General features: G+C 41.0%; 4 protein-coding genes, 2 long non-coding RNA genes and 1 other non-coding gene across 15 annotated transcripts; 4 read left to right on the top strand and 3 right to left on the bottom strand.

Moving 5' to 3' along the window:
- Positions 1 to 171027: 171027 nt before the first annotated feature.
- LOC140847125 (uncharacterized) lies at positions 171028 to 920986 on the bottom strand. 2 transcript variants are annotated; one of them, XR_012126813.1, is made up of 6 exons: positions 920860 to 920986; positions 914181 to 914285; positions 842288 to 842559; positions 377825 to 377889; positions 244979 to 245198; positions 171028 to 171277 (listed from the first exon to the last, which is right to left on the bottom strand). It is a non-coding gene; the product is annotated as an uncharacterized lncRNA (long non-coding RNA). The 2 variants fall into 2 exon arrangements; XR_012126812.1 differs by lacking the exons at positions 171028 to 171277; positions 244979 to 245198; positions 377825 to 377889 and having other exon boundaries at positions 829203 to 842559.
- LOC118973733 (U6 spliceosomal RNA) lies at positions 479145 to 479254 on the bottom strand. Its single transcript, XR_005063256.1, has one exon. It is a non-coding gene; the product is annotated as a U6 spliceosomal RNA (small nuclear RNA).
- LOC140847029 (uncharacterized) lies at positions 732534 to 759051 on the top strand. The gene is made up of 3 exons (XR_012126621.1): positions 732534 to 736400; positions 744497 to 744613; positions 748457 to 759051. It is a non-coding gene; the product is annotated as an uncharacterized lncRNA (long non-coding RNA).
- Positions 920987 to 921002: 16 nt separating the features above from the next.
- On the top strand, positions 921003 to 928705 carry PSMD7 (proteasome 26S subunit, non-ATPase 7). The gene is made up of 7 exons (XM_037025241.2): positions 921003 to 921151; positions 922722 to 922813; positions 923661 to 923753; positions 924478 to 924575; positions 925127 to 925207; positions 926925 to 927016; positions 927716 to 928705. Exons 1-7 carry the CDS (start codon positions 921078 to 921080, stop codon positions 928152 to 928154), a joined length of 969 nt encoding a protein of 322 aa, XP_036881136.1. The 5' UTR covers positions 921003 to 921077; the 3' UTR covers positions 928155 to 928705.
- A 10872-nt stretch (positions 928706 to 939577) lies between these two features.
- Positions 939578 to 1106823, bottom strand: WWP2 (WW domain containing E3 ubiquitin protein ligase 2). Of its 6 annotated transcripts, XM_073226344.1 has the most exons (25): positions 1106575 to 1106823; positions 1101157 to 1101321; positions 1048975 to 1049059; positions 1042482 to 1042629; positions 1042010 to 1042131; positions 1016547 to 1016684; positions 1014673 to 1014769; positions 992513 to 992640; positions 978954 to 979164; positions 968534 to 968623; positions 959160 to 959334; positions 953721 to 953775; positions 950135 to 950216; positions 949425 to 949553; positions 948979 to 949054; positions 948605 to 948676; positions 948283 to 948371; positions 946289 to 946448; positions 944808 to 944941; positions 944344 to 944484; positions 943614 to 943734; positions 943197 to 943301; positions 942219 to 942315; positions 942009 to 942081; positions 939578 to 941520 (listed from the first exon to the last, which is right to left on the bottom strand). In XM_073226344.1, exons 3-25 carry the CDS (start codon positions 1049042 to 1049044, stop codon positions 941421 to 941423), a joined length of 2613 nt encoding a protein of 870 aa, XP_073082445.1. In that variant the 5' UTR covers positions 1049045 to 1049059; positions 1101157 to 1101321; positions 1106575 to 1106823; the 3' UTR covers positions 939578 to 941420. The 6 variants fall into 6 exon arrangements, with proteins under 6 accessions (XP_073082445.1, XP_017525508.2, XP_017525509.1 ...); XM_017670019.3 differs by lacking the exons at positions 1101157 to 1101321; positions 1106575 to 1106823 and adding an exon at positions 1071224 to 1071359; XM_017670020.3 differs by lacking the exons at positions 1101157 to 1101321; positions 1106575 to 1106823 and adding an exon at positions 1066598 to 1066707.
- NOB1 (NIN1 (RPN12) binding protein 1 homolog) lies at positions 1076195 to 1085893 on the top strand. 2 transcript variants are annotated; one of them, XM_017670027.3, is made up of 9 exons: positions 1076195 to 1076340; positions 1076461 to 1076593; positions 1077912 to 1078042; positions 1079380 to 1079451; positions 1079656 to 1079781; positions 1079876 to 1080076; positions 1080680 to 1080762; positions 1082916 to 1083060; positions 1085301 to 1085893. In XM_017670027.3, exons 1-9 carry the CDS (start codon positions 1076278 to 1076280, stop codon positions 1085568 to 1085570), a joined length of 1224 nt encoding a protein of 407 aa, XP_017525516.2. In that variant the 5' UTR covers positions 1076195 to 1076277; the 3' UTR covers positions 1085571 to 1085893. The 2 variants fall into 2 exon arrangements, with proteins under 2 accessions (XP_017525516.2, XP_017525515.2); XM_017670026.3 differs by having other exon boundaries at positions 1080665 to 1080762.
- On the top strand, positions 1103100 to 1116361 carry NQO1 (NAD(P)H quinone dehydrogenase 1). Of its 2 annotated transcripts, XM_017670022.3 has the most exons (6): positions 1103121 to 1103464; positions 1110596 to 1110760; positions 1110872 to 1111002; positions 1113144 to 1113257; positions 1113922 to 1114023; positions 1114929 to 1116361. In XM_017670022.3, the coding sequence occupies exons 1-6, from the start codon at positions 1103296 to 1103298 to the stop codon at positions 1115232 to 1115234; spliced, it is 987 nt and encodes a 328-aa protein (XP_017525511.1). In that variant the 5' UTR covers positions 1103121 to 1103295; the 3' UTR covers positions 1115235 to 1116361. The 2 variants fall into 2 exon arrangements, with proteins under 2 accessions (XP_017525512.1, XP_017525511.1); XM_017670023.3 differs by lacking the exon at positions 1113922 to 1114023 and having other exon boundaries at positions 1103100 to 1103464.
- The last annotated feature ends 943 nt before the right edge of the window (positions 1116362 to 1117304 follow it).

Here is a 1117304-nt window from a genome sequence, read left to right as displayed (position 1 = left end):
ATTCAACCATTCTCCTTTTCGGGGGACATTTAGTTTGTTCCCATTTTTCACGATCACAAGTTGCACTGCTGGGAACACAGCCGTGTGTGTGTGTCTGTGCACACATGTGTGTGAGCATTTCTCTAGGATACATGTACACATCTTCAACTTTATTAAATACTGCCAAATCACTCTCTAAAATGATTATATTAATTACACTCCCTCCAACAGATTATGAGAGTTTTCATTTCTTCATATTCCTGCCAACGCCTGGTATTTTCAAACTTTATAATGTTTGCCGGTCTGATTGGGGTGAAGTGGCACATAATGATTGTTTCAAAATCCTGTGTTCTTAACCACTACTCTCACTGGAGAGGAGGAGGCTTCAGTTATGTAAAATGGAGACAATACCTCTAGGAGTAATACATTCTTCTGGGGTAGCGGGTGAATATATTTTGTAAGTATCAAGCGCCACTTGTGTACGTTGTATGTTTGTAGAGTTTCTGTAGCTGGCAATTTGACAAAATCTATCAAAATTTCAAATGCACATGTATTTCTTTTAGCTTATAAAATAATCTCAAAATTTTAGCAAAGTTGCAAAAATAATGAGACTTCCCACAAGATTTGCAAAATGCTAACATTTTACATTTGCATTATAATTCTCAATCTCCTCTCTTCTTCTTGTCCCTCCCCATCACTCTTTTTGTATATAGCTGTATCTATGTCTACATCTACATGCATCTGTATATTTACATACACATATACCATTTTCCCAATGACCTTACCTCTGAAAATTATGTGGAAACAAAAACATTCTGTTATTTAACCATAGAAAAGTTGTCAAAATCAGGAAATTAGCATCAACATAATACTATTATCTAATCTACATAGTTTATTCAAATTTTGTCCACTTGCATCCTAATGTCCTTCACCATAAAAATATATATATATTTTTCCTCTTGTAGGAGCCAATCTAAAATCATCTGTTGGCACTTAGTTGTCATGTGTCTTCAGTGTCCTTTAACGTGGAATAATTCTTTCAGTCCTTTTCAGACTTTTGAGGTATTTGGAATGTCAGTTTGCCCCATTACTGGTGATCCGATTTTGATCGCTCGGTTATGATGGTATCTGCCAGATTACTGTTTTGTGAAACAGACTGCTTTGTAATTAATAAGTATCTTTTGGAAAGATATTTTGTGACTGTGGGAATATTCTGTTTATATCAGGATGGACTCATAAATTTAATAGGTTGTGTTATACCATTGATGCTGGGGTTCTTGTTTGCAGAGCCAAAGAATGAGCTTCACAAACAGTCAAGGTAGGAGAGCAAAGTACAGGCTTTTATTTAGAGATAAAGTGAAAGGACAGAGCTCCCGGCTCATGCCAGGAGGGGAGAAGAGAGTCTGTAGTGGTGCGTTGTCTAGGGGATTTTATAGGCAGTTGAGGATTTTTTGAGAACATGAAAAAACTTAGGGGTGGGGACTTGTTAAGTGGCCCTGAATATTAAAAATTAACTTAACTGTAAGGAATTTCCTGCCTTGATTTCTCTCTGGGACACCGCGCCTGGGTCTGGGAGCACATCAAAAGGCTGCCTGCCCAGCCCCCAAGGAGGGCCGAGGTATTGTCTACTAGCTAAAGAATCTTGCCTCTTGAACTTCCTGGGTGTTAAAATGCAATCTTATCTTCGAGATGGAATTCTTCCTGCGCTTTACTATGCCATCTGCAGCTGGGTCTGCAGCTAAGTTAGTTGCTCACTTTGCAGATTCACCTCCTCAGATCCGGAGGAGGAAAGACAGCACCTAGGCCCCGGCCTTTTAGTGCCAAAGTGAATCTTACACATCGTTACATATGATTAGCATAATAAACGTGTGCTACTCTTCTTTATCTGGGGAACATGAACCGATTTCACTGAAGAATGATTCTAGAGCTCAATGTTTAGCATAGAGTTTTAGCAGGGGGGGTGGTTCCTTGCATGTAGTTGCATTGCTCTGACTGCAAATATCCCGCCCTGCCCCCTCCAGAGGCCCTCACCCTACTCTGACTACATCCATGGTCCCTGTCTCACCATCATTAGTTAGTTTGGTAGCCAAACTGTGTCATGCTTGATCAGCAGATGGCCTTTCAAGCTGACTTCTGTGTCCTTTTGACATGCCCACATCATTCTTTGAATACTTCCTTACTTTCTGGCACCATAAGGTGTCCCAGGTTCATCCTGTGCCCTCCCAGCTCCTGTCCTGGAACAGACACTTTTCCAAGGAGCCCTGGTTCCTTTAAGTAGAGAAGGATATTTAGAAACCAAGATCTGGGTGTTAGGTGTGTTCTTTGTTCCTGGTGCCCTTGACTTTTAAACTAATGATTCTCTTTCAGAAATTCCAGCAACAGATATACCTACATATTTATTAAAAGAATTATGTATGAAATTATTAATTACAGCACTATAAAGAATAGTAAAAGATTAGATATAACCTAAAGGTACATCAATAGGGGACTGGTTAAATAAATTATTTAAATCCATATGATAGAATACTATGTGCATTCATAAATGATTGGGTAGTTACATCTAAAATATATTAAGTTAAAATCAAAATTAGAACTGCATTATCTGGTACATTACCATTTATATACTAAAAGGGGAAAAATACACACACACACACACACACACATATATATATGTATATGTGCTTGATGATAAATGCATAAAATGCCTCTGGAAAAATGTACAAGAAACCAAAATCATTGATCATTTGTGGGGAAGAAAAATTGCAGCTTGGGGAACAGAAAGAAGAAGGCCTTTATTAAAACTTTCTGGTACTATTTAAACTTGAGACCATAGGAAGTATTCAAAAATACTATAAATCATAAAGTCTCATTTTAACATAAAGTATTCATTTCTAATTCAAATATCAGAAAAGGAAATCTGTTGTCTGGGACAACGGGCTAGAGAAAATCATTAACTATCACTTGATTACTATCCCTTAGTATAAATACAAACAGTCTCAGGATCCTTTTATGATTTAACTTCTCTATCTGTGATATGGGTATAATATTAACCTACAAGCCAGAGGAAATAAACTGAAGTACAAGTAAAGACACAGAGTGCCAGGGACTGTTCACCGTGACACATTTTCACATTTATGTGAATTTGATAAATATCTGTGAATGAAAGAATGGATGGATGGACAGAGTGATGAGAGAAGGAAGCTGGGAGAAGAGTTATGTTTAGCCACTTGAATTTCAGGTAAAGAACATTTAAAAGCACATGAATACATTTAAGGAGCAGCTCTAAGGTAGATAGGTCACCTTTAATGCACTGCTGTTATTCAATACTTCAGCTAAGAACTGTGATGCCCCAGCTGGATCCTGGCAGCCAGCCCAGCCTGGCAGTTAAGACCATGGGCATTGGAGTCAAGGAGATTGAGTTCATATTTTGGCTCTGCCACACTAGCTGTGTGACCTGGGGCAAGTCATTCCGTCTCAGTTGAGCTGGCCCAGGCCAGAAGAGCTGTCCTAGCTGTCCAGCCATCCAACCATCCCATGGAATCATGAGCTAAATAATACATTTTTGATGTTTTAAGCCACTAAGTTTTGGGGTGGTGTTTTGTATAGCATAACTAATTGATAATGAACCCAATGATGGCCTCTCTCAGTGAGATGGCATTTATAATTCATTGTTAGGATGTCTGGGATGACCAACTCCCCACCTAGTTGACTCTCTCTCTCTACCCATGTGCTGCCTGGTCCATGTCCCTCTGCTCCCAAGGATGCCCATCCCTCTGTCTGGGACCCTACTGAAGGAAGGAAAGAGCCATGTGCCGGAGTCACAGCCATAGCTCTGCAGCCACAGCAAGAGAGAGAGAGAGAGACTGGCACAGGCCCCAGGGAGCTGCTGGCTGTGGAGCCCTCCTGTCCACCTCACCCATCACAGACTCAGGCTGCTATTACCAGCTTTATAAATTTACTGTTGTTAAAAGTACTTCTGTAGGGATAAAAGAGGGGGCTTAGCAGGCACTGGCTGGTGGTGCTGGGCAACAGAGGAGGACATCCTATAAAAATGAAAGCCCAGGAGTGACCTCAAGTCACATGACCCCAAGGTTTTGCTCACCATTCTCCTTTTCTCCCTCATTTCCCTTTTGCCCGGCTTTTATTATTAGTTCCCTTCCTGATCCCTTCAAGGCACCCATTTCCATTTCCAGAAATAAATTAAACATTTCCTGGTTCCCTTTAAATTTCCTGGCAGTATCCTCCATCTAGTCCCCTTCCCTCCAAGTGTGGGCAACTTTTCATTTTCTTCTTTAAAACTTTTCTCCTAACTGCCCTCCGACAGGTGATTGTGGAAACACTGGGCTCCTGATTAAAGCCGCAAGATTCTCCTAATCAGAATCTAGGAAGTCCTGGCTCCTCTATTACTAGGCAGCCAAGTGCATGTGGCAAAGGAAGAACCTGGCTTTGCAGACGAGGGTGGGTCAGCCGGGGACCCGCAAAGCACGCAGGAAGGAGGGGCTGATGGAAGGAAGTGAGCTGGGGTCAGCGTGGCCGCTGTTTCCTTCTGAGCCGGGCTGGTTCCCTCGCTCCTAGCGGGGGGGTGGGGTGGGGGGAGGGTGGGTACAGCTTCCAGACGTCCATCATCCTTGAACATCCCTCAGACGTCCACAATGGTTTTCTGTGAATGGCAAGTTTCTTCACAGGACTCTTAGATAAGCTGAGGTGCTCTAATCATTCAGGTTGGAGGAAAGTGGTTTTGACCAATCCTATCAGCCTACGGGGTATTTGGTACTTTTGAGAGGTACTTTAGAAGAGGAATGAGGAAATTACTGTGTTGTCACCCTGGAAATTCTGGTCTGTGACCCTATCAGCCCTTCTGGAATTTCCCTGGTCAGTTTTCTGTCCCAAACACAGATCTTCTACTTTACTTGAGGTTTCTGGGCATTTGTATAAAAATGGTTGTGGTGATTTATAGCATTTTGATTGGCAACAGAAGGAGGTAGTTCAGGTCCTAGTCCTCCTGGCAGTTGATGTCTGCTGGCCCTGAAGGGAAAAGCCAGGGTTCCCAAGGATAATAAACATGCAAGCAGCCCCTGGACATGGGTGTCCCACGCATTACCTCATCTTCCAGCAGGAATTCCCCAAACCTGACCACTTTCTCAACTGCTAACGGTGGAGGGAACATGGTAATCGAGCAGCCAATTCTGAAAACAAACCACTTATATCACAGGGACTGAAGTTTTTTGAGGAAAGATCTAGCTGGTCCCCAATTCATCAAAATGTGACAGGGAGGTGATCTTAGATGCAAATGTAACCTTTAGGTGCTATAAGCAAATAGTTGCTGCTGAACTGGTGTGTCTGTTGCCAGTTTGCACCCAGTAGGCAGTTTAAGCTGGGATCTTTTCTGAAATCCAGAGTTTTACAACCCTATCATCACAAATTCTTCATTTTTCGGGGTAGAGGGGTTGATGTAGCTACTACATATTTTAAAGAATGACTGCACATTTCCCTTTCTGAAGGAAACTTACATACACGATACTATCTACACTTTCCCCTTTGAGATTCAAGAAATACGTGAGCAGCTAGAGGTGACAGGCATTATGAGTGGTGTTATTACCTGGAATATTCGGAAGGCTCCGTGAAGGGGGAATATTCATCAGTGTACATTTCACAGATGCAAAGGCAGACTTCAAGCACTTGTGGCTTGGCCAAAATTACTTGGTTATTGGGAGGCAGAAAAGAGATTTGAAACCAGGCACCTTGAGTCCTACACCAATACACCCTTGCAGTTGAAGGCATGCTAATGAAAGAGCAAAAACATGATTTGTGGCTTGATTGTATCTTCGTGAGAGCCTCAGCGGTCTGGGGCAGTTGAAGAGGGGCAAGTATCTACAGCGGAGAAGGTTGATTAGGAAGAGGAAGGGGAAAAGGGGGTTCTCATCCATTTCTGATGGCTTCAAGCAAACACTTTAATTACCATCTCTCCTTCAGTTTCTGTGGAACACCCATTCCTTTTATGAGCCTGTGCTCTGCTGGGGGATGTCATCCTGAGTCCAGGGGCACAGCGGTCTTGCAGGGGGCTCATCTTGCTTACACCAGAAACACATGGCTTCAACGTATCACCCCAAGCTGTGATGGAGCAGCTAGGTTTCAGCAGGGAGAATAATGCTGGCTAGGTTTGGGAGAAGCCGGCTGTGGGCATAGAGTAGTCCTTGGTGATGACTAACCCAGCTCAGATTCGTTCCTTATTGAGATCCCAGTCAAGAAGATGTGACATTTACTGAAACGTGGAGCTTTCTCCCACAGAGCAGATAAGTCTAGGTGACATCAGAGGGTGGCTTCCTCCTTACAGGATGCTTTTCCCTCCTGAGCCCTGACCATCTGCCACGACACCTTTGCATTTGGCCTCCCTTCTGCCTGACGAGGGTCTCCATCAGCAGTGTGCTCCTGCCTGGGGGTATCCTTGAGGGGCAGCCGACGAGACTCTCAGAAGCAGACCCGGTCACCCCAGTGGAACTGGAAAGATTCAGCATCGCTGTTGCCATTCGTCTTGAGGTGCTAAGCAAACTCACTTTCAGTGAGACTTTTTTCCTAATTTTATTTTTTTTCCAGAGTTTTATTTTTACCTATAGAAGTAATTAAGAGCCACAAGAAGGGTATTTATCTTTTCATTTTATGAAGTCCCCTCATCACCTCCAGACCTATCTGTTGATAACAATGGACAGGAATATTAGCTCTATTATTGACCTCTGTTACTATACTTGGAAGATCTCAGAAGATTTAGTTTACTAGACATTTCCGTCTCCATATGTCTTTGGTGATTTTGGGGAAGAAGAAAATGAAGTAGGTGGCAAAAATCTTTTTCCATGATAAATGACACCGAAATCTGTCATTTTTCCTAGACCTGTGTTTTCGAAGAAGTCTGGAGTCTGAGTTAAACTTGGCCTACGATTCTCTTTGCTTAAGCACTATCATCCCCTTACAGAAGAAATTCCATATACTCCCGAGTTTGGGGGGAGATGGTTTAGAATATGTACATTCTTTCCCTGTCTACATAAATATAAAGAAATAGCCCCAATTGCAAGTCCTGCCTGCATGGAGGGCAGGAAGAAAGGTTTGTGGTTGCCCAGTTACCCAACCAGAATCATGTTGGATGCCAGGCTCACCTCCCCACACCCTAGACTGACATTTAGACAGACATGTTCTCAGGCGCTGGCGCAGCACCCGCTGCAGGGTATGGCTCTGAATGGCTTTGGCATCTGTTTTGTCTTGCCTCGTGCCCACATACTGGGGCTGCTTGTTTTCATCCAATAGCAATTAGCACCGTGGTAAATGCCTTGTGCCCTGTGCTAATTCAGAAGAATAAGCATGTCACACCCTGTCAAGAATTACAGCTAATCATAGAGGGCTCTGGGCACACCTGCCCTTTCATTAGGCTTTTGTTTAAAAATGAAGGGTTGGCGCAACCCGAAACATTGCATTCTCCCCTTGGTTAGGGATAACCACGGAGACCCCGGAAGGCCTGGAGGGTGGCCTGGCTGCCAGCCCTAAAGACAAGCTTCCTACAAACTAGGACAGAGGGTGGCAGAAACCTCTGCAGCCCCTTACAGTGAGGCAACTGCAGGCAGGGAGGGCTGGGGAACACTCCCCAAAAGGGCTTGAGCACGGCTTTGAGCAGTGCCCACTGCTGTAGGCTGTTCAGAACTCACTGTGGACATACGTATGGGAATGAAGCCCTGGGATCACTCCACTTCTAGGGTGAAAGGCTCTCTGGTTATTGCTTCCTTTCAGCCTTGTCATCTAACTGAGCAACTGTCTTATGCTAAGAGCACACCCTTTATCCTAACATGATAGTTATCACTTATTCTTTTTTGTTTCTTTAACAGTCTTATTAAGGCATCATTTATGTTCAGGAAAATTCACTCTTTTAAAGTGTATGGTTCTATAAGTTTTGACAAATGTGAGCAGTCACGTGACCATCACCACACTCAAGGTACAGAACAGTTCCACCGCCTCTAAAAAATTCCTTCTTGCCCTTCTTTTGTTAATCACCCTTTTGGGCCTCCAGGGCAACCACTGATCTTATTTTTGTCTCTATTTTTTTTCCAGGAGGTCGTTAATTCTTGGATAATTCAGGAAGTAGTTTTTGTTAGTGGCTCTTTTCACTTAGCACAAGTCTTCTGAGACAAATTGTTGCCGTCGCAGGTATCAGCAGTTTGCTCCATTCATGGGTAAGGGGTATCCTCGGTTACCCCACACTCCCCAGCACTTGTCCTCCAGCATTTGCACATGTTGGTTGTCCCCACTTTTTGGCTATTGAGAACAGTGCTGCTATGAACATTCATATACAAATCTTTGTGCGGGCATATGTTTTCATTTCTCTTGGGTAGATATCTAGAAGTGCCATTGCTTGGTTCTTAACTACACTGAACTTGAGAAGAAACTGCCCACACATTTCCCACAGTGGACGTACCACTTTGCATTCCCTTCAGCAGTGTGGGCCTGTGAGAGTCGCTCCACATCCTTGCCAGCCCTGGGTATCAGTCATTCTAATAGGTTGTCTACAAGTATCTCATTGTGATTTTAAATTACATTTCCCTAATGACAAATGACACTGAGGTTCTTCCCATGGTATAATGTATTTAAAAAATCACTTTGAATCCACTCTGCCCAAATTCCTGTTCAAGCAGGTTCTCAGGCACGTCATTTTAGTAGAGATTTGTCAAATCCCTCCCAAGTGCCTAAAAAAAAATGCAATCCAGAAAAGGCAAAATATAGCAATGACCAGCCATGTGCCTTAAGAACAGCAACTGGTGCTAGTTAGCATTTGCTACATGCTGACCTCATCTCAGGGCAGGGACTGGGTCTTTTCATCCCAGAGCACCCAGCTCAGGGCCAAACACACAGTAGGGACTTCAATAAATATCTGATGATTGACTGAGGCGGTGGCTCGCCTTCCTAGAGGATATGACTAGGGTGTGAGCATATGTGCTGGGTTGATGTGAAAACCACACAGGGCTGACTGGCCCCTCATTAAGAGGTTGATGCCCTGTGGAGGGCATTAACACAGCACAGCACAGGTCCTCTGTTGGGCTGCTCAGAGGAATCAGGTGGGGAGTTTAAAGAATGAGAGATGAGGACCAGACACAGATTTTCCTGGATGCTAATGGGGCCAAAGCTTGAGGGCCTTTCACTGGCCTGGTGCCCTGAGTGCTGGGAGGTGCTGAGAGCTGAAGAGTGTTCTAGGTGGGGAGAGAAGAAGCCAGGTTGCAATCAGCACTTGCAGAAATCTTGGAAGGAAGGCACCTGAATCTCAGTGATTTGTGTGAGTTCTGTCCTGATTTTAAAAAAATGCTAAGCCTGGGCTTTGATGGTGGTGGTGGTGGTGGTGGTGACCTGGGGTTGTTTTTTTCAAGATGTTTTCATGACACCAGATCTGTCCACTGGGCTTCACCCCAGAGGCTATGATTTGATTTTTTTGGCTGTGGCACAGGCGTGGTGGCCATCTTTTAGAGTTTGGCATTGAGTGGAACATGCCACAGGGTTGAGCCATGTGGGTACACAGTGATCGCTAATGACCGAGTCTAGGCTACAAGCCACAAGGAAAGATCTTGGGGGACAGAAGGGCTCTTTCTTAGCAGCAGTCATTTCAACCAAATGGGCCACTTTTGTTTCCCTCTAAAGTTGTCTTGTTGCTTTCAGTCCATTTCACTGTATCCCATGTGTCACCTTCCTAGGCCACCCCCTGGGGCAGGCTGTGCCCCTCACTCATCCTCCTTGGCTCTTCCTGGCCTACTGGCTAAAGCCAGATGCTCTACAGGGGCAGCGTGGCGCTGGATGAGCCTGGGGAAGAAGCCTGGGTCCATGAGGCAGCCTGGCTGCAGGGAGAACTGAATCAGATCCCACCTCTGATCAGCTTTGTGACTTTGCACCTCAGTTCCTTCACCTGTACAATGGGAATGACAATAGGAACAGCCACATAGCTTTTGAGTGGGGATGAAGTGAGATGATGGTGAAGTGCCTGATACAGGCCTAATGCACAGTAAGCACCTAATAAAGGGCAATATTCCATCCCAGCTGACACAGGCCTGAGGATCTTCCAGACCACCCATCACGCCTCCCCCTCCACTACACAGCTGCCATCCTGTGCAGCACCCTTCTGCCTCTCATGGTCCACATCGCTCATGGGCATTTTACTACTGCCTGCTTCTCTTCCCACTTAGATGTTGAATTCTTAGAGGGCAGAAATGAGGTCTTATGCTTCCTCTTAGTCTCCACAGTGGCCATTCCAAGACAACAGTATTGTCATTCACAACAATAATAATAGCTAACATTTACTGTGCTTACATGTGTCCAGTACTGGTAGGTGACTTCCATGCATGTCCTCACTTAATCCCCATGGTAACTCCCAGAACTGGGTACTAGCATTGCCCCATTTTAGACCAGCAACTTGAACCGCAGGAAGCCCGAGTAATTGGCCAAAGTCACACAGCCCATGGATACCATTCATCCCTGATGGGTTTTCACTAATCGGAGGCAAAAATGAAAAAAATAGAAAGAGCACTAACTATTGTTATTCAGACAACCAGCTTTGATTCTGAGATTACAACCTCCCTACTTTTTGTGTGTGTGTGTGTGTGTGTTCAATGTCTTTTCATTAATGGCCTGTTGGTGATAGTAGATTGCAGTATGTATTTTTAAATGACTTTACATCACAAAATAAAATATTTGTCTCTCTCTCAATTGTTTTGGAGAAACGTTATTGGTCTGTGAAATGAAGAAGTCTGAGATCCATTACTCTAAGGAATAGCTATGCATAAAAGTACACACAACATATATTTGTTAAATCAGTGAATTTGGCACTTTATCTTCCACTGCAAACACTGTCAATGGGAAGAAGGAAGAGAATGTTCCACAGCTTCTGATTTAATTTCTCTCATCAATAGTTACTGAGCATCTAATTTGTGCTAAGCACTGTCCTGAAGTCGGAGGACGGACATAAAACAAATCAAAACAATAGCTGCCCTCAGTAAGCTTTAATGCCATTTAGGAAATGTAAAAGGAAACCTGTCTGCTAGAAATATCAAATTCTCAATATTATCAGTCTATTACTAAAATATTCAATCAATATTTGTTACTCCTTTGAACCCCCCCAGGAGAAAAAAATGTCACTAGACAGCACACCACACAATATTCCTGCTTCACAACAATCTATCAGCCCTGGATGAGGCTAAACTGATAAGGGGGTCCCAAGACTCACTGGGTCATATCCTTGGTCTTCACATGCTACAGGGAGGTAGAGCAGAGAGCAATAGGTATAAAGGTTATGGAGCACTTGAAAAATATTTATTAAAATATGAAGAATATGTGTTTTCCTTAAACCTACTATCTAAATAGGTCCTTTTGGATATAAAAATAAAAAGTAGTTTATCACATGGTTACAAAATTTCATCTTAAAAAAGGAAGGCATTGAATAAAAATAAGTTCTTTCTCTACTCAGCAGGACATTTCCATGTATTTGTTCACAAACATTTTCCATGTGTACGTGATCAAAATTTATTTGTAAAATACACACAATATATATAACCCATTCATTTTTCCCCTTTTTTTTTTACTCAAAGGACTCAAACTAAACCACATTCTCCTGCACTTTGTACTTTTCACTTGACGGTGTATCTTAGGGATGTTTCTGTGTTAGTCTGTTAGGACCCGTGCCCTTCCTGGTAAAGGCCGTACAGTGTTCCATCACAGGGTCACCGTGCTTCTGTTAACCAGTCCTCCATTTGCCAGATATTTAGTGGTCTTTATCCTATTTAAAAATAATGCTCCAATGAATGTCTTTCATATATATTTTTTGGTGTACTTTTGAGGTATATCTACAAATTCCTGTAAGTGGAATACAAGACAGAGAATGTTATGTATTTCAATGTTTTATAGTTTATTATCAATTGTCTTCCAATAGTTGCACAAATTTTCTGAGTTTGAACCATTTTGCATTCCTAAAATTAATTCTTCCTTAATATGAGATTTTATGTTTTATATACTGAACTCAACTTGCTAGTTTTTTTATTTATTTCTTGCTTATTTCGGTCGCACTGGGTTCATAAAGGAGTTTGGTTTTGGCTTTCTTTTCTTGTTTTGGTCTTGACAGATTTTGGGATGATTTTGGGATTCTATTAGCCTCACAGTATAAGTTGGGCAAAACTCCTCTTTGATTAATTCTCAGAAATAGGTTGTTAGAGATTTTTTTTGGTTCCTTAAGATTTGGTCAAAAAATCTGTGAAGCTTTCCAAATTTAGTGTCTTCTGTGGTGGGAGATTTGATCATATATTCAAATTTTAAATTGTTATTATTTTCATTCCTTCTGGAGACAATGTGCTTTACATTTTCTCTCAATAACTGTTAAGTTTTTTTCTGTTTCAAATTTATTGGCATAAAATTATGACTATTGAAATCCTTAATCTGTAGTTAATTGACTTTTTCATTCCTGTAATTTGGTTTTAAAATTTTATTTATTTTCTTTATCAATTTTGCCACAAAGATTAGTCTACTTTCTTAGTTTTCAAAAAAACAATTTTTGGTCATGTTGATCTACATTGGTTTTGAACTATTGATTGCATAAAGGTTACACATTTCTTAAAACATAAACTTAACTAGATTTTTATAACAAATCTATTCATATCATGCTACTGATCATGGCACCTGCTCTTTTAAAATCTTCCCTATTCCAGCTTGTTGTTGTCGTCTAGCATTTTTATTTTAAAATACAAAATTGTTTAAAAATGTAAACAATTACATTTATTAACATATTTTACTTCTTTCCTTTTTTTTCATCTTATTGATTTTTAAAAGTCCCTTCTAGGTTCTATTGGTAAAGCTCTGAGAGGTTTAACTCCTAATGTATATATAACTAAAAAGAATTTTATTTAGCGCTTAGTCTTAAAAAGAGTTTAGCTGGGTATTAAAGTATATGGTGTCAGTTAAATTTTTTTTTAGTACTCTGTTTCTGATAATTATTGCTGCCACTAATTACAGACTTACAAGTAATCCAATTTTCATTTACTCTGAAAATAATCTGCCTTTCTCATAGTTTTCTTTTTTTTTCTGTTTTTTCATTACAATGTATCTGGTGTGGAATTATTTTAATTTAGCTTCCTTTAAACTTAGAGTGCACTGACATAAGAAATTATGCTTTTAATTATGTAATATTCACCACATTCCTATTCTCTTTTTTTGAAATTCATAGTAGACATATGTGGGTACCTCATAAGCTATCGTTAGGAATTAATAGATAACATGGTAAATTGGTTCCAATTATCTGGAAGCTGTATCTTTGTCCTCTTACTTCACCATGTCCATAATTCCCTAAAAAGTTATAGCTCCAGGCAGGATTTAAAAATAAATTGTCCTCTTTTTAACCTTACCCTCGCTTCTGCACAGAGCCTGCTGATTTCCCATCTTTCATGAAGCATATTTAGTCTCTGTTACCCCACAGGAACCCAATTCCAAGATGCCACTGCCTAATTCCAGATGGAGAGTCTGGGGGATCCATGGCTTTAGTCCTACTCATCATTTCATATTTCTGTTCCATTTTGGTCCATGGGGAGATCTACTGTGCTTTTAAGTCCAACTATTTATTAGATTTTCTCTTCCTATATTTAGCAAGCAAGGGAGCAAAGGAAGTAAATCCATGTGTGAATTTACCATGCTCTCTTGATAGGAAGTCCTTGCATGTGCTGTGCATGTATGTGTGTATGTATTTCCTTAGGTTTTTAAAAGGAGATTCTCAGACTATAAAAGTATAGTTATTATTTGATGAAGCTTCAGGGCATCAAGGTTTACATGTGCTTAGGCACAAGTTCGTGGGTCATCTCTCACTGGGTGATCTTGTGGAGGTGTTTTTCTACATCTAGAAAGTCCAATAGGCTAAACACCCCATGCATGATCTAGACTTTCACTCTATGCTTTTGCTCAGCAATCTAGTGAAGCTTTTAGAGGATTTAATCTACAGGTAACATCTTTTGCTTTACCCTAAAGTCAATAGTAATAAACAGTGATGGGTGGCGACAGGGAAAGGATAGTTTTGAGGACTTATTAGATGATGAAGCTTATATGCTCCACCCTCACCTTTTTTCTTTTTTAACACAGTGGATTGTATATTGTGTATCTTGTGATCTAGTTGGCCGTGCTGTTTGATTTAGGAAACCAGGTATTGGAGTGGTAATTGTTTTCCAATGGCTGTATTTCTTACAATATTATTACTAACATGGTATCGGTTTGCATAATATTGAAATCAATAAAATATAAGGAAATTACACCCCTCCCTTATTTCTTTGATTCTTAAATGTGAAATCTTCTTGTTATATTTCTGTTCTGGTTATTTCCTTATTTTTTCAAAAGTAGAATACTTTTAGACTCTCACAGGGGAACCTCTTAAGACAAATGCCAGATCTTCCAGGAATGTGGCAAATTTTTGTTTGCGTGACAGAAAGCATGTTTTGGGGATGGCCCAAACATTCTATCATATGGGCCAAATCAAGGCTGTTTCAGAAAATCCTATCATTCTCTTTCCCATCTTCCAATTTAGGAGAAACTTTTGTTGATTAGAACAAAATTCAGAGCTTCTTAAGGAAAGGGTTCTATAGAGACTGAGAAATTGATGAAATTACATAACTCATTTTCAGATAAACACACTGGCCTGATTCTTCAGTGAGCGCTTATGCCTCATAGTTGTTTTTTTTTCTCAAAAAGTCTTGCTAAGGGCTTGACAAACACTTGTTAAGTAGACTTAGGAAACACTGTTGGTACTCTCTCAGCATTTTAATCATGATAAATCTCTGGGCTGACAAACTGCATGTTGGTGTCCTTGTTTTTTGTCTAATGAAAATATTTAATTCTCAGAATGAACTGAAAGTCACCCCAGATTTACTTAATACCAACCTTGCCTAAGAATGATTCATCATTCCCAAGGGCAGCCCTGTGGCTCCAGAGTCCCAGAGCAAGGCCACTTTCTGTGGCTTTTAGCTCTAGGTGGCATCCTATTTGTCCTTCTTACTGGGTACGAGAAATATTTCTTAAAATCCAAAAGTATGATAGTGTTTTCCTTAGGGCCTACCATTCATAGAGGAGAATAACTCCCAAAATTGTAGGAGGAATTAAAGTTTCATGACTTTTTTCACTTTGTAGTTCTTGCCCAAAGAAAGCATTCCTGTCCACAGGACACCAAGCTGAGCACCTAATAAAAGCTGGTAGAGCAATCACTGGAGATTTTTGGATTCACTCTACTTTAAATTCATCTTAAATTCATATTTATGATGGAAAGAGATGTACCTTTCAATTTTTGTGTCCAAAAGGAAAGATTCTTGGGTACTTTTTTCTTTTCCATTAATTTGATTAAAATGGTATTTAAACCCCAGGAAAAAGTTTCTCAAACTGAATCATGATAAGAATATATGTCTTCATATTCTACTCAGTTAAAATAAAGTATTTGCTGTTTTTGTGGTTGCTATAAATCTCCTATTAAGCAACTTCATCATTTTCATGTTGTAACTATAGTTTTAGACAGCCAAAATAGGGGGTCCTTTCCAACATGCTTGTTTTGGGGCAAAGTCTTCATATTAAGGAGGAAGACAGTGGTAACTGTTTGCTCAGAGGACAGTTTCAAAGAATTTTCACCTCTCTTCTGCTTTTTCTACCAGTAAGTCGGGGGGGGGGGGTAGGGGGGAAGGGAGGCAATCCCACACTTCTCAGCTGATTATAACTAAATATAATAATTAAAAAATATATATAACTTTCTTGAACCTTCTTGTTTAGCTTCCAGTTCATAATCTTTTCATTTTGCACAAATTTTAAACTAGGACAGAAATTGTGACCCCAGTGAACCATCAAAGGTATTGGTTTTTCCCTTCAAAGAGTTTTCAGAGAATTGAGTCTCAGATAGTAGTCATGTTCTTGTTACTCCTCAAAATAGATACATATATCTGCCAGAAATAAGCCTACTTGGTATTTTACTCTGCTTGCAGTCAGCAGTATACAATGTATTTATAGTTTATCACATATTAGCCATCCAAAAGTAATATAAGATGTTACAGCTACAAGGAAGAAAAGGACAGGCTCACATTCCTTGGAACATTGTATCTTTTACATTAAGAAAATTTTAAGACAAAGATAATGGGGAGCCCAGTGGAAATCGCTACTCAACTCTCTAAGGTATCAGTATTGAATAATTCCTTTGTTATACTTCTCATTGTCTTATACACCACAGTAAAGACAGCCAGATATTTTCACACATGTGGTTTTGGATTTTTTCAACAATGGCATTAATCTTTTTTAGTTAGAAACCTGGCAGTTAGAAATGAGCCATTTCTCAAGCATATCAGGCCCAAGGCATGAGGATGGGCAGCTACAGCTTAAAGAAGGTGGCATGAACTATTAACCCTGTTCCTGGCAAAACAATCCCACAACTGATCCGAAGGACCAACCATCAGCTCCACAAATAACACACTGCAACTGATTCAAAAGTATGTAAGATGCTCCTGGAATCTTCTGATAACAATTATGCATGTTAGAAAGGCTTGTGGAACACACTAAACAGACAATATAAATAGCAGGGCACCAGGGAGTTGGAGAGGCAGCCCGCCTGATTAACTAGCCTGACTTGGGCCAGACTTGGAGAAGACAACTTTAGAGACAACCAAATGAGAACCTGCCAGGCTCCCAACACAATGATGCCTCAAAGAAATTCAGTACATATGCCAAAATGAAACATAGCATAATAAAATCTAATTGTAATTCTAAAGAAAGTTTCCAAAGTCCATAGATTGTGTATGTGGGTGTCTTTTATTTGTATAGATATATGCTTATAAGGTAGATAACTTTTTTTTTTTGCACTTTTCCCCCATCAGAGTTACATTTCCTTTCCCTGATACTGGACAGACATTACTCTGTATCTTTGTCAATGAGCATTGCTTGTGTAAAGTCAAGACGCTGTCAGATTCCCACGCCATCCCCTTTGCTGGTGACTTGCATTTTAGATGTGAGAAAAAGCTAAACAATTTTTCTTCATTTCCAAAGTTAAAATTTTTAACCACAATATAGCTCAGGTGTATTATTTCTCTACCAGTCTAATTTACTTTGTATTTTCAATGTTGGTATTTCTTCATTGTAGGAAATTCTTTTGGCTACAACATCTCTGAAAAAATTTTCATTTGTGGGTTCTCTACTTTAAGAACATCAATTATCCTTATTCAGAATCACTTTTGGACTGCCCTTACACTGATGACTTTCTCTCCTATTTGTCTTTTCCCTCACCACTCATCATGATTAAGCATTTTCTTTATATCAGAATTTTATTTTAGCTAGTCATATTTTAGCCCTTCCTATTCTAATTTATCTGTATGTTCTATAATAGTGTTTTTGTCCCTAATTTATTTAACTTTGCAGTCTCCCTTCTCTTCTTGTTTTATGATCTTTGTTCCCCTTTAAAAATTATGTTTTGATTACCTTCTTTAACAATGTGATACAACTACACAGGATTGTCTTCTTTTCCTTGGCTAATGTTTGCCTCCAGATGAAGTTTTCCATCTGTCATTTTTATGCTCAGTTTCATTCATTCCACACTGATTTACCGAGTATCTCTTAGATACCAGGGACTATCCTTGATGCTAGGGAGAGAACCTTTGGGGAAATCAAATTCCCTGCCCTCGTGGATATTACATCCCAGAAAGAGAAGTTAGAGAAAAACACAAAACAAAACAAAACAAAAAACCCAAATACATAATAAAACATGAAGTAAAACTTTCTCTGGGAAGAGCCAGATAGTAATCTGGGCTTTGTGGGCCATATGGTCTGTGTTTTGTCTTCTAAACTCTACCAGGGTAACTCAAAGGCAGCCACAGATGATATGTCGACTCATGAGCATTGTTGTGTTCTAATGAAATTTTCAGACACTTGGTTTAGGGCAGCTCTTTATCAGTGGTATTCTCATCCTCTCACTGGGATTGCTTCCTTGGCTGCATTCTATCTATTTTATGACAATGAGGTATAAAGTCCTGGAGGGAGCACAGTGAAGAAACAGAAGGCCAATGAACGCCCAGCAAGGAGGGGATGAAGAAGAGCTACGAGTGATTGTGCCTGTGCTGAACCCCGTCCCTTCAGCCACAAGCTTTTCAAGACCAAGGGGAAAGGGTCACTCGGGTCACTTCCGGCCATGGCTCCCTTCCTGCCGCCAATGTGAAAAGACTTAGTTTGGAACCTGGTACTGGCTTCTCCCTGGAGATCTCCAGGCAGTCCTGGGGTAACTACCAACTAATGAGGGGCCCAGAGAATAAGAGACCATGGGCATCCACCAAGGAAAGCCCCTTAAGGGAGTATGAGGGCAGAGGGGTGTTGTAAGGATACTGATTCTACTGCCTGATTCCCATTTTACGCAGGGCAGACTTTAAGCCTTTAACTGCTGGCTTATTTCCCTGGGACACCAGATACTTTTAAACTACATTTTTAATTTTTATTCAAAAACAGTTTCTACTCACTGCAGAAACAAAGGCAGATAGGCAAAGAGAAGAAAATAAAAATGGTATCAAATTCTCACCTGGAGATAACCGATGTTAACATTTTGAGGTATATTCTTCCAAGTATTTTTCAATGAATATATAGGATATTAATATATATTAAATGTATAATTATGTATTATCTTTACAAAAACGTTAAAATGGGCTCATATTGAGTATCTAGCACTCTGAAGCTTTCAATAAGTAAGACATGATGGCAATCACATATGTAATAGAATACAGAATGCTCTTAAATTAGTCTGCTTTGTATCCTTTTCACATTTACTAATGTATAATGAAAAATTTCCAAGACTCTAAATATTCTTTTTTGTAATGGCTGCATAATGTTTTACTGCACATATTTACCATCATTTATTTAAAGAATCTCTCATTGTTGAGAACTTGCTTTGCTTCTATTTTTCCAGTATAGTAAATAACACTGGAATAAATATCCTTTTCATCTAAATATATGCATATATTGTCTTTTTTCCAGTACGTACTTTACATTGTAGAATTCTTCTTCTTTATAAGTCTACTTTATCTTGTCTGGGCATTTGTCATATTTTTGTGTTGGAAATTTGGCTGCAACATTGAGAAATTCTTGTCCCTTTTGCTAGTTTTGGTTGGTTGGTGGGAGGAAATGGAGGCAGAATGGAGGCATGGGTGAGGGTCACTGTTTACCAGTCAATCCTGGATTAGGATTAGGATATTGATGCCCTATGAGTCAGTATCCACAAGTAGGTGAGACCCACATAGTAACTTGAGATTAAGGGGTGTGTAGAGTGTAATTGTGAGAGGCAGAATCCCATTGTGACCGTTCCCACCCACCACCAGGAGAGCTCCATTAAACCATTAAATACTAAAAATAGGCCTGCGAAAAAATCCAAAGGGTGTTTCCAGATGACAAAGGACACAATATTCATAGTCTGGGTTGACATTTAGCCCCTAACACACCATGACAGCGTGAGGCTCCACGGGGTATGTCAGAACAGGGGATCTACCGGAACTTTCTCTGCTGTCTGTGACTTTGACTCATGTAATAATACTGCAGAAACCTTTGCATGAAGACCATAAAATGATTATTTTTTGACACATGAAGCCTTGGCTGGTCAGGTCCATCAGGGAAATATATACAGAGGTGGGTGGAGCTTTCCCATCTAATTCATATTTATACTTTGTATTTAAAACCCCTGTAACTTCCCTGAGAGTCTAGGCTGCAGGAGGCTCCTGGGAAATAAGTATTGTAAAGTTGGCAGGTAGAAAGGGTTTTTGGCTGTTATTTTTCAAACATATTACACATATTTTTACATTATTAAAAACACACGCACACGTACAGCACCATTTCCCCAGAAGCCTCTTCGGCTGACTAGTGTCAAGCCTAGTGATTTATAAGATTGTTTGCATATATTATATTTTAAAACACATACTGCTTTTGTAAAATGTGTATTTATTATACATTTTGGAATTCATAATATATGCTGGAAAAGCTGCCCGTATCTTGCTGGATCTGAGACAGTCTGTCATGCACACACATTTCTAGAAGTCACCACCATACAAATGCTTTAGACTGAGCCAACCAATTCTTCCTTTGGCAGCTTCTATGGTCCCTCTCTCCCTCTCTCTTTCTCTCTCTCTCTCTCTCTCTCTGGCGCGTGCGCGCGCGCACGTGCACACACACACACACACACACACACACACACACACACACGTGCGCGCGTGCACACACACACACACCACTTCTCCCCCTCTTGTTGTATGTCACACCACACAAAGAAATAACAAAAGCAGTAATGGAACAATAGCCCCAGAAGAATGCTCTGGTAGGAATAAACCTGATTTTCAAAGCTGTGCAAAAATCGTCAGGCAAAGTAACCTCATGTAAAGTTCAAAACTCTACAGATTGGGTTACCACAAATTAGGGAAGTGACTCCGGGAACCCCTGTAAAGTACGTTCCTCAGATTTATCAAGCTGTGACTCTGAGAACAAAAGCCGAATCCGAAATCAAACTGCGTGGCTGGTGTACAGGAGGAGGGGTCCAAACCTCCATCACCTTGGCGAGCCTGTGCGTTGGGAGATGAGGGAGGGTGTGTGTGTGCGTGCCTGCGTGTGCGCACGTGTGCAGCAGATTCAGACTTACTTAGAGCCCCGGAACACAAACACCCACATCCAGCCCGAGCCTGACTGAGTTGCCCTGCTGGCTCCCCTGGGTCCCGCCCTCTCACCCACGGACTGAAGACATTCCACCGAGCATCGGGCCGGGCAGAGAGGGCCGCCCAGAGCCTGGGTAACGACGCTCTGACCCTGCTCCTGCCTCCATGCCAGGGCGGAGGCCGAGGGCTGACGCTGTTGTCAGCCTGGCTGCCTGCATCTCCTGCCTGCCACCCCACGGTGGGAGGCCGGAAGGAGACAGCAGAGGGCCTTTGAAAGCATCCAAAATCATTTCCCAAACGCGAATCCAACCAGGGAATCCGGGTCCCAGCCTCAGACAGAAGCTGGACTCAGCATCCCTCCGTGGGTTTCTGCTCCCTGATCCTGTCCTACAGCGCAGGAAGGAACAGGAGCCCGGGGGCCGAGGCGCCTTTGCCGATGCGCTCTGCCGGCTCCTTAATGGCACAGCAGCAGGGACGGAGCCCTGCAGACCTACTCCTTCACCGGCAGCTGAAGACGCCTTTCTTCACCTAGAGAAAATGGCAGGCAGCCTGACAAAGCACAGAGGCGCCGGGTGCAGAGGCTCGGGACTCGGTCCTGTTTAAAGCTGCCGGCCAGATGTGCCTATTTAGTTACCCCGCCTGCTATGCACAGCAGATGGATTTCTTTAGCCTTGGCGTTACCACCCCCCAAACCCCCCATGCTTTGTCACCCAGTAACTCAGTTTCCCCGCTGATGTCTAGTCCGTTTCACTGGAGTCTTGCAGCAGCCGGCACCGCTGCAGGCACACAGAGGCGGCTCCGCGAGCCAGGATTATGTCTTCAGCGCATTACGGGCACATGCAGTGCGTATATCTTCTGTAAATAACCATCCGTTTTCACGTGGATTATTTAGAATTTCTGATGAAACTGCAGAAATGTCAGTGCGGGGTGTAAGCCACCAATGGAGAGCGGCTCTGCGACCCCTCTCTTCTTCAATCCAATTGCTATTATCTTCAAGGGGGGAGAAAACCCTCGTCTCTTGTTATACCTTTTTTATGATCTAGGATGCTGTTAATAATGACTCTGTGTTACATAAAACAGATCCATTAATGTCACCAAGTCCCAATAGCACTGAATCAACCCGGCTCCTTCAAAAAGAAGGCGAGTGGTGGATGGACGGAAGGCGGAGCTGAATGGGGCCCCTTTGTCTACGGGGGCAGAGGCTCTGAGGCTTCTGGTCCTGTCTGCGGTGCAATATTAAAAGGGCCGTGTAGCCCAGGAGGAGGAAGATGCCTGTGTCTGGCCAACTGACCCTCGGGAGGGGACAGATGGAGCGTGTGGCCTTAGCTGGTGTGTGAAGCTCCTCCAGCCCTATTTATTACGCGTGGACTCCTGTTCCAGCTACGCACACACAGCCAAGGGGAGAGGGAGGCACACGGCTCCCTCCTCAGTAATCACAGCCCCCTTGGCTGGAATGTAAGTGGGTGACCCAAAACAACAGCTGCAGGGGAAGCCAGCTGCTTGTTTCCAATGCGGGGGTAACAACCACCCAGCTTTGCACCCCGTATGATGTGCCCCAGACATTAGGTAAGGAGATGAGGCAGAGGAAGCACTTCTCACAGCTCGCGGGCAATCTCTCTGATCCACAGCTTGAGGTCCCAGGCTGGCTGGCCAGGTCCTGTCACCTCTAGTGCCACCCCCAGGTTGCCAGCCTCCTATGCAGGACCCACATCCAAGCTTCCGCACATGTTCGGGGTTGCCTCACAAAACGAGGGCAGACGGGCTCAGTCCTACGGGTGAGGGGCTGAAGAGCCACCCAGCCACTTACCATTCTGGGGAGGGTCAGGGGAGCAAAGGAACTTATCAGGTAAATCAAGACGCAGACATAAGCCAGGAGTGAAGGAGGGAGTGTGACTGAGAGAGGCTCTGCAGACAGCCTTGCCAGGCGGGACGTCCACCCCAGGCCTCCTATGCAAAATTGCTCAGGATGTTTCAGGATGGCCCCTTCTATGGGTCAGGACTATTGAAGGTAGTTGCTGAGCATCAGGTGTAGTATGAAGATTATAAAATAGAAGATATAGGTATTAGTGGAAATATAAATCACATACCACATACATACATAGACATATTTATATATGAACTGAGAATGTCAGCCCATTTCTGCAAATCACAAGAGTTCAACTACTATTTCCCAAGTGCCTACTGTAAACCAGGCACTGTGCTAGTCCCAGGGAAACCAAGGGGGAGCCCAAACACTGCCCTCACACAGATGGCACTTGAGTGAAGCACACAGTCTCTGAGCAATCAATGACGTGAGTACGAAATTAGAGTGTTTAGCAGCAGGGGAACTTAATAAGGAGACTGGATTTCATCTGAGCAGTCAGAAAAGCTTCTCTAGAGGAATGTGGTGAAGCTGAGCTATGAAAGATGAGTCAGTGTGAAGTGGGGGGAAAGGCATTCCAGGCACTCCTCTGCAGGAACCTGAGGGGTATGCAGGGAACCAGGACACTGGGGGTTCTACATCAGATAACAACGAAACGTAAGTTGAGAGTTGGTGCTGAGAGGAAAGTCATCTGCAGTGCTAAGTAAAACCAATTGCCAAGGAATTTTCCAGAAAGAATAGAAGTTGACAGAGCAGAAAGGAGCCCCTGCTGGGCCTGGGCTCAGAGAGTGGGATTCAGGTAGGGCGGGTTTCTTCCACCACGTCACAGTCCCAGCGTCCCAGCCTTCCCCGGGAAGCTGCTCCATCGCTCTAGGGCAGTGGCCCTCTGCCTTGTGCTCTGCAGGTTTCAGGGTGGGTAGAGCGGGGGGCCAGAGGGGGGGCAACAAAAGGGCTCCACAGGACCACCAGCCTCTTGGCCCCTGCTTCCCCAAGTCCCCAGATAGCCGTGGGGCTTCGCTGTGAGCTTGGGGGACTTAAAGAACTTTGGTTAGTGGATAAAATCCCATTCAAAGCAAAACCAGGAGGACACTGTGTACGAGTAAATGGGAATCCAGAAAGGGAAGAGCAGGGAGAGAAAACATGGCACTTGGGAATGGCCAAAGGAGAACTTTCTGGCCAGAAGTAAGAGATTTCCACACTAACCGGGGGAGCTTGGGAGATGCCAAACCACCAGGAGGACGCTCAGGCAGGCTGACTTGTCCTGCCACAATGCACCGGACGGAACCAAACACACCACCCAAGCACAGAGTTCCCTGAGTCACAGCCCCACTGCTGAAGCCCTGTAGGGTTCTCCCATTCTCTTTCAGGCGGCACCCAAATTTTGTGCTCCCCAACATGCAGGCCCACACCAGCTCTGATGTATGTCCGCCTATGCCTGGGCGCTACCCTACGTTTCTCCCCACTCATTTCACAACTGCCATCAAAGGGCAGGCAGGAAACTGTGGGCTGCAGGAAGAGAGACGCACACCTCACAATGGGAGTGGGCTCCGCAGTGTGGGGTGGAGAAGCTGGGGCGGCTGCCAGGGAAGCAAGCTTTCTGAATTTTCTGGGAGTTGAATTTTCTCCTGAATGAAGGTTTATTGGCTCCTTGTTGATTATGAGATTATACCCCAGTCCTCCAGGGATATGTGTGAGGGATCATGTAAATCCTGCATTCTGGCAGAAAGAGCAAAACACTAATTTTTACACTAGTGACATCTCAACATGCAGTTGTTCAGGAGAGCATCTGCCAGCCTCTGTTTGGAAGCCTGAAGTGTGGGTGGCATCTGCTCACCCCACCTCTCCCTTTCTTGCTACCAGACAGCCACCCCAGCACCTCCGGACATGTGCATTGCCCTGAAGGACTAGGTAGGCACCTTTAGCTATTTGCATTCTGGAACCAGAATCCATCAAAACCATCATGGCCGTTTCAAGAAAGCTCTTCATTATTCCACCTGAGAACTCCATACAACCCTGCTAAGGTTGACTGGGCTGGCTTCGGAGCCGGCTCTTAGCATTCCACATATTCTGGGAAGAACTTTCGGTCGCTACTCACTTGTCAACTTCTTGCTTTTAACATCATTTGATGTTTATCTATACTTACAGGAGAGGCCTTGATGGTGTCCTCTGAACTGCTTTGAAAAGGAGAGGGTATGCCTGCAAGTATAGTTGCCAAGTATTGACATAGGGAAGGGTCTGACATGCTGTTTAAGACCCATGTTTAAGTTCAACATCATACTTATCTTACAGATGGTTGTACAGCTTGGGGAGAAAACAAAACAAACGTAAACACTGCCCATTGCCATTTGTAGATCTAGAGGGAGAAGGAAATTTATAATTGACCGCAGAGAGAAGTGGAATCAGGGCAGAGTGACGCCCTGAGCTGTGATTAGTATACGTTACTGAGTACAACACAAGGTATGACCTTCGGATACAGAAGGATACAGACCTTTATTGAGGGAGGTGGCTGAGTGGTCTCAGCCCCGTAGGCATGGCGTCTGGAGCCTGCAGACTAGTTGCAGCCTCCCCTGCTCCACAGCACTCATGGACCATGGCAGCGTCTGCAGCTTTAGTTTCCAGCCCAAATCTAGAATGCTTTGACATTTGTGAGTTATAGATTTGCAAGGCTTCATTTTAATAGACCCCTTCTAGGAAGCTAAAACAAAAACTCAAAATATTTAAATTCTGGAGAGAGCAGGGCAATGAGTAAAAAGGGACTGTCCTTTATGGCCATCAGTTCCACCCAAGCCTTCCCTGAAGTGTCTAAGAGGAATGGCTTGGCTCTCGGTGCCTTCTACTGTGTGCCTGTCTGTGTTAGTTTGGGGTACAAATGAGAAGAGGATGGGCACCTGATGGGTCACCAGGGAATACCTGAGGCTGTGGGTGGGGCCTGCCACTGGAGCCCTGATAGGTTTGATCCCAAGACACATCAGTCATCTTTGTCCATGAGATGGGTTGAAAACAGAAAGTATCCCTCAGGCTGAAAGCAAGGACTCTGTGGAATGTTCAGTAGGGGACCTGAATTTGGAAAAAAAAAAGTTACTGAAAGTTTTCGAAGGAGCCAAGATGACACAGCTGGGGTCCAAGGGTGGGGTCTACCTCTGAAGCATGTGGCTTGCAGAGAGATGGCAAATTTACTACTTTGGAACAAAAGGGGATGACACCACTCCTAAAGGTAGAACCAGCCATAAAAATCAGTGTGAGAGAGAGTGTGTGTGTGTGTCTTAAGCAAATCTACAGAGAGGAAGAACATAGGTTTGATGTGGGGAGACAGGGCAGAGACAGGAGTCATAGGTAGGTGTGAGAAACCACTGTAAGGTAAGAATTTTTGGAAGGGAATTCATGGGGGACATCAGGGGTCACAGTTGGCAAGAAGTTTGGGAAACAGACTCTGAAAGAGACTGTGAAACCCTCTAGACCTAGGACCAACCCCTAACACCCTTAATTAAATAGCCAATGCCAGCAGGGAAAAGATGGGCTGATTGTTAAGAGGAGACCACTGAAATATCTAGGAAGGGAATTACAAATTTTGTGAAAGCCAGGAATGACTATACATAGTACTTTTTAAGAGTTTGGTGCCTGTGATGTCTCTAGTTTCATTGACTGTATCCTAGTCTAGTCTATTTTCTGCTATTGCTGCATGAAAGTAATAGATGGTCCTAGATCCCTAGGATTTGGGAATGAAGGAAATGAATGAAAGGAAAGTGGATTTTAAAGTTTAACTCTTTGTAGACAGTCATCTCAAAGAGACAGGCTGACACACAGGCCAGCAGGACTATGCTGATTGGATGTGCCAACATATATAATGGAAAGGAAAGTTCACCAGAAGCAGGGTTGGTCAGCCACAGCAGCACAAAACAAGGAGATTCATGGAGACAAACACTGGCGATGCCTAGTCAAAACCAGCTGGAGCAGTAGGAGAGTTTCACTGGCAAAGCCAATGTGGATATAGAGTCAGTAAGTGTTGGCCAACAGCCTTTGAGCATTTGGGCTCATTGGCAAGATTGTCATTATACATGTACCCATCCTGTCTTTGTTCAGATTCAATGCTCACTAGAAAACCTTTGGATTATTCCTTGACTTTCTAAGTAGAAATGCCTACAAGAACAAGTCTCAGCATTTACAACTCTGCAAATCGTGGTCTCTGGAACAGTTATTTCTCTCTGCAAACGAATACCCTCACATTTTAATTATGATTTGGATTTCCATGTACTCTTATTTTTAGTGACAGAAAGAGCTGGTTATGTTGGGATACGTATTACGATGGGTTGTATTTTTTATTGTAAATTTGTAAACTGCCCTTTTTGTGTGTCACGCATTTGTTTAAGGGAGTTTGTCCCTGAGAGAAGGAAGGCCCAGTCCTGGAGTGTGGGGAGCACTGGTTTCCAGCCTGTAATGTGGAAGAGCGCATCCTGGCAGGTGGTAAAATCAACCAGGCGATGGAAAACCTCTCCCCAGATAAGCAGTTCCTCCCTCACAAATGTTGGCATGTTGCTCATTCTACAAACATCAGCAAGAATTCTTACCCCTAGACAGCAGGGGGCTGGGTCCTGTGCTTGTTTTGAAGCCAGCAGAATACAGGGAGAAGTGTAGGTAGCCTGCTCATCTACAACAGGCCTGGAGCAAGGAACCCAGAGGGCGGAGCTATACCGGCCCAGGAAGAGGCAGAAGGGTGGGCCCCCCAGTTTTCCTTTGTGGATGGATATTACTCTTAACATCCACAGCCATGCTCTTCCAGAACAACTAACTCTTGATTGCCCAGGAATTGAGCCAGGTTGGGGGTGCTCAAAATCTTTGCTTCTCTCATTTCCCATTTCCACTTTCCTCACTGTTTGGTGCTTACGCTAAAGAAGGATTGAGGAGCTGACAGGAAACAAAATACACCTCTGTCTGGACATCTGCCATCAACAAGAGGGAGAAGTTTGGAGAAAGTAACTAAAGACATGTGTTAATTTTCTAAAGGCTTAATTGGTGCACTAATTACACCTTTCTCATTGGCTCTGAGAATCAAGCTCTGACTATACATGTGGGTTTCAGCACATGTTCTGAACTTACACAACCTTTTTGTACAGGGTTTGAAATTCTCTCAGAGTAATACGCAACATACTTATGGCTGCCCATTTTCCATTTCCAGAACTAGGTAACAACATTTAGGATGCAGCAGATCCATTTGCTTTTCAGTTAATGGCCTAGATGAGAGGCTGCTATGAAGTGGCTGCTGCAGGGATACTGCGGCCGAGGGGGGTGGCTGAGCCTGGGTTCAGCAGGGGATGGGATAACAAGGCCATGGGGCTGCCCTTGCACACCTGCCCGAGAGACTAGAAGAGCAAGCGGTTATCAGGGGAAGGAAATGTATAGGCAGAAGGGTGGGGGACAGACGGAGGCCACAGCCCTGGCTGGACTTCACCCATCAGGGATTCCCTTGGCAGGAAGAGGTTTCCCCAAACATGGGGTGGGGTGGCTGCCTGCAGCTTCTTTCCCCTTTCCTACTGCAGCAGAGCAGGAACGGCATTCAGCCCCCGTGTGCCTCCCTACATGTGGCCCACAGTTCCTGCATCATCCTCAGAGAGGCTCACAGTTCTAATACTTTCATTACAACCCCCTCTGTGTGTCCGTGTGTGTGTGTGCGCGTGTGCACGTGTGTGTGTGTTTGAAACCATATTATTCTGACCATTATGCATTCAGTTTGGATATAACTCAGGCAATTGGTACATATTACCAGCTAAATGCTTATGAAATTTCATTTTAAGAGACATAACTGAGAAAGCATAAAAATGTTCAAATTCTCTCATTTAAAAACATCACTACAAGCCAAGACCTTGTATGATAATGTGTAAGTGCAATGTTACAACTGAATTATGAAGATCACAGAAATAATGTCCGGGAAGGAAGGATGAGAGAACTTTAATGGGTCTTTCGTACCCTCAGTGTGGGAAATTAACACTGAACAGACACATTTTTAGGGCTCACTCTGAAAATACGTCTGAGGACAGACAGTACTGTTCTAACATGAAGATAATATATATATATCAGCACAATTAGAAAATTACTCTCTTTTAGCATATTTGGGATTGACTGGGGCATTGAAAGTTCTAACGGATTTACCGGACAACAATTCTGTTGTCTCCTTCTTGCCTCCCACTCCCCTGTTTCTAGTCTCTCACTCAGGGAGATGCATCCGTGCCCTTGATCAGTTACCCAAGGTAAACTGTTGTGTTCTGGGTCTTGGTTCCATGTAGATTCCTTGCACTGATTCGCCTAGGACTAAGTACTAACAATAATGATATGAACCATGATAATGATAATAAGCATCTATTGAGCAGCTGCCATGCGACATGCACAATTCAAAATGCTTCACAGGCATCATCTCCTTTACTTTTGTGATAGCCATGTGAAGCAGAAATGACTATTATCCATTTTTTAGATATAGAAACTGAGGCTAAGAAAGGTTAAGTAACTGCCCAAGGTCACTGAGCAAGCAAATGGTGGAGTCAGGACGCAAACTGGGGTCTCAAAGCCCGAGTGTTCAGTGATGCAGGTATGGATTCTAGGGCAAGGCCTCTTAAATGGTGAGAAGCACGGCTCTTCCCCAGACAACTGGTAACCTTGTCCTCTTACGTGGACACGGTGGGCCTGCTACAAATACGTACCCCCACAACGAATATACAATCTCAATTTTTGCCTTTATTTATAATGTAGCTTGAGTAGGGAGAACCAGGTAAATGAAAGATAAATGTTATAGGTGGAAGTAAGCCAAGCCTTTCTACCTACAACCCTCTTTCTTTAGAATGTAGAACTCAAATAGGACAGATGAGGCTCTGATACCATGTGGACTTCTCATTTTAAGAGAGAAAGGAGGCAGTAGAGGGCACATGGGCTTTGCAGACAGGCAGACCAGGTTCAAAACCTGCCCTTTTATGATGTGAGCTTGGGCAAGTTACAGAACCTCTCTGAGCCTCCGTTCCTTCCTCTGAAAAGTGTCTCTGTGATAATAACCTTACCTCGTGGGGTGTCTGGCAGATTAAATAAGATGAGATAGCACTGAGTGGAATGCTTAGCACATAGTGAGAGCTTAATGAATATTACACTATGTTGTTTTCTACTCCTTCCATCAACGATTTTAAGACAGAATATTGATGGTTGTTATAGAGGGCAATAGGAAGAAAGCTCGCAGGGTATATTTTAGACTGTGGGCCTTCCCGTGGGATTGAAATGGCCAGCTGAGATGCTATTAACTGCAGAGGCCAATGGATACAAGCTGGGCTAAGTGAGATCAGCCAAGTTTCTATTGGGGATCCTCACTGTGATAGGCACGGGGGTAGGCAAGGGAGATGCATCAGGTGGAGGAGAAACTAACATTCATTGAGTATATGCCATCCTCCAATTACAGAGCAAAAATTAGTTGTATTACCTTATAATGATGCCTGAAATAAGACAAGGTCTCTACTTTGCAGAGCTTCAAGTATGGCTGGGGCAACTTCAGTTCATAAAGGCACAAAAATCAAAACTACATGTATTTTTGATACCCCAAAGCAACATCAATTATTAGGGAGAACTACAAAGAGATGAAGGTTTAAAAAGGGGTGCTATTTCTTTTCAGTGTCAGAAAAATCTCAAAAGGAACTAATTTGCTCTCTAAAGACCAATTGTGATTATTATTGTCTTACATGCTGGGATCCCTTAGCTGGCCCCTGGGCTCACATATAGCATCTGGACCCAAATTCTCTAGTCCAGAGACAATCTGCTATGATCTATATACATTTGAAACATGTGTTCCTTAAACTGATTATTACAACCAGAAAAATGGAATCTTCTCCAGCATCAGAATATTGCTGTTCAGTCCCTTGAAGAGAAAAAGTGTTTTCCAGGGACATTCTGCTTGGAGCTCCTAAGAAAAGCAAAGTAACAATAGAATCTCCATTCTCAGCCACCTCCTGCCTAGGCAGTTCTACTTCGAACACCAAACATCAAAGCTGACGCATTAAAATTTAATTTGAATTTAAAATCCATGACAGGGCCCAGCACCGGGGGAGCAGGGGTTAACCCGGGAGCTAATGAGGCCACTGCTGCCACTGAGGATTCTGTTGACAGCATTGTGTCACCTAATGAAGGTGGCATGTAAATCTTGATGAGGGGCAGGCTAGAGTCTTGGGAAAGGTAATGATAATGAGGAGGAGGAGGAGCCCGATAAGATGCCTCAGCCACGGAGAGGCCGGCTGAAGCTGGGCCCCAACAGGATCGGCCATTTGGCCTTATTTATGCAGGTTGCCCCATATTCCAGCACGCACATTCTAGGGGCTTCCAGGTTCACAGGGGCTGCAGAAGCAATGAACAACTGATGGGAGGCATTCTCTGCTTCTCAGTCAGCTCTCCACGGGCCCAATCTCCAAAACAGTTGGAGGAACTTCCCCATCTCTCTCTCTCTCTCTCTCTCTCTCTTTTTCTTTGAGGAAGAAAACAGATTTTACAAGTCTTAATCATCTGCATCATCATATGAAGTCTCTGTCTTATTTGACTATGATATTCTACCGGGAATTGATCTGCCTTTTTTCAGTGAATGAGTTCGGCATGATTCCTTGGCTATTGTGCCTTCCCAAATAGGTTCCCAGGGCCACTTGGTAAGACAAAGAACTCCTCCAAAAGCCCCCCTGCAGAAAACAAAGACTTTAGGTGGCCATTATGGAGGCAAGGGTGGGCGTGTTCTAAATAGCATGTGGGCATTTGAGCAGCACCTTCTGGACTCTGCCTGGAGCGCACTGAGGGAAAAGGTAACCTTGGCATGACCTGCAGGTGGCTTTGGGCCCCAGGACACAGGGCTCTAACAGCCCAGAGTTCTCTATTTCTGCCGACCAATGGTACCAGGCTTTCCTAGTTCAGGAAGGTGAGAGGCTGGGAAGAGCCCAACACACTCATACTGGAGCGGAATATGATTCTTAGGTGGAGAAGGAAGCTATAGAGCTACAGCCCCTGGAGACGGAACTGCATGGCTCCAGCCTGTGCCAGACGGGCAGACCGTCCTCCGGGTCTAGAACTCAGGAGATAAATTTCTGATTGAAAAAAAATCCAGACATGTGCTTTAGCATGTGACAACATCTTGAAGAGGCTGGGCTTTTCCCCAGGAGTCTCAAATCTGGTTATGTCTGAGTGATGTGGATAACTTTTCAAAATATAGATTCTTGGGCCTCATACTCAGAGAGGATGATTTAGGAGGATTTGAGTGAGTGAGGCCTGGACAGAAAAGCATCTTTGTCTTCCTTTTTTTTTTTTTTTAATTCCCTAGAGGTGACTCATATGCTATTGGCTGAGGAAATGTCCTCGGTAACTGTGGGAAGCAAATTGATGGGAAAAAGAAAGGGAAATCATACTTTTTCATATCTTAGAACAGCGTTTCCCAACCTTGGCTCTGCTGCCATTTCAGGCCAGACCAATCTTTGTTGTGGGGGCCTGTCCTGTGCACCAGAGGGTGTTCAGCAGCATGCCTGGACCCTGCCCACTGAACACCAGGAGAATGCCCCAGTCATGACAATCACAAACGTCTCCAGGCATTGCCAAATGTCCTCTGCATGGGGGCGGGCAGGGGCAAAATTACCCCCAATTGAGAACCCCTGGCTTAGACAGACCTAGAGGCCTTGCCGCCTGAGGACCTTACAGAGGTCCAAGTACTCAGTGACAGAAAAAAAATCACTGCCACATCCCTGACGACTCATTGCAACGAGCCAGTCTTCGCTCTGGGACTATAATCCCTGGAAAGAAATTGTATTCGTTTTTTTTTTTTTTTTGGTTGTTGTTACGAGCAGTGATCTTTTAAATGGGTGGTAACTGAAGAGAATCCTGCTCCTGCCATTTGCATCAACCTTTCTTAGCCATGCCCGTTCAATTGCACGGAGCCCCAATGAGACCAAACCCCGACCAGGAGGCTGGATGAAGCCCACATGCCTCACGAATGCTGCAGGGACACCCCAACATGGCCTCACACGTGGACTCCTCCTCTCGTCCCATTCAGTGCTGACCAGAAGGTAAAAATGTTCTTTTTATTAAGAAGGGAGAGTTCAGACTAAAGGAGCTGAAAGATGAAAACCCTTTCAGGTTTCTGTTTGCAGGAGAGAGTGCCCACTTTCCTCTTCCCCTTTCCGTCTCTTTCCTCCTTCCCCTCATATTTCTCTCACCTCTCTTTCTTTTTTATGTCCCCTCTCCAGTGTCTCTCTCTCTCTCTCTCTCTCATCCCTTCCATCTCCTCTCTCCCTTCCTGCTCTCATTTTATTCGATTGGCTTGCCCAGCAACCTTACAGAAACTTCTCTCAAGAGCAGGCCTATTGAGCCTCGCTCGCACATCGCCCCCAGAGCCCACTGGATATTCCTTCAGATGTCTAACAAGCGTTGAACACAACTGAGGTTTAGAGAGACACAGAAATCAATACCGCAGCTTCCACCAGTCACGCTGAGGGATTAGTTGTCCCAAGGAAAAGCACAGACGGTTGAATAAGAGAATCATGACTCCGAATACCCTCACAGGTTTATGAACTAGAAAGCAGCATCTGGCCTTGATAACCTCCGGTTGGCCTGGAGGAAAGGGAGACTGTGAAAACATTCACTTAGCTTTCTCCCCTTTTGTATTAATGAGGTCAAGCGTTGGACCTCAGGGGGTCAACAGTGGCACTCGAAGGAATGGCTGTTTAGGCCAGTGGGCAGGGATGACCATCTGAGCAGTGGTGCTCAGAGGCTCTGAGTGGCTTCCTGGATGTGGGGAAGTCAGTGGTCACATCCCGCAGGACAGAGCTTGGAAGGATGCTGCTGGATGTGGAAGCTGAGCAGAACAACAGCAGTGCCTTGTACTACCTGCTAGGAGCAATCAGCATTCAACAGCAGCAGGGATTCATATTTGAAAAATCATGCATCGGGGACAGGAGAGCAACAGAGTATGCAGATTATGGGGAGCCTCTGAATGGGCAGGATTCTGAAGGAGTGAAAAGCAATAAACTTCAGTAATGTTTCTACTTAGATTACAATGTAACTAGAGGAGGCTCATCTCAATCAGTTTAAAACCTCTTGTGCTCCTCCCACCTCTCACAGTTCACATTCTAGGGCCACCCCAAGATGGACATCCATAATGCCTCACACACATGGGACCCCCGGTCAGGATGGAGGCTTAAAATCAGGTGGAGTCAAAGATCCAAATGACATCCGTTTCAATAAAGGGAGAAAGAGTCACTTTTCGACTGGACCTACAGGCTTGAGTGAAGTGAAGAATTAAGGCTATTATCTACATAATTCAAAGCAAAACCTACCTTTCTGTGAATTTATAGGACAATTTAGGTCCTAGCTGAATAATTTAGAAAAAGATAATCACCTCAATTATTTAGATGGCCATCTCATCCCCGTCTACATTCCATCTCTCTAACTCAGAGATAGAGAGTTGACAGCAATTAAATCTCTTAACCAAGCTGCCCACAGGATGCCACGGATTTGGACGACAAATGTGGTACCCCTGAAACTTGATCAGTAGAAACTGACCAGGATAAGCAAATTCATGTGTAAGACACTTGTTCTGCATCAGTAAGTGGTGCTCACCCATCTCAGTGAAATCCCAAAGCCCTGGATTAAGGAAAAGTCGTGGAGGTTGTCTCCGCATGGCCATTGTTCTCCTGGCCCTGCGTGGACATCATGCGTTCCAGAAAAGAGGAATCAGCACCTTTCTCTGGCAACCTCCCATCAGTCTGGGCCCCACAGAGCTGGCAGGAGAATCTTATTTCTGGGCTGTGCCCGGATGGCAAGCATGGATGGGGAATCTGTGCACCCAACGCTGGTGAATGAGCAGCATAGGGAATAACATCATTTCAGTGGAGCCGATGAAGAGCCTGTGAAATACCTGGTCAAGCGGGCAGGGCTCATGGGGAAAGCGGACCCTCCCAGGGTCACTCCCGGACACTGGGGGTGCTGGCGAGCCTGGCTTTGGTGTTTCTGTCTGGGTGGCATCTCCAGGTTCCTGAGTGTCCCCATGTGTTGTGGGCACATGGCTTTATGCATCCAGACACAGGGTGCACAACATGTCCAGACCGGTGGGTTCAGCTTTCCTTTGTGTGATCGTTAATCCGCCAGTCCCAGCCCCCATTCTCTCCCGCACATTAGCCTAAAATATGAGCACATGCTTGGGTCTAGCCTGTGCAGGCGGCTCCTGCGCCCACAGCAGCCCTACCCCCATCCTCCGGCCCTCTTATCTAAAGCAGTGTGTCACTGCAATTTTATGGTCAACATTACAGACTCAAGCCCTCCTTTGAACCAATCAAACTGCACTGAATATGTGAAGGGAATCCAGGCTTTCTGGAAGGAGCCCACGTCCTGAGCCACACTGCCTGACCCCTCTAAGAGCAGCCTCCATAAATCTGCCTCCCGTGAAGGGAGATGGGCTTTTCAGGATCTCTCAGGGTGCTTTGAGGTAGCACTTCTATGAACTCCTTGCCACAATAAATAATGCTACCTGCAATATGTCTTTGGGAGTGTGTCAGCAGCTGCTGTCTTGCCGTGAATTTTTATTCTTGTGCCGTCTGGAAGATAGATTCCAGATTCAGCATTTCCCCGCACTTAGTGTCAGATCTCTTTACCCCCTTGCCCCGGCAGAATGACAGGGACCACAAATAAAATTAAAAAAATAAAATAAAAAAAAAGCAGCCTAGGAGAAATGGCCCAGGAATGGATGGGAAGGAGCCACACTCCCCTCACCACAGGGGAGGAAGCTGCCAGTGTGTGAGGGCAGCGACTAGGCGGGAAGAGGGGGGAACGAGCAGGACAATTCAGAGTCCCAAGGAAGGAAGCAAGTCACCTGGGGTGGCTGGGAAAAGGGGTTTCTACCAGGTAAAGCTGGCAGATGAGAGGAAAGCCCAGTTTCGGACAATAATCCATTACGAGCAATGGAAATGAGTTTTCAAACCTCAGTTAGGCGATCACTGTACTGGTTAGACTCTAGGCTTCCGGTCCATGAAAAGAGGATGGTGGATTCCAAAACAGCCCAGAAGTAACATCCAGATGAGCTAAAGATGAGGAGGGAAGGCACTAGTGTGGCTTCAGAATTACAACCAGCTGATTCCCTAATTTCACTGGCTTGCCAGTCTTTGCCAATCTAGAAATGAGCGCCCACATCGCTGGGGATATTCTACTGGTTATCATCTCTGCCACCTGAGACGCCCCCAGCAGTGCTAGAGCCAAAGCTCGCCGCCACGATGCCTGAGAACTACCGCCTCTCTGAAAAGTCCCAAGTCCCAGGAAGCGTCTGCATTACTAATGTGCCAGACATATCCGTTACAGTGGGAGAGGACACAGGAAAAGAAGAAAGAAAATATGACTTTGGTATGTTAACATCTCACAATGGTAGATGATTTCACTTTATATGCTGCTGCTTCAGAGGGTATAAAAATTTAGTGTCCTGGAAGGAAGAATCTACAGGTCTAGCTTCTATGTACCTTGAGAGCCACACATCCCAGTCTGCTAACGGAAACCTGGGACTTTGGCAGACTTCTAGATCAAAGTTTCACCAGCTGCAAAGCATGTGAGAATCACGTGGGGGTCCTGAAATGCAGATCCTGGTTCAGTAAGTCTGGGGTGGGGCGTGAGAGTCTGCATTTCTACACACTTGAAGATGTGGTTGACACTGCTGGATCACATGCTGGGGAATCAGTTTTTAGGTTCAACCAAGTTTCCATGTGCTCAATATTGTTCTCTTTCCCTAAAATGTGTATGTGGGCTCCAATCTGAGGAGATGTCCTATCTCTTCCTTTGTTCCCATATACTGTGTTTTTTTGATTCTCCTTATATTAAAAAAATATAAATCAAAATGGAGTTTCAAAAATTGTAGTCATCTAAGTATTCACATTGAACACGTTAATACTTTGAAGTCCCCCAAAATGGAAATGAGCATCTCATTTGGAGATAATGATAAAGTCTGTATTTGAGATTCTTTGTGAGTATAAGATCTGGGTCAAATGACTTTCTGGGCCCAGTGGTGATGGGCTGGTAGGCCATACCCAAGGGGTAGCTGACTGTTCATACAGAATGTCAGCCCTAAGTGGTGGCTTCCTAAATAATACCTTGTTCAGCCAGAGTCAATGCCACATTATCATCTCTAGACTTCCAAGGCTGCGTGGTCTTCCCCAGCTGGGATTGTAGTGAGAGAAGGGTGTGGAGTTCGATGGGTACTAAATGGAAACTTTCACTGATTAAGTTAACAATGACCAACTGGTAAGTGGGACCATGGGTTTATTTGACATACCCCAGATTCCTCTCCAACAATATGAGAATAGCAAGATCACAAAATTGCAACCTAAAATGGAAGTGGTCAATAAGGTCATTGACAAACACATTTTTTTGAAGGGAAATCTAAGTTTCTTATGGTTTTTATAGCTTTTGAAATAACTGTGGAAGTTTCCTGTATATCCCGACATGTAGCTGAGAATATAGCAGTCCCTCTCCGTCAAGTCATCTGAGGCCAACCGTGATCACTCATTTGTAAACTGGGCTTTCTGCCTGCTGAATACCTTTCGAAAACAGAAGCTCTCTCCAAATTGCCTGGGTTGACCTATATTTAGAAACCTGAAATGTGCTGGTGTAGGGGAGAAGCCAGAAAAATGTTGGAGTTAATCACAAAATCAATGTGGGCTGACCCTAAGAGGACAGTGAGCCCTGACCGTTGTTGGTCAAGGGGCTTTTGGAGGCTGGACTTAAAAGAACTCTTCTGTTTCTCTGAAACTGGAAAATCTGCTTCTTTCTGCAAAAACATATTCTCAGAATGGATTTTAGTCTGTCCTAGGAGAGCCCTTTGAATCTCTCATGGCAGTAACCAAGTAAAGATTAGCTTCATTTTGTTTTGTTCTGATGTGTTCTCTGGGCTCCCCTCTGACTTGTCCCAGCAGAGGCTACCCCAGATGGACAGACAAGGCCTATATGCCAATTTCCAAGAGAAACCTGGCTATGAGATCTTCCTTTTCTTCCCTTCTCACCTTGACCATCTTTCCTCCTCTGACAGCATCTTTTTGGTTTCTTAGCATTCTGGGTTGTGAAAATTTAGACTTTAATTTCCCTAGACATTTTTTCCCATAATGTGATAATGATAATTTCCTAAAAATTCAGAGTTTGAAAAGCTGAGGGAAACGACAAGAGCCTTAGATATTATATTCAGTTAGATGAATTGTGGAATAACATTTGGAAATAGGTACCACGTACCTAGAAGGCGAGTAATTACCTTTACAGGAACGTTGAACAGAAAGTTTAGGGACCTCTCTGATTCTATAGAGACAGCACTCACCGTCAAAGTTGCCAGCTCCTATGACTTCTGCACCGAAGCTCAATGATGGCTTGTCTTTGAATGCTGAAGGAGGAGATAAACAGCAAAAGAGGAGGGGAGTACCTAGAATTATTAGACAGTAACCCATCTTTTGATTCCTGTAGAAAATATTTGTCAGATTGATGAGTGATGGAAAAAATCTGACACGTTCTGAAATTTTGGTTTCAATGTCTAGATAATTAATTTTAGGTTAAATTAAGACAACTGGATGGTACAAACATGTATTTTTAATTCTTGCACTGAATTTTATAGAGCCACACTAGGAAACGAGGAAGTTAAGTAATGCCAGAGCAGAGCAAATTATACATTATCATCAGCTATCGAATATTTACAGATTCTTTTTGAGAGGGTTTTCCAGGATGACATTTTCACCTTCAGAAAATTTATACTCTAATTGTCAAGAAGGGCTTAAGTTACTAAAACAAGTTATAAGGAGGAGAGTTTGGAGAAACAGAGTATCAATGAGAGATTTAGAGCCCAAGAAAGGCTTTCTGTGGGTATGGTTTGGTTAGTGAACAGGAGGGCATTCCTAGGAAGTGGAACAACAAATGGGAAGCCTAGTGTGTGTCTACGGGCAGCAGAAGATTGGGTCCACGCAGCCAAAGGGACTTGTCAGGGGAAAGTGGGAAATCAGGTTTGATGGTCTGGGGAGGGACAGATTAGAATAGTGTTCACACTTGATTAGCAGGAAATGAAGATCCTGAAAGTTATAAATGAAGACACTGAAAGGTTCCGATAGTATTCCAATGGGAACGTATTTCAGCAAACTAAGGAGGGAACCCCAGACCCTCAACAAGCATATGGTCCCAGGACCCTGGGAGACAATACACCCCAAGAGAGAGTTTGTCTCCTTGAACTCGATCCAATAAGAATATAGTATTTAACATAGGCACAAGATGTCCATGAGGAGAGCAACTTTCCCCTGACCCTGTCCCCAAGGGGTCTGAGACCTCTGACAGGAAAGTTATAAGCCAAAAAAGACTGAACTCACCCACAGATCTGTTTTGTTAAAATTCTGTAAAATTTGGGAATGTAAACAGGGTGCTTTGGGACTTTTTTTTAAAGAGACAGTGGTGAAACCACTGGGAGGACTGGTGATGGGGTGAATGGGAACGTTCTACCCTGGCAGTAATGAGAATTCTATTATTGACATTATTGGCACATGATGATAATAAAGGCATTCGGTTTCATTATTTTCAGTGGGCATTATTATTGTTTTTCAATGTTCTGCTGATAATGTAGCCCTTATTCTTTGAAGTTGGGGTAGGCTATTCCCACTATCCTCCTTCCCCCACATGCACCTGAGACACAGATCAGTAGCCCTCTGTGGGGGCAATTTTACCCGCAAGGGAACCTTCGCAATGCCTGGAGACACTGTTGATGGCTACAGCTCAGCAGGGCAGGTGTGTGTACTCCTGACATCTGGTAGGTGAGGCCAAGGATGCTGCTTAGGGTCCTACAGTGCACAGGACAGCACCCCGTAACCAAGAATTATTCAGCCCCAGGTGTCAACAGGGCTGACGTTGCTCTGATAAAGACAAAGATGCCCACTGAGGCACTATGTATAACACCAAACTCTTGGAAATAATCTTTCCCAACAACAGAGGAATGGCTACATAAATTATGGAATATCCATATGTCCACAGGGTGTACTTTGCAGGCATGTTTTCAAATATAATGTGACGGTGTAGGAAATTTCTCACAGTATACTATCAAATGGAAAAAAATTCAAACTGTAAATACAAAGCAACCCCAATTTTGTAACAAACGCTCACATACATACAACATACTAATAACGTGGGAACCAGGTCTGGGAAGAAGTCACCGCCATGCCTACAATAGTTACCGGTAGGCAGTGAGAAACAAATGGTATTTATTCTCTTCTTTGCCCTCTTCTGTATTTCTCAAATATCTTACAATAAGCATGAACTAATTTTCTAATAAAAATATGATACTTGTTTGGTCAAAACATCTCAGCAGTTTGAAACACAGGCCAAACTTAGCAAGAGGAAACATGACTGTGAGCCATGTACGCTCAGTTATCAAAGGCAGGAGAAGGAAGCTCTCGCTTATGATTAGCCCATGTATAAAGGTATGAAGGACGTGAGCCAACCAAGCTTAAAATAAAACAAAAGCAGCCAAACGGGCTTGCTGAAAGAGCTACTGCAAATCTAGGGTGCCTGCATAAATTGAGACCGTACCCGGATGGGGGAGGTAGCAGTGGGGCCAGTTGGCCCCTCGGGAGTGTTGAGCGCAGTGCACTTGGGAAGACCGCTGAGAAGCTGGAGCAGGTCCAGATGCGAGCAATCAATATAGCGAGGGCTTTGGGGGTTGTGTTATGTGACAAAAGGGCGAACAAGCTGGAGATGTTTAGTCTGACGACAAAAGCGCTTAGGAGAGAAGTGAGTGCTGTCTTTAAACATTTGGAGGGCTGTCATACAGAAGAGGGGCGAACTCTGCATGGGCCCAGACCACAGAGCTGGTGCTAATCACCGATAGGAACTGATAACTTATCTACTTCCATGTAATTTCCAAACAAAAAAAGAGAAAACTCTTCTAAATCTCAGAGTTGTCCAAACATGGGGTGGGATGTTACATGGCCTCTCTCCCTGACTTAATGACAGCGTGTCGAGATTGGCAGAGAGCAGACGCATAGCTGAGAAAATGAGAGAGTAGTGTTGCCACCACACATGTGTTCCTGGTGCCCAAGGCCTGATGCATGACCAAAGGTGGAGTGGCCAGTATTCACTGAGCACTGTCAGTGGGCCATGGTCCGCGAATGGTGCCAAGTGCATCACAGGCCCTGTCTAACTTGTTCCACTTACAGCCACTTCGTAAGGAAGGTACCATTATAGACCAACCCCATTTTCAAGGTGAGGAAATGCTGACTGGGAGAAGCTGAGGACTCTGTCCAAAATAACAGCTAGTAAGATTTTGTAGTAATGCTAATAACAATAATATTCATCATAATAACGATAGTACTAAACACTTGTATAAGGCCTACTGTAATCAAACACAGTTTAAAAGGAGACACTTGCATTCCCATTTTATAGATGAGCCTTGCTTGGGGTGGTTGAGGATCTTGTCTAAGGCCAGAAATGTGTCAGATTCTGAGGCAATATCATGGTGTTCTCCTCCTCCTCATCACAACTGCCGCTGAAAACCCTTGTGTAGTGCTTACTATGTGTCCAGCAGTCCCAAATATTAATTCATTTAATACAACAACCCTCTGAGGTTTTGCCTCCTTTTGTCCTCAATTTTCATATAAGGAAAGGTAGACTTGGCTAGGTTGGAGACCCTGTTCAAGGTCACACAGCACCTAAGTGGTACTGCTGGGTTTTGAAACCTGATATATCAGACTCCAAAACAGTCCAGTAACAGTACCACTAATAATTCTCACTGTCCTCATGTTGTCATTGTTACGGTAATAATGGCACAAATAACTTCTAGGGCATTGTTATGTATAGCATATTATATATGAGGCAAACATAACAGTCTTATGAGGTAGTGTGCTGGTTAATTTTATGTGTCAACTTGGAGGGTGATTTTCAATGAGTGTAAGATTTAAATCAGTGGATGCTTAACAAAGCAGATTGCCCTCCGTAATGTGGGTGGGCCTCACCGAATTAGTTGAAGGCCAAAATAGAACAAAAAGACTGACCTCCCCAAGCAGAAGGGAATTCTCCAGTAGGCTACTTGTGGACTTTATCTGCACCATTGGCTCTTCTGGGTGTCCACCTGCTGGCTTTTGGACTAGAACTATGCTCACCTCTTCTGGATCTCAAGCCTGCTGGCTCATGCTGCAGATTTTGGACTCATTTAGCTTCCCTGATCCCATGAACCAATTCCTTATTATAATAAGCCCCCTTCTATATATACACTGGCTCTGTTTCACTGGAGAACCTTGACTAATGCAGGCAGGTATGATTATTATCCCCATTTTACACATGAGAAAACTGAGATGCAGAGATATCAAATGACTTGCTCAAAGCCACACAACTAACGAATGGCCACGCAGGCAAGGAAACCCTGACCACCTGCCCATACAGACACAGCTCCACCATGAAGTTCTCTGGAGCTCTTTGTTCCTTCACCTGCTGTGTGTTTTGCCAACTAGAAAACATGAAACGAGGACGTGAACAGGGGGGTAACATCTGCAAGGAAAAGGAGCTGGAGAGACAGCACCACACCTCTGGGCTCCCCTTCTATCAAATGTCTGTTTTACTCCTTCCAGAGAGGCCCTGTCATTTGAGGACATTTCTCAACGCTTGACAGATCAAAGGCAAGAAGAAAACTTTTTCTTTCTCCTATTATCATCCAATTCAATTGAAAAAGAATTCACTGGACACTTTTCAGTAAGTTAGAGGAAACTATACTTCCACCCCTACCCTCCACACTCATTGGATATTTTGTACTTCAAATACAGAATATTTAAAATAATCCAACTACATGTAACTTCCTGGCTCCTCCTACCTGATGAAAAGCAGAGCTGTTTGCACTCTTATAAGCAAGAATGTATTGAGGTCCCCCAAGTATTAGATCTCGTGAGGGTGGGGAGTCTCTAATGAGTCTGTGGCCAAGTCCTTTTCTTCAAGGCCCACAGAGCATTATTTGGTAGAAAAGACTCTAAACCATTTGAGAAGAGTCCCAAATAGCATCTCCTGAGTATTGGCTTGGATGGTATTTGGCTTGGATTGGCAGATTTTGGACTCATTTAGCTTCCCTGACCACATGAACCAATTCCTTTTTATAATAAGCCTCCTTCTATATATTTCTCAGCTATATGCTAGGGAGTGAAGAATACTCTTTGGTAGGGGTGGGGGCCCTGGAAACAAGAAACAACACCTAGTCCTTATTTTTCCAAAGGTTTTCAAGTCTACTCTGATTTCAACAATTCCTATGATAAGATTTCTATCTTTCATTTCTTTAAACCCTTTACTAAGAAGAAAACCCTCTTGATAGTCTCAGTTTAAATTTCACTTTTCCAGATTTCTGTGAGTATCAGTACCTCTTTGGACCATCCGGAGTGTATTCTCTTTGGCTGGCTCATCTTTCACACAATTTCTCAACAAAAAGACAATATAAACAAAAAGCAGTGCAAAAACATGCCATGGACCAGGTATTGAAAAGAAAAGGCATTGAAACAGACCCAAATGGAAATACAGTGGTTTTATTCTATGAGCCTTCAGCAGTAAAAAAAAAAAAAAGAAGAGAGCAAGCTTAGTAAAAGAAGGAAGGACTGCAAAATGACAGACGCAAAGTGCCCAAGGAAATGGCATTTTCTTTGTGTGCATCAACATATGCCCAAAGAGTATTTCCTATGAGGATGTCATTGCCCACTCCCTTCCCGTTTACAGTTCTGTGTCAGAGAAGCTTTTAAATCCATTTGCAGCCCCCCTGGGAGTGGCAAGGAGGAAGGTGTTGCCGCTTAAGTAGGAGAGGCTGAGCCTGAAAGTCAAACAAATGCGAGACATGACCCCATGCACTGTCCTCAAGCTCCTGCCCAGGCCGGCCCTGCCAGGTCCGGATTCGGTGAGGTCCATTAATGGTCAGCCCACCCTGGCCAGTCCACCGGGAGAGGCTCTCGGAGCCCAGCCTCTTCTTTTCTCAGATGTTTCATCACAAAGAAGGTGGATGCCGAGAGGAAAACAAATTCAGAAGCCTCTAGTCTAAACTAAACCCTAGGTGTTCCATCAGAGAGAGCAGGGGACCCATCTTCGAGGGTACTGCAACCCTGGGCACCCACGGACATCATCGAGGAAAGCCACACTGAACATGGATGGAAAGTGGGGTCTTCAGCAATAAAATGAAGAGGCGATGGGACACTGGGTTTTTAATACAGGCACATGTTGCCTCTCTTTCCTGCAATCCCAGCCCCTCCAAGCCGCCCTCCCTATATCTGCCCCCAAACCCCAGCCCCAACACACTTTACTGTCCACCTGTCTCCAGGGTCGTTGTACGTTACTGGTTTATCCCTGCTGCCCCCCGACCCACAATCACCCGTTCTTCCTCTTACCTCAGATGGCTTAAGTGATCTCTACCATCCAAGCCAAACTCAGGAGATGCTATTTGGGACTCTTCTTAAATGGTTTAGGGTCTTTTCTACTGAATAATGCTCTGTGGGTCTTGAAGAAAAGGACTTTGCCACAGACTCATTAGAGACTTCCCACCCTCACGAGATATAATACTTGCTTATTACATTCTTGCTTATAAGTTGCTTAATGTCTATCACCATCATGTCTATCCTTCCAGACAGCACTGTTCACAGGCCTCCACATTCATGCCACCATCCTGACCAGTAAATTCAAACACATAAGGCATAATCTTACACAAGAATTATGATATGGGTGGGAAAAGACATTGTCATCGCTCAAGATTCTTTGTTTTTGGGGCTAAGAGGAAGGAAAGCTTATAAGAATTTCCTGGATGATTTTGGCATTGGGCTCTCAGCCCTTTCATAAGAAGAGCAGAGACTTTTTGCTCAACCTGTGAGAATCTCTGACACAGAAAGAGGAACCTTGAGACTAGACAGGCCTCTTTTTTAATAAACACAGAAGTTGTGAGATGAGCAGGTTCAGGGTGATGGGAAGAGGTGATATTGAATTTCATTTCTCAGCTATATGCTAGGGAGTGAAGAGTATTCTTTGGCGGGGGTGGGGGCCACTGGAAACAAGAAACAACACCTAGTCCCGATACTGGTGGTGGGGGTGGGGGTGGGGTCTGATTACTTAACTACGGCTGAGGCTCAGTAAGATCCCAAGGAGAGATTTCTAGATTTCAGGATTGCTTTTCCTTTAAATAGAAGCTGGCGGGTATTGTTCTGACTTCAGCATTAATCCTGCTTTCCGTCCGCTTGTACCTGCCCATGCTACCTGGCAGAGGCATAGCTGTTGCTAAGCCCCCTCCCCCACTCCAAGTTTATTTATTGTGGCTATTTTACCAGCTATTGGCTCAACACACTCCACTCAAATATTCATCATTTAGCTCTCTGGGTAAATCGTATTTAATCAGCACAGGAGAGAAAATAGCATAATTATAGATGCCGGATGCCATTACACTCAGAAGAAATTAAACCCTGTCTCAAGCCGACCAGTGGTTGCTGCGATTGCATCACCACTGGGGTTACAGAGAGGTTAGTAGCCATTCAGGGCCCGTGGTACCTTATAGGATGCCCGACCCAGATGAGTCGTAAGGAGACACACCCGTGTGCACATTCACGGCATCAAAAACTCATCAAACAGCAGCCAGTAAATTAATCTTTTATTGTTCTGAGAATGTGATGAATGAGAGGATAATAACATAAGGTTCATGCATGGAGATGGCCGGGTGGTAAATAAATAGGCTCAGAGACGCCAGTCCTAAGAGCCGGTGGAGGGAATGCGCATTCCCAGTCTTGTCCAGGATCCTTCCCGCCAGGAGTCGGAGAGACACGGACAATTCAAGTAAAGGAGGAAGGAAACCTCTTCAGTGGAGAGAAGGCGTCTGCTAGGGGCATGCAGGTCCCTGCGGGAGACCCTCCCATCTATGCAAGGTGTGAAAGGAAAGACTCAACCAGACCCACGTTAGTGTTGGGCTGAACCATAAGCAAACCTGACTTTTCTCACAGTGAAAATCTTCCATGGCAGTATTGCCAATGAGGTATTTTTCTCAGGGGAAGTTGGTGAGGAGAAAGTTGTTTAAAAAAACCCTCCAATAATAATACAATGTCAGAGCCCTACCTGCTTCCTGCCCGCTGAAGAGGGTTCCCGGCAGAGGCCTTGGCGCCGGCCTCCTTCCAGCCGTCCACGCCGGGCTTCTTCCCAGGCACACCCAGGGCCACCTGCCCTTGTCCGAGTCACAGGGTACGCGTCACCTTTAATCTCAGAACAGGCTTTCTCACCCTGAGACCGAAACCCTAGGTCAGCAGCCCCATCTACTATGGAGTGCTGTTTGAAAAAATCCCAATTGTCCAAAGACACAATGGACTTTACTTATTACGACTGGGTGACTGTTTTCCTTTTCTACCACCTCCTTCTTTTTTTTCTGTTGGCTAATAATGCTTCTGAGGTTTGGATAAGTAACGAAGAGGAAGGAGATCTCCTTCTAGTCCATCCTGCTGCTGACAATTAAGAAACCTCAAAGTAATTTTTGAAAATGTCAGCGTCTCATTTAGCAAAAGGATAAATAATAAATGAAGCGTAATCACTGTCCTGTGCTGGTGGTACAGCTTCGCGGTGTCATTAGTAAACTAACGGTATAATATCTTTGTGTCACAGTTTAATTATATCTTGTAATTAGTTTCAGCAATGGATTGCATAGAGTCAGGCCCCCTGAGCTAAACAAAAGGTAATAGAAGTTTCAGTGCCCCTGCGTAAATCAATTATGAAAGTGTCCTGCGTTATTTGAAGCTTGTTTGCTGTAATTTTATGCACAAAGCTGAACTGGTCCTTCTTGCCCATTGGAGGGCAGCTCACCCCACCCACGGCTTGCCTGCACCTGAGCCTGCGGCCGGGCCCACATGCAGCCAGGCAGTCGGTGCATGTGTCAGCACACGCTTGCCAGTAAATGCCATGGAAGGGGCCAGGAGCAGAGGGGAATGGAGTTGCAGAGGGCGGGAGTTGGGGAGCAGAGGCGGGGGATGCATGAAGACAGAACCAGGTAATAGATGCACCATGAGCAAGAGAGCAGGGGAAAGAATGGGAAAAGATGTGAGGTCTGGGAAGAATGATTCTTTATGCTTCCGCGAACAAAGACGAGAAGGTTAGGGGCATCAAAGGCCAAGCAACGCTGATGAATATGGGCAGGCGGACATGACAGACGTCCCTTTATCACTGGTCCTTTCAACATCCCTGCTCTCCCCACGCGGCTGGAATTGGAACCAGCACAGGTTACCTGGCGATAGGGAATGGGGAAGGAGAATCCACATCTTTAATTGGATCTAATTCGGGGCCTACCGAGCTCAGAAACTGTAAAGGGCTTCCGAGTGTAGTTGAGGGCTTAGCTGTGGTCACCAGGCCTGTGCAGGAGAGTCACAGAGTCCCTGCTGGCAGAAGCTAAGAAGAAATTTAGGGGCGGGGGGCTGGTTAAGTCCAAATGCCACCAATATGAGTGATCGTCCCTTTTTTGATCAGACTGTCAGGCCTGGCGGAGAGTGGGGGTGGGGTCTGCATTCAAAGTCCTCATCAAGTCGGCTTTGAAAGTAAGTCATGCCATGCTGGCCTTTCTGTTTATACAACAATTTACAGGTTTAAACGAAACCCTGCTTGAAAAAGCAAACTGAATCTTCCTATTGTGAGCACTTCAGCAAATTTAACAAAAGAAAGAGCCCAGGCGAGGAAGAGAGAGAGAGAGAGAGGAGAGAGAGAGAGAGCATGATTGCAAGAGGGAAAAAAAAGGTCCAGCCCTCAGCCTGGTGTGCGGCAATCTGGTTGCTATGGTGACGTGATGGCTTGTTCACATGGCAACATACCTTAGGTCCACTATTAAGATGATGAGAGTGAACTCGGTTGCATTAAGGGGAGTGTGCCGTATGCTAAAGCGAGTCTTTATCTCCAGAGAGCGCTGGACAGAGACGAGCAACCTGTACAAATGGGGGAGAAAAGGAGGCGGAGGAAAAGGGTGGAGGTCTGCAAGAGGGAAAAACCACAGAGATACCACGGCTACGGGAGGGAAGATCTCGGCTCTCTGCCTAAACTGAGGGCCTGAGATTCATGAGATAGGTAGTGAGTTTTGTTTGATATGGAATTCATTATCCAGATCGGCCCATCGGCCTAATGACCCCTTGTTTAAAAAACACATTCCAAATGAACCTGCTGTCCCTTGGTTCGGAGAAACATCAACAGTGAACTAAATCAAACCCACAAGCTGCCACTGTAACACATAGGCTCAGCTCCTGCTGCTTAAATAAAATACTCTAATAATGACGAAGGTGGCAAATTACACTGCATTTATTTATTGAATATAAAAGTTCACTGACAGCCATGGATCCACATCATATCACATCAGAGCTGGTGTAGAGCATTTCCTTTGGAAATCTGGTTTCATGTTTCCTTTAACATAGTGACAATTTTTCCCCCTGCTGACGTTGAGAGAGTGGTGATAATTCTGTGGCTATTATCCCAATAATCCTTTCTACCCACCTGTGCTTGATGCCTCTCTGCTGTTTTGCATGCACTGTTGTGGCATACATTAAGAGACAGCCAGGAATTACAGGGCAATATAATCCGACTGCGGACACCGATGATATCGTAAACCATATGTGGGATGTCTGAGCCCCCCAAATTCCTGCTCCCCTCACTTGTTCTGCCCCCATTCTTACCTCTCTATGTCTGGCTGGGCTTCACTGGAAGAATCTCATTACCATAAAGTGAAGTGAAGGCCTCACAAGCCACAGATATCTCCTGCTTTAGTGACACGATACAGCAGAAGATGAGGTTGGCGTTGTCACATTTTTTAATGACAGTTGCTCTACAGTCAAAGGATTCCGTTCTACATGTCAGCCACTGACTTGGTACCTATGTTATGCGAATGCTGGAGATGCACTAGGACAGAGAGCAAAGCCAGACGCCACTCATATGTTTCCTTCTTTCCACTCTGTTTTTCCTGAGTCTCAGGCCACGTGACATTGCTCCCTAATATTTCCACGTGACATTGCTCCCTAATATTTCCTCGGATTCCAGAACATGCTTTAGCTTCCTCATAAGTCTATATAAACAAACCCAGTGTGGGGATGCAGGGCAGCTCAGGGGTTAGGACCCCGGACTTTGCAGTAGGGACTTGCTTTGTCATGGACAGGCTGAGTGACTTCTCTGGGCCTCAATGTTCTGATCTGAAAAGTGGGGGCTTGGCAGTACCTGACCTCTTTGCATTATGGGGAGAATCAAGTGAGGTAATAGTTGTGAGTGGATATGCTCAACCCAGGGCTTTTACACTTTATTAATTGTTATTATTCCCCGTTGACCCAGCCAGTCTGTGGCAGGCAGTGTCCTCTCCGTTGCTATTTCAGAAACAGAGAAGCTGTTGCTAAATAATTTTCAGATGACACGCTCTTGAACAAGAGGCCAACAGCTTTGTCACCTGTTTCAGAAATGCCCAGTACAGAACACAGCCTGGACAAGTTTGCTCCAGAACCTTCTTCCCTAGATGCCTCTGGAGAGGCAGGCCTGGCAAGCAGCTCCCCTTGCTGTTCCCTGCTAGATGCCTTTAGTTTTGTGTTGTATTATGATTGCTGACAAAATACTAGCTTTGCCCATCTCCCGCGGTGGTGGGTGAGCATCTCCTCACAAGTGTGGTAAACTGTACTTAGAAAAAGACCCGAGAGAAAGAGAGAGGGAAACCTTCCGGTGTCTATCAGCTTTCCATGACAGCCACACTCATGTCCCCTCCTGAGGACCAAAGTAACTACAAAGTGTGTGAATCGTTAAGCACACAAAAATCCTGGAGGTAGAGACTGGGAATAAGACTCATGATTTCCCAACGAAAAGGCCTCAAAGTCCAGCCCTCACGGTGCATCCGCCTCCCTCCGCTTGGCGCAGGCAGACCTGACTTAGCTCAGGAAGGCGGCAGCCCGGGCTGTGTACACACAGCTCGAGAGGGAGGGAGGCAGTGACCTGCTGGGGGGACGGCTGGCGTGCATAATAGGGACGTGGAGGGGGAGGGGATCCCAGCCCCTCCCCCCCCAACACAATGACTCAGGCAGGAAGCGCCGAGAAGAGAGAAAGGATCTGAATCCTCCTGACTGGTTTTTGCAGCTTATGATATACTTTTCACACATTTAATGGTGAGGCAGCTAGGTTTAAAGAAACTTTCCCGTTTAAATGTGTCGTAGCAGAATAATAAGGTTATGCAGCGTGGCTTGATGTACGGTCCCATCAGGTAGAACAGCGACAGGAAGATGCTGTGATAGTGAAATCTGACTAGGAAATTTGGAAGGGGAGGTTCCCTGCGATGCAAACCACATCCAGGTATGTTGAGAAGCTCCTTGTTGTGCAGGCAGAGTTGCTTCTGGTTTCCAGTCTTCTCCAACAGCCCTTGATTTGGGAAGTGCTTGTTAGGAAAAACTGCAACAGGAAATAGGAACCCTTAATGTTTTCCAGGAGCTCTGCTGGGAGCTCCGACTACACAGCACAGACCGACAGAAGGTCTGCCTTCACACTCACACATTCTCTCTTTACTGAATACCCGCAAGCATGTATAGAATCTTATTAAGTGCATTTCAAAGTACTAAAATGGATGAAAAAGAGTTGCTACCTCCAAGGAGTTGATAGTTTAGCTAGAAAAAAGGACATTCCTAAGTAAAAGGTAGCATACTACTTAAAAGAGGCTGACAATGGCCTAGATGAGGGGTTGGCAGACTGTAGTGCATGGGCCCAAACTGGACTGTTACCTGTGTTTGTAAATAAAGTTTTTCTGGGACATAGTCATGCCCTTTCATTTGCATCTTGTCCACGGATGCTTCTCCCTACAATGGCAGAGATGAGTAATTGCTAGAGACACTGTATGGCCTGCCTGAAATATTTACCGTCTTTTCTTTTACCAAAAGAGTTTACCAACCACTGGTCTAGATGTTCTAGGCTCAGAAGGAGAGTGATTATGGTGGCTGGGGAGTAACTGGGAAAGGATCAATGAAGAGGGTGGCCCTTCACAGGGCCTGGTGGGACTTGGACAGCCTGAGAGGCATGGAGAAGGCATTTTTGGTGGGGTGAACAATGAGGGCACATACAGAATTTAAAAGCAGCATTATTCTTTGAGGGACAAAAGAACCATCTGGTTAGAGTGGCCAGTTTCACTCTAGGGGAGTCCAGGAAGGATGCTGAGAGAGGCAGGAGGCGAGTCAGCAGAATGTGGGATTCCCAAAGCCAATCAGGAAGTGGATTTGCAGGAAGTGAGGGAATAGAGACCCAGGCTATTACTGAGCAGAATAAGAGCACGGAAGGCTAGAGGAGCAAAAGGAAAAGAAAGAACTGGAGGAGGTGAGCATGACCTACTTAGAAAGTTTGATCAAGAAATGAAGGGCAACACAGATTGGTGATTTGAGTAAATGACACAATTGAGTGCAGAATTTATGAGGTTAGGGGAGACTGGATATGTCTTAAGGTAAAAGAGGAAGCAGCATATAGAAGGGACTGAGGAGCTAGGGAGCTGGGAAATAAGGAGCATGGGGTGGGGGAAGGGGGCAGAGAGGGGTGGGTAAGCTGGGCAATGCTCCACCCATGGCCTCCTTCTCAGGAAGGACATCAGCAGATGGCAAAGATGGGCTGGCCTGGGGTTAAGAGGATGGGACAGGTGAATACAAGATCTGTTCAGGAAATACAAAAGTCCTTGATGTCACAGCATCCCTCTGTGGGAGGCCATGCCCGCTTGTCCGGATGACACCCTTCAGTAGAGGTCTGTGGCTTGGGTCCCTGTGTGAAGTAGACATGATTCTGGTTGATAATGACACAGGAGAAAGTCCACCGGATGGGAACATCTCTGACATCAATGAGAAGGGACTGGAGTGGCTGATAAGAGCGTTTGGGTTGGGCAGGGAGCCAAATGTAGCCATACTGGACCTAACAAACAGATGACTAATACTTACGGCAGCAACCGAGCTGGAGGGTTCTGAAACTCACTGAGGGATCAGGACTTGGTATTGCTAGATTGTTTTTTTTTCTGAAGTATCAATGTGACTCTTGGAGGGCAAGAGGTTCGGCTCGTTTTTTTAATCCTCATGGATAAGTTGACAGTGGTATTTTCTGTATTACCACCATTCACCAATATCCATTGCGCTCTACTTCTGGGCACTTGAAGGGTTGTACTTCCCACCTATCTTGAAGTAAGGCATGGCCACGTGACGTGATTTGGCCAGTGAAACAAGAATAGATGTGAGTCATATCACTTCTTGGCTGGATCATTTAATTTCTAGGGTGAGATACTCTAGAAATTTAAAACCCTGCTGTGGCAATCATGGAGGAGGCCTAGGGTGGAAATGGTAGGAGCATGGATTTCTAAGAAAAGACAACAATAACCTTGGAGAATTACTTGGACCCTCAGCAGACTTTAAGCGAGGGAGATGTGATGAGCCCAATCATGCTGTTAAAATTCATGTGTTGAACCCCAGGACCTCAAAATGTGACTGTATTTAGAGAGGACCATTAAAGAGGTGGTCAAGTTAAAGATGAGGCATTAGGGTGAGCTCTTCTCCAATGTGACTGGTGCCCTTCTAAGAAAAGCAGATTTGGATACACAGAGACAGCAGGCATATGTACCCACAGAGGAAAGACCATGTGAGACTCATGGAGAAGATGGAAAACTGCAAGCCAAGAACACAGGCCCGAGGAGAAACCAAACATACAGATGTGCTGATCTTGGACTTCCAGCTTCTAGAACTCTGAGAAAATAAATTCCTATTGTTCTAAGCTACCCAATCCATGATATTTTTGTAATGGCAGACTGAGTAAAATAATATAGGAGACGAATCCCTTTTTCTGTTAAACCACTGAGATGTTGAGGTTATTTGCTACCCCAGCACAAACTCACTGGGCCTGAGTAACACAGTGGGGTACTTCAGGTTGGGTGGGCAGGCTCCCTAAACAGAGGACGCTCAAGTTGAGAACTGAATGGCAAATGGCAGCACGCTGTGGGAGAGTCTGGAGGAAGGACATTCCATGCAGAAGGAACAGACAGGGCAAAATCCTACATTTGCTTGGGGCAGGGAGGAGAAGTAAAAGACGAGGTGGAGGTCAAGGCCAGATCACACAGAGCTCACAGGCCAGGTTAGGGAGTCTGGGCTCAATTTTATATGGATGGGGACACTGTGTGGTTTTAAGCAGGGAAGTGATGTCATCTGATTCAGTTTTGTAAGTAGATCAGTCAGACTTCCGTATGGAGAAGGACGTATAGGGAATAAGAATAGAAGCGGGGAGACCTTTTCAGTAGGTCTGGTGGGAGATGCAACGGTGAGGTCAATTCCCTCAAATTAAGTATTTGCAAATTTAATTAATTTTATCCCCATCTAGGATGAGATAAGCAGATATATTTGGACATTTTGATTCCAGCAGCTTCTTTTGTGGGTAACTCTAGATGTTGGAATCACAGCATACTGGCAATTTTATACTTCTATTTACAGTGTTTATTATGAGATGATACAGAAATTTTTGGCAAAAGAAAGAATAAGGTCAATTTTGTGGGATGATTATGGATGGAAGAAGTTATATGGTAGTTTCTACAAAGGAAACTGAGTAAGTGAGGTGGACTTAGAGCTCTCTCACAGCACAATGGGGAGAGAGAGAAGAGACTGCAGTGGTGGAAATGGGTGGAGGGAAACCGTCCTACTGATTTTAGGCTGGGTGTGATGTCAGCCACTACTCTCAACATGGCATTGTTGAAATGTGAAAGGCCATTGGTAGGAGGTGTAGAAATGAGTGGGCTGCCACCTTAACTCTGTGATTTCAGGGCTGTTGGCAGGAATTAAGGAATGTCTGGAGTAGATACCCGTGAAGCCTCCCGGAAGGGCGAAGTTAGGGTTTCCAGGCTCCAGGTGTGGAGCACAGGCTTGAGGAAACAATCATGTATCCTGTAGTTACCAGCCCCAGTTTTGTGACAGCCCAGACTGCTTCCAGTTATCTCAAGGGATGCAACATTTACTCTTCTCTTGATCACTTTTATTGTAAAACTCAGAATTGGACAGGCATAAAATTAAACAATTAAAACCTTATAGGCATATAGTGCTTTTAGAACTTGCAAATCTCTTTCATGTACGTTAGGTCTCATTTGACTGTTTCACAATCTCTCTGACTTCTGGGTAGGGAATAATTTAGAAAGAAAGAAGGAAAAGAGGAATTCTCTGAAATAGCCTAGGCAAGAGGTGATATGAAAGTTCAGTCTAGGGTAGTGACTGAATGGATGAGGATAGAGAGATGTAGACAGTTCATTTGAGGTCAGTTCTGTCAAATTAAGTAAATGCAAATTTAATAAACATTTGTGGGGATCTACTATGGCCCAGACATGGTAATAGGATTTGGGTGCTTAGAGGTACTGTCTACTAAGTGCCTTAAATTTGGTGTGCAGCGTGTTGAGGCAGATGGAGAAACACAACAAGCACAACAAGATAATGACTCTAACTGAAATACGAACTGAGTACCTTAGGATCTGGGAGTGAGTCGGATAACTCTGCCTGGGAAATTTAGAGAAGGCTTCCTTCTCTAAATTGGGACATCTGAGGAGGGCCTGGGAAAATGAGAAGGGATTCTCCTGGAAGAGAAAGGCAAGAGGGCGTGCCAGGTGGGGGGTGCAGCATACAAAGAGGCTCACATGTGATGGACTTAGGGAGTTTGGTCCAAAATATGAATACATAGGAAAGATGGTGTTAAAGATGTGAGCCAAGACCAGATTGTGAGAGCTTCATATGACCATTCTAAGGAGCTGGCATTTGATTCTGAAGCAGTAGGGGTGTTGGTGGAGGGCCAAAGCCTGGGGAGGTGTGGACATTTTGCAGTTGGGGGGACAAGCTGAGAGGCCAAGTGGCACAAACACGGTCTCAATGTCGGCAGTGGTGGGAACAGTGGTAAGTACACACCACCTCCCTCCTGACTCAGAACTCTTCTTTGTTCACACCTAGCTCTTTACAGTCTCTGCTTTTATACAATGTACAGTCATCCCTTCTCCAGGAAATTTTCCATGGAAAAAAGTTCACAAAATCCACAATACTGAGATTAGCCAATGTAATCAATATTTATAAAAGATCTTTTTTTCAATGACACTTCATATTTCTTGACATAAATAAACCATAAAGAATAATGTATCATATCATATGCAAGGGCCATTTAAGATACGGGGAATCTGGAAGGAATCTAAATGAGAGATCAGTAGAAACTGAATTGTATATCTAAAAATCCAGTAACAGACTAATGTCCAACAGTCAGCAAGTTGACACATCTGTCGTAAACTGGTATTCCAGCTCCCTGTGCAGGGGACAGTGTGTGCATATGAGTGTTTAACTGAAGCTGTAAGGGAATGAAGTACTGATACATGTTAAATGTGGATGAACCTTGAAAACATTATGTTAAGTGAAAGAAGCTAGTCACAAAAAACCACATGTTGTATGATTCCATTCATATGAAATATCCAGAATAGGCAAATCTACAGAGACAGAGAGTGGACTAGTGGTTGCTAAGGGATTGGGGGAATGAAGAATAGGGGATAACTGCAAATGGCTTTGGGGTTTCATTTTGGGGTGATGAAAATATTCTTCACTTAGGATGTGGTAGGGATTGCATAACTCTGGATATACTAAACACTCTTGAATTATATACTTCACATGGGTGAGTTTTATGGTATATGAATGATAACTCAATGAAGTTGTTTAGAAAGCTGAAAAAGCTACGGTCTTCATTTGGGACTTTAGCATACGAATTAACAAATTAAAACACCTAACACCAACCTACCTTGGAGACAATGCAATTGATTGCTTTGTCAAACTCAAAAAACTCCATATTTTGACATCACAGATAGTTTCCAACACATATTTGTGGTTCTAAAGAACTATAATGAGACATAAATATTCATAAGGAAAGGAGAAGTCTCACTCATGAGAAAACTGTATCTCACAAGGGCTTTTGTCTAAATAACAAAACAGAACATTTGGCTAGAAAGAAGCTGGACAAACAGTCATGGGTCTTATTGCCCAAATTATTTTTGATTTTCGCTTGTTGGCATAGAACTTTTCTGATAATCTTTGGGCTTACTTGAGTTCTGCATGTGCCTTACATTCCTCTTATCTACCTGGAAGAGGGAAAAAGTGATCCATGGCATGCGAGCTGATTTAAGACATAGGTAAACTTTTTTCTCCTGCTGTGTCCTATCCACCACTGCAGAGACTGCTGCCCAGTGTCTCAGTTGGCCCCTAAAACCAGGTTTGGTGGCTCATTCTCTAACCCCGTTCTGTGCCTCAAAGAGTCAGCGTGCAACCAACTTTCTTCCCCAGAAGGAGGCCTGGGTCCACTATCTTGAAAACTTTGATGATCCATGGTCAGATCGAACCACAGGCCCCTTCTCCAGTGACAGCCATCTCCACTAAAATGCTTCCTTCCAGATGTGGCACCCAGCAGGAGAATGAATGATGCTCCAAGAAGAAATTAGATTGGATTTCCCATTTCTGAAGACCCAAAAGAGAATAATAAGATTCTGCAAATACCTTGCCTTACTACTCAAGAAGACTGCCTTTGTGTCAAGCGTAGATCTGGCAGGCTGGTGTGTCAAACGCTGAATTGCCCCGACACGGAATCCTTGTGATTGATTACTACTGCAATCTCACATACTGTTCATACGCATCTTAACGGGATTCTGTGCACCGTGGACAGTTTATACTTTCTGTTATTACCCCTCGGGGACTCTTAGGACCCCGATGATCTTGCGGGCATGGAATGCTCCAATCCTCCATGGCTTTATGAAATCCAAGAGAACACACCATACAAGAACAGAGTGAGCATGGACGCTAGCATTTAATTTCCTTTCCTGGTCATCAACCTTTCAGTTCAGAATGAGGGAGGGACACCAGTCAGAATGCTGAGCCTGTTTTAACATTTGAATATCCTTTTTTTTTTTTTTAAAGGCAGAGTGCCTCAGGGTCTTTTTAACAATGGTGTCTTAATAAATTATTTAAAAAAGAAAATAGAGCCCCAGGTCCATCTGTAGTGCATATGATTATCAATTGGAGGTACGAGATCTTTGATGGGGAGTAGAGAAGGAGTAGAAACTGGATAGGTGGGGGTGGGGATAGGCCTTGTTTAAATTCTTACTGGTATATATAAGGAAACCTAGTCAATTACAGGAAGTAGGTGTTCCCTGTATTTGGTCAGTAAAGCATCCACATGACACCACCACATACCACAAAACATTAATAGTAGCCATCATTTTTGAGAGTCTACAGTGCATGTTATGGATCTGGTGTGGATTTATCCATCTTCACAAAGTACTGGTGAGGTAGGTATTATCTGCATTTCAGAGATGGGGAAAAGGAGATTCAGAGAAGTCCATAGCTTGCCAAAGACCACAGAGCTAGAAATGAATGACGTTGGGATAAGAGTCCCGATGCATCTGAATCCCGAGTCCTCACTCTCAGCCTCTAGTCTATCCTACCTCCCAGTGAAATATACAGTCAAAGCAAATATGATGAGGGTGGAAATAAGAGGAAACTTGCAACAGAATTAAAGTGTTGAGGAGAATAAAACTGGGGTTACTGCTGCAATAGCTATTACTTATAAAAATATTCCATTTGTTTCTTTATGGAAATAGACTAATAAAAAAGGATAGGCTGAAAGCAAACATGAGCTGGCAGGCACTTCATCTTTCTGATCTATGCAAAGCCCATCCCAAGTGGACAGGGCGAATCCGTGCGGCTTTTTCCTTCTCCTCCTCAGCCAATTAGCACACTGACGGACCACTCTGGCCTCCTGATATTTGCAAAGCTGCCTTCGCTTGTTGTCGTCTTCCAGGACTGCTGGTAACAGGTACATTCGGACATTGCTACCCACCTCTCATTGCTTCCTTCCTCCTTGAAATCCTTCTCATCAGTAGTTTGCAGGCGAGTGTACAGTTAAAACCTTTTCTGAGTGCAGAAGAGTAGGTTTTACTCTGCTGTTTGGATTTGTAAATTTAAGAGTGATGAACGAGAGTCACCTCTGGTGTTTCTTTGTGGATTCCACAATTCATCATGCTTTTAGCAAGTGGTTGTGCTTCACACGGGGGATTTCAAGGGTTTTAGGTAGAGTGGGCGGTGTTGATGAAATCTCTTCCTACCCTTTCCACCCTTTTGCTTGTGTTGACTATATTTTCGAGTTTCACTCAATGATGGAGTTGTTTCTTAGCGTCTTGTGCGCTTAGCCATTTAATTAAAGCAATCCATATTGAATTCATGTCCAGATGCCTTGACCGGCGGAGCCAGATCCTCATTGGCATGCCAGCTGCTCAAAGAGGAACACAGCCCCTTGCATACTAATCAGGAGAGGAGGCAGTGATTCATCAGCCCATGATACTGCTCCAGCATCTACAAGCACTTATGACATGTAATTGGTGGTGCATAAGCAAGCCAGGCCACATTAAAAACCCTACAGATAGTCAGAGATAAAAATTAATGACTTTTGCTTTGTGTAATCCTGCATGCATTGGTGGGAAAGGGAGGGGGATTGGGATTAATGGGCAAATCTAAGTAGGCACCAAGGAACAAAGGCTTTCCTGGCCTTGTTTACATATCGAACAATAAAAAACACAAGTGACAAGTTATGGGAAAGGCGAGTGTGAATTTTCGGCACGAGTGAGTTGAAAGACTGCTTGCAGTTTATTACTGATTCCGAATTTCCATATTCATTATTCTAAAACAAACGTCCTCAGTGGGCTCTTCTGGGACTGGCTAGAGCAGTTGTTATTATTCATCTTTCACTGGGGCTGGGGTTGTCATGATTAGGGCTGGGCCGTGCTTGCTCTTCATGGCATGCCCCTGCTACGCAGGGCACAATGCCAACCTTTGACAAGCCCAGAGGAATGTAACGGGGATCAAGTAGGGTCATCCTGAGCACCGCTCTAGGAGCAGCAGCTGCATGCTTAGGGCAGGAAGGGGAAAGAGAAAGGAGGGTCTTGAGCCACCTACTGATGAGCAAGAGAAATAGCCCAGGTGGCCTAGGTGGCAGCTAACCACCAGGAAGGGAATGAGGAAAGCAAAGCAGAAGCAGTGAATGAATTAGATTTCATAACTAATCTGGGCAGGTGAAGAGATATAGGTACTGTCACTCACACTGTGGTTCATACAGATATTACAAGGGGATTGCTTACAGGTATGGTGAAGGGTAAAGTGTGTAGACAATGCAAGGGGAGGCCAGCAATGCACGCATGTATGGGGAGGTAGCCTGATACACTGACTGTCACGGGGGATGTGCTAGAGACAAATGTCAGTGTTTTGTAGTCAGGCACTACCTTGATTGTTATTTAAGGACTTTAAGACACAGATGGCCTCGCTGAATTTTGAAAACAGGCTGGAGCAGGGAAGAGCTTGCAGGTTCATGGGTGGATGCGGATACGTTTAGGTAATATGGTCACTAAATAAAGAGGTGGCGAGGGTGCTTGGGGTTGCAGAGGACAGGTCATTATCAAATATTTATGACTGTGATTTGGTGCCGAGGAGGGAGATAACTAAAAGACAGATACCAAGACAACAGGCTGAAGGTGCTGTGGTTTTCCGCATTGCCTGGGTTTGACCCTTTTGAAAGGAAGAGTAGCGTCAAACCCATACTCGTTTGTGCTTTGCCCCCTTTCTCTTCATTTTGTGTTATTCTGATGACTCCTCATTCTTCTCTTTTTCTTGCTGACCATGAATTACTTCAGTTACCATTGATGGGAAAGCCATGGGCAGCATCCGTGGAAAGGGCATCCCAGGAGCAGAAAATGTGCAAGAGGGATGACTGGGAAGAATGTGTTCAGCATCCCCCAGTGTGACAAGAGCAGAGCTTTGTGTTGAGCCATCCCCAGCCTTTTGCCTGGAGTCCCTTGTTCTTCTACAGAATAAAACCACACTAGCTGGTCTGCAACAAGGCGCATCTACAACTCCGTTCTAATGAGTGTCATGACCTACCCTTGGGATGTGGTTAAGAGGAGGAACTCTCTGACTTGTTTCAGAAGAGCATGTGTGGAGGAGTGCGGACAGTTGACAGACTATATTAGAATGACCACTAGGCAAGTTCAGCTGCTTTCATGGTGATCTGGAACTTGAGTCTCGTGCAGAGAAGATGTCAAGATTTAAGCACAACATTGGCAGGGGCTAGATTTTAAATCCTGAATTCCATCACTTGTATCTGTTGTTTGGGAAAAGGTAGCGGTAACTGAATCTCAGCAGTGGTGCCCTTGATCTGGGGGAGGGAAATGAGGGTCCCGTGGGCATGGAGTGGCAAGTCGGTGGTAAGAAGTTCTGTGTCATATACCAGAAGGAAATAAAAGGCAGAGGTGAGCACTGAAGTCTAAAAGTCCCTTTCCCACATTCAACTCTGTGTCTTACGGTGAGTGGTGTAGGTCAAGGTGCCTCTTAGAGAACCTGAGCAGCCAAAACCGTATATTGATTCTTTCCTTCCCAGAGTTCCTTCCTGAAGAAGGGCTGGTTGGTGGATAATTTCTAGCTTCTAGGGAAAGTTGGTTACTTAATAAAGTCAGAAGATAAAAATGGAATTTGGGGAAAACTGGAGTTATTATATAAGGAGGAAGTCATTTCCAGGAGAAAGGGGTTATATATGGGAATTACATGTGATAAAGGGAAATTATATAACCAGCTCTTTACCTACTATCAGTGGATAGGGAAGACCCCGATCATTCACTAGTGATTAAATCATTTAGGAAACACGTCCATCTACATGGACCTTTCTTTCTTCCCAGGACGATGACCCAGGAAACTGGGCTCACCCCTTCTTCCCTGCTGCCAGCGCTCTGGCGTATCTGATGTCACAGAGGACCATACATCTCCCCAGTCACACAGGCTGGTTGAACTAAAACTTCACGATTTTCATTTGGCCTCTTTCCACTTCATTTACCAAACCAACCTTTGAAGTTCTCTCAAAACTTTTATCTGGTTAGGAGGAAAAACAAAATCCTTCACTGGTGTTTAGGAATATCAACTCTCCAGGATAGAAAAAGACCATGTGACCAGCAAACACTTACTTTGACCTGCGATTAGTCAAAACCACAAGCGAAGGGGGTGAGACAATGGTATGAATAAGTGTGCAGTGATCTCTTTCCACAAAGGACTCACGGGGCCCTTGAGATAGTCAGTGAAGAACACATTCTATGCAACAAGTGGTGGCAAGGGTTTTCACAAATTCCAGAAGGGAAACAGAGGCATAGGGAAGGCCAGTGACTCTTTTGGAGGATAAATTAACAACAAACCTAGAAATAAATCTATGATTCCCATCTTGTGGTGCCTTCCTCTCTCCTTTTGTCTCTCCCCTATCTTTCTTTCTTTCCTTCCTTCCTTCCTCCCACCCATCCATTCACATTTATTCACCAGATATTTTTAGGGGTGAAAGTGATTAAATAGATGAGTTTGTTGCCTATTGGTGTCCTGATCATAGTCTTATTTTAGGAATGTCATTCACTGTGGATGACCGTCAAGGAGCAATGATGAGGGTGAAAGTGTGGGGGGAGCAGGTAGAAGGCACTGGGTCTTTCAGGGGCACATGGGCACTGAACTAGGAGCGAATAGAAAAGGGAATGGAAAAGAAGAGGGTGGAAGAGAGTGCTGCTTACCACAAAGACAGCTGGATTTGGCAACCAGTCAGGTGTGGATAAAGGAGAACAGGAAGTCGGAGGAGTTTTCTGTGCCGAGTTCCTTTACAAGAAAGAGGGGACACAAGGAGAGGGGCAGGTTAAGGACAGGCGGCTGACATCCATGTCGTGTCTAGTGACCCTAAGGCCCTGACACTCACACAGGTGAAATGTTTAGAAGGTAAAGTCTCAGACAAATTAAGTCTGAAGATGCTGATTTGAGAATGGATGATTCACGCAGAAATGAAAGGTGGAGAGAAAAAAAAAAGAATGAAAAAAAGAAATGAATGGTAGAGAATGTGCAGGATGAAAACAGAGAGACAAGATGAAGGGGCCAAGGACGTGTCTCTGGGGAAGAGCTTACACTCTGAAGGTGTTTGCAGAAAGAAGAGGCAGGTGAACGTGAAGGCAGCAGGACCCGGAGGACAGGCTCCGGGGCTTCTGAGGAAGCCGCGGGGCCAGGGACGGTCATCAGCCTCACCGCCGCCTCTGTGCTGAGGATAAGCCACACAAGATCAAAGGCAGAAGAGGCTGCTGAACTCACTGTTCGGCTCTGGGGACAGAGGATGGACTGCAGGGGGTTGTGGAGTGAGGGGACGGTGAGGGCAGAAAGGCAGGAAGGCCAAAAACCTCATTAGCTACCTTAAGGGCTGAGGACAAACACAATGACACACTTAGAGGCAAGAATGAAATGCAGTCTTGCCCCCAGCAGACCACTTCAGTTCTCAGAACTGAAGGAAGGGGGGCTCAGTGCCTTTGCAGCTGTCCACTTCCTGTCCCCTCTAGCCCTCGAGGGGTGGCAGAGGGCGCATTGCTCTGGCTGCTCCTCAAAGGACGGCCGGCCGAGTGGTGGGTCGCAGTTGCTCTCTTTTGTGCTTGGAGAGATTGGGAACCAGTTGCTTTGGGCTCAAGAGGCTCCAAGACAGAAGCAAGAGGGCCAGTTGGAAGGGTCTCGGAGTTGCCGCCTAGTCTGAATCTGGCCCCCCCTGCTCCCAGTCCTGTGATCTTCCATTAAATCGGACAAGGGGATCCCTTTCCCTCCTTTTCTTTCCCATCCCCTTTTGGAAAATGAATGCTTTCTGAGTCTGCTTGACGTAAGGACTCTCTTTGTTCCACCCTAACGTGGATGGCTTGTTTTGTTCTTGAGTTTGCCTGCTTCCCACAAAGGAAAAAACAAACGAACAAACTAAACTTGGCAGCTCTATTCACAACAAAGTTTAAAACATTTAAAGGTAAATTCAATTAGCAAATGTGGGGCCAATTATTATGTGACAGAACCACGGTTTTAAATATCCCCAATGTGACTGTTTTTCCAAGAAAACCAAGAAATACATAATGTGTTTCATTTTCCTAGGTTAATAAGGTAAATTTAAGTAAGAAAAGGGTGTCAAACGATTGTGGTGATAATGGCAATAATAATATTGACCGAGTGTTACATGCTAGGTCCTGTGTTGTTCCCCAGAAAACAAAGAAAGCAAATAAAACAAATGAAGACAAGTTTCTTCTCCTGATGGCTTCAGATTCTCTGGAAATTTTAAAACTCTGAATTTAACAAACACTGGAGTGGATTGGAGGTGAAAATATAAAGTGATAAAGAACTCCTCAAAAGACTTCCTTTTTCACTCTGTATAACTTTTCTGAATCTAACATTCCCAGGAGCAAAGTTTCAGCTATAGAGTATTTTTCTCATTTCATTGATGTATTTAATGTACTGATGTAATAACAGAACAAACTCAAGTACAATTCTGACAACTATTTCTACCACTGGTTGCCAGAGAAGACTCAGATAGGGCATTGGCTGCATTTGTTCTGGCTGAACTTCACGCGCTTACCATAATGTTCCTGAATGTGCCTAAGGTTTTGCCATTTGATTCTCCCAGTAGCTGGGCTCAACATCATGAACTTCTGCAACTGTCTAAAAATGTTTGGGCCACATATCTACAAACTGCACATTACAGATTCCTTTTCTTCTAACTGCAGCAGTGCATGTATTTTAAGTCATTTTAACAGCTGCAGATGAATCTATACTGATCCACACCCATATTCCCATTAGTCTGGCTGAGGGCATCTAGAGGAGAAGTTGGAGGCCATGGAAGGTGATGGAGAGGGAGCGAACTAACCCTATTCACTCACTAAGCACTAAGGGACTATGGTTATCTCATCAGTATGGTGGTTATCTCATTTAATTTTCTTAATAATTCTTGCCCCCAAATCCCCACCTGCTAAAGCTGAATCCATTCTCCACCATCTTGGTGACCTCATCTTCCCTATTGTTAAGGGTCATCAGTCCTAACTAAATGTACCACAGCCACGGTTTCCAATGTCACCCTGTCTCCTCCCCTGTCCCAAACTGCCACTATTCCTCCATAAGAGCTCCTTACCCAGTTGTGATGTCACCCACAGAAAGATTTAAGGCAGACCCACAGGGTTCCCTGGCCTCCTGGTTTGGCTACCACTTTCTAGCACAACCACATGCCTAAGAAATCTCCCAAGAATGAGGCGTAATTCAGAACTTTCCTTTAAAAGACCAAAGGACTCAAGAACATCATATTTTATATCCCTGTTTACCTCAGTTTATCTACAAGCCCCAAAGGTCAAATCATCCATATTTTCCAGATGAATGTATTTCCATATATTCCTCAGGGCTGTGCCTTCCTAAGAGGACCCAATCTTCCATCGGTCCCTTTGGCCCCACACTCTACTGCCCAGGGCGCCTCCTCCCTGGAGTGACTGACCACCCTGTACAGCACATCTACTGATTCCCTGAATATTTTCATGCCTGGATCACTGTTTGTCACTGTTGCTCCCTGTCATTATTCTTGATGACTTCAATATCCACACAGATAATCCATCTAACATACTGGCCTCTCAGTTGCTTGACCCACTCACTTGTAATGCTCGTTTTCCCTATCCCACTTATGTCACCACTGTCACAGCTGTACCTTAGTCCTTGTCATTACGAGCAACTTCATCACTTTTAAAATTCTCTACTTGCAGCATTCCATTCCTTTTAACCTTCCCACCTCACTCTTTCTAGTATTCCAACTTCAGCAGTTCTTCAACCGTATTTGTATGCCCACCTTCTGCCTCATGTTTTACTTCCCTCACTATTCACTTTAGATTTCAAGGTTTGTAACTAAAGCCCTCTTCTTGGGCATAATTCCCAGTATCCTTGTGCATACTCTCAGCATCCTTGGAACTCTATTACCTTCCACTGTACTTGCTTGTTTAAAGCCTTAACTCTGCTTAAACCTAAATAATACACACACACAAAAATCCTTACCTATACATGAGCAGTAGAATGTGCTGAAGAAAACCACATGCATGGTAAGGCTGACTAATCTTACTTAAAATTTATGACCATGAGTATCAGGTGGCCCTCAGCACTACCCAGCAATCTCACCACACTTTGCTAATCTAATCCCTCACCTGCTCTCCAAGACAACAGCTTCATACCCTCTACTCTCTCCTTAAACTTCTAGCACCTCTTCTGTTATCCTAACTCTCAGCTTGCCTCTTATTTCACTAAGAAAAAAGAAACAATAAGACCTTCCTCATTTTCTATGGCCAAATCTATGAATTTTGCATCTCTACCCTTTGCTCTGTATCCCTCATTAAATGGACAAAATGCCCAAGCTCCTAACTCAGCCCAACATGCCCTCAGGGGGAGCTCTCAGTCCCCTACTTACTAATCACCATGTTCTCTCTCATTTTGGTAACCATTTTTAGGATACAAACATACCATAAGGAGTCCCTTCTTTAACAATAGCCCTTCTTAGACTGTCCAATCCCTCTGCCCCAACAAACACCACTGGCCACCAGCATCTCCTTCTTGCTAATTTTCTTGTCAATTCTCTGTCCTCATCTTCCATGACCTCTCAGCAGCATTGACAGCTGGTCATTTCCTCTTCTTCTGCATGGCCTCCCCATCACCACACTTCCTGTTTGTCCTCTCTCCCAGGCCCCTCCTTCCAAGCCACCTTTTCTGGTTCTTCCTGCTCTGTTCCCTGCAAACAGTTGACCCTCATGGAGCAGTCATCAAGCTCCTCCTTTGCTCTGCCTATACCCACCCCTCAGTATGTCATTCAGGTTCAGAGCTTTAAATGCATCTCTATGCTGGTGACTCACCCTCTGTGAACTCGCGGCTGCTACACCCACTGCCTGCTCACTCTCTCTGCTTTGGTGTCTTCTGCGCATATCAAACTTACCAAGTCCCAATCAGAAACCTTGGTTCTCTATGCAAATCCTGCTTCTTCCTCTGAGTTGGAATGGCGATTGTCCTTTATTCCCATCTTTCCCTTACACTCTAATTCTTTGGCAACTTCCGTTGGCTCCAATGTCGAAGTTTATCTGGAATCTGACCACTTTTCCCCACCCCACCGCATCACTTTTCTTCCCTTCTCATCCTTTTACAGTCAGATCTCCACGCAGGAGCTAGATAAACTTTAAAAGGTCATCTTTTCAAGCTCAAAACTCACCATGCTCAAAATGAAACAAAACTCCTTCCCATGACATGCTCTTGTCTCATCCCTACATGACATGATTTTCAGGTTTTCCTACTTGATTCAGCCTAACTGTCCAGGCCTCACAGCTGATCCTCAAATGCTCCAAGCCTGTACCTGCCTCAAGGCCTCTCTGCTCACTGTTCTTTCTCCCTGGGACTCCCTTCTCCAGGTCTTTCTCCTTCTCTGACATCACTCACATCTCTGCTTCAGTGTCACCTTCTCTACCAGTCCTTCCCTCATAATACTTTGGGAACACACCTTTCCCAGCTTCCCGAGTTCTATTCCCTTGAATCACTTTTCTTTACAGTGCTGACCACTCTCTCCCTTGACATCATATATTAATTTATTCACTTCCTGTCTCTGCATTAGGCATGTGTGCCTCTTTTGCTGTGTCTACAGCTCCTGGAACATTGCTCATATCACAGCTGGTGCTCAATAAGTACTTGTAGAATGAGTGAAGGAATAGATGGAGGTCATTGGGAACCTCCAGTTCTCGAGTTTGCACCTTAGAGATTTCTGGTTGGCCATTTCTCCCTTGCTTTTGCTTCGATTCATTCACAATCCCTGTGTTGGTTCTATTTCTGCACTGGCTTCACTTCCATCCTTCTTAGTCACTGTCACAGCCTTGCTCGAGGCCCTATTTGCCGTCCAGTTCCTAGAGCCCCTAGGTGGTCTTCCCACCCACAGCCCCTCTTCTGTCCGGCCCACCACACACACTCTGCCAGAGTTATCTTCTGAAACATGGCTCTGTTTTCAGAGCTTCACCAACCAGAAGGCTGGGAACTTCATAGGGACCAAATATAGATTTCATAAATAAGTAGTGGAATGAATCTCATTGAATAAAGGTCAAATTCTTCAACGTAACGCTCAAAATCCTCCACAGCTTGGTCCCCATATAGGATCTCTCAACTCCTCCAAATTAGCCTATTAGTTCTACTAGATCTACAGCCAGTCTACAGCATCCCCAGGAATGATGTATTACATCAAATCATATGCACTTGCCCCTGTGTGACTGCTTTGACCTACAAAAGAGTCATTTCACTGGACTCAGTTCAATATGTGTTTCTGCTTCCGTAATTCTGCATAAGCCATTCTACATGCTGAAGCAGTATCTTCCTGGGCCATCTAACTTATTCTTCAGGGTCCAATTTTAAGTCTCATTTCTTTCAAAGAGGCCCCAGAATGAACAGTTTTTCTTCTATATTCCCATAGCACTTTGCAACTTTCCTTTCTTTGCTTGTTCTCATTTGCCTGGTAATGATACTGCTTGTGCCTCTCTCTTCCCATTATGTTCTTCAGTTGTGAGTGAACCCTGGAAGGGCAGGATCTTTTATTATTCATCTTTAAGTCCTTCACAGGTTCTACTACAATGCCTTACACAGAACAGTTGCTCACGAGATATCTGTTGAATGGACTTAAATAGTGGTTAATTGTCCCAAACCTATAACCTCCTATTCTATCTTACAACAGGGCAAAAGACATTTACAGAGTCTATAGCTATTTCTTTTTCTTCAAACAACTATTTCTTAAGCACAAATATATTTTCAAGTAGACATTCTGCTATCACACCAAGTGCAGGAAAGAAAATTTCTTTGTGGTGTGGGTGGAGGGCTGCTTACCCAACCCTTTTCAGATCTATCAACTCCTAACCACAAAGAGTAGGTGGTGTATGACGGTCTTTCTCCTGGCCTATCTGACACGCTTAAGATGTGAACTGACCTACAAGGGCTTATGACTTTGGATATTCCACAGATAAAGCCTCTGTTATGAACATCAGCAGCTATTTCATTTGTTCTAAACAATAGATGAAGGAGGGGAAGCAGCTGATGCTTCAGCTGATGATGATGATGACAAAAGCAATAATGGCATTTACATGATTCTGCAGTGCTTGACAAACAAAGCAAATTACTCGTGAAGTCGGCAGTCAGGCCTGTCAGGGAGTCACCTCTGGGCCGGAAAGCAGTAGCCACATTTGCATACAGGGAGAGAGCTCATAGCACCTGACAACACAGAGAGACATCTACAAAGAGAGCCCTGCGTCCGCAGGAACTCACAGAGGAAATGAGCTGAGTTGCAGTAGGGGAGATTGATGCAGAGATACAAGGAAGGACTTCCTGAGAGCGAGGGTCTTAGCAAAAGAACAGGTGCCTAGAGAAGGTTATCTAACTTGCTCCTAAGAAATGAGACAGCATGGTGTTGGTACCTGAATATAAACAAACCACTTGAATAAACCAGAAAATCTCTATAGAGACCCAAACATATATGAAAATGTAGTATATCCTACATATAAAGGTGGCACCAGAAATCACTGGGGTGTAGATGGTTTTCCTAATAAGTGATGCAACCGGGTAGCCAGTTAGTAGAGTAAGTTAATAAAGCTAGACCAATACCTCCAACCACACACAAGAATATACTCTGAAATGGATCAGAGAGCTATATGATAAAATGAACCCTACAAGGGTTGGAAGAAAACATGGGTGAATTCCTGGGCATGGAGAAAGGATTTCTAAGTTGAATTAATACCCAGAGACATTAAAGAAAATATTGATAAATTTGGTTACATAAATTTTTTTTTTTAGGTTTGCATGGAAAAAAATACCATAAACAAAGTCAAAAAACAAATGACAAGTGGGAGAAAATGTTTGCAATATGTGCCACAGATTAAAAGGTTAGTTTTTGCAATATAAAAAGGCCTCTTAAAACCTGAGGGAGAAAAAATTCAACAACCCTATAGGAAATAGACAAAGGACATGTACAGACACAATTCAAAAAGTATATATATAAATAGTCTTTAAACATAAGAAAAAATGTTCAATTTCACATATAATAAGTGAAATGAAAATCCAAATAGCAATGAAGAAGCCTGGCCATTGTCTCTCAAACAATTAAACATAGAGCTACCATATGACCCAGCTAATCCATTCCCAGGTATATATACCCAAGAGAAATAAAAACATATGTTCACACAAAAAAAACAATGCATAAATGTTTATAGCAGGGTTATCCTTAATAGTCATATGGTGGAACAACCCAAATGTCCATCAACAGATGAGTGAATAAACAAAAGGACATATTATTTGATCATATAGTGGAATATTATTTGGACATAAGGAATGAAATACTGAAATACTGATACATGCCATAACATGGATGAACCTTGAAAACATGCTGAGTGAAAGAAGCTAGTCACAAAAGGTCACGTGTTGTATGACACCATTAACATAAAATGTCCTAAACAGGCAGATCTGTAGAGGAAAAGTAGGTCCGTGGCTGCTCAGGGCTGGGAGAATGATTGCTAGGAGTGTGAGATTCCCCTGCTCAAGGTGCTGATGATTGCAGGTTCCTGTGAATACACTGAAGGCCACTGAATTGTACACTGTAAGTGCAAAAAAAATACCACTGGTATGCATGAATCATGTGGTATGTGAAGTATATCTCAAGGTGTTTTAAAAACTGACACTGAAATATTATTTCTCACCTATCAGACTGGTAAATATTAGAAAGCTTGATACATTCTGCTGGTAAGGCCATGGGAAAAAGGCACTCTCCTACCTTGTTAGAGGGAATACAAATTAGTATAGCCAAAAATGAGGAGGATTTTGTAATATCTAACAAAATTATATATTTGCATACCTTGTGACCCAGCAGTCTCACTTCTAGGAATCTACCCTTAAGATGTCTATCTAACTATAGGTAAATACATATATACAAGGTTATGTAGTGGTGCACTGTTTGAAAATGCAAGACACTGCAGCAATCACAAATAGAAAACTGGTTAGAGAAACTGTGGTACAATCACACTGTGCAGTGTCATTCAGGTAAAAAAGAATAAGGAGGAGTTTTGCCAACAGATGGGAAGTGATTTCCAGGATGGATTTTTAAGGCAAAAAAGTAAAGTGCAAAGCTTTTTACATATAGTGTGCTCTTTTTGTATAAGAAATAAGAGGAAATAAACTGCACATGTATATACTTATTTTAGCAAAAAGAAACATTGGGAAGCAAGCCAGAAATGAAGGAGATTGGGTCCCAGAAAGGAGTGGGTGGACACAGGGAAGAAGGCCTAGGAGGGGGAGTGATATTTCTCTGGATAAGCTCTTTATTGAGTATTGACTTTATAATCATGTTAGTGTTTTCTGTACTCCAAAAAAAAAAAAAAAAGCACAAGGACAGGGAGAAAGCCCCTAACAGAAACAAAGGAACCAAAGTATATTTCAAATGAATAGCATAACCATGCTGAACAAGGGTGGAGGGAGAATTATTCCAAGTAACTTTGGGAGCCAGTGTTTTGACTATGTACCCTCAGCATAAAGACAAAAAGAAGTGTGGAGAAATATGGACATCTGGTTAGCAGTTTTGTTTTTCACAGTGGTATGTGTGAATATTTGTAAACTCCTTTCTATGTACTCAACAATTGAGTAAATGCATAAATACATTGAGAAAAATGGGAGCTAGATGTCACACTAGTGAAAAGGTAGGGTTTTTTTCTTTCAAATGTACAAAAAAGGGAAGCCTAGAATGCTCTAGGATTGGACCTAAAAGTATTATTATTAAAAGTAGACATAGATCCGAGAGGGGAGGAGAAAAGATGGCGGCATGAGAAGTGAGGTAAAAATCTTCTCCCAAAACTACATATATTATGAAAATACAGCAAATACAAATATTCCTAAAAGAAGGCACCAGCCAGCCTACATCTGGGGGAAGCGAACATCTCACAAGGAAGGGTAAAGTAAAAAAGCCACATCTCAGAGGGACCTGAGCACTCCCCTGACCCCAGGTCACCAGTGGGAGAAAGAGAACCAGAGCAGAGAGGACGTGGAAGCCCAGGACTGCTAAATACCCAGCCCTAGAAATCTACTCTGGGAGCACAGACCCACATTTCATGGAGCTCTGGAGATTAGAGGGGCTGAAAACTGAAGTCAGAGACTAAGACTGTGAACAGGTTCCCACAACCGGCTGCCCTGGGACAAAAGAAAGATGAGTGCTTTGAGACTTCTCAACAGTAAAAGGGCTGCTAAAGGGGCAAGGGTTTAGAAGAAGCGACAGGTGGACAAAATCGTCCTGGCACACTCAGCTCAGCAGGTTGGGAAATTTCAGGAGCTTCAGGTGCTCCATCCCCCTGGTTGGCAATGCAGCCTTGAGGTCCCTCACTGATATAAATAGCCTGCTGCTTCTTCTTCCCTGCTGCACCTGCGTGCAAAGCCACTGTCCCCACCATTGCTCCAGACCAGCCAGAGGGAAACCCCACCTACGGCAGCTACACAGCTTAACACAGAGGCTTCCTCCTGCACGCTGCTAATTGACCCTGAAAGCAGAGACAGGCACAGTGATCGGGAAGCACAAAAGGGCTTTGCCCTCCCAGAAGACACCTGCGTCACTCGCCTGCAACTCCCACCATTGCCCTAGGCCATCTCAAGGGCCGTCCCCACAATGGCAGCTTAGGGGATTAACTCAGAGGTTACTCCCTGCGCACGGCTAACTGGCCCAGAGAGCAGAGACAGGCACCGAGACCGGGAGGCAGGAAACAGCTTTGCCCTCCCTGAAGCCACCCATGCCACTTGCCTGCAACCATTCCCATCATTCCAGGACTATAAAAAGGAAGGAGAACCTTGTTCAGTCCAAAATCCCTCAAACACCAGAAAGAGGGCTCTGTGAGACTGAAATCACCAATCTTACTGATAAAGAATTCAAAATAAAAGTCACAAGCATGTTAATGGAACTACAGAAAAATAGTCCAAAGCTAGGGGATGAATTCAGGAGGGAGACAGACACCTTAAAAAATACAGTAACTGAAATGAAACAAACAGTGGAGGGATTTAAAAGCAGATTAGATGAGGTAGAGGAGATGGTAAATAGAATAGAAATTAGAGAACAGGAAACAAAGAAACTGAGGCACAGAGACAAAAAGGATCTCTAGGACTGAAGACATATTAAGAGAACTGTATGATCAATCCAAACAGAACAATATTCTTGTTATAGTGAGAAGAAGAAGAAGAGAGAAAAAGGGATAGAAAGTGTCTTTGAAGAAATAATTGCTGAAAACTTCCTCAATCTGGGGAAGAAAATAGTCTTTTAGTCCATGGAAGTCCACAGATCTCCCAACACAAGGGACCTAAGGAGGACAACACCAAGACATACAATAATTAAAACTGCAAAGATTAAGGACAGGGACAGAGTATTAAAAGCAGTCAGAGAGAGAAAAAAGATCACCTACAAAGGAAAACCCATCAGACTATCATCAGACTTCTCATCAGAAACCTTACAGGCCAGAAGGGAGTGGCATGATATATTCAATGCAATGAAACAGAAGGGCCGCCAACCAAGAATACTCTACCCAGAAAGGTTATCATTTAAATTTGAAGGGGGAATTAAACAATTCCCAGACAAGCATAAATTGAGGGGATTTACCTCTCACAAACCATCTCTACAGTGTATTTTATAGGTACTTATGTAGATGGAAGTGATCCTAAGGCCAAATAGCTGTCACCAGAGAAAATAAAACCACAGTAAAGGAAGTAGACAAATTAGATACTAACCAAGTGCAAAATTAAATAAGCACCCCCTCAAACTCAATCAAGGCATACGCAAAGAGTATAGAATAAAACACCTAACATATAAAGAGTGGAGGAGGAACAAAAAGAATAGAGAGAAATAAAGAATCATCAGACTGTGTTTGTAGTAGTGTAATAAGTGAGTTAAGTTAGACAGTTAGATAGCAAAGAAGCTGCCCTTGAACCTCTGGTAACTATGAATCCAAAGCCTGCAATGGCAATAAGTACACATCTATCAATAATCACCCTAAATGTAAATGGACTGAATGCACCAATCAAAAGGCACAGTTACAGAATGGATAAAAAAGCAAGACCCATCTATATGCTGCCTACAAGAGACTCACTTCAAACCCAAGGGCATACACAGACTAAAAGTGAAGGGATGGAAAAAGATATTTCAAGCAAACAATAAGGAAAAAAACCCAGGAGTTACAATACTTGTATCAGACAAAATAGACTTCAGAACAAAGAAAGTCACATGAGAGAAAGAAGGATATTATATAACGATAAAGGAGTCAGTTCAACAAGAGGATATAACCATTATAAACATCTATGCACCGAACATAGGAGCACCAACATATGTGAAACAAATATTAACAGAATTAAAGGAGGAAATAGAATGCAATGCATTCATTTTAGGAGACTTCAATACACCACTCACTCCAAAGGACAGATCAACCAGACACAAAATAAATAAGGACACAGAGGCACTGAAAAACACATTAGAACAGATGGACCTAACAGACATCTATAGAACTCTACATCCAAAAGCAACAGGATACACATTCTTCTCAAGTGCACATGGAACATTTTCCAGAATAGATCATATACTAGGACACAAAAAGAGCCTCAGCAAATTCAAAAAGATTGTAATTGTACCAACCAACTTCTCAGATCACAAAGGTATAAAAGTAGAAATAAATTGTACAGAGAAAACAAAAAGGCTCACAAACACCTGGAGGCTTAACAACATGCCCCTAAATAATCAGTGATTCAATTACTAAATTAAAACAGAGATCAAGCAATATATGGAGACAAATGAAGACAACAGCTCAACACCCCAACTTCTGTGGGATGCAGCAAAGGTAGTTCTAAGAGGAAAGAATATAGCAATCCAGGCATATTTAAAGAAGGAAGAACAATGCCACATGAACAATCTAAATTCACAATTACTGAAATGGAAAAAGAAGAATAAATGAGGCCCAAAGTCAGTGAAGGAGGGACATAATAAAGATCAGAGAAGAAATAAATAAAATTGAGAAGAATAAAACAATAGAAAGAATTAGTGAAACCAAGAGCTGGTTCTTTGAGAAAATAAAAAAAATTAGATAAACCCCTAGCCAGACTTAACAGGAAAAAAAGAGAATCTACACACATAAACAGAATCAGAAATGAGAATGGAAAAATCACTATGGACACCACTGAAATACAAAGAATTATTAGAGAATACTGTGAAAAATTATATGCTAACAAACTGGATAATGTAGAAGAAATGGACAACTTTCTAGAAAAATACTACCTTCCAAGACTGACCCAGGAAGAAACAGAAAATCAGAATAGACTAATTACCAGCAATGAAAATGAATCAGTAGTAAAAAAACTACCCAAAAACAAAACCCCTGGACCAGAGGGCTTCACTGCTAAATTTTATCAGACATTTAGAGAAGATAGAATACCCATTCTCCTAAAAGTTTTCCAAAAAATAGAAGAGGAGGGAAAACTTCCAAACTCACTCTATAAAACCAGCATCACTCTAATACCAAAACCAGGCAAAAACACCACAAAAAAGAAAACTACAGACCAGTATCCCTGACGAACACAGATGCAAAAATACTCAACAAAGTATTAGCAAACTGAATTAAAAAATACATCAAGAGGATCATACATCATGATCAAGTGGGATTCATCCCAGGGATGCAAGGATGGTACAACATTTGAAAATCCAACAACGTCATCCACCACATCAAGAAAAATAAGGACGAAAACCATATGTTTATCTCCATAGATGTTGAAAAAGCATTTGACAAATCCAACACCCATTCATGATAAAACTCTCAACAAAATGGGTACAGAGGGCAAGTACCTCAACATAATAAAGGTCCTATATGACAAACCCACAGCCAACATCATACTGAACAGCGAGAAGCTGAAAGCCTTTCCTCTAAGATCAGGAACAAGACAAGGATGCCCACTCTCCCCACTGTTATTCAACATAGTTCTGGAGGTCCTAGCCACGGCAATCAGACAACACAAAGAAATAAGAGGCATCCAGATTGGTAAGGAAGAAGTTAAATGGTCACTGTTTGCAGATGACATGATATTGTACATAAAAAACCCTAAAGAATCCACTCAAAAAATATTAGAACTAATATCTGAATTCAGCAAAGTTGCAGGATACAAAATTAATACACAGAAATCCTTTGGATTCCTATACACTAACAAAGAACTAGCAGAAAGAGAAATCAGGAAAACAATTCTATTCAGAATTACATCAAAAAGAGTAAACCTAACCAAGGAAGTAAAAGACCTATACCCTGAAAACTACAAGATACTCTTGAGAGAAATTAAAGAGGGCACTAATAAGTGGAAATACATCCCATACTCTTGGATAGGAAGAATTAATATTTTCAAAATGGCCATCCTGCCAAAAGCAATCTACAGATTCAATGTAATCCCTATCAAAATACTGACAGCATTTTTCAGTGAACTGTAACAAATATTTCTAAAATTCATATGAAACACCAGAAGACCCCAAATAGCCAAATCAATCCTGAGAAGGAAGAATAAAGTAGGGGGGATTACACTCCCTAACTTCAAGCTCTACTACAAAGCCACAGTAATGAAGACAATTTAGTACTGGCACAAGAACAGAACCATAGATCAATGGAACAGAATAGAGAGCCCAGATATAAGCAAACACATATAGGCCAATTAATATATGATAAAGGAGCCATGGACATACAATGGGGAAATGACAGCCTCTTCAGCAGCTGGTGTTGGCAAAACCAGACAGCTACACATAAGAGAATGAAACTGGATTACTGTCTAACTCCATACACAAAAGTAAACTTGAAATGGATCAAATACCTGAATGTAAGTCATAAAACCATAAAACTCTTAGAAGAAAACATAGGTAAAACTCTCTTGAATATAAAAGTAAGCAACTTTTTCATGAACACATCTCCTCAGGCAAGGGAAACAAAAAGCAAAAATGAACAAGTGGGACTATATCAAACTAAAAGCTTCTGTACAGCAAAGGACACCATCAATAGAACAAAAATCATCCTACAGTATGGGAAAATATATTCATAAATGACAAATCCAATAAGGGGTTGACATCCAAAATATATAAAGAGCCCTTGTGCCTCAACACCAAAAGAGCAAATAAACTGATTAAAAAATGGGTGGAGGATATGAGCAGACACTTCTCCAAAGAAGAAATTCAGATGGCCAATAGGCACATGAAAAGATGCTCCACACATCAGTAGTCGTCAGAGAAATACAAATTAAAACCACAATGAGATAACACTTCACACCAGTTAGGATGACCAACATCCAAAAGACAAGCAACAACAAATGTTGGCGAGGATGTGGAGAAAGGGGAACCCTCCTACACTGCTGGTGGGAATGTAAATTAATTCAACCATTGTGGAAAGCAGTATGGAGGTTCCTCAAAAAATAAAACTAGAAATCCCATTTGACCCAGGAATTCCACTCCTAGGAATTTACCCTAAGAATGCAGCACTCAAGTTTGAAAAAGACAGATGCACCCCTATGTTTATCACAGCACTATTTACAATAGCCAAGAATTGGAAGCAACCTAAGTGTCCATCAGTAGATGAATGGATAAAGAAGATGTGGTACGTATGCACATCTGGAATGGAATATTATTCAGCGATTAGAAGAAAACAAATCCTACGATTTGCAACAACATGGATGGAGCTAGAGGGTATTATGCTCAGTGAAATAAGCCAAGCGGAGAAAGAGAAATACCAAATGATTTCACTCATCTGTGGAGTATAAGAACAAAGGAAAAACTGAAGGAACAAAACAGCAGCAGAATCACAGAACCCAAGAATGGACTAACAGGTACCAAAGGGAAAGGGACTGGGGAGGGTGTGGGGGGGAAGGGAGGCATAAGGAGATTAAGGGGCATTATAATTAGCACACATAATGTAGGGGTGCACAGGAAGGCAGTATAGCACAGAGAAGACAAATAGTGACTCTATAGCACCTTACTACGCTTATGGACAGTGACTGTAATGGGGTACATGGTGGGGACTTGATAATAGGGGGGAATGTAGTAGCCACAATGTTGCTCAGGTGAAACCTGAGCATAAGTTTGTATATCAGTGATACCTTAATAAAAAAAAAAGTAGACACGGATCCTAACTATGTTTATTGCGAGGGCTAGAAATAATGTTGCCTCATTAACCCTCATGTCAAGCACCTGACACCCACATCTCGGCTTTAATTTCCGTTCTCTGCTAAAAGATTCAGGATCCTTTGGATTGATTGCTGATTCCAGGATAGGTGAGGTACTGAGCTTGAACATTGTGTTCCAGAAAATGCTCAAAAAATGAAGAGGTCATGTCCAAAAGACAGAAAGGACTCCCACTATCCAAGTCTGGGACAGTTTGAATATGAAAATAGTGATTGTAATGGATTACAACCCACTGAATCATGCATAACAATCCATGCATTTAAACTGATACACATGAATGAATGAATAGATAAATGTGGGTAGGGAAGACTCTTTTTTGCAGTAGAAGTGAATGAGTAAATGTAGAATGATAGAATGAGAAAAATCACCATTTGGCAAATAGAGTATTCACTGATTCAGTCAAAACTAGTTTGATGAACTCTGGATATTTACAGAGCCTCAAAGTATCTCCCCACATATTTCTTCATAATCCCAAAGGGAAAAACAGCAACTTTATAATGAGAAACCTGACACACACCACCTTTGCCACATAATCAAAGATAACGTCACCAATAATGGCACCAGCCCAACATCATGTCCCCCTTGGTGGATGGACCCAGGGAGACACAGCATCACTTCTGGGTGTATCTGCCCCGAATTCATCACCCAGATCTAATCACGAGGAAACATCAGACAAACCCAAATCGAGTAACCTTCTGCAAAATAAATGGTCTGTACTCTTCAAAAATGTCAAGGTTAAAGAAAGAAAAAGAACAGGCAAAGATAAAGAATGACGGAACTCAAAAGAAACTAAAAAGACGTGACAACTAAAAGCACTGTGTGTCCCTGGGTAAAGCACGGTATTGGAACAATGGGCAAAATTTGAATTTGGACTGTGGATTAGTTGATGATATCATATCAATATGCAATTTCCTGATTTAGAGAATTGTACTGTGATTACATAATGCATTTGTTTTTAGGAAACATATACTGAAATGTTTAGTGGTAAACAGGTACAATGTCAGTAACTTATTCTCAAATGACTGAGAAAAAGTACACACACACACACATATATATATATATACACACCACATCTCAGTTAAACACTTATACAGGCACCTGGGGGCTATGCAGATGGCCTGGGGCCCTTGAGTCTTTGCTTTCCTAGAAGGACTCACTTGCTGTACATTCGCTGTGTTCATGGAACTACTCAGCCCCACTCTTCGATTAAAGGGTGTGAATGGGATTGGTTTGGGAGAAATATCCTGTTCTGTGTTAATAGCATTGGGTTTCTGCTCTGGATTTAAATCCTCCTTATTTTTATTTTTAAATGTTATCCAATTAGACCCAGCTACTTTAAAATATGAAGTGCATCTGTGAGTGAGAAGTGCCCAAGCCCCTCTGAAGCTGCCCCAGCCTCAGCGACTTCCGCTCTCGGGGGCCTGCTGGCCGGGATTTGCAACTGCTTGGCCGGAGCTGCGAAACTGAGCCTAAGAAACCCAGATTCTCTACCGATCCCCCTCTGCGCCCTGCATCATTTCTTAAGGAGGTCTCGCAGGCCAGGATGAAAGGGCATCCTCCGTCTAGGCAGCCCCAGTGCTCTTCCCGGAAGGCTCCAGGGCCCTGCAGCACAGAGCGGGTGTGCTGATCTGATTGATGCACGGTCCACGCAGAAAAACAGGCAGCTTCTGTACTGAGCATTATGAGGCAGAGGGGAGCCCCTGTTGGCTGAAACAGCTGTGGAGAGTGACAAAGCCACAGAATGGGGTCCCCCTAGCTACCACGAGCTTCGGATGCTAGAAATGGGGACCACAGCCCTAGCCAGAGACCGATGTGTAAAGAGCCCAAGGCAGAGATAGGAGCCTCTTCTCCTCCCCAAATCATAAAGTTAAACATTTACTATTGCCATAACATTATTGTTATCATTACTGTTAATTCTTTTAGGAATGATGACGCCGATGATGATTATTCCAATTAGCCCTCATGCTCTTAAATTGAAGGAGAGATGGTCACTCACACTTTACAGGGGGAGGGAAGGGAAGCTCAGAGGGGTGAAATAACCAGGTCAAAGTCACACAGCTGTCCGATCCAAGAATCCGGTTTCAAATCCAGGTCTCTGTGATAACAGAGTCATGTTCAGGAGACCCACTCAAATAAACGTTTGCTCTTTCAAATGACTGCGAACTCCAAGTTTACCCATAAGTATCCAATTCATGTCATCCCAGAACTACATCCCATTTTACTTCCTTACCCAGCAAGGCCCATGATTGCAATCATTCCTTTCACACCTGGAGCAACCTCAGCCCCAGGGGAATCAGCTCCTTCCCTTGACTTTGCCCCTTTCCCCTGCCTAGGCCCTGACGCCCAGCACTGGGGATTGCTGTGACCCTTACTGGCAGCCACCGCCTCGATGTGGAGCCACTCAGCTCACAGGGGCGCACCGGCCCCTGCTCCAGCCGGGGGCGCCCATGCTCAGGCTGTTCCTCCCACAGCAGCTCCTCCCAGGGCTTCTGGGCCATCGCCGCCCTGCTCAGGCGTGGGGACCGGCATGCAGGCAGGCCAGAGCTCAGCGAGGAGAGGACGTCATTGGCACGTGCCCGAGTCTCAACTTGGAGCTGTCGGTTGTGTTTAAGCACGACTGCCATGGTACAACATTTGCTCTGAGAACTGCACCCTCTGTTTATCTGTTACAGTAGTTAATTTCATCTGTTTTGCAGAAGTATTTATCAAGGGTGAGTGACGGAGGCAGGCGGCCGTGGCTGCGTCCACTATAACCGCATGGCTTATTTGCACCCAGGGCTCCACGTGTAGATCCCTCCAAGAGGATTAAATGACCCTTTGTCGATTAAAGTCTGGAACACTATAAAACTCATAAGCTTTTATATGCTAAGCAAGAACATCCACTCCCTTTGGGTTTTAAACCAGTAATTTGCACATCCACAAAAGAGAGACAACTTTTGATATTTTAGCATTTTCTTAAAAAGCTGGCAGAAGATCAAACTTGTTCCTGAGGTGGTCCACTGGTTAAGGGGGCGGGGGATGAGAAGCAGCTTCACAAACACCTTTTAAAGGACTAGTGTGGTCAGCTTCTTTCTCGCTACAAGCCAGGCCTCTAAATCTTTGATTACTAGTCTCCTTGAACTTGGGCAGGCAGACTGCTTATGAGAAACTGCCCCTCACTGGCCAAAGCCATGGTTTATTTCTGCTGGTGGTCAAGGCATACCCCGCATAATCACGTTTCAAGCACGGAGCCACTCCAAGTTTACTTGGTTGTTGGTTAGAAAAGAGGTCTTCAGCAGGAGTTCAGTATTGCCCCATTTTTCCATGCAAATGGGAGCTGCTCAATAGTCTTCCTGCAATGGGTTGTTAATCACCTCTCAGGAAGGGGCCTTCACCCTCTGGGTGTGTCATCCCCCCCTCCTCCCCAGGCCCCAACCCCAGCCTCTATCCTCTTTAGACCCTGAAAGAATTCGGTTCAATTTACCCTTCTCCTTGATCTTTAAAGTTTCTCTCTCAGTCACTTTCCACTTGAAGCTGCGTTTGATGTTTCCACGGGTGTTTCTACTGATGGGCTTCACCCAGAGAGCTTTGTCGTTGACTTTGAGAGTCTTGTGTTCAGAGGATGGACTGATCTTTGCAGGTGTTATTTTCTGCACACAGTGCAATTAGCCACACAAGCCAAATTGGCACACAGAATACACTCACATCTCTTCTTATTGAACTCTTGGACCTTGTGGGGAGGATCTTGTGGGACCCACATTCCCAGTTAAGGAGGGGAAAATTCCCTGTGAATGACCAGCCCTCCCCAGAGCAGGTGCGGAGCAGGGACCTGACGAGTTAGCCTCTAGAAGCCCAGGGGAGGCTCATTCAATGGAGGCAAGGCTTGTGTATTTATGTAAGGAGTCAGATATTTTCCTGTGGCAATAAAAGTGGTTCAGTGGAGAAACAATGACTTCATTAAAACACAAAAAATATATACTTTTAAAAGAATCTGGAGCAAGAGTAAGAGTGGTTTCATTATCCTGTCTGGGGCCCACTTTTTTTGGCCTACCTTTTGGGGCATCAGTAACACAGATCAAAGCAGAACAGATTCCCAGGGAGTATTTTTTAAACCTTTCCATGCCGGGATCCCCCAAGGGAGTCCTCAAGACTCCCCAGCGTCTCTACACCTTTGTTCTGCCACAGCAATGGTATCAAAAATCTTAAAATCTGGGAAGGGTGCAGGGGAAGGACTGTGCAGCTTCCCCTGTCCCTGCTGCCGACACGCTCACGTGGAATTCCCCCCGATGCTCTTTATATCCCTTCCCCTCTCCCACTCCCTGGAATCACACTGGGATCCTGACACCTTGTTGAAAAACTAACGATCAGAAGAATGACCTCGAGTCAAGTGCACCATCGTCATCATCACACAGGATCTGGGAGATTCTGTAGGGTGGTTAGGGCCATCCCATAGGAGGTATGATTAACAGCTGTTAATAAAAGGTGATTGCATCGTATCTTTCACCCACAGGACCTCGTTTAATTTTCACAATCATTTCGAGAGATAAGGAGTACAGATGTTATCATCCCATTTTTGTATATGAGGAAGCGTGGTACAGGGTGAGCTTATCTACCTTCCTCCATTTTTCCTCTCTCTGTCCCTTCCTTCCTCCCTGCCTGACTGCCTGCCTCTCTCTCTCCTTCTCCCACCTCCCCTCCCTTCCCCTCTCTCCTCCCCCCTCACAGTTCTGTGGGTCCTTGATAGCTCAGCCCTGAGAGCCACGGCTTCTGCCTTCCCAGCTGTTGGTTTCAGAAACCACGTAGTCTCCCTCCACACAGCAAAGTCTACTTTCTTTTCAGTGAAAGAGTCTGAAGGGGATGCTGAGCCCCCATCGGCCCAGATTCCAATTATAAGGGACCTATAGCAAGCTGCACTGAGATCTCTTCTGATTTATTCAAACCCTTTTTCCCTGATGATTACCTTCTCCACGCGGGACAAGAGTATCTGGTCTTTCTGGGTGACAGAGCAGCCTGATTATAGCTTCATTAGAAAATGGTGCCACTCGCTCTTGCAGTCTAATTGGTTGACAGGGTTTGGGATACAGAAATGTAAATCACTGTCCGTGTGCGTGGCCCTACTTTTATCATAGTGAAATCCTCAGCTGTCAAAGCGAATGGATATGTGGAGCGGTTAATTTTATGTGTCATTAAAGGAAGCGTAATTGTGGCAATAAGTCTTTCTTGGATTCTTCCGAGAGGTGCATGCAGGATTCCCTGGGCTTTTCAATGTTTTCTTGACACCCTACACCATGTTTGCTGGCGTGGCAGCTTTTGTGGGCCAGGGGAGACCCGGCCGTGGGAGTTAGCTGGCTGGAGCGGCTGCTGTCTGCCGAAGTGGTGGCCGGGTGGCACTCCCACACGAGGGACGCCGCGGGTGAGCAGGCTTGAGAGTCTTCAAGCCACGGAAAGTGTCTTGGGAGTAATTCCTTCGGACGGAATGTGCACGTCTGAAGGGAAGCCTCTGTCATCCCCCGGTCTGTGTTCTGCTCCTGGAAAGTGAATCGCAGGCTTGCTGACCATGAGCTTCTCAAGAACACACAGGCCAGCTCACCTGGATCCCAACCCACTCTCCGGTCTAACCAGTGACCGGAAAAATGCAGGTGTCAGTATCAGATGACTTTCCTCACGTAGCAAAGGGAAGTGACACTGGTGGCAGTAAGTGTTAACTGTCCAAGAATACATAAGGATGGCAAGTTAAACAGTAATCACTAGGTAACCATCTCAGACAGATAGAAAGAGAGGGGAAAAACCCAAGAGTAGCTATCTTTAAAGAGAACAAGCAGATCTGAGTAATCCAATTTAGGGGAGATAAGAGCCTGCTGCTAGTACTGTCCTTTAACTGGACAAACGCCTTCGTTCAAGTGTCAACCCCAATCCGGAAGAGGTCACCGCACTGGGCCTGCTGCCTAATATACTCCTGAATTGGCTGAGTGGCTTTCCGAACAAACACACTGGTCCAGCAGAATTGATTTTCAACAGGCCGTATGGGTCCCTAACGTAATTATCCAGCAGTGAGTCAGTTCACGGCAGCCCCTGCATTTAAACGCTGCTGGTCAGCCCCGGACAGGGTACAGCCAGCACCAGGTGCCTTCTCCAAACACCACTTGGGAGACCCTTTTTTTTATTTCCAGCTACTTTTCTCCCCTCTTCTTAAATAATTTAACGAGCAATGGGGATTTTGCGCTGCTCCATCTTCAGTGTGCGTCGGCTTGCTCCTGTTTACAGGGAGCTGCAGAAACACTGGTCTCATGTGCCAAGGAATATCAAGTCCTGGCTGCTTGATAGGTGAATTCAATTTGCAATAAGGAATCAAACGGAATACTTTTAAAACACTACTGTGCTTAACCTCTTCCTTCTCCAAAGGTGGGCTTCTCAGCAGCACCATTCCAGTTATTTCTGTGTGTCCAGCCAGCCTGGGGAGGGTCGAGGGGCTGACCTCCCAGCAGAGAGCACGCCCCTAGAAGACTCTTACACAGATCACCTAGTTGGCCAAACATAGCAAGATCGTTGAACTTCCAGTTGAATATAACAAAAATCTTCTAAACCTCAATGGGTCCCCAAAGCTGGGAGGCCTATTAGATGCAGTATAACAACCTTTACAACCCAGTCCAGGATATCCAGATCAAACTCCTTCTCACTGGCTGTGGAAATAGTGGTAAGCCCAAAAGATCACAATTTTCCTTTCCATTTTTCACTTCTTCATCTCTTCAGAAACTTTCATATTTTTCCCAGTACAAATCACCATACTGTAATATATCTTACACATATCTCTTTACTTTGTGCCTCTAGCTCATGGAGAGGGCAGGTCAAAGGCATCCTAGGACACCTGGTATCTGGAGTCTCTAAGGTACTTCTCAGCAACTGCGTGTGGAGTCATGTTCAAGCGATCGGTAATGACAAGGACTACTCGATAGCTGTGTGGACTTGGGTGATCACTTAACCTCTCTGTGCCTCTGTTTCTTCATCTGCACGTTGGCAGTGATAATAGTACCTGCTGCATCAGGTTGTTGTAAGGATAAACTAAGTTCCTATTTGTCAAGCTTTTAGAACCAGGCATGGCACATATACAAGTGTCAAGGAAAGGACATGATCAGCAACTTAGGGGGTAGCGTTAGGAGAGTGCAAAGTCCTGCCTGACTCTTTTCCTCTTCTGGGACCTCATCTCCTGTGAAATGCACACAGCCTGCTGATCCATCAGAAATGGCGTCCAGCCTAGCCTCCCAAAACTGGCTTGGTGCAAGGCGAGGGATCTCAGCCTGTGTGTGTGCCAGAACTGGGCTGTTTTCCCAGAAGCTGCCCGGTCAAGGGGGTGGAGCGGAGCTCAGAAGGGGCACTCCCACCTGACCTGACCTCACTCCTCAGGGGAATCCACACAGGCTGTGGCAGGGAGGTCGTGGTGGCAGCGGCCATTGGGGAAATTGATCATCTCAGTTCTCAGGAAACACTGCTCAATCAGCATCGACCCGCTGGGAGCCTCTGCTCTGGTAAATGGGAAGGCCCAGTCAGGAGTGGCCTGCAGGAGGCAAGAAAGATATTCTTATTTGCTTCAAATGCCAAAACTACCCACAGGCTAATCTCACCAAAGGTGTCCTGGTTTTCTCTTACGTCTGAGCTCCGCCGGCCAGGACAGAACCGGGAAATCCAGCGCCAGGACCTGCATCCACTTACCCCCTTGAGATGACCCAGCCTTTAGCCCAAGTGATCTTACTGTAATGAACATTTCCTGCAGTATTTCCAGGGGAACGCACACCAGCACAGAAGTGCTGTTGTTAATATGGTAATGCTGGAATATTTTAAGTGCTCTCCTTATATGAGTTTATTTGACTCGACATGTCACATTATTGTCATTTCATAGGGGTAAACTGAGGAAAAGAGAGGTCAGAGAGCATGGCTGAGATCACAGAATTAGCACCATGAGCCAGCTCAGGGCCACTTACCCAAGCCTAGCCCTCTGCAGGGGGGAAAATGGGCAGAGATGCTACCTATCAAAATTATACTGATGCTGTTAGTATAGACCCAGTTTGCAGGGGAAGATGAAAGGGAGGGGGAGAAAAAGGCAGGAGGAGAAAGAGAGGAAGAGAAGAGGTTGGAGGTAAAGGACAGGAAGAGATAGGAAAAATGGTAATACATTTTTTATATTTTAGATCATCATTTGTATTGATCAAATAAATAGTGTGTTTGCTATAATCACAGGTAATGTTTACAGAGAACATAAAATGTGCCAGGTACCACGTTGTCCAAAGTGTTTCATATTCAGTTATTTCTTTTAATATTCATAATGATACAGTTACTACTATGAGGCTCATTCATAGAGAAGGAAACTGGGACTCAGAGGGGTTCTAACTCAGTAAGTAGACCAAAATCTAGCCAGAGTAAGGCTGCAGGAATTAGCAAATAAAAACACAGGATAGCCAGGTGAATTTGAATTTCACAGAAACACCAAATCACCTGCAATGTACTTATACTAAAACAAATCATTGCTTTATCTGAAATTCACATTGAACTGGACATCCTGTGTTTTATCTGGCAAACCCTGACAGGGGTCAGGGGTATTATTAGGTTGTCTCAAGTCTTTAAAATTGTAAGGTGGCATAAACGAAGTGGTCAGATTCTTGGTACATCTGTATAGATGTCAACAGAGTCCAAATTCCTGACAGGCTTTGGGTGCAAGTTTCAAGTGCCTGAGTAGAATCTCACAGGTGCACAATGCCCGGGTCTGGGCTTTGGCGTGTGCCTACCCCGCCTTCCGGTCACAGGGGCTCCCTTCCACCCCCTGGTCACCTGCAGACTTGCACTCTGACTCCCTGACCACGTGCATTCCACCTCCTGCCCAGCACAGTGTCTGCTTGCAATCAAGCCTTCTCTGCCCCAGACAGGATGCCAAGGCTTTCTCCACGTCAACTGTGCACAGCCGCCTGGCAGATACAGACAGCATCAGCGTCCACCCTTCCTCCTGCCTGTCCTTCCCCTAAAGTACTCCTGAATAGGGTCAGGTTCTGGCTGTATTTTTCAGTCTCTAATTAGCAGGTTCCAATTCATCACCCTGAGTATCTCCTGGCATCAGCCCTGAGATTCCCTCTTCTCGCATGGTGAATCGGTCTTCATTTAAAACCCTCTCTCTTAGCCCTAAATGGAAATCAATTCTGCAAGTTTAGCAAATAGTTAATTACTCCACAAAGGGGATTGATTGGCCTTTGATCACCAGAAAGCTCTGCAGTGCTATTAGTCTCTTTCATCTGTGATTAAACCACAGAGAGAAAGAAACAAAAACTAAATTAGGCTTCTCCTGTTATCCTACAAATATTTAATGACGGGCTAATCTCCTAGAGGTGTGTTCAGGGGATACGCATTCCATCCGGGGCCAGCTTCCATTCAACCTTGAACCCAGATTCCATCTTTGTGGTGAGCACAGAAAAGAACTTTACAGAGGAACAGAGCTGGGCTCAAAGAAACCCTTTGTAGGACACACTCTTGTCTGCCTTTTCTTCTCTCCTCTTCTTATGTATGTTTTAATGCAGATCAAGATTTTCCCAGTGGACTCCTGGCATGAATAATAATAATAAAAAGGAAACCTGGCTGAAAAAAAAAATTCTATTTGGGTTTTACTAACTTTCTGGCCAGAACCAGGTAGCGTCCCATTGATTTGTAGAGGACAAAGAGCCCCTCTCCCACGTAGCAGACTCCTTCAGCTGGGGCAGAAAAGACACACGGAGTGGAGCATTCTGGGGTCATCTTTTCCTAAATTGGGTGCCAAATAGCAGGGCGGGAGCTGAGGCGCTCTGCTTTATCTGATAGTCTATATCAGTGTGTATGGAAAATTACACTTTAGGAAAGCATGTATACTTTTAAAAAGGCATTTCCTAAATGTTTGATAAGTAGCTCTACAAAGCACGGAGGGAAATGGAGGTGCGGTGGGGAGGAAGGACCAAGGATGTCGGAGGCAGGCGGAACTGCATTGAAACGTCCTCCGCTTCCCAGCTGGGTGAGCTTGGGCAAGCTGATTCACAGCCCAGACTTCTGTACAAAGGGCATGATGAGACCTGACGAGGCCTTGGTCCTGATCAGCTGCTCTAGACCACGGAGGGGCCAAGGGCAGTGCCTGCCACACAGTAGGGGCGCTAGACGGTGGGTCTGTTCCCCTCTCTCCCCGTCAGGGCGAGGCAGCTGGTTGCAGAGAGGTGAGCGCCGAGCCATCAGCCTTGCCAAGTCCTGTGGTTTTCTCTCCTGCATTCATTGTCCCTCCAGTAACCTTTCTGTCCCCATGGCTGCCATTCTGTTGAGAATCTACCCTAGACTCACATTTCTGAAAGGACATCATGGCACTAAAATAAAGAGATTATGGCCAAGAATAAATACCACCAAGGAATCAACAAGCTTTTACCTGAATGTGGGCTTCCTCCCACCAGCAGGTGGGGAGCTCAACTTGGTCTCCAGAAGCAGACACAGGGCCGCTCCTGAATGACTGCTCTTCGGTCGGGTGCTTTTGGCTTGGCAGAGACAGTCAGGCCATACTTATCACCCTCGTTTGTTCTTCCTGCATCCCCATGTACATCCCCGGAGGTCATTCTGGGGTTTTCTGCTTTATAATTTCATCAGACAAACCCTGCTAATTGGGCTGACCCAGGGCAAGACGGCAGTGCTGCAAGGTCCGCTCCCCCGTCCCACCTCTCTCCTCGCCCTGTCTCCACAGCTGAGATAGTCGTCTCTCTGCAGTGACACGTTCCTTGCTCTACAGTCTCGAGACCAGTGGACTCGGCACCGGTGACCTGGTGGAGTCCCAGCTCTGACATTTATGAGCTGAACGACCTTGGACAGCACAGTGGCCACACCAACAAGTTTAATTAACATTTGTTAAGCGCCTTCATGTGCGGGGGGGGGGGGGGGGGGGGGGGGGAGGGGGGGGATTGAGAGAGCTGATCTGTGAGGATGAAATAGACTAATTAGGTGAAAGTATTTTAGCTAACGCTATTACATAAGGTTTTGTCAAGCTGCTCATGTCCTCTTATAACCCTTCCTGCAAAGGCTGTTGGCTACAAACGCTGGTGGCTTCCTCCTGGAGCTTTCTCGGTCCCCAGGCCATACTGAAGAGCCAGCCGGGTGGGAAGCAGTCAAGCAGTGACGGACCAGGCTTTCTCTCTCACCCTATGGGGGGGACACTTACATGTGTTCTGTACTGCCTCTTGGGGCGGTCCTGCAGGGCGAAGCTCCAGCGATCCACATGGGAACCTCCTCAATAATATGCATTTTATGGGTTCTTTCCCCTTCTCCACTCCCCTCCTAGTGTTTTTCTGGGATCACCTCCCAGACTGATGGTTTCTCAAATTGGTATCCCTGGTTCCATTGCTAAGAAAATCCAAACTAAGACGTAAGTGTTAATGATAATGATAAACACTGAGAGAGAGGAGAAATAGGACAGGAAAACAATCAAAGGCCTTCGAGAAGGGAATGACTAGTGGCCTGAGGCATCTCAGATGCCCAGTAAGAGTAGAGAGAGGGCTAGAGCCTTTTAGATCTGAGAGAGAGGGAGAGAGATAAAGAAACACTGGAAATAGACCCATGGAGAACCCACAGCCTGTTCCTGGATGAGCCACCTCAGTGCTAGGGTCCTGCCAGCAAATGAGAGGATTTACCCTAAACAGCTCCCTTTCCTCTGGGTTCTATAAGGAGCCTAAAGATGATAACTTCATCCAGAACCAGCAGACAAAAGTGTGGAAGGAATCAGGTCTCCCCCAGCAGGAAGTTTTCAGTTTTGGGAATTTGAATAGTCCTTTACCTTGGACAGCAGATTGATAAGAGTCAATTCTTCACCCAAATCTTATCTCAAACTCACCCTATCTCTTCTCCCCAGCTCCAAGAGTTCCCTGCCTGTCCTTCCGGTCTTCTCTAACATGTCCCCATACCCTTGCCCCACTCCCTAAACTCCTTCATGGACTTTTCACTGCTCTTGGGAAGAGGAGGATTCTGGGCCTGCCCTCGGGGCCTCCCCAGGTCCATTCTGGGTCCCCTTCCCGCTCCGCCCTCACACTGCGGTGTCATGAAATATCTTGCTGTCTCTTGAATGAGCCCAGCTCCTTCTAGGGCCTCCCACAGACTCTTCCTTCTGTCTGTCTTCCCCATCCCATGTGTTGATCTTGGCCAACTCTTATTCAGCCACCGGGGTTCACTGTAAATGCTCCTTCTTCAGCAAGGCCTCCTCTAATCGCTTTTATGGATTTGTGACAGGCAGCTTCTGAAACGGCTCCCGTGGAATCCACCTCCCGGTAGTCACCCCGCTGTGTAATCCCCTCCGCCTGAGGGTGGACTGGACTTAGTGACTTGCTCCTAATGAACAGACTGTGGCAAAAGTGATAGCTGTCACTTCCAGGGTTAGATCACAAAGGCTGTGACTCCTGTCTTGCTGGTGCTCTGTCGCTCTGTCTCTCCTTTGCCGAGGTCAGAGGAAGCAAACTGCCACGCCGTGAGCCACACAACAGAGAGGTTCTGTGGCCAGCACCAAGGACGCCTCCAGCCAAAACCCTGCGAGGACCTGGATCTTGCCAACAACCTGGTAAGTGCGTTTGAAGCAGACCTTCCCAGTCAAGCCCTGAGATGACTGGCACTTTGACTGCAGGCTTGAGAGGGACTTAGAACTGGAGACTCCAGGTAAGCTTTTCTGGGATTTCCAACCCAAAGAAGCTACGATGAAAATGTTTGAAGCCACAAGATTTTGGGGTAATTTGCCAGGTACAATAGAGAAATGTACCCAGATTATATCTCATCATTGTATGTGGTCACTCCATAGAGTCTGTGACAGTGTAGACTTTAGGGAACAATTTCACAATGGGTAGTGACTGTGAAGTAACTCTGTGTTAAGACATAAGGGGCCTGGTAGCTAAGAGCACACACTCTGGTCATACAGCTGGGATTTAAATTCTGGCTCCCTCGCTGGTCACCCAATGACATGGTGCCAGTCATCTGACTCCTGGGCCTTGGTCCTTCATGGGCAAAATGCAGGTAATAACGAGTCACCTTAGAAGGCAGCTGTGAGGATTAAACAAGGTAATACTTGTAAATTGCTTAAAACAGTACCTGGTACCTAGTGAGACTTAATAAATGCTATCTATTTTTATTCTAACGAGGATTATAAGAAAAGGTTTAATATTTTCTTGGAAATCGAGGATCTTGCTTTTTGCCTAGGGAGGTGCTGCAGCTCACGAAGGAGGACAACACGAGGTAACAGAAAATTAACTGCTAAATTGCGTTCTTTAGACTTGCAAAATTGAAGGCGTTTAGAAGAGGTAAAGGAAAAAATGGCCTGGACTCTTCTGGAATGTTTTATGGTGAAGCTTTAACAAAGTGTGAAAGACTATTTGACCTCAAATGGTCAAAGAAGGAAGGAGAAGGGAATTGCAGCTAGGAGGCACCATGTGAGCACAGAACAGGAGGTCGGAGCAAAACAGGGGACTGGTGGGGCAAGGGGCTCGGCCGGAGTGGAGGACGACTACCCGGAAGAATGACACAATCTATGCAGAAACTTGTACAGGTGACAAGTGTTGGACTAGAGCCTGTAGGATGGTGGGCGGCACTTGTGGCTACTAAGTAAAGGAGCTGAGGACAGGAGCATTTGGAGAGGGGAGAACCGGGTGGCTGAGAGGCCTCCTGTTATCACGGCTGAGTTTAGGATAAAGTGGAGACCAGAGGCTGCCTGGCTGTATGCCCAAGGGCATGCAGAGACATAGAGGTCCTGGAAGATGGGACAGGGAGGCCTGGGGGTGGAGGGACCATGACTGCTGGGCCTCTCAGGGCCAGCGGTGGCATGGCTTGTCCAGAGCTGCATTCCCACGAGGCTGGAGCGGATGTGTTTGTGAGTGGCTCCCCTCACCCACAGCCAGAGGAGCCCTGAGGCACAAGTGTTTGCCAGCTGATGTGTGTTTAAGGTCAAGAAAACATTTATTTCCACCCTGAGTTGTGGTGGAAGCTGCTAATTTGATAAGACAGAGCATTAAAGATTCAGTGTGGATGGGTATTGATCACAGGGCAGGTCTTGTTAGATGGGATTTTAAAAAAATAATCAAATAACTGTTTGTAGAAAACTAAATAAGGATCACCCACCAAAACCTACCTTGTTTGAGGGGCTATAAGGCTGGGTACAATATTATGCAGTGATTGAATGCATAGCTTCAAAGACAGACAGAAGTCAGCTTGAATCCTAGGTTACCACTTATTAGCTCTGTGGCTTTGGGTAAGTTACTCAACTTCTCTGTGCCTTAGGTTCCTGATAGGTACAATGAGAGGGCTAATATCTACAATGTGGGGTTGTTGGGAGAACTAAGCAAGATACAGGTAATGATGATAATAATAATAATAATAACCACAACCATATGTAGCCTTACTGGAGCTAATGGACTAATTTAATTCTCACAATGATCCAGCACAGAAATTGAGGCACAGAAGGTTGCCAAAGGTTATGTAGTGTGGAGGCAGCATTTGATGCTGGGTCATCTATATCCAGAGCTGGCACTGTTACCCCTGAGAATACAGCGTTAATGTACGCACAACAGTGCCTGGTGGAGAGGTGCTGAATAAATGCTGAATAACTGAGAGCTCTCTAGGTTGATGGGGGGACATACAAGTCCATGCTGTCCCTTTTGTTATATCTTTGCAAGCTGCTGGTAACAGTTTTTCTATTTACATGATGGGACAGTTCAGGTAACCATGCAAAAAAAAAAGCAATGGAGGATCAACAGACTTCTAACCCCTTCCACCCTAAAAATACTGGTTGAGGGAGGGAAGAAGAGAAAGGAAGAGATGATGGAAAAGCAAAGGCCAGTGTAAGTGCAAATAAGGAAAAGTGGCTAGTTTGGGAATTTTGAGTTTGAGATCTAGGAAAGCTCACCAAAGCCTGGAAGGTGTCAGCAACTGCCACATTACATGCCTGATCTCTGTCCCCAAGAGAATCATGTGCTCTGAAATAACTGAAGGAGGCTGGTAGCCTGTTACACTGGTGACCCCCAAAGACCCACACCTCCCAGTATTCACAGCCCTCTCACGCTGACTCCACTGATGTCATATGATGTGCTTCGCCAATGGAAAACGAGCACACTGTGCAAGTACAGGCTTGATAAGGACATGATAAGACCCTGGCGCTCCAGCCTAGCTCACATTCCATGCAGCTCCGTGCTGACCTCAGCTACTGAGTGATGAAGAGAATCCACCGCAGCTGGAATCGTGCGAAATAGTGCATTGTTGTGGTTTTAAGCAGGTCTTGAGGTGGTGGCTAGTTCTACAGAAATAGATAAGAAGTGACTTTCTTTTTCTCTTTTAAATTTAATTTTTAACTGCACAACACATATGAGAAGATATTCCTTTCTAAAAAATAGGATACTACTGATAAAGCAGAATTTCTCTTTGATTACCCCCAATTCTGGTCTTCTTCCCCCTTTGTAGAGGTAAGCAAATTAGTGGTTTGATGTCCATTCATCAAAAAAAGGTTTCTTTTTTAAACTTTTGCATGCACAGATATGTACTCACAGATAACATTATTGGTTTTTGAGACTACTTTTTACTGCTACTTTTGGAAAGTACCAAAGTTACCACCTTTATTTATTTGAAGATGAGGGTTAACAGTTCTCCCCCATAACACATGACAACATCCTGGGCAACAGGAAGGGCTTCTCCTCATACACATCAACTCTGAAAAACAGTCAACTTCCCTCTAACCATGCTGTCCAGCCCTCTGCCTCCATGCTCATACCCGACCTAAATCAATGCGTCTGTTCCCTTTCTGAGCTTCCTCGGGAACAGATGTATTCCCAGAGGAACTTAGTAGGCGACTTTCATATGAAGGGGAAATCCCTCCCAGACAACTTGTTCCAACATGATTTGGGAGAATTAAAGCAGCCAATAATAGATGAGCTTTCCACCCTGTAGTACATGCCTCTGTGCCTTTGCCCCCCCCCACCCAAGATCTCTGTTCCCCACGACAGTCCCTGTCTAAGGAAGGTCTGCACCGGAGGAGTTGGAGCAGCAGAAACTCAGATCTCTGAGAGCTCTGTGTTTTTCCAGTTTGCTAACAGGATGTAGGAGCTGCTCTAATGCCCCACCGCTACCTACTTTGGAATCTCCCCGTCCTGGGGGCAGCTGAGGTCAGGCCTGCAGCCTGGAGGCCTGGACAGCTACAGGATTGCCCAGGCACAGTCACGAGGCCAAAGGAGCAGTTGAAAGCGTCTCTATCTAATTCACACCTGGGCACCAGCTTACAGGGGCTGGCGCATCCAATTTACAGCAGGAGTGTCTAACGTGTGTCAGGCCTCACCAGACACACGTGGCATACCTCACAGAACGTTCTGAAGGACTGTGGACTATCTTACAAATCAGTCACAAAAAGCATCCAGAACCATGGATGAGGTGATCTAACATTTCAATACCTGGAATATGACCAAGACATATGGTTTGATGCAAGATGTTGCAGGACAAACAGGACCCTGGCCTGCCAGCCTATGGAACTGCCTGCACGAGTTTACAGTGATGAAGCTGTCTTGTCTCCTGGAGGTAAAAATGAACAAGAGCCTCATCCTAATGTGGGTGTTGGGGGACGGCGGTCAGGCTTTCAGAATTAAGGAATCCAAAACAGTTAACAGAGTTGTCAAATAAAATTCCTGGCAGCTTGGTATCTCTTTAAAAAGAGTATCATGTTAGTTTACATAAAAGGCAGAACTAGTAAAGTAAGATAAAAAGACTTAAAACAGGTTGTGGTAGTCCAAAGGGATGGAAAGCAGTAACTCAAAGAGGTATCATTCACTACACCCACATTCCCTGCAGCATTATTCATAATAGCCAAAATGTGGAAGCAACCCAAGTGTCCATTAGTGGATGAATGGATAAGGAAAATGTAGTGTATACATACAGTGGAGTATTATTCAGATTTTAAAAGGAAGGAAATCTGACACATGCTACAAGGTGGGTGGACCTTAAGGCCATCATGCTAAGTGGAGTAAGTCAGTCTCCAAAAGGAGAGCAGGCATTTAATAAGTATTTGTTGAGTAAAAGAAAAGTGCGAAATAGACTTATTTTGCTTGGGCCTCAAAATTGCTTTTTTTCTAAATGAGGCAGGGAATAATGATAAATCAAGATAAATAAATAAAATCCAAAGAAAAAGCTCAATTAGGCTGTGTCTTAATTATTCAATATTCTTAATGGGGCATGGATTGGTGAATTTTAAAGCATCTGCAGGCTCCTTCCATCCATCCTTCAACAAATATTTATTTAGTACATAATTTGTGCTATGTACTATGCTAATTCCTAGGATACAACGGATAAGCAAGACAGATAGCATCTCTGGTTTCACGGAGCCGTAGAAATTTATACCATTAATTCTGTGTAACACAGAAAATAACTAATTTCACTTTACAACTGTAGGTAGAAGTTACAAGTAAGGTTATAGGCAGGTATATCTGTAACAAATGCCAATCCCAGCTTGGTACATGGTGTTTCTTTTCCTATTACTTGATTTTTGTCAGCTTATACTTTTCCTATTCATTTAAATTTTATAATGCATTCATTCATTCGACAAACATTATATGCTTGGTAATAGGTATATACAAAATGAACTAGGCAAAAGTCCTCTCTGACCTCCTAGAGCTTTCAGTCTGGTCAAGGAGACTATATGTGTAATGATAAGTATAATCATGCTAATAAACAGATAATTGCATATCAGCCGAGTGTCACAAAGAAGCGCAGGCAAGCATGATCTCTGGGTGAGGCTTGGCTAGGGAACTCCTGGGTGGAAGCAAACAGCGTTATCCCAACTTGACCTGGTGAGTTATAGGACATTTTTGTTCTGTGTGGTTCTGAAGATTTGGGACTGAATTTTAAGGAGTTTATGGACTTGAACTGTTAGCTTGGGAGCATTCTGGGTATGTGAGGTTTCAGCTCCTTCTTCCCCCATCGCATAGTTGCCATGGGTGGGCCTTAGACCACTTGAGGGAGGGTTACAGACAATGCCCAGCCCCCAGGCCGGGCAGAGGTATGAACAAGCTCCAGCCAAGACCAGCGGGGCCTGACACACATCCTCAAACTGCCCAGAGGTGCCCAGACCAAAGTGACAGCCCGAATCTGTTCCCTGTGCCCCACTGATGCTGGATGAACCATGGAAACCTCCCTCTGCCATCTTTCCACCTACAGAATAAGAACATGCGCCTCGTCTCTCCCTCCCATCTTTCTTATTATCTACCCTCCTCCACCGTGTGCCAGCAGGGCATGCGGCTGGCTGTGGGCGCTTTCAGCCCCTCAGAGGCCTGCGGGGACGATCCCTGAGATGATGCCTGCAAAGTGCCACATGTTCTGAGAAGAGAGGCACTCTACAGGGGGAACATGAGAGACCGTCGTTATCACAGCGCCTCTGTGGAGAGGCCACAGGCACTTGGCGTGGTGCCACCACCTTCTCTGGAGACAGCTGCTGCCCGGCCATGTGTGCGCTCACAACCACAGACTTTCCGCTGCCCGTGGAGACAGCCCTGGGCTGCGGCAGGTGCGGCCTGTTCATCTGCCCAGGCTGTGATGGGCAGGGACACAGATGAGGGCTGGTGCCCACACCTTGGAGCTATCAGTCAGTGTTCATGCATTCAACAAACATTTACTGTGTCTACTCTGAGCCAGGCATGAAGCTGGACATTGCTGGGGTACAAAGGCCTGCAACGGAAGAGCACTGGCTATTGGGTCAGCGCTAGGCCAAACAGTAGTTCATGAATCCTCTTACAGATAAGGAAGCCGGTGTTCAGCAACATATGTGGGGTCACAGAGTTATTAAATGGTGGAACTCAAACTTGATTTAATGTCTGGTCAATTCTAAACATTATGCTTTCTCCAGTACGTTATTCTGCTTCAGGAACTTAGGTAGATTCCCAAGATCTCCACTTCTGAAAAGACTGAAATCCTTAAACAGGGGCTCTGAGCCACATTAGCCCCCGAAACCCCAACTTACTATAATAAACCATCCTCACAGAGTTACCTCCAGGTTCCCGATAAGGAATGTTTTGTCTCAGTCTAATGCTTGGTAGAAATTCCCAGGTATAGGTGGAAAGAGTATTCCAGGCAGAGGAATCAGCCCATGCAAATTCATGGAGGCAAGAGAGATTTCTCTAGGCAAGGAGGACGTGGGCACGTGTAGTGAAGGGCAAACCAAAGGGCACAAGAGAAAAATAAGGAATGACTGCTGGTGGTGAGAAATGGGATAGAATCAAGCCTTCAGTTGAGGACAAACCCTGCTTTCTGGTCAGGCAGGCAGGAGAGATGCAAGTACATTCAAATCAATAAATGAAAATGAGGACCACCAGGATGCTTCAAGAGAATGGAGAAGGTCTGGCAGCCTTAATGGGGAAGGGGCAATGCCGGTAGCAAACTGCTGAAGTGTTAGTTAAAATTGCAAAAAATTGGGAACTGTGGCTTTGGCCAGCAATGAGGGAGTGATTCAGGAAATTCTGAGACAGCTACTGGATGGGATATTTTGCAGCCATTAGAAATGATCATTATGAAGATTTTATGGCAACCTGGAAAAGGACTTATGATACAACACGGTGAGAAAAAAACTATAGAAAATAAAATCCTGCCACTTTGACTCCTAAGTGGGACAAATGACAGCAAGAGACAGGTGGGAAGAGAAAAGACACTGGTCTTGGGGACTGTTTTGAGACAGGAAAGAAATTCCATGGAACAGTGGCTCTAAAGGGCAATCCACAAATTTCACAAATCACTTGATAATGCTTATGAAGTTGTGTGTGTGAATACTGCATGTGTAATTTTTTTCTGGGATCAGGCAAGGACTCCAAGTTTCAGTGCTTCTTGGAGGTCTGTATAACCATGTCAAGGCTGCAGAGGAAAGTGCAAATCACTGTACCCTACTATCTCCTGTTTTGGTTGGGATTCTAAAGTTCTGAAAAGGGGTCTTATTTAATCTAGTTCTCAACATTCGGTGGACCCGGTCTGGGAACCCACATCATGAATGATTTGCCTGTGGGGTCCGTGCCTTCCCTCTGCGGGACTCAACACTGAGCGTGGGTATGGCACCCAGGCATGCACACACTGTCTCTCCCACCCAGGAGCAGTTTTCATCCAGTCTCCCAGGTCCTGAGGAGCTCACTAGGGAACTCTTCTGAAGAGCGAGGGGATTTTGTCTTTCAGTGACCTCGTATGGCTTTACGAAATATTAAATTCCCTCCCAGTGAATGGTCACTGAGAGAATCGAACTCTGTGGCTTTGGAGCCAAGTCTGAGATAAACAAGACAGAAGGAGATCCCAGGAGACTGTTGAACCAAGATGGCTAACTTCCCAGAAGACCACATGCCCTTAAATCAACCTGGTGCATTTCATGGTGTGGAGGAGGAAGTAGAGGAAGTACAGTGTGCCATAAAGAAAAGAAAAATGGCCAGAAAAACAACTGTTTCACAGTTTTTGAATAATTCGAAACAATGGTGTATTTGATGGGGTCATGTGTTTAAGCCAGTTCATACAGTCATTAAGATATTCCGGTGTTCTTCTGTTCCAGCTCACATTCCTTCATTCACTAAATATTTACTGACTGCCTTCCTTATGCCTGGCCTCTTCCTTTGCATCAAAGAGAATGGAGAACATATGGCTTGGGAGTGGAAAGAGCGGAAGAGACGTGAATATAGTCTCTGGACATCCTCCACCATCCAGCAGATGAGTTCTATCTACTGAGCCTTACTTCTGTCATCTATAAAATGGGTGATACTACTTATCATGCAGATTGTATGAGAACTCTGAGCGAATATACATACAGCACCAAATACAGGATGCAGGTACACAGTAGGTACACTTTGGCAGGTATATATAGAGGAGATAGTTAAAGAAGGTCTTCATCCCACATCCCCATCCTACTGTACAAGTTGTTAGGTAGATCAAATGTAAAAAAACAGCTCTGTAAAATGTTATAGAGATATTATTATGAGTAAGTCGTTAGTCTATGCCTTTTCTTTATGTAGGCGTGAAGCAGTCTGGTTTCCCCCCCAAAGTCACTGGCTCCACATTTCACTTACAGTCTTTTATGGTCTCCAAAGAACAAGTAAGTTCAGTTGCTCTGGTGAGCTTTTTCCTAGGCTCTAGCTGAGCTTTGGATGAGCTTCATGGTGCTAAGGGTCAATGTATCCCCAGACAGAATAGTATTTTAATTCAACAGCATTCAGTAGTTATTAAACTATGATAAATGCTAAAGTGGGAAAGATTACACTTAGACATAAGAAGTGTCACTTGAATCACTTAAAAATATTATAATGTATGGCTAATTGCACCTTGACTATATTACCAGTATTGTGAAAAAACACTTCAGATCCTTAAGTAAGGTACCATTTAAATACCTATTTTGATATGTAATGGGTAATATTCTTGAGGGCAAAGGTTGCTAAAGGCCCCAACATTCATTGTGAATCTATTATGTGCTAGGCACTTTGTCCATATTAACTTAGTTAATCTTCAAAACAATTCTCTGAAGCAATTATTTATCACTCCCATTTTACTGTCTGAGAAATCAAAATTCAGAGATGTCAAGTAACTTGCCTGAGGTCACACAGCTAATTTGAGTCCAGAATCCACTGTCATCATAGACATATACAATCATGTACAACATGAACTCTGTTTTTATACTTCTCTGTGCCTCAGTTTCCTTAATGGTCACAGAAATTGCACTGGGTTTTTGTGAGGATTCGCTGATACAATTTATAGAAAGCTCAAAACACAGTGTTCAATAAATGGAAGTATTTTTATACATTGTTACTATTCTCTCCTAGGTTGCCATTCTAGCACACTGAAGTTAATAACTCTAGAACTAGGACTCACTTTGGAGAGAAGCACTCCCTATTCTGCAGAATGGATTTATTACAGTTGTAGCCACATAGTGCAATGGTCTATGCAGCAGGACTGGCTACAGGACTGGGGAGGCCCAGTGCAAAATGAAAATGTGATGCCCTCTTCAAAAACTATTAAGAATTTCAAGATGGTAGCAGCATAGCTTTAAACCAAGCTTGTGGCTCTTAAGCACCCTACCCTGTGCATCTACGAAGGTCACACACCTGTGAAGAAAGTGCTTGTGTGGGGAGTCCAGGCTACCTTAGCTGTGCATTGATTCTGTGGCCTTGAGAAAGTGCTGGGAATTGTTGAGCTTCTCTGATTTCTCACCCATATAATGGAGACCATTCCTGCCTCACATGTTACAGGAAAACCAAGTAAGATGGGCAAAAAGTCCTAACCACAAAGAAGCTTGCTGGTGAGTCTCCATCCTGGCCTCGCAGCAAAAGTGCCTATGATCCTTTTAAAAATGTGGATGCTAGCTGCTCTTGAAGATTCAGACTCAGTCTGTGCATCTATATTATTAACACACTGCAGGCAATTCAGATGCACAGCCAGGATCAAGCGGCAGTGCACTTCCAACCAAAAGCTATTATTCAGTATAAAACATTCAGTTTAATTACTTAGAATTAGGATGGGCCTTCCTTGGCTCTGAGATTACAGTCAAGACACATTTGAGGCTCCAAATCCCTCGAAACATGCCCTGTGAAATTATTTCAATAGATCACTGGTCAGTCTGTCAGTGATATGGCTCTAGGACACACACAAGAGTCCTTCTATGCCGCTAGGCAAGGAATTATTCCTCACTTGAAACTGTAACTTCAAGGGCCAAACTTTTCACACTGAGCTCCCAGCTTCCCACCCTCAACCTTCCGGCTTCTGGTTGCCACGTAACCAGAAAAGACCAGCACTGGTGAGAACAGATAGGCTGCAGCTGCCTTTCTCTGGACACGCTTCAAACCTAGGCAGAACACAGATTGTACGGTGACGGCTTTCATGCCACCTGGCACATGTCACTGTAACTGAGCTGCATTCTCACCTGGGTGTCTGTTTCAGGGAATGACGGAATGGCTACATTTGATAAGTTGCACACATCCTCTCATCAAAGACATTTGATTTAAAAAAAAAGATTGTGTTCTGCCTGACTGGGAGTATTAATTAAGGTTCTATTATATGGGAAGGTGGGTTGGAGGTAGTTAAGAGCTGCAGGGCCGTGGTGACAAGGTAGAGCTGGTACGTGTGTGCAACCATTAACGGGCTGTTAACTGGGTGGTATATGAACATAAATAGGAAGCCCGGAGGTGCCTAGAGTTGGTAACTGGTGCAGAGTAAAGCACCCATCGTGTGCTGACTCCGTACTACAATGCAGGCTCACCTCCAATTTCCTGGCTGTAATTTTCCCCCTCATGTATGCTGGGGCTATTGGTGTGATCACTGTGTTGTTGGGGTCAAGTAGAAGAGGCATCTGTCCCAGGGTGGCCATGCACAGCACACCGCCCTGGTCCAGGCAAGGGGCAACCCTGGGCAGTGAGAGAGACTGCTGGTTTCTTTTCTTTTGGTACCACTTGCTTTGAAACTCAACCTATACAGGCCCCACCAGCCACAGGAAAGTCTAAGTCATGCTCTTTCCGCTTATCGCCATCTCAGGCTTAACGGGCCCTTCCCTGTTTTCTGGTGGGTGTCTGGTGGGTACATGGGTGGCTGGCTACACAGACCTGTAAAATGTCTAGGAACAAAGAGAGGAAAAAAAAGCTTTTAGGTATAATGGGATCCTTTGGAAAGCTCTCATACATCATTGTTGAATTGTACAATGTTCCATCAGCAAGGGTTCTTAAAGTCAGCCATTCTGACCCCTAGCTTTATAGGTGAAGAAAATGAAGCCCAGAGCAGTTGGCCCAGCTGCCCAAGGTCACACCAGGAGACGTGCGCAGGCAGGGCAGGGAGCTCCATGTGCCAGCAGGACCCCCCTGTGTGTTCCCTGCAACCTGGTATTGCTCACCTTGGTTTGCTGTAGCAGACACGAGTGAGCTCCACAGCTTCTCCTGAATAGCAATGATCTGTTACCACGGTTCCTTTAAAGGCGGTTTCTCCATCCTCATGCTGAGCCCATTTTCCGTGCCTTTTGCCAGTTCTCGGATCATTGCTGTCTGGTTTAGGGCTCTGAAGTCAATATCACTGTCAAATAGTTCAAAGGCTCGCTCGCTGATCTTGATGCCCTTCCCCTCCCCTTCAAGGTCTCAGCCCAGCCCCTCTGGGCAAGCAGTTAAGACTTTCAGTGGCTATGAGCCCCTTCCTAGACCTCTTCGCTCTTTTTCAAGCCCAAACATCAGTGCTGCGTTCACATGTACATGTCACACAAATTTTTCTACTCTTTCCACTTCCAACATAGCTTCTATTTCCAAGGAGTCAAAAGGGCTTTTCAGAGTCCATGAAAGTCTATGTACACAATGGCATTTTACACTCAGCAGTCTTCCCTGGGACTTTTTCATTTTCTGCAGGTGATCCTGAGTTGAGAAATGACTTCTAAATCCTGCCTACTCTTGTGGCTGATTAAAGTCGACAAGTCCCTGTAGTCTGCCCACAGGTACTTTTGTGAAGATTTTGCATAACTACTGAAAACAGTTTAAAAGATCACGTCTGTGATCTATTAAACAAGATTTTTTTTTTTTTAAAGAGAGAGAAAGGGTTCAAAAAGAACACATGAAACAGAAATCACTCCGTGGCGCTTATCACACTTTAGAAATTATAAGAGTAACACACTTACTGCTAATTAAGGAAGTCACTTATCATGGAGCACTTGCCAGAAAACATATTTGAATTCTTCCAAATTCAAATAAAGAATTAATGGGTAAATAATTTATGGTCGAGTAATTATTTGCAAGACTTTATTTAAACTGGAATTTAGTGAAAGTAATTCAGAAATCTTGTTCCTTGTGTCATGTAATAAAGTTGTTGTTTAATTAGAATGACAACTTGCCCCTCTAGGTAAAAGGAAAGGGAAGTATAATATTCAGAGGTGATTCTCTGTGGCTGCCCAGAATCATCAGGTCAAAATGATTCAGAGGAAGAATGCTTTGTGCTCCTAGTAACACAGGAGAGAAGTACAGAATTTCCAGATGAATCAGATTCAGGGACTTAGGGGCATTTCTTCAGCAGCAACAACACAAAACAAAAATAGTAATGAAATGCTAAAAAACTCACACCCATCCCAAACACACACATACACAGTGACACCTACGTCTGAAACATATGCCTGCACACAGACACCTTCATACACACCTCTTCCCAGCTAAAATACATAACAGTGCCAATCCCACCCCTCATGACAAAACACGTCCCAGATGCTGTCAAATTGCTTTCACAGAGTTTAATGAGTCGAGCATCCAGAGACGGACTTGTAGCTGCCGCCTGTCCTGAGGCTTCGAACTTTTCCTGCGTGCAGAATTAGAGAACTTGGGCCTGGGGACTTGAATTTGTGAGACTGGGAGGTTTCTAAAGTCTCCTGATCCATCTCCTCTGAGAGGGAGAAATTGTCAGATTGCTTCTCAGCTCCATTTCTCACCAGTTGGGAGGCTATTCATTCCATGGCCCCTTAGCTGAGCTGTATTGTCTTTTATGAAATATGGCTCACGGGTCAGGAAATTTGGACGGGATGGACAGATGAGCAGAATCCAGCTCCATCCTGCATCCCCCACCACACACACTGACCTAGAGCCACAGAGGCCCCTGCTGGGCAATACAGAAGAGCCTCTTACCTTATTACCATTCTGTCCGAGAGAGATTCCTTCAGGGGTGAACCCCAAGAGTCTTAGGGGACCAGGATGCGGAAACAACATTTTTGTCCCTTTTACCCCTCTGTTCAACTCCTGTTAGGCAGAAAACCAAGCCACTGGCAAGTTGATGGCAGGACTAAAGCACAAAGTATATGTTCTGCTAAGGACAGGCGCTCAAGATCACCGGTGTTCAAAGAACAAAATGAGACAGTACATGATAAAATTCTCCCTCTAGGCCTCAGGCCATGCCTCTGAAGACTTCCTTGGTCTGGAAATTTACAAAGAGAGCTTCACAAGCTCTCCTCTCTGTCATTACTACAACATATGATTTCCCAATACAATACAACAAAGTGTAACTAAAAGTTTTAAGCTAACCCTTCAGACTACTAATGGTTGTGTAAACGTTGGACTACAGTGATTTACAAAGCTACTGAAAGAAGTTATGTTGCTAAAATAAACTCTACATTGTATTATTGCCCATGAGATGGATGGGCTCTGCAAAATCAGAGCTACAAGGTCCATGTACTCTTGGATGAATAGGGAAGGGCTGTAGCATGCATGTGGTAAGTTGGGATTCAGCAGGTCTGCCTACTCCTCAGCCCTCTGACGATCCATCAGAGCCACTTTTGGCAGCAGAAGTGAGGAAAGCAGTTAACAGAGAAGATAAGGGAGCCCACAGTGGGGCAGAATGTGAGGCATGAGAGGGGAGACGTAGGCTGTTTCTTAAAAAATGACATGTCTTGAGTTATATACATATACCTAATAGGAAATGATGTCTTCTAAGAATGTTTTGTTATAAAAAAAGCAAACCTGCATGTGCCAATCACTTCCCTTCAACAAGTACCAACTCGTGGCTGACCTTGGTTCATCTATCACACCCCCGTTCCTCATCTTGTTATTTCGAAGCACAGCTCAGGCATATCATTTCAACCGTAATCATTTCAGTATGCATCTCTAAAAGATAATGAACTAGTTTTTAAAGCATAAGCATAGTATTATTATTATTATACCTAAAAGTATTTCCTTAATCATTAGCTATCTAGTCAGCATTCAGATTTCCTGATTGTCCTATCAGTTTTACTTTCTAAAAGTTTGAATCAGGATCTCACAAGGTCCATACTTTGTGATTGGTTGATAGGTCTCTTAAGTTTCTTTAATCAGTGGGGTTCCCTTTCAATCACTTTTTGTCCTTTTTTAAATTAGTATTATTGTTGTTGAAGAACCTGGGTCATGTGCCCTATAGAGAGTCTCAGACAGTCTGGCTTTGCTGATTGTATCCCATGGTGGTGTTTACATGTTCTGCTATTCCCTTGACCTCTGATAAATTGGCATTTGGATCATTAGATTCATTTCTTTGGGAAAACTGCTTCATAGGTGATAATGTTTGTATTTCCACGAGTGGGGTTTAACACCTGATCAGCTCTCTTTTCCTGATGTGAACAGTCACTGATGCCCACTGCCCAGATCTACTGGTTCTTTAAGGATCACAAAATGGAGATCTTTTCCTTCTACTACAACTTCTAAGCCGGAGTACTTCTATAGTGAGGAACTTCCCCTCATTTGGTTACCCTGAGTTTCTGGGTTTGTTTGTTCACTTGTTTGTTCTGAATGATGATGAACTCATGAATCTAAACCTATTGGGTTTGTTTGTAGTTCGGTCCATTGAAATTCACTGTGGTTAACATTGTGTCATGTTTGGCCAGTGGGGACTTCTTCAGGTGAGCTCACGAGGCTGAGACTTGGCTATCTAGTGTGACAAAATGTTCCAAGCTCACCTGGTACATTTCCTGCACCAGAGTTGAAATCAACCATTTCTTACGGAGCCCTAGATTCTTTCCGTGAGACGTTATAGTGACAGACCACAATCTATGGGCTAGGATTGGTCATTGCTAATGAGTTAATCACTGTTTCCAGACCTTTTAGTGAACACAGGAAGAAGACACACATACATACTATATAATATATATGCACATGTATATATATAATTATGTAAACTATACAGGCATAAGTTCACATTGATACTTCCCATTCAAATTCAGAATTATGAAGTCTTTATTTAACCTATTGATCTTTCAGCTGTGCTCCTTTTTCCCATGCTAAAAATCTCAGTTCTCAATGACACTAATCTAAATACTTATTTATCTCACACTATTCACCCAATGGTCCAAGAATAACAACACTACAACCATCTGCCATCTTATTACTGAAAACAGCATAGTATTTTTTTTTGTCCTTAATGATGGACATCAAATCACTATGTTTTTAAAATCATTTAGATGAGTCCTTGTCTGTGATCATGTGGCCTATAGTTGGCTTCATGTATTTGATTTTGATTTTGAAGATGGCTTTCAAAAATTTACAAGTAATTCTGTAAATATTTAATTTTTAATTCTGTAAAATTATTTTTCTGTAAAAAAAAAATTTTTAATTCTGTAAAAAAAAATATTTAATTCTGTAAAAATTTAATTCTGTAAATATTTACACAGTTTCAAAATGAAAGGTACAGAACAAGGTATATTTCAACAAGTCTAACTCCTGACATTCAAAATGGTCCTCTTCCCTGTGTTCCCTTCTTCCCAATACAGGTAACTTTAAAAAAGTTGTGGCTGATTCTTCATTTGGTTTCTTTTTAAAGGTATAGACAGCTACCTTCTTACCTTACCCTTTATACAATTTTCTTCTAAGAGAACCAATGAATTACCCATGCTGTTGCTAGATCATAATTACTGATGGTACAGCTTTAAATCCTAGAACACTTCACCTCTGTGAAGACATCACTGACTTGTGGTAATTTTTCAATATTGCAGAAAACTCCTGAAAAATTATTTTAAGTCTTGGACCATTTTCTCTCTCTGACCTTCAATCATCTCTTCCATAGAGTTTTTCAGCTATGTCAGCAAAGCTTTCACCACCTACTTGCTAAACTTTAATTCATTTCATTTTCATGGAGGGATGGAAACCCCTTGAAATCATTTGTTAGTTTTTCTGAAAAAGCACAAACCATTTGGGATTGCTTAATGCTTGTTGTGTGAGGAGCAAGATTACACTTCATTCACCACTGGCTGGAATTCATGCTGAAGTCTTCATTCAAGGTGTGTACAATGGCAGTGACCGTTTGAGACAAGTCACACTTTATGGGCAATGCAGTTGAGAGACCGAGGGAATGTGGTAGCTGTAGGAGGAGCATGTGCCTGCTCTGGATCTAGATGCATAATCGGAAGACATCATGGGGGAGGCAGGGGACACAGAAGCTTAAATTCAGTGTTCTGTTTAGCAAATGATTTCTTTTCCTGGATAGTTAGGAAACTGGTCTGAGAGGAGAGAAGTTGTTCTTTGATCTGAAATATTTTATTAAGATGTCAACACATAGGATAAGAAGTTCTGATTATTACCCTTTAATATCCTGGGCTTTGTAGAGCACTAGAGTAACCCCAATTTTTTTCAGAAATACTTCCACTACTATCCCAATATTCAATTACCACAGAAGTGCCCAATTGGTTCTCCTGCTTTCATTTTGTCCCTCCACCCAAGTCTGTCCTTCACATAGTAGCCAGAATCAGGGGAATTAGATCTACTCGGTATCAAGACATATAAAGCTATAGTGATTAAGACAGAGGGATATCATCATAAAGAGAGAGACAAATAGACCAGTGGAACAGAACAGGAAGTCCAGAAACAGACGCTTGCAAACTTAGATGCTCGCTTTATCAGAGAAGCGACCCTGGAGAGCAATAGGAAAGGATGAGCACATTATTTCACGGTCGTCTTTCCACCTCAACTGGTATTCGTAGACATCCTTTTAAATAATCTACCTGTTATACCAGTAGGAACACACCATCACTGTATCATCCATCAATTCTTTAACCAATTCCCTAACCCTTAACATTTAAGTGGCTCCTATGTTTTGCCGCTGTAATAAACAGTGCTGCAGTGGAGATCTTTGTATCTAAAATGTTGAACATAGACATACTGCTTCCTTTTGGTTGATCTTCAGTTAGAGGTAATAAGTCAAAGGGCTTGGATGTTTTGGGAAATCCTGGACCACATTTCTAAATCCTTTCCTGAAATGTCTTATATGCTCAACAGCAGCATATGAAAGAGTCAAGGTCACTTCCTCTGATAACACTGAATGCTGTACTTCAAAATCTTTTTGCATTTTAGTGGTGAAGAAGCTATCTCGGTTGTTTTAATTTGTTTTCTTAATGACTTGAGAAGCTAATCAGTTTTTTGTCCCCCAAATGATTATTGGCCCTTTAAAGTTTATCTTTTGTGAAATGTTCATTTTTGTCCTCGGACCAGTTACTAAACTGCTCTCTTTCTTACGCCACTCCAACCCCCGCTGTTCCAGGTATCACCATGGTGGAATTTATATCTGTAACCAACTATGTGCTCCAATGCTTTCAAATACTTCTTTGCTACCCACCAGATCAAGTCCAATGTCTTTAGCCAGAGCATGATCTGCACCAAAATAATCCAGCATTACCTTCAGTCATAACCCTTTCTCATTCAAACCCTCATCCTTGACCATCTTGGTCTGTACCCTCTTCCTTCTCATTGTGGTACCCTTCCTCCTCCATGTGTTGACTCTCATGGTCCTCATTATTTCCTTCTTTTGATATGTTCATTTCTTTTTTCCTTCTATGTTTAGTTCAAGTGCATTATCTCCTTAAATCTTCCCCAGGGAGACCCTCATGTCTGACCTGCTGAGACACTTACTGTAGCACCTTCTCATGCTCTCTGCCATCTACTTTTTAAAAACTTTCCCTTTGGGGAAAATGTCCTAACTGAAGTGCAAAACTCTCAGTGAAGATGACAGCGTACCTTGCAGCTCTTCTACACCAGTATCTTGCACAGTCCCAAGAGCACAGTGTGTACAGATACCCATGATCCTGTGGAGGGAGATCTGTCAGTGGCACGTTGGAAGAGATCAAATTTTTGATATTCCTAGATCTGCATAATCCCAAACCTTGTTATGAAAGATCTGTACTGAACTCTCAGATGTTTAATGATAATATCTGATTTCTAAGCCATGGAGGTGTGAAGGTGCTCAGCTCATAGAAGTTATGGTGGCATAAGTGAAATAGCTGTTATTGGGTCATTCTGGAACGCTATTGCTTTCTGCCTCTATCACCCAACAGCCCCGATCTCAGCGCAGGGTGGGGCTGTATTGTGGGGTAGAGGACTCTGGGGAAGTGAAAAGCACAGTGTGACGTAAGACGAAATAAAAGCCAGGCTCCATCCCTGATCTTTACAGCTGTGTTTCTGTAAGCATGCTACCTAACTTTCTTTATCTGTAAGGTAGGGATAGTAATATATTTCCCAGGATTACTGTGGGAATTAAGTAAAATAATGGGTGTTGAGTATGCAAAATGCCTGCCACAGAGCCAGACTCAACACTTAGAAGTTATTGTTAATATAAGCAGAAATGAAGAGTATCCTGCCGGTCATTTCTGTCTCTGCATGAAAGAAGAGGTTGGGCCATCCCATGAGCAAAATTACTATCAGGCATGTCCAGGGCAGTAAGGGAAAATGGGCTAGGGGCTTGTGTGAAGGCTATGGCTAAACCACTTATCCTACTCAGTAGGGCACTAATTTCAGTGCTGTTTTAGGGGTGAACTGGTATGGAAAGAGCAGAGCATATGTTAATGCTTACTTCTGAGTGAAGGTAGCATCCCGAGTTACTGAGACCCACCACTTAAAAACAACAGGATCAGCTGAGGTATAAAAGCACAGTCACTGTAGAAACTCTTGGAGAAACTCAAGAGTGATAGTTACATTACTGACTCTACAATGAGAAACAGAAAGGACAGTTGAAATGTGAAGTATAGATAAGAGTAGCCAGGCCAAAAAAAAAAAAAAGGGCAGAAGGAGCAATATGGATTTTAGAAAAGATGGAATTTAAGGTTGAAGGTATAGAACAGAAGAGTAACAGTATAATGTTAAAAAGCGTACTTTATAAAAGAGATATAATATCCATAAACCTGTATGCACCATACAACATAACAGCCAAATATATAAAGAAAAAAAGCATTAAACATACAAGCAGATCTTAATTAAAATTAAAATGGGAGTTGGAGAGCTCCATACACATCTCAGAACAGGAGACATCTAGAAGACAAAAATTAACTAAGGACAGAAAGAATTCAATATTTTAAAGACTCAGTAGAATAGATAAATTGCTAAAATTAACATTATCTAAGGAACTAGTGAGTGCACTGAGGCAAGAAAATGAAATCATTTGTATCAATATTGAGAAAAATAGATAAAATTATCTCTACTGTGCTGATATGTTTGAATACTTAGGAAACCCAAGAGACTCTAATGAAATACTAGTCAAATAAATGATACAATTTAGTAAAGATAGTAAAGATAAATACACAAAAATCAATAGCATCTCTCCCTACTAGCAATAAGCATCTAGAAATGAGACTGGGAAAAAATGAGAATAGAGATAAAAAAGAAACTATAAAAATACATAAGGACAAATATAAAAGGAACTTGGACCTAGGCTATATTTTCCTGTGGCAGGCTACACCCTTGCCAGCAAAGGCTGAATTTCAGCCTTGGGTTTGGGAAATCCCTCTTCCATGTTCTTTGTTCCATCCTTGTATTATTTCCTTCAGCCCTAGAAATAGTAGCTTCTTTCTGCATTTGCTATTCCTGTATTCATTAGGGTCTTCTTTAAACTCTTTTAGAAATTAACCAACTTTTAGTAGCTAAAGTCTTTATATACATTTTCCATGTTCAAATTATTAGTTTGGTTTCTATCCCTGGCCAGACCTTGAATAACACAGACCTACATGAATAAAATTATAAAATCTTACCAACAGATTCCAAACACGAACTGAAAAGATAGAAAAGCATTTTCTTAGGAAGACTTAATATGGTAAAAATATCCATTTTCCCCAATATATAGAGATGTAATGCAATTCTAATTAGAATTCCCACAAAGTTTTCATCTTTTTTGGAAATGGATAAAAATATCTTAAATTCTAATGGAAGGGGAATCACATGAGAACAGTCAAGAAAAGCATGAAAAAATAAGAATTGTAAAGAGAGATGTGCCTTGCCAGATATAATGTCACAGGAACCAAAATCTAAGTGGTATGGGCAGAGAGACAAAGAAATCAGTGGAACAGAGTGGAAAAATCTAGGAAAAGATCCCAGGGCCCATTAGAATTTCATATACAACAAAGACCGAATTTCCTTTCATAGGGGAGAAGGTGGTTTGGTGAACAAATGGTGCTGGCTCAAATGGCTAGCCATCCAGAGTGGGGGGAGGGGTCGGGGTCAAGTTTTTCTGTAAAGAGACAGTAAATATTTTAGGTTTTGTGGGCTTTGCAGTCTCTGTTGCAACTACACAGCTCTGCCATTATAGTGCAAGAGTGGTGTAGACAATATGTAAATGACTGCCCATGCTGTGTTCCAATAAAACTTTATCTACAAACACAGGTAGTACCTGTGGGCCCATGTTTGCCAACCTCTGTCTAGAGGAAAATAAAGTTAGCATCCCCCACCCCATGCCCATCTCCAACCAAATACAAAAATAAATTCCAATGGAGTAAAGACTTACATGTAAAATATAAACCAGGAAAACCTCTTAGTAGAAAAATCCAGGTGGACTAGAGGTACGATCATGTTAAGAAGAGCATATCCATCTTAATCAAGAAACCAGAGGCCGTAAAAGAAAAGTTGGGTATATTTGACTGCATAAAAATGTAAAAATTTTGTATGACAAAAGGTGCCATAAACAGTCTAAAGACAATACAACAGGTTCAAGAAAAATGTTTGCACCACAGATGACCGATATCTCTAATCTACAAAAAGCTCTTACCAATCAGCAAGAAAAAGACAAACAACCCAATAGAAAAAATGGGCAGAGGGTATGGATTTTAGTTTAAGTGCAATTGGAATGCCTTGGAGGTTTTGATAGGGGAGTGAGACGATTGATGTCTTAAAAAGACCAGTCAGGCTGCTATGGGGAAGATGGATTGTGAGGGACAGGGGGCAATCCCGCAACCAGCGAGGCCAGCCAAGATGTTTTTGCAGACTCCTTGGGAAAGGCTTAATAGGTGTTCAATAAACACGGGCAGGTTTTTAATGAAAATATCTATGCCATGCTCCCTGTGGCATCTAAGCCAAGGGTTCTGGGCTGGCTCCTTGCTCCTTTCTTTGGGAAAAGGCAAGGTTCAGAATGCGGTATGACTCTTAAAGTTTTTCCATGTAGGCAAATGTCAGTCACTGGTTGACTGAACCCAAGCTTGCTCTGGCAGGGTGAGCGCTAAAATAATCCTGCCTTACTAGCCCACATGGTTTGGTCTAATTGGGTCTGGTTATGGGGATGGGGAGGAGAGGCAAGAAGACTTGTTGCAGTCTTGAGGAACTGGGGCATTCCAGCTCTCTAAAATTCCAGCTCATCTTTAGAGGACAGGAGGAAGGGGATAAGACTGAGAAGGGAGAACACTGACAGGCACAGGACCAGACAGGGCACCGGCCTGCAGGTCCTGACTGGGGAAGGCTGAACTGAATAATTTCTTTTCTGCTTCTGAGGTCTGGGGACCCAACAGCCTGGCTGTGAGTTGTTTTTTCCACATGCGAAGCCAAGAGTTTTCAACTGGTACGTGGTCAGAGTGAAGTCACCCCTTGTTTCTTCTGAGCTAGGAAGTAGGCTCTATCCACTGAGTAGCAGGAGATCGGCAGCTGGAATGTCAGCACAAAGGAGAGCTTCCCCCTCAAGCGCAAGGTTTAGGGAGCCCGAGGCAAAAATGTGCAGCTGCACAGCAGTGTTGGGCCTAGAGCCGGTAACTCAAGCTCGGCAGAGCCTCTGTTTTGTCGAATGTAAAATAAAAAATGTCTTGGACAGGAGGGATCCCTAGAGAAAAATGAAAGAATGCACACAGACCACAGACGTGAGCTGCTGGGGAGAGGCAGTAGAGGTGACATTTGCTGCAAAAGAAAGAGAAGAGCATCTCCGCAGAGGGGCTCTGCAGCCTGAGACAGGGCTCTGTGCGGGCTTATCTTTGCGGCGGCCTCTCTGTTGCCCGCAATCCCTTGTGGAACAGGCGAGGGAAAGTGGATCTGAAGGAACAGGGAGGGGGTGGGGGGCACTATTAACTCCTGCAAATCTGCACCTCGCAGCTGCATCTGGGCGAATTGCAGATGTTCTATTCTCCATGACTGAGCCCGTGTCTGGTTCCCCAGGGAGATGAGTACAAAGAGCCCCAGTTGCTAAACATGCTGGTCTTTGGCAAAACAGCAGTGCCTTGTTCCCTGCACAAGCACATATTTCTGCATCCCAGAAAGAGTGTGTGCCTTCTGGAGAGTACTGCCCCGTTGTAGGCACTCAGCAAATCCTGGATCCCTTTGATCATTCTTGCACTGCCGAAATGCCTCCCACATAGTAGATACTCAATATACACATTTGGAAGAAATGAATGAACAGATTATTTTGGACTCATGTTCTAATAATCCATCTGGACGCATATACTCAAAAAAGAGGTGAAAACAAGGTGACTTCCATCCCTGCCATGATGTCTGACTCTCTAGGCCAGGGATTGGCAAACTACAGCCCAAGGGCCAAATCTGTTCTGCAGCCTGTTTTTAGAAACAAAGATTTATTGGTACACAGCCACACCCATCATTTATAGATCTACGGGCTGTCTTTGAGCTCCAACAGCAGGCAGAGATCAACAGAGATCATGACTTGCAAAACTGAAATATTAACATCTGGTCCTTTAAAGAAAAAGTTTCCGACTCACACTCCAGGCCACTATCTAGATTTGACAGGTCTAGGGTGGGGTTCCACATTTCTAAGAAGCTTCCAGGGGATGGCAATACTATTAGTCTGTGAGCTACTCTTTGAGTAGCAAGGTCCCAGAAAACTCTTTTCCAAAACAAAACAGGTATCAATTAATAAACCTTGAACACCAACCATATACAAGGCATGAATTTGGCCCTGTAGCTTCACATAACTTGAATAAGCTGCAATCAAGGAAAGTCTTGGGTATCCTTTTCTTTGCTTCATTGGCTTCATTTACTGCCACAAGCCTAGCAGCACACACCAAAGAACGGGACTGGAATGCTCTGCTGAGCTCATGCACACGTCTCTGCAGGGCCAACAAGCTATGCAGATCCCAGAGGGAACACTCACGGCCTAAAGCCCTCAGCACCCATGACTCCTTTCCTGGCAGCCACTTTGAGATCTCTCCCTCCTCCCATCCCTGTTCCCAGTGGTTTGGGCAGGGCTGAGTGCACAGATACAGCACCCGATCCAGGCCTAACCCAGTCAGCATATGGCACACTCCTCCTGGGCCACGTGCCTGGTGAAGGGGTGGGCATGTGAACCAGTAGGTTCCCATGGAACTTTTGTGGGGAACATCTGTGAAAAATGTTTGTTCTTTCCCAGAGCATCTGTAAGGAAAAAATGTAGGATCTGGGCTGTGTAGCTATCACATGACCCTGAGAGGAAAGCCCCTCCAGGGAGGTGAACCAGTCTGGAGGAGATAGCGCCGAGCAACTGGGGCAGAGAGGAAACCTAGTGACCTGGTTTATGACTGATCACATTTTACCTCTGACCTACCTACTTATCCAAGTGGACAGTCCCCTGGATTTTTCAGTTACATAAGACCATTTATCCCCTTTTTCTTTTGTCTGTTGGGGTTGGGGTATATGTGCCTTGTAATTGTAGAAAATGTCCTGATGGGAAAGGTTACTGAAACGTGCCACTTGCCTGTAGTTGAACATCTGGGTCCATATTCACTCCTGCCATACATGGAGACTTCTCTGGAGACTCCCGCATGTTTGAACACAGTGTGGCACACTTGCAGAAGAGCACGTATGGAACAGCGGCCATCTTGGAGCTGGGGCACCTGCTGCCTGGCCATCACCAAGGTTGCTACTGCTCTCTGACCCCGGCAGCTCTCCAACTGCAACCAGCTCATGGCACAACATTCCCTCTATTTCTAGAAGTAAGATCCTGGGGCAAAAGGCTCACAAATCCTGCCTCAAGTCAACTGACTGAAGAACTACCAAAGGAAAGGTCACTCTAGGCAAAACTCTACCAGGCAATGTTTTCTTTAGTACCATTCTATGTTCTTGCAACATTTTCTCAACCTCCAATTAACCAATGGTTCTCTCTTATCTAAATGGCTTTCAGCTACTAAACAGACTGGAAAGGGTCTTATTAGACAATACACAGGAATCAAGTACGCCAGTTTCAAATGAGAGCTGGATTTGAATCACAGGCCCACCACTTACCAGGTATGTGAGTATGAATAAAATGTTAAAACTCTGAATCTGACTTCCTTATTTTTGATATATTTACTTTGCTGCATTATCATAGGGAGATGAGGTGATGCATACAGCAGGGTTAGTTGTAAGATTATTACATAGTAAAATAATATTATAGTTACAATAATACTATTGTTTTAGCTTCTCAGAGGCATGTGCTTTTTCATAGAGAACAAGCCCTTCTTTCGCCCACCATTAGGAACATCAATGTTAGAATTTTGGTCACAGCAACAGAGCTATTCCTTAATTTATGTATGGAGAGTGGCCACTGAATGAGGGTACCAAGGGGTGTCTGCACAATCCTTAGGCAAAGACTTAGAGAATCAGAAATACAGGCTATATGTGTGGAAGTCAAAAGAGGGATTCCGGAAGGTTGGAGTGGCCACTGGGTGACACTCAGGTCTTAAAATAAATAGTGCTTGGAGGAACGATCATCACTGAATCCTTATGGACAACCCTGACTGGGCTACGGCGGCACAGCCATGATCCTCCTACCTCACAGGTTTTCCTTCTATTTGGTCAAAGGCAGTGTCAACCAGTAAGTCTGTAAGTAATTTCCTCACATAAACCAAGGGTACCCTCTGCATCTATTTTTCCAGTAGCTTGGAGAAAGGGCCCAGTTGCAAAGGGAAGTAACTTTTTCACTCCAAAAGCAGTCATCCCACTATTCTTACTTAACTGACAAAACGGTAACTGCAGTTGGTCAGCACATCCCTGGTATTTCCAGGCCATCTGACAGCAGAGACTGTGTGAGCCTGTCTCCTTGCTGTACTAACAACCCACGGTAGGTGCATTATTTGAGCAAATGACAAGGTCCTGAACTTAAGACTCATTAACACTGAACGTGGTACCCAGTGGATTTGTGCCTGGCAAGCAAATCCTTATCATTTCCCATTTTGGAAATCTCGTATTTCATTTTGCTTCACAGATTCCACAACTCCATGTTAATACAGATGAACATTTTGGAAAAAATAATAAATAATATTCTGCTTGGGGGGAAAAATTAGACATTAGGCTTTGGATAAGAAAAGAGGGGCAATGTTGAAGGCTTCAGGATAACACACTGTCTTGGAGAATAAAAAGTCATTCATTGTTTTCATTTCCCAAGACTGTGGGAAGAATTATTTAAAGATTATTTTCATAACTTTGAATACCATTAATTTCTATAAAACCCATGGACAATTTTCCTATTTTCAATGATTTTTTTCCCCGTAAGAGCCTTTGAATTGGACTAAATATTTCTTTTCAATTAAAAAATTAAACGGATGTGCCTCATGAGGGCTGGCAGTATTTTCAAGAAGTGGAAATAATTTATTCAGGGCCGTATAACGGTGATGCATCTCTACGCACATTGCACAGACACACGCTGCGAACAGCCACTGCTTTTCGGTGTGGCACCGTTCATCGGTGGAACACACGGCAAACTTCCATGCATCAGACATCACTTATGACAGCCCCATCTTCTGTGTAAAAGGTCATCTCCCAGCAGAAGAATAGCTCGCCTAGTTAAAGGGATACCAATTTTTAAGCGCTCTGCCAAGCTGCAGACGGAGTGCGTGAGGAGAGAGGGAGATGTCAGATTTCAAATGCAGGGCACGCGTATTGCGCGCTTGGGTGCTGAGCTGGTAGGAGGGGGAAGAAAAGCCTCTATTTAGAGATGATTGGGAAAAAAAAAAATCAGTGCTACACAGCGCACTCCAGGAGGAATGGGGGAGGCTGCGCGTTCCCTGTCTTCAGAGGTGACGAAATGGCCGCCGTGGCTGCACGAAGCAGAGCAAATGGCGGTGGAGCCGCTTCCCCAACCTGAGGAGACACGTGCACGTGTGGCGCCCAGGCTGGCCGTGGGGCCGAGGCTACTTATGGTGGGGATGGCGCTGCCTGAGCTGGGAGGCCTTTTAAAGTTCAGGAGGAGGAAGGGATGCATTTAGAAAGAAGGGGCAGTGGACGAGGAGAGGGTCAGACAACTGCAAAGGGTGATGATCTGGGAGAAGCAGGCCTCCAGAAGAGTAAGTTGACTCAAAGAAACACAGAACTTGCAGTATTTTAACCACTTTCAACTATAAACACGCCAGATCAAGGACCCAAAAACTAGTCTCTGCAAATGCTTATCAGCTGCGCAGAAATATCCTGTTTTAAAATGACCCCAAAAGATCCCAGGGAAATAGATGGGGGTGGAGGCAGGCACAGGCTGAGCCCCTGGCGGATGGGCCAGGGGCGCCGCGCAGACACCAGCCCTTCCCTCCGGCCGCTCTGCTCGCTGGCTCCTGGCTTCCTTCCTTCCGGGAGCTGAGGACTTCCTGCTCGCTGGCTCCTGGCTTCCTTCCTTCCAGGAGCTGAGGACTTCCTGCTCACTGGCTCCGGGCTTCCCTCCTTCCGGAAGCTGAGGACTTCCTGCTCGCTGGCTCCTGGCTTCCCTCCTTCCGGGAGCTGAGGACTTCCTGCTCGCTGGCTCCTGGCTTCCCTCCTTCCGGGAGCTGAGGACTTCCTGCTCGCTGGCTCCTGGCTTCCCTCCTTCCGGGAGCTGAGGACTTCCTGCTCGCTGGCTCCTGGCTTCCCTCCTTCCGGGAGCTGAGGACTTCCTGCTCGCTGGCTCCTGGCTTCCCTCCTTCCGGGAGCTGAGGACTTCCTGCTCGCTGGCTCCTGGCTTCCCTCCTTCCGGGAGCTGAGGACTTCCTGCTCGCTGGCTCCTGGCTTCCCTCCTTCCGGGAGCTGAGGACTTCCTGCTCGCTGGCTCCTGGCTTCCCTCCTTCCGGGAGCTGAGGACTTCCTGCTCGCTGGCTCCTGGCTTCCCTCCTTCCGGGAGCTGAGGACTTCCTGCTCGCTGGCTCCTGGCTTCCCTCCTTCCGGGAGCTGAGGACTTCCTGCTCGCTGGCTCCTGGCTTCCTTCCTTCCGGGAGCTGAGGACTTCCTGCCGTGCTCGCTCCAGGCCCCGATGCCTGTTGGACGGCGCGTGTGACACCCAGCCTGTCTGAGAGACCAAAACTGTTTTCCCTCCTTCAGAACGGAGTCACGTTTAGTCAGGCCTTTCCCTTAACAAGGCAGACGCCCAAAGCGAGGGGAGTGGAGCAGCAGACATGTCACACGCTGCGCAGCTCCCGTGGGGTCCCTCGGGGCTGGAGCCCGCCCCCCGCTGGGACAGATGAGTTGGCGGCAGCACATCTTCCAGGCCCCCTCCCTCCGGGGGCAGACGCGTGTCTCCTTCCTTGCTCACTGCTCCCCAAACCACACTCAACAGATGCACACCTTCCACACGCAAGGAAGCAGGGATGTGTGCGGTACCTGGGTGTGACACAAGCAAGCATGCTCGTGGCGTTAGCACACATTTGTTATTCTCTGGGCTTCTCCATATCCCCTAAAGCTGGGTCATGGGTCAAATTCAGCCACTGCCTATTTTGTCAATAAAGTTTTATTGGCACACAGACACACTCCTCTGTGTATTGTCTATTTGTATGTTGTCTTTTGTGTTAACAACAGGGTGAGAAGTCAAAGCACAGATTATATGGTTCACAGAGTCTAAAATATTTACTCTCTGGCCCTTTAAGAGAAAGTTTGCTGACCTACAGTACCAACCTATATCTAGAAAATATTTTCTTTTTAAATGCCAAGAGGTCTTCTGCTCATTTAAAAAGGAATTCGTAAATGTCCATTTCTTAGAGTACAAAACCCTATAATTAGAAGGTATATTCTATGTTGTTAGTTAGTCTTACCCAAAGCTTAATATGTGATTATCCTCTGGCATATCTGTGGCTGTCCCATCTCTCTGGACACTTTTGGTAAAAGAAAATGCAAGGAAGCCTGCATGTGATGTATCCTAACAGCTTTGGAAAGCTCTCTTTTTAAATGCAGAGTGAAAATCTGATTCCCTACAATCTGTACCTATGGGTTCCCGTTCTATCCTTTGGAGCCGGTCAGGAAAAGGGGACAGACCCCTTTGTAAGATAACACATCAAGTATTTGGATACAACTGACAGACCTTACCTTTGTATTTTGCTTAAATACAATGTCCCCAGTCCCTTTCATGTTCCTTGTGTGGGGTTCTGTGAACTCCCCACCCCTTCTGCCGCTGCTCCCGGATGCCTGGGAGGACATCAGGTCCCTCCTCACTTCTGGTCACCACTGTTTTGGTAGTTCACCAAAGGAGCCTCCAGATGGCAGAAGTAGAGCCTGGCCACTCTCATTTTGGGTGCCAGGCACAGGGTAGCACCATGGCTTAAACAGACACCCCGGTGCCCTCCAAGAATGACTGAACCAAGCCTTTGTGCTAGTGGCTGGAGGCCTAGCAGGGATTCCACCAGAAAACTGGGTACTAGAGAATGGGATATTTTGAATTAACCTCTCAACAAATCATAAAACAGGATTGGCAGATTCACTGTGGGGAAGGCTGTGCGGAATATAATGCTTTAAGTATGTGTTGTGGCTATTGGGGATACAATTGCTATTTGTGGCTTAGGAGCTGAGGAAATTTCCTCAAGACCATAACAAAGGAACAGCCAGTGTTCGGTGAGAACAATGGAAGATGGACCCTTTTCCTTACACAGATGAAAGGAAATGTTTCTTATAATTTAAAAATTTGCCACTCCAAACATTCACATCCTCCCTGGTGTACCATGTCAGAGCTACTGAGGAAAAGGCAAAAAAGAAAAGAAGAAGAAGAAGAAAAAGAAGAAAATCATTAAACAATGTCCAAAAAAGAGGGTTCAATGAGGTCTCATTCCATGGTAATGAGCTCCAATTTAACATGACCATCATTTCCCACATTAAAGGCCTGAGAATAGTGTCACATGCCCAGAAGCTATTTTTTTTTACCCTCTAATCCCAGAAATCAGAAGCTGTCATTAGAGACAGTGAACCAGGGGCTGTAAAGTGCTTCTACATAGGAATGTTGCAACAGGATGACTTGAACTTGGGAAGCACAGCATACACGAGGCCCTTAGCCACGTGGAGGTGCTCCCTGCTTCTGCCGCCTAGCCATCCTCTCTCCAGGACAGCCAAAGGCTGCGTCGTGAGTGTTCAGTGAGTAATTAAGGGCACAGATTTGGTGCCAGATCTGAATCTGAGGCCTGCCTGTGCCATTTGTGTCCAAACCATACACCTTTGGGAAGTTTTACCTAAGTTCCCCAGCCCTCGGTTTGGCTCTGCTGCCCAATGGAACTAATAATAGCACCTACTACTGGGTGGGGATTAAATGAAATAAGATGCAGGAAACAGGGACTCCAACATAGCACAGCAGAGAAGGGCATCCCTAAGACAATGGGAAGGGGAATCCCTAGGCAACAGCTGGGTCCAGACTTACCAGATCAACCAGTTTTGACGTGAGCGGGACAGAAAGCTCTGAAAGACTTTTATATGATGAAAATGATAGAACATTCAATATATTTGAATATATTGAAAGAAGATGCACAAAACTGGGGGAGAGTGCATAGACATGTCTGTGATTATTATATGGGAAACTAAGACGTGCTAAAATAGAACCCCTGAAAAGAGAGTTATACAGGGAAAGAAGAGGAATCGTAATACACTGTATGGCTCAGCTAAGGTGAGTAGTAAGCAAATAAAAACTATAAAATTGCAATATTGGGAGGATGAGAATTTTATGTGGTTTTTTTTGAAGGAGGATTTTAAAGAGAGATGGGTCCTCATTTTACACAGTGGGAAGTCAACAGATAATGCCCAGAAGTAAAAAAATCAAGAAACAGGAACTTTAAAATGATATTGAGAGATGTAGAGATACATTCCTGGAGAATCCGTTAAAAGAATTGAGTTTGTCCCTGGGCAGTAGCCACTGGGTGGGAGACTTTCAGGGAAAATTGTATACTTTTAAAATAAGGCAAGCAGGACTATTTGAACCTAAAAGCTCTGTGTATGAATGACTTTGATAAAATTGAGATTAAATTTAGAAAGTTAAAAATCATATTGAGATGTGTCCCACCAATTGACTTCATCACCATTTCCTCTAGATATATTAGGTTTAAGTCAAGAATTAACTTCTTTTTTTGTCTTTCCCAACCTTCTAATAGATGACATGTTGAATAAGGGAAGTCAAGAATGTTTTGTGAAATGTATCTTTAACAGAAGGAGATGCATAGCAAATGTGGGGAGGGTTGGCATACCCCAAGACTGGTGCCTTTTGCACATGTGAAGTTCATAATCATGGGTAGCAAAGCCTGAGCCAAGTAACCTGTCCGAGCAGGTGGTCTGAAGTGGTTTTCCATAAGAATGTCACTTCTATTTCTTTGTCCACATATGCACATTCTCCACTACAGTTCAACCCACTGGCCCAAGGATCCCACACTTTACTATTCAATTTTTGGTCTCAGAGTCTCTTCATACTTGCATGAAACTTCCAAGTTCACACTGATACATTATGTTGCATGATACATATTGGGATACAGATAACTGGGGCATAAAGGCTATTTCTGAATATCATTTCTGTATTTTTTCTTTAAAATATCAGAAAGCTCCGGTAATTCATTTAATATCTTCGATAATCTTCTGCCATATGTACTTCTAAAAAATATACTTTGCTGCATGTATTTTCCCTACCAATTCTCCAATTTAAGCTTAGCATTTCTTTGATGAAATCAGCGTGTCTTTTGTCAATATATTCTTGTCAGTCCCAGTAATCTGATGATTGGCCCTAATGATCTCCCCCATAATCGTTGACAGGATTTCATCATCCTGATACTACAGCTCCCCCCAACCCCTCCCTCTCCATTCCTGCATAAAAACTTTACATTCAAGACTACTAATCTGACCAGCTGCTCACGTGCCAATTCCTTTGTTGCCAAAGTTATGATCCTGAATTTGAGGCTGAGATGAGCACACACCTAGAGTAATAGGTGCTATTCATGACTCTAAAATCACTAGAGACATAAACTGGGTTCTAGAGTCTATTGAAGTGCACATTCATTCTCATATCGATCTTCTTCCTGACACTTTGTGCCCTTCCCAGATGCAATCAGAATGAATGAACTAAAGAAAGTTGGGCCCTGCTTCCCAGAAAGAGAGGACAACGACATCTGTAGAAAAACCTATTCTCCTGGGAACCACCACATTATCCAGGAGTCCAAAGAACTATTGGAGATGGAAGCACTAGAAAATACCGAACAGTTAAGATAAGAACTCTTTCACGGTTTCTGTTTCTATGCCACCAATACTACTGATGTCCTATTTAATATTTCAGATAACTCTCAACAAAAATGGCGACAGAAGGATACCAATATGCTTATAATGGTACACAGAGCCCTGCTGAAATAGTAAAAACTGGCATAAATAACTGTCTAGATTTTACACTAACTGGGGCTTTTACATGGACTCAGAGCAAACCAAACCTCATACTCCTTAGGTAACACTTTCAGAACTACTTCTATTTGCCAAACACAGACCTGTGCATCTTATACTCATTATCGAATGCCATCCTCTTATTTGCCCATTTGACAAATCCAAGGCCCAGAAGGTAAAAAAAAAATTCTCAAGGTCTTACAGCTAGTGGTTGGTGGAGCCAGCACTTGAGTCACCATAAGATCGCAAAGACCCTTCCTTACTAGAGCAGTATTCATTCTCTGTGATGGCCCTTTTACCCCAAGGGGACATTGGGCAACGTCTGGAGAGATCTGTACCTGTCACACCGGGGTGTGGGGGTGCTACCGGCATCTGGAGGGTAGAAGCCAGGGATACCACTAAACACCCCATAATGCAGAGGAGGGCCCCCACTGCAAAGAATCATCTGGTCCCAAAAGCTGACAGGGTCAAGGTTGAGAAGCCCTACACTATGCTATGCTTGCTTTTAAGAAATTCTAAATCAATTACCTATTATTATTATTTCCAGCACCTAGAATAATGCTGGGTGCACGGTCACTGCTAACAGTTGTATAACTTCCCCAAGTGGATTATTTTCCTGAAATTATTAAAGTTCCTATGGTGCTACAGAAGGACACCAATTGTTTTTCTCTCATCAACAATTATGTGACTACTTTTAAAAGGTGTATCCACTGGATTTCACTGCAGATGCTCTGAATAGGGGCCCTGATATGCAAAACTCATTACAGAAGAGCACAGAAATCCCACTAATAAACCCGTTTTCCCACTTAAGTACTGACATACATGAAATTTGCAGACTTGTTCCCTTACACACCGGCTGTCCCACAGGACTTTGTTAAATATGCTCACATCTACGTCTTAGGGAGAGTTAGAGTTTTCACAAGGCTTAGAAGGAAACAATGGCTTATGATAAAATTCTTGTTTTTCTCCTTTGTTCTCCTATAATCATCACCTTCCCAGAATAAATAGGACAGGGCCTCAGAGGAATGTGGTATTCTGAGCAGGGGGAAGAGCGGCTGAGAGGTCTAGGAAGATAGGGAGTTAGAAAACGGAAAAGACACAGTACTCTCTATTGGCCTCCCAGGTGGCATCTTTCTCCATTCCTTTCCAGTTTCTATGACGGGTACAGGCTATGGGGGAGAGGATGGAGCATCAGATCAATCCCATGATAACTGAAGACGGTTTATTTACGAATGCCTTTCATGGTACGAGTGTGCCATGAAGGATCAAGCTGGAGAAGGCGTTGTTTTACCTTCCTAGCCCCCTCTTGCACCTTTGATGGTTTCCAAAGGGCAACTGAAATATTTACTTGCTAAACTAGATTTTGTTTTTGTTGTTCATTCATTCAACATGTACTGAGCGCCTGGCTCTCCTGGGGTACATGGACAGCCTACATTTCCCAGCCTTGTAGGTAGTAAGGTGTGGCCATGTGGATAAGTCTCACCAGTGGCAGGTGAGCAGAAGAGATGTGAGCCACGTCTTGCCTAGGCCTTAGGACAGTGGGTCCTGCCTCCTCCTTGCCTCCTTTCCTGCTGTGTGGAACCTGTGGGGACTCAGGATCTTGCACATGGCACTGATGCCCTAGGAGATAGCAGAGCAACGTGAAGGAAGGAACCTGAACGGCTCTCTTGTGAGCAAAAATTGAACTTCTTCATACTTTAGCTGCTCTGTCATTGGGCCTCTTTATCATGACCTTTATTATGCACTCCTTGCTGACATTGGTCCGTGCTCTTATGGAGCCTTACCTCTGCACAGACGATATGCACTGAAGGTAATCAGGATAGGCCTCTCAGAGGAGGTGACATTTAAGATGAGACCCGAATGATAAGGATAGTGAGCCATGCAAAGATCTGGGATGTGGGTAGATAGAAAACCCAATGTTAGGGCAGAAGCCGACTTGTCATATCTGGAGCATAGAAGAAGAGACCAATGTGGCTGGGATTAGGGACAATGACAATACTGGGTGAGGTTGGAAAGGAGGCAGAGTAAGAACAATTATAAGTGTAATACAAAGCCACCAGATTTCCTAAAATGGATGCAGACATGTGAGTATGTGGAGAGAGAGGGATAGAGAGAGAAAGGGACATCACTGAATTTATAGTTTGAAGATTACCCCGACTACGGTATAGAACACAGACTGCAGGGTCAAGAAGAGAATGAAGAACGGTGGAGACACAACTGCAGCAGTTAGCAAGCAATGCTGGTGGCTTGGCCCGGGGCATTGGTCAATGCTGGTGGCTTGGCCCGGGGCATTGGTAGTGGGGACGGGAGAGAGCGCTGGATTCAGGATGTGTTGTGGCGATGAAGCCAGTAGATCTGGTGGAGAGACTGGATGTGGAGTGTGAGGGAGAGGCCTTACCTACGGCAAGTGGGTAGTGCTGCCATTTACTGAGTCAGGCAAGACCAGCGGAGAAAATCTGTGGGGGTGGACAGCAAGAGGCCTGTTGTAAAAATGCTGTTTTTGCATGTAGATGCCCATAAGAGGGTGCAGAGTCTGGCATTCAGGGGAGATAATTTAGGGCGTCTTCAGCAAACAGTTGGAACTTAAGGTCACTAGATGTGTGATCCTAGGGAAAGGGAATGGAGCAGGAAGGGTAGGGATCCAGGCAGAATTGGCCTAGCAGGTATTTAGCATTTCTCTACTAGTCTCTGGGAATAAACAACCCATCTGATTTCTAAGGGAAGGAAGGAGCCAGGCCGCTGCTGGTTGATCCCAGTTAGCACAATGGGAGTCCTCATCAGCGCATGCTCGGGCTGACCTGCTGGCACATGAGAGCAGGTAGTTACACTTCCAGGAATCACGTGAACCAGTTGTTAACATGTTGTGGGAGTCACAGAAATCAGCAAACGCTCCAGATCAGGGCCTTTTGTAAAATGTACTAGCACAGCACTGATCCCTTCTCACTTTGGGGAGTGCAGTGCTCAGCCTTGTCAGCGGAGTGGGATGGGATCCCCAGATGCCTGGCATGCTCCCAGGACCTTATTCCTACATGAGCTGACAATGCGGTGCAGTGCCGTCAACCAGGAGCACCCGAGACGCTCCAGCTTCGAGCCAGCAGTGCCCCAGTGCCACCGCAAGGTGGACAGTAAGTGGCATGGCTCTTAGGCAGCTCTGGGGAAAAAGTGGGAAGGTTTGGAAGCTGAGTATCCAGCTGTGTGGGGAATGAGTTCTTAGAAAGGTAAGAGAGCATTATTTCCACTAAACAGTAGTTGCAAAGGAATTGGGGACTTGGGAAGTTTCTTCCCTTTGTGGCATCAGTAGAAGCACAAAGATGGACACATGGCCCAGAGCAAGAAGCCAGAGGGAATCAGTTTCCCTTGATGCCTGGGGCATTTTTCTTGCCTTGCCCCAAGTTTTTGCACATACAACACCCTTTTCCCTTTGGAAAGGCAGCAAATTTGTTCTTTGTAACCCTCCTCTTTCTTCTTCTTCCTCCACTCAGTGCTGGTATTGTCTCCACCACACCTATGTCATTGACTCCAAGATGTATTTTCATGGAGGTGCAAATAGGTTGATTAGTTTATTCAGGAGTATCGACATGCTACAGCGCACTAGGGCATGCAGCCAATCTCCCTGCATGCTCGAGTGGGCCGTGGTTACCTCAACTGCCTCCAACAGGAATCGAGTGCTGGTTAGCACTGGCACTTGGGGCTTGAGAGGTGTGTCATTCCAGCCTTACTCTAATTATGATTTCCAGGAGATGGAGCTGTCTGGATATAACGGGGCCATCAAGGGTGCACAGGAGGAGGAGGGGAAAGGCAGCAGAGAGCACATCAATGTTGTCCTTGCATTATCTGCGGTGCACAGCTGGGGTGCAAGATCTCCACCCCCCATCCCCAAGCCCTTCCGCGCCGCACCCCCCCACATACAAAATCCATGAGCCTTTCTGAGCAAGGATTTCATTTAGAAATGAATTCACGGAATCAGAGAATGTTGAGTCTGTAAGGAATCATAAACATCATCAAATCCAAAGCTTGGTTCTTTTTCGGATGAGGAAACTAATCGATTTCTGTGAGGCCACAAAGCTAATCAGAGCAGAGTTGAGTCCCTGCTGTCCTTTTGTCCAATCCTTGAGCCCCATTTCCCCACAAGCAAGATGCTGAGTCTAAGTTCTAAAACCTTGACTCCAGAGTGTGCGTATGTGTGTGTGTGCATGCATGCACACGAGCATGCTTGTGTAGAGCTGAGGGTGTGTGATGGGAGTCTGCAGAGCTATTCTCTCCTTGCTTCATGCTTTCGCATCCCCCACAAGACAGGAATTAAAAGGAAGGAATAGCTGAACTGTTCCCTCAGGCAAGTAGATCTGTGGAAAAACAAAGAGCCAGTAGCTTGGTCTCCGAGGGGTCAGTCTGACTTCCTTCTCTCGGCAGCATCAAGGGCTACTTTTTCATCTCAACCATGTTCCAATCTTGCATAATCTATAATAATGTGATTCCAAATGCATTTTAGCAAATGCAACAGAGAATGGGATGCTCTTTGCTCCCAATGAACATCTGATCTATGAAACCCACAAGGAGTTGCAGAGGACAGTTCTCTAAGAGAAAAAAACAGACTACTTCTGGGAAAAGTTTCTTCCGAATTGGTGGCGCATGTGATTTTTGTTGTTGTTTTTAAAAAAGGGGTGAGACTGTGGAGTTGGAAGCTCACCTTTTGCTCTTGCATTTAATTGCTGCAAACACCATTTATCACCTTGTGTCTTCCCTCAGAGGGAACATTCTCCTCTATAGCAACCAGGCCTGGCTATGTCTGGCTCATTGAGCTGCCTCAGAAATGAGCTCTTCACCTCTGTGCAAACCTGGTCAGCTCTGTTGCCACGCCTGTCCGTCTCTGGGTCAGGAAGGCCCTCCTGAACAGAGGAAGGGCAGGAATGAGGATTCCTTTCCTTTGAATTTTGCATAGAACTCCCTCCCAGCCCACATAATGAGAAAACATCAATCATCCGTCTTTCCCCAGGAATGTCGGAGGCCATTCCCGAGCTGGTCTGCTGTCCGGCTCATCTGTACATAGGCAGGGCTTAGGAAATTGCCTTCCCTCAGAAAAAATATGTTCATTTCCCCCTTGCTCGGATGGCTCCCACAAATGAAAGTGCTTTGTCATTTTTAATGCCCGGTGTTTGCTTTCTCCCTATGGCCTCTAGTTACGATCCAGACAATAACACCCATAGGTATTTGGTTTAAAAAACCCACCCCAAAAGCCCAGGGATGGCTGGAATCCACCAGGGTCTCCTTACAGGCTCTCCTTGAGTTACATAATGCAAGAAAATGATCTCAAGCACAGGGTCTTTCCATTTTCTTGGACTCTCCTTGGGCAGCATTCGGATAGGCACACGGGTAGTGGAGTGGGTAAGCTCTACGTAACAGATGCCTGCCTTCAGATGGACATAATAAGAACTGCCTGCTCTCCCTTGCTGGCCGGCTCTGAGCACCAGGGGAATTAATAGAGGTGGATGTGCTTTATAAATGGGAAGTGCATGAAAAATGCAAGTTATTATTATTTCTAAAATTTCTTCAACCTACAATTTGTCATAGACACCTCTCATTCTACTAGATAATTGGCTAATTGTTTCACATGCTGGAAGCAACAAAGTCTCTCTGTGAAATGTTCGTGTGTCCGTGTGGAGATTTAAGCATATAGAACCCTGTTACAACAAGGTTTAGACTCCATGGAGATTTGTAGATGCTAAAGGACTAACAATATGCTCCTCCAAAAAAAAAAACAAATGCATGGAGCTCTTGCCGGCGAGTTAGAAGGAGAGTCTGATTCCAGCATTATGGAAGGGTCACCCTCTAGAATATGGACACGGGTCAGCATTCTAGGCCCAATGTGGTTTTACATGACAGATCTGTTGCCCGTGAGTTATGTCAAAACAGAATCATGAAATGTGATTACTGCCCACCTAACCTACATTTACTCCAAACCATATTATCTTCATTGCGTTGCAAGCTTTATTTAGATGCTTATTAGCTTTAGCTTTTGCTGCCCTTTCTTGATCACAACATCCACACAAACAGTGAAACAAACATTGAATGCACCAAGGTAATCTAATTATTCAAAGGGACCCCTTGTTTCTTTACATAAACGTGAACATCTTCGTGATGATGGAGAACCTGCCTCTCAAGTCATTTGTGATGAAGGACAAGTTGTTGTCGTTGTTGCTATTTAATGCCCAATTCTTCATGGACTGGTACTTCGTACAATAGATCAAAATGAAGTACTAGAAAAATAAAACGTTGCTTGTATGTTGCAGCAATGGCAGATGGCTGTAAACGTTTCTCAATCCTTGTGTCTGAATTTCCATGCTGAACTTGCTGAGGATGTCTAACAGATGCGTCTCAGAGCAGGAGTGGGCCGAGCACCACAGGAAAGTGGCTCTGACGTAGAGACAATGAACTGACTTGCTATTTTACTTACAATCACTCAAATCCCAATTGTGCAACTTCTCACTCCTTACATATATATATGAGTTCCTAAACCTAATGTTCTAATAGTTTTATTTAAACAGGAGTAGGTCTTTATACAAAACCTCCAAGCTAAATAGCCAGTTGATTACTAGGAGGGAAGACATGGTCAGTACACAAGTCACTGTCCAAGAATAAGTCAGGAAGTTATTATAAGGTATGATGGAGGGAAGGGAAGGCTGGCTGCAGTATAAAAGGAAGGTTGAAAAAAAATTGGAGAAGAGTGATTCCTAACCTGTATTCCTTGTGACAGTAGATTAGGGCTGTGAAGACAACTAAAGCCAGGCCGGACAGAAGAAGAGGAAACAAAAAGTACACCCAAGTCTGCATATGCATGCACATGTGTGCTTGTGTGTGTGGGTGCATGTGTGTGCGTGCACATCTGTGTGTGTATATAGTCCATCTGGTGGGCAGGCTGATTGAAGCTGAGTAAGGAAGGACCGAAAAAAGGTTGAGGGAGCATTTTCAGGAAAAGGGTCCAATTTATATCTGTTGCTGTAATTGGTTTGTTTGTGTAGAGCAGGGGGAAGGGGGCAATGGGGGGAGTGGCGGAGTGAAACACAGAGGCTGCGATTGCCTTGCCTGATGAATTGGAGAGAAATTGTTAGTAACCAAGACTGGTCCCGCAGGGGTTCATTAAGTGACCGGCCCTCCTCAATATCCTGTCATTTCCAACCTGGACGCATCAACATTAGCCGGCTTTGCCTTATGCAATTGTGTGTCTGAGAGGCTGGCGAAGGCTGGGGAGCGTCTGCGGGCTGAGTTTCCTTGCAGTTGGCGCCTTTTCTTAGGGATACAGTTAAGTTTTCCGTGGGAATTAGGATCATGAGGGCTACACGCAATTAAAAAAAAGCAAAAAGCGAAAGGTGCTTTCTTACTGGAAACACAAATTTGCTTTGACACTTAAAAAGTACCGTGGAGTGGAACAATGGGGAAGCCGAGAAAGGACCTGGATGGGGTGGGCGGGGGGGTGCCCGGGAGCTGAAAGGAAGCCAGGGGCGAATACATCCAAACAGTAACTTCTTAAACCGCCCTGAAAGGGAGAGCTTGCGGCATCTGTCTCCAGATTGTGAGGCCTGTCAGCCCCTGGGGAGAGGGGCCCAGAAACTAGAGTTACAGGGGAGGACGAGGAGGGGATGATGGGTGAGTGGGCCAAAAGAACAGAATGGCCAACATGTCTCGGAGCCGGTGGTATGCAGAGCTCCTGTTGTAGCTGTGGGTCTCAGGAGGTTCCTTTCCAGGCAAAGATGGAAAAATATCTCCTGTGACAAGTTTTAAGGGAGTAGGAGTCCCTTTGGAGACCCCACAATACAGATCTTAGAAAAGTACTACGAGAAAAAAAAAAAAAGCTTCCTGTGTCAGTGGGAGCTCTCAGGATTCTCTGGGAGCAGCCAGGAGACAAGCATCAAGGGCTGGGGAAAAGCTACCACCACCTGAAGGAGGCCCCTCGACCCTCCTACCCAGCCCCCCCGGCTCCAATTCTCTCAGCCTGACCTTGGACGAAGCCAGCCTTTAGTCTCTGGGGAGTGTCCTCCATCAGGTGCCAAAAGTCTTGATTTCAACCTATATCCATGGTTTGTAATGGTTTTGTGGGACTAACCATCAAAATCCAAGATCTGCCAGTCATCTTCGGTTCTTTCCCTGCTTCCTAAAACATATATTGAACACATCTGCAGAGAAGGAAGGACTCAGGATCTCGGAGGGCGATTCTTGGCTCCTTAGTGCTGTGGGTCCGAACCCTCCATCGTTTGCAAACCACAAGTAGGAGGGTCCACAAAGCTACTATGAAATCACATTATCTAAGTGTTTGCAAATGATAAAGCTGATTATAGGTATTGCTTTTGGTAATGTTATTGTTAATAAATGCCAGCCATTGAGTACTTTACACTTTACATATATTGTCTCTTTGCCATCATTGTAACTATGTAAGACAGTAAGGTAGGTACTATTTCTTTTCCTCCCACTTTATTGAGCTATAATTGACATACAACATTATATAAGCTTAAGGTTTACGATGTGTTGATCTGATATACTTGACTGTTGCGAAATGATCACCACCACACTTGAGCTAACACTTCCACCACGTCACGTGACTACCATCTCTTTTTGTGGTGAGAGCACCTAAGATTTACTCTCTTAGCAACTATTACCCCCATTTTACAAATAAGGAAACTAAGTCTCTGAGTCCAGCAATGTCCCATTTAGCCCCGGAGCACCTAAGTCCACAGCCAAGATCTTAGTCACTCACTGTCCTGCCCTCTAAATCCTAACTGTGGCCATTCTCTGAGTATTGCCATCCTGAGCAGCTTAGATACCTTGTCTAATTATTTCACTTGGTATTCAGAGCCACAAATCAAGGTAGGCAGGCACGGCCCAACCTCCAAGCACTTATAAGCCGGCTGCTCCCCCAGAATCGCATTATCCTTAGGCCCTTGGAAGTGGTCCAAGGTGGCAAGGAAATAACTTCTGGTCATGAATGTATCATTACAGACGGCTGCAGTGGGACCTGGGGATCTCACACTTCAGGGGTGATAGGTGCCCCTAGATAGCACAGAAAGGAGACTTTCAACCTTTATCATGCCTCCCATCCATGCTGGTCTCAGCACCAGCCACCAAATAGACAGGAAATGAGGAAAGGCTTTTTTGAGTATTAATCATTTTGCATTAACAGAAGGCAAATAGGGCTTTCCTGATGTGTTTTTCATTTTAGGGGGCTGGAATTGAAATAATTGCCAATATTTTGGTTTAAATATTCTGTTTTTCTATGTCAACCAGGAAAGACAGGGCTTAGCTGTGTTCCTTTGTACAATCCTGGATGATTTAAAAAAAAAAAAGGCAGCATCAAATGAAAAAGAAGACCAGGGTGCTCTCCAAATAGAACCCAGTCCTGATGAGGGGATTTTGGAGTTGTTTATGCAGCCCATCTCTTTATCTACATAAAGCAAAGAAACTCTCTAGGTGTTCTCAGTGGATTGATCTCATCAAGTAACAGATTTATTAAAAAGAAGTACAGAGAGAAGGAAACAGGCCACTGTAATTATATATTAGTATAAAAAAAATACAAACTGACTCCAAGTTTTTTAGTCACTGAAATGGGCCCTGCACTTCATGTATGTGATGTAATGACAGTCTCAGACTGGGGATGCTTTTGATACATTACTGACCATAAAAAAAGGCATTAAATACCAGACTTGAATGCCATGGGGATGCATATTTCACTAGGAATTATTTTTCAATGTATGCTTAAAGTTTATTTTGGTAAACAGATGACTGGAGGCTGTCACGGCTGGGGTGAGATGTATGTGTATTTGGAATCTTCTTGAAAGGAGAGGAAATGACTGGGACCTGCTGAACAGTGACAGCAAAATGTAAATCTTTTCTTGGCTACAGGAGAGTTGGAAAGTGCCATACAAACACTTCATCCTAGGAATGTGGTTTCCCAGAGGCATCCAGTGTAGATGCCCACAGGGATGCAAGCCATAGGGAGGTGGGTGGAGGGGGACACACATTTCATCTTCTCCAAGAGGAGGCATCACTGAAAAGCTGGCCTTGGGAAGCTCCATCAGATGCCTTGCTGAGCATCAGCTGCAAAGACCACCCTGAATTAATTCTTCCATCTCAGAGTCAACCCCATATAGTCACCAAGAGCCATTCCTTTCTGTATTGACACACTGCTCATGATCCTGGTTTAGGACAGAACTTATTGACCATATGGGTCCTCTTGTCCTTGGTAAACAATGAAAGCTGTACTGCATCCATCTGCACAACCCTTCCTCAGAGCCTCTGCTGCTAGGAGTAGCAAAGAATCACAGTCAAGGCAGTACCAGCTGCGATTTTGCTGGACCTGAAGCCAATTTCAGATGACCACAGATAACAGTGTCTACTCGCAGGGCCTATCCCTACCTTTTACTATTTGATATTTGAAAAGTTTCATCCTAAAAATAAATCTATTTTGGCAGATACTGATAGCTTAATGTAGCTGCTCCCGGCTTATACATTCATATTCTGTTCATACGTTAAAATTCTGTTTAACATTTGTTAACATAGCCACCTAACTATAGATCCATAGCCAGACGAGCACATCCAGCCACATGTGCCTGTAAAGCACTCTCCTGCTGACATCCTGCCCGAGCCCTAAAACTCTGAGTGCCCAGCAGTTGTTACAACTCTAGGGCTGTAGGGTGGTGGTCTTTATTGGGTCAATGATCCATGATGTGCACTCACAGGACATTGGGGGCATTAGGAATGCCTGCAAAATAACCCTGTGAATTGCGTGGGAATGCATTTTCTCTTTGCAGCTTTATCTTCTTGACCTTCTGTTGGGACTGGTTTGTATTGTCCAGTGACATCCTAGTTCCTGAATAAGGCACTGGATTGGCCTGTGCATTTGAGTTTTGGCTTCTCATAGCAACAATTAATTGAATCAACATCTTTGGTGATGCCTCTTCCAAGGCCGATTGGTTCTAAGGCAGTGGTCCTCAGCGGAGAGCGATTTTGTCCTGCAGGGGTATTTGGAAATATTTTGGAGACATTTCTGGTTGTCACACCTCAGGGACACTACAGGCATTGGGTGGCTAGATACTATTTAACCAGAGACACTACTAGCCGCCCAATAATAAACAGGATAGCTTCTCTACTACAAAGAATGTTCGAGCCCAAAAGTCAATTGTGCTGAGGTTAGAAACCCTGTTCTAAGGGATTGCAAAGGTAGCCACTCTGCTTGGTGCTTAGAAGCATCTGGGATTACAGTTCTGCTATGTGTTGCCCAAAATCAATTACATTTCAAAATGAGGGAGAGGCCCACATGCTGATTTTCCACTGAAAGGCGAGTCACACCCACGTCCTCTGTTAAATGGCCAGGGCCATAATGATGTCATCACCACTCTGAGACTCACAGACTGTGGCAGAGGACACACCAGTAGCCCAAGTAGGCTCGTGACACTCATTCTATAGTTGAGAAAGTGGAGGCACAGACCGACTCACCGACTTGCAGGGGTCACTGCATGAAGTAGGGGCAGGGGCAGGATGAGATCACCCATCTCGTCTCCCATCTCCTCACCTGGTTTTAGAACGAAGAGATCATGCCAAACACACACACTCTCTCCCTTCTTCCCTCCCACTCCTGTTATAGAGACATAGCAAAACGCAGGTTAAGTTGCCTTTAATCTTTAATTCATACACAAGTGCGTACTGCACAGAGTGAAATAAAGAGCAAACTCCAGAGGCAGCACATTCTGTAGGTTTGGCCAGATCTGCCTTTTCAAAGGTAGACAGCCTGGGGAATCACACGGATGGCCTTCCATTGCCCTGTTAGATTCTTTTTATGGCAAAATACTCACTTTTATCAATTCTTACCCAACCTCTGATTCCCACAGGCAGGGGAAAGCAAACAGCAGTGGAGGAACAGGCATCTACCCTTTCCTCAGGTGGAAATGGGGGACTCAGGCCACAGGGGAGGCAGCCAAGGCTGTCCTGGTGAGGGTGGTTAGGGAGGAGACGCTGATTGCAGAAGCCCGAGGAGCTGCTTTTTTAGCTTGGGTGGAGGGATCTGGCCTGGGGCCTAAGAGGTTGGTTGTTCATTCCCAGCCCCCGTCGGCAATTCTGCATTAAGTGCTGTCAGAGCAGATACAGAGGAAAGAGAAGTCTGTGGTTGTTTTATCCACCATAAAAATAGATGTGTGCAGACAACGATCTTGGAGCAGACCAAGGAGAGAACGAACTCAGAGCAGGACAAGTCCAAGTCCCTGACAGAGTCTTGAGGTCTAAAGCCAATGGGGTGACAGAAAAAGGGATCTGGATGCCAATAACCCTAACCAGCAGCAGATGCAGCTGCTACTGGTTCCTCACGGACACATCTGCCCTTCCTTTTCATCCCCAGAGCTGTCCAGCCAAGAAATAAAGGCAAGCGGTAACCCCAACGGCTGGAAGGGCTGTGGTTCAGTGTGTGGGGTCTGGAAGTCTCTGGGCTGGGAATATGCACTCCGCTGGGAATGAGGAGCGCACGCAGAGCGGAGCTTTGGAAATCTAGTTTCCAACTTAGCTGACCTTGGGGCCCTTTATGCTTGAAGTCAGGGCAGCAGTGGCCTTGACAGTCCCCATGGGCAGACCAGGGGGTCAAGTCTCTGGCTGAGATGCTGCTGCATCAGTGTGTGAAGAACAGCTGAGCCTCTGCTCAGAAGGCAGATAGGTACGGTCTTACATGGGGCCCATGTGCTACCCAAACTGCCCTTCGGGAGGGGATGACAAGCTCCATCACATTCCAGAGAAGACCACCAGAGTTGTTCTCATTTGCTGGACTGGATCAAACTTTGCACAACACTAGCTCTAGGGATTCCCAAAAAAGGCTGGCTCTCTCCCCATTCATGTCAACATGGCCTGTGCAAGAGACTCCCACTGTTCATTTCAAAAGCTCTTTCCCTGCGTCCATTGCAGGATTCATTCATTTGGTGAAAGCCAGCTATGGTGAAGCGAAAGTGTTAAGTCATCCCCTAGGTTAGAATTGCAACCCAAATGCATAGCTTTTTGGCTTAAAAGGCAAATGATTAGTACCATTTTGTTTGTAGTGTCAAGATTTGCATTGCTAACAGCAAGACAGAAGAACATGCTCACTCCTTGGAAAGCTTCTGGTTCCCTGGAGAGCCTGCTGATGTATGTATGAGCATGGAGACGACACACCATGGCTGAGTAAGTCAGACACAAGGAAAAATAATTCCATATGGTCTGGAGACAACTATGCCCTGGGTAAGGTGGTAAGTAATCTTGACTCATGGAATATCTCTCATTTTAAGGAGAAATGTGTCCAGTTTGTCCCCACAGCCCAGGTGGGTGCTGATGCATGTCCTTCAGTGTGATCTGGCGGATGGAGGAGGGACCGAACAGGCGCAGCTGCATCCTCTGATATCATATGATGCTCATAGAGCTCTATTGATATTATTTCCTGCTAATGATGTTACTAAGAAAAAAATGATCCTGATGGCTTGTAATCCACTGAATACAAACTTATGAGATCATGTCCTTTCTCATGATCTCATCTCATTTCTATAACAATCCACGGGGTAGGTGAATTTTTGGTAGGGTGGACACTAGAGCACAGAGAGTATAAATGACTTCAGAACAGTGGCAGTTCTAGAACTAGAATCCAGCACCTACATTCAGGCAAGAGGCCATGCTTTGGGTTTCCAGATGTCCACACACAGATAAAGCACAGAGCTCTGACATCCGAGATGGATATGGCTGTTGTCTTTAATAACACGGCTGGTGGAATTGAGGCCTTCAAAATACATCTTTGATGACCATCCATAGAAGGTCTCTCATGCTGGTGGGACACTATACATGGGAGAAGAGGCCATAGCCAGAGAACTTTCAGGGCCCTGGACTCTGGGTTACTGACCCTAGTGACTACTGTAGAAAGACTGAGAATTGTACACACACATCCTCTGAGATAGACTCCACAGAGAACAGGAACGGCTGTGAGCTGGAGATGGATTCAGGAATGCTGACATGAATTTGTCTGAAAGCATTCCAGTTCTTGGTTGAAAATTTCCTGTTTCCTGAGTTATTTTTAGATGTCTTGGCAATTAGGTTTCATAGAGATTGGTGCATTATTATTAAAATTTTGTCAGAAATTGGCACTTGCCCCTTGAAATATCTATGTAAAGTATTCCCTGACATAATTTTCAAGTGTGTTGTTGAACAGAAATATTTTTCTTTGGGAATACCTCTCTGAAATTTTAATGTCCATGAAATAGGGATATATGAGTGTACCAACAAAAATTCTATTTATAACTCTTTTTTTTTTTTTTTTGAGGACTACATTAAGTGAAATGTGACTGTGTACAGCAAAGATTTCAGGGGTGGGGACCATAAATTGTATATCTGTGCATGTGTCCCTTAAAAGTTTTAAAAAATGTAAAATTAACTGTCAACATATAAAATCCAGAGGATAGTACCTAAGAATTCAGACTGTTGGCTTCTCTCGAAAAAGGTATGTATTTTGAACCCTGGGTGAACACCTCACTGAAGCTAAATGGAAGCTGCCGCTTGCGGGGGGCGCATGCGCTCTGCAGGCTGCCCGGTGCCCCACGGCCTCACTCCTGGTCTGTGTCACGCATGTCCCAAGTCGGCCTGGCCCACAGGCACTGACGTTTGTGGCCTCCATTCAGTTTCACAGTAGGTGCCTCTGTGTTAAAATAAGTCTTTCCTTGGTTTCTTTGTTGATGTACTAAGTTTCTCCTGTGGTTAAAACTAGAGAACAATCAAAGTCTCCAAGACAGGCACAGGCAGGCAGCCTTCCAAAGACTTCTAATAAAAAGAAACGTCAGAGAATGTGTTTATCCCCTTAAGTCCCACGCGCTTTGCCCAAATCGTACCCGTTCCATAAGAACGGCCGTTGCAGACCCGAGGCCCTGGCTGGGTTCGCACGGCCTCTTGTTTCCCTTCTTCCTGCTCACAGTAGACGCCTTCCCCTCCTCCCGCCTTCCTCCGCATCGCATCTGCCCCTTATCCCACCCCATCCCTGCCCTGTATTTTGCCTCAGGGCAAGGTCTGTAGTGTTAAGACTGGCAATGGCCTGGGAGAAGAGGCCAATGAACCCCTGAGGCTGCTATTAGTATTGGACTTTACACACATTACAAGTTAAATAGGCTTTTGTGGGCTGACTGGGAGACACAACCACCCTGCGTAATACCACTGCTAAGGGAAAATGTAACCCCGTTCTGAACAAGAGACTTACAAATGAACCTCTGCAACACACTAGCCCATTAGTAAATTTGATGCTTCAAAATTTTAGAAGATAATTGGGCTTCCCAACTGGAATTTCAGCTTTCTTTAGGCAAGAACAGTGTCTCTGTGCTGCTGTATTGGGAAGCAGTAACAGGATGCACTTCTGGATCTCAACTCACCAAACATTAGCTGAGGTCCCACTGTGTGCTAGGAGCTGTGCCAGGTACTGAAAACAAAAAATAGTAAAAGGCTCCCTTGCAGGAGTTTACAGTTCAGTGTGTGGGGGGTAGGGTAAAAAAGAGGCGACAGACCACATTGACCACTCGGGAATTATGAGTGGTATGAAGCGACACCAGGGAGATTCAGAAAACAGCAGGACTCGAGAGATCCTCATGAAGGAGGTAGTTTGAAATGAAAATGAAGAAAAGGGCCTTCAAGAGGCCCTTTGCACAAATGATGGGGGATGGCTCAGGAGTTCCAGATGGGACCCCACCAATGACAGCATGGGAGCGAGGGGCTCCGCGTGTGCTCAGGGGAAGGCTGGTTCGGGGGAAATGTGGCCTATGCATAAGGGCTGGTGGGCAATCAGGCTAGTGGGCAAGTCAGGGCTGGGTCAGAGGAGGGCCTGGGCATCAGGCTCAGGACTGTCGTGTGACTGACCTGTGTCAGAGCTTGTGCATAATGGATTAGAGGGCAGGGGTACTACCATATGTGGAAAGATGAATTAAAAAGTGACTGCAAGTTGTAAAAGGTAAGGAGTAGCTTATGTGGAAGAGAGTAGCAATGGGGATGGTAGAAAATATTACATGTAAAAGTATCAGTGGTTTGGGGAAATCTCAACAACTCTCTTAGATACTGGTAATCATAATGTTAATCCCTATATCATTTATCTAATAATATTATTCAGATATAGCCACTAATCCACTCATTCATTCAGTTATTCATTGAACAAATATTTGAGTGCCAAGGGCATTTTTCATGTTATGTATTTTCACACACAAGTAACTAGTCCAAAGTCAAAGATAGGAGAAAACAAACATACTAGAATGATTTATCCAAGTAAAATGTTCTTTGTATTATCAATATTTCTCAAACTGTGTTCATGTGGTCATTACACGAAAGATGCTACAAGAAATTGAAAGATTCGGAAGTCTAATGCTTATGGCTTTCTTGGTAGGTCCCAACACCCAGTCAAAGGATCAAAGGCTCTGATAAGTCCTGGAGTTCAAAACAAAAACTGAAATGTTTAGCTTTCCCAGTTCAAATTTTGACCACAGAATCTTTTTATTGAATAATATCAATTAACTTTCCCCAACATGCATTTTGAAAAATATTGTTACAAAGTATTCTAGAAATATAAGGTCTGGACCTCAATGTTAGCTATTCCTGTTAGATTACCTCCCACCTACAACCATCACCATAAACGTAAAAGAAAGGGACCACAACTCAGGGTCTAACTCACAGAAATAATTCTGATAGTCAAACATTTATTCTATAGTAGGGATTTATTGAGCACCAACTACATGCCAGGCACTGGGTTGGCATCAGAGATACAGCAGTGACTAAGAGACGTATATTCCAGTTTGTAAGGAATTCAACTCACAGTTTAATCAGCAACACAGACTCTTCACAATAATTTGTCCCCAATTGGCTTCTCATTCTCCCATCCTCACTTTCCCAGTGATTTTCCAAATCATATTTACAGAAAGCAATTTTATAGTGAAATTTCAAAAGTTCCTTATTAAGAACGGAGAGTTAAGAGGTATGATCTCAAACCAATATATTCCTCTATTTGCTAGCAGGTTTGAGAACAGACAAGTTGGAAAAGGAATTCAAGAAGTTCTGGTTCAAATAAAAAGAGGAGGGGATGAACTGTGATTTCACCTATCTCTGGAATCCTCTCTCTCTGTAACTGAGAAGACCACCGGCCAAGATCAACTTTGGGTGTCTCCCCGTTCAGCAGTCACAGTTAGCTGCTATGCTTCCCTTTCATAGTCACAAATGTTTCTTCCCCTGTCTTTCTTGCTTTTTAAAAATGATATCTGATGTTCTAACCCTTTTAAATGATGTCTGATACTGATGTATCTAAAAGCTGGGCAAAATAAACTGTAACCTCTAATTGTATCTTTAAAATATCAATAGAAATTGGCTCTGGATTGGAAGTCAATAGAAACAGACGTAGCTGACTTAGCTTATAGGAGATTAAGAAGTTTTTAGTCTTGAGGCTGGGAGTTTTGCAAGCTTTATAAAGAGGATAAGAGAGAAACTTCAGCTCTTAAACTATCCTGTTAAAAAACAAATTTCACATCCAGTGTATTCTACAACCATTAAGCCTTAAATGGGTATTAAGCCTGATTCAAAGTAGTGAAACTGACAGTGGAAACACACACTATGGATTCTTCAGTCTGGGGAGAAAGGGCTGATTCATCTGTTTCAAGGGCCAGGCAAAGATAAAAGACCTCATCCCAAATGGGGCTGCTTCCTCCCCAAACCTTGGCATTCCCCTCCAATGTGTTTCTCGGTGTGCAAAGTATTATTAATGTCAGTATCACTAGTGCTTGTACAAGATTCATGGACCATTTCCTCCCCTTCTCCTTGAATTCCCCCATCTGTGGCAGTTGTTGCCCTGCATTTGGCTCACTGCTGGGTAGTTTGGGGAAGCAACTGCAGATTCTGTCACAACCCGACCTCCCCCCACAGAATCACAGCATGTTAGGGCTGGACAGGGCTTAGAGATGGCATTCTAAGAAGAGGATGTCTTCTTTGAAGCCCAAGAAGGACAGGGACTTCTTTGAAGTCACGTGGTGGGCCCAGACAGACTCCTTCTAGACTCTTTTATGCCTCTGTCATTTTTTCTCCTTTTCCTTTCCATTAAAAAAACAGAACAAACAAACCAATAAAGCCCATTTTAGGGACTAGAGTGTACGGCTGGGCAAAATCCTACAAGGCGGGGATACAAATTCTGTGGAGAGTTAGACCTTGAGAAGTTCCAATTCATAAATGTAGAAAGACTGAGAGACAGAAACTGCCATTAGGATGCCACAGTAGTGAGTGTAGCAGGCAAGATGCTAGCACAGGTGTTAGAATGAGCGGACAAAAGTTTTAGGAGAAACAGGCTATTGTTGCAGTCTCCAAAAGGGAAAACAGTAACTTCATGGTGGGAAAACTCATCAGACACCATCCTCATCAAGTGAACAAAGTCAGTAACAACAATGAGACAGAGGGACGTCATGTACCCCCTGCCACGCCACAGAGAAGGGCTCACCGCCTCTGCAGGATGCTTGGGCAAAATGCGTATCCTTGTTCTAATCACGAGGAAACATCAGACGCACAGTAATAGAGGGACATTTGATAAAATAACTGGCCATACTTTTCAAAAAGGTTAAGGTCATGAAAGACAAGCGGAGACTGAGGACTGTCACAGTTTGGAGGAGACTAAACAGACATGACAGCTAAATGCAAGATGGGACCCTGGACTGGATCCTGGAACAGGAAGGGGACATTAGCAGAAACACGGATGAAAACCAAAAAAGAGCACAGTTCAGCTGAGGATGTTGCACTGGTATTAACTTCCTGGTTTGCTCATTGCACTATGGCTATATATGATGTTAATATTAAGGGAAGTTGAGGGAAGAGTGTATGGAAACTCGGAAATTTTTTTTTTTGCAGCTTTTTTATTAAGTCTAAAATGATTTCTTTTTTTTTTTTTTCTTTAGAGAAAGAAAAGAAATGGCTGTGGGCAGCTGGGAGAGGAAAGAGAGTAGGTAACACGGTAGAGATGCAGCATGCCAGCTGATCATTCCTTCTAGACATTTCTAGAACCTGAGGTCCCTGGGAATTTGCCATTTTCCTCTTGGGTTAATCTGAATGTGCATGTTATTAGAGCCGTAACATAGTCAAGTCAAATAAACGTCTGAGAATAAGTCCATGGGTGTGGAAGGAATTAAAGCAGATTCTGATTTCCTCATCAGCGGCAGTTGGGGGCCAGTGGAGCAGGGAGCGATGTCAAGGGTCCTCAGGGCCCGCTAGGGTCTGAGTCGAGCCACCCTGAACACTGCCCCCCCAGAGGCCCACTGGGCTTTGTCACCTGGAACTGGGAATCCCATCAGCATACCGCAGGACGGGAAGGGAGTGCCTGGCCAAGCGGTGGGGGAAAAGAGGACATTTTTGTCCAAGGCATTTACTACATTATGTAGAAACATTATGTCAGAAACAATGAAATGTGTTTTTGGAAACATTTACTTCATTTATAGATACATCAGTGAGGAGTATGTGTGTGAGAGAGAAAAAGACGTGTCAGAATCTCAAAGAAAACAGTTTGGCCCTGCATTCCATTATATATACAAAGCTCAGCATACCTTAGTGATAATTTGCAGAAGGGGTGGGAACGTGGTTTTGTTGGTATTTCCAAATGCAAAACAGGTCTCCCTTCCCCTCGGTCTCATTGTTGCTGTTTTCCAACAGAACGAAAATGCTGGCATTCAAGACATATTGGCAGAACTCGTTTGGCAAAATACTTCAATTACTTTGTATAGAAAATGAGCATTTCTTCCAAAGGAAGCTTCTCCACGTTCTCCCTGATGCCTGTGGTAATAATGGCCACATTCAGGTCCAGATCTGTGGACACACTGGAAAAAGCTACCCTCAAGATTCCAGATCCTAAGATCTCATGGAAGATTAACATGGACGTCAAACTGACGTTACCAATTTAAGGGATTTAAACACTTAGCTTTAGAGTAAACAAAATCCAGTGGCAAGGTTTGGACAACTTCAGTGACATTCACCAATACAAGCCAGATGTCGGGGAATGCAAACCTCAAAATGTATCCTTTCTGTTGCATTCCTCATGAGAAAAACTAAGGGGGATGGACTGGCTATTAACAGAAAGAATAAATTACTGGGTGGTTTTCATACACCAGGTGCTTTATACGCATTGTCTCATTTAAGAGGTGCATCTGCTATTGCAACTGTTATTATTTCCATCGGCTAGATAATGACCTGAGGCTCAGAAATCTGCCTAGGTAACCCAATTGGTGAGGAACAAAGTCAGGATCTAACCTGTGTGGGTGTGATGTTAAAATCTTTGCTCTTTCCCGAAGTCAACGCTGGTATGTAAAACTCCCTTGCAATTTCTCACACTGCCACTAGGTCGGCTAATGTCTTGGCCAGCTTTAGATGTCTTGGGGCTGGCACCTTGCTCTCCTTTCTGGCCTTGTCTTCCACCACAGAGGACTAACAGCAAGTTACCTGAGGTGGGGGCTTTCTTACAAAGGCGAGTGGTTGTCTCAGGCTCCGCACTGCTGCCTGCGCTTACTCTGCGCTGTGTGATTCTTCATTCAGAGGTCTGCTGCCTGCTGCTGGCCCACGAGAGTATGGATACTCTTTATCTACTGATAGTGTATGCTCACTGTTTAATATCAGCCTGCCAAATGAATGAATGAATGAATGGATGGGTGGGAAAGTCCAGGATGGTGCAAGTACTTAAGGTACCTATTTTTCAGATTTTATGTAACATCCGATGTAAGTGCCGTGAATGTTGTAAATCTTTGTAATTCACTGAAGCAGGATTCCTAAAGCTCCTTATTAGGTAATATTTAATGGTTTTATTTCAGTGGTTGTCAACCAGGGTGATTTTGGTTCTCCTATCCAGGGAACATCTGGCAATGCCTGGAGATATTCCGGTTGCTACAGCTTGCAGCCGAGGGGTGCTACTGGCATCTAGTGGGTAGAGATGCCAGGGAAGCAGACAAACATCCTATAATGTACAGGACAGTCCCCTGACCCCAACAAAGAATGTCAGTGGTGCCAAGGTTGAGAAACTGGTTTTATTTGATTTAATGGCATATACTTGAAAGCAATCAAACCATGGCTTGCTTGGTTTTTTTTTTTTTTCTCTGCTTTACTTTATATTTTTGGCTGGCCAGGCTTGACTTTCATTGCCTCAATTTGTCTGAATTAGCAAGGAATGTGGAAATGCTTCTGGAAAGGTCAGAAACCCTCTGATCGTCTTCACGCTTTTGCTCAGTAGCAATGTTTCTGCACGTTCGTTGACTCTCAACTGGTTATTGTCTACAATTCAAACTACATAATGAATCCAGCACATAAATTATTTACTCAGATTTAATTCCGGGACCTGTTATCTTTGCATTTTTTCCCTTTGCCAGCTAATCTGGCTCCCTCCATTGGAATTTTGCTCATGCCCATTCTCCTTCTGCACTAAATTATCTCTATAACGTAGTATAAACAGAACAAGCTTGTGCGTGATATGCTTAACTGTTAATTTACCTAATTAAACTAATTCAATTAAATCATTTACATCTTTTTGGTATCCCGCCAGTTGATACCGCTGCAGAAGTGAGATGTTTTAGAAGATGATTGTTCAGCAAATGAATGGGGGGAAAAAATAATGGAACACAAAATGAAACTACCATCCAAATCTCTTGGCTTGAAAATTAAACGATACTGAAAAAAAAAAGCTGCTTTCGCAGGGCACTGCAATTAGCTATTTCTTAAATCAATTTTCTCTAGAAATTGGTATTTTAACATAGGGATCATAATTTATTGTATAAGAGATATTTTAAGCACTATTTATATGTTCCACATATTCGGCATGTTTAAGTAATGCCTGTTCATTCCCACATTAAGATATGATTAGTAAAATGTTTGGCGGTGCTAGCAATACATGCACGGAGCAGATTCTTTTGAACAAACCCTTAAAGATAATTTTGTCAAATTACATAAATATCTTTAGGATGCATACGTATTTCACTTACAGTCATCACCTAAGCATACCTGTCGCGGTGATAAATGGGCAGTAGTAAATGTAAAACCTTTTATGCCAATAAAAATCAAGAGAAAAAAAGACAAATTCTAGGCAGGGGAGCCTAAATAAATTGTCATCTTAGTAGATCTGCCATAAATCCCCTCTTTGGGATCGGCTGATAGGGAATTTGCACGTGGGCTGGGACTCCATATGCCCTTAGTTTATAAATACATGGGCCCCCCCAGTTTTCTCTCGCCGGGGCTTCCCGTTGGTGGGGAAGGAACACTGAGCAGGATGTGGTCTCTCCAGGAGTGCACCCATCTGGGGCACCACTTGGGACAACGCTCTGCCTCGACTTATTCTGGGTAAGTAAAGCCCTAGGTTGAGTAGAACTTCAGAAAAGCAACAGATGAAATCAGCCCTGACACTTTCAACCGGAGCAATCTCCCGAAGCCCTCCAGGAAACCCTGTGGGATCGCAGGATGAATCACAGGTCTGCACTAAGACCCACCACCTGCCTGGGGTTTCCTCATCATAAAAGTACACTTGCTCTACCCTGTTTCGGGAGCAAACAAGCAATGTGTTTTGTCTTGTGGAAGCCCTTGCTTTCTACTTATTTCTATTTCAAATCCCTGCTTAGAGAAGCACAAGGAGATAATTTATGGAAATAAAACAGAATGTTTTAAGGAGACGGCTTTTTTTCCTACCTGGGAGGTGTCCTCAAATGGTTTCCTCTGCTCCATCCCCGGATGGAGCATTTGTCTTTAGCAACGACTCCAGGACACCATGAGCTTTCTGACAATAGAGTTTTGCAGGGTGGCAATCCGATCTCTGATGCTAATCGTCCTCCCACCACTCATGCTAAACTCATTCTCTTTGAATAAATACCAGTTCCCTGAAGCCAAGGGTCATGTCTCTATTCCTTTTCACTGCCCTGGCACGGGGACTGGCACAGAGAAAACATGAATGATTTATTTCATCATGACTAAAGAGACTATTCCCCAAATCAAATTCATCTTTCCATCCAAAGCAACTTTCCCTTTCAAATTCACAGCAGGTCGTGCTGCTGGGAACGCTCCAGGCACCCAGGTTAAGGTCTGGACTTGCTGCCTGATGAATCGACCTGCCAAAGCACATCCGCATTTCCTAATACTCACGTGTCGTCCTTCCTGTGCGTCCTTCTGTTCCTTAGCAGGCATCCTCCTAACTCCCTTTACCTTTCCTGCCATCCCTAATCTCCAGTGAATACCAGGGTCCGAAGGAAGACTGTAAACACTGGCATTCCTCCTGCAGTAGCAGGCTAGGGCTGCCACAGCACAGACCGGGTGGCTTAAACGACAGGAATCTGTCTCGCAGTTCTTCTGCAGGCTAGAAGCCCGGGATCAAGGTGTTGGCAGGACTGTTTCTTCTGAGGCCTCTCTCCTCAGCTGCGAGAGAGCCGTCTTCTCCCTGTGCCCCCACGGTGTCCCCTCTGTGTGGGTGCCTGTACCCTCATCTCTCCTGAGATCCGGGCTACCTGGGCCACCCCATTCCCTGTCAGTGATTGGCTTAGGTCTGGTCACATGGCCCAAATCTGGCCTAAGTCAGAGGAAGGAATGTCTGCTGGGGGCATCTGGGAAAAGATTTGCCATTAAAAGTCCTGTAAATTGATGCTTCCTTTTCACTCCTGGGCCTCAGGGTGACACCTGGAATCTCTATTGCAATCTCAAGGGGACCTGGAGCAATAAGGACAAGCAAGCATGGGGACAACAGGAATCAGAAGAGACAGAAAAAGTCCAGGTCCTCGGAGACATCACTGAGCCACCAGAAGCCACCCCCAGGAGAGGCCGCCCTACCGCCAGACTTATTCTGTGAGCTGACACTTACTATTTAAGCCAGTTTGAATAGAAATTTACCACTATCATCCCAAAATGTCCTGATTGAAATGGCTCCAGGCCACTCACTAGTCACTCACTAGTGCCTCAGTTGCCTTGTTTGTAACTTGGAGACAATATCGCTCACAGTTACCGTATGACTTGAGTGGCAATCATGTAAAGCACTCACCACCCCACCCCACACATAGCAGGTGCTCAATAAATAAAGCCCATTACTAGCTTCTACCGCCCCAGGGCCTCTGGTATCTTGGAAGTTGCTCTTCTTGTATTTCCTACATGTGTGTTCATAAGCGGAGTGGCCCAACAACTCAAGGTACTGATATCTTTGAATACACACCATAATCAAATTCACCAAGATGGCTATCTCAAGGAACTCTGCACCAGCTCGTTTGTCAGGTAGTGTGAACAGCTGGCCTCCAAGTCCATCATCACTTTTCTTTAGCAAAAAGAAGCATACATTATTCTATAGGAATCTCCCTTTCCTGACATTGTTCACTGGGCTGGCCTTTCTTCTCTGGAGCTTTCTTAAGCAGGTGGTGGTCCCACGACTGTGCCGCCCACCTGCCTTCTCTGCCGCACTCTGTTTCCTCGCTGCCCTCCTGCGGCCTCTCCTGCCCTGCCCCACAGCATCTTTCCTGCAGTAACTGTCAACGAGCGCCTCTTGAACAGATGCTTGGTTATAGGGATCACTGCAACAAAGGCCGGGGACGGACTGGTGATGGGAGGACAGACAGGGAGAAGTTGGCAAGCACATTTCTGGAGACGGTGTTGCAGGCATTTGTCCTTGTGCCCAACTCCCCGCCCAGACGTATGCTCATCCTAGGGCAACTTGGGGGTGCCCAGATGACCCAGTTCAGAAAGAATGTTTATATATAAATATATATGAACTGTACATACCCAGCAATTTACTAATTGCTTAATCTGTGCCAAGCACAATGCCCCAAGTTTTGTGATCTCATTTAATTGCCACCTTCTAAGGGGATGAAGCCTGTTTTATAGACGGAGACACTGAAGAGGCAAAAGGTAAAGTGACTTGCCCAAGGCCCTATAGCTGATGAGAAAAGCCAAACTCAAATCAGAGGCCACGTTTTCATGTCCAGGAGTCACAGGGTTTGGGGGCTGTCCCCAGATGAGGAAGTGCCGGAGGCCCCAGCACATGGCCGAATGGGGGCCTGCCGGTGGGCGCCCTCCTGCATGTGGTAACAGAAGTACTGGAGGAAGGAGTATAACTGCCACTGCCAGCATGGCCCCGGGGCAAATCACAGAAACTCTGGCTCAGTTTACCCATTTGAAAAATTAGCATATGAGTATCAGCCATGTCTTCCTCTTGAGATCACTGCAGAAATCAGATGGGCAAAATCTATCAAAGTATTTCAAACAGTATCAACGGTCTCCAGCACCAAATGAAGGAACCACTTCTTGTTCATTCCTGGCACACAGCAGGGGCCCAGTAAATACTGAAAAATCAATAAATGACACAAAACAGAACCAACTTCTTTACCTTTTAAGAAACTGTAAAGGTGCCACTGTGTCTGGCTCCTCATCTGTCAAATTGTGATCCTCTTTTTCACTTCTCCTTTCTTTCTTTCGTTTCCCATGCCTTCCTTGATTCTAGCCAGCCTATCTAGCATTTACCCTTGGGCCACTGCTGGCTATACCTCAGTGGGTACTAACCGGCTAGTCCCAGCTGGTGTGCACTGGGCTGCCCGCATGCCCTGGGCAGCCTGGTTGTGATGGCCGGAGCTGGGCTGGTGACAAATGGGCTTTCTGTGCCTGTGACCTGGTAGGGCCAATTAATCACCGGGAGGTGCTCTTTCTGCATATGTATGGCCAAGGGTACTCCTGACCTTCCACTAGAGGTGAGGAAGCCAAAGCTCTAGGAATTTTTGTTTTTTGTTTTGTTTTTTTGTAAACTAAAGAGACAAGGGGTGGGGGCGAGGGGAGAGTTTGAGAGAGACAGAGAAAGGACTCAAAGGAGAGAGAAGATAAAGGTCAAAACCCAAAATGGAGCAGGAAGGGTGATGAATGAATGGCCCTTGGCCAGACAGTGACTGTCCTGTCTGGCCTTAGGAAATCACATTAATGGGGATCAGTAAAGAATCTGGGTCAGAATCATGGAAACCGTTCTTCCACAGGGAAAGAGTTCAGACATAGTTCTACAGCCAGAAGCCCCCAAGAAGGTCTTGAAATTATATTCATAGGGTGTGTGTTTGCACTAGTGAGAGCCACTCATGTGAACCTGCACTGATGAAGAAATAGGCGTGTGGGGGATGTTTGCAGGAAAAAAAAATATGGCTATGCTGCATGAGCTGCATATAAACCAACACACTATGGAGAGGCTCTCATTGTGTCTGTTTTCATTGCCAAATGTAAATGTGAGGAAGGTCACAGAGTACTCAAAAGATACACAAGATTCTTTCTGTATCCTCGAAAAGCTCCAGAATCTGCTGCAAGGGTAATCTCAGAGAAATCCAAGACAGCCTCTTTCCCTTCCCTAAGTTCTGTCCACATGCGTAAAGATGTCAGCGTGTTGATTATTCTGATTAGACTTTTAGTGTAATTTACGGGGTCCAGCCTTTGTGCCTGGGTGTCTGGCCTGCGCTCGCTGCCCTGACGATGCCATTTTTAAAATGTCAGCTTGGCCGTGATTCATGGCCGATGCTCGTGACATTGCTGCTGACCTGAAAGAGTTAGGCAGCAATATTTAATTAAAGAAGAAGAAGAAGAAGAAGAAGAAGAAGAAAAGAACCAGTCTAAGCAAAGTCAGGACCTAAAAGAACCAAATTCATCTCTCGGAAGATCAGTGTCTCAAAACAAGGATGAGGCACTGAGAGTTGAATGTATTTCCATTTATTTGCGGCACTGCATGTCCACCTGTCATTTGGAGTGGTAAGGTCATCCTTAATGAGGGAGGCGGTCACTTAGATCCCACTCACTGGCTGGCTCCTGTTCTCTTTCCGCGGGGACGCCCTGGGAGGCAGAGCATCACTTTTCTCTAGCCTCTGCCCTTGCCGTGAGTGGGTCAGCCTGCCTACTATCCAGTCCACTGACCACAAGGCACCTGGTTCCGCTATCTGACCCCCACCCCCCAGATGGCCTTTACCCAGCTTGCAAGGGGCCGACCTCATTTATAAGCTCCCAGGCCCAGCATGCTGCACAGGCTTCAGGGTGAAATGGACACTGTATGCAGAACCTTTGTTCTGCTTGTTGTGGGTATAAACCCAGCCCTCATCACCACCAACAGGAGTCATGAACTAGTACTGAGGACTAAGGACCTCCCAGGCTTTGTGAAGTTAGTAGTTGAAATGGGAGAACAATTATCCTTTAAAATACACACACTCACACATAGACACACACATCCACACACCTTAGCTGGGAGGTCTAATACCTAATAAGTCAGTCCCTTTTCCGAAAGTGGAAGGACAGAATTTGTCTTGCACGGGAAGGCTGCAGTGAGCTGAGGTTTGAGAACTTGAGCTGGCCTTTGTCCAGGCCTGCCGAGCCGGGCTATTGTCTTCCGGGCTCCCCTTCCCCAGTGACCCCAGGGTCGGGGGCACACATGCCGGCCTTGAACTCTCTGTCTGTTTCTCCCACCATATTAATTACTATTCCCTTTGGTCAGGCTAAGAAAACAGCCTAGACTGCATTACTGCTAATTAAGAAGAGTGAGTTGGCCATCCCGGCCGCCTCCATCCGTCCGTTCAGACCAGGAAGGGGCCCTGACAATCTTATTATTGAAGGAGAAAACACTTCCCTATGCTCCTTCCCTGGTCTGTGGGTGTGAGACGCTCCCCCTCCAGCCCCCAGCAGCGAGTTCGCCTCTTCCATTATGAATGCATCTGCCCCCCGCGACCGGCGAGGACAGCCTGGGTCGGCCAGGCGCGCAGGGCAGGGGCACGGCGACATTTCCTTAAGTGGAGAGGAGTTAGCAGAGCAAATGGGGGGTCATGTCCGTTTCTAACTCCATCTGTTGCCTCCTTCCTCCTTCACCCACCATAAATAAATTAATAGATAGCCAGACAGATTGAACAAATGTACATCAGCCTCTCGAACTACCATGTTCTCCCCATTTAAGCAGACAAGATTATCACTGGCTCAGGAGGGGAACCCACACTCTAGAAGCACGGAGGCCCTTTTACAAGATCTGAAGATAGTAACTACCTATGCGTCCTCGCTGTCATTCTTACTACCCCGATCTACCGCAGTGGCTCCCAGGCTGACTACGGGCGCTGTCAGCTCCAATGCGTCCTCCGCAAGGTCACCAGCGTTACAGTCCAAAGAACACGTGGGTATGCCAGTTGCCTGCTTTACAAACCTCCCACCTCATTCCTCTGCGTGCAGAAGAAAACTTAGTAGCATGGTTTACAGCCCCTGATGACCTGGCCAGGGCCCTTCCTCCTGGTTCATGTTTCATTAACCACCGCCCACCAGGGGGCGCCATCCCCATGTCGCCCCAACCAGGGTAGCAGTTACCCAAAGGCTCTTGGATGGGCGCAGCAAACCCAGCTTCCATGATCCGAGAGGACAGCCCATATGTCCAAAGCCAGTGCTGGGAGAGTGCAGCTGACGGGTGGGCCTGGCCTCTCTTCTCACCCCCACAACGGGGACAAAGGGACAGCTGTTGAGTAGCAGCATTTGGAATAAAGATCTTGGGATTCCTACCTGTGCCCTCCACTCCCAAAACATACATGTGTGTGTTGTGTAGGCTTTGGGCATATGTATGTGTGTGTGTCTGTGTATATATATATATATGTATTTTAAATGTGAGATCAGCCAGATTTTAAATACTGATGATTAATTAAAATAGAGGACCATGTTCTGCAGGCAAGATCAATTCTCTCCTATTCTTACATCAGTTGGGTTCAAAGTTTATAGCAGACTCCAGGCAGATTGGTGTTTGAGTCCTGGCTGTGCCACCTGCCAGATGCCCTCACGTGTTACCCATGGGGTGGGGGAGGTGGCGTCTATGCTACAGGTTGATGGAACATGTGAGGTGACCTAGGACAATGCTTGGCACGAAGTAAGTGGCAACGCATTGGGACAGGTGACACCTGGTACTGACTATTGTCTACATTTCAATGTATCCCACCTCCACAGTCTGAAATGTCCCTCCAAGAAGGGGAAGACATCCTAATATCTCACATAGTAGGGACCCAGTGGGCTACTTCAGTGGGCCATAGTCATGGCTGCCTGGGCACAGGAAAAGTCATGGATTTTGATTGTTTCCATACAAGCAAAGAAAAAGGGAAATTTGAAGCAAGTTCCTTGATAAAGAAAGCCAAACAGTTAATGGCAGAGAAAGAGTGGTTTTCTTTTTAGCCTGTGTGTTGCAATTTGCATATGAACCCCCAGTGGATAGTAACAGAAAATTCACTTCACTTTTCCTTCATAGATGTTATCTAAGGCAGCTTTTTTCTAGGGACTTTGATGCAGAGACACCTTAAAAATAAAACACCCTAATTTTTATGGTATTCTGAGCTTATTTTTTTTTTTTTTTGGTAAACATGTTTTTTGATTGTAAAAGTTATTTGTAAGTTACGAAAGTCCTCAAATTCAACCACAACCCCTCCATTCAGGAATAGCCCTTGTTAACATTGGTGTATTCTTCTATCCCTTTTTGTCATATATATATATATATATATATATATATATATATATATATATATTCCTCCCCTTAATAATATTGAATAATTTTAGTATGTATAAAATCCATAAATGTTCCATTATTTATAAATCCAGTTACTTATTATGAGACATTTAGTGAATCCCAGTTTTTTATTATTTGGAATATAATGTGATAAATACTTTTTATATATGATCCCATGAACTTCCTTTGGAGAGAAAATGCTAGGGGTTTGGTCAAGAGGATTTACTTTGCTTAAGATCCTGAACTGTATAAAGCACCTGACCTCTAAGGTCATTATAACCAAGTGTAAGACACCTCATATAAGGAGCAGCTAGACCTTGGCACCCTAACTTTGTCCCCAGTATGCTCCTCCGTTTGGCAAGGGAAAGGTTGAGGTTTGCTTTTTTTTATGAAAAGGGGCTAATTGGTTTCCTAACACCAAGAGATTGTTAAGAACTGCTGAGCTGAAAATGGTTACCTTGAGCATCTGTGAAGTACATTATTAAAATAAAAATGTTCCTCTGCCTAGGTTTGAAGATTCCTATCTAAATGCAAGAAAATAGTCTGATGGTCTTTCAACTTTCAAAAAAACCTCAGAACCCTTTCTTAAAGAAAACAGTTGACACCAGGGAGAGCAAATGCATGGTTTATGTGCCACTTCTCTCCAGTTAGGTGCTGTTGATTACAGCTCTCTTTTTCAAAGATCCTGGATTTGGCCTCAAGGTCCTCATTATAGCAATTTAGGCAGCCTGTGTTAGTTGACTGGAGTTAGCACGTAACTCCATTTTATTGTCTGTATATAGAAATACGCATACAAAATAAATTAATTGGAGGTAGACTTTTTACAAAGAGGTGAGGTGTCCAGAGCCCAAACCACTTCCTACCTCTGAGAAGAGACTTTCGGGAGTCCTATTTGATGGCTACCATCCTAGCCCATCTGTTTCAATCCCTCTGAAACCTAGCATTTCAAGATTCTCACACCCTGTTATTCACTCAGTTAGAGACTGGTTTGCACATAAAAATGCCCAATTGCCTCTTTTGCCCTCTCTGCCATACAGATTCCTGGTCACTGGATCAGGTGGGAACAGAAACAGTGGAGACGTGAGGCCCACCACTGCTTCACAACGGGATCGGCAATGCGAACTGAGAAGCAAAAATGGATTTCTGCTACTGTGATCGTCTTGGACAGAAACATGCTTCTGTTCCCTTCCCACCCTCCACCCCCCAATTTGGGCTGTAAGAGCCTACAAGATGCTTTCAATAGGCACAGGTTTTATTTAGGTCACCCTCAAGCTCCCCTCCTACTTGACTTTACATTGAGACAATCAGAAATCACCTATTAAACATGCAGATCTCTGTGTACCAACACTACTGATATTGAAGGTGACACCCAACTAGTGCCCACTGAGGCAGAGTACTGCTGAGACCAATACCTGGGCAAGCCAGCAGGAAGAAGAGGCAGGGGCCCTGTCTGGTCCCCTGATCCCTCTACTGGCTGCAGAGAAGAGAGAGGCAGGCCCATTTCCCCAGCTCCAGGGCCTCTGTGGAGCAGAGAATCTAGGGGGGTCTGGGCCATTGCCACGGAGCTGCCACTGGGTATTACTATCATTCTAGATGGCAGCACGTCCCCTGAAAAGAGATTTCAAATCCCACAAGCTGAGCCCTCTATCCCCTTGTTTTCCCAGCCTTACAAAAATAGAAAGAACACATGTTCCCATTAGTCATTTGCTTGAGGGTTGCTGTGGGGTATATGCAAGCATCCTGTACACTGGAGCCAAATTTGAATATCATTTGCATCTTCCACGTAGACAACGGATATGGCATCAAACACATGGGCACAGCCGCCTCCTCTCCTCCTCAGCAAGGCACGAAGTGAGGCCAACCAGATTTCCTGGGAACAAGGCCTAGCCTTTGTGTTTTTCATGTTTACTCAATAAGAGCCCTCCTGGCCACTGATGCCCCCCCACGCCCAGCTGGAGAGGCATTCTGAGAGGCTTTTAATTAAACTTTTGCTTGCAAGAGCGGTTTGCATATGCGCAGGAGAGACGGCACTCCCGAGGGAGTCATAAAGACAGCCACTACCTTTGCCTCTGTGTGTCTGTAACTCCCTGAGGTCACAGGGCAGACACGTGGCCCCTGTTCATGGAGCAGCGTCCATGCTGTATGGCATGGTGCCCCCTTTCTGTGCAGGTGGAGTTACGGCTTCACTGGCACCTGGGGAATTCCCAGGGCAGGAGTGAAAGCTGAGCAGGGGTTGGTCACAGCACAGCCAGAAGGATGAAGTCTGAAAAGCCTTCAGACCCTACAGGTGGCCCAGTTATTGACCTGCATATCCCTTCTGAGAGGGCGGGCTCCAAGAGAGGGAAGTGTTCTTTGTGGCTCTGACCTGTCTTGACCCGACCTTTGTAACTCTATCAGGACTAGTGGTCAGTAGTTATCAACTGTCAATAAACTGCCAAAACACACACTTTAATTCAGAATATGGGGAGGCCCATCTATTTGCTGATCGATCTTGGTCTTGCAAGTTGACAAAATGCAGAGTCCCTTGTCTTCTTATCATAATATTGAAAATATGTGCTGCGACAAATTGAATGATCTACACCTCTCACACCCCACTCCCGGGGCCTTAGTAAATACAAGACGATTGATTGAGATAAAAGGTGAATGGGAGGGCTGTGGTGTTCTTCTAAAGAAACCAGTGCCATGGGACAAGGGACTAGGGGGTTTATTAATCCATCCCATTAGTGTGTCTACTAAAATCCTATGGCAACAGGGCAGGGCTACCCTGCTCCGGTTATATGCAATTTACTAACAATCTGCATATGTTTGAATAATTGAGGCAAAAACAGCGTTTGGGGGGCTTCATGATCTATTTTAGTAGATATTCAGGGTCCCTGGATTCTTGCAACCCCTTTCCATGTGATCTTGAGCTGTGTTAGTTTCTCTGTGATTTTGTAATTTCATCGTTTTTTCCTCTGCAGAAAATAATGTGTTTTTGGAGAGGGTTGGATCACATAATCGGGACTGGTCTCAAACTACAGAGCAGGCATGAGGGAGCCCTGGGCTAGCCTTCTGCTTTCCAGCTGCCAGGACTGGTGGAGCTCAGGGAAGTCAATGGCTCCAACAGTCCCTTCTGCATGCATCAACTGCCTGAGGTGGCCACTCAGAAGGGTGGTATGGCTATTTAAATCATCCTTAAGTTGTGGATAAGAACCATACCTACTTCCTAGATTTGTGATGTGGATTAAATGAGTGAATACCTGTGAAATGCTTAGAACAGCCCTGCAAGTAATAGATAGGACTCAATACATGTCAGCTCCTAGTAGTGATGTTATTTGTTACTATGAACACAGAATCATCTTCATTGCTAAAGCAGTTGGCCACATGGCACATATTCAAGCTCCTGGTACAGGCAGGTAGAATCTATATCATCCTTTGTTATACCTGCGTAAGGGTTGGGGGGTTTCTCAGTCTTAGTGCTGTTGATCTTTTAGACCAGATAATTCCTTGTTGGGGGTCTTTCCTGTATACTATAGCATTTGTGTCCTTTCCCCAGCAGAAGCCAGTAGTGTTCCCTTCCTTACAGTTGTGACAACCAAAATGGCCCCAGGCATTGTCAAATGTCCCTGAAGGGCAGAACTGCCCTGAATGAGAACTCCGGAGACACAGCCACAGTCCTGAGCTGTATCTCCCAGGCTCGGGCTGTCATGGGCTGTCATAGAAACTCAGCCACGGCTCTAATCTCCCCTGTCCCTGGGTCAGCTCTTCCAGGTCCGCACACACAAGTCGCTTGAGCTACCTCAGGAATCTGCCATTTGCCTCTTGGGCTGTTCAGCCAATCTGTGGCACCTGCACCTGAAATCTGGGCTGCCCTACGCCCCTCTAGGGACCCCCACCAGCACCAGTGAACACGCGGGGGCATTTCTGCCATGCAACCCAAATGCGTGGTGCGTCCTCCCTGGCCCAGAGCCCTGAGTGACGGCACTTACTGGCCCTGCTGCCACCGCCGTCAGGGCCCTGTGGGCCTGGTCCACCGTGCTCTCTGAGGCCACCCATGCGGTGAGGCTAGGTGAGATCCTTCCCGGCTGACGTGGGGGAATGGCGACCTCCCTGTGCGCTTGCACCCTCTGGTAGATGGTCATCAAGGCGACCCAACCTTCTCTCCCAGGGTGGTACGGAGCTTCCCTGAAAACAGGTCTTTGGATTCACACAGGAGCCTTAGAGAGGCTGGCCCCAAACACATATTGGAGTGTCACCAAGTTAATCATGAGTTAATCATGCCTTATAATTCATTCCAGCTGCTCTAGCTTCTCCTACAAGCTTCCTCAGCCTCTTGGCCAGTCTCTGGGAAAGCCTGCACCAGCTGCCTGATATGGTCAATTGGAACGGCTGCTGCATAAGAATCGTGTAACTTCTTACAAATACTAGATACTTAATTTTGGAGTAATACCTTCTTCTGCAGATGAGAAAACTTAGGGCCAGAGAGATGAAATGACTGGTTCAAAGGCACACAAACAACCAGGAACAAAGGCCAGAATGAGCAGCTCAGTTCCCTTCCCGGTGAATGTCTTTAACTTGCTGTCTTGTCAATGAGTTTCAGCACCGAGCAAGTTCACTACGAATTGAGACTGAAAAATGACAATGGAATGTTCTTGGGGTGAAAGGGTTTATACGCAACTTTATTCCCATTGTGGCAGGTCAGTCACTAGAATCCCATCCACTCAGAGTGAGTCTGCAGGCAGCAAGGCCGTCTCTGCCTCTGGGCCCCTCTGCCCCTGCAGCCGTCTCAGTTCTGTCCTCTGTGCTGCCACCACTCCAGCCTCTGCTCTCCTGCAGCCGTGCAGCCCTGCATCTGTGCAGAAGCCACCGGGGGCCATGCCATTGTGTCCCCCAGAGCACTGGGTGGAGCTCTTTATATAGAGTCAGTAACAATGTACTGCCCACATGTGTGTAGCGAGCAAGCTGACCAGGGCCAGGTGAGAATCCTGGCCACAAGGAACCTTCACTTTCTTCACACTTGCGAAACTACGGAAAGTGTTGAAATTAATATATTAATTTTAGGAAAGGATCTTGCACAGTGGTGCCTTTTTCATGTTGTGCACACGGTAGAAAATTGAAGCTTATGCCTTTAAGCACCAGCATTGTTTGCACTTTAAATATTTTTAACAAAACATTTCTAAAATATATTAAGAATATAGGAAAGATTTTTACCTAATCAGTATTAGTATGTGCATTATGTGTCACACATATATATATATTTTTTTCTGTAGAAGGCTTCCTCTCCCCGATTCATTTTCTGGATATTTTTTCTATTTTGTTGTAGTCACTAACACTGTATTTCTGAATAAAAGAGATTGTCTATTATGAGCATTTTCACCAACAAATAGAAATTTACCAGTTTTGGGGAGGATAAAACTGTTTCTAAGTCGAAAATATTAATCAAAAGAAAGTCACATCTCACTGGTTCCAAGGTATGCCTTATTTGCAATTTTTACCCAACTAAATGTTAATGCCTCTGTATTTTTCAAAATGTTTGCAAACCCATGTGGTCACTGAAAATTCTTCTGTAGTCTTTGTCAACATTATGCCTCTTTCTTAAACCAAGGGGCACCAAAAAAAGCTGCTAGTGAGGGCAATATTCTCTTTCAACATAAATTTTCAACTTTTTATTTGGCTTCCCATGTTCCAATAGAGCTCGATTTGAATGACGTGTGGTGCTGGGATTGCCCTAAACCCAAGAAACGACAAATGCAGGTCCATCAGTGTTATGTCTGAGGCAGGGGACTGTCCAAAGTGTATTTGCCTAATTCTGTAGCCCCGGTTTATCACTCTCTCCCATGCCTGCAACGCTCCGGAGAATTCCAGCGCATCAAGAAAAAGTATACAATGAGGCTTGACGACATTATCACAAAGTCAGATTAACAACAAACGGGGGAAACAAAAAAACAAAAATTGGATCTTCGCTGGTAAAGATGTTTTCCCTGCAGAAGGGTAGACACTGATAATTCCATCCCTGGGATAAATCCATTGATCATTATGAATTCATAATGGCTCAGAGGCAGTCTTGGCCATTTGAACAAAAAAGTCACAAAATTCAGGGAGGAAGAGGGTGTGAAGCCAATTACAAAATGCACATTAACTAGATGAAAGAAATGAACATCCAAATGTATTTTAAAGTAGGGTGGATTAGTGTTTTTCTATGTTGACAGGAAAAAAATATATTGAGTGGAAATCATATTAATCATCTATGCATTTGCCTGCCTCTGGGATGTTCAGGAATTTTAAAAAATTCCTCTGTTATAAAGTAGAAAAATACTAATGTATTTATGGTAACAACTATTATTACTAGACGTGTGCTAAATTAGAAACTTCAGAACCTCAAACTCTTTCCATAGTTTCAGCTTCCTCTTGAAAATTTGAGAACAAAATGTGTGGTAATTACCCCAACATTGCAGTGCAAACACCCCCTTCAAGGCAACTTGCTACCTACCCAGACTGTGATGTTTTCTACTCAAAAGGAATCAGAGTCCCAATCAGGCAAAGTGAATGGGAGCCAGGATCAGAGACAAAGATGAGAGGCCCAAAGCAGCAAAGCCGGCAGCTGCCGTGTTTGCTGAGGAAATGCTAATCTGTGAGTGCCAGCAAGCCAAAGGAAGGGATGGGGATTCACGTGGGGGGAGCACAGCTATCTCAGGTCCGCATGGGATATAACCTGTGGGGCTTTTACCTTCCTCTCACCACCAGCTTTCTAACCCTTGGAAAAGTCAATAAGGGTGGGGTAAGAAATCCACTAGCTTCTTTACTTGCTAGAAAGTTTGAGAAGTCACTCAGCAGAAGGTCACTGCTGACCAGGGTCCTTGGTTCAACATACTGCTTGATGACTCAGTGCAGTTTGGAATACTGAAAGAGCTACTCGGGAGATAAATTGGTGGCTCTGTTCCTGATGCCAGCTTTGTTCACCTCACTTTGCTACCTTTGAGCTCAGAATGCTATTGCAACTGACCTTTGCCTTGTGATGGTGAGTATTAGGGATTTATGGGTGATAGAATCCTCAAAGCTGGTACATTTGGACTTTTACTCATGCCAGAGTGCAACTAAATGCAAAATGCATACGTATGCAGGAGTGAAAAACCACTGAGCTACTTCCCAGGGCTATACTGCTTCAATCCCTGTGTGATGTACAGAAAGCAAACTGCAATTAGACAATCAGACTGAATATATGCTATCCCCATTAGTGTTTATTTTTGTCACCAGTCACGTTGCTTACTGGAAAATGAAGACTGTTAGTCTATGTGGCTCATCCTTCCTTCTCCCTTTTGAGACATTTTGCTGATCTGCTTTGATTTCTTTTTAGCAGCCTGCTGATTCTTCTCTTTAAGGATGCTCCTTGGAGTTTGAGGGGCTCAGAGGTGTGTGGGTTGCTGAAATTGGACTTACATGGCATGTTTACCTTGCAAAGCGGAGGTTTCTGTAAAGAGGCCCCTGGCAGCTGGCCTCCAGTGGGTCAGGAAGAGAAAAAAAAAAAAAACTAAGAGGAGGGATGAGGCTTCAGAGAAAGGCTAAGTCCTGGACACAGGGTGGAGGGAGAGGAGCATGGATGGCAGTCGGTAGACAAATGTGCTGCCTCTAAGTGCGTGCGATCTAAGTGAGAGGGCATTCGTGGGGATGCTACACAATCTGGAGGATAACCGCAGGGTGTTTACTGAGCTGCCAAACTGCCTGGCAGCAGCTTGTGTGGCCATCCAATGTGCTTCCCGGCAGCGCAAATCAGAAAGTCAATAAGACACCACCAGTTTCCAAATTCTATCTCATTGCACATAAACCGAAAGTCTCAACAATCAATAACGTGTTACTGAATTACAATCAGAATTCAGTATAGCAACACCTCAACGAGTAAGTGTGTCCAAGAGGCATTGGAGTCAATGAATGAACTCCAAAAATGTTAAAGGGGATGAGGTGATCACATCCTAATTGTGGGAGAAGCAGGTGGGGGATGTGCAAGAGAAATAAAGTGAAAGCAAGAGAGGAAGGTTACAGTTGATCTGCTTTATGAAAAATGGTCCAATTCAGTACTCATTAACCATTCCTGTTTCTTTGCACCCACCATGGAAAATCTCCAGCATCTGTGAGTTTGTATTAATTTCCTCCATCATTTCTGATTGAGAACTGAATTTCTAAAGCTACTGTTCACTCACAGTTGGGCCCCTGTCTTCCTTAGCAATGGTTCCAAGGAGACCCACGAGGCGAATTCCAATCCACTCACAGCTATTTTGGTGGCAGATGAACATTTCCAGGACTGAAGGGAACTGTCATGGGTGGCCTTTCAAATGGTTTTGAAAAAAAAATTCATCGGTTTCTCAAAATCTGGTTAGCTGAACAGACCATCACTGATTTCATGTGTATAAACACCACTATTCGACTTTTCTATCATCTGCCCCGTCCCCTTTATTGCTCTCATATAAGTAGATTAAAAGATCGCAAGTGCCAGCTTTTAGCAAATAAATTAATCTTTAGTCACAAACAGACTTCCATGAGCATGAACACAAAGTTATTAGAGTGAGATAAGTACATTGCTTATAATTTAAGCTTGCAGTCTGATTTCTTTTAAGCAGTGGGAACACATGCATTTCCCAGTTTATATGAGGGATCTTATGTATCTAGCGTGCCATTCAGAGGATTACTAATTTGCTAAATGGTACCCCAGTGCCCTGAAAGAGTTAATTCTCTTCTAAGAGATAAGCAATTTATTTTCTATTTAGCAGCAGGATAAGGCCCACTGCTTACAAATGACTATGAGCTCCTTAGAGAGACAGCAACTGAGCTATATAAATACAGTGTATAATAATTATAATTATTATACTATAACCTCAATTCATGCTATTATTTTTATACACAACCTTGCCTAATCTGGGTCTAAAATGACCAGATCAAGGTTGTAAGATCCCTCTCATTTCTGTACACGTCTTTGGAAAACCAGATGCTAAGAGGTGTGCCAAATTCTCTGGTAAAAGATCCCATTTAACCAATCAATCACAAATGTTCTTCAAACACCATAACTAAACAGAAAGCACAGCCCAGAATCCATCTCCCCAGAGCTTCCAATTTAGCTGGGATGACACTGATTCACGGGCAAGCACCTGGCCAGGTGTCATGATGCATGCCAAGAGAACGCTCACTCAAGTCCAGTTCAGAGGAGGGAAATCAGCCACCTGTAAAGCACCTGACCAGTTCTGAGTCGTAAGCCAGTGACCATGTTTATCTTTACCTTTGTTCAAATTCCAGCTCTGCCACTTACTAGCTGGGTAAGTTTGATCAAGTTGCTTAACCTCTCTGAGTTACAGTGTCTTGAAAAACCATTGTCCTTAAATGTGGGGAGGATGAAGCCAAATTATACCTGCAAAAATACTTTGTAAACCATAATGTGCCATACAAACACAAATACAAAAGTTCCCCTGAAGTATGCACTTTTTAATAAATGGAAATGATGGAAAGCAATGTCCCGTGTGCATGAAAACTTGCTCAACAGTCAGAGCCTTGTGACTCACAATGATCTCTTTCCTAACAGGACGCCAGGTCTGATTCTCTCTGATGGGGGCCTAGGTAGGGCATCAAGGAAAGGATAGTTCTGAGCAAAGATACTTCACTAGGAATCTGAAGAAGGGAGGGTGGGGTGTGTTTTAAAGATGACTAGAAGGAAAAGAAATGTCAGCAAGCCTAAGCAGGGCATGTAAAAGAAGGCAAAGGAAAGGAGGGATGAGGAAGGGGAAGGGCTCCTGTATGGGTTGCTAAAGCTTCTGCAAAAATACCCCAGACCGGGTGGCTCAAACTATGGAAATCTATTGTTTCACACTTTTGGGGGCCTAAAGCCCCAGGTCAAGGTGTCGGCAGGTCGGTCTCCCTGAGGTCTCTCTCCCTGACCCGGCCATCTTCTCCCTGGGTCTTCACATGGTTTTCCCTCTGTACATGTCTGTGTCCAAACTCTCTCTTCTTATAAGTACATCAGTCATCTTGGATTAGGGCCCCTCCCAATGACCTCATTTCAACTTAATTGCCATTTTAAAACCTTTCTCCAAATATAGTCACATTCGAGTTACTGGGATGTAGGTCTTCAACACATACATTTTGGAGGGGGACACAGATGAGCCCATAACAAAATGTAAATTCACAGATGAGTTTGGAGGTTTATTTAATACAACAATGAAACACAAAAGGAGAAAAAAACAAAGTTGAAAGCCTGTGGAGCAGCCTAAATGTTTAGTGACGTCATTTTAAAGATTTGGAGGCTAAGGAATTAGAGGAAGCAAATGATTTTGTGGGTAGAAGTTACTGAGATGTGCTTCTCTGGATGCACACTGTCCTAAAACAACAGACAATCCCCCTTCATGAATCACCACAGCTTCCAGACATTAGAATAATGTTCGACTCTGGCCTAGACCTTTCACACAAGCCTTTTGTAAAAGATGGAAGCTTCTTCTCTAAAAGACTTCAGAAGTGGGTGCTCCACAGATCACTTAGAGATCTGCTCTGGTGATTTATTTACTCTGCCTAACAAGAAGTTATTTCTTAGGTGTGACCAACATCTCTTGCTAAGGGAAACCCTTTCAGCATTTCAAGGCCTCATGACTTCAGGGAGCTCCTTTCCTTTTACCTTGCGGGTTCACATTTCAGTCTGTCTTAATCTCTCCTCCTTTCTCTCTCTTCTTCCCTTTATATTTATGGAGAATAATTACTCAGAAATATCCACACAGAATTCCAGCAGATATTTGAATAGTTAAGTTACTCCTGTTTTAGCCAAATAAATATCAAACATCCTCTTCTTCCTCATCTGACTTCCTAGATTTAGCTTTTACTCAATAAAACATAAGATGGAACACTCAGGAATTTTTAGGTAGGATTTCTACTATGGATAATTTTGTCAAATACCATGAAGTGAGCAAGTTGGTGTTTTTTATAACATGACTACATGCACATTTCTAATTGCTTGGGTGGGATTTCTTAAGTACACTTGCCTTTCAAAAATTAAAATACTGTATATATACTTTATATGAAAAAAGCTGACTGGAATTCCCTAACTTGCTGTATTTAATATAATCATGTTCTCTCTACCTTAACCAATAAGCTTAGAGATCTTTTTAGTTTTTTCTCTTAGAATTAATGTAACTCCTACTTTTTAACAACTGGGTTAGATAGTTCACACAGAGGGAAAGGGATGGATTTGTAGGAACGCTATTCCAACATATGACATGTGCACAGCAGTCAAAAGTCATGCCCCTTGTAAAACTGAAATCAGTTTTATGCTTTTATAAAAGGGATTATTTCAAAGTAGGATTGTGGGTGAGTGGATTTATTTGCTGTCCTACCTAAGAACTATGCGATCCCTTCCCTGTATATTAGATCATAACTGATGAGCATGCAACTCAGCAACACTCTCAGTACTCTGAATTCTAGGGTTCATTGAGCAATCATGCCACATACAACATTGTACACATTTATTTTGTATGTCACCTCACCTATCTCACCTTTTTTTTTGGTATCATTAATATATAATTACATGAGCAACATTGTGGTTACTAGATTCCTCCCATTATCAAGTCCCTACCACATACCCCATTACAGTCACTGGCCATCAGCATAGTAAGATGCTATAAAGTCACTACTTGTCTTCTCTGTGCTACTGCCTTCCCCGTGTACCCCCATGTTATGTGTGCTAATCATAATGCCCCTTATTCTCCTTATCTCTCCCTTCCCATGCATCTTCCCCAGTCCCTTTCCCTTTGGTAACTGTTAGTCCATTCTTGGGTTCTGTGAGTCTGCTGCTACTTTGTTCCTTTAGTTTTTGCTTTGTTCTTATACTCTACATATGAGTGAAATCATTTGGTACTTGTCTTTCTCTACCTGGTTTATTTCACTGAGCATCATACCCTCTAGCTCCATCCATGTTGTTGCAAATGGTAGGATTTGTTTTCTTCTTATGGCTGAATAATATTCCATTGTGTATATGTACCATACCTTCTTTACCCATTCATCTACTGATGGATGCTTAGGTTCTTCTATTTCTTGGCTATTGTAAATAGTGTTGCAATAAACATAGGGGTGCATATGTCTTTTTCAAACTGGGGTGCTGCATTCTTAGGGTAAATTCCTAGGAGTGGAATTCTTGGGTCAAATGGTATTTATATTTTTAGTGTTTTGAGGAACCTCCATACTGCTTTCCACAATGGTTGAACTAATTTACATTCCTACCAGCAGTGTAAGAGGGTTTCCCTTTCTCCACATCCTCACCAACATTTGTTGTTGTTTGTCTTTGGGATGGTGGCCATCCTAACTGGTGTGACGTGATATCTCATTGTGGTTTTAATTTGCATTTCTCTGATGATTAGCGATGTGGAGCATCTTTTTATGTGTCTGTTGGCCATCTGCATTTCTTCTTTGGAGAAGTGTCTGTTTAGATCCTCTGCCCATTTTTTAATTGAATTATTTGCTTTATGTTTGTTGAGGTGCGTGAGTTCTTTGTATATGTTGGATGTCAACCCCTTATTGGATAAGTCATTTGTGAATATATTCTCTCATATTGTAGGATGCCTTTTTGTTCTAAAAATGGTGTTCTTTGCTGTACAGAATCTTTTTAGTTTGATTATCTCACCTCTTATAAAAACATTTTCATGTATACAGTGGATATAACTTATATGTGCCTATATATCCTTCTATATATATATGTATATGTACATGCACACACATAAAAATACATATATAATTCTAAGAAGTACCCATGGCTTATTCTAGCTTTACTAACTAAAACAACGCCCCTTCACCTTTCTTTTAGGCATCCCAAAATATTTCCCCCAATTTTTCTATAGGTGTAGCCATTAAATTTGAAGAGATGCTCTAACTATATAAAGTAGGAGGGACCACTGCCCGAGATCTATGCCTGAGGATCAAACAGGAGACCTAAGTGGTACCATTTGAGCAGCTCTTAGATGATCCTCTTTCTTCCCAGTATTATTCTACCCAAATGCCAAGATGCCTGAAATTCATAATCCCACAGCATGCCCTGGCCATCTTCCATTGAGTTTTATCATCTTAGGGCATTCTGAGCCAATTTCTAAATTCTAGAGCCTATATCTCATTGAGATCTTTCTTTGACCATCTGAGTTTACTGCACAGCCTACACATTCGGCAGGCAGGAAGCGGAAGGGAATCACCGCTCGTAGGAAGAGGCCCCACCCAGTGAATATCAGGGGTCAGTATGTACATAGACCAGCTCCCTTTTCCTTTAGGAAAAGTGAAGTGAGGTGTGTGTTCTCCACTCTTCCCTGAGTTTTACTGGTAAAATTAAGTTCCATTTGCCCACAATGGTAACGTGCTTGCTAATATATTCTTTCTTAGCATCTTCCCTTCCCTGCTTCCCCACACTTTTCCCCGTTCCTGGAATCACCTAACAAACAAATTACTTTAACTTGGATACTTATCTCAGACCTGTTTCTGAGAGAACCCATGAAGACATACAGTCAGTTATTTGGTATGACTTCAATATTTCTAGGATATTTTCTATTAAAATGCAGAACCTGAGATTTGGGGGGAAGATGGTGGGGCGAATTTGCATCACAGAATCTCCATGCTCTGATATCTAAAAAATGGAACAAAAAGTAGTGAAAAATCAGTGAAATACTCACCAACAGTAGTCAAACAAAGAAAATGGTATTACCTTAACCATATACTTTAAGCCATATACTTAAAAAAGTATCAACTGGTGAAGGGGAAGAAAATTGTTTTGATGTGCTTCAGTGCTACTTTCAATAATATCCTGAACTTCAGAATAGGTAGAAAGAAGTAGAGACAATATTGAGAATTTTCTATGAATACCTCACAGTTGGGAGAGAAACACACCGAAGGGATACATAGGCATCTTGGGCTGATTCAGGAAAGCAATGTCAAGAATGCAAGCCCTGTCACCATAAGATCTCAGAGTCGTATGAGGGGCAAGAAAAACTGTCTGGGCTCAGTATTTTGGAGAGAGGTCTCCAGTGTAAAAAGACATATTCCCAACTATGTGAAGTGAACCCTAATATGCCAACTTAACAAAATCTCAGGAGAAGGAACAGGAACCCTAGTTCTCCAAAACAAACTCCATCAGAATACCCCCTCCTTCAAAACACTCAGGATATATATACACAACAGGATAGAATACATTAAGCTGGTGGTGAAAGGAAAGACAGGTATCAGATAAAATAGGAAGGGGTTCAGAAGAATTTACCCAACACATGTCAGCACAAAGAGAAGATCTTCACAGGGCTTTACATATTAAGCAAGAACAAGACAAATGAGTGAATGTACAAATAAATTATTTAAAAAAAAACAGAGATTTCCACTTTCATTAATAGCATACTAAACCTTTTAGACCTTATGCTGAAAACAACTTCATAGGTTGGATAAAATTATAAACACACCTTAAAAGCATTGAGGAGCTCATGAGCCATCAAGGAGCTGGTCACACTAGAGGGACTTCCAAAACTAACAGGAAAGTGAAGCCAGAGAGCCGTTCTGTCCCACAGGCACTTGTCACCGAGGACACTTGCAGATTCGCGCATTTGGATTTTGGTTTAGACAGCCTTGCTATATGCGTGGGGCAGGTATGCGTATGCACAGAGATCATCCATATGATGAATCTAATAAGAGACCTCCCTACATTAAGCCAGGATCTCAAAAGATTAGACATTAAGGAAAAGAAAAAGAACATTAAAAAGGAAACAAGACAAGCAAGAGATAGGACATTCATCTGGAAGAAAATACAACATATGGAAAAACAAAATTTCATTTTGAATACTTCACACTATAGAATAGTTTCGTATAACACAAATTTACTAAAATAGTTGCTAAATGGTAAGCTGTTAAAATAATACAAACATGGTTTAAAAAGAGAATATGGAGCTTAGACAAGCTGAGGATCAAAACAATATTATATAACCAATAAATAATCACAGGTAAAATAGAAAAGATGTGACTAAAGATAGAATTAGTGGCATAGGGGAAAGGCTTGAAATAATCTTAGTAAATGAAAAGAAGAAAGAAGGAAGAAAAATAAAGAATAATCAATGTCCCTGGAGCAGACAATGTAACAGATGGGGAAAATACCAGATATATAAGGGGGAAAAAGTGCCTTTAAAGAGAAGAAATAGATGTATCAATCTAAGGGCACAGTATATTCTAGGAGAAACTATATCCTGGTTTAGTTGCTGAGTCTAAAAAAATAAAGAAAAAATTTTTTTAGTTATTTAGGTAGAAATGTCAAGTTCTCTATAAACAGAAAAATTAGATGAGCCTCAGTCTTCTCCATTTCATTTCAGCCCAGAAGACAATACTTAGATGATTCTAAAGAAGAAAGTATGCTCTGTATAATATCATATGTAGTCCAGTTGATATTCAGAAACAGTCACAACATTGAGATATTTTCAAATATGAAGGCACTCAGAGTTGGAGTCTATAAGCCACTACTCACTACTGAATATGCAAAATATGAGTGACAACTTTGTGATTAAAGGACAGTACTCAGTGCCAGGGGACGCTGGGAAAAGTTCCACAAAGTTCCAAGGGAAAGAAAGTATGAGCTGAAAATTTTACAGCCAGCTAAAGTGTCCTTTCAATTATTCATTTATTCTTTTATATTTTCATATTTTATACCTTCATACTGTACCTTGAGTATAAAAGACAACAGACATTCTCAAGCATGCAAGACCTTATAATATGGCATCTAAACATCTTCTAAAAGTCTACTTAAAAATAAAATTATTCCAACTAAAAGAGAAAAACCATAAAGGTGGAAAACATCAGTCTAAAAACTTGACTTGAGCACTGAATCATTACTTAAATATTGAAGTATTAAAATATGACAAAGTTTATGTGGTATTTATGGTTCAGAACAAGATGATAAATGTTATAAACTATTGTGAAGTAAAACAAAACCAATAAATATGCGGAGGCAAAGGAAGGAAATTGGGCAGCTGTGTGTTAATTTTCTCATGTTTTAAGTAAGGAGTCAACCACTACTATACTGAAATATGGAATTGAAAAAGAATAATGGATCTAGACAAAGTTTTTTCCTAATGTTTTTTCTTAATCATAGGTAAATCATTTAAGAACTATATTCTAAAAAAAACTTTTTGCTGAGATCAGAAATTTCTTTAGTTTCACCTTTGTAATTTTTCTGTTAATACTAATATAACAAAGTCATATAATATAATAATATGATATATAATAATTAATATTAACATTAATAATTAATATTAATATTACAATCACTACATTTAGTGCTTTTAATCTTTGTTGTACATAAGCCCTTTTTCTTGGTGTCTTTGAGCCTTTTATTCTCTTTCTCTCTCTCTGTTTCTCTTACCCTTCTCTCTTTTCTTTCATACACTGGTAAGCAAATGCTTAGGAAAATGAAAAATGACTATTTCTGAATGGTGAAATTTTTAGTGAAATTCTTCTTTTTTGTACTTAGCCATTTTTAATTTTATAAAGTGAACATGTATAATTTTTATGAAAACAAGTCATTTTTCTAATTAAGGAAAAATATAGGCTTCTAACATCTTCTTGTGAATGTATTTATATTTTCTACATGGTAGAAAAGGTAAGTAGAAGCTGGAAGATTCTAAGAGCCCAGATGGGGAACTTGGGGCACAAAGGGAAGAAAATTATAATAGAAGTATCACATCATTCCACCCCTGTTTCTTTTTTAATGCGTATGGTTTCAAATTAAAGCAGCTGGCACTTTAACTTTAATACACTGTTTATTCTGCTATTTTCTTTAGAAGATCTAGCTTCTTAGAAAGTGGATGTTCTTTTTCTCTTAATGGTATCAGATCCCTAATTCTGACTTTCTCAGATACATTAATCCTTATGATTTTCCGAGCATGTCGAAGGGAGGCTCACCAATGCCTGCATGCATTTGCAGATTAACAACTTCTGCCATTAGCAAATTACAAATTCTTTCCCTCATCCCTCTTATAGTAGGAGTATTTTTTCTCTTAATAGTACTAGAATTCCCATTTCTGCATCTTCCTTATTCATGCAGTCCATAAAGCATTTCTATTTTTCTTGGCTGCTTTAGCCTTCTGTTGAGTTTCAGAGTATTAAGATGAATGGCTAATCTGAGGACACAAAGCAAAAAATCTCCTTCGGCTAATGGGAACACTGATCTTAATACAAAAGCCAGACATCAGTAGGGCAACAGATTATGTATCACGCTTCCTGTTCCACTAAGTCACAGAGCCCTCGTGAGGTCACAGAGTAGACACCTGAGCAGTAAGGTTGCCACAGAGGTGAGAAGAGACCAGGAGAGAGCTGTTGGCAGGATCTGAAATGGGATCTTCCAGAATGCGATCCAAATTTTCACCATAAACATTCCAGATGGATATACTAGACCTTGTTAAGTGGGAGGAGGCAGACCAGATACATCACAAAACACTTTAGACAGGAGGGCAGCTAGGAGTTGAGAACCCCTACCATGCAATTGCTTCAGACTACTTGTTACTGAGATTCAGTTGGCTGCTAGTTGTACGAAGTAATGAAAAGTTTCCCATCTCCACCTCAGTATTTTGCAAAATCTGTGGCTTGTCGTGAATCTAGTACCTGATGGCATCTAGTCACTGTACCAAACATCCTGTTAATAATGAATAGGATCCCTATTTCTAATTACAAAATGAATACCTAGAGATATTCTTGTTCAAAGAAATATCAGTACAATTTGCTATTAACGAATAATGGCTTCAGTTGACAGAACGAGCTGCATGCATTCTGTTTTAAGCTTTTTCTAAATTATTACTCTTTGGATAAGATTTTTGATTCCTTTAGTATTTCTCTGTTAACTAAGAAATGATCCCAGATGGAAGACACATTGGTTTTTTGGCCATAAAAGCAAATTTTTAAAAGTTTGTAACTTCAAAACAGACTTAAATCCAGGAGAAAATGACAAATATATTTATATAAAATATACAGTGGGAATTATAACTAATGTGTCTATGCATATGATATGGGAGGATAGTTTGATCACATTTTAGGAGAGACCTCTTTCACATGACAAGCCTGACACCTTCCATTTAAAAAACCCAACGCTCTGCTTGAAAAAATCAAAGCTTTCATTTAAGTTGCCAGGGGGTAAGCAGAGTTACGTACAATTCAGAATCATTTGGAGAGATGGGAGGTGCACACTGTATTTAACTTTCAAAACACAGTGAGCACAATGAGTCCAACACCACACAAAAAGCTCACAGTTTCTGGGATAAACACATGGGAATCGGGGTTGGTGTGAGACGTAGAAAAAAGGAAACTGAAGATTACAAAATTCAGTCACATTTCAAAATTTTCTGCTACAATAATTCACTTTATGTAGAATTAATGTGGCTGATTGAACGTTTGTGCTGTAATTTACTTATAATTAACATTTTATGGTGAACAGATTTCACCATCTCCTTCAAGCTGTGAACTCTAAGCCATAGGTCAAAAATAGAGATGAAACAGATAAGCACAAAATATTCTCACTGAAATATTAATGAGATTTTAATTTATTGCTTTAAAAACACATCTTTCATCAATGTCTGTATATAAAAGTCACTATTTTCTTTTAATTTTCTAATTATATCACAAACATAATGGCAGAGAGAGATTCTTCTAGCTGGAAGAAAGACACTAAAGAGTCTAAGGCATGCAGACAACCTTAGGTAGGTAAGATATTTTCCAACTTCTTCAGGTGCCAAAAATATTGTCACATGAAAAGGCAGCAGTTGAATCTAACACAGCCAAGAATCCCTTCTCAATTAACCAGTGCTGAGCCCCAAATGCCGTGGAGCAGAGATGTGGCGTCCCCATGGCATCCTATCCATTTCCTCAACCCACAGTATCTGTCAGCATAATGAAATCATTGTTGTCTTACACTATTGCATTTTGGGGTGGCTTGTAAAGCAACAATCAATAAATGGAGCATCCCAAGAGGTTTTAATAGACTCCCATGCCTCTGCCACTATCTTTTATTCTGTTTTATTTTTCTGTTTCTTTTATTCTGGAGAGAACATCCGGATAGAACCTTATTTAACCAGAGACGATTTTACGAGGATATGAAGATGGTGGGTTCTTTAAAGCAAACTCAGCCGACTTAATAAAACAGTAGGAATTTTGAAGCTGTGACAATCCTAAGGGAATAAATATCTCAGGAGGATTTTGTATGTTGTTCTTTGAATTCTCCAACACAGTAATGGGACCATTAAACCTACCAAATTTAGCAGTTTCTCCAGAAAGTTTACTCAGGTTAGTTAGCAAATACCAAGGCCCTTCTCACTCTCACAGCCAGATTTCTCAAAAGAGCCATTCCACATCTGCATTTCTTCACCTTCTATTCATTCCTCAACCCACTCAATGCCTTCACAATTACTGTTTCCTTTTCCAAATTAAAAAAGTCACCTCCCCCAAAAAGGGGACATGCAGCTAAGGAAGAGAAGCCAGAGGTGACTGCACAAACACAGGAAATGATCTATCTGGTTTGCCTAGGCTTTCACAAATCTTCTATAATGTTATGCAAGTATTGAAGACTTTTCCAGTGTTGGGAAAGCTAGGATCTTAGAGCATAAGGCAGTAAAACTACAGAAAACTAACCTGGGCCTTGATTTACCTTTGCCTGGGTCAGACCAAATGAGAATTAGACCCTTGAAGCCAAGAACATGCTACTTATTACTATATTTTTTAATGCTTTACAGATGGAAACTTGTCATTACAAGACTTGACTATCTTTTCAAACCATTGTGGTATTGTATGGTGTCCATCACGAATAGGATAGCTTGTAAAGTTAGAGCATGGTCTCTTGATAGGAACCAAGATCTACACAGGCCTGGTTTGCATATTAGCCAACACTTGTTTGGAACAGACGTAAATGCATTTAGTCCATATAAATAGCACCTCTGACCAGAGAGGTCCAGACACTTGCCAGACACTCTACATTTGTATTCGAGGAGAATTTCTGGGATGAATGGAAAAAATAATTCTTCCAATTCATCTGTGCATCACAGGAACGTGCAAACGAAGGGCTGGGAAACACAGAGCTGGGTGGCTGCATAAATGGGACAGAGAAGGTATGTGTACACAGTCATTCTTCCCACTCGTATTTGCTTTGTTGCCCGTATCAACTCAACAGCACCCCACAGAACACCCGGTGACACTGAGAGGCCCAGGATGTCCACTAGGAAGCCGGTAAAACCTCACAACGCAATGGAAACATTTCACTCCCTTTACTTTCTAACAAGCTCCAACTCAGTCAAAGCACTTATTAGAATTTCAAATGAAAAGCTGAATACTCTAAGCATGGTAAATCAGCTACAAACAGCTTTTAAAAACTGCGTTGGTAGAAAATACACATGTAATTTTCTTCTTTTTTAAATATCGCATTTTTTTTTTTTTGCTCTCAAAGGGTTTGTTTGTTAAGAAGCAGGTACCTATTTGTTTTTATCAGACACACTCAGAGGGAGTGTGTCAGAGCTGGGGAGGAGGGAGGGGGCCCAATGGGAGAAACCCTTTAAGCTGGGTAGGAGGAAGGGGCTCCTGGCACTTGCCCCACCTACCCAAATTGTAGGTGGCCCTTCACAAACCACACTGTACTGTTTATATTTTATTCTTCAGAATTCTTAGAACCTGAAGGAGAAATATCCTTACCTGGGAAGAATCGCGCGTCAGACCCCTCCAGTCCAGGAAACCATGCCTGATATCTTCGGGGGGTCCAGAGAAGGCCACGCTGCTAGAGGAGCCTCCCACCGCTAGGCGAAGAGGGGAGTAAGTTCTCAAGGGTCAGAAGCCTTCCGCCTCTCTGGCTGGGATGTCCTGCCGCCTTCCATATATTCATTTCCCTGAGAATCTGACAGGGTCATGAGATGGGGAGACTTGATAGTTGTTCCTCTCTTCCCATTTCAAGTCCCTGAAAAGAAAGCAAAAGAAAGAGCTTTCCCAAGGTGTCAAGTCCCTGAAGGAGCTGGACGCTGGGATTCATTTCCAAATTGAAGACTTCTGCTCCTTCTTTATCTCCCGCTGCAGAGGAAGGCCCATGCGGTTATACAGAACGCCTTCCACACTACCCACAGCAAAAAGATAAAGACAAGCCAGAGGGTCACACGCATTCTGTTTTGGTTTCTAAAAGAAGCTGCCTTGACATCGAAATGAAAATCACAGCCCTGAAATGAATGAAGAGCCGCTCCAAGCCTGGAGAACGGGATCCAGATGTCATTCTACCTTCTATCTGGACAGGAAGATTGAATCAAGCTGCACTGGATAATTTATTTATTTAACATAGAATTACTGAGCATCAACTACTGAAAACCATATGCATATACTTTGAGTACTGGTAATTTTCTGCCTGCTTCCCCTTTAAATTTTGTTAATTACCTTCCAGGCAAAAGTACTGGAATGGTCACTTGGAGGGCTGCCCCACAAATTCCCTTCAGTATTGTGTAATGGAAGGATCCTGGGCTCTAGGATCAGACAGACTAGAGATAACATTTAGGAGGAAAGGAATCTACTGATTGCTTTAGGCTAGGATCGGGGGATGGCAGAGGGGTGGGGGGAGACCACAACATATGGAGGGTGGCCGAACCTTGTGTTTCTGTATAGACCGGAAGACCCATGTTTCTCCTTTTCCTGCTCTCTCCCCTCTTAACCAAAATAATCCTTTTCTAAGTTTGGAGGATTTTCATTGAAGATAACAAGAGTTTTCTTCCATGAGGTAGCATCTCCCTTGGAACCAGACTGGTGGGTCAGGAGGTAATGGTGAGAGACCCCAGAGGGAATCAAAATCCTGGTCATCAAATATGGAGACAACGAAGTAGGTCTTTCCTTTCATGGAATGTTTCCCACCCGTGGCAGCCCTGAAGCACCCGGTTTTGACTGCACTGTGGGACTGGGAGATTTTCTTCTATGGAGAGCTGTACCTTACTAGCAGAACAGTCTTGGACAAGCTACTTAACCTCTCCAATTCATTTAGTCACCTAGAAAATGAGTGAGTAATACCTGCTTCAATGTGATGCCTAAATGGGAAAATGCCTGAAAAGTACTTAGCACACAGCCTAGCTCAGGAGAGACATGTCAGGCTGGTGTAGTTTCCTTCCACCCCAGCTTCCTCCTGGGAAGAGGAAAGACACTAGCTAAGGAAGGGGGAGCTTAAGCTCACTTGTTTAAAAGTTTATATCATGTCCCATGTGCTGGCTGCACAGAAAGGTGCCAGAACCATGTGGACTTCCTGAATCGTCACAGTCCCAGCCTTCAACAGTTAACTGTTTTAGTAGTTGCTGCTGGTTAGCATTTTTCTCTCCCCTCTTTAGTCAACTAAAAATTCTATCCTTAAATATATTTCTCTCTCTCCTTCTTTCCTAACCTTCTTTTCTTTCTCATTTTTCTTCCTTTCTTTTTTTCTCTTCTTTCTGGATATATTCTTTCAGCTCACAGTAGTTACCTGTCACCTAAGACACCCAAGTAGAATTCTTACACCTGAACTGTGAGCCCGTGACACTCTCGGTTTTGTCCTGATGCTCATCACCTCCTTGTCCCTGCTCCAGGTTACCTCTGGGGCGCTCCTCACCCCCAGTCTTTATCTTCCAATCTTTTGTATGACATTGTTCCTTCCTGGTAAAAACACAAGATAATTTCCGATCACTTGCTCTGTAAATTCTCTCTTTTCCCTGCTGTAAAAAATTCAGGAACCAACATATTTGGAACATGGCAATAAGGTTTTCGTATTAGTAGCAGCTGAAACCTGCCTACACTGACAGGGAGAGTAAATAGTCTAGAGTGTTCCAACCCACTGGCCTGTGATGCCCATTTGCCCAATTACTGGAGCTATTCAAATCAACTCATCCACCTGCTTCTGAGGTGCTTTTGCTCTTCATATGTATTTACCTGCTGATGGGTGTATCAGTGAGGTAGGGGGAGATGAACGAATAAACACCTCTTAGAGATACTGAGTAAGTTATTTCCTCCAAAAAAGACCAGAGAAAACACCAAAAGTTCATTGTACTTCTAAAGTGGGAAAGTTTGTCGAGTCACTGGGCACACTGAGCTCCTGTTTTTTTCCTTTTTAATTAAAATTTTTTTCTGAGATAATTGTCAATTCAAATGTAGTTGAAGAAGTGATACACAAAGATTTCATGTACCCTTTACCTAGTTTCCTCCAATGAGAGCCTCTTCCAAACTATGGTACAATGTTACAACCAAGATATTGGCATTAATATAGCCAAGATATAGAGCATTTCCATCACAAAGATCTCTTCTATTGTCCTTTTATGGCTACACCGACTGCCCTCCCATCCCCATTCTCCTTAATCCTTGGCAACAACTAATCTGTTCTCCGTTTCTTTAATTTTGTCAATTTGACAATATTATATAAATGAAATCATACTGTATGTAACCTTTTGGGATTGGCTTTTTCCACTTAGCATAATTCTCTGGTGATTCATCCAAATTGTTGTGTATATTGACAGTTGGTTCCTTTTTACTGCTGGGTAGAATTCCATAGTATAAATGCACCAGTTTGTTTAACTATTCATTGAAGGACATCTGGGTTGTTTCCTGTTTTTTGCTATTACAAATAGATTTATAAACATTCATGTACAGGTTTTTGTGTGACATAAGTTTTCATTTCTCTGTTACAAATTAATGTTCAGGAGTACAATTTCTGGGTTGTGTAATTGCATGTTTGGTTTTTAAGAAACTCCCAAACTTTTTTCTATAACAGTTGTATCGTTGTACATTCCCACCAACAATATGAGTGATTTGATTTTTCTGCATCTTTGCCAGTATTTGGTATTGTTACTATTTTTTTTTAATTTTGTCCACTCTAATAGGTGTGTAATGATAGCCCACTGTGGTTTTAGTGTGTATTTTCCAACTAGCTAATGATGTGGAACATCTTTCCATGTGCTTATTTGCAATTTGTATATCATTTTTGATGATGTCTCTTTATGTCATTTGCTAATTTTCTAATTGGATTGTTTGCCTTTTTTTTACTGTTAAGTTTTAAGAACTCTTTGTATAGTCTAGAAACTAGTGCTTTGTTGGATATGGTTTGCAAACATTTTCTCCCAGTCTGTAGCTTGTCTTTTAATCCTCCTAAAAAGACCTTTCACAGGGCAAAAACCTTTAATTCTGTTGAACTGATTTATCAAGTTTTCCTTGCATGGATTGGGCTTTTGGTGTCAAGTTGAAGAAATCTTTGCCTAACCCTGGATTCTGAAGATTTTCCCCAATTTTTTTCTTAAAAGTTTTACGATGTACATCTAACTCTGTAATTCACTTTAATTTTTGTATATGGTGTGAATGTAGGTTGAAGTTCATTTTTGTTTGCACATGAATGTTCAATTACACTAGCAGCATTTGCTGAAAGGCTATCTTTCTTCCATTGAATCACTTCTACATCTTTCTCAAACATCATTTGGACATATTTGTATGGGTCTATTTCTAGGTTCTCTATTCTTCTCCATTGATCTGTGGTTCTATGCCACACAACACTGACTATGGCAGCCATACAAGAAGCCTTTAAATCAGGTGGATTGATTTCCTCCCAATTTATTCTTATTTAAAAAAACAGTTTCAGCTATTTCAGTTCCTTTGAACTTCCATATAAGTTTTTAAATAATTTTGCCTATATTAAAAAAAATCTTGCTGGGATTTTGTAGGAATTACACTGATTCTACATATCAACTTAAGGAGAACAGACATATTTACTATGTTGAGTGTTCCAAACCATGAACATAGTATTTTCTATGTTTATTTAGATCTTCTTTATCTCATCAGTCTTGAATTGTTTTCAACATACAAATTCTATCCATGTTTTGTTAGGTTTACATCTAGGCATTCATTTTTTTAGCTCTTATAAATGGCATTTTATTTTTAACTTTGATTTTCATGAGTTCATTGCTAGCATATAGAAATACAACTGATTTTTATATGTTTATTTTGTTTTATGTGCCTCTGCTGAATTCATTTATTCATTCTAGGAGGTTTCATGATTTTTTTTCTCCTTCAAATAAAGATAATTTTATTTATTCCTTTCCAACTTGTGTGCCTTTTATTTTCTTTTTTGGTTTTATTGCACTGACTAGAAATTCCAACACTGCGTGGAATAAGAGTGGTGAGAGTGGGAATCCTCGACTTATTCCTGATGTGTGAGGAAAGCATTCAGTCTTCCATCACTAAGTTAGCTGTGGGTTTTTTGTAGATGCTGTTATAAAGTTGAGTAAGTTCGTCTCTCTTCTTATCTTTCTGAGAGTTGTTATCATGGATAGGTATTGAATTTTGTCAAATGTTTTCCCTACATCAACTGATATGATCATGTGACTTATTATTTAGCCTATAAATATGGTCAATTGTTTGACTTTTGAATATTTAACCAACTTTGCATTCCTTGAATAAACCCTGTTTGGTCATGGTATGTCATTATTTTTATATATTGTTGAAATGTATTTCCTAATATTTTGCCAAAGATTTTTTTATCTATGTTCATGAAGGATACCAGTCATACTTTACTTTTTTTCCTTTGCATTGTCTTAGCCAAGTGTGGGTACCAGGATAATACTAATACTGACTTCATAAGATGAATTGGGACATGTTTCCTCTTTTTATCCTTTCCAGGTGAAATTGTGTAGAACTGGTATTAATTCTTTAAATGTTTAGTAGATTTCCCTAGCTTAACCACTGGGCCGGTGATTTTCCTGTGTCTTCGCCTCTCCTTCCACAACTGTGCAAGTTCGATGCCTGTAATAAATTCCTCATATAGACCATAATACTCACGGTGTCTGCTTCCCTGATTGAATCCTGACCGATACCTTAAGCCACTTGCTATTAAACTGAAATAATGATAACAGCAAATATTTACTGAGCACTTAAAATCTGCCAAGCATCTGCCATGCACTTTCCACTTGCTATTTCATGTAAGGAACTCCATAAGTGAGGTTATATTGTCATCCCCATTTTACAGAAAAGGGACCTGAAGGGTAGAGAAGTTAAGTGAGCTGTGAACAGACATACAGCCAGGATCAGAGGCAGGATAGAAATCAAACTCTTAGCCATGCTGCTCGACTCAAGTTCTTTCTCTTGGCATGTATTTTCTCTTCAAGAAGACCAATGTGGCACTGCCAGAAACCATATATTTGAGTCTGAGTTGCGTCTGTGGCTTCCAGTATAGCCTATACATTTCATTTCAGTTTACCTTCTCTTCACACTGACATCTTTTCCTTCTTTCTTGAGAATTCTACCTTTGGCCTTTTTCTCCACCTACATGCCCCCTCACCTCCCTGTCACTCTGTACATAGCTGGAAAGAAAGCAAGCCAACTGATGTGTCTCCTTCCAGGCTCACTGGCTGCCACATCAGTAAAGCAGAGCCAGCCCTGGTGGGGGCCGGGGCAGGACAGGCACTGCCGCGTGTGCTACGCAGAATGTGCGCCCGTGAGAGTGAGAGCAGGCAGGACGCACCCAGGCCAGCGGACACACACCTGCTGAAAACCTGCTGCGATCAGCGCACAGTTATTCTGAGAAACTGCCTCTTGGTCTGGCTTTTTCTTTGCTCACTTTGAAGTGAGTCCATTTTTTAATTAAAATGTCTGCCATACCTTAAGAAACAGTAGTAATGCATTAAAATAAATAATATTTTGGGTGCAGAAGTAAACATTTAGGCAGATGCGGCCCAGATCCATCTCACTGTGTGTGTGTTTTTCTTTTCCCTGAGTGCCTTTGCTTGGTAAAAGCCATCAAATATCATTGGGAATTACTACTAATTCTTTTTACAGTCCTGAAGAATTAGAGAGAGAGAGAGAGAGAGAGAGAGAGAGAGAGAGAGAGAGAGAGAGAGAGAGAGAGAGAGAGAGTAAAAGAGAAGGAATAAGAGGAAGGGAGCAAGAAAGAGAGAGGTTAAGCTCAAAGGCAGAGGGAGTGAAATGGACCAGATTATACAAAATTAAAAAGCAAATACGAGCAGACAATTTGTGCCGAGTGATTGCAAGCAATTACAGTCCAGTTTTTCTGGAGGGAAGCCGGGGTGGTGGTGGGGGGTCGGGGGAGGGAGTTATTTCAGCTTAAAAGGAGACTTTATTTATTCCCGATCAGCTTCTCCTACCATTCTCTCTTTTATTCTTGGATATCAATTTTTAAAAAATCAGCTTTCAGATATTCCATGTCCACCCCTGCGAATCCACCCCTGGGCAGACAGTGAGATTTTAAGCTTCCAATCGGTTCTTTCTATAGCCCTGAAAACCAATTTGTTCATAAAGAATAAAATAAGGAGGGGGAGGGGGAAACACAAGAGCATGTGTTTCTTTTAGAGGAGAGCTTCAATTTTACTATAATTGTCTAAAGACGGAGCTGCTTTGATCTGAAGAATTATTGTGCCTCAAATGCCGGCTGCTAATGTCACAGCTGTGCTGGGCTCGGTCACGCCATGGGGTTTGGGGACTCACTTGGTCCCTGACCTGCCTCTGGGTCCCTCTCTCCTTATCCTTCCTTCGCCCACATGGGAAAGTCCACTTTCCTGGCATGTCTCTTGACCACCGAATGCCACTTGCTCCATTGGTTTTATTCAGGTTCCTGGGGAGGCAGGAACATTGCAGTGGTGACATGATGGAGGGCTGCTGAGGCTGGGCAGGAGTGGGGCGCTTTTGCCTTCATAGGAGCAGGCAGAGCTGGAACTGATCGTGACCATGGGGCTGCCATGGTCGCTAGGTCAGCAGACCCGGCTGCTCCTGGCCTCCCAGCGCCAGCAGAGTTGGAAGAGGGTTCTGGTGTTTGCGAGAATCCCCGACAACTCCCCACTGCATTTCTCTGATTCCAATTCTCTGGGTTAATAAGTATTTTCTCTCTCTCCAGCATATGCTGCCCCAAAGCAAAGGGCAGCTCAAGAAGCAGAATTAAACAATTTTCTTTCTTTTAGAAGAGGAGCTAAAAGCTGTATTTAGGGCCTGAGAGCTGGACATCTTCAGCCCTTGTGTTTTTCTGCCTGTGCTGAGGGACATAACTGGAGGGCTCCTCGCCTGCATCCCTGTCTGGGGGTCTGGGCAGGAGGGGCTCGGAGCTGCTGGCATTGCCCCATCCACCCCTTGCCTCACTGCCTCCCTCTCAGAAGCCGCCTTGCCTGCCTTTTCCAGGTGCCTCTGAAGCTTCGCTGGAGGCTGGAACCCTAGCCAGGTCGCCCTCATCCATTCCTTCTCCAGCCCGCCAGTGCCAGGAGCACTGCCTGGACTCCTAGCACGGCACTCCAGGCTCTGCAGATAAGCTGCCCACATACCTCACGGCAGCACTACCCTCCTTGGTCTGGCCAGCACACGGTTCCAGAATGCTCCAGCAAATGCTCACCGCTGGGCCCTTGCTTATGCCTTTCTTCCTGTCTGACATACAACCTCTCCCTTCTTGAATTCTTCTCTCCTTTCTTGGCTCTGCTTCTAGCCCCAAGTGCAGATGAGATGGATAAAGAAGTTATTCCAGATGGATGATGAAAGCAAAGTTTAGGGACAGAGCTACCTAAGCGGCCTGGATTATAGTCAAGGGGTCATGATGATAAGGAGATGACAGACTGGGGAGGTGGGGGTAAGACCCCACCCCCTGGACTCCAAGCCAGTGCTTCCCAAACTAGAAGAATGCATAGAGCCCTTTAAAGGAAAATGTAGTAAACACAAGAATGTCTGTGAACCTTTCGGGTCTGAGATTCCAGTGTGAAGAACACTGCCTTGAAAAACAAATGAAAACCCAGCAACATGGAAATATAAGCACAGTGGTAGTCCTACAAGACACGAGGCCCAAATTCCCACACAAATTAGTCTGTCCAACCTAAGCTTCCCTGATTAAAAAAAATACTTCTAGAAGCACTTTATTACTTGTGCAAATGTGGGCCAGTTACTTAACTTCTCTGAGCCTTGGCTTCCTTAACTATAAAAGGAACAGAAGTAAAAGCCCTCTGGTGTGTTACTGCAGAGATAAACCGAGGGGATGAGCATGCACGCAAAGTGCTTAGATGGTCTCTGGCGCATTGTCACTTCTCAACCAGCAGCCGCTTTCACCACACTAATCCCTCTAGGTACTTGTCTTGTTGCTAAAAACTTGGGGACTTACTCCTGAATTCCTCATTCCCTCTTCAGCTCCAGGAGGTCTGATATCCTGGGGTTTCCAGACAGCGGGAGGGAAGATGCTGAGGAGGAGATGGAGGCTTTGATGAAGGCTGAGCTGCAAGCACAGGAAGTCCTAAGACAGGAGGCACAGAGCCTTGCAGGGAAATGGCCTTGAACAGAAACACAGAAGAAGTTGTAAAGTGAACAAAATACAGGTAGTAGGGAAGTATTCTAGAGGAGGCACACTGATGTCTGCAACTTACTTTGAAATGCAATTTTAGAAAGAAAAATGGATTAATGGACAAGCAGTAGGATGAACAGATGGACAGATTGTGATAAAGCAAGTGTGTTCCAGTGTAAACAGCAGAGTGTAAGTGGTGAGCATATGGGTGTTCACTGTAAAAGGTTTTTCAAAATGTCTATGTGTTTGCAAATTTGCATAATAAAGAATTGGGAAAAAATTATGTAACAGTATCCAAGATGCTCAACTCAGGTCTTTATGGGCCCAAGACAAGTTGTCCCAAGAGAGTGGCTGGCAGATGGTAAAGGGGTAGATTTTCTTCAACTCTCACTCCTTGTCTCTCGGCTCTCCAGTGCTATCCCCCCACATTCCCAGTGCTGGACAACCTGCTAAGAAGGCTGCTTATCAAGATTTAAGCTATAAGCCCATCCTATGGAATCTGTATTTTATCACATCTTTCCTGATGAGGGATACATGTCTTTAACACCCAAAGAAATAAATCTTCTGAAGTGGAATTTTGGCCAGTGGACAAGAAACTTTAGGTGGCACACCAGCTGGGATTAGGTTCAGTTGCAAATGTCAGACAGGACAATACAACTGTGACATGAACAGAATGGAAGTTCATTACATGATCACATAAATGAAGTCCAAAAGGAAGGGGCCGAGGACTCCGCACCTCAAACATCTCAAGAACCCAGGTCCTGGCCAGCTCACTGCTGCAACATCCCTAAGCCACATCCCCCTCTCCACGGTCCAGGATGGCTGCACCTATATTCCACGCAGCAGGGTGATGGCAGGAACAAAGACAGGGACGAGCAGCACCACAAGCAATCTCTTAGGAAGGTTCCTGGAAATTGACGTGCAAGCTTAGCCCCACGTTCACACTTAGCTGCAAGGGAAATGGGGAAATGCGGAGATGAGGATGCAAAGAGAGAAATTAAATGACTATGAAAGAAGTGAGAAAAGATTTGGGGAGACAACTAGCAGTCTCTCTCAAAAGTGGGGAGAATATCTCTCTAGAATGCTCCAATCACAAATCTATAGTTTTCCACTTACAGCGCCATTGCCATAGCATCAGCTCTGACCTTATCAATTGACCTCCAAGACAATTGGTCTCCTTTCTGGCCTAATCACACAGTGAGGAAGAGAAAGAAACAAGGAACTTTGTGATGAATATTTTAGAATTTAATGAAGTGTAATATAGGTATTGGCATTGCGATGTTAGAGATAAGGTATGGAGGCTCCCTTAAATGCAGAAGACTAGTGAGGTCCTCACCTTTAGAGGCCACTGTCCAGGTGCATGAGGATGCAAAGCAAGGTCCCCCACTCTCTTTCTCCCCACCCCAGCCCCTCTATCTCTATCAGAGAGCTGAACCCCTGAAAAACACAGAGGCTACCGGAGTGCAGAGGAAGAGTGCACAGGCGATCTCACCTGAAGGGAAACACAAGCAGCAGAAGCCAGGAGTGGACTTTAAGGAGGCAGCAGGGAGATGCTGGGCCAAGGAAGGCCAGCCAAGGATCCCTGAGTGGTTGGTGCTCTGGAGAAGGATGGGCACAGGCCTAGAGGGGACAGGGGAGGGTTGTCAAAGGTAAGCATCCAGGTTGGTGCAGATCACCCGTGTGCACACAGATCTATTCCAAAGTGTCAGTTCCCAAAGTTCTCAAGGATTTAAATTCATCTAGTGTCATGGCCTTCCTGATAAGAGGTTCTCAAAGTTGACCACCCACTGAAATCAGTTGGGGCTTCTGAAAACATGCTGATGTTTTCAAACAAACACACTTCCTAGTCCAAACCTCCAAGATGCTGGTTTTATTTGTCTGAGGTAAAGCCTGGGCATTGGGTTTTTTTCAAAACTCCCAACAGCATTCTAATATACAACAAAGCTGGGCAACCATTAGAATCTAGACTGGTGGTCCCCACACTTCAAGGTCCATGTCCATCACCTGGGTTATATAAAAATGCAGATTCTTCGTCACCAGGTACAGGTTAGAGCCTGTCACTCTGCATTTGAGTAAGATGCCAGGGGGTGCCAATGCTGCCAAATTTGGGGAACAATTGACTTGGAGTAGCAAGTTTGACTCTCGCATTACTCCCCCAGAGAATGTGCACTTTTCCCATTGTCACATGGGAATGGGGTCACAGGGGTCTTTGATGCACTAGCTACTTAGGCAAGGCTGCCTGGAGGCCAGAGGAGGCCTGCTGTAGTGAGACCCTCCCCGACAGGGCTCCTGCTGCCCGGCCTACATCTGCCCGCACAGTTAGCGTGTCATCCACTGAGCCGATGATCTGGAACGGCCCATGTTGGACACAGGGGAGAGCAGGCTGCTGGTGCTCAATGCAGCTCTTATTAATATTAATAATTAATGCTGAGTGCTAATGAGTAACCAGTTACTAATAGCAGTGGCATCAAGAAAACAGCAATGGTCCTACACGGATTTAACTCCCTCTGCTCCCCTTCATCTCCCTGCCCAAATTATAGTTCTAGATGAGCTTCCAGAATCTTGTTTGGACAGGCACAACCTCACACATGTTCACTTAATAAGAGTTTTACGGAGTGAAATCCCACTTTCAAAGGGATGCATTTTCAGCGTGGCACACAGGAAATTGAATGTGAAAGTGTCATTAATGTGGAAGTTGTGAGTTTAATTCCCTACCCAGAGGGCTGACAAACTGAGCTTATTTATGTATTTCTCATCATAGCTACAAGTGCCCTGTGGGATCCAGTGAATTTCTTAGAATAAAAAGTCTTTGCCCCCTTTCTTGGATGAACATCTACTTGTAGCTTCAAATTCCAAACTCAAAAACACATTCTCAGAAGCCGAAGAAGCTAACGTGAGCCCATCACTAAGGAGAACGTGATTCCACGGCGTGGTTTGTGATTGCTAAGGCCGGCATTCAGGGCTGATTCGGGAGGTAGCATTCTTGGGTGCATGTAGTTTCCTTAAATATTTCTTCTTAGAGGAAGTAATGTAGCACTTAACACCAATGACATCTATTAAGGACCTCATTAAAGAAAAAGTGATCACAAGATATGTTATCATAGTCAACAGTGAACTGCGCCCAGTAGGAATCGTGAGTGTTCTGAGGACGCGGAACCGGTGCTGCATTTGGCGCTGTTCTTACAGAGTGGCAGCTGTTAGCACGAGGTGCATCGTTCTCATGGCTGGTTTTGGCCATTGAGTCCCCTGCAGGTCCAAATCACAGGTGAAGAGACGGGCCAAGGCAGCTGTTCACACCCTGCACTTCTTGCACACGGGCAAGAGAGCCCTCCACTTCCTGACTCGATCTTTTGTGAGCCTCTTTTCCTGCAGGTCTACTGTGTACGGGGGGTCCACCTGCCTCGGGTGATGGTGGTACAAGGAGACCTCAGGGAGCCTTTAAGGCTCTGATTCCCTTGGGGACTAGGTTAGGGGGAACCATAGTAAAGGCATTTTACTAGCATTTGGCCTTGATAGGAGCTCACATAAAGGAGACTCACAGGTCTCTGTCTTCCTGGGGGAAGCAAGCAGAGTTAAGAAGCTGCCTGAATCTTCACGGTTCGTCTTAGCTGGGAAGAGACCCCGGAGCAAGTTGAGCCCTCTGAAAGCACGTAGCATTTCAAGGCCCCTTCATGGTGATAAATCACGCAGCCACCTTCTGATTCTGACAATGTCATGCCCGACTGGCCCGGTGGGCTGAGCACCTCGGAACCTCCTGTTACCTCTCCCTACATCCAGTCTGAGGATAGTCCAAACATTTGCCTGTATAAACATATCACTCCTCCTGGTAGTCTTTTGGTTTTGATCGAAAGACCTACTCAGTGTTAGAGCCAAAAGAGGTATAAACCAGGTTTTAACCCAGTTTCCTCATTTCACCCAGAGAGGATTACCCCCAGCCAACTGGAAAAAGGGCCCTGGCTTTCCAACTCCTAGCTCAGGATTCTATTTATAAAAATCACTAAAAAATGGCAAATCTAAAGACTTCAAGAGATAGCTCTTGGATTACCCTGCCTCTGGTGGTACAAAGTGACATCACAGTTAGCTGGCTTGTAGCCTGTTGTCTACACTGGATTCTGATGGAGCCCCAAAACGTCTAGCTTGTGCCAGAAGCGCCACTACACTGAAAGGGCACTTTTTCTACTCGAGCCGGCCGTGGGAGAAACAGCATGCTGGGTCTTGGACTGACCATGATTGCCTAAGTCTGGAGGGCATTCTAAAAGTAAGGAGATGCTGGTTATTCTCTTTGCCCCTCCGACCCACCTGCCACCCTCCAGCCCTCTGCACCCTGCTCTGGGTCCAGGAGACTGCGAAGGCGTCACCGGGATCTGCTTGTCTCCAGCTCACCGTTGGGTTTAGCCCGTGGGAAGGCCCAGGAGGTGGGAGGTCAGGGTGTTGGTTATTCAGGCGCCCTCCCTGCCTCTCCATGGCCGTGGCCGTGGCTGCACCCCTCCACCTGCGGCCGTGCCTCCTCCGTGCCCCAGGCCTCCCTAGAGACCAGGAGTGCTGTTCTTCCACTTGCCCCTTCAGTCCTCACAGGTGCTCCATCGTGCTTTGCCAGTTCCCTTCACCCTCTCCCCTCTGCAAGTCGCTCCCTTAGCAGACTCTGGTCATTAAATTAACACACTGAGGAGGCTGTCATTCCCTGCCAGGACCCTACGACAGGTGCCCCTCATGTGGGGTAGGCATTGCTCAGCTCTCCTGGGTACCCCCGGGTGAGCTGTAGCAGGTAACAAGAGCTGCCATTGGGTGACCTGGGTAAGGGGCCACTTTCATTTGAATGGTGGAAAGAGCAAAAAATGAGGTAAGAGATCTCTAGGAAGCCAATAGCAGTTAGCAAAACCTGAAGGACAGTGGAGCTCCTCCTGGCCTACTGTAGATCATTCCCTCGAGTTAGATGAGCCCAGAGTAGAATCACAGAATTCCACTTCCAGTGCCACCACTAATTTATTTTGGGGGAGTGGGCAGGCCCCTCTCTAAATCAGTCACGAGTCTGTCCCCTTGGCATGCCTGCTAAATATAATGTGTCACTATCTGCGATGTTCAAACTCTACCAACTCACGGGAAGCTGTCTTAAATGCTAAAACAAACACAAACTGAACTGGTTTTCCCATCTGTTTCTTTAACAAATGGGAGCTTAAGCCCATAGGGAAACTGCGTGGGTCAGGAAAACATCAAATGAACACTTCTGAATAAAAACAAATGTTTCTGAAGATCTCAAGATATTTTAAACACAGCAGTCCATTGGCCAGGCCTGCCTCTCTCCAACGCCTGCACAAGATCCCGATGACAGCATTATTTGCTTGAACTGGATTTGTTTCTGTGCCCAGAAACAACACACGAGGAACCTGGAATAGGAAACAGCTACTGAGTCCTGAAAGTTTTTCCAGGATACTGTCTGGGACCAGACAGGAATGAAACACAGTTTGAAACCACACCAAGAGAGCAAAGAGAATCATTCTTAGGGATCTACATTATTGCACTTCATTTACCATTAAAAATATCAAGGGTGAAGAGCAGCAGCTTGCATTCTGACATAAAACCCTGCCAGGGGAGCCAGCACCCCTGGAGGAGGAGGAGGAAAAGGAAAGGGAGGAAGCTCAGTTGAATGGAAGAAACTGGCACCATCCCCCCTAAGCAGATGCTCTTTCTGGGTTCCCTACAGGCCACCCACGTGCTTCCGTGCCAGGGGGCAGCTTCCTTGCCCATCTCTGGAACCAGGACTATGCCCTCCTTTGAGATTGCCTTACTCTATTCTGTGCCCCACCAGAGCCTGACTGAGAGCTTGGCACATTACAGGTACTCAGCAAATGCTTCTTAGTCGATTGAGTTAAAGAAATAATGAATGATTGAGTGAATGTAGCCTATCAATTATTTCTTTCAGACGGGGAGATGGTACTTATCACACAGAAGGACCCTATAGTAGGAAGTCATGGGCCAGTTTCAGGGATTCATTACTGCTTCTTCTCTGTTACCCACCCTTACCAGGTGTCCCAGGGTGTACACGCTGGTGTCCTCAGCTCTCTTGGGGACCCCTGGGTGGAACTGTGCCGGATAGCAATAGCCAACATCAGCTGATTTGGGTAAGGGGTCACCTCATTTGAATGGGGCAAAGGGCAAAAATAGAGTGGGGGATATATGGGCAGCCAAGAGCAGTTGGCAAAATCTGTCTGACTCTTGAGATTCTTCTGGTCCATACGGGGTCCCTAGGAGTGATTTCTCATGGAACGATGTGCTGTGCCCCAGTCCTTTTGTCTCCCTCCCTTCTCTGTTCTGTCATGGTTTTCCGTCCCCTTCCTTCCTCTGCTCTCTGACCCTTTGATACATTTTTTATCTCTTCTTGCTGAATATTTCTTCAGTTTTTATTTCTAATATTGGGGATGCCACATCATTTATCAACCAAACAAGGGCATTTTTTAAAGTAAAATAGGAATAATCTGAAAATGTTAATATGAAATATTAGCTTATTGAATCAACCCATTGAGTTTATTTATATTGGAGGAATTATAAAATAATTTTATTGAAAACCTATTTTCAAAACTGAAATTATTTCCACCAAATAAATATAACCTATATATGTGTTTGTTAAAGCAAAAAAGAATTTATTTTATTCAATCTATTACCTGAATATTAAATAATACCATTTGCAGAATAATGGTGTTTGGCATATATTCATGTATTTTAAAGTTTTTTAGTTATGTTTATTTCTAATATTATGACAGCATGGTATTTTCCTGCATTTATTTTTTAATCCTTTTGTTTCATAAAATTGCTGTGATCTTCAAAGTGTTAGTTTTAAAGCTTTTTGAAGTATTACATACCAAAAAGTACTAAAGTTACATTTTACTGTTAATTTGAAACTGTTGACACTCTCCATTGAATCTTCTCTATAGATATTATTTTTAATTGAGAAAAATGCTTTCTTCAAAGTTACCAAGATGCCTTGAAAGTTCAGGGCAAATTCTGCTAGAGTATATTCAAATTCTCTTTTCATATTAAAATGCATCAATATTTTAGCCTAAACATTTTCTTGGATATTATCTTTTTACCTCCCAGGTACTTATCTTCGCAGATAACTTTTCAAGGAAAAAGTTTTTGAAGAGGTTGCCTTATGATTCCAAATCATAAGCCTTTCAATTTCATTCTACCTCGCAAGAATATGTTTATTCGATTAAAAATTGAAATGCCATCAAAAGAATCTTCCAATAGATACTCCAAAGAGCAATTCTAATTTTGAAAATGAAATCTTCTGTCATTTTTGAGTCCTCAACATTTAATCTGTCCATTTCTTTTCTTTCCTTACAGGGAGAAATTTCACTGTCTTCCCATTTGCACGTACTGTTTTCAACTATTGCAATCAGTTAAAAGCTTTAACGTGAAGTTTTCTGAACACTCCACTCTTCAGAAACATAGGTTAAGGTTATCCAAGTGATGTTGAGTAAAATGCAACCAAAATTTACCACTTTGTTTGCAAAAGAAGCCTAACACCATTGCAAAAGATGTTAGTTGATTTCTAAAGTAGTTCTTCAAAGGCACAAAATCCTTAAAAACCCCACTGATGATGGATAGCAAAGAGAAAGTGCTTACTACGACAGTAAAGTATTTTTTAATATTCCACATCGGCTTCATCACAAAAATTTTGTGGTTCAATTACTCTAAAGGGATATACAAAAAAATTGCAGATTTAAACTGCTGCAACTTTTATTTTAATTGATCTAACATTGCAGCTTAGTGGGAGGAAAATATGAATTATATGAACACCAAAACAAACTCTGAGCCAATTTCTGCCCCATAAGTTTCTTAATTTTTGTAATAACATTGCTTTTACCATGAAGTTGTGCATCACCAAAATTTTAATGGGTATTATGACTATGAAGCTAAATCATTTAACCTTCCAGTTAAATTAAAAAGTTCATTTAAAGGGTGAATTTGACACTAGCATTAACAATAAAATCAGATTTTTTGCTTTCTTCAGAATGAACTTCTAGAAACTTTGTTTTGATTACCTCATTTAAAAGGGAAAATTTGAATGAGTTATTAGAATTAACTGCATTTCTTTGTGAAGCATCTAACAGCACTAGTAAAATTGATACCTTTGAACTATTTGCAGTTTTTCCTCTGCTTATAGTGCCTTATAACATATTAACTATAAACACTTCATGTTTTGCACATGCATAAGATGGGAATAAAAACATGAGTGAAACTTAGAGAAAAACAGTCATCTGATATACATAAAAAACTATGCTTTGCACAGGCATCTGTAAATCTTCCTTCTATAGATTCATATGTGAATTCATCATCTACAAGAGAGTCTTCTTAAAATAACTACTGATTTTAAAAATTAGATACTGCTGTTTTGTTAGCAAATTTTGTCTTGTTTTCTGTGAAGTCATTTGCTACTGTGGATGGTAAATGCTGATTAAACATTTTGTGCAAGTTACCCATTCATTGACTTTTATAAGAAATGGTAACTCAGTAATTAATTTTTCATTAAATACGTACTTTTCTTTGAGGTCACTGCTGCCAAAAGGGGCTTATTTTGAAGAAATAGAAATGTTACCAAATAATAAAATAAATTTTGTGGGTTAAGTTACAATAAATGACAAAATGGCTATTGCAAGAAGATTCTATGTTCTGTAATAGGGCTGCTCAGCCTGTTCCCTGCATGGGACCAAGTTTTTCCTATACCCTGCCCTATAAGCTCTCCACAGTTCCCAGAGACCCTGCTAACAGGCATCACAGGGGCTTGCTGCACCCCATGGGCCCCAGCACTGGCGCAGCGAGCCAGGAGGGGCAGCACCATCAGCCACTTCTCACCACTCAGAGACCGGCAGAAGTTGCTAAGTCCCAGGTCTCTCAGCTGAATGTGCTGTACATCCCCAGCAAGCACCCTGCATGCTGCACTTGAAAGAGGATGTCAAGTACCTTGCCTCTGGAACTAACTAGTAAAAAGAAACAGGTCAACCCTGGTAGTTTTCAGGCTTAACCAAAATCTACAGCAAGAAGTCTGTTCATGGAATTTGCACCTCACACACAGCAGGATGGGACCTTGGCAGGAGGCAGCCCAGCAAAGTGAAGGTTTACCAGTCCCTTCTGGCTGATGCAAGAATTAATAATAAGACTCAGTGAAGAAGAATAAAAGCAAAATCCAAGACAGGTGCTAAGCTGCACAGGATGCTGAGACATAGGCGTGCACACAGGGACTCCTTTGGGCAAACTGGGAAGTATCGTCTTATTTTCACTGCAGCAAATCTCTAAACTTCTTATTCTTTTCTCTGCTAAATATTTTATTGTGCACCCATTCATCCCTTAGGACTCTGCCCTTTCATAAAACAGAAAAGTGAAGTGCAAATATCTGCTTGGGTGTGGATGCAAGATGAACACAAATCTCATTGAGATAATGGTCACCAACCACACCCAAGATCAGTCCACTCCCTCATATGCTGGAAAAGGCTGTGCTGCAGCAGCTCGGTGCCTGGCCAGGCCTGTACTGTCCCTCCTTGCCACTGAGGTGGACCTGAAGACGGAAGCCATTTGTTAAGGACAGTGGCTCAGAAAAATAAAAGCATCCTGGGGACCCTCTAGAATTATGAGTTGCTGACCTCCTGGCCACAAAATAATTCAATTTCTGACTTACTCAAACTCCTACTGGTACAATTTCTGCTTCGCACTCCTCTGTCTCTGCTCTGCCTTTGTGCCCCAATCCTTTGCCATAAGAATCTTGTTGACGTTCTCCAAACTTACCCCTTGCGTCCTTTGTACATATTTTTCCCTTGGCTGAGACACCTTTCCCAGTCTTGACAGCCAGCCATTTGTGTCCTTCTGCCAGAAATGAGCTTAGTAATCACCTCCTCCAGGAAGCCTCTCTGGGCTGCACTCCTAAGACATCCCACACTTGATCCCTCCCACTGTTGTATCACCTGTTGACTTGCCTGCCTCTTGCAACCTTCATTCAAGCTGGGAGAGGGGATGGTGTCCTTTCCTCATTTTGTTATCATGTGCCATCATCCCTGGTCCATAACAGGCAGACTTCATGGGAAATGAATGAAATTTGAAACTCATGTTGAAAAAGGAGAGAGTCCCCTACAGGTCTCTGGAAAGGTACCTGCTTCGCCTCTAAAGACAGAGGTCACAAAAAGGCAGTTACTCATTCTCTGCCAATAGGATGAGGTCCATTATCCTATTATACCTCCTTAGGGACCTGGGGGGTAAGAGGACATGCCTATTAGTAACCCCAGTTTATAGCTGGGCAAATGGGGGCACAGGGAGGTTAAAAGCCCCAGGTCAACCTGGGTGCCGGGGATGGACCTGTGATTGGCGATCAAGGCAAGGCAGTCCCTGTGCACCTGATAGGGGGCTGCCCCCCAGGCCCCACTACCTCACAGATCCATCCATTCCTTTTAGAATCCAAAAGTCCTCTCTCCAGATTAATTCATCCTGGCTTCAAATATCTAGAGCAGCTATTTTTTTTTTTTTACTTCCACCAGCATTTGAAATGTTTTTAAGGGTTCATTTCAGACACCCTTTTCTTTGAACTGATTGTTCAGAACTTTCGTACCACATTGCCAGTGTTTTTGTTGTCGGCTCTGATTTCTAAAAGGTTTTTATTTCCTCTCTATTAGCAGCCACCACCTGCTACTGTGTGGATGGGCTGTGCAGTACTTCCTTCGCCTCATCTGCTGAAGTGGATGACAAGGCCCGTACATAAGGAACCTTGTTTCTGGGTTTACCCCTAATTGTTAACCCCTCCTGCCACTGCGAAGGATGAAGAAAGGTATGGAAAATTCCTGGGGTGTTGGTAAGTCTGTGGGGGTCCTGCCACTCTCTCTCTGGGTGCAGAGGAGCAGTAAGGAGAAGGCAGAACTGTGTCTGCAATGTGGCAGGGGCTCTGGGGGTTTTGAGCCTGCAGGGCTGTCCTGTTAGCCATGGTTGGACCCACAGGGTCCTCCCCAAAGAACCTCCCTAGAAATAAAAGGTGTGTTGCTTTGTTCTAATGATGGCCTATGGGCGGCATCAGGGGATGCTTGTGTCACTGGCCACTGCAGAGGCCCCACCTTGATGGACACTAGCTTATCCCATTTTGGGCTGATTCACACACACTGGCCCTTATGGGAGCAGCTTTGCATATAAATATAAAAATATTTTTCCAGTCCATCCTTCCCTCTGGGGTATCAAGTTTAACAGGCTAAACATCTTCCATTAATCACTGAATAGAACGTTATTTACTCCAAGTGAGAGGGTGAGTGGCCCACTAGGAAGATGAATCTAGGGCTCTGTGTGTCCAGCTCTTCCTTGCACTGCTTCTCCAAATCTTTCAGAACAAAGTCCTAAGTCCAGCAGTTCCACAAGCTGAAGTGACACTTCTCTCCCGTGTCCTTCTCTCTCTCCCCCTTCCACACCTCAGATACTAACTTTCTCAGCTACCTTTTGTCACCCTTAAAATAAGGCTTTCTCCCCCCATATCTGCTCAGTCCAGAAATGCACTACAATGGGATATTTCAGCCCAGTGGAAAGAGGTCTTGAGTTCTTTTCCCATGAACACCCCATAGCCACGGTCAAGGATGCTGTAAGCAACACTGAGAAGATGTAGCTGAGGTGGGTACAATTGCCAGGGCACTTTGACATCTCTGAACATCCTTTGTAGATAGTACCTGCCACCCAGCTTACAGCTGGGACCGCCTCTCAGTGCCAGTGGATAAAGTCCAGGAATGAAGGACAGGAAGGGCAGAGGGGAAGGAGTGGGGACCAGTGCTGGTAGGCAGGAGGCAGCCCACAGGAGGTCACACATGGTGGCGCTCACGCTGGAAGGCTATTCCATCCTGGGGAACCCCATCCCCTACCCTTAGAGACAAAGACAGAGGCAGGGCTTGGAAGCTGATGTCACACTTACTTCTTAATGGGAACAGTGATGTCCTATGTATTCCGACCCCACCAACCTCTAAAGGGATTGGTGGGAGCTACCATCCCAGCACAGAAAATGAGATAAGCCCGTGAGGATCTGAAATGCCTTTGGCCCTTTGTCTCCATTCTTTAGCCGGGCTGACCCTGGCCTCATCCACTTTCCACAGCAGGGCAGGGGGGCAGGGCCCCTGCCCCCACGTGTCCAGGCTTCCCAGAGTACCCTGCCTTCGGCCAGAGGTCTAGCAAAGCCTCTCCCAGGCTGTGCACTGCTTTGGCCCCACACTAATTAGTAATGCAATCCCACAAAGAGTGAAGCTGCCCGCCACCTCCCCTCACTCATAGTGATTTATGTTCAATTTGTACAAATGGAGAAAATGAGATTTCAAATTTCAATGCCATTTCTGCAATGAGGTGATTAAAAGAGAGAGAGGTATCGCCTTCCACTGTATAGAATATTGATCCCCGTGCTATTTTCCTTTGCAATAACCATTAGCTCAGTATTATTTGCAAACCTCTAATGTGAACCTGGAGATGTAATTTACATTTGTGCCTCACTTATTTGCTTTAACAAAACAACACAAAAGCTTTGGGTCTTTCAATCTATCCATATTGTCAATAAAATTAGCAGCTTGAAGGGAGAAAAAATTATATTCAAAACCATAACTTCCCATTAACTACCGCAAGACACAACACATTGTTCCAAAGGAGAGAGTGCGTGGTGTTTGAGCCCCTTTCTTATCCTTTCCCCTCACTCCTTGGGGCCAAGATTCAATCAGAAACCTTAAAAGCGAAGCATCCCCTCCTCCGAGTAGGGATGAGTTTGGTGCTCGCTCGGGGCAGGCCACGCGCATCTGAGGCCTGATCCCTCCCGGTGGAGCGTGTTCCCAGTGCCAAGTGCTGGCACACGCCTCGTGCAGAGGTCCAGGCCCGGCTGCCAGGACAAACGCGCACACAGAGACACGTGCAGGGCCTGCGCTGACCTTCCCAGGGGCTTCCCAAAAGAGGGGGAGCTGGGGCGGGGGGCCGGAGGAGGTGGAAGAAAAGAAGGAGGGAATCGTGAATAACAGCGCGGGGCTGCGTTAGCACAATTCAAGTGGCAGTCCGTCAGCCTCTGACTCTTAAATAGGCCACGCAGCTCCACTCTCTTCATTTCTTGTCTCTGCAAATCTGTCAGCTGCCTACCACTGCCTACCAGACCCTGGAAGACGAGAACAAGAAAAAGGGAGAAGGGAGGGGGGGTAGCTAATGACCCATAATTGCCATGATAGTGGGAGAGGGGCCAGGCAGCTGTTTTACATTCCTGGTATGTATAGTATGCAAATATCGACAAAGGCTCGACACAGTTTCGCTATTGTGGATCCGGAGGGTAACCAAATTAGCCTTTGGCAGCCATGGTAATTGGGAGGTGCTGTTCCCATTAGGAGTCCTGCAAATTATGAAGAAAAATGGACCAAGGGCTTTGTCGCAAATAATAATAAACCAAGAAGAAAAGGGCAGGCGGCTGTCTTTTCTTTTCTACCCCCACTCCTCACCCTCTGCCTTTATTATTTTTTTAAATTTCTGCATTGTGTTGTTAATACCTCTCCATTTAGTAATAAGAAAACAGTCTGAAATCTCCCACTAGACCATGTCCGTACTTGATTGCAAGAATGTGAAGTTTGCAAGGGATAGAATATGGGTCGAGGCAAAGAGCGCATTTTCTGTGCCACAGCCCAGGGTCTGCAGGTACCAATGGCAGAGAAGTGTAGGGACAAATATACGCCTGAACACTGGGGAGTGAGAGAGGCTTTGGAAATGATTTGTCAGAGAAAGCCCTTTCCAAGGGGTGTCCTCTCCTTATTCCAACAGTGCAGAGAACAGTGCCTCTTGGCTCATAGCTGGGTTTTTACTTCCATCTCACTCCCAAAGAGTCTCACGTTCTAGCTGCCTTCCGTGTCTCAGTTTAGAGACCAGCCTGAGAAATTCCAATCATGATGCATTAAGCCTGAAAACTCATGCAGAAAGGTTTGGAGACATTCGTCCTGGGCATTCCCTTGAGACAGCCTAATTCCATGTGGCCCAGAGCTGGGTGCCTGGTGACCAGATGGTCCACTGGAATATCCGATGACACTGGGATGATCTCACCCCTTTGTGTGGCAAAGGTGAGTGAAGGGCAATGGTCAGCTTGGGGCCAGGTTGCCCCATATGAGAAGCTTGGCATCAGAGGGCACTGCTTGCTAAAGCGGCCTCCCAAAAGCTACGACGGGAAGGGCTGTGCTCTTCTTTAAAGCTATCAGCCTCCAATTTCCCTTGTTATACATATGTTTGTTCTGCCAGAGGAGTGCCTCCAACGAAAAAGACTTCTCTGGAAATACAATGTCTTTTACTTCCGTTCTTCCAGTGGCACGGGAACATTCCATGCATTGTGTTGGCACTTTATTTTTATTTTACATTTCGTGAAAATGGACCATGTTAAAACATGGAAAAAATAGGATCCTTCCACTTGGGTCACTGGAAAGATACAACCACATACATGTCTTTAAAACCAGACAGCATTTCCCATGAGGGGAAAAAAATTAGGAATTTTTATAAGGTTTGAAGTCTGATCAGAGACACAGCTACAAAAGGATCCACCAGTATTGTCCTCAAAAGGGTACAGAAAGAAACTAATGGCTAGTTTGAAAAATTAACAAAAACATGAGAATGACTGAAAATAGATCAGGTCATAGCAAAGTCAAACAGAGGGCTGGAAAGTCAGGAGGAGCAAGTGACCCACTGCTGGCACAACGGCACGGCGGGTGGGACCCACGGGTGACCCAGGGAAGGGGCTGAGGGAGAGGCAGGGCCCAAGCTATGGGCTCCTTTGCATTCTCGGGCACTCAGACCCCGTTCCATGGACAGGGGAATGACCGGCGCCATGTTTCTCGAGGCAGCCTGTGCCCACCTCACCCATTCTGGGCTAGTTTTAAAGGAAGAACCCTCAACTGTTAAGTACAGGTTTCAAGTCTCTTCGGAGAGAAACTTGAGAGTGAAAGAAACAAACAAACAAACTCTCCAGCATTTACAAATGTTTTTAAAGAAAAAAACATGTTTTGGTGAAAGTGCACTTCCATTTTGTGACTGAGTCCAGGCTTTTGCTGTAGGTCTGCCCCTTGGTGTGGCGGCCCCGGCCTGAGGTGCCCGGGCTCTCCCGCCTCCCCGCCCTCTTCTCTTCTCAGAAGTCCAGCTACACTAAATGTGTCTTAGCGTCTTGACCCCCTCCAACATGCTTTCTCTCATCTCTTACTTTACATAAACTGCTCCCTCCGTCCAGGGGGACGTCCCTATGCACTGCTCCACCCTGTCACAGAAGCACCTGCATGCACACAGTCATGCGTGCACACACGCACACACACACACACCTTCTCAGTCTGACTCATCCATATCCTCCTCGCTGGCTCTCATCTTACGTGCTGCTCCCTCTAGCAGCCTTCTCTGACCCCCCAGGTCCGGGGTGAGCCTCTCTTACACACTCCCTGTGCCCACTGCTAGACCTTAATGCAAAGTTCTCCAGCTGTTTACTTTTCCAAGGCTGTGAGCCTTGAGAGCAAGGGCCATCTCTCTCTTGTTCACCACTGTGCCCGTAGAACCTAGCATGGTGTCTGACACATACTGAGCCACAAACATGTCTTGAATGAGTGCCATCTGATTATCCAAAAGCTTAATTGAGGGGCTAAAGTGTCCCTTGATAGCACTTCTCTACCACTCTGTTTTTTTGCACTGGGGAATCTTGCCTGCCAGGAAAGCATTTCAATGCCAGAATCCCAGAAAACCCCCAACATAAAGATAGACCAGTGTGTGTTTCAGACGCCAAATTAATTGGATGGTGCTCGCTGATCTCGTGGGTTTTGTCGTGCTGTTTTCATTCCACCCTAGAACTTCCTCACTTCCTGCTGAATGTAGGGCCTCTCTCTTCTCTTCCCTATTTTTTTTCTCTCCAGAAATGGAATTCATTTTTAACTGCAAATGTTGCAGAGAATACATCCTTCAGTGTGCTCTGCTCTGCTCTGCACACTTCAGGATTCAGGCTTTACCCATAACGCAGAATAAGATCACTTCAGCCCTTGCAGGGAATTCACAAACACTGAGACAAATTCCTTTCACCGTAAGCCCAATTCAGTGCAGGTTACTGAGTATTTGTATCTTAGGTAAATATGTGTTGGAGCATAAAACCTACTTGGAAAAATAAGGCTTATGAGATGATAGCAATAAGCAGGCATGAAATGATGGGAAATGGGACTGGAGATTGGACTTTGGTAGAAGAATAGTGTTCCTCAAGTTGAAATAGCTTGCTATTTAGAGAGTGCAAGGGTTTGACCTTGAGGAAATGGGAAGAGATAGTGAATAGGAACAGTGGCCAGAGTAGAAGATTCCTGAAGAGGTTTATAAAAAGATAATTTTGGAAGAGAGTCCCACTGGTGACAGCCTTGAATACCAAACTAAAGATTTAAGTTGATGGTGGACAGTTTGGCATTAGCAATGTAGGGCATTTGTATTTGTATCTTAGGTAGATACGTGTTGGAGCATAAAACTCCAACTGAATTGAGGGCAGAGCAACTCAAATGTCTTCCAAACCAATACTAGGAGGATTTTGATTACAGTCTATTGTAGCAATGGCCCAGTGAAATACATCTCAGTGTATCCACATGATTATGAAGAGCCTCTCATAGTAACTCAGGGTTTGTTCATGTGACTTGCTCCAGCCAATGGGACTTCAGCAACTGTGATGCAAGCAGAGGTTCAAAAAATGCCCATGCACTGAGTTTGTCTTCTTTTGATGCTTGCTGGGAATTCTTCTAGTACCACGTGAAAAAAAAAAGCCTAGCCTAGCCTCCTTGAGAATGAGACCAAATGAAGAGAGAGGTCCAGCTACTCTAGTTGACCCAGCTGAAGTTCCAGGCAAATAAATGGGCTCAGCCAACACTGTGGGGCAGAAATGGGCTGTGCTAGCTGAGCCCAGCCCAAATGGTCTACCTACAAATGAATGAGCTAGTATATTATTTTTATTTTAAGCTTCTAATTTGGGTGGTGATTTTTTATTCCAAAATAGATCATTGACACAAGTTCTCAGAGAGCAGCCTAGAGGAACTGGAAAGCACGGGGACACTCTTCGGGAGCGGAAGCAAGAGCTGCAAACACCGTAAGAGAGCCAAAAGAAAGGGGCCATCTTTAGGACTGCCCACCTAGAGCAGTGACGACACCACGGCAGGCTGAGGACAGCAGCCAAGGATGTGGCCAAGGGCGGAGGGCTAGCCGCACTATGGCGGCGATGAGGAAAGCCACACGGGTCGGCACTGGTTGGAGTAGGGTTAAGGGAAGGCCAGAGGATGGAAAGAATAGCAGAGCCGGCATCAGCAGGGATGTCACAGCCCAACGGCAAGGTCAGCCCACACTGGGACAATCACCAGGGAAGATGTTGATATTGACGTGGATGGATGCAGCAGGTGGATCCTACTGAGGCAAGAAAGAGAAAAGGTGGTACTTTGATTCTACTGGTCAAAGAGCCACTGATCAGGTTTTCTCTCTTTTAGGTAGTTGTTATGATTTAGGGTAGCATGAGATACCCAGAGAATAAAACTATAAGTAAGACAGGGCATACAAAACCCAGCAAAAGTCCATCTAGACACTATTTCTGTTTTTATTTCCATCACCCCATCTACTACTGAAGTTGATGTCCTATTGTACACCCAGTTGTTAGGAGCCAAGACAGAAGGGTGATTAAGAGCATATGTTGTAATCAAATGCCAGCTCAACCACTTACTGGCTGATGGTCCCGAGCAACTTACTTAATGCCAGTTTCCTCATCTGTAAAATAGAAGTAATAATAGTTCCTATTTCATGTGGTGGTTGTGATAATTAAATAAAACCATACAGTGTTTAGCACAGTATCCAGTACAAAGCAAATTCTTTATGCATTATCATTAATTTCAGTTATTTAGTCCTCATTTCCTCAAGGTTCAGAGTAATTCATTTGGATTATCTAGAACGATTTCATCATTTGAATACCATCAATACATTCTCTGACACCTAAAATTTGTTAATTAGGGAAAATGACCTCTTGATCACAGCATTTGAAATGGGAAGGGAGAAAAGAAAGTTCTGTACTTTCCTTATGTTTGGAATTCTAATGTATTCCTGATAAAAATCTATATGCACATTCAACTATATTTGATCTTTATTTCTATCCCATCTGGCTAGCAGGTTCTCATTAAGATATGATTTAAGAACTGAAAGTTCATTAAAAAGATCATTTTATGACAAAGAGAGATGAACAACGTAGAAATGATTCCTTATCTTCTCCAGATCATCCCATTTAGGGCTTTTTTCCAACTGAATCCAGCATAATTCATAGAGGCGATGAGATTCGCCTTTCAAAGCTCTGGAATAATTCAACAATTAACATCACACACCCTTGTTACTTGACACACTGGATCCAAATCGCAACAAATACCACTGCTAAGAATGTTCTACCACTTTCTTACTTTAAACAGCATTAGCTTAGAAATCTTTCTTCTAAATTCAATTCTAAGGGAAAATATTCACGAATAATTCTGATCTCAATATAATTGCCCCTTATCTCAAGAATAGAACTATGGGAAAAAAATGCTTTGTGAAAAAGACCAAAGTTCTGAATCAGAAATGCTTAAAGCAATATTTTCAGATAATTTTTTCACACTGAATGAAACAAAGCTCACAGCAATTGCAACATACTTAGAATTCTTTAAAGAGCAGGAATCAGTCACTGAAATCTTGTGTTCTACAGTGTCAAAATTTATCTGAACTGCACTGCAATAAAATCACAAAATAATAGCAGCATCTCCATTCATGTTATGTAAATATGAAAGACATCACATCAAGTATAAAAACATAAGATGCACCATTTATGTAGTTGTTACAAATTTCTGCTGTACAACTAGTTCCCACAAAATTCCACAGAAGCTTTTCAAATACTTGCGGAGGAGTATCTTAAAACTTTCACATTTTGCACCTTAAAGTTAACCAACAGAAAAACTATCAGTCATACAGTATTTGCTATATGACTTGTCAACAGTTCTATTAAATATTCTGTTGCAGCTCAGAATGGAGGAATAACATCAATTACTTCATCCAGAGAGAATCCAATTCAAGAATCATCATATTCATTCCACTACTTGAAAAGCATATTTTTCAAAAGCAGGAAGTTTTTCATATTTTTATAAGTTTCTTTTATTATTCATTTTGTTATCATTAATCTACAATTACATGAAGAATATTATGTTTACTAGAGTCCCCCCTTCACCAAGTCCCCCCCACAAACCCCATTGGAGTCACTGTCCATCAGTGTAGTAAGATGCTGTAAAATCACTACTTGCCTTCTCTGTGTTGCAAAGCCCTCCCCATTACACCCCACCCCACATTATACATGCTAATCGTAAGGCCCCTTTCTTTTTCCCCACCCTTATCCCTCCCTTCCCACCCATCCTCCCCAGTCCCTTTCCCTTTGGTAACTGTTAGTCCATTCTTGGGTTCTGTGATTCTAATGCTGTTTTGTTCCTTCAGTTTTTCTTTGTTCTTATACTCCATATATGGGTGGAATCATTTGGGACTTGTCTTTCTCTGCCAGGCTTATTTCACTGAGCATAATACCCTCTAGCTCCATCCATGTTGTTGTAAATTATAGGATTTGTTTTCTTCTTATGGATGAATAATATTCCATTGTGTCTATGTACCACATCTTCTTTATCCATTCATCTACTGATGGACACTTAGGTTGCTTCCATTTCTTGGCTATTGTAAATAGTGCTGCGATAAACATAGGGGTGCATCTGTTTTTTTCAAACTGGGCTGCTTCATTCTTAGGGTAAATTTCTAGAAGTGCAAAACTACTAGAACTGATATCAGAATACAGCAAAGTTGCAGGATACAAAATTAACACACAGAAATCTGTGGCTTTCCTATACACTAACAATGAATGAACAGAAAGAGAAATCAGGAAAACAATTCCATTCACAATTGCATCAAAAAGAATAAAATACCTAGGAATAAACCTAACCAAAGAAGTGAAAGACTTATACCCTGAAAACTACAAGTCACTCTTAAGAGAAATTAAAGGGGACACTAACAAATGGAAACTCATCCCATGCTTGTGGCTAGGAAGAATTAATATCGTCAAAAAGGCCATCCTGCCCAAAGCAATATACAGATTTGATGCACTCCCTATCAAATTACCAGCAACATTCGTCAATGAACTGGAACAAATAGTTCAAAAATTCATATGGAAACACCAAAGACCCCGAATAGCCAAAGCAATCCTGAGAAAGAAGAATAAAGTAGGGGGGATCTCACTCCCCAACTTCAAGCTCTACTACAAAGCCATAGTAATCAAGACAATTTGGTACTGGCACAAGAACAGAGCCACAGACCAGTGGAACAGATTAGAGACTCCAGACATTAACCCAAACATATATGGTCAATTAATATTTGATAAAGGAGCCATGGACATACAATGGGGAAATGACAGTCTCTTCAACAGACGGTGCTGGCAAAATTGGACAGCTACATGTAAGAGAATGAAACTGGACCATTGTCTAACCCCATACACAAAAGTAAATTCAAAATGGATCAAAGACCTGAATGTAAGTCATGAAACCATAAAACTCTTAGAAAAAAACATAGGCAAAAACCTCTTAGACATAAACATGAGTGACCTCTTCTTGAACATATCTACCCAGGCAAGGAAAACAACAGCAAAAATGAACAAGTGGGAATATATTAAGCTGAAAAGCCTCTGTACAGCAAAAGACACCATCAATAGAACAAAAAGGTACCCTACAGTATGAGAGAATATATTTGTAAATGACAGATCCGATAAAGGCTTGATGTCCAAAATATATAAAGAGCTCACCCACCTCAACAAACAAAAAACAAACAATCCAATTAAAAAATGGGCAGATGAACTGAACAGTTCTTTAAAAAAGAAATACAGATGGCCAACAGACACATGAAAAGATGCTCCACATTGCTAATTATCAGAGAAATGCAAATTAAAACCACAATGAGGTATCACCTCACACCAGTAAGGATCGCCACCATCCAAAAGACAAACAACAACAAATGTTGGCGAGGTTGTGGAGAAAGGAGAACCCTCCTACATTGCTGGTGGGAATGTAAATTAGTTCAACCATTGTGTAAAGCAGTATGGAGGTTCCTCAAAACGCTCAAAATAGACTTACCATGTGACCCAGGAATTCCACTCCTAGGAATTTACTCTAAGGATGCAGCACTCCAGTTTGAAAAAGACAGATGCACCCCTATGTTTATTGCAGCACTATTTACAATAGCCAAGAAATGGAAGCAACCTAAGTGTCCATTTGTAGATGAATGGGTAAAGAAGGTGTGGTACATATACACAATGGAATATTATTCAGCGATTAGAAGAAAACAAATCCTACAATTTGCCGAAAACATGGATGGAGCTAGAGGGTATTATGCTGAGTGAAATAAGCCAAGTGGAGAAAGAGAAATACCAAATGATTTCACTCATCTGTGGAGTATAAGAACAAAGAAAAAACTGAAGGAACAAAACAGCATTAGAATCACAGAACCCAAGAATGGACTAACAGGTACCAAAGGGAAAGGAACTGGGGAGGATGGTGGGTAGGGAGGGATAAGGGGGGTGAAGAAGAAAGGGGGTATTATGATTAGCATGCATAATGGGGGGGTGGGGGAAAGGGGAGGGCTGTACACACAGAGAAGACAAGTAGTGATTCTACAACATTTTGTTATGCTGATGGACACTGACTGTAATGGGGTTTGTAGGGGGGACTTGGCATAGGGGATAGCCTAGTAAACATAATGTTCTTCATGTAATTGTAGATTAATGATAACAAAAAAGAAAAAAAAAAAGAAAGAAAAGGGGGATTACTCCCTGATAGGATAAAACTAACTGCAAATCAACAATGAATGCATGCTTTAAATATCCTTAATTTTGATCATTTAAAGGGTGTCAGATGATCAGCTATGGAAGTACATTTTTCTGATAATATTCCTTTCTCTTAAAAAAAAAAAAAGCAGTTCCTGTGTGGTGATCTCCAATAAGTTCTTCACAATGGTATAAAGGGCATATCAAAGTATGGGCAAAGGGTTTGTTTGTGTTTATACAGAGGATCAAAGCCTAATCTGGCTACCCAGAAAATGAATTAAGATACGATATGAAGAAGAACTTCCAACATCAACATTCTCTGGAAGAGTCATTCCAGAATATGATCATCAAAAAACTTCAACAAAGATCCTGGTACTGTTGTAGTTGTAGCTGCATTCACCCCACTGGTTCCTGGACTTGCCATTGGAATGAAGGAGATATCTAAGCTGGCTGTGCATACAGTAAAATAACAAATTTGACTGAATCTATACTGTCAGAACTCAACCAAGAATTAGGAGAAGTGCAAGTTTCAGCACTCCAAAATCTTGCAACTATAGACTATCTACTGTTAAAAGAACATATGGGATGTCAACAGTTCCCAGGAATGTGTTGTTTTAATTTGTCTGATTTTTCTCAAAATATTCAAATTCAGTTAGACAATACCCATCATTGATAAGTTTTCACAAATGCCTAGGGTGGCTAACTGGTTTTCTTGGTTTCACTGGATATGGCTGGTAATTGTAGGTCTGCTTTGGTTATGTAGCTGTATTCCTATTATGTTAATGTGTGCATGCAATTTAATTAGTAGTTTAAAACCTATACACACTTATGTTACACTACAAGAAGATATGTCAAAGAAATAATCAATCTTCCCATGTTTTCTTCCATCTGCTACTTCTATAGCTTCTCTTCTTCCTTCATAATTACAACCCCTAAGTAGAATTCGTGCCTCATATCGAAATTACTGAGTATCATAATTCTTCCAAGTGGTAAAGATACCTCAGGACAAATGCTGGGCATAGAAGCCACAGGGCATAAATCTGCAAAAAAGTAAAAAGCTAACCTTTTCAAACAATATTGCTTCTCTCTCACTTACCAACTTTACATTTTCCTGTATGGCCCCGGAAGATGACTGGTTAGCCAGAGACGGGTAAGATTCCTCAAGGGAGGAACAACCTAAGACAGGCACAGTCGCAGGGGGGCCATCAGGTGAGAAATTGGGGATCAACAGAGGTGAGGCTTAGAACCTCACCCCCCTTGTTTTGAGAGAAATCTTCTGCATCCATGGATGTTTTGTTGCCGTTGTCTAGCTTGGATTAATACTTAGTCTATAGGCACACACCTGATCATCTACATTTGCCCTCTTACAGCACTAAACTATGTTTTCTACCTTTATCTTGCATCTACCTACCACTTCAGCATTTTATTAAAAAAAATAATAATAATGGAGAAATGTGGGATTCACATATAAATCAAGTATAAAAATCAAATGAATAATCATAATTGACCTGATTGTTTATAGTTCATGATGCCTGATCAAAACCGAAAGTTTCTGTGATGACTGCCCTTGCACTGTTAACCATGTAAGAACTGATTCACTATGTAAGAACTTGTTCATCATGTAAAAACTTGTTCGTTATGCTTCAGAAGATTGGAGACTGTTGAGAATTAGGCTTGGGGTTGATTGATTGTGCATTGAGTCCCCTAAACAGAATTTTATCGTTAACAACCATATGATCAATAAATATGAGAGATGCCCTCTCAAAAAAATAAATAAATAGATAAAAATAAATTGATTTCAAATTAAAAAAAAATTCCTAGAAGTGGAATTCCTGGGTCAATTGGTATTTCTCTTTTGAGCTTTTTGAGGAACCTCCATACTGCTTTACACAATGGTTGAACTAATTTACATTCCCACCAGCAGTGTAGGAGGGTTCCCCTTTCTCCACAACCTCGCCAACACTTGTTGTTGTTTGTCTTTTGGATGGTGGCGATCCTTACTGGTGTGAGGTGATATCTCATTGTGGTTTTAATTTGCATTTCTCTGATGACTAGCGATGTGGAGCATCTTTTCATGTATCTGTTGGCCATCTGAATTTCTTCTTTGGAGAACTGTCTGTTGAGCTCCTCTGCCCATTTTTTAATTGGATTATTTGCTTTTTGTTTGTTGAGGTACGTGAGCTCTTTATATATTTTGGATGTCATCCCTTTATCGGATTTGTCACTTATGAATGTATTCTCCCATACTGTAGGGTACCTTTTTGTTCTATTGATGGTGTCCTTTGCTGTACAGAAGCTTTTCAACTTGATATAGTCCCACTTGTTCATTTTTGCTTTTGTTTCCCTTGCCCAAGGAGATATGTTCATGAAGCAGTTTCTCATGTTTATGTCCAAGAGATTTTTGCCCATGTTTTTTTCTAAGAGTTTTATGGTTTCATGACTTACATTCAGGTCTTTGATCCATTTCAAATTTACTTTTGTATATGGGGTTAGACAGTGATCCAGTTTCATTCTCTTACATGTAGCTGTCCAGTTTTGCCAGCACCATCTGTTGAAGAGACTGTCATTTCCCCATTGTATGTCCATGGCTCCTTTATCAAATATTAATTGACCATATATGTTTGGGTTAATGTCTGGAGTCTCTAATCTGTTCCACTGGTCTGTGGCTCTGTTCTTGTGCCAGTACCAAACTGTCTTGATTACTGTGGCTTTGTAGTAGAGCTTGAAGTTGGGGAGCGAGATCCTCCCCTCCCCCCCCCCCCGGCTTTATTCTTCCTTCTCAGGATTGCTTTGGTTATTCGGGGTCTTTGGTGTTTCATATGAATTTTTGAACTATTCGTTCCAGTTTGTTGAAGAGTGCTGTTGGTAATTTGATAGGGATTGCATCAAATCTGTATATTGCTTTGGGCAGGATGGCCATTTTGATGATATTAATTCTTCCTAGTCAAGAGCATGGGATGAGTTTCCATTTGTTAGTGTCCTCTTTAATTTCTCTTAAGAGTGTCTTATAGTTTTCAGGGTATAGGTCTTTCACTTCCTTGGTTAGGTTTATTCCTAGGTATTTTATTCTTTTTGATGCATTTGTGAATGGAATTGTTTTCCTGATTTCTCTTTCTGTTCATTCATTGTTAGTGTATAGGAAAGCCACAGATTTCTGTGTGTTAATTTTGTATCCTGCAACTTTGATGTATTCTAATATCAGTTCTAGTAGTTTTGGAGTGGAGTCTTCAGGGTTTTTTATGTACAATATCATACCACCTGCAAATAGTGACAATTTAACTTCTTCTTTACCAATCTGGATTCCTTGTATTTCTTTGTTTTGTCTAATTGCTGTGGCTAGGACCTCCAGTACTATGTTGAATACCAGTGGGGAGAGTGGGCATCCCTGTCTTGTTCCCTCCCAATCTCAGAGGAAAATCTTTCAGCTTCTCACTGTTCAGTATGATGTTGGCTGTGGGTTTATCATATATGGCCTTTATTATGTTGAGGTACTTGCCCTCTATACCCATTTTGTTGAGAGTTTTTATCATGAATGGATGTTGAATTTTGTCGAATGCTTTTTCAGCATCTATGGAGATGATCATGTGGTTTTTGTCTTTCTTTTTGTTTATGTGGTGGATGATGTTGATGGATTTTCGAATGTTCTACCATCCTTGCATCCCTGGGATGAATCCCACTTGGTCATGGTGAATGATCCTTTTGATGTATTTTTTAATTCGGTTTGCTAATATTCTGTTGAGTATTTTTGCATCTACATTCATCAGGGATATTGGTCTGTAGTTTTCTTTTTTGGTGGGGTCTTTGCCTGGTTTTGGTATTAGGGTGGTGATGTTGGCTTCATAGAATGAGTTTGGAAGTATTCCCTCCTCTTCTGTTTTTTGGAAAACTTTAAGGAGAATGGGTATTATATCTTCTCTGTATGTCTGATAAAATTCCAAGGTAAATCCATCTGGCCCAGGGGTTTTGTTCTTGGGTCGTTTTTTGATTACTGACTCAATTTCTTTGCTGGTAATTGGTTTGTTTAGATTTTGTGTTTCTTCCTTGGTCAGTCTTGGAAGGTTGTATTTTTCTAGGAAGTTGTCCATTTCTTCTAGGTTTTCCAGCTTGTTAGCATATAGGTTTTCATAGTATTCTCTAATAATTCTTTGTATTTCTGTGGGGTCTGTTGTGATGCTTACTTTCTTGTTTCTGATTCTGTTGATGTGTGTTGATTCTCTTTTTCTCTTAGTAAGTCTGGCTAGAGGCTTATCTATTTTGTTTATTTTCTCAAAAAACCAGATCTTGGTTTCATTGATTTTTCTATTGTTCTATTCTTCTCAATTTTATTTATTTTTTCTCTGATCTTTATTATGTCCCTCCTTCTGCTGACTTTAGGCCTCATTTGTTCTTCTTTTTCCAATTTCAATAATTGTGACATCAGACTATTCATTTGGGTTTGTTCTTCCTTCTTTTAGTATGTCTGGATTGCTATATACTTTCCTCTTAAGACTGCTTTTGCTGTGTCCCACAGAAGTTGGGGCTTTGTGTTATTGTTGTCATTTGTTTCCATATATTGCTTGATCTCTATTTTAATTTGGTCATTGATCCATTGATTATTTAGGAGCATGTTGTTAAGCCTCCATGTGTTTGTGGGCCTTTTTGCTTTCTTTGTACAATTTAATTCTAGTTTTATACCTTTGTGGTCTGAAAAGTTGGTTGGTAGAATTTTAATCTTTTGGAATTTACTGAGGCTCTTTTTGTGGCCTAGTATGTTTCTATTCTGGAGAATGTTCCATGTGCACTTGAGAAGAATGTGTATCCTGTTGGTTTTGGGTGTAGAGTTCTATAGATGTCTATTAGGTCCATCTGTTCTAGTGTGTTGTTCAGTGCCTCTGTGTCCTTACTTATTTTCTGTCTGGTGGATCTGTCCTTTGGAGTGAATGGTGTGTTGAAATCTCCTAAAATGAATGCATTGCATTCTATTTCCTTCTTTAGTTCTGTTAGTATTTGTTTCACATATGCTGGTGCTCCTGTGTTGGGTGCATATATATTTATAATGGTTATATCCTCTTGTTGGACTGAGCCCTTTATCATTATGTAATGTCCTTCTTTATCTCTTGTTACTTTCTTTGTTTTGAAGTCTATTTTGTCTGATACTAGTATTGCAACACCTGCTTTTTTCTCCCTGTTGTTTGCATGAAATATCTTTTTCCATCCCTTGTCTTTTAGTCTGTGCATGTCTTTGGGTTTGAGGTGAGTCTCTTGTAAGTAGCATATAGATGGGTCTTGTTTTTTTATCCATTCAGTGACTCTATGTCTTTTGATTGGTGCATTCAGTCCATTTACATTTAGGGTGATTATCGATAGGTATGTACTTATTGCCATTGCAGGCTTTAGATTTGTCGTTACCAAAGGTTCAAGGTTAATTTACTTACTATCTGAGAGTCTAACTTAACTTAACTCACTTAGTATGCTGTTACAAACACAACCTAAAGGTTTTTTTCTGTTTCTCCTCCTTTTACTTCCTCCTCCATTCTTTATATATTAGGTATCACAAGCTGTACTTTTTGTCTATCCCTTGATTGACTTTGGGGATAGTTAATTTAATTTTGCACTTGCTTAGTGATTAGCTGTTCTACTTTCTTTACTGTGGTTTTATTACCTCTGGTGACAGCTATTAAACCTTAGGAATACTTCCATCTGTAGCAGTCCCTCCAAAATAGACTGTAGAGATGGTTTTGGGGAGGTAAATTCTCTCAGCTTTTGCTTATCTAGAAATTGTTTAATCCCTCCTTCAAATTTAAATGATAATCTTGCTGGATAAGGTAATCTTGGTTCCAGGCCCTTCTTCATGGCATTAAATACATCATGCCACTCCCTTCTGACCTGTAAGGTTTCTGCTGAGAAGTCTGATGTTAGCCTGATGGGCTTTCCTTTGTATGTGATCTTATTTCTGTCTCTGGCTGCTTTTAACAGTCTGTTCTTATCCTTGATCTTTTCCATTTTAATTACTATGTGTCTTGGTGTTATCTTCCTTGGGTCCCTTGTGTTGGGATATCTGTGGATCTCCATGGCCTGAGAGACTATCTCCTTCCCCAGATTGGGGAAGTTTTCCACAACTACCTCCTCAAAGAGACTTTCTATTCCTTTCTCTCTCTCTTCTTCTTCTGTTATCCCTATAATATGAATATTGTTCTGCTTGGATTGGTCACACAGTTCTCTCAATATTCTTTCATTCTTAGAGATCCTTTTTTCTCTCTCTGTGCCTTGGCTTCTTTGTATTCCTCTTCTCTACTTTCTGTTTCATTTATCGTCTCCTCCACTGTATCCAACCTGCTTTTAATACCCTCCATCGTGCTCTTCAACGATTGGATCTCTGACCAGAATTCATTCCTGAGTTCTTGGATGTCTTTCCATACCTCCATTAGCATGTTGATGATTTTTATTTTGAACTCCCTTTCAGGAAGAGTCACGGGGTCCATATCACTTAAATCCTTCTCGGGAGTTGTATTCATAATTTTACTCTGGACCAGGTTTCTTTGGCGTTTCATATTTGTATATGACGCCCTCTAGTGTCCAGATGCTCTATTCTGGAGCTGCTCAGCCCCTGACGCAATGTTGGGGGTTGCAGGGGAGCGGTATTGGTGCCTGGGGGGAGGAAAGAGCTGTTCCCCACTTCCGGCTGCTGTGCCTGTCTCCACTGCCTGAGCCAGTGGGCCGAGCACACAGGTATAAGCTTTTGTCCCAGAGCAGCCAGATATGGATCCCTGCTTTCCACAAGTGGCTGGAATCCCAGTCTCCCCAGGTACTCTGCCTGTGCCAGCTTTCCAACCCCGTAATCAGAAGAGTATGATGAAAGCACCCTGAAATGTAGGTTTGTGCTCCCAGCGCAGATCTCCGGAGCTAGGATTTCAGCATTCCCAAGCCTTCCACTCCCTCCCTGCTCAGTTTCTCTTCCTCCCGCTTGTGAGCTGGGGTGGGAGAAGGGCTCGGGTCCTGCCTGGCCACAGCTCTGGTACATTACCCCGTTCGCTGAGGTCTGCTCTTTTCTCCAGGTGTGTGCAGTCTGGCGCCGTCCTCTTTCCTGTTGCTCTTTCAGGATTAGTTGCGCCAACTATATTTTCTAATTGTATCCAGTTTTAGGAGGAAGCCTCTGTCTCTCCTCTCATGCTGCCATCTTTAATACTCTCCCCAGTTTTTCATATTTTTATAATGTGTTATAAAGTTGTGAAGTTTTGCCCAATCTTAATTGCAAAACTTTTAAGCATCTAGGGAAAACCCACAAGAGATTCCCTTATTGTCCACACTAGTGAAGATTTTGTTTTGGTTTAAGCAATGTGGAAATTAATTTCAAGGTGTACACTTGATACATCTGAAATCAAGACTGAATTGGTATGTTACATAATCATACCTTTTCATTGACACAAGCTCCATTTAACAACATCATCTCATGTTAAAAATTAAAATAAAAAACAACTCCATTGAAACCAGGCAACTACAGAGGTAACAGCTAACTGATAGTTCACTGAATGAATGTAAAATATGATGTCAGATTTCTCAGTGTGACTAACATTCGTCTTACTATGCTATTAGGTATAGTTTTTATATGTAATTGTCATGTTACTACAAAGCAGATAAACATCTGGCAAAACCTCATTAAAATATTCTTAATCCTCCAGCCTTTTATACTAGTGGGATTTCTACTAGAGGAAAGCTAAGCTCTGCTGTGGTAACAAATACATCCCTAAGCCTCAGTGGCTTGACATACCATATCCGTTGCAAAGTCTGATATGACTGAGGCAGTCCTCCTTCATCCTGAAACTAAGTCATCTGGAACATGGCCTCTGATGCTATTGTGTCAGGTCAGAGGAAGAGAGATGGAAAAGACACCTGGCTTTTATCTGTTTTAGCCCAGAAGTGATACACGTCACATTCTCTCTGCTAATCCAGTAACTAGAATTAGTCATTGGCTCTGACTCAACTGTCCTAAGCATGTTAAAAGAGCACATGGATGGCTGGTAAACCAACTGTCTTGGACACAGGCCCTAAAATAAAATTGTATAATTGAGTTTGAACATTCCTCAAAAGATTTCAAACTATAGGTAAGTAACTGGGGGCCAAAGCATTCAGAAATATGCAACATTCATACCACTCCTTCTCAGAGCCATTTTTCATTGCACGGTGCAATTGCAAGCATAGCATTGAGTCCTACTGACTAGAAAAGTAGCACAGATATACATAATATGTACAAGGAAGTGACACAGATATACATATGTTTATGTATGTATACATATGGGTATGTATATCATGGTATGCATACATATAGCCATGTGGACTAGAATGGAACTTTGGTCTATCTTCGGCCCTCAACTAGGGCAGTTTTTCCCTGCAGGGGACATTTGGCAGTAAGCAGAGACATTTTTGATATCCGAGATAGAGGGGGGTTGCTACTGGAATCTAGTGGGTAAAGGCCAGAGATGCTAAACACCCCGCAGTGCACAGGACAGCCCCCCACAGCCATGAGTTCTCTGGCCCAAGGTGCCATTGGTGCTGAGGTTGAGAAACCAGGTGGTCCACGAAATGCCCGCTGCCTGTTAGGCACACCGAGTGCATTTGGACAAAGCAGCCAGAGGCAATTGTCTGCTTTCAGCTGGGTACCCCTGCTTGCTGTGCCCCTTGGGTGATGGCTCCCAGATCTGTATCTCAAACTTCAATCTCCCTCAAATGACATGCACCCCACTACCTTCAGTCATGTTCATCTGCATGCCCGACCATCTCCTCACATGAAACCTGTTCAGAGTGAGATCCATCATCCCCTCTTACGTCTGGCTCCAGCCTCCCTCCCACCCTCCGATGTCGCTGCCTCCCCACCCCTCCAGCTGACTCCTACTCTTCTACCTCCACAGGCCTCCTGACTCTGTGGGGAGCTTTGACAAGACCACCGAGTCTCTCTTCTCCATCTCTTTGTCCCTTGCATGCTCTGTCTCTCCTTGTGTGCTCGCTATTATTCCCACAGAATAACAGTATGATTACTTCCCTAGTTGGTTTCCCTGACCCCAGACCCTCTCCACCTCGGCCCGACTTCCATACCACTGGGGAAGCTGCGCCGTCGTTCCCGTGTAGGGAATGACGTAGGAGGAGTGAAGGACTGGAGAGCAGGCACGTCTAGGTTTGAAACCAGGGCTTCCTCCATAACGTGGGACATGAACCTCAACCTCTCTGTGGCACAAATGAAAAACGGGTCCAAGAGCCTCTTCCTCACAAAATGGTTGTGAGGACAAAGTGATAGAATAGAGAAAACCCCAGCACAATTCCTGGGCACAAACAGGTCCTGCATATGTTCCACCATTATTTGTTCTTTTATTATATCATCACTTTCTAAATCACCTTTAACATTAAATCATTTCAGTGTATAAGGATTAAGCTTTCACCACCAAATGCCTTCAGCCTTCAATAACCTGCTCCCAGACAACTGGGGTGAGGCTGTAAACTCCGGAGGGTCACCAGCCTCGTCTGAATTATTTCTCACTGCGTCCGCAATGCTTCGACGACACGGTAGGTGGTCAATAAGCACATATTGAACAAATGAATAATAAAAGAAATAAAATATTAAATATACATATAACAAAATAAATATAATAAATATAGGATAACAAAAGAATTATTTTGTTCATATTTAAACCAGGGTTTTTCTTTCAGTTTTTAAAGGCTTCTCACTTTAATACAGTCTTTAAAGTCCACCTATATCCACCTCTCTCCCTACAACTTAGCCCTATTCTTTTCTCTGTTCTAACTTTCAGTCTTTGTTGACCAAAAACCTTTCTTGACAAAAAACTATCATATTGCAGCTGTCAGCCAGGTCTGCTTCTAATAGGCTATACAATCCTTTCGTGCCAAGATCCTGTCCAGTTCTCCTTTATCAATATTGCTCCCACCCTAGTACATACACATTTATGCACAGACTCTTCATACACATCCGCTGAAGCAACAGATTTTTCTCATTTATTCTTTTTTTTCCCAAAAACTTCCATGGCTACATGTCCAACCTATCCATTCACTTGCACATCCAACCTTCTAAGTTCTATTACATAATTTTTCAAGGGAAGGCTTATGTGTCACAGAAAAGCAGCATTCCCATTCCCAAAGTGACGGGAAGAAAACAAAAATTTATACCCTGAAGGGGTGAGAAGCAGTTCACACAATGATAGTTAGAGTGGGTCAGACACCAGCCAGCCTTTCCCACACGGTCAGCGACTTAATCAGGGCTGAGCGTGAGAAGAGGGGGCAGGCTGGTCCTCAGCCCCAGACACACCACCCACCCGCCCTGACCTCTCACGGTCAGGGCTGCTCATTCTTCCCAAGGCCTTTGCCCAGTTCTACCCAGGTAATTTCCTGGCTACTGAGAAAACAATTAACTCAAAAGCCATTGTTCCTGGGTGCCTGGCAGCCTTCCGGGCAGACGCTCATGCGGCTGACCCTTGGTCAGCCGAGATCTCTCTGATCTGAGTTCACTCATCTCCTGTGTCATCTGACACTCAGCCTCCCAGACCTCAGAGCTGCTGGAAGGGATGATAAAAAGCCAAATTAATGAAAGTTGTATCAAGTGCCCCCTAGACTGAAGTGTCCACGTAGCTTTTGAAATTGCCTTGCTTCCTGCCCAGAATGTCTTATTTCTTTCCACCTTAGGCGGCTCTTCTGGAAACCTCCAGACCCGCCGCCTGACCCCTAGGGCTGTGAGCCTTCCTCCCTGCTTTCCCTTCGGGACCTTCAAGCTGACAGCCAGCGAGTCACTTCCTGGTAGGCGCGGTTGGCAGGCCTGCAAGTGTACTTAAACTTTGTGTCTGATCAAGTTATGTGTATTGGATCTGAAACCAGTTAGTCAATTCGTTCAGGTCCCTAAGTGGCGATTTGTGGTAATGTCTACATCAATACGAACGGAGCGGTTTGCTAGCTGGTTTACGTAAAGCAAATGGCTCCAGGAAAGGGGGGCCGCCTCCAGCGTTCTGTCGGCTAATGAAGGTATGGCTGGGAGAGAAATTCGAATAGAAACCAAAGTGGGCACCCAGATGTGCAGATACACTTGGGTGAGGTCTCTTTTCTGGGCTGAATCAATTTGCCTCCGCCATCCACCCCTGGTTTCTTCTTCCCTCATGGGGGTTTTGCTGATGCTTACATGTAATCATGAGTATCACCATCATATTCTGTGTATATTAAACCCTCAAATCCAGGGCCAATCTCTGTTTTTAACAGGGAAACTGGAGTGCTGACATAAGCCCTACTTGGAGACGTACAGGAGTGACTGAAACCAAAATACAAAACAAAAACAAAACACGGTGTGGTGTTGAGTCCCACCTCTCAGCATTTCCCTTTTGTATAAACAGTTTCTGCTTTGGCCTGCGCAGGGGAGGAAACAGCTAGTCTAAGAGCAAACTTATTTAGTGTGTGTCTGCATATGGCTGTATCTCTTTACCACCACAGAGTACATTGTTTCTAATAATTGTGATGGATTGGTACTGATGACCGGCTGGCAAAATTCCTTTAGCATGTTAAACTATTACCTTTAATTCCTTGGTCTGATGCATAACCTGATGTTTCATGCAGTTTTCAAATGTAATAAACAAATTTGAAAAGCAACTACCCCTAAAGAAAAGGAAGACACTCTGTATCCTAGAGGCGGCTTCCTTTTGAAATCACTGCCCTCTACCAGCTAAGGGAACCACTTAGCAGGCTGGTTGCTTAGCTCTGGTACATTCGTGCCTCCTTGGAATTCGACGCGAAGGGAAGAAATCAGTGTGCATAAAATATGCTCAAATCTGTATGCCAAAGATGCTTTGGCTAGTGGGGCAGCTGAAACCCAGCTTGTGGGGGTCTGTTGAGCCAGAGAGGGAACAGCAGCATTCCAGGCTCAAGCCCAAGACGTGCTTACCTGAGTCCCGCTTCTGTCTTCACCTGCTGGTGGGAAATTCAGTCTTTGAAAATGATGGTTTTGCCCTTACTCTCTCACCTCAATGCACTTGCCCCTAAGATCCCTGTGGAAATTTTACTCCCGAAAAGACATTAAGGCTCAGAAGCTTACCACCGTCACCTCTGATCCAACAACAATCCTTGGGACCTGGACAAGAGGCACATTTGACAATGGCAAGGACAGGCTGAATGGCTTAGTGGCCAAGTGGCTAAATGCAGACTGAATACTTGATTTCCCTCTTCTAATCAGTGCACATTTCTGAAACAAGGAGCTTTAAAGTGCAGGTCACATGAGTTTTTATTTCATTTTGTTTCCTTGCATTTTAATTTCCATTCTCTCTTATTGTTGGTTACATCACTTTTTATCGCAGTCGTGCTGCAGAAACGTAGAGCACGATTTATGGAGCCTTAACATAAATATGATGCTAGACAGAAAGAGAGCGACATATTAGTTTAGAATTTGCAGACTCTCACACACGGAGCGCACACTGCTGATTTATGAAACTGAGATCGCCTGTAAATTCTAAAGGAAGGTGCTGCATCCACAAGCTCCCCAAGAGCAAGAGACAGAGTCCCTTACACAGCCTCCAGCTAGATGCCCCTGGGCCCCGAAGGCAAAGGTAGCCTTTCACTTTCCTTAGAAACCCATCTTTAGAAATTAGCTCTACATCAAAGTGGTAGGAAGGATTTCTCTTCATCAGCTAATGAGGAATGAGAAAGGGGGCCAGTTGGGCACTGGCCTCTTTGTATTCAAATCCTCCCTTCCTGTTTCACATTCCAGAGGGCCACCCTGTGCAAACCATTTCCCAAGAGCACCCTTGCCAAATGGCTCTGGTTGGGTTCAGTCCTCGCAGGCACTGTCAGGAGCCGGGAGAAGGACAGTAAAGGAGAAGCCAGGTATTTTTCCCACTTCTCCTCCCCTGCTGCCTCTGCTCTGAGGGGCCCCACTGGAAGTTGCGGTTTCTCCCACATAATCCAGCTGCTGCCAGACAAGCCTCTTGTGATTCTAGCACCTCCCCGCCTCCCAGAGATCCCTGGCCCTGCGTTCTGTACCACCACCTCCTCCCTTCATTAGGCTAGGGTAGGAGGGGCTTCCTGCTGTTGCTAATCTCTGCCGCTCCATAGCCTTTTGGGGCCTTTGAAAGTAGACCCCATGTTAGCCTCCTTGCAAAGTACACAGGCCCTCCTTCTTAGGCCGGGGCCTGGCTGATTCGGGAGGGAGACGCTTGGAGACTGTACCACCACCTCCAGCGGACTGGCATGCAGACAGGGAGCAATGTACATATCTGGTTCCAGCCTCACCCAGTCCTCAGCCGCCTGGGGACTGTCTGACAAATTCTCCACAGCCACATTCATTACACAATACTTTTATTTCCTTTCCTCTTGGGAAACAAAGCCTCAACTGCAGCCTGAAACTCTCTGGGAATCCTGGCAACAGCATAAGGAGTGAAGGTTGGAGCACCTCAAAGGGAATGGTGAGGAAAAGGCAGGGACTTCAACAGCAGTGGGGGCAAAAGGATACAAGGGCTACAAGGTGATACCTTAAAAAATGTATGACCCCTTGAAGAAAACAAAAAAATGGCAATATATCCAGAGCTTAAATTGCTTTTCTTAATTTAACTTCAAAATCCCAGTCTAATGACTCCTCCAACTCTAACCTAACCATCCTGCTGACTAAGTTGTAAATAATTTGACATCTTGGTTGTATAGCGTTTTGCAACCATTTCTCTGCAAAGTATGAATGCCTATTCAGTTGTACATGTGTACAATATTAACAATGTCATTGCTTATACTTTTAAGCACTTCATATAAATATTGAGTTGTGAGTTTTTCCCTTGTGTGTGCTGCTTCCTAAGTGTGTTTTATTGCCTTTTAAAAGCCTAACAGAGATGGCGACTCCTCCACTGGCACTCACCAAGGGCTGAAGACCATAAACGAAATGTAGAAACAGAAAATGCAGAAAATAATCACTTTCAAATTAATTTATGTGGGTAGAGGTTGAAACAATATTGGCCTGTGGGGGAAGAACACTGCCTGGGGGGCTTGAGAGAGTTTCCTGGGATGCTGGATGGATTTGGTCACATGAGTATTTATATATATGTAAAAATGAGCATGTGTGCTGTATACTCAAGACCCATACTCCTTATTATATGTATGTATGCTACAATAAAAAACGTGAAAATAATGATTTTCCAAAACACTGGCAACCTCAACCCCTGAGCAGCTGAAGGGGGGATTCTTTTACATAAAAATCATGGCAACACCATCTTTTAAAAAGATGGGCATTTTCATGAAATTTGTAGTTATTGTGAACACACAAGTTAGCCCAAGAAATAACTGCTCAGTGAGCAGGCGTCCAAATGCATCACAGATCGTGTCTCTCAGGTCTCAGGGTTGTCTGGGAATGGCTGGAGCCCCTAGGGCACCCCATGGAAGGTCTTAGTGGAAATGGGCCTTAGGTGTGGAGACCATGAGAGAGATTTCCATGCACGCAGGTTACTGAGGGGTGTGCTTAGATCAACACCACCTTTGACAGGGTGAGGGAAGCAGAACGGGGTCAGGGAAGAAGCTGAACTGTGATGCAGATAAAGCCAAGGACTCACCTGAGGCAGAGCTCCAGAAGGGGATGCAGCCTCCCTCTGGGGAAGGGCTTTATTAACCTGGGGCAATGACTAGAGAGAGGACTCTGTGCAGAGCTATCAGCCTCCAACACTTCCGAGAGCCAGCGGAATGGACGCTTCTGTTCTCAAGTGGTGGATGCATCTGGTTGGTGCCGGAAGATTCCACCACAGGGTGGAAGCGGAAAGTAAGGAGCAGGGACCACTTTTACCCTGAGAGAATCCCATCTCCCAGAATGTGTGAATTATGTGCATATGAGACCTGGAGCGGAGGTTTAGTCATGGGCAAAACTACAGACCTACTTCCGTCTTATTTGGCATCCTAGGCAGCAGGATATTGAGCCTGCAGATACTATGTAGCTAAAGAGAATTGAATGGCCTGCAGGAGGAAGTGACAGATACCTTCCCAGGCCCTCATGCCCACGACCTCCTCTGTTGGGCCACAGCCAAGAAAGATAAGCAGAGTGGTGGGCTCCTCCACCCATGGGGCATCCCCTGTGAGCGGCACTGCGCTAGAGGGAGAGGCATGTTTGTGCAGGTCACGAATGAGTTTGCATGAGGGGCATGAGTTCATGAATGTGCTCAGGGTCTGGGAAGTTGATGACAAGTGGCCACTTCGCACTTGGCAGTTCCCTTTCTGAGCAGGTGGCAACTGACTGACAGGCATTCTCCAAAGTGGAGGAGGACTTCTGTGTTTTTCGCCTTGTGGAATACTGGATGTTTCCAAGTCACACATTTGGGAAAACAGCTGAATTGTCTTCACAGTTCCTCATGTTAGGGTACAAATATCCACCTGAGGCGCAAACATAAGAGGGGTGCAGATTTATGCCAGCACCAGCTAAACCAGGTCTGTGAACATCCAGATAGGAACTTGATGAGAGGAGACTATTCTAAAAGGAGATTTCAGCAGTTGAGAGAAGAAAATAAGGCATCAGAAAAAAATGTACTATGGTCACAAAAATCCACACTAAAAATTTTCAATGTTTTGCCTCTCCTTAAACACACCCATGCATACCACTCACGATTTGTGGTGGGAGGGACCTACCTTCAGCATGAAATAAGTCAACTGTTTTAGAAGAAAATCTGTCCCAGCAACTCCCAAGAAGGAACTGTATCAGACACAAGTACCTTAACTCTGGAACATTTAACCAGCAGTCTTTGCCTCCGTCTCTGAACTGCGTAGTAACTGCTCATGATTTATATATAGGTCACCATCAATAATCAAAGCCAGGGCTGGATTGGAAATGACAACCAGATCAGGCATCTAAATTAAACAGGAATAAGAGTCCCTTTAGAAGGCTCCATTACACTGACAGAATTCTGTTAAAGACACTAAGGCATTTATTGAGAATACCTCAGAGCAGGACTCAAACTGTGAACAAAATGGAAAATGTCTCAAAGAGCTCTCAAAATTAATTAGAAAAATTAAAAGAAGCCCGAAAGAAAAGCCACTGTGTGTGGAAGGTGGAAGTGCAGAAAGCCAGCCTGCGCCCCTGTGTGGAAAGCCTGTCCCACCCGACTGGCCACACGCGGCACCTCGCCCTGGGGAAGATGAGGGGCCGCTCCTCCCGGGAGAGACTAGAGGGAGAAAGGAAAGGTTCGCTTGCAGTTACATAGGATTTTTCGTTAAAAGAAACAGCCATTTGTTTACTTTGATAAACTGCCTCCTGCAAGCCGCAGGTTATCTCTCCTTTCCGTTTCTTTCCACCAGGAGGTAAACCCACTCAAAGTGGTTGAAGATACAGCATTAAAAGTCACCGATTGGACAAAAAAGGGCCATAGATCAAGAAACCTGTGGTTAGTCCATTTTGAATATAAATGGGAACTTCTAAAAGGCCATTAAGGAAAATGGCCTGGAAAATGCACATTTTTTTTCTTGGTTTCCTTTGATAAAGCCTTGTGTCCAATGTCAACAAGACGTGCCACAAGGTGTTAAGTCAAGGAGCCTGGCTGGGACCCTTAATGATTCAAAGGATTGGCTGAGAAGCCTAGCGGGCCCACCGTGCCCATGACCCCTTCAGATGTTCAAAAAAGGGGACATTTAAAGAGGTCAGAGGAGGGTCCCTGATCCCCAGACAACCAAAGAATGGGGGCCGTGGCCTGTGCAGTGGCCGGGCCTAAGAAGCTGCCATACACATGGAGACCGGCTGCCCAGACCTCGCTCCCGGGGAGTGCGGACTTCAGTGCTTTCAATATGGCAGGTGGTGCGGAGGCTGAGGACCCCACAGAAAAAAGTAGATGCCGCTGCGGAAGAAAGTATAGGGAATTGGTGCCTCTAAGAGAAACAGACACAGAAGCAGAGAGAGAGATTAGTGGGTGTCTTGGAGCCCCAGTGCAAGATGTGGAGGACTTGCTAGAGTGGGAGCAACAGGCAACCAGCTGCTGAAGGTGAGCGAGGGCCTGGTAGCTCCGTGAGATGAGGACAACTAGAGCTGCTGAATGTCCCCAAGCGATGCCCCAGCTCTTTCTGGCCCTTAGCTGTGAGCTCAGGAAACGGCTTCCTTTTCTTCTCATTTCCCTGGTTATTATTAAATTGAAGTCCATTAACTGAGGTAAACTTGAGACAGTCTGAGCTCCTTGCGACCTCTCAGCACCTCCCTGGTACACTAGCATAAGAGTGTTCAGCATGACAGCAAACGCTGAGCACAGTGTGTGCGCCCCTGTGTCCTGAGTGCCGTGTTCCCTTGGAACTATTGATGGCCTTCCCTGCTTTCTCGAGGGATGTTCTACTCAGAGCTAGATGATGCCCCCCATAAAATGGGGGCCAGCATTCACACCACAGGACCTGTGGCCCATGGATACCCACGATTTCATCGGGGAGGTACTGGTAGCCATAGTGATGAGCTAGAGGCACTTGTGTATATATTCACACTTGGCTGGGTGCATGCCTCACGTTACAGGGTCTTTATGTCCTCACTTAGGCAAATAGCACTAGCAGCCCAGGTTAAATCTACAGGCATCTTTGTCTCTGTGGATGTCTGGGATGTTGGGCACACTGGCATCTATGGGATTCCTGCTCCTTCACGTCATAACTGCTCCCATACATAGGACTTGCCTGAGAAATGAAATGTCACATGACTTCACATGAGGCTTGTCTGCAAAAGACGTTGAAGGCGATGTCTGCTTTTGGTGGTGGTGGCTCTGCAGAGACACCTACTTCACAATAGTGACAGGTGCACACCCCTTCTCCTCTGGCCCCCAGCTCCTGCAGCTTCCCATTACTGACATGTCAGTGACAGACAACGCTATGATTTCACTGGGCGCACGGCTTCCTGAAGGGGGGAACTGGACAAAGGGAGCAGGAGCTGCCCTTCGAGACTGAAGATACAGAACACATACCTCCCTGAAACACGGCACCAAAGAGACGGGGCTGCTGCTTCCATTCGGGGAGAACGTGATCAACTGAACTGGTCCATTTCAGGTGAAAGCCAATGCATGCACAGCTGGTACATTTCCATGATATTTTTCACCTGTTTCTTCCATAAAAGGAAAGCAAGAAATCCTGAAGGAATGAACTGGGGTTTACGCTCCTCAGAGGAAGAAATGAGGGGGACAGTTGTTCACTTCCTCATTTAAAAAAATACTCTTCTGCTTTGGAAATCACTATTCAAAAAAACAATAGCAAAAGCTGTTGGGGGGATGGCATAAATGGGAAAATACACTCATTGAGTCAATGGCAGGACTAATAAAAGTCTATAAATAAACAGAAATGGAAAAAAATGTTGCAGTTTTCTCATAACTCGTATATTTCAAACATTTCTTTTCTCTTTCTGGCTTTTAAATATCCTTCCTCACCACCCACCCTACCACCCCAGCTTTGGGAAGAAAGTACTATTTTAATCTTAACGTTTTCTTTGAATAGCTGTGGAATAAATCAGTGGCAGGATCATGAACCAAAGGAAGAAAGAGACAAGTGAAGTCAAAATCAGAGAATCCACAGCAGCTTTTTGGAAAGTGGGAAAACCCCCCAAGTCTCCATCTCGGATCTCCACCCCCTTGTCTCCCCAAACTGTCTTCCTTCGGATTTGCTCCTACGTACAAGTCCACCTAGGTTTCAAAACCAATTTCTCCTTTATCCTAGAACCCACCAAACATCGAGTGTGTGCAAATACATGGTAGCTTGAAAAAAAAAAAGGGTAAGTATTGACGGGGAGGAGGAGGAAGGAAAGAGAAAGAAAATGAAGAGCTAGGACACAAGGGAACTGGGCCAAATGGAGACAAAGCAACACGCTTAACCCACCTGGAGAGCGAGTCGGACGGGCGAGGCGCTCTCGGCCAATCGCCTGGGTCTGCGGTGGGAGCGGAGTCGGCATGGGCTCATTTGGCCGAGGAGCGTGGTTATAAACCGTACGGTGCTGCTATGAAAGCTATCAGGATCTTCCCACGTTTCCTGTCATTCGGTGGAGACTGGCTGCTGGGGTGGGGGGAGCGGGGGGGAGCGGAGGTGGGGGAAGGGGGTGGTTGGGTCGTTGTGGGGGGAACTGGCTCGGGTGGGAAGCGGAACCACGCAGGAATTTATTTTAGGTGCATATACAAAATGAAATGAGGAAAAAAAACCCAGTGTATTCCTTCTGGGTCATGTGAGGGAGCCACTGGCAAAGATAATACTATACGAGAGGAAGGAGCGAGAGGGGGAGAGGGGAAAGGCTTTCTATTATTCGGGACACTGGCGAAGCACACTGAGGCAGCTGGAAGATTAAATTAAGTATTATATCCGCTGACCCTATTGCCATGGTTACCGGACAGCGGAAAATATTAATCAGCCCAAGCCTTTTCAGATGGATGTGCTTGGAAAAAAATACAATAAATATAAATGTATATGTATATTCTCCCTGCTTTGCTGTCTAAATACAGAATGTAGCCAGTGCACCACCTGATAGTGGAGATAAATTTTAAAAAAATTCTTTCCTCTCTGAGAAGGCTCACGTCCCTTACAGGAGGCAGGCCTGGGCGGTGGGGCTGACCGCTCACTCACTTTCCCTTCCCTGGGTTCTTCCCCCGCCCCCTCCAATAATGGACTCTGACATCTGGCTTGGTTGCACAGTCAAGGGGCTGTCTCCTTATTCCTGGGAAAACCGTCTGCTAACTACCTAGCCAGTCATCCTTGGACATTAGCCAAAGCTAAAGCACATTGGGGGGTTGGGTAAAAAAAAAAAAAGGAAGAAATACATATAAATAAAATCAGAAGCACAATACGCCAAGATAAGGTGGAAGAGATTTCAGTCTGTTTGGCTGTTGAGTCTCAAGGATGCGGTGCTTAATTACTCCTCAGGCATAAAGCTTTATTCTTGCACGGGTCTCAGTCTCTGGAGCTAAACCTGGCCATCTCCGAATCTGAGATTTCCCTTCTTGCTTTACCCGAGCAGCTGACGTTGTGGGACTTTCCTGCCAGCCCTGGAATGTGCTGTCACTGTCCCCAAGAGGGGAACGTGAGGAACGGCCGAGCACACCAAGGGGGGGCTGGCCACCTGAGCACCCCCAGGCTCGCCGGAGCAGAATCATTCCTGCTCGATGCCCGAGGACTGATTGGTGCTCTGCTGCTAGAGGGTTTCTTCTCTTCCAGGCACTATTTTCTGACTGCCTACTATGTGCAAGACACCCTGTGGCACAGTGTGTGTGGGATTCAGAGACAGCAAAGGCAGAGGAGCTTGCATTACGGCAGGATGAGGCAGGAGCCTGAAGTTCATCTCTTTCTAACTTGACCATTTTGCACTTGGAGACACCAGAAGCCCCAGGCGGATGAAGGATTCGTTTCAGGTCCACAGATATATTGTTGCAGCCTGGATCTTGTGAAGAATGTCTTCAGCCCTGGGCCTGATCTGATCTGAGATGCCAGGACTTGTCACAGCAAGTTTATCTTTTCATGAAATGCTACTAGTCCTACTGGTCCTCCCTGCCACAGGGCTACTTTGCCTGGATCTATCCCTGGTATTTGGGGATGCCTAAGAAATTCAGTGGACAAGTTCTCTCCTATTTTCTCTGTCTCACCTCCCGTATCCCATGCCTTCCTAGTGTGGCTGTCCCTAAATAGGATATTCTGGACCTGTAGACTTGGTTTCCAGATTGCCATCCCCTGCCAAACACTCACATTCTTTGGTTGACTCAGAGTCCCAAGGAAATGCTCCTAAGTTCAGTACAGACTGGCTCACAGGATGTCCACGTGTTTCTGCCAGAGTGATCCTACCAGCAGGCCTCCATGTCAGGCCTGGCTCCGACACCCCTTGCTGGGAGCCACAGGGGTTTGGATAGTTTTTACTCCTAGTTAAGCCTTCACCACATGTAGCCCTGATGGAGACCAATCAGCCTTCTCCGTCTGCTGAGGTGCAATTTTACACAGTAGGTGACATTAACTCGGTAGCCAAGTCCCCACGTGCAGCCGCGGCCACCACAGGGTCCCAGCAGATGACAGGAGGCAGTGGGTTGTATGATCCTGTAAATTATTTCCCCATAGTAACAGCCAGATGACACACTTGAATATGCATGTGGCCTGAGAGCCCTCTTCTTGTCTGAATCAAGGCGATAACGTGGATTTTGTGTTCAGAAATCCATTCTAAACTGTGCCTCCTGGAATAGTCAGCTTTTCCTAAAAGGTTCCAACACGAGCCTCTCTCCTGGCCCCTTCCGCGGACTCACACGTGGGGCACTTCTTCCTCTGCAGTCTCCCTTTGCTTCCAGGCTCTCCAGTTTTATATCAACATTCTTGGGATGCAGATTCAGAACGGACTGCACCTACCGTATATGTGACAGACCCTGGGCTTATGAGCTGAAGGGCATGGCCTTTAAGTTCAGTACAAAATGCCCCTCACCCTGTAGTGACTCCTAGAAGAAGATGGTCCTCGGCACCTTGCCAAGCTCCAGACACTGAACCGAATAGTGGGTTTGGGGCCAGAGGATGAGCATGAAATTTGGTACTGCCACCTTTTCCTTGTGAGACTACAGACAAGCTTAAAACCTGTCTGATCCTCAGGCATCCCACCCATAAAGTGGGAAAATTATAACGAGCTTACAAAATATTTGTGAAATTAAATTAGATGAGAGCCTAGACATAATAGGTGCTCAACAGATCTTAGAATCCTCTTGCAAATGCTTTAAGATAATTTCATTTTGATATAAAGTGGCTTTCCCCAAATGCCCATTGATCCTGTTAGCTACCCAGACCTATTAAAATCCACATGATGTTCTAGAAATATCTAACCGAGGCTCACAGAAGGGTTGAGCTCATTCTGCTACTGGTATGTGGAAACAGGTTTTCTAGGCCTCAACTGCTTTGTCTATGAAATGGGTGAGATGGGCCATGTGGAAGCACTGAGGTTTAGTATAATCCTAAGTGCTCTGGGGAAAGATACTTACATTTTATGAAAAGAAGCTAGACCAGTTAGTGTGGGCTATTTTTTTGTGCCTCTTTATATACCTTAACACAAAAGGGTGGCAAGGTGGGGTGGAAAGCATGTTCCAGGGGGAAATATTTGAATAGACTACCATGGACTACCCCACACAGGTGACACGATATTATACTTCAAGCACAGATACGTAGTTCTTCAGGACTGTCACCACACATGTGTGAGTTAGGCAGAGCCGAGCATAAAAACAAAGCTTGCATTTCATCACATGGAACCAGTTAAGGGAAATCGCATGAGCTGAACTTTGGACAACCCCGAATCATGCTCAATTTACCCTCCATCATCTAACAAGTCATCATAAGAAACAGGCAAAACACAGTCCAGGGAAAAGAGCACCCACTGGAAACCCCCACACAGATGCAGTGGTGCATTACTGTCCAGACACAAACAGAACTGTGACTTAGTGGGACTTAGGCCTTAAATGGCAAAGACAGAAGCCGTGTGTCTCTCTCCTCCTTTGTCAAAGGAGACTGTGTGTCTTTGACACTTCTACCAAAATAAGGCCTGGGCTGAAGGTCTGTGATGTCTTTTGGAATAAATCTTGGGAAAAGATATGCCTGCACCAAATGTACAAAGGCTACAATATGCATACTCAGGGCACCTTTTAGATGTTGATGGACAGAGAGATTCAGTGCCAAATGGATCAAATAATTCCAAACATAGTTTCTTGGAGAAATAAATGCTCACTTAATCGATAATAATTAATTAGATATTTTCAAGGTCTTCTCTTCTCTGGCATAGCGACCTTGACGTTGGCCTTCACTCTTGAGTATGAGTTGGGTGTAATGGTAGACACCAGACAGAAAATTTTCATATTCAGGCTTTGTCAGTTCTCTTCTTTCTTTTTAAAATGCCCTTCCTCCTTCCCCATCTGAAGAATTCGCTTGTAAAGGCACAGCCACGCTACCTCCACCCAGTTCTTGCCCCTTCTGCCCTGGGCTCTCTCTCTCTCTTTCTCTCTCTCTCTCTCTCTCCTCTCTCTCCCTCTCTCCCCCCGTGGGTTTCACAAATCTGTGTTTGGTAGGTGATGATGGCAACAACAGGGAATATTACTACTACTGCCATTTATTATGCGGTATGGTGTGCTAAATACTATGATAGACACTTTATACCTATTTTAAAATTTGTATCTCACAATAAACTGTATGAATTAGGTCCTATTAATTACCATTTTATCTATGATGAAGTTGAATATTCTGAACTATTATTGTTATTATTATTATTACATACTGCCATTAATGATCCCAACAACCAATGGTTAATAATAAACTTTGCATCTATCATCTCATTCAATCCCCAGTAACCTTTAAGGCAGGTATTACCATCCCTGTCTTACAAGTGATGAACTGAAGCTCGAAGAATCTTCTTCCTTAGTCTCCAAGGTCTGCTGGATCTGAGATCACCTTCTGCCTTAGTGCTTTACGTGACTCTTCTCTCTTCCTAGAAGTCGGAGATGGAGGGTTGGCGAGGGTAGGCCACTGAGTTGATCAAATCATTAGCAGTGAGTGAATGGCTGAGCTGAGCTGAATGCCAGTGTTCCTGTTCTGCTTTAGGAAGACTACTGACCCTGCCTTCCTCCCCCACCTCTCTCCTCTCGTTCACATCTGCGATGGCGGACAAACTATGGTGACAGTTGAGCTGGCCTCAGTCATCTTTACCATCTTGATATTTTATTCCAATTTCTCTTTTTTCTCATAAACCAAAGGACTCATGTTCTGAGAAGTAAATAAATAAAAATAGAGAGAACTCTAGCATATCCATGGCTAGACAGGTATTCCAAAAGCTTTTCAGAAGCTGTTCCATGCTACTTCCAAGAATGCTTTGCATCTCACACAGGCCAGGGAATCTGCTTTCTGGAGGGCCCCTTTCCACTCCTTTATCTACGTAACTTTCACTGACCTAAATCAGATTTGTATGTGCAGAAGGGCAGTGCAAGTGAGGTTCTGCGAGTCTTATAACCTTTTTGTTAAGCTTCTCAGGCTGCCAATTACCAGTTCTGTGTCCTCAGGGGTGCACAAGACACAGCACATTAAACTGGAACAGAATGCACTAATGGTAACCAAGTCAAGTATGTAAGGGGATTCCTAGGTAACAAAGATGAAGTGAAGGTCTAAAGCCAGTAAGAGGGTTGAAACAAGAATGGAGAAGCAAAAGGAAGGGAAAGGAGGGGAGGGGAGGGGAAAGAAGGGAAGGAAGGGAGGAGAGAGAGATTGGGGAAGAAAGAGCATAGAGGGAGAACAAATATGAGACTCTGAGGGTACAGTTTCTTTAGAAGTACGTAATGGAGAGGAGGTAGGAAAATAATCCCTTGAAATGATTTATGGCTCGAGGGAATCTGGGACCATTTAAAATCTGTCGTGGAGGAATCTGGGACTATTTGGAGACATTTCTTTGAGCTGTATCTATGTCTCACTATTTTGATCATTTGACCAGCTGTTTAAAGGAAATGATTGTGTGGCTGGACGGATGGGCTACATCAGTCAAACAAGCCCATCTGGAAGATGATACAGAGTCAATCAAAATATTACATTCTCTGTGCAAATGCAAACACACTGTTTCCATTGGTCATTTGCCATTCATGGGCTATAACAGAGAACTGAGTAATCCCTATGAATTAAATTTACATTCAGAGACAGAAAGCAGGGGAATACATGTCAGCACCTCTATGGCTAACTCTTCATAATCATCGTTAAACACTGACCCATGGGTTCTTTTAAGAATATAATGCCACGACCTATATGAATGCATTGTGAAAAGTTAAACAAGTCACATAAAATCCTGACACTACATATGACCACTGCTAGAAAAGGTAATGGCATTAAGTAGCCTTGTGTAGCTGTGACTGTAGGAGGGAGTTAAAGCATGTCCTCCTTTTTAATCAGAGCTTATGTTCCACCATGGTGATGTCCACAGAACCACATGGTTAGAGGAGCAAAAACTAGTGTGCGCATATATGTATACACACATGCAGACGTAACCGTACCCAAGAGTTACACACACTCGTACACCTACAAAAACATATTCAAGCACCCAAGTTTGTCATCTTTACATCTAACGCAAATTTAGTTGTTTAAATGTTCTTACATGTGACACACAGCTGCCACAGGGTAGTGATTAGTAGTTTCAAATACCACGTCTTTGCACTTTCTCTGAAATGACCGTCCAAATTGCCTGTAGACCATGAGGCATTTTCATTTGAAAACTGTACCTTGGAGTTAATACATCTAAAACTAAAATCTCCTTCTCCCTGAGACAATTTCTCCATCCTTCATTCCCTAGGATTTATATCAGGTGAACCCCTAATGGGGCAGGGGGGGCTTTGTCTGATTTGCTCACAACTATTCCCAAGGCCCAGAGCAGTGTCGGGCACATAGTAGGTGCTCAGATATGAGTGGATGGACAGATGGGTGAAACACCGATATCGCCATTCTGCCCAACCCGAGGCTCATCTCTGATCCTTTCCTTTCCAGTTACACACCAAGGCTGGCATACCTTTCATCAAATTTTTTCTTTGCATTTGTTTGCCTCACTGGTTTGATGGTGGGTTAAATGGGATTGAGCATATGAAAATGCTTGATTAAGCCATACAACACCATACATATTTAGGGTAATTATTCCTTTCGATTTCTGCTTGTCAGGAGCCTGCTGGAGATCTTCATTATCACACAACATGTCTGACAGGTGGAACTGGCCTGTTTTCCAGGGCTTCCCATCAGATCATCCCCACATTTCCAGTAAAGGATACCTCCTAAGGCTTTGTGGTGTCTTTGTCATTCCACTGCCTTAATACCTTCAGTGAGATGCTCTCTGTAGCCTATAAGATGCCAAAAACCACTGAGACCACTGGGGATCTGTGCGTTTGTCTACCTGTGTCTCCAACTCACCTCCTTGGCTGTGGAAATACCTGCCATCTCATGCTCCTCTGATCTTCTTCTCTGCCTTCACAATCTCTGTCTTTGTCTACATTCATCAGTAAAACTCATGGGTGAACAAATGTACAGATGAGTGGGCCTTCCCATCTGCCTTTGCAAACTCACCATGTTTTGAATGCCATGTCCAACCCTCTTCTTCCCTGACTGCCTGAGTTTGGGTAAGTTGTCTCACCACATGAGGCAAGAAATCTGAATGCATGTGGTCTATTTGGGGAGAGTAGAAAAGCCAGCAAGGAAATGGGATCACAGTGGGCCACTGTGGGGAAAATATTAGAAATGGCACAAAACATATGCCATAGAATTATCTCACCTGTGAGGTAAGGGAACTGGGTTACTTATACACCAACTCTTGAAAGTTATTGGTTGAGGGCCAACATAGAGGAGGGAAGAATGTTAATTCCTAACAACTTCCACCTGCCACACTCCAGCAGCGCCTCAGGTACAGAGATGCAGATCCTGAATTAGTTCAGGTCTAAGCAGTGCTGTTCAGTGGAAACATAATGTGAGTCCCAAATGAAACCTGCAGGTGAAATCTGAAGTTTCCTAGTAGCCACACTTAAAAAGTAAAAAGAAATAGGTAAGATTAACTTCAATAATAAGTAGTTTTATTATTTTATTGTTATATATTTTATTCAATCCAATATATTTCCCCAAATATTACCATGTCAGCATGCAATTAATGTAAACAAACGATGAAGATATTTCACATTTTTTGTTATAACGAGTCTTTGAAAGCTGCTTTGCATTTTATACTTAAGGCACATTTCAATTAGGATCAGCTACATTTCATGTGTTTAATAGCCACGTGAGGTGGTGGCTGCCATTACTGGACTGTTAAAGGAAACAGGCAGGCCACTTAGATAATCTGTTACACGGATAGTCTGTAGTCACTGAGATCACCTTGTTTCTGTTGACTATTTAAAGTACTGATCTAAGACTTAATGCACATTATTTAGAAATGTTATTTACTTTTTCATGTGGTGAGGTCTTAGTTCCCTGAATAAAGAAGTATATTAGTAGGGTTTCCTTGTGCTACATTCCCATTAGTTCCTTTTTTTATTGCTTTGTTCAATTACCTTCTGCCAAAGGACTGATTCTCAGAAGTCACCTTATCTGCAGGTCCCTAACCTTCCGTGAGGAGAAATCACTGTTCATTTCCCTTTCGGGGAAGCAAGTGGGGATCTTCCCACCCAGGTCCCAGCACAGACGGACAGTTGGCTCTGGGGCTGACAGCTGGGAGGCTATGCCCTGAGGAAGTCATAGACAACCACCTCACAGAGACAAGAGTTCTAAGGATGATGCCATGAACTCCTCCAGTAAAAAACCTGAGTGTTTTAAGAGCTTTGGCTATGTGAAAAAAATTTTGATCTATCTAACCTAAATCATCCTTAAGGTGTTTCCCCCCACTGTTCTGCTCATTGCCTGCCTTCATTTCCAAGTCCAAAGAGGTCTTTGAAAAGCATAGGGTAGGATGGTCACTTGGTGACCCATCTGCCATTGAAAGGCCAATATGTTTTCCCAACAGTGGCTCCCGTGGAGCTCTGAGCTTTGTGGCATGAAAGAAGCAAAGAGGCAAAGGCAAGATTTTGCAAAGCCCAGAAGAGTCTCAAAGGCACTAAGTGGTGCTCTCGTCCATTAATAGGAAGTGTGTATTGGAACCAAGTCTCCTTTAAGTAAGCAGATAGATACAAACATTTCCAAACCCATCAACTTCTTAGTCATCTGCGAAATTCCAGAGAATTCAGAATGACCTGCCCTTCTTGACCTTCAGCCTAACAATCTGCCCGGTGTCTGTAACTGAGAGTTATTAGTTAATTCACCAGTAATCACAAGACAGAAAGTTTTCCCTGGAAAGGAGGTATTTTCTTCATTATTGGTTATTTTAACCCCTTTCTTTCCTCTTCAGTCACCCACAATTCAGTGTTCAACATTTAATTGGTTTTTTTAAGGTTTTCTGTGATTCTTATCTTTTTAAAAAATTCTTCTTTCTACATTCCTTTAAAATTTATTTTTAGGGCGGAGCCAGGATGGCGGCGTGAGTAGAGCAGTGGAAATCTCCTCCCAAAAACACATAGAGCTATGAAAATATAACAAAGAAAACTCTTCCTAAAATAGAGACCAGAGGACACAGGACAACATCCAGACCACATCCACACCTGCAAGAACCCAGCGCCTTGCGAAGGGGGTAAGATACAAGCCTGGGCCCGGTGGGACCTGAGCGCCCCTCCCCCCGGCTCCCGGCGGGTGGAAAGAAACCGGAGCGGTTTTATTTTTTTTTGGCAAGTGCTTTTTGGAAGCCTTAAAGGGACAGGGATCCCGTTGCTAGGGAGGAAGGGCGGCGGGACGCGTGAGCGGGTGCCTGGGACCGGCACCTGAGGACAAAGAATATCGCGCGTTTTTCCCTAGGGGACCGGTGGGCGGGTGCCTGGGACCGGTGCCTGAGGACAAAGAATATCCAATGTTTTTCCCTGTGGGACTGGAGGGCGGGTGCCTGGGACCGGCGCCTGAGGAAAAAAAAATCGCGTGTTTTTTCCTTTTTTTTTTTTTTTTTTTTCTGTTCCCTCTCTCATTGTTGCTGTTGTTGTTTTGGTTTGGAGAGTGCTTTTTGGAATTCTTAAAGGGGCAGGATAGGACACTTAGACCAGAGGCAGGGAATCTGGGGATCTCTGGGCACTCTAACCCCCTGGGCAGCAGGGAGCACAGAGGCCCCTTATGGAGATAAATAGCCTCCCAGCTGCTCCCCCTCCAACGGGGCTCCACCATTTTGGAGGAGCAGCCCCAGCCAGGCCAAGCCCAGAGCAACAGCGGAGATAAACTCCATAGCAAACAGGCAGGTAGCAGAAACCCTGTCTGCGCACAGCTGACAAGCATAAGCCACTGGAGGTCGCTATTCTCCCAGGACAGGAAGGCCACAAACCAACAAGAAGGGAAGCTCTTCCAGCGGTCACTCGTACCAGCTCTGCAAACTATCTCTATCACCATGAAAAGGCAAAACTACAGGCAGACAAAGATCACAGAGACAACACCTGAGAAGGAGACAGACCTAACCAGTCCTCCTGAAAAAGAATTCAAAATAAAAATCATGAACATGCTGACAGAGATGCAGAGAAAAATGCAAGAGCAATGGGATGAAGTCTGGAGGGAGATCACAGATGTCAGGAAGGAGATCACAGAAGTGAAACAATCCCTGGAAGGATTTATAAGCAGAATGGATAAGATGCAAGAGGCCATTGAAGGAATAGAAGCCAGAGAACAGGAACGTATAGAAGCTGACATAGAGAGAGATAAAAGGATCTCCAGGAATGAAACAACACTAAGAGAAATATGTGACCAATCCAAAAGGAATAATATTTGTATTATAGGGGTACCAGAAGAAGAAGAAAGAGGAAAAGGGATAGAAAGTCTCTTTGAAGAAATAATTGCTGAAAACTTCCCCAAACTGGGGGAGGAAATAATTGAACAGACCATGGAATTACACAGAACCCCCAACAGAAAGGATCCAAGGAGGACAACACCAAGACACATAGTAATTAAAATGGCAAGGATCAAGGACAAGGAAAGAGTTTTAAAGGCAGCTAGAGAGAAAAAGGTCACCTATAAAGGAAAACCCATCAGGCTAACATCAGACTTCTCGACAGAAACCCTACAGGCCAGAAGAGAATGGCATGATATACTTAATGCAATGAAACAGAAGGGCCTTGAACCAAGGATACTGTATCCAGCACGACTATCATTTAAATATGATGGCGGGATTAAACAATTCCCAGACAAGCAAAAGCTGAGGGAATTTGCTTCCCACAAACCACCTCTACAGGGCATCCTACAGGGACTGCTCTAAATGGGAGCACCCCTAAAAAGAGCACAGAACAAAACACACAACATATGAAGAAGGGAGGAGGAGGAATAAGAAGGGAGAGAAGAAAAGAATCTCCAGACAGTGTATATAACAGCTCAATAAGCGAGCTAAGTTAGGCAGTAAGATACTAAAGAAGCTAACCTTGAACCTTTGGTAACCACGAATCTAAAGCCTGCAATGGCAATAAGTACATATCTCTCAATAGTCACCCTAAATGTAAATGGACTTAATGCACCAATCAAAAGACACAGAGTAATAGAATGGATAAAAAAGCAAGACCCATCTATATGCTGCTTACAAAAAACTCACCTTAAACCCAAAGACAAGCACAGACTAAAAGTCAAGGGATGGAAAAACATATTTCAGGCAAACAACAGTGAGAAGAAAGCAGGGGTTGCAGTACTAATATCAGACAAAATAGACTTCAAAACAAAGAAAGTAACAAGAGATAAAGAAGGATACTACATAACGATAAAGGGCTAAGTCCATCAAGAGGATATAACCATTCTAAATATATATGCACCCAATACAGGAGCACCAGCATATGTGAAGCAAATACTAACAGAACTAAAGAGGGAAATAGACTGCAATGCATTCATTTTAGGAGACTTCAACACACCACTCACCCCAAAGGATAGGTCCACCGGGCAGAAAATAAGTAAGGACACACAGGCACTGAACAACATACTAGAACAGATGGACCTAATAGACATCTATAGAACTCTACATCCAAAAGCAACAGGATATATATTCTTCTCAAGTGCACATGGAACATTCTCCAGAATAGATCACATACTAGCTCACAAAAAGAGCCTCAGTAAATTCCAAAATATTGAAATTCTACCAACCAATTTTTCAGACCACAAAGGTATAAAAGTAGAAATAAATTCTACAAAGAAAACGAAAAGGCTCACAAACACATGGAGGCTTAACAACATGCTACTACATAATCAATGGATCAATGAACAAATAAAAATAGAGATCAAGGAATATATAGAAACAAATGACAACAACAACACTAAGCCCCAACTTCTGTGGGACGCAGCGAAAGCAGTCTTAAGAGGAAAGTATATAGCAATCCAGGCACACTTGAAGAAGGAAGAACAATCCCAAATGAATAGTCTAACATCACAATTATTGAAACTGGAAAAAGAAGAACAAATGAGGCCTAAAGTCAGCAGAAGGAGGGACATAATAAAGATCAGAGAAGAAATAAACAAAATTAAGAAAAATAAAACAAATGCAAAAATCAACAAAACTAAGAGCTGGTTCTTTGAGAAAATAAACAAAATAGATAAGCCTCTAGCCCAACTTATTAAGAGAAAAAGAGAATCAACACAAATCAACATAATCAGAAATGAGAATGGAAAAATCACAACAGACTCCACAGAAATACAAAGAATTATTAAAGACTACTATGAAAACCTATATGCCAACAAGCTGGAAAACCTAGAAGAAATGGACAACTTCCTAGAAAAATACAACCTCCCAAGACTGACCAAGGAAGAAACACAAAAGTTAAACAAACCAATTACGAGCAAAGAAATTGAAACGGTAATCAAAAAACTACCCAAGAACAAAACCCCGGGGCTGGACAGATTTACCTCGGAATTTTATCAGACACACAGAGAAGACATAATACCCATTCTCCTTAAAGTGTTCCAAAAAAAATAGAAGAAGAGGGAATACTCCCAAACTCATTCTATGAAGCCAACATCACCCTAATACCAAAACCAGGCAAAGACCCCACCAAAAAAGAAAATTACAGACCAATATCCCTGATGAATGTAGATGCAAAAATACTCAATAAAATATTAGCAAACAGAATTTAACAGTATATCAAAAGGATCATACACCATGACCAAGTGGGATTCATCCCAGGGATGCAAGGATGGTACAACATTTGAAAATCCATCAACATCATCCACCACATCAACAAAAAGAAAGACAAAAACCACATGATCATCTCCATAGATGCTGAAAAACCATTTGACAAAATTCAACATCCATTCATGATAAAAACTCTCAGCAAAATGGGAATAGAGGGCAAGTACCTCAACATAATAAAGGCCATATATGATAAACCCACAGCCAGCATTATACTGAACAGCGAGAAGCTGAAAGCATTCCCTCTGAGATCGGGAACCAGACAGGGATGCCCACTCTCCCCACTGTTATTTAACATAGTACTGGAGGTCCTTGACACGGTAATCAGACAAAACAAAGAAATACAAGGAATCCAGATTGGTAAAGAAGAAGTTAAACTGTCACTATTTGCAGATGATATGATACTGTACATAAAAAACCCTAAAGACTCCACTCCAAAACTACTAGAACTGATACCGGAATACAGCAACGTTGCAGGACACAAAATTAACACACAGAAATCTGTAGCTTTCCTATACACTAACAACGAATCAATAGAAAGAGAAATCAGGAAAACAATTCCATTCACCATTGTATCAAAAAGAATAAAATACCTAGGAATAAACCTAACCAAAGAAGTGAAAGACTTATACTCTGAAAACTACAAGTCACTCTTAAGAGAAATTAAAGGGGACACTAATAAATGGAAACTCATCCCATGCTCATGGCTAGGAAGAATTAATATAGTCAAAATGGCCATCCTGCCCAAAGCAATATACAGATTTGATGCAATTCCTCTCAAATTACCAGCAACATTCTTCAATGAATTGGAACAAATAATTCAAAAATTCATATGGAAACACCAAAGACCCCGAATAGCCAAAGCAATCCTGAAAAAGAAGAATAAAGTAGGGGGGATCTCACTCCCCAACTTCAAGCTCTACTACAAAGCCATAGTAATCAAGACAATTTGGTACTGGCACAAGAACAGAGCCACAGACCAGTGGAACAGATTAGAGACTCCAGAAATTAACCCAAACATATATGGTCAATTAATATTTGATAAAGGAGCCATGGACATACAATGGCGAAATGACAGTCTCTTCAACAGATGGTGCTGGCAAAACTGGACAGCTACATGTAGGAGAATGAAACTGGACCATTGTCTAACCCCATATTCAAAGGTAAACATAAAATGGATCAAAGACCTGAATGTAAGTCATGAAACCATTGAACTCTTGGAAAAAAACATAGGCAAAATCCTCTTAGACATAAACATGAGTGACCTCTTCTTGAACATATCTCCCCGGGCAAGGAAAACAACAGCAAAAATGAGCAAGTGGGACTACATTAAGCTGAAAAGCTTCTGTACAGCGAAAGACACCATCAACAGAACAAAAAAGAACCCTACAGTATGGGAGAACATATTTGAAAATGACAGATCCGATAAAGGCTTGACATCCAGAATATATAAAGAGCTCACATGCCACAACAAACAAAAAACAAATAACCCAATTAAAAAATGGGCAGAGGAACTGAACAGACAGTTCTCTAAAAAAGAAATACAGATGGCCAACAGACACATGAAAAGATGCTCCACATTGCTAATTATCAGAGAAATGCAAATTAAAACTACAATGAGGTATCACCTCACACCAGTAAGGATAGCTGCCATCCAAAAGACAAACAACAACAAATGTTGGCGAGGCTGTGGAGAAAGGGGAACCCTCCTACACTGCTGATGGGAATATAAATTAGTTCAACCATTGTGGAAAGCAGTATGGAGGTTCATCAAAATGCTCAAAACAGACCTACCATTTGACCCAGGAATTCCACTCCTAGGAATTTACCCTAAGAACGCAGCAATCAAGTTTGAGAAAGACAGATGCATCCCTATGTTTATTGCAGCACTATTTACAATAGCCAAGAATTGGAAGCAACCTAAATGTCCATCGGTAGATGAATGGATAAAGAAGATGTGGTACATATACACAATGGAATACTACTCAGCCATAAGAAGTGGAAAAATCCAACCATTTGCAGCAACATGGATGGAGCTGGAGAGTATTATGCTCAGTGAAATAAGCCAAGCAGAGAAAGAGAAATACCAAATGATTTCACTCATCTGAGGAATATAAGAACAAAGGAAAAACTGAAGGAACAAAACAGTAGCGGAATTACAGAACCCAAAAATGGACTAACAGGTACCAAAGGGAAAGGAACTGGGGAGGATGGGTGGTCAGGGAGGGATAAGGCAGGGGAAGAAGAAGGGGGGTATTAATATTAGCATGCATGGGGGGGGAGGGAGAAAGGGGAGGGTGGGCTGCACAACACAGAGAGGACAAGTAGTGATTCTACAACATTTTGCTAAGCTGATGGACAGTAACCATAATGTGGTTTTTAGGGGGGACCTGATATAGGGGAGACCATAGTAAACATAGTATTCTTCATGTAAGTGTAGATTAAAGATTAAAAAAAAAAAGAAAGAAAGAAAGAAAAGGGGGATTACTCCTTGATGGGATAAAACTATTGGTAAATCAAAGATCAACGCATGCTTTAAATATCCTTAATGTTGATCACTTAAAGGGTGTCATATGATCAGCTATGGAGGTACTCTTTTCTGATAATATTCCTTTCTCTTAATAAAAAAAAAAAATGCAGTTCCTGTGTGCTGACCTCCTATGAGTTCTGCACAGTGGTATAGAGGGCATGTCAAAGTGTGGGCAAAGGGTCTGTTTGTTTCTATGCAGAAGAGCAAGGCCTAGCTTGGCTACCCAGAAAATGAACTAAGATACGATATGAAGAGGAGCTTCCGGCATCAGCACTCTCTGGAGGACTCGTTGGGGGGATGATCATCAAAAAGCCTCCACAGGGATCTGGGCGATGCTGCGGTTGTGGCTGCGTCCACCCCACCGTTTCCTGGACTTGCCATTGGAATGAGGAGGGAGATGTCTAGGCTCGCATGTGCATACAGTGAGACAACGAATTTGACCGGATCTGTACTGTTGGAACTCAACCAGGAGTTGGGAGGGGTGCAAGTTGTAGCACCCCAAAATCTTATGACTATAGACTATCTACGGTTAAAAGAACATATGGGATGTGAACAGATCCCAGGAATGGGCTGCTTTAATTTGTCTGATTTTTCTCAGACTGTTCATGTACAGTAGGACAATATCCATCATATCATAGACAAATTTTCACAAATGCCTAGGGTGCCTAAATGGTTTTCTTGGCTTCACTGGAGATGGATGGTAATTATAGATTTGCTTTGTTTATGTCACCGTATTCCTATTATGTTAATATGTGTGTGCAAATTAGTTAGTAGTTTAAAACCTATACATACTTAAGGTACTCTACAAGAAGATATGTCAAAGAAATAATCAATCCTCCCATGTTTTCCTCCATATGCTACCTCTATAGCTTTTCTTCTTCCTTCCTAATTACAACCCTTAAATAGAATTCGTGCCTCATATCGAATTTACCGAGTATCATAATTCCTCCAGGTGGTAAAGATACCTCGAGACAAGTGCTGGGCATAGAAGCCACAGGGCATAAATCTACAAAGAAGTAAAAAGCTAACCTTTTCAAACAATATGGCTTCTCTCTCACTTATCAACTTTACATTTCCCTGTATGGCCCCGGAGATGACTGGTTAGCCAGAGACGGGTAAGATTCCTCAAGGGAGGAACAACCTAAGACAGGCACAGTCGCAGGGGGGCCATCAGGTGAGAAATTGGGGATCAACAGAGGTGAGGCTCAGAACCTCACCCCCCCCTGCTTTGAGAGAAATCTTCTGCATCCGTGGATGTTTTGCTGCCCTTGTCTAGCTTGGATTAATACATAGTCCATAGGCACACACCTGATCATCTACATTTGCCCTCTTACAGCACAAAACTATGTTTTCTACCTTTATCTTGCATCTACCTACCACTTCAGCATTTTATTAAAAATAAAAATAATAATAATAATAAAGGGAGAAATGTGGGATCAACATATAAATCAAGTATAAAAATCAAACAAATATTCATATTTGACCTGATTGTTTATAGTTCATAATGCGTGATCAAAACCAAAAGTTTCTGTGATGAATGCCCTTGTACTGTTCACCATGTAAGAATTTATTCACTATGTAAGAATTCGTTCACCATGTAAGAGCTTGTTCGTTATGCTTCAGAAGATTAGAGACTGACGAGAATTAGGCTTGAGATGGATTAATGATTATACATTGAGCATTGACCCCCCATACTGAATTTTATTGTTGTTAACAACCATTTGATCAATAAATATGAGATGCCCTCTCAAAAAAAAACTTATTTTTAAATAACACTTGCTTTTCTTTTAAAGAAATGTTCCTTCCTTCTTAACTTCTTTCCATTCTTCTCTACCTCAGTCCTATTATTCATTTTCATTCATAAATTGTCCTACTCTCAGAATCATGTGCCTCTGAGATCTTACCTTGGTGAAGTGGGACTTTTTTCCTACTTTCTACCATCCAAATGAGTCCACCTTTCTCTGTCCCTCGTTCTTCCTGGTCACGTGTCACCTGTCTAGTCTTTCTGTTCTCCCTCCACTGAAGTCTCTCTTCTCAGGGACGTCGGTGGTTGAAGGGCTCAGCAGGCAGACGCTAGCACTACTCTGCATGTCCCCGGGCACAGGATGGACCCGTGGCACCATGACATGTAGGTCCTCTTCTTTTCCTAGGAGTTACTGCCTGTAAGGAACAACTTGACTGATAAGCCATCCTTAGGTATTTAAGTGGCACTGCTCACCGACTACTAGGAATTATGGCTATTGCATTTTCAAAACAAACATTTCTAGGAAAAGAAGTAGGTTTATCAGCAGTTTTCTTGAGTGAAAAAAAAATCTGATACCTTTCTTTAGAAACTAAAATTATGGGTATTTCAGGTAAAAGGCAAATTACGTATTTAAAGATAAAAGGAAGTATGGAAACTGCTGCCATTTGGGGTTGTTTTCATAGACTCATTGTATACTTGATTTAATTTCATGGCAGGCACTTTTTCACAAACTCAAATCTGGAATAGAAGAATGAGGTTTTCTTTTAGGTAATTAACCCATTTTAAAAGTACTAGTTCATCAGAGACAAGCCACAGACTGGAAGAAAATAGCTGCAAAAGACACAACTGATAAAGGACTGTTATTCAAAATATACAAAGAACACTTAAAACTGGACAGTAAGAAAACAATCTGATTTAAAAATGGGTCAAAGACCTTAATGGACACTTCACAAAAGAAGATATACAGATGGAAAATAAGCATATGAGAAGTTACTCCCCATCCTATGTCATCAGGGAATTGTAAATTAAAACAACAATGTTTTAAATGTTAATAGGTGTTTAATACATACCTATTAAAATGACCAAAATCCAGAACACTGACAACCCCAAATGCTGCCTAGGGTGTGGAGCAACAGGAACTCATTCATTGCTGCTGGCAATACCAAATGGTACAACGACTCTGGAAGACAGGTTGGTGGTTTCTTACAAAACTAAACGTACTCTTAACCACACGACCCAAGAGTTGCGCTCCTTTGTATTTAGCCAAATGAGTTGACAGCTATGTCCACATAAAAACCTGCACACAGATGTTTATAACAGCTTGATTCATAATCGCCAAAACTTGGAAGCAACCACCACATCTCTCAGTAGGTAAAGAGATAAATAAACTGTCCCATCCAGACAACGGAATAATACTCAGCACTAAGAAGAAGAGTTCTCAAGCCATGAAAAGACATGGGAGAAGCTTAAATATATAAACTAAGTGAAAGAGGTCAGTCTAAAAACTACATGCTATCTGATCCCAGCTGTATTACATTCTGGAAAAGGCACAACTATGGAGACAGTAGAAAGATCAGAAGATTTTTAGGGCAGTGAAAATACTCCGTGTGATGTTATAATCATCCATAAATGTCATTAGCTATTGTCCAAACCCAAGAGGGAACCCTTAGGTGTTACTGAACTTTGGGTGATTATGATGTGTCAAGGTAGGTTCATCTTTGGTTAAAAAAAAAAAAAGCCCCACTCTAGTGAGTGATGTTGACAATTGGAGAGACTGTGCATATCTGGGGTTAGGGGGCATATGGGAAGTCTTTGTAACTTCCTCCCAATTTTCTTATGAAACTAAAAATACTCTAAAAAAACTAGTCCTTATAAAAAATGCTGCTACAAATCTCATTTTAAAAAATATTTAATGGAGTATTATTACATCTTTCAATGATTGTTACATTTTATGTTTATGTCTAATCCCCCAAATTTCATTTTCTGCAACTTTCCATAAAGTGCCCCGAATTCAATAAAATGAGAACTGAGATTATGTAATCTTTTGCCTTTATGTAGGAGTACCAGTAAAATTATAAAGGCATAACTCTCTGAAGGTTTTTTTTTTTTATTTTAAATTCATGTGTTAAGCAAAGATTGACCATGGGCTTTCACATGAGGTAGATTTTTTAAAAATAATCTTATCAAATAATTGCTCTTGTAAATTTCAGCTCATAAATATTACTTTTTTCTTTCTTCAGATTTGGAAGAGCGGCCAAGTTGCCTTTCAAAGACCCCACCCAACTTCCACCCCTTCCACCCCCTCTGATATGGAGGTCTATCGCCTCCATCCATTCTCTCCATAAACATCTCGTGTCTAGCAAGTATACATAGTAAAAGCGAAACTAATATTTATTGAAGAAATAAATTGGGTCATCTATGGAGTTAAATGCAAATTTAGACAAAATCAATTTAATAGATATTTATTTAGCATATACTCTTTACACTAAAAAAACAATAGATGTCTATGAAGACATAGATTTTGCCTGGGAAGAATTCATTAAATAGAGTCAGGAAAAGAAGGACAGAGATCATTACAGACTGGAGTGATATTGATAATATGTTGGCACAAGCTAATGTGCCTGAAGAGAAGGGAGATATAAACTCACAGTTGAGGTTAAAGGGACCAGGAAAATTATCACAAAATACTGTACACAAAATAAATTTTGGATCCTTAAAAATTTCCGATAACCAGATACGGCACTTCAGAGTATCACAGTGCAAAAACCAAACCAAACCAAACCAAGCCAATGAATTCAAAATAGCTTTCTGCTTTTCAAAGCAGTTCGGGAATCTTAGCCTTCAATTATCAAACTTGAATTCAGTCTCCTTGTTGACCAGTGGGATACCATATAGTAGGTTAGAGAGCAGATGTGAAAGTGGTTCTATCACTTTTTAGTTGAGGAATTTCATCAATAAAATATAGAAAATAATATCTACCTTAAAGGGTTGTTGTAACAAAATGATGATGGAGTTTGGCATATAACCAAGCTCCCTGGATGTGAAATGCCATTAATAATAGTACTGATTCTTTATTCTACTAACTCTGAATCTCTCAGAGCGGTACTGGTAAACTTTCAGTTAAATTAATGGATAGACCCTATAGACAGGTCGGTGGAGGGACAGTATCTCTGGCTCACATGAACCCCATTCTTGTTCTACGCCCATTACTCCATCACCCCTGGTGACTCTCAAGGAAGCCACTATGAGAAAATCCAGCAAAAGAAGAAAAAGGTAGAAATCTGTGAAAAAGTAGGTTTCTGTAATATTTGGGACCCTGCTCAAAATGGTGAACTTTCACACTGACTATATTTTTTCACTTCTGCCTATTATTGTGCATAAAATTTCACCAGTAAAACCAGTGGTTTCCAGCCCTGGGTCCTTAGAATCCTGAGTCTGCAAAGGTAATATTTTCCCATAATGAAGATTTCACAAGCCTTGATGAATTCCTTTCCCTTTGGCTATAATTATAGGGAGTTTGCATGGAAGCTTTAGTTATCTTGTGATTCACACAAGTTCTGATCATCAGTTATACAAGGTCTGTACTTATTCAATACAGGTAGAATTTATTATTATTCAATCAATGGAGATTGGCCTCAGTGTGTTTGTTGTTTTTTGAGCATGACAAATATATATGACTTCTTATGAAATGATTTGGGATTATTTACAATTAAAAACCATTTTTCAAAGCTAAACAAGTGAAAACACATGAAAGCTATTTAGCAAAGGACTTGGGAACACAGCACCTGCCTGGTATGATGATACCTCTTATTACTCAGATTTAAGCCCCAACAGTAAGTGGTTTCCTATGTTGTGACCACTTGAGCCCTCCCTGGATTCACACACTGCTAATAGCACATGAGAAGCCTCTTTAGGGGCGGGGCTGGTGCTGTCTTCCCTATGATAACGGTGGCCCTATCTCACAGGCAGAGTTCAATGGCATACTTGGGATCATGTTCCACACCCCCAGCATTTTCTCATATCCCCAGATGGCACAATCGGCTTTGCAATGACCTCTCACCCCAGATGCTTGGTACATTTTACCATGATTTCTGTGGTGCAGGGGGAAGAAAGCTCAGTTTTTGCATGTGTACACTGAAAGAAGGGATGGCAGAGAAAGTAAGAATGGAGATGGATGAAATTTTCATTTTTACAACTACCTGAAGTTTCTTTTCCTTGATTTTGCCCTGTTTCTTGTATACGCCTCACAGGAAGACATTCCTAACTCAAAGAAACTGTATCCTTTATCAGAACAAACCTATGATATTTATATGTAGCAATTAAGACCTCCACCATTGAAAACACAGCATGGATGGTCAAATAAAAATCTAGCCAACTCGCCAACAGTACAAAAGCAGGTGAAAAATTGATTCTCAGAACTTAGGTAAAAAAGCAAATGAAACTTTCAAAATCTCCATCATTTCAGTTTATAAACTCTTCAGATACACACACAGTAGCCTTATCATTAGAGTCGGATATTGAGAAAATGACATCCTGGCAGTTCTGCTTGCGTCAGGAGTCATGGGAAGTAGGTGACGTGAAGGTCTGAGTGAGAGAAGGACAGAAGGTTGAGTTTGAACACGGATTTGAACTGAGGGGCTGCTTGTCTGTCACCTAATTCCTTCCACAAACCAGTTCTAGTCGCCATGATGAGCACCTACCACATGCAAAGCCCATAGGCAGTCCTGACCATTTTTTTATACATGAGCAGATTCAACCTGACAGCAGCCCTCAGATTTACAGAAATATCATGCTGGGAGAACCACAGAGATGAACAAGTCAAAACACTTTATACAGACTTTTAAGATGCAGCCTCTGATGCTCCCAGAGACACCTCTTGCAAAGCTGGTGCTCAAGTGAGAGGGGGCATCAGGACCAGAGGGGAGGCTTCTGACTTTCCATCTTGTGCCCTTTCCATTAGAATATATGCATGCAATGGAAACAGGAAGGCAGAGGGGTCAAGCATCACTCTCATAGTAGGTAGTTTTGCCCTATCTTTTGAGAAGCTCAAAAACCAGTTTGACTCACGTGTTTTGATCATGGGGTGAACTGATCAACCCTATCCCTCAACAGACCTTTTTCTTTTTTCCTTTAGTGCCTGCTGTATGTAAGACACTACACCGGATGTAGTAAAGAATCCAAAGATAAAAACGACGTAGTCATTGCCTTCCACAAGCCCCCCTCTTAAACGGCAAACATCTTGGTGTGAATCTCATTAGGGTCAATATGTATGTGGTCATTCTGCCTTCTATTAATCTGCCGTTATTTGCACTTGTGTTTTCAGAAGTCTTCATTTTCCGCAGGCGTACACTCTCTGCCAGGTGAGCTGAGGACAGAGTGAATATTTGTTCTGTTTTCACGGAGGACCCATAAGCTCCAGCAATCAGACAGAAGCTCTCCTCACTCCCCCATTCCCTTCCCCCAACCACTCTACATAGTATGGTCACACAGGGATGGTCCCCCAGTTCAAGGGTGAAACCCGCGGAAGCTCTCACGCTGTATAGACCCCAGGAAAAGGAATTTTTCTGCCGGGCATTATCCTAGAATGATAAACAGACCCAGGTGCCAAGCCAGGATCTGGCAAAAGGAAAAAAACAACTCAGGTTTTACAAACACTTGACTCGCTCCCCACCTCCAGAGGCCCCTGCAGGTGATTTCTCTCCTTTGAAGTTTTAGCACGTACATTTAGAGATAACTAAATTAGTTATTTATGGACATTTAGAGGGAATGTCCATATATAAGAGAAAAACCCAGGACAAGTCAAAGCTCTGCCTTGTATTTATAAAACTTCCCACACAAAATCCAGTAATTGTAGCTTGAGGTATGCAAAGGTACACTATTTATTTGCTGAATTTTAGCTAATGGGGAGACTCTCCCTCTTAATTCTTTTGCTAACCCAAATGTGGTATAGTAAAGCAATGAAAACATATTCTCACTTGGGAAAAGAGCTCTTCCAATTCACTTACTTAGTTTCAGGAACAGCAAACAGAGAAGAGAAGTGGGTGCACAGGTTCTGAGGGGATACATGGTGCTGAATTCCAGATACATGTGACATTGATCTTGGTATGAGGGTATGATTTTAGCTGCACACCAGTGCACCCCAAGATACCACTAAGTCTAAATACACCACCATAAAGGCATAAGGATGAAAGTCCCTATCTGTGCCCGTTCCCTTCAGGACCAGCAACCAATATCTCCCTGACCTCCCAGAAAGACCCAGAAAGAGTTCAGGCTTAATCACTTGTACACAATACACCTTTTGCAGCCTTTTAATATTTCCAGTAATTTTTCTCTTATGAGTTCTGAGCTAACATAATTCTCAGGACACTTTCCTTCTAAGCCTTCCATCAGCAGAGGCGAAAGCACCGGGCTTGAAGACAAAGAGGGTCCAGCCAGGCATGCGGTTTACCCCAAGCTCTTGGTCTCTCGGTGGCCTTAATGACAAAGCTTTTAACTTTGTACAATCCGTGCCTCTCAAACAAAGACATGATTAAAAGAAGGCAGGGGGAGGGGAAATAACATAAAGATGGAGATGTACAGGAGGCCAGCTTGGTCCCTGTCCGGCACACAATCCATTCCCGGCCAGGAAAATGATTGCTGCACAATGGCCAGTACGGCCAGCCCAGGGCAGCTGTGAGATATAAATTGTCAGCAATGACCATAAGCACTCAGAGAAACAATTTAATTCCTCACTTCCGCCATCATGGGCTGATATATTCTTTCAAGGTCATTACCCAAGGCTAGAAGGGTCGCTTGATTAACGAGTGACAGGCCCAATGAGGGCCAGTGTGCTTGAGCAGGGCCTTATATTAATTAGACAGAAGCTCAGGAAAATAAATGTTACGGAGAAAGGAGGGGCCAGTCTTTGGCATAAGCTGTGACCCCACTACCCCCACCCCATTCACCCCACAAAAGATAACACCCTGACCTTGATCCTTAATGCTATACTTTAGCTTTGTTTTAAAACCTATAAAATACAAAACATAAACCATGCTTCATTTCATATTCAAAATGACCCAGGCCCTGGCCTCCAGTTTCGACACTGCCTTTGTCTAACCCTTTCTCACTTAGTTATTCTAATTTATTGGTTAATTCTGAGTGGTGATGGAGAACTGCTTGCTATGAACTTCACATCTCAGAAGCAGCTTAGACCACGTTGATCTGAGCCAGGGGAAGCGGGAGAATGATGACACTTCAGTGTTTTCAGCCCAGTGGCTAATAATGTAGCAATTGCTCTTTAATAAAATGTCATTATCTTGCTTAAGGAGTTAAGGAGATTTGGAGATAACAGTGGACTTTCAGGGCAAATGACCATTCAAACCAAAAGGAGCTTAAAAAATACCCTGTTCCTTGTCCTAGTATACTGTATCTCTTTGATTGTATCTATCCTGAAAGCTTCACTTGAAGAGATACAAAGGAATAAATTCCTAGGGGATTTTAGTCAATTCCAAGCTTTCATCTCCAACACAAGAGACAACTGGTTTCAGGACAGAGTTTCATTTCCACCAACCATCAAGAAGGATTTTTTTTTCTTCCTCCTCCCACACACTCACCATTTCGATCACTGATCCTGTTGGGAAATCCATCCTGCCATCTCAAAGGGTCCCAGGCCAAGGTGCACTGTAGATGCAGAGAGGCTATCCATGTGTTTGAATCATCCAGAAGTCTACGCCACCCATTAAAGTGAGCTCAGGCAGTGAAGGTAAGAGGCTTAGGTGCCACTCAACAAGTGAAGGGTGGTTGGCGGAACTTTCCAAGAAGAAGCCACACCTACTGTCAAAAGGGAGAAAAGAGATTTCACTTTAGAGATAGGCTGTTTCTGTGATCTCTTATTTGGCACCCCCTTCTGTCCAACCCTATGTACAGACAGGAGAGAGGCAACTTGCAGATAGTCCTGTAAACCCCGGGGGCTCACTGTGGTCGACAGTGTCTGAGATGGTCCCCCAGAATCCCTGCCTCCTGGTACTCAGGTCCTGTGTCACCCTCACCCCTTGAGCATTATTGGGACCCAGTGACTCACTCACACAAAACAGAATACAGCAAACGGGATGGGGTGTCACTCCAAAGGTTGGGTTACCAAAGGACTGGGACTTCTCTCTTGTTTGCTATCTCTTGCTCTCTGTTGGAGCCTTCAGTCCAGAGGAAACAAGCCACCATGAGTGAGCTGCCCTGTGGAGCCCAAGGCCAGGTGTTGACGGCTCTGCCCAACAACCAATGAGAAACTGAGACCCATCAGTAGTCATAGAAACAGCTTGAAATGGATCCTCCCCAGTCGAGCCTCCAGATGACAGCAGCCCCAGCTGGTGCCCTGATTTCAGCCTATGACAGACTTTGAGCCAGAGATACCCAGCTGAATGCCACCCAAATTCCTGACCCAGGGAAACTGAGATAATCAGTCTTTGTTGTTTTAAGCTGCCAAATGTTGAGACGGTATGATACATATCAATGGATAACAGATATACACACCAATTCCACTGATCCTACTATACACTACATGATAGAACAATCGATGTGTTCCGTGTTTTAGTTTCCCTTTCTTTAAAATGGGAACAGTCTCCCAGAGAAGCTTTCGACATGGATTTAATATCTACAAGGATTTCATTCTGATGGTGGAAAGGGAAATTCTTTGCATCATCAGCATATTATGAGTAATTGACATACACAGCTTATCAGACTTACCAGTTTTGTGGAGAAGGTAGCACCATTACCAAGCCTGATTATTACACTGTATTTTACATCTCTGAGTTACCTGTCCTTGGTGGATATCAACAGGGGTACTAGCTAACTAGTTTGCAGGGACAACTGAGGCATGTATTCCTCCATCCATTTCCCCTGCCATCCAAACTTCTGAACATCCTTTCAAGAAGTATTTATTGAGCACGCAAGAGCATTGTAAGAGATATAAAAATGTACTTGATACAGCTTATATGTTCAAGGAGTTTACAACCCAGCAGAAAAGACAATACACAGACACTAATTACTGGAATCTAGAGTAGCTATGATAGGTTTCGTGAGAATGGACAAGTGCTGTAAGAATTCAGGGGGAAAGACTTCAGTTCTGGCTGGGGGTAGCTTTAAGAAGGATCGATAGACACGCCAGCACTAAGGAATGTGCCGTGAGTCCTTGCTCCGGAAGTAGCCATGACGTGTTGGTCATAGCCTCTTGATCAGTCTCGCTTTGACCAACACCACACCTTGGAAGCACTGTATCAGAATAGAGTTACAGTCTGCAGCCAGAGAGCCAAGGTAACTGGCACCCTGGGAATCACACCCAGGACCTCGGCTTCATTATGTAGCTACATTATAATGATACATTACTGAACATCAACCTCCTGGATACAAGACAGGCATCTGGCTGTCCAACCTTCTGAATTGAGAACAGCATGTAATGAATCCCCAGTTCCTTAACATGTTTAACAATTAATAAGCTAGGGCTTCCTTGAGGACAGGAAAGAATAAAATATGAGCATACCAAGGAAGAGGTCACACAGTGTGAATGCACTGTATGAAAACAATACATGTGATGAGGCTGGGGGCGAGTAGCTTTTGTCCACTTTGAAATAGGGTAAAATACATAGGGGGGGTCGAAATTATCTGGACATTGGTCCATTCTGTATTTCATTCTGCTGTTTAGACCCCCTGCATGTAAATGATGATTATGCCCATTGGACAGAGCGGCTGCTAAGAGAAAAGCTGCCTTTGGTGGGAAGGTCTGCTATTAATTTCAGGGAAGCTCATAAAAAAGCCGGTATGAGAAAGAAGAAGAAATCAGAGTTTGGTGTCAAGGAACAGGATTAGAGAAGCCAATTCAGCAGGATTCACTTGTATGATGTGTTCAACCAGCCTTCCCCTGAGACCAACAGTGTGGCACCCCCACCCCAAGGAGGAGGGCTGCCGGCAGGTCCCCAGCGGTGGTGCCAATCTGAGGCAGTAAAAACCTGCCAGCCACCCTCCCGCCCCCTTGCGTACATGCTCTGCCTTCTCTGATCCTGCTGCGGTCAGCTGGCGAGCTTGACAGAGCTGCTCTCTGGGCCCTGCCAAATGTCCAGGTGACATATGAGAAAATATCCATCAGAATCTGCAGAAGAATTCCAGAAAGAGGCACACTTCTAAGTCAATGGCACCATAACTTTCTTCCTTCACCTAGAAAGTAATTCAGGAGAAAACAATCTTCACACTCTTAAAAAATTATGGCTTCAAAAGGCTGAAAGTCTTTGTGTTATTTGCGACTGTTGCTGTCACATCTCAGTGTACTGGCTTCTTTGTGGCCTGAGTAGGCGATCTTAGGCTGTGTGATAACCTGCAGCAACTGGGCAGCAGAAACTTGTTAGAAAATAATTCCCTCACACTCAAGATTCGGGTCTGTGAGGGAATTTGGAGGGAATTTGGCAGTTGAAATATATCACTTGTGTTGTAGGTTATCTTCCCTAAGCCATTCACACGTGACCACAACTTCTAGAGACTCATTTCCATGGCTGGGAATCTGCTTCCCTTATCCCAAAAGTCAGGACAGAGCTTCCAAACAGTAAGGCACATACAAAACTGCCAAAACAATGCCAGTGCTACTGGTACATGGACTACTTTTTGAAGAATGAGGTTCTAGATTACAATTATAACCCCATCAACATTCCTGTATTTTTCTGGAAGTTTCCATTGAGATAAGCTCATTATGGCTTCTGAAGCACCATCTCTTACGTATTTTGCTGTCTGTGTGCTTCTCACCCTGCACAATGACTGTTCACTTATCTACATTATTTTATATTTGGATCTTCATGAGGTAGATCTGTTTTTTACTCATGTCCGTAATCCCTGGGTCTGGCATAGAAAATGCTTGATGCCCAGGTGCGCATTTGGGCTGAATTCTGTTCCTTGCAAAGGCTAAATATCCAGTTGCCAGGTGGAATAGCTCTTTCTGTATGAGAGAAACATGCCAACATGCTAAGAGCCAAGAAGCTGTATTGAAGCCGCTGATTAACAAGAGAGAAGAGTTATAATTATTTTTAGTCAAATATGCCAAATAGTTTTTTCTTCCAAACCATCATTAGTTGTTGGGAAACTTATAAATTGCACAGCTTTTAGAAGACTCAAGATATCTTGCCATTCTTTTTTTTTTTTTTTTTGAGAGGGCATCTCTCATATTTATTGATCAAATGGTTGTTAACAACAATAAAATTCAGTATGGGGGGGTCAATGCTCAATGTACAATCATTAATCCATCTCAAGCCTAATTCTCGTCAGTCTCCAATCTTCTGAAGCATAACGAACAAGTTCTTACATGGTGAACGAATTCTTACATGGTAAACAGTGCAAGGGCAGTCATCACAGAAACTTTCGGTTTTGATTACACATTATGAACTATAAACAATCAGGTCAAATATGAATATTCGTTTGATTTTTATACTTGATTTATATGTTGATCCCACATTTCTCCCTTTATTATTATTATTATTTTTATTTTTAATAAAATGCTGAAGTGGTAGGTAGATGCAAGATAAAGGTAGAAAACATAGTTTAGTGCTGTAAGAGGGCAAATGTAGATGATTAGGTGTGTGCCTGTAGACTAAGTATTAATCCAAGCTAGACATATCTTGCCATTCTTAATGGTAATCTTTCTTTCACATGCAATTGGTTTGGGGTCCAGGCCTGGCATGGCCCTGGCCAGTCTTTTCTGCCCTCTGGTTCTACCTAACAGACCCCCCACTGCCCAATACTTCTCGACTGGTTTCCTCCCTATCTTCCAGGTCAGCATATCTCACTCTCTAAATGCTTTTGAAAACCATTCAATAATAACTTCCCCTTCAAGAAACCTGATCCAGAACTTCCTTCACTGCTTTTCGTACCTGAGAATTTTTACATAGGATTTGTTTTGCCTCTTCAATTAAGGCTGTTACCTTTGATGGGTCTGGATTGTGGATTTGCTACATTCCACAGATAGAAAGCTGTTATTTCAGTAGTCAGTAGTCATTAGAAAAAGCCAAATCACAGTCACTTATTAGTTAACTCTAAAGCACATTAACGATTACCTAAGAAAATGGATTGTAGAGCCAGACTGCCTGAATTTGAATCCAGACTCTACCATTTAATGGCTGTGTAACCTTAGGCAAGTGACTCAAACCCTCTGAGCCAGGTTTCTTCATTGTAATGGAAAAATAATAACTGTACCCATATCATGACCATCAAGCTCAAGTGGACCTTTCATGCTGCCTAGTGATCACATCCATCGTGTTGATAGAGTTCATTTACTGTTTCATTTTCCAAGAATGACTTTGACATTATCTCCTTTCTTCTTAAATGATCAACATCTTCTTCCCCATCCTCATTCTCAGCTGCAGACCTTGCTTCCTACTTTACTGAGAAAAGTAAAGCACCCAGAAAGTGAATTTCCAAAGACTCCTGACTACCTCCACCCACCAAACAGTAACAACCTGCACTCTTATCTGAAGCCAATCCCTTCCCTTCATATTAGATCCTATCCCTCTTGCCAGCTGAAGGGTGTCCCCCCAGCTCGTCTTCCTTCCTCTCCTGCTTCATCAGCTTCTCTCTCTTTAGGTCATCATCCTCACTGTCTGGTGACCACATCTGGTTTCATGGCTTTAAACACCATTTGTGTTGCAAGGACTCTTGCATTTGCATCTCTAGCCCAGACCTCCCTGGCAGCATCCAAATTTCAACATCCAATGGGTGACTCAATATCTTCACATGGATTTTTCACAGCCATCTGAAAATCAGCTTGGATAAACCATTTTTCTCCGCTCTATCTGCCCATCCCTTAGCCTTAACCACCTTAGCTGATGGCAGCTCCGTCCTCCTGATTGCTCAAGACAAAAGCACTAGAGTTAGCCTCGAATTCTCTCTCTCTCATTGCCTTCATCTAAATCATCAGGTAATCTTCCTGGCCCTATCTTCAAGATGCACACAGAATCCGACCCCCAACCACTTCTCATCGTCCCCATGTTGAGCTAATGTCATCACTTTCTACTTCTGCCCTTGTACTCAGCCCAGAAGCCAGAGTAGTCCTTTGGAAACCTGGATGAGGTCATGTTGACCCTCTGTTAAGTCCCTCTAGTGGCTCTCCCTTCCACTGAAGGTCAAAGCCAGAGTTCTTCCGCGGGCTTAGAAGGTGATCTACACCCCTACATCCTTTACATCTTTGACTACCTATTTCTCTTCCTCTTTCTAACCAGGCTCCAGCCACTCTGGTCTCCTGGATGTTTCTTTGACACACCAAGCATTTTTCCACCTGAGGGCTGTGCCACGTGCAGTTTCTGTCTGCGTAGAACACCCATCCCTCAAATATCCACAAAGGCAATTCTGTCACCTCCTTCAGCTCTGTGCTTAAATACCTTCCCCATGAGTTCTACTCTGACCACCCCTATTTAAACCCATTCCCAGACCTCTCAGTTCCCCTTACCCTGCTCTTTCTTTGGTTTATTCCATTGCATACATTACGTCCTAGTGCACTCCATAAGTGTAACTTTACTGTGTGTGTTGCTTTTATGTCTGCCCCAGATAGAATGTAAACACCAGGGATCACTGTCTATTTTGCTCACTAATGTGTCTGTCTTATGTGCACAGAACCAATCCTGATATGTTTTAAATGCTTGATAAGTATTTGTTGATTTAAAATCAATTCAGTTTGAATGACAGGTGTCCTGGGATCATATAAGATCTCGTGTGTAAAAATTCTCAAAACAGTGCTCACAAAGTTAGCTATTATCATCTTCACCATCATCATCATAGTTGTCAAATAATTATGGCTGTCTGAGCCTTTCTCATGGCTTTTTGTACTGTAAATATATAACCAGATGAATAAGCAACAGGATGTTCACTTTGCATAGAAGCAAAGCCTTTAGATTTTGGTGGGTAGAATCTGGCTTACAGTGATTCTCCTAATGGTCTTGTTAGAAACACAGAAATGAGACGGATGGAAAGAAGAAAGGGCCCCCCAAAGATGACTCAGCGAGTTGATCGAATAGAACCAGAAAGCCAGAAATGACTCAGAGAATTAATCAGATGAAGCCACAGGGTCCAAGAGTGACTCAGGAAATGTCCAGGGTACCCCCAGATAAGAAACATTAGAGACACAGGCACAGCACAGCCCTTGTCCCCATTTCACCAATCAGAACAGGCCTAGAGAGCTGACCGCTGTCAATCAAGGACATCTCTGCCCTGCCAAAACCACATAAAAGAAGCCTCAGAATGAGCATCCATGCCTACCTGTCTTATCTTAAGCAGGCCCGTTCTGTTACTCTATGCAGAGTGTATTAAAACTTGTTTTGCTTTCTTGACTTTGGTGTTTTGTCTCACTATATCTGACTTTCCTGCGACACCGAGCTGAGTCCTTTCCTTCCCAACAGTCCCATTTCCTGGAACTACCCATTGGGTGGGATGTTGTCACCATTCTTCTTGCAGGCAAAGCCAGCCTGGTGCCTTCACCTCCTGGAGGGGACTAGATTCAGAGGCAGGCTGATAAATGGTTAACAAGAACTCTCCCTGAAACAACAACATGCCGATATGTAGTGTCTTCCAATTTTCATAATGTAAGTGCTCCCACCGTGGCTGTTTCAAGCTTCCAACATTACGCTACAGAATGGAGAGTTGAGAAGAGATGCATAGTGACGTACCATTATACAGTAGTTCTACCATATAGATACGATAGATATAAACAACCTCAAGAGCATAAATAATAGTAAAATGTAGTAAAGTGATTAGTTCTGAGGAATTATTACATTTTAAAATGTAATTTATTTAACTGTAAGCTTAAATAATTCACTTTTCAATAATGGTTGCTTTTAGCAACCTGCTTACCAAAACTCCTGAAAATGTAACCACCAGCTCTCAGGAGGTGGTATGAACAAGCTCCAGCACACGGCTGGTAAGATCAGAGCATGTGACCAAACAGGGCCAATCAGAGTCTCTTTGCTAAAGATAGGGAATGAGAGTTGAGAAAGCTAATCCTTTGCATTGCTGGAAGGTAACTTAGGAACTATGGACAGCCATCGGCTGTGTCCCGTGAGGACACAGTAGCAAGAAAAGGTATCTGCTGAGAGAGAATAAAGATCTGCAAAGAGAAGCAAGGAAAAGAGACCAAGAGAAAATTTTCCCTGGGGTGCTGGTCACCTTTCAACTCCTGGATCCGGCTGCTCCTGGTGTTGCCCTTGGGTTCCATGAGCTGTCCCTCTATATTTAAAATAAGTTCCCTGTCACTGGGCAAGCTTCAGGTAGCTTCTCATTCTGGCAAATAACTGTCCTAAGGACATAGTATGTTTACTTAATTGGGGTGAGCTGGAATTACATCAATTTAGTCAGTAACACTGACCACTTTATGCTTATCAGCAGGTATAGAGATCATTAAATGGAAAAATGAATCTCTCCATAATGAGACCATTTGTGCAAGCTGAAAAAAAGTCTTTCAAAATATGAAAGGTCCATCAGGAAAATAAATAAATAAAACGGGTTCTTGAAAGTGAAAATTTGGGGAGCTACAGCCTCAATTCATACCAGCCAGTGTTACTCCAAAGGCTATCATTTGCCAACTTCAGACATTCTTGTACCACTTTTATGATTCTTGACAAAACTGTGTATCATCAAAGTCAATGTACCGCAGAAAAGAAATGCAATGCATCCAATCTGCATAAAGTGTAACTTCATTTAATTGCAACCTAAGCCAAAATATCTATAAAATCATGGGTTTACTGTGTTAATTATATGTTAATACACTAGAATAAGTAAGCTATTAAGAAGTGCTGCTGTGTGTGCCACCTAAAATGGCACCCAGGACACCCCCGGGAAGACACCACTCTACTTAGGCCGGATTCTCTAAAGCTGTCCCTGTTCTCGGTTGGTTTTCTTCGAGTCATTTCTGCATAGCTCTCCAGCTTCTGGAGTTGTCAGAGAACTCCATTCTGAGCCTCCATGACTGGAGGAACTACTCTGCTGTTATTAAAATCAAAGCAATATGTGGTGTAGGCACACATTTAGCTATGGCATCTGTGTTTTACTATTTGGGAAGATATATTTGCTTAGGTTAATTCAATGACATTCTTCATTTAAAAAAGGAAGAAAGAAACTCACGTGATAAGCATCAGCCAATCATTCCTTTCAAGTGCCCGTTAGTTTGCCCTAGTGTTTATCTGCCTTGAGCATCTGAAAGATGCCAGAAATGAGTTCTCTCTCTCATCACATGCTGGCAAATCAGTGACTTGACTTGGTTGCAACCAACTGAACATGTTCATTCAACACGAGTATCCAAGCCCGGAGGAGACAAGATGCTTCTGGCTGATATTTCTCTTCAAAATTTCAGCAGCTGATGGCTCAAAGGTTAGCATCACCAATCTGTTTTCAGTTCTAAGAGAAGAAAGCTCTGGAGTCTTTTCCTATGTTTAGATTCCAGCTCTAAAGTTGCTCCTTAATGACTTAGGGGGGTAGCCTGTGAGACTGCAAACACAGAGGCCGCAGCTGTGCTCAAAGGGATAGCAACGTCTGAGGGCCCGGAGACCAGCCGGCCCAAGCCCCTCTCGATCCCTGGAGCAGCTCTGCCACTCTTCAGAGGCCCCCTGAAATGACATTGGTGCAGAAATCAGCCTTCTCTTACACATTACCAGGACAAGCAGACACATGATAAAGGGACCAAAGCTGACCCTCAGAAGCCTGGCTTTATTGAAATCCTATGGACTTTCAAGCCACAAAGTAGTATATTGGATCTGCACAAAGAGCTTGGGATTTACTGACATGGTATCGAAAAGGCTGTTGTTTAAAGTAACTTTTCTCTCTGACTTCATTCTTCATATATGGGGGTCATGGCTTTCCAAGTTCTCTGGAATGATAGTGACTAGTCATTTCTGCACTCTGATTTTTTTTCTTTTTGCCTGAGTATATTGTGAGAATAAAAAAAGGTAGAGTAGCCAGGTGACCATGTGAGAACATTCAGAGTATTGCAAGTGAACAGCACATATCACCTGGCCTACGTACACACCATGTCAATGCCTGATGTATCATTGTTTTATTTATTTCTCACTAACCGGACTAAACTAAAACATGGAAAAGCCTTCATGTCACTGCCGCCAGCTTTTCATCTCCTGCCCTCTTCTGTTTCCTCTGCTTTAAAGGTTTTAGGAAAAAAAAATCTCACCAAGGAGTATTGGAATAAAATGTAATAAGAAGTCCGTCCACCAGAAAGCAAAAGCTCACACCATACTTGAACACTAACCCCGAACTCCAGCTCTGAAGGCATATGAACAAGACAGTGCATATTGACTGTATTCCAGAAATGAAAACCTCAGTCTTCATTTCTGAAGTCACATCTCTCTGAAAAAGTCATATACTTTCTCTCATTTCCAAGGCAACAATCCTACCTCCCACCAAAGCAAGGATCAGAGATGTCCAAACAGCACATGAAACACACAGATATCGCCATCTCCTACACAACTGGTCTGTTGCTCACGCAGCCCCTAATTCCTTGCTCCCCGGCACATTCCCACCTGCTAACACAGCAGAGACGTACGTGACAGTTCAGAATTAGTGCACTGGCTATAGCCCGATACCCGAGGTGCAAGCAGTCAGAAAACATAAACAGGTGGGTCTGCCCTTCCTCATCATCCAGTAAATGCCCAATGCTGGCACCTCCCTCTGCCATGTTTTCACTGACCACACTGCTTTGGACAGACATGCAATGCAAGCCATCCAGAGTGGACAGTGGTTACCTCAGTAAACCAGTGACCTGTGTCGAATGCAAAGTCACCGAGACATCTTACCGGAAGGAACACCACCGGTAACAGATGAGGCCGGGGGCATATGCAGTGAGGTCTGCCTGAGAAGTTGTGATCTGATAGGGAGGATTGTGCGTGGAAGGGAATGACAGCATCTGATTTCAAATTCCCACCAGAAACAGAAACCAATAACCTATGTTATCAAACAGAGTTTGTTTTGTCTTTGAAAACTGGGGTGGAGGGGGGCGGTTAAACAAGTGTACCTGTGGCTTTCCAAGTATTTTCTCCATGACCATGTGGCCCTGCAGACACACATGTCATACACCTGCCCTCGAGCTAGTGGATAAAGGAGTTTGTGAATCTCTAGAATTCTGTTTTGCATTGTTATCAGGTGAAACTGATTTTACACCCTTGCTTAAGTGCTTCCACCTCTTCCTACAAGCTCCCCAAACCCTTGAACATTTCCAGACTCCCTTGTTGCTATGGCTGCTTCTCTTCTTCCTTTTTTTTTTCTGTAAGGCCTCTGGCCTTACACTGCTGTTTATCACCTAAGGCAAACTCTCTCTCTCACTCCTTTTCCCCTCTCTGTTTCTTTAAATCTCTAAACCACAAAGCAGCATGTGAGCAACACCGTGGGTCAAGATATCAAAAGAGGGAACTTTTATAGGTTTCCTCGATAACACGGACAATACAAGAAGAAGGAGCATGAGCAGCATTACTGACCTGATTTGATGCTGTGCAGTAAAGAGAAACCGCTCCTCCACTGCCTGCCCATTGGCTTGGCCACTGGCATGTGAACAGGGAAGCATGGGATCAGCATTTGGTCTGAGCTTCCCTGCACTCTCATACCAAAGCTTTCCAAGTGTTTTCAGCAAATAGTACCCAAATAAACAGAAGGTTACTGAATACATTAAACTCACTGCAGCAAGAAATTGCCTTTTGATGCCTCGTATACACAGACACTGCTTTTTTCCACACACTCACGTATACGAATGGAAGTAGGAATTCACAGACTGCGATGGATACCCATGCTGTGGGAGCAGAAGTCTCCATCCCAAATAACACAGATGTTTATCATCTCTGCCTCTGCAGCTACAAGCTATGTATCTCAGTGACTCATATTACAGTGAGGGTTTTGGAGCTCATTGTGATAATTTGTAATGCAGACACACTGTATTTAGAGGAAGTGCGTTTTTCTTTGGTGGGACATGGCTGCTGGTTTTCATGTGATAGGGGACCAGGAGGACAAAGGCCTCAATGGCCCTCAGGAATAACTTTTTCCAAAGCCATCTGGGTTATATGGACTTCTAGATGAATCAAAAAGGAAAGAGAACATGTCTGCTTTCCAGATGGAACTCCTTGTTTCTGAACAGTTAAGGCCACTTTCTTAACCTATTTTCAGGAAAAACATGTTTTCACTCATAACAAGAAAACTCCACACAGGCGACTTTTTTTTGCTTCAGGACCCCAAAGACACTAAAACCTACTCTTTTGTCACACCAAAATTTTCTAGGATCATTAACTTTCTACCTTTATAGGGAAGGATAAACCATTTTAATCACAAAAGCAGCAAGAGAAAGAGCAGCTATGTTTTCTTCTAGAGGAAATTCTATTTCCTGACTCCCAAGAAGTCACATACACACCTTCCTTTTTTTTTTTTGTACATATCTGTTGACCACATGCTTTCTCCCCACTTAAGAAACAGTATCTTCTGAAAGTCATCTTCACCCCCCCATCACTGCTTTCTACATCAAGTACCATGCTTGCTGGTGAACATACATCTTGACTGCAACCCAGACCAGGAGCACTGTATTCGCACATTTTCAGAATGAGCTGCCTGCAGAGTCAATCTATCAGCATGCTCACTGTCTGAGGTTGTTGCAGGCCATAGTGTGAGCCAGACTGAGCCCGTGTGTACACAAAGGTGTGTGCATGTGCTGGTTGGCCTACACGCCATAAAAGTAGGGCCTTTTGGATTCAGGCAAACAAGATGCTCTTTCAGAATAGAGAGTGGCAGTCGTCTCAATGATCACATTTCCTCCGCTCTTTCCAGCAATGGCAGTGCTGCCCCCTTCCCACAGGGCAGGAGTTTTCCAAAAGCATCAGGTCAGCCTGACCCTCACTCTCAACCCATCCATCTGCATCCTGAAACACATTCTCATCTTAGGAATATTTATATTGGACATGGAAAACTTATGTGAAATTTGACATGTCCCCCGACTCCTGGTACAAAGTATTAAAAACATGCAGACAGGAACACATATATAGAAATCTAATTCTTCTATTTACTTGGCAGACTAAATAAAGGCTCTGAGAATGCCCGCTGACCTCCTAGCAGAAAGCAAGCCTGAGGACCCTGCATGTAGAGACTGAGGCCTGGGTCTGACCACCCACCCTTTTCCTTCCACGGGACACTGAGCACAGATGCTCAGTCTGGCTGGCAATGCTTGTACCAAAGCACGTCTCCCTTTCATCCCCCTGCCTCCCATCCCAATCCAGGCTCCTCCTCTCCTGCTTGGTGGTTATTTTAGCTTTAGGTGGTGACATCACAGGCTCCCAAGTGAGTCAGAGCTCAGCATGGATGCAGGTCACATCCCCTCCTGCCCACATACTTTCCGGCGGGCAGGTGTAGTGCATGTGAAGGCTCAGTGCTGGTCACAGGACCAGGAGATGTGGGCCCGTGTGGGGCTGCCCAGGGGTGTGCACACATGCCTCAGATGCAGTCAGGGCAGCACTGGGCTGACGCACAAGAACTGCAGTACAACGAGGAGAGTGTATTGGCCTGAGCATGTGTCAACAGGGGCTGGAGATTTTTTATCCAGCATCCTCATTTTTATACAACTGAACTGAATGGGTCGGTACCTGCCCACTGCAACCTCATCAATTGCTTGAGTTTATACGTCCAGACTGAATGAGATGGCAGCTCTGGTCAGGGCCTGGCATGCTCTGTGTACATGTACCATATGGATACTGTGTACAGACACAGTGTAGCAGCACGTGTTTCAGTGTCACATGCTACAACTGACAACACTGGAATAAATCCTTTTAAATTTTATGTATTTTTTAAAGTGACTTGAAATCATTGCTACCCTTGTTTGCAGGAAATACCTGGATTTAAGAGGAATCTGCGTAGGGTTGCCTGACTTAGCAAGTAAAAAAAAACAACAACAAAAAAATACAAGATGCCCAGTTCAGTTTGAATTTTAGATAAACAACAAATAATATTTTAGTATAAATATGTCCCATTTGAGACATAGTTATGCTAAAAAATTATTTGTTGTTTATCTGAAATTTAAATTGAACTGACATCCTGTACTTTAAGAACACCAAACTGGCAGAGTTTGATGGGCATGCGTGCATGTGTGTGTGTGTTGGGGTGAGTGGGGGAATGGGGTGGGAAGGGGGTAGTCCAATGTAACTTCACTCTGTTGTGTACATTTTGGGGCAAATGCATTCCTGACCCCTGACTCCTTGCTTGGAGAGAAGAAATAAAGCCACTGGCCAGAAGATGAGACGGGCTTTGTACCTTCAGGAATCTACGTCCAGGTGCCCAGGGGCCTCCAAAGAAGGGTTCCAAATGTAATACTGAATTACCACGTTGGGGAAGCTCAGTTTGGGCAGGTATGTTTTTCAATATAGTGCTAACAGAGCACACACAGGTGATTAACATTCCTCTGCTGAGGTTTACCACTTCATTAGAATATTTCTCATCATAATTGAATAGGTAAAAATACCTGGCTATTAAATACAAGCCTATCCCTCAGGATGACCAGATTATCACTTGAATTTAAAATCTTTCTGAATTTTTAATAGTGCATAACAAATATGATTATTTATGCACTTTCTTCCAGCACTCAACTTGCCAGGCCCACACTTGGAATTCCTTCAGTTTCAATGGGAGCGATTAAATGGAGCTGTGCTTCTCTTTGCATCTCTCTCCCCAGTCCCTTTAAAGTATTTAGCCAACAGGTGTATCCATTTCCCTTGTGACCTGGATGAAGCCCATCCAGAATCCTTTGGGGTCCCTGGCAGGGCCTGGCTCTGTGCTATTTATAACCCCCTGGTAATTAGCAGCGGGGAGACGTAAGGAGCTGTGGTGTAAAGGGGGCAGCTGAGAACCCATAAAGCTGGCTGATGAGAAAGTCAAGTGGATGCCTGCCTAGCTGAAACCTCTTCAATAGGTCTGCAGACCGGACTTGAACCCTGCCCTCTCACCTCAGGGGCTGATGCTTCTTTCTTTTTCCTTCTCCCTGCCCCCCCACTTCTCTTCTCCTCCCAGTCTCTCTATCAAGGAATGATGTACTCAGAATGACTGAATAAATGTGAGTGACCCCCATCTATCCACCCCCACTTCCCTGACCTTCTGCTGGAGAAGCCGGTAGGGGAGGGAGGGAGAGAGAGAGAGAGAGAGAGAGAGAGAGAGAGAGAGAGAGAGAGAGAGAGAGAGAGAGAGAGAGAGAGAGAGAGAGAGAAGGGAGAGAGGGGGACGGAGGGAATGAGGAGGGTCCCCGACTTCCTCCTGTAATTAAAGGGACTGTTTTCAAGGCTGCATGGGCAAGACAATTCGGCCCTAATGAAGCATCGATCGACTGGCACTAGGGTAGAAAGAAGCTGACATTCATTCAAAGGTACCTTTAGCTGATGAAAGACAGAGCACCAGGAATTATCCATTTTCTGCTGTCATTGCCTAGGACCTGGGACAGAAAAAGAAACGGGAATTTGTTTTAAATTTATTTTATTTCTGCACTACCACAAAGGTGTGTGTTGGGCTTTGTTTTCTTTCTTTTTCTTTTTTTCTTGTAAAAAATAGAATGCATCAGGGCACATTCTATTTGGCTGGTGGGAGGGTGGCCTGCCCCCCTGAGGGTAAATTTTCTTCATTAGTCACAAAGCCCACCAATCAGGCCCGCAGGTCCGGGATTTGTGAGGTCAATGAAGGCAAAGCAAAGACCCCCTGGGTAGGTAGTGACATCGCCGTCTGCGAGGAAACCCAAACCCATCCCGCTCCAAGGCTTTAGCTTCTACTTTGTGCTATTTTACAGCAAAACAGAAACATTAGGAGAAGAGGGGCCGGGGAGCGGGGACAGCCCAGCAGGCACAGGGCTGCTGCTGATGGGTGACGGGGACCGAGTGGGGTCAGGACCGGGCACACTGGCCGGGATGAGGTTTGGGGCAACACAGGCATCGAGTTGGGGCTTTCCGGTTCGGAACGAGAGCCACGCAGAGCCCCAGGTCAGGATGTGATGAGAAGCAAGCCCAGCATCACCTCCCAGCCCACCTGGGGAAGCTTCTGCATGTGGCTTTGTTTTTCTCAATAAGCCCTAAATATGTTTGCATTTGGAGAACATCTAACTGCCGAGGAAAGGATAGGAAAATGCTCGCTGGGTCACGTGAACTGGGGTGGATGGCAGGGGAGGAGCGGCAGTATCGATTCCAAAACAAGTTCAGTGCTGTAGGAAGAGGCTTCACCCTCAGCCCGCAGCGCTGCTAGATCTCACGAGAGGCCCCGCAGCCAACAATAGCAGGTCCCTTCAGAGCAAGAAACACAAAGGGAATTTGCTCTGGTTCAGTCCACACAGTGAGGCCCTTCGGAAGCTCAACAGAGTTACTTCCCCACCCACTCCCCTGCTAAAAATAAGAGGGGAAAAAGAATTCTCTTGTACACACTCCCATACAGACATGCAGGGTACAACGAACTGAAGAAATGGGGCCCTTTGATGGGACATTTCAAATCAGAGGCTCTTTCTCACATTTTCTTTCGTTACTTCTTTTTTTCTTCACAGAATTTATCACCGTTTCTTGATTTTGCTCTTAATTTTGGTTTGGTTTTGGAGGAATGGGGTGGCAGGATAGATTATTTAACTTGATAAACAGCATTAGCACACCGCCTCGCTGCCTGCTTCCCTCAGCCTCGCTCTCCTATTTATTCATTTGTGTTTACATTTCTGAGATACCCCTTTAGCTGAAGGACACTCCCCACATACTGTATTACTGGCTATTAATGCAAAAGGATAATTTATTGTTTGTACAAGGCCCAGAAGTTGAATTTTTAAAAGAAAAATCAGAGCTCAGTTTTCTTGGATTTGCTGCATTCCTATATATTTGGTTTATGCCTTTCTCTTCTTTATCTTTGAAACAGTTTGTAACATTCGGTTTATCAATTCGATGCTATTTCATCGTGGTCTTTATTTTTATATATTTTAAGCCAAAGAACAGGTCAGGAAAGCAGCAGAAATTGCGTGGAACACCTGCTGAAAATAATAATAATAATAATAAAAAGTTTTCCCCTAAAAATGGCTAAACTGTAGCCCAGCAGATCGTATCTGCATTAATTTGGCTGAACAACAAGATATTGCAGGGGACAAACTCTGAATAAAGCAGTTCCGAGTTCCCAGAATTGGCACAGCTCAGCCTAAACAATGGCTGCTTCCTATTCACCTTAACCCAGCTTTTCAAAAGAACATCCCCAGAAACACAAAGCATCAGCGGGAAATGGCAATTTTATGAATCCTAATCAATCAAAGGGCTTATTAACTCAATGTGAAGCCAGATTAAAATCTTTAATTATAAATCGTGCTAAAAGGAAAAACAAAATGTACTTATGGTACATTGAAAATTCCGGATATTAACATAGTTGCTATTATCTCTTGCAATATTAAATTCCCCCTCCCTCTCCCCCTCCAACAACCTCACCTTTTTCTATTACTAAAGAACAGGGCTACAGGACCAAAATCATTTTTTCCCCTCGATTTATTAAAATGTATTCTCGTTCTCCCCCCGCGCATTCAGTAGTCTGCTGGGAAGCCGCGCTGGTGGCTGTGGGAAGGGTATGAGAAATCCCATTACTGAGCCCCGGGCGCCTGGGGTTTCAGTGCGATGCTGGGGGTAGTTGGGGAAGCTGTTTATTAAGGGGGCAGAGTTGGTGTTATCGGTCGGTAGTTTGTTTTGTTTTGTATCTTTTTAGGGGCTGGGGAGGACAGCAATCAGATGAGGCGCGGTTTCGCTAATGAAAGCGGCCCGCGTGTCTGCGCTCGCCGGGGGGACGGGCAGGAGAGGGGAGCCCGCCGGCTCCAGGCAGGGCCTCGCCTTACGTCTCGGTGGGAGGAAGGCTCTGCACTGCTGATGCTGCGGAGGATTTTTTTTTTTTTTTTTTTATCAGGCAGACATTTGGGAAATGACCACAGCAAATTTAATCACAGTTGGGGTATAAGGGGGAAGGGAGGTAGAGCAGAGACTGTGATTCACATGTTTTATTTATTTGTTCAGAGTCACGGCCATCCTATTGTGTGTCCCTCATTCTGTCATTTCAGGCCCTTTGGACCCACCCCCCCTACCCCTGCCCCCATTGTTAATGTAAGAGGCAGAGAATAGAGCCACATTTTATAATGATAACATATCTAACATTGCAAAAGCAGGAACCTCATCTTGAGAGGGGTCCTTTTCTTATATTGAAATGATAAAAAAAAAAATCTTTCTGTCCTAATGACAATGTAGGGTGGAGAGATTTGTTCTTTGTGTAAAAATTTCAGTGATCTTTATAGCTAGGGTACATGCCCCCATTTCCTCCCCTTCTGCACACATGGGCTATTGTACTATTCTATTTTTATGTTTACAGAACAAGCCCCATGTTACCAAATTCACTTTATATTCAAAATAGAAAGAATGAAAGAAAGGAAGAAAGAAAACTGCAGTGCCCTAAGTACAATCAAAGCTAATAAAGAAAAAGTGATACCCTGATTTAAATTAAATCCTACTTCATTCCTTTTGTTCCAAGTTCAGACTTTCTTCTCTCAGTCCCTCTCCCAAAACACCCCCTTTCTTTGAGTTAAGGAATTACCTTTAGTATTAAGGAATAACCTTTAGTTCCAGGGACGAGATACCCTCATTCCCAAATTAGATCTCTTAAGATCCTTGTCACTTTCCTTCCTAACCCTAGAACCAGGTTTTATCCAGAGACAGGAGAAGGGAGCATAAGGCAGGTTAGAAGGGCAGAAATAGAGCTTGCTGGGATCTTGATAGCAAATCGGATTTGGTTTTCATAATACAAGGTTGACTTTGTGCTTTTTTTATCTGGACACTAGGCCTAAACTGTCTGGTTTACACCTGAATCAAGAAAGGGACTGGTCTCGGATGGCTTACCAACAAGTCTGCCCTGGTGGCATGTCCTGGCTCCCTCCTGGCTCCGGCACTTGGGATCATCCCGTACCATATTCTTGGGGCGACTACTATTTCTAACGTGTAATGAAAATATGGTTTTCCTGGTTACTTTGGAACTTCTGAACACAGAGAATGCCCAATGTTACTTTAAAGCCATTTACAAACATCTCTATATGCTTTCAGCAAATCTATACCCACATGCTGCTTGAGCATCTGGAAAGCTGTGGGATTTTTGGTGACCAGCTCTGCAACCACATCTCCATGCTCTTCGCTGTAAACGGAGGAGGCTGATCTTCCTTTTGCTAAGATGTGTAATTCTTGTTTAGGTCCATCCCTCCTTGACTTTTTCTTCCTTTGCACACTGATAATTTTGTAGTTATTTAAATGTACAACTATAGCTGGAGGACAAAGAGTGAGGAAAAAGTCCTGAATCAGTTTTCATGGCTAAAGTGCATGCGGAATCCATTTTGGCAAAAAGCACTCAAATTCTCAGAATTCCTCTAAATCCTTAAATGCCACACGGCTGTGATACTCCTTTGAAGACGAGCATTGGACCTAATAAACCGAATACTGGAGGCACAGATTTCGTCTTCTTTAGTTCTTGCAACAGCTTTTCACTAAATTCAAAAAAGACCTTTTGTGCTTAACTGGGTTTTCATTTCATTGCTTTTAAATTTGTTAAGCTTGACTTTTGACACTTTGGGTGTTTAGCCTTTTTTTTTTTTTTTTAGTGCAATTACGTAATAAATATTTGTGCTTCCCCAAAAGAAGATGTTAATCTGTTGTTAATACTAGTATACAAAGAATAAAATGTACTTCAATCTTTTGCTATAAATAACCCATATAAATATGTACATTTTCTAAACATCATCTTAAGGCAACTAATAACAAACTATTTTTGAAATAACACACTGAAACATTGTATACGCTATATATTTATACCACTCCACTAGAAGGTGTAAACAAAATAGAAAAGATTAATAAATCCAAGAAGGAAAGATAAGTTATATAAATAATTATGTAAAAAAATGTGCTTTTGAATCGCTATTTAAACAAATTAGACATCAAATGATAAAAACCACTAGTAAACTATAACTCAATAAAAAATAAAGCTATTTGACTCTTTTCCCATTGATTTACATTTCTAGTTCATTTCAGCATGTGAAAAAAAACATGAGTGGAGACAGTTCTCATCAGCTTAAAAATGAAAATAGGTATTTGTTTTATAAAAATTGTATAAGGAATATTAGTCACTTCTCAGGAATTATAAAAGGGCCTTTTAGAAATTGTTCATAAGGTGATGCTTTGAAATTAAATTTTCTTCTTATGTACTTTTTTTCTTTTAAATATTCAGAAGTAATCATACTCTAAGATGAGGAGTATAAGTCTGGATCTAACAGAAACACTTTTGTGTTGTCTGCCTAAAGGAAAATGATTTTTAAATTATTGCACAAAGAAATATTACATTAAAATCAATATTAAAGATGACATCATTAGCAAATGGAACATAATTCTTAAGGATTTTAATTCACTTATTTCAACTATTCTAAATACATTTAAAATATTTTACATATACATTTTTGAGCTACTTTTTAATTAAATTTAAAATATATATTTCATACATAATTTTATACACATCACAAATTCTTACTTGGGCACTATGAGAGGTTTGCATTTTTTTATGTCAGGAAGAAAACAATAGTCATGTTAGCAGAAAAATATGTACATTTTTCTCTCTGCTTTAGTTTTGTTTCAAATCCAAATAAATAGGAAAGTAAAAATGGCGTAAATGGTTATTTCAGAACTCTGCAGGGAATCTTCTTTTTAAAAGTATTTCAAGCCTTTTCTAAAGATTTCTCATGTCAGTATTATGTTGTTGGTTTCCTTTTGAAAAATACTCTGCGTTTTAAAGAACCTTATAATTTAAATTTATTTCCTACACCTATGGTTTTGTCAAAATCCCAATCCAAACACAGAAAATGCCCTGTGTCTCCTTAACACCTACAAAGCTAATGTTTACAGGCCAGCTTAAATTTGAGGAGAAAATATTCACCACAACTCCAGGCTTCTTTTTTTTTTTTTTTTCTGGATCAGTCAAGCTCTACATTTGATATACAGACTGATTTTTTTTTTCCCATCAAAATTACATGAGAAGGAAAAAGCTGGAATCTCAGACTCTCGACATACTGGGCGGTCCTCCTCACTTCTCCTGTCTTTCCTCAGTGTCAGACTCTATGTTTAGATAAAACAATTTATCTTTATCATTTTCAAGCTGGTCGGATGGGCTAAGGGGTGGGAGGTGCAGAGAGGTGGAGGGGTGAGGGAAAAGGTGATTGTTTCACTTGTTGTCAGAGGGCATTGATCAGCCTCCGCTGTCTGCTGGGCTCGGAGGTGAGGCCATGTCCCCCAGGAGCACTTCGGGGCTGGGCCGTGTCAGTGCAAAGCTGTATTGAGTCATGACCCAAATGATGGCTTATTGAGGGAAACGGGTATTGGCGTCCAAATCATTCTGAGACACCCTCAGTAACACTTAAACCAGTCCACTCCGTTAATGTCAGGTCACAGGGGACACATTTAGCCCCCTCAGCTGACCATTAGGCCCTTTGATGGAGTGAACGATAAACTTGACGGGACAAGCTGGATCCCGCTCTCGAGCCTGCCTCCGTTGACAGCAGGCCCAGTGAGGGGCTGCCTTTGGGAGAATGCAAGGGGTCCCTATGGTCTGGTCGGGGCCTCTAGGGATTCTGTTCTTTTTACACCAAAGAGGATAAAATATACCTAAAACTAGTTTTAATGTTATAGTGTCAAAGGGAGAAAAACTAGCCACTGTGGTCCTTCACAAAATTTTTCAACAATGAGGTAAGACACAAATTGTGGATAAAGCAGTCGGGCTCTACCATTTTGTAATTTTTATTTCTTGCTTTGATTTTTCTTTTTCTTCTAAGCACTGCTGATACAGTGCAGGTATTCTGAAATCCATTTGTTATACCTTCTGTGGCAAAGAACAAAAAGAATTCCTTATTGTTTCCCTGGGAAGTAGAGAGGAATTCAACAAAAATTCACTCCATTGTGATCACAACGTTTGCAGAGCAGTGTTCTGGAAGGGAATTATTTTATTTTGTATTACCAAACATCGAATATTATTTTGACGGGCGGGGGAGCGGGAAGCTAAAGCTAATTGCATTTCCCATCCATGGCAGCATTAGCCTAAAACAAACTTCAGCTTGGAAATGAATGGAAAGCACAAACTAACAAAAACCAGGTCTTTGTTAACATTCAAAGGGTGAATTAATAATCATTATTGCTTCTATTTAAACAAATTAGACCTAAATCTTCTGTTACACGAGAGATCGCTACTGTTTACTTTTTCTGCTTTCCCACAAGCAAAGCGGCCTCTGATTTGACAGAGCAGATTTTCTGGTATTACAATGCTTTTATCCTAGTTTTAACACCTTGTCTGGATTCCTCTTGAGAATTAGCTGATATTGCATTAGAAGGGAAAAATGAGAGGGACTTTTTAAGTGGCCACCGCAATCGAAAACTGAAGCCAGCAGAAACAACCTTCCCTTCTTTGAACAGCACTAGTTAGTAATACACAATTAGCCACATAAAAAAAAAACGTTAGTACAAATGGGCTAATAATTTGACCAAATTATACATCTGTTTTGTCTTAAAAGTAGAAATCTAATTAAAAAGACAATCTATTTACTGAACTATTAACTACCCTTCTGATAAATAAGGAAGCAGCTGTGGGGTGTGTTTAACCAACAGAGAGGGAGGCGGGGCCTGCGTCTGGCTTTCATTGTCTACTTCACATTCTCCAAACCTGAGAGACTTTTCCAGAGTTCATATGCTTTGTCTCCTAATGCGGTTTGGAATCTTTAGAGCTTGCTAAAATTCAGAATTATTTCTCTAAAAGGGGTCAGCTTATCAAACCATGCAGGTTACATCTCATTTTCCTATCGATTTCAATACTGTTTCATTTCAGAGAAAGCGGATAAATTAAAACACACACCCACACCCTGCTTTATTATACCCTGTTCCTGAAGCTTGAAAGTAAGATTTTTGTGGACTCAGAGACTTCAAATGATATAAGGAGTCTTCTGTTTTGGTGTGCTTTCTTTAGAAGAGGAGCCACAGTAACATATTTTCTTTCAATGTACAATTGATATTGTGTGTATAATATATATATACGTATAACTGAGCATTTGCTAACTCCATCTTCATGTTTTATGTTGAGGATATAAATAATCACAGCACAGATATGTCTGATTATGTGTGTGACTGAATAAGTGTGTGTGTGTATGTGTGTGTGTGTGTGTATGAGCAAGAGAGAAGGAGGGAGGGAGAAAGCACACGGTCATGCATCTTTTGCTCATCTCATCCAAACAGACTTCTAACTAAAGAAATAAACTGCATTGATCTGGTATTTATAATGGGGTAATCTTGAGTTTTTAGTGGGACAAGATACCAAAGGGAAATTACATCATTGCCAGTAACCTTCTCTCTCCACCCTGCTTTCGGTAATTTTCCCACCTCTTCCTTTCAATTTGCAAAGTCCAGACAGTGCACAATTAAGAGAAATATATTTATCTGTTATGCCCTATACATGTTTGTAGCAACTAGTAAATATAACCATTGGTAAGTGAAAAATTAATCATGAGATCCATATTGACTAACATTCTGCCACTCCATTCAGAAATCATTCTATCCTGATCCAAATGTAAATTTCTGAGGCAGAAGCTAAAAATGCCTAAGACATAGAATCCACTAAGTTAATAAATCAGTTTGACTTTTAAAACAATTGGAAACTGCAATTTTCCTTTTACATTTTCATTTCATCATTGCAGTTAGAATTTCACTTGAAAAATCAGGAGAATTGGTATGTGTTCTGCACAACTTCACCATCGGGTGGGGTATAGGGTGAAACACCAGGTTTGATTTTTCATACTGAATGTCAGGACAAAGTAACTAGGCTATTCTCCCAAAACATCACAAAATACAAAAATGTACATCTTCCATAAATGCAGTATGGCAAACAGGCATCTCAGGCTGAATTTTGCTGAACTCCATTCTCTGAGGGTCTGAGCATAAGTGAGGGAAGAAAGGCATTTTGTCCAGGAGCAAAAGACCATGAGATACCTTTTTGTCACACTGCATTTATATTCCTTTTTATGTATTAAAAAACTTAAATTTTCCTGCTCTAGACTGGTCTTTCTACTTGTAATATTCTTCAAAAATAACCCACCCATCAACATGCACAGTTAACTTTGAATCTGATTCTCTTTTCTTGCGACTTAAGCCACTGCGTCATCATCACTATTTGTGTTCACAAGCCTGAGTATTCCGGGGAAACTTTATTTTCAAGCACCCTGTGTCACATGTCTCAGAGCTCTGCTAACTGCCCTAAACATATCACCTGTAACTCTGGGTGACAAGTGGCATCCCTCACTGGTCCCATGAAAAATCAAACCTGGTGTTTCACCCTACACCACCCCCCAAAATAATGCTTTCAAAAGTTTCAAAACTGATACCTGGAAAATAAGTCTAGTACCTTCATTTTCCTCAAAGATGGCTGATGAAAAGTATTCCTTCTTTTTCTTTTTTTCTTACTTAAAGTTTTGGCTTTCACCTAAATCTCAACATGTTTTATAATAGCTCAGTGAGCTTCATTCTCTGTGCTGGTATGTCACTAGAGGTCTCTGGATGTCACAACAAAGTAACTATGCTATTCTCCCAAAACATCACAAAATATAAAAATATACATCTTCCATAATTTCAAAGTTGTCATCAGGAACTCTGGCCCCATGACCTGCATGCATGACAGCAAACCACCCCTCCCCTCTACCCTTTCCATCCAAAGGTGACCACGGTGTGCAGGCCAGGCCTCTGGCCCATCCTCTGAAACAGCCCTTGGCCCCTGTGATAAAAGCATTGGGAATCTGATCTATCAGAACCATTTCCCAATATATTTCAAATCAAGTGGCCACTTCCAATGCCTCTTGTAGTAACTTCTATTTATTTGGCAATTAATAGATTACAGTCTATCCTACAGAGACTGGGCCTGTTCATCAGTTTATGGTTACATCATGGCAACCCAATGTCCAAAGCAAGGCTGAGGGCAAGATGGCGACAGGGTGGCCTGCATAACTGAGGACCCCACCTGGCTAGGCGGCAGAGTAAACCCAGATCCATCACCAAGCATCGGGGAGGGGAGGAGCGACTTTTGCTACTTCTAGGGGCCGGCCAGCGGCTTCTCTGCAGAAGGGTCTGGGGGGGAAACCAGATTTTCTCCTTCTGTACACCGCGCTTCATTATCTGGTCACTGAAATGCTTAGTGTAGGTTTTCAGAAAAACCAGGGTAGATGATCAGAAAAAGTGATAAATGGGGGTCTGCATTTCACACCGCTGTTCATAACCAACTAAGTCTGAACTACTGCACTGGGAGTCGGAGAACAAGGGGGAAAATGTATGCAGGCAACAGGGAGTTAAGTAAATAAATTTTTTCTTTTCTTTGTCGATGTGTTTAGTTCTCCTCCTGCCAAGATTCATCTCACTCTGCTATCTTGTGAGAGACACATATGGTGCAGTGAAATTGCCATCCAAGAAAGCATGTCCCAGCCTGTTGAGACATCATCAAATAAGATTAAAGCAAAGTAAAAATAAAAAGATAGAACGATTTTTTTTTCTTTTCCTTGTACAGAGAACATTTGATGAAAGCCACCAAGGTACTTGAATTGCTTCTAAAGGTTTTGCAGCCATTTCTTTGCTTTGGATGGTTAAGAAAAAGCCAAGAATAACACGACAATATCTTTTCTTTCTCCAAGTTAGCGGGGGGAAAAAAGTGTTCTTCATAATAAACCAGATGTATATGAATAAAATACAATATTGCCTTCAGCACTTCTGTTGCAAACATCACTCAAAGCTGCTGGAGACTGACTGCAGTCTTCGCTTCTGCTCTTTCTCTCTGGAGTCCATGGATTACAACTTTTCTTGGTGGCATCAGATAAAACTATTTTTTAATGTTAGTTAGATCCAGATTATTTTTATGGTAAAGTTTTGCTCATTTCTTACTTTTCAGGCCTCACGCACAGAAAGGACTGAGTTTTATCTTCACCTTCCTAGTGGTCACATTTCTCTCATATTGTTGACCCTCAGGAGACACAGGATAGATATACAGGTAACTAACGACTCCTCCTAACTGGCATCCCTGGGGCAGCCTACGAGGAGGCACAGGGCTCACCTGTAAAAGCCTTGGCTCCCTGAGTCTTGTTAGCTGAGCACATGACACTTGGCATCCGATGGCCAGGCAAGTATAGCTGAGTCCCCGGATGGTGCAGAAATGGGTTGGTTAGGTCAGTACCACGGCTGCCTCCAGAAGGCAGCATCTTTCCCACGCAGACTTCTCCTGGGGGAGACTGGCAGTAGTACCAAACTTCTTGCCCTGTTCACTTTTAAAGGACCTGCTGTCTCTGGGTGACTTTATGATGGGGGTAGGAAGATGGGAGAGCCACAGGCCACTTCCTGAGTCTCTTTTCTAGAACATGCAGAGCATTGCTTCTTCTTCAGGGCGTTCTTCCCCTTCCCTCTCCGGTGGGATTTCAGGAAGTGCTGTAAATTCTTTGAAAGGATGAGGTTAGGAGGTAAACAATGGCATGCTTCACATCAGAGGTAGGGCCCAATGCCAGGCTTTGAAATTAAACTACATGTTCTCTGAGTGTCTGGAGAGGAAGGCAGGCTGGCAGTGAAAGACTAGCATGCCCCTTTCTTCACTGCAGATACTCGGTGCTCTGTGATATGAAGTCCGTTTGCATTTGGAAGCAGAAATGAGGAAGCGGTCTCAGATGATTGCAAACTGTCCTAGGTAAGGAGCCATAGGTTTACGAGATCTTGTTTCCAAAGCGTGGCCCTAATTGGACCTCTGGAAAGCAACAACGCATCAGTAGATGAGATTATCATTGGCCCTAATAAGCTGTGGTTGGCTTTCATAACAGCCACAGCCTAAAACAAGGCACATGGAGCCCAGAGACAGTCTCACCAATTGCCTGGAGCAAGGATTAAAGAGACAAGGATCCACAGGAAAGACAGAAAGAAATGGGGAGGAGGGTGGTGCAAGAAACAGGGGCTAATGTGAAATCGTTGCCGTATTAACCTTCTCCCTGTCTGACAATGGTCAAGTTCTGATTCAAATACAAATTATCTCCAATTACTTCAAAAGAGGCAGTCAGAGAGTTGTCATTTAACCTTCACCATCTGTTTGCCTCAAAAGGAAGCTGTACAGCCTGCCACGTTGACCTCAACTCTTCCTCCGAGTTCTGGATGGGCACCAAAGACGGTGGCATATTGTTCTCTGGAGAGAAACCTACTGGGGTTTGCTGGGAGGAATGGGGACATGCTAGGAGAGTGGGTAGAAAGAAAGGAAAGATTGTATCTAGAGACCGGAGGAAGCCATTCCGAGAGGTGATTTCATTCAAACTGGGTTGAGGCCTAGTGTTCACTGGGTGGCTTGCCCAGCCTTCAGACCCTGCTCGCTAAACACCCTCCACTGGGGTATTTGTTTTGAAGCAAGACTGGCTTTAAGAAGGTCTCAGCGAACTGAGACAGCTGACAGGAGGAGCAGGGCGAATGAGGGCCCAGGGCGTGGCCGGCCCTCTGCCTGGTCATCTGCAGGGGGCAGCGAGCCATTAGGAATGCAAATAGGATGGAGCTTCCGGGAAGCAAGAGAAAACCCCGTGAGCCAAGGTTTGCTGACACAATCAAAGATGCAAGCCTGGGAGGCAGAGAGAAATAGGGCTTTGGGAAAATAGACAATCTGTTAGTTCTGTACTATCTGATAGACAGGTTGTGGGCTGGAAAAAAAAAAAACAATGACCACTGTACAAAAATCCCCAAATCCCACCCTTCTGGATGGCCAGGTGGAGACCAAAACCATCTCTCAGTGGAGACACAACACGTCAGTCTGTATGGAAGCAATCACGACTAAGAAAACCAAATTTAATCATCCAAGTGGGTTCCTAATGGGCATTCCCTGCTTCAGGAAGCTGAGAGTTAAGGGAAGGGAGAATACCAATTTATGAAGATGTCCGAGAATGAGGCCAGAAGGACCAGTAGGAAGAACAGCTTCCCAGCAGGCCATGGTGAAATAATAGGGTGAAAATTTCTAAATGGCTTTCATTTTATGGGAGAGTTCTAATGTTTCTACCCAGATACATGATATGATTTCCACTACCTCTGATCTTTATTTTCCATTTTACAGCTCACTGAATAACAGGTTTCTCCAAGAGGGAAAGAAGGAAAACAGACCTCCTATAAATGAGGACAACTTTGCCTCATAAACAGTTCCTGTGTTCAGAGAGCAAAGGCACCTGGAACTTTGGAAAGGAAAGTGCTTCCCCATCCCAGTGCCACGTGGTGTTCAGACAACTCTTTCCTTGTCAGGCAGCACTGAAGCTTGAGTTCCTTCCCCACAGTGCCTGGAGTAACTGCCAGGGCCTCTTATTTCTCACTGCAAAAGCAGATGCGGGCAAGTCAATTTCCAACAGAAGGCTGCAGTGCCCTTAATAACAAGGGTCAGGCTGGCAGTGGTGGGTGGGAGGCAGAGCGGGTGGCTGGGGAGCCCACTGGAAGGGGCCAAAGCTGTCCTGAGGGCGAGCTCCCTGCTCACCGCCACCAGCCAACACACAGGAGACCACCTCTATGTTTCCTTCCCCTCCTCCCTTCTCTGACACCTGCCCTGCTCACTTTCAAGTACAAGCCAAGGGCTCTGCTGGTGGACCACTGAGAGACACTGAATCTAACTGATGGAAGTCGCCGTGTGATACGGGGCCGTGATGAAATTACCCTCTTGCAGATCCTCTCTAGGGACCATGCATCCATTCAGGTTCGACTTAGGAGATAGTGGACCACCTGATGAGTCGCCTGAACAGCGAAGAGTGGAAATGAAGACACACGTGCTTCTCTGGGGGTGAGATGCTGCATCTCATGTGAGCAGCTGTGTCCGACAGGCATCTTCCCTCCCTTCCCATGCTTCCTTGCTGGCCAGTGTAACTGCCCCATGTTTGAAACAAACATAAAATCATAAAGAAAATAAGGCAGAACTTCCCAGAATGAAAAGACCAGTGGCTCTCTCTGGTCCCTCTCTCTGCCGCCATCCTCTCCACGGGAAGGGATGCAGGGCCAGTGAGAAAACTGTTCAGAAGCAGCATCTGGATCTGATTAATTGACAAGCTGGAGCATCTGCGAACTTGTCAGGCCTAAGCCCATGACAAACTCCTGTGGGCAGGTTTGTGTTCAAGAAAGGAGCCGGCTGTTACGTTTCGTGAGGCAAATATTATCTGTTCCTCTTCCAGGATGCTTGAGATTAAAAGCTGGATTTAATAGGAGAATTAAAAGGGCTTGTTTGGCTTGACATTTCACCCAGTAAAGGCATGAGTGGAGGGGGCCCAGCGCCACGGTGTGACGGCCGGGGGCTCTCGGCCACCTTTTCTCCCTCCTGTGCTTTCACATCATTTCTACTGATGGGGTTTTGCGCCCAATGTTAAATACATCACAAGATGCCGATAATTTCTCAGTTACAGAAAATTATTTGTGGCCTATTTCAGGCACCACAGATCCACCAAAGATTTTCAGTGTATTGTCTCTAAGCAGGGAACCCACTGAAAAGCAGATCCTCTTCCCTCCCCCACCTACATACAGATTGTGGGGGAGACAAAAACAGCGCCCATTATGAGCCAGGGCACAGACTGGCTGCAAAGTCTTTCCAAAAGCCAATGCTATTTAATCAGAAAGACACTGACAGGACTGATTTTTCAAATGCTTTTTGGATGCCAAGATTCCCATGGATTTCACGCCTGCTCTCTACATTTATGGCTCTGTAGATCTTTCTTACATTACCCCATCAAGTCAGTACTTCATAAAGCCTCAGTCATCACTGTTCTCATCTGAATTGCCAGACACGGGGTTGGAGTGGGTCCAGGTCAGAATGATAAAGTCCCTGGGGAATCCCAAGGCGCTAAGAGAGAGGCCCTGATTGGGGGGTTCAGTAATAGTCTCTGAACTCTGCTTTGATCAACTGCACATGGTGCATACGGTACTATGTGTAATTTAAAAATGAGGTCTCCATAAGCAGGAGATGGGAGGGTGGTCTGTCTGTGATTTGTGAGATGGCCTCTGAATTCCACTTGTGTGAGTTGTTTCTACTTCATGGTTCAACAGGTCAAAGGTAGGTCAAGTTATAATACTCTATGAGATGGGGAGGTATTACTCTGGTTCTTTATTTAAAATACTGAAACCTTCGAACATGATTAAATAGGCAAAATAGTATAAAATTACTTGAGAAAAGGAAGAAACAATCTAAATCTCTTCCTCATTAGGGTCAGCAGATAAAATACAAGGGTGTATTATATATGCAGATAATATAGTAAAACATTTACTATATTTAGTATAAAATATTTAGATAAGTATGTCCGAATATGGGACATAACTATGTTACATGTTTCAGCTTCCATACATGTACAGATGGGAACTACACGATAAGGTCATTCTTCACAAAACATCTGAATTTTAGGTGTTTTATCTTAAAAAATCAGTATACCACTTTTACTATGTACACTATTACATTACCTAAATCACCAAAAATAGAACTGTTTCAAAGTGAAAGGCCTTGGAAAAGATGTACAGATAACAAACATTAAGTACTTAGAAATCATAATTAATTAGATCAAACCCTTAAAAATCGATCAGTTACCTTAGTTTAGAAGTGCTCCACCGTATTTTGTCATAGTCCCTATTTACAAACTTAGTGCAAAGGTAACAGGAATCTAAAATTTCTCCCAACCAGATCGAAGTATCAAAATTTGGAATTTATCAAATTCAAAATAATTAGAGGGTATTACTCTTATATTTTACTTAAGCGATTTTCCCCAGCAATCGCTTACTTTTTCCCCTTGTGATCACAACAAAATCTCATGACCTAAAATAAGCTTATTTCTGAAGAGGAAACAAAACTACCAAGTTCTATGACACAAATTCTAGTCAAAAGTTCATTTCAATTGCTCCAGGCCTTCCTGGTGTATTTGATCCATCTCTGTAGGTGCCGGAATGACTGAGATGGGATGTGTGGGCCTCCCTGTGCCCTGGCACAAGTCTGCACTTCCACTTTGAGAAATGAAAAATGAGGTTCCTGAACGTGCTGGCGTACCCCACCCATCACCTTACTTGTTAACTGTGCTTGGGAAAAATTGTGGACCTGTATGAATTAATGAATAAAAATTGAAAAAGTTAAAGAGCAAGATAGAGATCTATATAACAACTCTTTTGATAACAGTGGACATATTTTAAGGTATCCAAATGACATATGGTCATTAATGTCCTCTTTCAAAGATGGTCCAGCCAAGTTATCTACGGAAGCAGATTATTCAGGAATTGGGGAATCTATTTTGGATATGAATATTTCCTAGGATCTTCTGGAATAGCACCTGCCTTAGGAAATTTCTCTTTCAGAGCAGTCTCTAAAATATTCTAGCGTGAATGCTGTGCCCCTCAGTTCTAAACTGCAAAGTGCCAGGACAGGATACATCTAAGATGAGGTCATGAGAAGCATCTCTGTTCAGTTGTCTCACCAGAGAAGTCAAAGACAATGTCTCTCTTTTCAAAGATGGCTTTAAAATGACAATGAGAGGACCAAAAGACAATAAACAAAAAAAAAATTTTTTTTGGTAAGGACAGGCAAACTCAATGTTTCTGTGTTTTCAAAAGCTTCTTGGAAATGGGTCCTATTTATTAGTGGTGAAATACAAACCATGCTATCAACAATCTTAAGGAAATAGACTGCTGTTAAGTGATACTTCAGGACCCACCCCTTGGAAGCTACTGTGCCATTACAAGGAGATAAGCAGAAAATCCTCACCTCCATTAAAGAAGACCTTTGCCTGAAATACTGTAAACCATTTGGCTGCACCAATGATTCAAAACATTGCTCTGGATAATTTCAGTTAACCAGCAGTACCCAGAGTCTTTGCAAATAAAGGCTTGATCGATGGAGAGGACTTCAAAGAGGGTGATTAGCCTCTGAATGTGCAGTCTTAAAGGTCTAATTCTGACTTGCATTAATGTTACATGTGATAATGTAAAATATGACGGGTTGTCATTAGCTGCTGCCTGGCTCCATGTTGAGAGAAACAGCAGTAATGTAAGTATACTATCACTCCTACCCTCTTCCCACCCTTCATCCTGCTATCCCCCACTACTGACCACAGACAGCAACTGATTGCAACTTGGAATAGATCGTGTATCCAGGCTTCAGACCTTGGTCTATTTTGTTTTTGAGTCCTGGGATTCCTTTATTTCAAGAGTGAAAATTTTCTTTAAAGGATATAGATACTATCCTCAAAGAGCTTATAGTCTAGGTGGAAAGATAAAACACCCATAAGGGAAATGACACAACACTGCATCAGACAAAGACCGTAAATTAAATCCTCAAGTGACTCCAAGCATTTCTCTTCATAATAGAAAAGTGAGTGTATGAGGGTCTTCAAAGATGGCTTCAATTATAATAAAAAACAGGACACATACCATTATTGATAGGTCACGGGCAAAGTCTAACAGATTATGTTTTTAAGTCAGAGTGTGGTTTTGTCACTCAGTCATGGCCAGGACTAGGGTGAGCCGAGCATGTACTTCCTGCCTGGTCAGAAGTCCCCATCTAGGAGACTTCTGATGTCTGGCTTCACCCTCCCTATATCCTGAGTCCAGGGGACATAAACCTGGCGATGCTTCATGACCCCTGACCTCACTCTCCATAGTGCCTCAGCTTCCCTGGACTGAGCACTTTGTGCTTACAGGCCTACTGAGTCCAGCTTCCTCCCGCTCAATGGCAACATTGCACCCAGCCCAGTACCTTCATTTACATCCAAGTTCCCTTCTGAGAGAATAGCCCCTGCCTCATCTCCACTATTGCCAACCTTTGGTTTCCTTCTCAGATGTAAGACTCACTCCTTCTACCCTCCAATTATATCAAGAATCCTACGACGTGAAGATGTGAGTTCCAGTATCATTACATTGGATTATAATTATTGCCACTATCCCAAGACTTTGGCTCCTAATCTCCATCCTTTCTACCCATCTGCCTCCATTATCATCTCATCTAGTTCAAGCTCAATAAAATAAGGTCTTGGATCAGACCTGGCACACAATTGTACTCCGTAGTCAGGTCCTTTGACCAACCCTTTGTATTACACCTTTAACTGGGTCTGTTTTCTAGCCTAACTCATTTTCAATCTCCATACCTCAGAATTGTACTACAGAGGTCTCTCTATGCCTACTGATTAAGTCTGCTCAGGTTATAAGAATTAGACAGCAATTTCTCCAAAATTCTGTCATTTCTACATTATGGTATTAAATCCTGGTAAATAAGTGTGTATTTAACTTTGGAGTTCTTTGTTCTTAGGAGAAAAATACTAGAATTGATGGGTTTGGGAATGCCTGTCAGTTGCCATGCCTTCTGAGGAGTAGGAAAACATCACTGTCAAACGTGCGCATCTGGTGCTGATTCTAAGGACTAGCATGGGTCACAGATGGTTTATTCAATTTGCTTTTCGTTTTCACATTGACGACATCAGGAAGAAAACTCCAACGCATCCTTCAGTGGCCTTTGGTCTATGTTGTAATGCAAAACTGTAAAATTCAGGAGTAGTGGCTTGGACACAAGGTGGTGCTAAAGGGGTAAAAAATTAACTGTGGGTCCTTTTCCCCAAAGGTTACCTCAAATACTTAAGGTTTGCAGGGCATCTTCTCATCCCAAATATTTTCATACTTATTATCTCATTTATTCCTCAGAACTCAGGGAAGAATAAGCCACTTCCACATTTTATAGATGGGACTAAGTTTTCTGTGGGTTAAATGACTTGTCCAAGATCACCCACACCTGTCCAGGTCTTCCTTGCAAGCCTAGGTTTTGTGCTCTTTTTCCCTCTTTTATGTAAACACATTCTCTGAGTTGGCTACCATCCACAACTGCCACATTGGGAGTTCTGAATGCACAATGCAATCCACAGGGTGGGCCTAACTTGCATTGCTAGACTGGGGAAAGGTGGATACTTGGTAAATGTCTCTTGTGCTCAGGATTCCTTGGCCAAATTCTAGGGCATAAGAGTAACAAAAACAATTTTTGCTGGTCTCTAGGAGAAAGTCAGCTCTGGTTTTATTAAGACTAGTACACTTGGCGAGAAGACTGTTTCTGGGAGCTTCATGCTCAATCTCGAGCCATGGAAATTCTGGCCCAGAGATAGCCTGAGACCACCAGAACACCCTCTCCCAAGCAGTTTTTTTATTCCCTCCTGATACCAAGCTGGTATCAGGCACAGCAGAGGGCCCTGGGTCCTGTTAGTGCCCTAATCCCAAGTGCCATATAAGCCAAACCATGAGACTGCTGCAGAAGGCAGGTGATGATCAATTTTTTTTCCTGATAGGATTGTATCACGCTGTGCTTAAAATGCCTGAAATGGGTGCTGTACTTATAGGTGTATTCGTTTCTGAGAGCTGCCATACCAAACTGCCACAACTTTGCTGACTTAAGACAACAGAAATTTATTGCCTCACAGTTCTGGAAGCCAAAAGTCCAAAATCAAGGTGAGGGCAGGGCTGCTTCTTGGGGAGCCCCTGAGGAGGGATCCACCCAGTCCTCTCCCCTTGCCTCCAGGAGCCCCAGCAGTCCTTGGCTTTCCTCGGTTCATAGACTCATTTCTCTCCCATCTCTTCCTCCATCTCCGTGAGGCTTTCCCTGTGTCTTTCGGTGTCATATCTCCCTCCCTCTCTTCTTAGAAAACACTAACCATTTGATTGAGCACCCACCCTAAAACCAGGGCAATTTCATCTCAAGACCCTTAATTAATTGCCTCTGAAAACATCTTATTTCCAAATAAGATCGCATTCTGAGGTTCTGGGTGGACATGGGTTTTGCATCCCCCTATTCAGCCCATACCTAGGGAAATCCATTCCAAGTACTCACGATTTTTCTTCCCTTGAACTAATTCTCCAGGTTAAGCTGAAGTCCCATTTCTCTTGAAGAGGCAGAGCTGTGGGCCACTGTCACACCTAGATTCCCTCATTTACCTTCCTTGGGACACTATGCAGAGGCTTCCTATACTAGCATAAAGCCAGCCATCTTCAGCTGTATTTTCTCTAAACAGAGTATTCCTGTAGGCCAAGGTCATTCCATTGAATCGGTGTTCAGGATCCTCTTTTTCTTCAGATTCCACAGTACGTATTCAGCTGTCATGGGATAATGGAGAACGCCTTTTAAAGTTGGAGAGGACATTTACAGGCTCCATCCATTTGCTTTGTTTCCATTCCAAGTCAGGATGCACTTGCATGTCTTCTGGCCTAAGCTCCCCTTAATTAAGACGTGACTCACAGATCATTTTCAGGGCAACGGGCCGTGATGCTATATGCCGTAGAATATTTCAGTAACGAGCTTTGAACAGAGCAAACTCTTTGTTTCGGTGAGAAATGCTAATTGGAGGAATTAATTTTTTTCCCAAAAGGATGTTGAATAAAAACCAATGTACTAAGCAAAATGTAGATGATGCTCCCACCTTTATCTGTTCTTCCTTCAAACAGAAGACAAAACACAACTCCAACCAAACCAACTATGCTGACAGGAAAAAGCAATGGCCTTGACATTTATATTCTCCGACAAAGTCGGTAAGGAGGGAAGGAAGGTAGGCACTGCAAGCACCACTCAGAGCACCGCAGAAAGTCACCAGCTCAGTTTCTCTCAGCAGCTGGAAGGAAATGTTTCAGCAGCCCCCTCCTTTTATAATATTTTTTAGTTACCAAATTCCTTTATGTTTCTTTTCTTAGAAAAGTGACTTTATAGATCATTAAACAACTATTAAAAACACCAGTGGGCAAAACCCAAAGCATGGGTCTTTTTCTTTTGATTTTTTTTTTCCCTAGTTTTCAGAAAAGGGTTTTAAGAGTTGAACTATTGTTGTTCATGTCTTTGTGGGCATTTAAATGGTCTTTGCATTTGTCACATCCCCTAAATAAGGCGGCTAGGAGAGCTGCCTTGAATTAGCACACCTGCTGGGCCAAAACATGAACACCTCGTACACCAAATGGGACGCCTCATTGGCAAACACACCTGAACTCAAAATTCCCTGCCACTTGGATCGCTACACCCGGTCTTCATCAGCCTGCATGGAACGTGATTTTCTATGTCTTCGCTTCCTCCCCCAACTGGACAGGGACGGAAAGGGCAAAGAAAGAAAGAATGGAGGGAATTCCTGAGTGAACCCAGCTAAGTACAGGTGAGTCCTGTTTAGCAAAGTCATCGCCTGGCTCAGGCACGGCAGAGCCCTTTCAAGTCCTAAGATCCAGCTGGCTTCAGGGAGTAGGGTCCCCCTCTCTTGCACATTTCTTTGGTAGTGAAATCAATCAGAGGAATCTCAAAACAAGTTCTGTGGTCAATGATTGTCTCAGGTCCGGCCTACGCTCTCTGCCCCACGGTTCAGCTCCAGCAGCAGTGAGTGAAGTATCCTGCAAGCCGGTTATGGAATGCCGTGTGCCTTGGGCAACTCAGCCTCACAGCCAGACTTCCCCAGCCCAGGCAGTTCATCCGATTCATATGGGTCACAGGCTGTCTCATTTAATGCCCCTCTAAGGACTAAAGTTTGTTTCCTAATGTGTAGATAGGAAGCAGGCCAGGGACCTGAAGAGAATTCATCCTCTCCCATCCTCTATCTCTAAAGTCTCTGCCCCAAGCCGACTTATAAGAAAGGAGGAAATAGGCATGGAAAGAATACAGAATTCCTTTCAGACAGAAACCTATGCCACGTTCCTATCATTACCTATGCAATTCTCTGAGTCTTCAGTGGCCTGTGGGTCCTACGGTAGTGAATAACAAGCCCTGATATGAAAACAGAATGCAGAAAACAAATTAGCATTTTGAGAATATAAAGCCTGGCTTTTAATCCTATTAAGATCATGGCTGCTTTTATTTTTATTATTATTATTATTCCCCTTCCCCTAAAAACTCTGAAAGAGATAATGATGCTCCCATTAACATAAATGCTGGAATCAGCATTTCCTTTGAAAGAAGTTGTTAATATTTGGAAGTGGTCGGATTTCCAATCCAGGCTTTGATTGTTATTCTATACTAGCCAGCAAGTGCCAAGGTCATGGGGAGATTCACCTGCAGACTGAGCTAAATGAATCCACTCGGCCACAATGCATGTATAATTTAACATTCTCCACTCAAGTACTTCCATGCATTCCTAAAAAATATTTTATTACAATAACAAATTGGTTTCAAAATCATGCATTATGTATTCTGAAATTAGGTCTGCCAGTGGAACCTGTGTATACAAACATCTACACTCCCTGGCTGGGCCAGAAGAGCACACAAAAGCTACTGATGCCAGGATGGAGCTTGAGAAGAACAATTAATTCCACAACAAATCCCCTGTCACTTTTTTATTATCTTAATCTGTGTATTTGGGAAGAGAAATAACAAACTAATCATTTGCTGTAAATAGCAGTTAAAATCTAATCATCCATGTTTCCTTCTCTACCCTGAGAAGATAGAGTGTACTATTGGGTAGAGGTATCTAGTACCCTAAAAATAGGCTGGCCAGGCAGTTTTTACAAGCTTTACTTAAAAAACAAATATCCCTTGAATATTTAAGTCTTCTTTTCCTGTGATCTGACACTTCCCAAGTATACATTTTACAGAAACTGAACTTGAACAAAGCTTCTTTGGAACATTAAAGATAAAGATATCAAAAATGTCCCCACAAATTTGCATTAAGAAATACACTTGCACTCCTGAAAGCTTTTACCACTAAGTACCCAAAAAAGTTAACATACTTAGAAAAATCCTTAAGATTCCCATCACAAATGCAAGTCCATATGTTTCCCTAATAGATGCTTGTTTCTGCCCTGCAACTTTCATCTGAAGTTAAATACACATTGGTTTAGCATCTTTTACAACCTATGTACAGTTTTCTCATGCACAATACATGTGCTTCTTGATATGCCTATATATGAATCAAGTTAAAATGCTTTTCTGATTCCTTCAATTTTTTTCTATTGTAGACATTCAAATCATACTGAAAAAAGTTGAACCTCACCAAAGGGCATTAGTGAATTCTAAGAAGGCAAGGTCCCCCTCTGCCCCCCACCACAAAAATGGTGAGTTCCATGATGCAGAAGGCGTTTGATCTTAAAAACACGAGAAAGAAATTGAGTAGAGTTTTTCTGTTTGGAAAGTTTCTATGAACATGATCTCTCTATATTAAAAGAAAAAATATCTAGTTTATTTCAACAGGGGATTTGTTTTTCATTAACTTGCAAGCTGAATATCATTGGTATGTTTCTATTGGTCTACTAACTTGGTGAATAAAACAACAAAATTCCTAAGAGAACCACTTATAAATCTCCTTAAATTAAAATCAGTCTAATTTTTATTATAAAACCAACATCATGATAGGCTTTGTATTTTTAAAGCAATGCCCAGACTTAAAAGTTTAATTCCCTGACAAGAGCTTTTAATAAAGACAAATCATGGGTAAAATTAGATGCTGCCATCTTTCCTTCTCAAAAAAAAAAAAAGAAAGGAAGAAAAATCTGCAAACACTCTGTGTTAAGAAAGCGTTTCTCCTTAATTTCATCTCGATGTAGTGATATGACTAGACATATAGCTTTTCTATAGTGAAATTATAAGGAATCATTTTCTCTAATCTAATCAGTGATATTTGAAAATGGGAAATGTTAACAGCATAGTTTCTGACTTCTTTTGTATTGTAATTTAGGCTGACACATTAAAGCTTTGCTTTTCAGAAGAACAATTAAGAAATTATTGATAGAAATTAAATATTACTGACAACTGAAAATGTGTTTTGTTCTCATTTGCTGCATCTAGAAATACCATTCTCACCTCTTGAAGATATCAAAGATAATAGAAAAGTAAAAACTAAAAAGCTTGTGGGTATTTTTGTGCTAAACAAAAAGGTGATTTATATAAGTAATAAGCAAATTCTTGAGTGTGTATGTATATATATATATATGTGTGTGTGTGTGTGTGTGTGTGTGTGTGTGTATACATATATTTGAAAATCCTCTACAAATGCCTTAAATTGTAATCTGAGGCTGAATGATTAAACTTTCTCTGGGTTCACTGGCTGCAGAGGCTACATCCTTCATTTTAGCTGTGGGCTATTTTAAGCTGAATACAAACTGCTTTTTTATTTGCTATTAAAAGCAGTTCACATCTTATACCACACCTTGTATGTACAGTATATAGGCTAATGTACACAATATAGGGACATATTTAAAAAGAATTAAAAATGGAAAAAAAAAGCCTTCAGTAGTAATTAAATTTCATTCCCATACACTACGACACCCAGTTATACAGTCAACTTCTCTCATACTAATATGAAAATTATAAGTGATCATTGGCAGCACAAATGAAAATGTGAAACAAGCTCCTTTTCAAATTGGACTTTAAAAAGTGTTCCAATAAGCAAAATATGCTTTTCTGGTGAATCATAAATATATTAACTCATAGATGATAAAATAATAAATGTATATAAGTTCAAAATTATGTCAGTGAAAAGGACTACATAACATCACAAAAAAAGACACAGAGGTTCTAAGGGAAAGTGCCAGAAGTCAATGGCTTCTGATTCATCGGAAGCAGAACAGGAGTCTTCACACAGGCGTGCAACGGCTCCTGAGGCAGGATTTGAGGAGAGTAATCCCCTAATGCCGCTTAAAAAAAGAGAAGTCAACAGGAAGCACCAGATGGGTTTTGAATCTAAATATTCTTAAAGGAACTTTTTCCTGAATTGGCAGCTCAGAGAATCAAATGATAGCACGGCAATACCATAGGCACAGTCAACACCCTTGGGTTGGTTTGAGGCTGTTTATTAGGAATGTGCCAGGAATTCCAGTTCTTTGAGACTCACAGCCCGAGTTCAGCTGTCCCCAGCTCTGTCCGTGATCTGGCCATCTGCCAGAGAATGATACACTTTCAAGGACACAGTAAGAATGGCTTCCCCGTGCAGCTCAGGCCCGAGCTCCTGATTTCAGAGCATGAACTCTTTGGAGCCTTACACTTGGTCACTGTCAGCAGGTCAGAGAAGGAAAAGGGGAAGGAGGAGGAAGTAGCCTAAAGCTCTCGAGCCTCCCCTCTCCGTGGGTCTAATGTTACTTGGTCCTCAGCACAATCACAACAATCAAATGCAGTGTGTCCTGGGGTCCCCTCTGAAAGAATAAAACTGGAAGCCTGTCTGTCATGCTGAATACTGAACCAGAAGCTTACACCGCGGGGTTCGGTGCCTTGAGCCTGGCTGCATTCACGGGTGAGGCAGACAGATGCACGGCCTCTGACAAAGCCAAGAGATGGGCATTTCAAAAATAAAATCATCTCCCAATTACAGGGAACCCTTTGTCCCTGGGACCCCACAGCACTCTATCAACCTAAATTGGAATCCTGTCTACCGAGCTGCCGTCAATGCAGCCACTCCAGGATAAATTGGATCAAATGCTCTCAGATTAATTCCTAGAAACCTATATTCATCTTTGTGTATCTTTATTACAAAACTAGCCACAAGACTGCCTTACAATTTTCATTACCAGAATGGCTTTTGGAGCTGGATTACGCCATGGTTGATTCCTCTGTGACCCCAAACCATCTTGTTAGCCCCATTATTGTATATTCATGCAACACACCTGAGCCCAAGATAATAAGAGAGTTATAGGGAATGGGGGGCGGGGGGGAGAGATTTTATTGCATTTGTGCCCTGCTCTTCTGCGGGAATATTTCACCTGCTGAAGGCACCCGCAGAAGGCCGTGCCTCACTCCCGTGCTCCCTCCTGGGCCCTAACACCAAAGGCTCTCACAACTGTCCCCAGTTTGAAAGGCACTACAGGTAACCGGAGGGGGTTAAACGGCACGAGGTCTGCCAAACTGCATTTCTGAACTTGGAGTGTGGGTCAGCTGTGCTCTTCCCGGGCTGGTCTGGGTTCGGGAAGGGAGGCCCGCCGCCACTGAAGCTGTGATGAGGGGGGGGCCTCACCCCTTCATGGAGAAAAGGCAGGGCTTTTGCCTGCAAAGGAAGGATGGGACTTCTCTATGCATAAAACAGAAGGTGGGAAGGAGGGTGGTCAGTGGTCCTGGCTGTGGCTGTATTTGATTAAACACATTTCTTTGAGTGAAGTGTGGTTCTCAGAACACTGCCTGCCAGCAAATAAGGTTAACTTTACAATAATGATTATCATTAGCTATTAGATTATATTAATATCTATTGATGTAATAGATAACCATAGTATTTCTAACTACTATGTTAGAATGCTATGGCTTATTTTCCACCAGCTTGGTCATTCCTCTCTACACACACACACACACACACACACACACATGTATATACGCACATATTATAATGTATAATTATACATGTATATTAAAATATAAAATGGCTTTACATATCATTATATATTTACATGCACACATACGCAGGTGCCTGTGCACACACACACACTATTTAGGTGTAGCCCCATCTCCTCTCCTATGGAGCTACTTCCCTTTTCAAGCAGTACCAACAGGTACGCCCCAGCCTGCTCCCTGCCTCCTGCCCTCTTCCCTTCTTTCCTTTCTTCCTTTCTCCCTTCCTTTTGAAATAATGCCAGCTTGGTTCTTAAAACAGGAAGAACAACCTAGAAGAATAATCCATTATTTATATATTCCCGGGAAACTTGAACACATATTTTTCTTACCCCTTTCGTTAATGTGAGGCTAAAGGACAATGATACTGATTTCACATGTGGATGCAAATAAGAAATACTCTGTGTTTAGGAGCATATTTTGGCTCCTCTTTTAAAAACACACCTCTTTATTTCTCATTGCTTATGGAAATGATGTAAAATTTCCTCCACATAAGTTACTACACCTACATTTTCTTTGGACCTTAGATCCTCTCAGGAAGTGGGTCCTACACATGCCTGGTTATCATATTATTCCAAACTTGCCACACCATGCACCTGAGAACTGGATAGGCTTGTAGAATCTTGCCTCCCCTCCCCAAGAATTAATGAATCAGAATCTGCCTTTCAACAAGATCCCCAGGTCATCACATGCACGTGTTTGGAAGCACTAGCCAGGGGGACTTTTAACTACCTATTTATGGACCCTACTTAAGACCTACTAAGTCAAATTCTTTGAGATGAGAGATCAGGAACTCATATATTTTAAAATTCTGCAGTTGATTCTAATAGCCAGACAGAATGAAGACCCACTAAAGCAAGGTCCTCTGTGCAGCTTCTACCAGCTAAGCTGACCAAGGGTAACGGATATTCTCACACTGGGTTTTTCCTGCTGCTTAGATTTCTACAGTGGGTCCCTATTGCTTCTGCTCTGGCATCTCAGGGTGAGACTCAGGGTCCTCCATCACGAGGCCCCTTCCCTAACCTGTCTGCAGCTCCTTTATCCACACCATTCTCCAACCTCACCCAGCACAACCAGCAGCTGTCCTGATTTCCCAGGACTCCTCTGTTATCCCCCGGGAGAGTCCCCTCTGTCGCCAGCACCTTCACATCTGCCACCCTATCAAGGTGCCTCTGGAGGACCGCTGCCTGTCTCCTGGTGGTCTTCTGCTCTGACCTATCCTGCTCAGTACTCCCCTCTGCTCTACTTATCTCCCACCTGCATGTGTTTAATTTTAAAGCCACCACTTTGTACTTATTATAGACTTAGTCTTTGTGTCCCCACCCACACCCATGTGATAGTCTTAGGAGGTGGGCCTTTGGGAGGTAACTAGGATTTGATGAGGTCAGGAGGGTGGAGCCGTCATGAAAGGAATTAGTGCCCTTTTAGGAGTTAGAAGAGAGCTTGCAGAGGGAGCTTGCTTCTCCTTTCTGCCCTCAATGAGGATACAAGCATTTGGCAGTGGGCTCTCACCAGAACCTGACTCTGCTGGACCCCTGATCTCAGAATTTCCAGCCTCCAGAACTGTAAGAAACACATTCCTGTTGTTTATAAGCCACCCAGTCTGTGGCACTTTGTCAAAGCAGCCTAAATGGACTAAGACAGCACTCACAGACATGCTCTTTTAAATAAGCCTCATGCCATTTTGTGTGGGGGATTTAAAAAAAAAAACAGGCTTACAAATCCTCTTTTCCCATGCTCGAGGTCACTGTTGCCCATTACTGTGTTCTACCAACCACATAACACATTACAGGTTAACTGACTGTCAGGACCCCTTTCCTGGTCCAAGTGAAAGGGGAATAAAACTTCAGAAAGTACCCAGGATTCCAGCTAATGCATCCCAAAAGGAACCTGGGGAAACAGCATGTTCCCAGAAGTATTTAAAAGCCACAGATTCATTCTCAGAAACTGCATAAGGCGCTGCTGGCTAAGACCTCCAGCAACCTCCTGCTCTGGGCACATGATGATCCGCACTCCGTTTTATTGTTTCTCCTCTGTGCTGATTGGTTTTGATTAATTGCACAACGCAGAGTCCAGGAGAAAAGTCATTTTTTAAGTTAACAGGGTCATGATGAAATCAAAGTTTTGTGAATTTGCAGGTGGGAAAAACATCAGCGTGGGACCAATCTACGAGATGTTTAGTAAGAGAAATGCAAGAGGGCAACGTATTGAGACTTGCCTTGTTCGGGGATGTGGATATTTCCCATTAACATGGAAGGGTTTGCAGGGGAAAATCTGGGCTCCACCCTCTTTCATCTCTATTCATGCGAGTTTTCCCTGGAGCTTTTCTTGTTTTCCTCTTTGTCTGGACAAGGGCCTGACTCTGGGTCTTATAGTATCTCCTTCGCTCCATGCGGCTCTCAGTTTCAGTGGGCAGAGAGCCACATGACCCCGGGCCATGTGAGTGTATCTCACTGGAGATGCTGTGTGCCATCCAATTCCTCTAGGCCCTGACCAGCTCAGACCCCAATGATCATGTTCCTTTCCTGCCTCCAGGGTAAAATATGGCAGGCCTTGCCACGGGAGATGTGCACACAAAACATATTTTCAGGATGAATGGAAGTGAAGCCCCTTCTTCCTCCTTTATCCATTTCTTTTCGTCTCTTCTGCCTCTTTATTTCTGATTTTTTTCTTGATCATTTCCCTCAATTTTTCTTATTCTCTTTTATACTTAACATATATATATGTCCACTGGAATGATCAAGGCACCCATCGGGAGGAAAACACACCATAGCACTATATTTTTTAAGCTTTGTTAAAAAACAATCCCCTTTTAAGCAGTGACAGCCAAGACTCCGTAATCTGTACATACAATTTAATCCTTTAAAGAATCAGCAGGGCCCACATCAATCAAGAGGCTTCATCAACTTGTAAAAACAATATTTTGATTCAATCAGATTCAAAGCCCTGAAATTCTCAGCTAATTAATGCAGGGTCACTCAAGGGCTGCGCAACGGTGGCTGGAACAGCGGTCAAATATTTATCCTTGGCACACACACGTTTCCATCACCCAAGGATCTGAGCGATGGGCAAGAATAGATAATGTACCTATGGCTGCAGCAGGTTTCATCTGGCACCAGGATTTGGATAAGTAATTATTATAGAGATAGAAAAAAAGAGGAATGATTTTTCCGTCTTCATAGATGCACACAAGGAACTGAAGTCTGTTAGAGGTACACGAACAGTGACCGGCCAAAGTCCTACTGACTCTCCTGTTTTAACAGCCCCCATGTCCCAAGCAGAGAGGTGTTTTGTGCAGTCTTTCAACATACAAAATAAATGCCAGGTTTAAGATTTCATTAAGACAGCACATTCAATCCATGAGATCTTTTCGTTAGGTCTAGATTCCAATAAATTTGTTTTGATGTGCACCGTGAGATGTTTTGAGACCTTACAAATTTCACGAGGAGGAGTACGTGGGAGCACATGCAAAATCATACTGCACATGCTTACTTCTGACTATGACTGCTGAGAATGTTGGCACTTTATCTACACAGAGAAACACGATTTACTCACACAAACACTGAAAGAGAAGCATCAGGGTGCCTCATAACTGGGAACGGTCACTGGAAAAATCATTCCTCTTTTTTTCTGTCTATGATGTCTCCCCTTAAAACATGGAACAGGCTGGCAATCTGAAAGCATTTCCACTGAGATCGGGAACCAGACAGGGATGCCCACTCTCCCCACTGTTATTTAACATAGTACTGGAGGTCCTAGCCACGGCAATCAGACAAAACAAAGAAATACAAGGAATCCAGATTGGTAAAGAAGAAGTTAAACTGTCACTATTTGCAGATGATATGATACTGTACATAAAAAACCCTAAAGACTCCACTCCAAAACTACTAGAACTGATATCGGAATACAGCAAAGTTGCAGGATACAAAATCAACACACAGAAATCTGTAGCTTTCCTATACACTAACAACGAATCAATAGAAAGAGAAATCAGGAAAACAATTCCATTCACCATTGCATCAAAAAGAATAAAATACCTAGGAATAAACCTAACCAAGGAAGTGAAAGACTTATACTCTGAAAACTACAAGTCACTCTTAAGAGAAATTAAAGGGGACACTAATAAATGGAAACTCATCCCATGCTCATGGCTAGGAAGAATTAATATCGTCAAAATGGCCATCCTGCCGAAAGCAATATACAAATTTGATGCAATCCCTCTCAAATTACCAGCAACATTCTTCAATGAATTGGAACAAATAATTCAAAAATTCATATGGAAACACCAAAGACCCCGAATAGCCAAAGCAATCCTGAAAAAGAAGAATAAAGTAGGGGGGATCTCACTCCCCAACTTCAAGCTCTACTACAAAGCCATAGTAATCAAGACAATTTGGTACTGGCACAAGAACAGAGCCACAGACCAGTGGAACAGATTAGAGACCCCAGAAATTAACCCAAACATATATGGTCAATTAATATTTGATAAAGGAGCCATGGACATACAATGGCAAAATGACAGTCTCTTCAACAGATGGTGCTGGCAAAACTGGACAGCTACATGTAGGAGAATGAAACTGGACCATTGTCTAACCCCATATACAAAGGTAAACTCAAAATGGATCAAAGACCTGAATGTAAGTCACGAAACCATTAAACTCTTGGAAAAAAACATAGGCAAAAACCTCTTAGACATAAACATGAGTGATCTCTTCTTGAACATATCTCCCCGGGCAAGGAAAACAACAGCAAAAATGAGCAAGTGGGACTACATTAAGCTGAAAAGCTTCTGTACAGCGAAAGACACCATCAATAGAACAAAAAGGAACCCTACAGTATGGGAGAATATATTTGAAAATGACAGATCTGATAAAGGCTTGACGTCCAGAATATATAAAGAGCTCACACGCCTCAACAAACAAAAAACAAATAACCCAATTAAAAAATGGGCAGAGGAACTGAACAGACAGTTCTCCAAAAAAGAAATACAGATGGCCAAGAGACACATGAAAAGATGCTCCACATCGCTAATTATCAGAGAAATGCAAATTAAAACTACAATGAGGTATCACCTCACACCAGTAAGGATAGCTGCCATCCAAAAGACAAACAACAACAAATGTTGGCGAGGCTGTGGAGAAAGGGGAACCCTCCTACACTGCTGGTGGGAATGTAAATTAGTTCAACCATTGTGGAAAGCAGTATGGAGGTGCATCAAAATGCTCAAAACAGACCTACCATTTGACCCAGGAATTCCACTCCTAGGAATTTACCCTAAGAACGCAGCAATTTGAGAAAGACAGATGCACTCCTATGTTTATCGCAGCACTATTTACAATGAATTGGAAGCAACCTAAATGTCCATCTGTAGATGAATGGATAAAGAAGATGTGGTACATATACACAATGGAATACTACTCAGCCAGTGGAAAAATCCAACCTTTGCAGCAACATGGATGGACTGGAGAGTATTATGCTCAGTAAATGCCAAGCGGAGAAAGAGGATTTCACTCATCTGAGGAGTATAGGAACAAAGGAAAAACTGATGGAACAAAACAGCAGCAGAATTACAGAACCCAAAAATGGACTAACAGAAGATCAAGGCCTAGCTTGGATACCCAGAAAATGAACTAAGATACGATATGAGGAGGAGCTTCCGGCATCAGCACTCTCTGGAGGACTCGTGCCGGGGGATGATCATCAAAAAGCCTCCACAGGGATCCGGACGATGCTGCGGTTGTGGCTGCATCCAGCCCACCATCTCCTGGACTTGCCATAAGAAGGAGGAGGGAGATGTCTAGGCTCATGTGCATACAGTGAGACAAAATTTGACTGGATTTGTACTGTTGGAACTCAACCAGGAGTTGGGAGGGGTGCAAGTTGTAGCACCCCAAAATCTTGACTATAGACTATCCATATGGGATGTGAACAGATCCCAGAAATGGGCTGCTTTAATTTGTCTGATGGTTCAAGTACAGTTGGAAAATATCCATCATATCATAGATAAATTTTCACAAATGCCTAGGGTGCCTAAATGGTTTTCTTGGCTTCACTGGAGATGGCTGGTAATTATAGATTTGCTTTGTTTATGTCACCGTATTCCTATTATGTCAATATGTGTGTGCAAATTAGTTAGTAGTTTAAAACCTATACATACTTAAGGTACTATACAAGAAGATATGTCAAAGAAATAATCAATCCTCCCAAGTTTCCTTCATATGCTACATCTATAGCTTTTCTTCTTCCTTCCTAATTACAAACTTTAAATAGAATTCGTGCCTCATATCGAATTTACCGAGTATCATAATTCCTCCAGGTGGTAAAGATACCTGTCCATAGGCACACACCTGATCATCTGATCATCTACATTTGCCTTCTTACAGCACTAAACTATGGCATCTACCTACCACTTCAGCATTTTATTAAAAATAAAAATAATAATAATAATAGGAGAAATGTGGGATCAACATATAAATCAAGTACAAAAATCAAATGAATATTCATATTTGACCTGATGGTTTATAGGTCATATTGCATGATCAAAACCGAAAGTTTCTGTGATGACTCTTGTACTGATGTAAGAATTTATTCACTCTGTAAGAATTCGTTCACCATGTAAGATCTTGTTCGTTATGCTTCAGAAGATTGGAGATGACGAGAATTAGGCTTGAGATGGATTAATGATTGTACATTGAGCATTGACCCCCCTATCTGAATTTTATTGTTGTTAACAACCAGATGAAGTTCAGAATATTCATTTATAGTTCATAATGTATGATCAGAACCGAAAGTTTCTGTGATGAATGCCCTTGTACTGTTCACCATGTAAGAACTTGTTCGTTATGCTTCAGAAGATTGGAGACTGATGAGAACTAGGCTTGAGATGGATTAATGATTGTGCATTGTGCATTGACCCCCCTATACAGAATTTTATTGTTGTTAACAACCATTTGATCAATAAATATGAGAGATGCCCTCTCAAAAAAAAAAAAAAAAAAAAAAAAACTGTACTCTGTGATCCTGATTATAATATTGTACTATACAGTTTTGCAAGATGTTATTGTTGGGAGATGCTGATTAAAGTACATATGAGGTCTCTCTGTATTACTTCTTACAACTGCATGTGAATCTACGATTATCTCAAAATTGAAAGTTTCACTTAAAGATCATACACTAGTGGTTACCATAGGGGAGGGGTTGGGATGGGTGTGTGGGGAGGGTGAGGGCAATAAATGGGCACAAAAATCCTCAGTCATAATGTAAGTTGGTCATGGGGATAGTTGTACAGCATGGAGAATATAGTCAATGATTCTGTAACATCTTCCTATGTGGATAGATAGCAAACGCACTAGTGGGGGTGAGGATTTAATAATGTGGGTAACTGTTGAACCACTGTGTTGTATATTTGAAACCAATGTAAGATTGTATGCAACGATGCATACATACATATACATATATATACTTCCAAAGAGTAAAAAAAAAAAAGCTTAGACACCGTACAGTTGCAGGATAGACTCGGAACTAGGCAGGCTTTTCCTTACATTGATGATAAGTCACTTCCATTCTGTACCTTTCCCTCAATTCCCAACCTCCCCCAAAACTCTACAAATGGTAGACACAAAAAAACTATTGACGTCAGCTCTTTCTTTCTTTAAGATTGCGAGACAAGTTACTTTTGTTTGAAAAGTCTGAATTTATCTTCAAGGAGGATAAAAGAGACAATATGTGTCTTTTAGAAAAAATTTAATTATTGAAGTGATGGTTAGCTGTGGACCTCCTCATATCCTCCACATTTTAATAGTCACCAGCCTATGAACTTTAATAATTGAGGGGAGATTGGAAAAATTATTTGTATGGAAGAATTATGGTAGTTACAAACCTGTTACAAGTAAAAGGCCAAAGTTATTCCAAATTAGGCCATTTGAGTACCAAATTAGGCAGTCATTCCAGTGACTCTTGGCACTACAGCAATATGGACTTGCCCACTGCTGAGCTTCCCAGCTGACCTCAATCACTGTGGCCACTCTGATTGTTGGGCAATCAGCATTGATCGCTGTGATAGACCAAATGAATGCTGTGGCTTTACTCAGACTCAGCATTTTACAAATATAACAAAGCTTGGATTCATAGGATGCTGCCAAGATTATTTTTTTAAATACACAAGCTGGTCTACCTGGGGTTACTTAGTAAAACATTTGGAGCAAATTAAACAGGTGCTTCTGTCAAACAACTGATTTGATTTATTTGGTTCTACTGTAATAACTGTTTATTTTGATTTTCCAAAGACATTTAAAAGACTTACAGAATCATAGACTCATAAAATTTTAACACCAAAAGGGTCCTCAGAGATTGTATTGCCCAGGGTTTTCCCCAAAGTTTCATAGGTGCTAAATGAAAAAAATCAAGGGGAAGGATATTTCCATTAATGGAAATGTTTGGGAAACACTGGTTTTGTTTGTTTTGTTTCTCATTTGCTGACTGTTCTCAAAGGCTTCAGAATGTTAATATGTATTATGAGTCTAAAACAGAGGGATATACAGGTTCTTCCAAACTTACATTCAACACAGAATCCTTTTTTTCCTTAATTTCCCCAGATCAGGACTCTAACAACTTTTGAAACACTATGATGTAGTACAAACTGTTTTATAGATAGGGAAAAAGACAATCAAAGGGGTGATGTTTCTTATTTAAAATACCTCCCTTAACTGGAGTCAAAACAAGAATAAAAGCATTTAAATCCCCACTTCAGTCCTTCTGACTGAACCAAAATGCATTTATTTTCATTTTTACTGTGAAAAATTTTAAATATGTTCAAAAGTAGGGAAAACCAACAATAAACTCCATATTCCCGTTTCCCAGGTTCAGCAATTCTCTAAATTTTGCTTTACCTAATCCTTTTTTATATGCAAATTATATTATAATTTATATGATGTAAATTATATATTTATACATCACACATATATACACATATGTATTATTATCCTTTGACAATGTATAATATACTTACATGTTACAAGAGATTAAATGAAAATGCCCTGTCTTTAGGATTACAAAGTACTAATTATTTCATTAGGGGTCTTAAAATAGTGATTATCAGATTTCATAATTTTCTCCCTATGTGTTAGTTGAAATTCTTCTGTATAAAAGAAGTTTCCCTCATTAACTGGGATTATTTAGTTACCCGGTAATACAATTTATGTGGGAAAGAAAGGATAATGTTTACTTATTTCTTTCCTTTGCTAATTTACGAGTAAGGAGTTAATTCTACTGGTATCTAATCAGCGGTTTGATTTTCCTTTCTCTCTCTCAATCTCTCTTGTAATCTCTCTCTTTCCCTCTCTCTCCCCCTACCTCTCTATTTGAGGGTCACTGGACTCAAATGTGTTTCAATCAATTTCATTCCTTATTATTTTTGATGCTCACAGAATCCCATTGATTGCTAAGGGGAGCCCATTTGGGTTTATTTTTGTGTCCTTTTGATAGGATTCTTTAATCTTTGCTAGTTTCTTTACTTTATGACACAGTGACATATCTTGATGTGACCTTACATATTCCCTGCTACAGACTGGACCCAGCTAACTCCAAGAGGACCTAGCTCTTTTTTGTAGAGAATGGTATATAGAGATGACAGAGAACACTAGGTGTGTTCATTACCTTTGGGTTACCATTACTTTTAGGCCTGTTCTATGAACAAGTCTGAGAAATACCCATCGTGCCTTTTAAAGAAAAACCTTCTCAACAGAAGGTTTTAAACAATGGCCTGACTATGGGCCTTCTCCAAGTATTTTCAAGAGAAGGGAATTTTATATGATAATCTAGGCACAAGCCTACCAAGAGCATTAATGTGTGGTTCTCTTTTGGTTATGTATATGATTTAATAAGGAATATGTTAATTTCCACCTAAAGTTCTATCTAAATCAACATTTCAACTACAATAGTTGGGAACCAAGCTTAATAACTTTTACACTGATGTATTATCTGTACATGTGGCATAGTTCTGACTCATTTGTTCACATCTGAAATAAGATCTGTCATTTGCAGGAACATAAAATATTTACATAAGTAGACCCTTGTTACTTTCAAAAAGGTCCCAGAGATCAAGCTAGAGTGTTTTCAGCAGTAATATCCTTTAAAGTACTATAATGTTAATTCTATTACAAGAATTATAAAGGGTTAATGTTTATGTCACCATCCATGTCACTGATCATAAAAACTGATAATAAATTTTCCATTCAAAATAGTGGACTAGTTACATACATATGTTTACCCTTCCTTGCAGAGGAATGCCAAATCCCATAAATTAACATAGTAAAAAATCTTTCTAGACAGACACACCCCAATCTAGGTGACAAATACCTCCACGGGACCATGCACAATCCAGGTTTACAAATTATGCCATGAGAAAAACCTGCCTCATAGTAGAATCAGCAAAACCCATCAAATAGAATATTAATATTAAGATTCTCCAAACTTCTAATAGAATCTTACAGATTCTAATCAGATTCTAATAGAGACTGTGATATAAGTACATATAAAATGACTAAACACATATATGAAAGAATAAAAAGCATAGGAAAAAGAATCACTGTGAACAAAGAACAGGCAGATTGAGAACAAATTTTAAAACTTTTGAAATAAAAAAAAATGATTTAGTTATCAAGATCTAAAAGCTCAAACACCAGGCTAAAGAGTATACTAAAAATAGGTGAAGATAGAATTAGTGAAATGGAAGATACAGCTGAAGAATTTATGCAGAGTGCAATAGAGAGAGGCAAAAACATGGAAAATGTGAAAAAGTGGTTGAAAGAAATGACATTTAGAGGGAATAGTTTTAATATACATCTAACTGGAGTCCCAGGAGAAGAGAATGGGAGAAGATTCATTTAAAATAATGGCAGAGAATTGTCATAAGTAGTGGAAGTCAGATTCATAGAACTTAATAAAACCTAAGCGGGGAAAATGATAGTAAATCCTTACCTAGACACATCATAGTAAAACCAAGGAATAGCAAAGACAATGCAAAAGTCATAAGCAGATAGTTTACCTTCAGCAGGGAGACAATTAATAGCTCACTGCTGATCAGCAGCAAAGGAAGAAAGAAGCCCACAGAATGAAATCTTCAATATAATAAGAGAAAATATAGACTTCTACAAATAGTGGAGAGGATATCTATGAAAAATTATCTTGGATGAAGAAGTTATCTTTTAAGAAAAAGGATGCCAGTGTTATGCCATTACTAAAGAAAAGTCATTACAAATCGCCATAGCAAAAGTGACAGAATTGGTCTTTCTAACCACACATGAAACACTTACAAAAATGAGACATACATTGATTGGATCATAAATGACAAAGCAAATCATAGCAAATTTCAAAGAATTGAAGTGATTGACTACATTATATACTACTATGACAGAGAACATTCAAAGTTCTCTGACTACATGCAACTGAGCTAGAAATCAATAACATAAAGATAACTACGGAAACCCCATGAGTTCAGAATTTAGGAAACACTTATATAATACATGACAGAAGAGTAAGTAAAAACATAAAAAATAATGGCTACCTACAGGGAAAGGGTAGGAATAGAGTAGACAGTGAACGAAACTAGCTATGAATATACCTTGCTGGGTATTTGACTTTGAAATCTTAAAAGCATAAAACAACATTAAATTAAAAATACAACACTCCAACATTAAAATTTAAATGAAACTATGTCACCTGTGAACTAGTACAAAACATTCCTTTTAGATAAGAAATATTTCAAGTGCTTTCAAACACAGTAAGTTGACAGTAAGTCTTAATGAAATGTACTGTAAAACATTCAAACTGTTCTCCATGATCATATTATTGGTGAGAGGTTTGGTTTTGTTGTGCTGAGACTTTTCTGCATCTACTGTTGGATAAAGAAAATAAGTACTCATATTAGTACAGGGATTTTCAACCTGGGAAAAAAGATATGCAGATGTAGGATTGATGAAGGTAAATAAAAACCTATAGCCCTGGATTTGAATTAGGAGTAAAAAACATGTCCTAACTTTGTTGAAAACCCTTAAAACCTCAACCAAACTATCACCAATGAGCAAGTCTAACATCAAGTTGTGGTCTCTATTTCCAGCTAAGAGGAACCAGGGCTCCTTGGAAAAATAACTGATTCCCAGTCTAGGCCAGAATTGTACAAGATGAACACGGAACATCTTGTCACGCCAGAAAGCAAGGAGGGTGCTGATGATGACAAGGGTTGTATCAAGAGAGTAAGTGCCATTTTAAAGAGGTTCCCGATGGCCACAGATGGGACAACATGAGCGGCAGCATTAATAATAATAATTTTAGCACATCGAAATGTATCAGCATATTTAATTCCATGAGCTCATAATAAAACTTTAAAAAACAGTGATGATGCTTTCAAAAAATTTCATTAACATTTTCTAGAAAACCAACCCTTATTTTGCAAACTGGTAAATAGAATGAAAGAATCAAGTATTTGTCCTGAATTTCCTATATGAACTCTACCTAATACCAAATACTTGCTGAGGAGAAGTTATTTGGCTTTAAGGAAAGTCTGGGCTAATAACAGAAAGCAATGATAGAATACTGCCATTTTGCAACCACTGATGAATTAATGGATGAAGCAATAACCATCAATAGCTGTAACATCACAACCAAGAAAATTAGACATCATGTGCCTCCTGCTGGAAGCATAACTCACCCCAATAAAGCTTCTTTGAGAAGAAAAAAAATCAAGCTAGAATCTGATTAAGCCTGCAGATCTATCAATTTACACAAAATAAAGGAACAAAACACATGAAGTGACAATGGGAGGATGCAAAGAATAAAATCCAAATCATGGGAAAATCTACAGAACACATGACTTGGTTTATTTAGTCAACTGGCTTATGAATAAAACAAAGCAAAAACAAAGACATAAAGGAGAGTGATGGGGAATCTATGGATTAAAAGGATAGTTAAGATACGTATCGATGAATGAGATTCAATGAGAGTCAATGAAAATCAATGAATCTTGATTCAAGGAAACTGTAAAAAACATGTGATAATTAGGAAAATGGACACTGAATGAATATTTGATAATATTAAAGAATTACTGTTAATACTTTAGATATCAAAGTGGTGTGGTTTCTATATTTTGTAAAGAAGTCCTTAGCTTTTACACATATATTCAGATAGTTGCAAAGGAAAGTGATGTATGGATACATTGCTTATTGCATGTTGATTCAGAATTCCAGTGCTAAACTCTCCAAATTATCTTTAGATTTCCTTTGAATTTTTAACCTTCACAATCATATCTTACTTGAATAATTTTGTTCCAGCCTCTCCAGTCATACCTTTTATTTCTCTTCTTGCACTATCTGTGACCCCCGCTTTTAATAACTATTTTCTTTTAATAACTATTTTCTTTAAATAATGTTAGGGAAGGCAATAGGAGACACAAGAGAAATAAGATATCATGAATTCATAGTTGCTCAAGTTGAATGATGGGTACCTTTGGGTCCATAGCACTATTTCCTGTACTTTTATATACATATTGGAAAATTTCCAAAATAAAATGTAAAATTATATTTTGAAAACCACCTTTCCTCATCAATTAGAGATACACATTAAAATATTTTGAGGGAAAAATGTCATTTAGCTGGGATTACACCCTAAAAAATAATCTAAGGGCATTGGGAAATTGGGCAGTATAGATGAAATAAGACTAATCACATATCAGTAATAGCTAAAGTTGAATGACGGACCCATGATGGTTCATTTTACTATTCTCCCTAGTTTTCATATGCTTGAAGTTTCCATAATAAAAAAATTTAAGAGAAAAGTAGAAAGCAGGGAACAGTAAAAACAAAGCAAACACAAATTAAACTTGAAAATAAATAGGCAGTGGAATGATTCAACAAACCCCACTTTTTAAATTTTGTAGTGATAAATCAAACCAACAAATCAATAAAAAAATAGGAAGGATTAAAAAAGCAGTATTAGTAATGAAAAATGGACATTACTTATAGATATTGCATATATGAAAACGAATAATAAGAGGATATCATGAACAGTTTCACATCAATAATTTGGAAGTGTAGATAAGACTGGCCAATTCCTAAAAAAATCCAACAACCAAAAATGGCCAAAAAAGAAAAAGCAAACCTAAATATTCCCATAAGCATTTAAAAAAACAATCAGTAACCAAAAGTCCTCCCACAAAGAAAGCTAAGTGCTTCAATGGTTTCACCAAGGAATTTTACCAAATAATGAGGAAACAAATAATATAATACGAACTATTCTGAAATACAGAAAAAGAGGGAATGCTACACAATTAATTTTATGAGGCTAGCAAAACTTGATGACAAACCCTGACAGGGACATTATGAGAAAATTACAGAAAACATCACTAAAAAAAACCCAAAATTCTAACTAAAGTATTAGCAAACTAAATCCCATATCATATAAAAATGATAATCATGCCCAAGTAGGATTTATCTCATAAGTGAAAGTTTGTTTAATGTTAGAAAAGTAATTATTGCTAAGACCCTACATTAACAGATTAAAGAGAAAATGGTATGATTTTCTCAATAGATGCAAAAAAGAATTTGATGAAATTCAACATCCATTCAGTACAAAAACTTTTAGCAAAATAGAAATAGAATGAAACACACTTGGCCTGGTAAAGGCTATTTACCTCTGGCAGACATCTCAATAATGGTGAAATACTGAAAGCTTTCTATTTGAAATTGGGAACAAGAAAGGATACCCACTCTCACTACTCATATTCAACATTATAGCGGGGGTCACAGATAGTGCAAGACTCTTCTTGCACTAAAAGGTATGACTGGAGAGGCTGGAACAAAATTATTCAAGTAAGATATGACTGTGAAGGTAAAAAATTAAAAGGAAATCTAAAGATAATCAGGAGAGTGTAGCAAAGGTATTCTGAATCAACATACAATAAGCAATTGTATTTCTATATAATTCAACTGAAAGTTATAAAATTTAAATTTAAAAAGGTAGTATTTATAATAGCATAAAAATAACATGGGCCTATAAATAAATCTGAACATGTATGGAATAATTTTAAATGATAAAATGTACATAGTAATAAATCTAAACATTTATTGGAATAATTTAGAAATTTCTGAATAAATAAATAATCACATCACACTCATAGATGAGGAGGCTCAGCAGTGAAAAAATAACAATTACTTCCCAATGGATCTAAAGATTCCAGGCATTCTCAATGAAAATCTCAGTCAACGGGGGTTTTATTAGTGGAAATTTACAAGAGTAATTAGGACAAAACCAAATGGGAAGAGATCAGGCTTGCCCCACCAGAATTTTTATAAATCCGTATCAATTATAACTGTGATGTTAGTGGACAAAGGATAAACTGACCAATGAATGGAACAGAGTAGAGTCTAGAAGCAGATGTGTGAATATATAGCTCTAAATACGTGACAGACAATGTAGCCAAATCAGTGCAGAAAAGAGTGACTTTTCAATAAATGATGCTAAGACCTTGGCTGCCCTCGTGGCTAAAGGTAACATTGAACCTGTACGCAGACCAAATATTGATGACAAAAGGATCCAACAACGTTGACAAATAAAAACCTTATTCTTGCAAAGAAAAGTGCATTTCTAAGCATTTTATGACTCAAAAGAGAAAGCCTAATTGAAATCAGAAAATACTTAGAACTAAATGATAACAGTCTTTGTGATATATTCAGAGTATATGTAATACATAATATAGCGTATATAGTGTGTATTGCCTTTTTGTTTTGCAGATTGCAGAAAGAACCCCTTAGGGAAAAAAAACCTTAAATATGTATATTAGTAAAGAAAAAAATCTAGAAATGTCTAACTCAGGAAGCTAGAGTACTAAGTGTAATAGAAACAGAGAGTGGCTGGAAAACCCATGAATTTTCCCAAAATTTCACCCAGGGGCAAGGAAGATGAAACCCACCAGTGGGTATATTAGTTTCCTTGGGTTCCTGTACCAAATTACCACAAATGTAGCAGCTTAAAACAACTTAAATTTAGTCTTCCACAGTTCTAGAGACGAGAAGTCTGAAAAAAAGGAGTCAGTAGTGTTGGTTCCTTCTGGAGGCTTTGAGGGAGGATCTGTCCCCTGTCGCTTCTGCCAGCTTCTGTCGGCTAAGGCAGCCTGGTGTTCCTTGGCTTGAAGGTGCATCACTCCACTCTCTGCAACTATCTCCACATGGCTTTTCTTCCATATCTCTGCTGTCTCAAATGTCCCTTAACCTTCTAAGGACACCAGTCTCTGGATTTAAGGTCCACCATAAATCTAGGACAAGATCTTCTCAAGACCCTTTATTTGGTTGTATCTGCAAAGACCCTATTTCCAAATAAGGTCATATTCACTGGACTTGAGGTTAGGAATTGTCTAAGACTTTCCTTTTTGGGGCCACAATTCAATCTACTATAGTAGGTGAGAAGGGGCACTTAATATAAAGAATAAAGCTACCTTCTACTTAGACTCTACAGAAATATCAGTCGTGACTGAGCGGTCATGATCATCCTATTTATTTCTGCTTTGACTCTCCTCTTTCAGGTCAGCATGTCTCGTGGGGGCATTTGAGGGCCTCCAATGTCCTCTTGCAAAGGGGACCGAGAACTGCTTGGTGCTAAATGCAACGGACAATGAGCAGTTCTTATTTTATTGGACCTCTCGGCAGCATTCAAAAGAATCAACGCTGCCCTTCCTGAAACCCTGTCTCCCCTTGGATTCCACGACTCCAGCCTGTTCAGATTTTCACTCTACTTTTTCGGCCCCGTCCCTCAGTCCTAGGTGCTCGCCCACCCTTCTATTTTTACTCTACTCGCACTCAATTACCACTAGTAGGCTGATGGCTTTGACACTGTTATCTGGGCCCAGATATTTTAACTGATAATCAAATTTATATCTGTTTACTGGATATCTCTTCTTAAATATCTCCCGGGAGCCTAAAATTCACTTAAATGGAACTCACCATCTTCCTCCCAAACACACTTCTACCTGTCCCCTGCAGGTCTCTAATTCACTGGGCTGGTCACTGTTGCCTGCACCTGTGGGTCATCTGGGACACCTTCCTCATCCTCAATTCTACATCCTATCAGTCTGGAGTCCAGTCGATCACATCTAAATAGCTCTCAAATATGGCTTCTCTCCATTCCCGTTGTCACTGCGCTAAGCCAGGCCACCATTTTCTCTCTCCCTGACCACCACTTTCTAATGTCTTCTCCGCAAAACAGCCCTTGGGAGCTTATCTAAAATGCAGTTCTAGATCACCGCCTGCAGGCTAGAGTTTACTCCTGTCTCTCCTGTCTCTCTCCAGCTTCATTCCTGACCTCCCCGCCCCCTCTGCTACACTGTGCTGACCATCCCCGCCCACCAGCTGTCCTTCTGCAGGGAACTTCTTTCAGCTTCCCCGAATGGCCATAGGCTCTGAGCCTTCAAACCTGTCACCTGGCCGTTCTTAGTGCCTTCTTTGCCACCTGCCCTCCCATCTCTGTCTTAACATCACCCTGTTTTAAAAGCTTTCCATGGCTAAGATAAGTATTTCTTCTATAGGTGCTCATAGAAGCCATCACAGCACATTTCATCCCAACACTCGATTTCAGTCATCTAGTTTTCTGTCATCTTCACCGAACAGAAAGCTGCTAGTGGGTAGGAAACATCAGTGTAACTCACTATCATCTTCTCAGATATACTGCTATGCTCAGAGTCCAGCAGAAAATAAAAATGTGCCACACAAATGAAGAAATGAAGAATGCATCCTATATACTTCTGCAGATTTTACTTGAGAACATCAAGTGCAATTTATCACCTTCCTTAAAAAAAAAATATCAGTCACTCCTTCCTGCATGTCAAACCAAGACCCAATGCTTTAGGCAGGCATTCATGACCCCCTACCCGGCCCCAGTCGGCTCCAGCCTGCCCTTCTGGGAACTGCTCATTAGCACATGTTTTATTTTCCTGAAAAAACTCGTATGTTGTACATGCCTTCTGATTCTCACCTCCCTGCCCTGGCACAGGCTGCCTCCCACACACTCTCAGTACATTATCTCCATGTGTCTCAGTCCCACTTATCATTTAAAACCCAACAACCATGCCACCTCTTCCACAGAACCTTTGCCTTCTGGAAATTGTCTTCCCTTTTCCTGGCTTTCCACAGCATTTCATCGGTGTGTTTCTTAGGAGCCTCATCTCTTTATATCTTTAGGATTTATATTTGTATTTGTTGTTTCCCACTCAGGATGGCCAACAACTTGAGAACAGAATATGTATCTTTTAGAAAACCTGCATGTACCGGGTTGAATAATCCACCCAGTTCATGTCTACCCAGAACCTCAGTATATGACCTTCCGTTGAATAGGGTCTGTGAAGATGTAATTATCTAAATTAAGATGAGGACATACTGGATTAGGGTGGGTCCTGGATCCAGTGGCTGGTGTCCTTATAAAAAGGTTTGTGAAGACACAAAGGGCAGAAGGCCATGTGAAGATGGAGGCAGAGACTGGAATGATGCACCTGCAAGCCAGGGACTGCCGGCAGCCGCCAGGAGCCAGGAGCCAGGCACGGGGTGGCTTCTCTGAGGGCTCGTGGGGGAGCATGGCCCTGACGATGACTTGACTTCAGACTTCCAGCCTCCAGAAATGTGAGTGAATACATCGCTGTTGTCTTAAATTACCCAGTTTGTGGTAATTTGCTATAACAACTCTTAAGAAACAAAGACACAGCATATCTGTTAGAGTTCAGGACAGCCTTTGCATGCTAAGTCCTGTAACGGTTACATGAATGTTGAGGCCTGCACCGCATTACTCTGGGTGCCCATGACATTATCACTGTTCCTGCAGACATTCAGGGTAGTCACTAGAGGCTCCTAAGTGACCCTTTGTGCCGGCTTGCAGAAAGGACGAACTACTTCAAAGATCGATCCAACAGGAGGTAGGGGATCAGGGCTCCTGTTAGGCTGCTCAGTGATCCCAGGGGCCACAGCTCCTGGTGCAGCTCCGAAGTGAGGGACAGGAAGGTCGGGGAAAGGCAGGCTCCTAAGAGAGACAAGAGTCTTCTCTGCAGGAACAAGGCCCAGGACACTTGAGGAAGCTCACAGACTTGTGTCCACTTTCGCTTTCTCTGCGGCTTCTTCTCCACCAAATGCCTTCCTCAGGACAAATCTTTCTGGCATCTCCAGGTCAAGCCACACCATTTTTCATCCATAAATCTCAGTCCACATCTGTTTTCTTTCACTGGCCAGCAGTAGGACTTAAAATTCATCCTGGGATGCTCGAACACCTTTCCTGGTCACACATTTATTAATATTTTAAAGTGTGGGTTTCTCCCTTTCTAGAACTAGAACACCTTTCTAGTTCTTATAGAGGCAGACAAGTTTGTTCTCTGTGACCTTGAGAATCTAATGTCCCCTGTAATACCCCACCTTCCTGCTTTGGACATTCAGTGGACTGTCACCACATGTCAGTTATCTCTTCACTAGCCATGTTGGTATCAGACAAGGAAAGTCACAGGTTGGATGTCAACCACCCAACCTGCCAGTGAGAATTCGCTTTCTTTTGTCAGCATGGATGTCCTCTGGGAGGCAGAACCACGTTACAATGTATCCAAGACCGCCAGTCTGAAACCAGGAACAGCTAATAGTTGTAGGGCATAGCACAAAGATGCGGAGCTCCTTTGCTTAAAAATGATTAGAATTTCAAGGCAGCCGCATCAGAGCATTAAGCCAGGAGAGGCCCTTCTGAGCCCAGGGCCTGTGTGACTGCACACGTGGTACCCATGATTCAGGACCTGCCTGCAGTTGAAACCAGATGTTACATTTCACAGGCAAACACTAACAGCCTTTGGATTGTCAATTGCTTTGGATTTTCTCCATGGCTACTTCCCTCCATTAGTACAGGTCGTCAAAAATGATGGCAGCTGATTGAGAATTATATAAGTGGTTTACACAGTGAAGAATAAATTCAAGACCAAAATGTCATTTTAAAAGAAACCTTCTATTAATCCAATAGTGAATATATTTTCTCCAGTACAATGAGGCTTACTTTCAGGACACAGAAAAGGAGTCCTCTCTTTAGAGAACAGAATTCATTATTTTGTGAGTTCTTGTTGAGGTCAACTGCCTCCTTCTGTTTGGGAAGTTTTATGCTCAGATTTTACTGCAGATGCATGCTATCCTCTCTTGTTTTCCCCAGTCACCCCACCCTTATGCTACTGGGGTAAGGCTGGGAGGACTGGAGTTGTTAGAGAATGGAGTCAGTAAGTATATACTGAACATCTTACCTGTGCATGGAAACATCCTAACATCTTCTAAGGGAATTCTGATACCTTCTTGGATGAATGTAGGATACCTTGCCCATACATAGCAATTAGACCAACCTTCAAATCTAGATAGGGCTGTATTAACTAGGTTGGACCAAAGACCACAGAAAAAGATCCAAAACGGGCTATTTCCAATAATAAATATTAGTGGGAAACAATCGTGAGAAACCTCACAAGAGGTGGAACCTGGAACATCACTGAGACATTGGAGGCAGCTGACTTTTTCTTCTCTATCCCATTTCCCCTTGAACAATACCCCCATGGCTGCCAAATCTTTTGGTTTACTGAATAGGTCATGGTTTCTCTTATAATAGCATTGTAGATATTCAAAAATGACACCATTCCGCTTGTTTCTGTCAACCCAGGTTTAGCCTAACACCCCCACAGTACCCCTTCTGGAACTGTAGGCATAAAACCTGAATCGGGTTCATCATGGAACACCACTGCCCTGGACCCAGGGATTGGAACCCAGTCTAACTATAGTTAATGTGCAAACTTAACACCTAACATAACACCCTACCTGGCATTGGTGGTCAATAAATATTTGAGGAAAATCTCAACACCGTGAGTGATAGCCTGTTCTTCCAGAGAATGTTTAGTGTTTTATTAAGAAATACACTTTTGCCTCAACACCCAAAAAGGCAAATAACCCTATTAAAAAATGGGTGGAGGATATGAAGAGACAATTCTCCAAAAAAGAAATACAGATGGCCAGCCAACAGGCACATGAAAACATGTTCCACATCACTAATTATCAGAGAAATGCAAATTGAAACCACAATGAGATATCACCACCTCACACCAGTTAGGATGGCCAACATAGAAAAGAATAGGAACAACAAATGCTGGTGAGAATGCAGAGAAAGGGGAACCCTCCTACACTACTGGTGGGAATGTAAACTAGTTCAACCATTGTGGAAAGCAATATGGAGGTTCCTCAAAAAACTCAAAATAGAAATACCACTTGACCCAGGAATTGCATTCCTAGGAATTTACCCTAAGAATGTAGTTTTCCAGTCTCAAAAAGACATATGCACCCCTATGTTTATCGCAGCACTATTTACAATAGCCAAGAAATAGAAGCAACCTAAGTGTCCATCAGTAGATGAATGGATAAAGAAGAGGTGGTACATATACACAATGGAATATTATTCAGCCATAAGAAGAAAACAAATCCTACTATTTGCAACAACATGGATGGAGCTAGAGGGTATTATGCTCAGTGAAATAAGCCAGGCAGAGAAAGACAAGTATCAAATGATTTCACTCATCTGTGAGTATAAGGACAAAGCAAAAAGTGAAAGAACAAAATAGCAGCAGACTCACAGAACCCAAGAATGGACTAACGGTTGACAAAGGGAAAGGGACTGGGGGTGGGGGGGTGGGAAGGGAGAAGGGGAACAAGGGGTATTACGATTTGCCCTGATAATGTAGAGGGGGGCACAGGGAGGGCTGTGCAACACACAGAAGACAAGTAGTGATTCTACAGCATCTTACTATGCTAAATGGACAGTGACTGTGAAGGGGTATGTGGGGGGGACTTGATAATGGGGGGAATAGAGTAACCACAGTGTTGCTCATGTAATTGTATATTAATGATACCAAAAAGAAAAAAAGAAATACACTTTCATTCTGGTTGTTAAGTGTTAGGAAACTCAATTCTTCTTTTGGCACTGAAGCATATATTGCCTTGAAACATTTAAAAAGTTTTCTGTGTTGCTATTTAACAACTGTTTCGCACTTTGTTTTAACTTGGCGTGAGTTAATTTTTACTTTCATTTTTCCTCAATTAGAATAAAACTCATTGAAGACAGAAAGCAGGCTTATGACTCTATGTCCTCCACAGTCCCCCCACAGAAGAGGCATTTAATAGATACTTGCTTTCATTTCTGATTCTGCAGGACCCTACTGTCCTTTGTTCAGTTTCACTATATTCACCTCACTAGATATTCCTTGACACATATAGCATTTGAAAAACTATACTTTAATATTTTAAAAACTGATGCTATCTCTAAAACAATGTTAAGTAAATAGAAAGCAAGTTACTGAAATCAGTGCTTAATATAACACATTAAAATGGAATAAAGAACACTGGAATAACCACGTATGGGTAGTAAAATCATTACAGGGTCAGGAACAAAACACATCAATTCCGGGAGAGAGGGAGGGGAATGGGACAAGAGGCTGTGACTTCTTTCATAACAAAGAAAGCAAGCCAGAAAAAAATGATCTGAAGGAACTATGGCAAAATGTTAACGTTTTAAAATCTGGGCACTGGGTTTTATTGTGTAAAATATTTTATTCTAAAATGATGTTTTGTTTCAGTTTGGGAGGCCACAAAAAGCTTGGTCACAGAGAGAAATCTCTCTTGCAATGCCCTGGCTGAACTTTGGTTATATATTCAAATATAACAAAGTGGGAGCCTCTAATTTTAAATGAGATGTGATGAGGCAGAAACAAAGCAGCAAACACCTTCCCATTACGAACAGCAGTCACACCCCTAAAGAGCAGGGAAGACATGGAGGTCTTTTACCTGAGGTGGGGACTGCCCTAATCTTCTATACTGTATCCCAAAAATGCTCTTGAGAACCATTTCCATGTAGTCTAAATCTTTCATGGGAAACCACAGTTTCCATCAGTTCCTAATTCTGACTGCTCCCACTCGGTTCCCTTTGCTATTCTTGGTAAAGTAATTTAAAGATATTATTACCTGGTGGCCTTAAGATACCATGCAAGTCAATAAGAAAAAGAGATGAATATCCTAAAAGAAAAATGGGCAAAAGCATGAACCACTAAACCTCAAAGGTAAGTCAACTGGTTAATAAGTCTGTGAAAAAATTAAATTTAATCAAAACATCAAGATGTTCTTTAAACAATTTTCGGATTGGCATGGATTAAAAATAAATGAGTATCTGAAAATTGGTGAGAGTGTACTCTAATAGAGCTGAGAAAATTAAGTTGATACAAACTTTCTAGGATCTTGAAAAGGATTTTACCCCTTGAACTAGTACCCCATTCACATAAATCCCTCCTAAAAAAACTCATCATGACATTTTTATAACAAACGGACCAACTAAAACCAGTTACACAGCCAATACAAATAGAATAAATACAGAAATTATTATATGATTATGGGATGGAATATTATGCCATTAACATGCTCATTAAAAATGCTCAGGGGAAAAATGATGTTACATTATTAATTAAAATAGGTAACGGAATAGAAACCAAATATGGTATAATCTCAACATTGTCCAAAATTATACATATTCACAGAAAACAAAACTAAAACAAAATGCTCTGAAATAGTATCTCTGGGTAGTTTTGGGTGGAAAAGATCATGGATTTTTTTTCAGATATTTAAAAAATTTTCTAAGATTTCTACATCGAATTATATTTTATAATTCAGGAAAGGAAACATCAAATAAACACTATCTTTAAAAGAGAAAGAGAAGTCACTATTGTCAAAAAAAAATCATAAACCCAGGCAATTTCAAATGTAATGCACTGGGATACAAGCCAGCTGGTCAGATATGGGCCTTTGCAAGCGGCCTCTTTAAAGCTTCCCAGGATCGGGAGTTCCTGGGATCCCTCTGCCTTTTGCTAAGCAGCAAACAGGAAGAGTGTTTGATCTGGGGCTACTACCAGGCCAGTGTTGGCCACCATGTGGAGAAAATTTCTAAAATCTTTCCTGGGGTAGACTGAGGCAGAAGAAAAGCCAGCTGTCACTGATAACGTTCCATAGTCCATGTTAAATCCCATCCACTAAATGTGGCTATTTGGACCCACCTCTCCTGTAGAGCACAGAACCTGGAGTGATTGGCCTGCTTTTGGTAGCCTGACAAGGTCACAATCTGATGGCCACTCTGGCTCTGCTCTTACAAAAAAAACCAATAATTTAGGTCTGGAAGTTTCATCTTCAGAAACATCTAGTGGTGGTGGATACAGTCATGCAAATGACCTGACTTTCAAGATGCACTTAAAAATGGAACCCATGTCTGTCGACCACCAACTCCTCTGTGGTTTAAAGAACAGTCAGAAGAGAGCTAGAAAGGAATTCCCCGAATTAGCTCATTGGGGACGAGGGAGGAAATTAAATGCAATAAACATTTCCCCTTTATTTAAAGATATAAGGGTGCTAAAGAAAACTCTATTGCCAAGGTCCTAGGTTTGACTGAAACCAATTTTACACTGGAAATCAGACACCGATGTTTAAGCAGCTAGATGTTTTCCTCTTCCAGGGCATCCCTATTTCTAACCTTATCCCCAAACCAAGGCAGGATTCTGGGCTTCACTGGCTTACTTGGTTTTTTTGTAAATGGTCAAATGACATTAGCCAGATTCCTACATGCATAGAGCCCCAGACCTGGGTGCACAAACTACGTAAGGGAACAAGAGTTGTTACTTGCTTACAGAGTGAATGATCTAATGTGGAGGGAGAGAGGAGTAGGATATGGGGGAAGGATGGTTCAGGAAGCAGAAATGGGGGGCTAGACAGGATGATATAGACATTTTCTTAAGGACCAGTTAGTGAAGACTTTAAGCATTGTGGGCCAAGAGGTAAAATCACGGCTATTACATAAGGACTTAAAAGAGCACTTAAAATGCAATCATTGAAAAATGTGAAAACCATCCTTATCTCACAGGGCCATTAAAAAATCAGCCTGGCCTTGGCCCTTGGGCGCCCTGGGCGGGACAGCAGACAGAGCCCTGGCCGAGGGTGAGGGGGCCTCAGTGCCGGTTCTTTCCAGGTGAGTTCAATGTAAATAAAGTTTTTCTTCTTTAAAATGGAAAAAAATACCAGGTATCCATGATTATCCAAAACAATTGTTTTCAAAGATCCAAGGAGGAAGCAAATATGAAAGAATTATGATTGATTTACAATTTCTTTATCAACAAGATATTATCATTGGCAGTACTACTCTCAGGGAAACATAACCAAGTTCCATCCTGCAAAACGTGACACTAGTCATCACAATGAAGAATGGCCACAAAGGATTACAGTATATGCTGAATACTATAGTGAGGGAAGGGGAGTTTCATAAAGGTGACACTGGGGAAATAGGACAGCAATCCCCACCCAGAATGAGGAACAGAAATAGGAAAAATGTGTGGAAATGGACTTTAAGCCTCTGAGAACTTTTTGTCCGAGAACACTGCCCATTCCCCCTATTTTCCTGTGCTGTTCTTCTTGAAGTTGTCCCCGGTTGCCAGCTGTGAATTTAAACCATAAGGTTCCATAGCGCTTTCCAATATGGCAATGCAGTGGGTTTAGGAAATTCTAAGTTGTGCTTGGCCCAATAATGCTTGTAGCTCATAGGCACTAGATCCATGCATGTTGCATTTAATTCGACTCTCTCTGCTTTGAAGAAACATCAAAAATACAGGCCAGGTAAGATCACTTATTTGCTCAGTTTCAGAGATTAACACTTCTTTCCAACTTGATGGAACAGAAAAGATTTCTCCAGAGCTAAATATTTGTTAATTCTAATATTCCAAGGAAGGTTACAGCGACTGTCTTGCTAATGGCTTTCAGCCCCAGGCAAGTTCACTATAAGTAAAGACTTGAGGTGAAAGTCATTGGGGTAGAACTGGAGTAGAACGTCCTTAGGGTGGAAGGGTTACACCCAACTTTATTCCCATGGTAGCAGGTCAATCACTAGAATCCACTCAGAGCAAGTCTGCAGGCAGCAAGCTGGTCTCTGCCTCCGGGCCTCTCTACCCCCACGGCCATCTCAGTCTCTGTCCTTGGTGCTGCCACCACTCCAGCCTCTTCTCTGCTCTCCTGCAGCCTTGCAGCCATGCCACTGTGTCACCCAGAGCACTGGCGGAGCTCTTTACATAGAGTCAATAACAACATATTGCCCACATTTGTGCAGTGAGCTAGTCAACCAAGGCCAGGTGAGAATCTGGCCACAGGAACCTTCACTTTATCCACAGTGACCTTGTTCAGATGAAATGTTTCCCTGTGGCTTTTCTTCTAGTTGAAGAGATATGATATTAACTAATAACTAAGCACATGGCAATTACCTTCCACTAGATTCCCAGCCTTGAAAGAGATATAATACTTAGTATGTTTGTCAGCTTTGTTCCATCAACAGAATTCTTGCTTTTCAGCTTCTGGTTCCAGATCTCATAAGCATTAAGAGGTATTGCACCAAAAAAAAAGAGGCAAATTTCATATGAACACAATGGAGAGTTCAGCCCTGAAAACTGCCCATTGAACACACATACAACTGGATTTACTGTTAGTACGTAGTTGCCCTTTCTTACTCCTTAGGTTCTATGTTCCATTCATGTTTTCCTTAGTACCTGTGGATGCCCAAATTTCACAAATTGCCACAATAGCTACATTACTTTCAATTACCATAAACTTCATATTATTCTGATGTTTTCCCCTCTCTAAATGGCACAAATCTTTCTGCTTTTCCAGTCCTGATATACACAAGCTGCAACGTTCATGCTAGTAGAAAAGCAGAGGTTTGGAACCACTCTTGTAAAGTACCTGACTTACCACCACGTCAGAGGTGAGAAGCCATGCAAAGGTATTTAATTTGCTCATCATCATCATCCCTCCATCATTTGATTCCTGCATCGTACAACCAATTTATTCATCATAACCATCTACAGAATGGTCATGTGTCACTTGCACAGCGTTGACTCCTGGCTTGTGGAAAATCAATGATCGAGACAAATTAGAATATTTGACACTTCCTCCATTTCCAAAAAACAACAGGGTCAATGTTAAGCCCTTCATGACTATCCCTCTGAGGAGCAGAAGGGAAACTGCCTGTGCTGCCCACAGAGAGAAGGAGTCTCCCTCTAGAATGCCCTGCTCCGGAGGGCATCAGCAGGCACAGCGGGAAGCACCCACAGTTTCATTTTTAAATGAAAATTAAAAAAACAAAAAGGATTCAGACTGTGGGTTTTACCCTCTGCTATTCGGGGAGTGCTTAACAGAAAAGTCATAGGTAATATGACAGGGCGGGAGGGATGGAGGGAGCAGGGGAGCAGAGGGAAAGAGAAGGCAGGACAGGCGGAAGGAGGGAAGGACATGGGAGCAAGGGGAGGGGAGAGCAGGGGGTACCGTTTAAAAGCACTGTTTTCTATATCAGGAATGTAAAAAAGATAGGGATATGTACACTCACCGAAGAAAACTTTCTAAAGACACCAGATGGGAATAGCTACATCCCACATTCAAACCCAGTCAGGTCAAATCCTAATCTCATTCTAGCCACTGTGTAGGCAGAAGAGACACTATTCTTAAATTTCTTAGGCTGTGGAAACCCCAGACCTTACATCAGTGGAGCAGTCTGAAACGCGCACACCCGTATCTAAGATTTGTAAACGCATACTTAGCCCAGGTGGGTGCGGGGACTAGTGGGCACTGGCTCCGGCTGTGGCAGACGCGCAGGGGGGGAGCGCGGGTCTCCGGCGGGCAGGGCCCCCCCAGTGCTCGCTGCTCCCTCCCCAGGCCTGAGAAGATCCCTGCCCACTCCACGAGAGAAAACAAAAGTAGGGTTTTAATTTTTCTCAGGGAGCCCTGACCTCTGGATTTCTCAGGGCCAAAGTGCCCACATTTAGTAGCATTGACTTTAGAGAGGAAACACCTGTTCAGGGGTTAGTGGGACATGGTAGGGGGCTGGAAGGGAGGGATTCATTCGCATTCCAGAATGGAAACCAGAAGCATTCACTCACGGAAGATTTCACACCTCCATCAGTAGGTTTTCTTCCTGGGTGCTTTGTGCCCCTTTTTTTCCACACACATGTGAGTGTAGAATACAGAAAGGTGTCTTTGTTTGGGCGATATTGATGTGTAATAACACGGTGCATGTCTCCCCCTCTGCTTCCTACATTTCCGTCTGAAAATGCTTCACGTTGCCGGGGGATCGAAGCCCTCCAAGGCACCTTTTTGTTGTTGTTTATCCACAGGAAAAACAACAGCCTGTAAACTGAAATACCACATTGAAGGATTAAGCCTGTTAGTGCTGAATTTATAAAATTATCTTTCCCATTCCTCGAATGCTCCTGAACTTACAGTGCAATTAAGTTAAGCAATACTTGGTTAAACAAACAGGATTATAAATAGAATCTCAGGGAAAAAAATATCAGCCTGGGAGAGCCAATGATTATTAGATATCTTAGTGGGGAACAAATGTATTTATTTCTTCACACTAGTTCAGAAGGTATTTATCTGGTGAGAAAAAATGACGGCTTAGAGAAGTATATTCTGAACTCAAAGAATTGTCGAAAGCCAGTAGCCTGGCGAGCCAAGCAATTGTGTTTCAGGGCTTAGGATGGCCATCGCAGCCTCCAACGACAGAAACATCCTGAGACAACCTTTCTCTGGCACCTGATGTAGCCTTTGTCAGCCGCGGCTGGAACCTCAACTCAAGCTGTGGCCCTTGTGCTGGGTCTCATAAATCCAGATTAAACCCTTCTGTTTGTTTGCTGGGATTGTTTTGCTTTTGGAAGTTAGGAGGTGGGGAGACGGTTAGGAAAACAGTTTTGGTTTTCCAGTTTTTGATTGCTGTCCATAAGCTCTTGAGTGGGCAGGACAGTCATTTCTTCATTCAGCAAACCTTTTGGACACATGGGCTCTGCTGGGATGGGCAAGACGTAGATGTGAGATAACAAGGAGCCATGTAGTCTACCCTGAAATGGACCTGGCTGAAAAATGCTTTTGTCTTGAGCACCTTTAAGATGTTTTGGGGAAGAACGTGAGCTATTTCCCATTAAAATGTATATGTGCAAACACAATATTCATTAATAATCTTTGCCTTTGATTTTATCCACCTTTTCCCTATGAAACATACATTTCCATGAACAATATTAGAGAAAATACTATTTTTCAAAAGTTAAATAAAATTGAACAAAACAAAACCTGATTTCTGAAACCTAAGGAGATATTTAGGCAGCCACATGCTTACTGGGTTGTGATTGAAAAGTAAAACACCTCCTAAAAATACCACTGAAGGTCTGACAAGAAGTTTCTGGCAATTGTGTGCAAACAAAGTCAGGATTCTCAATTATAATTCATTTAAACTGACATTCTAATATTGTATTTTGTTTAATGATCGCATATATTTTTGTTCTTTGACGTTTAAAACCAACTTAATAATTTATGGTTTTTTCTGCATCCTCTACCACCCACTTTTATTGTTTTGAAAAGGCAAAATATGATCCTAAAAATGTAAATGGTTTTCTTTCTAAATATTTTAAACTCTCCTAGAGAGCATGCACTCTTCAACCGATACATATATATGTATAACATCTCATGATTGTATAACATCTCATGATGTATGACAGGCCCTCTATCCTCTCATTCCATCTTTGGGTTTTATTATGCACTGTAAAATAATTCTGTTAACAATGCTGAAAGACAGCAATTGTATATGACATGTTTTTTTAGTTTATAAACCAAGTTGGATTTAGGTTTGTAAATATTTGAGGCAAATAACATTAATCACAGACTGAGCATGGTGGAGAATTTTTGGTAACTAAAGGCAATTAAAAACTGAATATACATAAAAAAGTTATTTGGGGAGAAATTCCTACCTAGGCTTTTTGACACTTGCAATAATTTTTTTAAAGGGCAATGTGGTGTTTTAAAATTTTAATTTAGTTAAAGAAACTCAACTCCCAAAAGCTGCTCTATTGCATGGAAACCTCACGAGGCAAGCTTCAGTCCTGAGCAAACAAAAGCAGCTGCATTTATAAATGCTTGGAAAAGGGTTTATAATGCAAACGCTGCTGTGACCTTAACTTCAGAGGTGCAAACAGGCGGCTGTAATAGGAAAATTATGCATTAAAACAGAATGGGGCTCACAGAATGTTTTAAGATTTCTATTTGATCATGTTTAGTAGCTTTTCCAGTTTCAAATAATAAATAAACTTACGCAGTTGAATGAGAAGGAAGCTTCTGGTTTCCTCCAAATACTTAAAATGGGTGAGTTGTATGGCATGTAAATTATACCTCAATAAAGCTGCTCAAAAACAAAACAAAACAATTTATTTCTATTGGGGGCAAAAAAGGAGCTTGAGAAGGTGTGAGGGGCATCTTGTCACTGATTAGTACATAAGTACTGCTTAGTCACTAGAGGGATTTTCAGCCTAGATGGTAACTCACAAAATAGTTCTAATATTGACAAATGTTAAGTGAGATGAACTGCATTCGGAAAGCACAGAAACACACACTTTAAACATAGTATAATAATGTGCTTTCGATATAAAAAAATAAGGAATTCATTTTGGAATCATTTCCAAAAGCTCTTAAAGGAAACATAAGAACAGTATATCTGGATTTTAAAATCAAAAAAAAAAAAAAGGAAGGAAGGAAAGAACAGAGGAAAGGAGAGAGGAAAAGAGTATTGTAAAAGAGAAATTGCAAAGAATGGCATTGGCAAGAAAAGGAAGCAAAACTCAATAAAATGGAAAAAAAGGATATAAGGATTTAGGACAGTGAAAGAAAATGAGGGGCTATTTCAAGGAAATTTATAATATTTTAATATTCTAAGAGGATATTGTAAGAAAGCAGAAAATTATAAGACTAATAAAATATCAAAATAGAGATGAAACATGAAATAAAAAGTGCATCTTCCTTTATATGAATGAAAATTAAAATCTAGTTTTCAAAGATTAAGGTTGGTACACTGTTATGGAGAGAACTAAATTCGAACTCCAGAACCGTCTAGGAGTCAAAAGAATCTCGCCACTGCTAGAGCTGCAGCTTCACTGGGGAAGATGAGGCCCATGTGGGATATAAAGAATATATATCCCTTTTGCCTTTTGCCTTCCCAAAGTGCCCATCCACCCAGGGCTTCCACTCAGCATTTTTGTTACTGTTCAAAAGAGTGAGGAACCTCTGGGTAAAATAATAACAGAGAGAAACTGACTTCTTATCTATTTCCATTTATGTAAGGAAAATCCAACATGTTTTTGGTTTGGCTTTTGTTCTTTGGAAGGAAAGCAGGATGACAGGATTCACAACGATCCTGGGGCAGCAGTAATACAAGGCAGTGCCTTTTCCAGGAAAACAGGTGGAAGGGTCTAAAAGCAGGATGATTGGGATTTGCTCTTTGGGGGACAAAGGTGACTTATATTTCCATGAGAGTAAAGTTGGTAGACATTGCCCAAGTGCAGGCATAGGACACCTTAGTAACTCTACATATAACCTCTCAGGGCCATATGATGCCCCATGGGGTTTCCGAATGGAAGATGGTAGCTACTTCGAAAGCTTTCTGTAAGTCCATCTATGGAGCTTTCGTGCCCTGTTTAACTGGGCGTGGTATATGGGATTGGTGCCTGCATTTCCACATTTTGTGAGAGCTTTGTGTAAATAGCCCTAGGTCCATTAATCTTGCAGAAACAGTTCAGGACCAAGTACTGTTGCTACGGCACTGGGGAAAGCATGGTCCCAGCACTACTAATGTCCTCATAAAGTCAGCCTCTAAGATCTGAGCCCTAACCTCTTTGACACCCTTGGCACATTGCTGTTTTCTATTAGAAGTTTCTTCAGATACAAAGATCAAGCCTTATAACGAATCTGGGCTTTCTCTTACCTTCATCTTATGCTGCCTGAAATGAGTAACTAAATTTTAAGGTTTTTGTAATATCCTTAGTAATACCTAGGTCTGGAAAGAAAAGATTAAGTATCCTTTCTCACAAAAGGAAAAAGAATGGGTGTGGAAACAGGGAAGTCGTACAGTGACATTTCACATTTCGACACATGTAACGTACCTAGAGTAACGACAGGGAGGCTGGTCCTGGGGCCTCTGTCTAGTCAGGAACATATCTGACTGATAGTCCAGTCATTTTAAAAATAAAAGTCAGGGGTTTACATGCAATGTGGAAATACAGCTCAGATTCTAAACAGTTTTCCCAGGAGTGGACAGACATCCAGCCCTAAAATAGATCCTCTTATTTTGTACATACCATTTCGTTTTCATATTGGTTTCTTAGAAGATGTAAACACCACTTGGTTCCCCCTTTCCTCCCTTTTTCCTTGAGTAAAAGCTTAAAATAAAGGATAAAAAGATTCTACAGGTACCATAAATCTAAGAGAAAAGCAACCATTGAAAGGGAATGGACATTTTCACTTTTATGCTTTCTCTCAGGAAGATCTTAAAGGATCTTATTTTTCAGCTCTTTTTGCTCTAATCTGGAACCTTGTGTCTACAGGAGAAAGGTGGGCAGTCCTGCCTCACCTGTGCAAATTGGAAGTGAGTCTGCTGTGTTTTAACGCTGGACCAATTTTCATTGTTATATTTTTCCTTCCAATCTGAAATGTATTCCCTTCCTGGAACAAACCCAACTGAACAGCTCATTCAAGGGGCAAAGCTAAGAAAAAAATCTTGGACACAATCAGGGGCACAGGGCAGGAACTGGATCTGGAGGAAGGGTAGAGGGAAGGAAAGAAATGGGAGAGCAGAGTGTGTGTGTCAAGACAACTGCTGGAGGAACAAAGACAAGAACGGTCAGAGGCGATGCCTGCGACGGGCTTGGTCAGGGACCATGACAAGGGATTCCACGTCTCATGTGGATAAGAAAAGCACAGTCTGTGGCAGAATTCTGTCCAAAAAGACAACCCAAAATATAAACTAGCCCCTTGCAGTATCGGTACCTGTCTCAATAAGGCTGGTAATAGGTGATGGGCATTTGCCTTCATGTCTGTAACCCAGCAAAGTCCTTCAACAGATGACTTGGGATTCCGTGCAGAGGTGGGATAAACTGGCTGGCTGTTTATAATTACAGGTCAATTACAGGTTCTTCCAAGTCACAAACTGAATTGAGTTTGGAAGCTATAACTAAAACATGTTATTAAAAATCTAAATATTCAGCAGGTGATTCACATCACTTCAGAGCCAAATCCAAATCTCTGCTGTCTTTACAGACACAAAATTTTATGCTGCTTGGATTCAGCACAAAAAGTACAGGGATACAGAAACAGAACAGGGACTGACACTTGCAGAAACACCTTCTAAGCGTGTAGAAACACATAAAAGACACAGCAGAACAAACTGTAGCCGTTCACTCCAGCTATAGCTTTTATAATCTCACTGCTTGCATGTTACCTCTATAATGCATTTTTAAACTAGCACTATTGAAACTGTGAAGCTTAAAGTGAGTTGCAGGAAGAGATGGGTGTGGTTTCAGACCAGGAGGGTTCAGGGGAGACATAAAAGCTACATGAAATTTTAAATGCAATTATTTTATATTAGAATATTTGGACTGAAAGATCTGGACGGTATTGTTTTTGATGAGACGGTCCCATTTGACAAGAGCTGTCACCTCTCTGGGGCTCTCTGTTGTCAACTAAAGATAAAAGGACATCAGAAAGAATTAACTTCAGCTTTTAAACAGTTTGAAAATGTCAGGGAGGTCAGAGAACATATATTTCTTGATATGGCATATTTACCTGAAGAGTTTTTGGATAACATTGTGATTTTACTTTCCATTCAAGTGAGTTTAAAGTCATAGTAACTGATCACAGGCTAATGACAGCTCACAAGGAAGTACTGTGATTGGCCAAAGTTGGGGTCAGTCACAGCTGTTTGGGGGGTACACACAAAGCAGACTAGGTCTTCTAATACCAGTAATTAGCAACTGTGGGAAAAATGCTTCTAGGTCTCCTTCTGTGTTATCCAGAGCCATTTATTTGGTTTCCAGTTACACAGAAGCCAATTTAAAAGCTTTTATAACTCACACCTCACTAGTAGACCTATTGTTCACACGTTCTCCTGGGGAAGCTCAGTAGCCATTGCAAAATTCAATACATACATACATACATGCATGCACACACACTGCATCTCAACACTAAATGTAAATATTGGTTAAAAAGAAAGAGAAAATACAACTTGGTTATTTATTATGATCACCTTAGTAAATTCTTCTGAAAGACACATCTGATTTAATATTATGAGGATGTTAAGCTTCGTTTTAAACAACATAAGGCCTGAAGGTGCTTTTGCATTTCTAACGGGCATCCCTCTTTCTAAAGAGAAAAGTGGTAAGTTAAAGCAAGTTCAAGTACTATTGTAGCAACCTAATTCCCTTTTTCCACATGCGATTCAGAGAGAAAGGTCAAGTCGGCTGTCACTTCTCTCTAACTGATGCTCAGAGTCCGTGTGCACTGAGCATGATATATTTCAAAGAAGCCAAGCACTCGGCCATTTTCTGCATCAACTGTATTAATCATAAACCCTCCATCTTGAGCCCAAATGAAAGATCAGGTGCATATGAGTTTGTAAACAGCAAGTGCACCAAGAAGTTCTTTCTGTTCAAAACCAACCTCTTTCCCCACACCATTTTGAAATGTTAAGTAGCTTTTGCACGTGGGAGAATGGGGCTCCAACATCAGCTGTAATTTAAACGATGGGCTGCTTATAACGTGGGAATCCAGTCGCCGAGCACCCGGGCAGCTGACTCCTCCGCAGGCACAGACAGTGAGGCCAGGGAAACAGCGAAGGGCAAATAAAAGACACCGGATTTTTCAGACAAATACAGGATGTGAATTCTTCTAGGATAAGTCCCTGAAATTCACACTAGGGCTTGTGCAGGTACACAGGGTATATACATACTTATAGTATAATTTTTTGTATTCTAAATAAATCACCCTCAATCACTTTAGAGTTATTAGAGGATACAACATATTAAACACATGAAAAATTCCAAGAACACTGAACTCCTTCAATACTTTTAACTAGGAAGATAGATTTGTATAATTTACCTAACAGAGATTTTTATATATGAGATATAGAGGCCTGAAAATTTCCTTATTAAAATTTCTAGGAAAATAGACACAGTCACCTGAGCAATTCTTAGTCAAGTGTATTGTCTTTGTTAAAACTGTTTCTCGAGGAGAAAAATCACTGAAAAAAACCTCATTTATAGGAAGTCACCTTACAAAGGAATGTCCTAAAGGGGAAACTCTAAAAATGTGACCCTGCGTTAGGAAAAAAAAAGTCTCATTCGAATCATTAGAACTGACATATTTTCTGAGTAGAAAATGACAGCCCCTTCCTTCAGCTACCCAGATGCTACCACTTTCATTCACACAGTCTCACATGGGTGTCTTAAATAATGTCCTTGTCATTTTTCTTTAACTCCCAAGGCAGTGCTGCCCCTGAGCAACTCCCGGCTCTGCACCCCAGCCTGCAAGGCAGTGGAGCTACTTCTTTCTGAGTCATTAGCTAATGCTCAGGTACTGTCAGCTCACTCATAACGGAAAATCCATGCAACCCACAGGGCCTCCTTTTCCCTGGCAAATGAATTCATTACAACTGGACACTGGCAGTGCTGTCTGGCGTCTATACTTCAGGCAATCATCATCATCATATTCCACCTTTCGGGCGGGTTCCTCACAGCTGAGTCATCTGAGAATCCCAGGCCGTGAGAGGCAAGATCACCGTCACTGTCCACTGGTGCACTTAAATGCCTGCTGCTGTTTCTCCACCTAATTAAACTCCACCACAGCCAGACTTGGGAAATTCTATCTAGTCACAAGCACAAAGGCGGAGAAGATACCAGGCATCTTCACTATGAGCCAAGCACTCTGCCAGGTTCTTTACGTTTCTTTTGTGCTTTTCAATTATGAGCTTGTAGCATGGAGGATGACCATCATTCTCCATTTGCAGGCAACGCTCTGAGGCTGAGAGAGCTTCAGTAACTCAGTCGATGTTCCACAGCTCCTAATGACAGAGTCCATGTTCAATACTGGGCTTCTTCCCTCCCAGAGAAGGATGGAAGAACTGAGAAGCACTTTTAAAAGACTCATATGTAGATTTCAGATCTTGGAGACATGATTGGAACTCCAACTCCTTTATTTTTTTACCTGAAACAGACTCTGGCTGGAATGCTTTTGAATGTTTAAAATGGCAAAGTGAGCTCCACCAAAGCTTTGAAGACGAAGCAGTGCCCCCAAAGTAAGCTGGACCCCAGTGATGAGAGGGAGATGCCTTACATCTTCGGTGCCATTTGATTCAATCCTGGGCCCACGCTAACTTTCTGTTGCTTTCTGTCAGTGGTTTAGAAAAGCACATTTTCTGAACCAGAATACTGGCCTAGGGTGGGACATGGGGCATGAGGCGGTGGGACATGCATCATGAGGCGATGGGACTGTGACCTGTCACCACTGACTGCCAGCGATAATTTAGAGGACGCTCATGAGGGAGATAAAAAAAAGGGCCTATTTTAAATCAGGAATGTTCTAGCCTACAAAGACATTCACCAGCTAGCTCTATATCAATGATATTTAAGATGGGAAGCTAAGCAAAATTAAATATAAAAGCTGTCTTACGAGAAGGTTCAAGACAAGGACACCTTCAAAATTCTACCCAAAGCTATACAAAAATTAATAAAAATGAGCAGCACAGGGAAAATAAAATGATAGGTCTGTAAAGCTCTTAGCATTTCAATCAATAGCTTTACCTTTTTTGAACTCAGTCAGTGTTCTTCCAATGGCTCATGATGAACGCCCTACAAAGTTTATGGTGTCTCTGCTTTTCTATCCAAATCTATTCCCACTTTTTCCTGAAACCCAACCTCAGCTGCAGACTGCAGGACAGCCCACCTCTTGCCTCACCTGTGTCTCCTACTGGGCATGCTTTGCGTCATTTCCTGCCTACCAAACCCCACCTCCCCGCCCCCCCACAGCGCTGCCTCTGGGCCCACACGCTGCTCCTCCGAGCGCCCACAACAGTCTCTACACCACACCCCAGCTTTTCATCAGGTGATACCCTATAAACTTCAATGTCAGTTTGCCTGACTACATTTAGGAGAGTGGCTGTATTTCTTTTGTACCTCCAAATTACCTAGCAAACAAGTACTCTTCAATAAATATTTAGTCGTCATCCAGTTGATTACGTTAGCCCACAAGCTGCCCTTAAAGTCCTGGAGTTATGTCATGCAACAGGTAAGGGGCACCCAGAATACTAGAGGGGTTGAAGAAACGGTTCTATTTCGGTAGCGTCTTAAGAATAAAAGCACAAGTGTGATGGCATATCTGTTTCTTGGGTTGAGATTTATAAACAGAAGCATTGATTTCAAGTATCAAAGAAACATAAATACTGTTCTTAGGGCAAAAAATGAAAAAAAAACTGAAAGGATGGCTGTCACTCACCAACCTCAACCTTCTTCACAAAAATTTTTGTTCGGTTTAAAGTAATCACAAAGCATCAATAGCCATCGGGGTGGGGGGGAGGAGAGATGCAGGAGAAGTTATGAACAATGCCTCAACAGTTAGGGTAGCCTAACAATTTCTAAACACTTGCTTTGAATAAAGTCTGTCGTTTGGATGAATGTGAACCCTAATGCTTTACTCTGGAGCTGATGCAGCTTAAGGTGGAGTGTGTAGGTTTGTCCAGTTTTCTGAAGGTTGCCTTTTCCTTCCCAAGTTCATCTTTTCCCCTAAGGTGGTGCCTTAGGGACCAAAGGTAGCTGAGCTACAATGTTATTCATTAATGGTTCTTTATTCAACTTTTGACAACATGTTCAAAGACCACACGGACAAGAGATTCTAAAATTGGCCAAACAATGAAGAGTAAACATTTCAAAATTGATCAACATTCTGAATTAGTAGATGAATGGAAGGTGGCTGGGCAGAGAAGAAATGGACCTGACCTTTGAGGGAGGCACAGGTTGTTGGGAACCCTGGCCAGACCCTTCGAGGACTGTAAGCAAATGATTACATCACCCTGCACCTTGGTCTCCTCTTGGGAAAAAATGAGGGTCTCAGTATCTGTCTTACAGGCTGTGATCACTGCATGTAATAATGCATTTTAGTTATCTGGCATCAAGGGCCATGATGAAGTAAGGAAGAAATTTGTGAAGAAAGTTAGAAAGGAAGTTCTGCTTTCATAAGGTTCCTGGGTCCCCTGCGCTTTGTACTGAGTCATCGCCCCTTCTAAACCCTCTGTAGGTCCCAACCCCTTCCTGCCCCACTCCTGCACTGATAGCTACTGGTCTTCCCCATTTAAACTTGCCGAGCTGCCAAACTTCCAGATCTCGACAACGCACTGCTGGATAAAACAAATATTTCATTAACAATCTGTTCCCAGGTGCTACAAGTGTTCCACCTGAAATGAAAATAGAAATTCATATGGTCTTCCCCTCCAGCGCTCTCATTCTCTGGCAAAACAGAGGTTTAATTAAGGTCAAACCTCCCAAGCCATAGCAGAGGATGAATTTAGGTCAGTTGAAACAGATATTCTAGTTAATTTGATCTAAATGGTTGTGTTTATCTGAGGAGGGAAGGAAAAGATCTCTAGAAAATGGAAGCTCCTGGCTAGTAGAGAACGGGGAAGATTAGGCAACAGTCTCCCTTTGATCCTCATGGAGTTGCACCCGTCTTGGAAACAAATTCCTGAGAATGTAAGGAAAAAAACGTCTGCACAACTCTCACCTCCAAGTTAAGCATCTACAATAACCAATTACTTGCCTAGTTTGGATAAAGCCAAGACAAGAACGGTCTTGGTCAGCCTGAAGACCCCAGATCTTCAAGCAAAAATGAACTGACATCTTCCACTAAACAACTTAGGAATCTCAAAGAAAAAATAATATACAAAACCAGAGGACTGGACACAGTATAGGAGAGGGAGATTTCAAATGTCTTCAGAGCCCACAGTGCTTCAGTAAAGTCTAATGAAGGAGAATTCTGCAAGGAAACCTGAGAGATGACTACGCCCCCTCCCTGGGACCTCACTCATGCTTCTGTGTTTGTTTTGAGCTTTCCTTACACTCCATGCTCACCTCTCTTATAACTTCCCTCAACAGGACTCTACAGTTTGAGATGTAACTTCTGTTCTATACCTCAGACATGCTGCTTTTGCTTACCAGAACTCTGTTTGTAAATAGGATGCAAAGAAAAATAACATCCTATTCTAGCAATGGTTTTGTGGGCTCTGAGGCTTAAAAGAATTTGGGGAGTTCTCTGTAAGAAAGGAATATGGAATTAGGTTCTAAAATTAATATTTACTTAAAATGAGAAAATAAATCACAGCCAAGAGCTGGGACCTTGATCATTCAGGTACTTTTTTTTCTAAGATTGCTGCCAGCTTCCTGATGGTACCTGGTTCCCCTCCTGCATGGTCACCAGCAGCTCCCAAGACCCTAAGGACAACATGTAACTGTGGAATCCCAAAGATTAAGCCTCCTTGATATCACAGTAGATCTACTGTGTCCCTAAAATAAACACAAGGAATATGGTCATCTCTCTGAGTCCTGCTGTTGGTTCCTGGCAGACATATTTTTTATGTAAAGACAGTGTCCATTGTTCACACTCTCATTCCTGGGGATGACCTGTGTTGCCTTATCCCTGTCAAAAAGTGAGACAATGGATTACACAAGTTGCCTAATTATAAAATTCAGAAGGGCACATTACACTTTTAAAGTGCAACATATTTTTTCCATCTAATTCAAAATGGTGAATGTTAAACTTAAAGACTCTTTCCAGCTTCTGTTAGTGACAGACAGGGCTCCCCAAGGGGTGGCTGCCTTCAAAGACAGGTAAATGAGGGCCCATATAAAACAGCCAAGTATTGATGTTGTAGTAAAATTCCAGAAAAATACATTGGCAGACAAGTAAATTTGTCACTAATAATTTAATGTAATTTCCCTAAAATGGAGCTAATAGGTACTCAGGGAATACACCTGCAGGGTTTACATCAAATGTGCATGTGGAAAGTCATGGAATAGTATTTTTTAAAAATGTAGATGCTTTGTCTGTCATGTAGGTTTATGATGAAAATTATTCTTCCAAAATGAAAATGGGGAGGGAAAATATAACCTCCCCAATACTTGTATCCTTTAGCTCCCAAACCTTTCCTGGTGGTGGCAATTGAGCAGCAGAGACTGGAAGCTGCAAACATTTGTTTGCATTTTATTTCCCCCTTAAAATGATGTACTACAATTACCAAATATTAATGAACCAATCATGTTGCAAATAGTATTTCCTGTGTCACTCTGAGTTATAGAATCTAATATTGGGCTCATTTGAAACATTCCAAAGTTGCATATTTTTTTCCCTTTTGCAAAGTGACAGCTCAAATTGTGTTTAGTTGCATCCGTCCAACCATGAGCAAATCAAGTATAAAAATTTCATTTTGTCTAAGCGTTAATGCAATTTTTTAAGCTCATATCCTAGGATGGCTCACTTTGCACTATGCTGGCTGATATTAGATGCTGCTTAAACACTATTATCAATTATATTACATGGTGCCAGAAAATTTTAAAATAGCACTTGTTTGAGACTCAAGTCATGAAGTTCCAAGGAAAGAAAAATATAAAGCAGGGAAAATAATGCTCTAGCTTTTTTCAAATGCTCCAGTGTTTATGTTTTATATTACAAATAGGCTGATTTCCAGCTATAAATCTGAATTTCATTGCCATTATCAGGGGTTTAATATGAAAGAAGACCTGCAGTATGTGACAGCAATAAGGAGAGACGCAGCTGTCATAAGCTTAGCTGCTGGACAGAACAACCAGAGAGCTAAGTCAGGGGCAGAGGGGAGCAGAAAGAAAGGTTGTATGGGAGAAAGCAGACCTTAGAGAGAGCCATCAAAATTATGAATTCATATAAAACTCAAAATTATAGAATGTCCATCATTTTTTCTATAGAATATTGACAGAGTGAAATGAATTCAGCAGATAATAAAGAATCTATCCCCCAGAAAATAAAAAAAGGAAAGGAAGGGAAAGAAAGAAAGCAGTCAAATATGCAGGCTTCACAAGCACATTTCATCAAATGGGTGAACTTAATACAACAGCCAGGGAGAGGCCTGATCCAATTTTGTAGGAGGTCACTGTCAGAAGTCCCCGGCTGTTGAGGTGCCTCAGCATTCCCTGATTTCTTACTCCAGGTAGTGAGGCCAAATGCTGCCTTCTGCTCAAAGCATTTCTTCTTTTCCCAGATCTAATCTCTCACACATGCGCCAGGACAGATGGGACTGTCGCAACAAATGCTAATGGAGAAAGTTGCCAAATAATGTTGATTATGGCCCCATTTTCAAGGGCCCGGAGCATGGAAAAAATTTCATCTTTGCTGTTTCCACATTCCTAGTGGCTTTCCCACACAGTCCAGGAGCTGGGGGAAAGTGAATTTTTACTTTAAGTGTCTGAGAAAAATGTTTTTGGATTCTGAAATATTTAAATACCATACGTATGTGGATCTATGAACAACATATGCCATGCTTTCTGTTTATGTAAATCAGCCACAGCTAGATCTGTACCTTTTAGGTTTGTACATCAGGTTTGTAAAAGTCTGGTAAATTTTTAGAATGCCACAGTTTGTGCGAAGCTGGTTGTATTTTCTGATAATTCAGAATAAAAACAAACATTTCACCAGTGGGAAGGCCCACATCTCCCACTGAGATTATAGCTCACACCTGCCTAGTTCAGATGTGTTCCCACTTAATGAAGTTTAAATGTAATAAAATCAGCCTGAATTCTCCTTTGAGTTTGAGATTCTGGATGCCTTGGCCAGTTGGGGATCCATAAGAGAATTAAGTCCTAATCCTCCAAGGCATATATTGTATATAATGAATTAACTGTTTGCCTCTGCATCTAGAAGGCCCTGCTCATGTACCGATTTGGGGGGATTGAGAAAACAGCCTCTCAAATCTTTTCTGTATTTTTGAGGTTCAGATGAGGAATGCTGGCTGAAGAAGGCTGCTTGCCTCACTGTTCAAAGTACAGTCTGAGACCAGTAACCTTCAGATCACCTGGGGAGCTTGTCCAGGGGCAGACTAGGATTCGCTAGGGCCCAGGTGGGGTCTAGGACTCGGCACTTCTAACAAGCTGCCAAGCAGGGCTCGTGGTCCTGGAAGCACTAACTAGTGAGGCTGGCAAAGCTCCTGCTCTCCGTGAAGTGAAACTCTTACATAAGACTACATAGTATATTTGACACGTCATAGAACAAATTTCTGGTTTTCTCTTCCTGTTGGGCAGGGACATCTGTATGTCTCCTAAATCCAGGAAGGAAACAGCCGAGCAAGAATCAGAGACCACAAAGGACATCATTAACAAAACAAAAAGGCATCCTGCAGTATGGGAGAATATATTTGTAAATGACATATCCGACAAGGGGTTAACATGCCAAATATATAAAGAACTTACATGCCTCAACACCCAAAAAGCAAATAACCTGATAAACAAAAGTACAGAGGATATGAAGAGACAGTTTTCCAAAGAAGAAATTCAGATGGCCAGCAGACACATGAAAAGATGCTCCACATCACTAATCATCAGGGAAATGCAAATTAAAACCACAATGAGATATTACCTTAACCAGTAAGGATGGCCAGCATCAAAAAGACTAAGAACAACAGATGCTGGCAAGGATGCAGAGAAAGGGGAACCCTCCAACACTGCTGGCGGGAATGTAAGTTAGTTCAACCATTGTGGAAAGCAATACGGAGGTTCCTCAAAAAACTAAAAATAGAAATACCATTTGACTCCAGAATCCCACTCCTTGGAATATACCCAAAGAATACAACTTCTCAGATTCAAAAAGACATATGCACCCCTATGTTTATCGCAGCACTTCTTACAATAGCCAAGATATGGAAGCAACCTAAGTGTCCATTTGTAGATGGATGGATAAAGAAGATGTGGTACATATACACAATGGAATACTATTCAGCCATAAGAAAGAAACAAATCCTACCATTTGCAACAACATGGATGGAGCTGGAGGATATTATGCTTAGTGAAATAAGCCAGGTGGAGAAAGACAAATGCCAAATGATTTCCCTCATTTGTGGAGTATAACAATGAAGCAAAACTGAAGGAACAAAATGGCAGCAGACTCAGAGACTCCAAGAATGAACTAGTGCTTACCAAAGGGGAGGGGTGTGGGAGGGCGGGTAGGGAGGGAGAAGGGGACTGAGGGGTATTATGTTTAGTACACATGGTGTTGGGGATCATGGGGAGAACAGTGTAGCACAGAGAAGGCACATAGTGGATCTCTGGCAAATTGCTGCACTGATGGACAGTGACTGCATTGGGGTATGGGTGGGGACTTGATAATATGGGTAAATGTGGTAACCACATTGTTTTTTCATGTGAAACCTTTATAAGAGTGTATATCAATCATACCTTAATAAAAAATTTTTAAAAAAAAGAATCAGGGACCAAAACAGAGCCATAAAATAAAATGCCATGACCTTCGTTTCCCTGAACCTGTGTGAACCCCCAAACGAAAGATTTCTACCTTCAAATGCAAATTCACACAAGGAATTTGTATCCGTATTTTCCAATTAAAAACCAGGATATATATTCCAGCTTATAAATCTATGTATATGAAAAGGCTTAAACAGATAAGAAAATTAAACTATATTTAGACACCCATTGGATGACCCACCTTCACTCAAAAGAATTAAGTGAAATGAAATGAGAACCACTTGCAGAATCTAAGTTATATTATCACCAAGGAGTGGTCTACTGACCTTTGCCGCCAGCACTGCTTTTCTCCAGAATGCCATCCCTCCTTTCCATCTGCCCAGCACTTGTCCTACTTTTAATGCCCATCTCAGGCTTTCTGCCTCCCTGGAAGATCCAGCAGCCTTCCTGTCCTTCACCTGCTTCCCACTCTTCTAACCCACAGACACACTCACATCTGGCACTTCACACCATCATACGATACCATTGTTTTGTCTCCCAGTTGTTTCATCTACCTTGTACAATCTCCCTCAATATTCAGACCAGTGAATATTTATTTAGAGTCTATTTGGTGCCAAGCTCTGTGCTTGGTGTAGAAATAGAGGGATAAAGAGGGACTCGAGCACATACTTCTGATGTAGCCATAATTTCCTTTGTTCCTTACATCAAAAAATTCGCCATCATATTATAGAGAAGGCTGACAAGAAAATAAGAATAATATACCGTTGAGATCATAAAAATAGAGGCATATACAAAGATTTGAAGGAGATAGTGGATTTTGCTAAGTGGGAAGAACAATTAAGCAGAGGAGATTTGCAGAAGGGTTGGGGACAAATTATACACAAAGACACAGATGTGGGCAACAGCAAAGTGCATGAATGCAGGAGATCCAGACCGCTAATGATCGCTAGAATCTGGGGATGGGCAGAAGGAAAAGGCGGCAGAAATGAAGAGGTACATGAGGCCTCCCTCGTGGGGGCTTTGCTAGGCTACGCTAACAGATTTGTGTTTCAGCAAGATCAGTCTGTTGATAAAGTGGAGGAGAATATTAAATTCCTTAGTATCCTTTTCAGGCTAGAAAGTTTGAGGCACAGAGATAGGAACAACTCAAAACCTTACTGATCGGTTGTCAAGAGAAACATGATTTTTGATTCTTATGACTTACGCTTCTTTGAATGAAGAATCTTGCATAAACAGGCAGTGTGTGCCTGTCTTTCTAAACAATTTATTCATATTAATGATCACATCTGGGAAAGACTTGGCTTACTTTGAGAAAGCTGTTCTTAATGGGAAGAGTATTGAGAGGCGGTTTAAAGAAGCCGGATAATCTAAAGGGTGAGTGCGGGGTATCCCCCAAATTATGAATTTCTTGAGGTGGAGGATTTTTATCTTACTGATGTTGGTACCCTGTGTCTAGGACAGTACCCAGAAATGGGGACTATCTTTTAACCGTTCTACTTAGTAACTGCCCGAATTGTCTACTTCCAACTCACTACTCATTTTATCACGTGTCTGGGAATAAGGAAAACAATTTATAAACTGTCTTTATTGTCAAACATACTGCCATGCTTTAACCTTTTAAAAATTGTTCTTCCAATTTCCCCCTGAGTGTGTTTTTTAAATTCTTCTCTCAAACAGCTATACAAAGTCAGATGATTTCTGGGGTTCAAATTTATGGATCTATTTATTTAGAGAAAAAACATCCATTTATAATGTGCCCCTATTTTTTTCAAGCTTGGAAAAATAGTCTGCTGAAAATAGGCTCCAGCCCAAACGAGCTTATATGTGATCCTAAACAAGATTTCTTCACCAGAAAGCAGGGGGTCCAGAGGGAAAGAAAGGCATTGTACCACGTGAATCCTGAGAGGTTGGATTTTCTCTATTCTAAAACCCTCCTGTGCCCCTCATAGTACCACTCATCAGGCCTGCCTTGCCCAAAGTGATACTCAATTGCTTAACCCTTTCTCTAGCTCAATATAGAGAGCATTTGTGTCTATTTTAATTGTCCTGAATCTCATCAGAAAACCTCAGAATTTCTTGTTGCACAGGGAGTCCATTTCTTTCTGTTGCATTTGTGTCTCTTAAATAATTTAAATTTTGAAACAAAAGGCAGTAAGCATTTAGAACCAAATCTTTCTGAATGTGCTCCCAGCCTCAGCTGATATACTCGGTAGGATCCTGTCACTGACCCAAGGGGCATTGTGCAGGACCCAGTCCTGCAGATATATGAATGTCTGTGCACCAAGTAAGCTCTTGGAAAGAAAGGCTGTGTGACTGTATAAATCTTGATCTAGGAGGACAATGAAACTACAATGCACATACAGCCCCACACCTGCTGCCACGCACTGTAATAAACCCGCACCAGTGTTCCCGTGACAAAGTTGATCCCAAAGGATAGAGAGCAGTGATGGGGAATATAAATCTGTACCAACAGCCAGCCATTTCTCCCACCTCCCATGTGCTGTGCGTGTGTGCACGCGCGTGCAAACGAGGCCACCAATACATAAATACCACAAGAGGTGCAATCTATCTCCCGCTGCCATTCTGTTTCCATACATGCTCTGTATGTTGCCTGGAATTTCATACAGTATTCAGAAGGATTGAGATTGCCCAGCCTTTGTTCAGAGTAAGTAAGCAGGGGTAGGCGGGTGGTCTGACTCCAGCAGATTCAGATATTTTATTCTCCTTCCTTCTTGGGAAAAAAAAAATCAGCTTCTTAAAATTACATTGCTGGTGTTTATGATTCATATTACAAGCAGGGCAACCTCTCCATCCAAATCAAAAATTTCATTATGATATTGAGGGCTTAAAATGAATAAAAGCCTAATGTTTTCTAAGGCACCAAAGAAAGAAGCACCTGCCACAGGACTGATCACAGGAAGGAATGAGAAGATGGAAGCTGGGTGAGGGAAGTAAAGGACAAATGCAAACCCAAATGCTATAAATTGATATGAAGCAAAAAAGAAACGAAAAGGAAGAATAACACCCATCGTGTGTCCATCACCGTGATTGGGAGATGGACACAAAGAACTGAAGTTTAGGCGTACTCAATTCCTGCCGCTCTCCTCCTCCAGCTTGGAAATCCTACTAGTTAGAAATATGACTGGGAAAAATAAAAAGGCGCTGGCAATGAGACAGGTTGCATACTAAATTTGAGGCATGCCAGGTGGTTTGAACAGATAGTTTCTTTCAACCACACAAGAAAAAGGTAATGGAGAGAATGGCACAGGTTTAAGCAGGCTCTCAAGGTAAATGAAAATAAAAACCACAAAAACTTTTATATCTTTGTAGCATTTGGCTAATGAGTCTCTAAAACCATCCCCAGCACATCCATCATTTCTAGTGCAGAGACTCAACCACTGTCTCTCTTTAATTGGTCTAGACAGGTGTCATGATATTTCAGCACAGTGTGAAAAAAAAAAAAATTCCAGAGGTTTTCTTCAGTGAGACAGAAAGGTAGACACTTTAGAAAATGTTAGTGTAATTTCAACCTTCTTTGAGATAATTTACATTTAGCAAGAAAATCAAGACAAATAAAAGCCTCCAGACTTAATTTCACCTCCAGAAAATCTTTTGTAGGGTCAAAAGAGAAGCTGGAAATGAATCTGATCATTTGGAGCAGGGGCAATCCTGATCTCCGAAGAAACAGGTTTTCTCTGGGGATCTCACTTAATCTACGTTGTTTTTCTGTAACAAGTGAAATTAAATAACTATTGTTTTAAATGTCAACCTCACCTTGCCATAAAGCAACTAAGGACAACTGTACATTACCAGATGATTTTAGGTGCTGCTCAGTATCTTTCACGGTACTGGGCTCTGCCAGACCCTGTGCTTCACACACAGGGAGAAAGCAAACTGGGAAGAGACCACATTTAAGGAATGGAACTGCCATCCCATTGGGACCAGGAACAATGGCTCATTAATTATTTTAAAGTCATATTTCAACAAAGCATGACATACATGAATACCACTGAGGAACAGAAACTTCAGCTGGTATCTCAGGAACTCGCAGAGGAATAAGCTAAAACAGTCCAAGTTAAGGACAGAGAAACAGGCTTAACTTTGGATTTCCTGGTTGTTATCGGGAGGAATCACTGTCTTGTTGCTATTTAAATACACTCTCTTTTTTTTTTTTATTTTGTTATCATTAATCTACAATTACATGAAGAACATTATGTTTACTAGGCTCTCCCCTACCCCAAGTTCCCCCCACAAACCCCATTACAGTCACTGTCCATCAGCATAGTAAGATGTTGTAGAATCACTACTTGTCTTCTCTGTGTTGCAAAGCCCTCCCCTTTCCCCACCCCCCACATTATACATGCTAATCATAATACCCCCTTTCTTTTACCCCACTCTTATCCTTCCCTACCCTCCTATTCTCCCCAGTCTCTTTCCCTTTGTAACTGTTAGTCCATTCTTGGGTTCTTTGATTCTGCTTATGTTTTGTTCCTTCAGTTTTTCCTTTGTTCTTATACTCCACAGATGAGTGAAATCATTTGGTATTTGTCTTTCTCTGCTTGGCTTATATCACTGAGCATAATACCCTCCAGCTCCATCCATGTTGCTGCAAATTGTAGGATTTGTTTTCTTCTTATGGCTGAATAATATTCCATTGTGTATATGTACCACATCTTCTTTATCCATTCATCTGCTGATGGACACTTAGGTTGCTTCCATTTCTTGGCTATTGTAAATAGTGCTGCGATAAACATAGGGGTGCATCTGTCTTTTTCAAACTGGAGTGCTGCATCCTTAGGGTAAATTCCTAGAAGTGGAATTCCTGGGTCAAATGGTAAGTCTATTTTGAGCATTTTGAGGAACCTCCATATTGCTTTCCACAATGGTTGAACTAATTTACATTCCCACCAGCAGTGTAGGAGTGTTCCCCTTTCTCCACAATCTTGCCAACATTTGTTATTGTTTGTCTTTTGGATGGCAGCCATCCTTACTGGTGTGAGGTGATATCTCATTGTGGTTTGAATTTGCATTTCTCTGATAACTAGCGATGTGGAGCATCTTTTCATGTGTCTGTTGGCCATCTGAATTTCTTCTTCGGAGAACTGTCTGTTCAGCTCCTCTGTCTATTTTTTAATTGGATTATTTGCTTTATGTTTGTTGAGGTGCATGAGCTCTTTCTATATTTTGGATGTCAAGCCTTTATCGGATCTGTCATTTACGAATATATTCTCCCATACTGTAGGATACCTTTTTGTTCTATTGATGGTGTCCTTTGCTGTACAGAAGTTTTCAGCTTGATATAGTCCCACTTGTTCATTTTTGCTTTTGTTTTCCTTGCCCAGGGAGATATGTTCACGAAGAAGTCGCTAATGTTTATGTCCAAGAGATTTTTGCCTATGGTTTTTTCTAAGAGTTTTATGGTTTCATGACTTACATTCAGGTCTTTGATCCACTTTGAATTAACTTTTGTGTATGGGGTTAGACAGTGATCCAGTTTCATTCTCTTACATGTAGCTGTCTAGTTTTGCCAGCACCATCTGTTGAAGAGACTATCATTTCCCCATTGTATGTCTATGGCTCCTTTATCGAATATTAATTGACCATATATGTTTGGGTTATTGTCTGGAGTGTCTAATCTGTTCCACTGGTCTGTGGCTCTGTTCTTGTGCCAGTACCAAATTGTCTTGATTACTATGGCTTTGTAGTAGAGCTTGAAGTTGGGGAGTGAGATCCCCGCCACTTTATTCTTCTTTCTCAGGATTGCTTTGGCTATTCGGGGTCTTTGGTGCTTCCATATGAATTTTTGAACTATTTGTTCCAGTTCGTTGAAGAAGATTGTTGGTAATTTGATAGGGATTGCATCAAATCTGTATACTGCTTTGGGCAGGATGGCCATTTTGACAATATTAATTCTTCCTAGCCAAGAGCATAGGATGAGTTTCCATTTGTTAGTGTCCTCTTTAATTTCTCTTAAGAGTGTCTTTGGTTTTCAGGGTATAGGTCTTTCACTTCTTTGGTTAGGTTTATTCCTAGGTATTTCATTCTTTTTGATGCAATTGTGAATGGAATTGTTTTCCTGATTTCTCTTTCTATTGGCTCATTGTTAGTATATAGGAATCCACAGATTTCTGTGTATTAATTTTGTATCCTGCAACTTTGCTGTATTCCAATATCAGTTCTAGTAGTTCTGGAGTGGAGTCTTTAGGGTTTTTTATGTACAATATCATGTCATCTGCAAATAGTGACAGTTTAACTTCTTCTTTAACAATCTGGATTCCTTGTATTTCTTTGTTTTGTCTAATTGCCATGGCTAAGACCTCCAGTACTATGTTAAATAACAGTGGGGAGAGTGGGCATCCCTGTCTTGTTCTTAAATACATTCTTAAAAAATCGAATTTCTCTGGGAGAAGGGGCTCGCTGTGCGATAAAACAAAACTCCCCCAGAGAAAAAGATGACATGAGTTTCTACCTCTGCTTTCCTTTGTTTCAACCCTGTAGTAAGAGCTGGGTGCCGCTGCACTAGGCTTTACTGTCGAAACCGATTTGCGCCATGTGGTATTGGAGCTTCCCCGAGAGTGTGTTTCAACGTGCAGCAGTGGTAAGGAACTAAGAGGCGTGATTTCTGAGACTGATGAGATGAAGCATTGCCAGACCAAGTTGCTGAGGGCTCCAAAGAAGAACCTGGAGTTGGGTGTTGAATCAGGTGAATTTTAGGTCTGAATTTCACCCACCTCCCTGAATATTTATATGCATAAGCTCTCTGAAAACAATATGGCCCATAAATACCAAATGTTATTTGGGAATATTAATTTGTCCTCTGGATACATTAAAAATTCAAATTTTCCTTAACAACTTACAAGGTAAGATCAGAGCTTCAGAATTCAAGAAAAAAAATAAAAGTTATAAAAGCCAAGGAAATTCCAGCTTCAAACCAGTTGGTTGTATAACTTAAAACACTTAGTCTCTATGTATCTATCATGTTATCTGTGTCATCTAACTAGAGATCATTTCTCTCTGTCTACATATACATTACAAATCTGTGCACAGAATTGGGGGAAGATAGTTCAACAAGTTGACATCTCTAGGCTGGAAGAAACATGCTTTTAATTTTTTTCTTTGGTGTTTACACATTGTGTTTTTCTGTAATAAAAGTGTTTTGTACCTCTAAATAAAAATATGGATTATTTTAAATAAAGCAAGGAAGCAATTTTAAAGTTAAGAGAGTGAAACACAAAAGAGGGAAGAGGAAGAGGGGAGAAAATAAATGTCTCAGGATAGAGTTCAAAAAGGTCCAAAAATGTTTACCCTAAGGTGACTGCATGCAAAATATGAATGTGATGTGTCATCCCCTTATTTGACAATCTTAGTCGAGCAATTTCTATGCTCCTGGAGGGTTAGAGAATAAAAATTGGCTCTTCCCTTCAAAGGACACACTCTTGATTGGAATTCATATAAAATCTCAGTCTTTCCCTATCAGCATCTAAAAATTAAGCACACGGGTGGATGCCTGGCTTTACAAAATGATACAAAAGAAGCTAGTAGAAAAAAGTATGATTATGTGGACTGTGGACATAGAAGGATTTTGTAAACATAAAAAAGTAACAGATGGGGTCAACGTAGAAGATTGCAGCTTTGTTGTACTTCAATTTCTGTTTTTCAAAAACCATCCTAAACAAAATTAAAAGACAGCAAATAGAATGTGTTCCACAAATATGTCTAAAGGTTGATATCCTTAATTTATGAAGGACATAGAAATTGACAAGGAAAAACCAACGGTCAGTTTTTAAAAGGGACAGACCATTCACAGAATGGGAACTAGGAGCCACCGCAAAACGCGAAACGCATGAGTAACCTCAGAAATACTAATGAAATCAATGATGCGATCTTGTTTCGGCATATGTCACATTAGCAAGCGTTTAAGAAATGCTAGTATGCAAGAATGATAAGATCACACCCAGGAAGGAGTCACCTTTGGAGGAAAGGAGAGAAAGGTGATAGGAGCTTCACAGTTATTGGTGATGTTCGCTTTCCCGGGGTCGGGGGTGCATGGGTTTCATTACCTTTTCTATAACATTTTTCTAGACCTGAAGGAGTTCATTCGACAAAGGAAAAAAGATACATGATATTGCTCCGTGCTGATGGCTGTGACGGTAGCATGGATTGGTATGGTCTTTCTTCAAAGCGCTGACAACACGCATCAAGGGCCCTAAAGATGGCCTTTGAGTCTATAATTCCATTACTAAAAACCTACTCTCAGGAAAAAGCCAGGGCAAAAACAATGGTTTAAGAGCAGTGATGTTTATCCAAGTATTATTTCTAACAGTAAAATATTAAAACTATCCTCAATGTATAATAAAAGAATAATAAAAATAACTATAATACATCCCTAATATTATGACATGACCAAAATAATATTCTTGACTTTATGATATTCAGAAATGATCAAAATACAATGTTATATGATCAAAGCAGGGTACAGATATACCTACATAAACACACATGTACATATATATATATTATATACACATACATGTATAAATACTGTACAATGTCAGCAGTGGAAAGAAGTGTATATGTGATGTGAAATTGGTAAATTATGCTTCATGAGTGAACTAAAAATTAAACATCGTTGTTTTCTTTTCTCCTTAAAAGAGACCCTTTCTACTCTTTTCCCTCAGAGAAGTTTTGCTTCAAAGTGGCTCATTTGAAAAATTGGCTGAAATTTAAGAAATGAGTCTAAAGTCATTTTGTACTGAGGAAAAACACAATCTGGGAAAAGGCCACTCAGCTCATTATATTTATATATATTTAATTACAAAAGTCATGATCTCATTATCACTAATATTTAAAGTATTAATGTTCTAACATTTTAAAAATTGGCATACTTTTTTAAGATTTGTTTTACAAATACAGATTTTACAAGTATAGATACAGAGTTCATAGAATTTTGTAACAGTGAGCTATTTAAGCCGTTTTACATGCATAGGTCCCACAAGCAGAAAGGGCACACAGAGGTCTCCTGAGGACACCGAACATGAAGGGTCCATAATGCAAGTACAACATGAGCTCTGACGGTCAGTGGATGAGAGTCCTAGAAAAAAACAAGCCCTTTTGAGTCAATTAGGGCATCGCTGGATGACAGAGAAGGTAGAGGGGAAGAAATAAAGGAACTGCTTTCTCCTTTGTAAGATCCCAGAACGTTTAGTCTAGGCTTTAAGATATGTTTAGTGATCTCATTAAAGAACAGTTTCTCTATAAAAGCAATAATTTGGGGGTGATGGGTAAAGGCCAATACTCAAGTTTTCAAACTATAGTGTTTTATTCCTACACAATCTTGTCAAAGACTCCTCACTAAAAAGAAATTCAAGCAATGGTCTTCATGTGGTACCATTATAAAGAGAAAGTAAGGAGTTTCCAAAGAATTTTAGTAGTGGAAATAGGTATGTATTGTGCTGTAGGAAAGTACTACATCAATCACAGATATGCCTTATTTCCAGAAACTAGAAGATGCTGCTAGATAAATGAATTATTTAGCTGTTTAGCAACTACTCAGCTTTCTAACAGAGGTACCAACAGCTGCTTGGTACTCAGGTTCTCAGTCCAGAAAGTGGCCTTTCTCTCCATCTCCCTCTCCCTCTCTCTTTAATACACGCACATACACATGTATGAACACAAGTGTGATCTAGCATTCTATTAAATTGTGTGAGGGAGTTGATGTCCCAGGCTTGTGACAAGATTGCAATGGCGGATTGGAAAGGTTGAAAGGACCTTCCTTTTTTCTCTTTATCAGAAGAACAGTCCTGCCTTTCCTCCTTCCTCCCTTCCAAAGCTAACCTTTCACTCTATGATGTGGATTGTCTTCTGCTGACTACTGACCATCCCACTACTCCCACTACCATCCATATTCACCAACCATTTCCCTTCCCCTTTGTCTTCAATATTTTTCCCCTTTTTGTCAATGATGGGTATCTCTTCATTTGACTCCTCGACCTGCTGAAACTACTTGCATATCTCCTTTACTGTGAAACTATTTTGAAAGTTATTTATTTTGACATCTCTACTTTCTGGATTCCCTTGTAATTTGGCTTCTCCCCTTACTATATGATACTCCATCTGCCCTCAGTAGGGTTAATAATTTCCTTTTATTATCACCAGCAGCCTCACATAATGAAACTGAATAGCTTATTTTCAATCCTCACTGGTGCTATTTGACCTCTCCTTACCATTTTTATACACTTTCCATGGATGAACATATCTGTACCTATAACTTCACATCTATTTTCAAAATTTCAGTTCTCAGATATGACAATGAAAGTACTGACCAGATGTCTTTCATTAACTTGATATCGCCAATTAGATATTTTCAGACCTCTCAAACTCATTACTTTCAAAATTAAACTTATTATAATAAACTAGAAGATAATATATACTCAGTATAATAAAGGATATCTATTAGAAACTCACAGCTAATATCAAACTCAACGGGAAACCCTGGGAACAAAAATAAGAAAAGGTTACCTGGTTTTATTGTTATTATTACTAATATTCAACCTTGTTTTGGAAGTTCCAGCCAAAGCAATACGATAAGAAAAATTCCTAGGAAGTAGGCATATTAAGAAGGAAGAGACAAAAGTATCATTGTTTGCTAATGATATAACTGTCATAAATTTAAAAGCATTGGTTGAAAAATTATGCAAACTGAATCTATTTAACAAGGTGGCAAATTGTAAAATTCAGTTAACTTGAAATCAATAGCTTTCCTATATGTTAGCAATAATCAGTTAGAAAAAACAATCCCATTCACAATGAGAATTAGAAGATATAATTATTAGAAATACATTTAGTAAGAATCGCATGGTACCTATGTAGTGAAAATGGCAACATTTTACATGGAACTTACAGAAAGGTATAAGTAAATCCAGAGACAAGGTTGTGTTTGTAGTTAGATCAAAGATGTACAACTACAAAGCTATTAAAGTCAGCTAAATCAATCTATAAATCTGATACAACTACACTAAAAATCTCTACGTTTATTTGTGGTAGGGGTAGAATTTAATAAAATGATTCTGAAGCTCAAGTGAAAAAAATAAAAATAGGAGATCAATTAGAAATTTGTGGGAAAAAGTTTACTCCAGCAGATATTAAAATGCATTCAGCTACAGTAATTAAAACAATTAGGTTCTGGTTTGAAATAGGTCAGTCAATGGCATAAAATAACATGAAAAATATATACTTAATTGTATAATAGAATTTGTATAATTTAATGTGGCATTTCAAATTAATAGGTAAAATAGTATAAAATGAATAAATGGAGATCAGTGGCTATTTGGAGGAAAAGTGAAGATAAATCCTTATCTTTCGTCTTTATAAAGATATGTTAAAGCAAGAAAGATAGGTTGAAACAAGTGTGTGTGTGTGTTAAAGCTGGGTGGTAGGTACATAGGGATATATTATGTTATTTTTTAAAAATATGTCATGATTTAGGAAAAAAACAGAGGTTTCATCAAGCCAGAGATTAATAGATTAGCCTAAGATGTAACATGTATACATTAAAAGATACTATATGAAGAAGTGGAAAATTATGCACATTGCACAAAAAGCAAAACCTACAATATATAAAAAGTGCTTAAACAAAGTATGAAATGATGAATACCATATAATAGAAAACACAAGAACTAGATTGGAATTTGGTAAAAGAATGTTAATAAAAAACTCAGAAAACATATAAAATTGTTTTCAGCTTATTTGGTAAACAGGCTTGCAAATAAAACAATGATATGTCATTTTTATCAGTAAAATTGATAAATATTTTCAGGAACTTAACATTCCCAGTGTCAGGTAGGGTACAGGGAAAATGACCTTAATTTACACTCACTGTTAATGTGAGTATAAATTCATATTCTACATTCTGAGTGCAGTGTAGCAATATCCTTCAAGGGTTATAGAATGATCACATTCTTAAAGAACTTTATTCTATGGAAATGATCACCAATGTAAAGTAAAGATACATGTATAAGAATGCAAAATGACAGTCTGATGTTAGTTTTTCTTAAACTGGAAATGAATAGGGGATTGATTTTACTTTAGGAAGGTGACTGATTTAACCTGATATTTATTAGAAGGACTGATTGCTTTGTACAGAATGGATTGTCATGAAGCAAGAATGGAATCAGACCAATCAGGCATTTGCATATTGCAAATATCTTATTTAACAGGTTGGTTTTTCATATGGGATGAAGGTTTTCACTTGTACTGTTTCTCTAGGTCTTCCAAATGACTTTAAATGGCCGTGAGCCATTTGAAGGGCTCTGTTTTGCATGTTAGCGTCTGGTATACCCAAATCATAATATGCCTTTCATAAATGTTTATTAAATAAATTAATAAACATCTATTATAACACCTGCTGTATTGTTTTATGTGGTTCAATGTCCGTGTTTCTCACTGAATTGTCTGTGTCTGAGAGCAGGGGTCAGTGATGCACTCATCTCTACAACCCTATCAGAAAGCAGTGTCAGATACGTGAGGTATTCAACAAATGGTTGTTGAATGAATGAATGAAATAGGAACCTGATTTATTTCTCCTAACATGGGCTCTTTATAACTATGTTCCTAAACATTGATCTAAAAATAAGGCCATCTGAAAGTAGGTCTTGGAACTTGAACTTGAACTCTGATGAAAGCAACTGAGGCTTCACTGGGTCCTGTTGAAAAGAGAAGAGGGAAAAAGGAAAAAGAAGGAAGAGTTGTTACACTTGAAGACAGTCACAAAAGTAGGTGAGTCTATGGTCCACTGAGTAGAAGCCATGCAGAAAAAAACACCATGTAATAGTACTTTGCAAATAGGTAGTGGGGCAGCATTCTTTCACATCTTTTATTCCTCTTACTTGTCCTTCTTCATGTCTAAGAACCTACTACAGAACATTTTAAAACCTCTACCAATAGTCTAATCCAGTTCATAGCAGCATTTCCGGTTACAGTCCTAGCTGAATCTGCAAATACTAGCCTCCTGGCTCAGATATATTGCATTGAATAATTTTTTTCGTTCTTCAGTTTTTCATTGTTGTTTATGCAAGAAAAGTCACTGATATGTTTTGGAGAAGATAAATCCATTTGTCCACAAATAGAAAACTCCAAACCAAGACTCTCTAAACCATGGGTTTACAATAGCCCCGTGAGACTCAGGAGTCATTAAAGAGTTCTTTATTGGCATGCTCTTGAGAGCAGAGTGGTTTAATCATATCCTTTCATGAAGGTTAATATTAAGACAGAAACACGCCATGTTCACGAGTTGTGTTTAGAAAAGCAAAGCCTCATAGACTTCCAGTTAAACATGGTAGATTGAACATGTGTTTATCTCTGTTTCCTCTCCCAATCCTACCAAAGTAATGAGAATAAAAAAAGGAATAATAATAATCAAAGAATAACAGAGGCATAAACTTACAAGGGAAAGGAAAATAGGAAAGATGACAGTGGATGAGAAATGTCAACAAATCTGTGGAAAAAAGCAAGTCATGGGAAGGGTAGTAAGCGCCTTAGCAGGACAGATGAAGCTGAATTAAGTGTCTGCAGAGGGATGGGAGGAAATCGGACTCTTCTTGCAAAATCCTAAAAAAGCTTAAAATTGGAGGATTGGTGGAAAGTTTGTGGAAGGCTCATTTAGAGCTATTCCCTCCTCCATCCTGCAGAGCCCTGAGACAACCCCTGCTTCATTTCTGCAGCAGATGGAAGGGTTATTTTAGGAAGTATTTAAGCTGAAGTGGCTCTAGACCCAGAGACTCTGGGCCTGGGAATGAAACAGAAGCATTAAGTCAAAGTTTGCAAGCTGAACAGTGCTGCCCCCAGCCCATACTGTGTGCCAGACCTCCAGATTTCTTCTAGCTGAGATTATATCTTTCTTTCAAATAATGAATGGGAGGTTTTTTAGAGAAACTAAACAGCACTCAAAAACAGATGTACCACTTGGGTGTCTCCCAGTAAAAATGCTCATTCCCTGCTCTTCCCTCTAGCAGACAAAGCCAACCAATCAGGTTTTGAGTGCCTTACTCTTGAATGTAGGAAATCAAAGAACACAAGATATTTGGAGAAACTGAATGACAGGGACTGAAATGAATTGCTAAAAAAAGAAACCATGCAGGAAAAAAAGAAAACCTTTAAAAAGCTATGCTTTCTACAGAAAAATAACAGGAGGTATTTTACCTATGAAACAAAGCAGAATTCTATATATTTATGAATAATTAAAAGCCTATAATGCCATGCTTAGACAATCTAAGATAATTTTTTAAAAATCTGATTGGATGGCAGGAGGATAGATTGAGGAGATTTTCCTGAAAGTAGAATGAAAGGCAGTAGAAGAAAAAAGATCATTAGACAATACATTGAGAAGGGCCTAGCTTCTGATGAACACAAGTCTCTAATAGAGAGAGGGGGAAAAAATAGGTAAAAAATGATCAAACAAATATTTCAGGAAAATTTCCCAGAATTAAAAGAACTTCACATTAAGAGGTTGCAAGCAGGTGTCTTGCTCAACGAATGCAAACAGACCCATGTTAAAATACATGTATGTGGAATTATAAAACACTGGAAATGGAGAAGATTCCAGGTATTTTCAAAAAGGAAAAAGCAGGTCATACAGAGCAAGAGAAACCAGAATAGCTTCCATCTTCTCAGCAGCAGCGCTGGGAACTAGAAGGCAACAGGACCATGCCTTAAACAATCTGAGATAAAATTATTTTACAATTAGAATTCTATACCCAAAGTATCAATTGAGGCTGAAGGTGGAATAAAGAGATTTTCAGATATTTAAGTTCTCATAACATCTACCTCTCAATGCATGTTGGCTGAGGAAGCTACCCGTGAGTACCCTAACAACATGAGGGAGTACACTGAGAAAGAAGGCATAAAATCCAGGAAAAGTGACCAAAGACAGTAAAGAGGGAAATGGCATTCTTGATCTCTCAACAAAATACTGAGAACAAAAGAAAGAGTCTTGGAGGAAGCCTAGAAAAGAACCACCCACAGTGGACCAGAAGTAAATAGGATTCCTGAAAAAAGCGACTGATCTATATTATCTGATTGGTGTGACTGGATGGAAGATTTCTTTGGGAAGGTGTTGGAGCACATGGAAAGAGTTGCTGAGAAGATTAAGACGAGCAAGCAAGTGAAAAAAAATGTGCACTAAAGGTAAGATAATTATAGGACACATTGAACTTGGCATAAAGATATAAATCTGAATAATGATTTAGGGAAGATGGGAGTGGGGAAGCAAGGGATGATGTGCGGAGAGCTGAATCCTCATCTAGGGAAACAGAAGTCCATGGAGTAGGATTAAACCGGATAAATTAAGGAATAGCATTATTTAGAAGTACATATAGTACCAGAAGAAAGATTGAAGAATGGAAAGTAGCTCCCTTTGGGGACTAGGATTAGTGGAAGGTGGATTAGGGAATTGCTGTATGTATTTTAAGCCTTTTACTGCTATTTGACTTTTCAAAACTATATGCAGTCATTATTTTAAGAAAATAAAAATCAATGAACAAATTGAATTCAGTCTCTAAAAAGCAGTCACTTTGCAGGATCCCCAGATGTAAATGCAGCAGGCAAAGCGGGTTCTGGGCTGGGATGGACAGGTCTAGCCCAGATGGATGGACAGGTCTAGCCTACACTGTCCTCCAGCTTCCCTCTTCAGAGGACACAGGATTCAGGCAGTTTCTGGGAACCCTTCTGCCTTCATTTGTTCCTCTTCATCAAGGGTGCTGTTTAAAGAGCAAAGGTGGTCCTTGCACCTGGATGGACATAGGTCACAGTGAATCATGTACTCAGGGTAATTTTAAGTCCTTTCTGAAAGCGGCTGTGAAATCCCCAGTGAAACTCCATTTTCTTGTCCCTTACCAGGCGGTTCATCAGACTGCTACTGCCCTACGCCTGGTCCTTTGCCTTCAGCGCTGCTCTAAGCCTTGGCCAGGATGCAGACAGAGCCTCCACTCTCTGTACCTCTTCTGGCTTCCTACTTCCTCCGTCCAGCTTCATATTCCCAACTCCATGGAGTTGCTTTCCTCGCCCTCCTGGACCCACACTTACCCCCTCTGTACCTGTGCCATATCGATACACTCGTACAGAAAAGAATATATGTCCACAGGAGGATGTATGAGTTAGGATCAATGGATACATGCCTCTAGACACAAAGCAATTTTGTAGTGGATGTGTTCACAGATACACAACTGTTTACATCCACACAAAATACTTACATATACCAAAATATAAAATGGCATATTAAAATACAATGTGCCCGCCATCCATATATTCCTTTATGTGCCAATATATTATATAAATGCCACATACTTCCTGCCCCCAAAACCTATATTAAGAGGAGCACACTTTTGCACACTTCCATACAGGTGACTCAGAATAGAACAGCCTGACCAGATGCTTTTTTCCCTTCCTGACAAACGGGCATGAAATAACAGACTGACATCTGCCTCTGCAGGTCATTCAAGTCGGGCTGCTACATGTCAGAATTCAAACTGCTCCATCCATCAACAGCAGACCCAAAATTAACGTAGCTTGGAAACTCCGCTGCAAGACAGTAAGAGTCCAATTCAAAGTCTGACCTCCGAGGAATGGTGGGGTGTGACGGAAAATTATTTCATGCCCTGCTCCAAAGTCAACAATACAATTTGAAGAGATTTTCAGTTAAATTAATTTTAAAGAAAAATCCCCCCATGTGGCAGTTTAACTCTTAGGGTCATGTAAAAGGAGTGCTAGGGACAGAGATTCTGATATCTGAAGGTGCTGCCAGCACCTTTTGTGAAAGGACTAAAAACATTATTTTAGGCAAAACAGTTTTGACACATTTGCTCTATAGCACATACCCAAAGTCTTTATCGGTAAGTGAAGAAATCATCAAGAGATTTAGTCCTTCATAGAGATTTTGGGAAATGGCTATTAGTTGAAATTGTAAATAAGATCAGTCCTTTGAAGATTACAAATACAAATGAATACTTTCCTGGAGATATTTTTAAAGGTAATGATTTCTCTCTGCTCAATCATAGCAAAATTTACACTGAGAGACTTTATGACCAGTACCCAAAGATGGCTGCCAACTGAACAAATGAACCAGATTCTGATGCATAAAATTATTTTACCTGCTTTGGTGATGATACAAGGCACAACACAACTTGTTTAAATGCCATTCATTTGTAGCCAGTGACATGTTGAACTATGTTTCAGTTTATGACCCATTAAGATGGAGTTACCTTTTCCTCTCTGCTTAAGACTGTTTCAAAACTTAGTCTGAAAAATTGTCCTACAGTTTCTTCTCAGCAGTTCCAGGGTTTCCATTAATGTGAGGTCCAGGCTAAGCTGAGGGAATGTTTCATAAGCTTGTTAACAGAATGCTCAGGGCCCCCAAGTCCTGTCTGCCTGCTGCATGTTTTCATTACCTCTTTTCTCTCTAGCCCTTTGCCTACAAGGAGGCTTAAATTCCCCCTAAAACAAAGCCCTTCCTTAGTTGTACCTCTCTCTGGAGCTGTGGCCTCAACCTGCCCCTTCTCTCCTCATCTGTATACTCCTTGAAAGGATTATCCACATTGTCTGCCTCCAAATCTTCTACTCAGAATTGTTTGTTATCTGGCTTCTATCCTTATGACCTGAAAATAATCTTGTAATGGCCAAATCCAGTGGTAGTTTAGGCCTAAGGTTAACTGACCTTCCTATAGGTTGGACCACATCCCCAGTCACCCACCATGTTCTTTCCTAAAACTTACCCACAAATAGCATTTCTATTCTGCTTCAGAAGGTGTTGTTCTAGGGTTGTTCTAGAGGTCTGGTTCAAAACCCTTCTCTTCTATGTCTGCACACCCTCTCTTGTGTAAGGCGTTCAACTGCAAACCCATGCTGATGGCACTAAAATCCTTTCCCCCTGCTCTGAAGCCCCAGAGCCTACTCCTAGCTGGGCCTCTCCCCTCATCTCACAGGTCCTGTAAACTGCACACATTCCCCGCTGCATTTCTCTTCCATTTCCTGATCACCGGGCAGCTGAAAGGAGAACAGATCCCGACAGAGGACACATCCTTCCACATGTCCGTGGCTCTGCACATGTCCCTCCTTCTGGCCATCTCCGTGCAGCCCCCCATTCTCCCAGCTAGAGGCTCCCCCTTTGGTGTCTTCCACAGCAGCTCCCGCAAACCTGCACGACAGCATGTTTCTTGTGTCCCTCATGTTTACATGTGTGTGTGACTCTCTCCTCAAAACCACAACATATTTATTGTTGTTCCTCAAAGGACCCACGGCAGGGCAGAACATGAAAACCTGTCTGATAAAGGAATTCATTGGTTGATGACAGAATACTGAATGCCTGATTTACATGGTATCATAAACCAGCTGACCACAGTTTGGGGGGAAATAGGAGTGGGAGCTGCGTCTACTATTAAATTGCCTTAGTATGTGACTAAGATGATAAATTTTAGTCAAACTCCCAGGTTCTACTAGGGAAGCTAGTGAACAAAAAGCTTTCACTGCTAAAATCCTGGTTGATTTTCTATTAAAAATAAATAAAAGCATATTCTTGGGGGTCCTGTGTAACATTTAGATAACCATTTTTACCATAAGCCTTTATCTTGAGCATTTATATCTTTGACCTAGTTAGCAATCAATAAATGTGTTGATGATTAAAGAATGTATATATATGTCTTTACTTGCTTTAAAAAACAAACAACACAGGTAATATAATAAGCATTTTGTAATGATGCTTTGAGAACATTTATTTCAGAAATATTTTAAATATAGAAAAATTTTTAAAAACATAATAAGCCATTTAGCTCAATTTTGTAATGTGTACAAGTAAGACGGCTGGATGAGATTACTTCTCAGGTATCTTCCCAATAGGACATTTTGGCCCCATAATGTTATCCCCACCTCCTAATTCTGTCACTCTTGGAGGCAATGGTAACACCACAGGGATGGCTCTCTGTAGAAAATATTCTCATTCATTTTCATAAAGATGAAAACCAGTAATCCTCAGTGTCACGGATATGAGGAAATAACTGTACTGATGAAGTGCTGACAAGAGTTTAAAAATTGATATAATCTTTCTAATGCATAATTTTGAAATGGGAATCAAAGGACTAAGAAATGACCACAATTCCATTCCTAAAATTTTTACTCTAAAGAAATAAACTAGTGAATAAAATGTATTGATTGTATTAATATTATTATTATTAAAAAATAAGTAAAATGTATTACTACATTGACAAATAGGAAATGGTATAAACTTACAGGATCAGGTGATGGATTAGAGAAAGTAAAAGGAGTTTTTACAAGGGAATGCTACCAGGAAATTTAAAATAATGTAGATATACACTTACTGACATATAAAGACATTTCTAAAGTCAAAACTGATATTACAAGCTAATTAGAGAGAAGCGTACCTACTTCAAAATCTAGGAGATGTTGCCAAAGTGGTACACAGCTCAAAATCTATAGTTTATGTTGTATTTCATAGACAATAAGAAAGAATGATAAGTTAACTGAACACTGATTTAAAAAGTTAGGAAAAGAAGATAACAAGCTCAAAGAAAGCAAAGATGGGTGAATTAGAAAACAAAAATATATTAAATTTGATATACTAAATGAAAAGATCTATAAAGTAGACAAATAACTGGCAAAAAAAGAGACATAATTTATATTAAGAAACAGAAAAGGGACCTATTTATACATATGCAGGAACCAAAATGAGATGATACAAGGTACCTCAAAGCAGACACTGTGCAACTGTATACTGATAAATTTCAAGATATAAATGCAATGGATGATTTTCTAGGAATATATATAAATTTCCAAATTGGCTCACAAAGAGATTAAGCAAAAATCCTGAATATACAATAACCACATGAGAAATTGAGCAAGTTGTGAAAGATCCACAACCCCAAATGCCTCAGGTTCAGCCAGTTTTATAAGCAAGTTCATTCCAGAGGACCATATAATTTATTGCTTAAACTGGGACATTCTGGAGAGTGAAAGACAGTATTATAAATAACTAAGTTGAGACAATATGAAAAACAGGAAATGTTCAAACAAGTCAGGACAAGTGGCTATACCGTACCAACTTCCAAAGGACATATAATTCTAATGCTATGGAAGCTGCATCATAGTTCAGAAAGAGATTAAAAGTTTTACAGTTCACAGTCAAGAAGAGCAGAAGGGGTAAATTATGTTCGCAAATAAACAAAACATATACTATACATCCCCCAAAGAGCAACTATAAATCAATAAGAAATAAACAATAGAAAAATGGTCAAAAGATATAGACTCCGTTTACAGAAAATGAATATAAATGAAACATAAACACAAAAACCATGTTCAAATCCACTAATAATGACTGAAACACAAAAATTGGTTGGTAACTAGACTTTTAGTGATTATCAGTTTATAATGTATACAGATGTTGAATTATAAAATTGTACACCTGAAACCTATATAATGTTACATACAAACTTACCTCTATGAAAAATGAGACATTTTATATTTTAAGCCATATGATTGAAAGAAATAATTGTTAGTGGTAATGTTATTATGTGCCCATTGTATCTCAATGAAGTTGGAAAAAATATAAATATCAATGTGTGATCTGTCATACATTCTAAGTAAGAATGTAAATGGAACTACCTTTGGAGGATAATCTGACAATTGTTTATCAAAATTCTAAATATGTATACCCTTTGATATAATTTTCCCTACTAGGCATCTATAACACAGGAACACTTGGTCAAATGCACCAAGATATGTTTGAGGGTGTTCATTGCTATACTGTTTCAATAATAATAAATAACTGGAAACAACGTACTTTTTCAAGTAATAAAACAGTCTTAGAGAGATTAAACGACTTGTAATAAAGTGGTACATAGGGTCAGAAAAGTTATACGTAAGCAAGGGCTTTAAAAATTACAGAGCATTTTACTAATATAAAATGACAATATTATATTTTGACTTATCCTACTGTTGGACAGTTTCTATTCTAAGGTTTCTGTTGTTGTTTATAATTCCTTGATTAGAAAAATATTAATTTCTTTTCAGCAATCAGCTCTTGCTCTCCAAAATTACTTTCCACTCTTGGGATGGGTAATTTTGCACTTTAACATTTTCTGATTTTCAAATGTTTAATGGAAATAAAGACTACTTTTCAGGACCTTTAAGTAATATGTTAGGCAGTCCTCTAAATGCAAATAAATATCTTTACATTTGGACATTATGGTTATCATTTTGAGTGTATGTGCTTTGAAATAACTACTATATTCAGGAGAAAAAGATCAACAGGAATAAAATAGCACAATAGCCCTTAATCACATGGGACAATACTTCCCATCTGAACTATCTCTGCTTCAGAGGGAATAAGAGTTCTCTTTTTACAATGATATTCCACAGGTAGGTAGTGATTTGTGGTGTAATATTAGGTAACAGGAGAAAATAAGTCATATTAAATTCTTTTTTCCCAAGTGAAGCCTGCAATATTTTAGAAAATGTTTCTGACCTGATTTCCAGTTGTTTTCTGACTTTAGTCTCTATCTATATTGTTCTCTACTCAACATGCAGCCACAAAACAGCATGTATGCTGTGATTCCCTTCTGGAATTTAAGTGTAAATATAGAGGGTATTTACAAGCATAGAGAGTTTGGAAGGACTTCCAAGTGATTGTCTCTGATTGGGTCTAAATAGATCACAGGTATCTATTTTCTTGGTTTTGCTTATTTATATATTCTGATTTTCTATAATAAATATGTACACATTTTATATTAACAAAGAATCTTAATAAATGGTTTTATTCTACCTATGGACTTTCAGAGTTACAGAGAGTTTGGGTGCATAAATCTGGTACAATGCACAGCTAGTTAGACTCTTTATAACATCTTTGAAACATAAAAACCTTTCTTATTAGTTACTACTCAAATTTCTGGGGCCAGAGGCAGAGAGCTGGGCAAACCCCAGGAATGCAAGCCAGTGCCTACAGGGGTACATGTCTAAATAATTCACAAGAGGCCAAAGGCCAAAGCCGAGGAACAGAATCAAAAAGGGCAATGAGAATAGTTTTGAATGTGGCATGGAGAAATATACGTGATTGAAAGCACAGGCTGTAGTTCAGACAGATCTGGATTTGAGTTACAACTCTATTATTTTAAAAAAAATTGTGTAACGATAAGCTCTTTACTCATTCATGCTTCAGGTCACTAATTTTTAAAATGAAGGAAACAAGAATAGCCATACTTGTAAGGACTGATGAGTCCCGCCAAGTTGGAATGTGGATGTTACAATGAAAGACTCTGATCATACATCTTCTGTCCTTAGCTGCAGACTTACCCCCAAAGTTGAAGAACAGGGTTTGTTATTCACAATCTAAACTGATTACACAAATAAGAGGCCCTTTTAAAAAAAAAATCAGGCTTGAAATTTCATTTTCTGAGAATATGGCAGGCTACGTTACTTGGATAAATCTTCCTATTGAAAACAATCACAAAAACTTAAAAGCAACTTCTTGAGATTATCAAAGATTTGAGAAGACAGTAAAAAAAATTTAGTTCAAATATCAGAAAAAGCAGAAACCCAGGGAGGGAAGCAGAGCAGTAAAATTTCTCTTGCCCAAAGGGCATTTTTCAAACAAACAAACTTCTCTAATTAAATTGTATTCCCAAAGGCTCACACCCTCAGAATAAGAATAAGCCAGAAGAAAACCCACCCAGCCTTCCTTCATTCGCAGGGGACTGAATTTAAGTTGCCTGGGCACTAAGTAGAGGTGGAATTAAAATGACATTGAGAAAAAGCAAAAAGCTATTCTCATTTGGATTTGCAGACTAAATTCACATCACCTAAGTAATTTAAAAAACCTAATGCCAAGAACTAAATTTAGGTTTGTCTCCTAGGTGTCCAGCTAAAGCAAACTCAAATCCTCTATGGAGGGAGGCATTTTTATCCTAGGTCTCAAAAAATACCAACAAATAATTATTTTCAATGACATTAAGCAGCTTAGATTAAAAATATTTCAGTACATAAGGGAAAATGGCACCATAGCAAGAAAAATGGAAAAGGAAAAACGACAAAAAGAGAATTAAATTGGAATTACAAGGCACAGGATATGAAACACCTACTCTTATCAAGTTTAAAGAAATAAAAATGATGCTTAAAAATATATGCAGGGAACTATACAAATATGTCCCAAAGATTTGATAAAGTACCAATTAGAACTTCTAGAAATAAAATACAAAAACTGAAATTAAAAACATAACAAATGACTATAACAGCAGTTTAGAAACAGCTGAAGAGAAAATACGTAAATGGAAATATGAGTAAGATGAAATTACCTAGAGTATAGCACAGGGAGGAAAAATTGAAAAACAGAAGCAAATTAAGAGTCATGAAATGATAGAGTGAGAAGGTGTAACATATTTGATGGGAGTCCAAAAAGAGGATAAAGCTAATGGGAAAGAAAAAACACTGAAGAAAGAGAAAATACATGAGCATTTTCTAGAAGTGAACAAAAGGAACAGTCCATGGCTTCAAGGAGTCATTCAAATCCAAAGCAATATTAAATAAAAAAAGAATAAAGCAACACACACTTAGTAAGTCATAATGAAACTACAGAACATTGAAGATAAGGTAAGGGGCTTAAGAGCAGTTATAAAAAAATAAAAAGACAAACTACATTCAATGGAGCAATAATTAGATGGACATCTTACTTCTCAGTAGCAACACTGAAAGTCAAAGACAGTAGAATGATATCTCCATTATGGTGAAAGAAAATATGTGCAAAACTATAATCATATACTCAGAGAAAATATATTTTAAGAGTGTTTTGGGCATACTGGAAAGAAGATGGACCCTCACTGAAAATTTGGTTTGGATGTTGAGATTAATGCCATACAAACACACACACACATGCACACGCACACACACACACACACACACACACGAGGATATGGAAAGGTTTATCACTTACATAATTGAGGCTTTCTGAGGAGAACAGGGAAGCCCTCCCAAAGTGGCTCAGAGTAAGGAAAGGAGACTGGCTTGGGGTTCTTATTGTAGTTAAGGTGTGGGCCTAGGTTGAGGGCTCCCAGTCACAGGAAAGGGCTTCCTTGGCTTGAATCTACCACTGATGGCAAAGGTGAGAGCACCTGGGCTTTCTTACCAGATTACCCAGATATAGGGGAGACAGGGGGGAGAGAATGAGGCTTAAAAGACATCAACAGTCAAAGATAAAAAAATAGAGTCAGACTCCTTATTACAAAGAGTGAGGAGGGAAATAAAGGCATTTTTTAAACATATAAAACCTGAGGTTTGAAACCAAAATAACTTCACTAAAGGAAACAGTAATTTAAGAGAACGCAAAACTAATCACAAGAGAAAGATCTGAGATATGAGAAAATATATAAAAAGAGCTAAATATATGGATTCACTTAAACAAAAATTGACATAAAATTAATAGAATTTATTAAGAAAAACCATTTGCATGACAAAATTATGTAGGTCTGAAAGAGAGTAAATGAAGTTAAAGTGTTCAAAGTCCCTTCTTCTGTCTAGAGAAAGGTCAAATATATTTATTAACTAGATTTTTATAAGTATACATGCAGCAATTTCTAGGAAAAATCAATAAAATAATGAAAACAGAGTCTATTATTTCCAAACTAGTAGAAGAAATAATTGTAATGATGAAGAATTATTCTTCAGCAGTAATAAAGAAAAAGTATGTAACTTGGAAGACAGAGAATATAAAGCATGATGACAAACAAATTTAAACCCAAATTTAATGCCAATTACATTAAAAAGTAAGTGTAAATGAACTAACAGCTCTAATTAGAAAACAAGTTTGTCATAATGGATAAAAATTAAATCAATTTATGTGATGATTATAAGAGACATATCTAAAAAGTAAGGATACAAGAAGTTTGAAGCTAGGAAGATAGAAAGAGATAGAATATGGGCATATCAACCAAAAGAAAAATGGTATAGCTGTATCAGCAAACCTATAGATTTTATAACAAAAATCATTAATAAAAATGTTATTTTATGTTGATAAAGATTTCATTCACACTTTTCTTGCTAATTATTTGAAGGACAGAGAAAGCCAATAAGGACACAGAAGATTTAAAGTTGATTAACATAAAAACTCCAATGACCTAAATGGAATACTATACCCCAAAAATGCAGAATTTTCCATGCCCACAAAGGAACATTTTTAGAACTTTATCATACACTGATCCATAAGGCAAGTCTCAAAATATTCCTAAGAAGTGAAATCATAAAAAGAATTTTCTCTGACCAAACTTTAGTTAAACTAAAATCACTTAATAAAAATAAAGCCAGAAAATCCCTGATAAGTTTTAAAATTTAAAAAAGAGCGTTCAAAATAACCCATGGCTCAACAAAGAAATATAATGGAAATTAGAAAACATTTAGAAATGCATGATAATGAAAAATACTACATATCAAAACTGGTAGGATATGGCTAAACCCGTATAACTTCATAAGTAAGCATTTGAAAAAGTTACAAAATGTAATAATTATCCATTTCTAAACATAAAAATAGCAATAAAACAAAAATGAATAAAAATAAAAAAAAGTAAAAGTAGAAGGAAGAAAATAATAAACAAATTGGATTTGATAAAATTCAATAAATATGGATCAAAAAAGTTGGTTCTTTAAGAATAAAATTACAAAACATTTGGCAATATATAATGAAAATGAAAAAGACACTAAAGAAAGCAATATTCAAGAAGAACTAGAGCATAAATATACATGTAACAATCATTAAAAAGATAAAAAGGAAATGTCATGAAAAATCTTATCTCAATACATTTAGATGTTTAAACTAAATACAGGAAAATACAGTAGATAGTTTAACAAATTGGCTAACTACTTTACAACTATTGAGGAAATTGAAACAGCATTCAAAAATTTTCCCACAAAGAGAAGTTCAGGACCAGAGAGCTTCACCACTGAGTTCTAGCATAATTCAAGAATAAACTAAAACAAAACAATCTTACATAAATTCATCAAAAAAATAGAAAAAATGGAAATATTCCCCAATTATTTATGAGACCAACTTTATCTTGATACCAATTCTTAATAATGATAATACATAAGAGGATTTATAGGTCAATCTTGTTAACATTGATATAAAAGAACATAGAGTTATTACTTAACTCTAGCAAGATACAAAAAGATTATATGTCATAATTAATTTGATTATGTACAAGGAAAACAAGGTTAATTTAGCATTAATTAACAAGAAAAAAATTAATGTATTTCACCACATTGACTGGAGGAGAAAGTTTGGGTTATATAATCATTTAAATAAGATGCAAAAAATTGATAAAATTTAACCCATTTATGCTAAAAAATAATCTTAGCAATCTAGGAATTGAAAGGAATTCTTTAAGAATAAGACATAAGTTGTCTATCCCCAAACTCCAGCAATTATCATGTTTAATGTTGAAATACTGATAGCCTCCCCCTTGAGATCAGAAAAAAGATAAGGATATTCATCATCACTTCAACTTAGCACTGTCCTAGAGATCTCAGCTAACACAATGAGGCAGGAAAAAGAAATAAAATATATAAACCTTAGAAAGAAGAATACTAAATGGTCATTATTCCCAGATGACATAATTTCACACATTGAAAATCCAAAAGAATCTAGTGGCAAATTATTAGAATTAACAGACTCAAGCAAGTTTCCTGATGCAAAAATTAATTGTATTTCTGTATGTCAGCAAAAGAAAGTTAAAGAATAAAAATTGCTTAAAGTATCTTAACAATCATATAAAAAATGTTGATTAACTAGGAATACATCTAATAACAAGTTTATTTTAAAATTTAATATAATAAAAGGTACATAATCTCAACAATAATCATGGTTAGGCAAGTAAGACAACAAAATGATTCCATTATCATGAAATAGGCTAAAATGAAAAAGCCTGGCATTATCAAGTGTTGGAAGAGGTGCTGAGTAGTGGGAATAATTCTTACTACTAGTAAGACTGTAAACTGAAAAAAGGAACTACTTGAAAAACTATTTGACAATAGTCAGGCTGAAGATGTCATATCCAGTGACTCCCTACTTCTCTTCCTAGATGTATATGCTCTAGAAAAATTCTTGTGTGTTTGTACCAAAATACATATATGTGAATGTTTATAGCAGCATTCTTTGTAATATCCCAAACTGGAAGCAACCCAAATGTCCATCAGGAATAGAATAATGAACTTTGGTATAATATTAGAATATTATGCAATGATGAACACACATGAACTAGAACTATGTAACCACTAAAATCAGGGTTTGGCGAACTATAGCCTCAAATCTGGCCTGTTTCGTAAATAAAATTTACTGGAATATAGCCACCCTCATTCATTTACATATTATCTCAAGACTGCTTTCACGCTACAACACCAGAATTGAATAACTGCCACAGAAACCGTATGGCCCACAGAACCAAAAATTTTTACTATCTAGCCTTTACACAATAAGATGTCTTTATCTTAAATTAGTCTTGCAAGAATAATGTTAACCAGAAGAACAGGTAACAAAGAATATATACTAAATTATTCCATTTAAAGAAAGTTAAGAACCTTGTAAAACTAAGTTACCATGCTTATGGATGCATAGGTGCATGCTAAAATTTTAAAGCAATCAAGTAAATGCTTATCTCAAAAAGAATAGCGGGGGTTATATTTAGGGAGAATGGAAGGTTTGAGAATGGAAAGGACATTAAAAGGGACTTCCATGGAGCTGAAAGTGATCTGTTCCTTAATCTGGGTGGTAAATACACAGGAGTTTTACTTAGCCAATAAACTAAATACACACACACACACACACAAACCCACCCCCCAACACACACACACGTGTGTGTGTGTGTATATGTTGCATATGGTTTTCTCAATGTATGCTAAATTTTACACTAAAGAAAGAAACAAAAATGTACTGTTGCCATTATCTAGTTGATAACTTTAAAAGCAAAATAAAATATTCTAACTATATTCAAATTTAAATGTGAAAGGCTTAGGACTATATACATTTTTTAAAATAACAACTGACTCAAGTTCTAAGTCTCTTTCCTCATTCTTTCTAAATTTTGATATGATTTAAATCAAAATGTTAAAAACAGCCAATATAAAGAAATTGTTTGCATAAGTTCACTCATGAAATACATTATTTTCTGTTATAACAGAAATGCAAGTCTCAGGATAGAATGTCATTATGCATAAATATATGAGCTAGAGCAGTAACCCAGAAATTTCACTCCAGTCAAAATACCTTTAAGTAAATGATAGTTTTTTCAAAGTGTAGTATTTCCTTCTTTTCTTATTAACACTTAAAACAAACATACAAACATAAACCTACTATTTTCTGTTACAGCTTTATTGAGCTATAATTCATGTACCATATAATTCACCCATTTAAAATGAACAATTAGATGGATTTTGGTATACTCACAAAGTTACGGAACAATCAATTTTCATCATCCCTAAAGGAAACTCTAGCTATCACCCCTCAAACCTCCCTTGCCCAGCCATAAGCAACTTCTAAATTACTTTCTGTTCTATACATATTTGCCTATTCTGAATATTACATATAAAAGGAATCATATAATACATGAGCTTTTGTGTCTGGCTTCTTTCACTTAGCATAATGATTACAAGGATAATCTATATATAACATATATCAGTACTTCTTTTTATGATCACATAATATTCCACTATACAGATATACCATCTTTTATTTATTTACCATCAGTCAAAGGACATTGGGGCTGTCTCCACTTTTTGGCTATTATGAATAATGCTACTATGAAAATTTGTATACAAGTTTTTATGTAGACAAGTTTTTATTTCTCTTAGATATACACATATTGATGAATGAAATTAGTCTTAATATTTTAATAGTTCACTTATACATGAATACAACACACTAAGTAAGAAGTTAAATTATAGTGGTTCTTCATTATATTTAGGGAATTGGTTTGTGAAATAAAATTTTATTCAGTTTTCTAAGGCTGAATACCACATCACTGATAAGTACCTACAACCTTTATTATGATACTACACTGCAATTAACTTCACACTTATTCTTTGACCACTCTAATTAAATACATTCAAGTACAACATGTGAATTTCAGGAAATACTAGTCTGTTAAACTTGTGGATATTTTCCTAAAATATTTCTCACGCTCTGAGAATTTTCCAGGCTAAAATGAAAACCCTTCTAATTTTCTTTAAAAATCTTGTGTATGACCTATCATCCCTCCTATATAATCAGAAACCAACTGAATAAAAACAAGTATGTCTAACATTTTTCATAGTACCAAATTGTCTGTAATTTAGACTTTTAAAAGTAGGCTAAAACAAATTGATAATATGCAAATTTAGTACAAAACTATTAACTAAGAGTTAAAAAACTATTCTATGAAACTACATCTTTGTTCAACACTTATCTATTCTCATAACTGTAACAACCAAAACATTGAATTCAGGCATTATAATTATGATTTAAAAAGGAAAAATAAATGGGGAATTCAGTATTCACCACTGATACTTTTGTTCAATCAGGTAGGACTAACTTTCCCAAAACCCACAAAAATTCAGATAGGTAATCAAAAGAAAGTGGAAGAATTTTGAGCCACCTTACTACCATCAAAAGTACAGATTTTAGAACTAGTAGCTATCTGTTAAAAAGTCAAAGTGAAAAAAAAAAAAGCAATAATAACTAGAAAGAGAGAAATGTGATAAAGGTTAAGAAGAGTGCAGGAGATTAAGAGTTAAGGGGGTTACAGGGAAAGATGGAGAAGAAAAATGAAGGAAAAAAGGCAAAAACAACAAAAACAAGGTCTGGTTAGATTTCACTGATGCTGATCAAGTCTGCCCAAATACGCATGGTTCCCGTAACGTGCACCTTGGCTGGATCTGCAATTAAGAGACAACACCCCAGGGTGGTGATAGAGCAAAGCACAAAACCAAGTATCACATTTGACCAACGGGCCTCAATGACAAGCATGAATTCACACACACTCTGGAGTGACATATATGCGACCAAATGTGTACGTACAAAACAACTGAAAGTGTCTGCTGGGGGACTTGGGAAGGGAAGGGACTCTGAAGCAGCTTCAAAGAAAAGCAGCGTCCTTCAGTCTAATTAAAACCTACTTTTATTTCATTTGTATAAGGGTGTCAGGTTCGATTAGAGGCCACATACAATTTGGCTTTGAGAAGAATGGTGGCTTTCTTTCATGAAGACAAGCCCGGAAAGAGAAGTAATTCCTAAATGTTACCATCAGAGGTTCCAAGGGCTACTCAGAAGGTCATTAACGTCCCCAGGGAGGGGGCTACAGGGTTTGTCATCTATATGGAAGGATTTCAGGCTGCCCTGAAACAGAAATACAGTATCCATAGTTAACTGGATACACAAATTCATTAGGTAAGCAAAGAATGGGAAATTTTACCCTCAGCTTGCAGTTCTATGCCCCAATGGGAAAAGAATGTAAGTGTATGTGCCCTCGGTTTCTGTTTATCTGTGTACACTCATCTGGGTGTGTATCATGTAACATGCCTTCTTACTGTAGCAGTTCCAAAATTCCTTATTAGCAGTATGTGGGTCTGCTGAAGCTCAAGAAAGCCATTTAATAGAAATAAAGCCACCCAAATGAACATGGATTGAAAAAAAATTTAGATTGATGGAGCCAAGTTGGTCACTGTAATTACAGAAGGTGTATCATTTCCTAGGCTCTCTTTGCATTAAGTGTATGCCATACATTTATCAGACATAATTAGCACTTTAGGTGACAATGATTTGATTTCTTCCCTTGTAATAAAAGCTCTCCGTGTTGGCATATACATTCAGAATGGGAAATTGAACACTGTTGCTGTTTATTCCTGTGAGGCAAAATTTAGGACAAACCAGGGAAAATATGAAGAGGGCTTACAGAACAGCCTTTTGTGAATTTTGCAAACAGAAAAAGAAAATAGTTCAATAAAAGCTTTTAAGGATCACAGCCAAATGCATGCTTTTTGAAAGCAAAGGGTATCTATGGAACGTTCCTCTACTTTCAAAGTCAGCATTTAACTTTCCTTTAGATGTGAACAAACTCACACTAAATGGATTCCTAGGCACAACTGCAAAACTGGACACATTTAAATTACTGTGTCGGAACCAGCGAAGTATTTGTGCTACCTTCTCTGAGAGGACAGAAGAAGGGAACTGCTTTAAAAATCATTTCAAATAAATATTGATCTTCCTATTTCCTGACTGCCACAATTAAGAACCATGTTAATCCACTCTTCTGTGGATTCAAGAACTTATATAAACGTTAGCAATTTTTTTATAAGGGAAAAAGGAGAAACTGAAATACAAGTAGCTGATCTATTGTATGTGGCTTATAAAGGATATTACATCCTCTTGAAATCTGTAGCCCCCACAAGAAATACTGTCAAGAGTAATGCTTTTGCATTTCAATCTTCTTGAATTTTCTTCTTTCTTATCAGAAACAAAATGTGACAGTTGGGTTAGTTGATTTCTTTGATTGAATAAATTAATCAGAAATTTAGTCACAGATAACAATTGTTAAAATAAGTATTTCTAAAGTAAATCTAATGATATTAATGTAATGCAAATCCTTCCACTTACACTGAACCTGCTGACTTTTTGCTTAATCCTAAAATTTGTTCTACTAAGAACCAACTACATAGATAGACGCTGTTAGACAGTGATTTGCATGCCGTCCTCCATCCCAGTGATTCTGAAATCTCAGTATCGCAGATGTAGAATATGTGAGAGATGCTCAAACTGCACATATGCCTTTCCCTGAGGATATTTATTTTATATTTTCTTATATGGACCACTTACTGACTTAAATAAGAGAAGCTTTAAAGAAGGGAGGTCCTCGTTTTATGTGAGTTGTTATTTAGGAAATGTCTAAGTAATAAACCAGAAACACATAAAGAAAATCTTTGAAAAATTATTGTGGAGAGAATAGGTCATGCCATAAACATATTGTGTTTATATTGTAAAAAATAAAGTAACTGTTTAGAGCTTTTCAGAGTTAGCTTATTATAATTTAGAAATGTAGAAGCATGCAAGTTCATCCGTTGAATGCATCACAGTTTTCTAAGCCTAGGTTTCAAAAAATGTGTGAGGCATTAGTAATGGTTTCAAAAAATCATCTCTCTTAGCTAATTTTTAACTCGAGCTCAGTGAGGTTAAGATCACACAAAGTAGCATTTATATATTCTCCCTGAGAGTGGGTATTATTTTGTTTCCTCAACATAAGAGAGATTTAGTTTGGAAACTCAAGTCTTATTTCTGCAGGTTTGCACCTGTAGCCTAGGTTTTTCTCAGTAGGGGCATGAGGGACGAGAAGTAAAAAAGAAAGGAATGAATCATGTTACAGGAGAACTCGGGCACCCAGGCAAGGCTGGGCTTGACACGAAGTGGCTGCCGGTGACGGCCAGTGTTTGCTCGCTGATCTCACATGCTTACGGAAAGAGTCGTAGTAAATGCCCCAGATTACAAGTTATATAATCGCCTGTTACAGAAACAACACTTGTTAAAACTAACTAGTTACTAAACAGGTTTACAAGTTATTGTTAGTACTTTTGTTCAAACATGAAGCCAGTTCCCCGATTTTTGTTGCTTTTTTATATATAATTTTCTATCAGTGACATGAAGTTTATTTCCCTCTCAGGTGAAAATATTAAACAGCCATGACCGATGATCACAAAGTCCCCTCCTATTTCTCATCAGGTGGTTATGTTGTACCTTCACAACATGTATGCACATATAATATGTGACACACATATGCAATGTCAGAACGCATTTTTCAAATTTTCTCCTATATTCCCATAGAATGATGTAGGGAACCTCATGTCAAAAACCCTCACTTTAGAACAATAAATAAATAAACCAGCCACAGCCTTCCTAAGGCTGGCCAACTCTAGCATAAGTAATTCAAGAGGCTGAGAGATGCCAGATAAATTTGATTACTATAAAAGATGGGAATATGTTTCTTTCCTTTGAGAATTCACAAAAAGGGGTCAAAAACAAAGCAATGCTGAAAGCGAACAATTTCATTTCGCCTGCAATTCAAGGCGAAAATTCAAAGGCAATTTTGAAAGAACATTTTATCACAATTTTATAGACCCTCATTTCCTGCACACATCACAATCTTTAATTTCTGAAAGAGGAAAGCAAGAAAAGGGAAAGTGGGGCGGGGGGAGAGGGTGAGGAGGCTGAGACCAACCGTGAGGGGCTTTTTCTTCTTCTTCTTTAAGATATAAATGCAGATATTTATAAAGCAGTGAGAGATTTGTAAATCTTTCTTCAAAGCTGAGCCTACTGCTGGGATTGTGATTTGCTAAAAGCTGCTACAGGCATACTCCAAAACTCAGCAGGGCCATCCCTCCCCTTCCAAAAATTAAAAAAAGTAAATAAAAGAAGTGGGGTTGGGGTGGGGGGAAGGTGGGGAGAAAAAGGCACTCTGATTAGCAGTGTCTCAAAAGACAAAAGAGTTTGAGAATACTGTTTTATTTTATACCTCTCCTTGAATCATATTTTTTTCTTTGCTAATACAAAAAAATTCAAAACTCAATACTTTGCTTCCCATCTTGCTGTCTAATTGACTCTCCTTGATGCTGTTTGAAAATGACAGGTAACTTCTCAAAGATAATAGGTTCTGGGGTCCTTCGGAAGGTCACAACCCAAGGACAAATGCAACAGGCGCCAATCCAAAGGGTACCCTGACTTTCCGCTGCTCCCCACCCGCGGGTTTGTCTGGTAAATGAACGGCACAGTTAGCCAGGAGCACAGCTCTGGCTTCTGGTTCCAATCTTGCCAATAACTTCATCTGTGATCTCAAAGGAAAGCCACAAACTCCTGGAAAGGATGATAAATAAAAGCCCTATAGGCTTCTCAGGTTTGGAAGGTAACAGAAAACAATGTGGAGAAAGCACTTTGCTCATCTTGCATACAGATGCATCCCCACCGCCCCCAGAGTGTCTGGGACAGAGGAAGTGCTGAGTAAGTATTTGTTAACCAAAGAATGAATGCAGGTTGGAAAGCACAAGCCAGGAAAATCAGAGTAAAACTAAAAGAGTGGGTACTAAAGTGAAATCAATGGTGTGCAGTACTATGAACCTCCTGTCTCTGGAGAGTGCTGGACCGGCTTTAGCATGTGGCAGGCGTTTCTTTCTCACTGGGGAAATTAACCTCTACTCATTGTACCCACCTCCCACCCCAACTGATGCTCTTACACACTTACCATTGGACTCAACAGACCCAAAAGCCTGCAGCGCCCAGTGGGACTACAGCGAACACAGCCTGTTTGGAAATGTGGCACAGTGATTTCACATTTTTCTCTGAAGAGATACACTGTTTTCAGACAGAAATGGACTGGGAAGGAAGGGAGAGTGTTTTTTTTTTTTTTAAATGGAGGAAAAAAAAACTCCTTTTCCAAGTCACTGTTTTCCAAACTGAACCAGGCACTGCTGCCAACGGGGAGGGGACATAACTTTGCCCAGTAGTGTTGCTGACCTTCTCCTGCACGCCTGGTGCCCTTGCTTCTGGGGGAAATTCTTGGGATGTCCTGGCACTGCTCGGTACTGACCTAAATTCTTATTAAGAACAAAGAATGACAGTAAACAGAGGAACTGGGCTTTTGGGCAATTGTGTCAATATCTAATACAAAAATCCAAGCGAATTCAATTTTCAAGTGAAAGGCTCTATCTGCACCACAATGCTATGTATGGCATGCAAGTTCTGTGCAACGGTCACATATTTACAGCCTTTCAGAAACCTACTTTTTAAAATACTCGTCCCCGATTCAGTAATTACAATGGGTTAAAAATAAAATCAATCCATAGCCACAGACCTATCCTGAAATGTGAAATCCCACATTATCCTCCGTCTTGGAGTTTCCATCCTAAGGAGTCATCACATCCACTCACACGTCAAGAGACCGACCGCCAACTCCATACTTGGTGCTGCTCCTGTAACAACTAAGATGAGACACAGCACGAACTGTACAAAACACTCATTTGAAGAAGCTGCCCCTGAGTCACACTCCAGCTAGAAGAAACAGGCGAATACGCAAACCAGAGAGGAAATTTTACAAAGCATTCAGATACACCAAACAAAAGTAACTGTAATGGCAATAACTGCTGCTCCTTATCAGTCGTCTTTTTTTGCAGATGGGTGATATTTAAACAATTTCTGCCAATACTGTATCTAATTTAAAATACAGAATGGTATAAACATGTTGTCAGTAGCACGATCAGGGCCCATTAGGGATGGCAGGCACCCTCCATCCATTCAACAGTCCTATTCTAGTGCCTCTTGTCTGCTGAGGATACCATGATGAGGAAGAGAAGCATGGTCCCACACAGCCTGTAGTCAAATGTAGGAGATGAATAGATAAGTAATTAAATATAATGTGACAAGTGGAATGAAAGGGGACACAACAGGTGCCTGGGGACCACTGGGGAAATCTCAGACCATCACTGTACTCCCTCACTTCTGAGAAGCGAAGCTGAGACCCAGAAGGAGTGCAGTAAGTTGCCCAAGGGATACAGAGAGATCATTCTAGAAAAGTGAAGGGTATGGAACTGGGAATGTAACCCAGCAAATGGGATAAATCTCAGAATATCTGCTTTGCAAAAGGAGCCACCTTAGATCCATTTCAGAGGCAAATGAAATATGAATAATTGTAAACCATAGATACACAGAGGGATGGTTTGGCATCAATGGAGACCAAATGATTTTTTATTGCACCACATACAGGTCTTGTGATTTTTTCTTCAAGTGCCTTTAAGCAGCCTGAGTGGAAACTTGGAGACAGTGGACTGGAGGGTAGCACATATCTGGAAAATTGGATGTGCAGATTGGTTTAAAGGGTTAGAACCTCTACATCTCATACAGCCTATAGATCTGTTATTGATACAGCAAAGAAGTTACGTGAGATTCCAGCCTGTCATACCCATGTCTCGGAAGAGTCACGTATTTACAGATGAAACAGTCAATCCTTCTAAAGTAACGCTTCTTTATTTACATACAAAATACCTATGTTTCAAACAGAGCTCTTACCATCAAATATTAGATCTTGAGCATCTCCACCAAAATTCTAAGGGAGTTAAAAAAAATTTCCGTAAGGGATGATGGAAGTTTATAAACGAAACCTCTTAAGATGGAGAAGGTGAGACTACACGAAGTACTGAACAGTCTCCCACAGGCACCTATGTGAGGTTACCATGCCAGATCTGCCAACATCAATGCTGGCCACTTCTTTCTTAAAGGAAGGCTTATTAAAATATAATTCACATGAAATAAAGTCCACCCTCTTTAGTGTAGGGTTTTATGACTTTTGTCAAATGCACAGTCAGATAACCACCACTACAACCAGGACACTGAGAAGTTTCATCAGTTCCCCCAAAGTCCCTTTGTACTGTGAGTCAACTCCTCTCTCCAGCCCGTCTTCTTGGCCACCACTGATCTGTTCTCTGTCTCAACAGTTTGGCCTTTTCCAGGATGCAATGTAAATGGAATCAACAGCTTGGAGACTTTTTGAGTCTGGCTTCTTTTACCAGGCAAAATGCACTTAAGATTCGTTCACATTATTGTGCGCATCAGTAGTTCATTTCTTTTTTTTTCAATTGAAGTGTCATTGATACACAATCTTATATTGGTTTCCAATATACAATACCATGGTTTAATAGTTACCCATACTATTAAGTCCTCACCCCCACTAGTGAGGTTACTATATGTCAACATAGAAAGATGTTATAGAATAACTCACTATATTCTCCACACAGCAGTTCTTTTTATCACTGAGTACAATTTCATTACAGGGATATACCACTGCTGATCCATTCACCAGTGAAGAACTTTGGACTGTTTCCAAGTTTGGGCGATTATGCATAAAGCCACTACAAACTTTCACAGACAGGTTTTTGTGTGAACATAAGTTTTTCTTTCTCTTGGGCAAATCCCTAGGAGTGGTTATTCCGCATCCTATGGGACATGCATAGTTAACTTTTGAAGAACCTGCTACACTGTTCTCCAAAGTGGCTATACCGTTTTGCATTCAACCAGCATGTATGACAATTTGGCCACTTACCTAATGTAAGAAGCTAAAGAACTGCTAAGCAAGATGAATGAAAGGTGTCTAAGAAAACAATGGGTCCTGATATTTGGACCTAAGAGAACCTTTTTAAAGAATTACTTCAGTAGGAAGGATAGCAACCAGTAAAAGAAAGATTAGCACTAAATTTAGTTCTACATAATATGGACTAAGCCAACACCTGATGTCATTAATGATTCTTTAGGTGAGAATCCATTTTAGGAGTCACAAAACCTACTTACACTGAAGCCCTGCCACCATTAGACGATGGTCTTCCTTGATTTCATTACTCTGAAGGAATTGCATTCCTTCTCTCCCCTCAACAACCCCTTGTCTAACTCTCAGGTACCCTGAAGATCCAGTTCAAATACCAGTCTCCTGAAGCATTCTAGGCAACAATAACCAATTCCTTCTCTGAATTCTTATACCTTTGTAATTCCTCATAATTCATAACTCCATTACATATCCCATAGCTTGGGTTCTATTAACAACAAGTATGTTCATTTTTTCTCCTTGAGATTCATAAGCTTCTGATATTAGGTCTGCCAAAAGAAATCGACTCTTCGGTACCACCCTCTAAGCCAGAAAAGGTCTGCGTATGCCAGACTACTCTGTGGTACAAGTGTCAACTACGTTCAAGGTCAGATGCACTAGTCACTATAAATATCCAGGAAGACCAAGAAATGTACAACCCCAAAGTTCATTTACATCTACCTGGACAGTCAATGCACGTAAGTCAAACTGCTTATGTTTTCCACTGTGGATCTGGCTTAACTGAATTCATGGGAGAAACCTCCACTTGATCTCCAGACAATAACCTAAAGGGAATTAGAAGATGCCCCACCTGGGGCCGGTTGGTCCCTAACCAACGAAGAGACTCAGGAGAGCTCATTTGTTTGACAAGAGGTGTCCATCAAAGGCGGCCAGCTACCTAACAGCAGTTAGAGAACAGTAAAGGGAGAATTGATTTCATGCACTAAATGTCACACAAAAATCTTAGGGTGAAGGTCTGAACACTAAAAAAAGTGAACCACATTGCCCGTAGGTTTTATCTGTTCTTCCTCTTTACTAGGTCTAGAAAAAGACATATATTAACAACAACTTTTACTTTAGTTTCAACTGAACTTGCTTCCTGGTCTCACAGATACCACCTCAGTGCTACTGAGACCGTGGCAGCATTACTGGGAAATATCATAGCTGAACCCCAAACAGCTTTGCTGGAGTCTTTTCTATTTTTTTTTTAAATCTCAGGAAATCACTTTTTACACCTTTATTTAAAACTGTGATCTTGAGCTAAGCTGTTGTACTTGACTGTGTCCCTTTAACCTAGGGAACTCGCTGCCAAAAAATATTATTGAGGCCAACAGCTTAATAAGTTTTATAGAAGATTAAATATTTATATGAATAAAAATAGCACCTGCAGCGACACAAGGAAGGATAAAATTACAAGGGCTATGAAATCTTCATGCTTCAGGGCATAAATTGCTTACCAGCTGGAAGAAACAGTTTTCCTCATGGAACAACACTGTGCTGCTAAATACATCTTCCGGAGAAGCATCTCCATGCTGACCACTTTCAGGACCAAGGACTACAGCAGAAGGGCCATTAAGCTCTTGGTATGCACCCAGCTCAAGGTTGCACAGGATTTTAGGAACCAGACATGATGCTATACCAATCTAAAACATGAAAACAAAGCAAGAGAGGCCAAGTCCACTCAAATTAAATGAGGGCAAGATGGAATACCACTATAAAAGATGAAGGAACTCAAGTGCAGAAATGGTTCCTAATTTTGATGGCTATTATGGAATCTCTGAAGGAAAGACCTGAGGACCCCAAATCTTAAATCCAGTCAAGACAAAACAGGAAAGGAGGTAATCAGTCACCTAGTTAGGCTAAATATTTTTTTTCTTTAATATTTTCCCCCAAGTAGAAATGGAACATGAAGATAATCAGTAAGATCTTGCTACAACAAAGGCCAACATTTGACTAGAGAGGAAAACAACAGGGGAAACACAATAAGGAGAAAAATCAGGAGTAACTAATAATATGTGCACCAAATTTCTGATGCCAGATTTCACTTCTGCTGGCACCAGTCATGCAGTGGCCTTTACGTATGACTCATTTTTCCTCATAGGCTCCAGGAATAACAGTAAATATCAACCGATCCATTTTATAAATAAATTATTCAACAATGTAAATAGTAGCATCCAGCCCAAGTATGCTAATAAGGTTAATAACCTTGTAGCTTTATTGAAAATTCATTTGACTTTGCAAGTTTAGATAATCCAATGTGCACAAACGTTCTGCAGTTACTAATACAACTCGAAGTTCAGTTGCATAATTAGTTGCTTTCTACGGAAGGATTATTTAAGAAACAGCTCTGGGCTCTGGGAAGATGCTCCTGTACAAAATAGTGTATGGAAGTGCATGATGGGTGGCCCTTAGAATGACTAAATGAACAAAGGGTTCCTGTGGATTTTAATAACACTGATCCACTTATGAATCATATATCAAATGGGGACCCTCTTACAGTTTGAAGATTTCCGAGATTTCTGGGGAGAATGCTCCAGCAAAGCAGCATGTTATCGGCAAGGATTAACCATATTTGCTCACAATCTTTTAAAAATAGCATTTTGCACTCTCAGATAGGTGCTGGCAGGGACTGAGCCGAAGTGCAACAGTGGGAAAGGAGAGGAGATGGGGGCAAAGCAAACATCAGGGCCTGTGACACCGGTCTCTCAGAATCCAGACTTTGCACAGAGATGGCCAGAGCTGAGAAGAGCAGAGAAATGCCAGCTTATAATGATGAGCCATCATCACCTAAGTCAGAGAGACAAATAAATGGTCGGTATCAATAGGAGCTGTTTCTTATTATTTTTAGAGAGTCTTTAATTTAATGCATATTTTCTTTGCTGAAAAGGAAATAGTGATATTAACAAATTGGTTTTATTTTTAACCTGGCAGGCTGCCTGCAGTGAAATGTAAATACAAGTACATGGGAGCCAGGATTAGCATTTACTGAAGAAAAAGAGTAGTCAATATTTTAATGAGGAAGTCTAAGAAAGCAATTGCACGAAACACACTCCGGTGTCACAGGGGAGCTTTTTAAGTTAAGCCAACTAGTTCCAAATTACTACTTTTCTCAGCTTTCCTTTAAGGGAAGTTTAGACTTATTTAAAAACAACAACAACAACAACTGTGGCATTCAGTCTTAAATATCATAAAATAGCTATAATATTCAACTCTATAAATGCATACATTAGCCTATACACATCTCTCTCATTTTATATATATAGAAAAAGAATGTCTGACTGCCATTCTTCAGTTAAATGGCTCATTTAACACTGTCATTCTTTTATTTTTTTCAGAGACAGAAATACTGGGTGAAAAAAAATTGATACTACCCAAGAATAGGGGATGGACTTGAGGGGGTAAAAAAGGGCCCGATAGGGAATATGGGTAATCAAAAAAAAATAAAAATTGATAGCTTGAGGACAGAATCGTGGACATAAGACAGGTTTGGATGGCAGGTACAATAGATTAGAAAAACACTATTTGTCATAAAATTTCTAATGTGGCGCCCCTAGGAGATACGTATTCTCATCTTAGGATCTGATTTTATGGAGTTAGGAAAAGAGGAACGGACAAGAACATTCTGGGAATAAGGTGAGTGTGGTAAACCTCGGAGATAAATAAAGACCTAAATATCACTCAAATGATGATTCATGCTTTCTTGAAATCAAATGATCCTAAGTATTGAAGACTTCTATATTAATATTTCTGAATATCAGGGTATCTGATAGGACTACTAACCACCTTAACAACACACATTAAAACAGCATTTCCTGTAGATAATTGAATGTTACCAGGAACATCTCATTCTGTCAAATAGTTAAGCATTATATGTCTTATGTTGGCCAAGTGTTACCTGCCCTTTAAAACTCAGTGCCAACAACAAATAATGAAGAGCAGAAATTAGTAGAATAAAAAATAAATGTCAGTGAAAATGATCAACAAAGCCAAATATTGTTATTTTTGAAAAGAATAAAATCAATAAACATGATAGAATAATAAAAAAAGAAGAAGTATGTATGATCAATACTAAAATTCTCCAGGCACTAAAAGGACCTTATTGCATACACTTTACACTTTTATACATTTATAATTATATGCCTTTATGAAAATGAGGTATCTGTATATCCAAAAAATCATTGTTACATGTGAAAACTAGAAGAAATATACTGAAATATTCAAAGCAACGTTATATTTGTTAGGTTCAGGTTTATTAAATTTAATTAATGAAATTTAAAAACATGATGCATTCTCTCTTACTATGCTGATGGACAGTGACTGCAATGGGGTGGGGGGGGACTTGATCATATGGGTGAATGTTGAAAACACAATGTTGCTCATGTGAAGCCTTCATAAGATTGTATATCAATGATACCTTAAAAAGAAGGATGCATTCCCACAAAGGCCTACTGTGCAGCAGTGATGTTTGATAACATGTATTTACATGTAACAATATAAATGAATCTTAGAAACATAATATTGAGTGAAGGTTTGCCACTGGTGTCAGTCTACATTCCATGTGATATAATTTTAATTAATACTGAAAAATTGTAAAAATATAAACAATATATTGTTTAATTTAACATATATATTAAATAAAACTAATTTTGAAAGGCAAGGGAGTGGTGAGCACAATATTCAGAATAGTGGCCATCTCTTGGTGGGGAAAATATGGGGTAAGGACTGGGAGCATCCTACAAAGAGATACCATGGCCCCACTAATGTTCCTACCCTTGAGCTGGGTTTATGGGCATTCATTTCATTATTATGCCTTATAACTTACACATATAGTACATATATCATTTGTATGTATAAAACATTACCAATAAAAATGGTTGCAAAAAATCATACCATCATGCACACAAACGCCACAGAAAGAGACCTCATATTTCTCCTGTGAAATAACAGAAGAGAGACAGGTGGCACAGAAGAGGGATAACAGGAATACATACTGGGAATTTGAGTTTTTCGTGTATGCCATTTGGACAGAGATGTAGACTCTTGTGGGTTCGAATCTCTAGATGATAATCCCTGAAAACTGGGAACTGAACTAGGAGGTGTGCATGTAAACACATCCTCCGGACACAGGTCCAAGAAGGAAATCTGACCATCAAGCAAGAGGAAACCTTGAAGTCTGTTAACACACATCAAACAAAGCATCTGTAACAAGTTACTGCACAAGAAGGGAACAAAAAACTCCCACAAACCCAAAGGAAGATCCCTGACTCAGAGCATGCTATACCTGAGGAAATTAAGAGTCTTACCCAACTGTAAATTTCTTGAGGGCAGCGGCCAAGTTTTGCTTACTATTGTGTTTTTAGCATTAAAGCAGTGCCTGGCACAAACTAAATCTATAATGACTAGTTTTAAAAGAAATTAAACTGTTTAGCATCTATAACAGAGAGAAAAATAGACTTCACTGTAAAAGGTACAGGGAACTGTCAGGAGAAATAAAATATGAAAAAGTAACAGAATGAAAAAGTAAGAAAAAGAAAAAACTAAAGCAAAAAAAACAAAAAAAGAAAAAAGAAAAGGAAAACGAAAAAGTAAGATGAATGAAAGAAGAAGCAACTATATGTAATCAAAAGTGCATTGGCAGAACATAAATCCACGTTAAAGGCAGTAAATACCAGAGTGATAACGTAGAAAGAACACAGTGTAATATTTCAGGGTTACAAATCAACTGAAAGAAACCAAAGACACACTGAACAATTAGATTAAGTGCGGGTTTAGTTGGCCAAGAGAACAAGATAGTCAGGAAGAGGTTATACCTCAGCATGAGTTCTTTTGGTTGCCAGAGTCCCTAGTGGGAATACAGTGAATGGTAAAGATGGCCTCAGATTTGCCCGCTTCCTGCATCTATGCCATTGCAATAGGACATGACAGTTCCTCGAATTAAAAGCTAGAGTTGATGTCTCCACCCCTTGAATCCAACATAGCAGGTGACTGTTTTGGCAAATAGAAACTTAGCAAAGTGATGCAATCAGAGGCTTGAAGAATGCTTGTGCATTGAGTTTGCCCTCAGTTGCTGTTTTAGGAATTCTCAGACCTGTGGATCCAACACCAAACACATGCATGAAGGCATAAAGACCACCCCAATGGACCCCTAGTTGGCTGCAGTCCATCTGTGCACTTACAGAAGAACTGCTGAGCTAAGCCCAGCCCAAACTACTGGCCAACAGAATCATGAACTAATAAACGATTGCTATTCCAAACCACTAAATTTGGGGGTGGTTTGTTATGCAGCAAATGCTTGCTGATACAGAGGGAGTCGAGTGTCAGTGATACTCTCTGCCCAAGAGAGAGCATTTGAAGAAGCCCAGTCCAAGCTGTAACACCTCCTTCATACGCTTACACTTATAATGATCATTTGGGAAGAAATTCATCTAGTTATGTGTTAAAAGGGAGCATTTCAGACTTAGGAGACTTTGCTGGTTTTCAAGCCAGACAGTTCCATTTAAGTCACATTCTCATGAGAAGGCAGGGGATGGGGTCAAGGGCAACAAAGTCAGTGCCCAAGTAACTTTGAGCAGGTTAACGCTGAAGTATAACTTTCAGCTTTCTGGTTTCCTGGAATGCCCATTTTCCAAAACTTTCCTAAAAAGCAGAGAAGAAATAAGATGAAAATTGTCAGAGGAAAAAGTACACTGAAGGTCAGAGATAGGAATTTATCACTCATTCATTCATGTATCCATTAAAAAAATATATTTATTGAGTGTCCAGAATGTGCCAGGCTCTGGACCTATATACCCAATTATAAAGCAGTGAACAACACTTGTATGGCTTCTGCCTTCGTAGAACTTACTGTTTCAATATCTAGATCACTGGGGTTCCTAGAAGATGAGGATAAATGGGACCCAATTAATATTTAAGCTACTAGATAAAAATAGTCATCAACTAAAAAATGTCCAGTAAGTACAGGTGGACACTGATGACCATTATCAAGGCAAACTGTCAAAAATTTTGATTTAGAAGAACAAGGTCTCACAAACACCCAGGTAAGGAAAAACAATACACACACACGAATTATGCAACAAACAAGAAAAAACTCAGCCGTGCCTCACACTTCTCCTTTTATGCAGAAATCAGTATAACAAAACTACAGAATTTTGAGGGGGAAATGATGCAACTCAAGGATTGCTTACCTAAATAAGGAATAGAAAAATATCTTCACAAATGTAGGAACTTAGAAAACCAACCATACGTCCTTCTTGAAAAATTATCTAAAGCCATACTCAAATGAGGTAAAAAATAAGAGAGAGAAGGTATAATGATCTAATTGGGAATAGTGAAATCAGTTAAATATAGAGATAATAAAACAGCTGTAACAAATCTATATATTTAAAATCTATTTAAAAGCCAAGTAGAATTCATAAACATTATTCATGTTGTAAGAATAATGATTTTTTAAATAACACTTTTTCTTAAACCTGAGATGATTATCTGCAAAGTCCAAAATCTATGACTGAGGGACAGCAGTAGTATTGTGGGTGGCAGGGGAGGGCAGGAAGTGTGCCAGATTCTTTCACTTAACTAGAAGACCTAACAGTGCTGTTTGCCCTTGAATTTCTTAAAGAATGCTTTTGAGAAACTAAAGTGTAAACAGAATTTAATACCAAATTTATACTCCATGAAACATTAACAAAGAAAAAAACAGTCTATATGCTCAAAGATAAAGAAGAATGGGGGGACAAAGTCACCCAAAGAATCAAAAAGAAAACGTAATGAAAGAAGTAAGGCTAACATTTTGTTTATAACAATATTTGTAAATGGCTTAAACTTCTCTGTGGGAAGACAAAGAGTAGAAAACCAAGTCACAAAACAAAAGCCAATTATATGCTTATTATAAGACATACCTTAGACGAATGAGTACAAACAGGATGTGTAAAAAGATGAGCAAAGATATATTAAAGAGATACAAATGGGAAGAAAATACACATTTTATTATAATACCAGACAAAGAAAAACTCAAGGGAAAATACACTAAATGTCCAAAGAGAGATTTCATATTAAGAAAGCATAATTCAATACAAATACACAGTGTTCATGTGTCAAATAATACTGCGTTGACTCACAGAAAGCAAATATCTATAAATATGAGTAAACAACCCTCACAGTTGGTCAAAAAAAATTAAAGAAGACAAGAAATGAGCTATGATGCAGAACTTGATAAAATTATTAATAAGATTAAATTCTCTACTCTAAATAAAATAGCTTTCAACTCCAGTGCCCATGGACTCCTTCCCAAATATGATCATATATACTTCTCCATAAAAATAATTTTCATAAAATCTGAGTAAACATCATAGTAGGTAGATTTCAGAGACAATTAAATAAAACTAAAAATTAATAACAACTGCAGTCTTAAAATTCAACCATTTTAAATTTTCAATTACTCTTTTAAAAGAATTTGGGGTCATAGCGGATATAAAAATACCACTTTAGGTTATTAAACAATGAATAAAAGAAGAATACAACATATCAAAAGTCATATGACGCAGCTAAAATGTGAACCATAGGAAAATTCATAGTTTTAAATATTTTTATCAGTAAACAAAAACAGAGGGAACTAGCATGCAAATTAAGAAGCTGGTAAGAAAATAGAAAAGTATGGAAATAGTAAATTCAATAGCTGGTTCTTCAAAACTACCTCTGGCAAAACTAATTAAGAAGAAGATATCTCATATTAAGAAGGAGAAAAGTGATTTAACAATAGATTTATAGGATTATTTTTTGTAATTGTAACAGACTATTTTGTATGTACCATATTAACAAATTTGACCTCTAGATGAACTGGTATTTTAATAGGGAAATAGAAATTACCAAAGTTGATTCAATAAGAGATAGAAAATAACCTAAACATGTCAATAACCTTGAAAGGAAATTAGAGGTTTCAAACAATTTATCTCTCACAATGAGCCAGACGCAGACATTAATTCTATCCCATCTAAAGAAGAGGGGGCTCACTCAGGGCTCTACTTGAATTGCTCCAGGACAAGGGTTGGGGGAAGAAGGGCTAATGGGAATGGGAAAATCCTGTTAATTAATATTATGAGGCTACAATTACCCTTATTCAGAAAAATTAACAAAAATAAACAAAAAGAACTATACAGATACAACCTTCACACTATATTCAGAAATGCTAAATAAAACGATATCATGACTTAGGGAGGCTTATTCCTGGATTACAAGGATAATTCCACATCAGAAAATCTACCAGTAAGTGGTGAGACACACTTTGTGCTCCAATGGGATGACTCAGTATTACAAAGAAGCCAATTCTACTTCAATCATTTATAAATATAATCCAATCATCATCAAAATCCAACACAGAAAAAGTGGTACAATAACCAAGAAAATTTTGAAGGAGAAAAACAAGTTTGGCATCACTAAATATATGACAAAATTAAAAATCACATAAATATTACAGCACTGATATGGGGAATTATTTATATTAGCAAAATTAGAAGTAGCTTACATATCCATTGCTCAATAGGAATAAGTAACAATTCTTTATACTTCACTCATGTAATTGAAGAGCATATAGTGATTAAAACTTATACTGTAGAAGGGCTTGGAAAATGAAGTCTTATTGGTAATAAAACTTGACAAACAAGTTAATAGGATAATGTTTTTTTAAAGAATACAATACAATCATTGGGGATAAAAACCTTAAAAACATATGCTAAATGTAAACAAAGAATAGTTTTCCATATGGGATTAAGTTATTTCTAATTTTACAGTTTGGGCTTCTCAATATTTCCTAAATTTTCTCAGAACAAATACATTGCTATAATTTTAAAAAAACACTATTTTTAAAAGGCCAAATCCTCTAAAATTCGGTATCCTATTAATTAAAGTATACTTACGTATGTCTGAAATTCATTTGAAATACATATAAAGGAAATCTGTGCTCTGTGCCAATGACAAGCGTGTGGATATGACTCACCAAAAAAATTACTATATGTCTGAAGGAAATATTAAAACAAATAGCCCAGCACTGCTGTGATTGCATAGAACTGTATATATATTCACTTGTGCAATGGACAGGAATTTTTCATTTCATACATCATTTACAACCTGCTACAGTGAATCTGCAAAATCAGTCCATACCATCAGCACACACAAAGAGAAACACCCAATGTTCTCACTGTTGGAAAATTCCAGCTCTGCTGGGCAGCAATGTCAGTGCTCCATCTAAACAGATGTTACTCTGATAACCAGGATGAGGGCAACAGGTGACCAGGCACCACAGATAGGGATCAAATATCCAGGGTCAAGCACAGTGACTTTTTAAAATCTATAGTCCAAGCTTCTCATGTGCTCATAGATATACTTAATTTGAAAAGCTACTTGAAATAAATGAGAACAAAATGGGGAGAGTCATAAACAAATCCTTCTAGAGGGTTTTTTTTTTTAATGGAAAGCAACTCTGATTTTTAAAATATTTTTATCAAGGCATTTGATACCAACCATTGGTTTACTCAACACTTCATCAAATGAATGTCTGACGCATTCACCTAAGTCCCTGTTTTCAAATCACAGCACGGAGGAGTCTATTTCCAAACCAATACGAAATCTTGCCTTGTATACTTCAGGCCAGAGAGAGGGAGATGTTTTGCTGGACAGTGAAATGCTGCCAGGGTCAGAAGCATTCCAGGATAGCAAAGAGGCTTAGGAATGGCGAGTACCAGCTTGGTTCTTGCTTCTAACGTGCCTTGGCACTCAAAGCTTCCTTCTCTTCCCTTCATTTCCTTTATGTAGGTAAGTTCAAAGCACAATTTTCTGGTGATTGTATTTGTCATATCCTTAAGTCTAGCTACAGCCATGGAAATGAAACCAGAAAACATCTAGTGAATTCCAAACAACGTCCTATTTCAGCACTCTAAGGATTTTCCTATTCTTATGCTTCATTCATTCTAGAACAACAGGGATCCACTTATGCTCAGTCTCAACAAGAAATATTATCTATGGACCATCCAGCTGACACTCTCCAAAACCAGCCATAACTAACTATAATTCCATATCAAAGCTCATGACTTATAATGACAACGCCTTCCTTAGGAATTACTGACTGTCCCTACCTACATACCAACAGTCTTTAGCAAATGGATTCATCTTTTCAGGACTAAAAGTTAAGTAGTTGGTGAGTACATCTTAGTGCACAGAGGGCATCAAGCTCTAGCAACGGAAGTCAAAAAGTCATGCTGGACTATCAGCAAAAATATATAGGAGTTTCAGAAGTAAAACCATGAACATTTAATTTGCTCATTTTTGTCACACATATTCCAAATCATTATGTCTAAGAAACCATACAGAAAACCCACATTGCTGAAAGCAACCATAAACTACTTTGAATGAAACAAAGTACTGTGAAGAACATTCCATAAGCAACTCTAGAGCATCTCCATTGGGATGTGTGTACATACCAAGGTAAGAATTCTTCTTTGATTCATTCCTCTGCTGTTCAGAAAAATTCAAGAAATCCTGAAGCCTGCAAATATGAAAAAAAAAAAGATTTAGTGTAAGGAAAATTTCTAGAAAATAGCAATCAAAATGATCAAGAACTGAGAGTGGTAATATGTGCACTCAGCTAAAAATGAGTCAATCTGAGTGGGAAGTTGATAAGAATCTGCAAGCCATGGAGGTTGTGGTCAGAATGAATATTGACTACTTCACCACATCCCCAAATGGAAGTACTGTTTCCAGTTGAAAAGAAAGCCTATAAGGTATTATTCACTGGCCTTCCCTTCCCCAAAAGAGGTAGAAGATAGCACATAGAAATTCATTTCACATTAAGTAATAAATTACTAATGATGGATACATTTTAACTTTTTATTCATTTAAGTGCTATTAAGGAAAAGACTGGACGGAATTTGTGTTTTTCTCATAGGTCTGCACCTGGAAAAAAAGCAAAGCAAGTAACAGAAAATTTCCAGAGAAGAGATCAAAGTTGAGGATGAAACTTCAGTGGAAGGCATACATTGTATAAATTTGCCTAAGCATAACGTGAAAATAGTCTATCTAAAGCTACATCATTTTTTGCAGGAGATATGAATTTAAGTGAACTTTTGCTTCATTTGTGTTTCTGGGTGGGGTTATGTGCCTTAGATATTGTGTGGAATATATTGGCTGATATATTGTCACCACATCATACAAGTGACATAGAACATAGGTAAAAAATATTGTATGCAAGGAATAAATACCAAGGAAGAATTAAAAAGTCCAGAAATCCAGCAAGAATAGCAGATGTAGAAAGTGACTATAGGTTTTGGTCATTCTACACAATGTTAGGCCAGAAATAAACTACCTTTTAGTGGATTTCTGGTCTTATGGGAGACAGTAATTCAGAATTTCTCAATTATCTTTCGGTAGAGAAATGAAAGTTGAGATGGTCAGACATGGTAGATAATGTTCCTTAACATCTTGCCATTATTCCCAGATTAAAATGGATATGAAAATCAAAAGAGCATGGAAGAAAAAGACAAAAAAAAAAGAAAGACAACTGTTGTTTTAGAAGAATAATTAGTTATTGACCTAATTATGGTTATTACTGTAAACCATTTAGAATAATTTAAGAATGATGAAGAATGATTAGAACCATTTAAGAGCCACTGTCCAAAATCAAGGTAGAGGTGTCTCACCAAATGAATGAAGCAGGATTAAAGTAAAATTTTAAACTAAAAATTAACTAGAAAGGTATTGTTTCATTAGAATTATGGTTATGGGAAACATGGGAGCTTTAAGATTAGGAAGGAGGAAGGGGGGATAATGAAAAATAAAGAGAGAGAGAGCCAAGAGGCAGAGAATGAAATTTAATTCAGTCAGGAGTCTAGAGCAAGCTGTGCCTTGGGCTCTGGTTATTGTTTCCAAGCCATTTTAAAGATAAAAACACCTTATGGAATAGTATACAGCCTTAAATAAAAACAAAAAGGAATCAAATTTGCGACAACATGTATGAACCTGGAGGACATCATACTAATTGAGATAAGCTAGTCACAGAAGGACAAATACTACATGATCCTATTTATGTGAGCTACATAACATAGTCAAATTCACAGAAGCAGGGGCTGGGGAAATGGGAATTGTTTTTCAATGGGTATAAAGTTCCCATTATGCAAGATGAACAAATTCTACTAGAGATCTGCTACAACATAGTACCTCTAGTTAACAATCCAGTATTACAGTATTAGTATTGTGCACTTTAAAATATATTAAGAGGATGGATCTTATGTTAAATATTCTTACCAAAAAAAAAAAAAGACCACCAAAAATGCAAGGAAATCATTGGAGGTGACTGATATGTTTAGTACCTTGACTGTGGTGATGGCATTACATGTATATACCTCTGTATAAACTCATCAAAATGCATACATTAAATGTATGCAATTTTTTGTATATCAATAATACCTCAGTACCAGCAAGACTGTCTCAGATAGGAGGTGCCCTGTGACAGATTTCTATTCTCCAGACTTTATATTCAGTGCTTCCCTCCACGTATAAACTGCTTCAGATTTTTAGCCAGAAGGCACACAGGAATGTTGTTTTAAAAAAAGATTGCTCAAAGTGCAGACACCTTTTAGAAGAAAATTCAAATCTGCTTCATTCAGAAAGGTCATAAAGGATGTCATCATCTATACAGTTCATAATTCATGTGTTTTACACTGATTTAAAAGAAAAGTAAATAACAATTGCATAATTTTTGGCAAAGGACTATAGTTTAGAGATTTCCAACATTTTTAGTCTCACAGGTATTTATTATAATTTTGTCTAGTACAAAAATACTATTTATTAAAATGTTGTCCCACTTTGAACCATTAACGATGTATATTATGGGTGAACATACAATTAACATAAGACATGTGAAGTGTTAAGAATAGTTGAAAGAGTATAGTCACTGCCCTCTGACCTCTAGAGTTTGAGCACAGGGAACACCAGGGTTCACACTGTGTGTGTGTGTGTGAATAGCCAAATGGTAACCACCAATAAAGAAAATCTACTTGGAATTTTAAGCCACTGTATAACCTTTTGAAAATATATACCTATAATCTGACTTAATAAAGTAAACATGCTTTTCTTAAGTGACTTAGATTATATTCACATTGTCCCAAATTATCTGGGCCATTTTAAACCCTCTACTAAAGCCAAAACCTAAAATGACAACAGAACTAATTATACAAGATGTTTCAGGGATTTTAGGTGACCCAAAAAGTCCCTTTGCAGCAAAAAAAGAGCAGCTTATTATTACAGCCTCACACTGTCTAGAGCAGGGGCTGCCAAACCTCTACTGTAAAGGGCCAAGTAGTAAATATTTTCTTCTTTGTTGGCCATATGGTCTGTGCTACAACTATTCAACCCCATCCTTTTATCAGGAAAAGAGTAGCTATGTTCCAATAGAACTTTATTTACAAACACAGGAGGTGGACAGAATATAGCCCATGGGCTATTGTTCACCAACCCCTATTCTACAGGTTTGTTATTAGTAGGCATTATTTCTACTACATTTGACATGCTTATATGTGTGTGTGAGCTTGCATGATGACATGAATTTTAGAAGAATGAAGATACAGGAAAAAAAGAAAAAGAAAAGGAGAGGAAAATAAGATGTAGGCTGGTACTATTACTAAATAGCTCTGAGCATCCTAGAAGCCAAAGCAATGAGTGATACACATGCTAGGCTGTGACAGGATAATAGCTCTCTAAAGATGTCCACGTCCTACTCCCCAGAACCTATCAACATGTCAGTTGTATGGCAAGGTAGATTTAAAGCTGCAGATGAAATTAAGGTTGCTAATCAGCTGAAGTTAAAATAAGGATATTATCCTGGATTATCTGCACAGACCCCATGTAATCACAAAAGGTCCTTAAATGTAGAAGAGGCAGACAGAAGAGCAAAAGCCAGACAGCTTCAATCATGACAGAGACTAGACTGCCTGCTGCTGATTTTGAAGATATCATGGGGGCCATTAACCAAGGAATGTGGGCAGCCTCTAGGAGCTGGGAAAGTCCAGAAAATGAATTCTCCCTTATGGCCTCCAGAAAGAAAAAAAGACCTGCTAACACCTTCATTTAAGAAACCAGTCAGACCCAGCTCAGACTTCTGACCCCCTACAACTATAAGGTAATAAATACATGTGATTTGAATCTACCAAGTTCATGGTTATTTGTTACAGCAGCCATAGGAAATTAATACACAGGTCCATAATATAAAGTAGAAACTTGTTCGTGGATCTTTACAATGTACATATTATGTAATAATGTGGATTACATACTCAACAAGATGCCCACAGTGCATATAATGACAAGTTCCCTTTATATTTCTTTCCTGAAATGACCCTTAAGTAGGTTGATGGCATAAGAGCAAATCACAGCACAGAACATGTGCTTCTACAAGAAGCCAATACCATGAGATCAGGTATGTCATTCTCTAAGAGACTGGCTGATGTGAGGATCAAACTTAGGATATCTAGAAAGCCATTCTTTGAAGTATGGGATTTTATGACAGATCTAGAGAAAAGAAATCTGTGTTCACATATGTGTAGAAAGAGATAGCTTAAACAAAATTAAACAGTTGTCTTTACTTGAACTCCTCTGAACCTTTAATATGCTTAAGTAAATTTCCAGAGGATATATTCAAATCTGTTTGGCTACAAATCCTTTCCCTTTTCCAGGAGTATAAAGGGCTTAATATCCTGCATAACCCATTTTGGAAAACTTTGACCTACAGCAATGAACACACCCAACAGACTCTTAGGAAATTCTTGCACACTCTGGGTGTTAGGGAAACTGATGCCTGATAAAATTAAGTGACTGGTCTCTAGGGTTGCTCAGTATGATTAAAACATAGGATCTCAGCCTCTAATCCATACTGTAAGCACCCAGGCTGACCCTTCTGTCTGCTTATGATGAGCTCCAGCGCTCCCCCTCCGCAGGGCATGTATGCTGTACTAACTCAGTCTGCTAATTGTAAAAGTGGGCGCGTCTGTCCTTGTGGGATGTCCACTAGAATAACTATTACATTTGTAGCACATATTTCTGGATTCAAAACCCTTCCTTTAGGAGAGTCCCACAGTGGACAGCTTTATTAGCACAAAGGAAAGGAACATAACACAGCCAATTTGGGTTGTCTCAGCTTTGGCCCACCCTCTGTTCATCATCCTCATGAGAATAGGACCTTTTTGCATACCTCTGCAAAGGGGGAGGTTAATTTTTAGCATCTCTATTTAAAGAAAAAAGTGTGATGTTACGAGACATACTATGCATTTTCCTTTAAGTTATATATTTTATTTTAATAGATTTCCAAACTTCATCTTTCATTACTAGATAAATTTGTACTGTGTTGTTTTAATGTCAAGAAATGAAAGCTAAGCTACAAAGAGGCCGCATGGTGTATTTTCTGTTCATGTATAAGAACAAGGGAATTACTATCAGTAGCATCCCAAAAGATTTAGTAACTGTTAATATGAAAGATCAATTGTCTCCCAACCCCCAAAATTTCTATCATATTTGCAGTTTTGTTTTTAAGTTGATGAGCTTTTTTTCAATTTAAAACTCCAAATCCACAAGGGAACATGCACATTTCAGAGGATATGTGGCACTGTGGCAAACAAAGTTTAGTGAGTGAAATGTAAATCAACCCATTTAAAATGATTCAAGTAATATTTGCCAGATGATTGATACTGGTTATTCCAAGACATAATAAACTAAACCTAGAGTAGCAAATTTAGGAGACATTATCTTGATAATGTTGTATTTCATCAAATTCAAAATATCAAAATACAACCTTGAAAACTTTAGGGTTCTGTATCACTCCTCTGCTCATTGCCGGGATTTCACACTATGTGCCATGGGGACAGGATGACTTTAGGAAGCCACAAAATTTCTAATTCACTCACGACATCCCAGGGGACAGGGGACATGGTCCCACAGGTTGATTTTTCTGAGGTCTCTGATTTTGCAGTATGTCTGAGCTACAAGGTCAAGGAGTGGTGAGGGGGACAGAGCAGGCATGCTTTCTGATCTAATAAGTGATGGAGCAGGCTAGGCACCACGTGTGTTCTTCTTTGGCTGTAGCAGAAATTAGGCCTGTATTTCAACTTCCTCCCACTCTTCTCCCACTTGCTCAGCATCTAAACAGCTCTCTCACTTAGCCATGGAGCTCATGGGGTGGGGAGTCAGGGAGAGATGAGCCACACACAGCATGGCACCTCCCCGAGAAGGCTGCATTGGGAGTTCTATGCTCTAAGTCAGATGGAATAAATGAAATTTCTGAGAGTTTCCTGGGGTTTTTAATTTTCTTAAGAAACCATGGAAAACATGACTATGGAGTTTCATTAGCAAAGCTTATCTACCTCTGGAGACATACAGTATTTAAGAAGCATAAACAAGGCTTTTACACCCACCCAACAGTCTCACCCTGAAATGCACTCTTAGATCTGCTTGCATCTCACCCTCCATGCACAGGGCATGTACATTAAAGTTTCAGTAATCACCAACTAACACTATGTGGTCCCTTAGTAACCTTTCTGAAGCAGCTATGTAAGAAGCACATTTCAAGTCAATTCTGTGCTAGATATAATTCTCAGCTGCAAACCTCTCAAAAGATTTTTAAGCATTTGCTTCACACCTTGCAAGCATGAACTTGCAACTATCTTCCCCTCTGTGGTAAATGTTTGCAAAGATGGCCCCTATGATTCCTTCCAGCCCCTTATACTGCACACCCTCTACAATGCAACTGTGCAGCTTCTCAAGTCAGGAAGTGTTTTTTTTCCTTCTGCCTCTTGAATTTGGTCTCGGCCATATGACTTTCTTAGCAATGGGACCATGATAGAAGCAAAGTCTTGAAAAGCATTTGTGCATTGGGTCTTTTCTCCTTTTGGCTGCCATAATGGGAATAAGCCTTTGCTGGGAGGATGCTGGAGACTGTGGCCCAGCTAATAGCCAGCACCAGTACCAGACATTCAAGTAATGTATCTTAGACCATCTGCTCCCACACCAAACATCCAGCCATAGGTGAGACTGATAGCACTGCCCAGTAAACCTCAGCCCAAATTGCTAACTTAAATGATGTGGTTTTAAGCCTCTATAGTTGGGGGTGGTTGATTACACATTAATAGATAACTGACACATAGACCCATGTTTACCCCTCTTTAAGACAGAACATTAAAAAAAGAAAAGCACAGAAGAAACTGTTGTCCATAAGCAAATAAAAGTTTCTCGCCTGTATACTGACATGGGTTACGTGGGATCTCTCGGTTATCAAACATTAAATGGGGGGTTCTTGCTGCTGAGACTGATCTTATTATATAGCTTAGTCAATCAAAACAAGTGTTCTCTAAAAATGGCCCTGATTGTATTACCTGCTATTTTCTAGGAACAGGTAGTCTAGGAAAATTGGCTAAACCAGCAAACCTCAAGAAGCTCCACTGTCTTCCTCCACAACTGAATAAAAAAGCCCAGGACTTGGTAAAAGTACTACAAGTACTGCAGTACTTCTATGAAAATATTGACTGATAGGGCCCAATGAGTTTAAATATTACCACCCATGAAAGAGTAATATCACCTCCAATCTCAAAGCTGCAGAAGTTAGGACTATGGGCTTTTGAATAAAACAGATATGGATGCAAATCCTGGCTCTGCAATTTAATACTGGGAGAATTTGAGTACTAAAAACAGTTCTAATAATAGCTAACATTTATTCAGTGTTTATTATGCACCAAATATTATACCTAATAATCAATACCATGGAATCCTTACAATAACTCTATTGGATATGTTCTGTTAATATTCCCATTTTTACACTGAAGCTTACAGAACTGACTTCCCAAGTAAATACACATGCTATGTACTAGAGCCTGGACTGGAACCCAAGTAGTATGATTCCAGAGAGCATCTTCTTTACCATTTTGCTATGCTGTCTCTCAAGTCATGTAACCAAGTCACCCATTCTTCACTAATGTTTCATCTACTGAGTTACTCATTCAATGACTCAGTCATTCTGGAAATATTTAAGGAGCACCTCTTGTATGCAAGGGATTTGAAGTGCTGGGGAACCAACAGCAATGTGGTTGCTGCCCTAACAGAGTTTCAGGTTTAGTAGGTAAAGAAGATCATAACCAAATAACTCAGTCTTTACATGTAACAGCATACCCCATACACTATTTTTAGACTAACCTTTTTCTATTGCAGATCCATGTCATTTCTTGGCCTGAAATCCTTCTCCAGGATTCTGGTAATTTTAAAGTATGTGCACAAATTATTCAACATTCCTCTCTTCAAGAAGTAGAACTTAACTCTCCTCTTTTGAGTGTGGGCTGGACTTACTGACTCACTTCCAATGAGTAGGATATGGTGGAGGTGACAGTGTTCAAGGAAGGCATGGGTGGGAGAGGAGATAGGAACTGTCTCCTGAAATTTGAAAAGCCTCTTAAGTTACCATATAGATCAGTGCAATCTTCTAAGGGAAGCTGCAGAGGGGACCCCGGGGATCAGGCTGGAAGTTGCATTACATCCTTTAAACATGAGTTAATGTAGCCAGATACATAGCAGGATCCTCGCTTGTTTACTCAACATCTAAAGCCAACTTAACGAGGCTTCTGTTTCATCTCTTAGTTAAGGCAATTCTAGGGTGTGGAGAGAAGGGAAGGAATTAAAGGGAGATTTAAAAGAGGTCACTAGTTTTAAAGGTTCAGGAGGATTCAACATACTGATGAAGGTCACCTTTCTCTACATAAATATTGGTGAGACATCAAGCAGCTTTTTTACTCTTGAAACCATCACAATAGAATCACAGATGGACATGGCTAATGGCTGAGTCATAAGCGATCGGGAAGTACGGAGGTGTCTCACCCAGCCTTCATATATTTTTGATGGCAAGAATAACTCTTCCCTGGAAAAAAGTGGTTACTGCCATACCTCAGTTGAATTACACTGCCTTATCTTTATCCAAGTGCAAATACTCTGGGATCTATACGTTAGAGTTCACAATGCAACACTGTACCCATCCAATTTTAAGGGGAATGTGAATTAGATTAGGTACTCTCATAGGTAAGAATTTCAATGAAAATATGCCATTTCATTTCCAGAACCTCAGCACTTAATTGTCTAATTATTCCTGGCATGAAAGATAGGAAGTTAACATAAAATCGAGGCAGAAAGGCATGCTGACTGAGCTCTAGATGGAAAAAAAAAAAAAAGTTTTGAATTGTATAGTTTTGAACTGTGCCATTTTATTTTGGCTGGCAAACAATAAAATTCTTAATATGTGAAATTAGACCCATTGATGAAACTAAAGAGGATCACAGATGAATGCCAAGCTGTTCAGCAAAAAAAAAAAAAAAAAAAACACAAAAAATTTGGCAAGAGCTACAATTTTCCTGAGGACTCCACAGGTCCTGGAAAGCAAAGTTAGCAATACCTACTCGGCAATCAAAAAACACAGAAAGGACTTCTATGAGGACGGAGAGCTTTTGAGTTCTATAAGCTTGTAATAAATAGCATTTCAAAAGTAGCAGTTTTCAGAGATAATATATAAATACTTTAAGTAGTGAAGCATAGGTATGGGCTGTTTTTCCCTGAACTATGTCCAAAAAATATGCACATACACATGAAATCCTGCATCTAGGGAACCTTTTTATTGTGATGTTTGCATCTTTAAACAATGTGCCTGACCTATTTGGGGGATTAATATAACTAAATGGATCCTACCTGCTGTTTATTATTTATAGAAGATTCACTTTGGATTAAGGTTCCTCAAGATTCTTGTGTTTGAGCTGCATCACAAAATGTTCCTCAATATTTCCTGTCACCACAGCAGGCAAGAAAATGACAACTGAGCATACAGGCTAGCCTATGTCCTGCACTATAAATGGTAAGATGAAAGTTGGGCTCTTTCTTTCTCATAAAGGCCACAGACATGGGTCCTTAGAGTCACATAAAGGAGAGTACTGCAAGTTGCTGCAAAACATTCTTAAGTGAGGATTCCAATTACAATATACAAAATAAAATTCCAGTCTTCCACTTATGAGATTTTCTTAGAAATCTGTTGCCTGTCTTACAACCACTAGAGGAAGCAACCTATGAGTGTGCATGTCCCATGACTGATTACAAACACCTACAAATGGCTCCCAAAGTGAGAAGACACTAAAGAAAATCATAAATGAATTAGTACCAAAGTGGGCTCTGATCTCATCCCTGACAATCTGTACAGGCCAATTCTGGACAAAGCTATGGCTCCAATTCTGTAGACTAAAATAACCATGAATTTTAAAAAAAATATTTATGTTTGCAGGTTCTTTCATTTGAAGGGATAAGTACTGAGAGGAAGGATGGACCCTCTGAGCAGGTCTTTGTGCTGGGAACATGAACTTTCAACAGAAATTGGCACCACCACCCACTGCATCTCTTTTTCTTATTATGGTAATGAATGCTGGAAGCATTCCAAAGCCAACCTGACATTAACAAATATGAAATGAAAGGCTACTTGATGATTAAGCCATTTAGTGACCAATGGAAAAAACAGCCACAACTGACCCAAGTATTTCACTAAGCTCAGATTGGTGGCATGGGCACTGCAAGAGGTGAAAGCAACTCACTCAGTACACAACTCTGCCTCATTATTACAGAGCTATTTGCACCAGGGATTGCAAATATCTTGCCGATGGGTTTCAGCCTCTCCTAAGTCTGCTACTGTGTGTATCAACTCACTTATAGGCTGCCCTAAGTGAGGGGCCAGAATGGCCACAAAAGGCCCAAAGAGGGATGTGGGATCCATTTGAAGTGCAACATTTCTCATCCCTGCAGTAAAAGGCTCCTCATCTGGGCCATCATTATCCAGACTATAGATGGCACTTTTTATGCCTAGCTCCCATAATACCTGTTGGATCTCAGCATACATCTGCCATCTAGCTGGGGAGGATGGTAGATCACCCTGATTGGGACACACAGCATGAAGTGCAGCCATAAGACAATTGAGGAGGGAGTGACTCCCTGGGGTCTGATGTGCATTTTGTAACCACTGCCTCAAAGCAGGATGAACTGTCAGGGAAACCAGCTTTCCCATCTCTGATCCAGACAGAACAATTCCATCCACCCCTAAATCCCACAGATGCAGGAGCCAAGCCAATATTGATTCCAAGGGCTTCTGCCAAAACCAGGAGCCCAAATCCACCAGCTCAGCCTGAGTATAGGGGCAGAGCACAGAGTGCTCCATGACCTGGGGAGGGGACTGCACCTCTCCTGGAGGAACCCTCGGCTACTATGTCTTTATTTTCTTTACAACCATTGGGAGTGCTTTCAATAGAGGAGGGGTCAGTGCCTCTGACACCACCCTTTCATCCTTCCCCAGCTTCTCCATTTCTGGGGCTGATGGCATCTTTCTCTCCAACAAAAAAAGCCATATATTTCAGAGTAAATTACTTTTCTCTACTCAGCCCCATCCCCTCCCATCCATGGGTTGGTCCCAGCTGGTAAAGAGTCTTCAAGAGCTAAATAGATCTCTACTAATGTTTTTCTGTCTAAAAATGATGATCTCAGAGCATCCAAATGGCTAAGACCAAATAAAGTGTTCTACAAGAATAATCACCACTTACTTGTTACTTCTCACTTGATAGACGAGAAGACAAGTTCAGAGACCACAAACTACTTGCCCAAGAACACACAGTTAGTGAAGAGAAGATCTGAACTCAGAAACAGCTTTATTGGCTCTTGGTTCAGGTCTTCCTCTAGAAGGGCAACAAAGCAGGCAGGAAAAAGCATAAGCTTTGATTCAAAACCTAGTTCTATTAATTAGCAGTTTGTAATGCAACTGTAGGGAAAATGAAAGTTCCCATGGCCAGGATCCTCACCTGACCCTAAACTACTTGATGATGTAATTGGCCTACATGTAGGTTAATCCTTAGACACCCATTGGCAATGAGCCATTATTGTAGGTGTTACTATATAAAGAGCTCCACCCAGTTCTCTCCCTGGAGGCAGAGAGGGAGACAGGTTTTGAACACCCCAGAGGCAGATGTGATTCCAGCATTCAACCTGCCACCACAAGAATAAAGTTTGGTAAAAACTCTTTTACCCCTAACATTTCATTATTGTTACTCGGTCTGACTGAGTCCAGAGTGAACTTGCCTGGGGCAATCTCCCTCAGGAGAGACACCAATGTACAGCTTTTAAGCCCTCTGCATATTAGTTTCTTTCTCTAAAACAGGATACCTGCTCTCCTCTCTGGGCTGCCAAGAGAATGAAATGAGATAACCTTTACAAAGCATTTAATATAGTCTGGTACTCAATAAAAATATGGTTCCTCTTTCCTACCCCTGATTCTATTATACCTTTTGCCTCAGCATCCCCACTGCTTTCTATCTTGCTTACCTGCTCATTCCCAAGCTCTTCAGAAGGAATCAGCCAGATAAGAAGCCAGAGGAATGAAATATGTAAACATATAGGAGCAACATAGGAGGGGAGGCAAGGGATTTGGGAACTACTGATATGCCAAGAGATAACTGAAATTTGGTCTGGCTATACTTCAGGTTCTCCCAAAAGCAGACCTTGAGATAAGGATTAGAATACAAGTAGTTTATTTGGTAGGTAATCATAGAGAATAAACAGTAGGCAATTCCACAAGACCTGGAAGGGAAGGAGGTTAATAAAGATGCATTATTAAGCAAGTGAGCAATCAGAGGTTAAAATTAAGCTTAAGCTCCAATCAAACTTCAGTGGCTAACTGGATTCACTGACGACTCTTGCAGATAATTTATTATTTGCCCCAGAATTATACCAACCAAAGGAAGAAATAGGGTGTATCCACCAAACCCTCACTGTCATTGGTTGATGGTTGCTTCTGGTGACAGCAACTGTGGCAATTCTGGTTTGCACTACATGCTGGCCAAGGTGAGGATGCAATCAGGAAAAATGTGCTCCTGCAAAGAGTCACAGCTGTTCAGTAAGCAAGAGGTATCAAGAGGTCAGTGCCTATAGGATATGGATGGGACACTCTCAGGATTTGCCATGATAACTAACTTGACTTTCAACTGGTAAAGAGGTTGACATGAAGGGTAACACCTTGAGATTCTTTCTGAACTTGATATTGTGACCCTTGCCACTTCTGTGGTGACTGTTGGGATCACAATTAGCCAACCAAACAGTATGTTGACTCAAAAATTCTGAAAAGGCTGTTGATAAGAAAAGTGTTAAGCTATCTCTGACTCTCATCAACCACTTAGCCTGGGAAACTCCTCATACCATTTGATTTTTAAGACACACTAACAGGAAGTAGAAGTAGCACATTGTTCAGCTCTAAATTAATTGCTTCCCTTTGTGAGGGTTTGTGTGTAATATCAGCCCTATCAAAGCCATCAGATTTGTGAACATAATAAATGGCACTCCAATTTATTCTCTAGTCACTTTCCTTCCCCTACAGTAATCCCACACAGTTCTTCCTTAATTTCCATTTACCCATTTGGCTTTTGGCTTTCATATCATCAAACTTTCCAGAGACTTCTGGAAGTAAGACCAACACTCTTTAAACATAAGCTGTGAGGTAAGAGTAACACATGGGTAAGCTCAGAGTTTAAAGTATACAATAGCAATCATTATAACTCTCACATAGCAATTAATTCTAATAGTAGCTATTTGCTTACAGGCCATCAAAAAGGGACACAATAGTTAATGCAGAAAAAAAGGAAAAAGGGAAAGCAGGTAGAAAAAAAATAGGGTTAATTATTTATAAAATTTTTGTTGAAGAAATAAGGAATGGAAAAAAATATCTTAATTGAATATGTCTTAGGAAAAACAATTCTGAGATCACCCGTTTCTGGTGTTTCAGGACAGAATTATTCAGTGGGGTTAAGAAAATGTCTTTCTGAATTTCTAACTTTTTAAATGTAAACACTAATAAATAATCAGGAAAGTAGAGATCATGTAAACGTCATGAGACACATAGCTATTTAAAATAAGAAGTTTTGGAAATCACTTATTTTTTAACAAATTAATGTATATTTGAATGGAAATGAATGTAAGTTTCAAAACAATGCAAAATGCTTTGCTTAGCACATATATAAACATTAAATTGTCACACATTTATTAAAATATCTTCCCAATTAATTACATTTTTATTAGATAAATAATTCAGTGTTGTTCTCAGGTGGCCAAATACCTGGCAATGGAATTCAAGGTGAGTCATCTCCAGATCTCCTCATTAATGATGTGCAAGGACTGTGAGGAACTCCTTGTTTCTATTTCACATGCCAAAGAACCAAGACTTTGTCTAAAATGCTATACTAACAAGTTCACAGTTCTAAATTGGATATGTGCTAAAATCCAGCTTTGAAATTTTCCTACTTCATCAACCTATGCAAATATATAAATTAACTTCTTAAAAAATTTTCACGGAAAGGACGAGCCAAGATGGTGGCATGAGTAGGACAGCGGAAATCTCCTCCCAAAACCATATATATGTTTGAAAATACAACAAATACAACTATTCCTAAAAGAGAGACCAGAAGACACAGGACAACAGCCAGACTACATCTACACCTGTGAGAACCCAACGCCTCATGAAGAGGGTAAGATACAAGCCACGGCCCAGCAGGACCTGAGTACACTCCAACCCCAGCTCCCTGGTGGGAGGAGAGGAGTCAGAGCAGGAAGGGAGAGGGAGCCCAGGACTGCTAAATACCCAGCCCTAGCCATCCACACCGGGAGTGCAGACATACAGTGCGTGGTGTGCAGGATACTAGGGAAACAGGACAGTAAAACCTGCGAGTAGGTTCCCACAGCCAGTACCCCTGGGACAAAAGAAAAGCGAGTGCTTTTAGAAAGTCTTAAAGGGACAGGAATTTCACAGCTGGACAGAAGCATCCTGGCACACTTACCCTAGCAGCTGGGAATCCTGGGGAACTCCAGGTGCACTAACCCCCTGGGTAGCAGGGCAGCTCGGAGGACCGTCACGGCGATGAACAGCCTCCTGTCCATTCCCACTCTGGCATGGCCCCGCCATAGCAGAGCAGCAGCCTGAGGCTGGCCACGACCACAGCAACCATGTGGAGCTTACTCCACAGTGGCCCAGGCACGAATCAGAGACCCTATCTATGCGCAACTTCCCAGCACAAGCTGCTAGGGGTCTCCATTCTCCCGGGATAGGAATGCAAGGAGCAAGTTATTCTCCCAGCTGACACATGTGCCAACTGCCCATTCCCATGAAAAGGCAGAAGAATTTGATTCAGACCAGAATCACACAGACATCCTCCCCTGAGAGAGAACCTGGGGAGATAGATTTAACCAATCTTCCTGAAAAAGAATTCAAAATAAAGATCATAACCAAGCTGATGGAGCTACAGAGAAATATGCAAGAGCTAAGGAGGGAGAACACATAAATAAAACAATCTCTGGAAGGACTTAAAAGCAGAATGGACAAGATGCAAGAGGCCATTAATGGAATAGAAATCAGAGAACAGGAATGCAGAAAAGCTGACATAGAGAGAGATTAAAGCATTGCCAGGATGAAAGAATATTAAGAGAACTGTGTGACCAATCCAAATGGAACAACATCCACATTATAGGGGTACCAGAAGAAGAGAGAGAAAAAGGGATAGAAAGTGTCTTTGAAGAAATAATTGCTGAAAACTTCCCCAAACTGGGGGAGGAAATAGTCTCTCAGACCACGGAAGCCCACAGAACTCCCAACACAAGGAACCCAAGGAGGACAACACCAAGACACATAATAATTAAAATGGCAAAGATCAAAGACAAGGACAGGGTATTAAAGGCAGCCAGAGAGAGAAAAATGGTCACCTACAAAGGAAAACCCATCAGGTTATCATTAGACTTTTCAACAGAAACCATGCAGGCCACAAGAGAATGGCATGATACATTTAATGCAATGAAACAGAAGGGCCTTGAACCAAGGATACTGTATCCAGCATGATTATCATTTAAATATGAAGGAGGGTTTAAACAATTTCCAGAAAATCAAAAGTTGAGGGAATTTGCCTCCCACAAACCACCTCTACAGGGTATTTTAGAGGGACTGCTCTAGATGGAAGCACTCCTAAGGCTAAACAGATGTCACCAGAGAAAATAAAATCACAGCAAAGAAAGCAGACCAACCAAATACTAACTAAAGGCAAAAAATAAAATCAACTACCTACAAAAGCAGTCAAAGGAAACACAAAAGAGCACACACACAAAAAAAACACCTAACATACAAAGAATGGAGGAGGACGAATAAGAAGGGAGAGAAATAAAGAATCATCAGACTGTGTTTATAATAGCTCAATAAGTGAGTTAAGTTAGACAGTAAGATAGTAAAGAAGCTAAACTTGAACCCTTGGTAACCACGAACCTAAAGCCTGCAATGGCAATAAGTACATATCTTTCAATAATCACCCTAAATGTAAATGGACTGAATGCACCAATCAAAAAACACAGAGTAACAGAATGGATAAAAAAGCAAGACCCATCTAAATGCTGCTTACAAGAGACTCACCTCAAACCCAAAGACATGCACAGACTAAAAGTCAAGGGATAGAAAAAGATATTTCACTCAAAAAACAAGGAGAAAAAAGCAGGTGTTGCAGTACTAGTAACAGACAAAATAGACTTCAAAACAAAGAAAGTCACAAGAGATAAAGAAGGACATTATATAATGATAAAGGGGTCAATCCAACAAGAGGCTATAACCATTATAAATATATATGCACCCAATACAGGAGTACCAACATATGTGAAACAAATACTAACAGAATTAAAGGAGGAAATAGAATGCAATGCATTTATTTTAGGAGACTTCAACACACCACTCACTCCAAAGGACAGATCAGCAGACAGAAAATAAGTAAGGACACAGAGGCACTGAACAACACACTAGAACAGATGGACCTAATAGACATCTATAGAACTCTACACCCAAAACCAACAGGATACACATTCTTCTCAAGAGCACATGGAACATTCTCCAGAATAGACTACATACTAGGCCACAAAAAGAGCCTCAGTAAATTCAAAAAGACTGAAATTCTACCAACCAACTTCTCAGACCACAAAGGTATAAAACTAGAAATAAATTGTACAAAGAAATTAAAAAGGCTCACAAACACATGGAGGCTTAACAACATGCTCCTAAATAATCAATGGATCAATAACCAAATCCAAATAGAGATCAAGCATTATATGGAAACAAATGACAACAACAACACAAAGCCCCAACTTCTGTGGGACGCAGTGAAAGCAGTTTTAAGAGGAAAGTATATAGCAATCCAGGCATATTTAAAGAAGGAAGAACAATCCCAAATAAATAGCCTAACATCACAATTATCGAACTTGGAAAAAGAAAAACAAATGAGGCCTAAAGTCAGCAGAAGGAGGGACATAATAAAGAGCAGAGAAGAAATAAATAAAATTGAGAAGAATAAAACAATAGAAAAAATTAATGAAACCAAGAGCTGGTTCTTTGAGAAAATAAACAAAATAGATAAGTCCCTAACCAGACTTATAAAAAGAAAAAGAGAATCTACACACATCAACAGAATCAGAAATGATAAAGGAAAAATCATGACAGACCCCACAGAAATACAAAGAACTATTAGAGAATACTCCAAAAAATATATATGCTAACAAGCTGGAAAACCTAGAGGAAATTGATAACTTTCTAGAAAAATACAACCTTCCAAGACTGACCAAGGGAGAAACAGAAAATCTAAACAGACCAATTAACAGCAAAGAAACTGAATCAGTAATCAAAAAACTACCCAAGAGCAAAACTCCTGGGCCAGATGGATTTACCACGGAGTTTTATCAGATACAGAGAAGACATAATACCCATTCTCCTTAGAGTTTTCCAAAAAAATAGAAGAGGGAATACTTCTAAACTCATTTTATGAAGCCAGCATCAACCTAATAACAAAACCAGGCAAAGACACCACAAAAAAGAAAATTACAGACCAATATCCCTGATGAACACAGATGCAAAAATACTCAACAAAATATTAGCAAACTGAATTCAAAAATACATCAAGAGGATCATACACCATGATCAAGTGGGATGCATCTCAGGGATGCAAAGATGGTACAACATTCGAAAATCCACCAACATCATCCACGACATCAACAAAAAGAAGGACAAAAATCACATGATCATCTCCATAGATGCTGAAAAAGCATTCAACAAAATTCAACATCCATTCATGATAAAAACTCACAGCAAAATGGGTATAGAGGGCAAGTACCTCAACATATTAAAGGCCATATATGATAAACCCACAGCCAACATCATACTGAACAGTGAGAAGCTGAAAGCATTTCCTCTAAGATCAGGAACAAGACAGGGATGCCCACTCTCCCCACTGTTATTCAACATAGTACTGAGGTCCTAGCCATGGCAATTAGACAAAACAAAGAAATACAAGGAATCCAGATTGGTAAAGAAGAAATCAAACTGTCACTATTTGCAGATGACATGATATTGTACATTAAAAACCCTAAACACTCCACTCCAAAACTACTAGAACTGATATTGGAATACAGCAAAGTTGCAGGATACAAAATTAATACACAGAAATCTGAGGCTTTCCTATACACTAACAATGAACTAGTAGAAAGAGAAACTAGGTAAACAATTCCATTCACAATTGCATCAAAAAGAATAAAATACCTAGGAATAAACCTAACCAAGGAAGTGAAAGACCTATACCCTGAAAACTATAAGACATTGTTAAGAGAAATTAAAGTGGAAACTAACAAATAGAAACTCATCCCATGCTCTTGGCTAGGAAGAATTAATATTGTCAAAATGGCCATCCTGCCGAAAGCAATCTACAGATTCAATGCAATCCCTATCAAATTACCAACAATATTCTTCAACAAACTGGAACAAATAGTTCAAAAATTCATATGGAACCACCAAAGACCCCAAATAGCCAAAGCAATCCTGAGATGGAAGAATAAGGTGGGGGGGGGGATCTTGCTCCCCAACTTCAAGCTCTATTACAAAGCCACAGTAATCAAGACAATTTGGTACTGGCACAAGAACAGAGCCATAGACCAGTGGAACAAAACAGAGACTCCAGACATTAACCCAAACATATATGGCCAATTTATATAAGATCAAGGAGCCATGGACATACAATGGGGAAATGACAGCCTCTTCAACAGCTGATGTTGGCAAAACTGGGCAGCTACATGTAAGAGGAATGAAACTGGATCATTGTCTAACCCCATATACAAAAGTAAATTTGAAATGGATCAAAGACGTGAATGTAAGCCATGAAACCATAAAACTCTTAGAAAAAAGCATAGGCAAAAATCTCTTGGACATAAACATGAGCAACTTCTTCATGAACATATCTCCTTGGGCAAGGGAAACAAAAGCAAAATGAACAAGTGGGACTATATCAAGCTGAAAAGCTTCTGTACAGCAAAGGACACCATCAATAGAACAAAAAGGCATCCTACAGTATGGGAGAATATATACATAAATGACAGATCCGATAAAGGGTTGACATCCAAAATATAGAAAGAGCTCATGCACCTCAATAAACAAAAAGCGAACAATCCAATTAAAAATGGGCAGAGGAGCTGAACAGACAGTTCTCCAAAGAAGAAATTCAGATGGCCAACAGACACATGAAAAGATGTTCCACATCACTTGTCATCAGAGAAATGCAAATTAAAACCACAATGAGATATCACCTCACATCAGTAAGGATTGCCACCATCCAAAAGACAAACAACAACAAATGTTGGCGAGGTTGTGGAGAAAAGGGAACCCTCCTACACTGCTGGTGGGAATGTAAATTACTTCAACCAGTGTGGAAAGCAGTATGGAGGTTCTTTTAAAAGCTCAAAATAGAAATACCATTTGACCCAGGAATTCCACTTCTAGGAATTTACCCTAAGAATGCAGCAGCCCAATTTGAAAAAGACAGATGCACCCCTATGTTTATCGCAGCACTATTTACAATAGCCAAGAAATGGAAGCAACCTAAGTGTCCATCAGCAGATGAATGGATAAAGAAGATGTGGTACATATACACAATGGAATATTATTCAGCCATAAGAAGAAAACAAATCCTACCATTCGCAACAACATGGATGGAGCTAGAGGGTATTATGCTCAGTGAAATAAGCCAGGCGGAGAAAGCAAGTACCAAATGATTTCACTCATATGTGGAATATAAGAACAAAGGAAAAACTGAAGGAACAAAACAGCAGCAGAATCAAAGAACCCAAGAAAGAACTAACAGTTACCAAAGGGAAAGGGACTGGGGAGGATGGGTGGGAAGGGAGGGAGAAGGTGGGGAAAGAAGAAAGGGGGCCTTATGATTAGCATGTATAATGGGGGGGGTGCACAGGGAGGGCTGTGCAACACAGAGAAGACAAATAGTGATTTTACAGCATCTTACTACGCTCATGGATAGTGACTAATGAGGTATGTGGGGGGGTCTTGGTGAAGGGGGGAGTCTAGTAAACAATGTTCCTCATGTAATTGTAGATTAATGATACCAAAAAAAATTGAGGGACCTTTCATCTTAGAGAAGTTTCTAGAAGTCTATCGTGTGGGGGCATGCCAAGGTCTCCCTTCTAAGGTGATGAATAAGGTGCTGTACCTGGCCCCTCCTCCCCTCCACACACACAAAGAGCACAGCAGCCTGGTGGACCACCTCGGATTGCAGAAGCAGCATCGACCTCATTTCCATGTGCTACTCTGACCCATTTACTGATTGGTCTGAAAAGCAGCTAGTTTGAGAGCAGCCTGGACCTTTGGAAGGTGGAAGGCAGTAAACGGCATCACCTGGATCTCCTCTCATTGCTGCCCCTTCAAGGTGCACACCTGAAAACAGCCTAGTGGGAGACTGACTTGCCCAAGATCACAAGGCCTGGACCCCGGCCTGACTCGTGTGGTGTTCCACTCTCCATGCCAAGCCTGGTTGGTATTCTTCCATCTCTGAGTCTGTGTGTCAGACACAGGTAACACCAGCCCCCAGGAGCTGGAGGTGTCATCCATGTATCCCTGGGGATGTCCCTAAGGAGGAATGTCCTGCATGACCCTGCCTATGCAGGTTGGGACATTGGGCAGCTTCTGAGAGGTGCTATGGCTTCAGCAGGACAGGGAACTGATGAGAAAAGGAGGCCTGAGCTCAACTCTTGTCTCCTCAGAGCTGGGACCCTGGTGACATTGCCAAAGAGCGAGGGGAGGGCTCTGGTGGAGATTTGGGTAGTCATGCATGGCAAGGACCAGGAGGGTGGGCAGCCAGAGGGGCATGTGGGCATGTTTGAATGCAGGGAGGGGCCCAGGAAATGGACCCCTGAAGAAGTGATGTCACTGATGACATGCCCAGTAGAACCTGAATTGTGACCCAGACGGAACCCAGCTCCTGGTTGCAGACCCCAGTCCTGCTCACTTGATCGGAGGTGCTCGACAGAGCAACATGCAGTCTTATTGTGTGGAGCCTTCTGAAGGCGTGGGAGTCAGGGAAGCCCAGAGGGACAGTCTTCCTGCTTGCTGTGGGTGTTGGCTCAGAGACCACCTCCAACACCTCTGTCCGTGTCTCCCAAGGAGCCCCGAGCGTGAACCTGAGCCAACTCTCCATGGGACTGAGGTCCCCAAGCGCAGGGCCACTGGACAGGCGTGAGGAGAAAGTGGGGAAAGCGCACGGCACGAGGGGAACGAGCTCCAAACACCAGCTGGAGCACTCCCGAGTCCACACTCCCTCCTGAGGACGCTGACCAGCCAACCACGGGCCAGCGGCTCCCCTGCCCCAGGATGGGACCGGCTAGGTGCCTTGCCTGGGAGCCTGAGAGTGTGCCCAGCGTCCTCCATGGCAGCCAGCTTTCATCCATCCCAGAGGGCCAAGTCCTCCACCACTTGGTCCAGGAGGAGCACCTGGGGCCCACGGTGGCAGAGCTGGAAGAACCAGGGCAGATGCAGCTGGCTCCAGAGACACCGGGAGGGCCGGCTTCGTGGCTAGAGCCAGTCCAGGAGCTCCCTGAGACCCCTGTGCTGGAACTACAGCCAGTGTCACCTGCTTCAGCCCCTGCAGAGCCGGAGGATGTCCCAGCAGTGGCCACAGCCCTGGGGCCAGGCCCTGAGTTGGAGCCCCATGAGCCTTTGGGCCTGGGGCCCAGGGCACCTGCCGGCATGGCACCAGACCTGGCAGAGCCAGAGGTGGGCCCAGAGCCCACCAGCCCCTGTGCCGTGAGCACCTGGGACGTGATGAGAAAGGAGCCGGCCATCTGGCATTTTGCCCCTGCCTGGTGGCTGAGCAGCTGACCCTGGTCTTTCTGGGGCTGTACGACAGGATGGCCTCTTTGGAATGTAAGGAGTACTTATAGAACCAGCCACAGACGGGAGACACTGGGCGCCTGGCTCCCATCATGTATAGGGTCCTCAGGGAAGTTGATGCCTTGGTCAAGTTGGTCACCACCACCTGCCTCGGGATCCCGAACATGATGTCCTGGGACCGGGCCCGAGTGGTTCGCTTCTGGATCTGCGTGGCCATGAGGTGTCTGGCCCTCAGGAACTCTGCTGCCCTCCATGCCCTTCTCTCGGCCCTGCAGAGCCCTGCTGGATGTCGCCTGGAAAGCACCTGGGGATGTTTCCTGCGTCTGCCTGATGGTATATGAAAACCTGACATCGCAGGACAGCTGGGTTCCCAGGAAGCAGCTCTTCAAGGAGATGACCTCCACGGTGATGCAAATGCTGTCGGGCCGCGCGGGACCCCAGGAGAGGGAGAGGAAGGACACGGTCCCCTTCCCCAGAATGCTTCTGGATGATGTGCCTGTAGACAAACTCCTGGAACATGAGAACGTCGCTGTCATCCACAGTAAGACCATGATGCAGGGGGAGCTGGCCGAGGTGCAGGACCTGGAGCCCGAGGAGTGCTTCCGGTCCCTTCTCCAGGCCGTACAGCTCCTGGGTGAGGAGGAGAGCAACAGCCTGCCCTGCCTGCAGGGGCCCCCAGGCCGCAGGGCCGGCAGAAAGGAACTGTTACAGTCCTTCGGGTCCCACGTTTAAACCTACTGGCCAGGGCCAGCTGCAGTCATCAGGCCCGAGGCTCTGCGGGTGTCCTGGCTACGTGCGGAGGAGAGCTGCTTCCCCTTCGGGCAGGCGGTGCCTGGTGCCCCAGGACTCCTTGCTGCTCCTTTTCCTCCTGAAGCTCATCCTGAGCCTCTGCTGGGGCAGGTGCTCTGGCACCTCCTCCTTCAGCAGACTCGGGCATCTCTCCAGGCTGCTGCTGCACCCTCAAGGACCCGTACATAGCTGCGGCCAACCTGGCCACCTTCGTGCTGTGTCCTGTCCTCTGCTCATGGCCAGCTGGACAGAGGCGAACCACCCCACCATGTGGAGGACGTTCCCTTTTGTGCAGGTGGCCTCCCGCTGTGATGCCAACTCCTGCCTGGGTGCCGTTAGCCACTGAGTCATAGCCACAGGGTTCCAGGAAGAGCTGGGGGCTGTCCTCACCAGGCCCGGCCATTCCCAGGATGGACACGGACACGGCACAGCGCTGCGTGGGACCACGGCCCCCTGGGTGCCCAGCGGAGGCATCCGAGGATGCAGGGGTGGCCGACCGTTGCAGGGTCCTGGGGCATGCTTACAGGGGAGCCCCCTGTGCAACCCCCTCCCCTCATCCCTGAGAAATAGCCTCCCAGGTGCAGTGTGGTCTGGGTGTTGTCTCTGAGGTTAATGGTTCCTGGGGTTGGGGTCATCCCTGTGCAGAATGTAATAAATGATGAATGGATTGCCACCAAAAAAAAAAAAAAAAAAGTTTTCACCACTTTTCTTCTGTGGTCATTAAATTAAAAAAATGAAAATAACAGAAATTCTAGGTCACATAACAATCCACAAAAATAGATGTAGTTATATTCATGACTTACTATACATACACATATTTCCAAGCTCTGTTCCCTGAGATAGCCTAGAAGCAATGACACTGTAAGTGCTAGTGAGAATATTTAGTCTAGATCTTGGTGTATCAATACCATTAAAGGAACCAGGGCTCCTTAAATCCAAGATGAGCCTGGAACATTTTGTGGTACCAGAGAGTAAGGGGCTATGTGGAGAGAACATAGGAACCCACCTGAAAGAGTTCCCAATGGCCAAAACTGGAATAATTGAGCAAAAAAAAGTAATAGTAGTGTTGGGTTATAATCTGTAACATATAATAAATACCCATGAATTCATTTTGATATAACTAACTGAACAAATTTAAAAAGTGGAGGAAAAGACAGTTCTTATCTTCAGAAGAATTCCAACTATTCAATGTGGAAGAAATAAGGAAAACAGAAAATCTCTATTACAACACCACAGTAATAATTGTTGCAGGTAAGGTCCACTAATGCCTGCTAAAATTAGTGGAGCAAAATTTGAGAAGAAATAGGGTATCTGCATAATCTCAAAGCAGCTTTCTCAGGATATTTATCTTAATATCACCAAGGAAAAAACAGTAACTTTGTAGTGAAGAAAACCAGCAGTTGCCATCTTCACCAAGTAGCCAAGTTAACATCATTAGGAATAAGGCACAGCGATGTTATGTCCCCCATGATATGATGGACTGGGAAGGATGCATCACCTCTCTGATGTTCTTGCCAAAATTGGGTGACCTTGATCTACTTATGAAAAAAACATTAGAAAACTCCCAAATGAGGGACATTCTATGAAATAACTGATAAATACTCTCCCAAACTGTCAAGGTCAAAAACAAAAACAAACTCATAGATTTGGAGAACAGATTGGTGTTTACCAGAGGGGCAGGGGGTTGGGAGGTGGGCAAAATGGGTGAAGGAGGTCGATGAAATGTGATGGATAGCCACTAGACTCTTCTTGGAGATCACTTTGTGATCGAATTATAATGTACACCTAATACTTACATAATGCTATATTCCAATTTTGCCCCAATAAAACAAAAACAAAAATCAGAAAAACCTTCCATGGTCAGGGAAATAAAGAAAAGACTTGGAACTGTCACTGTTAAGAGGAGACTAAATAGACATGACAACTAATTGCAATGTGGGTTCTGAACTGGGTCCTGGAACAGAAAGAGGGCATTAGTGGAAAAACCAGTGAAATCCAAATAAAATCTTAAGTTTAGTTAACTGTATTCTGATGGTGTTAATTTGTTAGTTTTGACAATTGTACCATGGTTATGCAAGATATTAACATTCGAGGTTGCTGAGTGATTGGATATATGGTAACTTTCTCTAGAGTTGACAGCTTTTCTCTAAGTCTAAAATTATTTGAAAAGAAAAAGGAAAAGAAAGACATGAGAATTGAATATGAAATGACAGATTACCATATTTCAGATGAATAAGAGAGGTATGTTTTGGGGATCACTGCTGCATCAATCATTTCCCCCTAGTGGTTTATGTTTCTTTACTGACTTTACTTTCAAAAGTGTTTTATATGTAGGTCAAAATTTAGATTGCCAAGGTTTTATTATAGGCCTTTAGTAGAATATTTGTCAACATCTGTCTAATGAAGATGGTCATGCTCTGTAATTACAAAGTAAATAGCCATACTAGCTAGCATTTATTAAGTCCTTAACTATATGCCAAATGCTGTTGTGCTTTGCATGTATTAACTCATTTAATGTGCTCAACAACTAATGAAGCAGATCTTATTATTATTATTCTTATTTTTATAATGAGTAACACATGCAAGATCATGCTGCTTGTCTATGCTTTCATTCACCACTGGGCTTTGCCTGTCAAACAATGTTAAGGACTAACACACCAGGTTTAAACATCAAGTTTGAAGGACAGAGAAAGACCAGAGGATACGAAACTTCAGGTTAATAACCTTAAATAGTATTCAGAAGGATGTCCTTATATAGCATGGATTGAAAAATTCAAAAGCATTCCTCTCTTCTGAAAAATTCATGTTTTTTAGGGTTCTGCTGTCCCTAAAAGTTTCATCCCAAAGCTTGTCAGATATGTTTTAATAAGTAAAAAAGACAAAACTCATTAAATGATCAGAGACTGCAAAGATAAACCTTAATAGGTCCATGCTACACAGTATGATCTTTCATATAACTATGTATTTAGCTAATTCCTCAAGAACATATTCCTTACTTAATGAATAGTTAACAATTTCTACTCTTAAAGAAAACATATTTCAAGGATTTGTAAGATACAGGTTTTATTATGCCTGGAGTCTATTATGTAAATACATTGTGCATTTTTTGAAACATGCATTATTTACCCAACAGATTAGGTGTTTAGTGAAGGAGCTATTACAGACTATTAGATAAACAGATATTTAGACCATTTTCAATCAATTATTTAAAACACATGCCATTAAAAGTTTATTAGCGTGATTATTTTTAAAGAACCACCACCAAGATCATTAAAGCAATCAAGCTTCTATAGAGACAATTAAAATATAACAATAAGTGAACAATTTGAATCATAATAAATGCAAGTATCACACAATTGCAAGTGGTACTGTTATTTTTTAAACTAATTCAGCTGTTTAGTCTCTCCACTCAAAGTACCAACTGAATTGGCCGTATCATGAGCCAAATCTTTGATCACAATTAGTTCTGTAAAATTGCTGACTTCATATTGAAAGATTGTGAAAGATCATTTTTTTTTAGCAAAAGACTCCACTCTTTTACTTTTAAAACTGCCCTTGCTTTTTTACTTTCAACAGAATAATTATTCCTATTCTGTGACCTCTCTTTTGGTTTGTGCATATTCATCCGATAGATCTCATAGCTCACCAGGAGAGATGCAGAATTGTAGAAAGCAAGGAAAATAATAAGCAAATATTAGAGGCTCAAGTTCGTGGACATAAGTCTCTCCACAATAAACAAAGGAAAATTATTCTAAAAAAAATAAGTGTGTTTTTTAATCGTTGTTACAGAAACAGCAATTCTTCCATTTGAATAGCTTTTAAAGCAAACGTGTAAATGTTCCTACATGTGTTTGTGAATGTGAGAAACACCAACAGAAGATTTCAATTATATTTTCAAAGTCTTCAAAAATATTCTAGATAAAAAACTCAAAATTCCAGGGCCATGTTTTATCCTGAAATGAAAATGATAGCTAAATGAGAAATCCTTGAAAAATAGGATTGATAATGAAAATACCCACGGAAGGCAGGCTGCAATTGCCCCACCGCTGTAATACAATCTATTCCAGAATAATTTTTCTTTTTATTATTTCATTAAGTTGTATCTCACTAAAGTTCCTCTTAGGATCTCTCGGCAGCACCAAATTTTTCATTGAGAAAACGATAAATCACTGGCCTAAATTACAATTTAATTATAAACGCCTTTGCCTTCTAATGCTTCCTAGGACCTTTTACCCTGCTACGTAATTCTAAAAAATGACCCCTGTCATAATTTCCTTCCCTAGAATAATATGGGGAGATCTAATCCTGAATCCTGCTGTCTTATAATTTAATATAAGAGGTAATTATTATTCAAAAGATAATGTTGCAGATATTGAAAATATTCTGAAGTTTGAGTCAAAAAAAAAAGTCTTAGGTATGTGGGAGCTTTCTATCACTGCACCTATCAAGAGAAGTAAAAGGAAAGAAGCGAAAGGATTTTTAATGAAAAAATATGAGAATCTCTATACAGCTGGTGTTTTGTATTGTGTGAAATGCATTTATATAGTCTCCAAACCATGGTTAGAAATGAAATGCCTCATTTCCAAAATCAAGGAAGCAGAGAGAGCAACGTTGCCGGGAGCGACAATTTCTTTAAGTTCTGAATCTGCTTCAGTGCTGGGGTAATAAAAACCGCACCCTCTTCTCACAGTGACAATAAGAGGAAAGTGGGTGGGGGGGGCTGCAAACACAAGAGAGGAGAATAAGCCGAGGCGTGCAGGTGGGGGAGCGCTGAGGGCGGGGTTAGGACACGGCACAGAGAGAGGGCTTCTGGGGACACTTTATTGGCGGCATCCGCACAGTCGCATGGGATGTACACCAAGGACAACCTGGGCCTCCCCAGTGAGATTTCACACCTCTGCTGAATGGTGGGGTTTCTTCCTTCCAGAATTCACAGGAAAACCAAGAGCAAAGAATAAGTAACAGTAAGTTTGTCAAACCTTTCTCAAAAATCTACCTACTCTTTAACCTCTGATAGCAGGAAAAGGAATTGCATTCAGCTGGTGCCCCCCAAATCCCAAGTTTCCCACCTGTGCAGGTATTGGCCCCTCCACAATGCACTTCAGCAGCACAGGGGAAGCGGCCATTGTGTTGGTGAGAGATTCCGTTAGTATGTTCCCTGAAGAGATGGCACAGCCCAGAATTCAGGGAGCCTATCCCATAGATGAAATTGAGTGGAACTTCAGTAGAACACTGAATTGAATATTCTACTACCTTTTCACAAAAAGGCTAAGAGTTTCTATTCAATTACAGATGCCCTTAAGATCACATATCTAAGAGCTTAGTCCACTGTGTCCAGTTGTATGATATAAAGAGTCCCCTCTTTCACATTATCCACCCCACAGAAAATTCAAGTTATGGTGAAATGAACCACCATACCTATCCAATGACATGGGTCTAATTACACAGTAGCATTTAGATTACTCAGTAGAGGAGGTGGTGGTGGTGGAGGAAATGGAGAAAGAGTTGTAGGTAAACAGAACACACCAGGGTGATTGGAAAGAACTGATGCCACTTGCCTGCCAATATCAGGCGAGTCAGCAAACCCCCATTACGGCTCAATAAACACCAACTAAATAGTGCACAGACATTGCTTTATTACTCTTTTGTTGTGTTTTGTTTTGTTTTTGCTTTGGGAGCCGTTCATTTAAGACATAGTAAATTGAAAAGGTGCTCCCCCCACCCCCAACCCCTCCATAAATCTCAGAACAGTGCAAACGAGTTATGCCTCATTATGGACAGAAAGAAAAGGCCTCCTCTAGGCAGAGGCATCCTCAACTCCCATTAAATCAGTCATTAAAAATAACGACCCACCTAAGGAAAGAAAACAATCATTCTTTAAAACATATATATTAATTAGCCAATAATATTAAAACTAGGTTCTGTGGGTGTAAGTAGGAATTGAAATCCGGATGCAAGAGAAAGCAGAACCACTGATGTGGAGAGGGGAAGGGGGTAGTTTATAGGAGGAAGGTCTATAATTTCCAATAGCTGTAGCAGAGAGAGCCATGAAATGGTATCTATAACGAACTAGTAATAAAGAAGTGTGCAGAGATTGGTAGACTGCACCTACCTGAATCATTTCACGAGTAAGGAAGATTTAAGAGTCCCGAGAGGTTCCGGGCAGACACTGGACTGGACGTTCCAATAACTAAACAAAAGTACATTAAGGTGGACCCACAGGTAGATGGATAGGAAAGCACAGACAGGCAATCATCAGTTTTAAGATGCACTAAAAATTTTCTGCTTCACTGTGGTAAGTTTTCAAGGGACCCCAGGCAGCGTGAGTTAGAAGTAGGAAAATAAAAAGCGAGATGAAATTGAGCATTAGGTGGCCGTAACAACCAAGCTGATTCTATCTTCATAGGCTAATTCTCATCACTCCCACCGATGTTTAAAAGTACTCAATAGAATTAAGGTCATTCCACAAAGCGATAAATATCTGTAAGATGTGAGCTGAGCATAAGGAAATCTGTCTTCCACTCATAGTCACAAAGAAATGCAAATTATACAAGTTCAGAGTATATGATTCCAAGCTGAAAAAGTGACAACTCTTTGCTCTTTGGTCACTTATACTACATGGGTCCCAATATTAAAAGTAAATAAATAAAGAGGCACAGGCAATTATTCAGTGACTTTTTCCCTGTAGCCATGCACACTGGAGGGACTAGAACTCGGTTTTCGAAGAGTGAACAATCATTTGTTTACCCTGCTACTATCTTTCAAGGAACAGATAAGAAATTGTGCTTCCAAAGTGCTCCCAAACACAGAGAGGAGACATAGGATTAAAAAGCCAAACATTTTAAAGTTATGATGACTGTATTTCGGAGAAGAAACCCATTGGTGCTCATCCCAGGGGGCCTTCCGTATGGCATGTCCTCCACGTGCCAAGGTACTTCCACCCTCTGGGCCCCAGGCTCTGCTGAGCTACCTGGCTGTCTCCTTATCAAAAAGAGGAGCCATTCCCGTCCCTGGTCTTTGTTGGGTTGGCCCAGATGCAGACCTGAAAACAAACACTTAACTGTTTTATTTTATTTTAGAAGTGGTCCAAGAATTACTGGGAAAGGAGAGGGACAGTGAGACACACACACACACACAGTGAGAGAGAGAGAGAGAGAGGGAGAGAGAGAGGGAGAGAGAGAGAGAGAGAGAGAGAGAGAGAGAGAAGCAGCCAAAAATTGCTTGTCATCAAGCAAGTTGTAGACCTTAATCCTGCTAGGGAACTCAGCCCATGTAGATTTGCATCTCAGAGCTGTCCCACCTGAGGGGTGAAGGACCAGTTCTCCAGCAGGAATATGAGTGGGGTTGAGTAGCCCTCAATTTGTAGCATTTGCTGATTTCTATGGTGCAAATACTCCCAATGGTCAATTTGAAGCCACCCAAAACATCGTTGAACATGAGTCTGGGACAAAAAGCACAACAGACACCACACTACACAGTACTGTTAACCTCTAAGTACAAAAGACAAAAGAGAGCGTAGGGAATCTTAAAATGTAGCAAAATAATTAGCAAGTGAGGGTTGATTGCCTTTACTTTTAATAAGATTTGCTTTATTGTAAGTGAATGTAATCTAATTTTATATAACAGCTATGTTTAACAACCAACTCGTGAAATTCCTGAAAATTTAGCAATCAGACCTTGCAGGCCAGTATGAGCCAGCTCCAGCCAGCCCACCACTGCACAAATTCCCCTCAGTCACTGGATGGAGGTGGTACCCAATGGGGATTTAAATCTCTGGTACTTCCAGTCTCAGAGGCCAAGAGCAAACAGCGAAGGGGACCCCAGAGGCCAGATAAAGCAGGCCCTGGCATTTGAAGACTTGGACCATATTCTCCACTGAGTTGTCCTGCCTTGTGATTTAAAATTGAGTCTGTCCAAAACAATTCCATTCCCTTTCTTCTCTCCATTCCACAAACCATTTATTCCTCCCTGTTTTTGTTAAGAAGCTGCTCTTCACCAAGGAAGCTGGCCTTGGACCCTCAACTTCCAACTCTATCTTGGGCTAATATCCAACCATCTGTACAACACCTTCAACTCCCAAGAAGGTCCCTCTCAACTGCATGCCACAGTTCCTGTGACAATGAATTCTGATGGGTTCAGAGCTGTGTTGTAAGCCTCCTCAATAGATTCACAGCCTCCAGTCTCTTCTGCTTCTAAGCTCCCCTAGATCATTCTTGAAGTAATCTTTCCCACCCATCTTGAAGGGCATTACAATGGCTACCAAGGAGTCATTCAAACAAACATTCAAGTTACCCTATGCATTAGCCCAATCCCCCCATTACAGCCCTACTCAATCTCTTCTCCTTCATGCCCTGGGAGGTGTGTCAAGCTAAACTGTTTGCTGGCCCCATAACAAAACCTGGAGTTTTTTTGGCCTCCAAGCCTCTACCTAAGATGCTTTCTTCATGAGAAACATAGTTCTCCACCCTTCTATAGCTATCCCATGATCCAGCTTTTCAGTGAACTGCCTCCTGGTCTCCCAACTCCAACTTAAAATCTCTCCCCTTTATAAATCAGAATGCTCTGTCATATTGCCTTTATGGTGCTTATTCTGGCTGGCATTTTATTAACTTGGCTTCTGCTATTCTTACTTAACTAATTTCTTTCTCCCCTGGGGCACCTCACACAGTGTACTGCATGTAGTAGGAGTTTAATACTTGTTGAATTAATATGCTGTGTCCACTTCAATCCAAATAAGCTGGATAGACTGAACTGGGAGTTAAAAACCTAATTCAGCAGCCAATATATTTTATTCTACAACTCACTGTATATTGAATTAATCAAAGATTTTGCAAAGTTTTCATTCAACTTATTTAAAGTTGTCAAGTAGATTTTTCAAAACCCCTTTCTGCCCAGCTTTCTCAGCATTTGCCTTTCCCTCATGATTTAAGCTATAACCACCCCACCCAGACTGACCCCTTTGCTTAGACTCATTGGAAACATGGGTAATCCATGCTCTGCAGAGACATTAGTGGATTTACTTAGAAAAAGGCCTTTGGAACACTCCACAGTAGTAAAAGTCCTAAACATATCAATGTGAAGGTGATTTTTAAATGTAATGAGGAGTGAAACAACCAAGCTGCAAGTAGATATATACAGTATGATAACATTTATGAAAAGTTCAAATCAAGCAAAACAAAACGATATGCCATTTATGGTGGCACACATCTGAGCAGAAAAAAAAAAACAAGTTCAGGAGAGTGGGTAGTACTTGGGGACAGCAAATGGGAAGAGAGGGAAATGAGATAAAGGAGAGGCATACACAAGAGGCTCTGAATGGATTCGGAACATTTACATGTTGGAAAACAATGATCTGAGACAAATGTGGCGAAGTGTTCACATCTGACAAAGCTGGTGGAGGAGAGATACTACTCTCTGTACTTTTTTCTGTACACTGGAAATATTTCATAATTTGATAGAACAATTATTCACTTGTACTAGAGGAGTTCCCAAATGGTTTTAAATGAGATTTGTAACTTAACAAAGAACTCTTGAGTGGCACAGGGTAAGACAGGAAAAGTAGAATGACTATACAAGTAATTAAAGTCTCAGTTTTATCAATACTTTTTGATCTTTTAATCGAACTAAATTGATTACAATAATCTATTTTTGCTTGGTTGCTTAATGCGAGCTTTAATGAAACACTCAGCTCTCAATTCAGAACATGCAGCTGATTTAAAGCAACAAAACTCCATGAATTTGAAGGTTAACAATACAAACCCCAAATGATGCTGGTGTATCACAGGTTCGTTAAAGGAAATCTACTCTAGCAGCAATACCTGAGGGTAAAAGAAAGGTTTCTCACGAACTCTTCATCTGGAGCATGGTCCTGTCCAAAGAATATTCTAATTCATCTCTTCCAAGTGGTAGAATTACTATAAAAACTGCTATCATATTCTATCCCCTTAGTAAAACAGGAAACTCCCTCTCCATGGTGGCTTTGGGACTAAATGAGTTAATACATAAAGCACTGAAATCAGAGCACACACTTCATACTGTTATTATTAACTATCTGTACAATGGCAATGACTACGTAACCACTGTAAGACGTATGCCCAAAGCCCGTAACAGAAGCTGCTTTTACTCTCAAGCCTATCTTCTAGGGTTCTAGTCTTCTATCCACATAACTCCAATCACTGCCAAAACTAAAGCCCAAATCATCAGCCAGAGTCCAGCAGAAAAGTAGAGGAAAAGTTGCAAACAGCTCAGATTTTACTTCCTCCCCTAAAATTAAAAGAAAACGAGGCCACCATAGCCAGTGAGTTCCAGGCACATAAGGAATATAAATAGGGCCCTGGATCTCTGTCCCCACACTGACAAAGGTGATTTTCCAGAGCGATCCAGGCCGGGTTGGCCTCTGGAGACCCAGCCCACGGGTCCCGCTCAGCGCCAGGCATCAAACAACAGTAATTGACAGCTCCCCTCGCCCAGCTTCCCCTCCCAGAGCAGGCAGTTTCCCCAGGAGCTGCGTCGTACAACCTCAAACACTTTATTACTGGTCAATTTGGGTTTCCTGCCCACTTTAAGTGGCAGTGCTGAGGGTCTGCAACTCTCTCCAGCCCTCATTGATCAATATTAACAGTCACTTTCACTGCATCTCCCTGCTACTCAGCAAGGCCGGGACTGGCTGTAAATTACCACACAGCCTGGTCATTATACCGAGAAGTGCTGTGATTCAAAAGTTAGAGCTAATTGTGAAAATAATTTCTGTCACTCTTTTCAGTGCCCGAATCAAAGAAAGCGAGAGAGCCCGGAGCTTGGCTGTTGTGGGCTTGTTCAACTAGAGTGGAACTATATTCTCACACACACACACACACACACACATACTCAAGACGCATTCTACCTGGTATTTATATATATGGGTCCAACTACTTCAGATACCCACACGCAGATGAACCATCATCGGCTCCCCAGAGAGGTGGGGGCAGAAAACTATCCATAAAATTTAAGCCTTAGGTTTACAGTCAATGCATTATAGGTATCAAAGAAAAAAGAAGTCAGGATTAAACAGTCATTAGCAGAGGCTCACATAGTAATATTTGTTTATGAGGTAAAATTTAACAGGGAACAAACAGCAAGTGTTGTTTATAAGCAAATGTAAGCCATTTAAAGGCAAAGAGAGGCTTTGTAAGTGCAAATCTCCAAACCTGGCAGAGACCTGGATGGAAATTCCCTGCTGCTGGAGGCTGACGTGACTTTGAAGGTGACAGAGCAAGGAGACCACCCGGGAACCAGCCTTCCGAAGTGGGGGCTGCAGAGACACACTGCTGAGGGGCATTCGGGGCACGCCCCTGAGCTGGGGAAAGACTGGCCCCCAAAACCACGCGGTGGGCTCTCCATTTGGAAGTAGAACTGGAGTGTGAGTACAGCAGATGGAGGGAGAGAAAGTAAGAGGCTGACAGAAAGAAATAACTATCTCCAGACCAAAGAGGGCCCTTTTCCTCCAAAGACAGATGAGGTGCGTCACCTAGAACCACCTCAGCTGGGCTGTTTTTCCATTGCCTTCAAAGTGCTACCACAGAGGGCTCAGCAGAGCGCTCTCACTTTGGCTGGAAGGACGAAGTAACAACGGATCTGCAGAGGGACTCCCGGCAGCGGCCACGTCCCAGGGACATTTCCCATGGCCCTGGCCGTGGCCACACGCTCTGGGAATCCCTGTGCATCAACAGCGTGGGAAGGGAGAAAAGGAGAGTAGCGTGAAGGCAGGAACCTGCCAAGCACTAAAAATAACCAAGTCACTGAAAAACAACCATTCTGCTTACCCTTTTTACACTGAAGGCTCGCGTGGAGGTGGAAGAAAGTCAGGACTGGTCCTAGAAAACCCGTGGCTCGACCTGGGCCCCAGTTTACATCAGGTTTATTGCCGCCACGTTCAGGAAGCTGAGCTGCAGCTGCACCAACTAGTCGTCAACACCAGAGGCCTGTGTCTATGCTGAGGTGCTGTCAGCTGCTCCCCAGCCACCTGCTGCCCCTCCTGCAGGGGTCAGAGGCCTTCTCCTTCGGGTCATCAGGAGGGGTCTGCCCTCCTCCAGCCCCTGCCCAGGTTGCCATCTGAAGTTACCTTTCTTGGGCTCAATCCTCTACCTGTCTGTGTAAGTAGCACAGGCCCTGTTTGACTCATAACTACCAGCCCCGGTGCCCAGCTGGCCAATCTGAGCATGGGAATCCAGGGGCCAGTGGGGAACAGCTGGGTGCTGCTGGCCAGCTGGCTTCCCTGGGGGATCTGCCCTCTGGGGCACAGTCTCCTCATGGAACACAAACCAGGGCAGGCCTGAGAGTCACATGTGGCACTTTCCAAGCTTTGCTTCATCTCCCTAGGGGCTTTTCCCTTTGTTTTCACCCTAAGAGGGAAGAAGTGATCTTGGCTGCTCAGAAAACATACCATATAGGACACCCATTCTGCAGCCCAGCAAAAGGCAACAGTTTTCCCCGTGAAGGAGAGATTAGGGGCCCCTGGAGCCAGCTCGCACGGCTTGCACACAGCGTGGGTAGGCTTGGCTGGCCGCTGCACGGGCTCTGCAGTGGCTCCAAGCCCAGACTTGGCTCCTGTGCAGGGCCTCGGCGGCCAGCCTGGCTGATCTCCCGGCTCCAGGACAAGGAGGGGAATTAGACACTAGCCACCCCATGCTCTCTTTTGTTTAGGAAAAAAGGAGAAAAAGAGAGAGAATGAAAAATAAAATCCTCAATCGTTTAGTAGAAGTCATTTTACATGCTGGGATAATGAAGTATAAAAATGCCTTCAAAGAACTGATTTTCCTACTTTTAACTCGCTGCCAGCCACGCTCTTTGTGAGGCCTCTCTGGAACAAGCATTCCTGTCCCACTCAAACAAAAGAGCTGCGAATTCATTAAACTATTTAATTATGCCTTTTTATTTTTCTCCATTAGCAAGTCCTACCAGCACTAAGTAAATAAAGCCACTGTGGCCTTTCCCCAGCAGACACACTGACTGTTATGCTTTATTCAGTTTGCAATGTAAAGGGCTATTTTTCCCCCTCCTCCTATGCTTGGAGAGTTTCCTAGCACAAACCCCGCACACGGAAGCCCCCGCCTGCACACGCAGTGCACGAAGCTGGGCAGGAGCCCTCAGCATTGCGAGCACATACCCTAGTTAGCTTTCCAAGTCCCGGCAGCCAAAGGCAGCCAAATAGCACTTTACAGGCAGACGCGGAAAAGATATTAGCTTTTCTTTTTTTTATACTCTAGTAAATTTGCTTTTTACATCTATTTCTTTTCAGAAGGGCTTGTTATTGAGCTCACTGTCCACAAATTCCATTGATCTCAGGCTGTGACTCAATCCATATGCTCACGCTTTGACACCGGCACAGCAAGCAAGCGATACAAATCCTGTTCAGGCTACAAACTTATTGATTTTATAGATTTCCCCCAAAGTTGTGATAATGATATATCATTGTTAAATTTGGTAGAACAAACTGCTTTCCCGATCTGTCAATGCGAGCATGAAAACCAATTCACAGCCTTGTTTAGGAGGCTTTCCCGTCAGAAGAGTAAGTACAGCCGACGGAAGCAGGCCACGGGCACCTGGCGGCCGGCACCAGCTTGATGTATGGTCCCTTCCTCGCTGCCCTTTGCCGACCCGCAGCACGGGGGCTGCCAGACGTGTACTTACTGGCTACAATTATCCACAGCGATGCCTCCCCAGGATGCTCAGTATTAATTATTAACAACTGAGCGCATGCTGCTTGGGTGACCCACATCAGTAGGTTTTAAAAAACAATTTTGGTAATTTTAATATACTATTCAGATGCAGTTGGATCGGATAGGATTCTGGGATTACTGACTTTACTAGGTCAGTTTTTTTTCTCCCCTGTTGTTACTCCTTCTCCCCCACCTTTGGGAGTCAAGGCAGCTGCTTCCAGCAGAGGGCAGACATTGGACATTTCATTTTAAAGAGATACGCCTTCTCTCCTGGCCTGCGATGGGTCAGGGACTCCATTTGCCTCAACTCTTGAGCTCATTTCCTACAGAGGGGCTACAACTTGGAGTCCTATCGGCCCCACTTTCTGACTCACCTTCTCCTGTGCGTTAACATTCTTCACTGCCTGCAGCTATCTGCCTGACTCGTTTCAGCCTTCTAGCCCCCATTTCCCCATCAAATGGACCATGTTTCCAACCCTTACGGTGTTATTTCTTTGGGTCATGACGATCATGATTATCTCCATGCTCTCCAATGTGTCCACTGCCCAGGTACCCAAAACCTTAGCATCCTCGTCTCACCATCTGCCCTTTCCTGCCCTTCTCTTTCTTGGGAATTCATACGAACTCCTCTCACATCCTAACCCGTTAGTCCTCTTCCCACGGATTTAAACAAAACAGCTGAACCAGACAATTAGGAAGTCTACCACTCTCAGCTCCTCAGATAAAAGCCAAGTCTGTCTCTCGCAGAATCTTCCACTGCCTTCTAATAGGGCCCCCTGTTTCTCTGATGCCATACACACACACACACACACACACACACACACACCACACACACACACACACACACACACACACACACACACACACACACACACACACACACACGCCTGCCATGGAACACCAAAATAGCAACTACCTCCTATTGGAGGATGTAGTGTCAATCCCCAATCTATCTGCTTGCCTTAAATTGTATGCCACGGGAAATGTGGTTTAGTCAGGTTGTAGTACTCAGATAAAATTACAGCTCTTGATATCCAGTTTCATTTCCCCTCACATACATGCTCAATTCCAATATGGGCTGAAACCTAGCTTTCTTATATAGTTTCATGTTCCACAGAAAACTGATTTCAATGAATAGCATCCAAGTTCAAATGAGATCAAACATGACCCTGGACACACCTACTTGGCCTTCCCACTCAGGAACACCAAGCCTGACCTTGCTTATCTTTTTTAACATGAATAATAGTTTACATCCTTACATGACTTTAACGCTGGCAATGGATTTTCACACAACTTCCTCACCACCCTTCCCATTTTACAGATAAAGACATCAAGGCTGAAACATCCTATGGGGCAAATTAGTAAGTAGCATAGGTGACCCTTAAACCTAGGTCTTCTGAATCCAGTGGTCTTTCCAACAGAACATACATATTTCCTCTCCATCTTAGTTATTTAAAAAACAACCTGCATAAAAACCTTTGCATCCTGGGTGCTCCACTTCCCAACCCAAGTCATCAGTTGAAAAATTATTTTTTGATGACTTTTGTCTATTTCCATCAACTTGTGTTTCATGGCAGGAATTAATATTTAGGCTCCTCCTGCTGGGAGAAAAAGTAGAGGGAGCAGTGGCCCTTAAGAATCATCATTATGGAAACAATTCCCATTCCTGTCTGCAGTTCAGGAGAAGGGTGGGGTGGGCTGGGAAGGAGTCATAACCTTAAAGAAGGAAAAAGAGTCCCTAAAGGAAGATGTAATGTCTTTTCAGAGATCACTGAGAGCCTTGGAATGTAAAGAAATTTCGAAACAGGCCAGACCACAAGATTGTTTATAGTCAGGAATAGTATGGAATTCCCAAAGCCCTTGCAAGAGAGTTTCTAGAAAAGCACCAGAACAGTAAGTCCCTGGCCAGGAAATCAAAAATAAATAGGCTGGCTGTTTTCCTTAATCTGCCCATTGTAACATCCAAAGGGTTTACTGGGTCGTTTAAGTCCAGGCTCTCCTATCTTGGAAGGATAGACGGCAGGATGCACCTTTCCAGGAGAAGCAGCAGACAATTAAAATTTTATGATGAATAAGCTCTCCCCTCCCCCAAAATTCTTACTCTGAACACACACATGCAGACCAAACCACCCTCCTGTTCATAATTGCACTGCCCCAAGAGTGCAGAGCCTTCACACAGAATGATGGCTTCCCCTGTCTCCTGCATTTGTTCAGCTCCTTTGGGAGGAGCAATTTACAGAAAGCATTATTGATTTTTGCCATAATAGGTACAGAGATGCCTCCCCGTCCCTACTCAGCCGGTTCGCTCCCCGCATCACAACTGTCAGGCCAGTTTGTGAAGCCCCATCATTATTTTTTTTTCACGTAAATCCATCACAAGGTCGGGATGGGGGAGGTGAGGGAAGTGATGAAAATAAAATTATTTGCACCTTGCCATATGAAAGAATGTTCACGTCCTTCATTGGAAATGAGCTCAAGCCCCATAGACTGGCAGAAAAATAAAACAAGGGAAAGGAAATTTGCAGTATCTCAGAAAGAAAGCCGGATGAAAGAGGAGGAGACCTAGTTGGGACCTACTTGAAATATGTCTAGTGCAGTCACACCTGGGCTCCCACTCGCTGTCATGGCTCCTCCGGGAGCTAAGCACTGCAGATGCGTCTTTAGTGTGGAAAAAGCGAAAGCGGACATATAGTGGTTTGTTGTTTCGCTTATTTATCTACACGTGTGCATCATGAGATGGAATCTGCCTTGAAACACCTTTCTCGATAGACCACCCAGCTCTGACGGTGACTACCGGTTCCCACCCCACTTCCCTCCTTTGTGCTGCAAGAGGTCCCCCACCCCCACCTCCCCCCACCTCCTCACTGGTCACCAGAGGCCACCACCATTTGGTTACTGATCAGCATGTGAATATAAATGTTTCTCACTTCAAATATTTCTTATAATAAAGAAGAGCCTCTCAGAAATCACATGGAAAACACACAGAGAGGAAAAGCACACTGAATGCCTTCCTGACACCCAAACAAGCCTTTGGATATTCATGTCCTGCCTCGACTGGTCATCGGAGCACACTGGCAACAGGTGTCCAGGCTTGGTGGGGAAGGCCGGCGCTGGCCCTCCTTCAGCCCGTGGCCTGGGCCTCACCCCCACCCCAATTCCCAAACAGGGCCTTGGGCGCTGCTCAGAAGAGTTAATCCAAGAATTGGCTCTGGGTCCCATTCCCAGTTCCTCAGTTCATTAGCCATGAAAAGTGACAGCCGCTTAAGATTTTTATGAGACATTGTTCCAAAGGCAGGCCACAGAAAACAGCACAATTACACAGCACTTTGCATGCAGCCCGCCAGCCTCTGGCTCAGACTAACAGCTCAACAGCCATCAAACGGCAGGATGAAAAGTGGCCAGTTTGCTCCTGGAAAATGGTAAGGCTTTGGTGACGTTTCATTGCAAGTGGCACTCTCCTGAAAGGGTGCACTTATGCTGATATAAATTTGATGGCTGGCATGTTATCCTTTCTCCACACACCCCTAGCCCCCAAACTCTCCATCTGCCAACTACCAGAACCAAGCCTCGAAGGCACCCAAGTCCCTCCCTCTCTCAGCACTCACCCTTGGCAGGAATATTTGCAAACAGACAAGTTTAAAGGGACAAGGTCTGGCTGGAATGGGCAGACCTGGGAATCCACTGGGTGCTGGCCTTCTACAGCTAGGCCATGAAATGAATCATATTTAAAAACAAAAACCAGCCTTCCTGTATCAGTCCATATGGAAAACACAGTGAAATCAGGTTAAGGAATGGGATTAGTCCCATCCAACCAGGAATTCTGATTGTAGCTGCCTGACTCTGTCACCCTCGATGCCACATGCTCAGCTACAAGAAGGCAGTGGCACTGGATTCAAAAATCTTTGTGGGGCAAAAAGGAGACACAAGAATGTTGGTGATTTTGAACTTTCCCTCTTTAAATGCATTTCAATAATCTCACGTGAACGTGGGATCTGAGTGAGGCCTTTGAAGCTCTAGACGTATCACCCAGAGGAAGGTTAACTGTGAGCCCTAGGAGAGACTGTGTTGAAAAGTCCTGCATTTCTGCGCATTTTGCAAAAGATACGCCAGGCCATCAGTTAAAAGGCTGCTGTTTCTTTTCACACTGGCTCTGTTACACTTCCCTCATGCCAGGTGGCACCCAAAGGGTCACTGGCATTTTGGGAATCTGGCTACTTTTAGTTCTGCTTTAGAGAAATCTATTTATGTGAGGTTCACAGTCATGTCCATAGACACCTACGTCATTGCTAGCCAACTCAATAGAGGAAAAAAATCCAGAAACACTGCTCCCAAAATAGTAGTGAATGCTCTGGCACAGAGACTCGTAACTCCACCAAAAATGATTGGATGATAACAGCCTACCACAGTCTTGTATGAGCCAGGCAGTACTGTGTTAAAGGTTTAATAGACAAGATTTCATTTCATTCTTACAACAGATGTCTGCTGTTTCATTCATTGCTGTTTCCCCAGTCCTAGAACAGTGCCTGGCACTCTAGGAACTATTTATGGAATTGATGACTAGCCCAGAGAATGATGGGCAAGGGCATTAAAATAAGGTTCACAAAGAAGAAGGATAATGGACCAATAAATACTAGTAACCAGTGAAATGGAAAATAAGACAAGATGATAATATTTTCTAACATACTGGCGAAGTTTCATTTGTTTCATTTTGTAATGACAACTTCTGGTGTAGAAAAGAGTTGGGGACATGCATAGCAAGGGCATAAATGGGTACAGACTTTCTGGATGACAATCTGGCCATATTTATTAACACTTTTAAAAATAATCGGACTCTCTGGAATTGATGCTAAACATCAGAGATTACATGTAGACTTTATGTATGAAGATTTCATCACAATATTATTTAAAAGAGATAAAAAATAATATATAACCTAAATGTTCATTTCAGTGGTTGTTTTAAATGGTGACATAAAATTTTGGCCTATTCATATACTAAACTGTCATGTAGTCATTTAAAATCATTCTTTTAAAGTAGCATTTCATGACATAGGAAAATATACTAGTTGTGTTGAGTTAGACAAATTGTATGGCCTGATTTCAATCTTGTACAATTCTGTGATGGCTATGAGAGTACAGTTCCACATGGAAAAAATTCTGGAGATACACATAGAATATTAAAGGGTGGTGGTTTCTGTGTGATAGTAGTACAGGTGATTTTTTTCCATGTTTCCATTTTTTCAAAATGTTCTAAAATGATCCATTTCTTTCTACAAATATTTATTGATAATTTTAATATTGCAAAAAATGAGAACATATAGGAAATCTAGGATATGGGGTTCATTTTTATTCTGATTATTCAGAGAAGAGCAGATAATCTATCATCATGCCAAGTTAACATGTTTAACTTTCTCATCAGGAAAACAGGGCACTGTATTGATTCTTTGATATCAGTGGGATAGTCTAGGGACCACATATAGTCCACAGAAGTATTTTTTGGCACATGGTGTTTTTAAAATTTGAATTTGAATACTTCTGGGCAAGACCTACTTTTCCCCATTTGCCACAGTCCTTACTCCTCCAGATTGCCTTATATAATACGGTAAACCTGAATTCCTAACCTTGACTTTGCTGGTCAATGAGATAATTCACGTAAAAACTATTTTAGTGAATTACTTTTGCCATTTGTGGTAAATAAAAATCTGGACTGGAATATGAAGCTCTCATTAGCCTTAGTCCTAACTGAGGCACCCATTTGCATGCTATGTACCCCTTACCTGCATATATTCTTTATCCAGTAGCTTCTTACAGAAATTTTGAAAAGGCTCTCTTGTGCCTTTTAAGTAGGATGATAAACATAGTGTCTTAGTCAGTTTGGACTGCTATGACAAAGTACCATAGATTGGGTGTCCTATAAACAACAGAAATGTCTCATAGTTCTGGAGGCTGGAAGTCCAAGATCAAGGTGCCAGAACGCTTGGGCTCTGGGGAGAGCCCTCTTCCTGGACACAGACTGCCTACTTCTCATTGTAACCTTACATGGCAGAGAGGAGAGGGGGAAGCAAGCTCTCCCGTGACTCTTACAAGGGCACTGATCCCATTCATGAGGGCTCCTCCCTTATGATATCACCTAATCCTAATCATCTCCTAAAGGCCCTATCTCCTAATACCATCACATCTGGGGGGTAGGGCTTCAGCATATGAATTTTGGGGGACCCAATATTTAGTTCATAATACACAGCTTGTGGTTAGTGCTATTTACTGAATGCCTAGAGTGTGCCAGAAAACTTGCTACTTATAAGCACCTTTAATCCTAACAATCCTAGGAGGTTATTTTTATTTCCATGGTATAAATAGTCAAACACGAAATTATTAAGTAATTTAAAACAACAAATATTTATTGAGCACCTTGTATGTGCCAGGCTCGGCCAACGTCTACAGTCCCAAAGCCCAGTCCTTTCCTCTGTACCACACCATTCTCTGCACAAAGGGCCCTCCATTTTATGCCCCCTCACCTCTCCCAAGAAGGGTGCCATTGTTTATAAGCAGGCTTAAGAAAGTATTGTCCAAATTTTAGTTAATTTATTACTTAATTGGAATTCATAAATTATAATCCTGGAACAATATTAACTGTGAAGAATGACAGGGAACTCAGAATTGAGTTAGGGAGAAATGTAGGCCACACAGTCCCTTTTGCACAACAGTGCCGAAACAAAGACACGCCATCCTTCTTGTTATTGCCCTCTTTGTTTTTCTAGCTGCTGACTGCCTGAAGCAGCTGAGAAGGGGTACCAAATGATCAGAGGGCAATTCTACTATTAACATAATGCAGAAAATAGTCAATGAAAAAAGACAGCTAGAAATCAAAAAGACAATGGCTTAATCTGCTCTCAGGGATGCTCACATAAGTGTAACTGGGCTCCTTGGCACAAATCAGGTGTCCCCAAGGCAGAAATGGTAACAGGCAGCCTTGTGCTTTCTTCTAAAGCATAGCTCCTTCCCAAGGCACACGTGGGAAAGGTGTTCCCACTCTTTCCACTGGTCTAGGGCTTCACTTCTTCAGAGGTCCTGGAGATGCGTGCAGGGAAATGCTCTGCTACTCTGGTTACAGGCCCCGCCTCTATGAGAACACACTCTGATTCATAAAGAATGCCAGTAGTAAATTACCCACTTTTAAAGGCTCTTTCATTCATTCTCTCATTCAATAACTATTAGAAACTTCCTGTATGCCTTAGGTCTCCCCTAGGTATGGAGCCTGTAGCTGTTAACAAAAGAAGAAAAAAATACTTGCCCTCATGGAACTTAGATGCTAACTTAGAAACAGACGATAAACAAGTATTCACATTCCTCTCAGAGATAACGATTCAAAGAAACCAAGGAGGAGGATATTCAACTTGCTGACATTGCTCATTTGTACTTAATAAAAAACAGAGACTTAGTTAAACAAATTCCAACCATCAGAATTCTATTTCCAGCCATCTGGGACACCAACACCATGTTCCCAAAATTAACCCTGACTTTCTGAACCAAGAAACCTTCTCACACTTGGTTCTGATTCTTAGGCAGCAAAATTGAACTCTCAAATGCAGAAGTTCTTTCCTACCATTCAAAGATGGTTCCAAGTGCAGCAGGCAAAACACCCCATGAAACACAACTGCATGAAGATTAGATATGCCCAAATCTCCGGAAACATGTTTTTTTTTTTCTTTCCTAAGGAAGAACTAAATCGTAAAGGTGAGCCCTGTGGTGAGAAGATTCAGAATGGGGATATAAACCATGACGCATTTCATGAAACTGCCTCCAATAACCTGGATAAGAAGTGCTCGCAAGAAAGATTTACATTTCTGTGCAACCTGGACCAAACACAAAAAGACTCTAACTCTCTCTGGAAAGGGTACATTTTTTAACTGTTATAAATCTATTTAAATAGTGTGGGAAGATGCAACCAGATATTAAAAGAGATAGTCATTTCCCATTATTTTCCAAACAAAATGGTTGAATCCTATGAACCTTGCATTTTTTAACTGTCTCAGTAGCAAACTCCTCAGTACTTACATGGCTTCTTGACATACGTGTGATCTTAAAACTGAATGAAAATGCCAGATAACATGCAAATGTGCCCCTTCCACTGATGGAACCAGCACATGATCCATTTTACCAAACGGCTCAAGGTTGCTTCAGACTCATTATCTAATAACACCCACTATGAAAAACAGCCCAACTGGCCACAGAATTTACCATTCATTATTGATTCCCCAAATGGTTTGCAAATGGTTTAGATTGGGAATACAAATGAACCAAACTTGTTTTTATGTGTAAGGAAATTACTATTGATCTAGGGAAATATAAAAAGAAGAGTAAAAAAAAATAAGATATGCAGAAGGTAGGTTCTACAGCTACAGTGATATTCTGTCTAGTGCTCTTTGGAAAATTCATAGTGAGAAATACGAGTATTTTTGTGCTACAAAATATAATGCTACTCGACCATTAAAACATGTTGCTGAAGACTGTGATCAAGAAAAATGCCCACAATGTATTACTGCTGAAATGCAGGCCCAGAAACAGCACAGATGGTAGGATTCCAAACAAATATACCATGAGAAAAAAGGTGAGAAGGGTACACACCAAAATGTTTGCAAGCGGCAGTATACAAAAGTAGGACTGGGCACTTTTCATTTTCTTCTCTTTGCTTATATTCTCCTAGTAATTAAAAAAAAAACATATTTCTCCCATCTGTCACTTAACTAATTACAGACCCAGTTATTAAGATAATGAGCTATATAACCTATAAGATGATTTTTTTCAAATGTAGCATAAACTGAATTAAATAAGCTTAAAGTCTCCTCCAACCCTGATGAGCTATGCTTCTAAGAATCAGAAGCCATAGACAGCAAGAGGGGCAAGGATGGTGACAAACACCCAAGAATACTCAAATGGTAAAAGTAGTTGAATAAAACTATACTAGTGTCTATAGGTGGGAGAGCTTTGACAATGGTCTACAGATCGCCATTGGTATGTGATGAAGTGCTAGCTAGAAAATTAGAAACAAATCAACAATTTGAAGATTTTTCCATACAAATGAAGCTATTCATCTGAAGGCTGTTCTCCTAAGTTGGAGATGGTCTCCTTCCTACTCTTTTTTGGGGGACAGGAGGGGTAGAGAGTGGAATTATGTAAATGTCCCCCCTTTTTCTTGATGAAATATTTTGATGACAGTAAACAGTGTCTGTTTAATACCTTAACATAACAAAATAAAATAATGGGCTGACAACTCCTGTGTCAGCTTCCAAATCTTAAAGTCCTTTTTACCAGTCCTGGTCATTCAAATTTGGGGACTGCTTATCTATAAATGGTGCATTTCTATTTACACACATTTTACCAAAACAAGATTTGCAAACCTGTGATCCTCAGACAGAATATACCATGTAGATGAATTTTGTTTGCTAACAATGAAAAAATTCTCATAAACCTCTTTTTACTGGGCTTGCATCCCCATGGAGCAAACAGGTGCTATAGCCAGACCCACTGTTCCTTTGGTGGCCTCGAGTTCCCCAGTTTGCCACAGTGAGCTGTCTGTCTTAACTTGGTGCTTTCTGCTATCTGGTCCTTACAGGCATTTGAGTCTGCCACCCTTTGAGGAATCACACAAAATGCCTGTTTTCAGGAAAGACGTTAGGGGATTATGTACACCATGCTCTGTTCAAGTGGGACTACAGAGAAACCAGCCCCAGTTCTGTTTAGCAACTTCCAGGACTTGGTTCAAGATCTTGGCATCAGTGATCAAAGTTCCAGCAGGGGCCTTGAGCTGTAGCCAGTAGCCAGGGCCAGAAAGCAAACCAAATACAAAGAACAACCCTCAACTCCTTGAATCGCTCCCTCCACCCCTGCCCCCCACTGCCCCCCTGGAAGAGGGGGGCCTCATTTAAATATTTTCTTATCTTGGCTTTCTCCTCAGGGTCACTCGTACCATAAAAATAAAGCAAGAAAACCCAAGGAATTTTAAACACCTCAGCCTGTAATGGGATTAGAGCATCTGTGAGGTGTAAAAACTGATTTCATTGTTTCCTATAAACTGGCTCCTTCCTCACCAGAAAGGGCCTCAGTCAAGATGTAGAAAGCAACTTTTTAAACAGCATGTATTAAATCTGACAAACATCTGGTCAATCAAATTTACAGCAATACATAGGGTCTAATAAAGGTTTATTTTTTCTTGAAGAACAAATTAAAAGATTTTTTAAAAAGCTCTTATATATAAAAAGAAAACTAGACCTGCCTTCCTTGGCCCAGCCTGAACTCAAATGGTCCGTGCTTTGCCAAGCCCCACCCTCAAAGGGTTCTGCTTCCTCAAGGCAGCGGCGAAGGGGGCGTGTGCTCAGGAATGCAGGTCCACAGCAGTCCTGCCTCACAGTGCCAGGGGAGGAACACCAGGATGGCCCAGGAGGTGGTCCTCCACGGGACAGAGGCCAAGGCACTGCTTCTCATGCCGCTACCGTGTGTGTGCGCGTGTGTGTGTGTGTGCGCGCGCGCGCGCACGCTGGATTTGGGAACTGGGGACCAGGGAATGGGTTGGAGTGGAGTGGAGACTGTTTAACGTCAGGGGTAAGAGAATGTAATGGAGAACTGGAGGCGCTCCCCTTACTCCTTCCTCTTATTCTTTCAAATCAGCAGCTATTAGGAACACGGTTGGGGACATGATTTCAACCACTTGGGCAGTGGTACTGAGAGAGAAGCCGGAGTTCCCACTTCTAATCGTGAGCAATTCGGGTTACAGAACAGGACAGCCGCTCAGGCTCTGTGCCTTTCTGCACCTGACACGCGCCCTTGCACTGTGGGCTCCCCAGCAGCTCTGTAGTAACCCCATTAGCCACAGAATGATGGCAGTGCTATTTTTAAAATATTAAACCCTTTAATTTTTTTCCTTTAAGTGGATTCATCTCACCACCCATTAAATAAATGGGTTTCACTGTTTCAAGGGAAGGGTGGATAGGTAAAAGCTCCTCTTGATGGAGCTCAACCTGGAGCGCCCACATCAATTAGCTACAGGGCAGAGTAAATTTAGAATAGGATAAAGAGACAGCAAGTAACAGATAAAATACAGGTGTCTTGAATTCTCTGTTGGGGTCAAAACTCCATAGAAAGACCGGGAGCAAGGGGGATAGAAACCCCCATATAGTGTACCTGCCAAAGCATTGTTTGGAAATGGTTGAAGGAGGTGTTTAAAAGGATGGAACAGAAGGAGGTTTTCCATACAAATGAAGCAATTGATATTTTCGGCCAGACACATCTTTGTTGTTGTGGTTGGCCTATGCTTTGCACGATGGTTAATAGCATCCTTGGCCTCTACCCACTAGATGTCAGTAGACACCCCTGCCCAAGATGGGACAACCAAAAATGTCTAGACATTGCCAACATCACCTAGGCAGGGAGCAACATCATTCCCTGCTGTGAACCATGGGACTAGAGGTAGAACCCTAGTTCTCAAAGCCTGTGCCAGAACACAGGCAGTCAAGGAGCACCAGAGGCCTTGAAAGGGATGGACATGGAATTGGTAAGGGCAGTGGTAAAGCAGAAGACATCACACATGAAAGGGACCAGAGGCAATGACCAGGCCAATGCAGAGCCCAGAAAGGCCAACAAGTTCCGAGTGACCCACAGTGGGCACCAGCATTGAATGCCACTGGCCAATCCAGGCCACCCATGCCAGTGAAAGCACAGAAACGGAGGGCCCTACCATCAGCTGCCATTAAGAAGACATATTCTTCCCCAGTACCCAGGGGCTACTGGGATAAGAGAGGTGTGCTTGGATTAGATAGTTCAAAAGGAGAGAATCCCCCTGAAAGGATGTTTGAATCTGACATTAACCTAGCGTTTACCTTAAACAAAATAAATGTAACCTGGAGACCATGGTCAAGGGTTGTGGCAGCTCAAGAGTAAAACAAGACCAGTTATAATCAGAGCTGCAGCAATTGTCTAGGACCCTCTGCACTTTATTCCAGATTTTCTGCTGCTCCCATTCAGCTTCTAGGTTTTTGCCCCCCACGCTGAGTAGTGGCTCTGCTCTTTCACCGTAGGATCTCCTGTTCTGTTGCTTTCAGCCTTGGGTTTCACTGTTCACCAGAGGCATGGCCCTTTGATGGGGGAAATCTCCAAGGACACAATTCATGGCCTCATGTCCCAGTGGAACATCCCCTGGGTGTCAAGGAGACCCACTGTCTCTTCTGGATCCATAGGAGAAAAGCTATCAAGTAAATCTAGAGCTACAGTGTTTAATATTAGCCATTAGCCACATATGGCTACTTGAATTTAAATTAATTAAAATTATATAAACTTATAGTGTAGCTTCCTCAGTCCCCCTGATAGACTGAATTGTGTTACCCCCAAATCCATGTGTTGGAAGTCCTAACCCCCATTATCTCAGAATGTGTCTGACATATTTGGAAATAAGGTCTTACCTATGTAATTAAGCTAAAATGAGGTCTTTAGGGTGGCCCTTAATCCAGTCTAACTGGTGTCCTTATGAGAAGAGGAAATTTGGACACACAGACGACCCCAGGGATACAAGTGTAGAGAGGAAAGCCTAGGGGGGCGGGGGGGGGGGGTACACAGAGAAGAAAGGTGGCTCTTTGCAAGTCTGGGGAGAGGCCTCCAAATGAAATCAATCCTACCAATACCCTGATCTCAGACTTGTAGCCCTCAGAACTGGGAAAAATAAATTTCCATGCTTTAAACCACCCAGTCTGCAGTATTTTGTTACGGCAGCTTTAGCAAACTAATACAGTCACACTAGCCACATCTCAACAGCCACATGTAACTAGCAACAAGACTCCAGAGGATAGACCTGTTCTAGTGCTAAGACAGCTGAAATAAAGAGAAAGCATAACTTGTCATGGCCCACAACTCACTTTCATAGGTGATAACCCATGTGATTTATTGGTGATCATGTTGTCCACTTAATGAGTGTCTTCTTCTTGCCTTTTACATTCAGTTAGCGCTCAAACCAGCAATCAGAGGACTTGGGAATCTGTGGCTCCTTCCTCCTGCTTATGACAGTTTTTCTCTGTGTGTAACAAGAGGCCTGTACCTCTGCTTGAGAGTCACAGTGTAATATCCACCCTTACACACACACAAGCTTTACCTTCACATTACACACGCAGAGTTGGATCCGTACTTAACCATGTACACAAGAAGCTATTGCCGCCTTCCCTACGGCCCTCAGGGCATCCCAGAGGGGAGCAGCAGAGTGGCCCCTACACACTGCCGTCCTGCTTTTTCTGGAACAAGGCGGTCTGTTTAACCAGGGCAGAAGAGAGGCCTGTACCAGGCACCCAGAGGCTACTGGGATGAAAGACGTGTGGTAGGATTATACAGTGTCAAGAAATTAACATCCAGGAATAATCCTCAACCAAAAGGGGACAGAAGTTATGGATGAATAGCTTTCCTGACCCTCAGTGGTCCCATTCTGGAGGATGGTCTACGCGGCCTCCGATGCGACCTCCCACAGGAAGAAGCTCCAGTTGCCCACATGGCTGATGTGCTGCACTGTGACCTTCATGCCTCTTTCCCACTTCCTTCCAGCACACCTGGGACCAACCCCCAGATGAAGTACTTGCATCAAATTCTTGCTCTGAGCTCTGTTTTGGGGTGAGCCTCCACTAAGACACCATGACAAACTTGATCTTGACCACAAAGGATAAGAACTAAATTTTATACAGCAATTTTTAATGTTTTCTGTCCCTCTAGGCCTGAAGACCCGAGGCTGGTCTTCTTTACCATTGACACTGTTGGGTCCCTCTTCCCATGAGAGAAGAAATCTAGATTTGCTTCCATGGTATAACCTATAGTCTTCCTTGACCAGAAGTCGGGCCCCTTTCAGAATAGCCAGAAAAATACATATAGGGTAACTTCCAGAGATAAACTGGACAGACCAGTATCAATGCACAGAAGGCTGATTCTTCTACACAATTATTACAGAAGGCTGCCATGGAATGAACTGCTCTTTTTCTGAGTCCACAACAAAAATGTTGAAAAACTTGATGACCATTTAAAAGACCCTTATTTGGTGATAACTGCAAAACAGAGAATGCTCCGTACGGATATGAGAGTAAGAGGTAACTTTGCCTTCATTATAGCAAATGGTTCCCTTCATGATTTTGCTGCAGCTCAATTTCCATCACAATAAAAATTACTCCATTAATCTTTGCATAATACCCTCCCTCCTACAAAACACTGTGAGTTTCAGTAGACAGTTTACTCATGTCACATAAACACCCAGTGCATTATACATAAGTAAGCCAACAGTTCAAGAGATCTGAACTCCTGGAGGCCAATCCCCATTCCATATGGTTTCTGCGGGTCTCAGAAAGTTGGCATCAGCCTCCCAATTGTACTCTTCCCAAGAGGCCCACTTTACGTACAACTGAAAGCAACTTAAGCCCCATTCATGCTAATGAGGCTCTTTCTTGGCCCAACAAGATAGAAAGAACTTGGAAGCTTGATGTTTCCAGCTATGCTTTTTTAACAGAGAAACCAAGTGTCAGTAGGGAGCTCAGGGACAACCACATAGCCACCATCTCTGTCCCATGAGATCCAAACAGGCAAAATAATTCCAAGGAACAAGATACAGAGCTTCAAGCTCCGCAAAAAGACGCAACGGAGGCTCAGCTGGGGACTCTCTCCGTAGGTGTCGCTGTGGCCCTGTCCGGGGCTTAGCAGCACATTCCGTATCTGTGAGAGGAAAGGCAGCCAGGGAAGAAGAGTGAATACTTGAAAATTAGTGATGTCAGTCTGTCTTCCTATATCAAGCTAATTTGAAAGGGCTTTAATTTTCTTAAAGGATAAAAAAAGGTTTCTTTGCTAGATTAAACTTGCGATTGTCATTCATATATTGTTTATAAGGTAGTCATCTCTGTGCTCCGTATTTTTTTGTTTTTGAATTTGTATACTAGTTAGCAGTGAAGACATGTCTGCGTGTATCAGAAGGAATAAAGAGAGAAACGTCCTTAACTGTCAGTTTTAATAAGAGGAGTCAACATGCCTCTATTCAGGTTAAATATTGTCCTGTCACATTTCAATAGAGTCAACAGATTTTCTTAAAAGAAAAGTCAAAAGCACTGTGTATGCAAAAATCCCTCCCTGTCATAGGATGTCAAAGCCCTTCTTCATCTGGGGGAGGGGCGTGGAGGTAGGACAGAAAAATCTTTTGTAAAATGTGAAAAATTACCACTCATAATTGGCGCTGACATAAAAGGGGGCTTTTTTTTTTGTTAGAAAAACAAAGAAAATCTCTAATTTAATAATCACCTGCAAAGCGTTATTGTGATGGGAACAAAAAACACACAATCAAAGTCATCTTTTTTAAGTAACTATCGTGTTTTTAAGCAATCACTGTACTCTATAGCGGCTCATACACGTAAACCAGTGATGTTCAGGGTGGAAAAAAGATTCTCCAAACTCCTCCAGGAAAGTTTTTGAAATAATGAATGACAGCCTACACTAAGAAAATACAAATGGAGCATTATGTTCAAAATAAAGCTAAACAAGATTTTTTTTTTAACCGAAAACATATTCCTGTAAGCAGGAGTCATTTAGATTTAAGTTGCAAGAAGAATCATTCTTCATAGGAGGACTGAAGAGTTAAAGATACATATTTTGGAATGATGCACTGGAGAGAACTGGGCATATTCTGAATGGAGAATAACTTTTGAAATAGACTAGCAGAATAAAGTCATTTTTCTGGTTGAAGCGCCTGCTGATTTGTTAAAAATGTGAACCCTAGTTGGAGTTTTCAGGATTTGATGTTTTTATTTGCAGCAAACACTATAATCCTAAGAACTATCCCAACTCTGAATGAAAGAAACTATTTCCATTTAATAACCATTTCTACCAATTAGATCAGTGCAAAAAATATGTACAGCTCCCTAGACTAAGTAATATTAGAATAATTCAAATTTGATAATACGAAACCAAATGGGATCAGCTCTCCTCAGAATGGCAATGAAGGCTGACTCTGAATTTCATCAATCACAGGCAGACCTCAGAGATACTGCAGGCTCAGTCGCAGACCACTGCACAAAGTATCACAACAGTGAATCAAATGAATTTTTTTGTTTCCCAGTGCATGTAAAAGTTCTGTTTACACTATACTGTACTCTATTATAAAGTATGCAAGAGCATTAGACCTGAAAACAACGTGCATACCTTAATTAAAAAATACTTTATGCTAAAAAAAGCTAACCATCATCTAAGCTTTCAGCAAGTTGTGATCACTGATCATAAACCACTGTGACAAATATAATAATGAAAAAGTTTTTGAAATATTGCGAGAATTACCAAAATGTGACACAGAGACATGAAGTGAGGAAATGCAGTTGAAGAAATGGTGCCAACAGACTTGTTCAGTGTAGGGTTGCCACAAAGGTTCAATTTGTAAAAAACGCAGTATTTGCAAAGCCTAATAAAGCAAAGAGCAATAAGATAAGGTATGCCTGTACTTATGATCAACACCCTGCTTTGTTATTGAGAAAAGAATGCTGCTGACTTCTGAAGGTTTCACCAAAACTAATGATTCCTTGGAATGGTCTGCTTGCCAACAAAGAAAGATCAGAACTGACAAAATGTATTTCAAGCTCTTTAAATCAGCAATGAAATAAACATACAAATAAACAAGCAAAATAAAGAAGTGAATAATCACCCTACTCAGAGGGTGACCCTATGTCTTGATTTGCCCAGGACAATCCCAGGTTACTCCTGTTCTGGTGTCTCAATTATCTTAGCTTTTTATCTTATTAATGAAGTAGTATTAGTCACAACTGCATTAAAAAAGTATTAATCCAGAATGCACTTCCAGTTTCTGCCATGGTATTGTCTACTTATGCGTGAGATGCTGGTGTAGTAACAGAATTCTCACATTAGCATATGGCTAAACCTGAAAAATGACTATTGTTTGCCCTTCTCTTTCCTAGACCCTTTCTAGGGGCAATTCATACCTCTCTTTCAAGGACCGCTTCCAAGGTATTTGCTGGTAAAATAAGCACATAGGGAGATCTAACTCCTCTGGCTTAGAGTGCTGGTGACAGGAGTATTTGTCCCTACTGCTGCTGCCCCTTGTGTGCCTCAGTCCATTCCTTTCAGATGCACAAAGGTGGCGGCAGTCAGCAGGATCTTACAGAGTAATTTGTGTGTCCTTACCATGTGTTTTGTACTTTAGTGTATGGGTGAAAACTTACAACTATGTATTTATTTTAATATCCAATAATGCTTTTTTATTTCACAATAAACTATTTAGCCAGCAGTGAGCTCAAAACCACAAAAATACATGTTTAAAGAAAAGTCAAGTTCTGAATTTCTACTTCTTAAAAAAGTTGTTGAGCACTTATAACTTACATATGTGTGCTGATGCTTACTATCCACTATGGAGGGATCACAGTGATATCACTGACTACAAGGAAAGCAAACAACATAATCTGCTGAAGAAATATTGTGTTCTACTTTAAAAGTTAGTTATTACAGGAGGACTATACCAAAAAATGATGATTTGATATGTAAAACTATAGAGGGCCCCATTGCATATCACTTTATCAATCATGACTTTTCATTTAGATCAAATGACTCTTTACCTAATTACACTCATTTTAGATTTCAGTTGAAAAGGGTGTCAAAATTTATATTTTTATATACTGAAAAGTAAATTAATTGAAATAGAGAGATTTGATGACTAGCTGTATACTAAGATGTGAAATTTATTTCCTAAAGTTTACCATGACTATGTTTTTTCTTTCATTTTTCTCAATTTTTTTTATCATTTGGGTTTTAGATTTGAAATTTTGAAAAACTATTTCATAATCCAAATTGAGCATTTTGTAATGTTTTTAATTTTGTAAATAAATGAGTCCTCTAAATTTTGTTTGCATTTTGTTAAAAATCAGTTAGAAATTTTTAACCAAGTATTCAATAAACGAACTCCAAAAAACTAGAGCCTGAAGAATTCAGTGAATGACAATTACTGGAAACAAAATTTCTAATAATAAAAAAAATCTAAAAATAAGAACACACTGAACTTTATCCCCAAAAAGAAAGAAGGAAATGTAAACATATTAAATGATGAGAGTACAAAGGATGTATCTTGGAGTTCTGTAATAAATAAATATCGTTAGTCACAGTTACATTCAAGAAATGGTCCAGGATGGATCTAGTGGACCTGCCCTTTACACAGCTTCTTTCAGCTTCTCAGTCATTGTCCAGGCACATGCACAGCTCCTTGGTGAGAGGTGCCATCTTCTCTTTCCAGTCACTCATGGCACTGAAACTGGACGTGGGCAAAGACAGTTGGGGACTCCAGTCTGTTCTCATGGAGTCAGTTATTCTCATGAGTTTATAGTTCATCTTCACTCTTGTCCGTTTCAAGTCCTTCTTGCCAACTGCTGGTCTGACTGACCAATGGCAACTTCAGTTCCAACACTAGATGTCAAAACAACAACCCATATGGACAATCTACCAGCTCCCACAATTACGTAAGGTCTAAACCCTATAACAAATCCCTTATTCTAATCTCTCAAGATGGTTCCGCTTCTCTGATTGAACCCAGTTCTTCAAGTCCAGGTGGATCCTGAGTCTGGTTTTATAAGCCACCTGCCAGATGCAAACACTAAATTTCATAGCCACTTTGATGTTTTATGAAATTGCTTTCAAATGATATCTGGCAAACTAAAATAAAAATAACTGAAGGAAATACAGAAAGGAAAATCAGAAAATGCCCTGCTTTTCTGCTTTGGGAAGAGGAAACTTCATTCCTCCGTGGCGAGTAAAGCCCAGTGGGAGGGGTGGCTGGCTCCTTGACAGGGACAAAATCAGATGCCAATTCATTTTCCCCCCTTATGGGACCCTTTCACCTCATTTCACCTTTGTACAATGTATTAGCCACTCCATAGGGCATTGGGGTGCACTCTAGCACAGTGGAAGACAGGTGGTCATATTTAACAGGCCCTAGACCCAAACAGGCATGTTACTGCAGGTCTTAAAGAAGAGTGCAAGCTGGGACTTTGAAGAGATCCCATGTTCCTATCAACATATGCTTTATTCGTTGTCAGTTCTGCCAGATCTCTAGATCATGGAGGGTACAGGGAAGGGTTGGGCAGGTGTATGCAACCGACTGTGTCCTGGACTTTTTCTGGGGTATCTGTGAGTCCATTTTGGATAATGGATAAATATGTTTGGCAAATACAAAACAAACTGGGAAAAAAAGCTATTGAACCTGGTCCCCAAATTCTTTCCTGTTTTTCAGTCATCCCTAATGAGATGAAAACAAGTACCACCACCCCATTTCTCAGCTGCCTTGACGTTAAGAAAATGCCTGGATACTTTACCAGCACAAGGAGTAACATCAATGCTATTTATAAAGATTAATAATTAAGAACTTTCCCTGAAAAATGAATACCACACAAAAGCTATTCAAAGCTTCAAAGCAAGGGTCTGTGAAGGCCCCACATACTTTGGGCCATTTGAGTTATTTCAATTTACTTCAGGGGAAAAAAAAGAAAAAGAAAATCCCACAAAGCTGACATTATATAGTAAAGTTTCAGGGATCCAGGAGCTATTTAATCATTTTGTGTGTTACCCTGGCTTTTCTGCAGTCTCTTTTTCCTGTGGTTTTGTTCTTGTGCTGCTCATTAGCACCTCCCCCAGAGAGTGGGCAGGAGAAAGGAAAAAGAGATAAAACTCAAATCAGACAATTTAATCAGTCAGCCTGTCAACAAGTTGAATATATTGAGAGCCCAGGGGGTGCAGAGGCACTTTTTAGGAGCTCGGATGAAAGGTTTGGTGGGGGAGGAGGTCAAAACTAATGGCAACAATGAGATTTTTTTGGATTATCAAGGGATTTTATTGATTTTGTGCCCTCCATATCTCCATTAGTGCAGACAATCAAAAGTAGGACAAAAAATAATTACGCATCTATAGAACTTTCTTAAAGAAGACACTTAAAAATCTATTACTTTTATCCCTGTGAGTTTGGGGCACCTATTGGGAAGTTTCAATAGAAAACAAATTAATTAATTTCCTTTGTTTTGTCTAGATTCTTAAAATTGTACTGTAAGGAAAAATAAAATCCATCCCAGCAGGTTCCCTAGCTCCCCAACACCCTTCTTCTTTCAACCTGACTTTAGCTAAGACAGGGGCAGGTCCCCTCGAAAGGACACATCTGAGTGAACCAAGAAGCAAGATCACTGCCTCCAAAATGAGCCAAAGCCTAACAATAAAGAATTGAGTCTGCCACAGACATAGTAAAATTAACAATGTGTGCAGTGCACACTGACATGGATTTGCAACGAACCTTGCTGTTGACACAAAGACATGAAATTCTCCATCCTGTCATGAGGTCGCTCAGCACATGAAGTGTGCCATTTCTAAGGCTGAGTGCAAAGGAAACCACCAGGGCTGCCCTCTCTCTCTTAAGGGCACGTTCTACTATTTTAAGCCTGGAGTCCCAAGGCATAAGGCATGATGATGTTCTGGGATAGAACAGTACCAGCCGTAGCACACGACTCGAGATGGTTGCTCAAGTATGCCACTGTTCTGTCGACTCTGCGCTCTAGAAAGTTCACGGGGCTCCATGAGGTTGTGTGTTCTGGTCTGGACCTGTTTGCCTTCAAAGTCACACATCCCTCCTCCCTGCAGGTGTGTTGCCCAGGCTCCCGGGACAGCTGGCTTCCTGCTGGGGCTCAGCTGTTGGGAGGCACTGGTGGGAGAGGTCTTGATGGAAGGAATGGGAAGTCACAGTGTCTCTTACCCCTTTCCTCAGGTTGCACTGCCAGAGCTTCCTCGTCTCTGCAGCTCAGGTTCACACCTACTCTGTTTCTAACTCACCTAGACCCTGACAGCAGTGTGCCTCCTGTTGGGGTCCTGGGCTAAAGAGTGGTGGCCGCCTCCTGCCACGGCTGACCTTTACCTTGATTCACCGTCCTCTCTGCTTCCCAGCCATTCAAACGCCTGTACCATGGAATCTCTGCCCTGATTTTGGTCCCTTTTAAACACCAAAGTGGTTTCCACTTTCCTGGTTAGACCCTGACTAACACACTGTGGCTGCGCATTTTATAAATTATTTTCTATCTTGACAGCTGACTCACTCAGTCGCTGGAATCCACTCTTTCATGATCTCATCTGTTAGAACAAGGTCTCTCAACCTGAGCCCGCTGACTCTCTGAGCTGGGTAATTCTTTGTTGCTAGGGGTGGGCGAGGGATGCTGTCCAGCACACTGTCATATTTAGCAGCATTCCTGGTCTCTTCTCTCTCTACATGATAGATGCCAATAGCACCTCCCCAATCATAATAATAAAATATGTCCCTAAACATTGCAAACCGTCCCCTGGGAGGAAAAAGTCTTCTAGAATGGCTAGAGCCCTGTGCATGCACCATGGCTGCTCCTGACCCTGACCCTGGTCCATGAATGGGGGCTTAGGGGCCTGGAAGGCAGGGGCTCTGATCCGTGGGGCCTGTGCTGGCCTCTTCTCTCTAATGACTACCGTGGATTCTCAAGAAGGTGGGAGGAAGGGTACCACAGTCACTCTAGTTATCCTGAGCCATGCTGACTCGGAAGACTACAGAACCAGTTTCCCTTCTCACTGGGGAAAGTGCTGGCCTAGGCTTGGCTGTGGCTATGATAAGGCAGGGGGATTCTCCCTTACCATTTCTCTTTCTTATTAAGGACTTTGAGAAAATGTGGAGATTGGAACGTCCAGGTATGAAGAAAAGCCACGCTCTTCTGCATGCTTCAGGAGCTCTCACCTGTCTGCCTCCCACTCTGCAATTTTAAGTGCAAACCGGCCAGCTCTGAGCCCCTGGCCCTGGTGCACATGGTGACCACTGGGGCTCTCTTCTCTCAGTCCCTTGTCTTTCTGGAAGGGCACGAAGGTACTGCCAACACCGTCCAGTTACACACCAACGCACAGTGTGCCAGCCTAGTTCCTTGCAGCCTGGAGGTAGCATTGTAATTTAATTAAATGTCAACCCCCCCAGGTATTGTATTTCAAATGCAAATAACTTGGTAATGTAATATTGTGGCTGAGACTTTAAACTCAAGGAAATCAAGAAAATCAGGTTATGGTCGCTCCTTGAATTAACATTCCTCTATACATTCCTTGGGCCCTGGGCTGGCTTTGTGTTGATAATCACCGTCAAATATACACTGAAGTGTCTGAGTATTCACTGGACAGGCTGCAGAAGTCTGGTCTTTAAAGGATGAGATTCTCCCTGTTAAAATGAATATCCCTTACACTGGACTTTTGATCCTACTGGTGAGGGCTGTTGCTCAGCTACAAATGAGAGAAGTGGGAGTTTTATTCTAGCCCAGATCCATTTCTGGTTAATTGTTCTTTGTCTCTCTTGGGGCCTTAAATTCCCAAATCATTCAAAAAAAAAATTGCATTCACTGCCTTCAGCAAGATGCTCTCCTTAATAACATGGTAGTCATCTTACTGTGCTTTGAACACCTTCAAAAAAAAAGCAAAATATAAATGCAAAATACTTTAAAGGTTATTTTTTCTGAGATTAAATAACATACTTCTGTTGGTCTTCTCTGAGCTGAAGTGCAGTGAAGTGAGATGGTACTTGAGGGACAAAGAACAGTCAAGCCTGGATTCCAGCCCAGAGCAAATTACTAAAGAAAGCAGCCCCCTGCCTTCCCTCATGTCCTGCGCTGTGGAATACACGGGAAGCACTAAGACAAATCATCGAGAAGAATGAAGGCTTCCCGGGGGGACCCCTTGAGGCTGCCCCCTCCTGTACAGGGTTGATTATGACATGGCCATAGTATCTATGCGATTAGGACCTTCAACCTGATTTTTGTAATTTTTGTAAAGCAGAAATTTCAAGGGATTTCCATTGTCCTGGTTTCACACCCTTTCAGAGTGTGAAAGGGTGAAATTGAGCCTCCTCCTAATCAGGTTAAGAAGTGAGTACATGCAGAAATTCCAGCTTTATAAAAATATCTACCTCACAGGTCAACTGGGATGTTACTCTTACCAAAGTGGCCATGAGGGAAACAGTAAGACTTGAGTTCTTTTGAATTTCTGAGTCCTGGAAGTCCCTGGTCCTCTGAAAGCCCCTTGTCCTCCAAAAGCAGGTCTGTAACGTCTCTCACAGGCAGAGTCTACACCGCTTCCTCCTTTCATGCTGTGCGCAAGTTTATGATGCAGTGGAAGAGGTGGAAGAAATTGGGTCCATGTGCTCCCAGTCGCATCAGAGCATCTCCCAGCAGCCTTGGGCAGCAGGCAGCCTTGCCTCCTAGACAGCTCTAGACTCCGTGGTGAGCACCAGAGAAACTCAGCCCCCGGGCCTCATCAAGTGGGAGACAAATGCCAATGTTGCCAGAACGATCCCACTTACGTACGTATCTCCATAAAAATTTATGCATATCCTTCCTTATTCTTCAAGACTTCAACCTGCTTCACAGTTACACAAAATAACACAGGGCAACCTAAGTGAGAAGCTGAAAGGGAGTGGGGAGAAAGAAAACACACAAGGGGTATGATCTAGACCCAGACATGGATGAATGAAAATGGCACTAAGTCTTATGTACTCATTTTGAATGGACCACCAATTTATTTTTCTAAGGCTTTCTAGCAACAATGCTGAAGAGGGAAAGCCTGAATCATTTACAAAGTCCCCCGTGATCACAAAATGAAAACAAACCAAGAGAAAGCCAGCAATTCCTGATGCTGCAATTAAGTGGGTCCCTCTTAGCAAGTACGTATCACTCATTCCGTGATCACCAACCCACCCATAACAACTCAGATTTCCAAAGCATCAATCTGGAATGATGTTTCATTATTTAAACCTTTGAAGAAGAAAGCTACCTTCCTATGACCTTTTCCCACTTAAATTACAGCCATGTTTAAATGTGCACATGAATACAAACATACATTACTTGCCAACATACTTCCTCTGGTTAACCAATTTTAAACACTGATAACAGTAGTGTCTTAATGGACTATCTCTAAGTGGGCAAATAGCCCCAAAATTATGTACAAAAGTATGTTTAAAAAAGGTGTGTAGGTAGCTTGTTTATTGTTTCATTAGAGTCTCATAGTGTCTACCACCCAAGGTGGTTAAGAACCCTCCTACTACCACCAGCATTTGACAAGTGGATGGGGTCTGTTCTTCTACGAGGCCAAGGAAAAGTATTTCCTTGTGTCATTTTGACCCTTACGTGACACACAAAAATGACAAAGACTTTTTTGGGGTGGGGGGTGGAAATGGCTATATGGTCAGCCTGGTTTGTGACTATCTCTCTGACGTGACAGTCCTAGGGAATAAATGTAACAGCACCTTGACAAAATTTGGGATTAATCATACAGAGTAAGTAACCACTGGGAGAGGTGGTGGCCACCATCACTGGGGAAGAGTCAAGCTTCTTTCTTTCTACAGAGCCAGGAATAACCTCCAAGCTGGTCAGCACCCAGTCTCTCCTTCCCTCGGGGACACACGTGATCATGAGAAATCATGACTGCAAAGAGATCAAGGAAAACCCAAAAATGCACTGCCTGTGAGGAAGCTGGCAGGCTTTTTTTTCTCTAATCACAAGTGTGTTTAATTGTCCTGTTTTTTGTCTGTGTCAAATATTTTTTAACACAGAAATATGTGTCATAGGAAATGAGACTCCTTTATAATCTCCTCCTCCAGAGCAGATCACAGGGAATGAATCAGTGTCTATTCATATAAAATTGTCTCCATATGTATGTGTGTGTCATTTTTATTTACTTAATTTTTATATAAGTGGGATCATACTCTACATGTTGTACTACAACTTGCTTTTATTTACTAAGTCATGTATCTTGGGTCTCCTTTAGGTCAATTCTAATAAACCCACCTGGTTTGCCATATATGCTTGCAAATGTGCACTGTACAGTCAATCTGCTTAATTGTCTACTGCAGAGACTGTCCACACTTGCCTTAATGAAATTCCTACTCTGGCATATGTCTGTCTGAATGCCTGTCTCTGTCATTACAAACTATGATAGACAATACTTATACATATATTGCACCTGTGTAAAGCATTTGTTAGAGTCTTAAAGGGATTCACTGGACAAAAGATATACATGTTTTTTATGTAGCTATTTCCAAATTTTTCTAAAACTCAAAAAGGTCTATGGACTGATGTTACCAAGTGAGAATTGAAGAGAATGCCTATTTCCCTGCTCCCTGGCCAGTACTGGCAATTATCTAGACCTTTACACAGGGAAGTCATTTTATAAATTATATACTTTTTTATTAGAAAACACACACTTACACACATTTCTCCCACATATAACAATTTCTAGTCAAAATGATCATAAATCCTCATGGATATCCAAGTTCTTATAATCCAGTAGAATATTACACTCACCATTACTATTACACATTGTCATCCAGGAAGAAATGAGGACCAGCCATGAGAAGCTATCGGGTTACTGCAAACAGCTGTACTGGCTAAGAGGACACAACTCCAGGAGGTACCAGTCATGTGGACTACACTGTATATGAACCTACAGCCTTCACAATCATACATGGTAACCCTGGGAGCAGCTTTTTAACAATCTAAAATGACATTCTTCTTAAATAATAGTCTTAAAGCTCAAAGTTAAAACTCATTTTTTTCTTAGTCCCACAGAGCCAACCCAACAAATGAAGCCACATTGTGTGGGATGTCAACTAAGCAAAACGTTGGGCAAATTTAATCCTTGTAAGACACTATTCATTAGTATCTAAAAGACCTTTGTCCCATTTGTTCACCCAAAGGGCACAACATTAGAATGGCGTGATCTCTTGTGATGTACAAAAGTAGTTATTAATTTGCACCCATTATCTAAAGATGTTTGCCAGTAGCCTTTGGATATGTCTCTGGCGTGCACATATGGGACTTGACAGAGAGGATCCAGGGAATTGTCAATGGCTACAGGTGACAACCATTTAATCCAAACGACTCATCTATAGATGAAGTTTACTCAGGGCTTCGGATGCAATTATTCAGCTGGCAAAACTGACGGGCGAGAAGTGGAGCTTTCAATTATCTGTTTCAGTAAACATTCTCTCCCATGCCGCCCTGGTATTTCTGAAATGATTGTACCTGGTCTAGAAAAGTATATCAGGGTGGTGTCTCGTATGAGAGTAACTAACCAAAAAATGAACATGTGTTCATTTTCCTTACTCTGTTTTATCACACGTACCCAGTTGGCATCTGCACTGCCTCTGGGTTTTGGTGCCTTTGCTATTCTGCATCAATCTGGACAGCTCCCTTGTCTCATCGCCACCTTGATTCTCAGAGCAAAATCCATCTGCTTTAACATCAGCCTGTATTTCTGGCAGCCTTGAATTCTGAATATTGCTATTTCCTTTTTTAAAATTTTTTCTTCCCCAAGCAAGATTCCAGACAACCTCTTGGGTGTTCGGCAGTCCATTTGATCTTATCACTTTCCTCCAGTTTGCTGCCGCGATTTATTCCTTGTTTTGTTCACTGGCCGTTCCTCTCTGAAAACCTTGTGTTTACTTTGGGCTAAAGGTCGTCCACCTCGAAGGCATACCCAGGGGACTCCGACTCCAGAGTCCCTGCCCTAGAGGGTCTGAGCAGGCGGATTGTACCTGCCGACTGTCCTACGTAAACAAGGGCTCGTCAGAGCTGACGAGAGTGGCTCCAGTGTTTCAGGACATTGATGTAGTTGCGGCTACATTGGAGGAAAAGATTCAAATTTTTACAGTGCAAGGGTTGCGGCCATAGTGATGGGCAACTCTCTGAACTCCCATGAAGTCTTCCTTACTGGACTCAAGGAGTCCCTCAGGACACGAGGAATTAGGGTTAAAAGAAAAGACCTTAGGTATTTTTTTACTTTTATCCATGAGACTTGTCCATGGTTTCCCCTAGAGGGCACTATTGATCACAAACAGTGGAAAAGAGTTGGTGATGCCCTTCAAGATTTTTATCGGACCTTTGGCCCTGAAAAGGTTCCCGTCTCAGCCTTTTCATATTGGAACCTTATTCATGACGTCCTTGAAGTTCATTCACAAGATCCTGACATTAAAACTATAATCAAAACAGGAGAAAAAGCTCTCAGAGAGGACTCCCGACCACCCTCTAGCCTTGCCCAAGTCTCGTGGCATAGATCTTGACACCCAGACTGCTGATATTCTAAAAGCCACCCATAGCGCACTAAACGCTACTAACCCCAGCCTTGCTGAAAATTGCTGGCTATGCATGACCCTTGGTACACCTATGCCCCTCGCAATTCCCACTAACGCTACCACTACACTGCCAGAACAGAATTGTACTCTTAACTCACCCTTTAGAGTACAGCCTGTAGGATTTAACACATCCCTATGCATACAAAAGCAGCCCCAGAATAATGGTGATGACGTGAATGTAGGATTTGCCGCTTTCACAAACTGCTCCCAAGTTTCCAATTATTCCTCAGCTATCTGCCCCGCTATTGGACAAGTTTTTGTTTGTGGAGGAAACCTAGCCTTCACTGCCTTACCCTCAAATTGGACTGGGTTATGTGTACAAGCCAGTATTCTCCCAGATATTGATATTATCCCAGGAGAAGAACCTATCCCCATACCCAGCCTTGAGTATATTGCAGGGCATCCCCGCTATAAAAGAGCCATCCAGCTTATTCCGCTCCTAGTAGGCCTCGGGATTACTACTGCAGTGGCCACAGGAACAGCAGGAGCAGGAATAGCCATACATTCCTACCATAAGCTGTCCCATCAGTTAATTAATGATGTTCAGACTCTTTCAGGGACAATCAATGATCTCCAAGACCAAATTGATTCACTCGCAGAAGTAGTTTTGCAAAATCGTAGGGGTTTAGATCTTCTCACAGCAGAACAGGGAGGTATCTGTTTAGCCTTACAGGAAAAATGCTGCTTCTATGCCAATAAGTCCGGCATTGTTCGAGATAAAATAAAGATTCTTCAAGAAGATCTCGAGAGAAGAAGGAAAGAACTTCAGAACAACCCTCTTTGGACAGGACTAAATGGACTCCTCCCATACCTCCTTCCTATATTAGGCCCCCTTTTAGGATTACTACTAGTACTTTCTTTCGGCCCCTGGGCTTTTCAAAAACTTACAATGTTAATCAAACAGCAAATTGACTCCCTTGTAGCAAAACCCATACAAGTTCATTATCACCGCCTTGCTTTAGCTGACCAAGGTGTGAATCTTTACATAGAGCCCTGAGCTGGCGACAAAATAAACCAGGAACGAGCTATGTCAAGGTTTCTTGTCCTGTCCCTTGACAACATCTCTGGGCAATTAAGGCGGGTAGTCAATGACGGGTAATTAAGAGGTTGTACCTGCAGAAATACAGGACAGACATAAGACCTCTGATAAAAATAACAGGGGCCGATCTAATACTGGGGCAAGCTCCTATTTATGTAGGCCGATCCAGTATTAGGGCAAGCTCCCCTGAAGATATCAGGCCGACTCCAAAAAGAGGCAAGCTCCTGAAAAACAGAGGCCAGGTACAAAACCTCTAAACCTAAGACAGGCACCATCTACCCAGTAGATAAAAAGCTCCAAGTTCCTGTCCCAATCCCTCCTAACTCATCCAACAAGCCTTAAGAGACCTGCATTATTTGAAATTGCAGACGGCTCCCCCACTTGTAAATCATAAGATCTAAAGTCAAGTATGGTAGCCAGTGACGGGTAAGATATGGTTGAATAGTAAATACCAACCTAAGACAGGGAGTGGTCGACAGAGGACTATGCCCCCATGACGGGTAAGGATTTACTTCAACCGTACAACCTAAGACAGGCACATACCTTGACCCAGTCTGAGTTAGGCTGGTTATTTTATTAAAGAAAAAAGGGGGAGATGTTGGGAGCCGGGGCTATGTCCCTTCCCCCACGTCTGAACGCAGCATGGGAAAGCACAAGCTTGAGAGCAACCGGTGCAGTCCTTGGAAGTTATCTGCTCACAAAAACATATCTTGTCCTTGAAGATGAGCCAAGACTCCTCGCTCTGAAAAATAGGGAGACCTTGAGGATGTGTGAGAACACCTCCCCGCCAGCGCCACCTAAGGTCCAATTATCTCCTGACCCACCCCTTACTTGCTACTTGTATAAATTGAGCCTGTAAACAATAAACTTTGCCAGCTTGATCAGACACCCTGTCTTGCTGGTCGTTCTTTGTGTCCCTTGCTTGTTCATTTCTGCAGGCGTCTCCGGCTACACTCCACGTTAATCCCGCGGGTCGGGACACTTATTTCTTCTTTGTGACAGAATATTTGGTATTGACCCATAAACCTAATGTTACAGGGACACAATTTTTCAAGGACTGTCCTAAACAGATTGGATTAAATCTTGCAATTAGCCCACAATTTGCATCTCACAACAGGAAATTCAGTGTTGCAACTGTAACTTCAGCGGACTCCACAGAATAAGGTATTGTTGAAGTAATTCCTATAAAAGGTCATACATTTAAACCCTTCAATTTTTTTTGACAGCCTCTCAGAAATGAGTGATACAGTTGCTCCAGTGTCCAAAAAAGCAATAATGTCTATACCACTTTCCTTTATAGGCAGGGTGGAATATTATTACCCCATTCATCTCAGACTATTCTGGTTATAAAGTACACTTCTTGATATTTGAGAGACCTTTTTCTGTCACTGTCTTGAAAAAGCTGAAGGTTTCCTGGGCTGGGTGTCAGTCCTGGTAGTTTCCTCAGAATACGTTAACTTCTTCAGCATCTCCTGAACAACGGTGACATTTAGCAATTTCCGCTGAATTTCACCTCTTAAGAGCAGGGAATGAGGAGGCTAGTTTAAGATTCCTTCTTTTCAACTGGGAGTCACTCCAAGGTCCTACCAGAAGCAGGAGATGGATTTATGATTCAAACACAAAGGCTTTGACAAGCCAGGAGTTAAGGTACATATGCGCAGACGAGCCAGGAGATACCAGGAAGCAGTGAAGGCTGTGGTGGCCTGGACTGTGAACATCTCTCCTGAAGGCATTAAAATTCCACTTTACAAAACAGTGTGCTCCAAACGAAGCAAAGGTGCAGCCAGACCGAGCCTCTGGCTGCCATTGTGAAGTGAGCCATGCTGGAGGAAGTGACTTCTTAAAAACCTTGCTTTTACAATGAACATACCCCATGGAGTCCACAGTTTTCCAAGCACAGAAGAGTTTGCTTCCAGTTGCCTAAGCTTCTGTCTTCTTGCCAAATCTGACCATCAATGTTGGTTTAGCTCAAGTTACTGATGTCCTTTGATGATGCCTCTGGTGTCTCGACAATTCAGGGCTGGCTTAAGAGTGAGGCAGTCGGAAGAGGCTTCCCTTCCTGCCTCTTGGGTCACTCAGATCCAAACCAAAAATGTAGTCAGAATGTGTTTACGACCACGTTCCTTAGTTTCATTTAACCTTTTGGCACAGATCTCTCATAGTTTCTGGGTGAACGTTGCTGGTGGAAATTGGAAGTCTACCCCTGCCAACCTATTCAATTTCAAATTCCCTCTATTTAGTTTCCCTTAGGAAGCAAGCAGGAGGAAGGCAGGGAGGGAAGGGAAATGGGGGCTCGGGTAGGAAGAGAGAGACAGGGAGAGCCCGGATCAGGCATGTCATTTGATTGTTGCGTCAATCCTGCCGCTGTTGCTCCACAGTCTAATAAACTTTAGTGGCCCAGAGTTACCCAGCTGAACACTATGTTACTCTTACCATTATCTAGGGGAGGATTTGTCAGATTCATAAATTGTTGTATCACTGAACAGGGAAAGGCAGGCAGAAAAAAAAAACTTCAGAGTTACTTTGTCTCTTATTTATGATTTTTGTTATAAATCTCCCTCTTATGTATGGAACAACAGCAAGCTTGACAGCACTTAGTTTTAAACCATTCGCAGGTATGTACATAAAAACTGTACTTTTGTGGTTTCTTGACTACATACATACGTAATATCATACACATAACTAAATAGAGAGTTATCCTTTAGGGCCAGTGGTTTAAAAAAGTCCCTCCAGAGAGCACAGAGCTTATTTCTAGCCCCCTGAGACTTATATCCTAAGCTGCATAGGGTTTCACTGATGAATATTTCCTGTACTGAGGGTCAATTTCCTCAAAATATCAAGGCAATGGAGCAGCAGCCATCTAGATAATGGCATGATTCAGTTTGGGCTCCCAAACATCAAAGTTAAATTAACCAAATTATCCAGCACTATGAATCACTCCTTAGGCAAGGTAACAAATGCCCTGAAATAACCATTTCTGTAAAAACAAAACAGACCAAAATCTCTCATATACCTAATTAACTGGAGTCTAAACTTACCTACTATTAAGAGACTAGCTTTTTTAAAATTGCCGAAGTACATACTTTTCAAAACAAGGGCAGTGTTTTAGATTATTAACTTTCAATGCAATCTAAAATTGAATTTAGAAAATTTCTATCTGTCTTTTGAAAAATCAAATGAAAAGAAAACAAATGAAATAGAAAAACAAATGAGTATATCTGGGTAAATCCTGGCACTGCTGTTGACAGGGTCCCAGAGTGGACGAAGATCAAATTCCTGCAATCCTTGCTTACTACCTGCTCTGAACATTTGCATCTGACTCTGAGTGAGCAAAAATAAACCTTACTTACGTTGGTTCACTAAGATTTCAAGGTTTATTTCTGCAGCAGAGCTTAGCATACTTTGAAACTGGGTGACCTACCCAGTCCAATGGATTTACTAATAACTCCCAAATATATCTTCTGGGCCAACTCCTTCTGTAGATAGTTATAAACATAGACATAGACATAGACATAGATATAAACATGTATTTATGTGCATGTGCACACACACACACACACAAACACACACACACATATTTTTCACTTGATTTTTCCACTTAGATGGCTAAGGGGCATCTTAAATTAACATTGCCCAAGAGAATACTCTCTCTTCCACCAAACACATACATGCATGTACATACACACACCATCGTATTTCTCCACTCATCTTCCTGTCAAATTAAATGATAATACCACCCATATGTTCAACCTCTAAAAGTGGTAATCAACACAGATTTTTCAGAGAAACATCTGGAATCCAAGCTGCATATCCTAGCAAATAAACTATTTTGTTATCATACACCTAGATGGGACTTATCGAATCTCTCCCGGGGAGTTTCCCATCTTCCATTTGCATGCAGTATGAGGAAAAGAAATTGGGTATATTCTACCAGCTGGGTTGTAGGAACCTCTTGGAATCACTGTTTCACAATCTTGCTGGAAAAACTTAGGATTTCGTGTTTTGAAATTTCGCAGAGACTTGTTCATGACACAAAATGGAAAGAGATGAAGACATGGGGGCGATAGGCAAAAGAACAGTAGCATTTGGGAGGTGGAAATATTGACAATCTGTCATAGAAGTCAAAAATCCAAAATATAGAAGCTAACCACATGCCATACCAGAACAAAACAGGTCTCTCTGCTCCTGTTTTCTGATTGCTTCAACCTACTGTCAACTCAGATTGAATCTTCAAAAAGCTGTACTTTCTATAGGCCAGCCCTTCTGAAGTAGTTCCTCAGTATCGTCTAAAGAAAATTTAGAATTCCCGGTCTGGCACTCAAGATCCCTTTCCAGTCTCATTCATTCATTCATTGTAGTTCAAAAATATTTTTTAAATTTTGGGGGGCTATAATTGCTGTAGTTCCCTATTTAAAACATTTTCATAATGGGTAATAACATCGTGTAACCTTAAACTAAGGGCAAATACAACAAACCAAAGAAGCTCCACAAATAAACAACATCTTATAAATTCTTGTGCTGCCCAATGGAAAATGTGTAAGCCTCGCTGAAGAGTTGCTATGAATTCATAGGCTGTACTGGTGGGTTTCAATTTTGTGCATAAGAACTTTGTGAAAAACACATTCTACTTCTTTCATATAAATTGAAAGATCTCATGTTATTCTTCTTTATATCGATGCTCATGCTGTTCTCTGTGCTTAGTGTGTTCTTCCCGACTCTACCTACACATCCTTCAAGACCAGTTACTCCTGCCCTGAGGCTTACCCTACATTCAAGTTACTGCCTCCTTAGTTTCTCTAAAATGTAAATCTGATCACGTAACTCTCATGTTTAAAAGCCCTTGGGCCTATAGAATTAAATGTCTTTGCCTGGCAGGACCAACGTATAAATCACTCTCAAATTCTCCTTCCCAAACTTGACACTAACCCAAGTCTCCCCATCTCCCAAATACACTCATTCCAGCCATATTGGACCACTTTCGCTTTCCAAATGGACTACGTATTTTAACCTGTCCGTGCCATTCACCTAAAATATACTTATGCTTTCTCTGCCTGGTGAACTCTATTTATCCTTCAATGCTCATCCTCAGGGGAATTCCTGAGCTTTTTCTGTTTATATCACCCCCTTTCTACCACCCCTGATAATACCACCACCAGTTCTAACTAGTTTGAAGGTGCTCACTCATCTCTGGAGCCATAGTATTGCAGACATACCCCACCTGTGGTGCTTTCTCATAATCTGTTATCCCTACATTTTGTGCAAGTCTTTCTCTATAAACAGGAAGTATTGTGAAGGCAAAGTCTGTGTCTTTTATTTCATTTTTCATGTTATTATGAAATACCTAAAACCCTCAAAAAGATAAATAAAATAACCCAACAAAGACCAGCTAGTAAGAAATAAAGTATTACTAATATAGCTGAAATGCATAGGGTGACCCTTCCTAACACTATACTTTGTGTGCCTGTGGGAGAGTCCCAGAGAAGAGACGAGGATCAGAAGGCAGAGCCAATGCCCCGTACACTGGAATACACCACAGTGTATAACCTTTGACTTTTCATGCAGCAGATAAATCCAAGGGCTGAGTTAAAAGCAGAAATGCAAGGTTTGGTCTTGAAGACGGTAGCAGTCCCTATTGAAGGGCAGCCTGACACAGAAATAGACTAGATTGCCTAAAGAACACTGGTACCTCAGACCAGTGGGAAGTAACCATCTCCTTGGCTTTGGCTTCCCAAAGGGCATGTTCTAGCTTCAGGGCAGTAAGCACAGCCCAGTGCCTGAGAGCCTCATTCATTCATTTAATAATTAACAATCTACAACCTCCTTTAGGAGATCAGGGAGGTACCTTACCTCTGAGATGCAGCTGCAGAGGAAGGAACCCACAAGGGAGAAAGAAACCAAGGCTGACGGCTTCCCCTAGGTTTCGCCAGTTGCATTTGAAAAGAAAAGTCTGGATGGGTCCTTCAGCCCTGTCACAGGGCATAAAAACAGACCCCAAACTAAGCCCAGCAATGAGTGGAAACTGACAGTGTTGTGAGAAGGAAGATTGGAATGTACAAGCTGCAAAGATATACAGTGTTATTCTACCAACTGTATGAAGAACCAAGAAAGAGGGGAGAGACCTTATGACTGTCATCACCATGATCACACTTTCAGATGATGCTCTATTGGGAGGGGTTCCCAACAGAGCTGAAGATGGGCACACAATGCCAGGCTACACGTGGATCTTCATAACGGATGGCTACAGTAACACAACAATGAGGCACTGGTGGAAAAAATGCAGACGATCTATCTGGGGATGAATAAACTTAAAGACAGAATTTAACTTGAAGGGGTTTCTTGGATGGCAGTAATAGAGAAAACAACAAGATTGTGAGCTCGTGGTAAGGAGTCGGCAGGTTAGGCAAACACCACAGTTCAGCAATTCTTGGAGCTCGTAAAATGTTCAGCCATGCACACAGGGGCACCTCAAACCACGGCTGAGAATCTGTGTCCATGTGTCAGCAATGAGACCAGACTTCGAACATTGCAGGCAATTAGGGGTAATGTGATGCCTCAAAGGGAATTTGGAAAAGAAAAGAAAAACAAATCAAAGGGAGTGAAAGATGAGGAAAGGCATAGGCGATAAAATGTACATAATCTGACTAAATAACAACCTAGGGGACTATGATAACATCCACAGAACATAAAAATCCAAGCTGAGGCCTAGAGGTCTACTTTGGTCTGGGCACTGTTCTGAGAAATACCTACAGTCTCATCTATTAGAAAACTCAATGGAAAGGCAGCAGATTGCATCCATCTAATTGAAGCCTGAGTCCTCTGTGTAGATAATAAACAGCCCTGGGTTCCCAGAAGCTACGCGTGCCTCAGAACCATTTTCAAACTTTGTGGATAGAGGACCTCTGGGAGGAACTCAACTATTACAAAAATATCTTTAAATCCATAGGCACAAAGTCACTCAGTCACACGTTCAACAAATTTCTATTGAGCAAGTACTGTGTGCCCATACTGTACTTGAAACTGTTTTGAACAAATAATATGTAAACGTATAGTTACATACTAGACAAGGGAGGCTAAATGGAACAAGCAGGGTATAACAGAAAACCACTGAGTTTTAAGCTGCAGTGTCATAATCCACTCTGGTTTTTAAAACACACATGGCCAATGGAAAACTTGTGTATCAGCTTTCAAAATGCCTATCCTTGTACCTACCAAAACTGCAAATGAATGTCGATATACCTAGGTATATGGTTAAGTATGCATATATATATACATACACACACACACATATTTGATGCCTCAAAAGGAATTCACAAAAGGAAAGAAAAACAAATCAAAGGGAATGAAATATGAAGAAAGGCATAGGCATAGTATTTTGTATATCAATTGTATACATATTTATGCATACATATTTTAAGTAATAATTTTCTTTCTATAAATGTATACTTTCATATCATATCTTTTCATTTTCAAAAATAGAAAGGTAAGAGTCCTGACAGAAAGGGAAGGTCGAACTATTTCCTGAGATCTCTGGCTTCTTACTGCCACCCCCTCAAGTCCAAATGCTCCCCATTTGACTTTGGAAACTTCTTCAGATTTGGCCTCATCCACGTCAGAGACATGTTACTGTATCCATATAATCATTGTCACTGATGCTTTGCGGCAGCCGGACCTGAGGAGGGTCCTAAACCGAGGAAAGAATCTGGAGGCTGGTCTTATGAGAAAAGATGAGCTAGGCCAGCAAGGTTCCTCTCTTGGTTTTGGGGGACTCAGATTCTGAGACACTGGATTGGTTAAGACCCTGGGAACAAGGTTAAAAGTCGAGGTTACCATGCCCAGCCTGGAGCAAAATCGGTAAGCAGAGAAAGGGAGAAAGGAGGGTGGGTGGACCTGGGACTCAAAGGGAAACAGAGATCAGCAGAGCCATGAGGCCCCTGAGACACTGGACCAGAACCCCAGCGCCTGAGCTTCCAGCTTTCAGTGCCAGCTTTCCTGAGGCCCAGGTAAATTTCTTGTGCTTATATTCCATGTGAGTTTCTATGGCTTATAACAACCTCCTTTTTTATTTAAGCTACTTGGAGAGAGTGTCTGTTCTTTACTCAAAACCCCTTCACATGAACAACTACTTACTGCAATAATCTTTTGGCTGTAACCCAACTCAAACTATCTGAGGAAATTAAGATGCATTAAAATGCACTGGCTCATGCAATCAGGAGTCTAAGCTTTCCTTCAGGCATGGCGGGATCCGGGTACTTTAAACAATATGGCATCCAGTTCCCTCTCTCTCCTTCTTTTTACTATGAGCTGGTTTTATTCTCAGACAGGCTCTCTCTGCCTGGTGGCCCCCAATAGCTTCAAGCTTCATCTTTTTTGCAACTATCAACCTGAATAGGAACTCACTCCCAGGGACTAATTCTAGGTCATGTGCCAGCTATCTTATTACAATCACTGTGGTCAAGGTACAAAACATCCTGATTAGTCATGCCTGGGTCCCAGTTCACTCGGAAGCCAGGGGAAGTATCAGTCCCACCCAGGCCATAGAGATTGAGTGGGAAGAACTATTTCCTAACAGAAGATTCAGGTGGTACCGGGACAAGGCTGAATGGACACCAGAAGGGTAAAAAAAAAAAAAAAAACAGATGTCTACTGATCTAGTCCAAGCTCCTCTCCCATTATTCCTAGATATAGTTATGTTTTGAGCCATTGGTCAGTCTCTTCATATTCCTATCAACACAAAACCATTCTTATCTCTGCAAATTTTCTTGGGAACTCTCCTTTCTAAAAATCCTTTATCTTACTCATCCTTAAAAATTCAATTCCAGTCCTAACTTCTCCATTAAAATTTCCCTTATTCCAGCAAACCTTCAATGACAGCTTCCTTCTCTCATTTTCTATAGCACATACAGCAGTATAGAACCTCCAATTGGCCAAATAACACCAGAAGGTACAGTGGACCCTCATTATTTTTTTGTGAACTTGACTGCCAACATTTATTTGTAACCTCAAACTCAATGCTTGTGGTGCTTCCATGGTCATTCATGGACACACGCAGAGTGGCAAGGATTTTCAGTTGCCTTCATGAACATTCCCAGCTGTGGTCAGTCCAACGATGCTCAGTCTCCTTATTTCAACTCTCCTATTGTAAACATGTATCCTTTTTATAGCTATTTAGTACCATTTTGTGGTTTTATTTGTTGTTGTTAGTGGTGGTGATCTGGCTGTTTAAAAAGGCCCAAGCACAGTGCCAGAGTGCTATGCAGTGTTCTAAGCACACGAAGGCCGTGATGTGCCTCACAGAGAAAACATGTGTTACATGGGATACAGACATGAATCACAGTGCTCTTGGCTGTGAGTTGAATGCTAGTGAATCAGCACTATATAACAAATAAGGTGTTTTTAAATAGAAACACACATAAAACAAGGTTATACATGGATGGATTGACAAAATGTTGTGACCAGAGGCTTACAAGAACCTAACCCTGTATATCCCCAGGAGCGAATGGTTCAGTATTCGCTACTCCAGTGTTTGCAGTGACTTTACAGAATATAAAATACCACAAATAATAAGAATCAACTGTGTGTGTATGTAAAATCTCATTCAATCTTGTACTCCTGGATAGCTCCCCAAATGTTTCATGTATTTTTGTCTTTTCCAACCACATTGCAAACTCCTTTATAACTCATATCACGTGTATTCTAAACACAGGGAGGCACATAGTAGGTTCTTCAAAATTTATTGATTTGTGGATATATTGGTCAGTTACAGAACCCACATCAATTCAATTCAACTCATTCAATTGTTTCCATTTCAAAAAACATCCAGAGCGTAATCTACTATCTTACTGTTTATAGTGCCTCCCCTCTGGGTATGTTGTAGATGTATTCAAATATGGTATCAACTCAGACACATTTTTTTTTCATTTTAATGGCAAAGGGAAATGAAAGAGACAGGAGAATTCAGTACAGAAACCAAGTTCTTCACCTTAGGCAAAGAGAGGTTTGTAGGTTTTACATCTCAGGGGTCACACTATTGCTGCTGACTAGACATCTCTCTCTCTCTCTCTGGTACCCCTGAGTATCATGGCACATACTTTTATCTCTGGCTTATCACTGTTCTTTGGCAGGCCTTGCTGGTGCCAGTGCCATACCCTCCCCCATGCACCAGAATCTTGCTGGCAATAAGACAGAGGTATCTTTTTCAACAATCAAACGTCTCCTTGATCTGACTTGCATCCTCCTAACACGCTGCTTTGTTTTCCCAGCTGTGCCTTCCGATCAACCTTGGCTTTATGAATCTGAATTTGGAAAAGGCTTTTCTACATTTGTTCTGTTTCAGTTGTAGGAAGAGGCAAATTTGACATTGTTGGGGAAAAAAGTGAGGAGAAATCAATGAGAGTTTCTGAAAAGTATACAATGTATGCAAATCAATTAAGATTCACTTGGGGTCCCTTCTCCTTGTAGCTCTGAGCTGCTGAGCAAATTTGGTAGACTTTTCCGAGCTCAAGTTTCCCTTCCAAAAAAAACCCCCAGGAGTTTAGACTAGATGATGATGATGACGTTGACAACTTCCACTGGAGCTTTACTCTGTGAACACTTTAGATAACCCATTACATTTAATCTTCAAAATACCCTTATAAAACAGATGTTATCACCTCCATTTTACATGCAAGGAAGCTGCGTTTCAGGGAGGAGCAGTGTAGCTCAGTGATCGCTACCGAATCCAGGCAACTTAAATTCACTTAACTACTCATCCATACCGCCTGAGAAATCCCTAAGGTCCCTTTCTTCTTAAACATCTGTTATTTACCAGGATTTCTCCCTTTTGCCAATGAAGGTCCCATGTCTAAAACCTTGGCCTATTTAAGTTGGATATAAGGACATATATAAATTTGAACCGGAGAAAAGGGAGTAAAGAAGAAAAAAGGGTAGAGAAATTCTGGAGCTCAAACTCCCTAATGGCTTTAGAAACTCTATAATCCATCCTACTAATCCAGTTTTAATTATATCAATAAGTAGATAGGGCCTGGACTATTTTTCAAGACAGAGCATAATGTGAGAGCAATTCTTCACACTACTTCTCTTTTAAAAAACCCTGCAAAGAACTTCTGGAACTTATTGGCATGAACAAATCAAACATTTCACTTTTTTAAAATGAGGCAGTATTCTCAGAATGAGATTTAAAAGCATGGTCTGTAAAGGCCGGGGATCCTGCAGATACATCCTAGGAATTCTCCTGATGGTTCACAGCCAGCCCCGGCCCCTGACTTCAGCCAAAGGCAAAGACTTGAACCTTCCACAAGGAAAAGCAAAAGCTTAGGGCCCAGCTGCTTATCAGAATGAGGCACAACACCCCCCAGACACACACCCCTGATACTGGCAAGAGATTAATTCACAAATCAGAAGGAATTTTAATTTTTAAAAAGTAAAGAATGAAAGACAAGCCACCTCATCAAGAAATTATGGCAGAAACTGTCATTGGCGAGGGCCCCCCCAGTGCCCCCAGGGACTCAGGGGACAGCAGCTGCTTTTGGGTCCTGAAAGCACCTGCCGATATGAACTTCTGACCACCATCCCGTAAATTAGATTTGCTTCTATTCCAAGCCCAAGGCTCCTTCATAGCTGACTTTCTTTTGTAAGAGACTGTGATGGCGACTTGTTTGATTTAAAGAAAATCAATGAAGAGTTCCATGAGAAGGAAGCAAACAGAAGAGCAGGTATTCCCAGGTCAAGATGAAAAGTCCAAACAAAGGGCACTGAACATACGCTCTCTCACTCTCTCTTTCTCTTTCCCTCAAAGCCAAGAGAATGAGAGACCTTTGAGGTAAAGTGGAAACCGTTTTGTTGGAGAGGCAGCATTTTCTCCAGCTTTAGAGTATAATCTGATAGGCCTAATCCAGTAAAAAAAAAAAATTGCAACTACTCACAACAAGATGACCGACACAGAATAGAACAGATGGACATATACATGATCACAAAATGTGGCTTTTGGTCCTTACAGGAACCAACGTCATACATGCAACACAGACTTGCTCCCAACGTCTTCCTTTTCCCGGTAATAATAATAATATGCATGAGCACATCGGGTCCTTTCCTGTCCGTCACTCTGATCTTGGTTTTTGACCAGATGAGACCCCCCTGACTGCACAGTTAGGTGAGCTGCACTGGAAAGTTTTTCACAGACATCATGACATTTCTGTCCAAGCCTAAACCCCAAAGCCCCAAGCCTTCCTAAAACCGACCCATTCCCCTGTCTTCCAAAAAGAACCAAAGCATTTTCATGAGTCTCCTCGAGCCTCTACTGTGTGTGTTATTTATGATCTTGGTGCCTTTTCTTTTCAGAGTATTGGTTCATAATGGTGCCATCTATATTATTTACGACACAAGGAATAACTTAAACCACATTAGGAACCTCCACATTATAGGGACTTAAGAGAGCTACATTTTTCTAGTTATGGTTAAACTACTGCAGTGATAAATCCAATTGTAAAAGTGCAAGAGGGAATCCACAGGACAGGTGTTGCCCATTAGTCATAAGGAAATGCAGGAACAAACGCTGGCTCGTAGATGCTTCAGCATCTCTTCCCAAGAACAGCTGTGGGAATCCAAAATGGCAAAATGGTGAGGGACAGGGGTTTGGGAAACCAGTGATGAGGAAAGATAAGGCTGTGTTGGAAGGGAAAGGAAGGAAAGTAATAGAGTCAAGCCGGTGTGCCAAGGTGCAGGGGGCAGAAAAGAAACTGGTGCAAAAGTACATCTATTTCACACCCTCATTTCATGAGTTCTGTGGGGTTCCCTCTTACATCTACAGACAAGCTTCCACAGTGGAGTGGAAATCCACAGTAAAGTACCTGGAAAAACGCCATACCCAGGATGCCAGCTGTGGAGGTCAGTTAGACAGCAATTACTCCTTTTTCTACAACTTAGTTTCTTCACCCATGAAAATCAGAGAATGATTTCTCTTTTTCTCCCCCCATGAGGACAGTAGAAAAGATTTTTTAATTTAAGAAATATTTATTAGCACCCATCAAGACTGGGCACTGTGTTAGACATTGAGATAAAATACGAATAAGATGCCTACAGGGAAGTTGTACTTTACTGGTGGAAACAGACCCAAAAGGAGGTCATTATAATGCAATGTGGAGACTTCCATGATGGAAACATAACCTTGCAGGACACACAGGTGTGAAATCATGGCCCAGGGCCAGAATCCTTGCCTCTGGTCTCGAGGTGACTTCAACAGCTTTCATGCAATTCCCTGCATCCAAGAAGCACAGGAGAAGTCAATGCCATTCAGAATTTGTGACTCACTGGGAAAAAGTCAGACTTTAAGTAACTCAGAGCACAAAGATTATTACAATAAAAATGATTAAAACTCCTTAAGAATAAGCTTCAACTACCTCAGGTACAAATCACTCACACAGTTAGCAAACAGAAACTCTCAGCGTCGGCAGGCATTTGGAGGCCATGGTCCTCCGTTCAGAATGTAACATCCTCCCTCAAATCCTGAACAACTCCCTTGAACATCTCCAAAAACAGGGAACTCACAGCTTCCCAGAGGGTCTCATTCCCTCTTTGCACAGCTCTGCTTGTTAGAATGTTCATCAGCTTTAGATTTCTAAATGTGAGAACTGAAATGTTACTAGAAACTCATTCATTTATTCTTCAAATATTTATTAAACACCCACTGTATGCTATGCAATGTGCTAAGTGGTAAGAATTTGGTTATTATTATTCATTATATGAGACAACTTCACCATAAAGTTCGTAAGAATTTGGTTATTATTATTCATTATATGAGACAACTTCACCATAAAGTTCTCTGAGATAACACCTTGCTAGTCTACTCCAACCCAGCCATCTTTGAAGATAATAACACTAAACCTCTTTCAGAAGATGCGCAACCCAGGCTTTGATCATCAGTCATTTTTCACTTAACTAATACCAGTGTGCCTCATATTTATAGTATCAAGGCAAACATGCCCATGCCCTTGTGGGGCATACGGTCTAGTTGGTGTGGACAGCCCAATGCAACATAAAATCCAAGTATTCCAGTTACAACTTTGCTAAGGGCCAGGGAAAGGGTAAGTGACGTCCTACTCTTGTGAACACGTAGGCATATCCAGTAGGGCCAGAGAGATGCGCTCTGCACGCAGCTTCCTTCTCTTTGAACTTCTCTCATTATTTTCCTTCGCTCTTTCGCAGCACTGCTTACAGTTTGGCGTTCTTTATGCATATGCTAGCTTACAGATCTCTCCCTCTACAGCTTGAGTTCTGTGAACACACAAACCACATCTGGTCTGTACACCACTGACTCTTTGTCCCCTGGTTTTACACGATGTGCTGTGAGGCACTTATTATTAACTGCATCTTACAAAAGATGAAACTGGGATTCCGCCACAGGTAGGCATGGTAGAAAGGCACCAAAAGGAAATCGAGGTCTGCCTGATAGCAAAGCCTTGCCCGAAACTATTCTGCTCTCCGACACTATTTGTGATTGGCCTTCTCTAAGCTGCTACATTTGTTATTCTACCACTTGGGCTGACTTTACCTAGACACCAAAGTAACTGTGGCTTAGACAAGAAAGAGTTTGCTCTTCCTCGTGTTAAGGGCGGAGTGACTCCATCAGTGTTACGGCACTCGGGCTCCTGCTCCCCTGACGCTCTGCTCCCCTTAACACATGACTTCCAGCCCACGAGCCAGATGTCTGGTTCTGCTACAATCTTTGTTTTCACCTTAAATCAAAAGGAAAGCAAAAAGAAAAGAAAAACAAAACAGAAAGGAGAGGAGAGGGCAGGTCCCTTTCCTTCAAGGACATGACCAAAGTTGCCCATCTACTTCTACTCGCATCTCATTGGGAGATCTTAGTCACATGCATGGTCATGCAAGGAAATCTTGGCAATGCATCCTAAGAAGTCATGGATCCAGCTAAAAGTTCTTGTTAAATAAAAAGGGCAGAATTTCTATGTCCAAATCATGGAGATATTTGCTTCCAGGATTCCTTACCTACTTTGATCTTTGAAACTCCTCCTGAGGATTTCTTTCTGGAACAAGAGCCCTGATTCTCATGAACCTTAAATGGTAGAATATTATGGTGTCCTGCACAATGGGCCCAATTCTGTAGGTTATGCCCTTCGAGTTTTGTGCATGTAGGAAATGCACCGAAGGAAGGTTGAGTCCACTTTACAGGTACGGAATAATCTTGAGAACTTCAGTTACTAAGAACATAATGATGTTTTTGTTTGGTCTCAGTCTTACAGAAAAAAAAAAAAAGTAGTAGAAACTGTATTTTCCTCCCCTAAATATCTCCTCCAAAATGTATAAGAAATGCCCTTGAATCTCTTTATCTTGTTTCAAGTTCTCATTCATTGAGTCTTTAAAGATTGACATTAAAAAAAAAATAAAAGTCCTCAATGTTCAGGGCACAATGTTTTAAAATTTCTTAATTACCCCTCTTTGAAATTGATTTATCATGAGCTAAAGGCCTAAGAAAAGGTTGATTATCAAATCTTAAAAGTCCAAGGCATTCACAAAATAAAAGCGATTTTTTAAAATAGAGAGTATAACTAATGGGCTTGAGTGAAGTATGTAATTATAAATAATTTCTAATTAATTCCTTCCCATTTCTTGGGTATTATCCGCATGAACCCATTCAAGTAAACTCACAGATGACTTTGCTAAGCAGAAAGGGAATGCAGCCCACTGCAGGAGATACATTTTCCTGCTCTTCTACCCACATTTGGTTGGGTCAGTGTTGAAGATGAGATTTTTCAGAACCCTGGGCATCTGGAAGGATTGATGAGATACAAAGGCAACACCATTAGGTAACACCATGTGAGCCATACTCATATGATAGTCAATTCTTTATGGGGGCCTGAAACTATGACTTGCTTCTAACTAATATAATATGGGAATAGTAGTGATGAGATTGTGTTGATATAACCAAAATTTCTCACAGTTGACTAAATTAATCAAATGGGAGATCACCCTGGGTGGGCATGACCTAATCAGAGGAGTGCTTTAAAAGTATGTCTAGGGGTCACAGCCTTCAGCAAAGACTCTCTTACAGGTTGGGAAGAAGCAAGCTGCCATGGATCCTACCACTGCAAGGACATGAATTCTGCAAACAACCTGGGGGAGCTTGAAAGTGAATTCATTCCTAGTTGAGCCTCCAGATGAGAACACAGCCCAGAACATTTTGTTCTCAGCAGTATGAACCACTGAGTAGGGACCAGCTAAGTAAAGCCTGACCTACAGAAACTATGAGATAATAAATGGATGTTGTTTTTAAGCCACTGAATTTGTGCTAATTTGTTATACAGCCACAAAAAACAAATACACTAGATATGCACTTAACATGTGCCGAAGGAACAGGGAGAGGTGCAGAGCTCTTTGGAAGCACATTTTTAATCTGTGCTCATTTTCCGCCCACAAAGCGTTTGCTCTTTGACATCACTTGCTCCCATCCTGCCTTCAACCTCAAATCAGGTTTCTGCCTATGATTCAATCTTTGTCTCCCCATGAGAAATCTTTTTTATATAAAATTAATATATAAATAAATTTGCTCTTGGAGCAATGCAGTGTGGAGCAGAACCTGCCAGGCTCTCTAATGTCCATCACAAAGAAAGACTACAGAGGGGAGGGGAAGGCAGAGCTTTATCCTCCACAGGGAAGCAGAGAATTCGTAGTGATTTTACTGCAGATGTAAAATTAGGTCAGGGGCTCTATAAACTGATTAAAGCTAATGCTTCATGCTTCCAAGGAAAACAGCTGATATAAAAGGAAACCATCTCTGGCTCAAGATAAGAAGGAAAGAGAGCCCTCTATGTGCATAGGCAGTGCAGCCATGTAGGGTGCTTGGCCAAAATGAACATATAGCAAAAGAGTATCCAAAGAACAGCTGTGACAACTTCTAAAAGCAAACAGTAGACAGCCTACGCACAAACCTAAAACCAGGATTAAAGTGAGCGCACCAGTGGCTTAACTGTCCTGAAGTTCAGGAACTCTAAATCACCCTGCTTTTCCCCAAATAAATCCCTATCTGCTGCTCTTCACTGGCTGGTACCTCATGTCTTGACACATAGTTGACAGGCAGCTAGGTCTGAAATACTCTGTTCTGGGTCGCCCAGAAGTCAGAGTCTTGCCAGTTCAGGATAATTTCAAGGTTTGGATCAGGACTTCAATCCCCATTTTTCTCCAGGGTGTTACCCCAAACTTCCTTTATTTCTCTTTCCCCTTCGCTGATACTTCTTCCTCTCATTCCCTTCTCAAAGTTACAGAAAGCCATCTTTATTTTCCTTAAATCCTAGCCTTTCTCTCCTGCCCCCACATTCTTTCCTCTGTCTTATGGGCTCCCGAAGCACCCAAGGCACCACCAAAGGGCTAACAAGACAGATTGTCTACAGCCAGAGTGCAGTGGCAGCATTTGCCATGCAAATGTGTCTGACTTGAATGAGAAACATTTTATTGAATTCCTAAACATGTTAAAGTACATATATATGAAGAAATAACAGCTTGGCAAAGAACATAGCAATTCTGATCCTGAATACTGATATAAGTATGGAGAAAATTAACTGATTGATACAGCATAGAATGACAAGAGAGATGAGAGACTAGGTAAGGATGAGGGTCACTTGTTGATGGCTATTGGGCCAAATGCCTTAATTTAGACTTTATATCAAACATGAGGGAAGGACACCTGGGATTTGAATCAGTTACATTTTCATTTCAGCTGTGACCAGAGTCATCCAGCTCCTTTTCGGTTCAAGGCCAAGTACAAGTCCAGACTAACTTGGGAAAACACTGCTTAAATTATTTGGTTCACACAGAAAGGAAAATAATAGGTGTAGTTTGAGTTCCATGAAAAATAATGGGTCTAGTTTGGGTACAACTCTGAAAAATGTTCAACAACAGCTAAAGGTACCCAATTTTCCCACATGAACATGAGTGCTCAGAATGGCTCAGTGGCTCCACCCCATCGCTCAGCCACGCCACTGGCTCTGGTCAGGGAGACCACACAAAATTGGCTGTGGTGGCTGGACCCTGTGGGTGGTGCTTAGAATGAAACCCTAGGATTACTGTCAGTTCATTTCAAAATATGGTTTAAGTTTTCAAGAATTGAAGAGAAGAGAAGAATAAAAAATAAAGCTCCTGATCTATCTAGTCTGTAGTGTAGAATTTCTTCACATAGGTGCATCATGTGACATTGGAAAAAAGCTCCTCCAATCCCACATCCCCTAAGAGAAGCTTTTATGGACAAAACATTTGCTTTCAATATCAGTTTAGTCTCCTACCTTGACAATGTAAGTAAAATCCAGTTTTACAAAATTAGTTAAAGTAAAACCATACAGCAGCAACTTTTCATCCATTAATAAAACCCCTACCTCTTCTAAAAAATGTGTTGGCTAATTGTACACTATCATAAAATATTTTAATTTAAGATTCATTAGTTTTCCTGCTCAAGTAAATGATCCAGCTAATACACCAGGGTGATTGCCTATGTTTTATCTATCACAGGTCTGAAGGATATGCTAGATCTTTTGGATGCCATCAAACCCTTCTCCGTCCAGAAATAAGGGGTAGCATCCTCTTCTGGACATCTGAAACATATTCTTACCTTGCCAATATCAGTCATGCTTCCTGGGACCACCAGTGGATCTTAACCTAGCAAGTACCAATAGGAATTAAAGCGGAACTGAGAAACAAAGATGATTCAAGAACTTGAGTGTGAGGTAAGCTAAAGCTTTTGAAAGCTACTTGGTAGGAAAAGGGGGAAAGTGGAGTGAGCCCAGGATACATAAAAGAGTAAACAAACAGCATGGTCAGGTAGTCTGTCCAATGCATACATCACTCAAGAGAGAACTACAGGTCGGCAAGACATGGATTCCCAGGACTTGCCCCTCCTTGCCATGCCCAGGATAGCTGGCAGTGAAGAAAACTCATAGAAAATAGTCTGATCCAAGAAAGGAGACTTAATTCCAAGCTATTCATAATTATCTCAGACAAAGGAGGCACATGATTTTAAGTACAGCCTGCTACTTGTCAAATAATGATGATAATAGTAAAAATGATGATGATGATGATGATGATGGCGATGATGGTGAGATGGAGATGGTGATGATAAGGGTGATGGCGGTGATGATGAAGGTGATGATGAGGTTGATGAGGATGGTGATGATGGTGATGATGAGGGTGATGGAGATGGTGATCGTGGTGATGATGGTGAGGATTGTGATGATGATGGTGGTGATGGTGATGGTGATGACAAGGGTGATGATGGTGATGGTGAGGATGGTGAGGGTGATGATAGTGATGGAGATGATGGTGGTGATGATGGTGGTGATGAGGATGGTGATGATGTGTATGGTGATGATGCTTTGCCAAGAATTCCTTTATGCTCTGCAGAGGGATCTTCTTTTTAAAAGATAAAACTACCTGGACTTCAAAAACCATCATGAAGATGAACAGAAGGTACTGGTAATAGCGTGTTCCAGTTCTACAGAGCATTAGGCTAAGAATATAAAATTTGGACATTATCCCTACTTTTTTGTTTATTTGATTCTGTTTTTTGAAAGACTAGGAAAGAATATGCACATAAGAAGTATTGTTATTCTGTCTTTCCCAAAATGGAAAAAGACAGAAATAACAGATGATGATGTAGGCTCCTTTCCTTGGAATATTTTCCAGGGCAATTAAGAAAACTATGCTACTTATTTCCAAGACCATCACCAGAGGCCCCATAGATCTCCTGACATACTTTCTCTTCTCTCTTATTTCTTTCAAATTCACTTGAGAATTTCTTTCAGATTCACTGGGTCTGAGTCCCAGTTCTGCCACTTATGAGTGATGTGATCATGGATGAGTAATTTAACCGCTGAGAGCCCCATCCTCTCACATAATCAGCTCATAATAGCACCTACATGTACCAGTCAGAGGCTGGCGGGAAGCGGATGGCATACTTAAAATGAGTATCCGAGGACAGCGTAGTAAAGAGACGAATTGTAAAGTAAAGAACAGGGTTTGGGAGAGTAAGAGAGACCACAGCACCTCAGGACTGACAGCAGCAGGGAGCCACTACTGCCCCTAGATCTGAAGGGGCACAGAGAGAGAGTAATTCCTGTAACCTGGGAAGGAGAGCTGTAGGAGGAAGTACGCCAGAGAGATCTGGGGTCTTCAGTAAAAGGTAGGCAGCTAACCCTGATTCACCACTTATGTGGAACAAATACACACCTTGCTCTCCTCCAACTCTCTCATCTCTTGACGTGAAGTAGCCAAATACAACCGGAAACCAGAAAGCAAGGAATCCCACTGATATGAGTCCATCCTGACACAGACTCCAGAGGCACAATGCAGAGAGAGGAAGAGAGGGGAGCTCACATGGAAGAACAAACGAAAAATATCCAGTGGAACACCTCATAAATATACTGAGCCCAACCCCTCTGATGGTTCTCCCTTGTATCATCCTTCAAATCCAACTTTACCTGAAACCCCTATCTTCCATTTCAAGCTTTCAATAGGAAAATAAAGGTGTTGTGCCTCCCCTTAATCCTTCCTGAGATTCACATTTAAATCAATCTCTGTACAGTTTGCACATACCCCTGTGCTTGTCTGATTAATACAAACATGTTGTTTGTCTTCCTTTCTAGCTGCACTATGTAAATGTTATAGAATCATCATACATACATCAAATGAAATAGAATGAAAATAAATTAGGAATACCAGCTACTTTTCTATTCTATAAATATTTGAGCTTGGACTTTATCATCCATGCCAACTCTAAGTGGTAGTGGCTGCCTGGAGCGCTGTGTTGAGAGAAGTTGAAAGCTGGACCTCCACACAAATAGGAAACATGTCTCTTAAAGCTGATGGAAGGAGAGAATAAGAAAATACATACTTGGAACTACTTTATCTTGTCCATACAAATATACTGGGTGCCTCGGTATATCTGAATGTCAGACGATGTACAATTTTTAGTACAAATATGTCCCATGCCGTATTTAGCACATATGCTAAAAAATTACCCATCATTTATCTGAAGTGCAAATTAAACTGAAAACCATGTATTTTTCTTTGCTAAATTTGGCGGTCATGGCCACGAACCTGGATTAGAGTCTTCGCTAACCTTGACATGTGGTGTATGTAGATGGAGCACTTGAGGCCCACAGGCATCAAGAAACTTCTCAATTTATACAACCAGTTAGAAAAGAATCAGGACTAGAAGCAAAGTTTCCACTGTCCAATGCTGTTCCCCATTCTTACATCATATATTTCATGAGGACTTAAGTAAATCTACCAGCCACTTAGCATACCATCTCAAGCCACTGAGCCTCTAGTGGGATCTTTCAGACTGATTGAAAATATAACCTGGAAAATGTCATAATGACATTTCATAATACTGTTAGGTTAGTTTTTAATGTACAGTATATTAGAAAAATTCATCAAAATGCTGCCAGAATTAATAGCATTATGCTACCATTCTCATTCAAATTTTAATGGACATGAGCAGCTATACTAATACTCAGGACTTCCAGTTCACGCAGCTCTTTGGTGTTCTATACAGAGAATCAGTGACAATCCAAAAATCTATTACATAAGCTAAAAAGTGACTTAAAATGTGAAATGAGAATTCTATCTTTTTGACCACTGAAACTGCTTCTGAAGCTATGTTTGAAAGAACAAATATTTTTACTGAAGATTTTCTGATATATGAACAAGCCAGTTATTCTACAAATACAAGTAGGGTTGAGGACATGGAAGAACACCAGGGTTATTTATTGCCTATAACCTCTACCCTCTGAATCACTCCTTCTTGCCCATCTGGCTTCAGAAGGCAACAGAACTCTCCAATGTACAGTACGGATCGAAAGGCTAAAAATGGCTGAGATGTGTGAGTAAAAAGAAGTAGCTACATCATATAGTTCATGAAAATGATGCACTCAGATGTTAAGATTTATCACCACCTGGGACAGACAGAATAATGGTTCTCAGAATTTTGTCCACACACTAATCTCCAGAAACTGTGAAAGTGTTATGTTACCTAACAAGGAAGAATTAAGATTGTTGAAGGAATTAAGGTAGCTAGCTAGTCCAATGACCTCACGGCAGAGAGATTATCTGGATTGTTGGGGTGGGGCTGATGTAATTCCAAGGGTCCTTAAAAGTGGAAGAGGGAGACTGAAGAATCAGTGTCAGAAGGATAAAATGTTAGAAAGACTTCAGCAACCATTGCTGGCTGTGAAGATGGGATGGGCCATGAACAAAGGAATATGGAACAGCTTCTAGAAACTGAAAAAGGCAAGAAAATGAATTGTCCCCTAGACTTTTCCCAGTGAGACCCATTTTCAGTTCCTGACCTCCAGAACTATAAGATAAATTTGTGTTGCTTTAAGCCACTGTGTTTGTGGTAATTTTCTATAGCAGCCTTAGAAAAGTAATCTAATACTTTCTAGAATCACCAATATTTATGTATTAGTGAACTGACATTTATTAGTATCAAACAAAACATTAAATGATCTCACTCTACAACATCTATAAAAAGTAAGATATTGAGATGAACAATCAGAATCAACAAGACCACAACACAGTTATCTGGAACCAGTACAACTGGAAAAGGAGATGAGAACACCTGGTTGAGAAACACCCAGGCTATTGATCCACCCAGTCCTGTATAACAAGAACAGAGTAAAGGAACAAAATGGTGCAAAATGGAATGGGGTCTCGCTAAAGAGACTCCTGCTAACTACAGCAGAAATGGAAGCCATCAAAGATAAGGCTGCATGAGAACTGGGATATAACCAATAACAAATGACTAGTCCCCTTCTGATGATGAATCAGAAGGTGGAGATAGGCCCTGGGAAGATGAAAGACACTGAACAAAGTAAGAGCCAGCAGGGTCTGTGAATAGGGCTTGGGAGGATTTGAAAATGCTTTGTGTGTGGCAAGACACTGGATTGCAGCAGTGATGGATCTTAGCCACACTGACCTTGTACAAGATTCAACTTCCTAAATATGCATGGTGTAAGAAGTCAAGTCACCTAAATAACAAAGCCTTGATAGCTAAAGGAAACCTCCGTACAGTATATACAGCAGGTACATCACAGTATAGTGGCAGCAACAATGAGAATAATGGGATCAAAATTATTCCCACAGTATACCCATGACAAAATGAACAGGGTGGGGATGTAAACCTCCCAGGGAAAGCCAGCAGAATGAGAAAACCTCAAAGTTCAGCAACAATCAAGTTTGATCAAGACAATACCCAGAGCAACAGCTGGTTAAACCAGATTCTACAATCAAGTTATTTAGATAATAATCCACTTGTACTAATCAACCAGATGAAAAGAAATTGGCTGGAATAATTGAAAGATACATACACATACACAAACATTAAGTAGACATGCAGAACTGTCAAAAGTCAAGAATCAGAAAAATCATTTTAGAAAAACCAACAGGCAATTAATAAATATTTGCTGAATAAATGAATTTCCAACAATCAGAACAAGCAATGCCTCCAGCATGAAGAGGCATGGTACTTAGATGTCACAGTTTTGAGGAAAAATGTTTGGAACATAAGCTCATATAGTTAGAACTGCAGAAATTCACTGTGCACAATAACAAATAGAAGATTACTCTAGATGATCATTCTCACATCCTCACACAGAACAATGGAAGAAAGTGGCAGGTTGTTCTGGAGACATTGTAGTTAACCTCACAACAGGAAAGTTTGAAAGCCCTGTTACTTCCTAGCTGCATGGTTCTTAGCAAGATATTTGAGTCTAGGTCCCCCTTTTAATAAAATGGAGATAACAATGCATATGAAAGCTCTTTGCAAATGAGGTAATAATCGTATTATATTTCACCATAGGACAGTTAAGCTACTAAGATTTTAAAGCCACATAGCAAATATCACTTTGGGTTTCAAGTGGAATAATCCTCTACTATAAGTAAAAATCTAATAATATGTTTGAAAATGACTGCAACAAGAACATTTGGCTTGAGTCCTAATAGCAAGCCATAAAAATGGCCAAATAGATCAGGCATTTCACAATTTGACAAGAAAATAACACTGAAATGATAGCAAACTAATACAAGGTGGTTCTCAGCTTATAAAAACTGCAGCTTGTCAAAGCAAATTAACTTACCATCTTAGAAATTTATGCAACCTCCCACCCCCAATATACTAGTTTGAAATTTTTTGAAGCAAAGAAGCTATCAGATTTGCTATCTGTTCAGGAGGCTGTGCTTTTAGAGACTTGGAATATTATTTAGGGCATTTCATACTATATAATTTATTAACATGTTTAATTACCTAGTAGTAATGTGCCCTATGGTTATCACTTAATGGAACCTTCATCTCTATTATTTAAAAAACTATCACTATTAACAGAACAATCTTCACCACAAGGACATCTCTCACTACTCCCCAGGGTCCAGCTCTTCCAGGTTTTTCAAATTCCTGAAAGTGGGGAGTACGGTTGAAATGTCCAAATAAATATGCAGTAAAAGCTGGATAGAGCACACGGGGAAATTGTATACAGGTCCAACCATTTTGTCTATGAAGAAGTTACTTGGCAACTTTGAGTAAAGAGGCTCTTCACAGAGGCAACATAAATCACAGAGATTTATATATTTTAGTCTGACAACAAAGACACAGAGACACAGCAGGTAGAAGGTATAATTTGGTGAAATTAAACGAGCTCATCTGGAACATGTTACCATACTTATTAGAAGTTCCCTCACCATCAGTAGGAACAAGGGTGGGAAGGGTCAAAATTGAAAAGTTCTACTTCCTCACCACTTGACCACATAGTATGACGTGGATGAATATTAGAAATTGCGGATTGAGTAATGAACAAGGAATGCAGTTCATTGGAAGACTCTCATCTACAAGTGCAACCCTCCAGCCTACTTACCCTGTGCCCTTTATAGGTCTACAAATATCACCATCGCTAACAGTAAACATTTACATTCACTTATTTAATATTTAGTGAGCATCTACTATGCAGCAGGCATTGTTCTAAGTGCTGGCAATACATGAAGGAACAAAAGAGACTATAAAAAAAAAGTAAAAGGAAACATCCACTCTGTGGAGCTTACTTTCTGGTTGAGGTAAGACAGATGTTAATGACTGCTTCTTGTGATAAGGACACTGAGCTATGCCTTACCAAAGAGTAGTTCTTCTAATAAGCATGGAAAGAAAAGGAATGTGTACAAAGAAATAAATGAGAAATGACTCCTGACATCCCCAGTCTCTATGTACAAATAAAATCACATTGAAATTTCTATCAAGATAAGCTATGTAGTAAGCTATGCATTCTGCTGGTCTCCATGAGCTGTCGCATGTCCAGAAGTTAGTCGTTTGCATGCTTTTTGTAGCAAATGCACTTCTGTTTTTACTCCAACCTGTCATCAGAGTCTGCTCCCACTCCTGCTTTGAGGATACCTGACCACCACCAAATGTTGCAATGTTGTCTATAAGAACACTTCTCCCCAGGTATGCTGCAGGTGAACACAAGTCAGGAGGAGTGTAAGTCTCCAGTGATACCCACCCTGAGTCCTCAGGTACCAGGAATCTTGAGGTTGGGTTGAGTATATTTTCATGAGTTAGAAATGTGAATTATCCTGATCAAGAGGGTGGGTTGAAGTAAATTGAATTATTGGTCACAATTTTCACTTGTCTGTTGTAGCAATATGCACCCACACCCTTGACATAATCTCACAGAGGCAGAGTATATTTCCCCTACTTCACTGATAATTGGCTAAGCCATACATAAATAATGGGATGTTTCCATGTCAGAAAGGGCTTGAAATGTGCTTAAATGAACACTGAGAACTATTCAGCTGACCGGAAGACCTGCAGCATGAAGACACCTCTGTACAGAAGAACTACCCCAGCTGACTCCTACCCATGACTGACAAAAAATGTTTCTTTTAAGCCACTTAGTTTTGGGGTACTTTGTTACACAGCAATATTATGCCAGTAGCTAACTGATACACCATATGTGGCTTTTTCACCTTGCCATTGCTTGCATCCTGAGTGCCGTACTGAAATCAGCTTCATCAGCTTCTGTCCTCACTCCTTCTTGGTGATGAGGAGATAAAGAGACCACATTATGGATAAACTCTTTCCCTCTCCCCACCCCCATGCTTCTGTTCATCTGTTACCTCATACACAATTCTTTCTACTCTAAGTCAAGAAAAAACATTTTTCCTGCAATTCAGCTCAAGCAAATTCCCTTAGGACATTTTTTTTATCTCATCTACTCCCATTTTGGTTCAATAAAGACCACTTCAGCAAATAGTTAAGATATACCTTAGCATTTTTAACCTACCACAATCCAGTGAACTCTACCTTTCCAACCATATTTACTACAATTTTATTTCCTTATACTAAAGGTCCAGTTAATATCAATTACTCTGTGTTTCCTACATAATCCCTGAGAATTCCCATCCTCATGCTGTGAGAATTCTTCTCCCTCTTCTACTACCAAATGTCATCCATCCTTCAAAATGCAGTTGCAATGTCACCTCCTCCCCAATGCTACACTCAATCCCACACACTCTTGCTGTGGGTCCCCACTTACCCAGCAGTGACACTACTCCCTCTGACATTATAATTACATGAGTATATCTTGCTGCTCCTATTCTAAGTCAGTTCATAAAATCTTAGCTTGTTCATTCTCAATAGTTGTCTATTTATTTCATTTATAAATTATATACATACATAGGTATAACTTAATGTACTACTGTTATTTTACATAACAGAACTTACACAAAATAGCAGACAGTTTAAAAGGATTAGATCAAATAAATGTAATAAGAAGCCCTGATATTTTCTTCTGATACCCAGAGTGGATTGCATTGTGCACCCTTTGAGGTAGGCACATTATTCTTTGGAGATGATCACCTTGAAGCTAAAATCTATGCATGATCCATATTTCAACTCCTTCCCCCCCAACACAGCTTCTGAATCAAATACAGTACCAAATATATTATAAGGGACAATAATTATGTTTGGATAGATGGATGCATCATTTTCTCTTTACAAGGTAGGACACTGTAACATAGAAGACCAAATGCTAGGAATCAGGAGTGTGGTTCAGCACCTAACTAGCTGTGTGACTTTGAACATGTCACTTGATATTTCTGTACTTGGGTTTTCTCATTATGAAATATAAGAAAAGGACATGGTCTCTAAAGCTCCTTGGCACTCACATGCTTAGGATGCTGCGATTGGGGTGATAGTGCCTCAGTATGATGGGAAGACTGCAGAGAAGACCAATTCATCAAGCCCTCAGAAGAAAGGTGAGGGGCGAATTCAAGAACTGGGATGATCATTACTCATGTCCCAGGGCCCTGCTTTGTCCACGTGGATCGTCTAGGGCCAGGGTTTAGCCTGGAAGGTTGCACGTGGTACTGCAGGACCCTCCCCCAAGTGAGAACCTGTGAGGACGGTGCCCCACCAGTAGGCGCCAGGGCCCCTCTCTGCCCAACTCTCACAGCAGAGCTGGTCAAGTAAACCGAGAATCCAGATGAGCAGGGTGTGGGCAAATGAGGTCACACCACAGGAAACTTCAAACTCAGGGCCTATTTAAAGCAACTGTCAGGAGGGAATTTTCCTCATCTGCCTTGCTTCGGCATGTCTGGAGAAATACTGCACAGAGCTTTTACTTTTCTCTGAGGCCTCATGCGTGGGCCACAGCCAAAGGCAGATTTCCGGACCTATCAGGCCAATTATTTCACAGGACATAATAAGTCCTCAGTCTGATGTTCCTTTTATTTCCATTACCATCTCATTCCACCAGCTTCCGACTGTAGTGACAGGATTTGGCTTCCTTCCCTTGAGAGTTCTGCTCACTGGCCAGGCCTTAAAGACTAAAAGAATTTTTTAGTCATGGCTACGACACTTTTTCTTTCTTCACTTTAGGACACGGCTCCTGGTCCTGCCATCCCGGAAAATGGTGACTAACCCCTTTTCTCATTAATCTGGTTACCATGAAGGTATTTATAGACTGCGGTGCCTTCTCCCAGAGAAGCCTTTCTTCGGAAAGGGTATAAATTACTTCTTAAGTCAGACTTCTCAAGTTTGCTCTTCCAATATTCTATCATTTTTGTGGCCTTTCCTTTATTTCCTGTATATTTTATCTCCTTCCTAAACTGTGGAGATGTCAACCACGGCTAACGTTCCCCATGTGGTTAGAATCCGTTTGGGGAGGTAGAACAATGCAGTTCTCCCCCCTTAACACCCTTCATTTGAGACTGGAATTGGTGTCGCCATGAAGCCCTTACTGAGTCGTCATCTACTCTTGGCCTTTGGTGGTTTCAGAGCCCCCAGATCTACAGTTAGCAAGGAGGGATCTCATCCGGATCTTGGCTGCTTGCATCCCTATCTCAGTACGGAACTTCATTTTTATTACATGTGCACCTTGTACTTTGCCAGCAGCTCCTAGTTGGTGCAGGTCACCAGGCCTTTTGGTTTTGACTTTATGTGCTGTGTGTATATGTTTTTAAGCTATCTTGTCTGACAAACCCTCCCCATCACCCACCCCCCAAAAAAATCTAATTATTGTTAAATATCAGACCTTGTGCTTGGAAAGTTCCTGCTTTTGGAGGATCTCAAGGCACCTTGAAAAACATGCTTCATTTTACACCCTGGCACTATCTGTGGAGATTTCATAGCAAAGGAGGGGCCTTGAAACTTAAACTTCCTTCATTTCACACTAAAGCCACTTTTGGGGAAAGGGGATTTCAGGGAGATGGGGGGACCAGATGTTTGGGGGGTCTCAAAATGGGAAGGCACGGGATGCGGTTATGAGTGAAGAAGGGCTAGGCTCTGACCTACATTGTAAAATACTTTCTGAATTATACTTTCCCTGGCTTCTGAGTGGGAAACTGACAAGTGAAACAAGGACAAGAGTGGAAGACCAATCAAGTAGGCGTCAAGGGATAACTGCGCTTGCACCACGTCCTGGACACTCAGGTGTAAGGGGTAGACAGGGCACCTTGAAGGCAGAACATGAGAATTGCTGGTGGCTTTGCCGTGGAGGCTGAGAGAATCCTATGATTGCAGCTGGAGGAACTAAAGGGGTGGTGGTGAAATTACCGAGACGGTTAAGCACCAAGTTTGGGGGAGAAAGTCAGGAGTTAAATTTGCACACATTTAGTGTAAACTGCTTCTTAGGCATCTAAGCAGAAATACTGAATAGGCACTTGACTTACATACTAGAATTCAGAGGAAAGAGGGGCCTTAACATACACATTTGAGCATTATCTGCACAGAGATTGTATTTAAAGCTATGTGGCCTAGGGAGCGAGTATACCCAAAGAAGAGGGCTTAGAGCTAATTCCAGGGGACTCCAACATTCTGTGGTACAATCCTTTTAAAAAGTTTGAACACCGAGCTTTAATTGTCCTCACTTAGATTCTTTACTCTTGACTTCATGGTCAAAAGCTCTACGAATTCAAATCTGTAACGAGTAAGAGTGGACACTGCATCTATTTTATTCACTATCAAATCTCCAGGGCCTGGCATGGTGCTGGAATGACAATTAAATATTTAGGGAAATGGGGGTTCATACCTTTTACAGCCTCTGTGCTGCCCTCACGGTCCATGCTGGCTTTCCACCAGCCACTCCCATGACCCACCTTGGCTCTTGGTGGAGCCAAAGAGTTTGGTGGCCCAGAGGTTTCCTAACAAAGACCAATACGCTCTGTTCTTCCTAAATGGAAACACCTGGCTCACACCTATAACCGAATGTTCTTTAAATTGCTGTGTCCGCTCTTGATGCTGACGCTAGGTCATCTTAACAGCTCTCTAAAGGGGGTGCCAGTTGCAAAGGGAATGGGCCTGCACTACAAAGTTCTGTGGCTGGAGGCGTCACTTATGAGGAGCACGTGGGCAACTTCACTGAGTTGCGAGCACAGCTTTAGCTTCTCAGAGCTGGCGGCAATGGCGCTCTCCTTAGTGGGAATGGTCTTTTGCTCCTGCAGCACTTGGAACTCTAAGTAAGCAGTAAAGGTGAACGGATACCTGTGCTCCAGAACATAGTTTCCTTGACTTCTCTCAAGACCTGAACCCCATGTTAATTGCCCAGATCATATTCAATCCAGAAATATGTATTATAGGTCTGACCTACACCATTTCTCTCATACCCATGTCCTTCTCTCCATCTCCACTTCCGGGACCCTGGTCTTTTCTCTTCTCTTCTCTACCTGTGAAACCCAGGCAGCATCTCAAATGAAATTCTCCAACAGTCTTCTACACTTGCTCCCTTCCCCTGTTTTTATTCTTTGAGTATAACACAGCCAGGGGACAAACAAGATTCAAAACCGGAGATTTCCAAAAGTTAATTTTAAAGGCACTTCTATGGGAAAGGGCAGTTGAGTATATCCTTCTCAAATTCAGCACAGTCCTTTAAGTTAAGCACCTGCAGCCCTACTTTGCTTGCAAAGAGTTCTTTAAGGGTGCTCCACTGAGGTGTCTGTTTTTCCTTCTTCCTATTAAAACTGGCTCTTGGATGCTTTTATTCTTAGTGACGCCATTCTATTGAAGCACAATGTAGTTACATAAGCGCATCGTTTCATGCTCTCTATTCACCTTCTGAATCTTTTAACCCGACCTCTCTCCACTGAAAAAAGAAATACTATAGGTTTAAATCTATCTGCTATCAGCTGCAGTAGGATAATTCTTACCCTGGGGCCCCAAACCCTCATTTCAGATGGACTAATCTGAACCTCTTTTGGAGGCAATGCTATTTCCTTCACTACCTGGTTTCGCTGTGTGCTGAGCCCCAGTTATATTTAGGCAGTGGAGGGGAAAAATAGGGATATTAACCTCTAACACTGATGAAAATAATAGCCACAATAAAATCGGGATGAAAAATGCAGGGGTAGTAATTATTCTGCTCTACCTTACCCCAGAGGAAATAGTTTTCAGATAGAGCCTTAGGAATTTGTAAAAGGTCCCTCCATTTGGGGTTTTATATGGCAGGTGGAGGGGCCCTCTGGAGGCAGGGGGAGTTGGCCAGAGCCTCAGACAATGTGGTGTTAAGTGATGGGGCCCCCAGTAGAATCCCATTCCTCTCCTTCAGTTCTTCAGAGTTGGAAAACCTGAGGACGCAGGCGCTCGGAACCGCTTCCCTCCTCCATCCTCTCTGGCAGCAGCCTGGTGTGGAAAATATACTAGGCTGTATTTCAAATAACCTAAACCAACTGGCAAAAAGTACTAAATTCTTGCTTTTGTGTCTGGCTCTTAAATTCCTGCAGACCTGACTTAACAGACAAGAGAGGGTCATAAAACTGAACCTGTGAAACAAAAATAGACCTTTCGGGACTTCTCATACACACACAGTGGGGGTGCCCAGATGGCTTTCATTTTTTTTTCTCGTTTCCAATCATGTTGTGCCTCCTCCACATGCTTGTATGTCTGAGCAGGGCGTGGGGGGGCAGGCAGCTTAACCAGCACGACATTTCTATCGTTGAAGTGTGTGGGGCTGCAAGGATTAAACTCTTAGGGTCCCATCTTTATGTAAAACAACAACTCCACCTTGATACAACCTCTCCATTTCTGTAATTAATTTCAGGCACGTAAGACAGCACGCCTTGGCTCTGTGTGTTACTCTAACTGCTGTAGTTTAAAAAGGCTTTATGTTTTGAGGTTTCCTCATTCAGAAATCATATAATTTAAATCTAAAAAAAAAATACACAAGTGCCTCCTGGCTACCAATGACAGGGAGTAGCAATAATAAAAAATAATAATAGTAAAAATATGCAACCGTATTAATGCCAGGGACCTGGGGATGCAATAGACAGAAATGAAATTAGAGGGGAAATCATGATATTGCTGAAGTGCTGGAGAGCTGCTCTCACACTAAGACCAGGGGGATTGGGATAAGGTAAAGTTAATTGCATTTCCAGATGACAAACCTCTCACCTCTGAACTGAATGGCTCTTTATAAAAGCTATCAGTAATAAACTGTAAATCTCAGCCATGATTGCAAATAAAGGTCATCCCTTTCACGCTGCCACTTTCCTGGGCCTTATTACATTCCCGCCTGAGTCGTTCTCACATCTTAAGGTGTGCCAGCTGTCCATATAAGCAATCAGCACGGCTTGCTTTATTTTTTTAAGGCATGACATTATCGGATTTACATCCGTGCACATTGTGCAACCGAATTGGGCCAATCCCCTACTCCTGGAAGGAAGGCAGCACCCAGAGGTAGGATTACTCTCCATCTTCTCCCATGAATGTAAAGGAGGTCCTGCATTGCCCTGATTCACAGCCTTGCATTGCCAGGTTTTGTAAGAAGCAACACAGCCTATCCAACACATCAGTGGTATTGCGGCAGCCCTCCTGCGCTTTCCCTTTCTCTCTGTGCATCACAAAGATCCCTGCTCCTCGCCATTTCCTCCTGGAACAAGCAGCCCCCTGCAGAAAGCTGAGTTACATTTAATTTAATGCAATTAAGAAATATTCATTAATTTCTAGGCTGTTGATGACACTGCCCTCAAATCCATTTTTCTCAGTGCATGTCTCTAATTCTATCAACAATAATGATGGCAAATACTTGGTAAGCTCTTACTATGGGCCATTATGGAGCTAAGCATGTAACATTTTGCAGGTGAGGAAACTGAGACTCCAGGATGTTACTGACTCTGGGTTCCCACCAGTGCTGGAGACGGGATTTTTTTTTTAAGGAAGGGTCCCCGAAACATTCTGGAAGAGGCTGAAAAAGATGAAATGGTACAAAATGGCAAAGCCAATTGCTTGATGCAAAACTGACTTCAGGAGCTCACTCCCAGAAAATAAAGTGGTCACTGGAAGGGACCCATGCTAGGGAAGAGAAATAGGCGCCCCAAACACTCCTATGGAGCAGCTCTGGGGTCAGAGATCCTGTGCTGAACACTACCCTTACTGTTGAAAGGAGTATAAAAAAAGGCATTAGCCTTCAACTCAAAATTAAACAGTTCTAGTTCTGGGTCTATTCTGACATGATTTGTCCATTTGCCCACTCATTTATTTGTTCAATCACCATGGGACAGGCAAGATCATCGTTCCGTGAGATTTCAGTTTCTGTTAATTACCTTCCCTTCTCTATAAAATTTGTTGGGTGAAATGGTGCAAACACTTTGCAAAATATTTAGTATTCTTCAAATGTAGGCATACAATCATAGTAATTCCCTAAATGGTAGCAGGGGTGTATATTCTCCTGTTTTAAGCTGAATTCTGTTTTTCAAAAATCAGATGGAAAAATCTTAATGTGTGAGAACAATCACTGATCATGTGCCTATTACGTACTCAGAGTCACAATCAGCTTCTGTGCCTCTGCGCTGTTCTAAATGCCAAAAGATTTATAAAGACCTAAAATGTCCTATTCTTGCCTCCCAAGAGTTTACAGATTCATCCAATTAATGAAAATGAAATGGTAAAGTGGCTATGCGGGATTTAATCAACGGTTCAAAATAACTTCAAGAAAACACGTCAATACAAAAATAGTGGCCAACTATTTTTACCTGAGCTCAGGCAAGGTCAAGATCACTTCATAGTGAAGTGGGAAGTTCATGGAAAAGCGATTCTCTAGATCTTGAATAAGTATAAAATCTGGACTAATGAAAGGACATTCTTATATATACATATATATATGTATATATATATATATATGCAACATAGATGAACGGGACCCAGCTGGAGGCCCCAGGAGATGGCTGCACAGAATACTCTGTAGTGACTCGTGTCCTAGATTTTGAAGACAGAGACTGGCATAGGGTTGTAGCATTCCTGAGACTCCTAGCATATGCAAAATTATGTACTGGATTCTGGGGGTCACTTTTTTCTTTGTTGACTGAAAGAAGTTAACTTTTAAGTTACTGATGTGTATAATGCATCTGAAAAGAAGACAGCAATGAAGGAGGGGGAGCAGAAACAGAAGGTATTGTTTTATTCTGGGATGTGATTGAGAAGAGAATCCAAAGAATGAGGTTGGTTTTACTGGGTCCTAAAACTCTGAACAATGTTCACTGATTCATTCCTTCATTTACTCAGGATTCATTCTCTCATTATACCTGCCATGTGGAAGATAAAACATTTAAGTCCTGCAAAGACAAATAAGAATCTAGTTCTTGAAGACCTTAAGCCAAATAGTTCCACATGTGAACATCTAAGGCACAGAAGCACAAGTCAACAGTGAAAGCAGAACTGGAGCTGTTCTGATTGCACAGCAGCAAAGATCCCCTCTGATGAAACAACCGCCCAGGACGCCCTAAGAATTTCTTTTCTCTCTCCATGTAACCTAGTCCTCCGGGTCAAGACTGGGAAGGTACTAACCAACCACGAGCTTCTACGAACAAGCAAGGCTCATTCTGGCTGAATTATGTTGATTCATCTTTCCCTGTTAATTTCTTTCAATTATGCATAACTCCGTATTTTAAAAAGTATATATATATATATGCAGACTATCTCTCAGGAAAGTGCAACGTAACTGCTAAGTGTTATTACTATTCAAAGGCTGCTTTTTTAGACACCTATTTGCTATTTACAAGGAAGTCCCTGGGTACACATGAAAGGCAGTATCGGTTACTCAATAATAATAATGAAGACGACTTGTGTATAAAAGCAACAGCTCTCCCTTCTTCCATATTAAAAGCTTTAGCAGTGATTATGATGAACAAAACAGAAAGGGATAACTTGCTTGGGAAGATGAGGAAATGAATATAATTTGGGGGCTTTGGAGGAGGCACAGGTATTAAAGGTAGTTATTTAACACTCCCTGTCTTGCCACCTGAGCAAGAGAACTCCATATCTGAATAAATCTACCATCACTAGCTTTTTTCTTTCGTGAGACCCATGTTTCTCAAATTTTGGCATCCATCAGAATTTTACCTGAAGGGTTTCTAAAGGCCCCAACCCCAAAGATTCTGGCTGCGCGGCTCCGGGGTGGGGTGTGAGAATTCGCACTTTAACAAGTTCCCAGGTAACATTGCTGCTGCCGATCTTGTGATCATACTTTAAGACCTACTAGTTAGATCAAGGTTTGGCAAATTATAGCCTTCTGCTTATATTATCAATATAAGTATTATATTAAGTATGATCAAAAATTTCATTATAAATGAAGTTTTATTTCAGACAGGAGCCTGGGCGGGGCCCCCACTGGGCCTGTGCAGGATGCTGGTCAACGCAGAAGGACCTGCTTCGGTCAGGAATCCTGCTTCAGATGTTCAGGTGGCCCAGGGGGAAGGTGACCCCATCCAGCTCCTGGCTTGAGATAACAAATCTGAAACTTAGGAGAAGGCAAAGCTTGAGACTTTATGTTGTTGGGTATGTGAACCCCAGTAGCCCTACAACAGGCACTGACCTGTAATTGGTTTGGGGTCACAGACTCCTTTGAGAATCTGCTCAAAGTTATGAACTTTCTACCCCAGGAACATGTGCAACACATGTAAAATTTTGCATACAAATATTAAGGGGCTCATACCAAATTAAGGAGCTTCCCTGAAGACCACGCATGGGGAGCATTTTAAGGACCCTAGTTTAGGATATGATTAGAGGGAAACATTCTGACCTAGTTCTCTTCTGCTGGCAGGAGAGCTGGCTGTTGACAGCTCACAGCCGCGTTCCCCGCCCAGAGAGCACTGCCCCAGGCCCAGCTCACGCCCCATGACTAGTCACTGTGAGGGTATGAAGGCCCAGCCCCCTGCCCCCATGGAGGACAATTCCCAGGAGCCAAGTCAGCCTTAGAACTCCCCGCAGGGCCAACAGAGCCCTCTGTGGCAGCCACACTGCTCGGCAGCTCCTTCCTCTAACCAATCCTGCTTCCTTCCCAACGTCCTTAGCAGTGTTCTTCCCAAGCACACTTCCCAAAAACCCTGCAAAACTCCACCTGACACTCTGTTTCTGGATAAATTAGTGGAAAACTGGTGCTTCTGAAAGAAAAAAATGGGAGCTGAGGGTGGGTCACAGTCAAAATTCTCTGCTGTTTTACTAACCTGGAGGAAACCCAGTGGGAAAGAAGACTGTGGTCTACAACATCGAGGAAGGTTTTCTATTTTATTTTAGGAGGTTGATTAATTATGCATTCAGATCCATAAACTTTCTGTCAATTGTTAGTTAACTGTAAACCAAGCAATAGTATTTATTGCAAATAATAATAAGAATAGCTAACACTTACTATGTGCCAGCTGTGGTCGTGAGGACTTTACATGTATTATTAACTCACTTAATCCAAAAAGTAGTTACTATTATTACCCCATATTTCAAATGAGGAAACTAAAGTTAGATGATCTGCTAAGAAAGGGAAGCTGGTAAGAAAAAGGCTCTAAGTAGGGCTGTCCAAGGTACTAACGTGCCACCTTACCCTGGGCTCCACCACTTCAGGCAACATCCCTACCAGGCCAGTGCCATTCCTAAGAACAGTAACCCAACAAAGATGAGCTGTGTTAGAAAGGAGGCAGGCAGGAAAAGCAGAAACGGGCGTCCTCTAGATGGGAAGACGAGCATGAACAAAGTCTCACTAAAAATATGGGGAGGGGAGCAAGTCACAGGACGTAGAAGCCTGGCTGGCTTGGAGAGACGGCAGGTGGAAGAGAGGGACAGGCAAGCATCTAGGCTCTGGAATCAGAGCCAGCTATGTGACTTGACAAGTCACTTAACCCTCTAAACTTCAGTTCCCTTATCGGCACATTTTTAACACCCATTTATATTAAATTTCTGCCATATTCACTTGTTGCTTGGGTTCTTGGGGGCCATTTCTCCTCTTGAGCTATCTTCTTTTTTATGGGCCTCTTCATGAATTTGTGGCTTCCTTGCATAAGGGCCATGTTAACCTTCTCTCCATATCATTCCAATTTCAGAACATGTGCTGCCAAACTGAGCACTTGAGCTATTCTTAAATAGCTTCCTACTCTTATTTCATGCATGTGGCATTTTCCCTTATCTGAGTATCTTCTTTTTATATTTTCTTTTACTTTCTGCAGTGTTTCTATCTCCCCTGAGTTCCTTTTTCTCTTTCTTTGTCCCTGTCATCAAGGTAAAGTTTTCTTTCAGTGTCTGGGGAAACAGTGTCTGTTCATTCACACATTAAAATGAAACACTTTGTAAAAAGCTGTTGGCAGTTCTGTGTGGGCCGGTGGTCTCATATTTGGGAGGGGACCTGGTGTTTCTGTGGGATCCCAGCTGACAGTACCTGTAGATCTTTCCTCTTGGAATAATAACTTCCTCAGAAAGGAATTCTCTAGTCTCCAGCCTGGAGATAAGCCTGGTCAATGATGTTCCCCAACCAAACAGCAGACGGGGGCAGAGAGGTCTCACCACTCAGCACACACGCTTCACTGAATCCCTACATACATGGATTCCCCAAGTCAGAGCTTGCGCAGCCTTTCCAGAGCTCCAAGCTGCTGATGAAGTTGGGCAAAGGGGTCTCCACCTGAAGGACAGGGTGGGGCAGTCTAGATGATGAGCTGTCTTTCATGCAAACTTCCAATCAGTTCTGTTCCCAGCCCCACACCCTCAGGGATAGCCAGTGCCTCCAATAGCAGAATTGCTCCTGTTCTAAGACCTCAAACTGGCTCGGCTCTTGACTTTGCCTTTTTCAGGCATGTAATTCCACCTTGCTGTCATCCACTACATCAGTTGCTATCACTCCAGTTGTCTTCCAGCTTCCCAAATTTTGTTGACATCTCTTATCTGCCATCACTTCTTCTATGTTTGTTGTTCTTACGATTTGATGCTTTATTGTACCGAAACTGTCATTAGTAAGGCTTTGAGAAAGAACAGAGATAAACACATGTGTTCAAACTGGCATTTTCTGAATTACGTCTTCTTAGGGGATGCCTTCTGGTGAAGCACTTCCATTCTGTCACTGGGGCGTTTGCTCTCTAGAATGCTAAGGAATGATCGTCACTGATTAATCCAGTGCAATGTCAGAGGGGAAAGCAACCAAACAGTGTAAACCCTTCGGCAAAGCATAAGACACACTATGATTAAAATGCACTCAGGAATCTGTATGGTGGGTGCAAGCATGGATCAACCTCAGCAAGTGGCCTCATGTGTCCCATTTTGGATGACTAAAGAAAATTGATGGCAACAATATCAGTACTGTTCAGCTACTCAGGATGTTCCATGGAGTGGCGTGTTCCGTATCTCCTGGTTTTATCCTCTCTAACATCTTTATGCCAGCATTACCAATTTGGGTGAGACCTGGGTTCATTAGGTATTCAAGCAGCATTTGTTTAATCCTGGAAATGACAGGGAATAAGTTTCATGTAGCTTCATCTTAGTGAAAGTTTATTATGTTGTAAATATGATGTAATTTCAGGGGCTGCCTTGTGTGAGGGATGCATTATCTGGCCTAGGAATTGTAAGAAGTGACTTCAAAATGTACTCACCACAAATCCCAGCAGTGGATAGACTTGTGCTATAAATCTTCTGCCTAAATGTTGTTTTCGTAAAGTGTAAGTACGTGTGCATGCACATGTGTGCTCTGTATATTTGTTGTATCAGCCAGGGGGGCCAGGAAGAAGCAATTTGCACACACTCAATGGGGTAACTGAGAAGGTGTAGTGAAGGGAACATGTGCAAAGGTGTGAGCTGGGTTGAGGGAGATCCAGAAAGGATAGGGAAGCATCCAGTGGCGAGCAGTGGCACAGAAGCCATTACCACCTGTAGGCTGGAAAGTACCAACAAAGGTTGGGGTTGCCAGAACTTGGCTAGAGCAGTAGTCCTAGGAGACAGCTGCAGACAGGAGCTATGGTCTTCAAAAGAGAAATGCAGCCAATCCTGAGCAGGAAGGGAAGTAGCCAGAGGAATAAATATCATGACCTCTCTCTCCACCTGCTTCCCATTTCTCTACTAAGCCCTCCTATTGGGCAAACCAAAGGAGAAGCTGCAGGATCAAAGAGGAAGGTGTTACAGCCATAAAGGTCACCCTCCTGAGCACGAAGAAAGTAGTACAGAGTATAAAATGCCCCGCACAGGTATATACAAAAGATCTTGTATCCTTGGGTTCCTCTGAAGAAATAGGAATGATGGAGACAGGGCTAGGTAGGGGTAGGTGAATGTAAAGTGACTTCACAACAGGCTTCTACTGTTAACATGCTTTACACCACTATTTTTTGTTTGCTTATGTGTTCGCTTTGCCTATTAGATTGTAAATTCCTAGAGAGCAAGGGGCAGGCTCTTCTATGTCCCAGCCCAGTATTCAGCATAGAGAGATCTAATAAGAATTTAACTAAATTTACAGAAATCACACCAGAAAGGGGATCAAAATGGCAGAGTAAGGAAATCCTGAGCTCACATCCTCCCACAGACACATCAAAATCTAAAACTACATATAAAACAAACATCTCTCAGAATGAACTGAAGACTAACAGAAGTGATCTTACACAACTAAGGATGTAAAGAAAAAAACTACAGTGCCACAGGTAGCAGGGGAAAGACATGGCCTAGTCAGGACCCACACCCCCAGCATTGTGACCCTCAAGGGGAAAGGACATCACAACTGCAGGGGCCCCCCTGGAGGAAGGAGAGGGTCTGAGCCCACATCAGGCTCCACAGCCCATGGGACCTGCACCAAGAAGACAAGCGCCCATAACATCTGGCTTTGAAAACTAGTGGCTAGTGTGTCTAGGAGGGCAGTAGAAAACTGAGCTTCTGCCCCTAAAGGGCACATACACAATCTCACTTGAGCTGAGTCCCAGCCAGAGGCAGCAGTTTGAAAAGTACCTAGGTTACATATGAAGGAAATCCACTACTTTTAGGGCATGTGCCTGAGGAGCAGGGGTCAATTGTAATGTTCTCCTAGGACGGAAGTGCTGGCAGGCACCAATTTTTTTGTTATTTCCCTTCCACTTAGGTGGCCAAGTATTGGCAGGCACCATTTTGACATTCCATCTATAGTACTAACACTGTGGCCCCTGCCCCATCATCCCATGCAGACTTACCCATCCCAGCTCTGCAGCCTCCTCAAGGTACCCCCACCCTGCCATAATCAACAGTGGCCTTGTCTAGTACCACCACCCTGGGGGCCAGCCCTGAACACTAAAGCATCTGTAATGTCACAGCCAGACCTCATAGCCAGCCTCACCAGCACCACCACAGCTTCTATAGCCAGCAGTGCTGGGAGATGAACCCACATACCAGTAAGTCCTCACTAATTGTGGCCCAGCCACAGGGGATGCATGCAGCCAATGCAAGGGACACTCCAGGGGCACCTGGGTTGGGTGACTAGTTGGGGTTACATTACTGGACCCCACAGGGCACCTGCATAAAACTACTCCTTCAAGACTGGAGGATGTATCTGATCTATGTAATATATAGAAAGAAATAAAGAGTTAGGCAAAATAAAGTGACAGAAAAATATGCTCCAAAGGAAATAACAACAAAAAATGTCAGAAAAATAACCTAACTAAATGGAATGAATATAAGCAGCCTACTAGATGAAGATTTCAAAGTAATAGTTACAAAGATGTTCACCAAACTTGGAAGAAGAATGGTTGAGTACAATAAGAACTTCAACAAAGACATAAAAAAATGTAAAAAAGAACCAATCAGAGCTGAAGAATACAATAACTGAAATGAAAAATACACTAAAAGGAATCAATAGCAAATTAGATGATGCAGAAGGATGGATCTGTGATCTGGAAGATAGAATATGGAAATCACCTAACCAAAACAGCTAAAACATAAAAGAATTTTTAAAAAGGAAGATAGTTGAAGGGACCTCTGGACAACATCAAGCATACTAACATTCACATCATAGGAATCCCAAAAGGATAAGAAAGAAAGGGACAGTAAAACTACTGAAGAAATAATGGCTGCAAACTTCCCTAACCTGGCAAAGGAAACAAAGTCCAGAAAGGAATCCAAGTTCAGGAAGCATAGAGTCCCAAATAAAATGAACCCAGAAGAGACACATTAAGGTACATTACAGTCAAAGTGTCAACAGTTAAAAAGAGAATTTAACTGCAAAACCAGCAAGAGAAAAACAGTTAGTTAAGGACAAGGGAAATTTTGTAAGATTATCAGCTGACTTTCTCTGCAGAAACTTTACAAGCCAGAAAGGAGTGGAGTGATATATTTAAAGTGCTAAAAGGAAAAAACTTACAAACAAGAATACTCTACCTGGCAACCTTATCATTCAGAACTAAAGAACAGATAAAGAAGTTTCCCAGACAAGCAAAAGCTGAATGAGTTCATCAACACCAACATGGCCTTACAGGAAATGTTAAAGGGACATTTTTAAATGGAAAAGAAAAGGCCATAACTAGAGTCAAGAAATTTATAAAATAAAAAAATTCACTGGTAAAGATAAACATTTAGTAAAGATCAACCACTTATATAGCTAGCATAAAGGTTAAAAGACAAAATTAGTAAGATTATCTAGGCCTACAATTAATTAGCCAAGGTATACACAAAATAATAAGGTATAAAATATAACTTTAAAAACATAAAATGTAGTGGGGGAGTAAAACTGTTGGGCTTTTAGAATGCACTTGAACTTAAGTCACCAGTAACTTAAAACAAACTGGTACATATACAGGGTGTTATATATAAACCTCTTGGTAACCACAAACCAAACACCTATAAAAGACACACACAAAGACAGAGAGAGGGAGGAATAAAAACATAACACCAAGGAATGTCACCAAGTCACAAGGGAAGAAAGCAAGACACAAACAGAAGAACTATAACAACTACCAGAAATCAATAAAATGGCAACAAATACATATCTATCCATAATTCCTTTAAATGTAAATGGACTAAATGCTCCAATTAAAAGACACTGGGTAGCTGAATGGATAAAAAAAATAAGACCCATAAACATGCTGTCTACAAAAGACTCACTTCAAATCTAAAGACACACAAAGACTGCAAGTGAAGGGATGGAAAAGATATTCCATGGCAATGGAAACAAAAAGAAAGCTGGGGTAGCAACCCTTACTCCAGACAAAATAGACTTTAAAACAAAGACTCTCACAAGAGACAAAGAAGGGCATCACATAATAATAAAGGATCAGTCAAACAAGATCAATAATTTAACATTTGTAAATATCTATGCACTCAACATAGGGACATATAAATACATAAAGCAAGTGTTAACAGACATAAAGGAAGAAATTGACAGTTATATAATAATAGTAGAGACGTAACACCTACTTACATCAATGATAGATCATCTAGACAGAAAATCAATAAGAAACAGTGGCTTTAAGTGACTCAATGGACCAAATTGGTTTAGTAGATATATAGAGCATTTTGTTCAAAAACAGCAGTACACAGGATAGATTATGTCAGGCCACAAAACAAGTCTCAATAAATTCAAAAAGACTGAAATTGTATCCACCATCTTTTCCAACCACAATGGTATGAAATGAGAAATAATTACAAGAAGAAAACTGGAAAAAACACAAACATTTGGAAGGAAGTTTATAGCAATACAAGCCTACCCTGGGAAACAAACAAAAAATCTCAAATAAACAATATAATCAAACAACTAAGGAAATAGAGAAAAGAAAAAACAAAGCCCAAAGTTGGTAGGAGGAAGGAAATAATAAAATTCAGAGCAGAAAAAAATTAGAGACTAAAAAAATAAAGTTAAATGAAACTCTGATATAAACAAAATTGATAAACCTTCAGACAGACTCATCAAGGAAAAAAAAAGAGGACCCAAATAAATAAAATCAGAAATAAGAGAAGTTACAACTGACACCACAGAAATACAAAGTATCATAAGAGACTATTACAAACAGTTATATGCTAACAAATGGACAACCTAGAAGAAATGGATAAATTTCCAGGATTATAAAATCTTCCAAAAGAATCAAAAAGAAATAAAAAATTTGAGCAGACCAATTAGTGGTAATGAAATTGAATTCATAATAAAAAAACTCCCAATAAGCAAAAATCTAACACCAGATAGCTTCACAGGTGAATTCTACCAAACATTTAAAGAAGAGTCAATACCTATCTACCTTAAATTATTCCAAAAAATTATGAGGAACACTTCCAAACTCATTCTATGAGGCCAGCATTATACCCTGATACCAAAACCAGTTGAGAACACCACAAAATAAGAAAACTACAGGCCAATATCCCTGATGCAAAAGTCCTAAATAAAATATTAGCAAATCAAATTGAACAATACATTTGAAGGGCTATACACCATGATCAAGTGAGATTTATTCCAGAAATGCAAGATCAGTTCAGTACCCTCAAACTAATCAACATGATACACCATGATCATGTAATCAACATGATACATATTAACAAAAAGGATAAAAATCATATGATCATCTCCATAGATGCACAAAAAGCATTTGATAAAATTCAGCATCAGTTTATATAAAAACTTACAACAAGTGGGTATAGTGGGAATATACTTCAATATAATAAAGGCCGTATATGACAAACCCACAGCTAACATTATACTCAACAATGAAAAGCTGAAAACAAGGATGCCCACACTCATTCAACGTGGTATTGGAAGTCCTAGCAACAGTCAGACAGGAAAAAAGAAATAAAAGACATCCAAATTTGAAAACCAGAAGTAAAACTGTTACTGTTTTTAGATTATATAATATTATATATAGAAAACCCTAAAGACTCCACCAAAAACTACTATAATTAAAAAATAAATTTACTAAAGTTGCAGGATACAAAACTAATATATGTGTTGCATTTCTATACACTAATAATGAACTTTTAGAAAGAGAAATTAAGAAAACAATCCCATTTACAATTGCATCAAAAAGAATAAAATACCTAGGAAGAAATTTAATCAATGAAGTAAAAGACCTGTACTCTGAAAACTGAGACATTGAAGAAAGAAACTGAAGATGACACAATAAATGGAAAGATATACCATGCTCATGGAATGGAAGAATTAATATTGTTAAAATGTCCATACTATCCAAAGCAATCTCCAGATTCAATGCAATCACTATCAAAACAATGGCATATTTCACAGAAATAGAATAAATAATTCTAAAATTTGTATGAAACAAGAAAAGACCCTGAATAACCATAGAGATCTTGAGAAAGAAGTACAAAACTGGATGTATCACACTCCCTGATTTCAAACTATGCTACACATCTGTAGTAATCAGAACAGAATGGTATTGGCACAAAAATAGACACATAGCTGAGTTGAACAGAATAGAGAATCCAGAAAAAAACCTGCACTTACATGGTCATTAATATTCAGCAAAGAAGGCAAAAATATACAATGGGGATAAAACAATCTCTTCAAAAAATGGTATTTGGAAAACTGGAATAGCTACATGCAAAATAATGAAACTGGAGTACTTTCTTACGTGATACACAGAAATAAACTCAAAATGAATTTAAGCCTTAAATGTGAGAACAGTAACCATAAATATCCTAAAAGAAAACATAGACCGTAAGCTCTTGGATATCAGTCTGAGCAATATTGTTTTCAATGTCTCCTCAGGCAAGGGCAACAAAAGCCAAAAAATGAGCTTACATCAAACTAAAAAGCTCTCTAGAGTGAAGGAAATGTTCAACAAAACAGAAAGACAAACTGCTGAATGGGAAAAGACATTTGCAAATGACATAACCAATAAGAGGTTAATATCCAAAATATATAAAGAACTCACACAACTCAATATAAAAACAAATAGGTGAATTAAAAAATGAGCAGAGGACCTGAATAAGCATTTCTCCAAATAATACATACAGATGGTCAACAGATACATAAAAGATGATCAACATAATGAATCATCAGGGAAATGCAAATCAGACCCACAATGAGGTATTATCTCTTTTCTGTCAGAATGGCTATTGTTGAAAAGACAAGAAATAATTTGGTGAGGATGTGAAGAAAAGGGAACCTTCATGCACAGTTGGTGGAAAGGCAAAATGGTACAGCCACAATGGAAAACAGTGTGGAGGTTCCTCAAAAAAATTAAAAATGGAACTACCGTAAGATGCAGTAATTTGAACTTCTGGGTATTTATGCAAAGAAAATGAAAACACTAATTTGAAGAGCTATATGGACCCCTATGTTCATTTCAGCATTATTTACAATAGCCAAGATATGAAAGCAACCTAAGTGTTCACTAATAGATGAATGGATAAAGAAGATGTGGTATGTGTATACAATGGAATAATCCTCAGCCATAAAAAAAGAATGAAATCTTGGCATTTGTGACAACATAGACAGACCTAGAGGGTATTATGCTAAGTGAAATAAGTCAGAAAGAGAAAGATAAATCACCTGTGACTTTACTCATATGTGGACTCTGAAAAACAAATGAACAAACAAAATTAAACAGACAGAGATTCATAGAACAATCTGGCAGTTGTCAAGACTAATGGAGTGGCAATGATTGGCAAAATAGAGGAAGGGGGTTAAAAGGTACAGGATTCCTAATAAAATAAATACAACATAAGGATGTAATTTACAGCATAGGGAATACAGTTAATAATATAGTAAAAACTTTGTATGGAGAAAGATGGTAGCTAGATTTATCGTGATCACTTTGTAATGTATATAAATGTTGAATCTCTATGTCGTACATCTGAAACTAACACAATACTGTATGTCAACTATACTTCTACAATGAAAAAAAAGTTGTTAAAGTAAGCATATACTTACCATAAAACCCAGCCAACCCACTCCCATGTGTTTACCCAAAATAAATGAAAGCATATGTCCACACAAAGTTGTACATGAAAGTTCACTGTAGCTTTATTTGTACTATTCAAATAAACAACCAAAATGTTCAACAGGAAAATGGATAAAAAATTGTAAAATATCTATACAATGGAACATATACATAGCAATCAAAAGGTATGAACTATTATAACATACAACATGGATGAATCTTGAAAATATTAAGTAAAACAAGCCAAATGCAAAGGAATACATCTTGCAGATTCCACTTGTTCAATAGACAAGTATGAGGTTCAATAGACGAAACTAAGCCATAGCTTTGGACACTGAAGGCTTGATTGCAGGAGAACAATGCCAGCAAGGCCTAGGGTTGCAGGGGAACTTGAGTGCCTGGGATTTGGGATAAGGTTAATGGAATTGTTCTGTATCGTAATTATGGTAATGGTTAAGTGGGTGTATACATTTGTCAAAACTCATCAAGTAGTACACTTTAAATGGGTGAATTTTATTTGTATGTAAATAGTTTTTCTCTTAAAAAAAAACCTCACCAGCAACAAATGACTTTACTTTCTCCATCGACAAAGTGGGAATGCAGCAAATGGGGAAGATACTAAGGTATATGAAATAATTGACTCCAAAGCATGCAATGTATGTGTTCAAAATACATTGACTTCTGGAATAAAAAGTGCTAGAGGGTATTTCAATTTTTTTTTTCTTTTTTTCGCTGCTACTATTATAGACATGTCTGAACAGGATCATACGTTCAGGGTACTTTTGGATCACAGCAGAGTAGCCGATCTGTTCCATAATAAACGCATTGCCAGGCAGCAACAGTGCAGTCAAAACATAATCAGTCAAAAGAATATGCTTCTTGGGCCTCAAAAATTTCTCTCTCTTTCTCCCTTTCTAAAATGGACACTCAAGCCCTGGGCAAAATAACCACTGAGGTTTTATTATAAAATACATTTCAAAATAATGGTTGCAAGTCTTGGAAGCAGAGAAGAAGATGAAAAAGAAGAAGTAAACAAGGCCTTTTTCTCCTACTAAATGATAAATTAAAAGCAGCACTTTGCTGTTCTGCCTCATTTATTATTGCATTGCATTCTCGCCGCTCGAGTTAAGGTTGTGTCAGCATTTCCATTATAAACCCCTATTTTCAAGGGTTTATAATTCAGCCATAAAAATTTGCTCCAGGCTGAAACTTGCCATGCAAAAGGTCTCATTGTAGGACCAAACTTAGGGACAAATTTAAAGGAGGGAGAATTGAGTTGGCTGAGGTTAAAAATGGAAGCAAAAAATTGTCATAATTGTTGGCTCTTCTCTCAAATTCAGAATGTTCTGGATCTTACAGAAACATGAAACACCAAGAGGCGGTAAGAAAGGGAGTGCAATTTTTTATTTCTTTGTGAAAACAGAGTCATTATAGGCATAAAGTAGTACTAAATAAGATATATACTAAAATCCACTTTACAGCATATACACCTGCATTTACAAGGTACACGTTGCTACTGATTGACAAAACTAGATCACATATGTAGATGTCTTTTCTGTGGTTAGTTTTCATTTCACGACTCTTATAAATTGTGAAGGAGGGACATGTTTGACAGCCTCATCTGACCATGAACATTACTTTCCGCCATCCCTCCTATCCACCTCAGACAGTACAACCTGCAAAGTAACTATCTTCATGTTTGCGGCCTACCTCCAGAGACGTTCTAGATGCCTTCTTCTATGGCATCGTTCTGCCACCAGATCTAAGCTTGGTGGCCTTATCCTGGTGGTGGCTGACTAACCTCATTATAAGTTTATTTTCCTGGCAGGATAAACTATCCAAGATGTCATCAGACAGACACCAGCTTACACAGCAGGCTGCTGGGTTTTGTGTACTAACAATGCTCAGCAGAAATGATAAAACATTCAAAATCAGAAAAAAAAACATTTTGCATTAGCATTTTCTACATGTCCGAACTGGAGAGGGCCTGCGTTCCTGGCAGGTCCAGAGTGGGTTTCAGGGAACACATTTCAGTCCTTATTGAGCAGGTTTCCAGTTCAACACCTGTTGGGGCTGGTAGAGCTTTGTGGGTTAAACTCCTGGACTGGAAGCCAAAATGAACTGATCAGTGGTTCTCAAACTTCAGTGTGCGTTAGAATTACCCCACCGCCAGGGTTTCTGATCCAGTAGGTTCCGGGGCCAAGAACTTGCACTTCTAACAAGGTCCCAGGTGACACTGATGCTGTTGGTCTAGGACCATACTTGCAAACCTCTGGTGTAGATCTTTCAAATGGGTGTTAATGAAAATAAATATATGTTATAGTATTGTGCATGTATAGGGTTCTCAAGTATTGTCTTCTCAGGGCTTTTCAAAGTATCTTATAATGAAGTCATTCAAGCTCATAGAATCCTTGTGATAGTATAATGATCTGTAGCTTACAGATGGGAGAACTAAGGGCAAGAATTTTGTCTGATAGCAGGCGATAAATCAATAGCAGAGCCAAGACAAAGAATCAAAATTCCAGACTCCTAATTCCACAGTCCAGGTGTGATCTGACCTATGCTGGCCAACTGGTCATTCTTCATAATATTAAATAACAGCATGGCGGGCCACAGATGATTTTAAATAGAATCATGATGTATTCAACATGCAACATGAAAACCGGCCATTTTTATAGCTGTTCACGATAAAGATCTACTTTATACATTCACCCACTTTTATTTCAGTAATTGTTGAGTACACCTTAAGAAATGCAACATGAGAATGGGGAAATGCACCGTTACCTCCAGGGTTGGTGACTGTGTGAGTCCAATGTCTTCACAAGAAAGCATACCAAGGAAAGTTCCCCCCACATAGCCAGACAGCAATAATCTCATCTCACTACAGCAACCAAGAAAGAAGCTGGCAATGCTAAATCACAGGAATAATGGGAAGGGGAAAAGAAAAAGATAACTGTGGACAAAACAAGAAGGGAAAGTTTTATTAATTCTAAATACGCTTTCCCCATTGGGTTTACACTAGCATTTGTCCTAATAGGTTCCAGGTGTTCAGCCATCCTGTAAGTAGCTACCTCGAATAAAACAGTAGCCTGCCTCTGTTAAGTTAAGAAGGTGAAATCGTGGACCTCAGGGCTGATTTACAGTTTAGTTAAATCAGAGCCCACAGCATGAACGAATGGAGATCAACAAGCAGTGGTTGAAGGTGAAAACGGTTGTTAGAAAAGGCTGGCGGCTCAAGAGTTAATACCAACCTTTTCTTTGAATGCAGCCTTCTGTAGTAGCTAATGAAGGTAATGAAATATGACATGTAGTTTGGCCCTTGACCATGGAGTGCACCCCCCTCCCCTCTGTGCTGCGAACAAAGCCAAAACAGATGTAGCGACTTCTGTATGGTTTGGGGTTGACGTTTGTTACACAGAGCAGGTCACCATGTACATTCCCAGAACGTTCGCTTCTGACACGGCGGCATTATCTGAGAAAGATGCCGCCTTTGTTTGTGAGGCAGGGGAAAAAGGGAGGGACGGAGCAAGAAGACAGGGGGACTTGAGCGTGTATGAAAATTCAGCCGAATTCCCCCCTTGCTCTTTGCTCTGGTTATCCGCCATCATGTGCCTGCCTATTTCTTCCTCCTGACCCGCTGGAAAATGAAAAAAAAACCAAAAAAGCATTCTATCCTTTAGGGTGAATAGAGAGGGAGTTTTGCTTCAGCAAAGGGCCTTTCAACAAGGCTGGATCTTGTAGAAAAATCTCCCTGGACATTTACCACTGACCAATCTTTTAAGATTAAAAGAAAGGGAAAGATAATGGGTGTGCTGGACCCACGAACGGTTTGGATTATTATTTCTGAAAGTCTCCTATGTGGGTCACAATCTATAACGAAAATGCAAACTCTCCTTGGCAAACAACATCAACATTTAGGTTTCCTGCCTGATGTCAAGTGTCTCTGCCTGGTGGCTCCATGCAAGGGGACAGGTCTCAAATGAATATAGGCTCCTTGCAATGAAACGTGCTCAGCTTGGCTATGCTGCTAATACTAATTGCAACTGTGCCGTATCTTCTTCCCTCTTGAAGGCCGCCGGACTATTCGTGGGATTTTTTTTTCTCCCCCCAGGGATCTCACTCAAGTGGTTTCTTTAAAGAAAATTTCATCAAGTCTTGGCCTTGCATAACACCTAGTCTCTCCGAAGGATCAGGCCTTCCGCAAAGTTAGGTTAAATAAAAAGGAGGAAGAATAGGAGGAGGAGGAAGAATCTTGACAATTGCTGGTCTGCTTCAAATGTTGTTGAGCATTTTCGGCAGAAACACTGACGTGTGCCTTTTGAAAGGGGACACTGTACCTTTAACCTTGAATCTGAACGCATTCTTAATTTGAGATGCAAGCTGAGGTTCAAAAACAGACAGCCTATGGGCGGTGCCTGGGGGGAGGGGCGTGGCTGGATTTATTTATGAGACGCGTGGAAAATTTTGACATCACATGCTAGAGCCATTATTCACATGTTACATGACACAAGATTGGCCCATTTAATGCAGCAACATCACATAAAAAATTTGATTTTGCCCTCTGACAGCAGGCTGTTCCTCCGCTGCTCACCCACCCGCTCCACCCGCGCCCTGAAATGTAATCTTTTTAGGTTAAAGGCCGCAGGAAAGTGATTTAAGTAGGCTACGGCTTTCCTCGACCGGGAAGACTGGGTTTGGACGGAGCTCCCTCTTCAACCACCAGCTGCAGGAGGGCGTGCCTACTGCAACGGCCCCCCTGGCCTGCCCCAGGCGCCCTCGAGCCCTTCACCACCAGCTGCTTCCTCACGGCTGGGTAAGAAATTGGAGGACACTCAAAGATGCTCACCAATTTTAAGAAAAATCCACTTCTAAGGCATATTAGCCCAAACCTTTGTCCAATTATGCAAAGACATCTGAGGCCTAATGAGAATCAGGCCTGGAGGGTAAAAGAAACCCAACCCAACACCTTTACATTGTGTCATCCTTTATTCAAAGCATTCTTGCTCTCGCAATTGCATTTTATGTCCACAAGATAATCCTGGCAGGCGCAGGGACCCCACTTTGCAAATAGGCACTCAAAGAGCGGCCTAAGGTCAGACACATACATGTGGCCGGTATAGGACCTGAACCACTGCGTTCTGACCCAAAAGGCTCTCCCTTCTGTCTTCTTGAGCCAATTGTTCCATACCTTTTCTGCAGCCAGTGGAAGTCTGTGAAGGGCCAAGAACCATATGTGTACTTTTATCTCATTTAAACCACGTCCATATAACACAGAAATGTCTGTGCTCATATACCCACATCCAGACATTGTGCTTTTCACATTGGAATATCACGGTGCCCTGAGCTCAGTTCCTAGGTAAATGGAAAGTAGTTGTTTCTGTGCTCTTCACCACAAAAAAGCCAGTGTCTAAAACTCATGCTGTTATGAACATGAGTGGTTACATTTTTATTGGCAACAAAAGAGTAAACCCATTTGGAGAGGAAGCTCAGTGCTTGGAATAGATACTGGCTCAAGTGAACACGTACCCCAATCTGAATCCAGTGTCACGAGCTGCTGGCCAAGGGCCAGTGGGAGTGGGGAGAGGCTGTAGGCTCTGACTGCAGTGAGGAGTCTGGGAGGAAGGGCAGATACCTTATTTTCTTTTCCTGTTTTTTTTCTTTTTATTATATCTATATGAGGTGATGGATGCTAACTAAACTTATTGTGGTCATCATTTCACAATATATCTAAGTCAATCCATCATGTATACACCTTAAATTTACACAGTGCTGTGTGTCAGTTATATCTCAATAACCTGGGGGTGGGGGGAAGAAAATAAATCTTCCTTTAAAAAAGAAATTGTCAAATAATAATGATTGTTAAAACCCTGATCATGCCTAAAAAAGTGATACAAGGTGCAATGTCCTGTAAGGTCTTAAAGAGTAGAGATAATTGCTACTTCTGCTGAACTTCCAAAATAACCCGTTTCCTACTTTGACACTGATAATTAATTCCTTAACTAAACCCAGAACTGTATCAGGAATTTCATTCTTTGATAACAAATGTTAAAAGGATGAACTCACAGATTGTTCTGAGTAAGACTGAATTGCAATCCTACCTGGAGACAGGGGGATGGACTCGATCGAGGACCTCTCTTACTTCTAATCAGGTTTTGGCTTATGCTACTGATACAGGTTGGACTCTATGAAACTGCCAATACTTGAATGCTTTTGACCTACAAAATCAGCAAATTCATAGGGTTCAACCTAATACATTTCTGAGTTTGCTAACCAGATGAGTTTAATATGCAAATGGGGTACCAGCACAGCTTGAAGCATTATTCCCAGTAGAAATACTTGTGATATAATGTCATGAACATATTATATAACAGGTATCTAATTTCCTTTAGCCTCTAAAATGCAAAGCATAGTCACATTTTTTCCTTTATTATCCATGCTCAGAAAAAAAGTTAACGAACATACTACAAAATATTAACCAAAACCATTTAAACTTTTGCATAGCCACTGTCAATTTAGGGCTGAAGTCTAAAAGACAGAGAGACTTAGAAGCATCAAGTCAACACAACTCTAGATGACCCGACAATATGAAAAGATAATGTTGCTGGTAGCAAAGAAATGAACCAATCTCCTCATGTTCTCACTGTTTCTTCTTACAGTCCATCATCCAAGGAAAACAGCCCAGACAGTGGAAAATTACAGTTTTCCAATAAGAGAGACCAACCACAGCTCTCTAGTTTTCATTTCAGAATGAGTACACGTCACACGAAAAGAGAAATGCCAGCAGGATCTAGAAGTCGCCCAGTGCGACTGAAAAGAGGTAAAGACCTGACATGGCTGTAAGCCACGGAGGGTCTCAGAAGGCTGCAGTCGCCTCCATGATTGGAGTGCGCGGCAGGGCATCTGCAGGCCGAGGTCAGCCCAAGGTCATGGCACCTCTGCTGATGGGTTCCGTAATGGTCCAGATAATGCACACTTGGTGGGGAGTGGGGACAACGACATAAAGAGATGGCAGAGGGGACCAAAAACTGGCTCACAGCTTGTTCCTGAAATCCTGTGAGTAGCAGCATTTTAACCCCTGCCTTGCTGGGGCTGTAACACATCCCTGATCCTGTGTGAGTTTCCAGGCTGAAGAAACGTTACATAGGAAAGAACAACTAAACACTGCCCATGCTGGCCAGCTGCAGCGGACAGTGGAGAGAGAGAGCGAAACCGTCCAAATCTTAAAGAACCAGGTTGTGCATGTGTGACGTGGCCTCATGACCTGCCTATAAGGCACAGCCTTTACTGAACAGTGTTTCTGGAACTCTAGAAAATGACAACAGGCAGGGGGACCCAGGGGCCCAGCTGACGCTGCTGGTTAAAGAGTCTGGGTGGACAAAAACCAAAAAGTCAATTCTTCATAATTTGAGGACCAGCTAGGCCACTGGCAAATATAATTTGGAGAGAGCTAAGTTTCCAAGTCTGATTCATGTGTGACAATGAAGCACAGAAGCCAACCAGCACAGTGGCATGGACTGAAACAGACCTGGACCTACACTGATATGGTGGAGAAAGAGCCCTGGAAAAGTCAGGAAGCCTGGGCTCTACTCCACGCTCTATGTGACCTTCAGTTTCTTCAGCTGAAAATTGAGATAACAGGAATCACTATGTGGATTAAACATGCTGACGTACAGGCAAAGCATGCTGAAAATCTGAAAACTTCTGGTAATTACATCATATCACTGTCAGCACTACCATAATGTTGAGACCAATCGCACATCCAAGGCTGAGTCCTTTGATTGGTTGCTTTACTATTTATTTACGTAAGTAAGTAGGTTGGAAAACACGGCCTCAGCTGGCATCAGAATTCCTCTTAGGGAGGGAACCCCTTTGGGTGAGTGGTTTGTCTGAAGGAAATTAAGGAAGATGGCCGAGTTCCTCAGCTGCGCAGCGCTCGACAGACAACAGAAGAACATCAAGACGATGTTCAGGACAAATGGTTCAGTAGAAGCAGGAATATGGAGGCCAGAGGTAACCACAAGGATGCTTAAGACCTTTACAAATCTGTAAAAGCACTGTAAAGGGCATTATATTTACATGGGATAGATTTGGAGGGAGTGGGGGCCTAGCTATCATATCTAGAGATTTTAGGACACTAAGACACTACCTGATGTCTGAGTAACAAATGGGCAGCTAATATTAAGTAATCCAAAACATATTCCTAGAATCCTGCAAACGTTCCCCATGTCCAGTAGCCCCCAGGAGAAGTAGCTCCGAAGCACCAACTGTCTGCAAGGCTTCCCTGAATCCAACGCATCTATTTAAAATTTGTGGAGGAGGGTAGAAGCAAGCCTACGCCTAGACCTGTGGTGGATGCTCTGCTGCTCAGAGGCGCCGCCCAGGTGAGGTGGGAATGCTTTTTTTAAGAGGGATCTTGGATCTGCCCCTACCACTCAGGCAACCTGGAGAGACGTGCCTCCTCTCTGACCTCTCAGGCTTTTTATCTAAAACTGGTGATGACAAATAGCTGACATTATGTCAAAGGGTTGACACAATGATTTAAAGAAAAATATCTATAAAAGTGTTTTTAAAAATAACATAAGGTACCATGTAAGTATAAATGATGTATGTCTTATATAAATAGGTCCATAGGTGAATTTCCAAGTAGACCCACATTGTGAGAGTAAATAAAATCAGGCATTCAGGATATGGGCATAGAGCATCTAGTTACAGAGGGGGAACTGTGACAGGTTTCTTTGACCTTCCCTCTGGGGCAGCATCCTCACCCAGCAAGGTGGAAAAGTGAAGAAAGATGCTTGCTGTGTTCAGGAGGTTGGTCCCCAAGATCCTTATGCACCTGTTGCTTCCGTGGCTCCCCTCGAGACAGCTAATACTCCACAGAGCTTCCTGGGGGAAGAAAGAGCCTCTCCCCTTCCTCTCAGGAAGAAAAGGACACAGACACAACTTGACTTTGCTACAGTTCTGCCTTGAAACCTCCAGGCAGATTAGGAAATAGGGAAGGATAGACCCCAAAGGTGAGCTTGTGTCTCTGGGTTTTGAAACTGCTTCCAGCTAAGATGTCAAGGATGTGGGCAAGGAAAAGAATTCCTTTCCCCTTATTAAAACAATCAAAAGACCCAGTATTGATTTTGGGCCTTCATTACCAAACATGCCCAATAACAACAGCAGTAACGGTAACTAAGTGCAGAAATTGCCAGTGGAAAGATGATTACAGTCTCCTAAGTCACATGAATGTATTAGGGGCTGAATAATCGCGGCGCAAGTATGCACTTCATAAATTACAATGATTAATTTTTATTGCAATTTAAGGTCTGCCTTTTTTCTTATTCTCCCTCTTTTCCCCTGTTCTGAAGCCCATCCACAAATTCTGCTCATGCCAGTTAAAATCAAAATAATGAAATGACAGGGCCCCTGCACGACGGCAGCCCAGGTGCTTTCTTGTCTGGTTTCGCATCCCACGTGACCACAAGCACGCTGGCCTCTGAGCTCTCCGCCTGCGGCTGCCCCTGGGTGCCTGCTCCAGAATAAGGCAGCATCTTCTGGGCCGAAGCCTCCCTGGGGACAGCAGGCCACGGGGAAGGGACACTTCACTTTCTGAATATGACTTCTGACACATTGACTCTATAAAAGTCTGATCAGCTAGTACATCTCATTCTTCGGCCACTTGCCAGTCCCGGCAGTTATAAACCCACGGCTTCTCCCTTCAGAGTGCAGTAACTACAATCTCCTAATAATGAACAAAACCAACATCAGTGACAGTGCCTGGAAATGAATGTTACCACTTAGATTCTAATAAAAGAGGGGTTGGAGCAAGCTGTACCCAGTGCCTTTTATTTGTGCTTATATTCAATTATATAGCACATACTTTAAGTGGAACTGTTAAAAAGGGATGTTCATTTTCAGCTGGATGCATCTTTTATCCCCACCAGTAAAACAAAATCCTAGTCACCTTACCTCTGGGACCTTAACAGTTCAAATCAGTTCAGTTTGATTCCACAAATATTTATTGAGTCCCTAGCACTGGAAATGACCAATACATATTTTTGGTAAGAATAAACAAAACAGAATAATCCTCCTTCTCAAGGAGGCAAGTTAAAGGAGTCTATGTGAGTGTCACAATAGATCCTGTCCCCTAGTAGACAGTGGTCCCCAAAAAGAGCTGGTCTTCAATCTTTATTCTTCACCAAATAAATTACTCCTGCAAGTAACTCTTCAACTAGGAGGAGCATGGCAATAGAGAGAGCACGAGACCAGAAAATCAAGGCACATGGGTTCAAGTTTTGACAGTGTGGCTAATGATTACATTGATTTGGAGCACATCACTTCGTTTCCCTGTGTTTCCATTTCCACAGCTGCAAAATGGGTGGAGAGATCCAGATGGCCTTGGTGCTCTAAGTTATGGCTTTGAATTACCTATAAGGTTCTAGAAGCAGTCAATGTCCCGCAGATATGATGATTCACTTGCTGATAGGTCTATTTGACCCTGCTTTCATTTTCCAGAATCCAAATGTAAATCCTATTACTGTTGTATCTGTGGTTGTCACGAATCCACAAAGACCATTAGTGGACATCAATGTGCTAAGACACTTGAGCATGTCCATTTTACTTCTCTCTGCCTCAGTTTCCTTGCCTGAAGTTTCTTGCAGCTCTAATGTCCTAGCTCTAATAGCTTAGTCACAAGGACAGGGAAAATGTGTATGAAAATCTACACATTCTTATCTATGCTCATCATTAGAGAAAACAGCTCACCTAAAAGCCTGTGTCCTTCTGAAGTCATTCTTGTTTATGAAGGACAGTACATTAGTCCTGTCAAGGGGAACAAATGACTCAGTTACCGTGGTGATGCGCTGAAGTCCTCAAAGCCCAGGACTGGAAACTGTGCCCTAACAATACGTTAGATGCAAACTAAATGGCATACTTTAATTAAATTGATTCTGTATAAAATCCGGCTGCCAGGATGAAGTACCAAAGTGTCAGAGGTAGTAGGCAACGCTGGTGACCCCTTCAGAGGAGAGGGTCAAGAGAGACAAGCAAAGGCAGTCAGAGATGCAACTCCACAGGGAAGGGGTGAGTGAGTGTGCCCCATGCCAAACCCTGATATTCTGCTATAGATGTTTCCCAGAGAGAGAAATGTCCTTAAGATGTTAGGAAACGCTAAATGGTCTTTTAATGGCTACTACTTTCAAGCTGTCTTGCTCTGTGGTTCAGAGCATTCCAAACATTTTCTAGCAGAAGTATCCGTGGCACTGATGATAACACAGGTCTGCGGCTGGCAGGCAAACGTACACTAAAGTCAGGGAGGAGAGGAGGAAGGGAAGGTTAATTTAAGTACCCTGACTTGAGTACAGTGCAGCCCCAGAGCCTGAAACGTTACACTGCAGCTGCAAAGCCCCACCGAGGAACACTGCTCGGCCCCAAAGACTGATTTAAGAAGCCCACGTTCTTGATGGGCACCACATCTAAAAGGCTGATGAGGGTGTTTTCTGAGCCACACCAAAAAAGACAGAAATTGTAAAAATATTTATCTGCAAGATGACAGTTCTGGTATTGCATGTGACCAACAAAGCATTATGATTTCTAATGCACAAAGAGCCCCTACAAATCAAAAGAAAAGGAAAATTCCATTTAAAAAAACAGGCAAATGAATGTGAACAGGAATTCATACAACAGGAAATACAAATGTCTGGTAAATGCCCAACCCCAGGGTTACACAGGTAAATGGCAATTAAAGCAACGGTGAGGTATCACTGTTGAGGTACCATTATTATACTTGTTGACAAAACCTTAAAATATTGAGGCCATCCAAGTGCTGGAGATGATATTAGGGGCAATGGCACCCCCATCTATTTCTGAAGAAAATCTGAATTGCTCCAACATTTTGGGAAGGTAATCAATCTGTGCTCTTTAAAGATTTAAAAATTCCTTTACCCTTTGACAGGATAATCACATTTATCAGAATCCACTGGACAGAAACAAAAGCACCACTATATTCTAAAAATGCATCCAGTATGTTTACTTAAAGCCTGAATTATAGAAAAAAAGCTTAATTCACCTAAAGGTCTGTGAATAGGGAAATGGGTGGCTACATTGTATTACACTTATTCTAGAAAGAATTATAAACTTTCCAAAAAGAATAAGGCCTGGAAAAATATTCATTTATTAGTAAGTTTTAAACAATACATTTCAGAGTCCTACCCATGATTTCATTTTTGTAAAATTAAAAAAAAAGGAAAGACTGTTCACGTGTGCGTGTATACAAGATGATGGACTAGAAATACATCCATCAAATTACTGGTAAGATTAATTACAAGGTGTGGTAGGAATGAGGAGAAAGAGCGGAACACTAGTTGCTTTTCCTTTATGAGTACTTGGGCATTATCTGAGTAGCTACAAGAAGGATGAAAAAAAAGAGCAGCAATGCTCAAACAAACCACAGAGAGCTGCCCCAAGCTCCAACAGCTCTGTCAGTAAGGGTCTACAGATTTTAAGACAACCAAGGATAGCCCCATGGTCCAGCTTGGCCTTTTTCAGTATCTCAGTTGATATTCAGTAAATGTTTGTTGAGTGAATAAACACTCAATATTCAAAAAAGATCTACTGAATGTGGTCCAAAGAAGGTATAATTTCAAGGCCCAAAGAATTTATGTCACCCCTTCCATCTGCATCCTTTAAAAAACAGCTTAGTATCTGGAAAATTATTTGATGTAATTTAAAATCCTCAGAGACCCATTAGAAGCTTCTAGCATCACAGCAAATGTGAGTCTCTTACAGAAAAATATGTGGGTCTTGTACAATGCCTGGGCCCACCTGGGAGATATGCAGCTGTTTCTATTTCATTTGGGGAGAAAGAAAATGAATTCTTCACCTTTCTGACATACTGCAACATGACCATGAAGCCACTTTGAGTCTTTCTCTAAACTCTATGAAATTGTATATGGCCAAATAGTACACAGAGACCAACACACACACACCTCTTGATTTGTGGCTTTGATTCTTAAGCAAGTAAGTATACTTGCTTAATGTCAGTATATCAGCTGCTGTTTCTCCAACACTACATTTGAGAAAATATCCTCCCTACCATAGCTCACCATTGCACCAGCAAAACTTACTGATAAGCATCTCTTTATGTATCTGTATCTGTTATGTATCTATCTCCCCATCGAGCCTACCACCTCCTAAAAGGCAAAAATGCCAGGTCTTCATCTTTTCACATTGTAGGCACCCAGTCACTGTGCACTGAGTGGATCGATGGGTGAAAATCACTCATGCGCATTCACGCCACGGGTGTACTGAGCACCCATGATGAGCGGGGCACTGCTCTAGCAGTGGGGTACAGCAGTGGACAAAGGAGTCCAAGTCACTGCACTCATGGAGCTTTCCTTACGTGCTGGGTGGGACAGACAAGAGCCCAACACATTTGTAACATAACACCCCATGGTGTGTGATTAAAAGCACAGCCAATACGGAGAGAGCAGGCGACAGGGGAGCTTCTTTAGCTTGGGTGGTCAGAGAAGGCCTTTCTGAGAAGGTGACATTTGATGAGAGACCAATGAAATGAGGGAATGCAGCAGCTCTGCACAGACCTGAAATAGGACATTCCAGGTAGGGAGAACAGAGGTGCAGCGGCCCTAAAGCAGGAGGAACATGATCGGTGCATTTGAGGAACAGCAAGGAAGTCCACGTGGCCACAGCACAGGGAGAGGAAGAGATCAGAGACGCAGGCAGGGCTGCTAGACAAGGGAGCTGAGCCTGAGAACATACATCCACACATTAAATAGTTACAGAAAACTACTCTTCAGAGACGCAGGATTTATAGCACTTGATTAATGACAAAGGGCTGGATAGATTTTGTTCCAGCCTTTAAGTTTTTAGACTTGGGTTTGTTTTCTGTTCTGTTGTTTGTTGTTTTTGTGATGCACGTGTGGTCAGCAGTAGCATGAGGTTTCCTGAGAGTGAGGGGCTGAGGGGAAGATGGGAAGAGGAACCCAATGGCAGATTCCTACTCTCCCCGTCTATGGGAAACGAGGAGACGCTCTCTCCATCCCAAGATGCGGGTAGCATTCTCAGGGGGAATTAAAAGGCCTCTATAAGGCTCTTCCTGAGGCCGAGCCCTCTGCTCAGTGAAAGCAGTGTACGGCAGGGCAGCTACAGCGGCGGGCCACAGCTCTCTCCCTGCACAGGCAACGCGCCTGTGCCCCACACAGGGAGGGCCCTCTCTGAGGTGGGAGACGGGGTGGGGAGGCAGCCTGGGCTGCAGCTTCCCGCGAGGGGCCCAAGTCCCCTCCCCTGGTCAGAGCAGGCCTGTCACTCATGCAGAGAGACCAAACCCAGCCTGGGGTCGCCACGGACTTACGGACTCCAGTCTACACAGCCTGTTTCATGATCCTTCTTCTCACCAAGCCTACCTTAGCATTTAAATTATTAACAGTGGAAGTGCATTCGCCGGGGGGAGTCAGTGGAACACAGGATCTTAGAAGAGGGTGGGCAGAGCAGGAGTAGTTTCCCCTCCCACGAGAATCACCCTTCACAGCCTCTGATCTGTAGCGAGCATGCATGGGGGGAGCAATGGTGGCTATTTTTAAGTGTGTTTCTCTTCTGGCTTTGGTCATCAAAAAAAAAGAAATTATCTCCATGACTTGACCTGACCTTGCCAACAGTTTTCAGAAATCATCAGGCCGTCAAAACCCTACTTAGTCTAGAGCCCAGATTTCCCTGTTGCCACCTGCTCTCCTGCCTGTCTTGGCTTTGTGTGCTTCGCTTAGGAGCAGTGCAAGGGAGTAAAGCATTCTCTTGTGACCCGGCTGTTGCAATGTCGGCCTCCTCATCCCTTGCAACAAAGTGAAAAGCAAATCTCCAAGGGGGAGGCTGGTTATGGGCACTTTGGCCTTGGAACATCCTGGTTGCTGGATGCCTGATCTGAGGCTGGTGCATAGCATTTACTCTCCTGCCCTAAGCCCTGCCCCTGGCTCCGCCCATTTAGCCCCACTTACCCCCAAAAAGTGAAATCATGTGACTTGTGCCCAGTCTTGCAAGAATGAAGTTGGACAGCTCAACCCAATCATCTTCTGCCATTTTTATTAAATTGGACTATAGATCTGTCTTGGGAATATCTGAGCCCCAATAGAAAGTCTTCTTTCAGAAATGATCAAAACTTTTCTAGCCACATAGAAAGTCAGTTTACAAATGCGCATTTTAGAAGATTCTTTGGTTTAATAATAAGACATGTAACAAGGTCTTCCATTACTTAATTGATAACCTAGATAACCTCTAAGGGTCCTTTCTAACTCTAAAAATCCAGTGGCTTCTTTTACGTGGGTTTTGTCAGTTTTGCTGAATTACTTCAGTCAATAATAATAATACCTGAAGTTTGTATAGCATTTTATAAAATGTTTACAAAATGCTTCCCCATTCATTACCCAATCTGACCCTCATGCAACCCTATGAATTATAGCATTTATTACTATTACTGCTGTTCATAAAAGAAGAAATGGGACCTCAAAGAGTTTAAAGGCCTTAGCCAAGGTCCTTCAACTCAAATATGAAAGAATTTTATCAGGGAAGTTTTAGGGCTGGATTCACTTCTAAACTCTTACTATTAGCCATTACATGGTCTTAAGTAAATCACCTGCTTTATGGAGCCTCATTGTCTTACTCAATAAAAGGAGTTAGTTAACTAGATAATCTCTGTGGTCTTTGACATTCCTGAAATCTACCGTACGATGACCCTACATGGTCCCTTTCCCTTGGCCTTGGATCTGTACCCAGATACAAGGGAATAATCCATGCCACCCTTTGGTTCAGCACTCTCAGAGGCTGTACGTAGCCCTTGCCTTTCTCCTGACCTGGAGCCTTCAGTCTGAGACATCTGGGTCTACCTCGTGCATGGTCACGCTTGCCTCTTCTCTGTGTGAGATCTGAGAGTGACATAGGCAGCCTCAATTTCCCCGGGGCACATCAAAGCCACAGAGCAGCGAATACCCGTTAAGGCAGCAGAGTTGATCTTCCCTTCCTCACCTCTCTAACAGGCAGAAGACGACTACTTCATGATGACTTCGTTCACTCTGCTCTGTGATAGCCTCTCTGGGGGCTCAGTGGTTCATCACCACTTGGAGAGCCCTGTCCGATTGCCGAGCCTCACTTGGCTCCAGCTGTCTCAGAACAACTCTAACGGAATGTTCCTATATGTAAAGACTGCTGAGCTTTCTATCTCCATTCCATCCTTGCAACAAATCTATTATTGTCGTTTACAGATAAGGAAACTGAGGCACAGAGAGATTAAATAACTTCCCCCAAGTTTACATGGCCTGGGATTCAAACCCAGACAGGTAGGTTCCAAGCCTATGGTGCTATTCCTCGCCACACCGCTGCCCATTCTTCCTCTAACCAGGCAATGGAGAGAGCTCCAACGGGGTAAATGCCCTCAGCACTCCATGCCCCATCACTAGAGGCATCACAGCACAGGCTGGGCCTCCACTTAGTTTCAAACTCCAAGATCTTATGTTGTGAATCTGTCTTTAAAGCTCTTACTACCCACTGGTGTTCTGTCTACTTCCTGACACCCTTCCCTCTGTCCTTCTGACATAATGAATGGCTGTGCTCTCTGAGCTTTCATTACACCATTTATACACTTTTATTAGAGTATTTACCACACCATACTATAGCAGATTATATTCTTCCTCTTCCAGAAAGTCTTGCAAACTGGTTGCTTTTGTTAAATCCTTAAACCATAGACTTACTTGCTTGGGCGAGTTATCATGTCATAATAAATAGATGGGGCAGACACCTCCGGTTTGCCGCAGTCCTCCTCATTCCCTGTCTTATCCCTGCCTGCCCTTTGATGGGATTTAAGATTTAACCCTTATAAGAATTATCCCTTTTCAAGTATAGCCTATGCCTTGCTCATTTCAGTATCCTCTATGCAGCCTAGTGCAGTACCCAAAACACCAGCTCAACAGATGTTTGATGAATGAATAAGTGAATGAACAAACACATAAAGAATGCTAGGCAGCCTGAAGATCCACTGAGAACAAAGGTGGCAGACAAGGCGGCGACCCATTGGGCAGACTCCCGAAATGCGAGCAGCCATCATCTCTTTACACCTGTTAACTCAATTTATAATGCAGATACAGTAATACTTACCTACTTCTCACTAGGGTGCCACATGAAATAATTAGTTAAAGTCTGTAAGGCATGATCTGCGTAAGTGGTAGATATTAATCCTACTGTGAATGCTCAGCTTTGGGCCTCCAATGATCCACTTTAAATGGAGCTGGCAAACTAAGCACCGAGATTACCCAGCCTTTCCTTCTGGCTCTGCAAATATCCAGCTTCCAAACGTGGAATTCGTCACGCCTTGCTCAGAGCAAATCAGCCTCTCTCTCTGTGTCCTCTCTGGGGTGTGTGTGTCCATCTGTCTCCTCCCTCTCAATCCGTGTCCTCTCTCTCTCTCTCATTTTAAGTTCACGTTTGGGTGCAAGGTGAGAGGCACTGTGACAGAGCCGGGATTCCCAGCAGGACAGACTGCAGTGAGACGGCAGCAAGGCGGTCACCCTTGGGGGAGAGGACTGGCACGAGCAGACTCCCTCCATTCTGGTGATGTTCTATTTCTTAGTCTGGAAATTGGTTGCAGAGGTGAAAACAGACTGAATTTACTTGCTGTTTGTGCTCTTTTCTGTTTGTATGGTACATTTCAATAAAACTTTCTTTTCATAAAAGGATAAAAGGTAAATCATGCAGCCCAAAAAACAGTGGGTGTAACAACTTCCTTTCCTTGCTAAAATCTAGAGTCCTTTTTCCCAGTCATTTTAGGACTTTTACCAACCTCAAGCCCTCTGGGGCAGGTTCTCCTCACAGGCCCACCCTGTGGGAGGCTTAGATGGCCACAGCTCTAGCCCTGAACGCAGACTCGGCCGCATCGGCCTCGCCGGTGGTCATGAGCACAGCACCCTTCCTCCCCAGCACCCCAGGCCCCCCAAGGCCTCGTCCAGCCAAGGACTCCTCCCTGAGGAGGGCACACAGCATGGCTATCAGCCGAGTCTCTCAGCAGCTCAGCTCCAGGCAAGATTTGTTCCCTTGTTTGTCTGGAGCTTTGGTTTTAATTTGTAATGTTTGCTTAATCTACTATTAGTTGTGCTGAATTTAATTTAACTCATTGTAGCAATTCATTTCTTTCAATCTTCTATTACTGGGTATCACTCTTAAGTTGTAAGTGATTCTGCTTCTCTAATCATCATGTTGCAGTCTGTTGGCCCAGTTATTCCTCCTCCCAAGTAACATCTGCAATGAAGTATATGCATAATTGCAGGGAAGGCAGGGTGATGAGAAAGCTAAATGGGATCTGTATCTTCAGTTTTTTTTTATTAGCATCTATATTTTAAATGAGATCAGGCAAAGTGGTGACAAGGAATTACTTCTTCCCCCCACCATTGTCAACTAGCAGATGGAGAAACAACAGTAGCCAGACAGTTTCTCTATCTTACTATAAATCTACAAAGCCCAAACCAAATATATGGTAATTTTTTTAAAATTAAAACAATAAATAAATAAATAACACCTTTAGCCTGGTTGGGTCGTTTGGATGGTCATGATCATTCTGGGTTTACATGAAGAAGTGATTTGGGGATCTTGGTGATTTAATGAAAAGGTGCTCACAGGGTGGCCTTTTTGTAAAGATGCCTTCCTGTACAAACTTTAAAATATATAACAGGTGTGGTTGTTAAAGGAAGCTTAATTCTTCCTTTTATGGAACATCTTTTGACTTCACATAGTTCACAACTTCAAAGCAGAGAGTACATCCCACATAAATTGAAACGCTGGTATTTATCATGTTACCATCAACTAAGCTTATTCTAAAATCTCTGAAGAAATTAAAAAATCACCAAACTTAAAAATATGCGGAACTTTCCTCTAATATAATAAGAGAATGCCAGATAGCAGGGAACTTGTAGATACAAACCCATTCAAAGCACTTAATCAAGTGCCTAGCCTACAGTAAGTACTCACCAAATATTAGAAGAATGAGAACAGTACTATGATATAATCTATTACACCATTTATAATTTCAAATCCAGTTTGATTTTCTTATCTCTGTGATGAGACACACCACTAGGATGTATCTTTCCAAAGCTTGTACTTCCAAGCAGAGCAGGTGATCCTTGTAAGTATACCAGATACTTTCATCAGGGTTGGTGATTTCTGCAGCCAAACCCACCTTTGGATAAACTTGAACTTAGCAACAGAAATGCCATGTAGAAACTGGCCACTAGGAAACCCTTAAAAGTGGCTCTCAAACATCCAAGCTATGTAGGGAATCTTTCATCTGATTATCTCTCTTTAACCAGAATATCCCACATTGTGTCAATTGTGCAGAATTTATCCATAAGGACTTAGGAGGACCCACATTTCAGCTGTGGTTTACTCATCTTTTTATCCCCAATAAACCAGCCTCACGAAGACTATGGCATTTCTTCCACAGCACTGTGATGAGGCTGATGTACATCTGGAGACTTAGAAAAAGCTACTACTTTTCAAGTATGTGAACTAGCCTTTTATGGGCTCAATATCTATGTCTTCATCTATAAAAATAAAATAGTAGGGAATGGGCTGGGCAGGAAACACCCAGAATCTGAATCTATGAGGCCAGTTAACCTAAAAAAACAAAAACAAAACTATAAATATATATATGCAGAAATCTAGGTAGATAGAGATATAAAAATAGTTATAGATAATACAGATACAAAATGGGTGGAACTAGATATCTTTGACCTCTGTTAGTCTACATAAAATTGGCTGATATTGATGCAGGAGATATCTGAAATCTCATGATGGATGACTGAGTCATGAAACATTAAATAATCTAACATAACTTTCATGTATAAGCTATTGAAGGAAGTATATGAGAAAGGTTAACTTGGCATGTGAGCTCACTGGGAGGTGACTTTTGCCATGTAGCTAAGTCAGGAGTCAGGCTCTAGGTCTGGAAGCCAAGTCCAGCCCCTCACCTGCTTTGGGGAAGTAACTTTTCTGGGAATACAGCCACCCACTGATGGGCTGTCCAGGGCCACTTTCCCTGTGTGACAGCAGAGCTGAGCAGCTGAAATAAAGACCATTACAGCCAACAGAGCTGAAAACATTTATTATCTGGCCTGGTTCTGAAAAAGGCTGCTGACCCCTGATCCAGAAACAAAAACAGCTTCACAAAGGGAATTTAAAGCAAACAAAAAGGTGAATTTTGAGGGATAGTAGGGACTGAACAGGCAGAGGGCTTCCCCAGCAAGGAGAAGGGACTGAGAACCCAAGTGGAGATGGGATGGGCTCTGCAAGACCTGAGTGGCAGGGTCGTGAATGCAAATAGGGAAAATGAGAGGGATGAGACTGTACAAGGCAGGGAATCACAGACATCGAGACCAAGAACACTGGACTTGTGAAGGACATTATATAACAATGAAGGGGTCAGCCCAGCAAGAGGATATAGCCATTATAAATATCAATGCACCCAATATAGGAGCACCCAAATATGTACAACAAATACTAACCGAATTAAAGGGGGAAATATAATGCAATGCATTCATTTTAGGAGACTTCAACACACCACTTACTCCAAAGGACAGATCAACCAGACACAAAATAAGTAAGGAGACAAAGGCACTGAACAAGACACTAGAACAGATGGACCTAACAGACATCTACAGAACACTCCACCCAAAAGCAGCAGGATACACATTCTTCTCAAGTACACATGGAACATTTTCCAGAATAGATCACATACTAGGCCACAAAAAGAGCCTCAGCAAATTCAAAAAGATTGAAATTGTACCAACCAATTTCTCAGATGACAAAGGTATGAAACTAGAAATAAATTGTACAAAGAAAACAAAGAGGCTCACAAACACACGGAGGCTTAACAACATGCTCCTAAATAATTGATGGATCAATGACCAAATCAAAACAGAGATCAAGCAATATATGGAGACAAATGAAAACAACAGCTCAAAATCCCAACTTCTGTGGGACACAGCAAAGGTAGTTCTAAGAGGAAAGTATATAGCAATCCAGGCCTATTTAAAGAAGGAAGAACAATCCAAAATGAACAGTCTAAATTCACAATTAATGAAGCTGGAAAAAGAAAAACAAATGAGGTCCAAAGTCAGTAGAAGGAGGGACATAATAAAGATCAGAGAAGAAATAAATAAAATTGAGAAGAATAAAAAAATATAATTAATGAAACCAAGAGCTGAGTCTTTGAAAAAATAAATAAAATAGATCAGCTCCTAGACAGACTTATCAAGAAAAAAAAGAGAGTTCACACACATAAACAGAATCAGAAATGAGAAAGGAAAAATCACTATGGGCAGCACAAAAATACAAGGAATTATTAGAGAATACTATGAAAAATTATATGCAAACAAATTGGATAACCTAGAAGAAATGGACAACTTTCTAGAAAAATACAGCCTTCCAAGACTGACCCAGGAAAAAACAGAAAATCTGAACAGACCAATTACCAGCAATGAAATTGAAACGGTAATCAAAAAACTACCCAACAACAAAACCCCTGGACCAGATAGATTCACTGCCGAATTTTATCAGACATACAGAGAAGACATAATACCCATTCTCCTTAAAGTTTTCCAAAAAGCAGAGGAAGGGGGAATACTTTCAAATTCATTCTATGAAGCCAGCATCACTCTAATACCAAAACCAGGCAAAGACACCACAAAAAAAGAAAATTACAGACAATATCCCTGATGAACATAGATGCAAAAATACTCAAGAAAATATTAGCAAACTGAGTTCAAAAATACATTCAAAAAAATCATCCATCATGATCAAGTGGGATTTATTTCAGAGTTGCAAGGATGGTACAATATTGAAAAATCCATCAACATCATCCACTACATCAATAAAAAGAAGGACAAAAATCACATGATCATCTCCATAGATGCTGAAAAAGCATCTAACAAAATTTAACATCCATTCATGATAAAAACTCTCAACAAAATGGGCATAGAGGGCAAGTACCTCAACATAATGAAGGCCATATACAACAGACCCACAGCAAACATCATATTTAACACAGTGAAAAGCTAAAAGCTTTTCCTCCAAGATCGGGAATAAGACAAGGATGTCCACTCTCCCCACTTTTATTCAACACAGTACTGGAGGTCCTAGCCATGGCAATCAGACAACACAAAGAAACCAGATTGGTAAGGAAAAAGTTAAACTGTCACTGTTTGCAGATGACATGATATTGTATATAAAAAACCCTAAAGAATCCACTCCAAAACTACTAGATCTAATATCTGAATTCAGCGAACTTGTGGGATAGAAAATTAATACACAGAAATCTGTCGCATTCCTATACACTAAGAATGAACTAGCAGAAAGAGAAATCAGGAAAACAATTCCATTTACAATTGCATCAAAAAGAATAAAATACCTAGGAATAAACCTAACCAAGGAAGTGAAAGACCTATACCCTGAAAACTACAAAACACTCTTACGAAAAATTAAAGAGGACACTAATAAACAGAAATACATCCCATGCTCTTGGGTAGGAAGAATTAATATTGTCAAAATGGCCATCCTGCCTAAAGCAATCTGCAGATTCAATGCAATCCTTATCAAAATAATGACAGCATTCTTCAATGAACTAGAACAAATAGTTCTAAAATTCATATGGAACCACAAAATACCCCTAATAGCCAAAGCAATCCTGAGAAGGAAGAATAAAGCAGGGGGAATTACACTCCCCAACTCGAGCTCTACTACAAAGCCACAGTAATCAAGACAATTTGGTACTGGCACAAGAACAGAACAATAGACCAGTGGAACATACTAGAGAGCCCAAATATAAACCCACACATATATGGCCAATTAATAAATGATAAAGGAGCCATGGACATACAATGGGAAAATGACAGCCTCTTCAACAGCTGGTGTTGGCAAAACTGGACAGCTACATGTCAGAGAAGGAAACTGTATTATTGTCTAACTCCATACACAAAAGTAAACTCAAAATGACCTGAATGTAAGTCATAAAACCATAAAACTCTTAGAAGAAAACATAGCTAAAACTTTCTTGAATATAAACATGAGCAACTTTTTCATGAACACATCTCCTCAGGCAAGGGAAACAAAAGCAAAAATTAACAAGGGGGACTGCATCAAGTTAAAAAGCTTCTGTACAGCAAAGGACACCATCAGTAGAACAAAAAGGCATCTGACAGTATGGGAGAATATATTCATAAATGACATATGCAATAAGGGCTTGACATCCAAAATATATAAAGAGCTCACATGCCTCAACATCCAAAAAGCAAATAACCCAATGAAAAAAAATGGGCAGAAGATCTGAACAGACACTTCTCCAAAGAAGAAATTCAGATGGCCAACAGGCACATGAAAAGATGCTCCACATCGCTAATTATCAGGGAAATGCAGATTAAAACCACAGTGAGATATCACCTCACACCAGTTAGGATGACCAACATCTAAAATACAAGCAACAACAAATGCTGGCAAGGATGTGGAGAAAGGGGGACCTTCCTACACTGCTGGTGGGAATGTAAATTAGTTCAACCATTGTGGAAAGCAATACGGAGGTTCCTCAAAAAACAAAAAATAGAAATAGCATTTGACCCAGGAATTCCATTCCTAGGAATTTACCCTAAGAAAACAGAATCACAGATTCCAAAAGACATATGCACTCCTATGTTTATTACAGCACCATTTACAATAGCCAAGAAATGGAAGCAACCTAAGTGTCCACCAGTAGATGAATGGGTAAAGAAGGTGTGGTACATATACACAATGGAATATTATTCAGCCATAAGAAGAAAACAAATCCTACCATTTGCAACAACATGGATGGAGCTAGAGGGTATTATGCTCAGTGAAATAAGCCAAGTGGAGAAAGACAAGTACCAAATGATTTCACTCATCTGTGGAGTATAACAAAGCAAAAAATGAAGGAACAAAACAGCAGCAGACTCACAGAACCCAAGAATGGACTAGAGGTTACCAAAGGGAAAGGGGTTGGGGAGGATAGATGGGAAATGAGGGATAAGGGGATTAAGGTGTATGATGATTAGCACACATAATATGGGGGGTGGGACACAGGGAAGGCAGTATAGCACAGAGAAGACAATTAGTGACTCCACAGCATCATACCATGCTGATGGACAGTGACTGTAATGGGGTATGTGGTGGGGACTTGATAACGGGGGATGTAGTAACTACAATGTTGCTCATGTGAAATCTGAGAATAAGATTGTGTATCAATGATGCCCTAATGAAAAAAAAAAGAACACTGGACTTACTTCTGTGGAGGGCCCATCAGAGAGGGTTTCTGAGCACAGTGTTGGCAAAACCAAAGCAAGGATTTAGTGTAACCCAGCCAGCCAATGGCATTTAGATGGTTTGACACTCCTGGCAAGAGACATTGAAGGCCTGGAGCATCCCTAGAAGTGGGGGACTGGGCTTAAAATCAGGAGTAAGGCAGACAGTAGAAAAGACTGAGCAGCACAACTTAGTGACTAACCTTTGGGTTTGGGTAAAGGAAGGAGGGAGAGTGGGATTCCAAGCCAGCTGACCCCACAGCTGACCACTCTGCATGCAGCCACATGCACTAGCGCATGAGAGTTCTTGAACTGACAGTTAAAGGCTTGCCTGAAAGTTTCATGCTATGAATCAGGTCCAAAGCAATTCCTAAGTACAGGGTCAATAATTTCAGTGATTCCCCCCCACTCTCCTAATCAATGTAATACATTGACCGATTCACTGTATTCCAGGGAGGGAGAAAAGCAGCAGTTTGCTGCTTCTCAAAGTTGCCCTGACAGGTCAATACCCTGTCATCACTAATCCTGCAAACCACAACAGACTCCTTTTTGAAGACTTCAAGCAAATAGGTGGCTATTATCATCTTTTGGGGAGTGTCTCTGCCTATTCTCCTTTTCATGTTGCAGACACCCTAACAGTAAGTCTTAAAATCCGTTTTGACAGGCAGAATGTGAAATTCAAGTCAATTCCTCATTTTCCTGCTCTGGCTGCAAAGGAGGAGCTGCAACAGCTCCGGAACATTCATTTGGTTTCCTTGAAAACAGACAGGTCTGCTCCTCACGACTCCTACGTTGCAAACCTCTCCTCTCCCTTGTGACAAGCAGCGTCTCCCACTGCAGAGTGCCGGACGTGGTTCTGGGAACCCTTTGCCCAGATGCTCATTAGTACCACATTAGTCTGTAAACTCAGACTGAAACGCCTAGTTCGACTTGCTCTTACTTGATGGACTTGAAAGGTCTGGTGAATTTATGGCAGGATAATGTGGAGCCCAGCACCTATTTATGAGTTGATCATTTGTACCAAACCCCCCTCAAAGTGCCGAAGGTTACCATTCAACCAGGGCCTGCACTAATGCCACTCGAAGGCCAACAAAGCCAAGTGTATGAAAGTTAAAAGCATTAATAAAAGTGTGACTTATAAATTACTTCATCTTTGTCACCCTTTTTGAAATGGGGTGAGAGAGGCCAGGGTAAATTTATTTTTTAAGTGCTTTCTGAGACCTGAACGGGTCAGGCTTGAAATGCTGTAGTCTATAAATCATTCTTTGCAGATCTGGGGGATGCTACTGCATCATAACATTAACAAATATTGATTTATTTTATCATTTGCAACTGTTTATGGAAAAACAGAGATCCTACTGCATGTGGTGGTGGGGGAGTAAGTACTTGTTTAGGGGCAATGTAGCAAATTAACACCTCTTGCTGCAAGGGAGAAAAGGGAAAACGGCAGTGAGGTTTCAGCTTAGAAGGGAGTTCATGGCAAGGTGATTTTCATCAGGTTAGCTGACATTCATTCAGCCCGCACCCCAATACCATAGAGATGGATGGATTTCGTGCTAAGTGATTTTATGTACAAATGGCGTGCATGAGAGGTCCTTTCCCCAACACAGCATCATTATATGAGACCAGCAAACACTCTCACAGGGCTCAGACCCCCTGCTCTTTCAGGAAAGGTTCAGTAGGGGTTTTAGACATCTGGCAACTCTGTTGAATTTTATATATGAGCACTGAAGAAACAGACACTGACACTCAATTCAACCACAGGTTCTAGAAAGATCCTTTTGGGTCTCTGATGGTGCACTGAAGGACGATCAACACCAAATGCACTCAGGGAAAGGGAGAAAGCACTCATGTCTTGGCAGTACCTTCTCAAATTCCACTGCAGAGTTGTTTTCAAACTTTTATTGCCGGCAATTTGGGCCCTGAGATGCTGGAGATAGATTATTCAGCGACCTTCAGGAAGCTTCAGTTTCACTGAGACAAACAATGATAAAAACAATGACCAAGTAAACCTGACTTGAACTCCTGACAGAGACTAAAGCATGTGACTATGCAGGGATGGACTCTGAAATAATCATAAACTGGCATATTTGTTTTGAGAATCTATACAATGAACTTGATCCCCATGCCCAGGCAGCTCTTCAAGTCTCCCATGCAACCAGGTGCTCCTTACAACTAGCAAGATGACCAATTGTACACCATGGAGCTAGTCGGTGCCATGCAGTGAATTACCAGTGGCATACCAATGAGTGAGATTCCCTCTTAATTACTGTGGCCTACAAAAATGTTCTTACAATGGCAACGATTTGTGAGGTTAGATGGGGACAGAAAGTCTTCAAATGCTATTCAAGGAATCCTGCAGGGAAACTCTGTCCTGTTCACAGATTCCCAAAATAATATACTCAGCCATCAATCCTCCCCATGGACTGGCACAGATGCTTCTTCTACTTCGAGAAATGAGGCCAGCAGCACACTCAGCAGGTACATGGATCAAGTGTCTTCTCTGGTAGCATTTTTAAAAGAGGATTGGCACCAGAAAACCCCACACAACCTTTCAATGAATTCATCCTTTTCCTTTCCAGTATCTCTGTGACTTAGCTGCAGACCTACTTGTTAGGTGGCCATAGACAAATCACAAATCCTCTTAGCCTCAGAGTCCTCAGCTGTGAAATGGGAATTACCTACCCAGAGTTGGTATGTTATCTTGAGATAATGCATGAAAGTGCCCAACATAATGCTGGCATGTAAGGGGCACTCAAAATTGGTGGTCTGCCTAGGACATATGTCTGGACTGTGCTGTCTGAAGGATAAGGATTGCAATTTTTACACCTAGCTTCAGTTTAAGTTAATACCCAGAAATTTAAAACCATGTTGGCCTGCCCATGGCAGATACATAACTGAGAGAAGACACCTATCACGGTGCTGGGCTCAGTGTGAAACCAAAGACACTCTAGTCTGAAATATGTATACCTGAGCTGACTTCTGCAAATGCATCGCTCATACATTTCTGAGATATCCATGTATCCCCAGGTTAGGTGTGTTACAGTAAATGCACCCTGAAGCCCCATGCCTGGGAATTCCTGATGCTTGGAGGCCCATAGCAAAGGGATCTACCTTCAGCATTTGCCTTTCAGCAAAGCTGAGGCACTGCCTTCTAAGGGAACTAGATAGCTAGCCCTTCATGAAATTTTCATGTACATAGAAAGACACCTCTCCTGGCATCATAAGTGATCAGTACAACAATATTTAACCAAAATTTTCAAACAGGATCCAGTGCCAGACCAGGTGAGATTTCTCTTTCCTATCTGTGCCCCTCAAGCATCTGTTTTCTCTTTCTCTTTGAAGCTTATTCACATCAGGGGAGGGACTGGGAATGAGAACCCAGAATTAGGACTCTGATCTCCATTCACCAATCCACCCCAGGCTGGAGGGTTTCTTCTCCAGGAAATGTACTATAGTTCAGTCACATTAGGTTTCTGCTGGCTAAGAAGTCTGAGTTTCAAAGGAAAAGCAACTATTCATCCCAAATTCACCATAACTTTTGCAAACATCCCTAAAATACAATTAATGACACAACTGCATCTTGACTCAGAATTTTCCACTTGCTGGCTTTTCTCAGGTGGACAATTATTGAAAAGGCACCTTTTGCTATCTCTTTTTATTCCTAATTTTAAAAAGTACTAAAAGACTTTATAATGCTTTACTCTCAGGTACTAATCTCCAGTTGAGTTCTGCTCAACATAGATACTGAAGATTCCACATATAGAATAAAATCCTTCTTTGTCATTTATTGTAAAGTTTGTGCCTGGCAGTTGTAGCTGAGTTCAATTTGAAAAGAAACTAAATATCTGGATGAAAGTGGCACAAGGCATAACCTGTAAATGTCTAACTGAAGCCAGAGGCAGACTCTTCTGGAAGCCCATGTCACCTTTAGATACTGAGTGTAAAAACAGTCATTTATTTTTATACCCTAAAATATTTATTAAGCATACACTTACAAAAAAAATGAATGGGAGGTAAACAAATGACTGAATGCATTCAATCATTCAATCACTATTTCATTCGCTCATTCTTTCAGCAAATTTTTATTGAGCACTTACTGTATGTCAGGCACTGGGCTATGTATGTGCTGGGGATGTAACACTGAGGGAAACCAAGCCTGACTCCTGCACTTAGGGAGCAAGAGCCTAGTGAAAGGGACAGATATTAGTCATCGAATGATAAACATAAACAGGAAATTGCATTTGAACCAAGGTGTATGAGGTGCATGAAGGTTTACATTCTTATAATGGAGAGCTTTAACAAATCTACGAGTTCAGGAAAAACTTAAGTAGGGCTAATTAGGCAGGGAAAAATAGAGGGAACAAAATTATTGCAGGCAGGGGAACAGCATGTTCAAAGGCAGGGACTACAGTGTGTCTGAGGAACCAAAACATGGCCAGAGAGGCCATAGTGGAGGAAGGCAGGAAAAGCCTGGTAAGAACGGTGAGATGGAGGTGTCACGCCATCCCTGGGTGGCTCTGTCCCTCAGGGTAACATCAGTAACAGACGACAGATACCACAGCCAGACAAAGCAAAGTGCTAAGCAAAGGTTCAAACCTCTCTGGGAACAGGGGCTGAAACCTCAAGGAAGGCTTCAAGAAGGAGGTCGCCTCTGAACAAAGTCTTGAAAACGAATGGACCAAATTCTGCCGCTGCCCGTCTATGCAAATAAAGTCGCACTGGGGCAGAGCCACGCCCATTCATTCACAGTGCCTCTGGCTGCCTATGTGCTACAAAAGGGCAGAACTGGGGAATCACGACAAAGGCCATTAGGCCTGCAAACTGCAATAATCACTACCTGGCCCTTTACTAAGGGTTTGCTGAGCCCTGGTGTACAAGGATGAGCCCCTGGAAGAAAGCAGCTTGACTATGTCTTTCAGCGATGCTCTGAGTGACTGAAAGAATCACAAGAGGGAAAGGGCACATCATAGATGCTTTAAATGACACTTCAGAAATCACACAAGACAAGGTTCATGCATTTAGGCATATTTTGGTTCACCGAACAGTCATATTCCATGAAAGCTGATTGTAGGCTGGCATCTCCCAAAGTTTGTTCCCTGAAAAGTATCACACACCCATGTGATCCAGAAAAATCAACAAACAAAAACACGGTGCTCAAGAAAGTTCAGAAACACTGAAAAGCAAAGTTGAAACAGCTAATTCATTGCAAAATTTATCAGGGCCTTGAATATACTGTGTACTTTGCAAATCTCCAGGAGGTAGAAAAACGAATGCTGTGTTTCTCGTATGTTTTTGTTCAGCAACATCTCATCAGGCCAAAGTTGCTTGAAGCATGCTTTGAGTAACACTGCTCTAAACTTTTAAAAACATATTCTCTTTTAATTTTCTCTAGCGCAGTATCAGAAAAGTTATTCCTTTCTGTCAGAAGAGGAAAGGGTAAAAACAAAAAACAAAATTTGTCTGGGATTCCCTGACTCAGTCTTAAAAGCTTCAGGCATTTGACTCTCCTCTTCTATCATCCACAAATTCTCGACATCAACAGATTTCCCTTGGCTCAAAAATTCTAGATTCAAAGCAGCAGCTAATAAGAAATAAATTAATGTTTCGAATTTCTTGAATTGACTGTCCTCACTTCATTCCAAATCCTGCATGCCAAATTTCTTCTAAATATTGCCAAAGAGACCCTTCCCCTCAATCATTCAATATGCAAATGAACTGCAGCCTGCAAGGCTCAAAGCCTATAAGGAATTAGTCATGGACAAGATGCCAAACGCACTGGCTGCTCTCAGGCCCACCATCCCTACGTGCTGAAGAAATGGATCCAGGCATCAGGCAGACCAGTAACCAGCTCAAAGACCGACACGATCCTCCAGAATGCAAATGGCATATATTTCTCTTTTCCTTCAGGCACCTCCAGAAGACCCGATACTAGTCTAGTAAACATTTTCAAAAGCAACCATAAGTATCTACAAACACTCCAGGCCCCCCCACAGGCAGGCAACAACCAGGGTATTCACAGCCCTAGAGAAACAGGACACGTTTTCCATTCTCAAGGCTAAGGGGATTTGAAGAGAGCAAGAGAAAAATCCCACCATTGTTGGCGAGCCTCCCTGAAGGCACAGTCCTATTTCAGAGTTTGGTACACTGTCCAGAGGCAGCAGGCCGTGTGCCCACTCTGAGGTCATCGCGCACTGGCAGAGAATCCCTGCAGGGCTGGAGCAGCCCTCGGGGCTCCGGTGAGAGGTGCTAAATAAGTTAGTGCTATCGTTTATTAGAGCATAAAAAACAGATGGGAATGGGCAAAATGACAGCTGAAGAGTGCGGTTTCGGCAGATGACCGTGTGCAGCCCTGGGAGATGCGTCTGCGTGCCGCCCATTAACAGCAATGGGAGCCGCTTTCCTCGTACCCTAGACAGACTAAAGCTTCTTGAAAATTCATTCCTTGACTTTTCTCCTTCAAAAGACAGTTAATCCAATGCCTAATTATAAAATAATTGGCAATCCCACAACTTCCTCTTGTTAGACTCTCCCGCCAAGAATGGCTGTTTTCAGCTCGGTGCTCCCGGTGCCCCTGGGGAAGGGGGAAGGGGGAGGAGGAGCCCAAGGGGAAGGAGGTTGCGAAGAGGGAGGGAGGGAGATAGTTCGCTTCTTGCAGACCTTCCTCTGGGGACAGAGACAAGCAGCTGGACACCCATTTTCTCCTTCTGGACAAGAATGACCCTCCCTGACTGCAGTTTCATATGCTTCTGTGACATTCTTGAAGGCATTTGTTTTTGTTCCAGATGGCACCAACCTGCTGGGTCTCTGCTCCATGCGGAGCCTGTCCACAGTTCTTAGAGTTCCAGTCGGCCCAGGAGTCTTTGGACACAAGCCTCTATGCTTACTTAATAAGGAATGCTAACCTACGAGCCTCAGAAATGGCATAAAGAGCCCACATTGCCCATTCCTTAAGACCAGGGACTGAAGCAGACTGAAATGAGCGTACCACAAACAATATATCCAAAAAGCATATTTTGATTTATAACTTACAGAATTTTTTTAAGGTCTGTTTCAAGCTTTTGACCAGTGTTTTTTCTTCAGTATGTGCTTATATGCTAGTATTATTTGGCAAATATAAATCACATCTGTCATTTCTTGGAGGAATATTGCTAAATAATTTTTTCTCACCAATTCTCTCCAAGTACAGTATCTGATGATAAGCTTTAGAGATTTGGGGAGAGTTTTAAAGTAAGAAGATAGGTTGTTTGACAGCCAAATTTAATATTTTATTATCTAAGTGAAGGTCTAATGCAGACACATAGACACTATAATGTGACAGAATTACTTCCTGCCCAAACTAGACTTTCAGAAGGTCTCAAAGACAGGCTTAGACCAGTTCTATGTAGGCTTCTAGAAACAGTTTCAATTGTCTATTCAGAAGTGGTCATCAGTAGACTATATGGCACATTACAGCATAAATTGTTTTGTGCCCTGCGTCTCAGTTTCTTCACCCATTTTAGAGCCTGATACCTTCCTCACAGGAAGCCAGAGTGTGCCGTACGGCCCACTGGTGCCCCAGGAAGGAGGAGGGTGAGTCTGCGCCACTGGAGAGGCCTTTCTCTACCAGGGTGAGCCTCCAGCGGGACAGGAAACGAGGGTGGTTCTGGAAGGCCTGGCTGGTCTGCTCACTGCCCAGGGCATGGACTGGCCTTTTGTTATGAAATGCATTTCCCAGTCTCCTGGTATGATGGGGCTCAATAAATAACACCCCTCCTTCTCATTCAGCTTCTGAAAAAAAAAAAAAGGATAAAGAGGACGAGAAACAGATGAAGGCCCAGATACCACCTTTACTAATGAAAAAGGCTAAGTTGGAGCACATAGAACCAGGAGTCCGATTAGTGAACCCCACAGTTAGGGGGACTTGGACTCTTCCCCATAGAGTCAGAGCATAGCACATGTTCCTGAAAGGAGGCAGGTCCCAAGAGGCACAGAGCCACGCAGATGCCTTCTTTCTTCCCAAATTTATCACAGTTAAATTCATGTCTACTGGGTCAGAGTGAGGCCAGGAGTCGCACAAGCAGACACCTCTCCTCAAGGAAGGGAACATCAGAGTAGGGAGCGCGCCCTTCCACCCACAGGGTCCGCCGCAGCTGCATGTAACAGTGAACGGACATGAGCTACGCCAGGGTCTGCAGACTGTCTGCCGAGTGAGGAACACCTCGAGACATGGAGCAAAGGAAGAACACAGCCCTTGGAAATGACTGGAAAAGGCGTTCCGGTAGCACATGGCCCACTTCCGTATTATGACAGAAACAGTGTCGGAAGCAGCCCGTGCAGCACTGCAGCACCCGTACGACAAAGTACTCCCTGGAGAGGAGTTCATGAGATGAAGTAAAATGTGCAAGATGGATCTTTGTCTGGTTTGCCTGAGGGATCTAGAACGGAATCTGAAAGAATCAAGAGACGACCCTCTCGGGCTCCAGCGTCGCTTCAATTGGAAGCTGCGTTAGAGTCAGTTCCTTCCAGGGAGTCAAGAAATGTATGCTTCCTTTCCTGTTTTCCCTTGAAGTAGTCGAGAGCGTTTTTAAAAGTCAGCCCAGTCTTTGACCGAATGTGCCTAACTTCCTGTGTTTTCATCACTTTTTCCACACCTGGGTTGGAAGTAAGGGAAGATTTCAAAGCGGTCCCAAAGGAAAAGAAAATTAGATCAATGGAAATGAAAGAACCACATTCACTTTGCATAGAAAATGGAACAGAATTTATTTTAAGGACATGAAAGCTTTGACCAAAAGATGACAATGTTCAGGCCACGATGAGAGGAGAGAGATGGAGAGGGGAGCACAAGGAACTCCCTTTCGGTACAAGGAAACTGTCTTGAGTGCCCCTAGCCTGCCTTAGGAGCACCTTTGCCACCCCTCTTACTCCGCACTGAAACCATCTGCAGAGAAGAGTCACCTCATTAAACTGCAAGGGTTTGTCTGTAAAGGCTGTCACCCCAGGAGACAGTAAGCAATTTGAAGACAGCATTTAATATAATGCCTACATCAGAAAAGAACTGAATATTTTTAGGCTGAATCAATTTAAAGTGAGGCTCTTAGAGATAGGATATTTAACATGTTCATTTTTTGTGCGTGATAAAGGATACTTTACACGGGATGCTTTCAGTGGAGAAGGTAAGAATCATTTCCTAAGGTGAGGGAGAGTAAATAATAAAGGATCCTCAAGGAAAACAGTGGCAGTCATTGGAGAGACTGACAAGCGTCCAGCACACCCCCTAGCAGCTCTCTACCAACTGGAACTGCGTTGTGGCCATGCCACATGCTCTCACCAAAAGACGTGACCAGCATTCCCTTGCCTCATCGAAGCAGAAACTTTAAGCATCCATGGCTTAATGCAGTCTCCCTCCTTCCCACCTCTGGGATTGCTAAAGCCCACGTCAAGATGGAGCTTCTGACAGATCAGGTATAAGAGTGGCAACAATGAGCAGAAGCTCACGGCTCACATGGGATGAATTTCACGTGGGCTAGGGAATGAATGTCTGTCACGCCCCGGGCCCCCATTCATATGTTGAAGCCCGAACACGAAATGTGATGGTATCTGGATGTGGGGCCTTTGGGAGGTGGTCAGGTCATGAGAGAGGAGCCTTCACGAATGGGATGAGCGCCCTCATAAGAAGAGACACGAGAGAGATGATTGCTCTCTGTGCCATGTCTGCAATCCAGGAAAAGGGTTCTCACGGGAACACAGCCAGGCTGGTATCCTGCTCATGGGCTTCCAACCTCCAGAACTGTGAGAAAATAAATTCCTGTTGCTTAAGCTCCCCAATAGGTTTCATTTTTGTTATAGAAGTCTGCCGTGACCAAGCTGATGAGCAAGCATGAGTTAGAGCTACACTCGTGTTGCTTTGTTTGGATTGGTTGTTTGATCTAATCCAACCTGCCTGACATAAAAACCCCATAAACCTGATTCTCTTCTCTTCATTTCTACTCTTTGGGCTTCTTCGACACATGAGGACTGATCTTGCATGCCCAACACCCGTGCATCTGCTTAGGTAACACCCTGGAATTGCTGAAAAAACAGCAGCACTGGGGTAAAAATGGAAACCACTTGAAATACTTAAATGGGGCTTTGCTTTTCAAATCTACTCAACTTTCCTCAAAGAGCTCCTCATGTGCATGTTCTCCAGTCACTATGAGCACAAGAATTCTTGAAAACATATACACATTGGTTGAATTATATTTCTTTTCCCACTCCTGCTCTCCAAAAGAAATAAATGTGTTTCTCTTTCAGCAACAGTGGAGGGACAGAAGCCCCAGAGTCACCGCCACTCACACTTGAACATGACACGCCCAGCTGTTTGGCACTTCCAGGTCTCCATTTCAACTTGACCACTTAACATTGAACATATGTTCCACTAGAAATGTTTGAGTGCTATCATATTTTGAATGAATTTGATAGATTACTAGTGTATCTTCAATACTCCAAAGTGACCCAGAAATCCTTACTTCCTTTAGGATTTATACCTTGTTCTTCCTGTTTTGGGGTGATCTGGCCAGAGATGTAACTACTATATGTGCTGACTTTGTTGTGCGGCTTTTTCTATGTTCTTGGAAAATAATGGCAGACTTTTGATAGCATATCTTCTTTCATTTTTAATGCATCCTAGTAAAATTAGATACATGAAGACATATAGAAAATGGCCCCTGCTGCCAGCTCCAAAACGTACTTGTTGCCAATTTAATTCACACCAGGTGAAAAGCAGCTACACAAGGCTTGATTAAGGTCCACAGCTCAGACAACCCCACTGAATCCTAACACAGCTTCCAGAATCTAAAAGACATAATGGGTTTGAAAGAGTTTTTGCAAAAACATAAAGGGCTACCTAAAAGGGTGGGGTGAGTTGGGGGGAGTCAGTCCCATTTGGGTATCAGGTGTCAAAAACAAGGGGTCTTTTCTAATCTGATTGAAGGACTTGTTTCCAAACATCAAGCTGTGCAGAAGGGAAGCAAGAGCAGAGTGTATGTTTTGGAAAGGTCCTGCGGGTCAGCTTCTACCACTGTCTCTGCATGTGTGTATGTGTGTGTCGATGTCCGTGTATATGTGTGTGGTGTGAGTGTTTCCGTGGATGTTAGTGTGCATGTGTGTGTGGCACGCACTGGCAAGTCAAGAATGGATTGGAGTTCTCTGAGGCCACAGGTTTAGCAAGAACCTTCCTACAATGTTTCATCTACCTGACAATGCAGCTCAGGCAAAAGTCCACAGGGAAATTCTAAAGCTCAAATACCAAGGATGGAAGACCAAGGAAGGACCAAGGCCTCAGAGACGAGACAGAGCAGATGCCAGAGCAAAATCTCATCAGGAACATGCATGGGACACATCGCTACTAACAGATGGTCACTAGTAACTTCGGTAGATACCTGTAGCCCCTGTCCTGAGCTGGCTAGCAGGGTATATTGGTTTTGCTTTGCAAAAGCAGGAAAAAGTTCTGCATGAAAAATGAATTGAAAATATGCTTTGGAGTATGTTGGGTACGTTTTCAGAAACTTTGAAGGGGTGCGAGTATATGAGAAGCAGATAGGTTGGAAGGTAATCCTTCTTCGTCCCTACCTAAGAAATCACTATGAAAACAAACAAAATGATCTTGGTAAAATTTCAGTCAAATGGAATACATATGTACAACTGAATGCAAAAAAATGTTCAAGGCATTTTTAATGCCCATCCTAGTGAAGCTGTTTCAATCCATTATAATGAATTCACAGGACTAAAGGTCTCTCCATTTCCCCTGAGTCAAGGAGAAGCAGCAGCATGTGCCCACACACTGAATTGGCCTGTCGGCCCCCAGGAGCTTTACTCCCCTCTCACAGGTGGGGGGTCCTAAGGAGGCAGGTGGCTGCCCTCTGACAGGTTCCAGCCATCCCCATCACCCTAAGCCTGGGAACTATGATCCAAACCAACCTCTGACGGACACACTCGTTGTATCAGACACTTTCTATTAGTCTTGCAGCCACTTTTTCCCTGTTGCCCACGTGCATAGACCTTCCAGCCCCTCTCCAGTTCCAAAGACAGCTTCTCCCGCACTTAACAACTCCTTAAACCCCATCTCGCACACATCAGTTCTCCTGCGCAGACATCTAGGTCAAACAGGGACTTAATCTTTGTTTCTCCACCTCCCAGCCTAGAATATGGCACACAGCAGGCACTCGATACATGCTGAATGAATGAGGGAATGCATAACCCAAACACTACATGAAAGCTCCTAATAGGGCTCTGAGGGGTAGGGACAGAAATGACAGGGAGTGGGAAGGGAGGGAGGGGGACACCAGCACAGAGGAGAACATGGAGGAGACAAGAGTCTACTTCCATCCTCTTGCTACTAAAAAGCACCCTTCCCCCAGGCCCTAATGCCTCCACCACCAGAGGAAAGACAGTGGGGTTGCCCCTCGGACAGTCCACATACACACCTCCACTGAGGAGTGCACCCTTTCACCTTTGAGGGTGACCTGGGTATTCATCCCACCCAACCCCACTTGGATACACAATGTGATTTTCCCTGGCCTAATACCCAGGAATTGGCTGGCTTTTTCTCAACGACAATTTCCTTTTTGATGCAGGGCACTTCTAACATCATTACCTAACAACAGAGGTTTTAATGCTCCGTGTTCCAGAGTGTATTGGGCTCTGCAGCGCATTCCAGGGCAGGAGCGTTCTGTGTCCTCAGCACCGAATGAGCCTACAGAGAACAGGATGGTGTGGTTCTTGACCATTCCAGGTCAGTCCCTGAGCTTTCACCCATTACACAACGGACCTCTAAACCGCCTTTCATACCATAACTGAGGCAAAACAAAGACAGCATTTTGAAAGTAGTAAACTGAAGTGATTTCCATTCCTTCTCCCTATAAATCATGTCCCTCAGCAGCCATTTCACTCATCTAGCTCCGCAGGGTGAGGATGGAATGGGGGAAGGGAGCACCAGCTTGGGAAGGAGGTGGCTTGAGGAAGGGAAATGTTCCTGTGCAACAGGAAGAGAAAATAGGAAGTTTATCCACTCCAGGGGATTTGGTAGGACCCCTCCCCAAGCCCAGGTCAAGCAATATGGAAGCAGGTGGTAAAAACTGCATGTCCTGGACTGCCTTCTCCAGGCCAGAGTCCTGGATGGAGTGGCGAGGCAGGAGGCAGGTGAAATTTATTAGAGGGAAAAAGCAGAGAAATGGCTTCCTTATCAGTAGGTGCTCAGTCAGCAAAGGCTCCATCAGAGGTCGGCTCACCCCACCCCATGCCAACCTCTGCTGTCTGTAATAAAGCCGAACTGGGGTCATGGCAAGGCAGAGGCAGAGCCTGAGTCCAGCTTTCCAGCATCCCATCAGCTCTACGCTCTAAGTCAAGCATCTGTTAGTTGCTGGGCGACTGTGGAAGGACCGAGGATACAGCTAACGGACTGACAAGGCAGGGGATGCTCACAGCAGGGAGTGAGTGATTCTGAGCCATGGATTGCAGGGAGGGTGTCCTGGTCCAGGAATCATGGAAGACCCTCAGGACGAGGGCTACGGGGGCCTGAGTCAGCTAGGAGGGTTCCTGGCATGACCAAACTGAGAAGGCTGAGATCCCTCCACGCCCCCCGGGGGCTCTCCTGGGGAGCACAGAAGCAGGGAGAGAAATCTGAAAGAGGAAACCTTTACCCAAAGTAGATCTTTACCTAAGAAGATATTTAAATTATTCAATGAGACCAAATTTTATTTTTTCTGATACCCAGCCCTGTGGGAGCTACCAGAGAAGAGCAGATATATCACAAAACATTGACAAATGATATTTTTTTGCACATGGATATAGAGCATATGACTTTGCAATCCAGCTCCGTGGGCTTTCGTAATTTATCTGAGAAACAATTATTGCAAGCCGTCCCATAATGGCACCGAGAGCTGCCACCAAAGGGAAAGGTGGCTGAGGGAGGGCAGGTCCTTGGAGAGCTACCAGTGCCTGCAGAGGACCCTGGCGCGGAGGAAACAGCCCTCGAAGCTCAGGCTTCCAGAGCTGCTGCTGTGACAGGCTGACTCAAGCATGTAGACCGCACGTGGCCAGAAGCTAGACACGTGGACTCAGCTTTTAGAGGTGTAGTGTCCAGCCTGTGTCCCACACCTGTCTCGACACCTCTCCCCTCCTACCTCACCATGAATCTCCCTTTGGGAAGCACTCAGGTGATGGCTGCAAGAGTGTGTGTGTGTGTGTGTGTGTGTGTGTGTGTGTGTGTGTGTGTGTGTGTGTGTGTGTGTGTGTGTGTGTGTGTGTGTGTGTGTCTGTGTCTGTGTGCACACATGGCGGGGGATAGACAAGGATCTGTGCTACTAGTCATATGATAGTAGGATAAAAAGGAAAAAAAAAAACACCTTTGTCCTTACTTTTATTCCAGAGAGGGAATGCATCCATATGCAGAGGTTTCTCCGAATATGCAGAGGTTAGGAGGTGCCTGACCATCAGCCACAGTCCGCATAGATGCCTGGCCCAATTTCCCTAAGAGCCAGCATGAGCCGTCTGTCGTCTTCCTACCCTCTGCCACGTGCTCACACCCCAGCTCTCTCATCCAGGAGAGGCACAGTCTGCCCTAATCAGAATTTGGCCTTTAGTAACTTTTTTTTTTTTAATGCTCCGCAAATGGAACCCCCACTTTACAACTCGAGAATCAATTGTTCAACTCTTGGACACGTTTTCAAGAACACATTATGCCCAAAATAAAGGACTGACTGATTTCTTTTTTCTCCACTTTGTTATTTGGATTTTTTTCTTTGTTTTTGTGGAATTTTTCAGAATAGGTATCAATTTACATTAGAAACATTGTGCTTAATTGTTTGCAAGACTGCAGAATCACTGGCACAAACAAGTTATTTTAGACAAGAACAAACAATTTGACTATGGCAGTTAGTGGGGGACTGAGAACAAAGGCTGTGGTTTTATTTAAAGAACAAGTCAATCAGACCCATAGAAAGACAGGGCCGACGCTCCTTCCACATGCACAGCTGAAAAGCCTGAAGTTGAACTGTTTAAAGATGTGTGAAGATATTCAGCACAAAAGGCCTGGTTTTGAACATCGATAAAAGTAACTTAAGAAGAGCTACTGTTGTTCATAAAGAAACAAAGCCTCACCATTGAGGAAAGGGACTGTGCCCTGTGAAACCCAGCACTCAGGGATGACAGGGTCTGCCTTTAGGGCCAGGCAGAGAATCAGGAAACTGACTGGACACAGGAGTTTTATGCAAACTGACTTAACAAAGATCCTGTCAAATATGTTATTAACTGCATCGGACAAGGCACAGGACAAAATGCAGGACTTCAGCTCCACCACAATTCTCCTTAAAACAATGCATTCAGCCCCCTAATTTCTCACATTAGGATACTTTCCTTTTTTGAACTGGTGGGTTTACTTACTTACAACAAGACTGCAAGTCAGCAGTCAGCAAACATTTTCCTTAAAGAGCCAGACAGTAAATACTTTAGGCTTTTCAGCCATCCTGTCTGTATTGCAACTACTCGCCTCCTCCAGGATATGACAGCAGCCGTCGGCAAATCGTAAATAAATGGGTGTGGTTGTGTTCCAATAAAACTTTATGGACATTGGAATCTGAATTTTACATACTCTTTTACATGTCGTGAAATCTTCTTTTTCATTTTCTTTAATGATTTAAAACTGTAATTTTTAAAGTGATTTAAAAATGTAAAAACCATCCTTGGCTGACAGACCATAGGAAATCAGGCAGTTGGCTGCAGATTCCCCTCCTTTGCTCCATAACCTACTGACGATACCTGGACACTCAGTGATACTTCCAGACATGTGTTCAAGAAGAATGGTTGCCTACAAGAATAAACTAAATCAGCTGCCCCATGAAACCGTAAGAGTAAAGACAACACACAAACACAAATAAAAAAGAAAGCTATACAATGTGGGAAAATGTATTCACATCAATCCTGATGCTGATGTGAGTATGAGAGTTGAACAGAACAGCTGTTTTGCTACCAACATTTGGACTTGATTGAAGGGAGGGTTTGGGGAAAGTCCCAAATAAGAAAGCACGGCTCTCCTTTTGTGAATGGAATATGAGAAAAGGGAGAAGAAAAGGAGGCTGTGAAAATAATGAAGACATTGAACACAAATACTACAGGGCCTTCCTATATGACAGGAATGGTTCTAAATGCTCTGTTTACATTTTAACATTTAATCCTCATAAATGCCCTGTGAGGCATTATTATTAACCCCATTTTACAGATGAGAAAACTGAGACCCTGAGAGGATTAGTAACACACCCAAGGTATGGATGGATGGAAAGAAAATGAGACAGATGGTTGAGAGAAAAATAGACATACAAACAGATGACAAATAAACGATAGCAAGAGATGATATGAAGATAAGAGAAATAGAGGTAATAGAGACAAATGATAGAGATAGATAAGCAGATGAGAGATAGGAGATAGCAGTCCAACTCTAAAAACAGAGCCCTTAACCCCACTCTCTGCTGCCTCCGCAGGGGCAGTGGGAGCAGAAGTGAAAGCCCGCTGGGACACCCAACAGGAACGCAGCGCAAGGCGGGAGGAGCTCATCCTTTTTATAAGCAGCTGTGCACCGATCGCCTCTCCTCTTCCATGAGGTTAGTGTGGGTGGAGTTTTCCTGAAGGAGGTGAGTTTGAAGTTGTTTTGAAATGATTGAAGGAACTAAATATTGAAACATACACACAACCACAGGAAGCATGTTCGTGGAGGATCTGGAACTGAGAAAAACAAAGATTCAGAGGAGATTTGAAAGTGCAAAGATGATTTGAAGAGCTAGATGTTTTTTCTCTCAGATCTGAGGTAGGGACAGATTTTCAAAAACACAGGGTCTACAAACTGCCTCCCTTTGATATCCAGGAGGGGCTCATCGGCAATGCAGAGCGACTTGTGCACGGAGCCCGGGTGGATCCCGCCTCAGGTGGTTAGGGAGCTTGCTCTAAATGTTCACGGGCCCATGCCCCAGCCAGTCAGCGGGTCACAGGAGTGGTATTAACTCATGCCAAACCACACGAGCAGAGAACACTGTCCTCATTTGAAGGAAAAGAAAAAAGAAAGAGCATGTTTTAGAAAACTAGATAAGTCATATTAAATCAATGCTGAGACAGGAGAACTCTTTACTCCCTTCTGAGGATGCACCCCTCCACTGAGACATACTGACTCTACTAGGATTTCCCCCAAATGAGCCCTGCAACCTCCTAGGTTGTCACGGATCAAAACCTTCCCCCCACAGACCTCTTTCCCTGAAAGTAGCATCTTTCCTGTTCCATGAAGTAAGGCATGTTTACTTCAGATCTATTCGAATGGTTTTGAAAAAGATAAATGCACAAACTCTTTACTTGGGAAATGGATGGAAATTGTTCTGCACCTTCATTGGGGTGGTAGCTACAGGGGTAGTTACAGGCCCACTCATAGACCTGTAACTCAACAAGCAAATGTGAGTATAGGCAAACTATATCTTAGTTTGAATAAGAATTACTTTTAAAAAAAGGAAATATTGGAATTCCTGAAATGTGAAAGGCTTTAAAAATAGAAACTTGCATCGTCCCTGAGTATCTGCCCAACTTTCAAAGGGGAAACATGAATGAGCCGATTCAATACCTCATTTCATGATGATTGACAAGTCGCATTTGAGTTACTAAACTGGTTCTGGTTTCACGACTGGTAAGTTCCACTAAATCCAGCTGTGGATTTAGCCCAAGTGTTCCCTGGAGGCAGGCCTTGGCTGTCTCTCTTCTCCAAGCCGCAATTGAGAGGCTTTGCAAGTGGCCCCATAAACACGCTAATGAATGAATGGACAACTAATTACCTTGTAAATATGCATGAATAAGCACAGATTCCTCAGCAGTAAGCCAAATGTCTGGGCGCCCTCTTGCTACCCACTTGTGCATGAGAAAATATGTGACATTCCTACAGTGGAAGCTGGGGCTTCTCATTCACAGAAGCGAATGTTTTTCCATAGAGAGAAAACTAACCTCCTGGTGTAGGACACTTTAAAAGCCATACTTTTAATAAAAATAAAAGACCAATGCAACCATGAAGAATGGGCTATCATGAGTACGAGTAGTACACTGACCTCTAGGTTGAAACTCACTAGCCAGCGGCTTTTTTATTTTTGAAATGTTTTTAAATAGTTGTCACTCTCTGTTTTTCCACTGTAGTGCACAACCATCTCTCTTTTTCTCAAAGATTCTAGGGCTTTAAAAGCCCTGAAGGACAATACCTCTTGCCAATCTAGGAATGTTAGCATCACACTACAAAACCCATGTCAAAGGGGGATTTGGTTGATCCCTAGGAAAAGCATTTCTTGGTGGAAAAAGTTCCCTTGGAAGGCATCTGTAGACACATCTTAGGCCAGATGGACTCTTTCAGTGGGTGAGCTGAGGAATTGAATCTGTTCAGAATGTTCCTGGAGTCAAATAGAGTGAAATCCTGGGTCCACCCTTTGGTAACTGAGTGATGACCTTCAGCAAGTCAGTTAGCCTCCCGGGTCCTCAGTTTACTCATCCGTCTCATGAGAGTAATAAAAGCTATCTTACAGATTTGTTGTGAAAATTAAATTAGATAATGGATATGAAGGACCTAATTCTGCATCTAGCATATTGTATTTGATAAATAACATTTTTCTTCAGTAGTATTAGTAAGGCACAGAGGACACAGTAAACCAGTTTTGTTTCTATACACTTTATGCCCAGTCTAGAGAGATACAGGATCATTTCAATGGGAGCAGTGTCCCCCTAAATACCAGCTGGAAGAGGACCTAATTTCAGAAGAGGGACAACGCGGAGAGTCTCATGCCAAACACAGGACCAAAGATGGCCAGGAGAAGGTGGACTCCAGCAGGGTCGCTCAGTAGCTTTGTATTTCTCATCTTATTTTTCTACCTGGTCTCTGTTCAAGTGTGAGCCCGAGCGAAAGCTGCTAATGAAACTGCAGCAACGATACTAGGTCTCTAATGGTGAAAACAAGAACTGGCAAATCCTTCAAACAGAGCTTCCTGCAGCGTAGCCCTCAGAATGTCAGCTCGGGTGGCCAGTGTACTTGCTTTCTCTCAGCTTGCATCCTGGAAAAGGTGTAGTTTCTGTGTTTTCACCTAAACTATTGATTTAAAAGAAAACAGGGCCTCCAGCTCAGAAATGGTTTTAAAATAAGGATAATTCTCTCTGGTGAATAAAACTTGGTGAGAGTGGTGAGTCAACTGACTACTCTACCAGTCACTTCACATTCTCCATTTTGCTGTCAAAGATATTTAAGAAGCTTTATCAACAGGCTTCCTAAGGGTGTTCCCTTAATCCACCAACATCTCAATCATTAAAAAATATATGGTTAATTTGTCAAGACTTATTTTTAGTAAATCGTGCTGACTCTAGGGAATCACAGCTTAGCTGACTGAGCACTCACCATCTCAGCGACCAGGAGGCAGGGAGGCTGAAGCATCTGGCTCAGATCACAGGTCTCGAAGTCTAATCCCATCTCCATCGATTACTAACCTGCATGCTGTCGGGCAAGTGAACATTTTCTAAGCCCAGTTTCCTCAACTGCATGAAATTTTTAGAGTGAGTAAAACAGATTGTATATATAAAGTGCTTTATAGAGTGTAGCAAAGAAATGTTCAATAAAATGGTCACTATGTTTAAAAATAAGCCTTGCTGGAATCTTCTTGGCCATCAACATGGTTTCATTTTGAAAAACTGGGTCTGTCTCAGGTTTGGTTTCACAGAAACAGACTTGAAATGGGCACAAGTTATCACCCACACAAGTTACTGAGTGACAGCGCTCAGGAGAGAGAGAGTGAGGGCAGCACAGGGGACGAAGGGGGGCAGAATGTGGTTTCAAGTGAAGTATAGCTTTGGGGTTGAGAGAACCCCCAGAACTTTCTGACAAAGTGGTTCTATTTAGCCAAGGCCAATCTTCTGGGGGAAGCAGCAAAGGTAAGCAGCCACCTCGGTGGGGCGGGACACCCGGCTGGTAAAAGGAGTCCCAGGTGATTTGGGGGATGCACCATCACCAGCATCTACTGTGGAATATTACTGTGCCAGTCACTCCATCAGACTTGGAGCCCACCAACCAGAGTGACCTCTGAGCTCTACGCACCTCCATTGTCCTATCCTTTCTTCATTTTTTCCCTCCTTCTAAACTTTCCTTTTGTTGAAATGTGTTATGATTAAGCACAATTACAAAAGACCACAATATCTTCACTTCCGAGTTACAGCCTGTCTCATTGCTGTCAAAACATGGTTACAAACTATTTTTTCTACAAAGAGCTCAAACATAGATTAAAATATAGAATTCAATTCAGAGAGGGGAAAATTAACACTAGTACATGGTGCTTAATAAAGTCTTCAACAGGGCACAGCATTTAAGAGAGTCAAGAGCCCAAATGTTGGATGTGGCCGCAGCTCAGATACTCCTAAAGAATAATGTAGGGCAGTTTACAGAGAAACCCCACAATTGTACCCTCCTGGAGTTAGCTTTATTGGGGTGGTTGTTATATTACATTCCCAGACAAACTTGAGCTCAAATCTTACTTCGACATTTACCATCTAGGTTCATTTTGTTGCTGTTTGGCCCTCTTACAAGTCTGGTTTCTCTAACATGCTCAAAAGTTACAGGTGGGGGTTTAAATAAAAGAATGTATAAATACTACTTAGTGCAGTGGTAGGCACATATTAAACTTTCAAATGTAGCATATATATATATATTTTTTAATTCCTTCCAAAAGTCCCTTCAGAGGGTACTAAAAAGCTAGAAATCGAACTTCTACTGAAATCCTGTGATGATGAATCTTTATCATTGTATGTCAAAATGTATCACTATATATCCTACACTAACATTTTTATGCTTGATTTGATACCACAGGGACTTTGTTTTTAATATGGAGGCATTAGCACCTACAGATTTGCATCTCTCAGATTCCTCCTCAAACCACCCTCTCTCTGCAGTTTGGAACTTTGTGGGGGCAGTTTTCATTGTCACAACCTGGAGGTTGATGGAGGGGGGCACTACTGACACTCGGCGGGCAGATCCAGGGATGTTACACAGTCACATGACCCCAAACCATCTCTCACAAGGAGGTCCTGTCCCACCTACCTCCTGCGTGACTTCCCAACACCCCATGGGACATTTATGAAGGTAAAAGTTTCTTAATCATTTATCTGAGGCTAGAATCTAAATATTTTCACATATAAACAAACTAAATGAATTAAACATAATTAATTGTTTAATTAATATGTAAACACAAACGACTTTTCCAGGAATGCAACTGACAGATAAATCAAGAGACCACTGTATGCTGTTTTGCTCCAAATTCTACCAAGAGTTGCTCCCCATGGTGACGAAGCCACTTAATGAAACCAAGTCACCAAGACAACACGTTCCTATCAGTTTGCGTGTGTCACTGACCTGTGGTACGTCCGCACACAGGCATAGTTACTGACTCCTTCATTATGTTTTCTAGTGTAGTTCCTGCATATTTGCCACACAAATGCATATTTTATTACAAATTATTTTCCTTCCAATTTTGTTTTATAGTATTGTTGAGGTATTTTATTGATTTCTTTTAAATCATCTGAGTTGGTAGGTTATAAAGTCTATGGATTTCTTGTTAAGCTAGTAAAGAGCATGTTACAAAATACTGGTTATTGAAAGGGCGATGATGGGTCTGATAGGACTGTGAAGTGATGCTATGGCCTCTTTGCTCCAGGTAATAAAATTGACCATCACCACCACTGTAACACAATCGCCATTTCTTTGAGCCCTGATTCCTATGCAGGCCTTTCCCCTAGAAAGGCCAGGCCTTGTCACCCAAGCCTGAAAGCTTGGCAGAATCCTCAAAAGTCAAGGTCTAACCCTCATCTCCACGCCACTGTTCTGGCTGGGCCTGGGTCTTGCACATTGTGAAGTTTGCTGATAATGACGGAGGGCAGAGACAGGAGATAAGCATCATGATTAATTTTCCTAAAATGCGGAGATATAAACAGTAGAGTAAGAACAGGAGGGACCCCATCTTAATGTTAAGATTCCATTTTAAAAAGCAGAGAGCTGAGAAGATTCCTGACGTACTTTCTAGCAATCAGGCAACAGCCCACCTTAAGGGCAGGGAAGGTAGGCCTAACCGGCATGCCCCCGTTGCTTGAGGGTGACCACTATCTTTGAAAGGGACAGAATCAATAAATCCCTTGTGTTAAGTTTATTTAGCAGAATTAGCTGAAGGGCTGATAACAGAGAAGAGGAGACATTGTGTCTCTCTCCAGAGATAAGCATCTTGAGACCACAAGTCAATTCCATGCCCAACAACAACCCCCCCTGCCCTTTGCCCCGTTCTTGGAAGCCTTGAAAGACAGAATCCCCAGCCTTTCAGCGCCCCTCCTCTCTGAGGACGCCTGCACTTTTCCTTTAAGTGCATACTTTCAAATAAAGCTCTCTCACTGCTCAAATTATTGTATTTTGTCTCTTTGATATTTCATTTTATTTCCAGGTCCTCACTCTGTCTTCTTTACTCCTGATAAGTAAGGAGGGGTGACTGGGAGCTCAGATTTGGGCCTGCATGCTCCCCTCTCCTGGGTGACCTGGGCAGAACTGTAGCTGTGCAGTCTGCTCTTACTAGCCTGCCTGAAAATCTCCTTTCTTGGGCAAGTGCTTACAACACAATCTCACTCCATCCTGTACTCCATGGCCCCCCAAATCCTGGGGTGGTAGAGACTAGTCCCCACACTGTGCAGATCCAAGCAGACACAGGATGCCAAGTGCCCTGGCTTCAAGAGTTTTGAAGGGAAGCTACCCTAGGCTGAGAACTTTCCTTTCCCTTTGCACTTTTCTGTTCCCTGCGGCCTGCCAAGCAGCTGCCATCCCCTGCTGCTCTTGCTTTAATGACTTCCATCCATACCTACACTCGCCTGACCTGCTCAAGAATTCTTTCTCACCCAGAGTCAAGAACCCTCCCCCGTCTGGGCTGAGGTTTCACCTGGTGTGCAGGGAGAGACCTCCCCAGACACAGCTGCCCGGAAACAGTAAGACTGAAAACGTTTCCCAAAGTCCCAGGATCTTCTATGGTCTCATGTGTTAAACTCAGTTGTTTGCCTCCATTCAGCACCTCAGTCAAGGGCACAGTGAAAGAGCTGCTGTCTTTGTTCTGAAGCTTACGCTCTTCCTTGCAGGAACTTTCAGCTGAGCGTGAAGAAATGAACACAAACACATGCATACCACACTGTCTTTTCTGTGTATGCATTTTGTGTCTATTCTTTGGGATAGAGGCAAAGTAGATATTTGAGGAGATAAAATAGATGTTTTCCCTGAATCCCTGCTGACAAGCCTCAAAAACAGGTAGTGCCAGGTCAAAACTACCCACAAACTTGCTGGAATTTGAATGTCTCAGATTCAAAAATCTCTCTGGTATGGGAAGTTAACACTATAAAAAAGTATACATTTGCTCCAATTTTAGATGAATAAAAATAAGAATGAATATATGGAATTGCACTAGAGTTGACTTTTGCTTCTATGAGGTTTGGTACTTTCCCTGATCAAGTAGAAAGAAAAAGGCAATACCAAGTTTTCTGGAGTGGATGAAATGAACAGGTTTCTCTCCCATCACCTACCCATCACCAAAACAAAGAAGAACAATGACAACCACCACCAATTCTTCTATTTCCAGAAGGCAACGTAAGACCTCTGGTTGTGTTTCCAGGACACAAAACATGTGCCAAGGTGCTCCAGTACCCGGGCTTTTCAACATGAACTTTTCTGATAGTTGACCACTGAGGAAAAAAAGCGAGGATCTGCAGTTCAAGGAGCCACACCTGGATACGACTCCAGAGGGGGTGTGTGGCACAGTCAGAACTCAGGGGCCCTCGAGGATGAATGAGGACCCCAAATCTCTTAGTCTCTACAAGCCTCCAAAAGAACATTTTTCCAAAGAAGGCGTTGGTGCTTACAATCCAGTGCAGAGAAAAGTGAGAAACAAAAGATACCTTTAATTTTTCTGATAAATGAATATGAACAGAAGGAAAACCAGCAATTGTTCCCACTGAAATCGCAATGACTCCTTGCCTGCAGCCATTTGAATCAGAGATTGTTTGCATTAATAAGGAGTTAGCTTTTTTCTTTTTTTTTTGGTCAAATGCCATTCGTTCAATGTCCCACATTTGTGTGTGAAATTCAGGGCAATGAAGCTGACAAAATATAATTTACTTGCATTGAAATCGGCCAGATCCACGATTTTCTCTCCCAGCCTTTTGGGCTGGATTTCTCATTGGGTGGCCTCTCTGCAGTACCAGGGAGCTAGCCAACACGCATGGGCCCCATCAGCCAGGGCATGGCAGGCGGGCACCCAGGGCGGACTGGCAAAGTCATTGACACCACAGGGAGGTTTTCCAGAGGAGGAGTAAGAGCGCTGATGTAAACTTCAAATACCAAAGTTCCCTTGAGCTGAGAATTAGCTAATCTTTCCCACCTATACCTTAAAATTAATGCAGGTTTATAGATGGGAATGAAATAGAGATTTAGTCATCTCTGGAAAAGGTAACAAGCTCAGAAAGTATTTACTAGAGCACAGAACTTAAAGAGCTAAGCTAAACTCCACAAATAAACTAAATGTATAAAACATTTCATCATCATGATGGAGAATTTTTGTATTTTTGAAATAGGAAAGAGGTGTTTGGGGGCGGGGCAGGGTGGGGGGAATCCAAGAACCCACAGTAAAAACATTGCAAAGTGTTGATACTTGGAGCAAGATTTTCCAAATATATAAAAGAGCATGGTGTTAAGAACTGCTTTACAAGATTTATGTTCAAGGTTATCTATCATTATTTATAATACTAATTCATATTTTTATTATAATACTAAGAATATTTATATGATACTAAGAAACTTCAAAGAAAATAAATGCTCAATAACAGGGAATCAGTTAAATAAATTATGGTACATCAATACTGTGGAACCATTAAAAATCATGTTGTAAAGTATATTTAATAACATGGGAAAATGTTCCCAATATAACCTTAAATTTAAAAAGCAGTTTACAAAGATGTTTATACATTTTGGTCCTGATTTCATAAACTGTACAAAAGTCTATGTATGTCATACGCATGGCAGAAGAAAGAGAAACGCCTGTCATCTTGAATGTTGGCAGTGATTATGCGTAGGTGCTGGGATTACATTTTTAAAAATTTTGTTTGCTATTTCATAGTTTTAAAAAATATTTTACACTAAACATGTATTACTTTGATTATAAGAAAAAAGAAACCATAAAAACTTTAAATTATCTTTTTTCTTGAAAATGAGGTTGGATGCAGTATTAATTTTGTAGTATTCACATTTATTTCCTTTAAATAAAATCCCCCCAGATTGACCAAGGACAAAAGAGTGTTCTTTCTTAGAGGATGTGGATCAAGGAGAGGATGAATATGTACCCTCTGCTCCAAGAGAAATAAGACACACTTGCCTGTGTTGTAAATTCACATTTAAAATATATTTCCTATACCAAAATAAGCCAGCATCTGATTTTTAAGGGATTTGGAGAAATCCATTTCTAAATACCTATAGCATCTGTGAATACTTCATTTAACAATTAGTAGGATTTTCATTTTCAGAAGGTATTAGGACTGATTTATACAGTGTCACAGCATTATCAGAAAATCCTCACCCACTGAAAAGCTCCTGATCTTGACCCATCTGCTTTCTGCCACCACCAAAAGAAAACAATGATGCCTGCAGTAAAGACTAAACTTACAGTCTTAAAGGAAACCTAAAAATGGGCCCAGAAACTCTATAAGGAGTACAGAAAAAAAGATTTCCATGCCCCATTGCTGTATGAACAGAGCTGAATGTAGATGTGATCAAATGGTTCAGGAACAAATACTCAAACTTCAAATTAACTCAAGCTCAGGGCTCTTGAGTTGTGACCAGTCAGAGTGGCACGGACAACCAATATGCAGAGGTAATTCCTTCAGCAGAAGATAGAAAACTCAGCAAGAGCCTGTCCTACCAATTAAAGGTAGTCAATATTGATTATCTGAGGGATTTCCATGCTCAAGAAGCAAATTAGAAACTCAATACCTGAACTATGTCTAAATGCAGTTATCAACTTCAGAGTTTTATCTCATAAAACCAATTCAGTTTAGAGTTTAATTCTATTAAATTAGGGCTTAGAAATAAGATTTGCTCTAGAATGAATGCATCATTAGTTTTAAAATGCAATATACTGAAACCCAAAATGTGCTGTATTACAGTTTGAAGAACAAATGAGTAAAGATGGCATCTAAATGCACTTTTCCCTAAATATATTTACCAGTTGAAAAACTGATTGTTGGAAAAGACACTGAGTCCTGTGGTAGAAGGGACATATCCCCTCCCTTTAGTATAAATAATTTCACTGGTTCCATGTTTTTGCTAAAGTTTTCTCTTTGTTCTCAGACTCCCTGTTCCAACCGCTGAGAGCTTTTTTCAAGGGGGGGGTGGGCAGTGCAAAATATTTTCCCTTATATGTTCCACAATGACACCTCATGAAACTTGGGCTACATGTTTCCAAGTAAAAGATGCTAATACAGGAACCTTAAACCAAACTGCCTGATACTAAGTTTTAATATACTGCCAGGGGTTTTGTTCTGTCCTTTTTTAATAAGATGGGGAGAGTCCATTAAGTTCCCCTTCTAAGAATTGCCTCATGCCTGTGGTAGAAGCTTGATACTCACTTTTGACAGCTTAAAGAAATACAAAATATGTCCCTGATAAAGCAAAAGGCTTCTCCTGTGATGCCTGCCTCCCCCATGTACACAGGGTTTGGGCATCCCATACATGAAATTCAGAATATTTATTTACAAATCCAGTGAATAGTAATGTTACAAGACTAAGAATGATAAATAAAATAGGAGGAGGCTCAGGCCATGTCAAGAAACCCCTGGAAAGGCCTGGATATTGAAAGATGCACCATCTGATCTTGATGGAGATTTAGATGCTCTGACGACAACAGGCAATTTCCACCAGTAACAGTGGCCAGAGCCGGGTTCTTCAGCACTGAAGCCACATTTGCTATTTTGAAAAGAAATGATTGTGTGTTAACTGCACTGCATCACACTGTGTTTTCGGGCCCTGCATAGCATTATCATGCTCCTGGTGAAATACCGCCATACATCATCTCATTCACTGTTAAAAAAAATAAAGTATCACAATGTCTTATAAATAGATGACAGGTTAATCTAGCATTCAGAAGGAAGGGATTCAGAAGGAATAATTTACATTAAACTTCTGATACACAAAAATACAAAGCTATCACAAAAGATGTCCAGGGAGCTTCAGCCAGTGGTAGGTGACCACAGCTTGGTCTGGCTTTACCACAGGGTTTTCAGATAGGCTGAATGATGCTGCTGGGATTCTTAGCTACATCATGCATAATCCACCATTTTTAGTAAATACAGAGCATCAAAGATGCAAAGAAAAGGAGGGTGAGACGTAATTCTGACCCAGCTTTTCCCAGTTAAACTAACCATTGCCAATCATCTACTTCTCCGTTTTAGCTCTTCTCAGACCTTACTTTATTTTTGCAAACTCCATTTATCTACTGAAAAACAAAACAAAAAAATACCTAAGGGAAAACACACAGAGTGAATCCCCATCTTTTCTCCAAGAAGATCAATTGTACAGCTAAACATGAGGAAACATTCCCAAATTTCAGCCCAAGGTGAAGAATTATGTTCAAAGCTTCCCTAATGATCATTTGCAGCTCCCAGTTGAGGACTGAAGTCTCCTGTTGCCTAAAATAAGTTTCTGGAATGTTCCATAGCTCCTACTGCATGGAATGATATTGTCAGGCAAGATGGTCCAAGAGCTTCACTAAATTTAAAATGTATTATTGCCACATGGCCACAGCCGAAGAGTCAAAGTTAATTGAACTTGGTAAATTAAAGCCTGGGTGGCCATTTTAAACTTCTGATATGATCCTTAGGGGAAGAAGCAGCCCTCTCCCCACTCAGGATCCCTCTGGGCATAGCCACCCCCTGCACCCAGGGAGAGAGTCAAAAGGAGACTCTCCAGACCATTAACTAGATGTGACCTTGAGCAAGTCCTTTCCCTTCTCCTGCTGGAAGGATTCGAGTGGCACACGTCCAGGTCCAGCCTTGCTTTTGAACTTGGAAATTATAATTCCAACAGCTACAAACAAAATGCTACCTGAGAATTCAAGAGAATGGCAGCATGAGAGCAAATACACGAAAGAAAACATGCTCTCTTCTCACAGGGACAGAGGGAAACACAGAGAGAAGCTGACAAGATCGCTAAGACTTGGAGACAAACTGCTTCACATATTAATAGAGCCTAACATAAAACTTACACAAAGTCAGCAAATCGTGCTTTGGTTCAGAGCATTTTTAAAAGGTAGCTCAGTGCTGCTCATGTGGGAATGTGAGGAAAAGTGAGAGCATCCCACGGAAGGCCTTTTTCATGCAGCAGGAGAGGCCTGTGGACAAACACCAAGAGACAGGAATGACTAATTTAAAAAATAAATGCAAAGTCCCGTGGCCTGGTTCAAATTGAGTCTGACAGTGAAGGTCACAACAACTTTTCACTTTGCTTTAAAAATACTGCCTTGATCATTGCCAGACAACAAGACAATAGCAAAGAAGAGCCTAGTAGTAGACCATCTTGAAGCAAGATTAACTCTAAAGTGGTACTTTTAATAGGTTTCTTTTCTAGCTAAACAATCGATAAATTCTCAAATTACTAACATTTCAAAAAAAATGATACATACAATCTTTCCCAAAGTATATTACAAGTGACTGCAGCCGAAATTTCCCAAGCGACAGAATCGTTGCCTTTTGAAGGCTCTCTGTACCCCTTAAATTAACGGAACTTGCACCTTTTCAAACAGTCCCGTTTCTTGTCTTCTTTCTCTCCCTCATCACTTCGCCCCCAATTTTTCTAGTCCTACCATTCACAAGGAGAGGTAAAACATTTGAATTTCTAAAAAATTGTTCAAACCAGTCGTGAGATTCATTGTCTTTAAAGAAAATTACTTTGGCCTCCAACATATGTTTCCAATACAAATGCATTACATAAAACGTAACGAGACCTCTCGTCTAATATGGCAATTCTCGTGGAGCCATTTTGGTCTTTATAGAAAGATCTCACTTATATCTTGGTGGGAAAAAAAATGAAACAAAGCAGACTCGGCACCTTCCTCCGGCCTATTTTATATTTCTCCCATGCTGCCTCCTAAGGACACTAGCATTGATAAAAGTTCAGGCCTTTTTGGGGCAGAATTCTGCTTGTTTTTTCTTTGGAAGTGATTAAAGACATTAGCATAGCTTCACCGTAAAAGCCCGAACAAGTGTCATGGATGGCCTCCCCCTGGCCCCCAGCCCAGGCTTGCTCCACTCTGCGCATTCCCAAAGGTTCTACATAGAGGAGAGGAGAGAGCATTTTCTTAGTTCCCTTTTTTCTAGACTCTCTGACAGAAATAATGCTGCCTGACGTATTTTTTAAAATATTTCTATAGGACTTCTACTCTTAGATCAAAATCTTAAGTCTGCTTAACAACAGTGTTTCTATGTGTTCATGGTTTTTTGAGACAATCTTAGAAGTCAGGGAAGAAAAAAATACTCTTTAATACAATCGAAAACAATGCCACAGAAATGCAGGGGCTCTTGAGTCAGACTACTGTAGGTTTTAATCCTAATTCTATTCTTAACTATGTAAAATTATTTGCTTCTCTGTGCCTTTTTCTCTAACCTTAAAAGAGGAGCTCCTAATCCAAGCCTGACAGAGTTGAGATGAAATCATCCATATGGAAGCAAAATATTCAAAATGTAATTCGTATTTGTGGAGAGACCATTTTCAGTTGTCACTTCCCAGAATCTTTAGGGCTCCTTTCCACATTTTGATGGTTCTCGACAGTGTCCTCTCTCACCTTCCCAAAGAAGATCTAAAAGCTACATTTCCTGCCTCCCCTGTCATTTAGATTCTTTAGATTGGAAGCACCCACATGAATTACGCAGAGAAAGGGACCCAGTACTGGGTGCACATTTTCTGAGCACAGATCACTGGACCCCACATGACCCTGAACCCGTGGCTGCAGCCCCAGCTTTCTGATCACAGGAAAGGCTGCAGCTCTTGTGGCTGGTCCGTCCTGCAGCGTTTCTAGGAGTCTTCTCTGAAAGCTTATCTTGGGCTCTGTAACCCAGGCCTTGTCACTGAGTTAATGAGCTATCTACATCACTAACAAACTCCTAGGACTTTAACTACCTAGAGCAGATTCTGCTGTCTGTAGCTAAGAACCTCATCAAATAAATAGGTGAAAGTCCTTGGTTTTGTGTCTACTAAAAATCTGTACATGTTCATTACTTCTCTGCCACCCCCAGAGTTTTGGAATCCCATCCTCCCTAGCCAGATGAGAGAGGAATAGAAAGGTGTAAAGAAAGCTATCTATACCAAATCCTCTGGCAGCCTGACACGATACCTGGAAGTTATGACTTTAGAGTAAGTTCTTATCTCCAAAAGACCCCAAGTTGGCACAACTAGAACAGATTATTAGTAGAAGCACTCCCTAGAGGAATGAGATATTTAAAATTTTAGTATGTAGGCAGTGGGGAGAAGACAGGAGATCATGAACGATGACCTGAGAGGGTAGACCCAGCTGGAGGGTGACCCAGAGGGCTGGCCACTGAAGAGTGTGAATGGTAGGACACTCAGGAGAAACGTGCTTTTGCCTAAGACTTCAAGATGACTTGCATAAGCCAAAGGCAGCCTTTGTGTCCAAAGGGGGACATTCCTCACAGGGAGCAGAGCATATGCAAAGGCAGTTGGTTTACAATCTCAGAAAGAACTAGAAAGGTGAAAAAAGACGTACAGCAATGGTGACCAGAAGTTGGCCCTGAGCATCCTCTGAATTTTCAAGTCATTGTACACAGGCACTCTTTCCAAAAGCATTTGTGTGTGGACCTGGAGCTCTTCTATACTATACAATGCATGGACCTTTATTGTATTCCTTACATTTTGCAAAGCATCTGGCTAAGTGTGTTGTGCTCAGGAGAAACTCAGTTGATGGTCCATTAAAGAGTGAGTGTATAAGTGGAGTATATTCCAATCAGCCCTCTGAGTTTCATAATTTCTCATTAGTTACTAACTCTGGTTAATATGCATGTAGGCTAATTTTTCTGATAGAAAAATGATCATGGAATATGTAGTAATTCCAGCTTTAAATGTAAAATGCCAGGCTTTATTGGTTACCTTATCTTTTCTACTTTTGCCTTATCTAAGCTTCCCAAAAGAATTGGTATTTGTTTTTAAATTTTATTTTGGCAGGTGTTATGCACACTCCTAACAGGTTGTTGGCATGTTTTACAATCCAGTGACTGAATTTGCTGTTTCTGGCTTCATGACTTTGCTCCTCACTGATCTCAGCAAACACACAGTCTTCATTCAGCTTCCAAGCCTGATTTCTGTCACATACTACTGAATAGTTTCTCTACCACCACAGTCACTTTTACAGTTGCCCCCAGAAGCATCTTTCATTCACTCAAGGTACAGTTATTAACCACTTTGTGCCAGGCACTGTGCTAAGTGCCAAGGATATGATAATAAACCTGGGACTGGAGAGGGGCAGACATTAATGAAATAATTGTAAAATGAAAAGCACAGGTGCACAAGGACTGAAAAGAAGTTGTACAGGGTGATGTGAGAAAATAAAATAGGGGGACTTGAAATAGCCTGGCAAGTTCCTACAGAAAGCTATTTGAGTCGCGTCTTAGATTAGAAAAGACCACATTGCAGAAGAAATAATGACTTTTTCCTCATCCCTTCAATCTGGACTGGCTTTGACCAACAGACTCTGGCAGAAGTGACACTATGTAAGTGCAGAGCCTAGGCCTTGGGACCTTGTGCTTTTTCTCTCATACTATTAGAACATCTTCATGAGAGATGCACCCAAGCATCCCAACCAGCACAGCTGAGGCCTAGAAAAATGAATCATCACAATCGACACCAGCAGCCAGCCAGCCTAGGGGAACCCAGCTAACACCGTCAGCGCAGAATCATGAGCTACTATACGATTGTTGTTTCAGGGTTGTTTGTTATGCAGCAAAAGCTAACTGACACAATTGAGATCTGAAAATGAGGAGTTAAATGAAAAGTCTAGAGTGTATAGGAATAGTTCAAGTTAAGCAAATCTCATGAGGAAGGCTCCTGACACAGTAACACCTGTAGAATGGAACTGAAAGACAGGTGTGGCTGGAGCTCGGTGAGGGGGAATGAGGCACCTCTGTAAAGCCTGCGTGCCACGTGTTCCCTTGAGAAGCTTTCCATATCCTGTTTCCTGCGACCAAGATCCCCCCGCCCACCAACCTCCCAACTGCCTGATGTTCTAGACAGTTGCTCTGCTTTGCTCATCAATTACCCACTTTCATACTCAAAGTCCTTCCTCCTACTCACTCCTAGTTCCAGGCCCTTGGCACAGTGTCCTGCATCCTGATTTGAGGAAAATCTGAATTGCCATAACTCAGAGAAGCATTCAGTAGTGTCTAAATATACACTACAATCCTAGGGGTGGTTTTGAGCATCCTGTTCTTAGTCTCGGGACTCAATTTTCTTCAAGTCGTAACAAGCACTTACCACTCCTTTCTCTCCTGGAAACCTACTGTGGATAAAATGAGAGTTTCTGTGGCCAGGATTCTCACCTGGCCCTGGTCGGCTCGCTCACTACACACGTGTGGGCACTACATTGCTATTGACTCATAGAAAGAATTCTACCCAGTGCTCTGGGCAACACAGTGGCACCGCTGCAAGGCTGCAGGAGAGCAGAGGAGAGGCTGGAGCGGTGGCAGCGCCAAGGAGACTGGGGCGGCTGTGCAGACCAAGAGGCCCAGAGGCAGACACCAGCTCACTGGACACATGCAGACTGACTCTGAATGGATGAGATTTTAGTGACTGACCTGCCACCGTGTAATAAGAAGAAAGCAGTGAGGCATTTGTCTCCTCTTCTCACATCCAGTCTTTGCCCATCACCTGCTGATGCTTATGTTCAGGCCCAGCTAATATTGGGAGGGCAGGTATTGCCCACCAGCCTTCATAACAAAGTGAAATACTTCCATGGTTCTGATATGACTTCGAACTGAATTTGAATTGGAGACTGTATCTCAGAATGTATTTTCCTCTTAGTGACTTTAGGAGGACAGAAGAGGAAACAGCTTCATAAATGCTATTTCCCAAGTCACGTCTTGTCCAAGAAATACAGAGAATAATGGGCACTTGTCTGGATGTTTCTCAGCTACTTAGGAAAAAGAAAATTGTTTCAAGGGTTGAGGTAGACTAGTTTGAAGCTCTCTTTGGCGTTTTCCTCTTTCCATCCTTGTTTTAGTTTCTCTTTGCTCACAGCTTATCTCCACTCCATAGGACCGAAGAGATGAAGGACCTGCTATACTGGTGGCAATGCTTCACAGCTCCAAGGATTGGCCGGAGGCAATCCTTTGTTACTGGCATTGCCTTCAGCCTGCTAGTTGAGAGGAAATACCTGACTTGGGTGGTGTATCCAGTGCCCAGTGGTAATGGGGAGATTCTCTCGAGGTCCTGGCATTATGCAAAATCTGAGCAGCATTATTGAAATGCATATAAAGTGATTATCAGAAAGCTGTCTTTACTTCTAAATATTATGGATAAATAGTTACATCACAAGGGAGGTGGAAAAGATGAGATTTTGAGCATCCTATACATACTCAGTATTTGGAAATAGCTCAGTAAGGAGTCAAATGATTTATTTTCCAGTGAATCAGAAAGCTTTGTGGAGCTACTTTATGCCCACGTGGAGGCTGGACACAGAAGGTACAAGAACATTTGATTTAATTAAACCAAGATTTACTGAACATGTGCTTTGTTTCAGGCATCGTCTCAGGCCCTTAAGATCCTAGATGTAAAAGACATAGTCCCTGGCTACAAGAAAGTTGCCAAGACACAAGACCACTTCTTCCTTCTACACAAACAGGAGCAGGGCTAGAAACTGAGATGCCTGGTTTCTCTTCAAGCTCCACACGTGCTGAGCAGGCTACCTCCACTGACCCCTGCCTCGGACCAGGGTGCTGGGCTTCTCCAGGTCATGTTCCAGCCTGTACAGACAGAAACGGGTGAACAGCTCCTGGTTTTGTCTTTGTTTTCCTGTCCTGGTGTACATGTATGTGCCGTTTCTTGCCCATGTTAATCCTTAAGTACAGTATGCAAATACACAAGTAAGTGATGTATGTACATCCCACATATTCTAAAGCATTTCTCCCATTATCTTTCACACAGGCAGGCCCTTTGTAGTCCAGCGTATTTTATCTGTGGTGCATAAACAGCCCTTTGTCTGTGTAACTTTTCCTTGAAGACAGTTCTCTGCAGACGCTGAACGTTTTCAGTATTGACAGAATCCATTCTCAACTGGTAAGTTTTAGCCCCTTTCCCTAGTCAAATGGCATCTAAAATTTAACTAAACATTTCTTCCGTGTTTGCTCTTCGAGTTGATTTGGGTGGTCGGGGCTGTTTGCTTATTCATGAGTCATATTTAAAATGCTGTCTTTTCTAAAACACCCTGTAGGTTGCTATGAATTTGCAGCTTCGCTATGAACTGTGTTTCCAAAGTTGTACAATTCATGTGTGCCTTGACCATGATACGGTTTTTTAAAAAGGGTTGTAAACATTTCTGGGGAGGTTAATGTGGCACATTCTTAAAGAATACTGACCTGGATGTATCCATCCGGGGTTTTCAGGGAGCACTGGGCATTTCATCCTAATTTAAATTTAATAGGACAACATTCACCATTTTCAAACGGTGGAACTTCTAAGGAAGGGAAATGGTATAAAGGAGATTATGAAATCATGAGAAAGAATAAAAGTGTTCTTTAAAAAGCAGATCAATAGCTGGCTTAAAGCCCTTAGATTATAAACTGATAATGCAGAGTATTGAAATAAAAATATGGAGCCTGGGCATGTGATGGAACAAGAGGAGAAAGTCAACTCATTAAAGAAAGAAAAGAAAAGACTGTTAAGCAACCCTTCAGAGTGGACTGAGTAATGTTTGCACTGGAACATCCTCTGCATTCAAATGAAAAAATACGCTTTAGTTAATATTCTCAGGTTTGTTCGAGCGTCTGAGGAGTTCCCTGTACTGCCAGGTAAATTTTGCATCCACATGATAAAATGAAGAACAACAGACACTTTCAGAGTGGGGACAGGAAAGCTTCTGTGGATGCTACAGAGCCACCTTTGCATATGTATAAATCTTACTGCCTCTGATGGGCAACATGGACATTATTGATTCCACTGCCAGGTTGTCTACTGTCTGTATCAGTTATGACTCTTGGTTACAACCACTGACACTTACTCTGGGCAATTAAGCAAAAGGGGACTTACTAGGAGGAAAAGAAGAAGGGGTCCAGGAACACCCTCCAGAGACCAGGGCACCAGCTTTGGAGGGGGTGGGGGCAGGAGCAGGGAGCTCAGGGGCTGGAGGTGCAGAGAGAGGAAGCATGGCATATCGCTCCAGTGATGGCGGTCTGGTTGGAGGGCCATCACTGCTGTGCAGGGAAGGACTCACCATCCTCTCTCTGTTCTTGCGTCACTTGCTGAAGGTTCGAAGTCCTGTGGGAGGGTGTCTGCTTGGTCAAGCTTAGACCACAGGTCCGCCCCTGGGATAGGCGTCCACTACTCCCGCTAATTAAGTAGTACTTATTAAGTAGCATAAGTGAAAGGTGTTAAGTACCATGGGAATTAGTTTTAAAAAGACAGCAGTCTTTAGGTACATAAAATTTTAAATGGCTAGACCAATCGGGAGATTAAACACTGAACTGTGTGGGAGAAACTCTACCTTGGTCTTGTACGCGGCTGTGAATGGCTCCAGAGATGTTGGGGTTTCCCCAGTGCTCAGGAGCATTGACTTTGCCGGTAGGTTCCAGTCTGGACAAGCTGCCTGATGGTCCAGGGCGCAGGCGAGTGAGGCGAAACCAGAACCAGACTCAGGATCTGGCACCGCCCCACCCATTCAGGCCAGGCGCCCCTGTTTTCCCTTCTGTGAAATGACGTGCGCGGGAACCTCGCAGCGCTGGTTCGGGAGTTGCGCAAGACAGCTCATGTGCTGCACCTGATGCCAGGATCGGCTCGCACAGCATTCTCAGTGAATGCTAACACAGTGTGGTGCCGGTGCGTCCTCCCATGCTCGCTCACCGGCCTCTTTGTTCTCCTGCGGTTGAGGGGGACGGCCCCATGCTGCCGGTAGCTTCCCCTCTGCGGGATCTCTGGCTTCGTCCGTGGGATGTCTCTGCGCCCTGGCCGCTGGCTGCTCAAGCTCCAGGCAGCATGAAGGGACTGACAGGCATTTAGTGCCTCTGAGGGTGACGCCAAGCCGAGAAGAGATGGGAGAGGGGTTTGAGGAGGACCATTCTGTTTTTACTGCCCTTGACGAGATCGTTCCGAGGCCTGCTCTACACGGTCACTTCGGAGATGCCCTGACAAGATGAGGCTCAGGTGCCCATGGCAGCCATCAGTCTGCTGGTGCACCATTGTTGTTCCTCTCCTTTCCCTGATCCCTCTCGTGTCCGTCTTGGGTTTACCTCCTAAATCAGCTCCCTGAACCCAAGTCCGTAAATCAAAGCCCACTTTTGAGGGAAGCCCAACTCAAACCGCTATCACAGTCAATGAGAAATTATTAAAGGAATGATCAACTCCAAACACGAATCCATTTTTGACAAACAAATATGTTTTCACCTTTTTGTTTGGCCCTTTGAGTTAAATAAAGAGAGAATAAAGAAAGACAAAAATCATTTGAGGCCAGAACTCTTTGAAAAAGTGATGGACTTTTGTAGGTGTCTTGCCAATGGGTTTCAGCCCTGGCAAGTTCGCTATGGATTCAGTGAGACCAAAGAAATAACAGTAGAATGTTCTTGGGGTGAAAGGGTTATATCCAACTTTTATTTAGCTCACCGTCAGACCAAGCACAATTCACTGGCAAGATTTTTAAAAAAGGCGGGGGGGGGGCTTTGAATAATATCTCCCACTAACTTAACAATTCCTGGGCTAACCAAACATAAAATCTCATCCCATTACTATATGAACCAGTGGGCTGTGGACTCTAAAGAGGCCATCCAGCAGAGACTTTTGTGGGTCAAATGGGTGAGAATAAGGGTCTAAATCAATAGTGTTTGTGTGTTCTAATTGTTTACTTATTGACACAAATTTACATAAAGCCACTTAATGAGCCAGGGTTGGCACACCCCATGGTACTCTGTTATGTCAGATTTTAGCCATCCTGTCATAGCCTGGCTTGAAAGGAAGAATTGCTGGCAACTCATGGGCCAGGACTGAGCAGCCTATTAAGATCTGAAAAGCTGTCATCCACCCTGAAAGGACTTGCGTCAGCCACTGAGGATATATTTTAAACCGCCTGTCCGCAAGAAAACTTTAATAACGCAGCCTTGCTCTAATGTCTTGTGAGAGGAGAGGCAATTTTACTTCTTCTATTAACCCAACGTGATTACAATGGCTTATTTCATGGAATATTAAGTTCAAATTCTGCTCCCTAGGAGGACAATAAAAAAAAAAAAAAGAAGAGTGTGCTTATGACTTTGCCCGAAATAGCCACAGGACCACAGCTCCTTGGTGCTTTTAATGCATCCAAGCAATAATCTACCATAATTCGCTAATGGTGAGATAAATTAGTGACCAAATAATAACTTGAAAAGATGACATCAAGATAGAAAGCAAATGTTTATCTTTTGCAAAGGACAGCATAACAAAGCTTATGGTAGTTTCTCACCAGTCCCTCCTTAAAAAAAAAAAATCAAGTCCTTAATGGATACCTCTGATGGTAGTTGCTCACTAGTGAGACCATAGCTAAACTGGCTAACAAAATAAATAATCACTTTGAAAAGCAACAATCAGCTTCAAAGCCCCCAGGGCTAGATAGATGCTTAGGGAAATGAAATTTGGCCTCTTCCTCTAAGAAATTCCAATGAGAACTACTCCTTGGAAATTACTTCAAAGAGTAACTGTCAGTGATGAAAAATGGCAGGTCCATTATAATAAGGGCCGTTTAGGATTTTCTATAGGTCCAATTGCAAGATTTTATAGCAACTTTCAGACCCATATTCTCATTTCTAATTGAAGGTGAATGACTGGTTGGAATTACAACCATAATTAGCTACACAATAATACGAAAATCCAGTAGGCATCCCTCCCCACCTGGTTTCCAAAAGACATGACCAACACCTACTTGTCACAGCTTTCATTCTCCAGTATGGCTCCTGTCTAATCGCACTCCAAGTAAATGGGAGGAGATCCTTTCTTAATAGCAGGAGACCAGAAGTTCATTTTCCTTGGCTCTGCATGCCCTTTGAATAGTGCATGAAGTGATGCAGATTGGACAGTTACCTTGAATAAATTTAATTCACACCATACATGGTATGAATGGCAGGAAACTCTCTCTCCACCTGGGACTTCCATAAACAACGTCAATTTCTTGGAAGGGGAACCACAATGCTCACTACCCCAGGAGCAGTAGTGTCCAAATTATCCAGACCTACATCAGCATTTGAAAGCAAGAAAGTTCAACATCCACAAAACACGATTCTTAGATCCATGGGAAGTACAAGTAAAGAAAATCCTCTTACTCAATTTATATGTTTCTTTATCACAAGTGGCATATTCAGGTAAAACCAAGCATAGTGAACTCACACCAACAGCTCAGAAAGGACACACTACCTTATGGATGTGATTTAGCACCATTTTTTACCTTTTACAGAGAAATAGTGCATTTTTCTTTTACATTTTTATTTGAGAAATGCAAATGGTAAATGGAATTATAATCATCACCCAGTGAACCTAAGGAATGCTGAAAGTATACATAAAAATGGTGTTATGACTCTTTAAAAAGGAAAAAACTGCATAGGAATAAAATGATGCTTATTTTTCCTCTCTCTTTAGAGGAGTTCCCTGTTTGTGGCCCATGCGACAAAGCAATCTGATGAGAGGAGCAAGGCTAAATGGCAAATGGCAAACATTCCGACCTGATGTATTTCCTCAGCCTTGACCTTCAGATAAAAATCGTACAGAAATGTGCAAAACCTCCAAATATGCAGCACCACATGCTTCCAACGTTTCCAGACACAACAGTCAGGAGGGAAAAAAGAAAAAAAGAAATAACCGTATCACTACTGAAAATAGTCTTTTCTTTTTAATTTCTCAAGATAAGGGTCAGATGAATGCAGGGGCTGCCTATGCTGTTTCTTTCTCCATCCGTGTATATGTTTGTGTGTGTGTGTGTGTGTGTATGGGCACGTATGTGATATACATATGTGTGGGTCTGTCATTTTTATGTGACTGTGTACCCAATATCAAGTGTGCGGGTAGTTCACATGAGATATATTATATACATACTGTGTGCATATTTAAGAAGAAAAAAAGACTTCAAACGGTAAAAATTTATTGCACTGTGAAATTAGCTAAAATTATGACAACTGTAAGAAAAAAAATTATACGGGCAAAATTTGGGTCTGGTAGAAGAATTCTTTGATGTCTGGATTCCAATTTAACCCCCGACTGAGTTCTAAGAATCAAATGAACAAAGTATATCATACACCCCAAGTCTGCCTGTCAGCACTAGTCATCATTTTTTATTTTATTCTTTCCAGCTGCATGTATTTACAAGACTCTGGTCTGACATTTCCTCCCCTGAAAATGTACACACTCACTGCTACGGGCAGTTGCCAAATACATTTGTAAAACAGTTCAACCCTGTGTTTGTTTATTCATTAGGCATCTCTATCAGTCTCAAGAAATATGCATCACTCTAAATTTTTACATTTGCTGTTACGTCAGACCTTCGTATATTTGACTCCTGTGTTTACGTCTGAATATAGTCAACCTACATTTTAAAAATACCACCTAAAATAACACATTGAAAATAAAATAGAGTATCTGTGTACAAAACGCACCTATATACTGCCTTACTGTCTAGTATAAAGAGAATTTTTTAAAGATGAGAATGATAATTGTATCAGCACCCTTGCACATACAGATAACATGGTTTTTCTAGCCATATCTGTATCGGTGACCCCATGACCCCCTATAACTGTGAACATATCCACAAACGGGTGCTTTATATACCTAAGTTGGGCACCAGTGGACAGTTGTACAGGCACCACACTGCAGAACAGCAAAGTCTGAACCCCTTTGTATATGCTGCATACAAAAATAACTTCACCCGAGTATATGGCTGTTCAGTGAACTAAGCCTCTGAATATTTTAACACAGTTATGATGTTTAAAATGTTAATAATACATCTAAGTTGCTTAAAGTCTATTTCCAAATAACATAAATTTAGTTTCCCCCACCCAAACTATAAAGATAAAGATTTATCACAAAATGTTTGAGGAATAATCAGCCATTTTTGGCTAATATATTTTAATATTTATACACATGACACGTGCTGAACATAAATGACACATGGTGATTTCCCACAGTGTATGGAATTTATACAATTAACTGCAAGGACCAATGGCTTGAAGGCACATAAGGTGAAAACACAGTTACAAGGTCTTGCTGATTATTGTTATAAATCTTATAAAGCATAAAGGCATTAAAGTATATTCTGTTTACACCATTCATTTTAAAATGCAGCTTATAAAAATATTATTTCTTTTTAAAAGATTTATATTTTTCTGGCTTTTTTTATGAGGTAAATTTATTTGCCAGTATACAAAAAAAAATATTTTCTATTTTTCTACTTTCAAATATGTGTTTGAAACATACCCTGAGATTCAACATCAATTTTCCAGTTATTTCTCAAGGGTTATATTTGTTCATAATAATAGCAGCAAATATTCAGGCATTATTTGTTTGGCTTCTCCAAAGTGTTTAAATTTAAGATAACAAAAGCATGATGAACCAAATTGCTTATTTTACACACACATTATAGCCATATACATATGTACGCACTTCTACATGTATATTTCTAGCACACCATTAATCATCGATGCCAAAATCATGTTATCAATCCACCTTCTCTGACTATTAAATGTTTTAATATTCATATAAATTGCATCAAAAATATGCACGTGATTTTGTTTTTTAAATTAAGAGACTTTGGTCCTTTAATGGAGATATTTTTCACTAGGCCTTTCCATTCCTTTTTGGCCACATGTAGTGTTTAAATATACTTGTGAACAAAAATCTGCAATAAATTCTACAGCACACCCCCAAACCGACCAGTGTGTATATTTTTTAAAAGAAGCTAAAGCCACAGCATATGCAATGTGAAATGGAAACATCCCAACATCTACATGCAGGATCCTGGGGTTGTCCACCCGTTAGTAAAAAGGCACTGGATTCTGCAGCTGCTTATCAAATCAGCTTTATGTTTCTGGAATGAGTTCCTGCTTCTGAGCCTGAATTTGTAGACAGTCATGAAAAAAATATCCTGTAAGATTGATCTCGCTCAGAACAAAACCTCTGGAAAGACACATAAGTTTTATCAAACCCATGTACACCTAGATAGCTTAAGGATCTATTAACAGCATGAACATCTGTGTGCAAACATATGTTAATATATTTAGTATGTTTACTTGTATTCAGACTACACACAGATTACACATCTGGCCCAGGTATGAGTGATAAGATCTATATACCGGGTATCTGTTTTGTCAGATCAGTAACATTTATTCAATAATTTGCATGTTTACCTGAGCTAAAGTACAATTATCGCTTCCCTTTTTTTCTTTTTGCTATAACAAGACTGGCAATCAAAGGGAAGGAAATAAGTATGGAAATACTCCTTTCATCAACTACCCAGCCAGGTATTTGGGGTAGAAGTTCATCAGCAAGGTTTTTCTCCCCCATTCATTTGTTAAACCAGAATGGTGGAAAGGATTAGAAAATACTGTGTTTCTCCAGCTTTTCATTGCCATGAAAAATAAACCCCTAGAAAAGGTTCAGAATCAGCTTTGTTTCTTTTTTCAAATGGGCCTCTTATCCTTTCTCAAACCCCCACCACACACACACACAAAACCCACCGTGTGCATCCATGGTCCATATGTGGTTCCCAAAGAGAGCTGTACCTTTGCAAGCACAACATCTTAAATACTGGAAGCCAATTTGGACTTACTAAAAACCTATGATCCGAGTGAGAAATCACACTAAATACGAGTCCTGGTAACTTTATTTTTAATGAGGACTTCTTAAAAAAAAAAAAAAAAACAAGGTAAGGAGGAGAGATCAGCCGGGTGAATGTAAAAATTGTTCATCTTAAATTTCTACAAACCCAAGTGTCAGGGTAAGCATGTTCGGTGCATCAAGCATAACAAAATGAAAACGAGGTTTAGGGGGGAGGGGGGTCCCAGGCACTTGCTTCCTTGAATCCCTCTGAATACATTTCACAATTCATCAGTTTTTGTCTTTCCTGCCACGAATGAGGACAATCAGACCAGACACCCATTAGATTTTTCATGCAATTTTTTTTTCTTGTTCATGACATGTTGGCAGGGAGGATGGCAATTCTGAAATCTTACCAAATGAGAAAAATGTCAGAAGCTGAACTGACAGCTAGTGGTTACTATGGTGATAGGTGATATTGAAAAAAAAATAAAATAAGACTCAGTTAATTCAAAAGGAATCAAGTTGGGTATTTTTAAGCCAGTTGATACAGATGAAAACTTAATCCTGATATTGGGACATTATCTTTTTGAGCTAACAGCCAAAGACACCATTTAGCTTAAATAATAACTAAATACACAGCTCATAATCTTGTGATTAAAAATAATGGAAAGGAACAGTATTGATAAATGCAAGTCAAATATTATTACCAAATGACTATCAGAGAAATATAGATTATATTCAGTGGAAAGAGGGTTTTGTTTGGGGAGAAAAAATTTACAGTTTTAGCAAAATATCTTTAAAAAGAGAACACAGTAGCCTCACAGAAAAAAAAGGACTCTTAAGGGACAACCTAGAGTCTGTTAAAACACACACAAAGATGCACAAACATGGTATTTTCATCTTCAAAGTTCATCTTAAAAAGAAGAAGATCTATTTTGATTGTTGTCAATGCATTCTACCTTTTTTTAAAAAAAGGCTTTTATATAGGCAAATACTCATAATGAATTTTTTTAGAAGACGATGTATCTATTCTCCATATCATAATTTCTCTCTTTGATTGGAAACCAGTTTAATGTTCTGGCTGTTCTTCAGGGACCTTCATAATAAGCAAGATAATAATAATACACACATAGGCACCTTTTTCTACCACCAAGCAATGATAACTTTCCCTAGCTCAATCAATTACTGCTGTTATTTTTAGGTTTAATGGTTTAGAAGGAAACAGAATACCACAAATATTTAAAGTTAACCAAAAAAATATGTTAATTGTTTGACTCATATGTAATATACATGAAACCCAGACAAAGGATTTAAAAAGGGGAGGAGGGCTTTAAACAATTAGTTAATGAAAAGGATTCAAAGTTTTTTACAGGTTCCATGAGAAGAATATGTTTTGTCTGAAAATCTTTGACAGAATAACTTTTTGAAGCCTTCTCTTCACATGGATAATAGAATGCTCCAAGTATTGTGGATTAATATCAGAAAGTGTACTTAGGAAAACCAGAGGTAGCTTTCATTTTGAAACAGTGTAGTCTGAAAATATTCCATGCTTGCATATTTTTCCCATATGCCACAATTCCAGATCTAGTCTATTTTTTTTATTTGATATAGGGATATTAAATTATCTACTGTATCTTTTTTTTGAAATCAAATCTTTTGAGAGTTACAGGTAACTAGCGAAAACAAGATTCTTATTTATAACCTCCAGCTAGTATTTAATGCAAGGGGGAGGGGGATCCATTATCAAGGACGAAGCCCAGGGGAAAAAAATTAAAGTCCTATTGGTTAGGGAAAGCTCTTTTCCACTGAACAGACTACAATGCCATCTACTGGGAAAGTGAAGTTCAACTTCATTTTCAAGAGCAAGGCTAGTTGAAAAGGCCGATAGATGTAACTGAAGTGAGATCCTTCACTGTTCAAGAAAGATAAGAAAAAAATACATATGGTTGTTGAAACATCAGCTGTTATGATAAATCATGATGCTCTTCCTCAGAGATCGCCCAGTATTTTGCTTCTTAATTTCCAGCTAAAGCCTCCTTTTTTCAGCTCCTTCCAATTATTACTCCTGAGTAACAAGTTAACACCACCCAGAAAAATAACCACCAGCGGTGAGCAACCTTGGGGGTCCTTGGCTGCGATCCCTTGCTTGTGATTTTTTTACAAGCAGTTTGTGTTAGAATCCTCTCTGCAAAAGATTTATTTATTTAATCCCTAAAAACATACTGGGAAAAGGCAAGGGTCCTGGTGAGCAGGGGTGAAGGAAAGGGAAGACCAAGGAATGACATCATAAGTCTAAAGCCCCTTTTTGTATCTTCTTATGCTATGTGGGATGCAGAAGCTAAGGTAGCTTAAAAAAAAAAAAAGTTGTCCAGATTTTGCACGCCGGTCTCATATTTCCACCAATGCCTCCTTTGCTCATTTGTGCACTTCTCTTTTATTCTGGCTGGCTTGCTCTATAATTTTTACAAGTGAGAAATGGGAGGATGCAGGGCCACCATTTCCCATTCTCTATATGAAACTATTCAAGTTGAGGGAAGCAACAGTGAAGAAACAAGAAGGGACGTCCGCCCAATAGATGCCACTGGCACCCACTGCACACGAAGCTGTGACCATCAACAAGATCTCCACATTTTGCCAGATGTGCCCTTGGGAACAACATTCCCCCTCCCCCTCCTCCTCCCTTTAAGAACAACTGTTCTAAGATACTAATTTCAATTTTCTACAAATTAGTTCTCTTATGATCCTCTACCTGGCAGTCATTCATGCTGATGCATGAAACAGTATTCTTGAAAGATGTTAAGAATGAGGTGGAATAGGCGTGAATGGGAGAGTCACAATCTCCATTCAACAATTTAATTGCAGGGCTGATCAGGGCTGCTGACCTTTGGAACGGGCTTCCTCACAGTTCTAGGGAGGGAGCTAGAGGGGAAGTTGGCCCAGGGATGGGGGCAGTCAAGGAGATATGCCCCAAAACTGAGGGGGACAAAATACCAGCATAATGACCTCTTTAGGCAAGCAGGGCTGTTTAGACAGAGGATGGAGAGAAAAATGGGCAGTTATTTAGGCACTTTACCATCCAAAGGTGAAAAGTAGAATGAAAAATAGGTAATGTTAAACATGAAGTCTTTTTCCCACAGATACAGAAATTATAACAGAGAAGGTTTAAAATTTTAATTTCCAAAGTATGATATAATTTGAAATTTTGCTGTGAATTTTTTAAATTGTCTGTAAGAAAAGATGAGCTTGAGATCGAAGTAAGAAGAGAAAGTGGATGGAGGAATGGAGACGTAAACACCAGTCCACATTCCAAAGGGCTAGTGAGGTTAAAATTGTAGCCACATTCAGGCCTAAGAGAGCGTAGATTTCTATCAATATGAAGCACTCAGAACTAGGGGCAAAGCCTTTAAAGTCCCACCCGAGGACATGGGTGCGAAGCCTCCATTTAGCTTTTTCCAACAAAGCAGCTACTAATTCTGCAGTAACTAATGGACTTAGATGTGCATTGTCTGTTTCGTTGCCTTTTACCAGCTACAGGAATATCAGTCTAGTTGGTGGGAAGTTTTCAATCAGATAGTCATCTTTTGGTATTGATGGTACTGAAAGAAATATAAACACCTGTCTCTGCTTCCCTTGTTTACCAACCCTTGGAGATAACAGGCAAGAGCAAAGAGAACACATTTTTAACATTTGACATTTTTTAATACCCTAAAGTCTGCTTCTACACCTTACAGGGATGGGATACGTGGGACTGAGAAGCAACTGAATGCAAAGTATATTCACTCTTCAAAACTGTAGTCCCCGGTACCCACGTTCTGTAACACTGGAGCTTTTTGTGAGCGCTTCTTTTCTTTCACTGAGCCGGACCACACATACTCACTCATTCAGAGTAAGTCTATAGATGAACTGTCTTGTATTTTTTAAAGAAACTCAGCCTGTGCGGTCTGCTGATATCTCAGAGAAAGAAGGAACTATTTTCAGTCTCACTCACATAATGGATGGGGCTACAGTGCAGAGCGGACAAGCCCCCTGGAAAGTGTTCCGTTTGTCGCGACATGCAAGAAAATCCTCATAGGTTTCTACATTGAGTTTCCTAAACTAAACTAGATTTCCAGGGCGGTATTCATGGATAACACTGCACTGGACCCAGAAAGGTTTACTGGTAAAGAGTACTCACGCACACACTTTCCATTCTGCCTATGATTGCCATACTTGTAAATTTCAGCATCCCTATATACTCTGTATATTTGCTAAGGCTCCTGCTACTAAGGTGGCTTTTTTTTTAATTGGTTAAACAAAAAAAAAAAAAAAGATTATTACCTGTTAAGACTGTCCAGGAGTGTTTATCTAAAGGATTTTGTTTGGGTGCCTTACAGATACTAGCTGAGCTGTGTCCCCTGGAGTCACCCATACCTGGCAGCCTGCACCCCACCCCCACCACCATGGTTCCCTTTCAGACACCGACCTTCCCTCTGGTTCCACGACGGAGTCACTGTGTACAAAACACGGGTGGAATCCAGACCTTTTCATCTCTTAACTTTTATCGTCAGTTGCTAAATTAGCTAATGATTAATTAGTTAATGTTTTCAAAGCACTTTGAAGATGAAAAGCACTGCCTAAGTACTAAGTGTAAAACAGCATTAGTTATTCCGCCCTGCAAAGACCAATTAGCTTTTTAAAAAATGTTCCCCCCAGACTGATCAATAAGGCTTCTGGTATTCTAGTAGGAATGTTTGTCCCACAGAACACTAAGACCCATCTCACGTTTTAAGGCTTTTATGCCCCGAGACATGCAGAAACCCTGACTGAGGTTTATTGCTTAGTAACCGCTTGGCTTTCACCGTGGCTGGCGTTGGGCTAGTGATGTCATCTATACAAAACACAGCATTTTTGCTGTCAAAAAAGCTTTAAAGGATTATTTAACAAAGCTAAAGGTAAAGAACTAAACTCTAGGAAAGTGGTACAGAAACATGATCAGTGAACTTATATTTAAGAAGAATCAAGCTTTTTAAGTTTTTTTCCCCTCCTCTAAAAAGCTCTTTGACGGTGGTTCGCCAGGTGGCCTCTGAATTTATTGTGAGATTTCACTTTGATGGCTATGAGTCCTCATGGGGACTATTATGTCAATAATTTCCACAGCAACATTTTATTCCAGGTACAGAAATGACTTAGAAGATAGAGTCAGGGTCTGGAAATTCCAGGATCCTACTTTAAATTGCCCATACCAACCACTATAGAATGAAAAAAGATAGCTTTCACCATTTCTTTCCTTTCCAGCCTGACTCTTAATGCACAGACCCGTTGGTAAGCTCCTTGGACACTAAGGGTCCTGAAAAACCACTTGATAAAGTTTAGTATTTTGTTTTTCGAGTCCACTTTCTGCAGCTTACATAATAGAAAGTTAATGGAAATTATGAAGCTCAAACAGGCATCTCTGTAAGTGGAGATCTGAGAGCCATTTGTCCCCTTGGTACAACTGCACATTCATCCCTCCTGCCGCCCAGTGGGCCTTGGTCATAAACAGTGGAGATTTAGGGCTTTTCATGAAAATGCCTAAGCCTTTTATTTTTAGTCAAGGTAAGAAAACAATAGTCTTTCAGATTTAAAATACGAAATATTTTCTGTTACCTTAAAGGCTGATTTTGTTTTGTTTTGTTTTGTTTTGTTTTGTTTTGAGGAAGCAATTTCAAAATAATACTAAGATGCTTATTTTGGGGAACATCAAACAAGCACTATTTATATTTAACTCTCAAAATATGTAGCATTCTCAAATTAAACTTTACATGTGCAATGAACTGTAGACAACTCAGCTTAGAAAATAAAAAGTTAAGCTAAACAAAAGAAATTTTACATGTGGGAACATATGTTCTTTAATGTACTTAGATACTCCAGGAATGAGTTCAGATGAAGCACAAGCACTATGGCACATTAGACGTATATATACATATATGTGTGTGTGCATGCAGACGTATATCACACATATGTAATATATACATGTGCATACACACATACAAAACATAAATATGATACATGCATCCAGTCACACACATTGTACCCACATCAGTCAAGCACTTGCCAAACAAAAACAAAATAGTGACATGTGTTCAAATTCCCAGAACCAAAGGTTTGATATCGATATCAATGTCAGCCTTTCTTATAAGCACTAAAATATATCTGCCATAAAAGCACAGTAAAATCACTTGAAAACAAAATAAGGAATGGGTGTAATGAAAAGTGTGCCCAGCTACTGGGTGATTCCTTTGCAATTTCCGAAGTGAATATAAAAGAGCAGACACCTGAAATAATTTGCAAATTGCTGTAACCCAGACCCTAAAAAATGTAAAATATGAACAGAGTTTGGAAGGAAAAGGTGATCAAGTCAAGGGCAGCTGCTACTTCTAAGGTCTAAGGGAGCTAAACACAAAATGCAGGAAAAGAGACGAGGGAAAACATGATTTTGACTGGAAGAAGACGCTCCTTGGAAAATTTCAAGAATTATTTAAAATTCTTATCTAAATCAAGTTCCCTTCTGAATTTCTTATAATTGAACAAGTGTTAAACTGTATCAGCCTGTCACAGCTGTTCCAATACATGAACCACACTTACAGTAACAGCTTTCGTTACACATTTTTTGTGGACTGCTTTCCAGCACACTGCGATCAGAGCTTGCATATTTTTATACTACTTGCATATTGAAAATAAACCTAACATTTTAGATTATTTTTCTCATAGTGCATCTGGCATGTATGGTTTCTGAAAGACAAAGAGGCAATTGTGATTTCATACCTAGTGATCTGAGTACAACACCTTGTTTTATTTTTGTCTTTTATTCTCAGTTTTGGTTCAAAATAAAATACTTACATTGGGTCAATAAAGAACTGAAAAGCTGCAGCTTAACCAAATCACTATCCATGGGCCAAGTGCTAAAACAATTTTTTCCACCTTCAGAGTATCTTTCTGGTGAAATATCAAATATCCAGATATAATATGGGTGCAGAGGCCATGCCATGTTACTAGGTCAGAGCCGTTAATGAAAGAAACACGGGCAAGTCAAAATGGTCAAGACTTTTAATTAAGCTGTTTGTTTCAGATTCAAAAGCACTTGTTCATTCAGCCTGAGTTAACAGTGGTGTCCCCAATCACAGGTGACTTCCCGAAACGACCAGGGTCCACAACGGCACTTGTTGCTTCTGGAAATATTCCAATATTTGCAAAGCAAAATATTCTGAAATGCCTTTATTTAAATTGGAAAAAAATAGACTATGCTTTGGAAACATTATATAAAGAATAATCATCTTTCTGCCTAAGTAAAAATAATTGTATTTGTCTGAATAGTTTTTTGAATTAAACATCCACATGCTATTGCTTCAGAAACTATAAAAGAAATGATAGCCATCTGTTGCTTACTGTCCTTTTTTCAGAATTAGATCTTAATTAACTGCAAATGCCTTATCTTTTCCCAATCACCACAGTACACACGTTGTCTAAATTTTGCCTCTTGTTGTTCAAGCCCTCTAAATTAGTAGATTCAAAATTAGTCTGTTACAGCAATGCTTTTCACTTTAAATTTTAATAATAAACAGAGACATCTCCTTTCTCTTTTTTCCCTAGACCCTCCCTCTTTTCTGAAAACTGAAGGCTGCTGCTGAAAGGATTGAAAAATCTGGAAAGAGTTTGGGGTGGACTGGCCAACCCCCTTTCATTTCCTTCAGATGTTTACAATCTAGCACCTTTCTGAAGACAAAGATGGGAAAAAAGCTATTTTTCCCTTTGACTGAAGGGTGAGACAGGGGGGTATTAAAAACTGATCAATGTAATTTCTTTCTCAGAAGTATTTGCACATCTGTGAAATAATGTAATTTATAAAAAAAATTCTTTTCATATGACATTCATGATTATAGCCTGATCTGGAGAATTATTCAAATATAAAATTAAATGTTCAAAAACTCGCTGTGCTGTGGAAGCTGAGCTTATCCCAGCTGTGCATCAAACTTATATAATTCTATTAAAAGTATAAAAGTGAGCCTTTCTAGATCTCACTGAGTTTCTGAAAGGGGGAAATAGTGTTTTTAAAAGAAAGTGTGAGGATCCACCTCTTTTTGTTTGTTTCATTTTCTTTTGATAAGCCTGCCAGGGGTCTAAAGACGCACTACCACACTGTTCAAAAATAACAACAGAACTACGATGAGGGAGGGCAACTGGGTAATAATGAAAATGTTGTGTAAAGTAGATGGCATTTTATTACAGAAAAATCTGCAAGGAGAAGGCTACAAGCCTTTAAAGTAAATTCTGCTGTTGGGTGAAATTGCCTGAGAGAGCCGCCTGTAATTTACCGGGACTGCCCCACGAAGCAGGACATGCTACTTTCATTCTCAAGCCCCCATTCACCCACCACCATCCAAAAAAACCTGAAGTGTCCCCCAGCTGACTGAGGGAAACTTGCCCTCCAAATGCACAGTTCATAAAAACAAACTTTCCCTGACCAAGTGGTAAAGTTTTCATTCCCATTTACATGTCTCTGCGTTGGCAGCTCTGAATACATCTGCCTATGAAGGAAGAATTCTATGAGATACGTGTCAAATTCATATTCATCCTGTTTCTTACACAATCAATTCAAGGTAACAAACAGTCAATGATAACTTAAAATAAATGGGGCTCAGAAAATAGAAGACTACCAAAGCTTTTTAAAGTTACAGACTGAAACCCACACCCTGAAATATGGTACTTTACACATCTCCAATGTTTTTTAGTAAAATGCATTTCTAAAGCATTTACTGTGCAAACGTTTGAAAATAGACCAGAATTCACCCATGAGTTAATATTATCAAATTTTAAGTGCAAAGAAAAATAAAATTCTTAATCATTGCACAGCACAAATTAGTGGTCAGATGATCTCAGAGAAGCTCACACTAGGAAGAAAGGAATCTGTGACCGGTTTTAAAAACACAAGCAAAATAAGGGCAAAGATATTGTTTCTGCTGCCTAAGACAGACGGACTTTAATAACACTTAACAGAATGATGCACATAATGATCTCAGAAGGCACTTCTTGTGCCTCATCCATCATGCCTCTGAGAAAATGAAGCCTTCGACAGCATTAGGAATTATTCTAGATCTTGTCAGTAATTCGCAGCCCCTCCGTAGTATCACAACAAAAACGTGCGTGTGTGAGACACTGACCATTAATCTAGGAGGTTTTTTCCTACGCAGAACAGCGTGCTGAGAATGTATCAGTTGCTTCATGGAGAAATGGCACATTTGAAGCCGCACTAAATAAAACAAGAAAAACCAGGGAGATATATGGATAGATAAACAAACAGTGTGTTAAGGAATGAAAATGTTTTCTATCACTATGAGAGAAATCAAAGTAATGTCCCTAATGCGTGGGCTAGGTGAACTGGAAGCTATAGGTGTCCTGGCAGAAAAGCCAGACTCTCACTGATTAAAAGTTTCTAAAAAGTTGCAACACGTTGTCAACGTCCTTAAGTAATAAGCCCTTACGTGATGAGAAAATGATGGGTTTCCTTTCTCTACTAAAAAGAAATGCAAAAAGGTCTACTTTCTGTCCTTCAGGCAGAAAATCAAAGTGAGTACCTGGGTTGTTTGTTTCACTCATTTTAAAGTCCAAATGGGTTTCAAAAAAATCGAAGGGGGGAAACATCCCAAAGATGAATAAAATATCCAGCTTATTTACAGATATCTCTAGCTTTGACGGTATGTCAGTGGCAAAACAAATTTGAACTCCCAACCCTCATGATAAAACAAACAACAGATTTTGGCAGCATCTTCCTCAAAGTAAGCTCCGTTCTACACAGTATGATGACCATTCTAAAAGGGACTCTGCTCCAGAGAAAAAGGTTTATAAATATTTGCAAAACAAACTCTTAAAATATTCCTCTGAGACCACTCCAAATGCATCTCTATACATGCACTGTAAAGATGAAAGCTGGCTAGATGTCTGGTTTATGATAAATTAAGATGGTTTAACTTCGAACAATCATATACCCGACACAGATGTATTTCTGTGAAGTTCTATGGGCTACTCAACTAAAAAAAAACAGGCTCTTGTCAAATGGAATGAAATGAGTGCTTCTTTGGAGTGGATGGATTGGAACAGGGCTAGGAAGGAATGTTTTTAAAAATACACAGGTGAGAAAACAGACATAGAAACTAATAAATAGTAATAATCACTAAGGTTAATGTAAAATGCAGGCTTTTCTTTTTTAATAGTTACCTCAAGTATGCTAGGTAACTAAAAACAGGCCAAAACCACTTGGAAATTGTTGTCCAGTCTAAACACAATTCCATCTTATTTCTAACACTCAAAATATGAAAGGTTATAATGTTTTTTAAAAAAACAAACTTTTTGGCTCCTTTGGATGAAGAAATTTCCAGAGAAGACAGAAGTAGTAAGTACACAACTCAGGTTTGGCCACTTCACCCACCTTCCCCAGCCCCAGCTCAGAATAGCAGCTCATTATGCACCGGTAACAAACCCAAGGGTTTCCATGCGAGCTCCCAGGAAGTGGACTGCTCCCCTCCTTCCCCACCTGCACCAGCCTCCTCCCCTCCCCTGGCGTCCTCACCCCCACGAAAGCTATAAAGCAGAAATGTCACTGAGAGCATCACCACGCTCTGGCAATGGACAGATATTTACACTGAATAATGCTCACGTCAGGAATGAGTAAAACCAGGTTTAAAATTGAGGTTTTCACAAAATAATGAAGAGGAAATGTCACGCTAGTGGTGGTAACGGTATAAATAATTGTGCTTCTTCATTCATTATCCTTTTTTCCTCCCCTTCCCCCATGGAAACATAATTTTTATTTTTCAAATCTACACGCATGTAAGACAATCTGGCTTTTACTATGGTTGTCGCTCTTTGAAAGCCCAGGACTAAAAACAAGAGGATTTTTTTTTTTACTGGACGATTTTTAAAGATTTTTTTTTTTTTTTTTAGAAAATGTAAAGGTGGACATGTGAACACACTTCCCTCTCGATTTCAGTGCGAAGAGAGAAGGTAAATAGGATTCCCCAAACAAAACTACCTGGAACTTTAACTTTCTCTAATTGAACTACAGAGAAAATATCAGCTAAAAATGTCACCTGCTCAACAGTAAATACACTGTTCCTCCCAGCAAAAGCACAGGAGGAGAGAAAGAAAGTGCTTACATTTCAACTGTTCAGATGCCCGGTAGGGAAAAGAATTACAAAAGAATACTCCAGAAGATATTTCAGTGGGTAGCTTTCCGAGATGTCAGGGCTGAAGGAGGCAACGTGGGGTCTAACTGTAACTAGAGACAACGCTACGAGGGTGGAGTGGGACCACCTTGGAGGTCGAATTAAGGTGCAGACAGATTTCAGGCTAAAAAACAATAAATGCCCATAAGGATCCCTGTCCCCAGTATCACACACACACACCCCCAACAAAAAGCCCTGTAAACCTTTGCTGTCTGGCAGCAAGCCTGCATACTCCAGTGCTGAGATAAAGACCCAATCTGCTCATCAAACACCTCCAGGCTCCTCCATCTAATAGGAACAAATTGGCAATGACTGCCCAAGCTAGTAACACAGGCCCACTGATTTGTAGATTGATACGGATGCCTAATGATCCCCTTGGGCAGATCAATAGGCGCAATCCTCATCCCTGCCTTTCTTCTTTATTGGCCTAGAAGACTAAGGCAAGGAGAAAGCGGGATGCAGAGGAGGCCGCAGTACTACCTGGGGACAGATGGAACGGGGCACAGGTGTTGGTGCCCCGGAGGAAGGCTGCTCCAGACCAGCGCTCGAGAACTTTCCCCGACTGTCGTGATTCACTCCATGTATTTGGCAGGCAAAGGGTGTAAGAACAAGACACAAGATACTTTTTTATTAATAGCAGCCATGAGCAGCCTTCAGTGACACCCAGCGTACGGTGAGCTCAGTCACCTTTATCTGGGGAAGGAAGGGAAACCACAGGAGCCCAAGCGCCACTCCAAGAAGATGAACTTGGTGGACAGAAAATGCCAAAGATGTGGTGAGAGCGAGCAAAAGCCGGCCACGGTGTGATGCTCCAGCCTAGAAAAACTTAGGACAGAATGAATTTCAAGTGCCTGTGATCAAGGAGGGGCAACAATGATCGACACTTTTAAATATCATAAAAAGGAGACAAGTGGATGCTTGAACCTGCTTAAAGCCCCCCAGCCCCCAGCTGGTTCTCACACAGGGGTGTTACTCTCTGAGCCCTTCGTCTTTCCCTTCACCGAACCCTTTGAGCAGGTTTTCTAGAAGTTGACGTGGCTCACTCTTACACTGACTTCCTCCTTCCTGCAGAGCGCCCTTCCCACCCCCAACCTCCTCCCCGAGTTAGGGCTTGTTTTCCATTTGTGTATTATTCTTGTGAATAAAATTATCCAATTAGGAAATCCATTTAAAGTCCTTAACAGTAACAGGGAAAAACTAATGGAGTTGCTTTGGATTTTCTTTTTCAATAAATTAATGTTAGTGATGTTCTGTGGATTCTTAAGTGCTCGTTTATATCATCAGGGTTATTACACACATAACAATTAGTCCTAGATTTCTATACTGATTTGTCTATACTGTAGGAAGTCTGTCCCCCTGAAGCAGCAGCAGATGAGACTGATCAGAAGAAAACTTACTGGCAGACAGATTGAGTTTGACTTCTAAAACAAATAAATTGACAAAGTCTAAAAACCTTTGTAGTTTGTGTTTATACTTTTTCTTCTTTTAAGTATAGAAAAGGTTAAAAAAAAAACAATTTCCCTTTCTTCCCCTAAGAATCCTTCTACCACTACTCCGTGTACACTTGCAGGTGGTACGTACAAAAAAAAAACAAAAACAAAAGGAAGTGGGGGAAATGTTCGGTTTGTACCCCTGCATTCCGACCTGCAACTAGTCGCCTGAGAATTTGCTTTGTTCGGTAATCAGTCTGGTTTGGTTTTGTTATTAAAGGGAGATAACACTGAATGCCAGAGATGAAATTGCCTTTTCTTTCTTGTCATCGGTTGAAACTCTTGCCACCCCAAGAATCCAGTAAAAGATTCTTTTTTTTTAATAATGAAAATGTTTTTAATCTCCCCCCTCTTTTTTCTTTGCATACACAAATAGAACTGAAGCTACAAAGAAAAACACTGATATTCCAGCCCTCTGCGTAACATCACAAATTAGTACTCTCTTTCCTGTATGTGGCATCCGGCTTTTTAAATAAAAGCAAACATGGAGCGGCATTAAATTTTGACAGGAAAGGATTTGCACTGATGGACCAAACAATCCCGTGCACTGGAGCTCCTGCGCTGACCACTTAAAATTCAAATTTCACACTAGCGATAAGTGTAATCATGGCAATCAGCACCACCACCACCACCACCACCATCATCACAATAAAAAGATGCATTCTGTTCGCTGGTGACATCAATCAACTGCGTGCAGATCAGAAGCAGCGCTCCCCTCTTGCTCTCTCACTCCCTCTGTCTAGCTGCCCCCCTCTCCACCACACAGCCCCCCCCACCTCACCCCCGCTCCGAGAAGTGATCACATTTAATTCATTGCATCATTATGTCATCTCCATACTAATCTCTGCCCTCACACCTCTGCCACTTTGACATGCAAATGAGCTAGAAAAAAAGCCACACATTAATATAAAAAAGTCACAGCAATCATGTCTGATTTCCTGCCTTCCAGCCCCACCACACTCCCTCCTATCCCCACCTCTCCCCCCATCTCTCTTTCCAGCACGCTGTGCTGGCGATCACAAGAAACAACAGCAATCTGTTGAAGATCAGACGCTAAGACAGGGAGGTGGGGAGAAGGATACAACACATACACGTGTCAGCAACGCGGCCCAGCAGTCCTATTTGCATATTCACATGAGTTCCGTTCTCAGATTGCTTAAGCAGGGAAGAAGTTAGGGAGCTCCCCCACCCACCTCCCTCCCTCCCCGAGCCAGAAAGAAACAGCTCTTGAGAAGGAGAGGGAGAACGAACATATGAATGTAAAGGGAAAGAGTGAGAGAGAATATGGGGAGGGCGGGGGCGCGGGAGAGGCACATGCACACAGAAAGACAGAGAGGGAAGGAAAGAGCGGAGAAGAGAGAAAAGGCTGCCCGCATCTGCCTTACCTCAGCTAGCTTGCTTTCAGTTGCTCTTAAAAGGAATTCCCTGTGGTTCCTTTAGAATTTTTGAGAACCATCCTTCAGGGTTTTTACTTCTCTCTCTCTCTCTCTCTCTCTCTCTCTCTCTCTCTCTCTCTTCCTCCTCCTCTTTCAGTGTTGTGACTGGGTTTATAAAAAAAAAATAAAAAGACAACTCCATGTTCAGCTAGCAGTCAAGAAGGCATCGTGAAGTCCAAGGCTACAGGGGGAGGGAAGAGAGGAGGGGAGGGTCACAGCTTCATGCTTTACAAAGGAGAACCTGGCGTCTGGTTTTTTAAACATTCCTCTCACATATAATGACTAACCAAGACAAAAATATATGTACTATATGTATACATAGAGACATATGTACATTTTCACCAGTAACCCAGATGTCACAAATGTTAAGATTGTGATGCAAACAAATGTAGGAAAATTATGAGTCAGTGTGGAAACCCCATTTCGGATCCACTCTGCTGCCCTCTGATTGCAGAGGGGGCCAGGCAGCTAGGGGCTTCATTTGCTGAATCACATTTGTGGCAATACCTGGGTAATAAGGGACTGGCTTGAGATGGGGTTTCAAGCTACTGCAACGAATTTCCCAGCTTTGATCAGTTTTCATCAGCACTTTTGTGGTAATGAAAATGTGTGACCATGTCCACAGATTTTCTGCTTTCTTTCCTGCAACAACTAGGAAAAAGAAAAATTACAAATATATACATGCAAGCTGGTGTAACTAATAATAATAAGTTCCTTTAAATATTCCCTATGAAGTGTAAAATTGGTATGAATTAAAAACACAGAATGATTCACACAAAATGCAGCTGTTTTTCTAGTGGCCTACCGTATAATATTATCCTAATTGACTTTATTAGGTCTGGTGAAATGTTACTGTCCCTCTAAGGAACCTGCCTTCGAAGACAAGCGAACCGCTGCACCGCTGATGAGTAGCAGCTGATTCAGAGAAATTAAGTGTTAGTCTGCTAAGTGAAAGGAATAAAAACATTTTCAAAATACAATGAATGGTGTGTAGTTCAATTTCATTTCTCCACCTGTTCATTACAACTAGCAAAGACAAAAAGGCATCCGATGTGGTGAGAAACTTTAATAAAAATATAATTCTAACAACTGGCCAAGGGAATGCTTTTGCAAATTGGTTTTGAACATTAATCCTAAACTCAACAATAGTTTGAATAGTGTATCACTGTAAAAGGGGGGAAAAATGTATGGTTAAGTTATAAGTCCCTTAAAATTTATGCAAGTGAGCATTCGATAACCAACAGAGGAATTATACAAAGCCAGACAATTATAAAAGCAATGTAAAATTATGAATCACAGAGTATCTATGTACCATGCCCAAGGACCCAAATGTGGATCATTATCTCAATCACAACACTTACCATATATAAGAGGATGTAATGATATATGTACAACTGACTCTGCAGGGTAAGAGGGGAGAGAGGAGGAAGGAAGGAAGGAAGGAAGGAGGGAGGGAAGGAGGGGTGAGTTTAAAAGATGTTAGCATTCCAACTAATAAAGAATTTGGGGATTAGTTGTTTGGGATAGGTAAGGAAATAACAAAGTAAAAATTGTTTCTTTATTTGAAACATAACTCTTGGCAGACACACAACAGAAAAATTAATTTCTCTGTGTCTCTCAAAGAAACTATGAAAACGAAGATGTTTTGTATTCATGGCCTGAAGTCGAAAAGGAGGAAAAATAGGTAATTTTAAGAATCTGACCCTAACGTAGGAGTTACAGCTGTCTACCCAAAATTGATGAAAAACATCTATGACAAGAATCATCAGTGAGTATCTGAAATAAAGAGGAAGAGAAAATAACCAACACATTAGACCCAGGAACGTTATATTTCAATATTATCATATGAATTAAATGTAATCCTTGAAGCAACTCGTCCCTGGGGTCACATATTAGACCCTCCCCCCAGCCCTCATCTCCCCCTCCTTTTTTATTTAATAGAGGTCGTCCAGGCTGAAAAGCAAAACCCAAATGAAAAGCATCTTCAGTGTGCTTATAACATGAGCTGCAAGGGGTCAGGCAGCGTCCTGTACAGCCTCATAAAAAATACATAACCAGACAGCCTAATAGTGTTTCTTCGCATTCATTTTTGGATGGAGGGTGGGGGATGGGGGCCAGGGGCTGGAGAGGAGAAAGGGTGGATGTTGGTAGCTGCAATGGGAAAAAAAAAAAATCAAAGCCAGCACAAAAGTACATTTTTAAAAAGAGGATAGTTCATCTTTTTCTTTTGTGAAAACATATTTAAGCTCAATTCTAAAATGTGACTGATTTACAAAGTATGTTGATCTCAATTTTTTTAAGATAGTAAAATGTATATAAATGAAATCTATATCCCCTCCTACTTTTGAGGGCATAGTCGTGTTCATTGGAAGGTAAGCTATGCTGGGTCCCTCTTCCAGTTAAGGTTTTCAGCACAGTAAATACTCATTTAAATATAGATTTATAAACTACACCTATTTCCGATCATTTCTAAAAATGAAATGAGAAAAAAACATCGATGGGGTTTCTGTTTTAACTCAACACAGAGGGTGTAAACAGACACACTAGGAGAGGAGAAGAATGAGCAGCTAGGGAGAGAGAGGGGGGTGAGACAGAGAGAGAGAGAGAGAGAGAGAGAGAGAGAGAGGAAAGGAGAGCAGCACAACTGGACAACAAACAAACAGCTCTCAGTGCCGGAAGACGTGAGATGCTCTAAATACATTTGTTTCCCTCCCCCTCACTTCTTTCCTCCCAAATATAGCTGAGAGATGAGTGACCCTACGGAGGGAGGTGGAAGCAGAGAGGTGGCCGGTGCTAACCAGCCTGTTAGAACTAATAAGGGGTTCTCCTAAGGCACTCCACTGACATTAGGGCAGCGTGGAGATCACGCTCCTTGTTATTGCCCATCCTCAGCTTGAAATTTACTATGCCTTTGCATTATTAAAGAGACAGCTCGCATCCTCTACAGGACAGAGATTTGGTGACGATAAAGAACTCTGCACTATTTTCATTTAAATGTTCTATTTGGAAGTAGTAGTCCAGATATTAAAAAATCTATGATTTTACAACACAGCCATATGAATAATCTGCCATTGGTGACTCCCACTAGATAGTAAAGTGGCGAACAAAAAGGAAACCTGATTTTATATTTTTTATTCCCCTCTTTTCCCACTCCATGGTGGGGCAAGGATAGGAAATATTGTTCAAAGGTGCCTAATTTTGGTAAGAAATTCAGCATGGCATCATGATTCATGGTGGGGGTCACCTAAAAAGTTTTCATAAGTACAACTTTACACTGTAACAAAATTTCCCACTTAGAACTTCATGGCTCTTAATCATGGCAAAGGTGGTAAACTTTTATGGTTTTTGCCTAATATTTTTAAGTATATGCTTTAATGTTCCCATAATAACTTAGTTTGCTTGAAAAGCTTGGCATTATCAAAATCTGAAAAAGATGTGGAAGTCAGGAGATACCACCTTCCATCTAGTCAAGCTATTCCAACACGAAGTACAGAGATACTTGACTCATGACATAACCCAAGACGTAAGTGTTTAATTGGGATTTTAGGCAAAGTCTTATAACAATGGCTTTCTTCCAAGATGTCATTATGCCAAGTCATCATAATAATAGATCATAGAGAATTAAACAACAGGCAAATGGACACAGGCATGATTTTACTAGCTGCAACCTTGTTTTTGTTTTTTTTTTGGTGCTGATACAGTCTTCATTGGATAAAGGTTTAAATATAGTCAGAATATAACTGCATCAGTAGGAGTCAGAATTTATTAACAGGTGTAACTGTTGAATCACTGGGTTTTATACTTGAAACCAATATAATATTGTATATAATTGATATACAATTATACTTCAATAAAAATAATTTTAAAAATAAATAACAATAACAATAATAAATAATTTTTTAAATTTGATTTGGTGAAAATATTTCTCCAGCTCTACCTGAGAGGTACTTCTTTGGGGATGTACACAGGTGCAGCGTGATTCCATTAAGAATGAATGCAGGCAGCAGTGGCTCACTAGTTAAAGCCTTGTCCTTAATCCTAAAAGGTTGCTTAAAAAATATGAACATCTAAATAGAGAGACCCCAGGTATATTCTCATTTCATAAAGACACATACTTTGACCAGAAAAAATTTCAAATGCTTCCCGATCTTTTCCATCCTCTCATAAGCTAGCATTTCATCTTCAACATAGGCCAGCCACTACCACGAAACATACTACATTTCAAGCAGGAAGCCTTCCATTCCTATTGGTAGTAATAGATTAGTTTGCAATAATCTCCTAGATGATAGCATAGCCTTGAGTTGGGTGATGACATAATCTGATAAATTTAACAATGGAAGGGAAGGACTACAAATCAATAAATATAAGCTGAATGAATGAACAGTCACCAATCTATCAGCAGAGACACCTAAGGATCCTTTCATTACAATCTGTAGGAAAAACCGTGACCAAAGCAACATAACAAATGGACACTTACATCTCAAACAGAATTTTACTGGACAGACTAACCAATGAAGCTCACCTGCTACAACAGACTCCATTTAATCTTCAGGCTGCATTTGCAGCAATGATTTCAACAACTTACTCCATATTGTTCTGGAGAGAATTTGCTTATGCTGAAAATCTACAGCACTAGGGTACCCTCCACATTTTTTGTCATTTGTAAACTCATTCTGTCAATGCCTAGCTTCCAATAAATGGTTCCGTAGTTCAGGTTCAATACCCTTTGTTACAAAGTGATTTCCGTAGACTACGTTTGCTGTGATTGGACGTATACATAATAATTACCATCACAATAGTAGTATGTCATAAAAGTAAATCAACATCTTCAAAAGAGATAACTAAAAAGTAACTGGAGAGGCTTCTTTCTGTTGAATAACACTTTTCGAACCAGTTCGTGTTTTTGAGAGAATTAATCTGTGAGCCACCAATTAAAAACCAAGTGTATTTCACTTGCTTTGTGCATGGCATAGTACCATTATTTAATCACATGCGTGCAGGTGGCAAGCTGCTAGATGGTTCAATCAAAACATGAATGGTGCACGTAGAGTTAGGAGTCCTGTGTTTTAGCCCTGGCTCAGCCTGTGTGAACTTGGGAATATCATTTCACTTCTTTGGATTCTACTTTTTTCATATATTAAATGAGAAAATCATGGGGCTCTTGTCAATAACATGTTTCTATTCCTTAGTAAAATAAATAAATGAAATAACAATTGTTAAGCTGGAGGGTTCAAGAGGCTCCACGTATACGCGGAGCAAGCCCTAAGTCAGTGGTGATGAGCATGCTGTGGACCCAGATCAACAGCCAGCAACCACAGGCCCCTGACCAGCACACAATCTTAAGTTACCTTGTTCACACAGCTTAGTGCATAATCATCACGGACCTTAGCTTAATACCAAAAGCCAAAAAAAAAAGGGGATGGGGGGGACAATATTAAAATGAAGCTTCACGAGGGGATTAAAACAGTAATAATTGTGCCAAATTCCCTCAAGAGGTTCACAGGATGTATTTCCCTGACCAACATTGTTACATAACATATCAATATATGTCTAATACTTGAAAAATGTTAAAATGGAATCTATAACTAAACATGTGTGTGCACACATACATAAACACGAGTCTATCCAATTTGGCTTTTTATTGGACTTTTCAGTAGATATGATTTCTTTGGAGAAGGGAAACTTCAAGCCTCTCTGATTTCATCACTGAAAGCACAATACAAAAATTATAAAAACTAAGTTTTATAGCAGAAGATCTCAGAATTTCAAATATCAGATCATGCCTCTTTTATGCTAATCTTTTCACCTCCAAAACTACATGGACAAAACATCATTTTTCAGTTTTCTCAATAGTTTACTTTTTCCTTTTATAATTTCTTCTATGTGAATTAAGAAGATTTACCAGTCATTGAGTGAAAAAAAGGCAAAATTTGTTTATGTGGGCTATCACTAATGGCTGTGTTAAAATAAAATTTATAATATCATCCTTAATAATGTACAATCTAAGGTGAAATAGTTTTCACTTAAAATTATCTTTTCATAATATACCACACAAAAATGATGAACTGTTTTTTAAATTCCTAAGAGGGTTGACAAGATTATAAATTACAGTGAAAATGGTCCATGGGTCAAAAGAGGTTGGGAAGTGTTGTCTCTCAGGTCTCTTTCAGGTCTAAATTCTTTATGTTAAATGAGACATCTCTGACTTTTCTAAATTAGTGGAAAGTAAATTTGTAGGGACTGCCAAATCCCACCTTTCCCCCACCAGATAATTCTAAACTCACATGAATGTAGCATACTAATTCTAAAATCTTAAACATGCGAAAACTCTGGAAAGAGAAAAAATAGGTAAGTATATTCTAAATGTGAATTTATCCACTATATCTTATCTTTCTACATTATCTATTTCTACATTATCTACATCCACATCTTTGAATTCATAGATCAGAAGAGGAGAGCTGGGGCTGCTGCCTACCAAGAGGGAACATTCAGGGCCACTTACACGAGAGCATGGATTTTAAATGAAATCACATCACCTGTGAAGGACTTCAGTTCCAGAAAGGACTGGATTATAATTGGTCCTAGCTTTAACAATATGTAACAGAGGGTACCAACATTTTTTGGTAAAGAGCCAGATGGTAAATATGTTAGATTTTGGAGGCTATATAGTCTTGTCACAACTATTCAACTGCTATTGTAGTGAAAAAGCAGCCATAGACAATACTAAGCAAATGAGCACAGATGGGTTCCAATAAAACTTTATTTAAAAACAGAGGTGGTGAGCAGGACTCAGCCTATAGTTTGCTGAAATGTGATCTACAGTAACTTTTTTTTACAGTAGCTTACTAAATGATGCAAATGAAGGATGCAATAATGGGTGGAGACAACCAACAAAAGTGAGAGACCTGGAGAATCTGAATGATTGCAAATATGTAAGATTTTAAACCTGTTTGATTAGCATTTGGAGTCTCTATTTAGTGTAGCAACAACATGGGTACATACAAGACCTACCCTTTCAAAGTGTAATAAACTTACATTCTTTCCTCACAACCAACCCCCAGAGGAGGCAGTTCAGCAGTATTAGTCCCACTCTACAGATAAGGAAATCGAGGCTGAGAGATACTGACTTTTCAAAGATTTCTGAGTTAGCAGGTGACAGAGCTAGCACTTCAGGTTTTCTGATATTTCTGATTGCTCCTTCAAATGAAATTACTGTTTCAAACACATAAAATACACATGAGGAATTTGTTTTCAAGACAAATCAATGCCGTAGAGTAAAAATTTACTACCAGAATTAGGGTGTTTATGAGAAGCTTAGGAAAAACTAATATTAGTGACTAAAAAGAGCTAAGTACAAACTATCAATTGATGAATTTAGTAGCATTCAGGCATTGAAGCCTCTTGAGAACTAAATAATGGGCAATGCTATCAACATTTTAAATTGCTTTGCAAATCACTATCTTTTGTAACAAAAACTTCCATATTTTTCTTTTGAAATACCAACTCTACACATGGTCAGGGTAGCAGACATCCATTCCACAGTGAAACTTTCTTCCATTTCAGTTCTCTTTATCTGTCCCTCGATGAATTCAATTCAAACAACAGATGCATGTGCCCCACTACAGTTTTACAAAACTGAAAATTCCAAACACAAAATTACCATGCTGTATCCATCATGATATTCATGTGGAATTCTTCACACCATGAAGACAAATTTTCTTTTTGGCAGCGATCATTATCAATTGAGGGCCATTTTCACAGAATAAGACATAAGATTCTTAAGTTATTTAATGAATTGAGCTTTTGGTTTGTCATCATGAAAATGATAGTATGATAAACTAATGTGTTCCTTTAATAGCTAACATCTAATGATAAAAAAGCAAAGGCCAACTTACTGTGTAGTGATAGGTTCTTGCCAAATGACTTAATAGGACCTTGTAGGGGCAAAAGTTGCATGGAAGGTGGAACGGAGGAAAATGGTAGGACAGTTGATTCATCACATGGCACACACTTTCACAGGCAAGCCGAATGCCAAAGAACCTTTACCAGGACATTCCCATCATAATAGTCCCACTTTAATAGTGAGACTCTGAGATTTATATATAAGAACTTACAACAATTCATTTTCAAGAGATGTAGAATAGTGAAGAATTTATTAAAAAGTCCTTTTTTTAAGTTTTCAATATTGCATCTTGAGCAGCACTAACAAACTGATTGGCTCATCAAAATGATAGACTGATTTTAAATGAATTTGCTGTGCAAAAGGAAAAATAACCATGATAATGAAAATTATTAAAATGATAATCCCATCAGGCTCAAAATCCAAAGAAGCAACTTAATTAGTAAAATATCAAATAAGGAAAAATATTTTTTCTATGATTAAATCCACCATCAGTGCCTTACTTTCAGCAAAACATCACATAGAACATTAATGTTAATTTAAACCTGAATGGTTTTTATAGGAAATTTATATAGTAATCCATAAACTTAGCATAGTTTTATAGCTGTATAAAAGCTATATGTATAGGAAATTAATGCCTAATTTAATGTTTATCCACACTTAGATAACATAGCATATAGATTAGCTAAAAATAACATCCATCAATACCAGGAGTCCAAGAGAATACACCATTTAGCAAAAATCAGATTTGGTTCTTTAAGAGTCAGGGATGCACAGCCCCTTCCTGCCAGGCAGCCTTTTCTTCTCTGACAATGGCTGGAATAGAAGGTGAGGTTGTTAGAGCTCATGGAGGCTGACTAAGTAAAGGTCATCCTCACTGTGATTGAGCTGTCCTGGTACAAGTCTTACCAGCAGACAAATTCTTCTCTTTGCATCCCTCTGCCTCCAAGGACACCACTTGCCTTTTTGTGTGTTTTAGCCTATCTAAGGAGAGCATAGTTACTATTTTATGGTATTTTCTTACCAAGACCGTATTTTGCCAAGTATCTTGACATACACTCTCCCTATGCCTGATTTTATTTCTCTTGTAATGAGATTTCTAAAACAATGAGGTGAAATTAGAAATTGCTCTGTAAATTAAGAGAAATTCAGTCCAACAATGAGTTGTTTCTTTAAAAAAATCTCAGTAACAATAGTGATATCACAGAAAGAGCTCATGGGCACCTACCATACTAGGCATCCTACTAAGCAAGCTGCATGTACTATCTCATTTAATTCTCATGACTTTATGAGGCAAGTCTAATTGTTATTTTCACTTTTAAATGAAGAACCTATAATATTTATAGCTTGCAAAACACATATAAAAGAATTAAGTGGAAAGAAGAAATTGCCAAAAACAATGGTGTATCAGCAATTATCAAGAAATATGGTGGTTAATATGCAGTGAAAAATTTTTTTAAGTTTCAGTCTAAATACTCTTCCTTGTAGCATGAATCAACCAGGTCTCAATTTGCCCATTTCCAAGTCATTAATTCATCAGCCAACTTAACATTTTTCTGGTAGATACATAATAGAGGGTAATTTCTTCTATCTAGAATTCTGAAGTAGAGGGTAAAGATGACTTTAATTAGAACATTTGCAAAAACCTAAGTATCTTTACTTTTTTTTTTTAACACAGGAAAGTTTTCCTGTTTCCTGGGCCACACTCTTCTTTCAGTCTGATTAAATCTTTGGTTTTGTACTGTGCACCAACTCTGTACATGTGAGACTTTTAATTATTGAAAAATACAATAAAATGTCCACCAATATTACAAAAACAGTAAAAGGCATGAATGATACTATAGTTTCATTTAGGATGTGGGCTCCCTTCTTTTAATCTCTTTGTCTAATACACTATATAGTAGCTCCTGTAAATACAAAATTACTTGCTAATAACTCGTGTAAGCACAAAATAAACAATGTAAAGTGTATTTTTTAAAACGTACATAGGCAACTTAGAAATCGACATCTGTACCTTAGAACACTTTAATGCCTTGATCAGTTTAAAGAGATCAATCTCTTTAAAAAAGATTACTCTAAGAAAAGTTTACTAAAAAATTCTCCAGAATTTTGGCAGACCCACATTTAAACCATCCCAGACAGATAAAAAAACCATGGTTATGGCTTCAAAACTTCCAGGAAAAAAGTTCATATTAACCATTCCTATGGTGTGTGATTTTGACAGTTATCAAATTGCTCTTTATATTTAGCCTTAATCCTTCATTTCCTGTCATTTCTTCTCTTAGTGGACAAGAACTGGCATCAAATCAAATAGGAGTGGAGTAGACCCCTTGTCTTCTAAAAAGATAAATCTGTTGAGAAGCTGTTTAGTGCATATAGAATTTCATTAACCTAATATTTGAACAACTGGTTAGAGAGTGGATGCTATAAATGCTATCAAAACAATGAACAAATTTCAATGTACCTCCTGAGTCACAATCACCTATTATAGTCTTTAATCAAAATCTCAACAGAGGAACTCCAGCAAGCATTTCTCAAGAAAGTAAACAGGAGCTACAATCTTTACATTTAAGGAAGTTTCACACATACCTGGATCTCAAGCCCATGTTCAAAAACACCAAGTCCTGTCCCTACCCCAGTCCTACTATGATAAATGGTATCATACAGCCCTTTTTATAAGAACACTGGTCTCCAATTGTTAAAATCAAGAAATTGCATGTAGATTACTTACTGGAGTAAGCCCATGGAGCCCCAGGTCTGCAGTGGAAATACGCTGATTCTGGCGTGAAAAGTTAATCCACTACTTCACTGCTCACCTGCTACATAGTTTTCTTGGTTCTCCTAACATTCTATTGATTTCCATTGATTTAACCTGTTTAATTCTAAGATGTATCTTGAAATGGACACCTCATTGGTTTTCAATTTCATTGGTTTCAAAAGAGTCTACTTAAAACGTGGCACAGAATTAAATAACTTAAAGACCAACTAGGGCTAATCAGACCTTCACTTCTAAAACTGAAAGCTTCTGTTAAACACCCTTGAAAACAAAGTCAGTGCCTCATTTTCCTGGATCATAATTCATGCAACACAGTGACTTATTAAATACTAAATATTTCTGATGAAACATCAATATTCTTTGTTTTACATCAAAACTTGTGTACCTGTGAAATGTCATCATCATACCTTCCCTGTTCCCTTTCTTTGCATTTTAATGTTGAAGAAATAAAACTTCGATCATAATGTTTGACACACTGTACAGTGACTGCTACCAAAATTATGTAACCCATCCTAAAACCTGTTTCCTCTAAGCACCGCCAACTAATTCATAAAGTCCTCTAAGGTAACCAAGGCACGTGGGAAACAGATGGAGAAAAGCATAGTTGAGTAGGAATGGGGAAGAGATTCCAACTGAAGAGAAATGGAATAAGAAAGAAACCTGGATAGAAACTGCCCAGACTGGTAAGAGTTTCAAGTGACAGGAGGACAAAAATCAGAAAAATAATGGGAAAGACACAGAAGCAGGATATGGAGGGGGGCGTAAATCCCAATAGACACGGGTATAGTGGCCACTTATTATGGTCAATTTTATAATAAAAAATGGATCTTAGTAGGCAGAATGTTCAGTGTGTGGGTCCTCTAGATGAAGGGGTTTTAACTTAGATGCTTAAGCCTTAATAGGATCATTGATGAGCCCCAGGTGGTGCAAGAATCTCCGTATCTATAGGTGTTTCTAAGGGGTGGAGAGAATCTCTTGGAATACTGTGCAAAACTTGAGGCGTGTGTGTGTGTGTGTGTGTGTGTGTGTGTGTGTGTGTGTGTGTGTGTGTGTGTGTGTGTGTGTGTGTGTGTGTGTGTGTGTGTGTGTGTGTGTGTGTGTCTGCGCGTGCGCATAGTTTCCATCAGAGTCTCAAAGGAATCCACGACCCCAAGGAAGGAAAAAGCCACTGCCTTAGAGGCTAAAGCCATCCCCCTCTGGCAGGGGGTGAAAAACCACAGCGGCTTCCGTGAGTGCCTACCCCTGCCGCTTTCCTTACAGGTCAGGGGACTTACTTGATTTTAGGTCACCAAATTCAGGTGAGGAACTCATGGTCACATTCACTAGGATGAAAATTTCCCACAACTACCCATACTGAACACAATATGCAAAGAGCTACATTCAGGGGCATTTTGATAAGTAATGGACTTTACAGGGTTAGAGAAGGGCATCTTACAGTCAAGAAAACGCTACCCCAAACTTAGAATAGAAAGGATGTTAGCAGAGAAGAATGGATGCTATACTTAACGACAGGGTAATACTGAAAACACAGGACATGAGTTCTGTCTTTTATAATGCTACAGAATAACTCCAATATTTCTGTCACTATCAGGTGACCAAAACACACTAGGATGAGCAATGAGTATATACCACTCATACTAAAGTTGGGAAGCTCTTGTGACTGGCTGACACTTCATCATCTTTTCCTATAAGTATTTATACTGGACCAGGCATGGCAGATACCATATTGGTTAACTTGTGTTCTATATCTTCTCTGACTATAAATAGAATTTAGTTCATTGGATCTGTGAGCTGAACAAATATCTATCATCAATAAGTAACCTACCCCCACAAGTGCACACACACATATCTACGTATATAAAGAGAGAAAACATATTCAAAGGTTTTGAAAGCCAGACAGGAAATGGTACATTTCTAACAAATCAACATTGTTATGATTTTCAGTTTAATGATGAGCCCACAAGTAATCCCATTCTCTTGTTTTTCTGTTAAAAGTACTTAACACAAAGTGAGTTTCTTATGAGAACTTATTTAACAGCATACCTTCAAAAGGAACCCCACAGAACAGTAGGACATAAATATGTCAAAAGGACACATCCATGAGCTGTTTTGCATGCCAAACTAGTTTCCAACACCATGAGAGCCCTCTCCAAAGCGTGTGCACATATTAAATGCCTAGACCTTTCAAGATGTTTGAACAAGAGATTAAGCCTTGTATTTCACAGTCTCACCAATTTGAAATATTCATGTGGAGATAGGTGAGCATACGATGTCCAAGGGTTATCATCAGGAAATGTCTGATGACATCACAAAAATTCTGCTAACCCCCCAGTAATTCCTACCAAGATTTACAAACCGGGAGAAAGGAAGCTTCCCCACCGATGTGAACCAGGGGGTTTCTGACCAGCAAAATGAATCAGAATCACGTGTGAAAATGTAGTTGTCTCAGGCTCCAAAACACTTCTGATTTTGCACATTTGATTTTTACCTGATCAGAAACCTCACTAAGTTTAATTCTAGATACACGTTGACTAGAACCACAATAGAAAAGGCAGAGCTGAGTCTAGTAATTCTATTTTCATCAGAGCAAAAGTTCTGTCCTGGATCTGCTTTCATTTAGTCAGATCATAAAATGTTATTTTTATCTTGATACTTTCATTTATTATTTCTATGTCATGTTAAAACTTTGTAGAGAGAATCTAGTGACAGCTAAGAGTTCCTTTTTTAAAGGTTTCTGAATTTTCAAACATTAATCATTTCTCTACTTTATATAGGCAATTATTGGCTGGATTCTTCTGAAATCCCATTTTTTTAAAGAAGTTTGGTTTCAAATATAATTTGAAATGGGTTTGGGTTTCTGTCTTTCATTTTTGTCATCCACAAGAATTGTTTAGATATTTATAAAGCTTCATTGCCAGCCTGCAAAATTCTTAATATGGACTTCAGCAGACACCATTTTTATTTATTAGCAGGATCTCAAACCACCTTTTCTTATTTACTTCTAGAAATTTCAAACAGTTCATTCCTTCTTATTTCTCTGTAGCCTCAATTTCTTCTTACTCTTGAAGAAAAAAAATCTTACTTTTCTACCTTAGGAATTCTAATAGAAACATTTTAGTGATTCAACATCAACTTACTACTGCAGTATAAAAGATATCAATGTTATCTCTAGTGTCACAAGTGGAACCATCTGAGGAAACATGACAGGACCCCCCACCCCCAGTCGTTACTGGAAGAGAAGGTTACTTAACGGTGCTCTGAAGGAAAAAAGAAACGAGGAGGGTGTGGAATTCAAAAAGAAGTGATTTCCCTGAGCAAGTGGAAATAATATTCCTTATTAAGTTGCTTGTATCACTGCAACTTAAGTAAACTTCCTTTGTCTCTGAACCTTTAACAAAGTCTGTTACTCAAACATGTCTTATGTGAGTGGTTTGGGAGAAAATGAAGGCAAGAACTGACCCCTGTACTTAGGTTGCTATAGGATTCAGAGATTTCCAGAAAAAAAAAAAAAAAGAAAGAAAGAAACTGATCAAGTGTGGTTACTGTGGTGACTGGGAAGTCACGGGAGGCAAGCACTTAGAGCTAGGAAGGGCCATAAAAACCTAGGCTCCAGAAATTAACTGCATTTTTGGTGAGCGCTTTGGGTTTCCTACAGACATCTTGTGGAACCATCAATCTACATCTCAAAGGACACACTACCGTCAGCTGACATCCGGATAAATTTTACCATCTTTGTGTGGTTAAATGTCTCCTCTCCTCGGTTTCTCTAAATCAACAACTTCCTCACTAAAGCAAAGGAACCCTAAATTGTCCTACTTTCAGACAGTTACTTTTTATTTGTGTTCTCATCTCTTGTCACACATGTGAGTTTCTTCCTCTTTCCAGATTTTCATAATTTTTAATTTCCTATTTGACATGGAGAGGAGGGAAAAAGAGCTTGATTCGTATTCCCTTTGGTAATGAAAACGATGCATGAAGACGTCCCTGAACTGAGAAATCCCAGTTGTCACAACCTTGGCTTTTAACCTACTAAAGGAAGCTCAGGAGCCTGCTGCCCTGGCATTCCCAGATCCACGATCACAGTAGTGAGGGAAGCGACAGTGCTGCCCCAGGGCCAGCCTCATGTCCCAGGTATATGCCCACCCTCGCCTGAGTGCCGCAAAACCCAGTGTTTCTTTTTAATCAATCTCAAGACAGAATTAGACCCTGGCTTATAGCTGAGAATGAGAAATAAATTTATTGTGCTTTCTGTCCCATGTATCCCCTAGTACTTCTGGCTTATAATAATAGAAAGATTCATTGTGTGTGTAAAATTGGTTTTCCAACAAATTCTATTGCTCTTAAAATTAAAATAAGATTCCCAGGATGGAAAAAAAAAACAGTGAACATGCAGAAGAAAACGAGCAAAGCAGGAAGGAAGTAACAGAGACAAGAAAACAAACAGTAAAGGTCCATTAAAAAAAACAACATGCATTACCTGGCTACACATTTTTCCCCATGAACAGGGAGTTTGATGGGTTTGAACTGTATTGTGACGCCCCTCTGGAAAACAAATTGAGAGGGAAGACATAGTTCTCTTCTTGGGCTTCTCGCCAGGCAGCTTTCTTGGAAGCTCAGAAGGTCGGACAGTCTGAAGTAGTAAATGGCAGGGTGTGTGTGAGAAACGACCTTAAGAATGGCCCGATGAGCTGGCCGTAATGGCACAAATCCTGCGTAGCAAAGAAGGTCTGCAGAAGAAGCCACTGTTATGTGGCTGCTGGAAGATTCTGGTCCAAAAACGGAACACTTAGGGTTTCGGGGGCAGGCTTGGATACATACCAAGTTTGAACAGAGTAAGATAAACAATCTTATACTTACACACCCAGCTTATGAGAAGCTAGCAATATATATATATATATATATATAAAACAAAAGGTATGTGAAAAGGCAGAGGAAAAGGTTACCAGTGGCCATTTGGCCAAAAGGCAAGTTTTGGTTCCTAAAAATCATCTTTCGAGCTCTGCTTCTGCTTGTTTATTTATTCTTCTACCTATCTTACCTACCTACTGACTCAAGAAGAATCCCAAGGGCCTACCAAGACTTTTAATCAGTCTTCACTTTTACCCAGCTCGTAGTAGAGGTGAATTAAATGGCAAAACAGTTGAGAAAGAAAACCATAGACACATTTGTTACTTCTTTTTGACCCATCCTAATTTATTTTAGGCTGCAAAATTTTATTTACTGTAATAAACATATGGCTTCAGTGTGAATCCTAGCAATCACTGAAGGAGTATTTGTTGTTTGGGGAAAGCAATAGGGTAGACTTTACAGGTCTTCTCCCAGACCAAAGCATATTCAGGGGGAAACTAAATATCACTGGAGAACCAAAACACCTCCAGGGCCGTGACGACACAGCATCACACAGGCCAACCTCAAGGGTTATCCTTTTATCCCCTGCTTACTTCCCCCCTCAATCTGCCTGCTCAAACAAAGAATATTTCTGCCAAGAGAACAGTACTCTTAAAAGGGGGTCCATGAACTTCAGGAGGGATGATCTCCCCCAACACTGTTTTCAGTGTCTGTGTACTGAGAACATTTGCGTCTTCCTGGACTCCTAGAGCTCAGTGTCCCAGCAGATGTTTAGAACCACATCTGCCAGGTACAAAGCACCACATGATCTCATTTATAGGAAATGTCCAGAATAGGCAAATCTATAGAGACAGAAAGTAGACTGGTACTTACCTAGAGATGGGGTGGAGGGAATGGAGTTAGGAGGAAATGGGGAGTGACTGCTAATGGGTATGGGATTTCTTTTTGGAGGTGATGGAAATGTTCTAAAAGTGATTGTGGTCATGGTTGTTCAACTCTGTGAATAGAGTTGAAACCACTGAGTTACGTACTTTAAGTAGGTGAATGGTATGTTATGTGAATTATTTCTCCATAAAGCAGTTTTTTAAAAGGTAACTATAAAACCCAGATCCACCAAAAATGTACAGTTTAGCCCTTTCTGAAAAAATAGCAACAACTGGAAGGAGTATCATCAGATTCTCCAACCACGGAGGAAATGCCTAGGTGAGCAAATATAAAGGCTCCCATATTTATCAATGCAAACCTTAGAAAGAAGGAGAGTTTTGTGAGTCTTCAAAGAGTTTGCTTTAAATTCATATTTTCTGCAGCAACTAGACCAAATACTGCACTCACTGCATTCTCCATGGGTCAAGTACCTGCAGGTTAGTGACACATCTGAAAACGAACATGGTGACAAAGGAAATTCTGCAAGCCCCGGTGAGTGGCTACCTAGACAACTGGCACCCCCTCCTCTGACTCACTGGCTTCTGGCTGTCAAACCTTTTATCAGTTAAAGCCAATGAGTTTTCAACATCTTAAGACAAAAAGGAAATGATAACATTTGCATAGAGAGACTTCTAAAAGTGAAAATATTTAGCAACATTTTCTGGTATACAACAGTGTCCTTCCCTAGGTGGGAACAGTGTATTACAGTGCAGAGTAACATTCTGATTATGGCTGGGGTATTTGTTACAAGTTGTGCAATATCCCCTGTATCATATGTCCTCCCAAGTGGGCAAAATTTGGAGTTTGCCCTCTGAAATAAATTTAAATGCCAGTAAATTGACGGTGATTAAAAAAATAAATACTTAATAAACGTTTCTTTTTAACTAGGCATTACTGATGGAAACACTAAAATCAAGGGATATGATTCTCTGGAAGTAGCCGCGAGGAGAGTTTTACCACAAACACAGTGAAAATCTCAGCTCAAGATTCACTTTCTAGCCCAATGAAAAGATAGGCGGAGGAGGGTGGGCGGGGTGGGAGCACAATGTTTAAAAGCCAGCAATCTGACAATGTTGAATGGATTTTACCATCTTCTTTAAGGAAGAGAGGCTGGCCAATAGGCAGTCTTCTCAAAGCAACATTCATTTTTTAATCATCTGCAGCACAGCCCGACCAGCGTGATTAACACTCAGCCATCTGTCTGAACACTAAAGCCCTCAACTTTCAACATTTAAGTCCTACACATAGTTTTAATGTGTTATCAATTAAACAAGTTTTTCCTTCCACTGTGGTTTTGGACTTGGAGATAAATCTGATTTACTTTTATTGGGGTTGAAGAAGATGGGAAGAAAGCATCTGAATTACTACTTTACAGACCAAAGTTAAATGTCATCGGGTTACAACTCTATAGACGTGACACCCTCAGTAGCACTCAACCAAAGGAAGCCAACATCGACGATATACAGACTCACATGCATTTTTTACATACCAGCTATGCAAAAAGAAGGGGCATAATATGGACACAAATACACCACATGCACACAGACATCTTGCTGGTTGAATAAGGATATGCGCTAATTTATCCTGAAATACTTCCTTTTAAATGCAAAAAAAAAAAACCAACCAGGTTTTACTGTCCCAGTGAGGGTGTGACAGCAACAACTTCCAATTTCCTTCCATCTCATTCTCTCATTCTCCCTCCCTCTGCCTTTGGCTGTGTCTGCCTCTCCAGCCTCCATTTGCTGCCTACTTCTCATCACATCACATGCCTATCATAAAATGGTGGTATGTGGAGGAATTTGAAAAAGAAAAGAGAGACAATTTGATTGGGAGGACAGGAGAAAGAGAGAGATTGGGAGAGACAGAGAGGATGTCAATGCCCAAGTCTGGCATTTGCCTATTTAAATTCAATCCTGCAGCCCTGGCCGAGCTGAGATAGATGGGCTGCGTTATGAATTTCTGATTAGACAACTGATAGGTTATGAGAGAGGACATAATCCCATTGAGAAAGGCTTTTCTTCCAAGCAGGGGCAAGTAATAGCCTACCCTTGAGAGACAGCTTTGCTCTGCCCTTTGTGTGTGTGTATGTGTGTGTGTGTGTGTGTGTACATGTATAAATTTTCCCTTTCTTTGGAAAAAAAAAAGTCAAAGTAAGCATTTTATGATGATAAATGTGTAGTAATAATTGACGGTTGCCTGCATCTGAAACAGAGATTTGTCTTGGAAGATCAGACACACTCGCCAAATAAATTGTAGTTTCTTTTCTTTTCTTTTTTTAAAACCTAATTGTAATCTCTCCTTTGCCCATCTTGTTTTAATACCCATTTTGATGACCAGAGAAGAATGTGAAAACATTGAAACCAAACAATATGACAGGCATTCAGTGTGTATTCCACCATTTGCTTCCTTTTCAGTATTTTGTGTTTACCTAAAAAAAGAAGTATCGTGTACATACAATGGACAACATATTCATGCACAATATTCAGAGAAAAGAAACAATTCTTAAAGGTCTTTTTAAAATTTCCACACATGTGAAACAATACTTTAAGCTGCTTTGCATAATCATTACAGGCAGTTAATTACTCTAGCTCTAGTTAAGCATTACACTAACCACAAGGTTTGCAGGTTAATTGAAACTTGTGTAATAGAGACAGGGTATTAAGTATCCAAGACTTTGCAACAGCTTATGGCTACTGCACAGTAAAAACTTAGAGACCATAAATCTGGTACAGGGGCTGCTTTAGTCAAGTCTATTAGCCTCCCTGCACCAGATGCTCCCACAAAAAAGAAAAAAAAGACCTCCAGTTCCAATTTACAAGCAGAGGAAAAGTCACTCCAAGTTATATGAATGTAACGGAGAGCATAACAGACAAGAGAGACGTTTATAAATAAAAGCAGGGGAAGCCTAAAATTTAACAATTATCATCACATTGAAAGGAGGGTGGGTGGATCTCATCCCTATCCCATTTCGAGTGACATCACATGAGGTGACTGGCATCCTGTGCTCTTGGTTTTCCTTCTTTACCCAAAAGGCATCCCAGTACCTAAAGGAACTTTACTGCTAAAGAGGAGAAGGGAGAGGAAGGGTTACTGAGCTATGTTTTGCCCAACGCTCATCTTAAGGCACGGACCCACTGCAGGGAGAATTGGCATCCCATTTAATCTACAGTCCTCTAAGCCAATTTTGAAGTGTGTGGGTGTGTGTATGTGGGTGTGCACATGCATGTGTGTGTTTAAAACAACATTCTTTTGATGATTTAGGGAAATTTCTCTTCGACTTGTAAATGTACCGATTGTTAATTATGATCTACAAGATCAAAATTGTGAATGCCTATTAGTACCATTCTGCCTTTCAAAATGCAGTGTTTTCATTTTGTCACACATGCATGTCAGGGTAACTTCAGTTCTCTTTACCCTCTAAGCTGTAATAGATCCATTAAGCAAGTGTGGATTGCAAGGGGGACATAATCTGAGAGTGCAAATTATTTACCTGATTTAGATTCATTACAGTCAGGCATGTTGTCTGCATTTCACCATCTTTTTAAAATGGGGAACTTGCCCTAAAGAATATTATGTAAATCTTCCTGTCACAGATTATTGCCTCTATACATGACTTCCACACCGTGCATCTGCTTTCTGTGCAAGCTTATTACATACACATACACAATTTCCCGTTTTTAACCTCCAGTCCTTCCCATTCTCCTCCTTCCCCCAACACTCATTATGGGGAAAATTACCTTAAACAGGACACTACTGGTTTTCTTCCAATTTACATAATTGCTGTTTTGTTGCTGTTTTTAATATGGAAATTTTGTTCCCCAAAGGAAAGCATCTATGTTTAAATGGCAAAATGGAGTTACACTCAGAGCCACAAATGTAGAGGTGCTTCTTGTGATGCATTTTGGGGCATTCCAAGCCCACCAACATACAAGTCATTTTCGAGGGCTCCCGTCCTTGCTTTCCATGATGGTGGGAACCCACAGAAAATATACGTTGGCCACTGGTGTTAAGCTTCTGAGAACCACAAACATAGCTGCTGTAGGACTAATACCTCATGAATTTTTAGTACCCACTGTGCCAAATCTATAATGAACTGTCTTAACTTTGATTAATAGTGATAATTAACATCACTTCCATACTTTTAAAAACTGCTTTAAAAAAAAAAAAAGAAGCAACTTCTACGAAAAAGCGACTTTTAAAAGAAACAAACTTCTACTTCCAGGGTCACATTCCCTTTTCTGCAATTTAGGTACTGTAAGTAAAAATGCATTTTTTAACCATGAAATATATTACATATACAGAAGAGTGTAAACACATGTACAGTGGAAAGATCATGAAGCAAATACCCATATAAATTGCCCACCAGGTTAAGAAGCAGAATCCAGCCAGCACCCCGGAAACCAGCCCTCCTCCTGCCTCACGCCGCCCTGTCTGGGTCGCCACCATGATTCTTTCCTTCTCAAAACCTTGTAAAAGGGTCCCACTCTTTTGACTTTTAAAGTAATCTTTCCCTGTGTTTGTATCATATAGTTTGTCTATCTGTATGTTAATCCAAACAAAATTTTAGTTTTGCCTGCTTTTACTAAGAGAATCATTATTCTTCAGAGCTTGTTTCATTCACTCAACATTACAAATATCACAGATCCCCTCATTTTAAGTGGTCTGCAGCATTCCATTTTATGAATGTATCAGTCTTGATAACTCTATTTCTGTCGACAGACATTTATTTCTAGTTTGGGAATATTATAAGCAACACAACTGTGCATTTTTGCTCATGTCTCTTGGTACTCGTGAGCAAGACTCTCTCTAGAGCATATGTAGCCAGGAGCGGGGATGCTGTGTCTGAGAACAGGGGTGAGCTCGACTTTACCAAGTAAACCCAAGTCTTGTCCAATATTCTCAACATTCCCATAGCAAAGTTCCCAGCTACCTTCATCTCTGCCAATGTTTTGAAGTGTTGCTTAGTAATGGGTATACAATGACATCTTTTTCTAGTTTTAATCTGTAGAGACCTGATTAGCAGTGGGATTAAGCATTTTTGCATATGTGTACTGGCCTGTTGGGTTTCTCTTTTGTATGAAGGGTCCAGGTTTCTCACCCATTTTTTTCACTGGATCAGTTCTTTTCTTATTCTTTTGCCAGGAATCATTCTATGTTCTGGATGCTACTGTTTAGTCAGTTATATGTGCTGCAAACATCTTTCCAATGAGATGGTTTTTCTTCCCACTTTTTTTATGCTATCTTATGATATATTTAAACTGTTGATTTAAATGTAGATCTTATTATATTCTTTATGGTTGGTGCTTTTCTGCCTTGTTTAAGAAATTTTCCACCATCCTGAAGTCATGAAGATGTTCTCCTAAATTATCTTCTAAAAGCTTTATTGCTTTGCTTATTACATCTTCAGGTCCTTATTCGACCTCGAATTGATTGTTTTGTATACTGTGAGGTAGATGTTCAATTTCATTTCTTTTTTTCATATAAAGATCCAATTGTCCCAACACCATTTACTGAAAAGTCTCTATTTTCCCCACTGATCTATAAAGCTACTTGTGTTATGTATCTAATGGATACATATGGATTGTTCTAGTTCTTGGTTTTCTATTGTGTTTCACTGGCCTGTTGATTTATACTTCTACCATTACTACACTGTATCAGTGTGACCTAATAATATATCTTGATATCTGGTAAGAAGTCCCAACTATGTTTTTCCTTTGTATGTATGTGTGTATGTGTTTGTGTGTATAAATACTCATATATTATGATATATATGATATATAGAGATATGACATATATATGCACATTTATGTTTTTAAGTTGGGATTTTGACTGAGACTGCACTGAAGCTTTAGATCAATTTTGGGGTAATTGTTATCTTTCATGAACATGCTATACAGTTCTCCATTTATTTAGGCCCTTTTAAATGTTGCTCAATAAAGCTTTTAATTTTAAGCTTAGCAACATTATGCTACTTTAGATTTATCCCTAGGCTTTTCATATTTTTGACACTCAGAAATGGTATATATATTTTTGCTTTCTATTTGCTGCTAGTATATAGAAATGTAGTTAATTTTTTCATATTGATTTTGTTTCTAGCAACCTTGTTAAATTCTTAATTTTAATAATTTGTTGATTCTTCTGGATTTTCTATATTCCCAATCATATCATTCCTCCTTTACTATCCTGTAACTTTTTATTTCTTTTTCCTGCCTTATTGCTCTGCCTAGGACATACAATGCTATGTTGAACAGAAGTGATGACGGCTACATTTATCTTTCTCCTAATCTCAAAAGGAAAGATTTTTATTACTTATCCATTAACAGTGATATTTGTTGCAGGTTTTTTAGATTAATTATCAGATAAAGAATGTTTCTTTCTATGCCTAGTTTGCTAAAAATTTTCACATACTGCCATGGTAAAACTAAAAGGTTGGGCTCTATGTTCATCCCCCCCATTTTTTTCTAGGAACATAAAATCAGGAAGTCTGGGAAATACATAGTGATTAAGTTTGTTGTAGTCTCTGGGTAAATATATTTGTTTTGATTTGGCTTATTCAGGCAGATTTCCTAGAAAATAAGGAACAGCATCCAAGCATCCTTCTGTTGCAAGGTTGAAAACTGTGTTCCAATTTGAAATGACTTTGTTTTTCCAGTCTCCACCATTCCCACAAAAATTTCAAGGACTTGGGGACCAAGTTTCAGCCACAGTCCAGGCTCAGCAAAACCCATACTTTTTTCCACCTCCAGAAGGAAGCTTCAAGGAATGGTGGCTCAGCCCTGAGATAAAGAGATGGAAAGAACGCCGCCTAATTCTCCTAACACACTGCACCAGCTCTGTTTCACCCAATACTAATGCACTATTCAAGCTTAAATCAGAAAACAGAACTACTCTAGAATTTGCAAAGAGAGAAATGTAATACCAGGAATTATTTAGACAGGTATTAAAAGGACTGAGTGAAAAGGTGCTGGAGGGACCCAAAGACTAGGAACCAACTAGAGAGAGCAACTCTCATGCTAGGGTTGGTTAAGGGAGGTGGAGGTATTGCCAGAGCCCAGAAGTGCAGGAGAGGATTCGGGCACAATGCCAGGGCCAAGAGGGAGTCACCCATGACTACAGCAGCACCTGCCGAGGTGGCGCTGAGTGCTGGTGATGGAACCAGGGGAAAGGCTCCAGGCGACATGTGCCAAAACAACCAAAAAAGGCTGCGTGCTACAGCTGTCCACTGCTGCTAGAGAAGTGTCCACAGGAGCTAGAAGTGAAAAGAGAAGTAGCTTCTCCCCATACTGCCTTCCAGTTCCTCCCAGAGCTACTAGCTGGCAGGACCTGATAGAAGCCAGCTGACCCAGGAATTCGGAAGAAGTCATACACAAGGCCCTGGTGCCCCATCAAACACAACAATAGAATACAGAAGGGTGAGAACAAGAACTGGGAGTTGGCCAGCAAATGACTGACAAAATTTTATATTTAATAACTGAAATTTCCTAAGACAGAACTTAAATGGTCTAAAAAATATCTAGCTAGCTAGATAGATAGATGAGGTGATGGAGGTGTTAATTCACTGGATGGGGGAATCCTTTCACAATGTATGTGTATATCAAATCACCACAATATGCATTTAAATATCTTACACTTCGATATGTACCTCAAAAAGCTAAAAGACATTAAGTTAATGTTTTAAAAAAGAAGTATTTTTAGGTTCACAGGAAGGTGCAATGGTGGTAGAGAGGTCCTAAGTCCCCTTTACCCAGTTTCCCCCAATGATTACATCTTCCATATTAAAGTATAGGATCAGATGTAGGAATCTGACATTGGTGCAACGTGCATGTGTAGTTCTGTGTCACTGTCATCAAGTGTGTCTTGATTTGGGTAGACTGGTTGTTTCCACTTTATTCTTTTCTTGGAATATTTATCCTTATCAGTCAACAAAAATCTTGTTGGCATTTGGATAAGAACTACATTTAAGCTGTACATCAAACGGGGGTAACTGACATCCTTACTATGTTAAGTGTTCAAGCTGATGAACACAGTGTGTATCGCCATTTATTTAGACATTTGATTTCTTTCACTAGTATTTTATAATTTTCAGCATACAACTTCTATATGTGTTTTGTTAGATGTACGTTCTAAGTATTCCATTTTTTGTAAGTTGTAATGACATTTTTAAATTATTAGACTATTTCTGAGCAGCATTAGGTTTACCAAAAAATTGAGCAGAATTCTCATATACTCCCTAGCAGATTCCCCTATACGAATATCTGCCATTAGTGCGGTACTACATTTGTCAACAGTTAATAATAATATATTAATATTGGGTTATCCACTGAAGACCATAGTTTACATTAGAGTTCACTGTATATGTTTTATACTCTATGACTTTTGACAAATGTCTAATGACATGTACCCACCATTATAGTATCATACAGAGTAGTTTCATTTCCCTAGAAATCCCTGGGTTCTACCTGTTCATCCCTCTTTCCCTCCCTCCACCCTTGCAATCACTGATCTTTTTACCATCTCCATAGTTTTGCTTTTTCCAGAATGTCCTATATTTGGAATCAGATAATAGTAAACTTTTCAACCTCAGCAATATGAATTTAAGGTTTCTCCATGTCTTTTCTTGGCATGACAGTTCATTTCCTTTTGTCACTGAATAATACTCCATCAGACGGATGCACCATAGTTCATCCATTCACCTACTGCAGGACATCTTGGTTGCTTCCAAGTTTTAAGAATTCTGTATAAAGCTATAAACATTTGTGTACAGATTTATATGTGGATGTAAGTTTTCAACTCACTTGAGTAAACACAAAGGAGTGTGATTGCTGGATCATATGCTATTTGTCAAGAAAGTATCAAACTCTACCATCTTGCATTTCCACCAGAAATGAATGAGAGTCTCTGTTGCTCCACATTCTCACCAGCATTTGGTGGTGTCAGTGTTTTGGATTTTAGTCATTCTAATAAGCAGGTAGTGGTATCTAATAGTTCTTTTAATTTGCAATTTCCTAGTGACTTTCTCTAATGAAGTTGAGCATCTTTTCATATGTTTATTTGCCATCTGTACATCTTCTTTGGTGAGGTGTCTGTTCAGATCATTTGCCTATTACTTAGGGGACTGTTTTCTCAATGAGTTTTAAGAGTTCTTTGTGTATGTTAGACATCAGACCTCTAATCAGATGTGTATTTTGCAAATATTTCCCAGTTTGTGGCTTGTCTTTTCATTTTTTCAACGGTATTGTATTTTAAATTTCAGTTTCCACATGTTCATTACTAATAAATAATAATACAATTGATCTTGTATGTTGATCATATAGCCAGTGGTGCTAAGAGGTTTTAACAGATTCTTGAGATACTGTACATAGACAAACATGTTATCTGTAAATAGGAACTGTTATTTCTTCCTTTCATTTCCTTTTCTTGTCTTATTGCCCTGACTGTAACTTACAGCACTACTGTTGAATAGCAGTAATGAAAGTCCTTGCATCATTCCCGATCTGAGGGGGGAAGCAGTGAGTCCTTCACCATTAAGCATGATGTTAGCTGTATGTTTTTTATAGATGTTCATTATCAAATTAAAGAATTCCCCCTCTATTCTTATTTTTATAAGGATTTTTTTCATGAAGGATATTGGTTTGTAATTTTATTTTCTTTTTCTTTTTTTTTTCATTTTCTTGATGTCAGGGCGATACTGGTTTCATATAACAAGTCGGGGTATAATCCCTTCTCTTCTAGGAGATTGTGTAGAATTGGAATTAATTCTTTAATCATTTGATAGAATTATCCAGTGGAACCATCAGGGAATGGAGGTTTCTTTTTCATAAGAATTTTAAATTTTTAATTTCCTTCAGAATTAAAGAACTACTAAAATTATCCATTTTATGGTATATGAGTTTTAGTGGTTTGATGTAAAATTTATGGATATAGAGTCATATATGTTATTTTATTATTATCCTTTCATGTCTGTGGGGCCTAGCAATAGCCCTGTCTCATTCCTGTTATTAGTAATTTGTGTCTTCTCTTTTTTCTTTTGCTCATCTTGTTAAACATTTATCAATTTTATTGATTTGTTCAGAGAACTAGCCTTTATTTTTTTATTGATTTCTCTACTGTTTTACTGCTTTTTATTTCATCGATTTCTGCTTGTATATTTATTATTTCCTTTGTTCTGCTTGCTTTGGATTTGCTTTTGCTTTTTCATTGAGCTTAGATTATTAATTCTGAGGTTGTTTCTTTTCTAATGTAAACATTTAATACTATACCTTTTCCTCTCAGCATTGCCTTAGCTGTATCCCACAAATTTTGATATGTTGCACTTTCATTTTCATTCGGTTCCATGTATTCTTTTTCTTCCTTCCCATGAGACTCCTCTTTGCTTCATGGATAATTTAGAAATGTGTATAGTTTTCCAAGTATTTGGAAATTATCCTGTTATCTTTCTGGTATTGATATCAAGTCTTATTCTATTGTGATCTGAGAACATACTCGGCATGATTTCAACTATTTTAAATTTGTTGAAGTCTGTTTTATGGCCCAGAATATGGTCTATCTTGGCATATGTTTCATGCATGCTTGAAAAGAGTCCATCTTCTGATGCTGTTGGGTAGAGTATTCCATAAACACCAATCACATCTTATTGACTGAAAGTGTGTTCTTTTATATTCTTGCTGTTTTTCTATCTAGTTGTTATATTAACTGTTGACAGAGGGGTATTGAAGTCTCCAACTATAATTACTGATTTGTCTCTCTGCCCTTTCACTTATATCAGTTTTTGCTTTATACATTTTGAGGCTGTGTTGTTCACATATACATTTAGGATTGTCATATCTTCTTGGTGGATTGATTTTTTCTTCACTATATAATGTGCCTCTCTGTCTGTCTGATAATTTTATTTGCCCTAAAGCCTACTTTATTTGATTTTATTTTAGCCACTCCACCTTTCTTCTGTTTAATGTTTGCATGGTATATCTTTCTCCATCCTTTCATTTTCAACTTACCTCTATCTTCTTTGAATAAGTTTCTTTCAGACAGCATCTAGTTGGGTAATTATCTTCATAAACTGCCACTCTCTTTTAAATTGGTGATGTAGACTATTACATTTAACATAATTGTTGATATGTTAGTATTTAAGCCTGCCATTTTCTTTTTTGTATTTGTTCTATTATTCTTTTTTAGTTTCTGTTTCCTTTTGTCTTCCTGTGAGTTAAAAAGAGATTTTTCATTAACTTTCGATTTATCTTCAGTTGTTGTGTTTTTGTTTTGTTTTGTTTGAAGTGCATCTGTATAGCTTTTCTAGTGCATGCTCCAAATATTAAATTATGTGTATCTAATTTATCAAAATCTACTGATATTTTACCAGGTTAGGTGGTTTAGAAACATATGTCAATTTATGTTCCATTAGCCTTCCCATTTGTAAAATAATTGTCTTAAATATTATCCTAATAAACACTGAGAAACATATTGTACAGTGATCATTTTTTAGCTTCAGCTATCAAATATAATTTAGAAAACTCAAAGCCTATTGTATGTATACTCATGTTTCTTCTACATCTATTGCTCCATCTTCCTTCTTGGTGTTCCAGATTCCTTCTTTTTTCATTTCCTATCTGTTAAGAAAACGTCCTTCAGCTGTTTTTTAGGACGCTTCTTCTAGCAACAAATTTCCTTACCTTTTCCTGTTTCTAAGAATACCTTAATTTTCCCTTCATTCCTGAAGGATATTTTCATTGGCAATAGAATTTGAGTTCACTATTCTTTTCTTTCAGTACCTAAAAATCTCATGCCACTTCAATCTGGGCTCCATGATTTCTGATGAGAAATATTCAGTCTTTCAAATTATTTTTCCTATAGATAATGCATCATTCCTCCCTGGCTGCTTTTAAATTATTTTCTTTGTCAAAATTATATTATGATGGAGGAAGGGAGCCAAGATGGTGGCGTGAGTAGAGGAGCAGAAATCTCCTTCCAAAACCACATATATTTTTGAAAATACAACAAAGACAACTCTTCCTAAAAGAGAGACCAGAAGACACAGGACAACATCCAGACCACATCCACACCTGAGAGAACCCAGTGCCTCATGAAGGGGGTAAGATACAAGCCCTGGCCTGGCAGGACCCGAGCACCCCTCACCCCAGCTCCCGGTGGGAGGAGAGGAGTCGGAGCGGGGAGGGAGAGGGAGCCCAGGACTGCTGAACACCCAGCCCTAGCCATCTGCACTGGAGCACAGACACACAGTGCATGCGTGGGGTCCTGGATACTAGGGAAACAGAACAGTAAGACCTGTGAGTGGGTCCCTGCAGCCAGCGCCCTGGGACAAAGAAAAGCGAGTGCTTTTTGGAAGTCTTAAAGGGACAGGGACCCCAAAGCTGGACGGAAGTGTCCTGGGACACTTAGTCCAGCAGCAGGGAATCTGGGGAACTCTGGGCACTCTAACACCCTGGGAAGCAGGGAGCATGGAGACCCCTCAAGGAGATGAATAGCCTCCTGGCCATTTCCCCCTCCAATGCGGCTCCACCATATCGGAGCAGCAGCCCAAGGCAGGCAACGCCCACCGTGACAGTGGAGATAAACTCCATAGCAGCCAAGCAGGAATCAGAAACCCTGTCCGTGTGCAGCTGCACAGCACAAGCCACTAGAGGTTGCTGTTCTCAAAGGACAGGAATGCCACAAACCAACAAGAAGGAAAGTTCTTCCAGCCATCACTCGTGTCAGCTCTGCAAACTATCTCTATTGCCATGAAAAGGCAAAATTTCAGGTAGACCAAGATAACAGTGTCAACACCTGAGAAGGAGGCAGACCTAACCAGTCTTCCTGAAAAAGAATTCAAAATAAAAATCATAAACATGCTGATGGAGATGCAGAGAAATTTACAAGAGCTAAGGGATGAAGTCCAGAGGGAGATTACAGACACCCAGAGGGAGATTACAGATGCCTGGAGGGAGATTAAAGACGTCCGGAGGGAGATTACAGAAGTGAAACAAACTCTGGAAGGATTTATAAGAAGAATGGATAAGATGCAAGAGGCCATTAATGGGATAGAAATCAGAGAACAGGAACGCATAGAAGCTGACACAGAGAGAGATAAAAGGATCTCCAGGAATGAAACAATATTAAGAGAACTGTGTGACCAATCCAAAAGGAACAATATCTGTATTATAGGGGTACCAGAAGAAGAAGAGGGAGAAAAAGGGATAGAAAGTCTCTTTGAAGAAATAATTGCTGAAAACTTCCCCAAACTGGGGGAGGAAATAATCGAACAGACCATGGAAATACACAGAACTCCCAACAGAAAGGACCCAAGGAGGACAACACCAAGACACATAATAATTAAAATGGCAAAGATCAAGGACAAGGAAAGAATTTTAAAGGCAGCTAGAGAGAAAAAGTTCACCCATAAAGGAAAACCCATCAGGCTATCATCAGACTTCTCAACAGAAACCTTACAGGCCAGAAGAGAATGGCAAGATATATTTAATACAATGAAACAGAAGGGTATTGAACCAAGGATGCTGTATCCAGTACGATTATCATTTAAATATGAAGGAGGGATTAAACAATTCCCAGACAAGCAAAAGTTGAGGGAATTTGCCTCCCACAAACCACCTCTACAGGGTACTTTAGAGGGACTGCTCTAGATGGAAGCACTCCTAAGACTAAACAGATGTCACCAGAGAAAATAAAATCACAGTAAAGAAAGCAGACCAACCAAATACTAACTAAAGGCAAAAAATAAAATCAACTACCCACTAAAAGCAGTTAAAGGAAACACAAAAGAGCACAGAATAAAACAACCAACATATAAAGAATGGAGGAGGAATAAGAATGGAGAGAAGAAAAGAATCTCCAGACAGTGTATATAACAGCTCAATAAGCGAGCTAAGTTAAGCAGTAAGATACTAAAGAAGCTAACCTTGAACCTTTGGTAACCACGAATCTAAAGCCTACAATGGCAATAAGTACAAATTTTTCAATAGTCACCCTAAATGTAAATGGACTGAATGCACCAATCAAAAGACATAGAGTCACTGAATGGATAAAAAAGCAAGACCCATCTATATGCTGTTTACAAGAAACTCACCTCAAACCCAAAGACATGCACAGACTAAAACTCAAGGGATGGAAAAACATATTTCAGGAAAACAACAGAGAGAAGAAAGCAAGGGTTGCAGTACTAGTATCAGACAAAATAGAATACCAAACAAAGAAAGTAACAAGAGATAAAGAAGGACATTACATAATGATAAAGGGCTCAGTCCAACAAGAGGATATAACCATTCTAAATATATATGCACCCAACACAGGAGCACCAGCATATGTGAAACAAATACTAACAGAACTAAAGGGGGGAATAGAATGCAATGCATTCCTTTTAGGAGACTTCAACATGCCACTCACCCCAAAGGAAAGATCCACTGGCAGAAAATAAGTAAGGACATGGAGGCACTGAACAACACACTAGAACAGATGGACCTACTAGACACCTATAGAAATCTACATCCAAAAGCAACAAGATATACATTCTTCTCAAGTGCACTTGGAACATTCTCCAGAATAGACCACATACTAGCTCACAACTTTTCAGACCACAAAGGTATAAAACTAGAAATAAATTGTACAAACAAAAAAAAAGGCTCACAAACACATGGAGGCTTAACAACATGCTCCTAAATAATCAATGGATCAATAAACAAATTAAAATAGAGATCAAGGAATATGTGGAAACAAATGACAACAACACAAACCCCCAACTTCTATGGAACACAGCGAAAGCAGTCTTAAGAGGAAAGTATATAGCGATCCAGGCACACTTGAAGAAGGAAGAACAATCCCAAATGAATAGTCTAACATCACAATTATCGAAACTGGAAAAAGAAGAACAAATGAGGCCTAAAGTCAGCAGAAGGAGGGACATAATAAAGATCAGAGAAGAAATAAACAAAATTGAGAAGAATAAAAAAAATAGAAAAAATCAATGAAACCAAGAGCTGGTTCTTTGAGAAAATAAAGAAAATAGATAAGCCTCTAGCCCAACTTATTAAGAGAAAAAGAGAATCAACACAAATCAACAGAATCAGAAATGAAAACGGAAAAATCACGACAGACTCCACAGAAATACAAAGAATTATTAAAGACTACTATGAAAACCTATATGCCCACAATCGGGAAAACCTAGAAGAAATGGACAACTTCCTAGAAAAATATAACCTTCCAAGACTGACCAAGTAAGAAACACAGAAGTTAAACAAACCAATTATGAGCAAAGAAATTGAAACAGTAATCAAAAAACTACCCAAGAACAAAACCCCCAAGCCGGATGGATTTACCTCAGAATTTTATCAGACATACAGAGAAGACATAATACCCATTCTCTTTAAAGTTTTCCAAAAAACAGAAGAGGAGGGAATACTTCCAAACTCATTCTATGAAGCTAACATCATCCTAATACCAAAACCAGGCAAAGACCCCACCAAAAAAGAAAATTACAGACCAATATCCCTGATGAATGTAGATGCAAAAATACTCAATAAAATATTAGCAAACGGAATTCAAAAATATATCAAAAGGATCATACACCATGACCAAGTGGATTCATCCCAGAGATGCAAGGATGGTACAACATTCGAAATCCATCAACATGATCCACCACATCAACAAAAAGAAAGACAAAAACCACATGATCATCTCCATAGATGCTGAAAAAGCATTTGACAAAATTAAACATCCATTCATGATAAAAACTCTCAACAAAATGGGAATAGAGGGCAAGTACCTCAACATAATAAAAGCCATATATCATAAACCCACAGCCAACATTATACTGAACAGCAAGAAGCTGAAAGCTTTTCCTCTGAGATCGGGAACAAGACAGGGATGCCCACTCTCCCCACTGTTATACAACATAGTACTGGAGGTCCTAGCCATGGCAATCAGACAAAACAAAGAAATACAAGGAATCCAGATTGGTAAAGAAGAAGTCAAACTGTCACTATTTGCAGATGACATGATATTGTACATAAAAAACCCTAAAGACTCCACTCCAAAACTACTAGAACTGATATCGGAATACAGCAATGTTGCAGGATACAAAATTAACACACAGAAATCTGTGGCTTTCCTATACACTAACAATGAACCAATAGAAAGAGAAATCAGGAAAACAACTCCATTCACAATTGCATCAAAAAGAATAAAATACCTAGGAATAAACCTAACCAAAGAAGTGAAAGACCTATACCCTGAAAACTATAAGACACTCTTAAGAGAAATTAAAGAGGACACTAACAAATGGAAACTCATCCCATGCTCATGGCTAGGAAGAATTAATATCGTCAATATGGCCATTCTGCCCAAAGCAATATACAGATTTGATGGAATCCCTATCAAATTACCAGCAACATTCTTCAACGAACTGGAACAAATAGTTCAAAAATTCATATTTTTAAACCAAAGACCCCGAATAGCCAAAGCAATCCTGAGAAAGAAGAATAAAGTAGGGGGGATCTCACTCCCCAACTTCAAGCTCTACTACAAAGCCATAGTAATCAAGACAATATGGTACTGGCACAAGAACAGAGCCACAGACCAGTGGAACAGATTAGAGACTCCAGACATTAACCCAAACATATATGGTCAATTAGTATTTGATAAAGGAGCCATGGACATACAATGGCAAAACGATAGTCTCTTCAACAGATGGTGCTGGCAAAACTGGACAGCTACATGTAGGAGAATGAAACTGGACCATTGTCCAACCCCATATAGAAAAGTAAATTCAAAATGGATCAAAGACCTGAATGTAAGTCATGAAACCATAAAACTCTTAGAAAAAAACATAGGCAAAAACCTCTTAGACATAAACATGAGTGACCTCTTCTTGAACATATCTCCCAGGGCAAGGAAAACAACAGCAAAAATTAACAAGAGGGACTATATTAAGCTGAAAAGCTTCTGTACAGCAAAAGACACCATCAATAGAACAAAAAGGTACCCTACAGTATGGGAGAATATATTTGTAAATGACAGATCCGATAAAGGCTTGACATCCAAAATATATAAAGTGCTCACCCATATCAACAAACAAAAAACAAATAACCCAATTAAAAAATGGACAGAGGAACTGAACAAACAGTTCTCAAAAAAAGAAATTCAGATGGCCAACAGACCCATGAAAAGATGCTCCACATCACTAATTATCAGAGAAATGCAAATTCAAACCACAATGAGATATCACCTCACACCAGAAAGGATGGCTACCATCCAAAAGACAAACAACAACAAATGTTGGCGAGGTTGTGGAGTAAGGGGAACCCTCCTACACTTCTGGTGGAAATGTAAATTAGTTCAACCATTGTGGAAAGCAGTATGAAGGTTCCTCAAAATGCTCAAAATAGACTTACCATCTGACCCAGGAATTCCACTCCTAGGAATTTACCCTAAGGATGCAGCACTCCAGTTTGAAAAAGACAGATGCACCCTATGTTTATCGCAGCACTATTTACAATAGCCAAGAATTAGAAGCAACCTAAGTGTCCATCAGTAGATGAATGGATAAAGAAGATTTGGTACATATACACAACGGAATATTATTCAGCCATAAGAAGGAAACAAATCCTACCATTTGCAACAACATGATGGAACTAGAGGGTATTATGCTGAGTGAAATAAGCCAAGCAGAGAAAGAGAAATACCAAATGATTTCACTCATCTGTGGAGTATAAGAACAAAGGAAAAACTGAAGGAACAAAACAGCATTAGAATCACAGAACCCAAGAATGGACTAACAGTTACCAAAAGGAAAGGGACTGGGGAGGATGGGTGGGTAGGGAGGGATAAGGGGGGGGGGAAGAAGAAAGTGGGTATTATGACTAGCATGCATAATGGAGTGGGGTGAGAAAGGGGAGGGCTGTGCAACACAGAGAAGACAAGTAGTGATTCTACAACATTTTGCTATGCTGATGGACAGTGACTGTAATGGGGTTTGTGGTGGAGATTTCGTATAGGGGAGAGCCTAGTAAACATAATATTCTTCATGTAATTGTAGATTACTGATAACAAAAAAAGAGAGAGAGAAAGAAAAGGGGATTACTCCCTGATAGGATAAAACTGCAAATCAACAATTAATGCATGCTGTACATATCCTTAATTTTGATCTGTTAAAGGTTGTCAGATGATCAACTATGGAAGTACATTTTTCTGATAATATTCCTTTCTCTTAAAAGAAAAAAAAAGCAGTTCCTGTGTGGTGATCTCCAATAGGTTCAAACTGTGGGCAAAGGGTTTGTTTATATTTATACAGAGGATCAAAGCCTAATTTAGCTACCCAGAAAACGAATTAAGATACGATATGAAGAAGAACTTCCAACATCAACATCCTCTGGAAGAGTCATTCCAGAAGATGACCATCAAAAAACTTGAACAAAGATCCTGGCGCTGTTGCAGTTGTAGCTGCATTCATCCCACTGGTTCCTGGACTTGCCATTGGAATGAAGAAGGAGCTATCTAAGCTGGCCTGTGCATACAGTAAAACAACAAATATGACTGGATCTATACTGTCGAAACTCAGCCAAGAATTAGGAGAAATGCAAGTTGCAGCACTCCAAAATCGTGCAAATATAGACTATCTACTGTTAAAAGAATATATGGGATGTGAACAGTTCCCAGGAATGTGATGTTTTAATTTGTCTGATTTTTCTCAAACTATTCAAATTCGGTTAGACAATATCCATCATATCATTGATAAGTTTTCACAAATGCCTAGGGTACCTAACTGGTTTTCTTGGTTTCACTGGATATGGCTGGTAATTGTAGGTCTGCTTTGGTTATGTAGCTGTATTCCTATTATGTTAATGTGTGTACGCAATTTAATTAGTAGTTTAAAACCTATAATACTTATGTTACTCTACAAGAAGATATGTCAAAGAAATAATCAATCTTCCCATGTTTTCTTCCATCTGCTACTTCTATAGCTTTTCTTCTTCCTTCCTAATTACAACCCTTTAGTAGAATTCATGCCTCATATCGAAATTACCGAGTATCATAATTCTTCCAAGTGGTAAAGATACCTCAAGATAAATGCTGGGCATAGAAGCCACAGGGCATAAATCTGCAAAGAAGTAAAAAGCTAACCTTTTCAAAGAATATTGCTTCTCTCTCACTTACCAACTTTACATTTCCCTGAAAGGCCCTGGAAGATAACTGGTTAGCCAGAGACGGGTAAGATTCCTCAAGGGAGGAACAACCTAAGACAGGCACAGTCGCAGGGGGGCCATCAGGTGAGAAATTGGGGATTAACAGAGGTGAGGCTTAGAACCCCACCCCCCCTGTTTTGAGAGAAATCTTCTGCATCCGTGGATGTTTTGCTGCCCTTGTCTAGCTTGGATTAATACTTCGTCTATAGGCACACACCTGATCATCTACATTTGCCCTCTTACAGCACTAAATTATGTTTTCTAGCTTTATCTTGCATCTACCTACCACTTCAGCATTTTATTTAAAAAAATAATAATAACAATAAGGGAGAAATGTGGGATTCACATATACATCAACTATAAAAATCAAACAAATAATCATATCTGACTTGATTGTTTATAGTTCATGATGCGTGATCAAAACCGAAAGTTTCTGTGATGACTGCCCTTGCACTGTTCACCATGTAAGAACTTATTCACTATGTAAGAACTTGTTTACCATGTAAGAACTTGTTTGTTATGCTTCAGAAGATTGGAGACTTCAGAAGATTGGAGAATTAGGCTTGGGGTTGATTAATGATTGTGCATTGAGCATTGAGTCCCCTATACAGAATTTTATTGTTCTTAACAACCATTTGATCATTAAATATGAGAGATGCCCTCTCAAAAAAAAAATAATATTATGATGTGCTTTAATTTAGGGTTATCCTGTCCAGTATTCACTCAACTTCCTGGGTGTGCTGGGTCACACCTTTTGCCAAATTTGGGCAATCTTCAGCCATTATTTCTTTGAATCCTTTTTACCTCAATCTTTATTCTCCTCTCCTGAGACTTCAGTGACCTGAATTTTAGGTCTTCTGCTATATTCCCATATGTCCTGAGGCTTTGTTTATTTCATTCAGTGTCTTTCCTCTGTGTTGTTCAGATTGGATCATTTCTATTGTTTTAGGTTCAATTTTACTGATTATTTCCTTTTCCTCTCCATCTTGTTGATCCCATCTATTATATTTTTTAGTTATAAAACTTTTATTTGATTCTTCATATCTTTTATTTCTGTGCTGAGATTTTCTATTTCTTTGCTCAGACTTTCCATATTTTCATTTTTTTTCAAGCATGTTCCTAATTGCTTATTGAAGCATTTTTAGGGCAGCTGCTTCGAAACCCCCACAGGCATTTCTAACATCTGAGTCATCTTGGTGACAGTGTCTGCTGACTCTTTTCTCTTTTGAGATCCCTTTGGTTCTTGATATTAGGAGTGATTTTTTTATTGATACCTGGACATTTTAGATATTATAAAACTCTACATCTTAATTAAATCTTCTATTTAGCAGGGATCCTCTGTCACGGCTTTAGCAGGGAAGGGGGAACTCCACCTTGTTACTGTCAAGTGGAGATAGAAATCCAGGTTCTCGGCTCATCCTCCATTGACACACTCTTGTTCCTGCTGAGTGTGGATGGGAATTGAGTCTTCCCACCATGTCTCTGCCATTATCGGCCTGGCTGGCAGGGTGAGAAGGGGAAGGAACATCACGTCTTCTCACACGGCTTCTGCTGACACTCGTTACTACTGAGCAGCGGTGGACGTCTTGGCTCTCCACTAGGCCTCCTCTGACACCACCGCGGTGAAGAGGGTGAAGGGGAACCCAACTGCTGTGTAAGTGGGGAGAGGCACCTCATTCCAGCCCAGCAAGGGTGCAAGTGGAAACTCTCTGCTTGGCATTTGCTGGTGGGAAATGAGGGAAGGTCAGAGATTTTTCTGTGATGTTGGCTGGGGTAGAGCAGTGACTGTTTCGGACTGAATTACGTTGTCCCAAAATTCCCATGTTGAAGTCCTAAACCCCTGGTACCTCAGAATGTCATCTTATTTGGAGATGCTGTCGTTACAGAAGTGATCAAGTTAAAATGAGGTCATTAAGGTGGGCCCTAATCCAATAAGTAGTACTGTACTGACAGTACAGGAAATTCCAACACAAATGCCTGCAGAGGGAAGATAATGTGAAGAGCCAGAGGAGAAGATGGCCACTTGCAAGCCAAAGAGAGAGACCTGGAACAGAGCCTTCCCTCACAGCCCTCAGGTGAAACTGATCCGTCAGCCCCTTGATGTTGGCCTCTGGCCCGCAGAACTGTGACAGCGCACACTTCCACTGTCTGAGCCACCCAGTCTGTGCTGCTTTGTTACAGCGGCCCTAGCAAACGAATATACTGCCAAAGTTTTCTGTCTTGCTAGGCTGTCTCTTTCCTAGTCTGTTGGTTAAAGAGGGTTGTTTTTTTCTTGGGTCCTTTTTGTCTGTGTCCATTGACATTTCCAAACCTCCAATACCCAGTTTGGGATATATGAAGAAAAACAAACAAACAAACAAACAAGCAATGTACCACAGTATTCTTCTTTGAATCCTGAGGTCCCTAGCCAGTCTATGTTCTTCTCTCTACCTTCCAGAGTCTTCTGCTTGTTTTACATATAATGTCTAGGATTTTTAGTTGCACTTAGTGGGAAGCATAAAAATATGATCACATCTCATCTTTTCAGAAGCAGAAGTTCACAATGTGCTTTCAACGCCTGGCTATTATGAAAGATATTCCAAAAGTATAAAGGTTTGGAGAAATAAGAAATCTTCAGACCAACAAGGGGAACTCCAATAGTATAGTCATTTGGGCTTTTATCTAAGTGAAAATAAAATGTGAGTACACATGTCATAAGCTGGAAGCCGCTGATGTTAGAGCAAGTCATTAATTATATATACTGTATTCGCTCTTTATAGCCACTTAATCCTATTAGTAAAAATGTCTTATACTTACAGTGTACTATTTTCTCAGGTTATGAAACCATTTTACCTCTCTGTTTCACATAAGATCTGTGAAGTAAATGGGGATGATAATTTCCAGGTTGCAGTTGAAATTTGATGAGATTTAGAGTTGCCAAAAGTCCCTGGCCAGTAAAAAAAGTAACCAGAACTCAAACTCATGTCTTTTGACATCAAGCCCAAAACATCTTCCATCCCACATCATCAAAACTACTTGCTTGTAATAGTGGCCAAAACTTCCCATACCATCGACTGTAACAAGCTTGACAACAATCCCCTAAAGCTTTCTAAAACCTTCATAATCACTCTGGGGAGAGTTAAAGCATCTTGCTCCTTTAGTTTCACAGTTTTAATTCATTGAAACCTGTGATAGCTATTGGTCACATGGACTATCCTAGGATAATCCAAAGTAATGGTTTTCATATGTTTTCCCGAGAGCCCTAAGGTGCCTCGAGGTCTACCATGAGAGTAGGATTTGAGGCTCAAGGCCTCTCTTTCCTGCTCAGCCACAGAGCCTCTGTGTGGGTAAAACTGCAATATTTCCAGAACCTCTCGCCTGGCCTTAGTTCATCTCCGTATCAGTAGGTGTTTCCAAGGGGTGGAGAGAAGTCATCCATATCAATAGGTAATCACAAGGGCAAACAGGGCTTATCTGGACCAGAGAGGTTGGGTGGGGCCCCTTCTTCTGCAGCGGGGGTCACAAGAGATGCAGGGGAGCAGAAGTGGATGACTGCTTGTAAGAAACAAATGGGCTTCTCCCACTTTATTTCTCCCTTTGACTGATGTAGGTTTCAAAGGTATTTTGCCCCAGGATTTTCTCCGCAGAGTCATACTCTGCTTAAATCTTTCTTATATATTGGAGTTCCTCATAGGATTTGATTTAGAAAACTATAACTAAAACAACATAGAGTGTTCAGGAGCTTGTTCAAGTAGGAGAACTGTACACTTAAGGGCAGTTCTTTCTGGAATTGGACACATCAGAGTTTGTGCTTAGCTAGCTCTGAAAGGGAGTTTCATATTATGGAATATATATGAATATATATATAGGTAAATATATATATATTATATACTATATAATATAATAGGTAATATTAATAGGTAGAGTGATCCATTCCTGGCACTTCTGGTTTTCCCTGACAAGAAGTTCCGGAAGTATCTATCCCACCCAATAATTCATTGAACGTAAACTTGGGATGGCTTCTGAATGAGTACAGAGAGCAACATGTTAGGATTCATCCTGTCAGGACACTTGAAACTTAAGGGGAAGACAGGGCAAGCAACCAAGAAGCAATAACACAGGCAGAATAGGATGCGTGATAATAAATATGCAAACAATGCACTAAAAGATGTATTGGACTGGGAAAATAAAAAGCAATAACTATTATTTATTAAAAATCTATTCTGAGCCAGTGTTTCTACTGTATCCATTAGCACAAACTCTCATAAGAACTTTACAAAGTAGAAGTCACTAGCCCCATCTTACAGATCCAGAAACTAAGTTTCATAGGGGTTAAGTAACTTGCTCAGGGTCAGAACTAGAATTTAAATCCCTGTGTATTAGATGCCTAAGCCTGTGGCCCCATATGGGCTTTGCAAAAAAAGACCAAAAAAAAGTCATTATAAGGATATGGGGTGTCTCATGAGCCTAAAGGTTGTGAGGCAGCTAGGTTCAGAAAGGAACTAGAATGAGTAAGAAGAATGCTATTAGAAACTCCTGCGGCCCTTTCTTCTGATCACTCACCTCAACTTCTCTCTGACTTCTCCTTCTCTGCAAAATCATCTTCTCCTATTCACAGTTCCCAGAGTGGATACAGAGGGCCATGCCACAGCTACTCAATTTATATGTTCCAAGTTCATGCACTTTAGGAGAAAATGTCTGACTTTCTCTGGGTTCCAATTCCTAATTTTCAGAAAATAAAATATGTGTAGGCTAGTGGCCACCCTCATCCAACCAACAGGTAGTGAGAAGAAGGGTACTGCAAGACGAGCTACATGACAGCACATGGAGGGAGGGAGTATGTCCAAGAATGCACGGGGCTGAGAACTGAACAAACAACATGGGATTTCCTACAGAACATCCCTCAGGTTCACCAGATTCAAAAGCTGATGAGGCTCGTATCGTCTTATTGCTAAAGGCTGTAGTGTACCTGTTCTTGATCAGGATAACTAATAAAAAGGAGAAACTTTGCCAAAAAGGAAATTCAATCAACTCTACCCCACCACTACTTCTTTCTAAAAGACCTTAATGTCATGAATGACTATACTACTAGTTTCATCTGACATTAAAATTACACACACAGAAAGGCCATGCATATGTCAATTACGAAGGAAGCTAGGAAACAAAAATTATGGGTTTAGCTTTGTTATGCTTGGATATACAGATGAATGAAGAACATGCAACACAAGATCAAAAGTTTTATTAATCCTTCCACCCGTTTCTTTCTTTAATCGATGTAATCTAGTTAGCACATGCCATATAGTTATGACATATTTCAATCTACTTATTTTCAGAATCAAATTTAAATCTAACAAAGCTTTCTCCAACTTCTCTGTAAGAATTAATTTTTCAATATACACATCATATGCACACATTCATTGCCACAAAGATTATACTTATATATAGGTACATATATATATATATATATATATATACTTATTTATAGGTAAAACACTGAAAGCATTCTCTTGAAGATTAGAAACAATACAAGTATGCCCACTTTCAACTCTTCTATTTGCTCATCATTGTACTGGAGGTTCAAATTAGGACAGTAATTTGACCCAGGAATTTGACTCCTAGGAATTTACCCTAAGAATGCAGCAGCCCAGTCTCAAAAAGACATATGCACCCCTATGTTTATCGCAGCACTATTTACAATAGCCAAGAAATGGAAGCAACCTAAGTGTCCTTCAGTAGATGAATGGATAAAGAAGATGTGGTACATATACACAATGGAATATTATTCAGCCATAAGAAGAAAAAAAATTCTACCATTTGCAACAACATGGATGGAGCTAGAGGGTACTATGCTCAGTGAAATAAGCCAGGCAGAGAAAGACAAGTACCAAATGATTTCACTCATCTGTGGAGCATAAGAACAAAGTAAAAACTGAAGGAACAGAACAGCAGCAGACTCACAGAACCCAAGAATGGACTAACAGTTACCAAAGGGAAAGGGACTAGGGGAGGGCAGGTGGGAAGGGAGGGAGAAGGGGAATAAGGGGCATTACTATTAGCACTCATAATGTAGCAGGGGGGCATGGGGAAGGCCGTATAGCACAGAGAAGGCAAATAGTGACTCTATAGCATCTTAGTACACTGACAGACAGTGACGCTAATGGGGTGTGTGGTGGGAACTTGATAATGGGGGGAGTCTAGTAGCCATAATGTTGCCCATGTAATTGTATATTAATGATACTAAAATAAACAAATAAATTAGGACAGTAATAAAATAAAATGAATTAAAGGCTATAAGGATTGGGAGGGAAGAAACAATGTTGTGATTATCTGTATGAGATAGGATTATGTATAGTTAAATTCCAAAGGAATTCAGAGATAAAATTATCTTGATGTATTTATTTATAATAGCAACAATTAGTTCTTAAGATTAGTGTTTAAAAAGCAACCAGATGGTGAGGTCTTCTAGCATTATGGCTATCTAAAAGCCCTGAGGGAGCCTCATAATTCAGAACAACTACATCTGAATGGGGCACATTCTTAAGGCATCACTGATCTCACAAGTTACAGGGACTTGAAGGACAGGATTTCACACTCTCCGTGAAAAACCTGTAGCTGAGGTCAAATCAGCAGATACTCAGGAGGTATAATGTTAGCTTGGAAACACTGTCAGTTGGAGCACTCCTATCAGATACTGAGACTTGAGCCAGAAAGGAAAGAGGAAATTGAATCTAGGACTTTTGTGTTAAACTAGGACCCCCAAGATTGTGGACTTAGGTCATCACTTGACTACATAAAGAAGAGTTTCTTTTGAATAAATATATCCACAATTAAGTCTGAAGGAGTACCACTAATTAAATCAAGAAGTGGGGCTCACTAAAAAAGACCAATAGGCCAATAAGTCCACTCATGGCAAGAAACTATGAGTGAGGACCAAAGAAATAAGAAATGTGAGGTTTAGACCCTCAGGGAATGTAAATATTGGGACGTTCAGACACAGAATACAGAGCATTTATGGACAAAAGTATTAAAAGAAATAAAAGCATAGTTAAAATGATAAGAAAGCAACAAGAGGGTATCTAGAATTAACACTTGAGTTTAAAAGAAAAATACATGGAACTCTTGGTATTACAATATGGTTATTGAAATAAAATACATAATGTGTGGGTTAAATAGCAGAATCACTATGACATAAGAGGGAATGTGTAAGCTGGAAGACACAAATGAAGAAATTGTCAAGAATTTAAAAACAAGGTAATAGAAAATATAAGATGTATTAAAAGGTATAGATGAGAGAATAACTGGGCCTAAAATATATCTAAGTGGAATAACATTGAGGGAAAAATAAAGAAAATGGAGGAAAGAAAAATTTAAAGAGATAAAGGTTGTGAATTTTCCAAGACTGATGAAAAGCATGATTCCAACAACACGAGAACTATATAGCATACGCAAGCCAGACAAACAGGGACTCATGCCTAGACCCATTACAATGAAATTACAGAATACCAAAGACAGATATTAAAAGAAATCAGTGAGAAAGGACTAAAAAAATTACAAAGGAACGACAATTAGAATTACCACAGACATCTCCATACTCACAGTAGATACAAGAAGACAGTAGAATAATGTTTCAAAGTCATGAGAAAATTATTGTCAATCCAGAATTGTATATCCAACAAAATTATCTTTCAAGAATACTGGTTAAGTAAATATACTTATGAATCCACAGAAATTGAGAATCTTATTATGAAGACCCCTGTATCTAAGGAACTTCTAGATGTAGAATCTTCAAGAAGAAGGAAAAAAAAAATCCCCCAAATGAGGTTGGAGATACAGAAATAAATGGTAAGCATATTAAAAGGTAAGCATGGATGTCAATCCAAAACAACATTGTCTATATAAAATACTAAAATTGATGATGATGATGTCAGTTTGTGGTTTTTAAAACAAAAATTTCGGACTATTGAACTATTGAGGGTTAAGATAAACGTTTTGAGAAACCTGACTTGTTGGACAGTAGTTATATTTATAGATATGAACAGCAACAACAAAAGTGCAATCAAACAGAAAACTTAGGAAAGAAGGGAAAAGGAGCAAGACAATAGTAAATAGAAAGATGGTAGAAATACATCCAAAGATACAAATAATTACAAAAAATTGAATCCAGGATGTTAATAGTTAACAAAAGATCTGAAAAGAAAATTGGAAAAACTTCAATATCCAGAGGCTTCTGGCCATGACAGAGTGACTGCTATCAGATGTGTTCCTTTCCACTCTGAACACCTAAAAAACTGGATAGAATATATGAACAATTAGCAGAATGACAGACAAAACCATAGCCATTTCATGTAGGAAGAGTATTTGGCAAAATGGAACACCTTTTCATAATAAAAACATTCAACAAACTGAATAGAAGGAAACTACCTTTCAAACAACAAAAATTGGAGTTTAGAACATTTCCATTATATATAACACATTTTTGTATATTTATGCTTTATTATATGCATTGCTATATAATACATATTTTATATATTATATGTTATTACATAATAATATATTTTTTAATATATTTAAAATACAATAGAAATATGCTATACCTCAATTTTGGCCACCAGATTCAAACATTTCTTCTCCAACCCACTCATCCCCTTTGTGCCCAAGCATATTTGGTCAACTAACATTTGGCAAGGGAAGCACAATTACTCAGTGGAGAAAAGACAGTCCCTTCAATAAATACTGTGTGGACAATTGGATATTCACATGTAAAAGAATGAATGAGGACCCCTATCTCCACCACTCACAAAAATTAACTTGAAATGGATTAAAGGCATAAGTGTAAGACCTGAAATCATGAAACTCCTAAAAGAAATGTCATCTAAATCACAAGCAACAGAATAAAGAATAAACAGGTTTGACTATATCAAGTTTAAAATCTTCTGAACAGAAAAAGAAGCCATCAACAAAGTAAAAATACAATCTACAGAACAAAAAGTATTTGCAAACCATGTATCTGACAGGGGGTTTATATCTGAAATACATAAAGAATTCACACAACTCAATAATGAAAAAACACATGACCTAACTTAAAAATTGAGTTTTTTAACCCAATAGTTCCTGCATAGACATTTCTCCAAAGAATATATACAAAAGGCAAATAGGTACATGAAAAGATGTTCAACATCACCAGTAATTAGAGAAATGCAAATTAAAACAACAATGACATATCACCTTATGCCTGTTAGAATGGCCACCATCAAAAAGACATGAGATGACAAATGATGGCATGGATGAGGAGAAAATTGTGCACTGTTGGTGAGATTGTAAAGTGATACAGCCACTATGGAAAACAGTATGGAGGGTCCTCAAAAAAATTAAAGATAGAATCGCCATAGGATCCAGCAATTCCACTTATGGCAATATATGCAAAGGAAATGAAAATACTAACTTGTAGAGGTATCTGTATACCCACGTTCATAGCAGCATTATTTCCAGCAGCCAATGGAAACAACCTAAGTATCCATCAATGGGCAAATGGATAAAGAAGATGAATGGATAATTGATGGAATATTATTCAGCCATAAAAAAGAGGAAATCGTGCCATTTGCAACAACATGTACGGGCCTTGAATGCACTATGCTAAATAAAAAAGTCAGAGAAAGACAATACTAAATGATATTCCTTATATGTGGAATCTAAAAAACAAAAAACAAACAAACTCAGAAAAAGATATCAGACGTGCCTACCAGAAGCACAGTGTGCAGGGGTGGGGGAGGAGGGAGGTGGTTTTGGGGGAGAAAGTGGTCAAAAGGTATGAATTTCTAGTTATAAGTAGTAGGAATGTGATATAAAACGTGACTATAGTTAACACTGCTGAATGATACATAGTAAATTTATAAAAGAAGTAAATCCCAGGAATTCTCTTCACAAGGAGAAAATCTATTTTCCTCTTTCTTTTTTTCTTTACATTCTATCTATATTAGATGATTAATGTTAGTTGAACCTATTGCAATAATCATTTCACAATATACATAAATCAAATCACCATGCAGTATGCCCTAAACTGATGATATAGTGATACATGCCAAATATTTTTCAATAAAACTGGGGGGAAAAAACTGTTATCTGAGAAACTATTCAGAAGAGACTCAGACATCCCTTCTCCATAGATCGATCCATTAATTTATTCATTAATAAATGTGACAGGTAACAGATCCTATTCTGAGCCCTGCGGATGTCATAATGAACGAAACAATGTTCCTGCCCTCATGGAGCCAACATTTGATGGGGATGAAGTGCAAAAGAATATATTACCATCACAGTAAGGTTTCATTCAATATTTCAAAACATCAACTGGCTGAGTTTTCAATATATGAAGTTAATAGGTTTGGATATTTCTGTCTGACATTAGCACAAAAGATCACAAAACTAGGTAAAAGCTACCTTAAAGACTATCAAACCCAACAGCATAGTCTCACCTGAGTCTCAAGGATGTTAAAAAGCTGGACTAGGGATCCAAATTTGGTAAAATCACAATGGAGTCCGTTTATTTACATTGATAAGTATATACATTAAAGGCCACGCTGAGTGGGATTTAAAATCGTAGCACAGCAACATTCCAGGAGAAAGTGCTTCTTTCTGGTTCTTGTCTCTCAAGGTAACCAATTACACTAACTCTGAGTTACTTATATTCACAGCTACTACCAAACAAATGTAATGAATCAAATATAAATTTGGAAACAAAAGTCAAAAATAAAAATTTGAAGGAAAAAAAGAACACAGAAGGGCCCCTTTTAACTCTCAAATCATAAAGAGAAAATGTTGTTTTTGTGAATTCCAAATAAGGCTCTTAAGTAAGTTCAACTGTTTTGCCCTCATTTGAGCTCCTCTCTATTTTACTAAGAGACCACTGACCATTACACCCATCTTCCCTTAAAGGATCAGCTCAATGGGGAGAAAAGCAGTCCTGAAAGTCTAAGATTTCCTAGGCCACAGGTTAAATTCATCAGGTGCAAGCTCATGTTCTGTGGGTAAGAGGCATTCAAAATATTGGATGGCATGTTGACACCCAAAAACCTACATTTTCCACCCACTATTCCAAGGTGTTCCCAGCACCTGACTATTCATCACTTAACTATAAAAATACATTCCATTATTTTCTTTAATGTGAAATTACTTAAGAGGAACATAAGAAAACATAAGCTACCACTACAAGTTTTGCTTTATTCTAATTCACTAATCACAGAAATGTGCAGGTCATAATATTCTGATGTTTTTAAGTTTTCTGTTGACCAGAACCTTTCCACATCATCCAAAACATAGCAAATATTAAAATAATATAATTAAACCTCCAATCTTCAAAATGGCAGGTTTTTAATGTCAATTTGGGTAAAATTTGGCAATATTTAGATTCTCCAGGAATACTGAGCTATCCTATTTTTCTGTGATTTCTGAAAATATTTAGTTCCCTGGTTGGGTAGTACTCAACCTTTTCCATTTTTCTTGGGAAGAACCCATTATATAATAAGCCATGTATCTTCCCCCTGGAGGTGGCCTCCCAAGAAATAAAGAAAACATCTAAAATGCTTTGAAATGATGGTAGAGCACATTTCAAGAGGAAAAAAAGAAAACCAGATTCTGAGAACATTAGTCTGACCCAAAAGAGAGAAACACTTGTAATCAATTTTCTTTTCATTAATGCAATAAACACTGTCTGCACTTTGTGTGCCTAAAGAGAACCATTCTGAGATAAAGGATTCCTCCTCAACCTTTTATACTGAGCCAGTGGTTTCCCAAATTTAATATGCATGGAGTGCACGTGAGCCCTCTGAAATCCAAGAACCAGACTCTGCCTGTGTGATAAATCTCACCACTACTCCACTGTTAGACAGGGGATTAAAACTAATCTAGCAATCCCCAAACCAAGCACAAAGTGGATTAAAATGCAAAACGCATGGGAGCGGGAAGATGCTTAATGCTAAATAACAAACATTTCAATCATAGAAATCATTTTTATCTTCTTGTTTATGCTAAGTAGATACTATTAGACTTAATATCTGTATTAACACAAGTGGAGGAAGGAAACAGGTTTATGAAGACCCATGGTCTTGAATGCCTTGGTACAGCCGGCCAAACAAAACCAAAAATGAACTTAATGAAAGGACTAGTGTGATCTTTACCTGTTTATTCCTTTCAGAGCAACTCAGGAATGCTTGACCTTTTTATTATACTTTAAGCCAAACAGTCCATGCCACAAGGGCTGAGTCAAAAAAGACAAGAGAGCTTCAGGGGATCCTAAAAGCAGACTATTTGTAAAGCCCATGCGATATTCAAATAAGCAAGTATTTTAAGCAACATCTTCTTTTGCCAGAATTACTATCCCAGCACACAGCGGGAGACACTCTGCTGCCATGAACCTGGAAGATGCCTTTATGAGTCCTGGGCCCTTTGAGGCTGCAGCTAACTGCAAACATAGGGGAGTGGCCATGTACAGGCCCTAGCTAGCTCTGTCCGTCCAAAGACGCAGTACACACACACACACCTGGAGTCTTGGAACGGCCGTGGGGCACATCACACGCAAACCACTGACTTAGCTCCGACTGCAGTCCGCATTCTGCTGGAAGGAACCGTAAAGTTTTATCTGAGATACTGTCATACTTTTCGACTCTGTCATCTTCCTCAGTTTCCTCCCTCTGGGTCCGGCTATATATGCCCTTTCTCAGACATCTGCACTTCACCTTGAACGCCTTCCTGGGCCCTTAAACACCCCTCCCTCCTCCCTACAGTACAGTGTCCTTCAAGTCTCTCTTCTACACCATTCTATGTGATCACCACCAAGTCAGGCCCAGGTGCTTTTAGGTAAAACAAAGGGTTAAAACGCTGAAAGGGAGCTCGTCTTGGGACACTTACCTCATCCCTAACATGTGTAAACACAAAATTTGGGGGGGAAAGGGGACTATGATACCTAAGGGAGGTACAAAATGGGAGATAAGTACATAATGCTTGGACAGGCCTAGGCAACTGGCTTTCAACCTCAGGTACTGGCATTCATTGAATTCCCTCCCAGTCAAGGTTCTTAGTTCAGAAAGCTTCCCATGTTACACAGTAGTAAGAGGAGTTAAGAGTTATAATTGAAAGGTATGTAACAGTAACAGAAAGATTCCTAATTTCAAACATTATGATGAGTAAGTTTTTGCAGTGAAATTGCTAAGTCACCTAATGTTTGAACAACAGCAAACAGAGCAGAGCTTAGGATAGATACAGTGTGACTTCCTCAACAAGAGCAGGTTTCATATCTTTCTATATATAAAAAGCCATAGAATTGCTAAATCTTGGGGAAACAATCAAAAAATAAATTGGGTATGAGGAAATTCTTCAAGCCTGAGTCAAAATAATGTATTTTCATTTATGAAGAAATTTTTGTGAACATACTCCAATGTCTCTAATTCCTTATGGCATATCTATGTCATCCATGAAGATGACTGACAGCCAAAGTCCAATGAGCCTCCAGAAGTCACTTTGTCCCCTCAAGAAGATCAACTTCTAAGCAAGCTGCTCACTTTTGCAGAAATGGTTCCCAAATCCCAACTTGGTGGTCAGTGTTTGCTCCCTGATGAAAGGTTCACCTGTCTTTACTAAGCTGTCATAAAGCTAAATTTATTTGACATGCAATAAGTCCTTTATTCTGAAAATATCTCCTTCCCACACATTCAGTGTTTATGTTCATAGGGAAAATGGAAGTTCAATGGCCAGGATTCTCACCTGATCCTGGTCTGCTTGCCCACCACACACATGCAGTGCTCACAGGGCCTGCTTCCACACGTGTGAGCAATGAGTTATTACTGACTCTATACCCCACCCAATGATCGGGGTCTGTGAGGCAGTGGAGAGGCCCAGAGGCAAAGACCAGCTTCTGTATGCAGACTCGCCCTGAATCAGAAGGGACTCTGGCGCTTGACCTGCCACTACTAGAATAAAGCTGAGTATAAAACCTTTTACACTGAACATGCTGTTGCCATTTTTCGGTCTCAGGGAAACCAGAGTGAACCTAATCAGGGTTGAAACCCTCAGGTGAGACAATGTTACTTTTCTTTTATGAAATGATGGTTATAATAAATGATATTTGGTTATTTTGTTTCCTATTTGTTCCATTTTGTTTTGTAATTTGGAAATACCTTTCTCAGAATCACTTTAATGGGCAACATTTTGAAATTTAATGATCCATAAAGTCCGAATTTCTGGGATTTTGTAGAATAAGAAAAATGTCCTAGAGACAAAGTTCCCATCTCTTTTCTTTCAAAATACTAATCAATATCACTAGTCTAGTAATATGACAAGCTGGTGAGAATGAATTGTTGTGTTGGCTTATAGCTTTAGCTAACTTGGATTTAATAACCAAAAACCACCACCACAGAATTCAGTTTCCTTGTCAAGACCCTGCCTGATGATGGATCAGCTCATTGAGGGGCAGTTTCTGTGACTAGGGTGAAGACAACAGTAGAAAAAGGTAACAAATCCAGCTGCCAGAAATCCCCCCATATAGCAATTTTTTAAATATAGGCCTGTCCTATCAGCTTCCCCTACCCTCTTTTCTACCTTCCTAATTCTTGCTTTCAAAAGCTGCAAGTTTGCTCACCCTCTTGATGTTTGAGTTATCTGGCTCCAAAAGGTCTGTAGAGTTTCTCCACATTCCTATTTGCCTGCTGTGAATTTTATTGAACATACACTGCTGCTAACTCCATATATAATGGAGCTAGAAAATATTCACTAGAAACTCAAATGCCCATTTCTCATCCCTGTGTGTGTGCATGTGTTCATGTGTTACAGAGAGAGATCTCAGGATGCTGTTTATAAGAAGGTGCCATTAGTCACTGAGAAGACACCTTTTCAGGATCCTCTGAAAAGCTGGGAAAGTTTAATCTCCATTATTTTTAGGCACTTCAACTCTCTCTCGAGACACGATATTTAATATGGTATAATGCCAAAAATGATAGCAGTGTGGCAATTTTGGACCAACATGCAGACATCCTTTATCATTGTCTGGTGCACTAAATCATTCAAAGTCAGGAAAGTCAATGCCTGTAGGCATCGCAGACTGAAATCCCAGTTATAAAGGAAAACAAAGGACCACTGTATGGACTATTAGAATTTGGAAGATTCCAAATGATACTGGGAGAAAGAATATCTGTTGACCTTTGGACTCCTTGTGTGTTCTAGATGGTATTCTACTTACAGCATCTCATAAGCCCTGAAGGAAGAGAATTTTTATTATCATTGAAGGTGTAGATGAAAATCTTCCAAAGCAAAAGACATTACATGAAACTGGTCTTAAAAACTTGTTGGATTCCTGTCCCCATGCCAAAAAAATGACATCCCAGTATCAATTAGGATGATCAGAAAGTACCTCTGGAATATGCGGTTCTTTGACATCGTTTTTAATCAGATGTCCCTAGAATTCATCTCTCATGAATCACAGAACTGAAAAATGATCTCCAGCAATTGCAGAATTCATTCGCCTCCCTCTGAGAGGAGCTGTATAAAAGGCATTGAAATAAAACCACCTGCCCTTTTCTTTCGAATGCCCTGAGAATGTGCTGCAACTCTGCTTTGATCCTATGCTCCAGTGTTTCGCTGCTCTTAACTAGCATAAGAGAATTTTCCCTGCATGTGGATGTCTAACCTAAATCCTTCATGCTGCAATTTATAGCCATCCCTTTTGTTCAAAATTACTGTTTTTTCTTACACCTGCTCCCCATTAGATGACTATTACATACTTCTGGGTAATCATATTCTGAAGAGAAGAAAGGCATAAACTACTGCAGCTAAGGGAAGTAGCCTGTACTTCCACACAGATGTGTGAGTCATCAACAAATTGTGAAATCCTTGCAAGCAGCAGCACATGGGAAAGATTGCCTTTTGCAGAGGCCAACTCTGCTCGGATGCTATGTTATAAGGAAATGGACTACAGGAGGGCAGTTAGAAAGAGTAACATTGGATCCACACACACACACACTTTATGAGCTCTAGCTAGAATGAAATGTGAATTTACAAGCTAACAGTTGCCTTCTGTTCTAAGCACTATTGAGTTCCTGATGGTTGGACAGAATTTCTTATGCCTCTCTTACCTAAGGTAGGCTCTAGTTATGGATGCACAAAACCAGTCTAACTAGCTAATTCTGCCATGAAGCAAACCTGTCAATCTGGTCATTTTATGCGCTATCATCAGAATAACCAGTAAACGTTATGCTTCATAGTTTAACTATATTGAAGCAATTTAGATACTGTCTTGATTAGACTTTTCCTTGAGACACAGACAAGCAGCATTAGCATTACTGAGTAAGTTGTTCACTAACTCACTGCATGCCTAAAGAAGCCACATCTTTGAAACTCAAAGCATGCATCAGGGACCAGTAGCCTCTGCATCATCATGTGGCAAGTGAGAAATGCAAGTTCTCAGATTGCTATACCAAAGTATGCATTTATAACAAGATCCCCAGGTACTTCTTGAACACATGCAAGTTTGAGAAGCCCTGATCTATTTTCTCTCTCGGTGCCTCTACTTCTACATCTATAAAAATGGATATTAACTGACACTTGCTACTTATTTGCTTCAGAGCAAAGGAGAACTGTGTCACAGGGTTTTTTCCCTTTCCCAGAAATGTAAATAAAGTCTTTATATAAATAGAATGTTGGAAAGCAGTTCCATTTGTTGGCACAGGCAATGACTGAACATTCTTTGGAAGAAGAACTAGGATTCCTTCCTAGATAATACATCTGTCCTTCATCCAAACTTCACTTCATGGTATAATGATTCCAGAAACAGTGCAGCAGTTCAACCAAATACTTTCAGAGAAACAACTGAGGCTGCTCCCAATGAAAACAGTTTTCCTGCTCCCTGTCTTGGCTGTCAAACACAAACACAAACACTCGGTGGGTTAAATCAGCCCAGCTGAGTGTCTGCAGCTGAGCCATCTGGAGAACAACTTGCAGACCAGGAGCTTGACTCTGGCTAAGGCAAAGTCAAGAGGGCAGCAGGGAGAAGAGGCACAGCCTCACTCCAGGGACTTGCCCCCTCATGTCTTCCTTGTCTAATTCCTTCCTTCAGAAGGGACAAGAATGAAAGAAACAGATGAAGTTTTCATGCCACAAGAATGCTCTGGTGGCTATCAGGCCAAACCCTCACCAGATGCCCAAGGGGCTCTACAGGGCATTCCCATCACACCCCTACCCCAAGAGGCTGGCACAGGGAGAGGAAGGGGCAACCCCAAAGGCCCCAAAGTTCAGAAATCAAGAGGGCACTGAATCATTATCTCCCCCCATGATCCTGAGCCCCTCCAAGTTTCTCCAGACACTAGGCAAAAAAAACCTTCTAGACTTAGGAAGAAAACAAAAACAGACCCAGCCCTTGACTTGGTCTCCCAGTTGGTGGTTTACTTATATCTAAAGCCCTGGGCTGAAGAGAGAACACTATTTCTCTGCCAGAGAAGCAGTGGAGGACTGGCTTTCTTTACATTTGGAACTAGGTAGACAAGATTAGCATCATTGCATCATTCTATGGTCCTCGTGGGTAACAAAGGCATCCTTTAATAAAGGTAAGGTAGGAAGAGGCTAAATTGAATTCTGAGCATGTGCACACACACACACAACACAACACACATGCACACTAAGTTTCAACAGGTCCCAGAACCATCTCCCTCTGTGGTTCAGATCACAGAGCAACCCTTAGCAGGCTAACCTGCAAAGTAAGGGCCAGCCTAGCCTAGCCTCGCAGCCTGATCCCACATCATTCATCCTCTTGACCTTTTAGACTTTCCTCTTTCCTTTTTCTCTCCTTCATGCTATCCTACCATTTCACAGGATTTAAAAAGGGACAACTTTGGGAAAATGGATTTCAACCATGAACAACAAAAGACGAAAGGAAAACACCTGCAGAAAAACAGAACGACCTGAAGAATTCAAGGGAAAGAACTATTTCTAGCAGAATGTTCCTTCCTTTCTCTCTCGTTCTTGATCACCCAACAGGACAGAAACCGAAATCCACAGGGAGAGAGAAGTGAGCACGCGGAGAGGCCTGCGCAGTGCCCCACCGGCCAAACGGCAGTAGCCTCCGGAAACTGACAGCAGGGCCCTGGGATGGAATGCTCCGGGCCGTTGCAGACGCTCACTGGAGAGTACAACACAGTAAAGGTCAGAGCTGATGCTACCATTCTGCCTAAAGCATATCCTGACTATCTCTGGGGGAAGGTTATTTCTGTAGGGTTCAAAGGTTATTCAGGTACGTTTGAGTCTACTATTTGTCGCCTCTAAGTTGTGATTTTCCTCTTGGATTCCAGCCCTTAAGATTCTTCCAATATGACATTTGGGAAGCTCCCTATGCCTTGTCCTTGGTGCAAATACCATCCCCAACCTCCCACCCAAGGCATTTCATCACACCTTCCAACAGACCTGCAAGCCAGTGTCTGCCATTACACACTCACCAGACCATTTTCCCCACATTCCCAACAACCCACAAGGCATGTTATAGACACAGAAACAGGCTCAGGGTTTAGTGGTGTATTCCCACTGACAACAAAGGAAATCGGCAGGAAGCATACACCTCGAGCTGGCTGGCTCCAAACCCTTATGCTATCCTCCTAAAAAGGACAAGAGTTTCTCCCCTCAACATCAGTGATGTATTTGTTTTTCATTCATTCACTCATTTTTTTTTTTTCTAAGTGACTCTCCAAGCCAGCTGGATGCTGGGCATGCTGTAAAATCCCCTCTGGTCTAGAGTTAATACTTCCAACTTTGCTATCCCAGAGGAAGCAGGAGAGCATGGTGTTTATAAGCTTTGTAGGGAAAATAAAAGCTTGTGTTTGAATTTCAAATCACCCACCCATTAGCTGTAGGATCTTGTACCTCACCTCTTTATACCTAATGCATGTGCATTAAGTTGGCGTAACAGTATTCTATTTCACAAGCATAAGATACAAAAACATCTAAATATGTTTAGATTCTACACTTAGAATCAAAAACAACGTCTGGCAAAGAATATACTTAATACGCGCAAACTATTCCCCTCCTTTTCTTCTTGCTCCTCCTTGAGTTCAAAGATTGTGGTGGTAGGAATTTACTCAGGGATCAAGAGAAAGCCCCCACTATAGTTCAAGATACCACTCAAAAGCATAACCCACAGGCCACTGTCTAATTTGGTTCATACCAAATCTGTCCCACTCCACCTTTAGCTCTAACTGGTCTTAAGACAAAAGGGATCTAATGCATTCCTGGCAGCTTTTCAAGGCATAGCAGAAGTGAGTCGGGTTTATAAGATTAATTCTTTTCTCTCTAGGCAGTGGGTCAAATCAGAACCTTCACTCAACCAACACAGTGGATAATCTCTTTTTATTACTTTCAATCAAACTAAGTGTCTGCAATCTGTACAATGGCCACTAATTTAGTGGAAAAAATAATTTGTAGAGCATGATTATAAAAAGATGAGATAGAATGCAAGGTCCAGACTGGATAAGCATCCTGTAAGTTTGCTCCTCTCTCACTGCATTGAAAGCTTCTACATCCAATCTGCATTAAGGACATACAGCTATTCTGCTGTGCTAAAAATCAAAGAAAGAAATGGACATTGTTCATAGATCAGTTCCTTATTTAAATGAGGGAAACAGCCTATCAGTTAAATTCAGATCCTTTGTCACACTCATGTGGAGTGATCCATTTCTCATACATGAAAAGGTTTCATTGTGTGAAAACCATAACCATTTTTTTTAAGATAATAAAATTCTAGTAACACAACTGGACAACATCACAAAGCTGTCTGGATTGTGAAAACCACTCTCTTCCTGTGATGGATAATAAGGCATGGGGTTTTGCTTCCTTTGATTAATTTCAGAATATTGCAGAGAAACTGCATAATCCCTGAGATAGCAAAGGATAGAAGGAGAGGTGATGGGCAATGATAAAAGCATAGCAATGGAGCACAGGCTGTGTTTCATCTGCTGTAGAAAAGCCTCCCAAACTAATTTCATTTTGGCAAGTACTAACCACAATAAGGGTCAACATACAAAAATGTCCTTTGGCACTGGAGCCTAAATTATAGGCTGAGACTGAGCACCGAGACTCAGCAATGCAAAACAAAAACTATGAGATGCCGCCACGACTGTGATCAGATATATAACATAGCCGGAAAGTGCACATTTCCCTTTTTTCAAATCACAGCAGCCATTATTTATACAAGTACTGAATATGGAAAAGGCTCTGACAAATTTACAGTGTTGTTTGGATGGATGAGGATGGCAGATGATGGATGAGGGAGGCAGAGGATTCCCTTATTAAAGCATCAAATTCTCCCCTAAATATTAAATAGACAACTTAGCCACAACTGCACTGCTTCATACTCAAAATTATATAAACCAAACATGGAGAAAAAGGCAGGATTTTCTCCTAATAAATATTGTTAATTTGTACCATAGCATAAAGTACCTTTCCTTTTCTGCATAATGTGGACTTCAAGATATATGCCTATCAAACAAGAATAAATGTGACAATTCACAAATAAAAATGAATGCCAGCAAAAACTGAGAAGCAATCCCAAGCACATTATTCTGTTCTAAAATTTTAGTAAATATTTCAGTAGATACAATCTTCCAATGTATTTTTGGTGTCTTTCTTGACAGGACAGTAGCTCTTAAGGGAAACTCGCCATTCACTATGTGATTTTTTTTATACTGTGCCCAGATCAAAAATACACAGAAAGGTGGAAGCACTGCAGCGCCCACTAGTGGACATATTCGAGTCACATCTGCATCCTGTCTCCATGAAATGAGAGTAATAAAACAAAAAGCATCTGCTTTAAAACCATTCACACGACCATTTGCTTCTTATTTTGTCTGCAGTGATAACAGAGGCATACACAAAGAAAAAAACTTCCTTCTGAGAGCCTCACCCTCTCCTTCATTTGATCCTATTTTAAAGTCAACTGTACACACATAAATGAATTTGGTGGCACTGATGATACTTATAAATTAATGTAGTGGTCCGTGTCTACTGAATCTTGCCCCGGAGTTTAAATTTAACATTTGAAAGTTTTCCTCAGTAAAAAGAAACGCTTCTTTACAATTCTAGTCAATCCTACCCGAGTCAAATTACTCCTTGGTCTATTGCAAATTGTTAGCACAGCCTTTTGTAATAGTAAAAGATCCCCTCTACTCGGAGGCTGCAGTGATGTCACTGGGAATCGGTCTTTTAGCATTAGCACAATGTCATATGTAATCCAACAGCAATTTGATTATAATTTACCATGCAACAATGTTTACATATTGCAAGTGTTACCAATTCTTTTCTTTTTTTTAATGTAAACAAGGCTCGTTTTGCATTTTAATGTTTTTGTTTAAGTACAGTGGTGATTAAGTCCCATAAAAATACATCTTTGACAGATAAGCCAAACTTGATTTCTGAGTAATTCATAGATCTTTAAGTACTTATACGAACTCTGCTTGTAAAGAAATACAAGACAAAAACATCTATAAAACTTCATTCATAAAACTGTAAAACAACAAAATGTTCCTAATTCAAGTTAACCCAAGACATGTTAGTTAGCATGAGTGTGTTGAAAGCACTAAACACGAGCCACATGGAAACCAAGGCTATAAAATAATTTTTAAGATTCCAGAAGAGCCTAGACCTAAAAATAGACATTTTATTCTAACATATGTGAACAGGAGGTATCACAAATCAGCAAATCATCTGGGTTTTATTGCTTACTTTATCTGATGAAACACTTTAATGGGAGAAATTTGCATGACAGAGAATGAGTGATGAGTAACCACGACCAAAGGCCCTGCCCCAGAGAGCTCACTCCACGCTTCCAGTTGTTTGCTTGGTCAGGCTTTCTCTTCCGGGTCCTGCCCCCAGCAACTCTCAAATTCCTCCGTGGCTCACAATGAGGTGCTACTGTACCCCACACCAAAAAATGCCACAGGTGTAGTGGGTGGTGGCAAGGGTGGGGTTGGGGAAGCTATTCTAAGAAAAGGTCTTTCAGGAAACAAAAGGAAATTGTGTTCACAGCTGGTTTTGCTTTTCTTTTCTTGGTAAAGAGCTACCTATGTGGATCAGACACCAGCATAATCCACTTCTCCCTTGGCTCAGCTAAGAGCAGTAGGAGCGGTGACAGGACAGTGACAAGGGAGGTGGCTGCACAGAGCTGCCTCCTCTTTGCTTCGCCTTGGCATTTTGTTCTTGATTTGGAACAATTAGTCAAACCTTCTCACAGGCTGTTGGTGGAGACTATGACTAAGAAAATAACAAAATACACAGGAGAGTGGGGAAAGTCAGGGTATTCCTCAGTAGCATTCCCAACATTCCCAAAATGCCATTCCCAATTGTAACTTGAGCTCTTTGAAGAAACAAAAACAAGCAGTAAATGAACTGTGATTAATACCAATAAATTGGCCTTCCTGCCTTCAGGACAAAATCCAACAGGGCCTCTATGAAATGAATCAAATTTCACTTCTGCACCAGGATGCAATACAGGCACCAAAAATATGACACTTTTACTTTAAAAAAAAAATTTTGCTATCCCCACTTCAATGGCTTAGGTTATGCGAATATGTTTGTAATAGGTTGGAGCCGTTTGACTATAGTATAGATTTTTTTTAATTTACTTAAAGGATGTTTTACTGATCAGAGACTGCTACCAATGTCAATCTCTCATCTTATGCTAACCTCTGCTTCTAAACCCCCCACTAACAATCTATCTTCTTGGAGTGTCTTGCTGTACTATATGCCAACATAAAGATAATTTTTACAACACCCTAACAACTATGCCCAAAATGATCTTCTGTGAATACTAATTAGACTGATGTTCAGAAGTATTCTTTGGAAAACAGGTAGATTTGGAAAATACTGACTTCAATAAGATTAAATAAATTGTTTACTCCAAGTATTTTAAGAACTTTGACTATGCTCATGGATGCCATAAATCTCCAGGAAGTTAGACATCCCAGGGAAATTAGTATTTCCCAGGAAGCATACACTTCAAGAGAGCACACAAAAAAATATCAACTTGAATCCAAGATGGTTCAACACGGTACTAACACTAGTAATGGTGATGCTGGAGCAGCAGATAATCCCCATAAGCATAGCGCTCTTCTCAGCACTTTACAGATATTACCTCTTTTACACCTCAAAGGAACCCCATGAGGTTCTTTACTTAACAAATGAAGAAAGGGAGATATGCGTAAGGTAAGCAGCTTCCCCAAGCTAGTAAGTGGAGATGGGAATCGAACCCAAGAAGTTTATTTTTGGAGACTATGTTCTAAAGAACAGATAAATTGCCTCTAGAACACAGACAGAAACTGGGCCCAGGAAAGAACTCACTCACAATGTACACTGGGATACACTGGGATATACTGTGACCCCTCACAGTGATGGCCCAGGCCTCCTCCACTGACCTAATGCCTGAGTCACAGCCCCCAACTCTTCACCCCCCACCTTACCCCCGCCCCTTCACAGGAGCCCGACTCCAGCAGCAAGGGGCTGGCCAGAGGGTGGGTAGGGATCCCAACATCCTCAGTGCCCTCGTCCATGGCTCTCAGAGCCGCTCCATTGTCACCACTGACACAAGAGGCACTTTGCTGGGCTCAGGAGACAGGTGGTGTGGGAGGAGGAGGAGCATGCACCTATAGAAAAGTGTATTTGACTGATATGCACACTCAGGTACCAGAAGAGAGAAGCCCAAGGACTCAGTGAAAGACCTGAATATGTGAAGAGCTATACTTCATTCATGGGCAGCAAGACCTTATTTCAAGGTGGAAATTTACCAAAACCATCTATGAACTAAATACTGTATCAGTCAAAACCGCCAGCAGGGCATTTCTTAGCAGTTGACAAACTGATTCCTAAAATTCAGTTGGAAACAGAAAGTCAGGAATAGACAAGGCAATTTTTAGAAAAAAGAATGAATAAGGGAGGAGATGGGTCTAGCCTTACCAAATGGCAAAGTTTATTGTAAAGCTACCGCAATTACAACCACTAATATTAACATAGAGATAGACATGGAAAGCTTGGATCAGTCTCAAAGACATATGGGAACCTGGTGTATGATTCAGCTGCACTGCAAGCAACAGGAGAAATGAAGGACTTTTCAACAAATGCTGCTGGGACAATCAACCATCCATTTAAAGAAATAGAAATTTGTTTTTCCAGTTAGGGTACAAGTGATGGAATTAATTGCACATAGATTAAATATTTAAACATGAGAAGGCAAAATCAGCCGACCGGAAGAATCAAACATAGGGAGAATATCTTTCTGACATCCCAGTAGGGAAGAGTTTCACAAAAGGCACAAACCATAAAGGAAAAGGCTGATGATTTTGTTTTACTAAAATTTAAAACTTCTGTATGACAAAACACACAAGAACAAAGTGAAAAGACAAGCCACAGAATAATGGAGATATTTTCCACATCTATACTTAGCACAGTATTCTGATCAGAAAATAGAAATCATACATACTTATAAGAAAAAGAAACAAAAAGAAATGGGCTGAGAAACTGAACAGGCAATTAACGTAAGAACTCCAAACAAACAGTAAATTTGTGGAAAGATGTTCAGACTCACTAGTAATCACAGAAATGCAAATTAAAACAATACAAAAACCTTAAGCCCATCAGATCAATTAAAAAAAAAGTATGCCTGGTGAAAGGAAAGGAGCGACACATAGCAGCAATTCACCGGAGAGTTCCGCTTTATTAGGGAAAGGTGCTGGGTTATACAGGAAGGGGCATGAATTGATTGAGGTGTCACTTCTACGGGGCTGGTGGCTGTTGGCTAGGTGCTGGGATTGGGAGGGGGGCGAGAGGTGATTGGGCTTCAGGTGGCGCCGGCGGGAACTGAGGACCCCGAAGAGAAGCCGGAAGTTTGCCATCTTACTGGTGGGGACCCTTCATTCCCCCCTTTCTCCTCTATGGGGTTGTGGACGTTGCTTTCTCTCTGGCTGCTTCCTGCTGAACAGGGGCGGAGAAGGGAGTGAGGGCTTGAGGATTGGGAGGAAAGGGTTGATAGGACTCCCCACAGTAAGGATGAGTAGATGTGGACTTCTTCAGGTTTGGAAATCAATGAAGGTTCCCTGTAACCATAGGTTGGCCAAGAGGATATGGGTGTCAGGAGCCAGGCGTCTGCAGCCATTGTTTCCAGGAACAGTTTCCAGTGGAGAGAGGGGTCCATCTCAGCGTGTGGTGAGGAGGTCACGTGAGGGTGAGGGATCTTCTGTGGCCAGAAGCTGGTAGTTCCTGAGTAAAAGCTGGTTGCAAGCTTGATTAGAGATTTTTCTGACTTGGGATTTGATGAACTTTATTATACAGGGTAAGAAGAAACAGGCAAGAAGAATGATTATTATGGGGCCTGCGATGGGCCAGAGCCAGGTGAGGAGGGGGTTTGTTAGTATTGAAGAGAATGGGTTGGAATTGGAAGCTGAGTGGAGACTGGAGGCAAGGTCAGTGAGTTTGGTGATGTCAGTTTCTACAATGCCGGATTCGTTGATGTAATAGCAGCACTCTTACCGGAGGAAGACGCAGGTGCCGCCCTTCTCGGCTGTAAGCAGATCTAGGGCCCGCTGGTTTTGAAGGGTGACTTTAGCTAGCGAAGTGACCTGTCTTTGGAGAGAGGCTAGGGAATCGGCAGTGGATGTCAGGGCTCTCTCAAGTTTGGCGTTGAGATCTCTAACTGCCCATAGAGAGTGACCCAAGGCTTCTCCCGAAAACCCTGCCCCAATGGCTGAGGTGATCAAAGAGCTACTGACCATGATGGGAAGGAAAGCAGCTCTTTTTGTGCGCGAGGGCAAGGGAGGTTGGAGCTCAAGGAATTCTGCCATGCTGTAAAGTGTTAACTGTGGGATTAGGGTGACGAGAATGCAGGGTGTATCGCAGTTGAGAGGCACTGAGTTGAAAAGACTGCCATTACACTAAAAGAAGTGTCCCAGTTGCGTAAAACTCTTAGAGCTGGAGGTAGGGGTGTAGATAGAGAGGCACTGAAGTGTGCTGGAGGGGGGTGGAGTTGGGCCTACACAGTGGTGGATGGTGAGATTATCTGCGTATTCTGGTTCCCATAGGGGTATGTCTGCCAGGGGGCAGAGGGGTTGTCTTTCTGCATGGAAGGAGTAGTTGGAAATATTAAGAGGCATGGCGGCCAGCAGTGGGCGCTGTAGTGATGCACACAAGAAACAATTGGCTGTGTTAAGGGTGTGGTTGAGAAAGATGGTGGTGTCCTGAATGAGCTGTAATGAAGAGTAGGAGAAATGGGAAGAGGGGCGGGGATAAGAAGATGAAGAGGCGCCGTCAAGAGTTTGGATAATGACTTTTTCAGAATGTCTGCTATCTGATGCAACTTGAGAGATTTGGGAATGAGAGGGAACATACTTTTGAGAGATATGAAGGGTACCGTGGGGGGTCGAGGACCCCTCCCATAGTAAACTGAGGCTGTGACTCTGGCAGCCCATCGAGAGTCCCAGGGATCTGGGATTGATAAGGAGAATGAGCTGTTGGGATATTTCATGAAACGGTTGGAGGAGTAATACTGTGGGTACTGGAAGTTACTCATGTAGTGAATGGTGCAAGACTAGTAGGGACATCGCCTGTAGGTGTCTGGCTATCACCTGCAATAGGCTTGTTTTTGGTCATAGAGGAAGCAGAGGTAGGGAGAATAAGGGTAGCTGCTAGTGAACACTTCGGTGGAGGGAGGAAAGTGGAGGTATAAAGGCTCAGAGCAGCTTTTCAGAGGGCAGTCTGATGTGGCAATGAGGGCAGTAACTTTTGTTTGATGCTATGTGTAAGTCTCTCTGACTTTGAATCGCCATATAAAGGAGGCTGGGGTGGCGGGGAAGACAATAAGAATGAGGAAAAAAGCAAGAGAGCAGTAAAGGAGGAAAAAGTCATGATTTGGGTATGGATGGCAAAGGGGGTGAACGGGATTTTGGAGGAAAGAGGACAGTAAGGTCAGGAGTCTGGAGGGAGGGAGAGTCTGTAAACTTTTGTAGGTTAAGAGATCTTTTAGGTGATGTGGGGACAGAATGGTAAGGGGCGCCCTGAATGTCAGTTTATGAGCTGTCTTCTGCAAGAGCTGTCCAGCGGCTAATGCCCGTAGGCAGGGGGCCCATCTCCGAACTGTGGGGTCTAATTGCTTGGAGAGATAAGCTACTGGGGCAAAGGATGGGCCATAATATTGGCCTAGGACTCCTAGAGCTTGACTGGACCTCTCATGAATGTGTAATGAGAAGGGCTTCGACAAATCAGGAAGATGGAGAGCTGGGGCTTCTACAAGGGCTTGACGGAGCTTAATGAAGGAGTGTCGGGGTGAGGAGGATAATGGTTTTTTTTGGTGGGGGGGCTCTTGCTGAGGTCGTATAGGGGTCTTGCCAACAGGGAGCAGGGAGAAGTTAGGGATCTACGTTCTAAAATATTTAGCCAGGCTTAGAAAGGGCCTAGAAAGGAAAGGATTTCTATCTTGGTTTTGGGAATGGGCAGGTCAGAGAGGAGCCATTTTCTGTCTAAGGTAATGGACTTTCTTTGTTGAGATAGAAGGAATCTGAGGTAAGTGATAGGAGGGGAAGAGATTTGAGCTTTGACGGGGGATACTCGGTAACTTCTGGAAGCTAGAAGGTTAAGTAGGGAGGCAGTGTCAAGTTGAGACTGTTCTCACGAGAGACTGCAGAGTAGAAGATTGTCTATGTATTATAATAAGGTGGACTTGGAGTGATCATGATGAAACTGTTTGAGGTCCTGAGCTAGGACCTGTCTAAAAATATGGGGACTATCTCGGAAGCTTTGTGGCAAAACTGTCTAAGTGAGTTGTTCAGAATGTCTTGTGTATGGGTCCGTCCAGGTGAAGATGAAAAAATCTTGGGAGCAGGGGTCTAGAGGGATAGAAAAATGGGTCCTTGAGATCTAGGACTGAGAAGTGGGATGCTGAGGCTGTATGGATTTGGAACTAAGGGATGGATAGGGACAATGGCTATGTTGATGAGGCGAAGGTTTTGGACAAGGCGGAAAGATCCATTGGTTTTTTTAACAGCTAATATGGGGGTATTAAATGGGGAGTGAGTGGGTCTGCTTGAATGATGGGTTGGAGGCCTATGAGGGCTGAAGTGGTTAGGGGGTATTGGGCCTGACAGATATACTGAGAGGGGTCACATAATTTGATAGAGGCAGGGGGACATAGGGCCATGGAGGGGCTTGTAATGTCCTAAACTTGGGGATTTACAGGGTGTATGAGGGCAGAACCGGAGCTTTCATTTGGTAGAGGGGGGTCATTGGCTATGAGGGCCATCAGAAAGGGAGTACTGGGGGCTGTGGGAGTGGATATAGTTATGGAAATGTGGAGGAGGGAAAGGATGTCCCATCTTAGTAAAGGGATGGGACACTGGGGCATAACCAGGAAGGAGTGGGAGAAAGGTATGGCATTGTCTTGGATTGTGCATAAAGGGGGGGGCGGTTAATGGGAAAATCTGTTTACCTCTTACCCTGACTATAGGAGTAATGGCAGGCATGGTAGGGCCCCGGTATTCTCGCAAGACTGAGAAGGTGGCTCCTGTGTCTAGGAGGAAGGAGATGGGGCGACAGTCTACTGTTAAAGTAACCCTGGGCTCCTGTTTGGTGATGGAAATGGTCGGGCGAGAAGCCCCCGGGCTCCATCAATCTTCTTCTGCCAGCCCCACTACGGCGGGCTTAGGATGGGGGTTGTTCATCCAGCCTCCCCTTCAGGTGGTTGGGCAATCAGACCCCCAGTGGCCCTTTTTGTGGCATCTGGGGCATGGGGTGGTAGGAGACCTGGGGGAGGGGCACGCCCTTGACCAATGTCCCTCTTTTCCACACTTGAAACAAGCTCCTGGGGGGGGCTTGTTTGTAGAGGGGCGCCCAGGTTGTGGTTTTATCAGCTGGGCCAAGATTTGGAAATTGGCCTGATCAGCTTTTTGTTTACAGCGTTCTTTCTCCTCCTCCCGCTTATGGAAGACTTTAAAGGCCACTGTTAGGATTTCAGTCTGTGGGGTAGTGGGGCCCTGTTCTAACTTTTTGAGTTTAGCTTTAATGTCGGGGTAGCTTTGAGCTAGGAAGTATGTCATAAGGACATGTCTTCTTTCAGATGTTTCTGGGTCCAGGCTGGTATACTGTAATAGGGCTTGAGTTAGTCTGTCTAAGAACTCGGAGGGGATTTAGTCTCTCTTTTGAATTATGTCTTGGAGCTTTTGAAAATTGACTACTTTACAAGCTGCCCTTTTTCAGACCTGCTATTAAGCAGGAGGCAAAAATATCTCAAGAGCGGAGACTCATGGCGGTGTTATAATCTCAGTGTGGGTCTTGTTCGGGGACAGCAGTGGGGCCAGGGGGATAGGTGGGGTCAGTTCTGTGGGTTTCAGTAGCCTGCGTTTGGGCGAAGTCTCAAACTCGTCTACGCTCTTCAGGGAGGAGAGTATTGGCCAGGAGCATGAAAATCTCATGATGTGTGAGGCTGTAAGACTGGAGGGTCTATTGAAACTCCCTGATGTATGTCATGGGATCAGTGGAAAAGGAACTTAGGCGTTTCTCTAGTTGGGCTAAATCTCCTAAGGAGAAAGGGACGTGAACGCGCACGATGCCTTCGGATCTTGCTACTTCCCGGAGGGGGGCAATAATTTTGGGAGGCTCTCGGGACTGAGTCTGAGGGGGACTGAAGGGTTCTGGCTCAGTCTGTGGGGGAGTGACGTGGTCTAGCTGTGCCTATTCAAGCAGGTCCTGAAGTGCGGAAGGGGGGCAAAGAAAATAAAGAAAGATAGAATCAGATTCACGTGTTGCCAGCCTGCAGCCCAGCTGCTTGCCTCTGCTGCCCTAGTTGGGCTTGAATTCATGACTCTGAGGTTAAGAGTCTCATGCTCTACTAATTGAGCTACAGTAGGGCTCCAGTTAATTGCTTATGGAATGCGTTGTTTTCTATTCTTGCCACATCTGCAAGTGGGGGAAGGGCATATTTAGAAGCAGGGGTGGTGTTTCTACACATCTTCAAGGTCTCCCTATTTTCAGTGAGGAGTCTTGGCAAGATATGTTTTTGTGGACAGATAACTTTCAAGGACTGCACCGGTTGTTCTCTAGCTTGTGCTTTCCCATGCTGCGTTCAGACATGGGGGGAGGTGCTTTCCCATTCTCTCTACAAACATGTGAGAAGACAAAGGCGGTCCGTATCAGGGGAGAAACAGGTGATGAGGGCAAAGACAGAGGAGGCCCCTGGGACCTAGTTAAAGGGGGGGCTGAAAGGCTCAGGCTTAATCTGCAGGGAATGAAGGTGGAGGAGGTGAGATGGGGGAGGAGATGGTTGGGGAGGAAGGGAGAAGGGCTGTTGTGGGAGAAGAAGGGGAAGGGAGTGAACGGGAGGCTTCTGCCGGGGTGGCGGCTTGCAGGCTAGGAGAACTTGGGAGGGGGCGGGGAGAGGAGGAGGCAGAAAGCTTCGATATAGGGAATCTCCTTCCATTTTTTCAGGCGCTGGCAGTAGTTAAAGAGATTGCGAGTGATGTTAGGATCAAGAGTTCCCCCTGCGGGCCATTGGTTGTTATTCTCTAGGGGGTATGTCGGCCAATCTTGGGAGCAATATTTATGGAGAAGTTTTGGTTTTATATCAGGCTTCAGAGAGAGGGTAGCCAGATGCTTAAGCAGGCATTCAAGAGGTGAACTTTCAGGGAGGGATGAGGAGGCTCCCATGGCTAAAGGACAGAGAAGGAGACAAACAGGGGAAGACGAACGGAGATCCTCGGACCGGAGGCAGACGGCAAGGAGACAAAGGGCGTTCCCGATGATCCTTGGTGGTCTGCGGAAACTCGTATACGAGTTGGAATTTTTTGGGAAGTGTGGGTCGTCACCCAGACTTCCCTAAGAAGGCAGAGTGCCGGAGTCACGAGGTACCTAGCGCTAGGCGTTTTCGGCGGACGGAACAGAAGGAGGAGGGGGGGAAAAGGGAGCGTTCTCATCCACAAAGGAGTCACCTCGTTTATGGCTGTTGGAGGGGGGTGCCTGAGAGTCGGCCGCAGCCGTGAAGGCCTGAGGCGGGGATTTATGACTGTCGCTGGAGGGGCCTGAGTGTCCGCCGCAGCCGTGAAGGCCTGAGGCGGGGATTTATGGCTCTCGGAGGAGGGGCCTGAGGGTCCGCTGCAGCCGTGAAGGCCTGAGGCGGGGAGAGTTCCCTCCACATCTCCGAGCGCCAAGGCCTTGCCGGACGATAACGGTCAATGGCACTGCGATAGCTCAGGGAAGAGTGGTCCACTCCGGGGGGAAAACTTACCTAAAGGCCAGAGAGGAGTGGTGAGTGTTATGAGCCAGCGCCGGAAAAAGAGGATGAGGGCAAGCTGCTGCTGGTGTCGGGGGGAAGACGGGGCCCAGTTGGGGTGTCCCATCTCCCGGGTTTCGGCACCAATGAAAGGAAAGGAGCGACACATAGCAGCAATTCACCGGAGAGTTCCGCTTTATTAGGGAAAGGTGCTGGGTTATATAGGAAGGGGCATGAATTGATTGAGGTGTCACTTCTACGGGGCTGGTGGCTGTTGGCTAGGTGCTGGGATTGGGAGGGGGGCGAGAGGTGATTGGGCTTCAGGTGGCGCCGGCGGGAACTGAGGACCCCCGAAGAGAAGCCGGAAGTTTGCCATCTTACTGGTGGGGACCCTTCACCTGGTAACACCAAGTATCAAAAAAGAAAGGGGAAATCAGAACTTTTACATGATTGTGGGAAGAAATCTGGCAGACATTAGGCAATTCCAATAGTATGAAGATGTGCATACCCTATTTCTAGTGATAAATCCTCAAGAAAGTTGTACATGATCCAGAAGGCACGTGATAATGATGTTTACTCCCTCATCACAGCAAAAAAAGATACAGGAACAAATGAACAGGAATGGAAAGCTAGCTTATTCATTTAGCAAAATACTATATAGCCAATAAAAGAAATTATTTCTAAAAGTTGAACTTGGATAAATCTCAAAACTGCTAAATTGAACAAAATGTAGGAGTTTATGTATGTTTAATAGACTATATATATATAGATATATGTAGATATACACAGATATATATATCTATAGATATATACACACATTTATTTATTTATCGGAAGCAAGAATGAAAACATCCTTGGAAGTTATATTAAAAAAATTAGAGTAGTGGCTACCTCCAGAGAGGGGGAGAGAGGATTTGAGTATCTGTAAGGTCCTATTTTTTTTAAGTGAAACAATAAATATGGCAAAGATCTGTTAAAACTAGTTAGTAGGTAATGAGTATTATTCTTGTATTTTGTTTTAAGTATTTCACAATTTAAAATTTTTAAATGTTTCTAAAGACTCAAGAAAATGTGGACAAAACAATTATCTGTGCATTAGGCTGACCAGGAAGGTAATTTTGACCTTCTAGTCTTAGTGTCTAAAAAAATTAAGCTTCTTAGGTGAACAAAACAAAAAACAGTGAACAGCTTCTCACTGAAGTGTCCCAGGATATGATGACACTCAGGGGAGTTTGTAACAGAGACCTTTGCTTCTAAAAGGTACCTGGACCCCTTCTAGAACTACACAATGACGGTCTCAGGTGGAGGGAAGACAGCAGTCCTGGTGAGATGGGGGAGAATGTAAGAAGGATCCCTGTGAACTCAGCCACCTGGTAAAGGATGTATTTTCTGGCCCCCAAAACTGCTTTAACTCTTATTTCAGCCACAGACTAACTATGTGTTAATGGGCATGTCCCTTACACTTTCTGAGCCTCAGTGCTGTTAGGAGGAAAACAGCAGGGGGGGAAGGGTGTTAAAAGGATTCACATAAGACTGGTTCAAGAATTTAATTATACTAATACGTGTGCTGGTACTCATGGCAGACTATTTTTTCCAAAGACGGTGGCAACAACATATCCCATCCCACGTTACATCCCACTAACAATGCGACACTGAGGCCCCTCCACTGAGAAGTAGGGCTCACATCTCCACCCGCTAGGACTGCACAGGTAGTAACGTTGAAGGACACCTGAGCCTAAGTGGAAGAAGGCAAAACAGCTTCTGCCTGGTCTTCTGCCTCAGATACTCACCCTTGGGGTCTAGCTGCCATACCTGAGGAGGCCAAACACCACATGGAGAGGCTAGATGTAGATCTTCTGGCCGCAGCCCCTGCCGAGGTCCTGATAGCCAGCATCAACCACCAGACATGTGGGTGAGCAGCTGTTCAGAAGATTCCAGCCCCCGACCATCCTTCCATTCCAACTGACACTGAGAGGAGCCGAGGAGAGCTCCTCATGAAGCCTGCCCAAACTGAAGACTCAATGAGCAAAATGAATGCTACCAGTGTTTAAAGCCCTAAGCACTGGGGTGTTTCATTTCACAGTAATACGTAAGTGGCACAGTGCTTTCTGAATCACTGTTAATATCATCCTTGTGCTTACAACAAGGAGGGTAAATCACATTAGACTTCCCCAGACCTCAGAAATTGTAGTATCATCTTCATGGCTTTGCCATGATAGCAAAGCTTTGCCGTGATACCGAACTATCATCTAATATTTTGTCTTAAAACAACTTACTTTATAAAACTTAAATATGTTTACAAAAATTAAACTTTAGAACAAAGTTTTAATGTCAATTGTATTTTTCTAATCAATATTTATTTTATTAAGCAATATTAACATTTTCTTTTTAATTTTAATAGCCACATTTTTATAAATTACATAAATTTGTTAAAGTAAATATGCAATGGTTAAAATTAACAATCATGTTCGATGTAAGCCACGTGAAGTCATCATGAATCGCTGTGGTCTGTGGGACTGGCTAACCATGAAGGTCAGGACCCTTTCATCTCCATATCCATGGACCATATCCTGATTGAATCATCCATTGTCTGTTATAACCGTCCCCCAGGTGAATACATTTTACTTTTATAAACTGATTTTGTAACTGGGAAGCATACTTTCTGGGGTATCAAAGCAGTCAATGGCAAAAAAACTGCAAATGAGGACAAAGAGTTTGAAGGAGGCCTCAAAGTAATAAATGAGCTACAATTACTATCACCTAGTACCTATGCCAGGAGCTGGTCCCAGAAGTGGAGGACCTGCATTTCTCTCCCCAGCGATCAGGGTTTTTCAACTGTAGCACTATTGACATTTTGGACCAGATAAGTCTCTGGTGGGGACAGGGTGGTGCTATGCAGGGCATTTAGCAGCATCCCTGGCCTCTATTCACTAGATGCCAGTAGCATTTTCCCTCTAGCTCTGATAACCAAAAATGTCCCTAGTGAGAAGAAAAATTATCCCCGTTGAAAATCACTGATCAAAGATGGAGGAGTGTGTCCAGAGACCCACACTTGGCCACTTGTATGTGGCCCACAGCATGTACAGGAGAAATTTGTAATAATGATCATGATAATGATGATATTTTAGTTGCTCTTTACTTACTCAAGGTTAAGTTCAGCCTCTTTTCTAAATAAGACAAAAATCACGTTTAACCTGAATCTTGTGTTTTCAGTTGTTGTTGTTTTTTACCACTAAACCCATAGTTTAATAAGCAGAGCAGAAGTGGATTATAGGCAGATCTTTTCACAATTGCATATGAAATGTGCATTCCTATCATATCCACCATCACTGATTCACTGTAGATTGAAGAAAGTATAACAAAGCATACAGGTTCTTCACAGTCCTTATCTTAATTTACCATTTATCAGCTGTTGCTTCATGGAACTTTGGATGAGGAATGGGGTTTCATGGCTACAATTAAGCAATATTTTTAAAGGAGATTGCAATAACGACTTCCAAAGGTACAGGCACCTCTTTGAAATTGTGTATTCAAGGGGGAAATTGGAAATGACATTTAATAACAGAAGATTATGCCTCCAAAAATGCCTGGCTCACAATCAACAGACTCAGGGTCTGGGCTGTGCAGAGCTCCGAACTTTGGCCCATATCGTCAGCCCAGGGGACCGAAACAGGCACAGCAGCAAAATCTGTTGACCTCAATACCTGAAGTTAAGTAGCAGCAAAGCTGTATTGGTGAGGATATCGACGATTCTGAAAGCCAACATTCACTGAGCACTTGCTACGTGCCAGACCCAACACCGTGCACTTCATTTGCATAATCTTTTTAATCCTCAAAACCCCACGAGTGGGTACTACTACCATCCCTTTCTCATGTGCTGGGGCTTAGCAAGTGCAGTAACTTGGCCAAGGTCACAAGTCCAATATGTAACAGAGCCAGTGTTTGGATCGCTGTTTGTATAACCACAGAGACGATGCTAGGAACTCCTATGTCACAGTCCTCCTGTTAAATTACTGAGACAGTACCGCCCTCAACCTCTCCACCTCTGACCAAATCATCCACCCTTTTATGAACCTTTTAAAAGGGTAAACTAATAGTACTCATTTAAAATGTGTGTATGTGTGTGTGCACATTGTATGTGTATATATACATATATTACATGCACACAGATACATGGTGACCTACATCAAGCTGAAATTTTTGTCTTCTGCTAGACCAAAAGTTGGCAAGTTTTTCCCGTAAAGGCCCAGACAATAATTATTTGAAGCTTTATGGGCCATACAGTCTCTGTTACAATTCCTCAACACTACCGTCACAGTGTAAAAGTATTCATAGAGAACACAGCACAAATTAGGGTGGCTGAGTTCCAATAAAACTTTATGGATGCAAACAATGTTTGTCAACCCTGACCTAGACCAATACCTCTGGAAATGGGGAATCAGAATCACCGGGGCTACTTGCATAAATCACAGACTCCTGGGCCACATTCCAGGCCCACGGAATCACAATCTGCTTCCTTTTTTTTTTTTATACAAGTCCCCTGGGTAATTTACGGACATACAAACATTTGAGGACCACTGTTCCTAGACCAAGTTTTTTCCTGGTTCCCATAAAAGTTGTCATTCACATTATCAAAGATAGAATATCTATCAGTGGAAAAGCGAGACAAGTCATACAGACCAAGAAAGGAAAATTGGCTGCTTGTCGCAGCTCACCATCTTTATCAAGATGTCAAAATTTTGACCCATGACCACAATTTTCCTAGTTGGAAGATGCCCTATAGTTTTAGTTTTGATTTAAAAAACAAATCTCATAAACCAGAAAATAAAATTTTGTTCCCAGCAGAATCACCCTGATTTTCTAATCAACCTGTTGCACACAAACACACACACAAAGGACATTTCTGAACTGTGGGTAGCTCATTTTAAATCTGAAAATTCAGTTGTGCTAAAACTGCTTTTATGTTATTGAGGGGAAATGAGCACAGGGTCTTCAGAAATAAGAGGGATGGAACAATAAGTGAATTTGTACAGAATTCGCCAATACACACACTGCCTGCTTCATGAATACATGAATGCAACCTGTTTTATCTTTTCTTGTTTCAGAACTAAAGGTATTCACATAAGTCTGGATCTCCCTTTCTTTGGGGAATTAAGGCTGGCACCACCAGTCTCTGCCTTTACCTGTATCAGCATGGGGGAGAAAAGGCCAACCCTTCACTGTCTTCCAACAAAGGACTGAAAAAAGTGAACAGGAGTGGAAAGAAATGAATACTAAGACACACGCTGTAACAGAGATGACCAGGTCGCCATCCACACGGGATAACTACCCTCTCCAGCTGACAGCCACCAGTGATCTGGTTTCAGTCGCCAGCACCCCAAACCTATTAACTCACTCTGATCTTCTCTCTGTCTAATGCCAGGAGCCTCCCCCACCCCACCTGGCATCATAAGACTTTAGTTTAGTGACCCCTTTGCTTCATCTCACTTTTTATACCTTTTCTCTAATCCTACTCTACCAATGACCCAAATGCCTCCAAAGGTACAACCCCGCCAGTGGTGATGGTGGTCCCCCCCTGACAGCTAGGACGCCCAGACCTGCTTGTAAAGCCTGCCTCAGTATCACCGCCAGGGGCCCAGTGGACTAAAGCATGTCTACCTATCAAACAGAAGTCGGCTTCTACTGCTTCCTTTTTTTCTCCCAATACTTTGTATCTTGTGGCCACCACAGTTATTTTGAAAGCATATTTTAGAGCTGGGTGATGACATTTAAATAAAGTCATCTCAATGAGGAGTTAGGGATTAATAAAAATGTAGCAGAGGGCCCACACGGAAGCACAATTGTAACAATTGGGGTTAAACTGGCACTGAGCTCATGATGCATTTTTTCTTTTAAAGCGCATCATGTCTTACGTCTACACTGGCAAGTAAAGTGGGCCCTTCAAAGTTGAATTGAACCTGATCTTGGCTCTGTGTAATTGTGAGTCAGCTAATTAACCTTTGTAGTACCAGGCTATTTGAGCTCTGAGGTCCCTTTCAGCTCTCAAATTCTACATTCAGACCCAGGTTTATTTGGGTAGGCACATTTCTCTTTACCATCAGTTCTTATGGAGAATTTCCCCCAAAATGTTGAAGTTTGGGTTTTTTTAATGCAAAGACATGCTATAATGGATACAGATCAAGATAGTCAGTGGAGTATTTTAGTAGAAGGGGCTAAATTATTCTCAGATCTTTCACAAAACTGGGTCTTTAAAGTTATTCCAACTTGCCACATCTCTTGCATACCTAATTTTAATTGACAGCGATTTTTTTTAACATTTTGGAATTCCTACCAAATGTGTCAGGATAAATAATATTTTTTCTAGGATTAAAAAGGTCAGGTTGTTTCTATACTGGTAAAATAAAAGTGATGATCTTTAAAGAGTGATTATAGGCAATAATAATGCCCCAAAGCAAACTGATTTTTTCTAAAATCAGGGCTCCACTACTGTCAGTGTCCCTAGGATGCAGGAGCAAAACCATCAGAGATTATTTTGAGAGTGTGAATAAATGCAGATTCATTATTCCTTGCAACAGAGGGCCTTACATGCATTCACTGTGTTACAACTGCATAATAGAATTTGGTGCTATTTTTTAAAAGGCAATAGAGAAAAATCAATAATAAGTCAGCACATATTTATAGAATACCTACTACCAGCATTGTGCTAGAGGCAGATTGAGTATGAAATCCTCAGCTTTGCCTTCAGGAAGCTTATGATTTCGTTGGGATGCAGGACAAACTACAAAGCAACGCAAGAGAGCCTGCAACCAGGTACTCGGTGAAATTTTGTAGACGCTGCTCCAAACTAATTCTGCAAGTAAAGTCAGAAGCGGGTCTCCTTGCTTTGCAGGTTTGGCTGAAACCCTATATTCTGGCACCACGGAGACTCTCTTCCATGGCACAGCTTTCGGCAGCTGCGTTTGTAAAGAGAAGATCCTGTTTTACGCCCAGACCTGTGGCTACATACAAAACTAAGCAAGACTATTGCCAGATTAAATGATATACATATTAGAAAATAATGCAGTTGATCCAATGGGCCTTTTAAAAAAACTCAAATCTGGCCTGTATTTTAATGGTAACACATGAACTTAAGGGGACAAAAAAAAGCCATTATCCTCTCACTAGTCTCCTGAATTTACACTTTTTAACTTGCTTAGAATTGAAACTTACTCAAGCATTTAAACAGAAGACAAATGTATTACTTGGCCCTTTATTACTTCATCACACCTGATTCCTATGACTCATTCACAACTTCTGTTTCCATAAGCTTTATATTTGTAAATAAAGGGAAAATATTAAATAAGTCACATTTATTTAGTGCTTTCATGGACATTTTCTCATGTTAACCTCAAAACAAACCTGTGTCACTATCTACCTTTTCCAAATTGGTGGAAACACTAACCAAAGCTAATGTTTACTGAGCATGTGCTCTGTTCTTAGACCTGCACTGCCCAGTCAGTAGCCAACAGCTCTATGTGATATTTAAACTTAAATTAATTAAAAGTAAATAAAATCAAAACTTCAGTTTCTTTATCACATAGCCACATCTTACTCAACAGCTACATGTAAGTAGTGGCTACCATACTAGACAAGGCAGATACAGAACATTCCCATTGTTGCAGAAAGTTCTATTGGACAGCACATGTATTAACTCAATTAATTAGACCAGCAGTCACCTCAATAAGTAGCTACTATCATTATTCCCATTTTTATCTGTAGGTACAGTGACTAAGCCAAGGTGAGAGTGGATACACTAGGTCTAACTGACCCAGTGCTTTCCAACAGAATTTTCTGCAATAATAGAAATAGTCCATATCTGCACTGTCCAAGACGGTAGCCACTATCACCCATATGGCCATTAACCACTTGAAATGTAGTAGATGTGACTGGTGAAGTGAATTTTAATATAACTTTAAGTAATTTAAATATCAGTAACTACATGGGGCCAGTGGCTACCATCTTGGATGGCTCAGATCTAACCCCATAATCCAATCTTAAGGGCCCCTGTACCTAATGCCCCAGCCATCTCATCATGGCTACTAGCAACATCAGAAGAGGGCATGGTGGGGAAATGAAGGAGGAAGGGTGGGACCAATTCAAACAGTCGCTTGACAAAATGTTACTTGAAGCTAAGCCTTCTCTTTGGTCTCAGTCCCTAAAAAGCAAGCTATGCTGGGGTGGGGTGGGGTGGGGGGTGATGGGAGTAGGGGATTAAATCTAGCATGGAATCTATTTTCAGCATTTCCTCAATGTTCTGATATTACCTTTTTGCATGAGAGCCAAATAGAAGTATATATAGCATATGTTTTCCACAGGATGCAATTTTTATAGAGCAACCAGATAAATTACAACATAGGTCAAGCCACAGTTCTTTAGTGTGCTCAGAGGATCAGGCTGGGAGGGCAGCAGACTAGACACATAACTCACTGGAGGTCCGGAAAGGAGGGATGGACGGACTAGCCTCCATTCTGCAGACACTTTTCCCTCAACCTGAAACCTTTGCTTTATTATGTTTCAAGGTATTCTGGAGCAGCCTGTTTGGCTTCACTTGGGTTGTTTGTTCCGATATCAGTTTTTTATCTGCTTGGCTTTTTGTGCAGTTCTACTAGCCAATCTTGCCATGGAACATTGAACAAGAAGAGGCACTCCCAAAAATTTCCATTTACCCCCAGAATTATGGCATGTTTCCAGAGGCCTGAGAGTGTGTCTTCCTCCAAGTTTTATGATGGGATTGTGATTTCAACTATCCCTCCAAACAGATATTCTGTCGCTATTCAGAAAATGCAATCCTGAGAACCCGTATCAAGCTCTAATGATAGCTTACGCTGTCTGCAGCTGAAACGGCAGAGTGGCAGCTAGTGGAGCTGACAAGCACAGGAGCTCTGTCACATGAAAGGAAATCTGCTCCAGTCCCTCCAGCGTGTTCCTGGTTCCCCTCCACAGAATCCACCCCAAACAAGAATGTTTGAAGAGAACACTACAGCCATCATTTTTCATTTCAAGCCTAGTGAAGTTTAAATCATCCGACAGCTCGCTGCAGACATTTGGGATGTTACGTCGCTATGACAGGCCCAATCTTTGGAGGACCAGGTAGAGCCTTGCCTCAGAGCTCTGGCATAAACTCCATTCTGGGCTGGCCAATTCGCAAGAATAAGCATAGCACCATCATTTATAAGCTACCTCGCTTCTGAATTAAGAATACCCTTCTCAAAGCCAAGATTAAAATAGTTACATACAGTGACCTATCTTGCAGAGCATATGTGGAAGTTGAACAGATCAGGAGAAAAAATATATATAAAAGCGTCTTCTCCAATCCTACCAGCCTATTACTTTTCAATAGATGCACATGCACACAAAGGGCTTTCTGAATGTAGGAAAACAAGTTTATAATTACATAATTATGCAGACACACCACAATTTTTCTTTTATGTTACCTTTATCTTTAAAAGGCAACAGACAGGGCTGTACTAAGAAGCAATAAAGCATGGGTAATTTAATACCAAATTACATCCATATTGAAAAGTTTACATGCAGTTGAGAGCAGACAGAGGTCAGCTTTTCAACAGGACTGTCTTTAATTGTGGCCATCAGTTTTAGCAATCCCGATCTCCGGATCAAAGACAGATATAATGGCCTTCCTCCACTGAATAGTGAAAGCAGACAGCAGGAATGGTGCTATCTGGCACCCAAAGGTCATAAAAAAAAAATGCCAGAAAGGGAATGTGTCTCCTTGTAAAATTATATATCTAAGATAAAATATATATAGTTAAAATCATTCTCTCTTACCCAGTTTCCAATGAGCTACTTTAAGTGAACACTTTTTTTGTCACTTAGTCACAGGTGCAAGGTTTTCTCTGTTTTCCTGTAATAAATGTGCAACCTTTCCGTAAATCTTCATTAATTTTTTTCAGTTGCTTTCAATCATGATTTTCTCCAACCTGCACGACAATCCTTCTTTCCTGGAGGATGGGCTATGAGTTGAAACTGGGTTTCTCCTCACCTTTTTCTTCTGCTCCCCATATAAAATGAGGAGCAAATTATCAGTAAATCAGATAGAAACAGGTTTCCTGGATCTGCAGAACCATTCTACAAATGAAGCAATTTCATCTCTGCTGGCTCTGGGGTGGGGGTGGGGGTGGCAGTGGGGGGTTGGCAAGGGAGGGGGCATTTTAAGTAGCCATGGGGGATGAGAACTGAGATGTTAGCTTGCAAAGCATCCCCACGTTTGCATGCACAGCCCACTCAAATCTGCACCAAGAGACTACTTGTGAGAATCCATCTTTTTTCACTTAACAAGATACAAAATATAAAACACATTTGCCTCTTATTAAACCTTTTCTGTAAGTGGTTCCAGGTCCACCATTTTTAAAGGGAGGAGAGGGGAGCTGAGACCCTCTTGGGAATTGCAGTGGAGTGACTGGAGATGAGGTACAGGCTGTGAGCCTTTATTACTTTAATTTTTTTTTTTCTAAAAGCACAGAAGGAATAACATTTTAAATCATTAGCATTTGCTTTAAGTAGTTATTTCTTCCAACTGTAAGAATCTCTGCTCCCAGCCCCCTTCCCCATTAGCGCCGCTCCCAGATCCTGCATGGGAGAGCTGCCCGGCTGGAACTTCCTTCCACCGCCCAAATCTGGAAGGTGCTTTTAAAGAATTTCAGGCCCTAAATCGAGGCAGCCACGGACAAAACTGTAATCACAGCTTTTCCTTAAAGCACTTGGAGAATGAGGCTCCTGTATTTATGGCATCTGAGACTGAGAGCTGACTATGGCATCTCCAAATTATTTCAGTAGCAGCAATTACTGTTTTGATAGGATACGGTCTTCTCTGTTAAAAAACAGAGTTCACAGTGGTTCCCACTCAACTCAAATGCTTTGTGAGAGTGACACATACGGCATTTTTAAGTGGGAAGTGCAAAACCTAAATTTTTGTAGGAATGGAATAAAATCAGCCACCTTATTTAAGAGGACTAATAGTTTCTATCAAGGGAAAGGTGAAGAAATTTCCAAAACCAGGGAAAGAAACTCAGTTCTGTGCTCTTCAAGTTCAAAGTGACAGTAGACCATATTCAGGCCCAGAAATGTTGATTGGAAGCTTTAGCCTCCCCTTTTACAGGTTGGTTGTTACCTTGCTGTTCACAGACTAGAAGAGATTGAATAAATTGCTGAAAATTAATAACATACAAATCGTGCTTCAGCTTTCTCTGCCAAAAGAGAAATCCTACTTGAGGCAAGGTCTACTTCATAATCTACAAAGCGCATGTACCAAAAGTGGCATGTGACCAGGCAAGTCCTTCAGTTATGTCACAGGGTGGAACCATCCCTGCCACCCCCCTTTTGTGAGTGATATGCAGGACTGACAAAACACGTAGGAATTCTCTAACAGGTCAGCAGAATAGATGAGCTGTTTCTTTTGGATAGCAATATTCGGATGCAATAATCAGGTGTGGTGGTATTTTACTTGCAGCAAGATTCAGCTAAGGTGGGCTGTGCCCAGTACAGTGCCCAGACCTCCATACAGACTGCATAGGCTTGCCTTTTGCACCACAATTCCTCGGCTTCAATACTGTGCAGCAGAAAGCTGACGGTATTTGCCCCCTCTTGCCTGCTTTCTCTCATGAGTGTTCGAGCTCACTGCTGGGCACCAACAGGGCGCCCGGCACTGTCCAGCGTACTGCTGCAGCCATAGGGCCTGAAGCGAGTCGTACCTCCCTTCCACCTCAAGGACAATTAAGAGCCTTTCTGTTGGAAGCAGCATAGGAGCTAATAAAAAGCATCAGGTGTTGGTACAAATACTAAACCTCATGCTTGTGCAATGTGTGAAAATAAATAGCTGTAATTACTAAGAGAACCCAATAGGGAAAATGGAAATAGTTTCCTATAACAGAAAGAAGAGTGACTTTCTGTCACAATTTTACAGAATTGAAATGGAATTCAAGAACAAAGAGCCAGGAAGCAAGTGCCACAAAATTAGAGGACAGAGACCAGTGGCCTGCTTTTGCCCCAGAGTCCCCAGCAACTGGAGATATGCAGGATGGACAAAATCTGTCAAGCACTGCCTATGGAGAATAAAGGGATATTTTTAAATAGTCATTTCATATTTTATATGACTTGGAAAATTCTCAAAGAAATCAAGCATTTAAAAGGTTAAACAATAATGCAAAACATAGATTTTTAATTTCAATGTCATCACTACTCCATGGACCCCTCAGTATTTCTGTTTTTTCATATTCAGAACAGAATGGAATTATGAAGAACCGCTGCACAGTGATAATCAAGTAAGAAGATCCAATGAACACAACAAGGACATGGTTTAAAGATAAAATGCAAACACGGGAACAAATCAAGAACAAATGAGTTCAGCAAGCCTGAGGTAGGTTGCAGAAGCATTTCAGGTAACACTGAGCCTTTAGTTCCCACTTTGGTGGGAGGCCCTGCCTGGCTCATTGTGGTCTTCAATAAAATATTTTTTTCTATTTCATGCCGGGAATCTGTACTATGTCTGCCTGATAATACTAATGTAATAATAGCTAATACTTGGTTGGTATGCATGTAAAATGCCTTGCACACATTATCTCATTTAATCCTCAAACAATTTTCTTAGATTAGTACTGTTATTATGCTCCACTCACAAGGAGATCATAAAAGCTACCTACCACCTGTGATAGTATCTGGAGACTTAATAGAGTTTCCTGTTACACCTGAATGGACACAAACAAGGTCAATCAATCTGTGATCTTTAGAGCAGAGAAAATGTCTCTAAATGCATTCCAAAACCTGAGAGTAGTTTCTGATGCTTCAGTCCCCTCAGTCCCAACATTCAGTTCACCACCAAAATCCTTCCAATTTTACCTTTAAAGCAAATTTTCTCAACTTCTTTAGAAAACTGAAAGTTAGTATGATAAGCATCCAATTCAAGGAGGTGGGGGGGGGAAAGAAAGTATAGGGAAAGAAACAAGACAGATAAAAGCAGAAATTAGATTAAATACATAGTAGAGATCAAGCAAACCAAAAGGTGGTTCTTTTGATATTCTGTGGATCAAACAGGTGGTACAGCTCTGTTAGGTCAGCTTGGCTGAGCTTTGAAGTCACCTGGTCAATCAGCTGAGGTGAAATGGCCTTGCTCACATTTCTGGTGGCTGCCATCTTGGTTAGTCCAATGGAACCTCAGCCAGGACTGCTGGTCTCTGCCCCATATGGCATCTCATCCTCTAAACCAGGCTTCCTCTCATGGTAGTCTCAGAGTTCCAAAAAGCAGCAAGAGAGGCAAAGTGCAGATGCACAAGCACTTTTTAAGCTTCTGCAGTGCTGCATCTGCTATTGACCCATTGGCAGAAGCAAGCCACATGACCGAGTCCAGCATTCTGCGGGCGTGCCTACAAGAGGGCAGGAATGTCACTACAACAACCCATCAAACTAAGTAACCGTTCGACGGCGTCTGGTCCTGCCGAGCTGATCTCTGCCACCAGACCATAACTATTGCTTGAGCCCAGTCACATCAGAATTTGTTATGCTAGGCACTTTACAGTGTACAGTATGGAAAAAAAAAAACTAGAAAGAACTAAAATTTTTTTTAACTTGCTGCAGTTTTAAAGGGAATGAATGTTGAGCAGTTGTTCACAGACAACTAAGCAAGGGAAACTGGGCTGAAAAATGAAAAATTCAAAGGATCATGGCTGTAAGCCATTTTGCTCATTGATAATGATATCCAGTGAAGTCAACTTGGAAGGTGAATTTGAGAGATTACCAAGAGTCCTTTTATACAACCTGAGTAATTCACCAATCTTTGTTAATTACACTAATCAACTACTTTAATAGTAAAGAATTATTTTTTTTGTTCCAGCTCTCAGAGTCTATTAATGACCTCTATATGGAACAACTGTTACATCAAGTGGTTAGCCAGTTACAGCACATGACTCTGTCTCTGAGAAGCCCCATCAAAATGGAATCCAGCCTCAATTTTCTGTAAATATAAGACTGGACTGATCGTTAAGTCACCATCAATAGTTTTCTCAACCAAGAAAGAAGGATAGCATGATATTAGGAATTTTCCCAAAAAAATTATTTTACTGGTCAAAAAAGTCTGCTGGGCTCAAAGAGCCACCTAATTTGGAACATACATTTTCCTGGCAGATTTTACATCAGAAAGCATTGAATTTAAATATGAAAAGACAGGATTTGCGTTCTGGGCAGGGTGCAATTCTAAGATGTCATGCAAATTTCTTTTTGGAAGAACAAATGCAAACATTTTGAGAAGAGCTCTAAATATGCACAGGGCTTTTGGGAAACCATGTGTAAAATACTATTTTGCCTGAGGCAATCCATCTCCCACATTTGTTGAGGGAGAAAATAATAGCCAATATTCTGTCTGACTGTGTTGACAGTATGAATGGTTTTATCTGTATGGTTCTTGTGCAGTGCATGAGGTAATTCTTTGTCAGCTTTTCTAGGAGTTCTGAAAAATCATAGGATCCCCAAACTGTGCACTAGACCATGTCTATTTTTAATATGTGCCCTCAAGCATCTAGTGTAGAACTAAGCATCCTAAGGACACTAAAATACTTATTCGTTAACCACCACATTTACCAGTACATCCTCCCCTCAACTTCTCCTACTTTCCATATGCTGAGATGAAGTGTTTTCTTGTTTTCTTCTTGCCTGCTGTATACACACTCAATAACGATTTGTTTCATCCCCCACACGAAGAAAACAAGGAGTGGGTCCCTTGGTGTTGTTCTGTTCTGCTACCTCATTTTCTAGCGTCTACCTTATTTTCATTCCTTGCCATATGCACTTGCAACAAAGGCGTTTGGCATGGTCTTGCTAACAGTCCTGTCCAGCACAAGTTTTACAATGATGGAAATGTTTCCCCGGCTGCCCTGTCCAGCATGCTAGCCACTAGCCACATGTGGCTATTGGGCACTTGAAATGTGGCTAGTACAGCTGAGGAAATTTTTAACGTTATTCAATTTTAATTAATTTATATCTAAAGAGTCACATATAATAATGGACAACAAAGATGTGTGGTTTCAAAATAAGACTTCCTAGAATTTAACACCGATGGTAGAAAGAGAATTAGATTTGAGCCTCTGCTCTACTTGTCTGGGTATAACCCTGGGCTGGTCACTCAACATCTGAGACCCCAATCTCCTAATCTGTAAAACGGCAGTAGCAGTATCTTTTTTCATTGTTGTTATGATGATTAAATGAGATAAACTCTGTGACATGGCCCATGCATAGCAAATGATCAATGAAACAGGAGTGCCCTTACTTAAAAAAAAAAAATCAACAAAATGAGATTCAGGAAAAGTATTTTTCAGGGCAATTATAATAATCAAGAAAGATAACAAATATATTTATAAACTGCAAAGCAAAAAATTTGAACTATTGTTAATTTCCTTAGCTGAAAAAGAATTTTAATGCGTATTTTTATTTCTACAATCACCATTATCACATTAGGTATCCCTGTTTTTTCTGGAACCTTGGCATCATCTTTATACCCACACATTATATTTCCTTCAACATTTTAGTGTATCACCTTTGCTAAAGGATCCTTGAACCCTGCTGTCTGTATCCTCTACATTTGTTTTCACCTCCTCACACACAGCTATTCTGACCTTCTCTTTGGTTCCAAGTACTTACAAAATACTAGAACTTTCTCACCATGTGAAGAGAAACAATCTTACAGGATTCCCTTGCATAAATGATGGCAGCAAGATTTCCTGCAATTCAAGTGTTAGTGTAAGAAAATTGAGCATAACTTCACAAGCAGCATGATTAGCACTGAAAAAAAAAACTCATGAAAATATGACCATCTTTCCATCTGCTGATTTAAATGTTCCTTCAATCCTCCAAACCTCAGTTTCCTCACAGGAAAAATGGAGCTAGCTGAGGTACCATTAGAGGGAGTTGTAGTAATATTTTAGAAAGACATTTAGGAAATATGAAAAGACTGACTTGCAAAAGGATCTGCCTAAATGTAAAGAAAAGCTTCATTCTGAATATGAAAAATGGCTTTGGATACAAAATTGATAGAATAGGAATTTAAAACAAATTTAAATAAAAATATCTTGACAATGGGACTTACTCCGGGCCTGGTGAAGAATAAATATTCTAATCATCTCATTTAGTTATCTGATGAGGTAGGAAGCCCACCTCAAGGCTAAAGAAACTAGAAAAATAAAATATGTAACAAATATGGCAAAATGATAAGATCTGATAAATCTGATTTTAAGACAGGAGTTTGTGATCTCTTATACATTTCTGTATATTAGGAATACTTCACAATTAAAAAGTAAACCACCAAGAAATGGAAGCAACCTAAGTGTCCATCAGTAGATGAATGGATAAAGAAGATGTGGTACATATACACAATGGAATATTATTCAGCCATAAGAAGAAAACAAATCCTACCATTTGCAACAACATGGATGGAGCTAGAGGGTGTTATGCTCAGTGAAACAAGCCAGGCAGAGAAAGACAAGTACCAAATGATTTCACTCATACGTGGAGTATAAGAACAAAGGAAAAACTGAAGGAACAAAACAGCAGCAGAATCACAGAACCCAAGAAAAGCACTAACAGTTAACAAAGGGAAAGGGACTGGGGAGGATGGGAGGGGAGGGAGGGAGAAGTGGGGGAAGAAGAAAGGGGGCCTTATGATTAGCATGTATAATGTGGGGGGGCACGGGGAGGGCTGTGCAACACAGAGAAGACAAGAAGTGATTTTACAGCATCTTACTATACTGATGGACAGTGACTAATGGGGTATGTGGGGGGGACTTGGTGAAGGGGGGAGTCTAGTAAACATAATGTTCCTCATGTAATTGTAGATTAATGATACCAAAATAAAAAATAAAAGTAAACCAATTTATGATAGTTTCTTCCTGTTCTCTCAGGAAATTTGCTCTATAGAATGAAATAAGAGGAATATCAATTCACCCTGGCATCAGTAAAGGGCAGAATAACTAACACTAGGCAGGACACTTTACACCCATTAGGATGACTATTATTAAAAAACAAGTATTGATAAGGATGTAAAGAAATTGAACCCTTGTGTATTGCTGGTGGTAATATAAAATGGTGCCAGTGTATGGAAAACAGTTTGGAAGTTCTTCAAAAAGCTAAACATAGAGTTACCACATGACCCAGCAATTCCACTACTAGGTATATACCCAAGTGAACTGAAAGCAGGGACTCAAACAGAATCTTGTGTGTCAATGTTCATGGCAGAATTATCCCTAATAACCAAAGAGCAGAAACAACCCAAGTGTGTATCAACAGATGAACAGATACAAAAAAAATGTGGTAGACATACAATGGAATATTAGTCAGCCTTAAAAACAAAGAAACTTCTGATACATGCTACAATGTGGATGCACCTTGAAGATATTACACTAAGTGAAGTAAGCCAGAAACAAAAAAACAATATTGTATGATTCCAGTTATATGAGATTCCCAGAACACATAAGTTCACAGAGACAAAAAGTATGATATAGGTTACCAGGGACTAGGAGGTGGAAAGGGGAAGCTATTGTTTAATGGGGACAGGATTTCTATTTAGAATGATGAAAATCTTCTGGAAATGGATAGTGGTAATTGTTGCATAGCACTGTGAATATATTTATTGTCACTGAATTACACACTTGAAAATGCATTAAATGGTATGTTTTATTTATTTACAATTTTTTTTATCATTTACCACAATTTTTGTTTTTAAAGATCAACATTCAGAAAGGGAAAATAGTAGGCAGGAGAAAAGTTACAGTTCAGCAATCCTGGAATGGAGAGAAGAAGGAAATATGGACAACTGAATCAAGACAGACAGAGACAGAGATGGACAGCAGTAGCAAGCTGAGGCTTAAGGAGAAAAACAGCCAGTGAGAAATCTTCAGGTGACCAAGGAACATCTAAAAAGAGTGAGAGTTAATATATGATTTCAGTTCATTCCCCACTGTGCAATGTAATCACCAGCTTTTATCTTTAAACCTTCACTAAATTTCCACCACACACTAAAGCCATGTTCACCTGGTGATATGGAATGAGGACAGTGGGACAGGGACCAGTAATAAGCAAAGTGAGGCAGAAAAAAGATAGAGATTGGACTGAAGTGCCAAGGAAATTGAGTTAATTTGTTCAAAGATCCTCAGAAAACTTGAAATGACTTAGGTGTGGAAACACACACAAATACAGATTCAAGTACAATGCTGGGCTCCAAGAAGACCGTAGGGCAGAGCAAGACAGGTGTCTGGGAGTTCAAGGAAATGGAGAGGACCCAAAAGCATCCATAAAAGATGAAGGAGCATGGGGTATGTGGGGAGACTCGGTAATAAGGGTGAAGGTAATAAGCACATTGTTTTTCTTGTGAAACCTTTATAAGAGTGTATATCAATGATATCTTAATTTAAAAAAATTTTTTAAGTGAAAAAAACAGTTGAAGGAGTAGAATAAAGCAAAGAAGGCAGATTCAAGGTACTTGAAAGTGAGGTGATTTACTGGTTTTATGTGAGATGGATTGCATATAATTGGTCTCAAGGCAAGAATTCTGTTCAAGGTGGAAAACAGGCAAACTGGAGACTCTGTTATAAATACAAAATACCTAAAAAGCTAAAGATACCCTTCCTGCCAGAATGATCCCAGCCACTGGGTCCTGATGCCAGGCTATGGGACTTGAAAACAGTGCCAATCCTGGTAAAGGATCATAAAAGGAAGCCAGTAGCTCCATGATTTGACCAGACTGTCAGAGCAGACAAAGTTTAATAGAAAAACAAAAAGAGGCTTCTTAGGATCACAGAGTTTGTAAGAAATAAGTGCATGCAATAGGCTGCTCCAACTCAGGAACTTTCAGAGCCAGGAATGCGGCAGATGTGAAAGCATTCCTCAAACTACACATGAACTATGAACTAGGGTGGAAGCATCAGCAGTACAAGAGACTTTTGACTAAACACTGAATGAATAATCATCTAATTGAGAGGTAACCCCTACACAGCAAGGCTGAAAGCAAGGAGGAAGAGTTCTTAGCAAGGCCATGAGAGAATACGAACTACAAGAAAACAGACTTTGCAGAGTTATTTCAGCCAAGACACTAAAAAAGTACACAAACAAAATAACCAAACAATAACAAAACACCCAGGAGGTAGGATCAATACCTGAAGTTCATATATTATATAATCCCTTCCTCCTGAGAATCATGACATACCCAAAGAAACAAGAAAGTGTGACCTACATGCAGGAGAAAAATCAGGCAATAAAAGTTGTTTTCAGGAGGCTCAGATGGTAAACCATGCACACAAAAACTTCAAAAAAGCTATCATAAATATGTTCAAACTAAAGGAAGCCATTATCAAAGAATTATAAGTTAAGATGACAATGATGCTTCAAATGGAAAATTCCAATATAGAGATCGATACTATTACAAAGAACCTAACAGAAATGCTAGAGTTGAAAATTTCAATGACCCAAATGAAATATTCACTAGAGAAACTCAACAATAGAGCTAGCAAAAGAAAGAAAAGATTTGAAAACTTGTAGAGAGATTAATAAAGATTATCAATGTGAAGAGCAAAGGAAATATAATGGATAAAAATAAAAAAGGACCTCAGAGAAATTACATGCACTGACATTCACATAGGACTATCAGAAGGAGAGGTGACAGAAAAAGGGACCAAAAAAAGTATTTAAAGAAATAATAGCTAAAAACTTTGCAAATTTGATGAAATACATTAATCCATATGTAAAGAAGCTCAACCAACTTCAAGTCAGATAAATTTAAAAGGCATACACCCAGACACATAATAATCAAAGAGCTGAAATCTAAAGAAAAAAGTCTTGAAAACAGTAAAACAACTCACCATGTAAAAGGGAATCACACTATGATTACGAGCAGATGTCTCATTAGAAACAGTGGAGGCCAGAAGGCAGGAGGATGACATAGTCAAAGTGCTAATAGTAAAAAGCTGTCAACCAAGAATCTTCTATCCAGCAAACCTCTACTTTAGAAATGAAGGTAAAAAATATATTTCTAGACAAACAAAAACCAAAATAATTTGCTGCTAGGAGACCTGCTTTACAGGAAATACTAAAATAAGTTCTCCTTTCTTCCCTCAGCTTCTTTTTAGGACATAAGATTAAATGAAGTAGTAATTGTAACAAAAAGAGGAAGAGGGAATGTACCAATAAAGGAGTAAAGTTTTTCCATTTCATTTAAATGAAGTTAGTATAAATCTGAGATCGATTCTGGTACCTTAAAATGTATAATTGTAAACTCTACATCAACTGCTAACAAAATAGCCCAAATATAATTTAAAATGTCTATGGAATTAAAATGTTACACTAGAAAGTATCTAATACAAAAGAACACAATAAAGAGGAATTGAGAAACAAAAAGCATCTGAGGCATACAGAAAAAAAGCAAAATGGCAGATGTAATTCCAACAATATCAGTAAGAATACAAAGTGTAAATGGGTTAAATAATGCAATCAAAAGGCAGAGATTGATCAATCATATTTTTTAAAAAGCAGTATCAACTACATGTTGTCTGTAGGAGAGACCCTCTAGATTCAGAGAAACAAATTGAAGGTGAAATGATGGAAAAAGATATACATACAAGCACCAGTAATAAAGGAACTATAATATCAGACAATACTGACTTGGACTAAAAAATGTTACTGATGATAAAAAGGGGCATATGAAAATGAATAAAAAGGTTAATGTATCAAGAACATAAAATTATAAAATATGTGCAATTATAAAATTATAAAAAGGTCAATGTATCAAAAATATACAATTATAAAAATATGTGCACCTAATAACAGAGCCCTAAAATGCATGAAACAAAAACTTTAATTTTACATAATTGAGGGGAGAATAGACAATTCAACAACAATAGAGGGAGTCTTCAGTATTCCATTTTCCATTATGGGTAGAAAATCAATAAGGAAACAGAAAATTAAAAAATACTATGTCAACTACACATAACAATCATCTGTAGAATACTCTACCCAAAAGCAGCAGGGTATACCTTCTCAAGCACACACAGACATTCTCAAAACAAATCACATGTTAGGTCATAAAACAAATCTCAGTAAATTTCAAAAGACTGAAATCACACAAGTTATCTTCTCTGACCACAATGTGATTAAATTTCAAATCAGTAACAGAGGAAATTTGAGAAATTCACAAGTATGTAAAAATCAAACAGAATATGCTTCAATAGCAAACAAGTCAAAGAAGAAATCACAAGGCAAATTAGAAACTAATTTGAGATGAATGAGAACATATATATATATATACCAAAACTTACAGGATGCACCTAAAGCAGTACTCAGAAGGAGATTTATAGCTGTAAACACTTATATTATAAAAGAAGGATCTCAAATCAATAACCTAATCTTCTACTTTAAGAAACTAAAAGAAGAGCAAACTAAACTCAAGAGTAGCAAAAGGAAGGAAACAGAAAACACTAGAGTTAAAATATATATATAGATATATATATTCTTTAAAAATGGGGGGGGGAAGGAGACAAAATCAGCTAAGCCACAGTTCTTTATTTCAAAAGAACAAAAAAATTAACAATAGTTAGCTAGACTGGCCAAGATAAAAAAAATAGACACAAATTACTAAAATCAGGAGTGACATAATGACATTACTACCAACCCTTAGAGAAATTTTAAAAAATATTTTAAGAGAATACTATTAACAGTTTTATGCTGACAAATACAATGACTTAGATGAAATGAACAGAGTCCTAGAAAGACACAAATCACCAAAATACATTCAAGACAACATAAAAAAATCTGTATAGACCTGCAAAGTAAAGAAAGCTAAATAGTAATCTCAAAACTTCCCAGAAAGACAAGTCCAACCCCACATGATTTCACTAGTTTATTCTCCCAGTCAAATGAAAGATCAATCTTTCATAAACCCTTCCAAAAAATTTGAGAAAGAAGGAACACACCCCAACTAATTCTATAAGGCCATGATTACCCTAATACCAAAACCAGACAAAAATATCATAAGGAAAAAAACCTACAGACCAATATCTGTTATGAATACATATTAAAAAATTCTCATAATACTAGCAAACCAAATCCAGCAATATATAAAAAGGAATATACATCATGACCAAGTGGGAGTTACCCCAAGAATACAAGGTTGACGTGAAATCAGTTAAGGTAATACACCATACTACCAGAATAAAGGACAAAAAATTATCATTGCAATATAAGCAGAAAAAGCATTTGACAAAATCCAATACCCATTCATGATAAGAACACCCAGCAAACTTGAATTAGAGGGAGTTTGATCAACCTGATAAAGGACATTTATAAAAAACCAGGTAACATCAGACTTAATAGTGAGAGACTGAATGTTTTCCCTGTAAGATTAGAAACAAGACAGGGATGGCTGTTCTCACCGCTTCTCTTCAACATTGTAATGGAGGGTCTAGCCAGAGCAAATAGGCAAGAAATAAAAGGTATGCATATTGAAAAGAAAGAAGTAAAACTATCTTTATTCACAGACAACATGATCTTGTATGTAGAAAATCCTAATGTAGCCACTAAAATAACATTAGCACTAATGAACAAGTTCAGCAAGATTTCAGGAAATGAGATCAATACAAGAAAAATGTAATCCCACATACTTGAAATGAACAATGTGAAAATGAAATTAAAGTAATTACATTTATAATAGCATCAAAAAGAATAAAATACTTCAGAATAAATACATCAGAAGAAATACAAAGCTTGTAGATGGAAAATTATAAAACATTGCTTAAAGAATTTAAAGAAAACCCAAATAACTGGAAAGATATTCCATGTTCATGAATCAGAAGACAATATGGTTAGGAAGGGAATACTCACCAAATTCATCTACAGGCTCAACACAACCTCTATTAAAATCCCAGTTAGCTTTTTTGTAGAAATTAACAAATGGATCCTAAAATTCCTATGGAAAATCAAAGGATCCAGAATAGGCAAAATAATCTCGAGAAAAAAACCAAGCTGGGGACTCCCACTTCTTGATTTTAAAATTTACTACTTGCTCTAGTAATTCAGATGGTGTGGTACTGACATCAAGACAGGCATGTAGATCAACAAAATAGAACTGAGTCGAAAACAAACCCTAACATTTATAGTCAATTGATTTCTGACAATAGTGTCCAGACAATCTCACGGGGAAATAATGGTGTTTTTAACAAATGGGGCTGGAACAATTGGATAGCCATGTAAAAAAGAATGAAGTTCTATCTCTACCTCATACCAGACACAAAAATTAACCCCAAATGAAATCATTCACCTAAATATAAGAGCTAAAACTATAAAACTCTCCAAAGAAAACATAGGGAATAAATCTTCATGGTGTCGGGTTAGGCAAAGGTTTCTTTGAAACATCATCTTTGATCCAGATTGCCTGATGGGCAATGATGGTAACAGTCCTTCTCCATAGGAAGCCCTCCACATAGTTAGAGGAAGGCTTCTTAAGCTGGGGTCCGGGAACAATCCACAGGTCAGCTTTGGGTGGTCCCTGGACTTCTTCAAATTGTCCTCAATATTAGATATGTGATCCTTTTTTTTGTAGAGAGGATCCTTAGCTGTCATCACATTCTAAAATTATGTGTGACACCCCACCCCTCAAATAGTTAAGAACCATTGATTTAAAGATGACTGTGAAGCGTTTGTGAAGCACTTCTTCCCCCCCAGTTTTCATCTCCCTCAGTGAAACATCTCGTTTTTCTTGTCATGCCTCTTGATTTCCCCTACTTTTCCCTCACTTTCTTCCCTGCTCCTCCCCATGTTAACAAATAGCAGCCGTCTGAAAGTCACATTTGACTCCTCACCATCCCTCATGCCCATCTCCAACACAAGAGCTTCTAATTTTTCTTTCCAATGTACATAAATCCATACAATTTCTTCATATCAGCTGCCGTGATAATTTTCCAGCCCAAGCTAATGCAGTCTCCTAAATGCCCTCTTCCCCTCTCCATGCTCATCCCTCTTCTGACATTCTTCACATGGGAGACAAGAGCAGTCTAAGACGTGAAGTCCGTCATGTTACTCCTTTGCTTAAAACCCTCGGTGGCCTCCTACAACACTCAGAAAAAAAGCCCAACCTCCTACCCAGGGTCTTTAAGACTGTGGGTGATCTGAACCAAGGCTTCCTCTCTCATTCTGTCTAACTCTCTCCCTGCCCTCATTTTCTACACTAGAGCAACAGCAGCCTGATTTCAGTCCCTGGCTCATGTTAAGTTTCTTCCCAACCCCCCGACTGTTGTACTCTTCCAGGGTGCTCTTCACCCTGTTCTTTATCCTTCGGTCCTCAGTTTAAATATTATTTCCTCAAAGATACTGTCTCTGACGATCTTTCCGAATTGGGACCTACTCACCCCTCCCTATTCATCACAGCTCCCTCATGAGTTGCTACCCAGTTAGCTAGCGTGTTTATCTGTGTGTTTGTTGCATTTTCCCCTTTAAACTGTGAGCTCCATGCGGACAGGCTCCATTTGTCTCTTAGTGTTCTATTTTCAGTAGTTGGTACCATGTGTGGTACATGATAAACACTCAGAAGCTTTCCTGAATGAATGAATTAACCTTGGTTTTAAGTCCCATCTTCACCCTTGACAAATTCTAATGTGTAATGTACCTCAGAAGACATGGGCCCCAAAACTAAACTGAAATTTTCAGGTGAGGCCTAACGCTTTCTGAGAGGTCCGGGCATGACACACTCATCTAATTATTCTCTCCCTTCCAATAGCAAAAGAGCCTGCTTCACAAACCTCCCCAAGACAATGATCTAATAAACTCTGTTGGCCGTGGGTCTACCATTGTCATGTGTGACCATTCTTATACTCTGTATGTCACAAATGAGAGAGAGGTTCTGAGTGAGGACTCATGTCAGCACAGAACACAGCAAGCCTCTGGCTCACAGTTTGGTGCTCTTTGTACTACCTCCCTAAAATCAGGTGAAGATGCCCCCAGTTAATCTTTAGTCTCCAAGTAAAAAATATTTCAACACACTGGCTATGGAAATATGCACAATGAAGAACTATTACCCTGCCTCCAAGATGCATGGTGGCTCATCAGTTTGACGCCTATCACTCTTCACGCTACAAAGCACAAAGCCATCAGGAGTACCCAGTACCCAGGGATCTCCCTGGACACAACAGATTCAGCTTTTCTCTGCATCACGGTGGGGAGCTCAAAAGACTTGCTATAATTCATATAAACAAGTTAAAGCTGGAAGAGGCTGCTAAGAAACCGACCTGCCATCTCCACTTTGTTAGACAAGCAACCCAAAATAAAACCAGCTGCTGAAATTACTGCCATCTCCATACTTACCAACAATGATGCAGGAGACGGCAGAGAGCATTAATCACCTGAAGATACCTAATCAGAGTAGGGCCCTTTTATATTACCATTCAAATTCTTAACTGCCCCCAGCCTGATTTCTTTTAGGCAAAGGCTCACAGACCTTACACATTTCATGGTTATTTTCTCTAGTTACACAGCCTTTATTTTTTTTCCTAGTATCTCATTTTCAACCCCCTCCTCCTTCCATTCTTTCCCTTCAAGTGGACAGAACCTGGTTCCTATCACCTAGAGATGAATTAATCTTCCCGAATATCCTGACACAGCCTTCCTAGGAAAGTTCCCCGGAGCTGTGCAGCCGTTGGAGAAGAGAGGCAGCTTGGCTTTGACTTCAACATGCATTTTGAAATACCTTTTGCAGGATGGCTGGAAATAAGGAGCTAATAACAAAGAGCTTCTAAAATTACCCATAAATCTGAAGCATTCTGCCTGGTGCAAGGCCTTTGAGAGTCTTTAATTCATCAATTAAATGATCAAAGGTCTTGTTCAAGATACGATTACATTTCTTTTGTTCTTTTGTGCAATCATATTAAAATTGATAGCATTCCTAAAATCAAACAGGTTCCAAAGCTAAAAATAAAAAACAGACAAAATGACACCCTAACATTTATCACTTTCTAAAGACAAGGCTATGATTGGTCCTTAACTATCCTGGGATACAAATGGTAGGACAGCCCATTCCATAGTGATGATGTCAGAGGAGGAACATGAAGCCTCCACACTTCTAAAGCAGCTACTATGCCTTTTGGTTGTAGCCAGGCCCTTCCAAGGAGGGGGAAGATGAGGAAGTTCTGGCTACTTGCCAGAGCCTAAACCAGAGAGCAAATAACTCCAGTAACACAGAATGGAGGTCCTTGAGTGGCTGCTGATGGCTTTGTCACGTACACAGGATTAGTCTTCTTTATGCTACTAAAAACAAAACAATGTCATGGCCCAAGAATCAGAAGGAAATATTTCTTAAATTACCACAATCCTTCTTAATCCTGGCTCCCCAGGAGTCAGTTATTTGATTGTATTTTGTCTGAATAGTCTCCATCAACTGAAAGGGGGCTAATAAACCATTTCTACAAAAGGTCAGATAAACAGTTTAGGCTTTTGTGGGCCACTCGGTCTTTTTCATAACTACTCAGCTCTACCCACACTATACCATGAAAGCAGCCACAGATGACATGTCAATGAATGGGGATGGCTACGATCCAATAAATATTTATTTACAAAAACAGGCTTTGGGCTAGATTTGCCTACGCATGGTAGTTTGCCAACCCCTGATCTAAAATATGGTCATGGCCATAACCCACACTTGGGGAGCTTAGTCTACATCCCACAAATGTTGGGCAGTTTGTAGGAGAATTCTTGCAGCCTCAGGACAGAAAAACAGAACTGGTCTGATAAGAAAAAAAAAAGGCGAGCTACAAGCACAACTTTCATATGGTTTTCTCTTCAAAAAGTTCATTTTACTCTCTGAATAAAATTTTTCAGCAGTGTTCATTGTTTCTTTTAAAGAACATTAGATTTCACATTGCATCCTAGTTATTTATTACCTGAGTTTTGTTCTTAACAAATATGATCTTGTTATTCTCTGTCATCGATGGAGCAAGCACATGTGGTTTTGATTGGCAAAATTGTGATAAAATTCACTGCATCCTTTAAAAAAAAAAAGGTGATTGAAAAGTTTTCAGACTGTTGCAGAGAATGTAGGAGGGAAAATGGGAAGATTGAATTTCAACAGAAGACGTGCCAGATTTTTTTTTCCTGCTCTTATTTTTTCTCAACATTCTGCCACTACTCAATATCTAACTAGATACTAGAACAATCCAGGAATCATGTGTTTCTCTTTAAACTTTTGGCAAAATCCATCTCACTATGGTTAACATTGGGTACACTTAGGTTCCCCTCCAGGGACCACTCCTGGGTGACATCACATGCTATGTCACAAACAATGGGACATAAATAAGTGTGCATGCTCAGAGACATGCAAAAACACTTGCAGTCAGTTTTGTTTTCCCTCTTTCCATTTACTTCAAATCTATCTTCATTTGGTTGCTTGAAAATCCTCCCTTATCTCTCAACTTTTTTTCAGAAACAGGATCTTGCCCCCAGAACTCACAATTCAATTTTATTTTATTTCATGCATCCCATAAAACTTCTGTGTGCATTGACAAGCTCTCTTGGAAAGGCTTTCTTGATTAACGTAAGACTTAATCAAACACAGTACATTCATTTGAGAATACCATGGCAAGTCACCATGTGACCTATATGACCTTATCAACAGGTCCCCACCTGAGCAAGAAATAAGAGAGAATGGACACAATGCAAGCAACCTGACCTTCAAAACTGTCTGGCATGTGGTGCTTCCCTCACGAACTGATGATATCCGTATCTGAGAACTACCATCCCATCTTCATGACACAGAACTGTGGTAGGCAGAAGCTTTGTAACTTATCAGCTGCTTGGGAAGTGTTGAGAATGCCAAAAAATACACAGACACAGTCAGACCTTTTAACTTGGAAAAATGTGTTGCTTGTGAATGAAACTCTCTGCCATATGTCTGCTTTCCTTCAGGTCAAAGTAGTTGCATGTTTTTCTCTATAATATGAAGATCCATTGCTTAACAGGTTTCTTCACAATGACTAATGTACAATTTGAATGAATTTATCACTATTCAGAATTCCTTAGACAGGCTAATTCCTGATTTAAGAGGTGACTTCACCAGTTCCTCTCGTCAGATGATCCTCACCTACTGGTGCCAGGAAGCAAACACTTTTTAAAGAATACACCACTTAACAAAACAATCTACTTAGTAGCACTGCTTCATGCTGCAAATATTGTACTATTTATCAAATGTTTGACAATAAGCATAATGCATTCTAAACTTCTTTCTTAATAAACTTATAAAATATCCCTCTGAGGGCTGAAAATGCCAGTAAGTTGTAGAACCTAAGCTGTCACCAGGCCATCATGTATATGCAAAAATATCATGGTAAGTATGGGCCTGCAAAGTGCACGCATTCTGATATTAGACATTTTTGCTTACCAAAACCAGCAGGTCCAGCCATCTCATTTATCTGACTTTATAAAAAGTCCCCCCCAAAATGACTATCACCTATAGGATCCCCACATAAGCCATACCAAGCTGACCAATAGTCCTACTGCTAGCTAATCAGTTCTCCATTTTGCTTACTTTTTTCAGTGGGTTCTTTTAAAAATTCTTTTTTCTCTTTTCTTCTATGTCTTTATTTTGTGATATTCCATACCACCTCTGAGACAGAAATGCGGGCTTTGGGCATCTCATAAATAATCTCAAATCTATATGTGGTGAGTTCAACTCAAAGAAGGGTGATAGATTTGGTGAAGATCACTTCTAACTCAAAAGACTATCTCCAAGTCCAGTACCTAGCCAGGGCCTGGTACAAAGCAAAAAAAGAAAAAAGAAAAGAAACACACACAATAAAAAATAGTATCAGCTCATCTTTTTATCTCTGGTCAAATGAGCAATAATCTCTATGTCCCAAAGGGATATGTTTGTCATGATTTTTTTAAATATATTAACATTTTGAAAAGGAGTTCATTTTGTTAGAAACAATCACCAATTCACATTGAGACAGCTCCTTTGGTTCACAGTTTTGTCTTGTCAGTGAAACTATAAATCTGTTATATTAAAGTTTGTCTTTGTAAGGAAGCTTCTCAACTGCTTTTAATTGTTTGCATTTTCCTTCCCTAAATCTTTCTAGCTCCACTATATTTTACTTAATTACATCAAACACAGCCACATGGGATGGACAATTCTAGGAGCAGATATATTACAATCTTAAAATAGATATATTCTTATATGCTAAATGGTTTAACAAGTCCAATATATAAGTCTGCACAAAAACTCAAGCTGCTTCCTGCCACTACTTATCAGCTGAATGTTGTTCTCCCCGCTGGTCCCATAGCAGCTGCTGAGAGTCAGAACAGGGGAAGTTTTCCTTCTCCTACACATTAACCCATCAGCAACATCAATCGGAGAATGCTGCTGACTAGTGTCTTGTATAAGCTGTTATTTTGGTCAGCTTTGAAAATTAGGAATAAAATATATTTAGTAATAAATGCTTCTGAAAGAGCATGATCACCATATATAAAATTAAAATCAAGATATAAAATTTCCAAAACATTGACAAAAACAGAAGAAAAGAATACACACTACATGGTTCAAAAAATAGGAAACAGCAGAAATACATTATAAAAAAAAGGAAACTCTAAAAGCAGTAAGAGTAATATAGATTAACCTAATAATCATAACAATAAATAGTAATGAGGTAAACACCCTGATTAGGGACAAAACTTCTTAGACTGGACTTTCTTAAAGTGCCTAAGCATTTACAAAATGACACAGAAAGTTAAAAAGTAAAAGAATGGGCAAAGTTCTCACAGATGAATATAAACCAAAAGAAAGTGATAGTTCTTTTCAGTATCAGTAAAAGCCAAAGTCAAGGCAAAGCACTAAATGAATAAAGGAAGTGTTATTATACTGATAAAAAGTAATATATATAATGAAACTGTAGCAATTATAACTTTAATACATAGAAAAATATTGTCCTGAAATAGAAGAAAAAAGAGTAAAAAGTAACAAAAACACAAGAAACACCTGAGTATAAATTTTATAGATTAGTCAAAATATAAATAACAATACATATGAGTACCCCTACACAAGGCAAACATTTTAATCTCTGTAGAATACCCATCTTATTGTATTATATATTCCTGAGAAAGAAATACAGGTACACTGTGCTCAAACACTGGATCTTCCCATGGCACTGCTCACTTACAAACAAAAACAACAATAAAAACAAGATGTGACAGAGCTATAAGAACTTTCGTATTAGTCCATGTGATCTTGTGCCAAATGGGTTGAGGTGGGCATTTTTTTTTATTTCTATTTTTTTTTTATTGAAGGGTAGTTGACACACAGTATTACATTAGTTTCAGGTGTACAACACAGTGATTTAACATTTATATACATGATAATTCTAGGTACCAGCTATCACCATACCAAGTTGTTACAATATTTTGACTATATTCCTTATGCTATACATTACATCCCGGTTACTTATTTATTTTACAATTGGAAGTGTGTACTTTTTTTTTTGTGAGGGCATCTCTCATATTTATTGATCAAGTGGTTGTTAACCACAATAAAATTCTGTATAGGGGGGTCAATGCTCAATGCACAATCATTAATCCACGCCAAGCCTAATTTTAGTCAGTCTCCAATCTTCTGAAGCATAACGAACAAGTTCTTACATGGAGAACAAATTCTTACATAGTGAATAAGTTACATGGTGAACAGTACAAGGGCAGTCATCACAGAGGCTTTTGGTTTTGATCATGCATTATGACCTATAAACAGTCAGTTCAAATATGAATATTCATTTGATTTTTATACTTGATTTATATGTGGATACCACATTTCTCTCTTTATTATTATTATTTTTAATAAAATGCTGAAGTAGTAGGTAGATACAAGATAAAGGTAGAAAACATAGTTTAGTGTTGTAAGAGAGCAAATGTAGATGATCAGGTGTGTGCCTGTAGACTGTGTTAATCCGAGCTAGACAAGGGCAATAAAACATCCACGTATGCAGAAGATTTCTCTCAGAACAGGGGGAGGGAGGTTCTAAGCCTCACCTCTGTTGATCCCCATTTTCTCACCTGATGGCCCCCCTGCGACTGTGCCTGTCTTAGGTTGTTCCTCCCTTGAGGAATCTTACCCGTCTCTGGCTAACCAGTCATCTTCCGGGGCCATACAGGGAAATGTTAAGTAGGTAAGTGAGAGAGAAGCCTTATTGTTTGAAAAGGTTAGCTTTTTACTTCTTTGCATATTTTATGCCCTGTGGCTTCTATGCCCAGCATTTGTCTTGAGGTATCTTTACCACTTGGAAGAATTATGATACTCAGTAAATTCGATATGAGGCACGAATTCTACTTAAGGGTTATAATTAGGAAGGAAGAAGAAAAGCTATAGAAGTAGCAGGTGGAAGAAAACCTGGGAAGATTGATTATTTCTTTGACATACCTTCTTGTAGAGTAACTTCAGCATGTATAGGTTTTAAACTACTAATTAAATTGCACACACACATTAACATAATAGGAGTACAGTTACGTAACCAAAGCATACCTGTATTACCAGCCATCTCCAGTGAAACCAAGAAAACCAGTTAGGCACCTTAGGCATTTGTGAAAACTTATCTATAATATGGTGAATATTGTCCAACTGAACTTGAACAGTCTGAGAGAAATCAGACAAATTAAAACAACCCATTCCTGGGGACTGTTCACATCCCATATGTTCTTTTAACACTAAATAGTCTGTAGTTGTAAGATTTTGGAGCGCTACAATTTGCACTTTTCCTAATTCTTGGTTGAGATCCAACAGTTTAGATCCTGTCAAATTTGTTGTTTTGCTGTATGCACAGGCCAGCATGGATCTTTGTTGGGGTTTTTTGATGGTCATCTTCTGGCATGAGTCTTCCCGAGAGTGCTGATGTTGGAAGTTCTTCTTCATATCGTATCTTAGTTCATTTTCGGGGTAGCCAATTTAGGCTTTGATCCTCTGTATAAACACAAACAGACCCTTTGCCTACACTTTTATATGCCCTTTATATCATTGTGTAGAACTCACTGGAGGTCACCACACAGGAACTGCTTTTTTTTTTTTTATCATTAATCTACACTTACATGATGCATATTTTGTTTACTAGGCTCTCCCCTATACCAGGTCCCCCCTATATACCCCTTTACAGTCACTGTCCATCAGCATAGCAAAATGTTGTAGAATCACTACTTGTCTTCTCTGTGTTGTACAGCCCTCCCTTTTCTCCCACCCCCCCATGCATGCTAATCTTAATACCCCCCTTTTTCTCCCCCTCCGTTATCCCTCCCTACCCACCCATCCTCCCCAGTCCCTTTCCTTTTGGTACCTGTTAGTCCATTCTTGAGTTCTGTGATTCTGCTGCTATTTTGTTCCTTCAGTTTTTCCTTTGTTCTTATACTCCACAGATGAGTGAAATCATTTGGTATTTCTCTTTCTCCGCTTGGCTTGTTTCACTGAGCATAATACCCTCCAGCTCCATCCATGTTGCTGCAAATGGTAGGATTTGCCCTTTTCTTACGGCTGAGTAGTATTCCATTGTGTATATGTACCACATCTTCTTTATCCATTCATCTATCGATGGACATTTAGGTTGCTTCCACTTCTTGGCTATTGTAAATAGTGCTGCGATAAACATAGGGGTGCATTGGTCTTTCTCATACTTGATTGCTGCATCTTAGGGTAAATTCCTAGGAGTGCAATTCCTGGGTCAAATGGAAAGTCTATTTTGAGCATTTTGATGTACCTCCATACTGCTTTCCACAATGGTTGAACTAATTTACATTCCCACCAGCAGTGTAGGAGGGTTCCCCTTTCTCCACAGCCTCGCCAACATTTGTTGTTGTTGGTCTTTTGGATGGCAGCCATCCTTACTGGTGTGAGGTGATACCTCATTGTAGTTTTAATTTGCATTTCTCTGATAATTAGCAATGTGGAGCATCTTTTCATGTGTCTGTTGGCCATCTGTATTTCTTTTTTGGAGAACCGTCTGTTCAGTTCCTCTGCCCAGTTTTTAATTGGGTTATTTGTTTTTTGTTTGTTGAGGCGTGTGAACTCTTTATATATTCTGGACGTCAAGCCTTTATCGGATGTGTCATTTTCAAATATATTCTCCCATACTGTAGGGTTCCTTTTTGTTCTATTGATGGTGTCTTTTGCTGTACAGAAGCTCTTCAGCTTAATATAGTCCCACTTGTTCATTTTTGCTGTTGTTTTCCTTGCCCGGGGAGATATGTTCAAGAAGAGGTCACTCATGTTTATGTCTAAGAGGTTTTTGCCTATGTTTTTTTCCAAGAGTTTAATGGTTTCATGACTTACATTCAGGTCTTTGATCCATTTTGAGTTTACTTTTGTATATGGGGTTAGGCAATGGTCCAGTTTCATTCTCCTACATGTAGCTGTCCAGTTTTGCCAGCACGATCTGTTGAAGAGACTGTCATTTTGCCATTGTATGTCCATGGCTCCTTTATCAAATATTAATTGACCATATATGTTTGGGTTAATTTCTGGGGTCTCTAATCTGTTCCACTGGTCTGTGGCTCTGTTCTTGTGCCAGTACCAAATTGTCTTGATTACTATGGCTTTGTAGTAGAGCTTGAAGTTGGGGAGTGAGATCCCCCCTACTTTATTCTTCTTTTTCAAGATTGCTTTGGCTATTCGGGGTCTTTGGTGTTTCCATATGAATTTTTGAATTATTTGTTCCAATTCATTGAAGAATGTTGCTGGTAATTTGAGAGGGATTGCATCAAATCTGTATATTGCTTTGGGCAGGATGGCCATTTTGACGATATTAATTCTTCCTAGCCATGAGCATGGGATGAGTTTCCATTTATTAGTGTCCCCTTTAATTTCTCGAGTGACTTGTAGTTTTCAGAGTATAAGTCTTTCACTTCTTTGGTTAGGTTTATTCCTAGGTATTTTATTTTTTTTGATGCAATTGTGAATGGAGTTGTTTTCCTGATTTCTCTTTCTATTGGTTCATTGTTAGTGTATAGGAAAGCCACAGATTTCTGTGTGTTGATTTTGTATCCTGCAACTTTGCTGTATTCTGGTATCAGTTCTAGTAGTTTTGGGGTGGAGTCTTTAGGGTTTTTTATGTACAGTATCATGTCATCTGCAAATAGTCACAGTTTAACTTCTTCTTTACCAATCTGGATTCCTTGTATTTTTTTGTTTTGTCTGATTGCCGTGGCTAGGACCTCCAGTACTATGTTAAATAACAGTGGGGAGAGTGGGCATCCCTGTCTAGTTCGAGGTGGGCGTTTTTATTCTGATGTTACAGATAAGGAAACTGTGGCTCCAAGTTAAATAATGTGCGTGAGTTCACACGGCCACTAGGTGCCGGCCCGCTCTCTTGCCTACAAGTCAAGTGCTGCTCCTGTTGTATCGCTGAATACGCTGGGTTTCCTAATGGCAAAACATCAGAAACCATCCACGGCTAATGAAAAACAGACAAAGGACAGCAGGTAATGTGTAGATCTCCCAGAAAAGTTGGAGCTAGACTGGGCCAACACAAAGACTCTCAAAAATCACACCTCAGAATGAGTGGAAAAGGGATGCTGCTACTAATGTCCCTGATGAGCACTCAAGAACATGAGCAGAGAGACACAGGGTGGTTTCACAGATGCAGCACCACTGCTCTCCCCGTAACGCGATCTTTCTGCAGCCCCTGCCCCTACCAGGGAGATGACCTTGAGGGTATGACCTTTCCTGTCACTCTAGGGCTGTTGTTGCTCGAGTCTAGATTACATGCATGTACTCCAGCTGCAAGAGAGCCAAAGGGAGTGTAGGGGAAGAAAAGCAAATAACTGGCATTTTCAGCTTTTCCAGCCAGAGGTGGGCAATGTCTGCAACAAGGCTCATATGAAGAGGGAGAACCCAGAACATGGGAAGGATGTTCAAATACTGAGTGGCCAAAATGGATGATGAATTCTTCCTCAAAGACCACCCTTTGACCTACTCCACATCGATATACATGTTTATTCCTAATACTTTTCATTCCCCCAGCCAAAAAAGCTCTTGCCTAACATAATACAACCATCCTTATCTAATCTAAAAACATGCCTTCTCTCCTACAGTAGTTGGTGACCCAAAGGCCTTTCAGTTAATGCTCCAAGCCCAAGATCTTCTCTAGCACTGTCACTTTTTGGTATTCTGTAATCTATAAACTAAACTATCAAGTTAATAATCACTAACACACACAATACAAGGTAATACAGATGAATAGTAGCAGGGGAAAGGGAGAGAAAAAGAGGAGAAAATGTGTTAAGATACATAAACCTGCATGAGACATCATGACAGGTAAAGTGTGGGCAGATGCTAGTCATCTACACATGGACAAGATGCTATCTTTGTTACTGTCAATTTCCCTCCTCCACACTTCCTTCCAAGATCAGTTTCATCCTCTCCTTAGCTGACCAGGTTTCTTTACCCAATTTGATGACCTAAACCTTAATTCCTGTGGGATTTGAGATACCGATACAGTCTTTCTTTAAGTTTTATCACCGGTGCAGTACAACAAGGTGCCCCAAAGCATCCCCTTCCTTCTATGCTCCTTCTTGCTGCTGTTACATGGCAGTAACTTTATTGACAGGAATGATCTCCCATACCAACTCTACACACCCTTTTTCACATAACTGTCAAATGACACAGAAGTCTGAAATGACCAACTGGGTTGGCTCAGCCTGAATTTAATGGAATAAATGCCGTTCCCCTCATGGAAGCCAACTCTCTTTGGTTACTAAGCCACTAAAGCAGCATATCCCAGAGATTCTGAGGTGAGAAATGAGAAACGGGGATGATTCACCTTTCCACCTATATTTTCATTTCAACTACCTGATTCCAGAATTTTGGCTACAGGGGGTTTTCTTGAACTCAATTATTCCTGAAATGACTCCTGATTCTCACTCTTCTGACCTTCTAGTGATCTCATAAACATCTGTTTACCTGCATTAAAGCCCTTTCTGCCTAAAATACCTGGGGTGTTTTTTGTTTCCTGCACTGAACCCTGAGTGATACAAATAGAGGAACTTTTCTAAGTGGGTCATTAACTGTACCTGTGAGAGGAAGAAGTGTCATTACCTTCCTCCCCTTTGGTTCTCAAACTTATATTTTCTGGGTATGACCGACACAGAATCACATCTTCACCACTAGTTCAAAGCATACATGGTATCCCATAGGATATCACCTCAACTTCAGGAAGTAGTCTGATCAAAATTAAAACAGTCTGCAACAGGCCATTCCACTATTCTGGGTGATTGCATGAACTGCAGAAAATGGCTGACTGACAGCATCCATTCCTACCCTCTTCTGATTTCCTGAATTTAAGAGGGTGGAAAGCTAAGAATTTTATTTTACAAATTCCACTGCAGCTTCTGGGAGACAGCATGAATCTCATGTGCTACACCCACTGCCTTGTTTCTCTTGATGTAAAGTAAACTCTTTTCAAAAACTAAGTGGGGTGGGCTACCATGTTGGAAAATAAAACCTTTAGTGAATCTAACAATGGTGGGGCTTAATGCATGACAGCAAATTCAACAAAAGCAAATTCAAATTCAAAAGTACTCTTGCTTCATGATCATACAATTTAATACAGAATGAGATGTCAGGCTAATCTTGAGTTTGGTACAATTTGGGACGTTACAATTAGCAGTGAGCATTTGGCAATGACAACAGTCAAGTCAACCTTCATGAGATGAAGTTCACTAAGTGAAGCCAGGTTACCCCTGAATGCATCTGTAAAACTAAAACAGTCCTTTTCTGTTGGTACTAACTTATTGTGCAGAGCTAGTATAATTAAGTCTCCAATTTTCTCTCCTCCTTAATTGGTAATAGAAGCCCCCCTTGAGATAATAAGTAGAAACAGAGAAAAACCTACTTGAGATAGATCTCACATATACCACCTGCACCTGAAAATGTATTGCCGTTTTGCACACCCAAATATACAGCCAAGTGAATGACAGCATGCATCACGGGCAGCTTAGGTTCAGTGGTTGCCTGGTATGCCGCGGTAAGACACTTGGTCTCTTTAACGGCCTTCAAGCAAGTTGAGAACTGCTAGTTACTTGACTAAGAGAGCGTGGCTTTAACCCTGAACCCCAAAGGCATTAGCTATACTTCTCCTAATGATACTTAATACATTCTTCACACAGCATCCCAGTTTCTCAAGACACTTTGAGTGATGAGCAAGAACGTATTCTCTGGCATCCACAGAAATCCCTCGGGAAGAAGAATCAGGTGCTTGCTGTTGTAAGTTTTCTTGAAACACTGAGAGGGATAAAGGTGAGGCCCTAATGGGACCTGCTACATCTAGTGAGTGGCTTCAACCAGCATAGCAAAGTGTGGCATATATTGCCTTCAAAACAAAAAGAGACCCACTAAGTTCTGTGACTCCTTCTTAATGATAGAGGATTCAAACTTCAGTAAATCTCCTGAAATTTTCCAAACCACTTGGCACTCTACACATGTCACTGGGCAACTCAGGACTTATATTTTCATGGATACCACTCCCCTTTTCTGGTATGAGTATCCAGAGTGTCCACTACTTCATGCTCTCAAGATCATATTCACAAAAAGTCATTAATTTCATGGCCTGGCTTAATGTCCTTTGGGACATTAATGAGACAGTCAAGCTCCCTAGAAATTAAATTGTTGCTCAAGGTCAGAGAGTAGACGTAACTCTGAGACGAAGTGGCAAAAGCATGTTGTTATCCATGCCAAATGTAAGAAAAAATGCTATTGGTGTTCTAGATATATTGAGATAAAAATTTGCAAGATCAGTAGTTATGGCTATGTATATTATGCTGCCCACATGCTATAAAAAGAATCTTTTGTGAAAGGAAGAGACAATCAGTGCAACAAAGTTGGTTGTCACATTTAAGAAATTGCAACAGCTGCCCCATATTCAGCCACTACTACCCTGATCAGTCAGCAGTCATCAACATGGAAGCAGGACCCCCCACCAGCAACAAGATTACAACTCACTGAAAATTCAGATGCAGATGATGGTTAGTATTTTTTTGCAATGAAGTATTTTATTTAATTAAGGTACATACTTTTTTTAGACATAATGCTATTGGACACTTACAGTATAGTGCAAATAGAACTTTTACATGCACTGGGAAACCAAAAATTCACTTCACCCACTTTATTGGTATACTCACTTTATTGTTGTGGCCTGGAACTTAACCCCCAGTATCTCCAAGATATGATTATACTCTCTTGGTAATAAGGTGAATTCCAGTGATTTCTACTTGGTGGAGTATATAAAAAACCATTACGGTTTCTATTGCTGATGATATATATTCCAACAATAAACTCATGAATTAAAGAAATAAATGAGAGATGCATTTAAGATCCCACTGGGACTACTATGAGCCAAATTCGGATCGAATCTCTATCATCTGAATTTCATGATTCCCATATTCTAGCAAAAGAACCACATTGTGTACTGGCCCTCCAGGACTCAATGTTAGTTCAGAGCTAACATCTAATACTTTCTGAAAGATCTAGGTATTTCTCCTTTCCCTAAGTGTCCATTTACCCTGATGAATGATACGGGTCCCTTTGAAAAGGATAAGAAGATTTATATACAAGAATTGAGCTGTATGGTAGATGTCTTCCTCTCAGGGGTATCTAGCCTCCCCTTCATTTTAAATAATTCTAAAACGTATATAGATCTGGGGCTTTGGGACTTTTTAATGAGATCATGACTACTGTGGTTCAAGGCAGACCTCAGTTCATCAAGCATACAGTTTTTCTGTTATTTATATTAAGTAGAACCTAATTAGGCTACCATCTATTTTAATCTTAGTTACCACCAAACACTACAGCTGCTCAAACTATTATCTAATGCATATTATTATTACTGTACCTGCCTTGTCTCTAATGGTTTTGAGCTGATACATAACCTCTGCCACCCTGGGATTCATGTAACCTCACTGAATTCATGGAGCCCTGCTGTGTCTCCCACAAGAATCCTTGGTTGATACAGAAGAGCCACTTCAGCGCTCTTCCAAGACCTGGAATGCTCCTATTGATGTATCTCTAAACGCCCAACAAGAGTATCTTCTGAATCTCTTGGAGAACATGATCAGACTTAGGCAAATATGATAAACCCACTCCACATTCCTAACTTTCTGAGCAGTTGAACGCCTAGTGTAACATTGAGCACTCTCACTTAAGCTACTGTATCAAATCCAGAATCTGTAGTAAACTCATCCATATCAATTAATACAGCCAAATTTAAAATTACACCCCTTCTTCCTTGTTATCGAATCTTTAAAATCCATTTACACACCTATTATCAGATTTTTACGAATAAAAATTTGCAGAATTGCAGTTTCAACTATCTCTTGGTGTTTCAGGGCATGCGGGGCTTGTCTTTAGATACAAGTCTGGGAATGATGCATGATTTTGAGAATGGGCCATAAGGAGGACTGGATTCCCTCTGTAAGGCGGTCATTCCAGCGTTTTTCAGCAAGTCCCTCTGCAAGGAGGTCATTCCAGCATTTTTCAGCAAGACCAGGCAAGAAAGCAGCCTCAGCCCACAAAGGAGCCCAAGGAGCTGGGAGCTCATTACATTATGAGTCATTCAAATCCTTCCCTATTATCTCCACCCCAATTCTCCATCAGTACACTTTCACACCAGGAAGTGAGTTCAAATGACTTGGTAATTCAACAACCTCAGGGGTTGATCTTCGCTCACTTTGAGTTTCCTCAGCTCTGTGGCTATTAAGAGATCTATTCTTGTAGTTTGTAATAGAGTCCCTTTCTAGAGGCAAGAATTTAGAACTTTGAGTTTGTTTTTTCTTCAAATAGTTGTTCAATATTAGAAGCAATGTCCTAGCATCCATTTATTTACCAATTAATACCTGAGTCACAAGCGATAGAAACCTATGTTGGCTTATTTAAGCAAAAAAGATGCCAATTAATAGAATATTGTCTAGCTTATGGAATTGCCATGAAAGCTGAAGATGCAGGCTCAGAGCTAAAAAGCCAGGAGTAATGCTTAGGATCCCAGCAGAGAGCTGGCCGACCAAGGACATAAATGTCGCCCCTTCTCACACCAGACCACATGGCCAGCCGACACTCCCGTGAGCAGATACTGGATACGAGCACAGATGTCACCACTCCCCAGAAACTGGCTTTTTCTGCAACAATCACAAAGAAACATTCCTCATCATTATCTCGACTCTGAATTAGGGAGAAAGTAGGCTAGAACCTGGGATGTATGCCTGTATCTCATAGTAAGGAAGATTTGGGACTTTTCAGCTTTTACAGTGGAAGGCAGGCTGCCACCTGGACTCAAAACATAACAGAATTCTCCAAACATAGAAAAGGGATTCAAATAATATTTATCAAATACTGACTATATCCAGTAGAATGAATGAAGTTGACCAACAACCAACAGAATAAAATGAAACAGAAATCAAGAAAAGCTTTCTATTGAAGATGATTCATAAATGTAATACTTTGTGCATAAAAATAGCAGAGTTGAAAAATTAAAACACCCAGTACTGGTAAGATGTGAAGAAACAGCACTCTTAATACCCTACACTAATAGGAGTAGAAGCTTTCTTGAGAGCAATAGGCAGCACCCACCACGAAACCTTTCCATTTCTTCTTTTGTGCTGCCTTCAATTTCCACATTTTTATATTAACTATTACTTTATAATCAGAGAAAATACAGTCATTATTAAAAAATTTCAGTAACATTACCAAGCTTTCAAGCAAAAGACAGCTTACATTCTATCTTTTCTTTTGGAGAAAACTACAAATACTATCTTTTCTCTTTTCCCCATATTCACATATTTGTTCAGCAAGTATTTATTGAGCATCTGTGTGTCTACTTTATACCAGCACCTGGCAGTTGTGAAAATCATATTTATATTACTTTGTCAACTACATTTTTTAATTGATGGAGAATCCAGAATATAAGTTGGCATCTTAAGGTTCTCCAGTTGAACTTGAGTTGGCATCTCAGGTCCTAAATACTCTCAAATATACTCCAATTGCTCTGCTACAAATTAAAGGGATAATGACTGAACTTTCATATGGCATAGATCCCTCCAAGGATGAGGAGCTGAAGACATAAGGACCTATACATTTTTAAAGCCCAAATTCACTTCAAATTCACAGCAAATCCTAAAGGTATATCCAACAACAGCTCTGGAGTTCCTAAACAATTATTCACAGACAACACAAAAGGTCACTGGTAACGTAAATACCGCATTTTGATGGAAGCTGATTTGACCTCTAAGCACAGCTCTCCAGGTGTCTGGTTTACTCGTGTCCAGCACTAATAGAATGACTAATATTAAAGAGTTATGTCAGGAATGTCAAGAGAGCTCCTGCCCAGTCTAGGGCTTCAACAATTTTTGTGAAATTGTTGAGTTCTTGATACTGTTTTTGTTGTTGAAAATTCTTCCTGGACAATCCAAAATTTAGCAATAGGTTCAAGGCTTGCCAGCATGTGTTCTAGATTGGTCTTACATTAAACTGATATACCAAATGATTTATTTCCTCAATAGGTCAAAATCATCACTACCTTCCTCTTCCCTTTTGCAGGAAAAGAACTTTATCCTTTGATGTGATTTATTCTTTTCATGGGCATCCATTCAACATGGAGCTATTGTTTCAGAACAGGGAAAATGTATTCCTTTAACAGGTTTATTCCCTCAACTGGAATTTGTTTAAGCAGGTTCCACTGCACAAACACAAAAAGCCCTAATACATGCAGACTGGGTCGGCCTCATGCCATCAGATGTCACCGCTGACGGGTGATGGCACTTATATAGATTTACACAACAAAAACTACATTAAAAATCTTAAGGTGGTGAGACAAAGGCACAAAGGCCTAGACATTCACAGCCCGGGATTTAAACATACTATATCTAAGAGGAATGGAGTGCATTAGGGTAATGGGAAGGTGACAGCGTCCCTATTATACCTACAGTGCTAGACACTTAATCCCTAACTCAATTTCCTAGTGGTGCTTGCTTTGTCTCATTCTTGGGGGCTTATGTTTTTTAATGACATTATTGTTGTGTAAATGTTCTTGTTTTATAAAGTAATTTCAGATTGATTATCATCTGTTTATGCAATTAGTGTAATTACACCTAATTACAGAGTAGAAACAACATATATAATTAGTTTATTAGAGGTATAACTGTGATATGTAATGATTTTAAAATCCTTATGAAACTTTGCTAACAAATGTTCCATGCACATGAAAGCAAAATATTTAGATGCCAACTCTCTCACATTATATATATTTTTTTCACAAGCTCAGTAATAATTAGATTTACTGCCTGTCAAATTTCGTGTTAAAAATCATAGTGCCATATTAGAGAGAATACAAATACAAAAAACTGTGTGCTTAGGAAAATTAGAAACACTCTCTGGTGTTTTCTCTAAGGTTTGGTTTTGTAAATCTCTCTTCAATTAAGATTTCTTACCTACGGAACGTTACCCTCAGGTGAATTCTGACAGTAAAGTTATAAAGTCAGCAAAGAAATTTATATATAACACCATGACATATAATACCCATATGTGTTATGTGACATTCCTAACAAACTAATAATATTGCCCCCTTTATTCTCGTGTTTGATTTCTCCATTTGATTCAGAATCAAAAAGATGATGAATTAAAAATGCTTTCATATAAAAAAAAGACACAGATCATAAAATGGGAAAGATGATGCCTGCTTCCAAAGGTCTTATGAAAATAGGTGCTGAAAGAGAACATAAACTGAATTCACATACAAGAAATGCATATTACTGGGGTTATCCCCATTTCTTTATTTAATTTCTATCTCTTACTAGTCACTTAAGAAAATAGTAATTTAACCATTCCTTCCCTCCTCAAAATATTGAAACTAAAAAAATGAAATATAAATGAACTGAATGCAGAGATTTGCTGCTTTTGCATTATGTGGTACATACTCCCATGTGGATAAAAACCATCAGATATCCTCAATTATTGCTTACTACACAGACAAGGATTACAAAGTCTAATTTACACCACTGGAAATTTTTAAGCAATAATATCAGAAGAGCAACACTTTAAAAATTAGCAGCACATTACTGTAAAATAACTTCTCCTTTTGGATATATAATAACTTTATGAATGGTGAATTCCATCTTTATCAGAAGGCAAGTATTCTTAGCATTCTGTCTATAAACTTGTATTAAAATGAACACTAGGCTTCAATCAATCATTATTGAAGCCAACTATCAACTTAAGTTTTTAGTCTTTCAACTAAAATACGTATTCTTTTAGAATCACTGTTAAGCATATTGAACATACAATTTTTTTAATGTAACAAAAATTTTCTTAAAATTCAAGGTTAAATCTTTTTTTTTTTTACTTAAGATCAGCAGGAATTATCATTACTCTAAAAAAAAAAAAGGAGGTAAATATTTTCACTTGTTTCTTGATTCCTCTGTCAAAAGAAAATCATAAGTCAGGAAATTCTGTTGTTGACATATTTGAAATTTACAACACAACCCCGTAAATGATGCATATTAAGGTGTACATTTTCTGAGAGTAAGGACCAAGGATTGTAGTTTTTACTCCCCCATGGCACACAAACAATGCCTTGCACAAAGGAGTTACCCAATATAGGGTTATTGAATGAAAAAAATGAATGCATGAATGGAAAATTAAAACATGCAACTAATGCTTCCACAAATAAACAAACTGACAATAAGCTTCGTTCCTCTTTTATTTCCTTCCTACTCTTCTTTCTAGAAGGACTTACTAAGTTGTTGTTTTAAAAAATCAAATATTCAGACTCCTCCCCTTGAATATATTAAATTATGTAATATAAGTGATATTCTAACAAAGTGTCTGGCACAAAATAATCACTAGAAAGGCTAGTCCATGAAGGTTCAGAACCAGATACGGATTCCCTGAGTCTGAAAGTTGTCAAGGAAAACCCTTCACATGATCACAGTGACTCAAGAGAAAGACTGCCATCTGGTCCCAGCAACACTTAGCAAATAACAGGCGCTTAATAATTATTTGTTTCCTCCATCCCCTTCTGGCTTCACGGCAGGAGGCAGAGCCCATGTCTTGGGAAGAGGCTTCCTGGGTACAGAGCATTACCACATCCTGCAAGGGAACCCCTCCACTGGCTCTCAGGAGCCTCCCCTGCGCAGTTTCCTTCTGTCCTGGGGGGCGCTAATGAGTTGAACTGGCTGGGAGACATGAAGGATCTGTGTCTGCCATTGAAAGGAGGCTGCTGCAGCAGATAAATTTGGAAAGGAGGGAAGAATGTTAACTATTAACAGCTAGACCCCAACATACTTGTTTCTACTTTCCTGCTATACCCATAAATGCTTTAAAACGTATTCAGCTATCGACTTACTGTGGGCATTAATTTGTAAAAGGTGATACACAGACCAAGCAGAAAGAAAGTTTTCTTCCCCATCTGGACTTTAGAACCTGATGACAAAGTTAGCAGTGTCAGGAATGGGTTGTGCAAGACTGATTCTCTTCTCTTCACAGAGGAAGTGTGTATCCCACAGTCACGCCTGGGACCAGCAAATAATGCTTCTCCTCCACCCCCCACCCACCCCGCGGCCTAGACATGAACCCTTTCGTGCAGAGAAGGAAGCTTCGAATGCATGCTTTTCAGACAAAAGTAAAACAGCCGTAAGTTTGCTGACTTGTTTCAGCTGTGCCCAGTTTCTGGGAAGGCTGAGTACCCTACCTTAGAATTTGTTAATGGCCTAAACCAGATGGGATAGAATTCACAGACAGTGCTAACAGCTAAATGTTTAAACAGAAGCATCCACAATTTCAAAACCAAGAACTGCACCAGTGTGTGTCTGACTAGCACAATGATAAAAAATCTTGCACGATGTCCTGAAAGGGAATAAGGTATAAAGAGCAAACAATCCCTGGATCACACCGGGTCATTTATGAACATCAAATGAGGAACATGTTACCCATTTTTACTCTCCGAATCAGGTCCGGAAGTATGAAAACTGTGACAACTTCTGGGAAGTTTGTTGGTCTCTGTCTGAAAGTTCTGTATCTTCTGAATTTATTCTGCCACTACTTTTTGAAAGAGGTCCATCACCACAAACATAACAGTACGATATTAAACTTTGAAAAATGCTTCTCCATATTTTCTCCCATTAAGCCTTAGTTTAAAAGTTGGAGATTAAAAATGGAAACATTTCCCTAGGTTTATACTAATGTGGCATTTACACATTCTTCCATACCGTTTGAATGTACTCAGCAGCCTGGCATCCATTCTGAGCACAGTGTAAAGTCTAGAAAGGCATTTTATTCTTTCCAGGTGTGTTCAACTGGCTTATTTATGGTCTGACTTCCTTTCATAGTGTGAGAAACCTTAGCCTTCTGCCAGCTGCAAAGGATTGTTAAGAAGCATTTTTAAGTTAAAAATATATAGCAACACTTCTCTCTCTCCCTCCCTCCCTCCCTCCCCCTCTCTGTCTGCCACACTTCAAGCACCTTCTCACACTGGTTAGTCCATGACATGTCTAAATAGGCATTTAACTGTACTCACCATCAAAGACGGTGCCCCATGCAGGCAACGATATATTAACTTAATGAACACCAGATAGAATAAGAAGGAGGGTACAGAACTGTTAACTCAGTCCACCTTATCCTTCCTGAGAACACTCATCATATCACATTCGGTGGAAACACACGCGCGCGCGCACACACACACACACACACACACACACACACACACACACACACACACACACACACACACACACACACACACACACACACACACACACACACACACACACACACACACACACACACACACACACACACACACCCTTCATGCACTTCTGTCCCATTCTTCGGTTCCAGAAAAACTGGGGGTTGTAACAGTGAAGTAAGGCTGAAGGACACACCTGATTTGCAAAGAAGCTGTGTGATATGCTTATGTCGTGTGTACACAGTCACATAAACTAAGCTTAAATGTTTTCTCATTCATGACTAACATTAGAAGTTCGGCAGCACTACCTCTGTGTCTGACTACTTAAGTAGTCCCGATTAAAGACTGCCATTTGCCTCTTCAGTGGCCACATTACAACCCAAATATGTAGATATAATAAGATAAAATGATTTCGAAAGATAAATCTCAATGCCATGAAAGAAAATGGACTGTGTTCTAACTTAGACTCTTTTTCACATACATCCAGAGCTAGATAAATAATTGGGGCTGAAATACATGGTTCTACCCACTAAAAAACAAATCGCATTCAATTAAGACAACTTTCTAAATCTTTCTGAAATGACTTGGGGTTTTTTAGCCCTATTAAAATTATTTGAAGGAGTCATTTATAACAATTACGACTTTAAAAAGAAGAAAGCACGTGAATGACAGTGAAGATGAGACATAATTGATAATCAGCAATAAAAAAAGGTTGACAGGACTTGAACATTTTTAAATAAACAATTACTAAACCCAAACAACATGGATCCCAGGAAAATTTGAGTGCTTAACTAGTAAGATCACAGAGTACCTATGCTTCTTGGGGAAGAAAATTCATTTTTATTGGGAAGGCGTGGTAAAAATTACCACGTAATTTAGAGATCCACGGGAATCTTTGGCATTTCAAAACTTGAGTGGAGCCTTTGGAAAAAGCTCATCACAGCTCCTTTCAATCTTTGAGGAGGCTGGCACTCTGAGATAGAGTTGTTTAACAGCCTGCCCATGCCAAAATTCATCATAGCACTGCCCCACGGAGGCTGCTAGCTGCCTGACCCTAGCGGCTCCGAGTGGGGCTGGAACAAAAGGCTAGCATCCATTTCAAAAAGAACCCCAGGAAGCATCCGCGGGAGGATGAAGAGTGTGGAGGTGGAAGCTGGAAGACAGTGGGAGAGAGGGAAGCGCTGGCTAAGGCAGGCAAAGAGAGCTGGGGGGGACGCAGCCGGAGCCAGCAGGCGCACTGGCAGAAGTCACACGCACACGATTGCTGGGCGGTGGTCCATTTCCAGACAATAACAGCAGAACCCACCGCAAAGGAGTAAAGATGAGAGATCGTGAAGAATGCATCTTCACGCAGAGAAACGACAAAGAGGAAAAGGGAGAAGGAGGGAGGCAGGGAAGGAGGAAGGGGAGGGAAGGAAGAGGATGGAGGAAAAGAATGTGAAAGTGGTGGGGAAAAGCCACTGGAAGGAAGTAAGGTTTATCAACATCAACTACCAGGAATCTTTGTTTTCAGACTGTAGAGTCTATCGAGGTTGGCTAATGGCATGCTACCTTTTCTTGTGCTGTAAAGAACTACTACTGATCATTAATAGCTTTACAATCTTTTATCACTTGTTTTTATTAATTCCATTCAGGTTCAGCGTTACTAGCACTGTAAATAGCCAGGACTGTAATAATGCCATCGGGGTTGGTATCAACGATGCTGAAGGGTATTATGTAAAACGCAGCCAACGAGCATCCAGATGACAGGTTCTTACATCCTTTATATGAGATTAAGGAAAAGCCTTGTGTAGATTCACCAAACAGTGATCTTAATATGATAAAGCATCCTGTGTCCTGTGATGTCCCTCTAGAATTACTTGTCATCCTCCAAAATTTAAAAAACACATCTCAACATCCAAGACACAGCTCAAAGGGTTAATGTATATTTAAATAATGCATGACCTTTAACCCTTTCCTCCTGCATCTGTGCTTCTCCCAAAGCTAAAGCCATTTTGAGAGAATAAAACTTTGAATTTATAATAAAAAAAAATGCTATAGCCCCATTTGAAAAATGGGGTTATAGATTTAGATATTTATGATTACTTGGGGGAGTGTTTCAGAGTCACTGAAGTTCATATAATTAAGGACTTGAACTGTCTTGGCTGGGCTAGAATCTGTCCAGGGTGTCATCAATCCCTAGCACAACAAATGGGGGGTGAGCTGTTTCGACACAACAGCCACCCAGAAAGGGTTTTCCCCTTCATTCTGTCAGACTTGTGGAATTTCTCCGGATTTTCTACACTTTACTCATACATGAGATTTTTACATAAAAGCCACTTTGTGAGCTCCCTGGGCTCTATCTAACAGGAAGTCTCATACAACTGCACAACTGCCCCCACCTGTCCCACCCCCGCTCCCATCGTGGGGAGGGAAGGCGATTATAAAATGAAAGGATTAAAAGATGGAAATTAAACAATCAGTAAGGTTGAAAACAAGCATCTTAACTGAACACCTCAACGACAGTGAAGTTTTGTTAAAACGCAAAGTTTATATAAATTAAATGTGGAAAAATTAGGTGATCTCACCTAATGAAGGATTATCTGTAATAGCCAGTAGTAGATAAATCTTGGGTAAAACAACACTCAAGAAGCATTCAAAGGGGTCCAATTAAGTTGGTCTAAATATCAGAAAAACCACTAGTAATGAATATCAGGGTTTTCTTTTTAATGATGAATCTGCTATTTAAACTTACAAATTGCACTAGGGAGTCATTAATTGGATTATTTTATGGTTTGTCTCAGCATTGAGTTTTGGAACTTAGGTTAAATTCAGATGTGACTTCTATGGAGAAAAAGCTCTATCTGGCCATTTAAAACTGTTTCAGGTGACTTTTTATTTATGCTGAACACTGTTAGCTTACAGCATATTTTCTAGTATTTACTCCAAAGCACCTTTAGATTTAGGGGTTTGCACTAGACAACTCTCTTGAGGAAAGCAGCTGCTTAGACTAGGCTCACCTTTACGTAAGTGAGGCCTCATTTGAAAAATATTAATAAGTGCATACTGGACAATTATAACATTTCTTGCTGTCTGGTAGTTGCCAAGTGATATGATACGCTCTTATTTTATTAGACTTCACCAGACTGCTGATGAATTTTTGCCCCCTAGGAAGTTGAGTCTCAAGGTAAGAATCATTAATTTCCCTGACATCCCACCAGGCACGAGGCAAAACTGGAATCTGAACCCTCAGACTCCAACTGCCAAACTTCACATCCAGACGGGTGATACACAGAAATCTAAACCAGGGTTCCAGCCCCTCCTGACTCACAACCAAGTTGTTAAAATAAATACAGTGAAAACTAGGTGAGATGTAGATCACGCTTTAGGGCACAATAGATATCAAAGCACTATGGATGCACTTTGAAAGCAAACCCTTCCACTTCACTGGAAACAATGGCATTTCCAGTATATCTATTTAACTTAAAAGAAAAAGGTTAAATAAGCCAGTGAATGCCACCAACAAGTGTTCTTTGGCTAATAGAGAGGTGGTCTTGGCAGTCTCCTGGCCTCTGAGATTTTGCTAATTGTTTTTCTAAGAAGAAACTTCAGTCTCTTTCAAGCACTACCTTGAGTAAGCGTTGCCCTGGGAAAGCCTAGGTATTTCACTCTTTCTAGTGGTTGCACAGCTACTGTAAAGAGTGCAGAAAGGAATTTTTGTAAGCAGCTGCCAGCCACACCCTAACCCCAGGCAGCTGTCTTGCTTTGTGAACTATTGGTCTTGACAAGTGCGGACGGTGTGTTATAAACCATCAGCATTCAAGACAATGCAAAGTAAGTCTTTCTGATTATAGGAGGACGGAGACGGACAATACAGGAAATCATATGTAAGTCAGCTCTTGCCATCTTGGAATATAAATGACAGGGGTTCTGACACATTCTCACTTAAATGTCACTCTTTAATAGACTGGTTAACCAAATGCTCCTGTTCAGCAAACAATGGGACACACACATTCCAACTGTAAAGGCCTCGGCGCAGTCACAGACGGCTCATCCTTCCATACGCATCCTCATTGCTTGGCCCGGTGGCCAGGAAGCACAGGAGTGAAGCAAGGGCAGACTTCCCGGCACCTGGCAGAACCTGTCAAATCCCCATCGCCTACAGCATCTTTATTCACTGGTGCCTAATCGGTAAGAAAAGTTGGGCAGGGGACCTCTCGCAGAACTGCAGCAATTAAATAAGAAATAAAGCAGAACTCCTCGGAGGAATTCAGGAAGGTTTCTGGGTAAAACAGTTTCTGAACCCAGAATTAGTCACACCTTAGACTGAAATTTCCAAGGGCTGAAAGGATACATTTTGGCTTGGTGCATTTGCCAGGTGTTTTAGCATCCTGACCACTTGGTTTTTAGGGATTCAGAAAGAGTTCAGGCTATAAAATACCTTTCTGCTCATTTTTTACTACTGTGGCTTCAGAAGTTACCAAAGTGTGTAGGGGCACAGAATATAAAAAAATGTTTCCCACTGCAGACCTGGAGGGCTGGGCCCTCGAGTCCTGAGTGGCCCATCACTGGAAACCCTTCTCCCTTTGTTACATCTTCTGGGCCTTCCACTAAAGAACTGAATTAGATAGACAGGGAAGGGGAGGAGGCAGATGGGGAGTGGGGGATGGAAGGAAGGCTGGTGCAAGAATATATTTTCTATGTCTGGATAAGAGAACAGGATTCTAGGTAATTGCCTGGTTTTCTCATTGTTCTCGGCTGCCATTCTGAGATTCATAGAGGGGCTGAAAAGATCTCTTTTTTGCTTTCCCTTCTAATTCTTCACTCCCCACCACAGACCCTCCAAACCACCCCTCCCCCACCATTAATCCTTCCCCTCCCCTCTCATGGTGCTTATTCCATCCTAGGGGAAAAAAAAAAAAAGTAATTTGTCTGTTTTATTTATGATGCAATGAAGGTATGCTGCACGCGTCAGGATAGCCTGACACTGGTCAAACTATCTGACAGCTGAGAAGAACTGCCTTCATACTCCAATGAGTGTATATTTTAACCATTTGTCCACCGCAGTACACCACTACAGTTTTGCCAGGATTCACAACACTCTTTTTCTTTTTAATCTATTTTGTTACATCCCAATCAAACTTAGAACACAAAATGTTTCCAGGGAATCTTTTGTCTTACACGTGTACCCTAAAACAGGTGGAGATGCTAAATATCATTTGGCAAATTTCACAACTGTCTGATGATTCCAGTGAAAGACAGACTTCTGGGAATGGCCTTAGAACCTCACTAAATTCAAGAACCCAGAATGGTTATGACATAAATCCCAGACCTAGAAACATCAATTAGTGATCAAATCCAGAAAGTGGAATTAACGCAAATGAAATAGAAACACCAACCTATTTATCCTCAAAATTGAAAATGAAAGCACAGGTCAAAGAGCTAGAGCAGTCCTTTTATGAATAATACTGGAAAAGCACTTGTCTACGTAAAAAGCCTTCAGGAATAGAAAGATTTTTATCCCAGAAAGAACCAAAGAGGGTAGGTATTTGATAATCTATCGTCTAGGTTTGAATCAAAGTGTTTTCTCCACCATTTGCAAAGAGGGACTTTAAAGAAAGAATTTGACAGCAAGAAACTGAATGGCCAAAAAGACCATTTTACTGCATTTATTCAATTCCCGCTGCACCGTACTCGGTGGGTCCCATGATTGGCTCGGGCCCACTCTCAAGTCTGTTCTCCCTTTCCTTTCACCAACCAACTCCCAATTCCACAGGGCTTGCCTCACATCCGCTTTCTCTCTATCCCCTGTTGCTTTGCCACCAGCAATTTAATTCTCCTTTTCAGATATAAAAGGACACACTGGGTTTTAACAATTATACTTTTGATTTCCTCATAAAAAACAATGCTCAGAATTAGGCCCCAGACAATCTGTTCTTGTCCTGCAAAGGCCTGTGGGGCAAGATTTCCAGAGGAACCAATGAGATTTCTGCTGACTGAAAATATTTTTATTTTAATAAACTACAAAAGAAAAATGCTTTAGAAAAAAAAAACAACTCACAACAGGTTCAGAAATGTAATGTGATGCACGCAGCATGAAACAGAAACAAAGACCCAGCAGACAGGGAGTGTGATGAATGGTCCTAACCACATCGTATTTATTTATTTTTTTTAAATCTGCATTTGCCTTTCATCTGCAAATGAAAGGAATGGGGAGAAAGTGAATATGCATTCCAAGGAATTTCTTTTAGTGTAATAAGAGCAAACGCAAATATTATAAACTCAAGTAGAATTAAGGGTTTAACAGCAACAAAGATACTGAGTGGCTGAAAAAGCAGGGCTCCCAGTGTGGGTTTTTTGCACTCCGTGGAAGGTGGCAAGAAAACACAGTACGATACAGACTCAAGACAGAGGGATAATGACAGTGCTGAATGCTTATGCTTTTTAAATCAAATGTGAAAGTTAGTTAAAGTGAGTTTTCTTAAGATGATGGGGGAAAAAAGTAGTGATATACTTTTTCCTAATTTTAATATGTACTTAATAGTCCAAGACAATCCTTCTTAAAAAATCAAGGTCACTTAATAGCACATACAAATACAAGTTGGAATATTATTTAAAATGTTCAGGCCAAGGAATAGCCACCCCCACTTTTCTCTGTAAGCACTGTTTCCAAGGTGTTATGAGGAACAAGGCAGATCCATCTGTGTAGATCTTGTACTGCACATGATTGCACTCAACAGACTGTAAAAATTAACATATTTTGGAGAGAGTACTAATTTACAAATAGTTAACTAGGTGTACCTCACTAGCCATGGAAGAAAGCAGGCATATGTTTTGTAGAAAAGGGTGTTATGTATTATATATATGTATACATACACCTATGCATTGTGTATTTGTGTAAATAAAGAGAGGAGAAGAGTATTGTTCTCGTAAGTTGTATCAATATTGGTCACACAAAATGCACACACATTTTACAGATTGAAAGTCTTTATAGTGAAAAATAACCAATTTATCCAATGTTATAACTCTTTAAATATCTAGAAGATTTAATAGTACTTTGTACATTTTGCTATATTTAATATTCAAGGAGTTTTAAGTAGTGTGCATTTAAAACAAAAGGACACAACACAAGCAACTTTCTAAAATACATCTCGATTTAAGGGCATAAGCAACACTCAATTGTTTTTGATAGTACAGGGAGAAATACCCCTTGATGATGAGCTAGTCTGACATATGCAAACATTTTATACTTGCTCTATAGTTCTGGAAAAGAGGAACTATATGTTGGCTTTCACAACTACTGATAAACTAAAACAATGTCAATACAATAGAGAATAGACTATTTGATCATTAACTTGCTAAAATAAAATCTGTTCTAAATGGTTGAAACTAACAGCCATGATTGCATGTGCATTATCGATATGATAGAGGATGGGCCTCTCGATTAGAATAAACTTGCTAATCTAAAAATTCATGGCAGCAAAATAAACATCTGGAAGATAACCTATGCAGATCTGCATCTCCCTGGGTTCTAAATTTTGAAAGGCTTACCATTTTTATTTTCAAAATAGTTCAGAATGGGCTACCAAGAGAGAGCACGTCACTGTGTGACCTGATTAGATTTCACACTGAGAACTGACAAGCCCCCTCCATGGTCTTCCCTTCCAGTAATCGTCCTGCCATTTTGCGGCCTTTGCTCCCCCTGGCTGAACCACAGCTGCCATAAATCGCAGACTGCAAAGCTGCATGATTTGAGAGCCGACTCCAAAAATGTAAGTTTCAAAAATTAAACCACTTACAGTCCCTCCTCTTCACTCAGAGACAATAAATTTTGTGCTGACGTTATCTTGCTATATAATAATTGCACATTAATAAAAACATATGTGGTGAGAAGCAAATAAATAAAACTGCCCTTCATGAAAGCATCTCAATGCGAAATCACATTTTCAAACTGCTTTAGAAAAAGGAACTGAGAAAATGCTGGTAGTAAATAGGCAGGCAAGCAGCTAAAGAGAAATTCTCCAAGGCATTTCCAAACTTGCATTCATGACATGAAAATCAGTGTGAGCGGAAGATTCCTATAATATTCCCAAGACCTACATTTCTGAGCATTTTCCCCATATTAGTTATTGTGTTTAAGGAGTATCTTATGCTCTTCTTTCTTATGTTTTTCAATAAACAAAAATTGTATAATTTTTTTCAGTGTTTATGAATTTCTATAGCAGGAAGGTGGCTTATTTTGCCCATGGAAGCTGATCTCATATTGAAATGATCGTTTGGAGCTTGATCATTTTTCATACCACCTTAAACTAAGCTGTCAGAATACCTTCCTAGCACTTTTCTCCTGGTCAGCAGAAAGTGGAACCACCCCTTTAAAGTCCAGAAAACCTGCGATTAAACTGTTTGGGATTTCTGTTGCCTCGAATTTATCTGTGCATCAGTTACAGCATTTCAGTGCCCCTTCTCGAAAGGTTCCGATTCTGCTCTGGAATAACTGCCTTTATTTAATCCATTCCCCCTCAGACAGAGACGTACATCAAACATGAGAGAAATATTAAGCAAAGAAATACCTATTTTCTCACACTTTACAGATTAAAACATCTTCAGCTGCAGAGACAAACCTCTTTAACACTGAAATTAATTTCTGTATTTCAAAAAAAAATTAGGTGGTATGTTTTACCTTCATTTCTTTTGGGGTGCAATTTGTAGGCCCTCAAGTTAATATAAATACATTTTCAATCTACAGCCCAGCCTGATATCTCTCTTATTTTCCTGATTGCCATTTCCCCCTACAGTTGGGACCTTATTTGTTCTCTCTCTTGGTTAATGCTTATTCAAAAATGCCTTCAATCTTAAAAAAAAAAGAAAGAAAAAGAAAGAAAAAAATGATCTGCAAGACAATACATAAAAGGCAAGAAGAAAACATGCATAGAGCTATGTACAATCTATAATTTCCTAATATAGAAATGTTTTTCCCATAGCTTCATCCAAAAGCAAAAGAATTATTTACATTCATGGCTTAAAAAATAATTATACATACTTGCTCTTTAAGCTCAAATGCTGCCCAGGTTGGGTGTATTTTGTAGAGGCAGACTGCCCTCTGCAGGGAAAAACGTCTTTTTATTCAGCCCTTTTTAAGCAACCTCAAAAAAAAAAAAACAATACAGCTGTGGTACTGAAAATATAAACAAGTAGTTTCTTAAATGATTTGCTTGTAAGAGCTTTAAGGGCATTTATTCACTCTAAAATATGCTTGTTCACACTCTACTATTTTTTTGTTAAAAGTTAGCTTACCCTATACGTTTCCAGTCACATGAGAAAATAGGTAAGGGCAACATTTTTGTCCCAAACTACCCAGTGATATTAAACTGATAAACTGGATGCAGAATTGTCCCAGTCTTGTTTCCTCCTTACAGTAGGCTCCCCATCACTTCTAATAGTCATTCAAATGCCATGTGACCATTGTACAACAGGACCCTGAATTTTATAAGAAATCTCCCTCGATTTCTGCTCTGGGCTTATTCTTTGGTGCTTAGGAAACTGTGCTGTGGCTGTGTTTCTTTTATTTCCATTTTATGATTCTGGAAAAGGAGATGAGGTGATATCGATGTCACCTCATATGTATTTCAGAAAAAAGAAATACTAATCAAGAGAAATGTTGATGATTGAGTCATAACGTCTAAAACCTACATGTTGTGGTGGAACTCAGTGACAGGAGCTAGTAGGTTAGTCTTTCATTCCACCAAGGCTTGCCTTCCTTCTTAGGTCGACCTGTCTGGTACCAAGTTCCCTAAAGCTTGCTCCAGGATTGAAGGGAACGGGCATCTGTATTTTTAAGAAATGATTTGTTGTACAGTGGATTCGATTAGTAAACAGGAAGTGTGTGATAAGGTATCACAACTTAGTGGCATTTTCCAATTCTTAATAAAGTCTTCAGGGGTAATTCCTTACACTTAAAAAGCCACTGCTGACTTCTACTTTCCTAGTTTCTCCACCTTCACACCACAGAGCTTCTGCCAAGCCCATAAGAGCTGACTGACTTTTTTCCTCTAGTCTCTCAAAGTGGCCAGCAGGGGAGCTGATAAAGTACTCATTTTTTACATTAGTCTTATAAATTTGCTTTCCTCATTAATTGTATCCATGGAAACAATACATTTGGCTGGTAAGGGACTCCTGAGTAAAACTGAATGGGATTCTCAAAACATTTGCAGGCAAGAGGGAGATGTGATGATCGACCATTCTGGCAGTCCAAGTTTTAGCCCAGTACAGGATTAATTTCTTGTTTTCAAAAACTGTATTGAACTCAATCCAAATTAAACTAAAGATGTAAAAATGTCATTTTACTATGTGAAAAAGAATTTTAAAGGAAAGGGCAGATAGAATACACAGTAATTCTCAGGAAAAAAAAATTGTAACACTTCCTAGCAAAAAAAACAATTACCAGTGCTCACCTGAATAGCAGCTCTTAATACCCAGGTTCTAATAATGTAGGCATTACTGACATCACTACACCAGCTCTGGATGACTGATCAGACCTTCTAAGCTCAGGCACTTGTATTATTCTTTAACCATCCCTCAATCTCCTCCCTTCTCTACCCTAAGTGGGCATTCTACAGAGTCACACACATCTCCTCTCTCTGGCTTTTTTATTCTTACTTCTCCCTCAGTGCCTATAATCCTTGGATGCTTTGGGTTTTAACTTTTTTTTTTTTTCTTGGCAGGTAAAGTGTCTGTATTATAGGATCTTAAGCTAGGCCTGCATATACCCATATTTAATTTGGGAAATGTGTGAGTAAATACCCCTCGTTATAGGATTAGTTAACAGCTGCAAGTCACTGTGAAAAGCTGATTTGTTGGGGTTTTTTTAAAGTGTCATTTCTTTACATTAAAAAAAAAAACCCATTCAAGCCCCTTGGATATTTCTCTTAGAATTAGACTGATATGACCTAGATGAAGAATGATATGACTTTAAATTGAATAATAATGTATGAATTTCAAATTATCTGTGATTTTTTTCTAAGCCCTAAATCATTTCTGCCTGCAGGTAAATAGGTTAAATTTTTTTAATATGTAAGGATTCAGTTTCAACGTTTCCCCTTATAAATATTATCCTTTCCAAAAAATAAATGATGTCCCCACTATGCCAAGTCTTTTCCACATGTGTGAGTTTAAAAAAGCTTTGTTGATGTAAAATGGAGAGGGAAATCAGGACTGCATTTCTCCAGCCAGAACACAAGGTCAGCCTGTAAGTAAGTGATGGCTCTTAAGCGGAGTGCATCCCTACCTAACCAGGCTGTCCATCACTTGCTCTTTAGGGAAAGGACAGATGCAAATGAAACTCAGGAAATGTAAATCCAGCAAGAAGCAGGGCTACAAAAAGCCCTGGACGGTGGGATTCCCCAGGAACTGAAACTCAAGATATTGTGTCTGAAAGCCAGTTCTCTTAAACAGCATGGTAGCCTGGCTCTGCTATCTGCTCAGTTTGATAAATCTATCTTAGCTGCGGTGTCTACATAATCTACATTCTAAAATTCATAATAGAAGAGTTGATTTTCTGAGGTATCAGCAATAATCCAACTGCAACCAATAGATATTATTTCTCCTTCTGATACCATAGGTACATTTACAAATTTATCTTTCAAGGATCTTGTTAAATTTTTACCTTTGACCCAATACTCCTTTTTGAGGAATTTACCCTTAACAAATAAATCTTTGCACAGTTGATACATTATGTGCAAGAATATCATAGCATTATTTAATGCACAATCTATAAAAGCAGATTAGCAACTATATGTCTAACAATAAATATTGAGTTAAATAAGTCATGGTGCTTTCATATGATGGAATAGCTCACAAAATAATTAAAATTAGGTTTATGAAAGCTTTTTAACAGCATGGAGAAATGCCCACAACATGTTAGTGGAATAAAGCAGGACTCAGAAATCATTTATATAACTAACATATACAGAGAAGAAAGACTGGAAGGAAATGCAAATGCTTGACTACTTTGTTTTCTTTGTACTTTTATTTTCTTTGTAACTTTCTTTATACTTTCTAAATCTCTACAATGAACATGTTTATCTTACACACAAAGATAAAACAAAAGTTAATATAAATGGATGTGCATATATATACTATAAGATCAACCCCTAATTTGGTCTTTTATAAAGTGAATAGATCAGAATAGCAGAGAAATGTTTGCTAGAATGTAATACAATTCATTCAGTAGATCTACCATGTAGCAAGTACTGTGGATGAAGTATATTACCTTGGGAAGCTCTCAGTTGGTCCAAGGGAAGTCAGAGGGGGTGGGGATAACCATGTAAAAAAAACAAACCTGGGTGCCTAAATTCAGGGATGCAGACATAAATGAGACACAAGCCCTGCTTTCAAGCAGCTCAGGGGAGAATGAAAGTTCATCAAATAATTGCCATGGTGTGAGATGTCTTGAACAATATAATTTTATAAAGCAGTGGTCTTCAAATTCAAGCTGTTCTGGAGTACTTTAGAGGTTACCAAAACTATGTCATTTTAATTTCTTCATTTAACTTGAATTTATTTCTAAAATGGGTAGTTAAAAACATATACACACAAAATAATATACCAATCTTTATATATCTGAAACTTTCAAAACATTAAATTCTGCAACCAGGATAACTTGCTTTTCTGTGAACTCTGAATAAGTATTTCTCACCATACTTATTTAAGAACCTAGAAATTTCAAAGCAAGCAAACAAAATCCTTAAATTTGCAACCACTTATCTGTATGAATCAGAATTCTCTCAACATGGGAATCTAAAACAAACAAGTCACTTGTTCAAAGTGTCCTCAGATTGCAATTGTCACCCATAATCTTGATTATAAATTTGAATTTATAAAATCAATTTAATCTAATGTATTACAACCTACTTCTTGGCAGGGGAATTGGTGTGGATCATTTGGAAATCATTTAGAAATAATAAAAGGAGTTTCAATGCTTGAAAAACAAGTTTGAAAGCAAGAGGCAAGGTAGGGGGAAGATGCAGTGAAAGCACAAAGGAGGCAGTAAGGACGAGCTATCATGCTTGGAAAGCAGACATTTTCACTTTTCTTTGTATTTGGCCAAAAGTAATTTTCATTGTGTACTTTTTTCCCTTAATTTTCATGACAAAGTAACTGAACACGAAATACATGGACTAGTACTATGTGGCATCAATAGTTCGCATGGTTGTAAGTCATTCAAAAGTCAACTGGAAAAGCCTTCTTTCAGGCTGGAAAAGAAAGGTTAGAAAAAGACTTTGATTAATGGGAATGAAAAAATAGGAAAGCAGTCCAAGCCACCTAGAACCCTGTCTGCATCCTGCATGAAACACTTCGGTGCAGTGCAGGGATTGTCCCAGGGTGACAAGAATATCCAGGGACAGCTCTGATGCCTTCCCACTCACCTCCAGCAACAGGAAGATTTTCGCTTCAGGTAATAGAAAACACAACACAAACCACATGGGCATTTATCATACAACATTGAGTCAGACAGTCTCCAGGTTGCCTCTCATAGCTTTTCCTGCCCCCATGTATTGACGTCATCCAAAGGCTGATGGCAAGACAACTATAGAAGCTCCAAGTACAACATCCAGACCAAAAAACAGCCAGGGAGGAATCATCTCATCTTTTTCCCCTTCAAACAGTGAATAAACCCTTTAAAGAACTCCCCACCAAAATGTTCCTCTTGTCCAACTTGCATCACATGTCTATGCCCAAACCACTCATTGGCAAGAGGAATGCTCTAAGGACTGACTTGGGTTAACTAGAACCCTGTATCAGGCGATGAGCTTAGCTTCCTCTGAAGCACACAGCCATGGCTGAGGATGGTGGAACACCAGACCAATGACGTTTCTATTGGGGAGGAGGAAGTTGGGAGGATTGTTAGAGTGTGGTTGGTACAAGGAAACCAAAGAACAGGTCTGGCAGGGTTAGTATGGCCTGTGACATGGTGACAAACCATTTAGACTAGGCCAGAGCCCTGTTAAGAGGCAATTCATTCATACAATGAAATGTTTATTGAGGTAATTACACTCACAAAATTATGAACAGAGGTAACTATCCCTTCTACAACCATATGTTCATTTGTTGCTTAAACTTTTCTCTTCTCATTTTAAGGATCATAAATAATCAGATAGCTATGGCCCCTCCTCCAACTGGATTAAGCAGATCCTTCTGAGATCTCACAGCACTCTCCTGATTCCTATAGTATATTATTTATTTATGTCAGCCTTTTTATTAGGGTTCCTTGTAGCTCTAGTTATCTTCACTCAGAGTCCATCTATATTCACCTGAAGAACAGAAACCATGTCTTATTCATCTTTTATCCCTCCCCATTAGTTAAAATACTCAACATAATGTCTCAATATATGCTGTATGAGTGAACTAAATGAACAGAGATTTAACATTTATAATGGTATAAGGTTCCAACTAGTTATACTTTTATCTTCCTACCATTTTATTGTTTTTTAATATTTATAATTTTTGTGATACATTCATTAATGTCCTGTTACTACGGTTTAATGAGTCATTCAAATTGTTAAAATCCTATCCTATTATACAGTAATTCCTCCATCTCTAAGAAGGTAGTCCTGGCAGAGATACAGAGACATTCACAGAAGCATTATTTGTAATTGCAAAAAAAATTACAAACAAGTTAATATGAAATAACAGGGACTGCCTCAATAAATGATACATCCATTCTGTGGAAAATAACTACTAAAGAATCATGGTTTAGAAGATTAATAATGGTAAAGGACTCAATAAGTTCTTAGAGATAAAAAAGCAATTAGTAAAATAATATATACAGAATTACCATTTTATAAAATGAAAATTTTTAAACTGGAGACCATTCTAGCCAAGATAGCAAATTGATCTGAAATGTGAATTCTTTCATCCCACTTCAGACACATCTGGAAATTTGAAATAAAACTTGAATAAAATTTTCAAAGTATACAGCTAGACTTGGAAATGACAAAAAAAATACATATCTAGGGGCCAGAAAAATAGCCATTGTGTCCTTCAGAGAGAGTGAATGTAGATTTTGGCAATGACATAGAAAGCCAAGAGTTTAAGTCCTGAGCTTCCTCCATGAAGCAAGGCCAGGTGGGGAACTGGAGCTAGAAAAACACCCAATAGCCTAAAGACAAGGTTTGCTTCAAGGTATGGTCAGAAGCAGAGTCAACCATGACAATTTGTAACTCCCTCCCCTGCAAGGTATGCAAGCATAGAGTAAAATTCTTTGAGCCATGAGGAAACCTCAAACTCATAAATTAATATAAACGTGATCCAAATCTAGGGAACCCATACATCCACAGCAGAGAAAAGCACAAAACTGCCCCATAAAGGATGGTTCCACAATCTGGCATGTGACCTATCAATACAGGTCATAAGTACTAAGATTAGTACTTAGGAACTCAAATGAAAAGATTGCAAACAATGCAAAAAATCTGATGCCATGAAAGTTTGCAAATGTAATAAAAGGTCATAGCCAAATAATTTTGGACACAAAAGCAACTCAAAAAGAACTTTAAAATAAATGTTTTTAACCATCCATCTTATGAAAAAGAGAGTGATTCCACATGGCAGCAACAGGGTATTATGAAAAGTGGAAAATTTGAAAAAGAATTCTGGAATTAAAACACTATCAATAGAAAACAAAACAATGATATGTGAAAGAGCACAAAAGACAAAGAGGAAGATAAATTTAGTAAACTGGAAAACAGATCTAAGGAAATCATTTAGATTATATCACAGTGCATTAAAAACATGGAAAATATGAAACACAACTTTAGAGAGAATGAAAAGCTCCAGAATATGATAGTCATCTGAGAAAAAGACACTTCAGAGAACAAAAAAAAGGATAATATTAAAAAATTCTCCAGAAATGAAGAATATAAATCCTCAGATTGAAAGAGTGCATCAACTCCCAAAGTATAAACATAAGCCACGACTAAAATATTGTAATGAAACTACAGAACACCAAGAAAAAGGAGAAAAACTTGGAAAGCCCCAAGAGACAAATGAAAAGACCTTCAAAGGAACAATAATCAGACCAATAGGAGTCCAATCATCAGCAACAATAGATGCACAAAGATAATAATACTTCAAAACACTGAGGAAAAAATAATATAACCTGTAATTCCATACCCAGCTAAACAATCATGTAAGAGTTCAAACAAAAAGGACTGTCAAAGATATAAATACTAAGAATTTGCTAAATACAGACCCCTCTGAAAGAAATACTAAGGGATGTATTCAACCAGAAGGAAAATGAATCCCACAGGAAGGAATGGGATACAGGAAATAATAGCAAACAAAGAAACTGGTAACATGTGTTGGTAAATCTAATTTTGGAGGGTTTCGAGTCATAATGGTACTCTTGATAACAATAACATGAAAGAAGGAGGAAGTGCTTAGGTTCTAAGATTACTGTTATTTTAAGAGCAGGATAAGATTACTTTGTATGTGTTAGGAAAATCTAATGTTAACTATGTATGCCAAATATTTTAGGATAAATATTGAAAGAATTGAAATAGAATGTAAACTTCAAACTCAGTAGAGGGGAAAATATATGCAGGAGGGATAAAAAAAACAAATAATTCCATTAAAGTCAGAAAAGGAAAAAAGAAAAGTAAAAATATGATAATTAGAAAACATTATACAGTAATAGAATATAAAATTTTAAGTATCAATTACCACAATAAATGCCGATGACTTAGACTGCCTTTTTTAAACACAGACTCTCAAATTGAATCAAAATTAAAATCCAGCTATATGTTACTTATTAGTGAGACACCACAGAGTGGTACTGAATGGTTGAATATAAACTGATAAAGAAAGGCATGCTAGGCAAATACCAAAAGAAAGCAGAATTGTTTAGAATGGAATGACATGTATCATTTAGTTATAAATACAGTAGTGGTGATCTCTGTGAGGAATGACATGATTCATAGTATGTTCTTTATATCTTTCTGCATTTTCCAGAAGTCTTAAAATATTTTTTAGAATTGGAAATATGCACATATAGGATTTGATTAATATAGTAAAACTTAGAGTAATCAACACTGCATGTTATTTTAATTCCTATGCAACATTCATATATTTAATCATTTACTCTAACAACTGAATGAGGGAAATACTATATTTGCTTCATTTTGCAGATGAAGAAACTGAGACACAGAGACACTTTAAATAACTTGCCTGAGGTCAAACAGCTAGTAGAGGCAGGACTAGCTTAGGAACATAACTAGCTGTGTATACTGGCAATGTCAGACATCTATTCCCGGGTCCAAGATGGAAGACATATTTCAGAATTTACAAAGTTTACTTTTCCATTTTTTAATTTTATTTTTCCAGTAAAAAGTATTTCAATGAGAAGATATATTTAACATTTAGTACTAATAGAATTCATAGACAAAATCAGAGAAAATCCTTCTCTAACTTGGTTCATGTGTTGCTATTTTAAACTATAAAATAAACTACCAATGTATCTAACAATGTACAAATCATGGCTTTTTCCAGTTAAAATGTATCATTTTATGGCAGATATGATTAAATTTTTTTTCTTTTTTTTTATTAAGGTATCATTGATATACAATCTTATAAAGGTTTCACATGAGCAACATTGTGGTTACAATATTCATTCATATTAAATATGATTCTATTTTTGCATTTGAATTGTTTCTGCTGGTGTCAGCAAAGTGAAATTTGTAAAAGTTTAACCACTTTTTAATAATGTAAACTTAGAGAATATTCCTTATAAATATTTTGAAATTCTGGCTGTAAAATGCATGGCTGGAACGATCTTCTATTTGGATATGGTTGTCTCTCAGATTATGTTTCTCTTTTCTTTTTAAGCTAATACACAGTTTAGAATCAATTTTAAGATAACACATAGTATATTTAAAAATAATTTCCACAACTATAAAAATAGAAAAAACCTACATTACTAGAAATTACCTTCACCTGTATTTACAGTAGCCAAAAAAAAAAAAAGAACCATCATTTATAAGTAATGGATGCATTCCTAACCAAATGGATATTGAAAGAAAAAGGTGCATTTTGCTAGCTCTCTCAGAAAGGGCCTTGCAAATAGCACGTAGGCAATTACAGCTCCGGGAACATTCAATTGGCCACCTATCTTGGCTAAATTACAATAATGTACATTTTGGCAAATCATATCATTTTACAAAGTCATTTTAAATGTATACTGTGCATTTCTTCTCTTACCTTTCAAAAAAATTCCCTAGAATATTTCAGACTTAAAGGAAGATGCAGATACACCCTGGATATCCTGTTTATCCAGGCTTTGTGGGAAGCCAGAGTACCCTTCTCCAGCTAAACTTCCTATTTCTAGAAAGTAACCACCACACAAATCCACCTCTCTCTACACTGACACTGCCATGGTAGCATGTTAAGCATGTTGGAGTAGATGACTTATTTGTTAGAGGCCCTGTTTATTGAAATAAAGACAATCTTAAAAGGTTGAACAATACCTCTCCTCCCACTGTCAGTAAACTGCTCCTTCCAGGTAATGAAATAGGTTTCTAATTTTCAAAAGCAGTCTTTTTTTGTACAAATTCACCTACAATGTAGTATTCTTCATATTCATTTATGATATCACATTATAATGTATGAAAAAGTGGTTTTGAGAAATGGGGGTGGAGGCATTCAAATGCATAGTAATAATAGATGTGCATGGGCTCTGGATTATAAAACTAATGATTTCATTTGTCTACTCCTGATGCTATTGAAGAGTATTATCTTATGCATAATTAACATGGTTTTGAAAGGTTGACTATAAACCATTATAGCGTTTCTTGTCAACTTACACTGGGAACTCTACTGTGACCAATACAAATGACCTATAAGTGTGCTTCCCATCTAATCTGGAAAAATGATAAATACTATCCTGTGTTAGTACATCTTTGTTTTCATAGATACTCTTTCTCTCTCCATGAGTAACTATAAAGAGCAAAATAAAATCCATCTGAAGGCTATTATAAATTCTGGCTCACTTATCATTTCACAAGTAACAATGCCTATTGACCTTAAAATTGCAGAAATCAAATTATTGGCATGGCCATATAAATCTCCTGTGTAACTGCAGAAAACAGTGTCTAACTCATTGACAAGTGTCTCACCGCTTACACCACTGGATCAGTAGAACAGGAGTTGGTAGAAACTAAAAGTCACACGTATCCTATTAATATAAATTTGGAGGCTTATGAAACCTTACCAGTAGCCTCACTTTCATTCACAAAAGTGGTCACCAAGTTAAAATACTACCTTCTGTTCCTGGGTTTTTATTCAAAATAATCAGTGCTTGCAAGTTAATATGCATAGGTTAGTATTATGATTAAAATCTAGAAACTCATTATAGGTTAGAGACTAACAAACAGATTGGACGGTGTGGATTCAAACTGGAGCTGAGAGTGAAATAAAGGCCAGAAAGCCCCATTGAGAAAATTGAGGTGACTACACAGAGCAGGGCTGAATTACTGGATTCTCAAGCCTGAGATTACAGCCCACTCAGCATCAACAGATATGTGTGCAGGCGTGGGGTAGGTGCTGTTTTCAAACATTTGAACAGGGTCACTTAGGAAAATTACACTTTTCCTGTAGCTGCATTTACGCAATTATTTTTAAATCAAGTATTTCCAAAACCTAGAGTGAAGGATGACTCTAAAACTTAATGTACATACTCAAAATAATTAAGTCTATGCTTTTAATTGGTAGGGATGGATATTTTAAAAGGGAAACATTTTGGTGTAAGGTCTATATATATATACATATTTCTTGTCCCATTTTAAAAAATGAGAAATAGAGTACTATTCTTTAATAAAGCCAGTTTATGTCACACTAAAATGGTTAAGTCTTTTATCTAGAACTGTGCACTCCAGGCATTCAGCAAATAGTTGCTGAGAGAATGAGCAAATATTTTAGCCACTTTTTATTTATCCAAATAAAAAAATACAACACAAAATTCATTCCAATGGACTTCAGAATAGGTACTATTGGATGTATAAAACAAGTTAAGCCAGAGTGTGCCTCCAGTTGTTAAGGCAAGGTCAACACTCAGTACAACCCCTTCACTCCAAAATATTACCATAGCCAGAAGGCTGTTCACTCATGATATTGACAGAAGCTTGAGACGTTTATCTTACCATAAAAAGCCATAGAAACTGAAGGATGATAAAATATACCCATTTTGTAACAATCTAAAACTTGTAATCATCAGCTTGCAGTGGATAAACATCATTCCCTCTACTTTGGGATACAGCCGTTGAAAAATTCTGAAGCCAAAGGTACACTCTGAGAAGTACGTTACAGACAACAAGGCCATTAAGGATCCACTAATGCCACATATAAATCAGTCAGAGAGATGGCTGACTCACACCATCTCTAAACCATTCACAGCAAACCTTTTTTTTTTTTCATTTTATAAAGCCACACAAAAGAAATTCCAGCCACTAACCACATTAGAATGTGAGTTATTTGCTGGGGACTTGATAACATTGAGGGAGAAAAAAAAGTCAGACATTCTTGCCAAGTAAAAGCATGGGGGAAAAAAAAGTCTGACTCTTACAGTTACCTTCAAGGTAAAATTAATTATTAATTGGCAGAGCATGGACATGGAATGATTGCTATCAATATTTTAATACTTTCAGTGATAATTTCATTCTCACCACCCCAGTTTGTCTACTGAGGAAGCAAGAGAGATCTGTTTACTTTCAGTGAGGCTTGCTATAATGATCACCTTAAGGAGGTTTCCAATATTTGAGATGCTTTGAATCTTTGTCTTCCGGAATTTCTAATATTAAACAAACTGAAAAAGATTCGCATTCCATTCACACAAATTAACCATTCTACCATTCTTAGCTGGCTTGTGAAAGACTAGATTGCTAATTTCTAAACATTAATTTTTTAATTCCCACCCACCAGGGCTGCACTTTGTTGTGTTCAGACTTGTATGTTATCGTAAAAGTTTTACGATAATTCATAAAACTTGAACTTTGCAAAATTAGAAATTTAATTTATTAAGTAGCTGAATTCAACCTAAGCCATCTCTAGAGCCAAGTTAGCAGAAATGCCTAGCTAAAATGAGTCAGGTTTCAGCAGAATGATTTAAAAGAAACCTTAAGGATTAAGGAATGGCTATGTCACAAACCAGGCATGGATGAAGCGGAATTAAGAGCTCTCCACTTTAGTTCCTCAGGTTGTGTTGTCCCAGAGAGGAAAGAGCATCTTCTGACCCTGGGGGTATGAACCCAAGAATAACACTCAAGGTGACCTCCAATTTGCCTCAGGGATAGAGACACAACCCTTAACTGCTAGTAACAAGGCCCTGTTGCAGATAAGGAGAGAGTCAATAGAGGTTTGGATTGCCCAGGGCATTTAAAGCCTAGAGGGGCTGTTCTAGGGACAGTATTCACTAGAAAAGAGTCATATTACATTAAAAAAAAAAAAAAAGAAAAGGCTGCTTACTGGCATGCAGACCCTTGAGAGTGTGGGGGTGATGTCCCAGCTGTCCTGGACAGTGGCCCCAGATTTGCCCTCATTTTCTTTTTTTAACATCACACCTCCTCCTTCTATAGCCCCTCCTGACCTCCAGGCTGTGACCAAATACTTGTTTTACCTGTCATGCCAATTTACCTCAAACAGCAGCTCCATCTGACCACATTACTCCTATAAGCCTGTGGCCCACCACAATATTAGGTAATCACCTTGTCAGGGAGGTGGGCAATGCCCTGGTCAGCCATTGCTCAGAACCTGGCTATCATCCTCAACTCTAAATTCTTTCTCACCCACCACATAGAAATAGTCACTAGATGCAACTGATTCTATCTTCTCTATGGATTTCAAATCTGTCCTTTTCTCTATCCCCACTGGTGCACCAGCCTCGTTCATCCATGCTACTGTCCTCTTAAGAGCCTCTTTACTTACTTCCCGTACCAGTCAAGACCCCTCCAACCCACTCTCTATACTGCAGGCACAGTGATGTTGCTCACACTCATCTCAGCATGACCCTCTCTGACTTAGAATCCTTCAAGACTCCCCACTGCCCTCAAACTGGCAGCCAAACTCTCTACCTTCTATTCAGGATTCAGGTCTTGCCTACCTACCCAGCCTTATCTCTCTATAACTTCTGCACTAGCAGATGCACAGACCCATGTTCTTTCTCACCTTGAAGGCTTCTGTGCTTAGTCTACCCTCCCCTTGTGAGACTAATCTATGTCTCTTCCAAGACATGACAGGCCAGACAGATAAGCAGCTCATTATATTTTGTTCATGACCTAACCTTGCTTGTAGTACTCTTATATTACTATTTCCCTGGAGCTAAAATTTATAAAGACAAGAATATTCTAACATATCCACTTACCAAGCATCTACTGTGCTCTTCTCGCTGTTCTAAACATTTTTGTATTAACTTATGTAATCTTCAGAGCATGCTAGTAGTTCATCCATCCCAATTTCACAGATGAGGATACTGGAACACAGAACGATCAAGTAAAGATGACTAACAAATAAACGACCAGGTCTCAAACCAAGGCCATAAGTTTCCAGACTTAACTATTAAACATGACTGTTTCACCAGAGACATTCGAGCTCGCTACAGTTGAATTCATGACAGGTAATGGTAAATTTGTGTCATCTGGCATTAATAAAACCATTCTTTGTCAGGGTTTAGGGTAGTTATGATAACCAAAGTGTCTACGCTGCAAATCTCCTTAAGACTTACCTTTGTAATGCAATCATTATATCTCCCTAGCTCAATGCACACTTCATCAGGGGGAAATCTCCCATATTGTGTTAACATTTTAGGCCTACTTTGAGAAACAAAGTAGAAACATCACACTGTAGAATTAGGCTACTGCCAAAACTAAAACTGTATCGTTAATTTACAGAAAAATGTGGGTACCCAATGCTTTGAAATCTAAGCTGTATGTCATTTTACCATTTATAGTTTATTAACAAAATTAGATGCAGCCCTTTTTATATTAACTGCTGTACATTTTTCTGATGTTAAATCAATACAGTTTCCATTTTTCATGTAACAGAAATTTAGAAAATTAAATACATCAGACAAATGGTCATAATGCAACCATAAAATGAACTCTGAAAGATTAAAATGATGGCTATTATTTATCATGCATATCTACATCCCCAAACAGTAAAAGTCCTAATTGCCTCGGGTTCTTATAAGTATAAAAGTAAAATATGGATTAACAGATTGGCCTCTTCTAGAAAAAAACAAAATTCCTGGGAACAGATTATATAGTCAATAAATACTTGATTGATTCCTGTAATAAATTTGTTTAGGTGCTAGAACATCTGATACTTAGTGTTTTGAAGTACAGGGGGGAGGGATGGGAGAACTTATATCTTGTATAGTGAAACTTAATTAAAAATCATTTGAGGATTGAGGTAAAAAAAAGCATTTTAGAAATTAACTGAAAAAATAGTTTAGCAGTGAAGAACAAAACATTTTTTAAGTAGCTTTTGTATATCAGGTTATTCATTCATTCATATATACGTATTGAGCACATACTATGTGCTGGCACCATACTACTGGCTTAACACCAGTGAATGAACAGACCTTGTCTCTGCAGACCTTATGCTCCAGTGGGAGGTTATACTACCACACAGAGAACCTCAGCATTATAGTCAACATGAGGTCAAGCTAAGAAACTATGAAGTCACTGAAATATGTCTTCCCACCTTCCCTTTCTGTATTCCCATAAGTACCATAGGCAGAGTCTCCTATCACCCCCACTTTAGCCTGGTCTCCTCTACTGGCAGCTTCTATTTCAAATTATCCTTCTCCTTTTATTCCAGGTTTAAATTCCATTCCCTGGAAGATCAGTTCTTGGTTGGAAAGAGAAGAGATGATTCCACAGTGTGAATGATAGCAACTTGCATTCTTTCTAATGGTGTTTGCTAACCCAGAGGAATGACTCACTGATTGAAAAATTCAGGCAAACAGCAGTACATGTCATAGGAAAAGTAAGGTTATTTGGGAGAGAGGAGTTTTCTAGGTCCTTAAGGACTCTGCTTAGGAACTTCGGCCTCTGGCTATGCATATCTTGAATGGCATCACCTGTATGAAGAAGCTGCAGCCCAGAAGGTTCAGCACAACAAATGGTCCAAAGGTGGAGATAAAGTGAAATCCCCGAAGAATAACAGAATAGAAAGTTCAGAAGGGGCAAACCATAATAACCAGAAACGGAACAAGCCCAGAATGATCTCCCATCTTTTTTTTAATCATTCAAATATGCAACTGATTATTTTTGTTCCTAACATCCTGTCTTTCAAACACCTCATTAATCTATTTCAATGTAACATGAGTCTTTTAATCCCTAAGATTTCAAAGCCAGTAAGAATTTGTTTAACGCTGTAAACTAAAAGCTTGCTCTATTTAGAGCATGGGCCCTCTTCCTTCTGTTGAAAAATGAACAAGTGACTGAAATCTTGCCATGCTGACAATGGTATTAAACCTTCAGGTTTCTTAGGCTTCATGAAACCATGGGATGGGTAATAAGCATTGGCCATGTAGCAAGTCTGAGATGCGTCAGCCTGGTGAAGTATGCCTGAGCTGGACTGTTTTCACTGATATCCATCACTGTTCACAACCTGGCCAACTATGGCACCAGCATTAGCAGGATGTCCGGAGTTTTAGTTATCCTACAGTAAACCTGGTTAGGGCAAAGTTGTACACTGAGCACTGGATGAGCTATCACGGCTAGTTTTTGTGAGATTCAGCCCTTTTCTCTTAAAAATAAGTTCCAGAAAAATGCTCTATTTCACAAAAAAAAGTTTTCCTGTTTATAAATGTTTACTGATCTGACCTCATGTTTTGTTAATAAATTTTTTAATGCCTTAAAAATTCAGCCACGATGAAACTTTTCATCCAGCCCTCATTATTTGCCACTTCCATGCATCTTCAGAATTTCTGAGAACTCCCCCGTGTGTGCCAAAGTGACAGGAGAAAAATCTGTTCCCAAGCTACTTTTAGTCACATAAATACTTGGAAATTCACTCTGTAGCTAAGAAAGCATATTGTTATGGCCTTTTAGAAGACATCCTATGGGGGGGAATAAAAGACATAAACATGCAGCATTGAACACAGTAGATAAGCTTTTTTAGAAAAGAGTAGAGCTCTATTTTCAACTTCAGTGAAAGCATGGCTATTGAAAAGAGCCTCTTATAAGTTTGCCATGAAGTATCCCAGCAGCAATAACCTTGGGTCTGTATTTTAATTGCCCCTTCAGTTGCCTCTAACTCCTGCTAGATTGTAGGGTATGGACTGTGTCTTGGTTTCTACTGGGAACAATGTACTTAGCAATAGTAGGCATTCAATAATAACATTTGTTCTATGAAGGAATACCTCCAAGATGGGTAATGAAGAAAATTAAAAGCAGGTAAGTTTTAAAGGAGTTATAGAACCCAAGCTCGCTGGGCCTTGGAGTGCATTTCTTCCCTTACGGGGCCAAATCCTCTTCGGGCATCAGTAAGTTGGTAGGTTGGCATTTGGGTGGAATCTGGCATTGACCCTTGGCAAGCTTAGCCTATTGGCAGTCATGTTGTTCTCAGCAGGCCAAAGAAGTTAACCTGTAACTAACCCAAGGCCTAGAAGCAGAGATAAGCAAGAAGGGAAGGGATTAATCAAAATCTGAATTCTCAAATAATTTAGAGACCAAATGTGTTGGCTGATTATTTTTTAAATTCTATGGAGCCACACGGCCTGTTGGCCTGCCACATAACAAGGCAGGCCTTCATCTAACTTTTGGGGGTTACCATCCCAGTGTCTTCTTCCCTTAGACTGTGTCATCAAGAGCTGACTCTGTACCTTATGCTTAGTTAGGGAAGGATTTAGAACCATTTTTAGATAGGAGCAGGAGGAAGAATGAGGAAGAGGAAATGAAATAGAAGGAAACAGGAGGAGGAAAGGTGGAAGAAGAATGGAGAAGACAAAGGATAAGAAAGAGGAGGAGGAAAAACCTCACAGCTGCGCAGAGCAACTCTGGCCACACTTAGATTTTTTGCTGTGTCCCCAGTCTCCTGCTGAACGAGAGGCTGGCCTCACTTTACAGACATGGTAAAATTTCAATGAGAGGCCAAACCATGAGCTCAGATACAGACGAACAAAGGAGTAGAAGGCTCAAAGTAAAGACTAAAAACTGCGGTAATCAGAAGATAAACAAAGATCTGATCTTGAAGAACAGAAGCTTGACTGGGAGCAGGAAATGATGCCAGTGATGGAGATACCGGCCATGGTGATGGTGGTAATGGAGCTTACCGTGGCCGGGTAAACTCACTTCATCCTCACAACTAACCTGTCAAGGGGGTTCCATTTTCATTATTCCTATTGTACGGATGAGAAACAGGGAAGTTAACGCACAAGTTGATAGGCAGCAAGCGGCAACACCCACCTACTCATCCAGGAAATCTGGTTGCAATGCTCTGTCCTCAGTATTAGTTTCCTGTAGTCACTGCAACAAATTTCTACAAGCTCCTTGGCTTAAAAACAACAGAAATTATTCTCTCATAGTTCTAAAGGCAGAAGTCTGAAATCAGTTTCACTGGGCCAAAATCAACTTGTCGGCAGTGTTGTGCCCTTAGGGAGTCTTAGGAGAGACCGCACTCCTCGCTTCTTCCAGCTCCTCGGGGCCGCCAGCATTCCTTGGCCTGTGGCCATCATTCCCGTCTTCAAGGCTGGCATCTTCAAATCCCTCTGGCTCGACCTTCACATGGCCTTCTCCACTCTCTGTATGTGTGAAATCTCCCTCTGTTTCTCTTATAAAGACCTTGTGGTTGCATTTAGAGCCCAGCCAGATAATCCAGGATAATCTTCCCATCTCAGAATCATTAATGTGACCACATCTGCAAAAACTCTTTTTCCAAATAAAGTACAGTTTACAAGCTCCAGGTGTTAGGATTTGTTATATTGGGGGTAGGAGGGGTCATTTTTCAGTCTACCACACCTACTTTGCTATAATCGTTTTCAATGGCTTACATCACGTTTTCTTTTTAACGCATACAGTTACTGCAGATAAATGAATTAAAAGCCTCCAATGTGGCAAATTAATTGAAAGCCTCCAAAAAAGCAAGTATGAAGCTGGAGATCATTTAAATGGTTCTAAAAATTCACATCAATATTCTAAAGATGACTTACTATAATTTAACACTCTTCTTTAGATTGCTTATTTGTCATTCAAAACCTCAAAGGCAGACAAGAGTGGCAGCTCTTAGGAAAACATTCTCTTGGCTCCATCCCTGCCCACAGAGATTCAATCAACAACTGCAGAATAAACACCTTGATAATTTCCATTATTATCATAGAATCTTAGTGCTCAAAACTCTCCAAATGCTTCCTATGATGACAGTACAGCAGATAACTCCATATGGTAAACAGTGACCACCATCATCTGGCACCATGGGCTCCCCACTGCTCTTACTTCACTACCCTTTGTCCTTCAATACAGTCTCTTTCATTTTCCAACTAATATAAGCTTAATCTTTTGTTTTTCTCATGCCTTTCTGCTCACTTGGGAAACTTACTCCCCCTTTCATCAGCCCAAATTCATAATCTTCTATGAGCTTATCTTATTTCCTACAGCACACATATGAAAAGATCCTCAATATCAGTAATTGTCAGGGAAATGCAAATCCATATCACAATGAGGTATCACTTAACACCCATCAGAATGGCTACTATCAAAAAAATAAAAACAAAAACAAAAACAAAAACCAGAAAATAACAAGTGCTGACAAGGATGTGGAAAAATCAGAACCTCTGCGCACTGTTGGTGGGAATGTAAAATGGTGCAGTCACTGTGGAAAACAGTCTGGAGGTTCTGCAAAAAAAATTTGTAAACTGCCATATAATCCTACAATTCCACTTCTGTGTACATATCCAAAAGCACTGAAAGCAGGGACTCAAAGAAATACTTACATACCCATGTTCATAGCAGCATTATTCACAATACCCAAAAGGTGGAAGCAACCCAACTGTCAACAGATGAATGGATAGACAAAATGTGGCATATACATAAAATGGGAAATTATTCAGCCTTAAAAGAAAACTCTGACACATTGTACAGCATGGATGAACCTTGAGGATATTGTGCTAAGTGAAATAAGCACTCACAAAAAAGACAAAACTATATGATTCTACATATATGAGATACGTAGAGAAGTCAAATTCAAAGAGAAACTGATTGGTAGTGGCCAGCAGTTGGGAGCAGAGGAGAATGAGGCATCGTTGTTTAATGGATATAGAGTTCCTGTTTTACAAGATGAAAACATTCTAGAGATGGAATGTATAACAATGTGAACGTACTTAATACTATTAAACTGTACCTTTCAAAATGGTTATGGCATATTTTATGTTTATGTGTATTTTACCACAATTTTTAAAACAAATTTTAATACAAAAGAAACCTTATTTCATGCAAAAATCTTGTCCACCCCAATTCAGCTAGCTCTTCCCTATGCTGTTTTATTGTAATTGTAGAAAAGTTTCAAGTCAAGGAATTGGTGCTCTCCTAAAGAGGTTTTCTTCTTTCTCCCTAAGGAAAAAGATTGTGTTTCTCCTTTGCTGTTTCCAAAGCACTCAATATGGCAGTCTCACATAGAAAACTGAATTGTTGAAGAAGTGGTACAAATTGAAATAAAATTTTATAACACCTAAAAGGAACAGGAGACTGAACATCAAAATCAGCCAGAAAATAAAAAGTACTGGAGGAATGCTAATGTAAAAAAAAAAGAAAAAGTCATAAAAATTAGGAACACTTTGTCTTACATTGTTTACCAATGATAAAGGAACAAAAAGTACTCAATAAACTGCCATGTATAGGGAGGTACTTAATATACATTTCCGAAGAAAATTTTGTTTAAATACTTAATAATGCAGTTTGGATCAGTGGGGCTCAAACTGTGTGTGCATCAGATTCACCAGGTGGCTGGTAAACACAAATTTCTGGGGCTGACCTGCAGAGACTCTGATTGAACAGGTCTGTGGTGAGGACTGAGAATATGAATTTCTAGTAAATTCCCAAGTGATATTGGTCCTGCTGGATCAAGGACCACACCTTCAGAACAATCGTTTGGATCTGAATTTTCTTGATTACACGAAGGACCCCAAAATATGAAACGGGAAATGTCATTCCAGACTGGGCTCCTGTTCCTTGACCTTTATGTAAAGCCAAAGGAAGAACCTTTGCCTCCCAAGTATTTTCTCTCCATTTGCATTTTTTCTTTCAGAAAGCTGAGCACTTAGGAAGCAACTTTCTTAACAGTTAAGCTTTCAAGTAATTCAGACATGGTTTTACTAGTGTCTGCTGCTGTCCTTCACTTTTAAAGAGAACTCAAAATAGTGATCCAGCCAGATTTCCTTGCTGAAATGCAATCTATTTAAGAAAGAAAGGATTGTAGATCACAACAGCAGCACCTCTAAACAGGGACATAAATCCAGATTCCTTGATACCCAGCAACTGGGTTTTTTTCCTACTTTAATGGTTTCTAAGTCAGAGATCATACATTTAATGGTACCTTTCTTAAAATGACTAGCATGCCTAAAATAAGGCTTGTTGTCTATCAATATAACAGAACAAATACTATATTTAAAAATTAGGAACAAAACCAACTTTGAAAGAAAAAGTACTCTCTTCAGCAAGCAAAAATAATAAATTCATTTTACAGGTTTAGTAGTGCATGAAGTCACAAAAATTAGTGCAAACATTTTTATAGAATATATAAAGTTCACACAGGCCATTTTTGTTGAAATCTTCACGGATTTCACCTGTACACAAGCAGGTATGATTTAAGAGAATAACAGTATATACAACAAAAAAATTCATGTTATCTTAGCTAGAGAGTCAAGACTGAGTAGTTTACAGTTACATTAGACCATTGAGATGTGTGGATCCCTTAGTCACCATTTTCCTATGATTTATTAAAATGAATGCATGTATATACACACAGAGGCTACCAGAGAATTGAAATAAAATGTGTGCCTTTTGTTAAAATCCAAATAAGAAACACTTCTGAGATCAGCCATATGAGTATTTTAATGGAAGATTCCATTTTTTAGAAATCCGTCCCCAGGAAAATTAAATCTGAAGTTTATTTCCTAGAATGTTTCATTTATGATAAAAACAAAAACAATCACAGTGGTTCTCACTGATGCAAGATTTCAAATGATTTAAATCATGTGCCATCAAGTTTTCCATATACACATATCTCACACCACAACTCTGTTAGTTGTCAATAAAACAGATGTTACACTTACTCTCTGATGTCAGTATTATAATGAAATTCTACTTAATTTTCATTATGGAAAGCAATGTTATTTATTACTGTGCTTTTCTATGCAGGGAGATAAAATACCAAAATTCAACTGATCTATCTACGTCCCACTTAGGAAACTGAATAACCATGACAAAAATTCACTCAAGATTTACAAGAACCTAAAATGTCAAGAGTTTGAATAGTTGACATAAGGATTTGGATAAGAGAAATGACTTATCCTGGCCCTACACACATGAAAATATGCCTTAAAAGAGCTGCCACAACATACAGTGATATAAACAAATGGTTTTCCAACTGCTTCTTTCCACATCACACATCGAAGCAGTTTTACAAAAGGTGATGCAAACATGGTTTTTTCCTGAAGCCCAATTATTTTTTAGTCCTGGAAAACAGAAGAGAAAGGGAATCCATAAAGGCAGAGGAAGGATGGAGTGGAGCCAAACAGAATGCTTAGAGCAGACCTCATCTTTATGAGAACTTGGTGAATGACAGAGCTGACTGCAGATCAATGAAGAAAGGATGCAGTATTTAATGAATGGTGTTGGGTTAATTGATTTTTAAAGTAGGGAAAAAATTAGTTTGGATCCCTACCTTATACCATACACCAAAACCAATCCCAGGTAGATTAAGGACTTTTACCATCAAAAGCACAACTCCAAAATTTCTAGAATTCTTAAATCCCACAAATATGGGAGTCTCCTTTTGTGGCTTCAGTACAGGGTAGGATTTTTTTTTTAACAAGACACTAAAAACTCATACCAGAGAGCAAACTACTGATACACAAAAATATAGTGAAGAAATTCTCTTCATCAAAAGATACCATAAAGGAAAAAATTAAAAATAAAACCATAAAGGGAATAAAAAGGCAAGACACAGAATAAAAAAGACAATCTGCACATTCATAACTAACAAAGGGTTAGTATCCAGAATATATAAGAATATTCTGCAAGTTGGTTAAAAAAAAAGACTAAATACTCACTTGAAAAAAATGGGCAAAAGACATGAACAGGCATTTTTCAAGAGAGAAAACACAAATGACCAACATTCATGTAAGATTCTTAACCTCACTAGTAATCAAGAAAATCCAAATTAAAACCACAGTCAGATACAATTTTAGATCACTAGATGAGTAAAAAGTTAGATGTAGAATGATTCCAGGGCCTGGCAAGAATATGAAAAAAAATGAAAACTATCATACACAGCTAATAGGGATGTAAAATGATGCTACCATCTTGGAATATAATATGACATTATCAAGTGAAAATATGCATACCCTACAACCCAGAATTCTCATGTTGGATACATACCCTAAAGAAATGCACACACATGCCCAAGAATGTTCCTTGTAGCAATGCCAGAAATAGCAACAAGTGGAAGCACTGCCCATCATCAGGGGATATGATAAATGAACTGGGCTACCGTCATTCAATGCAACATTTTAAAACAGTGAAACATGAATTATAGCTCCACGCATCAGCATAGATGAACCCTAAAAGTATAAATTTCAGTGAAAAGAGCAAGTCTCAGGAGAGTACCTGAAACAGAATATCATTTTATAAAGTTTCAAATTAAACGAAATTAAAGAATATTTTTAGGTACACATATGTATGATCCCTATATGTTATGTAGTGGTAAACAGTTGTATTTTTTTAAGGGGCAACATAATGAGGGAAAAAAAATTCAGGATGTTAGTTACTCCTGGATGGGAGGAAAGGAAAATGAGTCCCAAAGGAATTTTTTTCAATAAGCTCTTCTTTATTTAGATAGCAAAAGGTTAAAAATCAAACATGGTTTTTATAAACCTCATTTGCACATACTTGAAACCAGAGATGGTAGAGGGCATCCCTGGGTTCATACAGTGCAAATATTTCTTGGCTGAACTGACACCAGCATAAGGGGTCTGGCCTCTATTCACACTACCGGGATAAATACTTATGTCCCAGGAATTCGCTCATTGTAGGCCAGGGATGAGAGGGAAGCAAAAGGTCTAGAGTAAGGTTACACTTTCTAATAGCATCCAGATAAGTGAGGGGGCCAAAATCCTTCACTCCCACCCTAGAGTCTCATAATTCTTATCACTATTAAAATCAAGCTGTCTGTCATAATGCTGGCCAGTCAGAATGCCAGACCCAGCAGGGATCAATTGTGGGGAGGAAAGGAAGGGAGAAATGTCAGGATGTTACACTGATGCTGTAACAATTACAGGTAGGGAAGGAGGATAGAAATTAAGGCATCCAACCACAATTAATATCATGTTTTCATTGCCAATCCTTGCCTGTGGCCCCACGGTCACTTTATACCTCATTGCTGTCCTTTGTTTTTAGTTGTATCACCCCTCAAATGAGATGCTACAACTAATATCATTCCAGTTATTTTTTTTTTTCATATTTTAAATGTTTGTTTCCTTTGGAGGATAGCTGAATCTTATTTCAATGTCAACTATTTAATAGCAAATGGACATTTCTGGAATAGATGCAGGGGATGCAGAAACGAACCATAGTTACTCAAATCACTTACAGGTTTAGCAGACAATGCACACAAGTTCTAGTAACCAAAGGATTGAATGGGGTATCCTAGAAATATGTTTGAGGCCAGGGAGGAGTATCCAGGAAAGAAGGTCAAGTCTATATGTAAAACGAAAACTGTGAGAAAAAAGGAAACAGCAATAAAAAGAAAGCAAATTCTGAAAGCCACAAATACAAACTACTAATGTGGAATCTGTCCTGACATTAGGGATTACTAAAAATTTCCCTCACTTTTGCTGAATGTTATTCCTGTCAAAATGGCAGTCATCTTATTACCTTTTATTGAATGAATGAATCTAGTGAAATTAACAGATAGTGTCTTTTATGTGTCAAGCACTGGACTAAAGACACAAAAATACAGTACGGTCATTGCCCTTAAGAAAAGGTATGCTTTTTTAATGAAAAGAATTGCACAATTGTGTTAAGTACCTACTTGTAGGAAATACATTGCCTGTAATAAACAAAAAGAAAAGGCATATGATATGATTCATAGTTATTTAAAACAATGCCTTCTAATTCATAGCTAATTCATAGTGGAAAGGGGCAATGAATGAAATGGCTATAAACATATGTGAGCTTATACATGCACACACATGCAGATACACTCAAGTTAAAAATCTCCGTATGACATGCCACAGCCAGTCATATATATTCGAATCATTATGTTCCATTACATTTCACTGGATATATACTTCTATAATGTAAGTCCCCAAACATACTTTATTTTGAGCTTTATTTTTAATGTTCCAGAAGCAGCAGGGGGCAATCTAACGTAGGAAACCTGCAGTGGACGTGGTAGAAGCTACAGCAAGGCTGCATTCTAGAGCCATCTGAAAAAAATCTCCACTTTGCTGAATACAAAATATGGCGTATAGGGAAAGAGGAAATATACATTGGAGAGAACAAATCCAGGCAGTAAAATAACAGAAGGTGAAGGGTCTACTCTAGGATAAAGTAAGATGAAACAAAAAGAAATAAATATAAAATAAAGTTTAAAACTCTCATACAGCCTAAGAGAAATCTATGAAGGCATATAGACATCCTGGATTTTTGTTCTAACTTTGCCTGCAGGCACTTCTGAGTCCAAATAACAGCAGATCTGGGAATAACAGGTGTTTATTGATTTCTTTGTGATTTTTCTCTTTTTTATTTCTTCTTTTTTTTTTTTTTCCTGTGGTACTGGAACACCAAGACATATGTATTCCATATGTAACACTTTCGAAAATGAAAGGTAACAGAAACACTGAACAGATGTGGAGAATAGGGATCCACTTTCCCCAAAAGAGCTTAACGTCAACATGCCAACTGCTTTCTCTGTATTACTCTTAAAATGAAAAGGCACTAAAAGTTCCCCCAAAATATTAACTGACAGGAATCTTGAATGTTAGCATGGATATCTGTACTAATCAGACAGTAATAACTTTAGGTTTCTTTCTCAGTTTAATTATTATATTTAAAGGACTTACAAGAAACACCATACCATCATTACAGAACAATCAACAGTTTGGCTTTACTTGCTTTTGAAGCTTCGAGGATAAAAAACTGATTTCCAAAATGTACACTTTTTTAAGTGCTTGATTACTAAACTGAGCGACAAAAATCACACACCAAAGTTGATTTCATCTGATGTGTACAAAAAAGTTCAAGAAACAAGAACATATCTCGCCATATGACGGACTATCACCCATAATCTAGCTGTCCTTTTATCTGGAGGCTGCAACCTTCCATTCATCAAATCACGATGGATCCCTCTTATGTTTCAAGTAACTAATAATGTATAGAGGACAAAAGAGAACAAAGTACCAAAATAAAATATATTTTTAGTTTTCCCCCATTTTAGTAAAAACCTTATAATCTCCCAAGGCCCTGGATTTTAATTTTTAAGACTAAAAGAAATTACAATTCATGAAAAGACAAACTGTACTACAACAGTTAAAAAAACTGAAAGTTGAACTCTGCTGATGTTTTGCAAAATATGGAGAGCTTTGGAATAGAGAAGGGAAGGGGAAATAGGGGCAAGGGGTAGTATTTTCTGAATCCAGTTTGGGAAGCAAATATAAAAACATGTGAGAGACCTAGTTATAAAGAAAAGGGACTTGTGGGGGTGGGCACAGAGAAGCAGCACACAGAAAAAGGAGGGAAAAGTATGAGGGGGTCCTGTGAAGTCAGCAGGAAGCCCTGTGGTTACAAAGATGAAACACACTCCTCCGGGAGCAAAAAAAATTGTTTTTTGAATATACCTACATATGTCAAATGGCGAACTTGGGAGGCAAACAAACTGCGGGGAAGACTAATGGCAGACTGTGCTAAACAGCAGCAAAACAGTACAGTGTCCTGTGAGGAAGAATTCACTGTTAAAGAATTACAGTTTCATAAGAACCCAGATTTTTTTCCCAAAGGCTGCAGCAGCTGCAGTCTGCAGATGTAGTTGAAAAAAACACCCTGAGCAGGAGGTACATTCCCCTATGGCATGACCGTATTTTCTATAGCAATAATCCTATGGCCATAAAAGGAACAACAGAGAGAGAGCGGGAGGACAGGAGATGGACACAATCTCATTCAAGGAAGAAACCAGAGTCATACAAGCATTTCACAAAGAAATATGCAGGGGCCCTTCTTTATTATTGTTTTAAATGTTGATAGAAGTCCTTTGTACACCCACCAGCTTGCATTTGGGGGTTGGTGGGAAAATGGTAGTATCTTAGGGAGCAAAAGACTACTGTGTAATCTGATTTAAATGTATGTGTGTGTGTGCATGTGTACACATATGCACACATACATGCATACTCCTAATGTGGCTACAACTTCTTAGAAAATACAAAAAGCCTTTCTCATATTGTTCACTACTACCCCAACTTGCTGGGTAGACTTGAACATCTCTATGTTTTTCTATGTCTCCTAAGTTACCCAACTTACCTAATGCAAGCCCAGTATGAAACATTTTTAAATGAGTTAGTCTTTATTGAATTATGATTTCCAGCAGACACTAATAACAAAATTCAAATTGCTCTGGCAGACGAGAAATCCTAGAGTGCTGGGATATAACTGCATTTTTAAGAGAATCTCCAAGAGCCACCCACCAAGTGTGTGTAGTAACTGGGTACCACTTGATGAAATACTTCAAATAGTTAATTAGATTTGCCAAGGAAAAAAAATCAATCTTCAAGAGTCAACACTCTAGGAGATACAGATGATAAAGAACTGTTACTGGCACACCCAGGGCGTAGTCAAAAGTAAAGCTTAACAAAATAAAGTTTGCAGATTTCCAACACAGTGTCTCTGCAGTCCACACAATGCAATTAGCAACGCATCAAAAGGAGAGGGAAGCAGCTTTTGCCCCATGATTTCTCTTTCCTCAAGAATTTCTCCAGCCTGCTTAAAAGGCATTTTGCAAGCAAGGAAGAATAGAGACACTCAGATTCTATCAGGGGTTACACCGCCTATGAACACCTGCAAACTGTATTTGCTCTGATTTGTTAACTATTTATTTTGTCTTTACTGGATTTTCAAAGGGAAATGTGATAATCCCACTGTTCTTCAGATGCTCAACAGGGTGTTTCATCTAATAAAGCCAGTGCAACAGAATGGATTAAAGCAACGTGGAACATTCGTAATTTGGGATCTGTGAAAGAATTTTAACATCCGGTACATATACACAATGGAATACTACTCAGCCATAAGAAGTGGAAAAATCCAACCATTTGCAGCAACATGGATGGAGCTGGAGAATGCTCAGTGAAATAAGCCAAGCGGAGAAAGAGAAATACCAAATGATTTCACTCATCTGAGGAGTATAGGAACAAAGGAAAAACTGAAGGAACAAAACAGCAGCAGAATTACAGAACACTAACAGGTTCAGGGAGGGATAAGGGGGGGGGAAGAAGAAGGGGGGGTATTAAGATTAATGCATGGGGGGGAGGGAGAAAGGGGAGGGTTGCACAACACAGAGAGGACAAGTAGTGACTCTACAACATTTTGCTAAGCTGATGGACAGTAACCGTAATGTGGTTGTTAGGGGGGACCTGATATAGGGGAGAGCATAGTAAACATAGTATTCTTCAGGTAAGTGTAGATTAAAAATTTCTTAACAGGATAAAACTATTGGTAAATCAAAGATCAACGCATGATGTTGATCACTTAAAGGGTGTCAGATGATCAGCTATGGAGGTACTCTTTTCTGATAGTATTCCTTTCTCTTAATTAAAAAAAAAAAAAAAAAAAGCAGTTACTGTGTGCTGACCTCCAATGAGTTCTGCACACTGGTATAGAGGGCATGTCAAAGTGTGGGCAAATACGCAGAAGATCAAGGCCTAGCTTGGATACCCAGAAAATGAACTAAGATACGATATGAGGAGGAGCTTCCGGCATCAGCACTCTCTGGAGGGACTCGTGCCGGGGGATGATCATCAAAAAGCCTCCACAGGGATCCGGACGATGCTGCGGTTGTGGCTGCATCCAGCCCACCATCTCCTGGACTTGCCATGAGAAGGAGGAGGGGAGATGTCTAGGCTGGCATGTGCATACAGTGAGACAACGAATTTGACTGGATCTGTACTGTTGGAACTCAACCAGGAGTTGGGAGGGGTGCAAGTTGTAGCACCCCAAAATCTCATGACTATAGACTATCTATGGTTAAAAGAACATATGGGATGTGAACAGATCCCAGAAATGGGCTGCTTTAATTTGTCTGATGGTTCAAGTACAGTTGGAAAATATCCATCATATCATAGATAAATTTTCACAAATGCCTAGGGTGCCTAAATGGTTTTCTTGGCTTCACTGGAGATGGCTGGTGATTATAGATTTGCACCGTATTCCTATTATGTCAATATGTGTGTGCAAATTAGTAGTTTAAAACCTATACATACTTAAGGTACTACACAAGAAGATATGTCAAAGAAATAATCAATCCTCCCAAGTTTCCTTCATATGCTACATCTATAGCTTTTCTTCTTCCTTCCTAATTACAAACTTTAAATAGAATTCGTGCCTCATATCGAATTTACCGAGTATCATAATTCCTCCAGGTGGTAAAGATACCTCGAGACAAGTGCTGGGCATAGAAGCCACAGGGCATAAATCTGCAAAGAAGTAAAAAGCTAACCTATGCAAACAATATGGCTTCTCTCTCACTTACCAACTTTACATTTCCCTGTATGGCCCCGGAAGATGACTGGTTAGCCAGAGACGGGTAAGATTCCTCAAGGGAGGAACAACCTAAGACAGGCACAGTCGCAGGGGGGCCATCAGGTGAGAATTTGGGGATCAACAGAGGTGAGGCTCAGAACCTCACCCCCCCTGCTTTGAGAGAAATCTTCTGCATCCGTGGATGTCTTGCTGCCCTTGTCTGTAAACTCTATCTTAAAAACATTATTGGCAGGATAAAAGTAGAGTGTCTAACTAACATCTGCTTTTCTTCTCTAAGCATCTTCATACTGCTATCACTTATGTGAGGCCAGGACAAGATGGGCTGTGTCCTTGGAGATTATACTCCATCATAAAAAATAAAAAAAAACTTCAAGTCATACAGTTATCATCTGGCAGAAATATCAAAGAGTAGGAATAAGACAGATATGAAATAAGAAAAGAGACTCTTTAGTGTAAAATTATGAGTTTTTCTTTCACAACTTGAAAGCTGTCTTCCTATACTAAAGGTAGACTTTCCTTGTGAATTAAAAAATTAAACCAGTATTTCCCAAACACATTTTGCACTGAGACATGTCTCCTTGGCTACAAAACATATGTTATACCTCCCACATCTGCTCCCCATTTTTTTCATGTTTAGAAATGGATTTTTTACTGTTGAAAAGGAAATAAAGTAACTATCACTCTTCTTTGTACTACTTATTTCAGAAATGACCAGCTAACATCAAGCTAATCTAAGTAGTACAGGATATAGATAAGTGGTGTGCCATAGAGTTAGCCTGTGAGCCAAGTATTAATTTTAAATTTTCAAGTAGCCACATTAAAAAAGTAAAAATAGTTACGTTAACTTTAATAGTGTCTTTATTTCATCTTCTTAGCACAATGGACATAAAAAGTATTCACTAGATAGCTTACATCTTTTTTGTTTAAACTAAGTCTTTGAGATCCGTGTGTACTTTATACTTACAGCATATCTCAACTAGAACTAGTTACATTTTAAGGGCCCAACAGCCAACATGTGGCTAGTAACTACCCCACTGAAAAGCTGAGTTCCAGACAAAGCAACCGCAAGGAGAAGGAGGTGCAGCAGGCCCAGAATAACGTGCTGTCTGGGCAGGGATGGCAGAAGGTAAGTGTCAAACTCCCTCTCTTGGCCCCTTCTTTCTAGGGATGGGGATCCCAGCTATGGGGGGTTTCCCAAAGCTCTATCTTTTATCCACTATACTCTCTTCAGACTCTTTCTTAGTGAGTTGAATCATTCATTTGTTTATTCATTCAACAAACCTTTACTAAATTGTGATATGCCAAGTACAGTGCTAGGTGCTAGGGTTATAAGCATAACTAAGATAAATCCTTGCCGTTGCAATAGTATGGTGGAGTGTGTGCATGTGTGTGTGTGTGTCTGTGTGTGTGTGTGTGTGTGTATATATATATATGATGTGTGTGTGTGTATATATATGCATTATGTGTGTGTGTAAGCAAATGCATATTCATAACTCTCTGTGGTAAGTGCTCAGGTGGAGGATGCTAACGGGTGTGCATTAATGCTCAGGAGCTCATGAATGATGGGAGAGAGGAGGGGTAAGCACAAGGCAGGAAGGTGGCTTACATTTCCAAGGTTATCTCCTCAGAAAGACCTTTGCTGACCAATCATATAAAGCAGAAATCTTCTTCCACTGCCTAGTCATCTTCTAGTACATCAAGATATCTTCTCTTATTTTCTTTGGAGCACATATCACCATCTGAAATTCCTGTTCACGTATTTGTGGGGGTTCACATTCATTTGTTGTTTATCATTTTGTTGTTTATCATTTGCCTTCCTTTCTAGAAGGTAAGTACCATGACAGTACGGACCTTGTGGATCTTAGTCACCCTGTGCCTTTGACAGAGTAGTTAATAAGTCAATAGTATTCCATCCATCCATCCCTGGATTTCCTTCTAATCATACTGCCACCAACCAGGCATTTCATTTCAAGACTTAACTATAACCATTCCATCTAATAAACAACAACCCCACTCTTTCTCTCTTCTAATTAGTTTCTCTAACCAAATAAACTACCTGAAACACTAATCTTATTGCATCATTCCCCCATTCAAAATGCACCACTCTTTTTTTAAAAAAGTCCAGACACCTTTATTGAGGCTATCAAAGTTTTCTGTGCTCCAGTAATCAAGGTTTTTCTCTAATCTGGCCCCCTCATAATGTCATTCATTAACTCTGCAAAAAAAGGTTCTCATGCTGAAGATATGGAGATCTTAACATTTTTCTCCTACCATCAACTCATCAGCAAGAAATAAAATGGCATTCTTCTCCCTGCTCTTACTCCAGGAAGACAGCCAGCCTGAGTGTATTTGACGTCCAGCCTTACTTCCCACCACAGCAGAGAACTGGTTCCCAGACAAAGAAATAGCACGTTCCATGGATGGGGGTCTCTTGTAGGAAACAGACTGATGGCAGTGGCTGGGTGGAAATGTATGACCCATAACTCAATACCACAGCCTTGGGAGCCACAAACAAGCTTGGTGTGGATGCCACTAGGAGAGCCATCTATGAGTGGCCCCAGGGCATAGTCCCAGCAGAAGCCCTATAAGCTCAGCCCACAGGAAATCATATGTGAACTGATACTGAACCTCTCACCAACTGTGGACAGTGCCAAGCCTAAACTGATTTGGTATGGACATGGAACATGCCATCTTATTATTCTGCCCTCTAAACAAGTCACAAACACTCCCCGGTTCCAGGATTTTCCCTAATTCCTTTCCCTCTTTGCCCCTGAAATGCTCAGCATTTCAGAACATGCAGGCTTTCTATCCTGCTGGAATGAGAGAGGAGGAGAAGTTTGATGTCTTATTTTTATTTTTATTTTTTTGCTGATCAATAGTAGTAGGAAAAAAAGTCAAGTTACTTGCAGCCAGGTCTAACATTTCCCTGACTCATTAGAGGAGTAGTTAAAGAAATTTTTTGACTTTTTTAAAGATGAAAATATAGAAGGTTAGGCTACTAATCCCAGTAACATCCCATTCCTTTGACAGGTTTACACTTGAAGTATAGCACTAAATACTAATTCTAACCAAATTTCACCACAGAACTATGTTTAACTAAGAGAAGGGACTCTGCAAAGAATGTTCTTTGTTTCAGTATGTAAAATCAAAGAGACAGAACTAGATCATTTTTAACCAGTTCTGTAATTTTCTTCTACTCTCTCCAGGCTTCAGACCCTAGAGGAATGACTAAGTATTTATAACCTATTCTGTTAATTATTGCCTTTAATTAAATAACACCTTTAAGAAGTGCTTAACCACTGAGTGCATGTACCACTGAGTGCATGTCTTGCCTCCTTAATTAGAAGGTAAGATCCTCAAGCATAATTCAACAAAAATATATTAAGTACCGATTGAGTTCAAGGCATAATATAAGGACAGAGATTTCTCCCTAGATGGTCGGCATGTTACTCAACACTTAATAGCAGTCACTTCAATATGAAAGATTTCTCAACTCTGCTCTGTTGCAGTATTTTTGAGCTTGTTTCCTCATATGGGCGGGACTCCTGGTGTAATGTATGATAGGCTTAGAGGGGATTCAGGAAACAAATGAATGCATCTACTATCCTGGGATTTCTCTTGAGATTTCTGAAATCCATGAAATGTTACAGAAATCACTGGCCTCTGACATTGCCAACTATGCTCTTTTTTTTATTATTAAAGTATCATTGATGTACAATTTTAAGTTGTTTCAAATATACAACAAAGTGGTTCAATAGTTAACCATATTATTAAATTCTCACCCGTTCTAGTGCGGTCACTATCTGTCAACGCAGTAAGATATTACAGAACCATTAACTGTGTTCTCGGTGCTGTACTACTGTCCCTGTGATCAACCTATATTGTGATTGCAAATTATTGTGCCCTTTAATCCCACTCCCTCTTCCCCCTCACACCATCCCCAACCCCTCCCCCTTGGTAAGCACTAGTCTTTTCTCAGTATCTATGAGTCTGCTGCTATTTTGTTCCTTCTGTTTTGCTTTGTTTTTATACTCCACAAATAAGTGAAATCATTTGACATTTGTCTTTCTACACCTGGCTTATTTCACTGACCTCTGCTCCTTGTTTTTCTGCTGTGAACAAAACCAATCTTCCACATGCTCTAATATGTAGGAATATAATACGTCTGCTTAAACGCTCCTTGGGAAAAGGCTAGGCGGGCACTGTCCTAGTGCGAGAGTCAGGCCCTGGGCAGAGAAGGGGTGGAGCACAGGTAGCTCACCTGGGAGGCGATCTCAGAAAGCACAGCTGAGGGGAAAATGAAACAGAGAAAGAAAAGCCGAAAGAGATGTGTCAGTGAGGGGCCACTGCCTTAGACAACCGGGGCTCTGGCCCACTGGGGACTCTCTGAGCTGCCCTGGGGATCAGAAGGGTCCCTCCAAAGTGGGAAAGCAGGAGAACATATTCGCTGGCTCCCATCTCTCAGGAGCTGAGGGTTGCTCCTAGGAATGTTAAATCCCCAGCTTCCGGACAGCCTGGCACAGCACGGGGGGAAGGCTCCTAGGAAGAGAAGCAGAGACATAGGCCTGGAAATGGAAGCTGTCACAAAGTCTGGGAACAGCCGCAGTAGCCACGAATGGGCTCGACTGCAAGCCAAGAGGACACGGGGCAGGGCATCAGCTGCCTCCGCTGCACGCACTCGTTCATCTGTCTCAGCCACCGAAGTCAGGCCAACAGCTCCAGAAACCTAGACTCTTGGTCCTAGCAGTTTTTCCTGATTGGTTTCAGATTCAAGTCACTTTATCTCTAATGTAGATGCCTTTCTCCAAATGGGACATGAAGATGGCTTTTACCACTAAGGTACAGGAGTTTTAGAGATGTGACTGAGCTTTCATGTTTGATGGGGTTCAGGTCAGGGGTCACAAACTCAAATGCCTTCTATGGCTTTGGCTTTATGACTATCGTAAACAGGGATAAAGGCTCCATCACAGTGATTCTGGGAGCGATCCTGCTGGCCCCAAGGTAGAGAGCCCAGCTAGCCACGTGATGTTGGGAAGGGAAGGGTCCTGCCAAAAGCGTGCAGAGTTCTGGACCTTGAACTCCTGCTCGCTCCAGTTCCACAACCGACACTGAGGGTCTCTGCAGTGTGCCAGAAAACACGCTGGACTGCAGCAACACAGCCTCTCCTGGCCCCTGCCCTAGAGGAACCATGGCCTGTAGAGGGAGAGGGATGTACAAACAAGTGTGATGAATGCTAATGAAAACAGAGTCCTTCACCAACCCTCAAGTCTATTCCTGAAAAACCACTTCATGATAGAATTGACATTTAAGGAACTTTATAGAAGTTGATGAAAATAAGGTCAGAGTACTGAGTTAACCTAGGAGCACTTTTATAAATACTGCATACTACTTCTGATTACTCATGGTTAATGGGCACTTAGTATATGTCAGGAACAATATGAAGTGTCTTTGTGCTTCTCATTTAATCCCCCTAACACCCCACTTTACTGATAAGGAAACTGAGCTCAGAGAGATTTGGTGACTTGTGCAAAATTCTGCAGCTGGCAGGTGGGTCAAAATTTAAACTGAGGTAGTCCAAATGCACAGCCCCATTCTTAATGGCTAAACTATAGCACTTCATTAAAATACAATAAAAGTAGCACATAGAACGAAGAGAATGTGAACATTTCATATAGCAAATATACGTAAATAGAGGTTACTATACTATTAATTTCTGGTATAGAACAGATCATCTCAAAACTCAGTGACTTGAAATAAACATTAATTATTTCTCATGAACCCTGATGTGGGGTAGCTTGGCCAGGGCTAAGTGGTGTAGGACACCCCCACTCACGTCTGTGGCCTCTGCTGGATGGCTTGGATGTCACTCCACATAGTCTCTCCTCCAAGTGGCCAGCCGAGCTTGTTCACATGGTGGCAGAACAGTCCCTGCAACTAGAGCCCATAAGTCCTCACCACAGGTATATTTCCAGCTTCCATATATTTTCTATTATTCCATTGGCTGGAGCAAGTCTCATGGCCGGTCAAGACTAGTGTCCACACAGGAGTGGACCCAGTGAGGCAAGAACAAACCGAGGGCGATTTACCACAATATCTATGAAAGGTCTATATTTGAAAACTCATTTTGCTTTGTTGTAGATGCATAACTAAAAGGAACTACATTCTGTAGCAATCATTCATCCAGTTGTTCAATCCCTCTGTGACTGTATAACTCAGAATATGTTCTTTCTTCCTAAGCCCCACAAAGTAACTGAGTTACAGAGTAACTGGATTGAGAATATGGTGATGAGTAGAAACAGGAACAGAAAGGAGGAGGAGGAGGAGGAGAAAAAGCAGGAGTGAAAGAGGAGGTGCAGCACAACCAACACTGTGGGCAATGCTTATTTGACCTGCTCGGCATGGCTGAGTGTTTCCAAGGTCCCCTCCACCAGCTTCAGAATCACGCGTCCATGCTAACGCCTTGCTCCTCCTCCCACAGCATCAAGGATGCTGCCCCAAGGCCCAGGTTACTCTCTCCTCAGCTTCTCCTAGGTCTAAATATTGTAGCAAATTCTATTCCCCACTCCTAATTTCCACTTTTGCAAATACTGGTAACAGATGTGACTCACAGTTCACATATGCTGGAAGTGAAACTCTCACAGTTACTACAGTGATACAGAAATATAACTCATATAGCTCATAAACGGGAATCTTGCAAAGGGTACTGGGGAGCAACTAAAGCACAGACCGCTTAAAAGCAATGTGGAAAAGCTGTCTGATGTGCTGGAGAAGGGGGATAGGACTCTCTCGGGAACTTTTTGTGTCACAGGTGAAGGGAGTCCTGTCCGTGTGAGACTCCAGCCAGTGATGCCTCTCCGTGTTTTCTCGCCTGAGTGCAGAGGCTCAATAACAGGAATAATACACTGAAAACACTTACCCCAGTCCCTGGAAATAGGAGCAAACAAACACTAGTAACCACTCTAGTTGAATTTGAACTGCATATTGTTCCACACCAAATGTTCCTGTCATCAAGATGCATCTTTCAGCCAGTGTCAAAAGGGTGAGCCTCGGTCCAGCATCTTCCCAGGCTGTTTCTGGGAATCTCGGCAAATCTCTGAAGCTCTGAAGGTCCCTAAGCCTAGGTTCTGCCTCCATCCAACATCTTCCTAGGCTATGAGCAATCTCTCTCCCCTTTCTTCTCTCTCTTTCTTCCCTTGGCACATACTCCTCTCGTACATTCATTTTAGGAAGACAAGATCCAGAAAGGAAGTTATTAGCACACATATGTAACTTTGGATTTCTTTCCACCCTCTGACCTCCCCTGAAGCCATGGAAAACAGAGGACTGGCTACCGTCCCCACAGGGTGCAGGGGAAGTTCTGAGCCAGTCAAAGCCAAACTGATTTCTCAGATTATATTACTGCTTAGGATGTGCCCAGGAGTCTGATGTCAACCCGTGCACGACCAGAGATTACTGAAATGCTTCCGCAGGGCATTGACACCAGCAGATTTGTTTTAGAAATCAATGTTTGCAGGAAGCAGTAGACCGGGACAGAGTCTAGAGCAGCAATTCTCGAGGGGGGATCCCCAAGCCAACGCACCAACATCACACAGGAACTTGTTAGAAATTCAGTTCTCAGGCCCCACCCCAGACCTGCTGAGTCAGAAACTCTTGAGGGTCAGACCAGCACTGCTACTCAACAAGCCCTCTGGGTGATTCGGATCAGCTCAGTGGGGAGAATGAAGGGTACAGAGGCAGGTGGGCCAGAAGAAGTCTGTAGGGAGGGTCTCTGATTAAGATGCCTTATCATCACTGTTCTTAAAAGCCCATTAAAGCGACACTAAAGGAATGTTTTACAATATTCTTACACTGATGAAGGCAAGGAAAATGGATGAGAACACAACAAATGGAAGATGTCATAAGAGTTTGGAAGATGAAAGGGAGATGGCGCACTGAGCAGCACGGGGGAAGAAACTAAAGCACAAGTCTCTGCAGAAGCAGGTAAGGGGAGCATTGACAGGGCTCATGCTCAGCATCGTAGGCAGTGAAGGAAGTGAAGGCAGGGGTGATGAAGAGACTTATGGAGAGAAGACATCTTTTAGCATCTGCTCAGAGTATGGGACTTTGGGAAAGGACAGAGATATCAGAAGACAAGTTTTTGAAAGCTTTGCTCAGGGTCCTTTTATCCTCACATTTCCAGGAAACCTGCTTATTATAAATAAGGCTACTGCAAATGTATAACATGAGAGGGAAAAGTTTTACAAAGAGAAAGTCTTTCTAGGAATGTTCATTTCAGAAGATAGCTATAGATATTTTAATTAGTTTTTAATTGCTTCCTTGATTATGAGACTGCACAATGTTTATTTGAATGTAATTTTGCTTAGAAGATGGGATGTGTGGGTTTCCTATTATACGTACCTGAATTACATTTGGATGCCTAAAATAAGCAGTGGGGGGACTGGGAACCCAGCTTAGGAAGTCTCCCATTTGCCTTAGACTTAGGGGTATACATGTGATCATAGGACATATGAAGGAGAGACATGGTGTCTCTTCCCAGTAGTAGGTCCTGGTTTTGTGGAACATGAACATTACAGTAATTTGTTGAGCTTTAAGAAAGAGAATACAAAATTATGAATAAAAAATGTGTCAGACTACTCCATACCACTTGAATACCCCATAGCACATTTTAAGATATGTAAGACCTAAAAAAATAATTCACCCCATGTTCACTGTTGTTCAGAAAGCTACTGGAGGAGATGCTCCAACAAAACTAGAAAGTAAGCCAGAATGCAAGGAGAGGCAGGATCTGGGAAATAGGGTGACTCAGTGACTTACCACTTCCTATTCACCAGGATGGCTAAAATCAGAAAGTCAGATAATAACAAGAGATAGCAAATATGTAGAGAAATCAGAACTTTCTACACTGCTGGTGGGAATGTAAAATGGTGCATCCATTGTAGAAAACGGTCTGGCAGTTCCTCAAAAGGTTAAGCAAAGAGTTACCAGATGACCCAGTAATTCCACTCCTAGGTATATGCCCAAGAAAAATTAAAATATGTGTTCACACAAAAACTTTTACAGAAATATTTGTAGCAGCATCCAAATGATGGAAATGACCCAAATGCCCAGCAACTGATGAATGGATTAACGGAATGTGGTATGTTCATACAATGGAATATTCCCCAACCATAAAAAAAGAAGTACTGACACATACTACAACATGAATGAATCTAGAAAACATACTAAGCAAAAGAAGCCAGTCATGAAAGACCATATATTGTATGACCCTATTTCTTTGCAATGTCCAGAATAGACAAACCTAAAGAGACAGAAAAGAGTAGTTGCTTATGGTTGGGGGTGGCGGGCAGGTAGGGCGGGGCGAGGCCAGGGGCATAATAGCTAAAGGGGGGTACAGATCCCTTTTCGAGGTGATAAAAACGTTCTCAAATTGTGGCCACATATCTATGATTTACATATCTGTGAATATACTAAAAATCATTGAATTGCGTACTTTAAAAGTGTGAATTGTACAATATGTGAACTATATCTCCATAAAACAGTTTAAAAGAAAAAGAAAAAAAGCGGGTGACCAAAACAGAAACTTGGACAAAAGATTTAGTGGCACATATCCAGAAAATTAAACAAAGGACAACTATAATCTCCAAGGCAACAAATATGTTGAACCAAATATGAAAGGAAACCAAATTATAGAACATTATATGGATCAATTAAGAACAATATTGACATAGTCATAATAGTATAAACATTTAAGTTTAATTTAACCAAAAATTGTGGCATGACTATATTTGAAGAATACAGAAAAGGGAAGTATGTGAGTATGGGATGGCGAGGCAAGCAATGTAAGAAAGCTAAAACTCCCTCATCTTCCCACAAAAACATCAAGGATACTGTCTAAAAGTGACAGGGGGAAGAAAGGGGCAGTCATAACACATACATATTATTTAGGAGAAAAATCCTGAACAAAATAGCTACAAGAGTTGGAAGCAGCTGCTTTTGGGAGGTGGAAACAGGGAATGGAGAGCTACATACAACTGTGCAAGTTTATAAAGCTAAACATGTAGAGTAATCAAGACCCTTAAAAACTGTACTCACCATTCACTGGGATGTATAATGTATAAACTCATCCAATGAAGCCAAAATGGATGGCTTTATTAGCATTCAATTACCAAAATAACAACACAGCAAGGCATCGAGTAATGATCACACACAAAAGAAAAAAAATTACCTAACCATTTTCCCCTATGTAACTCCCAAGGATTTGCTTTTCTAGCCTCATTGATTTATGATGGTGTGGCTCCAGGCTGGACGGGGTTCCCAGGTCCAGGCAAGTTCACTGTGGATTCACTGCGTCCAAAAAATGACAATGGAACTGTGGATAAAAAGAAAGTTCCTGTGGCCAGGAATCTCACCTGACCCTGGTTGGCTAGCTCACTGCACATGTGTGGGCAATACACTGCTACTGACTCTGTATAAAGAGCCCTGCCCAGTGCTCTGGGCGACACGGTGGCAGGGCTGCAAGGCTGCAGGAGAGCAGAGCAGAGGCTGGAGTGGTGGAAGGTCTGAGGACAGAGGCCCAGAGGCCAGCCACGCAGGATGACTGTACAGGCAGAGAGGCCCAGAGGACGGCTGTGCAGGACAGCTGTGCAGGCAGAGAGGCCCAGAGGCAGAGACCGGCTTGCTGCATGCAGACTCGCTCTGAGTGAATGGGATTTTAATGATTCACCTGCCACCATGGAAATAAGTTGGGTATAACCCTTTCACCTCAAGAACGTTTTACTGTCATTTCTTTGGTCACACTGAATCCATAGTGAATTTTCCCAGGGCTGAAACCCTGGGAAGCAAGACAGTAACGTTGGCAGTAAAAGGGTTTATACCAAGCGTTACTCTCATGGTGGCAGGTTGAGTGCTAGAATCACATCCACATCTGGCAAATCTGCATACAGCAAGTCCATCTCTGTCTCTGCATCTGCTCCAGGATCTGCCTCTGCACACTGAGCAGACTCTTTATATGACAACACAGACAATAATGGTGTGGATAAAGTGAAGGTTCATATGGCCAAGATACCTGCCTGGCCCTGGTCAGATGGCTCACTACACACGTGAGCAATATGTTGCTACAGACTCTATATAAAGAGTTCTGCCCAGTGCTCTGGGCAACATGGTGGCATGGTTGCAGCGCTGCAAGGCTGCAGGAGAGCAGAGACTGGAGTAGTGGCAGCGCTGACAACAGAGACTGATACGGCTGTGGGTGCAGAGAGTCCCAGAGGCAGAGACCGGCTTGCTGCATGCAGACTCACTCTGAGTGGACGTGATTCTAGTGATTTGACCTGCCAATATGGGAATAAAGTTGCGCATAAACCCTTTCATCCCAAGAATGCTCCATTGTCATTCTTCGGTCTCATTGAATCCATAGTAAACTTGCCCAGGGCTGAAACAATAAGACAAATGGCCTATTGCCAACACATGTGCAAGCATGTGCCTGTGCAGTAGGCCAAGTATTACATCATTGCCTACACACAGTGGGCAAGTAGATTGGGCTCAGGTGAGAATCCCGGCCATGGACTTCCATTTTCCTTACAGATGGTTACTTTGTGATGTTCAATCCAGAAAGCACAGGACTACCAAAACCTATTTTTCAGAAGCCACCTGCTGTGGGGAAAATGGAAATTCCTATGACCAGGATTCTCACCTAACTCTAAACTACTTGATAATGTAATTGGCTTATTGCTAGGCTAATGCTCCCACACCTGCTGGCAATGAGCTATTATAGACTGAGTCACTATATAAAGAGCTCCAGCCAGTGCTCTGGGCGGAGCATAGATAGAGGTGGGTTACGGACTGGGGACTACTGGATGCAGATGTGATTCTAGCACACACCCTACCACCAACATTACCTTGGTCTCTACGAATCCGTAGGGAACTTGCCTGGGGCTGAAACCCTCAGGCAAGACACTTGCACATGCCAGCTACTCTGAGTACAAGTAAGAACCATGGATATGTCTGAATCTCATGCTAAGATTTAGCCACCACTAACTTTCATTGCTTAACAGCATGACTCTTATGAGGCCATCCAAATAAAAATAAAGAACTTGACAACTGCTTAAGTGTCAGATTAAATTTCATAATATTAATACCCAATACTCATTGCAAGTTTCAAAGAGAGCAAATATCCTTCATTGTAAGTCACAGGAGAAATTTTTCATCACAGGCCATGATTTTCTATCACTGTGCACAGCCAAAAAATTTCATAATACTATCAACCCTTTAAGGTGATATGACATTTAATTTAAGATACTTCTGTCCTAACAAGGGTGGAGAAATTCTCAAACTCACTTCTCAAAGGTTGTGCTTTTCCCCTGGCAGACAAGAGGGTAACAGTTTTTTCCCATTCCTGGCTGTGAAATAGCCCACTATCAACTTGGGTTCTCCTAGAGGTAAGAGCTCACTTACTAGTTTCCAACTTATTCAACGATATAGCAAATCTAAGAGTGTTTCAGGACAGTAAATGCAAGCTGGAAATGGTACAGATGAAAACAGTAACTATGAGTGGTTAGTTCTTTTCCCCCTTTTGTAGGTGGAGAAAGACAAATGAAAGAGTAAATCTCTGCTTTCAGATTAGTTCTGGTGAGTTTATCAAGAACTGATCCACTTAGATGAAACTCTCCTTGTTAGCTTGAGTTAGTTACAATTTGGAAATCATAAGAAAAATTAGTTACTTTCATCTAAAGTAATGAAATGATCATTTGGGCATTTAATTGGAAAAAAAGTTTGAAGAGGCTGCACTTCTTTATTCTGAATAGGCTCAAATCCGAATTAGCCTAACAGTTCAAAACCATATTTGTGACAGGAGTTTCAGAAATGTGAATGAACATCAGGGAAAATTCTGGTCTGGTATTCATTTGCAATCAGAAAACCATACTTTCAGATCACAGGTGCTCTGACTTTAGCAAGTTTAAGGATCACCTTTGGCTTGTTAAACACATGTGACTGGGCCCCATCCCCAGAATTTCTGATTTGGTAGGTCTGAGATGGGACTGGAGAATTTGCATTTCTAACAGGTATCCCAGTTAATACTGATATAGCTGATCTAGGGAACAACACTTGGAGAAACATCATTTTAGATAGACACCTATCTTAAGTAAATAACTCTAACCTAGTAAAATGAGCTTTCAAAGTCAGTCACAGGAGTGATTTACTTAATATGTTGTAAGACAAATCAAACTTTCATTAGTGTAAGAAACATTGACAAAATAGTCAATATTTGTCTTAAATTGGATACAATTTAAAATCCTTATTTTCAAATGCCATTTTTGCAAATTACATTAAAAAAGTAAGTCATCATTTAGTTGGCATATATCTCTGCAAATGCATGTAGTCAAATATCAAAGGTCAAAACTGGAAGACCATGTTATTTAGTAATTAACATGTAATTACAAATTGCATATTTATTATGATAAAAACAGTTAATTCAGATCATGTTTGAGACAAGGAGTATAGCTGCCATACTTATGGCTAGCTGAATGATCATCTACTCTCTTCAATAATGAAAAAAATGCTAAGATTATTCAAATATTGCACTTGTGGAGCAATCACTACAACTCTTGAAGCTTGCCAACTGTGACATTTACATCCTGAATTGGTATTAAAATCAAGTGTTTCAAAAAGTAAATTAACTCTCTCCCACCACTAGGTCTGTATTCAAGAAATTGCCTCCTGGCAAGTTTTAGTGACTATTTACCACAATCTAAGTTCAGTGGTTAGTTGTATGTCAGATATGAATAACTAAACATATCAGAAACCCATGAAACACCCCATCAACTCACCAGGAATTTTTCAGTAAAAACAAACCACTTTACTAACTCAACAGTGTGTTTTAAATCACATCTATGTTCACTTGTAAGTAACATAATTTCCAATTGAAACAAAAATAAAGAGCAAAATCCACTTCTGAGTAGATACTGTACATTCATATTATTTAAGAGTTGAGTCCATCTAAACTTTATATCCTCTTCTTTCTCACTTTTTCCTCTCAAATATTTTCCCAGACCTTCATCTGACTTTTGGAGTGTGTCTTTTCAAACAAACTTGGAAATTTTTGCTATTTTGAGATTGATTATAAAGATGATGGTACAATCAAAGAAAAGAGAATTATGAAAGTTTTGTGGCTTTCATTCTGCTTTGACTTTGGTTTTAGGAACCTGACACACCCGTATGTTCAAATATTACCTTGCCTGCCAAAGGCATCACTAAGTGTGAAGACAGAGAATCCAGAGAAGGCATGTGGTTCCACATGATTTTGCTGCAATGAATATAAAACCCAGAGTATTAGTATTTGTAACACTTAACTAGAGCAATGAATTTTACAAAATGTGAATTTTAGGCACATTTATTTGACTGCCCACAAATTTAAAATCTTTCAACTAACTTATAACCCTTAAGCTTGAGTCAGCATTTTGGATATTTTTTTAATGCAGACACCATCTTTTTAAAACTATGAATTGTTTTAAGTGCTGTGACTATGTATAAAATTACTAAGAGTTTCTACTTTCAGCCAAGATGGAGTACCTAAGACTGGATTTACCCTTCCATTTCAAACAACTATAAGTGGGACCCAATGTGTAAAGCAATGATAGTGTTCAAGACATCAGATATCAGACAACAAAGGACAGAGACTCCCAAGACATGGGAAACCTATAAGGGAGTGCATCTCCAGCCTGGAGAGAGTATCCAGACCACAGGACACGAAGAGGAGAACCAAGCCTCCCCGACTCCCTGCACTGACACTGAGATTTTGAGGAAGCCAAGCCACTACAATTCTCAGGGCAGAGTACTAGAGAGAAGAGAGCTGCCCAGAGAATTCCAGAGGTCTCCAGAGGTTCCCCTTCAAGCTTTCGGTAGAGAACCGACCGATGCACGGTATGAGGAAACTACCCTGACCCCATGCTGGGGAAAGAAACCATCTTAAAGATTAGAAGGAACAAAACTTAGAGCTCATGGAGGGCCGAGAACAATGCCTGTTCCCATCTGCCAAACTGGGAAACCTAATGCAAGGAGTTGAGGCAGAATACTCAGAGGGTATTGCCTCACTAGCTGAGAATAGTTAGACCTGGACTAAATGCAACTCTGGTCCTGCCTAACAAACTTTAAAAGCAAGACCCAGAAGGATAGAACAACTCCCAAGTAACTTAACTGTGTCCCACAACAAACCTCAAGAGTAAATACAAAAATAAACACCAAATAGAGTAAAATTCACAATGTCTGCATCCAAAAAAGAAAAATTTCCTGCAAAGCAGCAGGAAAACAGGACCCATAATGAAGAGAAAACCAATCAATTGAAACAAATTCTGAACTAAATTCAGTAAGAAATGCTTTTGTGTGGCAACAGAAACAACTGAGGCACTAAACTCAGACTGAACTTTCAAGGAAATGCCCACATCCAACTCATTTACATAGCATACAATTTTCTATTTGAAAAAAACACTAAAGACCACAAACAGATCAAACCTACTAATCTTATATAACATACAACATCCCTACACAAATAAAATAACCACAAAAAAGTGACAGTTGAGATCAAAATGGCAAAACTTGGAAGAGCTGCTCCAAAATACTGCTGTCCAACATATGCTGGGATCGCTCACAATGACAGAAGTTTCCAGAGACACCTGCCACTCTTCTCAGTGAGTGAAGCACCTGTAATGTGCTACCAACTCAAGCAAAGAAGTGTAAAGTATTCCTCCTTCTAAAGAAGGAATGCATTGTGGGTCACCAATTAAGCACTGGGCATTTGGGGTCACAGTTGCTTAGAAACAAGCCATCTTAGGATATTATCACATTCACATTTCCTTCTCTATCAACAGAATCACCCATGACAACCTGTTTCCCTTTATGCTTCACATTTCCCCTAGATCACTGGTTCTCAAGCTTTGTCTAGTGTGCATCAGAATCCCTAGAAGAACTTGTGAAAATACAGATGACTGGATCCCAGCCTCAGAGTTTCTGATTCTGTCAGTCGCTGGGGAAGGGTCCTAAGAATTTGCATATCTACCAAGTTCACAAGTGATGCTGATGCGGCCTGTCTGGGGACCACACTCTGAGAACAACTCCCCTAAATAATATGTAGGGCCTCTGATTTATTGAACTTGGACTTACAGGAGGAACTCAAGCATCAAATATTTTAGCAAAGCTAGGATCTATGGTGGTTATGTTTAGTAAGTCATGAGAAGCCAGGAGCTCAATGAGAAAATGTACAAAATTTCCCAGTTTCAAAATTAAAGTTGCAGGGCTAAGGTGATTGTTCTCATGTCTTCTAATAACACTGTCTTCCCACCTACATCCCCATCATGTTTTGGAAGATAAGCAAGTTGCTGTGTTCAGGGAGCTGAAATTAGCAGAAGGCTATGTTGTGCTTGTATAAGGGTTTTCTTTGGTAGATGTATCATTCTTGGTCCAAAATGCCTTTGAGAAGCATGGGGTGCCACATGGGCTAGGATCTCCCAAGATTTCACAAACAAAATTAAATCTGCTAATTTACTATCTTCTAAATTAACCCAGAACCTACAGGACAACAACTACCATATTTCATCAAATCTGACATTCACCAATGAATTATTTTATGTAGCACCAAGAAAGAAAATAAAATACTACCATTAAACTATGGTACACAACATAAATTTTAAGAATAATCTTGATTTCTAAAATGTTAAAACATGATCTTAAAATCAAGGGAGAAAAAGATGGCAGAGTAGGAAGGCAAGGCAGAAACCTCCTCCCAAAAATACCTGAAACACAAAAATACAACAAATACAACTAAACCTGAAAATGACCTGAAGATTGCAGAACTGACTACTTACATCTGCAAAGCCAAGATCCAGCGGGACCCAAGCCCTCCCCCACCCCAGCCCACAGGCGGGAGAAAGAGGAACAGAGTGGGGAGGGTGTAGGAGCCCAAGATCACTGAACACCCCGCCCTGGAGACCTTCTCCAGGAGCGCAAGTCCACATGATATGGTGATTAGTGGAGCTAGGCAACAAAGACAGGCAGAACATTCGAGGAGGCTGAGATTCCAGCCACTTGTGTAGAACGGGCAGTGTTCTACTGCACACCTACCTACCACCCCTAGAGACAGAAGCAAAGCAGGCAGCTTGAAAGACTGCCCAACAGTGGGAGAAGTGCCAGAGGGGTGAGTATTGGATGGAGCTTTCTTCTCAGGAGAAAGGGCAGGTGGACAATACCTCTACAGTCCACCCTCAGCCCAACAGGTCACGAACTCTCAAGAGCCCCAGAGGCTCCATCACCCTCACTGGCAATGCTGCCCCAAGGCTCCTCCCTGTGCCCACACAGCCAGCAGGCAACCCACCTGGCCCAGTGATGGTGTCACTTTGCTGCAGGTAGGCAGAGGGAGACCCTCCCAACTTTCTCAGCTCCATTTCAGCCCCACCGGGGAAATGCCTGCAGGAGCCAACCTTGGAAGTGCCTTCCTCCCAGCAGGCACTGGGTCCTGCCTGCCAGAAGCCCACACCATTGCCACAGGCCAGGCAGAAGGCGGCCACCCACAGAAACTGCAGCAGAGATTTCTGCACTGATCACAAAGGCCTGGCTGAAGCAAACTGACTGCCTAGGATCAGACCACTACAAGCTAGACCGAAGGTGGCCCTGCCCACTGCACACCAATAGCTGGGGCTCCTGCACTGGAAAGTAAAGAGGCTTGAGCTTCTGAGCACTAGTGGGCATCTCCTTCATAAAGCTATTACTACATAGGAAGAAATGCAGAAACCCTGGCAAAATGAGGCATAAGAGTATGTTCCAAACAAAACTACAAGATAAAACATCCCAGAAAGAGGGCTGAAACACAAATCACCGATTTTCTTGATAAAGATTTCAAAGTAAGTCATAAACATGCTAATGGATCTACAGAAAAACATTCAAGACCTCAAGGAGGACTTCAACAAAAAGACAGAAGATCTGCAAAAGAGCCACTCAGAGCTGAAGAATACAGTGTCTGAAATAAAACATACAATGGAGGGATTTAATAGCAGATTCTCACAAATTGAAGAAGCTGTGAATGATATGGAAATTAGGGAACAGGAAAACAATGGAGCTGAAAAACAGAGAAAAAAGGATCTCTAGGAATGAAAGGATGCTAAGAGAGCTGTGTGACCAATCCAAATGGAAAAATATTCATACAATAGGAGTACCAGAAGGAAAAGAGGGAGACAAAAGGATAGGAAGTCTCTTTGAGGAATTGTTGAAAATTTCTGCAATCTGGGGAAAAAAATAGACACTCAGGTCATGGAAGTTCAGACAGCCCCTAACAAAAGGCACCTCAGGAAGACCACACTAAGACATATAATAATTAAAATGGCAAAAATCAAGGATAAGGAGAGAATACTTATAAAGGAAATCCTATCAGGCTATTAGCAGACTTATCAGCAAAAACTTTACTGGCATAAAGGACCTCCAATCAAGAATCCTCTACCCAGCAAGATTAACATTTAAATTTGAAGTAGGGATTAAACAATTTCCAGATAAACAAAGGTTAAAGGAATTCACCACCACTAAGCCAGCCCTACAGGATATATTAAAGGGACTGCTATAGACAGAAATGTTCCTAAGGCTAAATAGCTTTCACCAGTCAAAATAACCCACAGTAAAGGTAGTAGACCAATTAATTACCAAGAAAGTATGAAATTAAAATAAAAGAAGCAAAATCAACTACTCACAAAATCAGTCAAGGGATACACAAGAAGTACAGATTATGACATCTGATATATAAAGTATGGAAGAGGAAAAAGAAAAAAAAGTACCTTTAGATTGCATTTGAAATAGAGAAATTAGCAATTTAAGATAGACTATTAAAATCAATAAAACCCAGTATTAAAAAGAAATGTGTCCTAGCCTTGGTAACATTTGAGACCATATCTTCATATGTTATCACACTTCCTTACAACAGCTAACATGCTGATTGTTCAATGCTTATATGGAACTATATAAAATCAAAATCAAAAGGAGACAGTCTAGCAAATCTATAAATTTTTTTAATAAAGAACATTTTTAAACTTTTTGTTCTAAAATAATTTTAAGTTTAAATTTGCAAAACTAGAGTAAAAACTTCCATAAAGGCTTTTTCCTTAACCACTAGAGAGTAAGTTGCAGACACCATGCCCTGTTAGCACTTAAATACTTTACTGCATTTCCTAAGGAAAAAGATATTCTCATATAACTGTAGTGCAGTTATCTCCTAAGTCAAGAACTAAATATTAGGGTCATTATCCACTAAGCAGCCCATATTACTATTTCTCCAATTTTCCCAATACTCTCCTGTATAGCATTTAGTATAAGATACAGTCCAGCCTCAGCCTCACACATTACAAATGGTTGCCATGCCTCTCTAGTCTTCTTTACTCTGGAGACCTATTTTTGTCTTTCATAATACAGATTCTTTAAGGTAATAGAATAATTAGCTTGCAACATGACCCTCAGTTTGGGTTTGATGATCCTTCCTCAAAATTAGATTCCGGTTATACTGAATACCTTTTTGGCAGGAATATCACTGAAGTGATACTGTGTCCTGAGTGTATCATATATCAGGAGGCACATGCAGTCATTTTGCCCCATTTGTGGTAATATTAATTTTGAAGACTTGGCGAAGGTGGTGTCTGTCAGAGTTCCTCATTCTAAAGTTACCCTTTCTTCCTTTATAATTTGTAGGGAGAAAGTTTTAAACCAGCTAAATGTCCTGCTTCTCATCAAATTTTCACCCAATAGTTTTAGCACCCATTGATGATTCTTGACTGAATTACTAGGATGAGTTTAAAACATTTTTCAAGAAAGATTTCAGCAAATCCCAATGTGTTCTACTGATAAGACTTGTTTTCCTCATGACAGCCACTGAGCTTTCTCTATTTTATGGTGTTCATAGATTTTGAGAAGTTGTTTTAAGAAATATAGATATAGAAGGAGGAACATGAGTCTTTTTCTTTCCAGCTTTATTGAGGGCATGTGATTCTTATTTAGGGAAATTCAGGGAAGGATTTGATGGGGGAAAAATCTATCCCTCTACCTTATTTTATCTCCAACAAAGAATAGAGCATATAAACCAATAGAGTACAAACAAAACTGGAGAAAATAGGGCAAAAATCAATTATATTTAGAATATATAGATCATTTTCAAAAGACATATTTAATACTGATGAAGGGTAAAAAAAGCACAGGAAATATGAAATATAAGAATAGTGATTCTATTCTTGGTGATTCAATCCAAAGGCTGAGTTCAAACCTTTTCTCCTGAACAGTTTTTAGAATATTCCTATGTAGCAATGGGACAGTTAGATTTTGGCCTATGACAACGAGGAACTTGGTAGGATGAAAGATATGAAATTGCCATTTTATAGGTTAAAATGGATGCATATCAGCAAGTGCTCAAGTCAAATGATCCCCAGTCAAGGAGAATGTTACAGAATAAGGCAATCCATGAAGCAGCAAGAGAAAGGGGGCTATATGGACCCTAGATGCCCCCTAGAGTCCATGTTTTCATGAAGGTTTATGCACAATCCTCTTTCAGGCTAAGTCCAAAAAGGGACTTCTCTCTGCTTCTTTAACATGGTAGATTCACCTCTTTCACACTGTTTTTACTTACTCGTTTACTCTGTGGCTATAGAATACAGGGGAAGTCATTTGGATATGAAGAGAGAGGTTGACCCCTGAAGGCTGGAGAATTTGTATATACACAGGTTACAAAATGGAAAAGTTTATAACTGGCTGTAGGAAAAAATCACTGTTTGATCTAAACATTGGCTGAAACCAAATACTACGTTTTACCCCCAGTGTCTTCAATGATAAATTTTAAATAACTGAATCTACAATTGTTTATATCTATAAAATTATTATAAGCCTGACCCTTGTCTTCCTGACAGGTATGTTACGGGATTTGAGTAGTTGATCTCTGCAAAGAATTTGAGTTTCTTGAAGGAAAATATTACATAAAAATAAAGAATATACTGCATTGATGCATTATGTTCATTTTGAGGTGACTAACTTCCCATTTATAAAACTAGATCTCTAAATACACATAACAGGCTGTAGTTAGTAAATTCAAACACCATAAAATAAATGATGGATCTTTTCTCATTTAAATTGTGCTGTTGGGACTAATTTTATCGATTTGAAGGTTATTTCTAAATAACCAAATCCTCATTTATACTGCTAACTAGCTCTTTAGTACATTTGCAAATAGAACTTATTACATTCCTATCATCTAACAACTTTCCCATTAGCTACAGTAAATACTCTGCACTTTCATTACCCATCAGTTCCCCCATAGAGTTATGGGTTATAAGTTTAATAGTTTCATTTGCATATCCAGCTGAGGTAAATTAGAAAAAGTCGCCACACTCATTACACTTTATTGCATTACAAACACAGATGTCTGTTTTTCTAGACCCGCTTAACCTTGACCTAAAGAGATTAGAGTAATACAGTGAGAAAATACACACTGTTCACTTGGCTTCTCACATCTGAACTACATAGAATTTCCTAGAAAATAAGAGAAATTTTCATCTTTTTAATTAAGAAAGTAACTTGAAAAAAATCACAATAATCAGATACTGCTTTCCTTACTTATGAGTTACTTGTAAAAAAAAAAAAAACAAAAAAAAACCTTTAGCTTTCATTTCCCCAGACAAAGAGACATGAGAAAACTATTTCTGTAAAGATTAAGTTCACTACATTGAAAAAATACTTTCTTCAGTAGGGAATATTAATACCCAGCCACCAGACACCATCTAGCTTACTGTTAAAGCTGGTGAGTTCATCTCACAAAATTACTGGCCAAAAGACCAATGAATGGGCAGCCAAGGGCCCAATGGACTTTTGCTCATTAGGTAATATCAAATGTCTCCATCACTGGTACTTTTATAATCTCTCCTAATGCCCTGATATCACTCCTGGAAGATTCTTTATGTACACATATGCAAGCACATGGTGCAGGAGAAAAATCATTTGCTTATGATTATGTGCTACATCTTGATATATCATTTGTATATCTAACTTGTTAATAGTTATAATCAAAAATTCAGTGCAAAATTAAACTTGAAGAAGTATCTTTAGGCCAAACATAAACATTAGCAAAACAATATGTATATGATACTCAAGGTAGCTTTAAGGGAACCTCTGAAACTAATCCACAGCCAATGTACAAATGAACCATTTTCAAGCACAACCATGTAGAACATGGAAAATACTCGGCTTCATACTCTAGTTAAAATTGTGTAAGCATGTGAGGCTACATGGGCCCAGAGAGATGTTTCCTTCATAAACACATGGACTGAAGGAGCTAAAAGAGGAAAAACTAGAAAGAGGAGGTAATAAGTAATTACTCCAAAAACTATTTAGATGCAAAAGTTAACTAAGTAACATATGAAAAATGTATGCCCCAGAAAGGCTTTGTATCAGTGAACAAAAAAAACCTCAGTAGAAACACAAAATTGTGTTTTAGCTTGACAGATAAGACATCCTTACTGTGAAGCTAATGAATTTTCACCTTCAGGGCCTTTCATTTGGATAGCCCCTCTCAGAGCCCTGCAGTGGCCCTTGCAATATGTTTTCATAAAATATTCAAAGCCAAGGTATTTTTAACCGTAATTAGTTAAGACACTGTCTGCATTTTGACTTCTCGGTCACACTTCCCTTTATGTCAACAGGCATAGAATACCTGCAGGTATTTTTGATGTCTGATAAAGGGGACACTGAATTGGGAATACACTGATTTGGAGCTTATAAGACATAGTGGTGTGTTTTACTGTCCCTTCCATGTGTTCTAGAGTTAACATGTTCATCTTCCCAGAGGAATGGCTTCCAGGAATACTCCCTACCCCGCTGTGACCACTCACATGACATGGTCACAAGATCAGAATTTATATCATGATACGACAAGGTTTGAAAGGTATACAGCCAGAAGCTAGTGTGTAAAAAATTCTTCCCATCATCACATATACAAAATTGGAAGCAGAGGATTCAACTCTCATTAATGCAGTCCAGATAGAAGCTCTCTTCTGTCAGAAATGATAGTGTGTACAACTGAAACACACCATGTATTTTCTTTTTTCTTTTCTTAATAAAAAAGCTAAAACACACTATTTTAACTACAATTTAGAAAGCTGTCTTACAAGGTTTCAATAAAGTTAGGAAGAAATTACAGACTCCTGCCTGATTTGGACGTATATAAATTTCTTTAAATTTATTTATTAAAGAACTAAAAACTCAGGTAATAATAGAGTATGTAACAAAAGACATAAAAGTGAGCATTTAAGTCAATAAAAATTACTCTGACATGAAAAAAAGACTTGTATCAAAAATGTTTAAATCATACCAAAAGCAGTAATTCATTAAAAGAAGAGAGAAAATGTTCACTCATCATAATGAATACACTCTTGGATTGCTTGACTATTGAATTAATAAAGAGGAAGAACTCAAAGGAACACATTGGGAAAAGATTAAATTTCTTCCTGAATTAACAGGAAGTTCTGATATTGATAAAGTAACAAAATTTACAGTGTGCAAGGACATTGACAAAATGAGTGTTCTCAATGCAAAGACGAAGACTATTCCCAACCTGAGAAAACTTGAAATGCCTTGAAATCTCATGGTCCAAACAGAAAAGAAACCTGGGGACAATTTTTCTAAATTTTAATCCCAAACAATCTTAAAATTTTACATGGCATTACCAACAGAGTGAGGATACTAAAATAAATTTTCCTAAGCATCAGCTTAAAAAAAAATGCTAATCAGCCATGCTAGAAAAAAGGTTGAGTTATCTTTCTCTCCTCTCAATAGAAAGCAAAATTTTAAAAATCATTGTCAAATATGTGTATCAAATCATCACACTGTACACCTTAAACTTATACATTAGTTATACCTCAATAAAGCTGGGGAAAAATTAAAATTAAATTTAAAACTCATTGTCAAGACTATGCAGCCAAAAACTATAAGGAAAAAGTATTATTGAGCTGTACTAGGCAATTAATTAATTAAAATGGCATATTATTTTCCTGTATCAGGTGGTTTTTGTTGTATCGGCTTTTTAAGCTTTGTAATTTTAGGGTTTTTTTTTTATTTTAATATTTACCTTCACCTTAACTTTATACATATCATTTTGTGTTTTCTTAGAGAGGGCTCTAGAATTGTATAAACTGTAGGCCCTACAAGTCCTGAGAACCCCGCTGTCTGTCTCACATAGGCATGTCTGCTGCAGAAGAGACTGCAGCAGAATGCTCACCAGGAATCAAGGCTTACCCAGGCATGCTGTTGTTCAGAGTCCTGAAGTGGCAAAAAGTGAAAATCAATGTGAAACTTGCTCATGAAAATAGGAGTGACCTTGTATCTCAGGGGATACACCCCTCCCAAAAAATACCAACACCCACCCTTGCCTTTGCCTAGAAATGGAGTCGCTGGTGCTTTCTCAACTGCTGCAGTATCGATTCTCAGCTAAGCACCACAGAACACCATGTCTGAAAGGCTATGCACAAGTCTTCTTGCTCAGATTATTTCCCTTCAAAGCATATAATTTTTATTAAAGAGTTACTACTGGAAAAAAAATAAGAGTATAGGACCATCAAACTACCAAGCTCCATTTTCCTAATTCTGAATACTTACTTAGATTAGTAAAAATATGGGGTTTTCCCTAGTCTAAACTTCAATGTTTCCAAAATATGATTAGATCAACAACCCTTCTTCAGACCTGTAAAATTTCCTTAGTCCTCACTCACATTTGCTATCTATAACCCCTTGCTTTTGTCTTCCCAAAGTACTTCTCCGGTTCCTATATGATAAGACACACTTATGGATTGCAACATGCACTAATGGCAAATTCATTATGAATTCTTTTGTAAATATAAAATCTCTGGAGGATATAAAAGAAAAGCTTAGAATATAAACTTTACTTTTGGCCACCTGGTTGTCACTTGCCCTACCCTGATACCCCTTTAATCCCCAGCAATGAGCCTGTCTTTATCCTCAGAGCAGCAAAAGATTCTCAAATGTAAAACAATGAACACTTATGAGTCCCTTGTTGATACATTTTTGCAAGAGATTTGGTTAGTTTTTCCAGCAAAGAATCTTCAGACTCACGCTACTGAAAAGGGCTCAAAGAAGTCACCTTCTGTACCAGACTGCCAAAACAGGCTGCACTTAAGAGATTCAAAGAAGACAGTCATTGCTCCAGTTCTTAAAATTTTTATGGGACAGGATTTTCTCTCAGTAACAACTCTGCACTGGTTTCAGGAGCACTAATGCTGAATGAAAATCTACAATGCTGGCAAACTGATCAATACTCCCTCAACTGCAAAAACACTGTAAAGATGTCTACACCAGAAGAGACAACTGGCTCAGAGAATTAAGGTAATGTGTGTAACTCCCAATGGGAAGGTTTCACCCCCCATAAAACACTTAATCAAGTTAGGCATAAGAAATCATAGGAGTTTAAATAGAAAAGGGGGTTTTCATCCAACCCTTTAATTCACATCCTCATTAACTGTCTATCCAAAGAAATACTACTTCATAGAGACCCAGTTTTGCTGGACTGAAAGGAAGTCCCCTAGACAAAGAATCATTTGATTTGCCAGATATATCATAAAGATTTTTGTAACTAAAAAAGGTACAGAACAATAGGTACCATATAGAGTATAGATTAAAAGACTGGTCCTAAATATTCACTCTTACTTGCACCCAAACCCTTGCCATGGCCTCACAATGGGCTTGGGACAATGGCACATGGGCAGAAATAACAGTGAAGTGGTCTCTCTGGGATGTTGTCCTACAATTCATACACGGCTGCTCTCTGTTTCTGTCCTCTGGTACACACAGTTCTGTTACTGTGCCATCTGCATTGCCCTATTCCATAATCGTGGATGCCTGTAAAAATAGACACAAAGTTTGTTTTCTTTTCTCCTATTTTGTTTAATTTGTAATCTCACCTAGACCTAGATCACAAGGTAACAAATACCAAAAGAATAATTGTTCCCATCAGTATTTTCACAATAAAATTCATTACTAAGCTACAGTCAAAGTACCTACCTACACAGACCTAGTGGTTCTCTTTAAGGATAATTGAAAAAATTAGTGACATGGCAATGTTAAAAGCTTTAACACATTTTAGAGATGGTCATTTATCAGACAAGACCAAGAGGTTGATTTGCCCAAGGTCACCAATGCTATTTGATGGAAAACCCAGGAAAAGAAGATTACCCAATGCTCAGAGAAATTCCTGTAACCTTAAGATTCAAATCAAATTCTGATAGGAGGGTGGAAACCAACAACCTATCTTTAAAGAGACAAGTCAGTGTGAACCCAAAGCGTGTCTGGAGAGGAAAAGAAGGAAGGGGAAAGGGTATGAGAAGGCTTTGGTTAATGAAATGAAAGATAAAATAAAATTTCATCACAAGACAAATCAGTTTTAAAAACATGTTGATAATAACCAAGTTGATGTTTATCTCAACACAAGACTTTGGGAGAGTAGAGTTTTTTGCCTTCATAACTCTAATACAATTGCACAAATCATAACATATTTATTTAATGGCTATCATCCTGTATTACTCAGGGTTCTCAAAAGAAATTGAACCAATAACCAATAGGCTATGTGTGGGGGGTGGGTGAGTGGGTGTAGGAGGGGTAGAGGGGAGAGTGTGGCAGGGGTATATTTTAGGGAATTAGCTCATGCAGTTGTGGAAACTGGCAAACCCCAAATCCGCAGGGTGGACAACCAGGCTGGAGACCCAAGGAAGTAAATATTTCATTTTTAGTCAAGGGCAGAATTCCCTCTTCTGGGCCAAGTAGTGGTTTTTTTTTTTCAATTAAGGACTTCAAATGATTGGATGAGGCCCACACACATTATGGAGGGTAATCTGCTATAGTTAAAGTCAAGTCTACTGATTTAAATATTAATCTCATTTAAAAAAATACCTTCACAGAAACATCTAATGTTTGACCAATTATCTGGCTACTGTGGCCAAGCTGACACATCAGACTAATCATCACATATCCATCCAGCCATCTGTTCAATAAGCTTTCATTCAGTGTTACAATGTGAAAAACGTAACACTATTAAGGGCTGCTCACACAGAAATGTTAGGTGTTACGCTAATGCTTTTATTTACAACACCTAATGATGGAAACTACATTGGTTTGGCATACTTTTTGACCAACAACTTTTGCACATATCTTGAAACTGTTACTGTCTTTATATAACTTGCCACAAGATTAACTGGCAAGTGTGCTTACAGAGCACATAAACTAACACTGCTCTTAAGATATGAGTAAGAAAAATACCTTAGTGTGTATTTCAAATGACAAACAATGCTCTAATTTGAATATGGGTACATGAAATACAAATACTTTATCTTCTTGCCATTGTGGTGCAAACCATGGTTTAATTTTTAAAGTAATTTACTGATAGTTGTTTTGAAAATAATGCCTTGAGGTAATTAATTTTTTTAAGGGCCAACAGTGCTTTAAAAAGGATTAAATGGCATGGGCCGAAAGAGCAAGAAAAATAATAGGTTATTCTAAAAAAGAGAGTCTATAACTTAAATAGTCACCTAAACCATGGGGTGTTCTTTTTATCATCCCTTTTTCCTTAGGTTAGGAGGTTATTAACCTGTATCCTGGGGTGAGTAAGCATCAGTTGCATCAGTGGGACAGATAAATGAAATGCAAGTTAAAAGTTAAACAAATTCATGAGGTCTTAACAGTATTTTTAATAAAAAATCAAAGGTAAAATGTTTTCTCCATTTAAATTTTTGCATCACAGAGATGGGGGAAGCAGCTGGATATGTAAACCAATGCCAGCAAAAACAACAAGCTTTTGGTTTTGTGTTCCCCACTCCTCATTCTGCACACCAGCGTTGAAACAAATCCGCTTTAATATCATTCCAGTGGACACTCCTTTAATCAGTATTTTTTTTAACGGCTTTCTTTGGGAAATTCCTGCCTACTCTTTTTCAAATTAGAATGGCAAATCTAAGGGCCACGCCTGGGTTTTCACAATCACTCAACCACTAAAGGGCAAAAGTAATATTTTGTACCATTTTCACCAGTGAGTATAATTTCAAAAGCCCCAGCTTTCAACCACTTCACTATAAAGAATATTTCCCCCTAAATTATCAGTCCCGTAGTCTATGAAAGTCCTGTAGATTCCTGGATCTGCCGCTTAAAAGCCATGTGACCTTGGACACAGACTTCATCTCTCTCTGCCTCAGTTTCCTCATCTGTAAAATGTGGAAATTAAAGTACCCACAACAGTAACTTGCATTATAAAAGAACATTTGTTGAACTACCTTCCCTTCCTCCTTTCAGTTCCGCAATGACCTGCCCTGCCGCAGAGTCGGCTTCTGGAGGAACCCAAGTTAAAACAAGCCAACTGATATGATATCTTAGAAAATACCATAGTTAAGGAGAGGGTTTAAGATCCTCCTTGGGATGCTGGCATAATTAGAACTTGTTGGCAAAAGCACCACTCTGATATCCCTCTGGACCTTAAACTTTACCACCTGTGTATGGCCTGGCCCTTAAAATCAGTGAGTAAAGAATGAACTAATCAATAAACTGAACTAGCTGACCATGTAATCTAATCCACCCATTCTTAATGCTCCCTTATGTTTCTCCTACCCCTCAATCATGTTGGCCTTTGCATTGTTCTACACATAGACACACACACACACATACACATATCCCTTCCTACCTCCCTGTCTCATCCTGAGCTGGTGCTCTACCTGGAAAGCATTCCCTTCCCCACCCAAGGTTCATCTTAGAGCCATGATTTTCCCTCATCCAGTGGGAGGGATGCTGGTGTTTCAAAACCACCTATGGGTAGAAAGAGCCCTGAGTTGCAGTGTTTGCTAATTTCTGTGGTGTAAATATGCCCATGGTGGCTCATTTCAAACTATTAAGGTCATCAACCAGCAGGAAAAATTCCTAAATATGTAACAACAGGCTGCAGAGAGGCAATACAAGCTATACAGGCTACCACCTTTCCTGATCCTCCTCTCCAAGTCCCAGCTCCCCCCGTTCCACACCCAGGATATATGATTTGCACCCCTACCCAGAACTTCCTCTCTCCTTAGAGCACTTTATATTTAACTTCCATTATTCTCCTCATCAGATATTTGAGAGCTTGTTTTATCTCCCTGCAGATTAAAAACTCTCAGGGCAAGTTCATTGTTTCATTCCTTGTTGAAACCCCTACAGAATTTGAGCAAAGAGGCCCAGATGATGGAGGTTTGAAGCATCAACTTCCCAGGACTCCCAGCAAGACGGAGCAGAAAAACAATGATTCACAGAAATGTTCAGGAAGAGTTTTTACCTGCTCAGAAAAGGTGGTATGAAATTTATGTCTTTTAGTAGGGAAAGAACTGACAGCTCGAATGCTTGATCCCACCCAAATGTAAAAGTGAGTCAGAGAAGAGATAAAAGGTAACTAGCTCGTTTGCCTCCTGCTTTCTATTTTGTCCCCAAAGCATGCCATCTAGGGCTCAACACTGGGACATGAATTGTCCTACAGAAAAGGATTCCCACTCTCTCCATCTCCCTGCCAGCACAGGAGGTGTTGCTCACTAAGAACATGAAATCACTGCAGATAAGGATGATGTCTTCTCTGCTTTCATAATGCCCGGGGCCAGCCCAGTGCTTGGCGCCTTGCAGGAATTCAGTAAGTGTACAGTAAGTAGCAAAACGTTTCGTTCAAAGGAGGCGACAGATTTAGACTAATAGTAAAGTTGGTGTTATTTACATAACATCCTTTTCAACTTAGCCAAACTTTACACTCACCCAGAGCACGGATTGTACTAGCAGTGAGGATGCCTGTTTGCCTCAAAACCTAAACACCTGGGTACCTGTGTGTTCTCTAGATGCTTGTCCTTAGGATGATGGCCAAGGCTAAACTGCTATTCATTCATTCCTTCATTCCTCCAGTACTTATCTAGCATCTTGACCCAGTGCTAGACATTAAGCATGTGACTTTCAAATTAACATTCGTTTTATATCCAATACCAAAGAAAAAAAGAAAGTTTCTTGAAATTCTTGAATTCCTCGAATACGAGGCTTGACATGATAGCATAACAACCTTAAGGAAGTACTTGCTTCCAAATGCACACCCAGTACATGAAACCCACGTAAGTCTCTGTTTCCCAAACTATGAATGTATGTATTACATACAAAGAGAATTGCTACTGGAAGGCCTGTGAACACTAATAGTATATCATTAAATGTGTTAAGATACAGACCTAAGGACAGAACAAGCTCAAAAGGCTTGCTTGAAAAATTCAAGAAGCCTTTTCCAGATTTCTCAAAAAGTTTTCCTGTTATACAATCTAAAACTTGTTGGTATTTAATACTGGAGTTTATCTGCAAGTTAGACACTTGTCTGTGATAGCAAATGTGATATAGTCAGTTCATCAGTAAGTACTGCTACCTTTATTGACAAAACTTGTGCCTTATCTAACAACTTCTCACCGTCTCCACTGCTATCATCCTGGTTAAGCCTCCATCATCTCTTTCCAGATCATTATAATAGTCTCCTAAGAGAGCAAAGTCATCTTCCTAAATTAGAAATCAAGCCTTGTTCCCCCCTTGCTTAAACTCCAATGATTTCCACAAAGTCCCCAAGATCGCTCTCACTTCTGACACTGACTGCAGAGTTCAGGGGTTCCCAAGACCATCCTCACTTGTGACACCGATTTCAAGTTGTAGTGTGTTCTTAAGACCACCCTCAAGATGGATAGTTTGCTGTAAGTGTTAGGCAGAAAGACAGATATGAGCAGGATGAAAGGAGACTCACATATACATACGACACACACACATGCATGTGTACATGCCCACACAGACTACACACACCACAGACACACACACTCACACTACCACATTACTGTTTTCTTCATAGAACTCTTTAAGACCTAAATTATATTATTTATTACCTCTGTATTGTTTACAACAGAACATTTTGAGCCCCATTTTATTCACCAATCTTTTACCAGTATACAGACTGGTACCTCATATTTGTGATTTAAGTATGTGCCTGATATGAAACAGGTATAGACACACAGAATTTTTTGTTAGCAAGAGACTAGACATTGTATGCCATTTATAATCAACCAAGGGAAAACACTAACAGGAATGTATGAATGATTGGACTAATGAGTCTGATTTTCCTACACGGATTGTCAAATCAGTGTCATTATTTTGTGACCATACATTATGCTGATGACTTAACTCTGCTGGGTTATCAGTGGTAGAAAAGAAAATACAAGATGCCAGGCTGAACCTAGGAGACTGAAAGGTGAGTCTCCTGACCTTTTCTTCCATATCAGAAAATCTTGAGTTCCTATTCACTGTTACCCAATAAAAAGTACAAGCTGATTATTCAATGATTAAAAAGACATGATCTATCAAGCCATGAAAAGACATGCACCAACCTTAAAGGCATATTTCTAAGTGAAAGAAGACAATCTGAAAAGTCCATCTATTGTATGACTCCAGCTATATGACATTCTGGAAAATACTATGGAGACAGTAAAAATAACGGTGATTGCCAGGGGCTTAGCAGGGGGGAGGGAGGGTGTGTAGGGATTGATAGGAGGAGCACAGGACAGTGAAACTGTCCAATATATACTACAGTGGTGGATATATGTCATTATACATTGTCAAAATCCATAGCATATTCAACAACAGTGAACCTGAATATAAATGATGGGCTTTAGTTAATAATGATGTACGACATTGGCTCATGGATTGTAATAAATGCGTCATGCGAAGGCAAGATGTTAACAGGGGAAACTGGGCAGGGAGGAGGGAGCATGTGTGTACTTTCCCTTCAATTTTTCATAAACCCAAAACTGCTCTAAAATATAAAACCTATTATTATTTTTTTTAAGTACGAGCTGCATTTCTTTTCATGAAAATTTGAGAGGCTATTTCCTCATTTCTAAATGTATTAAGACACTCAGTTACTCATTTTTTAGTTAATTACAACCTGTTCTCCCATCACATTCCCAAATTCTATGTAACAGATGGTGAAAACGTCTATTCTGAAATGCCTAGAAAGTATTTCTTTTCAAGAATAGTAGCTATTATCCAGCGTCCCCCACACAAGGGTTGGAATACCCAGGGTAGGGTATCAGGGGGATAGGGAGCCACACATTGTGCAACAGGGTGGAGAACAGAAAGCAAACACTCAGGGTGTTAACTGGAATAGAGGGTACTCCTAGAGGAACTAAAAGTAACCCCCACCAGGAACCTAGGGAAATCATCTATACAGAGAAAGAAAAGACTTGTTTGAAATTCATTCACACTGGCCAGTTCAATGGAAAAATTTCAATGTAAATAACAGGAGACCTTAAATGTGTGCGTGCTGAACACTGAAGCACTGGCAGCACAATCCAAGCAGAGGTTTGTGCACTGACCAAATGTTGCTTCTTATCACAGCAGAATGCCATTAAAAGAGAAGCCCTGAGAATGTCCCAAATGTAGATGAAGCCCAATCAGGTACCCCTGTGTGAGATGTTTAAAGATTTTATTTTTCTCTTCCGGTAGTCCATTTGGACTGGATAGGATTTGGGGAGGTGAAATTTTGCCATTTTATTAACCTGAGAATTAAAGCAGAATTTAAACGGATGAATGTGTCTTTATCCACCCCCAGAAGCATCTTCACCTGCCCCCACCTCTTCATTCATCATCTAAATAAACTGGGGACAGTTATTCAGGGAACAATGGCAGAAGCGCCACAGCAAAACTGGGGGTTTAATGCTATTTCTGTCCCTATAAAATCTTCAATAATTTGTTTATGACTTCCAAAATTCAACAATAGTGTACAAATGCAATCCCACTTATGTTAATGTGCGCTTCCTTCTCACATATCAGACTCTGAATAAAAATTAGGCAAGTACTCTGTTTTGAAAATAGAAAATGTGAACTTGCTAGGAGAAAAAAGAACCCTCCAAATGCACTATCCTATCTACCCCATTTTTTTAACCTAATAACTTAAGTGAACTGTTAGTGAAATTACAACCTGCTTGTGACACAATAAATTTACAACAAAATTCATTCCATAAATTATTCAATTCTGTGACTGCAGTCAAGGAGAGAAATATCACCAGGAGCAGGTGATTAGCATGTGAAAGGAAAAACCCATCTCCCCACCGAAACAATCACTGTCAAAGCCTCCTATTGGAGTTTTGTAAAAAAGAACACACATTGAAGTCTTTGTAGTTGCTATAAAGGGCTAAGTATTTGATTTACATTAGATTTCATTTGTTCTTTCTTCAACTGTCTCTTTCTCCTACAAACCATAACTGCCTCAATAAATGCTTGCTCAATCAAGTGTGCATTAAAACAAAGGAATTTAACTTCGATAAAAGTGATGAATCAGGACCAGAAGTTAACTTTTCCTTCTTCTGTATATCTTGCTACCAGGTAAGCAATGCAAAAATTTACATTTGATGTTCCACAGGGGAATATTATATGTTTTTATTTTATGTGGTTGGTCATATTTGCAGATTTTTGCATAAATCATTTGAGGCCAGAGTTGCAGGGCAAAGGGATTTCAACCAAACTACATTTGTGAACATTTTCTATCGGCAACATATCTATGTAAATGTGACTGTCAACTTGCCCTTTACTCAATGCATAAAAGAAGGTGTTAGTGTACAAAGGAACGTCCTGGATCAAGATTGCTTCCTGAAATCTGGGATGCAAATCCCCAACTGTTGGTATTTCTAGCAAACTCCTGGGGACACTGCTCACCTTACATGGTAGCTACGCTTCAATAATCCAACAGAGGAGAAGTTGTGCGCTTTTATCTTAAACAATCAGAACAAGAATGTGGCTGGCCTTATATACTAAAACATGCATTGTTTTCATTTCAGCAGATGCCTTGGGATTTGTTTTTCTTAGGGATTGATCTTTTCTCTCATAATTAGTGTGTGGTAGAAGATGGGTGGTGCCCCAAACAGGTCCATGTCATATTTCCCAGAACCTGTGAATGTGTTACATCACCTGGCAAAAAAAAGAATTAAAGTTGCAGATAGAATTAAGGCTGCTAATCAGCTGACCTTAAACTAAGGAGAGTATCCAGGTGGGCCCAGTGTAACAAGTGGGGCCTTCAAATGTGGAAGAGGAAGGTAGAAGACTGAGTGCCGAGGTAATACGATGTGAGGAAGACTTAACCAGCCATTGCTGGCTTTGAAGATGGATGAAGGGGCCATGAGCCACGGAATGTAGGCACACTCCAGAAGCTGGAAAAGGCAAGAAAATGCATTCGCCCTTAGAGCCTCCAGAAGGAACACAGCCCCAATGACACCTCCATTCCAGTCCAGTGACACCCATTTCAGATTTCTGTCATTCAGAACTTTAAGATAATAATTTTATTATTTTTAACTCTCAAGTTTGTAGTAATTCATTAAAGCAGCAATAGGAAACTAGTACAGACCATTTAAATAATATTCTCTATTCTTAAAAGCAAATGGTGTGGAGAAAGGAAAACTATTCTGCTAATTGTGAGCTTAGTTCATAAAGGAAATCACAAGAAGAGAGGCTTTAAAGTTAATTTTATATAACTTTCCTTAAAATTACATAGGAAGGAATGATTTGGATGGGAAATTATGTTTTAATTGCTATTACCTTTCTTCCATTTATCGGAAAGACTCTTTAGGATTTACGGCTATATCTCCCACTAGTAATGGAATATTTCACCCTATGTAAGGCTATTCTTTCTTTCTTGGATAATAGTTCTTTCTCATCAATTACCTGAAAAGTCGGGTATTACCTGGCATGTGGCTCATGCTTTGATACACAAAAGCCACCTAAAAAATCACCTTTCCTTATATGGGTTAATTCCTACAAGATTTCAGAGGGGAGGAAAAATTCTTCCTCTGTTCCTGGCTGTGTTAGGTAGAAAGATAGACATGAGCAGCCAGGAAAGGGGAAGACAAGGCTCAAGGAAATAAATGCCCAAACTCTGCCCAGGTAGGAGGTCCCATGTGAAGACAACAAAGGCTTTGCCGAGAGATAACGTCCTTGCCTATTGGGATCAGGCCAAACCAGTTCCAACAAGATCCCAATGTGGGAGCAATCGAACAAAACTAAGAAATGCCCAAACCACACCTCATCATAGGAAGGGACAGGCACACTGAGAGGCATGGCTATATAAATGGACCTGTCAATCAAATAACCCCACCTTGTCCATCAAAGAGGTGCTCCCTAGCCAGAATGCAATACACAGCGTCCTATATAGACGGAGGCCTTTGTCTACCTTGACTCTGGACCACTCCTCCCTTGGAGTGTATGTAAATAAAACTTTGCTCTGTGTCTTGCTATTGTGTCTCTGCCTTTCAATTCTTTGTTTCATTGGGGACTAGAACCAAGGAGAACAAACTCGACCCTCAACAGCTGGGCCTGAAAATTAAATTGGTAACAGGATAAAAGCATACAAATTTATTTAATGTGAGTTTTGCATCACACAGGAGACTTCATAAGGAAATGAAGACTTGAACAAGTGGTTAAACCTGAATGTTTTTACACTGTCTGATAAAAAGTGGAAAATTATGGAAAAACATGGTAAGAGAAAATGGTATGAGCTAAAGGTAGTAACTGGGGGTAACTTATCAAGGCCTATTTGTGTGGACTCTTCTCTTCATTCCTCTATCTTTGGAGATAAGGGTGCTCTTTCCTCTAAGTATAGGTAGGGCACCTCTTACATAAAGGTATTATGACCTACTTCAGAGAAGAAGTGGGAGGTCACAAGGTTCTTCCTACACCTGCCATTTCTCAAATTCCATCAGCTTAAAATATTCAATATGCCAATGTGCCATATTTTGGGGTGGTATGTCCTAAACTCTGTCAATTGTCTAACATGGAAGAAAACAGACATACAATCACAGAATGGGATAGCTAAAAGAATCCTTATGTGATCTAGTTCAACATCCTTATTTTATCAGAAAAGCAATCAAGATCCAAAAGGTAGAATTTTCTCCCAAGATCATGAGTGTGGAATTAACATAACTTAGAATACTAGCCCAAGCATCCTTCCATAATGTACAATGCTGCCTACACAGAACACTCAAGTTCATCCTTCACTCATCCAGCAAATGTTTATCAGGGGCTACCTGTGGGCTGAATACTGCTTTAGGTACTGTTGCTCAGTGGGGAGGAAGAAAGTTAATTACATAGTCACTAGGTCATTAATTACACAGCAGAGTTAACTTTGGTACTAAATAGTCACTATGTAGTTAAGAGATCAAAGGGAGGAAACAGACAATATACAATAAATAAATAAACAATAAGTTCTCTAATGAATTTGTTAACAGATTAGCATGATAGAAAAGGCCTAGGGTCCATCTGAGATTGGCTGATCAGCAAGACTGAAAAGGACTGCTACTAATTTTGACACCGTCTGGGTTTTATAAAGTGAAGCCTCACAAGGGCACGTCAAGGTAGGGATAAAATAATTTCCACTAAAGGAAGTTGGACATACATTCCTTAGCATGAAGCTCATTAGTTCCTGAGTACACACTGTGTGCTAGGCACTCCTAGGTGCTTCACCTACATCATTATTCACAATTTAATGTCAGCTTCCCTTGGATGTTAAGTAACTGGCTCAAGACTGCATACTTACTGAAAGAATGCAAACTCTACACTGGTCTTTCTGCCTCCAAAGGTTAGACTTTCCCCATTTTGCCACCCAACCAAAACTACCTATATAAATCACATCACTTCTGAACAACCTATTTTCTTCTTGTATGAAATGACAGGAGGGACCAGACAATCTCAAAAATTCCTCCCTCTCACTTCTAACATCCTGCGATCCCAAGATGTCTATGATATTGGCAGGAACCATCCTCCCCCATTCTTGCAGCCCTCTGCACCTGGAAATGTCTTCCTCCATAAGTACTACAGCAGCTGCTACCTGTGAATCAGAAATGTTTCCTTCCACCAAGAAGTCAGATTCTTGCCGGCACCCGCTAAACCCCGGGGAAAGCAAACCTGCCTTCTCTGCTGGTGACGGGGGACACGAAGGGGGGTCAATACTAGTTGATGAGGTTTTGCTCCCTTTCATTTCCTTCTCATCAAATGACTATCAACTTCCAAATCCATGAGTCAGTCTCAACAATGTTTGTGTGTGGACACAGCATTATGAGGAAATTGCATTTACAGATGAACTTTAAGTACAGCTTTCAGCAACTCAATTTGCAAATGTCAGTATTTTCCTTCTTCACATTGGGTTCACCTTCTTCAGTTCTAAGTCAAATAGCAGCAAGCACAAAATTTATTTCTAGAGAGTAATAACGTTCTTTGCCTTAAAGATGTCTCTACCTAAAAATAAAAGATTCAATGGCATATCACCAGTAAGCCAGTAAGTCAAGCTTCAAGATCTGGCAGGTAGCTAATCATTTCTCCTTGAATACCAAATAAATTAGGCTTATTTTAATATTCTGGAACAAAAATTAAATATTTAAATGTAAAGAGCCATTATTTGTAATATATTAAATTACCAAGAATTAAATACATCATGATTAGTCAGTTCTGGCTACTCCATAAGGCAATACTATGACTAAAAAGATCCAGTGTTCTTTCTATACATTGCTTTCCTTTATATATAAGCAGCTTTTCTGTGTTTTGAGAAAATTATGACTCTTCTGAATCACCATTTGTAGTAAATAGTTGCTGTATTTGCATCCTGTATCTAGATTTTCCTTTAGAAATCACTCTAGTGTGCCTCTAGTTCAGGAGAGGCTGACTCTACTTCCAGATCCAGAAACAGGCACATGATCCAAGCCTTCCCACTCGGCCTAGTCCATTCCTCTAAACAGTGATGGGCACATAACTCAAGCCTAACTGGAGTTACTCCCCAATCTGTTGCTAAATTTCAGGATAAAAATGCTCTTTCCCCTAGAAAAAGCATGTCAGCCTGCAAGATGCTGACAGCTATCTTGCCAACAGAGGTGGGAGCTTGCTTGAGAACAGACAAACACAGGAAAGCAGAGCAAAGAGGCAGAGAGAGTTTGCTAAGGGGCATCATTACTGTCACCTCTGCCCTATTTAATGTTACCGTGAACATCAGTGAGAATGTATCTACTGCTTTCCCCATCTGTGACCTAATTTGAACTCCTGGATCCAACTGTGCCTATAGAGTACTTGGACTTCTCAGGTAGTTGAGCCATACATTCCTTTTGTGCTTAGTTTAAGTTGTGTCATCTACTGCTTGCAACTAAAAAAGCCTAATATACTTTATACTACAATGTTAATATAACATCCTCAATCAGAAAAATTCCAAAGAATCTACCAAATGTGTCCATAGAACAGAAGCACAAAGTATTAGAGAGTCAGTGGGAATCTTTTTCTACCAAAAGAAAATACATGTACAGAGTTACTCTAAAAGAAACAACATAGGAGTGTCTACAATCCTATCTCTAGCAGCAGAAAATAATTTCAGTTATCTTTTTTTATAACTTCCTCTCTCCCTGACCCCACCCTTCATTCTCATTTTTTTCGTAAGCAACCAGTGTGTTTTCTAAAGTATATCCAAATTATGTTTACATACAGTACATTGTTACTTGTAAGAACAAAAAAAACCTTCCCAGAAGACCATGCATGCCTTGTCTTTAAATAATTGCACAATGTGGCAAAATTTGTTTTTCATTCTTCTAGAGAACAAGAATGTTTCAGATCTATTATCATTACTAAATCTAACTGTAAAAGCAACCTGAATCTGGAGACTTTAATAAGCAGTGAGATCACAATCCATCTGGAGATAGATGGGCTGATAGGGAAATAAAAGCCAGCACACAATGCCATGAAAGCAAATCTCATGTAGCCCATTCAGGGGAATGTTTTAGCAGATAATGAAGAGACAGATGGGGAAAGCAGTGGACATAATCTGCACTGATGTCAGTAACATTCAACAAATCAAGACATGACAATATGCCACCTATTTATTAAGAAGTACCTATTCTCCAAAAACCACAAATCACTTTGCCAACTCTTAGGTCAAATGCCAATACTCATAAGTGATAGTGGAAGGCATGGTTCCTATTTTTACTGTAGTACAGACAAAAAGTGCTCAGATTCTGAGAGGTTAGCCATGTCGAGGCAAGTGTTGTGGAGTATGTCTGATGAGACGTTAAAAGACAACCATTGGTATAAATCATTATGGGGGCAAAATTAATTCACAAAGCAGAGGACTCTGTTTTATTCAACAATTATTATGGTGTATAAATATTCTGATGTTAAAAAAAATGCACTGCAATCACATATTCCTGTAGTGACAAGGAACAGCCACCATTTAAGAAATACTATTTTTATACAGTAATATTAGAAGTTTTGTCACATTAACTTGCCGTAAGATTGGGGTTTTCTACCAAAGAGCAAGTGTTTACTCTGGGGGGAAAAAGCAACATACAGATTTATGCAGACCTCATAGTGGGAAATGTAGTTAGCATAAAGATATGTGGTCAAGTTTCTATTAAACAAATGTGAGCTGCTGTGTCTATTGTGCAGTTCAGAGTAGAATAGGAATGTAGGACTCCTGAGAAGGAAATTGTTTACTTGCACACCAATCTTCCAGAAACCATCTTGGAACCACCTTACAGAAAGTGAAATGGAAAAGCTGTGTGACAAGACTGAGATGATGAAATCCTGAGATTTCCACTATTAAGGAAGATTGGAAGAAATGCTCACTGGAAAAAGATGGCTCAAAATGGATATAAATGAGGCTATTAAGATGCATGTGAGGAGAGTGAGGGGAGGGCCGTGACTGAGAAAGGGCACGAAAGGTGATGTGTAGGAACAGCCCAAGTTTGACATAGCATGAATGTCAAATAAGATGGGCCCAGATGATTTACCAAAGCCCAGATTTTAGTAGTTTGTCAATCAACTTGATTTTATGAAATATTTTACAATACTAACCTTATGCATCAGTTAGTAAAATTTTTTTTTTGAGAGGCAATCTCTCATACTTATTGATCAAATGGTTGTTAACAACAATAAAATTCTGTATAGAGGAGTCAATGCTCAATGCACAATCATTAATCCATCTCAAGCCTAATTCTCGTCAGTCTCCAATCTTCTGAAGCATAACGAACAAGTTCTTAGATGGTGAACGAATTCTTACATAGTGAATAAGTTCTTACATGGTGAACAGTACAAGGGCAGTCATCACAGAAACTTTTGGTTTTGATCATGCATTATGAACTATAAACAATCAGGTCAAATAAATATTCATTTGATTTTTATATTTGATTTATATGCGGATCCCACATTTCTCCCTTTATTTTATTATTATTTTTATTTTTAATAAAATGCTGAAGTGGTAGGTAGATGCAAGATAAAGGTAGAAAACATAGTTTAGTGTTGTAAGAGAGCAATTGTAGATGATCAGGTGTGTGCCTGTAGACTATGTGTTAATCCGAGCTAGACAAGGGCAATAAAACATCCACGGATGCAGAAGATTTCTCTCAAAACAGGGGGGGGGGTGAAGTTCTAAGCTTCACCACTGTTGATCCCCAATTTCTCACCTGATGGCCCCCCTGCAATTGTGCCTGTCTTAGGTTGTTCCTCTCTTGAGGAATCTTACCCGTCTCTGGCTAACCAGTCATCTTCCGGGGCCATACAGGGAAATGTAAAGTTGGTAAGTGAGAGAGAAGCCATATTGTTTGAAAAGGTTAGCTTTTTACTTCTTTGCAGATTTATGACCAGCATTTGTCTTGAGGTATCTTTACCACTTGGAGGAATTATGATACTCGGTAAATTCGATATGAGGCACGACAGTTAGGAAAATTTTTTAATTAATCATTTGAAAAACCAGTGGGCCCCATGTAATATAGAAACTGCATCATCCTTTGACTACTATTAAACTAATTTGGTGACTATGTGATTAAACTTTGAAACACCTAGAAAACATTTATTACAGCCTCACAGCCTTGGCACATATTCAAATTCTGTTATCTAAAATATATGAAAAGCTACTCTCTATAAATTAGCTAAAGAACACACTTCCAAAGGCAATGAAAACTCAAACTGATCCCAGAAAGTGAGTCCTCAAGACTACTGGAGGATTGTAATGTCGGTGCTAGGAAACGGTCTGACTACTGTTGGAGGAAGAACAAATTTACAATGCCTCTCTCTTTCCTGGTGGCCTTCATGGGGCGTGGTCATCTCTGCAGGCCCAGAAGGGCATCACTTGCTTCTTCTGCATATGGAAGGAAGACATATGCAATGGAACAGGATTCACAGCTTAGATCCAGCTTCATGGTCACTATGCTTGTAGTTAACTTTGCTTTCTCCTGGAACTAGGTGTCATTCTGATGCAAATATGCCTGTGGTCTACACTCTTAACCCTAAATTCTTCCATGTTTGTCCAGGTGGCTGGACTGGCCTTCTGCCTCTGCACAACCATGCTCCATGCTGAGCACTGCCTTATCTCCAGAATGCCTGTTTGAGGCCCAGACATCACGACTGCTTCTCAACAGCCCATCTCCTTGAAGCTTAAAACTTCCCTCCATACTCCCAGCACCGACTCTGGCTCTCATCAAAGGAGGCTGCCTGGAATCAAGACATGAAAAGTAGCTAGGGTCATTCTAAGCAGAGAGATCAGCATGGAAGATGCTCAGACATGAGAGGTTCAGCATGCTCTTGGAACTGCTGGGAAATCATACACCGCAGTCAGCAAGGCAACTTCAAAAACAAAAGGCAACCCAAACTCTAACCTGCACCATCTATATACACAGATCTGACAGTAAGATTTGATGTTTGAAATTCCCAAGAATCTAGTGTTATATTATGTGATAAATATACTTTCTAAAGCAAAAACTTATTATCACATATTTTTGTAAATATTTTTAAATGAATTTTAACCACAAAAATTCAAGCAAAGTGTACTTGGTTATTTGCTTATGTTTGTATTTTAATTAAGAAGATCCATTTCCATTTTCTAAGCATTTATCATTTATCATTTAAGAGTCAATTATCATTTAAGAGTATGTGTACAGTGTAGTTATGTATCACTGAATACTAACCACTCAAAACTCAAGTGTATAAACAATAGCCAGGTGATCTCCAAAATAAAGAAGAACATAAAACCAAGAATCACTAAACATTCTAGGGAAACCAATTACACAAAAGAAAATTATCAAACAGAGGGGGATTGACATATGAAGAAACTGAAGCCCTGACACATGGCCATGGGATAGTAAAATTGTGTGGCCAGTCTGTAAAATAATTTGACAGTTGCTCAAAATGTTAAACATTGAGTTACCATATGACATGGCAATTTCATTCCTCAGCATACACTCAAAAGAACTGAAAACATGTGTCCACACAAAAACTATACACAAATGCTCATAACAATGCTATTCGTAATAGCCAAATGTCCGTCAATTAATGAATGGATAAATAAAAGATGAAATATCCATACAATGGAATACTATTGAGCAATAGAAAAAAATAAAGTTTTGATGCATGCTTCAACATGCAAGAGCCTTGAAAATATTTTGCTAAGTTAAAGAAACCAGTCACAAAAGACAACATATTGGATGAATCTGTTTATATGAAATGTCCACAACAGGCAAATCTATAGCAGTAGAAAGTATATTAGAGGTTGCCAGGATCTTTGGGGAGGGGAAAATGGAAAGTGACTGTTGGTGGTTCTAGGTTTTCTTTTCGGAGTAATGAAAACATTCTAGAATTAGGTAGTGGTAATGGTTGCACAACTCAGTAAATATACTAAAAATGCTCACATGTACAATTTAAAACACTGGATTTTTTGGAATGTGAATGATATCCCAATAAAGCTATTTTAAGTAAATAAGCATATCTATATGTCAGAGTATCATAACCATAAAACAAGAGCAGACAAACACAAAAAAAAGAGATAAGGTAAACAAAAATGTGTCACTAAGACAAACAAGACCAATGGAACAGAATAGAAATCCCTGAAATACACCTATATGGTATAGTCAACTGATCTTTGACAAAAGAGCAAAGGCAATACAATGCAGCAAAGACAGTCCCTTCAACAAATAGTGCTGGAACAAATGAACATACACAGGCAAAAATATAAATCTAGATACAGACCTTAGACCCTTCACAAAAATTAACTTAAAATGGGTCATAGACTTAAAAGTAAAATGCAAAACTATGAAACTTCTAGAAGACAACATGGGAGAAAAATCTATATAACTTTGGGTCTGGTGATGATTTTTTAGATATAAACCAAAGGCACAATTCATGAAAGAAATAATAAGCTGGTCTTCATTAAAACTTAAAACATATGCTCTGCAAAAGACAGTATCAAGAAAATGAGAAGACAAGCCACAGAGTGGGAGAAAGTAATTTCAAAAGACACATATGATAAAGGGCTGCTATCCAAAATATACAAAGAACTCTTAAAAGCCAACAATAAGAAAAATAATCCAACTTAAAAAATGGGCAAAAGACTTTGATACTCACCAAAGACTTACAGATGGCACTATGCACATGTAAAGATGCTCCAAATCATATTCCATATCAGAGAAATGCAAATTAAAACAATAAAATACTACTACACATGGCCAAAATTCAGAACACTGACAACACCAAATGTTAGCAGGGGTGTGGAGAAAGAAGAATTTTTATTCATTGTTGGTCAGAATGCAAAATGGTACTTATATTTTGGAAGACAATCGGACAGTGTCTTAAAAACTAAACATATTCTTATCATACAACTTACCCAAAGGAGATGAATATGTGTCCACACAAAAACCTTCACACAAATGTTTATAGCAGCTTTATTCATAATTGCCAAAACTTAGAAGCACCCTAGATATCCATCACTGGGTGAACAAATAAAGAAACTGTGGTACATCCAGAAAATGGAATATGTTATTTACTGATAAAAAGAAATATGCTATCAAGCCATGAAAAAATATGGAAGAAGCCTAAATTCATATTACTAAGTGAAAGGAGGCACTCTAAAAGGCTATGCAATGTGTGAGTCAAACTACATGACATTCTGGGAAAGGCAGAAGTATGGAGACAGTAAAAAGATCTGTAGTTCGTTGATGGACAGTGACTGCAATGGCATGGTGGGGGGAACTTGACAACATGGGTGAATGTTGTAGCCACAGTGTTGCTCATGTGAAACCTGCATAAGATTGTATGTATATCAATGATACCATAATTAAAAAGAAAAAAAAGATCTGCAGTTGCCAAGGGGTCGAGGGTAAAGAGATGAGTCAGTAGAGCATAGAGGATTTTTTGGACAGTGAAAATACTATAGATGATGCTAAATTACTATAATACTTTCCATATTATATTATGATATAATATATATTACTATAGCAATATTATGATGGACACATGTCATTATATATTTGTCCAAATTAATAGGATGTACAACACCAAAAGTGAATCCTAAGGTATATAATGGACTTTGGGAGAGAGTGATGTGTCAGTGCAGGTTCATCAATTGTAACCAATGTACTACTATGGTGGGGGATGCTGATAATGCAAAAGTTATGCATAAGTGGGGGGCAGGGGACAGATGGGAAATCTCTGTACCTTCCTCTCAATTTTACTAGGAACTTAAAACTGCTCTTAAAAAATTGTCTTTGAAAAAAAAATCACAAAAATTAAAACCTCAGTCTGTGACCTCAGACTAAGCTGAAAATTAAAATAGTCAACTGGAAAATACAAAGAATTATTTCAAAACACACACAAAAGCCACAGAAATTAAGGAAGAAAAGTAGAGCTTTGAAGGCTAGATTCAGAAATTGTACATTTGTCTAATGGATGGGGGAGATAATATACACACACACACATTTTCAGAATGTCAAAGATAAGAAAAAAACCCTGAAAGATTCCAGAGAAAGTTTGCTTTCATTTTAATCACTGCCTATATGTGTACCACAAAAAGATGCCTTGATTTGAGAGCAGCTCCAGGGGTTCCACTCCATTTATCCTTAGACAGACTATTTCAGAGAAGATTCTCCAAGACTCAGCGCACCTGGGCATCCAGGGCCATTTGGGATAAGATTCAAGCCCTGTCTTCCCCTAGTCTAGCCCTATTCAGCCTCTCCAAGTGCCTATCATATGTCAGATGCTGGCAATAGTGATGGCTATCCCCTCCTATTCTCTCCTTTTCCTAAACCTTCTGGGGAATGGTATTTTGAGAGACTGTGTGGAACACACCTCTGAGTTGTCCATAAGAGGGTAAAGAAGCTATAGTGTTCATCCACTGATCTCCAAGCCTCATTGGTTGGAGGTCACTGCTGGAAGCACCAGCTCCACAGGGTACCCTGTTTGCCTTGCACAGAGACTAAAAAAACTCTCCCACAGCTACAGAATGTGCTGAAACAGAGAAAGGCAGAAAGCTACCAGCATGAATGGGAACTGTCCTCAGGTGACCTCTGGGGCAGCTGGCAGGGTCTGGGTAGGGAAGTGCTTATGTACGCATACACAGGCACACGCATGCATACACACACACACACACACAAAATCAGCCAAGACTTCAGCTTCTGATACAATGAAGAAATATTGGAAACATTCATGCTAAAATTAGACACAAAGATGCTCAGAGTCATCCCTGTATTTAACACTGTAGTGGACCAATACAACTAGAGCAGAGAACGAAATAGAGGCATAAGATTGGAAAGAAGCAAAGCTATTTTGAGATGATGTGATTTTGTACCTGTAAACTCAATAAATCAACTAAAAAAACAACAAAACATAAGACAATTCAGTAAGGTGGCAGTATGTAAAATTAATTAAAAATAAATAACTTTTATATAATAAAACAACAGAAGATTCAATGAAAGGGAAAACCCTATTTACAGTTAGGAAGAAGTTTAACAAGAAAAAGCAAATGATAGGAGGAAAACTGAACTATTACTGAAGAATAAAAAGTAGTAAAAAGAGATACTATAATCTTGGAAAGGAAGAATCAAAGTCAATTCTTCCTAAGTTAACTTAATGAAATCAAATAAAATACAAGCAGGTCTTTTTTTCCTAGAACTAGACAAATTGATCCTAAAATTCATATGAAAAATTAGGTTTTAAGATAGCCAGGAAAACTCTGAAAAAGAAGAGAAATGATGGAAGAATAGACCTATTAGCTACCAAAACACAGCAATTAAAAGTATACAGCTGGTGATTAAGAGGCTGTTCCAATGGAACAGAATAGAATGTTCAGAAATAGACCAGAATATATACAGGCATTTGTTTTATTATAAAAATGGCATCTCAAATTACTGAGATGTAGAAGAACATTTTAATAAATATTAGTATAGCTGGATAGCAGTCTGAGAAAAAAATTAAGTTGGTTTCCTACTTCACATTGTACACAAGCATAAACTCTAAAAGCATTAAAGCTTTAAAGATAAAAGATGAAGTACTAGAAACACATCAAATATGGACTGGGGAAGTCCTTTACAAGTTATACTTCAAAATCCAGAAACAATTAAAGATCATAAATTTGATTAAGTAATAATCCAAACCTTCTGTTCATGCCACAGAACACTGTAAGCAAAATTAAAACTCAAGTGACAAATGGGATTGGGGAGTGGGAGAATTCTAATTGATATGACACGACTGATCTCCCTAATTCATAAAGATTTTCTAGAATTCAAGAAGAAATGACCAACAATCCAAAATAAAAATGGACAAAGGACATAAAGACACAGTCCTCAACAAAAAATAAAAATAAAAACAACAAAACGATGACAAAAAATACAAATGGCCATGAAGCTTGTGAGAAAGTCTCAACCTTGTTCACAATAAGATAAAGGTAAATCAAAACTACACTCAGATACCATTTGTCACTTATCAGACTGGCAAAAATTAAAATTTGCCAACACTCTTGAGGCTGGGGTGAAACAAGCACAGAGGTCAAGTAAGAAAGTAAGAAAGTGAAATGAAATGGTCAACTCCCAGGGAGCGGAATGTGGCAGTCTCTCCCAAGCATAGAGAACATTCACCCTTTGACAATCCTACTTCTGGGAGTCTACCCCACAGATGTATGCATACACATATATAAATGGCATATGTGTAAGATTATTCATTACAGAATTTTTATTGGAAATGGTCATATCAAAAAATTGGAAATTATCCAACTATCCCTTAATAGAGTATTGGTTGAAGAAACCATGGATACATCCATGGAATTAAATACTACACAACAGAATAAAAGGCTGAGAAAATCTGCATTTACAGATATGGAAAGTTCTCCAGGACATACATTGCTGAAAAAGATGAACATGGAACATGCAAAGCAAGTTATGTAGAATGCTACATGACAAATGGGGAACAGAAAGGGGAGGAAACAGACATTTGCATTTGCTTTCTTTTAATAAAGATACACAGAAAAGATGAACAGAAATCTAATAGAAATTGTTGCCTAATGAGGAAAGAACAGGAAGGAGGGAATGGGGGTAGGAGCAAGAATTCTGAGTGCAACTTTTTATGGATTTTACTTGTGAAAAATGTATTAACTATAATAAAAAAATGTTTGAAATATTCCAGAGAGAAAAAAGTAACATATGAACATGTGACCTAAAAAGAAATAAGAACCAACTTAATTTCAGTTTCTGAAGGATCAATATCACTAATGTTCTAAAAGAAAGGGATTTGAACCTAAAATTCTACAGGTCAAATTGTTTTTCAAAATAAGGACATTTTCAGACATGCAAGGATTTGGTTTACCACATACAAACTCCAGCAAGAATTTCTCAAGAATGTACTGCAGAAAAGGAGAGAGAAGGACTGGATTAAGCAGCAAAGACACCAGCAAAACTAAATTTCAATAAATACTGATTTCAAACATATGAAAATTAACAACTTAGAATTTAAGACCTGAAAAGTGCCAGAGAAGATGGAAAGAGACAGAAATAAAAATGCATCAAGGTTTCAACTCATTTAAGGGGTAGGATAGAGGTAATTAAACATGCAATCAGTATGTGTATTAAAATTTTAAGTGTAACTGATAGAAAAGAAGCAACTTACAAACCATCAGTGAAGGGAAAATTGAAATAAAATAATCCAATCAACCAAATATAGGAAAGGAAAAACAAAAAAGGCATAGAAAATATAAATAAGTCCAAACACACTGGTAATTATAATCTGGGTAAAGGATCATTATCTATGGAAAAAGAAATTACCACATGGCAATAGATAATCCACAGACCTATCTAAAATAAGACAACCCAGGAAGAGTGAAGATAACTGTGTAACGCACTAAGTAATTCTTAGTATCAGGAAAAAAAGAAAAAAAATTAGGTTAAGGCACTACAAGAATGAAAAAGGGATATTTGCCAAGAAGATGTAACATGTGAACTTTTGAACATGTTGAATGAACATTTCAACACAGCTTTCAGGAACCAGCAGACAGAAGGTGAACAAAAAGTAAGAATATGGAATATTTGAAAAATCTAGCTAACAAGTTTGATTTAATGGATATGAAATAGAATATCAAACACATTAAAGAACATTCTTCCAAAACAGGACACTCAAAAAAGAAAACTGATCACATATTAGGTCATGAAGAAAAAGCTCATTGACTCCCATAAAGCAGAAATCATATAAGGCATATTGATTGACCACAAGGAAATAAAATTATATTCATCATCAAAAAAATGGCCAAAAAACTATACACTCAGAAACTTTAAACCCCCTTGACAATAACTCCTATGTTTAAAAAAAAGATCAAAATAGAGCTCACAAACTATTTGGAAATGAGTGATAATGAGACCATTGTAAAATCTGTAGGACTTAGATACAACAGAACTCAGGAAATTTTAAATGCACTCATTAATCTTGCTCTCCTACTTCTTGTTATCTTGCCCAAAAAGCCATTTCCACCGTCCACAGAAGCATACATAAAGTTTTTTACTGCATCATTGTTTGTCGTAGTCAACAATCCCCTATTGACAGATACGTAGCTTCTTTCCAGATCTTCTTAGCTCCAAGCTATGGAATACTATGCAACAGTTCATTAGAATGAAGCAGAGTTATATCTATTAAAATGGAAAAGTTTTCCAAGACAGAGTGTTAAGTAAAACAAGAAAAATGCAGAAAAATTAAAATGGTAAAATACCTTTTATGTTAGAATAATTTAAGAAAAATTTAAAGCTAATGTGTTTCTATAGGTACATATCTATTTTATAGAGAAAATTTTCAGGAAGGATTGCTGCTAATCAGGGTGTTACTTTTAGGAAAGAGAGAAGGGATGATCAAGGGAACTTTTGATTAACTGTATTGTTTAAAAAATTTTTGCAATAGTAGAATATTTACATAAAATGTAATTTTGTGTAATTTACATAAAAATAAATTTTGTGCAGGCAAGTTTTTATTGGTAAAGCTAGCTCTTTAAAAATTTAGAACCTGGAGGAGGAATGTAAGGTGTTAGATAATGTCCATTGATAAGTTTGTTTAGTTACATCACTTAGCATTTCCAAATCAGCAGACTAGAAAAATAGCTAGGATAAAAGAAGCAGAAGCCTTAAATGAAGCCAAATTTTACAAACCCCATTTATCATTAAAGAATTGTGAATATCATCTGCAAAATAAATTTTTAAAGCCTTTAAAGATCATCAATGTCAACATATTTTAAATACCTATATTTCAAACTCACTTTAAACATAAAGGTTTAAGAGAAAAACTCATCAATATTATTAGCAGTATAAGACAGTAACCAAAATGTAAACTGCCACCATAAGAAGGGAAGGTTACATGAAGAAAATGCAAGGTAAAAGAAAATGTGTGATCCATTTATCTAGCTGTACAACAAAATATTAAAATAACTCTAGATACCCTGGTTGCTAAATGGGGAAGGGGAAGGATAAATAAGAAAGTACTCCTAATTTAAACAAAATTAATAAAGAAATGTTCTGCTTGGGTTTTTTTTCCTGCTTTTACTTCTAATCATTTATCATGCAAATGGAAGCAGTAATGGAAAATGTAAAGAAAACAAATTCTGCAATATAGTGAAACCCATATCCAGAAAGAGATAAGATTGAATATCAGAAGGAAGGGCTCTGAAAATTAGCTGTCTGTACAATAACTGGGAGGGAAAACTGTTTTATTTAGCCTAGAGGGATTTTTTTGTAGCAAACTGACTAAATTAAAATCCAGTCTATTAAATCCAGTATCATTCTAGAAAATGCCTTTTCCTTGCACTTTTAGATGAATTTTCATTGATCTCATTTTATGCATGATTACATTTTTAATGAGTTGTGCAATATTTCCAGGCTAATTTTAAATCCCCTCTCTCCTCTCCTCCCCCCACCATCCCACTTACTGCTTGGTGGATTAACATTTCTGATAAATTGTTGGACCAGAAAGAAGGAGCATTACCAAAATGAAATAAATTACTTCCATTTTTTTGCAGCTCTAAAGCTGTAATAGGAGAATACAAATGCCCACAGCCTAATTATGCCACATCTTCCAATTCATTTCACAAAAACAATTATTTTATTTTTATGTAATAGGCATGTTACCTTGTATTCATTATAAATGACCCTGAGCAGTATATAGTCCATTAGAATAAAAAAAAATTTCACCCCAATGCTGATCAAATAAACTTGGTGTATGATCTTAAAAGGAATGGACAAAGGAGCAACTTCATAAATTAAAGAATACGGAGGGAGACAATTAGAAAGTCTTCACACTAAGAAATTGGTTTTTTTAAAGATTGACATTGCTTAAAATTAACTTTCAAGCAATATACAAAATAATACCTCTGAATAAATGCTTTAAGAGACACATTCCCATGTGGGACAAGACCCCAGGGGAATGCCTTGAGTATAATCTTCCACATTAGGAAAGTAAAGTCATTTTTCTCTATCAACATCTTCAGGCCTATATGCCAAGAAGAAAAATGATTTAACGGGAGCCACTGGAATTCTAGCCTCTATTCAAAAAAGAAAGTCAGAAACCATTAAAACTGGGACCCATGACTAAGACCTATGCATGAGTTGTTAGCCATCTGTGCTTCCCCCCGTTAGCTATTTTATAATTCCTTATCTGATTCCTTGTGATGACAAAGAGCAAAACTCTGTAAAGAGATAAAACTTTCTAATTCAAAGACTGACTATAAGAATAAACAAAGTGAAATTCAGCCCTATGGTGCTTACAAGACATTTATCAAAAAAATGCAGACCTTGAAAGCTTGAAAATAAAAGCATGGGAAAAAATATGCGAGGCAAATACTAACCAGAAAAAAACTGTTAGTGTAGTAATTTTAGTGATTTTTAGAAATTTTAGTATCAAACTAGAAATTAAAGTAAAAAGTTTTAAAAGGAACAAAAGGAAAAACCTACAAGACTATATATGTGTGTGTGTGTATACCTGCATACACATGAACAAAGTACCAACTTATACGCTCTTAAACATAGTATGGTTTCAAAATAAAAGGCAAAAACTGACAAAATTATAAAGGGAAAATGATAGAGGAATCGTTGAATATGTTAAATAGAAACATGGAAAATAGTTTTTAAAAAGACACAATTGAACCTCTACAGATACACACACACACACACATAGTGCATGTATGCATACACATACCTGCATACACATGAACAAAGTACCAACTTATACGCTCTTAAACATAGTATGGTTTCAAAATAAAAGGCAAAAACTGACAAAATTATAAAGGGAAAATGATAGAGGAATCGTTGAATATGTTAAATAGAAACATGGAAAATAGTTTTTAAAAAGACACAATTGAACCTCTACAGATTGAAACTACAATGTCTGAGATAAAAAATACACTGTATGGGATCAACAGGAGATTAGACAAAGGAAAAGAAAAGATTAGTAAACCATAAACCATAGCAGTAGAAACTCTCCAAAATGAAATGTAGAGAGAAAAAAAGATGGGAAAAAAAATGAACAAAGCATCGGTGAACCATGGGGCAACCTCAAATAGTCAAATATAAGAGGCATCCTTGAAAGGATGGGAAGGCAATAAATATTTCGAGAAATAATTGCTGAAATTTTCCCAAAACTGGTAAACTATAAGCCCTTTTTTGTGGGTGGCAGCAAGTATGGAGGGAGCACCGTGAAGGTCTCTCCAGCACACTACAAGAATGTAAGGTGGTGAGGCACTGCCTGCTCTCTCCCTAATGCCACTCACCATATCAGTACCACATGAGAATCTTTGCACCTGATCATGTCATTGCCTCGTCCTGCTTCTGGTTGTGTCTCAGCTGAAAAAAGTCTTCAGGGGAAATTACCCACTATGGGTATGTGTTCAAGAAATTTCCCCTGCAAGGGAAGAACTTCAGCATCTGGCTGTGCTACACCTCCCACAGTGGAACCCACATGCACCAGGTAGACTGGGACCTAACCACTGTTGGCACTATCACCCACATGAAATGAGGGCCCAGGACAGCACACAGGCCCACTTGAGCCAGATCATGAAGATAGAGGAGATGGTGGCCAGCAGGGGTGGCCTACTGGCAGTCAAGCCATCCTATAATTTCCAGATCAAGTTCCTGCTTCCCTAGGTCCTGCATTGCCAACACAAGCCAAGTTTCACCACCAAGAGACCTAAGACCTTCTTTTAGATGCAGGGCCCTGCCATCCCCAGGTCTGCCTAAATAAACTCATGGGGAAAAAGAAATTAAAGAAACCCCATGAAACCCAAGCACAAGAAGCATGACACATCATAATCTAAAAGTTTATCATCAGTGATAAAGTAAAAAATGAAAACCGGCCAGACAGAAAAAACAGAGACATATTATATACAGAGGAATAAAAATAAAGTGGGCAAGAGCTTTCTAACTAGAAACACAATAAGCTACAAAATACTTTAAAAACATCTTTAAAGTATTGAGTTCAAGGAAAAAACAGTGAAAATAGATAGAAAAATGAAGGTGAAATAGACCTTCTCCAGAGATAAAAGGACTGAGAAAATTAATAAGTAGTAGACCTGCACTATAAGAAGTTGTAAAGTAAACGCTTCAAACAGAATGAAAACCTGTACTAGATGGAAACCTGTATATGCACAAAGGAAGCATGGGAAATAGAAAGTACAAAGGTAAATATAAAGACTTTTTTATTTTAATCTCTTTAAAAGATAACCACTGTTTAAAGCAAAATGAATAGCTATGCATTGTAGGAATTTAAATATATAAAAAAGTGAAATGTATGATAATAGCTTAAAGGCTATAAGAGGAAGGAGAAATAAAACTATATACTAGTATAAGATCCTTATGTTTTAAGTATACAGTATCACTTGAAGGTTGAGTATGGTATATTAAAAATGTATAATTTAAACCCCAAAGCAATCAGTAAAATAACATAATGGTTATAATTTGTATACAACAAAAGAGAATCATAAATCAAAAATAAAATCATAAAATATTAATATACAAGAAAGCAGAAAAAAACAATAAAGGGAACATAGAAGGGACATATAGAAAACAAAGAGTGAGATGGTACATTCAAATACAATTAAATTAATAACTACATTAAATGTAAATGGTCTAAAAATCCCAATTAAAAGGCAGAGATTATCAGACTAGGAGAAAAAAGATGCAATATCCAAACTAAGCTGCTGCACACACACACAAAAAGATTAAAAGTAAAATGGATAAAAGGGATATACTGCATGAACACAAATTGAAAGAATGTGGAAGTGTCTGTATTGATATCAGACAAAGTAGCTTTCAGAACAAAGAATACTGGCAGGGATTAAAATGCCATTCCATAATGATAAAGTAGTTGATTCAAGAAGACATAAAAGTCATAAATATTAATTTACCTAATAACAGAACTTCAAGATAGATGAAGCAAAAGACTACAGAAAATTAGATAAATCCATCATTATACTCTAAGATTTTCACAGATCTAAAGAAATGATTGAAAAAAGGAGAAAATCAGTAAGACATTGAAGATGTGAAATATACTGTTAAACTGGATTTAATTGACATTCATAGCATACTCATCCAAAACAGCAGAATATATATTCATTCCACATGCCTATGTCTATATAAGATAGACCTTATTTAGGGGCCTAAAAGAAGTTTTAAAAAATTAAAAAACGTTCAAGTCACACAAAGTATGTTCTTTGACCAAACTGGAATTAAATTAGATATCAGCAGAAGAAAGATTTCTGGAAAAAACCTCCAAATATTTAGAAACTAAATAATATACTTCTATATAATCTATAGGTAAAGGAAGAAATCCAAGAGCCATTACAAAGTACTCTTAATTGAGTAAAAATAAAAACACAATATATTGAAATTTGTAGTCTTATTTCTACACCATATTTCTTAGAATAAAAAACTCTAAGACATTTAGAGAGCTTATCCAGGATTTTAGATTTAAATGCAGCCTCAGTTTCAACTCAAAGTAAAATCTTCACCCTGGCACTGAAACAAGAAGTTGATCTCATTGTAACACCCAACTCTTGTACTCACGGTACAAAAGGGTGGAAGTCAATCTTTTTATTTTCCCTAGTTCTATCTCTTTGTCCTCTCTGAAAAATAATTATGTTTAAAGTATTTTTTTTAAATACCCAAATCTGACCAATTTCTGGATATATTTGTCATTTCTATCACAGAAACAGGCTTCAGGGAATTTAAGAGTTATAATAAAAATCTATGCCTGAGATCTAGCAATTTAACTCTTTTTAATGATGGAAAACAGTAAATGCATGATCAGAAACATAAAATATTAACATCAAAGTGAAACACAGAAAGGTTCAGAAAGTACTAATGGAATATAGTGGAGGGTTTATAACACTCCATAAAGTTCATAAGTGAAGAACTTTACATGACAACAATCTAATGCTCAAAAGAGTAAAACCAATCTTATTTTTGTTTAGCCTACTTAAAAATTCTCTGTAGTCTAGATAACCATAGTCTAGGACTTCAGCAATGAAAATGTAATTAAGATCTGCTAATATTGGACAAGAACACTATAAGACCTGGGGATGTGGGAATGGGAATGTCTTCCATACCACTCAGGTGACCAGTACGTGAACGTGGGAAGGAGGTTGGGGGATGATTTGGAAGAACTGCACAAGTCCTGAAAAATGTTTCCTTTTTTTTAGAGAAGCCATAAATCAGAAAGGATATGGGGAGGATCCACTAATGGAAGTTTCTCATAGACCCTTGTCCTGATTTGTATGCCAAGAACAGGAACATCTATTTCAGGGAAATTCTGCAAGCAGAATTCAGGGAAGTCAACAAGTCTAGTGGAGGGATTTGACAGCAATTTCAAACAGAAATTTCATAATGGACCTAAAAAAAACTGTCATGTTTCAGTGGAAAAGCTCCAACTTAGAAGTTGGAAACTTCTCATTTTCAAAGCAGGCTCTACCACTTTATAAGCTGAAAGAACGTGGGCACATTTCTTACTTGCTCAGAGCCTCAGTTTTTTAAATCAAGCAAACAGAGATAATAATATCTTCCTCAAAGGGCTGTGGTAAGGCCTTGCTCATGAACACAAAAAACTAAACTCAGTGCTGAGCACACAGTAAGTACCAGTTATTGAGAATAATTAAGACCACCTTTCCTGAAGGTCCAGAAAACACTGGCTGAAACTGGTAAGTAAACATAAGATTCTTCTTATAAAGGGAGCTGAAGATGCATGAAAAAATCTAATGCATAAAAATAAATAGTACTAATTTAAAGTGAGTAAGGAAGATGTGGTAGGTATTCTCCAAAGATGGTTAACATCATTTCTTTCCTTTGCTGCATGATCAAGCCACTTCTCCCATCAAAAAGTGGAGTCTACTGCCCATCCCTTGAATTTGGGTTGGTATTATGTATCAGGTGGAATTTACAGTGTGCCAGATGCAGTCTTAGCCAGTCTTGAGCAGCTGTTGCTTTCCCTCTTGAAGCCAGCTGCAGTTTAAGAAGTCTGACTAATCTGAGACCTCCATATGGTGGCCCATGTGGAAAGGACACCAGGAGAAGCAAGACAGCATGAGTCCTTTGAGTGAAGCTTTCTTGGAACTTCCAGCCCAGCCAAGATGCCAGCTGAATGCAACCAACTGAGTAACTCTAGCTGACACCATATGAGGCAGAAAAACCAATGAAAGAAAAAAAATTTTTTAAGCTTTAGGCAACAGATAACTGAAACCGTCTAAAGCTGCAAACCATCAACTGTAATTATGTTGAGACTGGCAAAAGCTGCTCATCAAATTGACTTTCCTCCCATAACAATTTTTATCAATATGTATATACTAGGAGTTTCAGAGAATGCTGGTAATGAGCATCACCCCCAGAATTAGAAGGGAGCACTGCAATTTCTGAAACATTCTCTTTGTAATACAGTCTGAATCACCGGGTAGGGGCTGCAGAAAGGGACCCAGCCAGTGAAAACAGACAGAATGCCTCTGTTAGAGGCGTGATTCTTTCTTACCTACAGATAAAAGAGGGTTTTGTCAAAGCTTTTTCTTGGCAGAGGCCATTAAAAAAACAACTTGCAACTAAAATCTTACTTTCGGGAAATGAGTCTATTATGAAGAGCCAGTTTGCTAATATATTTTCTTTCCCTACCTTGAAATGATATGTAAGAACACAACCACAATCAGTCTTTTCAAATTCACAACCTCGTTGGGATTTGACTTACGGCTTAAGAGCCGGTTGGAGTCAGCATTCTTCCCCCCTTTTGTGAAAAATAAATTTATTACCCTAATGAGTGATCAATGTTATGATGCCAGAAAATAGTTCTACAAACACAAGATAATTCAATAGACAGAGTCCTTGAAATGTTTGGTCTCCCCTCTTTGTAATTCTCTTTCTTTCCTTAGAATAAAACCCTTTCTTGGTTTTTAAATGAGTTGGCTGTTGTATTATCACCTTCAACTGATTAGGAAATAAAAATAAGTTTTCTACCTCTTCCCACAAATTTTCTCCCTAAACTATTTCCCATACACTGTGGCAGGAGATGGCATGAAGAATAATTCTGGGCATAAAAGCTTTTCAGATCTTTAATACCATGAACTCACCTCAATTAATTAGGTGGAAATATTTCTCTGACTTGCTGACAGTGACCTTACTCTTAATAGCCTTCAGTGAAGTCACCGCAGCTTTCACTCTACAGAATTTCAGGACAGTTATTTACTGTTTTTTTTCCCTTTTATGCCACCATTCATCTTTGTAAAATTAAGTAAGTTCTAAATTAAACAAATTTTAAATTGCAGTTTCTAATAGCAAAGTCAGAAAGACTTAACTTTTGATCTCACTATGGTCTATTTTGACATTCAAAGTGGCATTTTTACGCACATCTTCCAAAGTGAATGAACGTAGAAGATCTGGATTTTAAAACAGAGAAACAAACAATAAAGCAAGAGAAACTTCCATCAATTAAATAAATATTTAATGGAAGTCAGTTATGTGCCCGTCACATTCTGAGCTGTGGGAACATAAAGACATAACATTTCCTGTTCCTAGAAGGTTCGTGGGTTAAAAGAGGTGCAGATGCTGAATGACAAACTACACATAATATTAAGGGGAGAGAAAGTACAACAGTCTGATACAAAAGGACTGACTCCACAAATAAAGTGGGAGGGTGAGGGGGAAAGGATGCTAGGCACTAAATTCCAGCAGGGCCTACAATTTACTAGATAGTGGTAGAGGAGAAGGAGAGGATATTCCAGACAAAGGAAAAGTCCTGGAACAGAAGCCTGGAAGCACTATGCATCGTCAGGAAATATTAAGAAAGAGCATAATGAGCAAGCTGGGAAGGAAGGCTGTAGTAGTTTACTACAAGCTGCTGTAACAAAACACCACAAACTAGGTGACTTAAAGAAACAAATTGACCTCGCACAGTTACGGAGGCCAGTAGTCAGAAATCAAAGTGTCACTGGGGTTGGTTCCTTCTGGAGGATCTTAGGGAAAATCTGCTTTATGCCTCTCTCCTAGCTTTTATAGGTTGCTAGCAATCCTTGGTGTTCCTTGGCTTGCAGCTACATCACTACAGTCACTGCCTTTATTGTCACATGGCCTCCTGATACGGACACCAGTCATTGGATTTAGGGCCCACCCTAATTCAGTATGACTCCATCCTAACTAATTACAGCTACGTGTAATCATATGCTGGGGTAATCATAACCGCTACCATGTAGCACCGCTGTGTCCTGCCACTGCATGAAGCCATCAAAATGCATTTTCTCATTCAGTTCTCACAACAACTCCAAACTACCTACTGTTACTATCTGTTCTCTATAGTTCAGGAGACTGAGTTCAGAGAAGCAATGAGATTTGCTGACTCTATTTCCAAACAAGGTCACATTCTGAGGTTCCAGGTGGTTTGGGGGACACTATTCACCTCAATACAGAAGCCATGCTGACTAGTTTAGATGCAGTAAAGCCCATATTCCCAAACTTTAGTTGTTACATACTATGTTTCACATTTTTTGTTATATATAAGCTACCCATTCTTCTATTTTACTTCATTGTGTTTTTAAATTGTATTAGATCAGCTCTTTCTTTTTCTTTACTTGTATACATTTATTTGAAAAGGAACCATCATATCACTATTATAAATGAAAATCTTGATTGCCAAACTATAAGGTATCTGTAACATATTTATCAAATTTTTAATGAAAATTTTTTTAAATGAAATATACAAAATAGTAAGTCTAATAGCATTTATAAAAATGCACACTTGAAAATAGGTTCCTCTATGATAAAAATGTGACTATTACTAATGAGTTATAATAAAAGATATTTGGCTCATCTTCACAGGGTTTAAAAGATAAGGTTCCACATCAACAGGGCAATTCTTTCCTCACAGGCACAGAAAATACTGATTTAATGTGTACATAATTGAAGAGAGCCAAAGAAATCCCACCTCCTTCACTGATACAGCTGCACACTGAGAATCAATTCCTAAGCAAGTATCCCTCTGCTCAACAATCTTTTGTCACCAGAAACCATCTGACCACAGCACCAGAGCCTGTTCTAGTTCAGAATGTTTCACGTTATTTGGTCAATCAGAAAAATCATGGAAGAAAGATTCTCCACACATTCACCCAGCCTCACAATTTGAGAAAATTCTTATGAAGGCCTCCCAACAAGTCTTTCAAGTGTGTCTTCCTAATGTTTCAAATGTTGTTGAATACTTTGCTGATAAGTGCTCAGATGGATCCTTCAGGTGGGTTCATAGCTAGGTCTCGCCGAATTGTTGAGGGGATAAATGGGTTTAATGGGCCTGGGGTAATCGTAACCACTACCACTTAGCACCGCTGTGTCTTGCCACTGCATGAAGCCATTGATATGCATTTTCTCACTTAGCTCTCACAACAACTCCAAACTATCTACTGCTATTATCTGTTCTCTATAGCTCAGGAGAGTGAGGTTCGGAGAAGCAATGAGACTTGCTGAAGCTTACACTGCCCATGTGGGGAATAGTCACGGTTCCAATCCAGGTGGGTCAGCTGCCGGCACCATAACCCTGTGACATCACAGAGACTTAACCTGGAATTCGGGCCACATCCCTGTTTCATGTTTCCCTTTGATACCTGGTCTCCATACCTCCAGTACCAGCCTCAGGCACCAAACCAGGCCTGCATCTGCCTGGGAAATCCATGTAGTTGAGCTGCAGGGAAACGAGGTGGGGTGAGCAGCCAGTGGAAGTTGGTGGAGAGAGGAGTAGCAGAGAAGGGTGGCGCACGGAAGGGATGAGTGTCTAAGTTGGGACCATCACCAATTATTCTGCTGAAAGGCTCTACACCTGCTCCCTTCCTAATTTCTCATTCAACTCTCACAACTCCAAAGTAGCTACTATTATTATCTGCACTATAGCTGAGCAATCTGAGGTTCCAAAGAGGTAATGAGAATTGGTACAGCTTACATTACCCTTAAGAAAACAGGCAGGAATATGGAGAAAGGAGTGGAAAGCATGAAATTGAACGTGGAAGATGTTGCATGGAAAGACAAACCATGCCAGATATAATTAAATATCATTTCATGCTTAGAGACTATAAGTGTAAAGGCAGGGATAATGAAGTTTCTGTAATTAACTTACATAACTGTGATTGGCATAACCTTTTTGTTTGGAAAACTGAAAACTGTTTAAAATAGTTTAGATTTGGCACAGCCCTGCCCTGAGGGAGCCCTGGGCTAGATTTAAGAGTGGGAGAGAAGCTTCCCAAGTGACAGTGGTTTTTACCCATTTACATGTCATTTCTCAATAACTTTTAAAACTCTCCGCTTTCCTGTCACTTTGCTTTCAATCTAACAAAAACACAGCTTTATTCTGAGGGAGGAGAATTGATTGCATCTAAATTTATTCTGCTGGTTAAGAGATCCAGAGGCAACTACTAATCTACATTTTCATCACTGACTTTTTAAACTTGATTTAAACATATTCTGTCTATTGGTCCATGGTTTCAAGAAATTCCTTTAGTTTCCTGGGTTTTAATCAATCTTTCAGAACTGCAGCTGTGCAATCCTGCTCTTTAGTAGCCTGCCTGAAAATCTCCTTTCTTTGCCTTTGGGAAGTTCTCAGAACATAGTCTCACTCCATCCAGTGATCTGCGGCTCCCCCAAACCCTGGAGTGGTAGGGACTTAGTTTCCACGCCCTGCAGATTCAAGTGGACACTGGATGCCAGGTGACCTTGGCTTTAGGAGCTGGCAGGGGATATGCACAGTGCTGAGCGGGAGTTCAATAAGCTCCCCTTTCGCCTCGTTTTTGCTTCCTCTCTGCTTTATTCAAGTAAACCGGCCTTTGTCTACCTTGACTCTGGCCCACTCCTCCCTTGGAGTATATTCAAGTAAAACCTTAACTCTGTTTCACTGCTCTGTCTCTGCCCTTCAATTCTTTGCTGCAGTGGGGACAAGAACTGAGGAGCATGAACTCAGTCCCCCAACACTACAACATGGATGAACCTTGAAGACATTATGCTAAGTGAAAGAAGTCCATCCATATGAAATGTGCAGAATAGGCAAATCCACAGAGAGAGAAAGCAGATTAGTGGTTACCCGGCTAGGGGCTCTGAGGAACAGAGAATGGGGAGTGACTGCTTCTTTCTGGGGTGATGAAAATATTCTAGAATTAGTGGTGATAGTTGCACAAGTCTAAGAATATACTAAAAACCATTGAATTTTACACTCAAAAAGGATGAATTTTATGGTATCTGAGTTATGTTTCAATTAGAAGGAAGGAAGAAAAAGGAAGGGAGGAGAGAAAGAAAAAAGGAAATTGTGAAAGAAACGACTTAGCCAAAAAAAAAAGTTGAAGAGATGAGGGGCTTTGCCAGAGCCCAGGAGCCAGGGCCTGCAGCAGAAACTGGGGCCAGCGCAGAAGGGGCTACGAGGTGGCATCTGGAATAAGGGAGAAGACGCAGCCACTGCCCGGCACTCATCCTGAAGCAGAAGGCAGCAGGAAGACATGCCCTGGCTCCTCTCTTCCTCCTGCTCACCATTCTCTGGCCATTGGCCAAACCTAGCCAGAAGCCAGTGAGCGAGACCCTGAGAAACAGTCTGCAGGTTTTGGCCTTATAACACAGAGAAGAGCAGGGGAAAGTCAGGGAATGGGTTGGAGAACAAACAGGCAAACACCTGGCAGAGAATCACTCCAAACTCCAAACATGAAACACTTCCCAGCTGAGATTATAAATACAACCTAGCCAACAGCATAGGTAGCATAACAGTATTTGTGAAAATCTAACACAAGCCCTCAGTGATGCTTTTTTGGAGACAATGGAAGAGGAAGGGAACAATTATTTCAGGAGTAGTTACGTTAAAATAGAAACGCGAGCACTACCTTCAGCCACATGGGCATTCTCACTTGGCCTTACATTCTGCAAATATGAGCATCATAGAGACACAGAGTAAAAGTGACACTATTCTTACCCTCAAGGAGATCTTTAAGGAATGCTCAGTCTAAGGAAGGGAAAAAATATTGACAAGGCCTGGTTAATATAATTCAGAGACTCAGGAATCCTAACAGAATGGGAACTACTTATTTAATATGTAAATTTTAATAGTACCTCCCTATCAAATACCTCAAATAGGTTAAAACTTGAAGGGCAGCCTTTGGAAGGGTGCCAAAGAACCTCCACAGTCACTGAATTTCAAACTGTCTAAACATCATTACCTTTGAGCACACTGCAGCCTTACTAAACTATATTCCCACACATGTAATTCCAACATAATTGCTACTCACTTTGGTATACTGTAAGGAATACCTTTAAACACAGAACCTGTAGTTTAAACTTCCCAGTGAGAACAAATGGTTGGATGGGGATAACTACATCAAATTTAGACTGACCCAAGATTCTATAAACCCTTCAAAATATTTAAAATCCCCAAGCAGATATGGTTCCAACCAATTCTTCACACTCAGATGGCCAACTATTATTCTGACATCTGTGAACTGTTGCACCTTGCTGTTAATTTCATTCCTAGAATAGTGTTGGCCAGAAAATCGACTCTTACAAGCACTAATATGAACTGAGGCTAGATTCCTGCTGACTATTCGAATGCCTTTAATCTAGGGTATATGTCATACCTTGAAGAAATCCTGAAACAGAATTATTAAAGATGTCTTTTTTATAAAAAAAAAAAAAAGGCAGGATTTTTCTTTTATATAAGCAAGTGAATCATAAAAACAAATTTCTTCTTTTTGCTTAAGGCCAAAACAATGTCAAATAAAATAAAGCAAAAGATAAATGCATATGTCTAAGGCCATACTTTCCTCATTTCCACCTTTCTTCCTAGATAATTCCCATTATTAATACAGCTTGGGAGGATGGAGTGACTGGAATTGGAAAGGGGCAATGGATACAATTTAGCAAAACAGCCAATGGAACTACTAACCCTGTGCAAGCATATGCAAATGTTTCCAAGAATAAAATATTTATATGCAAATTTATATATAACAAAGAACTGAGTCACCATTATAGGAAAGTCAAACTTTTCAATAGTTCACTGAAATACGCATTTATTTTGGTCTCTAGCCATCCTGTAAAGTACAGCAAACAGTCTAAACTTTTTTGCTTCTCAATATGTATTTATGAAAAGTAGAGCCTATCATAGTCAACATAGAACATTTTGTTCTTAGATCACAGCTGCAAGACTTTAAAATCGTTTTCCTTTCCTGAGTTCCAAAGAAAAAAATTATCAACACTTAATGATACACGTGTGTTAATCAGCAAATACATTGCCTTTATAATACTTAATATAGTAACCAGTAATATATTGTTATGTTAATATAGTTCATCATATATTGCCTAAAACATAGCAAAGCACTACTAAACATAAAATTTTCCCCAAAAGTGACTTTAAATACTTCCTTTAATTTGCTTAATAAAGACAATTCCCAATTACCAGTTTACTTTGTTTTCAAGTTCTTACTGAAATAATTAACCAGAAGAAATAAAAAATTCCTAAAGTCATAGTATTCATTATCTCTTGATTACTTATACTGTGTACAACCCAGCAGGGGGTGTTTTAAGCTAAAATACTTAATCTCAGTCACACTGAAGAACATGTGAAATGCAAAAGCAGAAAGGATGATCCACTTTTCTAAGGCTATTTTGCACCTATCTAATATGGAAATAGAAACATGGAAATATTCTGGACAGAAGAAGAATCATGAAGAGAAAGCCGAGCATGTTAGCTGAAGTGTTTGTGAAATTATTAACATCAAATACCTGGTACTCATAAAATGCACAATAGCAAATTGTTTTGCATAATCTTTTCTGTTAATGTGGTAACAAAAATTGACTATAAAATTCTGTACTTGTTACTATTGATTCTAAAATGAAGACATGGACTGTATCTGTGCACTACATCTGGAATTCTCAGATGTTACTATTAGCAATTTTTATCTAGTGCCACACAATTCAGCAATTAATAATACAATGACTTAGGTAATTAGTTCATCTGCTAACTAGATTAAATATTCCTCTGTCCCCCCAAATTTTCTTGCATGTGTAGCAGGTGCTCAAAAATACTTCCTGACTGATAAGCATATTTATCTAAATTGGAGGTTTGTAGCCTACAAATACATTGGCTGACATCCAATTCTCTGTTTTATTGTGTTGTTTTAATAGCCAAAATCTGACATCTACATTTCAGGGACAATTCAGCCCCAAATAATGCATTGCATCCTTTTATTTATATTTCCCAGATATTTGAACACAAACTTGAATTTGTCTTAATCTAGAAAAACACCAACCTAATGTGTAAATGAATACTAAAACAGCTTAGGCTATTATTAAAAGGAAAGGTTTTTTCTTTTTTATTTTTTTGCATGAAATGCATGTCTAAAACCTACGTTTAGAAGTTTAAGTATTAATCAGGGGATTGCCAATAAAAATTCCACCCAGGTGAAGAAATAAAACAGCCACGTAGAGCCTCCCTTAGATCATCTGCTCTCCCCCAGAGGAAACATCTCCCCTAACTCCTGTTTTGTTCTTCTCTTTGCTTGCTTTGTAGTTGTACCACCTGCGCATATATACCCAGAGTACCATTCAGTTTGGCTACCCTGGGTCTTTACAGAAACAAAAACATATGCATTCTTTCAGTGACATGCTTCTTTTGTTCAATGTGGTCCACTCTCCAAGTCTATTCCCAATGTGGCAGCCAAAGCAATCTCATTAACTTGTAAGTCAAGCTGGGCACTGCCTCTGCTTAAAACCACACAGTGGCTGCTCACCCCACTCAGCAAAAGCAATAATGCCAGTGAGGCTCTGCATGATCTGAGCACACATCTACACCTCTGATCTACTCTCTTGCCCCTCTAGCTATGCCATCTCCTCACCAGGTATGTCCCTGCCTTGTGCTTTGCATTGGTTGTTTCTTCTGCCTGAGCGGTTCCCCCACCACACACCCTGTGGCCCATACCTTACCACCTTCAAGTCTTTTCTCTGGTTTAAATTTCCCAACCTCTCAAAATTTCTGGCCAGAATGTGGCAGTGCCTGGGAATAGCTAGACTCTGGCCTCAGAGCCCTGGCCCACAAACCAGCCTCTTCTATACCCAGTCCCACTATGCTCGTTTAGGGGCCCTAGATGCATACATGAGTTCGCCCAAGCCCACATGTCCACGCTCCATTCTCCCCTGTACACATGCACAAATAGCCACCCCATTAGCCAAGATGTGCACACTGGAAGTATGGCCCACCCTTGGAATGTAGAATCCACAGAACTCTGCACAGACAATGTCAGGGTTCTGTGTTACCTATCAGGAACAGGTAAGGAACAGGCTCCAAAGTCAAACCCCTTTGGCCCTTGCTATGTAGGCTGGAATGCAGTCCCAAGAGGCTTAGAGTGGGACTATCTAAAGCACAGCGCTCTAAAGTGTAGGGACCCTCTCACCCAGTAAAAGGGCAGTAAAGACTAGATGTGCTGAAAGAAACTGGAAGCTGAAGTTAGCTGGAAGCTGAGGCTGGAGCCACAGTAGCAGGAACAAGAGAACAGGAAATAATTCATCTCTTCCTCCTGAGCTTCCCATCAGGCTCTCATCTTCAGAAACTAACTGGAACACAGCTAGCAAGAAACTTGGGAAACAAAGTTTGTGACATCTCAGCTTCACCTATAAAAGGCTTCCCTGTATTCTCTGGATACTGGTCTTCTGTCAGATTCTTCTCCACATTTACAGATCTTTTTAGTTGCTGTTATTTTGCTCTCCTTGTGTCTGCTTCTAATGCACTCTCCATTTCAATGTGGTCGCTTGTCTTATAATTCTCAATTTTAATGTAGACAAATTCACTGATCTTTTTCCTTTATGCTCAGGGTTTTTGTGCACTGTTTTTTAAAATCCTTCCCTACTTCAGGGTCATGAAAACAATCTCCTAGCTTCCAAAAGCTTTACTATTTTAAAAACTATAGCCTAAAGGGACTTCTGTGTATTGTGTGAGGTAAGGGATACAATTTCTTTTTTCATATATGCACTATTAGTTACTTAATAAATATTTGTTGAACAAATAGAGTCCTAGCATCACTAACCACAGAATAAATCCTTCCTCCTGTGATCTGAACATATCACATCAGTCATGTATCAAGCATCATTATACATGTAGATCTCTTCTGGGTTCCCTTATGGTCTCCTACAGCTCTTTATCTGTAACACCACCACAGTGTTTCAATTACTATACTTTTCTAAGTCTTTAGCTTGGATGGCAATTTCCTAAACTTTATTCTTTGTCTTTAAAAATATTGTGGTTATTCTTGGTCCTTTGCATTGCCATATAAATAGCTTATCATGTTTCACAAAAGAAAAATAAAGCCTATGTGGGTTCTACCCAAAACTGCATTGAATCTGAATCAATACAGGGGAATTGACATCTTTACAAAACTGAATCTTTTGATCCATAAGCATAGCTTTTATTTCTATTTGGTTAAAAGTCTTCTTTAATAGCTTTTAGTGAAATTTCATAATTTTTTCCATAAAGCTCTTGGATCATTTTTGTTAGATTTATCCCTCTGTGCTTCATATCTTTGTACTATCGTAAGCATCATTTTTACTCATTTTCTGAATGTTTGTTACTGGCATGTAGAAATGCAATTGATTTGTGTATATTGATTTTGTATTCAACTACCTTCATTTATTAATCTGTAGATTTCTTTGTATCTTCTAAATAATCCAAGATTGACCACTTCCCTCCAATCCCAGGTTATTTTCCTTGCTTGTATATTCCCATTTTGTAATTCTTCCCATCATAGCACCTCCCACTTCATTTTGTAATTGCTTTTCTTGTCTATATTTTCCATAGACTCTTATTTCCTTGATGATAGAAATATGTGTGATGTTTCACATTCAAATCCCCAGTTCTTAGCACAATTCCAGGCACTATTAGTTACTTACTAAATATTTTTTGAACAAATAGAGTCCTTTGCTTGAAATCCACTGATTTCCCATCGCCTTCTTACAAAATCCTGTTGGATCTGGCCAGTTCTGGAAGTTTAGTTAACAGGACACTATACTGATCACAAAATCTGCCCTGGTCATTGAGTGATGTCGACACCTACATGTCTGCCTGCTCATGTATCTCAACAAGAAAAAGGGTTTGTGATTCAACCAAGGGATCCTGTGGCAGGTGGGCATATGTGCCACATCCAGTGTGAATTACCAGAAGCTGGTCAGAACTGATAGCAGGCTCAGGCCCTGCCACTTGCCATGTCTAGAGCGAAATAATGACAAACAAATGTGTTAAGCAACTCTCTCCTAACTTCCACATGTATATTACACTATTAAAATGTAGCCAGACCATCATCACCTTGTATCTGAAAGGGAAAGAAAGCCCTATTTGCCAGTTTAAGAAGTACCTTCCTTGCTGTGCTGATTGAAACATTATCATCTGAGCCTGCCTATGACAGCACAGTCCATTCTGGAGCAGGGGCATATGTTATCTCTACAGCTGCTTAAGAGCATTTCTTATTGAAAATGGTGTTTGACAATATGCTTCCTGAATAAAAAGCTAACCTTCTACACCCAAATAATATAAAAAAATCATAGAATTCTTACAGCTAAAAGAAATCTCAATAAGTTATTAATTCAAATTCCCATCTATGAGTAGGACTTCATCTAAAGTCAGTTGTGCAACAGATATCAAGGGAGACAATGTCCAATCTTCCATTCATGCTCCAGTGTCTCAACAGTTTCCACTGTTAGAGAAGTTCTTGTTCCTCAGCTTGTCTCCGGCCCCTTAAGCCTCCCAGGTACCACTTGGCTTTGGGTGAACCAATAAGACAATTTAAGAAAAATGAAGTTGCATCTGTGCTAAGACCACCCAGGTGACTCAGGACCAGCTGCCCAGGCTTGGCTTTTTTCCTACCTGGTTCCATGTTTTGGAATTTGATGCCTGACTTGACTTCTTCACTGATTCAATGACCTATGTGGCCTCCTGGCTTTGGCCAATGGACCTCAGATTTCTAATTAACTCTTACTATGCACAGCCATGACTTTTAGCATTACCCACTACTTTGGGGGTAATAGAGAATCCACCCACAAGCCTTGCTCCTATGGATCTCTTGTCAGCTCAGTTTTCTCAAAAAGCCCTTATTTTCTCCCTTGCCCACCACCCCACACACAGCTGAGTTTACCCCACCGACCAAAGAAAAAGACTCCAACAATTTGTCAGCTTAATCCCATCACTCCAGATGAATCCCACATCCTCTGGTTCTATATTCTATTAACAGCATTTGGTCATCAGCCTTCATATAATCACATACCACTTAAGAAACTTAACAGTAATGTTTTCTTTAAAATGAGATAGAATATGTTGGAAACACCACTGACTTTAATTATATTTCTGTGGATTATAACCATTCAAGTCAATTAAACCCAATGACAACATAATGGCAGCAGATCAAGAACGTAATAGAAACAGAAAAATAAATGAATATTTCTACTGAAAGGGAAAGCAAGACAACTGTTTTTCTTCCAGTTAAGGACAAGTCTACACACAAAATAAAGCATAAGGCTATGCAACCACCTAGGTAAGACATACACAGAGAGAAAGAAAAAAAACCTGCAAGACCTCACCGCCCTACTGTCACTCACAAAATTTGATAAATTGGCTATCTGGAAAACTAATCTAAAATGTAAAGTAATCAAAAAATAATTGTATAGGCAAGAGGAAATTATCATTTCAGACAACTTCTAGACAATTATAAGGCAGAAAAAATAAAGTCACCAAATCAAACAGAAGATACAGGAAATACTTGAACTCAGCAGAATATGATTCTAAACAATAAGCAGGACTGAAATCCAAGAACTAAATAAAATACAAAGCATAATATAAATGGTCCATGTCCTTTCAACAAATGGCTTTCTGTCCTTTTATTCTTTTAATGGCTTCTATTTTCTATTCATTCAACATAACTCATTCAAAATCCTCTTCATATGGGGCTGTTAATAATAATGTCTATCTACAAGCAAAAACTCTGTATACAAGCATACGGCTTTTCCTCTCCTGGCCTTTGTTGGATAGGTTATAGATAGATGTCCTAATACTCTACTGCTGGGATCTAACACCAAGGGATATCTTTGTTCATGGACTTTTTTTCCTTCCTCTTAAAGAAAGATGGTAAAACATGCTGAAGCGTGTTAGAGTTTGTTTGAAATGATATGCAAAAGACAAAGTGGAAATTCTGAAATAGCAGTGCCAATTAAGAAACATGTCAAGGTAAAGAACGGTCTTACAATCTACGGAAACACAAAGATAATGCCATTATCTCTGTTTCACCCTGTATTTTTAATGTGTTGCATTAAAAAAAAAAGACAATGACCAAAAGCTGCTACCTGTCTTCCTTTGGTACTAACTGCCTTAACTTTCTCCATAGAAAACCACCGTTGAACACATGACTTCCTGTACCATTGCAGGATTCTGGAATTAAGGTTTACTAAAGCATTTGTTAAGCTGAACCTGCATGCCATCCATAGGAGATTTAGCACTTGAAGAAACGGTATAGCTTTCTTCCTGTGAAGTCTAGCCTAAGAAACACTGGGTATTACAAGTTTGTTGTAGGTTAGACTTTTCTTCATTTTAATTGGTCTTCTTCCTCTAAGGGAGATTTCCTGATCATTTTTTCCTGGGTCCTATAGTAGATTCTTAAGAAGGTGGAGGGGGCAGACATACTACCATCTCAACTAGTAAAATGGAACCCAGTGCAAGCTCTATCAGGGAACGTTTCTTACCCATAGGCTCACCTGTGGGCTCCAGACACACCCATGATATATCCCAGTTGACTTTTTCCTTTTATTGAGGATTTTAGTTCACTTACATTTGTAGTGATTGGCGACACATCTGGTCTTATTTATACCACCTCATTTTGCACTTTCAGTTTATTATCTTTTTCTCTTTGATAACCTTTTATTGAAGTAAATACACATTCAGGAAAGAACACAAATCATAAGTGTACACTAAAACTGAACAAGTCCATGTAATAAGTACCCTGATCAAGAAACACTATAATACCACTATGCCTGAAGCCCCCTACCTTTATGGGCCATTCCAATACCTACCCCACCTCCACAAAGGCACCCAATATCCTGACTTGTAACATCATATTAATTTTGCCTCTTTTTCAACTTTATATAAATGGAATTATACAGTATATCATGGAGTACATAATTTTTTGGACCTGGCTTCTTTCACTCAATGTTGTGTTAGCAAGCTTCATCCTTATCGTTGCAAATAGTTGCAGATAGTTGATTCTCATTGCTGTGTTCTCATTGCATGAATATTTATGAATTCTGTTGATTGTCATTTGGCTAGTTTTCAGTTTAAGGTTATGAATAATGCTCCTATGAACATTCATGTACAAGTTTTCATGTAAACATATGTTTTGAGTTCTTTTGGGTATATATCTAGGAGTGGTATTGCTGGGTCATATGCTAACTATGTGTTTAACTTTTTGATGAACTGTAAAACTCTTTCCTACAGCCTCTGCACCTTTTTAGTTTCCCACCAGCCCTGTATAAGATATACAATTTCTCCATATTCTCATCAACACCTGTTACTGTCTTTTTTATTATGGTCACCTTTGTGGGGATAAAGTAGTATCTTATTGTGATTTTTATTTGCATTTCCCCAATGACTGATGATGTTGAGCAATTTTCATGTGTTTTTGTCAGCCATTTGTATTTCTTCTATAGAGATAGGCCTATTTAATTTCTTTGCCCATTTTTAATTTAGCTTTTTTACTGTTGACTCATAATTATTTATATATCCTTTATATGAAACTATTAAGAAATGTATGATTTGCTAGTATTTTCTCTCATTGTGAGGGTTATCGTCTCATTTTCTTGGTAGTGTCTTTTGAAGTACATAAGTGTTTAATTTTGATGTAATTCAATTCATTTAATTTCCTTTGGCTCTTTGCACTCTAAGTCTATTTTTTAAAAACCATCTCCCAATCAAGACCATGAACATTTACACCTATGTTCTTCTAAGAGTTTTATAGTTTTTGCTCTTACTTTTAGGTTTTGATCCACTCTGAGTTTAATTTTTATATGGTGTGAGGAAGAGGTCCAAGTTCCATCTTTTCTATGTGGATATCCAGTTGTCTCAACACTGTATGTTTAAAAAACTATTCTTCCCCTAATCAATTCCCTTGGCTCACTCATTGAAAATCAACTGACCACATTTATCAAGATTTCTGGACTCTCGATTCTATTCCATTGAACTATATGTCTATTGTGGTGTCAGTCTTAATTAACTATACTTTGTATTAAATTTTGAAATTTGGGAGCATGAGTCCACCAACCTTGCTCTTCCTGTTCAAATTTGTTTTGTTTATATTGGATTTATTGCATATTCATGTGAATGTTAGTTTGCCCATTTCTGCAAAAGCACCACCTAGGATTTTAACAGAGTTTGTGTAGAATCTGTAGATCAATTTGGGGAACACTACAATGTTAACAATGTCAGTTCTTCCCCATCCATGAACACTGTATGTCTTACCATTTATTTAGGTGTCTTTAATTCTTTCAATGATATTTTATAGTTTTTAATATACAAGACTTGTACCTTCTTAGCTAAATTTATTCTTAAGTGTTTTATTCTTTCTGGTGCTATTGCAAATGAAATTGTTTTCATTTTATTTTCAGATTTTTCATTGCTAGTGTATAGAAATACAATTGATTTTTGTCTATTAATATTGTGTCCAGCAACCCTGCTGAATAGTTTTAATAGGGGTTTTTTTGTGTGTGTGTGGCTTTCCTAGAATTTTCTATATAAAAGATCACATCATCTATGAATAGGGGTAGTTTTATTTCTTTCTCCCAATATGGATGCTGTTTCTTTTAGCTGTCCTAACTGCTTTGGCTAGAACTTGCAGTACAATGTTGAATGGAAGTGGTGAGAGCAGATATCCTTGTCTTGTTCCTGACCATATGGAGGAAAGCTTCCAGTCTTTCTCCATCAAGTATGATGTTAGCCATTGTTTTCCCCTTTACTTATATATATGTATATTATGTATATATAAATATGAAATATAAACATATTTTTTTATTGTGTAGTGATTAATTTATATAAAATGGTTATTTTTCCAACCAAGAATAAGGCATGCAATAGATTTCTTAACTACTAAGCCTCTGGGCTTGTAATGGTTTGGGCAGACGCTAGAAACTAGGAATGTGGAACTTAAAAGCCACTAAACTACTAACAGATGTATTTATTAGTACTCCATTATTAAGAGGCAGAACTCCCCAAAATACATCCTGTAGAAAAATAACAGATAATGCTATATAAATAACACTGCCTTCCAGTTGAGAAAACCAAAAACCTAGATTCTTTCTTACACTTTCCCCTCTCCTTTGCCCCTCTATAGCCAATCTATGAACAGGATTTTTTGTAATCTTCTGAATCTGTTCACTTCTCTCTACCCACACCATCAACACCATTATCCATGCTGCCATTATCTCTTGCTTAGACACTGACAATCATGTCCCAAATTTCTTCCACATACCTTCTTGAACCCCCTGTAGTCAATGTTCTATGAACCAGAGAGTGGCTTTCTAAAGCACAACCTTGAATACACATTTTCTCTTTGTATAAATACCATCCATGGTTTATCTCTGCTATAGCATAAAGACCAAAATCTTCAGCATACCCACAAATCCCTGCAAGTTCAGCCCTGCCTGTCTTATCACTCTCCTTTGGTTCTCTGCACTCTAACCTTACTGGCCCCTTTTACTTCCTCAAGTGAAACAGGCTCACTCCCACGACAGGGCTTTTGTATATGATCATCTGCTGCTAGGAAAGTTCAATATACAAACTGAGGCATGGAAAAGTTCTACCAGCATTAAAATACCAGTGCAGGACTTCTGAAATTCAGTTGTTGTATTTATTCCTCTCACTTCATTCATTCATTCACCCATTCACGTGAGAATGAACACAGGGGATGAGGGATCAGCTTCATAGCCAATGTTTATGTTTAACTTAGTATAGAAACAGACAATTTTGGGTCCACGAATTTGCAAAGCCTAAATACTGATATAATGGCTCTAATACATTTGTATAAGAATCTGAGATATACTTTTAAAAAACACAAAAAGTGCTATCTCAAGCAGTTATCGTAAATTGTATTAGCCTTTTTAACAGGTGTTTGGAAAAGTGATCTAAAAAGACATAGTGATAGAAGGATAAACATAGCACAGGGAACTTTGGGTGATGGGTAAAAGAAATAAATAATACTACTTGGGGAGCCAAATATAAATATCAATTGTTCTGCTCTTCTGTCTAAAGACTGTTGATTTTAAAATATCTCAGGATTAGTGTAAGGTTGGAGGCACCGGAAGGAGGGGTGAGCACGTTGGACACTGATGACGTGCCAAAGTTCTCAGCTGCTGCCCCTTCTCAACTTGAAAAATGTGCCTTAGGCTAGCCAATCCTCGTGCTGCTGTAAATCTAAGCTCTGCCTCCCCCTACCTTCTTTAAAAACTCCCCGCCTGTCTAGTTGTGTGCAACTTCCCCAGCCTGTGTTTCAGACTGGTGAACCTCGTCCAGGAATTGCGCTCAAATAAACTGCCTGGCCCTTTGTTGCCTCTCGTCGCCTGCTTATTTCGGCTAGAATTTATCTTACATTTGGTGCCAAAATCCCAGGAAGGAGTGTGAGCGAGGGGCCCTGACCAGCCACCCGCGGCCCTGCCCCCTCCTTCCCTAACCCGGGACCTCAGCCTGCTCTCCGCTGCGTGGACTATTTTCCGGTGAATCCCTCAGTTTCCCCCAGTATATTTCCCTTCCTAACTCCATTTCACCTGGTCCGTTCGAAATTGTAGCTACGTCCAGGTTGAGGCATCTGGCCCCTTGGGCATCCGCCCACCCTCTGCGGGCATCCGGCCTGCCCCTGGCCCTGCAGTGCGAGAGACATCCCTCACCCAGGCCCCAGGACGTCTGCGGGCATCCGGCCCACCCCTGGCCCTGCGGTGTGGGAGACATCTCTCACCCAGGCTCCCAGGATGTCTCCCCTGACTTGGCACACTTGGGATGCTGGGCCCTCCTCTCAGTGTGACTAGTTGGGGAGGTGACACAGACATGGGGAACCAGCCCTCAAGAGCAGAAGCCCAGACCCCATTGCGGTGTCTCATTTCTAATTTGGCTACTCTATATTTGTCCTGGGAAGTTTGCAAATGGAAGCTAGTCTTTCTTTGCTCTGAGGCCGGGCCTCAGTATCCCTTGGACAATCAATCTCGCTGGCCCCCTGAGGGACCTTTCAATTTTGGCCTCCTCACCGACTTGACTAATTATTGCCACCGGAGCAGAGAGTGGGGTGAAATCCTATATGTGCATGCTTTTTGGAGTTTGCACTACTGCCCAGACCTTTACGTTAAGTGTTCAATGACCCAAGTTCTCCTGGCCCGATCTCCAGTTAAAGATTGTCAGCCTCTTACTCTGCCCAGTTCTTCTTCCTTTTCAGATCTGCCAGAGGACCTTGGTCTCCCACCTCTCTCAGCTCGCTACCCCCGCCCCTCTCCATCACCATCTTTAAGTTCTTTGTCCTCCCCCATGTTGCTGTCACCTTAAAGTCCTACATTCTCAACCATGCCATCTTCCTGCTCCTCTCCTCTTCCGGTGGCTGCACCACCCCCTCCCCCTCTCCTTCTACCTTCACTGCCCTCTTCCCCCACCGGAACACACTCCTCCCACTCTCTGGTTCCAGAAGCCATGGACCAGAAGCTAAAAAGAAAGAAAGCAATTAAATATAAGTAACTCAAATCTTTATATCAGTTTGTCTGTCTGTGTATATGTTTTTATATGAAAAGTGTTGCTAACTGTAGTATTATGTCTCAATTTGTATGTTTATGTGTCTAAGTGTGTAAATGAAAAATATTTTCCTACCTCCTAATGGTATTAATAAAAATTGATTTAAAAACAAGTGCTTGTGAAAATTGGGCATTCTAAAACTTCCAGAAAATCCAATAAAAAATATTAAGTATTAATGCTAATTTAAGTTTAACTGAAACAGACATGTCCTTATAGTTATCAGCTGCCAAAGTTTACTTAAAGTCATTTAAATTGATGTTATCTGTTAAACATTTCAAGAAGATGCTTAAAGAAAAGCTTGACTTTGTCTAATGTTTGGTAAATTTTTATAAGTAATCTAGCATCATTGCTAAAAATAAGTAAACAAGTGTGGCAAATAAACATCTTAATAATAATACTGTATTAATGTATAACACTGTATATATATATATATATATATGCAAACAGTCTGAGAATTTTTGTGGTAACCAAAATTCTTAAAGTTTGCTAAGTTATATAGACATATTTTGTGCCTAATGAGAAACTGTGCTGTAAAGCACATTTCCAAAAATGAAAATATATGTTCATTGATGTATCAATCTGAAAAATGCTAGTGTAACAGTTTACAGTGGCCTATTTTTCAGTGTTCACTGAAAGCTAAAATAATGGTTTTAAATTCTAATGAAAACTACTTAATATAATAAAGAAAATATTTCTGTATGCTAAAGATGTGTGTTTTAATAAGAGAAAGTATAAAGAATAGAAATTCATTTTGATGAGAGTAAAAGAAAGTAATTGTTCTAAAGTACAGCTATTTATTTGAAGGAGAACACTGAATGTATAAAGAAAGTTGTAAAAAGCTTGTAGAAAAATTGATATAGTGATGCTATGTGAAATTAAAGCAAGTGAGTCTTAATATCAAGTACACAGCAAAATTAGAATTCTGTTTTCAGTTAAAAAGACGAAGTTTTCTTAAACTGTTAGTCTACTCTTAATGTTGAAAAATTGCAAAAGGCTTTCTAATTATTTTATCAAAATAGTTTCTCATGCTTAAAATCTCAATAAATTGAGTATTTAAAAAAATGAAATTCTTATATCAAAAGACTAAATATTCAACTTTGCTAATAACTGTGTAACCTTCTGTATTTGCCTTTAAAATCTTTTATTGTCATTCTAGTTAAATAGATAAGTATTGCTTCATGGCAACCTATAATCTTATTTAAGCAAATACCAAAGAAACTTTCTTCTGACAACTTTACAAAATCAAATTCAAAAAAGTGCTTTTACCTCTAGTTAACTCTAATATTTTCCAGAGGGCCCCTGAAATGTCAGAAGAATTTTTTCTCCTCGTCGAGAAAAATATTTGGCTAATTTGGCTTATTTATCTGATATATATTTACCTAGAAATCACTGTCAAAAGGATGTTAAACTTTGTTACTGAATGTTTGGTGTTACAAAAATATCCAAATTTTCTCATGTCAACTATCTTACAGTAAGCTCTCATCAGATCTTTAACCATTGTCATTTATAAGTCTTTTGTCATTTATAGTCACTGTTTTATTACTCCTAAACTAGTAAAGAACTAGATTTCACCAGAACAAGTATTAGTGACATAAGATGTAAGTTAAAAAGGCAGAAGAGGAATCCCAAACTCCACTCTGTGACCTGGTAACCATGGCCTTTAAAGTCTTTAATACCCATGATAAAGATCATGAGAAGAGGACAGTGTTCCAAACCCGAGCCTTCGCAGTGGCCCTGCAGCCGGCAGGACAGGGGTCTCATCACACTAAAGACCGGTCCAGAACTCGTGAGCCTCCAAGACCCTGCTTCCAGTGTGGCCAAGAAGACCACTAGGCAAAGAGATGCCCCAACCCGACCAACAAGCCGACTAAACCCTGCCCAGTTTTCAGTAAGAGAGGTCACTGGAAAGTAGAGTGCCCAGTAGGGGAAAGTCATCCCCCAGTGACAGAGTCTCGTGGGAGGCAGGCCCCCCTGAGAGACTCCCCTCCAGACCTGCTGGGCCCACTCAAAGACTGAAGAGGCCTAAACTTGAACACCCTTATCACCCTTGCTGAGCCCAGGGCCACGCTGTGAGTAGCAGGTAAGTCCATCTCCTTTTTAGTGGACACAGAAGCTGCTACTCTGTTTTACCTTCCTTTCACAAGCATTTACATCCTTCCCAGGTCTCAGTCATGGGTGTCACAAGAACCCCCTCTAAGCCTCTAGAGACAGGTCCAGTAGCCTACACTTTTGAGAGCCATCCTCTTACCCACTCGTTTCTAGTCATCCCATCCTGTCCCATTCCTTTGTTAGGGAGCAATCTCCTCCCCAAGCTTGGTGCCTCTATCTCCCTGCCTGTCCCCAACCAAGCTCACTCATTGTCTTAGCCAGTATAAGTTGTAGCCCTGAGCCCTCCACAGACCTTTCTGTACCATCAACCAGCGTTAACCCAATAGTCTAAAACACCTCTACTCCTGTAGTGTCGAGCCATCATGCTCCAGTCCTCATCCGCCTCAAAGACCCCTCCTCCTCTCTTCTGGACCCCAATTTCCTATTTCCCAAGCCCATCGCAAGGGCATCCTACCTATCATTAACCATCTTCTTTCCCAAAGGCTTCTAGTACCAACTAATTCTCCCTGTAACACTCCAATCCTTTCAGTCAAGAAGCCATTGGGGGCCTACCAGCTTGTTCAAAACCTGCAGGTAATCAACGAAACTGTAGTTCCTCTTCACCTGGTCATCCCTAATCCTTATACTCTCTTACCTCAAGTTCCCCCAGACACCTCTCCTCCCTACCTTACTTCTCACTCCTAAGAAAAATACCCCCTTGTCCCACCCAATGTTCATCTTTCCATTCTTTCATCCAGGCTGCCTGCTATGAACAAGCCTCAGCCTGTCTCTCATCGTCCAGAGTACAGTACTAGACAGGGCAAAGCCTGAGTGATCATGCTAGACATACCTGTCCTGAGAGACAAAGACAACATATCTGCTAGAAGCTCTGGCCACTGATAGAGAGGTCGGACAGTAGAAGTGAACAAGACCATGTGGGTACATCAGTACTCGCCCCTTCCCTCCAAGCCTCCTCTGGCCTCCCACCAGCCTCAACGCTACCCGCACCACCCCTCCTCAGCTGAAAGTAGCCAGATCGAGTCAGCGCCCATTACAACCAAAAGGCTGGAATGTAAGGTTGGAGGCACCGGAAGGAGGGGTGAGCACGTTGGACACTGTTGACGTGCCAAAGTCCCCGGCTGCTGCCCCCTCCCAACCTGAAAAATGTGCCTTAGGCTAGCCAATCCTCGTGCCGCTGTAAATCTATGCTCTGCCTCCCCCTACCTTCTTTAAAAACTCCCCACCTGTCTCGTTGTGTGCAACTTCCCCAGCCTGTGTTTCAGACTGGTGAACCTCGTCCAGGAATTGCGCTCAAATGAACTGCCTGGCCCTTTGTTGCCTCTCATCGCCTGCTTATTTCAGCTAGAATTTATCTTACAATTAGTTATTTTTAAGTATTTTTATAGGATTTCTTATATTATAAAAGTCTTGAAAGTAGAATACACATTCTATTATTTTCAAGTGCAAATGGAAAAGTCACCAAGAGATACATGCTGGCTCCAAAAACCAGCCTCAATAAATATCCAAAAATTTAAATCATACAAAGTATAATCTCTAAGCACAACAGGGTTGCATCAAAATTCAATAACAAATAGGTATCTATAATATCCAAAAAACATATTTTTATATGAACCACATGCTTTTAAATAACCAGAGATAGAAGAAATCACAGAATAAGAAAAAAATTTCAAAAATCAAAATCTGTGGGATGCAGCCTAAACAGTGATTAAGAAGAAATTTTTAGCTTTAAATGCTTATGCTTAAAAGAGGACAGATGTAAAGTCAATATTCTAAGCTTTCATATTGAGAAGCTAAAAAAAACTAGAGCAAATGAAACTCACAGTAAGTAGGAGGAAGGAAAGAATAAAAACTTGTATAGCAAGCAATGAAATAAAAAAATAGAAAAGACAAATCAAAATTTGTTCTTTGAGATGATTAATTAGCAACCCCAAGCAAGACTAATGAAGAAAAAATAGAAATAAACAATACCAGTATTAGGAATAAAGAATGGATATCATAGAACTTTAAGATCCTAAAAGCATGACAAGTTGCCAAAAAATTCAACAACTTAGATGAAATGAGGAAATTCATCGACGAATATAAATTATTGAAGCTTACATAAAAAGAAATTGACAATCCAACTCATTATCTATTACAGAAATTGAATTTTTAAAATATCATCACAATTAAAGCTCCCAGATCCAGATGGCTTCACCAGTAAATTCTAGCAAGTGTTTTAAGAACATAATAACAGTTCTATACAAACTAGTTCACAAAAAGAGAAAGGAACACCTCCCAACTTATTTTACCAGGCCAACACAGAAACCTAACAAATATATTTAATGAAAGAAAATTATTGATCATTATCTCTAATGAACAGAAATGCAAAAATCTTCAATATACTAGCAAATTGAATCCATTAATATACTAAGATAATAATATGCCATAACCAAGTGGGGTTTAATTCAAGAATGCAAGTTTAACATTTGAAAATCCACCAATATGATATACTACATTAACAAAATAAGAAAAAAAGCTATGCCAATCTTGACAGATGAAAAAAATAATAATTTGACAATACTCAACATTCCTTATGATAAAACCTCTCAACCAATTAAAACAGAAAAAACCTTTCTCAGTCTGTTGAAGAACACCTACAAAATCCATATCCATGAGCATACTTAATGTTAAATAATAATTCTTTTTCCCTAAGATCAAAAGTAATCCAAGGATATTCACTGTCATTAATTCTTTTCAGAATTGTACTGGAGAGTCTAACCAGTGCAATACAAGAAAAAGAAAGCATAAAGATTGGAAAAGAATAAAACAAAATATTAAAGATTTATTGTAACAAGTTTATGAAAATACAAATACACAACTATTTATTTAAACCACCGAACTTCCTAGTAACAACCACTGTTAATATTTTGGCATTCTTTTTTTTTCTATGACTACATATTTTTTCTCCCAAAAAAGAGGATCGTAGATTTTGTATCCTGCTTTCTCTACTTAACAACAATCTTTTCCATGCCATTAAATATTCTTAGTAGCATCATTTTTCACTGGAAGTAGTATTCCACTGTACAAATATTCAGCATTCTTTTTTTCTATGACTATATATTATTTTCTCTCAAAATAGAGGATCATAGATTTTGTACCCTGCTTTCTCTACTTAATAATAACGATCTCTTTTCCATGCCATTAAATATTCTTAATAGCATCATTTTTCACTGGCCATAGTATTCCACTGTATGAATATTCAGTATTCCATACACAGTTTATTCAAATCTATGTGGTTGAGCATTTAAATTGTTCCAAAATTTTAGTTACAATAAATGATGAAACCTTAAATACATAATGGCTGGATATTATATATCCATGACTACTTTTTTGAGAAAAATCCTAAGCAACAGAATTTCTGGATAATATTATAAGAACATTTTAAGGTTTTGATTCCTATTGCCAGTTCCATGACATAAAGTATGTATCAATTTTTATATCCATAGCAATGCATGGATGGTGGATATTTTATATACTTTCCCCAAAACTTTTATCTGCCTCTTAACAACATCCTCAGTTTTCATGCAGGTATTCTCATCTCTCTCCCATCCAACCCACATGCTTTAAGGGAAGGTTGCCCCACTCTTGATCCCTGAATAAAACACATAGCTCTGGCCTAAGCTAAGCAGCGTAACTACCTAGATGCAGTTCTTGCTTCAGGGATTGGTTGGTTCATGTCTCAAGTGGGGCTAATGAGATCTTTAGGGAAATTAATTGAGGGCTTCTTTGAAAGAAACTTCCTATCCCTACTGAAAGAACTTCCAGAATAATTCTCTCATTCACCCTGAAAGTAGATAAGGTAACAGTTTCAGAAATTGTTGACAACTTTAATCCAGGTTTGAGGCCAGCCTGAAGATGAAGCTGATACTATAGAAAGCATAGAGGAGAGGAGGAGAGGAAGAAAGAAACCTGATCTTAGATAATACTGTTGAACCTTGACACAAACAAACTCTCTGGAATTCAAGTAACAAGGGCCAATAAATATCACTTATTAAGTTATTTTAATTGAGTTTTCTGTTAGTTACAACCAAATATATTCCAATACAGTAGAAGAATATCTATATTGCTTTCATAATCCATTAAATTAATCTATAAATATACTAGATTTATAGATTATTTTTAATTTGCACTTCTTTGATCACTACTAATGTTCTAAGATTTCCAGGAATTTATTAAATATGTATATTTCTTCTCTTATAAATTTTCCATTAATATCTGTGACCCTTTTTTCTATTGGTGTGTTTATCTTTCTTTTTGATTTGTAAGAACTTTATAGAATATTATTACTTCGACATACATATTACAGTTTTATGAGTTCATTGCTCGTCTTCGTTTTTATATAAAAAAAGCCATCAATAGTTTCCTTAACAATGTTATCCATTAGTAACAAGCTTAGAAGTCCTTTAACACTAAGATTACATAAATATTAAGTACATTAAAGGAAAAGTAAATAGTCTCTGTTAAACACAGAAATAATGGCATGGGGATTAAAAAGGAAGAAATATTTTGATTCTAGATAAAGATAATACAAAGAGATTAAAATTAAAAAGGAAAAGATCCAAGACTTGGGGGAAATCAATAGTAGAAATTGAAGGAGTGAATAATAGGAATTACAGAAGAAGAAAAATATAACTATGAACAGGCAATAATTAAATAATAGGAAAAATGGTCCCTTAGCTAAAGCCTTCAGAGGGAAAAGGCTCAAGCAGTTCCAGGTAAGACTGATGAGAAGAAACACACATTCAGGCATATCCTGAAAACTTTCTCAACTCCAAGGATTGAAAGAAAATATAACAATCTTCAAGATAGAAAGCAAAAGTTACTGATAAAGAACTTTTAATTTTTTAATGTGACTACTTAATCCAAAATAATTAAAAGGCAATATGGAATATTTAACATATGTAAAAGTAAAATAAGACAATTATAGTACAAAGGTCAGGAAGGGAGAAATAGAAGTATGCTGTCATATGGGGTTTTTGGTTTAGTTTGGTTTGTTTTTTTTACTAAATGTGAAGTGGTATGTTACTTGAAAGTTAAGTTGTAGTTAATGATGTATGCTATATACCTTAACAAAATTATTAAAAAAGCAAACAAGGAATTATAGCTAATGAAGCAAAAAGGAGATAAAATGGAATCATAAAAAGGGTGCAAATAATCCAAAAGGAAAAAGAGGGAGAAAAACAAATGGGACAATAAAAAACAAACAGCAAGATGACAGGTTTAAGTCTACCCATACCAACAATTATGTTAAACATAAGCAGTCCAAATATGCCAACTAAAAGGCAGAGATTGGAAGGGAGAAAAAGATAGCAGAGTAGGAAAGCAAGGCAGAAAGCTCCTCCCAGATACACATAAAGGAAGAAAATGCAGCAAATACAACTAAACCCAAAAATGACCTGAAGACTGCAGAACAGACCACCTACACCTGGAGAAGAAGAGTAGACCACAAAGAAAAGGGTAAAGTGACAGAAGCACAATGGAGCAGGACTCAAGCCCTCCCCAACCCAAAGGAGGGAAAAAGAGAAACACAGCAAGGAGGTGACAGGAGCCCAGGAACACTGCACACCTGGCCCTGGAGATCTGCTCTGGGAGCACGAGTCCACATTACAATGGGTTCTGCTGATTAGTGGGGCTGGACACCAGGGACAGCTCAAACATTCTGGAGGGCTGAGATTTCAGCCACTTGTAGAGGACAGGTGCACCCCACCAGTGTGAGACCCAAAGCAGAGGCAGCAGTTTGAAAGACTTGCCAGCAGTGGGAGGGGTGCCAGAGGGGCAAGGGTTAGATGGATCCCTCTCTTCAGGAGAAAGAGCAGGTGGGACAATACCTCCCCAGTCCTTCCTTGGCCCAACAGTTCAGCAGCTCTCAGGAGCTGAAGACATATCAACCCCCTAGCTTGCAATGCAGCCCCAAGGCTCCTTCCTGTGGGTACTGCTGGCAATGCAGCCCACTTGGCCCAGCAGCAGACTTTACTGCCTGGTAGGCAGAGGGAGACTCTCCCAGCTTTCTTACCCCATTTCAGCCCAACTAGGGAGGTGCGTGCAGAAGCCAGCCCCAGGAGCTCCTTCCTCTCTGCAGGTGTGCAAGCTCAGTGCTGTGCATCCTGCTCTGTCCCAGAGCCACACATCAGACACCAACCTCATTAACCCTGAAGTTCTGCCATTGCTGCAGGGCAGGCAGAGGGCAGCCCACCCACAGAAATCCCAGCAGAGGTTTTTGGTCATATAACAAATACAACTGAGGCAAATTGCCAGCACTGCAGACAAACAGAAAGGCAGTCCTGCCCACTCCACAACACAGATTGGGCTCCTGCAGAGTAGAACCAGGCACTAGAGACTAAAGAGTCTTGAGCTTCTGGGCACCATAGGATGCCTCCTTCATAAAGCTATTACTCCACAGGTCAGGAAGCACAGCAGAGCCTCTACTACAAATCTATGAAAATCAAAGGAAAAAACACAGAAACCCTGACAAAATAAGAATACAGAGGAATATATTCCAAACAAAGCTACAGCTCAAGACACCAGGAAGAGGGCTAAATGGAGATCACCAATCTTCTAGATAAAGATTTCAAAGTAAAAGTTGTAAACATGCCGATTTATAGAAAAGTATTCAAGATCTCAGTGAGGACTCCAAAAAAGATAGGACAGCTAAAAAAGAGCCATTCAGAGCTGAAAAATATACTAACAGAAATGAAACATACAATGGAAGGATAAAAGAGTAGAATACTACAAGTAGAGGAGACACTCAATGAGATGGAAATTAGAGAACAGGAACACAACAAAGCTGAGGAACAGAGAGAGAAGAGGATCTCTAGGAATGAAAGAATGATAAAAGAGCTGTGTAACGAATTCAAATGAAACAATATTTGCATACTAGGGGTACCAGAAGGAGAAGAGAGAGACAAAGGGATAGAAAGTCTCTTTGAGGAAATAATTGTTGAAAACTTCTACAATCTGGGGAAGGAAATAGACACATAATGGAATCTCAGAGAACCCCAACAAAAAGAACCCCAGGAAGACAACACCAAGACATATAATCATTAAAATGGCAAATTTAAAGAATAAGGAGAGCATAATGAAGGCAGCCAGAGAGAGAAAAAAGATTACTTATCTCTAAAGGAAACCCCATCAGCCTATCAGCAGACTTCTCAGCAGAAACTTTCTAGGCCAGAAGGAAGTGGCATGATATATTTAATATACTGAAACAGAAGGACCTCCAACCAAGAATCCTCTATCCAGCAAGACTATCATTTAAATTTGAAGTAGGGATTAAACAATTTAAACAAAAGTTAAAGGAATTCACCACCACTAAACCAGCTTTACAGGGTAAGTTAAAGAGACTACTATAGATGCTGAAAGCTTTTCCTCTAAGATCAGGAACAAGACAAGTATGTCCACTCTCACCACTTTTACTCACTATAGTACTAGAGGTCCTAGCTGCAGCAATCAGACAACACAAAGAGATAAAAAGCATCCAAATTGGTAATGAACAAGTTAAAACTGTCACTGTTTGCAGATGGCATAATATTGTACATAGAAAACCCTAAAGAATCCACCAAAAAACTATTAAAATAACTGAATTCAGCAAAGTCTCAGGATACAAAATTGATACACAGAAATCTGTTGTATTCCTGTATACTAACAATGAACTAGCAGAAAGAGAAATCAGGACAACTTCATTTGCAATTGTATCAAAAAGAATAAAATACCTAGGAATAAACCTAACCAAGGAGGTAAAAGACCTATACTCTGAAAATTATAAGACACTCATGAGACAAATTGAAGAAAACACCAATAAATGGAAATGTATCCCATGCTCATGGACAGGAAGAATTAATATTGTCAAAATTGCTATCCTGCCCAAGGCAATTTACAGATTCAATGTAGTCCCCATCAAAACATCAACAGCATTTTTCACTGAACTAGAACAAATAGTTTAAAAATTCATATGGAACCACAGAAGACCCCAAATAGCCAAAGCAATCCTGAGAAAGAACAACAAAACTAGGAGGATTATGCTCCCTGACTTCAAACTCTACTACAAACCTATGGTAATCAAAACAGTTTGGTACCGACACAAGAACCAACCCATAGATCAATGGAACAGAATAGAGGGCCCAGATATAAATCCATGAATATATGGTCAATTAATATATGATAAAGGAGCCTTGAATATGCAATGGGAAAAAGACAGCCTATTCAACAACTGGTGTTGGGGAAACTGGACAGGTACATGTAAGAGAATGAAAACAGATTATTGTCTAATTCCATATATGAAAGTAAACTTGAAATGGATCAAAGACCTGAATGTAAGACAGGAAACCATAAAACTCTTAGAAGAAAACATAGGCAAAAATTTCTTAAATTATGAGCAATTTTTTCCTGGACACATCTCAGGCAAGGTAAACAATATCAAAAATGAACAAGTGGGACTACATCAAATTAAAAAGCTTCTATACAGCAAAGGACACCATCAGCAGAAAAGGGAACCTACAGTATGGGAGAATATATTTGTAAATGACTCATCTGATAAGGGGTTAACACCCAAAATTATATAAAGAACTCATATGCCTTAACACTCAAAAGACAAATAACCTGATTAAAATATGGGCAGAGAACCTGAAAAGATTTTTTTCCAAAGAAGAAATACAGATGGCTAACAGGCACATGAAAAGATGTTCCACATCACTAATCATCAGGGAAATGCAAATCAAAACCACAATGAGATATCACCTCATACCAGTTAGAATGGCCACTATCCAAAAGCCAAGAAATAACAAATGCTGGCAAGGATGTGGATAAAATGGAATCCTCCTACACTGTTGGTGCAAATGTAAATTGGTACAACTGCTATGGAAAGCAGTATGGAGGTTCCTCAGAAAACTAAAAATAGAAATACTATTTGATCCAGTAATTCCACTTCTAGGAATTTACCCAAAGAAAAAAATTTCCTGATTCAAAAAGACATATGCACCCCTATGTTTATTGCTGCACTATTTGCAATAGCCAAGATGTGGAAGCAATCTAAGTGTTCAACAGATGAATGAATAAAGAAGATGTGGTACGTATATAAAATGGAATAGTATTCAGCCATAAAAAGAAAAGAAATCCTCCCATTTGCAACAAGATGGATGGATCTAGAGGGTATTATGCTCAGAGAAATAAGTCAGGCAGAGAAAGACAAATACCATATGATTTCACCTATTTGCAGAATATAAAAACAAAGCAAAACAGAAGAAACAAAAGAGCAGTAGACTGACAGGCATTCAGAAGTGACTAGTGGTTAACCAACAGAGATGGTTTGGAGCAGGTGATAGGGGGAGGGGGATAAAGGAGCACATAATTTGTAATCACAATATAAGTTAGTCATAGGGATGATAGTACCATATGGAGAATATAGTCAATGATTCTGTAACATCTTTCTATGTTGATATTAATAGCACTAATATGGGTAACCGCTGAACCACTGTGTTATACATTTGAAACCAATATAAGATTGTATATCAACAATACTTCAATAAAGAAAATGGCAAAGATGGCCAGACTGGATATAAAAGCAAGACTGAACTATATTCTGCCTACAAAAGAACACATTTCAAATACAAAGTAATATATGTTAACAGTAAGAAGATGGAAAAAGATACACCATGCTAACACTAACGGAAAGAAAGCTACAGTGATATTATTTAGACTTATTATTAGATTTAGAGTAAAGACTACCATAGATATATAGGGAATCAATTGAGACAACATAATAATCTTGAATTTTAAGCACCTAATCACAAACTTCAAAGTATATAAAGCAATAACTGATAGAACTGCAAAGAGCAAAAGACAAAGTCACAATTATAGTTAGGGATTTCAAGACCCATCACTTAATAAGTGTCAGAACGGTAAACAAAAAAGCAGTAAGAGTATAGAAGACTTAACCTAATCAAACAACATGTTCTAATGGACTCTAACAACAGAATATATATTCTTTTCAAGTGCACATGGAACATTTACCAAAACATACCATATTATGGGGTATAAAAAAAATCTCAGTAAATTTGAAATTATTCAAGTCACACAAAAATTGTTTTATGACCACAATAAAAGGGTGTTAAAAGAATTTAAAAAAAAGAAAGGATGGTAGTGGTTAGCTGGTTAGCTTTAACATCAAGTTCTATGTAAACAACAGCCTGCCATATGCCCCAAGTAGGAATTAGGAGTGGGAACTGTGCAACACTCTGCCTGGCACATATGCCAGACCTGTATTTGTCCTTTTCCCCGTTCATAAAGACCACTCTCGCCCCCAGTATGGTTTGGTACTGCCACTTCACTAACAACTGGGTTCTTCTCATGGTCTATTCTTCCAACAATGAAAAAAAGACATTTCACTGACATAATGGTTGGCTTTCCTCATAGTTCAATCCTGTCTCTCCAGTTCTTTGCAAATCTTTCCCCAAGTTTCTGACTATTGACAGCACTGTATTCTAGTTTTCAGCAGTGCAGTGACATATCTTTATCCCTGATGGGATGTGCCTTTGGTCATTTCACTGAGAATTTAGAAGGAATAGTTAAAGGCATATGCTCAAAATCACATTTTTCAATCATAACCCAGATGTCTTTCCAAGCGTTTTTCTTTTTATTTCAAAGCACCAAAAAATACGGAATTTCATGAGCTTTCCTTGTTTCATGAAGCTGCTTAGTATTTTTTCTCTAGATAACTACCTTCAGATATCTAGTTAAAACAAAAGTCTTCCCAAGTATATATATTAGAAAAAAATATACCCATAGAGTTAATAGGCATACTCTTCCCGCATTGCTTTAATAGAAATGAAACTGAAAGATTATCAGAATTTTCAGAAGCTGAAAGTTAAAGAGAGAAACTTGGGGAAAAGAGGGGAAAACAGATGAAATTAGTGACAAATAGCTAAAATCCTTGTTCAATCATAGCCATAAAATGTGGGCAAGTGTACAGATACACACACACACACACACACACACACACACACACACACACACACACACACTAGCTCTTTATTAAAATGCATAAAGCAGCCAGAAGCAGGAGCGCCAATAAATTCTTCTGTATAAGCAGAATTTTTTAATGGCTCCCTGAACACTAATAACCACTGCTCTCTTATGTGTACTTGACTCTGTTTAACCTTTTTCGGGTGCTTTTTAACTTCTCCAAGTCAAGTACTAATATGGAACTAATGTGGGGTTTATTTTCCCTGTAGGAATAGCAGAAAGAGCAGTGCACATTATCGTGATCACACAAGTCCTTCTAGCAACGATAGGACTTTAGATCAAAGCCTATGCATTATAGCCCGGGAAAAGAATTTAGTAACAATTGCAAAGCTAAGCAATCTTGTTTTTAAAACATCAGATATTTCATTGAGTATTAGTCATGTAAAAAAAAAAATACTCTTGGCAAGCCAGTGGTTCAAGAGGAGGAAAAATGGACATCCTTTCAGTAGTGGCTAAGTTGCTGTTGGTTTCAGCAGCAGGGACACCCGTGCAATGGCTGACCATCACAGCCTGACACTGATGAAGGACAGGGAGAAAGAGGAACTCTTTTTTGTCCTTGGAAGATGAATTTTTTAGATGGTTCTCACTAATGGAAATAATACAGTTTAAGTAAATGGGGTAGGCACAATGCTGCATTTCTGTTCACATCAATCATGCACCTCAATATTCCAGGTTCCTTGTGAGTTGCTAACTTGAAATGTATTAAAACATATCCCAGACACAGCATTTCTGTTTGTTTCATCTTCATTTAAGTTCTTCTTTTTTTTTTTTAATGGTTTCTCTCTCACAGGATACCTTGGCGAAGCTGCAAACACTTCCATGGTGGAAATGAACAAGATGCGTCAAGACTTTTTCCTCCTGACTTTTAGCTGCTGGATACTTTTCAATTCTCTTATTTTTCAAATACAGAGGTCACCCCAGCCTCCTGACACTACAGTAGTTGTATTCCAGCTGCATTAATCCATTTCCTGCTGAGCTTCTGCAGAAAGAGGAATTCATTTGACACCAGCAGGGAGAAGACAAGGGAAAAATTAAGGGGGAATGAATAAATAAATAATTTAAGTAGAAAAAAATAGCAAGAACAAAGTAAATGACTATCTGCAGGTGTGCACGTATGTACAAATGGGGGGACATGAGTCAAATTTTACAGGAATAAGGGTACCAAGGAACCAACATACATGAAAAGAAAGAAATGAGAATTTGTTGGTCTTCAGAGAAATATAACCACCTTAAGGTTCTTATCTGGATCCAACTTAAATACCATCTTGATCTTAAAAACTGAAATAAGAAATGAGTTCATCACTTCTCTCAGCTGAAAGCAATTCATAGCAATAAAATTAGTTGCTTCCATTATTAGCCCAGTTTTCATCAAAGCTCTAGTAAGACATGTAGCTGAGCCAACACAGTTTTAAATCATTGCTGACACCCTTAATATGTTTGTCGGACTTGAAACTGTAGGATGTTGGCTACTCATAATTATTTTCAAGCACAGGATCACATATGCAAATGAACTTGCATAATATCTACCTCTTATCTAAAGTTAACAGGGAACACTAAAATACCCTCTTCTAAGACACAGAAAGAAAAAGTTGAGATACATGTCCTTCTGTTTTGTTAATTACACAATAACTAAAATGACTGGAATAAGCAGATGTACCTGGTAAATTCTGAAATATTGCTAAAGCAGTTTTAAAAATACAGCCCTAAAGTGACCACTTACAACACGATAACCAAGAAAACTTTTAACTATAGCACGAATGATGATGAAATTTTTTTAAATGCAGTTATTTTGATAATCAGCCAACAGAATTTTAGGCTGTATATCCCATTTCGTTAACCTGCATTATGTAGTATGAACTTACATCAAACCAACATACTTATGGTGTTAGTAACTCCCCTCTCACTTTCAAATGTAGTAACTAATAGCTATCAAAACTGAAGAATTTCTTTGACCTTTTTTTTTCTTTCTCATTCTCTAAAGTAAGCAGCAGCAGAAAGCAAAGTAAGAGACCTTAATTATGCAGAAACTATATAAATATCTTGGTAATAACTGAGTTAAGAGCTACCAGTATAGTTCTAGGTCAACTTTAATTAGGACAATGGCCTCCCTTTTAGAGAACCCAGCTATGTGCAAGGCACTGAGTTTAGTGTGATTTTATTATCCCCAATTTATAGGTAAAGAACTGAGGCTTGGAGAGATTTATGATTTTTTTTAAGGTCACCTGGCTAGTATCTAAGATTTGAATGGAGACCAGTCTGACTTCAGAGATGATCCTCTTCTCCACTATACTTACTGCCTCCGTACTGTCACATCCTATGCCAAGGTTCAGACGTGCATGATTTCTATTCACAAGTGTTCTGATAGTGATGTAAAACTATATCCTTCTGTGCATCCTGGAGTCTGTTTCAGCTAAAGCTCAAGGGTCAGGACTTTACAAATTCTTTTTCTAAAGAACCATAGTTCCAGTTTGACCACTAATACCTCCAGGAATTAGAATTTTTACTTACTTGTTATATCTAGAAAATAATCATTGATAGCATCACCTTCAAAAATGAAGAACAAGTAATCTAAGAAAGTCATTTTCGTCTTTAAATTAAAAAATATTTTTTTCAGTACCTAGCTGTTATGTTTTTCAAAATATGAAACGTTTTCATCTCCTGCTATGACAATTCCGCATTGCTTGTTAAATGGCCAGCTTTTACAAAGGGGTGGAGGGGAGGATTTCAAGCTCAACCGAGTAATAATAGTGGTAATAAAACCCTGTGTTTCTACAGTGCCTTTTCTCCAAAGAGTTCCAAGTTACTGGATTGAGTCCACCAGTTTCCCTTGCCAATGCACTTCCAAATATAATATTACCTTTTATTACTGTGTATGATAAGGAGAGAAAAGGTATGTGAAGTGTAAATAGTATGTAAAGAACCAACAAACATAGATTAGCCCTAATGCTAACACACTGAGGGAAATGTATATATTTTAACACATATTCAGGTCCCTTATTAGGAGCATTCTTGATTTCTTGAACACCTTTATCTTCCATGGCTAACAGAAACCAGGTAACTTTTAACTTTTTGAATATTTGGTTAATGCATAAGGAGATAATCAAGTTGGCATTTTTGTACCTAATTTATTATAAATTGAGTATCAAGAAATATTTCTAGATATGGACAAGCTCTTCTCTTAATTAAATGGTGTCTTAATAGATCCTGTAAAAAGATCTACGCATTCTGAGGCAGCTGACCAACTCTTGCAGTAAGCCAAGATTGTAACCTGTGAACTTAATAATTACAAGTTTGCTTCTACAAGTATTCCCATGTCATACGAACATATCCAAACGTGAATTTGCCCACATAATGACTGCTTACTTATCATGAAAGTTGTTCAAAGAGTCGTCCAAAAAAAATTTTTTTTTACTTCTTAGAAAACATTGTAGTTATTTGAACAGCATGCTGACTGATCTACATGGTTTCCCTCTTTCCAGAAACATCCATGCAAGTAAGGACCCAGACATCCAGATGTGGAGTATTTACTTTTGTGATCTCATTGTTTATGACAGTCAAGTCAAACAGAAAGTTTTCTGTGCATCAACCCGTTTCCCAGTCGCTGTCTATGAATGCTCCTGCAGACATGTGTTGTAAATAGTTTGACCACGTTTGTCACATGTTTGGAACTTACTTCAGAGGCAAATGGGGATATGCAGCATATGGGCTTAGGCTTCACAAAAAAAATTCTCTCATGAGGGGAAAGATTAGAATTTCATGATCACAGCAGAGGAAGTTGTGAACTCAGCAATTCCAGACAGTGTTCTACCAAGCAGCAGAGGGAGAATTGGAAGAGATGGAACATGGTAAGAAGTTAAAACAGGAGAATGTCACAAATTAAAAATGATAATGATAAAGTAGAAGTTAAAAAAATGACCAGATATAATATATGCATATGTTTTGCATATATCTGTAAAAGGGGTATTATCTGTTAATAATCTACAGTTAGTTAATCACAGTATTTCATTTCTTCCCCATAAAAAGAAATTTCTAAGACAAAACAGATTTTGTAGATATTATAATATTCAACATTTGCAAATATTTATTCAAGTGCCCCATATGTCTAGTGTGCTAGATATTTCTAAAATGTTAAAGAGAAATGATTAATTTAAAACCACCTGTATACTTGCTTTGCTAATTTGAAAGACTACAGATTATACCATTACCTCAAATTTTATTCTACTAATGATTGCTGTACATTTTCTTGTTCAAATGTGACAAGTAGTGTAATGTCAGCTTCATTAAATCCTGTTGCAAAGTACAAGTGCGAGCTACGTATGTCAAATATGGAGAACCTAGCAGATTCCACAATACAGCTTTTTTTCTCTTCAAGGTGTTAATGTTGTCACAGCCATGAAGGACATTAATTTCTTGGGTCTAACAGCAAGCCCAGTGTACTATCCAAAGGTAGTTTCCTTCAGTGCCCAGTACACAAAAGAAAATGCACAATTTTCCAAAAGGGTGACTATCATCATCTTTAAAAAATCTCTCTATTCTCTATCAGTGATAAAATTAAAAAAGATTTGCAGGATGCCTCTGGGGGTAGGTTATGTTTCCAAAGATGGCCACAGCTTGCCTTCTGCAATGAGACCTTGCAACTTCCCCTGACAAGAGGCAGTTTATTCCCCTTTCCTGAAATCTGGACTTGCCCCATGACCTACTTTGATCATAAGATGAACCCAGATATTGTGATATTGTATGATATCACAGGCTGGGCCTTAAGAGATCTGCAGCCCTTGTCTGACCTCTGGAATACTCCATGTGGAACCAGCTGCCATGCTGTGAGCGGCTGAGCACCGTTCAACCCATCTTCAGAATATGCTCCTCCTGCTTTATTCCTTGCGAGAGATGGTTGGAAATAACTAGGGCCACCTCAAATCCTGAAAGCAGTAACCTTTAATGCTTATTTCTTTTCATTTCTTCTCTAATAGTTTACAAATTCCTTAAAATACTGAGAAGGCTATCCATAGCAAAATGTCCCAAACATCTTTGTAATTCCTTGTGCCAAAAAATACCTCTGAACTTAGAAATCCTGGATTTAAATCCCAACTCAGCCACATTATTTAGTCTCCATTTTCTCACCACTAACAGAAAAATAAATCTGAAAATTCAATGAGATAATACGTGGAGAGGGCTTGTAAATGGTAAGACATTGTGAAAAAAAAAGTGCGAAATTATTCAATAGGCCATTTTCTAATAATAAGAAGGCCATTCTCTAATAGTAAGACTATAAACCCATACAGAAGTGGCCCTGGATTGCTGTACCCAGCTTTCTGGAAGCAAAATGTGGGGTTGTGACTTTCCTGGAACTAGTCCTGGAAAAGCAAGCATGATACACTATATTATTGTTAACAGATAATAGCCCTTTTACAGATATATGCAAAGTATACGCATATATTATATCTAGTTATTATATAATCCAAGCACAGGAGATACAGCAGGCACTGGCCTTCGTGTATCCATTCAGCAAAATTGATTGCACACTGATGATGTCTCTGTTTTAAGTGCAGGAATGCAGAATGAACAAAGCAAAATCTAGGCTCTCTTGGAACTTTCATTTGCATGACTAGAAACATGTTATCATGCCTTTAAGTGCTAAAGAAATAATAAATAAATCTAGGTAAGGAGACAAGACAGTAACCCACAGGGGAAGGGACTATTTTAGGGAAGGCATCTCTGAAGTCAAGTTTGAGTGGAGACCTGAATGAAGTAAGGGAACAAATCAAGCACATATGTGCAGAAAGATATTCCAGGCAGTGGGAACAGCCAGTGCAAAAGCTCTGAGGTGGCATCATGCTTGCTCGTCCAGGACCAGCAGGGAGGTCAGTGCCGCTGGGGTATAGGCAGAGAGGAGAAGAGCGGCAGGCGATGAACGCAGGGAGCCAGAAGTGTCCGGATCGGATGAGGTCTGGTGGGTCATAGCAGCAACTTCAGATTTACCCCAGGTGAGAAGAGATAACAACAAAAGGTTTTAGGAGAAGCATGACCTAAGCCACCTTTTGAAGATACCATTCTAGCTGGATGTAGAACACAACGTGCGACAGGAGCAGGAGCCTATATAGAAAGCTTCTGCAGCAATCCTGGCAAGAGATGGTACACCTTGGGCCTGGGTTACAGTTGTCAGGAGGTTAGAAGTGGCAGGATCATGGATCTATTTCAAAATCAGCACCAAGAGATTTGCAAATAGATTGGGGTAGTGGGTAGGAAGAAAATAGTAGTTGAGAAAGAGACGGATTATACCATTTCCAAGAAAACAAAAGGATATCTTTGGGATTAGTTTTGGTGAAAGATAACCAAAAAGTAGGTAACTTTTAGATAATCAAAAAAAGCAGGTTTTCAATATCCTGGCTCACCCCCTACCCCCCGAAAAATTTTAATGCCAGTAATCTCTTTAGAAATTATTTAACTGTCATATAAATGCACTGATTTGGGGAAATACTATGAAATACATAAAAGCAACTCAAATTCTATTTTCCTTAGTTAAAGCTTTATAACTAAGCACAGCTGCAAACTGCCTGGGCATAATTATAGCTCCACCTGGCAGGCAGGCCCCTTGGTTTGAAAAACAGCATTTCATTAACAAAATGAAAGATTGTGTGAAATTGTATTTTTAAACAGTTGAAATGGAAAGAGACTCATAGGCATCAGGCTCTCTTGGCTAGGTCACAACCCAGTGTATTGAAATGTCATGTGAACATCACCTATTACACATCCCATTTTAGCACAAGTGAGGCTGGCCTTACCATTGGGTGCGGAGGTTAATACCCTGGGTCTTTTTAATGTAGACACTCATAATTTCACATTATAGGAAAGGAAAAGGCACAACCCGCAGGCATCTTTACTGCACTCATGTTCTACATGTATCTTTATTTTCTTCAGACTACCAGTTAACAAGAAGCAGTATTAAAAGAAAATGTGTGCAATTGATAATAACTATAATGACTACTTTCTGATAACTTCACCCGTATTTGCTCAACTGTTTTCATTTCACTATATTATTAAATTATTTCATGTACTAATTAGCTCCACAACACCCCAAAGCATGACATTTTCAACAACTCCTCGAGCTACCAACAAAATCCAAGTACATTTTTTTACAAAAGCAAAAATGTATGTTACTCTCTGTGGGATCTAATCCTGGATAAAATAAAATTAAATATTTATCGTTTCAACTTTAGCCATCTTACAGATGAGAATGATTAGATTTTCTACCTAGACTGTTATGTTACAGACTAAATAACAACCTCTCAAAATAAGTAAACTAAAATATGTTTTCAGAAATGAAAGAATTGACACACCACTCTATTGCAACTGTTTTTAATACAGCTCTCTCAAAAATGTACAGATAACAAAAATGTTTATGAATAATCTAAGAATTTAATAACTTCATAGAATTCTTTTAAATGCTCATAAAATATTTTTTAATTACTCTAATGGTAACTCATAAAGAAAATTACACAGATACATTCTCTGGCTACAGGGAAATAAAGAAATTAACAAAACAAAGCCAAGAGCTAACCACTTAGAAAATTTAAATAACTTCTGAATGACTCAACATCTAAGAATAAAATTACAGACTATTTAGAAATTAATACTGGTTCCCACTAATAAGAACCTGAACTTCTTAGATAAATGACAGGTATCAGATCTGGGGCAGGTACTCCTGAGCACAAGATAAGCCTGGAACATCCTGCCCCAGAAGACAGAGAAGCTGTCAAAGACTATAAGAGGAGTCAATGCAGAGGGCCTTCCATTGACCAAGGACGGGGCAGACAATATGAATATTGAAAAATTAATGACTACAATGGATTAAAACATAAAATATATCAAAATCTATGCACTTGTAGCAATACTTTAAAAGTGGTCATTTTTGGAGGTTTCCAAGACACCAACCCGTTCTGAAAAACGGTAAATAAAAGTTCAAGAATTTATCCTGCCCATCTCTATGAAATCTATTTCAGGAAAAATGTCATTTCACATAAAGAAATAATAGAGTTGAAACTCACCACTTTGCAATCCCTAATGAAATAACTAACATGACTATGACCATGGATGGCTGCTAAAAACCAACAGGCAAGACTATGAGGAACCTTATAATGGATGGATCAGGCTGAAAATACTTGAGCCCACCCACTGATTAATCTGTTTATTTTTTCTCTCATTATTATTATTTTTTTTCTTTTTTTGGTATCATTAATGTACAATTACTTGAACAACATGATGGTTACTAGACTGCTCCTATTATCAAGTCCCCCCCACATACCCCATTACAGTCACTGCCCATTAGCATAGTAAGATGCTATAGAATCATTACTTGTCTTCTCTGTGTTATACTGCCACTGATTAATCTTAATATCACAAAGAGAGAAACGATCATACATTATGCATTTGTTGGTATGACGTAATAGAAAGCACCCCCTATGAGATTCTTGCCAAAAATTTAAACTCAAACCTGAATCTCATTCAACCTTTAGTTTTAACCACCAGTTTACAGGAAACACAGAGATAGCTGAACATGTTAAACAACGTCATGAAGGTACAATCAGACAAATCTTCGGAATAAATGCCCACTTCTTTACAAAACAATAAAACTAGAATGAAGAAGAGGAGGAAGGACTATACAGACTGAAAAAAGACATCAACCAAATTCTATGTATGGGCCTTACAGTGGCTGATTCAAACAAACCAAGTATAAAAAGATACTCATGAGATAAGTGGGGAAAACTTAAACACTGACTGGCCATTGAATAATATAAAGAATTTTTGTTACTTTTTCATTTGGAGATGATGATATTTATTTAAGAAACCAAATCTGTTACATATGCAAATAGAAGTACTTACACATTAAATAATAGATCTACCTTTGTTTTAAAATAATCCAAAAGGAGTGAGTATAGTATAGATAAACAAAACTGGCCATATTTGTTGAAACTGGTGATACAAAACTAGGGCTTCATTATTCTGGTCTACATTTGTGCATGATTAAAATTTCTGATTAATTTTTAAAAAGAAATGAATGACAATGAGAATACCACAAATCAAAATGTATGAGATGAGTAGTTACATCAGCACCGTGGCAGAATAAAAGGTCCCGTTTTTGTGCCCCTCGACCCCCACCAGCAATAATAGTTCAGCATCCACTGCCAAAGTGCCTTGTGGGAGCTACAAGATCCAACACCAGGTGCCAAAAGACCCAGGAGAAGTCTCACCCACCCATGCACTGGGTAATATGCATGCAACCCTGTCTTACAAGAAATGCTAAAAAAAGTTCTTTAAGCTGAAATGAAAGAAAACTAAATAATAACATGAAAATGAAACAACACACTGGTAAAGCTAAGTCAAATTCAGAATACTCTAATACTATAATATGGTGGTATGTCAACTACTTAACTCTAGTATATGGATTAAAGGACAAGAGTATTAAAATGACTATCCTAGAATAATTTGATAATGAACACACAATATAAAAACAGGTAAATTGTGACATCAAAACATTAAAGGGGAAGTAAAAAGGAAGAGTTTTTTTGTATGCAATCAAAGTTACATTGTTTTTAGCATAAAGTAGACTGTTACATAAGATGTTTTATGTAAGCTCATGGTAACCACAAAGCACAAACCTACAGCAGATTCACATAGGATAAACAGGAGTAAAGGAGAGCATACCACTACAGAAAATCATCAGTTTTCAAAGGAAGGCAGCAAAAGGAAGAAAGGAAAAAAAAAGGACTACACAACAGTCAAAAACCAATAAGATGGCATTAGTAAGTCCTTACCTATCAATAATTACTCTAAATGTAAACGCATTAAATCATCCAGTCATAAGTCATAACATGGTTAGATGGATACAAAAAACAAGACCATATGCTGCCTACAAGAAACCCACTTCAACTTTAAGGATGCACAAAGGCTAAAAGTCAAGTAATAAGATAATCCATACAAGTAGAGACCAAAAGAGAGAAAGGGTAGCTATACTTACATAAGACAAAACAGATTTTAAGCTAAAAATAATAAAAAGAGACAAAATCATTCTATAATGATAAAGATGTCAATTCATCAAGAAGATAAAACAATTGTAAATATATTGCATCCAACATTGGAACACCTTAACACATTAAATAATAGTAATAGATTTAAAGAGAGAAGTAGAAAATGTAATAATAGTAGGGAACTTCAATACCCTACTTTCAAAAATAAATAGGTTATCCAGAAAGAAAATCAATAAGGTTGGACCTGAACTATACTTTAGACCAAATGGAACAATGATATACAGAACATGCCATCCAACAAAAGTAGAAACCACATTCCTCTCATGTGCACACAGAACATCATTCTCCAGGATAGATCATATGTTAAGTCACAGAACAGGCCTTAGCAACTTCAAGATGCTTGTTATCATACCAAGTATCTTTTCTGACTATAGTGGAGTCATGTCATTAGTATAGGTATGACATGAGAAATGAATAACAGAAAGAAAGTTGGAAAATTCACAAATACGTGGAGATTAAAAAACATTCCTGAATAACCAATGGGTAAAAGAAGAAATCAAAAGGGAAATCAAAACAAACCAAAATGGAAATACAACATACCAAAACCTAGAGGATGCAACAAAAGCAGTCCTAAGAGGGAAGTTTATAACATAAACACCTGCATTAAGAAAAAATAAAGATCTCAAATAACCTAACTTTATACCTCAAGGAACTAGAAAGATAACTAAGCCCAAAGTTGACAGAAGAAAGGAAAAACATCAGAACAGAAATAAGTGAAATAAAACCCAGAAAAATAACAGAACAGATCAATGAAACTAAGAGCTGGATTTCTGAAGATAAAATTGACAGCATTCAGTTTCAAAACAGCAACACAGGAGGCTCCTGAACTTACCTCCTCCCACAGACACACTGAATCACAGCTACATATGGAACAACTCCTTCTGAAAGAAATCAGAGACCAGCCGACTCCTGAGCATGAGGCAAATTAGAAAAACCACATCAAAACAGGTAAGAGAAGCTAAGACACAATTTTCCCATAAACCCCACCCTAGCACAGCAACACAAAACCGAGGGAGTTCACAAGAAACAAAAGGTTTGTAGCCCACATCTTGTAAGACTTCCACCTGAGAAATGAGCCCCCAAAATATCTAACTTTGAAAACCAATGGGGCTTACTTCATGAGAAACACGGGCCTTAGTGAACTCAAAGACGGTTCTTAAAAGGCTCATGTAGACTCCCCGTGGCTAATCACCCAGGGCCCAGAGAAGAGGCAGCAGACAGAAATAACCCATCTTTCCATGAATGATGCCTGTTTGCTTATCTCAAAAGCTTCATACTGAGGGGCAGCCTTCTAATTTACAACACCTTTGGGATCAACTTCAGTACTCCCCAGAGAGAACTGATATGCATATCTAAGAAAATAAGAGTCTCTGACATGTATATCTAAGAAAATAAGGAAATAAAACCCAAATAAGTACTTTAGGAATGAGAAAGAGTCTGTAATCACAACTATGGAAAAAAAAACTTTAAACATAAATATTATTATTAAGTTCCAATAAACCAATGAGAAATTGTTGAAAGTGTGACATGTCCATACAAAGGAACACCACAGAACAATTAAAAATAACTTAAGGTAGATCTAGTTATACTAACATGGAAGGATACTCATAGCACACTACTACATGAAAACTTCAGCTCTGTAACTACATATATGGTAGACAGCCTCTCAGGAGGCCCCCGTGCACACCATATTCACCCCTTCGTGTAATCCCCTCCCCTTGAATGTGAGCTGGATCTAGAGATTCACTTCTCGTGAATAGAATATGACCAAAGTGATGGCTCATCACCTCTAGTATTAGGCTACAAACATGGCGACTTCCTCTTGCTCGCTGTGCACCAACTGCCTCCCTTCCTGTGTAGGAAGCCAGCTGCCATGTTGTGAGCTACACTATGAAAAGGCCCATGTAGCAAAAAACTGAGGGAGGTCTCCAGCCAACAGTGAACTGACGTTTACTCCATCGGCCTCACAAGTAAGAGAATCCTGCCAACAAGCACATGGGTGAGCTTAGAATGAAGTCTCTCCCCAATTGTCCCTTCACGTGAGACCGCAGCTCCAGCCAGCACCGTAATTACAGCTTCATGAGAGACCCTGAAGCAGAAGATCCAGCTAAGCCACACCCAAATTCCTGGCCCAAGGAACCTTGAAATAATGTTTGTTGTTTTAAGCAGCTAGATTTGGGGAGAATTTGCTACACAGCAAGAGATAACCAATACAATCATTTTAACAAAAAATAAATAAAAGTTAAACTGTTATGTATGTCTAGGTGTGGAGAGAACACCAAGTGTTAATGGAGGTTTTTTCTGGACTCTGAAATTAGGAGAGAGGGAAAATTGTACTTTTTACTTCCATACTGTTTGAATGTATACACAAGTCCATATCACTTTCATAGTATAATACATATTTTCTTGAAATTTTTCTGTATGATTACCCTTGTATTTTATTCTTGAGTGGTCATAGCAAGGTACTGTTCTGAGTGGTTTAGCCAAATGTGGTGGTGGATTTTCAGTGATCCACTCACCTGCTTGCTCTCTTGCAACGCATCATATATTCTTTCAAAGACGGACCCCACCGCTGGAATAAAGCAAAACAAATTGACCTTTACAGGAACTTAACCTCTGGTTTTGTCAGATTAAAGAATCAACTTTTGTAAAAAGCAGGTTGTAAGTTCCATTACCATCAACTCCAGTAACCCAAAAGCTCAAAAAAAAAGGATAACTTTTTCTATATTCTGAACTTCAGTCTTCCCATCTCCAAAAATGGCATCCCTATAGACAAGAAACCTGACTTTATATATCATTCCTTTCCTCCCCTCACCAACCACACACACATATGAGCAAATCCTATCAATAATTTAAATCTTGAATCTGACCACTTTTCTCTACTTTTATGGCTACTGACTCTCTCCAAGCCACAATCATTGCTCTCGTAGAACACTGTAATGTTCTCTTACTGATCTCCCTACTTACACATTTGCCCACCTATAAATCATTCCCCACACAGGCCAGCATGAACTTTTTTTTCTTTTTTACTTATTTTTGAAATTATTTCAGACTTACAGAAATTTGCAAGGTTAGTATAAAAGAATTGCTGTATGCCTTACCCCCAAATTTCCAAGAAGTAATTTTTATAATTGCTTATCATTCTCTCTCCCCACATACATTCTTTTCTGAAACATTTGCAACATCTCACCTTTTCACCCCTAAAAACTTCCATTCAGGTTTCCTAAAAACAAGAATTTTCTCTTACATAAACAGCACAGTTATTAAAATCAGGAAATTGACACTGATACAATTTTATTATCTAATCTATAGACCTTACTCAAATTTCACCATTGTCCCAATAACAAAGTGATCTGTAAAGGAATAAATCAAATCATGTCACTCTCCCGCTCAAAATGCTCCAACAGCTGTCTACAGTGTTTTAATATCCAAATTCCTTATTTTGGCCTACAAGGCCCTGCATGTTCAGGATCCTGCCTGCTTTTTTTCCACCATAATCTCCTAACAGTCTCTCCATTCCTTCACTTTAATCACCCACAGGTCTTCTTGCTGTTCCTCCAGTACACAATCTCATTTCTACACCAGGACTTCTGCAACTACTGTCATCTCCATCTGGAATGGTCTTCCCTACAGACTGTGAATGGTTGACTCCTTTTTTCATCACTCCGTCAAGTGTCCTGTTCTCCTTGACTTTAATATGTTACTTTCTTCTTGTATGATTTTTAGGAAGGGAAGTAGGGATATTTAATTCTAGGCTGTTATCTTGTTCCTACAAGAACGCTGAAAGACTGAACTCTTACAGAGAGTATACAAATGTATAGCACTTATGTATTTGTTTATTATGGTATTAAAATTATTTATAAATTATATCAGTGTATCATAAATATGGGGCATTCAAATTAAACAAAAACCCTCTTCTTAAATCTCTCTAGATAAACAGTAATGTATACCACCATATTGTTGTTCTTGAATATTTACCACAAAGTTGATGTCACTAAGGTAGTAATGACTTTTTTTCTAGCCTCAAGATATTAATGGTATAAAAGAACATGTATTATAACCCAAATGCAAGTTACCTACAAGTAATTCTACAATGAATTTCTTCTGATTACAAGATCTGATTCTAAGGACATAAATCAAATATTTTATTTCAGTAACCAAGTATAATTAATGTTAATGTGTACTTAAGGCATTTACATAATAAGATGTGCCCAAACATTGCTCAGAAGCACAGCAGCCACTTAGAATCATTAAGACAATACCACAGGACATCATGTGAATTCTGAAAATGACAAGATGGAAGTAGAAAGTGATTATCATTATTATTAGGCTTTATGTCATTTCTCTGTAGTGCCATCCTGTGTTGTCCCTACTCCAGGTAACAATCTCTCTCCTTCTCACACTCAATGACAAGGATTACATGTTTGAATAAAATGTCAATATCCCACATTATGCGGGGTAATGGAATCCATCATCTAAATATCATTACAACTAAGTCTTGTCATGTTCAAATTCTCCCTCACTCTTCATAGCTGAGAGAAACAACGCCTTTAAGACCTTGCCTGAGTTTTCAGCTAAAAACCCACTTGATTTCAAGGTGACAGGGTATGTTCTTAAGAGTGGCTACTGCCTCAGATAATTATGAAGCTACAGAAAGGTTTGGCGAGGGAACGAAAGAAGATAAACACCTCTAAATATTGATGCAGCCTAACTGAGGCAGGGTAGCTCGTGACCCAGAACTAAGAAAGCAGCCGCACTGCTGCCAGTTGGGAAGAAAACTGAAATAAGGGGGAAGTAAGGAAACCTTTATCAACAATGAAAAACAAGGAGCTTACTTTATCTTTTTTCTCAAAACTACAGACATTTATGACTAAGAACAGAGGATTTTGAACACTGTCAAGGTCACAACAGTATATAATGAGTTGGATGGCAATATAAAAAAGCACAAAGAACAAAGTGACGAAAGTAAACAAAAAATATTGTTGAAATGCAAAACACAGGGAAGTAGGAACAGGACTTCACATTTGGCCTTGGAATATGCACAGGGCACGGGGAAACTCACTGGCCAAGCCTTGGGGCTGTGTCGCTCTTTGTTGTTGAGTAAAGATTTCCGTTAGTTGAATTCAGTCCTACTCGTGTGTCAGTTCAACTCACCAAATACTTTCTAATCTAGTGACCTCCGAATCCAAACCCACTGGGATATGGGGAAAAGATGCTCAAACTTTTTGTATTAATTTTTTATCTCACTCTTTTAAAATATTTTGTATATGCTATAAAACATATATACTGTATTAGAACAGTTACACACATAAATTACTATATGAACAAGCCTATCATGAAATGATCAAAATCGTTTACTGTAAGAGGTATATGATATCAAAAAAGTATACAGATTTTTTATTCAGTAGGTCTAGGGTGGGATCCAAATGCCTTTAGTGGACAGTTATTAAAGATATTATTTTAATCCTTATAATACTTGTACCATGAGGTTGCCCAATATACTAAGGTAAGCATTACAACTATTCCCATTCCACAGATGAGAAAACTGAGGCATAGAAAGGTTAGGTAATCCCCCAAGCTCACAGAGCTAGTGAGTGGGGGGAAGCAGAATTCGAATCCAGGCAGCCCTGCCGAAGCCTGGGTTCTTAGGCCCTACGCAACGTGGTCTCAAGCAGTCAGGGAACTGTGACTGACCTGGAATACAGTTAAGCGGGAAAGATGGGAGAACTGAAAGACCCCAGGTAGAAGACGTCCAGTGGAGCGTTTCACCCGCCTGCCTAACGCCCTGACTCAGGGTTTTCTCACTCATGAGCACCAACATTCACTCGAACAAAATCCTTCACATATATCAGTCACATTTGATTGGTTTCATGAGATGGAACTAGTCTAGGAAGACAAAGATAGGAAATAAGACACAAAAACTGCTTCAGTGAAATATCACCCAACCAAAGCATCTCCTGTCCTTTTTTTTTTTTTTTAATAGCAGCCTTTCACCGTATGGAACTAATTATCGCCATCTGCCGTTCCATGCTTCTATTTCCTCTCTAACAGCTCATTCTTCAAAAACTCAGTAGCTTCCTCCCTTTACATTTGTAAATGCTGTTGACTATGGATAAAATCCATGTTTACTTTCTATTCAAAACCCCATAGGAAAGCTTGTTTTAATCATCCACAGATGTTTCATTCAGTTCTGCTTAGCTTGGCACAGAACTTCAGAGGGAAATAAAAGAAAAATCTTTATTTTATATTTCAATTGTAGATTGTTACAGACTAAATAAAATGCCAAATTGTTATTGGAAACAACACAGCCACTGTAATAAAGATAGTCGACATCTCATTTTTACAATTATAATTTCTTCTGGCATTTGTTTAAGTCAAGCTGGTTTTCATATTTTACAAAGGGCTTTCATTTTCTTCTGTGAATGAACCTGCATTAAAGCCACAGAACTTTGCAATTTATTTTTAATAATAGATCTATTTTAATAATAAATAAAAGTCTTGAACATTTGAGAAATATTTCAATTGTTGCATGAGCTATAGTAATTAGGCTTTTAAATACTTTTTATCCTTCTAGTATCATGTTTTGATACATGTTTTTCCTTTTGAATTTCTTTAAAAACAACCATTAACTCCAAACCACTTCATACATATCTAATACCTCTATGGGTCAGTTTTTCTAGTTTCAAAATGAGTCAGTTTTTCCTTGTTTCCATTTTTTATTTCTTAACTAAAAAACAATTGGTATATAAACATTTATTATTAATTACACTTACACTTTACAGTTATTAAATGTCAGGGGGAAGGCAGCTTTTCTGGTGGAAAGAGTATTTCTATGAATTTGTGGTAGATTCTCTACATATCTTTAAAAATTATGACATGAGTGCTTGATAAAGCATTTGTTTATAACCCCGGCACTCCAACCAACCCGAAATTCACTTGATTCACCAATATCCTGAAGTTTTCTAATGAGGTGTTTTCTAATATATTAGCATTTCACTAATACCAAGAATTAACTATACTCTCCTACACCTAAGTCCAAAATTCACCAAACATTTATTTCTTCCTAAATCCAGCCAACCACATTGCTCTTTCAAGAAGCATTTCACTTCTATTGTATTTACACGAGAAAGTTCATTTTCTTCACATTCCAATGTGTTAAAATATCATGGTGTTGAGTTGAGTTGGTTTTGGTTTGATTTAGTATTGCTGTTCTAGATGTATTCCCTTAAAGCACTAGAAGGAGCCTCCATACACATTTTTTTTAATATGTTCAAAGAAAGGTGATCCCAGAATGAGCCTGACTGGCTTTAAGAGAGGGTCCAGTTATGACTCCTTGTAATTGTTTCAATACACATGTCAGAACTCTGGTTTGATCATGCTTATTTTGCTCAATCAGAATTCTACTCAATTGTTTTTCTTTATGTATCTATTCAGAATACATGGGTGAAAGAACTTGTGTGTTAGTGGACAGAAGAATGAATATATGAGGGAGAATGAACAAGACTGCATCAAAGAAAAGCCACCAAATCAAATAAAATGTTTTTATCTAAGTAGGTAAGGAAACAGTTTTCTTTCCATCACCATATTTGCCCATCAAAGTGACCACTTTTCAGAGAACAGTCCTGAATTCTATGTTGATAGTAAGAAAGAATATTTACTTCTCCAAATTATCTGACCTTTCAACTGTATATATACATTTACGACCCAACATCAAAGAAAATGAAAAAATCCATTAAAAACCTGAGTGTACTTTTTGATATCAAGGTCATGTATAACATTTAGTATAACTAAGATTTTCTGCCTTTAATTAAATAAGGCTATTAGTGGATATGAACAACAAGGTTTTTTTAAATTATTATTTCACAAGTCTTTCACTTAAAGGGATAAGAAAAGGGAGTAAGGCTTAGTCATCCTTTGATATCCAGACAATGTAATCAAGACAACTGGATTCTTATGAGGCAAAGACAACAAATTATAATCTACCCCACCATAAAAAACAAAACTTCAGTTCACAAAGTAGCTAAAGAATTTTTCCTGCTATAGATTTCTGCCACCATTTGCATGGCAATAATACTAAAATCTTGTCCTGTAGATATGAGTTCCTTTGCAGAAAATGAAGAACTGCAGTACCAAATGCTCACTTGAGTACAACTTCCCTATGTGTAGAATTTTGGAGAATCTTTTCATGAACCTAAAATATAGGCAGCTAGTTTCTGTGACAATAACAGGGGGAAAGAAAACAGAACAGTCACTTACTAAGGAGACTATGATTAAGATGAAAAGGGGAAAATAAAAACACTATAAATCTATAGGAAGAGAGGCATTACATTTTTTTAACCACAGTTGAAAGTTAATATGATTTAGTTCATTTTTTAAGTTCAAATATAAAGTTTTTAAACATCTTAAATGCAGGCACAAATCACCTTGTGAGATCAACCTAGAAAATGTCAAGGAAGTTTTACCTACTTCTACCAAAAAAATAAAATTCAGATGGTTATTAGTTACTTAATCTATGAAATTGCCTATCTGATATCATATTTCCTCAAATCTAAGATGCTATCAATTGTCAGACATACTATTATTTTATTTACAAAGAAAAAAGCCATGCTGGTTATGATGATCTATCAATTGTAAAAAACATCCTGATTTCAGAGATATTAAAATGTTTTTAAAAAATGAATCTTAGATTTGGAGAAATATAGTAAAGTCCTTTTGAGATATATTCACATAGAAACAAAATCTAGTTCTGAAACACAAGACAATACATGCTTCTAAGAATTTTTAATGTGTAATAAATGCTTTAAAGAAAGAAAGTGCCATCTCACAGATAACATGGAAAGTTAACGTGTCTCTATAGGTTAAGAAATCTATTTGAATTTTCCATTACATTTCCTCCATTGTGGCCTTACCTATTATCTAAACTTTACTGATTATAAAAGTAAAAATGTTTGTAATCAAAAAAGAAACACCTTAGCAGGTACAATAAAGATAGGATCCTGATAAAGATTTGGCCTGATGTTGATCTGCACTAACACTGACACTGAGAAGGAAAAAAAAAAACTTTTCCCTTGTTTTGTTCCTTACATAAATGTTGCCCCTTCCCACATACATAGCTGCAACTCTAGTCACTACTGCAGCCCCCCCCCAGTCCCTACAATGCTCACCCCAGCTTCTCGAACCTTTGTCAGTTTGCAACAGAAGACATGCAGCCTCAATCCCCATTTTTTATTCCTTTGGAAGGGAAAGGAGGGAGGAGGGATAGGGGCTAATTATAATTCAAATATATTATAACTAAGGATTCGGAAACAGCTTCAGGGAAATTCGAGGTTAATGTTATTAATATTGTTTCAACTGTTTGAACTACCTCACAGATGCAAAGATGAAAAGGATGGTTATGTTTACTCTCTGAGCATTTTTAGTGCTTTCCAGTTGATCCCAAGATTTTGTTTTAATGAGCATGTTAATACACATGCACACAGGTTAAGTAAAAAAAAAAATTCAGAGTTGATGTTGAATGTCATAGAAGAACAACACTCCCCCTCTAACAGCAAAAACAGTTACATAATCTACAAAATTACGATGCTTAAGCCCATCAGAGAGCTGACATCATAATGCAACCAAGGGACCTGAATTCCAAGGAGAGACAAGCCTTTCCAAAGAAGAAATTAGCCAGAAATTTACTGAATTCTTCAAGGGCAAATAGCTTAGAAGCCCGAGACATAAGAGAAGCTAACAACCTCTGTTCCATGAGCCTCTGCAGGGTACGCGTACAAGAAGGAGTGGGTGCAGGACAGAAAACCTATGAGAGCCCCTTTGGTGGCACATCTGCTGCTGCTGGGGATAGACAGTCTGAGGGGCTCTTTTCTCTTATGAAGCAACAGCCTAAAAACACTAAAGGAGAGACTACAAACCCTATTTCCCCCAGAATCCAGACAAAGATCCACTGCTTATGACAAAGGGGCAGAAGCAGAAACCCTCTGTCTCTGGAGTGAAACAGGTAATCCTTTTCTTGGACCCAGGAGTCTGGACTGATGCCAAGAAAAGGTCAGCTTCTTCTGGAAGAGATAAATTCTCTCTAACCTAAGACCACAGACACAAGGCCCTATTTGGCTTCCGGGGGAAGGGAGGAAGAAACACTTAGAAAATGCTAACACCCAAGGCCCAGGCACACAGGGGCTGCCCAAGACTGAGGCTGGACGAACACAGTAGAGAACTCCCAGACTCCACCATGAGCCCAACACCAACCAACAAGCAATAGCAGCCTTTCATTGGGAAAAGTGAGAACATAGAGATCTGTTCTGTGGCTCAGACTAGCAGGATACCACAGGAACATTGAGAAAAACCTATTAGCACCCTACTCTTAGCACGATAATAGCAGCCACCACTGGGGTAATTTGAAGCCTGTGGTGAATTTAAGATAACCTCAACAAGAAAACCCAAATTCAATTCAAACAGACTGATTCAAACTCCATACTAATGGCATGCAAGAACAGGTATGCCCCCTACCAAGCAGAAATCACTATTTAAGTCAGTCTCTTCAAATCTTCTGCACATAATGTCCAGCATTTGATAAGAAGTACAGCATATCAAAAAGCAAGGCAAACAAGCCATTGTCAAATAATAAACCAATCAACAAGAGCACAAACATTACTTGTTGGAACTTTCAAACAAGGACTTTAAAGTAACTATGATTGATATCTTAAAGGATCTAGAGGAAAAGACGGAAAACACATGAAAAGAAAGTTTGGCAAAGTGACTGAAACTACTAAAACAGTGTCAAATGACAATGCTAAATATGGAAAGACATAACTTTAGAAATGAATTCTGTTGATGGGCTCAGCTGGCAGGACACAATGAATCTAGATGAATAGAACATATTGAAACTGAAACACACACAAAAAAAAGAAAATAATAAAATTTATAAAACAAAAAAGAGCTGTAGGACAATATCAAATGGCCTAACATATGTGTTACTGGTGTCCAAGGAGGAAAAGGGAGAAATAGAAATATTTGGAGGTATAAATGGTAAAGAATTTTCCAAAATTAATGAAAAACAACAAACTACAGATCCAAGAATCACAAGGAACCACAAGCAGGATTAAAAAAAAAAACACCTACACATAGTCAAACTGCTGAAAAAATATTGAAGACAGATGAAGAAAAAAATACATTACATTTAGAAGAAAAAAATAAAAAGCTAAAGTGACTTCAAAACAAAGAAAGTAACAAGAGACAAAAACAAAGAAAGTAACAAGAGACAAAGAAGGACATTGCATAACGATAAAGGGATCAGTCCAACAAGAGGATATAACAATTATAAATATCTATGTACCCAACACAGGAGCACCTAAATAAACAAAACAAATACTAACTAAAGGAAGAAAAAGACTGCAATTCAAACATATTGATCAAGTAGGATTTATTCCAGGGATGCAAGTATGGTAAAATATTCATAAATCAATTAATGTGATACACCATATTAACACAAGGAAGGATAAAAACCACATGATCATCTCAATAGATGGCTGAAAAAGCATTTGACAAAATTCAACATCCATTCATGATAAAAACTCTCAACAAAATGGGTATAGAGGGCAAGTACCTCAACATAATAAAGGCCATAAATGATAAACCTACAGCTAACATCATACTCAATGGTGAAAAGCAGAAAGCTTTTCCTCTAAGATCAGGAACAAGACAAGGATGCCCACTCCCACAACTTTTATTCAACACAGTACTGGAGATCCTAGCCAGGCAGACAACACAAAGAGATAAAAGGCATTCAAACTGGTAAGGTAAAAATTAAATTGCAACTATTCGCAGATGACATATTATACATAGAAAACCCTAAAAACTCCACCAAAAAACTATTAGAGCTAATTAACTGGATTCAGCAAAGTTGCAGGATACAAAATTAATACACAGAAATATGTTGTTTTCCTATATACTATCAATGAACTTGCATAAAGAAATCAGGAAAATAATTCCATTTACAATTGTATCAAAAAGAATAAAATACCTAGGAATAAAACTAAATCAAGGTGGTAAAAGAACTATACTCTGAAAACTATAAGACACTTACGAGAGAAATTAAAGAAGATACCAATAAATGGAAATCTATCCCATGCTCATGGATAGGAAGAATTAATACTATCAAAATGGCCATCCTGCCCAAAGCAATGTACAGATTCAATGCAATCCCTATCATCCCTATCAAAATATCAACAGCATTCTTCAATGAACTAGAACAAAGAGTTCTAAAATTCACATGGAACCACAAAAGACCCCAAATAGCCAAAGCAATCCTGAGAAAGAGGAACAAAGTAGGGGGATTACACTCCCTGACTTCAAGTTATACTACAAAACTATAGTAACCAAAACAATATGGTATGGGCATAAGAACAGACCCATAGATCATTGAAACAGAATAGAGAGCCCAGAAATAAACCCATGCATATATGGTCAATTAATATACTATAAAGGAGCCAAGAATATACAATGAGGAAAAGACTTCAATAACTGGTGTTGGGAAAGCTACATGCAAGAGAATGAAACTGGATTACTGTCTATCTCCATATACAAAAGTACACTTGAACTGGATTAAGGACCTAAATTTAAGACATGAAACCATAATACTCTTAGAAGAAAACATGGGCAAAACTCTCTTAAACATAAGCATGAGCAATTTTTTTCTGGACACATCTCCCCAGTCTAGGGAAACAAAATCAAAAATAAACAAATGGGACTACATCAAGCCAAAAAGTTTCTGTACAGCACAGGACACCATCAATAGAATGAAAAGGCAATGAACAGTATAGGAGAATATGCTTGGAAATTATCCAATAAGGGGTTAACACCCAAAATATATAAAGAACTCATATGACTCAACACCAAAAAAACAAATAACCTGATTAAAAATTGGGCAGAGGACCTGAACTGATTTCTTTCTGAAGAAGAAATACAGATGGCCAACAGGCACATGAAAAGATGCTTCACATCACTAATTGTCAGGGAAATGCAAATCAAACCACAATCATATCTCACCTCACACCAGTCAAAATCAAACCACAATGATATTTCACCTCACACCACTATGCAAAAGACAAGAAATAACAAGTGTTGGCAAGGATGTGGAGAAAAGGGAACCCTCCTACACTGCTGATGGAAATGTAAATTGGTACAACCACTGTGGAAAGCAGTTTGGAGGTTCCTCAAAAAACTGAAAATAGAAATGCCATCTGACCCAACAATTTCACTTCTAGGAATTTTCCCAAAGAAAAAAAAATCCCTGACTTAAAAAGATATATGCACCCCTATGGTTATTGCTTCATTATTTACAATAGCCAAGATATGGAAGCAACCTAAATGTCCATCAATAGATAAATGGATAAAGATATGGCACATATACACAATGGAATATTATTCAGCCATGAGAAAGAAAGAATTCCTGCCATTTGCAACAACATGAATGGACCTAGAGGGTATTATGCTCAGTGAAACAAGCCAGGGGGAGAAAGACAAATTCCATATGATTTCACTAATTTGTAAAATATAAAAAAAATACAATAAAATGGACAAAATAGCAGTAGATTCATAGACTCTGAGAAGTAACTGGTGGTTACTATGGGAGAGGAGTTGGGATATGTGAATGGAGAGGTGAGAGGGATAAAAGGGCACAAAAATTCTCAGTCATAATATCAGTTGGTCACAGGAATGATAGCACAGCATGGATAATATAGCCAGTGATTCTGTAACATCTTCCTATGTTGACAGATAGTAATTGCACTAGTTGGGGTTAGGATTTCATAATGTGGGTAACCGCTGAACCACTGTGTTGTACGCCTGAAGCCAATATAAGACTGTATATCAACTATACTTCAATTTTAAAAAAGAAAAATATTGATTTTTTTAAAAGCTGAAATACTATTACTTACATGACTTAAAATCATAAAAATAAATTGCAACACTCATCTTGGCATCTTATATTTTGTTTGCTATTTCCTTAGAAATTTCTCTGATTTGGCTATAGAAGGAAAGAGATCTGCTCTTATCCTTTTATTAGTGTTACCTTTGGCCCCTACTGAGCAAATCATGTATATTCAGGAAGTACTTGACTTGGGAGATTTACTTTTTGCATGATTTTTTTTTGCATGTTATCAATGAGTTATTCTTACCAAGATATAGTCTGAAACATAAACGTATTTTTAAATCAACTTTATAAAACTTTTTATCTTAAATTCTCTGCTTTTTATTTTTTTGATATAGGAGATAAACCTTTGTGTGACTGGTTGTACATTTAGCAAAACAAGATCACGTATCCTCCCCACTTTGATATTTCCTTTCCCCATTATTTACATATTGAATTTTAGGTAATATTATACTCATCAGTGTCATCTTATTATCCATAATTTCCTATGCATACTTTATCTTGCCCTCCACAAATTACTGATTCTTCAAAATAAGGTCTGTCATGTCTGTGTTTTATATTCCTTATACATCAGATGCATAAGAAATGCTTGGTCACTAATATTAGTAAAATTAAAACATGTAGGAAGGTCCAAGTCTGCCCTGCTACTTTTAGGTCACAGGCCCAAGAAGAGTGAGGTTAGAATAAACAGATGTGGATTCCAGTTTGAGCTTTACCCTGACTTCATCCATTCTCTCAGCTACTTGTCCCCTGCTGGCCTCAGCTTCATCTTTTTGGCATCCTATCTGTCCCAGCCTATGGTCAGATTTGAGGTTCCCTGATACCCTTTATCTCTCTGGCTTGTCCACAAACACTTTATTCCCCAGTCTATGGTCCATTCTCTTCCAAGGGCTATCTTTGTTCAGACAGGCTTCTAAACCTTCCTCATGAACTGCCCACTAGATTCTAATTCCAGCCCCAAGAGTCAGGCTGTGGGAAAGGAATAATCTTAAAAGGTCTGAGAACAAATTTCTATATAAAGCCAAAGTAAGAAGCTGATATTACAGGTTTTTAAGTAATTATTTTATTAGAGTTATATTTAAGGTAAATGCAGCAAATTTTCACACAACAAATATCTATGAAATCAAAGAACATAATTAAAATGATCAGTTTAGAAGGATGTTAAATAAATGGAATGTTCAGCTTCCCAACTTCCTAAACAAGTATAATAATTATTTCACAAAACTAGTACCACTCTGAAGACTAGGTTTGCCAACATGCTCTTGAAAATAAGTGCTCCTGAGAAAGCTCCAAGAATCTGAGCTTTAAAGATAAACACTGAAGTGTCCAATCTGTTTCTTTAACCTACCCAAGGTATTAGAGTTGATTCTCATCATTCATGGTAGTTACGTTTCATAAAGTTGCTACAAACACTGAATTAGCAAATACTGAACTATTGTCCCTAGGGAAACAGAGCTGGGTTCTTGTGAGTTTCTGGTCACATTTTTGTCAACCATAACCTTGTTTTATGTGTTTCTGTTTAAATGCACCTTATTTAATACATATCATCAAGTCATTAAAATCAAGCTCACGGCCAGTGGCACTGTAGTTCATCCTTGAAAGCAGCTTATATAACAAACGTGTTCTCTCTGTAAGGCACATCACAGACTTCTTGTGCCTAAGAACACTAGACAGTATATCAGTATTATACTTGGGGAGCATTCTCAATAGCAAAATCACCAACTTCCTGTTGGTGAAGTGGGCACTAAATAGACCACATACACACACAAAAAAAAAAAAAAAAAAAAACACTCATCTATGGTACAAGCAATGAAAGACAAAGGCAGAGCACCAGCTTGTTTGACCTGAGCTGAGAGTGTGCACGTAGGGTGACTAAATTTTTCATAGCTCTGTGAATGTCCATGAATGACTGCAAAAGCACTATGAGTATTGATTTGGATATTGCAAATAAATTTTAACAAGTAGGCAAATTCATAAATATGGAATCTGTGAATATAATGAGGATCAACCATTTCTCCATTTCAAATGTCTCAACAGACCAGTTTGTTACATACCTTGGACCTCATTTCACCTCTCAGTTTTCTTGCTGCTTATTCATCAACCTTACCCCTCAGTTTCAGTGCTTATCTTCATCCTTTCTAGTCATTGCTTGGCCCCAGGGTCCTCATCCCAGCAATGCATTCACATGGCTGAGACTAGGTAAGGAGCACCCTGCCTCACAGGTAGACACTGCCATGGACAGTATTTCCACACAGCTCATGATTTCTGCTGTTTCAATAACATCCATACAAAACCTACATTCACAGCCCATTATCACTTTCTTCTTCAATATGCTAAAATTTTCAGAATCTAACTTCTCACTGAAAAAGCTTAAAGAGTTAGTGTGTGAATAAGGATGATTACCCGGATCATTTGGTTCTAAATTCTTAGATTACTTTTAATTTTTTTTAGTTTAGGAAACCCTCAATAATTACCTCAACTCTACTTTCATTTCCTAAGAGAAATTTGGACAAATACTGTGTACCCCTTGTTCTCCATAAAAAATCATTAAGCCTATGAGCCTCTGCTTTTCTTTAGGTACGCTGAGGTTGTCCATAAAAAGACAGAACTTTGCTAATCACAGGTGAGCTAATTTATTTTATTGACTGATTTATTTTACAGTTCCCTCTGTAACTAGAAGGAAAGAGAACATTAGGATAACCAAAGCGCTGCAGTGCAGACTTGCAGACACCTTGAGCTGCTTGAACAGAAGTGTGCTGAAAGGTTCATAGGACACCTAAAGATAAACTGCCCCTGACTCACTGTCACACATCAAGGGTTTGGAGAGATTCTTAAAGGTCTTCACCTCTAAAGTGTGGACACCCTCAAAGTAGCAATCAAGGCTGGTTTTGCTCACCATTGTAAGCCCAACATCAACACTTCGCCTAGCACATTGTAGACACTAAGAAATACACTTATTTCTCAGCAATAAAGTAAATGATACATAAGACATGGACAAATTTCTAAAAAGTGTTGATGGAAATAATTCTTATATAAAAGACACATACTGGGTGATTTCATTTTTTGAGGATCTAGAAGAGGCAAAACTAATCCACAGTGGAAAACAATCACAACAGTAGTTCCTTGGCTAGAGGTCGGGAAGGATGAGTTGGAGATTGCCTGGGACAAAGTGCGAAAGAATCTTCTGAGATGACAGTCATGTTCTACATTTTGAACGGGTTTCGGGGATACATAGGTGCATTCATTTGTGAAGTCGCAAACAACAATACACTTAAGTTTGTTCATTTTACTGTATATGAACTTTACCTCAATTGGGATATGGGTATTCACTGTAAACTTTTCTCAATTTTTTGTATTTTTGAAAATGTTCTTAATAAAATGCATAGGTAGGGGGGTGATGGTGGGAATCACACGTTTTAAAAACACCCTGAAAATAGATTTAATTTAATGAAGCTTCAGTTTTCCTCCAGTCTTCTACCTGAAGACTGAATTCCCTGCCATGATGTCCCCATCATAAGGACATTTAGTCATTGGTCATTTAGATCAGGTGATTTGCAAATGCTGGTTCAATACCAGCTGCATTAGACCTACCTCAGGGCTGATAAAAATTGGTTCAGAGCCCCGAACCCAGACCTATTAGGGAAGAACCACTGGAGTACTTTTAACAAGCCTCTCCCCCAGCTTTTCTGAAGGATGACTAGATTTTGGAATTAACAGATCTGGATTATATCAACCAGTCCTCTGTTGCACTGGCTCATTTCATTTTTGGAAAACTGTATTCAAATGTATTTTTCCCTCCACTGAACTGGAATCTGCCTCTGGGATCTACCACTTATTTATTCTCATTTATTAAGCCATAAACTAAATCCCTTTCCCTCATTATTTTATTTATGGCTTTCATTATTAACACTTACTACATTGTCTTAGCATGTTCTGTGCCACACCCAACGTGCACTGTCTCACAGCAACCTTTAAATTTCATATCCCAACCCTCTCCCCCCATCTTCCTTCCCTTCCCTATACTAAGAGTCACAGTAGCTTCAATTTTTGTGAGGTTTCTGTAACATTCCTTCTAGTCAACTCACTATCTTTTTTCAGAAAGTGTTTTGACTAAGCACCTAATAAGTCTGGAACCAAGCGGAAAACAACTTTGGGGTGCTTCACAGTTCTGCCTGACAACAGTTCTACTTAAAGGGAGATAGTATGTTCCTCTATTCAGCCAAATAAAAGATTTCAAGTGATCTGGAAACCACAGTTTCTACTATTTACAATTGAGACATGTTTGACTGGAACTTAAAATTAATCCTTTCAGCTACCATATTCCATGAGCTAAAAAAAATATTTGTATAATATCTCAGTGTAAAATAATGTCATCTCAAGGTCTGTTTAATTTTGCTTTTTTGAATAATATGTTCAAACACTTCTGCTAAATGCAGGATTTAAAACAAGCTGGATTGAAAGATTTTTTAATAAGATTTGGGGGATAAAATCAGCAAGTTACCTGTTTGTTTTTTTCTAAAGTCCATTTGAGATTTCCCAGTTTTATAATTTTTTCATAACATATCACTGTACTTTGCCTTGAATCAGATGGCACTAAAGAGTTAAGTTGTCTAACAGCCCAACCTTTGTAAACGTTGGTATTCTCGGATGGAACCCATTTTAGCAGGAATATGATGTTCTTGCTAGTGTATTTACAGTATGTTTTGTTAATGTATGCATAGTTTTCCTTGATTGCTATTATCAAAGTTGGACTGTTCTATATTTCCAGCATATCTAGCCAGTGTTAGATTGAACCAGAACTGACATTTTTGTTGGCCATTTTTATTAGAAAATAGTTAAATCTAATACTAACTTAATTTGGATTTTACAAGTTAGAGCAGAAGTACTGTCAATTAGCAATTTTACCTTTTCTGCCTCTAACTGTAATAACTGTCAAATACTTTCCTCTCTACTATGAACTAAAGCATAATTTTCTACCATGGATATACTTTTTCCTATTTTTGAAAATGTATACCTGAATCTGCATCTAAGATTATGACTATGACTTTCAAAGGTAGGATGAAAATAAAGGTGTTTTATATTCTTCTGAATATTCTTTAAATTCTACTTGAAGTGACTTTAAGGATTTTTATATTGAAGGATTTATTATATTGCTTATAATTCTTGCAACGTGGCATGAGTCCTAAGGAACCTAGAAAAATTCAGTACCTGCAAAGATCAGGAATTGATAGTATAGAAAGATTTTTAAGGAACTCAAGAAGAAAATGTGGACACAGATGGCAGAAGGTTGTTGTATTTCTTTAGTCAATATAAAAGAAAAATAGCATCTAGAATAATTTACTATGAAATATACTTTTAACCAATACTCATAACTTCCATTTCCCAACTTGAATTAAATATATGTATTTTGCATCTTCTAGTAGCTAATTCCTTCCCAGACTTCTTCAGTATAAAATACTTTTCATCTTCTGTGTTGCCTGTTATTACCATATATTTGACCATCTAGCTATATTATTAGTTTTGATACATACATCTCATTTACTATTTGAACACTCCTTAATGAGAGAATATGTCCTAAATATCTATTTCTCTAAGCTTGTACACTAGAAATGTCCTTGCACACCAGAACTTCTTTTAATCAACTGTTTTTTCCCCTTGACCAATTTAGTTACCCCTTATATCTGCATCTTTTCTATTCCATCTCTGCTGTTTCTCGAGAGGTAATGGCTAAACAACATACAGTGGTCTAGGTTCAGACATACCACAGTTTTATTTCAAACCTATCACTCAGGTGATAAACAGATTTATGCACATAAAGCAGCTGTATTTTGTGGAGTCCCAGAATGCATATAGGCATGGCATGAAAAATTAACAAGCATTAGTTTAAAATACCAAATGGCCAAATTCAGATATTCCACATCTTAATCTTAGTAATATAAAATTAACAATATTGAATATTGTTAATCTTTCAGAACTACATTAAATAAGATCCATGCAGGAATTGAGACACTCCACTAGAGAAAACTACTTTCTGTGGGAAGATAAGTCTAGGAAATTCAACTGTTTTTATACAAGATATAAAGGAATCTCCATGAGAGATAAAAATGAGCACACAAATGTTTTCTCTATTAATTTCTGAATTATTAGTTTTCAAGTAGAATATAAACAGATTTCCAAAGCTACTATCCAGATAATTAAAGTCAAAAATCACAATAAACATGTAAGTAATTGAAATAATCTAGTTATTATCTAGATGTAAAATCATGGACCCAGGGTTCAGTTCCTGGTTTTGTCACTACCTTTCGTTGGGTATTTGTTTAATCATTTGTGTGTTTTCTCATATCTAGAGTAAAAAAAAAAAAAAAAAACTTCTACTGCCCATCTACTTGAGAGAGATGTTTTAAAAATAGAGTAGGGTTTCTTAACCTTGGCACTACTGACATTTTGGGGCCAATAATTGTTTGTGACAACTGTGTGCACTGAACGATGTCCAGCAACATGTCTGGTCTCTACCCACCAGATGCCAGTAGCATACACACACACACACACACACACACACACACACACACACACAAACACACACCCGTCAGTTGTAACAACCAAAAGTGTCTCCAGACATTACCAAAAACCTTTCTTTGGTGGGGGGCGGGGGGGCAATATCACTCCCACACCCAGTTGAGAATGACTGAATTAAATGGTTTATATAAAAGCCATCATTTAAACATCAAGTATATACTGATTACCTTTTATGTGCCAGACACTGTGGCCACATAAGATGTAATTCATGTAAACTCAAATAGTTTACAGCCTAGGACAGGAGACAGATAAATCAATGTTAGCAGTGGTGGCGGTCTGGGAGCACATGGCAGGGGCAGGGAGCATAACATTGAGCTATTAAAGAGGAGAAGCCACAGGAATTGGTGACTAAATGGATGTGGGGGATAAGTAAAGGGAGGAGAGAAAAACAAAATGTCAACAATAGTTAATTATTATTTAGTACCTAAGTCAAAAGAGTTTTTCCACAGAAACAGGAACAGTTCCCAGAAGAAAACTCACACCATGTAAATGTTCATGAAATAAATATTGACTTTGCTGTGACTGCTTTAATTTTAATCAGCAGGGAAACACACTTAGATTACTCCATTTCTTCCATCCAGTTTGCATTCCCATCACCAGAATTATCAAGACCAACAGGGGTCAGTTAATTCCCATACCATAATTGCACTATCAAGGTCCACAAAAATGGCCCCAGTGTGGCAAGGAACAGGATCATTTATGGCTTATTTATTTCATTCACTGCAGAACACATCATTTTAACATTATCTAAGAGTTTTATTCCATGTCAACTTCGAAAGCCAGTCAAATACATCTGTATCAATGCCAAAAGAAAATAAAACCTAAACCAGACTGAGAAACCTCCCTTCCCCATGACGGTGGCGGTGTGCAGCTTTTCGGAACATTATCTGCGTGTGAGGTCCACACAAAGGCGACTCTATTAGCTTCCCTTTAGTGTGGTACAGCAGGGCCAACAACTATCCTATTATTTCATGGCACTTTATAGTTTGTGTGAAACCAGAAAAGCATGGTTTTGAGACACAGAACACAGCATTCATCAAAGGACAGCTACCTAGAGACTGCCAATGGGGCCCTTTGCCTTCCTGTCCTGTGGGGTATTTGGAGGAGGCCCAAGTGCCCAACCACAACGATGTCAGATGAAACTCTCCTTGCAAATACAAATTACCCAATACCCCAAAACATACGAAAGCCTTCCTGGCTTTTAGAGTTTATAAGCCCCCTGACAAGGGAATTCTGTGTGGAAATATCAGAATTGAAGTAACAAAGATAATTTTTAAGAGGATCAAAAATAGAAACCACTTTTAGAATATAAAAACATTTTAGTTATTTAAGAATCCACATTTCTTTGAAAAGCAGCCTTATTAAGGCGATTTTCCCTGTTTAATTTTCATAAATAGATCACTTTGAAATGTATTCCCCCTAACAAAGACTGAGCATCAACAACAAATGATACATCTTCAAATTTTAATTCATGTCAAGAATTTTGCTTCTAAGCAACTTACTGAAACATGTTACTAATATAATTTAATTTAAGGGACTAGGCATTTGTTTTCTATTTTTAAAAAGGGGGTTCTGAAATTCTGGCCCCATCAACATCGTTTAAACATTCTTGTTCCATGCCTCAATATAATAAATTAAATCAGCATTTTAATTGTGCCCATACTTTGTGGTTCCTGGAAGTACAGAAAGATTCTTTGGGAGCTCACAACTTCCCCCTAAAAAAACCACATTGAGTGATTAATGACCAGTCTGAAAAATATAAATATGTCTCACAATAATGACAGTATGGACTTCTGGAAGCTCTAGCATTATACATCTCTGTAGGGTGCCTTAACTTAGCTGACATACTGATTCAAACAAGATTCTGACTCCAGCATTCACGGACAACTCCACCGTGATACACTGTTCTTCTACTGAACAGCATATTTATTTTAGTTAGCATCATTCTGTACATGAAGAAAAATCAGAAGGAAATCAGACTTTTTTATGTATAAATATATAGAAATAATAAGGTGTCTCCTCCTTAAAAAAGAACTGAGTACAGTGGAGAATAACCTTGAGTTTTTAAATAAACACCACCTTCACATATAGTATTTTAGGTTACACCCAGACACCACTCATGCTACATTCTGAGTTGAAGGTTTGGCCGAGAGAACACAACTCTGTAAATGAACACATGAACCAGCAGGTCTATTTGGCTATGCCTGAACCTCACAGCTACTTCTGAACTAACAAGCTTTTATGATCACTAGAAGGGAGAGAAGCTTAGGGAAAGGATTTACTGGTCACTTCCCCTTACCTTCAAATAATAAAAACAAGAATTGATGGAACTTCTAGGAACTGTTTCTACAAGACCAAAATAAGATAAGAGGAATTACACCAATGATTTAAACCAGAAATTTCAAGCCAAGTCAACTAACTTGAAGATAAAGATGAATACAAGCAATCAAGACTAGAAGCTGGCTTTTCTAAGTTGGAGAACTGTAATGTGTAGCTTTTTTAGTTAATGCTTTCTTTGCATTTGTGGTCATGGCATTCACTGCCAGAACTAGACACCACATCTCCTTCACCCTTTCAGTATATTTTGTTTTTTTAAAAAAGGGTTTGGGGGCAGGTTTATCCTATATCTCATTCTGGCCCATCTAGAAATCCAAACATGTTCTTAATCATCCTACTGAAAACAAGACGAAAGTTTCCTCCCCAAAGAAATGCACATTCAGCCAAGAAAAAAAGCCATCTGTATTCAGACTTCTACTCTATTACTACTTGTATTTCTACCTAGCTTGTCACAGATAGATTTTGAACATGATCATCATATATAACTGTAAGGATTAAGTCACTCAGCAAACATGAGTCTGAAATGGAATTCTACAGTAGGCTGCAAAAATGGCCACAATATTTTAGCACCTCCCAACAAAAGTTAAAGTATATTTTCCCATTCCTTGAATCTGAGTTGGTTCAGTAAGTTACCAGGTAAATTAAGCAACAGAATGTACAAAAATGGCAATGTGTCAATCATGAGCCTATACCTCAAAAGGCCTTGTAACCTCCATTCCCAAACTGTTAGAGATCTCTGCCCACCATGGGAAACAAAACCAGGCTAGCCTATTGGAGGTTGAGAGCCCATGTGAGAAACAGCACCCATCATCCCAGCTGTCCCAGATGCAGTCATCATAAATAAGTCAGCCCAGACTATTATACAAGATGTATAAGGAAGCCAAGATTAGCCAAGTTTAGCCCACACCAGAAGAACTGCCCAGCTGAACCCAACCAACATTGACAAACTGCAGTATTAAGAGCAATTTAAGTAGGTATTCTTTGAAGCCACTAAACTTTGGAGTGGTTTGTTTTGCAACCTTTTAAGTAAATCTTTCCTGGCTTATGCTCCAGTTCAAGTTTCCCACTATGCTAATAGCCTTTACAAGGTACTAGTGTACATACTCAGCTGACCTAGTGCCTTGATTCCACTTTTTTTCCTGTAACAAATTTAGCACTTAACTAAGTAATACCCAATATAACTTTCTAAGGAATATCTAAGTATTTTTCATACAAATGCCCTGAAGGCAGAGACCATGTTTCTTTATTATCCAACACATTAAACACATAGTAGGTATTAAACACTTGTTTTTAAACAGCTGAAGTTTACAAGAGCTTTAAACTTGAGCTATATTTTTATTATTTGTAACATGTAAATATTAGCCTGTTTGACCACAAAAGAAACTGAATAATTTTTAAACTTCACATTCCTTTACAAATATAAAATATATAATTTTAAAGGTATGAAAGCCAAAGCAACTAGATAAAATTTAGATCTTCTATAACAAAAGATACAGAAATGCAGTTAAAAGACAGCCTAGAGAATACAGTTGTGATGTATTTAGCAAAGAGCTAAAATCCATAATATACAAAGAGCTCCTAAACAGCAACAGAAAAAGACAAACAACCCAAAATAAAACTGAGAAAAAGATGTAAACTGACAGTGTTTAAATGTTTAAAAGTACACAAGAAAAATAAAACCTGTGAAAAGATGCTTAATCTCACAGATAATCAGGGGAAAAGTGTAAATTAAAATAAGGAGATGTTTTTCCATCAGATCATTAAAAATTAAGAGAGTAAATAAGATCCAGTATTTGTGACTATATGTGGAAATAGGCCTTCCTGCATACTGTTGTAAGAAATATAAAGTAGGCATAGCTTTTAGGAGGAGAGCTGGGCAGTATCTATCAAAATGTTAATGTGCAAAGCCTTTTAACCTAAAAACCTTGTTTTTACATTACAAAACTGGGAAGCTAAATATTCATGAATACTCTCAGGGTAAATATTGATTCATCCATATATGGGAATCTAAGAAAAAATTTTAAAGAATGTGATGTAATTTGTACGTACTGACATGAAAAGATCAAGAAATGTTAAATAGACAGGTTGCCAAATGTAATACTACTTTTTTCAAATACGTATATAAAGGCTAGAATGATACACACTAAGATAATAGCCATGATCAGTTAACAGGGGAAAGTGTGGCTGGGAGAATGAAGGAAGATAATTTATTTTTACACACTTGTGTATCATTTCAATTTCCCACAAGCATGGATGTATGTGATGTGTATAATTTGTTTATCATCCACATACCTGGACAGCAGAAGAGGGTCGAGCATAGATGGGTTTAACAAGGGAGCCAAAAAAGAAAGAGTTGTGCCTTCATGGAGGGAGTCTCTACCTTTATCCTGGTTCAAAGCAATGGCGTGGTCGGCACTGCACACAGGTGTGAGCAGGGACTAGCACTGGGTGTCCTTGTGACGTGACTTCCCCAGGAGCAGAGAAGAGGATACACCAAGCTGTTAGCTGTGCTGAGAACCCCATGTTCAGCCTCTTGGGACCACAGCAAGGCATCCTCCTGGAATCTGGAATTAAAAGAAACAAGCTGAGCCTCTGAAAGTTAAATGTGAACATCAATACAAACCGGTTCACAGGATACAGATGAGAGACGGCCTAAAACAACAAAGGTTAACAGTTGTCAATCACCAAGCCAGCTCTTGTGCCAAGCACCAAGGACTTTCACACACTATCTCTCAACCTTCACAACAACCCTTGGTTGTTTTTTGTTTTACTAAGGGAAAAATTAGTTGGACAGGTTGAGGAAATTAGGAAGGGTCACATTGCTTATATGTGGCAGTGCCAGGGATTTGAACCCAGCCCTCTTTAAGTCAGCACTCATGGTTTTTTAGTTTTAATTGAGGTACCTACAATAAAATGCACAAATGTTAGTATACAGCTCAATGAATTCTGACATGTGTATATACTCATGTAACCATCATCCAGATCGAGAGAGCAAATATTCTCACTTCTTTTCCCTCTTCACCTATTCCTCCCATCCCCTCACTTCCCTTCTCTGTGGCAACCACCAGTCTGTTTTCTGTGTTTATGAGTCTGTTTCCATCTTCTTTGTTCATTTGTTTAGTTAGAGTCCACATATAAGTGATATCATATGGTATGTCTTTGACTTATTTCACTTAGCATAATACCATCTAGTTCCATTCATGTTGTAGCAAATGGCAAGATTTCATTCTTTCTTATGGTTGAGTAATACTCCATGGCATACATGTAGCACATCTTCTTTATCCATTCATCTATCGATGCATACTTAGGTTGCTTCCATATCTTGGTTATTGTAAATAATGCTGCAATAAACAGAGGGATTCATGTATCTCATTTGAATTAGTTTTTGATTTTTGTTTACTTCAGGTAAATTCCCAGATCAGCACTCATGTTCTTAACTAACATGATATGTTCTCTCCTGTAACAGAGGCAGAAAGTCTTCTAAGTTGGCAACACTTGACTACATCCTCACTGTATCAATATAGCTAAGGATAAAATGTGTCAATTAAATCAATCACTGCTTCATCACAGAAGCATAGAAGAAAAGGTTTCAGACAAGGACATCTTAACAGTGCCCATTCAAATGCTTCCTGGGCAATAGGGATGTTATGCTTGGACTAAGGATCCATTTGATTCAAGTAATAGGCTAAGTAGCCCATACTACCTGTAGACAAAATCAAATTTCTCATCTTGCCAGGATAAAGGCCAGGGCATGGGCTGTGAATTCACTAAGGCACTGTCATCTCAGGACACCTTCTAAAAAACAAACAGTTACTCCATGGGCCCTACATGAGCATTTTTTCCTATTTGTAAATTCAACGGGCCATTAGGTATATCTCCACCATCTTCTGATGCTTTAGGCCAGTTTTAAATTCACAATCTAAGTGATTGACACAAAGCATTGTTGAAGAATATACCCCAAATCTGTCACAAACCTAGGCCAACTGGATTCTTCCTGAAGACCCAGGGTTAATACATAAAGAATTGGGCCAAGCGGAATGGGAGAGAGAAGTTGCAGGAAAGAGTGCTATATCCTTAATTTTGGGAAAGGGATTTATGGAACAATTCTGGCAGGACACACTGATAGAAAATTCATGTCCACTTCTGTGTGTTTTATATACTGGGAGTCTACATGAGACTTTTTGCAGAATGGATTTCATTGCTTTACACAAAAAGCTGATGAGACAGATGGGATGGTGGTGCTCTGTTCAGTCACGTAATGACTATTGCTTCTTTGGAAGTTAATTTGCAAGCATTCATGGCTATGACTGAGTTAGACATGGAGTTGGGAATTGATTCCGAGAAGTTCTCCATAGTGGCTCTATCCAGTATTTTCTTAAGAGTCTGACTTACAACCATGAAAGAGTCCTCATAATTAAAACCCTCACCCCAAACTTTAATATGTAGGTTTTTTAAGCATTATGATGGGCATGAAGGGAATGCAGAGGTTTCTGGGAATGCTAATTGCTTTGGAATGGAAGCCCCTATCAGGAGGCAGTGATAGTTACCAATATAGGCTCCAGACCTGAGTCACTGAGTTCAATCTGCAGAGCTCCTTAGTGGCTGTGTAGTCATGGGGAGGTTATATAGCCTCTCCAAGTTCCGGGATTTTTATATGAAAAATGTAAACCATATAGCAGTATTACGAGGGTTAAATGCCTGTGAAATGCTTTGTACTGAGGCCAGTGCAGAAAAAGGCTCCTCAAATGTTCATTTATGTATTATCACAGTGGGAACAAAGGTTTGAAGATAAAATGGGAAGTGGTTTGGAGAACAGACAGCAGTGCAATACCAGGAAGACATGACACAAGCAGAAGATAGGGAATGTGAAGAGGAGAGATGGGGGACTAGTAGGATTCATGGTCTCCTGTAGCTTGGGCTGCACTCTACAGGGTCGTTTATTACTTCACTTCTTCAGAAAAATATATGCTAAGCGCTTGGTCTGTGCCAAGCAACAGTTTAGTGGAGGAAATAGGAAGGTAGATAAGGCAGAATTCCTGCCCACAACCAAGTCCATTTATTAAGAAACACAGACAAATAATTGCAATCCTAAGAGATGGGGGTTACAGTAAAAGTATGCACAAAGTGCTACGGGAACATAGAGGATGGAGTGACTAAGTTTGGCATAGAAGGAAGAGATCTTTCTCAAACTATGATCAGGGAAGAAATGCTGAAAAATGAAGAGAGATCTTTAGTAAATGTTAAAGGAAGAGAAGTATCTCTGCCCACTGAGGAAGTTTAGAATAGCTAGGATTCTAGCCTATTTTACCTCGATGCATCAGGGCGAACCTAAAGAAATGGACTCTTAAATCTGCTTCCTCAGAGTCCACAGGCCTTTTAAAGACATAGAGAAAACTGTCCAGTGGAGCCCTCCACCCTCACGCTGAAAGATGTTTACTCCCATGAAGCTCGTCACTGTTTTGACACTTAGAAGAAACTCTGGAGAAGATGAGAGCAAAAGTTCTCTCTTACTAGGTTTTTAAGAATTCAGTCATTGCCAGTTGAGGATGGAATGAAGTGTGTGCCCACAAGTGGAAACAAACAGGATGAGGATTACAAGAATTTTATATAGTTTAATACTGAAGGGGGGGAAGACTGAGTAACACTAAAACATGTCCATGTTCTGATCCCCGGAATGTTTGAATATGTTACTTCACATGGTAAGGGGGACTTTGCAGAGATCTCAAGAAGGAAACGGGGTGATGGAAGCAAAGGCTGGAGGGACGTGCCTTGAAGACGGAGGAAGGGACCGTGAGCCCAGGAATCCAGTCTCTCAACAAGCTGAAAAACACACACTTTCTCCCCCTCGAGCCTCCAGAAGGAACACAGCCTTGCCAACACTTCAGTCCGGTAAGATTCACTGCAGACTTCTGACCGCCAGAACACTAAGAAAACTAATTTATGCGTTTTTAAGTCAATACGTTTGTAGTGATTTGTTACAGCACCAATAGGAAACTAGTATGAGGGAGGGGATTTCCTCTGAAGACTTCAAAACCCAAGCAAGTATTTTATCAACCCTCTCAACATCCTAGAGAGGAAAAAGAAAATGGGAACAGACAAATTAGAGCACGTCATCCAAAACTAAAGAAATTAATAGCAAAACAGAGAACATACCCAGTTTAATACCCACAGGGAGACGTAATCCTCCCAACTCTGACATTGCAGCTCTCTGGAAGACTTCAAAGCTTCAACTGGGTCAGAGGTTCAGATCCCGCCCTTGCTGGAAAGCCCAGGCTTTTGATTTTGATGATTTTTCGGCATTACAGTAAAGAAGATGGTGGTCCACGCTTGGTTATCCTCATAGCCAGCAGAATGACGTTCATGCCACAAGAACTGGTACTAACTGACTCCACAGTCAGGGTGCCCAGCCCCACCCCAAATAAAAAGAAAGTGTTACTGATACTAGCCACAGAGGTAAAGAGATGAAATGCTCTTACCCTTCTAGTGTAATCAGTTTGGGCTAACGTTTATGGGAGAAAAGGGAAAAAGAAAAGCCAGGAAGAAAACACATTTGTATCATTCACATCCCCAAGCAGACAAACAGACTAAGAGCTCTAGGGAATGCCAAATTTAGTTCTTAGCACCATTTCCAACTTGAAGATCCCTCGGAAATACATTTAAATGCTGTTATCAATAACATCACCTCCTAAAATAAACATCTTTTCATTTATGAATTTTTCCCCATTTTTACCATGTGAAACCTGCAAATTAAACATACACCAGGACACGAATACAGCGAGGCAGACAATCTCCAGCTAAGAAAATTTTTTTAATAGGGATAGAAAAAAAAATCAACCTTTGATGAAATAATTGCTTCTGCTGTTATTTTTTGCTATTGCTTCAGAAATGTTCTCTCACTCTCTCTTCCTTCCTCGTCCCCATAGTGAGGGGCCCTGCTGCTGTGCAGATGAAAGGCCCAGTCTCTTTAAAATTTCATGCAGAGCTCTTCACAACATCGAAGCTTTAAAGGCCCATGGCAAATTCAACATATTGTTACACTTGATGGAAGGAGAGAAAAATTACATGCAAAATATACTGTATATTCATTGTGTGGAAATACTATAAAGTTACAGCTTCCCATATTTTACTAACCAGTATGGACATATATATTCTGATTTCAGTATTTAGAAACAGAAAAGATGCACATGGAGTACTGTAATAAAACTAGAATGAAACTCAAACCACCTACAGTTAGATTAGGGACCTATGATGCATGAATAGTTTTATTCATGATTTTTCTAAATTGTTTGAGATATGTGAAACATTGAAAAGACACCAAAAGATACAAAGGGCCAAAAAAAATTTTTTTTCTGAAATTTGCATACATTATGGGGTTCTTTGCTCTAGCTATCCTGTATACATAAAATACAGGGAGGGATAGCCAATTTTTTATTTTTATGTATGAAATTATCTCAGAAAAAGAAACATTAAGAGCTAGAACTTGAGGTATTAGAATAGAGAGCATGGTAATCTCAAAAGTGAGTTTATCAAATCATCATTTCACTGTAATATATGAACTTTATTTTAAAACTTATTTTAAATTCACAATTTAAACATCATTAATTATACATCTCAATTTTAGTCTTGTGTTTTATTGTGGCCATTTTTATATGGCCCCATTTAGCCAGACTCAGACCTTTCTATTCAGTCATCCTCTTCTTTCAAACATCTGTTGAATATCTGCTACATGCCAGGCACCATGCTGGGTGCTAAGAATGATAAAACGAGACAGCTGTGGTTCCTGCCTCCAGGGAGATTATAATCCAGTAGAAGGAGATGAACACAGTAAAAGGTAGCGTAATAAAGGCTGAAAGTCCTACGGCATAAGTAGGGGATATCGTGGTAACACAGAGTAGTTGACTGACTCCTACTCGAGGAGGAGAAAAGCTGTGCCCAGGAGTCAGTCCCAGACCAGAGGTTTGGAAAACACCTAGGTGCTGACGACACAAACCAAGACCGCGGTAATACAGTTTGTGAGGAGGGGACAGATTTCAGAAATACCAACAGCACAAAATCTACAGGATTCAGCTACTGATTAGAAAACAAGAGCATGGAAGAAGTGTAGGATGGATTGCAGGTTTCTAAAACTGGTATCATTCACCAACTTACTCATAACATCAACAGTTCTTTACTACCTTATAGGAACCAGGCACTGTTCTACATACTGTAAACACAACAATGAACAAATCATAGAAGGATACCACTCACTAAACTTAGAGAGGAGAAATGCAAAACTAGACAACAGATGAGTAAGTACTATTAGAATAAGTAAGTGCTCTGAAGAAAATTAATTAGGGCAGAAAGAAAAGCCAAGAAGGCCTCAGCATGGTGAGCAAGATGAAATCGCAGAGGCGGGCTAGCAGGGCCTGATCACACAAGATTCAGAGGCCAGGTAAAGAGTTGGATTTGTTTTGAGTGCAATGGAAAAATTTTGCAGCTTTTAAGGAAAGGAGTGACAAAACATAATTGGGAAATAGATTAGGGAGTAAAAAGGAATTGGAGAGGCCAGCTCAAAAGCTCTTGAAGTGATCTAGACTGGAGATGACGGTGACTTGGACCAGAAACATAGCAGTGATGGTGAAAAAACTTGGGCGCTCTAAGGGTCCCTTTCAGAGGTGTAGTTGACAGGTCTTGCTGATGAGTTGGCTATGCAGGTGAGGAAAAGAGATCAATTTGACTCCTAGGCTTTTGCTTAAGAAGTGGGTGGAAACAGCACCAAAATGCGGAAGACAGGGTCAGAAGCAAGGTAGGGCAGGGGAACCAGATTGTTTGGGTCATGTTATGTTTAAGGTACCTCTCAGATATCAACGTGTAAGTACCAAGGAGGCAGTTGGTTACATGGGACTGGAACTCAGGAGAGGTAAGGGCTGAACATGAGCTGGGGAGTCTCTCAATGTATAGATGCAAAGTCATGGGGCTGAATGAGATCACAGCAGGTGAGCAGAGGGAAGGAGAGGGCAATAGGTCAGAGGTCCCTGTGGCTCTCCCATACTTTGAGGTCAGGCAAAAAGGAAGACCAAGGTCAGCAAAAGAGACCAAGAAGCCACAGCCACAGAGGCAGCAGAGAGACGAGGGAAATGTGCTGTCACAAAGGCCAAGGAGACAGTGTTTCAGGAAGAAGGGCATTTGTGGGTAAAGCACCTGAAGTCAAAGAACATGAAGATGTAGAAGTAACCTATGAATTGGAAATTAAGATTTTTAGTGACCTTAAAAGGAGAGTTTACAATTAGCACACATAATGTAGGGGGTTGGGGACATGGGGAAGGCAGTATGTACAGAGAAGGCAAGTAATGATTCTATAGCATCTTACTATGCTGATGGACAGTGACTGTAATGGGGTATGTAGGGGGGACTTGATAATAGGGGGAGTCTAGTAACCATAATGTTCAAGTAATTGTACATTAACGATATCAAAATAAAAAAATAAAAATAATAAATAAAATAAAATGAAACTTAAAAAAAAAGGAGAGTTTCTGTGGAGTTGAGAAGACAAAAAACCTAGGACTGTTTTGAGAAGACAATGAGACATAAGGACGTAGAAACAGCATGTGTTATCAACTTCTATTATTTAAATTTTGTTGTAAAAGGCAGTGGTGAGATGGAACTATAGCGGAGTGGAGAGCTGTGAAGTTAAGGGAGGAATAATATCAAGGCATGTATTTATGTGCTAATGGTAACGATTCTGAAACAGGTAGAAATTGATGATACAGAGAAGAGAAGCCTTCAGAAGGCAAGAGATGTGATTCAGAACAGAAGAAGTGGGGTTTCTCTAACAGGAGTAGGCATTTAATTTTTTTTTAATCTATAAAGGACACCTCCAAATTTGGGAAATCTGAATACAAACTACATTAAATGATATTTTTTAATCAGTATTATTTTTCTTGGATGTGAGAATAGTTATGTGGTCATGCAAGAAAATGTTCTTTTCCTTGGCAATAAATGCTGAAGTATTTAGGGATGAAATAACATGACATCTGTACCTTACTTTTAAATGATTTTAGAAAAATGATAGGTGGATAGGATAGACTGATAGATAAAACAAATGTGACAAAATATGAACAATTGGTAAATATAGAAGTTTGGAATGCTTGTGGTGCTATTCTTTCAACTTCCCTATTGATTTGGAATTTTTGCAAATAATAGCTGCATGGGGACAATTACAGAGGCTTCTAACAACACCCTCTCCACTAGACCTTCTATATCAGATCTCTGGGAATAGGACCCAGGAATCTGTTTTTCTATAAAAGTTCTTTTTTTCCTATGGAAACATAAGCTATTAGACTTAGGCTTAGAAGTCTAGAACATTATTTCCATCACAATCTGGATCACACAGCCTACCCAGACTTCAGGTAAAGAAACTCCATTTCTTGATGGGACCGTCTATATGTGCTCATGCACACTTATATGGAGTACTGCAATCAAATGTATGCACTCTTTCATGACAAATATTTACAATAAAAACATTACTACCCATTACAATGCATTTTAAGAGCATACACATGTTTATGAGTTACTATCCTACATCTTCTCAAAGCTTCCCTAATGTATTTAGTTTCAAATACACTTTTGTTTAAAATTTTTATTTTTCAATTCTTGACACCTCAAATTGTTTTCATTTTCCAATGACACTTTAAAACTTCACTTACATTATCTACATTATGAGATATTTCTGCCATTTTGGTTTACTACTTTTTCATACCTATTATAGTTACTGGAAGGAATAATGGGGATTATCTCCAATGCCAATCTGTGGTTTTATTACACAACAGGGTATGTGCATATACATGTGAGTAGCATGTTCATAAACTTTCAATATGGTCTATGACAGAGATGTCCAGACATACTCAGTTTAAGCAAAATCAAATGTTAAAATTGGCTATAACTAGTACTGACCATATTCTAAGATAATAGGATACGGGAAATGTTTTGTAAATTATAAATGTTACATATATATTACGAAATTTAGGAAGCTAACATATGTCTCCAAGTTTCAGCTTTGTAATGGAATTCTAATTCCAGGTGAAAAACAGTTGAATGAAAGACAAAGCAATCTCCAAAAGTAAATTAGATGCAATCTGAAAACTTGATGAATTTTCAACTGCAGTAAATAATAATAGATGCTGGTTTTCACTGAACTACAAGGTCCCAGGCCACAGAGCTAAAGGCTTGACATTCATTGTATATTTTTAATTCTCTCAGCTGGCTTTTCCTCCTCAACTGTTCCACTTGGCACATACAGAAACAGATGAAGCTTGTCCCACTGCTTGAGGCCTAAGGTGACACAGCCAGAAGGATCGTGTCTCAGCCTTTCTGTCTGAGAGGCACACAAACTGGAGAGGTTCTGCCTTGGGGACTGGTGATTTCCCGTTTATGAGAGGAGGACACGGAGGCCTGAGGTATTAGCCGACTTGTTCAGGATCTCACTGCTGACAAATGGCAAAACTGAGACCTGAAGCCAACATGTCCCGAAACCTAGATTTTTTTATTGCTATACTCCCAGTGCCCAGCAGTGGGAAAGTTTACCAAAAATGTTACCACTGATAAATGAAAAATTAAAGAACAAAAACTCTTAAAATGTCCAGACTTACTTAAAATCATGCCTTTGGAGAAAGCAAAACCATTTATGTTGTTTTCAATCATTGGACTTAAAAACATTGCTACTGCCGTTTCTCCAGCTCAGGAATCAGGCAGCTTTAAGCCCTGGGATTTTCCCTGAAATATCCCATAGGGTCCTTCTCTGCCTAATTCTCCCAAATCTTTCTTTGTTTCTATTAGTAAAATATTAACAACGTTGCCCCATAAGAAGCTAACAACAGAAAAATACTATATAACTGATATATACCACAAAAGTAACATTCACATGCAAATAGCACCTACAAAATTGTAATTAAATTAGAGGGCAACTAAAGAGGTACTATTTATTCAACCATTTCCTTTAAGTTAATCAGATAATAAAGAACACGCGCCAAAAGAATCATAGAAATAGAATATACCCTCAAGTTATATCACAAGAAGAAAAAAAAAATCTCTCTGGATAAGAAATGCAGGTTTATTTTATCTTAAATCAGACCAAGGGGATTTAGGTTGCTTTTTTTAATCTACTTGTGCATAACGATCTCTCAGATTAATCATACTGTTTAATAGAATATTATTATTAATTAGACATGTCATTGCTTCAGGCAGAAAATTACTGTGAAGTAAAAAGGCCTATATTCCAAAGGCTCATAAGAGAAAGATTTCCATTTCTATCACTGCACATCTCTTTCAGTTCCAGCTCTCAGTGGAAATCCCTCAATGAATTCAGTTCTTGTAACACTAACGTTTAGAAGTGTCTCCCATTTAAATGATAGCTGGACTAGGATTTGCCTTGTAAGGTATTTTCTATTTCATTTGTAAGCCAATTACATATTCTTAGGGCATGTGGGATCCGAAGAAAGCCCTTCGGTGCTGCCCTTTGATCACCTTCCATCAGAAGTCTTAGGGCTGGAGCGTGGAAGAGGACAATTGGGTCATCAGTTTTACCCATCAGGCTGGCAGCCTCTAGAATGTTCTCATCTTCCACTGGTCATTGCCACTTCCTCATCTCCATTAGCCTCATGTACTATATTTGTGTCACATTGGAAAACTCTACTCTTCCCCCTTCAGGCCAGGACTTCATGGGGCTCTCTCAGGCACCCTGTGCACACATTTCTTTTGCTCCAAGAAATATCTTGAAGTTACATCCAAGACACTTCTAGAATCACATTGCTTTCTAGAGCTCCAGCATTTGAACAAGGGCACAGGCATCCTCTGTCCCCAGATTCCTCACCTTTACGATCTGGTCATGTTATCCATCCATCCTTCTCCTTTAGTCTCCTCACTATGAGTTTTTAAGCAAATGACCAAGCCTCCTATTTCACAGTGAAAAATAAAGGCCAGCAGAGCCTGACTCCTTCAACTTCTGGCATGCCTACCTGTGAATTTTTCCAGTGTACAAAGTTAATCTTCTCACTTATATCCAGTATCTCATCTCCACCCTCCTCCCCAAGAATTGCATTCCCTCAAAATGCCTTCCTCTTCTGTATGGGCATTCTGCCTCCTTTGACTGTTTCCCCTTGGTTTATGGAATAAATATGTGGCTGTCATTAAAATATACCAGCAACAAGAACCACACTCAAAATGAAGAGTCAACCTACTGAATGGGGGACTGTATTTGTAAATGATGTATCTCACAAAGGGTTAATATCCAAAATATATAAAGAATGTATAGAACACTAAAAAAAATAATCCAGTGAAAATTTGGGCAGAGGACCTGAACAGACATTTTTCCACAGATGGCCAACAGAAGTGTGGGCCAACACACATGAAAAGATGCTCAACATCACTAATCATCAGGGAAATGCAAATCAAAACCACCATGAGATATATCACTTCACACCAGAATGACTGGTATCAAAAAAAAAACAAGAAATAACAAGGGTTGGCAAGGACATGGAGGAAGGAACCCTCATGCACTGTTGGTGGGAATGTAAAGTAGTGTACACACTATGCAAAACAGTATAGGGGTTTTCAAAATATTAAAAATATAAATATCATATAACCAAGTAATTCCACTTCTGGGTATTTACCCAAAGGAAACTAAAACACTAAATCAAAAAGATACAGGCACCCACCCCTATGTTTACTGCAGCATTGTTAACAATAGTCAAAATAGCAAAGCAACCTAAGGGTCCACTGATAGATGAATGGATAGAGAAGATGTGTAAATATACACAGTGGAATATTATTCAGCCATAAAATAGAATGAGGTCTTGCAATTCATGACAACATGGATGGACCTAGAAGATACTATGCTAAGTCAAGTCAGAGAAAGAAAAAATACCATACAATTTACTTACAGGTGGAATCCAAAAAACAAAACAAACAAAAAAACCCAAAAAACAAACTCATTAATAGAGAGAACAAACTGGCTGTTGCCAGATAGGAGGGGAATAGGGGGATAAGTGAAATGGGTGAAGGGTATTAAGAGATGCAAACTTCTTATAAAATAAGTTAACAGGGATGAAAAGTACAACATAGGGAATATAGTCAATAATATTATAATGGTGACAGATAGTAACTAAACTTACCATGGTATTTTATAATGTATACACATGTCAAATCACCATGTTGTATAACTGAAACTAATATGTCAACTATACTCCAGTTCAAAGAAAACTTTTTAAAGGACATCAATGGAAGTAATGATGAAATTGAAACATGTACTATAGACTATACAGAGGTATTCTATCAATGTTAAATTTTCTGAATCTGATATAATTATGAGATAATATCCTTGTTCTTTGAAGACATACAATAAGAGACTGAGGAGTAAAGAGACATGATTTATGCAACCTACTTTCAAATGGTTCAAAAAATAATTTTATATGTATGAGTGACAGGGAGAGAGAATACTAAAGCGTAGGTGGTAAATTGATGTTTCTAAGCGATGGATTTATGAGAGTTCTTTGGACTGCTTTTATAACATTTGGCAGTCAACAAGCAGACCCTGAGCTGTCCTCTGGGTTGCCCCTGCCCTGCAGTCTCCACAGAGATACATCTTTCCCTCGGGATCACTCTGCGGTGCGCACCCCCCTTCCCGCACCCCCGCCCAGAGGTCCTCAGCTGGTGGATCTTGCAGTCTACTCTACTGCTGGGATCCCAGTGGGGTTTCCCCATCTTCTCAGACTTGTCCTCATCTCAGCCCTTGCTTCCTGTCTGTGCAGGAAGCAACAGGAGCTTTCGGGAAACAGAAATCCCTGTTCTCTCTTTCAACATAGCCTGACTCTCATGATTGAAACTTCTCACTGCAACTTCCCCCAGAAACGTCAAAACTGAGCAATGAGCTGGGTTCTAATCTTTTGCCTTTTCCCTGATGCTCTGAAACCTGTGATTCAATGGAAGATACAACCCATGGCATCTCTGTTTGCAGGAATAAAAACAGATCCACTTCATATTTTCATAAAGACAGCTCTTACATATAACTCCCTTTCAAACAATTTAACTAGTCCCAACCTTTATTTTCTGCTTCCCTAACAGTTAACATTCTGAGTATAAAACCCTCCAGATCTTGACAGTTAACTGTAATAAAATGGCTATACTAAATATAAAATCCAAGGTTTAAGAAAAGAAACAGGTAAACTTTATACATACAGACTTTCACAACTCTATTGATAAGTTAAAAGATATGGTGATTCTTTATATAGTTAGAATTTAAAGAAAAATCTATTTTATATATCCTACTCATTTTCATTAAAATTCATAATCCAGAACTAATGCTCCAAAGAAAAGCATATAATTTTGGAGTTTCATGATGGGCCCTCCCAGCCTCATCTCCCACCCATAGTAAGGGGATTCAGATCAAAATATTCATTCTCTGCATGAACAAGGTGATCATGACACTTGTAGATTTGTACGGAAAACCTCCATAAAGTTCAACAATTATCCATAGGTAGAATTTAAAGTGGTAAAATTATAAGGATGTACACAACAAAGTTCAGCTACACTGGCAATGTCTCCAGCTCCCCAGGGTGAGAGATCTGAGAGACTCTCATTTGCCTGGGCCCTAGCTGGCTATGAAGCCACAGAAGGGGCCTGGACAGCGAGAGAAAGGGGAGCAGCAAGGTGTGGTCTAATCAACCTCCTTAGGTCATTCTCATCACCTCACCAGTACTTCAGTGACCACATACACACCAGGATGTATTTTTTAAGTGTCTTATGCTTACAAATCTCCAATGCAAACAGAAAACTAAGAAGGATTTAAGACCTGTTATTTTAGAGTAATAGATTTTGGGGTCTTTGATTTCCTTGAAAAACTTCAAAGAAGTGGGGGGAAAAAAAAAAGGACCTAGCTTGATTTGTGCTAGTTGTGCCTTTAATGCTTTCTCGCTGTTTCTAAAAAAATGGAGTTAATAAAGATATAGAATCAACTTTTACTTTCAGGTTAAACTGAAATATCCCATGGCCTCTCTTAGTATCCCACTTGTTTGTATAATTGTATGTAAGCTCATTGAACATTTTTCTTATAAACTAACATAAGGTCTGAATCATCATATGGAGCAAATAAAAATTCTCTTCCTATAAAATTTAATTCCTGAGAAAAGCAGTCCAGTGTTTCTCCAAATAATTTTTTTTCATAAGGAGCTAGTTGTCAAAAGTTCTTCTTTCATTTAAACAGAAAATGTTTCGTTATATTTTTGAGTGACTAGGTATAGAGTTATAAAGAAATGTTCTTGAGGCTTTGACATTATAATTGTCACCACTCTACAAATGCATATATATTTTAAACCTATATTATACAAGATTATGTATTTTAAATTATACAAAAAATAGACACATGCATATGCCCTAAGATTATTAAACTCTATTCATATGTATTTTCTCTTTTCCTTAAACAAAAAATCCTGTCTGTATTCAGGCTGTACCTGAGAAGGTAACCTAAAGCACATTTGCTTTAATAACTTTTACACATTCATAAATATTTTTAAACCCCATAAATGTTTAACATTTGTGTAGCATATCAAAGTACTGTTCTCTCTGTAAATAAATCATTTCTAATCTAAAGAATTGGGGGTCAGAAGGAGGTGTGTAGAGTAACAAAAATTCTTCTGGCCAGTGAATCAAAGGACATTCCCAGACATTAACTGCTCTTTCCAAATATGAAAAACATATTAAATATATATCTTATTCTAAGATGTTTTCCTCATGTTTCCTTTGGGTGGAATCTGTTTAGTACATTCCTCTTAACCTTGTGCTATGGAATTTTTAGTCAACTTTGTCGTTTTTCCCTCTGCAAAGGACAGCCTGCCGGAAGGAAGCCAGAACTGCTGTGGTATCACTCATTCAACCACGGCTAACCATGTTAAGTTCACGCAAAAATGAATTACAACATAAAGAAAATGATAAAACGTATGTAAATTATACATAGATACATGTACACACACACTTCACCCATCACACTACTTCTATAGAGTAACAGATAACAACCACTGTCTGTGTTTTGAAAAGACAAGCTAGGAAAAAAACAAAATAAGGCATTCACAGGACTGAAGTGAACTTTTAGGACTACTCAGTGTTTTACAGTTTAAATCTTGTTTCCCAAACCCATGTGGCCACATGCATCCAATATGAGGAGTGAAACAATAAGGGATTTTTCGAGGAAACCTTTCCTATTCTGCAAACCCTTGTGGTACTTAAAGGAAAGGGAGCCGAATTACTTGCATGTTTCTGGGCAGCCATAGCACAACCGCCGGTGTGTGTGGGTGTCTGTGTCGCTTATACTGGCTGTATGCTAGTGATATTGGTTACACTTGCATCTCACAAGCAAAGAAAGGCGCCATGTTACCTCTACGGTATCTTCCTCACATCTTTTTGCCATGCCTATCACCAAGCTATGCCAACCGGCTATGTCTGTGGCTGTCAGTAATTTTTCTGTACAAACATCCTCTTTGAATCAATCTTTTGCCACCTGCACTGTTCCCCTTCACTTTCTTTTAGCAGCACAAACTGCTTGGAGAGGACTGCCGTCACTGAGAACGTGGCACTGAAGCAATCATCTGGTTCTGTGCGCACATTTTAATTTCATGCCCTACAGGGGGCAATCACTATCGGCCTTAAACAAAAATTGAGTCTTTAGTGCTTTACTGTTTTACACAATTTATCTTTTAAATAGTCTATTAGCTTTTGAGAGAAACAGAGACAGAAAAAAAGAACGTTCAGTTGGCACTACGTATTCAATGACCATTCAAGCCCCAAATCCAAATCTTTCGAATATTTCCCCAACTGTATTTTTATGAAAATAAACTAAATTTGTCCTTCACAGCATATCCTGTTGTTGTCCCAGTGCAGGGAGACCTAACATCTTAAGCCAACTCTGTTGTGGTCACCCAAAGAGAGAAGCATTCAGCCACTAATATCACAGATTCAGATGGGTTTTTGTAGCATGGCCTATGATCTAAATGGCGCAGAACAAAAAGGACAACAGCCATGTGGGGGTGGGAGCCACTGGGAAGCAGTGAAGGGTAAAAATATGAGGAGATTGTATGAATGGGATCAGAAATGGACTCAAACCTGTTATGTGATATTTGTTTTCCTTCGACAAAGGTTTGCTTTCTCGCTGGCAGAAACAGCTAGGGGCACACGCTGGTTTCTTCCCTTTCCTCCACGTTCGTATTAAGTTTCTAAAATCATGAGTCAGTGACAACTAGCTGCCTTCGTCACTGGTAACAGCAGCCTGACCACACTTGGTCTGGTGATTAGAACCCTATGATTAGAATCTAGAGGAGGGAAAAGTGATAAGCAAAGCCGAAGAGTAACTGTCCAGAAGGTAAGAGAAACATTAAAAATCATCCACTTGTGGAACTTTTTTTTTTAAGTGGAAGAATTTTTATATTTTGAGAAGTATATGTGAAGTGAAAGCACTTCCCATAAAGACTTCTGAAAAATTAAATTTACAGCCCAGACTTTCCTGCCATCTTGTGGAGAAAACACAAAGCTCTATCAGTATCAGTATGATGGCCTTTTAAAACTTTCTGATGGCTTTTTCCGTGGTGTATGTATGTCGTTCCCTGATAAGGTTGGATCCCCTGATGTTCACAGAGCTTTACTAGCTATTAAATGTTGTAAGAAATAAAATGTGAAATCTGAACAATAAAGTAGAGCTAAATCAGGTGTTCTATTGCACAGAACCACCTAATTGTGGACAAGGGGGAAATTGCATTGATTAGTTTTGATTATACTTAGACATATAAATTAATGTCTCAAACAAGAAGGAAAAGAGAGAGACAGACCAGAGTTCTCAAAGTGGCTGTCTGAAAGCTCTGGTCCCATTTAATCTTGCCGCTCAGAGAACAGGCCATCATTCTCTCTGTGGGGGCTGCTACTGCACACTGCCATTGGGCAGGACCAGCCTGGGACAGAGAATATACAAATCCCATCAGCAACTCCTATCTATAAGATCAGAGAATCCCCAAGTTGTTTCCGGTTGCTTTTAAAGAAATTTTATAGAAATTGGTTTGACACAAGGAGATGGGGCTCAATGTCCTGAGCTCCACATTACATTCAATGGCCAACTCCAACCAATGCTCAACTTATGCTACAGTTTGGGCATAAGTCTACTCTACCCATGTATAAGAAGATGCTAAATTTTATTGTGTTTATTTCATGTTTTAAAATTATCATTTGGAAGGTGTCACAGTAAAATCCAAAGTTTTCTTGGATTGGGGAAAAAAATGAAAATTCATTATAATTGATTAAATTATCATGCAGTTGTCTTTAAACTTACAAAAAGCAGCATTGCCTATTGTAGATAGAACTCTTCCCCAGGTTACAGACCCTCTGTAGCTGTTGCTAAGCACCAGGGCAACACAAATCTTAATTCCCACGCTATTTCACTAGATATTTATCCAAGCCCCAACTGTGTGCAGGGCTCAGTCCTTGAAGGGAAACCGGACATATGGAGCAGCTGAGCAACAAGGTCCAAAAGGGCAAAGCAGTACTAAATGCACCAGAGAGGAGAGGCTAGAAGGACAGGGAATTCCTAAGGAGGAAATAGGACCTAACCAGTGACAGAAAATTTGAAGAGCAAGGAGGAGGAGAGAAACCTGCTCCGTGTAGCACAAAATGGGGATGACTTATAAAAGAAGTTAAGCATGTTGGATTTGAAAGACCCCCAAGTCATGGATCCCGAAGTAGAAAGTACCTGTTACAGGGGAAGGCAAGATAGGCTGCACAGGCAGAATGGAACCAGATTAGGCCAAGCACAGGCTTGGAAGCTCAAGCGTGGATTTCATCAACAGGAAGCCCTGACTGATGTCGGGGTGGGAATGATGACATTTCTGCAGATGACTCTGGAGAGAGTGTTTCCAGTGCCCTGAGAGTGGGGATGCGTGAGGAAGGGGTCAGGTGGTCATTAGATTCAGGCTGAGCTGCAGAGAGGAAATGAACCCATAAGATGTTGTCTAAAAAAGATTAATTAAGTCCAGTGACTGATTGGCCGTAAGAAAAAGAACCAAAAAAATGCTTGAGGTTTAAATCCTGTGTGGACGGATGGTGGGACAGGGCACTGACAGAATCAGGAAACTGGGCAAAGAGAAAGCTCACATATTTTGTGTTCATGACCATCTCTCAGGTCATCCCTAAATGCTGACTTGTCAGAGTGGTAATTTTCCCTCCAAATTTTTTTTTTTTAATAAGCTTGAAGTTACATCAAAGTTTTTTAAAAATTAAGTTTTTCAAACTGCCTTTAAAAAGATTCAACAGTTAGTCTTTGACTCCATGAACAAATATTGGAAGTTTTGGATGACGTTAAAGTTTTACCATCTATCATAATTAAATACCCACAAAATCACATTAACAATAATAATGTCAGTCATTTCATAAAACATCTTCATTTAAGCATTCATTGATAACCTGATGGAGGCCCTAGCACTGTGCTCAGCACAACAAGGAATTTGAAAAAAAGGAAATAAAATGCAGTCCCTGATCATAAGCAATTTTTAATCTGTAAGAAGATCAAGAAAGTACATAAACAACTATAAAATGAGGCAGGACATGATCAGTGCTATATTAAAGGGAATATAAATAAAGTACATAGAAAATCTAAGGAAATAAATAATTTCATCTATAAGTCAGGGAGGGGAGTATATGTTCTGGGCCTTGAAAATCATCAAACATGAATGTTGAAGGTCTCTCCCAAACTTTTTATCCCAAGATTCTCTGGGCAAATAAAGGGAAAGCACATTCCAGAGAGAGAGAAGCTTTAAAAAAAAGGCAAAAGGTAGGAAAGCAAGAGTTCTATTCATAGATGAATCATGAAAGATAACACTGAAAAGGCAGGTGATGACCACTATTGCAATGGGCTTCGACTGGCAGATAAATTATTCCTACAGAATTCCACAGACAGGACAGCCGCCCAAGATTTTCAATGGGATTTTGACAAAATAGGATATGACCTGTCTCATTCAGCAAATTTAAGTTCTTTAGTACATTTACTTTGGCAATGTACTTGGAACAGGGGAAACACAAAAAATGACTGGAATAGGTGAGGAAAGGGTAACAGAAATAATAATCATCTTGAGTAATCACTATCAATCTTAGAACAACAGTGGTAAACAAACTGGATCCTCTAATATGTTTTTGCCAAATATCTCCAATAATCTAGTAAATAAGAGTAATAACAGGCAGACTTCCAGTAGCACTTTAAAAAGTACACACAAGCAGGATGCCTCTAGGCTACAGTTTTTTATTGGAATTCCCCATATCCAAGCTAATCTTGCAACAAAGCTGCCAAAATAAATGGATATAGCCTTTTAGCGGAGTTCAAAATTGAACTAGTGAGGTCAATCCATGTACATGTTAGTGAACTCTCATTAGTGAATATTCCAGCCCAAATATTTTTATTATTATAACAGCAATTCTTCTGAAAGAATGTAAATACAATTCATTAGTGAGAATAATATCCTTTCACGCTATCTGGCATTCTTATCTCTACCTAGGGTTAAATCCAAAATATGAAAGTAATCTACTTATTCCTGGTTAGCCTGTTCTAAGGTCACCATCTGATTCTTAGTTGTAACCCCGAATCAGACCCTTACAGTCATTAGACACATGGGATAGTATTGATCTACAAATCCATGGTTCAGTTTTTTAAAATGCAAATGTGAATTATACACAGGTAAAATCTCATCATAATCACCTTAACTGCAATAAAAAGATGTGGGAAAAGATCTGTCTCTCAAGAGAGGGATGCCTTGCTAATGCAATGATTTCCACAATTATGGAAGTATTACTAACCCTTGACATGAAATCATAATTGCTTTTGAAGGTATTCTCTTTCCTTCTGGTAAATGGGAAGAAAGGTTTTCTTTTGCTATTTTTTAATCAAGCATTAACCCTTAAAAAATGTACTTCATATGAGATAAAGGTGGAACTTTAAATCAGTTAAAATTAAAGACAGATACTGATTTTTCCCCTACAAAACTAGCAAATACATATATTTTAATGATAATGACTGGCTTTAGGAAAAATAAGGAAGCATGAACTGGGACATACTCTCTGGAGGGTCATTCAACAATATAAATCTAAAGCCTTAAAATGTGTATACTATTTGATTAAGCACCTGCATATCTAGGAACTTATTCAAGTAATAATAAATGTATGCAAAAATTTAGCTGTATGTTCACTGAAATGTCACTTACAACAACATAAAATTGGAACCTAAGTATCTAAACCATTTAATTTTAGTATATCCATATAATAGAATACCATGAAACTATTGAAAACAATGCCACAAAATTGTCATATTATTGAAATGCAGATTACAAAACAGTACAGTGCAACTCTGCTTCTGTAAAATATATTTGAATTTTTAATATCGATTAAAAGACTGAATAAGATGTAAGAAACTCAGATTATAGCTGTGTTTTCCTGGTAGTAATTTCAGAAGCATTTTTTATTTTTACTTATCCATTATTTCTAAATTTTTCTTTAATGAATAATTATTTTTATAATAAGAACAAGAAAGAATATACAAAAACTACCTTTTTCCCTCCAATCCTCATACATCCCACCCCTTCAGAAAAAGCTACCTGAACTCTCAAACCACCCAACAAAACACTAAATACAAATACAAACCAGCACAACATCAGAAATTTAATCGAGTGCTAGTTTTAAATTTTTCCTGCTCAATTTATTTATTTTTATTGCTTACTCATCATAGTGAGTCTATAGTTGCTATGGTAAGTACTGTAATCTCTAGATGTGTACTTTTTATGACAAATCCTACAACAAAAAAATAACTTGGATTACTCATATTTATCACTATTGAAATTTACCTTTTAATAGTATTTGCTTGTCATATCTGGATTGGCAGGTCTCTCTACTGAACAAAAACAATAAGGGTTTGTTTTTTTTTAATTTTGCCTGTCACGTGATGGGAACAGCAAAAAATTATTTCAGACTATGAGTTCTTCTTTTAGAGCTTTAACTGAAAGAGCTCATCCTAATGATGCCCCTGGTGGCAGGTACATTTAATTTTGCACTGTGTCATTGAAAAAGAATTAGATGTAAAACTCAGGTAAGTGATTAATATTTCACACCCTGAAGCTAAATACTTTAACATGAATATTCATAAAGGCCTATTCTGAGTGAAATCTCATGTGAGTGTAGATTTCAAATGCTTGCATATTTTACATAGTTCAGAGACCGGGAATTCCACAGAGAAGTGTAAGAATTCGGTCAACTATCAGGCTATTAATTGCAGGTGTGAATATGCAACTACAGCAAAATGCATTTCTTATAGACACTATATCCTGCAGCCTCCTTTCAGAAGTGCAAACCTGCCTTTCCTTTTCCTTGGTGTCTTCTTACTGGTGATGAAGGTCATTGTGGATGATCCCAAGGATCAGAAAATCAGTTACTCCCAGAGGCTGCAGATACCTGAGTGTGTCTGGGTCCTCTGCTAAGTTGCAAATGGAACTTGGGAGGCCAGGGGGAAGAAGGATAGAAAGGAAATGTACGCAGGACCATCCTGGTGTGGGCAGATTCCCTTTACTGTAACTCCCACCCCCACTCGCCCACCCCCTGCCCCATGGTCCCAGGATCCAAGTGACTGTCCTAACTTGTCTTCCCCGTGACAACAGTACTCTCAGTCCCTGGGGGTACCTTCCACCTTATGGAAAACAGAAGGAATTGCTCAAACAACTCTTAAGCCTTGTGGAACAAAGCCAAAGTTATGTAGACATCGGTCAGAGGGGATAAAGAAATAACAAGGACAAAACTGTAGAGATAAAGAGTATAAAAGTAAAAATAATGAACTCTCTGGCCAAACCACCACCAAGATAGCTACAAACCAGTGATAATAGCCAATAAATGCTTTAAAGGCATAAATAAAAGAGGAAAAAAAGTTTAGTGTCATAGCTCAAGCGTTAAAGTAGTAGAATGAAATCTAACCATCATAAAATATAGGCCTAGAATAAACTTTCCAGTACACCTAGGACTTTGTAGAAGGTTCTCCCCATGCAGTAAGGTGTTTTTCCTTCTGAATTACAATTAAAAAATGGGAGGACAAATCAGTTGATAATATTCTTTATGGAATGATGATCCTTCCTTCAGTTTCATATTCACACTTCATGACCAGATAAATATATATATACCATCTGAAGATTCCTCCCACATCTAAGACCTGAGACGCATGTTTCCTCTGTTCTCACATCTGGCAAGTACGTACTCAGTGCACAGCTGCTCCTCCATTAGTGTTCCTATCCATCTGCCATGTCAACCACATCAAGTACTCTGTGTCACCATACACGTAAATGTCTAGGAAAGTAAATGCAAGCAATGGACTGAGCGTCAAATGGCAAGACAAATGTGCCTCTTCTCAGAAGATCTCCTTGAGCCCTGACTTCCATCTGTTGCCTGTCAATTCCGATGTCCCTGTGGTACCTCTTACACATAGCAGACAGCCTTGCGGTTCTGGGATCATGTAAGGACCTAGACCCTAAAATAGTGAGGTAATCAAAAAACACAGGGAAGCAAATCAACACACCACCTGAGACAGCAGGTCTTACAATCTAATGAACATTTACAATGTATCTACCTCAAGCCAAGCTGCGGAGATGCAAAGGTGAGTCTTTACTCATCATGCAGCAACAGATTAAGTAAACATGTAGTGTGATTTTGCTGTAATAAAGGTAAGAACACAAAGGAAACAGGAAGAAGTATGGCAGACAAAAAAAAAGTGCTAAGCAAAGAGACTAATAAAACTGATCATTTCAATTTAAATAATTGACTTTACAAAACCAGCTAGATCTAAAATCCAAGATAATCTTAACACAGAAAGTGATAGGATAGGGAAAAGTGGGAAATATGCTAAAATTCTTGTTTCACACATAGTAATATACAATAATTAACTTTAGGCATTGACTAAAAATACAAATTTGGATGTGATTACTTAAAATATCACTATAGAAATAACATATAATTCTTAAAACTTTTATAGAAAGACAACAGGAAAAAGTAAAAGAAAAAAATTATAAATTTAACAAAGGAAAAGGAAAGAAATGAAACAAGAAAGCATAGTAAATTGGAAAAATACAAGGTAGCAGGCATAGGACTGCATAATTATAATACACACAAACAAGTTAAATACCTGTTTTAAAAGACAGAAACCCTCAAGCCAGGTTAAAATACTACCGAGATGAGACATACCTAAAATAAATCAATCATGGGTAGTTTGGAAACAAAAGGATGAAAAAAGACATTCCAAATAACTTAAACAAGATAGAAGCATATTTCTTCCTCACACTACTCTGCCTGCCACAAGGCCTTTGCACCAGCTTTTAGTTCTTCATGAATGCCTCTCCCACATCCCCAATGTCTACCCAGCCTTCTTGTCACTCAGGCCTTGGATAAAACATGGCACTACTTCCACCCAGATAGTATACTTTAGAATTAGTGGTCAGGAAGGCCTATCATCTCCATTTATTTTCTTCATAAATATTTTTTTATTTTTAATTGATTTTTTTTTCAGTCTTATCCCACTAGAACATAAGCTTCACATGAGCAGGGACCTTTACTGTGTTCTACCCTCTTTTGGGGTAGGAAGGGAGGTTCTCAATAAGCCAGCTTGTGGTTTCATTGTTTTTCCCTGTTTTTCTCAATGACTTCTGGCTCTTTATTTCCTTTCTTCTGCTTAGGTTTGGTTTACTTTTCTCTCTTTTCCAAGTTTCTAAGGTAGAAGGTGGAAGTTTCTTAAGGTGAGGTCGCTGAATTGAGACTTTTCTTCTTTCCTAATAGAGGCATTTAGTGCCATAAGTTTTCTTCAGCACTGCTTCGGTGGCAGCCACAAATTGTACTGTTCTGCACTTTCATTTTCATTCAGTTAAAAACTTTCTAAGTTCCCTTTGGTTTCTCCTTTGACACATAGCTTACTTAGAAGTATGTTGTTTGTTTCCAAACATTTGGGAATTTTCCATATTTTTTTCAGTTATGGATTTATAAATTAATTCCACTGAACTCAGAAAACGTATTTTGTGTAAGTTCAATCCCTTTAAGTTTATTGAGACTTGTTTTACAGACCATAATATGGCCTACCTTGGCAAATATTACATAGCCACCTTAGAAGAATGTGTATTTTACTGTTGTTAGGTGAAATGTTCTATACATGTCAATAAAGTAAAATTGTTTGTTAATGTTACTCAAGTCTATATCCTTTCTGATTTTTTTGTCTCCTCGTTCTATCAATGATTAAGAAAGAAGTGATTAAACCTCTGTGATTGTTGATTTGTCTCTTTTCCTGCATTTCTATTAGTTTTTGTTTACGTACCTTGAAGATCTGTTATTAGGCATATAAACATTTAGGATTGGCATACCTTCTTAATAAACTGACCCCTTCATCACTTTATTTATGAAGTAACTCTTTATTCCTGGTAGTCTTCTTTTCTCAGGAATCTACTAACCATTACTGATCAGGAGAATAAGAGAGAAGATGCAAGTTATTATTTATCAAGAATGAGAGGTGACATCACTACAGATCCTACAGATAGGAAAATAATAAATATAAAAACTTTATGCCAATAAATTAACAATCTAAGTGAATGAACAGATTCCTTGAAAGACATGAAAGCTAACTCAGAAGATACAGATAACCTGAACAACTCTCTATTAAGAAATGTAATTTATAGTTAAAATCTTTTCCATGAAGAACACTTTAGGCCCAAACAGTTTCACTGGTTAATTATACCAAATATTTAATAAGTACTATGAATTCTACACAAATTCTTCCAGATAATTCAAGAAGATGGATTCTTCCCAACACATTTTATGAAGCAAAAATTACGCTGATACCAACATCAGGCATTACAAGAATATTGCAAACCAACATCCTTCATGAGCACAGATGTAAAAATTCTTGGCAACATTTTAACATATCAAATCTAACATCACATAAAATAAGTGATACAGCACAAGCAAGTGAGTTTTACTCCAGGAATGCAAGATTGGATTGAATTTCAAATATTAACCAATGTAATTCACCATGTTAACCAATTTAAGACAGACATATGATCATCTCAATAGAGCATAGAGAATAAGCGTCAAAAAGAGAATAGAGAAAAATTGACAAAATTCAACCTTCACTCATGATAAAATGCCTCAGAAAACTGGAAGACAATTTTCTCAAAACTGAGAAAAGACATTTGTGTAAACTTCTACCTGACAGTACAGTTAATGGTAAATAACTTATGAATACTTCCCCACTATGATCTGGAACAAAGTGAAAGATATCCACCCACACCACTTCTATACAATATTATACTGTTGGTTTTCAGCCAGTGAATATGGCAAAGAAAACAAAATAAAAGGCAGCCAGACTGGAAAGTATAAGCAAAACTGTATTTATTTATTTAGAGACAACATTGTCATCTATGTAAGAAATCCTACAAATTCTATGTTTTAAAAATCAACTGGAATAAATATATTTAACAGGGTTATGGCATGCAAACTCAATATATAAAGTCAGTCACATTTCTACACACTAGTAAGGGAAGAAATGGAAAAACAAAATTAATACCGAATGCAATAACATCAAAGGGTAAGAAACACATATGTATAAATTTGACAAAAAATATGTATACAGTGTTTTAGAAGGCAGAATAAGGGACAAAAATTAAAGGTCTAAATAAGTGAAGTGACATACCAAAAGACTCAATATTGTTAAGATGTCAATTCCCCCCAACTGATCTCTAGATTCAACGCAATCTCAATAAAAATTCCAGCAAGGACTTTATAGAAACCATAAAATGTAGTAATGAACCTCCCTAGAGCACAGATCATGATGGTGAAATACCATTTCCTACCAAAAGACAAGAGGGCTTCTTGGAGAAATAACTGACTGTAAGTCTTTGGCAGTAAATGAATAAAATGAACCTGAATATTTTGTTACCCTAAATAGCAGGAAATCTATCAAAGACTACTAGGATCATGCCAAAAAGACTCAGATTAAAGAGCCTTCTACTGTCCAAATCTGAGATAATTTGAGCATCAATATGAGATCATGACAATTTTTCCCCCTCTCCACCTCTGACAATATTTTTTAAGAAATTGTCCACCTCCACAGAAAAAGAAACTAATTCATTATCTTGAAAACAGATAAGCAAACAGGAATGAGTTAAGCACTTATCCTACCTTTCTTATTTGAACCACACAGATGAGGGGTAGTGTCTCTTTAAACAGACGAGGGCAAGAGTCTCTTTAAAAATATATACCCAACTATGGAATTAATTAATGATCTAGTTTGGGAGAGAAGACTGGAAGAGAAATATTAATGCTAAACCAAAGGCAAAATAAGTTGAAACAGGACTAGAACAATGGAAGGTGATTTCATGGAAGCAGTAAATATGATTAAGTATGGAGGTGGGATTCCAAAATATAAGGGTCAGCTTTAGTAAATAGAAACAACTTCTGAGACTGCTAGAAAAATATGAAAATAAAGTTTCATAGCCCTTATTTCACATGTGTATGTCAAATATAAGATAAACTGTCCTACTGGGTAGTCTAATCTCTCTTAAATTAGTAAATCATACCCTAATAGAGACCGTAAGTTATTTACAATGAGTATAAAGAGAAAAAGCAGAGGGAGGAAGCCAAGCTTGGTGCACATTACTGTTGACTGCATGCAGTGGAGTTAGAAGGATATGTGTATGAGTAGTAGGGGTGGGGTGGGGAATGGAACAATAGAGAAGAAAGCCTGATAAACTGCAAATGGTAAAGTACCTGCAATAGACCCTAGGTACTGGAGAGGACAGCCCTGGCGGATGATCATAGATTCTACCAAATACGCTGGATGACACTATTGGAGACTACAATGGTTGAAGATGGCAGTAAAGGTCAGAGGAAAGCAAAACTGGTAAGTAGGATGGGCTGTGAGAGAAATGGTCAGAAAAGAGGATGAGATCCCATGTATTCATCCAACCGCACTGACAGAGACCCTGCCCTTGCCCAGTCTACCAGCGCAGCTCCTTAGAACAAGGGCCAGGTGTTACTGGGATGGTCTGGGGCCACAATGGGGCAAAACCAAAGATCTTGAAAACAAAGGGGAGCAGTCACATGACATTAACAAGGGAATCTGATGTTAAAGGGATGCACAAGGATATGGGAAAATAATGATCAACTTTAGGATTTTTTGTATTCTCCATTCCCTTAGGCTCAAAGAGATTCAGCCACACTGTCAACTGTATTAATTTGTATCTGTATTATCCGTATTACTACTACAGGATAGTAGCTTGCCATTCTGAGCCAAAAGGAGGGAGGATGAGGTCTCAGTTATCAGTGTACAATTTCACTACTGTTATATTTCAATATTACATTTTAAAACAACCAAAAAACTTTAGATATTCCATCTTATGTTTCAGATCTTTTGTAAAAGAAAAGCTCATATGTCTACCAAAATCCATCCTATCAGGAGAAAAACACACTAGAAAATACATGTTTTGTTAATCATCCAAGAAGGGGATTTTTGAAAATGCAGTGAGAGGTTGGAGTTCATGTTCAAAGGGAAATGACTGATTTCTGCTGTCTGATGTTCTCAGTTGTCAGGTTTCTTAATGTTCCTCTTAATACAGTGTCTTTATTTAGTTCTCCCAAAGGAATATCAGCAATTTCTGGGAGCAAGAGGAAAACTTTGTCAATTACACACTGATTGAATCCATCAAAGCTCTGTAGTTTGTAATGTGATGCACATTGGGCCCTGTTCCCTGTGGAAAGGAAACAGTGGGTGTTCAGGTAGACAGTATGAACAGAGAACCTAGTCTTCGTCTATTTCTCTGAAGCTCAGAAAATCCATAAGGGATTTCTCCCTTCAATTCTGTAATAGCCAAAGGGTAATAGACAAAAAGAGAGAGAGAGAGAGAGAGAGAGAGAGAGAGAGAGAGAGAGAATGTAACTAAAACAGAAGCACATAAAAGTTTTGCATATAGATTAGGTTTTATAATCCCATAATAATTTTTATTATCCCACAAAGTTGCCACCATCCCTGACCTCACCTGTTGGCATCAGAGCAAAGCTATAGCTCAACGATGTGCATGTGCAGTTACACAAGCGCAGCACCAATGAATTAGGTTTTCAGATATGGTTAACTTTGGGGTTATCCTAAAAGCTTTCAGCTTCCAAGTCTATGAAGAGGTACTGACATGACTGACTGATGTAGCAAGTGACCCGGTGCAGCCTAAGGGATGTGGGTCTTTATCACAGCTTTAAGTCACCTACATACCTAGATAATTGCCTTGTTCTTGGCCTATGAAGAAAAATTACTGTCACTTGGAAAAGGCCAAGCCTAGTTTCCTGAACAGATGCTTCTCAACTCTCCTCAACACTGAATAGGTAACTAACACTTGGTTATCTAGTCCAGCTTCAATTCATATTATTGAATACAATTTGAGAAGAAACAAGCAAGGAGTGTTAATAGAAACTTAGATATTTAAGAACATAGCAGAAATTCTATTATCTTATTCAGAGTTGGTTAACAGGCTAATGTCAAATGTTAACGGCTAAAGAAAAATTTTTAAATAAATCCATATCATAAACATTTTGCTGTACCTTAAAATGTATACATACCTTAAATAAAATCTAATAATAATTTGTTAGAGAGTAGAATACTATTTTTTCACATGTAGTTCATCCATATACATCCAGTATGTACCATACTATAATCTGCTTTCGATCAGGCTGTGGCCCAGTAGACTATAAAGGACTATTTTTTGGCCACAACATGAATAACTTTTGCCTCTGGATTTGTTTTTATAATTTTTCACATTCATCACCATCTTTTGTTTTGGCATGTAAGATTCTGCATCATTCAATATCATTTTCCAAAAAATTGTCATCCTCAATCCTTTGTTGTACACCACCTTCCTAAAAATCACTAGAACCCTTGATTTGAGATCAGTAAACCATGTCTATTCCTCTTGTACACCTGGATTTTCCACAGTAGTTGTCAAGGTCAGGCCAGTTTTCTCCAAGATGCAGTATGCACAGAGCTGTAAACTATCCTACTCCAACACTAAATAATACAATACCATAAATATCTTTTCATGTTGGTTACTCTTAATCCTGTGCTACCTATATTTTTGCTTTCAAGTGTTTCCAAAATGAAAGTAAAAAAACTGTCACTTGTATTGGTATATAAACATTTCAGAATTCCCTAACCCATCATTGATTAGATCAGTGGTGTTACATCTCCTGTGGAAAACATGGCATTTCTATCCCCTACATGGTCCTCAAAATTGGGATATAAAGGAGTGATAGAAGAACTAGCTTTTGTAGTATTTTTTTCAGGTACAGATTTCTTTAGAAAATGTACAACTTCATAAAAAACAAATTCTTTGTTCACAGTTTATCTACGCTGTATTTTGTGAGCTAAAGGAAACCAGTCAAGACAATTCAAGACAAAAAATTCATACTCAGAAGCTCTAGGATTTGTTGGTTGGTCCATAAGCTGTAGAGGCAATTTTTAAGCTCCAGCTTGAAGGCTTCAGGCCTGTTGTGATATTTCTTTGGATCTTGATGAAAGTCTGTGAAGAGATACTGACATGACTGACCACTCTACTTTTTTCTGTCACTGCTTTTATAAGCAACATTTGGCCTATCTGTATTGTAAAAATATTCATCAATAAAATATTTTGATAAATGATTCATTCACCTGAAGTTTTCTTACCAACAGGTTGTTCAGTGAATATTTTCTCCCTTCTACTACCCAAAATATGTGTATGTCTTGATTTTTTTCTAACATCCAAGCCATTATTATTTGTTTTAAAATATTTGCTACCCAACCTAAGTGTCCATCAGTAGATGAATGGATAAAGAAGATGTGGTACATATACACAATGGAATACTATTCAGCCATAAGAAAGAAACAAATGCTACCATTTGCAACAATGTGGATGGAGCTGGAGGATTTTATGCTTAGTGAAATAAGCCAGGAGGAGAAAAGACAAGTACCACATGATTTCCCTCATTTGTGGAGTAGAACAACGAAGCAAAACTGAAGGAACAAAACAGCAGCAGACTCACAGACTCCAAGAAGGGACTAGTGGTTACCAAAGGGGAGGGGTGGGGAGGGGTGGGGGAGAGAGGGAGAAGGGGATTGAGGGGTATTATGTTTGGTACACTTGGTGTGGGGGGGTCACGGGGAAGACAGTGTAGCACAGAGAAGGAAATAGTGACTCTGTGGCATCTTACTACACTGATGGACAGTGACTGCAATGGGGTATGGGGGGACTTGATAATATGGGAAAACGTAGTAACCACATTGTTTTTTCATGTGAAGCCTTCATAAGAGTGTATATCAATACCTTAATAAAAAAATATTTGCTACCAAACTTTTGACATAAAACCAAGACTTTCACTTTCAGTGTAAGTTCACCAATCAGAATATCACTACTGCTCTTGCACAAGTTGCACCTACAATATGCTGCCTGCCGCTCCCAGTTCATTCACTTCACGTACAGCAAGGATGTGATCTAAGGACAAAACAGTTCTGGAATCCTGATATTTTCCAAGGCTGAACATCTAACTTGATAGCATTTTTAGCAGTGTGCCTTTCAGTTCTTAAGTGTCTAGTGTAATTTTCATAAACTCTTTATACACTCATAGTTCACCAGTTTATTTAATATTTAACTACAATGCATGGTTAAAATATCAAGTAAAATGGGCATAAACAGGCTTGAAAACAGACTTGACTCATTAACCAAATGATGACAGCAGAAGGGCCCAACAATGAAGCTTACTGGCTGCAAGTACTCATAGGGTGAGCATTAATCAACATGCTTTACGGAGGGACCGATTACATTGGGATCGATGTTGAATACCTTAATAGCACTTGGTAACTAAACTTTATTTCCACAAATATGACACTACACCAAAGTGAGCTATACAGCACCCCAAAATGACATTTTGGGGCCTAAGGTACAGTATCCAGGAAAACCCTGAAATAAAATACTTATTCTGGAGCAGCACCAAGAGTGAGTTTTCAAAAGGAATGGGCTACATAGATTACACGTGTGCCATTACGGTACTTGGAATACAACCCCACAGCCACAGCACTTTCGGAAATGATGCCAGAGTTGAAATTACAGTTTGAAGGAGAAACCATGCTTTAAGACTAGATGTTTCAAGAGGAGAAATAAATTATGCAGCAATGGGTTATGCAACAACATGTTCTAAATGAAGAAGTCTGAAAAGGTCCCATGAAAGTTATAAACTCAAGACCACGTTTCTTCAGAAATTAGAGTTGTTTGTGTACATATGGAAATGAGAGCTATCCATCCTGCTCAGATTAAAGTTTCTGACTTAAGCCAGCACTTATAGAACTCTATTGAATGCAGGCACTCTAGTTAGAACTTCATTTGGGTTATCTCATTTAATCCTTATAACTACCTTACAAAGTGGGCTTGCTAGATGAGAAAACAGCATTTCCCAGGTGCAGCAACAGGCTGGGACGGGGACTTGAGTTCAAAGGTCATAATCTTCCACTCCACTATCTTGCCCCTGCTTCCTGCTTAAAAATTCCTTCCAGGATCACAAAGGAAATCTCAAATCACCATCACCTAACAAAATAAAAGCTATTTGCACACATAATCAGTTTCAATTATTTTGAGCTCTGGAAACATCGGAACACTCCTTAACTAAAGGTTACTTTGGGTTTGTGATGGTGGGCACCAATAAAAAGGCCACAAAACTAACGTGCAAATGAAGAGCTCTGTGTTTCAAAAAATATATGAGGTTAAAGAAAAAAAAACATATATAGCAAGTGGAATCCTTACCAACATTAACATCACCTCTTTCCTATCTTACAAGTTTGGGTTAACACCCATTTTCTCATCTTTTTTAGGCAGTAGTAATCACTTTGTTAATACCTTATGTTACCATTTCCAAATGTATGGAAATTTCTAGAAACACATCACTTTATCTTCCGGTTGAGATATTTCTAAAACATTTCAAAGGCAAAAATTGAATTAAAATATCAGAGAAAACTGACAAACGGTAGTTTTACCAGCATTTTTCCTCTAGCATTTTTTTTTTGAGACTTGTCCTTGAAAACACACTTCACAAATCATTACTAAGAAGTTAATCTTTTTTTTAAAAGCTAAATTCAAAGAGAAGCTGTTTCTGTATTTTATCAAGAAAAACTCACGTGGATGTTTCTTAGATGTAAAAATCCGTGGAGGCTGATTCTATTATATATATATATATAGGGTTAAAATAAAAAACCTATATATATTTAACCCTATATATATAGGGTTAAAATAAAAAAAGGTTGTATCCATTTGATGGTCTTAGGGGTCCTCCAAAAGCAGGTCCTTACATAAAGCTGCAAGTAGTTGATTTGAGAAGCAGTCCCAAAAGGCGCCAGAGAGAAAGGGGGTGGGGGAAGCTGTATAAAGGTTATGTGACAGACACCAGAGCACAGTTCTGCTGAGACACTCTGTGGCACACTCCTCAAAAACCACACACCTGAGGACAGGGAAGAGGGCCTTTATCTACCAGCTCCCATCCCCCATTGGCTGAGGGCTGAGCACAGAACCAACCACCCTTACAGGCTGAACCTGTGCCCTGCCCACCTCCTGCAGAACCCAGAAAGCTCTCAGCTGCAGGGTTTTAAGGTGAGAAGCTCCGCACACCCAGGACTGACCTCAGCTAAAGGAAAATGCAGGTGGGCAGATAGAACATGCATGTGATCATCAACAGCTCCTGCCTCAGCTGGTAAGGAGTTGTTTATCTTTAGCTTCCTTACCCAGAACATGAAGTTTGTTTTTCCACTGTTTATCACATTTACCAACATTGACCTACCTCATCAGCCTTCTCGATAGAACCAGACAAGAGACCCTCAGTAAATGATTCACTACAAATGACTAAAGATGCTGGTTATAATAGTTTTAAATAAAACTCAAATGCATAGCTGAACTGAGAAGAAAATAAGGACACCCCAGAGGCCAAAGCACCATGGAAGCTAGAATCCAAATAGAAGCAAGCACCAAAGTCAGCTTTTATCCTGTCAAACCCTGGTGACTTTGACCATCTGCCAAATGGCTGCATTGCAATGGTGCATGAAGGACAGACCAGGTCCAGGACCATCCCAAGGGGAGGAACCTAAGAGGAGATGTCAACTACACTTCATTAAATCAGAACACCAGAGGGCCAGTCTCCCAGAAAGGGTGCCTAGAAATAAATCCACTGCACAGAAGAAATATGAACTGTACTGATCTTGATAGTGGGAGTATCTACTCGACATTTTTAAATAAACAGAACCAATTACTTAACTAATTAATTAAACTCTAGGAGGCCACATAACATTTGATGAGAGTATTTAATCTATTATACTTTACTTTTATAAATCTTAATGAGGTCCATTAGAATTGTTCACCATCCAAGATTTATAGGGACAACCAAGAAGTTAAAATATTTGAGTGAAATTTTCAGAATATTAAAGTCTCCATTTTCCACCTTAGAAAATGATCCCTCAGTCTACCACTAACTAGGAGACGCATGCCCACTACCCCAGACTCTTGATCGTAAGTCCTTGCTTTTGTACCTACATGTCCTTTGCCATAGAGACCTCCCTACAAGATTGACTGAGTGTCTTTACAACATGGTAGCTTTTACCCAGACATGGTTGATTTTAAGAGAGCCCTCGTAACTTTCATGAGCTAGTCTGAGAAGTCACATACTAACACTCTGCTTTATTCTGTTCATTAAATGAGTCACTAAGTCCAGCCCACATTCAAGGAAAGGAGAAACTAGCTCACTTCTTAAAGAGTATTTATTTAAAAACTTGTGGGCATGTTTTTGAACCTGCACACCACCCCAAACTCCAATTCCCCAGAGCGATTTTCAATTACTTAAGCTTTTTATTCTAATATCTACATCTGTATTTTAGCTAATACTTATCACCTATTTACTTTCTATTATGGAAAATGAGAATTGATCAACTCTATACCACTGTCTACCCCACCCATTTACCCACCACACAAACACACACACACACACACACACATTCTCTTACCTCATCTTCCCAATACAGTTGTACTGGAATTTTTTATTAAATCAAAAATCAGTGTTTAAATTAACATGATCATATAAATAACTGAGCCCCATGGTGTAACTTATTTCACTTCTTTTCTAGTACTTGTTTTCCCTAGAAATAATCATCTTATTTTTTTTAGTTGCTTAATATTCTGTGGACCCATCATAAACTTATACCCAAATTTTCTGAAAGCACTCTTAATCTCCTCTCAGTATGTTGAAACAAATCAGGTAATCTGTCAGTTGAATTTTTTTACTGAAGTTGGAGTTAAGTTCTTTCTCTATCATTAGTTATATAATCTTTTACAATAAGTGAAGAAACATTTTACCCCTCTGTTTCTTCACCCATCAAATGAAAGCAAATGTCAATAAAGCAACCCTTCTTGATGCAAAGACTTCACCTAACAACAAACTGAGAAGCCAATATCATTTAAGGAAATATGCTTCAATTTTAAAATTCTGAAATTTCTTATTCTGAGATACAGGTCTAAAAAACTGGGCATCCCACCCTGCCTAGAATTCAACAGACACAACTAGAGCTGATGCAAATATGAACACTATAATTCCAGTCGGAGGGTTTTTGCCCAAGGTATTGTAATTCAGAATGAACTCAAGAGACTTTCTTGATTAGTGAAGGTCATTAACATTAATAGCTGCTGCAAGTTCATATCCAAACGGGAAAGTGCCTCATGGAGTAAAAAATACACTAAGCTACTATATGGGTTACTTTGCCATACTATCAATATTCTAAGGTTAAGACAAACTGAGAAAGCATTAAGTGTATAAACATTATTTCCTTGTTAAATGAACTTTATTTCCCTACTGTCAATTTCTTTTTTATGGCTAGAGGTGGGTGGCGAGGGAGTGGGATTTTAATATAAAATTTCCATTAAGTCTCACTTGGTGAGCTTAAGGGAGCTTACGGGGACTCTCACGGGAGCTTACACGGTGCAGGAGGTATCATAGGTATTTTCATAATAGAGCATTTTCTCTGTAAAATAAATCCTAAAAGGTAATTCTGTTTTACCCTAGTAAAAAAAAAAATAGTCATTCTACATTTCTGTAAAATGTAATTCATCATTATTGCATTACCAGATTACATGCACAATTAAACTTATTTATTAAACAAGACATATGCCAACAACTTTGCAATAATCCTCTAAACCATAATAGCAGATTTTCAACTTTATTAACAACATCATGCAGCTCATACTCAAAGGACTAATTTTAAAAGTAAGGGCGTTTAGTAATTGAAACTGAAATTATACAATTAAGCACTTCAGTAATTTAAACATGAACATAAGTGTCCTGGCTGTGCTGTTCTTGGCTTTTAGTCAAATTTACTAGTGCTGGTTAGACTTTATCACTCTAATTATTTCTGCTCACATCAGATCTTGCTAAATAGACACGGAGAATTATTTGAAATATTCTTTTATTCCTATGTCTTTTCTGCTTCAAAAATACATTACTATATACCATTCTTCTCATTAAAGCTTCACACAGATAATCAAGAAATAACCCCTGATTCTTATCAAGACTCCACAGATATTAAAAACCAGATATTTTTTGTATGTACCTCTTCCCAGGATGCACCAAAGAAAGAGTTTCAATGTAAGAAAAAGGTTATCCAGTGAGTATATTTGCTTTGTGTTTTTAAATAATCACCTCACCCTTTCTACCCATCCTCCCTTCTTCCCATTTGTCCACCAAATATAAAACCCCATGTTGCCCTCATCCCCCTACCTTTAGAAACACGCCTAAGTGAAATAGGCTGTCCCTTGACAATGAACAGGAGAGAACAGCCTCAGCTTGGTAGAAGTTAACTCTGTGATTTTTACTATATGATTAAGACTTTTACTGTTATAAAATTACAGTAGGATTTAGAAATACTACTTCTTAAATGAATCATAAAAATCATTGAATTTTTAAAGGTAGGAGAACAGAAAATAGGAAACTTGTTAATATCCCAAAACAAGGCATAGGCTTTGAAACAGAAAGAGGCAGGCAGACTGCCTCCAACCAACAGAGGGCATAGATAGAATGCAAGTCAGGCACCAAGGAAAGATGGCTCCACCTCAAGACCTCATTATCACAGCCAAGAATAAAGGCATGGCACTGGGGGAAAGAACATTTCAAGTTCAGGGAACTGTACAGGTAAAGGTACAGGAGTAAAGAGCTGATAAGCTCCAGGATAAATGACTGGGGTCTAGCGTATGATAGGAAGAGCTGTAATAAATAGAACTGAACAAGCAGGCACAGTCCAAATCACAAAGAACCCTGGCTTCCAGGCCAAGGCATTGGGATTTTATTCTGCAGGCAACAGGGGAGTCACTGTAGGGAGTTTTAAAACACAGAATACACATAATTAGATTTGCATTTTAGAAGATCCTCCAGGCCACAGGATAAACATTTGACTGAGGCAGACTAGAATGGAGGAGAGGAAGCACACTTGTCAGTCATCCAGAACCGCAATTTGCCATGTTCCAGTCCTTCAGGACTGCATTTTGACATATTACCATAGGCCCAACTAGCATTTTGCTGTATTACAGTATGTGCAGTATGACACTTAACCACACTACAGTAGTCTAGGCTGCAGTGAAAATATGAACCAAGATAACAGCAGCTGAAAAAGAAATGGAACTAGCCCTTGAGCTATTTTAGGAGGTAAATACCTCATTCATGGTGTCCAGTTGGATGTAGCAGATCGGGGCAGGGAAGAATCTAGTTTCTGACTTAGAAGATTGTGGACAAAGTGTCCCTCCTCTGGCCTTATAATACTGACCCCATGTCCATCTGCCTGCCCAGTGCCTTGCCCACCACTTGCCCCTTTCACTCCTATGCCTCTTGTGTCACAGCCTATAAGATACCCAAGCCTCTCCCAACCCAGGAAACAAAGATGTATTGGATATCTACTTTACAACAGTCAATCCCCGAATTTACTGGAGGAGTTAAGGGCAAGGTGAAGTAGTTTATCTCAATCCCCCCAATCCATCTTCAGGGATGATCAAATAATATCAAGCCCTTTCAGAAAAGAAGCCTTTTTGTTTAGAAGTAGTGATGTCAGGCACCTGTATGAATAGTCTGTCTAGCAGGAGATACGGCTAATGGCAGATGGTCCTCTGGGGTTACAGGACACTATCAAAGGCGCTAGTTCCAGGAAAGCCAAAGAGCCAAGTCATTTGAACAGACTGGATGTATTATGCAACAGTCCCACCATGTGCTCAGGGCTCAGTTCTTCATTTCATTCACTTCTCATGGGCTTATCATGTGACAGGCACTATGCTAGGCTCTGGGGAGAAAATAGTAAGCAAAATAGATCCAATTCCTGCCACAATGGTACTTATAGCTGAGTTCCCACATCAATACTTAAAATTCTGCCATCATGAGCTAAACCTGCTCTCCCCAGAGGCCTCTATCTGAAGCAGGGATTTATTTCTCAATAGTGCATTTCCTCCTAAGATCCATTCATTTAAAAAGAGACCCCATGATAGCAACAAGGCATTATTATTATTTTTGTAAAAATAGGTTGATCTTGGAAAGAGAACCAAGATGGTGGCATGAGTAGAGCAGCAGAAATCTCCTCCCAAATCCACATACATTTTTGAAAATACAACAAATACAACTCTCCCTAAAAGAGAGACCAGAAGACACAGGACAACAACCAGACTACATCCACACCTGCGAGAACCCAGCGCCTCGCAAACGGGGTAAGATATAAGCCGCGGCCCGGCGGGACCCAAGCGCCCCTCACCCCAGCTCCCGGCAGGAGGAGAGGAGTCAGAGTGGGGAGGGAGAGGTAGCTCAGGACTGCTGATTACCCAGCCCTAGCCATATGCACCGGAGTGCAGACACAGTGCACACGTGGGGTGCTGGAAACTAGGGAAGCAGGACAGTAGGACCTGTGAGCGGGTCTCCACAGCCGGCACACCCAGGACAAAGAAAAGTGAGTGCTTTTTGAAAGTTTTAAAGGGACAGGGACCCCACAGCTGGATGGAAGTGCCCCGGGACACCTAGCCCAGCAACAGAGAATCCTGGGGAACTCTGGGCACCCAAACCACCACAGCGCAGCTCGGAGGCCCCTCACTGCAATAAACAGCCTCCCACCTGTTCCCCCTCTAACACAGCTCTGCCATATTGGAGCAGCAGCCTGAGGCAGGCCACACCCACAGCAACTGCAGAGCTAAATAAACTCCACAGCAGCCAGGCAAGATCAGAAGCCCCATCTGCACATAGCTGCCCAACACAAGCTGCTAGAGGCTGCTATTCTCCCAGGAGAGGAATGCCTCAAACTGGCAAGAAGGGACTTTCTCTTACCCAACACATGCGCCAGCTCCCCACAAATATATCTATCACCATGAAAAGGTAGAAGAAATTGATACAGACCAAGATCACAGAGGCAAACCCTGAGAAGGAGATAGACCTAACCAGTCTTCCTGAAAAAGAACTAAAAATAAAGCTCATAACTATGCTGATGGAGCTGCAGAGAAATACGCAAGAGCTAAGGGATGAAGTCCAGAGGGAGATTACAGGTGTTCGGAGGGAGATTACAGAAGTGAAACAAACCCTGGAAGGATTTATAAGCAGAATGGATAAGATGCAAGAGGCCATTGATGGAAAAGAAACCAGAGAACAGGAACGCATAGAAGCTGATGCAGAGAGAGATAAAAGGATCTCCAGAAATGAAACAATATTAAGAGAACTGTGTGACCAATCCAAAAGGAACAATATCCGCTTTATACTGGTACCAGAAGAAGAAGAGAGAAAGGGATAGAAAGTGTATTTGAAGAAATAATTGCTGAAATTTGCCCCAAACTGGAGGAGGAAATGATCGATCAGACCATGGAAGTGCACAGAACTCCCAACAGAAAGGACCTAAGAAGGACAACACCAAGACACATAAAATTAAAATGGCAAAGGTCAAGGACAAGGACAGAGTTATAAGGCAGCTAGAAAGAGGAAAAAGGTCACCTACAAAGGAAAACCCATCAGGCTATCATCAGACTTCTCAACAGAAACATTACAGGCCAGAAGAGAACGGCATGATATATTTAATGCAATGAAACAGAAGGGCATTGAACCAAGAATACTGTATCCAGCACGACTATCATTTAAATATGAAGGAGGGATTAAACAATTCCCAGACAAGCAAAAGTTGAGGGAATTTGCCTCCCACAAACCACCTCTACAGGATATTTTAAAGAGACTGCTCTAGATGGGAGGGAGCACTCCTAAGACTAAATAGATGTCACCAGAGAAAATAAAATCACAGCAAAGAAAGCAGACCAACCAAATACTAACTAAAGGCAAAAAATAAAATCAGCTACCCACAAAAGCAGTTAAAAGAAGCACAAAAGAGCACAGAATAAAACAACCAACATATAAAGAATGGAGGAGGAGGAATAAGAAGGGAGAAAAATAAAGAATGACCAGACAGTGTTTAAAATAGCTCAATAAGCAAGTTAAGTTAGACAGTAAGATACTAAAGAAGCTAACCTTGAACCTTTGACAACCACGAATCTAAAGCCTACAATGGCAATAAGTACATATCTTTCAATAATCACCCTAAATGTAAATGTACTGAATGCACCAATCAAAAGACACAGAATAATAGAATGGATAAAAAAGCAAGACCCATCTCTGTGTTGCTTACAAGAGACTCACTTCAAACCTAAAGACTGTAGGAACAAAGAAAGACTGAAGGAATAAAACAGCAGCAGAATCATAGAACCTAAGAATGTACTAACAGTTACCAAAGGGAAAGGGACTGGGGAGAAAGGGAGGGAAGGGAGGGATAAGGGCGGGGGAAAAAGAAAGGGGGCATTACGATTAGCATGTATAATGTGGTGGGAGGGGCACGGTTGGGTTGATCTTGTACCTGCTGTTTTAAAATCTATTTCTAAATAGCCATAAAAATATATTTATATTAAGCCCAACACATCAAAGTTCAGAAAGAAGAAAAGACTGATTCTCAATGTTTCAAAGTTTACTAACACTGGGAACTGAGAGTCTTCCAGTCAAGTAAATTATGACCAGCACTAGGCAGAATAGATGGTAAGATGGGCACCTAGAGATCGGATTCTGAAATGTCACATATCAGCATTAGGAAGTCAGGGGCAGAGAGTAGAGACTGACAAAGGAATATGAGACAGTATGAACTGGAAGAGACTGAATTTACACTAAGGATAGGAGCAACAATCATGAGGACTGAAGAGCCGAGAACAGAGTGTGATTACCAATAAAAATGTCTTATGCAACAGCTGCCAATGGTCAAGGTCAGCATCATTCTAAGGGTAGAGGCAAGTCGGGGCTCCAGGTTAATAGGGACCCCTTGTTGGCAATAAGAAGGGGAAAAGAAAGAAAAAATCCTTTGCCACATTATGTCCTTGGATAGTCATGAGCAACCTTTCACAGGCTAGGATAATTTAAGAGACCGCCAAAGGTCTGTGGGTTGTTTTTTAAAGTAAATAAATAAAAATAGCTGTATTTAGTCCTGTGGGGGAGTATAGAACAAATTCTTAAAATGCAGACTGCTTACTTGATTGAATAGAAGACTCTCAAGAAAAACGACAGTACTTTTTAGCCACTAAATTCTAAACTCCGTGCATATTTCAGAATTGGAAAGAGAGGTCATTTTCTAATCTGGTATTTGGTGGTGAGATTCAGAGCCACATGGCAGAGCTGAGGAAGCAAGCCTCCAGCAGCCCTAAAGCTGGGGGTCGCTTCATCACTGCCTCAGATACTATGTTAGGCAGTTTACACACATTATCTCATTTAATCCTAGCAGGATACTAAATAATGGTCTAGCAGTGCCACTGGCTAATATGTGACAAAAGACAGAATACCTAGCTGTTCTATTTGCAGTCTATGAACAGGTAATTGTTCTTCAACATAGGTACATCACTTACTTATTTCAAATACCCCTGGTTCACCTGGCTCAACAAATGAGCAAGACCTGCTAAAACGGACGCAAAAACACAGAGTAACCAAGATGTTACATTAAAAAAACACCTTAGCCATATAAGCACTTTCAAGGATTTAAAATTTAAATAAAAGAGAAGAACTGTCCAACCAAGGACTAACAGCCACTCAAATTCATTACCGAGCAAAATTGCAGAATTACTTCCTGAGGCACATTGAGAAACTAAATTCTATGATTAAATATCCTTTCAAAAAAATCCTTCCAGGATTAACATCTGCAACATTTTCTTTGTTGCAACACTAAGGAAATGAATATCTAAAGGCTTGATTTGGGCTGTATTTAGAGAGGAGACCAGAGAGTTCATTTATTTTAAGAACCCAGATCAAGACCCACACAATTCAACATTCACTTCTTCATTCAAAGGTCACTAAATTGCATACGTCAGAAACCTGCTGCTTTCTTTAAGAATGCTAAATTTTTAACCCAATAAGTCTAAATGCAGCTCTAATATAATCTACAAATGACCTTACTAAGTCTTTCTAAATCCCATAAAAGTATATTAATTGTATCATTTTATTTAAGTTCCCAACTTGCTGTGATGTATTAGCATATTAAAATTAACTCTGCAGGCTCTAATCATTTCACCTCTGAGCCAACTTACCAGGACAAATTTGATAAAATTATAGTACCCCCTTGTGGTGTTACCTTCATACTCTACTAGGATGTTTTGTAATATTACTTTTTAAATCTTCTCCCACTAAGATCAGTGGATAACTAATTAACCTTTTCTAAATTCTAACAAAACTATGGAAAAATTAAAGACACTATCACCAGATTGTGAGAACAGATTAGACAGTGGCATTTCATCATAAAGGAAGAAGATTTGAAACTGTACATATTATTTTTAACAGAAGGAAACACTTCTTTGAAGTACTTTCTATGGACTGACCTATGTAGCCAAATTGAAACACACAACTCTAAAATTACTCACTGAATTTTAGATTGCCTTACAAGCCAGTTCCAATACCTGAAGGGGGGAAATGCTGTTTTTGAATGGCAAACTAATGTAAATCCTTTACAAATCAAAAAGGAAAAAGAAAGTTGGCAAACTTTAGATGAAAAGACTTTTCCCTCATAATTCATCCAACTTTCTTCTATCAGATCCAATTTAACTGTATTTTATTGTTGTTGCTTCCAAATATTCTAATTTTATCAAAGTTTATAATATCATTTAGCCCAATGAGTAAAGACATTTGGACACGCACTTAGATACAAAGCTTTTCCTATTCTTGTTTTCCTACCCATCACCCTCCCCCTCAAAAAAAATCCTCTGCTCCTATCTCCTCATTTCCTCGCTAATTGATTTGCATCTTATTCTAGAATGGGCTTTTGTCAATAAGGCGAAGAATCATGGCATGAATGGATGGATTAATGCGGGAAAGAGGTAAGACTATCCACAATGTTTTAGCAAATCCTAGAATAATTCCACTTAGATCAGAAGATCTTATATGAGATCCTGTAATCTCACTGGAAGAAACAGGAAAATATCTTACCTAGGAGTTAATATATTTAGATCCACTGGCAACAAAATGGCAATTTTATATTCATAGAGTGTCCAAGTACCTTACTAAGTAACTATGGAGTAAACCAGTACGTTTTTCAGATTAGTTCCACTTTAAGTTCAGCAGTGAAGCAGTTTATCTCTGGTTCAAGCCAGTAAGCAATTCTATCTAATTTACAATGAAAATATCGAGAAGCTTTGTTTCAATTTAGTTCAGGTTCAGGTTCAATAAAGTAATTCTAGTTTAGCTCTTGGAATGTGGAAACATATTTACTAGTTTCGGATTCACATTCCATTGGATTATAATTTAAAATAAAGAAAATTGTATTGTACTCATTTAGGTACTCAGACATTTTTGAAGCCCTTAAGTATGTTTCGGGGATTGTCATGGATTTTAGAATATGAAAATGAATAGAGCAAAATTTCTGCCTTAAAGAATATCATAGCCTAGCTAGGAAACAGTCAAGTGAACAGGTGTAGTGATCTGGAGGAAACTTCAGTATCCTAAGAGCTACAGTAAGAATTTCTTATAAAAGGATATCAGTCACACTGGTTAGGCAAACGTCTTGATGAGCCCCTAAGGGTATGGCTCCACTGAAGGACACCCTAAAATAACCACAGATGGTCGCTAACTCTCCTAAAGTCAGAAGTCCCTGTTTTCTCTCTACTGGGTTGAACACCACTATGCAATTGGGAGACTAAATGGAGCAAGCTGCACTGTTGTGCATAACAGAAAACAGCAACTGAAGGTCTCAGGGATGCAGACAGATGTGCAAGGGAGAAAACGCAACCAGCCCAGGGCCATGATGCACAGCTCCAGGAAGCACCACATATTCTATGTGAATGGCACTGTACGAGCAGCAGCCCTGCAAGAGCCACAGAGACTGGCAGTGCTGGGCAATAAAAGAATTCCCAGCGGCCAAGAAGAAATCTGAGGATGGAGTACAATTCCCCACCACCACCCCCATTGATTTTGGGCTTGGTCACATGGCCTGTTTTAAACAATGGAATGTGGACAGGAAGGACAGTGTGCCAGTTCTAAACTGAGACCTTAAGAGGCAATCTGTTTCTGCCCCTCTTAGCCTCAGGTCCTAAAATGAGGAGACACACCAATATGGGCTGAATTCATATCAGTGTATCACCCCCAAATTCATATGTTGAAGTCCTAACCCTTAGTATCTCAGAATGTGACTATATTTGGAGATAGGTCTTTAAAGAAGTGATTAAGTTAAAATGAGGCCATTAGGGTAAGCCCTAATCCAATCTGACAGGTGTCCTTATAAGAAGAGGAAATTTGCACGCACACAGAGATACCAGGGATGCACACACAGAGGAAAGGACACAGTGAGGACACAGTAAGATGCAGCTATCTGCAAGCGAAGGAGAGAAGCCTCACAGGATACTAAACTTGCTGACACCTTAATCTTGGACTTCTAGCCTCCAGACTGTGAGAAAATTAATTTCCATTATTTAGACCTCCCAGGCTGTGGTACTTTGTTAGGATAACCATAGCAAATGAATACACACATGGAGCAGACCTAACCCATTTTACAGCTTGAAGCAGAGCCAAAGCACAGATCCATGAGCAAGAACCAGTGTTTGTGGTTCCAAGCCACTCACATCTGGGGGTTGCTTGTTATGTATTATTATTGCAGCAAAAACTGACTGGCACACTTTCTTTTTCATTTCCCAACAGCCATTTCGCTTCTTAATACACCAAGAAGTTGCTATTGCTGAACACCACCATGTGCTGTTCATTGGAAACAGTTAATAATAAAAGAAATAATCCAAAATTTGAAAAAAATCAATAATCTGAATACCAACAGAGACAACTTCTTAACCTTTATTTACTCTGATTTCTCTTCTCCTTGCCGTTGGAGGCTATTTGGTTTAGTGATTTAGATTTTAAGATTGAGAATCAGATTACCTAAATTCACATTCTCCTGGTTTTATCATTTACTAGCTTTGCAGCCTTGGGCAAATTATCTATTTTCCCATCTATAAGGTGAGAATATAATAATATCTACCTAAGAGTTGTTGAGAAGATTAAATGAATGAATAAAAGAGCTTGGAGCAATGTCTGACATACAGTATGTTTTCAATCATGTTCACTATTAGTATTACTTAACTGGCTACACTGAGTATTACCTGCTGGCTCATGTTCCTCTGTCACCCTCTGCTCCACTCCAAAATCTCTACCCTCCTCAAAACCTCTTCCAGGGGTCTGTCCCAAGTCTTTGATCTTTTCATTCTGAACATTCTCCCAAGATGACCTTGTCCATTTTCATGGATTCTGTTTTACCTATTCAAATGTATACCTTTACTCTAGACCTCTTCCTGAACTCCAAAGCCATACTTTCCACTCACTGCTAGACCTGTCCAGGCCTTACTTCAGAGACTCCTGGGGAAGCCTTACACTGGTTGGATATGACCATCAGGGAGACCATGATCCCCACTACAGAAAAGTGAGAATAGAATTGCATCCAAGTAAATACATTTAGGTCTCCTACAGCCTCACAAAGATAATGTGTCTTCATGAGAACCCAAAGGCATGCTAACATCACAAGATAATAATAATAGTGGTAAATGATTGAGAGTTATTTTCTAAATATTTCATACATGTTAATTCATTCAATCTTCATAGGAACTCTACATGGTAAGTATTACTATTATCCCTATTTGATAAATGAGGAACCCAAGGCACAGGAAGCATATATAACCCACGTCACACAGCCGGAAATGTATGATTTGAAACCAAGCAGGCAGTCAGACTCTAGACTCCACCGTCTGAACCAGTACATTTCACTTTCTCTCAGAAATAAGGCCTAAATTTCTCAGACACTAAAATAAGTACAACTTTTATTATTTTAATAACAGTAATGGCTAACATTTTGAGAAACAGGCACTCTTTCAAATGAAATGCTTTACACACACTGACTTGTTTGACCCCTCAACAGCCTGAGGATATAGGTCTTAGTATTGTGCCCATTCTACATATGAAGAAACTAAGGCCCAGTAAAAGAGTAACGAGTCTAAGGTCCCACAGTAGTAAGTGGCAGGGACAGGCCCAAACCCTGGCAGCCTCACAGCAGCATCCATGATATTAACCACTGCTGCCTCAAGTGATGCCCCCTAAACCACTTCTTGAGTAACTGCTGGCCTTCCCTCTCCTGCACCACACACCAGTATGGCGGGTGCCACTGGAAGAGGTGACCTAGTTCCAGGTCCCATGAGGCCCCACCTTGGGGCGCTGACAGCCTCCTCATGTCTCTCTGACGTCGCACGGATTCTGTCCGTGCGGCCCGCTCCATCCTCTCTATGCCCCGCTGCCTCTCACTCATGGTTTCACCCCACCACAACCTTAGCTTTCCTCTGACTGTGGCTTGCACTGTGCTGCCGCAGGCCTCTGCCCGCCCGCCCGTTGGCTCAGTTCCCTACAGCTAACTGGCTATAGTTTCTGTCTCTGAGTCAGATTGCAGAGAGAGAAAACTGGATTGGCCACTGGCCAGCCAGTGGAACAGCTGACTTTGATGAGGTGTCCACCTCAATTAGCTGCACTAGATGGGTAGCTGGAATCACTGGATGTGGGGAATTAGAAACATCCAGCCTAGAAAAAGAAAACTTGAGAGGAAAAGTGACTTCAACGGTGGACAAACTATCACAGGAATTGTTACCAAACATCCCCAGCTTTCCTCTAATGGTCAGAGCACCAGGCCCCACATCACTGATGCACTGAAGCAGATACAGTGAGGAAGGTCTAGGAAGACATTCTGCCTGGTTAAGGAGGTGCCTTTAGGTGATCTCTAAGATCTGTATGAATTCATGGAAAATTAAGGATTAGTTGAAAAATGTGTCAAATGCATCTTAGGCATTTTAAATGTTCTCCAAAATACCAGCTTTCAGATGGTCTGTTGAAGTTCCTCTGCCCCATCAGGAAGTTGTGCTTATATGTACAAAGGCACAAGAGGCAGAGGGAGACATCACACAGCGGAAGGAACCTCACCAACCCCACCCTGCAGTGAGCCATGCACCCTAATAGCCGTGAGTCCTCCCAATAAGATAAGATTAAAGTCCATCCACAAGAATCATAATTAAATGCTGAATTAATAGTTTCTGGACTCCCTGAATGTCTTGTGTTATAAGGGACCTATGACTGAATTCCATTCACTGAAGATTTATCTACTACCTACCCTGTACAATCACATGAGGTGCTATGCCTGAACATCGCAGGATATTAAGAACCACACTGCCCCTATCTTTAGGGCTCACCATACCATCCATGGAAAGAGGGGAGACACACTCACAAACAACTTAATAAAGAATACACCGTATAGAACAGAGAAGACAAGTAGTGACTCTATAGCATCTTACTACACTGATGGACAGTGACCTTAAAGGGGTGAAGGAGAGACTTGATAATAGGGGTGAATGTAATAACCACATGTTGCTCATGACTGTATATCAACGATACCTTAATTTAAAAAATGAATACACTGTAGCAAAGAGGGTGCAGTAGGAGAGAAAGAGGGGAGAAGTTTATTCCATGGAAGCATATGCAGTGATTTAGGAAGCATTCTATGAATGATATAATGTGATCTGGACCTTGTAGAATGCATAGAAGTCAGTGTCAGAGCATTCCATGGGGACAGCATGAGCAAAGGCACACAAAATATTAGGCACTCAAGAGGTATGCTATTAGATGGCATGTCTGGAGAACAGCAAATCGTCCAGCGTGACTTGAAGGGCGGGTGTAGGGAGAAAAGAGGTGGAGGAGGAAAGACTGCTAGGAAGAGCAGAATATGTATTTTAATGTGGGTTGGGAGATCTTAAAGACAGTTTCAAATGAGAAAGGTACTTATAGTCATAATAAACCTCCAAGCAAGCCTACCAAACATCCAAGTTAGAAAGTACTAATGAGCAATGATGCATCCAATATTTGATTTTAGTAATAGATTCTTAAAGTCAGCAAGAAAAACCCTTATAAGAGCATATCCCTGCCTTCAAGAAACACCACATATAACCATCAGGAGAAATATGGAAATAGGGCATCCTAGGGAAGGGCAAGAGGTCAAATAAACCTTTCCTGGCCAGAAGCAATGCCCCTGCTTGCCAAAAATGCCTCTTAAGCAACTCCAGTCTCACATGTGACCTGACCCCGAATAACGGTCTCTTTCTACACTCCCTTGCACAAGTAACAATAAAAATGCTGTACCCATCAACCAGCACGTTTAATTCAGCAGTAGCACTTAAATCTGCCTCTCATTTTCCTACCACTTTCCTGAAATTTCAGAGGACGGGGTTATTGTTAAACAGCAGCAAGCATTATTCTCACAGCAGTGCACATTAATAATAATTCAGTGCAGTGTCATAGAAGCCTGTAGGCTCTTAGCTGAATTTATTTGAAAAATAAAGTTTGTTTTTTTTTCCCCCTAAGATCTTTACTTAAGCCAGCATGGAATTCTTGTAAAGATAACTACCAATAAGTCACAACTACCCAAGGAGCAGTCTTGTTATTTTTTTAATTCACTGCTCACCATGACAACATAATAAACACACCTTTAGAGGCTCATACATGCCCGACTATTGAAAATGTCATAGTTCCTCCTTCATGGTGCTCCCCGGCATAAACTTTAACTCATTTTTTTGATTCTCTGAAATTCTAGTAAAATACCAATTTTCAACTGCAAGCTAGTCAGGATAATTTTTGCATTAAGTTAGCAACACAAGCCTTATTTCATAATCCGTTAATAATTATTAAGCTCCTTTTTTATTAAAAAAAATAGCAAACCACCAAGCCAATATGGTTTTGACATCTGTTTTTTCTATTTTGTTTGGCGTTCTCTTAGATGTTCCTGTATCCTTTCATAAATGACTAATAGGAAAGATACAAGACTAATAGGAAACACAACTTTGTGCAACTTCATTGATGGTTGGTTTCAGTTAACAGTTGGTCTTTAAACTACCCAACATAAAAGCATACATTTTAGGGAAAAAAAATTTACCCCAAAACTGCTTCATAAAATAAAGTATTTTATTTTTCAAAGCATTAGGATTATTTGAGAGGGTACAGTACTAAAAAGTCCCTAGAGTTGTTTTTTTTAAAAGAGAAAGTTAAAAGTTTCCACCTTTAAATATCAGAGCCTAGAGATTTTACAACACAATAAGTGTCAGAAATAAAACACAATTCCCTTCAAAGCCATATAAAATAGTAAGTCTCTGTAAAAAGTTTTTCCTTCCAACAATAAAGTGTGGACCTAAAATCACAGCAAACAATTATGACAGTCTTTGTGCAATGGTGCCCAGACATAGAAATTAGACAAAGCTTCAGGCTTCCACAGGCTCAGGTTGGTAACAATGCTTTCTCTGCTCCCCCAAAAGCTGCTCCTTTTGGTTACAGAAATGCTATATAAGAAGCACACCAGGAATGTGGTGTTCAACTTCCCACCATCTCCAGACAGATGCAGTCCCTTTCCAAGTGTACAGAATACAACATAAAGTACAAAAAAGATGTGACTTCTTTATTCAAAAGATTGCCTTTTTCCTTTGCTACCAATGAATTTGTTTTTGGGGGATGAGAAGTGGGAAATTTTCTTCTGAGAAAATGTTAGGAGGATTTGAGAAGAATGTCTAATGGCCTGTATCTCTCAGAAAATAAAAATCTATCTCTCACTGGAGGCTTCTTGTTGGGCTCATCTCTCTGTGAAACCTGCCAGGTCCTCACATACCAGGGGTGGTTTGCTTTCTCTCCAGCAGGGATAATGGGCTTTTCAACACTTTTGCCAAATTACTGACAGAAGGATCTATTTCCTTTTCCTATGAAAAGAAACTCATAGTGACAGAAGCAAGAGAACAGCGTTAACCACTAAATTACACATTGTTCAGAATGGATGGATAAATGAAACTCCCACATAATTCTATTCCAAATTCCTTCCTAGCTAAAAGTTTATAGGAATGGCCAACAAGTCACATAAGTATCTGATCTGAATTTTTTGACCTGGATTTTTTCTATCCTCTGCCTTACTACTGTCTTTTGAACATACAGTTTTTAATTAATACACTGATAAACAGCATAGTGAGTCTTTGTATAATTGGGAAATGCCAGGAGATTTTATTTGAGTGCCCCTGTCTTTTTCAGAACCCAAATTAACTAGATAACTTGCTCCACGAGGAATAACATTCACGAATTGACATTTATGTTCATTTTCCCAGAAGTATAAACACTACTACTGTCTCGGGTTCCAAGTCATTGAACGTTTTCCCAATAATCTTTGTGCCCGACACATTGTCATGCACAGGTGAGTGCTTAATAAATACTATTGGATGATGGGTGTATGCAATTACAGAATACACAAAATGCTCATTTCTGTAAGCCCTCCAAACAGCAAAACTGTTGTAGCCCTTATGTCCGGCTTAGCTCAAAGTCCGAAAACTTCATTTCAAAAGCCCACAAATGTGTAATCAATGCTCAGAGACAGCTCCCAAGTGTCTCTGTGTATCACACCTGCCTGCCTAGAACACAAAACACAAAAGCAAAATCAAATACAAAGTGAATTGAAAAAAAATGTGTGCTGGAACTGGTTTTGCTTTTCTGCATCAAAATTCAGATGAGGCTCTCTTTGATACAAGAAAACGGTGATTCGAAATCCAAATGTTTATGCACTTCACTAAACAAACATAACTCATATTATTGAACCTTCCCATCTACTTCCTTCTGAAATGAAAGAAAGCACACACACACACCAATAGTTGTTTAAAGTAAACTGGGAATTAATGCTACAAATATGTTGGCAGCTAACTATTACGTACACACGTAGCACCTTTCACAGCCAGGTGTTCCAGGTGTATCATCAACGTTTTCCTGCTAACAGTGTATCATTAGGTGTGGAAGAGATGATGCCAAGTTGCCACCACAGAGGCCTGGCATGCCGAAGTTTAGAGAACAGGGAACAGAGAATGTGTCTTGGTTACAGAACAAAAGAATTCGTTTTATCACTTGCCTTTACCGCTGGAGAAAATGGCTCCTGGTGTGCTGAACTCCATGATAAATGTGCCCCCTCTAGTTCTTTATTGCCTCTGTAAATCACAGGACTGACAGCAGTTAATAAGAAAAGCTTTTGAGTGGTTTTGAAGTTTTGCTTTGTACAAATAAAGTCTCATATTAAAGATTTTGCTAGTCCTCAAGGTGCAGAAAAAGCAGCACGCGCAGAACTTTCACACTTTTAACCGTTTCTCTCCTTTTTAAAATTTTCAAAACAAAAAGAAAGAAAACCCTTCAGACATGCACATCACATTGGAAAAATAAAAGCAGATCTTGGCTTCAATGGCTTCATATACTCACACAGTTGCTGGCGCTACTGAAATTACAACCTCTTCTGGTTTTTATAAACTGGATATTCAGATAAATACCAGAAAAGATATGTGGTGGAAAGAGGTTGTTACAGTAGATTTATTGTTACATTTCCGACCATAATTGTATGCTTTGCCTCTTTTAGCCAAAGCAAATTTTGGTTCAGTGTCGAGAAAGAGAACTCTAAATTCCACTGAATCGATCAGCTGCCAGTGCAATCATAAGGGATCCTGAAATTCTGAAATCATATTTCAGAATATAATTGACATTAAAAGGAACAACAAAGCTACCTCACAGAGAGTAGCCTTTTTCTCCAAGGAGCTCAAAATACTTTGCCACAGCCTTGCGATGTCCTAAAGGGCAGGTTTTATAATTTGTACTTTCTCACACAGGAAGCAGAGGCACAAAAAAGAAATGTCTTTTCTGGATTATTGCTAAATTCTCCACAGAGCCAAAAACAGGACTAGCTAGAGTTGGTGTTCTTCTCATAAGACTCACTTACTGAACAGTGCACAAAATGAGGATTCTGAATGCATTTTCTTCTGACAGTACCTCCAATAGCAGAGTAAGGAAGAGTTAGCAATCCATATAAATTGGCTGAATAACTGTCTTTATACAAAAACAAGCCATTTTACAATCTGGGGTTCAACTTCACTTTGCCAAGCGACAAGGGCAAATAAAAATCAGACTTTCAAATCATCTATTTATGGGGGTTTGCAGCTCTGTAGGCATAAAGTTAAAGGGGCTGGACAATAGCAAATTTCAATGTAGGTTTTTAAAGCAGTCTGATCAAACACACATTTCATACCAGTGTATATCCAGGACCCAGATTTCCCACTAGGATTTCATTAAATGATATTTTGCTGAAACAAATTAGAAGTAATGTTCCAGAGGTCTTGTTTCCTTTCTATGGATCGCTTTATCCTAATCTAACTCTGGCTACCTCTCTGCAAAGTAAATTTTCCTAACCAAATGTCCCAAGTGAATAAGAATGGCCCAGAATCCATATTCTTCCAGGCCTGTCTACTGAGATTGCCCATCTGAACAGGTCGCCCTGAAAGTCATCAAGGGTAGTCAGTACTGCAGAGCTTTAATAGCTCAGACTCAGTCATCAGTTCTTGAACCACTAGAGGCAAAAAAAAAAAAAAAAAAATAGATGTATGGTTACCTCTCCACATTCATCTCCCTATTTCAGAGATTCTTGTGTGAGGCCCAGAACTCCATGTGTGCTATGAACTCCTATGAAATATTGAGGCATTTCTCTGGAAAGAAAACCCAGGTTCTGTCTGGATTATCAGGATGAATTTCCTTGAATCTCTGCATGAGTTCACCAACAGAAATCTGTCCCAGGTCCCTGGAGATAAAAGGACTTACATCGAAGAGGTCAGATTGTTCAAATGTTCTGGTCAAAGGTAAGATCAAGTGAAAGTACCCAAAAGACCATCCCTGTAGATTTACAGTACTCTTGACATTTAAGAATCTGATAAGATGGGCACTAGGATCCACTAATCGATCTGCTAATTAATCCAAAATTAACCATATTTTTCAAGATTAGAACAATAAGACCCATGCCAGGCTATTTCAGAAGACAATGGACCATAGTCCAAAGGACCAGGTACTCCAGTGTTGGACAGAGCTGGGAACAAATCCAAGCTCAGCCACTTTCTAATTTTGTGACTTTGAAAATAATAATTGGATATGTCTGGGTCCCTTTAAATCTATCTCATAGAAGTAATGTTCCAGAGGTCTTGTTTCCTTTCTATGGATCGCTTTATCCTAATCTAACTCTGGCTACCTCTCTGCAAAGTAAATTTTCTTAACCAAATGTCCCAAGTGAATAAGAATGACCCAGAATCCATATTCTTATCAGACTTATGTATCAGACTGGTGTATGATAAGGTTCACAAAGCATTTGCAAAGTGCCCCACAGAGAAGTCACCCAGTAAATGACTCACTAATTTATTCCATAAATACGTCCCAGGAAATGCTTTACATACCTTATTTCATTTAATACCCACAGCCCTTCTGTAAAAAGAAAGGCAGACAGGGGGTCATTTTAAAAGAGATCCCAATCCAAACGGGTCAGGGAACCTCAGTAGAAAGAGGCTGGAGATGGGTCCTGGAGTGCAGCCAGAGGAGAGGCACGTGAGCTGCATCTGCCGGTCCCAGAGGGGGACCCAGCGGAGTGGGTCTCTACAGTGGGAGCCCAGAGAACGCCACCGGGACAGGACCGCCAAGGAGGACTTTGCTGTCCCTGCCTTCCTCCTTGCCCCTCCCAGCCACTGCTCCGGTGGTGGGGAGAGGAAGCTCCAGGAGGAAACAGAGAAGCCAACCCATCCGCATCGATGGTGGCCTCTCAACCTGAAGTGACACACGCTGTGCGAGGAGAGTGGCTTGAACTTTAGTAAAGGTTGGAATGTTACACTGGACTGGTCGTTTTTATTACTGAAACTAGAATGTTCTTACTACTAGAAGTAATGAGCGTATATTTTCTTAAATTTAAGAGTAGCTGGAAAAGCTAAGGGATATGTCTGAGATTTCATCCAGATGCAGGCAAAGAACTGGCCCACAGAGTGAGTCTGAGAGGAAGGGAGACAGCATAGCTTGTCTGCATCCAGAGTTCCACTTTTCAACATACCATTGCCTTTAATATAAAATACATTACCTGTAAGTCCTACGAAGCCAGAAAATGAAAATGGAGGAATAAGAGCATGGCCATTAGACAAATTAAAAACTAATTCTGAAAATGCTTGTTGCTAAATGTAAAGATGAGTATTCCATGTTGACATGGAAGTGTACATGCATGAAAATACTGTATGTCTCCATAGCCAAATATGTGGCTCTCCCATATGGCACTGGGATTAATTTAATCATTCAGTGTGGATATACCAGCCAAGAAAAGAAAGATCTAAGAAGCTCAAAGTGAAGCAGAAGCTATAATTTGAATATATCAGACTGTTTCCTATTTTAATTATATTCACAGTCATTTAGGCTGCTTGAGACTCCCCTTCCTCTCCACCAAAAAAAATAGCTTTCCACATAGTCTGAATTCACTAGACAAACATCAACCCATTCTTCGCTTCATCCCACATAGATCTAACCAAAGATAAGAATGAGGGGGTTGTGGGTCTTGAAAGATCCAAATTTTGTGTGCTTTGAAGTACTGGCAGGGCAGAAGAGAGCGGCTGGGAAGGAAAACACCAAGGCTTCAGAAATATTGGTACTATTCTAAAATCTCAGCTGGAAGATAAACACATTTTATGTATTTCATTGTTCTTTGTATATCACATACAAGCACATGTAAGGGTATATTAAGCATTTCCAAATTTTCAAAAGCTTCTATAAAATGGAGACAGCAAAAAGATCAGTGGTTGCCAGGGGTTGGGAGGAAAAGAGGCACAGATGAAACAGGCAGAGCACAGAGAATTTTTAGAGCAGTGAAACTGTTCTGTATGAACTGGAATGGTGGATACGTGTCATTATACATTTGTCAAACCCACAGAATGTACAACACCAAGAGAGAACGCTAATGTAAACTACGGACTCTGGGTGATAACGACATGTCAATGTAGGTCATCAGTTGTAACAAATGTACCACTCAGGTGCGGGATGTTGATAGTGGGGGAGGCTGTGCACATATGGAGTCAGAGAGCATCTGGGAACTCTCTGTGCTTCCCACTCCATTTTGCTGAAAACCGAAAGCTGCCCTAAAAAATAAGGCATATTTTTAAAAAGCTTTTGTAATACTAGTCTCTCTTCTGAATGCTTATCTCCAACTATTTAAAATCTATTTAAGCGACACCTCCATAGGCCCTCCCTGACACTTCCTCTTCCCACAGAGGAACCCATTACTCCTCTCTATGTGGCCACAGCCTTTATCCTTTTATCCACATTCTTTATCCACACACAAAAAAAAGCCACAACCTTTATCCAATTCCTCTATGGGATGCGTACTGCTCCTGTCCATCCACCACCCTTCCCTCACTGTGGGAAAGGGTTCTTTACATTTCAAACACCTGCAAGAGTATCTTGTATGTAATAGATGTTCAGTACAGCTTAAATTATTCCATATTATAGAATTGATAATATTGATAACATAATACAGAATAATCAATAACATTACAACCAGGTCTGGCTTTCAGCCTCAAATACATTAATTTTGTGAAGATGCTCCCAACATTCCCAATGCATTTGAAATGACATCTGTCAGCATTTTAACTAGTTTTCTTTCCTGGCCTGTGAAATAACTGCCACAACTATAGATATGAGCTCATTTGAAGGAATGAAAAGAGCTATCCCTAAGATCATTTAATAGACCCAGGCATAATTATCAATTTCCTCTTGAAGGTAACATTTGTTAAAAGAAAAGGAAAGATTCTGTTAATGATCAAAACACTTGACTTTCTGGACCTATTCCATTTAATGGGGGAAACTCAGTTCTCTGCTCTGTTCTTGGGTTACTGCCAGGTGATCTTTTACCGGGAATCCTTCTAAACTTCTAATCACAGTTCAACAACCATCTGCCAAATCATATACAGGTATTGATATCTGCCACTCTACAGTTAAATTACATCAAATGTCAATGCAATCAACTCATTAGCAGGAGTGTATCGAACTTCAGTGCTCACTACCCATTTTTGCACTTCTTTGATTAAGTAGTGTATGGACCATATTCCTTGTCTGTCTGCGAGCTGATCAACTCAGTAATACTGCTAATATAAAATCAAATGAGCAGAAGAAGGAAGTGGTAAAAACTCCTGTGAGTACTCTGGTTCTCTCTTATGCAGAACATCAATAAACTATAGTCCAGCAAGAAAAGCAAACGAAATTGTTTTAATTGCTTAGAAAATCATCTTAACCAAAAGTCATATGAGGTCATTAAAAAACACTGTAATTGCCCCTGGACCATACATTCTCCACCTTTCTTGCTACCTGAGATTTTAAATTTGTCTTGCTGATATAAAAACCACAAGCAAAGCTGAAGTGTGACTGTCACATGCAGAATCTGAATGCTAGAGGTCAGCGTGGCTTACTGGTATGCTGGCCCACTGCTCCAAATTTTATATCACTTCTGTTCCTCGGTTATTGCCTGACATGATTTAACAACTGTAATTCCTTATTTAACGATGTCAAAGGTTTTTAGGAAATTGACTGTATTTCACCAACGATATATTTCTTCTTGATTACAGAGTGGTTAAAATGATTTTAAACCAAGACAGCAAAATAAAGCAGTAATAAAATCAATAAAAGGTGCTTAAAACATTCCTTCTATTAGGTAATGGCATTTAAAATATCCGTGGCTTGTAATGGCACTTAGGATATGCCCAAAAATCAATGAGCTAAATTACTTATTGAACTAGTTAATTTGAACATTGAGTTTTTTATGTATATTGATAAAATGAGCTACAGAATACTCCTGGCAAGTGGCAATACCTGTTCATGGTCAGATGTCTCCCTCTGCTGGAAAAGTAGATCAAACAATTTTCTCCAGTTACAGAACAAAAAGATAAAAAATGAAAAGATGTAACCTCAAAAAGCCCATCACAGGCCTCTAAATCTTAAAAGGCTCCAGAAATTGGAATCATATAAAATCATTAAGGGTTAAAAACACATGTACCTTTTTAAAACTTTGTTTTTAAACAGGACTATGGAACTTCATATTCAATATCAAATAGCAAATGAGAACCAAAATGTAATTATTTCAAAACCCCCATCCTACCTTTCTTGGTTTTTTTTGGTATCTTAGAATAAGATTCTAAAAGCCTTGATTCCTTTCTCTTTGATCTCAGATGGGAAAGGTTTGAATTTTAAAAGAGAAAGTATAAATCTGTGCTCAAGGAAAAGTCTACATTCTTAGTAGTTTAATTTCATAAAAATGAACTTTGAACTACCTTATAAACGAGCAGTTTTGAGAACTCAAGAGTATGAGTCCACTAAAAAGCCTCATATTCCTCTCCCTGCGGGGGGTGGTATAAGAGTTTCCAATACTATTATTACCGTTATTTTTTCCCCAAACATCTACTATTTAAAATGCTAAGTACTTTATTGAAAAGACTCTGCACTGCTTTTCAATTTCTCCCCCTGCCAGTTTAGCCCTTAAGCAGATGTTTGAGTTCTGAAGAGCTTGCCTCAGGACTTTTAACTCAAACTACAAAGGGAAGCTTCAGAAATTATGATAAAAGGTGTTAAGAGAGAAATGAAGGGGAAGAGGTTATCTGACACAAACCTAAAATTGTACAGAGTACCTTTCAAAAAATTACAGCTACCCAAAATACAACCTTTTGGTTTTGAATAACTTCATCAATAATAAATAGTCCATGTATTTTTCATTCACATTTCAACATATTACATTAATAACAAAAACAATGAGTATATATATAATTAACTGCACTGATGGGAACTTTTTAACCAATGCACTTTGCTCTTTCTATCTGAGTTTGGTTTTATTTTGTGTTGTTTTGTGTGTTTGTGTTGGGGAATGAAACAGGAAACTACAGAGAACACTGTGGTTCTTTGCACGCTGAGAGATCATTGACCAACACACTATGGATGCCCTGTGTAACAAACTACCCAAGCTACACAAATGTCTGAGTCTTCCTGGGTGCAGATGCTAAAAAGATGACTAACCTATGACAGAAAAGACACATGTCAAATGAACCATTACTTTCCAGCACAGCAAGCTCTATAATAGACATACACACAAAGTGAGGTGGGGACCCGAGGACAGAGGCACTAACACTGCCTGGGGAAGGCAAGGAAAACACCAGCAGAAGAGATGATCTTCTGAGTGGGGTCCTCGAGAAAGACCTAGAAATTCTCCTGGTGTATAAGGAGGTCCAGGGCAGTTTTGAGGGTAGGAACCGGATGAGCATAGGGAAAAGCAAGTGGCTGGAGAGAGCTGAAATGGCTGGAGTCTCAGGTTGGTCTGGCAGAAGGCGAGAGCAGTCAGCGATGAGGTTTGAGAGGCTGGTGAGGCCAGGCTGGGGAGAGCCTGAAATACCTTCCTAAAGTTCAGCTTAATCCCATAGGCATGGAAAGATTTTGAAGGACTTTAAGGGAGTACCACCAGCACCTCACATGGTGGGAGTGGGGGGAGAGGGAATGACACAGGATTGTGGAAGCTGACTTGAAGGTCCTGGCTGGAGGCAAGCATGGCACCTGCAATAATCTATGTGAGAGCCAAAATAAAACACAGCAGATGACTACAGAGATAAGGACTAACTGCAGAATTTTGAAAGACTTGAGAGGGTATCAGTGATAAGCATTACCACAAACCCAGATAATTCATAATTATTCTGACTTCCATGTCAAAAAGAAGAAAATTTCATGTTATATGAGCAATGTGATGATTTTTTTAAAGATTTTTGCCCTTTCTTGTTCTTACAGAAGGCAAAAAATTAGTTTTATGTTGAGAAACATTGGTCCTTTCTTAAAACATTGAATAGAGCACACCAACTTCAAACTGTTTCAGCTTGTTTTACGTTCCTGCTCAGTGGTTTTCCTAATTGCATTTAAAAAATCACCTTCAACTTGATTAGGTATATGTGCCTGTGCCCCAGCAGGAAGGTACGAACTAAAACTAGTGGCAACATGTGAGATAAGCATTATAGTTGATTTTTATTTCCAATAGCAGTTATTTAATATTCCTGCCCCAGTTTTACAAATTAAAAATACATGCTTCTTGGAGAATATAGCCAATGATTCTGTGACATCTCTCTGCATTGACAGATAGTAACCGCACTGGTGGGAGTGAGGATTTAATACTATGGGTAACTGTTGAACCACTGTATTGTATATTTGAAACCAATATAAGACTGTATATCAATACTTCAATACAAAAAATAATGCTTTTTTGACTTACTGTCTTGAAGAAAATAAGGAAAGCAAAAATATCTCTCCTTAGAAATACGAAAAGCTCCATCTGTCTTCAAACCTTGTAGTTGTTTTGATACTACATTCATAAATCTGCAGGTAAAACCGCAGAAAAAAACCAAAGCATGTTTAATTTTACACAGCCATTAAGAGCGCTCTGAAAATAATCAGTGTGGAAACAAAACACCAAAGTGGCCTTCAAGACATTTTATAACATTAAGGAGATGAAACTAGTTGTTTGCCTATTTATGTTCATTTAAGGATGCATGGGTAATCGAAAGAAAAGGCAATTTCAAAATAAAGGTCTTGGAGGCTCGAACCAAAGTAGCTCCTGGGGCTGAATCTGGCCTCCCGGGTTTTCTCTTACAGTCAACTGTTGTAAGCGTTCCTGTGGCAATCTTAAAGTGTCTTATTTTAATCACAGTAGCCCCTAACACTGATTCTGAAAGAAAATTAGCTCTTCAGACAGGAGACTTCCTCCCGTCTGTGCGCCGCAGTCTCTCCGGGCTTCATCCGAGCCTGGTGAACTGTGCGCCGTTGCGGCCTCTTTACAGGCTTTCAAAGCACAATGGAAAATGGTTTTCTAACATGTTGGTACCATGCAAGGGTTCCTGTGGAGAGTTCTATTTCCTGGATATAAACTAGAAACTGCTGTAATTTTTTTAGTTCATTTTAATTTACAGTTAAATGAAACATGGCAAGAGGAATAACAACCATGCAGGTATCCAGGGCCAACACATTGGGCCGTCACTTATAAAGCATAAAACAAGGAAAACCTCTCTTAACTAACCAACTCTTTCTGCAACAATTGGCCATTTGAAAAATCAAAGTGATCACCACTACATTTAGAAAAAAGAATTTTAAAAAAACATTTTCATTAACTAAAAATACTTGAGGTAAAAGTTAAGGATAAAGAAATACTCAGTAAATGCAAAATATGAATTTCAGCTCCTGCTCTGGATTACTTAAAATGCAAAAAATCAAGTAAAAAAATACAAAATTCTTAATCTGCTATAAAGTATAATAATGACGATGACCCTACACTCAACAATAACCGTATCTACACTGAGTTCTTCCTACAGTCCAAGAACCGTGCTGAGCTCCTTGTATCACAGCCTAGTCTTGTTGTCTCTGCCAGCCCGGCATTCATTCCCCACTTCTGGGGACAGCTCCCCTTTTCCTTCCCCATTCCATGTGATCTTAGTGAGCTGGTCCCTCACAGTTGCTCTATCCCCGAACTGATCCCAAATTGGACATGCAGAGAATTCCATTCCCCTTGGCACAGTGGTTAGTTCATGGAAGGCCAATAAAATTTTATGAATAAACGTTTGGAATTCAAGGTCTCCCTTTCTTTAAAGATTTGAATCTGTGACTGTCTGTAGCTATCAATACGTTTCCCTGTCACTGGTAGGAAATGGGCCTGAAATGTAGCCAAGACACTGAAGGATGCCAAAAGGTGAACAAAGAAACATCATTTGAGCCCCTGGAACTAGGAGGGCCCTTGGACTTGCCTGTTACATGAGATGATGAATTTCCCTTTGTGCCCCAACTGGTTAGAATCAAGTTAACACTACCAGAATGAGCCAGCTAGTACACATGCCTACGGCTAGTCCCTGCAGTCATACAAGTGCACACTGACAGCCAGGGCCCCCACAGCTGCTCACATGCTGGCAGCCAGCCCCCAGCCCTCACCACTGCACGTGTATGCAGTGGGTCCCTGCCCCCACACCAGAACCTGTAGCCAGGCCCCACAACCAAGTGTGTGCACATCACCAGCTCTGGCCACCACTGCTACCTATCCTGACCTGGAGGCACCGTGAGGACCCCTACAGCCCTTGCCACCACTGCAGACCCCAGCAGCTCTTGCAAAGGGCTACATAGTCGCTGATGTGGTGGACCCCAGCTGTCTGAGCCAGTAAAACACCACACACCCCAGGACCCAGAGCCGCCACTACCCCTGCACTTAGCGCCCCACACCACGAGACCCAGGGCTATAGCATGCTCCAGTGTGCCCTCACCCACAGGAGATCTTTCCTTACTGAAGTCAGTCCACGAAGTCTGGAAGAACTGATTGCTTCTTCAAATGTGCAGACCCCTATGCAAGGCTATGGAAATCATCAAGAATTAGGGGGAAATGACACCAACAAAGGAAAGAGTAAACTTCCATCACTTGACCCCAAAGAAATGGAGATATACAAACTACCTGACAAAGAATTCAAAGTAATTGTTCCAAAGTTGCTCAGAGAACTATAAGGGAACACATATAAACAATTTAACAAAATCAGGAAAACATACAAGGATAAAATAAGAGGTTCAGTAAAGAAACAGAACATTTTTAAAAGAACAAAACAGAAATTTTGAAGCTGAAGAATACCGTGACTGAGAACTTCCAACAGCAGACTAAGCCAAGCAGAAGAAAGTCTATAAACTCAAAAACAGACAGATTGCTTGGTCAAAATAGAAATACCATTTGACCCAAGAATTCCACTCCTAAGAATTTACTCAAAGAAAACAAGATCCCAGATTGAAAAAGACACATGCACCCCTATGTTTATCGCAGCACTATTTATAATAGGCAAGATATGGAAGCAACCTAAGTGTCCATCAGTAGACGAATGGATAAAGAAGATGTGGTACATATACACAATGGAATATTATTCAGCCATAAGAAGAAAATAAATCCTACCATTTGCAACAACATGGATGGAGCTAGAGGGTATTATGCTCAGTGAAATAAGCCAGGCAGAGAAAGACAAGTACCAAATGATTTCACTCATATGTGGAATATAAGAACAAAGGAAAAACTGAAGGAACAAAACAGCAGCAGAATCACAGAACCCAAGAATGGACTAGCAGTTACCAAAGGGAAAGGTACTGGGGAGGATGGGTGGGAAGGGAGGGAGAAGGCAGGGGAAGAAGAAAGGGGGCCTTATGATTAGCATGTATAGTGTGGGGGGGGCACGGGGAGAGCTGTGCAACACAGAGAAGACAAGTAGTGATTTTACAGCATCTTACTACACTGATGGACAGTGACTAATGGTGTATGTGGGGGGGGGACTTGGGGAAGGGGGAAGCCTAATAAACATAATGCTCCTCATGTAACTGTAGATTAATGATACCAAAATAAAAATAAATAAATAAATAAATGAACAAACTGAGCACTTGGAATTGTCTAGCCCAAAGAACAAAAAGAAAAAAAGATGGAAAGGAATGAAGAAAGCCTAAGGAATACCATTAAGAGAAGAAATATGCATTAGGGGAGTACCAGAAGGAAAAGAGAGAAAAGGGGACAGCAAGCTTACTTAAAGAAATAATGGCTAAGAATTTCCCAGTCTAGGGAGAGATTTGGACATCCAAGTTCACAAAGATCCTAAGACCCCGAAGTCAACTGAAAGAGATTTTCTCCAAGATACGTTATAATAAACTGTCTAAAATCAAAGACAAAGAGCAAGTTTTAAAAGCATCAAGAAACAAAAAATTCCTCACATGTAAGGGAACTCCCATATGGCTATCAGTGAATTTCTCAACAGAAACTCTGCTAGCCAGGAAAGAGCTGGACAATACATTCAAAGAGCTGGAAGAAAGAAACCACCACCCAAAAATACTTTAACTAATAAAGTCCCTCAGACCTGGGTTTACTATTGAGCGCTATTCTGGCACCAGCCTGCCTTGAGATACAAAGGTGAATAGCACAAAATCCTGTCCTCTAGGACCCTTCATTCTACTGTGGGAGCCTGAAAATAAACAGGGACTGAATAATACTGTAAGTACAAGAACAGACCATTTGTCGAATGCTTGATTCTAACTGTCCTGAGGACCAAGGTCTCCACAATATTTTCCTGAATTGAAACTCAAAGGATGATGTAGGGGTTCTCTAGGCAGACAGCAGAGGGAAGGACGCCGTAGGCAGCGAGAAAACGTGCAAAGGCACCAGCGCACGATGAGCACAGGACAGCAGAGGAATCAGCACTCACAAGTATCGCCGCTCTGGCTGGGGTTCAGGTGGTGCAGAGAGAGGCTAAAGGAGCAGGTAGGTGCCCGGAAGTGACGAACCTCTTAAGCCGTTTTCAGGACTGACTAACCAACTAGGTTTTTGTGATCATCTAAAATGACATCTGAGTTTGTGACTCGGCCACTTGGATAGTAGGGGGCATCTGCTAGGCTACTACAAAAGAAGAGGTGAATCTGGGGAGAAAAATAGCAAGTTCATCTCTATCCTCAACTCAAGATGCTTATGGGACATAGGACACCACGGTGGAGAGAGCCCACAGATAGAAGCCTGTTCTGATCTGAATGCAGGAAAGTGTTTTACGCTTGAGATATTTTAACAAACTGCCTATCAACCAGATTATGCATAGGCTGTAGAAAATCCATACAAAATTCTTAGCAACTCAGGATGGCTCAGCTAAGTTTTCTACAGAAATTAGAGTTTTCTTCCTCTCACTCAATATATGCTGCAGCTAGTGTCAACATACTGGAAATAAGGAAAAGAAACTGCAGGATTTGGGGACTGTACCTACTAACATGGGGCTCACAAATTTAACACACATTTAACTTGATACTCAGATGTGCAGGGAACCTGTACTCTTATTTTTATCTATAACTAACCTTCCTTCACAAGCCTCCACATGTTGGTTAACATGGGAAAATAACTTTATAAAAATTAGCTGTCCAAACTGGTTTAAATTAAACCATCCCTTTAGAATAGCTTCCATGACTTAGCTAGTGTTCTCCCTACCCTCCTTTCTCTCCCTAAGGATGGCTGGCATATGGAGAGAAAGGCAGCGGGTGTACATGGCTTGGTTGCAATGGAGGAAAGGGGCCTAGCCCTCATGCTGGTCTTTGGATGGATGCTGGCAGTGTCTGCTGGTCTCCAATACATGTCTCTTACAGTCTTGTCACTGGGGGCCTTGCTGGTCTCCACAGACCATTCCTTGGCTGACATACTTAGGACCCTTTCTTGTGGTTGGACTGCTCTGGCAGTGCTCCCAAGCCAACTGGATCTCATTCTCTGATGTGCCTCTGAGGTACTCCCACAACTATGGTTAGGACTGGCTCAGGCATCCTGTGCCATGGCATTCAGTGACAGCAGACATCTCCTACGGCCATCTCCTCTGTTACTTGTGGGTCCTGACCGTGCACACGGGAACCAGTGGTGGCTCAGGCACCAAACCTGAAAGCCTCATTCTCCTACCTTCACGGTGCTATCAAATCGAGGTAGCTATGGATGGCCAGGTCGATGCAGGCCAATCTAGGACCTTCCTCAGTCTCCAACAAGGTACCAGACAGGAACTTCCCCCTGCCCTCCAGCGCCCTCACGCGTCCAGCACACCTCCTGCTCTCTAAGACGATGAGACGAAGCCCAAAGAAGGGAGAACTGAAATACTCACATCCGAGCACCTTGCTCGTCTTCTTCCTTCACTTTCCCTTGAGAGGAAAAGGAGTGGGGTTTTCTTTTACATTCCTCACATTGTATCTCCATTCTTCCTGACTCTGGCTAAACTATAGTGGTGAGCTGGGTATTTCCTTAATCTATATAGGAGGACCCTATAGTTTGGGAAACTGAGATCTCCAAGCTAGGAGAGAAACAAGGAGAACAAAAAGATTCAGAAAATCATCTCTCAGGACAATGTCCTGGCTTGCAGAGCTGTTAACTTATGGAATAATCCAACTGTGTATGTCAGAAGCTAAATATTACCTCTTTCTCTCTGATTTACTTCTCGTTGACCCTACCTTCCCCATAAACAAAAGCCTCCCCAAAAACCAGAGCTAATGTTTTATAAAAGAAAGGCAAAAGACAGAAAGGACGTTAATAATTTCCCAGATTACCTCCATTGTACACACATAATAGCCTCCATTAGAACAGACAAGTTCGTCATACCTTAATCACAGTCCAATTCACACAGACACACATATATGCCCCTACAATGCTTTTTCGCCTTCACATACATTACTTTTAAAAAAAAATTCTTACTTTTTCATTCTCTGATGTTCTCTGGATATGTCAACTTTGATTAATAAAGTACTAGGACGTTTTAATCATTTTACTTTTATTATGAGATGACTGAAAAATCTAAAGGACTCCTCTCAGAAAAATGTTGCAATTTTTTAAAAAGTGACCAACTGTGTCCTTCAGTTATACATCTAATTTGTAATAGGCAGGGAGCTATTTCTGGACAGTCTTTGTTGAATAGGCAATAGAATCCTATATATACACATAATCAGTGTTTCATCAGCCATTGCATTCCACTTGCTTTGCAGAGCCCCAGGACTTTACTGTTCCTCCCACCCCAAATATTTCTCAAAATCCCAACATGCACACAAACAGTGAGCCTACAGTATCCTTGGTTTTACTTTTTCCTGTTCTGGCCCCTATCTCCAAATTCCCCAGGTCTGCTGACACTGCTACACATCAACAAGCCCTTCAGACTCTAGTCTCCTGCTACCACCATTGCTGAAGTACTGGTGCCTTAAGGGGCCAAAACTGCAAAATCGGTAAGGCTTTGCTCCACAGTTTTCAGTTACACTCTGTTAGAGAAATACTGCAAGCAGTGCTCCTCTTTGTGCCTGAATGTCTCCCAGAGCTTTTATGAAACAACCCTTTCAATATTCTCATAAAACTTACCTAATATGGCTTTCTGGACTCAGATATAAGTCCCTGATGGGCTGAACTGAGAGCCAAGTCTGAGTGGCAGATTCATACTCTCTCGGAAATCACTGTTCTCCCTCCAAAGACAGAGGCATTGTTTCTGGACCAAACTGGTCTACCTGGCTCTTCTTTAAGATGAGCTCCACGGTGAGTGTCTCAGCCACTTGTGCAAATCTATTTCTGGTGGGTCTACCGAGGTTTGCCAGATATTCCAAGGATGTCTGAACCCTAGTAATGAATATGGCTTAGGATGAAGGTGGCATATCTGCTGTATTTTTCTCCCAAATCAATAAGATAATAGAGACTGCAAAATTCAAAGTATTGCTGCCATGTTTACAGTACCATTACTCTATAATTAATAAAATTACTCTGTAATTAATAAAAATAATAACTCTTTCATGGTACTAGGGGTCTATCTCTGCAAATTAAAAGACAAAGATGGATCAGAGGAAGTAACAGCAAGATAGCAGTGCAGAAATTTCTAGCACTCAGCCCCTCCCAGAAACATCCATTTGAACAACTATCCACACACAAAATAGCATTATAAGGGGTAAGAATTTCAGATGGGGATTACATCAAAGATGCACTGAAGAGGGTAGGAAAGATAAGTGTCACATTACTCCTGTCACTCCCAACCCCAAGCCTAGGCAGTTCAGTGGAGGACAGACTCCTTCCCTGTGTCTCTGTCAGGGAGTGAGCACCCAACTTCACAGCAAACCCCAGCATCAAGCTTGCACCAGTGACAGGACAGCTGCCACAAACCCATGCTCCCAACCCAGCCCAGTATCTGCTGGCTCCCACAGCTCCAGGTGGTTTCTCTGACCCCAGGATCCTAGATGGCCTCTATGAATTCAGGCTCTGGGTGCACTCCTGTGAACCCAGGCTCCTGGTCAGCTGTAACACCAGAGCAGGTCCTGCAGTCTGAGGCTCCCAGACCATCCCAGAGCCAAGCTGGATCTCATGGCACCCATCCCCCACTAGACTTGAACTGTACTTTCTTTAAAATGAACCTAACAGACATATACAGAATATTCCATCCCATAGCAGCAAAACACACATCCTTTTCAAGCACACATGGAACATTCTCAAGAATAGATCATATGGTAGGTAACAAAACAAGCCTTAGCAAACAAAAGAACACTGAGAGTATTCCAAATATCTCTTCCAATAACTATAATGTAAAACTAGAAATCAACAGCAGAAGGTAAGATGGAAAATTCACAAACACTGGAAATTAGACAACATATTCCTGAGCAACCAATGGTTCAAAGAAATCAAAAGGAGAATCAAAATATATCTTGAAATAAGTGAAAATAGAAACACAGTATGCCAAAATTTATGGGATACAGCAAAAGCTTTTCTAAGAGAGAAGTTTATAATGATATATGTCTACATTAAGGAAAAATGTTAAATAAACAACCTAACTTTATACCTCAAGGAACTAGAAAAAGAAGTACAAAGTAAGCTGAAAGCTAGCATAAGAAAGGAATAACAAAGAGCAAAAAAGAAATAAATGAAATAGAGACCAGAAAAAAATAATAGAAAAGATCAGTAGAACTAAGAGCTATTTTTAAGAGATTAACAAAGCTGACAAGCCTTTAGCTAAACTAAGAAAAAAAAGAGAGAAGACTCAAATAAATAAAATCAGAAATGAAAGAGGAAATGTTACAAATGATATCACACAGATATGAAGGATAAGAGACTATTGTGAACAATTACATACCAACAAACTGGATAAAAACTAGAAGAAATGGATGGAGTCCCAGAAATATACAATCTACCAAGACTGAATCATGAAGAAATTAAACACCTGAATAGACTAATAACAAGTAAGAAGACTGAGCAGTAACTAAAAAAAATTTTTTTTAAACACCTCCCAACAAAGAAAAGTCAAGCCCAATGCCAGGCTTTCTTATACTTCTCCAAATATTAAAGAGGGAACACTCCCAAACTCATTTGTGAGATCAACATTACCCTGATACCAGAGCCAGATAAGGACACTACAAGAAAAGAAAACTACAAGCCAATGTCCCTGAGATATACAGATACAAAAATTCCCTGAGAAATACAGATACAAAAATTCTCAACAAAAATATGAGCAAACTAAATTTTCAGCACATTAAAAGTACCATACACCACAATTCAATGGGATTTATACCTGGGATGCAAGAATGTTTCAAGACATGCAAATCAATAAATATGATACACCACATTAATAAAATGAAAGATTAAAGCCATATGATTATCTCAATAGATGAAGAAAAAGCATTTCACAAAATTCAACATCATTACATGTTTAAAACTCTAAACAAATTGGGTATAAAAGAAATGTACTTCTGCATAATAAATGCCATACCTGACAAGCTAACATCATAGTCAATGGTCAAAAGTTGGAAATTTCCCTTTAAGACCAGGAACAAATATGGGTGGCTGCTCTCACCACTGCTATTCAACATAGTACTAGAAGTCCTAGCTACAGTGATTAGGCAAGAAAAAGAAATTAAGGACATCCAAAGGAAGAAGTAAAATTGTCTCTGTTTAGAGATAATATGATCTTATATAGAGAAATCCTAAAGACTCTACCAAAAAACTGTTAGAACTAATAAACAAATTCAGTAAAATTACAGGATACAAAATCAACATATAAAATCAGTTGCATTTCTACAAATAACAACAAAATATGTGGGGGAAAAAGAAAATCCCACTTAATAGCAACAAAAACAATTAAATACTTAGGAATAAACTTATGGAAGTAAAAGATCTATATACTGAAAATTATAAGACATTGATGAAAACACAATAAATGGGAAGATACCGGATGTTCATGGATTGGAAGATTTTAAATTGTTAAAATATCCATACTACCCAAAGTCATCTATAGATTCAATGCAATCCCTATCAAAATTCCAATGATGTATTTCACAGAAATAGAAAAAAATCCTAATATTTGTATGGAACCAAAAAGACCCCAAATAGCCAAAGCAAAGTTAAGCAAGGAGTTCAAAGCTACAGTCAGCATGCTTCTTGATCTCAAACTTTATGACAATGCCATTCTAATCAAAACAGTACAGTACTGGCATAAAACAGATGCATAGTTCAATGGAACAGAATTGAGAGCTCAAAAATAAACCCATGTATGTGTGGTCAACTAATATTTGACAAGGGAGCCAAGAATACTCAGTGGAGAAAGTTTACACTCTTCAATAAATGGAGTAGAAAAACTGGATATTCACATGCAAAACAATGAAATTGGACCTTTATTTTACACCACACCACTTGAACTGGATTAGATACTTTAATGTAAGACCTGAAACTATAAAACTCCTATAAGAAAACACAAGGGAAATAGCTCTCTGACACTGGTCTTAACAGCAATTTTTTGGACATGACACCAAAAGCATAAGCACCAAAAGCAAAAATAAGTAAGTATGACTATATCAAATTAAAACCTTCTGCACAGCAAAATAAATGATCAACAATATGAAAAGGCAATCTGTGGAATGAGAGAAAATTTTGCAAGTAATGTATCTAATAAGGGGTAAACATCCAAAATATATAAAGAACTCATACAACTCATACAATTCAATTGCAAAAATATAATAATCCAACTTAAAAGTGGGCAAAGGAACCTGAATAGGAATTTTTCCAAAGAAGACACACAAATGCCAATGCAAATCAAAACCACAATGAGCTATCACCTCACATCTATCAGAATGGCTATTATCAAAAAGACAAGAAATAATGAGTGTTGGCAAGGAAGTGGAGAAAATGGAACCCTGTACACTGCTGGTGGGAATGTAAGTTAGTATAGCCATTATGGAATAAGTATGACAATCTCTCAAAAAACTAACAGAACTACCATATGATCCAGCAACCCCACTTCTCAGTGTATATATCCAAAGGAAACAAAATCACTATCTCAAAGAGATACTAGTATTCCCACATTCACTGCAGCATTATTCAAAGTGGCCAACACATAGAAACAACTTAAGTGTCCAAAAACAGATGAAGGTGAACAAATAAAGAAAAGGTGATACACACACACAATGGAATATTTAACCATAAAAAAGAAGAAAACCCTGCCATTTGCAACAGCATGAATGGACTTGAAGGCATTATGTGAAGTCAAATAAGTTCAGAAAGACAACGATCTCCTTTATATGTAGAATCTTAAAAAGCTGAACTCACATAACAAAGAATGGAACAGTGGTTGCCAGAGGCTAGGGGTGGGAGAAATGGGGAAATGTTGTTCAAAGGGTACAAACTTCCATTTATAAGATGGGGGGGTCTAATGTATGGTGACTATAGTTAACAATATTGTATTATATACTTGGAAGTGCTAAGAGTAAATCTTAAATTTCTCACCACACACCAAAAAAGGTAATTATGTGAGGTAATGAAGATGTTAATCTTATTGTAGTAACCATTTTGCAATACTATGTGTATCAAATCATCAAGTTGTACATCTTAAAATTATAGCGTTATATGTCAATTACATCTCAATAAATCTGAAAAAGAATTTAACATTAAAAAAAAGAAAGACAAAGGTGATTAAAGGAGATGAAAATACATTATCCTTATGTTTTCATTGGATCCTCTTAAAGTTAAGCCCAGAATTCAATGACAAAAAGAAAATGGGTTTCTTATTCTTCTGCATTCCTCTGAAGGAATTCAGCCTCCAGTAGTGGCTACAATATCAGGTATGATTTCAACTCAGTTTCTTCTTGTTTTTTTAAATAGGGCAATGTGGAAAATACCTTCCTGATTTCAGGTCATCCTGTGTATGTTCTTATATTTACACATTTTCATCAAAAAATACTTCCTCTCAACTACAATTTTTAAAACTTACATAAGATAAAAAAAATCAATCTTTGATCTTCTGACAGCTAGTAAATCTTTAATTACAAAAAATGGGGAAGAGGAAGGGATCATTCCAAGCTCTAACCATAGCAGATATGTGTCACCCTGTGTTGAAAAGCATCATATAAGAGATGAAACAAGAATGTCTACTTTGTATTAAGCACTAAACATCAGCAAGCATGCTTTAACACATCATACAGTGAGGCTAACTTAAATGTTCTTAATCTAAAAGTTCTGTTATATAAAGAAATGGTAGCAATCATCTAATAACCAAATCAAAAATATTAAAAGGAGTAAGGAAAAGTTGGAAGAGTCTATGTAATGAAAGAGATGAGTAGGAACCAGAAAGAATAACAAAAGCTCCTGATTGAATGGGAAAGAGGTTAAGATTCAGAGCAAAAGTCTCCTGGTCATTCTTTGGGGAAGTCATTTCCTCTGGTGATACAGGGCAGGTAAAAGCTGTTTTAAAAACAGGATAAACAATAGGTAAATAATTCAAGTTGCTGATATTGTTTTGTTTACAGAAGAAACAGCAACTTAACATTAGAAATATAAACTCCTATGGATTTTTTTAATTTGCCTCCATAAGTGCTTGACTATCACATTTCCCCTTTTAGTCTACCTTTTTCTTTCCTAGTTACATACCAAAACATATTTCCCATTGCTTCTATCTTTTCTTTGACCCTTATGTGTAAGTTTTTATTTGAAAAGCAACCTGAATGGCCTGATTCTAGGTACAAAGTGCATTCTCCAAACCCTAGTCAAATGGAAGGTAATACAGACAGGTGGGAAACTATAATGGCAGGTTATTTATCAGCAAAGTATCCATTGTAAAGATTATGGGGAAATTTCCTGACAATAACCATGAGAAAAGGGGATTTCTTAAGATGTCAGCATGAGTAGGGCAGTGGAAATCTCCTCCCAAAACCATATATACTTTTAATACAGCAAATACAACTATTCCTAAAAGAGAGACCAGATGATACAGTACAACAGCCAGACTACATCTACCTCTGCGAGAACTCAACATCTCACAAAAAGGGTAAGATGTGACCCAGCGGGACCCAAGCACTCTCCCCACCCCGCTCACCGGCAGGAGGAAAAGAATCAGAGTGGGGAGGGAGTGGAAGCACAGGACTGCTGAATAACCAGCCCTAGTAATCTGCACCGGGAGCACAGACACATTGCATGCTCTACTGGATATTAGAGAAACAGAAAAGTAAAATCCGAGATGGAGACTACAAGCGGGTTCCCACAGCTGGACCCCCTGGGACAAAACAAAAGCAGGCACTTTAAAAGTCTTAAAGGGTTTAACAGGTGGAAAAAATCATCCCGGTACACTCAGCCCAGCAGGCTGGGAATCTTAAGGAACTTCAGGCACCCTAACCACCTGCAGCTGCCCCTCATGGCGATAAGCAGCCTGCCGTTAATTCCCCCCTACCAGCACTGCAAACAAACTGGCTGACCTGCCATTGCTGCAGACTAGCTGGGGAGCAGCCCCACCCACAGCAACCACACAGAGTCTTCTCCCAGTGTGCAGCTAACCGGGCCAGACCCAGAGGCTGCCCACTGCGTGCAGCTGCCTGGCACAGGCAGAGAAAGCAGGTGCAAAGTCTGGAAGGCAAGAAGGGGCACCATTCTCACAGGAGAACACATGCCACTCATCTGTGACCCCTGTCGGTGCCCTAGGCTATCCTGAGGGCCACCCCACCCATGGCAGCTCAGGGGATTAACCCATAGACTATTCCCTGTGTGTGGGTAACCAGCACAGAGAGTGGAGAAGGGCAAGGCAACCAGCAAGCAGGAAGGGACTTTGTTCTCCCAGTGGACATGCGCGCCACTCACCGGCGATCACTTCTATCACCATGAAAAGGCAGAAGAACCTGGTCCAGTCCAAAATCACTCAAACATCAGTGAGAGGGCCTGGTGAGATCAATATAACCAATCTTCCTGAAAAAGAATTCAAAATAAAAGTCATAACCAAGAGAGGATTAAAGATGGCAGCATGAGAGGTGAGGCACAGGCTTCCTCTTAAAACCACATATAATATGAAAATATAATTAATACAACTAATCCTGAAAGAGCACCAGGAAGGAGGACTGTGCCAGACTGCATACACCTGGAGAAAAGAGCAGACCTCACGGAACAGGGTAACGTACCAAAGCCATGGCCCAATGGGACCCAAGCCCTTCCCTCACCCCAGCTCAATGGTTGGAGGAAAAGAAACAGAGTGGGGAGGGAGTGGAGACCTGGGACTGCTGAAAACCTAACTCCAGAGATCTTCTCTGGAAGCACAAACCTACATTTCGTGGTGCTTTCATGATACTTTTGTGATTGGGGGATTGGAAAGGTAGGACAGGCAGAATTCCTGGAGAGACTGAGATTCCAGCCACTTGTGGAAAGCAGGGACCCATATCTGGCTGCTCTGGGACAAAGGAAGGGCAGGTGGTCTGAGAGACTTCCTAACAAGAAGGCCCTTAGCAGGAGGGCTGCTAAAGGGGCAAGGATTGCACAGAGCTTACTGCTCAGGAGAAAGGACAGGTAGACAAAATTATCTGGGTGCACTCTGCCCAGCAGGTTGGGAGCTTTCACAATTTCCAGGTGCTCCAGCTGCCTGGCTGGCTACACAGCTCCAGGGACCCCCTCCATGATAGGCACTCTACTGCCCCTTTCTTCCAGCCAGCTCCACCTGGCTCACAAACCGGCAAACCCTACCCTGGCATTAGGCCAGCCAGAGGGAAGATGTGTCTACAGAAACTGCAAACGCAAGGCATAGAGGCTTCTGCCTGTGTGCTCGGTCCACTGGTTCCAGCAATGGAGACAAGCATAGCGGCCGGGAAGCAGGAAACAGCTTTTTCCTCCCCCTAGGCACCAATACCACTCCCCTGTGACCCCTGACATTGCTCCAGTGGCTGAGCAGCAGCTCCAGAGAGCAGAGCTTCTGGACACTAGAGGGTGCCATATACAAATATGAAATGCCAAAGGAACCTGGTTCAGAGTAAAATTAATATAACTCCTGGGAAAGATAACATGGACCTCATGACTCTTCTGAAAGGGAGTTCAAAATAAAAATCATTAACATGCTAATGGGGTACAGAAAGAAATTCAAGAACTCAGGAATGAATTCCAGTCAGAGATCCAATCATTGAAGAGCACAATGGAGGGAATTAAAAGCAGATTGGATACGGTGGAGGCGATGATAAATGAAATAGAAACTAGAGAAGAGTAATACAAAGAAGCTGAGGCATAGAAAGAAAAAAGGATCTCTAAGAATGAAAGAATATTGAGAGAACTGTGTGACCAATCCAAATGGAACAATATTTGCATTATAGGGATACGAGAAGAAAAAGAGAGAGAGATCCACAGATCTCCCAACACAAGGGACCCAAGGAAGACAACACCAAGACATACTATAATTAAAATGACAAAGATCAAGGATAAGGATAGACTATTAAAATCCACTAGAGAGAGAAGTAAGATCACATACAAAGGAAAGCCCATCAGGCTAACATCAGACTTCTCAGCAGAAACCTTACAGGCCAGAAGGGAGTGGCATGATGTATTTAATGCAATGAAGCAGAAGGGCCTGGAACCAAGATTACTTTATCCAGCAAGATTATCATTTACATTTGAAGGAGGGATTAAACGAGTTCCAGATAAGCAAAAACTGAGAGAATTTACCTCCCACAAACTGTCTCCACAGTCTATTTTGGAGGGACTGCTATAGATGGAAGTGTTCCTAAGGTTTAATGGCTCTCACCAGAGGCAATAAAGCCACAGTAAAGAAAGTAGAACAGCTAATTACTAAGCAAATGCAAAATTAATTTAACTATCCCCAAAGTCAATCAAGGGATAGACAAAGAGTACAGAATATGATACCTAATATATAAAGAATGGAGGAGGAAAAGAAAAGAACCTTCAGATTCTGTTTGTAATAGCATACTAAGTGAGTTAAGTTAGACTCTTAGATAGTAAGTAAGTTAACCTTGAACCTTTGGAAACCACAAATCTAAAGTCTGCAATGGCAATAAGTACATACCGATTGATAATCACCCTAAATGTAAATAGTCTGAATGCACCAATCAAAAGACATAGAGTAAATGAATGGATAAAAAAAAACAAGACCCATCTATATACTGCCTACAAGAGACTCACTTTAAATCCAAAGACATACAAAGACTAAAAGGGAAGGGATGGAAAAAGATATTTCATGCAACTAATAGAGAGAAAAAAGCAGGAGTTGCAGTACTTGTATCAGACAAAATAGACTTCAAAAAAAAGAAGGACATTACATAATGATAAAGGGGTCAATCCAACAAGAATATATAACCATTATAAATATCTATGTTCCCAATACAGGAGCACCTACATATGTGAAACAAATACTAACAGAATTAAAAGGGGAAATAGAAGGCAATTTATTCACTCTAGGAGACTTCAACACTCCACTCACTCTGAAGGACAGATCAACCAGACAGAAAATAAATAAGGAGACAGAGGCACTGAACAACACACTAGAACAGATGGACCTAACAGACATCTACAGAAGTCTACACCCAAAAGCAGCATTCTTCTCAAGTGCACATTTGCAAGAATAGATCATATACTAGGCCACAAAAAGAGCCTCAGCAAAATTCAAAAAGATTGAAATTGTACCAACCAGTTTCTCAGATTACAAAGGTATGAAACTAGAAATAAATTGCACAAAGAAAATTAAAAACCCCACAAACACATGGAGGCTTCACAACATGCTCCTAAATAACCAATGGATCAATGACCAAATAAAAACAGAGATCAAGCAATATATGGAGACAAATGACAATAACTCAACACTGCAAAATCTGTGGGATGCAGCCAAGGCTATGCTAAGAGGAAAGTATATTGCAATACAGGCCGACCTCAGGAAAGAAGAACAATCCCATATAAGCAGTCTAAACTCACAATTAATGAAACTAGAAAAAGAAGAACAAATGAGGCCCAAAGTCAGTAGAAGGAGGGACATAATAAAGATTAGAGCAGAAATAAATAAAATTGAGAAGAATAAAACAATAGAAAGAATCAGTGAAAGCAAGAGCTGGTTCTTCAAGAAAATAAACAAAATAGATAAACCCCTACTCAAAAGTATCAAGAAAAAAAGAGACTCTACATTAACAGAATCAGAAATGAGAAAGGAAAAATCACTAAGAACACCAGAGAAATACAAAGAATTATTAGAGAATACTATGAAAAATTATATGCTAACAAACTGGATAACCTATAAGAAATGGACAACTTTCTAGAAAAATACAACCTTCCAGGCTGACCCAGGAAGAAACAGAAAATCTGAACAGACCAATTACCAGCAACAAAATTGAACTGGTAACCAAAAAACTACCGAAGAACAAAATGCCTGGAGCAGATGGCTTCACCACTGAATTTTATCAAACATTTAGTGAAGACCTAATACCCATTCGTCTTAAAGTTTTCCAAAAAATAGAAGAGGAGGAAATACTTCCAAACTCATTCTATGAAGCCAGCATCACTCTAATACCAAAACCAGGCAAAGACACCACAAAAAAAGAAAATTACACACCAATATCCCTGATGAACATAGATGCAAAAATACTCAACAAAATATTAGCAAACTGAATTGAAAAATACATCAAAAAGATCATCCATCATGATCAAGTAGGATTTATTCCAGGGATGCAAGGATGATACAACATTCGAAAACCATCAACATCATTCACCACATCAACAAAAAAAAGGACAAAAACCACATGATCATCTCCATAGATGCTGAAAAAGCATTTGACAAAATTCAACATCCATTCATGATAAAAACACTCAACAAAATGGGTATAGAGGGCAAGTTCCTCAACATAATAAAGGCCATATATGACAAACACACAGCCAACATTATATTTAACAAGAAGCTGAAAGCTTTTTCTTTAAGATAGGGAACAAGACAAGGATGCCTGCTTTCCCCACATCTATTTAACATAGCACTGGAGGTCCTAGATTGCCCTTCAATGAACATAGTACTGGGCTGCCCTTCAACGAACTAGAGCAATCAGACAACACAAAGAAATAAAAGGCATCCAGACTGACAAGGAAGAAGTTAAACTGTCCCTGTTTTCAGATGACATGACATTGTACATAAACAACCCTAAAGAATCCACTCCAAAACTACTAGATCTAATATCTGAATTCAGCAAAGTTGCAGGTTACAAAATTAATACACATAAATCTGTGGCATTCCTATATACTAACAATGAACTAGCAGAGAGAGAAATCAGGCTAACAATTCCATTCACAATTGCATCAAAAAGAATAAAATACCTAGGAATAAACCTAACCAAGGAAGTGAAAGACTTATACTCTGAAAACTACAAGACACTCATCAGAGAAATTAAAGAAGATACCAATAAATGGAAACTCATCCCATGCTCATGGATAGGAAGAATTAATATTGTCAAAATGGCCATCCTGCCTAAAGCAATCTATAGGTTCAATGCAATTTCTATCAAAATACCAACAGCATTCTTCAACGAACTAGAGAAAATCATCCTAAAATTCATATGGAACCACAAAAGACCCCGAATAGCCAAAGCAATCCTGAGAAGAAAAAATAAAGCAGGGGGAATTGCACTCCCCAACTTCAAGCTCTATTACCAAGCCACAGTAATCAAGACAATTTGTTACTGGCACAAGAACAGACCCATAGACCAATGGAACAGACTAGAAGCCCCTGATATAAACCCAACCATATATGGTCAATTAATATATGATAAAGGAGCAATGGACAACCAATGGGGAAATGACAGCCTCCTCAACAGCTGGTGTTGGCAAAACTGGACAGCTACATGCAAGAGAATGAAACTAGATTATTGTCTAACCCCATACACAAAAGTAAACTCAAAATGGATTAAGGACTTGAATGTAAATCATGAAACCATAAAACTCTTCAAAGACAACATAGGCAAAAATCTCCTGAATATAAGCATGAGCAACTTCTTCCTGAACACATTCCTCAAGAAAGGGAAACAAAAGCAAAAATGAACTCATGGGACTACATCAAACTAAAAAGTTTCTGTACGGCAAAGGACACCATCAACAGAACAAAAAGCATCCTATAGTATGGGAGAATATATTTGTAAATGACATATCCAACAAGGGGTTAACATCCAAAATCTATAAAGAACTTCTAAGCCTGAACACCCAAAAAGGAAAAATCAGATTAACAAATGAGCACAGGATATTAAGAGACAGTTCTCCAAAGAAGAAATTCAGATGGCCAACAGACACATGAAAAGATGCTCCACATCACTAATCACCAGGGAAATGCAAATTAAAACCACAATGAGACATCACCTCACACCAACTCTGATGGCCAACATCCAAAAGACAAACAACAACAAGTGTTGGCGAGGATGTGGAGAAAGGGGAACCCTCCTACACTGCTGGTGGGAATGTAAATTAGTTCAACCATTGTGGAAAGCAGTATGGAGGTTCCTCAAAATGCTCAAAATAGAATATAATTTGACCCATAAATTGCACTCCTAGGAATTTACCCTAAGAATGCAGCAGCCCAGTTTGAAAAAGACATATGCACCCCTATGTTTATCACAGCACTATTTACAATTGCCAAGAAATGGAAGCGACCTAAGTGTCCATCAGTAGATGACTGGATAAAGATGTGGTACATATACACAATGAAATATTATTCAGCCAAAAGAGAAAACAAATCCTACCATTTGCAACAACATGAATGGAGCTAGAGGGTATTATGCTCAGTGAAATAAGCCAGGTGGAAAAAGACAAGTACCAGATGATTTCACTCATCTGTGGAGTATAACGAAAAAGAAAAAACTGAAGGAACAAAACAGCAGCAGACTCACAGAACCCAAGAATGGACTACAGTTACCAAAGGGAAAGGGACTGGGAAGGATGGGAGGGAAGGGAGGGACAAGGGGGGGAAAGGGTCATTATGATTAGCATGTATAATGTGGCGGGGGCTGGGGGGGCACGGGGAGGGCTGTACAACACAGAGAAGACAAGTGGTTCTATAGCATCCTACCACGCTGATGGACAGTGACTGTAATGGGGTATGTGATGGGGACTTGATGATGGGGGGAGTCTAGTAACTATAATTTTGCTCATGTAATTGTATATTAATGATACCAAAACAATAAAAATAAAAATAAATGAGTAAAAACAAATCTACGTTAAGGGCGTGCCCTAATGCTAAAGGCTTAAAGTTCGTTTCTCTAAGAAATTCTGGAGTCTTCTGACTTGAAACAAAGGTGAACATCTTCTAGGTGGTGGAAAATGATTCATCACTACTTATTCTTTTTTCTTAGTATTTTTTTCTACCGTCTTCAGGTGGGGATAAGGTGAGTGACCTGGGAAAGAACTAAAGCGAAAACCACTGCGGTGGCGGTGCAAGACCAACCCTAGGAGGTCAGCCTCTATCGGCCTCCAGAGCCCCTTCCGCTCCGGAGACCAGGGAAACTCGCAGCCAATCACCCAACGCGGGCCCCACCTGTCTCCGGTCTCTCCCCTCCTCAAGATGGTGACAGGCGCGACAGTCTGGGCACGGAGCGCGCGGCACTCTGGGAGCGGAAGAAGGCGGCCGCGCGCCGGCAGCCGAGCCGGAAGAGGAGGAGCTGGGCCTGGAGCATCGGCGAGTGTTATCGCCGCTGTGGCTGCCGGTGCTTGCGGGTCGCAGGGAGCGGGGCCTGGAGGGCGCGGTGTGTCGCGATGCCGGAGCTGGCGGTGCAGAAGGTGGTAGTCCACCCCCTGGTGCTGCTCAGTGTGGTGGATCATTTCAACCGGTGAGCGGGCGGCGCGGGGCGGCCGGCGGGGCCGCCGCTGCTGAGTCACGGGCACGCTGGGGACGGCGCGGCGGCTGCGGGGACGCCGATGGGTTGGGGGCCGCCCCGACCGGCCGAGGAGCCCGACCTGTCTCGGCTAGCGAGGCCCAAGGCTGCCCACAGCGCGCCCGCCCCAGCGGCGCTCCGGGGCCTGGACTGCCTGCTCCTGTTGCTCACGTCCGTTCGCCGAGTACGCGGGGCAAGCCCCAGGCCTCGTGCCCGTCTGTCACCGCGTCGCCCTTTCACCAGAAGGACCCGGTGTCCCGTAGGAAAGCCCTTCAGACTCGCGCCTCTGTGCCTCCTAAGGGTGTCACCGAAACTCTGGTCTCAGCTCCTGGGAGAGCTGTGGTATTAACTTGTGAAAGTTTCTAAGTGAAAATCTGTTTTGACGATCGCTTGAAACATAGATGAGGTGCTAAGTTTTTCTTTTAAAAAAGGCCATTACGAATAAGATAGAACATCCCACAGATGTTTTCCTCCGCCTTCCCTTGCTTGTTTTCGAGCTGTTCATCCCGCTGGACCTGTTACACGTGTTCGTTTTTTCAAGCTACTTTCCGAAGTAGCAAATGTAATACCCCCTTGGGAGAATCTGCTGAAGAGTCATAGTTGCAAAGTACCTATTCTTCTGCAACTTAATTCGTACAACTCCTGATTCAATTGTAAAAATAATAAGCTCCAGGCTCCTTGAGGTTTAGGGCCCCCAGTTCAGTTCCAGTGCTTTGCAGGACCCTCAGCTAATGAGACACTAGAGGTACTAATGGGGCAGGCATCATTTCAGCTCTATTCTTTTTACTTTCCTATGACATGGGAGTTCTTTTGTGTCTGTGTCTCACGTTTGCTAGTGGTTAAAGGAGAATTCTGTGTGCAGGCCAATGAAATGAGATTATGTAAGTGAAACACACTTACCAAATATCACTGAGGAGGTTTGATACAGAGATAGAAATTCTGAAGTACAATCTCACTCATTCCCTCCTCAGTGTGATTAGTCACCAGCTGACTTCTGCCTACTTAAGCTATTCAGAGAGACCACAAATGGCACACACATGCTTCTGGGTCAGGATCACTTCTGAGCCCCGAGACAGAACAAAGAATTACAATGTCTAGTGGGGCTTGCCAACATAGAATAGATGTTTTCAGAGAACAGTTGGCAAGCCGGACCATAAATATGGTTCTACTTTAGCATCTTTATTTCTATAAAGATTTGAGGATAGGGAAGATGGGGAAAGTTTAAAGGAGAAGGATAAGCTGCAAAGGAAAAAAATTCAGTAAAACATCAAATAACCTTTAAAACTTGATGATCTGGGGAGTATTCATTTACAGTCAACAGGTAAGTAAAAACCGCCAGTGTACAAAGTTCATGAATTATCCATTTAATTTATTACAGTGTAATATTAAGGACTAGTTAAATTTGTTTAGTGGGAGTAGTTCCCAGGTAAGTTAAATTGTATCTGCACCATTGTAATTAAGTATCCACTCGTTGGGTCCACATCTATGTGTGCCTATCAGACTGACTTTCTGCTTTCTTATTCAGAATAGGTAAGGTTGGAAATCAGAAGCGTGTTGTTGGTGTGCTTTTGGGGTCATGGCAAAAGAAAGTACTAGATGTATCCAACAGTTTTGCAGGTAAAAGACAAATTTTACATGTTTCTCAGCATGGTTAAATGTCAATTAACTTTAAAATTCAAAAAAGAAACTTGCGTGGTTTCCTTTTCTTTTTCCACTACTACCCAGAGATTATTTCAAAATTGCTGAAGTATAGAAAAGGGAGGCAAAAGGCTGCACACTAAATTGGATAGTAAACACTTTAAATTCGCAGGTCCTCCAGTCTCCATTGCAGCTGCTTGGCTCTGCTGTTGTAGTAGGAAAGCACCTATAGACAGCATGTAGACAAAAGGGTGGCTCTAGTCTAGTGGAACTTTATCAAAATAGGCAGCTGTTGTAGTTTGTAACCCCTGCACGAAACTATTAAGCATGGAGAGATGGAGATCATTACCTTTTACTCTGTTTCAGGAATCATTACAAGAATGTATCCATGTATTTTATGACTAAAGTAATAACAAAGAACAACAACAAAATAATTGCTGGCATGACCTCCGAAGGAGAGATCACTAACTCCAGGGACTAGAAGGATGTACACTGTACAGGGAATTACAGTGATGTAATTTGCTAAGTGGGAAATTCTAGGAAGTCACGGGGCTTTTAGCAAACAAGACCAGGTGTCCTTTTTAAAGGGAGCAACCTCTGGCTCTAGCCAGTTGTTGCCAGGTCTTCTGACTTTCCAAGAGAAGCTAGAAATTTGGGATTTTTGTATGAAATCTCCTGGTTTTTAATGAGAGCAACTCAAGCATAATACTGTCTTGGACAAACCAAACACATGGATAAGAGATGGCCTGGGGGGCTCTAGTTGTGAGCTGTGCTGTAGATTTCCACAGCACCCTAAACTAAATCGCATATATTTTTTTCTCTTTAGTCCCTTTTGATGAAGATGACAAAGATGATTCTGTCTGGTTTTTAGACCATGATTACTTGGAAAACATGTATGGGATGTTTAAGAAGGTCAATGGTATGTCATGATTTTTTTAAGAAGGCGCTGTGGCACTGATTTGTGTGTGTGTGTGTATGCATGTGCACATGGCACAGGCACCCACCCCTAATATTTTTTCTAAGTATCCCCTTTTCTTTGTTTAATGTCAAGGGCCCTTTCACATAGCTAGATTGCAGGAAAGCTGGTGGTGGTAGTGGAATGAGTAAATAAGAAACTAGAGTGGCAATTTAAGGCCTGCCAGACCGCCTAGGTTTAGGGGGCAAGCGAGCTCTCTGCAGCCAAAGAGCAAAGAACTGTCAAATAAAATCCACCTGCTTCCTACAGCTGTAGTAGCACCAGCGTAAATAAGTATCTCTGTCCCATGTATCATTTTCATTTTATTTCATTACAGTAACCATATTGCTTTAGAAATGTTTATGCCCATAACACTCGCAGTTTCCATCAATGTAACATGAACTATTTGTTTATATATTGCCTTGGAACTGTTTTCTAGTTTCATGTGTGATTATTGTCCTAAACTAGAATGAGATATGGGTATCTCTGGATTTCCCTCACTGTTTGTTTTCTGATAATTCTGTTCTTGAGTTTTAGATTTCGTAAATGTGTCAAGGTTTAAAAAAATAGATGACTGAAATTTTGAAAAAGGTAGAGAACACAACCACAGGAGTTCTTACCCTTTTTGAAGGAATTATATAAGTCTTCACATAACAGTTCATACCCACTAATTTTTTTTCCTTCCCAGCCAGAGAAAGAATAGTTGGGTGGTACCATACAGGACCTAAACTACACAAGAATGACATTGCCATCAATGAACTCATGAAAAGATACTGCCCTAACTCAGTGAGTGCACTCTGTATTTAAAATGAATACTGTTCTTCGCCAGCAAATTCAAGTAAGAGTCTCCTAGGAAGGATTTCACTGCTTTTTCTCTGTAAGCTGCTTGTGGTAATTTGTCCTGTTTTGTTTAGTATACAGTAATCCAATATATTTAGCGAGTAACAGTAAACACCTGCTAAGTACCAGACATGCTGTCTTCCTTAATCCTCTCAATAACTGGGGTTATTAACCTCCTTACAATGAGAAAACCGATTCGGAATGGTTAGGAAGATCTTGGTGGTGGTGAGGCAGGATTAAAACGTTGGCTATCTTGACTCTGATTTCCATATGCTTGATAAACACACTGAACTATCTCTTGGCTTGTTAGGGGATGGGGGTGAAGAGCAGAGCAAATAGTGAAATCATTGGAAATGTAACTCATTTTTGCTGAAAATTCTGGTTCATGTCTGGTTAAATGAATGACATAGCTTCAATAACTATCATCAGAACAATTCTGCAGTTATTCTTTATGCTCTCAGTATGAGGTGGTTTGCTAAGGTGCATTTTTCTGCCAGGTATTGGTCATTATTGACGTGAAGCCAAAGGACCTGGGACTGCCCACAGAAGCATATATTTCAGTGGAAGAAGTTCATGATGTAAGTCATCTTGCTAGAGCTTAGGAGATCAGATTTACACTTAATTGGGTGGTTGAGTTTTGGGTTTTTTTCCCCTTGAGTTTTGAATCATCAAATTTCAGAAATAGGACCACAGAAATCTAAAGTCCTGTTTTACATACGAAATTGAGGCCCCAAAGTAGTCAAATGATTGCCCAGAGATGTTCTCAGCAAAGTAAATGCAGAGCCTGGTAAGCCTGGTATTGATCTAATAATTAGTCTTAATCTAATAATCCAAATACAGAGCAAGTCAGAGCTGCCTGGAGCTAGGTGGCAAGACCCGTCTGTGTGTCCGGACACCTGAGTGCTCAGCTTCACAGCATCCAGTACCTAGTGTGTGATTCGCCAGCTTGTGCTCTGTGTAGACATGAAGAGCTGCCAGAACGTAGCTTTTCTCTATTTCCAGGGAAACAACTAGGATTCTAATATGGGCTTTGATATGAAAAAATGGATACGTTTTGTTGTGAGTATAACATATTTGCACATGAGCTTAGACTTACATTTCAAAGTCAAAGTGTGAGGGATAAAGTCTGTCTGTGGGGTTAGTCATTATCCTTACATTCAGTTTAAAATCTGGGGAGAGAGACTCTAGGTTAGCTCCCTGCATATGTTCCTTGCACTGAGCTCTATCCTGTTGCTGTTTGCCTTGCTGCTAGGGAACTTAGATCCAGATTCAGTGCCTTGTTGCAATACAGCTTTCATCCCTGCTCTCACACAGTTGTTTTTAAGTTAATTTTACCTTGCCTCTTTCAAAAAGGAATTTCAGGGTGCTTACACACACACTCGCATGCACACACACACACACCAGTGAAGCAAGACTTTTAACAGTATATAGGAGGGACATAAGAGCCAAATAAGATGAAGCCAAGGAAAAATTAGTACCTGAAAAGGCATGCCATGAAGCCTGCGAGATTGTTAAAGGTTCTGACCATCCAAGCATACAAAGGCAAGAGGAAACTGGCATTTGCAGGATTCACACTGTCCTGGATAAAATAACAACAGCCAATATTTATACCATTTAATGTAAGTTACATGACTGTCCCAAGGTCCCACAGCTCTCTTACCACATACATAGCAGAGCCAAGCTTTAAAACCAGCAGTCTGGCTGTAGAATCTGTGCCCTCAGTGCTGTGTTATCCTACCTTGCAGCATTTTAGAGCCTTTACAGGAGGTGTACAGTCTCTTCTGGCACTAGATCGGAAAGGGATTTCTCCTTAGTCCCATCAGGGAGTCACTGGGTACAGTGAACCACAGCTCCAGGTGGACCCTTTGATTAAGTCAGGGTACCAGAAAGCCCGGCTACTCTGACTGGTTTTGGTGTTCAATTGGCCAAAAGTAACATTTTCTGACAAGAGCGTGCCTTAAGTACAAGCTTTCTAGAAAGAGCTGTAAACCTAAAAAGCAACCTGAGACTTCCCTAAGTGTCCATCCCCACTGTGGGCTTGAGGGAATATCCATATATCCTCAAAAACTAGCTAATGGTGACCCAGCAGACCTTGTCATTGAGCAGGGCTGCTGATTTCAGCTTAGAAGGCTAAGCTTTCAAAGCAAACCTTACCTAACTGTGCCATGGAAAACCCAGTAATGCACCATGAAGTGATCTGACTTAAAGCAGAGAATCTGACTTAAAGGTGTGAAAAAGAACCTGCCAGTTTGCTTGTTTGTAAGTAAATAACTATAGTTAAGCCTCCTTTCCCAGGATGGAACTCCAACCTCAAAAACATTTGAGCACGTGACCAGTGAGATCGGAGCAGAGGAAGCTGAGGAAGTTGGAGTCGAACACTTATTACGGTAAGACTTAGGACAAGACATCAGTATCATAAGCAGCCCAAGAGGCTGTTCAGTATAAGGGTAAGATCCATGTGAGGAGTGCAGGGACTGGCTTCTAGGCCTGCATCGTGGCTGCAGTGCTGTGAGTTACGATTCATGGCTTTGTGGATACACATCGTTGGGAAACTAATATTGACTGACAGGAAAAGATGTGTGAAATAAATGTGGGTGTGTGCTCTTCCTGTGTCCTTTTCAATTAATGTAGCCAGTTTTCAGCAGAGAATCTACATCTCAGGAAGGGTTTTATTTTAAAATAGTTATATACCCTGACTTATTAAAACAGTCATAGTTTTTCTCAAACAATAGGATTCCTTCCAGTTCACAAAGTTACTTCTGATATAAGCTTCTTACATCATATAGGCAGGTAAGAAAATGCCACACTTTTTAGGAACAAGGAAATTGAATTAGAGAGCTTTTTTTTTCTAAGCAAAAATGGTTTCATTTTAGCTCTCTTCTTGTGCCCTCTTATTAAAAAGATGTAATATGCCTCCAAGTGAAAGCAACATTAAGGCAGTTCATCTTTATAAAAAGAATTAGTAACATTTTTTTCTTCAGAAAACTTGTCGCTCCCAAAGCTAGGTGTTCCCTTAGAATGCGAGACTCTGGTAGTTCAGTGTCCTGACGCCCTCTCCTGCCCTTTGGTCTTGCGGCTTATTACAGAGACATCAAGGACACTACAGTGGGCACGCTCTCCCAGAGGATCACAAACCAGGTCCACGGTTTAAAGGGACTCAACTCCAAGCTTCTGGATATCAGGGGCTACCTGGAGAAAGTGGCCACGGGCAAGCTGCCCATCAACCACCAGATCATCTACCAGCTGCAGGACGTCTTCAACCTGCTGCCGGATGTCAGCCTGCAGGAGTTTGTCAAGGCCTTTTACCTGAAGACCAACGACCAAATGGTGGTGGTGTATTTGGCCTCGTTGATCCGTTCCGTGGTTGCCCTGCACAACCTCATCAACAATAAGATCGCCAACCGGGATGCAGAGAAGAAGGAAGGGCAGGAAAAAGAAGAGAGCAAAAAGGATAGAAAAGATGACAAAGAGAAAGATAAGGAAAAGAGTGATGTAAAGAAAGAAGAGAAAAAGGAGAAAAAATAAAACATGTAGCTTCTTAATTTGTAAATTAAAATCTTACGAATTAACTCAGTGTGCTGCCAGAGGGTTCTTTTCCCTTTAAGTGCTTGTTACAAAGCTGTGTTGAGAGCTCTCTGCCTCAGGCCACTCTTGCTGTGGCATTATATGGAAGTAAGGATTGGGGGTGCTGATCTGGTACCTAAACTGTGGCTTAGGCTGCTACGAAAGTGGGGATATGATAGTGCAGGCTCCAGATGGTGTGAGAAAAGGGAAGAGAAAGAAACGTAACATTTTCGGTACTCTTCATTCCTTTATCTAGAAAACCGGCAGTTGAATTGTCTCCATCTTAAAAGATTCCTGAGGTCTGTTTCTGGCAGTTTGCACAATTGCAAAATGGAATGCATGAATTCCTTAAGTGCTCCCTGCCTCAGAACACCTGGAGTTCTGACCCTTCAGAACTGTTGCGAACACTGCACCCTGGGACTGGGGGCCTGTAGCCCTGGCACCTGGGGGTGGGGATCGAGCTCCATATATTGTTTACCTTTGAAGACACAATTAAATGGCTTGGTTTTTAAGTCTGTGTTCTAGTTGTTTTTGACTGTGGGAGTGGTGATCCATTGTTTTCAGAAGCAGCCAAGTCTTTATTGAAATTGCCTTAAATATTTCAAACTTGGAATCATTTACGAAAAAGAGACTAGTCTCTTTCCTTTAAAAAGTGATGAGATCCCTCCACTGAGCCCAGGAGACCTGGGTCCTAGTTTGTGCCCCAGATTCCTTGTCTGTGAGGTCCCTAGAGTACTTTCTCATAAGGGACGCCTTCAGTTACTAGTGGCAGCAATCAGACCACAGGGTTAGTGGGGATGTTACTGAGGATGAAACAAAGTTCTCCAAGACAAGTACTCAGGGCTCTACAAATAAGATAACTAAACATTCAACATACACTGGTCACTTAGATACTGATTTCCTTTCTTGAGCAGTTAGAACCTCCCTAGGAGTTCTTAAACGCACCTATGGATTGTCAATGTTCACATTTAGTAATACTATAAAATAGCACTAAAACTAAGTCACTTGGATCTCAAAAACCATTTCATAATGTTATAATGTTACCAAAAGCATTAACATTTATTTCACAGACTTGCCAAAGAGCTAACTAGTAGAAATTGGGGAGTAGACAGTATGTACAACTGAGCCTTTATAAACTGAAGCATGCCACACGAGGGGTCACCTCAAGGTCATTGAGGTAAAAAGAGAAGGTAAAGGAAAAAGTACAGAGTACCAAGTTTCACTTGTCCATTTCAGCAGTCAAAGTCAGGGTTGTTGCATCTTAAAGAAAGAAATCTGAAATAACAGTTCAAAGCCTGAGACGTATTTAAGATGCCGGGGGTGTCAAAGAACCTGAGATTTGGTTACCATAGTTCAGACAAACTGATGTGGAAAAAGACCCCTGGAAAGTTCACCTCCAGGGAGAGGGCCGATAAGAGCCAGGATGCCACGGCTTGGGGCAGGGTGGGACCGCGAGGAGACTAATCCCAAGGAGGGGGGTCCTTTCTGTGAGGGTCAGGGGACAATCAGAGACCACACAGGACTCAGGGCCACTGTCAGTAGCTCCATTTGGACTTGAAAAGCTTTCCACGGTCTAATGAAACAACACAAGGCCACAGGCTTTTAAGTTTGTCACTATTTGATAAATCAAAATGTTCATTGAACATCTAAGAACATGGAAATACCCAGGCCTTGTTATATTTAATAGTTTGACCCACAAATGGGCAAAACTGACTTCTGTCTTCATAATAGGACTCTCAGCTCCTGTTTCTAACAATAGTTTTTAGCCTTTAAAGTCGCTGAGGCTCATTTTCTAAAGCAAAACTGCTGCCCTCTGTAAGAGGGTGAAACGTGTAAGGCTACCAAGGAAATCCTGTGTACACAAACAGTGGCGACTTGACCACAAAACCCATAGCCCACACCTAAAATAAAGCCTTGTGTTTTTATAGCCTGGCTGTCTCAAAATGAGGTTTTTAACTACTTTTGTTGTTTTTAAAACACTGAAAAAGTATCCTGGAAAAAGTGTGGTCCCTAGTCTATAGATTGTATCCACAGCTTGTAACATTACCTTCACTTCCATTTCCAGGCACTTGACAGTGGCTGTGACAGGATTCAGGTTGCTCCTACTACACACGTTACAGAGACAATGATATTCATTCCCTACTGGTTTTGTTTGATAACTAACATCTGAAATATCTCTGAACTTACAGGTTAAGTTATCCTAAAGAAGGAAACTTAGAATGAACCAAAGCTCTGGGCCAGCTAATTAGTTAAATGTTCTTTAGTTTTACTCAGACTACCAATCACTACAGGGACAAAACAGAAGTAATATTATTGAGAAGCTCTCCAATGTGCTAGATGCGAAGTAAACCTTTCCAGCAAGAATTAGCAATCCCAGAATCTTACTCCAATTTCTGGAAGACCTCAGAGCTAAGAGAACTCAACCACATGCAATTACTTTGACTTCAAATCTAAGACTTACCACAGGCTTTCATAAAAGAATGAAATACCCCATTCACTGGGAAGTTACTAACAGCCCTTTTCTTCTACGTTTTTCCTTCCACAAAAATACTATAAAGCAGAAGTAAATGAGAATGAATTAGGGTTGTTTGTTAAACTATAACACACTAAGAAACCACTTCATCTGCCCCCATCCCAGAAACAGGAAGGACATGGGGCATGGTACAAAGGCAAAGAAACAATTTATATGACTCACAGGAGAGGATGTTTACAGCTTTCCTAAATAAATTCATTCCAAATTATTACACGTAATATAGGCAAGTTCTGATTTGCGTCTCTCTTATGCCATTCAACTCTTGGCACTATCAATGTTTGCCTGGAAACAACACAGAGTTCGGATCTTACCGAAGAAATTAATGGCTATTCTTGTTGGGGGAGTAAGTAGAATATGACTCAGAAAGCAGGGATAGAGAAGTGGGGAAACCCAGCAGAGGAAAAGAAAGGAAGAGGAAACTGGAAGTTAACTATGTTTAGAGAGCCTAAATTAAGAGAAATCTTTTTCCGTGTTCCTCTCTGGAGCCAATCTATTCTTCAACACTAGAGGGCACCATTGACTAATCTCTTGTTCTTTTTCGCCAAAGAAACATTTGCCAGCTCAGTATAGAATTGGGAACCTTTCCAGATTTCCTTCCCCATCACTTGTTTTGGGCTGCAACCACGTGGGCAAGATTTTGAAGGAATCTGGAGAGTGTACAGGGTCAAGCTGCCACCTCCACCCTTGCTGTACTCCACCCACCTACCGCTCAGACACAGGGTCATGCTTTGATTTCCCTCCCTGCTGATACTCTCCTGATGTCTTTAAAGACCATATTCAGTGGTGTGCTGGTAAATACACAACAACCAATTCTCAAACAATGGGGGAGGGGTGCTGATTTGCAGCCTTTACCAAGTTCTCTGGTGTAAACACTCCACCATGGCTAATTTCAAGAAATCAACGTGGATCAGAAGAGACGCACTGTAGCACAGCATTACACAGTAGTGTCTGAATACAGACACAATAGACAAAAATAACCTCAAGAACACACATGCCAGTACAAAGCAGGAAAATAATTAGGATATGATGCATTCTGAATATTTACTATCTTTGTAGATATAATTTATTTCAATGTAAATTCATACAGTTTACCTTACCTACTGCATTAGAATCTCTGGGACTTGCTTTTCAAGATGCCCTCCATGTGGTTCCTGCACACATGCAAGTTTGGGCACCTTTATTTTGATGTAGACAAATCTTAGCAATTTTTTGCCTTATGGTCAGCACTTTGCGGATCATATTGAAGAAGTCCTGTCCCAGCTCAAGAGCTCTTCTCATACATACTTGTCTATTACACACCACAGAATGTCCTCCCTCTCTGCAGCTTAGCATCCTTGTCGACCTTGATCTGTATGCTACAACTCAAGTCTGATCACCAGTAACATAATCTGGCTAATCTTTTATCCAAAAATAACCAACTCAGATCCTTAGTTCATCCAGTATCCCTTCTTCCCTCATTTTCAACCCTGGCTTTATCCCTCTTACCCTTCAGCATGAACATTCAATTCTCTCCCACCTCACACATGCACCCTGCATTCTGCATCCTCTCCTCTGACCTTTGCTCTGTCCTTTTCCCAGTTAACTTCGGCAAACAGCTGTTCGTGTTTGCTGCTTTCTCCTCTTCACCTTCCAGGCATTTCTCTAATCTTAAAACAATCTGGCTTCTGTCCCCTCCATTCCACTGACAGCCCTCACTAAAGGGCTCTTACATAATGGCTTCCACTTGGCCCATCCTGCTCTCCCTTCTCAGCCCTGACCTCACTGAACTTGACCTCTGAAGGCTCTTATCCACTCTTCCCTGCTTCTCTTAGACACTTGGGGGCCTCTTTTGCTCAGCTTCCTCTAGAGCTTCATCTTACTTAGCCTGTCACATATTTTTAAAAATCCTCATCTATCTGATGCCTCTGATTTCAATACTTGTTCCTCCTCTTTATTCCTTATTATTGGCAAGGCACCCACCCACCCAGAACTCAGGAGTCATACTGCGTAGGTCACCCTGCCCACCCTCAGCCTCCGCATTCAGCCACCAGCTGGTCCTACCAGGGGCCCATCTCTGACGTCTGCCCTCCACATTCCCACAGACCCCACCCATGTTCAGACATTCACCTCTCTTCTGTACTGTGGCTAGGATGGTCTACTGTCCTCACCTTCCCTCGCCATGTTCTATTCTCACACCAGAGTCAGCTTGGCAGGAGGACAAACCTCAGATGGACAGAGTTTCATCAATTTTACTTCTCAGTTAGACTCACTATCATTATCATTTTAAGGTCTGGCTCTTGTTTGACTTTTTTTCTTTTACCTTTATCCTTATTTCCACTCTCATTCTAACTCCTCACCAACACACACACACACACACACAGACACAACTGATGGACAGACACTTAAATGTGTTTAATAAATGGCCTTATATATGAATGGATATATGCAGTGTAATTTGCTAAGTGTATGCACCTTAATTTACATATATATTCCCCTTTCCATCTCCTTTCCCTTTTGTATTCAAAATAGTATGTAAAGACCTATCCCCATTCAGTTCATAGCATTCAATTGTTTGTGGCAGAGACAATACATTTGTTTCTCAAATCTCATTTCATAGTCCTCATTTCTGATATACCTCAATTTCCTGTCCATGTTGCCTTTAGGAAGAGCCACAGAGGAAGAAGAGATGTGGGCAGGTGCGGACAGCGCAAAGCGCCTCCTGCCTCTCTTCCCCGCCTTGGCAATAGAGGGCAGACATGTTGATGTCAATCTCATTCCCACCCTTCATGCTCCCTGTCGCTCAGCCACACCAGCCTTCTACCCGTTCCTAGAACATGCCAGTCTCTTTCCCACATAGGCCACTGTGCCTGATGGGCCCAGCCCTAGCTGTGGCTCTTTGCTTGACTAGTTCCTTCTCATCTATCAGGTGTGCAGGCTGAAACACCTCTTTTAAGATGCTTTTCCTAAAATCCTATCAAAAGCAGACTCTTTCTCCCTCATCCCACTTTCCCACACTCTTCTCTGCCATGGTATCCAGGGTACCACATGGTGACCACAGTTAATACCGTATTGTATACTTGAAAGTTGCTAGGAGAGTAAATCTTAAATGTTCTCACCATAACACAGCCTTAAACATTCTCAACAACAAAATGTCAATTATGTGAGGCGAGGGATGTGTTAACTCACCTTATTGGCGTAGTGGTTTTGCAATATATTCATTTATAGAATCATCACCTTGTACACCTTAAATTTGCACAATGTTGTATGTCTTTATCTCATAAAGCTGTAAAAAATACATATCCAGGGGCTTCCCGTACCTCATGGCAGACAGCTGATGGTCCAAGGGTGTTGGGAGAGCAGCGACAGGATTCAAGTCAAAGCTCAATGCATGAGCTACTTCTCCCTACCCCATACAGCCCATATTTTAACAAATGTGAACAAATTACAAGGAGCTGACAAACATCCATGACTATAAAACCCTAAAGTTCAAGGGTGGAAATGACTTCCATCCTGGAAGGAATGAGTTTCCATACCCCAAGCCCGCCAGGGCCCAGATGCTCATGAGGGAGGCTGCTCCTGGGGCAGGAGCCACGGCTGGGAGCCACACTCAACGTGAGTCCAGGAGCTGCAGGGGCGCTCCTTCAGGCTGGCTTACTGCCTCAGTGGCGCCCCCTGCCCTGCCACTCACCCTGTGATTGCACTGGAAATGGACCCAAAATCGCCCCTGGGAGATTGGACATGACTCTCGCCAACCGGGTTTGGCTGGAGGCCCAGATAAGCAGTGATGACATGCCAAGACAGAGCGCCACAGTCACCGGCTGGGCCAGACCCCAGGCCTCCAAGACCATCAGTGCTGCCAGGAAAATGAGGTCAGGCCATGGGCTGGGGGCGGGGACTAAAATTACTCCCACTTCCCCGTATTTTTTTTCCCTAAGTAAAGGAAGAAGAGTGATACTGGTACCTTTCTGTCTGTATTTCTGGTTAGGATGATCTTTCAGCTCTACAGATATTCTCCATGCTTCGGCTCTTTCATTTATCAAAAATCATGGCCACATTCAGGACATGGGACACGGAAGAGATGGTAATCCAAGGACACGTAACCTGGCCTGGGATGGTGTATTAATTTTCAATTGCTGCATAACAAATTATCATAAAATTGAGCTGTTAAAACCACAACATTATTATCTCACAGTTGTTGTGGGTCAGGAGCCCTGGCACAGCCTAGCTGGGTCCTCTGCTCAGAGATGCTCACAGATAGCAACGAAGGTGTCAGCCGCACTGCAGTCATCGCCAGGTCCCAAGCGCATGAGGCTGCTGCAGGATGCCTTGGTTCCTCACTGGCTGCCAACACAAAGCTGCCCTCCGTCCCTTGCCACATGGGCCTCTCCAACACAGCGGCTTCATCAAAGTGCACAAGCCATAAGGCCATGCAGAGTCAGCTGGCAAGAAGTAGGTCACGGTCCTTTGTAAAGCCATCAGAAGTGACAGCCCATCACCTTTGCCATATTCCACTGGTTAGAAGCAAATCCATAGAACAGCCCCACTCAAGGGGAGGGGCTTATACCATGAGGGTGTGAATGCCAGGGTGATCCACCAGAGGTTACCCTGAGTTTTTCTTTTTTAATTTCAGTGCCTAATTAATATCTTAGAATGAAGATATTGTTAGTGGAAAATGCAGAAGCAAAACAACCCTCTTGTTTATAAACAAGATGATCTATCGGCTTTGGAGATAACAATACAAAGCAAAGCAAACCCCGAGCATTAGGAACTAAGTCAGTGCCCTTAAGAGAGGTGAAGCACAAAGGGCCTGTGGTTGATTAGCAAAAATTCAGTTCTGACTTGTATTTGCATCTTTAATCCCTCTCAAGACCCCATTAAAACGAGAGTGAATGAAGATAAAAGTTTCCTATTTTGCCCTGGCCACTTGGCCCAATTTGAAAGGTAGCATCTGAGAGGTGGACAAGGGAATTCAACACATTTCTGGAAGGAGGAAAGCAAGAGCAGCGTCCTCAGCCAAGAATGCACGTGGAAGGAGTTCAGCCAACGAGGGTCCTGGTGAGTTGGAAAGGCTTAGCACCATGGGGGCAAACCCAGGCAGATGCGGTGAAAACTAATGTAATGCAACAGTCAAGCCCCCTTTGGGACCCTGTGCCCAGACTGCCAGCTGAAAACTGCCCCCTCCTCTGGCCCCAGGGAGATCCAACCAAGGAAAGGAAGTGAACAGAGATGGCACATTAACCATCTCTCCTCCAGTCCAGCATAGCTTAGAAGACAGCAGACAAAGCTTTATAAAAGTCAATCCACAGGACAAAAAGAACATAAAAGGATTCAGTGATAGACAAGGATGTTCACCAAGGTGGTAAAAGGTAGAAAGCAGGTGGAGTGCAGCCAACCGAGAAGTTTTAACCCAGGACACGACAGAGGGAGATGCACCAAGAGACCCAGTGCACAGGGCAGCAGCAAGAAAGCTGGCAGTTAGATGCTTCTATGCAGTGGGTGGGACACCCAGGTCCTCCCCAAGCTTGGCTCCTTCCCCTCTGCCAGCAGCAGGAAGCCAGAGGTCCAGGTGGGCACCAGGCTTGGGGATCTGAGTCAGAGCCAAAAGCTGGGGGCACAAAGCTGAAGAGACAGAGAAAAGGTTGTCAGTGGCCGGGACTCTGAGAACCTCAGTTCCTTCCCAATCCTGGTTTCCAGGAAGCCCACAGGCAGGTGTACCCTGGCTCAGGTATCTCTTTCCTTTAGGTGGGGAGCCGAGATTTACCTCTGGGGAAAATGGCCACCTCAGAAAAAAGGCACCTGAACAGCAACATCTAGGGCCCCAGGGAAAAGGCCCACTTGCCAGCTAATCCCCTTACGGCAAAGACCAGCAGGTGAGAAACCACCCGTGAGCGTCTTCTTCCTCTGAAATGTGGAGCCAACATTTTTAACTTGTTCCCTTGCTCCCCTTCTGTGCTCTTTCCTGTCTAATGGTTTTGCAGCTGCCCACTCCTGTCCTGCTGGGCATCCACTCGAGAGCCTTATCTTTGAATGGCCATCTGGGTCCCTGACCTGGGATGAGCTAAGACTATCAGATCCAGGCGTCATGACTTTCCTGCCTCCTTAGACCTCCATCTCTTTCAAAGCCACAGCCAGGGATGAAGCCAAGGCGGTTTCACTTTGTTGCCTTTGCTGTTTGGCCTGCTTCCATGCACTGGCAGGGAGCAGTGGGCTGGTGTCTACCCCATCTATACTGGAGCTGACTTAAACCCCTTTGCCCCACAGCAGCTCAACTCCCAGCCACCACTGGCAGACCCATGGCTTTAATATTGTTCAACGCTTTGCATTTTGTTCTATATCTGACCCTTGGAGTTATCTATCATCTTTTTGAACCAGCCTCTTTTTCTTCTTTTATATTTTGGGTGTCTTTATTATGTTTGGAGCAGAGAAGTGGATCAAATCATGAATTCACTGTGCCAGCTTGATAGAAACCATTTTGGTTTCTAATACTATTTTACAGCAAAAAGAATCAGGGCTCCTGGTGGAATAGTTAATGGGCAAGAGAACTGAAGTTGGGAATAGAATACCACATAGACCAGTAAAGACAGATGGATTCATCTCTGAGCAGTAACAAAGAGTCAAACTGAAGGGACCAAATTTGTGATAAGCATCAGAAAGAAAACAATGATTATTGCCACCAGGACCAACTAAGTTGGATTAGGCCCTGAATCCATGATGATGTTCAAAAGGTACAAATAAAAGTGTGCCAAAGAAGCCCCAAATTCTGATCTGGATCGGGTGATTGGTGCTTGACTCACGCAGTACGCCCTATAGGAGAGTGGGCTTCACTGTGGTACTTGAACCAACCTCAGAATCAGATGGATCTGGACAAAAGGATATTTTAAATCTATTCACGGGACAGACTGTAGGGAAATGAGCTGGGGTAATACGTTTGGGCACCTACTCAGTTTTCTTCCTCAAGATGAGGCCAGGGCCTTGCTGATGCTGAGTTTAGCTCAAGAACCGAGACAGTCTGCTGTGTGTAAACATGCCTCTACACGGAACACATAGATCTTCAAGGTCAGCTTTTCTAGAAGGGCGTTGTAGGCCCCCATGTAGAAGGACATTTGGGTAACAAGGATTGAGCTCCTAGATCCAGTGAGGTCCCACTTTACGTAATGTCTTCCTGGCTCCTGGGAAACCCACTGGGGACCTTGGTGACAGAGAGAGTCATACCTGCTCTTCACTTCCAAAATAACTTTGTAGCTTTGACTAATTCTATCAGGAACTCATTGCAATGTGAAGAGGCAGGGGGCCTTCCTTGCCTATCTGGTGATACCTGAAACAGTTCAGAGCAAGAAAAAAAAAAAACCTGAGGATATAGTAAAAGCAAAGGGAGGCCATAAGATCCTCCAGGGTGAAACTGTTGTACTACTCAGTTCTAGAGTGAGCACTATTTATATAATCATGGTAATGTAAATATTTGTGTTGCTTTTCAGCTTTTTTGAATAAATCTTTAGAAAAAGTACAGAAGATTTCATTATGGTTACACAATAGAATGTAAACGTTTAGAAAATTTTTTTTGCTCGTGAAGAGTCAGGAGGGGAAAAGTGAGTAAAAGGCTGGAAGGGCAAGCAGGGAGCTCACTGACACAGCTCACAAAGCGTGCAGCGGGGGACCCTGTCCACCACCAAGGCCGGGGAAGCAGAACCTTTCTGAGGAGTAATTAGGGAGAACCTGTTGGAATTTTAGAAGTGTATCTGGAAGGACCCAAAGAAACCAGCAACAACAGCTGCCTCTAGCAGGTGACCAGGGTGACCGAGAGTACATCATACACACTCCAACTTCCAGGACGTCCCCCTCCTGAAGGGCAGCGCTGGTGCACCACTGAAGCTCTGCAGCCATGAGCAACCTGTTGGCCACGACCACGAGGCCTGAGAGATGGGGTATCATAGGACAACCGCCATACATACTGCCATGTGGTAGCTGAAGAATCAATCAGATTCTGTGTTGAGGAACTTGGAAAGGTGTCCCTAATATCTCATTTAATGGGACAAGTGAGTTGCTCAACATGTGTAAGATCGCATTTTTGGTATGTTTTAAAATCCTATGTATATATATATATATGGCTTACATATGCATGCAAAGTAGCATGGCAGGACCACAGCAGACTCAACAGCAGTTACTTCGGGGGGTAAGAGTGGAGAGGACAATTTCCACTTGGGTATGTCTTATTTGAATTATTATGAGATGTCTGTATAACGTATGGACCTTTTTCAATAATTTCCTCTAAGTATAACCTTGCCCTGCCAAGTGAAAAAAGGCTTTGGAAGGTAATGAATTAAGCTTATGAACTCCAGGAAGGAGCCGCTATGAATATCTCTGCCTTCCTCAAGAAGAGGCCCATCAGGGCAAGGCTTTTCCATGACAAAGGCATTTCTGTGCTAAAGACCTCGGGATCCATCAGTGTGGTGATCTGTCCCATCTGAACTCAAGTGTTCAAAAGAGTGGGTGGTGAGCTCTTGTATGACCATGAGCTCAGGGAGTCCCTCGACCATCATGGAACTTGAGAAGCCTCCGTAAATGTTTCTTGATGAATGAACTACCCAGAACACTGTGGTGAGTATCCCATGCAACCTGCAGCTGCAGTTTTCATGTTCTGGCCTCACAGAAACCCAGCCTGGCAGGGGAAGGTTGAAGGTATCCAAAGGGTGCAGTGAGGGACCTGATGAAGGGCTGAACCAGTAATCCCCGGGCAAGGCACACATTAGAAGTGCCTTGGTTAGGATGCACACACTTCCTAAAGCCAGAGGTCATGAACTTCCACCCCACCAGGGCCAAGGCCTCTTGTCTGGAGGACACTGATTGCGTAGACATCCACATCAACACTGCCCACGGCTGCTGATTGTTTATTGCACGAGAAACTGGCAAAACTGAGGCAAGGAGGTGGGCATTACAAAACAATCTGGTGACCAACCCAGAGCTACCGGAGGGCATTCTGTACAGACACCTGTTATACACATGTATGCACACACACACACGCATGTACATGAGCATACTCTTCACACCCATGAGCATGAGGTTTCCAACCCCACACTGCAGCTTGCTCCCTACCAACATGGTGGGACGCTGCAGGGAAGTACAGCAAATGATTCAGGGAAAGAAAAAAGGTTGAGCTGCGGTGACCTGAGCCTCTCACATCAGCACTGGCAACACAGTGGACACCTCTGTCCCTCTGTGCACCAGGGGAAGGACGAGGATGTGAGCGCACGACACTGTCCTGTGACCAGTCTGAGGGCCCACCTGGGGTCCTAGGAAGCTCGAGCCAGGCGGCAGCTGGTGATCAGCGCTAGAACCTCAGGGGCCTAGACCGGGAGCTCACGACAATCCCCACCACTCGGGCCTCACAAAGGAACATGTTCACCATGCAGCTCTCAACACAAGGCAGAATGCCACACTGGAGGCAGCAGGAGCTCCACAAATCAAGTCAAGGAGCTAAAGGCCCTTGCGCTGGTTTCCAAAAGCATTCTTTCCTCGCTTCCTTGCAGATAAAGGAATATTTTCCTTGCAGATAAAGCCTCGCTTCAAGGCAGAATGAATACGCTCTGGATGGACAGATGCACTCCATTTTCAACATGGGATAAAAGGGTCCGCCTAGAGCCTTAGGGGCTGGCAGGAAACAACAGGGTCAGGCCCACAGGCTCCATCACCTGGGGCTTCCTGGCAACTACATCTAGCAAAGGGAGTTCTCTACTGAAGGCCGCAAGGCTAGGGTGGCACTTGGGACACCACCTCCTTCCCTGTCTGTCAAGGCTCGGGGACTGGACCGCTGTGCAGCTGAGCCACCAGGTCAGAACTGCTACTCGGGTTCCTAAGAAGAACCGCTGTTGGAGAAAACCAGCTATGTGGGAAATTCCTGGACCAACCATGCTGGGGCCTGGAGGGACCCAGGTACCCCAGTTCCTTGACAGAAAGTGACAGCAGCATGCCAACTCCAGAACACAGAGCAGCCCTACACACAAAGGCTTCAAGTTCATGTCAAAGGAGCAGTCTGAGGAGCTGCTGTTTCCATCCCACCGATAACACCCAAACAGCTGGTACCAGCCTTCATTTGCTGGAAAGAACAAAACAGCCAGCACTGAGCAGAGGGAGAAGGGTGCTGCGCAGCCTCCATGGGAAGGAAGCGAGGCGGCCGTCATGCAGCGCTCTGGGTGCCGGAGCAGCTCCCCCCTCGGACCTCCGTTTTATACAGATCACTGGGAAAGCTCTCTGTAGAACAGAACCTCTTTCACTGGCCAAGATCCTGGGCCTTCTCAGCCCAGAACAGCTATCCCGAGTGGCCAGTCTCCTTCTCACCTAACTAGCCCATGAGGCCCAAGGCTTGTGCAGCTGTCCCTCGGCCCAGGACACCCTCCCTTGCACACTCATGCACACCTAGGGTCAGTCTTAGAGGAGAGGAAGGGAGAGCTTTGCAGGGAGGGTCAGCCCTCTAGACTTTGCAATGGGTGATGGGGCCAAAGGTGACTTTATTCCAGACTGCCACCAGTGGGTAGGAGGGAGGTGGGTAGGCAGGGCCTTCCAAAGTTAGGCAGGCTCTGCCGCTACCAGCCTGATGACAGTGTGGTCCCATGCAGGTCACCTGCAGGGGCCTCCCAGGGGCTGCGCGACCCCTGGCCTCTCACGCAGGGAGGACTCATGACTACATGTGTGCTGGGGGGCGTGGGAGGGGGCGGCCTCAGTTACTCCTGTCCAAAGCCCTCAGTCTCCTCAATGGCGTATAGCAGCTTCTCTTTCAGCTGTTCGTAGCTCTTGTATGGCGGGAGATCCAGGCGGTTGAAGCTGTTGAGAGGGGAGTGGAACAGTCAGCGTGGGAAGGTCTGGGCTCCAGCCCTGCCACAGCCTGGCTTCAGGACGGGGAGGAGAAGTCAAAACAGTCCACACAACTGTGGCTCGACCACACCAGAGTCCTTGAGGGCCCTGCTGTGTCCGGCCTCCATGCTTCAGGTCTCTGGACCACAGAGGGGTCAAGGGAGGGGGCCAGGCAGCTGGGGAAATGGGGGGTGGGCAGGAGGGTACTCAGGGCAGCAGCTTTTTACCTGCTGTAATAGAAGTGTTTATACTTAATTACTGGTATGGCCACAGGGATGCATGACTGCTGCCACCTCTCCCAAAAGCTCAGAGGCCCCTCCTCTACAACCCCACTTCCCAGAGCAAGCTGGGGAGCCAAGGCCCTGCTCCCCACAAGCTGCCCTGCCCAATGGGCTGCCTTAGGAGCTCAGCTGGTCTGTGAGCTTCTAGCCACCTCCCACTAAAACTGGCAAGCTCACCAGGTGTGGCTTCTGGGTAGCCAGGTTTCCTTGCCAACCCTGTCGATGCAAAACTTCTGTGGTCCATTGCTACCTGATATCCAAAGAAAAACACACCATATATAACAGGACCCTCCGGCTTCACCCACAGGCTTGGTACCCTCCCACTGACTTGCTTTCTGGAAGACACCAGGCCCCGCCATGCCCTTGGGCTGTCCTCACCCCACTTACCAATGAGCTCAGCAAATCCCCCAACAGGCAGGCGGCAGGTCCCGGTAACAAACTGCAGCAGCCGGATCCTCTTCTCATTGTCCATCTCCTTTACCACCTGGAACTCCACAGGTCAAAGTAGAATCAGGTGCCCTGTGCTAACCTGTAACGTGCCAGTCAGCCAGAGCCCCTTTTTGAAAAGGGGCTGAGAACAGAAAGCCTGGGCTGGAGGTGAAAGTGGGGGCGATGGGGATGACAGCACTGTGTGAGGGCCACCAACCTGGGAAACCTCAAAGCTGCTCTGGGATGTAGTATTTGTTGACATTCCCACCAGCCCATGGGACATCTCTGGGTCTCAGGGATACCTTGGACCAGGTATTCTCTTCTCATCCAAGTTCTGCTTTTAAAAATACACTAAGGATGGGAGTGATTGCTAAATGGGTACAGGGTTTCATTTCAGAGAGATGAAATGTCCTGGCATTAGGTGGTGGTGACAGTCACACTGTGAAAAGCCACTGAACGGCAGACCTTAGAATGATTAACATGGTAGATTTTATGGTATGTGAATTTCACCTCCACAAAGAAATTTTTATGTACCTATTCTTTTTTATGTATGCTATACTTCATAATGACAACAAGACACCCACACAGAAGGGAATCAATTATCATATCCAGGACTCTGAGCTCATTCAGCTCTTCTGGAGCCAAGCACAACCTTTGGGAGCTCCCCTTCCTGCCAAGTTCACCGCCCTGCACACCAGCGTTCACAGCTGGCCCAGGGCTGACCACCAGCACCTCCTGTCGATGCACTGGCCTCAATCTACTGGGTTTCTTGTCTCCTTTTGCAAGTTGGGCGAGGTTGGGAGAGTGTCGGAGATGGGGGAGGTGATAACACAACAAGCATCCTTGAGCTGGAGGAGGTCCAACCACATCTCATCCCCTGCGGCTAATGGCTGAAACTGCCCCACGAGACCCTGCCCCGAGCTGGCGGGGACGCACCTGCCAGAACCACTGGATCTGCTTGCTGTTCTTGGTGTAGTGCCGGTAGATGGAGTTCTTCTGCCAGTCACTCAAGTCTATCTCCTGCATGCCGCACAGCATCAGCTGCAGAGGACGGGGAGTCACCACCAGCGCCTGCCTGCTCCCAGCAGCTGACACCATCTCAAACACTTTCACCTGCTGCTGCTGGCAGCTTTAACAGTTGGGATAACACAAGCCTTGACTGGGGATCCCTCAGGACAGGGGCTGGAGGAAGGGTGGGTGTGAGGACCAGAACCCAAACTCTGCCCGACTGCCTCGGTCTCGAGGGAGCACAGCGTTTTACTGGTGGGTTCCTCCGGGTACATAACTAGACTGGCCCAAGGGCAGGACTGCCCCAGAGGCAGGGGCTCAGGGCTCAGCAGCCTTAGCTCTCACCTCCAGCTCTTTCTCATCAAAGTAGCGCAACCACTCCAGGGGGGCCACCTCGTTGAAGCCATCCAGGAAGGCTTTGGTCTGCTCCTCCACGCCCCGGGTGAAACGCCAGTCAGTCAGCAGCCTAAAACCGAAGACCAGCCATCAGCGGAGCCCGAGTGCCACTGCAGGTGCAGCTCAGAGGTCACCGTCACATGGCGGCAAGGCACCGGCCGAGCTGGCTGCCAGCTTTGCAAACCTCACAGTAACCCAGAGAGATTCCTGAGCCTCTGGCACTGCCACCAGCCCCTCCTCCCACCATCGCTGAGTGAACCTCAGACAGGTGGAGGTTAGAGAATGAAGCAAGAGACCTGAAGGGCACACACAGGCAAATGCACACACAGACACGTGGGAGCTGGTGGATTTCAACATGCAGGACACAGAAACCCCTTTCAGTTAGGAGTAAGAAGAGGGAGACAGCTAAGTTCCATGCTAAGAAACTCAGGCCTGCGGTCTTGAAGCCCACCACACAGGAGAAAAGAGCAAAAGCCCCACCGGCTCTGCTCAGCGTGGGGCCAGCCACGGGCAGCTGTCTCCGGCCAGTGCAGAAGGGAAGGGTGTGACCCCTGGTGACCCACGGGCTGCGTGTGGGGGCCTGGCTGAAGAGGGAATCCCTGAGACAAGAGCGGGAAACCCTTCCAGTGAGGCTGGCTGTGTCCCTCAGACCCCCAGGGGCCCGGTGCATGAGACTCACATGATGTACTCTTCCTTATTCTCTTCTGTCACCCGGATGCTCTCGCCACCTTCCTTCAGCTCATGGGTTGTCACTTTGCCCAGGATCTCCATGTCCTGGATGAAGTACAGCTCTAGACCACACTCTTCTAGGCTGTTCTCTCTAGGGGCGTGAGACACCAAGAGAGAAGAGGTCGATCTCAGAGAGTCTTCCCTCAATCCTGTTCTGTCACTCACTTTTAGTTTCCAGGGGACACGAGGACTCACAGGTGGCCTAGAATCCAGAGCAGTGGCCCTCAACCTCTCCTGATACAAGGAGAGGATTCTGCCCTGCAGGGGGACCTGGGAGCTGAGCATCTCCACAAGCATTCTGACAGCCTGTAAGTGCTCAGGGGCCACTCTGGCAAATAATGTAAAGGCCAGCAGCACCCACTCCCCAACCAGAACCCCCTCTCCTCCCAGCATGGGGCAAGGGAGGCGACCCACTTGATCCAGACGATGGAGTTGTAGAATTCGGGATCGATGGATTCCAGGTCTTTCAGGGTTGGTCTCTTGCTGAGCATCCGCTTGTAGAAAGGGAGGGTGAAGCCTGTGTCAATGAACTTCCCATGGTACAGAGCCTGAGGAAGGAAGACACAGAGCAAAGGGTTTGGTCTTCCCAGGAGGCGGTCTCTGGGACGCTCTGTACCAAAGCCTGACTAGCGCTACCTGCCCTCCTGAGGGCAGCACCTGAGCACCCAGCCACCTAGGGGTTCAAAGGGATGGTCTGAGAAACAAGCAACACTCTTCGTCCTGACTGAGACTTGCCATAGACGCTCAGCACACCTGCAGACCACAGGGGCTGGCAGAGGGGGCCTGCTCAGGCAGCCACTGCCCGCCCAGCACGCCCGCCTGAGGGCCCCCTGAGCTTGCAGAGTCAGGTCACGGAGAAGACTCGTGCAGCGCAGCTCCAGGTGGTAGCCTGGCTCACTGACGCTCAAAGCTGGGTGGCAGACACAGCCAAAAATAATGCAGACGCCGTCAACAGTGAGAGCTGGCGGGCCAGTGGTGAGTAATAGTCTAGCGTTTTACTGGTCCGGCCTGTTGGCTGCTGGGCCAGGCTGGTCTCTAGACCTGGGAAGAATGTGCCCACTTCCTGAGCCCAGCACCTTGGCCAAAAACTTCCAGACATGGGGAAGGGACATATTTGGTCACGGGCTCTTAGGTCCTCCTGTGAGGGGAGCAGGCAGAGCACTTGGCAAGTCAGGAAGAAGCAAAGGGAAGTTAGCAGTGAAACATCTCAAACTCCCAAATACGGCAGCACGCCTGTGGCTCCCACGGACTCTCCCTTCTCCAGTCTGGTTCTCTGCACTCACAGGACACTCAACAGGACACAGACTGACGTGACCCCCTTCCACAGTCCCACTGAATTCCTATTTCTAGATAAATACAGGTGCCGTGACCCCTCCTTCCCACCTGTTCACCCATCTCCTGAGGATGTCTCCTACATCCTGCACCAACCAGTCTTCTAGGGTTCTGTTCTAAGCTACTATAGATCCCAAATCCCTTTCCAGAAGGGCTGGGTGTCTCAGTGAGCCACCCCCAAATATACCCGAGGCTCATGATAGACAGTGTCCCCTGCCCAAGATGGGCAGCAGGTGGAAGTGCCCATCATGCCAACACCCTTGACAGGGTGTGCATCCAATGGGAAGTGAAGTCCAAGGCCCAGAGACCCTGGGCTCTCATCTGACAAGTGCTACACAAGTCAACACATGAAAACTCTTCCAATGTCCCTGGGATGCCACTGAGAGAGCTCTGAACTATCTCCAGAGCTCCCGTTAGCTTTTCACATTTGAAGTTAGGAGTTCTGTGAGGCTGACGGTGGGGCTCAGAGTGTGGGTGCCTGTCCCCTGGGCGCCTGCTAGTGTGCAGGGGCTGGTCTCCTCAGCTGCCGCCCTCCCTGGAGGTCCCGTGGCAGTGACTCTTACCATGGCAATGAATCGGCCAATAAAGCGGAAGTAGGTGAGGTGGTCGGGGTTGATGGAGGAGGCAGGGTTGATCTGCAGGCAGTAATTGTTCTTCCCAGCATATTCAAATAAACAATACATGGGGTTGAGCACCTCGTGGGACAGGAGGAAAAACCATTCTCTGTGAAAGAGAGAGGAAAAACAAGACTAACGGACCCCTGCCTGCACACATGCACTGGAGTGGCAACTCTCCTCTGCCATGCTGCTTCAGCTGGTCTGGAGACATGCATCCTGGGGAGTCGAGCCTGGGATCAGTACCTGGGCTAACCTGTACCAACAGCTGGTCAGTGAGCAGGGTAGGGTCAGACCTAGGGTGAACCAGAACAACAACTGCACTTGAGGATGAAGCTTAGGAAAGCCTGTGCACATGTGTGTTGGATTCCTGGTGTGAATTCCAGTACTTTACATCCAAGATCCAGAGTGCCTAACGGCACTGCATCCTGAGGTCACCATGAACAGTTGTTTAGGCTGTGCATGGCACAAGGGCACTATGTTAAAATATAGATTTGCACATTTATTATAATAATTATCCTGCAAAGAGCAGTCAAGGTGTTTTATTTTGTTTTTATCTGATAAAACCAGGATATTATGACCATTTCTCTGCAAGTGTCTTGAGAAAGGACACCTTTTTCTAAATCTTGCAAATGTACTGTATGGATAGCAGCTGCTCTGTTCCCACCCTACCTGGGTAGGCAGCATGATATGAATACACAGTAATTCATTCCTGAATCCTGATGCACAGCAACCCTGTAATCCATTCTGCTACTAGATTATAAGCTTCACTCCCACCAGCTATTCTGCAGGGGTCTCAGTTCCCTTGCATTGTGTCCCCCACCCCATCTGAGACCCCATCATCATAGCCTTTCCCATACTCCCAGGCAGCCATCTGAACCAACACCCATGCCTCAGCATCTCTGCACCCTAGGCACAAGCCTCAAGCCAGAACTCAGGGTCCTTTCAGGCTGGCACTAAGCCAGGGGGATGTCCCCAGCCGCCGGGCTGTTTGTGGCTGGGCAGATGAGGAGTCCTTCGATGCAGAGGGTGCCCCGGTATCCTGTCCGTGGTTCTACCCTGTGGTAGAACAGCATGACGTAACCTACCATAGGGTAAAACCACTGGCAGGACACAGAGAGACAGACACACACGGGGCGGGAGCCACACCACCAAGCGGAGCCTGGAGAGCAGGTCACCATGAAGAAAGGAGCAACGGATCCACGGGGCCGACCAGAGGGCAGCGCCACCAGCCAACAGAGGGCCACAAGCAAGTTAACCCAGCACCAGGAGAGATGTCCCCACACCGCGAGAGGTCAGCAAGCTGAGCAGTCACTGCCAACCAAGATGATCCTGCTCTCTGCCGGGGACCTTCGGCCCCACCATTCGAGGCAGCGTTGTGCCACAGTCTGTTAACATTTGTAGGTGGACTGGGGTGAGGGCAAAACAACGCTCCGTGCTTGTCTTATGGTTACATCAGCCGTTTTAATTTTCTGGACCGAGTACACACAACATGCAGCTAAGTATTGATCACAGACCTTTGGATTGCTACGCTGTTTATATATGTCAGGTATACATGACATAACCCATCTACAATATGTCAGGGAGACACCCAACTCAACCTACCCCGGCTACCTCAAGAGGAAGAGAAGCCCAGGGCTGGTTTTAATGGACAACCACGAGGCACCAATACTGCAGCTGGACTGGTCAAAGTATAAAAATAATGAGCCCCTCCTCCAGAGCCTCCCCATGACACTATTATTCAAGGGTCAGTGCCTAGCCCAGCTGGGGACCCTAGCACCCTGCTCTGGCACCCATTCAGAACAGCCATGCCCATGCCCATTCCTGAGTGTGCATGAGAGCTTTGGAATCAATCTGAGCAAGGCAGAGGCAGCTTTCTACCCATGGGCCCTATAGCCTGGGGAGGTGGAGCACAGAGCAGCCCCCAGGGACGCCAAGCTCACCTGGCGATGCCGCCATAGTCCAGGCCCTCCTCTCCACGCATGATGATATAGAGTCTGCGGCGCAGGTCATAGGGTTTCATGTTCATGATCTGAGAAGACAGAGAATTGTGGCCAGCCTGCCACTCTCGCTCCCATGGCAGGCTGGGGGCAGAAGACAGGGGACTCTGAGGCCGGCTTACCAGAGGACAAGTATCACTGAGGCCCATGCCTGGGAAACTCTACCATGTGGGTTTAAAGGCCATGTGACAGAAGATGGGGTGGAAGGTTGGGGGGGGAGCCATCTGCCTGCCGTTGGTTTTAGACACAATGATCATTCTCTAACCTGTTGGAAAGAATCCTCAAAAAGCGTCTGCCTGGAAACGCTGATCTTCACGTGGCTGGGGAGGGCATTCGACTGAAAAGAAAAGGAAAAACAAATCTCAAATGGGGCGTCAGTGATAACTTTTCATTCTGGTCCCCTGCCTGTATGAAGAGGCTTCCCCATCCCCCTGGGCAGGGAGGGGAGAGCTGGGTCCCCTGAGCATGGAAGCTGGCCCACCTTCCTGGAGAAAGTGCCAGGAAACCACTCAGGGTAAGAGAAGCAACCGGCTGCCATCTAAGATGCAGGCACTCCAATTCCTGCTGCCAGGCTGGGAGACGGTGCTGAAGTAACTCAGTAATCCCCAACCCAGGAGAGGTCCCAGTACCAGAACTTACATGGCAGAGGAAGCGGAACTGGTGATACTTCCACCGAAAACTTCGGTCATAGGCTCCGGGGGAGCCTTGCTTCGTCCTGAGAAGAACAAAGATGTTCTGGAATCCATGTGATTTCTCAAAAATTAGCAAGCTATCATGTGTGCCTTAAGGAAAGCTGATGCTATGTTAAAGACACATAAGATAAGGCAAAAGAAGAAAGGAAGTGACTGTCACTGAGATCCTCTGAAGATCTGAGGAGCAAAAAGAAAACTAAAAACAAAGACAGACCTCTTGATTTTAGAGAAAGACCTCTGGTGTCACTCTGAATAAATAGGTAGCCACTTCCCTGCCCATCCTCTCTGAGGTGACACTGAAATTGGCCACTAGAGGGCGGAAGGAGCAGCAGGACAAGGACAAATGGCCTGTGCGAACATATACTGAGGTTGCCTGTGCAAAAAAGCCTTTACCCAGACTCAAACCCTGGGCGTGGATCCTTAAAGGTGGTGGTGCGGGTGTTGTGGTCCACGAAGTAGCGTACGCCCTCACTGGTGTACTTCATCTCCCACCCTGGGGGCAGAGCTGGTTCCTGGATCATCCTGCAAACAGGAAGATAGGTTTAAGGACTGGCCTCTCCTGCTGGGCCTCAGTGGAGGCTGGAGTCCCCAGAGTCCTGCTTTCTTTCTGCCTTCACCCAGGCCCTGCAGAGCCCTTGAGGGAGGGCCTTAAGGGAGGGCCCTGATACCACCCAAGTAGTGAGGACAGTTCTGCAGCAGGTCATTTACTGTCCCAAGCCAAAGAGCCAGTCCTGGGTGGACAGCGGTGGCCTAACTGGCCACAGCCATCCTGCAGCACAGAATGCCCCAGTCTCAGACTAGCTTCTGGGTGGTGGAGGTATAGGGTATCAGGAGTGGGGTCCTCTCAACCCTTTTGAAATCCCTTTATCAGCAGCCTGTAAAACTGGCACAGAAACCAACACCTGCCAGCCGGGCCACTCTCTACCCCCAGAAGGTTAATTTAAGGAACCACTGCCAAGCTCTCATTAGGCAGACACCATATGGTGAGGGTCTTGGGGCACTTGTGAGTAGCCAGGGGCCCAGAATATCCACCGGGGACAACCAATGCAGTCCAAGATCAATGCTGGGGCTGTACAGGGGTCCGACCCGGCCCGATCCCTCACCCTTGGGTCCGAGGGTCCTCCCACTGGGTGGTGCGTGTGTTGTGGTTCACGTAATACACCCGTCCATTGTCCTGTCTCTTCTCTGCCAGGGGAGAAGAAAAGAAGACAATCAGATTGAAACATCCTGAGCCTATGTTCTCTCCCTTCTGGTTCCCACCTTTTGAATTTCTGAATTTCTGCCCCTGTTCCCAACCTGTTGGAGAAGTTTAACCAGCAAAAGCCTGGCTCACTCACATCTGTCACTGGCAAAAAGGACAAAGAGAATCTTTCTCCACTGGGGAGCGGGGGAGGGATATACACATTTTCCACTCAAGATCAAGCACTGTCTTTGGTTGGAAGGTTCACCGGAGGGAAGGGGGCGGTGTGGCAACACAGAGGGGGAGCAGCCCAGCCGAAAGCAGAGGCGTAATTGCATCCAGCTGTGTGCAAAGTGGGGGCAAGGCAACCTCCCCAGAGCCCTGGTCCCCACCCCAGTCCACCACGGCTGGTCTCTGGTCCTGCGGCTGCTCCACCCGCAGAGGCAGCCGACCTAGGCGCCTCTGTCCCACAGGCAGAGTCACTGCGGGCGGCTGCACTCTCCCTCACGCCTCTCTGATCAGCGCTGTACACCACAGAGCCAGCCTACCATCCACCATGTCTCTTTGTTCTGCTTAAGGGCAGAGTTTTGTTCTAAGACTCTCACATCCCACAAAAACTCTATGTGGCACATGTGCAAATGAACACCTGGGGCCATGGGCACTTACAATGCCCATTTTGTTCATACACCTAGGCATGTGCTTCAACACAGAGCAATGTTTGGGGAGCTCAGACACATTTTCTCTCTCCTCCAGACAATCCTTACTGTCGCCCTTCTCCTCGTGTGGTGATGAAGGCTCGGGTGCCCCTAGGGGGGAGTGAGGGCTCCATGGACAAACCCAACTCCAAGGGATGATCCCAGACTTGGAGAGGAGCTGAAAGGGGCGCTCCACCAGGTCCAGGTGGATGGAAAGCAAGACTAGGCTCCAACCCAAGAGAGGCCATCTTTCCCGTTAAGTTCCTGAGCCTTCAAATCTGTTTCTGTCCTGAAAACAAATGATGCTAACCACCTCGCCTCTTTTACAATGACAGGATGAAATTAAAGAAATAATCAGCTCCAGAAGTTACAAGGAAACCAAAAGCTGAAAAGGGGGCAGAATTAAGGGGCCCACTCTCCTCCCCTCAAGTATCAGGCTGAAACGTTCCAGCATCAACTCAGGGTACTGGTCTCTCTCTGTCATGCCTGGTATCTGTTACTTTACAGAAATTTTAAAAACACAGACAAAAGGAAAGAAAGAAAAGAGGGTGCCCAGGGTTGCTACAAAGCTACCATCACAGCACAACAGCCTGTGGGATCATCTCACAGAAGGCAGACTTCCTGAGACAGGTCCATGGGGAAGGAGGGGCCCCCTTGTAGCCCAGAAGCTTCTGTTTTGAACTAGATCCTCCATGTCTGCTCTGCCAAGGGCCAAAGCCAATGCTCACCGCCGGCCGGGGGATCTGTCAGCCAGCCCAGGCCTGTGCTCTCATCTCTGCCTGGGGGCCGCTCATGGCCCACCGCAACTGCCTTGCTACAAACAATGTCACAGTTTGAGGGCTGGGAAAGTCCTTAGGAGAGCATCTAGCTCGACCTCATGTCGAAAAAACAGACTCAGCAGCATTCAGTCATGTGCCCAGGGTCAGGGCTGCTGCGGAGGTGGGGGTCTAAACCTGGGATGTGCTGCCCCTGGGCTGGTGCACATGGAGAACTGTGGGGTCTCTCCTGGAGGAGCAAAGGGACCCAGCACTGCGAACACAGAACACAGGCTCATGCTAACTGTAATTCTCTTTGGGGTTCACTGCTCTTTCTGTTCACTCTCAACTGTCCCTGGGGAGGTGGCCTAGCCACAGCCCTAGGAAAGCCAACACAAAGCCCAAAGGATCTGATTAGGAAGGTTCCCTGGCCCTTGGTCAGCTGTTCTTTTTTTTCTCTGCATTACAGTCTTGTGTGTTTTCCTGGTCATTCGTGAACAGCACTGACTCCAACCATGGCTCCTATTCCCATCTCAAATATTTCACACTTGGCATCTGGAGCTATTTTTGAGTCCCCTACAGTTGTTCTTACTTGGTGACCATCATTTAGCAGAACTAATACAGAAATAAATCACTTGAGTCTACAGATCCAGGAATCCTGGGTCCCAGGCTCTATCACAGTGTCTACCGGCTGCCAAAAAGCATCCCAGATTCTCGTTTAATCTGACGCGTTTCCCCTGCCTAGCCCAGGATCCTATGGTGGATTCTCTCACATTTGACTTGCTGCCAATCTCTGAGATACCAATGACCTTTCATCAGCTCAGGGAGCCAGGTGGGCCATCTGTGTGCATGAGGGATTCCCTAGCTGAAGATCAAGAACTGTGTGAAGGCCTCCCTAACTGATATACCCCCTAGAAGGACTAAAATACTTCCAGTGCTCTGGAATACAGTGGTAATTTACTAAGTGATACGCTGCAGGTCCACAGCTCTCAAGGCAGCCTTGTACATTACTACCAGGGAGTAGTTGTGTCTGCACCAAGAGGATCCAGCCAAAAGTTGTACTTTTCCAGACAATGCTCATCCCATCATTGTCAGCTTTTCCATCTTTGCTGGGGAGCACGCCCCCACCCAATTTAATGCCATCTGTGAACACCACCAAACCAGACTTACTGTCTTCTGCTGGCCTAACCAATAAATAAAATCTGACACATGCCAATTCCTGCAAAAACTGCCTTCTTCAGCTTCCAGGGACTCTTGCAGCATTGAACAAAACCCTGACCAAGCTCAGAGCTGCAGAATGCACTGAGTCTCAACATCTCTCATGATCTCTTTTTACACAGCCACTCCTCGCCAGAATAGACATAAAGCCCATAATCTCTCTTGAGTCATGGCTGTCCATCCCTCTAACTCGATAGCAAGTCACACCAATGACTCGGAAATTTCCAGTAATATTGAGAATCTAACACAGCATTATTAACTAGCAATGGTGCACTTTCATAGAGTCGCCACCCAGTGCTCAACTCTCTTATCTATTTCCCTCTGGCCTCTTTCAGAGCTGTGTTGCAAATTAAAAGGTGGCTTCCATTAGTCAAAATTAGGTTGGAGTCCCCCAAAATCTCAGCTTCCAAGGAAGGTTTGGTGAGGTGGCTCCTGCCAATCATACACAGACCACAGGCCTGAAACAAAAGTACCTGGGAATCAGCCAGCATCAAAATGTCTTAGTTAATGATACAATGGGTGTTTGGATGACACCTCGGAAGTCAGGACCGAAGCCCAAGAGCCCCACGGCTGCTCGGGCCTTCTTCCGTCAGGTCACACTCCTTCAGCGATCGCGGGCAAATACTCTAGGGGGGCAGGGGAACTCGGCTCCTCTCCCAACCTTTCAGCTCTATCCCCTGCCAATTGTTCCGGCGGGGCATCCCCCAGAGAGCGTGTCAGAGACAAGTGAACTGGGAAGCCAAGGGACGGGAGCAGGAAGAGGCGCAGGGCGAGAGGACAGCCTGGCGGAGCACCAGCTGACTCAGGGCTGAGGGCACAGAAGCAGCGCTCATCTACTTACCCCAGCCTGGAGGGAGGGGGCCCAGTGGGTCATGGTCAGTCGCAGCACTCGAAGACTAAACACAAGAAACAGCGGAACACAGAGGTTTAAAAAAGCTGCTGATTAAAAATAAATCAATTGATAAAAACAAAAAGGTCAACAACTTATTTCCACATTTGAGCACTTTGTTGAGGATACAGTGGGGCCTTGGGTGGCATTTGCTCCTCTCAAAAGGTTTTTTCAAAAAAGAAAACCCCGGAAAGGACCCTGCACACTGAGGGCCCAGACAGGTTTTGGAGAGGGTGGAGTGGTGGGCAGGAGGAGGTGCGCAGATGAAGGTGGGCCAGGAAAGCGGAGACAGGCGCGCGAGCCCCAGGCATGGCAGGAGAGCCCAAGCAGGACTGTCGGGCCAGCTCAGCCGAGTGCCTCTGTTCAATTCGGCTCCTGCTCACAGCGGCCAAAGAGACTGAAATCACCACCACCTCCAACTTTCTCCAAGAACCACACACGGGAGGGGAAAAAATATCACAGGCCTTTCCAATGAAATCATTCCCACAAGCCCTGCCCACGCCCAGAGCTTCCTGGCTGGGGGCTGGGCCCTCCCCCTTCCACCTCCCTCCGGGGTGCGCTGAGAGAGGGAGCCGCAGCGGTGTGCAACACCAGCCCAGACTGAGGGCACATTCATGCCCCAGGCCCCTCACCTCCCCTAGAAATGTTTTGCTTCCTTTCACAAAGCACCTTTATTCTCCATCGGCCTGAACCTGAAGTTGCTCAGTGTTCTGTGTGTGCCTGTCTGGGGAGGTGGGGCTGGGGGCGAGGTGACAAGCGAGAAGGGGAGACAGGAGAAAGAAGGGGGAGCTGACTCCAGGACTTCAGGGTCACTGTTTACATTAATACCCCCCACCCCCAGCCTGATTCTGCTGTGAGGTCCCTGGGGCAGGGCTGCAGAGGACTAAGAGGTCTCATATCCTGCAGGGAAGGGGACTTGCTGTCAAAAACTCTTCAGAGTTAAATAAAACAAGTATTGTTCCGTGCTTGCTTACCTTTATTTTTCTTTGAAGCATTTTTATTTCACTTACTAAAATTTAATTGTTATATTAGAGGATCAAGTTCTTAATGCAGACTTTGGGCTGCCTGGCTAGCCCTGTCTGGGGGTGATGGAGCCACACACGGGCAGAAGAATGAATGGAGCTCAGTCTCGGCTTGAGAAAACATTGGTGGAACTCAATCGCCAACGAACTCCCTTTCAGAGCCGGCCCTCCACCCCCAGCTGAAAGGACAGAAAAACTTTCTTTCCAAGGTGGGAGCACAAGCAGCTCCTGCACAGCAAGTTCCAACACAGACATTTAAGTCTTGAAACCATAGGTTCCTCGAGGGGACAGAGCCCCCTTTTAGCAAAGAGCCTCCTGCTCAGCAGAACGAAGGTGTGGGAACTGGTTTGTCTTCAATTTAGCGCACGTCAACCTGGAGGATGAGCTCAAAACCTCCACCTCAAATCAGATTTGTCTGACGGTTACTGAAAAAGATCTCCCAGACTCACACAGGTCATTCTGGTGGGGGTGGGGCGTAGCATTCCATAAACTCCATGTTTGTACAACTTTGTTTTGTAGATAATACATAAGAGTAGTAGCTATAAAAGCACCCAGCAACAGAACGAAAGGAACTAACACATGAAATACATCTGCAAAAAGAAGGCAGTAGGTAAGGGCTGAGCTGTAGCAATGTTCTTGCAAAAGGGAAGAACTACAGAAAAGATCATTTTAAGAAATTAAAAGACACAGTTGATGCAAAATTGCTGCCTCGGGCCTTTTTCTCGGAATGAGTGGATAAGCCATGAAGCATTCAGGAGCTCCAATGGGAAATTACTCCCAACTGGTAGCAATAGGGATTTACAGTCATCTTTTGCTTAATTCCACAAATCAACAGAGAAAACGGTCTTCCCTGACAGCCTCCATGTATATACCGAACAAGAACCAAAACTATTTATCAGCTAGCAAATATTCCCCTTCTCAATACCATGACGTCTAGACTGTGCAGGTTCATGACCTAAAATGATCAGATGCTACCACTCAGAACTTCAGGGAAAGACACCAAAGCACAGGGTTTGCTGGGGATGACTCACCACAGCAGCAGAGTCCACACTGCTATGGAGTATCAAGTATTTAACAGCCGCAGGAGGGGGCAATGTCCTGTGCAAACTATTCCTTTGTCTCGCCTACCCCTCTTTCTGCCAGAGCTTGGTTCCTTATCATTCTGTGAATCCTATGAACCCAGTTCCCCTATGACAAATTCCTTTTCTGCTTAAGTTTAACCAATTGGGTTTCTATTATTCATCAGAATGAACTTTGACTTAGTATATGAAGCACAAGTAAAAAAATTAAAATAAAAATATATATATATATATATATCAGCCCTTTTCTTAATCCCTGCCTTTTTTAATGTCACAAACTTCATACAATATTATAAGCTCTCTTTTGTTAAAAGTTTCTCCACCCCTTTGGCATCCTTCTGTTCTCATTCTATCAGATCCACACCCCCCCAAAATCTGTGAAAAAGGGAGAGAAGAGGGAGCAGAGAGAAAAAGGAGACCAGAGACTGATAAACAACACACAAAATGTAGTCAATGGAAGCTGTCAGTCAGAAAAATTTTACATCTCGTGGTTAAAGCAAAGCACTTGACCATTTGGGGTATTTTTTCCCTAATGTACATGGTACAACTTGAAAAATAGGGAAAGGGAGTGGACAAAAGCAAAGGAGAAACAAAAAATAAAAGCTACACATCATGGCGAGAAAATCAAAGCCCCAAATCCCCACATCTCCAAAGAGCCAACCGACTCCCCTTCTCGTCTACCACACCTCCCGCAAAATGACATCCTAAGGGTTCCCTGAAGCACAGCTGGAAAAGCACAGAGAAAGGGCCATGGAGGGATTACAGTCAGAAGAGAGACCCTAGGATGTGCAGGTGACTCTAAGAGACAAGACAGTGTCCTTTGTTACTAGGAACTGAAAGGAATGCCATTGAATCATTTTTCCCAGTAATGGCCCCTGGGTTGGGAGGTCCAGGGTGCAGGCCACAAGCCAGATGGCCCACGTGAATTCAAGTCTCACAGGGACTGAGCACTAAGTTCCGGTAATATTTTAAGATACAAACTCAGAAATAAAGTATGTCTAGCAAATACTGCCGAGGGCAAGAAAGGCTCTGGGAAGGGCATAAAGGTTACAGTGTGTGGACGGCAGGCTCCTTCTAAGGATGCACCCAATCAGCCCAGAACAAAACCCAGGTACTTGAGAACTCAACCCAAAGGAGCCCCTACAGAGTAAGAAATAAGTTGTCTGTTTCTGGATGGTGCCATTTGGCATCTACCCGTTAGAAGCCACAGAATGTTTTGTTTCGGTCCTCCAGATACCGAAAACCTCCTTCAGTTACTAGGGGAGGACCAAAGCAGGAGTAAAGGAAGTCGGGCCGTGGAAATGTAGTGGGCCGTGAGGTGAGTCCTGGTGCAATACACAATTTGCGCGACGCAACGGGGCATCCTCGGTGGGCCAGAGCACCCTCAGGAAGCAGGGCAGAGTGGGAGTGCGAGGGTAAAACATGCATCCACACACAAGCATCACAGGCAACAAAGGCATGCTGGGGCTTTAGGAAAGGGAAGCATGTCCGGAAAAAGGCGAACCATAACAGAAACTGGAAAAGGTGTGTGATCAGGCAGACAGCAGGAAGGCACTGCGGGAGACCGCCATCTGGGATTCCCTTGATTTCCACCTTGAACTATATTTTGTGTTCTCTGCAGGGCCGTGAAGAAGAACAAGGTCTTGGTTCAGCCCAGCAGGAGGAGGAGGAGGGGAAGCCACTGGTACAGTATCAGCTCTTAAGTCTTCCAAGTCAAACCCTGGACCAAGGCCAAACCCCAAAATAACTCTATGAAAGCAACTCTTCTTACTTGTAACCAGGACATGGCACCACAGCAAACAAGAGGGGCAAACCAAATCCAGTGGGGAGGGAAATCAACAGAGAGATACTGCAAGCTGACCCAAAAAAGACATTCCTGCCCCGTTTTTCAAGTTGAGTCTTGCTTCATGGGGAAAAGGGAACCATCGCCTCCATCCAGAACCCTCCTCCTCAATTCCTAGCTACGCTGAGAAAATCATTTTCGAGTACTCAGAGAGAAATTCTTTTTCGCACTTAATTTTTACTTCTAGGGGACCTTCCAAGTCCAAGTTCCCCCTCTGCAGACCCAGAAAGATGTTGCTAACGTGGGGGTGGCAGGCAAGAGGAATGAGTGCCCCAAAAGACCAAGCGGAAGTGAGCTCCGCAATCTTCCCTTTTGCATGCCGAACATCTCAGCCGACCTACAGAGCCTACTTGGTGCATGATAGGGAAGGAAAAAAAGATTCCTTCAATGGTTGTTTTGTTTTGTTTTTAACTAGAGAAGTAAGCAGGGAGACAAAACCATGTGAGAGTCCTAAAATGTGTCTCTGTCCTCTAAGTCAAAGGAAAAAGATACACACGTGTTCCCAGTTTTGTATCCACGGTCACCCAAGAAAGGGCAGGTAAAATCTTTAGGGCCCGGCATAAGAGGAACAATTTCTAAAGTGCAGAGAATATCAGATCCCATCCAGTCTTGACACATGCCAGAACCAGGGGCCAGGCATGTGTGAAAAGGGCTGTGGAGTGGGAGGCCTAGCAAACACATGTGGTACTGCACTGGGTCAACTACCAGGCATGGGTTGCAGACGGACATTACAGTTACCCTTGGAGGCAACTTAATGTGACAACACCATGCTTTCTGCTCATCTACAACCCGGTCACTGGTGGAGGTGCCAATGGGATGCATTGGCTCAGGAAGGTAGCTGTGGGGCAGAGGGGTGGGAGACAGGGAGGCCAGAGGGGGGTGGTCCTAAAGGGACACAGCACAGTCAGTACCTAAACTACTGGGGGGTGCCAATAAAACTTTATATTTATTTATTTATTTTATACAAAAGTAGGTATGGGCCACAATATGCCAACCTCTGATCTAGATGAACTTTAAAGGTCCCTCCATCCTTGAGAATGTGTCAGAGAATAAGGGTCTAAAGAAAAACGATAGCAGCAATGGAAAGAGGATGTGGGTGGCCACTCTGAACTGAAATGGTGAGGCATGGGAGAGATCAGAGCGGACCTGCAACTCTCAAGTCAGAGTAAATGGACTTGGATAGAGCGGGCCAGAAGAGAAACCCAGTCTTGGAAGAAAGATGGTGAATTCATTTTCGAACATACCATGTCCTTTAACACTGAGGCTAGATGTGGAATTACTAAATTAGAGACAATGGAATTTGAGGAATTTCACTGTGATGAGTAAAATCTCCAGAGTCAGAGTACTGACGTCTAGCCACCGTCTTCCCTCCCTGCTTGCCAAAGGAGGCACCTTCTACAGTGCCCATAGGTTCCCCTGCCCTCACGGCGAGCCCCTGCCCTCTCACCTGGTAGAGGAATCTTTGGCTGAAGTGCTGCATGGCGCCCTGGAGCTGGCTGCGCTGGGACTGCCACTGCTCGTAGTTCCGCACGTACTCAGCTGTGGGGCGCTGCCAGGTGGTGGTCCGAGTGTTGTGATCCACATAGTAAAACCTGCCTCGGGGGTCTGTGCGTTTTTCCCAGCTGGAAACATTAAGCTCAGCATGACTGTCGTGGCCACCCCCTACCCCAAATCCTACAGAAATCTCAGGATGGCTGGCAAGAAGGGCCCAAGGGGGGGTTAAGTGTGTGATGTCCGGCGCAGGAGCTTGGCTGCTCCAGGGAGACACAACCAGGCAGGCCCCAATCACGGAGGCTCTGGGGCACCGATGATTATATAGAAGAGGTTTGTGCTCACCTCCACACCAACCGATCCCACCCCACCATTAGCTCCTGATTTCCATTTAGAAGAACCACACTTCCATGTGGTTCTGGGGAAGCTGACTCTACTCCCAACCTCAGAGTTGAACTGTCCACCAGACCAGGAGCAGGCATGTGGCCTATGCTGGGCCAATCAGGGTGAATCTTATGACTATGCTAGGAATTCTGGGGAAAATATTGTTTCTCCTCCTTGCTGATGTGACTGAAAAAGCATGCAGACCTGGGATCCACTGGCTTCTATCTTGGACTCAAATATATGAAGTCAACCCAGTAGGTGGCAGAGCAGAAAAATAGGGAAAAAGCCAGCCCTTTAGTGATACTGTTGAGTCACCTAGATAAGTCTTCACTTAAAATGAGGGTCTACATCTAGAATTTTCAGTTACATGAGCCAGTGAATTCTCTTGATTATTTAAGCCAATTTGGACTTCAATTTTTGTTCTTGCAATTGAAATTATCCTGATAGAAGGTGTCAGTGAAAATACGTTGCATGGTCTTGAGAAGAAGAGTTGCTGCAAGTAACAGTGGGACTTTCCACATTATCTTAGTGAGGAAGCAACCTTGCCAAAGTCGGTCCTATAACACCCATGGGCAAGGTTAGGCTAGAACAGATGGGTAAAAGTCTTCAGCTGTGCTTGGTAGGTGCAACTCAATTTCCACACACACAGGGAAGCAGCAATCAAAAGAAAGTAAGAGAGAGAACTTTGCCGGGGTAGTAGAAATGTATCCTTTGATGGGGTGTGGGTTACATGAGGGTATGCATGTGTCAAAACTCAGCAAACAGTAACCCTGAGATTTGTATATCTCACTGTATGTGAATTCTACTTCAGTTTTAGAAAGTGAATTTGAATCTAATCAAGCCTCCATATCTAACTACCAGTTTATAGGAAAGACAAGGAAAGGACAGAGGAGCATGTTAGACAACACCATGAGGTCACATCAGCCACATTCAGAACATGAGAAATTCTACAAGACAAATGTCCAGGATCTGCAACAAAGTGCCAGAAAAAAATAAGAAAGGGGAACTTAGAGATGGAGAGAGGCTTAGAGACACATCAGCCAAAAGCAACTGTGTTAATCTTGAGTTTGGATCTGATTCAAACAAATCAAGTATAAAAGCATTTTTAAGACAAATGGGGAAAACGGAATACAGACTGGCTATGACATGAAGTAAGGAAATATTGTTAACTTTGTTGAGCGGAATAATGATATTTTATTTTGTTTTTTTAAGCCTCATATGTTAGAGATGCATGTGATATATTTATAGTTCCAAGGATATGATGTCTGAGATTTGCTTTAAGTCCCCTGAAAAGTAGGAGGTCAGAAGAAACAAAATGTTACTAATTGTTAGAACCAGGCAATGGTTATAATGGATTCATTGTACTATTCTCTCAAATTCGGTGTATGTCTGAATTTTCCAATACAAATTGGAAGGAGGAAAAAGGGGTTTTCAAAATATAAGAAAGAGATGCTACTGAAGAAAACAGTATTAACCCAATGCAAAGGGAACACCCTACAGATTATATGATTTCAAAGTGCTGAAGGCCTTTGTTCCCTAACTACATTTTCATTTCATCTCTGAATTCTACCTTATTCACATGACTGTCATGTCTGGTACATTCCTCAATTTTCATGGTGAGCCTCCCGGCTGCCTTTTTTTTTTTGGCCACCTCTTCAATGATTCCTTTAAACTCAAAGCCTCCTAAGAATGGCTTCTCCTTGAGCAGTTCCCAGTCCACACGGCCATTTCCCAGGCTGGGCTGGATTCTGCCCGCTGGACTGCCTTGCCTTCACGGCCTGCTGTCGCTTTAGATGCAGCTAAATGCCACAGCTCTCTCCCCAGACCTCAGTCTTCCCCAGTGCTCTCCATGCTAGCCGTCCTCCAGAGACAAAACCACACCATTATTCTCCACTCTTCTTTTCCTGATGAGATCAGCCAAACACCCAGCCTGAGGGCTTCTTTTTCACTGTCTCCCTGTCCTTGACTTTGTATTTCTATGTCCAACTGCCCCTAAACTAACTCCCACTCTGAGCCAGCCTATAAACTGCCATCTGGGGAACCATTCCAGACCGGCCTCCTTCTGTTACGCTCTGCTCAAAAACTTCAATTGCCTGTGCACTGCCCTGGGGTCAAAACCCTGAGCTAGGATGCAAGGCTCACAATCTGGATCCTCCCGCTCTTCTCATAAATCCTCTCAACTAGTGATTTTTATTTTTTATCATAGGAATCGTGTAGACTTTAAAAATACAAAAAGCACTACAGGGGACACAATGAAAACCAGTGTCTCCCGCCCTACCTGTTCCTCAGAAGCAACTACTTACAACTCTCCCTGCTTCTACTTATAGCCATATTTCTAAATAACATGATTATTCCATTATTTCTTGATTTCTGCCATATGAGATATTACTTATGGATTTTCCATTGCCAAAGCTGAGGAGTTAGTTCTTGTATCCTACCCCACAAGACATGCAGGGCCCTCCTCTCTGGCACTCTCACAATTTATAAACACATTAAATAGATATTCAGAATTTGTATTATGACTTTGTAGGACACTATAAATACATTTCCTTACTTGTACAACTTCTTCTTTCCTGAGTTGAGAACTGTGTGTTTCGTTCTGCCTGGTTTTCAAGAACCTGTCTCTAATTCACCCCAGACTCTGACAGCACAGGCGGCCTCTGTGTCATTTATGTCTTCGCCCCATCTCTCCAGGTACCCTTCGTGCAGTGTGAACAGCTGTCCTCCAGGTCTGCCCCACGGCCTTATCCTGAGTCATCACCCCTCACTTTCCTCTCGGGAATGTCCCTGGTTCCTGAATTGAGCTTCATATGCCCTGCATCTCATCCCTTCTTTCTTGGTTCCCTCTTGTCTGGTGGGATGATTGACTAGTGGCTTCTGAGAAAAGATGCACCAAAGTTAATCTTTTGAAACACTACATGTTTTAAGAGGGTTATTTCAACCCTCACCCTTGAGAGTTACAATAACCAAAAGTTGATTTCTAGACAGGTAATGATTTTCCTTCAGAATTTTGAGGGTCCTGCTCCACGGCTGCTGTTGAGAAGAAGGATGGTATTCTTGATTCCGGATCCTTGGTGGATACCCTACTTTTTCCCTCTGGAAGCTTTTGAGATGTTCTCTTGGCATTTTGTAATTCCGTTAGGATGTGCTTTTGGGGTGGGTCTTTTTCCATTCTCCCAGTTGGGCATTGGTAGGCCCTTCAAATTTGGACTCTTTATCCTCAATTCTGGTTACCAAAGGTTCAAGGTTAGCTTCTTTCCTATCTTACTGTCTAACTTAACTTGCTTATTGAGCCATTATAAACACTGTCTGATGATTCTTTATTTCTCTCCCTTCTTATTTCTCCTCCTCCATTCTTCATATGTTGGGTGTTTTGTTCTGTGCTCTTTTTAGGAGTGTTCCCATCTAGAGCAGTCCCTCTAAGATACCCTGTAGAGGCGGTTTGAGGGAGGCAAATTCCCTCAACTTTTGCTTGTCTGGGAATTGTTTAATCCCTCCTTCATATTTAAATGATAATCATGCTGAATATAGTATTCTTGGTTCGAGGCCCTTCTGTTTCATTGCATTAAATATATCATGCCATTCTCTTCTGGCCTGTAAGGCTTCTGTTGAGAAGTCTGATGATAGCCTAATGGGTTTTCCTTTGTAGGTGACCTTTTTTTTTCTCTCTGGCTGCCTTTAATACTCTGTCCTTGTCTTTGATCTTTGCCATTTTAATTATTATGTGTCTTGGTGTTGTCCTCCTTGGGTCCCTTGTCATGGGAGTTCTGTGTGCTTCTGTAGTCTGAGAGGCCATTTCCTCCCCTAGTTTGGAGAATTTTTCAGCAATTATTTCTTCAAAGACACTTTCTATCCCTTTTTCTCTCTCTTCTTCTGGTACTCCTATAATGCGGATATTGTTCCGTTTCGATTGGTCACACAGTTCTCTTAACATTCTTTCATTCCTGGAGATCCTTTTATCTCTCTCTGCATCAGCTTCTCTGCATTCCTGTTATCTGATTTCTAGTCCAGTAATGGTCTCTTGCATCTCGGGCATTCTGCTTTGAAGTCCTTCCAGAGATTGTTTTATTTCTGTATTCTCCCTCCTTAGTTCTTGCATATTTCTCTGCAAGTCTATTAGCATGGTTATGACTTTTGTTTTGAATTCTTTTTCAGGAAGATTGGTTAAATCTATCTCCCCAGATCCCTTCTCAGGGGAGGATGTGGAGGATGTCTGGGTTAGTCTGGTCTGGATCAAATTTTTTTGCCTTTTCATGTTGACAGATGCAGTGGTATGCTATTGACTCGTCTGTCAGCTGGGAGAGCCAAGACCCTTTCCACTTGCTCCTGGCCTTTCTTTACTGGGACAACAGCGACCCCTAGTGGCTTGTGTTGGGCAGTTGCACGTAGACTGGGTCTCTGTGTCTTGCCCGGCCACTATGGAGGAAGCTCCCTTGCTGTGGGTGTGGCCAGCCTCAGGCTGCTGCTCTGCTATGGTGGGGTGCCGGAGGGGGAACGGACGGGGGGCTGTTTATCACCGTGAGGGATCTCAGAGCTGCTGCCCAGGGGGTAAGGGCACCTGGAGTTCCCTGGGATTCCCAGCTGCTAGGCTAAGTGTCCCGGGACGCTTTCGTCCAGCTGTGGAGTCCCTGCCCCTTTAAGACTTTCAAAAAGCACTCGCTTTTCTTTGTCCCAGGGGCGCCGGCTGCAGGGACCCGCTCACAGGTCTTACTGTCCTGTTTCCCTAGTATCTAGCACCCCATGCACTGTGTGTCTGCACTCTGGGTGCGGATGGATAGGGCTGGCTATTTAGCTGTCCTGGGATCCCTCTCCCTCCCCGCTCTGACTCCTCTCCTCCTGCCGGGAACTGGGGTGAGGGGCGCTCGGGTCCCGCTGGGCCAGGGCTTGTATCTTACCCCCTTCGCGAGGCGCTGGGTTCTCACAGGTGTGGATGTAGTCTGGCTGTTGTCCTGTGTCTTCTGGTCTCTCTTTTAGGATTAGTTGTATTTGTTATATTTTCAAAAATATATATGTTTTTGGGAGGAGAGTCCCACTGTCCTACTCAGGCCGCCATTTGGCTCCACCCCACTCTTATCCTCAATTCTGGCAATTCTCTTTTATTCTCTTTGATAACTTGCCATCCTCTATTTATCTGTTCTTTATTGCAAAAACTACTAGTCAAATGCTGGATTTCCTAGACTCACCTTGTAATTTTCTTATCTCAAACTTTACCTTTTGATTCTTCTATTTAATTTTTTTTTTTTTATTTCTGTAGTCATAAATAATCACATCGAAAATCTCTTTTCTCTGCATGGTTCATTTTATGGTCTCCTGTTCTTCTTGCATAGATGCCATGTTTTCCTCCCAAATCTTTGAGGATATGAATTATAATTTGGTTTTAGTTTTTGACGTTTTAATTTTTCCAGCTCCTACACTGTTTTCATCAAGTCCCTTTTTCTCTATCTGCTGGTCTTTAGCTGTTCATTCACATGTAAAAGTGAGCCACTAAAATGCCAGCTGGAAGTTCTGGGTACTTTCCAGTGGAGGCTGGCTGACTAGTGGCTTCCCTCAGCTGTTTCACTAGCAGCAGCCCAAATATCACCATCTGTAGTTCTCTTCCCTTCGACTTCCCTTCACTTTCTCTAGTAAAAAGCTGTTCAGTCTTCAGCCTGGGAACAGTATCCTCACCTAATCCCTTTTTCTGAGTTCTTCACTGCCTTCAGCTATGGCTGTGTCCTTCAGGCTGGTTCTGCTCTCCCACGAGCTCCTCACACTAGCAGCAATCACATGGCTGTGTGTGTGTGTGTGTGTGAATACATGTATGTGGGCACACATGTGTGGTGTAGGGACAGGAGCAATGGTTGACAATCTAGAAATCTAACTGTTCCCTGCTCAAATTTTAAACTTAACTTGGTCTCATTATACACACCCCCACCCCTACATGTCTGACTGCTGAGGCTTTCCAGGACTCCATGGTGCAAATTAGTTGGCTTCCTGGTGGATAATCCATACTGTAAGGTTGGGTTTCAGCTTTCCCAGATCTGCCATTGATCTATCAGCAACTAAATTGGGATTAGTATCTCCCATATGCTGTTTCTATTCTTCCATTTCTTTATTATTATACTTTTTTATACCTTTATTACCATTTTAGTGGGTTTTCAGGAAGGAATGGAAATGAACACATGTTCAATCCACATGTTTAACTAAAAGTACTCTGCACTGGTGAATTTCAAACTTCAAAGCCTAACCCCACCCTTGATTTCAGGTGAAGTCTTACACAGAATCTTACTCTATAAAAACAGAGTAGTGGGTGAAGCCCACTGAGTTCTTTCCCTCTCTTTGGTTCTCACTAGCATGTCCCCCAAACCTGGGGGCCTTGCTGAATACACTTTGAGCATCTTTGTTCCACACAAATCTTCCACTCCAGTAAAGCTGCTCCATGCGTCTTCCCTAAAGACATCTTTTGCATTCACACCATTACCCCAACCTGGATTGCCTTCCTCCTATTTAAGTCCACCTCCAGGCTTTCCTACAAGACCAAGTTCAACCCACCTCCCTCTGTAAGGCCTCCCTGATATGTGCGTGCTCCATAGTGACCAGGTTCCCTGCTCACTTCTGGTCTGAGCTCTGCCTAAGAGTGACCAAAGAGCAAATTACCACATTCATCCTTGGCTACCAGGGCCAATACTTTCTGCTTTTGGATAAAATGACCATCCTTATACAAGTGTCCCCCTGGTCTGACAGAAGGAGACGGCCACGATAAAGAGATTCCTTTGGCTCAATCTTGCTTCTTGGTGACGAGGTCTGTTGAAATAATGGCTCCACCATCTGTACTTTCGAGATTGCTCTAACCATGGTACTCCTTCCCTGGGGTGGAACTTCTCCCATTAACTAAGCCATGAAAGCTTAAGCATTCTGTTCTCTCTGGGTTCCCTATTACAGAGTAGAACTATCTGCCATGGGCTCAAAGGTCTGGGCCTAAAACAGGAAGACCTAATAGGCTATGTCTGAGCCACCTTCCAATAAGACATTAAAACTCCCTGAAAATAAGAAAGCTGGATCTAGTGTCCCACCTCAGTTAAAGAAGAGTAAATCCTTGGCCACCCTGAGAAGACAGCATTAAATATCTTCACTTTGATTCCATCTACATGTTCACCAGCTCAAGTCCTACCTAACTTACAGACCAAAGAGGTCACAGGGCAGCAACCAGCAGAGTTAAGAGTTCGTTACTGCTGTTTTTAAATGCAAATACTGTAAATATACGAAGTACAAGTGTATGCAACACACTCTGTTGTAAGTCAATGACTATTTTGTGAGACAACTGAAGAAATTTTACTAATGACTGCGCATTTGATGACAGCAAGGAAATATTATTAACAATATGGTGGTTTTGTTTTTAACAAAAGAAAATTTTTTAGAACTATATACTGAAATACGGATAAAGTGATCCAATGTCTGGGACTTGCTTCAGAATAATCTAGGACAGGGAGTGGGGAAGGGGTGAGTGAGGATTACGTCTCAGGAGTTGGCAAACTTTTTCTATGAAGGGCCATGCAGGAAATATTTTAGGCTTTGTGGGCTATACAGTCTCTGTCACAATTACTCAATCCTCTCACTGAGCACAAAAGCAGCCATAGGCAATAAGTAAACACAAGAGTGTGGCTATGATCCAATAAAACTTTATTTATAAAACAAGGTGGCAGGCTGTAATTTGTCCACAGGCCCATAGTTTGCCAACTATGAAATGAGACTGGCCATGGGTTGATAATTACTGAAGTTAAGTCTGACTATGTGGAGATTCTCTCGATTTTGTACATATTTAAAATTTTCCATAACATGAAAATTCCCATAATAAAATGTTTAGTGTATTTCTAAGAAGTCAGTGTTTAACTTTGGTGACTTCATTGGACTTACAGTCAAAGTAGAACACAGAATGAGGACTAACGATCACAAGTTAGAAGTTTCACTTCTGGAAGGGTAAGGAAAAAAAAGGAAAACACAAGCATTGTACTGGAAAACTGAAACTAAAGCAGCCCATCCATGGAAATCTGTAGCACCAGAAGATGAGGTGGTGTTTGCCTGGCACACACCAGACAGCTGCACCACGCAGAGCACAGGGGTTCTCCCAACACCCCTGCCTCCAACATCCTCTCCCTCTGCAAAATTAGGAGGGGGACATGTTCCTACTTTATGCAGGAGTCCCTCATAGCTGCTTTACTGGAAAGGGATTCTTTCCTGAGAGCACAATATATTCCCTTCTGAAAACTCTCAGGACTGGGAGACACATGTGGAAAGAACTTTCTGTCCCTGGCAGACAGGGAACCAAACCCCTTCTTCTGAATTTGGACAGTCTGCCCTCTCTTGGAAGCCTCACTCATCCCTTGGTTTTGGAGAACTCAGCTACTCTCTCCCAAAGCCAGCTGAAGGAAAAGCACACATCCTCAGGGGCTGATTGGACACAGGGTGCTGTGAAATACATCGACACCCTTTCTAGCTTGACTTCCTCGTGTCCTTTTTCCCCCAGAGGCACTCTACAAATCCTAGTATGTCCTTAGAATACAAACAGAATTAAGGTAGGCAAATAAGAAAAGCAATCAAGTGGCCCGGGACAAATGGCTCCCTCTGCAGGTGAAATGACTGAGGGCCTCCAGACCCTAGCAGCCCAGGAGGCCTCCCCAGCCCTCCTTCCTCTGGGATCCAACAGCCACGGTGGCTCTGAACAGCACTTATTAAAGCCCATGGCCATCAGTCATGGCCAATACAATGCATGTGAGGAGAAGGGAAAATAGAAAGAGAGAGGAGAGGATATAAAAGGGTGAAAATGATGGGAAGAGAGGAAAAGAGGGAACAAAAGGAGGAGAATGGGCAGAAATGAGGAAATGGCTGTGGCAGCCAGTGGTAGAGAAGCCAGTAGGCGCCTCTTGGTGCCAGTTCTACTGTTTCAGGGCTTGACAGTCCATGCCTTACCCTGGAGGAAGAGGCCGCTCCCAGGTGGTAGTCTTGGTATTGTGGTCAACATAATAGACACGCCCATTGGGCAGCTCTCGCTGCTCCCATCTGAAAAAGAGTTACGGGAAGCATGAGATATACAGCTGAAAGGCATAAGCCCTTGTTGGAAAGGGCGTCCTTCACTACTGGTACAGCTGATTTGAGAAGAAACATCAAAGACGGACATGCAAGATCAGCCAGTGGCCAGACCAGCTCCATGCTGTCACTGACGGTGGCAGGCCGGAATGCTTCTTAAGAAAACTGTAATAGCTCCCCTTCACGGACTCAATGTACTAGGATATGCTACAGAATGCTCTAAATTCCCCTAAACAACCCATCTGAATCCATATACCATGGATTTTTCCAAATCACTGTTTCTTGGCCACTTGGGGATCAAAGATCCCTTTAGGAATACAAAGAAAGCTGAAGACCCTTTCCTTCCAAAGGTAGGAAAGGTCATCACCACCGATGAAACCAAGGCTCAGAGAACCTAAGTAAATCTTACATAACATTCAAACTCAACTCTGACTCCCTAGCCCATGATCACATCACACTGAACGCAAGAAAGAAGGAAAAGAAAGGTCAACTGGAATTTACAGGGAACCTACTGCCCAGCAGGCAAGGTGCCAAGTGCCTTCCCAACCCCCACCTCAAAGTGAACAGCTTTCCCCAGCACTGGAAATGTAGGGGACCTTGTAGAACCAAGATGATTGGGGAGGAATTAGAACAGATCCACCACGTTCATTTCCAGTCGCAGTTTTAATCACAACCCTCTGCTAAGATACGATCAACCAGAAGAGGCTGCACATTTTGCTCCACTGGGAAGGTTATCCCTGAGAGGTCTGGCATTCAACCCTCCCCCTCCTCAAAAGGGGTCAACTGCTGGGCTGGAAACCAGAGTGCTACAAACACCATTAAAATGTGCTCAAGAACCTCTTCCCTCCTTGTTCAAGGTTCTCATGGAAGCAGATATCAGGGACTTGACCCGGGGCCCTGGCTCCTCCCACTGTGACGGGAAGATACTGCACTTCACTCGGTGTTTTATGGAAAGGGCAGAATCTTCCAGCACAGTGACCAGATGAAAATGGGCAAAGTTAAAGATCTCCTTATGGATGTCCACCTGAATTAAAGATAGGAGCAACAAATACTGCCAACTCAAGAGGCTGGTGTCCCAGCTGTGGGGATCAGGGGGGGACCTGTCAGCAAAAAAGGCAGGCTAAAATAACTGCAGCATCACCCAGTTGCCCGAACTCCTCCTGTCTGCCTGGTTGTGGAGGAGCAAATCTGACACTCTCTTTATTCATCTTAATTCGGAAATGAGGAAAGTCTTGAGAAAGACACTTTGCTTAAGGGTAAGAACTGCACTATGGAAACTCCTCAAGCGAAATGGCAGGAAACCACTCTTTTGTACCTGTTGCTCTGAATTAAGACTCCAGGAGATAAGAACTCCTCAGCATTCCCTAATAAGTTAGCTCTATCCTTCCCCCGGCAAATACTGGCACAAAAGCACCAACAAAATTACTTTGATCATTTTGTAGTCACTCTTTGGAAAACTGTCCATAAAATGTGGGTGGGGCTGCCCCTTGTATAATGACAAAGTATTTTGTAGTAGCAACTGGAGATAAAAGGCATTAAAAACTGTTTTTCTTTATTCCAAAAATTCTTTCGCTACAATTTTCATAAAGTAGTCTCTCCTTCTCTATTTCAAATGTGAGGCAAGGAGAAAACATAGGCTTTATTATACCTTGGCTAATATTTTAATTTGAAGATGGGATAATACTTAAAATTGCACAAAGTAAATGCCTTTAATTGACACAGTGGTATTCCGCACACTGCCAGAAAGGAAATCTGTATGCAGTCCTCTTCGCTCATATTCAAGAGTTACAGCAGCTCTTTCCAAGCCTAGGTAAGATCTGTCCCGCCCATCTTTGATCCCAGCTGATCCCAGAAATGAAAGTCTCTCTTTCAGGCACTTCCATTGTCCAGCAAATCTCAATGTCCCTATATGAACTCTCTCAATTGGGATAGCTAGAAAAACAGTCACCAGAGGAACAAGACCTTTTTTGATAGCTACATTGTTCCTTTTAAGATCGGACTCCTGCTCAGATTAAATGTCCATGTGGGTCCTCCCTGGTCCATGGCCTGGCCCAGCTGCTTTTCTTGGGGAACTCTCAACTCCTCCCTTACCGCATGGCTCCTCAGAATTCACACAAATCTCCTCCCTTCATTCATGTAGCACAGTCGGTCAATTCTATCACCTTTGATTGATTTCTCCTCAGTAACTGCTGACCCACATAGATTAAGCCTCCGACTATCTTGGTTTGGTCTCCCCATGCCAAGAGGCGACACTGGCAGCAACCTTTCATCAGTACATCTCTGGCAGGGGTTAGGTTTCTGTCCCTTATAAGCTGCTTCTTCACACTGAGATTAAAAGACATTTCAATCAAACTACCCATGGGTCTCAGTACTGAATCCTGGTCACGTGGTCATATCCTCTGCCCCTGAATAGCTTTCTTTGATGCTCTCAGAAACGGTGTTCAAAGCATCAAGTTCGATTCAGGTCGCTTCCCAACACATTGCTCCTTGGCCGTGCTCCACCGTTACCACCATTAAAAGGGTAAGGGCTAAAAATCCCTTTATTAGGAGGATATCCAATCATTTTTATCCTGTTATCTGAAAGGAAATTGTCTGGCCACCTGAATACATTTCTTGTGGAAGGTTTCTTAAAAGATCTTTAGGAAATTCTCAATTACCTGCTAATATATCAGTATTCAACCGTCCTGATCCATATACTTATTAGTTAGATTTCCCTATGTTTTGACAGACTCACAGTTTCATCAAAAGTACAGTTAAATTGGGAAGGGATTCAAGCTAGGCATGAAGAAGTCAGGTTAGTATCAAAGATGTTCTCTTTAAACAGCCCTTCAAATGAATACATCAACATGCTTAATACTTCTATCTTAGTGAGAGGATTATTAGCTCTCATTATTTATTGGTCTGCCCGCTTTTATTAACACAGGCACTGGGCATTAGTAAAGCTGGCTCTCATTCAAAATACACTCTCTCTATTGGAAAACAAAGTCACACAAGAACCCCTAGGCACCCCTGAGAAAAGAAGCCTTGCTGGTTTAGTTTAGACAAAAACTAAACTTCAGAAAAATACCCTGAAAGTATTCACATCTTAAAGCTGCCTTTGTAGAAGAAGTTCAACTCTCTGCAGGCAGGAACTACATGGAATTCATATTTTCTTATCTTATGTTCCTATAATAAATAACTGAACCAAATCCCATTTCCCAAGCTTTGGCCACTTCCTGGGTGAACGATAAGATTGATTTCCTCTGTAGGGATGTTTTCAGACTGTTTATGCGTCAGACATCTGTGCGCAGTGGAACATACGTCCTGCTCACTGTTTTCATTGCTTCAATAGGTCCCTTGTAAACTGGGTAGCAAACATGTTAAACTTGTATTAAGACTTCCCCCAAGAACTTTGCTTGAGATATTGAGACCTCCTTTAACTCTAAGCACACTAACCCTTTTTAAAAACTATCAACCACAAGCATGTTATGCTCTTTAAGCATAGGCTGGCACCATAGCAGCTACCAAGGCTTTTGAATTAAGTCTGTTCTTATACAACCATCCCATTTTCTTTGCCTTGAAAATGTCTCCAAAGCACCTCAATGGAGGAAGGCAATATCAAAATACATGCTTTCAAGAGCAGTAAGATAATTCCAGGAGATGGTAGTCATTTAAAAAAAAATTTTTTTTAAGATTTTGCAGATAAATATGGCAATGTAGGGAAACAATCACTCTAAAAATTGGTTGACAGCAGCAAAATAGGTACGTTCCTTACAAGGGGCGATTTGGCAACTCAGTTAAAAACACTCCCTATGGGAACACACTTTAACCTAGCAGCTCTGCTTCCAGGACACATCCTGAGGAACAATTATGTGCCAAAGATTTAGCTGTAAGTGCATCTGTCACAGCATGTTACAGGGAAGCTGGAAACAACCTAAATGCTCCAAAATGAAAGATTAATAAAATAAATAATGTTATTTCTATAATGGGTACTCAGTCATTGAAAATAACATTGTACATAATACTGACGTGTTCAGGTATTTACAATATATTGCGTGGAAAAAGCAAGCTAAAAAATAACATGCATAATATAATAAACTTTTTGCTTAGAATTATATAAATATACTGTTTTTCATTAAATTTAAAATGCTATCGTCGACAGTAAGTTACTTAAACATATCGGTAAGAAAGACAAAGTGCCACCACAATTAAGCTATGATGCTCCAAAGCTTGTCAATTACATCTTGATTTTAAAGAAGCTAAAATGTGAAATAGTATACACTTATCAGAATCAACCAAAAGGGGTGGAGGGCCGTATGTGTGTAAAATTTTTGCAGCTTCAGAGTAAGGAAGAATTTTAGACAAGCAACAAAGGGCACGTGAAGAAAACGAACAAATTTGACTCTTAAAATTTTGAACTCTAGTACAGTCAAAAGCAACATTAATTAAAAAGTGAAAAGACAAGCCATGGACTGGAAGAAAATGTTTGCAAAGCATATAACTGAGAAGCAATTATGCCCAGCATATATTAAGAAATCCTGCAGATTAAAGAGAAAAAGACAAACAGCCAAGTAGAAAAAGACAAAAAATACAGGAATAGGCAACTGACAGAAAAGGAAACAAAAGAACCAAATAAATACATGTAAAAAGAGGTTCGATCTCAATGGTAAGCAAGGAAATTCAAAATAAAACTGCAAAGAGATACCACTCACACTGGCCAAAAGGAGAAAACAATCTCACAATACTGTTTCAGCAGGAATGCTAAAGTATGCACATGGGAAAGTGAATTGGGAAAAGCAATTTGATAGTATCTACTAAAAGTCAAGTTCTTCATCCCCTACAACAAAACATTCCAGTTCTAGCACATGCCTCCAGCAAGCAAACATGTACACAAAAAAGCATGCACAGAAAAACTTGACTGTAACATTGTTTATAAATACGAAGAGACAATTATAATATAAATGTTGTAAATATAAAATATATGTTCTTTAAATATGCTTATATTATTTATGACATTAATATATATAGTAAATATAAATAAATTTTAATTATAACATAAATTTTAAGTTTTTACCTATTCATACATCAGAATACCATAGAGCAGTTAAATGAACGAACTAAGTTCCATGTATTTCATATAAGGAATGGGATCAGGGCGAGGTTCACAGGGACTTTCAACTGTCCTGGTTATGTCTTCTTTGTGAAGGCATCAAAAAAAAGGGGAAGCCTGTAGCGAATGTGACATAATGCTAAAATAGGATAACACTGGGTGGAAAACCCACAGGTATTGCTTATATTACTCTTGATTCTTATCTACATGCCTAAAATATTTTATAATAAAAATGGTTTTCATCACTTCAATAAGTCCCTTGTAAACTGGGTAGCAAACATGCTAAATTACATAAGATTATCAGATTTTGGCAGATGGGCATTGTGTGTGTCTACAGATGTTTTGAGGAGCAAATTGCTTAAGGTTTCCTCATTTGCAGAATAAGGATAAAAGCAGCTACCACACAGAGCACTGTGCAGCCTGCGCGAAATAACCCACAAGGAGAACTTAGCATCCCTCACATGCTGTAAACATTTAACACATTAGCTATTACCAGTGATCAGGAAAAAATAACCACAAGGCGCATGAAAGGCACCAGTGGTTACATCTAGGCATGTCTTTGCTATTGTTGGTCTTATTACCTCTTTTCCTGTTTTTTCCTAATTAAAAAAAAAGGATTTCCTTTCAATTTTAAGGGCTATGGAAAGTCATTCAACAGACATCTCACTCTCTCTCTCTCAAAAAGGCAGGTACTATGCCAGGTGCTGGGGATACAAAGATGGACACAACAATCTCTGCTCTTGAGGAGCTCTCAAAAAAGTGTGGGAAAAAGTGAAAATTTATAATTACACAATACATACATACAGTGGAGTGAGAATGTCTCATGAGCCAGCCTCTGACAGCAGAAGAATCTTTGGAAATAAAGTTTTCGTTCTGAGATGAGGAGGAGGAAGCCAGAACCAGGCGCTACTTGGCATTACCTAAATACGTAATAATCCTTGCACAGCCAAGAATTAAACCATATTCAGCAAAAAGGCACGGATTCTCCCAGGTTATTGCTTTAATCCAGTGCTACTCCAAGCGTGGTCCACAGCCCAAACTGTTACTGTTCAGGAATCAGAAAAACACAGAAGTTTCTAAATTAGAAACTTTTGTACCAAATGGACGTCGCTACAACATCTAGACATGTGATCAGTAGATTCATCCCACTGAACAAAGTACAGAACAAAGTAAGGATTCTTAATGGACTGAAAATAATAAAATAAAACACAAACAGAAACAGAAGACAAAAACTAGAAAAAAAAGACCGGTTCTTCACAGATAGTTTGAGCAGCACTGTTTTAAAACTCCTTGGGAAAGTACATTTGTCTAATGCCAAAATAGAGTTTGGAATGAAATTCGATGGCAGCAGCTGGTTTACAACTTAGCACAGAAGCTCCAACTTCCAAAGTCTCTTAAGGCGTCTCTGCAAACAAAACATTAAAGAACTCCCAGGAGGTTGTCATCCTTGACAGTGTCTCAAGGACCACCTGGAGAAAGGGCCTCTGGATCTCCATAACTGAGTGTGGGAGTAGGGGGAGGTGGCATATCCAAAAGATCTAGAAAAGCACAGCCTCCTCAATCAATTCTACTCTGAGGCAGGAAACAGACAAGGCAGCCAATGACTGGGGGAGAAGAAGGATGGTGTGAAATGGCAGTGCTGAGGTAAGTCGGCAGTCCAAACACAACGGCCTCCCTTATGTAAGAAACCACAGCGGAGTACAGGCTGCCAGGGAGAAATAATGTGCCTCTGTGTGCGAAGCACTAAGTGAGCTGCAGGGCCCGGGAAGCACTTGGGAGTTTATCTAAGCCATGTACACAGGTCTGTTAATGAGCATTCAGTTCCCAAAGTGGGCTCAGTGCTGATAAAAACCAGATGCAGGGCCAGCTGATCAAAGTGGCCTCGCGCCCACTGCCTGCTGCCGCGGCCACTGCCTCACCGAATCTCCTGGGCCCCCCTGGCAAACCCCTCCTTTAAGAGACGTTTGCAAGATGGAAATGCCATACCCTTCTAGTTGCCTCTTTTGTATTAATTAACTTTTTAATTTAATTACAGTAAGCAGGAGGGTTTGGGAGAGAGAAAAAGGATGAGGGTGCTCTGTTTGGACTTAAGCAGCCCAGCTTCTGGCAGCTGTCAGTCCTTAAAGCCTATAGACATGTGTGTTTCTTTATGACCAGAGTCTCATCTGCTGCAACTTTCAGGAAGGCAATGCAGCAGCCAGGAAAGCAGGCCCTAGAGTCCCCAAGTCCCTGCTCAATTGCTAAGTAAAGGAGATGAAGGAATCGAGAAGGTGAAGTTGGAAAGAGACAGTCAGGTGGGCGCCTTGAACAAGCAATCTAGCATGGCTCAAAAATGCCTTAGGCAAAGAGGAAACATGGCCCGCAGTATCTCCCACTGCATGAGGGTCCCTAGTGGGCAGGGAAGAAGGCCCCCCCACCCTGTGGAAGACATACATTTGAACCCAAAGTCAGTCATCTAGGGGAGGGCGGCCTTAGGCTTTTGCTCCTTCCCTGTCACAGTTGCCCCTTTTTGTGGCATCAAAGAAGCAGAAAATATTTATTTACGTGGAGAGAAAAAAAGAAGGCATTTAAATTTATTCATTTATTCAACAAATAGATCTTGGGGGCCTACTTGGTGCCGGCTCCCAGCCATCTTGGCTTTTTTATAGCCAAGGGGGCAGAGAGATGCGAAATAAACAATTACACGTGTGAGAAGTTAGAGTCCGTGGGCGGCTTGACCTTGTCTATCAGAGATCAAGAAAGAATTCTCGGAGGAAATAAAGATTAATGGAAAAATTGGCAAGGAAGGAAAAAATGAGGAGGAAGGTTTCAGAAGGAGCACCCAGAAGGCGGGTGGATCTAAGACCAGGGAAAGGGTGGTGCGTTTGTCAAACTGACCGGGGCTCGTTATGGCTACAGCCCAGCAAAGGCAGGCAGAATCCTCCGAGGAAGGCTTGGGCGGTAGGTGGGGTCATATCACGCAGGGCTCGATAGGCCGTAGGACGGATTTGGGAATTCATCCCAAGGGCGGCAGGCAGCCACTGCAGCATTCTAAGTGGTGGGAACGCCATGCCCAGAGTTTAATTTTAAAAGGTTAAAATTTGGTGCCCTGACTCCTGCAGCTAAGAAACCAAGAATGAAGGAATAACCCATCTTGTCTGCATCCCCTAAACTTGGGAATCAGCCGCGGTGGGGACGGCAGGCATGTGAGGTGGGGGGTCCCCCTTGCACCGTCCTGGGCCGCCTCACAGAGCCTCGAGCTGAAGGCCGGCCGGCCTCACTGCCATGCCCCGGGCAGTGCTGGCGGCCACCTCCAACCTCGGCGCCCCCAGACAACCCGCAAAGTACCGGTGCTCTCCACATTGGGGGGTGGGCACCGTGGGGAGGGCCACAGGTACACACGAAGGCCTCGGTACCCCTCTCGGGGCCTTCACATGGGCTAGGCGGACAGCAGCCCCCTAGCCAGACCCGCACACACACCTCGCCACGTTCTAAATGCTCCTCTTTACAGATACTGTCCAAACTCCACCTCGGCAAAGCGTCTGAACCCCTGGCGGGGCGGGGGTGGCGAATCGGCGTCCCAGGACCACGCTGCCTGCCAGACTCAGAATAAAGAGCGTTTTCAAGGCCTGGAGTTTTCCAGCTGCCTGGAAACAGGAAGAGCCCAGTCCCGGAGAACAGAAACCCTCACACGCCCTACATAAAGGCACGTTGAGCCATTAGCCCTAATTGCCTGTGACTGACACAGGAGTGAGGCCGGCCTTCCAGGCATTTGCTCAGCGGAAAGAAAACAAACAGCTCACAGGGGACCCAGGCGGCCATTTTCTCTCCTTTCTGCCAGAATGATTCTGCTCTGTTCTCCCCCCAAATTATAGCATACAAAATTGAAATTATATACCAAACAAAAGTCTTTCAAGTGTTCCTTACCACATATGAGAGAGAAAAGAAATCTTGGTAGGGAGGAGTTGAACATAAGACAATTGGTTATCAATCTTTTCACAAGAGCAAAAACTTCACAGAAAACTTCTCAGAGCCACACCACGGTGACCCCCATTTTCTCTAGGTTTGAGGCATTAAAAACTATTTGCAACAGTTTTCATATGTTCAGCATACTTTATTAAGAAATATGTTAGGTAGTGTGCCAAATGTTAAGAATATAATATGTATGTGGTAAAAATGGCACATGCCTTCTGATTTAGGATTTTAACAAGTGAGTTTCCCCAAGTGGCTTAAAAATAAAACAGCATGTTATACATCAAGCAAGAGACCATCCATCCTTCCCTTTTCCTCTGTGAATTCCAAGCGCTCAGAGGACCCCCCACATGCTGCTGCTGACCCCACCACTACCGCCAGGCCACGGTGACTGTGGCAATACGGACATTGGTTCTCTCGGTGCTGAACTAATGACCAGGAGGGACATCGGGACAACAGGACTGGCCCTGACTGTGACTGGTGGTCACTGAGCTACAACTTCATCCCCCAAGTCAGAACCACTCCCTTCCTTTGTGGTTCCTTCTCAACCATTTCAAAAATATCACTCCCTGGGTATAATACCATCTTATTTGATGCCATCTCATTTGGGCCCCTTAAGTTCCTGGGAATATATGCATGATTATTACCTCGACCTTACCAAGAAGGTAAGCCACCTGGACAAGGACACACAGGGTTGAGTGGGGAATCAAACTCAGATCTATTTGATTGCCAGGTCCATGTTCTTAATTTTTACTCACTCACTACACAGCCAAACTTGAACTTCCCTTTGGCTTACTGAGGCCATCTTATCATCCAGGTCTGCACTATCAGATCCAATTTGAACCAAGGATGGCAAGAAAACTAGTAGCCCATGTTAACATCAGCCCCAGCTATGGAAACAATACACAGTAACATTCAGAGCCTAAAGTCCTCCATTGGCCATTAAGATAAAATCCAAGGAAGAAAAGTTGTTTCTAAGTAGGATCTATGTGAACACCCTTCAATGACTTAGGAAAGGAAAAATGAGCTCCTTGTTCCATAAGCCCCACTCTTGGAGTTAAGCTGTACATTTCAAGTCATGGTACACGGTGGCACTGATTCTGTCAGTTTAGGCGCTTTTCAGATTTATGAGGGCAATCCCAAGCAGGCCAGCGTCCCCAGAGACAACTACCCTCAAGGTAATAAAGAACCACCTTGCTCCTGCCCTGGTGAAGGGCCCATCCTCGGTGAGGGATGTGCAGTCACGGACAGAAGGCTACTCACCCGGCAGGCAGGGCATCGGGTGCCTGGGCAGCAGCCGGGAGCAGCTGTGTGCCCGAGGTGCTGGGTTCCTCCCCTTCAGCCGGCGTGGCCGGGGCAGGGAGAGATGCGGTGGTGGGGTTCGGGGACACACTCGTCACTGCAGCAGGTGGGGATGTCACACCAGGGACCGAGGGCTCTTCAGGATCAGTGGCTGTGGTAGGTTCGTCGTTCACTGAAAATACAGAAATAGTATTTTAGAGATCAACTCGGACTTTTGTTTACATTTACTAGGTTTTCCACTTCATGTGGTACCACAGTACTTACAAAGTCACCAGGCACAATTCCTGTGACAGCAAAAAGTGTTACAGAACATAACTTTGGAAATTACAGTGAGTCTGCAATGGCCTGCCCAAAGAAAATCAAGAGATGGATCTGTAAGAAATATATTAAATATCAGCCCTTTTACATACCTTTATTACATTTCTCTAACATGCTAGGGCTACATGAATTATAATAAAAGGACAGCAGGAAAGATGAAGATAACAGCAAAGTACACTGGTGCCAAATGAAGCAAGGCCCATGCAAGCTCATAGGATCACATAATTTTCTTTGAACATGTCATTTGTCTTCCAGACTTCAAAAAGCTCCACATACTCTAAGAGATGGTAAACTTTCAGTAACATACTTATTCTTTTAAAGACCCATGTACAAAGTAAGGAGCCAAGAATGCTCTAGATGAAAAAGATGGGCTCCGAAGGTAACAGACTTGTCTCCAAGGTAACAACAGACAAAAAGACACAAGTGAGTCTCTGGTTCCGGAGTCTCCTTATTTCTCCATTTCTTCATTTCTTTGGTGATCACTCATGTTCACAAGGACCCTAAGGCACCACAATATCCTCTTACTCAAGAAGGGATTAAACAAGGTTACAAAGAATTCTTTGAAAATGAATAGGCCATATGCAGAGAGGAGTCTACGTACATGATTACATATGTGTACACTTACACTACAATTTTGTACGAAAACCGCTTAGACGTCATTTAGCCTAATCTTCCTAACTCAGAAATTCTTTTTGCAGCTTCCCTAACAAGTGGCTATCCAGATTCCTCTTGAACATTTTTTCTGACAAGGAGCTTACTACAGAGCCATTCCATTGTTAAACACACGGAGCTGCCAGAAAGCTTTTTCTCATGTTAAGCTGATTTCACCGGCTGGTCTTTGTCCCCAGCCCCCATGCAATACAAACTAAGTGCCTAGACTCCCTGCTCCTAATTCACCTTCTCTTTCTAGTAACAAGGCCCACTATTTCTTTAATGTTTCTAGGCCACCCTCTTCTTACCACCTGACTGCTCTCTGGTAGATATTTTCTACTGCCTCTCCTAAATAACAGCAGAAATTAAATCAGATAACATCAGATTTAGATGGTATCTAAATCTAACAGCAGAGTTAGAATTCCAGTATAAATGGTATTAAGTAAATTTACAGAACCCCAGCGTGTGCCACACAAAGTGTAAATCATTTTGGATCATCTCATTTAAGCCTTACACACACAACCCGACAAGTCAGGTTTAGCAAACTGAGGCTGAAACATGTTAAATAACCTGCCCAAGGCACAGGGCAGGCACCTGATGCATGCCCCTGCTGTCTGCTTCCAGAGCCTGAATCACTCACCCACCACACACTACCTCTCCCTCTCTGCACGACCTCCAAAGAGACCCCATTATAATTCTGGAAGCAACAACATGACCCTTCTGGCTAACATGGAGATGGGTGGTCAGCTGAAACTAAAATTTCTCCACGTAAAGTAATACCAGTTGATCTTAACAAGTGGAAAAGAGCCATTTCTTTGGGACCACCTGCGATTAACTCATTTGCTTTCTCTCCAGTATATGAAATACTGCCTGGCATGTAGACTAAATTAGTGGCTTAATAAATGACTACATCGTGTGCAACTAATGTCTCCCCAACATAAATGCAAGACTTTATATTTATGTTTCTATTCTATTTCAGCTGAGATAGTAAAACACAACAGATGGTGATTCTCTTAATGCAAACCTATAAGTTTTACTCAATTCCAATAAAAAACCATTATGACATTTTTAAGAATGAATTCATTCAAAATTTATAAGGGAAACTAAATACAGAAGAAGAGTATATTTAGCTCTAAAGAAGAGCATTGTGTGTATGCAGAAGGGGGGTTAGTTCTCTAAACTATTAGTACACATTATAAACCTACAATTAAAATAAGTGGCACTGAAACATGGATAGGCAGATGCTGATTAAAAGTAGGAAGCTCAGAAATTGAATTAAATACACATTACAATTTAGTTTGTGACAAAGGTGGCATTGTTTTTATTGAAGTGTAGTTGATATACAATATTATATTGGTTTCAAGCATACAACATAGTGATTCAACAGTTATACACATTATTAAATCCTCATCCCAACTAGTATAGTTTCTGTTACCATAGAAAGATGTTACAGAACTACTGACTATATTTCTCTATGTGTACTTTCATCCCGGTGACTAATTTATATTATGATTGAGATTTGTGCCTCTTTATCCCCTTCACCTATTTCACTCTCCCACCCCCAACCCCTTCCCCAAGGTAACCACCAGTCACCTCTCAGTGTCTATGAGTTTACTGCTATTTGTTTGTTTTGTTTTGTTTTTAGATTCCACATGTAAGTGAAGTCATGTTAGTTGTATTTCTCCGCCTGGCTTATTTCACTGTGCATGACACCCTCTAAGTCCATCCATGATGTTGCAAATGGCAAGACTTCTTTCCTTCTATGGCTGAATAATATTCCATTGTGTATATGTACAAAGGTGGCATTTTAAATGGCTGCAGAAAAGACAGATTATTCAACAAACAGCTGTGACAGCTTGGAAAAAGTATAATGGAAAAAAAAGAATTAGATCCCTGCCTCACTCCTAACATCAAAATAAATTCCAGATGAATCAGAAATTTTGACATAAAAAAATGAAACTACAGAGGACCTAAAGAAATTAAGGAAGAATATTTTTATAATCTCAAAGTGGAAAAGACTTTTTGAAGTATCACACATAAGAGAAAACATAATAGATGGATGAATTCAACTACATTAAAAATTCTTTTAATTTAAATGGCAAAAATACCATAAGCAAAATCAAAACTGGAAGAAAAAAATAACAAACTGGGAAAAATTACTAACAATTCACATTACAGACCAATGGCTAATTTCTTTGCTATGAAAAGAACCTCTACAAACCAGTAAGGAAAAGACCAAACTTCACAGTAAAGGAAATACAAATTACCCCTAAATATATTAAAATATGCTCCATCTCAATTATGAGACAAGAAATGCAATTTAAGACTACAATGAAATACCATTTTTTAACCTATCAAATTGGCCAGAATGAAAATATTTAATCACATACTGCCAAGAAAGTAAAAAAAACATTGTCACATATTGCTGGTAGGATTAGAAATTGGTAGACCTTCCATGGAGAACAACTGGGCAATATTAAAAATTTTAATGCAAAAATTGGAGGGAAGTAGGGGTAGGTACAGAGAAGAGAGGTCAATGGGCCTGTAAAAGAAATTTAAATGTCCATGAGTCAATAATATCTGAAGCTGGGTGACAGGTTCATCGTAACATTCTTTTTACTTTTGTATATAATCAATGTTTGTGGGTGACATGGAGTTGTATACGGCACATAATATCTGGTGGTCTCCCTCTCGTGACGTTAGCATTGATGATTACTGCTTAAATCCATTGATTGGCTAGGGGTTACAACATAGTAATATTCTAATTCTAGCATGCCTCTAAAGAGAAACTTATTCTTATCAACTATTTGGCTATGTTGAGGTTCAATTTAAAAAAAAAAAAGGGCAGGAGAAATGCTGAGTCTTTCCTTTTATTTAGCAGTTTTCAAAATAATGAGTTGATTTCCTCACATCCTCCAAAACTTAACAATGAAATTTTGTCTTGTTTAAAAATCATTATGAGCTCTTGGGTTAAACATATTTAAAATACTTCAATCTATTGTGATTATCATTCTTTTGGATACTAAAATTGTCCCCATTTCTGGCCAGGGTTTGAAGGGGAAGAAAGGGATGAAGCTCTTCAAGCTTCAAGTTCTATGGAAAAATTTCTAAGATGATGAGTAAGAAAGTGGATAACAGCATATACACACGTATATACTGTCCTACCGTGTGTGTGGGTGTGTGCTTTCAAAGAATATATATGCATATGCTTGCATATTCAAAGAATATCTTTGAAAGAATCATACGAAACACAACAGTGACTACCTCTGGGGAAGAACCTGGAGGCAGGAGGACTGGAAAAGGAGATTTTCTTTAAACTGCTTAAGCTTTATACTTTTAAAGTTTTCATGATGTACATGTACTACCTATTAATTAATAATCATGATGGACTTCTTGGCCAGGAAAAGAACAAAAGCAGAACCCCACTGCATGCGAAAAGAAAAGAACCCCCAGTCAACATTATTTGGATCTGCCTGTTTGTGCAGATGTAAATCTAATCAGAAGGGTTCACACCAGGACTGTACTTATCCACAGACCTATCCAAGAAAAGCCTATGGTTTACCAATGCAGCTCACCTGTTTAAGACTTTTATGCTATACCTTCATTTGGAAACAGAACATGACAGCCAGATACCCTCACGTTTACAAACTCTCTGTGTCCATGCTTATACTCTTCTGCTCTCAAAGAGTGTACAGGCATACCTCATTTTATTGTGTTTTTTACAAATCAAAGGTTTGTGTCAACCCTGAGATAAGCAAATGTATTGGCTCATTTTTTCAAGAGCATTTGCTCCTATCATATCTCATTTTTATAACTCTCTCAATATTTCAAACCTTTGTTACAGCAATCTGTGATCAGTGATCTTTGAACCACACCAGCATAAGATGGTAAACTTAGTAAATGGTGTATATGTTCTGACTGCTCCACAACTAGGTGTTCTCCAATCTCCTTCCCTCTCCTCAGGCCTCCCTCTTTCCAGAGACACAACAACATTGAAATTACACCAATTAATAACCCTACAGTGGCCACTAAGTGTTTGAGTGAACGGAACAGTCACATGTCTCTCACTTTAAATCAAAAGCTAAAAATGATTCAGCTTAGTGAGAAAGACATGTCAAGGCGAAGTAGCCCAAAAGCTAGGCCTCTTGTGCCAAACAATTAGCCACACTGTAAATACAAAGGAAAAGTTCTTGAAGGAAACTAGAAGTGCTACTCCACGGAACACACAATGAATAAGAAAGCAAAATAGCCTCGTTGCAAATAACGGAGAAAGTTTGAGTGGTCCTGAGGGGAGATCAACTGAGCCACAACATTCATTAAGCCAAAGCCTGATCCAGAGCAAGGGCCTTAACTCTGTTCAATTCTATCAAGGCTGAGACAGGCGGGGAAGCTGCAGAAGAAAAGTTGGAAGCTAGCAGAGGTTGGTTCATGAGCTTTAAGGAAGAAACTGTCTCCGTAACAGAAAAGTGCGAGATGAGGCAGCAGGAGCTGATGCAGAAGCTGCAGCAAGTTATACAGAAGGTCTAACTAAGGTCATTAATGAAGGTGGCTACACTAAACAAGAAATTTTCAACATAGATGAAACAGCCTTCTTATTGGAAGAAGATGCCAGTAGGGAGAAGTCAATGCAGGGCTTCAAAGAACAAGCTGACTCTCGTTAGGGGCTAATGCAGCTGGTGACTTTAAGTTGAAGCCGATGCTCATTTATCATCTGAATATCCTAGGACCCTTAGGATTGTGCTACATCTATTCTGCCTGTGCTCTAGAAATGGAACAACCAAGCCGAGATGACAGCATGTCTGTTTACAACACAGCTTACTGAATATTTTAAGCCAACTGTTGAGACCTGCTCAGAAAAAAAGCTTCCTTTCAGCATATTGATAATGCACCTGCTCACCCAAGATCTCTGATGAAACTTAATGTTGTTCTCATGCCTACGAACACAACATCCATTTTACAGTCCATGGATCAAGGAGTAGTTTCAACTTTCAAGTCTTATTATTTAAGAAATATATTTTGTAAGGCTAGAGCTGCCACAGACAGTGATTTCTCTGATGGATCTGGGCAAAGTAAACTGAAAACCTTCTGAAAAGGATTCACAATTCTAGATGCTATTAAGAACATTCATGATTCATGGGAAGAGGTCAAAATATCATCATTAACAGAAGTTTGGAAGAAGTTGATCCCAGCCCTCATGGATGACTTTGAGGGGTTCCAGACATCAGTGGAGGAAACAACTGTAGGTGTGGTGGAAATAGCAACAGAACTAGAATTTCTATAGAAGTGGAGCCTGAAGATGTAACCAAATTGCTGCAATCTCACGATAAAACTTTAAAGGAGTTGCTTCTGAAAGATGAGCAAAGAAAGTGGTTTCTTCAGATGGAGAAAATGCTGAGATTACTGAAATGACAACAAAGAGTTAGAAAATTATATAAACTTAGTTGGTAAAGCAGTGGCAGAGGACTGAGTCCCATTTTCAAATAAGTTCTATCATGGGTAAAATGCTATCAAATAGGATCACATGCTACAGAGAGGCTGTTCACGAAAGGAAGTAGTCCACTGATGCAACAAACTTCATTCTCTTATTTTAAGAAATTAACACAGCCACCCCAACCTTCAGCCACCACCAGCCTGATCAGTAGGCAGATATCAACATGAAAGCAAGACCCTCCACCAGCAAAAAGATTACTCACTGAAAGCTCAGATGGTTAGCATTGTTCAGCAATAAAAGTATTTTTTAATGATATATATATATATATATATATATATAGCTTTTCAGACAAAATGTTATTGTATAAATAATAGACTATAGTATAGTGTAAACTTAACTTTTATATGAACTGGGAAACCCAAAAAATCATTCGACTCATGTTATTGCAATATTCCTTTTCTTTTGGTGCTCTGGAACTGAACCCACAAAATATCTAAGCTATGCGTGCGTGCAGGCGGGCATGCATGTGTGTGTATGCAAATTCTTAGAACATGAGAGCTTAAAGAATCTCAGAGGTAAATCAACCCCATCACAGCTGATAATCAGAAGAAACCAAAATTCAGACAATTAAGTTACTGGCCCGCAGTCACACTCATAAACCAGTGACAAAGCACCATCCTCAAGCCATCACATGGATTCAAGTAGACAGAAAAACTGGATTGTCGGAGACAAGGAGTTACCATTTTGTGATGACTTGGAGAATTGGTGTATTTCACATTTCTGCTGTATTCGACAGGCAATTCAGTATTCTCTATTAATTCGACTTATTTGAAGTACACAACTTATCTCCCCCAAAAGACTGCAGCCTTCTTGAGAATGAGGGCAAATTTGTCTCCTTCATTTTTCACTGCTTCCACAATCTGTCTCCTGTGTTCTCGCTTCCACCTCTTTGCTCACCTCAGCCCTCCTCACCGGAGCCCTCTCTACTACTCAGGCCAGACTGAGCGCCTATGTGGAGTTCACACCACCTATGGTCTCAGCTTCTCAACCACACAGCCCCTGTACATCTGCTGTGCTAGTACCTGGCTGACAGTGTCTTTTCAGCTTCTTTTCCTGAGACAGATTATAGGGCAGAGTCCTTATGTTTGTTATACTTCTTTACATTGTCCATAGTGCTTAGCAAAATGGCATTGAATAAACATTTGTTCAATGACCCAAGTAATGTAGCAAATGATACCCGAAATAAAACCACCTGACATCTGTGTAATGTTAGCATTTGCCAGGCATATTCTTTTTAAATATTTTTTTTTACTTTGGAATAATTTGATATTTATAGGAAAGTTCAAAGATAGTACAAAGTTAGTAACATTAGGGGAAATGGGTGAAGGGTGTACTATACAACAGAACCACAGCACACTTGTCAAAGCTAAAATATTAACATCTGTACATTACTATTAACTAAATTCCAGATTTTATTTGGATCCATGAGCTTTCCTACTAACATCCTTTTTCCTGTTCCAAGATCCAATCCAGGACATGCCTCGCCTGCAGCAAACTCACTTTCATCAGCTCATCTATCCTCCCAATAGCCCCATGAGGAAAATATCATTTCCATTTTGCCTAAGACAAAACTGAGGCTCACAGAGGCACCACCCATACAGGTGCCATGCTATTAACAAGTAGCAGCATTGGTGCTTGAATCCACAACCCCACGAAGTGTAAACACCGGTGGAGGCCAAGGAGGACAAGGGAAGATGCTTCAGTGACATTCCTGGGCGGAAAGAAAGGCCGGGCACTGAGATGGGAGGGTGGATGGGGTAGGCAGGTAAAGTGGCAGTTGACTGGCCTCTGATTTCTACAACCAGGTTATTTCACAAGGTTCCCTCTGTGATGCTGGGAAACATTCTAACTTTATGAATCACATATTCATTCAAACTAAGACATACTCTAGTCACAGTCAGCCAAAAAAAGATCAGGAATTGTAAATTCTCTTTCTTAATCCTAGACTCGATGCCAGCTCATGGTGTGTTCCAAGATCTTTAGGGTGTGGAGTGTAATACAGGCTTTCAGTATACACACAGGTCTTTTCAGCCCCCACACTCAGGCGTGGAGGAGGCAACTGCCACCAACAGAAGCTTTTTAAACAAGAGATCAGCTCGAACCATAGGATCCCCAGGAAAGCAGTCAGCGTCTCTCATCCACCACACGTAAAACAACACACTCCCAAGGCGACTGACTAATCGCTCAGTTCTTCACAAGAGCAACCAAAACTAGAAAAATCTTTCATAATCAGCATGACACAGGGTGGGTCAGGCCTATGTGTAGAAAAATAGTTAAATCAGATGGAAAAAAGGAAGAAAAATTAGATGAAAAAAAAAAAAACTAAAAATGGACAAACCCACACTATGTTACCTAGTGGGAAAGTCCAATCCTTCCCTGGCCAATATGCAGATTCACCCAATTTCTATTCGCATTTCACCACGCTTCTAAGAATTCAAAATCTGAGATTTGTTTTGAAAATGTATAAACTATCAAAGAATATCCCAGAGAAAAAGTAATGAGGCAGGACTGGCCCTCCCAGACATTTAGAAAAACATACTATAACACACTGATTATCAGAATCACGTGGGCCTGGCTCAAAACTAGAAATCAGTGCTCAGAAATGAACTCTCACTGCATATAAGAACATGATAGGTGACAAACACTAAACCACAGTGAGAAAAAAACACTTATTAATGTTTCTGGGATAACAGGACCCTAATACAGAGAAAAATTAATTTAGACCTATACCTCATTATGTTTATCTATGTACAGATACAAATATACCACCATACACTCCAGTGGGGAGTTCTTTTACAACACCAGGAGGGAAATAAAGTACATAGAATAAAGTATTTATTCCATCTACAGACAAGAGAGAATATATCCACCATTGAAGCAAAAGGTGAAACTACATACATAAAAAAAAAAAATTCTCAGGAACAATTATTTTTAAAATCTTTAATTCCTTTTCTACACAAACCACAGAAAATGAGGTAAAATGTGGAACAATAACATAGGGGGTAAACTTAACAACAGATAAAACTTGCACCTCAACACTTCATACACACTAGGATGGCATTATCCAAAAACACAGAAAATAACCAAGTGTGGGCGAGGATATGGGAAAAAATGGAACACTCGTTCACTGCTAGAGGGAACGTAAAATGGTGCAGCTGCCGTGGAAAACCATTTAGAGGTGTTCCTCAAAAAATTAAACAGAGAATTACATAGAACCATCAACCCTACTCCCAGGTTTACGGCCAAAATAATTGAAAGCAGATACCTGCTCGTGAGATACCTGCTCATCCAGATACCTGCATGCCCAAGTTCACAGCAGCATTCTTCACAAGAGCCAAAAAGTGGACACAATCCAGACGTCTATCAACAGATGAACGGACAAATAAAACATGGTCTACACACACAATGGAACGTTATTCTGCCTTAAAAAGGACTGAAATTCTGACACGTGTGACAACATGGATGAACCTCAAAAACATGAGCTAAATGAAATAAGCCAAAGGAAAAAGGACAAATTGTTCCACTTGCAGGAGGTACACAGAATACTTCACAGAGACAGATAGTAGAAAAGGGGCTGGAGACAGGAGGAGAGGAAAATGTCATCGTTTAAAGGGCATAGTGTTACAGTTCAGGCTGATAAATTCTGCAAGTGTACTATGGTGCTGATACTTGCACAACATTGTGAATGTACTTAATGCCACTGAACTACACACTTCAAATTTAAATGGTAAATTCATATTCTGTATATTGTACCACAATTAAAAAACAAACAAATTTGTACCTTGAATATATAAATCTCTAAAATAAACCTCCAAATCTCGAAAGGACAAATACTCAGACATGATGAAAGAAAAGTCACACAAAAGAAACAGCCCAGCAACTAATGATTGGAGAAATGCAATTAGGTTAAACAGTGAGGGGGCACTGAATACCTGATAGCAAAACGATAAACCAGTATTTACAAGGTTGCAGGAAAAATCATTCTCATATATCACTTGCTGAAAGTCTTACACAGCTTTGAGACATATGACTTGCTTCAGTCCTTTAGGAGGGCAATTGGGTAATACATACATTAGATCTCATTTTTTTAAATTCATATCCATTGACTCAAGAATTTCATTCAAAAAGAAACAAAAGTGTATAGAGATGTTCACATTAGGATTTCATTTTACACTAGGGAAACACACAAGAATTGAGGAATGGTTATCAACTGTCAAATACTATGAGGCCACCAAAAAAAAGTAGACAAGAAGAGCAGATACATGGAATCGCATATTAAAAAAAAGTTTAAAAAAAGGACATATATCCATGCTGTGTAATCATAACTGTATGAAATCATTCATAAAGACAGAAGCTAACTCTGAGGGAGAACTTACTGTGACCCAGGCATGCTACCTGTTTCATATAACTTATTCCTTCTAACAACCCTATAAGATATATACTCTTGTCCTAATTTTATTAATGAGAAAACTAAGGCCCAGCAAGTCACTGGCCTTATACACATACTGCACACAGGGATCAGAGTTTGACAGCCGCCATCAGGGTGACACCCAACCCTACATGCGTGGAAACCACATTTAAGGGAGGAGGGAGAGGTGTCTCTTTTTAGATAAGGTTTTCAATAAAAAATTAGAAAGTAAGTCACTGCACACAAGTCTTGATGAAGTGTTATACCGTTAGTCTACTTCTCGGTTCCCAGCACTTTTAAAAGTTAGAGATATTAATATAGATAGGCTGCCATTCACTTTCATTTCACAAAAATGGATACTTCACAGTCGCAACAACATGAAAAAACCACCTGAAACTTGGCTCTGTTTTGCCCCAAATGTCTTTTTCATGCATAACTATAGAGCACAGCCAAAAAGGCTTGCTAAATAAATCTCTCATGTCTGTGGAAGCATTTCCTGGAGGCATGGCTCTCCACCACCACCATTCTGGAACTGGTCTTCACTGTTCTAACAGCAGTGTATTAAAGGGTGAGGATGTTCATGTTCACATCCTCAAACCCCCTTCTGATCTTGTGCTTCCAAAGAGGGGGGCTTCTATCTGCTCCCCAAGGAAAGGGAGATCTCGCTAGACCCCTTGGATAGACTTGAAAAAGCCCACAGTCCAGGCTGGCTTTCAGGCAAAGGTGAGCTGTCATCAGAGCAGAAAGGAGGGAGATGTGGTCTTAGATGGTGACCAGGGTCTTAGTGTTTTAACAGGCAGAAATCCATTCCTAAAATGCAGCAACTCTCCTTCACAGATGGGTTTGCAGAAGAGTATGGGCATTCAGATGCCACCACAAAACATTTTCAAGGCAGTTGGGGGTAAGGTACATTTGGTTTTCTGCAGAAGAGCTGGCACCTGCCTTGTCTGCTGAAACACAGTGTTCCTGGAGATAAGGACAATATACAAAGATACCTACAAGTAAACGTAGGGAAAACACAGATCTGTTTAAGAATCCAAGAAGAGTGGCCACATAAAGTCAATTTGCCAACAGTTTTTATAAGAAAAGCAGAGATGGCTAAGGAAAACCAGTATTACAGTAATGTAGGTCCCTGAAAATCTAGGTAGCTGGCACCACAGCCACGGCCTCCAGGAAATAACTGATTCCAACAAGCCCGTTCCTCTTCCCCGTTTGTTACTGCTCGCCCTCTTCTACAAGCGACTTATTTTTCGAAGAGAAGCATGTTTACTGATGCTCATAGAGCTGCACCTGGTTTTCTGGAACACAGTCCATAGCCACCACCTTACCCCTCCCCACAGTCGGAAAGGCAGGCCACCCATGGCCTCTGCAAGCTGACATTGCAGCACATACAGTGTTGGCAAGGGAGCACCAGCAAGCTGGGAAGGCAGCTGCTCATACTCCTCACCTCCACCTCATCCTCGTCCTGAAGGCTTACAGTGTGCTGGTGAACTCAGTCCCGACAGGCGGGTCCCAGACTCCAAGGAGAGAGGACCCTGCACATGCACTGAGCCCTGCAGGGTGCAGGACACTCCACCCGGCGGTCCACTCCAGACAACAGCGCAGCTCAGCTCAGCACCACAGGTCCTCAGAGGGCTCTGCAGCCCTCACACAGTGCTGCCAGGGAACTGAAAGTCGGCAGAAAGCGACTCAAATCGATTTCCTCCTCTGTGGGTTTGTCACACATAGGGCAGTGACAACGACACCAAGGCCACCGTGTGATGAAGCTCCGCCGCTCCAGACCTCCATCCCTCACACCGCATCTCTGCCATCACAGCACTACAAAGTTATCTATGTCACTTACTGAGTAAACACCTGCATCTCCTCGACCTACAGTTTATCACAGCAAACCTCCACGGCCCTTCCCAACTGCCCCAAATTAAGAAAAATTACCAATGTCCAACAGTCACTAACTACTTGATAAATCTTCAAGATGTTCAGAAAAATGAGCATTTTTTTTCCTTTTTCCTTTTCGATTTTACACTATCCCAATGAGACCGATGGAAAGCATGAGAAAACTGATTTATTTTGAAACAGACCTCTCCTTTCCCACTTCCAGGGAAGCGGAACCAAGTGCAGAGAAGTTCCACATGTATGTGGAACGGTGAGCTGCTCTCGAATGTGACAACACTGGGCTGGGATGGCCACAGAATACTCCCCAGTGGCCCTGAGCTCTGCCCCGGTCAGTATGCCAACTGTTCAGTGCTACCATCTTCTCTGACCAAGCTCCTAGCAGCAATACCCAGCCTCCTTTCTCCTTTGTCTGATCCTTTCCTTATTAAGGAAATTTAAAGTGTCATGTATAAATAAGATCCCCTCGTACCCCACCCCATGAAATCCAATGCTGTTAAGAAACTAATTAAAAAGTTAATATTTTTTATTTCTGTCTAAAGGAATATTTTAGAAGACTGCTGTCATATGGGGAATAACCTTGGCTCTACAGAATATGCCAGCAGGAAAAGAAGATGGGTCAATGGAAGACCGATGGATTCAAATTCATCTTTGTGCTATAGTATGCTCTTGCCCACCAGACCTTCTGCGTAGCAGGCTCCGTGTGAGCACAGGGCAGAAGCCACTGCTTTAGCCGGGCTGGTGTTCTGCGCTGTCACTCACCTGTGCCATTGGCCAAGCCACTGTGGGTTGGGTTCTTGACGGGCTGGCGGTGCCGGTTACTAGTACCAGGGCTTTGCTCTCCGGTTGCTGTGGTTGTTCTGGCTGAACCACCTGAATGTCTGTGCGCCCTGGAAATTCAAAGTATAAAGCAGGCAGATATAAGTCACTGTGAAAAAGAACAGAGTGTGTCCCACCTAAGCCATCGTCTTCCTTCTCTCACTATTTATTGGAAATAAGACCTTGAATAGCCTCTCTAGTCTTTCACAACAGAAGCTGCTCCAAACAGACTCAGGTAAGCTTCCTTCTTGGTTAAAAGCCCAGAAAGCAACTTTGGGCTTTTCCACTGAAGTAAACAAATCCAAAGTGAATTGCCCTCACATCTGAAATTACTGGCAAAATATCCGGTGGCCATCACATTATTTTGGGGGGCTTATATGTAAGAAACAAAAATCACTGGATAGACTACAGATGACATATTTCTCCCATTAGGTAAAAGGAGCCCCAAACTTATGCAAATCCATTTCTCTATAGCTAAAAACATGCTTCCCTTGGGAAGAGAAGTCAAGGGGCATTAGACAACCTTAGCCAATGCATATGTTGACATGTTTACCTAGAAGAAATGACTCAACTGTCCATCCAAGTAAATGGGAAAGAACCATAAAGGGATACATATAACAAGGGACACGGAGGAACCCAGGAGCAGAGAAGCTCCCTGACATCTCCGGTGGACACAAGACAACAGCATATGCTTTCTCACATCACTGTTGTTCCCTCCAGAAAACCCTTCAGGTGCTGGGAATACGGATGGCCTTCCTGTTTTGCCAAAAGACATTATTCTACTACTTAGTCATTATATACTTTACAACAGTGAGATGATTTAAACATTATCCAGTGAAGAAAAGACCACCCCTATCCAGACAGAAACAGAGGGCCAGAGAACCATCTGTGTACTACACAACACGGAGCAGTGAGAAGACCACAACAGTACGATAATGACTACGGAAGTAGGTAAGATGCATTGGCTGGAACTTAATGTTCCAGATGCCTGTGGTGTACTATGAACTGTACGTACATTATCTCATTTAGCATGGCGCCCCTAGAAGTTGCTTACTATTATTATGCCTATTTTTCGGATAAGAAAACAGACACAGAGAAAGTAAGCAATGGCGTAAAGACTCAAATCCAGGTGGTCTAAGGCCAAGAGCCCATGCTCTGCGGTTGGAGGCTGGGGGTGGGGGGCCTGGACTTAAGCTGAATTCCTCCCAGGGTTTCCTTTACTGGTCACTCAGCCACCCCAAACACCTCTGCTGGTGAGATACTCCAGCCCAGTGTGTTGGGACCACACTGCAGCACAATGAACTTGGCGAATAAGAGGCACCCCCACTGACTACCTTCTCTAGCACAAGAAACTGATTTTTCCAACAAGATGAACATAAGCCAAAATTTTAACAGAGATTATCTTTGGGTGTTGGCAATATGGATGCCCTTAACTTTTCCTTTGGTGCTTTTCTAGACTTTTCTTGTATTTTTCACTGAGCTTGTATACTTTTGGGTAGGGAAAATACACAATTTTTAAAAAATTTTTTAAAAAAGGTTTTTCTTGGCCAAAACTACAAGAAAGTAAGAAAGAAAGAAAAGAGGACACCTAATGAACGCTGGAGTTCTTCATGCCCAAAGACTGCATGGCAGTTAAATATGGACAGAGTGGGCATGACTGAGCTATGGAAATAAAGATTTAATTTAGACTCTCTTTTTCCATTTTATTTTTCCCTGAGCTAATTTCATAAATCAAAAGCTGTCAACCACACCTCAGTCAAGAAAAATATTTCAAAGTCCCCACTTCATGTGAAGAAGTATTAGCATTGAGCATTTTGCCACAGATCTTCATTGAAAACAGAATGAGCACAGACTGTTCCAAGGGAAAGACGGTCGCCAGGCGCTGGTGAAAGCGTGTATATGCGCTGAGGGCAGAGAGCTTGAGAGAGAGAAAGCTGGTTAAGAGAAAGTTTATTTCAGCCAAGAATCCCCCTCAAAGGACATGAGAGCCTCTCTGACTTCGGTCCTCACAGACCACAGCGGAGGGCTGCGTCCCTCAAGCAGCAGCAGGCCACCTGGGCAGCACAGGAAATGCACCGTCAGTCCTGTCACACAGGGGCTCTCACAGGCCGGAGAGGGCTTCCAGTCAAGGGCTCCCTTCCCTCTGCAGGGCAGCTGGGCAGGGCAGCAGGGTGCGGCCCGCCCGTCTCCTGGCTCCTCCCCCACTCCGCTCAAAGGGCATGCGGTCAGAGCTGAGAGAGAACCTTCAGAAATGTTTAACCACTAATGACAGCAGCTTGCCCTGAATGACGGGCTGCAGCAGGGCCAGGATGAGCGCACAAAACAGGGGCAGCTGGGACCACTGGACATGAACTGCCGCTTCCCTGGCTGCAGCCCACACACACACAAACCAGGGGCAGCTGGGACCAGTGGACATGAACCGCCGCTTCCCTGGCTGCAGCCCACAGCCACCCCTGCCAGCACCCCCCACCCCCCCCCACACACACACACACACAATTTCCCCAGATTCTTCCCTTGCCCTAAATCTGGAGTTTCCACTTTTTTCCTCTTGAATTACCTTAAAAGTAAGACTCTCAGAAGGAAGAAGAAGCCTCAATGTTTGAGTAGAATCTTCTCTTCAGCAGTTTCCTCTCTTGGAGGACTCACTCAGCCCTTAAAAGATGGAAGTGTGTCGTGATCAAAAGCTGGCCCAAATGCTGAAACCACACTCTGTGAGCCAAAATAGTACGAGGACAAAAGTGGGGCAACAGGGTAGAGATGAGCTGGGCTCCACCACAGACAGCCTGGCTTCAGCTCTGCCAGTGACTTCAGCCTTGGCCTGATCCCACCACCATTTGGGGGTGGGGGGCACAGTGGGGAGGGTTATGCCACCCCTGGGGCAGTCAGAAGAAGGCGCAACAGCAGAGCTCCACAAATGGCTTAAAGTTGCCCAGTTACAGAGATTGAGCTGCCTAGGGCATGCCCTCCTCAGAACGCCATGTCCCTAGCGAGCTCCTCCCTCAGAACCTGAGGCCTCCCTAAGGAAAGCAGCCAAGGTAGGGCCCTGGGATTCTTCTCCACGCTCCAGAAAGCAGATCTGTGCTGGGGAGGCCCCCACGTCAGGGCTCGGGGCTGTCCCTCTGCTCTGCCACTCACAGCACTGGCCTTGGTCCTCAGCTGCACAGAGAGCCAGAGCCTTGGATGCCTCGGGACATTCTGCATTGCCCTTCTTGAAGGCTGCTGAATAGCATTCAATCATTATTTTCCGAGCTCTAGGCCCTGTTCTCGGGCTAGCAACACAACAGAAAGAGTCCCTGCCCTCGAGGGGCTCCCATACTAGCTGGAATGCAGTGATCTGTAATTGCACTCCCACACACATTTGCAGCACACCCTACAAAGATGACGTGAGGAAGCCACCTGGCTAGTGAGTGGGCCTGGCTGACAACCTGGTATTGTCACCCCACTGCAGTTTTGTGGGTCACTGTCACATATGCAACAATTTAAGGTGGAGTAGTCAAATAAGACAAAACTGTTTCTCCGGCTATAAAAAAGGAGGCCATTGGTAACAAAAGTACAAACAAAACAAAGAGTGCAAAAAAGTGATGGTTTGCAAGCCAGAACACATTTTTTTGCTAAATTAAAAAGTAGAACTCAAAATTTACTGTTGGCTCAGAATTTCAGATCAATAAGTCTATGATATCCTTTATATGGAAACTGATTTTAAACAGCAGTTTGGGACTTCATCTAAATTCAAAACTGCTCTTCCAAAGACACTGTCAAGAAAATAGACTTGAAAAGGAATCTATAGACTAAGAAGAAATATTTGCAAAAGACCTATCTGATAGAGGACTTATATCCAGAATACATAGAAGACTCCCAAAATGCATAGTAAAATAACCAGTATAAAAAATAATCAAAAGATTTTAACAAATGCTTTACCAAAGATGATATGCAAATAGCAAATAAGCACATGAAAGGTGTTGAACATCATCAGTAATTAGGGAAATACAAATTAAAATCACAGTGACATGCCACCGCACGTCATTCGAACAGACACAGTTTACCAAAAAAAAAAGACAGTAGCAAGTGCTAGTGAAGACACAGAGCAACCAGAACCCTCAAACACTGTTGGAGTGAACGCAACATAGTACAGCCACTTTGGAAAATAGTTTGACATATTCTTATAAAAGCTGAACATGCACTTAGCATACAAACCAGCAATCCTACTCCTAGGTATTTACCTAAGAAAAATGAAAACATACATTTACACTAAAACTGTTAAGCAAATGTTTAGAGTGGCTTTATTCACAATTTCCAAAATGTAAACAACCCAAGTTCTTTAACTGGTGAATGAACAGAACAGACACTGTAGTATATCCGTACAACGGATACTTCTCAGCAAATAAAAGCAAACAAACTACTAAAACCTGCACCAACATAGATGAATCTCAAGTGCATTATGACAAGTGCAAAAGGACAGATTCAAAAGGCCACATATTTTTCTGTTTTTATGATATTCAGGAAAATAAAACTACAGGGAAAGAAAACAGGTATTTTCTAATGACTGGGGGTAGAAGGAAAGGTTGACTAGAAAGAGGACAGCAGAACTTTTTGGGGAGACCAAACTTTCTATATCTTGATTATGGTAGTGGTGACCAGACTATACGCTTATCAAAAATCATTGAACTATACACTGTAAATTTTACTATATGTAAATTATACCTCAATAATCCAACCTTAATAATTTAAAAAAGCAATTTGTGTGTTTTAGCCACTGCAAAACAGCTCATCACATGAGCAAGGTTTTAAAATGCAGGTAAATTACAGTGTGAGGACATGCTCAAAACAACAGCAACAGAAAACAGGAACTTCAATGGAAATGTGCTTTAAACAACAGGGCTCTCCAAACACTCTGTTTAATGAATGTAGGGATTCTTCAAAACATGGGGACATAACTTTCCCAAATGTCAAGAATTCATGGCTTGCCTATACGGTCAATTAATGTACGACAAAGGAGGCAAGTACACACAGTGGCAGAAGGACAGTCTCTTCAGTAAGTGGTGCTGGGAAAATTGCACAGCTACATGCAAGAGAATGAAACCAGATCACTCTCGTACACCACACACAAAAATAGACTCAAAATGGATTAAAGATCTGAATATAAGACCTGAAATCATAAAAGTCCTAGAAAGAAAGACAGGCAAAACACTCTTGCACACCAGCATTAGTAATTTTTTTCTGGATATGTTTCCCCAGGCAAGGGAAACAAAAGCAAAAATAAATAAGTGGAACTACATCAAACTAAAAAGTTTCTGCACAGCAAAGGAAAACCTTCAACAAAATGAAAAGTTAACCTACTACATGGGAGAATATATTTTCAAGTAATGTATCTGGTAAGGGGCTAATATCCAAAATATATAAATAACCCATACAACTCAACACCAGAACAAAACAAATAATCTGATTAAAAAATGGACAGAGGACCTGAATAGAGATTTTTCCAAAGAAGACATACAGATGACCAAAAGACACATGAAAAGATGCTCAACATCACTAATCAGGGAAATGCAAATCAAAACTACCATGAGGTATCACCTCACACCAGTCAGAATGTCTACTATCCAAAAGACAAGAAATAACAAGTCTTGGTGACAATGTGGACAAAAATAGAACCCTCATACACTACCAACAAGATTACAAACTGGTGCAGTCACTACAGAAAGCAGTATGGAGGTTTCTCAAAACACTAAAAATGGAAATAGCATATGGCCCAGTAATTCCACTTCTGGGAATTTACCCACAGAAACAAAATATTTAATCTGAAAAGACACATGCACTCTTATGTTTTTCACATTATTTACAATAACCAAAATATGCAAACAACCTAAACAATCGATATGTGAGTGGACAAAAAAGATGTGGTACATATACACTATGGAATATTACCCAGCCATAAAAAAGAATGAAATCTTGCCATTTGCAAAAACATGGACTAAATAAAGTAAGTCAGAGAAAGACAAATACTGTATGATTTCACTTATATATGGAATCTAAAATAAAAATGAACAAACAAAACTGAAATAGACTCAGACACAGAGAACAGACTGGTGATTACCACAGCAGAGTTGGGTGGGGGAACAGGTGAGATAGAATTAGTGAGAATGTTTGGTATCTTGATCAGGGCGATAGTTACATGAGTGCACACACGTGTCCAAATTCATCTAGTTGTACACTTGTGTGTTTTATCTTATGTACCTCAATTTTTTTTTAAATCATGGCTATGGGGATACTGGGCACAGAGCATAATTTTCTAGCTCAGTAAAAAGAGGCCCAGAATATAAAAGGAAGATTAGTATTCAAGTTAAGCAAAAGAGAAATTTTAGAGTATAACAATGGATAGTGGGCTTTCCTGCATTTAAAAAAAAAAAAAAGTGGTGCAGAAGTTAAAATTGCCAGATAAACTTAAAACTCTTCTCACATTCCAATTCAGGGAATCAATATTTGGCTGGATGAGTAGACCCAAGAGCGCAGCTGCCCTGCCCCTCCTCTGAGCCCTCTTAACTGGGCATTGTCTTTTAATAGCAGCGTGGAAACAAAACTGAGTGAGGCTGGGCGAGTTTCCAGTAAGACAGAACCGGCAAAAACCAGGCACTCAAAAATAGAAGCATGGAAAAAAAAAAAAAGGGAAGCAGTGCTGGGAAAAGAAACTGTTCCACCATTCAGAGATGCATCCATAAGCAACCTAGTCCCACCCAGCCCCTCCCTCAATTCTGACTCCACATTCAAAAGTAGATTAGAGGGGGAAAGAAAAAAAAAGGCAGGGGGATAAAAAGGAGAGGTGAAAAGGGAAGGAAAGGCACAATTAAGAGTTAAAATGGGACCCTTCTAGTCATTCCAAGGGTAATTTAAGGCTCCATTCCACACCCTACCTCTAGGCTGCCAGCCTCAGAAATGACAGGAAAGGTAAAAATAAAACTGCTGCCAAGTTCATTCTACATTACCAAAAGACAAATGATCTACTTTTGCCCAACCTGTGGTACAGAGCTGTCCTCTCAGTGGAAGCTTTAGGAGACTAAAAATTCATCTGAAGAGAAAATATACAATAAGTTTTGGCTCATCTAATCCAATTCCTGATTGTATGCTAGGAGTAATTAGAAAAAAAGTGCTCAAACACCCTCCCAAACTTGAAAGAGAGCTGAAGCCCAGGGCAAGCGTCCACTGTCTCATGCTGCCTCCACTGAGCGGAGCAGTCCCTGACCGGGGGCAGCCCACAGACGATTCACGTGTCCCACGCCTGAAACGGCCCAGTGGTACAGGACGCACTCCCAGCTTCCACTGACACTCGGGACGCATCTGCCTGGAGCGGACCCTGGGAGGACTGTGGAGCGCCACCTCACACGGGTGTCTCCATCTTCTTCCTGCGGCATCACCTTACCTTGCCTGAACCTGGCCCAGCCCAGAGCATTCCTGTGCTACAGCCCCAGATCTGAAAGGACAGCCTGGGACCCTGAGATGCTGGGGATGACAGGAAAAAGGGGCATTATTTCTAAAAACACAACAAATCACAAAAGCAGGAATTCAGATCAAAAGCATGAGGTAAACTCCAAAAAGAATATCTTCATTTGACATCTCTCAAAATATCCCTCTGAACTGCTCCTGAGGAAAATCCAGAGCCCCACTTATCTACTCACCTGGCATTCTCTGCACTCATCACACAACTGGCTCCTAATCCAAATCTTTGGTCTAAATGTCCCTCATCTCCCAGGCTACAGGAAATTCCCTTGCATTCTCTCACCCAGCATCTTATCACTCCCCTTACGGCACTTCTATTTGTAATTATATATTTGTTTGTGTGTCCCATTTGTTCAAAGTCTGTCTCCAATAAGGTCCATGAGGGAGGTAACCATGTCTGCTTTGTGTACCTTTGTATAGCCAGCACCCAGCATGTGCCTGCCCCTCCCAGTAGGCATATAAAAATATTTGCTAAGTGAATAAAAGCAAGTTATCAAGTTCAAAAGCACTCTTGAGCCTACAATCTCTAGTTCTTCCTAGTTTTTTTACAATCCAGTCACTCATCACCTCATCTCCTGGCAACCCCTTTAAAGAATGGAATCCATGCCAAAGGATGGAATCCAGGGATCTGGCAGGGAATGAGACGTGTTAGAACTATTGTCTTCCAGAAAGACTAGTCCTAAGCATCATGTAAAAACATTCTCTAGTATCAGGGTCTAGAAATAAAAATCATTACATTAGACTCATTTCATGCCCACAAATGTATACTAGAATTGCAAGACAATTTCCAAATCGAACCAAACTTTATTTGGTATGGGGCTTTCCTGTTGTTCTTCTAGGTGTAATTCTCAAGCACACGCCAACAGGTTAAAACTAGGCAAGGGATTAAACATGGAATTTAAGAGAGATACCTTCTGTGGTAGGTGGAATTTTTTAAATGATCCCTCCTCCCTAAGATATCCCACCCTGATGTCTAAAACCGGTGACTATAACAAGATTCCCCCTTGATTATGTTTTGTTATATGGGCTTAAGAAAGGGAGATCATCCAAGCAGGCTAATCTAATTACATAATTTCCTAAAAGCAGAGTACTTCCCTGGCAGGTGTCAGAAGTGGAAGGAAGAACTGGAAATCAGAGAGACTCAAAGCCTAAAGGAGACATGACACAACCTTGCTGGCTTGAAGATGGGGGTGGAGGGCTCATGAGAAGGAATGCAGGTGGCCTTAAGTTGCTAAGAAAGGCCCCAAATGATAGTCAGTAAGGTAACGGGGAGCTCAGTCCTACACCCAAAAGTAACTGGATTCAGCCAATGACCTGAATGAACCATGAAGCAAATTCTTCCTTAGAGTTTCCAGATATGAATGTTGCCCTGCCAGGACCTTGATTCTGGCTTTGTGAAACCCTGAGTAGACAATCCAGCCAACCATGCTGTTCTGAACCACAGAACTGTGAGCTAATTAGTAGTGTTGTGTTAAGCCCTAAATTTGTGATTTGCTACACAGCAATAGAAAACCAATATATCCTCTCAATACAAATAAATGTTAATTTCCACAGAAGAAGATACTAACTTTTAAATATATGGTTAGGTAGTAGCTTCAGCCCAAATTCTTCCCAGTCACCCTACTTCACTTCAATTTCAGAGGCCGTTGTACCGGTATGGCCTTGCTCTATGCAATCTGTGCTCATCTCACTGGACAACATTTCTATGATCAGATGTCCCTTATGAGACCCACATTTCTAAGATTCAACAACCACTTGGGAATTTGAATTATTACATGTTCTTAGAAGGTAAGTGATTCTTTTCTGGTAGAATTCAGGCATATGGACTTTACACATTCTTTTTCCAAACAAGATGCATTTATTTGTCAAGTTGTGTCTGATTCCAATGGTAACCCTAAAAGTTGCAAGGTTTTAAAAAGAACAGTCCATGAAAAGGGTTCAATAAGGAAGCATCAATCATGAAGGAAAAAAATGGATGAAACAGGAGAGAGTGAGCAGGCAGTGGGGACCCACCAAGCTCTTGGCAGTTAGGCTAAGCCTTGGAAAGCATAAGGCAGTCTTGATAAAAAGTCTCCCCTATACCCTGTGCCCCTGAAACCATCACTTCTCAGGAGTCGGGGCGCCAAGGAATGTAAACCAGTAGCCAGACCCACCCCGAAGTTCTGGCAGATGAGGAGCGAGAACACAAGACTCTTTCAACTCAACAAATATTTATTGAGCAGCTGCTACGTGCAGGAAGGCACCATTCTAGGCCCTGCTAGGGGACACAAAGATGAATAAAGCACAGATGCCTCTGACATGGCATTTGGCTGAGAACTCCACACCACGCCCCCTGCACCTCCTCCCCCTCCAAAAAAAAAAAAGTAGATGGAAGAGGAAGAAGTAACTCCTCACCAATCACCAATTCATTTTTTTTCTAAGTGTAAAGTAGAAAAAATGGTCTGACTTAAAATAAAACTTTCATTTTTTTTTTTTTACCTTTTTCAAAGATAAAATTTTAAAGAAAAAGAACCAACCAACCTGGTCTGAATCTCCCTTTCACCTTCACCAAAGAACAATTATGTGCACCATACCCTACTCTAGGTTTCCATGGATCTCATTTTTAAAAGTTTTCTCATCCCAAGAAAAAAAAATTTTTTGTAACTATGTTAGGTAATGGATGTTGTGAGCATTTTTCAATGTATACAATATGGAACTGTTATGTTGCACATGCAAAACTAAAATGGTATATGCACATTATACCTCAGTTAAAAAAAGAAAAACTTAAAAAAAATTATTTTGCCATTTTGTCATTAAAAAGCTGTACTTTTAAAGGCCATTCCTCAGCACACAAAGTAGTCCCAACACAGAGATGTGCTAATAAAAAGTAAAGCCAGACAGAAAATCTTCAGACAGGGAGCCAGTGAGTAAGTTCTCCTCTTTACACCACTGGATGCAGAATTCCACACTCCATTATCAAATAATCGGAGAGCCAAACATACCTTCAAGTCATCAAGACAAAGAAAAAAGGCAGACCAACCACAGGCTTAAAGTGGGAAGTGAGTCTGGACATGGGAAACAAAGAAGACAGCATGGATAGGAACTAAAAGGCAAGAGGGTGAGGGAGGAAAGACTCCAAAGGTATCGAAAATCAAGAATCACAGGAAACAAAAACAGACCAACTCTCACAGTTCAAAGATAGATGTCATCATATTGGTATTTTTAAAAATCAGTTAAATACTATTGCAAGCAACAGTACCTAAAATGCAAGGACCGAAAGGATGAAACTAAATGGAGGGAAAAAAACATGCCAAGCAAACACCAAAGGAAGTTGGAGTAGCTACGCTAATGTTAGACCATGTAGATTTTTTTAACGATTTTTATAATCAGGTATCATTTACATATAGTAAAATTCACCATCCTGATGGGTACAGGCTAATGAGTTTTAATCAATGTATATAATCATGTTACCACCACAATCGAGACAAAACATTTCCATTGCCCCCAAACACTGCTGGGTGCCCTTTTGTAGTTAATCCCTCACCTCAAATCCCAGCAACCGCTGATTGGATTTCTGTCCCTGTAATTTTGCCTTTTCTAAAATGTCATATAAATGGAACCACATAGAATGTGGCCTTTTGTGTCTGGCTTCCTGAGCTTAGCATAATGCCTTTAAGCACCATCCATGTTGTTGCAGGCTGTTCCTTTTCATTGATGAGACCAAATAAATTTTAAGAGATGAAGTACTAAAAAAAGAGAGCACCTAAAGATAAGGATAAAAAGTTCAGTTCACCCATAAGAAATATATCAAATTCATATTGTAGACCCATTAAAATAACCTTGAAACACATAAAGGAGAAGTTCATAGGTATGGTCTGACCCCACCTCTTCGCCATGCCAGCCGGACTGGCCTCCCCACTGTTCCTTCAACTCCAAAGGCACAATCCCATCTCAAGGCCTTTGCAATAGCCATACTCTGCCCATTCTCCCTCCCAGATACCCTCATGGCTAAAGCCCTCACCTTCTTCAACTCTTACCTTATATGTCACCTCCTTTGACTGCCCTATTTAATACTGCATTCCTATTGTTAAGTAATATATTCATATATATTATAGCATGGATCAAATTTCTTTTTTAAATAATAAAGATCAGTAAAATAAGAACTAGTCCACAAGGTTAAACCTGCAGATCAGTCAGAAGGGCCTTTGTGGCTCTAATTTCAGCAGAATCACAGAGGCAGGTGCCAGAATGAAGTGAACTAATACATAAATGGAAGTAAGGATGGGAGACCCAAAGAACATCAAGACTAGTTTGTGCACTGTATTGCCAATAGGTTAAGGGCACACTGTAACTTCGAGAAACCCCATGACATGTGATATATAAAGCAATATAAATTCTGTATTTCAGTTCTGTGACTATTTTTATCTAATGCAAAACCTAAATACAGAATTGTTTCAGCATTTGAAAGGTGTCATTCCACGAAGGCTATTGAGTATGCCATTACAAACAGACACTAAACTAAACCCCACCTTTCCACCCCCACAGACCTTCGCACTTCCCAAAGGAGCCATCAAGGGTCAAAGGAATCCTAAAGGAAAAGTTGAATCTCGTCACACCAAACCACAGCCACAGGCACCGTGGCCTAAGCAACCCCTTTCCCCACAATCCACATCTGCCCACAGCATTTGCAGTCAGTTCTGTGATGGTTTTCCATCACCACACACCCAAGCTCCCCGAGCTCCAGGACTAAAAAGTTGTTTTCCAAGACTCATACTCTTTTTATTTGCTCCTCTCTCTCTATCCTTTCCCTTCCAATCACAATTTTCTAGGACTGAGAAATCCTAGAATCCAGATACAGATGTGATCAATGTGGAAATATCACTGCTGTGCTCTCAATTGTGGTGAGCGTCTTCACACTGGCCCCAGTGTTCAATGTCAGGAATGTATTTGGCTTTGCTCAGTACCTCTTAAGTTTGGTTTTCATTCCTCCTCCTATGGATATACTTTCAGAGGAATGACTCTGCCTACCCTCGAGCCACACAGTACCACTGCTCCACGAAGCCTGCTAAACACTAACCCCAGCCCCTCTGGGGAATGCCATTTTAAAATGACAACCTCTTAAGTGTCTCCCCTCTGCCTTTCTTATATCCATGAATAACATCAAAGTCCAAGAGCCTGAGAGAACGCTCTATCTCTCCTCATCCTTCACCTGTCTCATTAGTCAGTCACCCAGTCCTTCTCAAAGATTATATCTCTTGGGTATTTCTAGGTATTTCTCATGTCTCCCCTCTTTTCTGCCACTGCCCAGGGCTAGTCATTAGCTCCTATTTCGCCAATTCCTACAACAGCCCTCTTATTGGTCCCTGATTCTAGTCTCAATCACCACTGTGCCAGACATTCTGACCCTTTTCTATACTACATGCCTCCCTTCTCCTCCCCACTCACTGCAGGCATTAGAATACTTTTAGACTCCCTTGCAGCTAGGTTCTAGAAGTAATTTAGGTTGCACCAATGAGAAGCTCTTGCAGATTTGGAAAGCAGAGGGAAGGCAGAGACCATCCTCCTCATGGTGGTGATGGCTGGCATGGGCACTGGCAAACCCCATGCTTCACCACCTAGACACCAGCTTCCTGACATCCTGACTGCAGCTGCAGGGCTGTGACCTTGAAACCAAGGATGGAGAGAGGCTCACCTCTGTTCTTCCAGTCCATCCAATGACTCTTATAATTGAAAATTATAATTAAAATGATCATAATTCTCCATATAAAATCCCTTTCTGCTCAAAATACCTAGAGTGGTTTCTGTTTCCTGCAGTGAACCCTAACTGATACAGCTTCAAATTCATCCATCAGATACTTTTCTGAATAATCTAGTACAGAAATAGCACATCATGCCCTTGCTCAAAATTCAGTGGTTCTCTACCTCCAAAGAATAAAATGTGAAGTCCTCAGTAAAGCATAAAAGGCCCTTTGTGAACTGGTCTGAGCTTCTTATCATCTCCTACAGCAGGGATCAGCAAACTTTCTGTAGAGGGCCAGATGGCTAAATATCTTAGGCCTCACAGACCATACAACCTTGGTCACAACTATTTAACTCTACCATTGTAGCATAAAAGTAGCCACAGACAATATGTAAATGAGTGAATATAGCTGTATTTAAATAAAATTTTGTTTACAAAAATAGGTGGTCAATCGGATCTGTACTGTTGGAACTCAACCAGGAGTTGGGAGGGGTGCAAGTTGTAGCACTCCAAAATCTCATGACTATAGACTATCTATGGTTAAAAGAACATATGGGATGTGAACAGATCCCAGAAATGGGCTGCTTTAATTTGTCTGATGGTTCAAGTACAGTTGGACAATATCCATCATATCATAGATAAATTTTCACAAATGCCTAGGGTGCCTAAATGGTTTTCTTGGCTTCACTGGAGATGGATGGTAATTATAGATTTGCTTTGTTTATGTCACCGTATTCCTATTATGTTAATATGTGTGGGCAAATTAGTAGTTTAAAACCTATACATACTTAAGGTACTATACAAGAAGATATGTCAAAGAAATAATCAATCCTCCCATGTTTCCTTCATATGCTACATCTATAGCTTTTCTTCTTCCTTCCTAATTACAACCCTTAAATAGAATTCGTGCCTCATATTGAATTTACCGAGTATCATAATTCCTCCAGGTGGTAAAGATACCTCGAGACAAGTGCTGGGCATAGAAGCCACAAGGCATAAATCTGCAAAGAAGTAAAAAAGCTAACCTTTGCAAACAATATGGCTTCTCTCTCACTTACCAACTTTACATTTCCCTGTATGGCCCCGGAAGATGACTGGTTAGCCAGAGACGGGTAAGATTCCTCAAGGGAGGAACAACCTAAGACAGGCACAGTCGCAGGGGGGCCATCAGGTGAGAATTTGGGGATCAACAGAGGTGAGGCTCAGAACCTCACCCCCCCTGCTTTGAGAGAAATCTTCTGCATCCGTGGATGTCTTGCTGCCCTTGTCTAGCCTGGATTAATACTTAGTCCATAGGCACACACCTGATCATCTGATCATCTACATTTGCCTTCTTACAGCACTAAACTATGTTTTCTACCTTTATCTTGCATCTACCTACCACTTCAGCATTTTATTAAAAATAAAAATAATAATAACAATAGGAGAAATGTGGGATCAACATATAAATCAAGTGGAAAAATCAAACGAATATGAATATTTGACCTGATTGTTTATAGGTCATATTGCATGATCAAAACCGAAAATTTCTGTGATGACTGCCCTTGTACTGTTCACCATGTAAGAATTTATTTACTATGTAAGAATTCATTCACCATGTAAGAACTTGTTCGTTATGCTTCAGAAGATTGGAGACTGACGAGAATTAGGCTTGAGATGGATTAATGATTGTACATTGAGTGTTGACCCCCCTATACTGAATTTTATTGTTGTTAACAACCATTTGATCAATAAATATGAGAGATGCCCTCTCAAAAAAAATAAATAAAATAAAAATAAAAAAAATAAAAATAAAAAAATAAAATAAATAAAATAAAATAAAAAATATAATTTCAGAATAAAAGAAAGTCCTTAAAGTGAAAAAAAAAAAAATAGGTGGTCAAGAGAATAAGAAGACAAGCCGCAGACTGGGAGAAAATACTCGCAAAAGACATATACAATAAAGACCGTTACCCAAAATATACAAAGAATTCTTAAAATGCAACAATAAGAAAAGGAACAACACAACTAAAAAATGGGAAAAAGACCTGAACAGACACCTCACCAAAGAAGATATAAAGATAGCAGATAAGCCTATGAAAAGATGTTCTATGTCATATGTCATCATGGAAATGCAAAAAAAAAAAAAGAAATGAGTTACTACTACAAACCTATTAAAGTGGCCAAAATCCAAAACACTGACATCAAATGCTTGTGCAGCAACGGGAACTCTCATTCATTGCTGGTGGGAGCAAAATGGTAGAGCCATTTTGAACGACAGTTTGGCCATTTCTTACAAAACTGAACATACACTTACCAAATGACCCAGCAGTGCTCTCCTTGGTATTTATCCAAAGGAGTTGAAAACATGTCCACAGGAAAACATGGATGTTTATAAAAGCTTTATTAATCATTGAAACTATAATTAAATAATCATAATTAAAAGAATCATAATTAGACATGATATAGTTATACACATACATATTAGATATCCTAATTTAATATCATAATTCAAACTTGGAAGAAACCAACGTATACTCTAGTAGGTGAGATAAATTAACAGTGGTACATCCAGACAATGAATTATTGTGCAGCACTAAAAAGAAATGAGCTGTCAAGCCATGGAAAGACAGGGAGGAAACTTAAATGCATAAGGCCAAGTGAAGGAATCCAATCTGAGCTATATACTTTATGATTCCAAATATATGGCATTCTAGAAAAGGCAAAACTGTGGAGGCTGTAAAAGGATCAGTGGTTACCAGGAGTTAAGAGGAAGGATGAACAGGCAGAACACAGAGGGTCTTTAGTGTAGTAACAATACCATACACTATGAGTTTGGCAGATAAATGTCATTATAGATTTGTCAAAACCCATACAATGTACAACACTAAGAGAGGACTATAATGTAAACTACGGACTTTGGGGGATAATGAAGTGTTGGTGTAGGCTCGTCAGTTTTAAGAAACATGCCACTCTAGTGCAGGATGCTGACAGCAGAGGAGGCTGCATGTATGTGGGGGCAGGGAGTACATGGGAAATCTGTATCGTCCATTCAACCTTGCTGTGAACCTAACACTGCTATTTTTAAAAAACCAATAACAAAAACAGTGGCAGCCTGGATTTGGCCTGTGAACCACAGTTTGCTACAGCCATCACTCCAAATATCTTAGAAATCAACATTACAGATGACTAACATTTCCTTGAATATGCCAAGTTCTCTCATTCTGTCTTGCCTTTGCCCATGCTGCACCCTCTTCTGGAGCGACAGGCCTCACTCCCACTTCACTGGTCTGCAAACTCCTTCAAAGTACAGCTTAAACGTGTAAGGTCTTCCCCAAATCCCCCAGGTGGGTTTACGTGGCCCTTCCACTTCCTCTTGTGTATATACTCACCAGCACCCTGGTGTCCATCACTAAACTATAATTACCACCTGAATATCTGTCTCCTACGAGAGGCCACAGTCCTTGATGTCAGGGACCGTGACTTTTCATCTTTTTATCACCATGACAGAGCTCAGAGTCTGGCATTCACGCTTGTGGAGCAAATACTGCCTTCAACTGCAGATATCTGCCTCAATTTCTCCTACTACATGAAAAGTTCTAGCCAGCTTTCTGACATGCACACCTCCCTAGGTTCACAAAAAAGAGGTGTCCCGTAAATACCTATGAAATAAAAAAAATGTATAATAATGTATAATGCATAATCTTCATTAGTGATAAATTAATAAAGTGATGTATGATGAATGTGTAATGAATCTCCATGACTACTTTTTGACATCTGGCCTTGATGCGATGAGGTGCCTGTCCGCACTCTCAGTCCTATTCCATATAAGCCAGCTGCTCAGAAGACAGTCCTTGTAGGCAGGGACTGTGTGTCTTAGTTATCACTGAAGGAATAAATCAAATATACTTACTCCTTTTCTTACTCATTTTTATCCCCCCAGCAACTGTAATGAGGATATAGCCAGATGTTAGGTAAAAGCTGTTGGGTGGGAGGACTGAATGGAAGTCGTGAAGGTGCTCAATTCAATTTCATGCTGACAGGGTAACACCTCCAAATAACCAAAATTCCAAATCCAGTAGTCTTTGGTCATTTCAGCTGAAGGAGAGGTGGCAGTGGCCAACCTCTGCCACTCAGAGAATGGCCCCATGCCCGAAGGCTCAGCTCCCCTCCATTCTGTCCCTCTTTCTCCATTAGGCTTGCTCCCCAACCCACCCTGCCCTCCCAGGACTCCCAGCAGTGTTCCCAGCAGACTCATGCCCAGCTGAGTTTATTTTTCTTTCCTTTCTGGGCTAGGCTGTCTGCAGACACAGCTGATGAGCTATTTAGAGCTCACCAGAGACCTTGGGGCTTTGTAAGTTTCTGAGATTACAGCTCTTTTAAATCTTCAGAGGTCATTAATGCCAAGGCAAGGGAGTCAATAAATTTGATATGTTGTCATCAGAGTAGGAAAAAGGGGAGCGAGGAAAGGAGGGTAGATGAAAACTCTATCATTAGAGGTTCTGAAATTTCACATGTGAAAGAATCACAGCGGGGTGCTTAAGAGGTAGGTTTTGACCAACACTGGCCAATACTCCCAGCTGAGCATAGATGCAGAGCAAATTCAAAGCCTCCAGCCCCTCACACCGAACACAATGCACACTCACTATACTCTTGTACCAAATAACATCATACACACATAAAAATAACAAACACAAACATACAAAATAAAGGAAAGCTGTGTGATCCCCCATATTCAGCTTGTTCACCAAGATCCCTTTTACAGTTTTCAGACCTACTACTGAAAAACTTCATGAACCTAAAAGCAAATTCAATGCGTTCTTCCTTTTTTTTTTGCACTGTTTCCTTGCACGACTGTGGAAAATCAACAGGGATTCTTGACTGAGGAGCTGGGTATTCAAGTCAGAAGAAACCCGAAGGCTGTGCTGGGAGGAGCAGCTCCACCCGCAGACTGTCCTACGGGGTTCGAGCTGCTTTCGCCCTAACTCCCTGAGTTCACATAACAGCTGAGGAGGGGGGAAAGTCACAGGTGACGAAGAATCAGCAAACCACAGGGGGACTCAGACATCCTAATTTGCTCCCCTTCTAACCATGAAGAGAGGTGCCGGGACAATTGCAGAGCCCCTCTGCTGGGTTCTCTTTTCCCTCCATATACCCCCCACTGTTTGCTTCTCTAAGTCACTCCTTAGCTCCCTCACTAGTTCGTCCCTAAGATACTATACTGAACCACTGGACTACGGACAACAGTCTGCCAGCTCCCGCCCACCCTCTCCTCAGCCGTTCCTTCTCCCCACACTGATTTCTTCTCTCTCTGAGCTCCCCAAAATGCTCACAGTTTTATTTCCCTGTTTTACATACATCCTGGACATCACAAAGCCCTGTGAACTCGGTGTGGAAGGTAGAGCCATGCTTCCGGCCAGGCCTGTGCACAATACCAGGTACACAGCAGATCTGCAAAACCTGAACTGACTCAGGCACGGTTCCCAAAGCCAGCCCTCATTCCAGCAAAATAAACACCAGGGGATTATTAAAGGGTGTGGTAAGTACTCCCTGTGCCCAACTAGCACACATGCTCCCAGGGGCCACAGGGCACCAGGCATTCTCCACAGTTACCCTGGGATAAGAGGCACTGGCTGAGGACACAGGGCAGGATGACACACTGACAGAATCCTGGGTATGCCACGTCATTGTCCCCACTGCAGTCTAACACCAAACAGTGGTAGACCAGCCGTCTCAGGCCACCAAGATTAGTGCTGTTCTAACACATTACCTGGCAGTGACCAGTGTGCATCTGGAACTCACTGCCCAACTCCAACTAAATTCTCAGGCCTAAGATTTCTAAGTGACAGGAACGGGACCTACAAGGCCAATGTACAGCAGTAACTTAGAATCATTTGCTACACTGTTAGATTGACAGACCAGACAGAACGGAAGTAAGTGGCCATTGTCCAGCCTGGAGAAATCCTAAATTCTGAAATCTGCCTGCCTTAATACAGCAAACAACTTCTCCAACCTACTACCGTCACTTACTCAGTTTTCTTAGGTTGGTAGATGATAGTTTTTAATTTGTTATTGTGAAATACACCATGTAAACAAAAGGATTTATTAACTGCATATTCAGTTTAAAGAAGAATAATGAAATGAACACTCAGAGACCCACCACCCAGGCTAAGAAATGATATTCCCAGGACCTAGAAGTTTCTATGTGCTTTTTCCTCATGATACCCATGTCCATCCCCCCAGTGCTAACCATGCTCCTGAATTCACACTTAATTAGCCCCTTCCATTTTATATAATTTTACTCCCTATGCAGGTATCTGTAAATAAAAATCCATGTATGGTTTTGGTTTACATTTTTTACCTTCATGTAAATCATACTGTACTATATATTTTTTTCTGTGGTCTGCTTCTTTTGTTCAACATTATGTTTGTGAGATTCTACCAACTGATGTAACTATCTTTCATCCACTTTTATTATGGGACAGTGTTTCACTGTAGGACTACACAATTATTTATGATATGAACTCTTTCTTTACTAAACCAGACCCACTGACTGCATACTAATACAATCCGTTTACAAATAAATTTATGCATCATGAATTGTTTGTGGCAATTCCATGCTGGTTTCCATGTGACAGAGCAGATGGTAAAAAAGCTATGGAAGTCTTACCTGATTATTCTCAAAGAGTGGACAAGATGCCACTGAGAGAGAGAAATTGAGACCTTGCTTATTAGCAAGGGAATGGTGCCCTTGCTGGATGAATGTGGGTAGACAAACCCTTAAGATAAGCTCTTATATTCACATAGTGGATCTGTGGCACCTTACTACACTGATGGACAGTGACTGCATTGGGGTATGGGTGGGGACTTGTTAATATGGGTAAATGTAGTAACCACATTATTTTTCCATGTGAAACCTTCATGAGAGTGTATATCAATTATACCTTAATAAAAAAAAAGATAAACCCTTATATGATTACAGTTTTGTGGCTTAAGCAGGGGAAAAGGGAGGAAAAGGCTACTTTGAGATTGCAATCTTCACCTTCATGTCAGAGCACCTTTGATCACAGGGAAGAGCACCCACATCCAAGAAAAACTACCCTTTAGACAGCAAAAGCTACGTATTTAGTCTGGGAGGCAGCAGGCAGAAGCCCATCATTCTGTCTGCCTCAGGAAACCATGGATAGCAGAGGATTATCCTTGATCCTGAAGGTTTGACTCATCACACTAACTACAGTCCTTGATGTGAATTCATCAGAATGCCCCATTTCCCAAGTTTGGGGGTGCAGGAAGGGGTGCAACAGACAGCCTCCAGAGCAAAGTCTCCCTGTCACATTCACTGAGCACTCCCGGTGTATGAGGCCTTCAGACTGGCATGACTCATCTCAGTTAATTCTTTTGATGGCCCAGTGAGGCAGGTGATATCCCCATTTTACACCTGAAAAAAACTGAGGCACTGAGAGGTCTGGTGACCTGTCCAATACCACACAGCAGGACTCAATCCACATCTTCTGATTCCAAAGCCCTATACTCTGTCAACAACCCTATTACCACCTGCATGTGCACACTGACCTTCTTAAAAGCAGCAGCAATTGGGAAAAGGGGTTCTTAGGAACACAGAAGATCCTGTCTTCCGGTGATACTTTCAAACGTGTTTGCTGCTGAACAGCAGTAGGTTCCAGGTGAAGACAGAATAAATACACTGATGGCAGAAGCCTGTGAAAACTCAGAGGCCACATGTGGATAAGGTAGATGGAGGAGGACTCCCACACAGCCTAAACCGCCTGGAAGGCACTTTGCCCACCAACAACTACCCAGCACTGAATGGCTGCCATGTGTTACAGGCAACAATGCTTCCGACTTTCCCCTCAAGTCTGGGCGCTGCTTCAACAGACAGCAATCCTTGATATGAAAAGTAGCAAAGAAGGCCTGTCAGGATACATGAATTTCAAGGTCTATCAACCTGAGAACTTCAGAGAACAATAAACAGGTTAAGAACCTAATTCCAAACCTGTTAACAGCTGGATTCTGACTTCCAGCCCTGACATAACTGACATCAGTTGTGTCTGATGCAAACTTTCCAAAGTTGGCTAAAAGACCAAGATGGCGGCTGCTACTGCCAACGCTGAGACATCCTTCTCAGAAAGTGAAATGCTGAGGTATTCCTCTCTGCCAGCTATAGATTCTGTTTCCTCTAGTTCATAGGTGTCTATCAGTCTCTATTGACATAAGATATGCCAATTATATTGTTGGTCCTTACCCCGTGAGACTAGACTATTTGTCCCAACTTGCAACTCACCTAGCAAGTCACAGAAAAACACACATAATCTTCAGGGTATGAGGTAACACGTTTGCAGAAGCTTAGAGAAAAGAGAACTAGGAGATGGCACCTCTACATGACACTACAGTCACTACATACCACATGAACTGCTGGTGGTAATACCATGCCGGTTTCCATGGGGCAGACCAGATGGCACATTAGTTAGAGAAGTTTTAACCTGATTATTCTCAAAGAGTGGATAAGATCCCACTATAGACAAAAGATCCAAATGACCGATTCTCTCTTGCTCTTTACACCTGCAAGGCAGTGAAACCTCACAAACCCTCAAAACAACCAAATCAAGAGAGACTAACACCTGTCCTCAAGGGATCTTTCCAGATGCCACGGGTATTGACTGAAATCATACCCTATTTCACAAAGCACTATTCCCAACCTGTGGGATTTGTTTGGGAAGATTTTTTACTAGTTATTCACTTACTCCCCAAAGGGACTCCTAAATATACTGCATCAGTTACAACCTCTCTGAAAATTTCCAACAGTTTCTAACACATACTCTTCCTTGCCACTTCCCAGTGTGTTTTCAACAGCTGCAAGCATCTTCTCGACTCCCCCTCATCCACGCAGGGGTCTTACCGGGATCTCCCACCAAAGCAGTTTGTGCTGGGGACTTGGTGCCGGCTCTCTGAAGTGACAGCTGCCCCACTGGATTCTCTCGAAGGTGCCTGTGATCCTAGAAAGGAATGCATCACAAGGAAAGACAGACACGTGAGAAGCTCAACCCTTGTTTGAGATGTAGCTACAGCAACAAGCTCTCTCTGTGTACTGGTTACATGGTGGGACAGGATGGTCTAGCAAGCTGCAGTCACCAGCATGAGAAGGGACAGGGTGAGCAGCCGACATCTCATGGACACCCCAGAACAAAGAGACTCAAACCTGCAAACAGCTCTTCTTCTCCGAGACCTTCAGGAGTGTCGAAGGCCCTTACTGGCTTGTTGCCTTATACACTAAATGACCTCCAGTGACCGCCATGCACGTGAGAGAAGAGATCCTGACCATGCAACGTGGCAACACAGCCTTGAGTCATTTCTCCCTATCACACCAGAGCTTTAAAGAGCCAAATCAGATTCCATTTAGATCAAATCAGGACACTCTTTGGCTATAACCCCTTCAACAGCTTTCTACTTCTTAGGATGAGGTTCAAAATCCTTACCAAGGCTTTCGAGGCCGTGTGATCTGAGCTGACCTGCCTCTGGGGCCTCACCTCCCACCACTCCCCTTCTTGCTCCCCACGATCCAGGCACCCTGGCCGCCTGCTCCCACCTCAGAGCCTGCACTGGGCATCCTCCACCTTTTACTCAGGCACCCTTCACCCCACATCCCCACCTTGGCCTACCTAAACCCCTCATATTCCCACAGGTCTCAGCCTCCTTGGGGAAATGTTCCCTTGCCCCAAGTTTAAGCGAGTTCTCCCTAAAGTACAAGGATCTCACGGCACCCAGCACTTTTCATTCAGAGCATTCATCACAATTACAGTTACATAATTGTGCATTCACTTGTTCGATGCCTACCACCCCTGCCCCGTCAAGCAAATCGTAAGCTCCTGGGAGAAGAGACCCTATGAGTCTTGCCCCTGCCATCTGGCTAGCACAGATCCAAGGTCTGGTACATACCAGGCACCCGATTATGGATACATGTGCTTAAGGAGCAAAGATACGTCCACAAAAGTAGCCTGAGCACCACTCAGCCCAGCTGAGGAAGGATTCTCAAGTCAAGGCCCCCCCAATGCCTGCGATTCCAACTGACTGCCCTTGAATCAGAATTCAAATTTCACCCCCTTGAAGCTACAGAAAGCTTGCTTGAGGTCTGGAAAGTGCCATAGTTACACCACATTTAATGAGAAAAATTATGGAGAAACCCAACCCATTTCAGACCTCAGACTTGATGAAATAATTTCCTGCTAGATCCAATGGTGACAAATTTCAGACTAGATCAAAAGAAAAAATCTGCCCACACTCAGGTCAGAGCAGGAGACACTCTCCAATTTCCCTGCTTCTGTCAGATTTTGCTAGTGTGACCCTCTAAGACACACAGTCCCCTTTCCCAGCCAGTCCCATCTTAAAAGGTACCCTCAACCTACCCAGAAAGTTTAACAGTATTGGGAAAAACAAAAATGGGCCCAAGTAACATTTCATAGACATTTTATTTACCAAAGTCCATGTGGAATGAAAAGACATTTTTCTCTGCTCTCAAACCAAGCAACAACACACTTGCAAAGACTTGACATTTATTTTGGTCCTTTATCAGAAGGTGGTCCCTGAAAAAATCATGCCATGCTTTTGATCATACTAAGGGTGCTAAGAAGAATCAGGGCTGATTATGGGCCAGGGCTGGCTGAGCGTTACCCAAAGGCAGGCACCTAGCAGAGAACCAAGCTCTGGGCACCCCTGCCTGCCCTCCCCAGCCCCTCCTCGGCCCTGCACAGCCCTGGGGAACAGGGCGGCACTCACCGTCTGTCACGGCACTGCCATTAGGCACGCTTCCCAGATCAACAGTCGGCCCGTCCAGGAAAATTGTCAGCTCACCACCCGAGACAACACCGCCTTTGTTCTCCGTCTGCAGGTTCAGGGTCAGCTGCGTGTTCTCCACTGTTGGACACAAAAGGCAACAGGGACAGACTAAGGCAAATGCACCCCAATGTAAGATTCTCCAAGTTATCAGCTTTCATTTAACCTACCCTGGCATCCCTGGCAGTATCTTCAAATTTGTCTTGTGACACAGAAAGAAGAAGACATGGAATATGTGTCCCTTGTCATCACTGTTATATTAGGCTGGTGGGAAGGGCTGTGCTTTTTTCTAAACATTTTGTATCATTACGTTAGCTACATAATTTCTATGTTATGATTTGTTTGCTTGTACTGGCCAGACCATAAAAAAAAGTGGAGATACTGTTGGCATACAAAAGAAGTTATCCTGAGCAGAATCCCCCTACCCACAGAGAGAACCAAGAATGGTGCAAAGGGAAAATAGGCCATGAGACCCTGAGGAAATGTCATGAGGAGTCACCTCCAGGTGAAGGATTATAGGGGCTTATTCTTTTTACTTGAGTTAAAAAGTAGTGTTGTTTTTCATTCCTGAAAATGTTTCACTTTGAAATAAGAAAACTTCTTTTTTTTTGAGAGGGCATCTCTCATATTTATTGATCAAATGGTTGTTAACAATAAAATTCTGTATAGGGGACTCAATGTATAATCATTAATCAACCCCAAGCCTAATTCTCAACAGTCTCCAATCTTCTGAAGCATAACGAACAAGTTCTTACATGATGAACAAGTTCTTACATAGTGAATAAGTTCTTGCATGGTGAACAGTGCAAGGGCAGTCATATCACAGAAACTTTCGGTTTTGATCACACATCATGAACTATCAACACTCAAGTCAGATATGATTATTCGTTTGATTTTTATACTTGATTTATATGTGAATCCCACATTTCTCCCTTATTATTATTATTATTATTTTTAATGAAATGCTGGAGTGGTAGGTAGATGCAAGATAAAGGTAGAAAACATAATTTAGTGCTGTAAGAGGACAAATGTAGATGATCAGGTCTGTGCCTATAGACTAAATATTAATCCAAGCTAGACAAGGGCAACAAAACTTCCACGGATGCAGAAGATAAAACATTTTTAAAGTAAGTTCAATACAGGTAAGTCCGCCCCCAGTCACATAGCCCTGGGTTCCTCCGGAAAGGAGAGACCAGTCAATAACTGGCTCTATGGCTGAGGTAAGAAGGCAGCTCAGAGTCACCCAGTCCCCTACAACACTAGGCAAATTCAACCCTGTGGGCAAACAGAAAGAGTCGGCAAACCACAGCAGAAAAACAACAAACGGACACGAGGCAGAAGCCCCAAGCCCTAGGCGGGCTGGAGACTGCCACAACCCTCCCCCACCACCCTGCTCCCACCAACCCCCACCAGCAGGCGTGGCCACACCAAATGGCTTCCATCCAGTTACTGCTCAGGAGCTATAACCTCCAGCTCAGGGCTGTTCAATAATTACCAAGAGAGAGCAGCGTTTATGAGGATTTTCAAAGGGTACAAAGTCCTTCCATGCCTCCCCACATCTTACAAAGCCAGGCCAGACCAGAAAGTGCCACATGTTCCAACCTCCCTCCCCACCCACCACCCATCAAACCGCCACTTTATTTTATCTCTTAGTTGCCACTGTATTATTACAAGCGATCTCACTGGTTTTCTACAACAAGGCATGGTATGTATAAATAAGTACCGCTGTGAGTACTTCCTAGAAACAACCACCCCCACTAAAACAGCCTGCCCCAAATCTCTCTAAGAAACAGACACAGCCCTTTAAGAACTTAGCAAACAGTCTAGATCAATTCAAGGATCTATTATCATAAGATTGAAACCAGTTGCCCTTCAGGTTTTCAAGTTCTCCTAAGCATCTCTATTTTTCTTTAACCACTCTTCCCTGAAATGGATCTTTCCGAGTCCTTTTAAGTCTGTTGCTATTTTTAGTCAGTTTCACTGAAAGAGCTTGGTAAATTCCAAATATTTCTACAAAATAACACTGTCATCTGAAAACTAGATCCTCCAAAAGTCCAGGAGTCCGGGAAAGAACTGAGGCCCTTCGACAACAGCACCACATGCCAGTCATGAGAATGGGCCACCTAGGAAATGGAGCCTCCAGCCTCAGTCCAGCCTTCAGATGACTGCCATCCAGCCAATGTTTTGACTGCAATCTCATGAGCGATCCCAGCTAAACCATTCCCAAATCCTTACCCTCTGAAATGATGAGATAATAAACACTGATTCTTGTTTTTGAAAAAAAAAAGAGTATCTCCCTACTCTACTATGCTGAGATCCAGTGCCTAAGCCCCTAGCAGAGAGTACAGCACAGAGGTTGATGATGGGTACCAGCCAGGCAGACAGAGATCAACTCTCAGTTTTACTACCTAGTTGCTGTGTAGCATTATGCAAATTACTCAACATGAGTATCGGCCCCCCTTGCTGTAAAACAGGAGCAGTAAGAGCACATTTTTCAGAGGACGCTTATAAAGAATTAAACAGTATCCAAGAAGCTCCTAATAAACTGCCATTATTGGTACTATTAGCTCTCTGTTGACTTTCCTGTTTTTAGCCTGAAGAGTCCCAATTTCTCTCGGTCTAACTTGTTCAATGTATACTCGATCTTCTCTTGACCTTTCTGAGCCTTTCTTAGGTTTCAGCAACAAACTCCACAAAATCTTCCACGGTAGGCCCTGGGAACATCACAATAACAAACAGCCCTCCCGTCCTGTCTCCAGGACACTTCCTAAAGATGACCCAGTCTTTGGGATTCAGTACACCACTGCGGGGAACCTACTAGGACAAGCATTCTAGCAGGGTTCCTTGGTTCGTTCTTGACATCTCAAAGGCCATCATGCTACCTGTGGAGTGAGGGCATGTCTTCCCCTCCTTTCTGGAGGGATGATAATGTTCGATAGGAAGGTAGAGAAACCCAAGGCCTCTTGCTGTCAATTTTAACCTCCTGACAGTCCCACTGCCATGGTCCTCTGATAGAAGCCAGTGGCATAACCTGCACTTTTCCCTCTGTGGTCTCCTCTCAAGGCTCCAACTTAGCTCTTCTTTCTAGTTTACCCACTAATCATGTCCAGCAGACTCACTGTATACTCAAAGGCTCACAACACCTTGCAACTCTTTGAGACAATTTACCTTCAAAAAAGCCAGTGAGTGGGGAGGTCTTTCCTCTTTAAACTGAACTTTCAACACCATAACCCTCCACTGTTCTATTTACTGAAAAGACAGTCAGAGAGACCTCTGGCCATCACCGTCGTAACCAAATAATCAAAATGAGTGTCCCTAAGAATGAGACAACCCAACACCCCCTATGCCTTGGGACATGATGCAGTATCAAGTACACACTGTTGCTTTTAAAGTCTTCTTGCTAAAAGCATATAGCTTGAATCCAGTCAAGCTCTAAATCTCCTCCTCAGTTGACAAGAAATACAGGGATGGAGAAACAACCAGTGATACCATGAGAAAGCCATCAGACTAACCCAGAATATGACATATATATACGGTAATGGTCCTGGACTCTTCAAAAAGTCAATGTCATTAAATACATTTCCTTTTTTTAAAAAGGGGGATGGAAAAGAAGACTTTTCTGAACTTCAAGAATCAGAACCACCAAATGCCATGCATAAATTTTGATGAAATCTTGCTTGAAAAAAATATTCTTGGGACAACTGGAGAAATGTGCATCCAGATGGGATATTAAATGATGTTGAGATTACTGTCAATGTTCTTAGGATCAGGAATAGTATTATGGTTTTATAGATGAACGTTCCAATTCTTAAGAGCTACAAGAGAAGATTATGATGATATCTGCACTTATTCTCAAATAGTTTTATAGAGGAATAGGAAGAAATTTTTAGGAGAAAAGTGTCATGGTATCTGCAACTGACCTTCAAATGGTTCAGGAAAAAAAACATGCAGATGCTCACAGGCTCACACATGTAGATAAAACAAATGCGGCATACTGTTAACAAGTGTTGGAGCTAGATGGATGCCACGTAGGTGTTCGCTGTGCAACTCTTGCAATTCTTTTATTATGTTTGAAAACTGCATAATAAAAATTTGGAAACAGGATTTTTTTTAATAGGCAAGGCTAGTAAGAAATTATACCTCTGAGAACAGAACACCCCATTATTCTCTTTAAAAAATAATACCTGAGCCAGAGGAGCCTTACAATGCATAATGGAACTAAAGAAACCATTAGCTAATTGACAGACTTGAGCATACAGGGGAGGCTGTAAGGAGTAAGTGTGGCTGGAAAACATATACTGGAATCTTAGCTATAAATAGCCACATTAGCCACCTTGCCCTTGGGGCCCTCGGGTTTACTATGGCCACGCCACGCTGCCAACTTGACAAAGAGCCTTTCTCTCACAGCATGTCTTCTTACCGGCCTTTGAGGCATTGCACAAAAATTTTAAAACTGATGTAAAACCGGGTGTAGGAAGTCAATCTCCATAACTAGAATCAGATTTCACACTGAATGCTTCCCAGGTACTCTCATCCCCGTCAGTCCTGCTTTGCCTGTGGCCATGCAGTACACGCATGTGTTGTGAGCACCTACCAGTCTAGTCACTGAGACTCAACAGGAACAACATATAAAAATCTGTGCACCTGGGTGTTTATATTCTAGTTGGGAGAAACAGGTAATAAGCAATGTTTTAAAAAGCAAATTGCGTAAGTTGGTAGAAGGTGGCAATGCAGTAGAAAAAAATGAAATGAGGGAAGGGGGTGGAGAGTGCCAAGAGAAGAGGATTTGGGGTGGTGAGACAGTCCGAAGGACTCCACTGAGCAAAGACGGAAAGGAGGGTGGGGCAGCAGCGTCATGAAGGAGAATGTTCTAGGCAGAGAAAAAGGAAGCACAAAGGCCCCGGGTGGGAGCATGCCTAGCAGGAAGGCTGGAGTGGATGAGGGAAGAGAGGAGCAGCAAATGGGGGCAGGAAGGAAGGTCCCAGAGCTCTTGCAAGGTCTCTGGTGTTTATTCTGGGAGAGATCGGGAGAAATTTGAGGGTTTTGAGTAAGGAAGGGGCACAACTCCCACTGTAGCACAATTACTCTGTTTGCAGGAGGAGCACGGGCTGAAACAGACAAGACCAGGTAGGGGACCACTGCATTATTCCAGGCAGGAGCAGATGGTGACTTGGGCCAACAGGAAGGCAGCATCCTCCAGAAAGCACAGAGCCAAAGGAAGACCCTACCATGGCCTCCTCCCTAGCACAAGTTAGGAAAGACCCATGGCCCCCCACTAAGCACAGGAGCCAGGCCCCACGGGCCCACTGGCCTGTTGGAATCAAAGCTTTGGGCAAATCATAGACAGGGGCTGAAAAAAGGGCCAATTTAGACCTCAGCTGGTGGAAGTCACATTCAATCATGACCAAATAGAACATATATAATGAAAATATTCCGCTGGCAAGAGACTTCAGTTCCTCTGAGAAAGCCAAAGTCCTGAGCTCACGCTGACTTCAGCAATCAGCAAACGTCCTTCTTCAGCTATGGGATTGTGCTCTTCTGTTCTAAGTACCTACTGGTTACCCATACCTTGTAATGCTTCTTTAGGGCAGTCGACAGACAGCAGCAGGGCTGAATATCAGAACATAGGGAAAAAGAACTCAGAAAATCTCAAAGACCACGCAAAAAGAACCCTTCAAAAACCTTGGCATACCAAGAGAGACAAGCACACATTCAGTGCCTCCTGATGGAAGCACACACCACCTCATCCAAAAAGGGAACAAAGAGCCCAGATCAGATCAAGCCTCTAGAGATGAGTTTACAGGGAATACAGAGGGACGGAGGACATGTTAAACGAGTCAGGGACATAAACAGCAAAATCCAAAATGTGGGAAACTACAGGACAAACTGTGCAGTGTCTTCAACGAGGAACTGGGAAGGGTAAAAGGGGGAAGGAGAATGTATGGGTTAAAAGAGAACAAGAGACGTATCAATTTGTTTGGCTCCCGATTCAAACAAACCAATGGTAGGGGAAAAAAGGGAAAACTCTATAAGACAACTGGGACAATTAAAACCTGACTGGATATTTGATGACACTAAATAATTACCACTAGGTTTTTCTTGGGTATGATAGTGATATTATGGTTATGACTTTTAAGAGTCCTTGTCTTTTAGATATATATACTGAAATAGCTATAGATGAAATATGTCTGGAATTTACATAAAGATAACCCAGGAGGAGGCAGGAAGTAAGATGGAACCGGCATGGCCATTCACAGGGGGCCGTGGAGCCGGGTGACAGGGCCTCGGAGGTTCTCTCCGCTTCTGTGTGTGCTTGACATTTTCTAAACAGATCTTTTTTCCAGCCAGCATACCTGAGACACAAACAGTGACAGTAAACTAAGTAAAAAATGTACAAGACTTCGACACTACATATACACTCTGACATACAAAAAGGTAGAAAACACACAGTCAAGTTGCTTAGGAAATAATTCTCACTCTTATTTTTCCTGACTTCAAAACCTCAGATTTGCAAGTAGCTTCAGGTTAATAATTTCCTACCGGGAAGAGCTGTTACATGCAACAAGGATGAGTAATGCTTCTTCTACGAGTTGCTTTTTCCTTTTCTTGACTTGGACTTTTTAAATTTGCGTTTGGCATATGGTACTAATAAGTATAGATAAAAAGGGCATGGAAGACGCCTTCTTTTTTCCAACAAAGGAAAAAAAAACGATGCACGTATGTACACCAGGATGGCCAAACTGTGCCACTATAATGCAAGTCAGCTCTGAAATCCAGAACTCCTGCCTGCACAGGTTCCCAGGACTGTATGAAAGAACTTTCTACTTCAGAATCTTCCTTTATCACTGTCCCTCCCTGCTCCCATACCACCAAAAGTAGATGCATGCACACAATGTATCTTTTAAAAGGAAAAAAAATGTGTTTCTCTTTTTCTTCCTATCTCAGAATACAAATGTAAGGGTTTACCTGGAAGTTTGGGGAAAACAAAAACAGGACCCAACAGTAAAACATACTTTAAAGGGAGACCAGGTACTCTCGGGCGAAGAGCCTCGGAAGCCCGAGGACGTGATTGATGTGTCCCTGACAGAGCTGCTCAGTGGGACAAACAAACCTCCTCCTTCCTGCCTCCCTCTGCCTCCGATCCCATAGGCCCATCAGAAGAAAGTGAAAATAAGCAGGGCTTTCATTAACAGGTCAGTGTTCATTCTACACATAGCTGTGAAACACTGGTGCACAGAGGAACAGAACCGGAGGAAATTCCAGAAGGGCAGAGAGTAAACAGTCTCCTTTCCAGTCCCTGGTTCCCTGTAACTCAGACACACACAGGCTTAAAGAAAACACTCTTTCACATTCCCTTTGCAGTAAAGGAAGCCAGAGGCTTCCAGGATTTACTGTTACCACGTCTCTCTGGCTTCCAACCTTAGCCTAACAAGAGAAAGTCTTTTCTACCAAGCTAACATCAGGTTGTAAACACTGGGATTCTTGTTGGGGTACCTGCGTTGACTCTGCCTCACCCCACATCCCCCTGGGCCCCATCACTCAGGCCTTGGCAGGGTCCTCTCAGGACACAGAGTGTAAGAAGAGTCTACCTTGGCCTTGCTGCTGCTGACAGTTGACACTGGACCATCCCTGAATTGAAGTTACGGTCCACTGGAGGTTACATGAACCCCTCTAAAAACAAAAACAGCTTCATTTTAGGAAGCCAGTTTGTAAACTTTTATTTTTCTCTCTTTCTTATACATACAAGAAGCATTTTCTGGGCATCCACTATCTGCCTAATGCTGTGCTAGAAGCTAGGTTAAAATGAAGAATGAAAATGGACAGTCAACTGTTTTTAGGAACCTCACAAATCTAGGGGAGAAGTAACTAACCTCACAAAGAAATATAAGTTTCAACTGTGAAACAGATTTCCTGCAAGAAATCTATATTCCCATGAGCACTGGATATTTGACCTGGTCAGGGCATCAGGAAGTTTCCTGAGGAACTGAAAACTCAACTGTAACTCAAAGTTTCAGGCAGACAGCTAGCATGTTGTGTGGTGGAAGGGTTGGGGAGGAAGACCACTTCAGGCAGAAGAAACACCATGTGCAAAAGCCCTGTGGCACAATGAACTGGATGCATTCAGGAAACTGAACAGAGATGAGTGGGGCTGGAATGGAAGGTGATTCAAATGGGGGAAGTAGCCACACATCGCAGGGCCATGTTGAAGAGTTTCCTATATCCTAGGAGCAGCAGTATGGTTTTAAGGATTTATAATCAAGGTGTGACAAGATCAGCTTTATGATTTCAAATAGCATTCTGTCTGAGGTGTGGAAAAAACAGACTAGAGAGAAGTAAGAGTAGATCCAGCCAGGGCAGACAGGTAGCCACAGGAAAGGACCAGGGCCAGAGAGGAAGAGATGAAAAAAGTGGGCAGAGCTGCAAAGGTAAAACCCAAGAGGACCTGAAAACCAATTAGCAAAGGGAGTAAGCAAGAGGCATGGCGGTATCAGAGATGACTCCTGAGTTTCTAACAGGTGGAAAATGGAGGATGTATACACTGAAATATGGAACATTGGAAGAGGTGATGAGTTCAGGTTTGGACATGCTGATTTCAAGGTGCTTCTGACATATCCACAAGGAGACAGCAAGACAGTGGTCAGGTCGAAGGGTACGGTACTCAGAGAAGAAATGCAGCCTGAAGATCCAAATCTATGGGTCACCTGCACATGGTGGTTATACACACAGAGGCAGCAGAGATGGGATCACAGAGGAAGAGGATGGAATTGGTAGGAAACCCGGTTAATAGTCAAACAGATGAAGAGGACCTTGCAAAGAAGACAAAGAAGAACAGTCAGGGAAACAGAAAGAAAATCAGGCAGGATTCCTGAGAAGGCAGGAAAGGGTGGGGTCCAAAGCATGGATGGTGAGTCTGCCCACAGACAGAAGGGAAAAAGGGGAGAGAATGGGCAGACGCACCCTCATTTCTGTACTTGACAGACTTGTCGGTCATGATTGTCCTTATTTCTCCTACTTCACTGTCTCAGCATCCTATGGCCCAAGCCCAGGCAGCAACACACGTTTTCTCCTTACTTACAAAATAAAAAGTGCACAGGCCTACATACCTCGGAACTGGCTGTTAATCACAGTCTTCCACCTAGTAAGACACATGAGAGGTCAAGTGTCTCTTGAGCCAATTGAGAGTCCCTTTTACACGGGATACAGAAGGATTCATCTACCTTGGTAAATCTCCCTGTTTGTCAGGCTGTAGCAAATTTTTCATAGCTTTTTTAAGCAATTTAGGGGAAATCCAGATCTGAGGAAGGTAAGTCTTTAGAATAAACTGTCAGTTCCCACCAGTTATTGCTGCCTGTCATTAGAGCTCCTCTTCCCCAAAAGGACAGCAAGTCCTCATCACCCATTAACGGCAATTCCCAGATTCCTGGATGGGATGCATTAACAGCTCATCCATTCTGCAAGCCCTGAGGTGCCCTCAGGAACCTCTACAACCACACCACCTCTCCCTGTTATACTGGATCAAAGCCATGTTTATAAACAGTAGAGGCAGGCTTTCAATGAACAAACCTCCTTTTCAGTGGTCTCTAAATAGCAAAATGCAAGAGCCCAGCTAGAAGAGAACTTTCATGGCTACAATTCTGCTTTTCAAAAGTCAGCAGAGTGGAGGAACTGGATAAAGGTAATCAGAAGATACAAACTTCCAGTTACAAGATGAATAAGGACTGGGGATGTGAGGTGAGCACACTGACCATCGTTAACACCACTGGTGTGGTCTATTTGAAAGGTGCTAAGACAGTGAATCCTAAATGCTCTCATCACAAGGGAAAAACCATTGTTTTCTCTTTTCATTGTGTATCTATTTGAGATGATGGGTCTTAAACTTGTAGTAATCATTTCACAATTTTTTAAAATTTCCATTTCAGATGAATGTGAGATTCTGCCACAGTGAATATCTGGATTAATGATAATGAAGAGTGTACAAGAACACAGAAAATTATTTATACTACAATGATAGGTTAAAAAAATGACATGGAGCTACAGAATGCACCTTATCACAAAACCCTCTAAAAAATAAGTATGTAAAGGGAAAAAGAAATCAATGAACCACAGAAAAATAATCAGTGGTTTTGAAGAGTAAGATCATGAAATAAAGGTTTTACATTTTAAATTTTCCATTATTTGCATAGTGGACACACTTTTTTTCTTATCCATATCACAAAGACATGTATACCAAATATTCACAAATGAAATGACATGTCTTAAGATTTGCTTACAAATACTCAAAAAAGTGGGGACTAGACAGGAAAGACAAGTGGACATGTGCTGGTCATTGTTAAAAAGGTAATGGGTACAGGATGATTCATTATACTATTCTGTGTACTTTTATTTACAACTGCAACTTTCCATAATAAAAACTTAAGGTTTTTTTTCCCATGTATGCTATATAATATTGTCTTCACAACAAATAATACTAACTTAAAATAAAACAACATGCTTATTATAAAAAATTCAAATCCAGAAAGGCAAAATACGACACCTCTCCCATAATAAACCCACACATTCCTAATCCCTTCCCCACCATACAACTCACTGTCAGCAACTTTGTATGAAATGTTAAGTACCTGCAAATACTAGTACAAAGACACACGTATAAACTACGTGGGCAAAAACTGAGTTCATCCTCAACCCATAAATTGCGCCCTTTGATTTTTCACTTAATATTTTTATGAGTGAAAAATATTTGCAGAAGTGTCTTACTCACTGAGGAGAGTTTTAGGATCAAGTGAGGGACATATTTAAGATAAATTCAACCTTTACTGCAATGTCCCCTCTCTAAGAAAATGAGTTTATATACTAACATGTATAAAAATACATAATTAAGAGAGGGAAGAAGGGACATCCTTTCTCCCAGATATCACAGTCTGAGAAACGTGTGCATTGCTGTCCTGTACATTATTAACAGCATCCTCCAGGCCAGGCCTGACATCAAGGTGAAAATCCCCTTTATACCTGCCAGTGGCACTAACTGGGACACTTGTGTCATTGTGGCATTCTTACTCTAGTCCAGGGTTGCTTTCCATTCAGACATACCTCTCTCTTCTAAGAACAGGTCTCCTACACTAAGAAAAACACTCCTAGAATCCTATAAGACCAAAGGTAATTAAAGGGAACATAATACATACAAATGAGATAAATGAGGTCTGATCTTACTACTATCCCAGCAGTCGTGGTGTCTTCCCTGGGAGAACCTAGGGGGACGGGAACGGACAACCAGACAGGAGGGAGCCACTCAAATAACCGGCATGAAGCAGAGGCCTAAACATCAGATGAGATGTTTTAGGGGTTTTTTTGGCAAGGGGAAGGAAATAGCTCATATCCAGGCAACAGTCTCATTTTCCTATCACCAATTCTGGGTTCTCCACAAGGCCACCAGGTCATTCCTATACAGCTGTCAGTTTAGAGGCCAAATGCTACTAAAGTTGATTAGAAGTCCACTGTGACTCTGGCAGGAGATGGCACAACGCCTCTTCAAGGCAGCTTAAGAGGAAAGGAAGAAGGTTCAAGAACTGTGTTCCTACACTAATAACCAGATTTAGAAGAAAAGTTTCCCAAGCCTTCCTTGAGTAACTGAACCTCTGGACCTGCACTGTCCAATGTGGGGGCCACAGGCCACATGTGGCCACTGAGCACTAGAAATGTGGCTGGTCCAGACTGAGATGTGCTGTGAATATAAACAACATACCAGATTTTGAAGATAATACAACAAAGTAAAATATTTTATTAATAGCTCTCTTTATATCGGATATATATTAAAAGGATAACATTTTGGATATTTTGGACTAAATATATTATTAAAATTTTACCTGTTTTGGTTTTCAGTTTTTTTAATGTGGTGCCTAGAAAATTTAAAGTTACGTAAGTGGCTCTCACTTTATTTCTATTGTAGAGCGCTGCTTGAGCGCCACCTCCATGCCACCTTTGGTCATGACCTTGAGCAGCTGTGACTCCCGGGGGCCTGGCTGGCCCCAGGGGGCTCCTCTGTGCAAACTGACTGCCCAAACCCGCCCACATGCTGTTCCCTCAGCTTGGCCTGCTCTTCTCCTGCTCACCTGGGTATTCCCTTCCCACCGTCCTGGAGTCCTGGTGTCACTTCCCCAGGAAGGCTCTTCCCAACACCAAGCCTGATACATTCCCAGAGCATCCTGTGCTTTCCTCCACCATTTCCGTGGGCCGTCTACCCGGTTTCCTCTCTCAGGTTTAAATTCCAGAACTGTCTGCCTCAGTCCATGTCAGCATCTCTAGCATCTAGCCCAGGGCTCCCAGGGTTTTACTGCATGAACGCTGGTCAATAAACTTCATACCCATCCCCGGCTCCAGGCAGGTTTCACGATCCCCAGCAAATGCCCTGCAGAGAGGAAGGAAATTTCCTCCCGCACAAAACCCCGACCCAACACTGAGAATTTCTAAAAAGGAAACAAAGAAAAGCAGGAGGAAGTGTCTTGGCTACTACTGTGGACTAAAGCAAAAGGTCACAATACATCTCTAGAAAAAGAAACGGGGCACCAGGCTCAGCAGACATTCACGGCTGGAGAGGTGAAATCAGGCTTTGCTCATGTTCCCACGAAGTCAACCTACTTTCAAACTGATGCACTCACAGAACACTCCAGAGGCAGCGCCAAACCGCAGGCTACACTGAGGCAGACACACTCAGGGGACGGCAGTCCTGACAGACAGCTTTTCTTCGTGCTTCAAGTGAGCTTTCACAAGGCAGTCCCTCAGGCAGTGGCACAGAAGGCAGGCCTGTTTCCCGCTCGCTGCAGGGGCCTGTGTGTTTACTGCAGAGACTCCCGGCTAAAAGGACCTTTTCTTTCCAACAACTCTGCGCTGACACCGAAGCCACACACTGGGTCCGGCTGTACTTCAGGAAGCTGGGGGCATGGGGCTGGGGGAGGGGATTGTTTTGGCTTCTCCGGGAATCCCTTGAGGTTCTGGCTTGGCCATATCTGCCTGAGGTGCAGGATGATGGAAAGCAACACACGGAGAGCTTTACAGAGGCTATGAAAGACAGTTCCACATCCCAGTGCCTGGCATCTGGTGCCAATCAAGAAAACAGTAGTCACTGATGTAACTGTGACCAGATTAGGGTGAAATGAAACAAAGGCTTGCATTTGGAGGCCGGGGACAGTCTCGGTTCAGTGCCTCCCCAGCATGGGCACTCACTCAGCACTGCCCTGGTCCCACCTCTGCGTCAGAGGTGAGCCACAACCCGGCCCTCAAAAACCTAAATACAGGAAAGATGGCCATCCTTGCCAACCTAATTAAGTACACATACACATATACTGTTTTGTGTTCTAGGCACAGGGGTGGAAGGATGCACAGGAGTTGAACAAAAATCAAACAATGCCTGCCCCCATGGAGTGTACATCCTAGCTGTTAAAGGACTGTAAGTGATATAAACAAAATACATAGTATTATATGGGAATACTGCTAAAAAGAAAAGGGCAAGGAAAGAAAATAGGGAATGCTAGATAGAAGGTGTCACGGTTAAGACAGTTTGGTCAGGGCCACATACTGTATGATTCCACGTGTATGAAATGTCCAGAAAAGACGAATCTACAGAGACAGAAAGAAGACTAGTGGCTGCCAGAGGCTGGGGGTGGGAACAAGAATCAATAGTAAGTGAGCATGAGGAGCCTTATCGGGTTGAGGGGAAAGTTCCTGGGGATGGTGGATTACTTAGTAAAAATTCTTTTTGAACAATGAACCGTATACTTTTTTAAAAGGCAGTATGATCAGGAAGGCCTCACTGAGGTAACACCTGAGCAGACTGGAAGAAGTGAGGGAGCAAGCCTTGAAGACATATGAAGAAGAGTATTTGAGGAAGAAGGGAAGGCCAGTGCAAAGGCCCTGAGGCAAGAACAGCAATGAGTTGAAGAAGAGCAAGGAGGCCTGTGGGCCAGCAAAGGGGGGATGCTGATGAAGGGAAAATGGCTGAATGAGGTACCAGGTGACAGGAAGACCAAGGAAGGCCTTTTAGGCCACAAACAAAAACTTTAGGTTTTATTTTCAGTGCGGTGGGCAAAAATTTGCCTCCTAACCACTGAGACTGACAGTGAGTCAGACATGGGTAATGGCACCAGTCATGGTCAGATCCTCAAACGTATCTTGGAGGTAATGCCGGATGCGGGTTGTAACAGAAACAGTGACACCAAGAAGGATGCCCAGGTATTTAGCCAGAACAATATCAAACTGCCATTGCCTGAGACAGAGGAAGCCATGGGAAAGCGGGCAGTTCAACTTTTAATATGTTAATTCAAAAATTTTTTCTTCTAGTGGAAGAGACCATATTGATCTTTTTAAATTTTGAAATAATCTCAAACTTACAGGAAGTTCCAAATACAGTACAAATAACTTTTTCACCCAAACTATTTTAGAGTTAGTTGCTACTGTGATGCCCCATCACCCATTATTACTTTTTTAATTTGATTTGATAAAGCTCTACATCTGGAAACAGTCTTTGGTTGCTGGGGGAGAGGCCCAGGCGGTGAGGCACAGGAGGCCACACCAAATGTAAAGCCATGAAGCTGAATGAGACCCATGTTAGGAAGGAATGTAAGTTAACAAGCGGATGCAGGACTCAACCAACCAGAAGGTATTCCAGTGTTTCCAGATGGACGAGGAAGAAACCAACAAAGGAGACTGAAAAAGACTGACCAGGAAGATAGGCAGACAGTGTGTGGTATCCTGAAAACCAAGGGAAAACTTAGGCCCAGGAGGGATGGATTCATTGTAGCCAGTGTGCAAGGCAGGTGAATTACAAGTGAGAACTGACCATTTGTTTTAGCAACAAGGAGCTGGGTTGGCCCTGGGTACCAGCACTGGCAGCAGGCCTGTGAGGGCAAAAGCCTACCTGAAATTTCTCAGTCAGAAAAGGGAAGGAGAAAAGAAAAGAGATGCAAAGTAAAATAATGAGCCATTGCTTTTCATCTAACAGCCCACCAGGGGTTAAAAAGGAGGACAGCACCCACTGAGGGTCAGGGACACAGGCTCACAGACACGTGCACAGTGAGCGACTGAACTGGTCCAGTCTTGACAGCAGAGGAAAACACCAAAAAATTTGAGACACACCTGTCCATTGACCCAGAAGTCGCATACCTAAGGATCTCAGCACCCTACACACACAAAAAAAATGGACAGGAACACAAATATATCCTTACAAAAATTTATTGAAAAGTCTTGTTTTTAATAGTAAGAGTAGAAATGGCCAATAATAGGAGACTGGCTACACTACAGTGCATTCTAGAAACTGCTATGACAGACATTAAAAATGGTCTAGTTTCATTGAGGTGGAAAAAAACGGAGTGAAAAAAAGCAAGTTACAGAGTAATACGTATAGTGGAAAAAAAGTCACACATATACACATACATACACATATGATTCACGTACCCAAAAAAGTTTTGTGGGTATATGACACAAGATTAACAGGGTGAGCTCCGAGTAACAGAACTTCAAGTGAGTCTGACCTTCTCCTTCATGGGAAGGCTGGGATGCAGAGATGACAGGCAAAGCCTCCGGGACCAGGGTTAAATGCCTACTCTGCCCCCACCTGCTGCATGGCCTGGGCAATTCACACAACATCCACCTATTTCCTCATCAGCGGGCCGCAAAACAATCTACCTCCTGGGCATGCAGGAGAGTTAAATAAGTTTTAATAGATAAATTATTTCAAGAATTCAAAACAATGTCTAACACAAACTAGGCCCTCAGAATCCTTATCCTTTTTTTTCCAATAAGCGTGAAATACAAATGATAATTGGAAAAACGACAATAGCATTTCAGTTTTAGGAGCATGTGTTATTTTTATAATCAGAAAAAATATTAATATTCTCAAATTGGGAGAAAGAGAAAATTCCTCAGAAATGTCCCGTGAACACTGCACAAGGCTGAAATAACCAGGTGGTCTTAGTGGTTTACCAGGTTCATGAAAGTAGCTAATTGGCTAGGCAGGACTGGTGTGGCCATTTCGACCTTTGGGCCTATTCGAGGCAGTGGAGTTTGCAGCTGTGCCCTAAAGACCATCTCCCCACCAGCCTACGGGACTGTCACATACTGCCTTTTACTCTGTCCCTTGCTCACTGCCTCCTCAGTAGAAGAAATAGTGAACAGTTTTTCAAATTTAAAATTGTTTTGAACTGTAGAGCATTTTTTCTTTTTCATTTTCTCTCTTCTCCCTGTGACTCCAGTCCTGAGGATCAGTGGTTTTATTTACCTTTAAGTTGAAAAACTGGAAAAACAGTGTTGTGTTTACTTTAAAATAAAAGCCTGCACTATCAGGCATGCCTCCTTGAGGCACAGCCCACCCCCCAGAACCCTCCCTCCTTACGGGGAATACGGAGGTGGCGCCCCTGACGACTGGCCTACCTGTTCGTGGAGCGAGAAGTGCCAATAACAGCCCTCCGCTGAGATGTTTAAATAAATAGGGAGCTGTTTGCTTGCTTGCTTTCCTTCTTTCTTAATCTGGGAGGCACACATAGAAAAAGGAAGGTGTGTTTCAAAGTCCACTTCATTTTTCACAGTGGTATTTGTACAGCAATTCTCAAATGACCTTCTGTGCACTATAGAATTGAGGGAAATCAGTAAATAGATGGCTGATGTTGAGAGCCAGTGTTCTCATATGGAATGGAGGACGGTTGGGAAGAACCTCATGGGTTGACTTAGAATTGGAAGTTTCAGCATGAACTCTTGGTGTTTAATACATAGACACAGAAACAGATATTCACACATCTGTATGTATGATGTGTATGTGCATATACATGTGTACAGACATATAAATAGCCTCTTAGGAAGAATGAAGGCTCAAGACACTCTTCCCAATATAAAGAGTGATCCAACTAGATCCTCATCCCACATCATATACCAAAATAAGCTTTATATAGATTAAAGGGTTAAATGTTCAAAAAACTAAAGAAAATCATCCCAAGGATCAGTGTAAGGAAAGTAGCTCCCTTTATTTCTTCCTAGGTGGTGAGCCAGGGGATACCCAGGTTGCTGGTCTGGAGACCCCACTTTGAAAACCACTAGGTTAGGGGATGGTCCCAGGGCCACATGTTCACCTTTTCTGACTTTAAATGCCACCTTTATCACATAGTAAATTCCAACTACCCTGAATTATATTTGGAAAAAATATATATGAAGAGGATATATCAAAAGGATTCAGGAGCAAGCTTGAAGAGGCATCTACTGGCCAAAACAGTGATACTTTTAGCCAAAATAACAGCAGTAATAAATTATAACTCACTGATAAAATAAGAATCCATGGGTTGAGACTGACAGTACATACTCACAAGAACGCATAAAGGAAAAGGAGCAGTTCTTCCTTGCAGTAGCATGCCAACTAATAAATGTGGAGGGAATGATAAAATAGGGGAAAAAACATCTTGCAACCTCACAGTAACAAGTGATCAAACAAAAATCATTAATGAAAGCAAACTAGTGAGTGAGGTGTGATGAGAAACAGTTACATAGTCTCAAAGTATGGTCTTCCCTATAAATTACTTCTTAGTTATCAAAAAAAAAAAACAGTAATTTTACAGTGAAGAACCTGTCAGACACCTTAACCAAATGATCAAAGTTAACATCATCAATAACGAAATAAGCGGAGTCACGTGCCTCCTCCTATGACGCACTGGGAAGGATACAACATCACTTCTGGGTGTTCCTGCCAAAACTGCACACCCTAAATCTGATCATGGAGGAAATCAGACAAAGCTAGATTGAGGAGATTCTGCAAAAAGACTGGCCTGGCCTCAACAACAACAGTATAATGAAAGACAAAAACAGGCTGAGGAACTGACCGCAAGCTTAGGGAGGCAGGACAGCTAAATGTGATGCATAGTCTCACGTGGGATCCTGGCTGGAGGATCACTTTAAGCACATTTTGCAACAATTAGAGAGTTTGAATTATGTAACAGTATTGTAAAAATGTTAAATTTCTTAATTTGGTTAACAGGACAGTGGTTGGGAGGAATATCCTTCTCAGGAAATAGACACTTAAGTATTTAGGGACAAAGATGTACAAGGTTTGTAATTTACTCAAAAATGAGTCAGAAAGTTCCTATACCCAAATGTAAAGACAGACACTATTTTAATAAGCAAATGTATCAAATTATTAACAGGAGGGTACAGGTTATAGGGAAGTTCTTTGTCCTATTCTTGTAACTTAACTCTGAATTTGAAATTATTTTTAAATAAATGAATTGTTTAAAAAATCTACTTCTAGCTACACTTCCCTCCTTGAAAGTAGGACAATCTGATGGTGCCAAGGTCTGCAGTATTCATGGGATTGGCTGCAGGAGAAGAGAGCTGCAAGAGAAAACTGAATCTTAGATCCTACCTGCTACCAATTCAGAAAAACTACGATTATCCAGTAAGTGGGAACAGATGAAACATGTGGGTTAACTGAAGAGGGTGACAGGGATTATGTTGGAAAATTCCCCTAATAAAAAGGTTTTATAATTTTTATATTCAACCTCAGGTTCTGGCTTCCACACAGATGACTAGAACTTCTCTTAACAGCCAACCCAGTGCTTTTGGTCAAATTCTCTCTGCAGCCCCAGGCAGGCCAATGTCCTCGCAGAGAGTCGACCAGGGCCAACCACTGCACAACAGCAGGACCTGACTAAATCCCTCCACCACAGCATCCCTCTGCCAGGGGAGGCATCAAACACCAGCTCCTACTCAACCTCCAAGTCCACCCAGAAGGAAACAGGCGAGCAAATGAAAGAAAGAGTTGTGTCCCATTGAGCAGAAGAACTCCAGGGAGGGCAAATGCTACCTCTCAGGCTCTTTCCCAGGAAAAGCGGTTTCAGGAAGACCAGGCCACAGAGCGAGGAGACACTGAACATAACGTGACCCACTACCCTACGTAACCATACGTGTACTCAGGTACCACTCTGGAGACCTTCCAGCCCAGCAGCTCCCCAGGGAGGGTAGGCACTGAGACCATGGTACTGAAATGTCTTACATTAATGACAACCTCCCACTCCACACCCCCAAGGCTTTTGCATTTCTCCAGTCTTAGAATTCTCTAAGGAAGGGCTGTATTCCATTTAGGCAAGGAGGTCCCACATTGGGAAATGGTTTCTGCTGTTTATTTCTGGAATTGAACCTCCCAATCTTTGGGAAGACAAGTATCTGAGGAGACAGAATCACTGCTACTACTACTATTACATAGTACGTACATGTGCCAAGTACTACTGGCTCCTTTAACCTCAAGACAACATTTTACAGATGAGGAAACAGAAACACAGAGAGAGAGTCAGCTACTGTCTGATGTCACAAAGCTGGTGGAACCAGGATTCAAACCCAGGCTGTCTGACTTCAGAGTCAACATGCTCTTAACTGCTTCTCTACATGACAGGTGCATGATCACTAGCCTTGCTCTGAGTAAAGGCTTTGCAAAACATGGCCAGAATATTATATTGTTTATACCATTATTATCTTAGAAGATTTGTTTTTCTAAGAAAAAACAGCTCACTGCTCTGGTCCAATGCACATTTTCCTCTGATGCGCCTCACTAGTCAACCCAGCCACATGCTCAGAGTGAGTGTCAACAAGCGCAGTGGAAGCTGCGGCAACTGCCACAAATGACATAAGCCTGGGAGGTGAAGAAAACATCTTCTGAATCACAACACCTGAATCACTCTGGGCTCAATGAAAAAAATGACAACAACAGCAATCACAAAGTGAGCAGAACACAGCAAAATATACAGCAAATTGGTTCATCACTAGAAAACTTAGGCAGTATCTACTAAAGCTCAACATACACCCACTATGAACCTACAGCCCTAGATGCGCATATCCTCACCAGAAATGCATGCTTATCTCCTCCAAAATGCACATATGAAAATGTTCACAGCAGCTCTGCTCATCATGGCCAGAAGCTGGAAACAATCCAAATGTCCACCAACAGGAAAATGAAAAAATAAACTGGTATATCCATATAATAAAATACTACACCCAGTAAAAAAAACAAATAATTGTACATACAAAAGAATGGATGAATCTCACAGACATAATGATGAGCCAGGCACAAGAAAACATACTGTATGACTTCAGTGACACAAAATACAAGATTTAGGCAAAACTAACCAATAGGACAGAAGTCAGAATAGTGGTTATCTCAGAGAGGGGCAAGAGGATATTGACTGAAAAGGACACGGGAACCTTCTGGGGCGGAAGTGTTCTACATCGTGATCTGAGTGGAGAATACACACATGCAAACATATGTAAATAGTCATTGAGCTACGCTACTTAAGGTTTGTGCACTTTTCTTCAAAAGAAAAAAATCTGAATACCTAGGGAAAAAAATCAAAGGCAACTTCAAAGCAAGAATGTTTTCATCATCATACAAAGGACAAAAATAAATGCACTAAACTTTCAACTAAGAAAGCTATAAATGATTGATTGACTAAACAGATTTAAAAAAAAACAGGTTTAGGGCAAATAGTTGAAAAAAGTTAAAGTTAAAAATGGAAATTAATATCAGAAAATAAATATGGTATAATTGGTGAATAAATTCAAGAAGCTGTTCTGTGAAAAACAAATTAGAGACCAAAAATTAAAATGACAATGTTTATGCTAGTTGAGAAAAAATTGGAGGGGGAAAACCCACAAATACCAAAAATTTATGTGAGAAAACTCAGAAACATCTTTTTAAATAAGAATCCTATATAAACTCTTTATACTAATAAACTTGAAAAATCTCATGAAACAACTTTCTCGGAAAACATGAATTTAAAAACTGACACAAGATTAATCAGAAAAGCTGAGTAAACCAATCATTACGGGGAGAAAACTGAAAAAGCCATGAAAGAATTATTTCACAAGAGCAGCCAGACCCAGTTGGTCTTATGGGTGAGCTCTTTCCTGCACTCATGGAACAGATAACTCCCATGTTACACAGTCTGTTCCCAAAGTTGGAAAGCACTTCAGTTTACTTTATAAAATTAGCTTAGCCTTGATTCCAAAACTGACAAAAATAGTACCAAGCTAAAGATATATTACATTTATGATTACAGATGGAAAACCCCCAAGTAAAATACTAACAAGCAATTCTAACAAAATTTTCAAGGAATAATCTAACATGAGCAATTAGGTACATTCTAGAATTCTAAGAAAGTGACTATTAGTAAATAAACATAAACATTGAAACAAAAGAATCGTTTAATTATCCTGATGGTTGCTTTAAAGATATCTATCTGATAAAAAATGAACTTGAAAAACAAAAATTTTTTTCTTTAATTAATAAACTAGGAAGACAGGTTACTAATACCCAACTTTACTCCTAGAGAGGAATCACTAGAAGCATGGTTGTTAAGACAGGGCAGGATGCCCATTCCATCACCACTAAAACAGGAAGTTGTAGCAAAGCAACTAATAAGAAAAAATATATAGTTATTTCCTAACATGAACAAAATTATCAATCTTAGAAATCAAAGAAATGACTACCAAGAAAATCAAGAACTACTGAAAACCTATACTAAGAATTTAGCAACTGATTATCTACAAAATGCAGAAACTAGTAGTCATATACCAACAACACTAAGTTAAAAAACATAATAATAGAAGATTCCACTGAAAATAATATCAAAACTATTTTAAAAATTGAAAGACTCTATCTAAAGATAACTTCAAAATGACTTGAATGGATTTAGAGACATTCCAGATTCCGGGGGAAGAATTAGTGTGGAAATTCTCCATAAAGAAACTTGACATATGATAGGATTCCAACTTTACATTTAATAGGAATCCAATAAAATCTCAGGGGATCTAGCGGGAGGAGAGAACCTGACAAAATAATTTTGAAGTTCACATGATGATGTCAAATATGCAAAGAAAAGAGGAAGAAGATTTTGAAAAGAAGAGAAACTTGAACTGTTAGATAATAAGAGATATTATAATGTTATAACAGCTAAGACAGAGTAATTGGGAAGGCTAATGAAACTGCAAATGAAATGGAAATCCCCAAACATGTAAGTACACATACGTTTTTAATACGTGCTGAAGGTAGCAATCAAATCAGTGAGGATACAGATGGATTATTCAGTAAGTAGTTTTAAAGCAATAGGCTACTTGGGAAAAATTAAATCAGATCCCTATGCACATTGTAAACAAAAATAAACTCTTTCGGATGAAGAATTAAATGTGAAAAAATAAAATCTCAGACAAACTGGGAAAAAACAGAGGTGACTATTTACCTGATCTCAGGATGAGGAAAGCCTTTCGGAGCATATAAGAAAAGGCTGAAAACACAGAGTAACAGATTCAACTTCATAGAGTTTAAACATCTGTTTGGGAAAAATAAAGAAAAAAAAACCCTGCAAAATTAAAATGCAAATGAAAAACTAGAAAAACATTTAGGAATTATAAGACAAAAGATAATAGCCTTAGCATATAAAGAGCTCTTTCAAAACCAAAAAATGCACATTTCAGTATAAAATGAGCAGAGGACATTAATAAGGCAATAAACACACTTTTAAAACAGTCAATCTCCTTCCTTAAATCACAGCATAAAAAACAGGGGTGGAGTTAGAGGACTTTAGAGACATGACAGCCAAATGTAATGAACGGCCCTTGTCCAAATCCAGGTCTGAGCAAACTGTAAAACACCATGCAGTTTTTTTTATATGAACTGGGTAATAGATGATAACAGGAATTTATGTTAATATTGCTAGATATAGTAATGGTAGGTAATTATGTAAGAATATGATCTTTTTTTTTTTTTTTACAAGATGCATACTGAAGAGTCTCGGGTCAAGTGTGGGGACATCTGTAATTGAAATAGCAAAGCCAGAAAAAAAAATTGCTGAAGCAAATCTCACATAATATTATCAAATATATATATATATATATATATATATATATATATATATATATATTTTTTTTTTTACAAATAAATCCAATGAATGCCAAGGTGCAGTAGAAACCAGTAATCTTGGCCACAGCTGACCAGAAGGTAAACTAGCAGAACCTTTGGCAATATGTGTCAAAATCCTTGAAAAATGGTTAAACCCAACACATTCATGTTCAGTAATTTATCACAAGTAAAACTTCAACAATGGGCAAAAAGTTATACAAATGTGTACATTTACCAGAGCATTGTTGTGATTGTGAAAGACTCAAAGCTACCCATCCAACCTTAAATTTTCACACAGCCTTCTTTTTGTTTTTAATTGAAGTGTCAATTAAAAACAAAAGTACTGATACACAATCTTATATTGATTTCAAGCATACAACACCAGGGTTCAACAGTTACCCATAGTATTCAATCCTCACCCCAACTAGTACAGTTACTATCTGTCAACATAGGATCACTGACTATATTCTCCATGCTCACACAGCCTTCTGGTAGACTACTGCCAGGCAGTCATCAAAAACTGTATTTTAGAAGACTATTTTAAAAGAAAATTAAATTGATATCTTTTATGGTAGAGCAGTTATGAAAAAGAGTATGGTGGGTCCTCAAAAAATCACACATAGGATTACCAAATGATCCAGCAAGTCTACTTCTGGGCATATACAACAAAGAATTGAAAGCAGGGACTTGAAGAGATATTTGTACACCTGTGTTCACAACAGACAAAAGGTGGATGCAAGCCAAGTGACCTTGGACAGATAAATAGATAAACAAATGTGGCGTGTCCATACAATGGAATAATATTCAGCCTTAAAATGAAGGAGATTCTGACAGATGTAACACCATGAATGAGCCCTGAGAACATCATGCTGAGGGAACCAAGCCAGACATAAATGTGCAAATACGGCCTGATTCCACTTACATGAGGCACCTGGAGCAGTAAGGTTCCTCGGGACAGAAACAGAATGGTGGGGGCTTGAGGGAAGGCAGGGACTGTGGGATCATTGCTCAATAGGCACAGAGTTTCAGTTCGGGACGATGACGATGCTCTGAAGATGGACAGTGGTGGTGGCTGCACAGCAGTGTGAACACACTTAATGCCACTTGCCTGCACACTCAAAAATGCTTAAGATGATAGATTTTAAGTTACGTGCATTTTATCACAATTAAATATAGATAAAGATATGTTGATACATTTTAAAGAGAAAAAGGCATGTTGTAAAATAATACGTGCATGCGAGAAAAAGCTCAGAAGGGTATATACCAAAGTGTGAGTAACTATCACTGGGTGCGATGCTTACAAGAGATTTTCACTTTCTTTGTGCGTCTGTGTGGCTTTTGTGTAATTTCAAGTTTTTCTACAATTATTTTTATAAACCAAAGCAAAAGTATGTTGACTGGACAAATGAAGGGAAGAAAGGACAGTCGTGCCGACTGCTGATGCCAGAAGAATGTCACAGTATATTTCTAAATGTCATAATAAATATAATCCACCTTGATAATCAAATTATAAAAGGTAGGCTTGAGCCTGGGAAAACAAAGACCAACACAGAAGACAACACCCAGGAGTTCCCTGCAGAATTAAAGCAGAGGCACATTCCTGGTTCTAAACGATTCCTGAGGGGGCTCAACATAACCCGGTGTGCCCAGCAGAAAGGAAAAGTCAGACACCACTCAAGGGGCCCCTCAGAAAGGACAGGTCAGAGAAGGCGCTGGAATCAATGCAGCGCTCGCCCTGGGGCCCCCCCTCTCCCCACCCCCACATCTCTCTTAGGCTAAATTCACTTTCAGAAAATATTTTCTACACAGCAGACATCAAAAGAAAAAGGACCCTTTCACGCTGTGCAGTTCCCTCACCACATATGGTTCTGCTCTGACGAGAGGCTTTATGAGGGAGGGTCCAGATACCACAGCCACAGGTTAGGCCACTGACCACAAACAGCAACAAAGGGATGGTAGGGTTTAGATTTCCATGCAGCAGAGGCACCCTGAATAATTATGACAGACTGCCTGCACATGCCAACATCCAGTAAACGTTTACTGAGTGCCTACTAAGTGCAGGGCACCATGTGTATGTAACTTCACCCCACAGACACACACCAGAGGGCGCAGACTAGGAGAGTAATGATTTACTGGAGGCACTTGACAGTTTGGGTCCACATGTCACATATCTCCTGGATGCGGAAAAGAGGGGCAGAGGCAGAGGCAAAGAACTCCTCCTTGAAGAAGGATCAAGGGGACACATCACTGCATCCCACCTCTAGAGCCCGTGGACGGAGGGTGCTGAGCTCCACGGTGGAGGCAAAGAGGGGCTCTCCGCCATCCTAGAACTCCACAGGTGGCGCCCACCTGGAACAGAGTCACTGCCGCCCCTGAGTGGGGAGGAAACCGTATCCCCAGGTTCATCCATGGCGGCTGAGAAACCCTGCCTTCAAATTCTTCCTCCCACCCCACAAATGAGTTATGCCAGCCACCCCTTCAACATACATACTTTTGCCCCCATTGTTCTTCAGGACACTGGAGAGGTTGACAGAGGCGGTGCCTAGCAGTTCATTTCTCAAGGTATGGCAGCTCCAGACCTTCAAATCTAAATGACTCTGAGCCGTGACATTCCTGGAAAACAAATGCTTGATTCAGCACATCCAAGCAGATCGATCACTCTGACAACTTAGAAGAAAACAGAAAACTATACTGTGGACATCTTGGAGGGGGGCGGAAAGCCCCAAGGAGGAAGACAATCACATATGCTTTATCCACCCCCTAGAGCTGACCCTGTAACCATCCAGCTAACGATGAACGCTCTGTGGGCTCAATAACGCAGAAACACCTGAAGAGAGGCACCTCAGGTACCACAGGCCGAAGAGCTTGGGGCTTCACAGGAACCCTGGGTCCCCTCAGCCCCTGGGAGCGCCTTCTCTCTTTCCCCCATGGCGCTGCACTGAAGAGAGGAGACTTGCTCTTACAAAATGATGATCTCATTCCAGAGAAGCTCCGAGCTCCCAATCCGTTTCCCCGTCTTCTTGGTCTCACTGGGGAGTCCATCCACGGCCACCTCCACAAACGAGTTAATTCGAGGCTGACGATTATGCACCTTGGGCTTTGCTGACACCACTGGGCAGAAAACAAAGTCAGAGAAGAGTCAAAGGGCTCCCGGCTGCCCCCCTGTGGCAGACGTTTTCAAGGTTTCTTGTCGTTTCTCTTAAAAAATAAATTGTGTTTTTTCCTAATTCTAAAAGAATTTTTATTTAATGTAGAGATAAAAAAAATATATATGAAGCACAAGGAAAAAGAATCACTCCTAACCTGAAAACAGTGGGATAATGTTCAGTAGTATGTTGGTGAATCCAGACTTTTCAGCCATTCATCCTTAATGTCCCCAATTCTTTAAAATTTCTTCTCCTCCCAAAACCAATTTTGATTGGCTGCAAAACAAGCCCATCGTATAGACCTGCCATAATTTAGTTAACTATTCTTTCAATGTTAAAAATTTTTTGCTCTGGGAAAATCGCCATGAATGCACATAGTTGCATGCATTTCTGAGTGCTCTTCCAAATGATATAAACGTTTTTTAAAGTTATTAAAACTCCTTAATTCCCTGCACCCCTATGTTTATTGCAGCATATTTACAAGAGCCAAGATATGGAAGCAACCAAAGTGTCCATCAACAGATGAATCAATAGTGTACAACAGATGTGGTACAATGGGGTATTATTCAGCCATAAAAAAGAAAGAAATCCTGCCATTTGTGACAACATGGATGGACCTAGAGGGTATAAGACAAATATTATATGATTTTACTTTTTTATGGAATATAAAATCAAAACAACAAAATGAACCAATAGCAACAGACTCATAGATGCTGAGAAGTGACTGGTATTTAACATGAGAGATGGGTTGAGATGCATAAGTGAAATAGCTGAAGGAGATAGGCACAGAATCTCAATCATATAAGTTAGTCATGGGGATGAAAGTGCAGCATGGAGAATATAGTCAATGATTCGGTAACATCTTTCTATGTTGACAATAACTGCACTAGTTGGGGTGAGGATTTAATGTGTGCAACTGTTGAATTACTGTGTTATATACTTGAAACCAATATAATATTGGATATCAACTATACTTCAATTACAAAAAATACACTTAAGAGAATAAATAAATAAAACTGCTTAATTCCTTTGCAAAAAGGATAAGCCCATATAGATGCCCATCGGCACTGTAAGAACACATCCATTTCAGCAAACACTACAGAGCATGGAGGAGTGGTTTTTCACTCTTATTCAATCATAAATGTTGGTAAAAAAATTATATCAAGATAATAGCTAAGATTTAAAGAGTAGTTATGATAGACACTATACTATGAACACATTTAACTGCATCCTCACAACAAGCCCAAGAGGCAGGGAATATACCATCACCCTCACTTCACCCAGGAGTAAACGGGCTTGGGGAAGCTCAGTCATTGTCTCAGGCTGCATAGCCAGGGGGCTTCAAGCCAGGATATGCACTCCACACTGCGCTGTGTGTCATCACCAGACAATTGTTCTAGTGCTTTTCTTCAGTTCCTAGTGAGACTGAATGTTTTTTCCATGTGCTTATTAGCCCTCTGCATTTCCTCTTCGTATCCTTCGTGTGGCAGCATTTCTGATGTTCACTTGGCACCAGCAAGCCAGGGACTGATAGAGCACAAGCTAAGCAAGTATCCTCCCAAGGCTAGACAGGCATCTCTACAGCATATACTGGCCAAAGTGGAAATTCCTGGTCACCAGGATGAAATACTAGACATCTTCTATCCCATGCCCCAAACCACATCATACGACATCCATGATGGCACGCCTGAGCTCCCCTCTGTCAAGATTTAGCAAACCTCTCCCACGCAGACCTTTCTGCGAGGTGACAGTCTTAAGGGTCCATAACTTGGCAAAGGGTAAAGCCACGTCTGAATTCTTTCCACAATACTTGCCTTCCCCAGGCCCAAAAGAACAGCAGGGAGAAAGTCACAGCACAATAACAAAAGTTGTGGCTGAGATTCAGAAGCAACGAGGGATGGTACTAGGGAACAATGTTGGGAAGACAGCCCAGAGTAGAAAAATGAAATACTCAACACGTAGACAAAGGTTAACTGAGGCCACCTAGTGGTGGAAGGGTAGCTCTGCATGTGGCCCCTTAAAAAAAAAATAGGGACTAGTTGTAATTACAGTCCTATCATTTTGAGCTAGACAGTTCCTCTAAAATCAACAAGTTCAAACCCTTTATTAAATAGTTGGACTAACTAAGATCCAGGGAGGTGAAGTGACATACAGAAAACCGTGTAGCTACTCAGAAGCAGAGCTAACTCTGGAACCAAGACTCCGAGTATTCCCCCCTTGAACTCTGCCAGGATATTTCTTTCTTTGCTCTCCAGCTTTTACCCTAGCTTTTTTTTTTCTTTTCAGACGTTTAGAAAAGTTCAAGAGTAATATAAAAAATTCCTATAAACTCATCCAAAGTCACCAAATAACTTTTTTGCTATTTTTGCTTTATTACTCTCCCGACTCCCTCTCACACATACATTTTTTCCAAAATTCTGAGTGTAAGTTGTAGCGCTGTGCCCCCTTACTCCTAAATACTTCAGTGTGTATTTCTAAGTACAAAGACATTGTCTAACATAACACAGTATAATTATCAACACTGGGAGATTTAACATTCTTTAATCCTCGTATCTAATGGACAGAACATCCATATTTTGCCAACTGAACTCTCAGCAGCCATTATATCAAAAGAGAAAAGACAATTTTTTTCTGGTTCAGGACCTAATCTAGGATCAGATGCTGCAATTAGCAGTCTTATTTTGAAGTTTCCAATCTATAGAAAAGTTGAAAGAACAAAACACTAAATGGTATACTCTACACCAACTGTAGTTTTGCCGTGTTTGCTTTTTTGCCTCTTTCTATGTGCGTGTCTTTATCAGGGCTGTTCAAGAGAGCTTCTGGGATAATGAGTTCTGCACCAGTGCTAGCCAATGCACTGCCCTGAGGGACATGTGGCTATTGAGCACTTGAAATATGGCTATCATCATTAAGGATTTGAATATTAAATTTTATTTAATATTAATTTTAATGTAAATAGTTCTGTGTGGCAGTGGTGGTTACCCTACTGCACAACACAGGATACACACAATAGCTATATCTATATATGTGTGAGAGTATGTGCATATTTCCACACACTTTTTCTTTGGTAAACCATTTGAAACTAAAGTGTAGACATCACAGCAGATCAGCCCTAAATAGCTTCAGAATGCAACTCCTAAGGTCATCCTTCCACCTAACCACACCATCATTCTACTTAAAAAAATTTAGTCACTCCCTCTATTATTTGATTTTCATTCCATATCCAAATTCCCCCAATTACTCCAAGTATCTTTTGACAACTGTTTTTCCTCTAATCCAGGATCCAATCAGGATGAGCAAACTGCACTTTGGTGGTTGTCTTCTTAATCTTTTAAAATCTAGAATGCTCTCCCTTCTTTTGCCATGACAAGGATTTTTAAAGATTTCTACCTACTGTCCTATGGAATGAGCCAAATTCTGCATTTACTGATTGTTTCCTCATGATTGGATTCACAGTGGATATTTTGTCAAGAACACCACCTAGGTTACACTGTAATCTCCTTATCGTTCACACCAGGTTGTTCTCCAATTGGGGCTGCTAAATTTGATCCTTGGTTAATGTGGGGTGTGCCAGGCCACCCCACTGTAAAGATACATTTTACAGGCTGCAATTTATAATTAACCAGTGGAGTGGTATTTTGAATGTTTCTTGTTCTTAAAAGACAAGCCAAAATAAAGGCCTCAAGATGCAAGCGAGTTTATCTAGAAAGTTGATTTACTGTTTGGTGAAATATAAATGCTACTTTCTGATACATGAAACCACATTTTCACATAGGGTTTAGCTTTTAAAGTCAACAAATAAGGCAAAAATCACAGATGGCCAAAATTATGCCCTTGAAAAGCTCTTAAGAAGGCACTGAATAGTCTGGTATATTGTCTTTCAATAGGTTCCAAACGGCCAGGTTTTTGCTTTATCGTGCTGTTTTTTTCAGTGTTTCTTGAGTTAAATATCAGATAAAATACTTGGCTTCTGTTTAAGGACCTTGATGTATATCTTCAAACACAAGGGTTGCACCATGGAGAGGCACAACAGAACTCAGAGGGAACAGCATAGTAACATCCCCCAAATCACACTACAGGCTCTATCCAGGAAACGCAGGGGTAAAAAGCCACCGACACCATTTAAATTGTTATTTCTCTTTCCCTTTCTCTCCCACCATTTTCCTAGATGAATCCCTAGAGGTTAAATGTGTGTGTGTGTGTGTGTGTGTGTGTGTGTGTGTGTGTGTGTGTGTGTGTGTGTGTAAAATGAGATGCACTGAGGAAAGGCAACAAAATTCTTTATGCGTCAGAATTCTTTATAAGTCAGTGTGTGTTCCTGAATAATATGACCCTAAAACAGAGACCTGCGGATGTCACCAGGTTCTGTGGGCAGACTTCTGTTTCAGCCTGAGCTTGCTAGTTATTAGACAATGTAGTAAAGGCTATCCTCCGAAGTTCAAAATCCTATCGTTCACTCTAATTCTTCTCTCTCCTCAAGAGGGCTGCAGCAGCTATGAGTCACCAAGAAAAATAATTGAAGTGCATCAAGACTATTTTTAAAAATCAGTAATAAGAAATCGGCAAAGAACAGACAATCCACAGAAAAGGAAATACAAATTTCTCTTAAAAGTATAAGATGATCAACATAATTTATAATTAAAGAAATGTGAAATGAAACTAGGCTAAGAACAATTTTTCTACCAACCAGACTGGTAAATTAAAAAAAAAAAAAAAGTCTGACAACACATTATGTTGGTAAAGATGTAGGGAAACAGGCACTCATACACTGCTTAAAAAGAATTCCTCCCAAGCAAGGCAACCTGGCTCTCAAAAATTATAAAAATACATCCCCTTTGTTGTATCTCAGAAACGACATGAGAAACTGGTAATACTGGTTTCCTCCAAGCAGGGTCACCAAAGAGCTGGAGGAAAGGAAAGAATTTTAAAGTATGTGAATGAATTAAATAAATGAATAACATTTGTATTTCAAAAATTATAATGAAACAAAAAATGACAAGAGCAGCAGTTATGCTTTCAGATGACCATGCTGAGTGGCCTGAGCTTGGATACTGAGCTCCGTCCCCTTTCCCAGGCATCTCTCAGTCCATGACTCTGCTGCAAAGCTAAGGCTATGGAAGCAACATTCTCTCACTCCAGCAATATTCTCTGAGGGCCCAGTGCGTGCCAGGCTCTGCTCTAGTTATTGGGTTATCACTAGTAATCAAATAGACAAAAACGCTTGTTCTTGTGATGTTAACAGCCTTTTGAAGGAAACAGTCAATAAATGAAAAAAGAAAATAGTAGGTAAATAGGCTAAGAAGAAAAATATAAAGCAGTCAAGGGTTAGACCTAATGAGATTAGGGCTTTGGGAGGATTAAGTTGAGAGAATCAGGAAGGCCTTGGTGAAGAGGCTGACTTTTGAGTAAAAACCTAAAGTATGGAAGCAAATCAGGTAGATACCTGGGCAAAAGCATTTCACCCAGAGGGAACAACAAGTGCAAAGGTCCAGAGGTGGGAGTGTACCCAGTATATTCATTGAACAGCAAGGAGGCCCATGTGGCAAAAGTAGGTCAACGTGGAAGAGTAAGAGGAGATGAGAAATGGGGTCAAGTGAGGTCTTCAGCTTTCACTCTGAGATGGAGAGCCCTTGTTACGTTTGAGCAGAGGACTGACAAGAGCTCCCTTACATCACTGGTTGCTGTGTAGCTGAGGGAATGAAGTAGGCAAAGGACAGCAAACAGGAGGCTGTCACCTTAACCTGGGGTGGAGACGATGGCAGGCTGTGGGACGGTGCAGGTGCTGAAGAGAGGCTGAACGCTGGCTACGTTTGGAAGACAGACACAATCAGATTTGCTGATTGTCTGAATACAGGATATAAGAAAGAAAAATCATGAGCTCAGTCCCAGACATGTCACAACTGAGATGTTTACTAAGCATTCAAGCAGAGATGACCAATGGGCTGCTGGAGATACAAATCAGAGTTCAAAGAAAAGCCCTAGGCTAGAGACACAAATTTGGCATTGGTCATATTATTGGAAGCATAAAGCCACAAAGTTGGATGAGATCACCTACAGAATGAGGGTAGATAGAAAAGAGCCCCTGGGCATGAAGGAATCACCATTTTCAACAATTTTTGCCCAAAGTTCCTTTTAACCTTCTTCAAGAATTCTAGCTATAGTATAACCACCCTTTGAGAATGAATACTTGTACACTCTTAAGCTATTTCATAAAATTTGGTTCTCCAGACCAAGGTGTGGTAGAATCCCACCTCTTCCCAAAAACTGGGGCAGATCTCAAATGATAAACCCTCCACACAGTGCCACTCACCTTTCAGAGTAAGCTGAGACTTCTCAAAAGGCAGGGCCACTCCTGCCCGGCTAGAACTGGCAGATGCCATGTCATCACCAGGAAACTACAAGACAAACACAGCAGGTTTAGAGAACACTGGAGAAAAGATTGAGGAACTGGACCCAATTTTAATACTTGAGTTTAAAAGAGACAAAGCAAGAAAATATAATATAAACATCCAAGCAACTTTGGCGATACTACTTCCAACCAGGTAGGGTCTGCACTGTCGTCTGACCCTAGAGCCTAGATAGGTCTGGCCTAGGCCAGGACTATTGCATCAACATTTAGAGGAGAGCAGCCCAAAATAACATCTCTAAAAAGAAGTCACAGTTCAACAGTCAGTGTTTCAACTGCAAAAAAAAAATCTGATCTTTTTTAATGGACAAAAATCTGAACAAACATTTCTCCAATGAAGATAAACAAATGGCCAATAAGCACATGAAAATATGTTTGACATCATTAGCCACACCCGTCCCTTTCATTCCATCCTGGCTAGAAGCAGGAGTCTTTCTTGCATTTTAAATGGATCTTTTACTCATATATATGATTTTGTAACATTGTCATTTGTCATTTGGAAAGTCTTGATTCATTCAGTTACATAGATAGTCCACATGTGGACACATGTCATTACACATTATCAAAAAAAAAGCGCATTTGTGAATGTCATTGCTGACCTCATCAGAAAGATCTTCAAACACTGGGAAGCTGTCAAGCTCTTGATGGTAGACATAAGTATTCCAAAATCCTAATTTTCACTCTAAAAACTCATATTTTATTGTTGGCAACAAATACTGTTACTTGTTTTCCTTGAAGTGACAGGCTCGCTTCATTCATCTTCAAGAAAATGTCTGCCAAATACCCAAACCTCATAACTTTGTTAGTTTTTTCAAGTAAAAATGGTATTTCATAAAAAACCAATTAATTCAGCTCTCAGTTCAAACCATGGTACAACTGCTTTTTCTCAACACGACCACTCTACTGTATATGCTGTGGAAGTGCTTTGAGCATATTTCCAATTTCATCACACAGAATATTAAAAAGACATGTGCACAAGGGTCAAGACTTAACAAAGTTAATAACTTGTACTGCTTTATCGAGCACATTTGTAACTGAAACTGGCTCTTTGTTTTCTTTTTACGGAGTGTGCTGAGGTGAGGGATTCAGTGACAGCTGATTGCTGGCACGCCCTAATTCATGCTGTGGCACCAATAGTTTTACTCACCTTTGCTTCTGTACCATCAGTGCAAATGTGATCACAGTAAAAGAGCAAATAAAGTTACTATGAAAACAGATTTGATCTTGCAAAGTTCTAGAAGTTTCGAGGGGCCACGAGGAGTCGGAGGATACTCTTGTGAACTCCTGCTATAAAATCCCTATGAAATTCCTATTCTATTTGACATCATTAATACCCTCTTTCATTCTATTTGTGTCTGATCTCTCCTCCTAATTTCCTATTCTAAAAAGTGGTTTAAAACATGGTAGTTAACTCACCATATTACTCTAAGAATGGAAGCCTTTATGTGAGAATTAAATGTAGCTACAGCAACCTGATCATCTACATTTGCCCACTTACAGCACTAAATTGTTTTCTACCTTTATCTTGCATCTACCTACAACTTCAGCATTTTATTTAAAAAATAATAATAATAATAAGGGAGAAATGTGGGATTCACATATAAATCAAGTATAAAAATCAAACGAATAATCATATCTGACTTGATTGTTCATAGTTCATGATGCGTGATCAAAACCGAAAGTTTCTGTGATATGACTGCCCTTGCACTGTTCACCATGTAAGAACTTATTCACTATGTAAGAACTTGTTCACCATGTAAGAACTTGTTCGTTATGCTTCAGAAGATTGGAGACTGTTGAGAATTAGGCTTGGGGTTGATTAATGATTGTGCATTGAGTCCCCTATACAGAATTTTATTGTTGTTAACAACCATTTGATCAATAAATATGAGAGATGCCCTCTCAAAAAAAAAAATATGTAGCTTCAGCAAAGTCACATTGATTCTGACATTTCCCATAACTAAAGCCAAGTCATTTTATGGTTCAAGATTTTAACCAAAGCCAAACAAAACAATCTGCCATATTTATAAGATGTATCCAGTCCAAAAAAAATTGAAGTGACTAGTTGAGTTTTATTTTCACCTAACATACGGAGTACCAATGGAAACTTCTGAAATGTTACAGGTAACATACAAGAATACAGTACTGGAATCTGGGAATATGAGAATACAATACTGGGGGAAGAATACAATATTCTTATCAAGATGTCTAGACACCAGAATTCCACATTATTAAATCTGACAGCGAATTCTCAGTCCTCATCTCATATGGCCTCCTGGCAGCATCTTCCTTGAAATTCTTTCCTCCCTCGGGTTCCATGACACCTGCCTGCTTTTCCTCCTGCCTCTCAGGCTGCTCTCAGCCTCCTCTCTTGGCTTTTTCCCTCCTCATCCTCTAATCATCCGAGTGTCCCCTAGCTCAGGCTTTGCACGTCTTCTCTTGGTTATCTCATCCTGCCTCATGGCTTTAAATACCACCAATTTGTTGACAATCCCAAATTGGTATGTCCAGCATGAACCTCAACCTTGAGCCTCAGATCCTCTTTGTCTACTGACGAAACTGAGCTTCCAATATTCCCCATCAGACCTGTCCCTCAGTCTTCTGAATTTCAGTGAATGACAATTCCTTCCATCCAGTGGCTCAGGACAAAATTCTGAGTCATTCCTGCTCCCCCTTTCCTTTCACATATTCACTCTGTCAATAAATCCTGTTGGTTCTACCTTTAAAATATTTCTGAGTTCAAACATTTTTCTCCAATCTCTACAGTCACTGCCTTAGTCCAAAGCACCATGATCTCTTCCCGGGATTTTTGTTTTTCCTGCCCCTGCCCTCTGCCCCCTTCAATCTAATCTTAACATTCAGCACAACAGTTTTTTAAAAAATATGTACATCAGATCCTACCGCTCCGCTAAAGCAAAACCATGCAGTGGCTTCCCGTCTAGCTCAGATAAGTCAAAGTCCTTAAAATGACCTTTAGAGGTTCTACGAGATACACTACCACACACTTCTCTGACCCTGTCTCCCATTTCCTATCTCCACCCCACCCTCCCCCAAAGCTACATGAGCCTCTTTGTTGTCCCCTGAACATGACAGACATGCTCCCCTATCAGACTTCTACCCCTTCCATCTAGAATGTTCTATCCTCAGTTGTCCACATGTATGACTTATTTCCTTACTGCCTTTAGGCTCTTACCAAATGTCATTTTTCTTAAGGGGCCTTCCCTGACCACCCTATCAACCCCACCTCTCCACACACATTAGTAGCCCTTCTTCTCTATTTTACTTTTCCTTCTTAACATTTATCACCAATGTGATTCACATTGTATTGATTTATTGTATTTATTATCTCTCTCCTGCCCCTAGAAGGTATACTCTGTGAGGGCTGAGATGTGTGTCCTATCTGTTAGACCTATAGCCCTACTTTCTAGAATGGTACCTGGATCTTAATGAGAACTCCATAAATATTTATTGAATGAATTAATTTTGGCATCGTATTTCTGAAATTTAAAAGGGTGATGTTTTGACTCCCACAGACTAAATTTGTTTTGAAGCAATAAAAAGATCAATTCTCTTTATACCCATCAGATTAACAAGAGATTAGAAGTCTGATGGTACATGTTGGTGAGAAGCTCCATATGTTTCTGGAGGCAGCACAAGTTAGATGGTACCTGGCAACCTCCAGTAGAGTTAAAGATGCACATATTGTACCCCCCAGGATTCCACTCCTAAGTATTTCCCAGGGGAAAATCTTCCAACACATACACCAGAAGCCATGTTCAAAAATGTTCATCACAGCATTGTTTATAACAGCAAAAATCTGTAAGCAATCTAAATGCCCATCAATGGGGGAATGGATAAATTGTGATACATTTATACAATGAAATGCTCTACAGTACTTGAAGTACATGAATTCTGTTTACATGTATAAATCCCAAACTATAATACTAAGAAGGAAAAAAAAGCAAGTGGCAGCTGAAGTACACCACGATGTCATTGGTATACACTTGAACTTACACAAAACAGTTGCATATACTGTTGTGGAAACACATAAATGGAATAAAACTATACAAGCACAGACAGCGAGGCACCACACCAAGTTCAGAACAGAATTGCTTCTTGTGTGGTAGAGGCGAAAGCAGAGACATTGGAGTGAGAAGACCAAAGGAATTTCAACTGTATCTGCAACATTTGATATTTTCAAGAAAAAGTTCTGAAGCAAACATGGAAAATTTATTCCATGTTAATATTTACTAAATCCAGACAGTGGTTTTTATGACTGTTATCTTTTTCTCTAAACCATTTTATACATTTGATCTTTTTCATAATTATCAATAATGCTAAGGGGGAAAAAAGATTATATCTTGAATAATGAAGGAAAGATTAATAATTATAAATTAAACCTCTGAGATTTCAGTAACAGGGGTTAAAAGCACTACAAGCAGGAAATCCATTATTTATACAGTTTAGAAATAAAAGAATATTTTGAAAATCTTTATATCTGCTGGACTCTTTCTTTCTCAAGGCAATTCTGAGGATTGTTTTTAAACTAGCTTGTCCTCTCTGAGTTACGGCAGTTCTTAGCCTATGGTCTGAGCCTGAGAGAATTCCAGGGAAAGAAACCCAAAGCCCCCATGTGGCCTGTTAAACAGGAGTAAGATGAAACCTCTTGATCTATACCTCATGGTCCCTAAACAAAATCAACTGAATAAATTCTAAAGAAGGCCCAGGAAGAAGAAAGCCAACTGGGAAAGCAGAAGTAACAGAGTAGATAACACCACCATGCTTCCCTTCTCCAGCATCTTTCATAATTACCATCTATTTTTTTAACAATAATCCATGTTATTATGTGGGCGTTGTCTCTTTCCAGAGCTAATCAGGAAGATATCACACTGACCTTATAAGGTAAGTACAGTACTTCCAATCATAAAACCTTTCCAACCCATATATAAAGAAAAATAATGATTTCTATAGAAGGGAAGTCAGATCTCATCCCAGTTGTGGGTAAAATTGTAATATTTCCAGAATATCTCCTCTGGCTTTAATGCATCTTCATGGGTGGAGAAAAGTATGGCTTTAGTGCATCTGCATATCAATAGGCGTTCCTCAGGGGTGAAGAAAAGTTCATCTCCATATCACCTGGGCAAGGGAGGGCTTATCTGAACATGAAAGATTAAGGGGAGGGCTGGTCTTTTCAACAAATGGTGCAGGGACAACTGTCTATTCATGGGCAAATAAATGAAGCTGGACATCTACCTCATATCTTAGACAAAAATTGAACTCCAAATGGATCAAAGATCAAAATATAAGAGCAAAAACTATAAAATTCCTAAAAGAAACCACAGGTATAAATCTTCATGACTTCAGATTAGGAAACGGTTTCTTCGATATGATATAAAAAGCACAAACAATGAAAGAAAAACACAGCAAATTTGACCTCATCAAAATTAAAACCTTCTGTGCTTCCAAGAATATCAACAAGAAACTAAAAAGACAACCCAAAGAATGAGAGAAAATATTGCCAATCATGTATCTGATAAAAGACTTTTACCCAGAAAACAGAGAATATTTACAACTCAACAATAATAAGGCAAATAATGCAGCTTAAAAAAAAATCTATAGTTCATAATGCGTGATCAAAACCGAAAGTTTCTGTGATGACTGCCCTTGTACTGTTCACCATGTAAGAACTTATTCACTATGTAAGAATTTGTTCACCATGTAAGAACTTGTTTGTTATGCTTCAGAAGATCGGAGACTGATGAGAATTAGGGTTGGGGTGGATTAATGATTGTGCATTGAGCATTGACTCCCCTCTACAGAATTTTATTGTTGTTAACAACGATTTGATCAATAAATATGAGAGATGCCCTCTCAAAAAAAAAAATCTAAACAGATATTTATCCAAAGATAAGCAAATAAACAATAAGAACATGAAACGATGCTCAACATCATTAGTCACTAGGAAAATGCAAATTAAAACCACAATGAGATAATCACTTCACACAAAGCAAAATGGTCAAAATCAAAAAACATACAATAGGTGGAAATGCAAACTGGTTCAATCACTATGAAAAGTAGTATGGAGGTTCCTCAGAAAACTAAAAAGAGAAATACCATTTGATACAGTAACTTCACTTCTGTGAATTTACCATAAGAAGACAAAATTCCTAATTCAAAAAGACATATGGAGGGGGCTTAAAAATGGCAGCATGAGAAGTGAGACAGAAACCTCCCCCCAAAACCACATATAATATAAAAATATAGCAATACAACTAATCCTGAAAGAGTGACAGGAAAGAAGAATGTGACAGACTGCCTACATCTGGGGAAAAGAGAAGACCTCAAAGAAAAGGGTAAAGCAGCAAAGCCATGATCCAGCAGGACCCTAGCCCTCCCGCCAGCCCAGCTCACCAGCAGGAGGAAGAGAAGCAGAGCAGGGAGGGGGTGGAGGCCTAGGACCGCTGAGCACCCAGCCCTGGAGACCTGCTCTGGGAGAATGAGCCTGCATTAGATGGTGCTCTGAAGATCAGTGGGGATGGAAAGCTAACACAGGCAGAACACTCAGAGAGACTGAGATTCCAGCCACTTGTGGAGAACAGGTACCCACAACTGGCCACCCTGGGACAAAAGAAAGACGGGCACTCTGAGAGACTTCCCAACAGCAAGAGAGCTGCTAAAGGGGCAAGGATTACATGGAGCTTGCTGCTCAGGAGAAAGGACAGGTGGACAAAATCATCCCAGCACACTCAGCCCAGTAGGTTGGGAACTTTCAGGACCCTGAGGCACTCCACCCCTCTGACTGGCAAAGTAGGCCCAAAGCACCACACCACAATACACAACCTGCCACTCCTTCCTCACAGCTGGCACTGGCTCCCAAACTTGCTGCCCTGACCACTGTGCCAAGCCAGTCAGAGGGCAGCCCTACCTGCAGCAGCTACAGGGCATAGCATTGAGGCTCCTCCCTGTGCACTTGGCACACTGGCCCTGGCAGTGGAGGCAGTCTTGGAAGCCAGGAAGCAGGAAAGAGCTCTTTCTACCTGGAAGGCACCAGTGCCACTCACCTGAAACCCCCGCCACCACTTCAGGTGCTAAGCAACTCCAGAGAGTAGAGCTTCTGGGCACTAGAGGGCGCTGCCTACACAAAGTTATTATTCCATATTATTCATTACAAATACGAAACGTCAAAATAACCTGCTACAAACCTACAAACCAAAATCCCACAAACACCAGAAAGAGGGCCAAGTTAAACTGAAATCACCAATCTTCCTGATAAAGATTTCAAAATAAAAATCATAAACATGCTCACAGAGATACAGAAAAATATTCAAGACTTCAGGAAGGACTTGAAGAAAGAGAAACTTTGAAAAACAGAGTATCCAAAATGAAACATACAATGGAGGGATTTAAAAGCAGATTAGATGACACGGAGGAGATGGTAAATGAAATAGAAAATAGAGAACAGAAATATAAAAAAGCTGAGGCACAGAGAGAAAAAAGTATTTCTAAGAATGAAAGAATCTTAAGAGAACTGTGTGACCAATTCAAACAGAACAATATTCACGTTATAGGGATACCAGAAGAAGAAGAGGGAAAAAAAAGGGATAGAAAGTGTCTTTGAGGAAATAATTGCTGAAAACTTCCCCAATCGAGGGAAGGAAATAGAATATCAGACCATGGAAGTGTACAGATCTCCCAACACAGGAGACCCAAGGAAGACAACACCAAGACATATGATAATTAAAATGGCAAAGATCAAGCACAAGGACAGAGTATTAAAAGCAGCCAGAGAGAGAAAAAAGATCACATGCAAAGGAAAACCCATCAGGCTATCATCAGACTTCTCAGCAGAAACCTTACAGGCCAGAAGGGAGTGGCATGATATAGTTAATGCAAGAAGCAGAAGGCCTCAAATCAAGAATACTCTATCTGGTAAGATTATCATTTAAATTTGCAGAAGGGATAAGACAATTTGCAGATAAGCAAAAGCTGAGAGAATTTACCTCCCACAAACCATCTCTACAGTGTATTTTAAATGGACTGCTCTAGATGGAAGTGTGCCTAAGACTAAATAACTGTCACCAGAGAAAATAAAACCACAGCAAAGGAAATAGACCAACTAAATACTAAACAAATGCAAAATTAAATCAACTACACCCAAAGTCAGTCAAGGGATACAGAAACAGCACAGAATATGACACCTAATACATAAAGAATGGAGGAGGAAGAAAAATAGGGGAGAAAAGAAAAGAACCTTCAGATTGTGTTTGAAATAGCATACTAAGTGAGTTAAGTTAGACTATTAGATAGTAAAGAAGCTACCCTTGAACCTTTGGTAACCACGAATCAAAAGCCTACAATGGCAATAAGTACCTATCTATCAATAATCCCCCTAAATGTAAATGGACTAAAGGCACCAATCAAAACACACAGTCACAGAATGGATAAAAAAAACAAGACCTGTCTATATATTGCCTAAAAGAGACTCACTTCAAACCCAAAACATACACAGACTGAAAGTGAAGGGATGGAAAAAGATATTTCATGCAAATAATAGGGAGAGAAAAGCAGGAGCTGCAGTACTTGTATCATAAAAAAATAGACTGCAAAACAAAGACAGTAACAAGAGACTAAGAAGGACATTACATACTGATAAAGGAGTCGGTCCAACAAGAGGATATAACCATTACAAATATCTAAGCACCCAACATAGGAGCACCTACATATGTGAAACAAATACTAATAGAATTAAAGGGGAAAATAGAATGCAATGCATTCATTTTAGGAGAATTCAACACACCACTCACTCCAAAGGACAGATCAACCAGATGGAAAATAAGTAAGGAGACAAAGGCACTGAATAACACATTAGAACAGATGGACCTAACAGACATCTAGAGGACAATCCACCCAAAAGCAGCAGAATATACATTCTTCACAAGTGCACATGAACATTTTCAAGAACAGATCATATAGTAGGCCACAAAAAGAGCCCCAGTAAATTCAGAAGGACTGAAATTGTATTAACCAGCTTTTCAGACCACAAAGGCATGAAACTAGAAATAATGATGAAAAGAAAACAGAAAACCCCACAAACACATGGAGGCTTAACAACATGCTCCTAAATAATCAATGGATCAATGACCAAATTAAAACAGAGATCAAGCAATATACAGAGACATATGACAATAACTCAACACCACAAAATCTGTGGGACGCAGCCAAGGCATTGCTAAGAGGGAAGTATATTGCAATACAGGCCTACCTCAGGAAAGAAGAGCAATCCCATACAAACACTCTAAACTCACAATAAATGAAACTAGAAAGAGAACAAATGAGGCCCAAAGTCAGTAGAAGGAGGAACATAATAAAGATTAGAGCAGAAATAAATAAAATCAAGAAGAATAAAACAATAGAAAGAATCAATGAAAGCAAGAGCTGGTTCTTCAATAAAATAAACAAAATAGATAAACCCCTAGCCAGACTTATCAAGAAAACAAGAGAGTCTACACACATAAACAGAACCAGAAATGAGAAAGGAAAAAATCACAATGGACACCACAGAAATACAAAGAATTATGAGAGAATACTATGAAAAATTATATGCTAACAAACTGGATAACCTAGAAGAAATAGACAACTTTCTAGAAAAATACAACCTTCCAAGACTGACCTAGGAGGAAACAGAAAACCTGAACAGACCAATTACCAGCAACAAAACTGAACTAGTAATCAAAAAACTACCCAAGAACAAAACACCTGGACCAGATGGCTTCACTGCTGAATTAAATCAAACATTTAGTGAAGACCTAATACCCATCCTCCTTAAACTTTTCTGAAGAGTAGAATAGGAGGGAATATTTCCAAACTCATCCTATGAGACCAGCCTCACTCTAATACCAAAATGAGGAAAAGACACCACAAAAAAAGAAAATTACACACCAATATCCCTGATGAACATACATGCAAAAATACTCAATAAAATATTAGCAAACCAAATTCAAAAAGATCATCCATCATGATCAAACAGGATTTATTCTAGGGATGCAAGAATGGTACAATATTAGAAAATCCATCAATATCATCCATCACATCAACAAAAAGAAGGACAGAAATCACATGATCATCTCCATAGATGCTGAAAAAGCATTCGACAAAATTCAACATCCATTCATGATAAAAACTCTCAACAAAATGGGTATAGAGGGCAAGTACCTCAACATAATACAGGCCATATATGACAAACCCACAGCCAACATCATATTTAACAGCAAGAAGCTGAAAACTTTTCCTTTAAAATAGGGAACAAGACAAGGATGCCCACTCTCCTCACTTTTATTCAACATAGTTCTGGAGGTCCTAGCCACAGCAATCAGACAACACAAAGAAATAAAAGGCATCCAGATTGGTAAAGAAGAAGTTAAACTGTCACTGTTTGCAGATGACATGATATTGTACATAAAAAACTCTAAAGAATCCACCCCAAAACTACTAGAACTAATATCTGAATTCAGCAAAGTTGCAGGATACAAAATTAATACACAGAAATATGTTGCTTTCCTATACACTAACGATGAACTAGAAGAAAATCAGAAAAACAATTCCATTCACAATTGCATCAAAAAGAATAAAATACCTAGGAATAAACCTAACCAAGGAGGTGAAAGACCTACCCTGAAAACTACAAGACACACTGAGAGAAAATAAAGAAGAAACCAATAAATGGAGACACATCCCATGCTCATGGATAGGAAGAATTAATATTGTCAAAATGGCCATCCTGCCTAAAGCAATCTACAGATTCAATGCACTCCCTATCAAAATGCCAATGGCATTCTTCAGTGAACTAGAGCAAATTGTTCTAAAATTCACATGGAACCACAAAAGACCTCGTATATCCAAAGCAATCCTGAGATGGAAGAATAAAGCTGAGAAGATTACACTCCCCGACTTCAAGCTCTACTACAAAGCCACAGTAATCAAAACAATTTGGTGCTGACACAAGAACAGATCCATAGACCAATGGAACACAATAGAGAGCCCAGATATAAACCTACACATATATGGCCAATTAACATACAATAAAGGAGCCATGGATATACAATGGGGAAATGACAGCCTCTTCAACAACTGGTGTTGGCAAAACTGAACAGCTACGTGTAAGAGAATGATAATGGATTACTGTCTAACTCCATACACAAAAGTATACTCGAAATGAATCAAAGACCTGAATGTAAGTCATGAAACCATCTTAGAAGAAAACAGGCAAAAATCTCCTGAATATAAACATGAACAACTTTTTCCTGAACCCATCTCCTTGGGCAAGGAAAACAAAAGCAAAAATGAATGAATGGGACTACATCAAACTAAAAAGCTTCTGAACAGCAAAGGACACCATCAGCAAAACAAAAAGGCATCCTACAGTATGGGAGAATATATTCATAAACAACATATCCAACAAAGGGTTAACATCCAAAATATATAAAGAATTCACACACCTCAACCCTATTAAAAAATGGGCAGAGGATATGAACAGACACTACTCCAAAGAAATTCAGATGGCCAACAGACACATGAAAAGATGCTACACATTGCTAATTATCAAGACAATACAAACTAAAACCACAATGAGATACCACCTCACACCAGTTAGGATGGCCAACATCCAAAAGACAAGGAACAACAAGTGCTGGCGAGGATGTGGAGAGAGGGGAACCCTCCCACACTGCTTGTTCAACCATTGTGGAAAGCAATAAGAAGGTTCCTCAAAAAACTAAAAATAGAAATACCACTTGACCCAAGAATTCCTCTCCTAAAAAATGGCTGAATGAAACAAGAAAACAAGATCCCAGATTCAAAAAGACATATGCACCCCTATGTTTATTGCAACACTATCTACAACAACCAAGATATGGAAGCAACCTAAATGTCCATCAGTAGATGAATAGATAAAGAAGATGCACATACACACAATGGAATATTATTCAGCCATAAGAAGAAAATAAATCCTATACCATTTGCAATGGATGGAGCTAGAGGGTATTATGCTCAGTGAAATGAGCCAGGCAGAGAAAGACAAGTACCAAATGATTTCCCTCATTTGTGGAGTATAACAAAGCAAAACTGAAGGAAAAAAACAGCAGCAGACTCATAGACTCCAAGAAGGGACTAGTGGTTACCAAAGGGAAGGGGTGGGGAGGGAGGGAGATGGGGACTGAGGGGCATTATGTTGGCGAATGTAGTAACCACAATGTTGCTCATGTGAAACCGTCACAAGAGTGTATATCAATGATACCTTAATAATAAAAATATATATATATGCACCCCTCTGTTTATCACCACACTATTTGCAATAGCCAAGATATAGAAGCAATCTCAGTGTCCATCAGTAGATGAATAGATAAAGATGTGGTACATATACACAATGGAATATCATTCAGTCATAAAAAGAAAAGAAATCCTGCCATTTGCAACAACATGGCTGGATCTGGAGGGTATTATGCTCAGTGAAATAAGCCAGGTACAGAAAGAAAAAGACCATATGATTTCACTTACTTGTGAAGTATTAAAAACAAAGAAAAACAGAACAGAACGGCAGCAGACTTACAGACACTGAGAAGTGACTGGTGGTTACCAAGTGGGAGGGGTTGGGGGCAGGTGGTTACCAAGGATGAGGGGAATAAAGGGGCACAGTAATTCACAGTCACAACATAAGCTGGTCACAGGGACATTAGTACAGTAAGGAGAATACAGTCAATAATTCTATAACATCTTTCTGTGTTGATTGATAGTAACCGAACTAGATGGGGTGAGGATTTAATAACATGGGTAACTGATGATCCACTGTGCTGTACTTTTGAAAACAAGATAAGATTGTATATCAATGATAATTCAATTTAAAAAATTTAAAACATTCAATAACAAATGTTGGCAAGAATTTGGAGAAATTCGAATCCTCATACATTGCTGAGAAAAAATAAAAAATGGTAAGCATCTTTGAAAAACAGTTTGGCAGTTCCCAAAAAAGATAAACATAGAATTGCCATAGGACTCAGAAATTCTATTTCTAGGTGTACACCCAAAAGAACTGAAAACATGTGTCCACACAAAATCTTGTACACAAATTGTTCACAGCAGCATTATTCATAACAACCAAAAGGTGGAAACAACCCAAATGTTCATCAACTGATAAACAGATAAATAAAATGTAGTATATATATCTATACAACAGGATGTTATTTGGGCATAAACAAGAATGAAGGACTGTTTCAAGTTGTGATATGGATGAACCCTGAAAACATTATGCTAAGTGAAAGAAACCAGATAATAAGGTCCAATTATCATATATCTTCATTTATTTGAAATATTTAGAATGGGCAAATTCAATGAAACAGAAAGTAGATTAGTGGTTGCCCAGGGCTAGGGGTTGGAGGGTTGAAGTGACTGTTAAAGCATACAAGTTCTCTCTGAGATGATGAAAATGTTCTGGAACTATATAGTGGTGATGGTTGCACAATTTTGTGAAAATACTAAAATCCATTTAATTGAAGACTATGAAATGTTAAATTTTAAGGTATGTGAATTACAGCTCAATTTTTAAAAACTCATAGTTAAAGAGGCCAAAGAAAACCTCAAAACAACTGAGAGAGGTAAGAGAATATGCTGCACCCATGAAACAAGAGTAGAATGTAATATTAAAGAAAGGAAGAAAGATGGGAAGGTTGGTTGGTTGATTCAGAGAATAAGGAAGTGCTCTTGGAAAGGATAGTTCTGATAGCAGAAACTAAGCAGATAAAGTGAGAACATACACTAAAAACAGAACCCAAAGTAAAAGATGGTAAATAGGAGAGAAACTTTTTTAAAATAGTGGATTCATTTAAAACATCCAGTGTCTGACTGAGTTGAGTTCAGAAATAAAAAAGAGAAAAAACTTATCAAAGAAATGTTACATAAGATTGTTCTTAAACTGAAGGATATAAATTTCTATACAGAAAGAACCCCACTGAATGCCCAGAACAACGAAGGAAAAAAAAATGCACTAAGGTGCAGGGTCATAAAATCTCAGCACATGAGAACACATAGTATACAAGCTACCAGTTGCACTTACAAAGAACAGGAATCAGACTTCTCAAGTAATGTTGAATGCTAGGAGACAATACAATGCTTTTAAATTTTAGATAAAATTACTTCCACTCTATAGCTCTATAACCAAGAAAACCATCAATCAAGTATGACAGGAAAGTAATGACATTTTCAAGTTTGAAAATTCTCAAAAAAGATGCTTTCAAAGTTTGCTCTCTCAGGAAGTTACTGAAAGATGTGCTCCAAGAGAATAAATGAGATTAATGAAGAGAAATCCCAAGGCATTACGGTACCACGGTTCAGAGAGTAAGCAGTCCAGATTAGACAGCTGATAGGAAGTATCATCTAGAGATGAAAGACAATGCAAGAAAGAGATTACAGGATGCATCTGACTGCATTGAAAGATGTATTATTTTAGCTCTATCAGATTACTTGGGGCTGAACTAGTAATAGGTGTAAAGAAATTTATGCAAATGAAGAAATCCAGAAATACAGAATGCTAGTAAAAACAAAAGCTGTATGAGAAAGGAAATGTAACCCTAAGGACACTATGTGGCTCAGCCGTGAATAATATTTATAATCATAACAGCATAAACAATGTAATCAAAACTTATGACATGGTGGTAATCAGACGATGGGGGTACAAGTGGCTGTTCATGGAGACTGGCCAGAAAGAGCTAAATCCTCATCTTCACTGGTTAAAAGACAATAGATAGAACTGGCAAGCCAAGAAATAACAATGTAAGGAAGTCTTTTAGAAACAGAGAAGTCAGTATGAGAAGAAAGCTAAAAGTCATTGACTCTATGGAGCAAGAATTAATAACAAAAAGGGGTGAAGCAAGGCACTGCCGTTGCATTACTCAGTGAATAAGCACATCCCATCTACACTCAGTATAGTGGGCTGGACTGTGGCACCCAAAAAGATATGTCTAAGTGCTAACTCCTTGCAACCTGTAAATGTGACCTCATATGAAAAGAGCGTCTTTGCAGTTTTAACTAAGTTAAAAGATCTCAAAATGAGATTGCCCTGGATTTAGGATGAGTCTGGTGTCCTTACAGGAGAGAGAGAAAACACAGATACAGGGGAGGAGGCCAGGTGAACACTGAAGCAGATTGTAATCATGCAACCCCAAACTGACAAATGCCTGGAGCCACTGGAAGAGGCAAAGAAGGAATCTCCCTAGATTCCTAGAGGGATCATAGCCCTGTTGACACCTTGACTGGGGGCCTCTGGTCTCCAGAACCACAAAGGGATAAATTTCTGTTGTTTGAATCCATCAAATTTTTGGCAATTTGTTACAACAGGTTAGGAATACAATTAGTAACAAATACAATAACTACAAAGGTTTTACCAGATGCGGATTTCAACTGATATCAGGCTGCAAACAAAAAGTCCTCTTTCAACAAGGTATCGTGGGACGTCCCACTCCCGGGCCCCAGAGTAGCTGCCCTTAAGAAACAACCCCTGCAGCCACACGGGCCATGGCCTTGCCAAAACTGTTATCTGATTCTTGATTGTGAATTGACATACAAAACAGACTCCTATTTTTTTTTAAGTATTTTCCATGCTCTATTTCAAAACAATTTGTTAATGTCATTATTGACACAACAAATGATTCGCTTTTGAGAATTTGAGAATGAATCAATTTTAAGGGAAAGCGACAGAATGAAGGAAGAAAGGCTACATCAGAAGAATAACTGGCAGCTTGTCTCTGCTCCTCACATGAAAACTTTATCTTCCTCCTCCTTTTCATCTCTTTCCTTTTCTACTTTCCTTTCCTCCACCCTAATTTTTTCCTTTTCCCTACCGAGACGCAGACACCCCTGGCTCGGTTTGGGTATCCCCGTAGGGATCACAACCAAAAGAGCAGCTGCCCTCCAGCTCAGGGTCAGACGGTGGTACAATCTGAACCACAAGCTCCCAGGGCAGCTGGTAGTTCGTCAACTCCACCTTGACGAAAACAAATAGTGTCCTTACACTTTTACTTTTATGTAAGAAAATCTTCAAAAAACAAAGCAAAACAAACAAAGCCAGCTTTCTTTGCCTCTAATCCTCTGGCTGTTAGAAGAAACAATTATTAGCTAGCGCCATCATTCCTGGTCAGATTAAGCATGTCAAGGGTCCATCCACTAGTTCAGAGTTTCCAGGGACATTCAGAAAGACAACAAAGATATCTAGCAGAGTCCTTTTTGGTTAAAATATTTGAAATACCCAAAATTTAAAAAGCAGGGAGAACATTTTTAACATAATCAACTGGGAACAAAAGAGGAAGCTGAATAACATGCGGTGCCATGGCACCAGAAGGAGGTCCGTGGCTGCCGTCACCTGCACTACAATCTTGACTTGACCTCCATAGAGCACAGAGGGTGCATTCAAAGCAGGACTGGATGATTCTTTATTTTTATTGAAACAACTCACCTGCCGTAAGTCCACCCTCTTACAGCATGCAATTTGGTGGTTTTTATTATATTCACACAGTTGTGCAACCATCACGACTACCTAATTCCAGAATGTTTCCATCACCCCAAAAGAAACCCTATCCCATTAGCAGTCACTCCTCATTCCTCTCTGGCCCCCCAGCCCCTAGCAACCACAACCCATTTTCTCTATGGAGTTGCCTATTCTGGACATGTCAAATAAATGGAATCATACAATTTGGAGTCTTTTGTGTCTGGTTTCTCCCACTTAGCATAATTGGGAGAAGCAACCTTGGAAACATTATTTTGATTCTTGAAACTTGGGGACTATAATTGCGGAGGGTGTCTTCCACAGGAGTCAGCCAGCCTCCCAACTATACCTCTTCCAGGCACCTTTTCTGTACTCTGTCCAGTCCTATGCCAAGGTCAGTCTTTCAGCAGATACTCCTAGATTCCCTCTCTGTGCCCAGCACTGGGAATACACAGGCGAATGCCATGGGGCCCCACCCTCCGGGAGCTCAAGTATCTTGCTCTGAGACCCCCATTAAATAAAACCTTGAAGAGCTTTTGGCAAGAGAAAGCAACCACCCATCAGATTTCACAAGTGATAGGTCTTGCAAAATCTGAAGCACCTGAACACTCTTATCACCCAACTTCAGGAAGAACCTTTCAGACTAATCTTTTAGAGGCAAATAGGTTTAAGCGCTCCCTAGCCTTTGAGTGATACTTACTGGACAAGTAATGTACTCTCTCTAAATCTCGATTCCTCATCTCTGAAATGAACCTAAGAATCGCACTTTCTAAGATGACTGGAGAGATGAAATGAACTCAGGTGAAGCGGCCAGCACACACTAAGTGCTCTTCAAGTATTAACTACAAGCTAAACTAGTTCTTCCTGATGCTGAAATTCTAGGCTCTGGGATTCCTGAAATTCTTCAACCAGCTCTGAGTCAAGAAACCAATGAAGACTGATCTCGAGATGAAAGGACCTGTGTAGCAGATGAGCCAAGGAAGAACAAGGACTACTCACCAGCACCAAGGTGTTTTTAATTAGCCAGCTGTAGAAGCAGGCAGTGCATCTCACTTTTAACTAAGGATCCACCCTGCATCCACTTCTTAAAGCTGTGGAAGAGAAGGTTCTGTTCTAAAGATTCCTCCTTTCCTTCACACTCTCATGATTTCCCAGTTCTTTCCAACACTTAATGCTTCTTTCTTGGCCTCTTTGCTCCGACCAGCTCTGAATTACCTTCCATCCTCTGAAGGCCCGTATTGAAAAACAATCAAATGGGATTGAACTTTGCCAAATGATATCTGTACAAAGACCAAGTACATAAAGAGAGAGAGAAAGGGGCAGGAAAAGTCGTATCATTGGAAGTACAGTGAAATTACAGGATAATAATAAAAGAGACTGGAAAGCAGATCTCATGACAAAACAGGAAGCAAAAGGCATGAGGGACATAGAGGAAGAGGACCTGCCCCGGGTCAGGACTGCCAAGTCTTGGCATTTGGTATTTTCCTAGAAGTAGTTATTAACACTTGACTTAAATCACTGAATGTTTGTTTACAGGCTGGCAGAGAGGGGGATGAGCAGAGGACTGCAACCTTCCAAAACAGATTGAGTTGGCTCTTTTTAAGGGAAACAAGATCTTCCCTTTTGCCCCTACATCTCAGAAATTCGAGTCTCTAACAGCCCAAAGTGACTTCAAATGACTCAAATTCAGCACACCGATTTGATTCCAATGGGAGTTTATGGTCATGCACCCACTACCCCCATTATCTTACTGATGGAAGCATCGGATGTGGACTCAAAAGACCAAGATTCAAATGCCAGCTCTTCCATGTCTTAGCTACAAGACCTCACACAGGACACTTCACCTAGGTGAGGTTCTATTTGTTTTAAACCTTTAAGCCTATAAAACAGCGAGACACCTCATGAACAACATGCACTCAGTACATGTTAGGTACGGCCAGGACCTTAAACATCAAAAATTCATTACACATCCTTCCAGACTTTCTCCTTCCCATCCTTCTTGGAGGTTTTTAACTTGGTTATCAAACCTGAAAGCCAGACTAATTCCAGACATTGGCACTCTAATTGATTTCATTGGCACTGCAAAGATGTACGCTCGGGAGAGTAGCCTCCCCAAGAAGAAAGAAACCCATTAGCTTGTGGTTTTCAAAAGGCTCTTTAAGTGAAAAGTAAAAAGGAAGGGAAATCAAGTGCCCTGAGATACACTACAATGCTTTGCTGTACTTGAAATACCCACTAGGACAAGAGTATAAACTGAGATTGTGTTTTGAAATTTCACTTCTAGCCAGAAGTTGGGATGTGTGTCCACACTACTTCTTAAGTGACTTCACCCAAGCTCTTAACTCTAGATTGCATTCTCATGGTAACCGCTTCCACATGGACACCTCCGGCCCAGGCCTGTCCCCAGACTTCCCTAATTCCCGACAGAAGCTTCACTTGGGTTTCTACTAGCATTTTACAAGCGATGTGAACAAAATGCTGTCCAACCCTGTTCCTCCCAGTCTTCCCGCATTTCAAGTAATGACAATTCCATTCTTCCAGTTGCTCACGCCAAAGACCACAGAGTTGTCCTTGACTCTTTTCTTCCCCTTGCACCCCACATCCACCAAGCCTGTTGGCTGTACTTCCAAATATACCCGGGGCCCAATGGCTCCTCGCCACCTCCATCACTACCACCAGCTCCATCCTTCACCTGGATCAGGGCAAGAGCCTCTATACTTGTCTCCCTGCTTCTAGCCCTGCTCCCCGTACCTCTTCACACAGCAACCAGAGTGAACCTGATAAAGGCAAGATAGATCCTGTCCACTCACTGCTCAAAACCCTCTATGACCCCAACTCACTTTGAGTAAAAGCCCACATCCTCACCACAGACTGCAAGGCCCTCCACCATCTGCCCATCTCTCCTGTTATCCCCACCCTTCTCTCATCTTATCCTTCTATTCCCCCCCTTGCTTATGCCTCTCCAGCCACCGCAGCCTCCTGGCTAGTCCAAAACCTGCCAGGCCTGCTCCTTCTTTGGGGCTAGTGAACTCAACAGTTCCCTCTGCTTGGACCATGATGTACCCATTCAGGCACACAGCTCCTTCCCTCCCCTCCTTCAGATCTTTACTCAACAGTCACCTTCCCAGGTAACTTCTCTAAAGACTCAACCCCAGCCAGCACTCCATATCCACTGCCCTCCTTTATTGGCTTAGCATATGCATTTTGCTCAGTTAGTTTACTGTGCCTTTCCCCACTAAAATTTAAGATCCACAAGGGCAGGGATTTTTACCTTTCTTGTGTACTACATTCTGGGTGTTTAGAACAGCACCATCCAATATAATTTTTAATTTTCTAGGAAACACATTTTAAAAAGTAAAAAAAAAAAAAAAGGTGGAATTAATTTCAATTATGTTTTATGTAACCCAATAAACTTAAAATATTGTTATTTATAGCATATACTTATATTAATTTATTATTATTAAAAAATAAATGAGATATTTTACCTTTTTCTAATACTAAGTGTTCAAAATGAGTGTGTATTTCTTACTCGCAGATATCTGCAGTGCTCAACAGCCCCAGGTGGCTAGTGGCCACCATACTGGGCCCTGCAACCCTAGAACAATGCCTGGCATACAGCAGGTACTTATAAATATTCATGAAATGAAAGCATGTTGTCACAGCAAGAGGCAACTATAGTACAGACAGCTGTCTAAACTGCAACTGCATTCTATTCTCAGTTCTTGCTGTGATCCATTTTTTTTCCTTGAAAGTTCATGGTTTTTATACTTGAAAAAATTTTTTTAAATAAAAATTTACATTGCTTCTGTAAATGCAAGAGAGGGACTAGAAATGAAAGGACTTAGCTTGAGTTCCTGATCAGTCATTCACAAGCTAGAATCTAAAGCCACAATTTCATTAAGTCTGTTTTTTCACCTGTAGAATAAGGACAAAACTGACATTCACAGGATCATGGCAACGATTAAATGAAATGTTGATATAGCTCTACATGGGAAAATCATCATTAAGTAAAAGACTGAGAAGCCAGGCCAATGCCTATCATTTCCCATGCCTATCATTTTCTTACGGCCCATTAACAGAAAATGGCCAGCTTGTATGACAGAAGAAGAGCTAGGACTTGGGTTCAAATCCCTTGTCCACCACTTATCAACTATGAGACCTTCAGAAATTTTATCACCAAACATTCACCAAGGGCCCACAACATACCAAGCACTAGGCTAGTTGCTAAATAAGATATGAACCCTGTCCTTCAGAAGTTCACTTAATTGCCGAACATTTTACCAATTACCCACAATATATCAAGCATTAGGCTTATCACCAAATAAGATATGAGCCCTGTCCTTAAAGGATTTGCAGTCTAGCAAGGAGAAAGAGACTAGTAAAGGAGAGACAGCAGTGCATTGTTAAGAAATCAAGTCCTCTCTCTTGGGTTTGTTTGTTCCTTGGGAAATGGGAATAACACCTTCCCAACCTAACTCACAAATTAATTTTTAAATGTTTAGTCATCACTCTAAAACTTTTGCATTCAATCGGGACACATGAACTAAGTCTTTTTTTTCACTACTTGTAACCCAAAAAGCCCCTGGCACTTGTGAATGCCCAGTTTGAACATTCATTCCAGTTATACCACATCCAAGAAACTCACTTCACTTCTGCAAATTTCAGTCAACATTAAGAAAAAGAATGAACAGCTTCTACAGAGGTATTTCATCTCAAAATCATGATCCAGGTCACAGTTCTAAGGAACCCAACACGGACCTCTCAGTCACCCTACCTAGTTTGTCAAAACAAGCAGTCACATGGGAAGGTAAGCTGAATGATTTAAACTGGAAAAAGAGGTAAAATCATAAAGCGGTTGGTAGACACTGTCCCAGATTTCTGCAGTCGCTATGTTGCTGAGTTAATACTGGGCTAGGTCGTGGTCAACACTTTAGGCTAAAAGCCATTTTATAGCCAGAACAAAGCTACGCTCTTTTCTTAAGTTTATCTGATCTGAGAAAACCTCAAAGATGATCTGAAGGGCTAGATTTCCAAGAAGGGGAAACCCTACCCCAAACAGGGCTAAGTGGACGTAACGGAAGCAAGACGACGATTCTGTGCTCCCTCCTTAAGTTTAAAAATTGAATGGGACCGAAACCAAAGTCTCGGGTAACAACCATTTCCAAAGAGGAAGGAAGGAAGCCTCTCGGCTGGGGTTCAAGCAGCATCTTCTTCCCGATCTCCCCTTTCCGTTCCTGTCACACACACACATCTCAGGCGCCCCCTTCCAGCTCACTGCCAAGCCGCCCCTTCCTACTGCCCCGACCCTCCACAAAGGTCACTCCTCTCCACCCTGGCACCTAAGATCCCTTCCCCTTCCGGAAGAACTTGCTGGCCGCCACACCCCTGACGGCCTCCGAGCACCCCTGCGCGCAGCCCGCGGCGCGCCCACCCCGCTTGGGCGGGAGCCGGGACACCCCTCCTCGGAGGCCGGAACCGCCGCGCCAGGCCCCTCCCACAGGAAGCCACCGCCCCCCGGCGCCCGGGCCGCGCCGCCCCCAGCCCACCCCGCGCCGCTCGCCGCCCGCCCGGCATCCCGCGCCCGCCTGCCGCGCCCCCCGCGATCCCCGCCCTGGCGCTCGCTACCTGCTGCGGCCACAGAAGCGGCGCCCAACTCCTATCCACTTCCGCCTTCCACCGCCCGCAATAGGGTGAAGTCACGTGGCCGCGCACGGTCATCTGACCCGGAAGAGGCTGGCCGGGCCGCAGGTGTGGACAACCTAGGCCTCGCCTAGTAGTCGTTGGTCCGGGGGCGGCATTCTTACGCTTACATGATTAAAAGCAGGTTTTTCCGCTCGGTTGTTCCCCGAGCAATCACATAAATTGTGAGCTCACTGAATGCCAGGCGCATCATATATTCTTCCCAGCAACCCCAGAGTCTAGTCTAGTCAGCCCCATTTTACAGGTCAGAGGAGACTAATTAAGCCAACACATACTGAGCTTAGGGTTACAGATAAAGTACAGGTCGCCCAGTTAAATTTGAATTTCAGATAAACAACCCCATAATCTGTAGATATGCCCCAAATATTGCATGGGACCTATTTATACTAATAGAGTGTTTATCTAAAATTCAAATTTAATTGGGCATCTCGTATATTTATTTGCTGTATCTGGCAACCCCAGGCACCCCTCTATAGTCTAGAAACACGAAAGTAGCCTTCGCGGAGCATCTGTTCTTGACATAAAGCAAAGGAAGATAAGTTCTAAAACCCAGCTTGGGTTCGAAAAACGACTAGTACTGGAGGATTACAGCGCAGGCATGTTCACTCTGGATTCCTGGAGACCGAATAAGGACAATGCACATTGCACATAAAAGGTCTTATACCAAGCTTTATCTTTGCAGGGTCAGGTCAAGTGTTAGAATCATGTCTGCCTGCACCTGTAAGTGCCTAGTGGTCACCCTTTTATACAATAGTGGCTCATTGCAACATGTGTATAAGCACGCACTGTGCAGTAGGCCAGGTATTAGATCATCACACATGTGCAGTGGGCCGGTAAATTAGGATCAGGTGAGCATCCTGGCAGTGGGAACTTCCATTTTTCCTCCAGTGCCCCACCACACCAAACTAACCCCCATTCCTTCAATCTACAGAGTAGATAGAACTTAATGAATTCGAAAAAAAACATTTTAAATCAACATTCTTCTCTGATGGTCTGGACCTTCAACTTTGACAAATAAAATGAAGGCTCAATTTTTCACTTTTAATCACCATTAACTAAAATTGATACTAATCACTTAATTAGCCTTAAGCCTTGTGCACTTATTATTCTGTTATTTTGGGGTTTTTGAATTTGGATGAATCCCATCATGCACAGGAATTAAACTGTCAAGCACTTAGCTTCTGCTTTTCCTATTCCCATTCCAAATCCAGTAGATGGCCTTTCAAGGAAATACAGTCAACTCTTAATACTTCAACCCCTATGTTAATCCCATCAATAAGGCAATTAAAACTTCTTTAGTTCCACTGATGGGAGTTTTACTAATTGTATTCTAGAAGAACTAGGGAAAGCCTCCTTGATTTAGTGGCATTTTGAGTAGATATTCACCAAAAGGAAGAAAGGACTAGGCAAAGCATGCTCACATGGTGCATTAAAGTAGTAAAAGCTACATTATATCCAGTGACCTGTAAGGCCCTACATGATCCTTCCCACACCTTACCCTTTCCTTTATTTCTCTCATCTCCAACTACTCTCCCCTCAGTTCTCTGCTTCAGCCAATCTGGCCTCAGGGCCTTTGGCGCTGCTTTTCCCTCTGCCTGGACAGCTCTTTCCCCAAGTAGTCAGACTGCTGATGCCCTCATCTTTTTGTTCCTCTCAGTGAATCTTTTCCTGTTCACCCTATTTAAAATTCCAATGCATCTCTTCCTTTGTCTCCTACCAACCCCCTTCCTGCTTTATTTTTTTCTCTGTATTTCCTCCAGACTTAATACTATCTGACTTATGTATGAATGTGTGTGTGTAATCTGTTTCCCACTACAAGAATTATGAAGACAGGAGCTATATTCCAGCTCCTAAAAGCAGTATCTGGCCTGTAGGAGGCCTCTCTAATTTGTTGAATGAATAAATTTCGTCAACACTTATTGAGCACTGAATTAATTGCTGAAGGTCCTACACCATAGGGATTTTTTTAAGACACATAAAAAATGCAAAGTATGTCATCATAAAAGTGGTCCCCAAAAGTTAAAAAGTAAATTGAAATGCTCATGTAAGGAAAAACTCCTAAAACACAGTCCCTGACTACCAATGTACTTAAAGACACACAATTAACTAGAATGCAAAGCAGAAATAACTGTTCACTGGGCGACAGAACTGCAATTATTAAATATGGTGAGAATGAAGAGTTCAAATATGTCCCTAGGGAAAGATCTTATTTGACTAATCAAGGACCAGCTTACAAAAGGGATAATTAAACTGCTTCTTGGAGACTAAGTAAACAGATTGGCCAACAGAATTTTCAGGCAGAAGAAAGACAAGGTCAAAGGCAGAGACAAAAAAGTCTGGGATATTCCCAGGAAAGTCCAGAGGAACTCTAGGGAACCCTTAATGATTTCACATAGTGTTCCTTCTGCATCAAGTTTTCCTCTCCCCTAACCTACTGTTAGGCACATGGGTCCATAGCCTCTACATTGTCCAGTCCTTGAAATGAACTCAGATATTCACTGGCACCCAAGTAAGACCCTTCTTTTCTTAAAGGGCTCCACATGGAAAAGTTGACATCTTCAAATGAATTATACACTGAGTCCTGCTATATGTGTCTGAAAGTGTTAATATTTAATGTTAACTGTTTAAAGTCACCACAATTTCAATAATAGTGTTCTAGATTTCCTTTTCCTTTTAAAAAACCATGAGCTTAAAGAAACTGAAGCATTTAAGGGCTCACTTCACCTCTAAGAGATTGTGTCTCCAGACACCCTGTGCTACCACACACACTACCCTCAACTCCTTGAACACCCCTGGGACTTTCAATCCTGACCCTACTCCTCCTTCAAGATCTGGCTCCAAAGTCATAAACTCTGAAGGTGGCGCCCTAGATGCTACACAAAATATCACCTTGTTCCTAGCTGTTACATCACCCGGCTTTTGATGGTATAAATTAGATCTCAATACATATTTGGTGAATAAATAAGAGTCCTTCTAAGGCTTTAGGGGGCTTGGAGAATGGCTCAAAGTCTAATCTTTCTTTTCTGGCTATTCCTTTAAATCAGTGGATCCCAAGTGTGTCAGTAGTAGGTTAGTATCAGTAACATCACATGGAACATACTAGAAATGCAGGTTCTCAGGCCCTGCCCAGACCTGCAAATCAGAAACTGAGGATGAGGCCCCCCAAAAAGTCTGATTTTTCAAGCTCTGCAGGTGATTGTGATGTACACTCATGTTTGAGAACTACCAATCTAGATCAGTTTTCTTCATCCTAAAGGGTTTGCAGAATTATTGCTGCCAATTTCAATGAACCTATTTTATTATGGAGTTTAGTTCCCACATCCTCCCTCTTTAGACAACAGAAGCAAGTAATTGAGGAAGGAAAAATTTTAGAAAGGAATCCTAGTGTTGAGCGAATTATATCCTCTAGGCACAAGATAAAAACTTCATTAAAGTAAGGGGAATGAATGTAGAGGGGACCCAGACAGGACAAACATTTCAGAAGTGGCATCAAAAGAAATACCTGTTGAGAGTGAGGGTGGGAAAAATGATGACTCAGATTCTTAGCATAAATGCCTTTAGTAAAAGGTAACGGTAATACTATTAGTAAAAACAGGAACTCTAACCAGTGAAGAAAGTTTAAGCAAGAGCAGGAGAGTTTTAACCTTCCTGCTGTGTGAAAATACCAAGTTTTCATTTCAGGTGAAAATGCCAATTTGGAAGGCAGTCCTATATAGACTCGGGAAACCTTAAGGGTAGAAAAGGACATACTGAAGGAGATGAAGTTGGACAAAGGGGCCGGGACAGTCCTATGGAGGGCACCATGACTGCAGCGCAGAAGGGAGTCCAGCAAAGGAAGGTGGGAAGCCATCAGCGAGGCAGGGGGAGCAGAACTGTGAAGAATCACCTACGTCAGCAAGAAGAGCAGGTCTAGAGAAGAGAAGATAGTCAGCAGTGTCAAATTCTGCAGAAAAACTGAGAAAGCTGAGAAATAAAACCCCCAAAATTGATATGATGAACTAGAAAATTAGAAACAGCCTTCAACAGCACTATTTCAGGCAGGGCAAATAGGAGGGGGAACATTGACTCTGGGAGTTGAAGGGACTGGACAGTAAGAGAACTTGAGACAGCTGTTTGGGGAAGGGATGTGGACAGCCACCAAGGGGGACCCATACAGCACTGAAGGATTTTTGGAGGTAGGATGAATAAACTGTAATCAAGGGATAAGATTGAAGACTTGACAAAGTTTGGAGTAACACAACATCACTGAAGATAAATGTCTGAAAGTTCGTGTCAATATTCAACAGAAATTTGCAGCATGAATTTTTAATAGGCCAGATCTCCTAACTATGGAATCTCGGCTCAGAAAGGGAATTTAGAAGTCATCTTATACCCCTTCAGTTCCATTCAACAAGGAATTATCAGCTGGCAAATGAATTATGAGCCTTACTTAGGGAAGAGGAGTTAAGATATTGAGGTAAGTAAGACGTAGATCCTGATCCCAAAATGAACTGTTGATACATAAGCAGCGTTCGGGAGAGCGGCTCCAAATAAGTTGGTCTGGGTGTCAGTCTTACTACAGCCACTTACTAGACGAGTTACCTGGGCTTAGTTGTCTTTAACTATCCCTTGCCGGTAAAATAGCACCTTTCTCAGAGGATTTTCATGGTCATTAAATTAGGTTATATGTATTGAATGACTCTTAACAAGAACAACATATACAGGTTTTACATTTAAAGGTAAAGATGGCGTCAAGGAGCAGAAGCGGAAGCCTGTTTCCTCAGGGGTCTCCCAAGGTTTGACCCACTCAACCCCCGGTAAGGCGGCCAAAGACATTGCGCATGCGCGCGGGTTAGCTCTCGGCCGGGAGATGGGGCCGCGGCCACTAGGAGGCGCCGCTAACTCGCGACTGCTCTTCTCTGCTCCATGAGGCCCGGATTGGGACGTAGGGACGGCGCGAGCTCTCTGCGCCTGCGCGCTCTCGCCCCGATCGGCCAAAGATGGCGCGCGTGGAGCACGTTGTGGCTGATGCCGGGGCTTTCCTGCGGGACGCGGCTCTGCAGGTACAGGGAGCTGCGGCGGAGAGGAGCGGCTCTGGGCCGGCGGCCCTTGGAGGAGGGCGGGAAACCGGGCGGCGCGTTGCCTGGTGTGGATGCGTGTGAGCTGGGCCGATCTTCCCGCAGGACATCGGGAAGAACATCTACACCATCCGGGATGTGGTCCGCGAGATTCGGGACAAGGCCACGCGCAGGCGGCTCGCCGTCCTGCCCTACGAGCTGCGTTTCAAGGAGCCCTTCCCGGAGTATGTGCGGCTGGGTGAGTGTCTCAGCCCGGTGTTGATGGCGAAGACCGGCGTGAATGCGAGTTGGCGTCCGGCTACTTTATCAGCAGTTGGTTTAGAAACTGCACGTTCTAGGCGATCGAAGAGTCTTCCTGGGTCAGGCGTCAGCCAGGCCTTGAACCGTTACTAGCTCCGTACCCTTGGGTATATAAGCCAGACTCTCTAGGCCTCGGTTGCTTCATCCGTACAATGGGATAATAGGACCTACCTTAGAGGTAGCTGGGAGTCTTAAAGTAGGACCGTGGCGCTCAGCATAGTGTCTAGCGTTTTGTGAGCATTCAGTAAATTTGTTTGGATTAAAAATAGGAGAACCCAGATGCCTTTCGCTTGCTCATTTCTTTTCAGTAAATTAGAATGACTGGTTTGGATATGGGGACCAGCCTCAAGTCAGAAAAAGGGAAGGGTTTTAGGCATTACATGAGTCGCAAAAAGCCTCAAGTCAAAAACGAGTGGCTTTTAGGCGTTACATGAGTTGCGAAAGAAAACTAAACAGTTATCCCTTGGCTGAAGCGTCTCTCTCTTGTTAAGGTCAAGGGGAGGATGCTCAGAAAAGGCCCCCGGTGATGGAAGTGTTTTAGGGTTTAGAGGCTGGTAGAGAAGATACTGTTACCTGCACTACTAGTTTGTGATTTATAGTTTTCTACACCAGCTTACTAGCTGTGTAATCTTTGACAAGTTAATCTTTCTGAGGAAATACAAATGGTACTTGGCAGGCTTCGGCTGAAGGATGAAAAGGTTTTGACAGTGCCTGGTACAGAGTAAGTACCTACTACATTTTAGCTGCTGTTAATTTACCTGCTTTTTAGGAAATGTGAGCAGTATTGTTACAAAGCAACCCAATAATTTCGTTTCATTGTAGACTACAGTAATTAATGGTTGAATTAACTTTCCATCCCTTTTTGGAAGCTGATCATCCATTCTATCAATGTTACTGTTTTACTTAGAATTAGAGAAAATTTTAGAGCTAGGAGAGAAAAGATGTTCTGTTCTAAAATAATACAAAAGCCTAGATAAGGAACTCCCATCATTTGTGAATATTATGCTTTCAGTGACTTCTTATTTTGTTCTCCCACCCCTTCACCTGTGCTCGATAAGGATGTCACAGTACACCTAGCTGGCATGAATCTTGGTGACAGAGAATAAACACAACGAGTAGAGAAAGATGAAGAAGTGGATGAAAGTGCTAGGTTTTCCCGGCGCACTGACCCTAAGCTCGTTCCATGCTTTCATCATGACCATCGAGGTCAGACAGCTTTCTACCTCTAACTGAAGCTGGGAATCTCTTGTCTACAGTGACTGAGTTTTCAAAGAAAACCGGAGACTATCCCAGCCTCTCTGCCACAGATATCCAAGTGCTGGCACTCACCTACCAGTTGGAGGCAGAGTTTGTTGGAGTGTCTCACCTACGACAAGAACCAGAAAAGGTAAATCAGGAGGACTATTGGTTTGGTTTTAAGTGTTTTATTATGTTAACTATCTGATGCACAGATGTAGAGGGAACACTATAACGGACCCTGTATCCCCATCATTTGGCCTCCACATTTATCAATTTGTGATCTGTCCAGTTTCATTTCTTCTGACCCCCAGCTTGAGTATTTTGTATTCATTTTGTGTTTCAGTGATAGATATTTCTTGGTGTATTTCCAAAGATACAAAGATAAGGTGGGTCTCTTTTTAAAAATAACCACAAAATCGTTTATTACACCCACACAAAATTAATAGTAATTCCTTAGTACTGTCAAATACCGGTTAGTGTTCACATTTCTCAATTAATTTAACTTTTTTTAAAAGTGGTTTGCCACAATATTGCTGATATCAGTGATACCTTTAAAAAAAATGGTTTGTTTGGACCAGAATCCAAAGGAGGTTGATGCATTGTTATTACCAAACGCCTCTCCATCTCTTTTGATCTGCTGGTTTTGGGGAAGGGTTGGTTAAGTTTGAAAAATGTAGAAATAGAGAAAAAGTCAATTGTATTATCAGTGTTTTCTTTTAATAGGAAGAGTTTGTTCCAGAAGCAAGAAAGAAGGAACACTAAGTGCTTCCCATTTATTTTTTTAACTTTTGTTACCTTTAAGATTCTGGGTTCCTGCTGCCCTCTTTAAGGACTTGCCCACCTTGTCTAGGTTGAAGGGACTAACAGGTTTGTGCCTAGGTCCTGTATTGGCTATTTCTAGGCCAGAGGATTTTAGCAGCCAAATAATTAACTTTATACTTACCAATTTCAAATAGTGTTGACAAAGAGTTGTTTCATCTGCCTTGCCTAAGGTCATCAAAACTATGGTGGACACCGTGGGGTGAAAGGGATAGTTTTATATAAACTCTGTGATTGGACACAGTGTGCCTGGTACATGCATTTCCATTTGGCATCCATCAGTTCACGATTCCTTAATATTGCTCTTTCCTGCAGCCTTTTGGGCAAGAGTGATACTTTATATCAGAAGCTTTAAAATAGTTTATCTTTTGACCCAGCAATTCCACTCTTAGTTGTTTATCCTGTTTGTATAACCAAAGATACTTCCAAGTTTTACAGATAACAATGTTCATTACAGCTTTATGCATAAGGACAAAAAAGGAATGGCCCACAGTGGTGACTTGGTAGTAACCAAATAATTCTCCATTTGTATGTGTTCCAATTTTTTTTAAACTTTGGGTATCTTTTATTTCACTAACTAGGAGGGGGAATTATTTTCATCACTTTTCCATGGTGAACTTTCAAACTGTATTTCTTTGCTTAGAGCTGTCACTTTTCTTTTTAAAGGTCAAAGTGAGCTCATCAATCCAGCACCCAGAAACTCCTCTACAAGTTTCTGGTTTCCATCTGCCCTCAAAGGTAAAACTCCTTAGATAAGCCATGCTCTTCATGCCCTTTCTGCCACATGTCACATCCCACAGATTGTCCACTTACAATGAGCCAGTTACCTAGGCTAATGTCGCAGTTTATTTGGTCCTGTCTGATCTGACTTGTATGTCATATATCATTTCATATGTAACCCTCTCAATTTCAGGTTTTAAAACTATTATTCTTTCAACCTAGCCTAAACCCACAAGAGAAATAGAACATGGACACCCCCCCAGTGAGCCTGATGACCTAGAATTTAGTTCCTTCATGTTCTGGAGAAACCCTTTGCCTAATATCGATCTTGAACTGCAGGAGCTGCTGGTAAGACCCTGAGACTTCTGATCTCCCTACAATAACACAGTGGCTTTTCCCTGCTCTTCTGTAGGCTGGGTGTCTGTGAGTTCTGTTATTTCAGAATGACAAAGGTGACGGTGTTCCAAGTGAGGAGGAGGAGGAAGAGAACGGATTGGAAGAAAGGAAAGGTGAAGCTAGTGGCGATGATGGCGGCGAGTGGATAACCCCCAACAACATCAAGCAGATCCAGCGGGAACTGGAGCAGTGCGCTGTCCCCGAGGACGTACGGGTTGGCTGTGTGACTACGGACTTTGCCGTGCAGGTGGGTGCTTTGGGCATCAGCCAGCCCTGGGCTTTGTGTCCTACTTGTCAGGGGCAGTAGGCCCTCTGAGGCTGGGGGGTATGTGCAGAGGTGCTGTGTAATGCTGCTTTTCCCGGTTCTAGGAACGTTCCCTGTGCTCTTTGGTCATTTTTAGTTTTTCTTGGAGGCCAAAGAATCATAATGTAGTGACAAAGTGTATACAGTTTATCACATTTTTCATGTTTACTATTCATGATCTGTGGATGCTGTTTTTCTGTGTACATGATGTTCTATGTCAGTTAGGTACTTGGAGAAAGTAAGGAAAGTTTCTGGTCCAGAAAAGAGTATTTGCTTTTGACAAAATAAATGACTGTGTTACAAGAGATTGTAATGAGTGCAGACCCTAGCACTTGAAATAAGAGAGAGATCTGGGACCTGTTCTTAGTTTACATGTTTTGAGAGTCAGCCTAAGCTTACTTTTCCTTAGCACAAGCCCTTTATGAGCCAAGCCAGGGTTTGTGAAGTTCCTTTAACTGTGATTATACAGATAGTTAAAAGAAAATTGGGTGTTACTGTGACTTCAGTTCTGCTTTAACTTGCTGATTACAGAACGTTCTGCTGCAGATGGGGCTGCACGTGCTGACGGTGAGAGGCATGCTGATCCGGGAGGCCCGGAGCTACATCTTGCGCTGCCATGGCTGTTTCAAGTACGTAGCCTGTGATCCAGACCCAGTGCCCTTCTGCTGGTTGAGCTGCCCGCTCTTGCTGTCCTTCTACAGCCTTCTTGAAGGAGACCCTTGCATTGTGTACGGGTACTCGCCCCACCTTGTGGTTCCCGTGGCGGCTGAATTCTGCCCCCACCAGGGCACTGAAGCCCCTGGGACACAGTTGCTGACAAAGTCAGGAGGGCGTTTTTTAGCCCTTTTTTGGTGGTGTAGGACTAAGGGCGTGAGCTCTGGAGCAAGGAGCCCTCATCGTTTAGAGGTCAGTACTGCAGTGATTCTGGATGGACATGGTTGTCTGGGATTTGCTTTGAAATGACACCCAGGTGGGAGGACTGGGTAGAGTAGAGATGTGACAAGGTGGCCATGAACTGACAGTTGTCAAAGCTGGCAATGGTACTTGGGGGTTCATTGGTCAACTTTATGTTGAAATTCTCTACTTGAAAAAAAAAAAGTATAAGGTAGATCCAGATTGCATGAGTTCAAACTCAGCTTCTGTCTCCAAATCCTATAACTGTGTCACTTTGCAGAAGTTGGTGAACTTCTCTGAGCTTCAGATTCTTCTCATACCAAATTGAAAAGCCTATTGGGATATAGTCACACAAGGCAGACAGTCACATAAGTGTGTGGTGTCTGGCACATAGGCAGCACCTGTTCAGGATAACTGTTAGTCCCTTGACGTGTCCTTCTAGCCATTTCTTTCCTGACTCTTGAATTGGTTCTTGTGGTGAGGGTGGTGTTCCATGGGGAGGCCCTAAGATCCCAGAGACCTGTTTGGAGTGGAAGAGACTATCACAGCCTTGCTGTTGAAGCATGGCCCTGGCACCTTCTGGTTTGGTGGCTTTCAGCCTTTCCATAGATTTGGGGGCCATCCCGTCAGTCATCTGCTGGAGCCCCATATTGCAGAGGCCTTGTGGAAGGGTTCTGAAGCAGTGAGGAGTCGTACTGCGTCCCAGAGCTGGTCCACTGAGCGGGTGGAGTTGCCTGGATGGACTTTGTGCCCCTGCAGGCTAAAAAGCAACCCGTCACTCATGGCCCTGGGCGCTGTCCGGCACCGTGCTTTGCAAGCTAGCCCATGATACAAGGAGCCACCACTCAGAGCTGCCTCCGCATTCTGCTCAATCTTCATATGTGGATGTACAGGGCTTACAACAGCAAAAGTCCTTGCTTCATGAAATCTCATTTCCCCCATTGCCCTTGTTAATAAAGCCAAGTTCCCTCAAATAGTCAGTCTTAGAAATTGGTGAAAATTTTCTTCATTCTTGTGAGATTCACCCCAGTGACTGGATAGTTTCTTGTACAGAAAATTCATTCCTGGCACCTGTTGAGAAGCACTAGCTCACTGTCCTCAGAGACTTACAGGTGAATGCTCTGGCTTCTCAGGAGATTCACACGGTCTCGCCTCCTGATCCTCGGGAATTGAGGGAGAATTCCTCAGGGACAGACACCAGGGCTGCTGTTTCACCCTTGACAGCAGCAGTTTTTCTTCTCTGACGTTCACTGTTGGGTCTTGAGCAGGTAGAGAGGCCAGGCCTCTGGGTCTGCCTTCTACACACACACACACACCCCTCAACTCTAGCAGCTTTTATATAGTGTCCTATATAATTTGTTAAATTCTGGCAGATCCACAGCCGCTCCTGGCGTAACGCCCAGGCTGAACTTTGGGGACGAGGTATTTAGAGCTGTAATAATACGCCCCTTGAGAAAGTACAGTGATGTTAAGAGCATTAATTCTGGAACCAGATTCCTTGGATTTATATCTGCCAGTTACTAGATCTGTGACCTTAAGCAAGCTACCTTACCTTGTCTCAGCTTCCCTATCTGTAAAACAGGTAGTACTAACTTTGTAGGATTGCTTAGAAGATGATAGGCTCAACAGAATGAAGTCCGAGTCCATTACTGCCACACAGTGCCCTGCCTGAGTTGCGTGTCTGCTTCCTTGACGCTTGTGTCCTGTCCTTTCCCGCGGGGCTACACAGTGGCAGTGCGTTCACCTTGGTCGGCAACGTGTCCAGTGCTGTTAAGCATTTCCCGTTGCTTGGTGTCCTCCCCCTGTGAGGCCCGTGACTCGCCTGTGCTTTGGGGACAGGTTTGCTGCCTGTGGCTCCAGTACAAGGCGTCTCCTTTTGTGTCTCCAGGACAACATCCGACATGAGCCGAGTGTTCTGTCCACATTGTGGAAATAAGACCCTGAAGAAAGTATCTGTGACGGTCAGCGACGACGGGACCCTGCGCATGCACTTTTCCCGCAACCCGAAGGTGCTGAATCCCCGGGGACTCCGGGTGAGCAGCATCTCCCTCTCCCTTCCCAGCAGGGCCCGGGACTGGGGAAGCCAGACCGCTGGGCCCAGGATCAAAGTGAAAAGAGAGGACCAATAACTCTTGTCATTTCTACGAGATAGTTGTTGAAAGCCTGTGATCAAGGTGCCTAGACAGATGGGGAAGTGCGGCCTTGTGTGCGTGTTCTAAGGACGCTGCCGGCTAATGAGAAATAACTAGTAATTCCAGGCAGCAAATAGTAAGGGCCAGATGTGTGCAGGGTCATGAAGGAATGTGGTGGGTCATGTGCAGTATGGTGGGAGTCAGATTTCTGCCTGAGTTTGAGGGTGGGCAGAATTTCCAGAAGCTTCACGAACCAGAGGAGAAGCTGGTGTAAGTGCTCAGCACAAAAGAGAGGCCTGGACTCGGTAGTGGGTTTGTCCTGAGGAATTAGGAGGGAATGGTTGGGAGACAAGTGAGTCTCAGGGTATGGCAGCCTGGCACTGGGTTCCCAAGTATGGCAAATGCCATCATGCACAAGAATTCTGACTTCCTATTTTGAAATAATTACAGATGTACAGAACAGCTCCAAAACTGGTACAAATAATTCCAGGGCACAGGTTTGCTGCCCTTTACCCTTCACGTAGATTTCTCAATTTAATCTCTTACCACATTTGCTTTATCGTTTTACATATTTTTTTCCTCCTAAACCACATGAAAATAGCTAATACATTATGCCCCTTTGCACCCTAGATACGTCAGGGTGTATTTCCTGGAACAAGGACTTTATTTTATGTAACCACAGTATAATTATCAAAATCAGTAAGTTAATGAACCAGAGCAGATAAACTATGAAGTCCAAGTCCATTACTGCTGCACGGAGTATTATCTGCTCTACAGACTGTATTCTCACACTTTACCACAGATTTCCTTTATCGCAAAAGGAGTTTTATATCCAGAATTGCATCTGGCATCACACATCGCATTTAATTGTCATGTCTCTTCAGTCTCTTTTAAACTGAAGTCACTTCTCATGTCTTCTGTCATTCATGATATCAGCATTGTTGAAAGTATAAGCCAGGTGCTGTGCAAACCCTCCCTTCCTTTGGGGTTTGTCCGGCGTCTCCTCATGGTTTTCTCTAAGCTGTGCATTTTTGGCAGAAACATCCAGAAGTGATACAGGGTCCCTCTTGGGGCATCATGTCAGGGGGGCAAATAATAATTGTCTGATTTCCTGGTGATAGGATTTTTGATCACTTAGTTAAGAGGGTTTCTTTTATAAGCACAATATAATTATCAAAACCAGGAAGTTAATATAGCTACAATACTGCTATCTAATATAAGGATTGTATTCAAATTTAGCCTCACATTTCCTGTAACACTTTCTAATTAATAAGTAACTTGTAGAAAGATAATCTGTTAGGTGTAAATACGATTTCTCATCAAACTTCAACTCACCAGTTAAAGTCACGTGAATCATTTTTTTCTGTGATGGTTGTAGCCAAATGGTGATTTTCTGATCCCCTTATTCCTATTACATGATTGTCAAACTGTTCATGGAGCCTCTTCAAGCTGGTTTCTGTGTCCTTCTGACTTGTCCCAATTACCCTTTGAATACTTTGTTATTCTGTGATTGACATCATACTCCAGCTCTTACACTGCCCTGCCCTGGAATCAGCCATTTTTCTGAGGAGCTCTGGTTCTTCATGGACAATGGTTTTTAGAAACAAAGATCTGGGCACTGGATGGGTTCATTGTTCTAGGGTGTCACTGAGTCTTGGCCCGCAGTGAACAGAGATGGAAGTATATGCATGTGTATGTAAGTACACATGGGGATATTTTGTTTTTCTGTATCTATACTTAAAATTGAATTTATAACTTCAGTTTCAACCCAAGCCCAGCCCACCCTTTGTCTTATATTCCTAATACCCTTATTACCAACATTTTCAATAATCATTTGTTCAACCCTAGAATATATGTTGTTGTTTTAGAATTGCTAACCCATCACATTGTGAAAATGGTACCTGAGTTCAGCATACAGTTCTTTCTCTCTTCAGTTCAGGGTTGGGTTTTCATCTGTAAGTTGAGGTGGTGATGAAGTGGGAAGGTGTGAGGTACGTGGTCAGCACACAGTAGGCAGGGAGTGGTAGGCTCCGTGGATGCCATCTGCCTGCATCCAGAGCTGTCAGGTAAGCCTTCTGCTAACAGCATCTGACTCATCCGAGTGTGGAGTCACTTCTAATGGCCTTTCCTCTTATTTGCAGTATTCACTTCCTACCCCCAAAGGGGGCAAATACGCCATCAACCCCCATCTGACTGAGGACCAGCGCTTCCCTCAGCTGCGACTCTCCCGAAAGGCCAGGCAGAAAACTGATGTGTTTGCCCCTGACTACACAGCTGGGGTATCTCCCTTCGCGGAGAATGACATCTCCAGCAGGTCAGCCACCCTGCAGGTCCGGGATAGCACCTTGGGAGGCGGGAGGAGGCGGTTGAATCCCAATGCTTCCAGAAAGAAGTTTGTGAAGAAAAGGTGAAGTGCCAGCTCCCCAGGCAAACAGGACTGCTGCAGCTGCCGGAGTCGGGCCTCGCTCCCTGGCCCTGCCAGCTCCGGAGCCATCGGGGTAGAAGGAACAGGCCTGGCTTATGCGGTGCCACTTCATGACTTGCTGCTGTGTGGCAGTTGGGTTTGTGGAACTCGGCCGTCCCTGGCCCATGAGTATCCAGAGAGCTGGGATCACTGCCGTGCTGAGGGGATTTGATGCGAACAGAAAGCGGTGCCCTGGAGCAAACCTTCAGTCTGTAAAGCAGGGAACTTCCAAGTGGTAATATTTTTCTAATAAATATGGTTGCAAGCTTCTGAGCATTTTCATTAAATAGGCCACATTTTTGCTTTGTAGGTAATTTGAAGGCTTAACACTTAAATCTAAGTACCTGATCCTTAGTTACACATCTTTTTGTGAGAAAATATATACTACGTTTGTTACAATAAAATTAAGAGCTACCGTTTTCTCTTTAGCTTATTTTGAAACGTTTCAGTCATTCAGGGAAACTCAGCACAGGGAACTCCCACGCAGCCTTTCTCCTAGATTCAACTACTGTTAATAATACTTTTTTTTCCCCTTGTGCACACGAGCACACAAAGCATCTCAGGGGAGGAGGTTCTTCCACCCAAGCACAGCGCAACGGTCACATTCACTAAATTTGACATTCAGATATATTAATACTGTCTGATATATAACAATTCAGATTGTTCCAGTACCGCCCTTCATAGCATTTCCCCCAGTTCTGAACAGTTTCTTAGCCTTTGTCTTTTGTGAAGTTGACATTTCTTAATAGTACAAGCCAGGTTTTAAAAGGTCCCCCTCAAGATGGAGGTGATGTGTGGAGAGCAGGAGACTCCATGGTAATAATTAGGGCCTTAGGCTAAGCCTGCCAAGTACAATTCTAAATCTTTTTATTGGTAGTATATATACAAAGTGCTATCTCCAAAAGTTTCTTAAGTAGGTTTTTTCCTGTATGGTGGTCTTACCCATTTGGTATAGTCGGTTTTTTTGGTTTAAATTCAGTTTAAGATTTTCCCATCCTACTTTTTTGAATATGGAAACACAGTTCCAAAAGTTAAAACTAGAAGTATAAATTCAAAACAAAAGGTGTATCAGAGCTAGATGCCTTCCCCTCCCATGTCTCCCTTAACCTCTGCAGTTTCATTGGTTTCTGACTTAGCTTTGTTTTCTTGTGCAAAAATATGCATGATGCATTTCTTTTTCTGTTCCACTAAAGGTGTACTATATTTTTTCCCCACTAGAAATCACTACATAATGCAGTTGATATAGATCTTCCTTACTCTCTTTACCAGCTACCTGGTACATACCATTTTGAAAAGCTACCAGTTCAAGCACTTAACCACATTATAGGCTCTGCCATTTCATCCACAGCACAGTTCTGAGGTGCGAGCACTCCTTTCCAGCAGGCATGGCTACGAGAAGCTTGAGAGCTTGCCTGAACTGTGTCCAGGCCAAGATTTCAGTTTAGTCCATCTGTGCTTTTATGCAACAGATGAGATCACAGAAGAAAGGCTGAATACTTTGTGTCTCCCCCCACCTCCCATCTTTGTGAAATTCATTCTCTTGGGTGGCAGCTGATAGGTCAACACACCATTAGAGCCCAGGATGATGGAGGAGAGGCAAGTGGTGGTATGGCTTGGTATGCTTACTGCGTTATGTCATTATACAGAAAGGCAGGGATGATAAAACCCAGGGACCGGATACCCAGCCTTCTCAAGTCTTAACATTTCACTAGTAAATTCAAATTAAAATATTTCAGATTTTAAAATCTTGATCTGTCCAAAACAAGTCAAGTCTCCCAACTCTACTGTGGGACAAAGCATTGGAGAGGAGAGCACATTGCACAGGACCCTGAGTCCTCAGCTGAGTACTGACCACGGGGGAGGAGCTCCCCCAGGCTGGGCAAAGAAATTCCAGCAGAGCAGAGGAAATAACGCTGGGAGCTCACACAAAGCCGAAAACAGTGTTCCCACCGAGAGTAGAAAACAATTCATAGGCGTTGGGCAGGTACTCGAGTGGGAAACATCTCTAGACCAAAGGCTGCTTTGTTTCCAACAAAGCAAATCCCAAAAGGATCCTGCTCATAGCTCAGGACCAGAATGAGTCCTATGGCCCCATTCAGCCACATGGGACCAAGAAATGCAATCCCAAAGCAGAATGGAGGTTCCTCAACTAAAAATAGAAATACCATTTGACCCAGGAATTCCACTCCTAGGAATTTACCTAAAGAATGCAGCAGCCCAGTTTGAAAAAGACATATGCACCCCTATTATTGCAGCACTATTTACAATAGCCAAGAAATGGAAGCAACCTAAGTGTTCATCAGTAGATGAATGGATAAAGAAGATGTGGTAGATATACACAATGGAATATTACTCAGCTGTAAGAAGAAAACAAATCCTACCATTTGCAGCAACATGGATGGACCTAGAGGGTATTATGCTCAGTGAAATAAGTCAGGCAGAGAAAGACAAGTATCAAATGATTTCACTCATCTGTGGAGTATAAGAACAAAGAAAAACTGAAGGAATGAAACAGCAGCAGACTCACTGAACCCAAGAATGGACTAACAGTTACCAAAGGGAAAGGGACTGGGGATGGTGGGTGGGAAGGGAGGGATAAGGGGGAAAAAGGGGCATCATGATTAGTATACATAATGTAGCAGGGGCTGGGGGGGACATGGGAAAGGCAGTACATACAGAGAAGACTAATGATTCTATAGCATCTTACTGCGCTGATGGACAGTGCCTAATGGGGTATGTGGGGGAGACTTGATAATAGGGGGAGTCTAGTAACCATAATGTTTAAGTAATTGTACATTAATGATATAAAAATTAAGGAAAGAAATGCAATCCCAGTGTCTGGGAGATAGGGTGCCAGAAATACTTGGCGAACAGCATTTGTGCCTCGTGCCAACCTCAGCTGCAGAGATGCATGCATGTGGCTTTAAAATGAACTGTGAGCAGGACCCGTGATAAAGGGGGTTGTAAATGCATGCATAGCAAATCGTTAATTCCAGCTTTTCAGTCCTTAGAGTTTTAAAAGCTTAGGAACTTCCAAATGATTGCTTGCTTTCACCCAGTGATAGCCTCTACCCTGCAGGAGGTGGGGGCTGTCTTCTAGCCCCCTGATACCTGTTCCCAGAGCAGGCTGTGGGGGTCATTTATACTGATGAGGAATGAGCTAAGGCAAACAGTTCTGATGCAATACTGTAAGGACAAAGAGCCTCCAAAATCGGGAGCAGAAAAGAACTTCAAGAATTAAGAACAAAGTGGCCTCTGGAATCTGCCTCAGGACCATAAGACAGTACAAACTCCCTGAGCACAGCAACACCACCCAAGTTGCCACAAGACGTCATTTTCCCAAACCCATTCGTTCACTCAGGCCTGTTCTTCCAACAATTCATCTATTTCACATACATGCACAGAGCAAACTCATTCTAGAATGGGGAAAATAATTGTTTTTTTAAAAAAAACTGTAGGGTGTTTCTCTTTATCCATATGCCCAAACCAGACTTGCCTCCATACCAAAGGACACTACTAGGCAGAGGGGAACAGGAACAAAGCTGCTCCCAGGCAAGAAGGGGGACTGTCCCCTGCACTCCTTCCTTCCTGTGGGGGGCGGTGGGCGTCCATCAGGCTGAAACTACAAGGGTGAAACTGTAATTCAGTCTCAGCTTGGTGACATGGGACTTAGCATAAAAAATTCATTTGGGCCTGTTGGCTCTCTTTTTACAGTTTAATATGTCAATATTTTCATATTTGATACCTGGTATCATCTGCTTCCTGGTCATTTGGATGTGACCCGCTTTTTTCTCTGTAACCACTCTTTTTATTTCCAGAATTCTGAAATTTTGCCCAGATGAACATTATAAGGGCGACCCCAGTATGACCTTGTTCTGTGCTCAAACACGTTTCGGGACTACTGTGGCAATATATTAACTTGTGCTTTTCTAAATGATCAAAATACCATGCTTGGCTTACCAACGGACAGTTCTCGCTTTATCATCCTTTCATGTACAAAAAGGCAATAGGGTTTAGTCCTCCTTCTCTGGCGAGTAGGATGTAATGATCTCTAACTTAATGAGGACACAGCATGGGAAGAACTATTCCCAGTACACTTGCAAGTGTCCAAGACACCATCTCGGCAAGCCGCATAGCTGCGCTCCGGCGCGGGGCTCCTCTCGGTGCCTCACGCTAGGACGAGGCGCACAGCGTGGAACCACTTTGTGTCTGAAGAAAAGCATCGAGATAAGAAGGAACTCCACGTTCGCCTGTTTTCCTGCACACAAGGACGTGCATTCCTGCAGGCCGCGCCCTTTCCCTGTTGGAAGCCCGTCTGGCTACGGTGCGGGCGTCGGTGCAGTAGCAGCCGGATGCCAGCCGCCGTTCCCCAAGGGTCCCCTTAATAACGCCCAACCACTCGCCAAGCCGACCTTGTCCGAGTAGGTTCTTTGGCCCATCCGGTTCCTCACAATTCCGGGGAAGGTATTTCTTTCACATCCCTCCGGGAATTTCTTATAACGATATATGAGAACAAATAATAAAAAGGCAAATTTTGCTTTATAGGGGTATGACAAAAAGAAAAACTAATATAGTTACATATAAAAAATACAGTAATTATAGTAGTAAATATAACAAATACATTAATTATAGTAATATATATAATAAAAACTAAATCTTATTATATATATAATAAAAACTAGATTGCAATGATCACACAAATAAATGGGGTGTTTTATATTTTGCAGCCATATTTGAGAACAAGGCTAACGTTTTAACTAAAAAATGAAAAATTCTAGCACACAATTATTTTAAATATGACAAATGATAGATATTATTTGGCTGAAATGAAATCTTTGATTGGCAGTTGAATAGTAGAATAGAGGAATTCTAATCGGGGTCTTGATTAGATCAGTTAATTTGTGAGACTACTGACATAGGGAAACATTTTTTTATCAAAGTTATACTTGGGAAGTTTTGATTGTTAATTCAGGATATTTTTAACTCATATTTAACCTAAATCCTACTGGAAAACATTCCTTGATTGACACTTCTAATGTGATAATTCTGTACAACTATCTTCTTTGATACAAGATATGGTTAATTGCAGGGTGTTACTGACATTTCCAAAACACGCCCCATGGAAGTAATAACACTGGAATCCACACTCAAGTAGCACATGCAAAACTCTGGGACATCTAAACAAAAAGCCCCCAAATTATAAGCTGTTTTTATTTTTACCCCAGTACATGCAGACAGGAAGAAGTCTAGAGTGGACTTGTTGACAAGGCCTAGATCACTGGGTATGTGTGTTCATGTGTTGGGAGGTAAATTCTCATAAATGAAATCCTTCTGCATAATTCAGACAATGATGAGACTGTAATTCTGTGACCGGTGATGAGGAGGAGGTATGCACATTTATTTACTAACAGCTGCTTAGACTTCTTCAAACAGTGGGAACTGGGTGATGTATATCTTTCTACACGCTTCAGCACCTGAATCGTGAATGATGTTTAATAAATGCTTGTGGAATTGAATGCATGATTCAGACTAGTTTGGAGAGAATAGTCAAGAGGCAGTTTTTCCTTATTTTTATTTTGATTTGCTCTTGGAAATTACAAGTGAGTTCACCCCATCCCTAAGGTGTTTGTTCATGTGTTGGGCAAGATACGAGCAGGTGGAGGGAGAATAAGCCAGTGGAGCCCACTAAATGGGACTCAAAGAGTTAACCAGAGAGCCAGAAAGGACTCACAGTTAGTTACTTAGTTGAAGTGTCAAAGGCCAGGAGTGACTTGGAATGTCGGGATATTTCCCAGATAAAGAAGAGAGTATACGTGCGCAGCCCATGTGTTTATTGTACCAATTAGATCATGCCGTTGTAAAATCTACTTAGCCTCCCTCCCTCGCTTCCTAGAAAAAAAAAAAAATCTACTTAGCCTGTGAAAAAGGCCCAGCTTATTATATTTTTTTTGGATGGATTTCTTTTCTCTTTTTTAATTAAGGGAGCACTGATACACAATCTTATGAAGGTTTCACATGAGCAACATTGTGGTTTCAACACTCACCCATATTAAGTCCCCACCAACACCCCATTGCAGTCACTGTCCATCAGCATCGTAAGAGCTATAGAGTCATTACTTGTCTTCTCTGTGCTGTACTGCCTTCCCTGTGACCTACCTATATTGAGAGTGCTAATTACAATGCCCCTTAATCCCCTTCTCCCTCCTCCTCCCTCCCCATGCCCTTCCCTTTCTTGGAGTCTGTGAGTCTGCCCAGCTTATTCTTTAACTTAATCTATATGCTGTTCTTCCTCTTCTTCCAGCCCCTTAATTAAGTAACTTGGTAACCTGGACAGGAGACAGACTTCTGAAGTGTAAATAAACCTATGGGGATAAAGAATGCCGACATGTGAACCAGCACAGTCACCTAAACAACCCTATTCTTAAGATAAAATTTGAAAGGAATGAGAAATCACCTGTGTATATTATGCCTTATTCTAACCCTTACCCTATAAAACCCCAGGCCCTAAACCCTTAAGTGTGTCTCCTCCCTGAGGTTGCCCACACTCCCCTTTCTTCAAGTGTGTCACTCTCTGTTCTACTCCAAATAAGCAGGGAAGGGCTGCCGAAAGCTCTGATGAGGGCTTGCAAGTTTCCATCACCTGGGTGGCCTGGGTAGGACTGCAGGTGTACAATCTTGCTCTTTAGTAGCCTGCCTGAAAATCTCCTTTCTTGGCTTCAGGAAGTTCTCAGAACATAATCGCACTCCATCCAGGGCTCTGTGGCTCCCCCAAATCCAAAGGTGGTGGGGACTTAGTTCCCACGCCATGCAGATTCAAGTGGGCACTGGATGCTGGGTGACACTGGCTTTAGGAATTGGCAAGGGATTTACCCAATGCCGAACAGGAATTCAACGGGCTTCCCTTCCTTGCCTTTGCCTAACCTGATTCTGGCTGGCTCCTCCTTTGGAGTGTATTCAAATAACACTTTCACTCTGCTTCTCTACTCTGTCTCTGCCTTTCAATTTGTTGCAGTGAAGACAAGAACCGAGGAGAATAAACTCAACCCCTAACACATGCAAAAGCTGAAAGTTACTAGTGGGATGAAGAGGATCAAGCACTGAAAATGGGTCCCTTCTACACCTTAAATTCTGTGATCTGGCACCAAAACTTGACTTGCTACATCAGATAAAGTCTCTTCACAACAAATGTATGTCATTCCAAGAGAAGTTTCAGTTTAACCAGAGTGGTGTAAGTCCAGTAGAAGATGACCTACTTTACACAAGTTCTATCATGGCAAAAATCCAGCAGAGCCCAGAAATGCAGGAAGTCCACCTGGCATGAGTTCTGTGCAGTAGTGATCATGGCAGTGAGACAAGAGGGCAGGACAGGGTGGGGTCGACAGTAGAAGAATAATTTCTCCCCAACACCAAGGACCTTTTCTCTCCAGGGACACTTGGCTGGTAGCCAAGGGAACCACTGAGAACAACAGATGCCCAGGTTCCCAGATAGACCTGAGCATGGGTCTGAGCGGGACTGCACTAAGTCCATCATCTGCAGTTCAGAGAAAAGCCAGGGGGCTTTGGGGACTTCTTGTGCCAAAAAGCAGTCACGTGTGGACACAGTGCTTTGGTAGGTGGCTAATGAGGCTGTTTGTGTTCTTTGGGAGGAGGATGAGGGACTCCTGAGGATTCTCCTACCCCTTTTATTCCTAGATAATGAAGACAATCAACAAAGCTTCCTACAGCTCCATGGCACTGGCTGCTCTCTGTGGATGTGGGGGAGGCCTTGAGGACACTCTTCTCAGGCAGCACACAATGCTCAGTGCATACACACAACACACTTGGGACAGAGGCCTGCTCAGAGAAGACCATGGGAAATATATAATCCTAAACTGACAGCATATTAAAGCTGGAGGCACCTTTAAGACAATGCTGTCCAAACACAGATTTTTACAGATGAGGCAAAAGGGCTCAGAGAGAAGAGCATTAGCCACTGATTTTGGAGCTAGACTCAAGAATTCTCGCTAACTTGGACCACAAGCAGTGGCTGGGAGCTGGTTCTGGAGGGTGAGGGCCTGAGTTCAAATCCTGGACTACACCAATGACTAGCTGTACAGTCATGGACAAGCAATATCACTTGGTGCCTCAGTTTCCTTATCTGTAAAATAGGGGTTTTATTCCCTACCTCAATCATACACAAAAATTATTTCAAAATGGACCATAGACCTAAATATATGAGCTAAGACTATCAAACTCTGAGAAGAAACCACAGGTATAAATCTCCATGACCTTGGGATAGGCAATGACTTCTTAGATATGACACCAAAAGCACAAGCGATAAATTAGAGAAAGTTATCTTCATTAAAATTAAAAAACAGTGGAGGAGCCAAGATGGCAGTGTGAATAGTTCAGCAGAAATCTCCTCCCAAAAACATATATATTTTTGAAAATACAACAAATACAACTATTCCTAAAAGAGAGACCAGTGAATACAGTACAACAGCCAGGCTACATCTACATCTGCAAGAACTCAGCATCACAAGAAGGGGGTAAGATACAAGCCGTGGCCTGGTGGGACTCGAGCATCCCCCCCACCCCAGCAACCCAGCAGGAAGAATGGAGTGGGAGCGGGGAGGGAATGAAAGCCCAGGACTGCTAAACAACCAGCTCTAGTAGTCCACACTGGGAACGCAGACACACAGTGCACGGTATGCTGGATATTAGAGAAATAGAAAAGTAAAACCTGTGAGTGGGTTCCCGCAACCAGCTCCCCTGGGACAAAAGAAAAATGAGTGCTTTTTGAAAGTCTTAAAGGGACAGGGACCTCACAGCTGGACAAAATTGTCCCAGCACACTCACCCCAGCAGCTGGGAATCCTGGGGAACTCTAGGCGACCTAACCCCCTGGGCAGCAGCACAGCTCTGAAACCCCTCACAGTGGTAAGCAGCCTGCCAGTCATTCCCCCGGCTGGCACAGACCCCAACACACCAGCCCAGTAGCGGGAGAGCGGCCACACACACCCGCAGCAGGGAGCAGCCACGTGCGCCTGTGGTGGCGGTGCCAGAAGGGCCTGGGAGCGGCCCGCACAAGCCAGTGGTGGTGGCGGCCAAGCGGTCCACGTGAGCCCACAGCAGAGGTGCAGCCCGGGAGCAGCCACGTCCCCAGTAGCTACCCAGAATCTCCTCCCAGCGCACAGCTGCCCAGGCCAGACCCAAACGCCGCCACCAGCACACAGCTGCCTGGCGGGGGTGCTGCTCTCACAGGAGAGCACACCCGGCACACCTGCCACTCCCCGCAGGGCTCTGGGTTACCCTAACGGAGACCCCACCCACAGCAGCTTAGGGGATTAATCTGCAGGCTGCTCCAGGAATGTGGGTAACTGACACAGGCAGTGGAGAAGGGCAAGGCAACCAGCAAGCAGGAAAGGACTTTGTTCTCCCAGCTGACACACACGCTACCTGCATATAGCTACCTCTATCACCATGAAAGGGCAGAAGAATTTGGTCCAGTCCAGAATTACCTAGACAATCCCCGAGAGATGGCCTGGGGAGACAGACTTAACCAATCTCCCTTAAAAATAATTCAAAATAAAGGTCATAACCATGCTGATGGATCTGCAGAGAAATATGCAAGAGTTAAAGGATAAAGTTGGGTGGGAGGGAGAATACAGAAATAAAACAATCTCTGGAAGGACTTAAGAGCAGACTAGATGAGGTGCAAGAGGCTGTTAATGGAATAGAAACCAGAGAACAGGAACACAGAGAAGTGGAGGCAGAAAGAGACAAAAGGACCTCCAGGAATGAAAGAATATTAAGAGAACTGTGTGACTAATCCAAACGGAACAGTATTCACATTACAGGGGTACCAAAAGAAGAAGAGAGAAAAAAAAGGGATAGAAAGTGTCTTTGAAGAAATAATTGCTGAAAACTTCCCCAAACTGGGGGAGGAAATAGTCTCTCAGACCATGGAGGCCCACAGAACTCCCAACACAAAGGAACCTAGGAGGATAACACCAAGACATATAATCATTAAAACGGCAAAGAACAAGGACAAGGACAGAGTGTTAAAGGCAGCCAGAGAGAAAAAAGGTCACCTACAAAGGAAAACCCATCAGGCTATCATCAGACTTCTCTACAGAAACCTTACAGGCCAGAAGAGAATGGCATGATGTATTTAATGCAATGAAACAGAAAGGCCTTGAACCAAGGATACTGTATCCAGCACAGTTATCATTTAAATATGAAGGAGGGATTACACAATTCCCAGACTGGCAAAAGCTGAGGGAATTTGCCTCCACAAACCACCTCTACAGGGTATTTTAGAGGAACTGCTCTAGATAGAAGTACTCCTAAGGCTAAATAGATGTCACCAAAGAAAAATCACAGCAAAGAAAGCAGACCAACCAAATACTAACTAAAGGCTAAAAATAAAGTCAACTACTCACAAAAGCAGTCAAAGGAAACACAAAAGAACACAGAATAAAACACCTAACATATAATGAATGGAGGAGGAGGAATAAGAAGGGAGAGAAATAAAGGATCATCAGACTATGCTTATAATAGCTTAATAAGTCAGTTAAGTTAGACAGTTAGATAGTAAAGAAGCTAACCTTTAACCTTTGGTAAACACAAATCTAAAGCCTGCAATGGCAATAAGTACATATCTTTCAATAATCACCCTAAATGTTAACAGACTGAATGTACCAATCAAAAGACACAGAGTAATAGAATGGATAAAAAAACAAGACCCATCCATATGCTGCCTACAAGACACTCACCTCAAATCCAAAGACATACACAGACTAAAAGTCAAGGGATGGAAAAAGATATTTCATGCAAACAATAGGGAGAAAAAAGCAGGTGTAGCAGTACTGGTATAAGACAAAATAGACTTTCAAAACAAAGAAAGTAACAAGACATAAAGAAGGACATTACATAATGATAAAGAGGTCAGTCCAACAAGAGGATATAACCATTATAAACATATATGCACCCAATACAGGAGCACCAACATATGTGAAACAAATACTAACAGAATTAAAGGAGGAAATAGAATGCAATACATTTGTTCTAGGAGACTTTAACACACCACTCACTCCAAAGGACAGATCCACCAGACAGAAAATAAGTAAGAACACAGAGGCACTGAACAAGACACTAGAACAGATGGACTTAACAGACGCCTACAGAACTCCATACCCAAAAGCAGCAGGATACACATTCTTCTCAAGTGTACATGGAACATTCTCCAGAATAGACCACATACTAGACCACAAAAAGAACCTCAGTAAATTAAAAAAGATTGAAATTCTACCAACCAACTTCTCAGACCACAAAGGCATAAAACTAGAAATAAATTGTACAAATAAAACAAAAAGGCTCACAAACACATGGAAGCTTAACAACATGCTTCTAAATAATCAATGGATCAATGACCAAATTAAAACAGAGATCAAGCAATATATGGAGACAAATGACACTGACAGCATAAAGCCCCAACTTCTGTGGAACGCAGCAAAGGCCATTCTAAGAGGAAAGTGTATAGCAATCCAGGCCTATCTAAAGAAGGAAGAACATTCCCAAATGAATAGTCTAAAGTCACAGTTATTGAAACTGGAAAAAGAAGTACAAATGAGGCTCAAAGTCAGCAGAAGGAGGGACATAATAATGATCAGAGAAGAAATAAATAAAAATGAGAACAATAAAATAATAGAAAAAATCAATGAAAACAACAGCTGGTTCTTTGAACAAATAAACAAAATTGATAAGCCCCTAGCCAGACTTATTAAGAGAAAAAGAGAATCTACACACATCAACAGAATGAGAAACGAGAAAGGAAAAATCATGATGGACCCCACAGAAATACAAAAAATTATTAGAGAATACTAAGAAAATCTATATGCTAACAAGCTGCAAAACCTAGGAGAAATGGACAACTTCCTAGAAAAATACAACTTTCCAAGACTGACCAAGGAAGAAACAGAAAATCTAAACAGCAAAGAAATTGAATTGGTAATCAAAAAACTACCCAAGAACAAAATCCCTGGGCCAGATGGATTCACCACTGAATTTTATCAGACATTTAGCGAATATATAATACCCATTCTCCTTAAAGATTTTCCAAAAAATAGAAGAGGAGGGAATACTTCCAAACTCCTTCTATGAAGCCAGCATCACTCTAATACCAAAACCATGCAAAGACACCACAAAAAAAGAAAACTACAGACCAATATCCCTGATGAACATAGATGCAAAAATACTCAACAAAATATTAGCACATAACCACATAAACAAATTCAAAAATACATCAAGAGGATTATACACCATGATCAAGCAAGATTCATCTCAAGGATGCAAGGATGGTACAATATTCAAAAATCCATCAACATCATCCACCACATAAACAAAAAGAAGGACCACATGATCATTTCCATAGATGCTGAAAAAGCATTAGACAAAATTCAACATCCATTCTTGATTAAAAAATCTCAAGAAAATGGGTATACAGGGCAAGTAACTCAACATAATAAAGGCCATATAAGACAAACCCACAGCCAACATCACACTTAACAGTGAGAAGCTGAAAGCTTTTCCTCTAAGATTGGGAACAAGAGGGATGCCCACTCTCCCTACTGTTATTCGACATAGTACTGGATGTTCTAGCCATGGCAATCAGACAAAACAAAGAAATAAAAGGCCTTTCCCAAAAGATTGGGAAAGAGGAAGTCAAACTGTCACTATTTGCAGATGACATGATGTTGTACATAAAAAACCCTAAAGACCCCACTCCAAAACTACTAGAACTAATATCTGAATTCAGCAAAATTGCAGGATACACAGAAATCTGTTGCTTTCCTATAGACTTATGATGAATTAACACAAAGAGAAATCAGGAAAACAATTCCATTCACAATTGCATCAAAAAGAATAAAATACCTAGGAATAAACATAACCAAGGAAGTGAAAGACCTATACCCTGAAAACTACAAGACACTCCTAAGAGAAATTAAAGAGGACACTAACAAATGGAAACTCATTTCATGCTCTTGGCTAGGAATTGATATTGTCAAAATGGTCATCCTGCCTAAAGCAATCTATGGATTCAGTGTAATCCCTATCAAAATACCAACAACATTCTTCAACGAATTGGAACAAATAGTTCTAAAATTCATATGGAACCACAAAAGACCCTGAATAGCCAAAGCAATCCTGAGAAGGAAGAATAAAGCAGGGGGCATCTCACTTCCCAACTTCAAGCTCTACTACAAAGCCACAGTAATCAAGACAATTTGGTACTGGCACAAGAACAGACCCACAGACCAGTGGAACAGAATAGATAGTCCAGGTATAAACTGAACCATATACGATCAATTAATATATGATAAAGGAGCCATGGATATACAGTGGGGAAATGACAGCCTCTTCAACAGCTGGTGTTGGCAAAACTGGACAGCTACATGTAAGAGAATGAAATTGGATTAGTGTCTAACTCCATACACAAAAGTAAACTTGAAATGGATCAAAGACCTGAATGTAAGTCATGAAACCATAAAACTCTTAGAAAAAAACATAGGCAAAAATCTCTTGGACATAAACATGAGTGACTTCTTCATGAACATATCTCCCTGGGCAAGGGAAACAAAAGCAAAAATGAACAAGTGGGACTATATCAAGCTGAAAAGCTTCTGTACAGCAAAGGACACCACCAAGAGAACAAAAAGGCATCCTACAGTATGGGAGAATATATTCATAAATGACAGATCTGATAAAGGGTTGACATCCAAAATATATAAAGAACTTAATGCACCTCAACAAACAAAAAGCAAATAATCCAATTAAAAAATTGGCAGAGGAACTGAACAGACAGTTCTCCAAAGAAGAAATTCAGATGGCCAACAGGCACATGAAAAGATGCTCCACATTGCTAGTCATCAGAGAAATGTAAATTAAAACCACAATGAGATATCACCTCACACCAGTAAGGATCGCCACCATCCAAAAGACAAACAACAAATGTTGGCAAGGTTGTGGAGAAAGGGGAACCCTCCTTCACTGCTGGTGGGAATGTAAAGTAGTCCAACCATTGTGGAAAGCAGTATGGAGGTTCCTCAAAAAACTCAAAATAGAAATATCATTTGATCCAGGAATTCCACTCCTAGGAATTTACCCTAAGAATGCAGCAGCCCAGTTTGAAAAAGACAGATGCACCTCTATGTTTATAGCAGCGCTATTTACAATAGCCAAGAAATGGAAGCAACCTAAGCGTCCATCAGTAGATGAATAGATATAGAAGATGGGGTACATATACACAATGGAATATTATTCAGCCATAAGAAAACAAATCCTACCATTTGCAACAACATATTGCAGAGGGTATTATGCTCAGTGAAATAAGCCAGGAGGAGAAAGACAAATACCAAATGATTTCACTCATATGTGGAGTATAAGAACAAAGAAAAAACTGAAGGAACAAAACAACAGCAGAAACACAGAACCCAAGAATGGACTAACAGTTACCAAAGGGAAAGGGACTGGGGAGGATGGGTGGGAAGGGAGGGATAAGGGGTTGGGGGGGAAGAAAAGGGGGCATTACGAATAGCATGTATAATGCGGGGGAGCACGGGGAGGACTGTGCAACACAGAGAAGACAAGTAGTGATTCTACAGCATCTTACTATGCTGATGGACAGTGACTGTAATGGAGTTTGTGGGAGGGGACTTGGTGATGGGGGGAGTCTAGTAAACATAATGTTCCTCATGTAATTGTATTAATGATACCAAAAAAAGAAAAAAAAATTAAAAAACAGAGTTGCCAGCAATTCCACTCCAAGATAGCTACCTACCCAAAGAAATGAAAACAGATGTCCACACAAAAACCTGCATACAAAGGTTCACAGTAGCATTACTTAGACTAGCCAGAAGTGGAAACAACCCAAATGTCCAGCAAGGTTGAGGGAAGAAACAAAATGTGGTTTATCCACACAATGGATTATTATTCAGTCTTACAAAGTAATGCAGTACTGATACCTACTACAGCATGGATGAACCTGGCAAACATGTTCAGTCTAAGAGGACCACATAATTTATGATACCATTTATATGAGCTGCCCGGAATGGGAAAATCCCAAGACAGAAAGTAGATTGGTGATTGCCTAGGACCAAAGGGCGGAGCCAGGCAGGAATCGGGGAAAGACAGGGAGGGTGGAGTGTGATTGGCAATGGCTTCAAAGGTTTCTTTTTGGGGTGATGAAAATGTTCTAAAATTGGATTATTGTAATCATTGCAAAACTCTCTGCAGTAGTCCCCTGTATCTACAGGGGAATGTTCCACGATCCCCAGTGGATGCCTGAAACCATAGATAGTACCAAACCCTTCTGTGCACTGTTTTTTCTATATACACATCCATCCATCCATACTGATGATTAAGTTTAATAAATTAGGCACAGTAAGACATGAACAAAAATAACTAATGAAATAGAACAATTATAACACTATACTGTAATAAAAGTTATGTGAATGTGGTATCTCTCAGAACATCTTACTGTATTGTACTCACCCTTCTTGCAATGATGTGAGATGATAAAATGCTCCATGATAAGATGAAGTGAGGTGAATGATGTCGACATTGTGAGGTAGCCTATTGACCTTCTGATAACCTTTAGATGACCTTCAAAAGGAGGATCATCTGCTTCTGGACTGAGACTGACCCAGGTAACTGAAACTGTAGAAAGCAAAAACATGGATTAGGGGGACATAGATGGGTATATACATAGATGGGTGTATATATATATATATATATATATATATATATACACACACATATCTACAGATGTAAAAGCCTTTATGTTATCTGCTTCAAATGGGCAAGTTTTATGGCTTATGTATCTCAATTAAGCTGTTTAAGAAATGGGAGTTACAATAGCACTGCCCTGGAAGGACTGTGTTGGGCATGAGTTAACATATCCAAGTGTACTGACAATAGTTCTTCCTATGCTGTGGGTCTTCAGTAAATTAGAAATCATTATTCCCTACTCTCCAGGGAAGGAGGACTAAAATCCTGTTGACTTTCTTACATGAAAGGATAATAAAGTGAGAAGAATTGTTCATTGACAAGCTTACCATGGTATTTTGATCATTTAGAAAAGCACAAATTAATATAGTTGCCACAGTAGTCCCTAAAAGTATTTGAGCACAGACAAGGTCATACTGGGGTCGCCCTTGTAATGTTCATCTGGACAAAATTTCAGAACACTGAGAATAAAAAGATCTCAGGTGCTTACAGAGAAAAAAAGCAGGTCACATCCAAATAAATGACCAGGAAACAGATGATATCAGGTATCAAATATAAAAAATATTAATGTATTAAATTGTAAAAAACAGAGCCAACAGGCCACAAATGGAGTTTCTTATGCTAAGTCCCATGTCACCAAACTGAGACTGAATTAGTTTCACTTTTGTAGTTTCAGCCTGATGGGCCCCAACCCCCTTTTATCATAACCCTTGTTCCTGTTCCTTCTGCCTGTGAAAGTCTTTCATCTTGTACGGCTCCTTGGAGCTGTGTCTGCTAGATCGGAGCTGCCCCTTCATGGACTGTTGAATAAAACCAACTAACATCTTTTAACTGTACTCAGTGCTGAATTTTGTTTTGTTAAGAAATGAAGAATAAGTATAAACTGATTTCTCCTTTTGCTTTAGGCTCAGTATGTCTTGGCACAGTTACCAATCCTGTCTTTATATAATAGTATTTTGTCTAGCATGACTTTTTTTTCCTGCAAGTTGGTTTTTAAAAACATTGCATTAATGACTTATTTATCTTTATTACATTTTGGCACTCCTTAAACTTTGGCCCGAAGGGACCTCGCCCTAAGAGTGTACTTCCCATTTCCCTTCCCTGTACTTTCTTAGTTACCATTTGTAATTTTTCTGATGTTACACTTTTAAGTTCTTTTTTTTTTCCTTCGACTTTGACAGTGTATCTTTATCTGTTCTGCAGGATGAACTTTACTGTAACTATTTCGTAGTGATTTAAAACTTTTGCTCTGTTCTGTTCCCCTAAGTAGGACTTTGTGTAAGGCCACTCAACTTTAGTCTGTCTTTATTATTTTTCATATGCTTCCCAAAGACTTCTATTTCTCTGACTAGCCCTGGACTAGCTCTTGGGGGACAAAATTAATTAGTCCCCCGATTATGGGGAGCAGGGTTTTCATCCAGGAAATGCATTCTATGAGACCCCCCAAGGGCAGAATCTGAACCTCGCAAAGGAAGAAACAAACTCATTTTCCCAGGAGCAAGTCTCCCGGTTGTCTCAGACTGTGCTCACTGTATCCCTCAGAATCAATTCAAAAATCCAGATCACCGTGACTCAGCAAATCGCAGCCGGAAACAGTGCAGCCCTCTACATGCCCATCTTTGTCCACGCCCTTGCTTGCAAGGAGGCGACTTCCCAGGGCTGAGAGGTACCCGAAGGTCGCGTCCACCCCAGCCCGGGAGTCCACCTAGTGTCCCAGGTGGTTTCAGGATAGGGTCCGGATGCTCAGGCCTTCCACGCCCACCCAGACCCACGAGGCCCCTCTCGCCCCACCCCAGCCCCAGGGAGTCCCTTCTTCCCTGGACGGTGTCCCTACTCCAGGCCCAGCCCACGCCCTCCTAGAACTGAGCCCCAGTGGGCTCCGCCCTTGCTGGCCGCCCAGCTCCAATGGGCCGGGCGACAACACGGCATAAAGCAGCAGGTACCCTGCCAACAGAACCCCGCCGCCTCCCAGCTTGCAGCCTGCGCAGTGCGAGGACCTTGCCCGCCACCAGCGTCGCCTTGGCAACCAGCAGCCCAGTCAATCAGCGCGCCACCGCCGCCGCCGCCCTGGCTGGTGAGTTCCTGGCTGCATCCCCCAGGCCTCGCTAGTCCATAGGAGCCTGTGGAGGCTTGGCCCTGAGTTTTCTGCCTTGACTTCAAACTGAAAAAGTGCAGGCATTAGGGTCCCAGCTGAGCCTTGATGAGACGCGGCAGAGGGAAGCTCCTGTTCCTACCCCACCCCAAGCTCGGGTGGGCCTTTTGGAGAGGCTTGACTTTGGAAGCAAAAAATTCCCTCCAAAACAGGTTGGAAACGAGCCCACAGAGGCCAAATCTGGCCCACTGGGGCACCGTGTTTGGCCTGATAGTATTAAAAATATTTTGGACTTGGTTGCTAATATTTAAAATAAGGCATGCTTTCACTTAGGAATGTGGATTCCCAACTTGTGAAGAAAAATTGGGCAGTCTAGCGATGATGGACGGGCTGGACAGAGACCAGCCTCAGCGCAGGCTCCCGGTCAGGAGACATTTTCCACTGTGATCCGTGAATTGGGCGAACCTGATCAGGGATTAGGTCCGTCCCAAGTGGCAGAGCCCCCCCTCTGCACCATCCACCTGAGGGGACCTCAGGTCACCACGACTTTTTCTGTTGCATGAACTAAAGTATCTCAACTAGCTGCAGTCCCTGCGGGGGCCAAGAGCTCTGCTTTCCAGAGAGCCTCATGCCGAGACTGGATGGTGCTAAAATTTAGAAAGCCTTTTCCTCCGCTGGGGCGGAACTCTGCCTTTTTGTAGCTTCCTTCCCTCGGAACCTAGTTCTGCCCTCTGAAGACACACACACACAGACTCTCATCTCCCTGAACATAGTGGGGGCAAGAGATTGCTGTTGCAGCGGATGAACTACAGTTAGAAAGCCTGAGCTGAGGATGGGAAGCCCAACCAGTGTTTCCAGAAGCCTTGAGCAGAAGCATCTGAGACAGATGGCAGGGTAGCTGGCAAGGCTTTCCGCATGCATGTTAGAGGCTGTTTTCCTCCACTTCATTCCTTAGCAACGCTGAGGGCACCGCATCTTCCCCTCTGTTACTAGGGCAAGATCTACTTCCTGAATGTCCCAGTCTTACAGAATGCTTGTACTTATGTGTAACTTGGACCCCCCCCCCACCAAAAAAAAACAAGTGAAGAAGGTGGGGGGGTAAGAGAAAATGAGATGATCTGGATCTTGTATAACTAGTATTGGCTGAACCCACCTAACCAAATCTTGAGGTTCACTGAAGCATCTAGTGCATTTATTTGCAACTAACAGATGCATCTGACTTGCATGCATGTTCCTTGAGAAAGCCAGTGAACCCAGAGGGCAAAGCACAGTGCAGTAATTTGAGGGCCTGCCCTTATTATATTTTTAATAGGTTTTCCTTGGTTGCTAATTACTCTTGCCAAAACAATCAGATGGGTACTCTTGTTAAACAGACCGACATACTTTACCTTGCAACAGTGCACCACGATCCCTTTGTCTCTGCCACCTTTATTTGTTTTGTCATCCAATTCTATGTTGATCATCAGAGAAAGGGCAGTTCTGACAGTATAGTTTAGTCTGGAAGGTTAGTGAAAACTCTGGGTTTCAGAGTGGCCTGAGGCTGAAGGCAGAATTGTAGAAATGCCAGAACAATAGATGAGGACAGAGGGCAGCTCCTAAGAAACCACCAGAGTGTAGTACGCTCATGAACAGAAAGATTTGTGTCTGTTTTGTACACTGATGTATCCCAAATGCCTAGAGCAGTGCCTGGTACACAGACGGTGCTCAGTAAGTGGCCAAGAGGATGGGTTAGTGAGAACAGGAGCATTTCAGAGGGAGAAAGAAAGTGGATGCGTGGGGGGCAGCGGTGTGGACATGCGGTGAAATTGCAGCCGTAGGATGGTGGGGAAGGACACAGAGAAGTAAGGGTGAGCTGGGAGAACATTTCCTAGAATTGAGATTTGAATGTGAAGCAGCACAGGGAGAGAGAGGCATTAACAACCCCATCCTAAGCTGTGTTGGATGTGGTGGCTTCTATTAGATAAATGACATTCCTGATAAGCAGAAATGAAGGTTAAATTGGAGGTGCTGATGATAATCCCATTTGTCTCTCAAGACTCAGCTCAAATGGCAGCTCCTGAAAGCCTTTCCTAATCAGCCCGGAAGTGACCGTTCTCCTCTGCGGACCTTTGTCCCCTGCCTCTCCTGTCAGGCTAATGCCATTACTTATTTGTGTATTTGTCTTCCTGCCTTTCTAGGGCAAATTCTGAGAGTCAAACTTGTAGCTAGTTAGGTGACAGGAAGGGAAACTGAGCCCTCCAAGTCCAAACTCTCACGTCTGCCCGTGAAGAATGACCTGGGAAGGAGTGACTCGGGATGATCATGTTTGGGTTGTAAATCTCTATTTAACCTTTACCTCTGGCAAAAAGCTTCACCATTCTGTCAATTGCCTATTCATAACCTTTGACCATTTTTCTCCTGGGTTGTTTTTAGGAATCTATGTTTTCCAGATACTGAACTTTGTTGGTTATATTTATTACAAATATATTCTTCCTATTCATGTCTCCTTTTACTTTATTTTTGAAGATAACAGGCACACCCGTAGCCAGATAGTGAGCTCCTTGAAATCAAAGGATAGACTTTCTCATTTTCTGTGACACGCATGCCTTCACATTTTAGTCTTTAGGAAATGCCTGTTAGTAATGATAAGAAGTAAAAAATACATATGCAGTTGACCCTTGAACAACATGTGTTTGAAGTGAACGGGTCCACTTATATGTGGATTTTTTCAATACCTTTGTTGGAAGATTTTTTGGAGATCTACAACAGTTTGAAAAAACTCACAAACCATGTAGACTACAAATATCAACAAAATTAAGAGAAAGCTAGGTGTGTCATGAATACATAAAATATATGTGTCTATTTTATCATTTACTATCATAAAACCAACAGTAGGCTATTAGTAGTTAAGCTTTAGGGAAGTCAAAATTATACATGGGTTTTTTGACTGCACAGGGGTTGGGGTCAGTTCCCCTAATCCCCCACCCCTGTTGTTCAAGAGTCAACTATAATTTGATAAGAAACCTAGAGAAGAAAAATTGACATCAATAAACATTGATGTGACTGATGCAAAGGTAAATCACAAAATGCTTGTCAGAGCTTAATATACTCACATTTCTCCCTAGAGTAAATCCACGCGCTGGTAAGAAAGGGGGATTTGTTGCAGCAGCCTCAGAACCTCCTCTCCCTTTTTCCAGGGCGTCCAAAGCACCTAAATCCTCATCAAACTTCTATTCCACCGAATCTGAGTTCACAGAGCCTGACACCTTCCTTTTTGGCTCACAGGGGCGGGAAGCTCACCCCAGCTGCGTTTGACCCAATAGTCTGCGTGTGCCAGCTGTGGTTACTAAAAAACGCAGGACGGGAACTCAAGGCTCAAAATGTGCCTTTCTACTGATTTTTCTCCAAACAGAAAGGTTGCAGGTGCTTCCCTCCCAGCTCCACCCCTAGTCACAACTGCTGGGAGTTAGTAAGGTATGAAAGAGTGGCCGCGATGATTAGGAGAAATGGCGGTGGTAAACTTCTTTCTCTGGTACTCCTCCCGCTCCCTGCACGCTGCCAGATGGATCTATCTATGTCTATGTATTTTTTTAAAGTATTCCAGCTTCACCACTTCCTATGTAAACTTGGGTAACTGGCTTAACTTTTCTGTGCCTCAGTTTTCTCATTCTTAAAATAGGAATACTAAGTGTAACCACCTGGTGGAGGGGGGAGTTGCCATGACAATTGAAAAAAGAAAGCGCGGCCGGCTGGACAGCAGTACTCACCGGGCGCTGTTATTGCAAAAGTAAAGCACACTTGTTCCAACAATTTCATTCATAGAGAAGTGGTCCAAGGAGAAATCTTTCTCCTCTGTCTCTACCCCTTTGCCATCTCTTACCTAAGAAAACTACTAACAGTTTCATGTGACAATCCCACATCCTATTTTCTCGTAGCAATATATTGCAAATCTACCTACATGCAGTTTCTTTCTTTCATTTTGTAAAAGTGGACTCACATTCACTTCATTTGACCAGTTAACAATATATCATAGATCTCTTCCTGAGTGACTATGTATAGTAACTCATTCTTGGTCAGAGCTATTCCATGCAGTGATATTCCATAGTGTGCATGTACCATAATTTATTGAAATATTCCCCATAAACAGAGAATCTAATTTTGGCCAATGAAAAGAATGGTCAGTAACACATCTGACTCGTATGTCCTTATATCTTGATGTTTTTAGTCTGTACAACAGATTCGCCAAAGTTAGAGAGCTAGACCAAAGTTTGATGTGCCTGTGAATATTTAAGAGATTCAGCCTGCTTACTTTCCTCAAAGACTAAGGCGATTCATATTCCCACCGGCAATGTGCCAGTTTCCCTGCAATCTTAATAGCCCTCAGTGTTGCTTGTCTTACACCGTTTTGCCAATCCAACAGGAAAATAGTGATAGCTCATTTTAATTAGCTTTTCCTGACAGGTCAGGCTGGGCACTTCCTCCTTTGTTTTTGTCATTTGCATTTCCTCTTCTGTGAATAGTGTGCTCATATCCTTATTTTTCTATAACCTTGTCTGTTTTTTCCTAATCATTTGGGGACTTTCTTGGGGAGCTGAACTCTTTGTGATAAGAGTTAAGGATATCTTCCAGTTGATTGTGTTTTGACTTTATTTATGGTGCTTTTCGAGAAACACAACTTTTTGATTTTTATGTGGCTTTATCTGTCAAGCTTCTCCTTTATGGTTTGACTCTTTCGTCTTTCTAAACAATATTCTGTATCCTGAGGCTATACAAATTCTTTCCTCCCATATTCTAGTGATTTTGTTCTTATTATTTCTTATAGTTTTTTCCTGAACTTTAATTTTTTTAAATTGAAATATGGTGGATATAAAATATTAGCTTAGTTTCGGGTGTACAACATAGTGAATTGACAATTACATACATTGGGAAATGCTCACCATAAATGTAGTTACCATCTACCACCAAAGTTACTACAGTATTATTGACTGTATTCCCTAGGCCGTACTTTTCATCCCCATGACTTACGCATCTTATAACTGTCCTTCTTTATCCCCTTCATCTATTTTGCCCATCCTCCTACCCCTCCCCTATGGCCATCACTAGTTTGTTCTCTGCATCTGTGAGTCTTTCTTTTTGTTCATTTTACTTTTTGAGATTCCACATATAAGTGAAATCGTATGCTGTTTGTCTTTATCACCTTTTTCACTTAGCATAATATCCTCTAGGTCCATCCATGTTGTCACCGATGACAAAGTCTCAGTCTTTCTTATGGCTGAGTGACATTCCAATATATATAACATATATACCACATCTTCCTTATCCATTCATCTTTAATCGGCACTGAGGTTGCTTCCATATCATGGCTACTGGAAATAATGGTGCAATAATAGTAGGGGTGCATATATCTTTTCAAATCAGTCTTTTTGTTTTCTTTGGGTAAATATAATGATTTCATTTTCCTAAATGTGGATCTTCATCTTCCTGGAATGTATTGCTATATGCAGTATGTTAGTGGGAGAGTTAAAAACAAAGTTTTTTATTGAATACATTAGAGATATACTGAAAAGTGCAAAAGTTGTAAGTGAATTTTCACAAACTGAACACATACTTGTGTGGTCAGCACCCAGATCAAGAAATAGTTTTTTTCCTGAACTTGAATTTTTAAAAATTGAAATATAGTGGATATAAAATATTAGCTTAGTTTCTGCCCACACACTGAAAGCCCCTTCTTTGTGTTTCCAGTCGTTACCTCTTTTTTTTTTTAATTGGACTATTTTTTTATTGTGGTGAAATACACACAACCTAAAATATGCCATGGGAGCCATTTCAAAGCACACAATCAAGTGGCACGAAGTCCATTTGCTATGCTGTACATTCATCACCACCTTCTAGCTCCAGAACTTTTTTCATCAAATCCTGTACCCATTAAGCAGCCACTCCCTGTTATCCCCTCCTCCCAGCTCCTGGCAACCACTAATCTGCTTTCTGTCTCTATGGATTTGACTGTTCTGGATTTTTTTTTGGTGGGGATATCATTAATATACAATTAGATGAGCAACATTGTGGTTAACTAGACTCCCCCCATTATCAAGTCCCCACCACATACCCCATTACAGTCACTGTCCATCAGTGTAGTAAGATGCCATAGAATCATTACTTGTCTTCTCTGTGCTATACTGCCTTCCCTGTGCCCACCCCCCTACATTATGTGTGCTAATCGTAATGCCCCTTTTTCCTCTTCCCTCCCTTCCCTCCCATCCTCCCCAGTCCCTTTCCCTTTGGTAACTGTTAGTTCATTCTTGGGTTCTGTGATTCTGCTGCTGTTTTGTTCCTTCAGTTTTTTCTTTGTTCTTATACTCCAGATGAGTGAAATCATTTGGTACTTGTCTTTCTCCACCTGGCTTATTTCACTGAGCATAACACCCTCTAGCTCCATCCATGTTGTTGCAAATGGTAGGATTTGTTTTCTTCTTATGGCTGAATAATATTCCACTGTGTATATGTACCACTTCTTTTTTATCCATTCATCTACTGATGGACACTTAGGTTGCTTCCATTTCTTGGCTATTGTTAAATAGTGCTACGATAAACATAGGGGTGCATGTGTGTTTTTTTTTATTAAGGTATGATTGATATACACTCTTATGAAGGTGTCACATGAAAAAATAATGTGGTTACTACATTTACCCATATTATCAAGTCCCCACCCATACCCCAATGCAGTCACTGTCCATCAGTGCAGCAAGATGCCACAGATCCACTATGTGCCTTCTCTGTGCTACACTGTTCTCAGTTGTTACCTCTTGATTACGTAATAATAACCACTCTACTGACTTCTAATACCTTGTATTAGTTTTCTAGAGGGATAATTTTATTTTCACATAGATGGCCGATTAAGTAAGCCAACACCATTGATTAAATTATCTATTGTTTTCCCCCTACATTAAAATGCTTCCTTTATTGTTTGGTACTTTTAAGGAGGAAATACTTTTCTGGAGGCAATGGATGGACTGCATAACCCAAAATTTAAGAGAGTTGCCTCTCGTTATGGATCCTGGCTTGGCTCCCCTGCAGCCAAAGCTCTGCTGGTTGGTGACTGATTTTCTCCATATGCCTTGTTGTCTAAATATTTAGCCAGAAAAGCACTGATCGTACTGGCCCACCCAGAGAGGACATCCTTCAACTATGCCATGAAGGAGGCTGCTGTAGAGGCTTTGAAGAGCAAAGGATGGCAAATCACTGTGTCGGACTTGTATGCCATGAACTTCAATTCTGTCATCTCCAGAAAGGACATCACAGGTCAGGGGCAGCTCCCCCGCCTAATTAGGTCTTTGTGGAACTCCTCGCCTGTGGGTTCTCTGGCCCAGCCTTGGCCCCTCTGGCTTCAACCTCTCTTTTTCCTCTCTGCAGGTGAGCTGAAGGACCCCGGGAACTTCCAGTATCCTGCTGAGTCTGCTCTAGCTTATAAAGAAGGCCGTCTGAGCCCAGATATTGTGGCTGAACAAAAGAAGCTGGAAGCTGCAGACCTTGTGATTTTTCAGGTGGGGTAGGACATCAGAAGGGGTGTGAGACACTTGTTTTCTTAATGTCCTAGACCTGTCTCTTAATTAGCTATGTGATCTTAGAAAAGTCACTTCTCCACTTTACTGCATTCTTTATAAAGGAGGAGGATTACTTCAAAGGTGCAGTATCACATGGACTTACAGATATTGTGAATCTGGCTGGATTATTCTTTGAAAATACGAATGTGACTGCCAAATGCCATGTGAGCCTTGAGAGCTTTATTCCCCAGTGTGTTTAATCTTTTCTTCAATCAGTGATTCCTCATAGAATCTCTTAAAAGTTTGCAATTTTCCCCCTCTCTCCGGAAGCAATTGAATGGTTTGTGGAGTGATGCACGAGAAATTGACCTTTCTGCCAGCCAAAGTGTGAGTGCCCCGCTTAACATGTTTCAGCCGGAAACCGAGTCCTTTTCTCTGCTGGAAGTTGCCTCACCATTACTGCCATCAGGAGTGGAAATGTGTATGCTTTTTGTCAGTTCTCTTGCCTGAAAATGCTGACTGCACTCAATGACTTTGCTTCTACCAATTCTAAACAGCTTTTTGATGTTAACATGGAACATATAGACACTGGAAACTTCCCAGGAAGGGTCATACAGGCTGTGGTTTTTGCAATTATTCCGTCAGCTGCAAACAATCCCACCTTTGAAGTCTTTCATTCTACCCCCAGGTCTGCTGCTATGGATCAAAGCTACATGCCCTTAGCCAGGACCATGAAGGACACCTTCATTGGTCCACGTTTTCTACTGCATCTTATCCTAGTGCAGCTGAGGCAGAAGCAGTGGAAACTTTCAGTGTGCATCTAAGAACCACTATGTTGTAGACTTGGAAAGGACCTGTGGGGGCTTTTAATTTAGCTTCTGTCCAATGCCTAAGTTTTCTTTACTCTCCGTACAGCTGTGCAGGTCGTGTGCTGCAAAATAGCAAAGTAAACCCTGCAGATGTATTTAGAACAGTTTCCTGACTGATGGCAGGAAAGTCTCATTCTAGAAAAATCAGTGTCCTTTGTATGACAGTCTTTCAAATGGAAGTGTCCTGAGGAAGGAAGGCTTTAAATTCACATCAAGGTGCCAAGTGGGCTCACCCCCTGCCCAGCTTCTTTACTGCAAGAACAGCTTGAGGGAGCGGGTGGGGGGTAGCTTTACACTCTGCAAGCGGAGCAATTCTATTTTCAGCTCTGACTGTATAACACTCACAAAGGGCCAGATCTACTTGTCTAAACAACCTACACATCTATCTTAACACCCGCACCTCTGGCCCCTCACAACTGGAGAGCCATAAATGCGAATCTGTGAGAAGCCACTAGAGACCGCTCAAGTCCCCCTTTTTGTAAATGAAGCACATGAAATTTATAGATTTGAGGCTTGTGTGGCAAAGGTCATGCATCAAATCGGGCAAATTCCGCGTAAGAACACACATCTCGCTCAATCCTGTTCCTTTTGTTCTAAAACCCTACCCCTTGGACCGTTTCCTGTAGGTCAGCAACCCTTCAAACATTGGAGAAAGCAATCAAATCCTCCAAACTCCTTGTTTTTCTTTTCCCCCTCCGGGCATGTTCCAATTGTCATTGGTTTTAAACCATGAGTCAGGGAGAAGAAATACTGGCGTGGTCCTAATCCTTGCTCTGCTTTTATCAGGACAAGAGGCCCAACACGATTTTCTCATGGGAAGTCCTTGTTAAACCTTAGTCACACTGATCACGTGTTTGCATATGTGGTTCTATTCATCTCAGTGATAGGATTTCACATCCCTGAGCACAAGGTATGTATTTTTGTTGTCACACCTACCAAAGTAAGCTCTTGAGAAAATATTGACTTTGGCATCACACATCAAAACGAACTCCGCAATACTGGCTGTTTAGACTTCTCTGGAAACAAATCATAATTACATGTGCCTTTCTTCAGACCCACCCAGATATTCCTATCTTCTGGCAGAAACAGGAGTATCACGTTGACAGACCAGGGACAATAATGTTCTTTAATATGCCAACTCCTCCAGAAGGAATGGCAAGAGCCTGAAGAAAGGAGTGCCCTTCGGTGACGTCATGGGCAGTGGCTAAGCGCCCCAAGCCTTCTGCTGAGCTGGGGTGCCCCCATCTGACCTCTCTGTTCCCTGTTTCTCAGTTCCCACTGCAGTGGTTCAGCGTGCCTGCCATCCTGAAAGGCTGGTTCGAGCGAGTGCTCATAGCGGGGTTTGCTTACACATACGCTGCCATGTATGACAAGGGACCTTTCCAGGTAGGTGCATGGTTCTGCTTTTTCTAACAGCTGGATTCTGGGTAGATTCTGTCCTGAGGCAGAGTTTTTGAGCATGATTAGGCTTCTTGTCGTTTGAGACAGATGCATAATAAAGTTTTTACAGCTATTTTGATGTGATATTTAGGATTTGCTTTAAAATACCCTGAGAAAAAAGGGGGAGTGAGGAAAAGATAAAATTAGAATGGCAAAATACTGAGAGTTGGAACTGGCTGGTGGATTTTCTCTTACATATGTTTGAAACTTATCATTATAAAAATAAAGTCTGTCTTAATTTTTCAGAGACCCAAATACTACACAAGACATTTTGAGGTCTTCTACATTATGTGCCTAGATACATGGCTAGCACTGTGTGGACACAGATAAAAACAACAAATAACCCCACCTAGGCAGCAGCACGCCCTATTTAGCATTACCGTCATGAGTAGCTGGTTTGCCACACCTAGGAGTGAGGAATCCTGGGCTGGCCCCGGCTGCCTGTCTGTACCAGTCTCAGGCTGCTATTTCTGCAGAGTCACACTGCCGGCTCAGAGGAGCTAATGTTTGAAGTGACACAAACAGAGGGGTGACTTGTGAGTTCTTCTCCCTGGGGCTGTTTCATTAGCTTCCTGTCTCCAAGGAGATGAGGGTAGTGCTTCTTTTACAGAATAAGAAGACTGTGCTCTCCATCACCACCGGTGGCAGTGGCTCCATGTACTCTCTGCAGGGTGTCCACGGGGACATGAACATCATTCTCTGGCCAATTCAGGTGCCTCATTTTCAATGAGCCTTCAGGGGTTAACTAATTGAGTTTTCTATGGAGTCCAGATCCTCAAGGTAGCAGCTCAAGAGACCTGAGGTGTGAAGATGGAAGCACTGGACTGATTCAGAACTACAGGGAGATTCCTTTTAGGACTTATCTGTCCTCCCAGGCCCCTGTACTTAGAGAATAACTCACATGTGCACATGTCCAAATGCCACTGTCTCCTAGCCAAGGACTAGTGCAGATGACCCCTGGGTTCGTCTAGCCAAGTGCCCAATTCTCTCCAGATAACTGACATCTCTCCAATCTTCCCATCCTCCAAGTTGCTGCTAGTCTCAGACTTATCAGACCCAAGAAAACTTAGACGATTTAGTCCAGCTAATAAAACTGAAGTCTAAGTAGGCTTTTTGGTGGTCACTCAACTCTGAATCTCAGCCTTCTAAGGATTCTGAATTGCAGAGAAGAGCAGATGAGGTGGCCACCTAGTTTTGGAGAATTCATACTCATATTGGAGAATGAATGGTAAGAATGATTTATGAAGGCAAGTCTAGTTTGAGGGAAAACCAGAGAAATGCACACCTTTATGCCTTGGCAGAGTCCGCTGCCAGGAAGCTAAAACTCTCCCTTCTGTAAAAAAAAACTTCCGGTGCCTTTAGCAGAAGATCCCAGACTGGCACAGGTACAAGGTTTTGTTCATTTAAATAACAGCAGAGCTAAATAGGCTAAAATAGGGAATAGCTAGATATAGAGAACAGAAAGGTGAGAGAAGAAAGCCATGAGTGGATCCTCCGGGTGCATCAGGCCTCCACAACAGAGAGAGGGAAGCCAGGCTTAGCTTTTATTGTTCGCATTTGGTACAAGCTGCATACAGTTTGTTCTGTGACTCACCTCTGTGCTTTATGTGTCCCCAGAGCGGCACGCTGCATTTCTGTGGCTTCCAAGTCTTAGAACCTCAACTGACATACAGCATTGGGCACACTCCTGCCGATGCCAGAATTCAGATCCTGGAAGGATGGAAGAAGCGCCTGGAGAATATTTGGGATGAGACACCACTGTATTTTGCTCCAAGTAGCCTTTTTGACCTAAACTTCCAGGCAGGATTTGTAATGAAAAGGGAGGTGCAGGATGAGCAGAAAACCAAGAAGTGTGGCCTTTCTGTGGGCCATCACTTGGGCAAGCCCATCCCGACTGATAACCAGATCAAAGCCAGAAAGTAAAATGCACAGGACTTCCTTCCTTCTAAAATGTAACCAAATCTATTGTTCTTTTCAAGCTTGACTTAATTTAGTTTTTAAGATTTGTGTTTTACTTTCTCCATGAGGAATGAAAAGGAGAGAGAATAGACTGTATTCATACCTTTTTGGATAGTTCTATTAAAAGTAACATTCTTACGATTGCTATGGTGGCAAAAGCTGATTAGGCTCTACAGGCCATTGAAGACAAAGTAGAAAAAGATAGAAAGATGCCAGGCAATCCTCTTTAAGGTCCTCCACACAATTTAACTCTTTTGAGGGATAAATTTTTTTAAAGCTGAATCTGTCTAGACACATCCAACTCTTCAATGATCTATTTTTCTTTTAATTATCTCTCTGTGGTTTATGGCAGAAGGGAATTAATTGCTCGAAGAAATGACTGAATCTGACCTAAGGGACTTGTTTAGTAGTTACTAATCTATGCTTTGTTGTGATGTATATTGGCTTTAATTACAACATAGTGACTAATACGCCTGAGTGTGACTCTTCCTTCAACTTTCGTTTGCATATAGTACAGATATCTGGAAAAGCTAATGAAAGTCTCTTTACCTCAATCTTCTAACTTACTGTCTACAGAAATAAACCAACACATCTATACACCACACCTGCTACAGTGAATGAATTCAACTAAGGAAAGAGTACTTCCAATGCTTAAACAGTCTGCCACAAACAGTACTTTATTTCTGATCTATACAACCATCTAGAAGTTTTTTTTTCTGTATCATAGCTAAACTGATCACTTTCAAGGATGTGTTTCAGTCCCATGATACTTGGGATAGAATCATAAGCCTAGAGGTTTCATCAGCTTTGGTGAGCAATTTTGGCATAATACTCCAACTTCCCATTTAATGACTGAAGTCCATCTCTACTCACTGCTGGTGTATACAGATGTACCTCGGATGGTTGGCAGGTTCGGTTCCAGACCACTGCAACAAAGCAAGTATGGCAATAAAATGTGTTGAATGTTTGTTTCCCAGTGCATGTAAAAGCTATGTTTAGACTATTCTGTAGTCTGTTAAGTGTGTAATAGCATTATGTCTAAAGAGACAATGTATATACATTAAAAAATAGTTCATTGCTAAAAAAGTTAACCTCCCCGTGTGAGCTTTCAAAGAGCTGTAATCACAGATCACCATAACAGAGTTACCAAATGTGGCAGTGTTACCAAATGTGCAAGTTACCCAAACGTGGCAGAGACACGAAGAGAGCAAATGCTGTTGACAAAATGGTGCAGACAGACTTGGTCCATGCAGGTTTGCCACAAACTTTCAATTTGTGAAAACATGCAACAGCTGCGAAGCGCAGTAAGGCGAGGTCGCTGTGATTCAAATAGAATAGTGATGAAGACCGCCCTCTTGTGGCGCACTGAAAGCAAACGTGAGAAAGAATGCAAAGCAAGGTTGCCAAAACCTGGGAACAGCCTCACACCTGCCAAGGAAACAATGGTGTCAGGCTGGAGAACCTCGTGCCAGATGCCTACAGGCACTGGGTATTTTGTCCCCCTTCAATAGCCACAATGGCAGATGGCTGGGTGCTTCTGTTTGAAGATATTTTGTTGCCTTCACCCTGTTTTGTGTAAATTTCTGAACTATCCAAATGAAATAAAATTCACTTCTATGAACAGACCCACACTGATGGTTTCAGTGAGGCTAGTTGGAGGCATTCAGGCAAAGTGGAATCTACTAGGGAAGCCAGGACCAGAGCACACAATAATAAATTATGGCCAGAAGCCTGTAAGGCTTGAGATCTCACTCAATAGGTCTTGTTTCATACTGAACAGTAATGGCACAAACCTATTAAGATCCTTTCAGGGACGCTGAAGGACATTTAAAGAGATCCAGGAAAGGAAATCAAGAAAAACATGGACTGCAGAGGGCAAATGCCAAGGGCAGTATTTATTCTGATTAATCTAATCAGTGGGACAGGCACTCTTCTGGCACTGGAAATACAGCAAGGAGCAAAACAAAGTACCTGCTTTCATGGAGTTTGCCTCTAGTGAAGAATGATACCAGTATATCAGATGGCGATAAATGC

This window comes from Manis javanica, chromosome 17 (genome assembly GCF_040802235.1).
Source record: "Manis javanica isolate MJ-LG chromosome 17, MJ_LKY, whole genome shotgun sequence".
In the NCBI taxonomy this organism is placed as follows: domain Eukaryota; kingdom Metazoa; phylum Chordata; class Mammalia; order Pholidota; family Manidae; genus Manis; species Manis javanica.
This window is presented reverse-complemented; position numbering and strand designations above follow the sequence as displayed.

What these genes read in the sequence shown, in the direction of transcription:
- PSMD7 (XM_037025241.2), top strand. Translation starts at nt 921,078, where the DNA reads ATGCCGGAGCTGGCGGTGCAGAAGGTGGTAGTCCACCCCCTGGTGCTG. An exon ending in GATGTTTAAGAAGGTCAATG is followed by an intron (nt 923,754 to 924,477) that starts GTATGTCATGAT and finishes TTTCCTTCCCAG; the next exon opens with CCAGAGAAAGAATAGTTGGG. An exon ending in AAAGATACTGCCCTAACTCA is followed by an intron (nt 924,576 to 925,126) that starts GTGAGTGCACTC and finishes TTTTTCTGCCAG; the next exon opens with GTATTGGTCATTATTGACGT.
- WWP2 (XM_017670019.3), bottom strand. Translation starts at nt 1,071,316, where the DNA reads ATGACCGTGCGCGGCCACGTGACTTCACCCTATTGCGGGCGGTGGAAG. An exon ending in CCCCCTCCCTCCAGGCTGGG is followed by an intron (nt 950,217 to 953,720) that starts GTAAGTAGATGA and finishes CTCCCCTGGCAG; the next exon opens with AGAAGAGACAGGACAATGGA. An exon ending in AATAAGGAAGAGTACATCAT is followed by an intron (nt 943,735 to 944,343) that starts GTGAGTCTCATG and finishes CTTCGGTTTTAG; the next exon opens with GCTGCTGACTGACTGGCGTT.
- NOB1 (XM_017670026.3), top strand. Translation starts at nt 1,076,278, where the DNA reads ATGGCGCGCGTGGAGCACGTTGTGGCTGATGCCGGGGCTTTCCTGCGG. An exon ending in TGCGGGACGCGGCTCTGCAG is followed by an intron (nt 1,076,341 to 1,076,460) that starts GTACAGGGAGCT and finishes ATCTTCCCGCAG; the next exon opens with GACATCGGGAAGAACATCTA. An exon ending in CGCTGCCATGGCTGTTTCAA is followed by an intron (nt 1,080,763 to 1,082,915) that starts GTACGTAGCCTG and finishes TTGTGTCTCCAG; the next exon opens with GACAACATCCGACATGAGCC.
- NQO1 (XM_017670022.3), top strand. Translation starts at nt 1,103,296, where the DNA reads ATGGGCCGGGCGACAACACGGCATAAAGCAGCAGGTACCCTGCCAACA. An exon ending in CGCCGCCGCCGCCCTGGCTG is followed by an intron (nt 1,103,465 to 1,110,595) that starts GTGAGTTCCTGG and finishes CTAAATATTTAG; the next exon opens with CCAGAAAAGCACTGATCGTA. An exon ending in TCATTCTCTGGCCAATTCAG is followed by an intron (nt 1,114,024 to 1,114,928) that starts GTGCCTCATTTT and finishes ATGTGTCCCCAG; the next exon opens with AGCGGCACGCTGCATTTCTG.